This window comes from Pseudorca crassidens, chromosome 7 (assembly GCF_039906515.1).
Source record: "Pseudorca crassidens isolate mPseCra1 chromosome 7, mPseCra1.hap1, whole genome shotgun sequence".
NCBI lineage: Eukaryota > Metazoa > Chordata > Mammalia > Artiodactyla > Delphinidae > Pseudorca > Pseudorca crassidens.
Genome location: NC_090302.1, coordinates 27,933,361 through 29,086,793, shown reverse-complemented (window position 1 = coordinate 29,086,793; position 1,153,433 = coordinate 27,933,361). Strand labels below are relative to the sequence as shown.

At 38.2% G+C, this 1,153,433-nt stretch overlaps 4 protein-coding genes, 1 long non-coding RNA gene and 6 pseudogenes across 15 annotated transcripts; 4 read left to right on the top strand and 7 right to left on the bottom strand.

Moving 5' to 3' along the window:
* Positions 1-12,178: 12,178 nt before the first annotated feature.
* LOC137228327 (probable ATP-dependent RNA helicase DDX27) lies at positions 12,179-14,070 on the bottom strand (annotated as a pseudogene).
* A 328,088-nt stretch (positions 14,071-342,158) lies between these two features.
* Positions 342,159-393,761, top strand: SMC2 (structural maintenance of chromosomes 2). Its single transcript, XM_067743781.1, has 25 exons — positions 342,159-342,356; positions 343,309-343,537; positions 344,165-344,314; positions 346,531-346,653; positions 347,272-347,310; positions 349,935-350,045; positions 350,252-350,296; positions 351,573-351,806; positions 352,034-352,183; positions 355,160-355,393; positions 356,933-357,092; positions 357,603-357,720; positions 358,476-358,614; positions 358,998-359,117; positions 366,401-366,605; positions 368,552-368,687; positions 371,906-372,030; positions 376,175-376,368; positions 377,407-377,550; positions 380,737-380,931; positions 382,812-383,012; positions 385,341-385,457; positions 388,593-388,753; positions 391,850-391,997; positions 392,889-393,761. The coding sequence occupies exons 2-25, from the start codon at positions 343,370-343,372 to the stop codon at positions 393,045-393,047; spliced, it is 3,576 nt and encodes a 1,191-aa protein (XP_067599882.1). The 5' UTR covers positions 342,159-342,356; positions 343,309-343,369; the 3' UTR covers positions 393,048-393,761.
* Positions 355,230-790,573, bottom strand: LOC137227613 (uncharacterized). The gene is made up of 8 exons (XR_010944933.1): positions 790,442-790,573; positions 786,432-786,553; positions 672,564-672,637; positions 590,720-590,807; positions 427,523-428,300; positions 426,828-426,962; positions 379,590-379,698; positions 355,230-355,350 (listed from the first exon to the last, which is right to left on the bottom strand). It is a non-coding gene; the product is annotated as an uncharacterized lncRNA (long non-coding RNA).
* LOC137227007 (large ribosomal subunit protein uL24 pseudogene) lies at positions 436,936-437,463 on the top strand (annotated as a pseudogene).
* LOC137228261 (WD repeat domain phosphoinositide-interacting protein 3 pseudogene) lies at positions 558,406-567,608 on the bottom strand (annotated as a pseudogene).
* LOC137227611 (olfactory receptor 13C3-like) lies at positions 691,502-722,624 on the bottom strand (annotated as a pseudogene).
* On the bottom strand, positions 709,488-710,534 carry LOC137227006 (olfactory receptor 13C4-like; annotated as a pseudogene).
* On the bottom strand, positions 739,221-740,251 carry LOC137227005 (olfactory receptor 13C7-like; annotated as a pseudogene).
* On the top strand, positions 790,332-800,685 carry LOC137227610 (protein NipSnap homolog 3A). Its single transcript, XM_067743782.1, has 6 exons — positions 790,332-790,536; positions 793,137-793,347; positions 795,431-795,589; positions 797,095-797,244; positions 799,656-799,742; positions 799,832-800,685. Exons 1-6 carry the CDS (start codon positions 790,477-790,479, stop codon positions 799,906-799,908), a joined length of 744 nt encoding a protein of 247 aa, XP_067599883.1. The 5' UTR covers positions 790,332-790,476; the 3' UTR covers positions 799,909-800,685.
* An 8,218-nt stretch (positions 800,686-808,903) lies between these two features.
* Positions 808,904-831,407, top strand: LOC137227612 (protein NipSnap homolog 3A-like). Of its 3 annotated transcripts, XR_010944932.1 has the most exons (7): positions 808,905-809,107; positions 811,859-812,069; positions 813,927-814,085; positions 815,552-815,701; positions 816,777-816,859; positions 818,031-818,117; positions 818,206-818,239. XR_010944932.1 is itself a non-coding variant. In XM_067743784.1 (6 exons), exons 1-6 carry the CDS (start codon positions 809,048-809,050, stop codon positions 818,280-818,282), a joined length of 744 nt encoding a protein of 247 aa, XP_067599885.1. In that variant the 5' UTR covers positions 808,908-809,047; the 3' UTR covers positions 818,283-819,120. The 3 variants fall into 3 exon arrangements, 2 of the variants coding, with proteins under 2 accessions (XP_067599886.1, XP_067599885.1); XM_067743784.1 differs by lacking the exon at positions 816,777-816,859 and having other exon boundaries at positions 808,908-809,107; positions 818,206-819,120; XM_067743785.1 differs by lacking the exons at positions 816,777-816,859; positions 818,031-818,117; positions 818,206-818,239 and adding an exon at positions 831,289-831,407 and having other exon boundaries at positions 808,904-809,107.
* A 4,041-nt stretch (positions 831,408-835,448) lies between these two features.
* ABCA1 (ATP binding cassette subfamily A member 1) lies at positions 835,449-1,017,167 on the bottom strand. 9 transcript variants are annotated; one of them, XM_067743775.1, is made up of 51 exons: positions 1,017,113-1,017,167; positions 1,010,847-1,010,908; positions 949,595-949,757; positions 939,183-939,276; positions 935,159-935,300; positions 933,706-933,824; positions 917,296-917,420; positions 908,539-908,715; positions 893,972-894,064; positions 889,930-890,170; positions 888,042-888,181; positions 887,571-887,687; positions 883,709-883,906; positions 882,762-882,967; positions 881,996-882,172; positions 880,221-880,443; positions 878,331-878,552; positions 877,119-877,323; positions 875,897-876,010; positions 874,742-874,913; positions 873,563-873,694; positions 872,557-872,699; positions 872,196-872,333; positions 871,137-871,357; positions 869,835-869,907; positions 868,680-868,882; positions 867,534-867,582; positions 867,228-867,341; positions 865,972-866,120; positions 864,173-864,297; positions 862,797-862,895; positions 860,230-860,419; positions 859,129-859,223; positions 857,862-857,894; positions 856,348-856,453; positions 855,413-855,487; positions 854,633-854,802; positions 853,217-853,394; positions 851,035-851,150; positions 850,800-850,944; positions 849,041-849,164; positions 847,539-847,668; positions 847,149-847,269; positions 846,070-846,132; positions 845,346-845,452; positions 842,967-843,108; positions 842,433-842,567; positions 841,328-841,431; positions 840,622-840,714; positions 839,720-839,963; positions 835,449-839,094 (listed from the first exon to the last, which is right to left on the bottom strand). In XM_067743775.1, exons 3-51 carry the CDS (start codon positions 949,658-949,660, stop codon positions 838,954-838,956), a joined length of 6,789 nt encoding a protein of 2,262 aa, XP_067599876.1. In that variant the 5' UTR covers positions 949,661-949,757; positions 1,010,847-1,010,908; positions 1,017,113-1,017,167; the 3' UTR covers positions 835,449-838,953. The 9 variants fall into 9 exon arrangements, with proteins under 9 accessions (XP_067599876.1, XP_067599873.1, XP_067599872.1 ...); XM_067743772.1 differs by lacking the exon at positions 1,017,113-1,017,167 and adding an exon at positions 1,016,836-1,016,972; XM_067743771.1 differs by lacking the exons at positions 1,010,847-1,010,908; positions 1,017,113-1,017,167 and adding an exon at positions 970,817-970,973.
* Positions 1,017,168-1,153,433: the final 136,266 nt, after the last annotated feature.

The window sequence follows — 1,153,433 nt, the reverse complement described above, 5'->3', positions numbered from 1 at the left end:
GAGCCTGTGCAGCCCGCCACTGCCAGGGTCCCGGGATCCAGGGACAACTTCCCTGGGAGAATGCACGGCGCACCTCAGGCTGGTGCAACGTCATGCCGGCCTCTGCCGCTGCAGGCTCGCCCCGCACTCCACCGTACCCCTCCCTCCCCCCGGGCCAGAGTGAGCCAGAGCCCCCGAAACAATACTCCTTTAACCCTGTCCTGTCTGAGCAAAGAACACACGCCCTCCGGCGACCTACACGGAGAGGCACTGCCAAATCCAAAGCTGAGCCCTGGGAGCTGTGCGAACGAAGAAGAGAAAGGGAAATCTCTCCCAGCAGCCTCAGAAGCAGCAGATTAAAGCTCCACAAACAACCTGATGTACCCTGCATCTGTGGAATACCTGAATAGACAACGAATCATCCCAAATTGAAGAGGTGGGCTTTGAGAGCAAGATTTGTTATTTTTTCCCCTTTTCCTCTTTTTGTGAGTGTGTACGTGTATGCTTCTGTGTGAGATTTTGTCTATATAGCTTTTCTTTCACCATTTGTCCTAGGGTTCTATCTATCCGTTTTTTTTTTCTTTTTTAAAAAAATGTTTTCTTAATACTTTTATTTTAAAATGTTATTTTATTTTATCTTATTTTATTTTATCCTCTTTCTTTCTTTTCTTTCTTTCTTCCTTCCTTCCTTTCCTTCCTTCCTTCCTTCCTTCCTTCTTTCTTTTTACTTTTTCTCCCTTTTATTCTGAGCCGTGTGGATGAAAGGCTCTTGGTGCTGCAGCCAGGAGTCAGGGCTGTGCCTCTGAGGTGGGAGAGCCAACTTCAGGACACTGATCCACAAGAGACCTCCCAGCTCCACATAATATCAAAGAGCAAAAATCTCCCAGAGATCTCCATCTCAACACCAGCACCCAGCTTCACTCAACGACCAACAAGGTACAGTGCTGGACACACTATGCCAAAGAACTAGCAAGACAGGAACACAGCACCACCCCATTAGCAGAGAGGCTGCCTAAAATCATAATAACTCCACAGACACCACAAAACACACCACCAGACGTGGACCTGCCCACCAGAAAGACAAGATCCAGCCTCATCCACCAGAACACAGGCACTAGTCCCCTCCACCAGGAAGCCTACACAACCCACTGAACCAACTTTAGCCACTGGGGACACATACCAAAAACAACAGGAACTACAAACCAGCAGTCTGCAAAAAGGAGACCCCAAACACAGTAAGATAAGCAAAATGAGAAGTCAGAAAAACACACAGCAGATGAAAGAGCAAGATAAAAATTCACCAGGCGTAACAAATGAAGAGGAAATAGGCAGTCTACCTGAAAAAGAATTCAGAATAATGATAGTAAAGATGATCCAAAATCTTGGAAATAGAATAGAGAAACTGCAAGAAACATTTAACAAGGACCTAGAAGAACTAAAGATGAAACAAGCAATGATGAACAACACAATAAATGAAATTAAAAATACTCTAGATGGGAGCAATAGCAGAAAAACTGAGGCAGAAGAATGGATAAGTGACCTGGAAAATAAAATAGTGAAAGTAACTACTGTAGAGCAGAATAAAGAAAAAAGAATGAAAAGAACTGAGGACAGTCTCAGAGACCTCTGGGACAACATTAAACGCACCAACATTCGAATTATAGGGGTTCCAGAAGAAGAAGAGAAAAAGAAAGGGACTGAGAAAATATTTGAAGAGATTATAGTTGAAAACTTCCCTAATATGGGAAAGGAAATACTTAATCAAGTCCAGGAAGTACAGAGAGTCCCATACAGGGTAAATCCAAGGAGAAATACGCCAAGACACATATTAATCAAACTGTCAAAAATTAAATACAAAGAAAACATATTAAAAGCAGCAAGGGAAAAACAACAAATAACACACAAGGGAATCCCCATTTCTGGTTCAGCAGAAACTCTGCAAGCCAGAAGGGACTAGCAGGACATATTTAAAGTGATGAAGGAGAAAAAACTACAACAAGATTACTCTACCCACCAGCTTTACAACAAATGCTAAAGGAACTTCTCTGGGCAAGAAACACAAGAGAAGGAAAAGACCTACAATAACAAACACAAAACAATTAAGAAAATGGGAATAGGAACATACATATCGATAATTACCTTAAATGTAAATGGATTAAATGCTCCCACCAAAAGACACAGACTGGCTGAATGGATACAAAAACAAGACCCATGTATATGCTGTCTACAAGAGATCCACTTCAGATCTAGAGACACATACTGACTGAAAGTAAGGGGATAGAAAAAGATATTCCATGCAAATGGAAATGAAAAGAAATCTGTAGTAGCAATTCTCATATCAGACAAAATAGACTTTAAAATAAAGACTATTAGAAGAAACAAAGAAGGACACTACATAATGATCAAGGGATTGATCCAAGAAGAAGATATAACAATTGTAAATATTTATGCACCCAACATAGGAGCACCTCAATACATAAGGCAAATACTAACAGCCATAAAAGGGGAAATCGACAGTAACACATTCATAGTAGTGGACTTTAACACCCCACTTTCACCAATGGACAGATCATCCAAAATGAAAATAAATAAGGAAACACAAGCTTTAAATGATACTTTAAACAAGATGGACTTAATTGATATTTATAGGACATTCCATCCAAAAACAACAAAATACACATTCTTCTCAAGTGCTCATGGAACATTCTCCAGGATAGATCATATCTTGTGTCACAAGTCAAGCCTTGGTAAATTTAAGAAAATTGAAATTGTATCAAGTATCTTTTCCAAGCACAACGCTATGAGACTAGATATCAATTACAGGAAAAGATCTGTAAAAAATACAAACACAGGGAGGCTAAACAATACACTACTTAATAACGAAGTGATCACTGAAGCAATCAAAGAGGAAATCAAAAAATACCTAGAAACAAATGACAATGGAGACACAATGACCCAAAACATATGGGATGCAGCAAAAGCAGTTCTAAGAGGGAAGTTTATAGCAATACAATCCTACCTTAAGAAACAGAAAACATCTCGAATAAACAACCTAACCTTGCACCTAAAGCAATTAGAGAAAGAAGAACAAAAACACCCCAAAGTTAGCAGAAGGAAAGAAATCATAAAGATCAGATCAGAAATAAATGAAAAAGAAGTGAAGGAAACGATAGCAAAGATCAATAAAACTAAAATCTGGTTCTTTGAGAAGATAAACAAAATTGATAAACCATTAGCCAGACTCATCAAGAAAAAAATGGAGAAGACTCAAATCAATAGAATTAGAAATGAAAAAGGAGAAGTAGCAACTGACACTGCAAAAATAAAAAGGATCATGAGAGATTACTACAAGCAACTCTATGCCAATAAAATGGACAGCCTGGAAGAAAAGGACAGATCCTTAGAAATGTACAACCTGCCAAGACTGAATCAGGAAGAAATAGAAAATATGAACAGACCAATCACAGGCACTGATATTGAAACTGTGATTTAAAATCTTCCAACAAACAAAAGCCCAAGACCAGATGGCTTCACAGGTGAATTCTCTCAAACATTTAGAGAAGAGCTAACACTTATCCTTCTCAAACTCTTCCAGAATATAGCAGAGGGAGGAACACTCCCAAGCTCATTCTTTGAGGCCACCATCACCCTGATACCAAAACCAGACAAAGACGTCACAAAGAAAGAAAACTACAGGCCAATATCACTGATGAACTTAGATGCAAAAATCCCCAACTAAATACTAGCAAACAGAATCCAGCAGCACATTAAAAGTATCATACACCATGATCAAGTGGGGTTTATTCGAGGAATGCAAGGATTCTTCAGTATACACAAATCAATCAACGTGATACACCATATTAACAAATTGAAGGAGAAAAACCATATGATCATCTCAATAGATGCAGAGAAAGCTTTTGACAAAATTCGACACCCATTTATGATAAAAACCCTGCAGAAAGTAGGCATAGAGGGAACTTTCCTCAACATAATAAAGGCCATATATGATATGACAAACCCGCAGCCAACATCGAGCTCAATGGTGAAAAACTGAAAGCATTTCCACTAAGATCAGGAACAAGACAAAGTTTCCCACTCTCACCACTCTTATTCAACATACTTTTGGAAGTTTTAGCCACAGCAATCAGAGAAGAAAAGGAAATAAAAGGAATCCAAATCGGAAAAGAAGAAGTAAAGCTGTCACTGTTTGCAGATGACATGATACTATACATAGAGAATCCTAAAGATGCTACCAGAAAACTACTAGAGCTAATCAATGAATTTGGTAAAGTAGCAGGATACAAAATTAATGCACAGAAATCTCTGGCATTCCTATATACTAATGATGAAAAATCTGAAAGTGAAATTAATAAAACACTTCCATTTACCATTGCAACAAAAAGAATAAAATATCTAGGAATAAACATACCTAAGGAGACAAAAGACCTGTATGCAGAAAATTATAAGACACTGATGAAAGAAATTAAAGATGATACAAATAGATGGAGAGATATACCATGTCTTGGATAGGAAGAATCAACATTGTGAAAATGACTCTATTACCCAAAGCAATCTACAGATTCAATGCAATCCCTATTAAACTACCACTGGAGTTTTTCACAGAACTAGAACAAAAAATTTCACAATTTGAATCTAAACACAAAAGACCCCGAATAGCCAAGGCAATTTTGAGAAAGAAAAATGGAGCTGGAGGAATCAGGCTCCCTGACTTTAGACTATACTACAAAGCTACAGTAATCAAGATAGTATGGTACTGGCACAAAAACAGAAATATAGATTAATGGAACAGAATAGAAAGCCCAGAGATAAACCCACGCACATATGGTCACCTTATCTTTGATAAAGGAGGCAAGAATATACAATGGATAAAAGACAGCCTCTTCAATAAGTGGTTCTGGCAAAACTGGACAGCTAAATGTAAAAGAATGAAATTAGAACACTCCCTAACACCATACACAAAAATAAACTCAAAATGGATTAAAGACCTAAATGTAAGGCCAGAAACTATCAAACTCTTAGAGGAAAACATAGGCAGAGCACTCTATGACATAAATCACAGCAAGATCCTTTTTGACCCACCTCCTAGAGAAATGGAAATAAAAACAAAAATAAACAAATGGGACCTAATGAAACTTAAAAGCTTTTGCACAGCAAAGGCAACCATAAACAAGACAAAAAGAGAGCCCTCAGAATGGGAGAAAAAATTTGCAAATGAAGCAACTGACAAAGGATTAATCTCCAAATTTTACAAGCAGCTCATGCAGCTCAGTATTAAAAAAACAAACAACCCAATCCAAAAATGGGCAGAAGACCTAAGTTGTCCTTTCTCCAAAGAAGATATACAGATTGCCAACAGACACATGAAAGAATGCTCAACATCATTAATCATTAGAGAAATGCAAATCAAAACTACAATGAAATATCTCACACTGGTCAGAATGGCCATCATCAAAAAATCTGCAAACAATAAATGCTGGAGAGGGTGTGGATAAAAGGGAAACCCTCTTGTAATGTTGGTGGGAATGTAAATTGATACAGCCACTATGGAGAACAGTATGGATGTTCCTTAAAAAACTAAAAGTAGAACTACCATACGACCCAGCAATCCCACTACTGGGCATATACCCTGAGAAAACCATAATTCAAAAAAAGTCATGTACCAAAATGTTCATTGAAGCTCTATTTACAATAGCCAGGAGATGGAAGCAACCGAAGTGTCCATTGACAGATGCATGTATAAAGAAGATATGGCACATATATACAATGGAATATTTCTCAGCCATATAAAGGCACAAAACTGAGTTATTTGTAGTGAGGTGGTTGGTGCTAGAGACTGTCATACAGAGTGAAGTAAGTCAGAAAGTGAAAAACAAATACTGTATGCTAACACATATATATGGAATCTAAAAAGAAAAAAAAAATGGTCATGAGGAACCTAGGGGCAAGATGGGAATAAAGATACAGACCTACTAGAGAATGGACCTGAGGATACGGGAAGGGGGAAGGGTAAGCTGGGACAAAGTGAGAGAGTGACATGGACATATATACACTACCAAATGTAAAATAGATAGATAGTGGGAAGCAGCCGCATAGCACAGGGAGATCAGCTTGGTGCTTTGTGACCACCTAGAGGGGTGGGTTAGGGAGGGTGAGAGGGAGGGAGATGCAAGAGGGAAGAGATATGGGGATATATGTATATGTATAACTGATTCACTTTGTTACAAAGCAGAAACTAACACACCATTGTAAAGCAATTATACTGCAATAAAGATGTTAAAAAATAATAATAATTTCTTCCTAAAATGGAACAATAGAGATACTGGCATGTGATATATCTAAAAAAAAATTTATTTTTTGTTTCTTCTTGTAATTTAGTAAGTGTCTTCACTAAGGCCTCAACTTTTTCTTACTAAATTTATGCTTTACTATTTTATGACTTACATGGTTCTTACAAATTTATGAAGGCAATCACTTTTTCATTATATTTTATAATTCCTCATTGTGTATACATAGGGATATTGGTATATTTATTTTGTGAAAGTCACTTTGCCAAACTCTTTTATTATTTCTTGCTAATTGTATTGTTTTCCTCTTTGACAGTGTAGCGTACAATTTAGCAGAATACCTAATACCCTTAATAAATGGGCTTTATAATAAAATTCTGGTGTAAAGAATTTCACAGAACATTGAAGTTCTTTCTCATTCTATAACTTAGATGAAAAAACTGTGTGTTTAGGGACATAATGTTCCATAGTCTTTAAGGACCAGACGTAATTAAGAACTGTGGAAGAAAGGTGGTTTTACAGATTGGATTATACCAACATCTGTAAATTAGGACTCTAATTGTGCAAATTCTCATTTCTGGGCCAATTCCACTACAACTCCAGACCATTTCTATTGCGTGCAAAAAGTTACAGAGTCATAAACCCAAGACCAGTTTTACATGGGGACATTTCCTACATTTTCTCCATTTTCTTTTCCTGGAATTTATAAATAAACTAGAATTCATTTAATAATAGCATTTGATTCTCAGCTCTCATTTAGTAAATACAATTTAGTAAATAATTGTTTTAGATGGAAATGGGCTAATTCAATGCCTTAAACTAGGAACTTTTCTTCTTTTCCTGATCCTGCAGCCTTTGTAGTTGAAGTATCTGTCACTTTGCTCTTCTACTATGGAAACAATAGTGGGTATGTCTCATTAAAATAAAACTTTCCCATTTATTATAATGTGAACAGAACACAGATCCTGAAATGATAGTACCTTACTGAGCCTGTTTCTTCATCTGTAAAATGGTATAATAATAGAAAATGGACTGGAAAATATGTGTGTTCCATAAACATTTGTACAATAATAAACAAATGCTAGCTATTTTTATTAGTCAATTTATTTATTCTCTATAAAATATTAAAACCACAATTACTGTGTTATATATTATTCATTTCCTAATTTCCGGCTTGAAATCACTGAACAATATTTAATAAATGTGCCAGTGTGCCTGGAGCTATGCTAACTAATAGGCAATTTACAGATTCATTTTTTTGCTACCTTTTTATAAGGCTTAAATTTAAGGAAAAATCATAATCCAGAACTTGCTTGGGGTTTTTAAAAATATGCAGAAATTTATTAGGAAATGTCTCCTAAGTCAGCATGAGATATTTGTAGACATGAAATTCAATTTGTTGTTAGGGACTTTAAGCCATACCTTGATTAAACAATTAATTATAGGAACTTATTAATAAATAATGGACACTTGATTAAACAATTAATTATAGGAACTTATTAATAAATAATGTACACTTACGATTCATTTATGATGCATTATATTATTTCTCCTTTGAAAAAGTGATTTTTCTTTAATTACTAATTATCACATTACACCAATAGACAGCAACACAGGAACTAATATTAAATCCTACCTAGGATATGAAAAAAGAAAGCTTGATCCATAAATTAAGAGGCTGTTTCTACATGATAGCAAGACATTTCAGCAATTATGCCAATTCAGTGAAAATCAGAAAAATAAATTATGATTCACTGAATTTCTGCATTGAATTCACAGTAGTTGCCTTACTGAATTGACACTTTTTTTTATTTGACAGAAAAATGGTAGTTATTAATAAAAGGAATGTGTGAATGTAGTAAAAACTGTGATAAGGGATATTTGAATTCCCTTTGAACATTATGAATTTGAATATGTAGCATATATTATCAGAAGAGATCTATCCTCAAGTTAAATGCTAGCATTTTACGATTGAATTCACACACACACACACACACACACACACACAAATACACATGTTCATGCACTTTGCTGCTTTTGCATTATGAAGAATCAGATGGAAATATTAACTCTATAACCTTTTCATTAAACAATTATGAATCATAGGATATATCAGAAAGCAAATTTATTTTGTTTGTTTCTGCCCTTAGAATTTTATCTGAATACTGCTAATGTTCTGTTTCTTGATTTAGGTGCTGGTTGCATAGGTGTATTCCATTTGTGAAAACTGAGCCAACTGTACATTTATGAGGGAAGCTTTTCTTTCTGCATGTACATTTTACTCCAATAAAAAGGTTTGTAAATGTGTCCATGTTCAAATATTAATCAAAACTGATTCAAAGTGAATCTCTTCTCCACCATTTGGGTCCTTTAATTAGTGAGAACCTGGGAAAGTGAAGGTGGTCTTTCTTCCATTTCTAATGCTTCCATTTCCTCACCCCATCTTGTTAACTAAAATAAAACTTACAGGTTCATTTTTTGCCACCTATCCATGGTCAGATGAAGAAAAGAGAAGAGGTTAAGAGGTCGTATTATTCAGGTTTCTCCAGAGAAACAGAACCAATAGTATGTGTCTACATAGAGTGAGAGAAATTTATTTTAAAGAAGTATCTAACTGTATTTTGGGGACGATAAAATCTGAAAACTGCAGGGCAGGCCAGCAGGCTAGAGACACAGGGAAGAGCTGACGTTGCAGCTAGAGTTCAAAGTCATTCTGGAAGCAGAATCCCCTCTTCCTTGGGGGATACAGTGTTTTCCTTTCAAGGCCTTCAACTGATTGAATGAGACCCACCCACATTATGCAAGGTAATCGGTTTTATTCAAACTGTACCAATTTAAATGTTAATCTCATCTAAAAAGATACCTTCACAGTGATATCAAGACAGATGGACTATTAGAATATAAGGAAAGATTGCATGGAGGAAAATATGTATTATGTGTCATAACTGTTGATATAGAAGGTTGGAGGAAAAAGTTCATTATGTGTTATAGTTGTTGATACAGAAGATTGGAAACAGTCACTGGCAGAGTAAGAGGCAGGAAGGAGTAGGAAAAGAAAGGGCAGAGAGCAATAATACTTATCCAGTGGGTAGGCCATGCACAGAAGATATAAAGTCAACTGCAGTTAATTGTAGCTGAGTTGAAAAAGATGAGCTCACATCCAAAAAGTATCACAGAAAATTCGAATGTGTTGTGCTATTAGAAGGGGAAGGGTGAAGGTAATGACATATTCATTCCAGAGATACAGGAAGACAAAAGTTAGGTAGGTACCAATTGTAAGGCCTGAAATTGGAGAGTGAGGCCTCAGACATAGGTTCAGGATTTTCATGAACAGGATGTCATCCCCTAGGAAAGATCTTTAAATGGTAAAAACCCATAAAGGACTCTAATCCTAGGAATATTGGAGTTCTGTGCTAAATCTCAAGAAAGATTTTAAAGTATCTTATCCATAAGGTAAGTGTTTGGTAATAATTACAAGGAAAAATGTGTTTTGTTTACTTGTTCTCACAAACTAGGACATGCCTAAAGAATAAAACTAATGCAAAAGCCAGCCTATCAGCAAAGGAAGGCCAATTTAATTAGCTTATCATTAGGCTAATGATTCAGATTCCCAGGATAATGACCATTATTTTCCAGATCTTCAGTTTACTAGTTGACATTCCTTTTGTTGCAAGTGAGAGAAACATACCAGAGACCAACAGAAGAAAACAATGCAAACCAAGCCAACTAGGTTTTTCATGAATCCAGGGCCTAAAAGCTATTAAGCTATTGCCAGGTCTTTCACTCTCCATTCTCTTTTCTCTGTTTCTTTTTATGGGTTGACCTCAGTCTTTCTGCAACTGAAAAAAAAAAAAAGAAAGAAAATATAAAAACAACCCTGTGGAAACATTAATAGTAAAAGGAAAGGTATTTCTCTAAAACACAATCTTAGGCCAATACTGGGGCCTTTAGTCAGCAAGCATATTGAGAGTTGATTATATCCTAGGGACTGGTAAGAATAAGTTTTGAATCTAGACTTCAGGACCTAATGGGTCTGTAACTTAGATGACAATAAAATTTACTCATATTTAGTTTCTTTATAGACAAAATAAGCATAGAGGTACTTTGAAAAGTTGTTAGCATTAATGAAAAAGTATACCAAGTGCCATACACTGTCTAGCACACAGCAATGCTTCAATATACAGTAGTAACAATCAGTACCTATAACAGAATCCCTAAACCACACCAAAAGTGTTAACGGTCATAATGGTATTCACTTTCATCCCTCAACCAGTATTACAGATAAAAGAACTTACAGAGAACTTTCACTTTGTAAGGTCTTTGCAAGCGTATGCCTGTTATATGCCCTTGACTGTTTCTTTTGATAGTGCAGATAACCAAAAATGGTACACAGGCTCCTTCCCACCACTGCTGTACTATTGGCTCTTCTCACTGTAGCCAATACTGATGTTTCAAAGCAGGTTTCTCCCAAGCTATTATGATTCTCATACACTGTGAAAGGAAGTCTTCCTTGTCTGTTTCATAGCTTATTCCCTTTCTTCCAACTTGAAATATGTTTCACAGAGACTGGACAGAGTTTAAGAAACTCCCACCTTTGTCAGAATCAGGAATTTTTCTCTCTACCAATAATCATTCAGTGTCCTGAACTAAGATGTATGAGTCTTGATTATCTCTTATTTCTGAGTGTGTTCTCTTCTTTCTCAGAGTATATCACCATTTTTAGAAAATGGTGTGGCCAATTTTATTTATGACTTTTAAGACTGGTTTCTCATAGTATAATAGCTTGTTGCTGTTGTTTCCAGAAAGACAAGAAAGTCTATATGCTAACAGGCCCCTGTTGTCCAGCTACCATACCAAGTCTTGGATGGAGATGTACAGATCACATAATAGGGGCCCATTGCTAACAGAAAACAAATCAGAAGCACAGAAAGATTCCTCAAAAGAGGGAGCAGTACTTGTCTTTTTTTTTTGATACTGTCATTGGTTATGTTTCAGGCTCATTTATTTACTTATTTTATTAGTGTTATTTTACCCTTTTTCCAAGATTCACCAAGAATTATCATTTGCCCATATTTGCTTAGTCTTTCTTTTTTTTCTTTTGCTGAATCATATGCTATTAAGTTGCAGATATCATGACACTGGACCCCTAAATATTTCAGCACACATTCCCTAAGAACAGTGACTTTCTCCTACATAAACACAATGTCATTATCACACCTGAGAAATTCAAGTGTCTGAATGATATCTAAAGTAAAGTACAATGTATATTCAGTTTTCCCTAACTGTCCCCAAAACGTCATTCTAGAGCTGTGTTCTTATTTTTTTAGGCAGGAATGACAGTTCCTACATTGTACTTGGTTGTCACATCTCTTTAGTCTCCCTTAGTCTACAAAGTCCTGTCATCCTTTTTCACACTCTGAATATGTCTAATTATTCCCCAGTGACTGGATTCAACAATCATTGCTGGGAGCGGGGTGGGGGGCAGCCGTGCACCTCACTCTCACTCCATCTGGAGACAGACAGTTTGTTCCAGCATCACAGTTTGGTCACTTGGTTGAAGTGGTGTCTACCAGCTCTCTCCACTAGGAAAGGAACCTCTTTCTCTTTGCAGATAATAGTCATCTGTGAGATTACTGTGACTCCAATTTTTTCAACCCACCCAATCCTTTACAGTATTTCTCGTCCAGTTCAGGCTGCAGTTGAGGGACAGGTATCACCTTTAGTTGTCGTGTCTCTTTGGTCTCAGTCTGAAACTTCCACAGCCTTTCTTGGTCTTTTGAGACATTGATATTTTTGATATTTAAAACCTAAATCAGATCATATTCCCTTGGCTTAGAACGATCTCCTTTACCTCCTTCAGGCCTCAAGAATGCTCAGGGGAGGCAGTCGACCAGTTATTCAACACCTACTGTGCACCTGCTAGATTCTAGACACGGCCCTGGCACTGGGATGTGGCAGCAGGCAACACAAACACAAAGCCGGCCCTTCTCGAACATGAAGTTCTGGGGAGAAGAGGGACACAGCCACCACACGAGCATTCAGGTAACAATGCGGGAGGTCAAGGAGGTGTAGCACCTCAGAGAACATAAGGCAGGAAGGGAAGGATGAGGCGGGGGTGTGGGGGGAAGGGAGGAACTGTATTTTTTGTTTTTTAAAAAATATTTCATTTATTTATTTATTTTGGGGGGCTGCATTGGGTCTTCGTTGCTGCACACAGGCTTTTCTCTCTAGTTGCGGTGAACAGTGGCTACTCTTCATTGCGGTGCGTCGGCTTTTCATCGTGGTGGCTTCTCTTGTTGCGGAGCACAAGCTCTAGGCGCACGGGCTTCAGTAGTTGTGGCGTGCAGGCTCAGTAGTTGTGGTGCAGGGCTTAGTTGCTCCACGGCACGTGGGATCTTCAGGGATCGAACCCGTGTCCCTTGCATTGGCAAGCGGATTCTTTTCTTTTCCTTTTTGCTGTACGTGGGCCTCTCACTGTTGTGGCCTCTCCTGTTGAGGAGCACAGTCTCCGGACGCGCAGGCTAAGCGGCCATGGCTCACGGGCCCAGCCGCTCCGCGGCATGTGGGATCTTCCCGGACTGGGGCACGAACCCATGTCCCCTGCATTGGCATGCGGACTCTCAACCACTGCGCCACCAGGGAAGCCCGCAAGCGGATTCTTAACCACTGGACCACCAGGGAAGTCCCAGGAACTGTTATAGAGTGGCCAGCAAAGTGACAGCTGGAGCAGAAACCTGTCAGCCTCATCCAGGATGAGCACCTCGATGCTGCTCAGGTGGAAGGAAGGGCAGTTGTGGAGGTGCTCGATGAGCCGGCCCGGGGTGGCGATGAGGATGTCAGGTGCTGCCCGAGGGCTGCTTCCTGAGACTTCACGTCCAGGCCGCCCACAGCCAGGCAGGTGGTGATGCTGCAGAACTGGGCCAGCTGCTTGGTGACGGAGTTCACCTGGATGCCCAGTTCCCGGGTGGGAACCAGCACCAGCACACGAGTCACCGGAGCCTGGCGGGGTTTGTAGATCAGACGCTCCAAGACGGGCAGGGCAAAAGCCGCAGTTTTACCTGTCCCTGTGGCTGCACAGGCACAGATGTCCTTCCCCAACACACCCACAGGTATGCATGCCTTCTGGATCGGTGTGGGCTCCTTGAAGCCCATGGCTGTGATGGCCTTCAGAAGAGGGCGGGAAAGGTTCATGTCCTGGAATGAGAGGTTTTCATCATACTGAGATGCATCTTCAAAAAATCCTCCTGCTTCCTGTCCTTTCTTCTTCCTCTGCTCCTTTACTTTGAGTGTATCTGCTTTGGTGAGGACGTTCTCATCAGCTGACGAGTAGTCAGTCTCTGATTCTTCATCTTCTGTGGCTTCCTCATCTTTCCCTTCAAAGTCTTCCTGCTCCTCAGGTTCAGAGCCCTCCTTTGCTTCTTTCTCCTTCTCTAACTTCCCAGACTTGGCTTCTTTATCCTCTGTTTTCCTTTTCTTTCGAACTTTCTCAGTCTTCTCATCTAATGTCGTGGCTGCCCTCTTCTTCTTGAGCTGGCTTATGACGTCAGCCATGGCCCAGCTGCCATCGTACATCCCCTCCTTCTCAGTGAAAACAAAGTCAGGGTTGAAATCGGCACTGCGGTTCTTCTGCAAGGCTTTCTGCTCAGCACAATGGGCCCCTCCTCCTCCTCCTGGTCTTCGGAGTCAGTCTGGCTCCTCTGGCACGTCATCATCTTCGCCTATGGTCCCGATTAAACCCAGCTCCGCAAGCATGTCGCCGCAGCAGCCACTTCCGGAAACCAGCGCGGCGCGCTAGGCTCAGTACTTGTCTTTAGGCTCCCTCTCTCCTAAGACAATGTAGGTTACAAGCTGCAAAGTCAAGAAGATCCAGTGCTTCCACCTTGTACTTAAAGGAGTTTGTCTTAACAGTCAGGGTCATGGCAGGAAATAGCACACCAAAGATTTTAAAAGAGTTCAGTGAAAGGTTAATTTATAGAGATGAATCTTGATTGAGGGAGAAAATACCCAAATAATAGCCAGATAGCAAAGATATTTGGTGATACAGTCTGGAAAAGTCAGCCTCCTAAAGCACATGGCATTGGAAAGAAGGCCACATAAAATACATATAGGTAAAAATGGGGATGGACCAGCACAGTCCACCCTTGTGTCATTTGTATTCCATTCTCATCCTTTTATTTAGATAAAAAGCTACCATATGCAGAACAAAGCAAACACACACTCTTGCGTGCCACTTTGTCATTGTCTTCCAACTGACTTGCCCTCCACTGGCTCTTCATCTGGTGCCACCAATGGTCATGACATCAATTTTCAGTGTCAGTATTGTCCATTCAGTCATTCAGTTTACATACACCAAAACCCAGAAGTCCATTCTGAGGGTTTGATTCTTGAGTCCAACCCTGCTACCAATTATTTTCTCTATCAGAATTCTACCAGAAAACATATTTCATCTTCAAAAGTTTAATTAAAGAGAGTACAAGAAAGGATAATTTATAGATGTATGGACAGGGCTAACGGAACCAATGAAGAATAATAAAATGCTCAGAGATTAGCAACTTCATGGAACATTAGTATCATTATATCTGAATGGGCAAGGGAAAGAAACAATGATTTGGAGTCTGTTGAGAGCAGGAGATGTCTGTCACAAAGACTAAATCTTAGGTAGATGAATACAACCACTGACCAAACCATGACCTGGCAGAGAAGGAACAAAGGAAATAAATACCCAACCTCTTTCTTTTCCCACCTTCAAATCTCTGGCAGTGCATGTCACTGACCAAAACCATATAGAAGCCAGAAATCAAGAGCACCTGGATGTTGTCTTTTGTAACATTTATTCTCACGGGTTGCAGAGCAGGGCAGAAAAGAATGGAAAGTGAATCGAGATTGCCATGCAGAGAAAACTAGCATTATCTTTAACTTGTCTCCTCTAAATTAAAAGTTAATCAATAATGTCTTCCAATTGGAAGTTGAACATAGTTATAAAGGTTTGGAACAGAAAATCTTACCACATAAGTAAATATCACCCTGGGTCCCAAAGGAACTCTGATGAGATTTTTCTTTTCTTTCCTTTTAAGTAACTAATTGCCTGATTTCCAATGCTTCTATCTCACTGAGACTCCAGAATGAAAAACAAAATGAGTAAAATATGGTTACCTATTGATTAGGCCATTAGACACATATTTCACAAGTTCCTCCTGTATAATCAACACAATGGAAGGCATTTAAAACTATATATTGAAATTATTTAATAGGAGATATTTGGTATTCCTCTAGGACAAAGAGAGAGGAATATAACATTGGAGAAAAAAAAAAGTTGGGAAGGCTATTATCCAAAAATCAATCAAAATGTTCAAAATTACATAAGGGAAAAGTCTCACTTGTTTTCAGAATGACAAATCTGTGCTGCTTCAGTAATGGCTACAAAAGTCAGATGCTTGCTTTGCTCTAGTAGGGAAACATCCATCATGAGGCTTAATACCCTCATGTGTACTTTCTCAAAAGCTTTGCTAATGCCTGCTGATTTACCTGCAATACATTTTCCAGAAACTGTTGAGTAAAATGACAACATATATATTTAGTTTCACACTTCAGCCTGTCCAATTAGCAGTGTTTGCAGTACCAGCTGTGAGCCCAGGAGAGGATTTAATTTTAAGTACAGCAGTCTAGTTAACAACAGCAAAACAAAACAAAACAAAACAAAACACTGAGCCATGAATTTGCCAAGTGTTAGTTTCCAATCATTTGTTTCTGAGAAATAGCTTTTTATTGCTATTATTGAAAATTGCTCAAAGAACTAGCACATGAAATTTTGTGTAGAAGAGGCATGAGGCAGGCTGCTGTGGTAGCCACCATAACTGGTAATGTGATAATTACCAGGATGTCTCTAGCAGACTCCCTACTCTCACTTAACCTTGGTTCAATCATCTGAACAATGCAAGTCCTTCCATGCTCATTTTCATTGATTATGAAATGAGATTAAAGAGCCTTTGAAAACAGTAAAGTCATCTAAAATACTAAAACATGGGGGAAAAAAAGGAAGAAGAAAGACGGCCTTTTATACAAAAAGAAAGCAACCTGGTAGATTTTCTCTTCTTCACTTAATATTTAGGCAAAATGTAAATACTAACTGCTACTTGGGGAATATATTGGAAGGCAAAAGATGGTACCAGAGGCAGTACTATTCAAAGGTATGTATTAATTTAGAGATACCAAAGGAGTTTATGAAGTCTAGTCTTGGAAATATTTAAAAGGTGACCAGAAAGTCATCTATTCTGAGTAATATTGACCAAGGACAGGAAATATTTCTAACAATTTTTTTTACTATCTATGGCAGAGATATAATAATAAAAAATATCTAAGTGATAGTAGATTAAAATTGTCTCTATAGATTGTGGTTTTAAAAAAGCATAAATATTAAATCTGATAATCTTTTCCTTTAAAATTAATTTTAGGGTCCAACTACAGGAAAGAGAAAGTAGAACCACAAAAACAAAATATTTGAGAGAAAATGAATTTAAAAAGTATCAAAACCCAACTGAAATAACTATATAAATATATAATGAAACAGTTATAATAGGAAATAGTTTTATTACTGACAAAAAATATATAAATATATAATGAATATATATATAAATAATATATATAAATATATAATATTTATATATTATATATAATATATATAAATATATAATGAATATATATAAATATAATAAATATATATATAAAATATAAATATATATATAATATATATATTGAATATATATAAATATATAATGAAACAGTTATGATAGGAAATAGTTTTATTACTGACAAAAAATTTAAAAAATTATCCAAGCCTGCAAATATGGAAGTAGGAAACCAAATAACAGATGAACCAAAGAAAAGAGAAGAAAAGAGTTAATAATGATGTAGGCAGAAAGGAAAAACAATACAAGTAATTAAATCTATGGATAGAAGTTTGAAAATGAGACAAAATATACATTTTAAAAATTAAATGTTATGTGTATAGAAGTGAAAATGCATTTATGCATATATGAATGTTATATTTTACAAGACATAGTCATATGGTTAAAACTTCTGTAAGGCTTTTCTTCCAGATAGGAGTGTCACCAGGGACTTCCCTGGTGGTCCAGTAGGTAAGAATCCGCGCTCCCAATGCAGGGGGCCCAGGTTCGACCCCAGTTCGGGGAACTAGATCCCACATGCATGCCACATCTATGAGTTCACATGCTGCAACAAAGATCCAGTGTGCCTTAACTAAGACGTGGCACAGCCTAAATAAATAAATATTAGAAAAAGAAGTTAGTGTGCTTAAAATTTTTTTAAAAAGTGTCACCAAATTTCCATATATCAGCTATGATAGTAAAAGATGACAGTTATAATACAAATCCAGAAGCCTTAAAAGGGGTTCCTAAAAGTTATGTCACAATGATTGTTACCATTACAGGTAGTTTAGCAAATAAGATTTTTGGCTGCAGAGATCATATCCATATGGCCAACACTTACTTAATAAAATGTTACCCATAAATTCTCTGAATTACATTGTTATATTCTACTACAAATCTTTAAGGAAGAGTTTTATAATTACCTGAGACTGCTTCAACTCTTCCATTTATGAATTTTAGCAACTGGTACCCATTTGATGCATATAGAAACTGTTTATTCTTCCTTTTCTATTTAGGAAACATATAATAATTGCTTGCTGGGTGTCAGAATATGTACCAAATACTGGAGATACAACAGTAATAATGCATAACTTAATTAAACCCACTGACTATTGAAAAATATAACTGATAAACCTCTGTAATAATAGATTAGCAAATATGTGAAGTAACAAGGAGGCACAACTAAACTTCTTTTGGAGGTGAGAGAGATCAAGGAAGTATTTTCTGGAGTCCTGTAATGTCTACTCGTGTGGTCATGAAGGGATGGAAGTTGGGGATGGACAGCATCTCCGCAGAAGAGATTACTTATCAAAGTCTTTCAGAATTTTTTTCTAACAAGTACAATATTTTTACTAGTATTTCTAAATTTCCTTTCCCGGTATCAAATGAGATATATTTTATTGTCAAGAGCATGTCCAGTGCAGTGACCGAAACAGATGTTTTAGTTTTATTGAATCCAGCAGATCTAAACAAACTCCTGCACAAGCCTTGCTCAGCTGTGTTTTGCTGCTGGTAGCAGGTGAATTTTAACTGCTTCCTGGCTGTGTACGATAGACCTCTGACCAAATCGTTCCTCTTTGGCTTACCAGTTTAGAGACCTTGAGAAACTGATTTAATCTTCCTGAAAATATTTGACTCTGGCATTAATAGTATTACTTAGCACAGAGACTTGATATGTTATTTAAATGAAATATTTAAATCGTCTGGAACAGTTCAAGGCACATAGCAGGCACCCAGTAATTAAATACTAATGTTAGTATTATTGTTCTCTAAATATCAAGTCTAGAAAAATACAACTTACAGTAGACATTGACAAATATGTAAATTGTATCATTCTTATTTCTCACTAGCTATTTAAAAGGCAATGTTGGTTAATTTAAGAGTTAATCAAATGCTCTTATATGACTTAGTTGTTTTTTTTTAATGCCCTCCAGAAAATTGTCTGCATTATAAGCAGAAATTCATTTTAACTGAAGACTACATCATAGCTGATCTTTCCTTGTGCACTTTGCAATAGTCTTTGTGCCAAAGCAATAAAATACAACATAGATATGTAAATGAAAATAAATAAATAAAATAAAAAACTAAATGCTAATTAGCCTATCAATAAAAAGTAAGCAACATACAAATACAAACTAACCTATCAAAAAGTAAACAAGGGCTTCCCTGGTGGCGCAGTGGTTGAGAGTCCGCCTGCCGATGCAGGGGACATGGGTTCGTGCCCCGGTCCGGGAGGATCCCACATGCTGCGGAGCGGTGGGGCCCGTGAGCCATGGCCGCTGAGCCTGCGCATCCGGAGCCTGTGCTCCCCAACGGGAGAGGCCACAACATACCGAGAAAAAAACAAAAATAAATAAATAAAAATAAAAAGTAAACAAAATACAAATACACAAAACTGGAAATAAGGGAGAGGGTATGTGGTATAATGTCCTATAAAGGGCTGAAGACACACACTACTAAAACCATGTATTACTAAAGGATGCAAGGTAAAATACAGGACACCCAGTTAAATTTAAATTTCAGGTAAACAAAAATTTTTTTTGGTAAATGTATATCCTAAATATTAAATGGACATACTTACATTAAAATATCATATTTGTGCTTTACCTGAAAGTATATCTAAAATTATCTACTTAAAATTCAAATTTAACTATATTTTTACTTGCTAAATCTACCAATTCTACATACAGTACAGTACACATACAAAATTGGGTTTATTGGGTGAAAACTTAGAAGTAGAGAAGTGGTAGAGGGTACACAATTTTCTGAAGTTGCATTTATCTATACCTGAAGCCAGGCATAAGTGATCCACATGCACCATTTCCAATATTATAGTGAAATAGTCCTGCCCCTAAATATTCTACATATATATACCTGTGGGAGGTGGAGAGGTAGGAGCAAAGAAGAGCTATGCCACTCTGTAACAAAGGAAGCTTCCAGATCAGTGAAGTGGCCTTGCTAGGGATAGTGAAATTCCAGTGCTCAGCATGTCTGTAAACCTACTCTTCTAGTGAGATAACTCAGACTTGGTAAGCTACCAAAAACCCGTAAGCCAATTTTGGAATACACATCTTTCCTGCAAAATTCTCTATTGTTTTCCTGGATTTTACTTTATTAATATATAGTTGTATGATTTCCTTATAATTATTTTAATTTTATCTGTAGTTATGTTTTTCCCTCCCAAACAAAAGAAAGACACATCAAAATAACCATGGAGTCTCATTTGTTTCCTCATTTTTGGTATCTTCAATGCAACTGACTTACTACACACAGTTCATGAATACTTTTGTGAAAAAAATCCAAAAGAACCTATAGCTAAAGTATTAGAAGTAACTGAATTTAGCAAGGACACTGATACAAGGCCAGTGCGTATAACTATATTGTGTAACTATAGACAAGTAATAAAGCAATAGAAAATAAAAAATTTTTAATGATACCAATTATAGTGACATCAAAAACATAAAATGCCTAGAAATAAATCTGAAAACATGATAGGCAAGACCACAATACTAGAAATTACAAAACAATGAGAGAATTGAAAGAGTAGCTAAATAAATGGAAGGATATACCACTTTCATGGATGCAATATTATAAAGATATCAGGCATCCCCAAATTGATCTTTAGGGCCAATGAAAAACTGATCAGAATCCCAGAATTATTTTGTAGAAGTTGACAAGCTGGTTCCAAAATTGACATGAAAATGCAAGGGGCCAATGATAACCAAGGCAATCTTAATAATAACAAAGCTGGAGAATATATACTAATAGTTATCAAAATATATTACAAAACCATAGTAATTAGGACAGTGTGATATTGACATGTAGACAGATAGACCCATGGCACATTATAGAAACTCTAGAAATAGACAAATGTATATACAACCAATGAACAATTTATGACAAACACATCACTCAAATATAATTTAAAAAATGTTCTTAATAAATAGTGTCATAAATTGAATATACATTTGGAAAACAATGAATATTGACACTACCTCCTAACATATAAAAACTTAAACTTCAGATGAAGTAAATATCAAAATGTGAAAGGTGAAATAATAACATTTTTTGAAGGAAACATGGGTGACTGTCTTCACTACATTGGACTATGCAAAGAAAACATAAATAGGATACAGAAAGCACTAACCATAAAGAACAAAAAGAAGAATTAATTTCATCAGGAGGTGAAAAGACAAGCCACAAAGTGAAGAAAACATTTTCAGTACATATATCTGATAAAGGATCCATGCCCTTCGCTTCCTGCCTGCCCAGCCTATGGATTTCAGGCTTGCTTGGCCAGCCCCCTCAATTGCATAAGCCACATCCTACTGCTTCTGCTTCTCTGGCTGAACCTTGACTAATACAGATTTAGTTGCCTAGTGCTATGTAATATATTACCACAAATGCAGAGGCTTAAGACAACATGCATGTATTTATTATCTCATGATCTCCCTGGGTCAGGGGTTCAGGCACAGCTTAAGTGGGTCTTCTGCTAGGGTCTGACGAGGCTGAAATGAAAGTGTTAGCCAGGCTGCATTCCTTTAGGGAGCTCAAGGTTCTCTTCCAAGCTCATATGGTTGTTGGGAGAATTCCATTCTTTTCAATTGTGAGACTGAGGACCCCATTTCCTTGCTAGCTGTCATCTGGGGCTGCTCTCCATAACTTGAGACCAACCTCAGGTCCTTGCTACCTTGCCGTCTCACAGGTTCTTTCACAACATAGTACCTCGCTTCTTTAAGGCCAATAGGAGAAGCTCTCTGACCTCTAGGCCCTCTTTTAAAGGGATCCCCTGATTAGGTCAGGCCCACCCAGGGTAATCTCCCTTCAGATTAATTTAGAATCAACTGATTGAGAACTTTAATTACATCTCCAAAAATCACTATATAATGTAACCTAATAGCTAGGGTGGCATTCATCATAATCACAGGTTCTGCCCACATTCAAAGGAGCCATTTTAGAATTTGCTCTAGCCCCCAGTGATTCACATTCCTTACACATGGAAAATGCATTAATCTCTTCCAAAGGTTCCTAAGTGTCTCATCCAACTTTAGCATCAGCTCAAAGGTCAAAATCTCTTCATCTAAATCAACCAGGTGAGCATGAGGCTCCCAAATGTAATCTCTTAAGTACAGTATCTGGGGCTCAATTCCTCTCCATCTGCACACCTATAAAACTAGAGAGACAAGTTATCAACCCCTAGTGGTGAATGTACAGTGGTGAGACAGGCATAGTGTAATAGCTATAAACATTCCAGTTTTTTTTTAAAAGGAGGGAAATGGAAGGTAGAAAAGAGTCACTGGTCCACAGCAGTTCTGAAGTCCAGCCAGAGTTCCTTGATTAGGTTTCAAAGCCCTGGAATGATCCCCCATGGTTTTTAGATTCACCCTTGGGACTCTCTGTTCTGCCCACTGAGTTGTTATTCCTTTTATATGAAAGAACATGTTTTCAGCTGAGTGGTTGTATTATCCTGCTTCCTTCCAGCAGAATTTTGGGATTTTGACAGCCTCCTTTTATTGTATAAAATAAAGTTTTAGTCCAATTAGTCCTTTTAGTCCAAGCTGGCAGTGTTTCTGCTGAAACAATTTTCTCAAGAACTCTGAGGATCTTGCATGGATTTTCACTGGGTTTCACTCCATTAATTAAAAGCCACACCCACAAATCTTTTTGAGATAGTCCCTTCTCTCTCATTTGCTCCTGCTGAGATGGCTGAGGGTCAAATACTCTTAAATTTCCTAGAGGCCTCTGGTTTGACTGAGGGGATCTGTGAGACACACACTTAATCTCAGTGAAAGGGCCCTTAGTGTGACTGAATATTATGACCTTTTGATCTTTCAGATTTGTACAGTCATACCCACTCAACCTTTTCTGTATGCCACAGGTTCAGCTGACATTTCTGACTTTTACCATCTTTTTATCCATCCACAGAGGCTGAGAATTTTCAAAATAATCTGGCCCTAGCTCCTTTTGTTTAAGAATTGTCCCCTCAACTTATCTTTCCTCTCACATTCTACAGTAAGCCTCAAGAAGATACCAGGCAGCAGCGTCAACACTTTGTTGGGAAATCGTCCTACCTACATAACCAGTTTCATTGTTTACAAGTTATGTTTTCCACATAACTGCAGGAGAAAATTTGGCTAAGTTTTCTGCTACTGCATAACAAGGATCCTCTTTCTTCCATCTTCCAATAACATGTTTCTTGCTTCTCTCTAAACCCTCAGCAGTACTCCTATGGTCTGTAATTCCACTAACAGCCGGTTCAAGTCTATTTACATATTCTCTATCATGCTCTTTAGAACTACTGTAGCTTTCACCCACTGCCTAGTAGCAAAGCCACACCCACACTTTAGGTATTTTTTTAATAGCAGTATCTCACTTTCAGTAATAGTTATCTATTGTTGCATAACAAATTACCACAAATTTAGGAGCTTAAAACATATATTTATTACCTCACAGTTCTTACGGGTCAAGTGTCTGAGCGTGGCTTAGTTGGATCTTTTGCTGAGGGTCTCACAAACCTGAACTGAAGATGTCAGCTGGGGCTGTGGTCACATCCAATGTTTGAGGCTTGAGGTCCTCTTCCAAGTTCTTGTGGTTGTTGGCAGAATTCATTTCCTTGCAGCTATAGATCTCATGGCAGCTTGCTTCTTCAAAGCCAGCAACTGAGAGAGAGAAAGAGAATCTGCTATCTCAAGTCTCTTATCTCTCTACACCCTTTTTTAAAGGGCTCACCTGTTATGCTAGGCCCACCCATGATAATCTCCCTTTTGATTAACTTCAAGTCAACTGATTAGTGAGCTTAATCACATCTGTTAAAATTCCTTTCCCTTTGCTATAAAACGTAACCTAATCATGGAAGTAACATCAGTCATATTTGTGTGCTCCATGCTCACTCAAGGGGAGAAAATTATACAGGGTGTGTACCCTGGAGCAGGTTGGGGGTGGATGTGGGCGAACAAGTGGGAATTTTAAGGTCATCTTAGAAGCCTGCCTACAACAGTTTGGGGAGGTGCAATGTTAGGCATGTTAAGAAAATGTTGGATGGTGCTCTTTTCAAGAAAGGAATGAATCTTTCTTCCTAGTTTTATTGGTAGTTTGGTAACTATAACCTTGTCTATGGAAGTAATTTGATTTGGATTTTTGATAGGTGGAAAGGATTCTAGTAGGATTCAGTTTTTCATTAATCCGTCATATGTACCCCTCAATACTGGAAGCATCATTCCTGTAACCTTTGTAATATTAAGTCCAGAAAGTCAAAACCAGGCAGTGAGTAGCAGAATTGGAAAATCTCCTTGTAAACATTTTTAAAGACTTGCCAGAGTTTGAACCCTTGTCATTTATAACTTAAAGAATTAGAAACTTGCTCTAAGTTTATATGAAATAATTGTATGCAATTTGAGCTAGGACTGGAGGGCATTGTTAAAATTATTACAATCATTCAACAAACCAAAGAAAGCTCCACAATTTGAGTAGAACTTAAACTCACAGAGGATTATGCTCTAACAACTGCTGGTGGGAACAAGGAGTTCCACATGCATGTAAAGGTTCACTTATGTAACTGACTCCTCATAAACTATTGTACATTACAAATTCCTGTCCTGTTGTGGAGACTAGCATTGCCAAAAGAGAGCAGAGTTAATGAAACTGACCTTAAGAATGATAAAGTTCCAAAACTGACCTTAAGAATGATAAAGTTCCAAAAGCATAAGAAGCTGAATTTACAGAAAAAACTGTTAATCATTAAGAATAGTTTCCTTTGCTAAATAGTCTTTCCAACTTCTTAGGCATTCTTAGTTTCCCTGATCAAATTTCTCAATTAAGACATAAACATTTGCTTCAGAACCACTGTTTTGTTTTTTTTTTTGTAGATGCCCATGCTCACTCATTTCTACTCTCAGTGTGTGCGTGTGTGTGTGTGTGTATGCAGTAATTTCACTGAATCATCCTATATTTCTCTGTCCTAAAACATTGAAAATGTTGGGGTCATACACTTTTCCACAAAGTTGTCATAGTCTAATTCTAGAGCCCTGGTCAAGCGTGGGTTGGGATGTAGCATGATATAAGCCTCCCCAGGCCCCAGAACGCACATTTAATTAGGGAGGAGGAGTAAATCCTTCATCAAGCATGGCACTCTCACAGAAGGCTGACCAGAGGAATTTGGTATAGCACCCAAGGTGTGGTCCCCAGCAGCTCAGCAAATGGCTGGCTCTGAAACAGAGCCAGAGACAAAACTAATAAATAAGACAGCAATGGGGAATCAAGCTAAATAGTACTCTATGGCCAGGCAGGAAGAATCTGCAATGCCTGACACTAGAAATAATTACATCAACCTTAGTGCTTGGTATTCAGGGATTCGGCAGGGCTCTAATCCCCAGAGTGATACTGGCCTCAGCCAAATCAACTTCCAATTAGAAAATAAGTTGGGAGAACAAGTTAATTTACTAGAACAGGAATTCAAATTAAAGATCAGAGCAAAAACTATACCTTGTGGACTAATAACACTAATCATTGCAAAAACACATTCTAAGTTAAATATTTTCACAGCCATTATTTTATTCAGTCCTCATAAGATAGTTTGTTTGTGGTAGGCAGCTTTTGAAATGGCTCCCAATGACCTTTGTCTCATATTCTCATGGAATCCTCCCCCTTGTGTATGAGCCGGACCTAGTCACTTGCTTCTAACAAATAGAGAATGGCAAAAGGATGGGATGTCAGTTCCAAAATCAGACCATAAAACACTGTGACTTTTATCTTGCTGGTAGTCTCTTTCTGGCTCTTCTCCTGTGCTTTCTCTGATAAAGCAAGATGCCATGTTTTGAGCTGCCCTAGGGGAGGCCATGGGGAAAGGAACTAAAGGTGGATTCCAGCCAATAGCCAGTAAGGAAATGAGTCCTTCAGTCCAACAACCCTTGAGACAGTTAATCCTGTCAAGAATCATGTGAATGAGCTTGGAAACACTTGAGCCTTCACTTGAGACCATGATCTCAACTTGTACTTTTTTACAGTCTTGTGAGAGACTCTGAAACAGGGGACTCAGTTAAGCCTTGCTCAGATTCCTGACCTGCAGAAACTGTGAGATAATAAATATATGTTGTTTCAAACTGCTAAGTTTTGTGGTGGTTTGTTATGTAGCAATAGATAGCTAATAAAAATGAGAGTTTAGAAGGTCAGTGAGGCCCGCCTCCTGCCTAACTTGAGCTGTTATGCTCATGGTTATGGTTTATTACAAAAAAGGATACAGGTCAAAATCGGCAATGGGAAAAGGTACATAGAATAGGTGCCAGGGAAAATCAGGTGCAGGGTTCCACTTCTCATGTTGCAGTGGAGTTCTTTAGACAGAGCTTATTTCTTCCATCAATGATGTGTGACAACAAGAACAGCATATTGCCAACCACAGAGGCTCACCCAATTCTTGGTATCTAGAATTTTTCCTGTGGGGAATCCATAGACATGGCAACTACTTGCTTGGCTGACCTTTAGCCTCCAGCACCTCCAGAGGTCAAGCTGATACTGCTTGACCTAAGGCCTCCACGACAGATCACATCATTAGCATAGACTGTCCAGTGTGGTCCAGGGTCGCCACATAAGCAAAGACACTTATCAGGTAGAACATTGCAAAGGCCTAGAGGTTCCCTCCCAGGAGCTGGGAGCAAAGGCAAAACTTCTCTTTTGGAAGGTTAATCCTTTAGTGTACACAGTATTACCTGTACTCTATATTCTTACTTTAGCTCTAAGTTTATTCCACTTCTCAGTCTTCAGACTTCTGTTAATTTTCAAAATTCACTGCAACCAACCCAGATTTCCAGAGGATAAAAGTTTTTAATGGCCTTTGTGCCAGTTTTCAGTGTTTTGCCTCTCAACAACAAATCCATCCTTTACTGCCCTGCTTTGTGATACCAGAGTCAGACCCTGTAAACATTTCTCTTGCCAGCTGTCATGATGTTAAACTTTGTCAGCAGAGCTGGAGGGACACTACAGAGGAAGGGGCTTCTCCTTCTGACCCCACTGTGCTCCTCTTTTCTTGCTGCTGCAGTGCTGGTCAGCATGCAGGGCACCCAGGGGTGTTTACCACCCAGGGAGTTTCACTGATACCCCAGAGTCTGTCAGCACCCGAGCTGGATTTCTAGGGAGTTCAATGCAATTCCAGCAGGCATCCTTTTCAGAAAATTCCACCAGCAGTTTCCCAGGAAATTCAGTACAAACTTCACAGTGGGATTCCCTGCAAGTTCCACTGGCGCCACAACTGGTTTCCCAGCCAGTCTTTAAGGTGCCCTAGTGGGCTGCTTGCCTGGATGTTTCAGCAGCACCCCAGAAGGCAGCCTCCTGGAATGTTTTGTGGGCACTCCAGTGGGCAATTTCCTGTTTTCCAGTCTCAGCCTGTGGCACCTCCACTTACCTCTCAACCATCCACAAGGCCACAGCCAGTGTCACTCCTCCAGTGAGATCTAGATCTCAGCCTTGAGGGTGGTGGTGGCGTCTTCTAAATTTTTTCTTCCCTTGAGTGTTCTGCATCAGCCCTAAGCTTACTGTCTGCTCCCTGTATCTGCTTTTCCTGTATTTTTTAAGAATTATCTTTAACACATAGTAGTTAATCCCCTATTATTTGGCTAATAATTCTCTAAATGAAATTTCCTATTCAAATTAATCAGTGGTGTCTGTTTCCTGACTGGGTCCCAACTGATACAGTCTTCAATTTAAAAGGATTTAAAAATAATTGTGTTATGTGTCTTCCCCGTGTTTAAAAGAAAAAAAAAAAAAAACTGAAAATTTTCTTTTATAGAATATTTCCTAACAAATTTGCTGAGGACATGTGAACTTGTTATGCTAAAATTCTCCCTCAAGCACTCATGTAAATTTAAGGGAAAAAAAGATATGTAAAAATTCAGTCAGATAAAAAGAAGAAAATAAAACTTTTTTTTTTTGTGGTACGCGGGTCTCTCACTGCTGTGGCATCTCCCGTTGCAGAGCACAGGCTCTGGATGCGCAGGCTCAGCGGCCATGGCTCACGGGCCCAGCCGCTCCGTGGCATGTGGGATCCTCCAGAACCGGGGCACGAACCCGTGTGCCCTGCATCAGCAGGCGGACGCTCAACCACTGCGCCACCAGGGAAGCCCAGGTAAAACTTTTATTTTCACTTTAAGGACAGCAGTGGTATAATACATATTAATGTACTTCCTACAAAGAGACAATTTTAAAGTAATTAGGCATGATGCTCCCTTGCTCCAATAACCTTCACCAGGAAGATGTTGAAAGCAAGAGTAAGATTAATTTTAAATCTAGAGAAGAGCAGCCAAAATTTGAGGTAGACTTTAAAATCTTAATTCATTATTTTTCATGCTACCTCAGGGCTATAGTTATTTTTTTTCTAAATTTATTAGGGATGGGATTCAGTGTCTGGCTCCTAGTAGGCACTCAACAAATCTATGTGAACTGCATGCCTGATGCATTTCTATTGTCTATTGGTTAATTTAGTAACTGACATATGAACTAAGATACCAGGAATCTGCTTGTTATGATTTTGACAATTTTATCCTGGCACAGACAGGATTAGAAAAAGAAAAACCACGTGGTAGTGCAGAGCGCTGCTTACTGTCAATTGTATCCCGCAAATTCATGTCTCCCATATTTCTATCTCTTCTCCTAGTTTATATTGCTGCTTGGGTAAAAACTGTCCCAGAATCAACACCTATGGATTAATGGGACGTTCCATTCAGTACATACTATGTCCTAGGTGCTTCACTTATTCTCTGATTTTACCCTCATTTCCCCGTGGGTTGACATTATTATCACCACCATTTACAGATGAAAGAAATGAGACTGAGCGAGCTTACATTACTTGCTCAAAGTCACATTCCTAATTAATAACAGAGCTAGGAATTGATGACAGCTTTTCTGACTCAAAATCTGGTACTCTTTTCCATTATACTTCACCGACTCTCTTTAAACCATAGAAATTGGAACCCAAAGCGTATTTTTTTATTTGTCCAACCCAACAACTACCTAATAAAGAAGTATTGTCTACAACATTCCTAACTGGCAGCCTCTACTTAAACTTTCTAGTGATGAAGAAGACCATTATTTCACAAGTTCAAATTTTTATACCCTTCAAATTATCAGGAAGTTCTTAGGCATATGGGTTTATAATCTTTCTTCTTACTGACTTCCACCCATTGGTTGTAACTGTGCTCTCTCAAGGTTTTAACTGGGTTCTCTGTTTTCTCCCAGAACAAGTACGATTTCTCTTCCACGCAGGCCTTCAATCAGCAGAAAGGGATACTATTTTTGTGCCTAGAATTTCCCTCTCTCCACTTTTTAAAATTAGAACTCAATCCAGAGTGGACTCTTTCATGTTCTCAATATTTGATAGTACTTATTATTGCTGCTGGGATGTATATAAGCCTTCTAATCCTTATTGCTTATCTGGAAATACTATACATTATATATTTTGGTATATACTCCTATGAATATAGATAATAAATATTGATTTAGTGGAAACCCCCACTCCTAAATTCATTCATCCAGACTCATAAAAATCAGCCTGCTTCTATACAGTTATGCTTTTGGAAAGTGCCAAGAAGATCTTCTGTGAAAATAAGTCATCATGGAATTTTAGCATAAAAGCAAACTGGGGGTGGGGGGGTAGGACGATGATGAGGAAGAGGGACAGTCAGTGTGGGACCCAGGGAGAGAGAGCTGTTGGAGAGAAGTCCAAGCATAGTGCAGAGACGGGGCAACATTTCTAATTCTGGAATTGAAGAGCAGGGACCACATTATAGAAATAGGAATCCCGGTTGCTACTGAATCTTTGAGACTCAAGCAAGTGCCATTCCCACTGAATAAGACTGCTCTCTATAAGGCTAGCGAATAATCGTACAATCCAGTTATGAGGTCTTGGAGAAGTAGAAAGAGTCCAGTGCTCTGTCCAAATGCATGGAGTTAAAATGAGAGGTTAGCATTTGTAAAACAAAACTAAACAAAATTGAAGTGTTGGGAAGAAGTTGCTTTCCCATAAGAAGAGAGAAATGTTTTACTTGCTAGCCAAAATCATAGAGGAGAAGCATGTTCGTCAAACCACAGTGTTTTATCAAGCATTCAAACAGACATAAACCAAATAATTTCACTCATCCTAAGAATTCACTTGGTGAACAATAACACTACACAAATTAGCAAACAATTTCAGTGAAGTAACTGCAAAAGACAGAGGAAACCATCATGTTGGAGTATCAGTAAAATATCTTTGGCACTGTGAAGTAAAAACAAGGCTTATGCTAGACTAAGAACACCACATGAAAATAGGCAGTCTAATACTTTAAGTGTGGTTTTGAAGGGAAATCATAGATATTGCAACAGCCTCTAATCTCTAAACGGAAGTCAATGTGAGTTGATTCTGGGCAAAGGTTATCAAGTTAAACTGAAAGCTGGTTTCCACAGTCAGTAGTGATATGGTTTCCTGTTTGATGAGAGAGATACATAAAATAGGAAGGAAAGTGGTTTCAGTAATAAATGTCTGCCAAGCAGTTACCTGAATCTTTACTTCTTCAACTCAATTCCCAGAAGCCTCTGTTCTCCCAGTAGGGATAGATAAATCAGAACATAAAGGGTTAGAGGTCCCTCACCCTACTGTGCCTACTTCATTAGCATCAGGTTTCTAAAAACCGTGACACCAGGGATGTTCCTGCCAAATGCCTCCTCTGTTTCCATAGCTAAAGTTTGTTTCCACTCACCTACCCCCTTTCTTACCATAATAACTAGAAGGAAATCTATAGGATTTCTTAAATCTTTCTCATATCCTTAAAACCAGTCTCTTAGGAAAGTGCTAGCTGGGCTCAATGTTAATGTTCTTTCTCCTATAGAGCATGAACTCAGCTGGGTCGTCTCTTTTCATTCCAGTTAACCTTTCCTACTCTATCCTCTGGGCTCCTATTCTCACTAAGACTGCCTGCAGGGGAAATGCTGTCTCTCGTCACATCTTCTTACTTACTGATCTCAAAATAACTACAGAGGCACGTTCATTCTATGGCTTCGTTGATGATCACAGTGGTAAAATGGATTGGGAAAATCAAACAACAAAAATAAGGAAGTGACAAAGTTTTGAGACTTGTATAAGACCAATCATTCAGAATCTCTGAGTTATGGTTTTTGTTCCTCTCTGTGTTGGTAACTGGGACCCCTCATGGTACTGTGCCCTAAGCCTCCCCACCACCCCACCCCCACTGCAGTGTGCCCTAAGCTTTTATTCTTTAAAACCAGGCTTACATTCTGCCATTCGCCTTCTTCTAACTCCTGTCTTTACCTCTTTCCCCTCTTCTTTATGTTCCATCTATGGCTCATTTCTTTTCTTATTCTCCATATTTTCCAAAAAGTACTTATTCGCTCCCATGACCATCCTACAACCAGATGATTTCCAATTATAAATCTCCAGTCTAGATATATCTTCTGAGCTGTAGTATCCATGTATCTACTAGACAACTCTACCTTGACATTAGTGCACACGTCAGGCCAAGCCTAGTTCTCTCCTCTCCATGCCCACAACCACTGCCTAATTATCTCTATTCTCTTTTCTCTAATTCAAGTCTCTCCCCCTATAATTCATTCTTCACATGGTAAGCAGACTGATATTGCTTCAACCATGTCTGATACGTCATTAACCTGCCAAGAAATTCTTCATTGGCTCCTATTTGCCTTTAAGATAAAATCCAGACTCTTCAGCCTGATTCACAATGGATGAATTATATGTATTGTTTCACACTTTCTCTCCCCATCCCTGCCTGTGATGGGCCACGGGGTGTCTATTGTTTGGATAAACATTATTCTGGGTATGTCTGTGAGGGTGTTTCTGGATGAGATTAACATTTGAATCAGTGGACTGAGTAAAGCAGATTGCCCTCCCCAGTGTGGATTTGCTTCATGATCCACTGGAGGCCAGGATAGAACAAAAGGAAGAGTAAGGGAGAATTCATTCTTTCTGCCTCTTTTTCGTAGCTGAGGTCTTCTGCACTTGTACTGGAATTTTCACCATCAGCTCTCCTGATTCTCAAGCCTTCAGGCTTGAACTGGAATTTACACCAGTAACTCTCTTGGGTCTCCAGCTTGCAGATGGCAGATTGTGGGATTTCTCAGCCCCCATAACTGTGTGAGGCAGTTTCTTATAATAAATCATATATATATAGATATATATATATATATATACGTATATATATATATATATATACGTATATATATATATTTACACACACACACACACACATATATATATATATATATATATATATATATTTTAATCTTACTGGTTCTGTTTCTCTGGAGAACCATGAGATAACTTCCCATTATCAAACTTTAAACTTCAACTAAACTGAACTATTTTCAGTTTCCCCAAAATATCTTATTCTCACACATGTGAGCTTGAACATGTTTTTCTTGCTATTTATGACAGGTTTTCAAATATTCACACACACACACACACACACACACACACACACACACACATACAGCCACACATCCCTCCTTGATTAGCTAATATTCTACTTAGTGTCCCCACACTCCCACTCTCCAGAAAAATATAAACCTCAGCTTATTCATTAATCTCCCCTAAGGATTGCAATTTTCTTTTGAATTTAGCATATCTTCAGACTAAATGCCAGGTTGAGTATCAAGTAATTCATGCTTTACTCAACAAATAAGGTAATGATGATGATGTTAACAACGATAACTTCTGTCATTTACTGAGTGCAAGGCTCCCTGCTAAGTAGTCTTTATACATTATTTTAATCTGCCAAGCAATTTGAAGGATATTATCCCCATTTTTTTGGATGTGGAAACTGAGATTTTAAAAGTTTAAATATCTTGCTCAAAATTTTGAAGTTAATAAATGGTAAAGGTGGAACTGAAACCTAAGTCTAGTCTCATTTTAGCTTGTGCTTTGAACCATTTTATGTACTGTCATTTTCCACCCAAAACTAAAATGGCAGCTCTTAAACTTGCCATTTATATGGTAACTCTTGCCTTTCTTTCCATATATATTCTGCTTGAATTTGGAAACAATGATAAATAATACACAGAAAATTAGTAATCCAATTTATCGGTATGTTTAGGGTAATTTGGGCAGGCACGTGACAGGGTCTGTCATCCATTCAGCATAAGCCCTGTGCAACATCTACTGCAAGACAAAATAGAAAACCTGATCTTATTCTCTTGGAATCCTGTTTCCAGTATGGTTTCCCGTGAGATTCTATCAATGAAAAGCATTTGAGGAAGACTTTGAAGGATAAAGGAGGAGGGACAAAGCATTATCCTCAGGTGGCACCTGCAAGCTGACTGCAGCTTCCCTAGGTTTCCAGGGATTTTCATGAGAATCCTCCATTTCTGTGCTACAAGAAGCTGATATTTTCAGTGGTAGCTTTCCTGAACTCTGCTTCTACAGACCTAAAAATATTGCAAAAACCTCTCCTTCCCTGTTTTAAACCCTTCTCTCAACTCAAAACACTTAGCATGGTATCTGTATTCCCAACTAGCCCCTGATTAATATATTTTTGTGTCAATGACTTATACCTTATTTCATACCTTATTCAATTTATCGAAGGAAACATTTGATAAAATTATACAAAGATAGACTCTAATGGTTTGTCTTTAAATTATTTTGTTAACAAAAGGGAAACATATCCAGGCATCCAGTTCTAAAGTCAAGAGTTTAACAGCATTTTTAGATGGGGTACTCCAATTTTTTCCAGGGTCTGAAACATCAGAATGATATGTTATGTCCCAAGGAAACCTCAGCTTACTGGTATGTATAGTTGGTGCTTTGTAATTCAGTGAAGCACTCTGTGGAATAAGTATGATTTTCAGCCCCAGACTGCTCCAGGTGATGAAGGGAGGTAAGTGGGGCTCAGTGTGGAAGCTGTGTCTTCCATAGTTTTGCCATTCTCTTCTTACCATCTATGTCTTGCACATATTTCTCTCGTACTTACCAGACTTAGTTTGTTTACCTGCCTATTTCTCTTATTAGATGATAAAATTCTTGAAGGCAGGGGCCTTGGGTTATTCACTGTTATGCTGCCAGCCTTACCAAGTGTCTGGTGTATAGTAGATAAGAAGTAAGTGTTTGCTAACTTGCACCGAAATCAAGTTTCTGAAAGTCAAAAGTACACACAGAGTAGCAGAAGGGATCCAGATTTTACTTAGACTTCTGATCTGCCTCACAGGCTCCTGGGAATCTTATAATAATCTTAGAATTCTGGAAAACCATCTGGCATAACATGGAACTTTCTAAAGCAGCCTTAGAGACTTCAAACTTTCCTGAGCATCCTAACTAGCAGTTCCCTGGAGTACCTTATCTGGAGATATTCAATATGTTACATGCATAAAAATGGAAGGAACTTAATAAATCAATTGTCCTAATTCATTTTGTAGATACAGTGCCTTCTAAGTGGCTAAAGTGTTTTAAGAATCATGAAACAATAAGAGATTTGCTATTTAATCTTTTATATTTATCTGTAGGTAAAAAATTTATTATCAGACTTGGAAAGATATTATGTCTTTTTTGGACTACAGCACTTAGCTCAATAATTAATTAGTCAGAAGAGTATTCAAGGTGCTTAAAACCCCAGAGTACAGTACATTTACTCAGTTGTTGGTATATGCAATAAAACATGAGTTCATTATCATAGATAATATACTGCCTAGTGGAAAAATATATAAAAGTACTAGAAAATGAAGCCTATTATATTTCTCTATAGGCATGGGAACACTTATTATAAAGTACAGAAATTTACAAAGTCTCCTACTATATCAGGTTAATTAATTCACAGTTCTGGAGGCATTTTCAGATGATAAAGAATCCTAATAGCTTGGAGACAGTATGAGAAGTAAAAATAGACTAAAGATAGAAATCAAGAGTCCTGAGTAAAGTCACAGTTTGACTATTTACTGTCCTTTTGGTATCCGAATGGACACAATACCTTTAAATGTCATGGAATCATTAGTAAAATAAGGATGTTTAAAAACTACCTGTCTACATTACAATGCTGATGAAAGAATCAAATGAAAAATAGGTATGTGGAAATTCTTTAAAAATTGTGAAATGCCAACAAATATATAGCACCAAGACAATAAAGGAGATTTTGTTGGTACACATACAATAAATAAAAAAGATGAGTTCTGTCATCCTTAAGTAGTTCTTCTAGAAGATTATACTTGTTTCAATGATGCTTAAAAATTATTAGAATCCCCTGTTAAGTACTTCAGATTCAGACACCTTTCTTTTAGCATTCATAATTTGAAGGTATGCTTAACTTTTGGGCAGTTAGAATATGACTTGGTCAACAATGCAAATTATCAGTTTGGTGATCAATTTTTTAGTAGGAAAAAAAGAAGGATAAATGTAAAATAATGACTTTAGTTAGTGTGTCTTCAAAGACTGTTCCAAAGAAGAAGTCGAAGTCAAAAATTATTTGAGTAATGGAAGCGTCTTTGGATCTCTAACCATTTATTCAAGATACAAATTTTGACATGTGACAATCATCTAAGGATGTAAATTCCAATGTATTTGCTTTAGAGGGTAAAGTATATTATTTGTGCATCATTAAACCTTTCTTGCATAAAACCTTTCTTGGTTTAGAGAAATCAAACTCTCAAAATGAGCAAGATGGAACAGCTGCTGGGAAGATATCATACAGATGGTTATCGTCTTAAATTGAACATCCTTTATATAGCAAAAACAAACTTAAGACTAAAATAGAAAGAAATGTGATTATTTATATTGCATTAATACCCTTTGATTCACAAGTGAGTAGCTTCTTTAAAGTTCCATACACTTCAATGTATTTGAATATCAGTCAAATTAACAATATGACAGAAAATAGATACAAATAATGCAATGTTGACTCAGTAATTCAACCTCTGTCATTTATCTTAAAATTACGTGCGCAAACATGTCTGACAGAAAAAGTTATAAAAAGCAAAACACATTTATACAATATAAAAATGATTAAGTAAATTGAACATTTCACATATTGTCATACTCTTTTGTCATAAGAAAATGTTAGTATAAAGATTAATATTTTTCTTAATTATAGAAGAGGCATATATATGTTTTCGGAACCTAGAAGAGGCAAGTGCTCCCTCTGCCTAGGAAAATCAGAAAGGCTTTATGAAAGTAGGTATTTTTAAATGCATTCTTGAAACATGAATTTGCCAGGCAAAGAAAAGAGAGCAACAGAACTGCAAACATGGAGAGAAAAATGTGCATGTGCAGAATTGTGGCAGCAAGAGGGAGCTTAACATTTATGTGAAATGGTGAGCAGTCGGTTTGGTTGGAGAACAGGGTTTATGAAAGGCACAGGGGGATAAATTAAAATAAGACTGAAAGATAGATTTAAATTTGACTTTAAAGGGTCTTGCGCTTTAGCATATGAAATTTGAACTTCACCTTCAGATGAAACTAGATCTCAAGGTTTTGAAAACAACAAAGCATTTGCTGCTAGCATATTTGTAAATGATGTAGAAAAATATGGATGAAATTGATTGATGCTATATCTTGCTTGATAATGAAAGTGCTTTAATTTGACTTTTTGTTTATCTGTCTCTCATAATTAATTGGAAACTTGAAAATGCATCTTAATGTTCCTGAGATCTGTAGGCTTTGGTACAATACTTGGAATAGAGTTGTATTCAATAGACATTTGAACAATAGGTCAATAATAACTAGAAAGGATGACTCTGGCCCTTTGTCATAGTTTGGTGGTTAGTTAATTGATGTGTCAGGAACTTTGAATACAATAAGAGAATATCAGTTTAATTGTCACATAAGCCCCCAGAGCTAAATATTATTTTTACTACTTTGCATATGATCAGACTAAAGATAAAAGCAGTTTGGTAAAACTTCTCTACATTTTACTGATTATAATTTGAGGAGAAGAAATTCTGCTTGACTACAAAATCACAAAACTATGCTGCTGAACTGTTTATCACTTACTTCAATGATAATATAAATGAAATAGCTATGAATTTTATAGATGAAATAAGTTGATGGGAGCAAAGGAAAGAAGAAGACACAGCAGCTAATATAGTGGATGACAAAATCCGGATTCCAAATTATTTTCACAGGCCAGGAAATGGAGCCAAAATCAACAGGATGAGAGTTAAATAGGACATATACATATGTATGCCAGCTTGTAGGTTCAGCAAACTATTTACATAAATTCAATATTTTTTTAAAAAGTCTTCTCCACTAGAACATGAGATGTGTATCACTGGATTCTCCAATGCCTACCAGAGTACCTAGCACTTAAGATGCTCAAGAAATATTTGGTGAATGCAAGTACAAATGAAACCCATCTCAGGAATTCGCTGGCAGTCCAGTGGTTAGGACTCTGTGCTTTCACCATGAACTCATGGAAAAATAACAACCATTATGTAGATGCCACTATCCCTCTGCAGTTGCTGAGATTATCAGGACCCCATACCCATAATCAGCATTAGCATTACAAATCAAATTTAACAATTAGAGTTCCTATACCTGATTGAAAACTTACTTTAAGCATTTAATTGTGGTAATAAATCCAATTAGCTACTATAATTTCACAATTCTTTCTGAATATGACCTCCTTCTCAGAAAGAAAATGTAACAATCAGTAGCTCAAGGGAATGGCATTTGGGCCCATCACTTGATACTCTTGTTAGAATTATCAACTGTTTGGCACTATAGTCCTCCAATTTAATCTTTAATACCATCCATGTCTTTATGTTTGTCAGCAAAGTAATTTCCATGCATCTGAATAAACCCTTCCTGTAAAAATTTTTTTCCTTCTATAATCTTTTAATTTCTTATTTTTCTTTTTGTTAACATAAAAACCTAAAGGTGTCACCTTTTGAAAAGTAACTATATGTTACTCAACCCTAGGAATTTAATGCTGATATTTTTTCTTTCTTGACCTTTTTCTCCCAAGAATATATTTATGAATTCTATATAAAGTCTCCTTTACTATTCTAATATCCATAGAGAGAGCAATAGCTGGAGAACTTCGGCATTCATTACCTATGGGATATAGAGTCTGGACTGGGTAGCAGTTTCTTCCCCCTTCTGTGAGCCTTCCCTTGGCCCTAGATGAAGGATATGGTAGTGATGTTATGAAGCCACAGGTTAAAGCCACATTCTGATATGGGAGCAAGTGATGGCCTTATGGAATAGCCTGGTCCCTTGGAAAGTAAGACATTTTTCTCTGTCTCATCTGAATCCCTGTTGGATGCTGCCTTCTGATGTTTGTAGAATATACTTGTTTTCTGATACAATTCTTAGTCTGAACAGAACATCTTGCTGCACTACCCAGTGCTGAAAACTGGAGAATATCTTCATCTCCATCCCAATGTATAGAATTACAGTGAATGGACACTGAGACTCCAGATAAAAAGGTTGATAAAAGATTGAGGTAGGCAAATGGGAGATGATTTACACAAGGACAGGCATGTAATGGCATGATACAGAACCTGTGTGTTGCTATGTGTTTATTTGCCTTTACTTTGTTATTTACCTATAAAAGCATCCAGTTCTGTGCTCTTCCCCTGTACCCCCATCACACCTTCTCAAAAGACTGTGTACGTGTAGTAACTGGGATGGTCATGACATGATTGGCATTACAGAATTTAGGATTAAATTCTCACAAAGGTGGCCTAGGTGCCTGTTACTCAAGTGTGGGGGTTAGGGTGTTAAAGCTACACACACATTATTCTCAGTAAAACTTTTAAAGTATTTCGACACACAGTTACCAGTTGAGATCCTTAGCGATCAAAACCGTTTATAATACAAAAATTAAATACCAAGAATCATCAGGTGGATATTGGTGCGTGTTTATGACAACAGTTGTTTGGACATTTAAAACTACTAAAACTATTCAAGGGAAGTAACCCAGAGATAGACATAAACTGAATGTACTTTTGTTAACTTGAACCAAATAGGCTGCCAGATATTTCTCCAGCAAAGATGGGTTTATTCGGGATCAGCAGAGAATTGCACTCATGGTCTGCAACCACGGCAAGCCACAAACAAGTGCCTCCCTACATGGCAAGAGAATGAGAATGCTTTTGTAGAGAGGAAAGGAAGGTGGGAGGGCTATAGTAAACACAGAGTTCATGGTTTTCCATTGGCTGAGTCCTTGACAACACTTCCTGTTGTGTTCTGCTATTGTCACAGGGTAGGGAGCTCCTTCTGGTCTCCCAACTTCATTTAGTTTAGGTTTTTGTTTGTTAATTTTTTACACTATTAACCTGAAAAATGTTTAATATTGTTTTTTTAAGTAAGTGCTAGCTTTTCCTTATGAAAAAGAAAAAGCAAATAGGATACTTGAGGAAATCAGTGGGGGTGAGGGCTTGAATGTTGATGAAAGAGTCCTTTCTAAGGGCTGTCAGACATGATGAGAACCAGTATTGCAAGCTGCTGGGTCTACCAGCCAGTGACTCTGTGGTGCTGAAGAACAGGAATGCTGAGCAGAACCTAACAGATAAATATCACTTTCATGATGACTCAGCCTTACCTGAGTACATTCTAAACCAAGAAAAACCATGATAACAGTGTATTTAATCAGTGGTGAACAGCTCAGCCTATAATCTGGATTCTGTCAGTTATACCATTATTCCAAGTCTTACGTTTGGAGTTAAAAAAAAAAAGTTAAAAAGATTCCAGTGTGGTAGAAAAACAGACTAGGCTAAGTAGCAAACTGAGAGTAATGTTTAGACAAAATATTCATAATCTTCAGTAATGTGTAAACATAACTAATCCCTTATTTCAATCCTATCAACATAGGTATCTATGCTTCTCTATAAGTAGCCAAGGAAAGAAATTGGTGACAGTACTTGATAGCTAGCTATAATTCATAGATAGTTTAGTATGGGCATTTTTTAGATTAAATCTTGCCTCTGTTCTTCCATATTCATATCAATTCATTATCTCCCATAATTTCTGCAATGATAAACTGTTCATCTTATCATCACTGGACTTACATGAATACCAATAGTGACCATATTGACATCAAACCATGACCCAGGATCATCACTACAGGCAAGAGATGCCCCTAACGTCTATCCTGCTTCTTCCTCACATGAAGGAATGTAACAAAAGTGATCTAGTCATTCCTTTCTAAAGATGACATTCCTGAAACTCAGGTTCCTACATCTAGAATTTATATTGTGATATTAACATTGTTAGAATAACTATAACTTTAACCTAAAAACAAACATTAATATTTATAGGCATTATATCCTCCAGAGATTCTTCACTATGTCCACACCCAAACATGTAGAATGAGGACTTCAGGGTTGTATTTTGGCGTGTGCTATCCCTAGAACTTGTGTTCTCTAAGGGCATGCTAGCAAAATATCAGAAATGACAACTAAATGTTCTCAAAGTGTTAGTAATTTTTATCATTTTATAAAGAGACTTCTTCCAGTGGCAAGGACATGACATTCACCCTATCAATCATCTATTTCTTTCTTTCTATCTATCATCTATCTCCCTAAAAACCCATCTTAAAAAATAGACAGGGACTTCCCCGGCAGTTCAGTGGTTAAGACTCTGTGCTTCCACTGCAGGGGGCGCGGGTTTGATCCCTGGTCTGGGAAATAAAATCTCATATGCCACACAGCGCAGCAAAAACTAAAAGTAAAAAAAAAACAAACACAAAAAACAGAAATATTAAAACAGTGAAATAAAGTCAAAACAAATATATGTGACATCTTAGAATTAGGTGACAAATAATCCTCACAAACTCAAAATATGGATGAACATGATCAATACTCCCCAAGCATCGTGAGCAACTGGACAGTATTAATAACAGTGAGAACAGGAAGAGGGGAGGAACCCTGGTAAATTTGCAACATTCAACCCTAAAGGAGATCATGTATTGAGTGGGAATCTGAGAACAACTGGGAACATTTGGAAAAAGTCCTTATAAACTCCAAGTGTGGGGAAAACAGAAAAGAATAAGGAGAATCACAAAGGAGATTGTGGGGAGTTCAAACAATGCTATAGCAGTTTAGCTGTCAAAGACCCTAGCATTATTAAACAAATATGCACTTTCAAAAAATAAAATTCGGGCTTCCCTGGTGGCGCAGTGGTTGAGAGTCCGCCTGCCGATGCAGGGGACATGGGTTCGTGCCCCGGTCCGGGAGGATCCCACATGCTGCAGAGTGGCTGGGCCCGTGAGCCATGGCCGCTGAGCCTGTGTATCCGGAGCCTGTGCTCCGCAACGGGAGAGGCCACAACAGTGAGAGGCCCACGTACCACAAAAAAAATAAAATAAAATAAAATTCACCTTGAAATAAATGATATCCCAAGAGATGATCAGCACACATGTGGAAAATGTGGCCATAAGAAGAGATGAAAACAGTAACCCAAAAGTTAAAATGAACTAAAAGAATTTCAGAAAAGGTCTAAATTTGAAAGATACAGTGGAATTTGTACAGGTCCTAAGGCAATTCTCTCTGCTTTAAAAATTGTATTTTGTTGTTACTGTACTTTCTGAGATAGGCCTCCTCTTTTTCACCCTCACCCTTCACAACTGGTTCTTTTCCTGAAATCTACGACATTCTTCTTCTGTCTTGCTTTCATCAAATTTACCTCAAGGATATAAAACTAGAATAAAACAATTAAAAGTTTTCATATATAAAATAGAAACATGTTAGAAGATATAATGGACTTTAAGAAGATGCTGATTTTAAGAAAAAGTAACATTTTTAAACAACCAGAGAACTTGGAATATGTATTGGGTATTAAATTTTATTAAACATTTTTGTTAATAATTAAGATATGATAAAACCCTATGGATTTGCAAACTGTCCTTTTTCTTGAGAGGCAGATTGAAGAATTTAAGAATGAAGTGCTTCAACATATCTCAGCAAAAGAAAAAAGAGGGAGGAATAAGTAAAATGTGTATAGAAAAATGTTGATAGCTTTTAAAGCTGGGTGATGGTCATGGTACTACTTATTTCCTTATGCGTGGAAATGTTCATAATTAAAAAGTTAAAAAAATGTAAAAGGAATTGCACATGAGTATGTAACAACACAGTCTATTAAACTGTTCATGACTTTGCTAAAATAATTATTTTTATGAAGTATTTCTAGGTAGCTAAGTCCCTATTTCCAACACTTCTGAGAATTTCGCCACATCAAGCACTTTTTCATGTTTCAGGTTTTTATCTTAAAATGTAAATAGAAAATTGCTTTTTTTTTTTTTTTTTTTGCGGTACGCGGGCCTCTCACTGCTGTGGCCCTTCCCGCCGCGGAGCACAGGCCCCGGACGCGCAGGCCCAGCGGTCACGGCCCACAGGCCAGCCGCTTCGCGGCACGCGGGATCCCCCCGGCCCGGGGCACGAACCCACGTCCCCCGCATCGGTAGGCGAACTCCCAACCACTGCACTACCAGGGAAGCCCGAAAATTGCATCATTTTAACAGCTAATATAGTTTATCTTATGAGAAATGTCTCAGAAGGCTTCCTTAGGTAGACACAGTAGCCAGCACCAAAACATTAAAGAAGGAGAAAGTTCTTCTCCATTATGAAATATGAAAATTGAGAGCTTACAGGAGGAAAGCAGAGGGTGAGAAGTGGAGTGAGAAAGAGTGGAAACTGTGTCTTACGTGTAGTTACTGGGCCAGAAGGAGTCCTTCCAAACATCCACCTGGTTCTTTAGTAAAGTTTAAGAAACTCACTAAATTCTACCGTGTGATAGGTTATCTTGTGAAAGCCAGTGAAGAGACTGAATTCTGGGTCAAGGTTGATGTAGGAAAGTGCAAGAGGTGAGCAAGCAAGCCTTCTTCCAATTGCCCTGAGTCAGAGACATACCAAATATTTTCTGTGACTTTTAAAAGGCCTAAAAGACTTCTTTATCTACTACCCTTGAAAATTTAGTACCTGGGCACACAGAATTTGCCACTACTCTCATCTATGTCCATTTTACTAAGGTTTTCTAGGGCTAATTTAGTGACAAGTCTGAGAAGATGCCAGAAATTCAGTTCTTCCCAGATGACAAGCTCACCTCTCCCCTCCTCAGACCCTAAGCCTTTTCTTTTGGGCTGAATGAATGGGGCTGGCCAATTTTCACTGAAGTCTGTTTATATCAAAGGCACAAAATGCAGAGGCAAGAGAATCCTAGGAACCCTTTTCTCTTTTGCCTTGAGGAAGAATAATTAACCCCTACACTGGTGGCCACTATAGCTTCTCTTCCCTTCCCTTTATCACTCCTCTTGTATTGTTCAGAGTCACCTTTGAACTCCAGTTTTCCAGTGTCTCTATTTAGTACATCTTTGTATTGAAATCCCATGCTTTGTACAAATATAATGAAAAGTAATTTGTACGAGTCCAAAAAAAAAAAAAAAAGAAAAGAAAAGAAACAGGAAATGTAGAAAATAAGTAAATATAGATGTGTTGTAAAAATTATTCATACCATGAATATTATGAAATACATTCTCAATTGAGAACAGATAACATGTCACTATTAGGAAGCTTTAGTAAATCTGCATGTATTATAACCCCTCAGAATATAACTGAAAACATGGGATTTAAATGAAATTTAAACAAACTCTTAATCACAATGTTAACATTTTTTTTTTTTTTGCATTAAGTCTTGTGCATTTTAACTCAAGGAAATTCTCAAATTCTCAACTCTAACTACGTCTCCCTTACTTTGAAAACAAACAGTGAAGGGGAGCAGAATTTGTCATCCCCAAATATGCCTCTTTGGGATAAGGATTATTTGGGGCTGATTATTTTTAAGAAACAGCAGACACAGGAGAAGCTCTGAAAACCAAGTAGAAGTTACCCTCTTTTTTGTAAGAGAAATTTACATTTATAAGGGAAATCTCCATTTGTAAGAGTGACTCCTCCCTATTAGACAGAAGAGGTTGACTAAATTTCTTGACTCTTATCAATAGAGAAGGCAATAACTGAAATCTGCATAACAACAACATACCTTTATTTACCTTGCTTTTCCTGATAACCTCCTGTAACTTGCTCCCACCCACCCCTCCAACATCTTTTGTCTTTAGCTGGAGATAATATTATAAGGTGGTGGCTTGAACCATTTCAGGAAGTTAGTTTTCCTGCATAATGTAACTCCCATATATACAGGAATTATACATGTTATTAAATATCTGGTTTTCTCCGGTTAATCTGTATTTTATTAGAGGGGCGTCTCAGCCGAGAATCTTGAAGGGTAGAGAAGTTATTTTTTTTTCCTCCCCTACAACAGCAAGTAGAAAGACTGGGATTGGTGATAAAAGGAGGGAGGAATGTTACGTCCTAAATAGACAAGTGGGAAAGCAGACAATAATTTAGCAGCAGAAAAATTCATTCTGCTCAATATAAAAACACAGCAGACCATTCACTGTAGAGGCAAACAACACTTCACTTCCCATGTAATTCTAAAGGCATTTTTGAATTTAAGCCCACTGACCTTCATGATAACAATGAGCTATCAAGGAAAAGAGAAAGTAAATATTAAATTCATCTCTAATACACTTTCTTCCAAGTGCTAAAATTAAAGATTTAGATGTCAGGGATATGAAAGAATAAAAATTCATTACTTGGAAATTTGGTTGTATGAAATGTCTAACTGAAACAGGAGGGAAGGGGGCAGGGCACAACCTTTAAAAGAATGACATAGCCCGAGGACACGAAATAAACTGATTAGAACCAAACAGGTCCAAGATGGCGGATGAGTTGACTTCCACTATATGCTCATTGTAATGCATCAGCAAGCTAAATGACAAACCCACAGGTGCCATGACAGTTCCAAGGCTGACCATAAAGGTCAAAAGTGGGCAGTGGCCCAATCCCTGGAAATCCCCAGCCCTTCCCCAAAATAGCTAGAATACTCCTCCCACTCATTAGCCTATGAAATTACCCACCCCTATAAAACCTGACAACCCCATACCCTCGTGCCTTTCTCACCTTCTGAGATGGCCCACACTCTGTCTGAGGAGTGTGTTTCTCTCTAAATAAATCCACTTCTTACCTATCACTTTGTCTCTCACTGAATTCTTCCTGTGATGAGACATCAAGAACCTGAGCTTCATCAAGTCCTGAGACCAGGTGTGTGATCTCAGCTAAAAGACCGTGGGTTCAAGTCCCAGTCTGGGTTTTGGCTGGGTTTGAGTCTCAGCCCATGCGTTCAAGTCCCAGTCTGAACTGCACAGTTTCATAACTTCCCAATAAATTCATTAAAATGAAGTTTCTCTGAATATACAAAGATATTAGTACATATAAAATTCTTCCCCCTCCTTTCCTCACATATATTTGAATCCTGAGTTTAATAATCTATAACTGTGTGACATTAAGAAAACATATAATCTCTGAGCCTCAGTTTTCTTATCTGTTTATCAGGAGTATGTTTGTCCTTCTCTCGCTACAAGGTTTCTCAACAAGCTATACAATATGAAATATATTTCTAATATTATTTTAGCATTTATCTTTTTATCTTATTATTTTAAACATATTTGAGAATATGTGAGACCTATTGTTACCCTCATAAAAATTCCCTCGCTCAACAGAATTTTTCAATCATATATTTAAATTTACCTGCAAAATACAAACATATATCTATTCTTCAAAAATAATTATTTTAAAGCACATATAAGTACATGGAAACCAAGATGGCTAACTATACGTGAAGTCAACAAAATAGCCAAAAGAACATCTTTACTTTTAAAAACTTTTCCCTTGGTTAAATACAAACCATTTTAACCTCCATCCTGACTTGGCAAAATCTCCACTTTCACACTTAACAGTGGCCACCAGGTGTTCTATCAGCATGGATGGGCAAAGTCAGTACTTCTGCAGTATAGGGTAACCTGCTATAAATGTAAGGCAAATTTTTTCGTCTTTCATGTTGGCAGGTTGTTTTTACAACTTTGTAAGCTAAAAGATACAGACCTCTGCAGATAAATGCTGCTTGAGGCTGAACAGCTTCACTCATTCATCAGAATTTTGATGCTAGTGAACTAAGGTTGAAAATTCAGAGGAGTATTATCAATTCACAGAAACCGTGGATGAGTGGATAGGGATTAGGGAGCATTCATTTTAGCCTGCTGTTATCTTTCCCTTGTCAGACAGAACTCTGTAATGCTTGACTGTGTTTAAGTGCTAAATGTGATGGTAAAACTTGGCGATGATGACTACTTTAAGAGGATATAAATAATATCTAACAGTATTGCACAGTATGATTTTAAAAGCACTTCCACATTCATTCTCCAATTTCACCCTTACACCAATTTTATCAGAGAGGTAATAACCGTTTTTTTTTTTCTTTTTTTCTTTTAAACAAATGCAGAAACTAAGACTCAGGGGTTACAAATAACTTGACAAAGTAAACAATGTCTAAAAATAGAAAGTGAGGTTCAACACACTCTCCAAGTTTGGATTAAAATGAAGGCTCTGAATTTACTGGTTGTGTGACCTTGATCAAGTGAGTGAATGCTTCAGTTGAGTATTTTTCTTGCCTTTCAATTGGGGAAATATTACATTCTACAGGGTAGTTGTTATTACTAGGTAAAATGATTTTAACATACCCTCACAGTGTATAACATATGATATATGCTCATCACTTGAGTTTCCTCCCTGTATTTCAAACTCCTTGTTTTTTCACAGTTACATTTAAGTCTGAGTAGAGTTAGCTTCCAGTATAATTTACTTGGCCAACCAAAAAATCATGTGATGATGTTAGAAGTATAGGGGTAGAAAATTTTTTCTTTTACCCTTCTAGGTTCCTTGGCTCGTCTAATAATGAAATTGATATAAGACAGATTAATAGAAGAAAAACAAAAGTTTAATAACATGCCTACCTTCTTTATCCATGGGAGATACCCAGGAAAACTCAGTAACTCCCTGATATGTCTAAAGCCATTACCTTAAATGCCATCTTCAGCTAAGGACAGATGTTGGGGGTTGAGAGTCACTTATGGGAGGTTATCAGGAAGAGCACAGAAAAGAAGGATATGTCATACAGACTGTTATACAGATTTAAGTTGTTGCCTTCCCCACTGATAAGTTCCTAGAGGTTTAGATACCCTCTTTTTTTTGGTACAGCAAGGGAGACACCCTTACAAATTGAGATTTCCCTTATAAATGTAAATAGTTTTTACAAAAGTATAACTTCTACTCAGTTTTCAGAGCTTTACTTATGTCTTGTGTTTCTTAAAAATAATCAGCCTAAAATAATAAATATACCAAAGAGACATATTTTGGGGTGTTGGGGTGGTATGTTTTGCTCTTATTCAGCCCCACCTTTGAAACTTTAAAGACGTTTCATAATCCAGAAGCAACATTGATTGCTCCATATCTCATTGAACCTATTCTTAAGAATAGGTCATTTCAGTTAAACAGTTGTGTCTCATTTCAGGAAGCAGGTGATGCCAGTGAGTGCCCAAAATTTGTCCTGTATTGCATAAACCAGGTATTTAATAAGTGGTACTTCTATGGAAACAAAAAACAAAGCAAAACAAAGGTTAATGATTAGAGCAACTTATAAACCCAGGGTCTGAGTCCTGAGAACTACCAGTTGAGGGAAGATTTCTAGATGTCAGGCTCGAAGCATCTTCAGATGGAGGGAGAGCAGGCAGTGGCAATCTGACAGATTTTCCTCGTTTGCAGTTTGAATGTCTCTGATGATGTCATCAGGTAGACTGGTACTTTCTGAGTGGCCCACACAGCAACAGGCACAAAGATTGTCTAAACATGAGCTCTTGTGACAATTTCTCTGAAGTTTATATCAAGTCATATAGCTTCAGTTTGCACGACTTTAGGGGATTAAAAGGCAATTTTTGGTCTTAGTGATTCCAAGTCAAAAGAATGGGATAAAATTGAAAACATTAGTTTGGAGAGTCATAAACAGATATTTGGAGGAGACAAGAATTTAGGATCCAGACCAGTTTACAAGTAAATAATAAAATCTCAAAGACAATGAACAGTACTGAAATCTAATATCCACAAATGTGTATTATAGTTTCTACAGGTACATAATTTCTCTCTCCAATATCACTCTCATTTCTACCAAAGAGAGACAAATTAATTTGTTTGAAAAATAAGTCTAGATTCAATAAAGTTGGTCTGGTAATTTACATAAGTGCAGCAAGAATAGCCATTAACCATATAGGCTCTTTTAAATCTGCTTTTCTAGAACTTTTCATAAGGAGCCTCAGATTGAACTTTTAAAAGCCTCTCAAGGCCAGGAGCCATGCCAAGGACTTGCCATCAGACTTTGCCTGCAATACCTATGGATTTGGGTTAATTAATTCTCTCTTCTCAAGGTCCCCAGAATATCCTGAGGTTCTTTTACCTGCCAGGAAGTGACCTCCCTTACTCACCTGGGTAGGCTGCTGGGAACTCTGTAAGCAAGGAACCAGGCCAGTATCTTTAAGGGACTTAATTGGCTCTATAATGTCAACCTTAGTTTCTTAAAGCTGTCTGGTCATATCTGAGTCTACACACATTCTCAAATCTGACATTCCAGTCAAAGCCTTGATAATATATCCAATTATATTATCCAATTGTGTCTTATTACAAAGAGAACGGATTCTTATTGAACGTATGTGAATAACTATATTGCCATGAAAATAATATTCACTAAGAGTTTCTGAATTCTGGAGAGATCAGGTAGGTAGAAAAAAGGATAAATGTTTCATCTTTATTTATAAAAGTATATCTTACCAAATTGCTGTAAGTCATAGATAGCCTAAGAGCAAAGAGAAAAAGTTTCCTTAAATCTGGAAAAATAAAACATTAAAAAAAAAGCAATATTTCAAACAAAAGTCATAAAAATTATAATAATCCTCCTCAGTTTATTCAGTCCATGTTATTAATTCTTGTGCTGCTTGAATCTTGTTTTTTCATTAATTCTGTAAATTCTTACCCAGTTAAGTTTTGACACAACTTCTTTACTTAATACCTGCTTAAACATTTTGACTTTCATAATCCTGTCAACCCTTAGACTTTTACATTTTCTAAATCTAATTGTAGCCGGAGTCACAGTTTCAACAATGGGTTTTGGTAACCCAGTTCATGGAGTTCCTGTATCCCCTAATCACTTTACTCACTCTTGTGGAAAAGGCTTTGGATCCCCAGTGAGGGGTCAAGTCAAGGAACCCTGGCCCTTGTATCAATCTTTAACTTGATTAATCTCTCTAACCTTTGCCAACTGGTTGCTGGTCAGGCTTCTCATAGCAACATTTGCCCTTCCAGCTTTTAAATTTCTCCAAACTGGGGTAAATAGAGCAGACTTGTTTGGGCTCCTTATGGTGGAGGATCAGCAGGGGGTCCATTTTGACTCATCCAACCTTTGCTAGTGCTATATTAAGACCTTTGTTTTAACCCTATCAATGTCCATTTTATTTATCCCATTTCTTAATAACCATATAACGATATCCTTTGCTGAGATGAATCCCATGATTCTTTCTTTTCTGTTTCCTCTTTGTTTTGTTCCAATCCATATTCATATTATTCACCTTATTTATTAATATGAGCAGCTCTTTTGCCCCTTTTCTGTTTGCTTATTTCTGTTCCCCTTAAACCTTAATTATAAAAATGAGATCACTAGGCAACATTTAATGTAATTCCTAATTTCTGCTCTACTGGATGTGCACAATGCCTTGCTTAACCTGTTGGTTCTTTTTCTGGATTAAAAAGAGTAAGAATGAAGAATTAAGTAGTTAAAGAATGACTGACTAGCTACCCCCAGCTTCCCCCTTTAGCAAATTTGCAGGCAGACCACATTGGCAAGATAGCATCCAAAGGAAGATTAGGAGAAGTCAGAAGGCCTGTATACAATAGAAAAATGATGAAGAATCTGACCTCCTATGTTAATGATTAACTGAGATTGTTTGCCATATTTCCCTTTAAAAATTGTCATGGCTGAGCAAAGTCTTTGGAGTTGGTCTTGGGACATGAGTCCAACTTCTCCCTAGATTGCTGGCTTTCTGATTAAAGTAACTTTCCTTTCTATCAACATTTGCCTCTTGATTATTGACTTTTGAGTGGTGAGAAGCTGAACTTGAGTTAGGTAACCTTAATAACTGTTAAGAAAATTTCCACCTTGTTGGGAAGAGTCCCTGATTCTCCTCTTGGCTTATTCCCATTATCTTGTTGATTAACCTAATGTTTTTATTAGCATCTGTAAGACCCTTGAGGGGAAGTTGAAAAGGAAATTTGAGAAGCCTTCCTGAACTATTTTCCAGTTTTGGAACAGTAAGTTTATATAGGGTGCCCGTGTGAAATAAGGCTCTTTAATCACAGCATTTACAATGACCTGGGTAGTGACCTGTGGGCTTTGTATCAACCCAAACATTCTCTTTAACTCTGCAGCACTCAAATCTAAAGACATGGCCCTGAAATCAGTTACTCTTATAATCCACTTCAATAAATGGATAGTCTAAGAAAGTAAAAGCCCTTTATTGCTACAGGCAGTAAGAATGGTAGTGTGAAAATAGTGTCTCTAGTTTCTCATAAGAATGTGAGGTGCCTCCAGTTATAGACCCACTAATCTGTAACACCAGGCAGGCACTACTGGGATGCGATTTTTCCAGCACTAAGTAATGAAGATTGAGATAACAAAGGACCCTTATGGACTGAAGCGCCTTATGACAAACTCCCTTGAGAGCATTCACAATCAGACAAAGAGAGATTCTGTCACAAGCCAGGTTGTTACATGTGCTTCTGACTAACTGGCTTATCAGATCCACAGCCTATTTGGCTGTCCACCAGATCCATGCTGGTACATGTATCCACCAGCTGGCAGAGGCCAGAGAGAATATTATCACTAATCACAAAGCGAAGCTCTTAGAACATAGAACAAGATGGCAGAGAAAAAAGAAAATAATAACCATCTCCGGCAAGAAAAGTATCAATAGAAAACAAGAGTACTCATAAAAATTTTTACCAAAGTTTCTATACACAATTTGTTTACATGAACAAATTCATGTAAATATTTTCTCCTGCTACTCTAAATTTAGAAAAAGAAAAGGACTGTCACCATTTTCACTTCCAAAAACCCTGCAGGCAGAGATCCAGGAGACTGACACGGTAAGATTCTTACCTTCTGCCAGCTTTTGTCAGAGGTCCCAGGATCTCTCAGCTGCAGCAATCCTGGAGTGAAAAGTGTCCAACTGGTTTATAGTCCCTTTGTGGCTGCCAAAATTGTAGGGGTGGAAAAATTTTCCTCCTACATTTTTAGGTTCTTTGGCTGGTCTTGTTACCAAATGTGAGTTCGTGTGCCTGACACAGAGTGAGGCCAAACAAACTGAAACGTTTGAGTTTGGAGCAGAGGTAAGTTTATTGCAGGGCCAAGCAAGGAGAATGGGTGGCTCATGCTCAGTAAAATCCTTAACTCCCTAATGGTTTGGGGGGAGAAGTTTTTATAGGCAAAATTTGGAGTGAGGGCTGCAGGGTGCGTGACTTTCTTCTGATTGGTTGGTGGGAGGTAAAAGGGCGGTGTTTCAGGAATCTTGTGCTCAGCCTAAAGTTACCATTTTCCACCTAGGTGGGGGAAAAGAAGATGTTAGGGATGGGGAGTCAGTTATGGGAAGTTACTAAGAAAAGCACAGTAAAGAAGGATATGGTTATTATGCAGATTTAAGTCATTGCCTCTCAATTGATAACAGTTTCTAGAGATTTGGTTGTCTTCCTCTTCCTGGTACAGAGAGGGAGACATGGTTACAAATGCAGATTTCCCTTGTAAATGTAAATGTTTCTTACAAAAGGATAACTTCTACTCAGTTTTTCCTATGTCTGCTCTTTCTTAAAACTAATTAGCCTAAAATAATCAATATGCCAAAGAGGCATATTTTGGGGTGATATATTTTGCTCCTCTTCAGTAGCAATTTGGATGAATTGATGTGTTGCCTAAATTTTAGTCCTTTCTTTAACAGTAACTTGTTTGTCTTAAGGCAAACTATTAGCCCTCATCTGTAAAGTGAAGAAGATAACCTACTAATTCCTAAGGTTTTTCAGCTCTAAAACTCCCAAAGCAATTAAAAAGAGGTAAGTTAACAGTGGTATTTTTGCTCTCCAAACACTATTGTGAGATTACTGAATTAATACTTAAAATATTTATTGATCATGGAAGACAGGACAGGTAGTCACAGTGAAAACAAGGTTAGTAGAATACTAAAATGACAGCATAACTCAAAGAAAACTTCAGACCTCCAGTTAACAGGATGTCTGTCTATCTACCCCTGAAATAGACTCTGCTATCTTTCCACTAATATGTGTTTTGCTACCTAGAAACAAATAAAAATTTAAACTTGGGAAAATTCTACTCCAATATCTGGAAGACAGTAACTCTACCCATGAGGCATGTGGAAATGTGCTATTTTTTTCTTTGAATTTTATTTTATTTATATTTTATATGGAACTATGCTGTTAAAACCATATTCTGGTTTTACCTCAGGGCAACACACTGCACTTAAAAACAGAAATTTTCAGGAAAAATAAAAGGTTGGAGGTCACTTTGTTTCTTACCCATTTTCTGCCTTCTGATTTAGCTACAAAAGCTGTGCTTTAATCAGAAATATGGATAACCATGACTCTGCTAAAAAGGTGATGATTTTGAAGAGATGACAAAATTTCACTGATAAAATTTCTAAATGCTTTCAGAAACAAAAATATACTCACTGCTCCAGAGCAGAATTAGAAATAGTATTTAGAATCTCTTTTGGAATAGGATTCCAACAAATTATGGAGATAATAGGAGCAGAAAATATGTGTGTGTTTGTGTGTATGTGTGTGTGTGAGTGTGTGTGTGTGTTATACCTATTAGATCAGAAATTGAGAGAATAAGGCTATGGAAAGAAAATAATTTCAGCTCAGAACAAAAGATTCACTTAAAATGAATAGCTGCTAAAATATGGGAATTAGGCTGGAAACTGTGGATAATAAACATTTCTTCTGCCTTAGATCTGAGAGACAGACTTAACCTTCACCCAAGTAGACATTAGAGGGTGTCCAAGGGCAGTCTATAGGTTCTGAGTCTGTATATTTCTTTCCTCACTCAAAGACAATTAAAGAATACAGAAAAAGAAATAATGAGGCTATGGAAAGAAAATAGAGCAGTAGTTATAGGAAATTTCATCCCACAGACTCAAAAGAACAAATACTTCTAAGAAATCATCTACTAAGGAATCCAGAAAAAAATTTCAAGAACTTGTTAATTTAAATAGGATGAGAGAAGGCACTGATTCAATAGAATAGTAGTAGAAAATAGTAAAGGCAAAAATAGAGAACATTTAATATTAAAATACTAGTAATATAATATTTAGTAATTATATTAAAAATATACTATATACTAATTACATATTAAAACATGTCCATTATTTTCACATTTCTGCTAATCCTGTCTGCTAACAAAGGCATCAGTCTTTGTTATCAATATGCTTAGGGGAATTTTTCTTATCAGTACAAGTGTTTAAAAAGAGAAATAAATAAACTCTATAAACATATCTGTTGTAGTTTTTGAGTTTGTTTTAAGAAGAATGGAATCCAAATATTACTAGAGCTGAATTATTTAGGTTCAAATTCCACCTTTACTCTTCTTTAGCAGAGTGATTCCTTGCAAATCATTTAATCTGTGTTCCAATTTCCTCCACTATTCAATGGGGATAATAATAGTACCTTACTGTATCAGTCAACACTGATAAAACAATGATATGTAATAAAAAAAACACAAAATCTCAATGGTGTACAGTATAATAAACATTTACTGTTGACCCTTGAACAATATGGGAGTTAGGGGTGCTGACACCTCCCCCCAACTCACGTAGTCGAAAATCTCCCTCCATACCCACAGTTCTGCATTCGCAGATTCAACCAACTGTGGATTGTGTAGTGTTATAGTACATACTAATTTTTTTAAAAAATCCTTATATAAGTCTATAGGCGCAGCTCAAACCTGCGTTGTTCAAGGGTCAACTATATTTAGTTCACATTTCTGTGGTCAGCTGGCAATATGGCTGATCAGATGAGACCCAGCTAATGACAGTTCATTTGGAATATCTCTGTTCCACATATTTATTACCCTCCTCCTGGGATTGCAGACAAGTTCCTTCTGTGTAACAGAAGCACGACAATCATGCAAGAACTTTTCAAGCTTTTGTTCACATTACACCTGCTAACATTCTATTTGTCAAAGCCAGTCACAGCACCAACCTCAAACTCAAGTCAAAAAATTGTGGAATAAATTTCACCAATAGAGGCAGAGTGAGGAGAGTAAATAATTTTCAGTAGTACTTGGATTATAGAGAAAACTTCATTTGTTAATATGTTAAAACACTTAGTATCTGGCACAGAGAAAGTACTCAATAGTTAACTATTATTACTTTGATTATTTATATTATTTTCTTTTCATGCTAAACTTGGTTGATATAAAGAAAAAAATATCAAATGAGCCCCAGTAGTTATTTTCCTCAGAAAGCACAAGAGATCTAAAAGATTGAATCTTTGGTCTGGAAAGGTTAGAAGAGGACATATAGTCTACATTTTTTCCAACCTAAGTTTAAAACTATGCAGAATCAGTGACAGAAACCAGACTAGATCCAAAAAAAGGAAGGTGGAAGGTATAGAAATGAGAACATAGAACATAGCTACAATTACTCCTCTTAATAGTTGTCATACACTGAGCTTCTAGTGTGCTTTTCTGATTGTAACAGCTTCACACTCTTACTGTTGTATTGTTTTAGAATCTCACATCCTTTCATATATGATGGCTTTGGCATGCAGAGTCACTATTTAGTTGGTAAGGCAGGTATAATTATTTGTGATTTATACATGAGGTAATTAAGATTCAGACAGCTTTTACCTTGACAAAGATCTTAGGCTAATTAGCAATGGAGCTGTTATTACAGCCTGGATGTCCTGCTTCTTAAACCAGTTCTTTCCATTAAATGCAGAACAACCTAGATCTGGCTTAATTGTGGAATAAAGTCCATCTAAAGGCCTTGCTGATTAACAAAGTTGCCACACAATTTTCATCAGTCTTCCTCACCAATCTGTTCTAGATATATAATTGTCAAGTGTTTATAAGTATTGACTTTTGAGGCAGACATTGTGGACCCAAGTTTAAAGCAAAAGTATTTAATTTTGTGGGTAATCTAGTCCAAAAAATGAGATAAAAAATTATGTTTCTCCTGAATTGTTTTCATAGATAATTAATACAGCATAATTATTTCTCCAGTTTTATTTACAGTATTCATTTACAGAAAACCTGGCCTAAGATTTCAGTTGGTCTCATAATTATAGTAAAAATCCTCATAGTATTAACTAATTGATCTTTCCTTTGTTCTTTAATTAATGGTGGGTTCACGTAATAGCCAAATCCATTAAGTTAATTACATATTGGATCTACTTGCTGCTCAATTAGAGTGCACGTAAACATGCAATTTGATAATTTAACGTCCAATTATAAATATTAATAAAGTAAGATATGTTACTTAATTTATAGATTAATTTGAAGTACCTTATGAAGGGAGACATTTATGTATTAAAATGTATGATTTCTAAGAGGCTAAACAATAACAATAAAAATGATATCTTTCTACACTGCATCTTTGCCTCACATCTTAAGATCAGAAGATATTTTATTTTTTACTATCTTTTTGAGTTTTCCAGTTTTAAAAACTTCACCTATTCTCTATTTCTGCCTCTCCTTATCACTCCATATTCACAAAGCCCACATATATTTAGTCAATAAGTCCCATCAAGTCTGGAAGACTCTTGCTAACGCTTGGCCTCCATTCCATCCCCATCACTGGTGCTATATTGAATCAACATCATTTCTCACAGTAAAAGCTACAGAAGCAAATATTTCTCTATTCTAGCTTAACTTCAGTGCTATCATTTAATTTTAGTCAAAATTAAATGGAATGGGGGAAGAAAAGCAAAGGGAGGGTATTCCAAAGCAATGGCACTGTACCTATAGACTTGATATTGGGGAAAATCACAAAATATGTCAGTCTAAATATAAGGTATATTGTTTATTAATATATAATTTGCAATAAAGGAAACATTGGATTGCCTATTGAAAAAAATTAATGGAATGATTTCACTTGCCTCTAATGTCTCATTGCTTACAAATTAAGGTCAGACTCCTTAATATGGTACAAAATCTTCTCCAGAACCAGACAAACTCTCCAGCCCATTCTTCCCCAGAGGAATTCTTTTCTCCAGATATGAATCCATTCATGCCCTATTTAAATTGTTCCTAGAACTCTCTCTTCCTATTTAAGGATACCTCCTCATCGTCTAAGTTACATGCCTTATACCATTACTTCTGCGAACCCTTTTTCAAATCCTCAAGGCATAGCTAGTTCATTCCCTCTATGCGCTCATGTTGTAAATTTATCTATTTTACAACCTATGTTATACTGTTGCTGTTGAAGGGTATCTATGCCCAAGATGTTGAGTTCTTGTTTTTTATTCATGAGCTCCTGACACAGAATCCATCACATAGTAGTGTTTGATAGATAGATGATAGATAGATAGATAGATAGATAGATATATGAATAAAGTGGTTGAGAAAAGCATATCAGCTAATAAAAATGTCATCAAATCCCCTCAAAGCTCTCACATTTGAGCTGACCTCATACTGTTTCATTTTCAGCCCTGTATTTATGAGATACCGTATACCAAGGATCAATTATATAATAATTTGCAGTACAGTATCCTATATTGAAACTTTTGTGGTTTCCCATGAACCAGAATAGTATTGTGGACAAAGAATGTGATTTGAAGTTAAAGACCATGGATTTCTCTCCACTTTGACATTTTCTTATATGTGACCTTGTAAAAGGTGACCTTATAACTTCTCTGAGCCTCAGTCCTCTCCTCAGAGAAGAGGATGATAACGTGGGCTCTAACTCATGGACTTTTTTATAACAGATTGTTGTAACCCCAGGGCAGGTCTGAGTCACTAATGAAGACATAACTCTCAGCCCCTTGCTAAGATCTCTGATTTCCTTCCTAACTTGTATGAGGTGATCACATTAAACATGCTTGATATTCAAGCTCTTAAAGCAGAAATTGTGTGGTGGGAACTGGGATGCAGTTATCAAAATTAGAATTATGGTTTATGCTATTGCTAACATCGTCCCCTGCCTTAGGTATGGGAATTCTCACCAGCAAGGCTCTGCAGGCCTAGAGTCTCTTTAATACAGAAATGGATAAATGAGATAGCTTGGGGAAAGGTTTATTTTATCCTACATGGGAGTCTATAACTCTTCATCCAGAGGGAGGAAACAAAAACCAAGGTCAAAACTCAATAGCTCAGTGAGTATCTCTGTGATAACCAGAAACTTAGAAAGAGACCCCTTTTATAACCACACATCTCGAGCATCCAAAGAGCTTCACCAACCTGCTTAGACTTTGTTGCTTCTCTTTTTTCTATCAGATGGGATAGGTTTACTATTGCACAAGTTACAAATCCTCTGACCGTATACCTCTTGAAATTCTGTATGTACCTGGTTAGGCTAGCAAAGTTCTCTATTTTGGGGATGGGGGAGTCGTTGCCTCTCTTTCTCTTGCTCTATCTCTCTTTTTGTATGTCTCTGTGTCTCTGTCTCTTTACCTGTCTCTCTCTTTCTCTTTTTGTCCTTATAAACAAATTCCCTATACACAGGCAGTTTGAGCTTAACACTTCTATCCAGCATATGACCTTTGATACAGAAAAAGTTTATAATGACTTGTCGATATTTCCAAACAGTGGGTTCAAATCCTGACCCTGCTCTTTTACATATAACTTGTTATATAACTTGCAGTCAATGAAGTTAGTCACTCTCAAACCACAGGAGCTTACCTGAAAATGGGGGCAGTAATAATCTCTTCTTCATATGGTTTTTGTGATGTCTATAAAGCCCTTAGCACAGTGTCTAGTACACAATAAACACTCCAGTAATATTATCTATTATGAATGACACTGCCCCTAATATGTGCCTGCGTACGAGGGTGTGTTGGAGCCAGCTCAATACCGGCTTAAGAGAGCCAATTGGTACATACTCAGAAATTTTACTAACAAATTGTTAAACTGTTGGTAGCTTGAAATTACCCATAGTGTGAGTAAATAGACCAAGGAAATTAGCAACTGCTACAAATCAAGGTTTGTTATTTTTTTTTTTTGAGAGCTGGTTACCAACTTATAACTACTTATATATAATATACTGTATGAATTTGACAAAAAAATGTAATAATGTTTAACATTGTTAATATATGACACTGTGTATAAACCCCAAACTACATCTGATAGTAAGCACTTCTCGATATAGATTTCTTCTGTTATAGTTGTAGTGATGATGAAACAAGCAAAATTGTGTAAAAGAACACTGTAAACTCTAAGTTGTAAGAGCATTTCCTATTCTTATATTAGTGACAATTCAAAAAGGCACATGATTATACAATCTAAAAGAAACCAGTGATTACCTCTTTCTTCTTTCATTAGAGTTTCAAAAAAAATTTGTGTTGTGACATTCCTAAGTTTATATTGATCAATGTGCCCACAAGTTTTGTTCAGACGAGGAGGAGATTGAGCAATTGACAAAGAGGCAAGACCACAGGTCTTTCCTCTAAGGAACATGCCTTTATGTTATTTCATTCTACCTTTCCATTGTTGGGACTATGGAAAAAGCTTTTCCAACTAATTAGCTCACCAACTGAGACTTTTTATCTTCCTCATTTTTATATGAACCCTATAATTAGCTCACCAGTTTTCTCAGTTACCCAAACTCAGAATAATATTAATTTCCTTGGATAATTTGCATATGGTGATCTCTATCTGAAATGTCCTTTTTCTTGTCCCATCCAGGAAAATTTGCCTCACTCCTTCCCCTTATAAACTCTATAATACCCTTTTTCTTGTCCCATCCAGGAAAATTTGCCTCACTCCTTCCCCTTATAAACTCTATAATACCCTGGACCCCTCACTATTGAATGCATTATTACATGAATTTCAATTACTTACACACCTGCTTGTCATTTTGGGGGGAGATTCTGAACACCGTAAATGTTTTAGAATGAATAAATGTTTACGAGTACCCATATTCTCTTTAAGATTCTGCTGATATCTTTCTTTTCTATACTTTATTATATAAGGATTCTAAAGATAATTGTCTTTCTGAGCAAGAACGTTGAATGGAAGGGATACTTTCTGGAAACTATTTTACTAACCCAGAAAGTTACAGTATTAAAGGACAAAAAAATAAAACCACTTGTGAAATCATCTTAGGCTTTACCCAGTTATAAAACATGCCAGTCAGTATAGGCATAATTCCCATCTGCTAATCTCTAAGCACAATGGATTCATCAGGAATCTTGCCACAGTACCTGAAAATGGTGGGAATATCAGGATAGGTTTAATCTCTACCAGTCAGCTGATGGAGGATGGTGCAAATGAAGCCAATATCCACAGCTGGTTTCCTTTATGATCCAGTTAATTTTGCTTAAGCAATTTGACAGAGAGGTAAGATCTCACACCTTCTGATTTATATTCACTAGATAATTATGATATAGAGGAGGAAAATCAAACCTCTCAGTTAGTTATACTACATCCATTTTCCTTATTGATTACAGTGACATCTCCCATATCACCTTTAGCTTTACTAATACTTACATTCATTTTAATCAAAACCACTCATCAACAATCACTCACTGGCAGGAAATGCACAGTTGTGTTACAACCGTATCACTGGGCCTTTGACTACTCTTTGAGTATATGGGGTTGGTATCCCCTGAGTTTGTAGAGAGCTGTCCATACCATGTGCATTCCCTTAAATCCCGAGTACCGAGTCTTTTCCTGTCCATCTCCCAAGGTCTCTGACTAACTATATCCTCTTTCTCTTTTTTGGAAAACTGCACCATTGTTATTAGTGCCTGACTGAGTCCTCTAGAGTCCTCTTTGAAGCACCTTTTAGGGGGAATAATTCTCACAGTTGCCACCTCATGCTCCTCTGAACACACACACACACACACACACACACACAATTCTGCTGTAACATAGCACAGCAAAGAGTGGCCAGCAGTTGGGGATCCAGGTTTTCCACAGCCTTGCATAAAATTACAAAATATTCTTGGGCTTCCCTGGTGGCGCAGTGGTTGGGAGTCCGCCTGCCGATGCAGGGGACAAGGGTTCGTGCCCTGGTCTGGGAAGATCCCACATGCCGCGGAGCGGCTGGGCCAGTGGGCCATAGCCGCTGAGCCTGCGCATCCGGAGCAAAAAAAAAAAACTTTAAAAAAAATTACAAAATATTCTGATAATGATGATATTGGCTGAACTCTTACACTTCAAAGTGATGCTCTCTCTAGGAATTGCAAAATATAATCAATTTCTCTCTCCTATTTTTGATCAAGCTCAGGGCCTAAATTTATTTTATTTATATTTTTATTGTTCTTTTTACCTCCAGAATATAAACACACATCATGAGGACAGAAACTTTGCCTATTTTGTTCATTTTCTATGCCTGGTGCCTAGAATAAAGCTTGTAAGTTGTAGGTACTCAACAGTATCTTCTGAGTGAATGAATAAAAGAATGCTATTTAATCCTCAAAACAACACTGAAAGGTAGATACTGCTATTATCCCCACAGTGAAGATGAGAACACTGAGTCATGGAGAGACTCCCTAGATAAAAAAAAAATGTTCATATAGCTGGTTGGCTGTCTAGTCAGGATATGAAACCATTTCAGCTAGCTGCAGAGCCTGTGTTCTTAACAGTCTAGAAGTATAACAAATCCTAAAGAATGCAAAGCATGTGAACATGCAAAAATATTTCATATGTATATAAAAATTCATTTCCATACTCAATGATGATTGTGAACAGATAAAGATGAAAATCATATTTTAAAGGATATCATTTTAATAAAAAGGAGAAAAGCAATTATGTTGTATCTGAGATTAAATGCAGTTGCTAAGGCAAGCAAACAAAGAAACAATAATGACAAGCATGCTCTGAGCATTATGACAGCCGAGGTCTATGGAAACACAATTGCAATTACATTAGAGGGGAAAAATATTCTCTTTATTTTAATGGGTGAAAGAGTGTTATGTGATGTTAAATTTCACATGTGGAAATATGTGGAAATTCCAGAAAACACTGGAATTATCTGATAGACAACATTACCATGAGAAATATAAAAGTAGTATTAAGGTACACATTAAGTATAGTCAACAAAGAATTGATTCTTCAGACTGTTGAGTTAGTGATGCAACCTGCAATTTTGATAGTGGCATAATTCAGATGAAATTTCTATGCAAATGAATAATGTGAAATAAGATGATAAAATAAGGAAAACAAAAGGAAAGCAATAATATGAGTAATCTGATATTATTGGAGTAAGAAAAAAAGAAGGCATAACCAAAAATATAAATGAAAAAGTTCTTGGTCAAAAGAACTATCATAAAAAATGTAAGGAATTGTCATATCCCAGGATAAATCAATTTTAAATAAAGAACTATATTCAGGTAAATACTGGAATAATGCTTGAACCGCAAATGAAAGCAGGAAGAGAATGAACACGGATTATCTATAAAAGGACACAAATAAGATTTACTTCTATATTACTTCTATGCATCACTAAATATGAGACATATATGGAAAAAGTATCTCTAATTTTGAAGGAAGAAAATGGGGGAACAAGAATATTAAATGAAATCAAGCTACATTTCACATGTGAAGCCAATAGAACAACTCTACTAGACAAGGAAATATTAAAAATATGCTCATCTTTATATAATTTTTGAAAGAAAAATGAAGGTATGAACAGAGAAAGAATAATATGAGCACAAGAATGGGGGATTCATAGATTAAAAGGACTTATGACAAGCACTGAAACCTGGAAAAGTGTGATGTATGTCTGTATGAACACATATACGCTTACATACATACATAGAGACATATATATACAGATGTATATACAAATTTTTTCAAACTAATAATTAAACTTAATGTAAAGGCACAATTAATCTTGAATGGAACATATATAATATAAAATATATTTTTAAATGAATATAAAATTCATATTATATCCAAAGAATATTGAAGTATGTGTGAGGGGAGGAGAGAAAAATGATGTAGGAAAAACAAAAGCCAACATGAACTACTTGTCTTAAAGAAGTGTGATAGCAAGGATACCAGCTCACTCTTGATGCTGACATTTAGAGAAACAGAGTAGAGAATACATGGTGGCATCCAGTTCAGGGCAAGAAAAAGGCAGATCAATGAAACAAGATAGAAAATACAAAAACTACTTGAGAATATAATAAACAGCTTATGATAAAGGTGACATTTTATATCACATTGGAGAAAATGATGGATGTTTTAATGCTTTTAATGCTTTGGGGACAAATAGCCATTTGGAAAGAAAAGTAACATTAGATTCACATTTCACATCCTACATAATAGTAAGTGCCAGATAAATTAAAACTTTAAATATAACAAATGAAACCACTTCTGGAAGAAAATGTTATTGAAAAGAAATCTAATCTTGGTATAGTACAGCATGTCTAAGCATGACACCAGAGAGGCAAGGAAAACAAAACACCAAGTTAAATAGACCAACACTAGGTAAATTTTAAAAAGTTTTATCACCAAAAAATGTACCATCGACAAAATGCAAGCTCAACCTGTAAACATATTTGCAACATATATGACAGAAGATTATGTCTCAAAATGTGTAAGTTCTTACATTTGAATAAACATACCCAGATTGAGCAATGGACAAAAACTTGAGAAAATTGTCACAAAAGGAGGAATACAAACGTCCAAAAAGCCTAGAGAAAAGTTTTTAATTTCATAAGCAATTAAGAAACAATGACCTTTGATACTGGATTTTAAGGAGAGTCATGTAATATCTAATTTCCAGTTTTTAGGAATTTTTTCCTCTTTAGATTTATAACCACCTTCAATTGTTTCCATAATTTCTTAATATCTGTTACCTCAGAGAAACTTGTAAGCTTGGTGCTATAGGAAATAAGGAATTCTGAAACCATTCCTCATCCACTGGCCTGGCTATACTAAACAGAAGTAAGCAAGTCCAGGTGTCTGGAATTTGAACTGCCCCAAGTGAAGTGAATTAAAAAAGTGAGGTTCACTGTAGTTGTTAGTCATCAAACCTCTTTCATCTTCAAACGAAACAGAGGACATGCTTTTAAATGGGAGTGAACTATTTATTCCCTTTTATTTGAGCGCCCCATCCAGACCTCAGACATATACTTACAGAATAAAAAATGTAACAAAGGAGAATAAAGACAAAAAGAACTCAACTCACATAGCACCTTCCATCATTGAATTGTCAAATATGGTAGCTATTAGCCACATGTGGCTCCTTAAATTTAAATGCACATTAACTAAGAGTAAATGAAATTAAAATGTCAGTTTTTCTGTCATGATAGCACATGTCAAATGCTCAGTTGTCAAATGTGGCTACCTTACTGGCCAACACAGAGAATCTCATCATTGCAGAAAGTTGTATTGAATAGCACCGCTATTATATAAAGCCTTTTTTGGCCTCAGGTCCAGGTGGAATTAATCACCGTAACACAAGGCTGCACTGGACCTTGGATAAATCTGTCATTTATTGAACATACTTGTGTACACGTCTGTCTTCCTCACTAGATTCCAAGCTTCTGAAGGCAAGGGGATGTCTGATTTGTCATTATAAACCACAAGAGCCATTTCTTGAAAGGTGTTTAATAAATATTTGTTGACATAGATGTTTTCAGGAAGATTAGAGTGCCAAATATCCTTTTAAGAGGGAATAAATAAGGAGGAAATGAATGAGCCCTTTGCCTCTTCACCATCCTCTTAATCTTCTATTTTTACCAATCCAGAGAGTACTAATTGACTTTGAAACACCTCTACAGTGGGAAAATAATCTCTTCAGAAATATGTAAATGGACTCTAAGAACATTCCTTCATTTCCCCTCAATCCCTCATTCTAATTCAAAGCAGGAAAAGGGCATTTCCTCTGTCTTCATACCTCTAATTTCTATGTTACGATGGAAGCACCAATCTTTGTGTCCCATGCAAAATAAGGGTAAAAAAGGCATTAAGTGCATGATTACATACCAATTATTCTTTATGGTCTATATAATCAAATACCATCTGGCAGTTTGGAAAAAATTCAATCACAGTAGCAAAAGTTGAGTGCCAGAGTCAAACTCTTACCAATCCAGCAGTGCAATCAGGCCACATCCAGGCCTCTCTACAGATCCCGTGAAACGCCAAGTGATTTGAAAAAGAAAGTAAAGCTGGCCTTTATTCACTGACCCACGTGCAAATCATTTTTACCTGCGGGATAAATTCTGCCCTCACAATGATCAAAAACACTGAAAGGCAAGAGGACCAATTTCAGCTCAAGGACAGCAAAGAAACTGATAAAATGAGGTGAGTTAAATACAAATACCTACCGAATTTATTATGATAACTGTCTACTGATCTTAATTAAAACGTTCTCAAGATTTTGCAAAGAAATACTCCAATGACAAACAGAAAATATTCTCCGGAGAATCTGAGGGCATAACCCAAGCCAGCTGGCCTATCTCATATTTTCTTTTTTAAAAATCATGCAGACTTTCCCTTGGCTTCATATTATATATGTGCTGTTTGATTATCAAAGTAATGCTTTACATTACTTACCACAGGGGAAAATGACTTACCTGTCTCAGTTAATATAACAAGAACATTGCATACTGTCTTTTCAATTTTAAGAAATTGTGCTGAGTTAAAGGGAGCTAACACTCTCTATCAGATTTAACATGCAGACAATTTATCTGTTCTGTTTTGGCATCATTATATATTTTGAGAACTCAGACACACGCAAATATGTGGATATAAATAGTAGCATTTTAAACACTGCTTTATAAGCCATAGCAGGAAAATTAGCTAAAGAAAGGAGATGCTGCTATGGAGATGTAGTATATTAAAATGCTTTTATGTTACCGTTAGTGGAAATGTTGGTGTTTGCACTGACTGCTTTAGAGGTCAAATTCCTTGTGTCATATGAGATGAAGGGATCTCAGATCCAGTGTTGTCTGTTTTTTGGGTTTTTTTGTAACAATATTTGAACCGCAAAGAAAGAAAAATATAAAGTAAACATGCAGCAAAACATTGCTTGTCTACAAAATAACACAAGTCAGGTTTATTTGTGTTTTCTCAACTGTATCACTAACTGAAAGAAATAAATGGAAAAGTGTCTATTATTTTGAGGGGAAAAAGTCTGAACCAAGAATGAAAGTTATTGATGATGGCACTCTTTATAGTTCCACAAATGCTGTAAATTTTAACCCTGGCTAATTAATTGAATTCCATTAATACTCCCTAAGAGCAAATCTCTCCTTGCAGTTCTAGAGTTTCATTTTCAGTTTGTAGAACAATGTCTGGCACATAATAGATCTCAATAAATGTTTTAAATGTGTGAATAATAGAAGTTCTGATATGTGCAATAACAATATCTATGGTTTGTTAAATTATTTACTGTTTAGTCTCAAATAGTATGTGCTAAATAAGCCAACGTTAGGAACAATGCTATACTGACTCCGCCTTGGTTTTTACTCTCAGCTGATGCGTTTTGCTTGTTCTTGACAGACAATAACAATTCAATCCTGTGTTCAAGACATTGGCTTGTACGTTACCCTAGACAAGAAAATTTACACTGATCTAGAACAAGCTTTTAATATCATTTCCCATTTCACCTGTTCCCAATTTAACCATCCTGTTACTCATACTTTAAAAGAAAGAACAGATCCTTTCTATGTGTGGTGGATCTGATTTGAGTACCAATCCCAGCATTGGACCTGTCAAGGGTAGGGACCATCAGTGCATACATTTCATATCTTATTTTTCCTAGAGTGATAATGTGTCCTTCCCAAAACCCACATGCGTACTGTCTGTCTTTCTGTCTCTATCTATCTATCTATCATCATCTATCTATCTTTGTCAATCATCAAGCGCTTTGGAAATTAACATCATAAATATAAGATCCTGAACAAGTAACTGGTCATTTTGAGCTTAATTTTCTTTTTGTAAAGTGAATGATCTTTTTTTCCCCCTCTTAGCTGCTTTCTTTTTAATCAAGACATATTTTGCACAGTTAGGAGATTTACCAAATGCCCCACATTTCATTCCATAAAGCAAATCTGAAAATGACTTTTAAGGAAACTTTTTTAAAAAGTCCAGGCCCCCCAAATAACTTATTTTTCTAGGGAAATCCTACTAATGAAAATCTCAGTTTAATGTATAATAGTAAAAGTATTGAACTTTAAAAATTAAAATAAGAATAACACTAAAAATCACACAAACTCACCAAAAAATAATTTGTTTTATGGAAAATTCTTAAGCAGAAAGTGATTGCATGTTTAACTTAATTTTTAAATTTAAGCAGGTTATTGAACTAATTTCTGGGAAACAATTTTTTTCTTTTTTGCATGTCAGTGGAATTAAAAAAAAACAACACTAGCTCATAAGTAGACAAACTCATTTTTTAAAAAAACAAACTGTGCTGGCTGCCACAGGACCTAGGAACAATTAAAATTCCAAATTTCCTGCCTTAGCTGGCCAGCACTAACTGAGCCATCTAGTGACATTATCATGTTCTTGCTAAGGTACTGTGCTGCATTTATATAAACATAACTGTGCCAATAATGACATGAGTTATCTGTTAATACAATGAGCAAATTTTCCAGTTACTGCACATAATTTATTTTTTCCTACTTTTGAGGAAACCATAACCCTTCCTGAGACTGGCCTACATCATCATAATTTTGTTCAACTTAGATAAATGTTCATAAATTTCCCTAATTTCGTATCAGTGTTTGAGGAAGTTGACCCCCAGGAAATTATAAGCATATAACCTGGTGATTTGACTTGTTCCATAGCTCACCAACAAGTAGGGTAGTTAACCTCAGCTTGAGACTTAAACTAATTTAGGAGCTTTTCCTCGCAGACTTGGAAGAACATAGAAAATATACAGTTTTTTCTACTGATAAATTGTTATATATATCTTAATCTTCCTTTCATCTGCTCTTCTCAACCTCAGTGGTTATCTGTTTTAATGGCTTTTGCAGAATATTTTTAGTAAAATACAAATTAAGATCTTAATTCAAGCTATTTTAACCCTTTAACTCAAAGATAATTAAAATAAAATATATCTAAAATCTAACTTATCTTGTTAAAGAGTAGATGAGGAGTATTTCTCTTGTTCTAAGGACTACCTGGTTGAAAGGGGCATTTGGTAAATCCCCAGGCTGAAATTTCAGAGCTAGAGTTTCCTCCTATTTAACATTGATAGAGTCCTTTAAGTCTGCAATAATTGACCTTTAATATATACCAGCAGTAATTCATGGACTGTGCAAGATAGAAAAGCAAGACATAAATATAACTTCTCTCCTAAGCCTTTCTGGAATTTACAAATCTATAATGTCCTAGAAAAAGCCTTTTTTTCCTAGTATGTAGTTTGTGGATTCAAGTTGTTTTTGTATATCAAGCCTTATGTAACATGAATGTCAAAGTAATTGAGATTGAGTGCACATTTCCTCAGATTTTAGCAAGACTCACCCCCTCACTTTTTCAAATTTCTGTTTCATGTTTCTGCTCAAATAGCACCTTCTTAGAGAGAACTTCTGTAGTTACACATTAGCTGCCCCTGGCATTATATCTTTTTACTCTTTTGGTGATCATTAGTACTTGATTAGTTTTCTAGGGCCACTATAACAAAGCACCCACAAATTAGTGGCTTAAAACAACGGAAATATGTTGTCTCTCACTTTCAGAGACTAGAGGTGTGAATTCAAGGTACCTTCAGCATCGTTTCTTTCTGAGGGCTCTGAGGGAGACTCTGTTCCATGTCTCTCTCTTAGCCTCTGCTGATAGCTGGCAATCCTTGGCGTTCCTTGGTTTATAAATGTATCACTGCAGTATCTGCCACCATCTTCATGTGGCATTCTCCCTGTGTCTCTGTGTCCAAATAACTCTCTTCTTACAAGAACACCAGTCATATTGGATTAGGGTTCATCCTTATGGTTTTTATCTTGATTATATCTGCAAAGGCTCCATTTCCAAACAAGGTCACATTCACAAGTACCAGGGGTTAGGGTTTCAATTCACCTTTTAGGGGTACACAATTCAGCTCACAATGGTGCTATTCAGAAAAAATTTCCAATTCTTCCCATTCCCATTATTTGAAGCATTGTATTTCCTGGAACCTTGTTTTGGAGATATATGAACTTCTGGCCAATGTGTTATGAAATTAATATATTTACTTTCAGGACAGAAGATTTAGTTGCATTTTTAAGACATTTCTAGAACTCTCTTTTCCCTTGAACATTTTATACACCAGTGTTTGAGGTGGTGGCTGTGCAGTTGTTCTGGATTCTAACTGTAGAGGGCAGAGCTTTCCTGGTTACATGTGAGGGGCTTGTAGTATGAGCAAGAAATAATTATTTGGGTTTTGAGCTACTATGGTTTTACTAGTACTTTATTACTGTTGTTGATACACTTGCTTGATTTTTCTTCTTAGGTCCTATATAGAGGTTAATATTAAGCACTTCTTTTATTATCTTTATTTTCTGATTCCTCTACCAGAACACAATCTCAATGTGACAAAGAATTTGTCTATCTTATTCTCTATTTCATCCTAATGCTTAGAAGAGAGGTCACAGTAATAGTTAATCAACTAAAATTTGTTAGCTGGATGAATGAGTAGATAAAAGAATGAGTAGGTATGTAGTACTGAATTATAGTCTTCCTTTCTCTGTCTTTAGCATTGTACTTATGGGGTTTTATTTAATCTTTTAGCTATGTTATATTAATAATTGAATTTTAATTTTATAAAAGTCACAAAGTGAGGATCAGCCTTGATAAAGCATGGATTTAGATGAAAGTCAGTCTTAGAATTGTCATACTTTTTACTTAAAAGCTGCATAACTTTGGGAAAGGTTTGATTCACTGTAAACCATGTTCCTCCTTAGTAAGATGAAACTCACTAAATTGCCAATTATTTAAAAATTGAGTAAAACAATCTAAGTATTTAATAAACTTTATTTTTTCTTCCTTATACTCCATTGTGCTTCTCTTTCCTTTCAAAATGCCAGAATAATGAACAGCATATAAAAATAACTAAGAATATATTTATTTCTTGGTTGCAATTATCAATAAGAAATAATACTATTTTAAAATGTTTAATTTTCCTTTGAGTTATAGTTTAAATTAAACTCATTATTATAATTTCAAAAATTGTAATTCCCCATTACACAGTTTCTTCATGAGAAACTATCAGTAAAAATGAATTATTTTGTAAATTGCATTCTAACTGACAAGTCTGTCTCACAGACACATGTCACACAGACACACATCAAACGCCCACTCCTTTTATCCCTTTTTACTTAGGATTTCAGGAATGGATTTCTAAGTAGTTTGTGGCATGTTCAGTTGCTTTATAAAGAAACAGCAAACCAAAGGCAAATAAGTGATTCCCTGAACCATATTTTCTTAGTTCTTTTTGTGTGTTAATGAATGTTTTACCCTAAAATGTGTGAGGGAGCAAAGATAGCTGATCTTAAAAAATTAGAATTATAATTTTTTCAATGGGATCAAGATTCTTATGTGTTTAAAACATGGAGAGAGAGATGGCTAGGAGTTCAAATTCTGAATCTTCAACCAGCAACCTACTACCAATTCAGATTCCAAAGGGAAATATGTAGCAGGAAAACACACAAATGTTATTTCTACTATTTTATTTATTACTATAGTCTCAAAAACTTTATGTGGAATGTAGACATAGTGAGTTAGGCCAGATTATATGCAGTACCAAGTGTTACTTTTTTTTAAAAAATTGAAGTATAGTTGACTTACAATATTACCTTAGTTTCAGGTGTACAACATAGTTATTCTATTGTTATAGATTACACATCATACAAAGTTATTATGAAATATTCTGTATTCCCTGTGCTGTATATTACCTCCCTGTGAAGTATTTATTTTATAACTGGTAGTTTGTACCTCTTAATCCCCTTTATCTATTTTGTACCTCCCCCTTACTCTCCCCCCTCACACCACTAGTTTGTTCTCTGTATCTGTGAGTCTGCTTCTTATTTTTACTTTTAACCCTTTTTCATAACACTAGACTAGGAGCTTAGTAAATAGCCTTCTTGAAACCTTCTCCCAGACTCTTATCCTTATCCCTAGAGTTCTTATCTATCAGATTGTGAGAAATAACACACACACACACACACACACACACACACACACACACACACACATTCAAGGAAAAAAGTGCCAAAAGAAAGAGACCCAGTCACTCTAAAATCTAGAGTAAAACTAGCCTAAATATACATTTTTCAAAATGAACAGTGTATTAGTTTTCCATTGCTACCATAGCATATTACTACAAACTTAGTGGCATAAAACAACACAAATTTATTATCTCACAGTTCTGTAAGTCAGAAGTCCACGTGGGCTCTGTTCTGGGTTTCTCAAGGCTGAACTCAAAATGCCATCTTGCCTGGACTCTTATCAGGAGACTCTGGAAAGAGTCTGCTTCCAAGCACATTTAAGTTACTGGCAGATTCAGTTCTTTGTGGTTTCAAGGCTGAGGTCCTTTTCTCCTTGCTGGCTTTTAGCCAGAAGCCTCTTTTAGCTGTTTAAAATCACCTGCATTTCTCATTATATTGTGTCCTCCATTTTCACACTGGCAACCACAAACCAGATCCTTCTCATGATTTTAATCCCTCTGACTTCTCCTTATGCCGCATCTCTTCTGACTCCATCCTGAGAAAGTTTTTTGCTTTCAAGGGCTCATGTAATTAGATTGAGCCCAGCTAGAAAAATCCATGGTCGTCTCCTTTTCTTAAGGTCTGTAACCTTAATTACATCTGGAAAGTCCTTTTTGCCATGTCAAGTAACATATTCAAAGGTTCTGGGAACTATGGCATGGGCATTTTTGAGGAAGGCATTATTCAGCCTATAACACAGTTTAAAAATTACAAAATGAGCATTAATTTTTTGTCACATTCGTATCATTCTGTTCTAGAACACTGGCTCAAATATTACTTTGGCCTTAATCAATGTCAGCCTTCCTTATCTTTAGAACTGGAGCTGGGGCAAAGCTTTTATTTCACTTTACTCGTTAAGTTTGTTAAGGTGTCAACATCCTATAGACTTTGGCAAAGGTAACCCCTAGAAGAACAATGACAGAATTTACAAACAGAGTAATAAGGCTACCATTAATACAGGCTGAGTTTGAATGATGAATTGGTGATGAAGAGTTCTATGAGATCAGAAACATATAGTAGCCAAATAAATTTGTATTTTCATTCATCATGTCCCTGTGGATTAAGGAAACAGAGGCCTTTTGTAAAAATTCATTATTAGACAACTTCAACTTCTTTCTTTTTTTTTTTTTATGGTACGCAGGCCTCTCACTGTTGTGGCCTCTCCCGTTGTGGAGCACAGGCTCCGGACGTGCAGGCTCGGCGGCCATGGCTCACGGACCTAGCCGCTCCGCAGCACGTGGGATCTTCCCGGACCAGGGCACGAACCCGTGTCCCCTGCATCGGCAGGCGGACTCTCAACCACTGTGCCACCAGGGAAACCCCAACTTCTTTCTTATATGATAATTTAAAAGTATTCTATCAAAAGTTTAAAATTCATCTATCCATTTAGTTATCATTTCATTTGTTCAATATTTTTAACATTTACTCTGTGCCAAGCTCTAGGTATAAAAAATACAATATATACCAGGAGCATATAGTCTATACGTAGATATGCTTAATAGTTAAGAGAAGTAAAATTTAAAACAATTTAATTTTTTTCTTTATCTTCCTCACCTATTTCTCTCTTATATAATTCTCTAGTGCATAAATAGAACTGACTTATGCAATCATAAAATACTGAAACTATGCATTAGGGCCAAGAGAAACTGTCTCAATGAAGCTATCAAACCAGTACCCTTTAATTACAAAAATAATTTAATATCCGAATAGGAAACAAAGATTGGTATAAATTTTAATATGAAGAAAACACAGTGCTAACCCTGAAAGTTATCCATGGCTAACTAGTCTAACCATTACAGTTTTTAATCCCAATTTCTCTTCATCCTAAGAGTTTCTTTCACATCAACTCCTCCGTTTTCCAGAATGATACTGTTATTCTTTATTATTGTAAATGCAGAGTTTAATTTTTTATTTGCCTTTTTTAACCCTCTTGCTTAGCCTCCAGCTACTGAACCATTTTAGGTTATTGTTTCTCTTTGATCTTAATAGATTCTTATACAGTTGCCCTTTATTTCAGACTATTCTTCCATTATTTCTGTTTATTAAGTGAGAAAATGTATGTAAAGCACTTGGCACAGTTCCCGATCCATAATAAATTGAAGTTTGTCATGATTGCTCTTATTTTTAATGTTATTTTAAAGGCCTGTCTTCTTGCCTTCTTTAGGAAATACTGAATGACTTACTGAGTTTTTCTTCTAGTTTCTATATTAAATACTTTACAGAAGTATGTTTTCGGGAAACTGATGATGTTCCACTGTCTATTGTCACTGTCTCCTGAGATGTTTATTGGTTGTCATTTCGAAGACAGGCTTATTCACATTACTCTCCATCTTAACATCCACTATCTAAAAATCATCAATATTATTCTGCTTTTCTATATTTATATAGCATTCTCTTTTCTTTTTTGCTGCCTATTTCTTTTTCTGACAAATGATCTGATACAAAAGTGAAACATTATATTCCCAAAAGATATTCCCAATTTAGGAATGTATTTTAGGGAATTAACTTCCAGGTAACATTGCCAGTTCCCATCTCCCATCATATATACTTTTATTTCTGATTGTTTGCTTGGAGTTGTTATTTCTCAAAAGACAGAAAAAGATAGAAATAAGAGAAGTAGGACTGTCATAACCTCCAAAAAAATGTTCGTGAAATAAAGGGATGACTTGAGTTGCTTGATGAATACACAGCTTAAATGTCTGATATAAGAGAAGAGCAACAAGAAAGGAAAAAGAATTCTTTATTTTCCATCAATCAAGACTACTTCATTTTATGAGCACAGGTACACTATTAGGCAACTAATTATTTATCTCAATCTTGCTCTTTTGTCTTAAAATATCCTGAAAATTTTCCCCAGGTTCTGGTAAAGTATTTCTTCTTGGATTTCTGAACTGTTTCCTGTATTGTTCTAACTTTTTATATTTGTCCAGTATCTTTATAAGATTTTTTTCTCCGATGAAATTTGGCAAGAAAACATACACACACATTAAGGACCACTAATGCAATGTCACATGATTTGATTGTGAATTTCCTGTTTCAAAATGCATTTTGACAATACACTTAAGCTATTAAATTATTAAACAACTTAATTATAAAAATATTCTGTTAGAAATCTGAAAAGGCTATTTGTAGAGACAGTAACATAGCTTTTTGTCCAGACTTTCTTCTAGAGCATGTGGAAGCTTAAAGTTTGTCACCCAGATGCTGAGATGGGATAGAAATGGATCACATTGTACTACAGAGATTGAAAGCCCAGGGTGTTTTAAAAGACAGCTGTTAGGGTCAAAGCCAGAGCAAATACAACAAGATAGACCATTCAGGTAAGACTCAGATCTAGAGGGGATAGAGAGGCTAAATCCAGGCATTCAGCACAAAGGAAGAAACGACTTATACCACATCACTTTAAGAATGTACAGAAGGCACAGTAAGAGGTCATGCATGGAGACCCTGTTGCAGGACCTTTTGAATTGTGAAAGTGTGTGGAGACGTAGAAGCTGAGAACCTCAAACTAGCTCAGAGGAGATCAAAACTTTGAACTTATCCTTTAGTTAAATATAATCAGTATGTCTAATCTGTATATTTAAGCTATTTTCACACCCAGTGATAGTTTTAAATATTTATAGCTGGGATAATAATCGTAATATAGAACAAAGTTGTGTATCTGATTTTTCAAATGTTACCTGTCTTTATTAATTTCTCTAAGTCTCCAGTCAGGCCTTATCCAAACGAACATTTTTTCTCCAGTCAGACCTTATCCAAACGAACGTTTCTCATATAACTCTTGGTTTATGATTTCTTATGGTGTGACTTAAGTTATCTCAGTATTGATTAGGGTAAATACAATGTATGTTAATATCTATTTAAGATATTAAATATTCTTCTATTCAGGAACTACAGACTTTAGAATAGACTGTGATTGCCCCCAAGATCAGGAGTCTGTCATCCATACTTCTGCAACCTTTAAAGTAACCATTACTTTTAAAACATGACTGCCCCTCTTGAACCATGGAAATAAATTAAACAATTATTTATGAAGTATATAGAACTTTGAACGTGCTTATTCAAATATAATCTCTTTTAATCCTAACTATAGTAATTATTACAGTCTCCATTCTATGAGTAGGAAAACTGAACCCTAAGATCACAATTTTGTTATCATTAATTATGAGTATTTATAAACATACACAAAAATAGAGGAATCACTCTTCATTTAACCATTATCCATATTCCACATTTGAAAATTGATAGTCTTACTTGCTTCAGTGTCCCTTTGTTTCTTAAGTTATTGTTAAAACATATTATTTCATAACCCCTACAAAATTAGAACAAATTTCTAAAAAAGGTGACCATTTTCTTACAGAACCAATATGTTTTTGTCACAACTAGCAAATTAAAAATAATTCACTGATATCATTATATACCCAGTCCTTAGTAAAATTTTCATGATTATCTTTTTATAGTTGGTTTGTTTGAATCAGGATATATCATTTCTCTGATACAGTGTTTGTTCTACTATATACAGAGACCTTCAAATCAATTAACCAGAAAAAACTTAATGATATGCCTATTCAGAAAAAATATTTTACATTTCAACTCTTATGTGTAACACTTTGCTAGAGAAGTAACATGGCTCTACCCTGCCAAACCTTTTACCACTAATTCTATATTCATGAAATTGCGTTGACAGCCATACCAGAGGAATAGTTCAAATGTCGCACTGCTTCTAAAAATATCACTGTAGATAATGAGACAAAAAGACATACTCCAATGTCATTAAAAACAACTCAAGATAAAGGTGAATCTAAAGAAAACTTTAAAAAAGGAGAAAGTACTTGGAAGACCAAATCAGAACATTCAAAAAAATCAAAACATTGTAAAGAATGATTTATAATATTAAAATTATTTATCTGATTAAATAAATATTAAATAATTTTTAAATGTTAAGTAGTTTTTATCTGATTGAACAAACATTAAGTAGTTAACTATCTTGATCTACTCATGAAGATATTAAGAGCATAGGTTTTGAAGACAGGCTTAAGACTATACTTGGCCCAAAACTAGCTTTGTGACTTTGGGCAAGATTATTAACCTCTAGAAACCTCGGGATTTTGTTCTTTTGTATTCCTTTTGTTTTGTTTTCAGAGGTTTTTTTTAGTTTTAATAATGGAGAAAATAACAATACTTAACTCACACAGTTTTTGATGAGAGTTGCGTGCCAAAATATCTGTAAAAGTGATGAATAGAGCTCCTGGAATAAATTCTATGCTCACTAAACTCTAGCTATTATTATGATAGTAGTAGTATTTTATGCTCTGTATTATAAATTAATCTATAAAATAAAATAAATAACCATCCAAACCAAAGACATCACAAGAAAACTGCAGACCAACATTCCTTATGATTATGAATGCTAAAATCCTCAAAATACTAGCAAGCCAAATCTGTCAACATTTAAAGGGAATTATACACCATAGCCAAGTGGGATTTATTCCAGGGGTGCAATGTTGGTTTAACATCTCAATATCAATTAATGTAATACTTAATATCAATAGAATAAAAAATAAATATCACATGATAATCTTAAAAGATGTAGGAAAAAAATTGGCAAAATTCAATACCCTTTTGTTATAAAACACTCAACAAACTAGGAATAGAGGTGAGTGCCTTCAATACAATAAATGGTGTCTATGAAGAACTTACTGCTAACATCTTACTTAATGGTGAAAGAGTAGATGCTTTTCCTTTAAGATCAGGAATAAGAGAAGGATGTCTGCTCTTGCCACTTATATATATATTCAATATAATACTGGAAGCACAATATATAATACTTATATATTCAATATAATACTGGAGGCACAATAAAGTTGTGCCAAAGAATTAAGTTGGACCCTTACCTCACATCACATACAAAAATTAACCAAAGACTTAAATTTTAGAACAAAAACTATAAAACTCTTAAAGGAAAACATAGGAGTAAGTCTTCATGACCTAGGATTTGACATTCTTATATGACACCAAAAGCAACAGAAGAAAAAAGCAGATAAATTGGACTTCATCAAAATTAAAAACTTTTGTGCTTCAAATGACACCATACATGTTTACTCTTAGTGGACATGTATGTTTTTCCAAATTCACTTTTTGGCTTTTCAAGAATGCTGATACAAACAGCCTTGTGAATGTATAATTTTATGTATACCTGAAAGTACCTCTGTAGATAGATTCATGAAACTGATGTATCTCTGAGTCAGAGTATGTGCATCTTCGCTGATGTGTGCTGCAAAATTTCTCTCTAATTGGCTGTACCTGTTTCATTTCCAAATAGTTTTTTCAACTATGCATGATGATCTTACTCTTGGCAACACAAATATTTTTGTGGTCAAACTCACATTTTAATTTACATTTTTCTGATTACAGTGAGGATGGACATCATTTTTTGTTTGTTTTATTCATCTGAATTGCTTCTATTAAATTTCACATCTTTTAAAAATTTTAATGAGTTTGAATTTCTAAAGTAAAATGTAGAATGTAATACATATGTATGTGTGTGTTTTTGTGCATCTCTTATATTAAACGAGAAATTCAGGAAGGAAATATACCAAACTGTTAAACATAGTTACTTCTGAAGAAGCTAGTAGGATCTGCACACAGTAAAGTGTTAAGTGAGATGGCCGTGTTTTAAAATTTTTTAAATAAGATTTTTAAAGTAAATATTGATACCAAAATATTAAAAGAATAAATTTCACCAGAATGTTTCTAGAAATAAATTTTTTAAAGTATTGTTGCCTATTATTATTTTATTTGCATTTAAAGGACTCTTACATAAAGAGACTTAAATCTTAAGTTCTGAGAAATTTTATTATTTTACCTATTTTATTATCTGCTTCTCCCACCCCATACTCCCACTTTTTCTTTGTTCTCTCTTTCTGGTTCTCCTACTACATAGTTATTAGAACTCCTGGACCTATTTCCTTGTCTCTTAACTTTTTCTACTTTGTGCCTTTATAACTGTGTTTGGAAAGAATACCTTGGCTCAATGTTCCAGTCCACTAACTCATTTTTCAGTATTTCCATTCTACTAGTCATCCCATCTATTAAGGTGAGGTTTCTTTCAGTAAATATGGTTTTAATGTCAAAAAGAGATCTAATTGCTTATTTTGTCCTCAGCAATCTGTTCCTTTCTTATCCATTAATTTCTTCCCTGATGATATTAATTATACTTATTTCAAAGTTTACCTTCTGTTTACCCTTGGGGTTAGTTCTGTTTATTGTTTTTGTTTTACTCAAATATTTGGTGATTCTTGATCATCTATTCATGTTTATAGATGAAAGTAGAGGTTCATCAGTCTAGCTGGTTGTAATATATTTTTTCAATCTGAATGATAATTCCTGTGCTGCTGACAATCAATGCAATTTTTATTACAGGGTCCCTGACTTTGGTGTTCTTCCAGAATGCTAGAAAGTCCATCTTAGCAGATTTTCCATAGGTTATGCAAATGGTTTGTTTTCTGGCTGCATGAGTTCTCAGTCCTGGTAGTGTTGTATATAGTTCCCTCAGGGGCACATTTTTGGACTGTTGTTTCTGACAATCAGCTTCGTCTGCTATTTGATTTCAGGGATGGATGCTTCAAAATTGCTATATATTGATTGAAGAAAATACTCTTTCTAGACTTATTGTGAATGCACACACACACACACACACACACGCACATACACACACACTTCTTAGGAATGACAGAAAAATATGACAGAATATTCACCCAATTCCATACAGATGAATATATATATACATGTATATATATATGAAATAAAACCACAAGTGTTCACTTCTCATCTGGACTCAATCCCTTTAAATATTCACCATTTTCATAAACATTAGTTATTATAATTGAATATATGTGCTAAAATATAAATTTCCTTTTATAGATAAAACATGTTCAAATGCTTGCTGTTTCCTTTCATTTGGTGTAAAAGGAAATGTTCTTTCCTTCCTTTGTTTTTTTCTCTTCCTTTATTTGTTTTCCATTTTTCCTTCTTTCTTCCTTTGTTGTCTATTCATCTCCCACAGAGAAAAAAGGGGGAAATATTTGCATTTTAAATTTAAGCAAAAATGGTGACTTGAAAATGATCCTTGTTCTCTATGTCAAATTCTTTTGTTTTGAGCAGAAATTTAAGGAACTTTCTTGGTCTCTTTGAGTTTTGTTTTCCTAAAAGGAAAGTTATGATAGAAAAGTTTTTTAGTCATAATTGTGGAATTGATAAGATTTTGTTATCCCCTCTGAATACAGTATCAAATAATAGCTTTAGATATAGCTTCATATTTTTAAAATTTTATTTATTTTTTTATATAGCAGGTTCTCATTAATTATCTATTTTATACATATTAGTGTATATATGTCAATCCCAATCTCCCAATTCATCCCACCGCCATCACCCCCACTCCAATTTCCCCCTTTGGTGTCTATATGTTTGTTCTCTACATCTGTGTCTCTATTTATGCCTTGCAAACCGGTTCATCTGTAACATTTTTCTAGATTCCACGTATATGCGTTAATATACGATATTTGCTTTTCTCTTTTGGACTTACTTCACTCTGTATGACAGTCTCTAGGTCCATCCATATCTCTATAAATGACCCAGTTTTGTTCCTTTTTATGGCTGAGTAATATTCCATTGTATATATGTACAATATCTTCTTTATCCATTCGCCCATTGATGGGCATTTAGGTTGCTTCTATGACCTGACTATTGTAAGTAGTGCTGCAATGAACACTGAGGTGCATGTGTGTTTTTTTTGTTTTTTTGTTTGTGTGTGTGTGTGTTTTTGAATTATGGATTTCTCTGGGTAAATGCCCAGTAGTGGGATCGCTTGGTCATATGGTAATTCTATTTTTAGTGTTTTAAGGAACCTCCATACTGTTCTCCATAGTGGCTGTATGAATTTACATTCCCACCAACAGTGCAAGAGTGTTCCCTTTTCTCCACACCCTCTCCAGCACTTATTGTTTGTAGACATTTTGATGATGGCCATTCTGACAGGTGTGAGGTGACACCTCATTGTAGTTTTGATTTGCATTTTTCTAATGATTAGTGATGTTGAGCATCCTTTCATGTGTTTGTTGGCAATCTGTATATCTTTTTTGGAGAAATGTCTATTTAGGTCTTCTGCCCATTTTTTGATAGGCTTGTTTGTTTTTTTAATATTGAGCTGCATGAGCTGTTTGTATATTTTGGAGATTAATCCTTTGTCCATTGATTCGTTTGCAAATATCTTCTCCCATTCTGAGGGTTGTCTTTTTGTCTTGTTTATGGTTTCCTTTGCTTTGCAAAAGCTTTTAAGTTTAATTAAGTCCCATTTGTTTATTTTTAAAAAGATCTTGCTGTGGTTTATGTCAAAGGGTGTTTTTCCTATGTTTTCCTCTAATATTTTTATCATGTCTGGTCTTACATTTAGGTCATTAATCCATTTGGAGTTTATTTTTGTGCATTGTGTTAGGGAGTGTTCTAATTTCGTTCTTTTACATGTAGCTGTCCAGTTTTCCCAGCACCACTTATTGAAGAGACTATCTTTTCTCCTTTTTGTATCCTTGCCTTCTTTGTCATAGATTAGTTGACCATAAGTGCGTGGTTTATCTCTGGGCTTTCTGTCCTGTTACATTGATCTATATTTCTGTTTTTATGCCAGTACTATGTTGTCTTGATTACTATAGCTTTGTAGTGTAGTCTGAAGTCAGGGGATCTTATTCCTCCAGCTCCATTTTTTTCCCTCAAGATTGCGGTGGCTATTCGGGGTCTTCTGTGTCTCCATACAAATTTTCAGATTTTTTGTTCTAGTTCTGTAAAAAATGCCATTGGTAATTTGATAGGGATTGCATTGAGTCTGTAGATTGCTTTGGGTAGTATAGTCATTTTCACGATATTGATTCTTCCAATCCAAGAACATGGTATATCTCTCCATCTGCTTGTGTTATCTTTGATTTCTTTCATCAGTGTCTTATATTTTCAAATCTGTTTCAAACCTTTGATGTAAAACTAACTGTACCTTTAGATCTGTAGTATTGTACATCATCATTTTAAAAGCTTAGCTTAAAGCAGAATTACAGGGACTTTATAGGATGCTTCTCTCTTCATTCTCTTCTCTCCCGGTTTGCCTTAGTAGCAGAGTTTGAGCACATTTCGGCTGTAATCAGAAGTGTAGGAACAAACAGCCAATAAAATGTTTCCAATTTGCTCATCAGAGAACTTTGAGAACCAAGAGCTTAAAATCTTCCAAAGCCTCAGGAGTTTTTAATTCTTAAAATTAATATTTCCCCTGGCATACTGAAACACGTACATCTGCTAGACTGCATATTTTAATGAGCTAATGTCTACCATATGCCATCTGCAATCTGCACTCACCCTCCCTGTTTTGGTGTCTGTAATATTAATGGCTTAAGCAGACATTACCTTCAGCAGTCACAATCGTAAACATGTAGTTTGCTATGCAGCTCCCATTTGTCACATTGTCACTTAGGAAAGGAAAGTGATTTCCCTCTCCCCTCAGCTCTGACAACTGGTAAAACTTATTAAAATGGCCAGAACATTTTTACTGTTCTACAGTTCCTGAGTTTCTCAGCCAATAATATTTGTATAAATACCTGCCACAATACTTGACACTTCTTGATACTTCTCACATCCATTCTTTTATCTCTGGCTCCACCGCTGCTACCTTATTTCAGGTAACCATCAACTGTCACTTGGATCACTGCAACAGTCTCCTAATTCCTCTGCCTCCAGTCTCACCTCGTTCCATTTATCCCCCACGTTGCTATCAGAGCATTCTTTATAATGCAACCATCTTATTATTGCTACTTGATCCAACTCTTCCACTGGCCTCAGAATAAGTTTGTAATTCCTCAGCATGGCATCCATGACCCTTGTCATTGAAGCATTTTGTTCTCCAACTTCATCCCTCATTATTCCCTACTTACTCTCTTCAGATTCTAAATATGCAAATCCATAAGTAGTCTCCCTCTCAAAATACTCTGTCTGATCTCTAAATCCTTGTATATGCTGCTGCTTCTGCCAAGGATTCTCTCCCCAAATTCCCACTTTTACCAAGAAATCCTGTAATCTTCAATTGATACCTTATGTGAATCCAAAGCACCCTGCATTCACCACACTTTGCTGTAATTGTCTGCTTATATTCTCTTCATCTATAATCCAAGGTAAACTGTTTATAAGTCAGTATTAAGCATTATTCGCCATTATTTCTCAGTCCTTAGTATAGTTTTGACTTACAGAAGGTGTTCAATAAATGTGTCAACAGGATGCTAGAGTTAAGCATATTTCTAGAGTTGTACCGTCCTTGAAAACCATCTGAATAGCTACTAAAGATTTCCTACCCAAATGCATTTCTTTACATTTTATGAATGGATTCAGTCACAAAAATATTCTTCATGATCTTATAAGACCCTATATTTTGGTCTGATATAAATAACTCCATTTTATGGAAATAATATAACATTTAACAAATGGATAAGCACCATGTGCTAATATAAAAAAATGAATATTTGAAGAACTATTGGTATCATAGTAGTGAATTTATACTATCTTCCAGGGAATGTGCTCAGTACTGGAGCTACAAACATAAATAAAAGATGGTCTTTATTCATTAATGAGTCCAGGCCAGCATGGAGATCTTTACTCACAAAATAGTCCTGATAAGTAAAATAGTGATACTGATTACAATAATGATAATTATGGTAGCTAACCTGTAATGAGGCCTCACTATGGACCAAGATCTCCTCTAAGTGTATTAGTTTACTGTATTGACTCAACATTCACAACAACCCTACAAGTTAAGTTCTATTACTTTACCCATTTCAATGACTTTTGCTACATTGGAGTGGTTTAAGGAAAGTTGTGAAATGAAAAGGTGTCTATTCAACTCTTTGAGTAAGGTTTGCTGTTAGGAATTGCAGAGAAATACAATGTTAAGCAGAAGGAGATGTGGGAATAAGGTGAGCGGCGTAATAAACTAGATGAGCTAGTAACATAGAAAACGTCTGTCTGGAAATGGGATGAATAAAATTGATTTTTGGAGGCAGTGTTATTATTTTAGATGAATGATAATTGTCAAGTAATTGGGTAGTGACTGATGCACACAAAGAGAGATACGATTATTTGTAGGAAACTGGGGTGAATACTCTTGTACTACTTGTCATAAGGCCTTACATGGCATAGAAACAGATAACTGTTCTGTTCAAAGGATATTTTTTTTATAAAGTTAGCTTTTCCAACTTTTAAAAAAAATTAATTAGTTAATTTTTGGCTGCGTTGGGTCTTCGTTGCTGTGCATGGGCTTTCCTTAATTGTGGCAAGTGGGGGCTACTCTTCGTTGCAGTGTGCGGGCTTCTCATTGCGGTGGCTTCTCTTGTTGCAGAGCACGGGCTCTAGGTGTGTGGTCTTCAGTAGTTGCAGCAAGCGGGCTCAGTAGTTGTGGCATGTGGGCTTAGTTGCTCAGCGGCATGTGGGATCTTCCTGGACCAGGGATCAAACCTGTGTCCCCTGCATTGGCAGGTGGATTCTTAACCACTGCGCCACCAGGGAAGTCCCCCAAAGGATATTTTAAAACAACATTTTATCTAAATGTAGGCCTATGTGAATAATAAAACTTTGACATTTGTCCTTGAAAGTGAAATATTAATATGTGTTTATCAATTCATGACACATTTATATGCATATATACACATTAATATCTCTAAACAATATCTCCATTTTAGAATGAGTTTTCTTACATTTTCCTTTGTTAAGTAATTTCTCAGTATTGTAAAGTAAAACATATGCACACACTCACAACCATTTGAAAAAGACTGTCTGATTTCTCCTTAAATTTTCTAGCACATTTTTTAGAGGTAAGAAAGACCTAGGGAGTTTCCATGACTTGCTTGAAATGTCGGTTTGTGGTAAATTTGAATCCCCTCCAGTTTTTCACACACTAGCGTGTACCTTAACCTTTTCTCAACCATGAGTTCTCTTATTGGAAATTAAAAATATATGTGGATTCATTTATGTATACGTTGTCCTTAACAGTAAGACTTTTAAATAGAGTAAATGTGAGGCAGTCTGAGTTACTGACTAAACGAGTCATTGTTCTGCAGACTTATGAAATGGGGTGTACCTCTGAGTCACTTTCGTTTTCACCTTTGTTCTTCTGTCTGTGATGTGCTAGCAATCAGTCACATTCACTCTCCCTCATGAAAATATATTGTTGTTGCCCTTCAGCTCTCTCCTCATAGCCTGGAAGCCCCAGGAGACATTTAAAAGACAAAGATCAATCTGCTTTTAGAATGTTAGAAGATTGCATTACCCATGACACACATTGGTATCACAGCAGGATATAACGGACCTCTAAATCCTAAGGCTTAGAAGTTGGCTTTTTTCAAGAACATATGACCCAAGTCACCCTATCCATTCCCATAACAGCCTCTCTCACATAATAATCAATTTCAACCCACTGAGCATCCAAGTGAATCCACAGATATGCAATCTGTAAGTTACACCATAGAAAAGAATCTACTTGTGTCATGCTTCTGTAACCACACAGTTACACATCTTCCTGCAATTATACCCTCTTCATGGAACTAGATCGTACAGCACTGTAACTCCAGATAAGTTCAGTGGGACAAATAAAAATTTCAGCAAAACAGAATCAGGTTCCCCTGGTACAAATTTATATTATTCAACTCATAACTAGTTACATATATCCTCTTGAAAAATAATAGCAAGTTTACACAGAATTTATACAGTGTAAATACATAGTTCTGCAGTGGAAAACCCTCCAGCAGCCCAGTTGCCAAAAATATAGGCTATATTGGAAAATAGGTTTGAAAGATTCAGGAGTGTCCTTAGAATACATTTTAAAGCACTAAGGCTAGCCATAGTTCATTCCAAATGTTTCTTTAAGGCCCTATCAATATAATAACTCAAAAGATGAATAAATAAAAAGTATTACATAAGTGAATAAAAATCATGTTTTAGTTGAAAAAGTTTTCTGTGAAAGAGAAAGCTAAAAAGCAATGAACTCGCTGTTCCACAAAAACAATTTTTTTTATGTGTAGTCATGTGGTCCTCAGGTAGCCCACACAATATTGAGCATGAAGTAAATAAACATTCAAGCTGCTGCTGTCAAAAAGACAGAAAATACCATAATGCTACATATGATGTTCAGATTCCAAGAAATAACTCATAATGATATAAGCATGCATGTTATAAAGAGAGCTGCAGTATCACTCAGCCATTTCTATTCATTTGAAATGCAAGCAGAGAGAATATGCCAAGCAATTTACAGGGAAGTGAGTCCTTTTCTAGAAAGCAATTTATTTACTGTATCGTACCACCTTAATATTTTGCTTTAACAATGTCCACAAACTCTTTTGGCTGCTGATGTGACAAGCAAGAAACTTAGAGTTAAGGCATATGTTAAAGATACAGTTTCCAGAATGAACAAAAACTACTCCATATACAGCATACAGGTGATGTATTATCACCAATTTGTCAGAGAGGAGGAGCTGCAGACAGATACTAATATCTTTCATATGTCTTTTAGTCATCTATTTCATAGGTTAATACTATCAAAAGTGTGTATAGTTTTTAATGTTTTAAAATTCATCTCTAAAGATCCTTTTGTGGTCTTTATAACGATCCCAAATAAAGAAACCAAGAATACTTTGAAATACTGAATTTCTGGATTCTCTGGACCATTCTTTATATTAGTGCCCAGAATAAGCACAAGTATAGAAGAGCAGCAACATTCTCAGAGTGCTGGCTTATTATAAAAGTCACACACGCCCATGGTAGAAGTTTTTTTAAAAATATGTAAACATAATTAAGAAATTAATAGTGATCTGTATTCTCTCCATCTGGAGATGTTGGTATAAATCTTTCCCATCTTTTTTGTTATGAATATATACATTTCTATTAATTTAAAACATTAACAAAATATACTTATGACTGTACCGTTCCCTTCATTAAATGCAAATATTATATATTGATGCTATTTATTTCTCAACAATATACAATCACATATATCATCTAAATTTTTAAAAATAACATGTTTATAAATGACTGTCTCCAGGCATGTGAGCAAGAAAATGGGAGATGAAGACATAGAAATTGCCAAGTATGATACCCTTGAAATATATACACATATATTTTCCTCATATGTATATCTATGAGAAAGAGAATCTCTGACTAGATTGTTTGCAATAAAGAGAATAATGCTTTTAGAAAGCTATGTGGGATTAATAAAATTATGTCATGCAATAAAGATTTTAGATCTAATATTATAAGTGATAAAATAAAAGTGCATCTATGTATGTCTCAATGATAGAAAATGGCAAGAGGTAGAAAATATTTGGATAAAGTAATAGACTGAAAATTCCACTTAGTATACATATAATCTGCAAGTAGAAAAATAGATGTATAGAGTTCATTAAAACTTCAGGAGGCATCAATGTTCCAAAATTTCTAGGAGGGAAGTGGTGACTTGAAATTGTTAGCAAGTGCAAAAAAATGTGAAATAGAGGAGGAAACATCAACATATCTTGCTGCTGCATGAAAGAATACTGAATACTTGTGAAGATAATTAAGAATACGTGTTATTTTCCTGAATAGGTCTTCAACACTGATGAGATTGGTCTATTATAAAACTCCTTGTTGATTGTATATTGATTTGAAAGGTGTGTGCAGTGGGTGGGAGGAATAGCTTTAAAGCAGCAAAACTCTATTTTTGGAGTTAATGCTTCAGTAGACTTTAAGAAAAATCCTATAATTCTCTAGAATTCTAAACATTTTTCTTTTGTGATGAAAGGAAATTAATCTACCACTCCTTGAGTTAAATTTTTAAAAAAACAAATATCTTTACCCAGTTGAATATATAATTAAAATATGTTTAATTTATTAAGTTGAACATGATTTAACAGACAAGTTGCACCAAAAGTTTTGCTAAATCTGTACAATGCTCTTATTCACTTATTGTCATGCTATGCTTATCTTATGTTTGAGATCTTGTTTCTTTCAAGCAAGATTTTATTCCTTCAATTTATAGACCATAAGATGGTCAAAGCATTTAAGAGCTACCAAAGAAGGGTATCTGCTTAACCATATAGCAGATTTAATTAATAAATGATCCTCAATTCACACTTAAAGAATTTTTGCCGTAACAAAAATTAAATGATTTATGAATAAATTAATGCACTCTTGATTAAACATATTAGAAACTATGGAATGAAGCCACATTTAGTGTTTAAGCTTTTTCTTCAGCAGCAACAGATTAAAACATTGAAACATCCACATAACTTTGGGGTTGTGCTTTAAGTCAGTTCAAATTCCTTACCTACTAGACACTTGCTCTCAGGAATCATCAGAGGAGTACTTCAAAGCATGGCTGGCATCACTGAATGATGATGTGGTGTAAAAGAAAGTTATGGGAATAAATATGAGGCTGACTCCGAAACACTTAGGTTGAGTGATTCCTTATTCCAGGCTTCAAACCTCCCTGATGAAGCAGTGGAAATCAATCATTTCCTCAGCACGATGCTTGACCTTCAGAAAAGGGTTGAATGATTTTCTGCAACTTTATAAAGAGGTGCAAAGAGACCTTCATTATCAGTCTGCTCAGCTTATAAGTCATGTTTTTACCTGAAGTGATCTTGAAAGGACCTTCAGAGGAACAGAGATGAGAATCTGATTAAAATAGCATCTGATTAGCCATCCTTGACTCAGTCTTCCCCAAACTTCCAAAAAATATACCAGTGAAGACACAGAAAGGGATAAAATCTCATCAAAACACTGAGAAATAATACTAAGTTTTTCACTAGATTCTTTAAGGAAATTCCACTAAATACATGAATGACCTATAGAGTTGAATAATGAAGCACAGCTCTAGGAAATTCATGATTTAGTGCCTATCAGAGAGCAAACCTGTCCCCCTTGGGCCTCCCACTATATGACTCCTGATTCAAAGGCTCAGTACAGCCTTTTCTCTATACTACACCCCAAATTATCCACTGAATTATATTTAAACATACATTCCTGAGCCCAGTAAAAGAAATTTTAAATAAAGGTGTATAAACTTTATATATATATATATATATACACACTCCTTATATATTTTAATAAGCATCCTAGGTGATTCTTTGGCACACTAAAGTTTGAAAACCACTACTCTATATCATAAGAATTCTTCTTTAAAAAATAAAAGTTAAAAAATAGTAATATACAGGTAATACAAACTCTGACCACAGGAATATGACAGGAGTAACATTTCTTTGAATTTTCCCTGTTTGCCACCACCATTTAGCCCTCAGATTCTGTTTATATATAGCTTTCATGAAGACTTTCTCTATTAATGTTGACATGGAGATTCAATAAGGAATCTTCTTATTTTTCAGTACTTCTAGATAAAGCCCCATCAATCTGTCATTCAAGTCCCAAGAAACAATTAGCTTTACATTAGCTTACAGAGAATAAATAAAGATTAAAAAATCATCAGAAAGCATATGCTTTGACAGAAGATATAAATTTGTCAGAGATCCAGTTTAAGATCAGGTGTAGCAATTTCTTAATATGCAAGCTAGAAAGTGAGTTTAGTGTTGGTTCTGCTCAGATTAACAAAATTAGAAGAGCCAGTTATCCCTTAACTTTGTAAAAAGCTTATTTCTCCCATTTTAGTCATGGAAAAAATATATAAAACTTCTGTATGATCCAATAGGCTTTTAAAACTATGATCTCCTATTGTCATATAATGTAAAGTCTCATCAAAAGAGCTAAGACCCTGGGCTATTCATCTGAAGACCATATCTGTATGTTAAAGAAAATAACACTTTCAAATACAGGTGCTATTTTCTTCTCACTGAAAGCATATATCAGAAAGTTCATCAAATGCGAAATACTCAGTTTGACTAAGTATCAGCTAAACTGAAGATCATGTTTGCATAGCTCACCTACAACTTATCGAAGCAGTCCTAATTAAATCATGCCAAACCAGGTCATAGAAATAAGGGCATCTGTAGGGACTCTGGATAAAAATGTTACTAAGGCAATCCTCAGGGCTAAATCACCCTGATAAGGATGAGGTGCTGAATTATTTGGGAGGAAAGTTCAGTAGTTAATGACATGGAGCGGTCAGAATGCCATTGTTCGGGTTAGCTCGAAGGAACACCAGTTTGTGGACAGGAAATGTAGTCAGGATAATTCAATGACAGGTTGTGCTATTCTTGGTGAGAGCAACATCTCCCCTGCTTCCTCCTTCCTTTGGTTGGCACTGAAACCAAGAGGACCAGTAGGAGATCTAGAAGGAATAAATAGATGAATAAATGTAAAGCCCAACGAACAGTAATGAAAACCAAACACCAAAACCAAAACTGTGGTAACATCATTGAAGAAATATATCAGTTTAATTCTACTTATTGTGATGTGAATATTTTTAACAAGCATCTCCAATAGTATCTTTGGATGGATCCAACTAATCATTGGAGAATCAGAACTTTTAAAATTTCTGATTTTAAAACTGGTTCACTGGGTAAGAAGATTTGTATTCATGAAAGACATGTAACTTAGATGAATTATATGTTTTCTCAGACTGGTTCAAGCGTTGTCTGAATTTAAAGCAGGCTCAAAATTGGTGCCTCTTAAATGTGAGTTGGGTTCTCTTTTACTATAGAAAGACCTCATAAATCTATGTGTGTGTGAGATTAGTAACTGGGAGTGCATAATAAGTACCTGAATGAATAAAAAGGAAATATAATCCATGGGGAGTAGGCAGAAAGGGCAGGAATACTTGTGAGGTATTAGGACAATGAAGTGTGTTTAAAACAGCACAACCTTTTCACACCCCTTCAACTGTAGCTGTAACCTACAATGCACCAAAAAAACGAGGTTAAGTGGAAAGCTGTGTTTAAAAGCAAGATTCATCACTATAAATGATTTGAATGCTCTTAAATACATTTTGATGCATTTGAAGCTCCAGAGTCTGTGTGAAATGCATTACTGTGGATTTAAATTAAAGATATATGTGCATATGATAACTATTTGCTCAAGGGCTAATTACCTTTGATTTTTTAATCTTTTAATTGATGAGATCAGGAAAGCTTTCTTGGAGGTATTACAGTTGATATTTCTCTTGAAAAATCAGTAAAATTTCAACATATAGAATTGACAAATTTTAGAATATGGAAAAAAAAATGCAAGCAAAGCCATGGGTAAAGAATGTGGAGCTTAGAAAAGCAATTCTGAACAGGGAGGAATGTGAGGTAAGGCTAAAAATATGTATTAAAGCTTTTCTGTAAAGTGACTTAATTCAGTTAGGCAAAATAATCAAAGTTTGAGGCCACTGGAGGCATCTAGGTAACCTTCACAGATCACAGATCACAGGTACTGGCTGCCCTCAGAAGGCAGTCAGCCAAACACTGTGTGATCAGGAAAACCTACCAGCCTAGTCACCTGAATGGCTTAAATGGAAGAACTCTGTAATATAGATACAGAGTTAAGAGTAGTCAAGACAGGAGGAAAAGCATCAGCACCAGAGTGAAAAGTGATATGGTACAGATTGGAAGGGGAGACTGAGAGAAGGTCCTCAGGAAATAAGCCAGCTAGAAAAGGTCAAATTAAAACGGTGACACCACCTCTCTTCTCGCTCCATCTTCTACAGCTCAATGTAGCTCTGCTTAAAGATTCTTACTTAGCAAGATTCTGTGAAATAACCATGTTTATTTTTCTATTAGTAAAAAATTTTAGTGGCCCTCTATATAATTATTTTGTCATATCCATAAGCACTCCGGAATTAGAGTTACTATGAATTAATGATGGTTATAATACAATAATATCTGTAGTATTGGACTGATCTGATTTCTGAACACAAGTGTTGGTTTTAATTATTTTGTAAAAATTTAAAGCAATTCAATCCTTGATTATAAGCCAAATACATCTAATCAATTTGAGCCTGGGGATAGCAATCTGGGTAGGATTCTTTTTTTTTTTTTTTAATTAATTAATTTTTGGTTGCATTGGGTCTTCATTGCTGCACATGGGCTTTCTCTACTTGCGGTCAGCAGGGGCTACTCTTCGTTGCAGTGAGTGGGCTTCTCATTGTGGTGGCTTCTCTTGCTGTGGAGCACAGGCTCTAGGCGCACAGGCTTCACTAGTTGTGGCTCGTGGGCTCAGTAGTTGTGGCACGTGGGCTCAGTAGTTGTGGCATACAGGCTTAGTTCCTCCGTGGCATGTGGGATCTTCCCGGACCAGGGCTCGAACCCATGTCCCCTGCATTGGCAGGTGGATCCTTAACCATTGCGCCACCAAGGAAGCCCTGGGTAGGATTCTTAAGTTTCTTTTATCTCAAGAATACTTTCTTGACCTTCAGATCCCCCAAATTTTACAACTTTCTTTCCTCTCCCTCACAGGGATAATTCTGCAATGGTTTGTCTGCATATTATATCATTCTCCAGTTTCAATCAATCACAAAAAGTCTATCTATTCTATTTCTCAACCCTCTTTTCCAACCTTACATATCTCTCTATCCTCCACCTATGTCCATAATATGGGCCATTAGTTTTTCTGCTCTTGAATTATTGTAATAGCTTCCTAACTGGTTTTACCTGTCTTCAGATTTGCTCGCCTCTAATCCAGTCTTGAAACTACAGCAAGAATTTTTTTTTTCCTAAAATTTAAATCTGATTATCCATCACCTGTTTAAAATTTGTAATAGTTTAAAGGTCTCAATATACCACAGTATACTCTGACCCCTGCATTTCTCGGGCCATACCTCTCACCGCTACCCTTTCACACTCTATCTTCTGGGCACATTTATCATTTTCACTTATCAGAGCAGGCCATGCTCTCTCACATCTCTAGGCCCTTCAAAATTTGAAGCCCTTCAGGCCCTGCTGCTCTGCCTAACTCCATCTTATTATATAGGATTCATTTAGACAACATCCTGCAGCCTTATGACACTCTGTACTTTCCACATTACAAATCTCGCCACTCTTTGTTGTAAATTGCCTCTTTGGATCTCCACTAGACTCTTAATTCCAAGAGGGCAGGATCTGTCTTATTCACTAGGGAATTTTCGTCTCCTAAACCAGTTCTTGATACATAGTAGCACTCAATAAATGTTTCTTAATTAAATTAACAAATGAGTGGGAAAACAGAAAAGTCCTTAAGGTATCCAGTGACTGTGCTGTGTTCATCATTAATCAAAAGAAGTATGGGTTCCAAGAATGAGATGAAATTTCAGAATACAATGGCCTTAAGGCATAGAACACCTAGAAGATATTTAAAACACACATATACACACATACCACAGAGTAAACGACTTCAAACTGCAACAAATGCCTCAATTGCATTTGTTTGCTTCAAGTAAATTTAAAGACCTTTCAAATCTGACTATAACTATTACATGATATTCTAAATATTAAGTGAAAGATCTAAGAAAAAGGAGGCTGAAATAACTGAATGTGAATAAGAACAAACACTATCAAACGTCCTCATTAAAAAAATCTCCTTTAAAGGTTAGCCTTGCTCTTTGCTTTAATTTTCTTTGGATTTAACAAGCCAAACATTGCAAGCTGTTTCTCAGAAAGTAAAAGCAATCACTCAAAACTCAAAATCCGTTTAAGAAGATTAAAATATTACACTTTCACCATGTATCAAAAACACCACTACTGGGTTTCCCTGGTGGCGCAGTGGTTGAGAAATCGCCTGCCGATGCAGGGGACACGGGTTCTTGCCCCGGTCCGGGAAGATCCCGCATGCCGTGGAGCGGCTGAGCCCGTGAGCCCGCTGAGCCTGCGCGTCCGGAGCCTGTGCTCCGCAACGCAAGAGGCCACGGCAGTGAGAGGCTCGCGTACCGCAAAAAACCACCACTACTACTACTGCTGCTACTACTACTACTACTGCTACCACCTCCACCATCACCATGGATCCTCCCCTGATAACTTGTCTTTGTGTCTCCAAGTCCTCATCAGTAAAGTTCTAACATGGAAGATACCAATATAATAGGTTATTTCATCAGGAATCTTGGATAGATGAGGAATTAGGAAGCTGCTCACCAATTAAAGAGTTTACACAAATTATTCCTGATACAGTATAATGAATGTTTGGCTCTGACAGCCCGTGCACATTCACCTAGATTTTCAGTGAGTCTGCTGCTACAATCATTCAGATGTTACACTCACGTATTCATATTTAGCTCACTCACTTTCAAAAATTCCCATTCATTTCACATATATTTCAGTAGGCATTACCCCTCAGAAGGACTGAAAACAAATCTACAGTTCTAGAAACTTAATTTTCTCCTAAAATCGTCATTAAGAACCTTTTCTAATACTAGCCTTTTTATATCATCTGGTCCCACACCATGAGGATGACAGCAGGTCTGTACTGTGCATGTTAAATAATACCAGACATTATACATGTCATTTGGTTAAAACATTATATAATCCAGGGAACAATCTCAACCTTTACCTTGTGTTTTTGAAAGCTAGTGTGTCATGTCTAGATCTTTAGTCTCCCAAAGTTCCATGGGTATTATACAACAACCTGCTGTTTATGCTAATTTGAGGTCATTGCTTCTGCTAGCTATAATTTACACTTGTTAGCAACTACATTCAGTTGTCTCCTAGGTGTTTGATTTGTAGTTAAACATTTTTCATACATTATGGTTACAGTAAAAGATAGTGACCTTAGAACCAGGTGAATTTGACCTGTGATAGAGGAAGTTATTTATTCCTAGATTAAGCAGGCATAATTTTTAAAAGCATGACAATAGAACATTACAGAATAGTTTGAAGCTTTGGGGAATGAAGGCAAGAGGGTTTTAAATCTCTGTATTTAAATAAAGGTCTCATGGCTTCTGCACCCTGATTAAATTAAGTCAATGCCTGTAAAACATACTTGCATGCTTAGCATTATCAATGTACTTTCTATTTGGCACACTATGAAATGTATCATATCAAAAACTGGCAAAATTCTAATTAACTTTGACCCATGTCAACTATGGATTAGCAATTTTGCTTCAATGACTGCATCATGAGTGGGAATGCCTAATTGCTATAATTTTTATTTTAAAATAGGTTACAGCTAAAATAACCCAGCTAAAACTAGCAAACTGTCCTTTGGAATGAGCCCTTATTTACTTAACTATTTACAAAAGCAAGCTAGAAAACAATGTGGAAATAGGTAAGACAACTGGATTCAGATTCAGAATTCAAAAACTAACTAGATTTGCTATGAACTTACATGGTCTTAAACGAGACAATTTGTATTTCAAGGCCTCAATTTCCACATCTTTAAAATAAGAGTTGGATTGAACTACCCTTAAAGTCCTTTATAGCCCTAAAATGCCCTGACTTTTAATCATTACTAAGATTGCATTTTTTAATTCAACAAGGAAATCACAATATATTCTGTTTCTTGAACATGGTTTATTTCTGCTAGAAGCTGTGCATTTGCTCAAATATTTGTCATTTTGATCTTATTTTTATGTAAATTTTATGTGCATATAGCGATTATTTTAATACAAATAAATACCTTGGGGATAAGATTCAATTGGTTTATCACATTTTTTAAAAAAATTTGTTTGAATTTAATATCCCTAAAGTTATTGCTAATCAAATGGCGTCCAGTTGACAAATTTCTAACACCTAATCCAAATAACTATCTGCCGAGGAAATTTTATTCAGAAGCAGGTTTGGAGGTTTCGTTATTGTTTTTCTTGTTGTTTTGACAATTTTTGTTGGCATGGCAATAGAAGTGCTTTTGTTTCAGGGTGACATTGACACAAATCTGCTTACATAAATTAGCATTCCAATATCACATTGACATTTGGTTGGAATAACAAGTTCATATGTCATTGTGAACTGACCCAAATAATTTCACTAAAGTCCGTGAAAAATACAAGGTACATTGTTAGGTATGTTTGCCACTCAAACGGAGTAGTGCTGGATTGACGTCTATTGCCCTACATCTGATCTTGTGTTTGTGCATGTGTTGAATATTAATAGCATAGAGAGCATAGAGCAAAAACATAGGTAAAGAGAAGGAACGCAAGTTGTGTTTTATTATTTATGAAGATATGATAACTGGTACTTTTTCGAAAAGCTATCTTCAGTGGAGTTTTTACAGGATAAATATAAATCCTTTTACCTAGTTTACAAGGCCATTCCTGTCTGACCCTCGTCCGACTCTTCAACCTTTTTGTCTGCTGTTTCTTCATTTCTCATCTTATTTCAGCCACACTGATCTATTTTATTTATAGTTTTCTGAATATGTCTTGCTTTCATGCCACTGGAACTACTTACTGTCTCCTCTGCCTACTGTGCCCTCCCTTTCTTGTTCGCAGGCAAACTCCTATTCCTCTCACAATCTCAGCTCCAATATGACTTCACTCATCCACCTTTATTTAAGCAATATTTACCAAGTACCTTCATGTACAAGAGTCTGGTGTAGATGCTGGGCATTGTCTTGAAAGCTTATGATTAAATGAAATAAGCCAGCAATCACAAATAGTGTAAGAGTTCTATGAAGGGAAAATATAGTGTGTTATAAGGAGGCACAAGTAACCGGAATGGGTAGAGGCAGGGAAGCAGCGATGGATGCCGTGGTGTGCCACCAAGATATACCCATCAGGACTGAGACAGCAATCTGCTGGGAGTGTTGGCAACCAACAGCTCACAGCTGAGAGCATTTCGCGGACTTGCCCTTGGCCAAAGGGAGCTTTCTTTTCCAAATTTATATGTCCTTCCCTGGAGCAGTTCAATGTAGAGTAGAAGAGTATGAAAACCTGTCCTCTTTGCATCAGTCTCTGGCCATTGCAAGTTTCTGTAGAATTATCTGAGGCCTCTGACACAATGACATCACCGCACAATTTGTATCCAATCCTGCTTTCCCCATACTTTTTCAGATTTTGATCCTGAGAGCACTTCCTAATAAACCTCCACATGCAAATTTCCATGTCAGAGTGTTTTTACCTGGGAACCTGACCTAAGGCAGAGGGAAGGGTTATGGGAGGAAATTAACATCTGGGATAAAGGTTAAAGGATGAGTTGTAGTTAACCAGGTGGAAAAAGTGGGGGAGAATTCTGTATAAAGACAGCAGCCTGTGCAAATGCCCAGATGACAAAGGGAAAACATGTTTTATTTTGTTTGCTTCTTTGACCATGAAGCTTTAATTACTTATAGTGTAAGGTGAGTAGCAAAGAGAGGTGAGGCTAGATATGATAGCAAAATCTGAATCCTGAAAGGCAACCATATAAGTCAGTTGTACCTTGGACTGACTCTGTCTGAAGTTTGAGTGCAATATTATGCAGGATTTTGTACATCTTTACATTTCTCATATAGAATCTAGATACCCCCCACCAAAAAAAAATCCCACAACTTATCAAAGAATGCAGATTTTGCTGAGTATATTATAGGTTCAAGAAGGGCTTTTCATTGCATACTGCATAACAAACAGAATCACAAATCCTTCTTTGACATGTTCCCACCTGTGACAGTTTTTAAGATATATCCACAGATTCATTGGCATTCCTCCCAGCCATAGGTGAAGCTAATTTCCCTCCTCTTGAATGTGGAGGTAGTGATTTCCGTAATAATAACAGAATGTGTCAGAAGTTACACTATTTGACTTCTGAGGCTAGGGTGAATAGCTTCTGAGTGGCAATCTGGCTAGTAGTTAAAACGATAGCTTCTGCTTTGCTCTCCCTCTTGGATCATTTGTTGCAAGTGATCCACGTTTTGAGGATACTCAGTGAGCCCCGTAGAGAGGCCCAGCTAGAGATGATTCACTGTGCTGGTTCCGACCTGCCTGCCATGTGAACCACCTTGGAAGCAGATACTCTAGGCTCACTCCAGCCTTTAGATGATTCCAGTTTCTCTCCCTTTCCCACCCCTCTCTATCGCCAGCCTTCAAGTCTTCCAACTAAAGCTCCAGATACTATGGAGCAGAAATAAGCTCTCTCCACTGTGTGCCTGTCTGAATTCCTGATTCACAGAAACCATAAGATAATAAATGATTGTTGTTGTTTTTAAAGTGCTAAGTTTTAGGCTCTTTTGTTTCGCAGTAGTAAACTAAGGCACCCTCCCAAGTCCCTCTAGTCATTCAAACAATTAACTAAAAGTGCTCTTTGTTCTTGTTTGGATCTACTAAGCAGTCCTCAGTCTAGCTCCTTTAAAGACACATTCTTATTCTCATTACCCCTCTTGGCAAGGAATCTTTCAATTTACCATGCTCAATTGCCATGGCGATACTCTTAGTCGTTATGCTATGCTCCTTCCCCCACCCTGGAGAATGAAGTGCAGTTAGAGAACTTTAAGCAGAGGAATGACTATTTTTATTCAACATTGTACTGAATAGGCTAGTCAGTGACATTAGATGAAAATAAATGAGGTATACAAAAATTAAAGAAAGAGAAAAAGTGACCATGTCTACATAGACACTTAGAGTTTCAGTTTCAAAACCGACAGTAACAATTTCTAAAATCCATTGGTAAGCAGGGTTATGAGAAGAAAGAGCTATTATTATCTTGACTCCTTTCCTTTTATGTTTCTTAAAATATTAGGACAAACAGTGAATTCTTTTTAGGTAATCTTAGCTGTTGTTAGGAAATACAGGGCTAGTGGTGCCCTTTAGACTGATTTAGGAAGGAATATACGCAGAGATGGCCCTTGTTCAATGAGATGAGAGTCTCTATGAGGCCCTTGTTTAATGAGATGACAGTCTTTTGCTTATATATTTTCTATATGAACCCCACTCACCTGTATTAATTCTACCCTTGGCTGATTGCAGTAAAATCCCCTTCCCACTGAAAGCATTTCCATTGACTTTTGGATCAAGCAACATAGAAATTTAAATTAACATGGTCACCTTCCCTCTCTAACACAAAGAAATATTGGATAGAATATAAATACAACAATAAAAGAGAAATACATAACTGAGTTTAAAAAGAGAGAGAAAAGGAATTCTCTTTAATTTTTGTTTTTGAACGCACTATGTACTTTTTTGTTTGTTATCATTGACAAAAATGAAAATGAAACCAAGTGGATGTTGTAGCCACTCACAGGAAATTTAGTTAGAAGAGGGCCTTACCATTGCATGAGGTTTTAACGTTCATCTGAGGACAAGAAAGTTGTCCATGGAGCCATTTGAGGCAATGACCTGCAGCTGAGAATTTTGCATAACCCAGAAGCTTAAAAGGTCTGCCAATTCACTGACAAACAGAACTAAATCAACCACCCACCCATAAGCCAGGGAAATGACAAGGAGATGTGTCTCTACCTAGAAAAAGTTGGGTTTAGGGGAGGGGGGACCGGCCTGCACTTAAGAATAGGTGTAATGATTATATTTAGATAATTACATCGTTCAGGAATTAACTAAGAAATTAATGTAAAAATAATACCTGCATCACTGCAACCCTTAGGGAACCCAGCACAAAGAAAAATGTAAAACTATTTTTAAAATAATGATTTCTCAATGAGGGGTACACCAAAAAGGGAAATAACCATCCTAGGGCAGATTTTCCCAACACACAAATAAAAGGATTTGTGTCTTTAGAAAAACTAAGTTGAAAGAAAATTTGAGACTATGAAATAAGTATTTCAAAATTTAGGTGGCTAAAACTGGAATTGATACAAGGGAAATGAATAGACAGATGTGCAAAAGTACATCTAAAACTGAATGCTTTATATTTCTTAAAATTAAAAATTCAGTGAAAGATTTAAGTAGATAAGGCATGGTTAACTTGTGAACTGGAAAAAAAGAGGTCTGAGGACAACACACAAATAAAGAGCAAAACAGAATATCCTGAAAGAGATGTCTGACAGTACTGAGCTGGATTTTAGATTGAGGCATTAACTTCTGTACAACAGAGAAGTTTTTTAGGTTATATACATCTGGTAGTTGATATTATAGTTCAGAAATTCCAAGGCAGTTAATGTAGCTTGACCTACAACCACAGGGCATGGAAAATAGACCCTACATCAGATGTACTAGGCAACTATATGAAAAATAAAATGAATAGGCATGAATACTTTTTAGGTTTTGGTATTGAAAGGATTTAGTAGCAGCTTATTACGTACAATAGTAGCTCAAGTTAAAGAAATGCATTAAACATTCTGTGCCTAACTAAAATCTGACATTTGAACAACAGTTGCTAGAAAACCTGAGACCACTTTGTCTTAATATATCAATCTTCATCAAAAGAAAAGGCTATTCTGATGCAGATGTGAGAAGTAAATTAAAATAACCATGTTATACAAACGAGTATCAGTGTATAATGCAAAATCAAGAAGCATAAAAGTAAACACAAGAAGAAGAATGGTACCACTTACTGCATTTGCCCCCAAATTTCTTATTTAAAAAAATTTTTTATTTTATATTAGGGTATAGTTGATTTACAATATTGTGTTAGTTTCAGGTGTACAGCAAAATGATTCAGATCTATCTATATCTATCTATCTATATATATATATCTACTTCATATTCTTTTACCATATAGGCTATTACAGAATATTGAGTAGAGTTCCCTGTGCTACACAATAGGTTGTGTACGGCCCCGGGCGTCCCCGGGAGTCCCGACCAGCAGGACAAATCCTTGTGAGTCTGAGGAGGAACCTGTGGGGGTTGAAAAAAAGGGGGAAGGGCAGGAGACGCGAAAGAATGGAGGCAAGACAAAATCCTGATCAAGCCTCAAACTTTTATTGCTGCGGTAGCTGTATTTATACACTGCAGAGAAAGGGGGGCGGGATTCAGAATGAGGGAAGTACTTGGCTAATCATCATTGGTGCTGCGTGCGCGGGCTTTCATTTTAGGCGCGAACTTCTATCTCATAAATCAGGAAGAGAAGCAGGGTGTCGGCCATCTTCTAATGGCGAAAACTTCTTGGCTCCCAACAATAGGTCCTTGTTGATTATTTTTTTCTATATAATAATGTGTATGTGTTAATCCCAGCTCCTAATTTACCACCCACAACCTTTTCCCTTTGGTAACCATAAGTTTGTTTTTTATGACTGTGAGTCTGTTCCTGTTTTGTAAATAAGTTCACTTGTATCATTTTTTTTTAAGATTCCACATATAAGTGATATCCTATGATATTTACCTTTCTCTGTATGACTTACTTCACTTAGTATGATAATCTCTAGGTAAATCCATGTTGCTGCAAATGGCATTCATTCTTTTTATGGCTGAGTAATATTCCATTGTATATATGTACCAAAACTTCTTTATCCATTCAGCTGTTGATGGACATTTAGGTTGCTTTGATGTCTTGGCTACTGTAAATAGTGCTACTATGAACATTGGGGTACATGTATCCTTTCGAGTTATAGTTTTCTCTGGATATACGCCCAGGAGTGGGATTGCAGGATCATATGGTAGCTCTATTTTTAGTTTTGTAAGGAACCTCCATACTGTTCTCCATAGTGGTGTACCAATTCACATTCCCACCAACAGTGTAGGAGGGTTCCCTTTTCTCCACACCCTCTCCAGCATTTATTGTTTGTATACATTTTGATGATCCCCATTCTGACTGGTGTGAGGTGGTACCTCATTGTAGTTTTGATTTGCATTTCTCTAATAATTAGCAATGTTGAGCATTTTTCATGTGCCTGTTGGCCATCTGTATGTTTTCTTTGGAGAGATGTCTCTTTAGATCTTCTGCCCAATTTTTGATTCCTTTTTTTTTTATATATATATTGAGCTGCATGTTGAGGATTTTTGCATCTATGTTCATCAGTGTATTGGCCTGTAATTTTCTTTTTTTGTGATATCTTTGTCTGGTTTTGGTATCAGGGTGATGGTGGCCTCATAGAATGAGCATGGGAGTGTTCCTCCCTCTGCAATTTTTTGGAAGAATTTGAGAAGGACAGGGCTTAGCTCTTCTCTAATTGTTTGATAGAATTTGCCTGTGAAGCCATCTGGTCCTGGATTTTTGTTGGTTGGAAGTTTTTTAATCACAGTTTTAATTTCAGTACTTGTGATCAGTCTGTTGATATTTTCTATTTCTTCCTGGTTCAGTCTTGGAAGATGGTACCTTTCTAAGATTTTGTCCATTTCTTCTAGGTTGTCGATTTTAGTGGCATATTGTTGCTTGTAGTAATCTCTTATGATCCATTGTATTTCTGTGGTGTTGGTTGTAACTTCTCATTTTTCACTTCTAATTTTATTGATTTGTGTCCTCTCCCTTTTTCTCTTGATGAGTCTGGCTAAATGTTTATCAATTTTGTTTGTCTTTTCAAAGAACCAGTTTTTAGTTTAATTGATCTTTTCTATTATTTCCTTCATCTCTATTTCATTTATTTCTGCTCTGATCTTTATGATTTCTTTCCTTCTACTCACTTTGGGTTTTGGCTGTTGTTCTTTCTCTAGCTGCTTTTGGTTTTAGGTTGTTTATTTGATTTTTCTTGTTTCCTAAGGTAAGATTTTATTGCTATAAACCTCCCTCTTAGAACTGCTTTTGCTGTGTCCCATAGGTTTTGGATTGTCGTGTTTTCATTTACATTTGTCTCTAGGTATTTTTTGATTTCCTCTTTGATTTCTTCAGTGATCCATTGGTTTGTTTAGTTGCATATTGTTTAGCCTCCACATGCTTGTGTTTTTTTACAATTTTTTTCTTGTATTTGATTTCTAATCTCATAGCCTTGTGGTAGAAAAAGATGCTTGATATGATTTCAATTTTCTTAAATTTATCGAGGCTTGTTTTATGGCTGAGCATGTGATCTATCCTGGAGAATGTTCCATATGCACTTGAAAAGAATATGTATTCTGCTGCTTTTGGATGGAATGCTCTATAACTATCAATTAAGTCCATCTGATCTAATGTGTCTTTATTTTTTTTTTTTGGCCATGCCAAGTGGCATGTGGGATCTTAGTTCCCTGACCAGGGATCAAACCTGCACCCTCTGCAGTGGAAGCATGGAGTCTTAACCACTGGACCACTGGGGAAGTCCCTCTAATGTGTTTCTTAAGGCCTGTGTTTCCCTCTTGATTTTCTGTCTGGATGTTCTGTCCATTGATGTAAGTGGGGTATTAAAGTCCCCCATTATTATTGTGTTACCATCAATTTCCCCTTTTATGGCTGTTAGCATTTGCCTTATATGTTGAGGTGCTTCTATGTTGGGTGCATATATATTTACAATTGTTATATCTTCTTCTTGGATTGATCCCTTGATCATTATGTAGTGTCATTTTTTGTCCCAAAAAAAGGTGTCAGTGAAAGCAAGGTGAATGCACTGCACAAAGGATGGAACAGTTAAGCTTAATGCAGATTTTTGTAAGCTTTAATGGACTTAGTCATTTCTACCTGTATCCATGCTCACTCTAACTCCATGTACCTCCATCAACTGTATAGATGCCTTATATGGCCTTATAGAAATAAATAATATTTGTATCCTCTATTTGCCATGTGCTTTCCTTATGCAATTATCTATTTTACTATGTTTTAATTTAAAAAAATAGATACCTCCTGATATTTCAAAGTCACTAAGGGAGAATAGATATTATCCATTAGTGCAAATTTGCAGCTATTCCATAAGGGTGATCCTCATATATTTTCTTAATTTGGTTCTGTCTGGTTTGCAGACTGCAGACTCTTCCAGGTCCTGGATTTGCAATGTTATTGATACCTAGTTCTTATACACTTCAGCAATGTAATACCTATATCTAAGGCATTATCATATAGGGAATTTTTTGTGTATTTTCAATTGTTGTGATACACCAGATTTATAAAAATCAATCTAAACTCTAGCATTATATTTACTAAAGATATACCAGATTTATAAAAATCAATCTAAACTCTACCATATTTACTAAATTTCCCATGATAGCCACTCACCTTCACTAGCTAAATATGTGCAAAACAGTAAGTATGAAATGATAAGCCATTCCATTAAATTATCTTTGAGGAGATAATTATCTTTAATTATTTTTATAGAAAACCATCTGTGGTTTGACTCCATTTGACAATTGAGGACAATGGCTTTGGTATTTAGGTGGAATAATGGATTAAATATTTCAAAAAAAAATAAAGAGTATCCCAAATAAAGTGGGAAAGTAAAAAATTGTTTTACATTTCAGGACCATCTGGAGTATACCTGTGAGTAGTTTATCCTCTGAACTGTTTCCAGGTATTATGCTTAAACTGCCTCTGGGCATCTTGGTTCCTCCATGTGGAACCGAAAATTACTTTCACACTTGTATTATCTACTTTCTCCACAGTTTCTTACCCCCATCCATGATATTTGTTGAAGTTTTGAGTCTCCAGTAAAATGTCATTGACTTTTTAATTATGCTCTGACACCATGATTATTATCCCTATTTTACAGATCAGGAAACTAAGCCTCAAAATGCTAAATTGTTTGAGATCACAGTTTACAAATGAGTAACATGATCTAAAAAGAGCAAGAGTCAGACGTTTGGATTCTAACTTTGGCTCTTCCATTGTGGAGCTTTGGACAAGTCACTGATTCTCTCTGGGCTTTTTTCCGTTATCTGTGAAATAAGGTTCTGGACTCTCAGAAATATTTATATGGTTTCTTCAAGTCCTAAAATATTATGAAGGTCCTTAAAGAATAATATGAATAGTGGAAATTTCAGTCATCTGAAAATGGACTTATTAATGATAGGAAGGGAGCAAGGAGCATTTAGAATTTGTAAAAGCCCTTTATTTTCATTCCCTATATTTTCACAGTTTGTCTCAGTTTCATGCAATTTTATATATTTTACTGAAGGCTACTTATTAAAAGTGTTACTAAGCAGGTGTTTTTTGTTTTGATTTGTTTTGTTTTGTTTTGTTTTTGCGGTACGCGGGCCTCTCACTGTTGTGGCCTCTCCCGTTGCGGAGCACAGGCTCCAGACGCGCAGGCTCAGCAGCCATGGCTCACGGGCCCAGCCACTCCGCGGCATGTGGGATCTTCCCAGACCGGGGCACAAACCCGTGTCCCCTGCATCGGCAGCCAGACTCTCAACCACTGCGCCACCAGGGAAGCCCTAAGCAGGTCTTTTAAAATAATTATATAAAACTATTCATACTTTTTAGAATGTGCAAACTCTGAAACATTTTTCTGTCAGATAATTAGTTATAATTTTGGTCAGGAAATGTGGTCTCTGTAACTAGCCATGTATAATTCTGGGCCTGTGTGAAAATGAAAGTGTAAAGATAAATAAGTATCTGTAGAATTGTATGTTGAGTTTGATCAACCTGTGTCTCTCAGTCCGTCTGTGTAGTACATGAAGTTTTCTTCAAGTAAGGAAATTAACAGGGCTAAGTATCTCAAAAACAAAACAGGATGATTAACAGAGTACTCAGAGAGTAGGGACCGTAGTCCCTAAATACTGCAGCACCCTTCCAACACAGGAAAATACACATATTTTACCCACCTTTTTTCAGAGAACAAAAGAGAAAATATTGAAGAGAGTAAGCACAGAATAACAGCCAACATACCACACTGCATTAGATACATGAGTTCTTACTCTACTTTCACATCACTCCAGTTTTAATGAAATATAGTGTTCTCATGCAGTGTGATGTGTGTTGAAAGCAAAGTGAAGAAATATATGTAAATTATACACACACGCATACACACACACATACAGTTGTGTGGGATTGTGTGATAGGTGGTGTGAGTCAAATTCTTTATGGGGGAGTCTGGGCAGAGGGGTACCCAGGTGTTTCTCATCACAGGACTCCCCTACGGACCCCAGTAGAGCTCCTAAAATTCTGCAAGATCAGGCTTCCTCCTGGAAATGTGCATCCTTCTGCAGCACCTTGGGGTCCGATTCAGCCTTCCCTGAGCTGCCAGTGCAGGCCAGGCCATCCTCTCCCTGTCTCCATCAGGACCCATACTTACTACCCACATACCCAAAGTAACCTAGTGCACCCTGCAGGGCTTCAACTGCCACCTGTTTGCTTTCCTGGGAACCCCACACTCTGCTCACTGGGACTAGGCCCAAGCCTTTCCTGCACGCATCCTCCATGGTCTTCAAAAGAAAGAAAGAGAGAGAAAAATATATACGTGTGTGTATATATTCATATATGAATATATATATATATATATTTCATATTCCTGGCAATTATTTGGCTATCTCCTTGTTTTCATCACCTAGAAACAGTTTCTTGTTTCTGCTTCCAAGAGCACTAGAAATCCAACATAGAAATCAGTAGACATTCATGATTATATCTATATAATGATGGGTAAGTTGCATGATATCTCTGTACCTCATCTTTCTCTTATGTAAAGTGGAGATAACAATAGTAACTTCCGCATAGGTAGGGTCATTTTGAAAATTAAAAGGAACCATACTGATGTCTTGGATGAATATCATTCAGCCACTGCGTTGGGAAAACAATATCAATGTATGGACAAGATAAGATGTAGTGAAAATTTTCTATAACATTGGAGATAGAAAAGGTAGCCTAAAAAAGACATTTTCCTAATATTTAAACTTCTTTCCATTTCTTGGATAAATTGACATTGATATGTAATTTGTTTTTCTGTAATTTTGGATATGACTTTCTATTTGCTTAGAGTTTTCCCATTTACTATCATAATTGACAATCATCTATAGTTTAATATGGAGATTTTTTCAGGATTTTTCTATCAGATTTACATTATCATTATAAATCATTAGATAGTTTTCTGTATTTCTTCATGCTCTGGAAGGACAATTATAGAATTAGAAATACTCTATTAAACTAATGTATTACCTAAACTACTTGCTCAGATACAATATCTTAATATTTCCTTAGATTAGTTCTCTATATGTATCATCTATGTTTCTTTGAGCCAATTCATACTAGTATTTTGAATACAATTCACAATTTTAGATACTTATTGTATTAGTCAGGGTTCTACAGAGAAACAAACAATAGAGTGGTGTGTGTGTGCATGTGTGTGTGTGTGAAAAGATGTATTTAAAAAAAAACTGGCTCAGATGATTGTGAGGGTGGGAAATCTCAAAATCTGTAGGATAGGTTGGCAGGCTAGAAAGTCAGCAGGATTTCTATGTCATAGTGTTGACTCATAATTCTGGGAAACCTCAATTTTTGCTCTTAAGGACTTCAAGTGATTGGGTGAGGGTCACCCACATCATCAAAGTAATTTCCTTTCCTAAAAGTCAACTTATTGTAGTTGTTAAACACATCTACAAAATACCTTCACAGCAACATCACAACATTTAGATTACTGTTTGACTGAACAGCTGGGCACCATAGCCTAGCCAAATCGACACATAAAATTTAGCCAAGATACTTAAACACCTTGCTTTTTAGAGTCAAGTTGATACAACTCTTCTTGAGGACTGTATCTGTTAGTTTAGCCTTGGTTATGCTGGTAATAAATGTTCTGGGATCTGAGAGACTGATAAAACACGTGTTTATTCCTCACATATCCTACCCATTTTTGGGGGGTTGTCTACAGCTCTGCTCCATATTGTCTTCCTTTTATGACACAGGCTGATGAAGCAACTTCTAGCTAGAACACTGCCAGTCTCGAGGCAGAAGGAAAAGAGAGATGATGAATCCTATGCTGGCTCTTAAAGTTACTACTTATGTCACTTGTATTTATAATGCATTAGCCACAGAAAGTCACTTGGCCAAGCCTATAACTTGGGGGTGGGGTGTGGATATACAATTCCCAGCCAGGCAGAGCATGGCAAGTCACATGGTTAAGTCTGACACCGATGAGACAGTGATGTATAATCCTCCCATAGGAAGGGGATGTTGTTTATGATAAGGGTAATTTTCAATATGTTATAAAAATTGTTTTCAAATGTTTAAATAGTTTGAACTTTCTATAAAATTATCCTCAGTGAATATTCACTATGCAAACAAGGACTTATAGAAAGTAATGTTAACTTCAGTGTATTTATAGTAGAATAAGATTTTTTTTAATGTTTTTTTTTAAGGTGTGAAAGTAGTAGTTTTAAATTGGTTCTCCTACTTAATTGTTTATATACTCTGATTAATTCTATAATTAGTGAGTTTAGTAAATATGGTTTTATGGAATATAAACTATTCAAGATAAATATGTCAAATAATTATAGGTGTTGCATTCTTTCCAGCTCCCCTCCCACCTGATCCTTAGTAATTATGATAGAAATGAGCATGGAGATGTAAAAATAAGGGAAAATCTGCTTTACTACTGAAAGCTAGGGAAAGTTTCCACTGAAATTTTAGAAAATGTGCTATTTCTAATTTGGACATTTTAGGATATAACCTTGTGGGCAGCTTGGTACTCACCTTCCAAGTAAACAGTATATTCTCTTTGGAGATAAGTAAAAGGGGAACCTGTACTCCAAGGATATTTCCACAATTTTGGATGCATGAGAATTGTAGATAAGGAGAGGATATGAGAAATGTAAACAATGTTTTACTTGAGGACACTTTTGTTGCTGTAGAATATAGAATTCGAGGATATCTGAGCTGATTGAGACAAGGACTGGATCCATGTTCTCACACACAAAGCCTGTAATGATGGTTATCCTTATGTGACAAAGGAATATCTACTAATAGCATAAGAAAGAAGATAGGAATAATTTTAGGAATTACTAACTGTTCTAGGAAGACTAAAGTCTAAAAAGCTATATCTAGAAGGATGACAGGTATGACAGTAGACAGTCTTCTTCCTGCAGTAGCAAAAGGTAAAATTGAAAAAAAAAAAGATGTAAACTTTATGACAGGCAATTATATACATTGCATGCCTCCTATATTTCCTGCTAAAGGATGTCACACAGACAGACAGACAGACACACACACACACACACACGCACACACACACACATCCCCCATAGGAAACACCTCAAGGTAGCAACAGCCCTTATTATGGCCCTAAAGGAAGCTGGGATCTGAATCACTGACTTGTCTCAGAGTTCAATCTTGGATCTAATGGTGCAATTCTGTTTAGACCCAGTTTCTGGTCTCATAGCCATAAATCTATTTCCACTCTTACCAGACTAGGCAGCTCATTTCTGGTGTCTGTCTAGGCAGTGGAAAGACATATTTTGGGCCCCATTCAGTATAGTCTTGCTCTCTACTTCAAGACCAGTGCCCACCTGCAATCTCAGTTTATGTGTGTTTCTTTGCTGAAGGCCCTAACCCACATGTGTTTAAAGACCTCAAGCCCAAAGGCCTGCCTTTTATGTTCCTAGCTCCCCCTGTGTTATGCACCTTCAGTCCCCATTTACTACCTTGGGTCCTCTGTCTCAGTTACATGATGATTTCCCTTTCTTGACTGCAGAAACTACTATGTATGTGTATGTTTGTGTATTAAAATACAAAATCATTGAGTATGATGCAAGAGGGGAACATTTTAAAGTATCCAGTACTCTTTATATACAGGGAGCTGCCTTTATAGAGGAAGTGTTGTGTTTCTCTCCTATTTTATTCTCTCTAATAAGTGAGCCAAAGATGATCTCTGTGAACTGGACCCGGGATTGTTTATTTCTTCACTGTAGACTGAGACCTGTTAGCTCAAATGTCTGCCAGTGCAAAACACAAAATTTTTCCCATCCAATTATTTAAAAAATAGTTCAAATGAGCAGATTTTTCCTTTGGAGTTTTCTGACACAAAGACTCTGTGCCATGCTGCAGAGTGACATCACCTAGATAAGTACACCCCTCTCTGATATCCCTCTCCCTAGGAAGTTCCATTACCCCCCTCCCCTTTTGAGTTGGGACCCAATACTGAAGACTTTGGACAGACTCCTGCTTGTGAGACTTTCTCTCTTATGCAACTATATTCAAGTGTCTCCCAAAAGTGCTTACTGTATGTTTCTGCCTCTTGTGGTCGTACCTTTTCCCTTGATCATCCCCAAATTCTTTGAACCCCTCCCATTGTATATGAGGTTCCAATTTGATGCTTTTACTTTCAGATCCAAGTTTCTGTTTCCATCGTTGATTCCAGGATTTTTAAGTTGACTCCATTTGTAAGGCCCTTTCTCATTTTTTTTCCAGATAGACATTTTGTACATTTTAAGCATGTTCATGTGGTTTCATCCAAAACCAAAATAAAATGAGAGTAGATACCTATTGAAAATGTGTTATGAAGAAAAAGCATGAGGAAAGCAATCGAGTTTTATTAATAACCAAATATGATTTAAATAGCAATCTCTGATAGTAGCTGCTTGCAAATCAAATCAGTAGAACAAAATTTATTCTGGTGAAATAACTCCACATAGAGACACAAAGTTAAACTTCTCCTTTCCCTTATCCATGCAAAACACAAATTGTTAGAATTTACGTGTATAGGAATTTAATTATATGTTCAAATAAATATACATCTTTTTTTAAAAAAAGACTTCAGGCAGCACCAGATTTCTTTCCCTCCAAACAGCTGTTCAATTTTGGGGGTACAGAGCTTGTGTATTGCTTCATTATAATAAAAAGGAAATCTCAAAGAACAACTTTTAAATACTTTTGATCCCAAGATAGCACATCAAGCACAAAGCATTCTGATAATACTATAGTTCATACCATAGTTTTTACAAGCACTTGTTGCCAAGGAACAAAATTATCTTATGAAAATTTTATTAAACTGAGATTTCTACATATTAAAGGAGTGATTAGAATTATTTCTCAGGGTCATTATGGAGCTCAAATTTTATACATTATTATCTTTTTTATCTTTAGTGTCTTTTTATGACAAACACAAAATAAAATTGAGCACTTACCATGCTATGAAACATTAAATAGCATACAATCTGATAATAGAACTTCTGATTACATAGAAATAATTTGCATAAACTGTAAACTTACCATTTGGAAAGAGTATCTTAGGTTTTATATTGTAATGATAGTTCAGTTTTAAAGCTTGCATCAGGGGATGTTAATTCAAATGCTTTCAGCAGGCAAGCAGGTAATATAAATGCATAAGACATTAGAGATAAATGACAATTGACGGAGGTAGTGACCATGATCAAGAATAGAGTGCATGCCTGACCTAACAGCATTAAAATTCTTTTTTTATTAGTTAATAGTGTCCTAATCCTCAAATCATCTGATATTATCATTGGCATCAGTTTGCCCCAACATTTTCAAAATTATTTCACATAAATTATCTCAATTGAATCTTACAATCTTATAATATGCAGTTTACCCCCCATTCTCTAATAATAGACTAGAAATTTAGGTCTAGACATGTTGACTAACTTTCTATGAACTCCCTCTGAAATTATGTACATAGACCAAGTCACAGACAATATAGATACGGTTCTGAGAGACACTAGTCAGCACTAGCCTGGCAACATGAACCACACCAACATCCCTCATGGAATCAACTCTACTACTGTTAGGCCATTACCATTTTATTCAGGTTGGAAGGGAATGTGACAGTAAAATCAAAATGGAGCCAGTATTGCTAAGAGAGCTCTCTAAAATGGAGACAGGAGACCACTGAGGAAGTGTGACTTATGCACATCACAGACCGGATGGAATCTGACTTCTTGACCACTTATATTCCTAACAAAGACACCCAGAACATCTGCCAGAAACTCAAGATATTTATCAGACCCTTACCCTAAAATAACTTGTGACAGACCCTACCATACGACAACCCATGATTCCCTAAGGACAAATATTTTCTGAAGAGTCAAACACAATTTTCTGTGAGCAACTTTAACAACCTTGTGGCTTTTAGTCTTTATAAGCCCCTGACTCTTTCTCTTCCCTGGGACGCTCTTGACTTTACCCAAGTCTGTGTCTTGCAAATTGCAATTCTTAAGACCTCAAATAAAGCTCTTTTGTTCTTTACACTCTCGATGATGCTGATTATTGTTCAACAGAAAGCAAACCTAGACAGAGAAAGAAAAAAAGATAGGATGAATGGAAATTTACTCTCAAAATTTCTGTTACCAAAGCATACAGTGAGGAAACACTCCTCTGGCACACATAAATTCTGACCATGTGGAGAAGGATAAAGACATTAATATAGTTATGTTGTAACTGGCGCTGGGATTCAGAGGTCCAGAGTTTGATGATACATCTCCTCTGACCTAAGCTCCATAGAATTCTGTTGAATCCTGTTCAAGTCAATGTCTTGCCATGGATTTAGAGGTCACAACAAAGCTAATATTACATTAACTCTGAAAACTAAGGGAATGGGAATCCCAGTGAATAGGATCCAGGACCTGGGGCAGAAGCAATCCAAAGAACCACATGGCTCTGCTCCACCAATCACCTGGCACTTTTCAAGAGATCAGCTACATTAAATGAATGGGTTATGTTTTTCCTCTTAGAGGGTAACATGTAGAATGTGTAGCTTTTAATTCAAAATTTTAATGAGAAAATATTTATCAGTCCTCTTATTTCAAGTCAGTGAGCATATTCCAAAGACATTCACTGTTGTTTTCTTTTCTTTTAACAATTAGGGCATATGAGAGGAAAGACAGTAACACGAACTCATGTATTCAAAAGTAAATTATAAAAATAATTTTAATTATTATGACCACTGAAAATCCCAAAACATATAATTCAACAGCAATACCCTGTTAAACCAATAACAAGAGATTTCCTATCCCACTCTGTCTTTCATAGGCAATATGTCGATTTGGCTAACAATCTTGTAAGCCCCCACAGAACACAACTTAACATAAACATTAAGAATTGATGCAATTACCACAAACCTCTCTGAGTAGACATAGTCTAAAAGAAAAATGGGATTTCTCCAGAATATGCCTTCTGCATTCACTATTGTTAATTTATTTGCTTTGTATTTTTATCTATCATAAATGTATTTAAGAACAAATAAAATCAATAAATATAACAAATTCAAATATTTCATCAGCAAGTTGTGTACATATGATGAATCAAGGAGACTTCATTTTCCATTTCAGTTGTATGGTTTGATGGTTAATAAGTAAAAGATATCTTTTTCATAGGGAAATGAGTATGATCATTGAGGAAAAAATATATGTCTATATAAAAATCACTTCATTAACATAGCATTTTCAACAGGCAATACTAAAAAACTGTTAACAATATATAAATAAATATTCATTTTTATAAATAAGCATGAGAAACATTTAGTAAAAATGTTAATTTGATTCTCTTACTACTTTCAGCCAAAGGTAGGAAAAAACATGAATCTCTCTAAGCAATTTAATAATGTAAAGGTAGTTTAATAAAAACAAAAATTTCCATGAATTCATTATGCCCTATTAGTGCTAAATTTCATCTAAGTTAGTGAAATATATGTCCCAAGGAAATTCAGCAAGAATTTCTCAAATATGTAAATATTTATCATTTGTTTAAGTCCAGATAATTTCAGGAATAAAATTTCTCCTCCAATAACTTACTTTTTAAGAAAATAAAAATATTTACAAAGTAATATTTTCCAAATTGTGTTCCAAAGATCTCAGGGGCTCCGGTCAATACAGTATAATCATATACACACACAAAAATGAATTGTGAGAAGGATATGTACAAATTCATATAATACATGTATATTTTTAGTTTTTCTGTTATTTATAATATTGACCATTCCCCTACATATTTGTATTTTTTCTTTTATATGTATTAATACCTATGTTCTTATAATTGATTTTTCATAATTGTTAATTCTCTCTTCAATGTCTTGAATGAACTAGCTCTCAGTTATCTCTTTTGGCCAAGAACAAACTCATGGAGAAATTTGTTTATAAAGTCTAGATTTTATTTTTTTTTCTGGTTGTTTGCTTTTTTACGCTTTTGACTAGTTGATCCCTTCTCTTTCCTAACCTTAGGCTAGCTTTGAATTTTTAAAGTTGAGAGACTTCCAAAACATAAATTTGCTCTGGTTTTTATTATTTTTCTTTAGAGAATTAAGTAATAATTTCAAAAACAAAAATCTAAGAGTACTAAAGTTTATAAATTAGAAATAAAACCCCACAGTTCTAACCTAATCTCACATCCCAAATGTAAATGCTCTTAGTATCATGTGCATCCTTCCAAAACTTCCCCTCCCCTCCATTATGTTTCTGGGAGAAATGTTTACATACTATTTGTATGTGTGTATATGTGTGTGTATGTGTGTAATTAAAGCGTCATAGCATGTATCACTATATTTGCATATATATTGTTGTTACACTCAAAAATATACTTTGGACAGCCTTTCCATATTTAGTTCATACTAATCTAATTATTTTAATGGCACCATTGTTACTTTATGCAATTGTTGGACCTGGGTTAGAATTCTATGGAAAGTTTTCCATAGTATGGAATTTCATTAGTATGAAAACAATCCCTTGGAAAGGGTTGAAAAAGAATCAGTATGGTGAAGTCCCCAAGAAGGTAAGAGGAGATGGAATATGGAGCACAAGTTAGAAGATAAAAAGCAGGAAAAGTGAAAAGGAATTGTGGATGGATTTGCATACAGGTACTTTTGTATGTGTGAAAGTAGAACATTCTGTCAGTTTTTGTCTAATGTCTTCTTTTTGCTCTCTAAAGTAGAAGACATACTTTGCTACAGACAGTGATAGAAGAGTTGGTGTGATGGATTTGGATTTGTTGCTGTGTCAGTTTAGCTAAGCTGGAAGTAATTTCCCAGAATTTCTTCCATTTAAGGTTTTGAGTTAAGGTTGGTTTCAAGAGAAATTTACATGAGATTTGGAAAGTGGAAGGTAAGTGGCTGCCATTGTTCTCTGAGGGTTGGTGTTAGATATGAGGCTCTGCTGCAACTTATATGCATTGTAGTTCATTTGCTAGATTACCTTGGTTGGGCAGCAGCCAGCCTGCAACTCCTTCATCTCCTACTGGATCTCCTATTTCATCCTTCAGTTTCTCCAGGTCCTGGGAGAAGTATGTGTGCAACTCTATGGTGAAGGTTATCATTTCCTGCAGATCACCATGTCATTATTGTGGGAAACAGTGAGAGACAGATACGGGTTCTATTTTTTGCTCTGGACTTGCAGTTTGTCCTTGTTATTTCCCACTGCCCCTTCCTGTGCAGCTTTACTTCCAATTACTGACCTAGAGAAGTACAATATCTTCAGGCCCTTACCAGACTCAGAGCAAAAACCTGTAGAATTCTACACTAGGTTCAACAATTGAATGATCATAGAATCACTATAACAAGTTCCTTATTCTATATTATTCATTATGGCTCTGATTCATTCTTGAATCAAATTCTGTCAGTATAATTGGTATGCTTTGATATTTCGAGGGTGTTTTAGTTTTAACTCTTAGCAATAAGTGAGAGAAGGCCAATTCAAAATAGTTTGAAGAAGAAAAAGAGATACGTCTGGCTAACTTAACTGGGAAATGCAAAGTTGATATGACTTTAATCACATCTGGCACAAAAGATGTTAACAGATCTCTCCATTTCTTGTTTCAGTTTCCTCTTTACATTGACTACATTTTCATGCTAATTTTCTTTGTGAATGATACTTGGAATGTCTAGGTTTGTGTTGTATCAGACTAGCAACTATAGCAAGAAGCAGAGGTATTTCTTTTCCAATAGTTTCAGCAAAATTATTAGGTTTGACTTCATTGGGCCAGCTTGAGTCATGAGTTCTTCCCTAAATCAATCACTGACAGTGCTATGGAATGTATTGATTGGGTAAGCCTGGGTCATGTGCTCATCTCTGAAATTCTGAAGTGGGTCAGACCAAAAGCAATGATGTAATCTGAAAGTGGGAGGAAAGTAGTTTTCTAATGGAAAAATAAATGTAAAATTCTCAGAAAATGGGGGAACAGATACTAGGTAGGCAAAATCAACAGTATCCACTACAAGAGAATTGACAAGATTTGACATGCCAGTTTGGAGAATGGGAGATAAAACTTAGTAAGTACACAGAGAAGGCTTTATAAACCACATTAAGGGTCCAGTTACAATTGGAATCTTTAGTGTATAGTGATTTTGACTTTCAGGACCTTGGTTAGCAGCCAAGGGTTGAGGTATAAGTTCAGAGAAGGAAGATGGGCTCTAGATGAGAATCCATTTCCTTGCTTTCGTCAACATCTCCAGGCCATTCGTATTCCTTGGCTCAGGACTCCCTTCTCTCATCTTTAAAGACAGCACTGTTTCATCTCTCTGACCCTTCTTCCCCCGTCACATCTCCTCTCTCTATTTACAGCCCTGAAAGATTCTTCACTTTTGAAGATTTATATAATTAGATTGGTCCCACCAAGGTAATCTAGGATAATCTCCTCATCTGAAGGTTCATACTCTTAACTATATCTGGAAAGTTCCCTTTGACATGTAAAATAATATGTTCATAGTTTCTGGGGATTCAGATGTGATCCTCTTTGGCGGGGGCTTTATTTGGTCTATCACAACTGTCATTTCTCAATCATTTTGTTTTAGCTGGATCTCTGATAAATTGCATATACTATGGAGATTCTTTACTGACTCTAATGTGAGAGACTTTTCTTTCAATAGTTTCTTCATTTAATATTTATGAGATATTGGATCTTACATCTGTCATTTTAGGTTTTCTTCTTCAGGTAAGTTTATAATCAAACAATATCTAATAAATAAACTAGAATATATCTTCAAATGTTTGTGATTTTCAATACTGTAATTGTTATGTCCAAGTTTCCCTTTCTCTCATTTTAAAATTTAAGTAAGATAACTAGGTGACATACCAATATATTATGCCCTAGTGTACTAAGGAATATATTTCTGCTACCTTTGCCTGTATATTAATATGACTGGTGGGGAATTCTTATATCACAGCTTTCTCCTTAAAACTTGGTACAAATTTTTACATTGTATTCTGGCTTCTAATATTAAAGAGAATACATCTAAAACCTATATCAATTTCATATTACATTTGACATGTTTCTTTTACTGCAGTGTTTGTATGATTCCTTGTCTTTAAAATTCAGTATTTTTTCCAAAATAAACATCCACTTGATGGCTTTTCATTGTGTGTATCTATCACAAATAATTTTATATGTAGACATTAATCTTCCTTCAGGAATTGTTTTTCCTTCAATTTTAATTAATTTTTTAGATATATTTGCTTTTTTCCTTTAATTATACTAATTATTAATATCAATTATATATAAATTATGCTTTTTTTCTGATCACTTTTATCTCTGTTCCTTTTCTCTGTTTTCCAGAACATTTTCATTCAACTATGCTCCACATCAATTATTTTGTTTTCAGCAGTTTCAATTTTGTATTATACTGCTTCTAATTTAGTTTTAGGGTCTATATTGATAGTCTCTGTTCTCTTAAGTTCATTTCTTAGAAATGCCAGGAACTTTTTCATCTCAATATATTTTATTATCAGCATATTTTTTATCTCTTATTTTACAGAACTTATATTTTAATTTCCTGAAGAATACAAGTTTATGCTGCCTCAAATGTTCTGATAATAGTCTATTTCCTGAAGTAAATCATCCAACGTCTGCTTTTAAAGCTAACTTTTGCATGTTTGTCAGGATAATATGTAGATGATTAATTGTGGCAGGTCAGTAACTTGACTCAGCAAGTGAAATGTTTTGTATTCTTTCATCAACCGTTACCCAACAAATTAGTGAGAGATTTTAGGGGTATTTTAGGAGTTTACTGAAAGATCTTTCTATAATTTCCTGTAACACCACACTATTCTCTAGAAAGAGGAATTGTGCACGTTCTCCTAGCGCCTGCCTGTGATTTGGGTCAGTCTGAATTATCTGGAGTCTGTGGTTGGCACCATTCCATAATTTCAGCTCTGGCGAAGGTTTTTAATTTTTCTTTCTTTTCTTTCTTTTTAGTTGTTTTGATCAGTTTCTTCTACGTCATCTATTATACTGTGATCTTTCCCAGAATTCCCTCCTTCATGTTTTTTCATAATTAAAATATTTTTATATAGCCTACCAAGACAACTCTGGGAAAACAAGCAGTCCTAGAGGAAAGAGATTGGCAAGCTGCCTTAGCAACAGCATCTGGCAATAGCAGCCACCTGGGGCCTACACTGCTCTGGTAGAGAACACATCAATGCAAACTTCACAAAGCTGAGAGTACAGTGGCTCCCTCAGCCTGGGCCTCTGGCAGTTTTTCTGAATCCCATGTTACTTCAGTGTCCTGGTAAGCCAGAATGTACTTGAAAAAGCTGTACTTACCACATCATCACATAGAAAAACCTTAGGGGCAAGAGACATACCTCTGCCCAGGAAAAAAACAAGCTGGCCGATATGCCATCAACCTTGGGTGAAGTCATTTTAAACCTACAGGGGCAACCCAGAGCAATAAACTGTGTTCCTAATCATTTACTGTCCTGCTATAATCACCTTTGCAGTGATCTATAAAACAATAAATCAGCAGAACTGGCTAAGGCAGCCACTCCTGGGGTAAGACAAGATTAATACAGAGCTTCACAAGTAAGTGGACTCATTCACAGGATGGAGACAACCCTCCTTACACACTTGAGAACATTGGACATGTAAGAAATAAGAGAGCTATACAAGTCTTGGCATAGAGCAACTAGCTGACATTACAAAAAAACAAAACAAGACAAACTTTTTTTTTTTAAGAGAGAAAACCATATTCAATCTCTCTGTTCACTTTCTAAGGGAATATAGTATCTTTTTACCTAGGAAGCAGGACAAAAATTGTCAAAGTGAAACTTTTATGCTGAAATTTAAACAGTTTAAACTCAAACTGGAGAAAATTTTAGCTTTTGCTGAAAATTAGATTTTATGCAGCTCTGTATAAAATTCCTATGCCTATATTCAGGCTATTGAATGCTTTTTCCATGAAATTAGCTACTGCAATAGACTTTACCATATAGGGAGATAGATTACAAATTAATCTTGGTTTTCCTGAGTAAATCGTAAAATTAGATTATGATTGTTGAAACTTTTTAGTATATTCAGTTAAATCTAGGGCGTAATTTTCTTAATTTATTTATCAGCTGAAAAATATTTATTGAGTATCTACTCTACAGTAAGAACTCTGTTAAGAGTTTGAGATAGAGAGTTGAATAAGAAATTGTTACAATAGATGGAGGTAACTGCCATAAGCTAATAATTACAAGAGAATGGAGCAATTACAAGAGAATGGAGTGGCTGGCTACCCCAGACTTTTAAGAGGGGCCTTACAAAGATAACATATGGGCTGGATATAGAAGGATACTTTGTAGTTCATGTGCAGAAAGTCATTTCAGGTTTACAGCCAGAAAGAATAGAATGAGCAAAGGAATCGATATATAAAAGGCTATGATGAGCTCAGGGAACAGTGAATTCTTCAATGATACTGAAATGTAGAGTACATGAGGAGAAATGCTATGAAATTAAAATGAAAAGGGATCTCATGCCTAATAACGGACAACTCTGTGCATCATACTAAGGAGTGTAAATTTTGTCTGGCAGGAAAATGGTGAAAATTGAATTTTTTTAAGCTAAAGACTGTCATGAGCAGATCTTCATTTTATAGTAATGTAAAAAGGACAATAGAATACAGCGAGATTAAATTTTGGGAGAAAAATTCGTGTAATTTAAATCTCTAAACACATATTAAAATTTTTTATCACTAGAGTCATACTTATTTAAAAATTTTGTTTTGTTTTTCAAATTCAAAAAATAATACCCCATCTTTCTATTTAATTAAATAATCTTCAAAGTGAGTTAATCATTCTATGCCCAGAGCCAACTCTAAAGCATACAGGTCAATAGAGTGTTTCAGAATGTTTCACTGTTTTAACTTGATAACCCTGATTGTTGATTCCTGTTTGTATTAGAATATTTTATAGTCCCCTTTGATGATTAAGTGTTTTGTTAAGTGTCTGGGGAAGGACTAATTTGTTTTGTGCAATTAAACTACAGAGAGTTTCCTACTTTTGAGTCCATTGGTTAAAACTTGAAAGCATACGAATGGTTCTAAAGATAAAGATAATCATCTCATCAGATGGACTCCAAGAAAACAAATCCCTTAGAAATAGTGTATTTTTAGATTTGCTACCCTTACCCCTTCTGTTGATAATTTTCCTCTAACTCTATCTGTTTTTCATGTTTTTCCCAAGTAGTCTTTCAAACTGTAAGAAGTAATACATAATCATTATAACAATGCAAAAAAATTACACAAACCAAAAAAAATAGTCTTGTCTTACCCACCTTTAATGCCACCCCTCTGAAAATTAATGTCAACAGTTGATATCTGCCCAGTGTTTTGATATATTTTCCAATTTGCTCAGAAATGTTAGTTGAAGCATCAAAGCTGAAAACAATAGATGGAAACTACCTCTTTTTTGGAAAAAAAAAAAAAAAGAAGACAAGAAAAAGAAAGCAAGAGGAAAGAGAAGAAATAAAAATTGCTAAGTGGATCTGAGCTGGATAATATGATCTTCACCTCATGTAAACAGATAGGAAGGCTTTAAAGGAGAATGTTCTTCTGAGCAGTGAGTTGTCTTTGGTGGGGAGTGCTATATTGTTTCCACTCACTTCCCCTTGTGAGAGGGCAGAGAGCTGCTTCCCTACCCTTCAAGCCAAGAGGAGAGGGCTCCTAGAGAGATTGGCAGTCCCTGTGAGAAGGGGAGCTTGGTCCAGGTCTCCCACTGGCTGCCTGATAAACTGCAGAAACAGGCCCTCACCGTCATACCAGATGGAACTCAGTGAAAGTCCTTGAGTGAGCAAGATATACATCTCCTGGAATTTAGAAGTACCCAGTCCCTGAACATCAAGAAATTGCCTCTGTCCTTCCTGGGGAATCCTTCAGGCAAAGCCTGGCTGGAACAGCTACATAATGGCAGGACAAAGGAAGAGGGCAATAGTGGAAGCAGCTTGACTCCCATCATTTGGAAGTTTACATGGACCAAGTAGTCTCTGAGAAACATAGCCTGGCTTGAGCTATCTTTACAATTGTTAAAATAAAATAAAATAGATACCAGGCCTAAGAATCCCCTGAGCAGATAAAACTATTTATGTCACATAAGCAAAATTAAATCTAGCTTATTTCATGAACGTAAGCGAAATTTAACTTAGGTTATTTCTTGTGATGCCTCTGATAATCATAAAAGAAACAAGTCATCTTCCTAAAATAGTATAACATAATCAGTTTTAACTATTTGCCTGCTGTCTGGAAACCCCCATTTTAATAACCAGCCACTGTAAAGGTTAAACAATGTCCTCTTTTTCACTTTATAAGCCATTTTATAACATCACGCCTCTAAGCTTCACATAGATTTTGGATTTGAAGACTCCAAGTTTGCAAACAGCAAACCCTTACTAGATACTATTTTAATGATCTGATTTTAATTACTATTTCTGGAGTTTTGACAAAAGCATCCACCCAAGAAACAGTCTTATCGTTTGAGAACCTCAGAAGTATGACACCATGATTGTACCATCAAGAGTAGAAGCTGATACAGATGTTCTAGGGAGGTGACAAAAGATCACCCAGTGATTCCTTCATCTGTGTCAGAAAACTGTGCTGTGCTGTGGCAACTACAGTACTTCCAAAGAAGCTACACATCCGTGCTCAATGCAGACCCATGGTTGAATCTTCATAATACAATATGTTTCAAAAACCAAGACCCAGAAGACTAAATTCACATGAGTCCCTTTTATGAAATTCAAAATCGAGCAAAACTAAACAATATGTTGATTAGCCATACATATATATGTGATAACTCTTTTTTTTTAAAAAAAAAAAAGCAAAACAATGGCAAACATAAAATTGATATCATTATCACCTCTAGGAGAGAGGCCAGGAGACAAATAGAGGAAGTAAGTTCTATTCTACAAATAGGTAGAAGTAAGTTTATGTTATTATTATTATTATTTTTTGGCTTGGGTGGTGAGTTTGAGCGTATTCATTATATTACTAAAAATAAATAAATACAAGATCACATGAATAAAAAGGCCTTTGCACAGGCCAGTTATGTCACTATATCATAAATCAAGGATTATGATTACAGTAAGTCCTCTACATATGAACGAATTCCAATCAGAGAGCACGTTTGTAAGTCTAATTTTTTTGTAAGTCCAACGAAGTTAGCCTGGTACCCAACTAACACATTCGGCTATATAGTACTGTAGTGTAATACTGTATAAGAACGAGCAATGTCTACAACCTTTTGTCTTGCTCCACTCTCTCAATTATTTTCACTTTTGTTTCCAACGTTATTGCTTGGCGCTTCTTGGTAGTACCAGCTACATCACTGCTGCTTTTATGCTTGCTTCTGGACATCCTGGGCTTGAAATAAAGATACTGTACTACTGTACTCTATACAGTTCTGTACAGTAAAGCACACAAAAGCACAGCCACTTGTAGAGGATGCACACACATGAAAATATACGCCAGATACATGAACTAACTTACGTGTTTGGACATACAAACACACGTTCGCATCTTTGAAAGTTAGCAACTTGAAGGTTTGTATGTAGGGGACTTACTGTAATCCATTTTTGTTTGTTGGAGATTCATAGTTAGATAGAGGGGAAAAAATCTTGCTGTAGTATCTATGTCTTCCATTGCAGCATATATATATATATATTTTTAACATCTTTATTGGAGTATAATTGCTTTACAATGGTGTGTTAGTTTCTGCTTTATAACAAAGTGAATCAGTTATGCATATATATATGTTCCCATATCTCTTCCCTCTTGCGTCTCCCTCCCTCCCACCCTCCCTATCCCACCCCTCCAGGTGGTCACAAAGCACCGAGCTGATCTCCCTGTGCTGTGCTGCTGCTTCCCACTAGATATCTACCTTACGTTTGGTAGTGTATATATGTCCATGCCTCTCTCTCGCTTTGTCACAGCTTACCCTTCCCCCTCCCCATATCCTCAAGTCCATTCTCCAGTAGGTCTGTGTCTTTATTCCTGTCTTACCCCAGGTTCTTCATGACATTGTTTTTTCTTAAATTCCATATATATGTGTTAGCATACGGTATTTGTCTTTCTCTTTCTGACTTACTTCACTCTGTATGACAGACTCTAGGTCTATCCACCTCATTACAAATAGCTCAATTCGTTTCTTTTCATGGCTGAGTAATATTCCATTGTATATATGTGCCACATCTTCTTTATCCATTCATCTGTAGATGGACACTTAGGTTGTTTCCATCTCCGGGCTATTATAAATAGAGCTGCAATGAACATTTTGGTACATGACTCTTTTTGAATTATGGTTTTCTCAAGGTATATGCCCAGTAGTGGGATTGCTGGGTCATATTGTAGTTCTATTTGTAGTTTTTTAAGGAACCTCCATACTGTTCTCCACAGTGGCTGTATCAATTTACATTCCCACCAACAGTGCAAGAGGGTTCCCTTTTCTCCACACCCTCTCCAGCATTTATTGTTTCTAGATTTTTTGATGATGGCCATTCTGACTGGTGTGAGATGATATCTCATTGTAGTTTTGATTTTCATTTCTCTAATGATTAATGATGTTGAGCATTCTTTTATGTGTTTGTTGGCAGTCTGTATATCTTCTTTGGAGAAATGTCTATTTAGGTCTTCTGCCCATTTTTTGGATTGGGTTGTTTGTTTTTTTGTTATTGAGCTGCATGAGCTGCTTGTACATTTTGGAGATTAATCCTTTGTCAGTTGCTTCATTTGCAAATATTTTCTCCCATTCTGAGGGTTGTCTTTTGGTCTTGTTTATGGTTTCCTTTGCTGTGCAAAAGCTTTGAAGTTTCATTAGGTCCCATTTGTTTATTTTTGTTTTTACTTCCATTTCTCTGGGAGGTGGGTCAGAAAGGATCTTGCTGTGATTTATGTAATAGAGTGTTCTGCCTATGTTTTCCTCTAAGAGTTTGATAGTTTCTGGCCTTACATTTAGGTCTTTAATCCATTTTGAGCTTATTTTTGTGTATGGTGTTAGGGAGTGATCTAATCTCATACTTTTACATGTACCTGTCCAGTTATCCCAGCACCACTTATTGAAGAGGCTGTCCTTTCTCCACTGTACATTCCTGCCTCCTTTATCAAAGATAAGATGAGCATATGTGCGTGGGTTTATCTCTGGGCTTTCTATCCTGTTCCATTGATCTATCTGTTTTTGTGCCAGTACCATACTGTCTTGATTACGGTAGCTTTGTAGTATAGTCTGAAGTCAGGGAGCCTGATTCTTCCAGCTCCACTTTTCGTTCTCAAGATTGCTTTGGCTATTCAGAGTCTTTTGTGTTTCCATACAAATTGTGAAATTTTTTGTTCTAGTTCTGTGAAAAATACCAGTGGTAGTTTGATAGGGATTGCATCGAATCCGTAGATTGCTTTGGGTAGTAGAGTCATTTTCACAATTATGATTCTTCCAATCCAAGAACATGGTATATCTCTCCATCTATTTGTATCATCTTTAATTTCTTTTATCAGGGTCTTATAATTTTCTGCATACAGGTCTTTTGTCTCCTTAGGTAGGTTTATTCCTAGATATTTTATTCTTTTTGTTGCAATGGTATTCTAGGTATTTTTTGATTTCCTTTTTGATTTCTTCAGTGATTACTTCGTTATTAAGTAGTGTATTGTTTAGCCTCCATGTGTTTGTATTTTTTACAGATCTTTTCTGTAATTGATATCTAGTCTCATAGTGTTGTGGTTGGAAAAGATACTTGATACAATTTCAATTTTCTTAAATTTACCAAGGCTTGACTTGTGACCCAAGATATGATCTGTCCTGGAGAATGTTCCATGAGCACTTCAGAAGAATGTGTATTCTGTTGTTTTCAGATGGAATGTCCTATAAATATCAATTAAGTCCATCTTGTTTAATGTATCATTTAAAGCTTGTGTTTCCTTATTTATTTTCATTTTGAATGATCTGTCCATTGGTGAAAGTGGGGTGTTAAAATCCCCTACTATGAATGTGTTACTGTCGATTTCCCCTTTTATGGCTGTTAGTATTTGCCTTATGTATTGAGGTGCTCCTATGTTGGGTGCATAAATATTTACAATTGTTATATCTTCTTCTTGGATCGATCCCTTGATCATTATGTAGTATCCTTCTTTGTCTCTTCTAATAGTCTTTATTTTAAAGTCTATTTTGTCTGATATGAGAATTGCTACTCCAGCTTTCTTTCAGTTTCCGTTTACACGAAATATCTTTTTCCATCCCCTTACTTTCAGTCTGTATGTGTCTCTAGGTCTGAAGTGGGTCTCTTGTAGACAGCAAATATATGGGTCTTGTTTTTGTATCCATTCAGCCAATCTGTGTCTTTTGGTGGGAGCATTTAGTCCATTTACATTTAAGGTAATTATCCATATGTATGTTCCTATTCCCATTTTCTTAATTGTATTGGGTTCATTGTTGTAGGTCTTTTCCTTCTCTTGTGTTTCTTGCCTAGAGAAGTTCCTTTAGCAGTTGTTGTAAAGCTGGTTTGGTGGTGCTGAACTCTCTCAGCTTTTGCTTGTCTCTAAAGGTTTTAATTTCTCCATCAAATCTGAATGAGATCCTTGCTGGGTAGAGTAATCTTGGTTGCAGGTTTTTCTCCTTCAACAGTTTAAATATGTCCTGCCAGTCCCTTCTGGCTTGCAGAGTTTCTGCTGAAAGATCAGCGGTTAACCTTATGGGGATTCCCTTGTGTGTTATTTGTTGTTTTCCCCTTGCTGCTTTTAATATGTTTTCTTTGTATTTAATTTTTGACAGTTTGATTAATATGTGTCTTGGCATGTTTCTCCTTGGAGTTATCCTGTATGGGACTCTCTGTGCTTCCTGGACTTTGTTAACTATTTCCTTTCCCGTATTAGGGAAGTTTTCAACTATAATCTCTTCAAATATTTTCTCAGTCCCTTTCTTTTCCTCTTCTTCTTCTGGAACCCCTATAATTCGAATGTTGGTGTGTTTAATGTTGTCCCAGAGGTCTCTGAGACTGTCCTCAGTTCTTTTCATTCTTTTTTCTTTATTCTGCTCTGCAGTAGTTATTTCCACTATTTTATCTTCCAGGTCACTTATCCGTTCTTCTGCCTCAGTTATTCTGCTATTGATCCCTTTTAGAGTATTTTTAATTTCATTTATTGTGTTGTTCATTGTTGCTTGTTTCCTCTTTAGTTCTTCTAGGTCCTTGTTGAATGTTTCTTGCATTTTCTCTATGCTATTTCCCAGATTTTGGATCATCTTTACTATCATTATTCTGAATTCTTTTTCAGGTAGACTGCCTATTTCCTCTTCATTCGTTAGATCTGGTGGGTTTTTATCTTGCTCCTTTATCTGCTGTGTGTTTTTCTGTCTTCTCATTTTGCTTATCTTACTGTGTTTGGGGTCTCCTTTTTGCAGGCTGCAGGTTCGTAGTTCCCATTGTTTTTGATGTCTGTCTCCAGTGGCTAAGGTTGGTTCAGCGGGTTGTGTAGGCTTACTGTGGAGGGGACTAGTGCCTGTGTTCTGGTGGATGAGGCTGGATCTTGTCTTTCTGGTGGGCAGGTCCATGTCTGGTGGTGTGTTTTGTGGTGTCTGTGGACTTATTATGATTTTAGGCAGCCTCTCTGCTAATGTGTGGGATTGTGTTCCTGTCTTGCTAGTTGTTTGCCATAGGATGTCCAGCACTGTAGCTTGCTGGTCGTTGAGTGAAGCTGGGTGGTGGTGTTGAGATGGAGATCTCTGGGAGATTTTCGCCATTTGGTATTATGTGGAGCTGGGAGGTCTCTTGTGGACCAGTGTCCTGAAGTTGGTTCTCCCACCTCAGAGACACAGCCCTGACTCCTGGCTGCAGCACCAAGAGCGTTTCATCCACATGGCTCAGATTAAAAGGCAGAAAAAGTAGAAAGAAAGAATTAGTAGAAGTAGAAAGAAAGAAAGGAGGGAGGGAGGGAGGAAGGAAAAAAAGAAAGAAAGAAGATAAAGTAAAATAAAGTAAGATAAAATATAATAAAGTTATTAAAATAAAAAAAATAATTATTAAGAAAAACAAAACAAAATAAAAAAACGGACGGATAGAACCCTAGGACAAATGGTGGAAGCAAAGCTATACAGACAAAATCTCACACAGAGGCATACACATACACACTCAGAAAAAGAGGAGGAGGGGAAAAAATCATAAATCTTGCTCTCAAAGCCCACCTCCTCAATTTGGGATGATTCGTTGTCTATTCATGTATTCACAGATGTAGGGTGCATCAAGTTGATTGTGGAGCTTTAATCTGCTGCTTCTGAGGCTGCTGGGAGAGATTTCCCCTTCTCTTCTTTGTTCTCACAGCTCCCAGGGGCTCAGCTTTGGATTTGGCCCCGCCTCTGCGTGTAGGTCGCAGGAGGGCGTCTGTTCGTCGCTCAGACAGGACGGGGTTAAAGGAACCGCTGATTCGGGGGCTCTGGCTCACTCAGGCCGTGGGGAGGGAGGGGCACGGAGTGCGGGGCGAGCCTGCGGCTGCAGAGGCCCGCGTGACGTTGCACCAGCCTGAGGCGCGCCATGCGTTCTCCCGGGGGAGTTGTCCCTGGATCCCGGGACCCTGGCAGTGGCGGGCTGCACAGGCTCCAGGGAAGGGAGGTGTGGATAGTGTCCTGTGCTCGCACACAGGCTTCTTGGTGGCGGCAGCAACAGCCTTAGCGTCTTATGCCCGTCTCTGGGGTCCACGCTTTTAGCCGTGGCTCGCGCCCATCTCTGGAGCTCCTTCAAGCAGTGCTCTTAATCCCCTCTCGTCGCACACCAGGAAACAAAGAGGGAAGAAAAAGTCTCTTGCCTCTTCAGCAGGTCCAGACTTTTCCCTGGACTCCCTGCTGCCTAGCCGTGGTGCACTAACCCCCTGCAGGCTGTGTTCACGCCGCCAACCCCAGTGCTCTCCCGGCGCTCCGACCGAAGCCCGTGCCTCAACTCCCTGCCCCGTCCGCCCTGGCGGGTGAGCAGACAAGCCTCTCGAGCTGGTGAGTGCCGGTCGGCCCTGATCCTCTGTGCGGGAATCTCTCCGCTTTGTCCTCCGCACCCCTGTTGCTGTGCTGTCCTCCGGGGCTCCGAAGCTTCCCCCCTTCACCACCCGCAGTCTCTGCCCACGAAGGGGCTTCTAGTGTGTGGAAACCTTTCCTCCTTCACAGCTCCCTCCCACTGGTGCAGGTCCCGTCCCTATTCTTTTGTCTCTGTTTATTTGTTTTTCTTTTGCCCTACCCAGGTACGTGGCGGGGGGGGGGGGTTTCTTTCCTTTTGGGAGGACTGAGGTCTTCTGCCAGCGTTCAGTAGGTGTTCTGTAGGAGTTGTTCCACGTGTAGATATATTTCTGGTGTATCTCCATTGCAGTATTTTAAAAATTAATAACAGTTGCCAGTATATTCCAGATGTATTTTAGCAGATAGTGGTTAATAAACTTTTATATGTCTGTATCAGATATAACTAGAGACTGTGCATTGAAACACTCAGGTTCTGTGCTGCCTACCAGCTGCCCCTCAGTCAGCCTTTGCCCTCAACTTCTGCTGCTCTGAACTCAGGATTGTAGCTGGAATGCACTACTTTCACTTACTTGCCTCATCAGTTTTCCATTTGGTGCCTCATATGAGTCAAACGACTCTTCCTTCAAACCATTCTTGCTTGATCTAAGTTTTCCAGAGTTTCCTTATAAACCCTTCACTCGTTTCCAGGCTGACACAGATGTCTTCTTATTTCTTCGATCATTTATCCACATTTTGGAAAGCGGGGCAAGTGGAAACCACTGGCTAAAATCACCATATTTGTAGCAGAAGTCATTTCAATGTACTCTATTAATTTTAAAGTTTTTTTTTCATAAATGTGTAACTTTATAGATCCAAGAACTAATCAATTATTATTGAATTATTATTGAATAGAAGTAAGAAATACTCTGTCCTCTTTCTTCTTTGACTAAATCTATGCAAAGAGGTTTATTGAACTAAAGATATGAACTGTTCTTCTGATGTTACTGCTGTTGTCTATTCCATGGCCCTATAATTATGGAGGGTTAGCAGGCTTCCCCTAGATTCTTCTCCAATTACTTGCATTGCTTTGGGGTGGACAAGGGAAGTAGAGTCGTCAGTCTGTCCTTTTGTTTACACTCAATGTGAGCCATGGTATTAATATATGAGAAAACCTTCAAATTACATTCACCTAGGGCCTTACGTTACCTGTTCCCTCTGCACTTCCCCCAGTTATTTGTTTGTCTAACTCCCTCTCCTCTTTTAAATCTTTACTCCATTTTTACCTTCTCAATGGAATCTACTCTGGCCTCCCTATTTAACACCACAAATTGCCTTTTCATTTCCAAGGCTTACAACATCCCTTACCCTGCTTGAGTTTTCCTTTCTCCAAAGGATTTAATCACTTTCTAACATACTATATTATTTACTTATTTTTATGTTTACCATTAGTTTCTGAATCCTCCAACTAAAATGTAAGCTCCATAAAGGTAGGGATCTTTGTGTCTTTTATTCACTATCACAAGCACTTAGAAATATACCTGACCTCTAGTTAACACCTAATAAATCACAGTAGAATAAATACATGAAGTTTGCAACATGTTCATGGCACCTTTTCCAGTTTCTAGTGATGCTTATTTTCCTTTTAATATTTTATAGTGAATACTCATTTCAGTAGGACCCTGGAGTCGGAACGTTAGACCTTTTCAACAGATTTTTCATTTCTATGTGACCAAAATGAGTTTAAATTACCATCTTACCAAAGTGCCTCATAATTTTATTATTTCCAAGCTGGACCTAAATGACCTACAGGCCTGATAATTGTCTTTCCTTTCCATTGAAAACATACAGATTAAGCAAATTTATTGTCAAAATAGGATGTCATCTTGTTAGCGTAGATACAGAGCAAGAGATGTAAGTTGGAGGACTTTAATTGCCTGTGACCTCAAATAATATTAGCCTGATGTTTTCAACCTTTCTCAAAAAGAGACGCACAAATAAATACTTGTGCTGGTTCATTAGGGAAACCACTTCTAGGCAGAATATTTGAAATACACTGTGGTATTCTGCTCACTGGACTCTGCATATACAAATTTCTTGAAGACCCCCACCTTGTTATCACAGAGCCTGCTTAGTTTAAGATGGCGTTGCAATCATGCATTCTAGGGTGTGTAGACAGGACATTCTTGATGACATTTTTAGTATTTTTGAATGTCTTCGCTAATGTATATAGAGGCGACCTCATGCATGGTGTCATTTCCGCTGTAGGACCATCTCCACAATTTCATTTTGGGAGGGTAATCTTAGCTTTAATTTGGGAGAGGAATCATACTATAGCATTCATATTCTTATGATAATTACCTACTTTAAAGAGCTGGTTTGAGTGTCGTATCACCTAAGCATCATAAGTACTCTAAAAATTGATCACCTAAATATAATGTTGCATTTTAATTTTGTGTTATTAACTCTATACCTAACTTATATGAGAGGAATTTTCTACCCACCTTATAAGTTGGCAAATATTTGAAGAGTCTTGATTCACTTGGTCATACCAACTCCATATCACCTATTTGAATACCTTCAGTAAACAAAATTAAATTAGTGTTTATCATTCTGAGTATATCATTAAATATAAGAAATATTTTATCAAAGAAGATTTTTATCTTATAATAATCCACGTATCTGATGTTAACCTAGGATTTTTCTGAGCAGATGAAGTAAACGTTAATAGCTCTTAAACTTTCCCTTTTTTAAACCCAAGAGCTGTCCAAATTATTTTTAATTTCTAGTTACTAAAAACAAGTTCAAATATCTCTATATTTTAATATTTTTCATAGCATTTACTGCTTCCCATTGTGGTTATTATAGAATTCAGGTCTCAGCTAATCTAAATGATGATTTAGAATTCATATATGAGGGTTAGGCATGGAGTACAAGAATAACTGCAGTTTCATGTATAAATTTATGAATGAACTTTTCATGGATATTAGAGATTTAAAGTAAAAAAAAAAACCCTACAGTGACAAAATGGAGTATTTTGTTCTTGTTTAGGAAACTGAAATCCCTAAGGCTTTCTGAAGTAAGGACATTGAAAGTTTCCCAAACAGTTAAAAAATAACTTGAAAAATCAAGAATCATTTATGAAATTGAGTGGTAAGATCTAAACCAGGAGAAATGATGTAAGCACAGTATTTCTCCGAAACTGGAAATATGTAGAAGTGATCAAAGATACTAGCAAATTACTTTTGCAGTATGAACTGTGGACCTCAATAACATAACCTGAGTTATAAAAAGTGCCATGAGCAATACTATCTCTACCCCAGTGAATAAGCTGGCATCAAAGATGTCTCTAAGGTTTTGATCCCTTACTGAAAGCAGTTACCTTAACTGCTGCACTGTGCTGCTGCTTTAGGTCAGACAGCCTGAACTTCTTGCTTTCAGATATTCTAGAGTGTGAAGTCATTAATAAAAATGTAGAAGGTTATTCTCATCACGTTCCCAGTCAAACCTCATAAGAATATTATGTACAAATAAAAAATGCTTCCTGCTATTAAAGTGAAGTTGTGCATGCAACTTTTCCTATTATCATAACGTCTTATAGCAGGCTTCACATGTGGGATTATGTGCCTGTGCGCACATCTATACACGCAAAGTGTCAGAAGAGTCTGACCCAAGTTCTGAGAGTGCATGACGCCATTATTTCTAGCCTGAGGGGAGTGGTAGGAGGTAAAATATGCCCAAGGAAAAGCCAGTTTAACTACCTTTTGTTGCCTTTCAGATAAATCAAACCTAAGTTGCTGAGTCTGACTGTCTTATGAGTACCTTCTAAAAATTGCGAATAATATCCTGTAGTTGAACAGGACAAACCTGGAACATGCAATTGCCTTTATGCACTGTCTAGCCTTAAACACATAGGAACAAATCATGTGTGATTTTGTGTGACTGGCTGGCGAGGGGCAGGGGTGGTTTATTTAAACTCAAATTTCCTAGATATATTCATCTTTTGAGTCACATCACTGAATAATTTTTCTTGGTCTCTTTGGCCTGATTTGCTTCTGTGTAATTCTAGCCTTAAATTTAAAGTGAAGAAATAAGTTTAGCTGTTGATATAGAGTCCAGTTAGGTCAAGGAATTAGAAATACGAAATTCTGGAGAAGTGGATTTAATCTCACTTCTGCAATAATTAGTTGTTTGAAAAACAGGTTACTGAAATGAACTTCACCAATCCTCACATATGGTAAAATAATACGAAGTGTGAAAAGACTTTGAAACCCTAAATACAAGATTATTTTTTAATTCATCGAACTCTTAGCATTTCAATATTCATATGTTTTTCTCTTAATATTTTTCCTGTAGCCAACAAAGGTCATTAAAGTATTTTATAAAATATAATTAATTGTTTAGAAAGATGACTAGCACATCAAAAAGTAAAATCAAAATATTTCTGACAACTACAATAGATTCTCTTAAAGGGTAAAATGGTTATAGAATGAAGTTTTTGAAAACTGAATCTCCTTTTGCTCCCCCAGGCTTGACCCATTGCTTATGAGTTGTTTCAGGCCTTCTGAGTAAATGTGAGAAGTGATAGGAAAATGGAGGGAATCCAGTGAGAAAGAGCTGGCAGAAACAAAGTGGGGGTAGTGTCATTCTGCAGAGTTATATTTTCTACAAAGTTGGGGAGTGAAATTAAAGGTATTGAAAAACAAGCCCATTTGCCAATGCCCCTCTAGTCCTACTGCCTAAAGATACAGCAACAAGACCTGCCATGCATATTTCTTATGACAGAGTATAGCATTTGGTACTGCTTGTGGATAACTGTAAACCCTCAGATGTCTGTGCTATCCAGACAACATTCAGGTACCAAAGTAGCAGAATTTAATTACCAACCTGAACTTTGTATGCTCAGGTTCAAAAACCCTGGCTGGATAATTGATTTTTACCAGCACTCTTGCATTCTGTTATGGTGCTATAGACAGCCCACACTTATACTTTCCTTTTTTCACCATCAATTTTTTTAAAAGCATTAATATCAGCTACTTCCATCATTCCACTGTCAATTCAGCAAAGTTTAAACTAAACATTCAGGACAGAAAATTTCTTTTATGTTTATGGTGGAAACACTGAATTATTTTGTAGTGATTGAAGGGGGTTCCTGTTCTTCCATGGAACCATTATAACTGAGGCTACATTTGGGATTGCAATGTATAGTATTTTTTTAAAAGGAGACATCATTGCATAGTAGAAGTGCATGGTGGTAGAGCTGGAGAGACTTGTGTTTGTATCCCAGGTCTCTCTCTTAGTGGTTGTCCCTTATTATTCCACTGCTATAGCTTCATTAAAATGGATATATTATTCCAAATGATTTTCAGGCCTGTAAGAATCTAAAAATGAGGGCAGATTAAAAGGTTTTGTAAAAAAAAAAAAAAAAGAAAATACTATTTTGAAATACTACTTATTTATCTCTAGTTCATTTTGAAAATAATCTTTATTGACTCATTGATACTGTACAACATTGTATGCCAAATGCATCATTTTTAACTGTTAAGACTGACCCAAATGCAGCCAACTGAAATACATATTTATTATTTCAAATAATGTGAGGAAGATGTTTTTTACATCTCACCACTGGTGGCAACAGACCTTGAATCCAGGCCTTCCAAAGCCAAGATGGTTTTCTTCACTTAGAACACTGCACTTCCCCAGTGGTTCAGTTTTACTGGCTGTTTTAGACAGGTATGGAATAGAAACTGAGCCAGTGTTGAGGCCAAAGACATGCCAGTCTCCAGGTCCAGAAACAGGCCAAAGAAGTTAGATACTCTAACCCTGTAGAATAAGAATAAGAGTTGACCCATATCTGATGGAAAACTACAGCTAGTCACATTATAACAAGATGAGGGAAGAGAAAAATTTCTCTAAAATGGGCTTGTAGAAAACTGGGAAGAAACAGGGCTGGCCTTACCTCTGTAACTGAGCCTACCTGACCACAGCCCATTGACTCCTGAACTGAGTCAATAATACTAATCCTAGTTTTTGTTTAGTGGCTTCAGAATGCAAGGTCAAAATCCAAAAATCAATGGGTAGAGTAGTTTCACTTCCTCTTGACAATGTAGGAAATTAGAAATTCTAGCAACAAGAAAAAGCCAGATAATCTATAGAATCATAACTATTCTTGAACTCATCAGATAGCTGAGGTCTCAAGACATCCAAGTGGCCTGAAATCTAGGAAGAGACCATTTCCTCCAAAGAAACAGAGAGCATTGGCTTCCTTGTAGCAGAGCATATAAGCTGTATGTCAAGTGCCATTCAAGCAGATAAGAATATTTTAGCTAAAATGCTTAACAATTGCTAAAGGCTGAATGCTGGGCAGGGACATTGAGAAACTGAAGTCAGTGGTACCTGGAAGGTATCCACAGTAGCAATATAAAAACAAACCCAGTTCAACTCCTGATTCGATTGGTTCACTCCACGTACAAAAGACCTAACAAAAGAAAAACATTGTTAGGTTAAAAGTAAAATAATGAAAAAACTATATTTCAAGCAAACATTAATCAAGAGGAAGCCGGAGTATCAAAGTAGACTTCAGTATCAAAGACTTAGTATCAAAGACTTTAGTATCTAAGTAGACTTAGTATCAAAGTAGACTTCAGAACAAGGAAAATTACCAGGAAAAAAAGGAAAAAATTATATAAAGGGGATCATTTTAATAAGGAGACATAAAAATCCTAAAAGTGAATTCACTGAACATTGCATCTTGAAAACACATAAAACAAAATTAACAGAAGTGAAAGTGGAAGTAAACAAACCCCACAATTATGTTTGGAGTTATTAACACTCCTCTCAGTAACAGATAGAACAAGCAAAGAGAAAATCTGTAAGAATATAGACCTGAAGAGCACAATCAACCAATTCACCTTATTGACATTTACAGAATTCTCCACTGAAAAAAGCCAACTATGTATTCTTTTTAAGTGTACATGAAATATCCACCAGGTTTGAACGTAACTAGGTCAGAAAACAACCCTTAAGTTTTTAAAAAATTAAACCATGAAAAGTATGATCTCTGACAATAGTATTGATATTAAACTAAAAACCAATAAAAGAAAAATATCTGTAAATTTTTCATATATTTAAAATTTAAATAGCATACTTACAAATAACCCATGAGTAAAAGAAAAAGCAGCATAAGGAAATTAGAATTTTAATTGAGTAGAAATGAAAACACAGGTTGTCAAAATTTGTGGGACTTAAAGCTGTGCTTAACAGAAAAATTATGGCATTAAATGCTTAAAAATTTTTTTGATTGAAGTATATTTGATTTATGATGTTGTGTTAGTTTCAGGCATACAGCAAAGCAATTCAGTTATATGTACATATATTCATTTTCAGATTCTTTTCCCATATAGGTTATTACAAAATATTGAGAATAGTTCCCTGTGCTATATAGTAGGTCCTTGTTATTTACCTATTTTATATGTAATCCTATGTATACATTACTCGCAAATTCCTAATTTATCCCTCCACCCGACCTTTCCCTTTGGTAACCATAAGTTTGTTTTATGTCTGTGAGTCTGTTTCTATTTGTAAATATGTTCATTTGTATTATATTTTTAGATTCCACATATAAGTGATATCATATAGTATTTGTCTTTCTCTGACTTACTTCACTTAGTATGATAATCTCTAGGTCCATCCATGTTGCTGCAAATGGCATTATTTCATTATTTTTTATGGCTGAGTAATATTCCATTGAATATATATACCACACCTTCTTTATCCATTCAATTGTCGATGGACATTTAGGTTGCTTTCATGTCTTGGCTATTGTAAATAGTGCTGCTATGAACATTAGGGTACATGTATCTTTTCCAATTATGGTTTTCTCTGGATATATGCCCAGAAGTGGGATTGCAGGATCATATGGTAGCTCTATTTTTAATTTATTAAGGAACCTCCACACTGTTCTCCATAGTGGCTGCACTAATTTACATGCCCACCAACACCCTCTTCAGCACTTATTATTTGTAGACTTTTTAATGATGGCCATTCTGACTGGTGTGAGGTGATACCTCATTGTAGTTTTGATGGGCATTTCTCTAATAATTAGCGATGTTGCGCATCTTTTCATTTGCCTGTTGGCCATCTTGATGTCTTCTTTGAAGAAATGTCTATTTAGATCTTCTGCCCATTTTTCGATTGTGTTGTTTGCTTTTGTGATATGGAGCTGTATGAGCTGTTTGTATATTTTGGAGATTAATCCCTTGTCAGTTACATCATATGCAAATATTTCCTCCCATTCTGTAGGTTGTCTTTTTGTTTTGTTTATGGTGCTTTGCTGGGCAAAACCTTTTAAGTTTAATTTGGTCACATTTGTTTATTTTTGTTTTTATTTCCATTACTCTAGGAGGTGGGTCAAAAAAGATCTTGCTGTGATTTATGACAAAGAGTGTTCTTCCTATGTTTTCCTCTAAGAGTTTTATAGTGTAGGGTCTTACATTTAGATCTTTAATCCATTTTGAGATTATTTTTGTATACGGTGTTAGAGAATGTTCTAATTTCATTCTTTTACATGTAGTTGTCCAGTTTTCCCAGCATCACTTATTGAAGAGACTGTCTTTTCTCCATTGTATATTCTTACCTCCTTTGTTGTAGATTAATTGACCATAGATGTGTGGGTTTATTTCTGGGCTTTCTATCCTTTTCCATTGGTCTATATTTTTGTTTTTGTGCCAGTACTATCCTGTTTTGATGACTATAGCTTTGTAATATAGTTTGAAGTCAAGGAGACTGATTTGTTTTTCTTTCTCAAGATTGCTTTGGCTATTTAGGGTCTTTTGTGTTTCCATACAAATTTAAATTTTTTTTGTTCTATTTGTGTGAAAAATGCCATTGGTAATTTGATAGGGCTTGCATTGAATCTGTAGATTGCCTTGGGTAGTAAGTCATTTTGACAATGTTGATGCTTCCAATCCAAGAATATGGTATCTTTCCATCTGTTTGTGTCATCTTTGATTTCTTTCATCAACATCTTATAGTTTTTGTAGTACAGGTCTTTTGTCTCCTTAGGTGGGTTTAGTCCTAGGTATTGTATTCTTTTTGATGCAATGACAAATGGGATTGTTTCCTTAATTTCCCTTTCTGATCTTTTGTTGTTAGTGTATAGAATGCAACAGATTTCTGTGTATTAATTTTGCATCCTGCAACTTTACTGAATTCATTGATGAGCTCTAGTAGTTTTGTGGTAGTGATTTTAGGATTTTCTATGTATAGTAGATTTTTCTATGTATAATAAAGACCAAATATGACAAACCCACAGCTAACATCATACTCAATGATGAAAAGCTGAAAGCATTTCCTCTAAGATTAGGAAAAAGACAAGAATGTCCACTCTCACCACTTTTATTAAACATAGTTTTGGAAGTAATAGCCACAGCAATCAGAGAAGAAGATGAAATAGAAGGAATCCAAATTGAAAAGAAAAAGTAAAGCTGTCACTGTTTGCAGATGACATGATACTATACATAAATGCTTTAATAGAAAAGAAGACATGTCTAAAATCAGTGAGCTTCTACATTTAGAAACTAGACTTTCAAAAGCATATTAGTACCCAACCCACTGATAAAAGAGAACAAAATCCCTCTCACACAGATAAATGTGTAACAACATGTCAAAGTAGATGAGTAAAACTAATGCTAAGAAAAAAAAGGAAAATTAATTTACTTCTGATGAAATGTAAATGATAGACCAATCTGAAATGAGTATGAACACAAACCCTATCTTTTTTAAAAAAGAGCTATGATTGGAGTGAAGATATATATGAAATGCAACCATTAAAATTAAAAAAAAACAAATGGCAGGATTTCCTTCTCTGAATAATATTCCATTGTATGTATATGACACATCCTAGAAGATATAAAGTGAAGTAAAATAAACCAAACAGAGACAGACAAATATTGTATCATCTCACTTAAATGTGGAATCTAAAGTACTCAAATTCATAGAAGCAGAGAATAGAATGTAGACAGGGGGAAATGGAGAGGTGATAGTCAAAAGATACAAAGTTTCAGTGAAAGATAAATAATTTCCAGAGAACATATATAAATATACTCACAGTAGTACACAGAATAGTGCCTGTACCTTATAATACTGTGTTGTATACTTAAAATTTTCTAAGAGGGTAGATCTTATGTTAAATATTCTAATAATAATAATAATAATAATAATAATAGTAACAACAGTAATAGGGGCAGAAGGAAACTTCGGGAGGTTATGGATATGTCTATGGCCTTGATGTGGTGATGGTTTCACTGGTGTATATATATCCCCACACTTACCAAGTTGTAAACATTTTACATGTCAGTTATACCTCAATAAAATGATTTAAAAAATTTCTTTCAATAAATGTGATAAATTATAGCCTGGACAGAATCAAAGGGTATTTAGTGAATTTAAAGATAGTATTCAACCAGAACCAAAAAAGAAATGACAAATAGCAGATGTCTCATATGCTATAAAGAAACAAGAAGAAAATGGAATAATATTTTCAATGTCTTGAGGAAGTATGTTAACTGGAACATGACACACAGCTTAATCACTGTTTAATAATTGGACAAAATAAACACATTTTCAGATGTATCAAATTAACAGTATTTCAGTATTTAAGAAAAGGTACCAAGATAGAAGGTGTATGATGCACTAAAAACAGACAAAAAAACCCAAAGAGATTGCATTAGCCAGTGATAGTAAGCAAATAAGTATATAAATTAATAAATACATTTATTTTTTGTTAATTTTAATAGGTAAAACCAAAACTTTAGACAATAAAAATAAGAATGAGGGAGTTCAGTTATTATATTTTAGTGGTAGTTTTTGCTTTATTATGAAGAGGAAAGATATACTGGAAATCTGTAAACTTTGGTCAAAAATTCAGTCAAACATGCTAAAAATTTACAGCAAGAAGAGAAATTCAAGCTGTTGCTTCCAAATTGTGAAAAGGGAAACCTTTAAACCTTCAGAAGGATCCAATAGATTTCAGAGAAAGATGAAAAATGCAGAGAAAAATGAGTGTAAATATTGATAAAATAAAAAGATAACTACAGAATATAAAAAAATATTTGTAAATTTTATCTGATAAAGGACTTATATCCTTTCATATAAAAAGAGCCCTTAAAACAAATAATAAAAAGATAACCCAACTTTTAAAGAATCAAAGATTTGAATTATTTACTGAAGAATATACACAAATAACCAATAATCACATGAAAAGATGCTCAACATCATTAGTTGGTGGACAAAGCATAGATTATACTGAAATTATTTTTATGCATGTTGTGGTTCACAAAGAAAATTCAAGAGCATATATAGACTAGCAAATGGAAACAATAAAAATTCAGGAAAATTGTTCTTATATTTTAGTCTTCTGTTTGGTCTCTTTGTTGTTGTGTTCTACTTTCTGATACTTTAGCTCAATTTATATTCCAACCCATTTACTGGAATCTTAAAATTTTGCATATATTTTTCATAGTTTTCAAGAGTTGTTTCTCATTTTATTACAAAACATTTGTCACAGAATTCAGATCTTGTTTTATGGATACATCACTCTGAGAATATTACTAATTGTTTTCTTTGGCTTCATTTATCTCACTCTGAGCAATTATTATTATAACAATTAGTATTAGTATTATTGGTTGTATCTTTTTCACGTTGAAACTATGCCTCAAATTCTTTGTGAACATTTTCTCACCTTTTTCACTTAAGAATAAACCAATAAAAGTACATAATGTGAGGTTGTCACTTGGTGGCCTTTAGAGTAAACAAATACGTCAACCTTTTCACCATGAGACTGCCGATTCAGCATGTGAAGATCTGTCCTCTCAAAATATTCCTTCAGGTGCACATCCTCCAATTTCCTGTTGATATGTGTTGGGCATGGAAGAAATCAGTACCTCCGCACTGTCAAGAGCCCAGTGGGAGTAAAGGCCACACAATTCAGAATAAAAAGATTAATTTAATCCCATTGTCTTCAGCTCCTCCCTTTGGCCCTGCTCTCTGCTATGCATTAGTTTCCTCAGATATAGCTCCTTGCATTCAAATTCTCCTGAGGAAAAAAGTAGGAAGCAACATAGCAATGCTATTAAGAGAATGGAGACAGACTGGCTGGGTTTGAATCCATGGCACCATTACCTACTGTCTGGTTGAACTTGAGCAATTTAACCTTTCTGTGCCTCAGTTTCCTTATGTATAAAAAGATAATGTTAATACTCTACTCTTAGGTGTCTTACAGAAATAAAAATATGTGTTTTGTAAAGCTACAAGAAGAGTGCCTAACACACAGTGAGTGGTATGTAAGTACCATAGTAAGTGCTGTATAAGTAACCACTCTAGACAAACTTTCAACCAGTCCCCCAGTTTTCTGGCTCATACAGGAGACCTCTCACCCAAAGGCTGTGGGTGCTGCCATGACAGCGCTTATAGAGATGCTTATTTTCATCAGTTTTCTCAGAGCTGGAATTTGTTCACCTAGTCCATACTCAACAGATTTTAACTACTTTTAATATGATTCTTAGGTAAACTCCTCTTCAGGCTTTTAAGTTGTAGCTTTTTTTGGGGGGAGGATTTCTAGGTTCAGTTGCCACTTCTCCATCTCTCCATCTGCTTTTTGTCTTCCAAAAATTTGTGGAAGTATTTTGTCTGTAGTTGTCCTCTCTCTCATTCTCACTGGGGATCAATACAATTTTTATTCATGTGCTTTCTATTAGTAGCAGCAATTAAATATTTAATCAGAAATCAGTATTATTTTTCCTTCTTTGACAAAAGCTTCTCAACATCAAGTAGGAACGATTAAGTATTTTTTCAATTTAGTAGTAGTGATTAAATATTTAATAAGAAATCAGTATTATTTTTCCTTCTTTAACAAAAGCTTCTCAACATCAAGTAGGAGCAATGGGATCTGTTTGTTCAGACATGTATGGTATGTGTGTGCTCACGTGTATGTATTTGTGGGTTTTATGTCAACTGGGAAGTCTTAGGAGTTCCATCAGAGATGAACGTCAGGGATGAGGAAACCTCAGTGATGGGTTCACTGGGCTCCGAAGCTCTTCTCCTCTCCTCAAATAGAGGTGCTCCTTTTTTATTGGTTTTAGATATCACTTTTCACATAAGATTATATTTGAAGAAAAAGTTATTTGAGGAAATCACTAGTTTTAACCTTTGTGGTTAACAAAAGAACACGAATAATATAAAAATACAATTTTGAGTAAAGATAGTAATGGGATATTTCCCTAGGACATAGGAAACATATATAGGGTTTATCCATGTGGAAAATACACTGGGGGTCCCCAGGAATGCAAACTACTTACTTGATGTAATTGGATACTTAAATGGGGACAAGTTCAAACCTATCAATCCATTACAGTTGATATTCAGGATGAATAAATAAAACACAGAGAGAGCAATACAGAAAAGAACCAGGATCTGAGGGAGGAGAAGGTTGGGTGTATTCTACTCTTCAAAATAGAAAGGAAGACCAGAGAACTATTTGAAACCTTCCTGTTCCCGTTAAGAAACCTAGAATAATGCCTTTAAGTACTGGTAATAGTCCTTAAAGTATTGTCATGTTGCCATATTTATAATTTTAATATGTTATACCCAGTCTATCTTCTTAGTAAAGCTTTTTATTAAAAACTTCTGGCAGCCAGTTTGGGGAATGTTACATGACACAGTGAGTGGTGGTACAAATAAAGAAAAAAGGAAGATAGATTTAGGTGCTAAAACTTGTAGTAAGAAAGGATAGGAGAGCAATTCATGCTGGTCTTGGCATGCTTTAAGAAATGAACTAAGCTCAGGATGCTTAGAACTGTGCAAATCTCCAACAGAAACTCACACTTTCCAAGAATGAGGAACCCTTTTCTCTACTATGTCAGCAAAAATAAAACAGCTGCTAGGACAAATGATCAGTAGATATTATTAAAATATTTAAAATACAAGTTTTTATTCCACTCTCTCCCTGAAAATATTGAGTCAGCATTGAATAGTAATGTGCACAGGTCAGCAGGTGCGCCTTAGATTTTAATAGATTCATTTGCAAGAGAAAACTGCACAGTGTCTGAAATTAGTTTAGCATATAACTATCCTTTTCCTCTGAGTTCTCCAGATGAAAAAGAAGAGTAAACAATAACTTGCACCTGCTGGGCCCAATAGATCCAAATTTTAAAAGCTCTTACTCATCATTTGTCATGTGATTGCTTCTGTCACACTTTAGTAAGGGCAAAGAAAAGATAGGTCATGGGTGGCATGTGATGTCACTGACTGCTAAGGTACTAATGTACTTGCCACATATTTTTACTGTGAAAAAAGAAAATATGAAAATTTACATGGTAGGGAAAAATTAGATTATCAGTAAAAGTTTTCTTTAGTGAAGTGTTTTTCAAATTAGAGTTCACACTCAGTAGCTCAATAACAAAAAAACAAAGAACCCAATCCAAAAATGGGTAGAAGACCTAAATAGATATTTCTCCAAAGAAGATATACAGATTGCCAACAAACACATACAAGGATGCTCAACATCACTAATCATTAGAGAAATGCAAATCAAAATTACAATGAGGTATCACCTCACACTGGTCAGAATGGCCATCATCAAAAAGTCTACAAACAACAAATGCTGGAGAGGGTGTGGAGAAAAGGGAACCCTCTTGCACTGTTAGTGAGAATGTAAATTGATACAGCACTATGGAGAACAGTATGGAGTTCCTTAAAAAACTAAAAATAGGACTACCATACGACCCAGCAGTCCCACTAGTGGGTATATACACTGAGAAAACCATAATTCAAAAAGAGTCATATACCACAATGTTCATCGCAGCTCTATTTACAGTAGCCAGGACATGGAAGCAACCTAAGTGTCCACTGACAGATGAATGGATAAAGAAGATGTGGCACATATATACAATGGAATATTACTCAGCCATAAAAAGAAACGAAATTGAGTTATTTGTAGTGAGGTGGATGGACCTATAGATTGTCATACAGAGTGAAGTAAGTCAGAGAGAGAAAAACAAATACTGTATGCTAACACATATATATGGAATCTAAAAAGAAAAAAAATGGTTCTGAAGAACCTAGGGGCAGGACAGGAATAAAGACGCAGACATAGAGAATGGACTTGAGGACACTGGGCAGGGGGGAAGGGTGAGCTGGGACAAAGTGAGAGAGTAGCATTGACATACATACACTACCAAATGTAAAATAGATAGCTAGTGGGAAGCAGCCACATAGCACAGGAAGATCAGCTTGGTGCTTTGTGACCACCTAGAGGGGTGGGATAGGGAGGGTGGGAGGGAGACGCAAGAGGGAGAAGATATGGGGATATACGTATAGCTGATTCAATTCGTTATAAAGCAGAAACTAACACACCATTGTAAAGCAATTATACTCCAATAAAGATGTTAAACAAAAGAAATAAAGAAATGACATCAAGCCATAGAAAGACACAGAGGAAACTTAAATGTATATTGCTAAGTGAAAGCAGTAAATCTGAACAAGCTGCATGCCATATGATTCCTATTATATGACTTTCAGAAAAGGAAAAACTTCAGAGACAGTAAATAGATCAGTGCTTGCCAGGGGTCTGAGAAGAGTGAGGAGGTGTTGCATAAGCACAGGAGATTTTTATGGTGGTGAAACTATTCGTTATGATACTGTTATGTTGGATACATACCATTGGACTGTCATCAAAATCCATAAAATGTACAATACAAAAATTGTACCCTATTACAAATATTGGACTTTAGTTAATAACATATTTGTTCATCAATTGTGATAAACATGAATCTTAGCTCTATGTGTATGTTAAAAATGAACAATATTTCCAATAGCACTCATTAAGAATTTCACAAGGATTTAAGAGAACATCAGCTTTTCTGTGTATATGTTTTTCCAAGTGTGCTGGGTAGGAAAGGGGTATTTCTAAGTGACCTGGTAACTTTACATTAGCGGATATAGGGATCTCCTCCAACGTAAACAACTGGTATAACATAGCCAGGCTTCAGACTAAAAATACTTGATGGCAACAGTAGTATCTGGCTGAAGGTTAGGCTGCCTTTTTCCTCTACTTACTTTGGTAGTAACAAACCCTACGTTATATTCAGGCTAGGAGTTAAAAGGTGAAAGAAATAATGGGGAAAAAAGTTGGTCATTAAACCTGGGCATGGGAGGAAGAGTATTTCAGTAGAATCCAGATGGATCACAAGCACACTGTTTTCTAGCATAAACGTACTCAAATGTTAACTGCCTTCTAGAATTGTTATGGCTATATTGATTGCGATACACGGGCCTCTCACTGTTGTGGCCTCTCCCGTTGCGGAGCACAGGCTCCGGACGCGCAGGCTCAGCAGCCATGGCTCACGGGCCCAGCCACTCCGCGGCATGTGGGATCTTCCCAGACCGGGGCACAAACCCGTGTACCCTGCATCGGCAGGCGGACTCTCAACCTCTGCGCCACCAGGGAAGCAGGGCTATATTGATTTTAAAATAGAGCCACTTGAAAACACAAATAACATGCCTGAAATAAAAGCAAGGTAAATTTTTTTCTTTATCTTGTCATGCCCTGCAGCCTTAAAACTACCAAATCAGAATCCCTTGAGAGGACGATTTTAAGAGTAAAATAGGGAGAGTGAAGCCTAAATATCACAAGAAAAAGAGATATTAAAAAATCTGAGCTAACTTTTCTGATAAATTTTAGATGTACTCTGTTTTATTATATTCACACTTACAAATTAACATCTCAGATCATATGTCTCATTTTCACCTTTTCTGTATTTCCATGAGGAATATCTGGCATTTTGTCTCATTAATATTCATGAGTCGACGTGGAAGAATGGGATTTTGAGTTGCCCATCACTGTTAATAGTAACATTGAGGGAGGGCATTTTCCACGGCTAATGATGTCAGCTTACTTATTTTTTGGAAGACATGATTTCTAATGTTTATGTAAGAAGAAAGTTTCTTTGAAAAATAATTTTATTGGGTTAATGTTAAAATTCCTTCTACAGTGAACTATCAGATTTCTCCCAATGCCCCAAATCAGAATTAATCACTGTGTGCCCTATAACATTTTGGTCATACTTCTCTCAGGGCACTTAAAGCTCTATTTACAATGGTCTAACTTTATTCTAGTTTCTCATGAGCATAACTGTCTTACCCACTAGATTATAACTTACATAAAGGTAAGAATGAATCTTATACATCTTTTTCCACTACACGGCAGTAAGTACCTGAAATAAATATCTTTGAATGAATGAAAAATAAATTTAATAAGAATTACATAGTATTTTACAAGACCCTATGGGGGAAAATACAGTAATATATAGAATTTATTTGTCTTACCATCCTAACATATGCACATATATAGAGCATGAAGGGATTCAGTACACTATGGAATTAGGAGAAGATATTGACCCTCAGAGATGTAAAAAAGTTGATGTACAACTGGAATATTAAATATCAGATTATGAATCTTGTTTTCCCTAAGTGAATATGAACCAAACCATGTGCAGGGAATATAACAGAAACATTAAATGTAATGATGTTGAGGATCAAGAGCATATGAAATAAAGTCATGGGTAATTGCCTTAGACTGAGAGCTATGTAGTTTTTTTCTATCTGAAAATCAGAAAATGAGTACCCAGGAGAGAAAACTTTGGAGTCCCGGGATAGATAACTGCTAGAGGGCCTAGAACCCATGAATAAATCAGTCACCAAGATTTGAACCAGCATGATCATAATTCAGCAGAGATGGAATAAATCTGACTTCCTCTGGGAAATGGGGCTAGGAGAAGGAAAGGGAGCAAAACCATGATGCATATGACAATATCCATCGTCTCCTGGGGTGTCTCTAAATCACAAGGACCTTCAAAAAAACACTTTATTGCACCCTTAATATACAGCATGGTGATTAGGGATAATGTGACTGGGAAAAATCCCAAAACACGAGCTGAGAGTGCTAGCCTTTTTCCACAGGTGCATATAGATAGAAAATCAAGGACCATTTGCTATCAAGATCATGTGGAGTCCTCAGCTGTTGCATAAATGGGTATAGTGTGGCTGGACTGCAAATTTATGTTGACATTACCTAGTACTTTTTAGAAAAACAAATTAGCAATAATATTCTCATTAACAAGCCCAATTAAGGAATGATCTTTCAAGTCTGGAGGTGGAACTTTTATCAGTGCATAAGATTTGAAAACACTTTTTCACACAATTAATATTAGCTAGGTGATTCTTGCAATGCTTTCATTCCTAGAAAGCATTTGCACTTGATGAATGAGATCTCCCCCACTTCACCTCTGAGAACACATAAGTTAATAGTATGTAAAATCAAAACAGTCATTCAAAGCACAACTATGCAAAATTTACCTCAAAAGAGAATTGCACTAAACCCAGCTAAACTTAATAGCAAAATTAAAGGTTTGTGATGGACGATGGGTAGAAGTGAGCATTGAAAACATAAGTAGGGAACAAATATAGAGGCAAACTTTAACATTGTCTATCCATTCTTTTTATAAATTCCTATGCTGATATCCTGCGCAACTTCTAAATCTATTAGTTATGAGATGGACACACTGGATATCAAGTTGGATGTCATTAAACCAAACATCTCAAATAAGTAGCCTGATTTGACCTGAAAACCCCATGCAGTTTTAAAAATTGAATTTATATTTATAAATGGATTTTTCACCAAAATCTGAACTTCGGGCTTCTCTTGAAATATCAGACTGGCAACACTGGGACAGCTTCTTGCATGATACGACACTATTCTTAAGAGTTATCTGCAGGGTTGTTGACCTTTTGAGATGGGGCATCCAGGTTCCAGTTTGCAAATCCCAGCATTCATGCACAAGGTCAACTTCATTCATTTACATTAACTTGGCCCATTAAGCACTGAATTTCAAATCCCTTGGACCAATCTGAACTCCTAGAGACTTTTGTGTAGTTCCTATGAACAAGGACCAATTACCAGCAATTTTATTTCCATTTAAAATTTGATTTTAATTCAGGTACATAGTGGACAGTTATTGTGTTGAAAGTGTAAAATAGTTGATGAACAATAATCCTAAGTAATTTCTCCTCTAATAATAACTTCTCACTTTGTATAGCTGTGGATTGAGTTTTATGGCAATTGTAGTCTGCTATCAACCACCCTACTGAAAATGGCGCAGCAAATGGAAACACAATTTTCTACCATTAAGTACAAATATATCCCCTTCTCTCACCTCTGCTTCCCCAACTCCATTTCCTAGAGAGTGAGGGAGTGGCATTATACCTATTCTGACATTCTGTGATCAGTAGCATCCCAATAATGGATTAACAAAATGTTCCAAACCTCTGTGTCCTCCCCAAATTAAACATCTACATATCAAAAAATAAATAAATAAAATAAATCTTACATGCCAAAAAATAGAGCCATACACTTATAGAATGTTAGGGAATGTTAGCCATACACTTATAGAATGTTAACATACTTTAAAAAGTATGTTAGGGAAGGTGATCCAAGGTAATGTAGAAAAGCAATTAATTGGACAGGAGGAGAGAATTGTGTAATACCTGAGACTCATCACTCTGACGATGGATCCTCAGAGAACTAAGGCATTGTTCAAATGCTAAGATCTACATTCTCATATCAATTATATTGAATAGTTGCCAAAATTTTCACTTATGTGTACCTGGGGTCTCCATTCCCCAGATGATCAAATTAAACATGAAATTGTATCCCAGATATCATGGTTTTGCAACCAGAACCGCTAGAATGCAACAGAGCAAAAACTTAAGAACATAAACATATGAGCATTTAAAAAAGTAACTTGTGTTCATCAAAACTTGAATACAAAGCACTCATTCAATTTATACCTGAAATATTTATGCTAATATCATTATTAAATATAATTGCTTTAGGGAAATATTTTCTTTTTAGAATTTTTTTTTTTTTTTGCAGTATGCGGGCCTCTCCCGTTGCAGAGCACAGGCTCCGGGTGCGCAGGCTCAGCAGCCATTGGCTCACAGGCCTAGCCGCTCCGGGGCATGTGGGATCTTCCCGGACCGGGACACGAACCTGTGTCCCCTGCATCGGCAGGCGGATTCTCAACTGCTGCGCCACCAGGGAAGCCTAGGGAAATATTTTCATTTAGATCCTATAAATGGTTAACTAGTTTATTTTTTTAAGTTTCTATGTTTAGTGGTACTACATAGCATTTATTTATGATCAGTCTTAAAGCATGCTACACAGTTGACATGTTCCATTATTTGAAAACTCATCCTTACCTTTTAAACTGAGTAAGCCAATCATGCAACCTATTGCACACAACAGTCTTCCAAGGAATTTTGTCTTGCTCAAGGGAACAGCCACTTCGTATACCACGTTACCCTGCTTTCTTGTCATACATGATTCCATGAGGGGGAAGACATCTGGCTCAAGAGTCATGAATCTACAGTTTGACAAAATCCAGGTGTAAATGAAGTGAGCTCACCTAGAACAAGGCTGTTTTCAAAACATATTATACTGCTAAAATTGTCTAATCAGATTCTCTCTGGAATGTGAAATAGAAATAGAACCAGAGAATTGTTAACTGGAGAAAAGTTGAAAAAGATTCAGAGAAGCAATGAGACAGCAAGAACCATGAGGGCCCATGTGTAAAGAGTAGTTTTAACTAACTTCTTTGTACTTTTTTCTCCATCTATAAAAAAGGTGAATACGATAACAATATGCCTGCTTTACAGATCTCTTTTGGTAATTGACTAGGTAATACTTGTAAAGCTCTTAGCAAAGAGTGTGACATATTTTAAGTGCCCATAACAGTTAAATGCTGCTCGCATCACATTACAGTACAAAAATAATTTTAACTCTCTGTCTCTACCGCTAGGCTACGAGCTTTATGAAAGCAGGGACGGTCTTATTCGTCTTTGTATCCTCAGTTACTAGCACAGGACCTAGCACCGTGCTTAGCACATTGCAGGTACTTCAGCAAATGTTAATTAGATAAATGAAGTAAAGATTTTTTTGCTTCCTTAACCCATCTACCTCACTTTTCCCTTTACGCCCACCCATCCGCCTCATCATATTTGAGGAACCTAGGCAAACTGGTGTATTCAAAAACAAACTGAAGTCTAGTTCAGTTTTTAGATGGCCTAAGAATCAACCTTTGACTTATTTTCTATACTACAATTACATGCACTTCAAGTAGCCCCAACCTAATCTCACCATTAATATTGTTGGGTCAGATACTCAGAGTGTGGAGGACAGATGGGGATGGGCAAGGCCTGGTGTTAATGAGACGAGAAAGAATAATCCCTACCTATCAGCTAGATTTCCAGTAAAGATTTAACAAAATGCGAAATTTCAGAATTTTAGGACTAGAAAGATCTTTAGAATTCGTCTAGTTCATGACTTTGGCTTTATAGATGGGGAAACTGAGATCTGGATAGGAGAGATAATTTACAAGACATCAGAGAACTTGAGACTTACATATGTGACTCTTGATGGCTATAATGGTCCTTCCTCTGCACCACACTGCAGAGCAGTATATGATGCATGTTCTTAGTATAAACTAATGTGATATATTTAGGCTGTTATAATAGTAGGACAAAGTATAAACTCATGGCCTTAGATTTTACTTTATTAGAGGTAAGCAGCTGCCTAGTCTATCCTTTGGGAGAAAATCATCCCAGCATTAATGATGCTCTCTTTATCATTGTCTGTAAATATACTAAAGTATTTATTAACAAATATCACAGATGTCAACCAGAACGGAAAACTAATAGCTTATATTGCTTTAATTTATTTGATTTACACATATTGTCAGAGACAACCTTTATGGGGAACATATAATAGCACTTGTCAGAATGGCTAAATGTCACTATAAAATAAACTAGCAATCCAAGTCTCTTGGGACAGTTTTGATATGTCCTAGTTCTAAGAAAGGAGGTTTTTGAAGCACCGTATTTGCAAAATGTAGCCAGTGTGGTAGGTTAATAGAATAAACAGAATTCATGTATGGAGCTAAGACTAACGGGCTACGCAAAAATCCAAGGTAGTTATTGGAAATAAGTAACCAGATTTTAGGAACAATATGGATAAGAATGGATATTTTAGTGAAGTGTCAAAACCATAGTTACGTGATAGAATAAAAAAATCCTTTCCTTCCCCTACTCCCTCCTTTGGTTTTCATTTCTATCCCCCTCTGTTTTTCTTTTTCTTTTCCCATTTTTTCTGTGTCTTCGTTTTTCACAAGAACTCCAAGAATTGTCTAGCCATCTGTGGTACTTTATGCACTCTCTGGTGTCTCTTCCCTTTGTGCATCTCACAACCAACCCTATTAGAAGATCACTAATTTTTTAAAAGAAAAATGTTTCTTTGTAACAATTTTTAATCATTTTATCATTTATGTTATGTTTTAACCCACTTGAAAGCTTTGCTCAAAGAGGCTCAGTAGTTAATTTTCTCTAATTCTAGGGCTATTCATGAATTTTCAGAGATTGATTCTTAGATGGAACGTACCAGAGAGAAAAAGTCTGAGTCTTCCTGTGGATAATGTCTATCTCTGTTAAGATATAACAGTGATGTAATGCTGCTGTGTTTCACACTACAATTAATCATTTCTTTTTAAATGCTTGAGGTTACAGTAATTTAAGTTTTATTCTCTCCTCTTTGCTTTTTATTATGTAACTCTGTAAAAATAAATTAACAGATGAGTTAAAAGGGATTCTGCTTCTAGCCATGATGGAGTAACTGGCAGTTGTCATTCTCTTTCCACAAACAACTATAAATTTGGACAAAATATATGAGACAATGGTTTCTAAACACTGTACAACAGATATGGTAGGATAATAATCCTTGAGAGAAGGGAAACATATGAAGTAAACCCCAAGTTTATCCTCTGTTTCTGTATGAAGTAACCTTTCAAGCTATGATCCAGGGAGTCAAGCCCAACTGAAACCTTGTATCTCACTGAAGCTGCAGAGTTTGGAATAGCTGAACGTTTCAGGGCATGAAGTCATAGATGAGGAACCTGCAGGGGGTTACAAGAGGGACAAAGTCTGAATGGGTTGTTTCTAAACGTTCATGGCCAATGGCTGGGCTGCCTACATACAGAGTTAGGCTCCATGAGGCCTATCAGAGAACTCCCTGTAGGTTCACAGCTGTGGAGCTGTGAGGTAAATGGAGATAACAGAGGTTGTGGGTTCTGAGACATATTAAAATTACAGTCAAGTCATAGCGAAATAACCTCACTGAAAACATCAGGCTTCAGTTGAGACTGAAGAAAAGACATACTTTAAAAATAAGTACCATATTTTAAATAAATGGCCATAAGACTAAGGATAAAACTGAAAAAAACACTGCCATAATGAAGAATAAACCCAAGCCTGCCAGATCAAGAGCAATTTATTTGTCTGCCAGAAAAATCTAATACCTATTTAACTAAGTCAACATAACCTAAACTCGCAGCAACATATTATTTATAATATCCAGTGTACAATAAAATAATTAGTAGACAAACAAGCCAAAAAATGTGACAATCAGGAAGAACACTAGTCAACAGAAACTGATCCTATGATGATTCCAGAAATTATAATTATCAGAATATAACTTTACATCAGCTTTTATAAATATGTTCAAATATTTTAAAGAAAGATGAGTGAAGAGATAGGGCACATCACATTAGAATTGGAATTAATATAAATTAAAATGGAAATTTAAGTAGAGTGTAATATCTACAAACTAACATTTATAATTATACTGAATACAAAATAATGGATTTTTCTTCTGCAGAGATCATGATGAATAAAAGGATATTTATGACTGTAACTTCTAACCTTATACTGATACCCTAGCCACTGTATTAAGAAACATAAAGAAAAATCAGAAAGATTAGGAAGGAAGAAGTAAAATTGTCTTTTTAGCAGATGTCATGGTCATTTACATAGACAATCCCAAGGAATAGACATTAAAATCCTGCTAGAATAAGTCACTTCAAAGAGATCAAGGGATACAATAGAAATATATAAAAATTAGATGTATTTCTACATTTGTAACAATTAGCAATTGAAATTTAAAAAGTCAATATCTTTTACAGCAGCATCTGAAAACATGAAATACATGATAATCCTAACAAAATATGCACAGTATCTATTCACTGAAACTACAGAAATTCTGAGAACTTTAAAAAGACATAAATAAATGTAGAGATGTACCATGCTTATAGAATGAAAGACAATATTGTTAAAATATAAGCTCTTCAATTTGAAATGCCCTCCCAAACAAAATTTCAGTAAGTTTTTTGAAAAAATTGATAAGTTCACTCTAAAATGTATATGGAAGTTCACAATGAACTTCTACCTTTACTATAAGGCTGCAGAAATCTATATAGTGTGGTATTGGCAATTGTATAAACAAATATATCAATGGAAAAAAAATAGAAAAATAGACTCTATATATATATGATCAACTGATTTCTGTTACTCATATTGGCATGTTTAATAACTTTTGATGTTTTTAAAAATTAATAAAAATAATCTTTTAGGCAAAATTTAACTTTTAGAATAAAGAAACAAAATTTAACCTTAGATAAGGCCATTCTCAGGAAATGTTCCATTTCCCTCCTCTTAACATTATTTTTCAAAAGTCAATTCTTTTTCAAATCTTTAAAAGCAATAAAACATCTTAAGAATTGTCTACCCATTTCAAAGCCTACTTTATGGAGTTTATGTAGACATTATAAACAGTGCAAAATGGAAAAGTAAAGCAACATCAAGTGTGGCACTACGTATGCAATTGGTTAAGTCAAATATCAGCTAGAGATTTAGATTAAGTCAAAACACTGTGCTTGCTGATAAATTCCATCATTAAAAGAAGAAAATAACTCAGTTTGGGTCAACCTCTGATGTAAAATTCCAAAACAAACTAAACTTTCCTGAAATGGAATATCTACCTGAAAGATAACTCCAGGAACGAGTCTCTACCAACACAGCATCTAAAATCTAATTTCTGGACTTCCCTGGTGGTGCAGTGGTTAAGAATCCACCTGCTAATGCAGGGGACTTGGGTTCAAGTCCTGGTCTAGGAAGATCCCACATGCTGCAGAGCAACTAAGCCCGTGCACCACAACTACTGAGCTTGCGCTCTAGAGCCCACAAGCCACAACTACTGAGTCCCCACGCCACAACTACTGAAGCCCGCACACCTAGAGCCGGTGCTCGGTAACAAGAGAAGACACTGCATTGAGAAGCTCCTGCACTGCAATGAAGAGTAGCCCCCGCTCGCTGCAATTAGAGAAAGCCCCCATGCAGCAACGAAGACCCAATGCGGCCAAAAATAAATTTAAAAAAATTAAAATAAAATCTAATTTCTACTCTCCAGAAAAAATAAAGTATCACAGTGTGATGAGTCCTATTGAATATTCATCACCACCCCAATGCCTAATATAATGATCCAAAGTGGGCCTATTTTCCCTACACTAGCATATGGTTCATATGTACTACCAGGTAAAGTTGGTAGGCTTATTGTTTGGTGCTACATGCAGCTTCTGGTCCAGTGCTAGAGCAGAGTTCTTTTCATATAATATAGAAAACAAAGTTACGCTGTCCACGCCACACAAATTTTTGCTTGAGTATTGGAATGAGGGCATCCCTGTCTGCAATTATTTTTGCTTATTACTTTATTTAAACTTTAAAGGAAATTCTAGCTCAATGTGACTTCTTGAAGAAGGTATATCTAGAGTCAGAAACAGGCCCTCTCCAAGGCAGTACTGAGGAAAAATAAACGATAACTGGAGTTCTCTGACCAGGTACTTTGCCAATTCTGGGACACTAGATGCAACAGAGTTGTGGGCTAATTAAATTCTAACACCCCATGGCTTATGAGAAAGTGCATGAAGCTCTGCACAGTGAAGCAATTATATGAAGCAGCCAAGAACAATACCCAGATCCTGAGATATGGGCTATATTCCTCCTGTGTGGCTGAGTCATTTCCTACAGGTCATCTCCATTCTACTGTGGAGCCCATACAGTGAGATTTTGTTTTCATTATATAGTTTTTAGGTATATAATTTCCATTTCTTTCTTTTTTAAAAATTCTGTTTATTTGATGATGTTTTCTACCTTATCATTTGTTGTAAGTGAATTTTCAACTGATTTTTGAACCATTTTTATGATGGCTACTTCAAAATTTGTACTAAATAGTTCCAACATCTGATTCATCTTGATGTTGGTGTCTGTTGATTGTCTTCTCTCATTCAAGTTGTACTTTGTTTCCTGGAAATTTTGGATATTATACTACAAGATTATGGATACATGAGAAATAAAAATACACATGTATACAAATAACATGTACACAATTTTTTTTTTTTTTTTTGCAGTACGCGGGCCCCTCACTGCTGTGGCCTCTCCCGTTGCGGAGCACAGGCTCCAGACGCGCAGGCTCAACGGCCATGGCTCACGGGCCCAGCCGCTCCGCGGCACGTGGGATCTTCCCGAACCGGGGCACGAACCCGTGTCCCCTGCATCGGCAGGCGGACTCTCAACCACTGCGCCACCAGGGAAGCCCTGTACACAAATTTTATAGCAACTTTATTCATAATAGTCCAAAAATGAAAATCACAAGATGTTTCCCATGAAGATAAGGATGATCAAATGTGTTATATTCATATAATGGAAAAATAATTAGCAATAAATAGAAGTGAATTACAGATACTTCCTGCAACATGGATGCATCTCAAATTACTACATTGAATGAAAAAAGGTACAAAAGAGGGCATACTGTATGATTCCATTTATATAAAGTTCAAGAACTATATAACATATGGTAATAGAAATCAGAAACATGGTTGACTACATGGATGAGAGTTGACTAAAATGGGCACAAAGGATCTTTCTGGAGTGATGGATATGTTATACATTTTTATGGAGATGCTAATTGCTTTAGTATAGATATTTGTCAAAACACATTGACTTGTACACTTAAATTCTGTTTATTTCATTGCAGGTAAATTTTCCATCAGTTAAAAAAAACTGCAAAAATAAATAAAAATAATAACTGGTGTACTAGGGAAACTATTTCATTAAAAAAAATCTTATGTAAAGGAATACTTTGTAATCCATGGAAGCATTATGTCAGGCATAAGTTCCTCCTTTTCTTAGCATAGGTTTATTTTTTCATAGTGTTAATATCAGAAACCTAAAAACAAGCAAGCAAAGAAAACACGATGTTGTCTCAGTCTCCAACTCCCCATCACTACCTCCTGTTTGCACCTACCTCTGGATTTTTCCATATATTCTTTAAGAAATGCATAAAATGGTATTGCAGAGGAGGTCATAGAGGTTGTGTTATGTATTCAATAGCAACACAAGCTCATTTTGATGATTAAGTTAAAAATTCAGTGTAATAAAAGAATGATATTAGATAGATACAAAGAGGCAACTAAAGGCAGCAGTGTCCCTAGGCCAAACTGCAGTCTTTTGTAAAATGTTTAAATAGTACTGCGTAGAGAATGATATTCACATGTATAAAAGAAGAATATATCAACAAAAAGACAAAAGAGAATATGGTTCATTTCACCTTCTACTAAACTGCTGTTTTTTTCTGCCTGGGTGAGCAATGCCAGTCAGAAGTATAACAAGGAGCATAACAGGTATTATTGTATCTGTCAGGCCACCTCAGAAATCCCTTAGCTATTCCAGACTGATTGTAGCTCTATTCTATGGCCCAATCTTCATCATTTAAGGTGGAAGTCAAAAGGTAGATTTCAGATCCTCTACCTATTCACAAGGTAGGTTATGCTCCTGACTATTAACCTCAAACATTACCATTTATTGTTAATCATACCCAGTCCCAAGAAATAAATTGCCTTCCTACAGAGGGAAAATAGAACATTTAAGATGAAAACATCTTGGGCAACTTCCACAATGCAATTGCAATAGTCATTTATAGTGATAAATCCTATGTAAAACCAGTCAGTATAATAAATCCAGATATTGGAGGTATTATTGCTGTCATAATCACAGAATTAAGAGATAAAAGGTATATTGAGTTATCTGAAGAAAATCATCCTTGTGTAAATAACAGCAGCTGTTCAAACCCCTATGGTGACAAAATTTTTAGGCCGTAGCTCACCAGTCTTTAGACTAATATACTTTTTGTTTTGATGATTATTTTTTCAGTAAGGCTGAAAATTTACATCATTTTCAGGATCAGGTACGTAAATGGCTAGAATTGTTAAAGCTTATATTACAGAACAAGCCAAGAAATACTTCATTAAACTTAAAATAGACCACTGAAGAAGAGAGATAAGGAAACAGACTTAGACTTTGATCTTCATGCTGACTGCATAAAGAGGTGTCAGGAAATGGTGTAACCTGATTCTCTCAGTAAGCATATTTTGTGTAAATTCTGTGGGTATCCCAGGCTTACTCAACATGTTACCTGTCCTTGTGCAAAGAATATTTTGTGGGCCCTGGAATTATACCAGATTTACTATATACTGATAATGTACCATTTGATACACAAAGTTTCACCAGAATCAAGCAGTTATTTGGAAATTGGGTGACCTTGATAATAGCAAATCTCTTTGATCTGAAGCTAGTACACATTCCAGTGATAGTTCTTTCTCCTCTGGATGGAGAGCTCAGTCCTAGATCCTAAGAAATAAATATTGAAATAGTGATAGAATTGTTTATTATTGGAGGTATATATTTTAGCACCCTCAATGCTGTCACTCTACGACATAATCATCAGAGAGGGCCACTGCAAGCTTGAATGGTGGAAGGGCAGATTGGTGTTAAAGAAGAAATCTATTCATTTTGCATACTTGGCCTGGAGAAGGAAAAATAATTTTTTTCTCTATCATCTCCTAATCCTGCCACAAAAGCATTTATTTTTTAATATGCTTACTACTTTTTTTGTATAAAATTGCTACTGCCAAAGCTTTAAACTTAAATCTATCTATATAAACATAGATAGATAGATAGATAAACACATAGATAAGCAAACAATTGAATAAGTAAATAAGTGCAGTTTTTATTTGGAAGACCTTTCCTGAATGTCGCATATAAGAGTGATATCCCTAAGTTTACTAGTGTTAGTGCTTCAGCAAAAGAATATGTTTGGGGCCATCCCTAGAAAGTACGCTAACACTGACATGGTCAATGTTAGTACATCTATCTTGGACCTGTACTCAACTAAGACCTACAGAATGAGGAAGGCCAATGTAATGATGCCTTCTAGTCACTGCATCATATCATCCTGATTTCTTAGATAATTTTCATTACCTGTTTTTTTCATGTTTATGTATTACCTGCCATTTACAATAGAGCAGACGCTTATATTTTTCACCATGATGCTATACTCAAAAGATTGCTGACACATAAACACTCATTAAACATTTGTGAAGGGAAAGGGTTGTCAATGCTCAGTCAGCTCTGGAGAGGAATGGTGGGTGGGTGAGGAGAAATAGAGATAGGATATCTGTATCTATGAGATATAGAGAGCCCTTAGCCACCCATAATTGCCTAAATATAACTTATTTATATTATTATAAGTAACGTAACTTGCCCCTCTTCCTCACCAACTGCGAGCTACAAAATCTCTGGACATATTTAGAGATTTCTCGGTCAAGAGAGATTGCAGTGATGGAGGAGACGACTGTCCGTTGAAGTCCCTTGGCTGGATTTATGCAGAAGTCTAGTGAAACGGTCTTGTTTTAGAGTCAGTTCTTCTTCCTGAACTCTCTCCATACTGTAATGTACAAGTCTGATTTTTCTGGAAAAGTAGGACCGAGCATGACTACTTGAACCATAGTTAATTCTATAAGTTAATGCCATCCCGTGGAATAACTGAGGACAACTAGCTGATCTTCCCTGACAGCAACCTTCATTTATAGTAATAATGGTTGTCGCACTGTATTAAAGCTCACTTCAGAAAACCAATTGCTCTTAAGTCAGCTGAATATAAGCCTACTAAAAATAACTTAAAATCCTTTTTTCCTCTAAAAACATAGTGTAATAGGGCTCTCTGGTAAAACAGACCAGTATATATGTGTGTACACACGTACATGTACACACATATATATTGCATATGTATTGTATTGTATATTATATGCACATACCTATATACATATAAATATATACATTTAAATTTTAAGTGGTCTTTGATTATAATTTTTAATAGTTTTATAATGGCTTTTGAGGAAAGTAAAAATTTTACCAAATTAAACATATATACCAATACTGAGAAACACCTATTTTCAGGAATTGAGTCTTACAATTAAGGTAGTTTCTTGTTGCTGCAACATAGAACGTGTTGGGGATATAGCTTGAATGGCCATCTCAAGCAGAAGCTTATAGGAACTGAAATTATTAGACTCTTGAAACATAGGAGTAAATCTTCATGACCAAAAAGAAACAACATACCTGTTAGCAGTCACTCCTGATTCCTCCCTTCCCCCAGCATCTGGCAATCACTAATCTACTTCTGTCTCTATGGTTTTGTTTATCTATTCATCAGTTCATAGGCATATGAGTTGTTTCCACTTTTTGGCTATTATGAATAATGCTGCTGTGAATATTTGTGCACAAGTTTTTCTGTGGACACGTATTTTCAGTTTTCTTGGGTATATGCTGAAGAGTAGAAAAGCTGAGTCACATGGTAAATCCAACTTTAAATTTTTGAGGAACTGCTAAACTTTCCTCCAAAGTGCTCAAAACATTTTACAGTACCACCAGCAATATGAGGGTTCCAATTTTGCCACATCTAATCAACACTTGTGATTGTCTCTTTTTGAATTTTTAAAAATTTGTAGCCGTCCTGGTGAGCGTGAAGTGTTATCTTATTGTCGTTTTGATTTATATTTGTCGCAACAAATAATAATGTTTAGCATCTTTTCATGCATTTATTGGCTATTGTATATCTTATTTAGAGAAATGCCTATTGAAATCTTTTGCCCAATTTTTGATTGTGCTGTCTTTTTATCGTTCAGTTGTAATTGTTCTTTGCATATTTTTGATGCAAGTCCTTTATCAGATATATAATTGTCAAATATTTTCATCCAGTGGGTGTGTTGTCTTTTTACTTTCTTGAGTGCCCTTTGAAACATAGAGCTTTTAATTTGATGACAGGTGGGTCAGTGAAGACACATCTAGAATATGGTCCACTGTGGGAAAGCATGAGCAATGAAAGCACCTGATACAAAGTCTAGTTAAGAAAGGCCTACTTTCACTCTTCTTCCTTTAATCATCCCAGTGTGGCATATTGCATATCTGTGCCACTAACTTGAAGCTATTTTTAATCCATTCACCATCTTTTCTCACCTCTATAATGTCTGCTAGTAATTGGTAATACCATGTTTGACACTTTTTATATAGCTAGCTTCTGGAAATAATATGTTATGAATAAAGAAATGTATATATTCTCAGAAATTTCTAAACAACACCTTCATTGACTGATGCTGGGATGCAAGTATAAGAATTTACTTAGTTTAGTTCTTCTCTAAAATTCACAAAAAGTAAATTGTTTTACTGCTAAGGGGGTAAAATAGGATATAGGCCCACTCCTAATTCTATATAATATAAAGATTACAGTATTAGCATTCCTCTTTGTATAGTGCTTCCAGAGTTCAACACAGTATCTGGCACAGAGTGGACTTTCATCAATATGTTTGTTCTAGTGAATATGATTATATATACATTTGTAAGTATATAAATAGTATTGGGAACCTTGGACAGTATGTTTTTGAGAGTCCCCCTGAAAATATAATTTGGAATATACTGAGCATGCTATAAAATTTTAAAATTTGTAGTTTTGCAAAAATCCAATCAAAGCAAAATGAAAACCTAAGGGTCCAGCAAGAGAGAACTTTCAAACAAAGTATAGTACATCCCACAATGAAAAACTGTGTAAATTAAGTCTTAAAAACTCTATATTTGGTTACTTCAAAACTTATTTACGAAACTCCGTGAAACCAATAACAAAAATACAAAAATGCTAGAAAAGCCATGAGAAAAATATTAAGTAATCTTAGAATGATAACCCTTTTTGAAATATGACATAAAACTCAGAAACCTTAAATTTAATTACATAAAAATTCAATAATTTATACAAAAAAAAATAGAATTACTCCATGGGAAAGCCCAACATAAGCATTTCAAAAACAAAAATGACAAACTGGGGAGAATATTTGCAGATTTTATTAGACACAGGGATAATTTTCCATTTGTGTAAATAACTTCTTCATGTCAACAAGATACAAACAACCTACAAGAAAAAAGACAAAAGATGTGTTAAGTTCAAGGAAGAAAATATACAAATGCATCTTTTCAGAGAGGAAAATCAATATTCTCTTTAATCTTCTAGGTTTTTGGCTGTGTTGACCTGAAACAAATAGACTGCCAGAATTTCTCCAGCAAGGATGGGTTTATTTGGGATCAGCAGAGAATTGCAATTTGGTGTCTGCAACCATGGCGAGTTACGTGCAAGTCTCCACACGATAAGGGAAAGAGAACACTTTTAGGAAGATAGGAGGGCTATAGCAAACCAAGAGCCCATGGCTTTTCGTTGGCTGAGTCTTTGCCAGGAAAGGAGTCTTTCTTCTTCCTTTTGGGCTCTGCTATTGTCACAGGGCATAAGAGCTCCCTCTTCTGGTCTCTCAACTCTATTAGAGATTTCTGTTTATTAATTTTTACATTTCCTCCTTTTGATCAAGATCTTTTTCTGAAAATATCACTAATCAAGAGTCAGGTGTTCTAGTTTCAGCAGCTTTTTGTCCCTCAGAGTCAGGAAGGACCTTTCCTGGGTGTAGTGTCTCACATCCCAGGCAAAGTGCACAGATTGGAGACCTATTGAGGTCACATGCAAGTAACAAGGAGGGGTAGGAGGGAGAAATCTTGGGCACTTTTCATCTAAAGTTCATGTGTTATTAATATCATAGACATATGAGGTCATCTGAAGCATATGTCATCATCAAAATTTTGGCAAAATCTTCCAACAGGCCTGGTCTGGATATCTCGGGAATGCTGTCTTATCAGATGTTGCCTGCTTCAGTTCTGATAAATCTTTACTTTCAGGACACCAGATGATGTGCAGGTCCAGTCAAGGTTTGGCACTTCCTTGAAGCATGTCATGTAATCCAAGGGTTTATTCCTTGGAGTTTGGCAGCATAAGGTTTGGTTAGCAATACTTGATAGGGGCCTTTCCAGTGAGGTTTAAGAGAGTTCTTCTGGAGGTAACTTTTCCAATAGACAAAATCTTCAGGTTGAAAGGTGTAATGCTGAAAGTCTATATCTCCTGAGGGCACACTGTGAAAAGATGGCTCTACCAAAACATGGTTATTTTTAATAGAAGCAATTAGGCCTTTGAAATATTGAAGTATCTCTCCTTTTTTCAGTTGTGGGTGCATTGAGCCAAGTGCATTGTGCATTCTGTGACTATCTCAAAGGGTGAGAGTTTATGAGTTCCAAAAGGAGTGAACCTGAGATTTAGAAGGATGAACTGCAGTGCTTTGGGCCAAGGTATCTGGAGGGCCTCTACAAGTTTTGCCAGTTGGGTCTTTTTTATTTTTTAATTTTTATTGGACTATAGTTGATTTACAATGTTGTGTTAGTTTCTGCTATACAGCAGAGTGAATCAGTTATACATAAACATATACCCAGTGTTTTTTAGATTCTTTTCCCATATAGGTCATTACAGAGTATTGAATAGAGTTCCCTGTGCTATACAGCAGGTTCTTATTTGTTATCTATTTTATATATAGTAGTGTATATATGTCAATCCCAATCTCCCAGTTTATCCCTCCCCCCCTTCCCCCTGGTAACCAAAAGATTGTTTTCTACATCTGTGGCTCTGTTTCTGTTTTGTAAATAGGTTCATTTGTACCATTTTTTTAGATTCCACATATAAGCGATATCATATATTTGTCTTTCTCTGTCTGACTTACTTTACTCAATATGACAGTCTCTAGGTCCACCCATCTTGCTGCACATGGCATTATTTCATTCATTTTTAATGGCTGAGTAATATTCCATTGTATTTATGTACCACATGTTCTTTATCCGTTCCTCTGTCCATGGGCATTTAGGTTGCTTCCATGTCCTGAGTATAAGTCTTAATAATACCATTAGTGCATTTGACTAAACTAGAGGATTAAAGATGGTAAGCCCAGTGGAAGTGTTGTAGAATCAGCCAAATGACACAGACCTCTTGAAGCACCTGGCCAGTAAAATAGGTTCCTCGATCACTAGGAAGATCAAGTGGAGTTCCCCAGGTAGGGATAATCTTTTCCTAAAGGACTTTAGCCACAGAAGAGGCAGTAGCCTCTCTTCCAGGGAAGTCAGCAGTACAATGTTAAAACATGCATACCATGACTAAAACATATTTATATCCAATAGAGGAGAAAGTTGTATGAAATCCATTTGCTAGACCTCAAGTTGTCCATTAGGCAGTTTAAAATGCCTAGGAGCGGTCCAGTCAGGCTTCCCTGGATTGTACTTTACACAAGTAGGACAAGTGAGGTGGGCACTCTTTGTGGTCTTATTAATGTTTCTCACCAATGTTGATAAGTGAATACTATCATTTCGTCTGTAGACCAGTGGTTTAATGCATGTGCAGTGGTGAGGAATGGGAACTTTAGAGTCTCTGGTAGGACTGGGTTGTTATTTGGTCCAAACCAGAGCTTTCTCTTTTTATCAAGCCCACAATTGTTGAATTTCCAATCTTATTTTTTCCTTTTCTGACATCAGTTGTTGGGCTTCTTTAGCCAGTTTTTCTAAATTATCATTTGAGGAAATATCCCTTTGGACCGTGCAGAGGTTTGGCTGTTGTTGGTCCCTTCAAGAGTGGCATTCCTTGAAGAAATATCAACATGATGATTTCCTTTAGCTTCTAGAAGGTCAAATTTAGAATGCCCTGGAATCTTAATAATAGCTACAGAGGCAGGTAAAAGTATTTCTTTCAATAATTCTGGAACATAGGAGCCATTTTAAATTTTATTTCCTCTGGGATTAAGGAAGCCACATTGCTTCCACACTATTCCAAAATCATGAGCTATGCCAAAAGCATATCTAATATCAGTAAAAATATTTGCAGTTTTGACCTTGGCCAAAGTACAAACCCTTGTCAGAGTGTATAATTCAGCCTGTTGGGCTGAGTAGCTATAGGTAAAGATGTTGCCTCAACAACATCAAAAGGTCCTGTAATTGCATGCCCAGCGCAATATTTGCCATTGCCCCTTTTAGTTAAAAGCCATCAGTGAATAATGAGACATCAGCCTTACCCAGTGGAATTTCCTGTAGATCATCCCACAGTCGGGAGATGGTTGTCAGTGTTAAGCAGTCATGAGGTGCTTTGTCAGTGATGGAGGGGAGAAGAGTAGCAGGGTTAAGGTTATTACAACGTAAGAGTTATGTGAGGGGCAGTTAACAAAAGGACTTCATAGGAGGTGAAGCAGCTGGCTGAGAAATGTTGAATGCGATGAGAAAACAAGTGAACTTCTAATGCAAGAGGTAAAAAATGGTTAAAGGGGATCCCACAACTTTCTCAGTGACCCTTCACCAGGAGGGCACTGGCCATAATGGCTCTAAGATAAGGGGTAATTCCATGCCACAGGGTCCAGTTGCTGGCTATTATACCCTATGGGTCAGTGGTGGTCCCTGTGTTTTGGGGTGAGTACCCCAGGAGCATTTCCTTCCTTTCATATACAGAAAGTAAAAAGGGAATCTGATAATTGGGTTGCCCAAGGGTAGTTGGGTTCATCAAACTTGAAGGCTATGTTGTCTGGTTCTCCCCATAAAATTAAGTTGGGGTTGTTATTGTTGAGTAAAATATATAGAGGTTTGTCCATAAGAGAGAAATTTAGAATCCAGTTTTGACAATAACCAACTAGCCTGAAAAAGCTTCGCAGTTGGTGCTTAGTTTGGGGTTTTGGGAAACTTAGGACACCATGAAGTCTATCTGGATCTAGGTACAGCTCTTGTTCTGATATCATATGCCCCAAATATCAAACCTGGGTTAGGGAAAACTTCAGTTTTTCTTTGGTGATCTTATGTCGCTTTAAAGCTAAAAGCTTTAGAAGTAGATGCTGTTTTCCTATGAGGAGGCTTGATTGAGAAGGAAAGCAAAAAGCAAATTATCCACAAATTGCAACAATGTAGAAACCCTCAGGAACTTTTTATCATCTAGATCAACCTTCAGGATTGGTGAAAAATAAGGTCTTTCTGTATAACCCTGAGGCATTACTGTCCAGGTGAATTGTTTCCCAAGGGAAGGCAAAGCGGTATTGGCTAGCTTCATCAGCTGGAGTACTGAATAATGCACTGTATAAATCAATTACAGTAAACAATTTACTTCCAGTGGGAATGCATGTTAGTAACGTGTGAAGGTTAGGAACAACAGGGTGTCAAGGGATAACAGTGTTGTTTATTGCTTGGAAATCCTGGACAAACCTCCGACATTAGCCATTAGGTTTCCTCACTGCTAAAATGGGAGTGATACAGGTGCAAGGAGTAATGAGGCCTTGAACCTGTAATCTTCTATTATGGGCTTTATGTCTCGAAGGGCTTCTTTACTTATAGTGTACTGATTAATTCTCAGAAGAGGTTTTTGAGAGGTCTGTTAGAATCTTGATGGGAGGTACGCTGTGATTTTTGCCAACATCAGTTGGAGATTTTGCCCATAAGGAAGGTGGTAGCTGATTCAATAGGGACAAATGATCTGTATTTCCAAAATCTGCTCTAGTACCATCGGTGATAGAACAAATAAAAGATGTCAACGGGTCATTTAATTCACTTGGTAGGTTACTTTGATATTGTCAGTTTCTAGATTTATATCCTCCTGTTTGGAGAAAGTCCAGTATGATACTTCTCTAAGGGGTCTCAGCCTAATAAATGGATTGGACAGAGGAACTGAGGAGAAAAGGGTGTGCATCTCTCAAAGAGCCTAAATAAAAGGGAGTAGGTTTAGAGACAGAAACCTCTTGAGGTACATTAGAGATCCCCACTATTTGAACTGTTTTAGTATGCCAAGGCAGGGGCTGTTTTATAGTAGTGAGGTTGAGCATGAAGAATGTGGGAAAAGATTTACCCCCAATATTGAGGAACGTTTCTCCAAGCCAGTTAAGAGGGAAGATTGAGAAGAATCCCTGTAGGTCTTAGTAGCCCTGTCATTGAGAATTGGGAGGACATTGGAAAGACTGATTAGAGGGCAGAAGTTGCCTAAAGTGCTGAAATTTGTAATAATCTCTTTTCCAATATTTTGGCTCTTTGCAATAATAGCAGAAACTAGGAGGATTTTGGTTTTATTTAGGAAACTTTATCTTCTGGAGTTGAAGATTAAGAATGTTGGCAGTCTTTGAGGTGACTCATTTGGAGTGTGAGAGCTGGTTTGCAGATTGACTAAATCTGGAGTGGACATAGTTTCCCATTCCATGCTGGTCCTTTTTACTAGACGGAAAATGTCCTGGTTCAGCTCATTAATAAACATAGATTAAAAGCTACTCAGGTGGAATCAACATCTTAAGCAAGACCAGAATTTTCTTTAAAAATAATCTGAAGTTGATTGTTGTAATCATGAACAGATTTGTCAGATATTCGTGTGCAAATCTGAAATTTCTTCCAATCAGTAGGCTTTGGAAAATCCCTAGGAATTGTTCAATGAAGTTGGCTATGTTTGCCTGAGCCTGATCATATAATAAGGTAGTGGGCTGGTCTCCTGGTTGTAATTCTAGAGACCTTTCAGGACTTTCCCAATTAGTGGTTTTCATTCAATGCTGGGCCTACCCTTTGGCCACAAGCATATGAACTAGCTGATATACATCAGAGAAACCAGGTTGATGAGTTTGAATGACTATATTAAATTCCTCACCAAATCTATGAGGATCGTCGGGTGCTGTGGGAAAATCTTTGACTATGGCTCACAGTTCAGCTTTAATACAGGGAGTATAAGAAATTAAGAGTTTAGGCTCTGGATTCTCAGAAGGTTTAATTTTAAAGAGACAGGTTCTGACAATTCAGAGGAGAATGGAGTGGGGAGAGTTTTGGAGAAAAGGGGGAGTTTGGCAATAAAATTTTTGTGGAGGAACTGAGGGTCTAGTGGCGACGTGGGCTACACAGACAAGAAATAGGAAGATGGTGCCGGAGGCAGAATCAGGCTACAAGGAGCCAAGGGAGAGACAAGAGAGCATCAGAGGCAGAGCCTGAGGCTTCAGGAGCCATTTTATCTTTCTTCAATCATTTGTTTGCCTTAATTTATCTTAAAATCTTACTGTGCAGAGAGGCAATTTTAAACTGCTGGTAACTTTGGGAAGCTTCAAAATACCAATCAAAATAAGCATTGCACTCAGTTTTGTAAATTTTTGAGCTATTATAGTCCAATTCGGTTTTAGGGAAATTAGTCTGGGAATTTCAAAAGTTCCCCATAATGGCCATTGATATTCTAAATAGCCTTTGGTCAGGTTGGTCCGTTTTGTTAGAAGTGAGCATGAGAAAGAACCTTGATTTTTAAACGTAAAATCAAATCCACCAGAGACGCTATGGGGGACAGCCTCAAAATATTTCCATAACGGGGATCCCACTTTTTAGAGGATTTTCCCCTAGAGTAAAGAACAATTTTCAAACAGTTTAAACGGCTTACAGCAATTCAAACGGCTTACCTCAATTCAAACAGCTTGCAAGCCAATCCCACCCAGTCTTAAGAGGATAGCTTGGTCCCAGAAGAGTCAGGCCAAAGCCTTTTTTTTTAGCCAGTCTCCAGAAGACAGCCCTTCCAAAGACATCAGCTGAAGGCTGAAAAACCCAGCACCGTTTCAAAGAAACAACCTCTCTTCCTAAGGAATGGGTCGAGGTTAGTCAGCTTCATTAAAACTGTCTGATCTCAAAATCAGACCAAAGTGCCAACGAATACTGTCATACAGAATGAGGCCTTAACCAAAAGATGAAGCCTTTAAATAGATCGTGAATAAAGCCTGGAGACTTTTTTGTTTTCAAACACAAAAAGGGCATAATCTCAGATCCAGAAGAAGACATACCTTCAAACTCCAGGGTTAGTGACGGAAGCAGAGAACAACAATAGGCTCCATTGTGGGTACCTCACCTGTTTTGCTCAAGAGCCCCAGAGCTTCTCTAGTCCCTGTACAGGCCACTGAGATGTTGATATAAAACAAATAGACGGCCAGATATTTCTCCAGAAAAAAAATGGGCTTAATTCTGGATCAGCAGAGAATTTGGGGTCTGCAAACATACCAAGCCATGTACAAGTCACTGCAAGGGGAGGAGAACACCTTTATGAAGGGAAAAGGAAGTTGGGAGGGCTGCAGTCCACAAAGAGCCTGTGGCTTTTCACTAGCTGAGTTCTTGCCACAAATGAAGAAGAGTCTGTCTTCTTCCTGTTGGGCTCTGCTGTCATCACAATGCATGGGAGCTCCCCTTTCTGGTCTCCCAACTCTAATTAACTGAGGTTTTCGTTTATTAATTTTTTACAACTGAGACCCCCACTCTTGTAATAAAAGACAGATTAGCAGGAGAAAAACAAACAGAAGCTTATTAACATGTATACCATCTGTACTCCCAGAAATGGCCCAAACCACCACCTTAAATACCATCTCCAGCTAAAGACAAAAGAAGATGTTGGTGGGGGGTAGCCAGTTATGGGAGGTTATCAAGAAAAGCACAGTAAACAAGGCTATGGGTTGTTATGCAGATATGTCTTTGCCTTCTCCATTGATAAGTTTCTAAAGATTTAGTCATTCTCCTCTTCTTGGTACAGAGAGGGAGATACCCACACAAAAGGAGTTTTCCATTATAAATATAAATTTCTCTTACAAAAGGGTAACTTTTAATTGATTTTCAGAGCTTCTTGTGGATCTTCACTTCTGTAAAAATAACCAACCCAAAATAATCTTATATCAAAGAGGCATTTTGGGGGGTGCAAATTCTGCTCCCCTTCAATCTTAAACATGATAAAAAAACGTTTAAGCTTATTTATATTAAGAGAAATGTAAATAAAAACTACACTGAGATGCAATTTTTCAGGTTGGCAAAAATAAAAATTTTGGAAGTATACTAATGTATTAGTGACAGTGTGAAGAAACAGAAATTCTCCAAAGATCATTGAAAGCATATAAATTGTTAAACATTTGTAGAAAATAATAATATCTATTAAGATGATAAGTATAAATACCATTTGACCTAATAATTTTGTTTCTAAAAAATTTATCCTAAAATACTTAATAAGATCAGGAAGCTCATGAAAAAGCAGATTATAAAAAAGTAGTATTATATCATGATTCCATTTTAAAAATAATTATTTCTGCTCATAAAAATAAAAAAAACATACCTTAAAATGTTAAAAAAAAAGAATTTATTCTACAGATATTTTCAGCCATGTAAGAAATTATGTATGTACAAAATTTTATATTGCAGCATTGATTATAATAATAAAAGAATAGAAGCAATATAAATATTTATTAATAGAAGATTACTTAAATAAATTATTGTACATATATCCATACAATGAATATCAATGTAGCCATTAAAAAGGCTGAGGAAGTTCTTCATAAACAGATCTGCAAAACTCTCTAAGATATATTGTTGGGTGGAAAAAAATCAAGGCACAGGACAGTGTGTATAGTATGCTGCCTTTATATGCAAGTATATTAGGGGAAGAATACATATACGTTTATTCATAGAATACCACTGGGAGCAAATACAAATATTATAACATTGGTTGTCTTTAAGGGAGAAGATATGTGTGGCTGACAAAAGAGATTTGACTTTTAGATCATATGAATGTATTATATTTAAAAGTGAGTAGATAAGATTTAGCTGCAGTAGAAGTTTACACAAGATTATCTGAAGTATAATTTCAATTTTTACCAAACAAAATGAATAATATAAATTATCTAACTTGGTAAGCTGAGAAGCCTAAATTGATGCCAGTAACAAAGAACATTCCCGATGTCCATATATTGGTTTCCAGATTCCATTCCCCAATAAAATGGAAATAGGTTTGCTTGGAAAAATAGCCAATTCTAGGACTGGCCCAGGGAAAATAAAAGATGGGTGTAGTACGAGAAGGGCTAAAAAAAAAAAAAAAAGAATAGAGACATATCACAGGAGTACAGGATTCAACCTGGAAGAGCACCTAATGGCCAAAATGGAATAATTAACAATGAAATAAACAATATAATGTTGGATGATAGCACAAAATATAAAATAAATATCTATGAATCTATATGACATAAACAAATGATTGAATAAATAAGTGGAGAAGAGATGAATCTTCCTTACAAAAGAATTCCAAAATAATATATATGGGAGTTCCCTGGGACTCAAAGATATATTTGTACACCGACGTTCATAGCAGCACTATTTATAATAGTCAAAAGATAGAAGCGGGCTTCCCTGGTGGCACAGTGGTTAAGAATCCGCCTGCCAATGCAGGGGACACGGGTTCGATCCCTGGTCCAGGAAGATCCCACATGCCGCAGAGCAACTAAGCCCGTGCGCCACAACTACTGAGCCTGTGCTCTAGAGCCTGTGACCACAACTGCTGAGCCCACACGCCACAACTACTGAAGCCTGCACACTTAGAACCCATGCTCCGCAACAAGAAAAGCCACTGCAATTAGAAGCTCGCTCACACCACAAAGAAGAGGGGCCCCCACTTGCCGCAACTAGAGAAAGCCGGTGTGCGGCAACGAAGACCAAATGCAGCCAAAAATAATAATAATAATATATGTATCAATAGATATTCCCTCCTCCAAGAGTGGAACTTAAATCTCACCCTTACCCCCAAGAGTGGGCTAGATTTCCAAAAGGTGGCTGTCTTCCAAAAGAACAGAATAGAGAAAGAAGAAATAACAACTTTTCAGTGGAGAAACCTGACAAACACAAATACTTGATGATTTAACCAAGTCATCAAGGTTGACATCATCGGTGAAGTCACACAGATATGTACTCCCTGATATCATATATAGAAGAACACTACATCTCTGGGGTATTTTTTCCCAAATTCTTTTTTTTTTTTTCCGTACGTGGGCCTCTCACTGTTGTGGCCTCTCCCGTTGCAGAGCACAGGCTCCGGACGCGCAGGCTCAGCAGCCATGGCTCACGGGCGCTCCGCGGCATGTGGGATCTTCCCAGACCGGGGCACAAACCCGCGTCCCCTGCATCGGCAGGCGGACTCCCAATGACTGCGCCACCAGGGAAGCCCCCAAATTCTTAACTCAAGTCTAATCATGAGAAAAGTATCAGACAAATACAGACTAGGGGACATTCAACTAGATGCTACTAAGCTTCAAGACTGTGAAAGTCACGAAAACCAGGAAAGAGAGAAACTCTCATATAATAGAGGAGACTGGGAAAACATGCAACGTGGTACCCTGAATTGGATTCTGAAACATAAAGTGGACATTAATGGAATATCTGGTGAAATACAAATAATGTCTGGAGTTCAGTTCATAGTAATCCACCAATTTTGGTTATTTCAAATGGAAAAAGAGGCTCAGAAGCTTCAGTTTGTATATTTCAATAGATTATTTCCTAGTCACAATTGTGCCTGGACACAACAAGGAAAAAGACCCTGATATTAGTCTTCTTTTTTCATTGCCTTCCTTTTATCCACCATTTCCACCAATTCTTCCATAGTGGCTTCCATGACTCATTTCTTTAGATGAGATGAATTGAGAAATAAGGACAGCATTGTTCAGAGGGGGCAGTTCAGGGTCTTTGAATGAAAAAAATTGCGTGGAGGAAGAAAACACTTATCCTGATCAAATGTAGTGAAAATTGAGAAGTTCCTTCACCATTGGCTCCTTCCCTTTAATATCCATTCATAGATAGATAGGCATTCATATATAGATGAATTAATGCATGAGAAAGCGAAAAAATGGCCAAAATGCACTTTTAAGAAGCAGGTCACATCCATAACTATTTCTATAGGTAACATATAGGTAAAGCAAATAACATAATATACTTTAAAAATAGATAAAAAGTCCAAACCAGAAAGCCAACATTATAAAAGAATTTATATTTAAAAAAATTTAATTTTCTTTAAAGAGAATTAGTGAAATACTGAAAATTCTACATTAGGTTTATGTATACAAAGCAAATCCTCAGTGCTCTCAATCTGCTATTAGAAATAAGCCTAATGAAATTTTCATTTGAGGATTAGCTATATTATGCGTGAAGTATAATACTTTCCTCAACTGTTAATATTCCATCTATGAAAAAGTGAATTAAAATATCTCAATCTACTGATATCTTTCATATAATCTTTTCCTTGCATTATTTTTTTATGTCTTTAAAAGCATAATTACAGCCAGCTTAACACAACCAAACTATATATATATATGAGAAACTTTGGTAATATGTTTGTTTACATCAAATAACTTGGTCTTATTAGTGGCTATAAATGTAATGCAGCTATAAACACTTGTATGAATGGAATTTGTACTTCTGATAGATTAGTCACATGCACATACACAGTCACTACACTTCCATTTTTATGCATAAACGGTTCATTAAAAGGTAAATATTTTTCTCCTTCTTTCTCTCAGGATTTCTACTCTAAAATTCAGTCATGGTTGATAAGATGGTAACTAACACAAATTGATTTTTTTTCTCTTCTGAAAATAAACTTTCAAGCTGCCTCAGACAGAGTGGTGAGTAGATGGATGCAAGAAACTGAGAAAGAAGGAGAAAAAAACCCAAAATGATCTGTGATAGCTGACAACTGTTAGCTGGCCTGGCAACCAACAGCCAGGTTGTAGTGTTCCTTCCTGAACATGAACAATTTCACAGAATATAAACAGCAGATAAGGTTATTTTGTGATCCTGATGGAACAAGACAAAAACAAGGACCCTGTGCAACCACCTTCTCGTCTCAAAACTAATGTGGGTGACTAACGCTTCTTTACCAGTGACAGCACTGCTTTATTTCTCCCACCTCCGAAATTTAAATTATTAATATATTCAGTGACCAAATAGCCTCCTTTTTGAAAATCTAGTCAAAAACAGACCCTTAAATCACCCAGTGTAAACCCAAACTCTATACAAAACTATCCTAGTTCCATCTCACTAGGATTATTATTCCCGTAGGATTCAGTTTTCCTTGCTACAGCAAGTTAGTAAACCTAAACGTTTTTGACTACAAGTGTGCTCTTGGTGGCCTTTGGGCACCAGGCTTTAATAAAACAAACACAAAAACTATGGGAAAATTATTGGTACACAGAAGTTCTTGTTGCTGTTGTTTGGTGGGATGGGGTGGGTTGGGAGGTAATGTGTGTGTGTTGGCCATGGTAGGAAGAAAAGCAGAAGAAAGTTATGTGCAATGGGTGAAGGACAGTGAGAGGCTGAGAGGCTTTGCTTTTGCTAGTTTTGCTCTATTTTTCTTACTCGTGTTGGTATTGTCCTGATCTTCATATGGCCCCTATTTCCAATATAGCCCCTTCCTTCTGCCTTCACTGTGAATCAGAAAAAAAAAAAAAAATAGCATCAGCACTGTTGACTGTTGTTTAGGTCCTTTAATAACACCCCTTTCTTCACCATCTAATTTCAAACCAGTTGAGAAGTAGACACAAAAGTAAGACATTTGGATATCAAAATAGGACTTTTATTACTGATAAAGGCTAGATTAGAGGTTGTGACTAAAGGGTATGACCAGACTGACTTACTAATGCTCTCTGCTCACTCTCCCAGACTAGACCTTGGGACACCTTAACTGAGGAAAAGTTTGGTTTTCAGGGCAGACATAACTACTGAGGATTTCTTCCTTGTACTGGTACAAAATTTTAAAATGAAGAAGAGAGACCAGATTCCCAGTGCTTACAAATAGTCTCCACTCAGTTGGGAAATGTGGACCATTGGTGTCACCCAATAATCTAATAGCTTATTCCAGAAGAGTTTCTTCAGAACAGGTCCCAACACATGGAAAATATGTATAATATATTATAGTGCATCCCCCTAAAACTCTTCAGTGATTTTTCTTCATCTAATCTATTGAGTTTATTCATGAAACCTGCGATCATACATGACTGGCTATCTTCCTTGGTAGGGATAAGGAAAGCCTTGTTTCCACCTTCATGTAGCCAATTCTCCAGTATCAACCATTGCTCTTTTGTGGATATTCTTTATACCTCTTATGGCCAGTATAGATTTTGCCTCCCAGAAGGCACTAAAATGGATGAGAACATAATAATTAACTTCAATATCATGCTGTATTTGAAGTTGAAAATTCACTCTCTACTCTAATTATGTCCAGCCACACTGTCATAAAAGTTATCAGGCTCTGCAGTGATATAAAATGACAATATACTCCAATAATAAAATATAACAACATTAAGATGTCCCAAGGTTGAATATAAACTCCTCTCATTATTAAGTTTCTGGGAACATTTAAATTCAAACATAATGCCTCTGTGGTTAAGTGCACAGATCCTGAACCAGACTGCCTGACTTCAAATCTCAGTTCTTATACTAACTAGGTTTGTGATCCTGGCAAATTTAACTAACCTCCGTTTGCCTCAGTTTTCTCATCTGACAAATGGGAATAATAAGAATGTTTACTCACAGAATTGTTCTGAGAATTAAGTTAATTAATATTTATAAAGCTTTTAAAGATATCTCTGGCAGCTAAGAAGTGCTTTATAAAAATTAATTATTATTTATCATTGTACTTGTAAAGTCCCAAATTTACATTTAAGGAGAAAAAAACCCACTCCTTCCTCCACCCCCATCCCCCCGACCCCACCAAGTTCTTATTCTGCTCAGTGTCAGCTAACATGGTTTTCAATCTTTAGGTGCTTGAGGAGGTCCATTTAGTGACCTCATCCTAGACATTTTTATTGGGAAGGCTTTTGCTTCTGGCTTACAGGGCTTTAGTACCTTTGAAGTTAATTCGTTCCAGCCCAGAGTCTCTGCTGTACCTCACTTTTGTCGCTTTATTGAACTATAATTTACAAACAACAAAACTCACCAATTTTAAGTGTATATTTTGATGAGTCTTGTAACCACCACCACGACAATGAAATAGTCATTTCCATCACACCAAAAAGTACCCCCATGCCTCTTTGTAGTCAGTATCTTTTGCCCAACCTCTGGGTCCTGGCAGCTGCCAATCTTCTTTCTATCACTATAGTTTTGCCTATTCTAGAATTGTATTATTAAGTCGTAATTCATTGTACGGATGTACCAACCTTTTTCACATCATTAATAAAAAGGCAAATCATAAAGCTTTCTCAGGCAATTGGGATAAAAGGACAAAGATATTCAGAAATCCTGTCTGGCTGTTCTGAGAGCTGAGGAAATCAATATCTTGTCATACCTATAACCTATAACCCTTTTGTGAAGATAAATACCTTGTCCGTAATGTCTACATTTCTGCCTGTGTTCAAAGACACCCTGATCCTGTATTGTATGCCTGTCTTCTACTACTTATTCAAAAGCATTCTGCCTTGACACTTCACTGAACCGACTACGGATGCCTCCAAATATCCTTTTTTCTACAGACGCAGCTCCATTTGTCAGGAATTCCCTCCCCTCCATTGTCAGTCTGTCAAACTCCTTCCTGCTTTTCCTTTACAGCTCAGCTGAGATATCGCATTCCCTGTCCTATCTTTCCCGATCTCTCTAAGCAGAATTAATTACTTTTGTCTTGGTGTCCTCAAAGCACCTTGTATATAACTCTACTGTATCACTCATTTAATAACAATTTATGACCAAATTCAGGTACATCTCTATTATGCAAAAAGATAGTGTTGTTCAAGTTTGTTTCCCCACCTGTAAGTTCATTGATCAATACCAAAGTAGACAGTCAATAAACATGTGTTTAATGAAAGAAAGAAAATAAATAAATGAATGAATGAAAGTGCCCTTCTGTTGATATGCACCCACCGTAAATAATACATGAATACAACTCATTGCTCTAATTGCCCGGAAATCTACTTCTTCGCACCCCATCAGTTTTTGGTAGGACAGAGAAATCTGGTAATGCTCTGATAAATCTTGCTGAATTTTAAGAAAACAACTGCTATCCACTGAAAAGTACACTTAATTATTCACAGTTCATGGAGGTTCCTGTGAGGTGACTAGCAACAAGCTCCTGGCCGTCAGACAGGAAGGATGCATTCATAATTAAAATGTGACCTATGCTGTCTCCTGCTGCCAGATTTCCTTGAGTAGTCACTAGAGATGAAATTCTAATTATGACATTTGAAGAAATAAAATTCTCTAGGGAAAGTAGCTTCCAAAGACAGACTGTGTGTCGACAGCTGTTGTGGAAATTACTTATTTTAACCTTTGCCATAAAAATTGTAAAACTGATCCAGTTCCTTCTCTGTGGCAGACGTTTGGGGAGATGAATTTGTAGGTGTGTTTGGGGGATTAGCCTAAAGCCAAAACAGCATCATTTTGTAACAGAAGTTCCATTAAAGTTTCTTAAATTTCAGTGAACTTCTGTTCAGGAAGTCCTTTTAAATTCTGATGAGCTGACTTTTGAATGTTTCTGTAGCAGATGGCTATTAGCTAAAAGAAATACACAATATTTTATTCTCACTAGATAAAACCAAATTTGAAGATGATAAGATTTTTTTTTTTTTTTGCAGTACGCGGGCCTCTCACTGTTGTGGCCTCTCCCGTTGCGGAACACAGGCTCCGGACGTGCAGGCTCAGCGGCCATGGCTCACGGGCCCAGCCGCTCCGCAGCATGTGGGATCCTCCCGGACCGGGGCACGAACCAGTGTCCCCTGCATCGGCAGGCGGACTCTCAACCACTATGCCACCAGGGAAGCCCAGATTTTTTAAATTAAAACCTTAGAAGCTTGGGTCATAGATTTCATATATTAAAAAAATAGAAATTCAAACTGACCTGGACTTAAAATCAAGTTTCTAGGTATAATGGTTTTTGGCTTAAAACATGCCAACAGAAGCAAGATTCTCCAAGAAACCTATATTATAGCCATTCAGAACATATTTTAAAATATTACATTTAATCAAGTCCTGTTTACTAATTATCTACATAATAATGGCACAATAAACTGAGGGTAGATGTATCCATCAATTATTCTTCTATAAATCTCTATTCAAGGATCTCTTTTTCTAGTAGGTAGCTAGTCTATGCTGAATATTCTACATTCTGAAAAAGATTTAGAAGAAGAATTTGTCAGGGTGCCTGACCTACAGGGCTTTCACAACCCTGGTGGAAAGATAAAGTTAATACACACAGAGAATCACATATAGCTAAAACAGAGAAGAAACGTTTAAAAAAATACCTTGCCAAATCTCAGTATTTACAGATGATGACTCAGGATGAAGATTTTAAGTTCTTTACCCAAAGATACACCTAATTAGTAGCAAGGTTTAAGATGTGTTTCTATAAGTTCTTCTCGTTGTGTTGTAATGCTTTATATAGTCTGTTGCTTCTGCTTTTCTGACTGAACTCCGACTGATACAGAATCCAAGTTTTTATAACAGTGCAGCCTACACTCCTTCTAAAAATGCTTTTTTTCTATTTTATTGTTTTACCATATTAATAAAAGGGTAGACTTGAGTATACTAAAGAACTTAAAGTTCTCCCTTTCAAAATGACCTTCTCACCAAAATAGAGAGCCAAGATGCCTCATAAGCCTCTGCCTTGTTCAACTGTATTATCATCAACCACTAATAAATAACTCCAGACAAGTAAAGTGCTAGCTCTTTCAGAGCTTAATGAATAGCTTTATGGGCCCTTCTCGCAGCTGTCATCATTCTGACAGTTTGATTGAATACAACTCTTGCACCACACCAAGGGGAGCTGCCCACAAAGGGCACCACATGTTTCTGAGTGCTTCTGGTTGCATGCTTCCAGGACAACGCTGCAGTAAAAGCGACAGCAACCTGTTACTCTAAGGGGAAAGTAAACTCTGATCTCCTAGAACCTAATGTAAATCTTCTATAAAAGATTCACATATCAAAACTCATCTCTTCGAACCACATGCCTATATAGCCCTATAGAATTAGATCGTGTTCATCCTCTAAAATCTAATCAACAAATAGTTATTGAGCAATGTTTGAATTCATTCCTATGAAGCAATTAAAAATTTAAGAAGGGGACTACAGCATTAAACAACAGCTTCCTTTCGATTCAAAAGGTTATCTGTCAATCTTGTCTTGTTTTTCTCTGCATCTGTATCAGGTCTTCATCGCTCAATCTACTGGTGTCCCCACGTGCCTGCAGACTCTTTCCTGTTGCAATTTCTGTGCTAATCCTGACGTATGTAAGAAGTAGATCAGTACCCTCAATCTCCCACCATCCCTTTCCTGGTCTGCTCTGTTGTAGCTTGGATTTAACACTCACTGAGAGTCAGAATTCAATGTGCCAGCCAAGGTTGCTGGCTTACCACATTGCTCTTTAGGTATTTTCACTAGCAATGAAATTTAGGATGAATGTCCCCCCAGGTAACCCCTGAGATCTTATTTGCCCTCTAAGTCAGAGCTCGCTTTTCCTTTTGTTGCTTTAATTACGAGGCTAAAGTTCTGCCCTAGTCCTTCCTCCTAATTTCAAGCTAAGTACTCTAAGCTGAATAATTTCCAGCTATATACTGCCTGCTGCTCTAATTACTCTCTCTAAGACTATATGTTCTGCCGTGCCCAGACACATACCTTTTCAAGATGCTGTCCATTCCAATGTCCCAGCCTCCACATTGGGTCATGGTGAGAATGGACTCATGCACATAAACTTCTTAAATCTCAAGTAGTGATCCCACCTTTATTCTCTGCTATAGTGCTTTCTCCTAACAGTACTACTGGTGCTGGATTTGTACCTGAGAATTTTATGACAATTTAGACATTCGTAATCAGCTAACCATTACCTCCAGTCACTATTCCTGTGTAGCTATGTACCCATGTTTTGAACTGACTCAGTCCATGACTTCATTCTACAATTGAATGGCTAAACTACTTTTTTTTTTTAATTTTTAAAAAAAATTTAAAAGATTTTGCTGCGTTGGGTCCTCGTTGCTGTGCACGGGCTTTCTAGTCTTGGCGAGCGGGGGCTACTCTTCATTGCAGTGTGTAGGCTTCTCATTGCGGTGGCTACTCTTGTTGCGGAGCACAAGCTCTAGGCGCACGGGCTTCAGTAGTTGTGGCATGCAGGCTCAGGAGTTGTGGCTCACGGGCTCTAGAGCTCAGGCTCAGTATTTGTGGTGCACAGGCTTAGTTGCTCTGTGGCATGTGGGATCATCCTGGACCAGGGATGGAACCCGTGTCCCCTGCATTGGCAGGAGGATTCTTAACCACTGCACCATGAGGGAAGTCCCTAAACTACTTTTAAAAGACACAGGAGGAAGACAGGTATGTAAGAAATCGACAACTTGAGGTGGGTGTAATCCATACAACAATGCAGCACTATATTCCCCTTTTTGACTACCTATGCACAGTGCTAGGATCCACATCTGACAGAGGAGACATCCATATAGCCTATAAAGATACAAAGTTCATATTTCCCAATCCATAGCAACCTAAAGTATAAATAGGGTCATGTTACCAAAACTATTTCTCTGGCTTCATCTCCGTCTGCTCCATGGGAATCTAATCTACACTAAAACACTTACCTTGTGGTTCAGGAAGTCCCAGTAATCTTCTTGTTAACTGCAGTAACATGTACTGTTTCCTCCTCTTATCTAGCTGACCATGGTGCTATGCCCTGTCAATAATGATTCAAAAGGCATGAGCCCTGTTACTGACGTCTGCTGATACCAATGCCAACAAAAGTTCTAGATGTTTGTCTTGAGGTAGCCAATGACAGAAGTTAAGAGCCTGTGTGTTGAGGATAAAAATGTCACAGCCTGTTTTGTGCTTGCTCTGGTGGTTCTTGTGTCTGCTCATCAACGCTTTCTTTTTATTTTGGAAACATTCTCTTCCACAAAGAAATGCTCCTCCCCCAGAACTAAGCATGAGTTCTGAAAGATTACATATTCTTAAAAGCATCCCTATTTCCCCATACCCCAACCACCATCTACATGATTAGCTTGGCATTGGGTACCAACTCAAGTTAATGTTCTACCTGGATTTTACAACTTGACACTAGATTAAGCAAGGGTCAGCTTTTCCCAAGAAATAGGTGATGAGGCCCCAAAGATTTCAACAGCATATTGTCTGCCATGTGGAAGATTTCCAATTTCCAGCAGTAGAGAATGATGTAATAATAGAGAAAGAGGAGGACAGAAGAGATGTAGAGAGATCTCTGGCCTCATTAAACTTCCTTGGCAAGTGTCCAGCTTCACTTCTGCCTTTTTTGCAATTACTTAATTCTTCACTGGGATCATTTGATTAACTTTCCTATGATAATTCAAATTGGGTTTGTTTCTCTTTCATCAGCAAAAAAGGGAGGAAGGAAGGTAGAGAGAAAGAAAGAAAGAGGGAGGGGAGGGAGGGAGGGAAACATGCAAAGGGTTACATGTTTCTTCTGATGTCAGGAGAAGGCAGTATCAAATCTGAGCCTCTTGTTGCTGGATGTAGAACACACGAATATCTGAACCATGGGCTCTATATCCTGAATTTATTTCATTAATGAAAACTTGGTATCGATACTGTTAAACAGTAGCCTCTCATTTTAGAGCTACTTTTTTCCCTAAACATTCTCACTCAGGTATTTTAATCCTCACCCTAGGTTTTAATTATGAATCCATGCAAGCTGTGACATATTCAGAATCATGTACTCTATTTTCTACCATCCAAAACTGGCCCAGTGACTCAGACCAAATTTCTGTACCTTCATTCTCTCTTACCTGTCTCTCAGAAAGCTTTTCAGCTTCTAATAAAAATTCCTAGAATCTCAATTTTCTCAATAAAAGCTGGGTTATCTGATCAGCAATATAGAACTACATGGAGTAGAATAGAATCAGGTAGGGCTTCACAGAAGAGGTGGTAGTGGAGATAGTTCATGAAGAATGAATTTAATTTTGTGCCCACAGATAAAATATGAGATTTACTAGTTGAAAAAAAGAGTTTAAAATGTGTACCCTCCTTCAGTGTGTCTCAGAATCCCTCCCTAGAAGAACAAAAAAGTATATTTTAAACCTGACTGGCTAGACAAGATTCAATAAAACTTGCATCATTTCATTCACGTTGTTTGAGGTTTGTCCTAGTTTTGCAACAATAAGTTTTGCCAGGAAAAATAATAACAAAATAAAAACTCTCAATCGTCTGATTTCTGCTAAACATGTAGTTTTATTAGCATTATAGATTTCCTGTAACATTCTCTGCATATGCCGTTTCACTGTATCTTTATTTCATTTGCTAGAGCATAAAGTGGAATATATATCTGCCTGTAGCTCCAGGAATGGATGGACAAGTGAAAATAATCTGTCATTGTGTCCTTTTGTGAATGAAACATTGATATAAAACAGACAAAGCCCCCAAAAAGTAATGTGCAAATTGGGTCAGTTTACAAAATGCATTGCAAAAGAGACATCCAATGCCTTTTTGGGAAAAGAATCAAGAAATGGAAATAAGAGGATTTCATTTTTCCATCTGAGTGCAGACAATCGTAATTAATCATCTCTCCAACGTCTTCACCTTCTTACTTGATGTCATCTGATATTCTAAATGTTTTGTCTTATTTTTCCCTAAGGGAAGTATTAAAAACATGTTAATGGAGGCGGAGTCAAGATGGTGGTGTGGGAAGATGCAGAGTTAGCATCTCCCCACAACTAGGGCACCTGCCGGCAGCTGGTGGGGGACTCTGACACCCAAGGAGACAGGAGGAACCCCAAAGTGAACTGGTAGGACGTACGGGGACTCATGGCAGAGGAGAAGTGGAGGCCAGACAGGATCAGTGCACCTGAGGCCAGGGAGGTCAGGAGAGGCAGGCAGCAGGGACTCTCCAGGAAGAGTGGGAGAGGAGTGGTGGGCAATTGCCTGGCCCACTCAGGCTGGGGAACCTGCTGAGCTCCCAGCCTGGTTCCCCACTCCAAAGCCCCATCCAGCCCACATGGGTCCTGCAGGCTTGAGAGGGAGTCCGGGGAGATCAGGTGAGGCAGGTGGGAGGGCCCTCACAGGCCAGAGGAGCAGGAGAGGAGAGGAGGGCGTTTGCCCCACCCACTCGAGACTAGGAAGCCTCCTGGGCTCCCAGGTGATGTCCCTGCCCTCTGAGACCAGGGGTGGGGGCCACGCCTGGGCCCCTTCTGTTCCTTGAGCTTAAGCCCCACCCCCCAGATCACCCAGGGCCTTTTCCAGCCCTATGGGTCCTAAGCATTGGCCCTACCCACTGCCCAAACCTCACCTTTGCTTAGGCCCTGCCCTCCACAACCAAGGCCTTCCCCCCCCCTCCTTTTTTTTCTTCTTTTCACTCCTCCTCTTTTTTACTATTGTGGTACCAATGTACCTTCCAGTTGTTGATTCATCTATATTTTTATTTTTATATTCTTTCTAACATATCTGTTAGTTCCCTGGTCTAATTTTACTTTTTAGTTTGTTATTATTATTATTATTTTTTGCCACCCCACGCAGCTTGCAGGATCTTCATTCACAAGCTGGGGTTTGGGCTGGAGCTCCTGCAGTGGGAGCTCTGAGTCCGAACCTGCATTAACAGAGAACCTCAGACCCAAGGAATATTCATTGGAGTGAGGTCTTACTGAGTTCCTCATCTCAGCACCAAGACCCAGCTCTACCCAGTAACCTACAAACTCCAGTGTTGTAAGCCTCAGGCCAAACAACCAGTAAAACAGGAACACAATCCCACTCATAAAAATAATAATAATATGGCAGCAAAAACTGTATCACAGATGAAAGAGCAGGGTAAAAACCTACAAGGCCAAATAAATGAAGAAGAAACAGGCAAACCACCTGAAAAAGAATTCAGAGTACTGATAGTAAAGTTGATCCAGAATCTCAGAAATAGGATAGAGGCGAAGATTCAGAAAATACAAGAAATGTTTAACAAAGATCTAGAACTAAAGAACAAACAGAGATGAACAACACAATAACTGAAATGAAAAATACACTAGAAGGAACCAATAACAGAATAAATGAGGGAGAAGAATGAATAAGTGAGATGGAAGACAAAATGGTGGAAATAACTGCTGAGGAGCAACATAAAGAAAAAAAGAATGAAAAGAATTGAAGGCAATCTCAGAGACCTCTGGGACAACACTAAACTCACCAACATTTGAATTTAGGGGTCCCAGAAGAAGAAGAGAAAGGAGAAAGTGTCTGAGAAAATATTTGAAGAGATTATAGTTGAAAACTTCCCTAACATGGGAAAGGAAATAGTCACCCAAGTCCAGGAAGCACAGAGAGTCCCATACAGGATAAACCTTAGGAAAAACACACCAAGACACATATTAATCAAAATAACAAAAATTAAATTCAAAGGTAAAATATTAAAAGCATCAAGGGAAAAACAAAAATTAACATACAAAGGAATCCCCATAAGCTTATCAGCTGATTTTTCGGCAGAAACTCCTCAGGCAAGTAGGGAGTGGCAGGATATACTTAAGATGATGAAAGAGAAAAACCTACAACCAAGATTATTCTACCCAGCAAGGATTTCATTCAGATTCCATGGAGAAGTCAAAAGCTTTTCAGACAAGCAAACCTAAAAGAATTCAGCACCACCAAACCAGCTTTACAACAAATGCTAAACAAACTTCTTTAGGTGGGAAACACAAGAGAAGAAAAAGACCCGCCAAAACAAACCCAAAACAATTAAGAAAATGGTAATAGGAACATACATAGCAATAATAACCTTGAATGTAAATGGATTAAATGCCCCAACCAAAAGACACAGACTGACTGAATGGATACAAAAACAATACCCATATATATGCTGTCTACAAGAGAGCCATTTCAGACGTAGGGGCACATACAGACTGAAAATGAAGGGATGGACAAAGATATTCCATGCAAATGGAAATCAAAAGAAACCTGGAGTAGCAATACTTGTATCAGATAAAATAGACTTTAAAATAAAGACTGTTACAAGAGATAAGGAGGGACACTACATAATGACCAAAGGATCAATCCAAGAAGAAGATATAACAATTACAAATGTTTGTGCAACCACCATAGGAGCACCTCAATACATAAGGCAAATGCTAACAACCATGAAAGGAGAAATCAACAGTAACACAGTAACAGTAGGGGATTTTAACACCCGATTTACACCAATGGACAGAGCATCCAAACAGAAAATAAATAAGGAAACAACAGCTTTAAATGACACAATAGACTAGATAGATTTAATTGATATTTATAGAACATTCCACACAAAAGTGGCAGAATACACTTTCGTCTCAAGTGCACATGGAACATTTTCCAGGATACATCACATCTTGGGTCACAAATCAAGCCTCGGAAAATTTAAGAAAATTGAAATTCTATCAAACTTCTTTTCTGAACACAACGCTATGAAATTGGAAATAAATTACAGGAAAAAAAATTGTAAAAAACACAAACACATGGAGGCTAAACAGTGTGCTACTAAATAACCAAGAGATCACTGAAGAAATCAAAGAGGAAATCAAAAAATACCAAGAAACAAATGACAATGAAAACACGACAACCCAAAACCTATGGGATGCAGCAAAAGCAGTTCTAAGAGGGAAGTTTATAAAAATACTACCTACCTCAAGAAACAAGAAAAATCTCAAATAAACAACCTAACCTTACACCTAAAGCAATTAGAGAAAGAAGAACGAAAACAAACCCTCAAAGTTAGCAGAAGGAAAGAAATTGTAAAGATCAGAGCAGAAATAAATGAAATAGAAACAAAGAAACAATAGCAAAGATCAATAAAACTAAAAGCTGGTTCTTTGAGAAGATGAACAATATTGATAAACCATTAGCCAGACTCATCAAGAAAAAAAGGCAGACATCTCAAATCAATTGAATTAGAAATGAAAAAGGAGAAGTAACAACTGACACTGCAGAAATGCAAAGGATCATGAGATATTACCACAAGCAACTATATGCCAATAAAATGGAAAAGCTAGAAGAAATGGACAAATTCTTAGAAAAGCACAACCTTCTGAGACTGAACCAGGAAGAAATAGAACATATAAATAGACCAATCACAAGCACTGGAATTGAAACTGTGATTAAAAATCTTCCAACAAACAAAAGTCCAGGACAGGATGGCTTCACAGGTGAATTCTATCAAACATTTAGAGAAGAGCTAACACCTATCCTTCTCAAACTCTTCCAAAAAATTGCAGAGAGAGAAACACCCCCAAATTCATTCTACGAAGCCAGCATCACCCTGACACCAAAACCAGAAAAAGATATTACAAAAAAAGAATATTATAAAACAATACCACTGATAAATATAGATGCAAAAATCCTCAACAAAATACTAACAAACAGAATCCAACAACACATTAAAAGGATCATACACTATGATCAAGTGGGATTTATCCCAGGGATGCAAGGATTGTTCAATATATGCAAATTAATCAATATGATACACCACATTAACAAATTAAGGAATAAAAACCATATGATCATCTCAACAGATGAAGAAAAAGCTTTTGACAAAATTCAACACCCAGTTATGATAAAAACTCTCCAGAAAATGGGCATAGAGGGAACCTACCTCAACATATAAAGACCATATATGACAAACCCACAGAAAGCATCATACTCAATGGTGAAAAACTGAAAGCATTTCCACTAAGATCAGGAAGAAGACAAGGACGTCCACTCTCACCACTCCTATTCAATATAGTTTTGGAAGTCCTAGCCACAGCCATCAGAGAAGAAAAAGAAATAAAAGAAATACAAATTGTAAAAGAAGAAATAAAACTGTCACTCTTTGCAGATGACATGATACTATACATAGAAACTCCTAAAGATGCCACCAGAAAACTATGGTAATTAACCAATGATTTTGGTAAGGTTGCAGGATAAAAAATTAATACACAGAAATCTCTGGCATTCCTATACACCAACATTGAAAAATCAGAAAGAGAAAATAAGGAAACACTCCCATTTACCAATGCAACAAAAAGAATAAAATACCTAGGAATAAACTTGCCTAGGGAGGCAAAAGACTTGTACTCAGAAAACTATAACACACTAGTGAAAGAAATCAAAGATGACATAAATAGATGGAGAAATATACCATGTTCTTGGATTGGAAGAATCAATGTTGTGAAAATGACTATACTACCCAAAGCAATCTACAGATTCAATGCAATCCCTATCAAACTACCTATGGCATTCTTCACAGAATTAGAAGAAAAAATTTTACAATTTGTATAGAAACATGAAAGACCCTGAATAGCCAAAGCAATCTTGAGAAAGAAAAATGGAGTTCAAAGAATCAGGCTCTCAGACTTCAAACTATACCACAAAACTACAGTAATCAAGACAGAATGGTACTGGCACAAAAACAGAAATATAGATCAATGGTACAGGATAGAATGCCCAGAGATAAACCCACATACATATGGGCACCTAATTTATGACAAAGGAGGCAAGAACATACAATGGAGAAAAGACAGCTTCTTCAACAAATGGTGCTGGGAAAATTGGACAGGTACATGTAAAAGAATGCAATTAGAACACTACTTAACACCATACACAAAAATAAACTCTAAATGCATTAAAGACTTAAATGTAACACCAGACACTATAAAACTCTTAGAGGAAAACATAGCAAAAACACTCTTTTTTTTTTTTTTTTTTTTTTTGCGGTACGCGGGCCTCTCACTGTCGTGGCCTCTCCCGTTGCGGAGCACAGGCTCCGGACACGCAGGCTCCGAGGCCATGGCTCACAGGCCCAGCCACTCCGCGGCATGTGGGATCTTCCCGGACCGGGGCACGAACCCGTGTCCCCTGCATCGGCAGGCAGACTCTCAACCACTGCGCCACCAGGGAAGCCCAAAAACACTCTTTGACATAAACCACAGCAAGATCTTTTTTGACCCACCTCCTGGAGTAACGGAAATAAAAACAAAGATAAACAAATGGGACTTAATTAAACTTAAAAGCTTTTGCACAGCAAAGGAAACCATAAACAAGACAAAAAGACAATGCTCAGACTGGGAGAAAATATTTGCAAATGAAACAACAGACAAAGGATTAATCTCCAAAATATGCAAACAGCTCATGGAGCTCAATACCAAAAAAGCAAACAATCCGGTTAAAAAATGGGCAGAAGACCTAAATAGACATTTCACCAAGGAAGATATACAGATGGCCAAGAGGCACATGAAAAGCTGCTCAATATCACTAATTATTAGAGAAATGCAAATCAAAACTACAATGAGGTATCACCTCACGCCAGTTAGAATGACCGTTATCAAAAAATCTAGAAACAATAAATGCTGGAAAGGGTATGGTGGAAAGGGAACCCTCCTGCACTGTTGGTGGGAATGTAAATTGATACAACCACTATGGAAAACAGTATGGAGGTTCCTTAAAAAACTAAAAATAGAACTACCATAAGACCCAACAATCCCACTACTGGGCATATACCCTGAGGAAACCATAATTCAAAACGGGACATGTACCACAATGTTCATTGAAGCAGTATTTACAATAGCCAGGACATGGAAGCAACCTAAGTGTCCATTAACAGTTGTATGGATAAAGATGTGACACCTGTATACAATGGGATATTACTCAGCCATAAAAAGAAACGAAATTGAGTTATTTGTAGTGAGGTGGATAGACCTAGAGTCTGTCATACAGAGTGAAGTAAGTCAGAAAGAGAAAAAAAAATACCGTATGCTAACACATATATATGGAGTCTAAGAAAAAAAAAAAAAAGGGTCATGAAGAACCTAGGGGTAAGACAGGAATAAAGACACAGACCTACTAGAGAATGGACTTGAGGCTATGGGGAGGGGGAAGGATAAGCTGTGACAAAGTGAGAGAGTGGCATGGACATATATACACTACCAAACGTAAAATAGCTAGCTAGTGGGAAGCAGACGCATAGCACAGGGAGATCAGCTAGGTGGTTTGTGACCACCTAGAGGGGTGGGATAGGGAGGGTGGGAGGGAGGGAGATGCAAGAGAGAAGAGATATGGGAACATATGTATATGTATAACTGATTCACTTTGTTATAAAGCAGAAACTAACACACCATTGTAAAGCAATTATACTCCAATAAAGATGTTAAAAAAAAAAAAACTAAACTAAAAATAGAACCACCGTATGACCCAGCAATCCCACCACTGGGCATATACCCTGAGAAAACCATAATTCAAAAAGAGACATCCACCACAATGTTCATTGCGTCACTATTTACAATAGCCAGGACATGGAAGCAACCTAAATGTCCATCGACAGATGAATGGATAAAGATGTGGCACATATATACAGTGGAATATTGCTCAGCCATAAAAAGAAATGAAACTGAGTTGTTTGTAGTGAGGTGGATGGACCTAGAGTCTGTCATACAGAGTGAAGTATGTCAGAAAGAGAAAAACAAATACCCTGTGCTAATGCATATATATGGAATCTAAAAAAAAAAAAAATGGTACTGATGAACTAGTTGCAGGGCAGGAATAAAGAGTTAGACATAGAGAATGGACTTGAGGACATGGGGTGGGAGGGGGAAGCTGGGGCAAAGTGAGAGAATAGCATCTACATATATACACTACGGAATGTAAAATAGTTGGATGGTGGGAAGCAGCAGCATAGCACAGGGAGTTCAGCTTGGTTCTCTGCAATGACCTAGGGGGTTGGATATGGATGATGGAAGAGAGGCTCAAGAGGGAGGGCATATGGGGACATGTGTATGCATATGGCTGATTCTCTTTGTTGTGCAACAGAAACTAACACAGTATTGTGAAGCAATTATACTCCAATAAAGATCTATTAAAATTAAAAGAAACATGTTAATGAAACAAAACAGATAGATATTGAGGTATATGCTACTTCCCTGGTTGAAAAAAAACTCTAATGGAATTCCCTCATTTGTATAGGATCATGTTTCCTCCTTAGAATGACATATACAGCCCTTTCCAAGCTGGGCCTGTCTTCATTTTCAGCCTTTTTTCTGCTTTCAGTTCCCCAATGCACATTTTATATTTCCATGATTTGCACTTTCTCTGTTTTCTTATCCCCAGAATGCCTTTCTCCACTTTCCCTTCTAAGAAACTCTGCATTATCCTTCAGACTCCACTCATGCCTTACTTCTTCTGCATAGTCTTCCTGATGTCTCCCCCAAGGAGGTAAAGTTTAACACCCATTCTGTCTGTGTTCTCACTGCACGTTGATCAAACCTCTACTGCAGAATTCATGAAAATGCCTGTGGGCATCTCTCAATCATCAGCCTTTATGCTGTTTCAAGGCTGAGAAAATGTCCTCCGTTCAATCAATTCTAAATATTTCTAACCCCTATTTCAACATGTGAAATGTCCTCAGATCCTCTGGTTTGTCGGAATCAACTTGTCCTTGTTACTTTAAATAAAATCGGTGCTCTACAATGAAAAACTAAAGTCAGCATCTCCCTGGAAGGATTTTTGGGGTGGGGGTAGAGCTTATCTCTCTTCTTAGCATCTGTTCTGATTTTCTCTTTGCATTGAGTTCTCCATCTCTTTTCTACCTTTCTCCTCCAGTTCATGCTTCCCAATTGCAGCACTACACCGTACTAGACACTGCTCTGGCCACTTTACTCCCCAAAGCATACTGTTTCAAGTCTATATGCAGTCACTTCACCAGATAATTGGGGAAATGAATATTATATGGATTTACCACAAATGTTAACATGTGAATATTTTAAAAAACAAATTCTTCATAGTCCCTGGATCACTCCCACTACTTCTACAGAATTTCCATTGGTCATCCTTTCCAGTGAGGTCCAACCTCCTGCCTTAATATTGTGTGTCCTCTCTTTCTTGATTTCATTATTTATCCTCCCTGGTCGAAGCACCCTCCAAGCCCCCAAACTTTTGCTCATGTAGCTCTTTGGCTTCCTCCTAACTATATCGTTAGAACTATCATGCTACTGTTACAATTGTCATCAAGGTATTTTATGAAATAAAAATCTCTATGTAGTTGTTCTAAAATGAGCTTCCATATAATTTTATTACCCCAACAACAAATGTAATGAGTATCTGATTATCAGATGCTGTGCTAGACTCAAGGAATGCGATAGTAAATAAAACAATGATACTCCTCACAATGATTTGATAACCTTTCAGAGTTCTGTTCATTTTTGATAACTATAGTAACTGGCACACAGTAGGAGAATAATAAAAGGCAGTATAGGAAGTAAGAAATGGAGTCCTCTTTTCAGGTGGTTAAAAGTAACATGGATTTTATCTGGAATCGTGTGAAATATGACTAAAGGCAGAATAGTATGGTTAATGAACTTTACAAGTCCCATCCTAACGTCCAGTTATCTGCTTCTTTTATTCACCAATTCTCCTAGACAAAAATGCAACCTGATGAATATACAGTAGCTTCGGAATTAGAGGTATTTTCAGTAGTGAATTACACATTAATACAGTGGAACTATGGAAAAGACAATATCTTTAAGAAGCGTTTTAAACGTCTTATTAAACAATTACTGAAACCATTATTTATTTATTTATTTTTGGCGCGTTTGGTCTTCGTTGCTGCGAGTGGGGGCGACTCTTCGTTGCGGTGCGCGGGCTTCTCATTGCAGTGGCTTCTCTTGTTGCAGAGCTCGGGCTCCAGGTGCACGGGCTTCAGCAGTTGTGGCACACGGGCTTAGTTACTCCGCAGCAGTAACTGCGGAGTGGGATCTTCCTGGACCAGGGATCGAACCCGTGTCCCCTGCATTGGCAGGCGGATTCTTAACCACTGCGCCACCAGGGAAGTCCCTGAAATCATTTTAAAAATTACTTTCTTTTAAGGAATTAAAAAGCACAGATAAAACTGCCTTATGAAAAGGTCATGAAAGATGGCCATATAAAGCTTAAGCTGATACTTATCTAATCATAGTGTAAATCATTCCCTGAAAGCCTTTATATTTTTGAAAAGAGACCTTACTGAAAATGAATTACGTATTAAATCAACTGAGTTGATTTAAGATATTTAATAATTTCTAGTGCAGTTATATCTTTGAGAAAAGACACATAGCTTTCCGTTCTATGTATTTTGTTAAGAGTTTTCATTATTACTGTCATCATACTAACTGGCTTTTTAGTATCTGGCAAGCTTTATAATGATTTGGGATTTTTATTTGAAACTGTAGGTATGCCTTTGTCCTTGCTGTTATTGTTCATCCAAGGGATATGGCATCACGCTTTCCTAACTCTCCTTCATCTGAAATGTTATCATAGGACACAGGGTCAACCTACCAAAAGTTAATGAAACTTAAACCTCAGGTCCCCTCAGATAAAGGGGTCCTTCAAGGGTCCTAGCATTGGATTCATATGGTCATGTATTTTTTGCAAATTTTGCAAAAGCAGGATATTCTAACCTACTTATACCTACAGATAATAATTCCAGTTCAAGTGCTATTTCTTTCCATTCCAAACCTCCCTGTCTCTGGAATAACCAGAAAAATTGTAGAGTTTGGCTAAAAGGAGTTGAATCAGAGATATATTTAGTTTGGATTTGTTGGTATATATAAGTAATTCAGAGCCACTTCTGTTTATAGTTAAGGTATTACTACCTGTTTTGTGTAGAAACGGAATCCAGAAATATTCCTACTGTCCACTGTGTCAGCTAATCCAGGTTGTATCATGAAGATCCAGGATCAAAATGATATTGCAGTATGAATATAACCTATGGTACCCAGCATCAGAGTACGTGGGAGTAGAGAAAGAAAGATGGATTTAAAAGTGTGGAGCATCTGTGCAGTTGGGAGGTAGATTGTTGTTGCTTTTGTTTTGTTTTTTTTTTTCCTGTGTCAAGCAATTTTTCATAGCTGATATATAATCTGCCTTAGGCAAGCTGTGTGTGTATGATGTACTCATTTCTATGTTTGGTACAAGCATGCACCCAATGGGCAACAGGGGTAGCACCAAGCTGATTGGCCTCTTCTTTGCAGGTTACAGCAACTGGTCAGTAAATATTTGTTATAGGAAGAACATTTTGATTGGAATGAGCCCCTCTGAGAGTCCCCAAATTAGATAATCTCAGAAGAGATAGTCAAGGACTTCCTAGTATGGTAAATGAATTCCAAGTTTTGACCATCAGTTTTGTTGTCTGACTTATAGTGAGAAGTTGAGAGACAGGAAGATACATTTGAATTGTAATAAAGAATTTCAGAAGAAAATGCCCTGAATTATGGACTCAGTAACATATTATGGAGGACAATATTTTGGAACACATGGACCTTCTAGCAAATGTCCCCTCATACTTAAGGTTATCTGTAGAAAAGATATGATTTTCCAGAACCTTTCAGTGAGTTATAATATGAGGTCTATGAATAGGGGAATCACTCAAATAAGTAAATATGTGTATAGTAAATCTCATTTTGCTCGCCATGGTGCTTTATGTCCTGACTGCTGACAGTGCAGTATTTTGTTGGTACATGCCCTTCTAGGAAAAGAAAAAAATAAAGTTCAACCATTGGGCTATAAATTCAAAATTAATAGAAAAATGAATTATTCATCCATATTTATAGCCTGTGTATAAGTATCTGGCCTTTGCCATTGTAACTGTTTTTCTTATGTGAATTAATAATGGATAAAAACCTACTTGCTTTCAAATGCCAGACCCTTTCGATTGGGTTTTTTTTAACTTTAAATTTTAAAAAAAGTATTAATAAGGCTGGTGTACCATACTTCACTTCTGATACCCTCAGGCTGTAAGATCACAAAACTTTCATCTTTAATGCCATTAGGCTGCAACATTACTAACTCTGTAAGGTAGATTTCAGTGCAATGTCTTCCTCCTGACCAGAAGTGGTCGCTGAACATAAGATTTATAGGAATATATGTTTATAGGGATATAAAATTCTCTGAAAGTTACTACTAAAAACAAACAAAAAAACAATTTTAAGATTTTTATTTTTAATACTTTATAATGGAGAGCTTTGGCTCCATCATGCAATGGATACCACATTAGGCTTCTATAATGGAGAGCTTTGTACAGTGAAATAGCTCAGGATTCATTAACACCTCATCCTTAGGTATTCAAATCAGTATTTTAAAATAATAAAATAGTTGCAAAATTCTTCATCTGGTTAATTGCATCTGCCCCTTTATCTACCTAATAGACAAGGTGTAAAGGAAGGAGTTTGTGTTTTGGATCTGGCTAGATCCGTTTAAATCTTGGCTCTCTCACTAATTAGATGTATGGTTATGGTCAAGTAATGTCATCTCTAATACAATTTTTATCAACTGAGAAATGTGGATTATAATGGAGAACCTGGAAATAATTTATACAGATTATGTATAATATAGCAATAAATTGATTATTACTAAAGCCTCAGCTCAGTTCCCTCTTTTTTTAAGAGCCTACTCTATTCTTTCCAATTTTATCTCTGCCAAATAGGGGTACATACCTCCTCTCAGCCCCCTTGTAAAAGTGTTATGACTTTGTGACATTAGTTTATATTGAAGGAACTTCATAAAAATAGTTCATCATGGGTATCACAACATGTGCTGATCAGTTGTTATTGAGAACACTCCTCAACAGATTACCCCTATGCTCTCTATGAGGACCAATAAGAGAAATTCATTTCTGATTTCTCCTCCAGAAATAGATTCATCCTAAACATTTGGATTTTTTTTTTTTTATCTTATGGACACTATGAGTTATAGTATTAATAGTTGTTCACTAATTTAAAGTCATCCATTTTTAGCAAATATGTGTAAATTTACAGTATATACACTGAATACTAATGTCATCTTCAAATCTATTTTATTTCCAAGCCTTAAGTCTCATCTGTTACTTAAATATTTTTATATTTCTTTATTTACTTAATCCTAGCCATTCTAAATCCTTTTCATAACAAAGTAGAATATAAAAAATAAATTAACAAATATGACCTTGTCTAGTTCAGCGTTGCTGTCAAGATTAAGAAACAGTGCATCTGGTGGCCCTGTTTTGTTACTTGTCAAAAGTTAAATACTCGGTAATATATACTTTAATAGTATTTGTGTTTTTATATGCACTCAGTTCATTCAACTTTTCACAGGTGATTTTGCTCATTTGCTTCACTAAGTTTTGTCTGAGGGAGACTCAGTGACTTTTTAAATTCCTCTTAGAATTTAGCACACTTGTGTATTTTTAAATAGGTAAAATGGACCAATCCAAGATGACAAAAATTTAACTAAATTGTAGGTAACAAACTTATAGTCAACCAGACTTATTCAAAGTTGGATGTACTAAAGAGACAAAAACAAAATGAAATTTTAAATGCCCTTGCATAGGGAATGTGAGAATGTACTCACCATGATGCCAGAATCTCCATCATTTTTTTTTTAATCTTAAATCTGGCTTGATTCACATATTTATGTTATCTGTTGGCCCTTAAGGGCTCTTTATATTGGTAATCTATAATATTATCGCTAACCACAGAATAAAGCTATATATAAACACATCACTTTAAAGGAGGTCATATTTTTTGATCTTCCCTCATGTGCCAATCTATTTATCTCTGGCCTCCACTCCACTGTTGTGGTTTCCATGAAGACAGCAGGGTTTTGACATATAACAGATAACTGGAAAGACTCTGCTGCGTTGATGTGGGTAAAGGGAGAAAAAAGGAGTGGGACAAAAGATAGAGCCACAACTGGAGTTCCTTTCAGGGAACAGCATGGAAATTTTGAGGGTGGGGACCAGTCTCTAAGAGAAGCCTCATACATGAAATGAAGTAGCACATGAATGATGGAGGAAGATGACTAGAGAGATGAATTGCAGGTATCTTTCAAGGAGTTAATCAATGAACCCATGTGGCCCTGGAGCTTTCTGTGTGTGTGTGTGTGTGTGTGTGTGTGTGTGTGTGTGTGTGTATGTGTTCTTTCTTTAGTAACAAACTCAATTATTTTAATCAATATAGAGCCATTCAGTTTTTCTATTCCATCTTGTGTCAGTTATGGTAAGTTGTGCTTTACAAAGTATTTGTTCATTTTTTTTAATATGTCCTTTTATTTTAATTACATTTGTTAACATATAGTCGTTCATAATATTACCTTTTAATCTTTTAACATCTATTGGATCTCTAATAATATCTGCTTTTTAATTTCTCATATTGGCAATTTTTGCCCTTCCTCATTTTTCTTGATCAGTGTAGTAGAGGGTTATGAATTTTGTTGATCTTTTTTTAAAGATCCAAATTTTCACTTTGTCAATTTTCTCCATTGTTTTATATTTCACAGATTTCTGCTCTCATCTTTACTATTTCTGTTCTTCTACTTTGATTTTACTTAGCTCTTCTTTTTCTAGCTTCTTAAAATAGAACTTTAGGTCATGGCTGAGTACAATTTTCATTTTCATTAAAATAGTAAATATTTTAAGCCTTGAAGACTGAGGATAATTTCGTCATCATTAATTTTGAAATTTGTTAAATTCCCTTTTTGATTCCTCCTTTCACCATGGTTTCTCTTGAAGTTCTAAAATTTCCAAATATCTAGGGGAGGTTCTAGATATATCATTCTTATTGATTTTAAGTTCATGTGATCACAGATGCACTGTCTCAGTTTTCAATCTTTTATAACTTTTTGAGATTGTTTCTATGGCCTAGCATATGTCATAATCTTGTTGAATGTATGCTTCTAAAGAATGTCAATTTGGTCAAAATGGTTAAAGATGTTCTGTGCCTTTACTGATATTTTATCTGACTGTTCTCTCAATTACTGAAAGAAGTGAATTAATATCCCAAAATATGATGTGCATTTATCTATTTTTTCTCTTTATATTTGTCAATATTTACTTTATATATTTTGAACCTGTGTTTTTAGGTACATACACATTTTTTATTGTTTTGTTTTTCTGCTGAATTAATCTGTTTATCATTTAGAAATATCTCTCTTTATCTCTAGTAATAGATTTTGTCTTCATCATCTGATATTATCCTTATTATTTACTTGATATTTCTTTTTGCCTCCTCTTAATTTCAATCTCTGTGTGTCTTTATACTTAAAGTACATAACTTCTAAACAGTGTATATTAGTCCTTGCTGGGTTTGTTTTTCCTTTCTACTCATATCTACCTGATAATTATAGTAAATAGTGCATTTACATTTATGTAATTATAGATATGAATAGATTTATATAATTATAGATATGGTTGTATTTATGTTTCCCATTATAATAATTGTTTTATGTTTGTACTATCTTTTTGTTCCTCTGTGACTCATTTCTAACTTTCTTTCATGTTAATTGAATTTTTTTTAGAATTTCCTTTTAAGTTACCTTTTCACTCTTTGCTATTAATTTTTAGTGATTTCTTTCTGTAATGTTTCCCAAAGTAATTAAAGTTAACATTAGACCTCTTCATATAAAATGAAAGAACCTTGAAATCACCCACTTTGTGCTATGGTTACTATATGTATTACATCTATGTATGTTACTAAACACATGTTATAATGTTGTTTTAAATAATCATATATATTTTAATTAAATAAATAGAAAAATAGTCCTTTATGTTAACCCATATATTTACCATTTATGTTACTATTCCTTCCTGAAGAGCAAATTTTTATCTGGTATTATTTCCCTACAGCCTGAAAAACTTTCTTGAGCATTTCTTGTAAAGTAGATCTGCTGATGGCAAATTCTGTTAATCTTAATTTATCTAAAAATATATTTATTTTACATTTATTCTTGAAAGATATTTTACAGTGTATAAAATTCTGTCTTCTGGCTGCAACTGTTTCCCATGACAAATCAGAGGTCATTTTTATTGTTATTTCCCTATATATAAGATCTGCTCTTTAGATTTTGTGTTTATCTTTGGTTTTCAGCAATTTGTCTTTCACGTGCCTGGGTGGTGTAGTTTTCTTCCTTTGTACTGCTTATAGTTTAAAGTTTATACTAAATCTGTGAATTAATGTTTTTCATTAACTGGGAAAATTTGGGCCATTATTTTTCTAAATATTTTCCCTATCCTCTCTTTCCTATTTCTAGGGCTACAATTATACGTACGTTAGGCATTTGATACTGTCCCACAGATCACTGAAAATTCACTCCTTTCCCACTCTTTTAGCTCTCTCTTGTTCTGTTTGTATAATTTCTATTGATTTATTTTCAACTTCACTGACTCTTACTTCTGTAATCCCCAATCTTATGTTAAGACCTCCAAGTTTACTTCTATTTTTTTCAGGTATTACTTTTTAGGTCTAGAATTTTAATTTGGTTATATTTTATGGTTTCTATTTCTGTGTTGAGATTGTCTGCATTTTCACTCATTACAAGCATATTTTCCTTTGCATTCTTATATGTAGTTATAGGAGCTGATATTTAAATCTTTATATGCTAGTTCCAACATCCTATGTCACATCAAGGTTGGTTTCCATTGATTGCTTTTACTTTTGAATATAGGCCATGATTTTTCATTTTTGTTTAAATGAATTGCTATTTATCCCAGCATCTTTTATTGGCTAAAATATTCTTTCTCTAGTGCGGGGGTATATTATTATCATAGCATAAATTCATAGCTATAACAAGGTTCACCACAGGTATATAACTGCCAAAAAACTTGGAACTTATGTATTTCACATTTTAAAAATAAGTAAAATGAAGCTACATCAATCAGATAACAAGATTTAGATTCACTTCTCTGAGAATTCATTTTAACATATTTGAGATCTAGTTCATTTGCTTAATCTCCTATGGAAATCTTTTTATTCTTTTGATCATTGGACCTAAATCTCAAAGCATTTTAAAGATTTATTTTCTCTTCAGCACTGACCTCAATCCTTTGTTTCATACTTGAATAATATTTTCTATTCAACTCCAAAATGATATCTTTCTTACAAATACATTTACAGCTTCTAGTACAATGCAGGGTTTAGGGGAGAGAGGAAGCAAAGACCATGAAGTAAACTCGGTACTATACTTTTTATGGAAAGAAAATTATATTATGTGTCTTTCATTTTACACATGAGTAAAATTAAGTTGTTAGCTCTGATGGTGATGGTAAGAGGTAACACTCATAGAAAACTTACCATATTTGAGGTACTTCTCTAAACATATCATATTCATTAATTCATTTAAAAATTTCAACAACTGTGTGAAGTTGGTACTATAATTATCATCTCTATTTTACTGTTGATGAAACTGAGTCTTAGAAATATTAAATAATGTGGAGAAACAAAGATTTGAAATGAGGTAGTCTGAATCACCACTCTATCATTACCTAATTGCCAAGAAGAAGAGGAGGAAATGGAGAGGGAGGAAGAGAGGAAATTATTCAAAGTAGAAACAGAACAGTAGCACCAGTCTTTACAGTGTGTATTTAATTGTGCCCAAGTGCTTCCCCAAGCTGCAAAATAATTCACATGCCAGAGTGAAGGGATGGCTGATGACAAAAAGTTCAGCAAGACCATGAACATGGATATGTGGTTCACATGGGAGATAAATCTCTATGCTAGAGATTGAACCTCATATAGTCTTAAAATCAATAACTCATTCTACTTGCTATAAACCCTCACTTAGCAAGCAAATTTCTAAATATAATATTTTCTTCTCTATAATAATTAAGAAGAGTAAAAAAGTGTAACTTTCTAACTAAACACCTAAATTTTATATCACAAACTAATTACCACTTATTTAAATATTTTTAAATTGTGTGTGTGTTTGTATATGTGTGTATGTGTGTACGTGGGTTTGACCAAAACATTTTGCTCAGTGCTTCCATGAAAAAAACACCATAGAGGTCCTATAGTATAATAATTTGGAAAGAAAAATTATAACAACTGGGCTCTCTTTAATCCATAAACAAATGGGTAGACATTTAATGCACATTTTAAACAGTTTTTCTCTAATATGTTGACAAAATTAACATGTATTGTCCAATTGTATAATCAAAGCCTTAAAAGAGTAAAGGAAATTTCTTCTACAAAAGAATATCACTTATGTTTTACCATAATATGTTTTTCTCCAAAGCTGTTTCCAATTTGTAATACAATGTGGTATTTTGTTTGTGTGCATGAAATTGAAATTAAAAACTCATTTTAGTTTTAAATGAATAATTTTATCTTTAATTCTAGCCTTGCTGCTGGTCAAATATTTGATAATAAAATTTACTTATTTCTAGGGACACAGCAGGTAGTATATCTCCCTGATGATTTATCTTAAGTTTTCTGAATCCATAAGTATTAATTATCTATGAAAAGAGCTGATTTTTCTGAGAAAATGTGTTCATCAATTTCACACATTTATTCTTCCCTGTAGAAATATTCACTATGGACTTTGGTTAGCCTGAGAGAAATAAAAAGGTTGAATTTCCCCACTTACAAACACCACAAGAAGGTCATTTTCACCTACCTATCTCAGAACATCTCTACAGAAACTTAAAAATGCTTAGTCCAGAAAAAACAGAAATCGAAAACAACTGGTAAATTGTTATTCCTTTAAGGCAATCAATGACTTAATCTTGGAGAGTAAAAAGAAATTCTGATTTAATTTATTATGAAATCCCTATATTTGGTAGAAAGATGCAGGCCAGACCAATGTTTATGAATGTCTATTTGGAGAATACATTTAGAAATTGCCTAAATCAGTAGAAATATATTAACTTTGACCAACAAATTTTTATCAGTTCAATATTATTAAGCATAGTCAAAAATGTACTGAAGATTAATCTAATCTGCAAAACAACTGTGAAAGACAATGCTATCCATGAAAACATTAAGGAATAGTATGAGTAAGATGCTGAGTTACTCTATTCTCCTGATTTCTAGTGTACTAGGATTTGCTATTTTAGTCCAGAAGAAAACCTTACAGCCTTTTGGTATTTGACTGAACTGTAGATACTAAATCTACTCTGGCATTGCTGAGACAGTCTGTTCAATCTGCATTCTCAAAGCCGTGTCTATATTAGAACAAAGAAAAGCTAAAATACATGATTAAAAAATTAAAAGGTCTGTTCCTGCCCTCGTCCATCACGCTTACTAATGTAATGTTAAATTCAAACCTCTGAATTTGTAATTTGCCTGATTAAACAGAGAATGTCTTAAGGTTGGCAATATCTATGAAAAGATCTGCAAAACAGACCAATTATTTTAACACAATTACTAAGATAAGTGTTCAAATTATTATACTTAAGAAATAAAGTTATTTTCAAACTTTCTAAACCATATACTTTTAAAAATTGAGATATAATTGACATTTAATATTATATTAGTTTCAGCTGTACAACATAATGATCTGATATTTGCATATATTGCAAAATGATCACCACAGTAAGTCTAATTAACATCAATCACCACATATAGAGATTTTTTTCTTATGAGAACTTTTAAGGTTTACTCTCTTAGCAACGTTAAAGTGTACAATACAGATTTATTTCCCCCACTCTCTTCAGTGAAGTTATGTCATATATCTGTAACAGATTTTTTAAATTTTAAAAAATTTTTAATAAATTTATGACCTCTTCACTCAGTTCTACCATTCCTCCATCCCCCACCTCTGGCAACCACCAATCTGTTCTCTGTATCTATGAGCTTGCTTTTGTGGGGTTTTTGTTGTTGTTTGTTTTTTGGTTTTTGTTTTTTAACATCCACGTATAAGACAGATATGGTATTTGCCTTTCTCTGACTTATTTCACTTGGCATAAAGCCCTCAAAGTCCATCTATGTTGTTGCAAATGGCAAGACTATGTTCTTTTTTATAGCTGAAAAATATTCTGTCATATATAATATATATATATTATACATACATCTTACACTTTATCCATTCATTCATTAATGGACACGTAGGTAGTTTCCATATTTTGGCTATTATAAATAATGCTATAATGAACATGTGAGTAATTTTATCTTTTCAAGTTAGTATTTTCGTTTTCTTCAGGAATACCCAGAAGTGGAATTGCTGGATCATATGATAGTTCTGTTTTTAATTTTTTGAGGAAACTCCTTACTCTCTTCTATAGTGGCTGCACCAATTTACATTGATACCAATAGCGCACAGGGTTCCTTTTTCTCCACATACTCATCAACAATTGTTATTTCTTGTTTTCTTTGGTAATAGCCATTCTAACAGGTATGAGGTGATATCTCATTGTAGTTTTGATTAATAATGGTGATTAATAATGTAGAGCATCTTTTCATGTACTTGTTGGCCACCTTTACAATGTCTTCTTTGGAAAAATGCCTACTCAGATCTTCTGTCTGTTCATTAATCAGATTGTTTGTTTTTTACTGTTGAGTTGTATGAGTTCTTTGTATATTAGCCCTTTATCAGATGTATGATTTGCAAATATTTTCTCCCATTCAGTAGGTTGGCTTTTCATTTTGTTGACAGTTTCCTTTGCTGTGCAGAAGCTTTTTTGTATGATGCAATCCCACATTTCTTTTTGCTTTAGTTGCTCTTCTTTTTGGTGTCTGATTAAAGAAATCATCATCAAGACCTATGTCAAAGAACTTACCACCTATGTTATCTTCTAGACGTTTTATGGTTTCAGGTATTAGTGTTCAAGTCTTTAATCCATTTTAAGATAGTTTTTGTGTATGGGGTAAGATGGTGGTACAGTTTCATTCTTTTGCATGTGGCTGTCCAGTTTTCCCAACACCATTTATAAAGAGACTCTCCTTTCCCCATTGTATATTTTTGGCTCCTTTGTCATATATTAATAGACCATATATACGTGGATTTATTTCTGGGTTTTCTATTCTGTTCCATTGATCTATGCCTGTCTTTATGCCAATACCGTAGTCTTTTAATTAGTATAGCTATGTAATAAAACTTGAAATCAGTGAGTGTGATGCCTCCAGCTTTGTTGTTCTTTCTCAAGATCACTTGGGATATTTGTGTGTTCTTTTTTGTGGTTCCATACAAATTTTAGGATTATTTGCTCCATTTCTTTGAAAAATTCCATTGGAATTTTGATAGAGATGGCATTGTACCTGTATATTGGTTTGGGTAGTATGGACATTTTAACAATGTTGATTCTTCCAATCCATGAGCACTGTTATCTTTCCATTTATTTGTGTCTAATTCCTTTCTTAATGTCTTGTAGTTTTCAATATAGAGGGCATTTACTTCCTTGGTTAAATTTATTTCTAGGTATTTCATTCTTTTTGAAGGAATTGTAAATGGGATTTTAAGAATTTCCCTACTGATAGTTCACCATTAGTATATAGAAATGCAACAGAATTTTGTGTATTGATTTTGTATCCTGCAACTTTACTGAATTCATTTATTAGTTGCAACAGTTTTTGATAGAGTTTTAGGGTTTACAATATGTAATTTTATGTCATCTGCAAATAGTGACAAATTTACTTCTTTTTTTCCAATTTGGATGCCTTTTCTTCCTTTACTTGCCTTATTGCTCTGGCTAGGACTTCCAATACTATGTTGAATAGAAGTGGGGAAAGTGGGCATCCTTGTCTTTTTGTGACCTTAGAGGAAAGACTTTTGTCTCTTCATCAATGAGTATGATGTTAGTTGTGAGCTTATTATATATGGTTTTAATTATGTGGAGGTACATTCCCTCTATACCCACTTTGTTGAGAGTTTGTATCATGGATGTTGAATTTTGTCACCGCCTTTTCTGCACTTACTGAGGTAATCATATAATTTTTATCCTTCATTTTGTCAATGTGGTGTATCACATCTTTGATCCATTGATTATTCAGTAGCATATTGCTAATATCCACATATTTGTGAATTTTACAGTTTTCTTTGTGTAATTAATTTTGAGTTTCATTACATTGTCATCAGAAAAGATCTATGACATTATTTCAATCCTCTTACATTTATTAAGACTTGTTTTGTGGCTTAATGTATAATCTATCTTGGAAAATGTTCCATGTGCACTTGAGAAGAATGTGTTTTCTGTTGCTTGTGGATGGAATTATCTGTAAATAACTGTTAAGCCCATCAGATCTGATGTGTCATTTAAGGCTAATGTTTTCTTATTGATTTTCTGTCTAAATGATCTATCCATTGATGTAAGTGGAGCATTAAAATATGCTAGTCTTTTTGTATTGCTGTCTATTTCTTCTTTTAGGTCTGTTAATATTTGTTTGATATATTTAGGTGCTCCTATATTGGGTGCATAAATACTTACAAATACTGTATCCTCTCGTTGGACTGACTCTTTTTTCACTATATAACACCCATTTTTGTCTCTTGTTACAGTCTTTGTTTTAAAGTCTATTTTGTCTGATATAAGTATAGCTGCTCCAGTTTTCTTTTGTTTTTTGTTTACATGGAATATCTTTCTCCATCTCTCAATTTTCAGTCTGTGTGTGTCCTTACATCTAAAGTGAGCCTCCTGTAGGCAGCATAGAGATGGGTCTTGGTTTTTTATTCATTCAGGCACACTATGCCTTTTGATAGTAGAATTTAGTACATTTACATTTAAAGTAATTATTGATAGGCATATACTTATTTCCATTTTGTTAATTGTTTTTTGGCTATTTTTGTGTTTCCTCTCCATTCTTTTCTTCTTCTCTTGTTCTTTTCCTTTGTGATTTTATGACTTTTTTTCATGGTATATTGATATTCTTTTCTCTTTACCTTGTGTGTATTTTCTATAGGTTTTGCTTTGTGGTTGTCATGAGGTTTACATAAAACAACTTACTTCTATAACAGTCTATTTTAAGTTGGTAACAACTTAACTTTGATCCCTTTCTAAAGCTCAACATTTTTACTCTCCCCTCAATATTTTATCTTTTTGGTGTAATATTTTACTTTTGTATCCCTTAACCAGTTATTGTAGTCATAGTTATTTTTATGACTTTTTTCTTTTAATTTCATAATAGCTTTATAAGTGATTAATCTACCACCTTTAGCATATATTTGCCTTTCCAATGAGATTTATTACTTCCCTGGACACAATCTTGCCTTAAATCCCATCTCCACCAAATGATCCACAATTGGGAGAAAACAAAACCCAGAGCCTCTCCCTGAGGAACAGAAGGTTCAAACTGCACAGGAGACACTTCAACTTTTGGGACCTGCACCTCAGGACTGAGCCCCAAATCATATAACTTGAAAATGAATGGGGCTTTCATTCCAAGACCAATAAGATTGTAGTGACCTGTGAGACAGTTCTTAAGTGCTCATGTGCTCAGACTTATCCACCCCAGATCCCATCTCAGAGGTAGCCCATTGCACCTAGGCTTAAAATGAAGAAGACTCAGCTGCTTGTATTAAAGTGGCAGCCTAAAGAGCAGGCAACCTATTTAACACACACATCTAGGAGGGTTCTGGAACACTCTCTGGAGACAGAGACTGGCAAGGGCCATTTTCACATTCACCCTTTGCCCTTCTCCAGAACACCAGTATGTCTCAGAAGGGAACTTTTATATGCATCTTGAGCCTTATCCCTGCAGCTGCCATCCAGGGGATGCCTCTTGAGTGCCTGGTTCTGGAGACCAGGGGAGTTTGCATTCCTGGTCCCATGGGACTGTAATAATAGTTGTCACCCAGAAAGGAGCTTGTACCCCTGTCTGGTGCCCTGATTTTTAAAGTTACTACCAGGGGACACCTCTGTATTGCCTGGGTCTCATGGCCAGTGGGGCTTACACCCATGGGTTCCACAGGACTGTAATCAATGGAGAAGAGTTCTTAAATAGCTACCACCCCCAGGGTACAGCAAAAGGCAACAGGTTGAGGAGACAGGTCTTCCTGTGTAGGAAGCTGAATAGCTAATCAGCATGACTGTGGCCTGGGGGGCAGGCTTCTAAAATTAAAGTTATATCTACAGGATAACTATAATCCTTTCCAGAGATCTTGGAGTGTGATTGGTATCTTCACCCTCTCCCTCTGCTATGTTCTAGTGTGCCAGTGTCTCCTGGAGGGGAGTTTTACATGTGGTTGGTACCCTGGTTTTTACATCTTGCTCCCCAGTATTTTCAAATGTTGACCAGGGGACACCCCTTCGTCACCTGGCAAACCAGGAGGGCTTACACTCCTGGGTCCTATGGAATTCTGGCAATTGAAGAGACAGTCTTTGGCAGGCTGCCACCCCCATGGCACTTTGCAGACAGCAGATGAGGCACATCCCCCATTCACTCTGTGAAGGAGGCCTCTCGACTTGTCCTGGAGCTTCAGCAGGAGGGGAAGACTTCAGGTCTGTGATACATCTAAGGGACTACAGAGCTGCTCTCAAGAAACTTAGGCTGTGGATGCCATCTTGGCTCTTGCTCCAGCTTGCCAGTAGCTCCCAAAAAAAGAGCTATACACTCATCTGCAGCCTCAATTTTTGCAGCTGCCACCCAGGGGAATACCGCCAGATTGCCCTGGCGAGCAGGGTTTATGTTTGTGGACTAACAGGACTGTATATACCTGTATACTTTTAAAAGATGCTGCCTGAGGGTCTGGCTTCCAAACAGCCTGATTTTAGGTCCTGAGATCCTCCCCTTAGGAACACAAACAGGTCTTGACACATCCTCAACTACTGGGAGCTATTAACAATATAATAGGCTGCTTGGACAAGCACAGCTTGGTCAAGTACCTTTGACCACCAACATATACTTTATATACTTCCTATACCATATATCTTTGCATGTAAGTTATAATTGCCAATCAATCAACTTGTCTAAAATATTTATTTCTTTCCTTGTAAGACTGATGTTCACACATAGGTAAGGATAGAAATACTACCAGGAAGTACAGTAATACTGACATTCCTATATATACATAATTATTGAAGCCAAATTTTTAACAAAATGATTAAATTAGTTTAAAATATTCCCATGATATTATGTTCATTAGAGATGATAGTACTCAGGCCAAAAAAAGTAGTTAATTCAATGCATTCATACTTTGCTCATGTCAGTGTAAATTAATGTAATGTAATACTTCTGAAAGGAATATGATAATATGTTGCAAAAAGCAAAGATTTTCATGAGTTTTGCTACGGTAATTCCACACTAGGAAATTTCTCCTAAGGGAATAATTCAACAAAAGCAAGAAGGTATGTGCTCAAAGAATATTCAGTGCAGCATTATCTACAATAGAATGAATGTTCAACAACAGGGAAAGGCTTACTAAATTATGGTACATTAACACAATGGGATATTACACAGCTATGAAAAATAATGATTATAAAAACAAAGAGAAGACAACTGTTTGTAATACAATTTCAAGTTGCAAAAAAGAAACCATAGGTTGTAATTTATACTTGACATCAATTATGTAAAATAAGCTATTTGCAAATAACAACAGGAAAATAATAAGCAATAATGAAAAACACCTGCTACATTAGGATAGAAAGAGGGTAATTGCTTTTCATTTTTCCCATTGCATTTTATTAGTAGTAACAATGGTGGTCACAGCAATGAAAATATAAACAGCAATAATACATCTAAGGTGAAAAGCCACATCACATTCAGAAAGCTGAAACACTTTTAAAGATTTTTAAAAATAGACCTTATTTTTTAGAGCAGCTTAATGTTCACAGCAAAACTGAGCAGAAAGTACAGAGAGTTCTCATATACCTATACCCTCTGCCCCCACATTTGCAGTCTCTCCCAGTATCAACATGCCCTACCAGAGTGGTACATTTATTATAATCTGTGAACCTACATTAACACATCATTATCACCCAAAGTCCATAGTTTACATTGGGGTTCACTCTTCGTGCTATATATTCTATGAATTTTAACAAATGTATAATGACATGTTTCCACCAATAAAACATTATACAGAATATTTTCAGTGCCCCTCACATTATGCGTTCTGCATATTCAATCCTCCCCACCCCCACACCCTGCCCATCTAAGCTCTGGCAGCCATCAACCTTTTTTTCTTTTCTTTTACACTGACCAGTTTATTATGAAGGATACAACTCAGGAACAGCCAATGGAAGAGATGCATAAGATAAAGCCGCAACCACAAAAACTCTGATCGTTTCAGTGTCTCCATGCTTTTGCCTTTTCCAGAATTTCAAATAGTTGGAATCATACTGTATATAGCCTTTTCATATTGGCTTCTTTCACTTAGTAATATGCATTTAATGTTCCTCTATGCCTTTTCATGGTTTTATAGCTCATTTCTTTTAGCAATGAATAATATTCCATTGTATGAATGTACCACAATTTATCTATCTATTCACTTACTGAGGGACACCTTGGTTGCTTCTAAGTTTGGGCAATTATGAATAAAGCTGCTATAAATATCCATGTGCAGGTTTTTGTGTGGATATAAGTTTTCAGCTCTTTGGGGTAAATATCAAGGAGCATGATTGTTGGATCATATGGTAAGAGTATGTTTAGTTTTTTAACAAACCACCAAACTGTCTTCCAAAGTGTGTGTACCATTTTGCATTACCACCAGCAATGAAAGAGAGTTCCTGTTGCTTCACATTCTAACCAGCATTTGGTTTTCTCAGTGTTCTGGATTTTGGCCATTCAAAGAGGTGTGAGGTGGCATCTCATTGTTATAATGTGCAATTCCCTTAAGTCATATGATGTGGGACATTTTTTCATATGATTATCTGCCATCTGTATGTCTCCATCTGCCATCTGTGGGTTAGGATCATTCTAACCCACAAATTTAATAAAAGTTACAATCTAGTGAAAAAAAGTTTATGGGACTCAATATTTGGCAAATGATATGTGGTGTTGCTTTCCAAGTCTTCCCTAGTTTGCCACACCACACACTGAGATGGTTACAATGACTGTATGCCTATCAAGGGTGAAATTCTGAGAGATGTTAGAAACCCAGTAGGGGCCTTAAAGCTTCTTATACTGATAGCCACATATGCCTGAAGTCTCAAAACAATAATTTTATATTTTTAGTATTTCACATCAGTTTTCTGCTATCAAGGTTTTAAGTATCATTTCTTAAGAAATCACTAAAGTAATATTACTACACTGGCCATAGGTTATGCAGTAATGAATAATTAATGATAAGTAATGAATAATCATCACATATACACAATTGTTTACTACTATGTAATGGGGACCAATCTGAGAGCAAATCAATCACTAGTCCCTTATTTCACAGTGCCTAAAAAGGATTGATCAGGGCTTCCCTGGTGGCACAGTGGTTGAGAGTCCACCTGCCGATGCAGGGTACACAGGTTCGTGCCCCAGTCTGGGAATATCCCGCATGCCACGGAGTGGCTGGGCCCATGGGCCGTGGCCGCTGAGCCTGTGTGTCTGGAGCCTGTTCTCCGCAACGGGAGAGGCCACAACAGTGAGAGGCCTGCGTACCACAAAAAAAAAAAAAAAAGGATTGATCATAACAGGCTGTACAGAGCCTATGCATCACATATAAAAGTTTTAATACTTATAAACATAAAAATTTTAATAAAATAAAGAGTTTTGATGAAATAGTACCTTTTAGAGTTAATATCAAATCAAATCCTTATTTTAAATTCAGACCAGTTAACTAATTAATGTGGCCTAGCATGTATGTGATCTTTCCTGGAGAATGTTTCATGTGCACTTGAAAAAAATGTGTACATTGCATGGAATGTTCTATATATATCTCTTAAGTCAATCTGCTGCAATGCGTCAATTAAGTCCAGTGTTTCCTTACTGATTTTCTGTCTGGGTAATCTGTCCGTTGATGTAAATGAGGTGTTAAAGTACTCTACTGTTATTTTATTACTGTTAATTTCTCCCTTTTTTCTGTTAACATTTAGGTTATATATTTAGGTTACATATAGGTTAGGTGCAAATGTTTATAAATGTTATATCCTCTTTTTGGATTGATCCCTTTATCATTAAGTAATGTCCTTCTTTGTCTTTTTTATAGACTATGTTTTAAAGTCTATTTTGTCTGACAGGAGTATTGATGCCAAAGCTTTCTTTTAGTTTGCATTTGCATGGAATATCTTTTTTGATCCCTTCGCTTTCAGTCCCTAAGTTGTTAGCTCTGAAGGGGATCTCTTATAGGGAGCATATAGATGGGTCTTATTGTTTTCACTCGTTCAACTATCCTGTATCTTTTGATTGGGCATTTAGTCCATCTCCATTTAAAATGATTATTGATAGGTATGTACTTATTGCCATTTTGTTCTTCTGGTTGTTTTTATAGTTCTCTGTGACCTTCTTCTTCTTTTAGTCTCTTTCGTGGTATTTTGGTGATTTTCTTTAGTATTATATTCAGGTTTTTTCTTTTTGCTTTTTGAGTATATATTGTAGGATTTTGGTGTTTGGCTACCATGAGCTAGATTTTATATATATATATGTATATATATATATATATATATATATATATATACGTGTGTGTGTGTGTGTGTGTGTGTGTATAGATATACATATCTATATATACACATATATATTAGTTTTAAGCTGATAGTCATTTTTAAGTTCAAACACATTCTAAAAGCTCTTCACTTTTTACTCTTCTCTCCACATTTTATGTTTATGATGTCTTATTTTGCATCTTTATGTGTATCCTTTAACTTTTTATTGTAGTTATACTTGATTTTTTGTCTTTTAACTTTCCTACTAGCTCTTTAAAGTAGTCAATCTACTGCCTTTAACATATATTTGCCTTTAATCAGTGAGAATTTTTCCTTCATATATTTTCTTATTCCTTGTTATAACCTTTTCTTTTTCACTTAAAGAAGACCCTTTAACATTTCTTGTAAAACTGGTTTAGTAGTGATGAACTTTTAAACCTTTTGTTGGTCTCAGATATTCTTTATTTCTCCTTAAATTCTAAATGATAACCTTGCCAGGTAGAGTATCCTTGGTTGTAGAGGGTTTTTTTCTGCACTTTAAATATATCATGCCATCTCCTTATAGCCTGCAAAGTTTCTGCTGAAAAGTCAGCTGATAGCCTTGTGGAGGGGTGCTCCCTTGTATGTGACTCTTTGTTTTTGTTTTGTATTTTTGTTTGTTTTTGGTGCCTTCACAATTCTCTCTTTAACTTTTACCATTTTGATTATGATATGTCTTGGTGTAGATCTCTTTGGCATCTTATTTGTGATTCTCTGTGCTTCCTGGGCCTAAATATCTGTTTCCCCAGGTTAAGGGTCTTTTCAGCCATTATTTCATCAAATATGTTTTTGAACCCTTCCTCAGCATCATTTATTTATTTTTTAAAAATTTATTTATTTATTTTTCTTGGCTGCTTTGGGTCTTCATTGCTGCACACAGGCTTCCTCTCATTGTGGCGAATGGGGGCTACTCTTCATTGCAGTTTGCAGGCTTCTCATTGCGGTGGCTTCTCTTGTTGTGGAGCACAGGCTTTAGGCATGCAGGCTTCAGTAGTTGCAGCAAGTGGGCTCAGTAGTTGTGGCATGCAGGCCCTAGACCATGCAGGCTTCAGTAGTTGCAACGTGTGGGGTCAGTAGTTGTGGCTCACAGGCTCTAGGGCACATGGGCTTCAGTAGTTGTGGCACACAGGCTCAACAGTTTTGGCTCACAGGCTCTAGAGCGCAGGCTCAGTAGTCATGGCGGATGGGCTTAGTTGCTCCGCGGCATGTGGGATCTTCCTGGACCAGGGATCGAGCCTGTGTCCTCTGCATTGGCAGGTGGATTCTTAACCACTGTATCACCAGGGAAGTCCCTCAACATCCTTTATTGAAGAGACTGTCCTTTCCCCATTGTATGTTCTTGGTATCTTTGTCAAAGATTAATTGACCATAAAGGCAGGGATTTATTTCTGGCATCACTGGTGTGTTCCATTGGCCTATATATGTCTATTTTTATGCCAGTACTATGTTGTTTTTATTACAATAGCTTTGTAGTACATTTTGAAATCAGGTAGTGTGATGCCTCAAGCTTTGTTCTTTTTGTTCAAGAGTGCTCTGGCTATTCAGAGTCTTCACTGTTTCCACATGAATTTTAGGATCGTTTTTTCTATTTCTGTGAAAAATGCCACTGGAATTTTGATAGGGATTGTATTCAGTCTGTAAACTGCTTTGAGTAGTATGGACATTAATCATTAAGTTACTGAAACTAGTATGATAATTCTATGAACAATTTTATCCAATAAGCTTTAAAATTGATGAGATAGGCAACTTCCTTGAGACACACATTACTAAAACTAATTCAGGAGGAAATTAAAAACTTTAATAGTTACACTGCCACTGAAAGTAATGAAAAAATAATCACTTTTCCACAGAGAAAACCTCAAGCTTAGATGGCTTTACTGGTCAGGCCTATCAAACACTCAAGAAATTATTTCAGTCATATATGATACAGTCCAGATGATAGAAAATTCCAGAGTGTTATTCCCTAAAACAATATATTTAACATGACCTCTAATACCCAAACCAGACAAAAACAATGAGAGAAAAGAAAATTACAAGGCTAACTCACTTATAAATACCAATACAAAAACATTTAAACAAAATATTAGCACATTGAATTCAGTAATATAAAAATTAATAGTAGATCATTAGCATGACCAAGTTGAAAATTATATGACAGTAAGAAAACAACATAATTCATGGGGAAATGTAAACTTGGAAATTAAAACTGAAGAGAATGGATTATCTTAATGTGATAACAGGTATTTGGAAAACCTAGATTAAACATTATATTTAACAGTAATGTAATAGAAATTTTCCTTTAAATTTTGGAGATAAAAATATTTTCTTTTACTGATTCTATTTAATATTATTCTGGAGGTTCTTTCCAGTGTAATAAGCAAAGAAAAATAAATAAAAAGTATAAAAACTTGGAAGGGAGTAGACAAAACTGTCATTTTCAGATGATAGCATTTATAGAAAGAAAATATAAAAGAATCTACTAAGAAATTATTCAAATTAATAATACTATGTAGAAGTTTGTGGATCAAAATCAGCATGAAAAAACAATTGTATTTCTATATACCAGCAACAAACATAAGATAAAAATTTTAAATGTGGCTTATTTACAATAGAATCAAAAATATTGAATACTTGGGAATATATCTGATTAAAAGGTACATAAAATCTTTGGAAAAATTATAAAACTTTATTGTGAAGCATAAATAAATAGAGATAATATTTTCATAGGAGATTTAGTATTTTAAAGATGTCTCCTCTCCAAATTGGTCTATAGAATTAAGACACTTCCAATTAAAACACCCACAGTAATTTGTGAAACATAACAAACTGATTCTAATTTTATATGGAAATATAAAGAGCCCAAAATAGTTAAGAATATTTAGTGGATAATGTTGGAATCCCTTAGGATCCTTTTTTCTATTTTTGTGAATCCCTTGGTTCCTCAAGTTCACTTTCATTTCCACTAGCCAGCAACTGCAATTCTTAGAAGACTTTTCTTGTCCCAGTACCCATAGAACAAGAGAGTCAGGGCAGCCATTAAGCAGTGACAAAAACTGTAGTAGCATGAAAGACCAGATTCATTGCCAATGCTGACATCCATAAGACACAGTAGACACAGTGCCAAGGGCCCACAATAATTTTAGGGGTCTGCAAAAATGTTTTAATTTTATTTTAAAATCAGAAGAATAACATTAATATAATTATATGAATATGTAATAATAAATCTGGCCTGGACTGTATTCATCTTTCTACTAATGCAGCCATAAAAATATAAATTTACACAATTTTTAATAGAGAAAGGGGTTTATGGTGGTAAAAGTACCTAAGGCTCACAGTCATAATGTGACCTTGTTTTTTGCCCTGGGTCCCCAAAATTCTGAAGAATAAATTTTAATGCAAAGTTTTACCCTGTGTTTTCAGACTAAAGCTATCCTCTATGCACCTCTCCTTCCCCATTTTTTTCTTGTTCTGTTTCCTTACTCCTATGCCAGTTTCCCAGTCCACTTCTTCTGAACTCTAAGGCAACACTCTTTAGAAAGAAAAATCAGATGGAAACACTTGCTCTAAAAGATAACAATACAGATAAGTATAAACAATAGACTAATAAGAAAAAAACTAGAGTCCAAAGACTGACTAACATATATGTGGACATGTTTTTTAATAAAGGAGGCACTGAGAGCAGTAAGTCTATTTAATGAATATTGATAGAAATATTATGTATTTATACTTGGCCAAAGCAACCTAAAAATTATATTCAAGAGCACCAAGACTTTCCTAAAGAAGAAGAACAATGTGTGAAATTTATGCTATCAGATATCAAGACTTATTAGACTGTAGTCAGTAAGACAGTATTGCATAGGCATAGGGAAAATAAACAGCCCAATAAAAGAGACCAGAAACACACTCACGCACATAAGAAAATACGGTGTCTAATGTATCTGGCACTGCAAATCAGTAGTAAAAATATGCAGTATTCAATATGTTGTTATAATTTGGTAATTAAAATGTGAAAAAATGAAACAGAATTATTGCTTCATGCCAGATTCAAGGACAATATTTTTAAAACTTGTGACAAAAGTATAGGAGAGATGTTTATGACTAGTATAGGGAAGAATTATAAAAGCTCAGTAAGTATAAACAATAAATAAAATTTGACTGCAGTAACAAATTTAAAACTTCCTACTCATAAAATAATACAACAGAGGAAATTTTTAAAAGGCAAATCTCAAAGTAGTAGCCAATAATTACAAATATTATTACTGACAGAATTGTGACCAATATATATATGAGGATATTAAAAACCATAACGTGATCATCACTTTTCTCTTCTTTTTATGGCCAATATTTAAGTTTAATCTTTTTTTGAAGCTGCATAAATTGGTTATTATTATTGTTTTGCAAACCAATTTTTGTTAGATTTTCTTTCCCATATAAGAAAATATATCAAAAGGAAAAAATCAAATAAGCTATTTGAAAAAGAGGAGGTAGGATCAAGGATGTAAAAAAATACATATTTTACAAATGAAGCAAACAGGCATATGCAAGTATGTATGGTTATTGTTAAATACACAATCACAAAAGCACAGTAAAATATCATTATATTTTATATTTCACTGGTAAAAAGTAAAAAGTTTGACTATACCAAGAAGTAAAGTTTTGATGCGTGGAGACACTTATACACTACTAGCTGGACTTTGTATTGTAAACCACTTTGGAAAACGCTTTGGCATTACCTAGTAAAGTTGAAAGTATGCATATTAAATGAAATTTTAATTGTAGGTATATTCCCTTGAGAAATTCCTCCACATTTACCAAGAAGGCATGCATTGGCAACATTGTTTATTATAACAAAACACAGAAACAAATCCACAGACGGAAGAAAAAAATTGTGGTATATTTATATAATAGAATAGGATACAGCATTTAAGATGAATATACCTAAACTATATCTCAACATGGATAAATTCACAAATATAAAGTTAAATACTATTTTTTTTAAAAAAATCAAGTCATAGAAGGATGTACCAATTTCCTTGACTGAACACCAGTTTCCTTAATGGAAAATAGACATAATAATACCTATCTAATAGAGTCATTGACATTAAATGAGACTTTATTTTCAAGGCACAACATATGCTTTCAAAAGCTGATATATTTTAACTTCATATTATCAAAGGTGTAAAATATGAGAAATATTTCTATTTAAACTAATTTAAAAATTGTATTGAAGAAATGTAATAACTTTAGAATCACTTTAGAAGCATCTGCTCGTATGTATGATTGATATGGTAATTTTTAAAATTTCTTATTCTCAGATTAATACAATCTTCTAAGTACCTATACTTTTCAAATAAGTAAGTGTACTTGAAAGAAATAAAACCATATTTCCTTTAGCAATATAACAAATATCAAACATTTTACTTATCCATGTAGATCTACTCTTTTTTTAGTCCAAATTATGTCTCACTAAATCTTAACGGCTACTACATACATAGTGAGTATAGGTTATGATAAAATCAGAAAATTATTATGAGTGTATCATAGGGCATAAAATTTGGGAAATATAGAAAAATCTCTTTATTTAACAGTATAAAGATTTGGAGAGAAGGAGTAGGTATTCATCTTCCTGTGATGATTTATGGAAAATATTGTACACATTGGAATGACTTCAAGGAATTTTAGTTTTGAAAACAAAAACAGAGTTATCTGTACCACTGGAATCATGCAAAGTAGTACACATAGAAATTGCAAATCTTTTATTTTTCCTTTATTAAAAAATTTTTATGTTGTTTTTTACAATTATGTATGTGATGCCTATAGAGGTAATCTTCTAGAGCAGTTAAGGGCATGGGCTTTGCAAGTAGAGAGGCTAGCATTTAAATCTGACTCTAGTCTCAAAACTAGAATGACTTTGAACTAGTTATCTGAATAAGTTTCTGACTTTGGAAAATAATGCTGGAGGGAAGAGGAGTTAGCATAACACCAAGCACATCATTGGTTTTTAGGCAATGATAGATATTTTTAAAAATTAAAGAAATAATTAGTCTATCTAATAATAACAGCTATATTTTCTTTGTTTATTTTCAAATTACTTAAACAAAAACAAATATAAAAAGAGTTTACCCATTTTTCACATACACCCACCCCCTGCCTCTGATAACCGCCAATCAGTTCTCTGTTATCTATAAGCTTGGTTATTTATGTATTTCTTTCTTTTTTTTTTTTCCCGGTACGTGGGCCTCTCACTGTTGTGGCCTCTCCCGTTGCTGAGCACAGGCTCCGGACGCGCAGGCCCAGTGGCCATGGCTCATGGGCCCAGCCACTCCACAGCATGTGGGATCTTCCCGGACCGGGGCACGAACCCGTGTCCCCTGCATTGGCAGGCGGACTCTCAACCACTGTGCCACCAGGGAAGCCCTCTTTCTTTCTTTCTTTTCCACATAACAAGAGAGATCATTGAATATTTGTCTTTCTCAGTCTGGCATATTTCACTTAGCATAAGGCCTTCAAGCTCCATCCGAGTTGTCACAAATGGCAAGATTACATACTATTTTATGGCTGAATAATATTGCATTGTATATATATACATCACATTTTCTTTACCCATTCATCCATTGACAGACATATTGGTTGTGTCCATATCTTGGCTATTGTAAATAATGCTGCAGTGAACAAGGGGGTGCATATATCATTTCAAGTTAGTGTTTTTGTTTTCTTTGGATAAATACCCAGAAGAGGAATTACTGAATCATATGATAGTTCTATTCTTAATCTTTTGAGTAACCTCCATGCTGTTTTCCATAGTGTTTGCACCAGTTTGCATTCTCACCAACAGTACACAAGGGTTCCCTTTTCTTCACATTCTCAACAAGACCTGTTATTTCTTGTCTTTTTGATAATAGCCATTCTGACAGGAGTGAGATGATATCTCATTGTGATTTTGATTTGCATTTCCCTGATGATTAATAATGGAAAGCATCTTTTCATGTACCTGTTGCCTATCTGTATGTCTTCTTTGGAAAAATGTCTATTCAGATCTCCTGCCCATTTTAAAATTGGAACGTTTAGGGTTTTTTTGCTATTGAGTTGTATGAGTTCTTTATGTATTTTGGACATAGCTCCTTAACAGATACATGATTTGCAAATATTTTCTCCCATTCAGTAGGTTACTTTTTCATTTTTTTGATGGTTTCCTTTGCTGTGCAGAAACTTTTTAGAACTTTGTAATTCCACTTAATTATTTTTATTTTTCTTGCTTGTGTTTTGGGGTCAGATCAAAAAAGCTCATCATCAAGCTCAATGTCAAGGAGCTTACTACCTATGTTTTCTTCTAGGATTTTATGGTTTCTGATCTTAACATTGAAATCTTTAATCAGTTTTGAGTTAATTTCTGTGTATGGGGTAAGATAGTGGTCTAGTTCCATTCTTTTGCATATGGCTATCCCATTTTCCCAACACCATGTATTGAAGAGACTGTCCTTTTCCCATTGTATATTCTTGGCTCCTTTGTCAAAAATTAATTGACCATCTATGCATGGATTTATTTCTGGGCTTTCTATTCTGTCCCATTGATCTATGTGTCTGTTTTTATGTCAATACCATACTGTTTTAATTACTATAGCTTTGTAATATGGTTTGAAATCAGGAGTGTGATGCCTCCAGCTTTGTTGTTTTTTCTCAGAATTGCGTTGGCTATTTAGGTCTTATATGGTTCCATACAAATTTTAGGATTGTTTGTTCTATTTACGTGAGAAATGCTATTGGAATTTTGATAAGGATTGTATTGAACCTGTAGATTGCTTTGGGTGGTATGGACATTTTAACAATATTCATTATTCCAATCCATAAGGATGGAATATCAGTCTATTTATTTGTGCCTTCTTCAATTTCTTTCATTAATGTCATGTAGTTTTCAATATACCTTTCTTTAACCTCCTTGGTTAAATGTATTCCTAGATATTTTATTATTTTTGAAGCAATTGTAAATGTTATTTTTAAATTTTTATTTATTTATTTATTTATTTAAATTTATTTTTTAAATAATTTATCAGTATATAGAAATTCAACATGTTTTTGCATATTGATTTTGTATCTTGCAACTTTGCTTAATTTTTAGTTGTAACAGTTTTTTGATGGAGTCTTTAGGGCTTTCTATATATACTATCATGTCATCTGCAAATAGTTTCAATTTTACTTCTTTCTTCTTATTTGGATGCATTTTATTTCAATTTCTTGCCTAATTGCTCTGGCTAGGACTTTCAATACTATGTTGAAAAGAAGTGAAGAGAGTGGCCACCCTTGTCCTGTTTATGATCTTACTGGAGAGGAAGGGCTTTCAGGTTTTCACACTAAGTTTAATGTTGGCTGTGGGCTTGCCAAATATGTTCTTTATTATATTGAAAAATATTACCTCTATGCTCACTTTGTTGACAGTTTTCATCATAAATAAGTGTTGAATTTGTCAAATGCTTTTTCTGCATTGATTGAGAAAATGATATGATTTTTATCCTTCATTTTGTTAACGCAGTGTATCTCATTGACTAATTTATGAATGTGGAACAATTTTGGCATCCCTGGATTAATACCACTTGATCATGGTGTATGATCTTTTTAATGTATTATTGAATTCAGTGTGCTAATATTTTGTTGAGGATTTTTGCATCTGTGTTTATCAGGGACAATGTCATTTAATTTTCTGTTCTTGTGGTGTCCTTGTCTCTTTTGGTAACAGGATGATGCTGGACTCATAAAATGAGTTTGAAAGAGTTCCATCCTCTTCTGTTATTTGGAAGAGTTTGAAAAGGATTGGTATTAATTCTTCTTTGAATGTTTGGTAGAATTCATCAGCGAAGCCATCTGATCCTGGACTTTTGTTTGTTGGGAGGTTTGGGACTACCCATTCAGTCTCCTTAATAGTAATTGGTCTATTCAGATTTTCTATTTCATTATGATCCAGTCTTGGTAAGTTGTATCTTTCTAGGAATTTATTCATTCTCCTGAGTTTCCAATTTGTTCTCATATAATTGTTCATAGTAGTCTCATAATCTTTTGTATTTCTGTGGTATCGGTCCTAATACCTCCTCTTTCATTTCTGATTTTATTTATTTGAGTTCTCTCTCTTTTGCTCTCACTCTCACTCTTGCTCTTTTATTTGGTGAATCTAGCTAAAGGCTTGTCAATTATGTTTAGTTTTTCAAAGAACCAGATCTTAGTTTCACTGATCTTCTATTCTCTTTTTAGTCTCTATTTCATTTATTTCTGCTCTAATATTTATTATTTCTTTCCTTCTACTAACTTTGAACTTCATTTGTTCTTCTTTTTCTAATTCCTTCTGGTGTAAAATAAGGTTGTTTGAGACTTTCTGTTTCTTGAGATAGGCTTTACACTATGAATTTCCCTCTAAGAACTGCTCTTGTTATATCCCATAGATTTCGGTATGTTACATTTCCATTTTCATTTGTCTTAAGGTGTTTTGTATTTGTTTTTTGATCCATTGGTTGTTCAGTAGCACATTACTAATCTCCATGTATTTGTGAATTTTCCAGTTTTCTCCATGTAATTAATTTCTAGTTTCATAACTTTGTTGTCAGAAAAGTTCCTTGATATTATTTCAGTCCTCTTAAATTTATTAAGACTTGTTTTGTGGTCTAATATATGATCTATCTTGGAAAAGGTTCCATGTGCACTTGAGAAGAATGTATATTTTGTTGCTTGTGGATGGAATATTCTGTAAATATCTGTTATGCCCGTCAGGTTTTATGTGTCATTTAAGGGAAATGTTTTCTTATTGATTTTCTGTCTGGATGATCTATTTATTGATGTAAGTGGAGTATTAAAGTCTTCTACTGTTATCATATTGCTATTAATATTTGCTTTATATATGCAGGTACTCCTATGTTGGCTGCATTCATTTTTACTAATGTTATATCCTCTTGTTGGATTGACTCCTTTATCATTATGTAATGCCCTTCTTTATCTCTTGTTACAGTCTTTGTTTTAAAGTCTATTTTGTCTGATATAAGTATAGCTACTCCAGCTTTCTTTTAGTTTCTATTTCCATGGAATATCTTTGGCCATCCCTTCACTTTCAGTCTGCTTGTGTCCTTACATCTAAAGTGAGTTTCTTGTAGGTGGTATATAGATGGGTCTTGTTTTTTGTTTAATCTATTCATGTACATTATGTCTTTTGATGGGAGAATTTAGTCCATTTACATTTAAAGTAATTATTGATAGGCATATACTTATTTCTGTTTTATTAATTATTTTTTGGCTATTTTTGTAGTTCTCTGTTCCTTTCTTCTCTTGCTCTCTTCCTCTGTGATTTTATGACTTTTTTTTAGTTGTATGCTTATATTTCTTTTTCCTTTCTTTTGTTTATATAATATAGGTTTTGCTTTGTGGTTACCATGAGGCTCACATGTAACAACTTATATCTATAACAGTCTATTTTAAGTTAATAACAACTTAATTTTGATCCCATTGTAAAGCTCCACATTATTAATCTCACCCCAATAGCTATTTCTAGTGACACATTTACTATGCATAAGTCACTGTGATGAGCAATTTGTGTCCATTATCTCACTAAGTCTTGGGGAAAAAAACTGTATCAGAAAGCTACATTTATTATTTCTATTTTAAAGAGACACAAAAACAAGTCTTAGATAATATTGTTAAATAAAAAACTAATTAAAAGAGCTTTCTCTCCCAAATATAATCATTGATAATATTTCAAAGTAGTTTCTTCAAAACTTCTGCTTTTCATGAAATATTTTCATGTATACATTTTTAATGTTAATTGAGTCTTCTAAACATTTTAAAATTACTTAAACTTCTTAATGATGGATATTTAAGGTTTTCGAATATTTTAGTCTCTAGAAATAATGTTGCAATGACCATCTTTGTGAATAGAACCTTATCTTTAACTCTATCAGATGATGCCCTTAGGATAATTAATGAGAGGAGTTATATTTTTTAAGATTTTTGATTCAAATGGACATTTTTTTTGTCTGGAAAGTTTGTACCAATATATAATATTTAATGTATATATGTTAGAATATATATATAGGTGTATATGGAAATAGATATATAATTTTAAATTAGCTCAACATATTTGTAATATTTATTTTTTGAGATGAGATTTGTAGACACAAGCCAATCTGGTATATGTGAATGAAAATTTCAGAAATCACTGCTAACATCACCCTACAGAAAATAAGCTTTCAAATCTCTGTTGGGATAAAAACCACTGAAGCAAATAAAATTTCTTCTTTCATAGATTAGGGAAGTAAACTGGTCCAAACAGATAAACAAAAAGCATCTAAGCTAATGAAAGAGACAGATGCCAGATAAGAAGGTGAGAGTATTGAATTTAAGACTAATGTTTTTAGGCTTTAAGAAACAGATGGCTAGAAATTATAAGACTTCTTTTTCAGGGCTGTCGGGGTGAAAGTGCTTATAAATAATCATTTTCTCTTTTGTTAAATTAGAAACAGAGGATTACTTTGACTGACAGCCAAAGAAAAGAAAGGATACTGAGGAAAAGGGAAGTATATTGATACTAGGAAATGACTAAAAAAAAAAAAGGCTAATTTTTGAGAAAACTGTTTAAACTTCAAGAAAATTAAGTAACAAGGAATAACTAATTAATCTATTGAATAAAGAATAAAGATTAAGAGCCAGCAAAGGTTATGACCACCCATAAAGCAGCACATCATTTTCTTTATTCAATACACTAAATATTTTTTGATTACCTAATGGATGCTGAGCAGTGAATTAGACCACATTCTTCCTAAGCCATTGTATTGTAGAGTACCCTATTCCTTCTTAGGGAACCCAGGGTGAATTCTTGTACTACCTGTGGAGAACACTGTGGGGTTTTTCACTGTATGATGCATTTCCTCTATGAATCTGGGTACAAGAGTTAAGGAGAAATATCTTCTCAGACACTGGAGGACTATTTATTTCATTCTTGGGTGGTAAGTGTCTGAGTAGATAAACTTTTCTGCCTCTTCCAAATAGACACTGAAGGCCCACTATCCTCATTTTATAGATGTGAAAACTGAGATCTAGGGTTAGTTTGGTGGTTGCTTAAAAAGAAAATCATTAATTAGAGATAGAACTGGGTCAAAGGCCAAGGTTTTGACATCCAAGTCTGTATTATTCTTAGTAAACTAAACCAGTACTTTTAAAGCCCTATCTGTAAAAAAAAAAAAAAAAGGTATTTGAACCACTTATAGTAGATAAGCACACGGCTTTTTTTCTGGGGAAGTCATCTGGAATGAGATAGGCAGGTATAAATATCAAAAACAAATAGACCTGTTTTCATGTAGAGGGGAAATCCGAAGCAGGAGTCCATCTGTGAAATGAGTCAATGTGGTATGTGAAACCAAGAATGGGAGATACTGCAACACTGACAGCTCAGATGGACTGGAATTTCATCCATGGCACACTGCATACTGAGCCTGCAAGAATCAACATAAATTCCAGGACTGGGTAGATGGTGAAGTAGAGGTGGTTGACTTAACCAACTTGACCTCAGATTACAGTTGAGTTTAGAGACGCAAGGTAACAAGTGATACCTTAACTATAAGACTGGGAAAGGCAATGGATGACTATGCACCATTAACAAGGAGAAGAATAAAAAATAATTTTTTGAACAAGCATACAGTTTGCATTTAAGGATTTTTTCAAAGATTCTTTTAATGCGTGAAGAATATTCAAATACATGCATATAATTTTCCTGTAGTTCATCAACAATACTGATCACTAGGGCTTCTTCAGAAGATTCTGATTGGCTATTCACTTGGCCTGAATAGCAAAATATATGAAATGGCATTGCCTAAGGGCTTTATACAGAGAAAAATTTAAAACATATCCAGCTGCCAGATGGAAGATGTGTTTGCAGAGCTCAGAAAAATGCTGCAGAGCAAACACTGCTGAACAATAGCAACTGGGGCCTGCCTTGGCACTAGTTATCTATTTGCATTAAACAGGGCACAGAAGAGATATTGCTATGGTCTGCTAAATGTTAGTGCTGGATTAAGACCTATTGTAAGTTATGAAAAACACTACAGCACAAGCAGCTATAATGATTTAAGAAAATATGACTGCTGCTGTTGTTTCATCTAGGAGGATGGCACTTATAAAAATACAAATTACTTCATAAAACTGATTTCTGATCTACATGGAATCATACAACCGCATCATGCTATCATGTTTTGCAATGATATATACTACTATCGTTGGCCAGGTTTATGGAAGTAGTCTCAGAAATTATCTTTCCTCAAGGTATCAATATGTAAGAAGATAGGACCTTGGTTTGTGCTTAATTTGCCTAATCAGCTTGGATTACTCTATGTTACCAAGGGTTATTTCTGAAGTCAACTTATACGGACGCTTTGTGTGATATGGGAGATATAAAAAGAATGTCTCCAAAGTAAGATATGTAGAAGAGAAGCACAGAAGTTGAAGTCAGATGAAGGAAAGTTTTTTACCACTCTGTACCTCATATTTATTGATCTATGAAAACTGATAATATGTAGTTCACATAGTTGATGGGATAATTTAATTAAACACCATAAAAGAAGGCTCTGATCATAATCTGGTTTATAACAAGGTAGCAATCATGACAAGAAATATTTGATTGTTGTTAACAGTTTCCTCTTAGACCTAGAAATATAAACTATGAGGAAGGAATGATGGTCTCTCCACCAGGATACCCACAGAGGGAAGCTGGCTACTCTTTACCACTCTCCAACCTCTACCACATATCACCCGCATATCTCAGCATTAAGTTATGGCTTATTTAACCCCATCTGGGGAATGATTTATGCACCCCTGCAGGCTAAACCCCAACTAGTATGGACACTAGTCAAAAATGTATTAATGGTTTCCTTCCTAGCAAGTGGAATATGGAAATAGTTCACAGCTGCCATCAATGCCTGATGAATGAGTTTCTGGAGGTGTCCAGAACCCCAGATGCCTGTGAGAGCATCGTGCTGAAACTTTTTGACCTACACCAATGCTGTGCAGTATCTCCACTTGACTAACTACAGACTAAACTCCCTCTGATAGGCTGGGAATACTGAGTCTCTGACCTTAGTTTGCGGTCATTCCCCATCCTTCTCACAAATGTCCCCTCTGTTGTTCTCAAATTCATAAGGTCACACAAAATGCCTGCCCTGTTTAGAACAGAATTTTTTGGAACTGATGTCTACCTAGATTAGATTTGAGTTTAGCCAGTGTCCCTGAGTTTTATGATACTGGATTTACACAGCCATTCACTCCTTCCTCACCTTATGCTTGCACCTTGTCTTGGTTGTACTCTCAAATCCACATAAACTGTTTCCAGCTCACATCCATCTGGTTACTGGCTTTCCATTCTTGGAAGAGCTCCTCGTGTCAATAATGCAGCCCAGGCCTACAGTTTAAGTCACTCTTGGTTGCTTTATAACAGCTCATTTAGCATAAAATTCATGCAATGGGGGAAGTTGTGGCTTCTACTTCTTATGAAGTAGTTTGCTTAGGTTAACAAACCGGTTTTCCACTGAGACTAATTTCTTCACTTCTATCTTATGCTCCATATTCAGCAAATAAAAGATTTTAGATGAAAAGAACCACAGTGTTCTCCACACGTAGTACAAGAATTCACCCTGTGTTCCGTAAGAAGGAATAGGGTACTCTACAATACAGTGGCTTAGGAAGAATGTGAAAACATGTATATGTAAGACAACAAAGAATGAATGTCTGACTCTCCTGTGTCCAGAAAAATAGAAGGCCCAGAAGTGGAATATTATGCTGCATTATAGAACATTATTGAAAAGTCTAAACTGTTCTTTAGAAAAGTTTTATTTTCCAAGTTATTTGTACCTATTCATTTAGACTTCCTAACAAAACCTGTTGGGCCACACACTACTCACCTGCATAAATTTACTTGTTAGAAGCATCCAAATTAGGCATCATTAGGCAGATTACACTTTTAGAGTTTAAGACACTTGAAAATGTTATTTAAAAATAACTAGTAATAATTTTTAAGATATCTCTATTATATGGGAATGTGTAAAAGAAGTAGAAAGAGGTAAATATCTCAATTTTCTAAAAAGATAATGGATAGATCCCAGTAGTGTGGACCTAAATAGATATATATTAGTTATAATGAAACAAAAACTAAAATGCTACATAAGTGGTCTAGGAAAAGTCAAAAAGAATGAACCTCAATTAATTGTAGAATAGATTAGTAAATATTAATTACAACTCATTGTGTCACATTCTGGGGGTACCAATCTGGTCTAGCCCCAAGCATTGCTCAATAGATTATTGGATAGGAATGGGCAAAGGACTTGAATAGACATTTCTACAAAGAAGATATACAGATAGCTAATAAGCACATGAAAAATGCTCAACATCACTAATTATTAGGAAAATTCAAATCAAAACCACTTCACACCCATTAGAAAGACTATTATAAAAAATAATAATAAAAAAGAAATAACAAGTGTTGATGGGGATGTAGAGAAATTGGAACCCTTGCACATTGGGAATATAAAAAACCACTGTGGAAAACAAAAATTACCACATGAACCAGCAATTGCTCTTCTGGGTATATAACCAAAAGAATTGAAGTCAGAGACTCAAACAGATATTGGTACACAAATGTTTATAGCAGCATTATTCATAAGAACCGAAAAGTATAAACAGCCAAGTGTCCACTGACTGTCCATCAGTGGGTAAACAAAATGTGAAATATACACACACTGTACTATTATTCAGCCTTAAGAAAGAATTAAGTTTTGGCACCTGCTATAACGTGGATGCACCCTGAAGACATTACACTAAGTCAAGTAAGCCAAACACAAAAGGACAAACGTTGTATGAATCTGTTTCTCTGAGGTAGCTGGAGTGGTCAAATTCACAGAGACACAAAGTAGAATGGTGGATTCCAGGGGCTGGGGGGGAGGGAAAAATGGAGAGTTATTGTTTAATGTGTATAGAGTTTCAGTTTGGGAAGATGAAAATGTTCTGGGGATGGATGGTAGTGATGGTTGCACAACAATGTGAATGTATTTAACGCCACTGAACTGTACACTTAAAGATGGTTAAGACGGTCAGTTTTATGTTATGTATATTTTACAATAAAACAACAACAAAAGCAACAACAAATAGATTATTGGGTAGGAAGCGTTATCTCTGCAAAGAAGGAGTATGCCTTATCTGCAAAATGAGTGAAGTGACCAGTCATGTCCTTGTATTTGTCCCCTATACCCTGATTATTCTCATTACCTTTCTTCTTTTTGTCCATATTTGTAGCTGAAATCATGCTGCCTGGGAACAATAAGGAGTCACAACCTATTTCCATGATGAAAAGAACAAGGAGGGAAAAGGTAATTCGTCATAGTTTTTCTTTTTCCTCATTCCTCTTTGTTGTTACATACTTCCCATAGTGTTTTCCCTCTCCTTTTACTATTTATTTTGTCTTCATTTTCTTCTCCATCTACCTACTCCTCCTCTTCTTGATCATTTCCTTTCAATCAACGTCATCAATACCTCTTCTTTTCTTTTTCCATTTCTTTTCTTCTCCTAAATAATGGCAAAAGTATGTATCAATCATTAACAAGCTTGGAGCAAGTATTCAGCATCTTCATAGGATTCATAGGTCAAGATATCAAAAGCCCACCACTAGGAATATTTTAAAGTCTTTGTAAATAAACATTGTCAGCTCCCTCACAAGACCACCAAAGAAACTGTTAACCCAACTGAGTTCATCAAGCTTATTGAAGCAAGGGAGATCACCACCTTAATAGTTTCAATAATGTCTTAAAGGGGAGAAATTAGGGAAGGTTTTGGTCTTTGGAGTCTGAGCTAAAGTAATTTAAGGAAATTAACTGGGGTTGGGAAAAGTTTGTGACATATCATTTAAAACTGTTGCAACAGCAGGTTGAAGATCTTAAAGCAAATCTTGATAATCAAACTATTGCTCTGATAAGCAAGCTGTGTGTCTATGTAAATGAACTGTCGTGAAAATCATTCACTCAGATATGTACTTTAGTCTGTAAAAATTTATTCAAGCAAAAAAATGAAATTATTTACTGATTTGCCAGTTTATCTTTCTGGTGAAAAATTTCCTGAGCAAACAGTTAAATCATATTGACACAGATGGTCTCAGTTGCTAGTCCCAATAGTTAAATTATGTGGAGGCAATGGTCTTAGCTCTTACACAAGGAATGGTCTTAGTTCAACACAAAGAGACTGGATTTCAGAGAAGTAGTGGGTAAAGACTCCTCTGATATACTCTGGAAAGAAGGTAAAATATAGGCTGGATAGTTCTCAATCAGGGAAGGTCTTGTATACTGGGGGCATTTGGAAATAGGTATAGGGAGTGCTATTTGCATTTAGAGAGCTGTGTCAAGGGATGGTAAATGAACTGCAATATGCAAGGCAGTCCCACACAACAAAGAATTGTGGAAACTAAAATACCAGTAGAGCCCATATTAAAAAGTCAATGGCTGGATAATAGTAATTTTAGGTAGAGTTGCAGTTGTTTAAAAACCACACTAGAAGACAGCAACTTGTCACTTTACATTAGTCATCTCCATTAACATGTCAGCAAATACTGTATATTTTTCAGCATTCTGAAAAAGACATTAAGGAAGAACTAGGAAAAATGAAATAAAGTTGGAAGGGATAGCTAGTATTACAGGTGACACAATAACATTCAAATTTTTCTCAAAGAATAAAGGAAATGGGAAACTTAACAGAGATAACATATAGATTCAGTATATACCCACCAAAATGAAATTAAGTCAGCTTCTAAAGACCATGCTTAGAAGCAGTTTAAGCAGGGAAGATTTAAAGATTTTGGCAGATTACAAAATCAATATGATTGGAGCACAAATTTCAAAGCATATTAGGAGAATTGTATTGAATTGTGTACATTATATTTTAAGAGAGATATTAGCAAAACAGGGTGAAGCCAGGAGAAAATAACCAAGATGATGAAGGATGTGATGAAGGGTGTGGAGACCACAGCATATCCAAACTGTATGAGGAATTACTAAAGTAATCAAAGACTTTTAGCTTGGTGATTAGAGAAATAGAAGTTAAGGAGAAATTGTTGTCTTCAATAATATATTAAGAACCATCATCTTAAAAAGAAATGTTTGACATTATTCGAGTCTTGCGACTCAATGTGTGGTCCACCTACCAGAAGAATTGGCATCACCTGGGAGCTCCTTAGAAATGCAGAATCTCAGGTCTCATCCCAGACTCATTAAACCAGAATCTGCATTTTAACAAGATCCCCAGATGATTCTTTGTGTCTGAGAAGTGATTAGAGAAGTGTTTCCCAAACTTATCTGAGAGCAATAATCACCTGATATATGTGATAAAATACAGATTCCCAGAACCAAACTCAGACTTTCTGGTTCAGAATTTCCCAAGGGAAAAGGCCAGGTAATTTATAGGTTTAGCAAGTGCAAAGGGTGATATTAATCACACAAATTTGGGAAACTCTATTCCCATTCACAGAACTAGACCTAGAAAGACTACCAAAATCAGATAGATTTTGACCACAATTTCTGAAACTCTGTCCTATCATAAGAATAAGCTGCTTTGGGAGGTAATAAGCCCTGCTCATAGAGCTTTTATAAGCAGAGGCTGACCATCTTTCAGAAATGACAAAGGAGGGAAGCTTATTCTTTGTGGGAGGTAGAACTTAATGAGTATATGTTTCCTTCCAAATATAAAATCTAGATTCTTCTAAATCCAGCTGTGATTTCTCAATTTGTAGAGACACACTTAGTAATAAAAGCCAGAGGCAAATCCAAGAATAAAAAAGAGTTGACCCCCATTTCTGTAGTGCATTCCCACTGATGCCTTTCATGAGCATTTGCTGGTAATTCATCTAAACTGTGATCCCAATGACACCAGGAACTGAAAATAGATCCACAGGTTCCAGGAAGTAATTAAGGGTTTTTCTTCTGAGCTCAGCTTGAATTAACTTCATGGGGTCTTGCAGCTGCTTAGATTTTTCACACCAAGTTATGTCATGGTACATAATTTGATGCTGTAATTTATTCACAGTTAATTCTTATTAAATGGAGCCCAGTGGCAGTTTTACTGTAATAAGGGAGAAAGTACCGCTTGTTTTATTGCCAGAAAAATGTTCACTGAGGTGAAAAATCGACTCACCTATGATCAGCTAATATACAGGTAATTGTTATGTGGAGTTCTCAAATTGAGCAGCTACAAGAGTTCTCAAATTGAACTTCTATGAAATTCCACCCTTATTTCTCTTTTATTACTCTGGTTATTTGAAGATTAGATTCAATTAGCGTTTTGCCCTTCTGTTTCAAATTCTAGCACCAAGTTACACTGCTCACTCGGAATTTTGCAGCAGATACTATAACAAAATCAGACAGCCGTCATTTCAGTCAGCCATGCTCTCTCTCTTTTTTATGTACGAAAGCTATTATAGAGGAAAAAATAGTTGCTCTGAGTAAGGAAGGAGAGTGGAGCAAAAGGGAGAGGATCTGATGGGTGTGAAAATTGGCTTTGCCAGTCTAAAGTGTGGACCTTAAATGCACAACCCATTATTCCATGCAAGTACACATCACTTGTGTGAGTATGAGATTTGTGTTGGAGGTATGGCTATGACTTGACAGAAGTATAAAGAGGGGAGAGGAATTATATGAGGTTCTGTGGTGTTCAAAGTCATTTGCTGATAACTTCTTTTTAAGGAACAGTCTTTTTCTTAAGTTTGAATCTAAGAAGTAACACTCAATTCGGTCTCATTGCATGGCATTACCACTCATCAAACATTTCATGCTAGAAATCTCCAAATCGTGCTCAGCGCTTCTTCTTCCCCACCCCATATTCAAATGCTCACCACATCCTCATTATTTCACCTATTAAAATGCCCTTTAAAACAGTACATTAACACATTTCTGAGCACCAGGTATGTGTTGCACATAGTCTCACACTAAAGACTAAGGTCGCCCCTAATCAGCTAGCCCCAAAATTATATAACAAGCCTTTATTTCCTCTCCCTCATTTAAATCTTTCTTTTCCTCAAGAAATGAATTTCTACCAGGATGATCTTTATGAAAGATCTGACTCTTATAAAGTCTAAATGACTCCCAACCGGCTGAAAAACAAAAAGTTTCCCATGTGAGTAATCATGAAAATTGCCTGAGTTCTTTTGAAAGACAGAGAAAAAGGAAGGAAGGAAGGGAGAGTTTTACTCAGGCTGCTATAACAAATTACTATAACAAATTACCATAGACTGGTTGGCTTAAACAACAAATATTTGTTCTCACAGTTCTGGAGGCTGGGATGTCCAAGATCAAGGTGCTAGCAGATTTGGTTCCTAGTGACAAACCTATTCCTGGTTTGCAGGTGGCCATCTTCTCATCGTGTCCTTACATGGCAGAGAATGAGAGAAGCAAGCTCTCTCTTCTTACGAGGGCACTAATCCCATCATGAACACTATCTCTCAAAGACCCCCATCTCCAAATAACATTACATTGGGGATTAGGGTTTCAACATATAAATATGGTGGGGGGAGGAACACAAACATGCAGTTTATAACAGAAAAAAGAAAGGAAGGAAGGAAGGAAAGAAAGAGGGAGAGAGGGAGGGAAGGGAGGACGGGAGGAAGAGAAATCTCCAGGCCCCTCCCTTGTCAATTCTTATTTGGTAGATTTGGAGTGGGGTCAAGAAAGCTGATTTTTTACCAGTATCCTTGGAATTCTTATAATTAGGCATGTTTAGGAAACAATAAAGAATACAGCCAAAATATATACCTTGGCATTCAAAATTTCCAATCCACCCTGACTCACCATCTACATAGTACTTCACATTCTTTAAGGTACTTTTTCTTCCAGTCCAGTCATTCACAATTTTGTCTGCAAACCAAAATAACTGTGAGGCTTTGTAAATAACCCACACATGTATCCCTTATCCCTGTATCCCTGGAGTACATGATTCTGTAGGTCTAGTGTGTAGCCCACGAACAGCCTAACAGGTGATTTTGATCACAAACCAAGATTGAAACCTGCTGCTCTAACCACATCACATTAGACTACCAGCCTTCACTCAAATAGCTAGTCCCTTTCCTTTCACCATGATGATATTTTCTTCTGGCTGGGATACTCTACTTTTCTCCTTTTTCCAACCTGGGAAACTAATTTTCAAAACTCTCTTTAAATTTTCACCTCCTCTTTGAAGACTTTTGTTTCCCCCATCTCAGTCTACAAAAGATTCCCTCTTTTGAGTTTTCTTAATTTGCTCAGATTGCCAGCCTCTTAGTGCATGGTCTCATATCCATTAGAATAAAATTGCCTCTTCTAATAGATTGTGAGAGCCCTCTTTCCAGAGATGGTGACATTTCTTCCTTATATGCCTTGTATACTAGCAACACATCTGGAAAAGGGATGGAAAGTAGAATGGAAGGAACGGGGCAGTCATTGAGAGGGGGTGCAATGGGGGGCATTTGGGGTGCTGGCACTATTCTTTTGATTTGTGTTCATTTGTTTATATATGTTTTACCTCAATGAGAAATTTAAAAGAGAGAGAGAGATGGAATAAAATTGTCCACCATAATGAAGATGAACCTATGGTTCAGACTCAGAAAGGAGGCTGCCTGGTTACTTGTCTCTCTTCTGTATTACACTTTGCCTGACATCACCTTTAGAGAAGTTGAGGTCTGTGTTTCCCTACCTACTGGTTGCCTCTTTTACTGATTAGAGGCATGGAATTTATTACATAGTTTTTGCCAGTCTGGTGTGTCTTTTAACTTAGAGTCAGATTACTATTAAATAATTATTTAACTGAATCAAAAATTTGGAATATGATCAAATTCTGAGTCAAAAATTCTGATTTCTATGCCTTTCATGCCTCCACAACAATTTAGTAGTTGTGAACTTCAAATATGTTATTCTGTTTCTGAGGCCAAGGTTTCCATAGGATGAAATTGATTTTCATTCATTAAATGTACTATATGATAAACTCTAGTACTATATGCTAGACTCAAGGTTCAACACTGGAGATCAGACAAGCTTGCTGCTCTTAAAATCCTTACAGACTATTAGAGGAAAGAATTATTACAATATAGAGTAAGAAGTATTACAAAAGCCCCCTTGGGAGTGTGCATGTGCCTCAGGAAAGATTATTATCTCCTGTTCAACCCACCTCACATCAGAGTCCTGTTGTGCACTTCTAAAGAGATATGTACTCTTTGGTCTCATCTGGGTGGCAGGAGAGGAAGAGGGACAAATCATAGAATGGAAAGCACATTGTAAAATTTAAAGCCTTGGGAAAGATATGCTGTTCCTCTTGTAATGTTGTCTCTTGATTGACTTTCGACTGGTGGTTGCCTATTACATTGGCCATTCACTACTTCAACTAATTTTTACTGAATCCCAATCATTTGCAAGGCACTATGTTAAAGACTAAGAATAAAGCAGAATAAAGACAGTTTGTCTCTGCCTTTGGAAGATCACAGGAAGAACAGACAACCAGGAAATCAAAATAATGTGGAAAGTGCTATGATAGGGAAGTAGAGATTGCATGTTCATTTCTGAGAGAAACTGACCTAAACTTGGTAAGGTGGGAAAGTCTTTATCTGAAGGATAAAGCGGAACTAACCAAGAAAGGAGGGGAGTATGAAGTTCTGGGACAGTGATTTGGCCAGAGGGAATAGCACAGGCGAGGATCCAAAGGAAAAGAATGTGACAAATTCAGGGAACTGAGAAAAGTTTAGAATGTATGTGAGGAGATAAATTGTAACTTTGGAGGCTGCAGAGGCAGGCATGAACCTGTTTGTGATGGACCATCAAAAGCTTTGTAAACTTGGTTTCAGAGTTTTGACTTATATTCTGGAGGTAAACAGAGATAGCAGAACCCCTTTTAAGTATTTTAAGCAGCAGAGTGATATTATAAGAATTATAATTAAGAGAAAAAAATCACTTTAATTGCAGTTTGAGAAGTTCACTGTGGTTAGGGCCAGATTGGGGCAGGAAGGTAGACCAGGCTTCTCAGCAGGATATATTCACCACCTAGCAGATGGTGTGCTAGGGTATGAGTGAAGGCACCGGATAAGCATTCTTTTTAAAATTTTTGTTGTAGTATAGTTGATTTACAATGTTGTGTTAGTTTCAGGTGTACAGCAAAGTGAATCAGTAGATACATATATCTACTCTTTTTATAGAGTCTTTTCCCATATATGCCATTAGAGTATTGAGTAGAGTTCCCTGTGATACACAGTAGGTTCTTATTTGTTATCTGTTATATATATTGTAGTGTATATTGTCAATCCCAATCTCCCAATTTGTCCCTCCCCCGCTTATTCCCTGGTAAACATAAATTTGTTTTCTACGTCTGTGTAGCATGGTATGTTTTCAAGAAGTAAACATTTTACTTAGAATTTGGGATAAAATAAGTTTTGTGTTCTGTATTCCTAAGAAGTTTCACCACACACCTGTGCATACAAGTCAGCAGAACCTTGCTCTTCTCGGTCAGCCAAGCTTATATTTTCATCATGAAAGTTTGGAAAGTAGGACATTTTATTTGTAGCAACAGATTAGAAAACTTGCCATTTTTGTCTAGTCCCTGAGGCTTCCCACAAAATAACAAAAAACCCAAAAACAAAACAAAAACTTGAAAGCAAAGATGATATTACTTCTCAGCCAGGATTAGTGACTCGGTACTAAGCAACAGTCATCAACATAAAAAACACAGGATATACTGAGATATTTATTTAAAGTATAGGCTTTATTATTGGGGAGATGCAAATTAGACAATTCCAGGATCTGTTGTGTGAAAAAAAGAAACTGAACAATTACTGCAGGAAACACTTTTCCAGCAACATTTAAAAGCCAAGCATGCAAATTTTGAAGGAAAAATCATCAGCAATTTTGGAGCTAAAAAGAAATGTCTTGACTAGGAGCAAAACAAAAAAACCTGATCAAACAAACAAATGAAAAATTGTCTGATACTGCCTTCAAGATCAGTTTCAAAACCTTCTTGGAAAAAAATCTCTCATATTTAGAAGTACATTTAGAAAAGTGCTGTGCTGCAGATATGGCCAAATCTATCTGAGTCAAAAAGGGGAAACCAAATAGTTCCCTTAGAGATCTCACCAACCAACACTTTTTAATATATTCTAAACATAAGAACAATTTGATAAGAGACTGAGGTAAACCTATTTACTTTTGCAACTGCTTGAAAGAACATACCATAATGATTTGGCTGTTTTACTGGTTGGAAAACTAAGTAATTGAAAAGAACTTGTTAGTGAAGTAATTATTATTGTAAAGACATTTTCCACAATTTGATGAGTTTTCTAGTAAAAATGAGTTTTAAATTATATGTAGAAATTTCCTGGGTGAATATAAGATTATTTATGACTTCTGATTTTTCTGTGAGCCAAGAGTTGTCCCAGAATACTCGGTGTCATCAACACAGTCTGCAACTATTCCTGTTGTTCCTTCTCTTCTTATCTTAAGCATCTTAAAGACCTCTAGACATTAAATAAGTAAAACACATAAACCCTACAGATAGAAATAATTTAACACTTTCTAACATAAACCTAAGTAATTATGTTTCTTTCTCATGCATCTGCAGAACCACTCCAACAATTAGTGCTATGATTGCAGCAATCAACACAGGGCGTGGGTATTACACTAGAGGTAAGCTATACCAGGGCAGGGACAATGTTATTACAGGAAGACTTAACTCTGAAGAGGGCTAATGAGAGAAGGCACAAAAGTGACAGAATAACTTATGTATATGCTTTAAAAGTTTATAAGTGATTTGGACTCTAAAAGTGTCCAGATGCAAATTTTAATTCATGAGGATGAGGTTAACCACTCCTCTTCCACCCCACTCCCACCCAGTCAAGCGAATTCTCTGACATCAACTGAGTGTCCTACAATTCAACTCAATTCTGACACTATCTACCCAAAGATAGTGTCAGATTCCACAGGTTAAGGGTTCAGTCCTACAAGACTGCTCTCCCTCCCCTGCTTCCGATGTCAGTTATAAATCCAGGATGTTACCTATACTTCTGACCAACTGGCTATAAATCAGAGGGTCCCAAGACTCCCTCCTTGGGTTCAACTAATTTGCTAGAGTGGCTCACAGAGCTCAGGAAACCCATTTACTCACTAGATTGCTTGTTTATTATAAAAGGATATAACTCAGACACAGTGAGATGAAAGAGATGTATCAAGCAAGGGATTGGGTAAAGGGCATGGAGCTTCCAAGTTCTCTCTGAGCATGCCACTATCTCCAAATCTCCAAGTGTTTACCAACCCAGAAACTCTCCAAACCCTGTCCTTTGGGGGTTCTATGGAGGGCTCATTACATAGGCATTATCCATTAAACCACTGGCCATTGGCAATTGAACTCAATCTCCAGTCTCTCTTCCCTCCGCAGAGATGACCAAAAGTTCCAACCCTCTAATCACTGGTTGGTTCTTCTAGCAGTCAGATCCCCCCATCCCTAGAGTACCTAAGGGCTTTCCAGAAGTCACCTTATTAACGTAACAAAAGACATCTTTATTGCTCTTATCACAGCAAATTTCAAGGAATTTAGAAACAGTGAGAAATATATTTTGGTCATCTGAATGACCAATATATGTTTCTTATAAATCACAATATCACAAATTCATAGAGGTTTTGTTTAGTTTTGTTTTTTTGGTTGTGTTTTACTTGTATAATGTCTAGATGTATATAGGAGTCTTAAGAAAATGAAGGCACTCAGCATTGACATGGCTCTGAGGACTTCCACATATTGTGGAGTTAAAAAAGCACCTGTTTTGGAACACTAGGGACATGGTATTTCTATCAGTTTCTTTTATTTTCAGTATAAGCCTATTTTCCTCTTTAAGCCAGTGTGCCAAGGGACCCTTGAGCAATTGAATGCACAGGCCCTGGTGACCTTTTGGCCATTTGCCACATAACTCCTTTTTCAACTACAAAGCTACACCACAAAATTGTAACTAGAAGAACATGGTATCCCCGGGTTTGGGCAATTCCATTTCAAGAAATAATTTATGTAATTAACAATAAGGAAAAAAACAAAAAATGTGAGATATTGTAGAGTTCTGTATCCAAAAAAGTTTTTGAATGCCTTTTACTTCATAGTATTTCTATTAGAGACTAGTGGGAGCCTGACTGTCAGTGCCTCAACTAAGAAAATTTGTAAATTAACTTGCCTGTAGACAAATCTTTTTTTTAACCCCTCCTTTCTTAAAGCAAAAGGAAGTCTTTACTGCTCATATGTAATATCTGATTATGCTATATTAGGTGTAGCTTTTGACAAGTTCATTTTATTAATGTATATCTCTGGAATTCTGAATCTTCTCTCACTACCTTATTTTTTTTTTTTTAAATGAACCATCTAATTCATTTAGTACTTAGCAAAGGTAAAATTTCCTCTCCTGTGATCTTGTCTGTTTAAGCCACTAGACTATTATTTGAAGGCAGGTACTTGAAGGCATGTGTATACAGTTGACTCTTGAACAACAAGAGTTTGAAATGCATGGGTCCACTTATACACAGATTTTTTTCAAAGAATATGTACTACAGTACTACTACACAGTTGGTTGAATCCACAGACACAGAAGGGCATACACTGAGGACCAACTGTAAAGTTATACTTGGATTTTCAACTGTGCAGTGCCCCTAATCCCTGCATTGTTTAAGGGTCAACCGTGTATACATGTATATACAGTTTTTTATATATATATATATATATATATATAATATATGTATAAAATATATTTATAAAATCTCCCAGCAGAGGTCTCACACAGAATGGCTGTGCCAATAAATTTTGATGAACGAATAAATGAAACAGGAAAAATTAATAAATGTCTAAAGTATTGCTGAGTTCATGATACATACGAAAAAGTTATTTGATATGCAAATTAGTGATTATAAGGCACATTACAAAGAATACCTAGGACGCTGTTTTGTTCCAGTGGTTGATACAATTTTGTCTTCTATGAAATCATCCTGAAAAAATAAATTGTGATTATTATTTCTAAATGACTCAAAAAATGGGAACCCCATAGACATTACTGGGGGGCAGGGGGAGATGAAAGAAGTTTCACAGAAATAAGAATAAACAAACAAAGCTCAAAATTATGATTCAAGAAAATTATGGTGGTAGTAGAATGTCTGAAACAAATTATCAACTTTGTCTTGACTGCTGATGCTAAGGAATCTATATGTCAGTATACACAGTAATTTGTACATACAAGGCATTTCTTTCTCTGTCAAGCAGATTATGGAGTTCTTAAAGAATTTAAAAATGCAATCAAATTGTTTGGGTTCTGCTGTCAAAAAAATATATTTATGAGAATGAGAAAACATGCTCCCAAATTGCCCCGAGCTTCCATTTCTGATATCATTCTACATCACAACTTTCTTCTTCCCTGTAGGTATCTCCTCCACTAGAACATAGACTCTAGTGGAAACTATGCCTGATTTTAATTTGTATCACCAGCAACCAGCTAATGCCCAGCTCATAAGGGGTTAAGTCAGTAGATATCTATGGAATTAATAAGTGAAAGAATGAATGGGCAAAACATGCCTCTGTAATATCTGTAGAGTTCAATTTCAAGTTTATGCACTGGCAGATGAAGCAAGACTACCGGAATTAATCAGAAATGAAAACTATATTCTACTATACCGCCAGAATGCAAGACATTTGCTGTGATTCACGTGGACCTGAGCTTTACTGTCTCATTTCCCCTGCTATTGGGATTTCAACATGGTGAAGGAAAATTGAACACTTACAAGAAAAATTACTAGGAGACCAAATATGTGCAATAATATAACCACAAAATGAAGAGTAAAAATTTAGGCTACCTTATCTGAAATTATTATAAATAAACATTTTGATTAAATAGCAATGCTTTTATCAAATGGGAAAAAATGACCCACACAAGCTTTATAATTTTCCAGCACTTTTCAATTAGTAAATCATCTTTTAAAATTAAAATTAGCAAGCATATATTTGATGCATAGAGAGATTCCACATATAGTGCTATATATAGAGATTTTATTATATATTGATTAAAATGAATATCAGATAAATATCATTTGAAGTTCATAATACCTTTTGAGATAGCTGAGTCAGAAATATTATTATATTTACAGGTCAGGAAAATGAGTGTTAAGTTAAATTACTTGCTCACCTATGCAGGACCGAGATTCAAGCATTGATCCTGTCACTACTCGTGTGAGAAGAAGCAGCTTGCCTGACCATCAATTTCCAGAGACCTTATAAAAGGTATGTGGGAGGGAAACAGCATTTAGGTCTGACCTTCACCCAGACCTCTTTCCTGTGTGCTTGCTTGACTTGCCTATGTCTCCATGGCTTCCGATCCACCGAGGGCACCAGTTCTCTCACTCTTTGCATACCCATTTATCTGCTTTGGTCATACCCTCCCCCAGCCTCAAACGCAGCCCTGAATTAATTATACTAATCCTTTTGCTTCCAACTGGGAAAAGGAATCAGATATTCTCCTGAGATGCTGGCATCCTGGACTGTCACTGGGATCAGGTGTAGCATATTCAAGAGCAGTCCGGATGCTAAGTTGTTTGCTGTTCCAGGGTGGAATCCTGGCACTGAACCTAGCTGTCTGCCCTCTGAGTTTAGGCACCAAAGAGGGAAGCAAGCATTCCACTGGCACATCTGTGCTCATTTCTGAGAGTCTCAGGAAAGGGCATGATGCTACTCAGCTTCCTTCTGCAGAAACAGAAGCATGGACTTCAAGATATCCATTCAATATTCATCAGGGACACAAACCATGTAGGTGTTATCCTCCTATAGCCTGGAAACCACAGAGAATATGCCGGCTTCCTACCTCCCCAAGGATAGTCTTGCCTACTAAAATATTTAAAAACAGAGTCACAATGTTTGTCAAGGAGGTAGAATCATCGTGAACCATAACAACTAGATTTGCTCCAATGCCCATCCCCAGGGCTTTGCCCCACCACTTAATCAGTGCCTTAACTTGTCCTACTTGCCTCCCTACCACCTCCTTCCAACACCATGGACCTCAGCCCAGAAGGCTTCTTTCTATGGTACCTTGTACTAAGGACCAGAAGCACCTCCCCTACAGCCAGACCATGGGAACCTCAGGCAGCAGCTCCTTGTAAAAAAATTTGTCTCACTTCATCCTTAAAGAACCTGTAGTGAATTTTCAATACAAAAGTTAGAATTCTCAAGATTTCACAGATGAGAAAGTGAGCTTCAGAAAAATTGGAAAGAATGTCACAAAACTATTTTAAGTCAGAGCCTAAACTTAAATGTAGACAGTCTGATTTCCAGCTCTGGGGCAAGGGAAGGGGAGTAGGGGGGCCAGGGGTTACAGAGAATAGAGGCTTTACCTCCACAAGCTGATGCTCTGATACTCACCGGCCTAGGCAGTGACAAACACTGAGGAGGTCTTTATTGTCATAGGGATTAAAGTTCAGTAATGCTGAATTAGAGGTGACCCACTGGTTATGGCAAAAAGCACCAAGACAACATTTGGACAGTTTTTAATCCTGGTTGTTTTAGTCTCGGTGGACTGTTAGTGGAACCACGCAGGGAGCAACCACAGATCAAAGGGCTTCAGAACCAGGACATATTGGAGAAATTCTGGTTTTCCCTCCAACAGCCTCCTTTCTTAGGAAAAACTCTCAAACCTTTTGTGACAAGGATTTTTGCAGAAAATGGAGCATATTCAGTGCCTCCCAATTACCCAAGAGCCCAGTTCCCAAACATGGCTTCCAAGGCCTTTGTGCTCTGCCTCTGCTCACTTCTCTACCTCATCTTTCACCTCCAGCTCCACACTGCAGTGTGAGCTGCCTGCAGTTCCACAAAAGGCTTGTGTTCCCTCTTATTTCCAGGTCCTTGGTCAAACTTTCATTTCTGTGTGGAACATTCTTTTCCATTCTCTTTCTTCTTGTGTCATCTTTCACAAATAAGCCTAGTCATTATTATGTTTGGAAAACCCTTCTGAATTCCCCTAATAACACATTAGTTACCCTGATGTGTCTTTCTCTTATCATACACTGTACTATACCCTCTTTGTAATGACATCACTCACTCAAAGGAAAGCTCCGGAAGAACAGAGATCATTTTCAGCTGCTAGAAATATGTCTGGCATATAGTATGCATTCTAAAAGTATTTATTGATTTAATGTTGCTGTTAAAGAGAATTTTAGCTCCAGAATTATCTACATTTATAAAAATTGGAATAGTAGCAAATAGGAATGCAAATAGAAGGATAGAACCAGAATACATGGCAAGTTAATATAGAGTAGATTGGAAGTGGCCCTTGTGCTGGATAGTCTGTTTGACCCCTTCCCAATGCACACTCCACCTTAATCAACCCTGCTCTGGGTTCCAGGAGGCCAAATTTTGGGGACCATATATATACCATGTTCTCTTACCATCTGACTTCCTATTAGGTTCTGCCAGTGGATGCAGCAGAAGATTATGAGGCAGCAGGAGTGATTGATAAATTGAGACATTTGTCTCCTTGGCTCCCTACTTTCCAGGCTGCATCCCAGCCATTTAACTACCAAAGTGACCATCTCCTACAGGTGCATGTCTCTCCCAATTCAGGGACAGAGGCTAAGGCTTAACCACCAAGTGTGAATTCCTCCTTCCCCTCCCCCCCCCACACCTTTGTAAACAGTTTCTTTTCAGTGTACCATCTTCCTACAAGGACCCTAATCCATAGAGCCTTATATTTTGTGAGATTTGGACTTAACTCTGCAGGAAGTGAGAACCAAAAGCTTTTAGAATATAAAGATATCCATACAGTTCGAATATTAGCAGAAGAAAATAACCTATTACACTACAGGTTCCTCAGGAACAGAGCCTTTGCCTTATTTGAGTCCATAACCAGTGCCTAGAAGAATGTATGATATACATGGCCTACAATACATACTTATTAAATAAGTAACCTCAAAAACAATGGATCAAATCTGTGTAGCCTAAAGCTTGAATTATAATCAAGTGCAGACAAAGCGCCCCTAGTAGTAACAAAACAGGTAGATTCCAGAGAAATCCTATAAACTAAAATCAGGCCATCTAAATGAGTGCTTCCCTGAGAGAGCAGGACCTGAAAAGGACCTCTTCCCATATAGGTGTTGTTCCAGCCCTTATACAGCCATCTTACCATGTCCACAGATAATTCCTTCTCGGTGATTAACTACACTAGGACAGTGCTGCAGTGAGCAGTTATTGCTTTACAATCCATAAGGACAGACTTGGAATTGAAGGCAGCATTGTCAGCAAGGCACCACTTACCTCATCCTGCAGATATCACTCTGATATCGAAAGGTGGTGGACTTCGATAAACTATCCAAGTATAGAGCCTATAAGGGTATTTTTAGAATCAGGAAGCCTGAAAGACAGGTACAAGATGCCAAACAGAGCTGAGGAAGTGAGGGGGAAAATAAGGAGGAGAAATTAAACAAAGAAAAACACTGCTGGATCTCCCGAGCAAGTTCTTCTACCTCCCCCTTGTGGCCAAATTTTCCTAGAACTAGGTATTTCTTTTCCCCCCCCCTCAAAATAACATTTATTAGTATTTAGGTCACATTATAAAAATGAAACTTGTTTATTGCAAACAGAATAGAAAATTCACTGGAGTGGATAGGTAGAATACCATGTGAAAATGTGTAAATTCTGCAACCGAGTTTTAAAAATGAATTAATGTTTCAACAAAGGCTTAACCAAGAACAAAGAGATTCATCCAGAGTTTGACTGGTACAGAGTGGCGAACTTCATCTTCATAGAAACTCATGTAATTCTCATGATAACCCTTAACAGTAAATATAATTGTCCCCAAATTAGTAATCTAAGAGTGGATATGAAAGCTCTGACATATTTGGTGCCTACTGTGTTCTAGCATGTGTAAGAATTCTGCATAAACTCATTTAATTCTTAAAATATCCCTATGGGATTAGGTAAGAATAGCAATTTTTATTAAACTTCCTAAGGTAATGTAGTTTATACATTACACAGATGGGACTTTAATTCTCCCGTATTTCCGCTATTCCATGTTGTTTCATCATATTCTTTCTGAATTCCCCTTTTAACTTTCTACCAGTATTTCTTAAAGTTGGACTTGCACACCTCCAGAAGGGACACGTATGACCTCTAGGACATTCTCCTACCTTTATACTCTTCTATACATCTTATACCTGCCAAAGATGAGGTAGAGACTCTCCTCTTGACCTTATGCATTAATTACACATTCATGTTAATAATTAGTGCAATAATCAGAATTAGAAAGTACACTTTGTTCTCTTTAACACTCCCCCCGCCGCCCAACTCCTAGAGTAGGGAACACTCTATGGAGATAATGGTGCAGAATTATTCCCTTTAAAATTATAGTAGACACATTTGGATTCAGTAAACAGTGGGAGTTATCAAATTTTCTAAGTTCAAAGTGGAATAATAGAGAAGTGAAGAACTTGTGAATTACTGAGTGTGAGGGCATACTTGAAAAAAACTACAAAATCACATATAGCTATTCAAAACACTATATAATAAAGAGGGGATAAAGGAATGTATTATCTGCTAGTTTATCTCTTTTATCCACACCAGAGAATCTTAATTCTCATTTTCTAGGACTTCTGGGTGTGTTTAAGTCTGCCAAATTAACTCATAAATTTTAAATGATAACGATATATTAATTAGCATTTTAAAAATATGTTATGCAGTTTATTGGAAGAGTTGTTATAGGCTAGGTGGATGGTAGTAAAAGTAAAAGACACGGGAGAGGTTATTATCAAATTTCCAAATGTTTAATAATTTATTTCTTCAGTGCAACAGATCACCCAGTAATGCATAAGAGTCCAATTCTGCTTGGGTTTCGTTCCTGGCTTTGCAACTCACAAGATTGTGACCTTGAGCAAGTTATTTATCCTAGCTAAGCCTCTTATCCCACATTTGTAGTGATGACAACAAAAATCTATTGTGAGGAGGCTCAAATAAATGAGCAACGCCCTTAAGCACTTTAGTATAAGGAAGTTTCGACTGATGTTTGCTCTTTGTATTTGAGCTTGAAAATTACTTCACCCAAAATTTACCTTCAAGAGAGCATCTACTAACCACTGGCTAACAGTGGTTATACCATGGCTGGGATCAAAGCCAGGAACACTCTGGATAGCAGTATTTCTTTGGTGGATTTTCTGCTAATGAGACTCCTTTTCATGCTTTCAAACCTTGATAATATATCTTGTATTTGTATAACAATTACATATTTTCAAATACAATGGTATACATTTTCTTATTTGGTTTGACAACCAATACTTCAGCTTCATGGCTACTCTGCTGTTTCTGTGGCCAGTCCTGCCACTGCACTCTGAAGCTTTAAGTACACGTTTACCCAGTACATGAAGTTGGATCCTAGGCTGGAATTTGGAAAATCACCAAAAGTACACATGGCACCTCCCTGACTTTTGCCTCTAAACACCCATATATTTGCTAAATACTTGCTGGGCTATGAGATAACCTCCAAGAGGTTGCAAATTAAGTGTGTGACACTAATATTCATTGTGTAAGTTAAAAAATAAACTAATATTATAGCATTTGTCTGATTACAAAAGCAAAGCAACTATAGACATATAGAAAAGAAAAGAAAACAATCCTTTTGTTGGTGAGAGTAGATAGATCCTGTTAACATTTTAATGCATTTCATTTTACTATTTTTCTATGAATATTTGTGGGTTTGCTTTCTTTTAAACAGGGGGATTAAAACACATAGAGAATTTTCAATCAATCAATAAGTAAAAATATACGTATCTTGTTACAGAGTCTTTTCAGACAGTGGATGTGATTATCTGAAGTTGCAAATTCAAATATAAATTGTTCTTACAAATGACCATAGTACTGAGGACCCTCCTACCCACCCCCATCAGCACTATGAAGACCAAAACATAGTTATGTTAGTTTCCTCCTCTGTGTCCTCACAGTATTTTTGTCATGTATTCCTAACAGTAACAAATCTGTCTCTCTGAAACTACACTGTGAGCTCTTTGAGGACAGAATTGATGGGTGGTTTATCTTGGGGAGATAATTCAGTGTAATAGTTAAGAGAGAGAATTCTGTAAGATTGCTTGGGCTGGTTTGTTAACTCAGCTATTTGACACTTGGAGAGTTACTCAGCTTCCTCGTTGGAAACTCCAAAGGCTTGTTTCAAGAATAAGATGAGATAATCCACATATGAAGAAGTTAGTCCATAGTAAATGTTCAGTAAACATAATGTTGTAGATCCAGAACCTGACATTGAGCATAGCATGGAGAAGATTCCAAAAACTTGTTGAAACAGATATTTTCAGCGTGAGCAATAATTATGAAGCTGACATCTAAAAGGTCTGATCCAGGCCTGTCACTGACTAGTTATGGGATTTTGTACAAGTCAGTGTCTCTGGGTTTTGTCTTTCTCATCTGTAACGTGGGAATAATGAGCGTTTAAAAAAATCAAACTATAACAAGTGTTTCACAAAGACGTTATGCTTGAACACCGTGAATAGATTTTCCTGAGAATGAATTCTCAGAAGTGATACTAATGAATCAGAGACTATAAATGCTTTTGAATTTGGTGTGGGAGGTACATTTTACCTCTCTCCTTTCCAGAAGGGCTATGCCAATTAGCAAACTCAGTAGCATTGTAACAGAATTCATATTTTACTCTCACCAAAAAGAGGACTGTTATTTTTTAAATGATTTGACCAGTGTGATGTTTTCTTTGGTTCTTGCCATTTTAATAGATGCTTTTTTGTTGCTGTTGTTACTGTTGAGGTTCAGCTTTTCAGGTTTTTACAGATGTATTGACAATTTATATTTTTGACTTGTTTGTGCACTTTCTCTTTATATCTTTTGTCTATTTTCCTATAGAACCATTCAACACTTCCTTGTCAATGTGTAATATCTCATGACATACTAAGAATGTTAACGCGGTGTTATATTTTCTAATCATTTCTTTCGAGATACTGACATAAAAATGTTTACAAAATAGAACAGAAGAAAACACTAAACCATAAAGCTCTTAACAAACATTAGCTTTTAAAAAATAATCTCAAAACCCTAAGTACAAACCAAATTTAGACTTCTAAAACTCATTTCTATTAGTCCTTATATCCCAGAGTTTATGGCCTTCTATTTATAAACATTATCTCATTAGGAAAATCCAAAATTTCTGGGGCACCCATGAAAAACTATGTGAAAAAGAGCTTTAAATTTGTCAAATTTTAAAGTTGTCACATTACCTTAAAATAGCCTGCTTTTGCAGTTAAAAGCTTGAGTGAGTTCTCACCGATTAAAGTTAAGAACCTCTTAAAAAATTTAATGAACCAAAACAGTTGTTCTAATATTAAACATTCAGTAAATCTTAGAGGTTTAGTACTGAACCAGAATAACCTTTTTTTTTCTAAATTCAACCATTTATTTTAATGCATATTAAAAGATTTTGAAACATTTTGGCAAAATAGGATTAGTTTTCTTTTTCCTCAGTGTTACCCCCCAGACCAGAAACCCCCAAACAAAAAACCCAAACCAAAACAAAAAACCCTTAACTTATAAAGAGAACACTTGGCTTTTATTTTTTAAAATAAACCACTTAGTAATTGGGTTTCTCTCCTGAAAAGTCATCTTTCTGTTAATGGATTTTTTTGTAGCCCTTAGTTCAGTGTCATTAGCGACAGTTTTATTCACCTTCCTTTCTCTGTTGCCAGAATACCTGTGTTTATGTGTTTATGATCCCATGAACTAATCTTGGGTTGGGAAGAAGTGTTGGTTTTTGTATTCCTAGAGCCAGCGCAGGACTTGGTCCATTACAGATACTAAGTAATGTTTTATTGAACTGGGTAATGGTAAAAACACATACAAGGTCCAAGGTATGAACTTACCTTCTGCCTTCCATAATCTTCTGAGGCAGATAAAAACGATTTTAAAAATGTTTAGCCAACATTTTCCAAATTGAGATTCCATGGAGTAGTGTTACAGGAGATTTTTGTAGGTCTCCACATGTTCAGCAAAAAGAAAATTAAGTATTTGGGAAACATTGCTTACTTTAGGAGATGCATTATGCACCCATGTACCTATGAAGCCTCTGAAGGGACACTGTGGCATAAAAAAGGGGACTATTTCATACACACCTCTTTCAGTTTCTAACATAAAAAGATGTTTGATTGGTTCATTTTAAAAGCTGCAAGAAGATATTGCCTTATGAAAGAAGAACTGAGAGCTCAAAGTGAGGGTCAGTAGAGAGAAGTATAGGTTAAGAAGCAAAGTGAACTCATTAAATTAATTAATAAGTAATAGAATTGACTTACAGAAAAAAAAATCAGTAATATGGAAAATAAACTGGATAAACAAGAATGCAAGCTAAGAAGTTAGATAAATATGATGAGATAAACATTATGATAAACATTTTGAGAACGAAAATTTAACCTATGACTCAAATGTGCTACTCTTGAAAATTAAGACCAAGATATAATTTAAATACTTCTGGGAGAAAAATGAATAAAAAACTGGGAATTACACATTAAATGACTTACCAGGTTATGTGAAAAACACATCAAATAAATCACACCCAGATTTATCCTGGGTCTTGGAATTTTAACTACTTATTTTGGAAATGTACAAACATACGCAAAAATAAAGTGAACAATATAAGGAAACTTCATGTATCCATTACCCAGCTTCAGCAATTATAAACATTATTTTAGTTTTTCTCTAATTGTATCCTCTTTTCCTTTTGGGGGAAATATTCCATACAGTTTGTCTATAAATATTCAATACACACCTTCAATAAATAAGAACAGATTTTTTTATATAACCACCATAATATTGTCATATCTAGCCATGTTAATAGTAAACTCAGTTTCCCTTTGGCCTGATCAGAGGCCCTGTATATTCTAAAAATACAAGGAGGTTAGACAACCATCTAACTGATTTCAGTTAAAATATCTTACCTTTGAAAAAACAAAACAAAGAAAATAGAAAATACCTTGTATACACATTCTTAAGACCCATCTTAAAGTATTAGAAGGGACTGTGAAAGTGAGGGTCCCTGAAGCCCAACCTTCTTTACCTTCATGGTAAATTTACCCTTGGCTGGAATCTATGTGCCACTCTACAGCACCCTGTTAAGAGGCGGCAGGATTCCACAGGCTGTGTGATTATTCCAAGAGAGGTAGAGAACAGAAAATCTGTCTTGTTACTGCTTTTTCCTCAATATCTAAGATGATGCTTCATACTAAAGGATACTTAATAGATATTAAATGAATGAACAATGGCAGACTCAACAAAGATTTCTATGCCTCAAATATCTCAGAACTACTGGATCTGAAGCAGCAGTGCTGGGAAGAACTAGGAACTTCTCAGTAGTAACTAGTGAGGACCAAGACCTAAAACAAGACAAGAGCCTGCTCCAATTCTTTGGCACAGCGTAGGACCCAGACACTTTAGTATCACACCAGAAAGACTGAGCCCAAATCATGAAACAGACTGAACTTCTTATGGCTGGCAAGGCAGGATGAGGGTTTAAATTCTGATTATCTAGATTAAAAGGAAATAAATATTATTTTTTACCACACAATTGAGGAGTCAGGCTAAGATTCCTAACTTCTTCTTTTAGATTGAGTGCTTCAGTTATGTTAGTCAATGTCCCATATATTATTCCATTTACTGTTATAGTGACCTTCTGATTCTAGTACATAGGGGTTGCAGTCTCAGATTTTGACCTCAGACAGACCTAATCAAATACTGACTCTTCCATTTATTAGTGTATGACATAAGGGAAGATTTATAACAGCCATAATCATCAGTTTCCTAGTCTTCAAAATATGAATATTGCTACTATCTGTATCACTGGCTTATTGCTATGAAGGTGAAATAAGATGGCACATAGTAAATTTCAACATGTATTAGCTAAAGTTATCAAGTATGTATATATAGAGAAAAAATGATAGAGAAAATAACTTACCAAGGACATCAAGGTAGTAAATATACAGAAAAAATATAAGCACAGGTTTTTTGGTCCAATGGCTAGTTCTCTTTCCAAAGTCGTTAAAAATAAACTTCAGAGGACCTTCAAGATGGCAAAAGAGTAAGACGTGGAGATCACCTTCCTCCCCACAAATACATCTACATGTGGAACAACTCCTACAGAACACCTACCGAACGCTGGCAGAAGACCCCAGACCTCCCAAAAGGCAAGAAACTCCCCACGTACCTGGGTAGGGCAAAAGAAAAAAAGAAAAAACAGAGACAAAAGAATAGGGACGGCACCTGCACCAGTGGGAGGGAGCTGTGAAGGAGGAAAGTTTTCCACACACACGGAAGCCCCTTTGTGGGCGGAGACTGTGGGTGGCAGTGGGGAAGCTTCGGAGCCCAGGAGGAGAGCGCAGCAACAGGGGTGCGGATGGCAAAGCTGAGAGATTCCCGCACAGAGGATCGGGGCTAACCAGCACTCACCGGCCCGAGAGGCTTGTCTGCTCACCCGCTGGGGCGAGCGGGGCTGGGAGCTGAGGCTCCGGCTTCGGTCAGAGTGCAGGGAGAGGACTGGGGTTGGCGGCGTGAACACAGCCTGAAGGGGGCTAGTGCGCCACGGCTAGCCGAGAGGGAGTCCGGGAAAATGTCTGGACCTGCCGAAGAGGCAAGAGACTTTTTCTTGCCTTTGTTTCCTGGTGCGCGAGGAGAGGGGATTAAGAGCGCTGCTTAAAGGAGCTCCAGAAACGGGCGCGAGCTGCGGCTATCAGCGCGGACCCTGGAGATGGGCATGAGACACTAAGGCTGCTGCTGCCGCCACCAAGAAGCCTGTGTGTGAGCACAGGTCACTGTCCACACCTCCCCTCCTGGGAGCCTGTGCAGCCCGCCACTGCCAGGGTCCCATGATCCAGGGACAACTTCCCCGGGAGAACGCACGGTGCGCCTCAGGTCAGTGCAACGTCATGTTGGCCTCCGCCGCCGCAGGCTCGCCCCGCACTCCCTGCCCCTCCCTCCCCCTGGCCTGAGTGAGCCAGATTCCCCGAAGCAGCTGCTCCTTTAACCCCGTCCTGTCTGAACGAAGGACAGACGCCCTCAGGCGACCTACACGCAGAGGCGGGTCCAAATCCAAAGCTGAGCCCTGGGAGCTGTGCGAACAAAGAAGAGAAAGGGAAATCTCTCCCAGCAGCCTCAGGAGCAGCAGATTAAATCTCCACAATCAGCTTGATGCACCCTGCATCTGTGGAATACCTGAAGAGACAACGAATCATCCCAAATTGAGGAGGTGGATTTGGGAGCAACAATACATATATTTTTTCCACTTTTTCTCTTTTTGTGAGTGTGTATGTGTATGCTTCCGTGTGAGATTTTGTCTGTATAGCTTTGCTTTTACCATTTGTCCTAGGGTTCTGTCTGTCGGGTTTTTTTGTTTTTCATTACTTAAAAAATGTTTTTTCTTAATAATTATTTTTTATTTGAATAACTTTATTTTATTTTACTTTATTTTATTTTGTTTTATTTTATCTTCTTCTTTCTTTCTTTCTTTTTTCCTCCCTTTTATTCTGAACCGTGTGGAGGACAGGCTTTTGGTGCTCCAGCCAGGCATCAGGGCTGTGCCACTAAGGTGGGAGAGCCACGTTCAGGACACTGGTCCACAAGAGACCTAGCTCCATGTAATAACAAACGGCAAAAATCTCCCAGAGATCTCCATCTCAACGGCAAGACCCAGCTCCACTCAACGACCAGCAAGCTACAGTGCAGGACAACCTATGCCAAACAACTAGCAAGACAGGAACACAACCCCATCTATTAGCACCTAAAATCATAATAAGGCCACAGACACCCCAAAACACACAACCAGACGTGGACCTGCCCAACAGAAAGACAAGATCCAGCCTCATCCACCAGAACACAGGCACTAGTCCCCTCCTCCAGGAAGCCTACACAACCCACTGAACCAACCTTAGCCACTGGGGGTAGACACCAAAAACAATGGGAACTACAGACTTGCAGCCTGCGAAAAGGAGACCCCAAACACAGTAAGTTAAGCAAAATGAGAAGACAGAGAAACACACAACAGATGAAGGAGCAAGATAAAAACCCACCACACCTAACAAATGAAGAGGAAATAGGCAGTCTACCTGAAAAAGAATTCAGAATAATGATAGTAAAGATGATCCAACATCTTGGAAATAGAATGGAGAAAATACAAGAAACGTTTAACAAGGACTTAGAAGAACTAAAGAGCAAACAAACAGTGATGAACAACACAATAAATGAAATTAAAAATTCTCTAGATGGGATCAATAGCAGAATAACTGAGGCAGAAGAACAGATAAGTGACCTGGAAGATAAAATAGTGGAAATAACTACTGCAGAGCAGAATAAAGAAAAAAGAATGAAAAGAACTGAGGACAGCCTCAGAGACCTCTGGGACAACATTAAAAACACCAACATTCGAATTATAGGGGTCCCAGAAGAAGAATAGAAAAAGAAAGGGATTGAGAAAATATTTGAAGAGATTATAGTTGAAAACTTCCCTAATATGGGAAAGGAAATAGTTAATCAAGTCCAAGAAGCACAGAGAGTCCCATACAAGATAAATCCAAGGAGAAACACACCAAGACACATATTAATCAAACTATCAAAAATTAAATACAAAGAAAACATATTAAAAGCAGCAAGGGAAAAACAACAAATAACACATAATGGAATCCCCATAAGGTTAACAGCTCATCCTTCAGCAGAAACTCTGCAAGCCAGAAGGGAGTGGCAGGACATATTTAAAGTGATGAAGGAGGAAAAACCTACAATCAAGATTACTCTACCCAGCAAGGATCTCATTCAGATTTGACAGAGAAATTAAAGCCTTTGCAGACAAGCAAAAGCTAAGAGAATTCAGCACCACCAAACCAGCTTTACAACAACTGCTAAAGGAACTTCTCTAGGCAGGAAACACAAGAGAAGGAAAACACCTACAATAATAAACCCAAAACAATTAAGAAAATGGTAATAGGAACATACATATCGATAATTAACTTAAATGTAAATGGATTAAATGCTCCAACCAAAAGACATAGACTGGCTGAATGGATACAAAAACAAAACCCGTATATATGCTGTCTACAAGAGACCCACTTCAGACCTAGGGACACATACAGACTGAAAGTGAGGGGATGGAAAAAGATACTCCATGCAAATGGAAATCAAAAGAAAGCTGGAGTAGCAATTCTCATATCAGACAGAATAGACTTTAAAACACAGACTATTACAAGAGACAAAGAAGGACACTACATAATGATCAAGGGATCAAGCCAAGAAGAAGATATAACAATTGTAAATATTTATGCACCCAACATAGAAGCACCTCAATACATAAGGCAAATACTAACAGCCATAAAGGGGAAATAGTAACACAATCATAGTAGGGGACTTTAACACCCCACTTTCGCCAATGGACAGGTCATCCAAAATGAAAATAAATAAGGAAACACAAGTTTTAAATGATACATTAAACAAGATGAACTTAATTGATATTTATAGGACATTCCATCTGAAAACAACAGAATACACATTCTTCTGAAGTGCTCATGGAACATTCTCCAGGATAGATCATATCTTGGGTCACAAATCAAGCCTTGGTAAATTTAAGAAAATTGAAATCTTATCAAGTGTCTTTTCTGACCACAATGCCATGAGACTAGATATCAATTACAGGAAAATATCTGTAAGAAATACAAACACATGGAGGCTAAACAACACACTACTTAATAACCAAGAGATCACTGAAGAAATCAAAGAGTAAATCAAAATATACCTAGAAACAAATCACAATGAAAACATGATGATGCAAAGCCTATGGGATGCAGCAAAAGCAGTTCTAAGAGGGAAGTTTATAGCAATACAATCCTACCTTAAGAAACAAGAAACATCTCAAGTAAACAACCTAACCTTACACCTAAAGCAATTAGAGAAAGAAGAACAAAAAAAAAAACCCCAAAGTTAACAGGAAGAAAGAAATCATAAAGATCAGATCAGAAATAAATGAAAAAGAAATGAAGGAAATGATGGCGAAGATCAATAAAACTAAAAGCTGTTTCTTTGAGAAGATAAACAAAGTTGATAAACCATTAGCCAAACTTATCAAGAAAAAAAGGGAGAAGACTCAAATCGATAGTTAGAAATGAAAAAGGAGAAGTAACAACTGACACTGCAGAAATACAAAGGATCATGAGAGATTACTACAAGCAATTCTATGCCAATAAAATGGACAACCTGGAATAAATGGACAACTTCTTAGAAATGCACAACCTGCCTAGACTGAACCAGGAAGAAATAGAAAATATGAACAGACAAGTCACAGGCACTGAAATTGAAACTGTGATTTAAATTCTTCCAACAAACAAAAGCCCAGGACCAGATGGCTTCACAGGCGAATTCTACCAAACATTTAGAGAAGAGCTAACACCTATCCTCAAACTCTTCCAACATATAGCAGAGGGAGGAACACTCCCAAACTCATCTACAAGGCCACCATCACTCTTATACCAAAACCAGACAAAGATGTCACAAAGAAAGAAAACTACAGGCCAATATCACTGATGAACATAGATGCAAAAATCCTCAACAAAATACTAGCAAACAGAATCCCACAGCACATTAGAAGGATCATACAGTATGATCAAGTGGGGTTTATCCCAGGAATGCAAGGCTTCTTCAGTATACGCAATTCAATCAACGTGATACACCACATTAAAAAATTGAAGGAGAAAAACCATATGATCATCTCAATAGATGCAGAGAAAGCTTTTGACAAAATTCGACACCCATTTATGATAAAAACCCTCTAGAAAGTAGGCATAGAGGGAACTTTCCTCAACATAATAAAGGCCATATATGACAAACCCACAGCCAACACTGTCCTCAATGGTGAAAAACTGAAACCATTTCCACTAAGATCAGGAAGAAGACAAGGTTGCCCACTCTCACCACTCTTATTCAACATAGTTTTGGAAGTTTTAGCCACAGCAATCAGAGAAGAAGAAGAAATAAAAGAAATCCAAATTGGAAAAGAAGTAAAGCTGTCACTGTTTGCAGATGACATGATACTACACATAAAGAATCCTAAAGATGCTACCAGAAAACTACCAGAGCTAATCAATGAATTTGGTAAGCTAGCAGGATATAAAATTAATGCACAGAGGGCCTCCCTGGTGGCGCAGCGGTTGAGTGTCCATCTGCCGATGCAGGGGACTCGGGTTTGTGCCCCGGTCCGGGAGGATCCCACATGCTGCGGAGCGGCTGGGCCTGTGAGCCATGGCCGCTGAACCTGCGCGTCCAGAGCCTGTGCTCCGCAATAGGAGAGGCCACAACAGTGAGAGGTCCGCATGCCAAAAAAAAAAAAAAAATTAATGCATAGAAATCTCTTGCATTCCTATATACTAATGATGAAAACTCTGAAAGTGAAATTAAGAAAACACTCCCATTTACCATTGAAACAAAAAGAATAAAATATCTAGGAATAAACCTACCTAAGGAGACAAAGACCTGTATGCAGAAAATTATAAGACACTGATGAAAGAAAGTAAAGGTGATACAAATAGATGGAGAGAGATACCATGTTCTTGGATTGGAAGAATCAACATTGTGAAAATGACTCTACTACCCGAAGAGATCTATAGATTCAATGCAATCCCTATCAAACTACCACTGGTATTTTGCACAGAAATAGAACAAAAAATTTCACAATTTGTATGGAAACACAAAAGACCCCGAATAGCCAAAGCAATATTGAGAAAGAAAAACAGAGCTGATGGAATCAGGCTCCCTGACTTCAGGCTATACTACAAAGCTATAGTAATCAAGACAGTATGGTACTGGCACAGACAGAAATATAGATCAATGGAACAGGATAGAAAGCCCAGAGATAAACCCACACACATATGGTCACCTTATCATTCATAAACGAGGCAAGAATATACAGTGGAGAAAATATAGCCTCTTCAGTAAATGGTGCTGGGTTAACTGGACAGCTACATGTAAAAGTATGAAATTAGCACACTCCCTAACACCATACACAAAAAATAAACTCAAAATGGATTAAAGACCTAAATGTAAGACCAGACACTATCAAACTCTTAGAGGAAAACATAGGCAGAACACTCTATGACATAAATCACAGCATGATCCTTTTTGACTCACCTCCTAGAGAAATGGAAATAAAAGCAAAAATAAGCAAATGGGACCTAATGAAACTTCAAAGCTTTTGCACAGCAAAGGAAACCATAGACAAGACGAAAAGACAACCCTCAGAATGGGAGAAAATATTTGCAAATGAAGCAACTGACAAAGTATTAGTCTCCAAAATTTACAAGCAGCTCAGGCAGCTCAATATTAAAAAAACAAACAACTCAATCCAAAAATGGGCAGAAGACCTAAGTAGACCTTTCTCCAAAGAAGATATACAGATTGCCAACAGACACATGAAAGATTTCTCAACATCACTAATCATTAGAGAAATGCAAATCAAAATTACAATGAGATATTATCTCACATCGGTCAGAATGGCCATCATCAAAAAATCTACAAACAATAAATGCTGGAGAGGGTGTGGAGAAAAGGGAACCCTCTTGCACTGTTGGTGGGAATGTAAATTGATACAGCCACTATGGAGAACAGTATAGAGGTTCCTTAAAAAACTAAAAATAGAACTACCATATGACCCAGCAATCCCACTACTGTGCATATACCCTGAGAAAACCATAATTCAAAAAGAGTCATGGGGCTTCTCTGGTGATGCAGTGGTTAGGAATCTGCCTGCCAATGCAGGGGAAATGGGTTCGAGCCCTGATCCGGGAGGATCCTACATGCCGCAGAGCAGCTAAGCCTGTGCACCACAACTACTGAACTTGCGCTCTAGAGCCCACAAGACACAATTTCTTAGCCTGTGAGCCACAACTACTGAAGCCCATGAGCCTAGAGCCCATGGTCCGCAACAAGAGAAACCACTGCATGAGAGACCCGCGCACCGCAACGAAGAGTAACCCCTGCTCGCCACAACTAGAGAAAGCCCACGTGCAGCAATGAAGACCCATCGCAGCCAAAAATAAATAAATAAATAAAATAAATTTAAAAAAATAAATAGAGTCATGTACCAAAATGTTCATTGCAGCTCTATTTACAATAGCCCGGAGATGGAAACAACCTAGGTGTCCATCATCGGATGAATGGATAAAGAAGATGTGGCACATATATACAATGGAATATTACTCAGCCATAAAAAGAAAGAAAACTGAGTTATTTGTAGTGAGGTGGATGGACCTAGAGTCTGTCATACAGAGTGAAGTAAGTCAGAAAGAGAAAAACAAATACCGTATGCTAACACATATATATGGAATCTAAAAAAAAAAAATGGTCATGAAGAACCTAGGGGTAAGATGGGAATAAAGATGCATACCTACTAGAGAATGGACTTGAGGATATGAGGAGGGGGAAGGGTAAGCTGTGTCAAAGTGAGAGAGTGGCATGGACATATATACACTACCAAATGTAAAATAGATAGCTAGTGGGAAGCAGCCGCATAGCACAGGGAGATCAGCTCAATGCTTTGTGACCACTTAGAAGGGTGGGATAGGGAGGGTGGGAGGGAGGGAGACGCAAGAGGGAAGAGATATGGGGACATATGTATATGTTTAACTGATTCACTTTATTATAAGGCAGAAACTAACACACCATTGTAAAGCAATTATACTCCAGTAGAGATGTTAAAATTAAAATAAATAAATAAATAAATTTCTGTTGTTTAAGCCGTGGGAAAAAAAAAAAACTTTATTGCTAAAACTGCCAACCACCATCTGAGCTTTCAGCAAGTTGTAATATTTCTGCAATAGAAAGAGATAACTGATCACAGATCCCTATAACAAATATAATAATGATGAAAAAGGTTGAAATATCACTAGAATTACCAAAATGTGACACAGAGACAAGAAGTGAGCAAATGCTGTTGGAAAAATGGCACCAGTGGACTTGCTTGATGCAGGGTGGCCACAAATCTTCAATTTGTTTAAAAAGAAGAAAAAAACGCAATATCTGCTAAGTGCAATAAAGTGAAGCTCAATAAATGAGGTGTGCCTGTATATAGAGTGGAATATTATTCAGCCACAAAAAAGAATGAAATCTTACACTTGCTACAACATGGATGGACCTTGAGGGCATTATGCTAAGTGAAATAAATCAGAAAGACAGATAATGTGTGATCTCACTTTTACATGGGAGAGTCTAAAAACAACAAACAAACAACAACCCTCCTCAAAGAAAACAAGCTCAGAACTGATTGGTGGTTTGCAGAGGTAGGAGGTAGGAGAAATGGGTGAAGGGGGTCAAAGGTGCAAACTTAAGTGTTGGGGATGTGTAATGTACAGTATGGTGACTACAGTTAATAGTACTATTGAAAGTACTAATTTGAAAGTTGCTAAGAGAGTAGATATTTAAAATTCTCATAAGAAAAAAAATTTTTCGTATGGTGATGGATGTTAGGTAGACTTATTGTGGTGATCATTTCACAATGTATACAAATATCAAATCATTATGTTGTACACCTGAAACTAATATAATGTATATCAATTATACCTCAATTTTAAAAAAAGAGAGAAAAGGAGGTTCTTTGGGGTTCATGCTGTAGTTTGGAAATAGATGAGAACATGCTTTTTCCTTAAAAAAAAAAAAAAAACCTCCAGTTTAACAGTTGCCATCTTAAGTTGCCATCTAAATACTGCCAGTATTTGATATTTCTAGTTCTCTAAATTTTTAATAGTCCTATTATTTTATCATCTTTCCAAATATAACCACTGAGGTAAATTTTCTCACAGACCAAATTTCCAAAGCCATGCCTCATCGAAGTGTTGAGTATTTTGTCTTGCTGGTTTCTCTAATTGCTTTAGGAGATAAAATAAAATCATTGTGAATAGATTTTCTGGAAATCAAGCCTGGAGAGTGGAGCTGTTCAACAGTGTTTTTCATGGTCAATATATACTGTCATACTGTATTTTTCCACGAAGCAATCACCACATTGGTTTCTGGCTCACCTTACCCTTCCCAAATCAGATTTCAAAAAGATTAAACTGAAATGATCTGTTCTGAACATTTTATTTCATCACCCAAATAGGTTGGCGTTTCTTAAGAGATTACGTTCAAGTTTTAATGTATCTTCATAAAGGAGATGTCTTCAAGTTAACTACACTTTCAGAAATACTTCCTAGGCTTTTTAGCATTCCTCATAGTTTATCTGTTGAAACAGCTGGCTGAGACTTGCAAACCTGTTTGCTAAGAAAATAATCAGATCCACTAAAGTATTTAATAGCAAGTAGTTGGTTCCTATGAACTACATTCAAGTATTCTTGAGAATTCTCAAGAATTTAAAGTACCTTAAAATGTGCATACTTATCTGAAACAACGTGGTGCCCCTTACAAGTTTCTTCCAATACCCAAAAGAGTCCACTTGGGATCCTAGCAGGCAATACAGAATCAGAGGTCCCATTCCAACTGTAATGTATCAGTGTTTAGATAAATGGAACCCATGCTCCTGGTAACATTTTTACACATAACTTATTAAGTCTCACTCTAAACCACAGGAAATTTTTCAAGTGTTAACTATATAAACCTCCTTTCAGATCCCATTTGCCCAGAGTGTCTAAGATTTCTCTTCCAGTCCTTAAAATATGATAATTCTGTGTCCCTTCACTCTCTTTTAATTTTCTGCATGCATCTTGAGGCCTATCTGATACTTTTCTTGTTTATTTCCTGCCTCTCCCTTCACCTAAAATTAAACTCCATGAAAAAGCAGGAAATCTGTTTGTTTTGCTGTTGCTTTTTGTGCCACGCCTTAAGCAATGCTTGATCCTTAGAGGGTGCTTAATAAATATTAAATGAATGAACCTGTAAGTACGGTCCTCTGACTCTCCCTAAATGTCTGTGACAGAGGTTAGCTGCTCTAGTAAATCATTAATAGACAGAGATCATGCCTATTTGGGTAATAACTGATTTTCAAAATAAGTTGTTCTGCCAAAAATAAACCTGCTGAAAGATAAACTGAGGCATATTAAAACTTTTAAGAGGTCATCTGGGTATTTAGTCATTCCGATTGGTGGTGTCAAGCCGGAAGTGGTTAGGGGCGCTCCATCTACAAGACCCAGCGTAGAGACGTATAAAGTGCAGAAGCATAGAAAGGAAGTTATTTGATGGGCTATAACTTAAAGCCTAGCTGGCTATTTGTGATTTGCTTTCCTTAACATTTTGATTTCATAATCTTGAGCTATTTACAGGCTTAGAATTTGGTTTGCTTATGTAGGCCATCATGGCATTAGAGCCACATTAGTCTAATAGCCTCCTTGTTTAATTAATTTAACATTGCATAATTAAAAATGAATTATAAAAACAACCTTTTCCATGAGCAAAGGAGGAATATGAGCTAGATAGTTTCAGAGTCACGATGAAAATATTTTTCTGACAGGTATTTCAATAAGGGTGTTTTTATAAGTGAAAGTATTGATATATAATTTAGGTATCTCAGATTAAATTCTCTCAGGGTAAACTGGGGTCACAATATACAAAGAATTTTAGGCAATGTAAAGGGTTTAGGTTTTCTGCCTGCAATGGCAGCAGTTGAAGAATTTTACGAAGGGATAAAACTGTATGGTTTAGCATTTTTAAAATAAGTCCACCATGGATCCACCCTGATTAAGGAAGGAAGAGTAAGTGTATAAGAACCCAGATTGGAAGTTTAGTGAAGAAGCAAGTGAGAGATGATGGCGGGTTTGTTCTGCTTCTGTGCTTACCGAGCATTCTTCAGATTTTGATTTGCCTGCTGACTTAATGAACACATTCTAGAAATGCCAGTATAAGAATGCTACTTTATTTTAAAGTTTAACTTTTCTTTTAAAATTAATATGTTAGAATTCTGATTTTATAATCAGTATGATGAATTTAATTACTGTGATTCTACTTGTGTTGGAAAATAACATAAAATTCAGGTTTCTGAGATCAGAAGAATGATGATCACCCTTTGGACACTGACAAATTCAACAGGATAATGATAATGGCACCTTATAAAGGCTTGTGGGACTTCTCAGCCTCCATAATTGTGTGAGCTAATTCCTTATAATAAGTTTTATATATACATATATATTTGTATACATATCTCCTATTGGTTCTATTTCTCTGGAGAACCCTGATTAATACACTATTTTACTGTGATGGACATTTGGATATGAAGAATGCTGCTCTGGACATTCTTATATATGATTGTGGTTCAGAGGTTCCCCAGATTCTTGGAGTAGAATCTCTAGGAGTGGATTTCGAGGTAAAAGAGTATGAATATGTTCAGTTGATTACACAGGTTAAAACTCTTTTCAGACAATCAATTTACACACTTACCAGTAGTGGATGTGAATTCCCATTGCTCCACATCCTTGCCAACACAAGGCATTGTCAGTTTATTTTAGCATTTCTGATTAATTGTCATAGAATGAAGATCTTAGAAGTTTTAGTTTTCATTTCTTATGAAACTTCTTTTGTTTTTTTCACATTACTTCTTCTGCATTCCTTTGCAGAAATAGAGATAATGTCCACCGCCCTCCTTTTATTTTAATGCTTTGCCTCAGGGTTAGAAGATATTTTATCAATAAATTTCTTTCACCTTTACTTTTCATTCCTCCTGTGACACCACCCCTTTATGGGATATTGACTATAAGCCTTTGTAGTGCTTAATCAATATACACAATGACAAGAAGACATACTGCAATATTTAGGGTTGTCCCTCCCCCTGGATTTCTGTTAACAGCTTCTTTGGATGGTTCTTTTTTCACTTAAGACATGCTTTCTCTCATCAGGACAGTAACAAAGACCAAGAAATAATCTTCATAACTAAATACACAGAACTCATGGAACTCCTTCCACATCTCCAGTGGCTCAAGTTCCAGCCAAGTACACCTGTTCCTTTAGAAACGTGTAGCCAGTACTTCTTACACAGTGATTGCCATACTTCAGCTTATCACTTTCCATTGTTCCAATGGTGTGATTTTTTGAAATGTATGGTCTGATCATTTGAAAAATCATTTTAGAGCAATTCCCAGATAAGTAATATTATTGATACAAAGAAGCAGAAAATTTCAAGATCAATAAGAGAATTTAGAAATATTTTACTATTGACTTTTTAAAATACATTTGACCTCATGTTACATGTTTATGCACTAAATAGAAATTTATATTGCCTTTTCCATTTAACATTTTGAGTACAGCCTTTCTCATGCCACTAAAAATTCTTCCTAAATATTATTTTAATTCATTATATCAATATATATCACCATATATTTAATCATTCCATTTTTATGGGAGATTTAATTTTCTCTACTATATACAATACTGTAATAATAATCTTTGTGGATAAATTTAACATTTAATATCATTTTATTGGAACTAGAAAACCTGGTCAAATGGTATAAACAATTTAAAACATTTGGTACATGATGCTGAAAGCTTTTCCCTAAGTTTTATAGCCTTGATGTTTCCCTTAGTATAAAAGTATCTGTCTCATGCCATCCTTCCCAAAATTCAATACATTAGAAATAGAAGTGTATTTTGGTTTGCATTATGTACTTTTAACAATGAATATTTTCTGTTGTTAAATGTATAATGCCCTTTACCATTTACTCTATTGAGAATTATCTGTAGCACTGTACTGACGAACCCTCTCCTAAGCTGGAGTTCTGGAAGGCAGGACTATGGTGGAATAGACTGGTATAAATGTAGGCTGTATCGTCTGGAGGCAAAACACACCTAAAAGACAGCTTTTAGGAATGAAGCTTAGGTTAAGAAGTCAGATGAACTATAAATCTAAGACCAGGCAAAGAGTTGTGCTTTATTGTGTGTTCTCTTGGATCACTTGTTTTGGGAGAAGCCAACTGCCATGTTGTGAGATCATGAAAAAAATCCCATGGAGAGGTCCATGTGATGAGGAACTTAGATCTCCTACCAACAGCCACATGAATGAGCCATCTTGGAAGCAGATTCTCCAGCTACAAACAAGTCTTTAGATGATGACAGCCTTGATCAATATCTCAACTGAAATCTCATGAAAGACCCTGAGTCAGAACCACCCTGCTAAGCAGTGCCTGTATTCCTGCCTCACAGAAACTGGGAGAAAATAAATATGAGTTGTTCTAAGCTACTAAGTTTTGGGAGTTTGTTATGCAGTAATAAATATCTATTTTACCTGTTTTACATTCCTCCATAGCACTTATTACTATCATACTATATATAATTTATTTATTTTGATTGTTGTATAACATCATTTGTAGAGCATAAACATATGGAGAGAGAATTCCATCTGTTTTTCCTACTGATAAATCTTCAGCATCTACAATTACAGCAATAATATTGACAGTACTAATAACATAATGAACATTTATTTGATAAACAAGATGTCTATTAGGCATCTAAGTAGTGATTTCAAGTAGGCAATTAGATACACAAATCCAGAATTACTAGAGGAAGTTATGGCTTGGATAAAGGTTTGGGAGTCCAAAGAACACTGAGAATGTTCTTGGAAATGAATGATGCCACTAGCACTATAGGTAGAAAGCAAAAGCTGTCCCAGGTCACACCTCTATAGTACTCTAACAGTTAGCAAAAAAGAGATGACCAAAAAAAAAAAAAAAAAAAAGAGCAGCCAGTGGTGAAGAAGAGAAAAGTATCAATTATCAGAAAGTGACAGCAAGGAATAAAAAGAAAACAATAATTATAGAATGTCTGCTATTTGCCAATCTAGGCACTTTAAATACTTAACTTCAACCAGTTTTCAAAAGAACTCTGTGAGGTAGGTTTTATTACTCACAGTTTGTAGGAGGAAACCACTTGGAGGCTCAGTACTTGCCCTTGCTCACATTTCCAAGAAGTAGTGGCAAGAGGAGTTGAATCCAGATCAGAATATCATGTCTCTGCACTAAATCATTCCTGAGATTGGTATTTAATATCCATCTATTCTGAATATGTGACACTGTGTTATCCTTTGAACAATCACAGCGAAATTTTTTTCAGTTACTATGATACAATCACATATAGAAAAGTACCAGGCAGCTCAAGGTTACAAGCAAAACGTGAAATGTTACACCTCAAGAAATATCAGGTTTCCCAGAGGAACACTTTGAAGACAGGAGATACTTGACTTTCTCACTTACCTTGGCACATTCTGTGACTTTACCTGCATGCTGGAGTTCACCTGAGTAAACATCATAAATTTTATTTGGTGAAGGTCATACTAAAAGTGTAGTCAAGCGTGATGTTTTTTGGATGACTAGCAATTGAAATTATTAATCATTTAATTGAAGGATTCACTTCAGAGAAACTCGTGAACAGAGCTCATGCTAATATTGTCCTGAAGGTTGTTGAGCCCATTCTTGAGCCCACCCAGATATTCCTTTTCATCATATTCCAAGATGTCAATAACAGCGAGATCGACTTTTAGTATAAAATGCTGTGATATTTTCAACGTAGCAATTTGCAACCAAACAGACTTCAAACGTCCATGCATGAGTGATTTTTCAAGTGGGTGACAGAATGACTAAATATGTTAGAAATATCTCTGCAGCATTCCCAAAATTTATATGGCTGACCCTGAAGCCATTCTTGAGCCCATCCAGCTATCCAGATGTAGCTTCCCAAGGAACCCAGATATGCCTCTATTTTGAAAACACTACATATATGTATAGTACATATATAAAATGGGAGAAAGTAAGTCTCTGCTTAAAAATTATATTATGTATAATACTTATATATTGTAAACATATAGTATGAATTTTATACACACACACACACACACACACACACATATATATATATATATATATATAAAATGCTAAATTCCTAAATTCTATTTCTGACCTAATTTATTTCTGAAAGCGACTCCAAACAGGTTTCTGGTCACATTCCCCTCAAATTTACCATGTGCATGGCTGCCAAAATTTGTTTTCAAAAATGCAAATATGGCTATCCACAGTATCTATTCAAAACCCTTCAACACTTCCCTTTTGACTCCAGGATAAAATTCAGGTCCCTAATGTAGCGTAAACCATTCATTATGCATCCCCTGCCTTGTGTTCCAGCTGCATCTCTCATTACTTTCACTCTACCTTGCACTGTATGCTCCAACAATTTCACACTATTAACAATTTGCTACTCAAACAAGCCTGTGCATTTACTCATGCTTCTTCCTCTACCTAGAGCAGCTTCTAATTATCTTCCCCTACCTGACATTTGCTTATCCTTTAAGATTCAACTCAGGCATCACACAATCCTGGAATCCTTCCTGAGCTTTCCAGAACCAGTTGCAGCAAAATACAATTTGCACATCCTTATCACTTTTAGTGATGCTGCAACTATTTATTTAGGCATTTATATCCCTTACTAGAAGTTGACCTCCCAGAGCTCATGATAAATAATGTTTTTTCTCTATATTCCCTGCCTAGTGTTAGAAATTTGGGATGTGGTTTTGGTGCTGGAATACGAATACTTATTCTTCCTCCCTTTAGGGAGTTTCTGCCAACAGAGCTAAATATGAAAGTGGTAATACCATAATAAATAATGAAGAATAAGGTTGTTAATGTAAGGTAATTTTTTATTCTTCCAAGTGCAGGGGTTATCTGGTAAATGCTGTTGATGTGAAAGGATTAAGCCTTGAAGAATATATGACACTTCCTTTGCTCTGTTTTTCTGAATCTGAAGTGGCCATCACTGTGGATGAGGATGGTACCTACTTTATCTACTTAGCCAATGACAGAACACAGGGAACCAGATGACAGCTGGGCCTCCTGAGGTAAGCCTTGCCTGGGACTCTAACCAAATAGATTCAGGGAGTACCAGAGGGGAAGTAGAACTTAAGACCCTGTATTTTATGTATAGTAATCCCACACTCCAATTGAATGAGTCCCAGTGAATGTCTCAGGCTTTGAACAGTTTAGTAATTCCTTGTCCCTTGTGAAGGCTCTAGAAAGCTGGTTAGACAAAGTGACCATGTTTGTTCCTTCTTGCTTTCTCTTCTATAATTCCTTATTTGTGTGCTCCCTATTAATAATACATCCTTATATTTTTATAACAATTTATAATATTCAAAGTTTCCCATACAGTATATCATATAATCTTCAACAAAACTCAGTTGTTAAACATTAATATCTCTTTTTGCAGGTAGGAAATTTGAGGATGATAAATGTAAAATAATTAGCCCTGGTTATAAAGCTAATGAGCAGCAGAACCAAGAAAGTTCTCAGGTCTTCTGAATGTGAAACTATGATATATTCAACCTGGTAATGTGCAACAAAGCATGCTTGCAATGCCTATGCATGAGTGTTTCTCAACTCTAGTGACAGTAGACTAAACATGTTAGAAATACCTCTACAGTGTTCCTAAATTTCAGGTAGCTGTCCCTGGTGCCATTTTTGAGCCCCTCCAGTTATCTGGTTCCAGCCACCCCCAAAAACTATAATGCCTCTCTTTTGAAAACTCCTCATATGCATAGTACACATATAATATGGAAGAAAAAGAATGTAAGTGAAAACAAATAGTCTCTTGAGACTCTTTATTTATGAAAGCATTTAAGTCAAGAATCCCATGTGTAGCCTAGTTATTTCAACATAGATTTCAGACAAGTTCCTACTGGCCTGTGGGACTAAAAGTTTGGATCTAAAATGCTGTTTACAGGAAAGACTGAGAATTCCTCTAAAACATCTCAGAAAAGGGAAATCTCAGTTTCCTAAGGACTGAAATTTCCCTAGGGAATCTCATTCTGAGAAAAGAGAAAGTACAAACAGGTTTAGAGTTCAAGGAGAAGGTCTTGCTACTTTTGCGGACCTTGGGATTCAACTTCAGAAGAGAAGAAAAAGTAGGATCTGGGGGTTCCTTCACGTTGTTAATCCTAACCCACCAGGGCATGAAAGAAGCCAGAAACTTAGAACAGGAGCTCTGTCCATGAATAAAAGCTGTAGTTGAAGTGAGAATCTTCCTACACCAGTGGTGTTTCAGGGACGTGAGTTAGTAAACAAGATGTAGGATAATAAGAACCTTCCTCACTTGATAAGAACCCCCAAGTCATCTTATCAAAGAGTTAAAAAATTCAAGCACAAACAGTTTAGAAAGTCAGTGAAATGTGTAATGTTATTTTGATATATTTTCACCAAAAATGAGTAAAAGCATTTTTAACTGTCACTTAAAAGGAATTATTACATGTGGTGGGAAACATGTTTTGTGAAACACCTAATTCTGTGATATACCAGAAAAATAAGTATAAGAATAATAAGAAAAGATCTTGAATACCCTCCATCTCAGGTCTTTGATACTGAGATCTGCTTGGTCATCATTGTGACATAAATATACGTTGAAGATCTTGAGAAACATGTAGGCCCATTAAAAACAATTGTGAACTGACAATCTTCTAGCCTAATTATAAGACTGTGTTTCCCCTAGAATCTATGGCTTTCATCAAGTATTCACCTCTTTGTTTGCCAGGGTGTGCTTTTTGCTTTTTCTCAACCTACTGATAGAGATATGTAATAATTTATAGTAAAAAATGTATAAAATCATAAATTGGTATAAAACAAATGGAAAACATAATAGACAAGAGCTACAATTTACAGTAAATCAGCAAACTAAGAATTAGAGACAGTGGAAGAACCAACCAAATAAATAGTCATAGTTCTTTTTCTGTAGAATAAGCTATCACCTACCTATCAGGAAAAAAATAGACCAATGAAAAAAAGCATAAAAATTATAAGAGTCATAGGAATGCAGGGGAGGGAAGTTTGGGAGGGTTGTAAAGAAATGGTTACTTTAAAATTAGATGTTTTAATTAAGGCTATCTTAAACTTTCTAGAGCTCCAGAGTTCTTTGCTAAAAAATATGTGACAGGATTACATCCCATAGTGTTAATCTTGTGAGATTTTTTTCTCTTCTTTCTTAATAGAACATTGGGTGTCATTCTCCTCCAGCATACTCCAAAACAGAAATAAATATTCACTGCTCATAGACTTACTTGCAGGGTTGTCTTTTCCCCCACAGAAACTATGTAAGGTTAGGCCTAACAGACATCAGAGAGGAGGAGAAATAGCAACTTAAGTGGGAAGAGAGGTTCATAAGAAAATTGAGGGGAACAGGAGTGGGAGGATGAAGAAGAAACTTCTATAGCAGAATTTCTTAAGTAGGGTTCTCTGGAAACCTAGGACTCCACAAGATGTCACTAGGGATTCCTTGAAAGATTGTTATCAAGTGTTCCATCTTTACAGGACCAGTTACACTGAACGGACTCACAGAACTAACAGTCCTACTGTAAACCTACCTTTGGCAGGATTCCATTTATTACCTGGTCCCTGTAGGCCCCCACTCTAACAGGGTCTGTGACGATACTTTGAGACTCCGGGTAGCAATGTCAACTCAGACCCTGCATCTGATAACCTTCACATTGTCTGGATATTACTATATCCCTGCATCAGTCACCTGAGTAAATGGCTATAGGTATCTTTGGGGAAAACATTATAGTCTATACCTGCCATGGTTTTGCATGGTCCTTCCTCCTGGGGATTTTACTAACTATTCAATTAAAATGTTCTGGGTCTGAAAACTGGCTCAAGTTGAGAATCTTTGCAAAAGAACATGACTTCCAATTAAGGTGGCCTATCCACAATCTTGCATATGTATATTCATTTTCTTTTGATTGTACATATTAAGCAACACACTTGTTGATTGCTAATCTATATTACCACCAGGGATACTATATTCTATTAATCATCTCCCAAGCCTCCTTGACTGTCCTTCTGAACTTATCAGTTATTACAGCAATTGCAGTCTTCTTGCTGCAGCCTTGGGACCCTCTCATCCCCGTTGTTATTAACTAGATAAGCTTGTGACCATCGACCAGGGATGGTGGTGCCTATCCATCTAGTCATTCCTGAAGGCCTTGGTGAATGGTATATTCCCTAAAGTTTCCCACTAGAACCTGTGATAGATCTTCTGGCCTCACATAATTTTTCTGCCCCAACGTGTCCACATCCCTGAGCCTTTTAATCCCTTTCAACACTGTTGGCCACACATACCTCTAACTGACTTCCTGGAAGACAACTTTCTTGATGTAATAGACAATCAGAGGGAAATTTTCATTATAAAAAAGAAATTTTTACATTCCAAAACTTAACTGTCCTCCTGCTGTTTTGCTGTTGTTATAACTAAATAAACCAATGCAAAACAAATTGCATAGGTTAAAAGTGAATTGCATTATGATGACTGTTTTTATTGTTTCATTATTTATTATACACTTTAAAAAATATTTTATTAATGTTTGTATATTACAAACAAGCCTGATGGTCCAGTGTGACAGTTTTTGAAGACAGTATGTGAGAGGAAAGAGAGAGATTCTAGAGTTAGACCTATGAACAATTCCCATATGGTTAGTGATGAAGAATTACAATCTTCTTGGTTATTTCACTGCACCAGTACATCAAGGGAGACAAAAAGAAGTCCTTTCACTACAAAGGAAGCTATTTACCCATGGATTTTCATGCGCTGGTAATGCAAGTTGTATTGATGCAATGGATATTATCTGTGGTAGGCAAGTTAAAATGCAGCAGTGCCTCCAGAAAACTTGGAAAGACACTTAACTACAAATCACATGTATTTGACAAGAAAAGGTGCTGATTATTTTAAACATCTATTGGAATTTCAAAACAGAGTGAAGCTTTTGTCAGGAAAAGGTCACATTCGTGGAAAGTCTCAAAATCAAGTTACTGAGCAACAAAACATATTGCTTAGAAGAAGTTACACGGTTGGTGAGAAACTAAAAATGCCAGCACATAGTGAGTAAAATAAGGTCCAGTAGGAGAAATTGAAAAGGTTCCACTCTCAAAAATATGTGTCAATACAGCAATGACATGTCACATAATATTGAATAGTTTTTGTGTAATGAACAGAAAAACAAGAGCTTTTCTATCCAGGTTGATGAGAGAAAAGGATTTCACCAATAAATATCATGCTACAGCATTTGTAAGATTGGTGAATATTGGAGGAATTCAAGAAAGATTTCACTGCTGCAAGAAGTTGCTCAAGCTAACAAAGGTCAAAATACATTTAATGTTTTCTTTTCATAGTTGGAAAAAAATACAGATTTATGTTGGAGAAATTACGTTGGCATTTGCCCTGATGGTGTCCCATTAATGGTTGGCTCCATGAGAAGGTTTCTCTAATTGTTAAAAAAGAAAATGCAAACATTGTCTCAACACACTGATTTCTGCAGAGAGGTGAAGATGAAATAAATTACATTCTGCTTGATGCTGCAGAAATCAGGCTTTATTAAGCAAAAACAAGTTTACTTGCAAATGTTTTAAAAACTGTAAAAACCTGGGGAAAGAGCATGTAATTTTCCTCTAAATGCAGACATCTGTTGGCTTAGCAAAGAGTTCTCAGTATGATATTTGAACTAAAATATGTATTGTAGGGTTGCTAGTACTTTAAAAAAATAGTTGCTGGATTTTGCTGAGTGCTTTGAAGAAGAAGAATGCTTCAGAAACTAGCTTACTTAAGAGATATTTTGCTCCACATGAACTAGTTGAACACAAGTGAAAAATTCTTGGGCTTAAAAGGAAACTGAATTTTGGGGGGTGAAAGGTGGAAACTTCATGTGGTAGAAGAAAACGTTGTAATGTTTCCACTGCTCCTGGGGTTTGAAAATGTAGGAAGGGAATCAAGTTATATTGAAAAACACCTAGGAAAATTGCAGGAAAAATATGAACAGTTTTTTCCTTCCTGTAACACATACGTATGACTGAATATGGTACTTTCTCTGAACCTTCTGCTCAGCCTGATGACTTGACTTCGAGAGAAAAAAGAAGAACTTTGTGAGCTGCAGACTGATCTGATATTCAAGAGGATATTTATTCACTTGCTTTAGACAAGTTCTAGATTTCTGTGAATAAAGAGCACCCTGCCATTCATTGGAAAGCAATGAACATCGTGCTAAAGTTTTCAGATTTTGACATGTGTGATCCAGTTTATTCATTTAGCAGTCCTCAAGAGGACAGAAATTATCTTATTTCTATTGAAAATGAAATCTGTGTGTGCTCATCTCAAGTTTCATTCAGAACGGAGAATTTCTGCAGTAAAAATGAAGCACAGATTCCACATTAAAAGATAAAAGCAGGGCTTCCCTGGTGGTGCAGTGGTTGAGAGTCCGCCTGCCGATGCAGGGGACACGGGGTCGTGCCCCGGTCCGGGAAGATCCCACATGATGTGGAGCGGCTGGGCCCGTGAGCCATGGCTGCTGAGCCTGCGCATCCAGAGCCTGTTGCTCCGCAACGGGAGAGGCCACAACAGTGAGAGGCCCGCGTACCACAAAAAAAAAAAAAAAAAAAAAAAAAGATAAAAGCTGGCTTTATTTCTAGTTTCTAAAATAACACTTCTATGTATATAAACCTATAAAAGAGAATAAGAAACCAATACATACATATATATAATTTTGCAACTGCTAGAATTAAAATAAAGCTAGGGTTAAAATTGACATAATCACATGTCACTCAGTTTTAAAAAAGAAATGATCAAAGCCTTGCATGAAATTGTATTTAGGATATATATTTTATCACATTATCTTGTCTTATGGTTTTAGTAACTTTACTATATTCAACATTGTCAATAAATTTTCCCGTTGTAACTTGCATTACTTAACTTAACATTATCTTTATTTAAATTAAATTTACAAATCTACCTTTAGAAAATTAAATCTTATTTTGACTTAAGCCAGTTATTTAACATAGGCAAACTACAGCCCACAGGCCAAATCTGGCCTGCATGAAAACATGTTTTCACAAATAAAGTTTTTATTGAAACACAGCCATGTCCTTTATGTTTATGTTTATTGAAACACAGCCATGTTCTTTATGTATTATCCATGGCTGCTTTTCCTCTGAAACAGCAGAAATGAACAGTTGTACAGAAACTATAAGACTTGCTAAGGCTAAAATATTTATCATCTAGCCCTTTACAGGAAGAGGTTGTTGGTCCGTTTTTAAGAGAAGCTTACTATGTTTGCCTTATGAGTTTTTAAATCTTTGAAAAATAAAGAAAAATCTAAGCTAGGCTTAAAAATCTAGTTGGATTTTTTTTCCCAAGAGGTTTGGCTATAAAGTCATTCTTGATTTAAACAGAGAAAGGCCGAATTAGCAGCTTGTATAATAGAAATTTGTGCAAAGACTTTTAAGGCTATTTAGATAAAATTTTTGAAAATCAAGTAAGAAATTTAAGAAAAGGAAAACCTGAACTTTTCTTTATCAATGCTACTGACTTGCATAGAGTTTATTCCCTGTGTGGGGAAGGGGAACTACAAAGAAATAGGCTAATAATTTAGCCAAATAAATAGATCCACAGAAAAATATCATTCTCTATTCAAAAGAACATTAGCAATTATTGTAGGATTATCGCATCTACTTACTGGTAATCCTAAGGTACCATGAACTATTGCTATAATACTTTTTTTGCAGGGATTTCCTGACACCCTGCTATATTTCGATAGTCCCTCTAGGATAAGAAGATTGAGAAATGCTGCTCCAGAGGTTGTGGAAATAGAGTGTAAGGGACCCAAAGAATCAGCTGTCAGTGAGTGGGATCCCCTCCCACCATCCTCAAATCATTGACGCACAGCCTGCCCTTCAACTGTCCTGGAAATATGTAAGCTTCCCTTTTATAAGAGCAGAGATTGTGGACCCAGGAGATGGACATGCACGGAGATGAAGGTAAGAAGAAAGAACCTCACCATCCCACCATAACAAAATTTGATAGAAGCACTTGAGAACGTCCCTAAAGGCAGCACCTAAGGAGGAATTCAGCTTTCCTGTTACAGAAAGAAAAGAGCATTCCCCCAACCAGGAGAGGGAATGGGGCAGATTATGAAGTATAACAGAACTGAGTCAATTCCTACCTCTTAACTGCCTGAGTGCAAGGATGAAATGAAACACAGAGATAAAGCAAGAGAGAGAGCTGAGAAGATGTAGAAAGGTAGAGTGAGGTGAGAGGGTTCCAGAGCTTCCCGCTGCAATACTTTCTGAGACTGGTCACATGAGTACGTCATTTGCAATTAAGGGCTGAACAGCACCATATTGTATCATTATTTTCTTGGAGGGTTGGTGGGGTGAGGTGGCAACCAGAGGTTCCACAATTCCAACTCATTAGCTGGATCTTAATGACTTAACTTCTCGACTGATACCAGCCAAGTCCTTGTCAACAAATGCAAATTACAAATACTTACTTGCTACAGACTAACTTCATTTTGAGTCATATTTGTTTACTCTGTCCTGTTTGAGACTCTGAACAAGTTTCTCTGGAAAAATAGAAGAGGGAAAACAGTAAGAGAGAAAGAGAGAGCTGGTAAATTTTGGAAACAGATCCCAGAATTTTAATGCCAACAAGAAGGGAAGGCATGTAATTTGTAAAGTACCCACAGGGCCCTAAAACATGATGAGTCAAGCACATAGAAAACATTTTCAAACTTTTTCTTAATTGTAACAGATGGTTGAGCAATAAATTTCTCTTTCAAGCTAAAGGATGTTCTGCAAATATATCTGGCTGGAGCCCAGGCTGGCCAGCATAGTATTGCATTGTTCAAGGAAGATGGAGTCTGTATTACTGAGCTGTTAGAATTGCTCCCATTAGCTGCTTGAGTGGAACTATTATTGAAGCTGAAACTCTTAGTATTACAAAATTTCAGATCTAAAAGGAAAAAGCCTTCCATATTCTTCTCATTTTACAGATTAAAAAAACCAAAAACAACAAAAAAGTAAAATCTAGACAGGTTAAGTGATATTCCCCAAACCACAGAGCTAATTAATTTCAGAGCTGGAACCCAAACTTGAAACACCCGGTTTTTATTCAAGTGCTATTTCCACTCACCATTATGTGTGATGCCACCAGTAATAATGAACCTCAAAGAGACTAAAAACTTGTCCAAAGTCTCATAGCTAGTTTGTACAAAATTTTGTATATGTCCAAATCTTCTCACTTCAGGTTCTATGATTTCTGCACTAGATCCCATATGACAGCTTATAAAATAATTCCCAGAACTATTAGTTCTCTGCCTGGGGCAGAGAAAGAAACATTGACTTACAAATTAAATTGACCTAAATTCTAACCTCAATACTGTCACCTGCTAGCTGTGTGCACCTTAGCAATATATAGGATCTCACTAAGTATCAGAATATCGGTTAATCATCCATAAAATGGACATGTTAACACCAACATCTTAAAGCTGTTATGAGTTTTAAATAAGAATATATATAAAATACCTAGCACTGTGCCTGTCATATACCAAGTACTCAGTAGATACTAGTTGGGTCCATTTTCCTCTATGTCTACATCAAAATGTTCATATTCCTTAGGATATATGTTGCCAGTATGTCACTAATTTGAAGTGGGGAGAAGAAAATTTTCTACTCTGTACAAACCACATCATCCACCTACTTAGATCTTCAAGTCAGTGGTGGGGACTGAACTAGGGAGGGTGAACAGGAAAGTGAAAAGGGTATATCTAAAAAATGTGCACCTGGGCTTCCCTGGTGGCTCAGTGGTTGAGAGTCCGCCTGCCGATGCAGGGGACACGGGTTTGTGCCCCGGTCCGGGAAGACCCTGCGTGCCGCGGAGCGGCTGGGCCCGTGAGCCATGGCCGCTGAGCCTGCGCGTCCGGAGCCTGTGCTCCGCAACGGGAGAGGCCACAGCAGTGAGAGGCCCGCGTACCGCAAAAAAAAAGTAATAATAATAAAATAAAAAAAGAAAAAATGTGCACCTGATCACAAGTGAAGGGAAACAAGAGAAAATATATATAGGCTTTCAATTTTAGTGCCATCTATTTCAGCCCCTGTAATTAGTTGTAATTTATGATAAGACCTGCCCCTGGGAAGTCTTTCAAACACCAACTATACCCCAAGCCTTCTAACAGAAATTCATTTCATGTCCTCACTCTCAGCCCACTTATACATCTAGAAGAAATATGGATCTCTCATCCAGCAGTCAGATGTGAAGGCTTGTGGGGTGAGAAAATAGCAATAAGAAGCCATGTAGTCTGGGTCTCTCTGGCAAGGAGGTTAGGAGAAGTGGGCTCTTACTCTGGGTACCCTGAACTTGGGTGTCTTTAAGCTGTTACTGCCTTATCAAAAAGCCAGATAACAACCTCAGAATCCTGACTCAGTCAAGTTGCCATTATTGTTCCCATTTTATGGATGAGTAACTGACCTTCTAACCCAGAGATTTACATATTGCAAGTGACAGAATCAGCTTGCAAGTGACAGAATAAGTATTGCTAGGGAATACGTTCAAGAAAAGGGAGTCCAGGCTAGGTCATCAGAGCAAGAGTTACAGAGAAAGTTCCAGGAACTAAAACGACCCAGAAACAAGTGGCAACCATTGCCTGCCAAGGGGCTTTAACTTCTACAGGGCTGGTAGAGCTAGTGAACAGACATGAAGAATGTCAGCAACATTGGCCAAAAGCAAGCAAAGGGGACCCTAAGCAGAGATTCCCTCTTAGGCATTTTGAATGTGGGCCTTTGCAAAGGCTGTTTACCTGGAATCTCATCTCTTCTTAAGTAATCTGAGATATAAATACAAATAGCAATGATACTAGAGTTTTATCTTTGTTCCATGGAGGAAAAAATACTGAAGTTCTTTTAGTTAATATGCACAGAAATCATCTGGATATATCAGATTATAATGCAAAAACTTCAGGACTTAAAACAACACAAAATGTTTTATGGTTCTTCAGGTCAGAATGCAGAAGTGGGTCTATATTCAAGATGTCTACAGAGCTGCATTCCCTCTGGAGGCTCTCAGGGATAATCTGTTTCCTTACCTTTTCTAGTTGCTAGGGGCTACTAGCATTCCTTGCCTTACTGTCTCTTCTTCCATCTTCAAAGCACACCACCCTAACCTCTACTTCCATCACCACATCTCCTTTCTCTGACTTTGATGTTATTGCTTCCCTGTCATAAGGAGTCTTGTGATTACATTGAACTCAGCTGAGTAATCCAGGATGCTCCCCCCCATCTCAAAATCCTTATCGAATCACATCTGGAAAGCTCCTTTTACCCTGTAAGCTAATATATTCACAGGTTCTAGAGATTAGAACATGGACATCTTTGAGGAGCATTATTCTATCTACCAAACAATTCTTAATTTTTTTTTATTTGGAGTTTAAAAAACCTATTCCTTTGTTTTTATTTACACATCATAGCACCTTTCTTCTAATATCCCATGTTAGAAACTTCAAAACCAGCAATGATTACTCCCTGTCTTTCCTTCCCACATCCAAACTCTAAAACATCTCAAAAATTTTCTCTCTCTATCCCATTTGTATCCTTATTTCTGACTCTTTTTACCTATTGCCTGGATTTTTTCAAAGGCATCCAAACTCATCCTCATGCCACCAGTTTCTCCCTGCTCCAACCCATTTTGCAAAGTTCTTCCAGTTATGACTTAACACACAATTGTAGGTCAGACCCTTGTTTAAAGACTCCAACAGCCACTTATCGTCTAACAGGGTAAAGTTACAGGGTAAAGTTACCCCACCTCAATTTGGCAATAAAAATCCCTTCACAGTCTTGCTGCAAACTGCTTCTCCTTCCAATTCCATTTGATCTACCTTACATACCAGCCACACAGAACTTCTATTTCCCAAAGAGGTCTGTGAGCATTTGAGAATGCTTTGACTTTACTCATTGTGTTGCTGGGTGCCCTCAATCTCTTTCTCTAGTTAATGAGATTCAAGTCAGCCTTTTCATACAGCCACCGAGATACTACTCCAATGCACCTTAGTTTGTCTGAGAATCTTTTCTCTAAATGCTGTACGCTACCAAATTACTCATTCCCATATATGTCCACAACAATACCTAGTTCTCTTTAATATTGCATTTATGACACTGTACTTAATTAGTTTTTATTTTCATCATTGTATGCCATTTCTCAAACTAAGAGCTCACTGAAGAAGGCAGGGACTAGTCTCATTTTTATTTCTGATCCAGTGCTTAATACAGGCCTGGATCAGAGTAGGTGCTCAATAACTTCTTTGTTCTGAGTAAAACTGGGACTCAGACTGGTTCTTTGCACAACAGTGGATATGGGACACCTGGAAATCAATTTACTAGTACTGATATGCATTTTCAGTTTTACTTGGAATAGATTATAATACATAAAAAGAAAGAAAACCATTTCTTTTACTTTTTTTCTTTTTCTTTTTGCACTGATATTTGGAGAGATAAGGCAATGCAAGACAAGGTACATCTGTTCTGATCCATCCTAAGAGCTAGATCTGACCTGGATAGAAAGAGCAACAATGGGAAGAAGCTAAAGGGATCATAAGAAGGAATATTATAAAACTTTGGGAAAGCAGTGCTAATTTAGAGGTTCTCATGGCAGAATTTCACAGAGGTAGGTGCAAAGTAATTGTCCTACACTACCGTAGTCTGTGGGATGAGAGGGTTAGGAAAAAATCTTTATTCTGACCAAGTAATAAGGGAGGATATGGCACCCAGCAAAATTCCACTCTTACAGGAAGTCCCCTCAGTCATGCTGATACAGAGGACCTTCCCTTAAGTGGCTTTTGGGCATCAGATCTTTGGCAAATAGATCAGAAGAACATGAAATAATTTATTCAGAGGTCATATAAACTCCTTTTGGGGGATTCCCAGAAATAATTGTGTCTACTTAGGAAGTATTAAGCAAGTTGAGGTTCTGCCACCATGAAAATTAGAGCTAAGAGTCATGGGAAACTGAGTGTTCAAGTTTATGCAACCTCATACTTACCCAAAGCTGGTGAGACCTGAGGTCATTCAGGTTAAGTTAAAAATTTAATGAATGAGTGAATAATAAATGCACAGCAGAACTGAAGTCAGTGTTTGTTCACTTTTACCAAAATGAAGGTTTTATTTGTAGTACCTGGTCTATCCTCAGTAGGAAATTATGAACTTATGTTATTGAAGGTCTGTTTCAGATATGAGTTAATTATTTTAAATGTATAATTCAATGGCTGGCATATATTCTCTGTTTGATTCCTGAGACTGTCGTCCTTACCTAAAATTAACTGCATCTTTTATAACATTATACAGCAGTATTTTCATCTGTGGAGCAATAGTATCAATGAACTCCAATTTATCCATTACATAGTATGAAGGAAAGCTAGATAAGTGATGTGATTGTTTGACTAGGAGATGAAGAAGCTGTATCAAATAAAGCATGATGATCAACTTAGCCTTGCTGTTAACTGAGGGGAAAAACACAATAGTTTAGAGTTAAAAAGTAAATGGAACATTAATATAGTGTATCTATTCTGTTGTGTAACTGCCTATGAGATGCTAAGTTGAAATATTGTCTAACATTTTGCCAGTAGGGGGAAAAAATAACAGCAGATGGGCCAAGCAGAAGGCAGAGCTAAATCATTTTGTATTCTTTCAATGCAGTTTTTTTCAGTTTCATGATAAATAGGACTGTGATAGATAATCCTACATCAGAAAACGTGTATCAGATATTCTCGTAATTATATTACACATGTTTCTTTTAGGGCTACTTTTACCAGGAAGATATTAAAACTAAGATCTTTTCTGGGAGGGATGGATGAAATTAGGAATTCGTGAGTATTGCAAGAATTATGTAAAGATGGTAAAAATGGAGAGGCTTCTACCAAGAAACTGCACACCGTGATGCCACTGCCCTGCATTTGATGTAAACCAATTTTACCCATGAAGATGTTTATTAGCTGTCATGCACCAACTCTGATCTTGTTCAATTTGTCATCAGGAGCTAAGTGGTATAACAGCAAAGGTAACAGATGTTGAGAATGACAAGCCAAATTATTAGAAACAGCCAATAATTTCACCTCAAAAGTAAATGGCTTGACTTTATAATCTCCTGAATTCATTTCTTTCATAAGCAGTATATGGATTTGCATTGTTGAATTGGAATGCCATCTGTTTCCTAGACGCAGATAACCTTGGTTCCTGCCCCACATGATAAGTCCAGTCATTACAGTTCAACTAGCAACTCTTGTCATTGTAAACCACTTCTTCCAACTGCAACATTCTCAATCAGGATCATAATTGGAAGACAGATAGCATTCCCCCAGGAAATGTACATATTTTAGTAGGCCCACCTCAGGTCCAAAGCTTTGAATTGCACATTGTCCAGCATATTTTAAGTGGTAGAGAAGTATGCTTATAAAACATCTTCTGTAAACTTTTATACTGAGACACACAAGTTTATTAGTAACGGAAGCTAGTTTTATTTAAATAATAACACCTTATACTGGATTACTATCTGCAAAATATATATTAATTCACATTGATTGTAACAACCCTGTGATCATTATTCACAATTTACAGAGGAGGAAATCAAGACCTTGAGAATTTAACTAATTTATTTATCAAATCTTATTGAGGATTTTCTGGGTGTTGGACAAGAGAGGCACCAAGGATATGCCTATGAATAAAACAGACATGGATTCTGTACTCATGAGTCTTAAATGTAATAGCAGAGACAGGAAATAAGTATGTTATATTATTAAGTATGACAAATTCTGTGAAGAAAATAAGAGAGTATGATCAGAGATCACAGCAGGATGGTTTAATTTAGATAGGAAGGTCAGGAAAGCCTTCTCTGAAAAAGAGACATTGAAACTGAAACCACAGGGGTGATTGGGAACCTGGGCAAAAAGTAAAAGGAAGAATGGACTAGGCATAGATTTAGGAAGGCTTTAGGTGAGAAGGAAGTTAACCCTTTCATGGGGGACTAGTGAGCTGGTAAACCAAGGGAAAATTGACATGAAGCAAAACTAAGTAGGAAAACAGGGGACATATTATGAGGTCACATTATGATCTACCAGACTTGCCCACTGTCACACAAGTAGAAAATGGCCTCACTGAGAATAGAAGTTGTCTGTTGATTTTTATTCTAATTCTAGTTCTATTTCCATTCACCTCTATGGTGCTTTCTTCACTGGAGAGAGAAATGAGGCGCTCACATAGGATCATAGATGTGTACAGGTGAATAGATGTTGCTATGAAAACAAACAAAGCAAGCAACAAAGCAGCTCATTGCTTCATGTCTGTTACCTGAAAATGTGTTTGTTGTTTTTGTTTTCTTTTGTTTGGTGGAGGACTTAAGTTGGTGGTGTGATGATGCATTAATGAATAAGCTTGTTTTCCTGCCAAATTAATCTTTATAGGTAGAATAGTTACTTTACATGAGCAGCTTTTTGTCATTGTTACTCTGGGCCAGATAGTTCATTTCTTTGGGGACAAGTTCCTTACCTGGAAGAAGAGAAGGTTGAAAGAGGTTTCTAAGAGGCCTTTATCAATTGCTCCTGGCACTTATCTGCCAACCACAGGGGAATCAGCCTTAAGATGCAAACCTTGATGAAATCATTGAGCCTTTGTACCAATCCGTATCAAAGCTTGTTCTACCTCTTTGCTTTCTGTAATGGGAATTAAAAAGGCATTTCTGGGGCTTCCCTGGTGGCGCAGTGGTTGAGAGTCCGCCTGCCGATGCGGGGGATACGGGTTCGTGCCCCGGTCCGGGAGGATCCCACATGCCGCGGAGCGGCTGGGCCCGTGGGCCATGGCCGCTGGGCCTGTGCGTCCGGAGGCTGTGCTCCGCAATGGGAGAGGCCGCGGCAGTGGGGGGCCCGCATACCACAAAAAAAAAAAAAAAAAAAAGGCATTTCTGATTAAGCTGATTGAGGTGGATTTCTCTATTTACAGGTGAAAGCATTCACATGTGTATCTTTTCTATTTTAACATAGATTATCGCTATATTGTGTGTGTTCTGGTGTATTCTGGACTTACTAATACAAATTTCGAAGGCATCTTTTTTGAGCACTTAGAGTGCAAAATTTTTTGCTAGGCAAAGATGAATGAGGCATATGGTCTTTTCCCTAGAGGAGCATAAGAACATAAAAGGGAATAAATGAAATACACAAATACCGGTTATCTAATGTAGAATACATATCTATTATGAACATATGTAAGGTGCCCTGCCTAGTAATCCTACTTATGTCCTATTTTCCCCTTCCATGTTTTTTGTTGTTGTTTATAATATTTAGTAAGTCAAATCCATGGCTTAATTGAACCTGCAGATATTTTGGCAGGAAGGGTATTTCATTTGCATTGCACTGTAAAACAGTAGAATTCTGAAAGCTGTGATACTTAGTTTCTTTTTTTCTTCCTCTGCTGTGCATTGTAATTCTCCTCTCTATTGTAGTGGATTGAATAGTATCTTCCAAAAATTTACGTACACCCAAAGCCTCAGAATGTAACCTTATTTGGAAATAGGAATTTTGTACATATGATCAAGGTAAGGACTGAGGAGATCATACGGTGTAAGGGTAGGCCTTAAATCCAATGAGAGTGTCCTTATAAGAGACAGAAAAGGAGACAGATACACGGAAAGGAAAATGCAGAGTCAGTCTCTAGAGGCAGAGATTAGAGTTATGTGTCTATAAGCAAAAGAACACCAGAAGCTGGAAGAAGTAAGGAAGGATTCTCCCCTAGAGCTTTCATAGGGAGTGTGGCCCTGCTGGCATTCTGATTTTAGGTTTCCAGACTCCAGACCTATAAGAGAATATATTTCTGTTGTTTAATACACCAAGTTTATAGTAATGTGTTATGAAACCCTAGAAAAGGAGTACAACAACCATTCTGTTTTGTTACATGTTACAATTTGGTTTTAGCTATGCTTTGGGATACGAGAGGGCTCTATGTTCACCTTAGACAAAGTGCTTTAAGAAAGCTTGGCTTCTCACTGCTTGAATAACGACTACTAGTGAGAAATGCTCATCTATATAGAGTGTAACAGTTGCCAGAAGCAAGTTGCCAGAAGCAAGCAGGAAACAACAGGAGGGACTGAGGTATGTCTGTCTGAGGTGTGACAGGTGATTTTCTATTATATTCTTGAAATTTTGTCTATTATGTTAGGAGACTCCGGCCTTACTTAAATCTTTTATTTTAACAGGCAGTCACCCTGTTTAAATTTAGCACACAGATCCTCGCCTACTTTTGTGGGCTGTGGTTCCAATAATGACAAAATTTTCAGAGGCTTTGCAGTGTGACCTTGGTTGGCTCGGTTGATTTGGTACCTCTGGGGTTCCCACTGGTCCCTTCTGGTACTCTCATAGGGGAAAGAGTTTGCCTTGGTGCCTCTAGGTTTGGAGAAAAGATCTGAGGCCCACAGAGCACTCTCATGGCAGCCGCTGTTATGGCAGGATCCCCAATCACCAGTGTCCCCTGGCCACCCCCATATCTCTCACTGAGGGAGGGGAGTCTCATCCCTGGGATGAAGAGATTTACTTGTCCCAGCCACTTGTGTCAAAACCCCTGGCCAGTGCCACCAAGCTGCTGGGTATCTCTGGGTGGAAAAAGGGAGTCTCAGGCCTAGTGGGAAAAGAGAGAGCTTCCCTGGCCACTTATTTTCCGTAGGGCTCCCAGTGGATTCATCCTTTGTGGATACTGCCTATTCTAATGATGTTGTCTGCTGGGTTCCATCAATCTGGGTGAGAAATGAGCCTAGCTGGGCTGTCTTCTATTGCCAGATTGAGGCTGGGATATGCCAGGCACGAGTTGTCTCCTTCAGCTGGGTGGGAGTCGTAAGAGGTCCTGCTGCTGTGTCGTTCCTCTGGTCCTAGGTTCCCCTAACCAATTCACCTTCCTCTTTCTGCCATTCAGAGTTCTCTTTCGGTTACCTCTTGCATCATTTCCAGATTTACAGTTGTACTTAGTGGGGAGAGGCAGGCAGAAAACGTCTGGTTTTTTAGGCTTTTAGACCTAAAGCTTCCACTTCCCTCAGGGGGAGACAGCAAGAAAGGGTGTCAAATTCCCAGCCTTTAATTAAAAAAAAAAACTACTAAAAAAGTTAATGGTTAAGTTATAAGACAGAAAAATATGGGACAATGATGGCTGACCTATTATTTCTCACCAGAGAAGAAATTTTTAAAATGAAAATCTCTGGGCTGTGGGTGGAGGATGAGTTGAGCAGTAGCCAGATGTGGTCCTGAAGGGTGTCTCCAAGACTAAGCCCCGAATGCACCTCCAGCTAGCATTATGAGAGAGGGTACAGGAGCCCCACAGGATGTTTGGTGACCCACTAATAGAGGAGAACTATATAACCCCTTCACAAATAAGTAATTATAATAAAGCTGAGACCCTGAGAGACCACAGCAGGAGTTCCCCAAGTCACATGAGCAACAGTAGAGCTGGAGCTGGTTGTCTTTGGCCCCAGGGAGGCCCCACCCCTTCCCCAGGCCCCAGAGATAGGAAGTTAACTGGGGATACAGAACTTTAGACCCTCTATCCTATGATAGAGATTTCCCAGATGCAGAGTGTTCAGCCCAACTACAAACATGGACACCTCAGCAGATACTAGATGAAGGGATAATAATGGCCAAAGATGAGTTGGGATTCTGCATTTCAGTGGATATGGGTCTCTATTTCTTGTTAATTTCTCCTGATGTCCTGATGCCATGTATCCACCTCTCCCTACACCTAACATTCCCCCTGCATTGAGACACAACTATAGGAAAACGTGAGAGGGAAAAATTATGTATCAATTTAATGGAATAATACAGAAGTGACTAAAAACAAACCAGAATTTACTGAGTTTACCTAGAATAACCCAAATTAAGTTTCTCTGCCATCAAGTTAAACAGTAGCTTAAAACAGAAATTAGATGTAATTTTAGACATGACACCTAGCCCTCCTATTTTGATGTGCAGTCTGTGGACTGCCTAATTGTGTTACTATACAACAAAATGTATACAGAGTCAAAATAAATTAGTTGTAATAAAACAAATATATTTGCTATAGATAGTCTTACCCACCTATAAAATTGTGTAGTGTATAGAAAGTAACTCTGAGTCTCTGTATATCCTCTAAAAACACTAATATTGTGAATGATTTTCTCCCTTTTCCAATGTGTGATGATTATATACAATATTCTTTAAGCAATTTCTTACACAGACTAACACCTGTTTTCTTTTCCTCACTTCCCAAGGTGATATAATTGCAAACAGAACTTTAAGAAAGCTATACACAGTAGATTTTCTAAAATGAAAAAATAGAAACACCCTAAACATTTAAATATAGGGGAATAATCAAGTAAACTGTGAACTTATGAATTATTGTCAGTTACTAAAAGTCAGAATTAAAAAAAAATTTAACAGTGGAAAAAAACACTCAGGTTACATCAATCTGGCAATACTGTAGACTGTTAAACATATAATATGTTCTGTAAAGCTATGAACTGCTTCTTTTCAGCGTGAGGATATTTCTACCTTACTTGTCTGGGTCAAGTTCATTTGTTCTTCATCCACACATGAAAGTCACCCTCTTCACTGATTGTCAGTCAGAATGAATCAAAATCACCCTCCTTTGTGCTTCATCTCTGCTCTGCACTTGGGTTTCATTACGCTTGTGGTGTTATCTTATTTCTAATCTTTCTGTATCTTACTTACCTTTGTATCACCAACTACCAGCACTGAGATTATCCCACATTAGTTGCTCAGTCCTTGTTTGTTGAATGCATAAAAAAGAGACAGGGACCTGATTTAAGACCACATATTCAATACAAGTTTCTTGGATAATTGAGGGGTTTAACACCTTAAATGGGAATTGTCAGTATTGATAAACACTAAGAAGAAGAAACAAAGGATAAAGGAAACTGACTGATTTCAGAAGTCGCACACAAATTTATTGAACATTCATAAAATGAAAGCTTCAGAAAATGCCATGGAAGCTCGAAGGAGGATATCTTTCCTTCTTGGATTCTGTCAAGAGTTCAATTGATTAATTAGAGAGCTGTCACATCAGCGGTTTATCTTAAAACTGAACTACTTTTATCAGCAAGTTATTTGATTAGCAGTAAAGTCACAAGGCTGCATTTCACTTGAATTATTTTTCCTTTGTTAATTTTCTAGAGAGGAGAAAATTAGTCAAAAGAAAGAAAAAATTGTGTAAAGAGACAAATCATTGAACCTCCAAGTGCCATTTATTCCTGTTATTTATCAGGAATTCAAATTAGGCTTTCATTAATATTTCATCTCAAAACTCTAATTGTAAGTCTATACCCTGACCAACATGATAAGCGTAATCTGGGATTTAGTTCTTATTCTCAATATGTAGTACTTTAGCTATTTTAAACTCTGTTTGTGGTGATGGCTAGTTCAAGTAGCGCTAATAATGGAACTCCATTACAAAATCTTGTTTGAGTCTTTCAGTATTTGTCATGAGTCTGACTAAAGAACTCTGAAGTTCTCGCATTAGACAGGATTGAGGAATTCTATAGATTGGGTTTATAGAAAGCTGACAAAGCAATAAGGGTTAACAAATCCTCCCTCCTCCACCCGAGCCAAATCCCTGTCATGAAAATTGTCTTCTCAACCGTAAACTAACCAATAACATGAACCAACCATACTTTAGAACCTTCAAGAGAAATCTGAAGTAAAAGAACCAATAACCTGGGACATTTAGAACTAGAATTTATTTCTGCTTCACTTTATGCCCTTCCACTTCCTTGTGCTAAATTACGCTTTATTGTGTAAAGAAGAATGAGACTGAAGAATGAGACTCAGCAACACCTACATTTGAATACAAGTCTAGCCTCCGGACAGATGCCCCATTGCAATCTTACTAAATGTTTTGTTTTGAACTTATCAGCTCTGAATTGCGTTGCCTCTTAGGTTCCTGCTGCCTCCATGAAAGTAATAGACGGACTTCAGTCATTATTTAACCCAGTGGTTCTCAGTAGGAATAATATCTCCTTCCAGGGGCATTTTAGAAATCTGTGGGTGCAATCTTTGAGTTGTTGCAATTACTGGGGATCTGACTGGTATTTAGTGGGTGGGAGTCAGAGATACTAGATGCCCTATAATGTGTGGGACAGCTGCCCAAAATGAAGACTTATCTCTCATCCTCTGTAACTTGCAAATATCCCTTAAAGATCAGTGGTTCTCAAACTTTAGCCTACATCAGAATCACCTGGAGGGCTTGTTAAAGCACACTCCCAGTTTTTGATTCAGTGGGCCTAGGATGGGGTCAGGCAATTTGCATTTCTAACAAGTTCCCAGGAGATGCTGATGTTGCTGGTTCAGGGACCACACTTTGAACTATAGCTCTAGATAGGTAGTTATGTAGGTGGGAAATCTAGATTTTTCTGAGTCAGAAAACTAGACCCATTTTATGTATAAAAAGCTATTTTTGCATGGTTTTTATATACACTGAATATTCTAGTGCTATTTAAGAGATTTAAACTTCATTGTGATCAGGCTTTAACAAGAGTTGTTTTAACATTTTTGAAAATCCTATCACCAAAAATTAGTCATTACCAGGGTCAATGCCAGCACCAAATACCACACACCCTTCTCTGCCTGCACGTACAGATTTCACAATTAAATATGTAACAGGAGATTCGAAACTTCTTTTAATAAACTTAGAACCAAATATCATTCAATTAGTAAAGAGATATAAAAATCAGAGATCTCTCTGCATTTCATTAATGTAAATTGTTTCAAAATATTTATATACACCCTATTACAGCACAGATGTAAAAATTATATATTGAAATCATTAACTTGAGTATGCTAGTTGGTTTTTAATCTTAGTCTAATATTATTCTCAGAGATCTATTGTGCGTCTCTACATCCTTGTCATTACTGTTTATTTTTCCAATCTGTCTTCTATGCCCACCACATGTCAAAATATACAGTTTCTAGGTCCTTTCAGGTATTCGAGGCCTATAGAAGGATTACAAGATAGGGCATACTTTTTCTATTGCTACCATTTTCCATGTCATAAAATAAAGAATTATTTGGATATTACACTAAAAGATAAGGCCCATTTCATTGGAAATTATAATATGCTCCCTCATTGTATCTATTTATCTGTCTCTAATTTGCCTTGGCATGTTAACTTGTTTTCAGTTAAGGTCATTTCTCTCTTTTCCCTACCGTATACAGATAAGTCTGACCTGCTTTTATTGCTCTTCTTTTATTTTTCTATATTTCTATAGAATGGCTTCTGATCACCTGATAGACACCAGGCGTTTGGATAAATCCAAACATTCACTGTAAGCAAGTACAATTTTATGACCATGTCAGTATGTCCTTCTGTAGAGTCATACCTGAACATTTGCCTGTTGAAATACACATATTATTTTATTAGAAATTCCTTTTCTTAAAATTTGTCTTTTTTAAAGATAGGTCTTTTTACCTATGTTGCTGGTAATCATACCTGTTGTAGGTTCTATTGTATATGAACTTCATTTCAGGAATAAAGAGGACATTAGAAATATTTGTTATAAAAGGGGATGCTGGCTGTGATAAAGCTGAGAACACTGACCTAGTCCAATCTCTCCAGTTATTTTTGTGTAAATGCAGTTTCACAGGGAAAAATAAGTATATTTACCTGAAAACCCACAACTATTTAAAATCTGTGTTTACCAATTTCAAATCCAATGATCCTACAACCAGAATAAAAATAATGTAGCTGTTTTGTCCTTTTCCTCTTTCAGTGTAGAAGGCAAGAATTTGAGTACAGAGATTTATGTAATCTCTGATCGTGGATTATAACAGCAACTGAATTTTCTTCATGGCTTCAGGTATAATGCTTCTAGGGAAAAGTTTACGTATTGGTTTTCTCCATCTAAAATCTATACCTCCACAGGTTCTTATTTGAGCCAAAGAAATTGTGTTGTAGATGATCCCTTTTTCATTATAGCATACCTTTGCTCTGCCTTCAAATGCAGGAAATTGGTTCAGGCAACATTTTGAAAGGGAAACATTTTCCAGGAAAAGGCACAGAAATGGAGGCAATCATCTTTAACTGACAGAAAAGAGTGGTGAACTCAGAAAGGCTGAGAACTTAATCAGTACTGAATCAGACTAAGCACGATGAAGTACCAGATCATTAGATAGCAGCTTTCAAAAGTGCAATACTTACAATCCAGGAGGAGCCTGGGTGCTTCGAAAGCTTGGCTTGGCAATTATTAAGCGCTCCCACTGCACACATCATGGATTGCTGAGAGCTGGTCAAAAGTTTACTACCACAGGATGCAATAATTGAATATGTCTTTGTATGTGACCTGGGGAAATTAATCATTTTCAGCAGCTTATATATTTTAAACTTATTACTTTAGCCTTCCGCAGAATCAGTGCCACCGCATTGGTTTTATTGCTGTTATTTTTGTTGTTATTATTGTTTTATGGTTATAGTTTCGGTTGTTTGTTGTTTTATGTTGCTCTCTCAGCAATAGGGTCATTCTAAGGAAGAGTGCCATGAAATTAGGGCAGGGAAAAGCTTTAATCATTCTAAGGAACCACAGAATTTTGTTTTCTTCTCTCTGATCATAAGAAAGGTGTAACACATCTAGGCTCTGCTTTCATCTTCTCTGCCAGAAAACTCAGAGCCCAATTTGGAATACAACTACAGGAAATATTTGGGCCTTCATTGTAGGCATATTTGTCTTTTCTTTTCCACCCTTCTAATTTTTTTCTATTTTATTGTGATTTTATTGAATTAATTGTTGTTTTAGTCTACCTGGAATCCTCTCTTGAAGGATATTGGAGGGTGGACAAATAGACTTGCTTATGTAGGATCATAATGATTGTCCTATAGGCAACTACTTTGATTTCAATTGTATGAGATTTTGTTTCCCTTTTAAAGTTTCCAGTTGCCCAGAACCTGAGAAAGAGATATACTTTCTTAGGAAGAGTGAATACCTGAGAGTATTTGGTTGGAGCATTCAGAAAAGATACCCAGGGAAGAAACATGAAGTAACAGAATAGATTTTATATCTAATGAAAGAATACTCTAGAATAAAATTACAGTAAATTAACAAAGATCTTGACTCTGAAACTTTGCAACTCCTTTAAGGAAAGCCAAGGTTGTCATGAGAGAAAGTAACAGGATTGTTAGTGGAACTGTCTTTGAAGAACATTCCAGGCAGAGGATAGAGGTCTCAAGGTGGGAGAGCACCTGATGCATTTGAAGAATAGACAAAATCAGGGTGGCAGAAGTATAATGAGCAAGAGTAAAAGTAGTATAAAATTAAGTTAAAGATCTGGACACAGGGAGGGTTGAAAAAAGACAGTGGCATAATCTGATTTGCATTTAAAAAGTATTACTTTGGCCTCCATGTATAGAATAAACTGTGTATTGAGACGAGGAAGGTGGGTAAGAGAAGAAACACATAGGAGACTGTTGCAGCACTCCAGGTGCGAGACGATGATGGCGAGGACTGCTGTAGTATCTGCAAAGGTGGAGAGAGGGGGTTGGATTCCGGATGTCTTTTGGAGACAGAGTTGACTTATCATGGGGACAGAATGAATACAGGATAAGAGAATAGAATGTCTAAAAATAATTCTCTGGTTTTTGGTATGAACATCTGAATGGACTGTGTTATTTAATTTGATGGGAAAGTGGAGGACATTGTGGGAATAGGGTAGGAAAAGTGATGATTGGTTCTGTTGAGGGTATACTAATATTGACATGCCTAAGAGGAGATGCCAAGTAGTTCATTGGATAAATAAGCCTGACGTTCATATATGAAGTAAAGATATTCATTCTGGAGTCAATGTCATGTACATGGTTTTTAAGGTCATAGTACTGAATGCTGTCACCTAGTGAGAGAGTGTAGAAAAAGAAAATGTAGAACAGAGCCCCATCTATTTTCCTCCTTTTACTCCTTCTCTCCTAGGAACAAGCTAAGGGGAAAAAAATATAAAGAAACTTGTGTCCTATCAGGTCCTGGGATTGTGACTGAGTGGGTCATAATTCCTCATCACTCACCTGTTATTTCTGCAAATTCTGTTAATTGATTCAATGGTGGATTTCCTTGATAACTGGATTTTAACCTTATAAAACCTTATCTCATGGAGGTTTTAGTTTCCATTTTGTCATGTTTTTGCTTTTGCTTTTTTGCATTGCACTTCCTACTCATTTCAGCAGGGAAAATACCCAAAATCCGTAATTCTAATTTTGATAACAATAATTGTCATCATTGTCTTTGGACAAAATGAACAAAGACCACAGAGTCAGAAAAAAACATCAGGAGAAAGGAGTCACAACAATATAAAGGAAATTTAAAAAATAGATTTATATGAAGTTTTCAATATTTACAGAATATGTTCATCTATGCTTTTCCTATAGCAAATATTTGGGGTAGGGTTATCTGACATGTCCCAATATCTCAGGTATCATGTAGACACTGGAGATAGGGATAAACCTTCAAAGAGCTTATGCTGTGTTATAATGTATTGTACTTTATCTTTCAGAATAGTATATACTTTTTTTTTAGCCACCATTTAACAGGTACAGCAGTAAGGCTAATCTGTCCGGCAACACACAAAAATTGGAAGAATTAGTATAAAATTTTATATAATAGCTGGGTTTAAGAGTTGAGTTATTGGGTTCTCTCTCTCTCTCTCTCTCTCTCTCTCTCTCTCTCTCTCTCTCTCTCTCTCTCTCTCTCTCTCTCTCCTCTCTCTCTCTCCATATATATATATATTTAGTAGGCAGAATCTGGAGTTGTTTTATAGAATAAAACCCCATTTTATAAAATTAAACAGATTTCTCAGTTACAGCCAGAGTCATTACAAACTAAAATCCATATCATTTAAAAATAAGTCCAGAAGAATGAGGCACACAGTGCTTTCAATCTTTTCTAAATATAACAGAAGAGTTTCATTTACATCTTCAAAAAATGTTAAATGAGACTTTACACCAAATTAATTTTGAGGAAAGAAAAAGAAAAGGATATTTTTTTGAAAATTGAAAGACTATGTAAAATCCTGCTCTAAAAGAGGTCCCTGTACAATTAGGTTTAGTACATCACCTGACTGTGTGGTTGGAGTCATCCTTTAATAGAGATGAAAAAGAGGAATCTGGTCTAGTCCTAGGATAATGGCTAAGTGTTCAGTAGGGATGGATGTTAAGTACTCTGGTTTATTACATTCTGTTTATTGCATTTTTGAATACCTTAAAATGACAATTTAATATAGCTGAAATTATAAGGGGTGTATTTTCTGCCAGCCACTTTTTAGTGAAAACCTGTGAGATATGACTAGGGATCAGAGGTTAAGTCTTTATTACATATGGAAACTAGAATGAATTTCTAAAAATGAAAGGGCAACTCCCAGCTGTGAAGAGTTTTATGTTTGTTTTTAACAGACTTTTTACTCCTAAGCCATGACTCGTATTTAAGGGTTCCCCACTTCAGAACAGACCCTTGAGGCAGGGAGTTTTAACTCATAAATTTAAGCAAACATTGATTTGTTGCAACTTTTGAAGAAGTCATAAATATAAGCTTTATGTGACCTTAGCCAGGATAGGGAAATACTGGTCAATCATGAAACACTGACTTAGTGGAGGATAAGAACCTTCAATAGAATATCACAGCCAAGAAAAAAATTTCACCTGATGAGGTGTCTTTATAGGAAAAATAAATACAAAATATTATATTTCCTGGCTTTAAAAAATAAGAACAGGAAACATAAAGCCTGTATCTTTTAACTCTGTTATGGGATGATTCAACCAAAAAAAAATATGTTACTGATATTTAAGGTAATGGGGGGAAACAGAAGCAAAAGAAAAAAAAGATGAGTTAAACAAGAGGGTGAAGCTGGAGATAGAGGAGAGAATCCAACTAAGAAGCAGGAAAGAGAGAGGAGAAAGAACCAGATGCTTGAAAACACAGAATGTATTTATCCTTAAGATTAGGTTTTGCTGAACATAACAGAAGATGCCAAAATAGCAGTGGCTTGAACAAAATAGATATTCATTTCTCTCTCACATAAAGCCTAAGCAGGCAGGACAGCTCTGGCCACAGCCATCAGCGATTCTGGCTCAGTCAGTCACATTGCCCTGCCCACCATAGTATGGTACCATGTACTCCAAAATGGGTGCTCACATGCTCCTCCATCAGGTCCATATTCTAACCACTCTTTGGGAGTAAGGGATAAAGAAAAACATGGCTTCTTCCATTAGTCAAGTTTCCTTGAAGTTGTACAGTTTCCTTAGTCATTTGGCCAAACCTAGATGTAAAGGAGTCCAAGAAATGTAAAAGTTATTTCAAGTTTAAAATTGGCATTTCTATTACCAAGTAAAAAGGAAAGAATGGATATTTCTATAGACAATTTAATACTCATTTACCCCAAAACCCATCATTTATTCATTTTTGTCTGGGATCACACAAATTAGGGTTTTTTGAAGTTATAACAAACTAATATCTCTCAATTCTTCTAGACAGTCAAATTTTTCTGTTTCTATGTTTAATCATTAAATAATATTTTGGAAGTCAATTTGTATCTTCCCATGAAATTTTGAAATTTTTCTTCAGATTTGGGAAGGAATTACTTGAGATTTTAAAATTTATTTTGAGGCTTTTATATTATTCAGTCAATTTACTATGCTCATATCCTTAATATTTTCTTTCTCCCACAATTCCAATTTATAATAAGAATCTGTTGGTATGATTAGTTAAGGCATCCAAACTTCATGTATTCTTTCAAAAAAGACAAATTATCAAATGTAATTAAGTTGTTATTCCTTTGTAAGGCACTGCCTGTAAAAAGAAAATTAAGGAGAAAATGTCATTTTAAATCCACAAGCCCTTATTTAGAATTAAGGAACTAAAAGCTCTTCCTCCTATTGTGAATGACTCTAAAATAATAATGTGTCAAAGAAAAAATACACTAAGAATTGCATTTTTGTAGTATTTACCAATATTGAAATGCATAATCAAATTCTGATAAATAGGATGCTACAGGACTTCCAAGGCTAGGTCATAAACGTTGATATGGTTTCTATCTGGCTCTCTCTTTCTCCAGGACATGAATGTTTGTATCCCTGAGTTGCCACGTAAGAGTCCAGCTAGTCATGCCACCATGTTGGAGAGATTATGAGGAGAGATACATAGAGACAGAGCAAGATGCCCAAGAAGACCATCTTAGTTCTGGCAGAGACACTGAGGCTTGACATACCATCTCCTTTTCCAGAAACAGGTATGATCTAAGATGGGACTGTATGTGACAGTTTATTAAATCCATTCATTTGCTAGCTATTTCTGCTGATTAACCTGATTAACTTACATTCATATATTGTGTAATGTTCTGAGATCCATCTCTGGAAAACTCAACATATGAGATCAAAAGCTAAAGACTTGGGTGTCACAGGCAGTGTGTTTATTTTCTTCAGAATATAAAGTTATAAAACATTTTGTTCAATGAACAAAGACTTTTTAAGGCTTTATGATTTAATTACTTACAACAAAGTCCTACTCTCTTTTGGAAGAGAAAGAAACATGACACATAGAGGAGATTTAAATCCAATGGAAATAGTAATGTGCAGTTGCAAAGCCCTTTATAGATATTATTTTATTCAAACGCCACAGCAGTTCTCTATTCCTACTCTAGAGATGAAGAAACTGAGGTTCAGAGAAGGTTAGTGTATCTCTGTTCAAGCATCACTTCCTCTACAACCACCCTGACTAAATCAAGTCTCTCTATTATGTTTATGGTACCATGTTCCTCTCCTTCATAGTGCTTATAACATTTACAATTTGAATTCATTTATGCGATTAGTTAAGTATTAAATTTGTTTTCTCCACAAGATTGTACATTTCACTGGAGCATGGACTGTGTTTCTTTTTGTTCACCATTGTAATCTCTAGCACCTCTCACATGACTAGTTTAGTGTAAGTATTCAGTAATATTTTATGAATGAATTAATGAAGCTATACTCTCCATTATTATTGAAATAACATCCAAAAAGCACCAAACCTTTGAAGTGAATCTGGACTTCCAAATCTGTAGCTCTTCAAATGTTTTGAAAGGACTTTATCTCGGGGCTGTACATGATGAAAAATCATGCAATCTCACCAGATTTTTAAAATGCTCTCCCACTGAGCTAAAATTCAAATTTTTAAACTCAGTCACCCAAAAGAAACAGATAATTACTAATAAAACATAAAAGTAAAGGTTTGTTTCAAAGAAAATCTTTTCATTTATTCAATGATTTACGTATTTCTTTTCCAACAAATACTTTTTATACCTCCTTGTATTTAAAATCACATTAAGTGCTATAGAAAATAGAAAATTAAACATAATATGCAATCCCCATCTCAGGGTCCTCATAATCAGTTTTAAGAGACTAGAAAAACATGTCACTTTTTGAAATGGAAGATGATAAATGATTGGGTTCCAGAAGTATTGTGCAGGGAATTAGTCCTATTAGGCATTCATTAAAGACTGAAGTTGTTAGATGTAGTTTCATGAAAAAGGCCAGAGAAACAGAATAAATCATGGATTTCTTGTGGAAACTGCACATATGGCTGAGGCATCTAATGGGTGGGTGGCAGTGCAGCTTGAAACGGAATTAGGTGATAATGATGGAGGGGTAGGCAAAGAACCAATCATGAAGACCCTTAGCTTCTCTTAATCCTGAAACCTATTGGAAGCCATGGCATAATTTTCTCATTAGTAAGTCATCTTGGAACTAATGTAGATGATAGAATGGGATAGATTATGGTGGCGATGGCTTATAGGAGACAATGAGATAAGCTATGAGTATTCTAGATAATATAGCTATGAAACATCAGAATATAGAAGTTATAGTTCTTGGGTATTGAGAGAATACCATGAGGTGGGAGGAGTTGAGTAGGTTGTGAAAACATAGTATAAGTCCTGGGATTCTTGTTTCAGAGGTTGGGAAGAAGATGGTGCCATTTATTGAAGAACAAAAAGAATGGTAAAGCATGCAAATTTATGAGAGTGGATAAATCATTCAGTTTATATACATATGAAACAAGCTAGTAGTGGAAATGCGATGGTAAATATCCATGTGGCAGTTGAAATTTAAAAAAATAAAATAAAATAGAAAAAAATATAAATAGACTGCACAAGCAAAAGGATTGATACAAAGTGGAGCAGGAAGAGTGAAGACACAATTTGAACATCATCAACACATGGAAGGTACTCAATGGCAACTTTAGAGTGAGTTACACAGGGTCAGTATGTATCAATAGTTTGAGAAGATCAGAAAGATGAGGACATAATTGGAAAATACCAAGAGTTACAGCTTGAACAGAACTAGAGGAGATTGAGAAGGATTGGCCCAGATATGTGAAGAAAAACTGGTGAGACTAATGTCACCCAAACCAGGGGAGGACAGACTGTGCAAAAGAGGAAATAGTTAACAGTGCCAAGTGCTACTGAAGTTCAAATAACATAAGAATGGAAAATAAAGAGGTTGAATTTGGCAATTAGGAAATTATTGGTAACCATTGTGAAAGCAATTACAGTTGGGTGACAGATGCAGAAGGTAGGTTTCACTGGGTTGAAATGGAACTGGCAGTTGAGGAAACCAGTTCTTCAGTGAGAAGAGATTAATTTTCAAAAAGTTTGTCTATAAAGGCAAGGTGAGATATAAGCTAGTGAGGACTGTGTGGCAAAAGGAGGGTCTTTTTATTTTAATATGGCGGAACTGAGAAGATATATTTGATGGTGGGGGTAGGGGGGTTAGGTACAAACTGGTAAAAAGAAAACCATTGAATTAACAAGATTCTTAAAGAATTTGGAATGGATGGGATCCAAATTACAGGTAGAGATATTTGTTTTGAATAGAAGACTGTGAAATTGAAGGAAAGTTGTTGAATGTGGGACTCAATGTCATAAATTTGTAGGAGATGGCAGAGGAAATTCCTGCCTGGTGCTCTCAATGTTCTCAGTAAAACTGAAGGTACAACAGAAAAGATTCAGCAGTAGGTGAAACAAGGAAGGGAAAAATGAATTGGTGGACAAGAAGCACAGAGTTGTACAGGGTGGGAGGAATGAGGAGGTAGAGAAGATGAGGATCTTCTATATTGAACGTTGGCAGAGTTGATATTAAAAATACTTACCTAATAGAGCATGAATCCTATCAATCAGAGTGGACAGCACTCAATCAAGAATGTTGGAATTGGGTCTTGGAACCTCTCTCTGGGCCAGATTTTAACCCTTCCTTTTATCTTGGGGAGGTCCAAAATGGTCCCACCATAGTGGCTTTGTTAGCTAAGTCAGTGGGTATGGGGAAGCCTTGAAATAGCAGTTATTTTTCATATTGTGTGCATTTATTTCATTACTTTGACAATTGGTGTGGTCATACCTGTACAGTGGTCCCTTGGTGTCTGAGGGACACTGATTCCAGGACCCTTGACAGATACCAAGATGTTCAGATCCCTTATATAAAATAATGTAGTACAGCTGGCCCCCCATATCTGCGGGTTCTGCCTGTGTGGGCAGAGGACCAACTGTACATACTGACTCAATATCAGTCTTTGGTAGTGGCCAAGGAAAACAAAGACAGTCAGGCCTCCATATTTTGGTTTTAACCCATTTTCTATGCCAATCGGCAAAGAGGTACCATACACCACAGTTGTCAGTGTTGGTCTAGAAAAAAATGTTGATTTTCAGTTCACTGATTAATTCAAGATCTTTGCTCCAGATTCCAAATAGACAGTTGGTGAGAAAGGTTTTTTTTAATTTTATGACTCACCAAAGTTTATCTCTGGATGGAGGGGATTGAAATAATAAAGTCATAGTCACAATAGTAGACATTTCTTATCTACCCCACCTCAACCAGACATTCCCACGGTCACACTCTAAAGCTTGTGATTATCAAGTATATCATTAGCACCAAAGTTTTTATTTCTAGCATCCTACCCTAGGATAAATATATCTTGATGTCTTAGCATATTCCTTCTATATTCCCACTCTGAGATTATTTGACTACATTGGGACCTTCAACACACTGACTCTACCATTCTTTTTTTATTATTCACTCTCCTAACCCATGTCCTCACTTGCTTCTTACCCAGCTTACACTCCATAACCCAGCATTAAAATAATCCTCTTGCATGTATCTGCATTTTCTTTCTCTTCCTCTCCCTCTGAAGAACTTACAGTGTAAAACCCCTACTCCTATTAATCAAAATTTACCTGCTTCTTCCTTTGTACTTGAGCAGCTAAACGTATTGGGAGAAAAAAACACAATGATGCTAATTTGTCACACTTTAATAAATTCCACATAAAATCCTGTAGCAGATTTTACCATTGCTGGACAAACCTACATTTCCCTAATTTATTTATTCTCCCGCTCTACCATACTTCTAACCATTTCCCATATTTCCTTCCCTCCTGCTTTCTCCTTCTCACTTTCAGCTGATGCCCTTATGTCTCACTTCACTGATGATGCAACATATACAGCAAAAACTGCATGGAGTCAAATTAGCCTTGAAAATTTCTTGGAATGTTCCACATTGGAGATTGATACATCCTCTCATAAGAAGTCTAATAAAAACAGTTTTTCCTCTGGCATTGAAGCTTTCCTTAGTTTGGTATCAGATAAATTATATAACCTACATTCACAGTCCATATTGTACCCAAAATATCTGTCTTTAGACATTATAATCATCCTTTCTACAGCTAGTTGCTCACTCTATGAGAGCTATGTGGGAAATGACCTCAGCTGGGAAAGGATCATATTCACCTCTCCTAGCTCACTCTCACTCTGGAGCTTAAGTTCATGGAATGAAGTGGTAGGACAAATATTTATACTATATAAACATATATTTCTATAGCTTTTTAATCTCATGTTTTGGAGAGTTGGAGCTGCTGAATGTGAAATGTTAATTCACATTATATAACAGATGTATGATGTGACCCCACCGAAAAATAAGATCTATTTTCTGTTTCTTGTTAAATTTGGTAGTCTATTTAAAATGCTTAACACAGTGCCTGGCATCTAGTAAACAATAAATGTTAGTTGTTATTAGTAGTGTTAATATTCAAGTGTTAATGTTACAGCCAAGTGGAGAGGACATATGAATATGAAGATAAATGGTGGCATATGATAAATACTAAATAACAATTATAGGTGCTTAGAGCAGAGTGATCACCATCAGATGCTTCCTTGATGATTAGATGTGAAATGTTACGCATAAAAATGGGTGAGATTACAAGAAGAAAGCTAGCAGCTGTGAACCAACAGTTCAGATAAGATACAGGACAACATTGGTGATAATTTCTGGACAATTTCCAGAAAAATAAGCCACAAAATCAAAGTTTACATGCATATGTTTTATGGTTTTCAAGAAATATTTACCTTCATTCTCTATCTCATTTAATCTTCATGGAACTTAGTTAATGGAAGGACAGGTATTCCTATCTTCATTCCTCTAATGAATAAACTGTCCATTGGAGAGTTTGTAATTTGCCTAGCTTCCTTCCACTCGGTGGTAGAGCCTGCACCAGAGCTACATAGTGGTCCTTCCGACTCTAAATCCAGAGCCTTAGCCATTGTATTCTTCCTGTTTAGCCTGCAACAGTAATTCAAAGAAAATAAAATGTGTTGCGATGGTGTCAGGCTTAATATATTGCTTAAAGTACTTTGTTGTGTCGACAAAGTCCATTTAAAAAGAATGTGAAAATCTTTAAAAGTTGTGTAACCACCAATACCGTTATCCCATTACCTAGACACGCTGGTATCATCTTAATTCAAATATTTGTAAGCAGAAAAGAGACGTTCATTTTTATTCACAACGCCTTTCCTATACCATCTGGAACAAGCAATTTCCTTTTGTGTGCCTTTAAACTGTGTTAAAAAGAAATTAATTTTACCCTGAGGGCTTTCACTGTGAATCTCACAACTTTCCTTCTGGTTATTTCTCAATTTCATCATCAGTAACAAATTGTTCTTATAGGGGGAATTGTGCTTGTCAATTTTTCTAGTTTAGCCTATCAGATTTCTCATTAGGTCTTGCCACTAACAAATGCCTTTGTTTTCTTTCCAAAGTTGTCGGCAGCTATTATAATTATTTTATCATAAGAACACAATTTAATTTGGTGTGTAAGTATTAATTGGAAAATTACCTTTTCAAATTAGTTTATAATGGGAACGATTATGTTTACTGTCACTTAGACAGTGGCAAATAAAAAAGAGTCAATTCAACTAAATATATGTTATTAATAATTAAAATATAAATATCTGTCTTGTAATTGTTTAATTACATATTTCTTGCAGAATTTTTGTGATGACTTCAACAGGTGATTAGAAAAATCTGCTGATGCATGACCTCAGCTTCCTAAAGGTCAGTGGTCTTTGGGAGATGAAAGACGAAATAATAGAAAAGTGCTATTACTTCTATTAATTCTTTCTTGAGTCACTACTCTAAATTGGGCTCAGGTTTGTCATCAGGGACATAAAGGTAGACAAAGCACAGCTCCTGGCTTCAAAGAGGTCAGTCTAAAATGTCAATATCAACAACTACCAGTTAGTCAACATTTTCTGAGTAATGAACAGAACTCCAGGTTTTTTCACAAAGTACATAACTATTTTCTCATTGAAATATCATATCAACCCTGGAAGGAAAACACGTTGTAAATAATGTGAAATTCACAGAACTCACTTATTAAAGGTTACACTAGACCTAGGAAGTAACAGATGGATTCAGGATGTGAACTGATTCAGTCTCTTTGTCTCTGTCTCTGTCTTCTCTCACTACGATGAGATAAGAGCCATACTGGTGGTGCAGCCACCATGGTACAGAAGCCCAGAAGAATCACTGCCTCACCTTTCTTGGCCAATGCTGCTAAGAAAGACCTGACCTTGAGTTAGTCAAAGAAAACCCTATACTCACTGAGCTTACCAGTTTTCTAACACACGCTGTCATTAGAACACATCCCAGAGACAATGTTGTCCATGGCATCCCTCTTAACAAATCATCAGGCATTACTGAGGCTTTTGGTCAAAGCTTCCAGATGTCATTCTGCTCTGTCTAAGCCTAGAGCCATGACCACTTAAACTCCCACTGCAGTATCATAACCAATCTTTAGTTCAGGTAAACAGGCATTTTTGAGCCCCAGCTCTTGTGCCGGACACTGAACTGGGAGATAGGGGTAAATGGAAAATTGACACATGATGTCCACCCTCAGAAATTCTAAGGGAGAATGCACTACAAGCTCATTTTTGATGAGGATGAAGAGCACAATAGAAATCTATTTGGAGATAAATGGCAAAAAAATGTTTTCTTTATTAGAAATATCCAAAACTTAAACATTGTCAGATGTACAAGAATGTTCTGCCTTGGTTGGCATCAGGTGGAGTTTAGGAGGGGCATCTAAGTAAAGAAAGTTTAAACATTTAAGGCAATTCCTAAAAATATTTATTTAAAAATTGAATTAGAGAGGCATCTCTTCAAAGTACAGACTGAAGTAGGCAGATTAGATTTAAAACCTAGTTTAATTTTATCAGTTTCAAACTTTGGTGCCAAATCATTTATCTACTTCTCCTCGACTCAATTTCTTCAACCAAAAAAAAAAAGTTAATAATGACATCTATGTTTTCTTGCTGTATGTGTAATGCTAGAATAAGATAATGTGTTAAGTGCTTAGCACAGTATCTAGCATATATTATCGAGGCAAAGTGTAGACATATAAGCTGAGAATTTGTATTAAAATTTTCAAGATACATGTAATTTACCTTCATAGATTCTGAGTCATGTAGGGTCAGAATATAAGATATTGGGTTGTTTTGACAATTATTTTAGATAAATGTATCAAATATTTATATGTGAAAAAGGGATTAGAACTCAGAAATGCTAGCTTTTGTAGTCCTGTGATTTATGAAGCATCAGATAATGCTGCTTTTTGTTTTTTTAATCGCAGGGTTGTTATGAATTTTTTAAGCTGGAGACCTCACATACTCAAAGTAAACCCACGTATACATGCCTTAGACCAGCATACCCTTATATGCTGATGTGAGTGCATCATAGTTGTTCTGTAAATGCCTGTGGCGCTATTTGAGATGTGGATTTCTCACAGCAGGAACCATGACTTCTCTCTTTGAATCTTTAGTGTCCGATACATAGCAGTTGCTCAGTAAATACTGGTTGGAGAGAAATTGATAACTTTTACCCATTTAAACATTATACATTTCATTTTGTCTGATATATACGTACAGGATATAACTCAGTTTCTAATCACAACATAATAGTGAGAAGTACTGAGAAAATCACACAGTTGGGGAATTTGATGCAATTACTGTACTTAAATTCACGAACACTGTGATCATCGGCCTCTGATAGATATTCACTTACACTCTGCAACCCTACTATGTTTCTCCAAGAAGCTTATTTTTCTGTTATCTACTCAGCAATGTACTTTTCATCATTTTCACCTCCCCCCACAACCACTTTATTGTGGTTGTCTTGCCTCTTAATTCACAGATAAAATAGAAGCAAAATTTGGGGAACCCCTCCTCTTCCTATTGCTAAGTCAACAAACCTACCTGACTCTACGTCTATCTTCTTCTACCCTCCGGATGCAATGGAGATGGTATCTCCCTCACCATGCCCAGCCCAGTCATTCCTACACATGTATTCTGAATCCCTTTGACGCTCACCTTTTCAAGGACTTTGCTTCCTGATTGTTCTCCCTCTCTTCTGCATCCTCTATTGCTCCTTCTATACTGAATTATTCCTACTGGCATACAAAGATTGTCCACCATTGCTCGTCTTTGAACAATATTTCCTTACCTCCTCTTTCCCTGTTCCCCATTTCTCTGCTCCGTTCATAGCCAAGCTTCTTACAAGAATTGTCAGCACTCACTGTCTACACTTCTCCCAGCTGCTCACTCTTCGATTCATTGCTGCTTAGCTTCTGTCCCCTCCATTTCTCTAAAACTATTCTTGTCAAGGTCTCCAGTGCTTTCTGTTCTCACTAGACCTTCAACAGTGGACCATTCCTTCATGAAATACTCTTCTTTCTTTGGACCTACAATACCTCTTTGTCCTGACTTCTCTCTCTGCATACTCCTTCTGTCTCCTTGATCTTTCTCCATTCTACAACCTTCTCTTCTCTCCACCTCCTTTCACTAGGTGATCTCATCCATTCCCATGACTTTAAATATCACATATGCAGCAACAATTCCCCAGTATATATCTGTAGCCAAACAGTTTTTTCTTCCCTCTGACCCCATGAATCTAAATCCATTTAACATATAAAAACACAGAACTTCATGTTTTTCCCTTTAAGATTTATTCTTTCATCTATCTTGCCTATATCAAAAAACTGGCATGACCATCCACACGAGCACTAAAGCCATAAGTCTAAACATCATTGTTAATGCCTCCTTCTTGTTCATCTTTTATATGCAATCTATCAACAAATACATTTTTATCTTGAAAATGTATCCCTTCCTCTCCTTCCCTGCTACCATCCAGCATCAGGTCACTATCATCTCCTGCCTGGACATCTGCAATAATCCTCCTACTGAGGCACTGTGCTTTCTTACTTTACCCTTAGTCCCCAATGCCTTCTTCACACATCAGCTAGCAATTTTGTGTAAAAACCCAATCAGATTATGAGACTCCTCTTCTTAAAACCCTTCTATATAATTCCATTTTGTTTAGAATGAAGATAAATTGCTTATGATGGCCCAAAAAGAACACTATGATCTTATTTACATCTATCAGCTCGTTTCCAGTCATTCCCTGCCTTGCTCAGTATACTTCTTTCAATCCATAGGACCAACAAGCTCATTCCTGCTATAGGGGCATTCTGTCTCTGGAATGCCCTCCTTCTTGCTCTTTATATGGTTAAATACTTCACATCCTCAAATACTGCTTTCTCAGAGAGAAACTTCAATCATTAACTGATCATCTTACTAAGTAGCATTACTCGCGTCTCCTTAATCATCATAAAAAGCACCTTTTTCACTTATCATTTTCATTGGTCAAGTTCATCAGTTGACTTTCATGTTGCCAATCCAATGATCATTTCTTAATATTCTACTTGCTCATGCTGTCAGCAGCATTTGACATGGTTTGTCAGTTCCTTTTCCTTAAAACATCTTACTAGCTTTCAGGTAGTGGTATACTGGAGCCCACTTTGCAAGAGACAATGTTAATTTTTTTGGAATTTTGCAAGCCTATTATTAAATAATTCGTAGCTTAAAATAGTCCATGGTAAAAGTATTTACACTAAAGACACTGGCAAGCGCTACAGATCAGGGCATTGCTCTTTTAGTTTTTCTCCTGCCTTGCAAAATTTTCCTGATCTTTCAATGTTGGAGTGCCCCAGGGCTATCAATTCTTGGACCTGTTCTCTTTTTTAGCTATACTCACCCTCTAGGGGATCTCATCCAGGTCCATAGTTGTTGATGTTGACAAAATTTATATCTACTTTTTGTTGACTACAAAATGTATATCTCTAGCTTTGGCCGTTCTACAGAATCTCAGATTCCTTCTATCCCCAACCGCCTTGTTAACATCTTCATTTCAGTGTCTAATCAAGCATTTCAAGCTTAATATTCCAAAAGCAAATAGTATGCCAGCTTTCCCCAAAAGCCCCTCCATGAGTCTTCCCCATGTGTCTGGCCAAAATCTTAGAGTTGTCTTGACTCTTTTCTTGCTCTTACACCCCATATCCAATCCATCAGCGACTCTTTCTACCTTCAGAACATACTCTGAATCTTGCCACTTCTCATCATCTCCACTGCTTTGAAGTACTATAATTTCTTACCAAAATTTTTTCAATAGCCTCCTAACTAGTATCCCTACTCCACCAGCCAACAATCTATTCTCCACTCATCAGCTCTAAGGATTCTTGTGGCTTTCTGCCTCATTCATTTTAAAATCCAAAGTAATCCCTAGAATCCCTAGAATCCCTAGAATAGGTCATATCCAACATGGACTCTGGCTATCTCTCTGACTTTGTTAACCATCCACTGGCCTCCCCATTCCCTAGGCTCCAGACACAGTGGTCTCATTGCTCTTCCTTTAAGTTCTAACAACCTTCAAGTAAGAGCCTTTGCTTTTCCATCAGGCTAGAATATTCATTGCCTGGATATCTGCAGGGTTCATTTCCTTCAGTTCTTTACTCAGATGTCAGCTTATCGGAAAAGACTTCCATGATCACCCCCAATACTTCTATTTTCCGTTTATAGTCTTTAGCAAAATATGCTTTAATATTATATTATGTGTTTAGTGTGATTCCCTCCATTAGAATTTAAGCTCCAAGAGGGAAGAGACTTGGCCTGTTTTATTTACTACTGATTTCTCGACTTTTAGAACCATGCCTTGCACTTAGTAATATTTATTGAGTAAATGATGACTAAAACATTTTTTGTGTGTGTACTTGTTTACTTTTGCTGGGATATAAGCTCCAGCTCCATGAAAGCCTACCAAAAAGATTATATACTATCACAGAAGCTGTTGATAAACCCCTAATATACCTGCTTGATACTTCCACCCAATTTTCCCAACAGAACCAAACTCAACATGTCAGAAATGAACTCATCATTCTACCCATCGAATCATGTCTTTCTGACTTTACTGTTTCCATTAGAGCAATGTAATCCTCTCAGTCATGGAAATTTAAATATTTAAAGCCACCTTTCACCTTTCCTTCTTCTCCCTTATTATTAGGTCTTACATCAACAAATGCCAAATTTTAAATTATTACTTCTGTGAGGACTCTCTGCCTCTTTATTCTCACTGCCACCAGACTAGTTCAGACTTTAATCTTTGAACTGTTTCAATCATCTTCTAAATAATCTCTTGATTTTTATCTCTGAGTGATTTTTTATGCTACTATTAACTAATTAATCACTCTAAATCATATCTCTTGTACTCAAATCTTTAAACGTCTAAAATTATCTATTTTAGCTTCAGTGACCATATAATTTATTGTCCAAACAGGGACACTTTTGAGAGTGAAAGGGGCACTATTATTAATTCCACTGGGCCAGCAGGTATGGTCCAGAACTGTTCAGGAAGACTGTGGTCACTTTAACTTTCACAGGGACTGTCAGTTGCCTACTCAATAATCACGCCTCCCTTCTTCTTTCTGAAAGAAAAACTTTTTTTTTTCTGGAATTCACTCCTCCTCAACATAATTTAGTTGATACAAATTAAGTTGTCTTAGCCAACATGACTTTTGTCAGTAATTGATCTAGGAAGAAGCATGTGATGTAATTTTAGCCCATGAAATATGAAAGATAGTCTGCTTCAGGAAAGGAGATTTTTGAAAGATGTTTCTATACATGTATAAAGACGGTTCTTATTCCTCTGATGGTTCATGTCTTGTCCACATTTGATGCCTGGGACTATTATAGGCAACTTGTGATCATGAGGTAGCTGGCAGAGGACAAAGCTGCTATCCTAGATTTAGCAGAGAGAAAAATGAACAGAACTTGGTTCTTTGATGATATGGTTGAGATACTGAATTAACCAAACCCAGGATACCCTGAATCCAAAAGCAGGGTATTTTTCTGCTAATGTGAGATAACAATTTTCCTTATTGTTTAAATAAATTAAGGCAGAGTTTTCAGTTACTTGCTGCAGAAAGCATTCCCATTTGATGCAAGCTAAATACAAATCTCTCTTTCTGGCTTTCAAGATTCTTCAACTTATGTTCGTGTCCTCCCCGATCTACAACTTGTTTCAATACATTTCACTTATGAGCCAAACTGGAAGGCAGTAATCACTTTTTGGAAATATTCTTTGATTTCCCATGACCATATCTTTGTATAGGCTGCCCCTAATTTCAGAAACAACCTCTGTTCATTTGTGCATACTAAAATACTTAGGGCCCACTCCTCTCAGATATTATCTCCTCAGAAAGGTACCCTGATGCCTGAAATAAGTCTTATCTTTCTCTCTTTTGAATTCATGTTGCAATAATGAGCATACTTCTCTCATGATGTAGATTTGACCCCATCCTCTAGTATTGTGTACAATTCTTTTTTTTTTAACATCTATATTGGAGTATAATTGCTTTACATTGTTGTGTTAGTTTCTGCTGTATAGCAAAGTGAATCAGCTATATGTATACATATATCCCCATATCCCCTCCCTCTTGCATCTCCCTCCCACCTCCCTATCCCACCCCTCTAGGTGCTCACAAAACACCGAGCTGATCTCTCTGTGCTATGTGGCTGCTTCCCACTAACTATCTGTTTTACATTTGGTAGTATATATATATGTCAGTGCCTTCGTCTCAGCTTACCTTTCCCTTTCCCCATGTCCTAAAGTCCATTCTCTATGTCTGTGCCTTTATTGCTGTCCTGCCCCAAAGTTCTTCAGAACTTTTTTTTTTTTTTTTTTAGATTCCGTATATATATGTTAGCATACAGTATTTGTTTTTCTCTTTCTGACTTCTCTCTGTATGACAGACTCTAGGTCCATCCACCTCACTACAAATAACTCAGTTTTGTTTCCTTTTATGGCTGAGTAATATTCTGTTGTATATATGTGCCACATCTTCTTTATCCATTCATCTGTTGATGGACACTTAGGTTGCTTCCATGTCCTGGCTATTGTAAATAGTGCTGCAATGAACATTGTGGTACATGTCTCTTTTTGAATTATGGTTTACTCAGGGTATATGCCCAGTACTGGGACTGCTGGGTCATATGGTAGTTCTATTGTTAGTTTTTTAAGGAACCTCCATACTGTTCTCCATAGTGGCTGTATCAATTTACATTCCCACCAACAGTGCAAGAGGGACCCCTTTTCTCCACACCCTCTCCAGCATTTATTGTTTGTAGATGTTTTGATGATGGCCATTCTGACTGGTGTGAGGTGATAGCTCATTGTAGTTTTGATTTGCATTACTCTAGCGATTAGTGAAGCTGAGCATCCTTTCATGTGTTTGTTGGCAATCTGTATATCTTTGGAGAAATGTCTATTTAGATCTTCTGCCCATTTTTGGATTGAGTTGTTTGTTTTTTGATATTGAGCTGCATGAGCTGCTTGTATATTTTGGGGATTAATCTTTTGTCAGTTGCTTCGTTTGCAAATATTTTCTCCCATTTTTAGGGCTGTCTTTTTGTCTTGTTTATGGTTTCCTTTGCTGTGCAAAAGCTTTGAAGTTTCATTAGGTCCCATTTGTTTATTTTGGTTTTTATTTCCATTTCTCTAGGAGGTGGGTCAACAAGGATCTTGCTGTGATTTATGTCATAGAGTTTTCTGCCTATATTTTCCTCTAAGAGTTTTATAGTGTCTGGCCATAAATTTAGGTCTTTAATCTATATTGAGGTTTTTTTGTATATGGTGTTAGGGAATGTTCTAATTTCATTCTTTTACATGTAGCTGTCCAGTTTTCCCAGCATCCCTTACCTTATTGAAGAGGCTATCTTTTCTCTGTTGTATATTCTTGACTCCTTTATGAAAGATAAGGTGACCATAGGTGTGTGGGTTTATCTCTGGGCTTTCTACCCTGTTCCATTGATCTCTATTTCTGATTTTGTGCCAGTACCATACTGTCTTGATTACTGTAGCTTTGTAGTATAGTCTGAACTCAGGGAGCCTGATTCCTCCAGCTCCATTTTTCTTTCTCAAGATTGCTTTGGCTATTCGGGGTCTTTTGTGTTTCCATACAAATTGTGAATTTTTTTGTTCTAGTTCTGTGAAAAATGCCATTGGCAGTTGGATAGGAATTGCATTGAATATGTAGATTGCTTTAGATAGTATAGTCATTTTTACAATGTTTACTCTTCCAATCTAAGAACATGGTATATCTTTCCATCTGTTTGTATCATCTTTAATTTTTTTCATAAGTGTCTTATAGTTTTCCACATACAGGTCTTTTGTCTCCTTAGGTAGGTTTATTCCGAGGTATTTTATTCTTTTTGTTGCAATGGTAACTGGGAGTGTTTCCTTAATTTCTCTTTCAGATTTTTTCATAATTAGTGTATAGGAATGCAAGAGATTTTTGTGCATTAATTTTGTATCCTGCTACTTTACCAAAGTCATTAATTAGCTCTAGTAGTTTTCTGGTAGCATTTTTAGGGTTCTCTATGTATAGAATCATGTCATCTGCAAACAGTGACACTTTTACTTCTTCTTTTCTGATTTGGATTCCTTTTATTTCTTTTACGTCTCTGATTGCTGCGGCAATCAAACTAAAGAAATATTTTTTCTGATATGAGAATTGGTACTCCAGCTTTCTTTTGATTTTTATTTGCATGGAATATCTTTCAAAACTGTGTTGAATAATAGTGGTGAACATGGGCAACCTTGTCTTGTCCCTGAACTTAGTGGAAATGTTTCAGTTTTTCACCACTGAGAATGTTGTTGGCTGTGTGTTTGTCATAAATGGCCTCTATTATGTTGAGGTAAGTTGCCTCTATGCCTACTTTCTGGAGAGTTTCTATCATAAATTGGTGCTGAATTTTGTTGAAAGCTTTTTCTGCATCTATTGAGATGATCATACTGTTTTTACCCTCAATTTGTTAATATGGTGTATCACATTGACTGATTTGTGTGTATTGAAAAATCCTTGCTTTCCTGGGATAAACCCCACTTGATCATGGTATATGATCCTTTTAATGTGCTGTTGGATTCTGTTTGCTACTATTTTGTTGAGGATTTTTGCATCTATGTTCATCACTGATATTGGCCTGTAGTTTTCTTTTTCTATGACATCTTTGTTTGGTTTTGATATCACGGTGATGTGGCCTCGTAGAATGAGTTTTGGAGTGTTCCTCCCTCCGTTACATTTTGGAAGAGTTTGAGAAGAATAGGTGTTAGCTCTTCTCTAAATGTTTGATAGAATCTACCGGTGAAGCCATCTGGTCCTGGGCTTTTGTTCGTTGGAAGATTTTTTTTTTTTTTTTTTTTTTTTTTTTTTGCAGTATGTGGGCCTCTCACTGTTGTGGCCTCTCCCGTTGCGGAGCACAGGCTCCGGACGAGCAGGCTCAGCGGCCATGGCTCACGGGTCCAGCCGCTTCGCGGCATGTGGGATCCTCCCGGACCGGGGCACGAACCCGTGTCCCCTGCATCTGCAGGCGGACTCTCAACCACTGTGCCACCAGGGAAGCCCTGTTGGAAGATTTTTAATCACAGTTTCAATTTCAGTGCTTGTGATTGGTCTGTTTATATTATCTATTTCTTCCTGGTTCAGTCTCAGAAGGTTGTGCTTTTCTAAGAATTTGTCCATGTCTTCCAGGTTGTCCATTTTATTGGCATAGAGTTGCTTATAGTAATCTCTCATGCTCCTTTGTATTTCTGCAGTGTCAGTTGCTACTTCTCCTTTTTCATTTCTAATTCTGTTGATTTGAGTTTTCTCCCTTTTTTTCTTGATGAGTCTGGCTAATGGTTTATCAATATTGTTTATGTTCTCAAAGAACCAGCTTTTAGTTTTATTGATCTTTGCTATCATTTCCTCATTTCTTTTTCATTTATTTCTGATCAGATCTTTATGATTTCTTTCCTTCTGCCAACTTTGGCATTCTTTTCTTCTTCTTTCTCTGATTGCTTTTGGTGTAAGGTTACGTTGTTTATTTGAGATGTTTCCTGTTTCTTGAGATAGGATTGTGGTGCTATAAACTTCCCTCTTAGAACTGCTTTTGCTGCATCCCATAGGTTTTGGGTCAACGTGTTTTCATTGTCATCTAGGTATTTTTTGAATTCCTCTTTGATTCAGGGATCTCTTTGTTATTTAGTAGCATATTGTTTAGCCTCCATGTGTTCGTATTTTTTCCATTTTTTTTTTTTTTGCTGTAATTGATATCTAGTCTCATAGCATTATGGTTGGAAAAGATACTGATACAATTTCAATTTTCTTAAATTCACCAAGGCTTGATGTTCCATGAGCACTTGAGAAGAAAGTGTATTCTGTTGTTTTTGGATGGAATGTCCTATGAATATCAATTAAGTCCATCTTGTTTAATATGTCATTTAAAGCTTGTGTTTCCTTATTTATTTTAATTTTGGTTGATCTGTCCTAGGTGAGAGTGGGGTGTTAATGTCCCCTACTGTGATGGTGCTACTGTCGATTTTCCCTTTTAAGGTTGTTAGCATTTGCCTTATGTATTGAGCTGCTCATATGTTGGGTGCATAAATATTTACAATTGTTATATCTTCTTCTTGGATTGATCCCTTGATCATTACATAGTGTGCTTCTTTGTCTCCTGTAATAGTCTTTATTTTAAAGTCTATTTTGTCTGATATGAGAATTGGTACTCCAGCTTTCTTTTGATTTTCATTTGCATGGAATATCTTTTTCCATCCCCTCACTTTCAGTCTAGATGTGCCCCTACGTCTGAAGTGGGTCTCTCGTAGACAGTGTATATACGTGTCTTGTTTTTGTATCCATTCAGCCAGTCTGTGTCTTTTGGTTGGAGCATTTAATCCATTTACATTCAAGGTAATTGTTATGTATGTTCCTGTTATCATTTTCTTAATTGTTTTGGGGTTGTTATTGTCGGTCTTTTCTTTCTCTTGTGTTTCCTGCCTAGAGAAGATCCTTTAGCATTTGTTGTAAAGCTGGTTTGGTGTTGCTGAATTCTCTTAGCTTTTGCTTGTCTATAAAGATTTTAATTTCTTGGTCAAATCTGAATGAGATCCTTGCTGGGTAGAGTCATCTTGGTTATAGCTTTTTCCCTTTCATCATTTTAAATATGTCCTGCCACTCCCTTCTGCCCTGCAGAGTTTCTGCTGAAACATCAGCTTAACAGCTGATCCTTCTGGGGATTCCCTTGTATATTATTTGTTGCTTTTCCCTTGCTGCTTTTAATATTTTTTCTTTGCATTTAATTTTTGATAGTTTGATTAATATGTGCCTTGGCGTGTTTCTCCTTGGATTTATCCTGTATGGGACTCTCTGTGCTTCCTAGACTTGATTGACTATTTCCTTTCCTATGTTAAGGAAATTTTCAACTATAATCTCTTCAAATATTTTCTCAGTCCTTTTGTTTTTTTCTCTTCTTCTTCTGGGACCCCTATAATTAGAATGTTGGTGTATTTAATGTTGTCCCAGAAGTCTCTGAGACTGTCCTCAATTCTTTTCATTCTTTTTTCTTTATTCTTCTCTGTGGTAGTTGTTTCCACTATTTTATCTTCCAGGTCACTTATCCGTTCTTCTGCCTCAGTTATTCCACTATTGATTCCTTGTAAAGAGTTTTGAATTTCATTTATTGTGTTGTTCATCATTGTTTGTTTGCTTTTTAGTTCTTCTAGGTCCTCGTTAAACGTTTCTTGTATTTTCTCCATTCTATTTCCAAGACTTTGGATCATCTTTGCTGTCATTATTCTGGATTATTTTTCAGGTAGACTGCCTATTTCCTCTTCATTTGTTTGGTCTGGTGGGTTTCTGCCTTCTCCTTCATCTGCTGTGTATTTTTCTGTCCTCTGATTTTGCTTAACTTACTGTTTTTGAGGTCTCCTTTTCGCAGGCTGCAGGTTCGTAGTCCCATTTTTTTTTGGTGTCTGCCTCCAGGGGATAAGTTTGGTTCAGTGGGTTATGTAGGCTTCCTGGTAGAGGGGACTGGTGCCTGTGTTCTGGTGGATGAGGCTGGATCTTGTCTTTCTGGTGGGCAGGACTCTGTCTGGTGGTGTGTTTTGGGCTGTCTGTGAACTTCTTATGATTTTAGGCAGCCTCTCTGCTAATGGGTGGGGTTGTGTTCCTATCTTGCTAGTTGTTTGGCACGGTGTGTCCAGTGCTGGAGCTTGCTGGTCATTGAGTTGAGCTGGGTCTTAGCATTGAGATGGAGATCTCTGGGAGAACACTCACCGATTGATATTATGTGGTGCTGGGAGGTCTCTGGTGGTCCAATGTCTTGAACTCAGCTCTCCCATTCAGAGGCTTAGGCCTGACACACCTGGACAGAGCACCAAGACCCTGTCAGCCACATGGCTCAGAATAAAAGGGAGAAAAAAAAGAAAGAAAATAAATAAATTTATTAAAATTAAAAAAAAATTTAAATATTATTAAAATAAGAAAAATTTAAAATGTAGTAAAAAAAAAAAGAAGAGAGCAAGCAAACCAGTAAACAAATCCACCAATGATAACAAGGGCTAAAAACTAAACTAAGATAACCATATAAATCAGAAACTAGTCAGTCGCATACAGCAAACCCCAAATCTACAGTAGCTCTCAAAGTCCACTGCCTTAATTTTGGGATGATTTATTGTCTACTCAAGTATTCCACAGATGCAGGGTACATCAGGTTGATTGTGGAGATTTAATCTGCTGCTCCTGAGGCTGCTGGGAGAGATTTCCATTTCTCTTCTTTGTTTGCACAGCTCCCGGGTCTCAGCTTTGGATTTGGCCCCACCTCTGCATGTAGGTCGACGGAGGGCGTCTGTTCTTCGCTCAGACAGGATGGGGTTAAAGGAGCCGCTGATTCGGGGGCTCTGGCTCACTCAGGCCAGAGGGAGGGAGGGTTACAGAGTGTGGGGCGAGCCTGTGGCGGCAGAGGCCAACGTGACGTTGCACCAGCCTGAGGCAGGCGCGCCGTGCGTTCTTCCAGGGAAGTTGTCCCTGGATCCCGGGACCCTGGCAGTGGCGGGCTGCACAGGCTCGGGAAGGGAGGTGTAGAGAGTGACCTGTGCTCACACACAGGCTTCTTGGTGGTGGGCGCAAGAGCCTTAGCGTCTTATGCCCGTCTCTGGGGTCCGCGCTGTTAGCCGCGGCTCGCGCCTGTCTCTGGAGCTCCTTTAAGCAGTGCTCTTAATCCCCTCTCCTCGCGCACCAGGAAGCAAAGAGGGAAGAAAAAGTCTCTTGCGTCTTCGGCAGGTCCAGACTTTTCCCCGGACTCCCTCCTGGCTAGCCATGGTGCACTAATCCCCTGCAGGCTGTGTTCACGCCACCAACACCAGTCCTCTCCCTGCGCTCCGACCGAAGCCCGAGCCTCAGCTCCCAGCCTGGCCCACCCCAGCGGGTGAGCAGACAAGCCTCTCAGGCTGGTGAGTGCTGGTCAGCCCCGATCCTCTGTGCAGGAATCTCCCCGCTTTGCCCTCTGCACCCCTGTTGCTGTGCTGTCCTCCGCAGCTCCGAAGCTTCCCCCCTCCGCCACCCACAGTCTCCGCCCGTGAAGGGGCTTCCTAGTGTGTGGAAACCTTTCCTCCGTCACAGCTCCCTGCCACTGATGCAGGTCCCCTCCCTATTCTTTGTCTCTGTTTTTTCTTTTTTCTTTTGCCCTACTCAGGTGCGTGGGGAGTTTCTTACCTTTTCGGAGGTCTGAGGTCTTTTGCCAGCGTTCAGTAGGTGTTCTGTAGGAGTTGTTCCACATGTAGATGTATTTTTGATGTATTTGTGGGGAGGAAGGTGATCTCCACTTCTTACTCCTCCGCCATCTTAAAGGTCCTCCCAGAAGAGACTTAAGATAAAGTTTTGTTTAAAGTAAACACTGCTCTTTTTGTGTAATTATCTAGCTGGATTATTGAAATAGTCTTCAAAGGAGCAACTCCATTCTCCATTGTTACCAAACACTGACATTTTTATAATTCTCTTTCCTGTTCTCTTTGACACTTTTATGAAAATCCTGACTTGACCTACCTTTCAGATCTTCTTCAATATGTTCTTTGAGTTAGTTTTCCAGTCTGTTGGATCAAGGAGTTTTCCTTCTTCGTATTTTACAAAGAATTCTCCCTTTTTTTTCCCCTTTGTGCTTTCTAGTTTCACTCATTCATTTGGTGCCTGGGGCAGAGGCCTCACACCTGGCTCTTCAGACCAGAGTCCATAGTGCAAAATGGCTGCCAACCTATTACGTACAATTCTAAATTTTACCCCTACACTTACTCTTCTCTGTATGCTTGCACCTGACTGTAGACAAAAGGAATATCACTTGCCATCTGGTTCTACAAAGATTAAGTCATTAGCCGCAGCAGTCACTGACCTACAGTACAAAACAGGCCCTCAGATAGTTAGGTATATTTCAGAAGAAATTTTTATGAACACTGATGCTTGCATCTCGACTTACAGCTCTTACATTTTATTTTATTTTTTTCCGTTGACATGACACAGAATTTTGCATATGCAGGAAATATATCTTAAATTGAAGTTCCCGAAAATATTTCTTTATCTCTAGTTATAGTAAGTTAAATAATATATTTTTATAATTTCAAGCCACTGCACTTAAATCACTTTCGTGTCGTCAAATCACTATTTTTTAATTGTTTTTTATTTAGTTTGAGAGTTTTTTTTCATAAGTATATTTATTTTATCTATTTATTATTTTTGGCTGTGTTACGTCTTCATTGCTGTGCATAGGCTTTCTCTAGTTGTGGCGAGCGGGGGTTACTCTTCGTTGCGGTGTGCGGCCTTCTCATTGCAGTGGCTTCTCTTTCTGCAGAGCATAGGCTCTAGGCACGTGGGCTTCAGTAGTTGTGGCATGTGGACTCAGTAGTTGTGGCTTGCAGCCTCTAGAGCGCAGGCTCGGTAGTTGTGGCACACGGGCTTAGTTGCTCCGCGGTATGTGGGATCTTCTCAGACCAGGGCTTGAACCTGTGTCCCCTGTCTTGGCAGGCAGATTCTTAACCACTGCATCACCAGGGAAGCCCTCAAATCACTATTTTCAAATAAAGAATAGAAAAAATGAGTATTTAATGATCAACATTTTTTTTTGACTGGCAAACATATGCTACAAATAATGCAATACTTCTTTTGCACACATCTGCCCTAGGTAACAAGTTGGCCAAAGTAATTATTTTATTGGCAGTGTATTTCTACAATAAATATCAGACACTTTAAAGAGATATATGGAAGCTTGCCATGTATGACGCTAAATTCCTTATTGAATTAAAAGGAATAGGGAGAAATACAGAAACATGTATCAGTTTATTGTTATACTTCTTACTCAGATGAAATGCCTCTGATTTAGTATGTTGGATTTCAAACAGACTTGAGATTCTGTTTCTGTTCCAGTTACTTTATTTGAAAAAATTGAACTTAGCAAAAGAGTGAAAGGCAGGGAGAGGCAGGAAAGGACTTACTTACATTGACTGAGTGCCTATTGCGCCAGGTACTGTGTTAAGAACTTTTTGTACATTTTCTTATTTTATTGTCAGAACATTCGTATAAGGCAGGTATTTTTAATCTCCAGTTTACCAATGAGAAATTGGAAGCACAGAATAGTGCTCACAAATACGGTTATTAAATGATAGAATCAGGATTTGGAACCCAGGTAATTGATTACCTAAACCCAGGTCACCTTTACCAAATATGATGATAACTTAATATTTTTGGATTAGAAGTCAAAAGCTATGTTTAATAATATAGAATTTTTAGGATGTAAGTTGAGGAACTCACAAGTTTGTAGAAGAAACAAATGCCCATAAATAATATAATATAAAGAAAAATCTAATAAGACCATAAAGAATTCAGAATTGAAGTGCTAAACTATCTGAATTTAGATTTCCCTAAAGGAACTGGATGTGGATAGGTTATTTACAAAATGAATACAAAAAGTACAGGGAGAGGGTACAGAGAGTGAGACAAGGAAGGGCAAAACACCAATAAATCGTGCATTAATAAACAGATACTCTGGGCAACTGATGCTTAATCCCACTGAGAGCCTCTGAGGAACTACTCCACCAGCAGATGGCAGAGCTGGAGTAGTTACCTACCCATTCCCATCGCTTAGAGCTTGAAGATTATCCCTGCGGGGTGTTAAATCCCCAGCACTTCTGGGCTTCCTTCCACTCCAAGCAGTGGCACTGGAGAAAGTCCTAAGGCAGAGAAGCAGAGATGCAAGCACTTGAGATGGGAAACTGTCAGATGCACATGCACAGGTACAGGACGCGTCCACCACTCAGGGGAGATGGGTGAGTAACAGCACGGTCAGCCACATATGGGAATGTAAAGGAGAAAATATTTAAGGAATACTGAGAAAATCAGGGCAGGCATCACAGAGGAGATGTCATTTGAATGAGGCATTGAAGAATGGATAGAATCTAACTCAGCTAGGTCTGGCAAGAGGTGAGGAAGAAAAGCAGGAAGTAGAGTTGAGTTTTGTTCAATTTCAGTCTACCCTGACCACCCAGTTTAAAATTGCAACCTATCCTTCCCACCATTCCTTCCCACAATTCTTACCCCCCTTCCTTGATCTACTGACTTCCCATAGCATTTATGAAAACAATACATAATTCACTTATTTTTTATATTTACTGTTTATGGTCCATACCACTCACTTCACTAGAATACAAGTTCCAGGAGGACAGGAGTGTTTGTCTATCTTTTGTCTATCTTGTTCACAAATGTATCCTAAAGGCTTAGAACAGTGCCCAGAACTTCAGAGTAGTTTTAATAAAAATTTGTTGGATGAAAGAATGAACCTGATCATTCAGCTCTTGAGTTAAAGGATGGCTATCTCTAAGTTTAAGAAGATGGAGAATCTGAAAAGAGAAGTAAGTATGAGAAAAGAATGAATGAATTCAGGTTGGGCCCCCATTGAATTGGACATGAATATACCAGTCGTGTTTTTCAGTGCCCTGAGGAAGGAAGAAGGGCAGGAATCAATGCTTGGTTGGCACTCTGTGTCTTTGCTGTTTAACTTGATATTCAGCATCATACATCTGGTACATTTTCAAGGATCTTTTTTCTCAGGAAATCATCTACATTTATAGTATTAATATACTCTGGCGGGTACAATAATCTCACATTTTTCTGGCATCATCTATCCTCAAGGGCTTCTAGATTTTGTGCTAAAATGTTATTTCTCTTACAGTTTTGCATTTACTTCTTTAAACTGAGAGCATCTGTCACAGGAGCTGGTACTGCTTAGCAGCTCCCACTCACTCAGTAGTCCTCTTACCATCACTACCAAACTTAGGAATCTGCTTTCCCTGGGACTCATTTTCTGCTCTAAAATGTCACCAGATTCTCCTCTGACTCCACATGCTGGGTGGAGCTTGGGGATACAAAGTCTTTAGAGGTGAACATTGTCCTCTGACTTTGTGTCATAGGCAGTCTTACAATCAAGATTATTCTAGCCAGTACTGACACTTATGATAGTTCTTGGATGATCAGATAGAAATAGTAAAGGTTCATGTGATAGCCAATGTCTGTTTCTGACATTTAAGTTTACACCTACTGTGCCCTGACAAAATGAAATTCATTTGTATAGATTACCATAATTTGGAAATATTCTTAATTGTATTGAAGTTTACCTTTGTGCTAATGATGAAGAAATTGTTTGTTAAGCAAATTAATAGAGGAAAACCATTGTGAACAGAATACTTAAAGTTTATAACTAATTCAAAGAAGAAATTACTTTCAAGCAACCTCAATGGTGCTTTAAAAGCATCATTTACATTTATATGTAATACCTGGGATGATAGGCTAATTACAGTTGTTTTTATTTATTCACTGAGCCTATTTCTCAAAGCGTTCTCTTAAACTACATTCTCATATTCTATTATCTAGCTTCCTGGAAAGTAAAACAAGTGGGTTTTTAAAATACCCAATACTTTAAGTTCTTCCCTAAATCTGCTTCCACCCAATCAATGAGGTTTGCCAACAGTGAATTCACCAGCCATGAAGCAACATCCTCAAATTAAAATGTCAAAAGCCCAATGCTATAAGTTTCAACATGAAGAAATTTCAGGTTTTATAGCATTGTTTGAAAAGAACAAAGAAACACTAAGTGAATAATATTTAAGCCAGGTGCTAAGAGCTCCCTCGTGGAGTATAACACAGTGAGGGGAGCCATAGTCATATAAAGCAATCCTTTGAAGGAATCTTGTGCTTTTAGAAGATAGAGGAGCAAAGAGAAAAATGACTTTCTTGAAGTGTCTCCTTTTCTGAGCACTGGTATCTCCATTGCTTATTTCACACTGCAAACTCTAATGTCTTTTTATCCTGATAATTACTAGTGCTAAAAGGCATGTCTTCTGAATATTGTGTGGATATGTTCCTCCCTCCAACTATGATTCTGCCTCTGTTTCAGCCAGAAGTTCTCTGTATTTATCTATTATACTTTGTATGAGATTGTTTGAAGAAAGAACTTGAAAAACATGTCTTTAGTGTTTGTCCTAGTAATTAGTGTGATGATTTTAGTTTTTGTGTTTTAACTCTACAGTGTAATTGTATATAACATTACCAGTTGGTATATAGATTCAATGAATTAGTTTTTCTACTAAGAATAGTTATTCATACTAATTTTTCTTTGCTCACATTTTTTTTATTCTACAAAGAAAATAGTTGCAAGCCAAAGACAGAGAGGAAATAGAAAGGCATGCTGAGGACAATTACTGACTGGCACACTGGGGTGAAATTAGGAGTACAAATGGGTCAGGCTTACACAGGGCTGACCAGCTGTGTCTATGCCGAAATTAGCTCCAGTATCTACTAAACAACTGAGGAAGGCAATTCATTTGATTATACTTGGCTTAACACTCTCTTCTGTATTGTTACATCTGCCATTGAGACCCCCTACATTGGCCCAGAGACTCTCTAGTTCTGTTTCACCAGAAAAAATATTTCTTGTCTCTCACAGGATGTGGAGGAAAGTTAGGTACCTGAAACACCTGAGTCGGGTTGACACCCTGGAGCAATAGCTGGTCTTCATATACATTTTCAAATCATTCTCTCATTTTTGTCTACTCCATCCACTTAATCTCTCCCAAGCTTTTGTAACTAATGCTTCTAATTCTTTAGGCCTTTTCAGAATGCTATGGCAAAAAAAAAAAAAAAAAAAAAAAAAAACAACTTCATTCTCATAGTGTCTCTCTCTGCAAACACTTAAATTTGAATTTGTTTATTCTGTTAAATCACATGCTATTTCACCACCCATTTCCATGTTCATATATTTTAGCTTAGAGTTAGACATTATCTAGAGTACATATTTAGAGAATGTGCTGCTGTGTCTTGTTCTCCTTACTGTTTGTGTGCGATTCTCCACAAGGAAAAAGAATTGAAACCTGAAGTTGAGTGTTCTCTCTTAAGAACATCTGAAGTTAATTAAAACAGGAATGAGGCGAATAGCATTCCAGGAATAGGCAACAACGTGGTTTCTAATAGCTACTGTAAAGCATGTATGTGATAGGCAGAAGAATGCCTCCCTCCCCACAAAGATGTCCATACCTTAATCTCCAGAATCCGTGGATATGATAACTTACAGGGCAAAAGAGACTTTACAGATATGATTAAATTAAAGATCTTCAGATGAGGATAGTATCCTGGGTTATCCAGGTGGGTCCAATCTAATCACAAGGGTCATTAAAAGGAAAAGAGGGAGGAACGAGACAGATCAGAGAAGATGACCAGAAGCAGAGATCAGAGAAGAGCAAGATTTGAAGAAACCACAATGCTGGCTTTGAAGATGGGCAGATGGGCCACAAACCAAGGAATGCAGGTGGCCTCTTGAAGCTAGAAAAGTCAAGGAAATAGATTCCCCCTTAGATTCTCTGAAAGGAATGTGCCCTGCCAACATATTTTGGACCTCTGACCTTCAGAATTATAAAAGAACAAATTTGTCTGGTTTTAAGCCACTAGGTTTCTAGTAATTCTTTAAAGTAGCAATAGGAAACTAATTAAATATATGTATATGTGTATATATATACATATATATTAATATATACATATGTGTGTGTGTGTCGGTGTTTATAGGAAAAATATAGGGAGGAAAGGTAAGTATATAGTCAGGTGGAAAACAGTGAAGAGTCTGGTATATCAAGCTAAGGAATTTAAATTTTATCCTGAATGATATGACCATTGAGAGATTTTAAGCACAGAGATCTCACAATTAGTTTTGCACCGTGAGTTTTTCACTCCAATCACAATTTGGATGGAGAATAAATTGGAGGGGTCAAAACCAAAAGCACATAAGTCAACTTGGACACTATCTCTGTAATCCAGTCAATGAATGCAATATTCATTAGCTAAAATTATCAATAGGAATGGAGAAAAGGTAATAAACTGAAGATATACTAGAATGTCTGATTAGATATGGAATACTAAATAAAAAGCAGGATTCTAAATGACTCACTAATTCTGTGATAAGGAGGATGCTTTTATTTTTTTGAAAATAAAGAATGGAAAAGGATTGGATTTGGTAAATATAGGAGCTGGATTTTAGATATTCTGTGTCTGAGGTACCTGTAAGGCTTACAAGTAAAAACATTCAGTAGCAGTTGGATACGTGGTAAATGGATTGGGCTTTTCAACACCCAGATATGTATAATAAATGCCAAAGAGGAAGAAAATATGAAGAATAATTTAGAGAGACTTCCCATACCTTGTAACCTCATTTAGACCCATGAATTTAAATAATATTTATAAACTAATGATTCTGAATATATAGCTCTAGCTCTAGTCCTTATAATATACCTGAGCTGAATCCCTACTCAACTCTTTTCTAGACCATACTACCTTAACATCTAAAGACATACTAAGTCTTATCCTTTATCTATCTAGGTTAATAGAACTATCACTCCTTGGTTTCCAAGCCAGAAACCTCATGTCATCTTCAACAACTCCTGTTGTCTCACTCATTATATCAAATCAATCAGCAATTCGTGTCAATTTTACTCAAATATCTCTGGAACCTATTCTATCCACTCTATCCTCACTGCCATTTCTTTGGTTCAGACTCATATAACAACCTTCAATCCATCCACTGCACTGGCACAGAAGAGACGTGATAATATCATGGTTCCAACATGGCTTTAGCATCAGGTACCCACAGAATACTTTTGAGGCAGGAAAGAGCCACCATACAGTGAGCATTCTGAGGTATCATAATGAGCTCTACGTATGGATGCTGAAAAAAATAAATGTACTGAATTCCCAATAATTATATTTGCAAAAAAATGTAGAGGAATAGACTGAGATAGTAATGCATTTTTATGTTTAAACGTGGGAAAGCACGTGTCTGCATGGAGGTTGGATCCAAGCTCACCTAAACTGACACCACAATTCATCTCATGGCATACATCCAAAAGTCAGGCACAGTGCATGCAAATAGTTATTTGATCTCCATATGACTAGTCACTCATTTTGTGTTCATTTTAGAAGCATAACCTAACACATTCTGACTGTGTTTTCATATACTGCTATATCTGCCCATTTAATGGCAACACAGCAATTATAAAAAAATAAAGTGGTCAGTGGTATCCAAATAAAGGATAGACGAAGCCAAATGAAAAGGGAAGAGAATATCACAGCCTTTTATTTTAAAACCCAAGTTTCAAAATGCATCATCTCCATGGCACATTCTGAATGTCAACAGTCTCTATGTTATGGTTTCTTTATTTGACCCTAAGGTGGAGCTCAATATTAGTTTCTCAGCAATGTATTATCTTCTTAATTATTTTACTTTCATGTAAGTTATTGAACATAGATGTCCTTGTACCTAGATTGTAAATGACAACAAACAACCAGTACACCAAAAGGTTTACGTTACTTATAGTAAGTTTACAGTACAATCCACCAAATGTCCATTATTTACAATTATTTTTCTTCATGGACATTTCTTTTGGGTCTATTCTAGAATTCATGCTGATAATGAGTTTTTGAATACTAATTTTATATGACACAGGGTCATATTTGAAAGCTTTTTATCAAATAACTGGAGATGTAATCTTAAATACACCTCATCAATACAGCTGTCTTAAATCTCTGAGAATAAATAATGACAAATGAGACTTAGTTTTTGACTTGTATACCTGAAGCTGAAACAGAGTGGGTGTTTTAATGGAGCTTTTAAGTGGATAATAGACATGCAGTGAGCATTCTGAGGTATGATAATGAGCTCTATATGTGGATGCAGGACTATATTTTTCACTGGGTTTCTGCACAAGAAAGCATTTGCAATTTATAAAAGAATCAGGAGTCTATTTACATGGCCACTGGGATGTGTGCTAAATTTCCTTATGTATTTAAATATTCCTATTTTCACACCCACTACAACCATTATTTAGTTTGCAGATTCATTAAACTGTATAATGTGTTCTTATTAACTGCCAGAGAAATCATGTCAAATTAGGTGTAGATTTTTATGACTTAAAAAAAAATATCACACAATAATGCAACATGCTCAAGATGTTTGAATCACAAAATGGGTATGAGGAGAAAAAAAACTTTAGATAAAAATCTTTCATCCAAGACTTCAAATTAATGCAGTTTATGTACTCCACTTACAGGAAAGCACTAGCTGTGATTTTGGGGAGTGGCTTGATGAAACTACATCTAGATTCTCTAATTGCTAAAATGTGACACACCACACAAGTGATTACAAACAGAATACAAGGAGCCATAGAATCCTGACAAAGCAGCAGAAACTCCTCTTGCAAATCTCAGTGTGGTTAGTATAAAAGAAAGAGTAAGCGAAGGTATAAGTATAAGCTATGGTCAAGCACTTTGACAATAAAATATTCTGATTTCCTAATAAAATCAACAATTGACTTCCTGCAAATAAGATAATGTAAAAGCAAATATACAAGAATTTTATAATGCCTTATATTTCCCATTATATATACCCTACAGAAAGTGGGAACATGATTTGATAGAAACAGCACGGACTTTGGTACAGACAACTCTGGATTCCCACCCTATCTATGACACTTCCTAGCTCTATAGTTGTGGACAGACTATATATCCTCTTTATTTTTGGTTTTCTTCTATTAAAATGTAGCAGGGGGTGTACTTTTGACTCAGCTGATGAGCTGACTTCTATTTATAATCCTATGGAGTCAAGATATTCTGAAGGGCTCTCTAAATGATAAACAACTAGATATTTTATGTATGTATATAATCTTTAAAACATTACTGGACTCACAAGTAATTTTAAAAATTCAATATCTTCCCCTAAAAATTTTTTTAAATGGAGCTAAAACCAAAAGGTTTGACCTTGATGGTATCTGAATCACCCTTGGGGCCCTCCTTCTCTTTTATTGAAGGGTAGCACAAGTTCACAGCCAAAAAGCGCTAAGGTCCGGTCCTGTAGGGTATAAGAAATCCATCAGCCTTCCTTCATTTCATCCTACTTTCTCTGTCCCCTTTAGTGCAAACTGGCATTGTCTTTGCTGGTATAATTCCATCTCTATTCTTGGCCTCTGTTGAGGTGGTTGATTGTATCCGTGGTTCACACCCACACTTAATCTCCATATCAAAAATTCATTCAGACACACCTTGGTATTCTTGGTTTTTGTATATTTTTTGTAGTATGAACAGGCTGAGAATTTTCTGAATCTAAGTTCTCTTCCTTTTTGCTAAAAAATTCCTTCTTCAATTTATCTTTCTCCTGTCATACTTTACTATAAGTAGTCAGAAGGAACCAAGCCATTCCTTCAACACTTTGCTTAGGAGTCTTCTTAGCTAAAAGTCCAATTTCATTGCTCATAAATTGTATCTTCCAGAAAACACTAGAACACAAACATAATTCAACCAAGTTCTTTGCTACCTTATAACAGGGATTGCCCTTTCTACATTGTCCAGTAACACATTTGTCATCTCCATCTGAGACCTCATCAGAATGGGCTTCACCATCTGTATTTTAACCACCATCCTGTACATCATTATTAATGTATTTTTCAAGACAATGGAAGCTTTCCCTACACTTCTAATCATTCAGTTCTGAGCCCTTAACAGATTGCCTTTCAAAATACCTTTTTAGGGAGATTGCCTCAAGATGGTGGAGGAGTAAGATATGGAGATCACCTTCTCCCCCACAAAAACATGAAAAATACATCTACATGTGGAAAAACTCCTAGAAAACACCTAATGAATGCTGGCAGAAGACCTCAGAGTTCCAAAAAGGCAAAAAACTCCCCACGTACATGGCCATGTGACAGACAAGGTCTTGGTGCTCCAGCCAGGGGTCAGGCCTAAGCCTCTGAGATGGGAGAGCCAAGTTCAGGACATTGGATCACCAGAGACCTCCCAGCCACATGTAATATCAATTGGCAAGAGCTCTCCCAGAGATCTCCATCTCAACGCTAAGACCCAGCTCCACTCAATGACAAGCAAGCTCCAGTGCTGGACACCTCATGACAAACAACTAGAAAGACAGGAACAAAACCACACCTATTAGCAGACAGGCTGCCTAAAATCATACTAAGTTCATAGACACCCCAAAACACAGCCCCAGATGCGGTCCTGCCCACGAGAAAGACAAGATCCAGCCTCATCCACCAGAACACAGGCACCAGTTCCCTCTACTGGTAAGCCTACAAATCCCACTGAACCAACCTTACCCACTGGAGGCAGACACCAAAAAGAATGGGAACTACGAACCTTCAGCCTGCAAAAAGGAGACCCAAACACAGTAAGGTAAGCAAAATGAGAAGACAGAGAAACACACAGCAGATGAAGGAGCAAGGTAAAGACCTACCAGATCAAACAAAGGAAGAGGAAATAGGCAGTCTACCTGAAAAAGAATTCAGAGTAATGACAGCAAAGACGATCCAAAGTCTTGGAAATAGAATGGAGAAAATGCAAGAAACGTTTAACAAGGACCTAGAAGAACTAAAAAGCAAACAAACAATGATGAACAACACAATAAATGAAATTAAAAATTCTCTAGAAGGAATCCATAGCAGAATAACTGAGGCAGAAGAACGGATAACTGACCTGGAATATAAAATAGTGGAAATAACTACCACAGAACAGAATAAAGAAAAAAGAATGAAAAGAACTGAGGACAGTCTCAGAGACCTCTGGGACAACATTAAATACACCAACATTTGAATTATAGGGGTCCCAGAAGACGAAAAGAAAAAAAAAAAAGACTGAGAAAATATTTGAAGAGATTATAGTTGAAAATTTCCCTAACATGGGAAAGGAAATAGTCAATCAAGTCTAGGAAGCACAGAGAGTCCCATACAGGATAAATCCAAGGAGAAACACGCCAAGACACATATTAATCAAACTGTCAAAAATTAAATACAAAGAAAAAATATTAAAAGCAGCAAGGGAAAAGCAACAAATAACATACAAGGGAATCCCTGAAAGGTTAACAGCTGATCTTTCGGCAGAAACTCTGAAAGGCAGAAGGGAGTGGCAGGACATCTTTAAAGTGATGAATGGGAAAAAGCTACAACCAAGATGACTCTACCCAGCAAGGATCTCATTCCGATTTGATGGGGAAATTAAAACTTTTAGAGACAAGCAAAAGCTAAGAGAATTCAGCACCACCAAACAAGCTTTACAACAAATTCTAAAGGAACTTCCCTAGGCAGAAAGCACAAGAGAAGGGAAAGAACTACAATAACAAACCCAAAACAATTAAGAAAATGGTAATAGGAACATACATATCAATAATTACCTTAAACGTAAATGGATTAAATGCTCCAACCAAAAGACATAGACTGGCTGAATGGATACAAAAACAAGACTTGTATATATGCCGTCTACAAGAGACCCACTTCAGACCTAGGGACCCATCCAGACTGAAAGTGAGGTGATGGAAAAAGATATTCCCTGCAAATGAAAATCAAAGGCAAGCTGGAGAAGCAATTCTCATATGAGATAAAATAGACCTTAAAATAAAGACTATTAGAAGAAACAAAGAAGGACACTACATAATGATCAAGGGATCAATCCAAGAAGATATAACGATTGTAAATATTTATGCACCCAACATAGGAGCAGCTCAATACATAAGGCAAATGTTAACAGCTATAAAAGGGAAAATCAACAGTAGCACCATCATAGTAGGGGACTTTAACACCCCACTTTCACCAATGGATAGATCAAGCAACATGAAAATAAATAGGGAAACACAAGCTTTAAATGACATATTAAGCAAGATGGACTAATTGATATTTATAGGACATTCCATCCAAAAACAACAGAATACACTTTCTTCTCAAGTGCTCATGAAACATTCTCCAGGACATCATATCTTGGGTCACAAATCAAGCCTTGATGAATTTAAGAAAATTAAAATCGTATCAAGTGTCTTTTCCAACCACAAAGCTATGAGGCTAGATACCAATTACAGCAAAAAAAAAAAACTGTAAAAAATACAAACACATGGAGGCTAAACAATATGTTACTAAATAACCAAGAGACCACTGAAGAAATAAGAGAGGAAATTTAAAAATACCTAGAAACAAATGACAATGAAAACATGATGATGCAAAGCCTATGGGATGCAGCAAAAGCAGTTCTAAGAGGGAAGTTTACAGCAATACAATCCTACCTCAAGAAACAAGAAAAATCTCAAATAATCAACCTAACCTTACTCCCAAAGCAATTAGAGAAAGAAGAACAAAAAACCCACAAAGTTAAGAGAAGGAAAGAAATGATAAAGATCAGATCAGGAATAAATGAAAAAGAAATGAAGGAAATGATAGCAAAGACCAAAAAAGCTAAAAGCTGGTTATTTGAGAAGATAAACAAAATTTATAAACCATTAGCCAGACTCATCAAGAACAAAAAGGGAGAAGACTCAAATCAACAGAATTAGAAATGAAAAAGGAGAAGTAACAACTGACACTACAGAAATACAAAGGAGCATGAGAGATTACTATAAGCAACTCTATGCCAACAAAATGGACAACCTGGAAGACATGGACAAATTCTTAGAAAGGCACAACCTTCTGAGACTGAACCAGGAAGAAATAGATAATATAAACAGACCAATCACCAGCACTGAAATTGAGATTGTGATTAAAAATTATCCACCAAAGAAAAAAGCCCAGGACCAGATGGCTTCACCGGCGAATTCTATCAAACATTACAGAAGAGCTAACACCTATCCTTCTCAAACTCTTCCAAAGATAGCAGAGGTAGAAACACTCCCAAATCATTCTACGAGACCACCATCACCCTGATACCAAAACCAGACAAAGATGTCACAGAAAAAGAAAACTACAGGGCAATATCACTGATGAACATAGATGCAAAAATCCTCAACAAAATACTAGCAAACAGAATCCAACAACACATTAAAAGGATCATAATCATGATCAAGTGGGGTTTATCACAGGAATGCAAGGATTCTTCAAGATATGCAAATCAGTCAATGTGATACACCACATTAACAAACTGAAGGTTAAAAACCATAAGATCATCTCAATAGATGCAGAAGAAGCTTTCAACAAAATTCAACACCCATTTATGATAAAAAAAAAAAACCCTCCAGAAAGTAGGCATAGAGAGAACTTACCTCAATATAATAAAGGCCATATATGACAAACACACAGCCAACATCATCCTCAATGGTGAAAAACTGAAACCATTTCCACTAAGATCAGGAAAAAGACAAGATTGCCCACTCTCACCACTCTTATTCAACATAATTTTGGAAGTTTTAGCCACAGCAATCAGAAAAGAAAAGGAAATAAAAGGAATCCAAATCAGAAAAGAAGTAAAGCTGTCACTGTTTGCAGATGACATGATACTCTACATAGAGACTCCTAAGAATGCTACCAGAAAACTACTAGACTAATCAATGAATTTGGTAAAGTATCAGGATACAAAATTAATACATTACTGATGAAAAAATCTGAAAGAGAAATTAAGGAAACACTCCCATTTACCACTGCAACAAAAAGAATAAAATACCTTGGAATAAACTACCTAAGGAGACAAAAGACCTGTATGCAGAAAACTATAAGACACTGATGAAAGAAATTAAAGATGATACAAACAGATGGAGAGATATACCATTATCTTGGATTGGAAGAATCAATATTGTGAAAATAACTATACTACCCAAAGCAATCTACAGATTCAATGCAATCCCTATCAAACTACCAATGGCATTTTTCACAGAACTAGAACAAAAAATTTCACAATTTCTATGGAAACACAAAAGACCCCGAATAGCCAAAGCAATCCTGAGAAAGAAAAATGGAGCTGGAGGAATCAGGCTCCCTGATTTCAGACTATACTGCAAGTCTACAGTAATCAAGAGAGTATGGTACTGGCACAAAATCAGTAATAGAGATCAATGGAACAGGATAGAAAGCCCAGAAATAAACACACACACCTATGATCAACTAATCTATGACAAAGGAGGCAAGAATATATAATGGAGAAAAGACAATCTCTTCAATAAGTGGTGCTGGGAAAACTGGACAGCTACATGGAAAAGAATGAAATTAGAACAGTCCTTAACACCATACACAAAAATAAACTCAAAATGGATTAAAGACCTAAATGTAAGGCCAGACACTATAAATCTCTTAGACGAAAACATAGGCAGAACACTCCATGACATAAATTACAGCAAGATCCTTTTTGACCCACCTCCTAGAGAAATGGAAATAAAAACCAAAATAAACAAATGGGACCTAATGAAACTTAAAATCTTTTGCACAACAAAGGAAACGATAGATAAGATGAAAATACAACCCTCAGAATTGGAGAAAATATTTGCAAACAAAGAAACTGAAAAAGGATTAATCTCCAAAATTTACAAGCAGCTCATACAGCTCAATATCAAAATAACAAACAACCAAATCCAAAAATGGTCAGAAGACCTAAATAGACATTTCTCCAAACAAGATATACAGATTGCCAACAAATACATGAAATGATTCTCAACATCACTAATCATTAGAGAAATGCAAATCAAAACTACAATGAGGTTATCACCTACATCGTTCAGAATGGCCATCACCAAATGTCTACAAACAATAAATGCTGGCGAGGGTGTGGAGAAAAGGGAACTCTTCTGCACTGTTCGTGGGAATGTAAATTGATACAGCCACTATGGAGAATAGTATGGAGGTTCTTTACGAAACTAAAAATAGAACTTCCATAAGACCCATCAATCCCACTACTGGGCATATACCCTGAGTAAACCATAATTCAAAATGAGTCATGTACCACAATGTTCATTGAAGCATTATTTACAATAGCCAGGACATGGAAGCAACCTAAGTGTCCATCAACAGATGAATGGATAAAGAAGATGTGGCACATATATACAATGGAATATTACTCAGCCATAAAAAGAAAGAGAACTGAGAACTGAGGTTGTAGTGAGGTGGATGGACCTAGAGTCTGTCATACAGAGTGAAGTAAGTCAGAAAGAGAAAAACTAATACCGTATGCTAACACATATATATGGAATCTAAAAAAAAAAAAGGTCATGAAGAACCTAGAGGCAAGACGGGAATAAAGACGCAGACCTACTAGAGAATGGACTTGAGGCCACGGGGAGGGGAAAGGGCAAGCTGAGACGAAGTGAGAGAGTGGCATTGACATATATACACTACCAAATGTAAAATAGATAGCTAGTGAGAAGCAGCCGCGTAGCACAGGGAGACCAGCTTGGTTCTTTGTGAGCACCTAGAGGGGTGGGATAAAGAGGGTGGGATAGAGATGCAAGAGTGAGGGGATATGGTGACATATGTATACATATAGCTGATTCACTTTGTTATACAGCAGAACCTAGCACACCATTGTAAAGCAATTATACTCCAATAAAGATGTTAAAAAAAAATCCCTTTATAGGAACATTGGAATTTTCTGGTATGCACCTCAAAAACTCTTCCAGCCTCTACTCACTATCCAGTTCTAAAGCCACTTCCACATTTTCAGGTATTTATTAGAGCAGAACCCTACTTCTTGGTACCAGTTTCTATCTTAGCTCTGGCTGACATTATGGGAGCTCTATACTCATGACCTCATTCAAAACTACTTCCTAAAGGCTCCACCTCTAAATACCATCACACTGGGGATTAGGAATTCAACATATGAATTTGGGGGGGGACACAAACATTAAATCCATAGCACTGCCATGGTACCCTACCATAAAATTTATTGATCTGTACAGTTATTGGCTGTTCATTTATCTGCCTTTTTCGTTAGAATGAAGAACAAGATTTTTGCCATTTTTATGGTTGTATTCCATGCATCAAGCATAGTGATTATTGGGCCCAGATAAATATTTATTGAATTGCAGAAGGAATTAATATGTGGAATAGAAAGATATAGTTCTTTTTCTAATAGAATATTTTCAATATTTATTAATACTTCTCTAAAGGGCAGCAAATGCAATTTTATTATTTTACACATTTTCAATGAATTCACAGTTCTTTTCATTAATTTATAGTTTGTCATACCTTTTTCTGAGAAGAGAGAAATTGCTATTAATTTATAGATAAACTCAAATCAGGTGATACCTCTTTCAGAAGTTAGTGCTAACATTCAGACCAAAATCTCCTAAAAACCAGCATTCAGCACATAAAAATGATTCCTTAAAATGCTCAGTATTATGATGGTTCTTTCTGTGGTGTAGACAGAAAAAAGAACTCTATATTTTTAATAAAGAATTGTGTAACTTAATGGGGAATGTGAATGGTATAATTAGCTAAAATCCATACAGCTATTATTATTGAAAAAAAGTGTTCTCATTTTTCAAAAATAACACACAAAACATTGAAAACACCATTTTCCAGAATTCATTTTTTCCTTTTTCCCTGTCTAAGATGTATTGAAGTGTTGAGAACTGGTGAATAATTGTTTTATCATTCATTCTAAACTCTACCCAATGCAGACTACATAAATTCAAGCCTATTATTCTCATAGCATTTATTTCATATTGATGTCAGTTTACTGCTTCAAGAACATTTAATTGAATCTGTTGAATAAAGGAGATGAAGCATTTTTGGAAATAGGAAATTACACTGATATTGATAAACTATAAAAAATCAACTTACAGGTGCCTCCAAGGTCTGACATGGGAGTAATTAGTTCCATTTTATTAATTTCTAATTCTGCTTTCTGTTTGTAGCACAGGAAGCATTTTATCAATAATGAAAAATATAAATAAAAATTAAAATCTCTTGCAATCCCACCTCACTAAAAAATCCTTTGTTTTCGTATTTTATGTTCCGTTTATCATAAGAAAGCAAATTTTATGCATTTGAAAGTAGTGCACACTTTAATGTTTTTTGCACTTGACAGTATGTATAAGCACTTTTACATGTTGCTGTTCTTCACAACAATACGTTTTAATGGGTGGTTTATAGTCTACAAATTGATATCCTGCTTTTTTTTTTTTTTCAGTACTCGGGCCTCACTGTCGTGGCCTCTCCCGTTGCGGAGCGCAGGCTCCTGATGCGCAAGCTCAGCGGCCATGGCTCACGGGCCCAGCCGCTCTGCGGCATGTGGGATCTTCCCGGACCGGGGCACGAACCTCTGTACCCTGCATTGGCAGGCGGACTCTCAACCACTGTGCCACCAGGGAAGCCCCCGATATCCTGCTTTTTACTGAACCATTTCTCAGTTTCAGACATTAAGCTGCTTTCAAGTTTTCACTATTATAATTAAGTTGGCAATGAATACTTTTGCATGTGATTTCTTTTTTCCTTAAAATAATATAGTCTCGAAAATATCAACAAGAGGTCCAAAAACTTGAAAATTTTCAAATTTTTTGCTATTTGGTTTTCAAAAAATTACTACAATTTATACTCAGGGCAGTGTGCATTAATGCAGTAGTTTCAACACACACTCACTTGCACATATAAGGTAATTTAATAGTTGTAAAAAGATATATCATTTGATTTTACATCTTTAATAATTAGTCACATTAAACTTTGTTCCCTATGTGATTATTGGTATGTGGACTCATTATCCCCTTCTGGATTGCGGCTCCCTGATATAAGGACTCTTAAGACAATGACAAGATTATAAAAACCTAATAATCCTCTGAAGGGAAAATGATCCCATCCCTCTTTTAGCCCCTTTCCAATTTGCTGGTTTATTCTTTAACTATGTCTGATAGGGATTTGTATTATACTTTATTCTTACCACAAAATCAATAATTCAATATTTTCTGATTTGGGGACATGATATGTATCATTCTGCATTTCATCTTATAGAGGAAGTAGGGATACTAATTAAGTTGGGGACGTGGGTAGGTGCAAGCTCTATAATTACAGAATAGCATAGGTGTTTCTATTTGACATATAATCTAAGAACTCATATAAGTAAAATATGAGGAACCCCTGAACTTAAGATTACCACTGAGCTTATTCATGATTGTGTCACTTTAAGGTCGCTATTAACACTTTGATTCTAAGGGGACTTTTAAAATGTATTAAATGCTACTTTTGTAAAAAATAGCTACTATGTGTCAAGTGGTATATTTTTTCTATATACCTTATATCTAATTTTGCCAGTAATCCTATAAAATAGATATCCATTTTCTCTACTCTACAGGTTAGGAAACTAGGAATCAGAGAAGTTAAGTATCTTGTCCAGGTCCATGTAGTAAATGGCTAAGATGAATTTCATATCCAATGTTGTCTCTCTCTATAGCTATGATCTTTCACTTATACTGAGTTATTTAAAAGGGTAAGTATATTTTCTTCTTTAAACCTTAATTTTCTATTATAAATTATACTTTAACATTAGTATATTTTAAGATATGAATAAATTATAATCCATGTAATCAAAACTCTCAACCAATTTCTATTTCTGCTTATTAACCAAAAAATATTTCTTTCCATATAAATTTTCTCCTGAATTTAAAAAACCCAGTATAAATAAAAAACACTTTGGAGGCCTTATCTCCCAGTGCTCTGTTACACTAACTGTACTTTCTGGGTAACAGGCTCATTTACCATTCTTTGAACATGATTTACACCTTCTTGCTTTTGCACCTTAGCTTATTTTCAACTGCAAACCTCCTTCTCCAGCTATTAGGGGTGTAATCCAAAAGATATCTTCCTTATGACAGATTTCTTAATAACTTCAGTCAAAGTAACTCCTACCTCTTTGGAATAGCTATACGACTTTGTTCTATGATCTTCTGCTTCATTATTTTTATTCCACACAGTGTATGGAAAGAACATGGGCTTTGAAGTTGTACAGGCGTGATTCAGTACTCTTCCCTAGTCTAAATTATGTCACTTTTCTAAAGATTGGCATGTCAGTTAACTACTGCTGTGTAACAAATCACCCCAAAACTCAGTGTCTTAAAACAGTACGGATTTCTTCTTGCTCTTCAGTCTATGAGTAAGCTAGGTGGTTCTTGTGGTCTTGGCTGCACTTACTTATGTATCTGCAATGAGACTTGTATCAAGGAGGCAGCTTTACTGGTCTTGGCTGGAGTCTTTCATGTATTTGGTGGTTGGCTAGCAATAGATGATGTAGAGAAGTCTCAGGACCACTAGACTTTTTCCACATAATTTCTCATCCTCCATTAAGCTAACCTGAGCTTTCTCCATATGGCAGTGAGCATTCCAAGAGAGAGCAAGTGGTTTTCTTAGAGCCTAAGCTCAGAAATGACAGTCACTTCTACCACATTCTGTTGGGCAAAAACTAATCATAAGGGAAGTTCAGATTCAAGTGGTAGGAAATAGAGTCCGCCTCTTAAAGGGAGGAGCTGCCAAAATCAGCATAATGGGAATATCTACATTTCAGAGCTGTTAAGAAATAGGATATCTGAATGAAAAGTACGTAGCAAATGCTTTAAATATATATGTATACTCAACATGCTAAGTTACATGTTCCTTACACATATCAGCCTGCCATACCCTACACAAAGTCCACAAGAAATACCAAATGAATGGATTATAGAAATATATAATTTAGAAGACTTTCTGAAAAAGATTTTTAAAAAACATTTTAATAAAAATATGCAATTAAATAGATACACTATTGCCTCAAAATTATATTTAACTCAAGTTTGTAAAATATATAGCAAAATAAAAATTGATGCTAAAAGTCATGACAACTTTAACCATTTTTCTTTAAATTTCTGTTTCCTAATTTATATTTTTATGTCATATAAAAAGTGGGAATTTTGAAAGGAGGTATTTGATCATTTTCAATATATAATTTGATCAGGACCATTATTTTTGGCAATAGATTTTCTTTTATGGGAAGAAAATAGAGTATATAAATTCTGCATCACATGCTGGGAGAAAATCAGTATGGCTACACACTTCTCATGCTTCAAAGATTTTTACTATAATAGAAATCTACAGGAACATAACACCTTCGAACTTCACTGCCTCAATGTGTCTTAGACAGACATGGTGAGAATGCATTCTCGTGAGTTTTACTTGCTGAAATAAAGCACACATTGTGTTTAGTAGCCAAACAAATGTGCTGACTTTACTTACAGTTTTAGAAACCACCTTATTTTGTCAAAGAGCTTTGAAACAATAATCTGAAAAAACTAGTATTTCCAAGAGAAAATTGAATATACATGTGTTTATATATGTAGTAAAATTCAGGGCCCAGATTTGACTCATATAAAAATGAATAAAATTTCTCTCATTCAATAAGAAAATACAATCCCCTATGATAATGAAACTTCCCTAATTAATCTCCTTTTACAGATTTATATGTTTCTATAGAACCCTGAGCAGGCACTTCAGTGTTTCTAACATTTGACTGACATTTTAGCTTTTATACAGGTCAAGGGCAATTTTCATACATGTAAAAGAAAATACGCAAGTTTGAATGTTCTATATACAATATTTAAGCTTTTAAAATTAGTGTTTCAAAGTTATGAAGTGGTTCAAAAAACTCAGACAACAATGTTGAATAATATAATAAAAATCATGTGCTCGGCACCTAGCTTTACCATATTCTCACATTATTCCATATTTGCTTTAGTTATACTTGGGGTTTTCTCTAAAATTTTTCATATTTCCATTACCTTCATTCCTTCCCACAGGTAATCTACTCTCATTAACTCAACGTGTATCATTTATAGTTAGGTTTTCTAATATTTCCATTTGTATTTGTCTCTAAACAATATGATTTTGCAGAATTTTACACTATATAAATGATATATTATAGGTAGGTATTATTTTTCAAATTGCTTTGGGAGCTTTTTCCATATTAATATGTGTTGCTCAGGTTTGTCTGCATTATTTTTGTAACATTCTATTTTATGACTATATCGCATTATTTATTCTCCTGTTGATGGACACTGCAATTGTTTCTAATTCCTTCCCTTTTCAAACAATGCTGCCAAAAGGTCTAGGACATATCTCCTTTTGTACACATAGAAGAGTTTCTCTGCTAGAAAATGAGCTGCTGAGTTATGGGGAATATACTCCTTCAACTTGACTAGATATTACCAGTTCACAATTCATTTGCTGTGGTTGAGAGTTCCCATTCTCCACATTTTTCTTTCTATAATAAGTTATGTGCTTTCTTATTATCATATAATAACACCTGTAATGTGTCTCTTAACTCAGACCTCAGTGTAGTACTCAACTATGTAATTGCCATACTCCTCATCAAGATCATGGATCATGATTAAACATACCAGTTGGTCTACCATGGTTTGCAGCAAGGAAGACGTTTATTTTGTGAGAGGAAGAAATTGGGAATGTTGAGAATGGGACCTCTCTCTGCTCCCATATGGAAGGAATGTTTGATTGGTTAAAGACTGACTATAGCCAGATGAATCCTCTGCAAATAAACATACGGATCTCACAGGGCAAGGCTCTTGGGATTTTGTAGCCTGGGAATCAGTAGTCAAGCATTCTTACCCCTCCACTCCCAAGTTCTCCTAGAAAGTTTATATTTTGAGAAGCTCCTCTTGTCTTTGGAATGAGACACCTTTGGTACGTGTTGTGTTACAGTCCAGGAGACACCAGATTTTGCCCTCCTATCCCCCAGAAAGTGATAAGTCTATTTTGCCTACTGTTCTGATTTTGATCTTCCAGGTGGCATCAAGTTTGTCTGATATTATAATGATACATTAACCTCTTCAATTCCCAGCAGCCTCATTTATTCCAGGAGAGACAAATGGGAATCAGGGAGGGAAAGCATTTTCTCAGAACAGCAAGAAACTAGCAAACCATAGATTGTAACCCAGTCCTTCTGCTTCTTAGCAAAATGTTCTTTTTCCTATACCATTCTTCCAAAATGACTCCCTTTAGTTGCTGTTGTTTCTCCTCTGAGATTTTATTGGCATTTGCAAAACTGGGTTTTGTAATGTGTTCCTAGAAATAATACTGTGTAAATATGGACTTTAGTCTCAATATTATACAGGTCCTCTGCATTCAGTATTCTACCCCCTGTCGAGTCTTACAGCCACAGAATTTCAAAGCAGGAAAGGATCTTCAAAAAGTTGGCGCAACACTATCAATTTCCAGATAAGACAAAGGTGAAAAATTAAATATAAAGAGGTTATTTGCCCAGTGTCATACTGCTAGCAAGTGGCACTACCACTATCATACTAACTTCTTCTAATTGTAACTGTAAAGGACAAAATAAAACTTAGCTACAAAATCCTATTAAACAGAGATAACTACTATTAAAATATCTTTGTTTCTCCAATCTTAGTATCCATCAGAAAAATTTATAAAAGAGAAATAAAGGGATGCCTTCTCCCTGTATGAATTGTTTATATCTGAACCATAATACATTTTTAATTGAAGACAAAGACAAATCTTTGGGTGTCCAACTTAGGCTGACTTACATTACGGTATGTCACAAGTTAGGCCACGCCTCTGTGTTTTTGCTTATCTGTGTTTTTGCTCCCACTGCCTGTATCCCCTTTTCTCCTTTCACCTCCAATACTCATCATCACCCTGAAGGAAAAAAACCTAACCATATTGCCAGACACAATTTGATTCTCCTCCTGAATTAAGATTTTATTAATTACTCAATAATAATTGACCTCTCCTATCTTTGTAACACATTGTAGCTTGAACTTATACTTGTCATAAAATGAAGCAATTTTTTTTCATCTTTCCAAGTATATGTCTGTACCTTGGGATTACAGACTAATTCATCTTTCTTTCCTCAGTACTTAGCAGGATAGTTGTTCTGTGAATATTTGTTAAGGAAGGAGAAAAAGAGAGAAGGAAGGAAAGAAGGATGGACTCTGATAAACTGGAGCCAGACTCTGGTAAGGGACAATAGCCTTTCAGCAAGAGAATTGTTTTTATGAGTAGAAGGAATTGGTCTGAAAAGACATGGGCCCCTTTCAGTGTTTTTATTTGTATCCCTTCTCACCCAGGTAGGATTGTGTATACGTCCAGAGAGAATAAAAAGGGCTGTGTGTCAATTGAAAGGTCTGTTTCACTAGACTCAGTAATGACTTGGGACCCAAATAACTCTGCTGTAGAACACTTCTTTTTACAAATGAACATAACATACTTCACAAGTGCAGAAGTACTTGCATATTGGCAGCAGTAATACTGGCTTATGCCATCATAGATCACTGGACATGATGCCGTTAAAATAAGGGCAAAACAGTTTCGGAGCAGCTGCTGAGAAATCCCTATTATACTAGCGACCTTGGCTGTGACATTAGCAAATCTTGAGAGTGGCTGGTTTTCAATAAATTGTGGCGGTAAAAATGGTCTGATTCTAAGGCCAGTGAGAGGTATCTCTGCTTAGACCAGAGATGTGTCATCTTGGAGCAGCATTTCTGTAGAATTTTTGAGGCTGGTGGTTGTGGAATCCTGACTCAGTTAACAGAAATGAATTAGCTAATTAATTTCTTCACAAATTCATTCATCATATATTTGCCTAGTGCCTTACCTCTATGTAAGTCATAGTCCTAAGTTTTTGCAAGTGCTGGACACACACTAGGGGACAAAACATCTGAATTTTCTTACCTAGTGGAACTAAGATTTTAGGAGGAGGAGATAGGAAATAAACAAGTAGATGAGTAGATAAGTAATGGAATTTTAGGTATTCATACACAGCATGGGAAAGAAAGGAATCAAGAATGACTTCTAGGTTTTGGAGAATGGTTATGCCATTTACTGAAATGTAGTCATTTTGTGATTTTTTAGTGAGCAAAACCAAGTGTTTGGTTTTGAACATGTAAATTTGAGATGCTGACTTGATATTAATGGAAATGTTGATTAAGCAGTGGAATATAGGAGTCTGGAGCTTGATGCCCAGCAATGAATCTCCACTGCAACAAGCATGGAATTAGGGATAGGAGCATTGGTAGTGCAGCCTGGAGCAATACATATAGGCTGACAGCAAGCGGCTGCCTGGACTGATTCATAATCCGTATGTCCCCATCTCTTGTGTGTTCCCATATATGTTTGAGGATGGTTACTCTGAAAGGAAAGGACCTAGAATTGTTGAGGAGTATGTGGAAGCTTGAAGCAAGATTTGAGTGCTAATGTTGATGTGCTCACATTGATACCTACAAATTAGTAAGGTATGGCATATTCCCATAATAGATGTACATGCAGAGTGCTATGTAATTGTTTAACAGTGTCCCAATGTGATTATTTACTCTCACTATATAATTCACAATGAACATTTATTAATGTCAACAGACTAGTGGTGTTACATCAGTGGAGATGGGTGACAAAATGGGAGGGTACTGGATTTGGAACCAGTGTAAGTAATCTTCCTTCAATGAAGAACTTGTTGCCTCAGCTGCTGGGAGTCCTACTGGCAGACAATCCTCAGCTGTCACCACCTTCAGGGGTTGCTTCAGTTGCAGAGAACCATGTTTCCCCAGTTCACGCCCCTTCCCAGGGTGGCCCACACCCAATGTGGAGAGTCCATGTAGGCAGACCACGGAGAGAGCTATGGCTGAGAAGCCCAAATGGCTCTCACACTGGATGCTAGAGCCTTCCCAGCCCAGGCATCAAACATGTGAGTCAAGCCTTAGAGGTGACCTAGCCCCAGCCATCACCTGATTGCAACTGCTTGAGAGACCCCAGGTGAGCATTGACTAGCTGATCCTAGTCAACCCTCGGGTGAGCAAAGAAATGAGCGCTATTATTTTAAGCCACTGTTTTAGGGTGGTTTGTTCACAGCTACAGATAACTGCAATTATGATTAAATTATTTTACTTCTTTCAGCCTCAATTCCTCTATCTATGGTATGGGAATAATTTTATTAAAACTTCCTGAACCTAACTCATGAGCATGTTGTGGAAATAACTTTAATAGTAATGTAAACTAGGCATTAGAGGAGCAACTTACTATAATTATCACCGTAAATCATCATTAACTTGGAAGGGACTGTGCAGAATACCAAAAAAGCAGGGCTCTTAATTTCAAGGAGCAATGATATCACCTTTCAGTTCACAATCATTTGTCCTAACCACACAAACATTTGTGGCATTACCTATGGAATTTTTTTTAATATAAATAAAGGATCTGGAATGGGAGGGGTGGAATGGAAATCAAGAATTGGACTTAAAAACGATAATGTAACATTTACTTTTGTTTAGCCCCTCTGTATAGCTCAGATCAGCAGGCTATTTTCAAGCGTATTTGTAGAAGGCACAATTTTGTCCACTCCAGCTTCAAACCTGGAAACTCGGCACTTAACAGTTAGCCTCTTTTACACTCACTAAACACGGCCTGCCCCGCACCCCGTCTTCTCTTTGTTTTCTTCCCCTATATAATTTGAATGCCTATATCTCCAACTAGATATGTCTTTAAAGAAACAGATCCAGAGATTTCTTTTTGTAGTTGTGCCCTAAGAGTAACTATCATAGCACTTCGTAAATAGCAGATACCTAACACATGTTTTCAAAATAGATAAATATAAAATCCAACAGTGCAAATATAATTTGAAAGATAATAAAGGATCCGTGAGTACTTACTACTAAGATGCTTTCCATTTAATTGAAAGTGGAAAATTCAACTATCAGTTTAACCTATTTCTTTTCTTTTTTGATTTTCTAGATTCCAAGATTTTCCCCTAGTTGCTAGTACAGCCTGCCAAATAGTCCAGTTCTCCCCTTCTCCTTGTGCCTTTCCAGGCACATTTTGAGATTGCATTTCCTGAGCCCCTTGTCATAAATAGCTGTGGTGAATTGTGAGTGTAAGTGACGTGTGTCCCTTTGGATGGAGCATTTTAAATTCTGGTTCTAGGCACTTCCAGAGCTCTTGTTCCCTCTAGCAGGTATCTACAAGATTCTAGGTAATGGCTGCTCCATTAGGCTGGCTTCCTTACTGACTATGAAAAGAAGAAATGCCTCCTCCCTCTGCAATGGATATGTAGTATGAACAAGAAATAAGTCGTTGTTTTTAAGCCCTTGGTAATTTTTAGTTTTTTTCCCCTCAGCATAATTTCCTGATAGAGCCATTCTGATAGAGCACCTAACGCTTAGTGACCAGAACTGATTGATGGGTTTGGCAAAGCCTGAGAGCAGAAGAATCACAGCTCAGGTATTTCTTTCCTTTCCAGTTCTTTGTCAGTGGAATATAAATCGGTTTAGTAATTCAGCACTTAACTTGAGAAGCCAACTTGTTACCGTAGAGACCACGAGTCAGCGCTTCTAATAACTGAATCATAGGCACACTTTAGGCTTTCCAAACTCTACATTAAATTCTGTTAAAATAGCCTATAGTATCCCAAATTTTATCTGGCATTATCTTAGGTGGATTCCCCAAAGAGTAGACTGAGACAGAGATATGTGTGCAGTAGGTTTATTTGGGAGTGCTGTGCAGAACACCTGTGACCTAGTGCAGAAAGCAGAATTGGCCAGATGGAGAAGCCGCACTGCGATGCAGTCACAAGGCTTCAACTGATGGCATGGGGAGCTCTTCAGATGGCCCTTTATAGTTGTCCTGGTTGAAGCAAAGGGGTTTTTGTGTCCCTGCATCAAGTCATTGGATATGGGCCAACACAGAAGAGGAGGTGTAACTTTCAGCTGGGCAACTTCCTTCTGTGGAGGACAATGCTGGGGAAGAGGCTCAGCTGTAAGCAATCTGCAGCCAACACTCCTGGCAACTGGAGGATCTCATACCTCTACCCGAAGGAGGATTCTGCGTGGTATGGCACAGACCCGCTATAAGTGGTATAAATTGCTAGTAAAATTATTGGAAGCCTGTACAGGGTTATCTCCTATCAAAGCCATTACCTCCTTGTATTGTCCCCAAATGATCTGTCCACTTGGACTGTTGTTTCCCTACCTCCAACTGTCAAAGGCATATTTTTCCTTAAGGATTCAGCTCAAATACCGTCTAGGAAAATCCTCTGAGGATGTATCTCTTGATGATGTCCACAGCCATGATTTTTTTCTTCTTTTGGGCTTCCCTGGGACTCTGCACCAATCCTGTGTTACAAGTTTGCCTTATATGAGGAAAAGGTCCTTTAAGTGAATGACTGTAGGGTTGCTTCTCAAGCAAGGCATAGAGAAACTAGGATGGAAGATGGTGGGGTCGGGGGGAATAACAGGAGGGATTCCGATGCGACACTCTAGTGCCATTTGTTTTTCTGGGGTCCCACACAGATGACACTATGCCTGTGAGTCCCAGACTATCTTGTTGACCCATTTTGTGTCTTGTAAGTTAGAGTCTTCTCTCTTTTCACCATATTCTATTGATTGTTTCCCCAATATTATTCTTAAAGTTCTAGTCAAGGATTGTTTAAATGTTCCATTCTTGACTTGGCCTTATTTCAGAGCCTTAAAGGGAGAAGATCATTTCAATTCCTTCTCAGGCTTTCTGTCCCCACTCCCCACCCGACTCTATCCGCACCCACAGCTGAATCCTGCATGGTGGTTGTGCTACTACTTATTGAGGTATTTGTCGGAGGGAGAGGGAAATGTCAGAGAGTAAAAGTCTGGGCTGTTAGGTCTAACTGTTATTTTACAAGTAAAAATCCTACCTACAGAGTCAACCTCTGATAATCTGTTTTAATTTTTATTTTGCAGGAAAGCAATTTCTTTATACTTTGAATTAAAATCATTCATATACCTATTTTATTTCCTCATTAGACCTTAATTTATTTGAGATAAAGAATGAATTTAAGAAAATCATCAGAAGCCTTAATTTCCCCATTTGCAAAATGAGTGGCTATAATTCTTCCAGGGCCCTTCCCTCTGTAGAAGTTGCTGATTTGATGTGAGTCAGCCTAAAATGATAGGATGTCACAATTCTAGAAGAGTTGAGAATACCTTATTCTCCAGTTTCCATATTAGTTTGCTGGCAGATATGCTGCCTACATCTTTTTGTTACTGTCAAGTAAAATAACTGCTCTGGAATAGAGGGCGAGAATAACACAAAGAAAGTAAAACAAAGAAATTTCACAACAGCCATCATCAGGAATTCAGGGGCAATTTGACTTACAGCAGCTTGAAATTTTAAAAGAAAAACAGAAAATGCAGTCTGTTTTTTCATTTGCTTTCTGTTTCTTCTTTAAACAAGCATACTCTATCTCCCCAAAGATTTTCCCCTAGAAAGAAAACACATTGCACAGCTTGACCTCTAATTTAAATCATAATTAAGCTTCCAGTTAATCCCCCAGTGTTCCCTTAAATCCCCTTATCCTCTTAAACAGCATGACCCCAGTTTTATTTTCCCCAGACATAAAATGCTGAATTATAGCTTATTTATGAGTTTCATGAATAAGACTAATTTGATTGCCGTTTGCAGAGAAATTCTCACCAGGTTATTACATTTCTAGATCCCATTAACTAATAAAAATATACAAAATAAAAATTATTCTAAATTAGTCTTCCAAGCAGAATCGCTGGCAACATTTCTTTCTATACAAAGAAGGCGTGGGGCTTCCCTGGTGGCGCAGTGGTTGAGAATCTGCCTGCCAATGCAGGGGACACGGGTTTGAGCCCTGGTCTGGGAAGATCCCACATGCCATGGAGCAACTGGGCCCGTGAGCCACAATTACTGAGCCTGCGCATCTGGAGCCTGTGCTCCGCAACGAGAGAGGCCGCGATAGTGAGAGGCCCGCGCACCGCGATGAAGAGGGGCCCCCGCTTGCCGCAACTGGAGAAAGCCCTCGCACAGAAACGAAGACCCAACACAGCCATAAATAATAAATAAGAAGACGCCACCAACCAGCCCAATTAGGAAACTTTCCTCCTGTTGTCCCTGCTCAGCACTACTACCTATGCTAAATCCAACCTATTTTTTATTTTACGGGTCAAAAGAGCAGGACTGAGGAAAGTATATGGCGCTGAGAGCTCCGTGAAACCAAAAGCTGTAATGTTCATATCATGATAGATTCCTCAGCCTTATGAATGTCACAGTGGTCGCTGGTGGTATTACACAAAAAGAGCACTGCAAGCTGAAAAACATTTTCAGTGTTAGATCAATGAAATAATCACCACTCTTAACTTGCTGAATCTTATAATATTGACTAGTTTGTGGATTATGTCATATAATTCAATATTTTCCAAGTCTTTATTTTTTAAATCTATTCTTTCCCTTTACCTTGATCAGAAAGCAGCAGATGAATCTCCTAAATTTATTCATATTCAACCAATATTGTCTACTATGTGCTATGTCACAAAGATATGTCACAATAGCAATATAGGTCAGAAGAAAAGTCTGGATAAAGGGTTAAGGGATTACATTAGAGGTTGCAAATAAATCATCCAGAAATGGATAAGATTTGGGGTTACAAGTATCAGTAGAAATACACATGGGGGTAGATATGGAGAAGGGATAAGCATCTCAAGTTCAGCATGGGCAAAGATACAAAGAAGATAACAAAGAAGAGAACATCAATATTTCAGGGATGACAAAAAGTTCTTTAAGATGGCACATAGGGGCTTCCCAGGTGGCGCAGTGGTTGAGAGTCCGTCTGCCGATGCGGGGGACACGGGTTCGTGCCCTGCTCCGGGAAGATCCCACATGCCGCGGAGCGGCTGGTCCCGTGGGCCATGGCTGCTGAGCCTGTGCGTCCGGAGCCTGTGCTCCGCAACGGGAGAGGCCACAGCAGTGATAGGCCCGCGTACCGCAAAAAAAAAAAAGATGGCACATAAAATGCTCCATAATCTGGCTTCTGTGTATCTCCTACACTAAATCTTGCTACTTCTTGCCTCATACATTATGTTTATCTTCTATGCCCTTGCCTGTGCAATCTATTCTGTTTATAATGCCTTTCAGTCTTCCTCTGGTTAATGTCTTTATACATGTCATCTCTATTCAACTATGGACTCCCTTGAGGACAGGCCCACATCTTATTCATCTTTGTATCCCAGAACATAGTACAATTCTCAGAATAAGGTAGGCATTCTATAAATGCCTATTGAATTCATACATTCATTCATCTATCCATTTAAAAAGTTATCGAACACTTTTTTTTTTTGTCATTGGTTGGTGCTTGGTTTACAGTAGTGAACAACAAATGACATGGTAATCTAAGGAAGAAGCTGCAGGAGATGAGTCTAGGAAAGCAGGTTGAGAATAAATTATGAAAGGCCAGGCATGCCACCTTAAAGAGGTTAGAATTAATTCTGTAGGCAATTTTCACCAAGTTTATACAGAGTAAAGAGATATCATATTTCTGATACAGAAACATATATAGCTTGTAGGACATTAGAGAGGGCAGAGACTGGTGGCTAAGTATTGTTGAAGTAGAAATTTAAGTAGGAATTTGAATAATGTAACAGAGAGGAAACGTTGATTACAGAGGGGCAGATCTTGTGGGAAAAAAATCTAAGAGTGAAATCTAGTAAGAATTGAGTTGGTAGTAAAAGGAAACCAATAGAGGAAGGTCAAGCAGATGTTGTGGATTTGAAATAAAAAGTAATAAGGGACCACTGTGAGAGGGAGAACAATGAAATGAGAATGATATTTGAGAAAGGGGAATGAATAATCCTCCCATAATGGAAGGGGTGTGGCAAAGCAGAAAAGCAATGAGATGAGTAGCGTTGGCTATTAACCAGTGTGGAAGTGATAAAAGCCAAGGAGAACTGGAAAAACTGAAAAAATGTGAAATAAGTACATAGACACTGGATTTTATGAGTAGTGCATGAAAATATTTTCTTAAACACTAGTACCAGACATCTTTCTCTGTTTTTTAGGAAAAGCTAATTTGAATGTGGAATGTGAGAATCTGAAAGCAAGGTTCAGCAGGAGCAAAACAAAGATCCTTGATGTGCTTCATAAAAGGTCAATGGGAAGACCTCCTCTAGCCTGGCTGACTAAAATTCCCTTTATAAACTCACAGGAATACTGGGTAAAACACAACTATTGGCATGTAAACCATATATCAAGCACGGTAACAAAAAACAAAAAACACTTAGAAAATCCTAAGTGCCAGAGACAATTTGAAGAGCAGGCACTGACAGGCAGCCCTCCAACATTTATTTTACACTTGGCTATAGAGCTCAGAAGCCAGTGGCTGGGCTCTAATGCACAAGCACTGGCCCTTGAGCTTCACTGAGTCAGAGGAGCTGGAACTAGGCCCTTAGGTAAAACCTGGAGGCTTAAAGATCTGCCAGTCATTGGGATTGGAAAAACTCCACCTACTAGCTTGGGTAAGAGGCAAGGAAATTTGTTCTTTGCCTGGAGCTTTGGATAGGGGAATAAAACCAAAGATGACTCCTGAGCAATCAAAACCCCAGACCTGCAACAGATATAAATTTACAATATCTGTATTATTCAGGAACCACAAACTGAGAAACAATCATTTACAAATGTACCCAGATCTTTAAGAGTCAAAGAACCCTGGCAGAAACAAATGTGTAACTGGTCTGAAAGGACGCTTTCACAACTCAGGGCATAAGAGACTCCCATAAACAAAACAACCCCATCCCAGAACAGCACCACAGGAGGAAATAAATCACTATGAGTAAGAGTCAGCCACTGCTGTAAACAGTAAGAGTTAGGAACTCAAAAGCTGGAAATAGTAGAAGTACCTGAAAGAGAAGATAAAGATATTTAACTTGACTAAGGAGGCAAAATAATAGAAATCATAATGAAAGTACAGGCAGATTTCACAAGGCACCAAACAGAACATGGAGTATTGAAAAGAATATTGTCATTGAAATGAAAATGAATGTGTCCAAGCAGATCCCACAAGTGAATGAATATAATCACCTCCTTTTCTATTCCTCATTTTAAATTATGCTCAGCTGTATTTCTTTCCAAGTTTGTCAGACAGGTTATACTTGGTGTATTCAAAATGTGCTGCTACTCAATACAATTTTGCAATGTGAACTTCAGTTCATCCCCTTGAACCAAAAATTAATCTCTCAACAAAATGAATCAACCTTTCCTTATTTCTGCAATGAAGGTAAAGTTCTTTCAGTTTTTTCCTTCTGTCCTAAATTCCAGGGAAAGAGGATTCACCCAGGTCCACAGAAGAACTACTGTAGGACTCCAAAATTAGAAAAGTGCACCCAGGGAAAGACGGTCCCTGCCAATGCCCTGGAAGAGTAGAAGACCAAGTCTTTTTCCTAGGTCTTGTTTTATGGCTTTTATCAGTGTCCTTGCTGGTGCTGCTGCCTTCTACATAAGGACGAAGACTACACTAGCCAGCCAGTGTTAAAGCTTTCAAAAGCTTTTGATACACGGTGATGAAACAAGAACAGTGCTCTATTTATACTATATCCACCCTACAGTCTATCTTTACTTCCAGCCCTAACCTCTCCACATTAGAGTGGTTTTAGCGGCTTTGTGCCTTGGTGTTCTCCACTTCTCTGTGGTGATCTCAGGGGCCAGTTGTAAGTCAGCCATTAGTGATTTCCTCAAGTCCACCTGTACTAACGGAAATTACTTCGTGCTTCTGACGTGTTCTAAGACTAAAATTGCTCTAGATCTCTCCTTTTATAAGGAATTTTCATTTTAATAATTACTTTTAGTAGTAGTTAGATGTGTTTATTTTTATAACTACCCAGAAGTTCTTATCTAGCAAGTGTATTTGCATCTATTTTTTATCCATTTGACTTAAATAATATCAGCTAGTTATTAACTAATTAAAATAGTGCAAAGGCTAATAATGTCTGTCTTAACACTTACACTTTCACCCCAAAGAACTGCTTATCTCACAACTTGGTAAAATCCACATTAGGGTTTGTTGGCAAATTAAAATTCTTTATTCAGTGATGAAGACGACAGAGTTGAAAAGAAATGTATATTAAGACTGAATAGAATCAATACAAGTGAAGAGCTGTGGAGTGTAGATGAAGGAATCACAGTACACAAAGATAACTGCTTGACTAAATGATGTTAGGCCTGTAATGATTGACTTATATAAGTGGGTGGGATGAGAGTAAACAAATGAATTCTTTCTTATACAAACAAAAAACTTCATAAAACTTATTCTCTTAAGTAGAGAAAGAACTTCAAAACACTGGCTCATTCTTGGTAATTCTTGGTAGTTCGACTGGTATTAAATATTGCAAAGCCAACCCGGGGCTTTAAATATACAACCTAAAACAGCATACTGACTGAACTATCTTTTTATACATCACCTAGGAATAGACACCACCATAGTGCACTATGAAGCCAAGCCCTTCCTAACTCATTAGTATCAATATCCTTAACTGTGAGTAAACTGGCCTTTTTTTTTTTTAAAGAAAAGTACACACTGATAACAGGATCTGTTATTACTAGTACTGGAGTCTATACACGAAGAGAAGTAAATATACTATTTAAGAGTACGTGCTCTGGAGCAAGACTGCGTGGGAACAAATCTCCGCTGCTCCGCTTACTACTTGGAATAAGTTGCTTAACCTGTGACTCAGTTTGCTCATTTGTAAAATGAGAGCAATATCACGGATTTCATAGGGTTGCTACGAGGATTTTTAAAAGCCCTTGGAACGCAGCCTGGCACACGAAACGCAATAAATAGCAGCTGTTACAAGGTGTTCCCCCTAAAATTCTCTGAAATGTTAGTTCTGCCATTGCTTATCATTCTACAGCTTTTCAGTGAAAGGAGGGGAACTCCTATTCGTCCAGCACCTATTATCGGCCCCACTCAATTTCTCCCCTGGGCGCTGCACAGCTTTGGCTGCGAGCCTATCGTCCCTTCCGGACGCTAAACCCGAGATGTAGCCGGCGAGGGGTGGAGCCAGACCGCGACCCACAGTCCTCACAAGTTCGGTCGGCGCTGCCCCAGTCCCAACAAGGGGCAGCTTCCATTTTGGACGAATCTGCGCCAGCATGGGGAGATTCCGGGGCTTCTGAAGCAGAGCGAGGAGACCGGTAGGAAGCCACCCTGCCTCCCTTGCTCACAGACCACACAGCAGCCGGCACCTGCGAAACCCCCCAGGCCCGCGGGAAGGCAGGGCTTCCCGAACGCAGCTGCAGCAAAACCGGGCCTGAGGCTGGGCGGGGCCGGCGAGCGCGAGGCCCCGAGGCGGAGGTGCGGGGCTGTCCGAGGTGTGCCGGACGCCGAGCTCAACGTATGCCACCAGCTCCTTTAGTCCTCAGGCCCAAGCCGTCGCTTTCCCGGAGCCGCCACCGTCGCGACCTTCTTTTCTATCTCCCTGTCACTTTGGTTGTTTGATGGAAGAGAAAAATGGAAGTCAGGCATCTCTGAGGCACCAGCCAATGAAATAGGCAGAGGAGGTGGGGTCCTTTGCTCGCGCCTAAATTCAAAGGCATAAATAGTTCCTCTCCGCTGCTGAGCGCGGGCTGAGTGTTGTAGTCGCTATGGTGGAATTTGCTTCTTAGCGCCCGAAGCCGGGCAAGGCTGGCCCACTCTCCGCCCTAGTGACTAGGAAGAGCTTTGTGGGTGCCGCAAGCCCAGGCGGCCTGACGCAGCGGTGAGGCAGGTGCGTGCGCGCGGCCGGTTGGGCCTAGCCTGGCATTCCTGGCCGGAGATGGGCGTCGGGGGCTGGGGAGCCGAGGAGCAAGGGACCTCAGACTAAAGTTAGTTCTAAGGGGTTCCTGGCAGAATGGCTAGTTCTTGCCATTGAAGTAGGGCGAGGAAGTGTTGACAGAAAGGCCTGGTGAGGCGAGGAAAGAGCCTGAGTGAAAGCAAAAAGCTTCATCTCTTTATGTGGGGTTTATCTATTTAATAAATATTTACGAACCCCCCCTCGCCCCCATCCCGCGCCCTCGAGTCAGGGACTATTCCGGCATACAGCGGTGGACGTAGGCGAAGATGCTACGGAGATTACATTGTGATAGGTTGGATAGACGAGTAAATAAGTACTGTTTAGTGTCAGCTTTAAGTGCAATGAAGGAAAAAGGAAGCGGAGCGAGGGGGTGGGTAGAGGTGCTCTTTTATATAGGGAAGTCAGGAAGGACCCCAGTTAGGTGACGTTTGAGCAAAGACGTGAGTGTTGGAATGGAGAGTGAGCCATGCCAGTATCCGGGAGAAGGGCATTATGGGCAAAGGGGATGCGGTGTGAAATAATCAGCCTACGTTACCTAGAGTATGATAACGGTGGAAGATAAGCCTGGAGAAGTAAGTGGTTGGCTTCCAGGTTGAATTAATGGTTTAATTAAGTTCTAACTAGAGACTAACGCCTGTATATTTTTAAGTTAAAGAAAGATACCTTTGCATCAGAGGAAGTAGCTTGGCAAGTGGCTGTTTTATTTCTATAGAGCTGTCATTCCTATGTTTCAGTCTTCTACATTTATTATGGTTCCAGTTTTACATTCCACTTATGTGTTGTTATTTGTTTTGTACACAACTGCAGGTCTTATGTTTCAGTCTTCTACATTTATTAGGGTTCCAGTTTTACATTCCACTTATGTGTTGTTATTTGTTTTGTACAGAACTGCTTTGTGGCTTGCTTGATTTCTAGCAGAGATTTGCCTGTCGGAGTCAGTAGTGAAAATGCACATTAAGTCAATCATTCTTGAGGGATTCAAGTCCTATGCTCAGAGGACTGAAGTCAATGGTTTTGACCCCCTCTTCAATGCTATCACTGGTTTAAATGGTAGTGGGAAATCCAACATATTGGACTCCATCTGCTTTTTGCTGGGCATCTCCAACCTGTCTCAGGTAAAGTGTAAACTTTCTCATTTATGTGAATTTAAGTTTGAGGAGCCTCGAGGGAATCCTCATTGCACTTAGAGACTATTGCCAGTATCCTCTTCATTTGCATTTTTATGTGAAATATCTTATACCTCACCACAGTCCTTTAAAGGTTGGTATTATTACTCCATATTTTAGGTGAGAAAATAGAAACTTAGAGGAGTTGCCTGAGGTTCATCTTCTTAAGATGTTTGGAGCAACACTGAAACTCAGGCATTCTCATTCCAGAGTTGTACCCTCACCCCATCCCTGCCCCCCGCCTCTCCATTATAATGTCTTTTCAGGACCTTCTAATGGGATTGGATGAATAGTGAAATTCGTAGACACTGTCTTTCCTTAAATCTTTCAAATGAGCTTTTGTTAAGAAATGAGTAGAAAACAGTTCTCTTTAGGGTTGAAAAAGTCCTATGGAGAAAGGTGCCCATTTCAGGTTGTTACCCATTTTCTTTGCTCTTCTTGCTTATGAATGCCACTGCCTATCCTTGGCTGCTTAATGGATACTACATGGGTGATTTTCCGACAGCAAGAAGCACATTTTTAGTGCTATTTTGCGTAGTATGGGGTTTTGTAACTGAAACTTTTCCTTTATTTTAGGTTCGGGCTTCTAATTTACAAGATTTAGTTTACAAAAATGGGCAGGCTGGTATTACCAAAGCCTCCGTGTCAATCACCTTTGATAATTCTGACAAAAAGCAGAGTCCTTTAGGATTTGAGATTCATGATGAAATTACAGTAACAAGGCAGGTGAGTGGCTACTAAATATTTGGTTACCTAGAAACTTGCAGGTCTGATGTGCGTTTTGGCAATGTGACTACTGGAGAGAGAAAGTTTATGAGCAAAATTGATGGATCAAATACTGACTAGATTCCTTAAGAATATCTTCCTTATGTTAAATTTTGATCACGCAAATTTTGCCGTGTACCAAGAGGATTGAAAGGGATCTGAAATCCATCAGTCCAAGCACTCAACCATGCTTAAATCTTGAACCACACAGTCTTCTCTCTCTGTGCTGGAACACCTGTAGCTCTTGGGATCTTTCTATGTTCTCAGGTAACCCATTCTGTTTTTGGAAAGGTCTAATTAGAAAGTTATTCCTATATATTGAGCCAAAGTGCTGTCTTCAAGTTTTACACATTAATCCTCATTTTCTTGAGAGCATCAGGAGCAAATCTAATTTATTCCGTATTTCAATATTTAAGTGTTCTGTAAGTCTGTTTCCTAAGCTAACTCTCTAGGTCTTTCAATTGATATTTAGTTCTTTATAGGTCTTTCAGTTGAATTGAATACAAATTTGCTCCAGTTTTTTATATCTTTTTTTTTTTAATGCTTGGCACCTCAAATTACATATACCAGAATTGGTCTAGCTACGACAGGATTAAGCAGAATTGTTGCTTCTTTCATTTTAAGTACTCTACTTCTATTTTTCTCAATATGATGTTGGAGAGTTCATGATACATTGTGAATTCATATCTGATTTACTAAAAATCACTGTAAATTGTTCATGTGTTATTACTTAGCCACATACTGCCAGTTCTGTATCTAAGCAGGTTTTTGAAACCAAGGGAGGACCTTACATCTGTCCCTTAAAATCTTTTTTTATTATAGTCAGACAATGTTTTCAGTTTGTCAAAATTTTATTTTAAAAAATTCTGTTAATTCGCATTTACTCTCCAACTTAGCATTATGTAACTTAGATTTCCCTCTCTATTTTACTTTTTTTTTTGCGGTACGCGGTCCTCTCACTGTGGCCTCTCCCGTTGCGGAGCACAGGCTCCGGACGCGCAGGCTCAGCGGCCATGGCTCACGGGCCCAGCCGCTCCGCGGCATGTGGGATCTTCCCGGAACGGGGCACGAAGCCGTGTCCCCGGAATCGGCAGGCGGACTCTCAACCACTGCGCCACCAGGGAAGCCCTCCCTCTCTATTTTAATGAAAGCCTCTGGTTGAAAAAAAAAGGGCGGGGGATTGACTAGATTGGGACAGAATCCTGTCCTCTGTCATTAAGCATCTATCAAATAATAACCCTTTAAGGATTTTAAGTAAGTCTGCTACTAATCTACCCCAAATTCCTGTCCTCATGCAATCCATATGCCTGTATCTTCACCATAATTTTGTTATAAAGACTGTCTCAAATTACTTATGGGTAAATTAGGACTGTTGTTCAAATATATTAATAAATGATCTACCACCCTCATAATCCTGTCAGGGAAAAGGAGTGAATTAATATTTATTTAATATTTATTAAGTGCTTAATGTGTGCTGGGCATTGTTGAATGCCCTGGGAAATACAGATAGAAAGAATGAGAAACATACCTTGTCTTTAAGGACCTCAAAATATGGGTGAGACAATCATACCCAAAAAATGATAATGCAAGTGCTGTAGTAGAGTGTGAACAAGCTGATATCTAGTATAAGTTGTTCCTATTAAACCCATACCGAAGTTCCATGGTTACTCTTTTTCTTTCAAGTATTTACCAGTCATGTCTTTTACTAATCCCTTTCAGCATCTTGACAGGGATTGATATTAAACTATTTGCCTTTCATTTTCAGTATCTGACTTCTTTTCCTTTGGAAATCAAAAGAGAGGAAGAGGGGTTAACCTCTGAGTATGGAAAATTGTAGAAAGAGGGTGATCAGGGATAGAAACTACAATCTACACATACTTGGAAACATGAAGCTAGAAGGGCCCTTAGAGACCTAATCCACTGCAGGGGAGGTTAGGAGGCTTGTGCTTGGTTACGTAACTAGTTAGTAAAAGTCCCTGGATTAGAAGCCAGTTATCCTGACTCAGTCTCATATTCTTTTTGACCATGTCACACTTTCTTTATTATTTACCCTATATTGATTTTGTTTACCATTAGTTGGACAGAACAAACATGAAAAATAATGTATTTGGGAATTTATCATCATAGCACAAGATGTGTGTGTTCATTTATATCTTTTAAAATTCTTTCCTTTTTAGGTGGTTATTGGTGGCAGAAATAAATATTTAATCAATGGAGTAAATGCAAACAATACCAGAGTACAGGATCTCTTTTGTTCTGTTGGCCTTAATGTTAACAACCCTCACTTTCTCATCATGCAGGTATTTCGTTTGTGGTCTTTATATCTCTTTCATAATAGTTTTGACATCTTTTATTTTTTAACTTATAAGAGAAGTGCTTCTGTTTGGATTTTTCATTTTTTATTTTACTATTAGCGTGCTGTTTGGGCACCTGTTAAGAAATGTGGGTTAGTTTTTTGTACTTACGTGTTCTAGTATATTGTATACATTTGAATTTTGAAGAATGTCTGGAAGTAATTTTCTTTGACTTATCTTGGAGGGCCATTGTTCCAAAAAATCAAGAAATGTTCAATAATTATGCTAACATTAATTTATATACTTACCTGTCTTAGAATTGGAGACTTCTACAGCATTAATATTAACTGTTTCGGAAATATGGTCGAGTTAACTTTGTATCATTTAATAACATGTAATTTGTATCACTCATGAGAAAGTGGGTAACAAAATTCTAGAGTTACAAGCTACCTTTGGTCTCAACTATAATAAAAGAAACATCTTTTCATGTAGGTGGAAGAAATAACTCCCAAAAGATTGGTGTATTAGGATACAACAGCTTCAGTGCAGATAAACATGTATGTCTTAGGTTATTCTTTCTGTATTTTGTTATTATCATAGTAAGTTTGCCAATTTTATTTTCAGGGCCGAATTACAAAAGTGTTGAATATGAAACCTCCAGAGGTAAGAGTACTCTTTAAGGACAGTAAAAATAGTAATTATAGATATTGTCTTAATCTTCTAGGTAATCAATTTTTTTAACATAATTTTTTCCATTATTAAAACTCTTGGAAACATTTAAGAATGATAAGTAGAGGAAATAGTTTTGTTTTTTAATATTTAACACTGTGCCCCGTTTTTTTTTTTAAGTTATGTAACAAACCTTCTGAGCCTTACTTTCCTCATCCATAAATTGGAGCCAATAATCCTTACCTCAGGGTCTGTTCTGAGGATTAAATGAGAATCCTTAAAAGAAGTAAAAGAAAAGTCTTAGGACCTTATTAAGCAAAATTTTTTAAAAATTATTTTTTTAATTGAGATATAATTCATAAAGTAGTTTCAGGTGTACAACATAATGATTCTATATATATATATACATATATTTAATATATGTATATATCACAAAATGATCACAGTAAGTCTACTCAACATTTGTCACCACACAGGTAAAAATTTTTTTTAAGATGAGAACTGTTAAGATTTATTCTGTCAGCACTTTGCAAATATGCAGTACAGTATTACTAACTGTAGTCACCATGCCATACATTACATCCTCAGGACTTAGAGTTTGTACCTTTTGACTGCCTGTACTCATTTTGCCCACCACCCTTTCCCCACCTCTGGCAACCGCCAATCTGTTCTCTGTACCTGTGAGTTCACTTTTTTTTTTTTAAGAGTTTACATAGAAGTGAGATTATACTGTTTTTGTCTTTCTGTGTCTGACTTAATTTACTTAGCATAATGCCCTCGAGGCCCTACCCATGCTGTCACAAATGGCAGGATTTCCTTTTTGTACGGCTAAATAATACTCTATTTAATTTATTTATATATATAAATATCACATATTCTTTATGCATTCATCCATCAGTGGACACTTAGGTTGTTTCCATGTCTTGACTATTGCAAATAATGTTGCAGTGAACATGGGAGTGCAGATGTCTTTTCAAATTCGTGTCTTTGGTTCCTTGAGATAAATGTCCAGAAGTGGAATTGTTGGATATGGTAGTTCTAGTTTTAATGTTTTGAGGAGACTTCATGCTGTTTCTCATAGTGGCTGCACCAATTTACAGTCTCACAAACAGTGCACAAGAGTTCCCTTTTCTCCACGTCCTCACCAGCACTTGTTATTTCTTGTCGTTTTGATAATAGCCATTCTGACAGGTGATATCTCATTGTGGTTTGGATTTACATTTGCCTGATGATTAGTGATGTTGACCATCTTTTCATGTACTTGCTGCCCATTTGTATGTCTTCTGTGGAAAGATATCTATTCATACCCTCTGCACATTTTTTCCATTTGATTTTTTTCTATTGAGTTGTATGAGTTCTTTGTGTATTTGGTTATTAACTGCTTATATATATGATTTACAAACCATTCAGTAGGTTGCCTTTTCATTTTGTTGATGATTTCCTCTGCTGTGCAGAAGCTTTTTAGTTTGATGTAGTCCCGCTTGTTTACTTTTGGTTTGGGTGCCTTTGCTTTTGGTGTCAAATCCAAAAAAAAATCATTGCCAAGACTGATGTCTAGGAATTTTATGTGCCCGATATAGTATTAAAAGAAATTTTGCCTCTATAAAGTAGCCTTTCTCAACTGGTGTTCCATGTCAGCCTATAGAAAAAGATTTGAGTGAAATTAATTCATTACATACAATGGATTGCTTAGGACATTAAGACTTAATTTCCTCTTAGAGCCCCCTTGAGAAAGAGTTGGTGCGAAGGAATGAATGTTTTGTATAAGAGCAAAAGCTCTTTTGGTATTTTTTTTCTATGGAGAAGAACTAAGAAGACGACTGATAATTGATAATACTAGTCTGGTTTGACCATAGGTCATGCTTATTTTCTTTAGATAACATCTTAAGGGAAAACTTCTAATTCAAAACCTGTCAAATACATAGAAATCAAAATGGTTTTCAGAGAAATAATCCTCTTGAGATAGGGATTGATGGTGACTAGAAGCTTCTGAAAAAGGAGTGCTAGCAAAATTGTCCTACTTACAAAATTGTAATTAATATTTGCCTTTTTCAGAGTACTTCTCATGAATTATTTTACTTCATGTTTACTTCTCAGCAATGTTGTGAGATATTATCAGTACTCTGCAGAAGAAGAAACAGAGGCACAGAGAAAATTAAGTTACTTTCCCAAGTTCTTAAAGCATGTGCCACAGTTGGAATGCAGACGTTAGGCCATGCTTCATCCTTGTAGGAACAAAATGGCTGAAGTCTCACTTGGAACAATTTTAAGTAGAAATTTCTAAAATGAAAACTGAATGTTGTTAGCCTTTACTTTTTCTAAGACTCATATTTGAAGGAAAAGAGGAGGAAGGAGTTACTGGCTTCAGTTTTAAAGGAAATGCACTCTGGAACCTCATCGTGGCATAAAGTTTGATTTTAGAATTGGAGTGAAGGCCAGAAATGTTTCTTGAATGTTAGGGTTATTAGCTAATATGCACAATTTTATGTACTTAACTTTTATGATCCATAATTTTGTTAAGATACTTAGGTTAAGGCATTAAATAATATCCTTAATGTAAATTCCAATGAGACTCATTGTCTTGGATTCTTAAAACATTAATACAATCGTCTTTCCAGATTTTGTCCATGATAGAAGAAGCAGCTGGAACCAGGATGTATGAATACAAAAAGATAGCTGCCCAGAAGACTATAGAAAAAAAGGAGGCTAAGCTGAAAGAAATTAAGATGGTAATTAAATTTATATAAAATATTTTGAGAGAAGAGAGTACTTTTGCATTTAGAGTTTCTCTGCTGTAAAAAGGGAAATTCTACCACACCCCTGCTCCGCCCAGCCTTAGTTCAGTTTTCCTTAGTCTTACATCCTACTTCTTCCTTTTAAATTTCTTTAATGGTACTTCACATACTGAAAAATATGATCTTCCTTTATTTTCCAGATACTTGAAGAAGAAATTACTCCAACCATTCAGAAATTAAAAGAGGTATGTACTATATATGTGAGGACAGCCAGCTAGAATGTTTCTCAAAATTGGTGATGTATCGACGATCATACACATGGGGATGAAATGTGTACCACTTCTCAGGAATTATTCTGGCGGATGAGATAAGGCGTTAGAGTTGGTAGTCCATACTTAGCCTTCTGCTTGTAGAGGACAGTGTACTTCATATCTATTAAGTCATAATGGTTTTGTAAATAGATTGCCTGTCTTAATCTCAGAAAATATGCCAGATTTTAATTCTTTGTTGAAGAGAAGTCTAAATTTTCCTGTACATTTAGAATTGAATGGAATAATATTTCATAAATATTTGGCCCTCTCAGTGACTTTTCTTGGTAGCGTGAATAACTTCTCGGATAAAAGGGGGCTGTCATTGTAATTGCTGCTGTCAAGGCAATTGGTAAACGAAAGGTATTGAAACAGATGACTGTTTTCTCTATAATCTTTGCAGCTTCTGACATTGTAATTAGTGTTTCAGTGAAAGAATGTGTTTATAGCACATTGGTTTTAAATTATGTATTTAGGAATTTATTAAATGTTCATTAAAGTTTGATATTTCTCAAGCTCTCTTCTGAATCCATATAGTAGCATAGACATTATTGGAAAAACTGAAAAATTGTGATCTTGAAGGTTCTGCCTTTTGTATGTATGATTTAGTAGAAAACACTAGATCACGAGTTTAAACCTAGATGTCATGTTTGATTTTGACAAGTTCTTTCTAAATCTAAAAATATGGAGTGGTCATTTAATCACCCTGAATTTGTTTCTTCAAGTTAGGAACTTTTTGTTATTTTGTTACTTTGTCCCAGTAGGCCCTAACGGGAATCAAGTTTAGTAATGTGTGAGCAAATACTTATAAATAGTTACATGAATGAATGTTGGGTGGGCATCTTGGTAATACTACTACAAAGTACATCTAATAGTGCATCATTCATGGTTGTGTAGGTTGTATTTATATAGACTTCTTATTACTGCCAGTCTGTGAATCTTATGTCTGCATTTCTTTGTTAATCCCAACTGCCTGATTATATTTGAGAAGAAATAACCACATTCACTAGAGATGGTATTATGCTATCTAACCGTAGTTCTAATGTTATTTAAAGCTTTCTAAAATTTATAATCCATGATCACTCAGTTTAAGACAAAATCCATTATATCATGTAATGGGAAATTGTATACATGTTGCTGTATTTTGATTCTTTCCAAATTTGTTTAAAAATATGAATTTTGAGTTATACTTTACTGGTGATTTCTCTTTCAGGAAAGATCTTCCTACTTGGAGTATCAAAAGCTAATGAGAGAAATAGAACATTTGAGTCGTTTATATATTGCTTATCAGTTTTTGCTGGCTGAAGATACCAAAGAACGCTCAGCTGAGGAGTTAAAAGAAATGCAGGATAAAATTGTGAAGCTTCAAGAAGAATTGTCTGAAAATGATAAAAAAATAAAAGCACTTAGTCATGAAATAGAAGAGTTGGAAAAAAGAAAAGATAAGGTCAGGCATATATGTAAGAATAGAATATACACTCTGAAAAAGATATTAAATTATATATTATACAATAACTAGGATTTACTGGGCATTGTCTTCTGTATCGATTTCTTAAAGTATAATAATGAAATAGCTTATAAAAAGTCAATAATTTATGTAGAAATTATACAAGAAAAGGGCATCATGAACAAATTTTTAAGTACATTGATTGAACTGGGTGCATTTGATTATAGGAAATTGGAGGTATACTCCGATCTTTAGAAGATGCTCTTGCAGAAGCTCAGCGAGTTAATACTAAATCTCAGAGTGCCTTTGATTTCAAGAAGAAAAATCTGGCAAGTGAAGAGAATAAACGCAAAGAGCTGGAAAAAAATATGGTAGAGGTAAGCAAACGAGAAGTGTAATTTAATTCTAGTAGTATACATTTATCCATTCTGTTAATATTTATTGAGTGTCTGCTATGGATCAAGGGTAATTGTTTGGGGTAGGATGTAGCAATGGACAAAACACCTTGTGGGTCTTTGTTCCAGTGAGGGAAATGATGATAAAGATGATAAGTAAGTGAAAAATATCATATGTTATATAGTGATAACTGATGTGGAGAGAAAATAAAGCAGTGGAGAGGGTTGTAGTATAGGGGACGGGGGTGTAGTTTGGGATTTTAAATTGGGTAGCCATCGAAGGTCTCATTGGCAGGGCTGTATTTCATTAAAGACCTGTAGGAGGTCAGAGAACAATGTAGATAAATTGGGAGGCTGTGGGGAAAGGTGTTCCAGGCAAAAGAACAGCAATTGCCCCAAGTGCCTAAGGTACTGGAAAAGTAAAGAGATAAGTGTAGCTGGTTATCACTAACTAGTAGAAATGCAGAAAGGTAATGGGGTGTAGGATCACATGTGATTTTGCAAAACATGTGAAGGACTTTGACCTTTATTCTGACTGGCATGGGAAGCTGCTGGAGTTGGCTGAGCAGAAGCATGATGTTTTAATATTTTAATAGGACTATTGCTGTTTTGAGGATAAACTAAAGATAAATGGAAGAAGCAGGGAATCCAGGTAGTAGGTGTCCAGGTGATAGCCCTTGGATAAATGCTATAGAAGTTGGGATATTAGAGAAGTTGTGGGAATTTATGTGTATTTTAAGGATAGGTCCAGCAGACAGACCCAGTAGATTTTTTTTTTAATTGAAGTATAGTTGATTTACAATGTTGTGTTAATTTCTGCTATACAGCAAAGTGACTCAGTTATATGTATATACTTTTTCATATTCTTTCCCATTATGGTTTATCACAGGACATTGAATATAGTTCCTTGTGCCATACAGTAGGACCTTGTTGTTTATCCATCCTATATATAATAGTTTTCATCTGCTAGTCCCAAACTGCCAACCCATCCCTTCCCCACCCACCTCCCCCTTGGCAACGACAAGTCTGTTCTTTATGTCTGTGAGTCTTCCTGTTTCGTAGATGTGTTCATTTGTGTCATGTTTCAGATTCCACGTATAAATGGTATCATATGGTATTTGTCTTTCTCTTTCTGACTTACTTTGCTCAGTATGATAATCTCTAGGTCCATCCATGTTGCTGCAAATGGCATTATTTCATTCTTTTTAATGGCTGAGTAATATTGCATTGTGTGTGGGTGTGTGTGTGTGGGTGTGTACATACACACTACATCTTTATCCATTCCTCTGTCCATGGACATTTAAGTTGTTTTCATGTCTTGGCTGTTGTAAGTAGTGCCAGCAGATTGGTTTTTGACTGTGAAAAAGGACTGAAGGATAACTCCAGAGATTTGTCTTTGACAGTGTGCAATATGGTTACCATTTGTTGAGTGGAGGATAATAGGCTTGAGGAGCCAGTTAGACATCTAAGTAGAGATGTTGGTTTGATAGTTGAATATATGAACCTTGAATCCAGGTTGAAAATACAAATCAAAATACATATGCTGGCATGCCCCAGGGCTAGTGCTCAGACTTCTTTTATATACACTCATTTCTTAGGTGATCCCGTCCAGCCCTATAGCCCTAAATACCGTCTATATATTGATGCCTTTCAAATCAATAATTAGCCTTGACTCCTTCTTTGAAGGACTCATTTGTCAAGCTATTTAATTGACATTTTTATATGGATGACTTTAGAAGTCTAAAACTTAACATAACCAAAATAGAACTCTTAAATTTTCCCTACCTACCCAAACCTGCCTGAGTTACTGAATTTTTCTCATGTAAGTAAATGATACCACTATTAACCTAGCTGTTCACTCCAGAACCTGGAGTCCTCCTGAATTTTCCCTTTTCTCTCAAACTCTATGGTATTTAGTTCATCAACAAATTCTGTTGACTCTAAAAGTATATCCAGAATACAGCCACTTTTCACACCTCCTTCACTGCTAACCTGGTTGAACCCATCACCTCCCAGGAGGGATACTTAGTAGTGTCCTTAATAGTTACCTTGCTTTCACTTGCTCACTGTGCTCCAACCACAGTTCCTCTAACACCCAAGCATATTCCTCAGAGCTTGCCAAGTATGCTGTCCCCCTAGTATTAGCATGATCACTCCTTTTGTTTCATTTAGGTTTCTGCTCAAAATATCATCACAAAACACCTTCCTTCATCATTCTTAAAACAGTAGTCCCATCATTTCTTGTCCCTTTACCTTGCTTTAGTTATTTGTTTACTATGTCTTCCACCTTAGAAATGTAGGCTCCCTGAGGACCCTATGTCTTTAATGTCTAGAATAATGCCTGGTACATATCTAATAAATATCCAATGAATCATGAATTAAGTGAGCCAAAATTTCTGGTCACTTTCATGTAAATATGACTAGATTTTTTTTTTCTTTTTCTTTTCTTTCAGTGCTGGTATCTTACATAGCATTAGATACTTGGTTACTAGAACTTAAAAGGTGTTAAGTGTTAGTAATGCTGTTCCCATAATTATTTAACACTTAAATTTATGGCCTTTAATAGCTTATATTTTCCTATTCATGCTCTTAATCCTAAAATCTCTACTTTGAAGCTTTGGGTAGGGTGGTTATTATTTCAATTTTATAGGTTTAGAACTTGATTTTTAGTTTTTTCAAGTGGTTTGTTTAAATTTGCAATGATGTTTTAGTTCACTGTCTCCCAGATTTGACTATAACATATGGAATGAAAGTATTATTAGGATAAGAGGTACATTTATCCTAAAAACTGAGAAAGGCTGAATTTCAAAATGGGAATAAAGTATAAAGTTATGATGGTTAAATTACCATGTTCACTTCAAATTGCTGTGAAATTTGATGACATAAAGGTATATGTGTTTAAGAAAATGGATGGTTTTCTAAAATATAATACTTTCCAATCTGAAACTCTTCCTAAAGGATTCTAAAACTTTAGCAGCAAAGGAAAAAGAGGTTAAAAAGATGACAGATGGGCTGAGTGCCCTTCAAGAAGCAAGTAATAAAGATGCTGAAGCTTTGGCTGCTGCACAGCAGCACTTCAATGCTGTTTCTGCTGGCCTGTCCAGTAATGAAGATGGAGCAGAAGCAACTCTTGCTGGTCAAATGATGGCCTGTAAAAATGACATAAGTAAAGTTCAGACAGAAGCCAAACAGGTAAATATAGATAGTAAGCACTACGTGATTGCAGTTTTTTTAAATTTTTTTATTTTCATTTTTTTTTGAGAAGCTCCTTCACATTATGCTTTGGCAGTTGTTATAAAATGTTGAAAATAATCAGATCAATATCAAGGAACTTTTTATTGTTTACTATATTCTGTCACTCTTTAGCACCTAAAACAATGAAATTCAAATATGTTGATTGCTAACTGTTGACAATGTTAGTTTAAGATGTTATAAAACGTTATAAAACGATGTTATTAAGATGTTATAAAACGTTATAAAAGTATAAGATGTTCAAATATGTTGATTGCTAACTGTTGACAATGTTAGTTTAAGATGTTATAAATCTACCTTTATAGATTAATTGAAATTATAAGTGCCATAAATGCTCTGTTCTGCTTTCAGCATTGTATGGAATATTTGAGCTTAGTTTGTTTTCATCTTTTTGCTGTTTTATTGACATAAAATTGAAGTTTTAAGCTTTAACAGGAAAACAAAAATGTCTTCATTTCTATGTCCACCACACTTAGTTCTTTAAAACTTTGTTTCTGAAACTTTGTAGTATCCTCCTTGGAAGTATCTCTACCTCCCATTTACCCCCATTCCAGTCTTTGGTTTCCCTACTCCGATTTCATAATCTTCAATGGCTTTTCGATCTATAAAATGGTTTTCATATTTGTTTAGATAGTTGTGCAGCTTAGAAGTCCTATGAACGCAGGAGTTTTGATGGCAGAAAGAAAAAATGTATATATACACACGCACATTCTTTTATTTGTTTTTTAATGGAGGACTCATCTTTAAAAATATACACAGATGTGTGTGTATTAATCCCATTCAAGGTTTTCTATTATATATTTGCAACTTTTTCATTCGAAGATTATGGTCACAAAAAAGGTGATGGTCAGTTTTTTTTTGTTAACTTATTTTATATTGGGAAAAGTCCACCATTCAGTTTTAAAGGAAGTATACAGTCATTTAGATCTTAGAATACTAGTTCATGGTTTTAAGGAATAGTGCTCAATTATATAAACTAGCATTTAAATATCAGACTTACAGCTTTTAAATTTTTCTGTCAGTTTAGCTTCCTTTTCCTGTATAATTTTATTTCTCATTGTTCAGTACAGTTGTACAGTTAATTATACAACACAAATATACATAAATACAAACATGCATATCTAAGTGGAAAAGGAGGGAAGAAAGTGATAGAAATAGCTTTCTATTTTGTTTTTAATTTAACCAGCTAATGATAGTTATTCTTTGATATAATTTTTGAGCTCATTGATATCAGTTTTATAAATATTAAAAATATGGACTTAAATTGCAAATTATTTAATGATTGGAGCTTTTATTCATTTATATTCTGAGTAGTGTTTTGAGGTGAAAACATTGGGAAATGATCTATTGAGATATTGATCCAAGTGACCAAACAGTTACATTTTTAAGGCTGATGTCTCTTAAAGCAATCTGAATCTGTGGCCATTTTATCACTAGCACTGTTTGCCTCATATAGTCTGTTACATTTTTCTGTTATAGGCTCAGATGAAGTTGAAACATGCCCAACAAGAATTAAAGACTAAACAAACAGAAATTAAGAATATGGATGGTGGCTATAGGAAGGATCAAGAAGCTTTAGAAGCTGTGAAGAAACTTAGAGAAAAACTTGAAGCCGAAATGAAAAAGCTAAATTATGAAGGTTGGCCTTTAAAGATGTTAAATCATTAGGAAGTAGTGATTATTGATAGAAACTTCCTTAAATAAAGGAAATAGCAAGTAGGAAATATTTTATCCCATTAATATTAGTGGGTATTAGTATAGGAATTATTTATAAATATAGTCACAAAAAATAAGTATAAATCAACCCTTTGAATTTTTGAAAGCTCAATACTGAGAATTTCCTGCTTTAGTCACTCTAAAGTGCCACTTGAAAACTCAAAAATGTTATTTATATATTTCTACATTAGTAGGTATCCAATTCATATGTTGTTTCTTGGCATGAAAATGGTGTTGTGTGTTGGAAATATGTCTACTTGACACTTGATAGAAATTTGAATGTCAAGCATGCTTTTATTTAATACTTACCAGAAGTTTGTATTTTGCTTTTAGAAATGCTTTGGAAATAGAGGTTACTAATATTTTCCTTAAAGCAGTAGAATATTTGAGTTTTTAAAACTTGGTTTCAATTTACTTATGACTTATTGTTCAGAAAACAAGGAGGAATGCCTTCTGGAAAGGCACAGGCAGCTATCTCGTGATATCAGTAGATTGAAAGAAACATATGAAGCTCTCTTGGCCAGATTTCCCAATCTTCGATTTGCCTACAGGTAAGAGAGCTAAACATTGAATTCTAACATCATGGTAATAACCAGGATATATTTTTGTATGAAATTTATTGTAAGCTGCTTTTCCTTAATTGATACATTTTCCTTAAATGTGTTTATTGAATGTTTCAGATTTGTAGGCAGGGGAAATTCTTGTGAAATTTAAGGCTACTAATGCCACTAATCTTAAAACCAAAATGAGGGGAATTTAATCTCAGTTGGAAAGTTCCTTTAAAGTTATTATATCATTAATATCAAATAACTGTAAACATTAACATTTTACAGTTTGTTTTACTCTATGGTTCTTTTTTTATGAATACTTAATATATGTATTACAAAGATTAGAACATCAAAGTTATTTTTGTTACATTGAAAAAATATATACTGAAAGATCTTTCAATTGATTTTAAAACAATAGTCAAGTGTATAGTAGCATACTGTGTAAAGAAACCAATGTACATACCTTAATTAAAAAAGGCTTTATTACTATAAAATACTATCAGCTGATAGTGCAGGGTTGCCATAAACCTTCAATTTGTAAAAAGCAAAACAAAACAAAAAACAGCAGTATTTGTGAAACAATAAAAGGTATGCCTGTAGCTGGCTAGTCATCTGAGACATTTGAAAATTTTTGTTGCGTTAAAACTATATGATTCTTGTGCTATTACTTTATTGTCAGAAAGAGCTCTTGACTACTAAAGTACAACTTTTTCTATTTTCTTATCTAAGATTAATTTTTGTCCACTTTTCTGTTTTAGGGATCCAGAGAAGAACTGGAATAGAAATTGTGTGAAAGGACTTGTAGCTTCACTGTTTAGTGTGAAAGATACTTCTGCAACCACAGCTTTAGAATTGGTGGCTGGGGACCGACTCTACAATGTTGTAGTAGACACAGAGGTAAATTGATTTTCATGAAAGAAAAGCTATAATTGCTGTTTGGCTTGAAAAATCATGTGTTCCTAGTAGAACTGGGTACTTTCTTGATGTTTTAAGCTTCTCCTAAGGCTGGATGCTTATCTTTACAGGGTAAAACTATAGAGTTAATGACTTTTTAATTATGTTATTGATTATATTTGATTAACTGTATTCCGTTCTTTATTATGGCTGAGTAATGCTAACTCAGGAGCCCAGAATGCATATTATCGATCTTAGAATTTTGATCGTTCGGGATAGTAGGCATTCAGCATTTATTTGATTATGGATTCCTAAACTTGCACTCATTCCATTTAAATGTTCTCTGTCATTAATATTTTTTTCATTTCTAATGCACAACGTTTTAGGTTACTGGAAAAAAGCTACTAGAAAAGGGGGAATTGAAGCGCAGATACACTATAATTCCACTCAATAAAATTTCAGCCAGACGTATTGCTCCAGAAACTCTGAGGGTTGCTCAGAATCTTGTAAGTCTTTTTTATATGCTTTATCTGCATCTCACTTTTTTTTTTTTTAATTACAGGACATTAGCTTTGTCCTTTGAAGTAAATTCGGATTTAAATCATATATCAAAGCACAAAATTTTATTGTGATACCATGCTTAAAAAAGTTAAGATACCAAAGAGAATAAGTTGGCTTTTGTGAAATTAGATGGAGAGAGAATAGAAATGTTGGAAGACTAAAATACCCTTTGATATTTTAAAGTTGTAGTATTAAATGTCCTTATTTTATTTTTTAAATTTTTATTTGAGTATAGTTGATTTACAATGTTGTGTTAGTTTTAGGTGTACATCTACGTGATTCAGTTATATATATATATATATATATCCATTATTTTTCAGATTATTTTCCCATATAGGTTATTATGGAATATTGAGTAGAGTTCCCTGTGCTATACAGTAGATCCTTGTTAGTTATCTGTTTTATTTATAGTAGTGTGTATATGTTAATCCCAATCTCCTAATTTATCACTTTCCCTCACGTTTCCCCTTTGGTAACCATAAGTTTGATTTTGAAATCTATGAGTGTTTCTGTTGCTGGTCTCTTAACTTCAAATGCATTTCCCATTTCTTGGCATTTGCACTCTTCTCTTCTCACAGTTGCTGGTTTTGATACTGTATTTGTGTCTGGATGATTTCCAACTTTTACTTTATGTTTATCTTTCTTGGTGAGCTTTCTCATTTGTGATTTTCTTGCTTCTAGTTGTGGACTCCTTTTTGGCTTTTTTTCCTGCCTAGAGAAGTTCCTTTTGAATTTGTTGTAAAGCTGGTTTGGTGCTGTTAAATTCTCTTAGCTTTTGCTTGTCTGTAAAGCTTTTTTTGTTGTTGTTTTTTTTTACATCTTTATTGGAGTATAATTGCTTTACAATGGTGTGTTAGTTTCTGCTTTATAACAAAGAGAATCAGTTATACATATACATATGTTCCCATATCTCTTCCCTCTTACGTCTCCCTCCCTCCCACCCTCCCTATCCCACCCCTCTAGGTGGTCACAAAGCACCGAGCTGATCTCCCTGTGCTATGCGGCTGCTTCCCACTAGCTATCTATTCTACGTTTGGTAGTGTATATATGTCCATGCCACTCTCTCACTTTGTCACAGCTTACCCTTCCCCCTCCCCATATCCTCAAGTCCATTCTCTAGTAGGTCTGTGTCTTTATTCCTGTCTTACCCCTAGGTTCTTCATGACATTTTTTTTTTCTTAGATTCCATATATATGTGTTAGCATATGGTATTTGTCTTTCTCTTTCTGACTTACTTCACTCTGTATGACAAACTCTAGGTCCATCCACCTCACTACAAATAACTCAATTTTGTTTCTTTTTATGGCTGAGTAATATTCCATTGTATATATGTGCCTCATCTTCTTTATCCATTCATCCGATGATGGACACTTAGTTTGCTTCCATCTCCTGGCTATTGTAAATAGAGCTGCAATGAACATTTTGGTACATGACTCTTTTTGAATTATGGTTTTCTCAGGGTATATGCCCAGTAGTGGGATTCCTGGGTCATATGGTAGTTCTATTTGTAGTTTTTTAAGGAACCTCCATACTGTTCTCCATAGTGGCTGTACCAATTCACATTCCCACCAGCAGTGCAAGAGTGTTCCCTTTTCTCCACACCCTCTCCAGCATTTATTGTTTATAGATTTTTTGATGATGGCCATTCTGACTGGTGTGAGATGATATCTCATTATAGTTTTGATTTGCCTTTCTCTAATGATTAATGATGTTGAGCATTCATTCATGTGTTTGTTGGCAATCTGTATATCTTCTTTGGAGAAATGACTATTTAGGTCTTCTGCCCATTTTTGGATTGGGTTGTTTGTTTTTTTGTTATTGAGCTGTATGAGCTGCTTGTAAATTTTGGAGATTAATCCTTTGTCAGTTGCTTCATTTGCAAATATTTTCTCCCATTCTGAGGGTTGTCTTTTGGTCTTGTTTATGGTTTCCTTTTTTTTTTTTTTTTGCCGTACGCGGGCCTCTCACTGTTGTGGCCTCTCCCGTTGCGGAGCACAGGCCCCGGGCACGCAGGCTCAGCGGCCATGGCTCATGGGCCCACCAGCTCCGCGGCATGTGGGATCTTCCCGGACCGGGGCACGAACCCGTGTCCCCTGCATCGGCAGGCAGACTCTCAACCACTGTGCCACCAGGGAAGCCCTATGGTTTCCTTTGCTGTGCAAAAGCTTTGAAGTTTCATTAGGTCCCATTTTTTAATTTTTGTTTTTATTTCCATTTCTCTAGGAGGTGGGTCAAAAAGGATCTTGCTGTGATTTATGTCATAGAGTGTTCTACCTATGTTTTCCTCTAAGAGTTTGATAGTTTCTGGCCTTACATTTAGGTCTTTAATCCATTTTGAGCTTATTTTTGTTTATGGTGTTAGGGAGTGTTCTAATCTCATACTTTTACATGTACCTGTCCAGTTTTCCCAGCACCATTTATTGAAGAGGCTTTCCTTTCTCCACTGTACATTCCTGCCTCCTTTATCAAAGATAAGGTCACCATATGTGCATGGGTTTATCTCTGGGCTTTCTATCCTGTTTCATTGATCTATATTTCTGTTTTTGTGCCAGTACCGTACTGTCTTGATTACTGTAGCTTTGTAGTATAGTGTGAAGTCAGGGAGCCTGATTCCTCCAGCTCCTTTTTTCGTTCTCAAGATTGCTTTGGCTATTCGGGGTCTTTTGTATTTCCATACAAATTGTGAAATCTTTTGTTCTAGTTCTGTGAAAATTGCCATTGGTAGTTTGATAGGGATTGCATTGAATCTGTAGATTGCTTTGGGTAGTAGAGTCATTTTCACAATGTTGATTCTTCCAATCCAAGAACATGGTATATCTCTCCATCTATTTGTATCATCTTTAATTTCTTTCATCAGTGTCTTATAATTTTCTGCCTACAGGTCTTTTGTCTCCTTAGGTAGGTTTACTCCTAGATATTTTATTCTTTTTGTTGCAGTGGTAAATGGGAGTGTTTTCTTAATTTCACTTTTGGATTTTTCATCATTTATGTATAGGAATGCAAGAGATTTCCGTGCATTAATTTTGTATCCTGCTACTTTACCAAATTCATTGATTAGCTCTAGTAGTTTTCTGGTAGCATCTTTAGGATTCTCTATGTATAGTATCATGTCATCTGCAAACAGTGACAGCTTTACTTCTTCTTTTCTGATTTGGATTCCTTTTATTTCCTTTTCTTCTCTGATTGCTGTGGCTAAAACTTCCAAAACTATGTTGAATAAGAGTGGTGAGAGTGGGCAACCTTGTCTTGTTCCTGATCTTATTGGAAATGGTTTCAGTTTTTCACCAGTGAGGATGATGTTGGCTGTGGGTTTGTCATATATGGCCTTTATTATGTTGAGGAAAGTTCCCTGTATGCCTGCGAGGCCACTATCACCCTGATACCAAAACCAGACAAGGATGTCACAAAGAAAACTACAGGCCAATATCACTGATGAACATAGATGCAAAAATCCTCAACAAAATACTAACAAACAGAATCCAACAGCACATTAAAAGGATCATACACCATAATCAAGTAGGTTTTATTCCAGGAACGCAAGGATTCTTCAATATACGCAAATCAATCAACGTGATACACCATATTAACAAATTGAGGGAGAAAAACCATATGATCATCTCAATAGATGCAGAGAAAACTTTGACAAAATTCAACACCCATTTATGATAAAAACCCTGCAGAAAGTCTATAAAGCTTTTGATCTCTGTTGAATCTGAATGAGAGGCCTGCTGGGTAGAGTATTCTTGGTTGTAGGTTTTTCCCTCTCATCACTTTGAATATATCATGCCACTCCCTGTGGCCTGCAGAATTTCTGCAAAAAATCAGCTGATAACCTTATGGGGGTTCCCTTCTATGTTATTTGTTGCTTTTCCCTTTTTACTTTTAATGTTTATCTTTGTATTTAGTTTTTGTCAGTTTGGTTAACATGTGTCTTGGTGTGTTCCTTCTTTGGTTCATCCTGTATTTGATTCTCCTTGCTTCCTGTAGTTGAGTGAGCGTTTCCTTTCTCATTTTAGGGAAGTTTTCGGCTACATCTCTCTAAATGTTTTCTCAGACCCTTTCTCTCTTTTCTCCTTCTGGGACCCCTATAATGTGAATGCTGTTGCATTTAATGTTGTTCCAGAGGTCTCTGAGACTGTCCTCATTTTTTCTCATTCTTTTTTCTTCATTCGGTGGCAGTGGCCAGTGTTGTGGTGACCAGAGCCTGCACTAGATATTGAGCAGGGCCTCCACTTTCCTCTGTGGTTGTCACTGCCGTCAGGGGCAGGGTCTCCTTCCTAGTTGTTGGAGTAGAAGCCCCCAGATCTGTTTCTGAGCTGTGTTTCTGATCTGCGGTGTGAGGTAGGCAGGATTTCCCTCCCACTGGGAGAGAAACCACTGAGTATTCCTCCTCTGGAGTTGTTCACCTGTGATTGTGCTCTATTGTGTCACCTTCCACCCATTGTGCTGGCTCACAAAGTACACTGTTGTTGGCCCTGCTCTCGTCCCCTTAACTGTGGGTATGCTGGCAGTTGGCCCTGGTGTCTCTAAAGCATTGTTTTCACCAGGCCACCAATGCACATCCACTGAAGTCAGGTGCCAGGACTGCAGCAGTCATGCACATGGAGTTGCTGTGGGACCTATGGAGGCAGCTCAGACCCTGGCCTGGTTCAACCCACACAAAGCCCACAGCTGCTAAAGGCAGACCTGTCTCAGCTGCAGGAGCACTCGTTGTCTGTTTGGATATTCTGTAGGTGGTAAATTTACAAAGCCGGCAGCAGAGGTGTAAATCCATGGTTGACAAAGCTGCGAGGAGAGACGTCAGCTCTTCTTCCTTAGTCACACGGCCCCTGGGGCTCAGACCTACCAGCCTCTGCTCCTGAGGCTGCCCCTGAGCACATGAGCCTGCCCAGGCAGGAGGGGGCCAGAGTGGTGACTGGTGCTTGTGAGGCCACTCAGGCAAGAGGGGGCCAGGGCGGCGGTCAAGATGCTCGGGTCCGCCCAGGTGGGAGGGGGCCAGGGCAGTGGTCAGGATGTGGGGGCTGCCCAGGCGGGAGCCCCTCGTAGTGCCTGCAGCGGGGGGAAAGAGGCTGCAGTGGCGGCTGTGTCCTTCGCACACCGCTCAACAACAGCGCTTTGCTTCTGTGGTAGCTGGGGCTTCTTCCACGAACATTCCTGGTTGCTCCTATCCCTTCAGGCTGACTCCATGCAGACAAAAGTGGTCCTCTCCCCAGGTCAGCTCTCCAAACCCCACATTCCAGCGCCTAGCCCCTGTCCGTACCACCACACGTGTCTCAGGCTGGGGCGCGCACGACTGTGGCACGGACCGTCCGTGTAGGTCTCACTCTGTCCTGCCTGTCACAGACTGGTTGCTGTACTTCCCTCTGAGCCCTCGAAGCTCCCCTCCTGTCCCATCTGATCTCCCCACTGGTGAGGATATCTCCCCAGGTGTGGGAACCTCTCCTCTCCTTCACCTCCCCTCCAAGGGGTACATGTCCCATCCCACTTCCTCTTTTCTTTTTTATTTCTTTCATCCTACCTGGTTACATGGGGATCTTTCTTGTCCTTTCAGGTGTCTGAGGTCCTCTGCTAGTATTCAGAAGGTGCTCTGTGAGAATTGTTCCATTTGTAGATGTATTCTTGATATATTTGTGGGGAGGTGTGTTCCACGTCACCCTACTCTGCCATCTTCTAGAATGTCTTTAAACCTAAGTCACATGACTATCAGGTGGCATTAAATGTTAAAAGTTTTGATTTCCAAATTGAATTATAGAGCTTATAGATAAATACAAGAATTCTTCAGGTTTTTTCATGCCAGGCACACTTAAACTGACTACAGTGACAACCGTTATGGAAGGTATCCATCCATCTTGCAGAGATGCTTCTCTATTAGAGCTTTTCTAGATTTCTTACCAACCTATGAACATACAAAGCAGGTAACCAGTATATGCAGTCAGCTGCTGAGATAGATCTAAAGTGGTGTGGTTACTAGTAAACAGATGAGTACAAGGAAATACATTTAAAAGGCTGTTGTGGTTGCATAATATTTGGTAAAAACATGAAGCCAATCATAACATTCAGCAGTGATATCAGTTATTGAGCAGGCATTCCAAGTGCATGAGTTGAAAAGAAAATTCTATGAAACCTGAAAATGCATGTATAATTAAGATACTAAATGGATAGTATATTTCTTGAAATTGAGACGCCTTCAATGAAAATTGTTTACTATCAGAAGAAGAAAGATGAGTACAGAGTAATTGAAAGGTGGTATTTTTGGTTAGTATTTACATCCTTTACTTAGAAAAATCACCTTATAGTCTAGAAGGTTTTGGAAGTTATTTTAGTCCTATGTCAAGTTCCAGTGTTAGAAGTCAATTGGGGTTTTAAGTAACAACAAAAGCACTTCTACCCAGATCCCTCAGCCAGACCCATTTAATGGTAACTGCTATGTCAGAGGACACTGCTGAACATATGTTACATAGAGCTGCCTTCATTATGATTTCTGCTATTACTAAGCTCCATAAAGTATGCTAAGTTCTAAAAATGTGGGCAGAGGTAGACATTATAAACAAAGGTTGAAAAGACAGTTGGATCAAAATAAAAGATTGAAGGATTTTAAAAGATTTTTTTTACTCAATTGTTTTTATTTCTGTAACTGGCAGGTGGTTGCCTTAGCATGTTTTATTTGAATGAAAAAGTATTCACTTTGGAACAACCAAGTTAATAATTGAAGCAAAACATTTTATGTAATTGTGTTGATCCAGAAATTGATGTACTTTAATTAAGAAAGGATGTTCAATAGAGGGGTGGGATAGGGAGGGTGGGAGAGAGGGAGACACAAGAGGGAAGAGATATGGGGACATATGTATATGTATAACTGATTCACTTTGTTATAAAGCAGAAACTAACACCATTGTAAAGCAATTATACTCCAATAAAGATGTTTAAAAAAAAAGTTTGTTCAAATAATCCACTTTGAATTTAGAAACTTGGTAGTGGCTTCTGCTTGATCAAAACTCTCATAATGACTGGTATTCTAGCTAAATGTTTTACTTAGATTTTTCAGTGTTTAAACTTGGAATTGTTTTTTTCTAAAAGTGTTGTTTTCTATAGCATTTTAGAAAATTCAAAAGGAGTTGTAGTGCTGGATAGGTATTCAGTTTCTGTTGTGGCAGTTCTTACTATTTTATAAAATAATATTTGAAAGGAAAGGAGTAATATGTATCACGACATAACTGTTTTCCCCCAGGTTGGCCCTAATAATGTTCATGTGGCTCTTTCCCTGGTTGAATACAAACCAGAACTTCAGAAAGCAATGGAATTTGTCTTTGGAACAACATTTGTTTGTGACAATATGGATAATGCAAAAAAGGTAGCTTTCGATAAAAGGATAATGACTAGAACCGTAACTCTAGGAGGTGATGTATTTGATCCTCACGGGACGTTGAGTGGAGGTAGGTTTTATATCATTTTGTCCTCACAATTCTGCGTGGTAGATAGGATGGGTTTTTTTTTTTTTAAAACAGGAAATATTGGGCTTGGAATGAGTTAATCCAGTGTTTTATTCCTAATCAAAGGATTGAGTTTTCTTTTGAATACCTGCTTTGTGACAGGTGCTTAATATTAATTGAGAAATTCTACACTGTCATTGTCCTGAAGGAACTCATAGGCCAGTAATCAGTCCTATAGCTTTTCTTATTCATCTTAAGTCTATTCCCATTTATTTTCTCTTGCTTTTTGTCTTATTAAGATATTCTTGTCACTAGGATATGAAGTCTTTTTAGTCAGTACATTTGTAGCTTAACTAACCCACTTCTCCTTTAGGAAACATGTTAACTTCTAATTTGTGTATATGTTACTGCTCCTGTCAAAAGTAAAACAAAAAATTAAATCTGCCTGAATGCCTTAAGTAAGGAATTCTGAGATAATGACCATATATTTCTTGTTCTAATATTTGCAACACTGAGTTTCCAGATCCGTGTCAAGTGACCATGTAATAAATAACAAACACTAAATAGTACTTATTGTGTACTGGGCAGTGTTGTAAGACTGTACTGTCCAAAACAGTAGCTACTAGCCACATGTGGCTCTTTACACCAAAATAAGATAATTAAAATTAAATAAAATTAAAATAATTTCCTTAATTGCACTAGTCATATTTCAAGGGCTCAGTAACCACAAGTGGTTAGTGGGTAATTGGACAGTGCAAATATGGAACATTTCTATCATTCTATAAAGCCCTATTCTAAGGACTTTAAATGATTAGCTTATTTAATCCTTATAGCAACCATAAGGTAGACATTACTATCATCTCCATTATACAGTTGTAGAAACTAAGGTATAGACTGATAAAGTAACTTGCTGGTAAGTGGCAGAGCTCAGAATTTGAACTCAGGTGATCTGATTACACAGTGTGTGCTTTTAACCAAACCAAGAGACTTGGATGCCTCTTGAGATATCAAGTGTCTTAATTTCTTTCTAGGCCAAGAAAACAGCCAATATAATGAATTCCATGATATAGTATCAAGTTCCCCAGTGTACAAGATGACTAGCATCTGCAATTGGAAGATAGAGACCAAATATTTTTAAATATCTAAAATAGAAGAAACATTTTAGATTTCATTGAATTGGAGGTTCTTACAATTCCTGCTTAAGAGATGGCAAATACGTAACCCCATATCATATAAACAGAGTGCTCACAATAGCACTGCTAATTGACCTTTGCATCCTCCCATCATACCTAGAGTTTTCTTGCCAACCTGACACCTCAGCCTGTTACTGCCAGACAGTTATAGTGCACGTCAGGTGAAACCAGTTTACGCTGCTACATCGAGTTTAGACCACATTATGATGTGGTAATAAACAGCTCCCAAATCTCAGTAGCTTACAAGTTTATTCCATAATTATGCTACATTAACTGTGGGTCACTTGTCTCTGCTCCATGTTATTCTCATTATGGGACCCAGGCTGATCGAGAAGTAAGTCCCTTTTGTGAACATACTTTTCTCATGGGAAGGGAAGGGGAAAACATGGTAAATTATGTGCTGCCTCTTAAAGCTTCCTTTCAGAAGAGGTACGTTTCCCACTGGTTGGCTAGAGCAAAGCACATGGCTAAGCCTGATGACAGTAGAGAGGGAAATGGACCTGGGAGGGATGGGCCCAGTAGGCAAGGGCAATGATTATTTTGAATAAATAATCCACCACATCTACTTAGAAGTATTTGTTATCAAGTATGTATGCCCTAAGATTCAAATGATGAAGTGAATTCTGTAGCTTCATAAACTTACTAAAGATTGGCTGTTGAATTATTTCAAGTATAATTCTCTCAGAAAAGTTTTTATTGCTTACTAAATACATGGTAACTTGGTGTCAAAGGCCTGTTTCAATTTGCCTCTGTCAGGTGCTCGATCCCAGGCAGCTTCTATTTTAACCAAGTTTCAAGAACTCAAAGATGTTCAAGATGAGCTGAGAATCAAGGAGAATGAGCTACAGGCTCTAGAAGAGGAATTAGCAGGCCTTAAAAACACTGCTGAAAAGTAAGACTTCGGTTGGATTAAGCTGTATTTAAAAATTTTCTTGGTCAAAGATTTGGATGGTAGAAGATGAAAGAAAATTTTATTTAAAGAAATACTTCTGGGCTTCCCTGGTGGCACAGTGGTTGAGAGTCCGCCTGCCGATGCAGGGGACACGGGTTCGTGCCCCGGTCCACGAAGATCCCACATGCCGCAGAGCGGCTGGGCCCGTGAGCCATGGCCACTGAGCCTGCGCGTCTGGAGCCTGTGCTCCGCAACGGGAGAGGCCACAACAGTGAGAGGCCCGCGTACCGCAAAAACAAAAACAAAACAAAACAAAAACAAAACAAAACAAAAAAGAAATACTTCTGACTTTTTTAATAATAACCTTGGTATTATTGAATAAGTTGTGAGTTGATAACATCAGTTTTTTTTAATATAAATAGTGTCTTTGTTTAATATAAATAGTGTCTTTGTCAGCCAAATATTCCCCTTTTTCTACTGAGATGCACTCTGTTAACATTCTGCTGGGATTAGTGAGGAAATCCATAGATACTCTAGAGGTTGATGCCAGAGGATACTTGAGTCCTTGGTTTGAAATGATGTAATATAGCATCGATTGGGTGTCTGCACTAAGTTTTGCAGCATTATGGCTGTCCTGTAGATGTTGAAGATCGCTAAGTTTCCTATGGAGAAGTTAAACAAGTTCATGTCAAAAGTCACTGCTAGAATTAAAGTGTTTACTTACAGTGTATTTTCTGTGTGGGTGTGGATATAGGTATGTATGCGTACTTGTGTATGTTCTGCTTGTGTATGATAGTTCTGCTTGTGTATGATACATATTTTGTGTATGACACAATATGTGTATGCCATTTTTTTTCAAAATTGGTACTATGCTATTTAATGTAACCTTTTTTTGTCACTTAACGTTATTTACTGTTGTGTGCCTCATGCCAAGTACTCTTCGAGGAGCTGGAATATAGCAGGGAGTCAAACAGATAAACCTCTTCATCTTGTTTTGATATGTGTAGCTGGGCAACAGATGATATAAAAAGGTAAACTGGTAAAATGTATGTTAGATAATGCTAAGTTCTAAGAAGAAAAAAGTAAAATAGTAAAGGAGTTATGAACTATCCAGGGCAAAGAAAGAGGTGTTGAAATTTTATATGGGGTGGGCAGGGAAAGCCTTACTGAGAAGACTGTTGAATAAATACCGGAATGATGTGAGTGAACTCGCCGTGTGGTTATCCAGGAGAACAGTCCTTACTTGCTGTAAAAGCTTCAGGAGTATAAATGCCACAAACTTACTAAGTACAGTATTTGAGAGCTTAATTGTAATTTTTTTCTAGTCACTCTGAAGATGGCAAATGGGAACTGAGATAAAATTAAAATCAGGGCTTCCCTGGTAGTGCAGTGGTTGAGAGTCCGCCTGCCGATGCAGGGGACGCGGGTTCGTGCCCCTGTCTGGGAAGATCCCATATGCCGCAGAGCGGCTGGGCCCGTGAGCCATGGCCTCTGAGCCTGCACGTCCGGAGCCTGTGCTCCGCAACAGGAGAGGCCACAACAGTGAGAGGCCCATGTACCGCACAAAAAAAAAAATCAAACATTTTATTTAGAATTCACAATACTGAATAAAGCTTTAAAAGAGAGAGAGAGAGAGAGATAAAAACCTTGAAATGAGAGACTTTCCTGGTTCGAGCCCTGGTCTGGGAACATCCCGCATGCCACAGAGCAACTAAGCCAGTGCGCCACAACTACGAGCCTGTGCTTTAGAGTCCCGGAGCCACAACTACTGAAGCCTATGCACCTAGAGCCCATGCTCCGTAACAAGAGAAGCCACCGCAATGAGAAGCTCATGCACTGCAATGAGGAGTAGCCCCCGCTTGTCTCAACTAGAGAAAACCCATGTGCAGCAATGAAGACCCAACGCAGCCAAAAATAAATAAATAAATTTTAAAAAACTTGAAGTGATTTTTTTTGGGGGGTTAACTTTTGGCATTCATCTTCTGAAATCATCAAAACTTAGAATGGTACCAAGACTTCTTTGGGACACAGTATTATATGGAAAAGATTGCTACAGTAAGTCAAAGTGGCCATTTGAAGATGTAAATTGTATCAAAATGCCCACTTTCAAACACTATATACATGTAAAGCTTGCCTTTTACCTTCATTAACATACATTAACCATAAAGTGAATGAACTTTTTCTGTGAGAAAGATACAAGAAGATTTCTCTGATATATGGAAGCTCTGTCAAGGCAATGAGTTTGTGGTCACATTTGGCTTGGAACTGTTAACTTTGTTGAGCAATACTGGATCATTATTCTGCAGAGATGTCTTGTAGACTAATTGTGGCCCAGAGGTTAAGGAAGAGAAATAGATTTTGAAAAATGAGAGTGGAAGGGTCAACTAAAGCCATTCTTTCATATATCTTATCAGGAAAATAGCTTATATCTTTTTGTACATTTCTACACTTTACATTTTTAAATGAGTTGGAAAATGACTCAAGTTAAAATTATGCTGTCAAGCAGTCTCAGACAAGAATACTCAAGGGAGTATTTATGTTTTATAAGTTGCTTCCTTACTTTTTCCTCAAACCTCATGAATTTCTAGTGACAAGCAACCTTTGAATTTACTGTAATTTAAAATTTCACTGCAGCTGAATTAGCGAAATACCTTCCAAAGAAATAACTTGAAGCATCCAGAACTGGGGGAGAATTATAGGGTTTGCAAAAAAAGTGCTTTGCAAATGTTTAAGTTCAGTACTGTGCCATTTTAAACTACCAGTCTCCTTACAAAATGTAGGGAACATTATTTTTTTAACATTTGAAACTAGGGATTAATAGATTACAAAAGTTTTGAAATTTTATATAATTGTTATGTATTCTATTTTTGTGATGGGGAGCTGTTATGGAGTTTTTCTTTTTGATAAGGATCAGTGGGAGGAGTTATTTTTAAGGAAACCTATTCAAAGATTATTGGTATTTTCTAAAATTAAGAATATTTCTCTGGATAGTTACTATTGGTCTTGGTCATTTAGGGTTGTTTACCTTCAGTAACCAAGTCAAACTTGAGTTTAATTGATGCCTCAGAAATGCGGAAGTTATCAAAACGAGTCTTGTAACCAGTGGCATCTTATATTATGTTGTATGAGTTTGTTTTGGGTAAGAGCCTGTTATTTAAAAGCATGTCTCTAACATCAGAAAAACTGTTGTCATTTATTATAAACTTCTCTTTCTTAAGGTATCGCCAACTAAAACAGCAGTGGGAGATGAAAACTGAGGAGGCAGATTTATTACAAACCAAGCTTCAGCAAAGCTCATATCACAAGCAACAGGAAGAATTAGACGCTCTTAAAAAAATCATTGGTAAGACAAAAACATTCGGTGCTAATCTGTTTCTACTGATAACCTTACTTTAGGTATTTAGCAGCTTTTGTGTTTATTATATATTTATCTGCATTAATTACTTTAAATATTTTAATTTAAAAACATTTTTCAATTTAAATACTTTAATAATTTTCTATTAATTTGCCCTTTTTTTTTTTTTTTTTTTTTTTTTTTTTGCGGTACGCGGGCCTCTCACTGTTGTGGCCTCTCCCGTTGCGGAGCACAGGCTCCGGACGCACAGGCTCAGCGGCCATGGCTCACGGGCCAAGCCGCTCCGCGGCATGTGGGATCTTCCCAGACCTGGGCACAAACCCGTGTCCCCTGCATCGGCAGGTGGACTCTCAACCACTGCGCCACCAGGGAAGCCCTTCTTGTCTTTTTGATAATAGCCATTCTAATGGTCAAAGTGATTTCTCATTGTGGTTTTGATTAGCATTTCCCTGGTGATTAGTGTTGAACATCTTTTCATGTACCTGTTGACCGTCTGTATGTCTTCTGTGGAAAATGTGTATTCAGGTCCTCTGCCTATTTTTGGATTTGGTTGTTTTTTTCTATTGAGTTGTATGAGTTAATATATTTTAGATATTAACCCGTTATCAGATATATAATTTACAAATATTTTCTCCTATTCGGTAGTTTGCCTTTTAATTTTGTTGATGGTTTCCTTTGCTGTGCAGAGGCTTTTTAGTTTGATATGTAGTCCCACTTGTTCATTTTTGCTTTTGGTGTCAAATCCAAAAAAATCATCAAAACCTATGTCAAGGAGCTTACCACCTGTGTTTTCTTCTAGGATTTTCATGGTTTCAGGTCTTATGTTCAAGTCTTTAATCCATTTTGAGTTAATTTTTATGTATGGTCTTAGTGGTCCAGTTTCATTCTTTTGCAAGTCCAGTTTCCTTCCACCATTTATAAAAGAAAGAGACTGTCTTTTCCCCATTGTATATTCTTGACTCCTCTGTCATAAATTAATCGACCATGTATGTGTTGGTTTATTTTTGAGTTCTCTATTCAGTAGTTCCATTGATCTGTCTGTTTTTAATATCAATACTATACTGTTTTGATTACTCTAGCTTTGTAATAAAGTTTGAAAACAGGGAGTATGATTCCTCCAGCTTTGTTCTTCTTTTTCAAGATTGCTTTGGCTGTTTAGGGTCTTTTGTGGTTCCATACAAATTTTAGGATTGTTTATTCTATTTCTGTGGAAAATGCCAATGAAATTTTGACAGGAATTGACTTGAATCTGTAGATTGCTTTGGGTAGTATGGGCATTTTAACAATATTCTTCTAATCCGTGAGCACAGAATATCTTTCCATTTATTTCTGTCTTCAACTTCTTTCATCAGTGTTTCCTAGTTTTCAGTGTACATGTCCTTCACCTCCTTAGTTAAATTTATTTTTAGGTATTTTCTGTTTGATGCAGTTGTAAATGGGATTGTATAGAAACACAACAGATTTTTTATACTACAACTTTGCTGAATTTGCTTATTATTTCTAACAGTTTTTTGATGGAGTCTTTAGGGTTTTCTATTTATAATACGTCATCTGCAAATAGTGACAGTTTTACTTCTTCCTTTCCAGTTTAGATGCATTTTTTTTCTTTCCCAATTGCTATAGGACTTCCAACACTATGTCAAATGAAAGTGGAGAGTAGGCAAGGATCCTTATCTTCTTCCTGATCTTAGAGGAAAAGCCTTCAGCTTTTTACCATTGAGTGTGATGTTAGCTGTGAGCTTGTCATGTATAGCCTTTATCATGTTAAGGTATGTTCTCTCTGTACTCACTTTATTGTGAGTTTTTATCATAAATAGATGTTGAATTTTCTCAGATGCTTTTTCTACTCTTCAGATGACCATGACTTTATCCTTCATTTGTTAATATTATGTATCACATTGACTGATTTGCAGATGTTGAACCATACTTGTATCCCTGGAATAAATCCTACTTGGTCATGGTGTATGATCCTTTTAATGTATTGTTGAATTCAGTTTGCTAAGGTTGTTGAGAATTTTTGCATTTGTGTTCATCAGGAATAATAGCCTGTAATTTTCTTTTCTTGTGGCATCCTTGTCTGTTGTGGTTTTTTTTTTGTGGTATGCGGGCCTCTCACTGTTGCAGCCTCTCCCATTGCGGAGCACAGGCTCCGGACCCACAGGCTCAGTGGCCATGGCTCACGGGCCCAGCCGCTCTGCAGCATGTGGGATCTTCCCGGACCGGGGCACAAACCCGTGTCCCCTGCATCAGCAGGCGGACTCCCAACCACTGCACCACCAGGGAAGCCCCCTTGTCTGGTTTTGATATCAGGATGATGTTGGCCTCACAAAATGAGTTTGGAACAATTTCTTCCTTGTCTACTTTTTGGAAGAATTTGAGAAGGAAGGATTGGTATTAATTCTTCTTTGAATGTTTCTTAGAATTCACCAGTAAAGCCGTCTAGTCCTGGACTTTTGTTTGTTGGGAGGTTTTTGATTACTTACTAAATCTCCTAATAATCTCTTTTCAGATTTTGTTTCATCATGATTCAATCTTGATAGGTTGTATTTTCTAGTAATTTATTTTTTCTAGGTTGTCTGGTTTGTTGGTGTAAAATTGTTAATAGTAACCTTTTATGATTCTTTATATTTCTGTGGTATCAGTTGTAACATCTCATCTTTTATTTCTGACTTTGAGTCTCTTTTTTTCCTTAGGGCTAGCTAAAAGTTTGGCAGTTTTAAAGAACCAGCTCTTAGTTTCATTAATTTTTTTTTCTATTTCTTTTTAGTCTCAATTTCATTTATTTCCACACTGATCTTTGTTATTTTCTTCCTTCTACTAACTTTAGGCTTTGTTTGTTCTTCTTTTTGATGCAGTTGTAAATGGGATTATTTAGTATATAGAAATACAACAGATTTTTGGTATAAAGCTGTTTGAGATTTTTCTTGTTTCTTGAGGTAGGCATTTATTGCTATGAACTTTGCTATGAACTTCACTCATAGCTAGAACTGATTTTGCTACATATGATGTAAGTTTTGGTATGTTGTATTTCCATTTTCATTTGTGACAAAGTATTTTTTTATTTCTCTTTTGATTTCTTGGAATGACATTTCTACAATGAAAAGTAGTATAGGAAATTGTCTAATCATGGCTTTTAGGGTTATATTTGTACCTAGGTCCTAACACTTAACAGTATATGTCAGTTTTGACCATCACATGCTCATTCTATCTTACTTTTTTATTTTTAAATTTATAAATTTAGAGGTAATATGTTTCCTATGCTTCATCCTAGACATGTTCTCACAGTGCTTCTCTACTTTAATAAAAGATTCCTTGAATAAAAATAAAGGAGCAAGGAACACTAAGTAAGCTTGCTTATAAGTAAATTGTAAGCTTTCTTATAACTAAAATAAAAAGAAAACACCATAGTTACACACTCAGTTCTGATGTTAGGAAGTATACAGCCATATAAAAGGAAGATGGTCTAAAAGATGGTCTGTGATATATATATATTTTTTTAGATGTTGGGGGTAGGAGTTTATTAATTTTTATTTATTTTTGCTGTGTTGGGTCTTCATTTCTGTTCAAGGGCTTTCCCTACTTGTGGCAAGCTGGGGCCACTCTTCATCACGGTGCGCAGGCCTCTCACTATCGCGGCCTCTCTTGTTGTGGAGCACAGGCTCCAGACGCGCAGGCTCAATAGTTGTGTCTCACAGGCCCAGTTGCTCCACGGCATGTGGGATCTTCCCAGACCAGGCCTCGAACCTGTGTCCCCTGCATTAGCAGGCAGATCCCTGCATTAGCAGGCAGATTCCCAACCACTGCGCCACCAGGGAAGCCCAAAAATGATGGTCTGTGATCTTTTTATAAGTTAAGTTGTAGGTAAAGTTTATGTTACTCAATTTCATGTGATTGGAAATAATTTCTTTACAGATCATTAGATAATTCAAGTATGGCTCTTAGGCATGATCTGTGTTTCAATATACCATTTCTAGAATAAGGTTAGAACAGTTGATTTTTTTAAAACTCTTGGCTCCAACTTTCCATACCTTTTCTTCTATTAAAAGTTGAATTTGTAAGCCATTAATATCTATACCTGTTAATAGTTGTTGGAAGACCTCACATAGGCATATTTACCTGCTTTATGATGCAGAGGAAAGTGAGGAGACCTTAAAAAACACCAAAGAAATTCAAAAAAAAGCAGAAGAAAAATACGAAGTATTGGAGAATAAAATGAAAAACGCAGAAGCTGAGAGAGAGAGAGAACTGAAGGATGCACAGAAAAAACTAGATTGTGCCAAAACTAAAGCAGATGCTTCTACCAAGAAAATGAAAGAAAAACAACAGGTAATAACTTTGTTTTGAAATGGAACTAATCTTTGAACATCAGAATAGAACTGAAGGTGGTAGAGCACCATTGGTTGGCCTTGGCCTTATTCATCAGTATTTATCACAAAATCCAAAAGTGAGATGTACTTCTTTAGGAGACACATTGCACATCTTATGAGTCAAATTAAAATATGCTTTACTCTGAAACCCTGGAATTAAGTGTTATGTAATTTTGAGTAGGGGTTGCATTGGCTTGCTAATTTTGGAGAAAGAGCAAAGTTGCCTTTTGGTAAATGTTTCTTTCAAGAGTGGACCAAAGCTCATATCATGTACGCAGAGCTGTGTCGTATCAGAGATTCACTGTTGACATTTCTGTTTGATCATTTTCGTGAACATACATAAACTGTGAAAGAATGATGTAAGACCAGGCATGTTATATTTACAAAGTGCTATTCGATCATAGACTGGTGATATCTGATTATATCTTTTGGATAGTGCCAAGGCTGGAATTTGACCTGCGTTTTTCTGTCTGCAGAGGCTGTGCTCAATCACTATTCTGTACAATTTCACTTAAGTCTAACTTTTGTTCATAGTTTTTTTTTGTTTGTTTTTTTTAACCCACCTTATGATTCTTTCATAGCTTGCACAGTATTTTCTAAAGAACTAAAGGCTATAATGGGAAAGAAGAAAATTAAGAAACTAATTTTTTTGTCACTGAATAATTGTTTAAAAAGGCTTTACCTCTGTTAATTTATCTGCTGTGTAGAACTGTATATCGTTTATCCCTATAGGAATAAAAGGATAAAGGATATAGTTTATACAAAGTTCTTTGAACCCTTAAAAATTGTATGTACATTTGTCTTTTTTTTTTTAATATAGAAAAATAAATTTCCTTTCCCCTTTCTTCTTTAGAAGTAGCTTACATGTTTTGGTAGTTGAGTAACTAAGCTATGGGTCTTACTTGCTTGAGAATCTTACTAATTTTGTTGACATGCATGTATTTATTTTTCAGTAGTTAATAACCTGTTGAATGCCCAGATGCTGTGTTTCTTATAGGAAGTTGAAGCTATCACCCTGGAGCTAGAAGAGCTCAAGAGAGAGCATGCATCCAATGAACAACAGCTTGAAGCTGTAAATGAAGCTATCAAATCCTATGAAGGTCAGATTGCAGTAATGGCAGCTGAGGTGGCTAAAAATAAGGTAAGATTTACTAACCATATTAGAGAAATTACAAATGTTAATCTAATTCTGAAATGGTGGCTTGAAGATGTTTGACTTTAGAGGTCTTTAGAGACTTTATGGTCTCTTCACTCCTGTCATGATGAGTTAAAATTATGAGTACCAATCCAGAAAGAGACCTGAAATAATATTACTAACTGTTTTGGTCCAGGTCTATTCAGAAGACAAAAACTACACAGTAATTTCACCAGGCAAAGTTTAAATAAAAATTATTAACTATAACAGGAGTTTGTAATGATGCAGCATTGATTGCTAAGAGATAAAGAAAACTCTAAAGACTATACGAACAGCAGATACAGGGAACAGCGTTACCTATAAGGCTGAGGCAGTGCACCCTTGGAAGAAACAAATCTGGAAAGGAGCCCCATTTTACCTGCAGGGCTGAGAACCACATCTACTTGTAGAAGATAACTGTGGCCCACTGGTGGTGGAGTTTGGTGGAGTACTAGGGGAAATCATGCATAGGAAAGTGCTACACAGGGGCACTTGCTGGGAAGTAGCTTTCCAGGGTGCCATGGAGAGGTGCCCAGCCTGCGGACTTGCTGGGATGCCAGGGGAAGCCATGAAAGCTGCTAGCCCCTGCACCTGACAAGCTTGCCTTTGAGAAAAGCACATTGGACCAAAGAAGTAAAGCCCCTTCCTTCTACAGTGACCCTATAGCATCCTTTACTGATGAGGCTTCATACTGTTGCACCTGGCAAGGGAGAAATGTCCCCATCTCAGAAGCAGGAAGTAAAGGGTGGATTTGGGACTGAGGGGCTTTCAAATGTTATGAAGACATTTCTATTATCTACAAATATTAGAAATGGTCCCTCATGAATATTGGATACCCTCTTAACCCTGTTTTTAAATTCTGAACTTGAATTCTGTTTTATTTCGTATTATTTCTACTCCTACTTTTTAAAACTGAGATATAATTAGCATAACATTTATATTAGTTTCCTGTGTACAACGTAATGATTCAATTTGCATACATTGTGAAACTATCACCACAATAAGTCTAGTAACCATACATAATTACAGAATTTTTTTTCTTGTGATGAGAACTTCAAGATGTACTCTTAGCAACTTTCAAATATACAGTAGTGTTATTAAATATTGTCACTATGCTTTACAAAGTGTACCCACTTTTGTTTTTTCAATATAACTTTCATTTTTAAGTTTTCTGCTGTGTGGCTATATAGATACTCTTTTTGTAAGTAATATATCATTGATCTTCATGTTAACTAAAATATAACAGCTTTTAACAAGGGAGTTCCATCCATTTTACGTACATTATAGTAAAGTGTGCTTTTGCCTTTTGTCATCAGCTTTTACATTTTCTGTTGTTTTTCCCTTGAGATGATTGTTCTAATTGTTGTAGCATGCAGTGTTTTAGAAAGTAGTTCCTTCCTCTTCATTCTGTTTGTGGTTAAATTCAAGTTGTTTTTTTTTTAACACATTATTTATCAAACCAATAGCAGAATAACAATTCTTTATTCTTTTTGAAGATAAGGGATAGAAATGCTTTTCAGCTTTGTGTTTCTGATTACATTTTCTACAGTTTCTTTTCTGCCTTCTGACTTGTCTTTTAATCTCATTTTTCATCTCATTCCTCCATATTTTCTACCATCTTTCATGGACATCATGTGGAATTTTAAAAAATTAGATGTCATGTTTCTAAAGAGAAATGTGGAAGTAAAATAAGCCACTTCTTCCTTAATCTAAATAAAGATAAAATCAAAACGTACATATTTCTATAAAGAGGGCATCCATTTCTCTTTATGGAAAACTATAAAGTGGATCACTTAGTTTGTAAAGGTTGTTTTTTCAGGCTTTACATTCTAAATTGTTTCCATTTGCTGATAATAGTAACTAAGGACACTCTCAGGGAGCTAAGAAGAGAAATTGCCTACTAACTAATTAGGTTCAAACAAAAGTAAAATTTTATTTTTGCTCAATCTTAAGTGATAGATTTCCTTGTTTTTTTCTTACCATTGTAAAGATTGAAACAGTCATACCTGCGATGCAATCTTCAACCTCTAGGCATGAGGAAATCTTCATAAACACGATTTTGTCATGGGTTTTTGTTATGGGTTTTTTAGCTGAATGCTGTGATTTATCTTCCTCCTGAAAAGGACCTTAAGTGAGACAAATTAAACATTATAAAACATTATAAGGAAATTAAAGCATTTATGGCACATTCATAACCTAACCATAATGTCAAGTATTGTTTACTGCTCAAAATGATCTTGTTTTCTAATGAGCATGCCTAAAAAATTCCTAAATTTTTACTGGTGCTTTTCATCACTTACAGAGATCTATTCTTCCTCAGTCTTTTAGCAGGTTGTTCTACTTATCTGTTTTCCCTCTACCTAAATCTGAGTTGAGCTAGGTTTTTTTGTTTTCAGACATCTGTGTAAGTCTGTGACCATATCTTTTTACCAGAAGGACTTTTAAGATCTAGCAAAGAGGTTTGAGGGGGAGGAGGTGAGAGTTGATAGACTAAATCCCAGCTGTAATTATCACTTTGGAGGTTGAATAACTTCAATCTCGGGAGGTAGGGGATAGTAAAAGTCAAAGCAAGAAGTTTTTCTTTGTGCCACAGATCCATTTCTTCAAAAAAGTTTCTCTTCCTCTTCCATATCTCCGTTTTGATCCCTCTGCTAGAACCAAACACTGACTTTCTACTGCCACTGGTAAAGTCCCTATGGCTTACCTCTATAGAAGGGAAAGGAACAAATGCCAGCTTACCTGCTTCCACCCCTGTTCTTTGCCCCTCCTAATAAATGTCATTTGGGAGTCTGTCATATTATCTTGTAAACTCCCCAAAATGCCACTTTTTTGAGAGACCTCACAGGTCAGATTCCAGTAGTCCCTCCTCCCCAAGGTGATCCCAGTTACACTGTATCTTGCAGAAACATTGTTGCTTTCAGCATGAACAGTACATCCCATCCTTTTTTTTTTTTCTAGTGGTAATACAAGTTTTCACTTATCTGTAAATTCATTAGTCATTTTAATGGGGATATAAAATGTAGAGGGTTAGATGACTACCTGTCTGTAATCACATTGCCATCTTGCCCAGAAGTCTGTTAGATGATCTTTCAGTAAACTAAAAATGTCTCCATCTTACCTTGCTATATGTTGTCTTCTAATGATCTGTTTCAGGAGTTAGTAAATAAAGCTCAAGAAGAGGTGACCAAGCAAAAAGAAGTGATAACAGCCCAAGACAGCATAGTTAAAGCTAAATATGCAGAAGTAGCAAAACATAAGGAGCAAAACAATGAATCTCAGCTTAAAATTAAGGAACTGGACCACAACATCAGCAAACATAAACGGGAAGCTGAAGATGCTGCTGCAAAGGCACGTTTGTGTTGTTCGTTTTTACCCTTGATCAAATTTTTGCCTCTGTGTTGAAATATTCTGGTAAACTGCTCAATGAAGACCTTACTATAAATGGCAGAACTACTGTGTAACATAACTTTGAGGCTTACAACTATGTTAACTGCTCCTCAGCAATCACCAAGAGGCAAAAATGTTTTATTTTTAAATTTAATTTCAGGAGTTTATTCCATCTCCAAGATGTTTTTAACCAAATATTGAGTGGTCTCCTATGGAAATGACTGGTTTTTATCCCCAGTTGCTCATAGAACTAGTTATTAATGTGTTAGTAGTAATAATATGTATTCTTTACCTTATTGCAAATTGAATTTAGGGAGCTCACAGAGAAATATACACAGGCAACTTCTAAAATAACGTCTTAAATGGTTTCTGGATGTCCTTATGAGGATCGGTTATAGTCAGTTTTAGCAGCTGCATTTGAAATCTGATGTTTTGCCAAGCAGTTATCTTTTTGAAGTTATCCCACAGTTTTTTGGTTACTCTTGAAGTTTCTTTCTTTCATGTGTCACAGTGCCTTAAGTACTTTTGAGAAAATACATGGTTTTGTAGAAATTCGTTGTTTAGTTAAGAGATTGCATTTATGTGGTCTTAGTAATTCACTCAGCATGTTTTCTTACTCGTGTGTAACAGTTTGGTGCCTTTTAAATCTTTTTAACATCATAAAAATACAAGAGATTTAACATACAAAACAGTTTTCCACCCTTTCTGAAAGAGCCATGAGTATCTGTTCAGGTTCATTACTTGGTTTAAAAAACATTTTTTTATGGCCACATCATAATATCCTAGTATTTTATTAGTATTGCTTTCCTAGTAGCCTCCTATTAGTGGATTCACTGAATTATTACCAATGCTAATATTACTGTTAATGGTTTTTTTATAATTGAAAATGCTAGTATTGGTGATTGCTAGGGGATTTTATTTACAGTTAGGGAAGGGGGTAGAAAGAAGGACTTGTAAGTGGAACTGCTAAAAAGTCAAGGATTCTTTGAAATAACATAGTTTGTCAAATATTTATTGCATACTATGCCAGGCACTAAAGATATAAGAATGAACACAGAATGTGTTCATAGAGCTTACAGATCAGCAGGAAAGAAATGATTATTTTACTTTGGATTCTAGTGGTGAGACTGTACCTATGGAACTAATAAGGATGATTGAAGAGGATTAGATTCTACCAGTCAGAACCAACCTTGAACAATTCTAGTAGAAGAAAGTCTTCCTTAAGCACTGTAATTAAAAAACTTTAATTGGTTATATTATATGAAGAAGTATTTTACTGTGCCTTGTCAAAAGAGGGTGGCAAGGGGATAGAGTCAATATTCAGGACAGTTTTTTACTTAGATTATAATTTCCAGAAGAATTATTAGATATCACTCAGGATTAGGCTTCCATGATTTTACCAACTCTGTGACTTAAGTATTCTTATAAGACTTTTAACTTTCACAAGCTGTTTTTTTGAATCAATTGATTGAATTTGGTAAAATCTGGAGCCTCATCTGACTTGTATTTCATTATAATGGAGATGTTCTATATATGTGTGTGCATACACACACACACACAGTAACTGTTTCTCTTGAGTTGGCTCTTACTCTCATGCTTGAGTAATAGGAAAATCTTTGTCTATATAGTCTCAAGTTTCTTACCTATCCTCCAGGTAAAAATATTCTTACTTATTATAGGTCCACTGTCAACAGTGAATCTCATTTTTTCCAAATGTGTCATTGTGGGATTTTTTTCCCAAAATGTGTGGTTTAAAATTAGTAAATATTTAAGAAACTAATTTTTAAATAAAGGTTTGTAAGCAATGATATCATTCTATTATCATTATCACATGTGGCTAGGTGTCCAAAATGTTGAAAGATTATGACTGGATTAATGCAGAGAAACACCTCTTTGGGCAACCCAACAGCACCTATGATTTCAAAACTAACAACCCAAAAGAAGCTGGTCAGAGACTTCAGAAGTTGCAAGAAATGAAGGAGAAACTAGGAAGAAATGTCAATATGAGAGCTATGAATGTACTGACAGAAGCCGAAGAGCGGGTAAGACACTTTGCTATGACTATTTGGCCACTTCAGAATATGAGTAGCATTGATGGCTTCATATGACCCCTGAGGCGATTATTAGAGTCAATCTTTTACTTGATGCTTTTGATAACTTGTTTTCTTTGCATTTTCCCTTTCTCCCTTTCCAGTTATTTCTTTTCTTATTTCATTCTTTTTGCATCATCAGTTATATATTCTGTTTTACCTTGAATGACTTTTCCAACTCCTTTCTTATTTTTGGTGTAAATAAAAACAACATTTTTGATCATGTTAGCTCTTCACATTTCTATCATTTCTTTCACTTGCCTTTTTGAAAGATTTTGAAAAATAGAGTACAGGTTTCCCCCACTGTCCAAAAGTAGCGCTAATCCTGTGAAACTATTCCTGTGAAAGGGTATAAAGCAAAGAAGCAATTACCTTAGGGCACATCTTGCTAACAGATGCATAAAATAAACTGAGGTAAAGCACAGATGCTCATCGACACAGTTCAAAGCTCTGGTGGCTTAATGCTGAGATGCTTAGTGTTGTTCCCTGTGAGGAGCTTGATGGTGCCACTCTCCCTGCTCGGGGTGTGTGCTGCTTCTCTAAGGGCTCACTGCAAAACACATGTTGAACACTATTTGTGCTTTTTACCTTTTCTTGTAAAAGTAGTGGTGTAAAGCAAACTTCCGAAAAGTGGGGGACACCCGTGTCCTGCTGTCTGCCTCCTCACGGTCAGCCACTCCAAAACTCCTGTCTTCCTTTGACTCCAGTATATGCTGGAGCCATCACATAAGTAAATGGCTAAGATTGTTATATACATAAACACTGTTTTAATCTGTAAATGCAGCAGTGTCTTCTCTGTTTTAATGCTCTCAGTTACTTGATAATGTTATCCATCTCCCCTACCTTTTATAGTCTGCATGTCCCTAGAAAAACCCAAAGGAGAAAGCAGTTCCTATTGATGGCTCCATAGGAAATAGCAATCTGAGTAATTTTATATTATACCTTCTTTAATTCTGTAAAATTCTGTTTGAATTTGTATAGCAGAGTTAATGAGAGCTCTGTAAAAATGGAAATACTTATGAGCTCAATCACTTCTAACAAATTTTTTGGTAACAGGTTTTTGTAAACCGTTATTGACATTAGTGTCTACAGAGAATCTATGTTAGATGCTGAACAGTCTAATAATGCACCTGCTATGATCTCTATAAAACGTTCCTGCTGGTTTACATTTCTCCATTAAACCTTTGCAATATATGGCATCTTTTTGGAAAGGAAATATTTTGTCTGAATTTGAGCTGCTTAACATCATGAAACTTGTTTACTTTTACTTGTTTGCTTCATTAGATAATGATAACTGGGGCTAATGTTTTTTTAAAAGAATTTACCAACTCCCATCTCCTTACCAGAGAGGAAGGCTCTATTGTTGATCAGCAGCTGGCCTTTTGTTGTTATATTTTGTGTCACCACATATAAGAAACTACATGGAATTAGCAAGGAATAGGATAAAAATATGGCCAAGCTCCTAAAACCTCCTCTCCACAAAGGAGAGGGATGGCAAGGAAACTAGCAAGACTGGCTGGAGTTTTTCAGGGAGAATTTGAAGCTCCTTGAAATGTGAGGCTTTGAGGAGAAATAAGTTAAAAGGATTTTTAGAAAGTTCTGCTGCTGCTCATGGTTTATTCTCCCTCTGTTGCCTCCCTCAAATTTTTTTTCAGTAAATTTCTACATTAACCAGGGAAGGCTACTTTGAAGATGTGATGTTTGAGTGGAAACTTGAGGCACCTGTTATGTCAGAAATAGAGGAAGAACAATGCAGGGTCCATAAGGCTACAGTGAGCTTATTATGTTCACGAAACTGAAAAAAAGTGACCATATGGCTGAAGCCTGGGGAGGAGTGTGATGCCAGAAATTCAGAGATAAATAAGATCCAATTTATGTAGGACTTTATACACCATAGTGAAGAATTAAAATTTTATTTGTGTCACTGCTAAGACTGACCTTGCTTCTTAAGCATGCAGGGCTACTTTTGAGTTTACATATGACAAATTTTCCTTTTTGCCTTGGCTGCTAGGAAGATAAGGGAATCCTAGTGGAGTCAAAATATTTCAACAGCTTGTCCTATAAATTCTCAGTTATAGTAATTGAATTTTACATATAGATGATATATTTACTTTCCTTAATTTGGCTTACATTATAATTCAATGTAGTATATCTTTTTGGTAAATAGGAGTTGTATATATTGCATATAAGAATAATGAAATCTCTTTATTCTTGACTGAATTCTAGAATATAAAGAAAATTTTGTGTTTTCCCAATTAAGTATGCCTTTTATCTTACTAGTATAATGACTTGATGAAGAAGAAGAGAATTGTAGAAAATGACAAATCCAAAATCCTTGCAACTATAGAAGACCTTGACCAGAAGAAAAACCAAGCCCTAAATATTGCTTGGCAAAAGGTATTTGAACCAAAAATGGTATAATTTATTCTGTATGAGGAAAGGATGAAAGATAAAGTTAATAGGGTTGTACTCTAAGATGAATTTGAAATAGCTAATTTTCGTTTGAGGCACAGCTCAGACCTTAATTAAAACCTTGTAGGCTTTTTAAAGCATTTTGTCCTTTTGGACTTTACTACTGATTTGCACAGATAAGTTGTGTCATTCCATCATGCTCTCATAGTCTACTTCTCTGGTTCCTAAGCTATATTAAATTTCTAATTTTCTAGATTTCTACATGTTTCCTTCTTACATCGTTTGCCGGGTCTGGGTTACTGTTTACCCTCTTTCCTTCTTATGAGATCATAGGTTCTAATATTGGACAGTATCTAAGGCTTCTTCCAAATATCTGCTATAGTCCCACTCATCCTCTGCTTAAAACTGGAAGCATTATCTGTTTCACATTGGGGAAGCTCTCTCTAACTGTTGGAAAACCTCTCCAAAGGACTCCTTGAGTTCTTAGCTCTTCAGTTTCTCTTGCCCAGACTCACAGAGGTCAAATATTAGTTCTAAAAATGTTTCTATAGCAAGATTGTGTATTCCTTACCACTTATAAATTAATTGCATTTCAGAATTCATAAGTATTAGGCATTCTTAGATTTTTAGCAAAGGATTTTTATACATGTTAGATTAATAATTACATAATTATAAAGTAATACTAATTTTATATAATTATATTATAGTTAAGAGCAGTTCTGTCATTTTACATGAATTATCTTAATTCCATAACTTTGATAATTATTATCTCTATTTTACAAATGAGGAAACAAGCTTAGAAAGGTGAAATAGCCTAATATAACAGTCAAAAGGTAGAAAAAGTGGAATTCTCTTTTCCTAATTAGAACTAAAGTTAAAATTGCCTTTTGTTGCTTTTTAAGAAGTAGAACTGGGTAATAAACAAGGAAGTTCAGTATTCATTTCCAGGATTCATATGCAACAGAATCCCAATTACCGTTTTTGTTTCGTTTTATGACAACTTTGGCAGATTTCAAGGTTCTTTACTATTATTTCTACTTCCCTGGCTGCATAGATTTATCTCCTTTAGGATAATTCCTTAGCCTCTTCTGTGAAGTTTTCCTATACCTACCATAGAAAAAGACTCCTCCTCAAAAGATTCCATAGTTACTATGCTGTTTGGTACTTTAACAGGCCTGGGCCTCGGGGATTTAACTGGCACCTTACCTCTTTTTTCTCTTTTTAATTCTTCAGGAACTTTATTTTTGGTAATGGCAGAACAATTGTGTCTTTCAATTGCATTGTTTTTCCTGCTCTACAACTTATTTTCAGTGTTCAGTCTCCCTGTAGTATTTGTCTTTTTAAAAATGCTTGCAAAAAGTTGGCCCCATTATTCTTGCACAATATGTGGATTTAACACTAGATCTGAGAGATTCTGTCTTTTGTTTTCCCCATGGTTCCTGGATTTAGTGTGAGTACAAATTTATCTTTTAAACTGATTTTTCCCCAGTCTCTAAAGTTCTCCCAAAGCAAGTAAATTTATTGAGTGCTTATGATATATGTCAGGCACTATTCTCCTATTAATTTTCCCACTTAATTCTCAAAGTAACCTAATGAAGTAGGTACTATTATTATCGCATTACATTATTTCCTTATGGCTTCAAGTATAGTTGATTGACAAAGCCAGAGTATTTTAGGCACTGGTTGTGTTTTTTGCTTTTTTGTTTCCTTCTAGCCTTATTGGAATTTCAAAATTCAGTTTATTTCCTATCTATATTCTTCTCTACCCATTAACTGAAAGTTTGTCTTTTCCCTTTTGGAGGAATTTCCACATGGGATCCAGGATCCATGGTCATCTTTGGAATTTAGTAGCATTTAGTAGTCTTAGTTTTGAGCTGCCTCTCTCCTGCCTGGTCAAAAAATTTTTTTTAAAAGAAAAGGTGTTTATAAATACAATGCTATCTTCTGTCATTCTCCTAGAAAAGACAGCAGTCCTCTCCTCATTGTGATGAACCTTGCCTAGCTCTGGAAATCTATCCCAGATAAAACTAGAATCTACTTTTTCTGTGTAGGATATTAGCATGTGTACAGTTGTTCTTAAGATATGTGTTCCTTAGTAAATTTATATTTAGGAGACTGTTTATGTCTAGGAGATTTCCTTATTACTACAAATATTCATAAAAAGTGTATTTGCACTTGAATTTTATACTTGAAGGTGGAGATTTCCCTAGAGAACATGGATGTCAAATCCTCGTGTGTGTGTGCACATGTGTGCGTGCATGTATACATTCTCAATTTTGTCTGCTGAACTCTCTAAGATTATTAGTCATGTCTTTGAAGACAGATGGCTGAATTCTCAAGGCATTGATCAAGTGTGTATGCACAAAAATTACTCAGTTACAGTCTAGAATATTGGTCCTAAATCTCTGTGTAATCTTCTGCTGAGCCTTTATGGGAATAGGCCAAATAGCTTCTTTAGCCTTTTTCTTTTGGGGCTCAATCCTGTTCCTGTCCCTTGATACCTTAACTTCTTTGGCTTTGAGAAGAAGCATAGAAAAGAACCACTGAATACCTTTAACAGATCTGGTTTGATTTCATGCCTCTTTTTCTCCTAGACTTCACCCTGATCTTAGGCTTCTTAAAGTTAGCTGATAACCACAGGCCTTACCATACCAGTCAACAGAAAACAAATTTTTTAAGAGAACATTTTATGCCAAAAAGAGTTTTTGTTTTTCTTCTCCAGCTGAAAGTTCAATCTCCTATATTATCCAGTTGTGTGTCTCTGAGGATTCCGGCAACCATGGCCTTTTGTTGTATCAAAACTTCATGGTAGAGTTAGAGGTATAGCCTCTAGTTTCCCCTGGAAGTTAGAGCAAAGCTCAGTAAACTCTTTCTGTAAAGGGACAGATAAGTATTTCAGAGCCATGTAGTCTGTGTTGCAACCACTAGACTATATTGCTGGCAGCCATAGACAATACATAAGTGAATGGGCATGGCCAGATTTGTCACATGGACCATAACTTGCCAACCTCAGAGCTAGGGTAACAGACAACAAAATGCTCCTGCTGGTTTGCATATATACACATCATTTGATTCTTCTTGGAAAACCTTCTCTGATATTTTAATCTTTTTTTTATCCAGGTGAACAAGGACTTTGGATCTATTTTTTCCACTCTTTTGCCCGGTGCTAATGCTATGCTTGCACCACCAGAAGGGCAAAATGTATTGGATGGTCTGGAGTTTAAGGTTGCCTTAGGAAATACTTGGAAAGAAAACCTAACTGAACTTAGTGGTGGTCAGAGGTGAGTGAGTAATCCCTTTGCAATAATCCTCTTACTTTATTATAGTCCAACATCTCATTGCCTCCCAATTTTATTTCAGATTTGCTTTGCTATCTTTGCATGTAGAATTTAAGGAGCCTAATATATGTGAGACTACAAATTTTAGTTAGGACATTTGATTAACATAGTAGGCAACAAAGTAGAAATAAGGATTAGCAACTAGAAAACTAGACAAAATACATGAGAAACAATTACTTTCAGACATTGGAAAATGGATAACCCAGGAGATACCTGAGAGAAATGAAACAAAAATGCTGAGTCCACTGTTTACCCTAGCTTTCTCCCTAGGAGCAATTTTTTGACTGCAGATGCAGGGAGGGAAACCCACACAAAGTCCAGTAGTCTTACTAAAAAATGAAGGAAACAGATTAGAATTTGGGGAAGCCCCAGAGAGCTACACATTAGCATTACATTTGCACTACCCCTAAAGTGAAGGCTATTTTAGACACCCCTTAGCAAAGGTTCATTGCAGGCTCAACATGCTTTAAAGACAGACAACAACGTTGAGACTATAAACAACATAATCACAGTGTTCAGCATCTAATAAAAATTACTAGACAGAAATCGAGAAAATATGATTCTAGACAGAAATCGAGAAAATATGATTCATAACCTAGAGGAAAAACAGACCCAGAAATGACAGGTGATGAAACTAGCAGACAAGGAGGTTAAAGAGTTACATTAACTATTTACAAGAAAAAAAGAATGTGATGAGAGACATGGAAGCTATCAACGAAGAATCCAGTGGAACTTCTAGAGATAAAAAATATACCTGAAAGGAAAAGTTTACTGCATAAGATTAACAACGGATTCGACAGAATAAAAGAAAGATGACTCAATTTGAAGACATATCAATAGAATCTATTCAAGTCAAGCTTAGAAACACAAAACTGTAAAAACAAAAAGAGCGTCAGTGACCTGTGGGACAATATTGAAAGATCTAACATACATGTAATTGGAGTATCAAAGGGAGAGGAAAACAGAAAAAAACAAAAAAAAAATGGACCCAGATTTTCCAGATTTGATGACTTCTGTAAACCCACATACTTGATTTCTGTGAACCCCAGGTAAGATAAACGCATACACTCGCTTCCTGCACATACAGTAACACAGCAAGGCATGTCATATGAAGTTGCTGAAAACCAGTGATTGATTAGGAGAAAAATCTTAAAAGCAGTCAGAGGTAAAAAGGCATATTAAGTGCCAAGGAACAAAGAAGAATGACTTTAGCCTTCTTGTTAAAAACTATGCAAGCCATTATAAAGCAGAAACTAACACACCATTGTAGAGCAATTATACTCCAATAAAGATGTTAAAAAAAAACAAAACAAAAAACTATGCAAGCCAGAAGTCTGGAACAACAACATCTATAAAGTGCTAAAAGAAAAATGTGTCAACCTAGAATTCTGTATCTAGTAGAAATATTCTTCATATTGAAGGCAATATATTTTTTCAGAAAAACAAAAGGTGGAAGAATTTGATTCCAGCAGAACTGTACAAGTTAAAGGAAGTTCTCTGGTGAAAGGAAAATGATACCAAATGGAAACTTGGATCTACATAAATGAAAGAAGAGTACTGGAAATAGCATGTTCTGGGCTTCAGGGAAGTTTCTCCCTGCCTTGTGTTATGCAGTGATTCAGACAATCAGTATATCGAGAGAAACTTAGAAGGTCATTTGGCCTAACTTCTTAACTGCAGAGAGCCAAATAATTAAAACCTTCTGAGAGAAAATTGTGAATATCAATATAATTGAAGATGTTTATTAATTTTGTATTTTTTCCCCTGCAGGATGTACAGTCCACAGTTCTTGAATTGTTCTCATGTGCTCTATGCCATCATGTAACTCTTCTCTTATGGATGTAGAAAATACTAAGACCTGTTAATTTCTCTTATGAAATCTTTTGTCATTTTTATGAATAGAAGTCCACTCTTTATTTTTCATTACTGATAAAATTCCAAAATATTTTAAGTCAAAAAAGACAGCTTCTGCTGCCTGTCAATCGAAGTTGAATTCCACAGTTTAGATCACAGCATCTTTAATTGTTTTTGCCAAAGTCCTAGAAAATTTTTTGAGGAAAATAGAGAATGTATGCTTATTTTCTTACTGGAACCTAAAAATTATTTCCATAATTAAGATGATATAAACTTATTTTCAGATTATTATGGATTATACCATAATCCAGCATAGTAGTTTAAGTGTTGATGAGTTGTTTTTAAGCTCAGTGCCTTAAATATTTGGTACAGAGAAAGACACTGAAAAGTAATTTTAGGTTTCTTGAGTGACCTCAGCTACCCTCGCTACCCTCTATAGCAGTAAAGATCAATTTGTTTGGTTTTTATTGTACTGTTTCATTCATTTCCTTTGCTAGAAATTTTGGTTTCACCTTCCTAGACCCCCTCTACTTATACACACAATTTTTTTCCCCCACTTACATGTTTCTTAATAAATACCCTATTGGAATACAGTAAGCATTAGACTATTTACTCCAGTGCTGCATGTCAGGAGATATTTGAAGTTACAGAATTAAGTGTGCTACAGATGTTACTGTAATTTTAATACTATTTTTAAATAATTCTAAACATTTGTATTACAATAAACAAGGCTTTTTAATGAAATATTTAAGAAAAATATAAGAATTGTTATATTTCTTCATTCCAGACTAGAACAAAAACAGCTGTAGTTAAAGGGGATATAGAAAAGAACTGAAAAAGAGTTTTAGGGAGAGAAAGAGAAAACTATTAACACTAATATGATCTTTTCTTAAGGTTAGGTGCCAAATATAACATCCTAATTATCTGACAGGAAAGAACATATACCTGTTTTATTCAAAATAAAACTTGTTGAAGAGAGGGAAAAATGGAAAGCTAAAGTAAAAAACATTTTAATGAAACAAAAGTTTTCAAGTTTGAAACTTAAGATTCTTTTTTCTATAACTATCTTTCAGCTAAATTGGCACTATTCATAATAGTAACAGGACAGCAGATTTGCTTCAGTGCTTTGGTAAAAAGTGGTAAAATCAAGTTCTGACAGCTTTTCTTTCGGCCTTCTTTTCTTAGGTCTTTAGTGGCTTTGTCATTAATACTGTCCATGCTCCTCTTCAAACCTGCCCCAATTTACATCCTGGATGAGGTAGATGCAGCCTTGGATCTTTCTCATACTCAGAATATTGGACAGATGCTACGTACTCATTTCACACATTCTCAGGTAAGAACAAAAAAAAGTCTCAGAATAGTTCTAGTTTGTTTTCTAAAACTACTTTTTAGTAATGGTCAGTATAAATAAGATATTCAGGATTGAGGAATACTAAGGTGTTATGTATCTCTTTAAATATATTTCTATTCAAATGGGTATAGAAGAAAAGAGGGTTTTGTCTCTTATTAAAGAAAAGGGCCTGGAATTATAAATTATAGGTTGTAACATGAGGGAGAATCTAATTTTTTTGTAATTTGGAGTTTTTTAGGGTAATTATTTTCTCTAGCTAGCTGCCAGAAGATACACAATCAAAACAAGACTGTTTCAAGGATACACCTGAAAAATATATCAGAAAATCATGTGGCACTTGATGGGGTACTCTTCATTCCTCCTAGAAAGTGATTTAAAAAACCCTTGAAGCTAAAAACAGTTTGTTTTTATTGAACTGTTGCTGCAGGAACTAAGGCTACTAAATATGATTATATAGATAATGCATTGAACAATTCTGGGGGGCTTCACTTACCATAGTTATCACAGACTGTGTATTTATTGTGGCAGTTTTTTTAGCAGCTAACAGTGGCATTTAGAGCTAGCAACAAGACAGTGATACTAACTGGAGAAGATAGCAACAAGCAGCCAACCAGCAGAAGATAGTAACTTGGGTAATGAAGTATTCAGAGTAAAATTAAGAGACTCCTAAAACTGCATATGGAAAGAATTCATTGAGGTGCCTAATAATAACTATTTGTTACTTGCATTTGAGGATGTGCATATGCATGGAGCCAAGCATTTAAAGCAATAACAAAGTATCACCAAATGATTCTTAACCTCAGTATAAAAAGAGTGAACTTCTTCAAGGATACTGCAAAAAGTACTTTATGCTGTTTTTCTTTCTCCCTTAAGTTCATTGTGGTGTCCCTAAAGGAAGGTATGTTCAACAATGCAAACGTCCTTTTCAAAACCAAGTTTGTGGATGGTGTTTCTACAGTAGCCAGATTTACTCAGTGTCAAAATGGAAAAGTTCCAAAGGAAACCAAATCCAAGGCAAAAGGACCCAAATGATCACATACGGAAGTTAAAAGTACAAATTTATTCTTTCACCTTGACTTGTTTTTTAAACATAAACTTTTTAAGAACTTGGGATTCATGTAATTTTTTCATATAAAAAATTTAATCATTTTGTTACCTAACCCATTTTCTCTTCCTTTATATAATCACTTATAAATGAGCATAAATTCCTCTGTTCTGAATTAGTGTAAACTGTGGTCCAATTACTGTGATTGTGATTTTATGTATGTCATCAAATGTTTTTTCTTACACAAGTCTTTTATATATTAGGAAGCCAGAGATACATATTTGGTGGTATGTTTTGTATGTAAAAGCAAAACTACAAAGAAACAGATGAAATTAAATTATAGGATAAATATAGCTGATAATCAGCTTTTAATAATTAGCTAATTCCTACGGTAATATTTGTGTGTTTTCTATTGCTAATAATGTCATTCAGGTAAGGAAGAATTATAAAGCAAGTAGCTGGACCAACAAAGGGAACACAAAGAAAGCTATTAGGCATGGACTGAGTTATTTGTGGTTAGTTCCTTGAGGACAATGCCAGATCCTTGATTTAGACTCAGATGGGAAGCAGATCTTAAAAGATTTCTGTCATTTTAATGACGTTTGAATATCATGTTTCTGTATGCTTAGTAATTGGTCTGTGCAGTCTTGTCTTTTTAAAAATCTTTATGAGTATTTTAATAAAAGCTTGGGAGAAAGGTATGTTGCATGCTGCTCTCTGTTGCAAGTTTATCTGAAGTCTCCTAATATTTTCAAAGAGTTTTGTCAGCCTTTTCATAATCCAGTCAATAACAATCTTGGTGAGTGAGAATATAGGAGCCAATATATATAAATAAATAGATCCATCTGTTCTACCAAAAGGACTCAAAATTTGATGATTATTATATTTCTTAGTGTCCTCTGCTTTCCAGCTTAAAACCATGAATTTCCTTTAAGATTTCAAAAGATGGCGCTAATAAACACTGTAAGAATACTATATATGGTTCTTAGTATCTCTTAATATGTCCCTAGAACCATGTGTTCTGAACTCCAAATCTTGAAAGTTCTGACACGATCTAGTCTGACCTTGGGTATGTTATTTTGGCCCCACATTTCTTAATACTTGAGTCTCAGTTCCTTTGTGGTATCCTTTTCCTAATGTACGCTCATACTTCTTGGCCTGGGTTTAATACTTGTCATCCTTCATCCTCATATCATATCTGAGCATGTCAGATAACACCCAGGTAACTGATACTGTGGGGCACATTGGAAAGACTGAATATGGAATTAGTTCTGTCCACTGTGGGAGGAGAAGGAGACAAAGCTGAAAATGCTGAGTTACAGGAAGTCCAGTGTCACATGCAACAGACGTAAGTATACTTCTTTTCAAATATATGTTTTGCAAATCATTTGCCAAAAAGAATTACATCAGTTCACACTGTCACCAATACAGTATGCCTGTTGACTAAAACCTAGTCAGACCTGGCTGTTAATTTTAATATTTCTAATTTACTAGTTATAAAATATTTAATTGCTATTTGAATTATCATTTTATAAGTAACTTGTGGGATTGAATATTTTGCATATGTACTAATTTTGTTTCCTCTGCTAACAAATTTTCTATTTGTTTGCTTTCTAATGGAAATCCCCAAACATTAAATTTTTGTAATGTCATTATTCTTTGATTAGAGGGAACACATTAAGGGGAATGGGAACATTTGTTTCAAACATCTGCAATAATATGAGTAACTAATATTTATTGAGCTTTTTCTATACATCAGACACTATTTTCATTTGCACACCTTTTCACACTTAATCCTAGTAATTCTAGTAATAATCCAGTGAGGTAAGTAACTGTTGTCATCAGCACTATATAACTGACGAAATTGAATTGAGCAGAGAAGTTAAGAAACTTGCCCACAGTGTTCATACAGATAGTGAATAGCAGAGCCAAGATACAAATCTTAGTAGTTGGTCTCCAGAACCTATTATACACTACCTCTCTGACAGCTCAAACATCTGCATTTATTGTACATAGTAAATTTAAAAGAGGTCTGGATGACTAGTATGCACAACATGTGAAAATTATCTTTAGGAAGAACCACCAACATTTGAAGAAAGGATTCCTTGTATTTTTGTTTTGGTATTTCACGTATGCTAACAGCAAATGCAAAAGCAAAGACTTGAGAATCCCTCTTCCATATGGTGGAGTAATCTAACAGGCCAATACTCCCACAGTCATGTCATTTGCAAATAAGAGTGATGAGAGCTGGCATATTTGCCTTTTCCCCCAAATTAGGAGCATTCAATCTTTCACCACTGGATATAATGTTAGCTCTAGGCCTTTGGTAGATACTCTTTATCAAGTTAAAGAAGTTCCCTTCTATTCCAAGTTTGATCATAATTTTGTCATGGATGGGTGTTGAATTTTCTCAAATGCTTTTTCTGCATTGATATGACCAGATGACTTCTTCTTTACACCTGTTAATGTTATAAATTTACATTGCTTAATTTTTGAATATTAAACAAGCCTTGTATCCTTGGAATAAACCCCACTAGGTCATGATGTATATTTCTTTTTAGCTGTTGCTGGATTCTGTTTGCTAATAGTTTGATCATGATTTTTGTGAATATTCATGAGGGGCATTGTTCTGTAGGGTTTTTTTGGGTTTTTTTTCTTCTACTTTTTGGTTTCAGGGTAGTACTAGCTTTATAAAATGAATTTGGAAATGTTTCCTCTTTTGTTTTCTGGAGGGTTGTATAGAATTGGTGTGAATTCTTTATTTTGTAGAATTTTCCTGCGAAACCATCTGGGCCTAGAGATTGGGGAGGGGGGTGGTAAAATGAGTACAGTTTCTTTAATAGTTATTGGGCTATTTAAATTATCTATTTCATATTGGGTGACTTGTATTTTTTAGGAATTGTTTCATCTAAACTATCAAATTAGTGTATAGAGGTTATGGCATTTCCTCATTATCCTTCTGATGTCTACAAGTTCTAAATTGATATCCCTTGTTTTATTCCTGATAATGGTAATTTGTGTCTTTTCTCTTTTTATCTTTGTCAGTCTTGCTGGAGATTTGTCAATTATATTGTCTTCAAAGATTTTCTAATTTACATTTTGACTATTGAATTTTTTTTGGAGTGTTTTTCTTAGTATCCAAATACTTAGAGATTTTCCAGGGAGCTTTATTTTACTGATTTCTAGTTTAATTTTGTTATGGTCAGGGCTCATACTTTGTATCATTTCAATTTTTAAAAAAATTGTTAGAAAATGATAGATTTAAGAACTTCTATTAGAAAATTTAAAAAGATACAAATTCAATGGTCTAAAGTTCTCTTAATCTTTTTTCTAGATAAGAATAAACCCAAATTAAATAAATAGAAATAATAAAGTGTAAAAATCAACAATGTATAAGACAGAAGAACAATGGAGAAAATCAATGAAACCAACATCTGTTTCTCAAAAGAGCAACAAAATCAGTAGATCTCTAATTAGACCAATCAGGTAAACCAGAGAAATTACAAATCACAAATATGAGGAATGAAGGAAGAGTTGACACTGTGGATCTTACCTTACTTAAAAGGATGCAAAATTATGACCATTTTTATGCCAGTAAATTTGACAACTTAAGACAAGATAGAACAATTAGGAAAATAAAACTCACCAAAACTGACACAAGAAGAGACAAAACCTGAATAGCCTCACATCTATGAATACAACTGAAATTATTATGAAATATCTTCCCACAAAGAAAACTCCAATCCCATTTAGTTCCTCTTATAAATTTTTCCATTCAACGAAGAAATAACACCAAGCATAATTATACAAAGTTTTTCAGAAAGTAGAGGGGGAGGGAATACTTCCAACTTATTTTATGAGGCCAGTGTTGTCTGATACTAGAACTTGACAAAGACATTACAAAACAAGAAAATAACAGGACAGTGGTCCTCATGAACATAGGAACAAAAATCCTGAAAATATTAGCAAGCCAAATCTAACAACATCTATAAAAGTTAAGCCATTTTCAAGTTTTTCAAAAGATGGTACTGACATATTTATTTGGAAAAAGAAACATACAGGAAGAGTAACTAAAAATGAGTCATAGACCCAAAAGTAGTTAAAACACTTCTAGAAGACCATTTTGGTGGCCTTAGATTAGGCAAAGATTTCCTAGGACAAAAAACAAACCATAAAAAAAAAAAAGACAAATGGAACATTAAAATTGAATTGAAAATCTCTTCAAAAGATAACAAAAAGACCACAGACTAGGAAAAATTATTTTCAGTGTACAGAGTTGACAGAATTGAGTACAAGATGTATAAAGAACTTATAACTAACATTGGATATTTGCATGAATGGTGCAAAAGCAATGGTAGGTAAAACTGCTGTCACTTGGCATAAATCAAGGCAGTGCCACACACTGTACAAGTAGTACTGATTGCATTCTTCACTGCCATTTATTTGAATTTTTTAAAAATGGCAGTTTCACTTGAGTATATTTAATGAAGCTGTAAAAGTTACATCTCAACATCTGGAGTACATGTCTTCAATAACGTGAGTGATAAAATGAGAATTATGTATAAAGCACATATCAAAACATGTTTTTTTTCAGAAATGCAGTTATTTCAGTTGGGGGCTGAAGTAACCCTTTTCATGGAATTCCATTTGTACTTGAACAGATAGACTAAGACAAACTATAGTTATTAAGTCTATGGTATTTGGTAGACATTTGTCAAAAATGAACAAAGAGAGCCTGTCATAAGAACCTGACATTTTTGTTGCAAATAATAAAATTGTAGCTCTCAAATGAAAATTAGAATTTTGGCAACCTTGTATTCCTCATTGTGGACTTGACATCTTCTCAATACTAAAGACTTTTCTGATAACACTGGTAGTAATATTAACACATGGGATTTTTTTTAGATATTATGAAATGTGTTAACATTTTGAAGATCTGCATAACTCAGTGAATGGTATTTTCCAGTGACCAATGTGTGATGTTACAAAATCGTGGATGGGTAAAATAGCCATTCTAATTACAGGAAAGACCAGTGATTCTAGTGTTAGAAGGTAGGAGAACTTTTTTTTTTTTTTTTTGTGCCACGCGGGCCTCTCACTGTTGTGGCCTCTCCCATTGCGGAGCACAGGATCCGGATGCACAGGCTCAGTGGCCGTGGCTCACGGGCCTAGCCGCTCCGCGGCATGTGGGATCTTCCCGGACCGGGGCACGAACCCGTGTCCCCTGCATCGGCAGGCGGACTCTCAACCACTGCGCCACCAGGGAAGCCTGGTAGGAGAACTTTTGATACAGTTTCAGATTCCACATAGCAACTGGCTTAAGAAGCTGTCACTTGTTGCATTTTGTTCTTAGTATCAAGAAAGAATATCTACATTATCTAATACTCCTCCCCTTCCCAACTATATATTTATTCTCAACTCTAGACAGGAAACTTGAATAAGTTGTATAAGTAGAAAGGGGTGGAGGCAGGATTTAAACTCAGACTGTCTAGCTGAAGAGCCATACTCCTAGCCATTATGATATAACAAACTGTAAGTTAGGTATACTCCTTGCTTTGTACCTGGAGCTGAGAGAACATTCACATTATTTTGCATAGCTGAGATTCTTATGTCACATGTCATGCATGGGTGGGAGCAAGGAGTGATATATTTAAATCCATTGTAGAGAACAAAGATTGCAGATTAGTCCTAAGGGTTTAGTGAGATAGTATGGCTACTAATCCCTAAAGGTGTGACAGAATGGTAGGCATAAACAGTCCCTTTTCTTGCCACCAGTTAAGGACCAGAGTTTTCTTCAATGGCCTGAGGCTTCACGTATTATCCTTTACCACTTACCCGGGTTATAGGATGAGCTCTGTTACCTGATGGTCGTTAAGCATCTAAAGTTCTTTTAAATCTCAAGGCTCACTCTTGCTCCATTCTGCATATTGGTCCTAGTGCACACTGCTGCCCTATTTAGACATTTTGGCATTCTAAGCCCTCTAATCACAGCCTATCTTAAACTGTCTTTATGAAGGAGCCTACCCCACCCAATCTGCAACAGTTGCCCCTCCTGAACACAGCTTTCTTCTCTATCTCTACGTTTTTGCACATGCTCTTCTCTCCACGTGGAAGTTACTCTGTACCATCCTACCGACAGTGTACCCACAAGATTCTGCTCAAAAGTCGCCACTTCTATGGATACTTCTCTATTCCCATCCCCTTCAAATGGCATCAAAAAATAGTCCAAAGTTGTAGTAACTGAACACGTCTTAGTTCTTCTAGTAGATTATAAACTGCTGAGTGCATCTCTTTAGAGCTCGTAACCTAGTAGTGCCTTGATCTCAAAGATTATTTGCTTAGTAAATAAGTATAAGGAATCAAAAAAGTTAAAGATGGAATAGACCATTACCACACTGTATGGATTATCAGACTAACTAGAATGAGATAGATGAACCCATATTCACTCTGAAAAGTTACTAGTAGGATTTTGTCACGTAACCATGCTTGCAAAATGAAGTGTCGCAGTAAAATTTTATAAGCCAGGATTTCATGCTAGAGATTTTTTCCTCCAAAGAATTAAAAGAATTGATGGTATCAGCCCTTTTATATGTTATTATCTGTTATTTCCTATTCTACTGATATTTTTGTAGGTGTGAAAAGTATATAAATTGTCTAAACTATTGTATTCCAAAGTTGAAAGGTTTTTATTTCACATCAACTTTAATCAAAGACATAATTTTAAATCCCTTAGTAACTTAGGTATAGAAGTTTGCTTCATTGTTAATTACTTAGGATTAAAAATCCACAGCAGATGTTAATTTGAAGAAAAGAAAAAGAAAAATCTAAAAAATACTTTTATCCTGAGAGTGCTTCTAGCTCAGCATAAGGAGGCAGGTGTTAAACATACCCTGACTAAGCCCTGCTTTTGGGGACCAGAAAGAGCATGAATAATTTACTTTTATAAATAACTCCAATACATTAGCTTTATCTTCCACTCCCTCTCTCAAGTAATTTCCACCAGGGCTACATGAACCAAAACTGCACTGTGCTGCCAGTCCACGGCCTACGCTCTTCCCTGGTGGGTTGCTATTGAAAACGTGAGAAGGCAAAATGTAGATTCAGGATAAAGAGAGAAAAGAAAGGAAGAAGACAAGCATGCATTGCATGTAGTTTCACCTGTTACCTGATTTTAACAACAAAGTTGCTGTGATCATTCTCATAGATGAGAAAACAGAGGCTAAGAGAAGTTAATTTACCTCCTCAGTTAAGGTGCAGCAAAATCAGAATTTGAATGTGTCTGATGCCAAGGTTCATGATCTTTCAACTACACAACTGTTTCTAAAATATTATTTTAAAATGTAAAAAGTATTTAAAGGAAAAAACCTTTACACACAAGATTTACTTAAATATGTATAACTTCGAAATCAACTCCTTTTGCCTTCCATTCTCATAAAACTGTAAAATAACAAAAAATACAAACCACCACAAAAACAAAGTTTAGCTCAATAACATCTAATTATGCAGGTAAAGGTGAAACAGTTAATGCTTAGAGCGAGACTCTGAAGAGCAGCATGTTAATGTGAATCTTGTAATGAATCATTTTCCCACCACTTTTCTCACTCTTCACTATAAAACCTTGTACGGCACGCTATAATGTCATTTTCTCATCACCTGCTGGGTGTACAGATTAAGAACACCTCGGTTCTTTTATTTCATAGCCTATTAAAATACCTCTACTTCATGCTAAAGAGACTGTTTACAGAAGTATAGATGAAATCACCATGCAATGCTTAATATGCAAGCTATTGAGATGAGGCCCAAATATGTATGTATTTTTAAACTTACCAAAATTAAAAGCACAAAAATTTAATTGACGGCATTACAGACCTGAAAATGTATGCTGAGATTGCTCCCCAGAGATCCTCAAATTGCAGTTTGAAAAAGATTGCACTATAGTATATCAAAGATATACTTACATAATTTGTATAGAGGATCATTATTCTCTAACAAAGGCAAGGTTCTTTTCACAGCATTTTTACTAGTATTTCACATCTCTGTTCCACTATACTTTATGTAGGATAAAGCTTCTCCACCTTCCTGAAAGGTGACAGCTTCAGAACACCCTTCCTGCCTGTTATTTTGGGACTAAGGAAAGCTAGCTGGACTAGCTCTCCCATTTTGGGTCTAATTTTTAATTTCACAAAGTCCTGTAAAAATGTCAAATGTAATGCAACCTATTTATTATGCCTCTTTCGTAATGTGAAATTGATAATATCAAACTGATAGGATGATAGAAAAATTAAATTAGACAATGGTACATGTTTGCCCTTTCTTGAAACATATAAGGTACAGAAAACATGTTAAACCCTATTCCCACTAGCATATGGAGACAGGGTATGGAAACAACCTAAGTGTCCATTGATGGATGAATGGATAAAGAAAATGTGATACACACACACACACACACACACACACACACACACACACACACACACTGGAATATTATTCAACCATGAAAAAGAAGGACATCTTGCCATTTGCAACAACATGGATGGACTCTGAGGACATTATACTAAGTGAAATAAGTGAGACAAAGAAAGACAAATACCATATGATCTCACTTACATGTGGAATCTAAAACAAAACCAAAAAAACCTAAACTCACAGAGAACAGATTGGTGGTTCCCAGGGGTGGGGGATGGGCAAAATGGGTGAAGAGGGTCGAAAGGTAAAAACTTTCAGTTATAAAATAAATAATGGGGATGTAACGTACAGCATGGTGGTTATAGTTAATACTATATTGTAATTTGAAATTTGATAAGAGAGATCTTAAAGGTTCTCATAAAAAATTTTTATAACTATGGCAATGGATGTTAACTAGGCTTACTGTGATCATTTTGCAATATATACAAATATTGACATATTGTATACCTGAAACTAATGTAATGTTATATGTCAGTTTCACCTCAATTTTTAAAAAAGCTGGAAAGGCAGTCTAGGACTGGATTGAGAAAAGTCTATTTGACTTTCAACTGTCCTCTTAACAAATTAATTTGAATGGAAAATTGATGCTAGAAAATCTAATCAGATATCAGGAGAATAAAACTGAAACTTCCTCCTAAAATATAAAAGGGAAACGGATAAAAATTTTTCAAATGTGGCTGTAGCCCCATTTAGAAATTAGAAAATTTAGCACAATTCTAACAAGAGCAATAACCAGAGACATAATTAAAATGTTCCTGAACGGGAAAAAAAATACTATAAAGGCAGGTAAAAGATGTTCCTGCATTTTAGGCAAAATTGTTGGAAAAGGAACCACACCTAAAGCTATCTAGGCCTTCTGATTTGCTTTTTATTACAAAGGCACCGTCTCTAACTAAACTGGAAGTCTGATAAATTCAAACTTGAATTCATGGTGTGAAAATTGTCAATTTACTAACTTTTTAACTCCAGGGACATTAAATAGACTATACTTTTTGGTGCCTCCTGCTCTGTCTAAACTACAGACAATGACAACAAACCTAACTCCGTAACCCGGGATGGAAATAAGGTTCCGCTTAGGTTCTTAAGCCTTAGAGAGAGTCTGGGTAACAGAGCATCAAAATCAACAAGTCACTTTCAGGAGCCTCTCATCCTTTTACGCCTGCCTCAGGCAACTCCTTTTCTTCCCTCCTGAACCTATCCGCTCAAGTCTTGCTGACAAACCTGATTCTCCCACTTTTGCCTGGCCTTTGATGTTTAATGGCATGCTCTTGTAGGTAGATCCTTTGCCAGTATTTCTACAGGACATTTTTTCCCCAATACTATCTTTTTTTTTTTTTCCCAAAGCCCTGTTCCTACCTCACTTCCAGGTCCAAGCTGTCTCTAGAACTACAGCCCAGGCTAAGCCTTGCATCCTCTGCTTGTCTGGGAAGGAAATTTGGACCTTTAGAATATTTTTAAGTAAAAATATTTTTAAGTAAAAATATTCTAATGAGGAATTCGACTCATAAATGCTTTCTTTCTCTAAAAGAACATCCAAACTTTGGGAGAATAATGCCAACTAATCTAGTTATTGCAGAATCTCTTAAAGCAATGATGTTCTCCAACATGTCACAGGGAACATTATCAAATAATCCAGATAAAAAGGCTTGTCACACATTAAGTTTATAAACGTAGCAACTACCACAATGGAGGAACTTAGCACTGAATCTTTCAGGTGACCACAACAAATTAATGTGCTGGTGCAAAGACCTGTTTTGTCCTTGTGCAGGTTGTGACAGATTCCACTGAAATTGCAATTCGCAGTCTTCATGTTTTTACATTTTTTTTTCCTGTGAACACATGCTCAGAGATATTTCAGTTCTAGTTTTAGCTTCTCACCCAAATTATCATTCTTAATACAAATTCCTGTTTGCACCTGAAAGCACTCCATTTCAACTGGTGTTTTCTTACAGCATGTATATATTATTTAATATTAAAATGTTTCAAAGTGAGCTTATTAAAACCCACACCATCTTTTTGGTTGGTATTACTCAGAAAATACAGTGAGAAGGCTGCAATTATTGGGAGAGGGAGAGGCATCAGTTCGTAGATCACTTTTCTTAGAAAACATGGTGGGGTAAGTTATATGTTGAACACTTCTGCTATTTGCCATTTCCCAAGAAAGCAAAACATGCCCCAAACCACATATAGCTTTTCCATTCTACACGCATATGAAACAAAATTAGAAAGTACTAACAGTAGTGCAGGACTTTTAGAATTACACTTGGATATTCTCTCATTTTCAAACTTTAAATTACATCATTAAACTTATTTTAACTATTCTTTATGTGTTTTTTGAATTTTATTTATTTTTATACAGCAGGTTATTAGTTATCTATTTTATACATATTAGTGTATATATGTCAATCCCAATCTCCCAATTCATCCCACCACCACCTCCCCACCCCCAGCTTGCCCCTCTTGGTGTCCATACGTTTGTCCTCTACAAATGTGTCTCTATTTCTGCCTTGCAAACTGGTTCATCTGTACCATTTTTCTAGATTCCACATATATGCCTTAATGTATGATATTTGTTTTTCTCTTTCTGACTTACTTCACTCTGTATGACAGTCTCTAGGTCCATCCACATATCTGCAAATGACCAAATTTCATTCCTTTTTATGGCTGAGTAATATTCTATTGTATATATGTACCACATCTTCTTTATCCATTTGTCTGCCAGTGGATATTTAGGTTGCTTCCATGACTTGGCTATTGTAAATAGTGCTGCAGTGAACATTGGACTGCATGTGTCTTATGAATTATGGTTTTCTCAGGGTACATGCCCAGTAGTGGGATTGCTGGGTCATATGGTAGTTCTATTTTTAGTGTTTTAAGGAACCTCCATACTGTTCTCCATAGTGGCTGTATCAATTTACATTCCCACCAACAGTGCAAGAGGGTTCCCTTTTCTCCACACCCTCTCCAGCATTTGTTGTTTGTAGATTTTCAGATGTTTAACCGATGGGAGGTGATACCTCATTGTAGTTTTGATTTGCATTTCTCTAATAATTAGTGATGTTGAGCATCTTTTCACGTGCCTCTTGGCCATCTGTATGTCTTCTTTGGAGAAATGTCTATTTAGATCTTCTACCCACTTTTTGATTGGGTTGTTTGTTTTTTTAGTATTGAGTTGAAGGAGCTGTTTATATATTTTGGAGATTAATCCTTTGTCCATTGATTCATTTGCAAATATTTTCTCCCATTCTGAGGGTTGTCTTTTCCTCTTGTTTATACTTTCCTTTGCTGCGCAAAAGCTTTTAAGTTTCATTAGGTCCCATTTGTTCACTTTTGTTTTTATTTCCATTACTCTAGGAGGTGAGTCAAAAAGATCTTGCTGTGATTTATGACAAAGAGTGTTCTTCCTATCTTTTCCTCTAAGAGTTTTATAGTGTCTGGTCTTACATTTAGGTCTTTAATCCATTTTGAGCTTATTTTTCTGTGTGGTGTTAGGGAGTGTTCTAATTTCATTCTTTTACATGTAGCTGTCCAGTTTGCCCAGCACCACTATTGAAGAGACTGTCTCTTCTCCATTGTATATCCTTGCCTCCTTTGTCATAGATTAGTTGACCGTAAGTGTGTGGGTTTATCTCTGGGCTTTCTATCATGTTCCATTGATCTATATTTCTGTTTCTGTGCCTATACCATATTGTCTTGATTACTGTAGCTTTGTAGTATAGTCTGAAGTAGGGAGCCTGATTCGTCCAGCTCCATTTTTTCCCCTCAAGAATTCTTTGGCTATTTGGGGTCTTTCGTGTCTCCATACAAATTTTAAGATTTTTTGTTTTAGTTCTGTAAAAAATGCCTTTGGTAATTTGACAGGGATTGCATTGAATCTGTAGATTGCTTTGGGTACTATAGTCATTTTCACAATATTGATTCTTCCAATCCAAGAACATGGTATATCTCTTCATCTGTTTGTGTCATCTTTTATTTCTTTCATGAGTATATTACAGTTTTCTGAGTACAGGTCCTTTGCTTCCTTAGGTAGGTTTATTCCTTGGTATTTTATTCTTTTTGTTGCGATCGTGAATGGGATTGTTTCCTTAATTTCTCTTTCTGATCTTCTGTTGTTAAGGTATAGGAATGCAAGAGAAATCTTGCATTAATTTTGTATCATGCAAATTTACCAAATTCATTGATTAGCTCTAGTAGTTTTCTGGTGGTGTGTTTAGGATTATCTATGTATAGTATCATGTCATCTGCAAACAGTGACAATTTTACTTCTTCTTTTCCAATTTATATTCCTTTTGTTTCTTTTTCTTCTCTGATTGCCATGGCTAGGACTTCCAAAACTATGATGAATAACAGTGGCAAGAGTGGACATCCTTGTCTTGTTCCTGATCTTAGAGGAAATACTTTCAGTTTTTCACCATTGAGAATGACGTTTGTTGTGGGTTTGTCATATATGGCATTTGAGGTAGGTTCCCTCTATGCCCACTTTCTGAAGAGTTTTTATCATAAATGGGTGTTGAATTTTGTCAAAAGCTTTTTCTGCATCTATTGAGATGATCATATGGTTTTTCTTCTTCAATTTGTTTATATGGTGTATCACATTGATTGATTTGCATATATTGAAGAATGCTTGCATCCCTGGGATAAATCCCACTTGATCATGGTGTATGATCCTTTTAATGTGTTGTTGGATTCTGTTTGCTAGTATTTTGTTGAGGATTTTTGCATCTATATTCATCAGTGATGTTGGTCTGTAATTTTCTTTTTTGTAGTATCTCTGTCTGGTACTGGTATCAGTATGATGGTGGCCTCGTAGAATGAGTTTGGGAGTGTTCCTTCCTCTGTCATTTTTTGGAAGAGTTCGAGAAGGATGGGTGTTAGCTCTTCTCTAAATGTTTGATAGAATTCACCTGTGAAGCCATCTAGTCCTGGACTTTTGTTTGTTGGAAGATTTTTAATCACAGTTTCAATGTCATTACTTGTGATTGGTCTGTTCATATTTTCTATTTCTTCCTGGCTCAGCCTTGGAAGGTTATACGTTTCTAAGAATTTGTCCATTTCTTCCAGGTTGTACATTTTATTGACGTAGAGTTGCTTGTAGTAGTCTCTTAGGATGTTTTGTATTTCTGCGGTGTCTGTTGTAACTTCTCCTTTTTCACCTCTAATTTTATTGATTTGAATCCTCTCCCTCTTTTTCTTGATGAGTCTGGCTAAAAGTTTATCAATTTTGTTTATCTTCTCAAAGAACCAGGTTTTAGTTGTATTGATCTTTGCTATTGTTTTCTTTGTTTCTATTTCATTTATTTCTTCTCTGATCTTTATGATTTCTTTCCTTCTATCAACTTTGGATGTTGTTTGTTCTTCTTTCTCTAGTTCCTTTAGGTGTAAGGTTAGATTATTTATTTGAGATTTTTCTTGTTTCTTGAAGTAGGACTGTATAGCTGTAAACCTCCCTCTTAGAACTGCTTTTGCTGCATGCCATAGGTTTTGGATCATTGTGTTTTCATTGTCATTTGTCTCTAGGTATTTTTTTATTTCCTCTTTGATTTATTCAGTGATCTCTTGGTTATTTAGTCATGTACTGTTTAGCCTCCATGTGTTTGCATTTTTTACAGTTTCTTCCTTGTAATTTATTTCTGATCTCATGGCGTTGTGGTCAGAAAAGATGCTTGATATGATTTCAGTTTTCTTAAATCTACCAAGGCTTGATTTGTGACCCAAGATGTGATCTATCCTGGAGAATGTTCCATGTGCACTTGAGAAGAAAGTGAAATCTGCTTTTTTCAGATGGAATGTCCTAAAAATATCAATTAAAACTATCTGGTCTATTGTGTCATTTAAAGCTTCTGTTTCCTTAATTTTCTGTCTGAATGATCTGTCCATTGGTGTAAGTGAGGTGTTAAAGACCCCCACTATTATTGTGTTACTGTTGATTTCCTCTTTTATAGCTGGTAGCATTTGCCTTGTGTATTGAGGTGCTCCTATGTTGGGTGCATATATATTTATAACTGTTATATCTTCTTCTCATATTAATCCCTTGATCATTATGTAGTGTCCTTCCTTGTCTCTTGTAACATTCTTTAAAGTTATTTTATCTGATATGAGTATTGCTACTCCAGCTTTCTTTTGATTTCCATTTGCATGGAATATCTTTTTCCATCCCCTCACTTTCAGTCTGTATGTGTCCCTAGGTCTGAAATGGGTCTCTTGTAGACAGCATATATATGGCTCTTGTTTTTGTATCCATTCAGCGAGCCTTTGTCTTTTGGTTGGAGCATTTAATCCATTCACATTTAAGGTTATTATAGATATGTATGTTCCTATTACAACTTTCTTAATTGTTTTGGGTTTGTTTTTGTAGGTCCTTTTCTTCTCCTGTGTTCCACATTTAGAGAAGTTCCTTTAGCATTTGTTGTAGAGCTGGTTTGTTGGTGCTGAATTCTCTTAGCTTTTGCTTGTCTCTAAAGCTTTTGATTTCTCTGTTGAATCTGAATGAGATCCTTACCGGGTAGAGTAATTTTGGTTGTAGGTTCTTCTCTTTCATCACTTTAAGTATATCATGCCACTCCCTTCTGGCTTGTCGAGTTTCTGCTGAGAAATCAGTTGTTAACGTTATGGGAGTTCCCTTGTATGTTATTTGGTGTTTTTCCTTTGTTGCTTTTAATAATTTTTCTTTTTCTTTAATTTTTGTCAATTTGATTACTGTGTGTCTCGGCGTGTTTGTCCTTGGGTTTTTCCTGCCTGGGACTCTCTGCACTTCCTGGACTTGGGTGGCTATTTCCTTTCCTATGTTAGGGAAGTTTTCAACTATAATCTCTTCAAATATTTTCTCAGGTCCTTTCTCTCTCTCTCTTCTCCTTCTGGGACCCCTAAAATGCGAATGTTGTTGCATTTCATGTTGTCCCAGAGGTTTCTTAGGCTGTCTTCATTTCTTTTCATTCTTTTTTCTTTATTCTGTTCTGCAGCAGGGAATTCCACCATTCTGTCTCCAGGTCATTTATCCATTCTTCTGCCTCAGTTATTCTGCTATTGATTCCTTGTAGTGTATTTTTCATTTCAATTATTGTATTGTTCACCTCTGAACAACTATTTGTTCTTTAATTCTTCTAGGTGTTTGTTCTTTAAATCTTCTAGGTCTTTGTTAAACATTGCTTGCATCTTCTCAATCTTTGCCTCCATTCTTTTTTAGTTTTTTTTTTTTTGCGGTATGCGGGCCTCTCACTGTTGTGGCCTCTCCCATTGTGAAGCACAGGCTCCAGACGTGCAGGCTCAGCGGCCATGGCTCATGGGCCCAGCCGCTCCGCGGCATGTGGGATCTTCCCAGTCCAGGGCACGAACCCGCGTCCCCTGCATCGGCAGGCAGACTCTCAACCACTGCGCCACCAGGGAAGCCCTTGCCTCCATTCTTTTTCTGAGGTACTGGATCGTTTTCACTATCATTATTCTGAATTCTTTTTCTAGAAGGTTTGCCTATCTCCACTTCATTTAGTTGGTTTTCTGGAGTTTTATCTTGTTCCTTTATCTGGTACATGATTCTCTGCCTTTTCATTTTGTCTATCTTTCTGTGTATGTAGTTTTTGTTCCACAGGCTCGTGCAGGATTGTAGTTCTTCTTGCTGCTGCTGTCTGCCCTCTGGTGGATGAGGCTATCTAAGAGGCTTGTGCAAGCTTCCTGATGAGAGGGACTGGTGGTGGGTAGAGTTGGGTGTTGCTCTGGTGTGCAGAGCTCAGTAAAACTTTAATCAGCTTACCTGCTGCTGGGTGGAGCTGAGTTCCCTTCCTGTTGGTTGTTTGGCCTGAGGTGACCCAGCACTGAAGTCTGCAGCCTCTTTGGTGGGGCTAATGGTGGACACCAGGAGGGCTCACACCAAGGAGTACTTCCCAGAACTTCTGCTGCCAGTGTCCTTGTCCCTGTGGTGAGCCACAGCTGCCCCCTGCCTATGCAGGAGACCCTGCAACACTAGCAGGTAGGTCTGGTTCAGTCTCTTATGGGGTCACTGCTCTTTCCCCTGGGTCCTGATGAGCACACTACTTTGTGTGTGTCCTTCAAGAGTGGAGTCTCTGTTTCCCCCAGTCTTGTCGAAGTCCTGCAATCAAATCCACTAGCCTTCAAAGTCTGATTCTCTGGGAATTCCTCCTCCCATTGCCAGATCCGCAGGTTGGGAAGCCTGACATGGGGCTCAGAACCTTCACTCCACTGGATGGACTTCTGTGGTATAACTGTTCCCCAGTTTGTGAATCACCCACCCAGCAGTTGTGGGATTTGATTTTTATTGTGATTGTGCCCCTCCTACCATCTCATTGTGGCTTCTCCTTTGTCTTTGGATGTGGAGTATCTTTCTTGGTGAGTTCCAGTGTCTTCCTGTAGATCACTGTTCAGCAGTTAGCTGTGATTCCGGTGCTCTTGCAAGAGGGAGTGAGTGCAAGTCCTTCTACTCTGCCGTCTTGCAACTATTTTTTACTTATTCTAAATTATAAGAAAATTGGATGTGCAGGGCAGAAGAAACTCCATTTATATTTTATATCTAAACATTAAAAAGAAAATTAGTCCTCCCCCCTCCCCACCCACACTCCTATTTCTAGAATAATGCCTTTGGACCACTTCTGTTTCAGTCTTTCTTTCCTAAATAATATTAGCAATTCCCTTTCCATTGTGTCAGTATCATAAAGTTTCAAGGTTTTATTTCAGCAGGTTTCTTTTTGATCTACAAGATATGGAAGTGACCTTTCTATTTAATTAGTTTAAGAAGAAATTCCATCATGCATTCTACTTATTTGCATCCTCAATTAAATATTGTAATCCACCTATCATTGTTGTGTAGTAGACTTCTCACAAGCTAGACAAGGCAAATCAACTTTAGCCTATGACAAGACTCAATTGAATGATATAATACTGGTTCACACTTGTTTTTCTCTCACTGGTGATATTCTTTTATGTCACTCTCATTGTAAACATAGAACATTAGTTTGTCTCTGAGGCCATTCAATTATTTTTACAAAAGAATTCAAGGCAGTGTTTTATGTCAAGTTTTCTGCTGCTTTCCATACATCTAGTTATTTAAGGTTCAACAATGAATAGCATAGCTTCTGTTTACTTTGAACTCTGTTTAGACAATATTGAATCAATTTTGCCATGGTCCACTGACCTGCCTCACTGCCCTCTGGGTAGAAAGAAAATTATATCCTGAGGGAGGAACACAACTCTCTAGGTCCCAGCCGTCTTAGAAAGGCTTTCTTGGTCGAAACACAAATGTGCATTTTTCCTTATTTATGATTGCTTCTAGGAGAATACTACATATGTTTACTTTCTTTCTTCCTATATAACATTTTGAAAGATTACATAAAAGATTTGGAAGGTATTGTGCAAAACATGAAATCACAGAGGATAGTGGTATTTATGAGTGTTTTTTATATTCAAATAATTCATCCATATTATTGATAAGTATATATATTGTTATGTAGTATACTTCATGTTTTAAAAATAATGTTTATGTGGATAACATTGTTAAGAAACTAGAAACCACCGTAGTTTATATCTGACCTGGGTGCTGGGACACAAAGGAAGTTATGTAAAGAAAGTTGATTCAACTCAGAAGAAGCCTAGTGAATAATGTGTAACTTCCTGCTTCAATTATCCATGACTCTATTTTGTTTCCCAATCAGCCATATCTGAGCTGATCATACACATTTATATCAATTTATTAGCCATCCATCTAAAAATGAAAGTAAGATTCTAAGAGTAATGAAAGCGTATAGTGAGGATGTCCAAGAAATAACCACCTATATATGTGTAAGCACTAGGCTGTCAAACACTTCTAATAGGTAAAGTAAATAAATTACCCCCCCCAAAATCACCTAACAGTATACAGTGTATAACATGATTCTGCAACATAAAATACAAAGAATAAAGTACTTTAAATGTAGAGAAAATACACTTTAAAACTTTTTTTTTTTTTTGCGGTTTGTGGGCCTCTCACTGTTGTGGCCCCCCCCGTTGCGGAGCACAGGCTCCGGACGCGCAGGCTCAGCGGCCATGGCCCACAGGCCCAGCCGCTCCTCAGCATGTGGGGTCTTCCCAGACTGGGGCACGAACCCGTGTCCCCTGCATCGGCAGGCGGACTCTCAACCACTGCGCCACCAAGGAAGCCCTCACTTTAAAACTTTTAAAGCAATAAATCAAGAAAATCAGGAATTAGGTGCTTCCTTTTCTCTCAATATTTATGAAACAAAATAAACTTTACGAAATAAGAAAGATATGATTAAATGAAAGAAGAGCCTGGAATAAAATTGTGCTGAGAAGCAAACAAATAAAAATAAACTGCATGAGATAAGAAAAAATATAATGATCCTAAAAAGCAAATAAAATAAAAATTTACATTAGAAACTGTTAAGCTCAGTCTGAAAAACCAAATCAATATTATGGAAAACAAATGTACTCTTTTAGTTACTAAAAAAAAAAAAGGACATAAGGGTTTCCCTGGTGGCGCAGTGGTTGAGAGTCCGCCTGCCGATGCAGGGGACACGGGTTCGTGCCCCGGTCTGGGAAGATCCCACGTGCCGCGGAGCAGCTGGGCCCGTGAGCCATGGCCGCTGAGCCTGCGCGTCCGGAGCCTGTGCTCCGCAACGGGAGAGGCCACAACAGTGAGAGGCCCACGTACCGCAAAAAAAAAAAGGACATAAAAAGAGAAAAATAAGTAATTGAAAATAACAGAGTTTAGCCAAAAGGGGCCTAATACTCTTCCTAAAGAAGTGTCAGGAACAAATTTCCTAGAAAATAAAGATGTAAGGGAAGAATATTTTCCTGAAGTGAAGAAAGGCTTGAGCTTAAAAGGTTTCACTGAGTGTTTAATGTTTAATGTATCTATAAATAATATATAAGTTAAATGTAAGTAAGTAATGTATAAACATATGTATTTTAAGTGTAAATAAAGAATTTCATTAGCATTTTGGCAAAAATGTCTTATGAAGGAAAAATCTCCGACTGGCCTTGATATCTCCTTAACAATATTATATATCAAAAGATACTTAAATAGAATCTACATGGGAAAAAGTTGTAACAGATGAATCCTACATTCAGTCAAATTGATAACCATTTGAGAAAGCAATTAAAATAGCATATAGTCCAAATTGTATTCCAGTGGTGCCTAACTTAAATGCTTTTCCTTCTTTCTAATTTTTTTATTTGTTTGACAAACTACCTGAAAAGAATTCAAATTAGGTTAGGCTTACAAAGCGCAGCTGAGTTCCATAAATCAAAGAAGTTATACAGCACAGTAATGTTTACTACGTACATTTCCACTAGAAGTCTACATTCTAATTTTTAAGTGGTCACAAATCTGTATTTCATGCAAAATAAAATTTCTTTATAATATTAGTTTATTATAATTATGGTACCTTAAATTTATTGGGGCTCTAAATTTTATTAGAAGTATTAAATTGAAATTAGAAACAATCTAGCTCCCAATTTACTGACATACTATTGAAGAAGAAGTCAGCTCCACAGGCCAAATTAACTCTATGTGTGCATTTAAACATTAAGTGCATGGTGTTCAGATTGGTGCAATCTGGATTTAGGATCAACATTTCTATGCCAAGAATTTGGGGACACGCTGACTTAGCCTGACATAAACAACTCTGGTGTATTGCTAAGGTAACATTCAGAAATGGAGGAATAGTGTGGACAGAGGTAAGATTCAGATATTGATAGCTAAGAGTTTATAAGTAACCATCATGTATAGCCAGGCAAACATATTCACATTTCACCTTGCACTCATAGGTCATAGAATAGTCTGTGCGAGTTGTATTGGCCTTTGCAACTTCATAAAGAGATGGACAAGTTTTGACTATATCCAGTCAAAACTATTTTCTCTTTACAAAAATATATAGTTCACTATTGAAAACACATATAAGACAATAAAAATCACTCACAATGTTATTACCCAGTTATAACCAATTCACATTGTCATGTATATACTTTTGGTATTTCTTTCTGTAAGTATGGAATATATTTTTTTTTTAAAAAGGTGCATATTTTTACAACTTTTTTTCTTGAACAACATATTGTTTGCAGATGTTTTCATGTTCTTTTACTATAAAATGTTAAATTATGTATATTACTTAATGCATTCATAATTATAGTACATGTTTTTATATGATATCTCAATACTTACATGTGTGTTACATGTATACATATATGCTATAACTATGATGGAATGCATTTACATTCAGATGGCAAATGTGGAAATTGTTCATGATATTTTGTAAAAGGGAAGAAAATGTACAAAAATCATGTGCCTTTAAAAAAATAAATTGTATACATATACTATATATATATGTATATGTTTGTGTGTGTATAAAATAGAAAAAGATATTTTTAGCCAATCTAATAATTGTGGGTCTTTGTTTCCAGATCTTGTTGTAAGTAACCTTGTGATGAACATCATTATAGTTAAATATTTGCACACATCCTTATATATTTCTGTTGTTTCAATGCCTGTTACATGACGCAGGTATCTAGTAAATGTTTGTTAAATAATTTTCAAAGCATTTATAAATTTAACTGCAAACATATAATTCTGCCTTTGATAAGACCTTTCCAACACTGAAAATATGTTAAATGTGACAGTAAATTTTACTACTTAGATTTTTGCTATGGCCTTGCAACATGTCTCTGTCCTTTGTCTATTTCTTCATGAGTCCATTGCTCACACTACTTCCAGTATTCTTCTAAAATGAAGGATGGTCCAATTACGTATTTCTTTTAAAACTATATGTATTCCCTATTATCCACAAACTAAGTATCCAAGCACAGTGATATTGTAACTGTGGTCTCTGCTTCAGGTTCGGTCTCCACCACACACCTCCTTCACTCCCAGGTCCTTCGCTGCAGCCATAACGTGATACACATGTTCATTCATGCCCCAGCCCTCATGCAGCGCTTCTTCCTGATGAATTCTCATTCTTCGAAGCCCAACTTACGCATGACTTGCTTTGTCATGATTTTCTTCGTGCTTCTAGGATTTTGAACATTCTTCTAGTATAGCCCTTTTGACTCTGAACTGTATTTATTTATATTTCTAAATCCCAAAATTAGACCATAAGCTACTTGAGTTCAAGAATAATATTTTCATCTATGTTCTCCTAGCACCTTAGTACAATTTGTGAGTAATCCATTTTCTTTACTATGGGTTTAGAATAAAGAAAGTAACTACAATGCTTCACATACTTCTAAACATTTTTAGAACCTAACTTTTTAACAGAGCAATTAAATACTATTACACTTTAAAGATTAGAGCTCTTAGTCATTAGACTTTGGTGTTTACAAAGTCCATTGTTGGCAAAGATAAAAAAGACACCACGAATACCTATAGCTCACCTATCTCTAGTCTCAAATAAAATGAATTAAAAATGTGGCCTCCTTTGCTCAAACTCTGTACTCTTCTTTGTGTGAATAGGGGATAAGCCCATAAACAAACAAATGAAATCCCACAATATTTCAGAAATATGGCTCATAATAACCTCAGAGTGTCCTAAGGGAAAAAGAATAAAAATTTTCCACGGTAGCATAGTTTATGTAGATTAGGGTTTTTCAGTGCACTGTCTTGTCATGATATAACTTATCTATAGATAGTTTTTACTCTTGTCCTCCAGATTTATCACTTAAATGAGCTTTCCTGATCCATAAAAATTACTAGTAACCTTTTCATGCTCTGAATTTTCTCACCCCAGCCTACCTGGGACTCAGGTCAAGTTGAACTTTAAATAACAGTGCTGAATATGTTTTATGGCCTGCTCAACATCAGAGAGCAGAAACATTTATATTATGTGTGAAAACATTTGACATGGCTATAAAATGCTGCTGGTTTTGGCATACTGGGGTCAGTACAAGATAGGTGTTCAGGAGGGCACAGGAAGTGGGGCAGGGCCTAGAAAGACTGACCCTGAAATAGACTGATTTTTGAGAAGGCACTAGGGTGCACAGCCTTTATTCTGTCACCTGCAGATGCCAATTAGGCAGTTATGGGCACAGCAAGGGAAATCCAGATATGACAGAACCCCTGGAGTCACAAGAGTAGTATGGAAGCTTCTCATCAGAAAAGTACCAGGTAGCATTTTGTAAAAATCATTGCTGAGTTTAAGTAAAGGCAAGACATCTCTGAGGGCTTTTTTAGCTAGTTGCCTTCTTTCTACACACACACACACACACACACACACACACACACACACTCACTCTCTCTCTCTCTCTCTCTCTCTCTCTCTCTCTCTCCAATGCCTAACAGAACAATTTATCCAACTTCTCTGAGCAGCTCTTATCAGTCCCCATCAACCATGTAGACGGTCTCCTCCCAAATCTTGTTCCCTGTAAGATACATAAAAACTTTTTCCAAATCCTTGGTGTTTTGGACTCAGCCCTCTTGTTTTTGCCTAAAGTTTTTCACTTTAATAAACATCTTGTTAAGTATAACATAGTAAAGAAGGGAGAACAAATCATAAGAATATAGCTTAATCAGAGTGAACACGTCTACCCAGAGGCTGGGGACTGTGTCAGCTCCCGGATACCTGTTCAGGAGGGGAAACAGTATTGGAAAGGCAGGTAGTCCTGGGCATTTACAGAACACCATTCTCAGGAAAGCAGAACATGAATAGCAAATAAGAAGGAAACTCAGTCCCAGGAACTGGGCCAAGGAGGAAGTGAATAAGGAGGGTCACAACTCAGAGTCTAAGGGACAACAGGGTTTATCACTGATCTACTAGGTATTCTGGTTGCCAGTGAAGCCTAAGGATTAAAACCAAGGGAAATCAATTCTAGCAGTTGTTGGGGAGTAAGAGAGTGGGCAGTGGTGGAGGAAGAAGGTTCTGAGAAGTGGGGATTGAGGGAACAGAGGAGCAAAGAGGGAGGGAAGTGCTGAAATGAATTATGAATTACAGAAGGCATCAAACAACAAGCTTTCTCCGTTTTTTTTCCCACTGGTCCAACTGCCAGTCTAGTACGGACATAATAAAAAGATTTAAATACTTTTATTTACTTTTTTCCCCAGGTTTTTTGAGATATAATTAACATATAACATTGTGTAAGTTTAAGGTGTACACATGATTTGATATATGTACATATTGCAAAAATGATTATCACAATAAGGTTAACTGACACATCTCACATAATTAACACATGTTAATTACATCTCACATAATTACCATTTGTGTTCTGGTGTGTGTGTGTGTGTGTGTGTGTGTGTGTGTGGTGGGAACACTTAACATCTACTCTCTTAGCAGCTTTCAAATACAAAATACGATGTTAACTATTGCCATCATGTAATATATTACATCCCCAGAACTTATTCATCTTATAACTGGAAATTTGTACTCTTTGAACAACATCTCATCACATTTGGGGAAGCAGTCTCCTCTTCCAGTTTTACAAGTTTGCTTCAGCAGGGAAAGACCTTCACCAGTCAGTTCAGCTTGGGATGCTGGATGGGTCAGCTGGGAGCATTCACACACAGGCAGGGCTCTAGCTGGGCAAGGCTGCTGCCTGTGCTCTGAGGTGGGGTGGGGGGATGGCCACTTGCTGGGCTCCATGGTCAGGTGGGCCCGCTGGCTATGCTCTGCAGTCAGCTGGGGCCCCTAGCTGGTCTACACTCACCCTTGATTGAGCAGAGTCACAGACTGTGTTCCCTGGCATGGAGGTGCCCTGGGCTGGACAGCGTAATTGGGTGGGGTTGCACTCCTGTCTCCAGAATCACTCCTTGGGTGGGAGCCGCCGGCTGTGCTCCCCTAAAGGGTGGTGCCATTGGCTGTGCTCCATGTTCAGGTGTGGCTGTGGGTAGGGCTTCATGACTAGACAGCGCCTGAGGCTGTGCTTGGAGATCACGCAGGGGCTGCACCCTGTCGTTGGGCGGGGCCTCAGGTAACTTGCTGGGCTCCCTGATCTGGCAGGGCCTCCAGCTGCACCCTGCGGTTGGGTAGGGCTGGAGGCTGTGCACTGTGGCCTGGTGGGCTCACTGGCTGGGCTGCCTGCCTGGGTGAGGCAGCAGGCTTTGCTCTGCATTTGCAAGGCCTTAGCCTGGGCTTGGCTGCTGGATGAAGCTGTAGGCTGGGCTCCCCCATGGTTGGGCATTTGTAATACTGTCATTTATAATAGGAAATATGTATTTGGTCTTTGTCCCCGTTCCTGGCACACAGCTCCTAAACTCCTTTCTGCTAAATGATGAGAACCCTAAATATGTTTTTGTTATGTTAATGAAGTGACTTTTAGAAAGCTCCTAGGTAACCAAAGGATGAAGGACTGGTTCCAGGGGAACCAATCTTGTGATTAGAGTGTTGGAACCTCCTTTCTGGGAAGGGGAGAGGTGCTGGAGACTGAGTTCAATAACCAATCAATCATGCCGATGTAATGAAGCCTCTATAAAAACCCAAAAGGATGTGTGTGGGAGAGCATCCAGGCTGGTGAACAGGTGGAGGTGCTGGGAGAGCTCAGGAGCACGTGAGCTCTGTGACCCTTTCCCTATACCTGACCTTATGTATCTCTTCATCTGGCTGTTCATTTGTACCCTTTAATATCTCTTGTAATAAACCAGTAATCTAGTAAGTACACTGGTTTCCTGAGTTCTGTGAGCTGCTCTGGCAAATTAATCAAACCCATGGAGGGGGTCGTGGGGACCTCTGATTTATAACCAGCCAGTCAGAAGCAGCGGTAATGACTTGAACCTGTGATTGGCATCTGAAGTGGGGGCAGTCATCTGGGACTGAGCCCTTCACCTGCGGAATCTAATGCTATCTCCAGGTAGATAGTGTCAGAATTGAGTTAAATCTGTGGGACATTAGGTCAGTGTCCATAGAGAAGTGAGTTAATTGGTTGGTGGTGGTGGAAGAAATGCTCATTGAAGGGGTACCATAGGCTGGGCTCTAAGGCTGCCTGTTCAGGCTCCCTGCTCAGGTGCAGCCGGATTCATGCTCCACGGCCGGGCAGAGCTTCTGGCGTCTCCTGCAGGGGCAGGGCTGTAAGATGGACTCCTCGTCTGCCTGGGCTCTCTGACCAGGCTTCCTGGTTGGGCAGAGTGGAGGCTCTACTCAGCAGTTTAAAACCCTTTGAATACGCAATATATTTTAATCCACATTCTTATTTCAAACTCAATTATTTCCCACTACTCCCTCAGACAATGGGCTTAATCTGCTCCCTCTACTTGTACTTGTTCCTATGGAGCCCTTCGAGATGAGAACTCTGAGCTGTATGGATTAAAACGAGGAAGTGGAGAGAGAATAGGATTTACCATATCTCACTGAAACATACTTAGAGAAACCATAATCAAGAGGGAGGCTTAAGCAAATCTTCCACAGAGCTGTGACCCTCCCTATAATCCACAAGAGTTGGTAGGAGCTGCTAGGAATACGTTTGCTTTCAGGACAGATAGGATCACGAACTCCTTTGTTATACGGCAGGCCTCTGACTCTTACTATTTTAATGAAAATGTAACAAAGGATAGAATTTGTGATTTTTGCTCAGGGTAATGATCATATGTTGTTCTGACAAGATTTTTGCATAAAAGAACATGGGAGGCACTTAAGAAAAGCTAGATTGTGCAGACGCCGTTCAACAGGACACTCTTCGCATCTGATATGACAAGTAGTGGTACCTCTTTAGAAGGATGGTTTTCAAATTGGGTTCCACAGGGTTCCTTAGATATACTGCCGTGGGGTTGAGAGAAGTCAAGAGGCTTTGAAATCCTGTCCTGAGTCTATCAAAACAGTTTCAGTTTTTACTATTGGGATTATATTTTGTGGAAAGGGTGTGACCCTAAAAATATACAAATAGATTTTAAAAAGTAAAGCACTACTTTAGAAGAGGTTTCTATAGTGTTTAACCCCGCTGTGTGTCTGTCTGTCTCCTGTCTTAGTGTACCAATAAGGAAACAGAAATAAGAAAGGAGAGATTTCCATTGTCATTCCTTTCCTGTCAGAAAGTTGTGACAGGAATACCTGGGGACTCTGGGGACTCAATTTAGATCAGAAGGGTGGTGCAGGGTATGCTAAAGATGATGCTACCTAGAAATAAAAATTCGCCATGAAAGTTAACTCAAAAATTTAACTTACTACTTTATTGTATGTCAGAAAGTCTGCTAAATGCTGAGAGCACTAAGATGAATGAAACAAGATCCCTATCCTGAAAGGACTTATAATCTAGTTTAGGGATTTCTAATTTTTCCATATTTTTTCTGCATTTTAATTTCTAGATCTCAGCCCAGTTCTTGGTATACAGCTGGAGTTCAGGAAATATATGTTGAATGCATGATTCCCTTTGCACTCCTGAAAATAATTCAGTTGTCTTTTTGGCTCATTTCAGCTTGGTAATGTCACCATTACCAAGCTTGTCGTGATAGCCTTCCTAAAAACAACTGGTCACTAAGAAACTGACAGTAACGTTTTCACCCAGTACATTCTTCTAAATGGAGAACACACGAGGATTCTACTAAGAGCACCCACATGATGGGATCAGAGGGGTTATACTTGGTCCAGCTGGGGACACCAAAAATAGCACAAATGTCATCTATTGACAGTGGGTGAGTTTGATAATGAGAAGATATGGTGGTAGTATGGAGAAGCAATAACGCATTATAACCATTAGTAACTACAAATTACTATGCCTGTCAATTTCACAGATATTGTATCCTCATTGAATCCTAGCAACAATCATGTAAAGTGGTGGGTGCTATTCCAATTTTATAGCAGAGAAGCTGCAGCAACAACAGATGAAGTAACTTGTTTAGAATGATTGTTAGTAAGAGATGGAATAGAGAAAGATTTTTTTAAATTTAAATTTCATTATCAAGATTAAAATATTCATGTTAATTTGAAAATGTATAAATTATAGGAGGTGTGGCCATGATTAAAAGTTAAGTTGTTCCTTTCTATTATGAAAAGTATTCAATTTAGAATTTAGTGCATCATCAAGGGGTAGTTTTACAGCCAATGTTCTTTCTTGTTATAATGCATTTAAAATTTTTAAAGTTGTGCATAGAGCATGTAGATGCTATTATGTAATTTACTATGATATGTAGATGTTAAAACCATTTTTGCTATAAAGCAATTTATTCTCAAAAATGACTAAAATTCTTAGCATTTAAGAAGTCATTTCACTGAAGAAGAAAAATAATACAGAAAAATTAAAAGACCTTTACTCTTTGTAGTAGAAATGTCAAACAATTCCATTTATTCATAAGTAGGTCAAATGAATCATTTGTCAAACAAACCACTTCCAGTCCTTATTATGTCAAGGAGTGATGAAATCATTTAATGCATGAGAAGAAGAGAAACTACAGGATAATTCAAATCCAGCCAAGTAAAAAGAGCCTAACAAGAAAAAAAACTATTGAATATTCCTTACAGTTATTTTTTAGGTTTCTTAAATGTCATGACCCTAATTTATCAGAATAGTAATGACTTAGTAATACGTAACATTCTTTTGTGAGGTTCACATTAATCTATTTCTAAATTTTTCAAACTTCAGTTTTTTGAGGTTTGAATTCTCATCAAGACGGAGTAAACACAATCCACCCTATTTCTCCCAAACTTATCAAAACTAAAAACCCTCATCAAAATGCATAAAGGCACTAACTGAGAACTCTCAAAAGTAAATAACAGCAAGCAGATTTGGGAGGTAAATAAAAAACATGAAGAATAACTAATACAGCTTTGAGTCACCTGTTTTGTTTTTTTCTTCTCCCATGACTCCCATGATCTTAGGTTTTAAGACATCCCAAATGTGTGAGAAAAGTCACCAAGAAGTTCTCTCTTTTTCTGTCCAGAGAATGAGGAAAGGGAGCCCTATAGAATAGCTGTACAGGAAATTTAATTTTTTGGGGGTGGAGGTGGGGAGGTGGGTTTGTTTTTATTGAGATAATTTTGGTTTATAGCATTATATAAGTTTCATGTGTACAACATTATATTTTGACTTCTGTATACACTAGCATGCTCACCATCCAAAAGTAAGTTGCCATCTGTCAACAAACAGTTTTCCCCCTTTACCCATTTCGTTCTCCTCTCAGCCCCTACCCCTGGGAACTAGTACTCGGTTCTCTGTATCTATGTGTTTGTTTTTGTTATGTTTTATTTACTTTTGTTTTTTTGTTTATATTCCACATATGAACAAAATCATACAGTATCTATCTTTCTCTCTATGACTTATTTCATTCATATAATACCCTCAAGATCCATCCATATTGCTGCAAATGGCCAGATTTTATCTTCTATGGCTGAGTAGTGTTCCACCATATAAACGTATACCATATCTTCCTTATCCGTTCATATCCATTGATGGGCACTTAGGTTGTTCCCATATCTTGGCTATTGTAAATAACACTGTGATAAACATAGGGGTGCATATATCTTTTTGAATTAGTGTTTTCATTTTCTTCGAATAAATACCCAGAAGTGGAATTGCTAGATTGTATGGTAGTTCTATTCTTAATTCTTTTGAGGAAACCCCATACTGTTTTCCCCAGTGACTGCATCAATTTACCTTCCCATCAACTGTATATGAGGGTTCCCTTTTCTCCACGTCCTCGCCAATACTTGTTATTTCTTGCCTTTTTAATAACAGCATTCCTAGGAGTGTGAGGTGAGATATCTCATTGTGGTTTTGATTTGCATAGGAAACTCCAGTTTTAAAAAAACTCACCCAGCCCAGCCCTATGCAAGCCCCAGTCAGGAGGCTGCACTTGCGTAGCAAGTATAGGAGTTGTGGCCACTCAGGCACCTAAAACTATGAGATAAAATTCTTCTTTCTGATAAAAAGAACTCAGAAAAGAAGTTCCTGTGGTCCAAAGAGTGGGGGGGAAATTCAGGTTATCTTTCTCTTTCTTCTCTCACCAGTTTGCTGCTGAGGTAGACCCAATAAAAGGAAGTGAATAACAGAACAGAACACTAAAACTTCAGCCCCGTGGCTAAAGGGTCAGCAAAAAGGATCTCCTGAAGTCAGAGAGTATGGGGGAAATCACAGAGAGGAAGGATCTGTAGTAAGGGATCCCTAAATCTGTGTATAAAGCTGCAGGCTTATCCTCTAAACTGCATAAGCATGGAATTAACCTGAGATGTGCTGTTACACTAGAGTTTAAACCGCTGATGAGTTCCCAGTCTGGCACAAATAGCACTGTATAAACTTTGAAAACTACATTGACATGTAAACTATAGCCCACAAGATACAGGTTAAGACTTGCATTTGAAACTAACGAGGTTGGTTGCTGCTAAAACAAAATGCCAACAACATTCTCTGAAGAATTTAACAATGATATTCAAAAAGTTCTGGATACAACTGAAAAGTACTTGATATACAAGTACCTGTAAAATCTTAATAAAACTCACAGGTGCTAGAAAATTCACAAATGCTAACCCTGAGATGACTCAGATGCTGGAGTTATCAAACAATTTAAAGCAGAAATTATAACCATTCCTCATGAAGGGAAAATATTCTTGAAATGAATGGGAAGACAGAAGTTCTCAAAAAAGAAGTAGAAACTATAAAGAAGGGAAAAAATGGAAATTTTAGAACTGAAAAATACAATAATGGAATTAACAAAAAGCACATATAGCTTACTTGCATAATGGATATGACAGAGGAAAGAATTAACTTGAAGACAGAAATTTTCCAAACTGAAACTTTTTTCAGATTGGAAAGTTAACATATACATCAGTGGAATCCCAGAAAGACAGAAGAGAAAAATCAATGCAGAAAATTTATTTTAAGAAACAATGGCGGGCTTCCCTGGTGGCGCAGTGGTTGAGAGTCCGCCTGCCGATGCAGGGGACGCGGGTTCGTGCCCCGGTCCGGGAAGATCCCACATGCCGCAGAGCGGCTGGGCCCGTGAGCCATGGCCGCTGAGCCTGTGCGTCCGGAGCCTGTGCTCCGCAATGGGAGAGGCCACAGCAGTGAGGGGCCCGCGTACCACAAAAAAAAAAAAGAAAGAAAAGAAACAATGGCTTAAAATTTCCAAAATTTGGTGAAAGATATAATTAAACAGATACAAGAAATTTGGTGACATCTAACCAGGATAAATGCAAAGAAAACTACATCCCAATACATCATAATCACACTACAAAAACTAAAAATGAGGAAAAGAATCTTGAAATTAGCCAGAGGAAAGCAACATATCACATATAGGGGAATGCCAACTTGAATTACCTCAAATTTCTCACCAGAGACCATGAGGGGTGTAAAATAGTGGGAAAATGTCTTTGAAGTTCAAAGAGAAAAATTTATCTTCCCAGAATTTTATATCCAGATAAAATAGCCTTCAGAAATAAAGGATAAATAAGGACATCTTAAGATGAAATAAAACAAAGAGAATTTGTCTCCAGGAGACCTTTTCTAAAAGAAAGAAGTTATGTAGGCAGAAGGATGACATTAGAGGGAAACTTGGAACTTCAAAAAGAAGAAACACCGAAACAGTAAATAAATATACAAAATAAACTTCTTTAGTTCTTTAAAACGTATGACTATTGGAAGCAAAAATTATAAAATTGTCTGATGGGGTTTTTGATGGGTCTTCTGATCTTAAGCATATATATCTTCTCCAAAGCACCACCCCCATCCCAACTTGTCAGCCTCCAAGCCTTTCTTAGCCATGGCCAAAATTGAAAAGCAGCATACTGATGAATGAAATAAGGAGCCCGTTTAGTGTAGATATTTTACATTTGATAGGAGGAATGAAAACACGAGCTTTAATTTCATTTAAAACTTCTCCAAAAAAAATCCCTAAGAATTGAATTTGTCTTCCTGTTAGTAGAACTTATCAACATTAAGAAGCTAGGTACTTTTTCACTGCTCCTTCTTGCCTCGTCTTTCTTCTTTAGTTTCTTACTTTCTTGTTCATGTCCTATTCCCTCCCCACAACTTCCTGTCATGTATAATGCATGACAACTGCAAGATAAAGCAGGTAGGGTAAAGACACCTATATAGCCATAAGCATTCTACATTTCACTTGAAGAGGTAAAATATTAACTTTAAGTAGACTGAAAAATTAGGTGTAATCCCTACAGCAATCACTAATGAAAACTAAATAAAGGCATACAATCAAAAAGCCACATAAATTAAAATGGAATACTAAAACATATTCAAATAATCCACAAATCAGGCAAGAAACAGAAAAAAAAGATGAAGAGAATAAGAAAATGGTGAGCCAAAACCCAAATATATCAATAATTACATTGAGTGAAAATAGTATAAACACACCAAAAGACAAATATTTTCAGACTAAATTAACAAAGAAGACCCAATTATGTGCTAGGAAAATTGTGTCCTAGGGGAAGGTAAATAGCCAAACATTTTATGGAATGATGGGTAAAGAGTCTGAATTAAATTGATGCCTGGAAGTCTAAAGTGTCATCATGATCTGTCAAAGTGGGTGCATATAGAGGCCAGGTAATAAATGAAAACTGGCTCAAAGGATTCACTGGGTGCTTGAACCCACCAGTAGTCATTTTCCCGGTCCCAAATGTAGTCAGAATAGGCATCCTTGGTAATGGCACAACACCTACAATGGATGCTTGGCCTGTGGGGTAAAAGGTGTTATGGTGTGAAATTCTAAAGGGAAGCTTCTGATACTGTAAAACTCCCTTCCAACACAGCAAGTCAAAATTAATACTACAGGGCTTCCCTGGTGGCGCAGTGGTTGAGAGTCCGCCTGCCGATGCAGGGGACACGGGTTCGTGCCCCGGTCCGGGAAGATCCCACATGCCACGGAGCGGCTGGGCCGGTGAGCCATGGCTGCTGAGCCTGCGCGTCTGGAGCCTGTGCTCCACAACGGGAGAGGCCGCAACAGTGAGAGGCCCGCGTACCGCAAAAAAAAAAAAAAAAAAAAAAAAAAAATTAATACTACGTCCCATTTGACTGATGGAGATGCACGCCACTCAACAACCTACAGAATACAGAGTTGGTGTTTCCAGCCAGTTTTACACTTTCTTCACTAGTCTGGCTCCTGTAATAACAAGATGGATTCTAGAAAATTGCATTAGACTATGGCAAACTCAACCAAGGAATAGCCCTAATTACAACTACCATGCCAGGTGGGATATCTTAGCTTGAGCAGATTAAAATAGCCCCAGGTACACAGAATATAGCCACTGATTTATCAAATGCACGCTTTCCCATAACTATCGGAATAGGGGATCAGAAATAGTTTGAATTCAGATAACAGGCAACAGTATAAATTTAGAGTTTAGTCTAACTTCTTGCAAAATACCATGCTGATCCACTATATCAATGACCGCATGCTATCTGGGCGAGATGAGTGAGAAGTGGCTAGCATATCAGAGACCTTGTTAAGGTACCTGTGCTCCAGAGAGTGGGAGATAAACCCTAACAATTCAGGGGTAGGCCACATCAGTGAATCTGTAGTGGGCACGGGCATTCCAGGACATTGCAAAGTAAAAGCTAAATTATTGCATCTGGCACCTCCCAATACAAAGAAACAGGCACGATGACTGGTAGGGCTCTTCAGATTCCAAGGGCATTCAATAACCGGGAACACTGTACTGACATGTACACCAAACGACATGGAAGCTTTGAGTGGGACCCAAAGAGGAAAAGCTCTGTAGCGAGGCCAGGCTACAATGGAAGCAGCCTTGCTACTTAAAACAAACCAGGCAGGCCCTGTGGCATTACCAGCTGTGGGAAATGATACCATGTGGAATTTATGACAACCTCCCAATGGGATACTCACAACCCAGAACCATAGAGCAAGGCCATACCACCTGCAGCAGAGACTTTAATATCTTCAGAAAAACAATTCCCTGTGCGCCCTTGCTGAGATGGAGTACCTGACCACGGGGTACCAAGTGACCCTACAGCCGCAACTGCACATCATCACCTCAGTTCTCTCAGACTCGCCTGAAGTCAGGTGGGCCCTGTAACAGTCCTTTTTAAGATAAAAATGCTCTATCAAGAATCAAGCACGGGTCCCTCATGAGCTAGCCCGCTGTTGCACACGCCGCACGTAGTCCACCAGTGTTACACAGAGCCTCTCCCTCCTGCCCTCGCCCATACCTGCGCAATCTCAGAAGACCATGGCAAAGGGATTTCCCCACAACAAACTCCCCCTGACCCAACGGTCAGAGTCACACTGCGACGGCAGCCGTCCCATGGGCCCGGCAAAGTGAGAGGGACAAGGCTTGGTCCCCATGGGAGTGCGAAGGCAGGAACCTCTGAGACCTGGTCACGGCACAGACCAGCACAGGCAAGCACGGGAGTCCATCCCCTTCCAGGCTGCCCAGTGCGCCGGGGGCCAAAGCCCCAGGGTACCGGCGGCGGCACAGGCTTACCTCTAGCAGGGGCAAATGCCGCCGCAGCAATCCAACAGCACGGGCTTAGAGCATCCTCGGGGCAGCTTCTCCTCCCAGCAGCTGTGAGGGGTCTTGAGTTCGTCCCAGGAGACCGTCGCTGCCTGCTTCTCGAGCCTTCCCCAGAATGGCGTCTGAGCACCGCTCTTCCTTTTGACTCAGCCCTACCGCCGGCACACCGCGATGGGGCAGCTGGCTCCTTCACCCAAGCCTCCGCGTCAGCAAACGTTCCCCTTTTATGAATAACCCGAGTGGCACCTGAGGGCCGGGCCCAGGGCCTGGTGGGGGCAATGCGGTGGAGTGTGGCGCTTCCCAGGAAGGCAAACAGGAGCCCTCAGGGTACGCTTTGTAGCTTAGCGGGGAGTAAGTAGGGGCCCTGCTGGAGGGGCAGGGAGAGGACGCGCTAGGTGTCAGGGAGGCTCAGAGAAGGGCAGAATCGGGCCCGAGGTGCTGCGGCCACGACCACTCTTCCTAGAGGAAGCCCAGTCTTGCAGGATCTCGGGGATAGAGTGGGGGCTGAGGGTCGGCATGGGAGTCCTGGGATGAGAAACACCTGGGTGCCCTCGGCCTCGGCAGCCCCGCATCCCTGACTCTTCTGGTTCACAGGACCTGACCACAAGAGGCACACAGTGCAAAGGGGTACGTGCTTGTGCCCAAGAATATGGATTTTTACTTACCACTTCTGAGTGAGCTAATATTGCTACCGATGGTGCCTCTAGAATGGAGAGTGCTGGTCTGCTGTGAGGGAGACAATGAGTACCAGCTGTGGCTCTGAGCGCCGCTGCAGGGGCTGTAGTTTGTCCCGCTAACTTTCCTCCGCTATAAAGTTCATTTAAGAAGAGAGGTCTGCTAGAATCCTACGGAAGTTGCTTGCAGATTGTTTATCGAGAAATTGGATGCTATTTGCACAAAGGGTGGATTTGGCGGACACTATGATATGTCCCCCGGATCTCCCTTCAGTGCAGGACTATGGCCCCAATTGTTGGAAGTGCTGCTGGCTGACAGGCTTCAGCTGTCCGCTCTTTCAGGGTTGACCTCAGCTGCAGGGAGTGACCTTGCTCAAGGTTTGGGAATCACATCCAGTGAATGACTGATAAAATTGTATGGAGGCCTGGCCATCTTGGCCAAACTCAGGACAACTCTTAAAGCGGTATTCGAGCTCCGGAGAAACTTTTGGAGTAGGTGAAGGTTGTCACTGGTCCTAATTCTTAGCTTGACCTTTCTCTCTGCTCAATCCTATTTCCTTTTCGTCCCTTCTACAGGGATCGTCCCCAGGAAAGCTCCTGATAAGCATTCAGCAAACTAAACTCAGTCTTACTGTCACCTTCTGGAGAAACCCAGCCTGTGACAATACTTCACACTCAGTGTGAATTTTTCTCTTTTGCATTTGTTAATTTCTGTCATATTCTTCTGAAATTATTCTTGGGTAGTTTCATGTCTGTGTCTTTTTAAGCTCTAGGACAGAGAGAAAGAAAGAAACATTACTGGCCATCTACCTAGTTTTGAAAGAAATGAAAGAAACATTACTGGCCATCTACCTAGTTTTTTCTTGTGTACAATACTTTTCCCCCCATAGTGTTCTCAGCCTCGACTCATGTTTGGATATTTCCAGCGGTATCCTGAGCAGACAGTCATGCACCACTCTGATGTTTACGAAGTCTCCTCCTTGTGTCTTCTAACAATTTGCCTTTGTTTTGTTTATTAATCCACCTCCACATGACAGTTTTAAATAAATGAAAACATCTAGCGTGTCCTCTGCTGAATCTTCTTGATGCTAAATAAATCCAGTTTCCTCAACCATTCCTCATATGTTTCAAGATCCCTCACCATCATAGTTCCACCTCTCCTATAAACTTTTGGTAAATTGCTCATCCCTAAGCACAGAGAGAACTCAATTTTTTAAACTTTTCGCTCATTCCCATTATCAAAACATCTTGTCCAGAGTGGGTATTAAAATACAAATGAACAAATAGTACAGGAAAGATGATACTTCAAGTTATTTAATCCTTTTCAAGTACTAATATACTTAAAAAGTATCCAAACCTTTTTATTTAATCCTCCTCTTCCTCAAATATAATGGCTTTGCCCATGAATGTTATGGTAGGAATTCTGGTCCCTTTGTGGGCCTAATATGGTTTATTAATGGTATCGTTACTCTGTGAAATGATTTGACAAATCAGAGGTAATTAAATTTTTCCTTCTTTTAGTTAAAAGTGGGTGACTGATTTTTATTCTGATTGTCATCACTAATGGCAGTGCGGGATTTAGCATTCTGTGCTCTGCATCGAGGACAGCAAAAGGGTGAGCTAGCTGTCAGTTTGACTGACATTTTATGCAAATGACATGAAGCAGTATACCTCTTGTACAGGGCTCATTGAAAATTATAATTGTGTATTTAAAAATGTATACAAGCCATATTTTATATTAACAGCATGTGTTTTGTGGTGCAGGTAACACACTACAAGAAACAAACATCCCTTAAATTGCTAAGGAAATGAGGCTGCTGGCTATGGTAACATACTTAATTTTTTTCTTTTTTTGGAGAATGAAAAGTGTCCACTTCAATGATAAATTCTAATTATTAAATTCTGTTTTTAACTCTGAGTTCCATAGAGGGCTGCAGTCCACATCTTTTGATAACTTAAATGGCAATTTGCTTTGGAAACTACGATGATATGAGGCTTATGCCATTAGGAAGAAAAGCTCATTAAATTAATTCCCAGTTCATAATTTACTTTAGGAAATTATTAATGTTGAAAAGATTAGTTGGGAGGAAGATTGATGAGTTTAGTTTTCTCATGGAACACTGAGGTTGTAAAAAAAAGTTAACTGATTTATCATTTTTATATTGTGTGTACTTCTTAATGAGCAAGGTGACTTTTGGTTCAGTCGACTTTATTATTTGATAGTTCCCTAAGAGAATAAGTTTCCATCTTTGCTGAGGAGCTGTATGGCATAGTGGATATGAGCATAAGCTTCAGAATCAGAAGTTTACATTCCAACTCTGTTGCCTATTAGCTACGTGACCTTGGTCCAGTTGTATTTTACCTTTAACAGCCAAATTTTCCTCATCTGAAAAATGAGAATGGCAGCAATAATCACAAGGTAGCTACTCTCATTATATTTTGGATGGAGCAAGGTTCAGGAGCTTTGGTATAATCAATGTTCTCTTCATATAAGAGAAAAATACTCTAACACAGATATTCATTACAACTTAGAGAACAGTAAAAGAGGAAAAATTCAGGTATTCTGACTCCAAAGGCCATTTTTTCCCACTTCTTAGCCCAAAACATAACAGGGTATCCAGCTGAGAGAAGATTTTTTGATAACTCTAGAGAAAGATGCAGTATATTTTTCTTGGGGGCTTCAGAGAGAAAAGCTATTGGTAGATTATACAGTAAATATTAGACATAAGTAATCTCAGAATGAGAAGGGAAGGAAAATGAATGCTGATTTCTTACTGTGTGCCGAACTCTGTGATATCACCTCCATGATTTTACAGCCTCCTTGAACTCTGTTCAGTGTCTGTGGGAACCTCAGTCAACAACCACATAGGTATGTCTTCCATGAAGGCCTGCACGTAATACCTTTGTTGCTATAGCCCAAGGCTCCAAAGTTGTCCTAACCATTGCTACAACCTCAGTTACTTCCAGGGAGCCACCAGTCTTGCTGAACATTCTGGCATTCATAAAGCACTTTGTTAGCTAGCAAGGACTTTGCCTCCAAGGATGGCTGGAGAGCACTTTCAGAAGTGATGTCTTATGATATTCTCAGGTGCCTGTTCCTCAAGTGGTAGTTCTACTACTGTCTTGCATGTTTTTCTCTTAAAATACATAGCACGCAAGCCTTCCCAGAAATGAGACGTTTCAAGCTGTTACATGGTTCATCTAGGGGTTTCTTCTATGGGGACTCGCTAGAACCCACAGACCCAGGATCCAACCTATGACTTAACTGTTTAATAGGTTATTTCCTCCTTACCAAGTTGCCTCTTAAGTGAATTGTAGCAATTCTAATGTAAAATAAATATTGAAAGTAAAATATTGGCCTCATATTTAGAAGGTAACATTTTATAAATTTGGGGTACTAGTTCAATTTACACACATGGTCTCCAAAGCAATAGTGGCTCAGTATATATCTATTGTATTAAATTTATAATGCTGCTATTCAAAATCGGGAATAATCAGAGGCACAAAGAGATACACAGGGATCTCAGAGAGGAAATTTTGTTGAAAGAAAACAATAGATCATAGCAATAATATCTTTTCAAGGTACAGAAAAATGGCCTAAGGTACCTTAACTGGTTTCTTATCTGAGGCTCTGAGATCTCAATTGTGAAAGATATTTTATTGTGGAGAATAAAAAGAAAATATCCCAGAAGCTCTAGTGAGTTAAAGGGAGAGGCCGCTGACTGAGGCAATCAAGGTAAATGATGCTTGTATGATGCCCAAGGCCCAGACTGAGAACTAAAGGGACCCAAGGTTTACTGACTTCAAGGCAAACCTAACAGCTTAGCCTGTGAGCTGGAAGGGCTGTTGAGACACGTAGTAAATCAAACCCAATTAGTTCCCAATGCAGACAGTTCAAGTGGGAAGTGACTTTCTAAAAAAACCTGCTTGTTACAGCAGTGTGGGTTAGTGGCCTTCTTTTACTTTAGAATACTTCTTAAATGAATTTTGGGTTGACAACACCCTTCTTCTGATTCTGGAGGGAAAACTCTTACATGAAAGGTGAAATTATTTGAATCAGTCACTCAGTCCTGCTGATTGCCTGTGGACAAGGCCTATCTTCAGATCAGAAAACGGAATTCTTATGTCTGATTACAGTTTTATTATAGGAACACTCATATATATTTTTAAAACCTATCAAGAAGAAAATAAAAGACATAAGCATATTACCTTGAAATAAAAGCTGTTAATCTTGAAATAAAAGCTGTTAATATTTTCTTCTAGAAACATCATAATTTTATAATAAACATTTTTTGAGCAAACTTTGCACACATCCACTATTATTTCTTTAGGATAAATTACTACAAGTAAAATTTGGTGGTCATAGTTTATGCAGAAGTTTAACACATCGTATTTATCACAAAACTGCCCTCCAGAAGGTTGTGTGAACTAAATATACTGCCAGCTCTTTCTATCAAAGTATTAACGATGTAGTCTTTTGCATTTCTTCTGGGAAAAGCCAGGTAGCTCCTTTGTAGCAGCGATAAATTGGCTCTCAGGAGTAATGGAAACAAAAGGGCCTGAACTTTGGAAGTATAGAGACTTTATTTTGGATCAGAGACAAATTACTTATGATACTACACTTCAGGAGAAACTGAGACTGGAGATTCAGGAGGACAAAATGAGGACTGTTTGGTGAGCTACTCAGCCCTACCTGGAGGATTTTGTGTGTGTGTGTGTGTGTGTGTGTGTGTGTGTGTGTGTGTGTGTGAAATGCACACAAATGTTGTCTACCCAAAACATGGAGGGTCTAATGGTTTGAACAGAGATGTTCCTTTTATTTTCCTAAGTTTCTGATAGAGCAAGAGATTATTGTAATATGGTATAATTTATTGATAGACTGATTTTATAATTGCTTATTGAACACCAAATGAAAATATGGGTGTTCCAGATGTTATATCAACTAATATGAAAAAGGACTCATATTCTTCTCTCTGCTTTGTTAAAGCATTGTATGAGAAGTTGACTGCCATGCAGAGATGCCATGTGCTTTGAAGAGGGTAACAGAATTGGAGGTGCATTTCTGGAAATGAATAGTGTAGCTTCAGTAATGGATAAAAAGGGCATAGAGAGAGTTTGAATGATTTTGGCTTCGAGCAAAGAGATAACAGATTGTATTAAACAGACAGGGACATTGCATTGCTGAGGATGAGGCTGGGGCACGTTAGCTGAAGCAGGAGTATCTACAAGTAAACTAGGAGTGGTCTCCTCTAAGAACTTTGCCAGTGGGAATGCAGAGGTGTTTGTATTTTATAGACCTATCCAGCTTATTTATAACAAGAGTTTCTGTCCTCAAGCTTTGAAAGATAGAGGTAGTAAAGGGGGTAATAAGTGGCAAGTGTGTTATAATCCCTGTCTTTAAAGTTCAAGGCTGTGAATGAGGAAGAGAGGTGGGTAGATAGCACTGAGAACAGGCTGGATCAAAACACCAAAATGTTTTAATTTTATATATTTAAAAATGCATTTCTCTGATTATAAAAATAATGTAGCTTATTACTAAATATTTTGAGAAAAGCAAAGTATAAAGAAGATAATGAAAATGATCCATAATCTCACAAGCCTTTTAGTTCAAATGCTTATACAAACACATACTGTTAGTGCATAACTATTTTGCCTTTATATCTTAATTTGGAAATGTGTAACTGAAGAGATAACAACTCAGATAATTACTGTCTTAGTTTCAGCAAAAGTTTGCAGAATAAAGTTAGTAATATCTTACTGTCAGTCTCTGTGACCTATGATTCTCACAAAGTTATTGGAGGTGTTATTCTCACCTCTGAGCTAAGAATTTTTTAATGTAAAATCCTTTGTTGTGGATTTGTTAACATGCAGTTGAACATTGTCTAAAATGGTATTTTTAAAAAGAACATATTAAAGATGCATGCACAAAGTGAGTGGTTTATCGAAACATCAGCATCCTTTTGTTTAGAATCATTTGCTAATTGGCAATTCAAAGTTAATACCTCTGGAGACAGTAGTAATTGATCTAGTGTTAGGCGAGGCTCAGCACAGTTGAGAGGCTTCTCTGCCCCACTCTGATAAAGACTCTTTTCATTGTTCCAGAGCTAATGTTGCTATTCTCTATTGCTATTTTCCTGATATATAGTATACACATAAATAACGATAGTAAGAAGTTCATTCATTCAATATCTATCCAGAATTTAAAGCACTGTTATAAGTTAGTTTTCATTTTTTGTAGACATTGAACTTTGCAAGAGATGGTGTTTCTTCTTTTTTGGGGACCACAAGGAAGCTCAAATCAAATACGTATCATACCTCTTGCAGGTAATGGCTGACACTTCCGGTTTAATCTTTTTTTTTTTAGTTCGCTGTGCTATACAGTAGGTCCTTGTTGGTTATCTATTTTAAACATAGCAGTGTGTACATGTCAATCCCAAACTCCCAGTCTCTCCCTCTATTAAACTTTGGGTTTAATCTTGTCCTGTCTTTATTTCTCTACCTTTATGTCCCTTTCCCTCATTTCCTTGTCTATTTTGTTTCATTTGTTTGTATGTAAGATTAGCCAGAAATTAAAGTGAAATCCCAGTGACCTAACACAACCATGGTTTATTTCTTGCTTATGTACATTATAGGTTGGTGTAGGGCTTTGTGCCATGTGTCAGTTACCAGCCCAAGGTAAAAAGTTTTACCATCTGTAGCTGCACTGTCTGGAACATGCAGTCACTTTGGTTATTGCAGCAAGAGAAGAGCACCTGGAAAGATGCACATGCTATTTTCACTGTTTCAGCCACCAAGGGACACACTTCTGTTCACCTTTTTGTTGCTTTATTGACCAGGCCTGGCTGTAAGGCCCTAACCAGTAGCAAGGGAGCCAGGAAATATAGAGGTTCAAATGCAATGTTTGGTGAGCACACTGTCTGTCTCAGTGTATCTTCGACAGGATTTTGAGAGGTATTTTTAGAATGAGGTAGGTCATTATTAATATAAGTATTGTCATTTTTGTAGGTCAAAATGGTTAAATATCAGCAGTTTTATACAGTTCAGCCTAATAAATAAATAAATGCATAGTGTCACAAGCACTTTACCGAGTTAGCACTGTCCATTCCCTTAAAAAGAGACTGCCTGTTAGCAGGAGCGAGCCTGCATACAAATAACTGCAATTAAATTGGAGAAGATCTGTGAAGGAGATACATGCAAAGCATGAGGGCATTAGAGAAGGGTGATTAGTTATGTAAACACTTGTTAAGGGAGGTGTCAGGTGTTAATTGTTGGTGGTCAGCATGAGAAGTAATTTCTAGACAGAAGGAATGACAAGCAGGCAGAGAAATGAAAAAAAAAAGGTCTAGTTTAGAAAAGCCCAGTAACATAGGAGAAGTAAGAGAAAGGCTTGCTTGGAATGAGTTCATAAATGTAGATAGGATGAGGCTGAGATGACTTTGTATGTCATGCTAAGGAATTTTTACTTTTTTTTTTTGCGGTACGCGGGCCTTTCACCGCTGTGGCCTCTCCCGCCGTGGGCTCCGGACGCTCAAGCCCAGCGGCCGCAGCCCACGGGCCCAGCCGCTCCGCGGCATGTGGGATCCTCCCGGACCGGGGCACAAACCCGCATCCCCTGCATCGGCAAGTGGACTCCCAACCACTGCGCCACCAGGGAAGCCCGGAATTTTTACTTTTTGCTGACAGCAGTTTGAAGTTACTGAAGGCCTGGCGCGATAGAATCAGAACTGTCTTTAGGGGATAAGGAAGGAATTACACTGTACGAAATGCTGGATGTTTTAAAGTGGAGAGTTTCTTGGGTACTTTTGTGTTCCTTTCCAGTGTGGACACGTCCTTTAAACTTTATGCAATAAAATCTCCCAACCTTATAGTAATCAAATGTCACAAAAATCGAGGCAAGAAAGGATGGGTATGGTGTAGACCAGGTCTCTGGCTAATATCAAAGAGGAAAATGGCTGGTGAAAATATCAGCCATGGTTCTAGATTATCACCTGAACCTGGTCCACTGACATCTTCCAAGGGTCAGAGGTTTAGAGGTTTCAGAGTCTAGATTTGTGTTCTATGTGAGAATTTTCTTTATATTTAATAAACTTGAATGTGACCACTGAGTCTTAATGTTTGAAGAGGCCCTTGAAAAACCAATTTATTCTCAAGACAGATCATTCGATTAAAGAAAATGAAAGTGTTTTTCTGTTGTTTGGCATTACAAAGAACAATACCTGAAAAATGGGAAGAAAAAACAAAACAGAGAATCTGACTAGCAATCCCAAACAGAACCTCTTCAATTTTTAACTAAAATATCTATAATGATACATGACTCCCCGTAATGGAAAAAAATGTTATTTAAACTATAAGGAGGAAATAAGCTACTGTTCAATGGATACAGAGTATCAGTCACACAGGATGAAAAAGTTCTAGAGCTCTGCTATACAACATTGTGCTTATGCTTATGTACAACATTAATGCTGTACACTTAAAAATTTGTTAAGAGGGGATATCTCATGTTATGTGTTTTTTACCATAATTTTTAAAAAGATGCTCAAAATCATTAATCATCAGAAAAAATATAAATCAAAACCACAATGAGATATCACTTCACAACCAGTAGAATAGTTATAAAAAAAAAAAGGAGAGTACAGTATTAGTGAGAATGTAGAGAAATTGGTATCCTGGTACATTGCTGGTGGGAATATAAAATGGTGGAAAACAGTTCTCAAAACCTGAACGTAGAATTACCACCTGACTCAACAATTGCATCTGTAGGTATATATGTCAAAGAATTTAAAACAGGACTCAGGTATTTGTATGTCAATGCTTACTGCAACATTGTTCACAGTAGCCAAAAGATGAAAACAACCCAAGTGTCCATCAGCAGATGCATGGATAAACAAAATGCAGGATATATATACAATGGAATATTATTCAGCTATAAAAAGGAATGAAGTTCTTGTACATATTGCTACATGGATAAAACTTAAAAACATTGTTCAAAGTGAAATAAGCCAGACATAACAGGGCAAATATTGTATGATTCCACTTATATGAAATGTCTAGAATAGGCAAATTAATTGACACAGAAAGTAGAATAGAGATTACTAAAGATGGGAAGAGGGAGGAATGGGGAGTTATTGCCTAATGGTCAGAGTTTTTGCTAGGGGTGATGAAAAAATTTTGGAAATAGTGATGATTGGTTGCATAACATTGTGAATGCAATTAATGCCACTGATTTGTACACTTAAAATGGATAAAATGGAAACTTTTATGTTATAGGCTTCACTACAATAAGAAGGTTTTTTAATTAAAAAAATAAAATAAATAAAACTGTAATGAACAATAACCACTCTCACATTTTAATCTCTGTGTATTTGGGAGACAATTCACATCAGCAAGAAAATAAATCTCGCCCTTTTGGGGCCATCGCTGAAGCGCTAGCGGCCAAAATGAAGTTCAATCCCTTTGTGATTTCTGACCGAAGCAAGAACCAGAAAAGGCATTTCAATGCACCTTCCCACATTCGCAGGAAGATTATGTCTTCCCCTTTTTCTAAAGAGCGGAGACAGAAGTACAATGTCCGATCCATGCCCATCCGGAAGGATGATGAAGTTCAGGTTGTACGAGGGCACTACAAAGGGCAGCAAATTGGCAAAGTAGTCCAAGTTTACAGGAAGAAGTATGTCATCTACATTGAACGAATGCAGCGGGAGAAGGCTAATGGCACAACATGTGGGCATTCAACCCAGCAAGGTGGTTATCACCAGACTAAAACTGGACAGAGACCGCAAAAAGATCCTCGAACGTAAAGTCAAATCTCGCCAAGTAGGAAAGGAAAAGGGCAAATATAAGGAAGAAACAATTGAGAAGATGCAGGAATGAAGTAATCTTGTATACAACTTTCATTAAAAACTGTTAAAATGAAAAAAAAGAAAAAAAAGAAATCTCTATACTTATCTCTTCTATGAAAAAGTTTCGTAGGAAAAGTAAGAAGGAAAGTGATACGGCAACGTCTTTGCCAGTTCAGAATAATGACACGAATGAATCTTCATGAAGGTACTTGAGATGCAGAATCAGGAAGTGGGGGGGCTGTCCTAAGTGGGAAAGTCTGAGGACGAGCAGCAGCCTTAATCCTTCATTAAAGTCTGCTACACATTCAAAAGCCCGTGGGATGGATGATCTACAGTCTTTCAGGAAAGTTTCATCCGCCTTGTGAAGACGTGGGAATTCTTCTCAGTACCTGTGGTGTGACTTAGATGTCAACTAAGAGAACCTAATATTTGAGACTGAAATTAAAATGTCTCAAAATCAAATTTGCCTGTCATAGGATCACTTAATTATTGTCTCATCTCTCCGGAGATTCGAAGTGGTATGGGGGATCTGGGTTTCTCCCCTCCAGCAGAACCATTCACATTATGGTCTGCAAAGATGTCCCCTGTAACATGAATAGACAATGCTTTCCCATCAAGCATTCTCAACACAGATGATATCACTCCCAAGAGGGTGAAAATTTGTTCTTTTTGATGGGGGGCAGGTAAGGGAAGGAACAAAAAAATCTTACTCTTTTAGGTATGAAGCACAGATATATGTACAGTACATAAAAGACACACAGCATATCTGTGATATTAAAATTTCATGAGAAAGCAATAAGGAAAAAGACTCCTGGAGGCTCCTGACTGTTTTACATGTACATAGAATATGACGTGTATGGCGTCTCTTGATGTGCAATATGGTGGCCCAGGGTGAAAAGGGGAGAGATTTATGACTTTCCTGAGTCATGTTAGGCTCTGAGCATCTGCTTCCCTTGAATTGAATAACTTTATAAATCACCCCTCTATGGCATGCATTGTGTCCCCCTTTCTTCCAGTGTCACCCTAAATTTGAACGCCATTCCTTTTCTAATCCCTTTAAAAGAGGTAGGAAAAAACCCATCATTCTCCTATCTGCTCCTTGGTTCATAAACTTAAAGTCTATGGCAATTTCAAAACTGGATAAAAATAAAAAGATGTTGTATTTTTCGTGTAGCCCTTCCTATTCTCCTTATCAGAAGTGAGTTATCTCATCTCTTTACACCCTAGCAATTATTTCTGCACCTCAAAAATTATATTCTTTAGATCAATTATTGCACATCTTTTCTTACTCTTCCTGCTACGGCCCAAACCTCCTAGTGTCAGAAACCATATCTTATTCATCATCATAGCCTCTTCCATGCCTTGTCTGATGCCTTAGCTAACATATCAATCAACTCCATATAAATCTGGGTGTGGGGAGAGGTAGGTGGAGTTGGGAGCAAAAGAAGCTTTTAATAATGTCAAATTTGAAATGAATAATGACTCATAAAAAGGTTATATTAAAAGGTAGCCATTCTGCTCCAAAGTACACGCCAGATATTAGGAATTATCCCGCTTATGATAATCACAGTAGTTTCCCTGGGGCTTCGTATTTTCTCAAAATCTTCAAATGCATGTTTGCAACCACTAACCAGCAAGCAAAAGATTTCCCTAAAACTAGAACATCAGAAAAGGAATGAAGAGAATGACTGACTTAAAGAATGTGAACCCAGTGTAGCGACCTGTAAACACCACAGAGATTCAGCAAAAACTTAAGAGAACTTTAGAGCAGTAGCTGGGAGTAATGCCAATGCCAAATTTTGATCACATCTCAGACTGAGAGTCTCATCAAAAAGGGGGAATTGAGGAACTTCCCTGGTGGTTCAGGGTTTAAGACTCTGTGCTCCAAATGCAGGGGGCATGGGTTTGATCCCTGGCTGGGGAACTAAGACCCCGCAAGCCGCATGGTGTGGCCAAAAAAAAGGGGGGGGGACTGATAAAAACAAGACAACAGGCCCCAAATGGAGTCACTTATGCTAAGCCCCACCTCACCAAACTGAGACTTAATTACAGTTTTGGCTCTCCCAGAAATGCAATCTTAAATCAGTCAATCAGGAATCGCATAATCAGCTCTAGTTAAGTAACCTGCCCGATAGACCCCATCCCTTAAAGGAAAGTGACATTGCTGCCAATCTACTTTTTGCTAGCAGAACATCCTTGTTCGTGCTCCCTTCCGCCTATACTCTCCTTGGAGCTCCTTTCCATCTGTTAGGTTGGATGCTGCCTGATTCATGAATCATTGAATAAAGCCAGTAAGATCTTTAAACTTTTTAAAAATAAAAGTAAAAGGTAGCCATTCTGTTAGGGAAGGAATAATGTATATTTGTGATCAAACTGATTCAATGCAACTTCAGCTATAAATTATAAGACAGAAGATAAAATGTAAAGATGAGAAAGGTAAAGAAACATATGTGCATAATTCTTCAAACAGTAAGTAACAAAGAGATATACAGGGAGACCTTGAGTGGCAGACACTGAGCAGACATCCACATGGTGCTGTGGGCAGTTTCAAGGGAACAGAGTCCAGCTCTGTGTTGTATAGGAAATTAGCTTTATTGATGGCTTTTTGTATCAATTTGATCTACCTCTAATATCTACCCCATTTCAGTCCTGTGTCTCTCTATATTGCTTCCCCCCAAAGTCTGCAATCTTCAGAACCCAATTCTTACTTTCTCCTTAGTTTAATTAATTTAAATACATTCACGGAGTGTCTTATATGTTTCAGGCTATTTGTAAGGCATGAGGAGTACACAGGAGTGCAAGACACATCCCCAGCCTTCAGGAGGACTTCACAGAGGAGATGGCTTTGAACACGGCTTTGAAAAATAAGTTTGAAAAATAAGATTAGGAAGAGAAAGGGAAGAAAGGTATTTCAGGCCCAGGGAATAGCACATAGAAAAGCTCAGAGTCGGGGCATGAACTGTGTGCTCAGGCACTAGATTAACACCGTTTGTCTAAATCACGCCGGAGGTATGAGGAGGAAAGATGCTTGTGGGAACTCAGCATAAGTGAGGACTTATGCTCTGTTGGCTGCCTAAGAAAAACCTGCCTTTCAGAGTTCGTTTCTAGTGAATCTCCGTTTCCTCTGCCTTTCAACTCTAATCCTGAATGTTCCTTCAGTTGTTTCCTAATTCTAATTAAGTGGCATTTGGTATCTCAGGGGAGAAAAGTCATCTCTCTTTTACAGACCAATAATTACTATGGTTAATTAGCTTATATTTATAAAGACAATGCATGCCTACTTACATCAAATATAGCTCCTAGTTAATCAATTAATTATTGAAGCAAGCATTTTGGGACATATACTCTGCATCTATAACAGTTTAGTTATTAAGCCTGTGGACTCAGGAATTGAACAATTTATTTACCATCTCTAAATCTCACTTTTTTTAACGTTTACAATGAGAATAACTGTATTTATCTCACAAGATAGTTTTGAAAATTAAGATAATTCTTATTACACATTTGTGTTGACTGCTTTCCATTTTCCGTCTCCCCTCTTTGCTCTGACTGGCCCATTCTCTATCCTTTTCTACCCCCTTCTGTGCCCTAAGGCTGATCCTTACACATTGCATCACCCAGACTCCCTGGCTGCCTAGTTTCTGGTTGTTTCTGGTCAATGCAACACACTGAAAGGAGACAGGAGAAAAGGAGAAGCAGTTGGTCTTTCTTCTTTGCTTTCTCTCTGCCTAAGTGTCCTGGTTCTGGCAAATTATGGCAATAGATCTGACCCTCCTTCTTCTGTCCCACGGCCCCTCCTCCAGGGTGCCAGCTCTTACTGGGCCATTGCAACACTATTCTTCCTTGTGTCCTTCAGACCTAAGTATCATAATGAATGGCTTTTGCCTATTTCTACTCCTGGCTGCTTCAGCATCCATGGTTAGTTCTCTTAACTTTGCCCAGTCCTCTGTAAATAGTCCCTTTATTAAAGACGCTTGAGTTCAAACCATCTGAGTGGAATTTCGTTTCTGGAAAGGACCTTGATTGATGTGGTATGTTACCAATTGTGTGTGCATCTTACACTTAGTTTATGCTCACTAAATAAATATGAGCTATCTTCATTCATTTTTTTTGTTAGTTTTGTTTGGTAAGTGTCTTTTCTGTGCTAAGTTCAATAAACATTACTTAAATGTATTGTTACCTTATTCGGTCTCAAACATCCACATTACTTGGTGGTTTGTGGATCTGAGACAGACATCTATCGATCTGAGACTTAAGCCATGAAGGCAATGAACATTTCTATGGAGACCTTTCTCCTCTACGTTTCTGAACATATTAAGAAATAGAGTTTGGAAGTATCAAAACATCAGCTCTATTTTTTAAAAAATTTTATTTATTTATTCATGGCTGTGTTGGCTCTTTGTTTCTGTGCGAGGGCTTTCTCTAGTTGCGGCAAGTTGGGGCCACTCATTGCGGTGCGCGGGCCTCTCACTATCGCGGCCTCTCTTGTTGCAGAGCACAGGCTCCAGATGCGCAGGCTCAGTAATTGTGCCTCACGGGGCTAGTTGCTCCGCGGCATGTGGGATCTTCCCAGATCAGGGTTCGAACCTGTGTCCCCTGCATTGCAAGGCAGATTCTCAACCACTGCGCCACCAGGGAAGCCCTCAGCTCTATTTTTGGTAAATAATCAGCTAATAGACTTACTGCAGGGAGGGGCCAGGAGAGGAGAAGGTAATGAATATATGAACATAACCTTTATGTTCCTTACAGAAGCCAGTGACCCTGGTGACCTTCTCCCATTCAGTTAAGGCCTTCCTTCTGTGGGGAGCATGAGTGAGGCGGGGAGGCCAGAATAGTTTCTCCTAATACTTTCAAGAGAATAATAGTCTTTATTTCATGGTCAGATGCAGGGATCATGGAGTGAGGAAGAAGATTGTTCTTCCTATAATCAGGAATTGAGGGAAAATACTTTTAATATTCAAATTGTCTCAATAAGAAAATGCCTGTTGGAAATCTATGTTCATGGAACTCAACACTAATGAGTTGGTGGCCATCCAGACTGAGCTGGAAATTGCCCATTGGAACCGATGGAGACTTAAAATTGTATATCATGGTTTTATACCACCATCTTTCCTGTACACCATAGGATGCTCTCCTCCACCACTCCTGCTCTGCCTGTGACTCTGAGGCATTGTTGCTGAGCTATTTCATGCCCAAGGGTACAGAGACTACACTCTTTTCAGAATATCAAGGAAAGTAGGTTCTTGGGAGACCGTGATCCACTCTGTAGCCAGGCTAGGAAAAGAAGCATATCTGTTGGTGATGACAATGTTAAAGGTGACAGTGATGCAGGAAAAGACTCTAATTCCTGAGGCAAAGAAGTTGAAGGCAGAACTTGGAAAAAGAAGTGGCCTCAAGCCCAAAACTGCAAAGTCTACAAGGCTGTCTGATGCTTATCCTTGAGAGCCTGAAGCTGTCTTGCACTTGTGCCTCCTCTGGGCGAGAAAGTGCACGTTTCCAAATGCTGGAAGTGGGATGGAATCCTTGAGGTTCCCTCTGACCTATATTTTGTGATCATTCTTTCAGGAATCAATCATGAATTGCATTTCTGCAATTCTGTTTGAATTGGCGGTTATATAAAGGATATATGCATTCTTCCCACATTGATCCAACAGACTATAAAAATAGACAAAGCTCTTTTTTTTTGTTTGCTTACTTTTTGGAAGTTGAGTAAATGTGACAGAGCTGCTCAAGTGTACGAATGAATGGACACAACTCTTCTTGGTTGTAAAATCTTCTGATGTCTTGTTTCTGTTTTCATTATCAATTGCAGCACTGCTGAATAAAATGTAAGACTCTCAAATATATTAATTCATTATTGGTATAAAAAATCAATATTTCAGGCCTGAAATCTCATGACAATAGCACATAACTTATCTTCTTGAATGAGCAAAAATGTGTAATTATTTTACCCCTAGTGTTTCCAACATTGAAAATTTATTCTTACCTAACAATTTTAGTTCAGGGGCTTGAAATTACTTAATCTCTACATATAGCATCCCATTTGCACCATATATTGATTCTGGTAACTTTTCACACCTATTGATTATCCAATTTCCCAAATTAAATTGAACATATTAAATAAAGGTATCAGAAAACAAAAATATAATAATTTTTAAATTATACAAAAAAACATGAATGTACTCACAGAAGTAAAAATTCACTCTAGCAAAATTAAAGGAAAAAAAAACTAAAGTCTCTCATCATCCAGTTCCCACCCTTCTACAGTATTATTTCCTTCTTTGGCTATTGTTAATAGTTTCCTCTGTAGGTGTTCTGAATTACACACACATACACACACGTATATACATATAGGTGTATATATACTCACATATAAATACACATTTTTATTAAAAATATTACTGCAATGAATGCACTGTTATATAACCTGCTTTTTTCATTTAACAATACTATGTAGGAATATCTCTCATTCTTTTAAATAGAATGGTATTTTATAGAAAACCTATTCCTCTATTGATGGGTATTTAGGTTGTATTTACCTTTTGTTTTTATTCACTCAATCATTCAACAAATTTTTATTGATTTGCTCTTATGTGCCAAATTTCTTCCTGTAGCTCTGGCTAATAGTGAACAAAACAAATATAGTCCCAGCCCTTCAAGAGCTTAGATTCAAGTCAGGGGAAACAGAAAAAGAGTCAACAACTAATGACATAATTATAAATTGTGTTAAATGTCATGAAATTAACAAAGAGGGAACAGAGATAGAGAATAATGGGTGGGCCCATGTTAAATAAGGTATTCAGGAGAGACTTCTGTGAAGAAGTAATATTTGAGATCCAAAGGACAAGGAAGAATACATTTGAAAAGTGGAGAAAGGAGCCTTTCAAGCAAGGCGATAGCATGTGCAAATGCCCTGTGGCAGGACCCTGACGTGTTTAAAAAAAGAAAGAATGTCAGTGGTCTAGGGGATGCTAGAGAGGCAGAGAGTGCTACAAGCTGCTCCAAAGGGACCAGATAGTGAGGACCATATGGTGCAGCACCTTATATGCCACAGTAAGATGTTTAGATTTTATTCTATACAAAATACAAAGCCATGAGGCAGTGACTTTACATAAAATTATGTATTTCCTTCAGCTTTATTGAGATGTAATTGACATATAACATTATATAAGTCTAAGGTGTACAATATTATGATTTAATACACATATATATTACAAAATGGTTACCACAATAAGGTTAGTTAGTTACCATATTGTGTGTGGGGGGAGGGGTGAGAACATTTACGGGCTACTCTCTTAGCAAATTTCAAGTATATAATATAGTATTGTTAACCATAGTCACTATGCTTTACATTATATCCCCAGAACTTATTAATCTTATGTTAAATTTTTTTTCCCACTTGACCAATCTCCCCATTTTGACTACCCCCAGCCCCTGGCCACTACCCTTCTACTCTCTGTTTCTATGTGTTTAGCTTTTTTAGATTCCATGTATGAGTGAAATTATACAGTCTTTGTCTTAATCTGATTTACTTCACTTAGCATAATGCCATAATGTATTTTTAAAGCTCTTTGGCTACTATGTAGAGAATGAACTAGATGGAGTCAAGAGGGGAAAACAGGAAGGGTGACTACAGCTAAAAATTGTGGTAGAACTGACCAACTACAGTAGTTGACTTTTTCCAATTCAGCTAGGCTCCAAATTATGGGATTTCCAGTCAGAGTGCAGGCATGAGGCAGAGAACATTTCATATGCTATTATTTCATTCCCTCTCTGTATGGAGATAGGCTCTCTGTAGCCTGATTTTGCTAACAGGTTATGGTATGTCGCAGAAGTGCATTTTGAGAACAGCAACAAAGTAAATAACTGACGCTTTGGGATTTTTTTGGTAATAAGCCCACACATGCTTTCTAGGTCTCTGAGTTTCCAAATAAATATAAAGAGTATGTTAAAAACTTCACCTTAAAATTTTGTTTAAACCGTAGTAAAATACACATAACCTTAAATTTATCACCTAACCATTGTTAAGGGTACAGTTCAGTGGCACCAGGTACATTCACATTGTTGTGCAACTATCACAACATCCATCTCCCGAACTCTTTTCATCTTACAAAGCTGAAACTCTGTTCCCATTAAACAATGTCTCTATTCTTCTCTCCCTGAAATTTCTGGGAAGCGCATTCTACCTTCTGTCTCTATGAATTGACTATTCTAGGTACTTAATATAAATGAAATTATACAACAGTTTTCCCTTTGTGGACTGGCTTATTTCACTTAGCATAATGTCCTTAAGGGTCATCCATGATATAGCACGTGTCAGAATTTCCTTCATTTTGGAGGTTGAATAATATTCTATTGCATGTAGATACCACTTTCTCTTTATCCGTTCATCCATCAATGGACATCTGTGTTGCTTCTATCTTTTTTTTTTTTTTTTTTTTTTTTTGCGGTACGCGGGCCTCTCACTGTTGTGGCCTCTCCCGTTGCGGAGCACAGGCTCCGGACGCGCAGGCTCAGCGGCCATGGCTCACGGGCCCAGCCGCTCTGCGGCATGTGGGATCTTCCCGGACCAGGGCACGAACCCGTGTCCCCTGCATTGTCAGGCGGACTCTCAACCACTGCGCCACCAGGGAAGCCCGCTTCTATCTTTTGACTATTATAAATAGTGCTGCTATGAACGTCGGTGTACAAATATATCTTTGAGTCCCTGCTGTAAATTCTTTGGGGGTAAAAACTGTGTATGTTTTGGTATTGATTTTTCTATAATGATAGCTCCAAATCGGTATACTGCCTACTGCAGTATCAAGTTAGAGATCCTGAAAATGAGGGATCAAAGGTGTAACCGGTGAGGGGGAGACAATGTGATATCATAAAAGCTGCACAGGGCTTCCCTGGTGGCGCAGTGGTTGAGAGTCCGCCTGCCGATGCAGGGGACGCGGGTTCGTGCCCCGGTCCAGGAAGATCCCACATGCCGTGGAGCGGCTGGGCCCGTGAGCCATGGCCACTGAGCCTGCGCGTCCGGAGCCTGTGCTCCGCAACAGGAGAGGCCACAACAGTGAGAGGCCCGTGTACCGCAAAAAAAAAAAAAAAAAAAAAAAAGTTGCACAGAATGGAAGGTCAGCACAGCATAGGTAAAAGTCTAGACCCAATTCTTTGTAGCTTTTTGATCTTGGGCAAGTTAACTTTTCTGAGTCTCAGTTTTCTCATCTGTAAAATGGGATTAGAATGCCTGTCCAGTGTACTCAACAAAACTTGTGAGGATCAAATGGGAAAATGCAATTAAAGTTCTTTGTAAATTTAAAAGCAAAATGTAAATATGTAATATTAGTTGATAATTTAGCAACTGTGTATATTTGAAAGCTCTCAGTGTTCATTAATATTCCTTTTGTCATATTTTAACAGATTTATCAATAATTTGTCATTATAACTGCCATGCAATAACTGCACATTTTTTTTTAACTGCACATTTTTAAGGTGTCCAATTTACTAAGTTTTGGCATATGCATACTCCTATGAAACTGTCATTACAATCAAGAGTATGAACATATCCATCGCCTCCAAAAGCTTCCTCATCTCCTTCATAATCCCTCTGCCCTGCTCTTCCCACCTTCTACCGTTACCAGCAACTGATGATTGGCTTTCTGTCTCTATAGATTTGTTTGCATTTTCTAGAATTTCATATAAATGGAATTATTCATTGTGTACCCACTTGTCTCACAGGATGGGGTTGTAATGCCCTATTTTCCTTCTTACTCATTTAGATGATACTTTGTGACCCCATCTGACCCCACTGACTTCCTCAGAAAAGAAAACCAAGGGGAGATATAGGGGTCCAGAGCATCCCGAGACAGACCATTAACACCCTATGTATTTATAGCCATATCATTTAAATGGCAAGAACACCTGAGTCATATTTTAAGAGAAAACTACTTTGAGATTAAAGGGAGAAAAGGAGATAAACTGACAAGAGTGCAAATGCGAAGGTACAAGAATGTTCATTGCAACTTGAAATAGCAAAAAAAGTAACTGAAAAGAATTTAAGTGCTCATTAATAAATGACTGATTAAATAACTTACAGCCACAGAAGGACATACTCTGCATTCATTTCTATTAAAAGATATCATAGGGCTTCCCTGGTGGTGCAGTGGTTGAGAGTCCGCCTGCCAATGCAGGGGACACAGGTTCGTGCCCCGGTCCGGGGGGATCCCACATGCCGTGGAGCGGCTGGGCCCGTGAGCCATGGCCGCTGAGCCTGCGCGTCTGGAGCCTGTGCTCCGCAATGGGAGAGGCCACAATAGTGAGAGGCCCGCGTACTGCAAAAAAAAAAAAAAAAAAAAGATATCATGACTTTTTTTAAATAAAGCAAGCTGCAAAATAGTATGCATGATATGATTTAATCTATATGAAATTATCCACAGTAAAATCTCTACTAATGTAAGCTGACTACAAATGTAAAATGCATTCTGGAAGGATAACCACCCAAATGTTGATACTGGCTCTTCTTACAGCTGGGTGATGAGATTAGAGGTAGTGATGGCGAGGGGGTTTCTTTTTACTCTGTAGCACTTAAATTTTCTACAAAAACTAGTATTTTCTTTGAAAACAGGAAAATCAATTTAACGAAGTAGTCCCTGAAAAGCATGAAGAAGTGTTGTTGTAACAGCCAGATCTATTCTCAGGCATTAAATTTAAAGACATAAGCATAGAAAAGTATTTACAAGGGATTATATATAAAAATATTAACAGCAATTATTTCTGGATGGTGGGATCACCAGATGGGTTTCTTTCACTTTTAAAATTTCTGTATGATAGACATTAAAAAAAAAAAACAAAACCCTAACCCTGTATCAGTGATAATGATAAACATCTTCCATTTTGAAAGTAAAATAGCATGAAAGAGCATTCTAACCTGTATCTCAAGTCAGTATCTTTGGATTGTGGTAAAGGGAAAGAAATTTTTTTAACTACTTCTGATATAATAATGGATGTATCTGTGCCTCAAACTTCTATTTCTATTAAGTATTTAAAGGATTCTCTAAATATAATGGTTATTTTTGTCACAGAAATGCCAGCAATTGTCACAGCATGGGAAATCAATATCAAACTCTCTAATTACTACACTAAGAAACTCATTCATTGTAATGAATCCTCTACTGTTATTGAAGAGCTAGTGAATTTAAGAAGAGAATCTATTCTTAGTCAGTTATTGACCCCAAACTGTCAAGTCATTTAGGACTAGGATATGGGGCAAATAAAGAAAACTTGTTAAAGAAGTTATGAGTATGAATAGCTATCCTCTACTTCATTTAAACTCATAAAAAGATTTTTTAATATATTAAACATGGAAAGACATTATAAAATGAATGAAAACACTCTGCCAGGCTGAAGAATTTGAAAAGGTGTATGACTAAATCAAGCTTTAGCTTCATTTTTTCCTGAATAAAGCATCAGGGAGGTAAAATTTTAAATCATCTTTTGGCAGATACAAAATTGAACAACTATATTAGAAAAATTTCCAGAACTTAATGATATATTCCTGAGAGTTATGAGGTATCTGAAAGATAATATCTTCAGGACAGGGACCATCCCTTAATTACCTGGAAATCTTAGCTTCTTGCTAGGGAGAACTGTTAAATGACTGCATAAATGAATGGTGAATTTATTGACTAAATATCTAATCTGCTGAATAGGTATTAGAGTGGAGTAGTGATATTGCCAATATTATTAAGGTGTTATCTCCTTCAGTCTACTCTAACAGAGCTATCATTCTTTCTATTCCATTGAAACTATTTCTGCCATGATTACCAATGGTCTCCAGTTTGCCAGATCCAATGGTCCTTATTTTACTCAAGTGTTTAATAGTTTTTGACAACTAAATGGCTCTTTCTCTCCTGAAATTATTTTCTTTGTTTCTATGATGCAATGTTATCCTGGTTTTGCTCTCAGTCTCCTTTGTTGGCGTCTCCTCTTCCAATGAATCTGTAAATACTAGTGGGCTTGGCAACCAACCTTGGCCCTTTCCCCTATTTTTCTCTTCTCATACCTCCTTGATTTCAACTACATACTGACTACTTCCTTATGTACTTTACAGCTCTGATCTCTTTCCTGTATTCTAAACTCAGCTACCCAGCTTCTACTTGACATCTCCAGCTAGATTTCTAATAAGCATTTCAAATTTAACATATGCCCTAAAGAAAACTTCTGATTTCTGACTCTGCCTCCAACCAAAACTACCCTTATTACCAACAAAAGACACCACCCTCCACCTAATTTCTTGAACCGAAAATGTAGGAATCATCTTTGATTCTTTACTTTCCCTCATTGTCTCACAACCAACCCACCTTCAATTCATGTTAGAATTGAAAACGTATACTAAGTCCTCTCTTGACTCTCTGCCTCCAAACTATCACTTTAGTTAAAGCCATCATATTTCTCCTACACTGAAACAACAGTCTACTAATTGGTGCCCTTGTTTCCACTCCTTCCATCCACTTTTTTTTTTTTTTTGCGGTACGCGGGCCTCTCACCGCTGTGGCCTCTCCCGTTGCAGAGCACAGGCTCCGGATGCGCAGGCCCAGCGGCCACGGCCCACAGGCCCAGCCGCTCTGTGGCACGCGGGATCCTCCCGGACCGGGGCATGAACCCGCGTCCCCTGCATTGGCAGGCGGACTCCCAACCACTGCGCCACCAGGGTAGCCCCTTCCATCCACTTTTATCCTGACCTATTTTCCATAAAGGAAGAATAGCATTGTAAAGATTTGAATTAGGTATTGTTGCTCTGCTTAAAACTTGCTATGATCTTCTACTTCACTTACAATAAAGTAAAAGCATTTTACCAAAACTCAGAAGATCCTACATGATCTTGTTTCTGCCTACCTTCCCAGCCTCATCTTCTATAATTATCTACTTATTATGTTCTTTAAGCCCATTGGACCGCTCTGTTCATCACATTTGCCAAATGTGATCCCACCAAAGAATTCTGCCTTTGCTAACATCTCTCTATATAATATGCTCTCTTCCACCATTTCCCTTTTTCAGGATAGGCCTCTATCTAATAATTAGATAATAATTAGTTTAGATGTTACATTCTCAAAAAGCCTCCATGACTAGAATGAAAGCTCCATGAGAGCCAGAATTATAACAAGTTCATATTCCATTTCCATTAAATTGGTGAACTTTATCATATTTATTTACAAGAAAGCTTCATACGAAAGAGAAAAGTCTTTGAGCTTTCATTCATTCAATATTTATTTCCAGGCACTGTGCTAGGCACTGAGTATATGGCAGTGAATAAAACAGACTTGATAATTACGGCTTTCGCGATGCTTATATATAGACACAGATATAGAAGGGTATAGATATAAAACACACGCACACACAAATGTAATTACCAAGTGTGATTGTTATTATGAAGGAAAATAATAGGGTCTATGAGAGAGAGAATAACTCTGGATGAGTTGGAGATGAGATCATTTAAATTGGCAGGGTCAGAAAAGTCTTCTATGATTAAATGAAATTTCAATTTAGAGCTGAGAAATAAGTAGGAGTCAGAGGAATAAAAAGACATGTAGATTGAGGGTCCAGGAAGGCAATTACTGGGGCTTTACAAAAATCTTATGACAAAATTTCATATTAAAAGCTATGATTCATACAATTCAGTGGAGATAATTAATTCTAATTAATTAACTTTCTTATTCTTAGCTTAGGTGTCTTTGCTCCCAAGGTGACTTCACTGTGATTCTTCCACTGGAATTTGCCACAAACTCCACACAGCATCTTTGTGGCCTACCATAAAGTCTGGCAGATTTTACTGCCTTCATGGCAGGACTTCATGAACCACCATCTGGTTCTGTTGCAGATTTTCCTATTCTGGGCCCAACTGAAAGATGGTAGGTTTTTTGTTTTTGTTTTTACATTTATAGTATGTGGGCCTGAGTAGTATTCTTAGGCATCAAAATGCTACTTCCAGAACCCAGAGTGTCTTGCCAGGCATTGGGCTTCCTCCTTTGTGGGAGAAGATGCACCATGTCATCATTTGTTTTTACTTATGGAAGAGATGTCCCCCTGTCCCCCTGACAACTGCCCTACATTTTTTCAGATGTGGCAAGCCATTGAATATTTGTAGGACTATCTCCTATTCGCTGGAGAGATTAAAGTAAGAATAAATAAAAGTATTAAGAAAAGGAGAAAATAACTTTTAAAACTACTTAGTCATATGGAAAAATTGCTATGTTAGCACAGTAATTGAATTGTCAGTGTAAAATGTCATTTACACTGATTACAACTCTAAAGTATGGTGTATGAAGATAAACACTGGATGGTAAAATATGACGAACAGATTATTTAGGGAGGGCAATTGTGGCTTATTTCCCCCTAACATTTCTTTAATTTCTTCTAAAACCAAAGAAGAAAATACCTTCCAAATACATGTCTTTGTCAAAACAGCAGCAAGGGCCTCACACATTAAGTTTTGTGAATTATATTCTTGCTAGGCTAGTCCATATTTCTTTTATTTATCTCCTTCTTTACCAATTCACAATACTTGTGCTTCCTTTATTAATTTGCAGTATTATAATAGCACTTTACAGGTCCTATGACTTTTCTGATTGGCCGTTGGCTTGTTTTGTTTTGTTACATGTCATTTTTGGGAGCTGGTCAAGACTTGGAGGAGGTAAGGAGACAAAGACTCCTTCATTTTCTCTTTGTTTTTTGTACCTGCCTTAAATCTCTATAAAATGCCTGCATGGAAGTGTCAAAGTCATTTCATTATCTATGATTTGCTAGAGGTTTCTTTTTGCTCCTGACACCACTAGTCTAATGAATCAGCTACATTCTATATCTCCAGGTGCCAAAGATACTGGTTTTGTGAATTGACCCTGTGCCATTTGCCTGGGGAAGATCCTCCCAGAGATTCTGGGACCATATGGCCAGGCTGGGGCACAGGTTGAAGGAATTAACTCTTGCAGAGAACCCTTAGATGACCCCAGTGATATTCATCCATGAAACAAACCCTTTAGTCAGGTTGTTAGAAACCTCACTCACCACCTGTGATCATGTGATGATGATGTGACAAAAATTATATGATGGCATAGTAAGTGCTGAATAATGACCTGTAACCTCCTGGCTGTGAGGCATATGGAATTAACCTTAACACTTACAAACGCAAAATGTGACACAATGCATTTCATAAATGCTAAGCAATTTTAAATGCCCAGATTATCCCAGAATCAGGTCCTCTCATTGACTGGACTCAGAAATGACTTTAGTCAAATGGAAGGGGGAGGCTGGAGGAGATTGGTCTAATGTTTGCACCTCTGTGCTGAGACTGCTTGCTGTTGATTCTGCTCTGACCTAGGTACCTTAGTTTCCCAAACCTGATCTCACTTCCCTATAAATTAAAAGGAAACTTTAAGAAAAAATATTGAGTATCTACCATGTTACAATGACTACTAAGTGCATATTTCATATAATGTTATTTTATTTTCATCACATTCCTGTCTGCTTGGCTTCATAACATCCCTGCTGGTGGTGAAAATGAAAGACTTAGACATTGGTTAGAGTTTTCTAAGTAAGTGCAGAGCTGGGATTTGAACTCAGAGCTCTATGACTCCAAAACTGAACATTTGACATGCTGTGTCCTCTTCTACAGCAAGAACTATACCCTTGTTAGGTGTCTCTGAGCATAGGTCTCTGGTCAATCTGAACGTTCTCTGTTGAAGGATGCTTACACAGTTGTTACAAGGATTTAAGATCACATGTCTGCGTTGGGCCCATTTTGCTTCCAGATACAAAATCCTCTATCAACCTCCCTTTGGAGGGATGGGATGGGTAACCAAGGCAGTGGGGATTTCACAGGCCTTGCCACATAGAGGCAGTGTCTCTTACTCAGGTCTCTGGTGCTCCTAGCGTCAAAGGAGTATGCTGAGTCCACAAAGGACAAGCAATGGTGGGGATCCAGGTAACAAGCAGTAAGTCAGAAAAGACACAAAAACATGGGAAAGGGCCAGGATCATACATTGAGAATTGGAGGACAGAGACAAAGAATCATAGAAATATGACACCAAGAACACAGAGGGTCAAGTTCAGTGGGTAAAGGAAGTTATCCTAAAGTAAATACCTGAGACAGATGTCTTTGCTGGCAACTTGCTTTTACCTTCTCTGTAACATGAGACATGAAAGAGCTAGCTACATTTAAAAAAAAGTTTAATTGTGATTTAAAAATCACATAACAAAATTTAACACCTTACTCATTCTTAAGTGTATAGTTCAATAGAGTTAAGTATGTCCACATTTTTTTTTTAATTGGAGTATAATTGCTTTACAATGTTGTGTCAGTTTCTGCTGTATGATGAAGTGAATCAGCTATATGTATACCTATATCCCCTCCCTCTTGGACCTCCCTCTCCCTCTTTCTCCCATAACTAGGTCATCACAGAGCACCGGGCCGAGCTCCCTGTGCTATACAGCAGGTTCCCACTAGCTATCTATTTTACATGTGGTAGTGTATTTATGTCAAACCTAATCTCCCTATTTGCCCCATCCTCCCCTTCTCCCACTGTGTCCACATGTCCATTCCCTACATCTATGTCTCTATTCCTGCCCTACAAATAGGTTTGCGGCAGATCTCTAGAACTAACTTTTTTATGTTGCAAAACTAAAACTCTACACCTATTGAACAGTAACTCCCTATTTCCCCCTCCCCCAACCTACCATTCTACTCTTTGTTTCTATGAGTTTGACTACTTTAGGTACCTCATGAAAGTGGAATATTACAGTATTTGTCTTTTTGTGAATGGCTTATTTCACTTAGCATAATGTCCTCAAGTTTCATCCATGTTGTAGCATGTGGCAGAATCTTCTTTTTTAAGCCTCGATAATATTCCATTGTATGTATATACCACTTTTTCTTTATCCATTCATCCATTAATGGACATCTGGTTTGCTTCCAAATTTTGGCTATTGTGAATAATGTTGCAGTGAACATGGGTGTGCAAAAACCTGCTACAGTGAAGGGTGAGCATCTAATTTCAGAAAGAGCAAACAGCAGGACTCACGTCCACCTGACCACTGACACAGGATAAGCACAGAATTTATCTTCAAGAATCTGAAGAAAGTTATCCCTAAGAAACTAGGCAGATAGGTGAACACACTGATCAGTCAGTATATACTCTATACTTATTGATTGGTTATGCATCAGACCCTGTGCTAGGCATTAGATATATAGGAATAAACTGGATTCATAAATTCTTTGACTTCACGTTTCTTAAAGTCTGGGGGTGGAGTCAGAGGGACCTCTCCAGGTAGGACTAAAATAGTTCTCTTTTCCCTCTGCACATCCATATCTATTTCATGGCATATGCTAAATTATTAGGATTATTATAGCTGAAAATTGGTCCATTTTGTAAAACTTTTATTGAGGTAAACTTGATATAAAATGAAATTCACAGATCTTAACTGTAAAATATGATGAATATAAATAAATGTGTATACCCATCTAATTATCATTTCAATTAAAATACAGAACACTTTCATTGCACATTTATTATTTTGATGTGTTCCTGATGAACTGACCCCACTATCCTTATTAAATACCCTGTTTATTTCAGGTAATACTCCTTGTCTTAAAGCTTGGTTTGACAAGTTTGGTTAATTATAAATTATGTAGGATGGCTAGGATAGGCTCTCAGTATTCATCTCACAACTAAGTATTTAACTCAGGCCAACTGACCTAAGCACAGCAGACCCAATACCCAGGAGGAGAATGATCTGGGAAACTCTTTCCCTTACCATAGGTAAAGTTAAGAATCTTCGTGTGCTTTTTCCAATCCCTCCTTCAATTCTTCAATTTCACTTTTTGTCCTGTGCCTTTATGGCTCTAGGCTGCCTACTTCCCTTTGTGTATTCAACCCCATACTCGGTTTGATAGCTGAGATGGTATCTCTGACTTTGTTTTCATCCCTAAACATGATAATTTGTACCCTTTAAGCTCAGTTGGCTTCTGGCTTCTCTAGGTAATTGCTCTGCCAGATTCAGCCTTTGCTTGTGATAGCAAACTAGTACTGATGCAAATAGACAATGCAGCTTCAGCAGGACCCCTGGGAGGAAGGACTGCTGCTAGAGACATTCAGCCCTCAGTTTTGGTGAAGAAACACATGGACAAACTTTATCCCAGGCTTTATTTAGTTACAGTCCAAATTTAAGCACACATCCCAGTTTCCATGATTGGCTCTGAGTGTTTCCCAAGCTTCTCTTAGAAACACATCTATAAACCTACTTTTAGGCTTGATCACTTCTGTTCCTGCCTCTCTTATCCAATTTGTTGTTGATTCTTAGTAAACTCTTTCAGAGGGTGATTTTATGTCTAAGTTCTCAGGGTAATTTATTTCATTTCACAATAAACAAGTATTTTAGGGACTTCTACTTTGCTAGCCATTCTGCTAAACAAAAAGTTCAACAGTTAAAAGATATACATGTAAACAATCATTGTAATGAACTTTGAAAAGTCCTTTATGAGATAAACATTAAGATGGACTGATCTGGATAAGCACTAAAACTTTTTAGTGATGCAACTTGCAGCTTCCCAAGGAGCCTAATACAGCATGTAATCAATATAAAAGGACAATGCCAGAAGTTCCTAAAGAATATACAAAGGTGATCTAAGGAGTACATAATTCAAAACTTCCACAAGACTCTTCAGCATTCTATGAGTGTGAAATATACCACTAATGGACAGAAATAAACACATCTACACCTGTTTATGTTATTGTTCTTCGGGAATCCAAAGCTGCAAGACAGAAACTGTACATGTAAGGAATGGCTTTAGAACATTTTCTCACACCATATACAAAAGTAAACTCAAAATGGATTTAAGAATTAAAGGTAAGAGCTGAAACTATAAAACTCCTAGAAGAAAACACATAGGCAATACACTCTCTGACATCAGTCTTAGCAATGGTTTTTTGGATCTGTCTCCTCAGGCAAGGGAAACAAAAGCAAAAATAAACAAACGGGACCTAGTCAAACTTAAAACCTTTTGCACAGTGAAGGAAACCATCAACAAAATGAAAAGACAACCTACTGACCAGGAGAAGATATTTGCAAATAATATATCTGATAGAAGGTTAATATTCAAGCAATTATACTCCAATAAAGGTGTTAAAAAAAAAAAAAGAATCCGGCCACCGCAGGGAACACGGGTTTGAGCCCTGGTCAGGGAAGATCCCACATACCGCCGAGTGACTAAGCTCGTGCACCACAACTACTGAGGCTGCGCTCTAGAGCCCGTGCTCGGCAACAAGAGAAGCCACCAAGATGAGAAGCCTGAACGCCACAATGAAGAGTAGCCCCGACTCACCGCAACTAGAAAAGCCCGTGTGTGCAGCAATGAAGACCCAATGCAGCCAAAATTAAATAAAATAAATTAAAAAAAATAATAAAATAAAAAGGCCTCCCAGACCATTAAAAGAAAAAATAAAAGGCAGAAGACCTGAATAGACATTTTTCCAAAGAAGACATGCAGATGCTCAACAGATACTTGAAAAGATGCTTAACAACACTTAAGATATACTTAACAAATATCACATTTCCCTCGTGATATTTGCATATCACGAGGGAAATGCAAATCAAAACCACAATGAGATATCACCTCACACCTGTCAGAATGGCTGTCATCAAAAAGACAAGAAATAACGTGTTGGCAAGGATGTGGAGAAAAGGTAACTCTAGTACATTGTTGATGGAAATGTGAATAGTTACAGCCACTATGGAAAACAGAATGAATGTTCCTCAAAAAATTAAAAATAGAACTATCATTTGATCCAGCAATTCCACTCCTGGGTATATATATCCAAAGAAAACAAACACGCTAATTTGAAATGATATTTGCACCCCAATGTTCATAGCAGCATTATTTAAAATAGCCAAGATATGGAATCAACCTAAGTGTCCATCAACAGATGAACGGCTAAAGAATATACATAAAACTCAGCCATAACAAAGAATGAAATTTTGCCGTTTGTGAAAACATGGATGGGTATTATGCTTAGTGAAATAAGTCAGACAGAGAAAGACAAATACTGTAATGTTTTCCCTTATATGTGGAATCTAAAAAATGAAACAAATCAACAGATATAACAGAAACAGACTCATAGATACAGAGAACAAAGTAACGTTTACCTGAGGGAAACGAGTGGGTGGAGGTCAAGAGTGAAAGGTGAAAGGGATTAAGAGGTACAAACTACTAGGAATAAAATAAATAAGTAACAAGGATGTAATGTACAGCACAGGGAATAAGCCAATTCTTAAAAATAACTTTATATGGTGTATAACCTATAAAAATATTGAATAACTGTTTTACACCTGAAACTACTCTAATACTGTAAATCAATTATTTTTCAATTTCAAAAGAAAGGAATGGCTTTGTGTTCTTGAAGTTGCTAATTTGAAACTGCTTAGAGTTCCTTTACTCTGGAAGAGTGTGATGATGCATGTGATTAAAATTCTGCAGTTCTTCTGAGTGTCTCTGTGAAATCATAAAATATACAAGGATGCTTCATGTATATTGAAATAATTGTTCTTAAGCAGACTGAATTACTTTGAGCAGGTCAAATGTGAAACCCAATTCTTTTCAGAAACACCACCAAGTAACTCCAAAGAAATACAACGTCTACCAATTCCCCGTCAACCTCTAACTACACATTATTGTGGCATGCATTTTCTGTTACACAAGTTTATGATTTCTGTTTTACTCTGAGATAATAGTTGTAGCTTATGGGCAATGCCACACTCCTGAGGGAAGGATTAGCTCTTGAGGAAGAAACTAGGACAGACAAGTATATCCTTAGAGAGGCAATAGGAAATTCCTAACCATAACATGCACAAAAAGAGGGAAAAAAATTGTAACTCTAAGGACGAAAGTGAAAAAATTGACAGACATATGCAAAGTCATTGTCATATATTTTGAAACATCATTTTTCTATTCATTCCCAAAAGGGAGAAAAATCACATTTCTTGATCAAAACAGAAAAAAGAAATATGACAATTCTACTATCCATCTCTTGGGGGATAACTGTGCACTTGGATATATCTTGTGAGGTCTGTGTATAAGTAGTGAAAGGAGGAGAAACTGTAGAGATGGGCAGTAATCAGATCACTATGACCAGATTTGCTAGCCTACGGAGTTTGGATTGTAGGTAAGGGCATTACTGGCATGGCCAACTTGTGTTTCAGACTCTTTCAAGGTGGATTGATTGGGTGAGAATCTAGAAACAGTAAGAAAGATGTGTAATGTCTAGATGAGGAAATCTGAGGGACTACTTTAATGAGAGAAGAAAGTAAGGGGATAAAAAAGGTGTGGACAGGGAGGGGAGGCTGATGGAGTGAGCACAAAGCTAACTGAGAGGTATTTGAAACCATTCTTCCAGTGCTGCACTTAAGAATTGGCATTTAAGCAATAGTATTACGTGTCAGTCTTATGCTCTGTACTCAGGCCAGCGGGCTCATATTCTTTTTTATGATACTTAGCAGATTCTAAGTGAATCCAACTCTTCTCATTAGAAATAAATTTTGAAATAGGAAAATAGGAAAAATAATAGTTTAACTGGAGGAAATATCACCATTCGTAATCATTTTTTCATTGTCTTTAGTCTAAGGCTATTAACGAATTTGTTACTCAGTAATGATTCCTTTTTGCTCTTCATTCAATCGTCTACTGTTGAACACTTTCTAGTCCCTATGTAACTCTTGGGGGTGATGGAAATTGGTAGATATCATTAATCTTTGGATATGGTCAAATATCTTAAATAATATTACTAAAATACTTCCCACAAAATACAAAAGATAATAACTATTCCCTATTCTGTTAACGTTCCAAACATAACAAGAGTTTAAACTGGAACTCAGATTAAAGTCTCACCTGGGAGTGCACTATTTAGTTCAGTTTGTGGGATAATGTATTTTCAAATGCATTATATTTAAGAGAAACATAATAGTATGGATTTATAATAAGTTAATGAAAATGTTAGACTTTCATATGTTTGCATTCTGGAAATACTTTGGCAGTCTTAAAATGTCTATTCTGAAATATATGATATATGCAAAAATATTTATAATTTGTAGATACAGAAAAAAATTTGTAAATAAAACCCCACCAATCCAAAATTAGCAGGTGAATTTATCAAGGTCACTGATACAAGGTCAACATAAAAGTCAATTGTGTTTCTAGATACTAATAACAAATATTTGGAAAAGTAATAAAAATATAATTTAATTCACAACAGCATCAAAAACTCAAATTCCAAATATAATACAATATTTAAGAATCCTTTATCAAAAAATACTAACACATTGCTGAATAAAAGTAAAGATTATCTAAATAAATGGAGATATGGGTCATGTTTGTGGATTGGAAGATTCAGTATTAAGATGTAACTCTCTCCCAATTGATCTGCAGCTTGGATGCAATCACAAAAAAATTCCCAATAGAATGTTTTGTACAAGTTGACATGTTGGTTCTTCTTACATTAGGTTTCATATCCTGTTGTTTTTCTAGATTCTTAAGGTGGCCTCTCAGATCATTAATTTGAGATCTTTCAGAATATAATCAATTTTGGTACATATTCTGCATGCACTTGAGAAGAACGTGTATTCTGTTATTAATGAATGGACTGTTCTATAATTTTGTATTAGGTAAAATTGATTGATACTATTCAAATATTTTATATCCTTACTGATCTTACCTTTGCTTATGCTATGAATTATTGAACTCCCTGGTTACAACTGTAGATTTGTCTATTTAGTCTTTCAGTTTTTGCTTCATTATTCCAAGGCTCTGTTTTTTGGTGCATAAGTGGTATCCTTTGACTTCTATATATTTTGGATGCTCTAGTTAATGATTTTATTATACCTTCTCCTTTCTCCCCTCCTTCTCTGGTTTTTAAGTTGTTATTTCCTCATCATCCAAACTTATAACAGTCACATAATATTCTTCTTCTCTTGGTCTTACATCTTGTATTTGTCATGGGTCTAAAAATATATATATTCAAAGCTGACAATCTGACAATAAGCCCGTTTGATAGTTTTCCCAGTCTTTTTGTTTTGTTTTGTTTTTTGGTTGGATGTAGCTCTTTCCTTATAAAGGTTCATGAGTGTTTTTCTCTGAGTGTTGTATATTTAAAATATTTTTCTAAATCTTAACACTTGAAGAACAGTTTGGCTAGGTATAAGATAATTGGCTCACAATTTCTTGCTGAGAGTTTTTTAAAAATAAAATTTCAGCTTTGCTTTGCTTTGTATGTTGCTGTTTGTAAGTCCAGTTCCAAACTGTTTGCTTTCTATGATGATTTTGTTCTCTTAACTTTAAGATCCACATTTTTAGCAGGATGCGTTAGAGTTAACTGTTCCTGGTAAATTTTCTCAGATTACACACTGGGCTGTGTATGTATAGAGATTCAGATTTTCCTTTATTTTTGGAATATTTTCTTGGACTACAGATTTAAACATTAGTTTTATTGTGTTGTTTCATTTTTCTTCAAGGATTCAATTTTAAATATGTTGGAACTTATTCTTCCATCTTTTATTACTATCCTCTATTTTATTTCGTCTCTGAAATCTCCTCATTGTATGTTTAATAAAATCTACTCTCTCTAGTACACCTTGTAATTTATTCTTAATTTCTTAGAGATTAATTTTCTTTTTCTTAAATTTTTTAAGGCATTCAACAAACCTTTCTTTCTGCTCTTTTCTGTTATTTTCTGTAAATTTTTTGGTTATGCATTTCTTCTTATTTGCACATAATTTTGTTTCAGAATGTTCAATTTAGTTGAAATATTATGCCTTTCTCTGATTTGTGGTCAGTATTTTGGGAAGAATTTTCATTAGCTTAAATGTTTTGATTTGAATTTTTTTCTCCTTATGTTAACTTTATATGTATGTACTCTGCTATTTTCTGCTAATTTTTAAATAACTTATATTCCCCAGAACAGAAGTGTCATGTGTATGTAGATAAGAGGTGTAGAGAGGAGACTTCAAGATGGCAGAGGAGTAAGATGTGGAGATCACCTTCCTCCCCACAAATACATCAAGAATACATTTACATGCGGAACAACTCTTACAGAACACCTATTGAACGCTGGCAGAAGACCTCAGACTTCCCAAAAGGCAAGAAACTCCCCACGTACCTGGGTAGGGCAAAAGAAAAAACAGAGACAAAAGAATAGGGATGGGACCTCCCTCCCTCCCTCCCTCCCTCCATCCCTCCCTCTCTCTCTCCCTCTCTTCCCTCTTTTCTTCCTTCCTCCCTCCCTCCCTCCCTCCCTCCCTCTCTCTCTCTCTCTCTCTCCCTCTCTCTCTCTCTCTCTCTCTTTCTTTCTTTCTTTCTTTCTCCATTTTCTTCTGAGCCATGTGGCTAACAGGGTCTTGGTGCTCCAGCTGGGAGTTAGGCCTGTGTCTCCGAGGTTGGAGAGCCGAGTTCAGGACATTGACCCACCAGAGACCTCCCGGCTCCACATAATGTCAAAAGGCAAAAGCTCTCCCAGAGCTCTCCATCTCAATGCTAAGACCCAGCTCCACTCAATAACCAGAAAGCTACAGTACTGGACACCCTATGCCAAACAACTAGCAAGACAGGAACACAACCCACCCATTAGCAGAGAGGCTGCCTAAAATCATAATAATGTTGCAGACACCCCAAAACACACCATCAGATGCAGACCTGCCCCACCAGAAAGACAAGATCCAGCCTCATCCACCAGAACACAGGCACCAGTCCCCTCCACCAGGAAGCCTACACAATCCACTGAACCAACCATATCCACTGGGGCACCAACCATATCCATTGGGGCAGAAACCAAAAACAACGGGAACAACAAACCTGCAGGCTGAGAAAAGGAGACCCCAAACACAGTAAGTTAAGCAAAATGAAAAGACAGAGAAACACACAGCAGATGAAGGAGCAAGGTAAAAACCCACCAGACTAAACAAATGAAGAGGAAATAGGCAGTCTACCTGAAAAAGAATTCAGAGTAATAATAGTAAAAATGATTCAAAATCTTGGAAGTAGAACAGAGAAAATACAAGAAACATTTAACAAGGACCTAGAAGAGTTAAAGAGCAAACAAACAATAATGAACAACCCAAAATTTGAAATTAAAAATTCTCTAGAAGGGATCAATAGCAGAATAACTGAGGCAGAAGAACGGATAAGTAACCTAGAAGATAAAATAGTGGAAATAACTACTGCAGAGCAGAATAAAGAAAAAAAAAGAATGAAAAGAATTGAGGACAGTCTCAGAGACCTCTGGGACAACATTAAATGCACCAACATTCAAATTATAGGGGTCCCAGAAGAAGAAGAGAAAAAGAAAGGGTCTGAGAAAATATTTGAAGAGATTATATTTGAAAACTTCCCTAATATTGGAAAGGAAATAGTCAATCAAGTCCAGGAAACACAGAGAATCCCATACAGGATAAATCCAAGGAGAAACACACCAAGACACATATTAATCAAACTATCAAAAAATAAATACAAAGAAAAAATATTAAAAGCAGCAAGGGAAAAACAACAAATAACATACAAGGGAATCCCCATAAGGTTAACAGCTGATCTTTCAGCAGAAACTCTGCAAGCCGGATGAGAATGGCAGGACATATTTAAGGTGATGAAAGGGAAAAAACTACAACCAAGATTACTCTACCCAGCAAGGATCTCATTTAGATTCGATGGAGAAATTAAAATCTTTACAGACAAGCCAAAGCTAAGAGAATTCAGCACCATCAAACCATCTTTACAACAAATGCTAAAGGAACTTCTCTAGGCAGGAAACACGAGAAGGAAAAGACCTACAAAAACAAACCCATAACAATTAAGAAAATGGTAATAGGAACATACATATCGATAATTACCTTAAATGTGGATGGATTAAATGCTCTAGCCAAAAGACATAGGCTTGCTGAATGGATACAAAAATAAGATCCATATATATGCTGTCTACAAGAGACCCACTTCAGACTTAGGGACACATACAGACTGAAAGTGAGGGGATGGAAAAAGATATCCCATGCAAATGGAAATCAAAAGAAAGCTGGAGTAGCAATATTCATATCAGATAAAATAGACTTCAAAATAAAGAATCAACATTGTAAAAATGACTATACTACCCAAAGCAATCTAAAGATTCAATGCAATCCCTATCAAACTACCAATGGCATTTTTCACAGAAGTAGAGCAAGGCATTTCACAATTAGTATGGAAATACAAAAGACCCTGAATAGCCAAAGCAATCTTGAGAAAGAAAAATGAAACTGGAGGAATCAGGCTCCCAGACTTCAGACTATACTACAAAGCTACAGTAATCAAGACAGTATGGTACTGGCACAAAAACAGAAATGTAGATCAATGGAAGAGGATAGAAAGCCCAGAGATAAACCCATGCACATATGTCACTTATTTTGATAAAGGAGGCAAGAATATACATTGGAGAAAAGCCAGCCTCTTCAATAAGGGAAGGGGTGCTGGGAAAACTGGGCAGCTACATGTAAAAGAATGAAATTAGAACACTCCCTAACACCATACACAAAAATAAACTCAAAATGGATTAAAGACCTAAATGTAAGGCTGGACACTATAAAACTCTTAGAGGAAAACATAGGCAGAACACTCTATGACATAAATCACAGCAAGATCCTTTTTGACCCACCTCCTAGAGAAATGGAAATAAAAACAAACAAATGGGACCTAATGAAACTTCAAAGCTTTTGCACAGCAAAGGAAACCATAAAGAAGAGGAAAAGACAACCCTCAGCATGGGAGAAAATATTTGCAAATGAAGCAACTGACAAAGGATTAATCTCCAAAATTTACAAGTAGCCCATGCAGCTCAATAACAAAAAACAAGCAACCCAATCCAAAAATGGGCAGAAGACATAGATAGACACTTCTCCAAAGAAGATATGCAGATTGCCAACAAACACATGAAAGGATGCTCAACATCACTAATCATTAGAGAAATGCAAATCAAAACTACAGTGAGGTATCACCTCACACCAGTCAGAATGGCCATCATCAAAAAATCTACAAACAATAAATGCTGGAGAGGGTGTGGAGAAAAGGGAACCCTCCTGCACTGTTGGTGGGAATGTCAATTGACACAGCCACTATGGGGAACAGTATGGAGGTTCCTTAAAAAACTAAAAATAGAACTACCATAAGACCCAGCAATCCCACTACTGGGCATATACCCTGAGAAAACCATAATTCAAAAAGAGTCATGTACCACAATGTTCACTGCCGCTCTATTTACAATAGCCAAGACATGGAAGCAACCTAAGTGTCCATCGACAGATGAATGGATAAAAAAGATGTGGCACATATATAAAATGGAATATTACTCAGCCATAAAGAGAAATGAATTTGAGTTATTTGTAGTGAGGTGGATGACCTAGAGTCTGTCATACAGAGTGAAGTGAGTCAGAAAGAGAAAAACAAATACCGTATGCAAACACATATATATAGAATTTTAAAAAAAGAAAAAAAGTTTCTGAAGAACCTAGGTGCAAGATAGGAATAACGATGCAGATGTAGAGAATGGACTTGAGGACATGGGGAGGGGGAAGGGTAAGCTGGGACGAAGTGAGAGAGTGGCATGGACATATATACACTACCAAATGTAAAATAGATAGCTAGTGGGAAGTAGCCGCATAGCACAGGGAGATCAGCTCGGTGCTCTGTGATCACCTAGAGGGGTGGGGTAGGGAGGGTGGAAGGGAGACACAAGAGGGAGGAGATACGGGGATATATGTATATGTACAGCTGATTCATTTTGTTATAAGGCAGAAACTAACACACCATTGTAAAACAATTATATTCCAATAAAGATGTTAAAAAAAATAACAAAGGCAAAAAAAAAAAAAAAAAAGAGGTGTAGCATTTGGATGGTTTCCTTGGTTTCTTTGTCCAGGAGATTCCTCTTCTTTTGGTACAGTGAAATGTTTTTTTTTTTTTCTAGTTGGATGCCTTTTTGTGCACTGGAAGGGTTGATGCTTCTGGAATTTGATACACATTTCTTTCTGTAGGACCCTTAACTTGTAACGCTTGCTTAGTTCTTTCCCTCTACCACTTGGCCTCCAAGAATTGCTCTTTCCCCTAGAAGTGGTGTTTTCCCAAGACTGCTGTCTCCAGTCTTATCTGATTTGAGGTCTTGAGTGTATTCTCAGTATTTCTGGGTGGGATTCACCTGTCTTTTTTTCTTGCCAGTATTCTCCTTTCTCTCAGCTTCAAGATGAACTATGAAGAAGGCCCTGAAATTTTCAAATGCATGTTTATATACCTACATACAAATTGTATTTTTATACAATTCTTTCTTAGTTAAGCTGTACATGTAGGCCATAGCTAGTTTTATTTGTTCTTGTTGATCCGTATGTTTTTTTGAGAATATGGAAAGATCCAGATTAAGATGGCTGCCATTATTCTATGTGAACCTAAAAGTTCTAAAGTAGTATTTTTACTATGAAATTCACACCTAATGATGTGATCATGCAATTTCACAAGTAACAATGCTTATTGATCTTTTTGTTGAAAAAATAATGGATCCTTGGAGCCATCACATCTGTTTTAATACCTTGGTTATATTGCTTACTGTCTATGTCAGCTTAACCTTCATGTCTTCATCTATAAAAAGCAAATAATTATCTCAACGGCTATTGTTAAAGCTAAATGATATAATAAATATAGTGCACTTAAGCAGTGCAGGGCAGTATGGGATATTTCCTTTCCCATTTAGAGAGCACAGACTTAATAATAAATGCACCTGCTAAGTGGAATCAAGAAAGGATAGCTTACAATGGATTGGGGAATATGATTTAAAAAGATATTATCAATATCTGTCATTACACACAGCTACTGTTATCCATGACGAGAGCCCTGTCACTTTAGCTACACTTGTAATGGAGGTCATTCTGTTGATGAAATCAACGGCTGCCAGGTGGATTAAGATATTTATTAATTTGCTTTCGATGGACAAACAATCATGATGGCAGATTAGAATATTATGGGAAAACATGTCCTTGCTCCAATGAACCGTCTCCTTGAAATTGCTTTTCAAATTTACTGTTGTTCAAACACAGTAGTTCTGTTCTGAAAGTCTGACATGAAATGTGTTATCAGAAAAGAAATGATTTCTTAACCACCTTCCCTCACAAGTAGATAGGTAATAAGATGGTAGGAAGTGTAGAGGAAATCGTGTTTTGTCCTTTGGGATTCTTCACGAGTCAATGCTTTTCTAGCAGTATCAGTTTTAAGAATTAACTTTTTCTCCTTATTGCACTAACAACATCAACCCAAATTAGAAAGGAAGAAAATCATTCAATAACCCCTGTAGCCCAATAACTCAGGCAGTTTACCTGTTTCCTTCATGTTTTGGAACTATGTATATACATTTTAAATGTAAAGATTGTAGCATAGACTCACTTTGTAGTTGTCTTTACAAAGTGGTTCATAAGCACACTCTAATTAGAATGATGTTAACAATCTGAGTATACATGGACAAGCCTGAGAAAATAGCAAAAATGTTTAGGAAGATGTAATAATGAGTAATTTTCCCCCATTTTTTCAAATATGCTCTAATAATGTTACATTTCATTTCCTTGTAACTATATACTAACAGCTAACATATGTTTAGTTTGCCTTAGTGCTAGACAATATTTTTAATGTTTTAAATAAAATGTCTTGTTTAATTATTAAATTTTTGAAGATGAAGAAAGTGAATCACAAAGAAGCAAAGTAATTTGATTGGGGTCATACTTCTAAGAGCAATTTTCCATAAATGGGATACTTATTAGAATTTATAATTATGTTAATTGTTGCATCTTAATAAATCATAATATATGTAATATTTCCCTACTGTTGATATTAGGTTGTCTTCTACTCTAAATGACAGAGAGACAAGCATCTGCTGTGTCAAGGTCTGAGTATCATTTGTGAGTTGTTGTTATGCAGAACCGGTGTAGGGTTAATAATAATAAGGAATAGCATTTATTGACTACCTACACTGTGCCAGCCACTGAAACACAATGGCATAAGTACTATTATTATCCTTATTTAGCTGAGGAGAGACATGAAGCGCAGAAAATTTAAGTAACTTGCCCAAGGTCATACAGCTAATAAGTGATACAGCTGAGCAATGAACCATGCCAGAGAATAATCTCTTAATCACTATATTCTACCACCTATTCTTTAGGTGGTAGCAACTTTATACGAGTAGGGCTATTCCGTTAATCCAGAAGCTTGACCATGTAACTTATGCTTTGTAATGCTAACCTCATATATAATGTGAGCCTCATATATAATTTAAATTTTCTGATAGATTCACTAAAGAAAGTTCAGAAAAAGGTAAATTAATTTTACTAATGTCCTTTATTTAAACCAATCTATCCAAAATATTATCATTCCAACAAATGACCAACATAAAAATCATCAGTGATATTTTACATTCATTTTTTCGTGTGCTGTCTTAAAACTCCCAGTGTGTATTTTACACTTACTGCATCTCTCAATTCAGACCAGCCACATCTTAAATGCTCCTTAGCCATCTGTGGCTGTTGTATGGGATGGGTAGCTCCAGATGGTAGACAGACTCACTGTTTCATGCAGCCTATTAATCATTGATCGAAATTTCCAAGTCTTGTTATTTCTTTGTTACTCTATGAATTCATGAATATGTGACGTTTCCTTAATGAGATGATAAAAAGAGTGACATCTCATTTATACGACTCTATTAAGGAACAAAGTAGGAGGAATATACCATTTTAGGCATCTAGTGTATTATCTTTACAATTTGAGAGACTCACTTTTTGTATCTTGGAATCAAATTTGTCTTTTATTGCTTGAAATTTAAAAGAAACAAGGTTGAATTCTCAAAGCAAATTCACACAAATCACAGATCATAACTGCATCAAAATGTACTAAACATAAGCAAAAAATATAAGCACAAAGAAGCCACAAACTTAATAGGAGGCTCTAGAAGGTCCTGAATCTACCAGACAAGGCTCTGTGAAGTCCCCTTTCCTACACCAAGACGTGCTCTGGTTCAGAGGGATGAGCACCAACAGCATGTAGTTCAGACTGGCACAGAGGAGGGCCATTCAAGTTTGGGGTTTTTTAGCTTCTATATTCTGTTAGGTTGGTAGAGAGCCTCTGTATCCGCATTCCATAAATCCGTAAAATTCTAGGCTTAATTAAAATAAGCTATCCAGAGAGATCAGGTATATTTTGCAAAAAGATTCTTAGGTAAGAACTTATCTTCTTGCTAGTGGATCTCATCAGAGTGTTTACAAGGAAACTGGGTAAGAACCATAATGCCTTCATGTTCCAGAGGAGGGATGGGAAGAATTAAAACCCTTGTTAATTCTTTTCTCTCAGTGCCCATTATTGGTGAGGCTGATGGCACCAAATACCTGCAAAATGTCCAGCGCTGGTCAGGACCAACACGGAGTTGGGGCAGAACTGAGGCTTTTACCCATTTATCTTCCCTGCAACTCGAGTAATGTGGCCATCTTTGACTTTGATTTTGGTCACTTCAGATAAAGTTTCAATGTGTGTGTGTGTGTGTGTGTGTGTGTGTGTGTGTGTATGAGAGAGAATGAATAGACCAAGGACTTCTTAAAAATCAAACAGACAGGCAATTGTCATGAAAGATCTTTTTTATTAGGATGGAACATTTTTCTTATAGACACAACCATAAAATATTTATACTTCTGACCACAAAAGGAAAATGAAAACAGACAATGTTATTATAGTTTTTACTTAATACCCCATTCATGGTAAATTTATTATTTTACTAGGCAGCCCATTCTCCCTTGGACCAACTATATATTATAGATTGAGCATAAATCATTTATCTTTCACTTCAGCCACTAGGCTCTCATTTTGTCTTCCAGAGTTATACCATTCTAAATCAAATCTCTAGACCACATTAATTTTTGTGAAGATTCATGGTATGTATGGTGGAAAGAACACCGAACTAGGAGTCAAGAGACGTGGGTTACTGTTGCAACTCTACCACTAACTGGCTTTTTAATCTCAATATCCCTTTCTTCTTTTTCTGGTAGCTAAAAAATTGTAGGGTGGTGGTGATAAACTAAATGACTACCAAACCTCTCCACATCTTTTTTTGTATGGATTTAGCACTGCCAAGTATCCCAGGAAATGTTGAGGGGAGTCTTTCATGAGTCTTGACAGTGACCTTGTGGCATAGAAAAGTGTTGCTCACCAATATTTGTGTTTCTGAACACACGGACAAGTATCTTTCCCAGCCCCCTGGCAGTTAATGAGCCTGTGCAACTGAATTCTGGCCAAGGAAATGTAGATGAACATATGTGAGGTACCACTTCCAGTCCTGGTGGCCGTTTCTAAACCTCGAATGCTTCCCTTTCTCTCTCTCTGTTTTTCAGATGCGTGCGCGAGGGCACACACACACACACACACACACACACACACACACACACACACACACTCTTTGTCTCTTGATCATATATTGGGAGCCAATAAAGGACATCGAGGTCCTAGAAGACGGAGAACATACTTGCCTGGGGACCTAAATGACCACAGAGAATAGAATTCTCCATCTGATGTGCTCTAGGTTATAAGTGAGAAATAAATCTTTAATTAAGCCTCTGAAAGAATGGAGTTGTTTGCTATAGCAGATAGTCTAGCCTTTATCTGAAAATAGTGTATAAGGAGAACTAAAAGAGCCCACTTTTTCCTTACCCTGAAAGTACTATAGAGTTAAATAACTTATATACCACTTACTCATTTTCAGAGAGCTCCTCAATTATAATTAAGAAATTGTCACGATCCCTCATGAAGAAAGATGTCCTTTCCTTCTCATTTTAGGCTACAGAATTTTGGGCAATGAAAAATGAATTGCGGCATACCCAAAAGCAATAACTATTCCGCCAGGGTACAGAATTCATTTGTTAGAAATCAGAAGCTAGAACTACTGTGCTTTATTTGTATAATGCCCAAATTCATTAGAAATGTGCAAATCACAGTTTTCTCTCCTTAACATTTTTTTTAAATTTACTAAGGTGCCATTCTTGATTAATGCCACTTCGCTTTTTGACCATTGTGCCATGTTCCTGGATGAAGCATATGGCTATAGAAATAGCACAGGCATATTAAAAATATCAAACTGCACAGTGTTTTTTAACTTTAAAGTTCTTACACATTTTCATTTCCAAAATAAAAGCGGAATGATAATTTTACATCTATGAAATGCAATGTCTTCTAATTAAGCTTTTCTGTCTCTAATAAATATTGGAAATTAAAAACTAAAAACTTCATATTGATTGATTATAAGTACATACACAGAGTATCCAATGCCAATGAGAAAAGAAAAAAAAATGTATTATTCAACTCTCCAATGTTTTCCTAGAAGAGTGGATTCTAGTAACTGGAGGGCCTTGTATTTGCTGAGTGAAGTGATGCCTGCGGGTATGCAGGTTTGCTTATTTGAGCAGCAACCAGGCTAACTTTTCCTGAATAAGAACAGGAAATTATACAGAGATGGGGAAAAGATCTGGAAACAAAGAAAAGAAAGGCTGGACAGGTTCAATATTTAGTGGAGAAAAAGTGAAGACAGAAAATCCCCTAGCTATTAGAAAAGCTAAGAATCTGAAAAAGAAGACTTGTAAATAGTGTGCTATTGAATGTGTGATAGGAAATGCATCTTTTCCTTTCCTATGGAAGTTTCGGCAATATCTATTGCTGACTACTGTTTCTGTTGGTAATGGAAGAAGTTCTAAGTCCTGACTCTAGGAGTGTGTGAAGCCGAGAAATAAAAGATCTGAACAACAGCTGGGTGAGTTGGACAAAGGTCAAATCTTGGTTGACAGTGGGTTTCCCACTCATGGATTCAATAAAGTTGTTACCAAACACCACCACTGGTCTGTCTCCTACAATGATCTCTCAACTCCCTCTACCCACCCCAGAACTTTCTTCTCAAAGTTCTGATTTCTCTCCCTGCCTCTGGCACATCAAGAATAAGGAAGGCTAGCTCAGTAACACTGTGCTTATTTCCTGGAGACTCTGTCTTCACCCAGACTCTTACTCAGGCTTGTACCCTCTGATAGACTGAGATCTCACTCAGCCTCCCTTCAGCCCTATATAGACTCTTATTTCTTAACTTTCTATTTATTGCCCAATTTTATAACATAAAAAAAAATTGAAAAAGGCAAAAAGAAAACTATTCTACCATCTTAACGTACTAGCTATTTCATTTTTTTTTTCTGGTCTTGCTTACTCCTTATCCTCATAAATCAACATATTGTATAGTTGGAACTACAGTGTGTGTATACCGCTTTGTGTTCTGCTTTTTAAATTTTAATATGCATCATACAAATCTTTTCATTTAAATGTTGCTGTGGAGTCTTTAAAACCACAATATTAAATGTTGCAGATATTCCAACAGATTGATATAAACTTCAGGTTCTTGTCATTTTTTAAAATATAGTAAAAAAACTGCAGTGTTTTCTTTAGAACTAAGCCTGAGAAGCTCTCCCCAGTTTGCTGTGTGAAAACCATGCTTCAGTTGCCCTCTTCTGTCTGTCTAGCTTGGAACCTGACACCTGTTTGATTCTTCTACATAAAATCTTTGTTGGCTGGGTATCTCCAGACCATTGTCTTCAGCAGCCTCCTGCTTCAGCTTTGATTTGACAATTTACACCCTAAACTTGGCCTCGGCCTCTAGATTTAAAAAAAAAAGAGGAAAATTGTTTAAAAAATTTGGTCTAAATTATTTTACATGGTTAACTAGACGTTCATAATGAACAGGTGAATTCTAGAAATCTAAAGTTTTTTGGGATGGGGAGACTTAATTTACTAAATATCATAATGAAGGTATTGTATTAAGCAAAGAATTATAAAATCTCATTTGATCCCAAAGAAAATAAAACCTTAAGAAATAGGTATTATTAATTTTCAGATTTTTTAAGGAAGAAAACACTACCACATAAACATGCTCAAGGACATTATTATTGGAAATTTGAAACCATTTCTATTTTAAACTTCCATTACACTCCTTTGCACTGCTCAAGTATCCCTGTGGATTCCGGATGCATGAATATCTCATTTAACTCTTTATCTCCCACAACAGTGAACAGATATTGATGAATTATAGGAGGAATGAACTTGACTCTGTTAGCTGTATGAGACTTACAGCAGCCATTGAGGTGTTTCAGAAGTATATTGCTGTGAACACTACTGAGAGAAATCTTAATTATCAGTTACTCCATTTTGACATGCTAATCTCCTTTAAGAAGTGCTCCAAATATCTTGCTGGTAGTTGAACACAAGAGGGGTTCAGTAAAATGTTTTCTCTACTTTGGGATATATTTGAAGATTTCCTTAATAAGAGGTTAAAAAAATAAGTTACTTTAAGACTTGGTGTTCAGGATGTGTTTAGTGTTTTTAACTATTTAAATCCCGTTTGATATTTAGACAATGTGTAGTTGTGGCATGCTACTTTGTGCCAAGTACGGTGTTGACTCTCACTTGTGTTACTCTGAGAGGATAACTTTTCTCCAGGGTGTGGGCTGCTTCACTGTTGTCCCCCAACTCCTGACAAGGAGGAGGGCAGAGGTGGGGTCAGACCCTCATGGGAAGAGAACAGAATGAAAATCAGCTAGTAGACAGCAGTGACAAGGATGGTGCTGGCATTTCTAATCGAATATTTTGTTCATGGGATATCTCAGAGGATTTGGGAGGTCTGTCAAGATGTCGAACAAGTATCTAAATACTGAGAAATAAAGCATCCATGTCGTGATTATTGGCATTTGGGCGTGAAGTGGCAGTTTATGAACACAGGAACTGGCAAGAGCCCAGTTGGTGAAATTAGAATATAAGATATGGGAAGAACTGGCAGCAAAGAGTAAACCATAGGGAAAAAAAAGGAGCAGAAAATAATAAACAAAGCACAAGAAAATACATACAAGTAAAAAGATAAAGCCCCAAAGACAGTAGCTATGATAATAAATTTAAATAGATTATTGGGCTGGGAATAACATCCTAAACACAATAGTGAGGGCAGAAATGATCACATAACCTACTGACTTACTATCGAAAATTTTAAAACTTTTGCAAATAAGTTCCCATGTTATATTCAAAATTTTAATGCAAAATTAAACTAGGAAGAAAAAGATTTACAATAGATATGAAAAATATGGGAAGACATTATAACAATAAGAAAAGGACAAACATAGTGGTTGAGAAAGTCAAGAGCATGAAGAGAAGCAATTCACTAAAAGGAGAGGAACCAATAGCCAATATATATATGGGGATATGTTTTTCTACACTAGTGGGGTTGCCTATTGTTTTCTGTCTATTGTTTCCTTTTGGGGAAACATGCCTCCTCCACTCCACAGGGTCCTGCACCAACTGTGCCCCTCTTCACACAAACTAGGTCAATTGACATTCTTTCCATAGAAAAATCAAGGCTGAGTTGTTCAAACAGCAGCACCTTCAAGAAACTCCATTAGTTCATGCTTCCAGTATTACCCAGTTTCAACTGAGACCAGAGTGTTCCACTGTATTTTCAGTGTTGCAAGCTACCCAGTATTCTTTCTAAAAAATCCCTTTTTGTTTGAGTTAACCAGGACCTATGTAGGATGATTAGAATGAAATAAATCTAATATAGAAAATAAGGAAAAATTAAAAGTAAGGCAAGAAGACACTACTTTCTCTATAAATGTTAAAATTAAATAATAGCCAGGAGTAATTATGATCAAGAGGACAAGAAAATGTACTCACAAACTTCTAGAAACTGCTACAATTTTTCTGGAGGTTAATTTTTTATGATTTCTTCCATGTAGTAGTATTTCTATTAATTTATAGAAGTGAAGTTTATAAGTGTTTTTATATAAATATTATGTTATACATAAGTATATATAAATTTGAAAAATTACAAATTAACTGAATGCTTAACACTACAGAAGTGATTAAAAGTTCATTATGTAGCTATATTTTAATGTATTATAATCATTAAAATTTTAGAAATGTTTTAGAAAAACATTTACCAGTGTGAGAAATTGCTTATGACATACAGTTAGGGAAAACAAAACAGATTCTACGATATGTAGTATGACCTTAATTTGGGGTAAAAAGCATATACTTGCATACAAAAACTGCTAGAAGGAAATATGAGACTATGTTAATGATCTTTTTTCTTTTCTGCTTACTTTTAAAATTTAATTTTTTTCCAAAAGGAACAAATTTTATTTTTTAAATCAGAATAAATTACATAACTCAAAATTAATGGGTATAAGGATATCCATATTTCATCTAATAAGCATGTATTTTGTGGTCAGATAGATCAGAGTTTGAATCCAAGTACTACCCCTAACTTTACCTCTTTGGTCTTAGTTTTCTCATCTCTAAAATGGGGATATTAATAGCCTCAACCTCATAAGTTGATAAAATGAGATAATGAGCTAGTCTTTTTGCCTAGCATCTAGTAAGTTCTCAAAAAATTTTAGCAGCTCTTATTTATTATGGTGGCTTTCTCATCTTGAGATAATTAAAACTATTTGGTATGTTGAATATTTGGTCTTTATTTCTCAATTCCCTGGCTACAGTTTTTAGTTAATGTCAATGAAGTGTTTTGAAAATGTGTCAGTTCTCTGATAATAAATCCTGTGATAGCATTTAGCACAAGTACAAACAAAGGCTTCAGCTTCCCATGTGGGTACAGCACAGTAATCATGGCATCAACAGCAACATGCTTCTTGATTAGATCAATTAATTCAGGCAGACAAGATATTTATTTTGCATTTTTCAATTTTTATGCTCCCTGGTGACTTCCTGTTTTTAAGTGCTTGCCATTACTCTACGTTTTCTTTCATCTGGACTACCGAATGGTGTAATGAACTTAAAATTACACATATGAGAATAATTTATCCAACACCAACTCACAATTAAAATCATGATCTATAAGAGATGAAAGAATAAGGTACTAAAAAAGGTGAGAAAACATTGTCGCTCTACATTACTTTTCAAAACCTTCTTTAATAATTAAAACTATTATACAGTTATAAATAAGAGATTGGGAAGGTTGAACAGTTTTTCATACTAATTAGTCATTTGAATTTTTCTTTAATTTTGATTCATGTCATTGCTTGTTTTTATTGTACCTCTCTTCCGTTCACCTTTCTGTATCACGCCCCCCACCCGCCCCTTGCAAAAAGGAGATTGCATCATAAGAACACAGAAGCATCTCTTACAACTCAACAGCAAAAATTCATCTAAGTATCACAAAGGTCTGGAACCAGGAACCGGCCAGAGAGAATAGATTTTAAATGTTAATAGGGAAGTCCATCAGGGAGTACAGTCTATCATAGCCTCTTTCTAGCCTTTGCAACTGGTCAGGACATGTGGAGAGAGAACATTCTACCATTGTAATTGAAGATCAGCTGATATACACCCCCTAACCACTGAAATCTGGGAGATGGATTTTTAGCAAGTGGTGCTGGCACTGAACCATAGCCACTTCTCTGCCATCCAGTGAGCTGTGCCCTCTCCAACAAATCTGCCTCAGTACTTGGGGGGACCTCTTCTTTGGGTGCTATTTCAGCTGTAGGGATAGGGACTGCTCCTAATAACTGTTATCTCCAGATTCCTTAGAGTTTTCTTTACTTGTTACAGGCCAATCCCTCATTGTTACAATCCCAATTATACATAATTTAAAAAATTATTTCCTGTTCAAATCACTGGGTGTCTTCTGTCTCTTGAAGACACTAACTGATATACCCCATTCCCAATTCTAGTTGAAGCCACCCTAAAGGTCGTATTTCTCACACTTTAAAAAATCAATTACCTTTTCTTTAAACCGTTTTGACATTTTGGTTCCTAATATTGTTATTTATGCTAATATTATAAATCGTTAATGCAGCAAAAAAATGCTGCCTGCCGTTTCAGTAAACAACGAATATTGCCATCATCAAGCCATCAGCCACTGTGGCCACCCTGAAAGGTGCACCCTGGGAGGAAATCAGGATGGAGAAAAACAGGATACTGGTCCTAGATAGTTAAGATGCATCTCAAAGAAATAATTTCAATGAGCCCAGACTCTTGCATCTTTCCATACTAGAAAAGCACTAAAATCATTAACTTGAGATGTCTGTCTTTTCTGTGATTAGCAGTAATCTTTTGATGTTCAACTGCATGTTTGTTTGTTTTTTTCCAACAAAAACTCCTATATATCCTGGCTCCTCCCTCTCCTCTTTGAAACAGCTCCTCAGGGCTCTCTGAGAGGCTGTCTCCCAGGCTATAGTCCTCAGTAAGGTCCCCAAATAAAACATAACTTGCAACTTTTAGGTTGTGCATTTTTTTTTCAGTCAACATTAACCACTATGATCTTTGCCTTTTTGATCACATCAGGATTTCTCATTGGCATTACTGGGATTTTGAACCAATAATTTTTTATTATGAAGGGCTTCCCTGTGCACTGTAGCTTGTTTAGCAGCTTCCCTGGCTGGATGGGGCACTAGATGACAATAGCATTCCCCCCACCAAGATGTAACAGCCAAAAATGTCCCCAGACATTGCCAAGTGTCCCGGGGTGGGGGGGAGGCAAAATCACCTCTTGTTGAGAATCATTGAATTAGATACTTTCCTCCATTAAAAAAGTATAGTCTTTCATACATTTGGAATATAGTTCAGATTTTGGAATGAAAGCAGAAGCTTATTTCATTTTTCTCCAGCATATAGAAGCCACTGTTCCAGCACAGATTATTGAGCAATGCTTCCTTCTCCAGTGACTTAAAATACTGCCGTTATCTTTTATTCCTTATGCATATTAGTTTATGTTTTAGAACTATTTTTTTCTACCCCATTAACCTTTCATTCATTTCTAAAATGCTTTAATTATTTTAGCTCTACAATACACTACAAAATATCTGAGAAGATTGGGTCCCTATAACAACCCTTCTTTTTTAAATTTTACATACCTATTCTTACCCATTTACACTTCCAAATGAGCATTTAAATGGTTTTGTAAAGGTTTTTAAAAGTTTTCTTTATATTTCGAATGAATTGCATTAAACCTATTAATCATAATAAAAAGAACTGACATTATCTTTAAAAAGTCACTCTTCTTATTGTAGGAGCGTGGTCATTTATTCATATCTCCCTTATGCACGTCAGTGAATCTTTGTAGTTTTCTTTGTAAAACTGCTGTATGTTTCTTGTGCAGTTTATTCCTTGGTATTTTCTCTGATATGAGGAGTAAGGTTACTTGTTTCAATGTTTTCTGTTTGTTGCTAGTTTAAAGAAAAGTTATAGATTGTCACCTATTTACCGAGTATCTGACAACTTGACTGAATTCTTATAAATCATATAGTTTTCAGTTAATCTTCTTGAGTGATCAAATCTATTTCAATGCAAAAATTTTCAAAATGGAAAATTTCCATGAAATTATTATCTCCTCACAAAAATTATTGTCTCCTTTATAATTTTATGAGAATTTAATTTTTTCATCTCATTCAAATCTTCTCAGAAAGAAGCACTGGAAGGCACATTTTCGAAAGAGATGAGGCAATTGTTCTTCCGAGACATAAGACACAATGCAGTATATTTCCCTCTTTTTTCTCCCTTCTTGATATCATAGGACCAAGTCCCAGGATACAATTTTTGGAAGATAGGAAGGTATTGCCACTTCAGTTTGGTTCAGCAAACACTGTCAAACATATTTTATGCTTCAAACTTGATCTTAGGTCTGGGAAGAAAAGAAAATAAACCAGTCCTAGTTTTTCATTCTAAAGGAATTTCTTGCCCAAGAGTAAAGAAGACACATAGATAATTTCAAAATTATGTGGTACTTGCTATGAAAGTGAAATGCTCAAGATGTGGTTGGTGAAAGAGCTAAAATGAGGGACCGTTTAATTCCAAATTTAATTCCAAATAAGCCAGCCCAAGAGGAAGAATGGATGGAGATCAGTGAAAGATCTTCCAAATAAAATTTCATCTAAAATTGCTGGATAAGAATGATTTAGCCCAGTTAACTTTGTATGGAGTAAGGATTCGATGGGGGAGTAGTTGTGACAGAAGGTGCAACATAAACAAGTTCATAAATTTACGTGATTGGGGAGCAGAGACTAATTATGATCCAGAATTGCTAAAGTTCAAGGCAAGGAGTAATGGACATGAGGCTTGAAGGGGTAGGTAGGGTTCATATCTTAAAGATTTTTACATCAGGCTAAAGTGCTTGGACTTAGTTTTGTGGGAAATATGGGAACTACATGTGAATCAATACAGTCAGATTTGATTTTTATAGGTCGAGCAGAGTGGTGATGCTATGAAGGATGGATTCATGGATGTGAGGTGGTCTAGATGCAAGAGAACAGGAGGTTATTACGTTAAGAAGGAGATTATTACAAATTGAACTGGGTTATACCAGCAAAGGTGTGGATAAAGGGAGAGATTTTAGAAATTGGCAATATTTCACTAATTGGATATTGTAATGGGGTTCTAGTGTGTGAGTTTAGCTAATCTGGAACTATGTGTCGCATAATTCCCTTCCTTGAATAGTTCCAGGTTAGCATGAACTATGTGAAACATTCTGTGTAAGATCCGGAAGGCAGATGTGAAGCAGTAGTAATGTTGTTTTCATGCTGGGAATATCAGTGGGGGCCCTGGGCACAGTTGCAGCTCAAATACACTATTACTGATAAGCTGGCTCAATTTACTGGCTTGAGCAGCTGCTGTGCCCACAGCCCCTCCAGTTCCCACTGGATTTCCTTCAGCTGTTCCTAAGCCAGACCCAGCATCAGATGCAGAAGGAACTGCCATACATAAACTGTTTAAATAGCTCCCACAATTCCTAGGGTCAAATTCTAATATAAATCCATATTTTCTATCATTCCTAGTGGTTCTATTCTTCTGATCAAATCTTCACTGATACAGGTATAGTGAGTGATGGAGTGGAAAGAGTGTACAAACTCACCAGGTTTCTGTTTGGGGTCATTCAGTGATAATGTAGAATGCATTGTCATAGAGGATACATGGGAGGAATAAACCTGGAGTTAGTATGTAAACAAAAATAATCAGCTTTGAAATGTTGGGTTTGATTTGTATGAAACATCTATGTGGTGATGTCCAGCTGTTATAGTAGACAGTTGGTTATATTTAAGCCCAGAGGAGGGATCAAAGGTAGTGACAATATATTGAAGTCATTATTGTATAGGGGGTAGGTAAAACCATGATAATTTATGAGGTCACCTAGAGAAACTGGTAGAAGGAAAAGTGGAGAGGGCAAAGTACAGAATCATTGGGAAAACACCAATATTTAATACGTGAACTGGGGAGAAATAGACAATAAGAAGATAGCGCATCAATGGTTTTAAAAAGTAATAGAAAAAATGGGGGGAAGAGTATAATGGAAGCTAATAATTTTAAAAGATTTAAGAAGCAAAGTCCACTATATCGTTTGTGGCAAAGAGGTTCTTTGGATGTGTTAACATGGAGATTACTGGCAGTTTCCATGGAACAGCAGGAGTACAAGCCAAATCACTATGAATTAAGCACTGAAGAATGAGTATGTAAGTGAAACGATGGTTGAGAAGGGAACAGAAAACTTGATTCGTATCTGGAGGTAGATATGGAATCAAGGGTGTCCTTTCTTTACGGATGAGAGGTACAAATATTCCAAAAGGAATGATCAGTGGAATGAAGACAGTGAAGCTGTAGGAAAGGTGTTACAATTGATAAAGCAAACAACCTCGGTAAACACAAGGGGACTGTGGTCAAGAGCCATAGGAAAGGGCTGATCTGAAGAGAAAAAAGACGTTTGTAAAACTAGAGGGGATAATGACATAATATTTGCAATGGCAGGTTGTAAGCAGGGAGGTTTATCTATTTTCTTGACCAGAACAAAGCTGTCTCCTGAAGGTGAATGGGAAAGGGGCATGGTGGGACAAGAGAGAACTGAAATTTTGGAATAGTCACTTGGGGAAATGGGGAGATAAGCCTGGTGCGGTGAGGAATTTGGTTTTTGGCGGATCATATAAGGAAACTATGTTAGGAAAGAAAAGCTTTTGGCCTGGGAACGTCTTGCTTTGGGAAGGCATCATCTCTGAAGAGCAAAGAAAGCTATGAAGGGGCAAGTGGAGAAGTAGGTGGTCTAAAATGATGCCCACCTCAACAGGGAGTTTGGGATTGACATGGACACACTGCTATATTTAAAATGGATAACCAACAAGGACCTACTGTATAGCACAGGAAACTCTTCTCAATACTCTGTAATAACCTAAATGGGAAAATAATTTTAAAAAGAATAGATACATGCATGTGTATAACTGAAACACTCTGCTGTACACCTGAAACTAACACAACATTGTTAATCAACTATACTCCAATATAAAATAAATATTTTTTAAAAAGTAAAAAAAATTTTTTAAAAGTAAAAAATAAAAAAAAATGATGCCCACCTCAACAGCAAGGGAGACAATGATTCTGCTGTTGGGAGTAATTTTTTTTTTTTTTGGCCTTGCAACATGGCTTGCGGGATCTCAGTTCCCTGACCAGGGGTCGAACTTGTGCCCCCTGCAGTAGAAGCATGGAGTCCTGATTACTGGACCTCCAGGGAATTCCTGGGAGTAACTTTTAAAAGTGGTAATCATAAAATGGACCAAAAAAGGTTGTGAGGCAGATGGCAGGATAATAGATGTTTTTGCAGGAAAGCCTTGTGAGAGGCAAAGCAAATTGTGGCATAGTGTATTTGGTCCTGTGTGCTAACATGTGTTCCTCTGTGGTTATGTAGAGCACAACTATAGTCATTTATTAGCTCATTCTACAAACTCACTGAGAATCTACAGTATGTCAGGCCTGGGTTAGGCACAGAGGATACAACAGTGACAGATACGGACTCTCCTGTTTAGGAGGATGTAGTCTAGTGCGGAATACAAAAAGGAAATCAGAATAAGTTAAGAGCAACATATGGATGCTGTGGGTGCCTCACTTGGCTATGCCTGAATGAGTAGTTTAGACATTTACACAAATCTTTATCAGTCACATTCTCAAATTAACCTGTATCTCTGGCATGACAGTGAAACCAGGGAATGGAAATCAAGACAGGACAGGAAAAAAGCAAAAACAGCACTGTCATTTTCAGAAAATTTTGCATAAAGTACACATTCCAGGAGTTTACCTGTAACCCCAGACACACTCCTAGAATGTGTACTTCATGTCCTTGCCGTGTTACAGGTACACTGTTGTGGCCAGTGACAGATAATGTAAAAAAAAAAAAATCACCTTTTATTTATTATGGTCAGCTTTCCTTGATCATGAGTTTGTTCTGGAATTTAAAAAAAAACAAAACTCAATTCCAATCAAACCAAAATTAATAATTGTGCTTTCCTGTTGGAAACATTGATACAAACGCTGTCATTGCTGTGCTGTAGTCCAGCCTCTTAAGAGCTAGTCAGTTAAATGGAGTCTCAATTAAGATTCCTTCTGAGATTTATTACCACAGTCTAGTTAATTACTAAATAACTTAACATCCATCTAACTCAGAACCCATATATTAGATGTTCCAAGTTGCTAAATAGTTTACTCTAATTAGAAATCTTAGAAGAGCCCCAGAACTGTCTTATAATGGCATGCCTTAATGCATGGCATGTTACTTCAACCTGGAATATCTTTCTCCCTTTCTTCATCTGTCTTTATTCTACTTGTCCTCCAAGAATCACTTCAGAGATCATATCCTTCAAAACACCTTGCCAGAAACTCCTTCCAGGCTGGGCTAAATCCCTCTGTTACTTATTTCTATCTTACCATATCACGTGGAAATAATCTACCACGTTTGTCACACCCAAATTTTCAGGATTAGGATTCTATATCTCTAGGAAAAATCATTGTCCTTGACTGTTAGTAGGTTTAGCACATATTTTTATACTATTGTATTCCATTTTATTTAGATAATGAATAGTAAACTGCAGTGAAAACTTCCTTGTAACTAGATATCCTTATTCATGTAGGAGACATTTTACCATTAACTCAACAAACATTTATTCATCAACTACCATGTGCCAAGCACAAGTTGTTGAGAATTCAATGAGTTAGAATATAGCAGATGTAGTCCCTGCCCTCTCAGAGTTCATGGTATACAGAAGCTAGGGGCTAGATGCCTCTATATAATGTAGGTATAAGAGTTACCATAAAGGTTTGTACAATGGCCCTGTTACCTCTTCCATATAATCTGTCTACTTCCATATTTATTGAAGCCCATAGAATATTAAAGATAATTTTTAAAGTGGGGTGACAGGACTTCCCTGGTGGCACAGTGGTTAAGAATCCGCCTGCCAGTGCAGGAGACATGGGTTCAAGCCCATGCACTGCAACTACTGAGCCTGCGCTCTAGAACCCATGAGCCACAACTACTGAAGCCCACGTGCCTAGAGCCTGTGCTCTACAACAAGAGAAGCCACCGCAATGAGAAGCCCATGCACCGCAACGAAGAGTAGCCCCCGCTCGATGCAACTGGAGAAAGCCCGCACACAGCAGTGAAGACCCAACACCGCCATAAATAAATAAATTTATTTAAAAATATAAATAAATAAAACTCTCACTGTTATAAAGGAAAATTTAAAAAAATAAAGTGGGGTGACAAACTACGCTAGTTATAGTTGTGAATTTGTGTGGTTTGCTTCACATAGGAAATATATGTAAAGAAACTGGGCACAAATTGGAAAACTTTAGAAGGCATGAGTCCAAACTCCTCCTTTTACACATTTTTGAACTGAGACCTGGGGATGAGATATAACTTGTCTGAGATCACAAGGTGGGTTAGTGTAGGAGCCAGTGAATATTTTAGTTCTAGTTCTTTCTGGTGCTCTTTATTTTTGGAATGTTGCTTACGAATCATATTTTTCAACTTGATGCTGTAAGTATAACTGTTATGAAAAAAAGATGATTTTTCTCCCAGGATGGAAACATGAACATCTTAGAACTTCCCAAAACATTTATTCAATAAATACATGTTGAGTATTAGCCATGAGTCTATCTGTTATATGAGTCTATATATTACACTTCCTGCCCGGGTTGTGCTTAGCATTTCCTAATTTCATCTAAAAGTTCATGTACCAATTATTATAATTAACAATATTTCAATTCCAAATGCTCTCAAGAATAATTTTTTAAACACGCAAAACTTAAATGATGAATTAATGGTTCAGCTCTACACCTTAAATCAAAATGAGAAAAGAGGAGACTTAAAGAGTGGCTATAATAAAGATATACAGTTGACCCTTTGAACAGCCTGGGTTTGAACTGTGTGGGTCCACTTAAACACGGATTTTTTTTCACTAAATACGGACTGGGGACTTCCCTGGTGGCACAGTGGTTAAGAATGTGCCTGCCAGTGCAGGAGACACGGGTTCGAGCCCTGGTCTGGGAAGATCCCACACGCCACAGAGCAATTAAGCCCGTGTGCCACAACTACTGAGCCCACGTGCCACAACTACTGAAGCCCACGCGCCTAGAGCCCAGGTTCCACAGCAAGAGAAGCCACAGCAATGAGAAGTCTGCCCATCGCAACGAAGAGTAGCCCCCACTCACCGCAAGTAGAGAAAGCCCATGCGCAGGAAGACCCAATGCAGCCAAAGATAGATTAATTAATTAATTAATTAATTTTTAAAAATTAAAAAAAAAGAAATATTAAGAAAATATAAATATGGACTGGACTACAGTACTGCACGATCCACGGCTGGTTGAATCTGTGGATGCAGGAATCGAATACCAGTGGCCGGCTATAAAGTTATACTTAAATTTTTGACTGCACAGAGTGGGCGCCTGCCCTGAGTTGTTCAAGTGTCAACTGTACTGTAAAATGTAGGTTCAGCCTCCAATGATGAGCAAGTTAATAAAACACAGAGATAAAACATAAAGCTGAGAAATATTCTGAAACAAAACCTCATCACTTTAATGGTATATGAAATCTGAAGCTTCAGCTTCAAAGCGAATGACTATTGAGAACCTATTTTATGGCAGGCACTGAGATAAGTACCTTATTACACCTTGTTTAATCCTCACAATAGCAATATAGGGTTAACATTTTTATTGCCATACACTGCCATATAGTTTACAGATCCAGAAATTAAAGGGCTCAAAGAAATTGTCTAACTTGTTCAGCTTACACACTATCCAGAACCAGGATTCAACCCAGGTTTGCTTGACTAGTCTACCTGCTCCAATTTGAATCCTTATATTTCTCATTAGAGAGACTGACTTATTTTCAAAAGTGGCATGTTTTATGTCAAATTATCAAAAAATTTTGGGTAGAAGAAATATAGGGTACCCAAAACAATGAAAATAAAAATTTCACTTGGACAAACACACACATGTATGTGAGTGTTCAAATATATATAATCTTGAATCCTGATAACCCAAAAATTTCCTAAAAGAAGGAATTATTTCACAACAGTAAAATTTATTAGGAGAAATGACTCCTATGTAATTTTATCTTGGGCTGTTATTGAGAATAATAGCTTTATGAAACATAGTGACTTGATGTTACAAAATTGTAAATCATTTTATCATTTTATTTGGGAAATAGAAAATGTACTTATAGTTGGTTGAGGACTCAGAAATCAATTTATTTAAAGTTTGGTAGAATTCATAATTTTCCAGAGTGACAGACAACCTCTTTTAAAGAGTGGTATTTCTAGATAGATTGTCTGTGATATGTATTTTTTAAGTATGGACTATGAGATTTGGCCTGAACACATATTTGGCCTTAAAAGAAAAGATGTATAATACCCCGAGAAGAAGCAGGAATTGTACCAATAGAAAACCTTAGCAACATCAGGAACTTTTGGAGGAAGACATCACTGACATGATTTTCCCCTAGGAGTTCTAATGATGTGACCTGCAGATCACAGCCCTAAACCACCATTGGCAGGAGGAGGTGCCCCTTCCTGAAACAAATCTGGGCAACGATGTGCATGCACAAAGAAAAGTGCCCAAATAAAATTATTTCTTTTTTAATCTGTGTCACCTATACACTGCTTAAAACTCTCATATAAATAGGTAGGAATAAGTTTTTCCTTAAAAAACTGAAGATCAAGTTACCATATGATCCAGCAATCCTACTCCTGGGCATATATCCAGAAAAGTTGAAAACTCTATTTTGAAAAGATACATGCACCCCAATGTTCATAGTAGCACAATTTACAATAGCCAAGACATGGAAGCAGCCTAAGTGGTCATTGACAAATGAATGGATAAAGAAGATGTGGTATATATACAGAATGGAATAGGAATCAGCCATAAGAAAGCATGAAATAATGCCATTTGCAGCAACATAGATGGACCTAGAGATTATCCTGCTAAGTGAAGTAAGTCAGACAGAGAAAGACAAATATCATAGGATATCGCTTATATGTGGAATCTAAAAATAATGGTACAAATGAACATATTTACAAAACAGAAATAGCTCACAGACATAGAAAATAAACTATGGTTACCAAAGGGAAAAGTCGGGGGGAGGAATAAATTAGGAGTTTGGGATTAACAGATACACAGTTCAATATATAAGACAGATAAGCAACAAGGACCTACTGTACAGTTTTACATGTAAAACTGAATTACTTTGCTGTACACCAGAAACTAACACAACATTGTAAATCAACTATACTTCTAATAAGAAAAAAAGGTAGGAATAAGATATTGAAATACAGTGTGTAAACACAGATATTTACTCACTTCAGCTCAAATGTTCCAAAGAGTGTATTTTTATCTGTTTTCTGTAACTTAACTAATCTTTAACTGTAGCCACTGTTAATCCTGGTAATTTTAGGACCGGAGTATAGGACCCAGTAGGAGGCAAGAACCTCACCAACAAAAGACCTTAGCACCATCAAGCACTTCTGCATTTAAGGTTTAAACAGTCTCTATTTCTTGGTGAAGAGGGTAAATATTGAGTCAATTCAAAGTACACACACTCTACTATGGATACTCCCACTTCTCTCTAGGAGGGAAGGGGGAGATCTGACCACAGGTATAGTGATGGAGGTGTTTGTTTCTGTTCTGTCTGGGCTAGTTGATTTGGCTCATCCTCTGTATCTCTGGCACTGGCCTTTTTTACTACCACATTTGATGATAATAAAACTGGCAATTCCTAGCATATGGGCCTGTGCCAGTACCAGTGCCCAGATCTGCCTTTGCTTTGGTTTATAGGGTCCACATAGCTGCACCTGATTATCTCAACCACAGGATTCCAGATCCACCTGCTTCTCAGCACTTCTGCAGCTCCCTGGTGATGCTTGGATTTTCCTCTTGGATATTCTACCTGCCTCATATAGTCTATGAGCAATTTATAATGCTAACTCACCTAACAATCTAAACAACTCTCTGCCCTTATTGTCTACCACGGGATGAAGGGCTTTTCTGAAAGGTTGATGGTCCCTTTCCCAGGATATGTCTCAGGGAAGCCCAACACCTTCCCTAACCACTGCATTACCCATCCCATGCTGGGCCAAGATCTTGGGTAGTTAGGAGTTGAATTACTTAATGTTCCTTCTGTTTCCTTTTATCGTAAATATAAAATTTTAAAATGCTGCATCATAATAAAGATTATAACTACTATAGATTTTATTGGCAATCATTTTTATACCTTCTCCTTAAAATGTGCCCATGCTACATTTCTATTTCATATGCGAGATAGTACATAAACTGTTTTATATCAAATAAGTTAATTTCAAATATTTATAGTTCATAAAATGCACATGATATCTGAACATCCACTTATAAAAGGGACATTATAAGAAAAAGGAACTAGAGAGCAAAGGTCAAAAAGGATTCAGGGAGAGTGAATAAAAATTTTCAGTATTATAAAATGAGAAAATTTGCTGCTATCCTGCTCTGTCTAATTGGTTATATTGATGGAATTTTACCTATACTATCTTTTCATGAGTAAGCATCCCACCTAACAACATGTGCTATTTTTTTCCCCTGTTGGCCATATTGTGATTTTTATTAGGTTACATCTGTATGACACGTTCAGGATAAATCTGAGAATAAAAGACAAATGAATTGAATGCAGCTATTCATGGAACATAATCAAGAGCTTGCTGAATCTGAAAAGATAAACAGTACACTCATAATATCTAGAACAGCTACATATTTCATGTACCAACAACTGTCTCTCACAAATCGGTTTAGGTGTGAAGGGTAGCTGCAAAGTTAAATTATAAAGCTAAACAGAATTCCAAATGCCCCATTGATCACCAAATTAACACCAAATTCAATTTCCCCCAAAAGTTGTAATTCATTTTAATGCATTTAATTGCTGGTTTTTATCCATTATTAATTACTTCTAGTAAACCTGCCTTCACAAATGAGGAAGACTGTGCCTTAATTCTACTAAGTAGCAGCAGAAAGGCACACTCATTATCTGTGTCTACAAACTAAAGCAAAGAGATTTTGATTATCATTGTGAGTCAAATCCAGATATGCTGCAAAATAGAGCAAGTTATAGCTCTTCATAACTGAGTATACACAGCTCTTCATTCTTCTATCACCTTGGAAAATATCTGCAAAGTGTACACATTATCTTGCAAAGGGGCACAATATCATCTGTGGGTTGAGGCAGAAGAGGGGTGATGTCAAGAGATACTGGCTACATCAGCAGTTAGATTTTGGACACAACCTAGGTGCAGCCTGTTTCGATAAATGGCATGTTAAGAATGTGAACTAAATACTATTATGAACATCTGTTTCTTTAAGGGTAGTCTAAAATGCCACCTTTGAGAAATGAGTGTTACGTTGCTATGGTTGAAAAGCAGATACTTTAATAAAGTGTATACTTTGAACAATACAGCAGTTCAGGCAAGACAGTGGACTCAGCTAATATGAGAAACCTTGCTACCAACACTTAGAAAAGCTGGATAAAATGTAACTTCAAAGAGCTGAATAGCTGAGCTCAAAAGAAAAAAGTGGGGGTGGCTCACTAATTGCCAGGAAAGCAGAGGAACTGAAAATAAGAGTGGAAAATACATGAGCTGAAATGGTGGCTTCCCAGGGCATGGGGCCTGGTTATTAATGGTTCTGTGAGGTCAGGAGAGGCTTTGGGTCCAGCCAGGCGAGAAGTTGAAATTTCACTCTAATATGATTGAAAAGCAAGGTAATATGGGATTTTAGAGAAAGGTTCGTTAATTCTGATGGATACCATATATATCCAGTGGCTTTTGTGTACGAAAAATTCAGAGAGGAAATGACATGAAACTGACCCTTGACAGATTAAACAGGACTTCTATAAGAAAATAAAGAGAACAAGACATTCCCAGGAGAGGAAAATTCTACCTGTAAGCAAAGAAGCATCAAGTAATTGCCCAAAGGGAAACTCTTTAAGACGGAGGGTCTCTAAGGCACTGATGGTTCTGACATTTTGGGGAACTATGATGTCATGCTGAAATTGTGTGTCTATAATGGTACATGAAAACTGTAAGGGTTCTGCTATTTTTTTCTACTCCACCAAATTAAATAATTTGATCCTTTCTTATCATTTCAAACAAATAGAACATTTCCATTCAGAGGATTAATTTTTGTTTACTCCCCCAAAGCCCTTTTGCTCATCTTTACTATATGCTACTTCACATGTAACGTAACATTTAATCCTCATGTGAGCCCTATGATGAAGCACATGTTATCCTATTTTAGAGACGCATAAGCTATAGCTCTACTACCCAGTGTTTTGTTGTTATTTTCAGCTCTCTGCTGATATCCGAAGGATATTTCAGTTTTAGAACATAACTATTCCTTCCTGATACATGGTGAAATATTTTATTGATGTTTTATTGAGAATGAAATAGATTCTCATCTCTATCAGCTGAGACAAGTCTCCCATGAACAGTTTGACCTTACAAGAAGGCAAAATAAGCATCTGTTTAGAGCCTCCCCAGAGTGATGTGCATCATCATCAAACTCTACCTCTGGAGGGAACACATATAGAGAAGGAATGTCATTGATTACTATTTTTGCCAAGTATGAATAACTATTACTAGCCTGAATAAACAAAGTCATATAAACATTAATAATTTAAACTTGCTGTTCTTATCCCAATCCACATTCAAGACCTCCTTACACAACAACCACAATAACACTTCAATAAGTATTTCCAGGTATTCACCAAAAGGAGCTTATATGTCCATCAACAGACTGTCTACTACAAGTTACAAGTTGACCTCCACTATGTTATTTTTCTCCTAACCTAGTTCCAGTTACTTCTTCTACTTCATTGATTATATTTCTTTCTAATAGGAATAATAACTAATATAATATATGTTGAGAACTGTCAAGTAATTACTCATATCCTATTTTCAGATGAGAGTACTAAGGCGCAAAATACTTAAGTTTCATGGCCACGGTCACTGATTCTTTAAGGAGAATACTGAGTTTTGAAAGGCTTTCTCACTCCAAATAGCACTACAAAACATAAGTTTTGGAAGTCATAACAATGCAAACATTGGCTGCTGCTTCAGCATCACCTTATGCAGAAACAGAGAAAAAAGAGAAATAAAATCATAATGTATATATATAAAGTATACAATGTGATAATTGGATATATGTAATATTTTATGAAAGGATTCCCTCCATCAAGTTAATTAACACATCCATCACCTCACACATATACCTTTTTTTTTTTTTGGTACTACTGTCTTAGCAAATTTCAATTATATAATACAGTATTATTAATTATAGTCACCATCTTACACATTAGATCCTCAGAAGTTATTCATATGTATTCATAAAATTTGTATTCTTACAATTCTTTCCTTATTTCCTCTACCTCCAGCCCCTGGCAACCACCATTCTACTCTCTGTTTCTATGACTTTGATTTTTTTCTTTGAGATTCCATGTATAAGTGATACCATGCAGTATTAGTCTTTCTCTGCCTGGCTTATTTCACTTAGCATAATGCCCTCCAGTTTCATTCATGTTGTCACAAATGACAGGATTTCTTTCTTTCATATCTTTAACCATTGATGACCACTTAGGTGGTTTTCACATCTTGGCTATTGTGAATAATACTGCAGTGAACATGAATGTAAATATCTCTTCAATAGCCTGTTTTCATTTCCTTTGGGTATATACCCAGAAGTAGAATTGCTGTATCATATGATAGTTCTAATTTGCTGAGTAATCTCCATACTGTTTTCCATAGTGGCTGCACCAACTTACAATCCCACCAACAGCGTACAAGGGTTTCCTTTTATCTATATTCCTCACCAACATTTGTTCTCGTCTTTTAGATAATAAACATACTAACAGGTATCAGATGATATCTCATTGTGGTTTTGATTTATATTTCCTTGATGATTTGTGACATTGAGTACCTTTTCACCTACCTATTGTTTATTTAGACATTTGTACGCTTATTCAGGTCTTTTGCCCATTTAAAAAAATGGGTTATTTTTTTGCTATTGAGTTATATGGGTTCCTTGTATATTTTAGACATTAACCCCCTTTCAGAGATATGGTTTGCAAACTTTTTCTCCCATTCCATAAACTGTCCTTTTATTTTGTTGATGGTTTCCTTTGCTGTGCGGAAGATTTTAGTTTGATGTAATTCCACTTTTTAAGTTTTGCTTTTGTTGACTTTGTTTTTAGTGTACAGTCCAAGACCAATGTCAAGAAGCTTTCCCCCTGTGTTTTCTTCCAGGAGTTTTACAGTTTCAGGTGTTGTGTTCAAATCTTTAATCTATTTAATCCAGTTGAGTTGATTTTTGTGTATGGTTTTCTTGGGCTCCCATTCCTTTGATAGACAGCTAATGAGGCCTGACCTGCCCTGCCCTTTACAGAGAACAGAATATACTCAATATGTTGGCAACATTCTACGTATTAAATACATATAAAACATTTCATTTTCTTGCCTCTATGAGCTGAGACAGAACTAAAAATAATAAGACAACTGTGGACAATAAGATAGTAAGAAGAAACACAGTAAGAAGAACAGTGGAGTTATTGGCTTGAGCTTTATTTCGGTCCATATTAGAATCCAGACCTGTCTGGCTTTGTTTTACAGACTGATAGGGCCAGTCCACCAGGAGTCTATTTGCTCGGGGAATGAGGAGCCTCTAGGGTTTCCATTAGAATGAATAACATTTACTACATTTGTGCGATAGAATGTGATTCCAGCAAAAATAAATGACAAATATCAATATGGATAAATGTCAAAAATACAAAGTTGAACATTATTTTGGGTTCCTGGACCTAATTCTCCACATACCACCAAGCAATGGTGGGGACACCAGCTGGGTGTCCTACAATTTTAACTCAATTCTGACAGTGTCTACCTGCAGATAGCATCAGATTTCACAGGTTGAGGGCTCAGTCCCACAAAACTGCCCTCTGCTTCAGATGCCAGTTGAAAGCCCAGGATATTACCTATGCTTCTGACTGACTGACTATAAATCAGAGGTTCCCATGACCCCTTCCTTGGGTTGGATTAAATTGCTAGAGTGCCTTATAGAACTCAAGAAACTGATTTACTCACTAGATTACCAATTTATTACAGAGGATATCAAAGGATATGGATCAACAGCCAGATGAAGAGATACATAGGGCAAGGTATGTGGGAAGGAACGCAGAGCTGCCATGCCCTCTCCAAGCATGGTGTCCTCCCAGCGTCTCCACAAGTTCCCTAAGCTCTCTGAACCCTGTCCTTTAGGGTTTTTATGGAGGCTTCATTACCTAGGCGTGATTGATTAAATCACTGACCCTGGCAATTGTTTCAACCTCCCCTCGCCAGAGGTTAGGAGGAAGGGACTGAAAGTGCCAACCTCTGATCACATGGTTGGTTCCTCTGGCAAGCAGTCCAGGTGGGATCCAAAAGTCACCTCATTAACATAACAAAAGACACTTGTTGCTCTCAGAACCTAGAAAATTCTGAAGGTTTTAGGAGTTCTGTGCCAGAACTGCGACAAAGACCAAACATATTTCTTGGTATACATCACAACAGCACAAACATAAAAAAGCAAGTTGCAAAAGGACAAAAGTATGATGCATGCCATTTGTTTAAAATTTTAAAGCACACAAATTATTACATATGGTTTATGGACTTTTCTAAACAATAATTTATAAGATCATGGCCTAAAAAGATACACATTCACTTCCAGAGAGTGGTTTTCTCTGAGCACAAATGCAAAGTTGGATGAGGAAAAGGAGACATCAAATGTATCTATAGTTATCCTATCCATTAAAAAAAAAAAAAAAACCCTGGAAAAACATAGAAGTCTTTTAAAATCACAGGTTTAATGCAGAACTTTTCCTCGATGAGTCCTAATAATATTCGTTAGGTAGGCCTCTAAAAAGTCCTGCAAAGCACAGTAATTAAGGTCATTTGGCTGCTTGGCACACCAGTTTAAAGGTCTAAAGGCAAAGCAAACACAATTACAACTAAAACCCAATACATGAGAACCAAAATGTTCTTAACTTTCTTCAACAACCTCGAAACACACAAAACACTCATCACTAATATGACTGAAAATTGAGGGGCAATTTAAAATTATTGCAGACATGGATTCGATAAAGTGCACCTGGGGTTGTTTGTGAATTTTAATAGAATATAGAAACAAAGAAGTTTAGAAATGATCTAGTCCCCTGGTGATTCCTGTCACTTAGGGATTTGAAATGGAGTAATGGGAATGGGGATGGAAAAGAAGTGATTTTCCATTTACCTATGAAAATCTATTTCTACTTTTCTTTGATTTTTGCCTGAAATCATACTAATTCTGTGTGGTAACACTGATTAACATATGCTGATTAGAAGCTTTGACTGTCAGATTTATTTGTATTTGAGTAATAAACTTCAAGAAAATGAACAAATAATTCTATAATAAATAGTGCTTTTGGCAATAAAACTTTTTAAAAACATTACTTTGCATTAAAAATATAATAGAATGTGTTTTTGATGATAGAAAGACTGGAAAAAATAGAGTTCAGGAAATTTTTAGAAACTGAGAATCTCAATGGTTTAATTGCTCAGGTCACATAGCTGGGAATGAGGAGAACTTCTCTCTTGGTCTGGGTCACTCCGCATGCTAATTTATTATTGTCTTCTTTGTGGAAAGAGAAGATGAGACAGGAATTTCCCAGGCTGACATGAATGTCAAGTAAGTGACTAACTGAAAATGTAGTATTTCCCAAAAGAAACGAATTAGTAGAAATGTGGTTGCTCTATCAACTGTCAAAGGGTATTTAAATTCATGGGAAATAAAACTGAAAGGGAACTAACATTTACTGAGTACCCACTATGTGTGCAGGTATGGGCGCCTCTGTTACTTCATTTATTTACCTTAACTCTCTAAATGTGTTATTATTATTCCTATTTCACAAATGAGAAAAATGAGATTCATCAGGGTGACGTAGTTTGCTTATTGTCAAGTGGGAGACACTGAGCCAGCATACGAAGTACTAGGGTCTCCTTCAGCAACTTCACGGGTTGTGAGTGGGTCAGGGTTATAAAAGAACGTGGGCTGAGTATTTGGGGGTTTTTTTAAACCATTTTTGTGCCAGGAACTCTTTTCGTGCAGTCTGGTGAAGGCTATGGAGTTCTCAGACTCATGTTTTTAAGTACAGACAAAAAAAATACAGAGGAATACAAAGGGAAGAGCTCGTGGGATGGAGGTGTGGGGGGAATGGAAGAAAGGAAGTTCTATATAGGAAGGTAAGAATCAATTCTCTGGTTACGCGAATCTGATCTAGCTGGCTAGGGGAATATTTCAAGGGAAACAGCCTAAGGCAGAACAGCTGACTACTAGGTGTTTAGTAACTACCATTTGTGAAAAAAACTGGGATTCTGACCAGAAAAGATTACTGTAGGACTCAAAGTCCTGAAAGAGAGACCTCAGCCTAAGCGTAAGAATGGAAGTAGAATAGGCCAGCAAATAGAAACTTAGTTTCCTACAAATAGCTGAGTAACCTTATATACCTGCCATTTGCCTAAAATGTAATGTGTATCCTTAATTCACTTCATGTTATGAGATTACCTATGAACTTGTGGAGTGGAAGAGCCATACTCAGGATTGCCATGTCTAACGGCGACATCTGACAGTACCTATATTAGTTTCCCATTTCTGTTTTAACAAATTACACGAATTTAGTGGCTCAAAACAACACAACTTAATTTGCTTAGAGTTCTGCAGGTCAGAAGTCCAAAATAGGTTTCACTGGGCTTAAAATTAAGGTGTTAGTGAGGATTCATTCTTTCTGGACAGTCTAGGGGAGACTCTGGTTCCTTACCTTTTCTAGCTTCTAGAGACATCCTGCATCCCTTGTACATGGCATAGTCCTCCACCTTCAAAGCTAGCAAGCAACACAGTGTCTTCAAATCTCTCTTGGACTCTGACCTCTGCCTCCCTTTTTCACTCATGAGGACCCTTTTGATTACATTGGATCCACCTGGATAATCCAGGCTATTCTCCCCATTTCAAAATCCTTAACTTGATTATAGCTGCAAAGCCCCTTCTGCCATGAGAGGACACATATTCACAGGTTCTGGAGATTAGGAATGGACACCTTTGGGAGGTAGCATTGTTCTGCCTACCACAGTGGTATTCAGTAACTTCTCTTCATAAGAAAGACATTTCCAGAGAGTACTCAACCCTGAAAATTTTCTCTTTACATCGTAAAGAAGATGGTTCATATAACCCACCTACACAGCACAGAACAGAAAACAAGTAGCTACTTCTCAGCAACAGGACCTGACCTCACGGACAGGTAGTTTATACAGTTCACAACGTGGGGAAAGTGACATATTTTAAGTTCCAGAAATAAATGCATATGTGCTGTAGTAGGGAAAACCAGCATGATCTCCATGAAGCCTTCATTAACTCTTTCTCTATCCCTTCCTCCAGATTTGCTCTCCATGTTCTTCTTTCATCCTCTTTTATAACCTGATCATTTCACTCTCCTAACATTTAACGTTTATATTGGCTCTCCCTTTCTACCTATGTGTCTCCCACACTAAAACAAGAAATCCTCAAGGGCAAAGAGTGATTTCCTCACCCATGTATCCCAGCGCCTCGCACAGTATTTGACCCACTTTAGGGACTCAACATATATTTTTGAATTAGCCTGTGTGTGTTCACTCTGGTCATTTTTCCATCAAAACAAACTCCTGGGCAATAGTGTTTTCCTACTGTGTGTTACATATTTTATACCCACAAAGGCACTACAATAGGGACCTCCATGAATGGAGTTACGAGAATCCATGAGATCCCTGAACGTATGCACAAGACGCTGGGTGTACATGAAAGGGCAAAACATCGTTTTCAGCAATGCCATCTTATGAGTAGAGCATTCTGATCATCTCTTGCTCCACTGTTGGAAGGAGTGTAATATTATACATGTCCTTAGACACTTTTGATAAGGCGAAGGTTCAACCTTGTATAGAACAGAATAAAAGATGATAGCAATTTATTTTTGAGAAGCAATTGGATATCTTAACCATGTCACCTTGAATGGCCACAGTTACTTTTTCCATAATGAAAAGTCTAATTGCTTTGGGTTCCAGTTTCCATTTTCAAGCTGGTCTGGGGCATTAGTGTCTGTCTCCATTAGCCTTTTGCTGGAAGTTATTTGTATGATGCTTTCAGTGCCAGCTGCATTACAAAAAATTTGATGGCCAGTATCTTGGCCTGTGATAATTCAATGTTTTCAATGATAGAACAGCCAAGCTGTTAATTAGCTAAATGTAAGGACTACACATCAACTTTTTATTTTCATTTTGATCTGCCAGCATTATCTTCTTTTTAAGTAGATGTCTGCTAAAGTGTTTTCAGAGGTGCTTGTTTTCACAAAATAATCATCCTGGATTAGTGAGTTATGAACAGCTGCCTCAAGTGAGAGCTGATTTAGTCCATTACTTGAAGCATGAACCAAAACATTATTGGTGCACAGAGAATTTACGGGAAAATCCACTTTTGCATTGCTCTGACAACAGCATAGCAAATCAAGGTGGTGCTCTGGGACTAAAGCAATTTCACTCTTCATAGAACTTTAATATCTAAAGGTTTCTTGATTAGCAGAGAGCAGCTACATCTACCAAGAATCAAGTCTAATAGAGAAAATGAAGCTAAGCTTCTTATGACTTCACTGCAAACATATCGATTTTTCTTTTGTTCCCCTTTGTCTATTCCAAAATGCTTTTATTGTTAAGCAAAATTTTCACTACAACAACCCTGTCATAGGGATTAGGGTTTCTAATTCATATTCCAGCTTTCACCACTCATTGTACTGATAGATTTTAGGATTCCAGATTGAGTTTGCTGAGTTGGCAGCTGGGCAAATAGTCATTAAAATTGAAAATGGCATGGCCCTGACAGTAAAGTCTTTGAGCACGTTTGAAACTCGGGAATGGCTAGAGTTGCCACATGGCATGAGTGATAGTGTCTACTCTGAAGGAGGTAATCTATGTTGTATAATACCAGGATAGGTAGACTATGAGTGTTATAGACCATAATCATCATCAATGATAACGATGAAAATGCTAATAACAACGATGATAATAAATTGTTGTTGACAAAGAAAAAGTGTCATGCCTGATTCTCAGATTTAATTATTGTTAGATTATCCTGGCAGAGAGTATGGTAGAGTGAAATGAGTTGGGAACTAGAGTATGTCAGGAGAATTAAGTTCTAGACCTGTTTCTCACACTTATCATTTCTATGGCATTAAGAACGTCAAATAATTTCTCTGGGTGTCTGTTTCCTCAGTCATAAAATGGGGATAGGAATGGGTATTAACTATAAGTTAACAAGGTGACAGAAATGCTCTAAAACTGGATCATGATGTTAGGTGTGAAACGTGGTACATTTACTAAAAGTTACTGGATTATATACTTAAAATGGATGAATATTATGGCATGTAAATAATATCTCAGTAAGTTTGTTAAAAAGATAAAGGTGTTCATTTATTCTTTCAACAAATGAATGGCATATTCTATTCTCAAAGAGCACACAATATCAAGTAGAAGATAAATAAATTTGCAATTATTCTTTCACCATAATATAATCAGTCCCTTGTAGCATTTACTCGGTGTCAGGAGCTATTCTAAGCACTTTACACACATTAACGCTTTGAATCCTTCTGGCCTATTATCACCTGCTTTTCACCGATGACGAATCTGTAGTGCTTGTAAGTGGAGGTCACACATCAGTTAAGTGGTGGAGCTGAGATTCAAACCCATGGATTTTGGCTCCAGAGTTTATTCCTCTTAACCAGTACCCCCAGGGGCTTCTCAGTGACATGTAACGACCTCGAATGGTCAGGGAAGAACTTTCAAAAGAGCCATGAAACACATGCTGAAGAATCGAGTGAGAGTTTGCCAACAAAGAAATGGAGGTAACATCACTCTAATCTGAGGAAACAGATTACATAAAAGCACAAATGCAAGCAATCATAAGATGCTGAGCTTTATTTCAGCTCTAAACATCTAAAATTCAAGAAATAGATCAGAGTGATAAAAGTAGAAGTAATCAACGAGAGAGTTAAAAAATTCCAATAGAAATAGTATAAACGTCCAAAACAGTGCATTACTTTGTGAAAACGTTCCTTTTTTCACAGCTAGGTAGCCAATTGCACATGCAGCAAAACAAGATTTATTATTTTACACAGCCTAATATTGCTATTTTCGAGGGAGCAGTTTTTCCCATTTGAGTTACCTGGCATAGAGAGGACAGGAAACACTACCGTTCCTATCTGTGTACTGAGGGGAATCCAAGCTCAGGCACCTGGAATTCCTCAGGACAGTGTGAAATCACTGTCTTTGCATCAATTTCAGCCAGAGCGATAGGAGAGGATGAGACAGATGTGAAAAAGGCAAGTGTATGAGGCAAATCCAGTCTACATTCAGTGGGGGTTGCTTTACTGAGGTGGCCTCATTTGCAGGCATATGGGCTTGCAGCAAACTTTACCAAGATAATGAATTATATAAGCAATGTGCTATGTAGTTCATATTTTCTCTAATGTTTTACATAACTTTCCTGTTTTTGATATCCTCTTCTCATTATTATTATTTTTTAACATCTTTACTGGAGTATAATTGCTTCACAATGCTGTGATAACTTCTGCTGTACAACAAAGTGAATCAGCTATACATATCCATACATCCCCATATCCCCTCCCTCTTGTGTCTCCCTCCCACCCTCCCTATCCCACTCCTCTAGGTGGTCACAAAGCACTGAGTTGATCTCCCTGTGCTATGCGGCTGCTTCCCACTAGCTATCTATTTTACATTTGGTAGTGTATATATGTCCATGCCACTCTCTCAATTCATCCCAGCTTACCCTTACCCCTCCCCATATCCTCAAGTCCATTCTCCACATCTGCATCTTTATTCCTGTCCTGCCCCTAGGTTCTTCAGAACCTTTTTTTTTTTTTGATTCCATATATATGTGTTAGCATACGGTATTTGTTTTTCTCTTTCTGACTTACTTCACTCTGTATGACAGACTCTAGGTCCATCCACCTCACTACAAATAACTCAATTTCATTTCTCTTTATGGCTGAGTAATATTCCATTGTTTATATGTGCCACATCTTATTTATCCATTCATCTGTCGATGGACACTAAGGTTGCTTCCATGTCCTGGCTATTGTAAATAGTGCTGCAATGAACATTGTGGTACATGACTCTTTTTGAATATGGTTTTCTCAGGGTATATGCCCAGTAGTGGGATTGCTGGGTCATATGGTAGTTCTATTTTTATTTTTTTAAGGACCTCCATACTGTTCTCCACAGTGGCTGTACCAATTCACATTCCCACCAACAGTGCAAGAGGGTTCCCTTTTCTCCATACCCTCTCCAGCACTTATTGTTTGTAGATTTTTTGATGATGGCCATTCTGACTGGTGTGAGGTGATACCTCATTGTAGTTTTGATTTGCATTTCTCTAATGATTAGTGATGTTGAGCATCAGTTCGTGTGTTTGTTGGCAATCTGTATATCTTCTTTGGAGAAACGTCTACTTAGGTCTTCTGCCCATTTTTGGGTTGTTTGTTTTTTTGATATTGAGCTGCTTGTAAATTTTGGAGATTAATCCTTTATCACTTGCTTCATTTGCAAATATTTTCTCCCATGATGAGAGCTGTCTTTTCCTCTCGTTTATGGTTTCCTTTGCTGTGCAAAAGCTTTTAAATTTCATTAGGTCCCATTTGTTTATTTTTTGTTTTATCTCCATTTCTCTAGGAGCTGGGTCAAAAAGGATCTTGCTGTGATTTATGTCATAGAGTGTTCTGCCTATGTTTTCCTCTAAGAGTTTGATAGTGTCTGGCCTTACATTTAGGTCTTTAATCCATTTTGAGTTTATTTTTGTGTATGGTGTTAGGGAGTGTTCTAATTTCATTCTTTTACATGTAGCTGTCCAGTTTTCACAGCACCACTTATTGAAGAGACTGTCTTTTCTCCATTGTATATTCTTGTCTCCTTTATAAAAGGTAAGGTAACCATATATGCCTGGGTTTATCTCTGGGCTTTCTATCCTGCTCCATTGATCTATATTTCTGTTTTTGTGCCAGTACCATACTCTCTTGATTACTGTAGCTTTGTAGTATATTCTGAAGTCAGGGAGCCTGATTCCTCCACCTCTGTTTTTCTTTCTCAAGATTGCTTTGGCTATTCAGGGTCTTTTGTGTTTCTATACAGATTGTGAAATTTTTTTGTTCTAGTTTTGTGAAAAATGCCATTGGTAGTTTGATAGGGATTGCATTGAATCTGTAGATTGCTTTGGGTAGTATAGTCATTTTCACAATGTTGATTCTTCCAATCCAAGAAGACGGTAGATCTCTCCATCTGTTTGTATTGTCTTTAATTTCTTTCATCAGTGTCTTATAGTTTTCTGCATACAGGTCTTTTGTCTCCTTAGGTAGGTTTATTCCTAGGTATTTTATTCTAAGTAAAACTGTCACTGTTTGCGGATGACATGATACTATACATACAGAATCCTAAAGATGCTACCAGAAAACTACTAGAGCTAATCAATGAATTTGGTAAAGTAGCAGGATTCAAAATTAATGCACAGAAATCTCTTGCATTCCTATACATTAATGATGAAAAATCTGAAAGAAATTAAGGAAATACTCCCATTTACCATTATTATTTTTTAATATCATCTCTTCAGTTTATTTATTGATTCACCAATCTTTCTTGTTCCTATTTCAGAATTGCTTGTTTTCATCTTTATTTCACCTTTGTTTATGTATTTTCTTTTTGGAAATTTCTGAAACAATTATTATAAAATAAAGTGGCATATATACAAGTTTTACTAAAATATGATCTTTCATTGTCGTTTTACCTATGGCGAATGTTCTTTCTCCAAATTAAACCAAATTAGAAACTACAAAAGGAAAACTTTGGGAAAATAACATTTAACAGAATTAACTTTAGTCAGCAGATACATTCAGACTGCACAAATATTGGAAAATGCAGTTAAACCACTTATGCAGATCACAATGAAAACCACTTTAATTTTTAAAAAGTAGGATATATCTATTTGGACTAAACATTGTCTTTGTTTATTGTGCTATCATATTTTGTTTTGGCCTTTAAAGGTTTAAAGATATTTAGTGTTGGAAACACTGTTAAAGACTGGAAGAAAAAAGGAAGTGAGGAAAACAAGCCTGTGCATGTATGTGATTCATTTTTCTTTTAACATCTTTATTGGAGTATAATTGCTTTACAATGTTGTGTTAGTTTTTGCTATATAACAAAGTGAATCAGCTATATGTATACATATATCGCCATATCCCCTCCCTCTTGCACCTCCCTCCCACCCTCCCTATCCCACCCCTGTAGGTGATTACAATGCACTGAGCTGAACCCTGTGCTATGATTGCTCTTTTCGTTAATTTCTTAAATTAAAATCTTAGTTTATTTACTTTTTTCTGACTTGTCAACTAAAGCTTATAAAAATTTGTCTTTAAGCATAACTTTGGCTACAGCTTTTAAGTTTTAATACATGAGTGACTAGTTTGATGAGTAATATCAACTTAGTGAGATATATACACGAAATTTTTTTCTTTAATTCTTGATTTTAGTCATGATGGGCTGATTCTCCCTTTCCCATCCTTTGTTGACATCTTGGACAGAATTCATGACATTTTTGATTATTAAAATGCAGCCCAGTCACCTGTTTATTAGGCAATTCTAGTGAAAATTTGCTAGCAAGAAGAGTAAAATACATCAACTCAAATAACCGTTGTGTGAAAGCAACAGGAAATGTCAACGTAAAGAAAAGAATCTTTAATGAACAAAAGGCATGCAAAATAATTGAAAATAAATAGTACTAAGTAAGTTCTAGACTACTGTGTGAAATTGATTGGTGTAGCCACAAAACAGAAGAATATTTTTGAGGGAAAAAACATGCAGAATCATTTAAAATAAACAGGTGTTTATTATGTTCAAATTAGATTCAGAAACCAGGAGGAATTCCAACCCTTTGAATTGATGGAACTCTGGAACCTGGAGTCCACCGACACTAAAAGATTTGCTTTCCCACTTGACTCTCTGACCATGAAAGAATACCAGCAATGTCATTTGCATCATTAGCAAAGCTTGAGAAATTTATGACTTTGAGAAGGAAGTACGTTCCCTGGAAATAGTGAGGCAAATTCAGCTTTGGGCAGAAATAGCACTGACCAATCTCAGTGGAACGTAGAATTTAGCCGGAGATAGTAGAGAATGTCTATAACGAAACAAATAATCGAATGCAGATATGGCGGGGGAGTTGGAGGAAAGAGGATTTACAGTTATGAACTCTGCCTCTCTGGCTTCTGTGTTCCTAACCTAATGTAGCTTCTCTTCCAGGAGCTAGCATGCTGAAGTGGCAAGCCACAATCCACAAATAAGCAGGTGACTCCAGGAAGTTAAAAGGAAGGGTAGGAATTTTAAAGTCTAGTCTAAGAAGTCTAAACGGTGCTGAATTCTTATACATATTGAGGTGCTCATCCGAGGCTGGAGTTCACTGACTCGCATAATTTTCATGAATTTCTCATTCTCCTTCCAACCATTTTCTTAACAACACACCCCTTGACACTATTTATGATGCTGCAGAGGTGAAGCCGATTGAAATGTGGGTCCATGCTTGGGTTGAAGTCACTGTTAGTATACTCAGAGCAAGTGTGATAAATAGATTCTGTGTTTCTCTAGGTGCCTTTCCATGTAAATTGATAACTGCTGCCCAGGGGAGTGAGCAGGGCCTGAAGACATGAAGAGAGATTAGTTTAAGTGTGACAAGGCCATAATCTGTAATGAGGAACATCTATCACTGTCACACAAGAGAACCATGATGCTGGGAAGACCCTCTCTGCTTGAAAAAGGTCTCCCACTCCATGGCTGACAGTTTGGGGCTCCTTAGCTCCATTCCACTTGTTCTCTCCAAAAAAGCTCTTTTATTCAAATTTGACAAACTAATTAGTGCTACCATTTGGCTTTGAATGACTCAATTATGGCTGCAGTCACTTGGTTTAGTAATTACTAAAATTATGGTTTGGGCCCAAGTCCAGTTCTGTCTTTCCTCTCTTCCCCATGGAAGCAGGGAGAGGCACTTTTATAGGAAAATAGATGGTGATTCAGGAGCCAGGTTGTAACAATTCATTTTAAATGACCTCAGCCAATGGGAAAATAAAACTGAACAGCCTGGTTTGAGAATACGGCTAAATTTTTTCTTGCTTTTTAAGAAACCTGGCACCCTGAAACTATAGGCTTGATTTCCACGGATAATTCTAGTCTATTCATAAATGAAGCAAAGCTTTTTTTCCCCCTTTTACTTTTGTTCTTATGCTAGCCTCATTAGAATTTGTTATTAACTGTTGGTTAATACATGGCATTTTGGTTTAACTAGAGCAAAGATTCTAAGTTCTTAATATCTCCTTCCCAGGTTGGTTTTGAAGAGAGGAAAGCCTTGAGGAGGCATGCAGATCTTAATGATTCTGAGGGCATGGTTCTACTTAGTTTGGAGGCTTTATCAGAGTTTTATAGCTGAAATCACTGGGTATACAGAAGATAATGTTTAGTCAAGTAAAGAATATTAGCAAGTTTCAAATTATGGCTCTGTTATTTTTTTTCTGTGTAACTTTGGTTAAGTCAATTTAGGTAGTGTTGTTTGTTGCACTTCTAAATGGGATTAACATGAGATACCTCCCTCATGGCATGTTTGTGAGAATCAAATAAAATACCAAAAAGAAACAAAAACCAAATGCAGCTAAAAGAAAACAGTTAAAAACATGGTAGACATTAAAGCAACTATATCAATAATCATTTTACATGTGAAAGGTCTAAATACACCAATAAAAGACAGAGACTGTCAGAGTGGATATAAAAACAAGACTGAACTATATGTTGTCTACAAGAAATCCACTTTAAATATAAAGACTTAGATTAAAAACAAAGGGATGGAGAATGATATACCATGCTAACATTATTCAAAAGAAAGCTGAAGTAGCTACATTAATTTCATACAAAGGAGAAAAGGGAGTTTTCAGAGATAAAGAGGGACATTATACAATGAAAAATGGGTCAGTTCTCTGAGAACACCACATGCACCTAACAACAGAGCATCAAAAGACATGAAGCAAAAACTGATAGAACTGCAAGGAGAAAAAGACAAATGCACAATTATGGTTAGAGACTTCAATACCACCTCTCCTTCAGTAATTGATAGATCAAACAGGCAGAAAATCAGTAAGTTATAGTTTACCTGAACCACACTATCAATCAACTTGATCTAATTGACATTTATAGAATACTCCATCCAACAGCAGCAGAATACACATTCTTCTCAAGTTCACATGGAACACTCACCAGGGTAGATCACATTCTGGCTCATAAAACACAGCTTAACAAATTTAAAAGCATAGAAAGCATATAAAGTATGCTGTTAGACCACAGTGGAATTAAACTAGAAATCAATAACAGAAAGGTAGCTGGAAAATCTCCAAATGCACGGAGGATGAAGGACCATAAGGAACACAGACTGGAACCAAGCATGTACTTGGAATTTGTAGTCAATGTTTTCCTTTGTGTGTTTGTGAAGGGGTCACCTTGGCAAGAGAAGCTCCATTCATTTGTTAGGTATAAAGAGTGAGATACAAAGGTTGGGATGAGATCTCATTACTCTGCCTGATAGTTAAGTTAGTAAGAATTCTCCTGTATCCCCTTGCAGAAGTTGACCTTGTCCACAAATTTGTCAATCATCATTTGTGGAATCTGTATTTGTTATTTTGCCTACTCCCTAAAATTTATTTAGACCCCAAAGTCAATGCTCCTGGTGCTTTCATGGTCATTCATGGACATGGGCAGAAAGGTAAAAAATTTGAGTCACCCAACCCACACATTCCCAGCGGAGGTCAAACAAAGTGACACTCTGCCTTCCTGCTTCAGCTCTCATACTAAAACAAGTTTTCTTTTCATGGTCTATTTAGTGCTATATTTTTGCATTTCTCCCCCTTCTTTTGGTGATTTTGATGTTTAGAATGACCTCCACATGTAATGCTGAAATGCTGGCTAGTTTTCCTAAGTGCAAGAAAACTGTGATGTGCCTTATGGAGAAAATACATGTGTTAGATGAGCTTCATTCAGGCAGGAATTATAGTGCTGTTGGCTGAGAGCTCAATGTTAATGAATCAATAATATATATTAAATATTATGTCTTTAAACAGACACAAGTAAAACAAGGTTATATGTGTCATTCCATCAATAAAAATGTGACCAGAGGCTCAGTAGAATCTAACCCTGTATTTTCCTTAGGAGTATTGGCTCAAAGTTAACCAATTCAGTGATTGTGATGACTTTATAGAATATACCTATCCTGAATAATGAGAATTGTCTATAAGCACAATTGTTGACACCTATATAGTCCAGTCCTAGACACTGGACTTTGTGTTGAGCACAGAAAATTTATTCCGCAAATATATATGACTCCTCCCTATATGCCAAACTTATTCTAAGTTATGAGGGAACAGGAATATATAAACCAAGTATTTTATCCTTTTTTCCTCATGGAGCTTATAGTAATGTCAGAGAGGAAATAGACATATAAATGTATAATATGCAGGTGATGGTAAATGCTGTGAAGAAAACTTCCATGCTCTAATATATAGATTAAGTACATAAACCTCAGAGAAGTTAACTAAGTTGTTTATGAAAGACAAATCCATATGAAAAGAGTCAAAACTCAAACTCAGAATTTCTGGCTTCAAAACCCATGCTTTTTCAACTAATTTACACTCGATTCTTCTCATGAATGTACATACTACAGCTTCTTGGTAGGAGAACTGCTTCTGGATCTAGTGAGGAAACCCCTATCTCAAATGCAATCATTTTAGATGGTACAGCAGTGGTTCTCAACATGAGGGGCAATTTTGCCTCCCTAGAGGACATTTAACAATATCTTGAGACATTTATGATTGTCATACTTGGTGGGGGATATTGACATCTATTGGTTAGAGACCAGGAATGGTACTTAACATTCTACAAAGTAAAACAAAGAATTATCTGGCCCTAATAGTGCTTAGATAGAAACTCTGCTCTAGAGCCATGGAACTTGGGGGAAAAAAAAAAACCCCAAAAACATAAAATTAAGGTTTCTAAGTAGCTAGCTCAGAACTCAGGTAAGAAAATACAGGATCTGATTTCTTGGCTACTAATCATCAGATAACTTGTTCGGCATCATCCTGCCATTGTCAATTTATGATCCTCCTAAGTCTAAAGTTCTCTCACTTTGGACGCCAGTGCATCCCTTTCCCAGCAACCTCTTCCTTCCTAAACTTCTTCAGAATTTTGAGTATTTAGGAACCAAGGAGTACAAATGAGAAGAAAAGGAAAGGAAGAAATTGATGGCAGAAAAAAATGGAGAGATAGACTGAAATACAAAGCATCCAGAAGAGAAACCTGAATGGCCTTCTCTTATGTTCTCCATTCTTCCCTCTCATCCTTCCTCTAGTTCTCCTCACTCTTCAACAGATATTTATCAAGTATTTTTACAGTGCTAGACACAGTGTACAGATGAGAGCATTGCCTGGGAGCACTTTATTACTAATAAGCATTGTATTTTACAAAGTACTTTTTGCATGTTATCTCATTTGAGTCTTTCTTATAAGCCTATTTTACAGATAAGTAAACCAAGACTCAGGGAGCACATGTGAATTTGGCCAGGGTAACAGTAGAACGAGAACTCATGTCTGTACTGTTCTTTCCTCCATACAGAGCTGACATAGCTATGAAGGTTACGAGGAATGTGGTTCTATATTATCTTACGGTTACATGTATATCAGAAATGGTGTCTATTTTGAATTATAAAATCACACAAAACACTTTTTTTTTTTAAAGTAATGCACTGTCTTGGGAATTCATAATGAAACCTACTCAAGATAACACTAAAAAGGCTATTCTATTAAACTGTGTTAGGGGCTGAGCACTGACACAAAGTTGCTTATCTAATTCCCCAAAATAGCTCATGAGCTAAACTGGTTTCTCCTGGGTCTGAGAGAGGTCCAATAGCCTGGGTAAGCATGACTAAACTTAAAAGGAGAATAACAGAAAATAAAGCCAAAAAAATAATAAAAATAAAAAGGAAAACATTTTATTTTGAATGACTTCCCAATTGCGTTGTCTATATTGACTGGTATTTAGCTATGGATGAATAAAGGTTCTGAAAAAGCACAACTTTTAATAATTTTGAACCAAAAAGCTGGTACAGAGACAACCAAGATGTTGGTTAACCACTTTGCACATATGCTAACAGGTTTATTCAGATTTTGCATTTAAAGAGACAGTGACAATTTTCTGACTAAATAATCTAAATCCAAATATTAATATCAGAACAGCAACTGTTCTTTAGGGAGTACGTTCATCAGGAAAACCTATATTCCACCTCATGCTCCTGCTCTCTTCTGAGTCAGACCACACGTTACAGTGTTGGCTCTGACTGGTCTATTGGAAAATTAAAGAGTTCTGGCAACCTATAAGTCATGGATGTGAATTCTGTCTTAATCAGGGCTTGCACGTTAAAGTCACCTGAGACACCATTGGGAAACAAGATACCAAGTTTCACGGAAAACTTGCCTTGTGTTCTAAATTCTGTCTCTAAGGCAAACAAAACAGAAGTGATCCCCTACAACAAAATTAATCCAGTGGCTAAGGTTCAAATGCGTGTGGACACTTCCAGGTCCTCTAGGAGGTAAATTTGCTAAATAACGTAATTTGTTTCTGTCATTTTTGCTTTTCAAGATGAATGATGACTTAGTGAAAGCATTGATTATGGAAAGAATAGCTTGAAACCATCCATAAAAGAAGGGATGAAGTTCATGCACATCCAGCATACTCACTTTATTTTCTGATTCTCTTAGGAGTCAAATTTGCTCTCTGTTATTTTTGTGGACTCATGCTTATGATGGCTATTTCTTGTTTGCTAGTGACTTCTGATTGTTAATTCATTTAGAGGAAATTTGTCATGAGACCTGGCTTTGTTATGGTCCTCCAGGAAGAATGTGTGTTTGCCTCTGCCAGTTGCCTGTGGTCACTACCAACCTCAAAATAAATGATCCTTTGGAGGTTTTTAGGAAAACTGATTGATTGAATTTAGTCTTCAGACATATTTAATTGTTTCTGGTAACAAAATCTCAGCTAAGATTTCCTGCTGACTATTGTGTGGGGTGATTTTTTCTAATTCACTTTTTCAGTAAGAATGTAAACTTTTGGGTGCACAGATTTATGCAGAGGTTTCCCATTAGACATTTGAACTTGGGCAGAGTCCATTCTTTCTCTCCTATCATCTGCAGCTCTCAGTTCTTTCCTAACTGAAGATCAAGGATACCAGATATGGGCAACTAGTGGTATCAGAGCTCACTTCCCTCTCTAGATTTCTACTTTTATTTATTTATTGATTTGGCCTCTGAGAATTTTACTCATTACCTCTCAGTTTAAGTTGAGATATATTTATAATTAGCTAGATTTACTTATAGCTAGCATTATTTTGTTATTCCTAGTGGGACAATTTTTCAAGGTGTCTAGTTCATAATACTGCCAGAAATTAATGATTACTAAGATTTTTATAATAGTTTCTCATTCTTTTATATAATTTTTTTCATTTAACAATATATTCAGCCATCTTTACCTATTAGTATGTATAGATTTGCCTATTTTTTTGGAATGGTTACGTAATGTTAAATACTATGGATAAACCATCATTTATTTAACAAGTTCACTACTAGTGGATATTTCAATTGTTTTCAGGTTTTTTTTGTTATTAGAAAATCCATATATATATATATATATGTTTGCAGACCTGTATATCTAGATTAAAACTCTAGAGTTAGAATTGCTACATTAAAGGATGTGATACTTAAATTTTGATGTTTATTTCCAATTTGCTTTTCAAGTTTGCAATAACAAATTTGAGACAGAAAGAAAATTAGTGTGCTTGAATCCTCATTGTCTTGTCTACATTGGGTTTTATTGAGAACATTATTTATTAATTTGAGGGAATAGTTTGCTTCCTAACTTTATTCTAGAATTTATTCCATAGAGACAAAACATATTACAGAAATATGCATGGAATGGTTTTAATAGATATTTTTCATGCCAGATGAGGAACTGATTTGAACCGATTTTTCTCACATACAACTGAGAAATACAATCTGTTCAGGGCAATGCAATTAGATTTCTCATCTGACTGTGAGTGTCCTAACTGTTTGGAGAGTATACAGAATGAGGCCGATTGGAATCCCTGTTCCAACAAGAGCAGTAATGAATCTTTACATTCAAGACTAAGGAAGAAATCTATGCCTTCGCCCAGCGTGCAGTGCTTTCCTTCACAGTGTTGTTCCGCCAGGCCAGAGGATGACACCAAAGAAGACTCAGTGTTTCTTCCCTCAGAAGAAGAAAGCTATGTAGTAACTTCTGAAAACAATCATCTTGGTCTAAACCTTAAGGGCATTACAAGGAACATCAGACCGTTGAGAGAGCTGACTGTCCAGGAGTTACTGAGAAAGTCTGGGGACAGCAAGAAGTTCCAACCAAACTCCATGTCTGTGGGTCACTTTAGAGACCAGGTGGTAATGAAGTTCAGAAGAGCTCTGTATTATTCCGGAATTTGGGTGGCACATGCCCAAGGCTACAGATTCGAAAAGCACCTGTCAGCCAGTTATTTCAAGAGAAACCCTGGTTGCCTACACCGGCTGGTCCGCTGGCTGAAAAGGGAACTAACAGCTGTTTATGGAGCTTATGGCTACACAGTGAAGAATATCCTAGCCACCATTCTCCATCACATGACAAAATATGATCTGGACAGTGAATCCTTCATTAACCTCCTAGAACCTTATCTCCAAAAAGATACCCACCATTTTCTGCATGAATTTATCAGTTTTGTTCATTCACCTTACAATATGGAGACTTATGACCAACAAGCCATCTATCAATCTCCTTATGCTTCACCTTGGGTAGAAAAGAGGTCTGTTGCATCAGCTCCTGTTTTGCCTTTGCCTAAGGATCAGACTGTACTGGCATCTCAACATGATATAAAAGTCTACAAACACCCGGGGCCAATGGAAAAATGAGCAGAGGCCTCTGTCAGGCTTGAAAGCATTTCCAAATGGTAACACTTCCTTGAAGAAATCTGAAATCCCATTACTCCATCATAAAGCAGCAAAAGCAAAATCCATGCTTGGATCAAAGACAAGTCAGAACCAGGAGATCACAAAGGTATAACTAATACCAATAGCATGCTCCTGAATTGGGCTACACCAAGGGAGAGGGGCCCAGGCTTACTGAATTGCAAAAAAACAAATGTTAAAGAGAGGAAGACAGAAGGGATAAAGTTGTTTCCTGGTCATGCTCAGGACATGGGAAAGAGTGAAACAACTGTATGCACCTTCAGTTCCCCAGCAATTTTTAATCAGGGGCAGCCATGGAAGAACAGCCTAAGAGAAAAAAAGGTTTTGAACGTTGGCCGGCAGATCAATTTCCAGAAAAAAAGAAAAAAAAGAAGAAAAAAACAAATGTTCAGATTCTCCACCAAAGACCTTTCAGAGAAGATTGCCCAGACAAACATCCTTAATAAATTGCAAATCCAGAAAGAGGGACCCTTCCTGGAGTTGCATTTCAGAAACTGCCTTTACTTCTAAGAGAGATGGTAGGAAGCTGAGCTCTTTCAGAAAAAAGAGGATGAAGTGCAGACAACCCTCCCAGTTTGCAGAAGTTGGTTCACACTGCAGTAGGGGAATCCAAAGACAATCAAGGTCCAGAACTCAGAGATCCAAATCCTGGTGTGCTGGACTTACAAAGAGATCTGTAAGCAGAGATTCAAGTAATCTCTCTCTGAGAGGAAGCCACAGAAGAGAACACTTCACCCTGAATATATGCTGTGAGCCCTCAAATGAAAAGAAGGCGCATGGCTATGAATCAGACTGTGGGAGACCATCTTCAGCCACCGTCCAATACATGAAGCTTCCTTCAACGGCCGGCTGGGAAGAGACCCGAGTGTCCTTCTAAAAGTGAAGATTCTTCCCAATCTGGAAGCCACTGTAACAGTCCCACATGCCTACAGAGGGAGAAACACATATCCCCAAGTAAAGAAGAGATGAAGTCCAAAACCACATTTCCTAGAGCTAGAAAAACCAGAGCAGTTAGGCATAGAAGAAACAAATGTCAGTGTTTAGAAACACAAACCACAGAGGAAGTCAGTGATGAAATGGGGGATCTGAATGATGTGAGGCAAAAGAGTAGTCTTTCTGAGTGTGCACCTTCCTGCAGGAGGTAAATCCAAAAGAAAAAGAAGAATCCAAGTCTTGAGAAACATCACCAGGCCAAAAATGAAAAGAAAGGAGACAAAGTATCAGAAACACAGAGGTGAAAATTGTTTTGAAAGGCCACTCTACTCAACTAGCCACCAAGAATCTTTGAAAGTATGAATACAATCTGAAAAAGATCACCAAAAAGATTCAGCCCATCACTTTATGACTGGAACTAAAAGCCCAATAATTAAATTCAAGGCTCCTTTTGGAAACGAATGCATATTATTAAATTGGTCATGTATGTAAATATTATTTTTTGTCTGCTTTTGTCTTATGAACAGAATTATTAAAATATTTGGCTTATATTTTAGTTGTCAGATTTAAGTATGAAGACTGGCTGCCGAGAGTTGCAAAAACTATAGAAACAATAGGAGTGTATGTTACTAAACACAAGTTATGCATATTAAGTATTATAAAACACACACATATATGTGTACGTATATATATATTCCAAGTTTATTCATATTCCAAGTTTTAGTTCCTAGAAAATGAGGCAGCACGGTCACTGTCTTAAGATATAGTTATTGCGTTCAAGGATTTCAAATCTAGTTGTGAAAATAGATGCAAGTAAGTAGGAAACACTGAACATCTGTGGGATATTCGGTACTACATTCCTGCCTCCCCACCCTGAAAACTGTGCCTTCACATGCCCAGAGAGCTAGATGTCTTCCTTAAAAAGTGCCAGGATTTTAGATAACTCTGATTCCCTACCCACCAAAACCTGGCCCAGCAATGGCAACTACACTTAAGGCAAGCTAATCATAGTATTTTCTCCCTCTGGTCACACAACTGATGAGTCCATTGGTAGTCAAGTCATAGTACTTCCCTGAGACTTTTTGCACTGGTTCTGATAAATAGGGTCATTATCCCTCTCTAGTAGCAAATGGTGAAATTTTAAATTTGGATACTATTAAGAGCTGTATTTCTCAATCTGTGAAGAAAATCAGTTTGAGGTAAGTGAGGAGAAAGCTAGCAAGTACAAGCAAGATAAGTCATGAGAGTCTTGGAGTCAGGACCTGGATCTTCTAGAAACTGAGCTGCCCTTTTGCTTTTCACACAGTTTTATTTTTTAACCCTATTTAGGTTTTTTGAGTCAATACATTTCCTCTGTGCCGCTCTTATTAAGTGGAATTTCCAATTACTTGTAATCAAGCAGTTCACTGGGAAGTAGCACAATGGAAATCTGTGAGAGAATAGACAGGGAGCAACAATTCCCTTGGGGAGGTTTCCGAGGGCTTCATGGAGAAGTGATATGAATATGGTCTTGAAGAGTGAGTAGGAGTTTTCCAGGTGAATGTGTTGGCAAGGGCTATCAAGAAAAAATAAGCAACTTAGAGAAAAAAAGAAGAAAAATAAAAATTTCCAGCACTCTTCCTCCAGGATGACTGGAAAATTCAGAGAGATAGACTGAGAAGGGAGGCTGATGCCAAGTTGTGAACAGTAAGAAACCTGGCTTTTCTGGGTCCACAGCCCAGAGGCACAACGATGAAGCACCTAATTGTAGCACAGGACTCAAAATTCAAATTAAATTTCTAAAATACCATTTTGTTTTAATAACTCCCATTTAAAATTAATCAAGACATGTTCTTACAAAAACCTTAGAAAACCTGTGTAAACACATATTTATAAAAATATAAATGTGTTTCAGTACATTCAGTTGTAAACATTATATTTCTTTTTTTTAATCCACACTTTCATCAAGTTATTTGAGCAGTCCACTGTCAACCATGAGCTACAACTTTCATGGTAAAGATTCATGGGAATATATGCAAAGTCCTGAGATTAGGAACAGGAAATCAATTGTAGTGGTTCAAGGTCACCACAATTTAGCTGCACAGGCAGATTTCATTTTATTGTGCTTCACTTTGCACTCCACAGAGATTATATTTTTTAAAAATTGAAGGTTTGTGGCAACCTACATCAAGCAAGTCTATTGGCATAATTTTCTAATAGCACTTGCTCACTTCGTGTCTCTGTGTCACATTTTGGTAATTCTCTCAGTATTTCAAACTTTTTCATTATTATTATTTTTGCTCTGGTGACCTGTCATCAGTGATCTTTGATGTTAATATTGTAATTGTTTTGGGGTGCCATGAACCAGGCTCTGTAAGACCGTGAACTTAATTGATAAATGTGTGTTTTGACTGCTCCACTGACCAGCTGTTCCCTCTCTCCCTTTACTCAGGCCTCCCTATTTCCTGAGATACAGCATTAAAAGTAAACCAGTTAATAACCCTAAAATGGCCTCTAAGTGTCCAAGTGAAAAAAAGAGTTCCCACCTTTTACTTTAAGCCAAAAGCTAGAAATGATTAAGCTTAGCGCCAAGATAGGCCAAAAGCTAGACCTCTTGCACCAAACAGTTAGCTAAGTGGTGAATGCAAATGTAAACTTCTTAAAGGAAATTAAAAGTGCTACTCCAGAGAACACAACAATGATAAGAAAGCAAAACAGCCTTATTGCTAATTTGGAGAAACTTTTAGTGGTCTGGATAGAAGATCAAACCAGCCACAACATTCCTTTAAGCCAACGCCTAATGCAGAGAAAAGCCCTAACTCTCTTCAATTCTATGAAGGCTGAGAGAGGTAAGGAAGCTGCAGAAGAAAAGTTTGAAGGTAGCAGAGGTTCATGAGGTTTAAGGAAAGAAGCTGTCTCCATAACATAAACGTGCAAGAGGAAGTAGCAAGTGCTGATGTAGAAGTTGCGGCAAGTTATCCAGAAGATCTAGGTAAAATAATTAATGAAGGTGCTACACTAAACAATAGATTTGCAATGTAGGCAAAACAGCTTTATATTGGAAGAAGATGCCTTCTAGGACTTTCATAGCTAAAGAGGAGAAGCCAATGGCTGGCTTCAAAGCTTCAAGACTGACTCTCTTGTTAGGGGCTAATGTAGCTGGTGACTTTTAGTTGAGGCCAATGTTCATTTACCATCCTGAAAATCCTAGGGCAGTTAAGACTTATGCTAAATCTATTCTTCCTGTGCTGTATAAATGGAACAACAAAGCCTGGATGACAGCACATCTGTTTACAACATGGTTTACTGAATATTATAAGCCCATTGTCAAGACCCACTGCTCAGAAAGATTCCTTTCAAAATATTACTGCCCACTGACAATGCACCTGGTTACCCAAGAGCTTTGATGGAGATGTACAATGAGATTAATGTGCTTTCATGCCTGCTAATATGACATTCATTCTGCAGTCCATGGATCAAGGAGTAATTTTGACTTTTGAGTCTTATCATTTAAAAAATACATTTCATAAGGCTACAGCTGCCATAGAGAATGATTCCTCTAATGGATCTGGGCAAAGTCAATTGAAAACCTGGAAAGGAACTACCATTCTAGATGCTGTTAAGAACATTTACCCTTAAAGGAATACAAATAATGTGTTTTCACTTATATGTGGAATCTAAAAAACAAAACAAATAAGCAAATATAACAAAACAGAAAGACTCACAGAGAACAAACAAATGGTTACCAGAGAGGAGAGGGGGAGGAGGAGGGGTGAAATAGGTGAAGGGGATTCAGAGGTAAGAATTGGCAGTTACAAAGTAAATAAGTCACAGGGATGTAATGTACAGCACAGAGAATATAGTCAATATTTTATAATAACTTTGTATCATGTGTAATCTATAAAAATATTGAATCCCTATGTTGTATACCTCAAACTAGTATAATTATACTTCAATTTTAAAAAAGAACATTTTTGAGTCATAGAAAGAGGTCAAAATATCAACATTAACAGGAGTTTGGAAGAAGCTGATTCCAGCCTTCATGGGTGACTTTGAGGGGTTCAAGACTTCAGTGGAGAAAGTAACTGCAGATGTGGTGGAAATAGCAAGAGAACTAGAATGAGGGGTAGAGCCTGAATATGTGATTGAATTGCTGTACTCTCATGAAAAAACCTTAATAAATGAAGAGTTGCTTCTTACGCATGAGCTAAAAAGTGGTTTCTTGAGGTGGGATCCACTCCTGGTGAAGATGCTCTGAAGATTGTTGAAATGACAACAAAAGATTTAGAACGTAACTTAGTTGACAAAGCAGCTGCAGGATTTGAGAGGACTGACTTCAGCTTTGAAAGAAGTTCTACTTTTAGTAGAATGCTATCAAACAGCATCGCATGCTACAGAGAAATCACTCATGAAAGGAAGAGTCCACTGATGGGGCAAACTTCACTGTTGTCTTATGTTAAGAAATTGTCCCGGCCACCCCTGCCTCCAGCATCGACCCTGATCCCTCAGCAGCCATCAGCACTGACACAAGACCCTCTATTAGCAAAAAAATTACAATTCACTGAAGGCTCAGATGATGGTTAGCATTGTTTAGCAATAAGTTATTTTTAATTAAGGTATGTACATTGTGTTTTTAGACATAATGCTATTGCACATATAATAAACTACAGCATACTATAAACATGACTTTTATATTCACTAGGAGACCAAGGATTTTGTGTGACTTGCTTTATTGTGCTATTTGCTTTATTGCAGTGGTCTGGAACCAAACCTGCAATATCTCTGAGGCATGCCTGTAGTTACATTAAAAAATAAAGTAAAACTGTTATTGTGGTCAAAAGTGTACTTATGAACCAATAATGTTAGGCTGCATTCAAATATGTAGAGAAATTCTCTGTGTAGGGAAAACCAAAATCGATATCTAAATATCTTCAAATACATGAATGGATGTTCTCTAGGCAAGTATATACCTCTGGGTCATTTAGGAAAGGAATTTGGCTTTATTAAAGGAGAAATTTACAGGGGGTGGTGAATTTTGCTTGATCAAAGAAAACCTGTCCTATGAGAGTTATGGTTCCAATGAGTGGACATATGGTAGATCAAGAGACCAATAAGGGAAGGAGCTCTCGTCTTTGGAAGTGTCCATGCATGGCTAGAACCCTATAAGAAATCTGACTGGATGTTTTATAAATTTCCATTTAACTCAAAGATTCCAAGATTTATTAACAAGTCACAGAAACCTGTTAATGAACCAAAAATATCATACCTTTATACAGCACAACTTTTCTTGGATGGGAAAAATGTCAATGATAATACAGTAATAATAATTAGTATTGAAAGTTAACTATTTGTGACACACACACACAAACTCTATGAGATATTATTTGAATCTACATTTTAAAGATGAAGGGGAGGAGCTTCAAGATGGCGGAAGAGTAAGACACGGAGATCACCTTCCTCCCCACAAATACATCAGAAATACATCTACATGTGGAACAACTCCTACAGAACACCTACTGAACGCTGGCAGAAGACCTCAGACCTCCCAAAAGGTAAGAAACTCCCCACATACCTGGGTAGGGCAAAAGAAAAAACACAGACAAAAGAATAGGGACGGGACCTGCACCAGTGGGAGGGAGCTGTGAAGGAGGAAAGGTTTCCACACACTAGGAAGCCCCTTCGCGGGCGGAGACTGCGGGTGGAGGAAGGGGAAAGCTTTGGAGCCACAGAGGAGAGCACAGCAACAGGGGTGCGGAGGGCAAAGCGGAGAGATTCCCGCACAGAGGATCAGGGCCGACCGGCACTCACCAGCTCGAGAGGCTTGTCTGCTCACCCGCCGGGGTGGGCGCGGCTGGGAGCTGAGGCTCCGGCTTCCGTTGGAGTGTTGGAGCGCAGGGAGAGGACTGGGGTTGGGGGCGTGGACACGCCTGAAGGGGGCTAGTACGCCACAGCTAGCTGGGAAGGAGTCGGGGAAAAGGTCTGGACCTGCCGAAAGCGCAAGAGACTTTTTCTTGCCTTTGTTTGCCGGTGCGCGAGGAGAGGGGTTTCAGAGCGCCGCTTAAAGGAGCTACAGAGACGGGCACGAGCCGCGGCTATCAGCGCGGACCCCAGAGACGGGCATGAGACGCTAAGGCTGCTGCTGCCCCACCAAGAAGCCTGTGTGCAGCACAGGTCACTATCCCCACCTCCCCTCCCAGGAGCCTGTGCAGCCCGCCACTGCCAGGGTCCCGTGATCCAGGGACAACTTCCCCTGGAGAACGCATGGCGCGCCTCAGGCTGCTGCAACGTCAAGCCTGCCTCTGCCGCAGCAGGCTCGCCTCGCATCTGTACCCCTCCATCCCCCCGGCCTGAGTGAGCCAGAGCCCCCGAATCAGCTGCCCTTTAACCCCGTCCTGTCTGCGTGGAAGAACAGACGCCCTCAGGTGACCTACACGCAGAGGCAGGGCCAAATCCAAAGCTGAATCCGAGAAACAGTGCTAACGAAGAGAAAGGGAAATCTCTCCCAGCAGCCTCAGGAGCAGCGGATTAAACCTCCACAGTCAACTTAATGTACCCTGCATCTGTGGAATACCTGAATAGACAACAAATCATCCCAAATTGAGGAGGTGGACTTTGGGAGCAACAATATATATATATATTCATATAGATATAGATATAGATACAGATATAGATTTTTTCCCCTTTTTCTCTTTTTGTGACTGTGTATGCGTATGCTTCTGTGTGTGATTTTGTCTGTATAGTTTTGCTTTTCACCATTTGTCCTAGGGTTCTGTCTGTTTGTTTTTTTTGTTTATTTTGTTTTAGTATACTTCTCAGCACTTGTTATCACTGGTGGATTGGTTTTTTGGTTTAGTTGTTCTCTTATTTCCTTCTTTCTTCTTTTTTAATAACTTAAGATATTTTTTTAATTATTTTTTGTTTTTTATTTTAATAACTTTAATTCATTTTATTTTATTTTAACTTTTTCTTTCTTTCTCTCTTTTTTTCTCCCTTTTATTCTGAGCCATGTGGAGGACAGGCTCTTGGTCCTCAGCCAGGCATCAGCGCTGTGCCTCTGAGGCGGGAGAGCCAAGTTCAAGACATTGGTTCACCAGACACCTCCCTGCTCCATGTAATATCAAACGGCAAAAATCCCCCAGAGATCTCCATCTCAATGCCAAGACCCAGCTCCACTCAACGATCAGCAAGCTACAATGCTGGACACCCTATGCCAAACAACTAGTAAGACAGGAACACAAACCCACCCATTAGCAGAGAGGCTGCCTAAAATCATAATAAGTTCACAGACACCCCAAAACACACCACCAGACATGGACCTGCCGACCAGAAAGACAAGATCCAGCCTCATCCACCAGAACACAAGCACTAGTCCCCTCCACCAGGAAGCCTACACAACCCACGGAACGAACCTTAGCCACTGGGGGCAGACACCAAGAACAATGGGAACTACGAACATGCAGCCTGCAAAAAGGAGACCGCAAACACAGTTAAGATAAGCAAAATGAGAAGACAGAGAAACACACAGCAGATGAGGGAGCAAGGTAAAAACCCACCAGATCTAAAAAACGAAAAGGAAATAGGCAGTCTACCTGAAAAAGAATTCAGAATAATGATAGTAAAGATGATCCAAAATCTTGGAAATAGAATGGAGAAAATACAAGAAACGTTTAACAAGGACCTAGAAGAACCAAAGGGCAAACAAACAATCATGAACAACCCAATAAATGAAATTAAAAATTCTCTAGAAGGGATCAATAGCAGAATAACTGAGGCAGAAGAACGGATAAGTGACCTGGAAGATAAAATAGTGGAAATAATTACTGCAGAGCAGGATAAAGAAAAAAGAATGAAAAGAATTGAGGACAGTCTCAGAGACCTCTGGGGAAACATTAAAGGCACCAACATTCGAATTATAGGGGTACCAGAAGAAGAAAAGGAAAGGGACTGAGAAAATATTTCAAGAGATTATAGTTGAAAACTTCCCTATTGATATTTATAGGACATTCCATCCAAAAACAACAGAATACACTTACTTCTGAAGTGCTCATGGAACATTCTCCAGGATAGATCATATCTTGGGTCACAAATCAAGCCTTGGTAAATTTAAGAAAATTGAAATCATATAAAGTATCTTTATTGACCACAACACTATGAGACTAGATATCAATTACAGGAAAAAATCTGTAAAAAATACAAACACATGGAGGCTAAACAATACACTACTTAATAATGAAGTGATCACTGAAGAAATCAAAGAGAAAACTAAAAAATACCTAGAAACAAATGCAAATGAAAACACAATGACCCAAAACCTATAGGATGCAGCAAAAGCAGTTCTAAGAGGGAAGTTTATAGCACCACAATCCTACCTTAAGAAACAAGAAACATCTCAAATGAACAACCTAACCTTACACCTAAAGCAATTAGAGAAGGAAGAAGAAAAAAACCCCTAAGTTAGTAGGAGGAAAGAAATCATAAAGATCAGATCACAAATAAATGCAAAAGAAATGAAGGAAACGATAGCAAAGATCAATGAAACTAAAAGGTGGTTCTTTGAGAAGATAAACAAAATTGATAAACCATTAGCCAGACTCATCAAGAAAAAAAGGGAGAAGACTCAAATCAATACAATTAGAAATGAAAAAGGAGAAGTAACAACTGACACTGCAAAAATACAAAGGATCATGAGAGATTATTACAAGCAACTATATGCCAATAAAGTGGACAACCTGGAAGAAATGGACAAATTCTTAGAAATGCACAACCTTCTGAGACTGATCCAGGAAGAAATAGAAAATATGAACAGGCCAATCACAAGCATTGAAATTGAAACTGTGATTAAAAATCTTCCAACCAAAAAAAGCCCAGGACCAGATGGCTTCACAGGCAAATTCTAACAAAAATTTAGAGAAGAGCTAACACCTATCCTTCTCAAACTCTTCCAAAATATAACAGAGGGAGGAACACTCCCAAACTCATTCTATAAGGCCATCATCACCCTGATACCAAAACCAGACAAAGAGGTCACACACAAAAAAGAAAACTACAGGCCAATATCACTGATGAACATAGATGCAAAAATCCTCAACAAAATACTAGCAAACAGAATCCAACAGCATATTAAAAGGATCATACACCATGATCAAGTGGGGTTTATCCCAGAAATGCAAGGATTCTTCAATATATGCAAATCAATCAATGTGATACACCATATTAACAAATTGAAAGAGAAAACCATATGATCATCTCAATAGATGCAGAGAAAGCTTTTGACACAATGCAACACCCATTTATGACAAAAACCCTCCAGAAAGTAGGCATAGAGGGAACTTACCTCACCATAGTAAAGGCCATATGTGACAAACCCACAGCCAACATCTTCCTCAATGGTGAAAAACTGAAACCATTTCCACTAAGATCAGGAAGAAGACAAGGTTGCCCACTCTCACCACTCTTATTCAACATAGTTTTGGAAGTTTTAGCCACAGCAATCAGAGAAGAAAAGGAAATAAAAGGAATCCAAATCAGAAAAGAATAAGTAAAGCTGTGACTGTTTGCAGATGACATGATACTATACATAGAGAATCCTGAAGATGCTACCAGAAAATGACTAGAGCTAATCAATGAATTTGGTAAAGTAGCAGAATACAAAATTCATGCACAGAAATCTCTTACATTCTTATACACTAATGATGAGAAATCTGAAAGATAACTTAAGGAAATACTCCCATTTACCACTGCAATAAAAAGAATAAAATACCTGGGAATAAACCTACCTGAGGAGACAAAAGACCTTTATGCATAAAACTATAAGACACTGATGAAAGAAATTAAAGACAATACAAACGGATGGAGAGATATACCATGTCCTTGGATTCAAAGAATCAACATTGTGAAAATGATTAAACTACCCAAAGCAATCTAGAGATTCAATGCAATCCCCTTCAAACTACCACTGGCATTTTTCACAGAACTAGAACAAAAAATTTCACAATTTGTATGGAAACAGAAAAGACCCCGAATAGCCAAAGCAATCTTGAGAAAGAAAAACGGAACAGGAGGAATCAGACTCCTGGACTTCAGACTATACTACAAAGCTACAGTAATCAAGACAGTATGGTACTGGCACAAAAACAGAAATATAGATCAATGGAACAGGATAGAAAGCCCAGAGATAAACCCATGCACGTATGGTCACCTTATCTTTGATAAAGAAGGCAAGAATATACAATGGAGAAAAGACAGCCTCTTCATTAAGTGGTGCTGGGAAAACTGGACAGCTACCTGTAAAAGAATGAAATTAGAACACTCCCTAACACCATACACAAAAATAAACTCAAAATGGATTAAAGGCCTAAATGTAAGGCCAGACACTATCAAACTCTTAGAGGAAAACATAGGCAGAACACTCTATGACATAAATCACAGCAAGATCCTTTTTGATCCAGCTCCTAGAGAAATGGAAATAAAACAAAAATAAACAAATGGGACCTAATGAAACTTCAAAGCTTTTGCACAACAAAGGAAACCATAAAGAAGACGAAAAGACAACCCTCATCATGGGAGGAAATATTTGCAAATGAAGCAATTGACAAAGGATTAATCACCAAAATTTACAAGTAGCTTATGCAGCTCAATATCAAAAAACAAACAACCCAATCCATAAATGGGCAGAAGACATAAATAGATATTTTTCCAAAGAAGATATATAACAAACACATGAAAGAATGCTCAACATCATTAATCATTAGAGAAATGCAAATCAAAACTACAGTAAGATATCATTTCACACTGGTAAGAATGGCAATCATCAAAAAATCTACAAACAATAAATGCTGGAGAGTGTGTGGAGAAAAGGGAACCCTCATACACTGTTGGTGGGAATGTAAACTGATACAGCCACTATGGAGAACAGTATGGAGGTTCCTTAAAAAACTAAAAACAGAACTACCATATGACCCAGCAATCCCACTACTGGGCGTATACACTGAGAAAACCATAATTCAAAAGAGTCATGTACCAGAATGTTCATTGCAGTTCTATTTACAATAGCTAGGACATGGAAGCAACCTAAGTGTCTATCGATAGATGAATGGATAAAGAAGATATGGCACATATATACAATGGAATATTACTCAGCCATAAAAAGAAATGAAATTGAGTTATTTGTAGTGAGGTGGATGGACCTAGAGTCTGTCATACAGAGTGAAGTGAGTCAGAAAGAGAAAAACAAATACCGTATGCTAACACATATATGTAGAATCTAAAAAAAAAAAATGGTCATGAAGAATCTAGAGGCAAGATGGGAATAAAGACGCAGACCTACTAGAGAATGGACTTGAGGACACGAGGAGGGGGAAGGGTAAGCTGGGACAAAGTGAGAGAGTGGTAGTGTATTTATGGACATATATACACTACCAAATGTTAAATAGATAGCTAGTGCGAAGTAATCGCATAGCACAGGGAGATCAGCTCGCTGCTTTGTGAGCAGCTAGAAGGGTGAGATAGGGAGGGTGGGAGGGAGGGAGACATAAGAGGGAAGAGATATGGTGATATATGTATATGTATAACTGATTCACTTTGTTATAAAGCAGAAACTAACACACCACTGTAAAGCAATTATACTCCAATAAAAATGTTAAAAAAAAAAAGATGAAGGAAACTGAGGCTTAATGATGTTACTTGCCAAAGAGCACAAAGACAGTAAGTATTGCAGTCTGAATTCAAACCCAGACAGCCCTAATTCCGGAGTGACTGATCTTAAACCCAACTTGACACTGCTTAACTTTTTTGCTTAATATTTTGTTTTTGCTGTCTTTTTCAATCACCTATCTTTCACACCCTGCAGTGAACACACTCAACAACACTGTAATTTTACCTTAACAATAAGTGATTAAATTTAGTTTAATTATGCCTGTGTTTTCAAATGAGAAAAACAAGTTACAAAGAGATTATATCATAACAATGAACAGAGCTGAGAGCCAAACTGTAGGTCTAACTGCCCATGCTTAGGGTTTATATAGCTTGTCATGGTTGCCTGGGCTTTTCAAGTCTAACTCAAATGTACCTACGGCCCTCAATCACCTAGTCTTCTCTGCTACTGAGAGCCCTTATTCATTCAAAATGCGAAATACTCATATAACCACGCAGGGTGAGGCACTAAGGGGTCATTTCTACTTATTTATAGGACCAAGAGCCTATCACCCTGAATCTTCCTTTTGATGCTAATGGGGTTCATCTCAGCCAGCTGGGAGGAGGCAGTTGAATGATTTTCAGTACACATGCTTCAGTTCACCCAGTATCTTCTATGGCAGGGGCGTCAGCGGAAACTCTGAAGCCTGGGGCCAGTTTTTCTCTCTGTCCCTGACTAGTGGTTTTTTTTTTTTTTTTTTTTTTTTGCGGTATGCGGGCCTCTCACTGTTGTGGCCTCTCCTGTTGCGGATCACAGGCTCCGGACGCGCAGGCTCAGTGGCCATGGCTCACGGGCCCAGCCGCTCCGTGGCATGGGGGATCTTCCCGGACCGGGGCACGAACCCGTGTCCCTTGCATCGGCAGGTGGACTCTCAACCACTGTGCCACCAGGGAAGCCCTCTAGTGCTCTTTTGACTGACACTGAGAGGCAGGTAGGGGGAAATGAGGCTTCTGAAGATATTTGAGAGTCATTGTCAGATATGAATAGTTTTTTAAAAAATGGGTTATTAATGCTTATAGCTTTCTATCATGAATATTTTAGCTAATGTATATTTATTAATAACCACAACTACTGCTTAGGAAAGGCCTTCTGTCTATGCTCACTGGAACTATTAGTATATCCTCCCAACTGGTTTCCCAGTATATTTGTATATTTTATAAAATTGTATATTATTTATACAATTTTTATTTATACAATTATTTATTTATATTGTATATTTCTAATATACAAATTTATCTGAGTAATTTCCCTGCCTAAAATTCTCCATTCGTTCCCCATTGCATAGAGGATAAAGTCCAAATTATCTACTCTTATATATAAGGACCCTCTGGCCCCAATCCATTCCTATATCCTTTTGTCCTGAAAGACAAAACACACAAACACATACATACATCTTTATATCTGCACACATCATTTCTTACCCATAGAACAGATTGTATCTTCCCTGCCTTAGACAAATAGGTTCCCTTCACAACACTTATTTCAGTGTCTTCCATACATATAGTAGCTGTTCAATAAACACATTTCGTCTAATTGGTCTAGTAGTATTGAACTATATAATCTTGGCTAAGTGAGTTAATGTCTCTGCAATTCAGTTTTTACCTCAGTTAAATGAAATTGTTGCAATCGCTTTTGAGTCATTGATCTAATATTCTGTAAAACAATGGCACTGCCTTACATCTGAATCTTCTCATAGTGCTTCATGTCAGTGGTTTTGACTGGACTCATCCTTCACACTCACCTAGTCTTTTAAAAACCATATTATTGGGATTTACGGTGGATTTTAAATTGTTTCTTAGCCTATAATATAATTGGGATTTGGCAACACTCTGCTAGAGTATTTAGATTTCTTTCAATTTCTAATATTCTATAAATCTTTGATTTTGGGATTTAATTTTTTAAAAATTTATCTTATTGAAGTACAGTTGACTTACAATGTTCTGTTAATTTCTACTTTACAGCAAAGTGATTCAGTTATACATACATATATATATATATATATATATATATAAAAAATAGTTTGTATCTGCTAATCCCAAACTCCTGATTCACCCCTCCCCCCACCCCACCCTCCACCATTTTGGCAACCACTTCTGTTCTCTATGTCTGTGAGTCTGTTCCTGTTTTGTAAATAAGTTTATTGGTATCATATTTCAGGTTTATTAGTTAAGTTAAATAGTCACTTCAAAGTGACTAGTGAACTACTAGAAGTATTGTATAGCTACGTAATGATAAATTTTATCACATTATTAAGTGACTGAAAGAAAATTTTAGGACATTGTTTGGCATTACTGTCATGTGCACTTTTGTCTCATTGATACATCATGTATTAATGTACGTCATAAAATATCTGACCACAGGTAGCTTCAAAAGTTTCAGTAATGTTCAGTTGTAAAGCTGCTTAGGGAGTTAGCAGGTACCTTTTTTGTTAGACTTCATAGCAAATATGTTATAAATGTTATTTTACATACCAAATACTATACAACAACATTTTGAAATATGAAGGTTCCGCATATACACTTATTTATCAGGTTACTCAGAAGACTAAGGTGCTGTATACTTCAGCATAAATATAGTGCCTGGATGTTAAAACAAGCAAGGAACAGATGCAGCAGCTTAACTGCTGATACAAGGCAATGATCAATCACTCCCTTGCTTAACCCTTTAATGCTTTTTCAGTCTCTACTGTCAACTGCAGCAAGTTCTTTGCTTTTTTTCTCCCAAATGATTCAAAGACCCATGACGCAATGATACCAGCAGAAGGCTGGTTCCTCAATCAGGCCAGGCCATTGTCCATCTTCATGCTGACTTCTTAGCTTGGAGTGTTCTTTTCTCCACTGTTACTTAGAAAACTCTTCTTTCTAGACTCTATTCAAGGGACACCTCTTTGAAACCTTACCTGACATTTTCACAAATGTCGAGCTGTTAGAAGCAAATAATTACTTTCTTTGTGCCCTCATACAAACTTCTATCGTAACACCAAAAATACTTATTTTGACTTTTTATTTTACATGTCCGACTCTACCCTCCCCTTCTCCGGGCTCAAGAATGAGAGCTTCTTTAAGACAAGGACTAGGCTGGCACATACTAGGTGCTTATTGAATGCTGAATGAATGAATGAACGATGAAGGATACAGGACAAAGTTTTAGATATAAGTTGAACAGAATATCAGTTGTGAGACCCATCATGAGGAAACAGGGATTCAAGTAGGGTCCCTGCCACGAAATCCAATGTAATCCATTCCAAACACTTTTCTGTATTATAACCTAAAAGTCAGTGGGCTGTGCCCAAGCAAGGTAAATCCCAAAAAGATTCTGAAGGATGCCCTTAGATAATCACCGATGTGTTAATCTGAAATTTTCTATGTACTATATCAAAATGACACTTACTGCTTGATAGAAATTCAGAATCTCAAGCTCCAACCTGAATCTGAATCTTAATATTAACCCCAGTGATTCATATTCACATTATTTTGAGAAACACTTCTTTAAAATAACAATTGTGGGACTGAACTCCAACTAGAAATTATGATTGTTATCTAAAATACAAGTCTGCTATCATATACTAGTCAACAGCTATAACTATAATAAACAAGATTTTAGGTCAAGCAAAAAAATTGAGGTAGTGGAAACACAATCTAATTAATGAATTTAAGTAATTATTCATTGTTTATAATCACTTGAATGAGTTCCTCTTTGGAAATACATAGGGAATATATAACTTTTACATATTATGTGTAAGAAACAGACCATTCTACATACACAACATACATGAACATAAATTCTCAGGCAGAAATGAATTAGCAGAGTATGTTTATGAAGTCCTTTAGAATCAAGCTCAGGTCAAACATAGAAAGCTTTAGGAAACACAAATTTAATGAGAGAATTTTAAAAGTATTTAAAGGAGCAGTACAGCATAGTGGCAAAAAGCATAACCTCCAGAATCAGGCTGTCTGGATGCAAATCCTTGTTCTATGTTTACTAGCTGTATGACCTATGGCAAGTTCTTTAAAACATCCATTCCTCAATTTCCTCATCTCTAAATGAGGGTAATAATAGTAACCACCTCAAAGGGTTGTTATAAGGAGACAATATATGTAAAATGCTTAAAACAGTGCCTGGCACATAGAGCTATATAAATATATGTGTATATATTTGCAAGTAACTATTATTTAATATCACCATTATTACTAAAAGACTTGGCATTTAAGAGGACACAGGTTGGTCTGGACACAAGAATTGGCCCACAGTAAGAACTGAAGAAGCCGAGAATAGAGGAAGGCAAATGAGCAGTTGTGATGTGATGAGCATGACTGGGGATTAGGGTGTGAATAATCGTGAAATAGGAGACATATGGGGGGTCACGCCACCATAAAGGGAACAGAGAGGCAGAGGAAAGGATCAATTATTGAGCACATACAATGTGCCAGGGACAATGCCAGCAGCCTTCATATATATTAGCTGGTTTATACCTCACACTTACCTAATGTAAATCCATTTGTTTAACCAGTAGGAAATGGGGTGATTCTTTCCAATATGATCTAAGCTCTTTTGATGAAGATGATGACGGCAGTGGCAGCGGCTAACACAGGTATAGTGTGTGCTGCATGCCAAGCACTGGTCTCAACATACTGTTTGTGTTACCTCTTTTAATCTTACCAAGAACTCTTGGCAGGTATATTATTATGATCCCATTTTACAGATAAAGAAACCGAGGCATAGAGGAATTAAGAAACTTGCCCAGGGTCATTTGCCCAAGGGTTAGAGTGGCAAAGCTGGGCTCTTACCCCAAGCAGGGTGGAGCCAGTGCCCATGCTTTTAACCATCACACTGTACCTTCTCCTGTTAAAACAACAGCAACAACAATATCTTGGAGTAGGGGCAATGAATTCATATTTCGAGTATCTATTGTATATTAGAGTACACACTCCCATATTTAATTCTCATCACTATGAGGTGAGGTAGGGAGCAGTGTTGACGTGAGACTTTGGAAAATTGGAAATCAAAGTCCAAAATAAATAATATGAATGGGAGAAATAGAAGGCTGTAAAAATAACCATGTTTTAGTTAAATTAGAATTCAGAAAAAAATGAAAGTCTTGATTAAGAGCCAGCAAACTTTTCCTGTACTCAGCCAGATAGTAAATAGTTTAGCCTTTATGAGAACATGGTCTCTGTCACTAGTTACCTCTGCCACTGTAGCATGAAAGCAGCCAAAGATGATACATACATGAAAGGGTATGACTATGTACCAATAAAACTTTATTTACAAAAATAGTTGGTGGGCCAGATTTAGCCCACGGTCCATCATTTTCAGATCCTTGTTCTTCAAGTAATAAGAACTTTTCTTTTATGGTTACCAGGTGGTTCAAACCATGATAAATAAAATACAGTGTTATCAATATTCAGGATTCTGTTTCTTAAGAATTAAACTCTCACTGATGAAACAGTTGTTGAACTACAGAATATCAGTGCCACAAAGGGCTGGCTGCCAATAGCTTATTTTTGGAAAGGCAAGGAAAAAAAGGTTAAAAAAATGTAAGGTTCCATTAAAAAAAATGTAAGGGATGTGGATGCATTGATTTGTTCTACAAATTACAGATAAATCATGAGTCATTAGAGTCAGCAATAACTGGAGAGGATCTTAAATTTATGAAAAAATAAAAGGTTATTTTCTTCTAAAGTAACTACCAAAATGAAGTGTCAGATTGGAGATCACAGATTGTGTCCCCCACTTTTCCCTTCTCTTCACTTCGTCGAATCCCCAGGCATTTATAATAACTTCATGATGAAAAATTACAGTCATTTCATCTTGAAAGATATATTGCATCCACATGTGGGTCAAGTGATTTAATCTTGATTAGTGCTGTCTGAGGCTTGTCAGATGGGTTAGCGATTGGTCATGTATCTCATAGCACCTCTATTAAATCCACTGGGAATTAACATGTTAAATCCATAATCATGCTTTATTGCCTGTATAATCCTGGGTTATGGCTAAACGAAGTTGATTCATTTTTCACATGTTCACCAATGTGAAGTCATATTTTCCCTTAACTAGTAATTAACCTTTATGGCTTTATTAACTACTTTATTAAATTTAAATGAAATGTTTATTGGAAAGAGTTAATGGGAAGTGTAAACCACAATGACAGTGTGGCCCTGGTGATGTCCTATTCCCTGGAACTTCTCTATTAAAAAGTTTCATATTACAAATAGTTCATTTTTTATCACAAGGTACCAGTGCTTGTCACTTAATAGGCAGTGTGATACAATAAAATAAGCAATGGATTTGGAGTCAGATAGACCTGGGACAAAATTCATATCTAATTGCTTACTAGCTGTGTGACCTTGGGCAAGTTACCTAACATCTCTGAGCCCCAGTTTCCTTATATGTAACATATAAATAATAATAACTATGCCTAGACTTCTGAGGGTAAAGGAAGTAAATGAAATAGTGGGGAAGATATAAGGGGTAGTCAATTTGCAAGAGGTAATTTTTATCAGAGCTTCTATTTTGGGTTGAAGCAGTAAGATTTTTGTACTGTGTTCATAAGGAGGGAGAAAACACTGAAGGCCAAAGGATGGTGTATATTCCTAACTTCTTCTCACCTTCCTCCGCCCCATTGACTAGATATAAACCCTACTGTTTCTATATATATATGTAAGACTGCTTACGTATTTCATAACGAATCCCCAGGACTGCCATAGTCAAAACTGTCACCCTGTACTAATTAGAAAAAGGTCCCCCTTGGGCAGGAACAGCCCTGTGGACATATGGCTTGACAAGCAGAGAAACTTTTGTGAAAAGAAGGTGGACTGGGGCTCATGGCTTGGTGAGCAGAGCATGGGTTGTGTATCAGCTCCCCTCACCTCTCAGCAGGGCACTCTTGTTCAGACCACAACCCACACACCTGCAATGTGGTACCCTGAACCCCAGAGTTTTAACTGGGCATTTGGCTATCTAATTGGAGACAAATTTCCCAGCCTCTGTTGTAATTAGTTCCAGCTACTGGGATGTATCCAGAAGTGGTGTCTATAACAACTTCCAATCATCTCCTTAAGCAAATCCTTTGTCCTGTATATTCTCTTTCTTTTTCCTCTGTCTGGGAAATGGCAGTGATGGGGTAGCCATCTTGGAAACGGAGAGAGAAGCCGTGTTTTGAGGATGGCAGAGCTAGTCCATAAACCAGGAGGGAACAGAGTCCTGGGCTGCTCACTTCAAGAATATACATCAACAGAAATAAAATTCTATCATGCTGAAGCCACCATGTGCTGGCATCTTTTTGTTATTTCTAAACCATATGGGGCTTTTAGAGCAGAGTTGATGGAGTTATTTTTATGAGGAGTCTGATTTCCACTGACACAAATAATGCTGCTTTGGGTCCCAGGTGGAAAGGTAAGATGAAGTGTGGAGAGGAGCATGCGGCAGTGCTTTGGCACCAGTGGCAGTGCCCAGGAAGGTAGCAGAGCAATGATGGAGACTGATGCATGATAGGAGATGGCAGACGCCCAAGAATCTTGGCAACGCAGAGGCTCTGCTCAACCGAATTGGCACACGGGAGCTCTTCCTATGGATCCTTCATTATACTTGAGGGAGAGGAATGTTGCAGCTGGCTCAGCTCTGTGTGAGGAAATGATGGGAAGAACAAATTTTGTGTTGCTACTGTTACTCTGACCCCACCTATATTCAAGGGGTTAGCAGCACCTAGAGTCAATCAGGGTCCAATTACACCATTTATTTTGAATAGATGTACTTTACTAAAGGGTACTTGTTTCAGAAGTGTTCGAAGAGTTGAGAAAGAAAAAAGGAACATGAGCTAATACAGAGATTAGGAACTACAGGAAGTTCCTAGGACTGTGAGAAGCAGAGAGGAGATGTGTTAACAAATCCCTAGTGGGGGTGGTGGAGGCCACCACAGCTATGGCAACTGCTTCTCAGAGAGTTCATAGCTTCCTGCTGCCCCAGGGGAGGGGGGAGGAGAGGAGAGAGGAGGGAAAGAGGAGGGGGGAGAGAGAGAGAAAGAAGAGGGATGGAGGGAGGGAGGGATAAAGGGGGAGCATAGAAACTAAAGAGACCATAAAAACTATAGCAACTAAAGGACCATAAAAAACGCAAACTCAAACCAGAACTAAAACTAAAAAGACCATAGAAACTAAAGAGGAGGGAGAGATAAAGGGGGAGCATAGAAACTAAAGAGATCATAAAAACTAAAAACTATAGCAACTAAAGGACCATAAAAAACTCAAACTCAAACCAGAACTAAAACTAAAAAGACCATAGAAACTAAAGAGAGAGAGAGAAGGAAGGAAGGAAGGAAGGAAGGAAGGAAGGAAGGAGGGAGGGAGGGAGGGAGGGAGGGAGAGATAAAGGGGGACCATAGAAACTAAAGTTGAAGGTTGAAATTACATACTCCGAAAGGCAATTCTCATATAACTTTGGAGGGATTACAGGTGAGAAAGGCTGGAAGCAGGGAAACCAGTAGATTGGAGGTTGTGCCATCCACACAGTCTCTAGAACAATGTTGGGCAGGCAGAGAAACTCCAATTTGTATATGGTGATCTGGAAATTGAATACAAATTTTTGTTTCTTATAGCATCTAATATTAATATTCAGTTCTATCTCCCTTTTTAATACACAAGTGTAAGTTCATGACACATAAACAATTTTTTAAGCAGCTCATGATGTTATTATATACTTAACATATACTCCCTTTGCTTCATATTTGTTAACTTTTTCAGAGCATGAAGTTTATTTCATTGCAAATTATGAAACACTGAATTAAACATAAGCTTGAATGCCAAAGGAAGAATAGAAGCATGTCAACATTTCGCCTGCTCTTGGTTAAATTTAAATAAATTTTGCTGGCCTTCAGAGATGAACATTTAAGGCTTATCAGTGAATAATTCTAACAAATGAGTGACACACATATTCAAAGAAATATTCAAAAATGTACTAATATTTTTGTTGGGACACTGACACCTATTTACTGCATGTTTCAAATCTTCACATTTATTTCTCAAGTAGTCCTTCTACCTCGGGCTTTGATGCCGAGGCACACAAATCATACACCTCCACTCTTACTGTGGACCCACACTCCCAGCCCCTAGCTCCTACGGACGACGAAGGAGCCCTGCTTATTAGGACTGCAGTGACTATTTAACTATGTGTCAGAGCGGTCCCACAAGATCCACTGACCCAATTACTGTCTCCTCATTCAAATGATGGAGACTCATTTGTCACATTATTTCAAAGTGATGCTTCCTTACACCTGACTGGTTTTCCTTGGGTCAATATTACTGACAAATGACTATCTCCTTCAATACTAACCGGTGGTAACTCTTAATGTGCCTTATACTTGCAAAAGATTAAACTTCCAGTGCACTTGCAAACCAAGAGAAGTCATGCCAAGGGATATTTTTAAGTTTCTTGAGTGCCCAGTACTATGCTACATAGACAATATACTAACTGTGTAAAGGAATAGCTTCATTTTTGAATGCTTGGCAGCAGGCTGAGCATTCTACGTACATTATTTCAGCTAGTCCTTTCAATCATGCTGAAAGGTATTTTCATGCCTATTTTAAAAATGGGGAGACAGAGACATGGCAGTCGAGCTAAGATTTAAACTTAGTTCATGTCTAATCTCAACGCCTTTTCTGCTGAGTACCTGGTGTAATCTTAGTCAGTATCCTTGCCTTTTAGGGTTAGTCATATCCTTTGGAGGATAAAAGGAAGACCCAAGTGACCAGCTTATTGCTAAATATCTTTCTCATCTGCCTCTATATCCCCATAAACAAATTTCACTGGACATACATGTCTAAGCAAATGCACAATCAGCAAAGCACCAACCTCCACCTGCACAGGTAAGTCTGCTATTCAGGATGTTTTCTACTTTTCTCTATGTGTGCGTGCCCTCCGGACCCTTGTCCCGCAATAGTCCCTTGACACCAGATCAACCTTCCCCGGGAGAGGGATCAGACAATTAGCTCCAAGGCCACTTGACCACTTCTCTGTCCCAGATTTGTGTCTCTGGTCCCTCTCTTTTCCTTACTCTACTTACCCCAAGATTCTCAGCTTTCCTTCCTTTTTTTATTATGCTGCTTTACCCTGCAGAGTGAGACTCAGTCTCCCAGGATCCCTTCTTTCCATGCTACCCACAAACATAAACCATCAGGCCTTTTTGTGTGTGTTTTAGCCATTATGAAAACACAGACAGAGGAAGATAAAAACATACAAGGGGAAGATACAAAAGTTTATTATTGCTCCTGATTCCACAGTGTTGGGAAGCACACACCTTACAATCTCTGATTGTGCCCAGCCCTGCCTAAATAGCTGACGACTGTACATTGCCAACCTGAGAAAGTCAGAGGCTTGCACACTATGCTCACCTGCTGAATGCCATCTCCTGTGACTCTCACTTGCTTAGCTCATGCTCCAGCTACAGGGCAGTGAGGCCCGTGCCCCTTTACACTTACCTCCTCTGCACACGCTGTTGCCAGTTCGTCCCCACCCAGGCCATGAGAATGTCACTGTCCTTCAAAAATCAGCTCCTATTTTGTTTCCCCTGTGAAACCTTTCCTGATTCCCTTGGGCTTCATGAATGGCTCCTTCCATCGTGCTCTGCCTGACATACATCATGTCTGACTCTCTTACAAGCCCTGTTCTCAGTGCATTTGAATCTCGTTTATATGCCTGTGTCTCCTGCTTAAATGAGATGTTCTTAATGGCAGGGACCATGTTTCGTTTACCCCTGGGTCCCTTTGGCACCTCCTGCAAGTACCCGGATCTTAGAAAGTATCCCCTAAATTTGTTGAATATGTGAATGAATAAATGCAGAGATAAATGAATCCATATGCTTGAGCTGAGGGCAAGTGATTGTCATAACCATGTGTCACACATCCCAAGGCCAGGAGGGTGAATAACAGTTATAAACACTCCTGTGTTTATAATGTCCCTATGCATGTCATATTGCTATGGGAGCCTGACATTTTATACCAGTTTCTTCTACCTAAGGATGTAAAATTGCTCTTCCCCATCAAGGAGAGGCAGTGTGTCAGTCTGATGTGTGCTCTGTAGCAGAGCAGTACCCTCCACGAAGTGATTGCCTGTCAGCTTGTGACACATTATGGCAGGTGCCACAGCAAGCCAGCTCTGTTTGGCACAGAGGAGAGTTAATGAAGGAGTCGGGAGGCGATCATCTCGGATGATTCAGACAGTGTGGCTGGGAGTTGGGAGATGGGAGGAAGAAGCCTCCCTTGCAAGCACATGAAAAGAGGTTCACTTCCAGCCTTAGAGGGGGACAAGGTTATCAGACAAGTGTGCTGCCCCCATATGGGGTAGCCACAGGCTCTTCTTTATGGGGCCTGTCCTCTTTCTCCTCACAATCTGAAGCAAGCAGCCAAGGTATTCCTAGAGACCATTTGGTATCAGGGCCATCAAAGACAGGTGACTCTCCTGACCTGTTTTTCGAGAAGATGGGATGTGAATAAAAGATGGAGACACAGATCCTTTGAAGTCAATTTTGCTGAGAGAGAATTCTCTCTCCTTCTACTTCCCTATCATTGGAAAATATATTCTTTTTTTTTTTTTGCGTTACGCGGGCCTCTCACTGCTGTGGCCTCTCCCCTTGCGGAGCACAGGCTCCGGACGCGCAGGCTCAGCGGCCATGGCTCACGGGCCCAGCCGCTCCGCGGCATGTGGGATCTTCCCGGACCGGGGCACGAACCCGTGTCCCCTGCATCGGCAGGCGGACTCCCAACCACTGCGCCACCAGGGAAGCCCGGAAAATATATTCTTTTATCTGGAAAACAAGTTGTCCCATTAGTTGGAGTTAAACATTTATACTTAATATCTGGTATTGTGGCAGATTAAGAAATGGGCTAGGGCTTCCATGGTGGCGCAGTGGTTGAGAGTCCGCCTGCTGATGCAGGGGACGCGGGTTCGTGCCCCCGTCCAGGAGGATCCCAAGTGCCGCGGATCGGCTGGGCCCGTGAGCCATGGCCGCTGAGCCTGCGCATCCGGAGCCTGTGCTCCGCAGCGGTAGAGGCCACAACAGTGAGAGGCCTGTGTACCACAAAAAAAAAAGAAAAAAAAAAAAAAGAAATGGGCTAGCTCTTAAGGAGATTATAGTCAATGGAGAGACACACAGTTAACCAATGATTATACTGTGGTAAGTGTGATTTATGGAAGAGCTAAGAACAGGGCACTTACGAACATGCTGGCGGACTCCTAAGTTATAGTCCATGGTTAAGGTAAAGCATCCTGGGAGAGGCAGGACTTGCACTGAGTAATAAATATCATCAATGGTTAAACAGGTTGAAAAGAGTAAAAGAGGTTTTTGGGCCAAGTGAACAATATATGTGAAGACATGGGCAACATGACCCTTTGGGAATTATTAATTGCCATGGCTGTCACCCAGGCTGGGAAGTAGAGAGTGGGAAAAGATAATGCAGGAGAGTTAGGTTCAGAAAAGATTGTGATGGGTTTTTTAAGTAATGTCAAGAAGCTTGCATTTTAAGACCTTAAGGAAGTGGTTGAGGATCACAGGCCAACAGTCCAGGTCAATTAGAGGGGATGTGGCCACAGAGAAGAATGAAGTTGATGGAGATGCATGTCCTCAAATTCCTGATTCACAACATGGAATGCAAAGGGCTGGGTTTCCTTGCTATTCTGACAGGGGAAATCATCAGCCTATGTATCAATGCCCCAACTGACCAGCTACTAATGTTGTGGTGTTAGACAGATTACAACTGATTTCCAACCCTTTCAATCAAATCAGTTGCCTTCCATGAGACTCCTTTTTTTGGCGGGGGGGGGGGGGGGGGGGCAGACCTGAAAAGTTGGATAACAGTATCTTTCCCACAGCCTTTTTTGTGAGTATTAAATAACATACGGGAAAAGGGAAAAGTGCCTAACATAACATCTGACACATACTTGGTGCTCAACAAATTGTTTGTTAAACTGTGACACATTTATTAGAACTCTACACAAACACTCCCCAACAGAAATTTCTGTGATGATGGAAATGTTTTATGCCCATGCTGTCTAATGCTATAGCCATTAGCAATATGTGGCTACTGACACTTGAAACATGGCTAGTGCAACTGCGGAACTCAATTATTAATTTTATATCATTTTAATTAATTTAAATTTAAGTAGCCACATGTGTGGCAAATGGCTAGCATACTGAACAACACATTTATTTTCTACAAAACTCTTCACATAATTAAAATGTTTTGTTCTAAAAATATGAAAAACATAAGGCTGGTGATTTCCAAATTTTGATAATGCCTTAAAATAACATAGATTTTAGTAATTAGTATTCTACTCTACCACTGTGCACTTTGAAATCTCTTGGAGAGAAATAAAACATTTTTTCATGACAATAATTTTGATTTTGACAACATGTTTGGATACATGTTATAAAATAAATGAATGATATAATTAATTTCAAAAAAGAAAATTACATAATAGCATACATAATGTGATCTCATTTATTTTGGAAAGGTATACATCAAAATTTTAATTCTTTATCACTGGAATGTGGGAGTATGTAATTTGTGATATTGCTCCTCTGAATGTTTTATATTGCTTGAATCTTTTAAGATGATCAGGTGAAAATTTTATAATTTGAACTATTTTGCTTATGTTACAAAAAGTAAAAATACATTAACCAAAAAGATTCTGGAAAATAAGAATAAGCACCAATTCACAGGAACACCACCTCCATTTATGTCTCCATTTAAGGCATTTAATTTTGTCTTTCTATTATGAGTAGAGAATCACCCCATCTTGACATAAAGTTAGAGAGAAAAAAGTTAAAGCAACTGGTCTGAGATCCATTCACTCCCTTTACCAACAGTATGCTACTGGGTGAAAGCAAAGATGACAGGTGACCCAGTCTAATCTCCTTGTCAGCATGATAATTAGACCTCTTGGTAAATGATGAAATGATATTTGCCAGGACGAAGGTACTTAACTATAGAATGTTCTTAACAGATGTGTCTGGTTATGCACTGTTCATAGAAATTAAATCCATAATCTATGGATTTATAATCTATGGTTCCTGTAAAATGGCAGGGACATTGAAAGGACACCCTTGACTAATTCATCAAGAAAGTGGCCCTTCCCCATGGACATATATACACTACCAAAAGTAAAATAGCTAGCTAGTGGGAAGCAGCCACATAGCACAGGGAGATCAGCTCAGTGCTTTGTGACCACCTAGAGGGGTGGGATAGGGAGGATGGGAAGGAGGGAGACACAAGAGGGAAGAGACATGGTATATATGTACATGTATAACTGATTCACTTTGATATAAAGCAGAAACGAACACACCATTGTAAAGCAGTTATACTTCAATAAAGATGTTAAAATAAATAAATAAATAAATAAAATTAAAATATATATATAAAAAAAGGAAGTGGCCCTTCCCTAACAACACTCATCAGCAATTGCTGACTGAGTTTCCAGGCTTTCCTAGGCACTGTCCATGGTGCTGGTAATTCAGACGTTAAGACATTCACTGTCCTCAAATGGCTCATAATCTAAAAGGACTCAGATAAATAAATAATACAGTGTTGCCAGTGCTAAGATATAAACATAGGTGCTGTGTTAGTACATACAAGAGATAGATACCCAGCCTGAAAGAATTATGGAAGCTTTCCTTGAAGGGGCGATACCTTAGAGGAAGTGTAGAAGTTAGCTTGGCAAATGCCATTTGGTGTTCTAGGAGCTCTGAAAAGATTGATAGTAGAAAGGCACAGATCTATGACAAAGCATGCCATATGGAGAAAGGAAAAGTAGGCCAGGATGCTTATAGCCTTGCTCATAAGAAGAAGGAGATCAGTGATGGACCATGATGCAGGAAAGGTAGAAAAGGGAATCCTGAATCTTTTATGTTACTTTGGGAACTTACCAACTATACTGAAAACAAGGGGAGTTGTTTAAGCAAGACAGTGACACAGTCATATTAGTATTCTAGAATGGTTATTGATGGGAAATTGATTAGAAGGAATTAAGGCAGGGAGTTAGGAGGGTTTGTCAGTGATCAAGGAGAGAAATATCAGGAAGCTGAAATAAGGCAGAGGCAGTGAGGGTGGAGAGATGAGAGTTATTTTGAGAGCCATTTAGGAGGGTCAGTCTATAAGATTAGATAGATTAAATGTGGGAGGGAAGCCAGGTGGATGGATTTACCAAATATATGCCCCAATGGAAAAAAAATAATTTAAGGAAAAATGATGAGTTAATTCAGTTTGGTTTTGGAATTTGAGGTGTCTGTGTGTTACAAAAGTAAAGATATTTAATAAGTACTTGTATATGACATGAAGAGTATAGACATCTAAGATAAAGATATAATCTGGAGGTTAAAACTTGCAGGTGAAAGCTGAATTCCCTAAGAGGGTTAAACATTGATCACATAGAGAAAGAGGGCAAAATGAAATGGGGGCTGGATCCAAGAACCAATATTCAGGAGATGCAAGAATGAAGGAGTAGCAGAAGAAAGGAGCCCACATAGGAGGATGGGAAGAGGCCACCAAAGAGGTAGAACACAAATGAAGCACTAGGATGGACAGCAAGAGAGAGGAGAAAGGAATGGTTCTCAGTGTCAAATACTTCTGAGCTGTTAAGTTTGTAAAAATGTCCTGTGTTTTTATAATCAAGGAGATCACTGCCAACTTTGGCAAGAGCGGGTTATTGATAACAGAAAGTGAAATCCAGGAGGAGTTCTACTGGAAGCCATCTCAAGGGGAGAAGAGTAGGTTTCCTATTACAGTCTCCTGATTCCTATCAGAGTAATTAGGATTCTGTCTCCTACCCACAGCGTGTGAGACACTGTCTAGAAAGTGATAGATTCTCACTAATCTTTGTTCTCTTATCTTTGGGGAAGATAAAGTACTAACTCGATTCTCCCTGGTCTCAGATTTACAGTAAGAAGAGCTTAGTTCAAATCTTGGTCCCACCATTTTTAGCTCTGTGACCTTGATTGTGTCTCTTAATTATTTGTTTCTTAAAGGAAGGTAGGTGGACCAGCTGCAAAGCACCACCTGGGAGCTTGTTAGGAATGCATACTCCCAGGCCCCACCAACAGCCTGCTGAACCAGAATCTGCATTTTAACAAGATTTTTTGATTCTAAGGCACATAAAGTTTGAAAAGCATGGACTTAATAAATTAAATTCTACTTTTCCCAACTAACAAATGGGATGTAACACCAAATAGATTTTTGTTAAAACTAATTAATAAAGTGAAAGTAATACCAATTTGTAGTATCCCTGGAGCCCATTGCTCAATGCTACAGAGGTAGCATTATTTTACAGAGAAAAAAAAAAGGGAAAAACCAAATACTTCTTATACCATTACCTTCTTTTTTTATTCATTTATTTTTAATTTTTAAATTTTTAAAATTTTTTATTTTTAAATTTTTTAACATCTTTATTGGAGTATAATTGCTTTACTATATTGTGTCAGTTTCTGTTGTATAACAAAGTGAATCAGCTATATGTATACATATATCCCCATATCCCCTCCCTCTTGTGTCTTCCTCCCGCCCTCCCTATCCCACCCGTCTAGATGGTCACACAGCACAGAGCTGATCTTCCTGTGCTATGCAGCTGCTTCCCACTAGCTATCTATTTTACATTTGGTAGTGTATATATGTCAATGCTACTCTGTGACTTCGTCCCAGCTTGCCCTTCCACTTCCCTGTGTCCTTAAGTCCATTCTCTATGTCTGCATCTTTATTCCTCTCCTGCCCCTAGGTTCATTAGAACCATGTTTTTTTTTTTTTTTTAGATTCCATATATATGTGTTAGCATATGGTATTTGTTTTTCTCTTTCTGACTTACTTCACTCTGTATAACAGACTCTAGGTCCATCCACCTCACTACAAATAACTCAATTTCACTTCTTTTTACGGCCGAATAATATTCCATTGTATATATGTGCCACATCTTCTTTATCCATTCATCTGTCGATGGACACAGGTTGCTTCCATGTCCTGGCTATTGTAAATAAACAGAGCTGCAATGAACATTGTGGTACATGACTCTTTTTGAATTATGGTTTTCTCAGGGTATATGCCCAGTAGTGGGATTGATGGGTCATATGGTAGTTCTATTTTTAGTTTTTTAAGGAACCTCCATACTGTTCTCCATAGTGGCTTTATCAATTTACATTCTCACCAACAGTGCAAAAGGGTTCCCTTTTCTCCACACCCTCTCCATCATTTACTGTTTCTACATTTTTGGGGGATGGCCATTCTGACTGGTGTGAGGTGATACCTCATTGTAGTTTTGATTTGCACTTCTCTAATGATTAGTGATGTTGAGCATCCTTTCATGTGTTTGTTGCCAATCTGTATATCTTCTTTGGAGAAATGTCTATTTAGGTCTTCGGCCGATTTTTGGATTGGGTTGTTTGTTTTTTTGATATTGAGCTGTATGACCTGCTTGTAAATTTTGGAGATTAACCCTTTGTCAGTTGCTTCATTTGCAAATATTTTCTCCCATGCTGAGGGTTGTCTTTTCCTCTTCTTTATGGTTTCCTTTGCTGTGCAAAAGCTTATAAGTTTCATTAGATCCCATTTGTTTATTTTTGTTTTTATTTCCATTTCTCTAGGAGCTGGATCAAAAAGGATCTTGCTGTGATTTATGTCATAGAGTGTTCTGCCTATGTTTTCCTCTAAGAGTTTGATAGTGTCTGGCCTTACATTTAGGCCTTTAATCCATTTTGAGTTTATTTTTGTGTATGGTGTTAGAGAGTGTTCTAATTTCATTCTTTTACAGGTAGCTGTCCAGTTTTCCCAGCACCACTTATTGAAGAGGCTGTCCTTTCTCCACTGTACATTCCTGCCTCGGTTATCAAAGATAAGGTGACCAATGTGCATGGGTTTATCTCTGGGAATTCTATCCTGTTCCATTGATCTATATTTCTCTTTTTGTGCCAGTACCATACTGTCTTGATTACTGTAGCTTTGTAGAATAGTCTGAAGTCAGGGAGCCTGATTCTAACAGCTCTGTTTTTCTTTCTCAAGATTGCTTTGGCTATTCGGGGTCTTTTCTGTTTCCATACAAATTGTGAAATTTTTTGTTCTAGTTCTGTGAAAAATGCCAGTGGTAGTTTGAAGGGGATTGCATTGAATCTCTAGATTGCTTTGGGTAGTTTAATCATTTTCACAATGTTGATTCTTCGAATCCAAGGACATGGTATATCTCTCCATCTGTTTGTATTGTCTTTAATTTCTTTCATCAGTGTCTTATAGTTTTCTGCATACAGGTCTTTTGTCTCCTTAGGTAGGTTTATTCCCAGGTATTTTATTCTTTTTATTGCAATGGTAAATGGGAGTATTTCCTTAAGTTATCTTTCAGATTTCTCATCATTAGTGCATAAGAATGTAAGAGATTTCTACGCATGAATTTTGTATTCTGCTACTTTACCAAGTTCATTGATTAGCTCTAGTCATTTTCTGGTAGCATCTTTAGGATTCTCTATGTATAGTACCATGTCATCTGCAAACAGTCACAGCTTTACTTATTCTTTTCTGATTTGGATTCCTTTTATTTCCTTTTCTTCTCTGATTGCTGTGGCTAAAACTTCCAAAACTATGTTGAATAAGAGTGGTGAGAGTGGGCAACCTTGTCTTGTCCCTGAACTTAGTGGAAATGGTTTTAGTTTTTCACTATTGAGAATGATGTTGGCTGTGGGTTTGTCATATATGGCCTTTATTATGGTGAGGTAAGTTCCCTCTATGCCTGCTTTCTGGAGGGTTTTTTTTAATCATAAATGGGCGTTGAATTTTGTCAAAAGGTTTTTCTCCATCTATTGTGATGATCATATGGTTTTCCCCCATCAGTTTGTTAATATGGTGTATCACATTGATTGATTTGTGCATACTGAAGAATCCTTGCATTTATCCTTGGGATAAACCCCACTTGATCATGGTGTATGATCCTTTTAATGTGTTGTTGGATTCTGTTTGCCAGTATTTTGTTGAGGATTTTTGCACCTATGTTCATCAGTCATATTGGTCTGTAGTTTTCTTTTTTTGTGACATCTTTGTCTGGTTTTGGTATCAGGGTGATGATGGCCTTATAGAATGAGTTTGGGAGTGTTCCTCCCTCTGTTATATTTTGGAAGAGTTTGAGAAGGATAGGTGTTAGCTCTTCTCTAAATGTTTGATAGAATTCGCCTGTGAAGCCATCTGGTCCTGGGCTATTTTTTTTTTTTTTGGAAGATTTTTAATCACAGTTTCAATTTCAGTGCTTGTGATTGGTCTGTTTATATTTTCTATTTATTCCTGGTTCAGTCTAGGAAGGTTGTGCATTTCTAAGAATTTGTCCATTTCTTCCAGGTGGTCCATTTTATTGGCATAAAGTTGCTTGTAGTAATCTCTCATGAACCTTTGTATATCTGCAATGTCAGTTGTTACTTCTCCTTTTTCATTTCTAATTCTGCTGATTTGAGTCTTCTCCCTTTTCTTCTTGATAAGTCTGGCTAATGGTTTATCAATTTTGCCTTTATCTTCTCAAAGAACCAGCTTTTAGTTTTATTGATCTTTGCTATTGTTTCCTTCATTTATTTCTGATCTGATCTTTAAGATTTCTTTCCTTCTGCTAACTTAGGGGTTTTTTTGTTCTTCGTTCTCTAATAGCTTTACGTGTAAAGTTAGGTTGTTTGAGATGTTTCTTGTTTCTTGAGGTAGAATGGTATTGCTATAAACGTCCCTCTTAGAACTGCTTTTGCTGCATCCCATAGGTTTTGGGTCGTCGTGTTTTCATTGTCATTTGTTTCTAGGTATTTTTTGATTTCCTCTTTGATTTCTTCAGTGATCTCTTGGTTACTTAGTAGTGTATTGTTTAGCCTCCATGCGTTCTTATTTTTTACAGTTTTTTTCCTGTAATTGATATCTAGTCTCATAGCATTGTGGTCAGAAAAGATACTTGATATGATTTCAATTTTCTTAAATCTACCAGGGCTTGATTTGTGACCCAAAATATGATCTATCCTGGAGAATGTTCCACGAGCACTTCAGAAGAAATTGTATTCTGTTGTTTTTGGATGGAATGTCCTATAAATATCAATTAAGTCCATCTTGTTTAATGTATCATTTAAAGCTTGCATTTATTTATTTTTATTTTGGATGATCTGTCCATTGGTGAAAGCGGGGTGTTAAAGTCCCGTACTACGATTGTGTTACTGTTGATTTCCCCTTTTATGTCTGTTAGCATTTGCCTTATGTTTTGAGGTGCTCCTATGTTAGGTGCATAAATTTACAATTATTATATCTTCTTCCTGGATTGATCCCTTGATCAGTATGCAGTGTCATTCTTTGCCTCTTGTAATACTTTTTATTTTAAAGTCTATTTTGTCTGATACGAGAATTGCTTCTCCAGCTTTCTTTTGATTTCCATTTGCATGGAATATCTTTTACCATCCCCTCACTTTCAGTCTGTTTGCGTCCCTAGGTCTGAAGTGGGTCTCTTGTAGACAGCGTATATACAGGTCTTGTTTTTGTATCCATTTAGCCAGTCTATGTCTTTTGGTTGGAGCATTTAATCCATTTACACTTAAGGTAATTATTGATATGTATGTTCCTGTTACCATTTTCTTAATTGTTTTGGGTTTGTTTTTGTAGGTCTTCTCCTTCTCTTGTGTTTCCTGCCTAGAGAAGTTCCTATAGCATTTGTTGTAAAGCTGGTTTGATGGTGCTGAATTCTCTTAGCTTTTGCCTGTCTGTAAAGGTTTTAATTTCTCCATCAAATCTGAATGAGATCCTTGCTGGGTAGAATAATCTTGGTTGTAGGTTTTTTCCCTTTCATCACTTAAATTATGTCCTGCCACTCCCTTCTGGCTTGCAGAGTTTCTGCTAAAAGATCAGCTCTTAACCTTATGGGGTTTCCCTTGTATGTTATTTGTTGTTTTTCCCTTGCTGCTTTTAATATTTTTTCTTTGTATTTAATTTTTGATAGTCTGATTAATATGTGTCTCGGCGTGTTTCTCTTTGGATTTATCCTGAATGGGACTCTGTGCTTCTTGTACTTGATTGCCTATTTCCTTTCCCACATTAGGGAAGTCTTCAACTATAATCTTGTCAAATACTTTTTCAGTCCCTTTTTCTCTTCTTCTTCTGGGACCCCTATAATTTGAATGTTGGTGCATTTAATGTTGTCCCAGAGGTCTCTGAGACAGTCCTCAATTCTCTTCATTCCTTTTTTTTTATTCTGCTCTGTGGTAGTTATTTCCACTATTTATTCTTCCAGGTCACTTATCCATTCTTCTGCCTCAGTTATTCTGCTATTGATTCCTTCCAGAGAATTTTCAATTTTACTTTATTGTGCTGTTCATCATTGTTTGCTCTTTAGTTCTTCTAGGTCCTTGTTAAACATTTCTAATATTTTCTCCATTCTATTTCTAAGATTTTGGATCATCTTTACTATCATTACTCTCAATTCTTTTTCAGGTAGACTGCCTATTTCCTCTTCCTTTGTTTGGTCTGATGGGTTTTTACTTTGTTCCTTCATCTGCTGTATATTTCTCTGTCTTCTCATTTTGCTTAACTTACTGTGTTTGGGGTCTCATTTTTGCTGGCTGCAGGTTCATAGTTCCCATTGTTTTTGGTTTCTGCCCCCAGTGGGTAAGGTTGGTTCAGCGGGTTGTATAGGCTTCTTGGTGGAGGGGACTGGTGCCTGTGTTCTGGTGGGTGAGGCTGGATCTTGCCTTTCTGGTGGGCAGGACCACGTTCAGTGGTGTCTTTTGGGGTGTCTGTGAACTTAGTCTGATTTTAGGCAGCCTCTCTGCTAATGGGTGGGGTTGTGTTCCTGTCTTGCTAGCTGTTTGGCATCTGGTGTCCAGCACTGGAGTTTGCTGGTCGTTGAGTGGAGTTGAGTCTTAGCATTGAGACGGAGATCTCTGGGACAGCTCTCGCCGACTGATATTACATGGGCCTGGGAGGTCTCTGGTGGTGTAGTGTCCTGAACTCGGCTCTCCCACCTCAGAGGCTCAGGCCTGAAATCCGGCCGGAGCACCAAGACCCTCTTAGGAAGTCTGAAGTCTTCCGCCAGCGTTCATTAGGTGTTCTGTAGGAGTTGTTCCACATGTAGACGTATTTTTGATGTATTTGTGGGGAGTAAGGTGATCTCTATGTCTTACTCCTCTGGCATCTTGAAGGTCCTCTCATTTCCTTCCTAAATCTTGAACTTTTAGAAGGTAAAACTATGCTAAGAGATAGACCATACACCATTTCTGCTTTTGTGTGAAATCTATCCATATTCCCCAAGTAACCAGAATCAATTCTGTCACCTTCTGTGAGAAGATATGTGGGCCATTTGAGATACCCCAGGGTGAAATCTGTTGAATGTATGACTAAACCTATGAAAATGGGTGGAACAACAATTATTCATTAGGTATATAAAATTGTTCCTTGCTGTCTTGTGACTGATATTTCTGAGCAAATACCAACACATTCATACACTCTTATGTGCCTGCTTGCCAACCCTTCTGGGTTAGAGTTCATTATTCAACCATCTCACAAATATTATTTCTGAGCTGCTACTCTGTTCCTGGCATTGTGCTCTGCTAGAAATGCAACAGTGTAACCACTTGATGTGGCCCTCAACATCGTGGAGCCTACAGTCTTATTTTTTCCCAGAAGTTGGCTCTACTCCTGCTCCCAGAATCCTGGTCACCCAATTTTAGTTTACCATTTAGTATTGCTCCCGACTTTTGTTCCTATGCTTTTAAGTGACAATCAGGGTCACCTTATTGCTAAAACCTGTAACTGAACTTCACTGCCCAGTATAATTCTGCCTCCAACAGATTAAATTTTACAATCCAACATTTCCAAGACCAATCCATATTCATTCACTTATCTGCCATTTGTTCAACAAATCTTTGTTGAACACACACTTTGTTAAGCACTGTTCTAAAAACACGGCCCATACAGAAATAAAGAATATGATAATTTTAGCTAACAACAACGCTGCATTATGATTTTGTTAAAGATAAGTTCTCTAAGGAGTGCTACACTTAAGGTTATCCTAATCACAACATCATGAATAATGTTTTACTCAGTTAATGAGAACTTTTTATTTGAAGCATTGCAGCTTTCCTGGAATTCTCCTATTATGTGTACATCAGAATTTCCAAGTCCTTGATATTTTTCCTTTTCTACCTGGATTTCTTCATAAGATAGTATCCCACTGAGGTAGATCTGAATATTCACCTGTCCTTTGAACAAAAATTATAAGTTTATCCCAGATTTAAATAATTGGTGCTTTATATCTGTGTAGAATTGAGATTTAAAAGTCCTTTACATCCTTGTTCTCATTAATTGTTTTAATATTCTGAGGAGAGACCAACTGGGTCAAGTTCAAATATCAATTATTTATCTTCTTCTTAATACTGTTTTATGAATAAACCTTCTATTAGGAGAGAATTTCAACTCAGCTGAGGTAACATGGAAGCTAAAGACTGAAAGATGCAGAATAATGTGATCATCACAGTCTCAGAGGGGAGAGAAAAAGGGAAGAAAGATGGTTGGAAAATAGTGACAGAAGTGCACTCGAAAGAGAGAGAAAGTAGCTTCTGGTTATTGTTCAGCAAGTCCAAAGAAGCATAGGTAATTTATTCATGTGAAATAGAAAGTATAAGAAAGCTTTTGAATATTAGAACTGTATTCTATTAAAATATTGCAATATGTCAAGTGGTTTAAATTATTTTATCTTCCAAAAATAATGTCATATAATTAGGAGAAAGACTTTAAGGGAATATTCCACAGTGTTATCTATGTAACTAACGTGGGGAGATGGGATTACTAGGTATTTTTGCTTTCTTCTTTATAATTTTCTGTATTGTTCACAATGTGTATGTTCTGTTCTAGTAAGAAAAAAATCAATACTCATTTTAAAATGAAATGCTCCCTTCTCTCTCTGTCTTCAGAAATAATCACACTCTAGTTTTGAATAGGCCTAAGTTTACCACAGCAGGAAAATTTTAGTTTCAAGTGAGCTTGTAACTGAGATCATGCCTTCCATTCCATTTCTCTCCTGAAAAAGGACTATCATTATTTTATATGTACATAGTTGTATATATTTATACATATTACATATGATTGTAATACTAATATAACTGTTATATATAACAATAATATTATATTGTTTTTATCTGTGTTCCCTACTAGATCATGAACTCCATGAAGGCAGGGGCTGTATCTCCAGCATTTAGAACAGTCTGGAATTGATACTTCTCTTTATATTTTTGAATGAATGAATAATTGTTTAAGTGAAAGAAGGCAAGAGAAGCATAACTGGCTATTATGGTGGGTGCTGTAACATAATAAAATTGATTTCTGTGCCTTTGTGTGGGCCCTGTGAGCCTTATCTGAGATTTTTATCTTGTAACTTCAGTGAAAAAGAACTTCTGACTGAAAGTTTGCATCTGGCCTTAAATTCTAGGTCTTTCCCAGATAAGTCTCCAGGTCACAGTTTCTTTATTTATAAAAAGTGTGGAGGATAGACTAGAAAGTCTCTAAATTTCTTCCTCTCTTTTAGTGTTTAGAATATTTTCATTACACATTATTATCAAATTTGTTAGTAATTTTTTTGATAGTTTCCTGCATTTCAATCCAGTTCCATTTAGTTTCTACTATGTGCTAGCATCTTGCTGAGATACATAGCTTCTGACATGATTTAAAAACACAGTTTAATGTACCTATAAAGGAGTTCATATTCTAATGGTGAGCTTATATTTATAAGATGCGATTTTTAATATTACATCTTTAATTTTGAATTTAATCTAGAAAAGTTAGACAAGAATAATCATGTCTTTATGCCATCTCCCTATTTAGCTGTAAGCTCCCTATACACAGGAAAAATACATTTACTGTCTCTCTGGTCTCAGGGACCAGCACTGGGACTGCCATCTAATGATGATCAGGACACATTCATTTAATTGAGCTGCAATCCCTGAGTACCACTTCTGGCTCCCAGTCTTCCAGGCTTGCAGGCTACTGCCTATTTAACAAGCTGTTGCATTTAACAGATAGATTTCAACCACCCCCCCCACCCCCAAATCTGGTTCTGGAGTCTGTATTTTAACCACTAGGCTAGCCCTCCTCAAGATTTTCCCATTTTTGGAAGAATGAATAGAAGACTTTAAAACATAATCTTTTAAAATGACATACCCAAGACTCTTTAGAACTTGTTCTCTCATTTGAGATATATTTCAAGGGACATATACATTTCATGTTGATATTGATGTCACTGAATTACTGATACTGATGTCTACATCCCCAACCTTAACTATATCTCACCCTCCTATGGACCCTTCCTAAGTCACTCAGTCTGTGAGGCCCTTGACTTGCAGTCTTACAACACTGATTTTTAGCATACAGTATATAACAAAACTGTAATAGTCTAGTCACTGTAATCTTCATACACTAGGGCTCTCAGAACATAGCAGTAAAAAGTTGATTCTCCAGTATTCTCCTCACTGTGGTGGCCCACTCAGGACTGTCCCATACAGGCTGCTCTCCCTCATGCTCCAGCCACATCAGCTCAGAATTCTGACTTCAAGCTTAAGGAAGCACATGGATTTACTTTCCTTCCAAAATTCTATTAAAATGTTAGTAAGTAAAGAATAATCTATGTACAGCCCCAGCCTGAGAATGGAGCCATCAGTGATAAGAGATATTGAGGAATTTTTATAATATGTTAAGAAGTTTGGATTGTTTGATAAATCAGAACAGAGAAAGAAAATAGTCCACAACACAAATAAAGAAAATCTGCAGTTGAAGAAGTTGTGGACAGAGAACTCAATTGGGCCATGATGAAGAAGTCTAAGCAATTAGGGATCTGTTGTCCCAATAGCCAGGTGAGTTGTCTTACACCTCCATCCCTAACACACACACACAGACACACACACACACACACACACACACGGAATCAGGCTGCAGTCATGATCTTCTATCTCAACCAAACAAAGGCAAAACCTAGAATCTCTAATAAAGGTGTTCCTGCCCCAGAGCTGAACCTTCTTTAAGGTGTTCCGTCTGTGCTTTCCCATTCCCACAAATTAGGACAGATTAACAAACCCTGTCCATGAACAAAGAGCAGCCACACCTGGGAACATTTGCATTTGCTGTTCCCACTGCTTGGTACGTTCTTTAACTAATATTCACACATCTTTGTTCTTTCTTCTTTTAGACCTTTGTTCTGACTGCCATCTTATTGTAAAAGCTTCCATGACCAACCTGTGTAAAATAGTCACATACCTGTCTCCACTCATGGCATCCTTTATCCCCCTTACTCTTCTTTATACTAACTGCCTGGAATATTAGTTTTATTTGTTTACCTGCTCTCTTCCCCTATTGAAATATAAACTTTATGAGTTCAGAGATTTGGTTTTGTTCACCGCTGATTTCCCAGTGTTTATGACAGTATCTGGCATTTAGTAGGTGTTCAGCAAATATTTATTGAATGTATAAATGAACTAACTTAGTAACATGACAAGAAAACTCAAGATGCCAGTTAGCTGCTCAGCAGGTAAAGAAAGCAAGAGGCCTAAATTAGTGGAGGAATTCACAAGGTCTGGGAACAGTGTCTTTGTGAAAAGTGGATTCCATTAAACATGTAACATTAAAAAAGCAATTGGAAGCTTTTGAAGGCATATAGTTCTTCTGCCCACCAGGTAAAACAAAAACATTAAGAATCTCCAGAAATAACTATGGAAATACATGCAAAAACATCATAGTCCAAATATGAACCAAAAAATGTATCGTGATTTTGAGCAATGAAGAGAATGAAATGAAAGACTCTATTTGATTTTCATGCTTAGAATATTTAGCCTCCAGTAGCACTGTTTTAATGTCATCAAATTGCTGACTCTTATTTCTTCCTCATTGTGTGACCCAGACCCTCCAGGGCAAGAAGAACTTTCTAAGCAGCAGCTGAGCAGATTATTTCACTCCCAGGCCAAACTATTTCTCTAGTGGAGAAATGGAGAAATCTTTGTCTTTCCTTAGTCCATGGCTTCTTTAAGAATTGTACTACCAGTATGGTCACCAGCCACATGTGGCTTTTAGCTTTACATGGAATTAAAATTACATAAAGTTAAGTATTCCTTTTCTAGTTGTACTAGTCACATTTCAAGTGCTCAATAGCCACACGTAACTAGTGACTACTTCTGAATGAATGAAACTGAGCAGTGAAGAAATAAAAAATTTTAATCATCACAGAAACTTCTATTGTTCCAACAAATGATGGAGACCAGCAGGTAAAATGAGTCAAAGAAGATAGGCAATTTTGCATCTCAGTATTTACATGTATTTGGAGAAGCAACAGGTCTGCAGTGGCTAATAATTTCTCAGGAAGGAAGGCGTGATTTTACATGTTTATAAAACATCACAAACCTATCTCCCCTTTGTTTCACATCACTCAAAGCCCTGCTAGGAATCTAGGTCCATATTCCTGCTTGTTTCCTTTCTGGGGTCATTTGATGTGGTTAGGAAATAACTTTCTGTCTCTGTCCTCTTTTCGGTGGTAACCTTAATAATGCTAAAACTGCTGGATATCCTTCCAATTGTGTTGCAAAACAGCATGCTCCTGTGATTAAAACTATGTTAGCACCCATTTTCTGTTATCTATTATTCCTGCAACCTTGTATTTTCTTTTTGAATTTTGGAAGAGCCATGTTCTCCTTCAGAGTGAGGGTTTTAATTATTTTCTAAAATACAATTGGAACTTGAAAATTCTAGTTTATTTGATTATCTACTTATTTCCTGTCAAGATTACTTTTCTTTCTCTATGGGAAAACACAGTATTTGATTGTATATTGAAAAACATTTCCATTATCATAATTTTGCAAGTGCACCTTACTGATTTTGTTAAAAAGTCAAGCCATAGAAGAAGTATTGAAAATGATTATAATTACAAAAGGGAATGTAAAGTCAGGTTGGTAGCTTGAAATCAGTCACAGAAATAGGAAAATGCTACAAATCAGCCTTCCTTCCCCCACCAATCAGTCAGTTTACCTGTAAACCATTGGGTATGAGGTTCTGCAAATTTATAATTTTATTATTTAAATGGTAGGTATCAAGGAGCAATCTACATGATAAGAATAGAAACAGATTTATATGTAAATCTCTCTCTATATATTACTTAGAGCTATAAGTGAAACCAATTGAAGAGCTAAGTAGCAATACAAATAAAATTAGTAGGGAAGAAGTAGTATAAATAAATTAAATTCCTAATCTTTCATAGGCAAAGTTTATAGCTACTATTTAAAACTGATATATTGAGAAAAATAGATTTCAGCATATTGTTTAGAATAAATGCACTAACAAAAGGTTTGTGGGGAGGAGGACAGAAAAAAGTACTTTTACTATGTACCTATGTTACTTTTACTATGTACCTATGTTACTTTTACTATGTACCATAGTACTTTTACTATGTACCTATGTTACTTCAAAAAATGTAAAATTTCAAAATAAAACACATATTAACTGCCACATTGACCTTGTTCCTCCAAACCTTCCACATTAATAAATGACTTGTTGTTGAACTTAAACTGTTTCAGGAAAATAAAGAAAAGAAACACATTTATTAGGTACACACCACGTGTACTATCGTAGGAGTTTCTACATTCATTAATTCCTAATCTGTTAAATCCTCCTAATGCCCCTGTGAAATAGATACACATAGGGATGCTTTTAGAATTTAGCAACCTGAGGCAAGAAGGGGTATATCTGAGGCAGAAATTTTGGAACAGTCCCTACAATGTTGGGGATACCCACTGTCATCTGTGTATAAAACCAACTTTGTTAGCGTTATCAGGATTGGAACTACATTTCTCATTGAATATCCCTTCCTTTTTGTTAAAGAATAAAGACTGTGAAGTGGGATAGAAGGTGGAAGTATATTATTCTTTGATCATGCTCGCTTGGCCACAGGTGGGCAAGCAGATTGACCTGTCCATCCAAACTGAGTAATTCCTCACTCTTTCACTCTTTGTTTATGACTTTATTTCTTCATCCTTGGCAAGAGCAGAAAGTAAATCATGGCATTTCTTGGCTGAAAGGCAGAGTGAAACAGCTGTGACCCTTGAGATATTGTTTACTTTACTGCCTCCCGACATGCACTCAATCACTTGGATTAGACATGCTTGATGGCTTTCGTTCACATAGTTGGCTGTTCTGTCTGCTCCACCAACTGATGAAGAGACAGAGAGAGGCTGCTTTAAGCTACATTTAATGGTTCATTCATTCGACATTTATGAGCACCTACTGTCTGCCAGATACTGAGACGATTACAAACAGGAACAAATCAGGTACCCCACCCTTAAGGTGCTAACAGTCTAGTAAGGGAAGATGTACTGGTGAATATTAATCATTACACAATGGATATAAGTACCAGAAGAGGTATGAATAAAGTAACATGGCAACACAGAAAAGAGACAGACTAATTCTGCAGAGGAGGAGAAGGTGGAGAAAGGCAAGATACAGGAAGGTTTACAGACAAAGTGTTATTTAAATTATACCCTTGTGGTAGGCAATGGCCAGTGCAGTAGAAAGCTTCATGACACAGTAAGGAATAAACCCCAGAAATCAGCAACTGTGGCACAGTCTCAGGCCATAAAAAGGTAGTAGGTTGAAGAGGTGTAGTGATGCACCACCCAGATCACCCCTTTAGGACCAAAGCCCTCAACCCTAGCTGCCAGCAGTGTTATCCGTTGAAGGCTCAAAGCTGTTTTGTCCCCTGGAAATCACCTTCCTCCAAAGGGGTCCCAATGCCTCCATTGCCGGGGGCAGCCTGATTTATCATTTCAAGTATGCAAACGTTTAACTGCATTGCCTCTGACGGAGGGTAATTCTGGTGGGTAATCTGAGTTCCAGAGATCTCCATATGTGGTAGGCTGAAAAACAGCCCCACAAAGATATCAAGTCCTAATCCCTGGAACCCGGAAATATTATTTTGTATGGAAACCAGGTCTTCACAGATGTGGTTAACCAGAGGGTTTAATGATTGAGAGAGGATCTTGCATTAGCAGGGTGGGCCCTAAATGTAATCACGTGAGGAGAAGGTGATGTGAAGACAGAGGCAGAAGTTGGAGTGATGTGGCTGCAAGCCAAAGAATGCCAGCAGCCACGTGAAGAGGCAAGGGGTGGATTTTCCCCTAGGGCCTCCAGAAGGAGCGTGGCCCTGCAGACGCCTTGATTTTGGCTCAGTGATACCGATTTAAGGTCTGTGGCTTCCAGAATGGGAGAGAAAATATGTGCTTTGTTTTAAGCCACCCATTTTATGGTAATTTGTTACAGTGACCACGGGAAAAGTATACAGCATGGCATCCGCTAAGGCCTTTGCTGCAACTGCATCTCAGTTTAACTTCATCCTCTGCCCAATCCCGTGAAACAAATTAAGCCAAGTCTCAGCAGTTACTCCTTCAGCCTGGACCAGCCTTTTGTGGTCTGGCCTTACTCAGTACTTTAGAGTAAATACAAATTCATCTGGAAGAGGAGCAAAGGTCAGGGAGGGGACAACATATGTAATGTGTGAGAGAACCCCGTGGATTTGGAGAAGTTCTAGGGCATTTAGGGCATATATATGTGCTGAGCCTCACATCTTGAAGCTGCCCTTAGGGTCTCCTTAAGGCCTAATCCCCTACTTTGCTTCTGGCTTCTACCAAGCCCAGCTCTGACACTAGCACAGTGGGACCACCTCATGCAAGGTTTTTTTTCTTTTAATTTTATTTATTTATTTTTGGCTGTGTTGGGTATTCATTGTTGCCTGCGGGCTTTCTCTAGCTGTGGCGAGTGGGGGGGCTACTCTTCGTTGCGGTGCGCGGGCCTCTCATTGCAGTGGTTTCTCTTGTTGCGGAGCGTGGGCTCAGTAGTTGTGGTGTGCGGGTTCAGTAGTTGTGGCTCACGGGCTCTAGAGCGCAGGCTCAGTAGTTGTGGCGCACAGGTTTAGTTGCTCCGCAGCATGTCGGACCTTCCCGCACCAGGGCTCCAACCCGTGTCCCCTGCATTGGCAGGCGGATTCTTAACCACTGTGCCACCAGGGAAGCCCCAAGCTCTGCATTTTATGCTCAGCTGTTTGGACATCATCCCCAAAGCAGTGGGTGATACTGAAGGACTGTTTTGCTGGGGAGTAACATGATCATATTTGTATATTTTCAGATCAATTGGCTACAGTGTGTAAATGGGAGTGAAGGAAAGAAAAGTGGAGTAATGAGAGTAAGAAGAGTAAGAAGAATGAGAGGAGCAGAGGGTAACAAGGCGACATGAACTTGGTAAGCTGTTTCCTGGACTTTGAAGGTAACTACTTCAGAAAACAGCTATGTTCTGGTAGTGCTACCTTGAGCCCCATAACTAAGTGTTAAGAGGCTAACAATTGGAGAAGGTGGCAATAGTTCTGAGGACAATGTACCCTTGACCGTGGCTGGCAGAAAGCTGTAGGGACCTGGATCATATTGTCTGGGTGTGAATCATAGCTATGCCACTTACTCATAATATATATTTAAGCAAGGTTTATGAGCTATGCCTGCCTTTCCTCATCTACACTAATGATACCTCACTCACGGAGTTATTGTGAGGATTAAGTGCATTAATATATGTAAAGCACTTAGAAGAATGCCTGGCACATAGCAAATGCTTAATAACATTAGTTATTATCAGCCCAGCAGTTTCCTCAAATGTTTTATAGTCAGGAGAGCTGCTTTTCATTTATCAGAGCCCTGGGATCTCAAGAAATGGTGAGGAGAAAGGAATGTATTTATTAAAGGTGTTGATTAAAATTGGAAAAGATATACTGCTACTAGGAACTTCACCCTCTTCCCAGCCCCTAGCCCCAATTTTCTCCTTCCCCTTCCCCACTGAGAATGGTGAGTTGGGCATGAGAATTCCATATGCTTAGAACTAAAAGGGGACTCACAGTCATCAAGGTAAACCACCCACCCAAGGCTGGGTTCCTACTATAGCCTGCCTCATCCTTTGGTTCCAGCACTGGACTTGAACACATCCAGCAATGGGAAACACACCATTCCCATCGTCACAAAGCCCACAGTCCAGTGGCAGGCACAGCCATAAATTAACAATTATATATGTATATAACAGCATAATATCAATAAATGGTACAAGGGAAGCTGTCTGGAGGGTGCTGTGGGAATAAAGATGGAAGGACTAATTTATCTTGGGGCAAGCAGGCAATGTTTCACTAAGACAATTACACCTGTGATGAATCTTACAGGCTGAAGCTTTTCTTGCTAGCCAGAAAAGCTAGGGACAAATATTTGATGAAAAAGGAAAAGCCAACTAAGACACAGAGTTTGGAAAGAGCCAGCTCTTTTGGAAAATCTTGATAGCTGGAATACAGCTTGAAGAGTGGTAGAGGTGGAGGAGCGAGAAGACGACAGAAGTTTGGGCAGAGGAAACAGGTTGTAAATCCTTCAAAGCAGTGCTAACGTCTCTGTAACCATCCTGAATGCCAGGGGGAGAATTTGAAGATCCCTAAGAAGAGAAGCACATAATCAGATTGGTAGTTGTGGTGGGACAATTGCAAGGCCTCCTGGACATAATGAGAATGCAAATCCTCCTTGAGACACAAAATTTAAAACCATAGTAATAATGCAAATATTATCCCAATTTCTAAAATGTAAAATCTAAGATATGATGTAATTAAATGCTTTCCTCAGGATTGTGCATATAATCAAAGAACTTTTTATTTATGAATTTTATGTTTGCTTCATCCAGAGCACTATTTTACAGACACAAAAGTTCAGAAGAGGGCTTCCCTGGTGGTGCAGTGGTGGAGAGTCCGCCTGCCGACGCAGGGGACACGGGATCGTGCCCCGGTCCGGGAAGATCCCCCATGCCGCAGAGCGGCTGGGCCCGTGAGCCATGGCCACTGAGCCTGCGCGTCCGGAGCCTGTGCTCCGCAACGGGAGACGCCCCAACAGTGAGAGGCCCGCGTACCGCAAAAAAAAAAAAAAAGTTCAGAAGACATGCCTGCACAAAACAAATGAAGAAGTGAAAAGATCAAACTAAGAAAACTGCTTTTTTTGTTTTAGTGTGAATGTCTAGAAAAGTAAAGTGTATATTGTCTGAAAAGAACTGCTCTATCAATCTCTACAAATGTTTCTGTTCCTGTGAAAACTCCGTGTGCGTTACTCAACATATGTAGCCATCAATCACTACTAGTTTGAACTGAGGATTAGTCTGGTAAAATTTTCCAATAGAATAACAAGTGCTAAAATGTCACTTCCTAAAACTGAGAATTTTATTCCACAAAGGTAAATTTAAAGCACAAGTTTGGAATTGAAAACAAAATAAAAACTTTATCAAAATGAAATATATTTTGGAAGTGAAATGCATTAATAGTGTTTCACAGATTTTTTTCCCTTGAAGTTATTAGGTGTTAAAATAAAACAGTGCTTTTCTGTTAAAAATGGATTGTATGTTTATAGTAAAACACTGACAAAGTATAAAGGAGAAAATAAAAATTATTCATAAAGGTAAGACCTAGAAATAACTATCATAAATATTTCACACACTCCTTTCATATACACATATATAATATTATATATTTATCACTTATTTCTATTCATTTAAATTATGCCATAAGTGTTTTTCTATAATATTCAATGTCCTCTGAAAACAATATTTTAATAGCTGTATAATATTGCACTATAAGGTTATTTCATAAATTATGCAACTATTAACTTACAAGTGGGCATTAACATTGCTTCTAATTTTCTATAGTTTAAGAACTCTGCAATGTTCATTCTTGTACATGAATCACTTTTCACATCTCCACAGCTCTGGTGACTTTTTAAGGGCTGAATCTTAGAATAGAAATGTTGGATCAAAGTATAAGTTACACTTTTAAAGTTTTTGCCACTTATTGCCAAACTACTTTTTGCGCAGTTTTTACTAATTTGTAGTTGCACTAAGAAGTGCACAGCTTGACAGGCAAAACATAATATATAATTAATAATTATTTTTCCTTATTACATGTGAAGTGAGGCTTGTTTCATAATACTTATTGGACAACCATATTCTGTGAATTGCTTTTCTATGTCTTATTACCAGTTTTCTACTGGGGTATTGGTCTTCTTCATCTCCTTTTTTTTTTTTTTTTGTGGTACGCGGGCCTTTCACTGTTGTGGCCCCTCCCGTTGCGGAGCACAGGCTCTGGACGCGCAGGCTCAGCGGCCATGGCTCACGGGCCCAGCCGCTCCGCGGCATGTGGGATCTTCCCGGACCGGGGCACGAACCCGTGTTCCCTGCATCGGCAGGCGGACTCTCAACCACTGCGCCACCAGGGAAGCCCAATTTTCTTCTTTTGAATTAAGGGAGGAAGGGAATTTTCTTTGTATTATAGATGCTTTAGGATGCTCAGGAATGCCCCCAATGGGGGAATTTGGGCTTTCTTTTTTTTTTTTTTAGCAAGCTGGTTAAGCTGTTGATCTGGACTCTATATCATGCTGCCAGTGGGAGCCTATTAAGGACACCTGGGTTAAGATCAAGACCACGAAGTGCATAATTACCATATTATGTTCACGCTTTAGTCTTTTTAGTCTCTTTATCATGTTTGTTGCAAAACTGAGAATTTGCTGCTATACTGATTCTAAATATTTGCAACCTGAAATCAAAAACACAAAATTAAATTTCTTTATCAAGAATTTAAGAAAACTAAATATATGCTTCAAATAGTACTTAACAATATAGAGCCCATAACTTATTGTAGTTACCCAATGTTAAAAAAAAGTCATGTGCCTTTCATTTTCAAAATATTAGTGTGTAGCTCTTATAAACGTTGGGGAGAGAAAAAGATGTCGGGAAGCATAAGTAGAAATGACAGACTAAAGCATTATTCTCAACACTGACAGAAATCACCAGAGGACACTTTCTCCTGTATCACTTTGTTGCAAGAGGTGTAGAATATTTTCCTTCATATACTCTAAATTAAATAACTAATTTTTAAAGTCTATGCATTGCTTTGATCCCTACACATAACAGAGAATTGAGTCTTAACCCTGAATAAAGCTGACTCTTCCTGTTTAAGAGACCCAGTCAAGCCCCCTAGGAAGGATGGCTACTCCCCACAGTGACACTACAACATGCTTGGACTCTCACTGCAGGGGGTCTGGTGTTTCGCATCGATTCTAACAACTCCAACACAGAAACAGGGGACGGTGGCATGCAGCATGTGTGCACACATAACCAAACAATGTTACAGGCACGGAAAAATCCCAACATTTAATTTACACAAGGGGAAATGTTCACATTGTGTTTTCTAGCATAATGTGTCTTTTTTCTTCATGTTCAGACTGGAGAAGGAATTTTTCTCCATTTCTAAGGTGAGTTGCTGGTATTATTATCCTATTTAAATCTTGTTACACTGTAAGAACTAACATTTGTCAATTTGCTTATTTCTTCACTGTAGGCCCAGTAAAAAGGAGGGAATCTGTTGCCAAAAACAAATTTCAATTTGTTCACCCTTTTCTCAACCCAGCTCCTAAGTTTATATGGAGTTCCCTCAAATTTTAAATGTAAAGGATGCAGTGGAACTGCTAGAGCTAAATTTCACAGTTGAACTGTGATAAGATAACAAACCAACAGTCAGGTACAAGTTGTTCAAAGCCACTTAAGTATCTACTTATGCCCGGGTAATTATTCTCTTAATAAATGGAAAGCCTTCCTTAGGAAAGGAAAAGACTTCATATGGCTTTGAGGCCAAAGGTCATTGGGGCAATCCCTTCCTGCCTTTTACCCACAGGTCCACAGTGTGCCAGTGTTAGCCCCAGAGGGGTCTGAGAGACACACCCAGCACTTCAATGGGGTGATCAGCTGAGGGAACCTGAAATTTGGGAAAACTCCATTTGGAAATGAAGTATTTTGGAAGGAAACTGGCTGATGCCAAGCTAGACTGTTTATTCTTTTGGATCTTTGGCAGCAAAAATGTACACTGTGCCATGGTCACTAGATACACAGATGAGGGAAGCATGCTATGATAAATATTTACTGCTTGAGATGTTCTTCATAGTTCCTGGATTCAATGCCCCGATAGAAGCAGCAAATATTCTCATGAGTCCCTTTTTCAGATTGCAATTCTTTTTCCCTACAGGTCGAGAGCAGTGCAGCTCCGGATACCTTCCTGTACGGGGATGTCCACTGGCAGCATCCTGGTGCTGGCCAGGTCCACAAGCTGCACCTGACTCACGTACGTGTCTGGGAAGTCCAAGAAGGGATTGTTACTACTGGGACACAAAACACAAAGGCCTTTCGAGTTATAGTAGGTTTTAAAGACATGCAACTAACTGGTAGGGGTTGTGTGCGCATGTAAACACCTTAATCACGAGGTCCAAAGGGACAATTCTGTCTCACCTCAATTTGGCTTCCTTGAATTCTGTGGAAAAGTCTAGGTTAATGAGCGTGTTCCTTTTCAAGAGCTCCTCTTCTGGCAAAAGGGTTAGGCTTTCGGTTGCATGCAAGTTGTACCATGTTAGGTGGAATTATAACCTTGTTACTGTTTTTATATGGAAATTAAGTATGGCTTAAAGAGATGGATATGAGTGCCAAGTTGACAAGGGGTGGATCTGTGATAGTTAAGTCTATATGTCAACCTGTCTGGATCAGGGGATGCCAAGATATTTGATTAAACATTATATTTGGATGTGTCTGTGAGAGTGTTTCTGGATAAAATTAGCATCTGAATCGTTGACTTAGTAGATTGCCCTACCTAATGTGGGTGGGCATCACCTAATCCGGTGAGGGCCTGAATAGAACAAAAAGGCTGAAGAAGCAGGAATTTGCCCCGTTTTCTGCCTATTGTTTGTGATGGGATATTTCATCTCTTTTTCTGCCCTCAAACTGGGATTTATGTCATGAGCTCCCCGCATTCTCAGGCCTTCGTTTCAGAGGGAATCCCATCACCGGCTTTCCTGGGTTTCCAGTTTATACATGGCAGGTTGTGGGACTTCTCAGTCTCCATAATTGTGCGAGTCAATTCCTCATAATAAATCTCCTTTTATATCCTATTAGCTCTGTTTCTCTGGAGAACCCTAACTAACACAGACACCATAAATAGTCACTCTCTCGCACTGCTGGTAAATTGCTACAGTCTTTCTGGAAGGGAATTTGTGAGTGTACTTCTAAAGCTTTAAAAATAGCCATGCTTTTTGAGATTACAATTCTACATCTAGAAGTTAGCCAATAGAAGTATCTATGGATGAATTTACAGATTTCTCTACACAAATGAACATCTCAGTATAGTTTAGGAAGCTAAAAAATAATTAGACATAACTTAAATGTCTCATTATTGGGGATTTATCAAGAGAATTATTTTATCCTTCAAAGCTACACTGTGAAGGTTATTTTTTGACAGAAATGGGTACTCTTGTATTAGTCTTATGTAACATGAAGTTATAAAACAGAATGTGGGGAAAAGTGGTGGGGCGGTGGTGGTATGATGAAGTGGGAGATTGGGATTGACATAAATACACTAATATGCATAAAATGGATAACTAATAAGAACCTGCTATATAAAAAATAAATAAAATTCAAAAAAATATATATGGGTAGAAAAAAGTCTAGAAGGGAATCATCAAAATATAACCAATGGCTGTTGTGGTACAGTAGAATTAAGAGGGATTTTTCTTCTCTTTCCAATTTTCCAAATAGTTTGTAATGTACTACTTTTAAATTTCATATATTTACTTTTATTGTAAAATATGATAGTTTATGACAACCAAGAAAAGAGATTTATAAGATTGGAGAAAACAAGGACAAGGAATAAATTCTAGACCTTAAAAAAAAAAAAACGAACAGAATGTACTTATGATGCCATTTTTATATATAATTTTTTGACACAAACCTGCATTCCTACAGAAAATGGAGTTCTGTTTTAAAGTCAAGGGTGTGAAAAAGGAGACAGCAACGATGGGATTCCTCTCAGAAATGAAAACTGAGTCTATAAATATCACTAGTTCTAATAACTATCTCCAAAGGAGTTAAGGTATAAAGATCAGGAACTTTATTTTAAATGCTCTTTTAAAACCTCAGAACTTTTGTCACTTATCCTTTTCAAAAATTGCCTCACTATTTCCCCATAGTAATCACTCATTTATTTAATAAATATTTTTAAGCACCTATTATGTGCCAGGCACTTTTTTAGGTGCTGGTGCATGAGCCATAAAGAAAACAGTCATTGTTCTCATGTTAGCATAGTCAGGTTCACAGTAACTGACTTTAAACAGCCTAATGTGTCAATGAGTGATAAATGCTGTGAAAAAAAATAATGAAGCAGAGTGAAGAAATAGAGAATGCAGCCTCTTTGCTTAGCTGACATTTGAATAAAGACCCCAAAGGAAGTGAGGAGGTAGGCTAAGCTGAGTTCCAGGGGAAAAGGAGTAGCATTGCGAGCAAAGATGACAGGATGATGGCCCTGGGTCAGGAGTGTTCGGTGGCTTTGGACCAGCAAGGAGATCAAAGAAGCTAGAACAGAGTAAGGCAAAGGCAGAATGGAAGGGATAAAATTAGAAAGGTAATAGAGAGTCAGACAACATATTGAGATGAGGGTTAGCAAGGAAATTCTTCAATTATGCAGCCTTATGTCCAAGTTTTACAAGAAAGCAAGGAGCTGGACGGATTCTGTACAACTCTCAGAGAGTCTTAGGTGAAGGGAATCCCCAAAGGTAATGACTGCCAACAGGTAAACAAAACAGGGTCAATATTTAGGTCTATTGACAGGTGTGAAAGGTATCTGGAGACAGTTTGGGGGCTAAGAAGGTGGGGCTGGGGTTTCCGTGAAACCCAAAATGATTCAGAAATAATTTGCATTATAAATATATTTTCAAATAAAAGTTTATTTTTGAAAATATGTTAGAAAGTGTCAGTGGGTGCTCTTATTGGGTAACCTAGCGTGAAGAATGAATATCCTCCGGTTCACTTCTGTAGTTAGTTTTGTTTTTCTTTCAAAGAATAAGCATGTAGAGGCTTGCAATGGCTTGCTATAGACAAAAGGAGTAATTTGAATTTTTCTCCTGGACTCAGAAATGATCCAGATTATTTGGCAGCTTGACTTCTTCCAGTTTGCTTTGCATTTGCATTTTAATATAGTGCCAATAGACATAACTATCTTCTTTGAACACTTTATTCCTTTCCTTTACAGAGTAGTAATTCTGATCAGAGGATAAAATAACAACTTAAAATGAAACCTCTGATGGAAATCGGGCCAACCAATTGAAATCAATAAATTTAAAAAGAAATCCTACCTCAAGATGTATGTACAATAGAGTGAAATGATACACTCCTGCTATTTCAGAAAAGATGAATTACTATAAATGCTGCCTAAACAAGAGATGAAACTTCAAAATATTGGCAACTGAAAAAACACAGAGCTTAACCAAGGAGAGGAAAACATACCATGTAGATTTGCTATGTCCTTTTAACCATAAATGCCTTAAAATTTGTTAATTAATTAAACATTATTGTGTATATATTCTGTGCCAAGGACTATGCTTGGCACTAGGATAACTCAGTCTAGTAGGGAAGGATGGTAAGTGAACTAATTGTATTATAAACATAATGAAAGAAGTAAGCTCACAGGAGTGTGGGGAGTTACTGTAGAAACACAGAAAAGACTGAAGAACTGGGAAAGGCTTCCTGAAAGAGATATTGCCTGGGAACCCTGAAATTTAGGATTTGAAGGATGGTGCAAGCAGGAACATCCCTGGAAAAGAGTCAAGAGACCTACATTCCAGTATGAACTCTACCATTAACTAAACTTGAGACTTGAAAGGTCACGGGAAGCATTCATGAAGGGAAGAGACAGGAAAAGCAAGGATGCTATGAAAGTAAAGAATGCTTGACACAGCTTGGAAAAGACTGTGGGCCTTGAGGAGTGTGGCTGTAGCCCTTTGACCAGCTACGCCTAGGGAGCTACTTATTCTGGGTTTCCTGGACTCAAGAGAGGCAGTGCTGGTAACTTTAGTATTTTTCCTGCATGTCCTCTATTGTCTATGGACTTTTCCAACTCCTCCATAACAATTTTTGAAAACAAAATGTGATCTAATCCATTGATTTTCAATGGGTGGTCCCAGAATCTCCTGCAATACAATCACCCAAGGTCCTTATTAAAAATGCGGACCCTGAGTCTTACCTTAAGGTTGCTGAATCAGAATATTTGTATCTAGAGTTAGGAAACCTGTATTTTAACACCCTTATTAGGTGATTTGTTTGCACCAACTCATTCTGGTCCACCTATTCCATCCTCCCTGCCAGCCACAGAAACTGGTACCATATTTGTACTTCCAAACACGGACATGTTGGGGATTGAACCCCATGACTCTCAGTCCCCACCTTACTCTACTGTGTAATTTCCTATTTTTGATCCAACAATTTAAACTTATTTAGTGTTTCCAGAAGTAATGTGGAACAATTCTTATGTTAGGCTGTTAAGAAGCCAAATAGGAACTTAAATTGTGCATACAGTAATATTTTTATATTACCTGTGAGCAAAAATATTCATGGAAAAATACTGAAAGGAAACACAACCAAATGTTAGCCATTTTTGCCTTCATGGGGCAAGAATGTTGTCTTTATTCATCTTTCTCTCTTCCCATATTTTGTATCCTCCAAAACAAGCACATATTTTATAATTTAAAATAACAATAACTTCATTTAACCTGGGATAAAATTAAAATTGAAATGCCTAAAGCAATAAGAGACCCTCAGAGAACTTTCAAAGCCTCTGGTAAATTGCGTTTTCAAGATTTAACCGTCTCTGTTGGCTCTGACCTCCCAGATGGTATGGATCTGCTCAGTGATCTCTGACCTCACTTGATTTCTGAAGATGTCCTTTGACCATCAAACTTTGCCCTACTTTTCCTGAAAAATTAAGTCATTAGAAACTTTGACTCACGGACGAAAAAGGTTTGGAAGGTTTCTATTTGGAAGATGAATAAAAATCACAGGGAGTAGTGTCTGTTCACTTCTAAAACTCTATAAATCTTTTTTTGTGAGAAATTTTAAAGGCAGGCTTTAAATTCTTGATCTAGGATTTGAAAGTTAACGAGCATAAAAAGAAATTAAGATATTCTTCCCATATAGAGATAAAGCCAAAATTTTTAAAGATTTTGATTTTCTTTTGGTAATTGTTTTAATTATGAACTGAGTGATTATTTATAAATTTATTTTAAAATTTTTATGTAATGTACTGCTATTATGTACAATTTAGAAAATAAAAAATAATATTAACTATCCATAGTTTTGCTATATATTAATAATACAGTGTATTTTCTACAGTCTATGCATAGGTCTGTGAATAATTACATATAATTTGGATTCTTATAATTTTTTATAATATTCTAACACACATATTTTCATGTTACTATACAGGCTTTTTTTTTTTTAACATCTTTATTGGAGTATAATTGCTTTACAATGGTGGGTTAGTTTCTGCTGTATAACAAAGTGAATCAGCTATACGTATACAAATATGCCCGTATCACCTCCCTCTTGTGTCTCCCTCCCACCCTCCCTATCCCACCCCTCTAGGTGGTGACAAAGCACCGAGCTGATCTCCCCGTGCGACGCAGCTGCTTCCCACTAGTTATCTATTTTACATTTGATAGTGTATATATGTCAGTGCTACTCTCTCACTTCATCCCAGCTTACCCTTCCCCCTCCCCATGTCCTCAAGTCCATTCTCTACCTCTGCATCTTTATTCCTGTCCTGCCCCTAGGTTCATCAGAACCATTTTTTTTATTCCATATATATGTGTTAGCATACGGTATTTGCTTTTCTCTTTCTTACTTACTTCACTCTGTATGACAGACTCTAGATCTATCCACCTCACTACAAATAGTTCAACTTCGTTTCTTTTTATGGCTGAGTAATTAGAAACATCATTGAACCAAAAGATTTCTGATACTAAAATCAACACAGCACTAATTTATTTTGTTCAGATTATGAATCTACTTCAAATCACCTAAGATATGCTTTTGGTCTCATGACACATTTAAATAGTTAAGAGGTATTGCATTCTATTTTCCATTGTCCTATGATATAATGAATCATATCTAGGGGAAACAGTGATAAGAGGCAGCATAAGTTTAGGTGAAAAAAACTTACTTTTAGCTCTCATGAAGGTATCCATCTAATGGATATTCATATAAAAGAGTTTATGACTAAATAATCAATATTATCAACTTCTTAAATAGAAAACCTAACTTGTGATCACAAATGAGTTTGACCAAATTTTTGTGATTCTAATTCTAATGGGAACGCTTCCCATTCCCCTGTCCCACTTTAGAAGCTGTAGCCCCTTCAAGTCTGGTATAATGTAGAGAAAATAGACAGCTACTGGGCTTGGAAAATCTTAGGCAACTTTTACTGAGCTGAGCATTGAAATATTTCCAGATGGATATGAACTCTCTGAACATCTGGGTACTGATGTATTACCTGGAGACCTCCCTATTTATTCCTCAGTAAGTCAGATGGCATCCAAAGCTAGATAAATCCTTAACATGAAGAAAGAAGGCAGCAAAATAGTCTACAGTAAATGATGTAGCAGGTAACTACTGGTTATACATAAAGGAACACTGGTTAATAGAAGGCACTGATAGTGCCTAATCTTGGAGACCAGAAATAACAGTCCCAGGAAATTTGAGTCCAGTTTCCCTGCTCTTTCAGTAGGGAGCTTATTATAGCTCCCCTAGTTTCAGTTAACTCTCATAAAAAGCTTCCCAAGCAACTTTTACATTAGAATTTCCCTTTTCTTTCCTATAGTGACACATGCTCTTTACATTTAAACTTAAATTGTCCCACATCAATCACCTAGTAGTTCACTCTGGGCTTTAGAAAAGATACAGCTGATTCACAAAACAAGCAGAGTGCAAAGTGGCTCTCTTCCCTAACTCTAAATTCAATTCATCATGCTGATATCTTGAAATCAGCTACTGTGAGAGTACTTTAAACCACAGAAATCAGCACACACTTTAAATCAGAAGCCTCACCCCCAGCCCCAGGGGCTTGTCTGACCAGCCTGCCACTGTTTGTAGAGTTCTACGTATAGCTAAAGCATAAGCACAGTCTGATAATCGTGCACTTGGTGGCCTTGATATTAACATAGATGTTCTTAATTGGCTCTCACTGGCAGTATGATCTAGAGTCTAGACACAACAGCATAAGCAGCTTGCAAAGAAAAATGAAAGACAAATTTCTCATTTAGGAGCATTCCAAAGTGACCCACTGTACAAAGCATAGAAAACCCCCTTCCTTCCCTTAATTCAAAGGAGAAGAAGACAAAGATGAAGAATGAAGAGGAGCAGGAAGCAGGGGAGGTGGAGGAGAAAAGAAGGAAAAGGAAATAAAAATAAGGAGGGTGGAAAAAAGGCTTGTCAAAAATCCTGCTTTTTCCACAGTGGCCAAAATGCATGGTCATCATTCATCCTTTGTTTCAGAGGCACTTTTACTATGGATTTAATTTCTCCTTTTCTTTTACTTTACACCAGTATTAGAGTATCCTACAACATGCCCTGTGATTAGTACAGAAGCTTTCTGGACCATGCTTTGCTTCTGCACCTCAAAATCCAAGACTGTCTACTCCCTTGAGGGCCCTAAACTCCACTAATGACTCATAATCAAATGTTCTATTTCTAAGACTCATAATAAGGGATTCTCAGATGTAAAAGCAGCAGTCACAGGCAAAATAAGATTAGATAAAGGAGACTGAACTTGAAGCACTGCTCTTGGAGGGATCCAAAGGTTTAAATCAGACTCAGTATAAAGTTGGCTTTCAGAAAAGTAAATGTCTTATTAAACTGCTAGCTTGACTCCAATTTCTCAAAGACCCTTATTATAGTTTATTGCAGTTTAATACTAGTCAAATATTCACATCTTTTAAAATATATTCTATTGAGACTTTCTGAACATCAGATAATAGCCAAGTGAGATATCCAAATTTCTCATTCAGGCAGTTCAGATTAGATGGTTTCATAAATTATATCAATGGTTCAGCACATACTCAGCAGTCTCAAGATACAGGACGATTTCTTTAAGTCCACGTATATGTCTAAGTATAATTGGTATCCCCATGAATTGCAACAAAAAGAAGGTGAAGGTGAAACATACGTACTATAATTTGCAGTTTGCACCATATTTCAGGTGCATTTCTGTTTTGACATTATATTCAACTTAATTGCCTTTTTCAATCAAAATCTTAATTGTATAGTTAGTTAATGCTAATTAGTTGATGAAGTATTATAATTAACTGTGTACACTTTCTATTATGTGGTTACACCTATACATAATTTCTTTAAAACTAAGCTTGTCTATAGATGCCTCTAAATGAAAGTATGTAAAAAGTTACCTCTAAGTGTTAATTTTCAGAAAGATCAAAACATATGAAATTAAACCTTTTATTTTGAAAATTAAATTCTAAACTCCTTTCCCAAATCAAGAAGTTAATACTTTTTCTCACTAAAAAGTAGGGAAATGTGATTTAGAAAATGCCTAAGCTTCCAGCCCTGTGGTAGAAAAATTTATAGTTTTAGGTAACAAATTCTCTTAAAATCCTTCATGAATTATTTAGATCACTATTTCCCTAATTTGGCCATGTATCAGAATCTCTTAGGAAGCTTTTAAGAATATAGATCTCAGGAACTCTGTCTAGATCAATGGAGTCAGGACCTTTGGGGTGGAGCTCAAGAATTCATATTTTCAAAAAATTTTTTCTCCAGGTTATTTTTATGTGTAATCAAGTTTAGGAATAAAATATTTTAGATAGTTACGTACTTCCTACCATCACTTGCTATCCCCACGCTCATTCTTCCACACACTCCAAAAAGCAAATCTACATAAACGTGAAGCCGAGTACCAAATTTAGAGAATTTGAATTGGTCTGACTTAACATGTAGTTCACAAAGTTCACTCTGGAGGCCACTGTGGAAAAGGCAAAGACAGGAACTTTTACCATCCATAGCTATTGCAACCATGATACCAGTTCAGAACCGGGTGGCTTCTGATCAGGACCTACATTATAGAGAAAACTGAAGATTTAAAATATGAACCCAAATCACAACGCTTGATACTCTCAATTGCCAGCTTTGCTTTGTGGCCTGTTGCTTCTCGCACATCAGCAACTCTTTTTTGCATCCTCTACTGTAAAAAGATTTAGGAATTTATAAGTGTTAAGTCCCTTGAACCACAATGGGATTCTAGCTGTAAAACATACAGCAAACCCAGAAGGTCATTTTGGTAGTGTGGGTTCCACCCAGAAATTAGAGTCTGAGATAAGAACTTGAATGCAGGTAATTGGTGGTGGCAGAGGGTGAGGTGTAATGCCAGAGAACAGTACAAGGGGTGTTCTTGAGTTGGTCACAGCTGTGGGCGCTGGGGCTAGATTATGCTGGAATCTTCTGAGGAGCAATGTAGAATGTGCCTCCAAATTGCTCATTGGAAGGAAAAAAGAGAAAGCCATTCATGTACCAGCTCCCATCTCCCAGTAGTCAAGGACTGCCCCATCAGATGCTTATTCTATGGCATTCCAGTCTGCACAAGTGTGAGTGCCACCCAGTTGCTACAAGTATCCCATACCACAATGTCAGAGAAGACCTGGAGCACAGAACAGAAGGCATGCAGACAGGCAAAGCTGAGGTGCTCTCAGATTCCATATGTGTGTGAAGCTGGTTGTTACAACAGCTGGCTTAAAACTTGGGCCAGGAAGACCAGGACGAGGCACAGAAGTTGTCCTACACAGTCATGCATGTATCGGGAGGCTACTGTTCTGCCGTGAGCCTGCAGCTTAGAGGTGTGAGGTTCCAAGGCTGAGTACCCTTATTTATGCATTGAAATAGTTCCAGAGTTCTCCAAATTACCAAAAACAGCATGAAGTTATGCTCCTTACATACCGTTACATTGGCAGTCTCTGTACAGTATCATCTCCCTTGCTCCTTATACTGTTAATTTCTTACCCCCCATTCACGCTTTCTCCTTTCTGTTCCTATTGAGCATTCCTTTGTATTTCACCTGTAACCAGTGAGAAGCTAATTTAGCTTCAAGTGTATGGTACACCCTTAGAAAACGAACAAGATATGGAAATTATAGTTAGGGTACCAGGCACCTCCATGATAATTTTGGCATAAGTCTCCTCGCTGACTAGAATCACCTCACTATCAAACACCACTAGAGACAATAAGAAGACTACTGGTGCTCTGAAAGTAGGCTCCTTGGGTTCCTAGGGCATACAAGTAAAGTAAGTGGTGGAGTGCTTAAAGTATTTGGAAGATTCAGGGTGAATGATACATGCGGAAGAACCCGACACAGCACATGTGCCTGACTTGTTATTGTCTGCTGTGCTTCTGGAAGATAGGCCTTGCTCCCCTTCGTCCCTGCTCCTAAATATTTCTAAGAGATGATGTGACTTTGCCTGACATGCCATCATCACCACTATGCACTTAGAAAGTCAGGTTCCCATCCCACCCCCACGAACTTTCTAGTTCCACTGTTTGGACATTGTCTCTGATGGAAGACCACTTTTCAATGTCATTGACTGTCTGCATGTGACCTGTGATCTGTGCTAATCCTCTTGCCCTCAGCTTGATTGTCTCTTTATTTCCAGCAAGGCATGGACCCAGCATCTGGGAACATGTACCTTGATTCTTTGCTGGGAGATTTGTTGTTACAGGAAATTGTGCCTTTCTGTATTGCTGTTATGTGAAGGAATTCAATATTTCATAGAAACAGAATAATTAGATTCACTTATGCTTTCAAGGCATTACATATTACTGTGCAGGAACTCGTCAAGTTGAGTTTGATCTAAAAGAATACAAAAACAGAAAAGCAGAAAGGAATTATTCATTCCCTCACCCTTCTTTTTGCAGTTCACATGAATATCCCATCTCGAATCCCACTCTTTAATCATATTAATTACGACTCTATTTCTGTGGCGATGGGAAGAAAGTGATACTAAGACAGGTTTAACAAAAAGGGGGGAATATTTTCATTCATAAAACTGAACAGTTAAGGGGGTATTTGACTTCAGATATGGTTGTACCCAGTGTTCAACAAGAAGCAAATAGACGTTTCTATCTTCATTTCTTGGCTTTGCTTCTACAACATTAGATACATTTTCTGCAGAACCTCACTCCCACCCAGCAGCTATAATGTGACTGCAGCAGCTCCTGTCCCTTCATGCTTCTGTGCAGGAAAAAGTCTTAGAGTATTTCTTAGGATTCACAGTGAAATTCTTATTGCACTTCACTGAGTCTCATTAGCTTATGCATTTATATTGGACTCATGGATTGAATTGTGTCCCCTTCAAATTCATATGTTGAAGTCCTAACCCCTCCCCCCACCCCCAGGACGTGTGATCGCGACCCTGTTTGGAAATAGGGTCACTGCAGATTTAATTAGTTAAGGTGAGGTCATATGGGAGTAGAGTAAGTCCCTAATCCAAATGACTGGTGTCCTATTTTCCTATAAAGGGGAAATTTGCAGATACACTGGCACACAAGGAAGATGCCACGTGAAGGCAGAGATTGGGATGATGCAGAAGAACCCAAGAAATGCCAAAGATTGCCAGCAAAACACCAGAAGCCAGCTGAGAGGCATGGAACCGATTCTCCTTCACAGCTTCCAGAAGGAACTAACCCTGTTGACACCTTCATTTGGAACTGTAAGACTGTAAGATAATAACTTTCTATTGCTTAAGCCACCGAGTCTGTGGTACTATGCTATGTCAGTACCAGGAAACTAACACATGCGCCAATCACCACGGTCAAGTGAAAGCAATACTCTGGCCAGGCTTGAGTCACATGCAGGCCCGCCATACCAGGAATGGAATGACAGCACTGGAACAGACTGAGGGAGGGGGTGAGTCTCAGGGGAATGTTAGAGTTGGAGGATGAATGGAAATTGGGTAGAATAAATTTCAGCTGTCAATGATACAGTTCGCTATCGTCTATCAATTTCAGGGGGAACAGAGTTCACTTCTCTATTTATCGATGTGATAAATATTTGTCCTCTTTTAGTCTTTCAGTTACACCTGATATTTTCTCTTCTGCACAAGGTCAAGTGTTTCTCAGGCCCTTAGAAACACTGGAAATGTCCATGATTTCCTTCCCAGGTTGAAGGTGTTAATGGAAGCAATGACAATGTAAGATCCTTGAAAAATAGTTACAATGATATTTCAGTAATCAGAGTATTTGATCAAAATGTTTGTCCATAAAGTATGAGAGAGATTTTACTATACTAATACACCAAAGTAGTGATATGAGCATATATAGAAATTCTACAAACAGTGCAAGAGGGTTCCCTTTTCTCCACACCATGTTTTACAAGCATTTATTGTTTGTAGATTTTTTGATGATGGCCATTCTGACCGATGTGAGGTGACACCTCATTGTAGGTTTGATTTGCATTTCTCTAATAATCAGTGATGTTGAGCATCTTTTCATGTACCTCTTGGCCATGAAATGTCAATTACTCAGCCATAAAAAGAAATGAAATTTGCAGAGATGTGGATGGACCTAGAGTCTGTCATACAGAGTGAGGTAAGTCAGAAAGAGAAAAACAAATATCGTATATTGATGCATATAGGTGGAATCTAGAAAAATGGTACAGAAGAACCTATTTGCAGGACAGGAATAGAAACGCAGACATAGAGAATGGATGTGTGGACATGGGGCAGGGAAGGGGAAGGGGGGATGAATTGAGAGATTAGGTTTGACATAAATACACTACCATGTGTAAAACAGCTAGCTAGTGCGAACCTGCTGTATAGCACAGGGAGCTCAGCTCGGTGCTCTGTGATGACCCAGACGGGTGGGATGTGGTGCAGGAGGGAGGTCCAAGAGGGAGAGGATATATGTATACATACAGCTGATTCACTTCACTGTACAGCAGAAACTAACACAACATTGTGAAGCAACTGTACTCCAATAAAAAATAAATTCTACAAAAAGCTAAACTTTGGAATGGTGTATAAAAAAAAGGAAAAAAAGGAGCTTTCAGGTTGGGATAAATTCCACAGAGTAGTAATATGTGTGAAGCAAGGAACTGTGCTTTAGAGGAGAGTTGAAGTCAATGCTGGTATTATTAATGTATATGTTGAGATAATAAATGTTTAGTCATTGGTATATATATTCATGAAATAGGGTATTAACATTCTGTTTGTTTTATATTTAACTCTGTAGGGTCTACTAATTTACAATTAAATTAAAAAATCCACTAGGACTAATGAGCTAATAATTGCAAAGAACTCTTGAGCATGGATAAAAGGCACCAAGGGAGGACAAACTGCTATTCATGAAAATCGAAACATCTAAGACTTTAATTACATCCCTTGCTAGAAGGGACTTGTAATCAGTTATGGGGACTAGCTCATTAATGATCTGCTGTGGGATTCCTGAACAACATATTGAAAGCTATTTCACTTACCAAATGTGAATATACTTCAGAGCAGGCATTTTCTGATAATTCTGTTTCAATATAGCAGGTTCCCTTTTTCTTTCAAATTCAAAGGATTCTAATTAGTTCTATAATATAACACACTTCTGCATTGTCAGAATTTTCATTTCAGTTTTTAAGTTGGGCAGTGAGTGTATGTTTGAGGGATATTATTTCTAGGTTGGGGGAAGGGGAATAAATAAAAGAATTTCTTCAACTCTTTGGGTAAAGATAGTTATGGGACTAGGCTCAGTGAAATAGAGACTCAAATATTTGGTTCTCAGTGCTGGAATCCTGAGTTTGCCCAAAGAAGCATTGAAGGAAGTGCCAAAGTTTCTCCAAGTATGGTATTTGGCGACCAAATGTTCTGGAAAATATATGAAGAAGTTTTATACATATACATCTATACATGTGTATACATAATCTCTAACCTGAAAAATTTTAAACCTACTTAAAAATGGGAACAATAGTACAATGAACACCCTTAAATTCTTCACTTTGATTCCAGCATATATATTTTGACATATCTTTGTAAAAGTTTGAATCTAATATTTATTTGTTTATATTTATTAGTTACATTGGAAAAAGTTAATTAGTAATCTAATGTTGGGAATTTAGATGATGACAATTTATTTTCATTTTATTCATCTACATATTCTAATACAATGAATATGAATTACTTATATAAATAAAACATCCTGCAAAATGATTCTTACTGAATTATTTAGAAATGCTTTCATTGGGGTGTTATTGAAGTTTCATAAATTTCATGTTATGCATTTGAATCTATGTGTAGCAACAAAATTTGTGATCAGGTGTGAGTTACAAATCCCTGAAAAACAGTAAAAATTCAAGATTTGATTTTTCCCATATACCAGGGAGTTTGCAGGTAGGAAGTCCAGGGCTGGTACCTTGGTCCCATAAATTCATAAAATACTCAGGTTACCCCTATATTTCTTTCATCCTTATCATGTATTCCAGGTCACATGATCTTAAGAAGTGTCCTCAAGTTCCAGTGTCAAGTCCTCATTCCAATGAGGAGGATGGAAGACAGCCTCTGCCAGTGAAGTTTGCCCATTTAAAGGAGTTATTTTTCTCTCTCTTTTTTTTTTTTTTTTCCAAAATCTCAACCCAATGACTTGTAGTCATATCTCAATATGTAGAACTAAATCACTTGGCCATGTCAGGCAGTAAGTAAAGCTGGGAATGTAATGTTTTGCCAGGCACAATGCCTCCTCTAAAAAAAAAAACTGACTGTGAAACACATCATTTTATATACCACTAAAAGAGAAAAAAAGTCTCCTACCAATGAAACTATGGCATGATTTTCTTTTCATTTAGAATATTTATTTGCTACTCATTTAAAGAATACTTTTAGATTTTTTTTTTTTACACTTAGACTATAGTCATATATCATGCTGTTCTGTGTCCAGGACATCGTGCATACATACACTTTTTATTTAATTGGTAAATTGTAACAATCTTTTTGAAGACATCGTGAAAAGCAATTAAATTCAAAATGCTTGGTACCAACAACACACGTAATACATTGATTATGTTGATGTGACAACAAAATAAACAGTACTGACCAAATTCACATAAGATCAAGCATGATGCCTCCTGGCCAACAGTGAAGGCAAGACACCAACAATGGCAAGGGTATGGAACAAAAACAAGTTTGTCCTGGAACCAGTCAGTATGGCACCTAAGAATTAACTAGACTGCTTTTGGATTGTCAGTGGTGTTTGCAACATGACTACTTGAATCTGTGTGGCAGAAACTTTAAATTTAATTCATATTCTTTTTACAAAGGAGGTGGTGGTATTCTCTTCTAAGTAACTATTTGAGAATTGAATGTAACTACTTTCAAAAGACAAAAAAATCCAGAAATTAGTTAAAAGTGTTTTAGATTTCACAAGAAGAACTGAGGGAGAAAAAGCACACTGCGTCCTGAGCAAAGAAAAGAAGCAGAAATCAGAGGGCAGAGTGAAAAGTGGTATTTGTTCAATGCAACCTTAACAGAGAGAAAGGCTCTGCAAGTAAAGTGTACCGAAGCATTGAAGTTGCATCCCTGAACGTGTTAGGGGCACATAATTAAGCTGAGTGTGAGGGGCAAGGATGCTGATAGGATAATAACTAGCTCAGTCTTCTGCTGTGGTCTTGTATGCTCTCATCAGTGCAATTAAGGTCACATAATCCATCACCTAGCAGAGTATCTGGCATATAGTAGTGCTCAAGATTATTTATTACATTGAATTAGAAAATTAAAATTTTTTATTAGGATGAGGGGTTGAGAAATATCCCAGGATATTCATGAGCATTATTTTTTAGTTAAGCAGGTTAAACAGAAGCTCCTTTTAGAGATTTTTATTTCTTGGTGGGGGTGGTAGGGGGTGATATTCAGGTTACTCTCTAACTCTGCAACCTAGGTGGGAACCAGTAGGTAGGAATCAGACATGCCCATCAAAAGCAAAGAAGCTGACTTAAATGTTACATGCTGAAAGAATATCCTAGGTGTCTATCTTCTTACAAAACAAGCATGGGATGTACTGTCAGCCAAAAATGGATTCTGAATGTATAATAGATGTCATTCAATCACATTTATATGCACTTGCTCTCTGTAGCTTCCTGAATTGAATACTGTGGGAAGATAACAGAAGAGACTGATAAAATGTAAAGAGAGGCTTGGATCTGATGACTGAGTCATCTGCACCCTACTTCAGATCCACAAAATTTCTCTGCAGCTTCGACTCCAGCATCCATAATTTAAAAATCTGCCAGGGTGATTCTGATGTTCAGCAATGTTTAGCATCCTCTAGACTGGATCATTTCTAGAGTTCCTTTAGGCTTTCAAATTTCATACTTTAACACATTTATCATATATTCAACAAACCTATATATATATATATATATATGTATTTTTTTTTTTTTTTTTTTTTGCGGTAGGCGGCCTCTCACTGTTGTGGCCTCTCCCATTGCGGAGCACAGGCTCCGGACGCACAGGCTCAGCGGCCATGGCTCACAGGCCCAGCCGCTCCGCGGCATGTGGGATCCTCCCGGACCGGGGCACGAACCCATGTCCCCTGCATCGGCAGGAGGACTCTCACCACTGTGCCACCAGGGAAACTCTAAACCTATATTTTTAATTTAAAAATATATTTTATTTAACCCAATATAACCTAAATATGATCACTTTAACATGTAATAAATATAAAAAGAATTAATGTGATTTTATAAAAAAAAAAAGAAAAACCAAAAAAAAAAAAAGCTATGGGTTTTACTAGCAGCTGGCAGTTCTACTAGTTCTCACCGCTCCTTACAATATAGAAAACCACAAGAGCCTCATAAACCTCAGATAGGCTCAGGTTTATGAAACTCTAGGGCTAACTAAAGCCCCCAGAGACAGAGCCTGGGAAATTCCCAGAAGTATGGGAGAAGAGCAAGAGTGTTCTGATCTTAAAATGTTATTTCCATTTGTGTCTCCAACTCTTTGCCCTGTAGTCTTCTGTAACAGCAGAACTTTATTGCAGTTACAGTGGTCTCTCTGCTACGGGATGAAGGACGGTCTGGAGACCACCAAACTAATTTCATGGAAGAACAAGACTGCTGAACTAAAGATGGGACATAAGGGGTAACTATTACATTAAGGAGACAGAAAAACCATTTGGGGATTACTACATGTAAGAAAAAGAGTAATATACCAAGTGATATGTTTTGAATATGCCCAATAGTATATCAATATACCAAATAATATGCTAATTACACAGTGATCTTTTGATACTCAGCCCACATGGCCTGTGAGGAAATCTGCCTGATGAGGTGTGGTGATGGGTTTGTTCCCCACATTAGGGAACTCAAGAAATAAACATATCTGCCTTTAAATGGAAGCAAAGACAGGTATCTCTCTATCGGTCTGTTTAATTGCCCTGCACTACTTATAATAAAACAAATGTGGTATTATTTCCAACTCAGGAGGCTTCAACTTTGGAGGCTGTGACTGCACAAGCACTGGATATTCATTGACATATACAGATGTGGCTATAATGATATGAGTTATGTACCTATGAGAAATTTCTCAATAAAAGTAACTCTAAATATACCACATAGTTTCTTGATGCTAAGAGGGCCTTTACAGGTCTTATAGTTCTTAAAGAATGAGTAGGAAATTGCCAGAAGGAAAATCAAAACAAAGGATTCTGGCAGATTTAAAATTTCAGATCACATGCAAACACAACACATTAGGAAACAGCAAGTTGTGAAAGATACTAGGAAGTACTTTTAGCTGACAGACTGATAAAAATAAGCTCATGAAGGGTGTGATGAGTTGGATTTTTTCTTCTTCCTTCAGTATCCCTCCCTGCAGGAGGATTATGTTTCATATTCCATCGATATTTTCCTTATCTATATCAGTTTCTTTGTCCAATGAAATGAGAGCAAAAGTTATGATTGTCATTTCCATTAAAGTTTTAAAAATCAGTAAACAGTACACTATATATATTTTTTCCCTTTGTTGTATGCCCAGATTGCATTTCTTCCTTCAGTCTGGTTCCCAGAACAAAAATAATTTGGAGAAGAGCTGCAGTCAACTTGCTAATGGCATATTTCTAAACATTCTCATATAAAAACACAATAAATTACTTAGAGAAGAAGTCAGAATATATGTAAGTAAATAATATATTCTCATGCTTTACCAGGCTCCCAACCACTCCACTGCGATTATTAGTAAAGGACAATTCATTATTTGTTAACTATTGTATTTGCTAATATTAAATAATCAAGGTAGATTCAAAGTAATTGTTATCTTTTCTCAAAACTTTAATTTTAATGCTACAGGAAGCTCTGTGTCCTTAAAAATTCAGGTTTTGACTATGCTCTTATGATTAACATTGTACAGCCTATGGCTATGAGTGGATAAGAAGGACAGTGATTGTCTTATGCACCATGCTTCTATGTTCATTTGTCCAGGTTCCTGTTGGAAAACAGCACAATCATTGTGCTCTTATATTTTCTCAGAAATAATGTATGAATATTGACACTGTCAGTCATCTCACAAAAGAGTTGACATACAATAGAGAAACAGAAAAAAGTTCACAAAAACATATATATGTGGATAGACATTGATTTGGGAGTAATAGAAGATACCCAGGAACAGTTGTCTAGATGTTTCCAAAATTTGGAATGTTTAGCAGTTATGCAAACCAAATATTTGAATATCTGCTGGAAGTTTTCAGTTTTTCTGAACATGAAGACATTTGATTTGGGAAAAGACATTATTCAAAAATCAAGAGGAAAGCATTAAAGAGAAGAGTGGAAAGAAAAGTCTTTTCAACTCAGACTGATTGTCTGGTTTCATTAAGTCACCAGATGCCTCCTTTCACCTTATTTAACTGGTCTTAAAGGCTTAAGGAAGTTTTTAGCTCAAATCAGAGCAATCTAAAGAAGTTTCTCAAATTGCAAAATAGGTTCTTAGAAATCAGGAAAACTTCTACTCTTTAGTGAATACACTCAGAAATGCAAAATCTAAACAATTTTTTTCCGTTGACTATGAAGGCATTTAAGATCTTCAGAAAAAGCTTCTTATGTACTTTTTCTAAGCATGTACTCTGATAATTGTAAGATATAAAATAACTCACATTTCTTTTCATCTTAATGCAGACTAGTTTACTAGTTTCTCAGTTTACCAGCTGACAGATGACATATTGGATTGTGTCTGGGAAAGATGACCAAACCTTACTTCTCTTAAAGACAGGGGTAATCCAATGTGGGAATTATTAGGAGCAGCTGAAATTATTTAGTCAACAGATCTGATGCTTCTAGTTTATTCTGTCTTCAACCTTCTGGGGTACAGGATTCGAAATAATTCCCAAGGAAGAGGCTTAAGATAATTATAGGAAAGAGGTAATGAGATAGCTAGTGCTCAAATCACAAGAAGCTTGCTGATAAAAACAAATATGTTCAGTAGGAAAAAAGGGTTGAAAAGCAGAGGACATCTCTGAAGTTAGGGCAAGAGAAATGAGACCATTCCTAAGGAAAGGAGTAGAGATAAATTGGCAAAGGCAAGTTAGTAAGACAAAAAGCTGTGATGAGCCTAGAAAGCTCACTGGACAGACTCCTTCAGTGAACAAATTAAAGTCATTATTTTAAAAGGCAGAGATTTTCACAGATTCAAATACCTTTAAGATCACTGTAATCCCAAGAACTGTCTATGCATGGTTGAATCCAGAAAACAGACTCTTTGAAACATATCTAAATCCTATGATAGGGGCTCTTCAAAAGAGAGAGAAAGGATAGAGTGGCAGAGGTACTCCAGGATGAAAACCATGCATTGAAGATAAGAACACATCTTTTTTTTCTTCTCTAAACATTTTTAGTTTTTGGAAATTATCCTTGTTGATTAATTTATATTCAGTTTATTCATTTTAAGTTGTATGGGACTCCATTATGTCAGTTCATAATAATTAATTAATCTACCTCCATCAGTAAATAATAAAGATGAGGCCTATTTTCAGCTACAATAAACAAGACTGCAAAGAGCCAAAGTATATACCTAAATGGGGACTTGCTAATATGTACATCTTCAACTTTGTTTACCAAAGAGATGGTTTCAATTAATAGTCTCACCAATAATGTATGAGAACTCCCTTCTCTCTACATTCTTAGATTTGTTATTGCTTCCTTCTTTCTAAATACTGTTTTATTCTATATTTCTTACTAATTTATGAAATATATATTTAAGTGTGTGTGTCCATTTAATCCTTTACTGATTATATTTACTAAAAATGCCTTCTCCCAGTGGTGTGGGTTGCTAAATACAGATATTTTTAATAATGATACTTTTAAATTTATTTATTTTTGTCATTTTTGAAACATTTAAGAAATCCTTCCACACTCTAGTGTCATGAAGACATTTTTCTATGTTTTCTTCTAAAAGTTTTATAACTTAATTTTGCACACCTTATCCATCTGGAAAATATTACTTTATAGAGAGATTTTAAAAAATATATGGATAGTGGGACCTCCCTGGTGGTCCAGTGGTTAAGACTTCGCCTTCCAATGCAGGGGGTATGGGTTTGATCCCTGGTGGGGGTGCTAAGATCCCACATGCCTCATGGCTAAAAAACCAAAACATAGAAACAGAAGCAATATTGTAACACATTCTATAAAGACTTTTAAAATGGTCCACATCAAAAAAATAACTTAAAAACAAAAATATACGGATAGTCACTTTTCCTAGCACTAATTAGTGAATTACTTGACTCTTTTGTAAATTTAATTTATACCTTTGGTTCCCACTCTCAGCATACAGTATTTCACCCCACATATAACATAAGTTAGATATACCCTTTTTTTTCTCACCTATGTCAAGATATTGAAAAGGAATTGGAAAACCAAAAGTAAAGTATATTTGGAAAAAACTTTCAATGGAGCTAATTTTCCTCTGTGTGCTGTGAGTCCCTGTCTCCTGTGGAGAAGGGGAAGGTACTCAGACATCAACTGAAGCCTAGTGATAGTAGCATCAGGTAAGCACTGAGAGAGATTTATAAATGACCCCACCAATTTGGAGGACATAGTGGACTTGTGTATGACTCCCACTTGTGAAATCTAAAATACAAGAGGCTGCCTGAGGTAACCCATAACATTGAAAGGGAGGATTCAGTAAGGAAGGAGGTATACTTTCTAATGACATTAGACCTAAGGGCCAGGTTTCAACAGACCAGACATGGTTTGTTAAAGAGAGCACTGCCATAAATGTCTTAGAAATAGCCCCCAAACCAGTTGGAGGGGAGATGAGACTTCCTCTGAAAGGAAACTATGCATAAGAGGGCACTAAAGACCACATGCAACACTTCAAAAAAGAAAAAGGTAGTCCTTATTCCCCTACCATATAGAGAATTTGATAACAGCTTGGAATAATACTAGTCAAGAAGAAATTTTCTGTTCTATCTGCCTCACCCATCCTGTCCTGTCTACGTGAATCTTAGACATGTCAGAAACCGTGGTTAGCAATATGGGAGAGAAGAGATATAAGTTAGGGAACTAGAGAAGGAGTGAAGCATGGCTACTTTCCCACTGAAGATAGCCTTCCCAAACTGGGTCCAAACTGGAGGTGAGAACAAAGTTAAAAAATGAAAACGTTTTAAAAATATTACAATGAACAGCCGAATACCCATCACTCAGATTCAGCACTTGACTTCCAAGGTTGCCCTGAGGGTCGACATTCAATCAGATGATGAGGAAAGAGAGAGGGGAGAATGGATTTGGTTGGTTTTTATAGGCTTGTATTAGTTTTGCACACTTTTAATTGGTCAGAAAACTCATTCACGTGGCACTACCTAAAGGCAAGGAAGGTTGGGAAATGTAATTCCTAGATGGTTACTTCAACTTAGGCTATGAAATAGGAGTCTGAATGTGTGGTATTCAGCTGGATGTCTCACATTTATTTTGTTTTCTTAACAGATCACATGCATCTGAAATTTGTGTGTGTATGTGTGTGTGTATAATGTGAGTGAATAATCTAGAAATTCAAAGTCTTGATTATTTTCCTGGATTGAAAATAAACCTACAGACATAATTCATGGATTCCTGTGACATCTAGACTTTTATCTTATATATATATTTTAAATTGGACTCCTTCCCTGTGGTTGTTGGTGACATTCTATGTAGTATAGCCAGAAGTCTCCACTAGAGCAATGTGGGATATTATTAAGACTGTAGAAAATAATGTCCAGTATATCATCAACTGGAAATAAGATCTCCAATTATTTTGATATCCACAAAAGCATAGCTATATACATATGCAAGATCACTTAGAAAACCAAAGATTATAAATTAGTTTTAAAATACTCAAAATCAAACAAAACCCAGGAAGGTAAAGTCAGCAGCCCAGATCTTTTGGTTCTAAGTGTTGTGTTTTATCTATGTTCCTCTTCAAGCTTCTATCCTGATTTCATCCAGTGGCATTAAAATATTGTTTAGAAGAGTTTTTCATTTGGGGAAATGAAATCAAAATATTTACCTGCCAACATTCAAGTCATTTTTTCTCTCAACATCTGCCCCTCTTCTCAAAAACCTTGCTACTCAACTTGATAAAAGATTCCTATCACTATGCACTATGTCTATTGATTCAAAAAGTAAATTAACTTGGAAACTATTGCTTTTTTTCTTTATTCCACTCCTAGGAAGAGGTTGTTCTGTTGAGGGGCCATTAACTTCTCTTTAACTAGATTACAGTGTCAGAGGGTAAACCTTTGGGGTTAAGAAGATAAAGTAATTTGCTTCTGAGCTGAGTCATGTCAGGTTCCATCTTAGTTCTTTATATGTGGGGAGGTTGCATTAAGTCATGGACCACAAGAGAATAGGTTCATCCTGTATCCACCCACTCAGGCATACTGAGATACATGTTAGAAAGAGAGTAAAGCCTATCTGAAAGGAGAAAAATTAAGCCTCCCTAATCTCAGCCTGTGGGGTCATCAGAGTTCTGCACTCTAGTCAATCTCATTGCAACTTAGGCTCCATATTAGAGCTTAAGGACAAAGCCCCAGGAAATAGTAAAGCATTCCTTCACACAGTTTTGTTATCCATTCATATTAGTGCTCTATTCAAACTTTTGGTAACAGGTAGCCAGTAAAAACTTGGATACCTACTACTTCTCTTCGGCATCCTAAAAGACACATAACTTACACTCGATATCTTTTGGTGGAACAAATGAGAATATCCATTAAATAAAGGGCAAAATGTTGAGATGTAAAGTACCAAAATAAAAACAAAATTTTATTGTTTTTTTCTGTGACTCTAAACTTTGGGAGCTAAGCCACAGTCTTCTTTGGTCTGGATCCAAAGTAGATCTTCTGAACAAGACCTAAGTAGGGAAAAGCTCCTTTTCCTATTGCAATATTTGATAATCCTTTTCTAATTCAGTGACTTTTTGACATTTTTACAACCCCCTCACCACTTTGAACACTATCAGAGAGACAAGTAAACCTGAACCTCCAGTTTAACCATTAGCTTCTTAGAGATATTTGCTTGGAGAGTATTTTTAGCTTCTGAGCTCTCATCATTTTATTACATTCAATTTTATACCTTTAGTTTTGATTGGGTGACTCCTACAGGTGCAGCATAGCAAGAAAATAAAGTTAAAATGAGATAAACTATATACAGTAAACAAGAAAAAAGGTAAAGGTAAAATCTTCGAAGAAAAAAAAAGAATTCTAAGTTATCACTAGGTAGTTTTTTTAATAAATAAGGAAATAAAAGAAAAAAAAAGAGTTCTGGAGACTCACTTTATCTTAAAGTGGCTTTGATTTCAGGACACTGCTACTTGAGTTTTGAGTCAGAAAATGCTGAATAAATCCATCCTTTCCACACAGAAAACAGTTCTTATATTAATTTTCACTTTATTGTATTATTCAGGGCAGGCTATCTGATAAAACAATTTCCACATCTCAGTGGACTAGTAAAATAGAATTTTATTTTTCACTCCCTCAAAATCAAATAGGATGGAGGAGAAGGGTGGGTGCTCTGCTCCACAGAGTCTCTCAGGAACCCAGGCTCCTCCTATTGTGTGCCCCACTGTTCCTAGGGCCTTCAAGGCCTCAACTGAATCCTCTGTCTTTGGATGGCAGATAAGCCAAGAGACAAGCAGCACATGTGGAGGGTCATACTGAAGGCTTTTATTAGCCAGGCCTGGATGTGGTACACGTGACTTTCACTCATATCCCAAGGATCAGACTTCATTAACTGAAGAGGAGGCTAGCAAAGGTAGTTTTATTATGATCCCAGGAGGAGAAAAAATGGGTTTTTATGAACACATACTCTTTGCCACTCTTCTGCTTATTGTGGTTTAGGTGTTCATATTCATTTCCAGTATCATGGAAAATTCACTTCAAAATTATCAGGACCCCTGTATAGAGATCTTTTACTTTCAGATTGATGTATTTATGCCAGGATCTTTTTGTCTTGTTTTTCCCCTCTATCTCCAGCCAAGTTCTAAGGGACTCCCTTATTACTAAATCTTGATAATAGGATAGATTTGGGGGGACCCAGGTTCCTGAATATGAGTTCTAGCACAGTTCTTTTCTGAAGTTCATCTGTAAAGATAAGGAGAAATGGAAATCACTAGTATATAAAAGTTGTACTATCTCCTTGCACTGAGGTGAAAAAAAAATGCATTTATCAGAAATTCAATTGCTAAGAAGGAAACAACACAGTGACTCTGCTATCAGAATTGCTAATAGACTAAGGGATAACTACAAGCAGCAGGTAAGAAGGCTGGCAACAGAAAACTGAGTTTCCATTGTATAAGCAAACTATCAGAAACTTAGGGGCAAGGAAATCCACTTGTAAGAGGTTTTGATTTTGCAGTTAAAACATAAGCTGTGGGAAATAGTAAAAGAAAGGAAGGAAGACATTCAAACTCAGCATATGTTAGTTTTAGACACAGTCAAGGAGAAATGGATCAAATTAAGAAGCAGGTTGAAGTGTTAAAATCTCAACTGGCCTTTTCAAAAGGGTGTTGAGAGACACCAAAGTAAAAAAGAAATGGATTTCTAGAGTCAGTATAGTCAGATTTCATTCTGTAGACAATAAACTGAAGATGCAAGGAGTCTTTCGGCTGCAACTGGATAGAGAAGGTTTCGGAAGGTACGTTTGGGGAAGAGTATATATAAATACTTGCACTGGGCCCAAAGGTACAGGTTTGGAAAGCAAAAGGAATTCCATCTCTAGTTCATAAGTCTATTTCTCTAGCAGGGACAAATGTGAACTCAGGAAGAAATCTTTCCTGGGAGGGAGCATCCAAGGTCTAAGGAATTCAGGAGTTGGGGGCTGCTGATGCAGCTATTGTTACATACTAACATAAATGCCAGCAAATGGCTAAGGAATATGGTGGTTCTTCTAAGAATGGAAAATTTGAGAGAGAGAAACAAGAATTTGGGGAAGTAGGAAATGTAAGGCCATAAACTATACCAGTCTTTGTTTTAAGTCTGAAATTCTCAGCTCACAAGAGAGTGGAAATTCCGGCCCTAGTCAGAGACCGCACTCAATTAAAACTTGGGATTCCAAGAACTCTGGTCTAAAGGGGAAATACGAATTAAGATCAATGGACTAAATAAAAAAATAAAATGGACTAAATAAAAAGCAACAAAAAAGAGAAGTCTTTGAGTATTACTTATATATATATTTAAGAAGATAAGGATATTTTAATAAACCTCTCCTAATTTATGTATGCAGGGCAGGGGTTTTTTGTCGTTGTTATTATTTTCTTCTTTTGTTCCATTGTTCACCTCAGAATATAAGAGGTAGAGTGTTACAATGAGCTCTAAGTGAGAGATTTCTCACATGTGAGGGTTAAATTCACAGACACTAGACTCAGGAACTTGATGGAAACTCTGGAGAAGCTAAATAATCCAAGAAAGTTTTCTTTCTTAAAATTTTTTATTTTTCCTTTTCAGTTCTACCAGTTATTACAAAGTCTTTGAAGTTATCTTTTATTTGTAATAGAATGTAGTTCTGTCTTGTAACATCTTTTGTGTTTTAAAGACATCGCTTTTGCTTGGAAAATGCTTTTATTTGTGGGAATCTGTTTGGATTTTAGGGGCTTCCAATGCCACATGGGTCCTGAGTATTTGTGGAGAAAGTGTGGGACTGGTGCTATAATGTTCCTATGTGTCTTGTGGTTCCTCTGGAACTTTACAAGAACATAGGAAAGTTTTCTAGTTGGAAGACATCCATGTCTGGACATCTACTACATCCAGTAGGAGAATGTAGGCCTTCATCAGGGCGTTACTAATGAAGAAGAAATCCTATTTTTCTGCCAAGACATCTAAGTGAGCTCTCCTTTGACTGAACCTCAGTAAAATAAGAAGAAAATGCAAGAGAGAAAATGCTTTCAGACATAAGCTAGGACTTTAATTTATCTGTAAAAAGGGAGACAAGATTTCATTTCAGCTATCAAATTTCCCTGTGGTAAAAAGAGGTTTATATAATAACATGAAGGGTTAATATTGTTAAAATGTACAAATTTGGTTGCAAAATTGGGGGATTTTAAATTGGTGGCTTTGTGTTATTTGGGCTCTGCTATTAGCTGACACACCTTGTATAAGCTTGTCTGGTGAATAGGTAGGAGAAGGGGAAATAGAAACTTGGATAATTTATTCTAATATAGAGTATGCTCTTGGGGTGTCACTCAATTAATTCCTGTACTGACCCATATTAGAGGTTTTGGGGGACAATATCTAAAGGGATTTTCATGATGGCCTAAGGGGATGGTCTGCCAGTCTAACTGGTCCCTGCCAGACTATAAACTTTGTGGAAATAAAAATTAGGAAATTTTAATTACATTGACATACCTTAGTTGCAAAAATGTGGGTTAAATCATATTTATGGACACATGTACTTGAATACAAACACTCTGTTGAAATTTTCTTTTTCAGCAAGACAGGAAATTGAAGGAACAAGAATATATACATCTTACAACCACAGGAATACAAATGAAGATGCTAGCCAGATGGAAAATTGCTTTTTGAAAGATGATATTGTGCATGATTTGTTTCTTGTCAATGTTAAGAGATCTTTTCTGTATTTATCAATAATTACTACAACAAAATAAGACTTTCTGAGAAGTATGAATGTCTGATTGCATGTTTTAAATGTAAGAGTTTAAACACTTAATTTTGTCAAGCATATCTGATTAGAAGTTATATTTCTTCACTTAAAATTATATTTGTATTAAAATTTAAATTTCCTCTCTGACTTTGTAAAGTGATCTTGCTAATCTTGTTTTTATTAATTCATTATTATTTATTATGTGGTGAAATCTCTTTTTCGACTGAGACAATTTTGTTCTTCTGCAGCAGTCTTGTTTTTTTAAACTCCTCTCTGATTTGACTCCAGCACAATATGAAGTCTAATTTATTCAGTCGCTCCCTGAGAGCAGGACCCACATCTGTTTTGCCCTCGTCACTGCATTCGCATTGCCCAAATTAGTTGCCCAGACTTCCCAACAGTGTGACTGCATGTGACTTGTTAAAAATAATGGAGCCACATGAAGGTGTAAGAAGGTGTTTTCTGATAATCCACTGATCTTTTTCCTCTCCTAAGTGTTTCAACAATGTCTCTAGCTAACCACTGGAACTAAGCTGGTAAGACGAGTAAAAAGCAAAAATCAAAAGTAGAGGAAAGTTGAGCTCTACAGCCTGCTCAGGCTCCCCTCTGTATCCCATTGTCACTGTTTCCCTAAGAATGAATTAGGATACACAGTCGACCATAGTACCTGGGCCATGAGATTCTGTATCTCTGTAGAATCTCCTTTCCTTCCACAAAGCTGGAAGAATAAGAATGCCAAGTTTTCCTGTCCTGAAAGAGCCTGGGTTAGTGACATGAGCACTGGTTGGCAGGGGAAGGTAAATACTCTCCTCTTCAGTCAAATGGCAAATGATTTCTAGTTGGCTTATGTTTATTTCTATCATGTATTTAGCTCTGGACTTGTCTTTGTCATAGAGACAAGGTCCCTTACCATTTTTATTGGAGGTCATTTAGGCTTACGTCTAGTATAGGCAATAGGAAACATCCAAAAAGGTCATCCCAACTCACCAAACACTGTAGTACAAGGCAAAAACCTTACAGTAATAATATGCAAGGCTACCTAAAATGCCACTTCTATCAAAAGTTCAGAATTAACCACATCTTCCCTTGAAGCATACTGACAAGCTTGCATCTCTATATCATATTTATTTTGTTCAATACACTCTTATATCCTAACTATATTAGACACTGTTCTCATACCTTTACAAATACTAATGCATTTAATTCTAAATTATTTGATATTATTACTCCCACTTTAAAGATAATGCATTTGAAGTTCAGAGACATCAAGTCATTTGTTCAAGCTCACAAAGCTAATAACTGGTAGATCATGTGACTTCAGCACCTGTTCTCTTAACCGCTAAACTCTGCTCCTCACACTTATTATGTCTAGTTGTAGTATCTATACTCATGCAATTTTCCCTGAATTTCCTGATTTTTTTCCAAAGAAAACTGTCAAGTGATACATCTCTCCCCTCCTTTCTCAGAAATTCTGGGTTTGACTAAAATACAGGAAATTATTCTATTATTATTAGTTATGTTGATTTTTCATTTAATGGAATAATAATAGAAGGAATAACAACCAAACTATATTGAGACTTACTATATCTTAGGCCTAATATCTAAGATTACTATATTCTTATATATTACAGATACACAGTATAAAAAGGGTTCTGGACCTAATTCCACTTTGAGGGGGGTGGTTTCCCCAAACCAACCAATAAACAATTCTTAAACACTAGCTGGGTGTCCTACAATTCAACTCAATTCTGACACTATCTACATGGAGAGAGCATCAGGTCTCACAGGTTAAGGGTTAAACCAAGCAGGACCCTGCAGGGCCCTCCCAGGTACAAGACTCTCCATGTCCCCACTTCTCATCTGTAGAAAAAGCTTTAGTATCCTAGGGCTTTCTCAAACTGGTAACGACTAGAGACATGAAAAAATGCAGAAACAAAGGAAAAGCAATTAAGCAAGAAAAGTAATAATAGCTTGAACAATAGAGTCACAGACTCCTAGTTCCTCCTAAAGGGATATAGATAATAACATGATTCATATCCTTGAGTTGTTTTACAGAAACCAGGACTCCCACTAAACAAAAACTGCTAACCATAAGCACATAGATGCCAGACTGGTAGGAACCAGATTGATGATTAAGATTCCCAAAACATCACCTTGTTACCTCACCACCAACCAATCAGAAGAATGTCCATGTGCTGATCATGTACCCTGTGACACTTGCCCCTGATGTTGCCTTTAAAAACCCTTGCATGTAAGTCATCAGGGAGTTTGGATCTCCTGAGCATTAGCTGTCCAGTCTCCTTGCTTGGCAATGTGCAAATAAATGCTGTACTTTCCTTCACTACAACCTGATGACAGTAGATTGGTTTTGCTGCACTTCAGGCAAGTGAACTCAAGTTCAGTTTTGGTAACAAGGGCTCATTTCTACAAGAATGTCCCCCCTTTCCTACCCAACTTCAGAGGTCAGTCACAAGTCCAGGTTGTTACCTGTAATTCTGACAGACTGCTATAAATCAGAGGTCCCCATGACCACGTTCTTGATTTTGATTAACTTCCTAGAGCAGGTCACAGAACTCACAGAAAGATTTTACTTACTAGAGCACCAGTTTCTTATAAAAGGATACAACTCAGGAACAGCCAGATGGAAATGATGCATAGGACAAAGTATGGGAAAATGGTGCTGAGCTTCCAAGCCCTCTTGGAGCATGCCACTCACCCCAAATCTCCAGATATTCACCAACCCAGGAGCTCTCCAGAACCCCTCCTGTTGGGTTTTTATGGAGGCTTCGTTACACAGGCATGACTGATCAAATCACTGGCCATTGCTGATTGACTCAATCTCTAGCCCTTCTCCCCTCCCTTGAGGTCGGGGGGGAGGGATTGAAAGTTTCAACACTCTAATCACACATTACTAATCACACATTAGTTCTCCTGGCAACCAGCTCCTGTCTTTAGGGGAGTTCCAAAAATCACCTTATCAACCTAATGAAAGACACCTTCATTGTTCTTACCACTTAGGAAATTCCAAGTGTTTTAGGAACTGCATGTCAGAAATGGGGATTAAAACCAAACATATATTTCACACACTGTATTTTGTAATTCTCACAATAACCCTATAATATTAATATTAATACTCCATTTTAGTGGCAAGATTTGAACCTAGCTCAGGTTCTATGCTATGTATATATGGTGACCAATATGCTATAGGGCCTCATATAAAACAAACATTAAGCAGGCAGTCTACATTTATGCATTGATAATTCCTCAGCATATGAAACTTGGAGATGTGCATGGCTCTGCAACTCAGGTCTCATACTTTTCTGACATTCCAGAACCCCATTGAATACACCTACTCTATCATTAACCAAAACTTCAGAAAGAGAGACCTGATTGCAGTTTGTTAGGATTGCAGCCTGGGAGACACAGATTCAAGAAGCACTTGAATTGTGTTCCATCAGACTACAAAATAAGGGAAGCTTATAAAGGCAAAAACACCTACAAGGTTATGTAAATTATTTGTCAAGAATTAGGATTGGAGTTGGCAAGATTGCTTGTTAAGCAAGGATTGGTTGGCCTCTAAAATGGTTACATAGTTGCAAAGGGTAGAGGAAACTTTGAAACTACAGGATGCAGCTAGCAGCTGCTAGCAGATATTGTTTTGAAAACTGGCTGGTGGTATTCTTGAGTCTGATACAGTTCAGAAAAAATTCAAGTTCTCAGTGATGCAGGAATGTGTCTGAAACCACATCCACAATGGCCACCCAGCTCCATTTTGGATGCCTGAACCATAGTTACTCCGTTTTGCTTTTTAAATGATCTTAAATATGTCATCACCACGCTCTACAAGATGCTGCCCCCTCTCCTGGCACCAGATGCTCTCCTGTGTATCTGCCTTGGTATCTGCTACAGAGGCCTCCTTCCAGATACTAGCTGTGGGCTATGCTAACCTCACAGGCTGCTTAGGTATATCTTTTAATCCACAGGTCTGCATCAAAACACTTCTCTCAATTTCAAAGGAAGTAAAACAAGGGATATTAATTCATTTGGAAATAATTTTTCATCTTTCTCTACTCATTCTCTTTTCTTCACTGGACAAAGAATAATGTGCTCAAGTATTGAACTAAATTTACCCCAACTGTCTCCAAATTTAATTTTTAGAAAAGAGTCCTCAAAAGCATCTCTCTTCTCTTTAGCTTTATTATAGGAAGTCAGTATAGTCTAGTGGCTAGGACCTGGAATCTGGAATCAGAAATTTGGGGTTCACCACTGACCTTGGACACACTAACGAGCCCCTGAGAAAGCCTCATTTCTCTCATGTAAAAAAATGGAGATAATGGGTAACAATACCACTCTCCTCATTGGATTGTTGTGAAAATGAGACCATCCCATTGAAGAGTTTAGCATGTTGCTTGGCTTAGGCTAAGCAGTGACTAGCAATTAGCTGTTGTCTTTGCAGTAGCCATTTTACATTACATTCGAGTCAGTCATCCTGTCCATATGCACACTAAAATTACCTGGGGAGGTTTAACAACTACTGATGCTTGGGTCCAACTACCAGGGATTCTGATTTAGTTCATTTGGGGTAGTCCCGGGCAACTAGGTTATCAGAAATGTTGTTTTTTCACACAAGCCCCAATGTACCATTTTGTACATGGTAGAGGCATGCCTTATAAATAAACCTTAAATAACATACTAAGCTTACTTTAAAATTCTAGCAGTGGAATCCAAGCACTCAGCTATCTTTATCTGAGTATTGGAAGGTGGTTATTTTTTAACAAATGACTAGCTTTCAGAGAGATAAACAAAGAAAAGCAAGGTGGTGAGAGGGACCTGTCTAAATTATTACATCACCCAAACACACCAAATCAATCAGTCAGGTGATATATCCTTCAGCAGGACCACGTTCATAGCTAATGGATAAGGATTCTGAAGTATCCTAAAATGTTACTCCTGGATATGTTATTACTTAGAATAGTCATGGGTCATGGGTAGTTAGGCGGAAGGCCTGGAATTCTAGTGTTATAAAACCCGGTTTCTCATTTGAGTCCCCACTTGCCTGTAAAATCCTGAGTAAGTTGCTAATCTTCCTTCAGGCTCAGATTCTTCATTTGCAAAAGCAGATGAATACCTATTTCACATGGTTCCTGAAATTATCAAAAGAGACATTCAGTGTTAATCATTTTTTTCATTGATAAAGGTTATACACATTAAATCTTTTTTTCACTATAGTTATATTCTCTGGCCCTCTAGTCTTCCACCAGTCCCTCTTCTTCTCCATAATTAGCTGTTTATGCCACTATTAAGGACATTTTCCTATTAATGTAGATGCATCCCTGACTTCTGACTCCCCAAAGGTCAGGAACTGGCCTTAGTTCTGTATTCCAGGAACCTAGCTCATTATCTGATACATAAAAGATGTTTAATAAATACTTGATGAAAGAACATATGGAAATCAAGAAGCCAGAATTATGAGCAAATAAATTTTTACCAAGGTCAATTCAGTGGGAGAAAATTGTCAGACTATGAAAAGCTATGTAGGGAGAAGCAACTCCAAGCCTCAATTTAACTTCCCTGATGTTTAACATTGACGATTGTTTTGAAGGTAAGATTTTAGGAGCTGTCATATTAGACTTTCAATTCATTCAAGTCTCATTTATTAGGTGTGATAAAACTCAGGATTTAAGACCCTAGATAATTAACCAAGTGTGCTTTCAATTTCAATCCCCGTTACCTACAAATATTTGAACTAGCATTTAATGTTTATTTTGAGCTATCACTGCTATTCCTGGACCTTTGTAACTCAATGAGTTTCATTTCCTTCCATCTTAACCAAAGGAGAAGCACTGACTCTCATCAGAGGAGCGGCATTTCAGGTCAAACATTCCATAACTGGAATTAGAGTTAATGTAAATTCATTCCTATGTGACTTGCATTCCCCCAGTAAACATTTATCATCTACTGCCTCTGACCTTGAACCCCTACATGCCACACTGAGGCCAAATTATTGCATTAGTTTTTTTATACTTGAAATAAGTAGAATTTCCATCTCTGGCTTTATTTCCCACTCCTTGATATCATAATATTATCCAAGTTAGCTTTATAATGATGAAGAATTGAATTATATGGTACAGATGAACTTATTTGCAAAGCAGAAATAGAGTCACAGATGTGGAGAACAAACTTATGGTTACCAAGGTGGGGAAGGAGGGGTGGGATGAACTGGGAGACTGGGATTGACATATATACACTACTATGTATAAAACTGATAACAAATGAGAACCTACTGTACGGCACAGAGAACTCTACTCAATGCTATGTGGTGACATAAATGGGAAGGAAATTTAAAAAAAGTGGATGTATGTATACGTATAACTGATTCACTTTGCTGTACAGCAGAAACTAACATAACATTGTAAAGCAACTATACTCCAATAAAAATTAATATAAAAAAAGAATTGAATTATAACCCTAGGCTCAACATAACTTAGCTTTGCTTTTTCAGTTATATCCTAGATCAGTTGTTGAACTCTGTGTCTTCAAATCATCTGGAGGTGTTATTAAAATGCAGATTCTGATTCAGTAAGTCTTTGATGGGGTCTGAGATTTTGAATTTCTAACATGCTCCTAGATAATGTTGTTGATGCTGGTCTAGGGACCACATTTTCAGTAGTAACGTTCTAGATAATTTCAATTCACTATAATTGTTTGAACTTGTTTCTCTGCATTCCTTGATTCTTTAGCCTCTTATTACAGTCATTCACTTATCCCCTAGACTCATACTTAAGAAGTTTTCTCAGGTGTAGACCTTGGGCCATGTAGTCAACTACGGCTTGTATTGTTTGTCTCAGCTCCACAGTTAGCACCTGGAGTACCCACACCTATCAGCCTTATAAAAACCTATCTGCAAATAGAGTCCCCAAAAATAGGGACAAGAAGTAGACATTCAGCAACAGTGAATGCTGAGACAGATCACTTAGAGTCCCAGATTCTCTATGTGTTTCCTTTGAAGTAAGAGATAATTTTTACAAACATTCTCTGAATCCTTGAAAAAATGTGCATTGTGTTTTCAAACTAATGAATTATACTATTAAAATTATAATGTATGTTTTGCTTTTAAACATATTGATATATTCAAAATTTTCATGTCAATAACTTTGTTTTCAGTCTTTTTTTTTTTTTTTTTTTTTTTGCGGTACGCGGGCCTCTCACTGTTGTGGCCTCTCCCGTTGTGGAGCACAGGCTCCGGACGCGCAGGCTCAGCGGCCATGACCCACGGGCCCAACCGTTCCGTGGCATGTGGGATCTTCCCGGACCGGGGCACGAACCCGTGTCCCCTGCATCGGCAGGCGGACTCTCAACCACTGCGCCACCAGGGAAGCCCCAGTCATTTTTTTAATTTAACACTTTAATATTTTTATATTTTGATATTTGAAACTTAAGAAAATGAGCCACTTGATACTGTGTTCATCTGTTGTGGGTATTGGAATTATTATGATTCCAATTATTATGATTGTATTAAGGGGTGATCTCCCTGAAAGGCTATTATCAGAGTCAGTTATCTTTGGAACAGGCAGTTCCTAAGATAAGGGACCAGGAAGATAACAGGAAATGATGAATTATCAAGGCAGAATATAGAAAAGAGGCATAACTCCTAGCAGATACCTCTCTAAGTCTTGATTTCTTTAATTGGGACTTCTAATATAAATATGCTTTAATATTTTGTTCTATGAGTTAACAACTTACATGTTACTTGCTATATTCCCTTTTATCATTACTTCCAGTTTCATCCTTAATAAGTCCTTATTTAAAAACTTTAGCTTGGTTTCAGATGTACAATGAGGAACAATGAGGAAACTGTAAAGCAATAGAGGCTTGAAGCTTGGAGGAGGGAATACAGATTTGGGAGACTTCAAGGTCAGAGATTCTAGTTGTGACCCCAGACTTCAAAAGCAGGTGCAAGGATAAGGAAGCTGGCAAGCATAGTATCTCACCCAGTGACTTGGTTGGTGATGGATGCACATAAGGAATCTCGTGAAGACTCATAGGACATCCATCATTCTTAACCCTAACACCGCAGATAGCATGTGTGCTACCCAAGAACTTATGTCTCTCCAGCCCCTCCCACATATATACAGAAAAGGGAGAGGGAAAAGGGCAGAACTGATTCAACTGTGGTCATGACTAAGAATCTCAAAGAGGCTGACTTGACTTGAAAGAGACTTTCAAACTAGAAGAGAGAGAGCTATGGGGGCAGTTTAATTTTTTCTTTCATGACTATGCAACAATAGACGATGAGGTGGATGAGAGCAGTTACAGAAATAAGGTTTTCTTCGTATCCACATGTGAAACATAGTATGTATATCCCAATACTGCTCATCTACTTTGATCACAATTAATATTAAAAACTCTTGCATTTGTTTTGATATGTTTATCACCAACAAATACCATGTTGCAAAATACTATTGCTTTTCTGTCCTCAACTGAAACTGTGAGCAGCATTTAACACATTTGATGACTTCTCCTGCTTAGAGAAACACTCTCCTCTCTTGGCTTTCATGATACTACCTTCCTCTGGTTGTTCCTTCTCAGTCCCTTTACTGAATAATACTGGTTGTCAAATCTGAATCTACTTCTTCTCTTACCCTGCTTATCTTCAAGATTAGAGGTTCTCAACTCTAAACGCATATTTTAATCACCTGAGGAGGTTTAACAACTAATGACCCCTGGGTCCAACCTCCAGAAAGTCTGATTTATTTGATTTTGGGGTATCTGGCCAAATAGATTAAAAACTGTCAGGTTACTGTAATGTGAAACCAATAATTAGAAGCACTTTACTAGACGTTTCTCCTATTGATAAATATAAATTACTATATTAGCTCCAGAATTCTTTCCTGAAATCAAGATTCAACCAATTGCCAGGATTCTGATGATAGTATGGCAGCTTATATTGGACTGTTTCCTGCCAATAACAATTATAAACTCTGGACAAAGAAACATATCTATGTCTATTTCTACGTCTCTTCATATCAACTGAGAGCAGGCAGAAACTGGAGCTGATATTACACTTTCCAGATTGGAAACACACTGGGTGAGATCCACATTTAACTGGCTTTTCCCATGATAGCACTCTCCAGTCTGCCCTGTGCACAGGAGATACAGTTCAAGCAGAAAACAGAAGTCTGAGGTCAAAGTTTGGGGCTGCTAGAAACTGATGAGGATAGGTAAGTGCATGAAAGGATTAAACCACAGAAGGCGTGGTCCCCAAATCTGTGTGTGAACTCTTCCAAAATTCAGCTGCACATGTGTAGGATGAGATTCTAATGAACTTAGTAGAAAACAACAGTTGGAAAGCTAAAATACTGAACAGGAATTTTAGTAGCTGCCTGGTATTAGGGAGGTGCAGTTTGGAATTCGAGTTCTGCCTAATTAGAGGAATTAAATCCAGGTTTGTAACTGATACTTCAGAAGGGCCACAACTTATAGTAGTAAAGACCATTCCCAGGACTAAAGTCTATGCCCTGAACTGAGCGAAAAATTCAATTACAATCACTCTAACAAAACTAAAAACAAAACCTTAGGATCAAGTTGGTCCACCAGCAGCTTATTTGCTTGCTAAATTAAAATTAACATTTTCCAGAGGAAAGTTACAGAATCCAAAGTCTCTGCAAAATATTATTCAATGTAAAATAAAATTACTAGAAATGTAAAGAGGCAGGAAACTGACATCTATATTCAAAAGAAAAATCAGCCAATAAAAGTGGACACAGACATAGCAGATATTGGAATTAGCAAACAATAAGTTTAAAATGACTACTATAGATATATTAAAGAGTTAATAAGAAAAATGGATATGAGTAAAGATACATTTCAGAAAATATATGGAAACTAAAATTGAACCAAATGGCTACCCAAGAACTGAAAACTACAATATCTGAAATTAAAATAAGAAGTGCTTTCAGAAGAAATGTATCAGTGAAACTGAAGATAGGTAAATAGAAATTTCCAAGCTCAGACGCAGATTATTTTTAAATGGAAAAAAAAAATGAACAGAGCTTCAGTGGCTTGTCAAGTAATATCAAGAAGTCTAACATTGGAATGGGAGTCCCAGAAAAGGAGAAGAGAGATAATGGAGCAGAACAAACACTTGAAGAGATAAGGTTGACTATTTCCCAAATGTGATGAAAACCCACAATCAATTGACCCAGGAAATTCGGCCAGCTCCACGTAGGAAATATGGAAGAGCCAACTAATCATTTCACATTTGGGTTACTCGTAGATCTTAAGACTAGCAAGTTCAGAATGACCTCTTGATATTTCTTTGATACTTCCCACTCTTCAAACCTGTTTGCTCATTTCCCAATATTTCTCATTTGAGTAAATAGTATCACACTTACCCTGTTGCTCAAAATGAGATTCTGGGAGTCATCTATATTGGTTTCCCAGGGCTGCTCTAACAAATTACCACAAACATGGTGGCTTTAAAAAAACACAGATTAATTTTCTTATCATTCTAGAAGTCAGAAGTCCAAAATGGATTTCGCTGGGCCACAGTCAAGGTGTCAGCAGGGCTGCATTTCCTCCAGAGGCTTTAGGGAGAATTTGTTTCCTTGCCTTTTCCAGCTTCTAAATGCTGCCTTTATTCTCTGGCTTGTGACCCATCCTCCATCTTTAACGCTAGTGTATAGCATCTTCTCCCTGACTCTTCCTCCCCGTGCTTTGGTCACATGGTTTCCTTCTCTGCCCTATCAAATCTCCTTCTGATAAGGACACATATGATTCCATTTAGGACCCATCCAGGTAATTCAGGCTAATCCTCTCCATCTCAAGATGCTAAACTTAATCACACCTGCACTCTCTTTTGTCAAATGAAGTTATATTCACAGGTTCCAAGGATTAGAACCTGAATATGTTTGGGGCCTGTTATTCAGCCTACCACATCATCTCTTATTGCTCTTCTCTTACCCCAATTTTTAATTTTTTCATGAACAATTCTTTTTCATTTTATTTGAAAATACATCTTGAATCCACCCACTTCACCTCCAATGCCACCCCTCTAATCCAAACTACCACTAATTATCATCCAAAGAAGGTCCCCTCTGGCTGAAACACACTTCCTTCAGATCTCCTTACTATTATCTCCTTCTCATACTTTAGACTGTAACTCATATATTCACTTTTAAGAAGGCTTTGATAACAATATCTAAAGAATACCTAATTCTACCCTTTAACTCCTTTTAAGACCTTGATGCATTTCAAAATCAACATATTGATTTGTTTCCTCTATCAATTAGGTTCAATCAGGAAAACAGAAACCTTTTGGGAGCTTTGAACGAAGGAATTGGTTACCCTAGCACTGGAAAGTTGGAAGAGCAAAAATGAGTAGGAGTCCTGGAAGAGTAAAGTAGGGGAAGGAATGTTGTCCAGAAATTAATACCTGCGAAACCAGATACCTCCCCAAAGGTTAGAGGACAAAAGGGAAGAAGTGTTACCAGAATCGAAGAGCATCTGGGGATGCTGTACCACTGATAGAAGTAACAGAGAGGAAGAAAAGAGCATCTTGCCTCCTCATTTTCTATTTCTCTACAGAACACTAATGCAAGTTTCCTACATTGCCAAGAAAGTACATTTTGTGGGCCATATATCCTGAATGAATTGGGAACTGTTTAAATGTAGTCTGGCAATAATAGTGGGTAAACACTGATTGTTCAAAAGCTCTTAATCCCCAACAGTAAGTATTTTGGGAAAATCTCCTTTTAAAAGCATCAGATGTTCTCTGTTTTTTACTAAATGAATCTATCTACAACAATTGACCCTGCTGTCCAAAAAGCTGTTTTAGAGTTACATTTCCTGAGAACTTTAAAAACAAGTGTGGAGGTTTAAACAGCATGAGTACATACTTGGGGGAATTTATCTTGTTTCCCAAGAAACAAAAATTACAAATGGCAAAATAACTTTGTAATACTGTAGGAAGAGATCAAAATGTATTCTTTCCCACCACCGGAAGCCATGCTCATTATAGCAGGAGCCCTGTGTATGATCTCCATTGGGATCTTGGCCTTTAGAACAAGATGTTAAATAATTAGCATTACCATAGCAATGGGAGCTGAAAATAAGCTGCCTTAACAGATCTACTTCCTGCACAAAGAAAGCAGCTAGCACAAGTAGAGGGCAGGGACTTGTAAAGTCAACATTTATGGAACACCTACTATTCCATAAATAGTAGTGCCAGGAATTTTAAAAAATGTATTTATTTATTTGAAAGAGCATAGGATTAAGAATTAGAACACCTGTGCCTAGATCCCAACTCTGCCTTATTAAAATGATGTGATACTGAGAAATATATTTAGCCTCTCAACTTCAGTTTTCTTAGGCATAAAATAAGAGTAAAAATAACAATGTCATAAAGAAATTGTGAAGATGGCCTAAGGAAACGTGAAGTTGTTTGTAAAGTTGTTATATAAATATTTCTGTTGAAGACTATAAATTGCTACATAAATATTTCTGTATTTATGATTGTAAGTATATAAGACATACTTAAGAAATGCCAACCACTTTAGACATTTGTTTGCAAAAACAAGATGGCAGTTGTTAGAAATTAAGATGGAATTTTGAAGGTGTTTATGAAAATGTAGGAATGCCTGAATCCTGTTCTGCAAATCATAACTCATCCCTGAAAATTCTATAGGGAGATATCATCCCTGAAAATTCTATAGGGAGATAGACACAGGGAACAAAGCCAATGGGAAACAAATATTAGTTCATTATTATTGGGTAAGTACCTAATTACTCCTAATGCAAAGTGTTGGCAAAGCTGAGTTAGAGGTCTGCAGCTTTTTGCCTGCAACCAGCCTAAATTCAAATTTTGGAGTATTACCACCTAATGACCAACCACATGGTACAAGGGACCCGACACTGACCAGGACCCTCAGGAGGTTCTGTGGAAAAAATTAGAGGTAACAGAGTTCCTCCCAAGAGCACCATGAAAGAGAAAAAGTGAAAGAGAAAAAATATAATGTGGATTCCTGATATTTTTGGCACAGTATTCTTGCCCATTAGCAAATATGGATGAATCTATGGCCTAGAATTTGATGAATAAGATTAGCAGTTTCTTCTTCATGGGAAGGTGAAGGAGCTAGGATTGATGTGGAGAGAAAGAAACTCAAGTCTCACTGAGGCCTCTGAATAAATTCAGGGAATGATTCCACACTGATGCAACCCAAAGAGGAAACTAGGTTAGCCAGTGTGCCTTCATCATTTTATTGCCTCTCAACTACAAATCTACTCTTTATTGCCTGATCTGTGGAATGAAGTTGGGCTCTTTATTTCTTCTTTAATATAAGGGACAATGCTAAGGTTTGTCAATAGAGAGTCCTGGGGAGATAATCAATGGTGGAGGAAGGGGGTCTTTTTTCTGGTTTCAGAGAACTCCACTAATAGGCTCCTGCAGTGTGTGTAGCTTCTTCAGTGCCTGATTCCTTCACTGCACACAACTCCAGTCCCGGTTCCTGCAGCATTGTGGTTTCTCCAGCAACAGGAATCTTCAGCCCAGATGTCTCCTCCAACACCAGCTCCCACAGTGCACGGTGGCGAGCAGCACCTATGACCAACAGCTTCCTCCAGCACCCTCTCTGGTGGTTTGGCAGTGGAATGCCTCTGGCAAGATAATTCCCTGTGCATAATTTTCTCAGCACTGTAGAGTACGGACTTCCAGTGGCTTCCACAGGTGCATCGCCACAGTTACTTTCCTGCCATCCAGTGGGTCATGGCCATGCCCTCTTCAACAAGATCTGGATCTCAGCCATGGGGGGAGGGGTGAAAGGGGGGCTCAATATATTGGATGCTGTGTCATACCCCTGCGTGGTAGTAACTACTCCTTATATCTACCTTTCCTATGTTCTTTAGAGTTCTCTTTACTTCTTTATTAGCTCCTCCCTTGTTACTCAAATCTCCTGTTATTGTTAATATTCTTTTTATTAAACTTGTACAAATCGCTGTGTAGTTTCTGTCTCCTGATTGGAACCTGACTGATGCAGCCAGGTTGGTGTAGGCTAGGCACTGCTCTAGAGAAAGGAGGGAACTTCTATTTACTGAGCACTTGCTCTACACTAGAACCTGTGCTGGGTGTTTCATCATTATCTCATCTGATTGTCACAGCAGTTCTTTGTTGCAGGATACTGTTATCGGCACCATTTTACAAGTAAGGACACTGAGGCTCATTAAAATAAGTGACTTAAGGTACCCCAGCTATTAAATGGCAGAGTCTTGGAATTAAGCTCATTTATCTGGGTTAAAGCCTATGGAACTCATAAAGCTAGGAATTTTCCAAAATTCACTTGATATGTTCTTTAGCTTTACTTCCCTAGTTAGCACTACATAATATCCTAGATACTTATTTATGGAATAATGCCCTTTCTACTTCTCTCTGAAATGGAAGTTAGATTCCTTAGTGACGAGATGAAACTTGTCTTTATTAGAGTTTAAGCACTCTTTGCCACCAACTACCACCTCTCTTGGTGTGTCTGTAAGGACCCATTAAGAACAGCACGGATTGTGCTATCAATACCTAACCTTCAGAGCTACCGCTACTGTTTCCTTTCTTGACTGATCTTTTTTTTTTTTTTTTTGCGGTACGCGGGCCTCTCACTGTTGTGGCCTCTCCCGTTGCGGAGCACAGGCTCCGGACGCGCAGGCTCAGTGGCCATGGCTCACGGGCCCAGCCGCTCTGCGGCATGTGGGATCTTCCCAGACTGGGGCACGAACCCGTGTGCCCTACATCGGCAGGCAGACTCTCAACCACTGCGCCACCAGGGAAGCCCTCTTGACTGATCTTTTAACTCCAATTGATTTTTTCAAGATTTTCAGTTTCCATTTGATTCCCTGTTTTCTTGCACTCCTATCTTCCTTTACAACATCACAAACTTTATTTTATTTGCTTTGGCTCAGTGGGTGATTTCTCAGATGAAATAACTTGTTTTCTTTCTCTGATTCTAAAATCATCAGAGGAACCTAGTAGCATGAAAGGGAACTGTGCAATGTATTTTGAGGATCACAAATTACTCACTGGAAAGAAAATGATGGATATGTTTTTCTATTCTCTGCATGTATTATACCAAGACGATAGTTTTTCTCAAGACCAAGTTCAAATGTTTTCTCCTATAAACCCCATGCACTTTTCCCAGGGATGAGCCTAGAGGAGGTATGAGGCCCAATTCTGGCCAAAGAGATGTGAGGAAAGTGAGCTATGAGATACCTGGAAAGATTATCCTCCCTGGAAAAAAAAAAAAGGCACACTAGAAGAAGACCCCTTTGCCGTTTTCTTCCTTCTAGCTCTAGACAGTTATGTGAGAACACAATATTTGGAAACTCTGTGTGAGCCTGTTGAATGAATGAATGACTGTTGTTTTGAGACACCACATTGGTCAATTAGTTGTAGGCAGTCAAAAGAAGATTCAGTCCCAGAACAATCCTTTGGTATTCTCTCTGGAAGAAATCCATGAGAACCAGATTGAGATGGAATTTAAGTTAAATAAATGCAAAAAGACTGAGAGAGATTAGTCACTTGTGTTATATTCCATATAAACAGCCAAATGTGGTCTTAGATAAATTACAGAAAACTGTGGCTTTTTGTTTCTTTCTCACCAATACTTATTTAATTAAAAAAATTAATATTCAGGGTGTCTGCATTTTAGTGCTCTCTCACTCTCTTTTTATTGCCATCAGAAAGCTTTAAAAATTGGAAGAGGACAGGAGGCAGTTTTCAGGGCAGAGAAAGATGCTAAAACAAAATCGCATTTCTGAAACTGTCAGAGCTAAAAGTATTTGAGAAATAAAAAGATACAAATTCAAAGGTCAAGAGGTGTTTTAAAAATTTAATTCCACCTGTTTCTTTTCCCAATTTTTGAGTCATTTAGAACTAATAGTTGATAAAGTCACAGAAAACAAAGAAATCTTAAAAGATCTCATATGTCTCATCTGTGGGGGCTTTAGTTCAAACTAGTTAGTGATTACACCAACTCCAGGACTCTGAGTATGGTTTCTTTCCACCACCCCACTATGGCTACATGAGTAAACTCAAACAAAACAGCCCCACGAAATGTTAATTTACATTTTGTTCCTATTTCAATATAAAATTACACAGTATCAGTTTCCTCAAGGTATTGAGCCAAAGAGCGTTCCATGCTGCCCAGTCATTACTCTGTCTCCAATTCTGTCATTTTTTCTGTCCAAAACCTCATGCATTTTGCAGGTGCTCCTTGTAGATCCATATTCCATGGAAGAGGAACTGGACAGCTCTCAGTCACAGTTAGGTGGCTTATTTGTGAATACACAGCAATAGCCAGGAAGAGAAGCAAGAGCGAACTCTCACCTTTGCCGCCTTTATCTGTATTTGTAGCTGTGCATGAGCATGAGTCTTATTCAGTAATTCCAAAGCCATGAGGTTAGGTTAGCATACATAAAAGCATTGCAATTATCTTAAACTTTCCATATGCAGACCTTTATGGACTCCTATGTCTTAAAATAAATTCTTTATTGATTTTGCTATAATAATTTACAGCTCCAGGGTAATCAAATTGGTGGATAACTTGCAGTAGCCATAGATATATGCAACAAGATACAAGCACAGAAATGCACTTGCGTTAATAATATCAATCTCAGAGTTCCTAAAGCAGATATGCCTTTTCTTGGCAAATATCTGCAGAGACAATATTTATTCCAAATGCCAACTCCAAGACCACTAGGATCCCTAGGAAGTGAGGTTGAGAGTAATGTAGAGCTATTGCCATCTAGTGGTTCACAATAGAAACATCAGGCTCCTTTCCTCAGGTCTAACAGAAATAGAAAATTTTTTATAAAGGTAAATATTTTGCAATTTTATTTCACTGCTCTGTGTATACGTGGTTGGATTAAAACATTTTTGAAAGAACTCATGGATTCTTATTATTATCTGAGGACAATTCAAACCTCTAGCCATACTGGAATTTTCATTCATCAAACACATTGTTAGAAGCCGAGCTTTGAGTTTAAAACTAGGGCTATAGAAATGTGCCATCCTCAGAGTCCCTATTTCAAGCTGTCGTTCAAAAGCTATAGCAAGATATTCTGGATTTCATGTGTGTGACCCAGGGGCATTCTTGCATACTTTTTGGCTCTCTCTCCCTCTTTCTTTATACGTGTGTGTACGTATGTGTGTGTGTATACATATATGTAATATAGTACTAGGTATTATGCACACTACAAACCATTTAACAAAACAGACATTATACAAAGAATACAATCAAGTGAATATGCATATTTAAATATTTAAATTATATATATTAATTAAACAAGAATCTGTATTCACGGGCTCACTAAATTATTAATAACACTGAGCATTGTGATATGATGGGAGTATACTTCATTAATTAAATAAAATTTGGGTTTAATGCCTTATGTTGCAGAAATTAAAGGTCTAGTTGTGTTTATTTTATTTTGATACTTGGTTTTGATGACCATCAAAACATTGCTGCAAAGTATTTCTCAAAAGATCTGTGGATCCAACAGGAGGTGCATCATTGGCTACACTTTCTAAATCACGGTATTAATTTCTGAGTTTCATTCAAAAAATTTCTTGTTCACTTGCATTGTAAATATTTAATAAGTTCTCCCTTTTCCTGATGTCAAAATCGGATTCTTTTTGGAATGAATCAGAAGGGATTTTATTTTAATATTTTCATCAAATGGTTTTTAAAAAACCACTGAAACTCTTATTTGGAAGATCTTAAAATAGGTTAGAGAGTTCTGATTCAATTTTTATTAAGTGGAAGATATGAGTTTATGTCTGAGACATATCATTTTTGACAACAATAATATAAACACTTCCAAACATCCATTTTTCAACATTCTTTTCCCATACCAGAATTAAAAATAAAAGAAAACAAAGCAAAAACAATCATTTTCTCACTCGTTTTTAGAATGTCACCTCTACCTTGAAAGAAGACAGTAAGTGTCTTTATCTTTTTTGAGGATCTCTGTTAGGTGGCATTCTATCGACAGCTACTTGTCATCACAAAAAAGGTCAGCAAATTTGGAACACTGGTAATTTAGTGAAAGAAAACTGTTACTCATTTAGGTTCTTTGCCAAAAGATAATAAGGGAACTATGTTGCACAAAAAACAAAAATAAAAACAACACATAAAACAGATTTATACGGTCACACCTTATGTCATTATAATTTAAGCATTATACAAAGTCTACTCTTCATGATATCAAATTCATAAACACACATAGCCAAGCATATGTGAGCCACACTAGGGTTCAATGTGCTTGAATGGATGTGTGAGGGTGCAGCTGTCAACCCTTTTGAGGTGTGTAATTTATATTCTCCCCTCAGGTTACAGCTTATACCTTAAGCGACACATGGACCAAGTGGGGATGTCACTGTCAATTATATATATATATTTTAAGTGTACTTTCTTTTTAGCCCATTAGTGAATATAAATAAAAGTTGTAATATTTTCTTCCTGCACATCATTTTTTAGACCCTTGGGGAGGAAGTCTTTGAAACCTTTTCAGGTTTTCATACTCCACCTTCAGCCCTGAGAAACAAGGAACTCTCAGGGGCCTGAATGTGGGTGAGCAGTTCCAAAGCAGCGGTTTCTCTGGGGAAGTAGCTGTGTTTGGGCCAGTCCTAAGTGTGGCTGGACATTCCCCAGAGACCTAGACGTGGACAGCTGGTTAGTAGTACATGCTCCTCAGGAGCTAATGTCAAATCTTGAGCTATTGGAAGCTTTCACCCATGATAGGTTCACAGGAACATAGCTCCTCCCTGCAGCGGCCCGGGCTTAAAGAGCAGGCAGTCCTTGGAGGTCTGTTCCAGGCCTCTTGGGTGGTGCTCTGACTTCCCTCTGCTAGACCCATCTCATCTTGTGTATCCTGGTGTTAATAAGACAGTCTGGAAGCAGGAGCTCTTCTGGCTCAGGCTCATGGGGCTGCTGAGCTGCAGGTCCTATGGCAGAATTTGAGAGAGGCTGGCGACTCGGGAGCCTCACTGAGCCTGACAGCTCTAGGGCTCTAGGAAGAGCAAGAATCTGAGCCCTGGTGCCCTAGATGGTTGATTGTGTCATCCCAGAGCACCCACGGAGCTGGGAGAGAAGGTTTGGGGCATCACAGCTGGTAGTGGGGGAGGAGCTGGGTACCAGAACTTTTTTCTGAATTTGGAAATGAAATCCAGTTCCCGAACTCTGGTGAGGATACAGGCTGGGTTTTATTTCATCATCTTCTAGTCTGGTGGACCAAAACCAGCAAGGGTATCTGGATCTAGCAGCTTAAGTGGATCAGGGACTCTAGTTAAATCCCATCTCTGTTCCTAGTAGAGCTTCCCTTGTAACTAAAGCAAGCAGAAACATTTCATTCAGGTTTTGGTTTAAAAGGCTATCGAATCAGTACAGACACTATGGAGAACAGTATGGAGGTTCCTTAAAAAACTAAAAATAGAACTACCATATGACCCAGAAATCCCACTCCTGGGCAAATACCCAGAGAAAACCATAATTCAAAAAGATACATGCACTCCAATGTTCATTGCAGCACTATTTACAATAGCCAGGACATGGAAGCAACCTAAATGTCCATCAACAGAGGAATGGTTAAAGAAGATGTGCTACATATATACAATGGAATATTACTCAGCCATAAAAAGGAACAAAATTGTGTCATTTGCAGAGACATGGATGGACCTAGAGACTGTCATACAGAGTGAAATAAGTCAGAAAGAGAAAAACAAATATTGTATATTAACGCATATACGTGGAATCTAGAAAAATGGTATCGATGATCTTATTTGCAAAGCGGAAATAGAGACACAGACATAGAGAACAAATGTGTGGATATCAAGGGGGAAAGGGGGGCAGTGTGGGATGACCTGGGAGATTGGGATTGACATATATACACTACAATGTATAAAACAGATAACTAATGAGAATCTACTGTATAGCTCAGGGGACTCTATTCGGTGCTCTGTGGTGACCTAAATGGGAAGGAAATCCAAAAAAGAGGGGATATGTGTATACATATGGCTGATTCACTTTGCTGTACAGCAGGAACTGACACAGCAGTGGAAAGCAACTATACTTCAATTAAAAAAAGGCTACAGAATCAAATATTGGGCAATAACCTTATTTATAATAAAAGACATGGCTATTGATTCAAATTATTAATCTATCTCCACCAAAGCATGACATATTTGTTCTATTTCTGTGTGAAGATGACTAAAATAGAATATTTTGATTTCTGATGACTCTGTATAAAACACAGAAGTTGGAGAATCTTAATCAAGGATGGAAAATACAGGTCATGTATATTGCCACTTCTCCATTCTAAACGCATGGCAGGCATTGCTACTGAGCTACTCACTCCCTTTATTTTGTACTTCATAGGCTCTTTCCAGCATGGCCAGGATGAATTTTTTTCTACAAAATAGGAGTGCAAGAATTGTTACATGATTGACTTCTTAAAAATGTTTTATTATAAAATTTTTTTAACATATACAAAAAGAGGATGGTATCATGAGACCCCATATACCCATCACTCAATGTCAAAAATGATCCACGTTTGCCAAGCTCACTTCAACTATCCATCTCCACCTCACACATATGCATGTATATACTTTATTGTTTTTAAATAAAATTAAATCTGTCATCCAGTTTCTAGCTAGTAGGTGTCTAGAAAAGCAATCTTTTGGTGAATACTTTCTTTCTCTGCCTTCATACAAAGATGATAATGGAGGCTTCTGTAAAACTATATGCCCACAGAGGCCTCACCTGCCTTTGAGACATTCTGGAAGAGTTGATACACCTAACATTCATCCTATACTGAACTTCGAAGTCCCGTAGCTCTGGAGCTTCTGTAGCAGTCAGGCACCTGAACGTTTGCCTATGTTCCAGCCATAGTGTCTAGGGTCCGGCCTTCTGAGCTTTATCAAGCAGTCATTCCTTTGAAAGAGCCCGTTTCCGTGGATATTTTAATGGATCAGACTTCACATTCCAAATACACCACAAATTAGCAGATTTCCATCCCCTTTTAAATGTTGTAGTATACCTCAGTTCTTTCATTGCTTTTATCTACTTCTCATCCTGGAAGAGACTGGCTTCTCTTTCCTCTTTTTCATGATACCTGCCAGGAATTTAAGCTTTCAAAAAGTCCATAAAAAGTGATTTTTCTACCAGAAATTTTGTCTTCTTAGAAATTATACCCAAGGGAAGGGAATACAAAGTCCTGGTTGCCTTCTTGGAATAAGGGGAGAAAAATACAAAGTATAAAACATAAATACTGGACTTCCCTGGTGGCATGGTGGTTGAGAGTCTGCCTGCCGATGCAGGGGACACAGGTTCGTGCCCAGGTCCGGGAGGATCCCACATGCCGTGGAGCGGCTGGGCCTGTGAGCCATGGCCGCTGAGCCTGCACCCCCCCCGGAGCCTGTGCTCCACGACGGGAGAGGCCACAGCGGTGAGAGGCCCACGTACCGCAAAAAAAAAAAAAAAAAACCATAAATACTGCTCATTCTTTTTTTAAATATTTTTATAGGTAGAAAAGCAAAACACAATTTAATATTTCAAAATTACCTGTCATACCAGCTTTTCATGATTAAAAACAATGCGTCTATAAATGTGTTTGTGCTTTACCACAGTGTCTGATATATGTTTTATTTCTAGCCAGCCAATCATCAGCTCTTGCAGTCACACTGGCAACGTTCTGAAGATATCCATCATTCTGGAGGAGCTAGCCAAGGAAAAGCTAGAGTGACTGCTGGCAGTATCTGAGGTACTGAGGTCGAGCCGAAAGGTTTCAATCAGAAGAGAACCCAGACAGCTGCTAATGTTACTTGGCAAGCCACTTTACAACTCTGAGACTTAGGTTCCTTATGATATAATAATAATTATAGTGTTGATAATAATAATAATGATGATAACATATTCCATAACATCAGTATAAGTATCAAATGAGTGGATGTATAAAAATCACTTAAATGAAATCAGAATATGAATGTTATTTTTGTGAAATTGAATATTATATTTCTTTAAATATGTAACAAAGTACAGTAAAAATAAACCGTTTGAAATCTCAGAAATTGTGAGAGTTTCTGATTCTGAATAGTTTTCTAATGTTTCAGAATATGTTAAAAATGCATTGGGTTTTGGTGAGCATACACACATGATCAGTATACACAAGTGGAGAGTGACTAAACCGGTTGGGTACTAGAGATAAACTTCAAGATTCATGCAGATACGTGCACTTATACCCAGGACATTATTACAGACTAAATTTTTGTGCTCCCCCCAAATTTATATGTTGAAATCTAATCCTAAATGTGATGGTATTTGGGGGTGGGGCCTTGGTGAGGTAATTAGGTCACGAGGGTAGAGGCCTCATGAATGAGACTAGTGCCCTTATAAGAAGAGGCCAGACAACTAGCTCACTCTCTTTCCTCCATGTGAGAATACAAGAAGTAATCAGTCATTTGCAACCTGGACCAAGATTCTGCAGCAGAACCTGACCATGCTGGCATCCTGATCTCAGACCTCCAGCCTCCAAAACTGTGAGAAATCAATGTCTGCTGTTAATAAGTCACCCAGTGTATGGTACTTAGTTACAGCAGCCTGAACTGACCAAGACAGTCACTCTGTCATTGCCAAGTAATGACATTGGCATCTGAAGAAAGACCTTCTATCATAATATTTACTACATCAAAACACTTGATAGAAGTAAGGTTTTTCTTACTATGCTATCCTGAAATGAAGATTGCATGTCTTTCTCTGTTGAACTCCAAGCTTCTAAAAGCCAGAGTAAGGCCTTAAGAAGGATTAAGAAGTTGAAATCAGACCTGGGTTCAGATTCAAGCTCTGACTCTTCCTAACCTGGGGCAAGTTATTTGAACTGTACATTTTGTTTACTTACCTATTTCCCTAATTAAACTAAAAATCTGAAGGCAGAGGCCATGTCCTAGGCCTTCTCCATTTCATTCTGTATTTTCCCCAATAGATTAGTATTTCTCAGTATGGTGGTCTGTAGATCTCTGAGATTTTCCTTCCGTCTAATAAAAAACACTTTTCCTACCTAGATTCTGAAAAATGTGAGAAATAAAACAATAAAATCAGAGGCCAAAATATCACCTATATTATTGATGAAGCTAAGTTGAAAAATGCACTTTATGGAAGAGCCACACACACCTACCAAGACAAATCAAAAATTAGAAAAATTTATCTAGTCAAGGCAGCACCAGGGCAGCAGGAAAGCCTGACAAGATAAGTTCAGGGTAAAAGGATAACTCATGCTGCCTATAGTCAGGTTCATTCCCAAGCCCAGCAAAAAGAGCTGCAACAGAAGTGTCCTGGACTTCCAGAGTCTAGGGGCAAGATGTGAGGCATGGAAGAACCAGATATGGACCCTGTGGAAGACGGCTGGACTTGCATGTTTTAAAGGATTCCCAGTCAAGAGCACCACCTGAAGTGGTGAGTAGACTCTCCAGAGCGACTCTTAGAATGCCTGTCAGAACCTAGAAACTGAAATAAGTTAGCCAGGAGAGACTTCTGTGAGCGTCAGGGAACTGCCAGTAAGAGGTTCCCAACAAGTCTCCAAGAAACCCACAAAAGGGCTAAATTAGAGGAAGAGTAAGCCTTTGGACATCTGCCACCCTCGGAGGCACCAGTGCCAGATTATGACTGCATCATATGAGCAAACCTTTTCTGTCCTTTCTTCCCCTTATTCCCCTATTCCAAGACTAGAGGATGCAAAAGAGGCATAGTGAGTGGGAGAGGAGTAGAGGAACGAGAACAGAAAAAGGTGAGGAAACCAATACCACCTGTGTGTTCCCACTGCAGAATTTCCAGTCTGAAGAAGGGCTAAGCTGGGGAATGAAAGAAGCTTTAAAGTGGATTAAACACTAAAGCTTTAATATCAGCCTGGGTTTTTTAACATTGAGAAAGAAAACTATTTGTCATTAACTAAAAGATATGGAACAAGCCTGAGATTTTTATCCAGGGATAAGGAGAAATGCTTCTAGAGAGAAGGTGCAAGGGGCAATTAAATAGAGACTGATTTTCCCATAAGCCATTTTTATATATTTATTTTACATGGGGATTCACAAGGATGTTGTGAGAGGGAAAGTCTTTTTTGAGATTGTGATAGTTAAGAACTATAAGCACAGGGTGGCTGAAAGCCACTTCTTTCTTGAGAGTAAAGCAAAATTGCAGAAAGCAGAACGAAGCGATTGAAGAGAGAGAGAAAAAGAGATTGATTTATTATTGATAACACTGTCTGATGTAATTCAGCCAAGCTTAACGAGAAATCTCCTCTAGATTTCCCAGTTTATGTGAGCCAATGTATTCCTTTTTTTCATTCAAGCCAGGTTCAACATTTTCTTCTTTCAACTCATGACAGAAAGAGTTCTGACTAACAAAGCATAATCACTTAGAAAAGTAATGAAAACCACATGTACCGCATATACTACAAGGGGATAAAATCTCTGATATTTGCATAAATTCTTATTTTTTCTGCTATTCATATATAACAACAAATAACATGTACTCAGTACTTATTATATATCAATAATTGCTCTAAAACCTCTAGATGAATTAGCTCATTTAATGACCACTATGACCTATGAGGTTGTCACTACCTAGTATGATCCTCAGTTTATCAATGAAGAAACTGAGAGGTTAAGTAAGTTGTTCATGGTCACACAACTAGTAAGTAGTGGAGCTGGGATTCCAACCCAGGCATTCCAGCTCTAGAGCCCACTCCTGATCTCAATTCAGGGTCAAAAAGAAAAGAGGATAATTGTGAATATGATCAAATCGAGCAGTATTCTTAACATGCTATGCAACAAAATGCCTTTACACACATAAGAATGCAGATTGTTATAAAGGCATGCAAATGAGTGAAATGAGACATTAGATGAAACATTTCTGATAATGTCAGATCATTTACAAGATTTTAAGTATTTCCTTAAATTGTGTTTCTCATTGAAATGGGCAGAATCTTGAACAGTTTGAATCTATGACACCATGCTAAAATACTACAATTTTTCAAGTTAAGGATAAAATATTGAGGTTTCAAAAGAAAACTAAACCATGCTGCAGATTGCTTGATTGCTGAGTTTCACTCTTTCACAACACCTGATAACTTTTTCACCTGCTGGAGAATGAAACTGTAGGTATATAATGTGGGCATATGTAATAAAAACCTGAAGGAACGCTCTACAGAGATGAATGAAACAAAGAGTGGATAAAGACCCATTCACCATTATCTTTCATGTTGAGACATTTAATTTTTTCAGCTTTTGAACTGATATTACAGTGTATGTAGTCACTGAAAAAATCTGTCTATAAATTTTAAGTCCATATTGAATCTGAATCTCCAGAACCATTAAACAGATACACTGAACACTGTTGTGCATTCCTGGTGACTAAAATAGAAGTTAGAACTGTCTAATAGAAAAAGGGATTAAAAAGAATGTATCAACTGAACATGGCCCCAGTTGTCAACTACAGCCATTCGTTATTAAACCAGATATAGAAAGTTTGTTGAAAGATTTCAGATAATTTTATCTCTCTCACTGATCTGAAATCATCATCATAATTGTCAATTTTAAAATATTCTGTTTTATTTGTACTATTGTTTTAAACTTTGATAAGTCTTTTTAAAATATACTTTCTAATGGAGACCTAAAATTGCCAAAATTTTTAGAAACACTGTTCCACGTAATTGTAGAAATTCCCGTGACTTTAAAGGATGTACGTGATAGTGTCTCCCTGTTGTTTTAGTGGAAGTTGTGGCCAAAAATCAGTAGAGATACTTTCTCCCTCTCAAGGGTCTAATTATATAGTAGGTTCTTTTTATAATCAGAGAGTGAAATGTTCAGAACTTAGAGACAGACATCAGTCTGAGAAGTTTTCCAACAAAACCCAATTTTCCGCTAGACAGTAAGTAGCAATCAGCTATCACCCACTCTAATTTCTCTGCATTATGATGATGAAGGTTTTCTGCCTCAAGTTTCAAAAGTCTGAGCAGCACTGGAGAACACACTTCCTGATCAATCATCCAGCCCCCAGATATATCTTGCAAGGGGGTGGATAAACAAGGTTCATTGGCAATTAAGCTACATAGACACAGCCTTTCATTCCTTTCTTCTATGTGTGACCTTCCTTCATTTACACCCACTGATGACAGTGACATCATTTGGGATGTAGAGGTGGCTGATTCTTTCTCTATTGGAGCTATTATAAAGTAGCAATCATGCAAAAATATTCATGACATAATGAAAAATATATAAGGAAACTGACATGCTTTCATTTTATTTCTTGTTATGACTTAAATAAATTATCTCCGTGGAATGAAATAAACTAAGCCTGGCTATGCAATGTACTCCGCATAATAGTTTAATCAGATGTATCTGTTCTCAGGTGAAAGATGCACTGTCACATGGCAAATGACCAAAACCTGCCGAGGCAGGTTTCAAGAAGAGTCCTGTGCCCCAAGGCACCTAAATCCTTGTGCCTACTTTATGGCTTGGAAGTTTCATGGTACGTGTCAAACTTAGTATGTCTCAAACAGAACACCTGATATACATTATGGCAAGTTGGTAGTGATATACCATGTTTCATTCTTCATATTGGTGATTTGAGTCTTCTCTCTCTTTTTTTTTTTTTTCCTTTGTCAGTCTTAGTGGAGGTTTGCCAATAATATTGAACTCTTCAAACAACCAGCTCTTTGTTTGTTAAATATCTCTATTTTTTTCTTTTTTCAATTTCATTGATTCCTGCTTTTATCTTTATTACTTCCCTCCTTCTGCTTGCTTTGGGTTTATTTTGCTCTTCTTTTTCTAGATTACTGACTGAGGCAGAATCTTACATTAATGATTTGAGACATTTCCTCCTTTCTAATGTGTGCAATTAGTGCTATAAATTTTCCTCTCAGCACTGCTTTAGCTATGCCCCACATTTTTTAGTTTTGATGAAATATACATATGATAAAATTTATCACTTTAACCATTTTTAGGAGTGCAATTCCATGGCATTATTCACACTGTTCTGCAACCATCACCACCATCTATCTCCAGAATTTTTTTTTCCCCAAACTGAAACTTTGTACCCATTAAACAATAACTCCATTCCTCATTCGCTGCAGTCCCTAAAAATCACCATTCTACTTTCTGTCTCCATGAATTTGACTATTCTGGATTCCTCGTATAAGTGGAATCGTACAATATTTGTCCTTTTCTGACTGACTTATTTCACTTAGCATAATGTCTTCAAGGTTCATCCATGTTGTAGCAAGTGTCAGAATTTTCTTCCCTTTTAAGGCTGAATAACATTCCGTTGTATGTATATACCACAATTTATCCATTCATCTGTCAATGGACACCTGGATTGCTTCCACCTTTTGGCTATGGGGAATAATGCAGCTATGAACATGGGTATACAAATATCTGTTGGAGTCCCTACTTTTACTTCTTTTGGGTATGTACCCAAAAGTAGAATTGCTGGATTATACAGTAATTCTACGTTTAATTTCTTGAGGAACAACCATACCGCTTTATACAGCAGCTGCACCACTTTACATTCCCGCCAGCAATGCACAGGCATTCCAATTTCTTTACAAGCTTGCCAGGAATTGTTATTTTCTATTTGTTTGATAATAGCCATCTTAATGAGTGTGAAGCAGTATCTTATGGTGCTTTTTGATTTGCATTTCCCTAATGGTTGGTGATACTGAGCATCTTTTCATGTGCTTGTTGGCTATTTATATACCTTCTTTGAGAAATGGCTATGCAAGTCATTTGCTGATTCTTAAATTGGGTTGTTTAGGGTTTTTTGCTGTCATTGAGTTTGTTCCAAAAATTTTAAGCTATTATATTTTCATTTTAAGTCCATTTAATGTAATTTTTAAATTTACCTTCAGATTTCCTCTTCGGCCCATGAATTATTTAGAAATATATTGTTTGGTTTCCAACTGTTTGGAGATTTTCCTGTTATCCTCTATAATGGATTTCAGTTTGCTTCCATGTAGTCCGTGAATATACTCTGTATTTTTAATTTTTTAAAAATTTGGTGAAAAAGAATGCATATTCAGCTTTGTTGAATGGAGTATCCTATCAGTGTCAATGACATATTGTTGGTTAATTTTGTTATTTGGTTCTTCTATATCCTTCTTGATTTTCTCTTTATATGTTCTATCAATTGTTGATAGAGGGATGTTGAAATCTCCAACTATAATTGTGGGTTTGCTGATTTTTTCCTTTCTGTTCTATCAATTATTTCTTGACATATTTTGCACCTCTGTTGTTTGATGCATTTAGGGTTGCTAAATCTTCTTAGTGGATTAATCTTTTTATTATACAATATCCCTCTCTGTCTCTGGTAATTTTCTTTGCTCTGAAGTCAGTTAACACAGACATTCCTGCTTTCCTTTGTTTGATGTTTGCATGATACATCTTTTTCCATCCTTTTATTTTCAACCTACCTATGATGTTATATTTGAAGTGAATGCCTTGTAGAGAGCATATTGTTGGGACATGTTACTTAATTCACTCTGCCAATCTCAGTCTTTTAATTGGTGTATTTAGACCATTTGCATTTAATGTACTTACTGATATGTTGAGGCTTAAGTTGGCCATTTTACTTTTGTTTGTTTTAAATTTCTCTGTTTCTTTTATCCTGCCTTTCTGTAGGATAACTGAATGATTTTTTGAATTTAAATTGAACAATTTTCCATTTTTATTTATCTGTAGTGTTTTATAATGTGTCTCTTTGTATAGCTATTTTGGTTATTGCTCTAGATATTATATTACATATACAATTTATCACAGTCTACTAGTATCATCATTTCACCTCTCAAGTAATATATAAAAATCTTACCTCCTTTTACATCTCTTTATCTTCTGCTTATGATATAATTGTCTTAAATATTTCCTCTACATACACTTAGAATCACATAAGACATGATACTGTCCACTTCTCTGGTCAAACATAACTTAGAAAACTCAAGAGAAGGAAAGTCTAGAGCATTTACCCGTATTTTTGCTTACTCTGTTCTTTTTCCTTTTCCTGATGCTCCAAGGGTCCCTTTTATCATTTCTTTCTGTTCATAGAACAGAATTTTTTTTAGTCATTCTTTAAGATGGGTCTGCTGGTGATAAATTCTCTTAGTTTTCCTTTATCTGAGAATGTCTTGATTTCCTCTTCATTTCTGTAAGATTTTTCATTGGATATAATATAATGGGTTGACAATTCTTTTCTTTCAGAACTTGGTGTTTTTCCTTTCTCACTGCTTTTAAGCTTTTTCTTTTTCTTTAGTTTTCAGATGACTGACTATGATGCACTTAGTGCAAATTGTTTGAGTTTATTCTATTTGGAGTTCATTCAGCTCTTGAATCTATAGGTTATGTCTTTTGCCAAATTGGAAAGTTTAAAGCCATTATTCCTCTGAGTACTTTTCCTACCCTGCCCTCTTTCTCATCTCCTTTTTGGACTCTGATGATACACCTGTTAGAGTTTTGACTAAAGAGCCACAGGTCCCTCAGCCTCTGTTCTTTTTATACCCCCAGTCTATTTTCTCTCTGTTAGTCAGACTGGGTAATTTCTATTGTTATATCACTCAGTTCATTGATTTTTTTCCCCCTTGTTCCCCTCCACAGTGCTGTTAAACTCATTCACTGAGTTTTTATATTGCAATGTTAAAATTTTCAGTTTTAAAATCTCCATTTGGTCTTCTTTATATCTCTTATCACTTTGCAGAGATTTTCTATTTCTTTTCTGGTACTTTCTATTATTTTGTTTCAATCATGCTCATAATTGCTTTTTTTTTTGCCTTGTTTCTATCTTTAGTAGTTTTAGATTTAGGGTGGGTTTAAGTTTTCTAGTGATAGCTCCAACTCACTCTCAGTATCTAACACTTTTCTTGGTCTATCTTTGCTTTCCTTAAAGCCCTATCATAGGCAGGGGTGAGGCAGACACCAGTGAGACCAAGGTGCTAGTATATGCTGATTTTTTTCATTTCCTCACAGTTATCTAGAAATTTCAGCTTCCTCTGTCTTTAAGTACTGCTTAGGGAATAACCTTGTGTAACGTGAAGCTACTTTAAATATTTGGGGGAAGAGATCTTGGAAGGTTGTTTAATACACTGACTTCATTGTCTATGGCTACCTGGAAGACTAGTTTATTTTAACTAATTTGATTTCCTCAAACTATTATATTCTTCTAGATTCCATGGATGATCACATATTTACTCACTTAGGAATACTTGTGTCATTCAAATTTTGAAATGAAGTTTGCAAGTAATTTTGGGTTTGCCTTTTTGGATTTTGCTGAGGTCTCCTAATGAATAGGAATATTGGCTGTGACATGACCATTCTTGTCTGTGACAATAATGGGGTATACTTAATTAAAACTAAAATTAGCAATAGGAATCTTGTAACTTATAGAAGGAAGTGTTCACAAAGCCTTTGTCTTTAGATTTGAGTCATATCATTACCTAATTTTCAAGCCATTAGAATTTCAGCTCCTACTCAGGTAAAGGCACTATTTGATTGAATCATCTAGTTTATTAATCAATTCTCTATTCTATTCCAAATTCTCACCACGGTTTTCTAATTTAAATGCTAATACATTTCCTCCATAGTAACAATACCAGCTTGATAATTACAAAGAAATAAAATATTTTATATACAGTTAAAAATAAATAAGCATGAAATGTATAGTAATTCTGTGTAAGGAATGTCAAAATTCTCATTAAAGTTATAAAGTATTTCAGGGAGTCCCTATACATGAAGAATGAATTTCATAAAGGTCACAATTCTTCCATAAGTAATTTCTGTTTTATCACAGTATCAATATCCAAAATTGCATACAGATATATTTGAGAATAGCTAAAATAATTCTGAGAGGAAAAGCAGACTTGAATAGGCAAGTCAACATTTCTGAGAGACTAATAAGTGAGACTTGCACTACCAAATACTTTAAAACGTTATAAATATGTGATCCTAAAAAATTAGCTGCCAAAACAAAAACCAACAGTCAGAAAAATAGAAGTGAATTGAAAAAGGATAAATAAAATAAATTAAAAATTATATAGAGAAAATAATGGAAATAAAAATAAATATTATAAATATCAGGTAGTGTGAAGAATTAAAGAGTTAAAAGCCCATTAAATTGACAAAAACTGAATTGATCTTGATATAAATGAAGACTGTCTCAATTTCGGTACATCAACAAATAAATATGAGATAAAAATGTGTCTGTGTGGGTTTCCCTGGTGGCGCAGTGGTTGAGCATCCGCCTGCCGATGCAGGGGACACGGGTTCGTGCCCCAGTCCGGGAAGACCCCACATGCCATGGAGCGGCTGGGCCCGTGAACCATGGCCGCTGAGCCTGCGCGTCCGGAGCCTGTGCTCCACAACGGGAGAGGCCACAACAGTGAGAGGCCCGCATACCGCAAAAAAAAAAAAAAAAAAAATGTGTCTGTGGCTCTTTTCCCATTTGAGTACATAAAAGCCTACAATCTTCCGCATTATTTACCTCAATATTATGCTTGTCTCTGTGCATACAGCACTGAATATAAGTGAAAAAACACATGAAGAAATATTGATACAATACACTATTAGTCTTTTCCTTTTTCTACCTGCTATATTATATCCTGAGAGTTTGTTTCTTTGAGTGGATGCAAAAGGAGAGATAATGATGAGGGATAGAGGAGGGTGGCATGTGGCCCTGGTCCTAGCTGTAAAGAAAGCATACCCATGGGTAAATCTGTAGTTGTTCAGGTTGTTTTAATCCAAAGTCTCCAACTTAAGTTGGAAGGAATAAAACTGTATTTTATACTGATTTCCTCTTCTCCTCAATCCCCACTTCCTCCCACCCGGAATCAATACATAGGTTATAATTGTATTTCTCAATCCAGTTTTATCAACTTCTGGTGGTTCATGCAAACTCCTCTGGGTGGGTCCCTTTCCAATTGTTGATACATATCCTTAGTTCTCAGAATGATTTGTATGTGTTATCTTTGTCTCCGTGAACATTTTAATGAAAAAGGTACTGACATCTTTAAAATACAAACTACAATTTAACTTCTGCTTTGTTTTTTTTTTTTTTTTTTGCTGCGTTGGGTCTTAGTTGCAGCACGTGGGATCTTCATTGCGTCACACAGGATTCTCTCCAGTTGTGGAGTGGAGTGCAGTTTTCTCTCTCTAGTTGTGGTGCACGGGCTCCAGGGCTCGTGGGCTGTGTAGTTAGTGGCATGCAGGTTCTCTTGTTGAGGTGCGCGAGCTCAGTAGTTGTGGCGCGTGGGCTTAGCTGCATTGGAGGTGGATTCTTTACCACTGGACCACCAGAGAAGTCCCTAATTTCTGTTTAAAACTCTTATTAGAGCTCTTAAATAAAAGAAAAATTCTCACATGACCTAACCTTGCTTATTCATTATTCCTATCCAAGTCAAACCAATACTGCCTCTTAATTTGCATTGCTACATTGTTCATTTTTGATCTGTATTATCGTGTCAGTCATTATGCAATGGTTCTCATGCTATTAAGTTCACAGAACAGAACAAAAGAATGACCTCATGGCCACTTCTTATTTTTCTCACACTATTAGTCTCCTCTGATAGCCTTCACAACTATATGTCCTTGACACACTTTAATACCAAGGTAAATTTTAATGAGCAATTAATCATTTTTGCTCAGCTACCCGTTTGCCCTGCACATTAATTTTATGTCGAGAATTTGTCCATAGTATATACACTTAAAACCTCATTTTTCTTCTTTCATTGTTTTTCAGACTTGATCAAAATCTAAAGTTACACAATAGTCAAATACTTGAGATAAGCAGTTCTAGAAAAATTTTAAAACACACAAGTTAAAAACCTTAATTCACCAGCTTGGCTTGTCTGACATCATGCAGCTAGCAATAAACTTTTCCATCTACATGATTTGTTTTTACATCCTAAACTAAATTCAACAAACCAGACAGATTGACTAGCATTGTAGCATAGTAGCAAAAAAAAAAAAAAAAAAAAAAATGCATTGGAGCCGGATAGATATAAGTTGAAATCTTGCCTCTGTCACTTCATTTAAACCTCTATTATCAGAGAGAGGGGGAAGATGGCGGAAGAGTACGACGCGGCGATCACCTTCCTCCCCACAGATACATCAGAAATACATCTACACGTGGAACAACTCCTACAGAACACCTACTGAACACTGGCAGAAGACCTCAGACCTCCCAAAAGGCAAGAAACTCCCGACGTACCTGGGTAGGGCAAAAGAAAAAAGAATAAACAGAGACAAAAGAATAGGGACGGGACTTGCACCAATGGGAGGGAGCTGTGAAGGAAGAAAGGTTTCCACACACTAGGAAGCCCCTTCGCGGGCAGAGACTGCGGGTGGCGGAGGGGGTAAGCTTCAGAGCCGCGGAGGAGAGTGCAGCAACAGGGGTGTGGAAGGCAAAGCGGAGAGATTCCCGCACAGAGGATCAGTGCTGACTGGCACTCACCAGCCCGAGAGGCTTGTCCGCTCACCCGCCGGGGCGGGTGGGACTGGGAGCTGAGGCTTGGGCTTCAGTCAGAGCACAGGAAGAGGCCCGGGGTTGGCGGCGTGAACACAGCCTGCAGGGGGTTAGTGCACCACGGCTAGCCGGGAGGGAGTCCGGGGAAAAGTCTGGACCTGTCGAAGAGGCATGAGACTTTTTCTTCCCTCTTTGCTTCCGGGTGCGCGAGGAGAGGGGATTAAGAGCGCTGCTTAAAGGAGCTCCAGGGACGGGCGCGAGCCGCGGCTAACAGCGTGGACCCAAGAGACGGTCATGAGACGCTAAGGCTGCTGCTGCCGCCACCAAGAAGCCTGTGTGCGAGCACAGGTCACTCTCCACACCTCCCTTCCGGGGAGCCTGTGCAGCCCGCCACTGCCAGGGTCCCGGGATCCAGGGACAACTTCCCCGGGAGAACGCACGGCGCGCCTCAGGCTGGTGCAACGTCACGACGGCCTCTGCCGCCGCAGGCTCGCCCCGCACTCCGTACCCCTCCCTCCCTCCGGCCTGAGGGAGCCAGAGCCCCTGAATCAGCGGCTCCTTTAACCCCGTCCTGTCTGAGCAAAGAACAGACGCCCTCCTGCAACCTACACGCAGAGGCAGGGCCAAATCCAAAGCTGAGCCCCGGGAGCTGTGCAAAGAAGAGAAAGGGAAATCTCTCCCAGCAGCCTCAGGAGCAGCAGAATAAATCTCCACAATCAACTTGATGCACCCTGCATCTGTGGAATACCTGAATAGACAACGAATCATCCCAAACTGAGGAGGTGGACTTTGAGAGCAAGATTTATTATTTTTTCCACTTTTCCACTGTTTGTGAGTGTGTATGTGTATGCTTCTGTGTGAGATTCTGTCTGTATAGCTTTGCTTTCATCATTTGTCCTAGGGTTCTATCTGTCCGTTTTTGGTTTTTTTTTTTACTTTTTTAAAAAAGTTTTTCTTAATAATTATTTCTTATTTTAATAACTTTATTTTATTTTATCTTACTTTATTTTCTTTTCCTTTATCTTCTTTCTTTCCCTTCCTTCCTTCCTTCCTTTCCCTCTCTCTCTCTTTCCTTCCTTCCTTCCTTCCTTCCTCCCTTCTTTCCTTTCTTTCTTTCTACTTTTTCTCCCTTTTATGCTGAACCGTGTGGATGAAAGTCTCTTGGTGCTGCAGCCAGGAGTCAGTGCTGTGCCTGAGGTGGGAGAGCCAACTTTAGGACGCTGGTCCACAAGAGACCTCCCAGCTCCACGTAATATCAAATAGCGAAAATACCCCAGAGATCTCCATCTCAACACTAACATCCAGCTTCACTCAACGACCAGCAAGCTACAGTGCTGGACACCCTATGCCAAACAACTAGCAAGACAGGAACACAAACCCACCCATTAGCAGAGAGGCTGCCTAAAATCATAATAAGTCCACAGACACCACAAAACACACCACCAGACGTGGACCTGCCCACCAGAAAGACAAGATCCAGCCTTATGCACCAGAACACAGGCACTAGTCCCCTCCACCAGGAAGCCTACACAACCTACTGAAACAACTTAGGCCACTGGGGACAGACACCAAAAACAACGGGAACTATGAACCTGCAGCCTGCAAAAAGGAGACCCCAAACACAGTAAGATAAGCAAAATGAGAAGACACAGAAAAACACACAGCAGATGAAGGAGCAAGATAAAAACCCACCAGACCTAACAAATGAAGAGGAAATAGGCAGTCTACCTGAAAAAGAATTCAGAATGATTATAGTAAAGATGATCCAAAATCTTGGAAATAGAATAGAGAAAATGCAAGAAACGTTAACAAGGACCTAGAAGAACTAAAGCTGAAACAAGCAATGATGAACAACACAATAAGTGAAATTAAAAATACTCTAGAAGGGATCAAGAGCAGAATAACTGAGGCAGAAGAACGGATAACTGACCTGGAAGATAAAATAGTGGAAATAACTACTGCAGAGCAGAATAAAGAAAAATAAATGAAAAGAACTGTGGACAGTCTCAGAGACCTCTGGGACAACATTAAACGCACCAATATTCGAATTATAGGGGTCCCAGAAGAAGAAGAGAAAAAGAGAGGGACTGAGAAAATATTTGAAGAGATTATAGTTGAAAACTCCCCTAATATGGAAAAGGAAATAGTAAATCAAGTCCAGGAAGCACAGAGAGTCCCATACAGGATAAATCCAAGGAGAAACATGCCAAGACACATATTAATCAAACTGTCAAAAATTAAATACAAAGAAAACATATTAAAAGCAGCAAGAGAAAAACAACAAATAACACACAAGGGAATCCCCATAAGGTTAACAGCTGATCTTTCAGCAGAAACTCTGCAAGCCAGAAGGGACTGGCAGGACATATTTAAAGTGATGAAGGAGAAAAACCTACAACCAAGATTACTCTACCCAGCAAGGATCTCATTCAGATTTGATGGAGAAATTAAAACCTTTACAGACAAGCAAAAGCTGAGAGAGTTCAGCACCACCAAACCAGCTTTATAACAAATGCTAAAGGATCTTCTCTAGGCAAGAAACACAAGGCAAGGAAAAGACCTACAATAACAAACCCCAAAAAATTAAGAAAATGGGAATAGGAACATACATATCGATAATTACCTTAAATGTATGGATTAAATGCTTCCACCAAAAGACATAGAATGCCTGAATGGATACAAAACCAAGACCCATATATATGCTGTCTACAAGAGACCCACTTCAGACCTAGAGACACATACAGACTGAAAGTGAGGGGATGGAAAAAGATATTCCATGCAAATGGAAACCAAAAGAAAGCTGGAGCAGCAATTCTCATATCAGACAGAATAGACTTTAAAACACAGACTATTACAAGAGACAAAGAAGGACACTACATAATGATCAAGAGATTGATCCAAGAAGAAGATACAACAATTGTAAATATTTATGCACCCAACAGAGGAGCACCTCAATACATAAGGCAAATACTAACAGCCATAAAAGGGGAAATTGACAGTAACACATTCATAGTAGGGGACTTTAACATCCCACACTCACCAATGGATAGATCATCCAAAATGAAAATAAATAAGAAAACACAAGCTTTAAATGATACATTAAACAAGATGGACTTAATTGATATTTATAGGACATTCCATCCAAAAACAACAGAATACACATTTTTCTCAAGTGCTCATGGAACATTCTCCAGGATAGATCATATCTTGGGTCACAAATCAAGCCTTGGTAAATTTAAGAAAATTGAAATTGTATCAAGTATCTCTTCCAACCACAATGCTATGAGACTAGATACCAATTACAGGAAAAGATCTGTAAAAAATACAAACACATGGAGGTTAAACAATACACTACTTAATAACGAAGTGACCACTGAAGAAATCAAAGAGGAAATAAAAAAATACCTAAAACAAATGACAATGGAGACACGACGACCCAAAACATATGGGATGCAGCAAAAGCAGTTCTAAGAGGGAAGTTTATAGCAATAAAATCCTACCTTAAGAAATAGGAAACATCTCAAATAAACAACCTAACCTTGCACCTAAAGCAATTAGAGAAAGAAGAACCAAAAAAACCCAAAGTTAGTAGAAGGAAAGAAATCATAAAGATCAGATCAGAAATAAATGAAAAAGAAATGAAGGAAATGATAGCAAAGATCAATAAAACTAAAAGCTGGTTCTTTGAGAAGATAAACAAAATTGATAAACCATTAGCCAGATTCATCAAGAAAAAAAGGGAGAAGACTCAAGTCAATAGAATTAGAAATGAAAATGGAGAAGTAACAACTGACACTGCAGAAATACAAAAGACCATGAGAGATTACTATAAGCAACTCTATGCCAATAAAATGGACAACCTGGAAGAAATGAACAACTTCTTAGAAATGCACAACCTGCCAAGATTGAATCAGGAAGAAATAGAAAATATGAACAGACCAATCACAAGCACTGAAATTGAAACTGTGATTAAAAATCTTCCACAAACAAAAGCCCAGGACCAGATGGCTTCACAGGCGAATTCTATCAAACATTTAGAGAAGAGCTTAACACCTATCCTTCTCACACTTCCAAACTACAGCAGAGGGAGGAACACTCCCAAACTCATTCTACCAGGCCACCATCACCCTGATATGAAAACCAGACAAGGATGTCACAAAGAAAGAAAACTACAGGCCAATATCACTGATGAATATAGATGCAAAAATCCTCAACAAAATACTAGCAAACAGAATCCAACAGCACATTAAAAGGATCATACACCATGATCAAGTGGGGTTTATTCCAGGAATGCAAGGATTCTTCAATATACGCAAATCAATCAATATGATACACCATATTAACAAATTGAAGAAGAAAATCCACATGGTCTTCTCAATAGATGCAGAGAAAGCTTTCGACAAAATTCAACACCCATTTATGATAAAAAAACCCTCCAGAAAGTAGGCATAGAGGGCACTTTCCTCAACATAATAAAGGCCATATATGTCAAACCCACAGCCAACATCGTCCTCAATGGTGAAAAACTGAAAGCATTTCCACTAAGATCAGGAAGAAGCCAAAGCTCCCCACTCTCACCAGTCTTATTCAACATAGTTTTGGAAGTTTTAGCCACAGCATTCAGAGAAGAAAAGGAAATAAAAGGAATCCAAATCGGAAAAGAAGAAGTAAAGCTGTCACTGTTTGCAGATGACATGATACTATACATAGAGAATCCTAAAGATGCTACCAGAAAACTGCTAGAGGTAATCAATGAATTTGGTAAAGTAGCAGGATACAAAATTAATGCACAGAAATCTCTGACATTCCTATACACTAATGATGAAAAATCTGAAAGTGAAATCAAGAAAACACTCCCATTTATCACTGCAACAAAAAGAATAAAATATCTAGGAATAAACTTACCTAAGGAGACAAAAGACCTGTATGCAGAAAATTATGACACTGATGAAAGAAATTAAAGATGATACAAATAGATGGAGAGATATACCATGTTCTTGGATTGGAAGAATCAACATTGTGAAAATGACTCTACTACCCAAAGCAATCTACAGATTCAATGCAATCTCTATCAAACTACCACTGTCATTTTTCACAGAACTAGAACAAAAAATTTCACAATTTGTATGGAAACACAAAGACCCTGAATAGCCAAAGCAATCTTGAGAACGAAAAACAGAGCTGGAGGAATCAGGCTCCCTGACTTCACACTATACTACAAAGCTACTATACTACAAAGTATGGTACTGGCACAAAAACAGAAAGATAGATCAATGGAACAGGATAGAAAGCCCAGAGATAAACCCACGCACATATGGTCACCTTATCTTTGATAAAGGAGGCAGGAATGTACCTTGGAGAACGGACAGCCTCTTCAATAAGTAGTGCTGGGAAAACTGGACAGGTATATATAAAAGAATGAGATTAGAACACTCCCTAACACCATACACAAAAATAAGCTCAAAATGGATTATAGACGTAACTGTAAGGCCAGAAATTATCAAACTCTTAGAGGAAAACATAGGCAGAACACTCTATGACATAAATCACAGCAAGATCCTTTTTGACCCACCTCCTAGAGAAATGGAAATAAAAACAAAAATAAACAAATGGGACCTAATGAAACTTCAAAGCTTTTGCACAGCAAGGGAAACCATAAACAAGACCAAAAGACAACCCTCAGAATGGGAGAAAATATTTGCAAATGAAGCAACTGACAAAGGATTAATCTCCAAAATTTACAAGCAGCTCATGCAGCTCAATAACAAAAAAACAAACAACCCAATCCAAAAATGGGCAGAAGAACTAAATAGACATTTCTCCAAAGAAGATATACAGACTGCCAACAAACACATGAAAGAATGCTCAACATCATTAATCATTAGGGAAATGCAAATCAAAAGTACAATGAGATATCATCTCACACCGGTCAGAAAGGCCATCATCAAAAAATCTAGAAACAATAAATGCTGGAGAGGGTGTGGAGAAAAGGGAACACTCCTGCACTGCTGGTGGGAATGTGAATTGGTACAGCCACTATGGAGAACAGTAAGGAGGTTCCTCAAAAAACTAAAAATAGAACTACCATATGACCCAGCAATCCCACTACTGGGCATATACCCTGAGAAAACCATAATTCAAAAAGAGTCATGTACCAAAATGTTCATTGCAGCTCTATTTACAATAGCCAGGAGATGGAAACAACCTAAGTGTCCATCATCGGATGTATGGATAAAGAAGATTTGGCACATATATACAATGGAATATTACTCAGCCATAAAAAGAAACGAAATTGAGTTATTTTTATTGAGATGGATGGACCTAGAGTCTGTCATACAGAGTGAAGTAAGTAAGAAAGAGAAAGACAAATACAGTATGCTAACACATATATATGGAATCTAAGAAAAAAAAATGTCATGAAGAACCTAGGGGTAAGACAGGAATAAAGACACAAATCTACTAGAGAATGGACTTGAGGATATGGGGAGGGGGAAGGGTAAGCTGGGACAAAGTGAGAGAGTGGCATGGATATATATACACTACCAAATGTAAAATAGATAGCTAGTGGGAAGCAGCCACATAGCACATGGAGTTCAGCTCGGTGCTTTGTGACCACCTAGAGGGGTGGGATAGGGAGGGTGGGAGGGAGGGAGACGCAAGAGGGAAGAGATATGGCAACATATGTATATGTATAACTCATTCACTTTGTTATAAAGCAGAAACTAACACACCATTGTAAAGCAATTATACTCCAATAAAGATGTAGAAAAAAAAAAAAAAAAACCTCTATTATCTCCAAACTTCAGTTTCCTCATGTAATATGGAACTGTTGTGAAGTAAACTTAATTATGTGTGCCAAGTACTTGACATAGTATTGCATCCTTTTCCTTCTTCTCAATACAGAGTTAGTTTGTATATTATACTTTGGGAAGATAACTATTAATGTGACTGTCTATGTCTACATTAGAAATTACATATATTTTCTAATGTAATCATTACAAATATGATAAGATTGGATATCACTCTTGCTGAAACTTCATCCCCATGGAATGAAAGACGAAACTGGTACCGGAAAGAAGTTGGAGGTGTGGGATATTCATGAAGCCATAGTGGTTAACTTCTTTAAAGTCCAATTCAAGTATCCAACATAGACACGGAGATGGTTAGGGTTAGTGTCAATGTTGATATCTAAAGGTATGCAGACCAACAGATGGAGTGGATAATCCCTAACTTTTGTTGTATACTTTCTAACTATATGCCAGTCACAGTTCTAAGTACAGTAGCCATTTAGGTAGCAATCATTAATTAAATCATAGCAGGCTACAGCCATATGCTTCCTACTGATAAGTACCTTCAAAGCAGGAAGCAAATGAGTAACTGCCAAGAGAGGCAATTCAGCACACTAGGGAGAGTGCTAGCAAGAATACAGTGGGGCATGATGTGCATTGGGTCATAGATGGGATCTGCTTCAATAGGGTAAAGGAAACCAGGATTGAGGAGGCAGGAGGATAGTCAAGATACAGCAAATGTAGGTTCACCCAGAAATATGGATACTGAATCCATGATAGCAGGCTAAACGCCAATCCTCCACCATTAGAGAACTAACATTTAAGGTCTTCATCAACCAATGAACTTATGTAAATCTATTGTTTGCCCTATTCAATACTGAGAACTGAATAGCAGAAAGTTAGCAAATGGAGCCAGTCTCTTCCCAGGGAGTAGATAGGGAAAATAGAGTCCCACAGACACAGGCAATAAAAAAATGATTAATGTGGGTCAGAAATATGCATATATCATAATATTATACATTGACCGTGTAAAATTTAGTCTACCACATTTTGACTAGGGGTGATACACTCAAGTGCAGTATATTTCATACTGATGGGGCAAACAGCATACCCACATTAGTGGATTTTAATACTGTGGTTATAATCCTTTAAATCACCCCTGATCCTGTCACAGTGCCCCCAACAGCAAACTACTTATGACCTGCCTCAGAATTACTTTGGAATGCTTTTTCTGAAGTCTCTCTTCAGACAAATTAAGTACAAATCTCTTAGGGTGGGCCTGGTAATGCGAATTTTTAAGAAGTATTTTAGATGATTCATTTGCACACTACAGCTTGAGAACCACTATCTGATCACCTCTGTGAATCAAACTGTTTTCATTTTTATTGCTCCTTTCCAGACCTGGCCCCCGAATACGTATCATTTTTACAATGTTTTAACCATAGTGTAGATACGCATTTATACTCTGCTTAAAATGATTCATCAGGGCTTCCCTGGTGGCGCAGTGGTTGAGAGTCCACCTGCCGATGCAGGGGACACAGGTTCGTGCCCCGGTGCGGGAAGATCCCACATGCCGCGGAGCGGCTGGCCACGTGAGCCATGGCCGCCGAGCCTGCGCGTCCGGAGCCTGTGCTCCGCAACGGGAGAGGCCACAGCAGTGAGAGGACCGCGAACCGAAAAAAAAAAAAAAAAGATTCTTCAGAATATTCTTGTTGCTATAGTCTTTATAATAGTCATTTTTAATGGCTACATATTATTTTATTGTGATATAGAGCACAATACTCATTAATCATTTATAATTCTCTTGTTGCAGGTATTCTTCTTTATCTGCTTTTGGATTATTTAAGTATGATAAAGTCCCACAAAAGAGCTTTCTAGTCAAAGGATTGACCCAAATTTTTTAACAACTAGAATCAAATATAGGCACAATATCTATAAAAGCCAGCAGTTTTAATTTCACAATCGTAAAATGAAGCATAAAACCTAAAGCACTTTAGCTAGAAAGACATTTGGCTAGATATAGAGAGGGTGGGAGCAGGGGGAGAACATGACACAGATAACTTGAAAACTGTATCATAAAAGAGAAGGTTTTTGTAGATGTCTATATATGTAGAGAACAGAACTACTTTCTAGATATAAATGAAGTATAAATTAAATCTCAGGGATGGCACAATTTCCTAGAAGTCATTTGTAATAGCACCCCTTATTCCACCAAGTGATTATATTCCATTATTTTTACAACCTTTTAAAATAATCTGGTTCCTGCATGATTCTAACCAATATTCTTATTTATGGTCAATGCAGTCTTCCAATATTCATTTGGAGCTATTATTTAAAAGGCTTTATGTTAGTTCTTCCCTCCTGTATACTTAGTCTTTAGCATTATTTAAATTATCTGATTTACCCTTCCAACTTACCCGTGATAAATATGGAATAGCAATCCTTTTTCAAGAATTACATTGCTAATTTTTCCCTCTTCTCATTTGTATTTTTTAAGCTAATTATATTATTATCATATATTATTCACCATTTATTTTGGTGTTGAAAAGTTTTTAAATATTCATAGTCAAATCTTTCCATTTTCCCAATTTATTTGTTCCTTTACGTCTTCTGAGATTAGAAAGACATTCCTCAAATAAAAATAAGATAATTTTATCTATATTTTATTCTATTAAATTTGGTTCTCAGGTTTTCCTCAGTCATTCCTATAATGTGCCAGCACATTTCTTATAGAATCTACTTCATCTTCTCCATTTAATGGTTTTAAAATGCCATTTCTGTATCCTCCCAGTTGCTAATGGCAAAATTTGAATTTCATTCTAAATTGTTTCCTTTTACCCAGCATCCTTCCAAAAACTCCCACCCAATCCATAACTAAGTACTCTGTTTAAACGTCACTTTGTCTCCTCCAATCCCAGTTGGCCCAAGTAATCATCACTTCTCATCTGACAGTTGCAAAAGCCTCACTGATTGAATTGTTTCCTGTCACTTTCTTGCTATTCTCCAAAGCGTTTCCCATAGATCCATCAAGGTGATCTTTTAAAAATGTAAGTCAAATCATCTTACCCCTCTTCCCCACTTGAAACTCTTCAATAGCTTCAAATTTATCTTGGAATCAAAATTCAAGATTCAGTACCAGGATATAACAGGGACCATGTGTACCATGTCTTAATCCTAACTTCTACAGATATTTTTAAAAATTTACTGATAGAACTGATTTGTTCAACACATTTCAAATACTTACTTTATCCCCAGAAATTCAGTAAACAATTTTGAATGTTTATTGTAATGTTTACTGTAATACCATGCCTCCCAAGGAGGCATGTCTTTAATCCTTACAAATTCCTATGAGAAGGATATTGGCCTCACTTTACAGATGTAAAAAACAGGTTGGGAGACAAAATTCAGGTTTTATTTTTCTATAAAGTCCAGCCAACTCCCTAGGGTAGGCAAGTAAGGAGAGATTAACAAGTAATCTCTTCTAGAAGTCATGCATGTGCATCTATCCAGAGCATCTTATTTTACTTCTTTTAGAAGAGGTATATGAGGGCAAGTTCTTCCATTTACTTCCTGTTTATCAGAGCCAAAGAAGCAGAAGTGATTATAGGGATGGAATGATTTGAGGGTCTCTGGAGACCTTTTTCTTTTCTTCAACTACTGGTTTCTTGTATGTTCTTAAGGTGACTAGAGTTTGGAAATTTTCTGCTGGCTTCTAATGTTCTGATTTTACTCAGTGAGAGGTTTCATGTGTGTCACCATGTCTCAAGAAGCTTATTTCTGTTTCTGCTCATTTGTAATTAGAAAACCTTTTGGCCTGCAAAACATTTAAATCCATGAAAAAAATGGCAGTATTGCCTACAGATGCTATTACAAAGGACTTAGATTACTCTGTGTTTGTGTGTGTGTGTTTAAAATGATCTTCCATAATTAAGTGTTTTGCCCTCAGAGCACTATTTAGCCAAGAAGAGGTCAGTTCTAGTCCTGAACTCATCCTTAAAGAGCAAAGCTTAATTGTCTCATAATTGTTTGGGAAACCCAAGCAGAGTTTACAGTTTACTCATGAAGAAACAGCAGGATGATGCTAAGTCTCTGCAGGGTGCACTGCAGATCACAGATTTTCTTCAAACTGCTCAGCAAACTGTGGTGAAGGAAAGAGAGACAGACAACTATACTGTGCATCAGAGTTACAAATGTTTATCTTTTTTACTTGTTTTTATAAGTATAAATAAGCACTGTCTTATTTTTCTAATTTTTCATGGGCATTTTAATAGAAGAACATCATTAAAGCAATGCAGCAAAGGAACTTGGGGGTTTTAGAGGAATTTGTCTCTGGGCAAAATCCCAAGGAGGCATGGGAAATTGCCTTTTCATTAATTTAGATTTAAAAACATGGTGGAACGCATTATTTTCCCTTTCACTTATTTTCATTTATACCATCCACCAAAACCTCTTGTTGCCTGCCATTAGTTGTCACTATCCTCCATGTTCCACTTCTCAACCATCTACTATTCAAGCAATATTTACTGAGTGCATAATAAATACTAATGTTCCAAGACATTCCTTTTCTCACTTAATAATTATCAACAATCAGTAGATAATATCCCCATTTTTAAAATGATAAAATTGAGACTCAAAAGCTTAAGACTGTGGGGTCTTACATTTTTTTTTAACTCCAAAGATTCTACCAAAGTTCCATGTCCTTTAACATCTATTTTCAAAAAAAATGGTCGTGCAAATTGTGGTCATAATAAGGCATTTGCCTCATTGGATAGAGAATATTATTACTGGAGGTCCTGAATTGTGAAATCCTTGAGGAAAGGAACTATAACATTTCACACATACACATTCCCTGCGACAAATAGTATATGTTTTCATAACACTGATTTTTCTCTATATCACCTATTACATTGCATTATACTTATTTTATTGTAGCTCTCTGTTATCTATCCTATGAATTCCTCAAAAGTAGAAAACGTATTATCTAGCTTTATATCTCCATATTCAAAAGTAGCTCATTTTTCTGTGTAAATTAGCATTTGGATTAGAAATTTAATATGGAAATTCATAAAGGCACTTTGAGCAAGTGAAACTAGATATTCAGAAGTCATCAGAAAAAATAATGTTTAAATTAATTATTCATTAAAATCTCAGAGCAATAAGCTTAGTTGTAACACTTAGCTTTATAAACTGTCCTCAAATGCAAGTCTGAAACTAACCAAAATGATACCACTGACAATTTTAACCTTTCTAGGCACAGACTAATCCTAAAAATAAAATAGAGAATGAGTTTGGTGAAAAATCATTCTTTTATAGAATGCAGTAATATGTTTTCCCAGTAGAATAACCCCAATTATTACCAAAGGATTCCAATAGCCAACAGAATAGAAGCCTCTTGGAATACTGTAATACCATTTTAGAAACTAGTTCAAAGAGCCCTGAATTTAGGATGAGAGGGCCTGGACTGGAGTCTTCCTCTTGCAATAGTAAGCTCTTAGTCTTAGAAGACCAATTCTTTTTTCTGAGACTGTTTTACTGTCTATAAAATGAGGCAATTTTCTTATGTTAACTTCTTGACTTACATTTCTATTATTTTAAGCATGGATGTCATAGTCTCTAATCTAGGATTGTATATTAACTTAAAAGAGGAAAGCTACAACATGGTGATTCTTGGAGCCAACCGACTTATTCATGAAATGCCTCCTTAGGATTAATCATTTATTCTGTTTCCTTTCATTGCTTGACTAATTTTATTTTCCACTCTCAATTTTGTTGGGTTTTGTTTGCTTATTTGTTAGGAAGAGATATAAATGTGTGTAAATAATACAGTGTAAAAATGCCTTCTGCTTTTTGAGGCCCTAATATTTTTTGCATCTGAAACTATGAAAGACATATAGAAAGAAGGGTTGGTTTTGTTGCCAACATGAGCTACTGAATTTCCTATTTAGTGATAGCAGCCAGTAAGTTTTACTGTAAGGATGTTTTGATCTTTGAGTTCAGTGGCTAATGAGTTCACTGTGACACTATACTCTGAAATGTTGTTTCTTTGAGTGAAGTGAGAGCCACAAGCACCACTCAAAGCACAGGCATTTTTCTTTCAGGGCTGATTTTTGGCTCTGTTTATATGATGTAATTCTACCGCTGATTGAGGGGAGGATTCCTAACAAATTTGAGCCAATCAGTAGCTCTCAACCAAGAATTTGGAATGGGTATAGTGAATGGGAGTCAATAAAGCTGGAGATTTCCTACCCTGAAAGAGGGTTCATGAATACTGACTGCTGGGGCTCCTAGAGCTTCCCTGATTTCTGCCATTTCCTTGTGGACTATTTAACCTTTCTTTAGATTTACTAACACCCCAAAATCTTATTTGAAAATTCTACTTCTTTCAGTAAGCAAATCAGGATTAAATTCTGTTCCTTACAGTCAAAAAACAGAACCACTTTAATTAGTACAAATATAAAAAATTAGTGTAAAGGAACAATGATTGTGAAAGTGAGTTTGCTTTGTCATCAGCTGAATAAAAACCTTGATACTTTTCTTTGATACTTTATATCAAATCAGATCTTAGACATAGTTTAACTTTGCCCTGCTGTCTCTTAAATGAGAGGACCACCCATGATAATTTTATCTTCCTTATTTAGTCTACTATTAACCACAACTAATAGTTGTGTCCACTTGGTTCAAGAAAACATATAGGCTCCTTTATTGAGGATCTATAGACAGCAACAGTGAGGTGTTTCCTGTTCCAAGTGACAGATAGAACACACATTTTTTCCACCTCCCAAGATCCTACTGGAATGACTGTAAAAAAAAGTTTAAATATATATGCAACTTAAGACAATATAAATTTCCACGAATAAAATACATTTTTATGAATTTCTAGAAGACGGAGATTGGGCAGCATCATAGTCTTATGTATGAGGAAGACTCGCTCTGAATACACCTTGGGAGAGGCAGTGATGGAGACAGACATGCTCTTCCAGGATAAGCAGTGGAAGGCTTAAAGTGCAGAGTTGGTTGTGGGGCAATGGTCAGGCCAGTCCACCATGACAATCTAAAAGTTCATCTATTATCATATTAAGCGAAGTAAGTCAGACAGAGAAGGCCAAATATCATATGATATCACTCATGTGTGGAATCTAATTTTAAAAATTGATATAAATGAACTTATTTACAAAACAGAAATAGACTCACAGATTTTGAAAACAAACTTACGGTTACCAAAGGGGAAATGTGGGGGGAAGGGATAAATTAGGAGCTTGGGATTAACATACACTCACTACTATACATAAAATAGATAACCAACAAGGACCTACTGTATAGCACAGGGAACTCTCTCAATATTCTGTAATAACTTGTATGGGAAAAGAATCTGAAAAAGAATGAATATATGTATATGTATAACTGAATCATTTTGCCATACATCTGAAACTAACACAACATTGTAAATCAACTATACTCCAACACATTTTTTAATTAAAAAAAAAATTTTAAGACATATACAAAAAAAATAAATAAAAATAAAATTTCATCCAGCAGAAAACTGATAAAAGAAAAGGAGCATCCATTATGGAAGGTACCTGACTTCTCATCAACAACATTGGATACAAGAAGGTGAAGCAATTGGGGGAAATGTCTTCAAAATTTGAAAATCAAATGAATTTGGCTCTTAATTCTCTACCTCACCAAACTGGCAAATAAATGTGAAGGCAAATTAAAGATACCATTTCAGATACATAAAGGTTTAGAAATTTATCTTCTCTGCCCCTAAAATTCATTCAGGACACACTCCAGCAGAATAAAAAAGGCATCTAAAAAAAGAAAAAGACATAGAAACCCACCAACAATGAAACTAAACCAGAAATGCAATAAACAGTCTGTTGTACAGCAGGCAAAGAAAACAAATGGTTTAAATTAGAACAGGAAGTCAGAAAGTTTAATAAGAAAGTAGATGCACAAAATTTATAGTAATATATAAATAAGAACTTGGAAAATCTTAATGATAAAATGTAGATAATACATATCTCATCTATCAACATGGCAAAAAGAAAAATAAGTAGAAATTACAGAGAAGACAAAAAGCTATACAAGAATGAAAACTAAATGTGGCACAATTGTGAATAATTGATGAAGTATGCGAAAAAAGAATTTATTCACTTTGATTCTTCTTCAGCTGACAAGGTATTAACTTACAATTACATTTCTCTTTCTATAAGTTAGTAACACTATTTGGTTCTACAATGATTCATATTTTTATGGTCAAAATAAGCATTATTTTTTTCTCAAATTTTAGAGTAAATCCATAGGCTAAAAAGAAAATGTTTTTATACTTCAGAATTCAATGAAAATGTTATAAATAATGACAATTTTTAAGCTCATCTGATAGAAGATTGACAAAGGAAAGGGTCATCAGAGGTAAAAAGGAGTGAAAATGAAAATGCACTTCTCCTAAATCCCTCATCTTGTAAAGTCAATCATTTAAGCTTAAGTATATAATTTCAAGTTAGATTACTGATAGGACAAACACACAAAATTTATTTTTTCTAATGGGAGAAGAATTGGGAAGGAAGATAAGAGGTTGTGCAAGTGCACTAAACTGTTTTAAACAGCAGAGAATTCCTAGATATTGTCTTAAATATTGAAAAGTGGTTACTTCCAGGAAGAAGACCAAGAATGGAGTATGTTGTAGATGAAGGTCTTTGTCTGCTTTTATGTTCTTTAGTGATACTTATTATTTTTTCCCAAGCTTATGAAGTGGTTTTATTATCCAAACACTTTGAATTAAAGATAGTAAAATGACTAAAGGTGCAGAAAGAGTCCTAATACTACGAAATGTAGTAAAATTAGTTTAGTAAACATAAGAATATAAGAAATCCTTTAGGGTAGTGTCTTTTCTAATTCCTGGGCTAAGTTTTCCGGCGGGAAGGGGAAATGATTTGTTTCTGAATAGGCAATAGGCAGCTTAACCCAGGAGGCAGCTCTGGAGCAAAGATGGCCTATTAGAGGAGACAAATGTTAGTCAGAAATTCCAAGCCCCTGTGCTCAATCACTGACTGGGAACTTGGTACTCATCAGTAAAACTCTTGAAACATTCTTGCTAAGTTTTCCAACTTATTTCCAATTTTGTATTTCCAATAGGTGATCTCTTTTCATTCCTTACTTTGTGAAAATACTCTGAGGTATCTGACAGTAATCGTCACTTCCTGCTGTTAGAAATACTGTCCTTCCTGGGTTTCTATCATGCGACACTATCATAATGCTTTTATTCTCTCTCCTTGTGTTTCTTTTCAGTCTACTCTATTTATCTTTCAACCTGTTGCTGTTCCCTGGGGGTCTATTATTGGCCTTTTTATCTTTTCCATATATACACTCTTTGAAATCATCAATTCACATAAACTCAATTACCATTTCTATTGCCTATATGTTGGTGATTCCTTAAGGGACATTTTATATCTAATCTAACTCGTGAACTTCAGATTTAAATGTTGAACTCGCTTCCTTAGATTACCTCCAAGCCCTTCAAATTCAACCTATCTAAAAACATAGCTATTACTTCCCCTGCCAGAAGTATCTTTATTCACCTTTATGTCTTACACAAATGAATGATTACACATTTTTTTTTTGTAACTTACAAAGTCTAAAAAACTTGAGAAAGTCTATGAAAAAATTCTGCCCTTGCTCAATTGATACATCCAACTATTCAAGTCCTTTTGAGTCTAACTAACCATCTAGCTTCTGGATGGTTGTCCCCCCGATCCCAATACCACCCTGTGAGTAAGTTACCCTATGATAAACTGATCCATTGAGTATATGGAGCTATCTGCCTTGTTTTTTAGTCTCAAGATGCCTTGGAGGGTATTATGCTTAGTGAAATAAGTCAGGCAGAGAAAGACAAATACTGTATGATATCACTTATATGTGGAATCTAAAAAATGAAACAAACTACTGAATATAAGAAAAAAATACCAGACTCACAGATATAAAGAACAAATTAGTGGTTACCAATGGGGAGAGGTAAGGGAGAAGGGCAAGACAGGGGCAGCAGATTACGAAGTACAAACTACCGTGTGTAAAGTAAATAAGCTACAGGGATATATTATACAGCACAGGGAATATAGCCAATATTTTATAATAACCATAAATGGAGTATAACCGTTAAAAATTGTGAATCACTATGTTGTACAACTGAAACTTATATAATATTGTAAATCAACTATGCCTCAACAAAAATAAATAACTAAATAACACAATAATAAAAGTTACCACTTTCTCTCCACTTGAAATGATGACTGTGATGGAATAAGCCATTAGTTCTTCCGTAGAATTTGCCTCCTCATTTACATTAGATAGTGAATGTGAAAATGTATTGTAAACTATGAGATACTAAATAAATGTTAAGATATTTTAAAAAAAGATGTCCTCTCAGTTTACTGTGCACTTTTTGTTCCTTCTATCCTCCAACAGGCCCTGTACAGCTTAGCCTCTGCCTATTTCTCCATCTTCATCTTGTAAGGCACGTCCTCTGATACTGTCTTCTTTGACAACACTGGCCTTCTACTGTTTCATGTTGAAGCTAATTCTCTCCTGTCTCCTTCTATTTAATATCTATTGATCTTTCAGCTCTCAACATAAGGATATTATTTTCAGGGAAGATTTTCCCCTATTACAGATTATAAAGCATCTTGTTACATAAAGCATCTGTTACAGCACTGTGGCATGTGAAATTTTATACTTATTTTGTGATCATTTTGTTAATTCTCTACCCCACTAGACTACAAGCTAAATAAATAATTTATTGCATGGACAAACAGCCAAGTAAATAACTACTTACTCACCACTGTATTTCCAACATATTGTAAAGTGTCTAGCATATGATAAATGCTTAAAAAAACTACGCTGAATGAAATAATGAAAATTAACAGTAGAGGAATTTCCCCTTTTATTGGTAGCAATCATGCTACAGTCTAGCAAAATATTTGTCCTCACATGGTCTTCTCCATCCCATCATTCCCTTCTCCTCCTCTGGTCTATTAAATTCTTACTCATCCTTTCAATCTCAGCACAGATACCATTTCTCAGAGAAGCATTTAAAGAAGACCACCACCACTAGATGAAAGGTCCTGCATTATGTCCTCTTCAAGTTCTGAGAATCTTCCTTCATCTAGTTTACCACATTTAAAAATTTTTTACATTAGATTATATAATTTTTAAATTGCATAAAAATAAATTGATTAATTAATCTCTTTCTCCCCTCCAGTAGAGTCTACATTCTATGAGACCAGGAATGTAATAAATATTATAGTTGAATGAAGGAAGAAGATTATCTCTTTAGTTAAGAAAGCAACTTTAGGAAGAAACATTTGGATGGTTATAAGATAAAGTGGGCTCCTGCTAGCCAGATAGATCATATGAATCAATCCTAGGGTAAAAATGGGGTGACAGATATGGCAGTTAGATCACTATTATATTCATAAAGATGAAAAGAGACTAAAGTACATACAAAGAAATAAGTTGTGGCCAACTCTTATACAAAATGTTTCTCAGAATTACAAGGCAAATATTAATCAAGCCCAGGAAAATGAATTTTTACATATTAGATACATAATATGCTAAACAGCCAGCCAGAAACAAGTCCTGTTCCAGTATGACATTTTAAGGAAGACTGGTTTTTGAGCACCAGAGTGTTGACTATGAGTTCAACTTCTTTTTGTATTTCTCTATTATAATACCTTAAGGAGTTATTTTTTTAATTATTTTCCCCAAAATGATAAATAACATACATTGAATGAAATGTATGGAGTACCTACCATGTGTTTGATTCAATAAAAAATGTAACTGATGAGGATGCTTTTTCAGCCTTTCCCCAAAAACAAGTACTTCCCTCACCTTTATCCAGGAGGGAGGGTCTGCGTCACTTCCTGAGCTTGTGGGTATCACTGGAGATTGTATGTACAGGTACTGGGTATCCACATAGCTTAAGTCAGATGGGGACTAGACCAAGTCTCAGGGCATAGTCAAGCATTAAGTCTTTGCTAGGAGGTCTCTAAGCTAGATTCTAGTTGCTGGTTATTATAAGCCACATCAAAAATTGACACAGCAAATATCATAGACCCTGGGTCTATTCAGCAAAGACCAGATAGTCAGCTGTGGCTGACTCAGTTCCTATGCAGCTGTTAGGTACTCAAACAATGCTCACACAGGAGCCTTTTGCTCTTTTTTTTTTTTTTTTTTTTTTTTTTTGCTACTTTAGTTTCATGCTAATGACATGGAAACTTGCTACAAGATTATGCATGGTCCATCTGCCTATGTCGGTACATTCATTTCTATCTCAGATCTTGCCACATTCCTAACACTCTTTCAGTTTCCCTCCTTCTAGGATCCTCCAACCTTCTTTGCCTGCTATATTATTTCCCCCAATCTCTAGCATAAGTTAATATATTTTGGGTCTGGGGAAGTATTTATCAAAAGCCCTTGGTATAACCTTTTTAATGAATATAAGTTCCCAGAACTTCCCTTAGAAATGAATGACTTTTGGTGCTGATGGGATTTTTAGATAAATTTAATTATTTTGATTTTGATATTCAAAGGGTAGGGAGTTTTAGGCAATGGCAAATGTTCATGGGGTCTTTATTCCCCATTATCTTGGAGACTTTCAAGACAATTTTTCTTTTATTTTCATCTTTGTTTTGCTATCCATAATTTCAAACTACCCTATTTCTCATCATCACACCACATCTTTAACACTATAAATGTATGTGATCAACAGCACAACCATGAACTAGCCATCTGTCAAGCTAATGGCACCTTTGCCTTGAAAAGAAATGGAAATATTTCTTATTCATTCTCTGTTCCCTCACAGACCCTTTGAACTGTCCTAATCCCCTTTTTCTGACCATTAATTCTCTAGGCAACTGATCCAACATGCTGGACCATTCCTTTTGATTTTACCTTTTTTACTACTTTTGCAGTGTGAAAATTGGAACATGACTCTTTAATAACACACACTTCTTAGATGTTGACCTTTGCCTCTTCTGACCTCTAATTTGTACTTCAGAACTAATATTTTACTCTAGATTTCCCTAGGCCTACATTGGTTATGTGGCTCTTCTTTGTTAATGACGAATACATAACAGATTAAGAGACTAAAATGTACATTATAAAACCTCATTAATTCTATGTGGCCCCAGAATACACTCTTGTTTGCTTTCCATAATCAGTATTTCCAAATGCAATCAGCAGATATTATAAATAAATTTGGAGTCTGTGGTGGAATAATTGTTAAAATACTGAAGAACCAACCTTCTAGCAATTTAGAATAATTCAATTCATATAAAACATTACAAATTATTTTTTAGTGGAGTCTAGATAAGGAAAGAGCTACTCTGAGGGACCAGAAAACAAAGCTATATCTCAGAAGGATAGTCTGTGTTGAAGACAAGTTGATGTGTGTTTGTCATCAATTACTTCTGAAGAGAAAGCACTAGGATCCTAACTGTAGGCAAGGCAAGAGTTCAAGAGCTTGATGAACAGAAGAGCCAGGCAAGAATAAGTGCTCTAACAGGGAGCAAAGGAGGAAGACTTCAATTATAAACAGGGCTGCCCTGTCCAGAGCTCTCTACTTCTGTGTGCTGGCTAACTGGCATCTGGACAGCTTAGGCATGTAAAAGGCACAAACTTGGTTTGAAAACAAAAAAGATTATGAATACTGTCCCATAAAGCCATATACAAACTATAGCTATAATAAATAACTGAAATTTTTTGGCTTGAATTACTATAGTTAAAGGTAATTGAATTGAAATATATAAGTACACACACACATGCTCACACATACATATTTCAGAATTACCTGCATGACATAACACTGTATTAGCAGCATCGTTACAATAACTTCTTTATCTTTTCTTCCCTGCTGGCATTTCCCATGTGGCATTTTTCTTTACCTACCACCCCCTCAATTGCTTCCAGAATCTTGGCTATTGTCTGAGACTGCTCCTTCCCAATCAGGGATTCATTCCTTCACTCTTCAGGGACAGTTCAGAATGAAATGTATTGTGGTCTGACCAGTGGTAGCTAGAGGTAAAAGAGAATGAATGGATGGATAATATTCCAAAGTCTGAATTCCAAGCAGGCAGGCAACCTCAAGTTAGTCTATCTACAGATTTCAAGGTCCCAGGGGCTATGCTCCAGTCCAGGGCAAGAGCTCCACTCTCCAGGGGTAAAGGTAGCATGAGGTTTTCTTGACATAAGTTGGTTGAAGGTGGAGCTCAACCCTTCACAAGCATCTATCATGGTACTAATCTCTTCAAGAACCTCACTGCAGAATTCTTAGTTTCAAATTTAGAATCTTGGCAATGACACAGCAGCTGGCATACCTGAAATATTAGTTTAGCACACATCAATACCAACTCTATGCTCCATGGATCAACTCACCACCTTTTCTTTAACAAAGCTGCAGCTTTCTGGTCATTAAATGTTCAGGTACAAGGGAAGGGAGTAATATTAAACATACTTTTGGAAGCAAAAAGTCATGTATATAAGCACAGATTGATGTGAGCATTGTGATTGAATAAATCATTCTAAGCATTTATTTAACTCTTTACTACTTAACCTTAAGTCCTTCCATATGTTGGAGAAATATAATTAAAAACAAAATTTCCTCCTAATCCAGAAAACTTCTCCATAAAGGTAGAAGAGAAAGGAAACAATTTTATTATTAAGTAAACACTAAACCAGGCAATTTGCTAAGAGACTGCAAAAACAGAAATAAATCTCATCCTTATATATAGCCAAGTACCCATTTACATACATGTTCTCGAAGTAAACAATAATTGGTCCTCAAGTAAGCGGACTTGACAGCACCATTTGTCACATAGTCTATCCTAATTTCATTTGATAATCGGGGTGACCATCTATGTTAGCTAATTGGCTTCATCCAAAGGAATGTAATTTTCTGATATATTTATAACAAAAGGTAGTTTTGCAACTTGGAGCAAGGGACTGGCTGACTGAAGTTAGGCTCTTACTCTCCCTCAGAAAGTGGAAGATAGAGGCACCATGTTCCTTGATGATTATGTTTCAAAGAGAGAGTTTCCAGGTCCTTGAAAAAGAGCTTCCTGGACCGTAAAGCTGCAAAAAGGCTTATTTCATTTTTAAAAGACTTATATGCATCTCAAAAAGACACAGAAAGAACTTAATTACAAATTTTCTGAAGTAAATATATTAAAACATCACTTTGTACACCTTAAATATATACAATTTTTTATTTTAAAAAATTTAAACAACTCACTACTGGGGGGAAAAAAAGGAGACTTTTGTTTGGAGAGGGTTTGGAAGAAAAACACAGAATATTTCTAATTTGAATAGGATTAAATCTATTTTCCAGGAAAAAAATAAACAAATAAAGGGAGAGGAAAACCATAAACAAAATGAAAAGAAAACCCACAGAACGGGAGAATATATTTGCAAACAAAGTGACTAATAAGGGATTAATCTCCAAAATATACAAACAGCTCAAGCAGCTCAATATCAAAAAAAAAAAAAAAAAAAAAAAAACCAATCAAAAACTGGGCAGAAGATCTAAAACAGACATTTCTACAAAGAAGACATACAGATGGTCAAAAAAGCACATCAAAATATGATCATTACTAATTTTCTGAGAAAATTCCATACTGTCTTCAATAGTGGTTGCACCAATTTACATTCCCACCAACAGTGCAAAAGGGTTCTCTTTTCTCCACAACCTCACTATGACTTATTATTTCTTGTCTTTTTGATAATAGCCATTCTAACAGGTGTGAGGTGATCTTATTGTGGTTTTGATTTGCATTTCCCTGATGATTAACAATGTTGAACATCTTTTCATATACCTGTTGGCCATCTGCATGTCGTTTTTGGAAAAATGTCTATTCAGATATTCTGCCCATTTTTTGATTGGATTGTTGGGTTTTTTACTATTGAGTTTTATGAGTACTTTATATACTTTTGATATTAACCCATTATTAGATATATGATTTGCAAATATTTTCTCTCTTTCAGTAGATTGCCTTTTCATTATGTTGATGGTTTCCTTTGCTCTGCAGGAGATTTTTAGTTTGATATTGTCCCACTTATTTATTTTTGCTTTTGTTGCTTTTGCTTTTTGTGTCAGATTCAAAAAATCACCAAGATCTATGTCAAGGAGTTTACTGCCTATGTTTTCCTCTAAGAGTTTTATGGTTTCAGGTCTTACATTCAATAATCCATTTGAGTCAATTTTGGGGTATGAAATAAGTTAATGTCCCCGTTTCATTCAATTTTCTTAACACCATTTATTGAAGAGAATTTCTTTGGCCAACTGTATATTCTTGATTCCTCTGTCATACATTAATTGACCATATATGCATAGGTTTATTCATGGGCTCTCTCGTCTGTTCCATTGATCTACAATATGTGTCTGTTTTTATGCCAATTACAATAGCTTTGTAATATAGTTTGAAATCAGAAAGCATGATGCCTCTGGCTTTGTTCTTCTTTCTCACTATTGATTTAGCTATTCAGGGTTCTTTTTTGGTTCCATACTTAGCATTGTTTGTTATATTTTTGTGAAAAATACCATTGAAAAATACATTGAATCTGTATATTGCTTTGGGTAGTATGGACATTTAACAATATTAATTCTTCCAATCCATGAGCATGAAATATCTTTCCATTTTTTTGGGTCTTCTTCAGTTTCTTTATCATTGTTTCATAGTTTTTAATATACAGGTCTTTCACTTCCTTAGTTTATGTCCTAGATATTTTATTCTTTTTGATGTGATTGTAAATGAAATTATTTTATTAATTTCTCTTTATGATAGTTTGTTATTAGTGTAAAGAAATGCAACAGATTTAGGGGTATTGATTTTGTATCCTACAACTTTACTGAATTCCTTTATTAGTTCTAATAGTCTTTTGATGGAGTCTTTAGGCTTTTCTATATATAATATGTCATCTACAAATAGTGACAGTTTAACTTCTTCCTTTCCAATTTTGATTCTTTTTATTTCTTTTTCTTGCCTAAATGCTCTGGCTAGGACTTTCAATACTATGTTGAATAAAAGTGGTTAAAATAACATCCTTGTCTTGTTCCTGATCTTAGAGGAAAAGCCTCCAGCTTCTCATTATTGAGTATGATGTTAGCTATAAGCTTGTCATATCTGACTTTTATTACATTGAGGTATGTTCCCTCTGTGCCCACTTTGTTGAAAGTTTTTATCATAAATCAATATTGAATTTTGTCAAAGCTTTTTCTGCATCTATTAAGGTGATCATATGATTTTTATCCTTTTGTTAATATGGTACATCACATTGACTGATTTGCAGATGATTAGACATCCTTGCATTCCTAGAATAAATCCCACTTGATCATTTTTTATGATTCCTTTAATGTATTGCTGAATTCAATTTGTTAATACTTTGTTGAAGATTTTTACATCCATCTTCATCTGCAATATTGGCCTATAATTTTCCTTTTTTGTGGCATCCTTGTCTGGTTTTGGTATCAAGGTAATGCTGGACTCATAAAATTTGTTTGGATGAGTTTACCCCTCTTCCATTTTTTTGGAAGAGTTTGAGAAGGATTCTTATTAATTCTTCTTTGAATATATGGTGGAATTTACCAGCAAAGCCATTAGGTGCTGGCTTTGGGGAGATTTTTATTATTGATTCATCTCCTTACTAGTAATTGGTCTGTTCATAGTTTCTATTTCATCATGATTCAGTCTTGGTAGGTGGTATGTTTTTAGGAATTTATCCCTTTCTTCTAGGTTGTCCAATTTACTGGCTTATAATTGTTCATAGCAGTCTCTTATGATATTTTGTATTTCTGTGATATCAGTTGTAACTTCTCTTTCATTTCTGATTTTATTTATTTGAGCCCTCTCTCTTTTTTCATTGGTGACTCTAGCTAAAGATTTGTCAATTTTGTTCATCTCTTCAAAGAACAAGCTCTTCATTTCATTGATCTTTTCTATTGTCTTTTTAGTCTCTATTTCATTTATTTCTGCTGTAACTTTTGTTATTTTCTTTCTTCTACTCATTTAGGGCTTCAACTGTTCTTTTTCTGTTCTTTGAGATGTAAAGTTAGGTTGTTTATTTGAGGTAGGCATTTATTGCTATGAACTTCCTTATGAAAACTCCTTTTGCTGCAGCTCATAAGTTTTGTTATGTTACATTTCCATTTTCATCTGTATCAGGGATTTTTTAATTTATCTTTTGATTTCTTCCTTAACCTATTGGTTATTCAGTAGCATTTTGTTTACTCACCACATATTTGTGAATTTTCCAGTTTTCTTCGTGTAATTAATTTTTAGTTCTATACCATTGTGGTCAGAAGAAAATGCTTGTTATGATTGCAGTTTTCTTAAATTTATTAAGACTTCTTTTGTGGCCTAACATATGACCTGTCTTGGAAAATGTTCCCTGTGCACTTGAGAAGAATGTTATCTTGCTACTTTTGGATAAAATATTCTGTAATTATCCATTAAGTTTATCTGGTCTAACATGTCATTTAAGGCCAATGATTCCTTATTGATTTTCTGTCTGGATGATCTATCCATTGATGTAAGTGGGGTATTAAAATTCCCTCTATTATTTTATTATTTCTTATATTATTGTATTGTTGTCTGTTTCTCCCTTTAGGCCTGTTAACATTTGCTTCATATATTTAGGTGCTCCTATGTTTGGTGCATAAATATTTATGAATGTTATATCCTCTTGTTGAATTGACTCCTTTATCTTTATGTGATGTCCTTCTTTGTCTCATAGAGTCTTTGCTTTGAAGTCTATTTTGTCTGATCTAAGTATAGCTAGTCCATATTTCTTTTGGTTTCCATTTGCATGGAATATCCTTTTCTATCCCTTCACTTTCAGTCTGTGTGTGTCCTTACATCTAAAGTGTGTGCCTTGGAACACTCTAACATAAATCACAGCAAGATCCTTTTTGACCCACCTCCTAGAGAAATGGAAATAAAAACAAAAATAAACAAATGGGACCTAATGAAACTTCAAAGCTTTTGCACAGCAAAGGAAACCATAAACAAGACCAAAAGACAACCCTCAGAATGGGAGAAAATATTTGCAAATGAAGCAACTGACAAAGGATTAATTTCCAAAATTTACAAGCAGCTCATGCAGCTCAATAACAAAAAAACAAACAACCCAATGCAAAAATGGGCAGAAGACCTAAATAGACATTTCTCCAAAGAAGATATACAGACTGCCAACAAACACATGAAAGAATGCTCAACATCATTAATCATTAGGGAAATGCAAATCAAAACTACAATGAGATACCATCTCACACCGGTCAGAATGGCCATCATCAAAAAATCTAGAAACAAGAAATGCTGGAGAGGGTGTGGAGAAAAGGGAACACTCCTGCACTGCTTGTGGGAATGTGAATTGGTACAGCCACTATGGAGAACAGTATAGAGGTTCCTTAAAAAACTACAAATAGAACTACCATATGACCCAGCAATTCCACTACTGGGCATACACCCTGAGAAAACCAAAATTCAAAAAGAGTCATGTACCAAAATGTTCACTGCAGCTCTATTTACAATAGCCAGGAGATGGAAACAACCTAAGTGCCCATCATTGGATGAATGGATAAAGAAGATGTTGCACATATATACAATGGAATATTACTCAGCGATAAAAAGAAACGAAATTGAGCTATTTGTAATGAGGTGGATAGACCTAGAGTCTGTCATACAGAGTGAAGTAAGTCAGAAAGAGAAAGACAAATACTATATTGTAACACATATATATGGAATTTAAGAAAAAAAAATGTCATGAAGAACCTAGGGGTAAGACAGGAATAAAGACACAGACCTACTGGAGAACAGACTTGAGGATATGGGGATGGGGAAGGGTGAGCTGTGACAAAGTGAGAGAGTGGCATGGACATATATACACTACCAAACGTAAGGTAGATAGCTAGTGGGAAGCAGCCGCATAGCACAGGGATATCAGCTCAGTGCTTTGTGACGCCTGGAGGGGTGGGATAGGGAGGGTGGGAGGGAGGGAGACGCAAGAGGGAAGAGATATGGCAACATATGTATATGTATAACTCATTCACTTTGTCATAAAGCAGAAACTAACACACCATTGTAAAGCAATTATACCCCAATAAAGATGTTTTAAAAAAAAATAAAGTGTGTGCCTTGTAGGCAACAGATAGATGGGTCTCGATTTTTTAATCCATTCAGCCACTTTATGTCTTTTGATGAGAGAATTCAGTCCACTTACATGTAAAGTAAAGATTGATAGGTGTGTGCTTATTGCCATTTTATTAATTGTTTTCTAGCTGTTTTTGTAGTTCCTCTCTGATCCTTTCTTCTTTTCTTGCTCTCTTACTTTGTGGTTTGACAGCTGTCTTTAGTGATATGCTTATCTATTCCTCTCTCTTTATCTTTTGTGTATTTACTATAGGTTTTTGCTTTGTGGTTAGCATAAGGCTTATGTATAAAAATGTATATCTGTAACAGCCTATTTTAAGTTGATGACAACTTAAGTTTGATACCATTCTGCTCAACATTTTTACTCTCTGCACATTTTATGTTTTTGATATTTTAAATATTTCATCTTGTGTTTACTTTAATTATTGTAAACAGTTATTTTTACTACTTTCTTCTTTTAACCTTCACATTAAATTTATAAGTAATTAGTCCCCTACCTTTACTATATATTTATTTTTCCAGTAAGATTTATTCTTTCAATTGTGTTCTTATTTACTAATTAGCACTATTTTTTTTTCAGCTTAAAGAAGCCCCTTTAACATTCCTTATAATGTTGGTTTAGTGGTGAGGAACTCCTTTAGCTTTTGTTTGTCTGGAAAACTCCTTATTTCTCCTTCAATTCTGAATGGTAAATTTGCTGGGTAGAGTATTCTTGGTGGAAGTTTTTTTTTTTTTTTCTTTTGGAACTTTGAATTATATTGTGTCACTTCCTTATGGTCTGCAAATTTTGTGCTTAAAGATCTTCTGAGAGCCTTATGGGGGCTGCCTTATACATAACAAGTTTTTCTCTTGTTGCTTTTAATCTTCTCTCCTTGCCTTTACTTTTGACATTTTAATTATAATGTAGCTTTTTGTGGGTATTTTGGGGTTCATCTTGTTTAGAACTCTCTGGGCTTCCTGGATCTGCATGTCTGTTTCCTTCTCCAGGTTAGAGAAGTTTTCAGCCATTATTTCCTCAAATAAAATTTCTGCTCCTTTCTCTCTCTCTTCTCCTTCTGAGAGCCCTGTAATGTGAATGTTAATTTGTTTTATATTGTCCCATAAGTTCTTTAATCTATCTTCACTTTGTTTTCATTCTCTTTTCTTCCTGCTCCTTTGATTTGGTGAGTTCCACTGCCTTGTCTTCAAGTTGATTGATCCTTTCTTCTGCTTCATCTAGTCTGATGTTGAACCCTTTCTAGTGTATTTTTTAGTTCAATTATAATATTCTTCAACTCTGTGACTTCCATTTGGTACTTTCTTATATTTTCTGTCTCTTTGTTGAAGTTCTCACTGTGTTCATCCATTCTTCTCCCCAGTTCAATGGACATCTTTATTACCATTACTTTGAACACTTTATTAGGTAAATTACTTATCTCCATTTCATTAAGGTTTTTCTGAGGTTTTACCTTGAGTTCCAGCTCAAGATGGAGATGTTCAGCTTAAAGAAGCCCCTTTAACATTCCTTATAATGTTGGTTTAGTGGTGAGGAGCTCACCTCCTTTTATGGACACACTGAATCTGAGTCTACACCTACATATGGAACAATATCCTCTTTAAAAAAAACCCTAGGGCTTCCCTGGTGGCGCAGTGGTTGAGAGTCCGCCTGCCGATGCAGGGGACACGGGTTCGTGCCCCGGTCTGGGAAGATCCCACATGCCGCGGAGCAGCTAGGCCCGTGAGCCATGGCCACTGAGCCTGCGCATCCGGAGGCTGTGTTCCGCAACGGGAGAGGCCACAGCAGTGAGAGGCCCGCGTACCACCAAAAAAAAAAAAAAAAAAAAAACCCTAAAAACTGGCTAAATGGTGACTACACATCAGGCAAATGAGAAGAAAACCACATCAGAGTTGGTAGGAAAGAGTGGGACACAATCTCACCATAAATCCCACCTCTAGAGCAGCAACCCATTCAAAACCTAGGAGGGAACTCAAAACCTGGAGCTTCTCCCTGGGGAGTGGAGGGTTCAATACTTACATTGGGCACTCTAACTTTTAAGACATGCTCTTGAGAGATGAACCTCTAAAACATCTAATTTTGAAAACCAGTGTGTCCTGAGACCCACAAGATGGCAGTGATGTAAGAAACACCTCTCACAGGGCTCTCAAATTCACCAGCCCCAGGGCCCAGCTCAGAACAGTCAGTCGTGCCCAGACTTAAAGTGAAAGAGGCTCACCTGCTTATATTAAAACCTCAACCTGAGGAGCAGGCATCTAATTTAACACATACATCTAGGAGCCTGCTGGAACACTCTCCAGGGAAGGAGACTGGCAGGCGCCATATTTGCATTCTCCCTTTGCTGTGCTCCACAGCACCAGTATCTCCCAGAAGGGACCTTTACACATGTCTGGTGCCTTGATTTTTGTGGCTGCTTCCCAGAAAATATCCGTCTGTAGGAAGGCTAGTGATTTAATGACTTCTCTTGGTCTCATCTAGCTATAAAACATGTTATATAATTTTTAACCTTCTTCCAATCAAAGCCTAGCCTAAGAAGACTCTGTGTGGAGAATCCATGGGTTAATCTATTTGTTCAATAAATATTCATTAATCACCTACCATGTGCCATGCAAGTAAGCACTGGGCAATAAATAGACAACTTTCCTGACTCAATGGAGCAGACACTGTGTTTAGCTGAGAGACAGGCAGACCCCACAGGGACTTTGGGCTGTATAGAGCTTGAGTTTTATTCTAAAAACAATGGGAAATCCTTTAGGAATTTTAAGCAAGAAAAATATCTGATTTATAATTTAAAAATCTACTTGTAGCAGATATGGATATCTAACAATTACTATTGATGAAGAATATGAGACAGCTGTCTTGCTCAAGTGACATAAGAGATACTTGTACTTCTTCACCATCCATGTCTAATCCTGTACTACTTGCTTTATGTTTTTAAAATATAACTTCTTGTATTCAACCCCACTGCTGCTGGCTTGGCCCAAGGTCTCAGAATCTGTCTCACTAATTTTTTAAATAGGGTCCAAACTTGTTTTACCTCAAAGGGAATTTTTGTCACACCACATCTCTCCTTAAAACCATTCAATGTATCTCTAATATTTAGAGCAATCATAAATCCTGGTTTGCCCATTCTCAGTTTATAACTTTTATCCCAGGGTAATTATTAATAGCACCAACTCTCACTCTCAAAATTTTCCTAGTTTGAATGATAACACATAGCAACTCTAATACTTTTAAAACCACACTCTTCAGCAAGTCATATGAATCACTCTGAGACCTACATTCTTCCACCCTTGATTGCCTCCACCCTCCACCCTATATTTTCCTGGCATGCTTAGAAAATGCAGTAGTATTATGCATTATGTGTTCTGCTTTCAGTGTCTTTGCACATGGTCTGTATACCTCCCTACTTCTTCCCACAGCTAGCTTCTGTATGATCCTCAAATTTCAGAATGGGTTCTATCCTGCCCCCAGCTTAGGTTATGTAATTCTTCTAGTAATACCATAGCTCTCTGTATTCTCAATAACTACCATAAAGCATGAAATGTTTGTTAAAAGTATCTAAGAAGGGAGGAACGCAGGCAGGCAGGCAAGCAAGAAGGAAAGAATGAAAGAAAGAAGGAAGAAAAGAAGAATAACTCATCTCACACATCAGAGGTGCTTAATAAATTTGGGCTATCATTAACATATAGGCTTTCCTCTAACCTAATTACCATATACATTATAAAAATATTTATCAAGCTCTAGTCTAAAAATATGTACTTGATCACTGATATTTTGTCTTATTCTTAGAGACCTGTAATATAATTGATGAGATTGCTTCCTTTCCTTTTATAGATAAAGAAACTGAGACTTCCTCCCAAACCTTCTAATTGCTTTTAAGCAGCACTTTTTCATCATTATGGATTAAAACCAAGGTATACCTAGGATACAGCTATGGATTCTTTTTTATTATTATTATTTTCTGATGAATTATAACTGATTACAAGCTGCAGTTTCTCAATTTGCATTATCAAAGATTTTTCACTCATATACTTTTTAGTCAAATCTCATTTCCCAGAGATGGTTGAATTTAATTCATAGGTTTGTACATTCATGTTAAAGTGTGGATATCTGATATTAGAGAAGAGCTACTGACTGCATTATGTCAAAGAGTAACTGAAATGAAGAATGATTAATATGAGGCTAAAGTTTTCTAGGAAGCTGTGCTGATTATTTTGCATTTCCCCTATACCTCTCCAAGATTTATTCTCTGCCTTTCTTTGCCCTTCACTTTCCCTAGAAGGCTGACATATCTGGATGCTATCTACTAGACTCCTCTGCCAAAGGTCTTCCAGTTGGGTTTGGACACTAGAAGCAGAGGCAGGTATTCTGAAGTCAAGACCGCAGTATTTCTTCACTGCTCCTTTTCTTAGTCTTACCCAGTATATGTAACTTTTTCATTAAAGTCTCTTCATTTGGAATCCTTGGGATGAATTCTGTTTTCCTAATGGGACCCTGATTGAAACAGACACATTGTCTTAATTCATGCTAATAATCAAAATTTAATCATTGAAATTTATGAAATCTCTAACATAGAAAGTATATTAAGTATAATTATATCTGGCAGGAAATAATAAAACACTTGGTTCAAAAGCCTTAAATTAATCAGGTTTTTAAAAAAATTTTTATATAATAAGAAGTTTGGAGCTAAATGGCTACCGATATTCATTTTAGACTCCACAGTGTACATTCTGATATATCCTTGACTCACTTAACCTTTATTTCAGGATCACATGATGGCTGCTCTAGCTCCATCTGTCACATCTTCAGTCAATCAGAAAAAAAAAGGGAGAAGAAAGGCAATAGCGGCTTGTGTCCTTCTTGGTCAAAACTTAGTTTACTGGAGGCTGCTCTCAGCAAGACTTATGCTTATAGTGTTTCTTATGGGCTGAATTTTGTCCCTCAAAATTGATATGTTGACGCTCTCACCCCCCCACTATTTCATAATGTGACTATGTTGGAAATGGGATGATTAAAAAGGTAATTAAGTTTAAATGAAGTCATATGGATTGGCCCTAATCAAATCTGATTGGTCTCCTTATACGAAGAGAAAATTAGGACACACAAAAGAGATACCAGGGATAGGCATACACAGAGGAAAGACCATGTGAGGACACAGAAATGTTTCTTTCACCACTGCTTTTCAACATTGTACCAGAAGTCCTAGCTAATGAAATAAGATAAGAATAGAAATTAAAAGTATACAAATTGGGATTTAAGAATAAAACTGGCTATTTGGGGGCTGTTTTTTTGTGGGGGGCGTTTCTTACAAATGACATGATATCTATGTAGAAAATCCCAAATAATCAACAACAACAAAAATCCTATAAGCAATTATAGCAACGTTTAAGATACAAGGTTAATACACAGAAGTTCATTGCTTTCCTAGATATCAACCATGGAAAACTGGAACTACTCTGTATGATAGTACAATGGTGTATACATATCATTATATATGTATCTAAACCTACAGAATGTACCAGAGCAAGAGTGAACCCCAGCGTAAGCTATGGACTCTGGGTGATAATGATGTGACAATGTAGCTTCATCAGTTGTAACAAATGTACCACTCTGGTGGGGCATGTTGATAATGAGGGAGGAGGTATATATTTTGGGGCAGGAGGTATATGGGAACTCTCTGTACCCTCCACTCAATTTTGCTGTGAACCTCAAGCTGCTCTAAAAAATCGTCTATTAAAAACTACCATTTATATGGTCATGAAAATGAAGTACTTAGGAACAAATCTAATAAAAATATGTTCAGGATCTATATGTGAAAGACCTAGAAAGTGATATTGAAGAAGAACAAAGTGAAAAGACTGATACTACATGACTTTAAGCCTTAAAATAAAGCTACAATAACCGAAACAGGGTGGTTTTGGTGAAGGAATAGACAAATAGATCATTAGAACAGAACAGAGAGCCAGAAGTAGACCGGCCAAACACAGCCAACTGAATCTTTGACAAAGGAGAAAAGGTAATTCAATGGAAAAAGATAGTCTTTTCAACAAATTGTGCTGGAACAAATGGACATCCACATGCAAAAATGAATATAAACACCACTGTGAATACTGATGAGGCTAGAAAAATAGGCAGTGGCAAGCCCTTTTAATACTGCAAACAACTATTAGCCTTGTGTATGAATATAGTTCCTATTTACATTATCATTATCAATTTCAGAAGTAAAGCAGTTCCAGTCCTTGGAAAAATGACATGACATTATGGAATGAACTAGGATTTTGTGATACCTAAATTATGTCATTTATTAAATCTTTGGTACTAGAAATATTACTTAATATCCCTGAGTAATGTTTCCTCATCTATAAAATGGAAATAAAGACAGTGCCTTCCCTTTCTGACATGTTTATAGAGGTATTATTAAATAATGCATGTGAAACAATAACCATATCATAAACACCTATTTGTATTAGGTGAAGCTAAGGAAACAGTGATACAAATTTAAAACCAGATAGGCTTAGAAAATATTATCAGTGATAATGTATCACTAAGGACCTCCCACAAAAAATAGCACTTGAGAAATATTTACTGGTGTACTAGACTGGTACATCAAGTTTTGTTTTGTTTTGTTTCCCCTTATTAAATAATATTCTTTTAAAATATATTCAGTATTTATGATGTATGATTAGATTATGATTCAGAGTTATTCAGTGCCTCATTGGTGCCACTTACTTGGAAACAGGGTATTTTCCTGCCTCTTGACATTGGATCTGACTTACTTTGGGCAATGGAATCCTAGTGGACATGACAGAGCCAAAGGCTTGGAAAGTGACTTCAATATTGGTCCTGTCTTTTTGATCCCCAAATCTCCCTGAGAACATGATCTGGCTAGCCCACTGGTTCAAGAAAGTTGAGAGACACTGGAGCAGACCCTCATAGCTGCACCCTGAAGCAGAATATATGTCACTGCAATCTAGATCAGCCAATACCCATCTAATCCCCAGCTCTCAGCCCAGCTGAGATCAACAGAATTGTTCAAGTTGACCTGGAGATGCATGATAAATAAATGGTATGGACTGCTGAGATGTTGTGGGTCTTTGTTATCTCTCATTGTTGTGGCAATTTGCTTCCTAATATACCATGTATCTCATTTTACTTATTTGCCTTCTAGAAAGCTCAGAGCCAGGTTTAAAACTCAGTTGTGTCCTTAAGTAGTCTGAATATGTGGATATTTATTTGAAAGGGTTTCAAGTTTTAAATTTTATATGCACTTCCACTTACTTGGATTCTATATTTCTATTTATAATTTATCACTCTTTTTTTCTGCTTATGTTTTATTCTAAGCTTTCCCATGCTTTTAAGAATAAGACAGAGTATAAGTAATAAAATATTGAACAATTACTATGTGCCAGGAATTGTAAATATGGATAAAATGCCTTCCCTGTTGTTGAGGATGGAAATAGATATAGTCTTATAAAGGAAAATAGATATAGTCTTATAAAGGAAATAGATATCCAGCAATAGATGTAATAACAATATAATATAATAGGTATAATATAACATAATAGCAATATGTATAATATGTATTGAATATATAAAGTTATATAGAAAATATTCTGACAAAACATAGGAAGGAGCTATTAATAATAATGCCAAGGAGTGGTGAAGTCAGACCAGATAGGTTTCACAGAGTAATATTTGAGCTTGGTATTGAAAGATAAGAATTTCACTAAACATGGAATTGAAAAGGGTTTGTATCGAAATATATGAGGTAATTTGGTGCACCTATAGTGTAAAATGTGAAGCAAAAAGGGACAAAAATTTGTGAAAGTTTGTCTACTATGTTAAAGTGTTTGATGTCATATCTGAAGATGAAAATGGGTAATGCCAAAAGAGAAATGGAAATTATAAGGAAAAAAATTAAAAACAGTAACAGAAATGAAGAATGCCTCCTACAGGCTCATCATTAGACTTAACATAGATGAAGAAAGAATCAGTGAATTTGAAGTTAGGTCAATAGAAATTTTCCAACCTGAAACTCAAAAAGGACAATAATGGAAAAGAAAAGAAAAACAGAATAAAACATTCAAGAACTGTGGGACACTATCAAGAGCTGTAACATATCTGAAGGTGATAAGGATTCGCCTTCATTTTTTTAAGAAAAAGAATACAAATGTTTTATGGCTTTATAAGAGTCTTAAAATTCACTCCATAAGAAGATATGGAAGAGACCATCATTCCTACTTCAGACATTTAATATACATTTATTTATATAGGAACACATATATAAAGCCAGAATTTTCCTTTAAATTAATAAAAATGAAAATTTAAATAATGAAAGTACTAATTGCAATAATAATACATGCAGACTTTATTTTAGTATGCTTTTGCATCACTGACATTTAAGGACTTTATTTTAGTATGCTTTTGCATCACTGACATTTAAGGAATAGACCTGAGAAGGACTTTTTCTGTAATTTAGTTTTCCAAGTCAGGCACAACATACTGAATTTTATCCTTGGCATTTGTCCAGAGTTTCATGAAATGCCTGAATCTGAAACTAGTACAGAAACAAGAGAATTAAATAATGGGCAATCGTATATGTTTGGTTTGAATCTTTCTTGGCAGATTCCCTCTCTTGGTTTTTCACATCCTCAGCAATAACTCATTACTTAACAATAACAAAGATTGATCAGGTTTACTTGTAAAGCAAAATTTACAAATGGGCTAGAATAGGCTTCCTTTTGCTGCTGTTTTCCTTAGATCACATTGTCAGTATGTATTTCTGGAAAGTAGTGATGAGAATATTAGCCTTGATATTTTACCACTTAATAGCTCTTTGCACATCAGCATCAGGTATGTTGGGAATATCTTCAACACAACTGTAATTGCAATACATTTACCTGAGCCTTTTTGCTCATGAAGGAAGGGAGGACATTACAAAGAGCTAGTTAAAACCTGATGCTAGAGGACAAGTTCTGAGAGATTGTATCAGAGAGGAGCATCTTCCCAGAACTGAAAATTAATCGCAAGGGATATCAAGTCCTTATCATGCCACAACAAGTTCAAAAGCCAGGAGGAGAAACAGAGAAGCAACTTGAGAGTGATGTTGTGCATCAGACAGAAAGGCAGAGAGTCTGGGGTAATGGCTGAGAAGAATCTAATGGCAGCCACTGCTAACATACTACAGGTGGGTATACAGTAAGTGCATGAGGGTTTTGAACTGCCTTTAGCATGAGAGTGTATCTATCTCAGCATTAATCTAAAACTCATTTTACATATTCTCTATAGATCAGGGGTCCCTAACCCCCAGGCCACAGACTGGTACTGGTCCACGGTCTGTTTAGGAACCAGGCCGCACAGCAGGAGGTGAGCAGCGGGTGAGCGAGGAAAGCTTCATCTGCCGTTCTCCTTCGCTCCCCATCACTCGCACTACCACCTGAACCACCCCCTGCGCCCACCCCCACCCTCCCACTGTGGAAAAACTGTCTTTGACGAAATCAGTCCCTGGTGCCAAAAAGGTTGGGGACCACTGCTATAGATGATGGTGGTCCTGAGCCTATAACATCCTTGATGGTAAAATGTCTTCATTACTTTTTTAAACAAGTTTCTTCTAACATACACACACGCATATATCTTCTCTACTCCTAGGGTAGTATTCTGTACAGTTCTCTCATAGACGTACTTACAGCTTTGCACAAGAGCATCGATGTATCATGCAGTTCTGAGCAAATGAGCTGAGAAAAACTAAGGATTATTTTTACTATTAGAGAATCATTAGAGCAAAGAACTTACTAAACATAGTATTGGGTTCCTAAATGACTCTTACATTTACTTCTTAATAGTTCAGTCTTTTACTGGAGTAGTCCAATAGCAAAACCATTCACAATTTTCAAGGCTATATTCTGAACTTTTTTTATTATGTTCTTTAGATTCAGTGCTCTCTTCATAACTGTTTCTATAATCTACAGACTAGTCTCCATCTTTTGATGACCTATATATTATGCAATAAAACTTTTCTTTATTTTTCCATCTATCTACTATTTCTGTATTTTTAAACTCTTCTAGTTTAAATGGAAAGAACACTGAACTTGGAGTAAAAGCATCTGAGTATAGATATTAGTTCTGTTATTTTATATTTATGTGACCTTGGGAAATATCTTGAATGCTTCAATGCCTTAGATTCAGTTTTCTGACATCAAAAATAAAATTACAAACATGTACTTAGCTCATAGAGTTGTTTTGAAATTAAATTAGTATAAGTGAAAGTTCCAGGCATACATTGAGTGCTCAATAAATATTTGTTACCATTTAATTGTGAGCTCTCATTGCCCTTAACATTGCTTCTGACATATTTAGAGCCATTATAACATTAAAGTCCTTACTCAGACAAGGCTGAACTGAGCTATAAATTCATTGAGGCGTTCATATTTTTCCAAGGAACAAATCCAAAACTCTTCTTCAAAATTGCAACTATTCATGGGTACAAGGACTGCTTAAGATAATGGTGAAATTTAGACAAAATTCCTCCAAAGAACAATGATTTTCTTATAAGGGAAAGACAGAAGGAAAGGTGCTACCCCCGAAACCATCCATCTACCCATTATCTATTCACCTGCACTTTCTCTTCTTTCCCATCACACTTACCCTCTCTTCCTTCCTTCTACCCTCTATTCCCCTACTCACATTTTTTTCTATGTCTGCAGCCTCTATATTCACACATAGAGCTCTATGAATTTCAAAATCCAAGGTCTCAGCAAATACTACAACAAATGCTACAGTCCCTTGCTACTCCAGGTGCAGTCCATGAATGATCTGCCTTGTCACAGCCCTGAAGCTTGTTAGATATGCAGAATCTCAGATCCCACCCCAGACACATGGAACCAGATCTGCATTTTAACAGGACTCCCAAGTGATTCTTAGGTACATTAAAGTGTGAGAAGCATTGGTATAGCCAATAGTTCTCTACTCTGGCTGCACATTAGACTTACTTGGAGAACTTGTAAAAATTTATGTGTCCAATCCTTGCCTTCGCAAAAGATTCTAATCTAATTAGTATGTTATGCGGTCTGAGCTTTACTATTTTGTAAAAGCTCCCAGGTGATTCTTATGTGCTGCCATGTTTGAGAGTCTTTTTCCCACTCCAGTCACGTTTTAACACAGTAATACTTTTAAAACTTCATCTCTGTAATCAGTAAGCATTTATACATGAAAACAGCTTTACTACTCATTTAGCAACACTAAAAGGCTATACAAAGAGATGCTAAAAAACACTTCCTATGTTATTTCTTGCAATGGCATGCAGATATACAATGATCTCAAAATTAAAAAGTTAAATTACAAAAATTTAAATACGTATAGACATACACATTTGGTTTTGTGTCAAAAATGTATAAATAAAATCTTTTATATAATAAAATCTTCATCTAAAAACTCAGTCCACATATCTCCCATATACATTTATAATTAATAAATAAAAGTTGCATTATAAGACACAGAGGATTCCAAATGAAATGTGAAAGCTGCTCTTCTCCAACCAATTTATCTTCCCAAAGGTAATAACTATTAGTATTTACTTTTATCTTCTAGAAAAATTTTAATACCACATGGATAGATTCATTTTTATTTCCACAGACCAGAATTACACAATACATTGTGTTCTTTACATTGTTGTTTTCCTGTAGTATATATTAGAAATCCTTCCTTTTCAGTATATACCTTATTCTCTTCAATAACATGTTGTTCAGTTCTCTGTTGATTGAGGTTCTGGTTGTATCCAGATCTTTTGGATGTCTTTTTATTTCTCTGTTTGTGGTTATTGATTATTTTTCTATATCACAACATTAAATGAATATTCCTATACATATATCTTGGCATAATTGTGTGAGGGTATCTAGGCGGTATATTTTAGGTGGTATAATTCCCACAACAAAAGGTATGGGCAGTTTTAATTTATATGTGTGTTACCAAGTTGATACTAATGAGGTCCATGTCTATCCTCTTAGCAGCAATACATGCTTCTGCATAATTCTGTCCTCACCAGCTCAAGATATTATCAAACCTTGTAATTTTTGTCAACATGAAAAAAAATGAGATTCTATAGTTGTTTTAATGTATTGCGTTTCTTTTTATATGAAAAGGTCAAACATCTTTTCATATGTTTATTGGTGCCTTCTGTTCTTGTCGACTATACCCTTTTCTGACTTTTATGTTTGACCCAGATGGGTTAATTTCAGAAATCAGAAGCTTATGAGCAATTCTTCTTTTACTTTGCTGATGTATTAGAAAAGAACACTAGAGAAAAGAATGAGGGCAGAGAAAGGGGCCAATAGCAGGCACCATGCCAACCTATACAGAAGCATATAGAGTATTTCATGGTTCTCAGAGGTAGATCATTCAGATCTCTGATAATTGGTTGATTGCCAGCAGAGTCTGAAGCAGAAGCTAGAGAAAGTCTGCAAGGGAAGAGAGGAGGGTTATGAGGCTTGCCAAATCCAGCTCTATTGTCTTTGAGACAAGGATTCTGCATCAGTTCCTACATCACACTAGGTATGAAATAGCCTTCCACCAATAGGTCATCCTGCCTGAGAAAATGGCAAGCACGCCTAAGAGAAAACCCAAGGATGGAAAAGGCCTAGTTAGAGGTTGAGATTCCCAAGACAAAGCCAGAGAAAAATGATTAGTGCCAAAATTCGCTGACATAGGTCTAGATTGGGAATTTCATTCACCTTTTAGCAATGGTTGGCAAATCTTCATCTCTAATAGCCTGCCCAAAGGGAAGAGACAGGGTGACTCTACTAAAAATATTTCTATCCCATGCTACATCCCGAATGGATTATTGAATATTAGTAAGGATCTTTTCAAAGAATTTTGAGAACTTAACTAAAGAAAAAGTAAGCAGAAGTACCAGTTTAAACCTAATCATCCTTTCTGGAAAGTATATACGCCTGCTGTACAGTAGAAACTAACACAACATTGTAAAGCATTTATACTCCAATAAAGATGTGAAAAAAAGTATATATGCCCAAAGAATTATAAAGATTAAAAAAAAAAAACGCACAAGGAGGTTGATTTAATAAAGCCACAGTCACTGAAAAGGCAGAGAGATTCCAAATATAACATTTCCCATTCTAAATGTATTTTCTAGCCCAGTTCCTACTGTAAGTAAATCTAAATTCCATGAGAGAGCAATAAATAAAAGCTGAAAGAGCTAGTTTATAAAAATCCCTGTAAATAATTAGGGCACATGTTACATTTTATGAACTTGAAAATGTACTTTTATGAAAGCTTTTGCTTCTGAAGGGGGAACATCCTCTCTTACTTTGTTGTTGTTGTTTGCTTTTTGGGTTTTTTTTTTTTTTTTTTTTTTGCTGAGAGTACCCAAAGCTGTTTTGTCACCTTGACCTCACCATAGTAGGAGAATCCCCCAAGAAAAGACCAGCAGTGCAGAAGGCTTGAGGCAGTAATTACAGTGTCCCTCCAGAAGAGGTGGCACATTGTGGAAGTGAGCTCATAGCCAGAAGAAAGACACAAAAAGTTAGGTGGTACCCAACATTAGTATGGCACCAGAGGGGACACAGCTCACCTGTGAGTACTGGAGGGTGAAAGAAAGCAAACTAGCCTGGCTTAGGGGGCAGAGGCAGGACCGTTGGAGTCCAGGCAGGCAAGGGAACAAGGAAAATGACAGATGCCATGTGACAGCAGGCCAGACTTGGCAATAAGCACATCTGATACATATGTCCAGGAGGTTACAGAAATGATGATGGAACAAAGGGAAGGCGGGATTCTGCACTAGCAGGTGAAGCATGAACCAGTAAAATAAAACCTATTTCTTACTACCATATTGCCAGGGTGTACTAAGAAAATACATATACATGTATATATTTATGTATAACCAGAACGTTTAACAATATTTTTTAAAAATATGGCTCATATGATAAAATACCATGCAGTCATTCTGAATAAGTTTTTAAATAAATATTTAAAGAGCTTAGGATAAAGTTAAACTGTAAGGAGGAAAAGAAGAATATTAAATTGTCTATATAGTGTGGTTCAAATATTTATTAAAGAAATACACAGAGATATAAAAAATACCAAAATATTAATGCTACTATTTTATCATAGCAGAATTTTGTTTGCTATTGTGTTTGTTAGCATTCTAAAACAATAAATATAATGACACTAAAAGACTAAATGTAAAGAGCTGGGCAGACAAGCGTAAACAGTGCTATGATTAGTATTCTCACCTAATTCTTATACCTTTTTATGTATTTGTCTCATAATTACTTTATGTAAAATGATAAAAAGTTAAAGCAAAAAACAGCTGCAACAACTGTGCAATATGCACTTTTAAAACAGACTTTAATGTTATTCAGAAAACTGTTAATGAAGCTTATCTCTGGATGGAAGTGTTACAGGTCTTTTTTTTTTTTTTTCGGTATGTGGGCCTCTCACTGTCGTGGCCTCTCCTGTTGCGGAGCACAGGCTCCGGATGCGCAGGCTCAACGGCCATGGCTCACGGGCCCAGCCGCTCCGCGGCATGTGGGATCCTCCTGGACCAGGGCATGAACCCATGTCCCCTGCATCGGCAGGCAGACTCTCAACCACTGAGCCCCCAAGGAAGCCCCACAGGTAATTTTTTTCAATAGTCTTCTTCTCATTTTCTTTCTTCCTCTTTTTTCTCCTCCTCCTCCTCTTTCTTCTCTTCCCCTTCCTTCCCTCTTCTTCTTACAATTAATCAGAAAAGTAAATGTTATTAATTCCTTTAAATGTATCTACACTTTTACTTCATGAATATGTTTCTGCCTGGTGTCTTTCTGTGCCATTGTGGAAAGCAAAAATACCATATTTTTTTAAAGCAAATTTGAGTCTCATCCATACCATGAAGTGTCCCAGATGACTACTCTTCCCTCCATCTCACACAACACTCCTGAAAAGATCTGGCATGTAGACCATGATTTGTTGTGTCCTACATTGAGACTACAATATACGCCCTATGAACAGAGTCCTTCACTCAATCTCCTAAGTTCATGGAATACAGTAGCTGCTTAATATTAATTGCATAATTAATATTTTTGAATGCTCATCACACGTCCTCTCTTGATTCCATTATAATAAGTGATGATTTCCGAATTCCTTTCACCAGCCCAGACTCATTCCCTGAGCTTCAGCACCACCTGTACAACAGCTTGTCCAGTACATGCATTTGGATGTCCCATGGTCCCCTCAAATCCACGTAGCTGAACGGAGCTCATGATCCTCCCCAAACACCTGTCTCTCTCCACTACTTGAGTTGATGGTGTTGCCATTCATCCACTTACCACCCCAGACTCTCTCCTTTCACTTTACCCCCATCCATGAGCAAACCCTGATGATTCGGACTATTAAACATACCTGAGTCAATTACATCTCAGTAAAACTGGAAAAATTTTTTTTAATTAAACAAAAATATTGTTGAGTGCTCGACAGATGCTGTTGACCCTAGGTTAACCACCTTAACACCAGAATACTTAAAATATTGATTAAGAGAAAACCTATATATCTTTCTCCTATTGATCTAAATTTAGTATTTTTAAAACACTTACCAGGTCATTTTCCAATTAAGAAAATATTAAGAAGACAATAAACAAGACATGTTTATCAAATTCCACAGTTCTTGCCACCCCCATACCTCAGAGGACAGGGCAGTGTTTCTGGATTCCAAGAGCATCAAGTCCACTATAGTTTTCTCTCCAAATCCCACATTTTATGGGGAATGGGTATTTTATTAAAACATTCAGCAGTGAAGTATTTCTGCAGATCAAATGTTGATTTTGCATGCATTTATTTACTCACAATCGACTCACATTAAGTCTGCAAGTCCTGTTTATTGTCTTCTTAATATCTTTCATATCCATTCCCATCTCTATCACTGTCATTTGCCCAGATTACCATAATATTTTCTCAGACCTCAATTGCATTACTGCACCTTTAATCTCCTTCATAATTTGATCAGAACGGCAGAAGGGGCTTTCAAATATGCAAATCTGGTCTTTTCACTTTGGTTTTTAAAAATCCTTCAGTAGTTCTTTGTTTACAGGATAAAATTTAAATTTCTAATTTTACTGAACAAGACTGTCGTGATCTGCTCCTTTCCATTATTTGCACTTCTTCCACAACTATTACTCTGTGTATACTTAATTACTATATTTAATTGGTACTAATTAAGTATATCCACAAGTATACTAAAAAGTGATATATTAAGTACTTGTGGTTACCCCAGCTGTTTCATGACCTTTTTATCAGATCAATTCTGAATGAAATATGCTCTTATAGACAACTCCAAGTTATCTTAGCTATGTAATCATTTTTCAAGATTTGGCTTAATTTGCTCTGAGAAATTCCCCTCTTCAACTTGGGTTAAAGCTCTCACTCTCTACTGCCATCCTCTGTCTGTGCATATCTATCTTCATGCCCTCTATTGTATTTTCCTGGTTGCTTGTGTGCCTCTACAATTAGAATATGAGTAAATTAAAGATAACTTGATTCATCCTTTTATTGCCAAAAGGAATTACATTGGATTATACTTAGCAGGGTCATCAAAAGGCATTTATTGAATGAAAGCACACATAACCAACATCAAATCTTCGAAGAAACCTCACTGCTAAATGTTTTAATAAAATTTTCCACTTTCCATGAGTGCATATGATAGGAGAGAAAACCAAAGGAAACCACTGACCAAACAAAAAGACAACCTACTGAATGGAAGAAATACATGCAAATGATATGACTGATAAGGGGTTAATATCCAACATATATAAACAGCTCATTTGACTTAACATCAAAAAACCAAACAACCCAACTAAAAAATGGGCAGAAGACCTGAGTAGACATTTTTTCAAAGAAGACATACAGATGGCCAACAGACACATGAAAAGATGCTCAACATTGTTAATCATCAGAGAAATGAAAATTAAAACCACAATGATATATGACCTCACACTTGTTGGAATGGCTATCATCAAAAAGAACACAAATAACAATGTTGGAGAGGATGTGGAGAAAAAGGAACCCTCATACAATGTTGGTGGGAATGCAAATTGGGGAAGCCACTGTAGAAAACAGTATGAAGGTTTCTCAAAAAACTAAAAAACAGAACTACCATATGACCCAGCAATTCCACTCCTGGATATATATCTGAAAAAAACAGAAACACTAATTCAAAAAGATACAGGCCCCCACCACTCCAATGTTCATAGCAGCATTATCTACAATTGCCAAGATATAGAAGCAACCTAAGTATCCATCAACAGATGAATGGATTGAGAAGCAGTGGTATGTCTATACAATGGAATACTATTCAGCCATAAAAAACAATGAAAATTTGCCATTTGCAACAACATATTGCATTGGCCAAAAAGTTCATTTGGTTAGTGAATATATTGCTCAATAAAATTCTTGGTGAAAATGAAAACTGTGTCTTTTGTTTTTACTTAAAACTGAATGAGACTTAATTGATGTTTATAGGACATTCCATCCCAAAACAACAGAATACACTTTCTTCCCAAGTGCTCATGGAACATTCTCCAGGCTAGATCATATCTTGGGTCACAAATCAAGCCTTGGTAAATTTAAGAAAATTGAAATCATATCAAGTGTCTTTTCCGACCACAACACTATGAGACTAGATATCAATTACAGGAAAAAATCTGTAAAAAATACAAACACATGCAGGCTAAACAATAAACTACTAAATAGCTAAGAGATCACTGAAGAAATCAAAGAGGAAATCAAAAAATACCTAGAAACAAATGACAATGAAAACACGACGACCCAAAACCTATGGGATGCAGCAAAAGCAGTTCTAAGAGGGAAGTTTATAGCAATACAATCCTACCTCAAGAAACAAGAAACATCTCAAATGAACAACCTAACCTTACAACTAAAGCAATTAGAGAAATAAGAACAAACAACCCCCCAAAGTTAGCAGAAGGAAACAAATCATAAAGATCAGATCAGAAATAAATTGAAAAGAAATGAAGGAAACAATAGCAAAGATCAATGAAACTAAAAGCTGGTTCTTTGAGAAGATAAATAAAATTGATAAACCATTAGCCAGACTCATCAAGAAAAAAAGGGAGAAGACTCAAATCAACAGAATTTGAAATGAAAAAGAAGTAACAACCAAAACTGCAGAAATACAGAGGATCATGAGAGATTACTACAAGCAACTATATGCCAATAAAATGGACAACCTGGAAGAAATGGACAAATTCTTAGAAAAGAACAACCTTCTGTGATGGAATCAAGAAGAAATAGAAAATATAAACAGACCAATCACAAGGACTGAAATTAAAACTGTGATTAAAAATCTTCAACAAACAAAAGTCCAGGACGAATGGCTTCACAGGCGAATTCTATCAAACATTTAGAGAAGAGCTAACACCTATCCTTCTCAAACTCTTCCAAAATATAACAGAGGGAGGAACACTTCCAAACTCATTCTACGAGGCCACCATCATCCTGATACAGAAACCAGACAAAGATGTCACAAAAAAAGAAAACTACCAGCCAATATGACTGATGAACATAGGTGCAAAAATCCTCAACAAAATACTAGCAAACAGAATCCAACAGCACAATGAAAGGATCATACACCACGATCACGTGGGGTTTATCTCAGGAATGCAAGGATTCTTCAATATACACATATCAATCAATGTGATACACCATATTAACAAACTGAAGAATAAAAACCATATGATCATCTCAATAGATGCAGAAAAAGCTTTCAACAAAATACAACACCAATTTGTGATAAAAACCCTCCAGAAAGTAGGCATAGAGGGCACTTACCTCAACATAATAAAGACCATATATGACAAACCCACAGCCAACATCATTCTCAATGGAGTATTACTCAGCCATAAAAAGAAATGAAATTGAGTTATTTGCAGTGAGGTGGATGGACCTAGAGACTGTCATACAGAGTGAATTAAGTCAGAAAGAGAAAAACAAATACCGTATGCTAACACATATATATGGAATCTCAAAAAAAAAAAAAAAAAAAGGTTCTGAAGTACCTAGGGGCAGGACAGGAATAAAGACACAGATGTAGAGAATGCACTTGAGGACATGGGGAGGGGGAAGGGTAAGCTGAGAGGAAGTGAGAGAGTGGCATGGACATATATAGAGCACCAAAAGTAAAATAGATAGCTAGTAGGAAGCAGCCATATAGCACAGGGAGATCAGGTCAGTGCTTTGTGACCACCTAGAGGGGTGGGTTAGGGAGAATGGGAGGGAGAAGCAAGAGGGAGGAGATATGGGGATATATGTATATGCATAGCTGATTCACTTTGTTATAAAGCAGAAACTAACACACCATTGTAAAGCAATTATACTCCAATAAAGATGTTAAAAAAAAAAAACTGAATGAACTTCTTGGCCAACCCAGTAGGTAGACTTGGAGGGTATTATGCTAAGTGAAATAAGTCATAAAGTGAAAGACAAATACTGTATGATATCACTTATATGTGGAATCTAAAAAATAAAACAAACTACTGAATATAACAAAAAAGAAACACTCACAGATATAGAGACCAAACTAGTGGTTACCAGTGGAGAGAAGGAAAGGGGGAGGGGCAAGATAGTGGTAAGGGATTAAGTGGTACCAACTACTATCTATAAAATACATAAGCTACAAGGATATATTGTACAACGTAGGGAATACAGTCAATATTTTATAACAACTATAAATGGAATGTAACCTTTAAAAATTGTGAATCACTGTGCAGTACACCTGAAAATTATACAATATTGTACATCAACTATACCTCATTAAAAAAAAAATAGTGGTGTTTTACTGTCTTAAAATCCAGAGACCTTTCCCTATTGCCTGGTACGTCAGGTGACAAAAAACATGGAGTAACTATTCTTAGACCTTGATTGCATTAGAATCACCTACCTTCTCCCACTGAAAATCTCAGTCATTAGGGTTAGTGTCTGGCTTGGGCATCTGTATTGTAACAGCTGATCCTAATGAACATAGAAATCTGAAAACCAGAGCTATGGAGGGTGCTTTGAATATCTTTTTGTTTGTTTTGCAATGTTTAAGAGATCTTAAAAAGAAACAAAATGCTGCTCCATTTTTACTAGCAAATTTTGTTCTATCCTCTGGGACTATTGTCTTGTCTACTTTCTTTGTCTTTGAAGTCAATAAATTCTACTCTTGAAGCTGTTGAAAACATTTCCCCCTTAACACCTCCGTCCATCCATTTTAATTAAACCACAGATCCTAGGTCTTTGAAGACATCTCAAGTCTTACACTGAGCCATCCCTCTAGTGACATCAGCCATGGATCAAAACATCTTTCAGATGACCCTCTGGGACTCTGCTGCTCACTTGCAGAGGCAACTGCATTTGGCATTCCTCAAGAAGCTTTCAGTATAATCTGAGCATTTCAAGTGCCTAAATGGAAGGGAACCTATGAATTTTGGAGCTCTTTCTAACATACAATATCTTAAACGGCATGTTTTCCCCGCAAACAAGATCTTCATTAATTTATAAAACTCACACAAAGTGATGGAAAGGAGTTCTTGGTCTGATACAGCAGCATAATGCCCTATGGGAAAGTACTTTCAGAAATAAAAACCAATAGTGTTCTACTTTGACTATCTTTGTAGATTTAAAAGATGATTAAAAAAAACTCCAGTAAGTTCTTTGTATTTTAACTTTTGTAGCAGTGAATGATTGGAATTTTACTATCACTCTTATTATAGTACTTCAGAGTACTTATAAATCTATTTTGCAGAAAAGCAGCTTTCATGTTTCACTCAGAAGTATTAATGCCTTTCCTTTACTACAGGAGAAAAGATGGTAAGAAATGAAGAGTTAACTATTCTTATTGTCAAAGGACACTCAGATGAGATCTGTGTTTTGCTATAAATGTGTTCAGTGTGCTTGTTAATATACAAATGAAAGTATCAATACCAATTCTTTAAAATAGTGCATATGATTTCTTAAAGCCAATAGTTCATATCACATTTTCATTAACAAGGACTTTGGATTGAAGTCTATGTGCTATTTTATAAGAGAAGGGAAAGATGGCACTTGGTATGAACAGAATTAAGAAGAATGTCTCCTTTCTGATGAGTCTCTGTGTCATAAATGGAAAAAAGATCAATGTCACTCCCTTAAGGTATGAACCCCTGATGCCAGGCACAGAGTCCCAAGACACTGGTTTCTCAACTGGGGACACAGGAATCTTAGGGACCTCAGATTCACTCCAATCCTATATGCCAGAAACCCTTTAAAAGTTGCCCAGGCAATAAAAAATTTAAAAACAATAAGCCCACTTACTGAATGTTCATGTACCTAGCACTGTGCTAGGTGTAATTTGTACAAACCAAGTTAATCTGGACTGTATGATGGAGGCATTTTATTATTCTCATTTTATAAATAGAAAACAAATACTCAGACAACTTAAATGACTTGCCTAAAGTCACATAGTTGGAGAATAGGGACACCTGAATTGAATCCTGATCTGTGTCACTCCAGCTTCTAAGGTCCTGACCTCCATGCACAATGATGAGTCCAGGCCTTGTTCTGGAACAGCCTGACCCAGTCCCCTCACTGCAGACCATGACCCTGTCTTTTACTACAATGTGAGTGTAGCCACTGTCCTTGGTGTTTTTCTTATTTAAAGTACCCTTCTATTTAGAGTTTAGTCTATTATCTTTTAGCTAATTTAGTTATTTTTAAAAATATTTTTGCTGCCTAGCTCTGAAATTTCTTAAGACCTTAAGTCTACAGAAACTTTTTAAAGTAATCCATTCTTTCAATAAAAAAAAAGGTAGGCATCTTTTCTTCTCAGATTGCTACCCAGTATTCTTCAGTAATCTATTTTTTTTCCTCAGATGGACCACTAAAGGAGAACAACAGGGACTGTTGTGAAAATGCAATGCAATACAATGATAGGTGTAAAAGGTAAATCATGGTGCTTGGTACAAAGAAAGCATCCTGTTAGTTCCACGGCACAGCACACTAAGAGTTCCCTCCTCACAGACTGGTCTAGAACATCCTTAGCCTCTCCAACTATATGGACTGTCTTGCTTGAGTTATTTCTGGGCAATAAGAACATAGACATTGTGATTCTCCATTTAAAAACAGAGAAATACGCTCTTAGTATGTGCCAGAAAACTCAGGAATTGTCCTTTTGACATCATCTAAACAATCATGCCACCCTTTTCTTTTTCTTGCCAGAATTACTTTGCAATAAATGTGTAAATAAAAAGGTCTCAAAGTCTTGATCATTGGGCATTTTGTTACCTAATATTGAGGTCCATGTAACTATGTTTAAAAAATGTTAAATAATATTTAAGTTCAAACAGAATTCTAGTTTTCTAGCACTCTGCACTTAAATCCCAGTATTAACTCATGTCTGGAATGGAGTTATCATTTGTTTGTACTTTCCAAAAAGTCATGAAGGTCAGGAAAATGAAATTTTGTAGTTTTTAGTGGTCACTAATAAATGATTCTATAGTACATTTTTGAGAAACAAATACATCTAGTTCATTTAGAATAAAACCCAAATTTCCAAGGAATTCCATGAGATACACATAATTCTTATTTTAAGATAAAAAAGCTGAGACCTTGAGAAGTTAATTTGTCAAAGGGCACAAAGCAAGTACTACTGGGTTTCTCTGCCTGGGTTTCCCAGACAATAAGCAGGCTGAGAAACTGGTGTAGCCTCCCAATGAAAGGAGCTCATGCAGGCTCAGCATCCCAGGTGTCAGGCGTCCTTCCCACAGAGAACTGCAATATTGCATAGGTCCGAAGATCTTCAGATACTGGGGCATGAGCATCCCAGATGACTCCTATAAATAGCCAGTACCCCAAATGCAACTGGCCAGTTTATTCCTTTCTTGACAAAGCCACTTTCTCACGTTTGCCCTTTAAAAGTGAGACCCTCAACTTCATCAGTGGAAGCTTTGGTTCTGGTATACCATTCTGTGCAGTGGTAAGAGACAGGCAGACATGGGTATCTGTGTCACTGATCTTGCCTTGTGTTATTTCTTTTTATCCAGTAAAGCCTATTTCTTATACCTTGATATAAACTGATGTGGGATTCACCCCAATCCTTTGCCTGACAGGGAGCAGCCTTGATGGAGGTCACTCAGCACCATACTGCCTTTCTACCTTGAATGGAGACATTGTTCTAAATTTCTTTCGGTAGAAAAGAGAATTCCTAAATTAATTACAAGCAAAAGAAGAATCCCCCATTTGTTCAGAAACACGGCCACAATAACTATGCCTGGTATAACACCATTAAAATTAGCCTCTCTTACTTCCTCTACTTCTTTACTCCTTCACCATATAATAAAACTCCTATATACATGTTCTAATATTAATTACTTCTTTATCTACTTTAGTCTACTGCAAACAAACTAGTTTATATTTTAAGACATTTTAAATGTTATCATATTAATTCCGTAGGAAAACACCAGAATTTTCCCCTGCTCCATCTCTAATCTTCCTGCTGTTTCATTTTTCCCTGTAAATACTTAACTTTAAGTTACCTTCACAATTCCTTTCCTGCCTGGGTTGCTCAGATCTTCATGGCTCATATACTTCCAGAACTTGGAAATGTATTAACTTTTCAGCCTTTCTTATTTTATGGAGCAAATAGTTATTCAGAATCTACGATTTACCAGCACCATGACAGGTGCCTGGTATATATTTGAAAATAAAACTAACAGTTTCTGCACTCCTAGAACTTACACTCTACTGCAGGAGAGAGATAATAAGCAATTACATAAGTGTTTATAAAACATCAAATTGTAAAGTTTTATGAAAAAAATAGAGGTAATAGAGAGTAAAAAAAATGAACAAAAATCATTACAGCCTGGCACCCCCTCTGTATCCTCTCTCTCTCTCCCTCTTGGAGACCTCTAATCAGACACTTTCCCCTCTCTGTGTCACTTCACACCAGTACCTCTTCCTCCAGTCCTGCTCTCCTTCTCCTTAGGCTCATCTCTGTCTCCTAATACCTTCCAAAAAATATGCTTTGTATTAATTCACCCAGTTAATTTTAATGGAATTGAAGTTATTTTCAATAAAGTAAATGCTATCATATTGTCAACAACTCACAAAGGAGAGAAATTTAATTTGTGAAACATCATAGTACAATCACTGGACCTCCAAGCTTGTAATGCTCTAGAAATTCACAATCACAGTTCCATCTGGACAGAGAGCTATCAGCCAAACAAGGCCAGATTTATGCATTCTTTTTAAAATTGGTGCTGAAAAAGTAATTTCAAACTCAGCGTCACTTTTTAAAACTTGAAGTGGGCAAGTGCAACTGAAGTGTACTAATGACTTTCAGTGTAGCTTTAGCCTACATTAATCAGGAGTGTTCTCATTGTTTGCAGATAGACTTTATAGAAATGGCTTTGCAAGCTTTTGCTTACTCAGTCTGGCAGTTGGAAGCAGAATAATTTATTTGTGAAGCATCCTTTATGCAAACTATATCCATTCCCCAAATGTTCCCTTGAATTAAATAAGGCACGAGTGTAGACAAAATAAATTAAAGAAAATCATAGCATGCAAATATTATAGAAGGAATTAATTAAAACCTGATGGCATTTGACCAGAAAAAGAAAGGGAGAAACTAATAAGTATGTTCAAGAAAAGGAAAAATAACTCACATGATGTTTGGAGGAAATGGAATGTTGAAAGTGATAGAGAATAGTTGAAACTGGAATTATTATGAAGGGGGCAATAGATTATTTTACCAAAAAGAGAATAAACAGAATTCAGAGTTAAATGCGACTTCTATGTTAGATAAGTCTACAGTTAAATATAGAATAGGATTTTCTTCTAAGAACTTACCACAAATTGCATTCAGCTAAGATGTAGTTGTAGTATATCTGATAGGAAGAATTTTAATAAAGTAGGTTTTTAGGTCTCCTCTGATATATTCATTTCAGAAGTGTAATAACTGTAATGAAATAAGAAGGAATACACTGCACCTACTTGAAAAACTCTGCCCAAACATTTCTGGATAAAGTCAAAATGGTTATGCATTCTTCCAAAATAATGTCACAATGTCTACTACTAAGATAATTAAGCAGTTGGGTCACTGGGATTATTAGATCTTCTGGTTGCCTGTGGGTTTGAAAGGATCCTTTCTATACCAAGCCTAGGTAAAAATTCATTTTAAATGTCAAATACTGAATAAAGTCATGGTTTAGTGGTGATGTTCAACAGTTGATTATAGTATAACATGCTAAGAGGTGCTAGAGAGTTTCACAAAGTTGTTAGAGAGCAGAGGTAGAATTCCTAACCTAGCCTGGGAAGGGTCAGGGAGGACTGCACAACTGGTATGATACTTGCAATGGCTCTTAAAAGAGGACCAAGAATATAAAGTTGACAAGGACATTTTAAACCTAAGGGACAGAATGTGCGAAGACACAGAAGTGTGAAGGTCTCTGACCAACCACCTCCCAATGTTTGGCAATGCTTGAGCATGAGGAGAACTGGGGAAAGAGCAAGAATGAAACTAGAAGGCATGCAGTAGCCAGATGTGCAGGAGCCTTGTTTCAGGGAGACAAGACTAGTCCTATGGGCCAGGCAAGAGCCCAGGGTGGAAAAGACTGGGTGGGGTATATGGTGAACTACATAGCCTGGATTCTTTCCCAAAGGAGGCATCCCCTAACCAGTTTCAGTTGTTTATTGATTGCATAATGTGAATTCAAAATTTTGTATGAAATATTGCTGTGTCTAAAGGAGGAGGTTAATTTAAACTTTGAGAAATTAGACTATAGGCCAAAACGAACACTTCCATGAGCAAATTCAGGTTGAACAGGCTTCCATTGTGTAGCCTCTGCTGTAATATACATAAGAATAGTACATAAATTGAATTAATCCTAACTCATGATATACATAATCTTCTAGATCTAGAAGCTGGATTTGTAATTCTATATTAATGTTATCAATATATTGCCTTGTAGTTTCTTTTCTCTTAAAGGGAAGAAAATATTTGAGTTATATGAGAGCTGCCATTAATCAATGTAACTATATCTTTTTGTATTTTATTCTATAGAACAAGGGTACCCACATTTATATACGTAACAGAATCTTGCAGGATGTTTGTTAAAACTTTAGATTCCTGCCATTAACTCAAGCCAAGAATACCAAAATCCCAGGATCCAGGAATCTGCCTTTTCAGCAAGCTTTCCAGATTTTTCTGATACAACGGTCTCATAAGCACACACTGACAACCTCTTTAAAGAATGTTCAGTGTGAATGAAAAGATCCATCCCATTTTTCACTGCATACACTGAACATGACCTGAAGCAGAAGCTAATCGAAGTCCAGAAAGCTGAGACAATCAGACTTAAAAATTAGACCCTACCTGATGATGGAGGACCTACGTCTGTCTCGTTGAGTCTCCTCCTTTAGACTTGAAATCACTCATGGAGAAAAAACCTGTAAGCAACAGAGAGTCAAGCACTTTCCCGTGATCTGGCTCTCCCTTACATGCCACCTGTCTTAACCTCTAGCCAACATGCGCATAATTACAAAAACAAACAAATAAAAACCTACCACATTGCATTTCTTACCATTCTATGGTCTTATAGAACTTTTTTACACATTAATGCCTTGTAGAGCCTGGGTTTACTGCCTGCAAAGCACTTTCCCCTATTCAATCCTTCACCCAGCAAACACTCATCTATCCTTTAAGACTAGAGCCAACTGAGAGCTCCTTACTGGTAAAGCTCTCCCATAAGCCCAGGTGATTTATTGCTCTTACCTAAGGTTCCCACAGCAACTGGTCCAGATGGTTGTAACAACACATTTCATTACAATTATATTTATTTGACTATTTCTTTTATTAGACCTTATAGCCTAAATAGTAAATTTGGTAGCCCTTCACAGCACCAAGTGATGGAGTCAAGTTTAAATGTAGTTGTGAAATGACTGCCAATGTGGAGGACGCTGGAGTAATTAAGCCACAGACAATCATCCCAGCCCATCCATGGCTGAGTTGATTAACAGTTTAAAATCTTTTAGTCAAATAGAGGTCTATTAAGAAATTCAAAATCAATTCAATCACTAGGTATTACATTTTATATTCCATTGTCTTAATTGGTGAGATCTATTCCACTGTTAACATCTAGGTTGTTCACAGTGTAGGAGTTTTCTTTACCATGAAGTCGTTGTACTAGTAAAGGACAGGATCTCTATTAAAACCCATTTAATAACTTAGAGAGAGACAGCAGGCAATACCATAAAGATCTTGGAGTCAGATAAGCCTAGGTTCAAACCATAAATATACCACTGTGTGACCAAGTTATTTTATTACCTTGAGCCTCTATTACTTCACCTGTAAATTGGAAATTGTCTCACAAGGCAAAGAGCTAATTAGATAATTAAATATAGGAGAACATACTCAGCATATTGGCTAACTCATGGTAATCACTCACAAATTTGTTACTGCTGTTGTTGTATCAAACAGTTGCACCAGGAACAAGTCATGATTAGAACATGCATATGAGAATAAGCCTCAGAGCCTGTTGATCTTACAGAGCCCAGAGTCTGTTCCTTGATTTTTTTTCTTTTTTTTAAAAACAGCTTTACTGAGGTATAATTGATACACAAGAAAACTGAACATACTTAAAGTATACAACTTGATGAGTTCTGACATATATATATACACCCATGAAACCATCACCCCTATCCAGGTAATAACTATATCCATCATCTCCAAAAGTTTCTTCCTTTTTTGTCCTAGAAATTTGAATTTGTCAGTGTGCCAAGAGTTAACTGATCTCTGAGGGGCTGGAACTGATCTCTGAGGGGCTGGTTTATAACAACAAAATTCTCAAGAGATAGGTGGTAAAGCAGACACTAGCAGATTTGTTAATTTATCATGGAAGAAGAAATACTTCCAACAAATTCAGGGCGCTCTTTCCCTGGTATTAGACACAGGAGACTTCAGTAGTTTGAAAATGAATGCGTCATCAGAAGGTCGCTCAGTGACAAAGAATCAGAGCAAAGGAATTGGATGCTCTTGAGGAATATTTTAACAGAGATGTAGAAAAGCCAGCAATCTCTCCTTGTCCCCCAATCCTGTTCACTTTTCTAGTGGTCAGACTGTGTCTTTTGGATAACGTTTTTCTATACTGGGCAAAATTCCTCCTTTTCTAGACTTAAGTAGGTAAGACTCCTCTTTTGTTCACAGGAACATGTACACTGCAGATGACTCAGTGACACTTTTCCTTGTTTTAGCCTGGTCACTTTAGTAAGGTGTAGACACTGCATATAATTCAGTCAATTATTTTATTTATTTATTTATTTTCTTTTATTTTTTTTTGGCTGCGTCAGCTCTTAGTTGTGGCATGTGGGATCTTTCACTGTGGTGTGGGCTCTTCATTGTGGCGTGTGGGCTCTTCGTTGTGGCGCGCAGGCTCCAGAGCACGTGGGCTCTGTAGTTTGCGGCACCAAAGCACGGTAGTTGTGGCACATGGGCTTAGTTGCCCTGCGCCATGTAGGATCTTAGTTCCCCCATTCTTTACCACTGGACCACCAGGGAAGTCCCTCAGTCAATTATTTTTAAACTGTATGGTCATGTCCGCAGATAATTAAACTCTTGGATGTTGTGTGCTAAGTCCTATGAGATACCCTCACAGAGGATGGTTTTATCTACCTACAAGAATTGAAGTCACCTTGCCGTGGCTCCTTTAGAAACGGCAGCACCAGTATTCACTGGTCCCACTTAGACTCATGAAACATTTTCATTTTACACTGCAGAAGGACTAGCAACTTTGACTCTGTAATGTGGCTTCACAGTGAATGCCGTGGTCATTTCTCAAGGATACTTGGTATTATGGCTGGTCTTCTCTTCACCTTTAGTAGATGACTTACAGAAAGATTTAAATGTGCTTCAGAAAGTTAAGCATGTCAGCACATGTCAAAACACTTAAATTATAGTGATTTGATGTCAATATCAAAAGACCTCTTGCTATAATTAATGTCCTCCATGAATTGAGTCTCTTTGAAATGACTTTTACCACACTCTTAAACAAGTTGACTGCTGCACATATTTCCTAATTGAAATATTCCTAGCATTAATTTTTATGGAATTAAAGAATTTTAAAGGCTAGAAATTATTTGATCTTTCTCAGAGTGGGAAAATTTTGTCTCCAATAAGAGCTTAATAAAGGAAACTCCTTCTCTCTATTAATAGAGAATGACATACAATTTAATTTGTATCTACATGGTAAGAAAAATTGTTATTGTGAAATAATAAAGTTCAGAAAAGGAAGGTGCGTCATAGGTCTGGATATTGGGTACACAGTAGGGACTCAAGCAACGCCAAATGAGAGCTTTCAACTTGTCATCATGGTGTAAAGCTTTTATTACAAAAGAGTTTACATTGCTTTTGACTTGAGATTACTTTTTAGAAATTTCTCCTTCACTTTCAAATTAATAAATGGTTACTGAGCACTGGCTAGGCGAGCAAACACCATGCACTAGTCAGGAGCATAATTTTTCTGGTTTATTGATTTATAGACGTGCAAATTTGCTTTGCTTCGATTTGATTTTATAGGCCATACTTCAGCTATGTTTGTCAATTTCTAAATGATTTATTCTTAAAAATAATAAAATCAATAATAAAAACATCTGGGCTTGTAGTCTCCTGTGACTTGCATAGAGCCTCCAATAAAACTACTGAGTTAACTGTTTTCAACCTGTTATACAGTCGGGGAACATGTAAGTTGTGCTCAGTGCTGGGAACACAGTGTGAAGGAAAACAAATGAGGTGCCATCTTTAGTCTGTGTGACTCCTTGAAGGCTTGGACTCTATCTTATACTAACACGTAGACCTCCACTTTGGGCTATGTCCAACCACCAGGGCTCCTTTCGCGATTTTTAGGAATGTACACTTTGCCTGGCAGTCCTCCGCCCAGCTCTTTGGCTGCTGTGGGACAGTGGGGCTCACACTTTTCCCACTGGCAGAGCACTGGACACACGCTGTTCTCTGAAGGAGTATAGCTGACCTGGCATACAAACGAGGAAGATGTTTTCTGCAGAAATAGGACTCTACTGCCTGAATAAATGATATAATTATAACCAGGAATATATTGTTTCACATATTAAAAAGCTGTTGAATAAAGCAAAATTGAGAGCTTTGAAAATAAATTTGAGCCAGTGAAAGAAGAGTTAAGTATTTAAATAACATTATTTGAGAATGCTGATGAACTGAAGAATCAATGAGCACTTTAAGGTTAAGAGAGGATATTCAATAGTCGACCTTCATTGGGGAGGAGGACACTAATCATGACAATCATACTCAGCAAATGTGCTCAAAGTATATCCAGGACGTGCTCTCCAGAGGTTCTGCCTACCCTCACCTGCCTGACCCATAAACGTGACCAGCAGAACAGTCAGAGAGGTTGGAGAAAAGAGGCAAGGGCAGGAGTACAAGACTTTCCCACGAGCTGGCACGGGATCCTCATCAACCACATGCACGTGCAGAGATTCTGACACTTGTCCAGGATTTGGGCACTGGGCTCAGCAGATAGGCAAGTGTTCTTCCTGCTGCTGTAATGCACACGTGTGTATCTAGGCTGCCGAATGAGCGCAACTGCATGGGGAATTCTCCTGAAAACAAGGATCGTGCCTTATCCAGCTCTGAGTTCTCTGTGCTGAAAATGGAGCCTTCACATAGAAAGAATTCTTTAGAAGTTCGCTGTATGTATGAATGACCACAATAACATTTTTCTAATCATATATAATGTAAATAAGGCACCTTGTAAAGACAAATTTAATTCAACACCAAAACTCCAGTTACAATACAACAAGGTTGACGCATGCACTCACTCAAGTCACTAACATCCTGTTTTTGAGCATTTTTCCTCATGGCCAGTTTGGCTGCTATAGGCCACATCATTCCCCAGTGTGCTTCATCTTGGATAGCAGAGAGAATACAGAATGACGTTTCAAGGAGCCTGCCTTGCCTATGAGGTAAGCAGCTAGTGTCCTTCAAGACTTAAAAAAAAATTAGATTCATTTGGCTAAGTGGTCTTAGAATATGTTGTAGGAAACTTAGTTATTCAAAATTTAATGAGGCTCTATGTTGTCATTTTTGTTTAAAACATGAAGTATGACTGCTAATATTTTGATAAATTAGAAACCTCTCCTATCCTTTCCTACTTTTGTGCTCCTCCTGTCTTCTACTGATTCAGTATTTGCTAGTCATGTACCAGATGTAAGTCTAACACCATTGTGTGAAAAATAATAATAATAAAGAAAGAAGAGAGGGAGGGAGGGAGGAAGAGAGAAGGAGAGATAACTTATTGCTTTTTAGCATAGAGTCTATGATTTATGCTAAAAATCATAAATTATTATAAATCATAAATTATTATAAATCATAAATTAAATAAAATTTTAAAAAGATTTTATACATTTTATACAGGGGGTCATCTCATGATTTTTAAAAGCCACACACACCTCCAGAAAAGGAAATCAACCAGAGGATACTTATAATACCGACCTGGGAAATAGTTTTAAAGACTTCTGCTATGAGTTGAATTGTGTCCCCCAAATATTCATCTGTTGAAGTCCTAACTCCCCAACTCAGAATGTGACCTTACTTGGAAATAGGGTCATTGCAGATACAATTAGTTAAGATGAGGTCATACTGAGGTAGGGTAAACCCTTTCTTATAAAAAGGGAAAATTTGGTGGGATTAGGCTGCAGCAGAACTGGACTGGAGCATACAGAATGGCTTCACCCAAATGCCTGTTCTTTCCACATGGTGGCTCCAGCAGAGCGGCCATACTTCTTCCATGGTGGCTCAGGGCTCCGAGACCAAGTGTTCCAAGAGCTAAGAAGCGAAAGCTGCCACTTTCCTAAGGCCTGGACTGAAAAACTGGCGCAATATCACGTCTGCAATATTTTATTAGAGCAAGCACAGGGCTTGCTCACACTTCAGGGGAGGTGACACAGACCCATGTCTTGTCTTGGAGTGTCTAAGAATGCGCAGGCTTCTTTAATCTGCCACGTGACTCTTATCAAAGATCATTCCAGGCGTACTTTGAAAAAACATCACATTAATTATAATTAATAGATCATTTTGATTTTTCCAAATCTTTTTTCAGGCAAGGGCTTATGAATTAAGGGGCTAAACATATCTTCGAATCAGCCCCTACCTTGTCCCCTTCAGTCAGCATTTATGTGTCTCATTATATCCTATGTGTGCATTCAATTTTATAATTATGTTTATAAATGAATTCATAACTGTTCAAAAATTATAATATCCTCAAAGCACCTTATCTTGTATAATTTCTCTCAGAAGATAAAAAAGGTGGTGGGGGGTAAGATTTAGATACAGAAACGACCACAAGACCATGCAAAGATGAAGGCAAAGACTGGGGTGATGCTTCTGTAAGCCAAGGAATGCCGAAGATTTCTAGCAGACCATCAGAAGCTAGGCAAGAGGCAGAAGAGATTCTCACAGCCCTCAGAAGGAACCAACCCTGCCAACACCTTGACCTTGGTCTTGCCTCTTCCAGGACTGCTAGATAATATATTTCTGTTATTTAAGCAGCCCAGTTTGTGATACTCTGTTATAACAGCCCTAGCAAATGAATACACCTTCTTTGAAGTCATTGACTGGAAACAATAGTGTCTGTCTTGTCAAGACAGTCTACTACCACACTCCCACCCCCACTGAAATCACACTGTGGGACAACCTTGAGCTCTGCCTTAGCTGAAGCGTTAAAAATCACTTAACATTGAAACAAATGCTTTATCTTATCTGGTGATTACACAAAGCAGAAGCAGCACTAGATCAGAGGTGCTCCTCTAGAGCTTTCCTATTGTTTACCCTGAGCAAGGTGAGGCCAGGGAGCCGATGACTGATACATCACATTATGTTAATGTAAGAGATATTAGTAAGTTCAAGGGCAGGGATGAAGCCTTCTCCTTATTGCTATTCCCCATAGATTCCAGCTCAGTGCTGAGCACAGAACTATTACTTATTATTTAATCTTTGATATAAGACACTACAAGTCTCTTCGAGAGTTCCTTTTGTTTTAAAATCTTCTGAATAAAAATATAAGTAAAACAATTTTTCACTATTTGTAAATATCAATAACAATAGGTAGAAAACAAACCAGTGAATTTGTTTTATTCCTGAGAAAGCTTTTCAGTAGGGCGACCGCAAAGAAAGACAAGCTAGTCTCTGTCGCCATCTAGTGTGGCAAGAGGGTTATAACAGTATAGAGCTTAAATTTAAACTCAATCCTTCCAAGGATGGTTAAAACTATAATAGGAAAAATGCAAGAGTGTAGAGCTCACATGTAGAGCTGCTTCCTATTTCGACACAAGGTAGGCCAGTGTAGCTTTTCGTTGCTTGTTATCTTGTGCTGGTTTACAGAGCATGAGCTCTGTGATGAGCTATTTATTCAATTATCAAATCTCTATTCAGCCACTACTATTTTCCAGGCACTGTAATGGTAATCATAAGTGGTATAAGACACTTTATCCACAAAATAGACAATCATGTGATATAAGGGAGTCATACTTAAATGTGTTTAAATAAATTTATTCTGCCCTTGCCACACTACCAGAAATATTCAAAATCTCACCCATTTGAAGTTACTCTGTCCACTTCAGCCCTCCCTCCGTCCATTTGGATCCATTCTTGCTTGCTTTCATCTCCTTGGACTTTCTAAGCCCTTGGCTTTGCCCCCAGGTTCCCAGTTCAGGCTGAAACCACCTTTTGTTTTGATGATTCTTTTGACCACACTTCTTTGACTTTGCTCCTCAGAAATTTTTCTTAAACATGAGTTTTTAAAACTCTAACTTCTATGCCAGCCTTAGAGAACCCGAACAAACCAAATATTATACTAGGAAGCAAAAATGACACTACATTAAATCTTCAGCCCTTGAGGTCCCTGTCCACTGGGAATGAGACAATGTCTTCTTTACTCTCTGTTTAGGAAATGCAGTACAAACACAGTTCTGTGCACCCAGCTGTTAACAATTACCATCACCCCCCCACCCCCCCACCCCCCACCTAAAGCATCTGCTTTGCTGGTATCCGAGTTCAAGAAAGGTTCCAGAAAGCTTATCCCTGCCACCACGAAAGAAAACTCACCACTACTTGGAGAGACAATCAGTATGGACTTTGGCAGGCAGATTACTTCACAGGACTCCCCAGTGTTTCCCAGAGCCAGGTACTAGTTTTAATAATAGGCCCTGAGTATGTTCCTGAGGAAGTATGAAATAGCCAGCCATGCTCTCTCTTCTGGGCTGAATTGTGTCTCCCACAACTCATAAGATGAAGTCCTAACCTCCAGAACTTCAGCATGGGACCATATTTGGAGATAGGGTTTTTAAAGAGATAATCAAGTTAAAATGAGTTCCTTAGAGTGGGCCCTAATCTAATACTACTGGTGTCCTTGTAACAAGAGGAAATTTGGACACACAGAGAGACACCAGGCAGGTGCATTCAGAGAGGTAACCATGTAAACACACACGAAGAAAGCAGCCATCCACAAGCCAAGGAGAGAGGCCTCAGGGGAGGTCTCCTCAGAGGTGAAACCAACCCTGCCAACCCCTTGATCTTGGATTTCCAGGTACCAGCACTGGGAGAAAATAAATTTCTGTTGTTCAAGGCACACAATCTATGGTATTTTGTTAAGGAAGCCTACCAAACTAATACATCCTCCTATGCAATAACCCTAATCTTGGTTTAATGGTCTTTCCCCTCTAGAAAATTTAACTCCATGGAGTCTTCAACTTGAGTAAAAACCCTACTTCTTAGAAGATGAGGTTGTCTTTCCCATAATCTTGACTCTTCTTTGGGCAAGTTAATGATTACTCAGCCAGACTTACGTTCGGTCAGGATGAAAGATTGTCTTCTTTAAGGGAGATCAGTAAAGAATCGAAGACATTCTCTCAGCCCCACATGTTCATTAGGTGACTTCCCTCATGATTTATCTATGCACATAGACCCTCCTAAAATGATTGAAAGTGACACATCTTTCATGTTGTTCCCAGGAGCTTCTAGAATGTGTCAAAATAAGACATTAATTAAGCACCTGCAAAGCCAAATTCTGATCTCCGCTGAGAGCTCATTTTCCTCTTTTCCCAATTTTCTCAAATTACGTTCAACTCTAATGTTCTAACTCCCCGAATCAAGTTATACTGCATGGTGAACACCAGATGGCAATATAACCCAAGTTATACACATCTCAATCTATTCTATCTCAGCACTCCAACTCTTCCCATCCATTTTCTTTGTCAGAGCTTTAATTTCAGTTTTATTTTTAATCCCTTCTCCCCACTCTCACCAAAGTGATACTTTTTAAAATTTAAGCAATATTCATATTGCTTTTCTCCTGGTTAAAAAAAATATATTTCTTTAGTACCTAAAATGTGAGCTATAAAGCTACTAAATTAGCATAGACAACCTTGTGTGACAATTCCAGCTTTACCACCTGCTACTCCCTCTTCATATACAATGATCATATCACACCAATCTACTTATTTTTTTTCTGAATGCAAAATGACATTTTACAACTCTAAATTTAAATACATGTTATTCTATTTGTCTTGGAACTCTTTTCTTTCACATACTCATTTGGATACCCTTAATAACCTTCTGAATGCAACTCTGGTATCAACTCTTCCAGGAAGTCCTTTGTAATCCATTCCCAGATCACAGCAAAGGTTACTCACTCACTCCCATGCCTCACAAATGATTCCACCTTTACACTATATTTCTAGACTGAGAAGATGGTAAGGGAAGTGTTTATACCTTTATCATCTTCTCATCACCAGCACCTAACAAAGTAATTGAAAATTGGTGAGTGTTAATTAAACGATTTACTCAAGATCAGAACAGAGCAGGAGAAACATGGTGTTTGTTTGCTTGCTTGCTTGTTTTATGTGGGGGAAGAGGGAATGGGAATATTAAAAATGTTGATTTTGCAATACCTAGGTTATCCAAGTAAGAAAAGCCCCTCAATCCAGTAGCTCCTATGCCCAAGTGTTGGCAAGAATACAAAGTTGAAACCCTTGTGCGCGGTTGGTGAGAATATAAAATGGTGCAGTCATTATGGAAAACATCATGCAGCCTCCTTAAAAAATTAAAAATGGAACTGCCATATGATCCAGCAATCCCACTTCTGGGTATATACCTAAAAGAACTCAAAGTTCTTTTATCACTGAAATATCACTCAAAATATCACTCAAATATCACTCAAAGTGATATTTCAGAGAGATACCTGTACACTCATGTTTAATGCAGTATTATCCAGAACAGACAAGAGAATGAAGCAACCCAAATGTCCATTAACAATTGAAAGGATAAAGGAAATGTCGTGTATACATATAATGGAATATTCTGCAGCATTAAAAGAGAAGGAATTCCTGTCACATGCTACAACGTGAATGAACATCAAGGACATTATGCTAAATAAGCTGGTCACAAGAGAGCAAATGCTGTATGATATCCACTCAGATGAAGTAGTCAGACTCATAAAAACTGAAAATAGAAAGTTGGTTGCCAAGGATGGGGGCAACAGGGATTACTGTATAGTGGGTACAGAGTTTCAGTTTTGCAAGATGAAAAAGTTCTAGAGATCTGATGCACTATAACGTGAATATGCTTAACACAACTGAACTGTACACTTAAAATTGGTTAAGATGCTAAATTTAACCAATTTTGCCATAGTTAAAAATTTAAAAAAGATGATGTATTTCAGTCCCTTCCATTTACAGACTAGAAGAAAAGAGGCAGAATGTAGGGACATGGGCAAGGAGAAATAGCAAGATAAAGTCACTTAAAAGACTTTAAGATCAAGAACAAGGCAAGACATTTCTTTACACTTATAATAAAATATCAGAAAGGGAATGTAAAAAAAAAAATCCCTTTTAAAATTGCATGGAAAAAAACCACTTAGGAATAAACCTGACCAAGAAGTTGAAAGACATATACGCTGAGAACTATAAAACATTAAAAAAGGGATAAAGATGATTCAAAGAAATGGAAAGATAGCTCATGCTCTTGGATTGGAAGAGTTAATATTGTTTAAATGGCCATACTACCAAAGCAGTTTACAGATTTAATGCAATCCCTATCAAATTACCTATGACTTTTTCCACAGAACTAGAACAAAAAAATCCTAAAATTTATATGAAACCATAAAAGACCCAGAATTGCCAAAGCAATCCTGAGGAAAAAGAACAAAGCAGGAGGCATAACCCTCCCAGACTTCAGACAATACTGCAAAGCTACAGTAGTCAAAACAGTGTGGTACTGGCACAAAAACAGACATATAGATCAATGGAACAGAATAGAGAGCCCAAGAATAAGCCCACACACCTATGGCCAATTAATCTTTGACAAAGGAGGCAAGAACATACAATGGAAAAAAGACAGTCTCTTCAGCAAATTGTGTTGGGAAAGCTTGACAGCCACATGTAAATCAATGAAGTTAGATCACACCCTCACACCATATGCAAAAATAAACTCAAAATGGCTTAAAGACTTAAACATAAGATACAACACCATAAAACTCCTAGAAGAGAATATAGGCAAAACATTCTCTGACATAAATCATACCAATGTTTTCTTAGATCAGTCTCCCAAGGCAATAGAAATGAAAGCAAAAATAAGCAAATGGGATCTAATCAAACTTACAAGCTTTTGTACAGCAAAGGAAACCATAAACAAAATGAAAAGGCAACCTATGGACTAGGAGAAAATATTCACAAATGATACAACCAACAAGGGCTCAATTACCAAAATATACAAACAGCTCATACAACTCAACAACAAAAAACACAAACAACCCAATTGAAAAATGGGCAGAAGACCTAAATAAACATTTCTCCAAAGAAGACATACAGATGGCCAGTAGGTACATGAAAAGATGCTCAACACTGCTAATTATTAGAGAAAGGTGAAGCAAGACTACAATGACCTCACACAGTCAGAATGGCCATTATTTAAAAATCTACAAATAATAAATGGTGGAGAGGGTGTGGAGAAAAGAGAACCCTCCTACACTGCTGGTGAGAATGTAAACTGGTGCAGCCACTATGGAAAACAGTATAAAAACTGTTTTCTAAACTAAAAAACTAAAAATAGAGTTGCTAAGTGATCCAGCAATCCCACTCATGGACATCTATGCAGAAGACAAAACTCTAGTTCAAAAAGATACATGCACCTCTATGTTCATAGCAGCACTATTCACAATAGCCAAGACATGGAAACAACCTAAATGTCCACTGACAGATGAATGGATAAAGAAGATGAAGTACATATATATAATGGAATACTACTCAGCCATAAAAAAGAATGAAATAATGCCATTTGCAACAACATGGACAGACCTAGAGATTATCATACTAAGTGAAGTCAGAAAGAGAAAGACAAATACAGTATATGACTTATATGTGGAATCTAAAATATGACACAAATGAACTTATCTATGACAAAAAAACAGACTCACAGACATAGAGAACAGACTCGTTGTTGCCAAGGGGGAGGGAGGGGGGAGGGGGGGACTGGGAGTTTGGGATTAGCAGGTACAAACTATTATATGTAGAATGGATAAACAACAAGGTTCTACTGTATAGCACAGGGAACTATATTCAATATCCTGTGATAAACCATAATGGAAAAGAATATGAAAAACAATATATATATATAACTGAACCACTTTCCTGTACAGCAGAAATTAACACAACATTGTAATTCAACTATACTTAAACAAAATAAATTCTTTAAAAATTTTTAAAGAAAAGAACAAGGCAAGAATATCCACTATCACCACTACTGTATAACGTTATATTGGGTGTCCCAGGTAGTGCAATAAGGCAAGAGAGATAAAAGGCGTTACAATTGGAAAGAAGGAAACTGTCTTTTTCACAAAGATTGTGTATATAAATAACTATTAAAAAAACCCAATGAATCTATAAAATAACTAATAAAATTAATAGGAGAACCTACCAAGCTATCAGGCTGTGTCAGGTCACACAAACCAATTGCATTTCTATTTACCAACAAGAAACAATTGGAAAATATATTTTAAAACATCATTTGTAAAAAAAAAAAAAAAAACATCATTTGTAATACATTAAAAATATAAAACAACTGAGAGAAAATTAAAAGAAGACGTATAAGACTTTTATAGTGAAAGCTACAAAGCATTGTAGAGAGAAATTGAGGAAGACCTATTATAGAGATAACTTGTCATGGATTAGAAGACTCAATGTTATTTAGATATCATTTCTTCCCAAGTCAGTTTACAGATTAATGTTATCCCATTCAAAATCCAGACAGAAATTTTGGAGAAACTGACAAGAAGATTCTAAGCTGATATGGAAATGTAAAGGAACTGGAAGAGCCAAAACAATCTTGAAAAAGATGAATCAAGTTGGAGGATTTACACTACCTCATCATTAAACTCAATATAAATCTATAATAATCAAGTCATTGCAGTACTGACATAAAGAAAGACAAATAAATCAATGAACAGAATAAAGATGTAGAGAAAGAAACACACATATATGATCAATTGATTTTCAACAAAGATGCCAAGGTAATTCAATGGGGAAAGGATAGTTTTTTCAATAAATAATGCTGGAACAAGTATATACACCATATACAACAATCTATTTGAGGTAAATAATAGAACTAAACATAAATATTCAAACTATAAAACTTCTTGTGGGGCACACAGAATATCATTTTTACTCTGGGGAAGACAAACATTTCTTACATAGGATCCCAAAACATCAACATGTATTAAAAGAAAATTTCAAATATCATGATTTTCAAAATTAAAAATTTCAGCTCTTCTTTCATTATGTTTGGTATTAGCTGAAGTTTTCCATAGATGTCCTTCATTATGCTTTGCAAGTACCCTTTGTTGTTGTTGTTGCTGTTAGGTACTATTTTTATTTGTTTCCAGCTTTATATAGGTAAAATTGACAAATAAAAGGTATATATATTTATAATGTACAATGTGATGCTTTGAAATGTGTATACATTGTGAAATGATTATCACAATCAAGTTAACATATCCATCCCTCATATAGTTATTTTTGTGTATGTGGAGTAAACATTTAAGATCTACTCTCTTAGCAAATTTCAAGTATAAAATATAGTATTTATTAACTATATTCACCATGCTGTAACTAGACCTCCAGAACTTATTCTTCCTGCATAACTGAAACTTTGTACCATTTGACCAACATCTCTGCATTTTTCTCTAATCTTGAGCCCCTGGCATCATTCTATTCAATTATCCTATGAATTCAACAGAAAGTTGAATATATTTTCATGATCATTGTTAGTATATAGAAATGCAACTGATTTTTGTATGTAGATTTTTGTATCTTGCAACTTTAGTGAATTTGTTTATTAATTCTGCTTTTTTGCTGGAGGCTTTAGGGTTTTCTATATATTAGAAAATGTCATCTGCAAACACAGACAATTTTACTTCTTCCTTTCCAATTTGGATGCCTTTTATTTCTTATCCTTGTCTAATTACTTTGGCTAAGACTTCCAGTACTATATTGAATAGAAGTGGCAAGAGTGGGAACCCTTGTCTTGTTTCTGATCTTGGAGGAAAAGCTTTCAGCTTTTCATCTGTGAATATGAAGTTAGTTGTGGGTTTGTCATATATGGCCTTCACTATGTTGAGGTATATTTCTTATAATTTGTCAAAAGTTTATCAGAAAAGTGTGTTGAATTTTGTCAAATACATTTTTCTGCATCTATTGAAGTTATTAGCAGGGGCTGGTCTGGATCCTGGGGCTGCAGGTGCCAACCTAACCCTGGTGCAGGCCTGGAAGCTGTGTCACTGAGGCAGGCATTGAGCCTGGGTCCACGGGGGCTGACGTGGACTCTGCGACCTTCGGGCCTGGACTGGCACTGTGGCAGCCAGGAGCCTAGATATGGAAGGGCAAGCCTGGGATTGCAGGTGCTAGCATGGTGCCAGGGTTCACTGGGGTGAGACTGGTGCTGGGGTTCATGACGAAGTAGGGTACACACTACACTCTTCTTCCTCCATGAAGTAGGAGTCTCTCTATGAACCGCACTGCTTGGGCTTGCGAGAAGGATGACATGGGTAATGCAAAACTATTGTTTTACCCTCTTTAATGGGTCTTTTCTTATTTTTGTGCTGAGTTTCAACGAAAACCCAGAAGTCTTTACCCATCTTTAATCTCTCACTTGGAATCCTTAGCTCTTGTGTAGGTATTTTCATTTGTGGATAGTTGTTCAAACTGATGTTTCTGTGAGGCAACAAGCTCTGGAGACTCCTAGTTTACTATATTGCTGATGTCCTTATGAAAGTATCCTTCTACTACTAGTTCACAGAGAGTATTTTATCATAAATAGCGTTTGAATTTTCATAAATTTTTAAATTTGCATTTATAGACATGGTCATAAGAACTTTTTCCCTCTATTCTGTTAATGTGATAAAATTAATTGGTTGATATTCAAATATTAAACTGATCTTTCCTTTCTTGTATAACACCCACTTGTTCATGATATAATACCCTTTTGATATAATGGTGGATATTATTTGCTAAGATTTTATTAATAATTATTGAGTCTATATCCACTAGTGATATTGGTCTATAATTTTCTTTTGTCATAATATTCTTGTCAGGTTTTGCTAGTACCAGATTATGGTGGCCTCATAAGAAAGGTTCATAGGTGTTCTCTCCTGATATATGGAAGTATATCCTCTTCTCTGAGTTCATATAAATGTTTCTGTAAGATTGTTTACTCTTTAAATCGACGAAATTCACTAGCAAAGCTGTCTCTCTTGCAGTAATATTCCCTCTTTCGTTCCTGAAATGTTTAGTTTGTGGTTTCACTTTTTTCCTTAATGAGTTAGCTAGAGGTTTACCAATTTCATTATTCTTTTCAAATAGCCAACTTCTGGCTTTGTTCATTTCTCTGTTTTTTTGTGGGTTGTTTTCTAATTCATTTGTTTCTGCTCTTCATTATTTCCTTCTACTTACTTTGAGTTACTTTGGTCTTCTTTTTCCAGCCTTAGTTGAAATCTTAGATAACTGACTAAGAACTTTTCTTCTATCTTACTATAATCATTTAACACTATTCCTTTCTGTCTAAACACTGCTTTACTGCATCCCACAAATTTTGACATATTCTATTTCCATGATCATTCAACTCAAAATATATTTTAGTTTCCCTTGTGATTCCTTCTTTGACACACTGTTTATTTAGGAGTATACTGCTTAATTTACAAGAATTTTGGAATTTTCTAATTATTATTTTGATATTAGCTTAAAATTTCATTCTGTTGTGGTCAGAGAACATTTTCTGTATGTTTTCAGTGTTTTGAAATTTACTGAGATTTGTTTTATGAACCAGCATATCTCTATCTTGGTGAATGTTCCATACTCACTTGAAAAAACTGTATATTCTGTAATTGTTGAATAGTGTTTACAAATGTCAACAAATCAACTTGTTTGATAGTATTTTTCAACTTTCTGAATCCATACTGAATTCTTCTTTACTTACTCTACCAATTATTGAAGGTGGGTGTTAAAAATTTCCCGATATAATTATAGATTTGTCTATTTTCTCTTTAGTTGTGTCGATTTTTGCTTCATAGATTTGAAGCTATGCTATTAGCTACATATACATTTAGCTTTTATTTTAATATCTTCTTGATGCTTTGACCTTCTTACCATTTATCTCTGGCAACATTCTATTTCTTGAAGTGAATTTGCCTGCAATTAATATAGCCATTCCAGCTTTTATTTAGTCTTTGATTGTTATTTCTTTCTCCAACCTTCTACTTTCAACCTCTCTGTATCTTTGTCCAAAGTGTATTTTTTAAAACAACAAAGTTGTATCTTCCTTTTTTATATCCAGTCTGTCAATCTCTGTCTTTCAATTGGAGTTTTTAGTATTTATATTTAATGTAATTATCAATATGTTTTGGTTTAAATCCATTATCTTTCTATTTGCTTTCTATTTGTCCCCTCCATTTTTCTTACTTGTCTTCTTTTATTTCTGTATTTTTGGATTAATGAAGTCTTAAATTATTATTATTTTATTTCATTGTATCTCCTTTATTAGCTTTTAAGCTAAATTTATTTTTAGGATTTATAGTGGTTGCTCTTGTGTTTACAGTATGGTTCCTCAATTTCTTTCACTCTATGTTGAATATTAAATCACTTAATATAAAGTGTAAAAACCTTATGACAGGAATTTTCTATCTGCCCAAGGATGAAGGAGTTAAAGCAACTAGCCTGTGATGCATTCACTTTCTTTACCAGGTGGAACCTCTTAGGAGAAAGAGAAAAAAAAGACAGGCTTCCCGGTATAGACCCTTTACCAACTGGATTTCTGAGCAGAGACTAATGATATTTGAGGGAGTGAACTGACCATATCTATTCAATGCCCTTTCCAGAGTGTCCCCGGATAAAAATCACTTACAGTAAATAAACCCTTCTATGGTTATAGATTCTTCTATAATACATGACTCCCTGAAGAATATTTCCTATGCTACACAATAGCTGGGGTATAAACTAAGATGCTTCTTAACTTAAATGCTCTGTGTGAGGTAACTGCAAATCTCACTTAAGACCACACCCATTATTTGGGCCAATATGCCTGTCTAATGCATGGAAAAACAACTTGGGTTTCAATGGAAATCTAGAAGTATTTACCAAGCCCTTCTTTTTGGTGGGACTTGAATGCCAAACTCTGTCTCCCCAGCTGTGAACTTTTTATTAAAATCTCTATTCAACTCTTTAGCCTTCCAATTGTCACTTTCCCCTGGGTTCTAAGAAGTCTCACTCTCTTCATGCCCAATTCAGTGGTCAGTCAAGGATTTGATGAGAGATTTTACATAGAGTTTAGTTTCCTCCTTTATAGCTCCTTCTTTTCCAGGATGTATCCCTACATTTCCAGCTGCTCTGGCAGCCCCAAATGCTAATCTGATTCCTCAGATCAAGACTGCTACTTTCTGCTTGAGTACCATCTGCTACATGGACTCGGGAGTGCCCTGTTGATCTCACTCAGTCTGGTTCACATCTTTCAGGGGTTGGATTCCCTCCTGTTCTGCCTGCTTTTGATCACTCTCCAGTGTCATAAAACAGTTGTTTTTTATATTTGATTCAGAGTTTATAATTGTTAGTAGCAGGAGAGTTAGTCTGATCTAAGTTACTCTGCCAAAAGATACTCTATCGTTACTAGAAGTTGGAAATCTAAGATGTACTTTTCAGGAAGATATGACAGACTTCCTTCTGAGCTTGGTATGAAATAAGAGGGGGGGAAAGGATCAGGGATTACTTCTAGATTACTGGCCTAAGTATGTGAGTAAATGCTATTGCTATTATTGGAGATAGGGAAGAATACAGACTCATAAGCATCAGGAAACTTGTTAAAATTTTGGCTATTTCTTTTTCAGACAGAAAATATCATGGAGGTTCTGAATTTCTCTGAATTTCAGTGTGCTTCAAGGTAATTCCAAAGCAGAAGTACGGTTTGGTGCTTTATACATAGTAGGGAGTCAGGTCGGCAACCTTCTTCCTCAGTCTTAGTCACTGCCTCCATCTTTTCTAAAATTCATTAATTATGTTTTATTTTTGGTTGCGTTGGGTCTTTGTTGCTGCATGGGCTTTCTCTAGTTGCCGCGAGCAGGGACTACTCTTTGTTGCGGTACGCGGACTTCTCATTGCATTGGCTTCTCTAGTTGCAGAGCACGGGCTCTAGGTGCACGCGCTTCAGCAGTTGTGGCTCACAGGCTCTAGAGTGCAGGCCCAGTAGTTGTGGCACACCGGCTTAGTTGCTTCCAGACTAGGGCTCGAACCCATGTGCCCTGCATTGGCAGGCGGATTCTTAACCACTACGCCACCAAGGAAGTCCCACTGCCTCCATCTTAACTTTGTGAGTGTATCTCTAAAGTACAGTTCTCTTCTGACCCTTCCCCCTAGGCATAATCAGGTCAACCTATATGATTTACTTCCAGCCATATAAGCCTTGGTCTACAGGAATTGAACAAGTGAGTTGGAAATGGGACTCTGGGTCAGATGTCAGTCAACCTCTTTTCTCCCTTTTGGTCAACCATTTGTATTATGGCTGCAATGAATCTTGTCTAAATAAGGAAAGAAAAGCAAGGACATTGCCATAGTCAAACAAAGAGGGAAACAGTGAGAATTAAAAACCAGATTGACTGATTTAATAACACAATTAGGAGAAGAGCAAAGTTCCCCTCCCAAAGTCAGCACAGACAGGAAAAAGGTAATTTCTTGTTTGAATAACACAAGAATTAGAACAGATCAGCTACTGACTATAATTGGATCTATGGGAGATTGTCCCTGGAGTTTCAGAATTTTTAATACTGTACAAAAGATTTCTAACTTTAATTTGCTGCATGAATTAGAAACTTTTCACAAGCAACAAAAAACTTAAATTGCCTTACAGTGTGAATGGCTGGTCCTTTGGAGGATGTTTCTGGAGCACATATGTCAGGACAATTCTGGCCATATGAAGGAAATCTCGGCTATAAGTCCCATCACGAGAATATCAGCATTTTCGTGGGTTTGAGATGGAAAGTCTGGGCTTTGTCTAAATTTTCAAGCTTTTCAGTTAATTAATCTGTGGTTGCAGAAGTCTGTCTTCTTTTACTAACTGAATCTCCCAAATTATTTTGGACAGAACCCTACCAATGGCGGAAGATACTGAACTTGGAAAGTAGAAAAGTTTCCTAAGTAAGAAGACTGTTACCCAACTAGGGGAAGAAAATCATTCCAATGGTTCAGAGGTAGACAAATGTCTTCACCATAGATCAGTTATAAATGTGCTTTTGGAAAAAGAAAGACCCCATAAGATTTTCTTTCCTCAGTCTCTCATATTTATGAAATAAAGCTTGCCATTCCCCAACATTGCCTTAAAAAGTCTTGCAGCAAAAATAATGCCTTGAAGATACTTTGTTGACTTCCTGATTGAAATTTTCCTTATTGATGATGACAAATTCCTTCAAAAACATATTACTAATGCTATCACCAAGCTAGAGAAGCATTAAAGCACAGACTACAAGTTGATGTGAAGGAAAAAATACCAGAAAATATAAAGGGAGAGGATCTTATGTTTTATATACAATATATAATGTTAATCATTCTATGCATATATGCAAATGACCATGACATAATAAAATGTTCCAGGCAAATTTGACATCTGTAACAATTTTTGTCTTCCTGGGATTTTCCCACTACCCCAAAGCTGAGGTCATCATATTTGTGCTGTGCTTGCTAATGTACCTGATCACCTTGCTGGGTAATATAATTCTGATCTCCATCACCATCCTGGATTCCAGCCTATACACACCCATGTACTTCTTCCTCAGCAACCTCTCTTGTTTAGATGTCTGGTACACCTCTTCTGCTTTCCCTCCAATGCTGATAAACTTTGTTTCAGGGAAAAACACTACCCTCATTCTCAGGGTGTGCCGCTCAGATGTACTTCTCTCTTGCCATGCGCTCCACTGAGTGTGTGCTCCTGTCCATGATGGCATATGACTGATATGTGGCCATCTGCAACCCCCTGAGATACCCCATCATCATGAACAAGAGGATTTGTGTGCAGATTGCAGCTGGTTCCTGGGTGACAGGCTGCTTCACTGCCCTGGTGGAACCAGTGTCTGTATTGCAGCTGTCTCTGTGTGGTAGTAGTGTCATCAATCATTTTGCTTGTGAAATTCTGGCTGTCTTAAAACTTGTTTGTGTGGACACCTCCATGGTGCAATTAATCATGCTGGTGATCACCGTACTTCTTGTTCCTATGCTGATGCTTTCAATTTGTATCTCTTATGCTTTCATCCTCTCCAACATCCTGAGAATCAGCTCAGTGGATGGTCAAAGAAAAGCCTTTTCAACATGTGCAGCCCATCTGACTGTGGTGGTTTTGTTCCATGGGACAGCTCTCTCCATGTACCTGAAGCCCTCATCTGTAGATTCACAGGAAATAGATAAATTTATGACTTTGGTATATGGTGCGTTAACCCCCATGTTGAATCCTATCATCTATAGTCTATGAAACAAAGAGGTGAAAGCAGCTTTGAAAAAATTGCTGTTTAGAAATTCTTTGGTAATGTTTTAATTTCTATCTTCATATAATATGGGAGCAAGCACATTCATCTGGATAATCTCCAACATTAGCCAGAAAATTGCAAAGTCATTGGAATAAGCCAAACCCTGGAAAATACTCATTTTCAATAGGAGTTCAACATTAAGTCCAATATCTTGATTTACCTTGTAAATAAAACTTTTGATATTAATAAATAATTTAGGTAGAATGAATCATGTTTCTGGAGAAGTATTTAGCATTCACTGAATATTAATATAACATTAAAATTAGATGATTGCTTTTCTTTCATATTTAATTTGCTATATCATCTAAGTGTTCAACTCTAGCAGCACCGTGACAATAACTAATATACCAAGAGTATAAGATATTAAGCCTAGTATATTATCTTCATATGATTTGTAATTATGTCTGAAATTATGAAGAAATAGTATTTTTATGTAAGTGTGGATATAGTTCGAGGTATATCAGTTCATAAAACCAAGACACCATTAATTTTAGAAATTTTCCTACTCTAAATGTTAAAATGTGAAATCTGTTAGATTTGATAAACTACCACAAGAATGATTTTGTTTATTTAGGATGTATGTGTGGGGGATGGGTAAATATCTGTGTATGTTCAAAGACATCATGACAAGGATTTGTGAGTTGTAATCCTGTATATAAAGTGGAGTAAAGGAATAGCATTCAGGAGATCTTAAAGTATCCACGGTTATAAGGTCAAAGTACTCTCATATTGTACTCTGAATGTCTAAGTGAATTCATCAACACACACACACACACACACACAACACACACCATGTTACTTATTTTTCTTAGAGCATGCTGAATTGAGCAATTATGGCTAAGAAACAACAGATTTCTACCCTGTAGAGATTACACTGCAAAAGAAATTATTTATTAATGTACACACATATTGTGCGAAAAGATTGATGGATATATTTGACATATGTGAGCAAAATTACATAAATTATAATTACACCAATATTGCATTTTAACCGGTTTTTCCTTGTCTTTTCCACCCTCACTGGAGCTGGGGAGCTATGAGGCCAATGCATGTACATTACTTCCTCTTTATCAGAGAGATGTCTTTGGGGTATATGTGGATGATGGCTTTATTCTATGGAGGAGGTGACTCTTGCTAGCATTGACATAATCCCCTTAAATTTTAGACTTAGAGAAGGTGAGACAGTTATAGATAATTACAACAGAAAGTCCCATTCTGAACAAGACAGAACTTGCAAGGAATGATTCAGTTGAGGGTGAATGGATTGATGAAGGAACCATGTTGGAGGAAAGAATTCAATGTATAGGAACTGTGCTGGTGTTCTTAATCCAAGTACTCTTAGGATACATGAGAAAAGTTTTTCTTTCTCAGGTATTAGATGAACAGTTCTATTAATTCAGAATCTCTCCAAAGGCAGAGACTGGGAATTTGTATCATAATAAAAGCAAAACAGTTATTCTGATTTGTGTCCTTACTTCCACTTCACTACCAGATGACAACGACCATGGTGTGATGTTATTTGGTTGGAGAGGATGAAGAACTGTTAACCCTATTACCCACCCAATCTCTACAATCACTTACAACAAAACATTTACCTGATTTCAAGTAATCACAAACATTGAGCCTATAAATATCCATCTTATTTGTTTATGTGGGTGAAAATAAAATCTGTAGTTTTATGCCTCATCAGCTCCAGTGAGCATGTGCTATCATCTTCAACAACTTTGTACGTGTTTTAAAGGGATATGGATGAGCTAGTTATTGCCTGAGAGGCCAACCAGCTGTCCAGAGGCAAAACCCAATAAAATGGCTCTTAACCCGCCTGGCTGAACCATCATAGGCCTAGAGAGGGTCCTCAGATTTCAGGTGCTTCAGCAAGAGTCATCTTGTCTAAACAACTAGATCCAGAATGGCATAAATTTCTGCATCATCCAAATATGTTTTGTTCTGTCTTCCAAGGATAGAACGGTATATGTAATCCTGAACTGTATTTTGATTACTTCTTTATCATTCTGTGTTTCAGTATGAGCAACCTCCATTGTTACAACATTCTTTATCAATAGAGGAAACAGTTCATTGAAAAGCAGTTTACAAAACTGTATCACATTTCAGTCCTGCTTCTCTGCAGTACCATCCACTTCACACTTTGCAATATTTACATTCAGCATCCTTAGATGGTTCACTCACACAGGTGATTAATTTCAAAAGATGAGTAACTTCAACCCCTTGTGGAAAAGTTAATATTTTAACTCTAAGAGAGCAACTTTGATTCAAGGTCTTAAGGAACATCTCACTGTGACCCACTCCCAAGTACCATTTTCAAATATAGTCATATGAACTCAAAGGAAACAAATGCTTGCCTTTGCAATCACACAATAAATGGGAACTTGACCATGCCACGAGATTCCTGAATGTCTTATTAAAGTCTTTTTCTAAATATCTCTGCTTTTCTTTTCTTCAGGTGAATAAGATTTTACATGATTTCTGATACGGTCTTTTTTTCCATTTCACTAATTTCCCACAATCTGAGAACATACTAATATCTGTGCTACTTGACTTGTTTTAAGCTATCCTGAAACTTTCCAAAATCATCATGAAAATAAGGATCATCTGGAATGCTTGCTAAAAATATCATGCAAATGTTCAACTTAGATCCAAATCAGAATTTCCAGAGGAGATATATGCTAATCTGTATGTTTTATAACACCTGGCAATTCTTACTATGTGAGAATTATGGGAACTCTGACTCAGAGCATTAAATGGAAGAGACTGAAACCTATTACTTAATGCTTATAGAATCGGGGTGGGGGGATATGTTAAGTGTCAAGGAGATGAGAATATCCCAGCTCAGAACTGATCAGAATTTAGGAAAACTATGTGCAGAGCTTTGTTATAAAGTGTTAGGGAAAGGGAGAATCCATTTAATAATGTGAAAAGTTTGAGTACACAACCCTTGGGACTCTGTTCAAAGAAGAACTGGCTAAATACAAGGTTTCATTCTGTCTTATTTGCTGCAGCTCTCATTTGTGTAGAGAAAAAAGTAAAAACCAAGTTCATCAATTTAATTTACAAATACACTCTATATATATTAGAAGGAAGAAATATTTAAAGGCCATTTAAATATGCTTAGTTTATTTTTTAATAAATCACTCTAGTGAGACCTCCTATCAGTAAAAGACAAACACAACAGAATGATCCTAGAAGCTAGAGTGAGAAAAGCAAAGTCCGAGACCTTAATTTGGTATCGATATCTCTCTTCCTTAAGATGTGAATCATGTTCACATATCATAGTATTATTACAAGTTCTTAAAAATCATCACATGTTGTGCTAAGATCATTTTGTGGGGAATAATTTTAGAGTCAGGAAGATTTTAGAAACCTACTGTAGTAATTTGGAGAAAAGATGTTATTCCAGGCCACAGTGATAGTTGTGGAGATGGTGAGAAATAGTCAAATTCTGGATATACTGAAAAGGTAGGCAACAGGATTTCCAGAAGGATTGGATATGGGTGATAGAGGAAGAGAGGCATCAAGAATGACTTCAGGGTTTTCAGACTGAAAAGTGAGAAGGATACAGCTATGACTCACTGATTCAAGAAAGTCTGTAATTGAAGTAGATCTGTGGGAGAATATCGGGCATTCATTTTAGACATGTTAGGTTCAAACTATCTATTAAATATGACAACTACATGGAAGAATATACAAGTCATGTGTTTAGAGAAGAAATCTGGGCTAGAGATACAAATTTGGGATCCATTAGCATATCGATGATATTTAAAATCAATAAGATCACTAAGGTAGTGAGTATAGACAATAAAAGAGAAGAGGTTGACCCCTGGGACATCGTATCAGCAATATGCAGTATTGCAGATTTTTATTTGTCACCATGCAGGAGTGACAGATGATAGTGTGACCTCTTCATCCTCTATGTCTGATTATAGATCTGGGCACACTACTGTCCACCTTTTCCACACAGTTGCCATTCTGTATCTACTTATCATTATATTAGCTACATATTTATTCATATGGATTTGAAAATATATACCCTAATCATTCTTCTATTCAAGATTGTTTCTAATCAGTGCCTATTATAACTAATGCTTAAATGAACACATTCCTATGTTTGATTTTTCACTTATCTTTTATTATATCTTAAAATCAATTCCCAGGAGTGGGTTTACTTCATCAAAGGCAATGAACAATTTTATGGCTCTTGACAGAAAAGTTTTATAGTATCTTCAGTATGGTATTAGTGGGTATTCAGATGAAGTGGGGAATTTGAGAAGAAATGGGCATGCCTCTAAGACTAGAAAATACATATATAATAGGAAATAGAATAGAATAATAGCTAGAGCTATTATTATCAAATGTTGAATAAAAGTTGTGAGAGTGTACATTCTTGTCTTGTTCCTGATCTTAGACAAAATGCTTTCAGCTTTTCACTGTTGAGTATGATGTTGATGTAGGTTTGTCATATATGGCCTTTATTATGTTGAGGTTTGTTCCCTGTATACACACTTTGTTAAGAGTTTTTATCATAAATGAATGTTGAATTTTATCAGAAGCTTTTTCTGCATCTATTGAGATGATCATGTGATTTTTTTCCTTCAACTTGTTAATGTAGTGTATCACGTTCACTGATTTGTGGATACTGAACCATCCTTGCATCCCTGGGATAAATCCCACTTGATCATATTATATGATCCTTTTAATACACTGCTCAATTCAGTTTTCTAATATTTTGTTGAAATTTTCTGCATCTATGTTAATCAGTTATACTGGCCTGTAATTTTCTATTTTTGTGATATCTTTGTCTGGTTTTGGTATCCGGGTGAAGTTGGCCTCATAGAATGAGCTTGGAAGCATTCTTTCCTTTTCAATTTTTTGGAATAGTTTGAGAAGGATAGGTGTTAACTCTTCTTTAAATGTTTGGTAGAATTCTCCTGTGAAGCCATCTGATCCTGAACTTTTGTTTGTTGGGAATTTTTAATTACTGATTCAATTTCATTACTGGTAATTGTTCTCTTCATATTTTCTATTTATTCCTGATTCAGTCTTGGAGATTGTACATTTTCAGGAATTTATCCATTTCTTCTAGGTTGTCCATTTTATTGATGTACAATTGTTCACAGGAATCTCTTATGATCCTCTGTATTTCTGTGGTGTCAGCTGTAACTTCTCTTTCATTTCTGATTTTATTGTACTGGTCCCTCTCTCTTTTTTTCTTGATGAGTCTGGCTAAGGGTTTATCAATTTTATTTGTCTTTTCAAAAAAGTAGCTTTTAGTTTCATTGATATTTCCTTTTTTTTTAGTCTATTTCATTTATTTCTTTTCTGATATTTATTATTTCTGCTACTACAGTGGAAATAATAAATATTGAGTTTTGTTTGTTCTTCATTTTCTGTTTCCTTTAGATGAAAGAAAAGATTTTTATTTGAGATTTTTCTTGTTTCTTGAGGAAGGCTTGTACCTCTATAAATGTCTCTCTCAGAACTGCTTTTGCCATGTCCCATTTATTTTGGATCATTGTGTTTCCATTTTCATTTGTCTCCAGGTATTTTGTTTTTAACTTATCTTTGATTTCTTCAGTGATTCATTGGTTGTTTAGTAATATATTGTTTAGACTCCACCTGTTTGTGTTTTTGCAGGTTTTATTCCTTGTAGTTAGTTTCTAGGTTCATATTGTTGTGGTTGAAAAGATGCTTAATATAATTTCAATCTTTTAAAATTTATCGAAACTTGGTTTTTGGCCTAGTATGTGATCTACCCTGGAGAATGTTTTATGTGCACTTAAAAGGAATGTGTATTCTGCTGCTTTTGTATGGAATGCTCTATATATACCTATTAAGGTTATCTGCTTTAATGTGTCATTAAGCCAGCGTTTCCTTATTGATTTTCTCTCTGAATGGTCTTTCCATTGATGTAAGTGGGGTGTTAATGTTCCCTACTATTATTGTGTTACTGTCAATTTCTTCCTTTATGTTTGTTAATATCTGCTTTATGTATTTAGGTGCTTCTATGTTGTGTGCACATATATTCACAATTGTTTATAACTTCATGTTGGATTGGTCCCTTGATCATTATATAACGTACTTCTTTACCTCTTGTTACAGTCTTTGTTTAAAGTCTATTTGTCTGACATGAGTATTGCTACCCCAGCTTTCTTTTTGTTTCCATTTGTATGGAATAACATTTTTCCATCCCCTCACTGTCAATCTGTGTGTGTCTTTAGATCTGAAGTGAGTCTCTTGTAGGCAGTACATATATGTGTGTGTGTGTGTGTGTGTGTGTGTGTGTGTGTGTGTATATATATATATACACACACACACACACATACACATGGGTGTATACATTCTTATACATTCAGCCATTCTATGTCATTTGATTGGAGCATTTAGTTTATTTATATTTAAAGTAATTATTGAGATGTATGTACTTATTTTGCCCTTCTTAGCCCTTATATCAGAAGACATGAAAAATAAAACTTAATCAATTGCTCAAAATGTCTTGAATAAATGCCATTTTAAACAGAAGCCTTTAATTTCTTCCACTTTCCTTAGTTTTATTTTTTCTGTACATTTTTCCTTAAAATAATTAGATTTTGTGTTTTTATACTTTTTAATAATTAACATATTTAAAACTACTGGTACAAGAAGGAGATATCTTCAAGTTCAATTTCAGGACAATCTGGGAGATTATTCCTGAAGATGCTGGTGGGACTGTAAATTGGTATAGCCACTATGGAGAGCAGTATGGAAGCACCTTAAAAAATTAAAAATAGAGCTACCATATGATTCTGTAATCCCATTCCTGGGCATATATCCGGAGAAAACCATAATTCTAAACAATACATGCACCCCAATGTTCATTGCAGCACTATTTATAATAGCCAGGACATGGAAGCAACCTAAATGTCCATTGACAGATGAATGGATAAAGAAGATGTGGTGTGTATACACACACACACACACACACACACACACACACACACACACACATATATATATATAATGGAATATTACTCAGCCATGAAAAAGAATGAAATAATGCTATTTGCAGCAACATGGATGGACATAGAGATTATCATATTAAGTGAAGTAAGCCAGACAAAAGACAAATATCATATGATATCACTTATATGTGGAATCTAAAAACAATTATGCAAATGAACTTATATACAAAGCAGAAATAGACCCACAGACATAGAAAACAAACTTATGGTTACCAAAGGGGAAAGAGGGGAAGGATAAATTAGGAGTTTGGGTTTAACATATACATACTACTACGTATAAAACAGATAACCAACAAAGACCTACTGTATAGCACAGGGAACTATACTCAACATTTTGTAATAACCTATAAGGGAAAAGAATCTAAAAAAGAATATATATATACACACACACACACACACACACACACACACACACACACATACACATATACATATATATATATAAAACTGAATCATTTTGCTGTACACCTGAAACTAACACATTATAAATCAACTATAATTCAAGAAAAAATAAAATTAAAAAAAGAGGAGAACAGTGAAATAACATGAGTTCAGGCAAAGAAGAACCAATGGGGGGCTATAAACCAAACCATTCCCAAAGCTCACAAAGGTTTGAGAGACATCTGAGTCCCAAGCAACAAGAGTAAAATATCTTCACTGAACATCCAGAGCATTTAGAGACCTGTGAATTGTTAGCTAGCAGTAGGGCTAAACTAACTCTAGGACAGGGATTCTCAAGTGCAGGACAATTGACACTTTGGGCTGAATAATTCTTTGCTATGGAGGTATGTCCTGTGCATTGTAGGGTGTTTTGCAACATCCCTGGTTTCAACCCAATTAATTTCAGTAGCAGTGCTCCCCCCACCGCAGGTTGTGACCACCAAAACTTTATCCAGACATTGCTTAATGTCCCCTCAGAGGCAAAATTATTAACAGCTCCAAAGTAAATCACATCCATTGATCTAGGGTAAACGCAAATATAGATATACCCTCTAGGTATATTGTCTCAAAGGTGTCAAGGTAATCTGCAAGTAACTGCCTGCCAGAATACATGCAACACACTTTAATAGGAGACCCCAAAATCCAGCACTCAATGAGATTAAGTTCAAAATGACTAGCATACAAGCCCAAATAACAAAAAAAAAAATGCAAAAAGTCAGGACAATCTGGCCCATAACCAGGAAAAAATAAAAGCCATTCATTCAACAGAAACAGTTTGGGAAATGATGAAATTAGTAGATGAATTATTACAAATTACCCACAATTTAGAGAAAAGGAAGAACATAATGAAGATAAAAGTTATTTTTAAAAAATAACTTCTGGAACTAGAATATGCAATTTGTAAAACAAAAGTGTTACTATATAGGATGAATGGCATATTATAGAGTGCAGATGAAAATATAAGTGAACTTGAAGACATAGCAATGAATTATTCAAAATGAAGCATAAACAGAAAAGAAAACTGAAAAAAAATAATGAACAGAGCTTCTGTGACACATGGGAAATATCAAGCAATTCAACATACATAGAATTGGCATCTCAGTAGCTGAGAAGAGAGAGTAGGAGAACTCAAAGAATGGAAAGAAATAATGGCCAAATTTTTTCCAAATTCAAAGAAACCCACAGATACAAGAAGTTCACAAAACTACAAATAATATAAACACCACACACAGAAAAAACACACACAGGCAAATACACACATACGAATAAATATATCACATCCCAGTTAAATTGGTGAAAATCAGTACTAAAAAGAAAATCTTTAAAATAGCCAAATAAGGGAAACATTATATCTAGAGGATTAAAGATAATATTGATGGCATACATCATGGTAGAAGTAATGCAACCCACAAGAAATGCAACAATGTCCTTAATGTGCTGAAAGAAAACTAAATCTCTTAACCAATTTCTATGTATAGCAAAAATATTCTTTAAAAAATGAAAGTAAAATAAGGAATTTTTTGGACAAAAGCTGAAAGGAATTACCAAAAGTAGAACTACACTTAACAAAATAGTTTTTCCAGTGGACAGAAAATGACATCATATGGAAACATAAATCAGCACAAAAGAATGGAGAGTGTTGAAAATGGTAAATATGTGAGTAAACAAAACAGAATTTTTTTTCTCATGGTTTTATATTTCTTTAAAATATATATGGAATCTAAAAAGAAAAAAATGGTTCTGAAGAACCTAGGGGCAGGACAGGAATAAAGATGCAGACTACAGAATGGACTTGAGGACACAGGGAGGGGGAAGGGTAAGCTGGGAAGAGTGAGAGAGTAGCATTGACATATATACACTACCAAATGTAAAATAGCTAGCTAGTGGGAATCAGCTGCATCACACAGGGAGATCAGCTCAATGCTTTGTGACCACCTAGAGGAAAAAGATATAACATGCTTACATCTTTTCTGACCACCTAGAGGGAGGGTGGGAGAGAGATGCAAGAGGGAGGAGATAGGGGGATATATATATGTATATATGTGTGTGTGTATATATATATGTATATATATATCTGATTATATATATATATATAACCTGATTATATATATATATATATTTTATATATATATATATATATATATATCTGATTCACTTTGTTATACAGCAGAAACTAACACAAATTGTAAAGCAATTATGGTCCAATAAAGATGTTAAAAAAATAAATAAAAATAATTGACTATTTAAAGCAGAAGTGTTGAGTTTAGCTCAGCTACTCCATTGTTTGCTGCCTTGGTTTCCATTTTGCTTGGCCAAGTAGCCTGCAGGGACATTAAACTGACACTAGTCCCCCTTTCATTCAAGTGCATGCCCTAGATAACAGCATGCAGCATCACAAACAAATGTAAGTTCCTGTTATAACTTCCCTAACAGCCCTTGTGATTAATAGTCTCCCCTCTCTCCCAGCGCTTTCCCTTTGAATGACCCTTAGGTAAGACCTTCCTGGGCCTTACCAAAACCCAGCTCTTTGTTTGAATTGACCAATCCAGCCTTAGCCTGGGAACCCCAAAAGACTTCACCCATGGACCCTAATAAACACATGGACCTGGGTCCTATATCTTTCTCTGCACTCTGCCTTGACCTCCGTATGTGGCTCCTCAAGGCATACTGAGCAAGACCTCCAGGACCTGTGAAGTAGTAAAATTCTCTGTTTCCATTTCTCTTGTGGTCTTTTGTTGAACCATGGCTCACCATCTGGCACTCTATGTTCCACTTAAGAAGTGTAAATTTGACACATTCATAACAAAAGCAATAACTAAGAATTGTGGGGTCTAAATATATAGAGAGAAGTAAAAATATGACAAAAATAGCACCAAAAATGAGAGGGGAAATGACAGTATACCATTTTAACCTTCAAACATTATACATGAAACGGTAAAAAAAAAATTATTAGACCACAGAGTGTCATAAATTTAAAATGTAAACTTCAGCCTCTAGAGCAACCAACAAAAACTATAAATTGAGAGGCATAGGTAATAAGGTAACAATGAAAATAAAATGGAATCCTACAAAAATATAAAAATAATCCAAAACAATGTAGGAAAAAGAGCAAAAAGGAAACAAAGAAAATGAGATAGAAATGTGGTAGACTAATTCCAGGTATAACTAAATCATAATAAATAATAAGTACACTTAATTTAAATATTCTAAACATAGCAATTAAATGACAGCGATTGTCATACTGGGGTAAAAAACTGTCCCCCAAAACCCACTTTTACATAGAGATGCAGATAGATTAAAACTATAAAGATGGAAAAAGATATAACATGCTTACATCTTTTCTGAAAAAGTATTTCGGCTTAATTTTGAAAGATGTTTTTACCGAATATTAAATTCTGGTTTACAGACTTTTTTTCTTTTACCACTCTAAAGATATCATTCTGTTGATTTCTGATTTGCATAAATTATGACAGGACGTCTGCATTATTTTTTTATCTTTATTCCCCTATACTTATTGTGTGTTTTTCCCCCCGGCTGCTTTACATTTTTTTGAGTAACACTGGTTTTCAGCAATGTGATGACGTTTTTTGTTAAGATTTTCTTCACATATTCCTGCTTTGTCATCCTGAGGTTCTTGGGTCTTTGGATTTATAGTTTCCATAAAGTTTGGGAAATGTTCAGTCATTATCTCTTCAAATAGTTTTTCTGTTCTCCTCTTTCTTTCTTCTCCCTCTGAGACTTAAAAATACATGTATGTTAGATTGTCTGATATTTTCCACAGGTTACTGAGTCTCTGTTCACCTTGTATTAAGTCCTTTCAGTTTTTGTGGTTCATTTAGGATATTTTCTATGGCTATGTCTTCAGGCTCACTGATCCTTTCTTCTGCAGCTTCTGCTCTATTAACCCCACCCAGTAAAAATTTAAGGCACTATTTGTTTTACCTCTTGAAATGGTGCTTGGTCTTTTTTTTTTTTTCATTTTCCTCCACATTATATTCCTGTTTTCCTTTAAATCTAGCACATTTATTATATTTATGATAGCCCACTTAAATTCCTTGTCCTCTAATTCCATTATCTCTACCATTTCTTGGTCTCTTTCTATTGATTGAATTTTTTCTAGGTTATGTTAGCTAGCTTCTTTGCATAACTTGAATTTTTTATTGGATGCCAGATATTGTGAAATTGACTTTGTTGAATGCTGGGTTTTGTCATATTCCTTTAAAGGATGTTAGAATGTTTTACTTTGTTCTGATAGCCAGTTAAGTTACTTGTAGATTAGCTTCATCTTTTCTAGACTTTTAAAAACAGTTTTAAAGACAAATCTAAAATAGCCCTTATTATAAGGATACTTTAGCCCCACAAGATGTTACCCCTGTGGCACTCCATTGAACATGCCATACCCCAAAGACATGGTCTCCACTCTGACTGGAAAGAAATAAAATGGTCCCCAGGCCTATGTGATCTCTGGTAATTTCTTGGCTTATATTCACTGGTGATTTTTATTTCCTCAGCATTCTTTTTCCCTGCAAGTATCTCACTGCTAGAGGTAGAAGATACAGATATAAAAAAGGGAAGACAGAGTACAACTACTAGTGTTGCATTGAATTTGAGGTATCAGTATGAATTCATGATTTTATATAGCAATATATAGTAAACACGTTAGGCTTTGGAGGCCATATTGTTCCGGTCACAACTCCTCAACTCTGCCATTGTAGCATGAAAGCAGTGATAGACACTATGTAAATAAATGAGCATGCTATGTTCAATTCAAACTTTATTTATGACTACTGAGAAGGAGAAGAGAAACTTAGCATTTACCAGGGAACAGGCTCAAGTAAGGGTGCAAATATAAAGGGGTATATATTCATCAGGGTTCTGCAGAGAAACAAAACCAAAAGGATGTATATAGATAGATAGATAGATAGACAGACAGACAGACAGATAGATAAAGAGTCAGTGAAAGTAAGAGGGGGCGGTAGGGATAGGGAGAGGTGGATTTTAAGGAATTGGCTCATGTGATTGTCAGGGCTGGCAATTCTAAAATCTACAGGGAAGGCTGGCAGGCTGGAAATTCTGGCAAGAGTCAACCTTGCAGTCTTAAGGCTGAAGACAGTGTGGAGGCAGAATTCCTTCCATTTCTGAGGACTTCAGTCTTCTCTTAAGGCTGTCAACTGACTCTATGAGGTCCACCCACATTACAGAGGGTGATCTGTTCTACTCAAAGTCTACTGATTTATATGTCAATCACATCTAAAAACTACCTTCACAGCAACATCTAGACTGATGTTTGATGTACAATGGGGTACCATAGCCTAGCAAAGCTAACACATAAAATTAACCATCACAGGGTAGCAAAAGGGGAGTTTCCTGGTAGTTATGGAACAGGTATATATTTCGATTATGGTGGTGGTTACAAGAATCTGTACATAGGATAAAAATGCATAGAACTACACACATACACACACACACACACACACACACATATGAATACATGGAAAATGGTGAAAACTGAATATGTTTTGTAGTATAGTTAATAGCATTGAACCAATGTCAATTTTGTGGTTTTGATATTGTACTTCTATAATATAAGGTATCAAAATTGGGGGAAGTGGAGTGAAGGGTACATGATACTCTATATACTATTTTTGTAATTTCCTATGAGTCTATAATTATCACCAAATAAAAGGTCTTTAAAAATTTTATGGACACTCAAGTTTGATATTCCAATAATTTTCAGGTACCATGAAGTATTATTTTTCTTTTAATTTTTTCAACAGTTTAAAAATGTAGACATCATTCCTAGCTCATGGACCACACAAATATAGGTAGCAAGCCAAGGCCCAGGGTCATTTTTTGCTGACTGCTAAATTAAATAGTATTGTTTCTTCATGTCAATAATTATATTCTGTTTATGGTAAAAAAAAAAAAAAGTCTTTGAATGCTTTTAAGAAAGACAGAGTGAAATATTTAGGGGTAAAGAGATATAATATCTGTACCTTACTGTCAAACAGCTCTCTCTCTACATATATATTAATATACTTACATATATATATAAAGAAATGATAAGGCAAATGTGGTAAGATATAATATCTGAAGATTCTGGGTTAAGGCTTAAAGAAAATTCTTTCTATGATTCTTGCAACTTTTCTATAAGTCTGAACTTATTTCAAAATAAAAATTATTTACACACTCACATATATATCCAATACTTGCTTAAAAATATGGAAAAAGGGAGTGAGTAGGTATAGATATTGGTGAAACAATGAGCTAGCAATTCTTAAAACTGAGTGATTGGTATATGAGGTTTCATCATATAGCTTTCTTTTTATGGTTATTTGAAATTTTCCAAAATTAAAAGTTTATATATGTATATACACACACATGCACACACAAACCAGAGCTGCAAAAGTTTGAGGAAACATGTACAGTGACACTGACAGCAGGTAATATGATTTGGGTGGAAGGACATATAATTTAATAAGAGAAATTTAAAAATCATATCACCTGCTTTAGTAAATTCATTTTCTATGTAGTAAATTTATTCTGTGAAACCTAATGAGTTCTACACACATTAAAAAAACTTTCAAAATAGCAACTTCAAATGTACCACAGTGCACCAAAATAAGTCAACATTAAAATGATTAATTTTATACTCCAAATTAATAAGATAAATAATAAAAATGTTAATGGTGGTCACCTGTAGGAGGTAGCAACCGTGGTAACAATATTTTCTTCTTTATAGCCTTCCATAGTTTTTTGAATTTCTAAAATATCTATTATTTATCACAAAATAATACATGTAACAATCTTTTTGAGATTTCTCAATTTCTTGGGAGGTCAGATTAGTTTTAAAACTTAATTTTCTGGGCATTCATCAACATGAGCAGAACTTGTCAAAATTGAAGCAACATAGTGCCAACTTTTTATATAGCAACAGAAAGAATAATTTTAATCAATTTTTGTAAATAAAGCATTCAGTTTGATATAAACATGCATATGAGATGCTAGCACCCTTTGCTTTGTGGGGGGAAAAAATTAAGGTGTTAATGAATTGGCTGGGACCATGGTTCTAGAAGTAGAAAAAAACCTTGGTAGCATAGGTCAAAGTTTGAAAAGAATCAAATTTGGATCAGACTGAAATGTAGGGCTCATCCCAGTGGAGTAGGGAGAAGTTAAAAAGCTTCACCTAAAGGGTTTGGTACATGCCTGTCTACATAGAACCAAAAGCAGCACCCACTGTGATACAAGCCAGAGGAGAGGACCCACAGTTAGAGGTTTGCTGCAGTGACAACACTCCAACCCAGGTGAGACAGAAGACAGGCAGCAGGATTTTAGTGACCAGATCACATAGATCAAAAACATGGATTTACCCAAGGATGTAGATTGGCAGGGAGTACAGTTCTCAGGTAGGAGGTCTGGGGTCATTCTATGTCTCCAAAACCAATAGGGAAGAGAAAGTTTAGGTAGTACCATAAGGCTGAAATCAGCTGTCACAATGGCTGGTGATATGGACCCATGATATGCTGTGCTCAGCCATGGAAAAATAATCTACACAAAGTGAAAAAAAAACCAAACCAACCATCCAAAAAGCCTATAATAGGTTTACTGAGGAGTTTCAACTCACTGGAGTATATGATGAAATGAATTTCTCTCCCCAGTGACAAATTTCAGATTTTCAGAGTCAAAAGAAATATTTCAGGCAAACTAAAAACTTTCTGGTTATTTTCAGTCCTAAGACACCCATCCTCCAGCCCTCTTCTAGAGCAGCTCTTCTGCTAGTCTACAGCCTAGAGAGAAAAAGCTCAGCAAGCCACTATTCATCAAGCCAGATGTCAGTTCTTCTTTGTAGACACCCAAAACCTCAACAGGTTTTGCAGCACTACCTTACTTGTCTTGGATAAGAACAGTCTTCCTACTCTTTCATAGGAACAGTAGTGAAACACTTCCCACTATTCATTGAGCACTTCCCATGATGTATAAATCTCCTTTGAGTCTACCTTCCCCCTTCTTGATGTTTACTTTATATAGGTATGTGGGGAGAGGAGGCAAGGAAGAGTGGTGGTTGATACCAGTAGGAAGACAAGGGAGAGATGCCTGACTAACAATTGGTAGCTTAAAAAATAAAAAGTGCTACTTGGTGTCATTTATCTTTAGTTTGGAGTCTCCACTTCAATACTTAAATTCTGGGTCAACAGAAAAAGTCAAACAACATCCTCTACAAAGGGAATTAATATGAATTGGCACTATGCCAGGTGTTTTGTACAGCTTAATCTTTACAATAACACTGAGAGCAGTGTTTAATTACTCTCTTTTTTCAAATAAGAGAACTACATTTTAGAAAAAGTGAATAATTTTCCCAATATTAAGTGGTTTGTGATGGAACAGAATTTATACTCCTGCCTCACTATTTGTGAAGGGTATGTGTGATATTTTCCACTGTGTTGCCAGACAGTACACCAAAAACACTCATTTCAGATATCACCAGGGATAAGATTCTAAAGTGACTGCCTTTGTGAAATATGGATCAGAATCTATTGGAATCTGAGTCTGTAACAGACTACTGTTCTCAGGGATTGTAGCTAAGCTGAGATAGTGGAAACAAAGAATAAAAATCTCTCTATATAACTTTGCTTTCCCCAAAGAAGGTTGTCAATGATTGCCCAATGATGCCACGTCTAGTCTTTATATACTAAACACCCACATTTCCCTTTGGTCTTATTGGTTCACAGATTTCTGACTCAGCAAATATTTACAGCAGCTTTTACATCCTTGTCTCTCAAGCTATAGATTATAGGATTTAGCATTGGGGTCACTACCCCATAAAACATGGAAACAAGTCCTTCTCTAACTTGCAAATTGTCTTGTCCAAGGAAGTCTTCAGACTTCGGTTTGGCATACATAAAGAAGATGGTACCATAAAACATAATTACCACCGTCAAATGCACTGAACAGGTGGAAAAGGCCTTGCATCTTCCTGTGGCTGAGTTCATTCTCGAGATGGTGTATAGGACGAACATATAGGAGAAAATAAATGGCCAGCAGGGGAAGAACCAGGAAAGCCATATTTGACACTGCTGGGTAACAATATTGAGGGATATATCAGCATAAGCTAGCTTGAGAACGGCCAGTATCTCACATAAGAAATGACTGATAATATTATTACCACAGAAAGGCAATCTCATGGCAAGAGATGTTTGCACAATTGAGTTGATTCTGCCAGACAACCATGACACAGAAGCCATCAGTACATACACCACCTTGCTCATGATGACGGGGTATCTCAGAGGGTTACAGATGGCCACATAGTGGTCAAAAGCCATCATGCCAAGGAAGAAACACTCTTCTGACCCCATTGCAAATCCTAAGAACATTTGCACTGCACATCCAGAGAAGGAAATATTCCTTTTCTTTGAGATTAAGCTCACCAAAGTTGAGGGAACAGAGGAGGATGTATAGCAGATATCCAGAAAAGAGAGGTTGTGCAGGAAGAAGTACATGAGAGTGTGAAGACGGGAATCAAAGATGCTTGCTATGATCAGAACACAATTGCCAATTATAATCAGTAGGTACATAACTAGAATTAGAGCAAAGAAAATAATTTCAAGTTCGGGGTAACCAGAGAGTCCCAGAAGAATGAATTCTTTCACAAATGTCTTATTTACTCTATCCATGTCCCAGCTTTCAGGATGTCAAAGGAATACCAACATAAAACATTTTCACTGCCAAATAACAACAAATGTAACAAATTTCTTGGATAGGCATTATTCTAGAGTGAAGTAGAAAGAATGTTTTCTTTGAAGCTCTTTCAGTTATCTTCAAGAATGTCTGCGCCTAGAATACAATGATACTGGGAAATTGAGATTTCAATGCCCTGTGTCTAATGTTTGAAGATCTACCTAGGATCAGACGCAAATTCAGAAGCAACCTTCCCCACTGCTGAAGACACCCTAAGTTGAGTTTTTTAAAAGCCTTAGAATATTTCAGATGACAAACCTGACTTCATTTAGTCAGGCTCAGTGACAGAGTGGTGGGGAAGGCAAAAGACAACTCAACTAGGACTGGAATTTTGATTCAGTGTTTAACAGAAATTTGAAAATTTTAAAGCAAGTTCGATTTTATGCATTTTTGTTTGTCTGCCTGACACCCTGGATCTCCATCCAGTCTGTTAAATTGCGTATTTTTATAGGGCAGACATATTATCATAGTAAACTGAACCACATACACAGCAATTTAACATTTGTTCAAAGGTCTAGTTAGTTGTTGATCTCGTAGTCTTTCCCATTACAAGACCACTGTGTAAACTAACTCTGCAAGTATACACTGGAGAACTTTGAAGAAAAATAGTCTCTCTTCTTTTGTTTTATTCTGTGGCTTCAAAGTTATTCTTCGTAATTTATTTATTTAAGTGAACCTGAGAAAACAGTAATAATGCTTAAATATATATCTGTGTATGTGTGTGTAGCACTTTATACTTTACAAAAAAAAATGAATCTTCTCATTATCTCTATTTTTTTTTCAAATGTGAAAGACAGAATATGGCCAAAGTAATCCAGCCTATAAGTAAACAGTGGAGCTTGAAGCTCAGATCTTTGCCAATGAAGTCTAGAGCTCTTTGGGCTACAACACCAAAAGTTATTATACCATGTTTTCCCACCAAGAACTACCCAGAATTTTTTGCCTTGGTGCATTTATGAAGAATCAATTATTTCAGTCTTTCAAATTCTTCATATGTATATAAACTTCCTGGGTATCTTGTTAAGATGTAGATTTTCTTTTACTAAGTCTGGTGCAGGCCCTGTAACTCTGCATTTCTAATAAACTCCCGAAGTATGCTGAATAACATATCACAGCTGTAATTGCTAATAAAAAATTAGTAACTGCACTGCCTCATGCTGTTCATATTTTAAATCCATATTTAATAATAGTTTTAATTATGGAATGAAAAGGTATAGTGTCATGATATTCAAGGCTTACATTATACTGATAAATTATTTCCACCTCCTAGAAGAACCTGTTAATTTCTTCTTAGTATTTATGCCAGCATTCTGAATTAAGGTCAGGTTCAACAATGTCAGATTCCATAGATGTGAAAGAGTAAATATTTGTTATGCAACAGTTGTAATTGTTCCCCCGTTCCCAAAGCAATTTAAAGTTGGAATGAGAGCTCTGTGGAATGGAAAAACTTTTTATGCATCAGGGACAGTGTCCCACATACACAATTAAGAGTGGTGTTGGGAATATAATGTGACTGAACTAAAGCTCAAAAATGAAATAACATTCTCCCACCCATGCAACTTTTGGAAACAGGGGCAAATGTTCACCAAACTAACTTTATGAAATGTGAGACCTTTTTAGTTTAAAATATATTTACAAAGTGAAGTTAATTCAAAGTAAGTTCTTAATTGAAATGATAATTACCAAAATGAAATGCTAGACTTAAAAATGATCTAGATATTATGAAAGAAATAAAATAGACATTTTCTGTGAATTAATTGCATTGTCATTTAATTTTTTTTACTTATCTTCATTCTTTTAGATAAGCTAATTTCATACAGATATTAATACCAACCTTTTTTGAAAGGAAAAGACAAACAGATAAGAAATAAAATAAATAAATTTATAGGATAAAAGTGAATTCATATGTGCGAGGCCAGAAAGAAGTTTTAAAAGTCCTGAGTGGATAGTTTGGGGCACAAATTCAGATACACAGATAGCACATTGTTGTACTAAAGTGTTTCAGAAAGTCTATTAAGCTACATTATAGATATTAACACTTAGATTCTGACTTTAACTTTCCAACAGATGTTACATTTCACTGTAAAATATTTGGATTCTGGAGGATTGTTTTTAGAAGGCAGGCCCATGCTCAAGTAGGAGACTTGCTGCTGGCGGACTGTGGTGCCAGCTACTGACCCAGAAACAGCCCTGTGCCCTTTTGGACTTGGCTATAGCCTTATTGGTCTTGAACTAACCACCAGCACCATCTGCCAAGGGACCCAGAAGGAATCACACCACTCCAAGCCCCAGGTAACAGGGGTCGCCCACCTTAATCCGGGCTGTGGACCCTTAGGTGACCCGTGACCTGACTCCAGATGCTCTTGGCCAATAGTCCTGGACATCCAGGGACCAGGTAGGAGGCATGCCTATTTGTACCCCACTGCAAGCCCTCCAACTTCCATCTGACTGCAGAACCTTAACCAGGCCTGTAATTCTGTTCCAGTCTCTTGCAGCTTCAGGCTGGGAACTCCCTGCCCACCCAGGAACCTACCTGAAGACATGCTCATCTGAGCTCCTGGAGGTACCTGCCAACCTCAGTCTGACTACAGGTCTTGAAGCAGTCCTGTAACCCAGCTCCAACCCTTCACAGTCATAATCAGAGAGTATTCCTGCTCACCCAGGTACCTGCCAAGGGACACATATGTCTGTGTCTCTGGAGGTAGGCACTTGACATTGATCCAACAGCAGATGTTGAAAGGGCACTTATAAACTGGCTTCCACTTCTCACAGCTATGGTCTGGAAGCAGTCCCCCACCCAGGGACTAGCCCAGTGATCTAATGGGAGACCCCCAAGGACCTACAGAGAACTACATGCATCCATGCACCTTATAATAGGCCAGCTGTCTTCAAACAATGAAGCTAACCCTTGACCTAGCACCAGAAATATTGACAAAGGTCCTGGAGGCAATTACAACCACCCAGAGACATAAAAGTATATGAAATATAACTCTCAGAGCTAAGTTAAATATAAATACTAGCAAAGACTATTGTATACTGTAATGGTGGCATGTAAATCACTTTTAATACTAGTATATAAATTAAAAGACAGAACTAGTAAGAATAAGTAATACCACAGAAATTTGCTAATAGAAACAAGTAAAACCTGACATCAATTACATAAAGTGGGGGAAGGGAGGGTAAAGTGTAAAATTTCTGTATTTGATTGTGGTAAATTAATCTGAACAGACCAACAATGAGTAAGGAGAGTAAAACAATAATCAAAAACCTCCCAACAGTCCGCCTGCTGATGCAGGGGGCGCGGGTTCGTGCCCCGGTCCGGGAGGATCCCGCGTGCCGCGGAGCAGCTGGGCCCATGGGCCATGGCCGCTGGGCCTGCACGTCTGGAGCCTGTGCTCCGTGGCGGGAGGGGCCACAGCAGTGGGAGGCCCATGTACTGCAAAAAAAAAAAAACCTCCCAACATAGAAGACTCTAGACCAGATGGCTTCAGTAGTGAATTCTACCAAAATTTTAAAAAAGAATTAATGCCAGTCCCTCTCAAACTCTTCCGAAAAATTGAAGAAGAGGAAACACTTCCAAGCTCATTTTAAAAGGATAGCATGATCCTGATACCAAAGCCAGATAACGACACTATAAGAAAACTACAGGGGCTTCCCTGGTGGCACAGTGGTTGAGAGTCCGCCTGCCGATGCAGGGGACACGGGTTTGTGCCCCGGTCTGGGGAAGATCCCACATGCAGTGGAGCGGCTAGGCCCGTGAGCCATGGCCAATGAGCCTGCACGTCCAGAGCCTGTGCTCCGCAACAGGAGAAGCCACAACAGTGAGAGGCCCGCGTACCACAAAAAAAAGAAAAAAGAAAACTACAGACCAATACCCCTGATGAATATAGATGCAAAAGTCCTCAACAAAATATTAGCAAACTGAATTCAACAGCACATTAGAAGGCTCATACACCATGATCAAGTGGGATTTATCCCTGGGATGCAAGGATGGTTCAACACACACAAATCAATAAATGTGAAACTCCACATTAACAGAATGAAGGATAAAAACTCCTCTGTCAACTTAACAGATACATCAAAAGCATTTGAAAAATTCAGTACCCTTTCATGATTAAAAAATTTCTCAATTAATGAGGTATAAAAAGAAGGAAACTCAATGTAATAAAGGGATATATGATAAACCCATAGCTAACATTATACTCAACAATGAAAAACTAAAAGCTTTTCCTCTAAGATCAGGAATAAGACAAGGGTGCCCACTCTTGTCACTTGTATTCAACATAGTACCAGAAGTCCTAGCCAGACCAATTAGGCAAGAAAAAGAAATAAAATGCTTCTTCTCCAGGGGAGAGGAAGAAGTTAAATTATCCCTGTTTGCAGATAACATGTTCTTATATATTGAAAACCCTAAAGGCTCCACCAAAAACTGTTATAATTAATATATTAATTCAGCCATGTTTCAGGAAAAATCAATTGAATATCTGTACACTTACAAGGAACTATCAGAAACAGAAATTAAGAGTATAGTCTCATTTATAATAGCATCAAAAACAATAAAATACTTTGGAATAAATTTAACCAAGGAGGTGAAAGATCTGTACCCTGGAAACTATGAGACACTGATGAAAGGAATTGGAAAAATAAATGGGAAAATATCCCATATTCATGGATTGGAATAATTAATATTGTTAAAAATGTCCATTACTACCCACAGCAATCTACAGATTCAATGTAACCTCTATAAAAGTTCCAATGGTTTTCTCACAGGAACAGAAAAATCAATCCAAAATTCATAGAAACCTCAAAGGACCCTGAGTAGCCAAAGCAATCTTGAGAAGGAAGAACAAAGCTGGAGGCATCACATTTCCTGATTTCAAACTATATAACAAAGCTTTAGTAATCAAAACAGTATTGTACTGGCATAAAAACAGACACACAGACAACGAAACAGAATAAGTCCAGAAATAAACCCAACTATATACAGTCAACTAATATTTGACAAGGACAACAAGAATACTGCTTGAGGAAAGGATAGTCTCTTCAATAAATGGTGTTGGGAAAACTGAATATCCACATGCAAATAATAAAACTGAGCCATTATCTTACTCCATACATAAAAAATAACTTGAAATGGATTAGAGACTTATATTTAAGATCTGAAACCATAAAACTCCTAAAGGAAAACTTAGGAAAAATTCTTCTTGACAATGGTCTTTGCAATGAGTTTTTGTATGTGAACCAAAAGCACAAGCAACAAAAGCAAAAAATAAATAAATGGGACTAAATCAAACTAAAAATCTCTTCAGAGCAAAGAAAACTATCAATAAAACGAAAAGGCAACCTATGGAAAGGGAGAAAATACTTTCAAGCCATATATCTGGTAAGGGGTTAATATCTAAAATATATAAGAAATGCATACACTGAATAGCAAAAAAAATTAATTTAAAAAATGGGAAAAGAAACTGAATAGACATTATTCCAAGGAAGATATGCAAGTGGCCAACAAATACATGAAAAGGTGCTCAACATGATTAATTATCAGGGAAATACAAATCAAAACCACAATAGCTCCTCATATCTGTTATAATGCTATTACCAAAAAGACAAGTGATAACAAGTGTTGGAGAGGATGTGGAGAAAAGGGAATCCTTGTACACTGCTAGTAGGAATATAAATTGGTACAGCCGTTAAGGTACATGATACGTATGTTCCTCAAAAAATTAAAATTAGGACTACCTCATGATTTGGCAATCCCACTTCTGGGTATTTACCCAAAGGAAATAAAATCAGTATTTTGAAGAGATATCTGCACTTCCATATTCATTACAGCATTATTCACCATTGGAAAGATATGGAAAACAATCTAAGTGTCTATTGATTGATGAATGGATGAAGAAATATGATATATATGTACATATATATACATATGTATATATAAAAACACATACACAATGGAATATTATGCATCCATATAAAAGAAGGAAATCATGCCATTTATGATAGCATGGATGAATCTGGAGACATTACTCTAAGTGAAATAAATCAGTCACAGAAAGACAAACACTGTATGATTTCACCTACATGTGGAATCTTAAAAAAAAAAAAATAGAACTGATAGGAATCTAAAAAAAAAATAGAACTGTTAAGATCAGGGAGTAGAATGTTGGTTGCCAAAGTTTGGGCAGTGGGGTAAATAGGGAGATGTTGGTCGAAGGGTACAAACTTTCAGGTCTTAAGTGAATAAGTTATGGGGGTCTTTTACAGAATGCTGATTACAGCTAGGAATACTCTATTGTATACTTGAACTTTTCTAAGAGAGTAGATCTTAAGTGTTCTCACCACATATACACAAAAAGTAACTATGTGAGGTGGTGGATGTTTAAATTTGCTTGACTGTGGTAATCATTTCACAGTGTATACATATATTAACTTCATGTTACACACCATAAAAATCATATTGCACAACCTAAATATATATATACATTTTTACTTGTCGATCATATTTCAATAAAGCTGAAAAAAATTTAATAAAGTATTTGGATTACGAGCAATAAAAATTTACTTAAAAAAAGAGCAGTATTTATGCATGTGTACAGACACAAACACACACAACTCTCCACTCACACACACTCACACCACAAACCATACTATGTGTACATTAAATTCAAATGGAAATATGTTATGGTTTTTTAATAAGATCACAGAAGTTTAGAGCTGGAAAACTCTGTACAATACTGTTTAGTAAGAATTCCCTTTCTATGAATGAGTAAACTGAGGTAAAAGTGATGAAATAATATTCCAAAGCCACTGTTAGTATTTAATTAGGAAGAATTAAAAACAGTCTTCCTTATTCATCAGAGGACCCAGATAGTGACAATGACATAATATGAATTTTTACCTATTTTCAGACAGAAGCTAATGGACTAGCAATATGGTCTGAAAATACAGGCCTTACATGACTGGAAGATAAAGCTCTCCTACATGGGGTTGTATGTTATGGGACACTTTATGGACTTGAGGGATAATCAAAGCAGGGCATATCTATGTCTATCACATAGACATAGATATGAATTTTCCTTACGAATTCATAAAAGGACTAGAAATAACAAATGGAAGCCTTTATTCTCTTTTTGGAAGCGGCCTTTTGGGGAACAAGAGATAAGAGGGCATGGAGGCATTCAAGTAGTGCAATAATGTGTGCAAAAACTACGCATCTCATTGATTCCCTCGGGAGCTGGATATGTACCTAACAATTTTTATGCTTGTCAGCAGAAAAGGTTGCTTTTAGTCTCAGTTGCAAGTGGATTACATTGGCCCATTACTCTTCCTTCTGGGTAAATAACAATGAGTCTTGACTAAGAGAGACACACATTTTCTTCTTGTTTGTTCTTGGATTTGCATACCTGGCAAATGATGCAAATACCTCAACCACTACTTGAGGCCTACAGCAAGAGGAATTTGGATGTTGGTCATCTAATTAAGGAAGTCAAAGTGAAATCCAACAAGTTACAGACCATTGGACATCATCTACATCCTCATCCACAAAATGTGGACTAATGAAAACTGAAATGGATAATTTAAACCCTGCTTTTACAAAACTGGAGCGTGATAGAAGGCTAAAAAGATGGTTTTCAAGGCTGAATCAATGTGTGTTAAAACATGATATATGTGGACTTACAGGAAGACCACTATTGGCCATATTGTTGAGATGTGTTGGGGGGAAAATTGTGGGAATGATACAGGCGCTTTATAGAAACTTCTATATTTCTAAAAATTTTCTTTTTCTTTGCCTGATCCTGTTTTAATGGGACGTGGATCAGTTGCTAAACATGATACCATGACAACACATCTAGGTACTACTGCCCACACTGCTAAAATAATACAGATCATTCTTTATTTACCCTTTTAAAAATGGGATTAATAGGTTCTGTTTCTCTCTTACCTGGTTAATGAGGCAAGCCAATATGCTTGTATTTATCCAACCCTGTTCTATACAATACACAAGATAAAGGGGGAAATCATTGACCATACTTAAATTGCTGCTAGCTTTATGGATCAGTCCTCTTGCTGAAGCTAACAGTTCTACCCCAAAGAGGATAATCTGGGTAAAAATTAATGAAAGGTGGAAAGAAGGGAAAGTGATTGCTGATATAAAGTGAGCCTATGGGAAGCTCTTTGGCATGCTATAGCTAACGTATATTTGGAGATTACTACTATCTATATCATAGCATCCTGGAGAAATAAAACATTTTGGGTTCAAAATATGTACTCAAACTCAATAAGCAGTTAATGGCAATATGTTGGGTATATAAACCAACATTGACTGAAATATTCTAAGAGACAGTTCCTCAAAATTGGCCTAGCAGGTACGACTGAAGTTTCAGAACTCTCCTTTTTGGCCTGAAATTCCTTCCTCCTGCAGGACCATAGCCTATACTGTTATAGGAAGCATTAGCCTTACATGAGTGTACACTGAATCCTCGTGTGTTCTGTAAAATGTCCAACCCTGGGTAAGTGCTGCAGTGTTTAATTTTAAAAACTGGGCTCCCTTGAAATTTAGAAAGTCAGGTAGTATACAGCCTGTATTATCTCATGGCAACAATCCACTGGATCGAGAAATAATGTATTTTACATGGCTCATGCGTCCTTTTAGTGGCTTACAGTCATCACCAGCACCGTCCTATTGCTAAACTGGAGACAGCATCATTTATCTTATAGTTTATGCGCTCCAGGAGGTGCATTCCTGTAGACTACCATGTGAACAGTGGAACTTGGATTTTTGCCACTTAGTGTATGTCTACACATTACACATATATATCTATAAATATATACTAGATATATAGATATTTATAGATAGACAGATAAACTGATGTAATTATGCCTAGGATTTGTTTCAAAATGATCTGGATGAGGGCTTCCCTCGTGGCGCAGGGGTTGAGAGTCCGCCTGCCGAGGCAGGGGACACGGGTTCATGCCCCGGTCCGGGAGGATCCTACGTGCCGCGGAGCGGCTAGGCCCGTGAGCCATGGCCGCTGAGCCTGCGCGTCCGGGGCCTGTGCTCCGCAACGGGAGAGGCCATGGCAGTGAGAGGCCCGCGTACAGCAAAAAAATAAAAAAAATAAAAAATAAAAACCCTTTAACCTCAAGGGTTCATAGCATATTAAGTGATAAATCAAAATACAAACATGTTGAATGTATGACTCCTAGTTACTAGAAGAAATATTTTAAATGGTAGCTTTAGGAGATGACCATAGTGATAATTTTTTAATACTTTTTGATATTTTAATTAAAAATTTATTTATTAATAAGAAAATAATACACCTAATAATCTATTGGAGATTTCCTGATTTTTTCAGGGAAAGACATTTATTATCACATCTGTCAATTTTCTGATCATTGATTAACATGATTACGCTTGTTTATATCAAAGCCCTATAGCATCCACTTTTATATACCTATGGAATATTGTAGCAGGTGAAGAGTTCAACTTGATATAAGCCTGCATATTAGATGTTGACACTCTTGGTATTTTTTGCGGGAAAAAATTAAAAATTAAGGTGCTAAGGAGTTGGTTAAAACAATATAAATAATATTTTTATATGCCTAAAACATTGTCATAGAACAAAAGTTAAAGAGAACTAAGTATGCATCAGATACAAATGCAGGACCTCTACTGAGAGGGTAGAGGAGAAGCACTAGAAGTTCAAAAGCTGTCAGCCACAGGATCGGGTACATGCCTTTCTGAACCAAAAGCAACACCAATGTGATCCAACCCAGAGGAGAGAACAGCATCTGGAGGGTTTTTGCAGTGACAGCACTCATTCTGGTGGGACAGTGGCAGAAGAGCAGAATTTAATGACCAGATCATCTAGGCAGAAACCTGGGTCAACCTGAAGGAAGTAGACTGGCAAAGAATGAAGCCTCTGAGTAGGAGATATGGGGTCGTGTGACTCTAAAACAAGTAGGAAAAAGGAAGACTGGGTAGGAAAATGAAGTCAAAACCCAGCTATCATAATGAGCTAGGAGACCATGGGGAAGCTGGATGGTGTGGCCCAAAGACACCCTATGCTAGGCACTGGCCTTCTAGACGAGGACTCTACAGAAAAAGAAAAAAAAAATAGATTTACTAAGGAGTTTCAACTCATTAGAGAATGACAAGAACAGATTTAATTTCCCCAGTCATGGATTTTATCACTCCTTCTGAGCCTGTAAGAACATCTCAAGCAGATTTGAAATGTTTTTGTTTATTTTTCGGTTTAGAATACCCACCTTCCTTCCTCCTCTACACTAGCTCCTCTTCTGGTCTGCAGCCTCAAGAGCTCAGCAGGCCTCCACTCATCAAGCCACTCAAGCCAGAAGCCAGACTCTCTTTCTTTGCAAGCACCCGAAACCTTAAGAGCTCTTTTGCAGCACCATCTCACTTGGCTTGGATTAGAACAAAAAACGTTCCCATTCTTCCCCAGGGACTGTAGTGCAACACCTCCCACCAAGCACTGTACACTCCACGTAAGGCAGAACACTCCCTTGATTATTTCTTCCCCTGGCCCGAACTTCTCTTTATGTAGATATGGGGGGAGGGGCAAGGAGGGTGTGACTTATATTAACAGAGTGACCTTTAGGGGGAGATATCTAGCTCTCATAAATATTAGCTTGGGGTAAGAGAGGTACTCAGTAGTAACTTTTAGTCCTCAATTTGGAGCCAGCTTTAATTCTGAAATTTTAGGACACTATGAAGTTGGTGCTATGCTAGGTGCTTTCTCCAACTTATTGAAATTATAATGACACTGGTACCTGGTTTTATCTCTTTCTTTATTACAAGTCTATGATTTACAAAGAATAGACTATCCAATGTCATTTAGGTGGTTTGTGGAATTGAAGATTTTGTACTCTTGCCACTCTATCTCCAAAGTTATGTGTAACTGTTTTCTACTACATTTCTGTACAATACACCAGAAACACTCATTTCAGATACCACCTGGGATGAGACTTTAATGAAATTCATTGTACTTGTGAGATCTGAAAACACTGGAAGCTGAGTTTATAGCAAACTACAGTTCTCAGTAATTCTAGCTGAGTAAGGTTAGTGAATGGAAAAATAAAAATATCTCTGCTTAACCATGGTTTCCTCAAAGCTTCTTACTGATTTAGCTATAAGTCCATCTTTGTGCCTATTACACAAAGATCTGCATTTCTGAAATACTTATTGGATAGGTTTTCGGTTTAGCAAGTATTTTACAGATGCTTTTAGATCCTTATTCCTCAAGCTATAGATCATAGGATTTAGCATAGGTGTCACTACACCGTAAAACAGGGAAATGAGCTTGTCAGAAGTTTGCAACTTGTTTTCTCCAGGCAGTTCTTGAGACGTGGGTTTGGCATACATAAAGAAGAGGGTATCATAAAATATAATTACCACAGTCAGATATGCTGAACAGGTGGAAAAAGCCTTGCATCTTCCTGTGGCTGAGTTCATTCTCAAGATGGTGTAGAGGCTGAACATGTAGGAGAAAAAAATGATCAGCAATGGAAGAATTAGAAATGCCATATCTGATATTGTCATGGTGATAATACTGAGGGATATATCAGCACAAGCAAGCTTGAGAACAGCTAATATTTCACATGGGAAATGATTGATAACATTATTCTCACAGAAAGGCAATCACATGGCAAGAGATGTTTGCACAACTGAGTTGATTCCACCGGACAGCCATGACACAGAAGCCATCAGTACATACACCACCTTGCTCATGATGACGGGGTATCTCAGAGGGTTACAGACGGCCACGTAGCAGTCAAAAGCCATCATGCCAAGAAGCAACATTCTGTTGACACCATTGCAAATCCTAAGAACATTTGCACTGCACATCCAGAGAAGGAAATGTTCCTTTTTTTGAGATTAAGCTCATCCAGAAAAGAGAGGTTTCCCAGGAAGAAGTACATTGGGGTGTGAAGATGGGAATCAAAGATGCTTGCTATTATCAGAACACCGTTGCCAATTAGAATCACTAGATACATAATTAGAATTAGAACAAAGTCAACTATCTCAATCTTTGGGTATCCAGAAAGACCCAGAAGAAGAAATTCTAGCACAAATGTCTGGTTAATTTTATCCATGTCATCCACTTTCAGTATGTCAAAGGAAGATCTAATATAAAATATATTCACTGCCAAGAAACAAATGTTACATGTTACATATTACCTGAACATTTGATTTTTTAAGAATGAATTATAAGGAGTGTTGGCTTGAAACTCTGACATCCAGCTATCTTCAACAATGTGTAGGACTAGAATACAATAAAACTGGGAAGGATGGAAGCACCTATGCCCATTGCCAATATGTGAAGATCTACCTATGATCAAACAAACATACAGAAGTAACCTTTCTTGCTGTTGAAGCCTTGTTCCTTGGTTGAGGTTTCTAAAACTCCTGACTAATTAGCAACTATAAGCCGGACTTCATCTGCCCCAGAAAGTAAGCAGTGGAGATGGCAAGAGACTACTCAACAAGGACTGGAAATATGACTCTGCAATTCATTATGGTCAAAACTTCACAGCAACTTTGATGTTTTTGGTGCATATTTCTTTCTACGCCTGACACTGCATACTTTATATTAGGCACTTTAATTTTTTAATAGACATTAATAATAATAAATTGAATAGCATAAACTGAAATTTAACATCTGTTTAAATGTAGATAGTTGTTGATCTCATTCCAGCTCCTCTTAGTATCTTGTGTGACTGTTCCCGTGACAAGACCATTGCATAGATCAGATCCACATGAATGCCACACACAGTCTTTGGAGAGTATTACATAGTCTCTTAACTTACTCTCTTTCTGTGGCTTCAGCATATATCTTCATAATTTACTCACTTAAGTCAATCTAAGAAAACAGCAAGAAGGTTTAAGTATTTTATATAAATAGGTATACACATGTGTATATGTACTACTACTTTATGCTTAACAAAATACAATTATTGTTTATATTACTCCCATTTTTTCAAACATTAAAACATGAAAATTTTCCAAGGTTAACCTCATAGTAAACAGTGAAGTAGAGCTCAAAGCTCAGATCAAGTGTAGTTCACAGCATCACTAATTTTTATATACACATGAATCACCTGGGTATCTTGAAAAGCTTTAGATTCTGTTTTGGTTTGGGGGCAGCTCCTGAGAGTCTTCATTTCTCATAACAGCCCAGGGTTACACTTATGCAACAGGTCTTGAAAGCACTTGAGTAGCAAGTTTTTAGTCTACACTGAGCTGGCAGATTATCCAGATATTTCTGATACAAATGGATTTTCTTTTGCCTTATCATGTGGATTGGCATACCAAACTGGAAAATGACAAGAACATATTCCTTTTGTGTTTTAGAGAAAATTCAATATTCATATACTCTTAAGAAAAAAATACTATTGAAAGAGTTAAATAGTCTTAAGGAAAAAATATTATTGGAAGCATTTTTTAAAGCAGGTTAAATGTGTGCCAGACTACTACAATAGCTTTTGAATATTACTGACAGCCTATCTTGAACCCAGTCATATTCCAAGCACAGTAAGGATAAATAAAAGAATAAAGTGCCTCCCACTACAGAGCTCACAATTCAGTTAGGGATATAGGAAAAGTATATATAAAATATATTATGAATATAATGACATTATGTAGCTTGAGAGAAATTTACAGATTTTCCCATAAGGAAAAAGTTTATGAGAAATAGCTCACGCCAGGGAGAATTCAGGAAGAGTTTCAGAAATGGGCTGGATCTGGAAGCAGGGAAAGAATTAGACAAGTTTGGAAGCAAAGAAGGGGAGTATTCAAAAAGTGAGAAGGTGAGCAAAAGTTAGGAGTAAATGGATTGGCAGCACATCCTTTTTGGACAAGAGTTTCCGTGGTGGAGTGGTGGCAAGCACATCTCAGAAGGAAAGCATGGCAGGTGCACCGAGAGGCTCTGAAGTCAGAGAATTTGGCACATCTCTTTCTTTTTTTTTTAATAGATCTTTATTGGAATATAATTGCTTCACAATACTGTGTTAGTTTCTGTTGTACAACAAAGCGAATCAGCCATATGAATACGCCATGTCCCCATATCCCCTCCCTCTGGAGCCTCCCTCCCATCCTCCATATCCCACTCCTCTAGGTCATCGCAAAGCACCGAGCTGATCTCTCTGTGCTATGTTGGCAGGTCTTTTGGTGGGGAAGGAGTCTATCATTAGAAAGCACAGAACGTGGGTTGAACGCTTGGATCCTGTGATGTTAGTACCCGCCAAATTTGACATCACACTATAGGATTTTATGAGATTTTTAGCAGAAACATAATACAAGGAATTAAGATATTTAGATTAATGGGTTTGTCACATTACTGATTGTATGTGAAAACTGACCTTTCCATAATCACCACCACATTTGACATTGGTCAAAATCACAAGTTTAGCCCTCACGTGGGCTAATAGTGTTAAGAATTTCATTACAGCCAATTTTCCCCCACTCTGCCACTTAGTTTGCCATGTGATAGAAGTTGGGGAAATTACTGTAGAGCAGATATTACTTAGAGTCTGAAGTCCAACTCAAAAGAGGGATTCGCACTACAGGAATAATTTAATTAAGAATACACAAGAGAAATATCACAACTTTGAAGAGAAAGACAATAAGGGAATATAAAATCACAATTTTGGAGATGAAAACTTTAGCCCAAATGAGATTGTAAATTTTTATTTATTCATCTTAAGACCAGAACTTTCTTTAAAGAAAAAAAGAGGGAGGAGAAATCTTCATTTTTGTTGCCAAATCTTACTTTAGGATCTTATGTGCCATATTTTAGGCTTGAAATTAGCTCACTTGGCTGGTGTCACATGACTAATAACAGGAGGAGGAAGTATCCAAAGTCCATTGTCTTTACATTACTACCCTGCCTAACTGGTAGCATTAAAATTTCCATAGAAATCATGTGTCAACAGCAGGGAATGGTTAGTGAGAACTTTAGAGAAGTAAGGGTCACAAAGGCTACATTAATTCAACAGTGCCCAGAGAAAGGAGGCAATGATTCAATACTTACTCTACACTACTTCTTATGACAAATCAAAATTCTCCCCAAGAGGGCTCAGAAATTGGTCAGAGGATGTACTGGATAAGGAACATAAGCACCCCTGATCAGACCAGTCAGTAATGCAAATGGGAGAAGACAGCAAGATTTACCAGGACACATGAAGATGTTCTAGCCAGGTCCTTTGGGTCCAGGACTACAGAGCCTGTTGGCTTCCTCTTCCAGACAACTGCAATGACAATGCATCTGAGGCTACCTGAATTGCTTCTCCCTGCCGTCTGCTCCAAGCCTTTCCCTCCTAGGCAGGAATCCCCTCACTAAGTCAAACCCACCTTGACCCAGGCTTGTCTTGCTACCTTTGGTTTACTTCTGCTCCCAGAGCTTTAAACTGTTTATGTTGTTATACTGTGAGGTAACAAGAGACATGGGGGAAGGAGCTTGCCTGTCTTGCTCATCCCTCTACACCTAAGCCTAATACAGTGGTAGCACATAATAGATGGGTTCTGACTGAATAGATGAAGGCTTATTTTCTAAACTCTGAAGCATTTTCCCTGTGCAGCATTTGTGGATTAATTATCAGTAAAACTTTAATATGTCACATTTGTTCATCTGTAGCAGGCTTTAATTTTTTAAAGTATCTTTCAGTTAGTATTAACAAGCTGCCATCTTATACAAATAATTACCAGTTTATGCATTATAAGTACAGAGGATCATCTAACTTTTATTGACACAGGTTTAGCATAGTGGAAAAGTATCTCAGACTAGAATCAAAGTCTTTTGTTTGAGGTTCTATGCTTCTAATTTATAGCCTCAGTCTTCTCATTTGTAAGATAGTGATAAAGATACTTGCCTTACTTTCCTTGCAGGGAGATTTTAAAGAAACAATGTGGGGCTTCCCTGGTGGCACAGTGGTTGGGAGTCTGCCTGCTGATGCAGGGGACGCGGGTTCGTGCCCCAGTACGGGAGGATCCCACATGCCGTGGAGCGGCTGGGCCCGTGAGCCATGGCCGCTGAGCCTGTGCGTCCGGAGCTTGTGCTCCGCAACAGGAGAGGCCACAGCAGTGAGAGGCCCGCGTACCGCAAAAAAAAAAAAAAAAAAAAGAAACAATGTGATACCATATGGAAATTACTTTAAGGATTAACAGACATTGTACAAATAATAATGAAATAATTATAATGATTCTCAGCTGTATTTTGGTGATAATAAATTGATACCTATATTGCATCAGGTTATTCACATTACAAATACTGAATCATAGCTTTAACTATAGACTGAAAAGGTACAGTTTCATGATATTCAACACTTACCATTACACAGATAAATTATTTCCACCTCCTAAAAGAACCCATTACTTCCTTTTTCGTACTTATGTCAGCATTATGAATTAAGGTCAGGTTCAACAAACAATGCCAGATCCCACAGATGTGGAAGAGTAAATATTTGTTATGCAACAGTTTTAATTGTTCCCCAGTTCCCAAAGCAATTTAAACTTGCAATGAGAGACCTGTGGAATGTAGAAACTTCTGGTACCTTAGGGACAGTGTCCCACAGATACAATTAAGAATGGTGATGGGAACAAATTGTGGCTGAACTGAAGCTCCAAAATGAAATGACATTCTCCTACTCATGTAACATATGAAAACAGGGGCAAATGTTCACCAAAGTAACTATGAAATGTGAGAGCTTTTTTAGTTCAAATTATGATTACCAAAATAAAGTTAATTCAAAGTCAGGAATTACTATTCAAATGATAATTACCAAAATGAAATGCTTGAATTGAAAATAATCTAGATATTACAAATGAAATAAAACAGATATTTGCTGTGAATTAAATGCATTCATTTAACATTTTTGCTTTTTTTATAGTCATCCTTTTATATGAGTTAATTTGGTTCAGGAAGGCATCACCTTTTTTTGGAATGAAGAGAGATACCAATAAGCAATAAAATAAATAAATTCACAGGACAAAAGGGAATTCATATGTTTAAGGCCACAAAAATAAAGAAGAGGAGGAGGAGGAGGGATAGAAGCGAAGGAGAGGAAGAGGGGGAGGGGAAGAAGGCGTGAATTCAGATAGGTAATAATTCATCACCGAATTAAAGTGTTCTAGGAAAGTCTATTGAGTTATATTGTCGATAGTAACACTGAACTTTGGCAAAGTTATTCTTCAGAAATGAAAAAGAAATAAAGACTTTCCCAGTCAAACAAAGCTGAAGTAGTTCACCACCACTAGACTACCTTACAAGAAATGTTGAAAGGTGTTCTTCAAGATGAAATGAAAGGATGATAATTAGTAACATGAAAACATATAAAAACAGACAACACATTGGTAAGGGAAATATATAGTCAGTCATAAAATTCTAATTCCATAATAAGATGGTATGTTAGCCACTTAACTACAGTATAAAGACTAAAGGAAAAGACCATTAAAAATAACTATAGCTACTATAATTTGTTAACGAATACACAATATAAAAATAGGTAAATTGTCATGTTAAAAACATAAAGGGGGGAATTAAAGGGTAGAGTTTTGTATGCGACTGAAGTTAATTTGCTATTAGCATAAAACAGACTGTTATATGTTTTATGTGACCTGCATGGTAACTACAAAATAAAAACCTATCATCATTCACAAAAGATAAAGAGAAGGGAATCAGAGCATATCATAGGGAAAATCAGCATCCATTTAAGTAGGCAGCAAGAGGGAAAAAAGAAGAGTGGAAATACATAACAGTCATAAAGTAATTCATAAGATGGTTATTAGTAAGTCCTTACATATCAAAGATTACTCTAGATAAATGGATTGAAATCTCCAATCAAAAGGCCAGAGTGGCTGGATGAATTAAAAAAAAACAACAACACCCAACAATATGTTGCCCACAAGAGACTCACTTCAGCTTTAAGGACACATATGAACTGAAACTAAAGGGATGGCAAAATATGTTCCATGCAAATACAAACCAAAAAAGGTTAGGAGCATCTATTCTTATATCAGATAAAATAGACTTTAGGACAGAAACTATCATGGGAGACAAAGAAGGTCATTATATAATGAGAAAGGAGTGGACTCATCAAGAAAATATAACAATTATATATATGCACCCTACATCAAAAACACCTAAATATATTAAGTAAATTCTAACAGATCTGATGGGAGAAATAGAGAGTAACACAAAAATAGTAGGGGGCTTCAATATCCCCTTTCAGCAATGCATGGATCATACACATGGAAAATTAATATGGAAAGGTTGGATTTAAATCATACTTTCAACTAAATGGACCTAACAGACATATAGAGAACATTCTATCCAAGAGCAGCAGACTATGCATTCTTCTCAAGTGCACATGGAACATTCTCCAGGATAGATCACAAAACATCTCGATCACAGGCTACAACACAAGTATTGGCATATTTAAAGATACCAAGGTACCAAGTATCTTTTATTCATACCCCAATGGTATGAAATTAGAAATCAACAAGGGGAAACCTGGGTAATTTACAAACATGTGGAAACAAAACAACACACTCATGAGTAAGCAAAGTATCAAAGAAAAAAATCAAAAGGGAAGTAAAAATATATTGAAATAAATGAAAATAGAAACACAATGTACCAAAACCTATAAAGTACTGCAGAAGCAGTTCTTAAAGAGAAGTATATAGTGATAAATGCATATATTAAGGGAAAAAAGAGTTCTCAAATAACCTAACTTTAACTACAAGGAACTAGAAAAAGAACAAATTAAGCCCAAAGTTAGCAGTAGGAAGGAACACATAGAACAGAGTGTAAATAAATGAAATAAAGACCAGAAAAACAAGAGAAAAGATTGACAAACTAAGAGGTGGATTTTTGAAAAGATAAAATTTATAAAACCTTTAGCTAGGCTGACCAAGAAAAAAAGAGAGAAGACTCAAATACATAAAATCAGAAATAAGAGACATTACAAATGATAGCAAAGAAATACATAGAAGTAATTGATGAATTCCTAGAAATAAATATCTTACCAAGACTGAATCATGAAGGATGGGAAATCTGAACAGACCAATCATGAGTAAGAAAATTAAATCAAAATTATAAACCTCACACAAAGACAGACCCAGGACCAGATGGTTTTACTGGTAAATTCTACCAAACATTTAAAGAATTAATATCAATCCTTCTCAAATTCATCCAAAAAATTAAAGGGGAAGGAGAATTCCCAAACTTATTTTAGAAGGCCAACATTTACCCTCACACCAAAGCCAGATAAGGACACTATAAGAAAAAAAAAAAAAACTACCGACCAATATCCCTGGTGAATATAGTGCAAAAATTCTCAACCAAATATTAGCAAACCAAGTTCAACAGCACATTAGGATCATATGCCATGATCAAGTGGGATTTATCATTGGGATGCAAAGATGGTTCAACATATACAAATCAATAAATGTAATACACGACATTAACAGAATAAAAGATCAAAATCACATGATAATCTCAATAGAAGCAGAAAAGAGAATTTGACAAGATACAACATCTTCTCATGATAAAAAATTCATCAATAAATTGGGTATAGAGGAACATATCTCAACTTAATAAAGGCCATATATGACAGAACCATAACTGACATCATATTCAATGGTTAAAGGTGGAAAGTGTTTCAACTAGGATCAGGAACAAGTCAAGGGTACCCACTCTTGCCACTCTTATTCAACACAGTACTGGAAGTCCTATCTAGATCAATCAGGCAAGTAAAGAAATAGATCCAAATTGAAAAGGAAGAAGTAAAATTATCTCTATTTGCAGATGATATCATCCTATATACAAAAATATCTTAAAGACTCAACCAAAAAACTGAACTAAGCAATGAATTCAGTAAGATTGTATGATATAAAATCAACATTCAGAAATCAGTTGCATTTCTATACACTAACAATAAAATATCTGAAAAAGAACTAAGTGAAACAATCCCATTTACAGTATCATCAAAAACAATAAAATATTGATACTTAGGAATTAATTTAACCAAGAAAGTGAAACTACAAGACCTTGATGAAATCAAAGAAACTGAAGAAGATACAACTGGAAATATACTCCAAGTTCATGTATCAGAAGAATTAACATTGTTAAAATATCCATACTACCCAAGTCATTTATAGATTCAATGCAATCCCTATAAAAATTCTAATTGCATTTTTCACAGAAGTAGAAAAAAATCATGAAATTTGTTTGAAACTGCAAAAGACCAAACACAGACGAATCCTGAGAAAGAAGAACAAAGCTGAAGGCATCACACATCCCAATTTCAAACTATACTATAAAACCATAGTAATCAAAAGAGTATGGTACTGGCATAAAAATAGACACATAGACCAATAGTATAGAATAGAGAGCCCAGAAATAAACCCCCACATATACAGTCAAAAAATATTTGACAAGGGATGGGCCTCCCTGGTGGCGCAGTGGTTGAGAGTCCGCCTGCCGATGCAGGGGACACGGGTTCGTGCCCCGGTCCAGGAAGATCCTGCATGCCGTGGAGCAGCTAAGCCCGTGAGCCATGGCCGCTGAGCCTGCGCGTCTGGAGCCTGTGCTCCGCAATGGGCGAGGCCACAACAGTGAGAGGCCCACATAACACACACACACACACACACACACACACACAAAAAAAATTTGACAAGGGAGCCAAGAATACTCAATAAGGAAAGTATACTCTATTCAATAAATTGTGCTGGGAAAACTGGATAACCATATGCAGTAAAATGAAATTGTACCCCAATCTTACACCACTCACAAACTTAACTTGAAATAGATTAAAGACTTAAACATAATACCTGAAATTATAAAACTCCTAGAAGAAAACATAGGAAAAAATTTCTGTGACATTGGTCTTGGCAATGATATTTTGCATATGACACCAAAAGCAACAACAAAAAAAATGAACAAGTAGGACTACATCAAACAAAAATGCTTCCCCACAGCAAAAGAAATAACAACAAAATAAAATACAATCTACGTAATGGGAGAAAATACATGCAAACAATATCAGATAAGTGGTTATTATCCAAAATATATAATGAAGTCATACAACTCAATAATAAAAAGTAAACAGTCCAATTAAAAAATGGGCAGAAGAACTGAATTGATATTTTCCAAAGAAGACATACAACTGGACAACAGGTATATGAAAAGATGCTCAGCATCATTAATCATCAGGGAAATGCAAATCAAAACCAAGATCAGATAGCACCTCACACCGGTCAGAATGGCTGCCATCAAAAAGACAGAGAGAAAAGTGTTAGACGTGGAGAAAAAGAAAGGCCTGTGCACTGCTGGTGGAAATATAAATTGCTTCAGCCGCCAGGAAAACAGTATGAAGATCCCTCAAAAAATTAAAAATAAAACTACCATATGATCCAGCAATCCCACTCCTTGGTACACCTCCAAAGAAAATGTAAGCAAGATATTTAAAAGATATCTGTACTTGTATGTTTATTACAGCATTATTCACAATAGCCAAGATATCGTAACACTAACTGTCTGTCAAGGGGTAAATGGATAAAGAAGATGTGGTACACATAGAAAATGGAATAATATCCAGCCACGAGAAAGAAGGAAGTCCTGCCATTTGGGACAACATGGATAGACCTTGAGAGCATTATGGTAAGTGAGATATCAGGCAGAGAAAAACAAATACTGTCTGATATCATTTACATGTGGAATCTAAAAATTCTGAACTCATAGAAACAGAAAGTAGAAAGGTGGTGACCAGAAGCTATGGAATGAGGGAACTGGGAAGATGTTGGTCAAAGCATATAAATTTACAGTTAGAAGATGAATACATTTTGGGAATCTAATACACAGCATTGTGATTATAGTTAACAATATTTTCTTATATACTTGAAAGTTTCTAAAAGACTACATCTTAAATGTCTTACCACCAAAAAAAATAATTATGTGATGTGATGAAGGTGTTAGATAATGCTAAGTGGTATTGCTATTACAATATATAAGTGTATCAAATCAACATACTCAAGCTTACACAATGTTACATGTCAATTATATGTCAATAAAAATGCAGAAGAGCACATAAAATATATAGATTTTGAGTTTTTCAGGTTGAACAGAGAGAAAGATGTTTGGGAAAGAGGACTCAAGTCCTGCCTCCTTTCAACATCCTTTATTCCTGTGGTGGTCTTTTAGTAGAAATTACTACTGCAAGCAATAACTATAAATAGTAAAGCAATGTATAACTTCATAATATACAAACTATAGACAGCATTTGAGGAACTAAATGAAAAATTGTCCATCTGCTTACAGGTATACACTCTGAGTGTCCACCATTCTCAAGGCACAACTTCAGATAGTTCTGTGACACAAAAAAGTAAAATAGAATGTTTTCTGCCCTAAGTATTTTTCAGTCCCTTTAGGGAAAATTGTTGCATAGATATATATGTAATATATATATATATATATATATATATATATATAATATATGTATACAGACACATACACACACCTCACAGTCAATGATAATATCTTTTTGTTCCTCACTCAACCGTTAAAATGAAGATAATAATAGCATATATCTCATAAGATTGTAATAAGGATCAGATAAGTGAAATACATGAAAAGTGCATAGAAAAATGCTCCTTGCCCCCAACTCAATTAGTATTATTTATTATTCTCTGGTATTAAATGTCAGATGCCTGTGCAGCATAAATTATAGCATTTAGAGTGAACTAAATTTAGAAAAAATACGTAGGTTAAGAAGAAATTACCAATTTGAAAAAGTAGGCTTATCTGAAAAAGCTTTAACAGAAAGTTATTGAGAAAGGAGGATTCATTTCGGGAGCAAAGGTTGAGTTTGAATGCAAATCTTTGTTATTAAAGTCAAAGAGGAATTGTTTTTCATAAAAGGTTACATTCTGTTCCATATGCTTCAACTCTGACTTGGACCTAGAGGGAAAATAAAGTTCAGTTTTAATTTTTTATTGACATTTGTCATTTTCAATTGTTTACATCATTCTAACCTAACTTTCCTGCATCCATTACAGGGTGGGGATGCAAAATTCTAACAGCTCATTTCAGGCTCTTATCAGTGCAAGATGGGTCAGTGCTGCAAATAGATTGCAGGGGCAAGAGTCACAAAAGCTGAATTTGAGATCTTTTTTACCTTCTCATATACTGGCTGGACAAACTTCAGCAAAATATTTCAACTTTCAAAGTCTGAGGCTCTAAATTTGTGTAATAGGAATAACTGTACTAACTCATGGTAGTATTCTGAGAAACACATTAGATATTTGAAAGCACTATGCAAATGAAGGCAATTTACACAATTAATCGTGGAAAGTTTTCAGATAATTTCCCCCAAAAAACAGCAATACTTATTAAAGACTTTTTTCTGTTTGGGTCTTAAATCTTCAAATGTTGTGAGAAGATAGACAGTGATATATGTTTCATGTTTGAGTCGTATTACAAAAGGAACATACCAATTATATAATTGGGTCTAACTACATTCCCCCTGGGGTGTTGGGAAGTTTATCATCCTCCATGCTTACATTCCTAATTTTACTTTGTTGCAAATACTGGATCCCTCCCTGGCTTGCCCCAAAATGCATTTAAACTGCCTTGCTATGCTAATGGTTGGTCTTTTGGAGGACATTTCTGGAGCTCAAAATGTAAAGGAGCAGTTAGATAACCCCAAAGGTCCCAAGAATCTCTGGATTACCTTACATATTTCTTTTCTGAGATTGAACTAGAAACTCTGGACCTGAGAGTCAGAATATTTTAAATAGATTCATCTATCAGTTTTACCTGAGGAATAAACTAATGATAAGTCAAAACTTGAAGAAAATAATTACAGCACCTTACTTTTTATCCAATGCTCACTAATATCCCCTCTCTTTATCCTGAAAATTATTACATAAAATGGAAAGCATTTCTTGAGGCTGTAAAGCAAAAGAATACTGATTTCAAATCAAGGAAAGGAAACCATTCCTCAGGCTCAGAGTTACATAAATGTCATAATGTTCCATATTCTTCTGTTGTAAATGTGGTTTTTCAAATTAAGGGTAAGATATCAATTTTAAATGCTTTAACTGGATATATTTATTTTTTCACTTGTCAAGTTTTTATTATTTAGTGTCATAAAGCTTCATGTTATATTTTAGACCCTTACTGGGTCATTTTCACAATAAAGATCTTAGGTAGGAATTGGCTTCATTTAAAGAAGAGAAAAAAAGAAGTTCCAAATCTTTCAGTTTCAAATCTAGGTACTCTAAAATAAAATTCAGTGCTCTTTGCTACATCTGCCTCTTCAGAAACATTTATTCTGCCTCTCCTCCCCTCCCCAGAGCAGATGGAATGAGAGCATTAGATTCCTTTAATTGGTGATCTTAGAGAAATTATTGCAAAACAGATGTGTTATCTGTTATTTTCTTTAGCATCTAAACAATTTGAATGCTATTATTGGACCTATAATCTGCTGCAAAAATTAATTCTGTCCCAAACGTGCGGAACTGCAATGCAATCATTTGACCATCATCAGCAGTTGCTATGACCACTGTAATAAAAAAATATTTTTTTAAAACGTTTTTAAACGTAGCTGAGATACCATATCACCTAAATGATTATACTCAAAATAATTGTTGAATTCAAATTAAGACAAAAATATGATTCCTATATCTAACCCTCTAAATACGAATAAACACAAACCACCTCTTCCATGAACCCTTTCGGGAAGCTCCTTGGGCCAGGATCACTGTAATCAGTACCTCTTTATCCTAGTGCCCCTGAGTTCCAGAGTAAGCTTTGACTCCAGAGAATAAATTATGTAGAAGCAAAAATCTACCACAGGCCCTTTATCTCTTGTTTTGATTATTTGTGACCTGGATTAATCTACTAACTTTGTATGACAGAAATGTTCCAGGAAAAAAAGAGCATCTATTCTATCTATTCCTACATTGTGCCAAGTGATATAATTTGTAGGAGAAATTCGGCTTAGTGGAACAAATTTGTGGTTGTCCCGTTCTCCATACATCTGTCATTCTGTTTGGATTCCAAGTTTACTTAATTTAGCCTCTCTCCAATTGCTATTAAAACCAGTATGATTAACACAGCACAACTTTTCCTGTCTGAGATAACACAGTGTTTTGGAAAGACTGTGAGCTTTAGAGCCAGTCAACACTTGTGACTTCATTTGCTCACCACCATCCTTAATTATATTGCCTGGCACACACTAAGCCATTGCCATATATATGTTGAATGAATTAATGAACAAGCATTTGGATATTGCATTTCACTTGCAAAGCGCTTTCATCATGTGATATCATTGTATTCACTCATGGAATCTATGAAGAAGCTATTGGTAACTTTACAGATGAGTAAACCTAGACTCTGAAAAGTAGTGCAGCCCTCACTTCCCTAGCATGAGAAAGATCTAGAATTTGAAATTAGGTTTCCTAAGAATGTAATTTTGGGCCTCATACTCTTTTTTTTTTTTTTTTTTTTGCAGTACGCGGGCCTCTCACTGTTGTGGCCTCTTCCGTTGCGGAGCACAGGCTCCGGACCTGCAGGCTCAGTGGCCATGGCTCACGGGCCCAGCCACTCCGCAGCACGTGGGATCCTCCCGGACCGGGGCACGAACCCGTGTCCCCTGCATCGGCAGGCGGACTCTCAACCACTGGGCCACCAGGGAAGCCCCCCTCATACTCTTTTAATTCCAACTAATTATGACCCCAGTAAGAGTCAAATGTGTTTTAAGTTCCTAATCTAAGCCATAAACTTAGTATATGTGATAACAGTTAAATTCAGAACAGGCTGCTCCACTATACAGGGGAGCCCACAGTTGCTGAGAAAAGCTTAAAAATGTGAGCATAATGTCACAGAGCTCTTAAGAGACGTAGCCAGATGTTTTTAAGCTCATGTACATTTGACTACTATTGCTTATAATGTTCAACATATCCTAGGGCATATGGAGGAAAACTGACCACCAAATGAACATGTTCTTTTTCACCCAGTGAGCAATACCTCCATAAACTCACTACTTCTAGAAGAGAAGTTTTCTAGGGGTAAGGGGTAAAAGCTATTAAAAAACAACAACAAAAAAAAAGCAGGAATAGTAGAAGGGTTAGGTTCCTATGGCCCCCAGGGCATCAATCTTTCAACTTATAAATGGAGATGTTTTTCTTTTTCTTTGGATATCTATTGAAGTTCCTTTCGTTCTTGGAAGTGAAAAAAAAAAAAAACCTGAAAAACCCAGGCAGAATGAAGCAGTTATTATTACTTTGGTTACTTTAATAACTAAAGCAATCAGTTAAGACTTAGCTGCAGGGCTTCCCTGGTGGCGCAGTGGTTGAGAGTCCGCCTGCCAATGCAGGGGACACGGGTTCGTACCCCGGTCTGGGAAGATCCCACATGCCGCAGAGCAGCTAGGCCCGTGAGCCACGGCTGCTGAGCCTGCGCGTCTGGAGCCTGTGCTCCGCAACGGGAGAGGCCACAACAGTGAGAGGCCCGCGGACCGACAAAAAAAAAAAAAAAAAGACTTAGCTGCAAAGGACCCAACAGAGCTTTAGTCTCACTTCAGACTGATGCTGGATTCACTTTAATTTTCACAGACTGTTACAGGACTGAGCTGAGAACCCACAGGAAATGGGAGGACCGTGTTTCTGCCAAGGGAATTAAAACTTTTTGATACCAAATTTGACCTAAAATGAACTACTGTTTGTCTAGTTCCATACAAAGATGAATTTTGATTCAGGTTCTCTACAAGCTAGAGGAGGAGCCAATGATTGTCCTGAAAAACAATGTTTACAGACCCACCAAGCACAGGTCACAGTTCCATATTGGTGAGAAAAGCACATGACCCTGAAGAATGCCTCTATATTAACCTTTTTTCTGAGTTTTAATCTTCTATACTCCCTCGGTCAAAATTCAAAAGGTTCCAAATTGCCTGGAGAATAAATTATAATTCCTGAATACTCCATTTAATATACCTCACAAACTGGCAAATCTTTGTTCCTCTTTTTCTTTCTTTTTCTGTCTATTGCACCCATGTACATTGTTTTCTTGTCTAGAAGCCCCACTGATGCATTCTGGTTTCAGCCCATTACCTAAGACTATTCCTCCTCAGCTGATCAAGGTCAAACTCAATTGATGCAATGAAATATTGCCTTAGCCCTCTCTCACAGGATCTCCCCTTCTTTGAAGTCTGATTGTACTTACTCTTAGAGTTCGAATAAAACATGTGCAGTGATTCAGAGGCTTCCCCCAAGAGAAGCTGTCAGGCTTCCTGCCAACAGACCTCACCAGACAGCAATACTGTGTGTTTTGTTGTTGTTGTTGCTGCTGTTTTTTTAACTAAGGTCCACATTCTGTTCCTTAGCCCTACAAGACTCAAAGTTGATTGGTTAAAACAAGAAGCTAGATCTCGTTCACAGGGGTTGATTCACACTAGCTCACAGATACTACTATGAAGCAGAGTGCCATCCTTTACAATGTGAAACCTAGGCCAAAGTGGAAGTGCCACTTCATTCCTTTGCTCAGTCCATTCTTTCCTTCTATACAGGTGACCTGGATGTCTGCTTCTCATCAGAAGGGGGAAACTAGGGCAAATCAAGGGGATTACTTATATGAATAGCTATTTACTAGAATCAGGCTAAAAGGAACGCCAGATTCATCACTCTCTACATTAAGTATAACCTCTCCAAGGTTATACTTGACTTAAAATCTGTTGGATGAGCATTGAATGAAAGGAAGTTCCCAGGGTCCCTTTCATTCTCCGTGCTAAGCAACCACTTAATGACTGATTTTTTTTTCTTTAACTAGATTGAAAACTCTATTTTTTAAAAAATGCCTTGTCTAACTAAGCTCTAACCTATTTTTTTTTCTTTTAAGTGCCTTCATGTTTTTCTTCCCATCCATTATGTGTTGTTTTTATGGTGTGAGAATTCCATTTTCCTTTCATGTAACTGTAAAAATACTTAATCTGTGACACTCTAAACCCATTATCACAATGTTCTCAGAGAAGTGGACAACCACATTCTCTAGAAACTGAGTAATTTTTATGTCACTTAACAGTAATCATCATTTTCATTCAAAGATGTCACTGCTCATCTGTTGAAACACAAGATAGACCAAATTTCCCCATCAGATGGGGCATCTGCACTAAGCCTCACATTGCCTCAGATACCTCTGCACAGAAGTATGCTTGCCAGATTGCAGCCAAAAGGATATCAGCCCTAGGAAAATAGCATCATTTTTTTCTACTCTTGCCTATAATGTATACATAGCCAAAAGTGGTCATCCCTCTCTAAGGTCAAACACTACCCTGTTATGAATTATTTAATGGTGAGTTTCTATAGCACTCTGACACTTAACAAGGCACTTTCTACTTTACCTTCCTAAGAAAGATATGAGACTAGAAAACTGATGCAAATAGAGAATAAGAAGTTAAACTAGTTACAAGGTACTTCTGTTCACATAAGATTACAGAACTCATCATTCCAGAGTTAAACTATAATAAATTCTGTGAATGTGGGTGGTTTGGATGAGAATCCTTTTACCCATAGATTTCTTTCCCTTTTTTTCTTTAAGCCAGTCATGAAGAATATAGGCCCCAGATTTCTCTCACATTTAGATGCTAGGAACAGAAAAATAAGTATTTCAAGAATTAACGATACTACCAACCCTTACATTTACTTTGGAACTCCAGGTGAGAACTAGTCCTGCATTCAGAGTAAATGAATTTTTTACAAAAAAAACAACATTCACATTTCCTCTGAGGAGCATTTCCGACAGAATACATTCTTCAGAGCTGCCTTCACATCTTTGTTCCTCAAACTATAGATGAGGGGGTTGAGCATAGGAGTCACAACACCATAGAAGAGAGAGATGATTTTGTCTGTGACTTGTACTTTGTCTGCACCAGAGAAGTCTTTAGCTTTGAGTTTTGCATACGTGAAGAGGATGGTTCCATAGAATATAATCACCACTGTGAGGTGGGCAGAGCAGGTGGAAAAGGCTTTATGCCTTCCCTCTGCAGAAGGAATCCTCAGGATGGTGGGGAGAATGAAAACATAGGAAACAAAAATGAAAGTACTGGAACCAGAAGAAAAATCATATTAGCAACAACCATGCTAATAACATTTATGGAGATATCAGCACAGGCCAATTTTAAGACAGCCAAGATTTCACAAGTAAAATGATTAATGACATTATCCCCACAGAAGAGAAGCCGCATGCCAAGAGACATCTGCAACACAGAATTGACACCCCCTGCAATCCAGGACCCAGCAGCCACAGGCACATACAAATTCTTGCTCATAATGACAGGGTATCTCAGAGGGTTACACATGGCCACATAGCAGTCAAATGCCATCATGCTTAGAAGGACACACTCTGTGGTTCCCATAGCAAAGGAGAGAAACATTTGCACTCCACACCCAGAGAAGGAAATGGTTTTCTTTGAAGCTAAGAACCTGCTGAGAAATAAGGGAATAGAAGAACTGGTGTAGCAAATATCCAAGAATGATAAGTTACTGAGGAAAAAGTACATGGGGGTGCGCAGGTGAGAGTCACAGACACAATGATGATGACTCCATTTCCCAGCAGGATCACCAGGTACATAAATAGCACCAGCAAGAAATAAATGGCCTCAAGCTCTGGGTAGCCAGAAAGCCCCAGTAGGACAAATTCTGTAACAGAAGACTGATTGGTCTTTCCCATGTTAATATTTTCTTTCACCAAAAGGAATTCTGCAGCAGCCAGAATACACGTGCATGTTACCGCAGTGTTTGTAAGAGTTATTTGCACCCTTAAGTGGCTTCCCTTATGGGTAATGTGGACCTATAATTAGATACACAGATATAGCATAAGAACATATTACAATCCTCTAAGCTAAGATCAGTTAGACTTTTAGAACACATGAAGGAGGCTTTAACTCCAAAAAAATATGCCCTTGTTAGAAAACAGATTCAGAACACATACAACTGGGTTAGAATTGTGTATCTCACTTACATTATGAATTTGAAATTATTGTGAATGCAATGTCACCACAACATTTTGACCAAACAATCCAAAACACAACCAATGTTAGCCTTAGCAAAAATAACTGTTCTACAGTTACTAAAACATAATGGTTAGATGTAAATCCTGATTCAACAGTAATTTAACCTCAGTGGCAGCATTGCTTTGTGGCTAGAAGAACAAACTGAAGAGACACATTATTAGAGAAATGATGTTTGGTTATTTCTAATTTGGGGAGAAATATATACCTGCGATATCCTAAGAATATTAATCAAAGGCATTAGTAATGGTTATAAAAGAAAATATAGTTAGATAAAATTACTCTTCTTAGTCTTTTTCAGTACAAATTGAGACATGTAGGTAACCCTACTGTCCTGATAATGAATGACACATTGATCTCAGAAAACTCTAGTGCACATGTCTCAATCTACAGTCAAAACAAAAATAAATGTATAAACTAAGAAATTTAAGTGACAGGGGATTTACTCTTTTACCTCCAGGTATGAGAAAATACATATTATCTTCTCCCTGCATAGAAATCAGCTGCTTCTGCTCTAACAGCTGCTCTGCTGATCTTCCTCTCACTGCATATTCAGAAAACCCATAAGAGAGGGGTGAGTCATTCAAAAATATTCTTAAGCATTAGCAATACATTATAAGTATCTGTATCCCCACTTACTGGAATATAGAGTATTTCTATATTAAAATGCCAGAAACTGAGGTAGCCTTACTTTTTAATGAGATTGCAGGTCTCATAAATTCCATCCCAGTAAATTCAGTAAGATAACTATAAGAAGAATTATCTGCTTTTCACTTTTCATTAATATCAAGTAGCTGCCATTGCTACATTGTAAAAAGAAAAAAAAAAAAAGCAATTAACCACTAGCAAAATAGAACTGACTTCCAGTAAAATGAAAGTTGGGGCTTTTTACAGTCATTTCACTAATAGAGGATCCCTTAAAGGATTAGCCCAGTGGAGCACCAAACAACTTAAAAGTCATTGCTGCTTTAAGGATATTTCTAATCCCAAAAGCAATTTAAAGTTCACAATGTAGTTTGGATAGAATTTAGAAAATTTCTACTACGTTTGGGATGAAGTCCCTTAGAAGTAATTAAAACAAAGTTATTAATACAATTTAATTAAGGTGGAACTCACAAAACAAATAAATCTTCTGACCTTACACCCTCTGGGAAGACCAAATTTAGAACTGCTCTCCAGGTAAAATAGTCAAGACATAGAAATTAGAATTAACTATATCTGATGGAAAGATGTAGCAGTAATCTGTGACACTTAGGTCAAAATGATACTTGTTCTTAATAAAGTATCTGCTAATCACCTTTATTTTGACCTCTAAATCCTGGAGGCTCGGAACCCATAAGCTTCACTCTGGTCTCACTGACCTCTCTACACAGCCAGAATCATGTGCACAGTCATTTTAATTTTGCTCATTCAGGCCCTCTGTTCAAATACACTCACAATACCCCGAAATTTATCCAACCTGTCCTTCAGTCATGCCCACATTGGGATGACACAATACAGAGTAGACCACATCAACAATTTCCATGATGTGAGCAGACCACACTTTACTTATGAACAGGAAAAGATGTTCCGACTTGAAGTGGATAATTATTATGACACTTACCATAACTATCTTTTGAAATCAATATCAACCCTTGAAGACTTCAATCATTTTACTCAGATGTTGTAAAATACTCTTCCAGCATGGAAACAAGTGAAAACATCGTGTAATTTTTAAAAGAAGGGAATAAAATTTGAGAACAATGCTTTTTTGTCAGTGGACAACAGTTTCAAAAAGTCATTGAGCAACATAATCCTAAACAATGGGAAAGCAACTTATGTCACGAAAGATGGTATTATATGCTTCAAAGAATCAAATTTGAAGAGCAGTTCTCCGAGTTGTAAACTTTATGTAACTACTTTTTCAGTATACTGGCTCATAATGCAAATGTTGGACATGTTTTCTCATTAATGAATGTTGAGTAGACAAAGGAATTAAATAGTTTTGATGTGACCACAGTAAAAGCCATATTACAATGCAAATGGAAGACAGTCTGTAACTGCAAGGAGTTTTATAAGCAGATTACGCAAGACAAAGAAATGTTAAGTAGAGCCATATACTTATAGAAATATAATTAAAGAGGTATGTAGTATAGATACTTATAATTCATTCCAGATAAACAAGTAATTTTTAGTACAAATATTTCCTATACAATACTTTTCTTCTTTCCCAGTGTACATATGGAAAGGCAATTAGAAATAATTCAAATTTAACTGGGCACCATCTATTTTTATTTGCAAGCCTAGCAACCCTAACTTCATGTGGCTAGGATTCACATGGAATCCAGTCCAAGCCTGGGTTGTCCCACCCAGCACCACGGCCAGTTTTGGCCATTCCCAGGCAATGGAGGGAGTCCTGCACGCTCTCCAGGTATCTGAGCAGTACTACTCACAATAATACTGTGAAGCAATATTATTTTCAAAACCTTCAAATGAGAAACAGAAAGACAGTATTCAGTGTATTTCCCTGAACCACTCTGATAAATACAGCTTGTATATCTGTTGTCTCAAGTGTAATCAGCCACCACATAAATATCACCTACAGCTATGATACATATATATATATATATATATATATATATATATATATATATATGGTTGTCCCTTCCAGGATACATATTGTAAGAAGAAACATTTAAGATGGACTAATACGAAACTCATGATCAAGTACCGCTCTTCAACATTTCTAAGTCTAGACTATCATCTTGTCATCTCCCTTCTTGGTTTCATTCAATTCAGTGTGTACTAATTGAGGCCTCCTTGTTCTAGGAACCAGGTCTGCTTCTTCCCTAGATCCCACGAAATTACTTTAGTCCTCTGCTAAGTACTATAGCCCATTACAAAAATGGCAAGTTGATGCCTAGGGTTTTAATATCTGGGGTCAAATCCCCTAATGTCAACGCCCATCTATCCTCCAGAGATTGCCCTGGATTCTCCATTCATGCTGCTCTCCCTCAGGCTAGGCCACACATCATTCCATGCTTCTCCCTGGAGGGGCTGGAGCCCCCTGGAGGGGCTCGAGCACTGCTCGAGTTCCCTAACTCCCAGGTTCCTCTGTATCTCTTAGTTATGGATGGCATTCAAATACCATCTTCTTGTCCCTTTACCAGGAAGCCGGTACACCTATCCATTTCAATCCATCTAAAGACAAACTAACCACGTAATTAGGTATCAGTCACTTAATCTGGCTCACGCCTCTTCTGTTCCCTAAAATAATGTACTCTATTTAAATACAGCTATATTTTATATGAATTGTGAATAAAATTTTGATTTCATGATAGGCCTTCATCACCTTAAAGTTAGATAAAGGCAATGTTTTCATACATTTTTATTGAATGGGCACAGAACCTCATCTAGATCCTCAGGCTAAAATTTATCTAAATTGTTAACATTAGCCATAATACAGCTACACTGTGATCAGTATGTTAACTCATTTAATCATGAGAATCTCTCATAGCCTCATTATCATTTTCTCTCTTGCCTGTTTCTCTAACAGGTGGGTTTTGTACATGGCAGAAAAGAATCTATCAAGACAGAAGAGTGACAGACTGATGGAATAGTAGAAGGCAACAAGTAAATACCAATTCGCCCATTATATAAGAAACAGAACAGGGACACCATATGGGGTCAGTTACCTAGAATTTGAATGGAATATCTCCAACGGTAAACAGTGGAAGGATCCGAGCTGTGGTTAAAACAAAACAAAACAAAAAAAACATTACCAATCAATAAATTTGGTTGAGATAGAAAGAGATGGAGGCAAGGGGGAAACAAATATAGCACAGATCAATCTAACTTAACTCAGTTCCAATATAGGTCTCTGTATGAGGACTGTTTCTTAATAAATTTTTAATCTAATTAATCATCAATAAACAACTTATTATGAAAGTAATGTATTTCCAGTTTTTGCAGAGAGCAAACTAGCGTAATCTTTTGACTTCTTCCCCACTCAAACATGGAAATGACAAAGAAATAGGATTAAAAATATATCAACCTGAAGCATAGAATGAAACTGGGAGAAACCCAAGGAAACAGAACGTAGCCACTGACAAGAAACAGATTGTGGGAGTAGTTCTGAGTAGAGTTCTTCCTTCTCTGTTGCATTGCCATGAGGAAATTATGCTTGTCCTTCTATAACCCTTACAAGCAAAGGTACATAAGGCAACATGAGAGTGGTCCAGAGCTAAGAAGAGTTGAAGAGTGAATAACTCACTACAAGTGCACACAAAGCAGCCTACCAACCTAGGGAGTTCCCTCTTTCTGTCTCATCTCATTACACAAGATGAAATATTTTTACCAATGAAGAAAAGGACTTAGAAGAACAGCATCCAGGAAGAGGTGAAGGATAAGTACCCTAAGAGTTAGGGTTTCCAGATGAGCAACCATATTTGCACATACCCCAAGTGTAGTACAATGGGCTCTCTACTTTTGTTCTCACCTGAAGTAGCACAAGTTAGGGCCTGGACTTTTGCCTTTTCCGTATAAGGTACACATTACTGACCAAGGTACCTCAGAGGAAAACAAATTCTATAGAGAAGAATAATGTGATAAATGGTGAACACAACTTTTATAAAAGAAAGATAATAAAATATGCAACCCAAGATCACATGAGACAGAATTCATTGAACAAGAGAGCACAAAAATTTTGAAAGAGCCAAATAAATATCCTTGATGAGATAAGGAAGTATATTCCTGGCATAAAGCAGAAATAAGAAAAGAAAAGAATCATACGGTAATACTGGGTATTAAACATTTAACAGTTGAAATAAGAAACTCAATAAATGGGATATATAGCAGAATGAAAACTATAACTATATGAGGCATTAAAATAAGCTTCAAATACTTTCAAGTAATTTAAATCATTCATAGAATGATTGACCATATAGATTTAAGCTAGAAAAATTTTTAAAAAGAAAATATAACTAAAAATATCCCAAATGTTAGGAACTTACATATGGACTCCTAATAACGTATAGTATGAGGAAGAAATCACAACAAAAAATAAAGCTGTTTTGAATCAAATGGTAATGAAGATACTACTAAAAACTTATGGAATCCAGCTAAAGCCAGTGATCAGAAGAAAATTTATAGCCCCAAATATACTTATTAGAAAATAATCTTAGATTCTATCTCCAAGTTTAAAAAAAGAACAGAAAACCATACCAACATGTTCCATACTACCCCATCTATTCTGCTACTGAGGTTACCAATGGAATTTTTTATTTACATTACTGTATTTTTCAGTTCCAGAATCTCCTTTTGGTTCTTATTTGTATTTCCCATCTCTTTTCCAAGACTTTCTATTTCTCTGCTTAGGCCTTCTATTTTTTTTTCATTTGTTTCAAATGCATGCATAATTGCTCACTGAAGTATTTTATAATGCTGCTTTAAATTGCTTGTAAAATAATTCCAACATGTTCATCTTGTCATTGCATCTGGATATTGTCTTTTATCATTTACATTGAGATACCTGATTCTTTGTTTGAAGAGTGATATTCATTTTTATCCTGGATATTTTATGTACTATGAGAATCTGGATCCTACTCAAATCTTCTGTTTTAGCAGCCCTCTTCTAAAACCATGCCCTTTCAGGAAGGGAGTCACTACCTCATTCATACCAGATGGGGTGGATAGGTTCACCGCATGGCCTTCATGACACAATGGGGATAGGAAAATCCATTGCCAATGGGATGTAGGGAAAGCCCTGACTTCCCACTAGTACTCTTCTGAAATCCTGTCTGGAGGGGAAGGGCACCTGCTACAGCTGGAAGAGGGTGGAAGTCTAGGCTTCCTACTTGATATTAGCTGAAGAAGAGGGGGGAGGGCTGCAGTATTTTTCTCTGGTGTTTGCCTGCAATATGGCAAGCATTGCCGAAATGTTTTCTATCCTGCTAAGCTACTCTCCTCTCGGTCCTTTGGCTACAGAGAGTAAGATTTCCTTGGTGCTTTTTTGTTTGTTCCCATTGGTGTTTCCAAGTTGTAGGCTTATCTAGAATTCAGTCTGAGATATATAGAAGGCAAAAAGGAAATCCAGGAAACCCACTGCCTTTTGGTTGCTTGGGTCCCAGAGGCACTAGCTAGTCTTTTTTCTCTCTACCTTTCCCAGTCTTCTTAGGCTTTTTAATATATAATATCCAGAGTTTTAGCTGTATTTAACAGAATAGGGAGAAGCATCTGTTCCAACTTGTTTGGAACCAGAAGTCCTATATCTATTTAAAAAGTGAATTCATTATTATAATCTTCCCTAAAAAATATTTAGCTCAAATAACTCCACCATGAATTATTTCAATCTTTTAAGAAAGATTGAAATTGAAATTTCTTTCTTTTAAGAAAGAAAGAAATTCAGTTTTACACAATCTATTCACAGATAGAAAATGCAGGAAAGTTTCCCAATTCATTTTATGAGGCTAGCATAAACTTCATGCCAAAATCTAACAGGATTATGTTTAAAAGGAAAATTAAGAGCCTAGCTCTCATAAACACAGTTGGAAAAAAATCCTCAAAAAACCATTAGTACATTGAATGAAGTGTTATATAGAAGGAACAATAGCTTACAATTAAGTGGAGTTAATTCTAGAAATGTAAGAGTGGTTTAACATTCAAAAATCAAACACTAAAATTATAGTAATATTATTAAAAAGAAATATCATGTAATAACATTCATGGAGGCAGAAAACTATTGTAAAATTATTGTTCTTTGTTTTTAACCTTATGGAACAAGTTTCACTTTGCCTTGTCTTATTTATGTATTTAGCTATCTGAAAGCAAGAACCTTGCCTTTTCATCTCTGTACCTCCTCACAATTTTGACTTCAAAATTTAGTGAAAGATCTTTCACATAATCAGATCTTAAGTAGGAATAAAAGAAATATAACAAATGTTTTTAATGTTATTAAAGTACTGTTGCCCATTACTTTTTCCAAATTATTCACACTAACTTCTTGCCTCATGGTTTATCTTTTTTGTTGTTGTTGTTTTTTGGTATTTTGTTTTTGTTTCTTTCACGGTTTATCTTTTACAAATAAATGATCCTGGGTCTCCATGTTAAAGTCACATCCCTCTTACTAATATATATACTCTAGAGGTGCTGGTATGATATAAATGTGAATGGAATTAAAATAAGAGCTATCACAACACAGTCAGAGAGCCAACCAACAGGATAAGTGGAGTTAGAGGAAGCAGTTGGGAAGAAATGGCAGTAATGTGTTGCCCATTCTCTTGAGGCTGGGCATCTACACCTTCAGCTATTACAGCCTTATATCTCCCTACTCCAGCAAGGAAAAATGAACCATATTGCACTGGATTTTCCATTCTACAAAAATCGTAACATTTAATGCTGGGAATGGGCTTTTACTCATTAGGAATAGGGAATAAAGAGAATCATTGATTCTAGTCTTTCACCATTGTCATTATTGTCAAAAGTAGAAAATTACTGTTTCACTCTCCATTTATTTTTTGTTCCCTATTTTCCATTTAGATATTTTGAAATCAGTTAAAATTGCCTGAAAAAATAACACAGAACAATTCAAAATATACAATTATTTTTTAAAGTAGGTTAGAAAGTTAGAAATGCACTATGCTCTTGAGTTTATTATATATAGTATATGCATATGACTATATTAAAATATTAATAGTTACTATAACTGAAATGGATGAATTTAATTTCTTCATTTGAATTTTTCCAAATTTCCCAGATCTTTTCCAATAAGTATGTATTATTTATTTAATCAGGAAATTTTTATTTTTATCTTTTTTTATATTGGAGAATATATGATTTACAATGTTGTATTAGTTTCAGGTGTACAGTAAAGTGATTTAGTTATACATATACATATATCTAATCTTTTCCAGATTCTTTTCCCATATAGGTTATTACAGAGTATTCAGTAGAGTCCCCTGTGCTATACAGTAGGTCCTTGTTGATTATCTATTTTATATATAGTAGTGTATATATGTTAATTTAATACATTTTTAATTTATTAAAAAATAATCATTTAATAAGTTAGATTTAATTAGATCTTTGAGGCAATATCCCTAAAGCTTTAAGAACTACTACTACTCTCCACATAATAGTTTAGAGATACTATTTAAATTCCTTCTGAGATTATAGAGTCTCTTAGAAGAAAACAAAGAAGGATTTAAATTGCTATCAGAGCCACTGATGGGTCCTAAGGAAACTTTTAAGGCTCAGAGATTGGGGAATATTTGTAAGATTTACTATCGATACGAACTCAAGACAGAACATTCAGGTAAGAATGACAGCCTTACCAAACAGCTCAAAAAAAGAAGAGAGCTAAGATGTCAACTAGCTTGAGGAAGTGCAACCACAATGAATTTATTATGAATTTATTACCAAGAAGTTGGTAAAATACTGGAATAGAATAAGGAATGATATATAGTGATGAGTGTGCTTGTGTCTAACACTACATCCTTTTTTAGAAACTGAAGTCCCAACAGGACATGCTACCTATTGGGTGTGGAGAAGGTAAGAATCCTACATAAAAAATTAAATAGGAAGTACTGGGGCAGAATTGTAAAGATTTGTTTCAGAAAAAGAAAGAGAAATGGAAATAATAAGTTCTCAATAATTTACTTTTTATATATTTTTTAACTTTTTACTTTGAACTGATTTTAAACTTTCAGAAAATTTACCAAATTAGTTCAAAGAGTTCCCTTACATCTCTCAACTAACATCCAATGTCAATATCTTACACAACCATAGTACAAGTATCAAGAATAAGATATTAAGGTTGGTACATTATATTAACTGTGGACTTTATTCAGATTTCACCAATTTTCCACTAGTGTCTTTTTCTGTTCTAGGATCCTTTTCAAGGTCCCACACTCTATATAATTGTTATTTGTCCTTTGTCTCTTCCAGTTTGTGACAGTTCCTCAGTCTTTTTTCTTTCATCAATTTGAAAAGCTCTAAATAAAAAATTAAAAAGGAAATATATACAAAACGAATTATTAAATTAAGGAAATATCTTGAATATCTATAAACATCATTTTAAATTATCATTTCTTCTTACGATGAAAAAGGGGAAAAAATGTGAACGTGAAAGTCCAGATTAACATGGGTTGTGCAATTACTCTGTATCAAGGGCTATCACATGTCACACATACTTACTTCACAACAATTCTATAAAATAGGTGCTATTATGCTAATACTACAGGTGGCACATCACATTCAGACAGTTTGTGTCTTGCGCAAGGTCTGTACAGTTAAGAAACCACACAGTGGAGACTAAACTCTAAGTTCTCTGACTCCTAGCCAACTGCTATTTGCATTAAGACATGGTACTTTTTCATAAATAAATCTTATCAGCATTTCGGACAAAGGGATAAAAGGATTAGGGCAAAGTAGGCTTCCAGGGCACAGCCTTGGAGATGGTGAGAGCATTCAGGATAAGCAAGGTGAATCAATACCAGGAGTGAGCCTGTTGCTCAGATAGACGTTCCCACTAGATAAGAGTTAAAGGCTGTTGCTGTGTTTCCAACAACAAAAAAACTGCACTTGGTTTCCACACAGAAATGTTAGTGAAAAACCCAGAATAATTCTCAATACCACATAAAAAAGGAGAAAAGGCCTTTCTTTTTTACCTTTGCCTTTGCTCACTCCATCTTATTCATTAATGTTTCCTTTGGGGGCTCATAGGAGCTTATTTATTCACACAAGCACTGGGGATCTCCTGTGACGGATGTTTCATATTGTGAAGAACAAAGTCGTTTTACCAACAAAAGGGGAAACCTGATAACTCTGAAATTAGAATTCAATACTTAGTGCTGGAAACTTACTCCTGAGGAAGCCTTCCAGGATGGCTGGGGTACAGCCCGATTTAAGAGGCTCCTGGGGCAAAATAGGAAACACTGGTTGAATTTATATGATTTACAGACAAACTTCCGTTGGCAAATACAGGTAGACGATAGATGCACATGATCTGTGAGTCTCGATGTTTTCTTTCCTTGCACAGGTGGTGCCCAATGGTGAAAAATAATCTAAGGACAGGGCCTTTCGGGAGATGGATAAAGCTCAGGGAGCCAAGAAATTGAAACTTTACATATTTTGAAGAAAGAGAAAGAAGCAAAAGTAACGGAAGCCCCCAACTGCTTCCCCAAGGTCTTGCCTTTCTACCAGGTATCTCCTCTTTCTCTTTACTATATGATACTGTTGTTGCTTTTTTAATGAATCCTATCTGTACCGCTAACCTTGGTCACATTCTAAATGGTGGGCTCTATAATCTTTTTTTGCAAGAACTGGGCTGTGTCAGTATGTCTTCTCAGAGTGGATATATTTGTGAGATTGACTGGTTGAAACTGGAACATTAAATGGCCTGAATTAGTCTCTGAAAAAAAGCAACAGAAAATCTCAAGTCAATTCCAATCCATTGACTGTTCTTTTTCCTTCTTGGGTTTTAGAGACAGCTGGAGCCAACAAATGCCTGGACCTTCTGGCCTCTTTGGCTTCTCCTAATCATTAGAAAGAACGCAGAGATGCTAACCTTTGCCCCAGGGCAATTCCCTATTAAGAAAATTTGTTTTTCTTATTTTTACAATTAATAGGTTTAGCATAGAAAAACTGGAAAATATGAAAAAGATTAAGAAAAGTTAAATGCTTCAAACCCAATCTGACAAAGAAAACCACAGTTAATATTTTTGTTTCTTCCAGCTACACATATGCAAAATTATGATTATTTATATTGCCAAGTAACTTGCTTTTATCACATAATAATATATCATGAGCATTTTTCCTTATCCTTAACTCCTCTGGAAGAATACAATTTTCAGTGGTACAACATATGAAGGTATGTTTTCTCACATATCATAACATGCTCCACCACTACATACCAGATTTTCAGCATCCTAAAGAAAAACAAATTACAACTGTCTATTGATTATTTCAGAAAAATAATATTAAGTAATAATAATGATGACAATAACAGTAATCCTTAACTGACTTTCAGGGAAACACCTCCAGAGTTTCATCATTTAAAATCAAGTTGGCCCATGTCTAAATTACCGAGTTTTAATCAAGAATGTTAAATTCTAGCAAATGATTTTTTTATATCTATCTAGATGATCATATAAGGGATTCTGCTATTATTTGTTTGGTATATTATGTTGATAGATATCTAAATAATATTCGGAATGTCTTGCATTCATGAAATTATTTTAATATACAGTTGGAATTGTTTTGAATATATTTACAAATTTTACATATATGTTCAAATGAGACTGAACCATAGTTTTGTTCTATCTTTGACAATCTGGGGTGTAAAAGTTATTTTAGTCTGATAAAATGATTTATGAAGTGTTCCATAATTTTTTGGACATTAAACTATTTATGTACCACAGAGATTGTTTCTTGAAAGTATAAATTAACGCTTTACTAAGTAATCTGTGTCCAATGTTCATTTTGAGGATCAGTGTCTATCCTTCTCCCAGTTGAATCTCTGGTAATACTACAGAATCTATTATGCTAAGTGTTTACTAAATGAATAAATGAAAGATACTAGGAGAGAGGTAAGCACAGTTCTATGGAAGCACTTAAATGGGCATCCTACCCAAACTAGAAATTCAGGAAAGTTTCCTAGGAAAAGGTATTAACTAACTAGGAGGGGCCTTTCCAGTTTAAGCGAGGATTTCAGCATGGCTATTGCAGAGCGTAAAGAAGAAGGATCAGTAGTGGCTCCAAAATTTATACATTAGCATCTAGGGGTGACGATCTGACTGTGGGAAACTTTTCTTGAAGCCGTGTTATATAACAACTACACTGTTTTATCTCAAATTCTACTACTGTTATATTGGATTGACGTTGGGGGCAAGACTGATGAAGATTATGGGTAAGCAAATCCTCCCCCAGTATCTTTTCCCTTGGCACATTCGTGGTGTGGGGAAATATGGAAATGACATAAAAGAAGGTGGAGAGATTAAACTGGGCCTTTTATGATGGGCTAATTCAGTGTTAATGAGATGACTTTTTCCACTTTCTCTTATTTGTCATAAGTATTTAAATGGTCTCCTTCATCTGGGCCTTTTTCTTTGAGCAAAGAAAAGGAACCACTCTCTTCTCATTTCTTTCTCAACACCCACTCTCTCAAGATATAAGTGCTTAGTTTAGTGCTCATTTGTAACAGAATAATAAGCTCCTTCTATCCTCCTCCAACCTCTTCTCTTCCTTCTCCTCCGCCTTCTACTTAGAGCAGCTGTGCTCAAACAAATCAAAACTGCCTCAACTCACACTTTTGAAGTTAGATCCATGTGCCAACGTGAACAGAGACAGGCAAGGAAAAGCAGGAAAAAGGGAATTTCTTCTGTTAATAAACTATTGTACCATGATCTCTTTTTAAATCTCTCCCAAACCATTATCTAGGTGGTAACTCACTAGGAGGAAGAGAAAAAATATAGAAACTTAATGGGGAAGCCAGGAAGGCTGCCCTATGTGACCAGCCAAGGAATAAGCCAAGGAATCATGCCCTTCTGCGCTCCAGAAAGAGAGAGCAGGGCAAATGGTTGGCTGCAGGCTGGAGGACAGAAAAAAACGGAGACATTTTCTCACTCTGCTGCCCTGGTCCCAATGAAAGCAATCTATCACAGGAATACAGCATAGTATAAGGCACAGTGCTTACATCCAAAATCCACAGTCTTTCCTGGGCATCATATTGGACAAATGTGAAACAATTAGGGCAACAGCTGAGTTTTCATAATGTACTAACTAACACTGTATATCATAGGAACTCATGATATACACCATGGGCTAGAAAAAGCAAGTAAGGCAGGAATGTTAGTTTCAACACACCTAAACACTGTGTAGTATTTTCAGAGGATCAGAAGAGAATCTGTGATAGGTACTATGGTATTGTGTTAAGAGGACAGACTCTGGATCCAGATTGCCAGTTATTAAATCCTGGTTCTAGCTATATTATCTTGGGCAAACTACTTTAACTTCCCTTTACCTGCTTGCCCTGTAAAATGGGGATAATAATTGTTTCTCATACTATTATTATATGTAATACTGATAGGCTCGCAGTGAATATTAAATGACTGAATAAAGTGCTTATCACAGCACCTGGACAGAGTTAGTTCTCAATAAATATTAGCTAGCTATCACTGGTCCAGCCATACTAATATTTGCCAGTATTCATAAAATCTTTGCGCCAGGGCTTCCCTGGTGGTGCAGTGGTTAAGAATCTGCCTGCCAGTGCAGGAGACATGGGTTCAAGCCCTGATCCGGGAAGATCCCACATGCCGGGGAGCAACTAAGCCTGTGCACCACAACTACTGAGCCTGAGCTCTAGAGCCCGCGAGACACAACTACTGAACCTGCATGCCACAACTACTGAAGCCTGTGTGCCTAGAGCACATGCTCTGCAACAAGAGAAGCCACCACAATGAGAAGCCTGCACACCGCAACAAAGAGTAGCCCCCACTCTCCACACCTAGAGAAAGCCCCCGTGCAGCAAAGAAGACTCAAAGCAGCCAATAAAAAAAAAAAAAAATGCTATTCTAGTGAACACATGAACGATAAGAAAGCCAGACCGCCTTACTGCTGACATGAAGAAAGGTTTAGTGGTCTGAACAGATCAAACTCACAACATTCCCTTAAACCAAAGCCTAAGCCAGAGAAAGGCCCTAACTCTCCTCAATTCTATGAAGCCTGGGAGAAGTGAGGAAGATGCAGAAGAAAAGTTTGAAGCTAGCTGACGTTGTTTCATGAGGTTTAAGAAAGGAATCCACATCCATAATTAAAAAGTGCAAAGTGAAGCTGCAAGTGCTGATGTAGATACAGCAAGTTACCTAGAAGATCTAACTTAGATAACGAATGAAGGTGGCTACACTAAACAACAGATTTTCAATGCAGACAAAACACTCTTATACTGGAAGAAGATGCCATCTAGGATTTTCACAGGTAGAGAGAAGTCGAGGCCTGTCTTCAAAGCTTCAAAGGACAAGCTGACACTCTTGTCAGGGGCTAATGCAACTGGTGGTTTAAGCCAATACTCATTTACCCTTCCCAAAATCCTAGTGCCCTTAATAATTATGCTAAATCAACTCTGCCTGTGCTGTATAAATGGAACAACAAAGGCTGGATGACAACACACTGTTTACAACATGGTTTACTGAATACCTGAAGACCACTGTTGAGACCTATTGCTCAGAAAAAGAGATTCCTTTCAAAATATTAAAGATACCCAATGAGATTAATGTTGTTTTCATGCTTGCTAACACATCCATTCTGCAGTCCATGGGTCAAGGAATAATTTTGACCTTCAAGTCTTGTTATTTAAGAAATACATTTCATAAGGCTATAGCTGTCATAGACAGTGATTCCTCTGATGGATCTAGGCAAAGCCAATTGAAAACCTTCTGGAAAGGATTCACCATTCTGGATGCCATTAAGAACATTCCTGATTCATGGGAAGAATTCAAAAAATCAACATTAATAGGAGTTTGGAAGGTGTTAATTCCAACTCTCATGGATGACTTAGAGGGATTCAAGACTTCAGCGGAGGAAGTAACTGCAGATGTGGTGGAAATAGCAAGAGAACTAGAATTAGAGGTGGAGCTTGAAGACGTGACTGAATTGCTGCATTCTCATGATAAAACTTTAATGGATAAGGAGTTGCTTTTTAAACATGAGCAAAGGAAGTAGTTTCTTGAGATGAAACCTACTCCTGGTGAAGATGCTATGAAGATTGTTAAAATGACAGCAAAGGATATAAAATATTACATAAAATTAGTTGCTAAAGCAGTGGGAGGGTTTGAGAGATTTGACTCCAATTTTGAAAGAAGTCCTACTGTGGGTAAAATGCTATCAAACAGCATTGCATGCTACAGAGAAATCATTCATGAAAGGAAGAGTCCATCAATGAGGCAAACTTCACTGTTGTCTTATGTTAAGAAATTGCCATGGCCACCCAACCTTCAGCAACACCACCCTCATCAGTCAGCAGCCATCAACACTGAGGCAAGACTCTCCGCCAGCAAAGAGATTATGAGTCACTGAAAGCTCAATTGATGGTTAGCATTTTTTAATTAAGTATGTACATTGTCTAAGGTAGGAAATTTGACAAGCTATGTTAACTACAATGATGAAATCATAATAAATTCTAAGTACAATGATGTAACAGTATAGTGTATGTGGAATTAATATTATCATTCAATAAGTTTATTATAACCTGTTAGTATTTTCCCTTAACATATATTCTCATTTTTCAAAACAAAATAATTTTTTTTATTTGCCTTTTATGAGATAGCAAAGTAACAAACCCTAGACTAGACTATTTTTCTATACATAGTTGCTATAGAAGACCTCCTTCTGCTTTTTCTTTTGTGTGTATCATATAGTTGAAACTTTGTGGTTTGGCAGGAACATTTACATTTCACATTTTAAAACATATAGAGTTTTTAACTGATACTAAATAAGTGAGCACTAATATTTATAATAATACAAAATATGTTAGCAAAGCTAGTGCCAATAATGAAACATGGAAGTTGGTCTAAAAAGAAGTCATAATGATTTATACATAGCATTTATTTATTTAGATTTTAAAAATGAAGCACAATCAGCTTGTAATAATTAATCTTATTAAATGTTAAGAGTACCTTGTTATATGCATGAAAGAATAAAATATAAATAGCATCAACAAAATAGAATGTAGATGATAATGGAATCATATCTTCAACTTACTGGAACAAAACAACTGTTAACTGTAAAGTAGCTAAATTATCTTTCAAGACTGAAGATAAATTACTTTTCAGATAAAGACTAAGGGATTTTTATCATTCAAAGAATGTACTGAATTAACTATTAAAGAATGTAACTAAGGAAGAACTAAATTCAACCTAAATGGAAGAGTAGAATGGAAAAGAAAAGAAAGAAAGCAATAGTTAACAAAAAATTAATGAATATATGAAGAGATCTATAAAATAGCCTTTATAGAAAAATAAAGAAAACAAAAATCTTCAGAATTACAAAAAGACTCAAGTTTTGTGAAGACACTAAATAAGAGTAGGTGATTTTTTTTTTTTTTTGCAGTACACGGGGCTCTCACTGCTGTGGCCTCTCCCGTTGTGGAGCACAGGCTCCGGACGTGCAGGCTCAGCGGCCATGGCTCACGGGCCCAGCCGCTCCGCGGCATGTGGGATCTTCCCGAACCGGGGCACGAACCCGTGTCCCCTGCATCGGCAGGTGGACTCTCAACCACTGCGTCACCAGGGAAGCCCAAGAGTAGGTGATTTTAATACAAACTTCTCTAAAACTGTTTGCTATAGAAATGTGAAAATAAAAGATTTGACTTCTACAGTAAATAAGATTAAATAAATATATAAAAATGTAAGATATAGACAATAATATATGAAATACATAATATGTAAGGTCTATAAAATTGTATATTCAAACACTAGAGAATATATGTTTAAAATACAAGGCAAGTATTAATAAATATTGAACAGGTAAAATCACTCGACCACAATTTCTAGTTACAACACAACAGAATTCCAACAAAACCAGTTGATGTAGGTTACCTCTACAAGGAAATTTATAGGTATAAATAAATATTTCAATCTTTGTATATGACATATATACATGTGATACATATATACGTATATGAAAATATGAAAAATGTAAAATTAATACACTAAGCATTCAATTCAAACACTAAGAAAAATTAAAGAAAAAACAAAGACAAGGAAGTAGTGAATAAGTTGCTTAAAAAATTGCCAGGCCAAAACAATTCCCCTTGAAAAGTCTAATAAACTTTAAAGAATAGAAAAACTCTATCGCATGCATTTATTTCAGAAAATAGAAAATATGAAGAGCTTCTCAAACTAATATTTTGAGCCTAGAATAAAGTGAAACAAAAACTGCATAAGAAAATGGACAACCTGGAAGAAATGGACAAATTCTTAGAAAGGTATAACCTTTCAAGACTGAACCAGGAAGAAATAGAAAATATGAACAGACCAATCACAACCACTGAAATTGAAACTGGGATTAAAAATCTTCCAACAAACAAAAGTCCAGGACCAGATGGCTTCACAGATGAATTCTATCAAACATTTAGAGAACAGCTAACACCCATCCTTCTCAAACTCTTCCAAAACATTGCAGAGGAAGGAACACTCCCAAACTCATTCTGTGAGGCCACCATCACCCTGACACCAAAACCAGGCAAAGTTACTACAAAAAAGGAAAATTACAGACCAATATCACTGATGAATATAGATGCAAAAATACTCAACAAATTACTAGCAAACAGAATCCAACAACACATTAAAAGGATCATACACCATGATCAAGTGGGTTTTATCCCAGGGATGCAAGGATTCTTCAATATACTCAAATCAATCAATGTGATACACCATATTAACAAACTGAAAAAGAAAAACCACATGATCATCTCAATAGATGCAGAAAAAGCTTTTGAAAAAAATTCAACACCCATTTATGATAAAAACTCTCCAGAAACTGGGCATAGAGGGAACCTACCTCAACAAAATAAAGGCCATATATGACAAACCCACAGCAAACATCATTCTCAATGGTGAAAAAAATGAAAGCATTTCCTCTATGATCAGGAACAAGACAAGGATGTCCACTCTCGCCACTATTATTCAATATAGTTTTGGAAGTCCTAGCCATGGCAATCAGAGAAGAAAAAGAAATAAAAGGAATACAAATTGGAAAAGAAGTAAAACTGTCACTGTTTGCAGATGACATGATACTATACATAGAGAATCCTAAAGATGCCACCAGAAAACTACCAGAGCTAATCAATGAATTTGGTAAAGTTGCAGAATACAAAGTTAATGCACAGAAATATCTTGCATTCCTATACACTAATGATGAAAAATCTGAAAGAGAAATTAAGGAAACACTCCCACTTACCACTACAACAAAAAGAATAAAATACCTTGGAATAAACCTACCTAGGGAGACAAAAGTCCTGTATGCAGAAAACTATAAAACACTGATGAAAGAAATTAAAGCTGATACCAACAGATGGAGAGACAGACCATGTTCTTGGATTGGAAGAATCAATACTGTGAAAATGACTATACTACCCAAAGCAATCTACAGATTCAATGCAATCCCCATCAAATTACCAATGGCATTTTTTACAGAACTAGAACAAAAAATCTTAAAATTTGTATGGAGACACTAAAGACCCCGAATAGCCAAAGCAAACTTGAGGGAAAAAAACGGAGCTGGAGAAATCAGACTCCCTGACTTCAGTCTATACTATAAAGCTACAGTAATCAAGACAATATGGTACGGGCACAAAAACAGAAATATAGATCAATGGAACAAGATAGAAAGCCCAGAGATAAAACCACGCACATACGGTCAACTAATCTATGACAAAGGAGGCAAGGACATACAATAGAGAAAAGACAGTCTCTTCAATAAGTGGTGCTGGGAAAACTAGACAGCTACATGTAGAACAATGAAATTAGAACACTCCCTAACACCATACACAAAAATAAACTCAAAATGGATTAGAGACCTAAAGGTAAGACCAGACACTATAAAACTCTTAGATGAAAACATAGGAAGAACACTCTTTGACATAAATCACAGCAAGATCTTTTTTGATCCACCTCCTAGTGTAATGGAAATAAAACCAAAAATAAACAAATGGGACCTAATGAAACTTAAAAGCTTTTGAACAGCAAAGGAAACCATAAACAAGACAAAAAGACAACCCTCAAAATGGGAGAAAATATTTGCAAACGAATCAATGGACAAAGGACTAATCTCCAAAATATATAAATAGCTCATGCAGCTCAATATTAAAAAAACAACTAACCCAATCCAAAAATGGGCAGAAGACCTAAATAGACATTTCTCCAAAGAAGACATACAGATGGCCAAGAAGCACATGAAAAGCTGCTCAACATCACTAATTATTAGAGAAATGCAAATCAAAACTACAATGCAGTATCACCTCACACCAGTTAGAATGGGCATCATCAGAAAATCTACAAACAACAAATGCTCGAGAGGGTGTGGAGAAAAGGGAACCCTCTTGCACTGTTGGTGGGAATGCAAATTGATACAGCCACTATGGAGAACAGTATGGAGATTCCTTAGAAAACTACAAATAGAACTACCATATGACCCAGCAATCCCACTACTGGGCATATACCCTGAGAAAACCATAATTCAAAAAGAGTCATGTACCAAAATGTTCATTGCAGCTCCATTTACAATAGCCCGGAGATGGAAACAACCTAAGTGTCCATCATCGGATGAATGGATAAAGAAGATGTGGCACATATATACAATGGAATATTACTCAGCCATAAAAAGAAACAAAATTGAGCTATTTGTAGTGAGGTGGATGGACCTAGAGTCTGTCATACAGAGTGAAGTTAAGTCAGAAAGAGAAAGACAAATACAGTATGCTAACACATACATATGGAGTTTAAGAAAAAGAAATGTCATGAAGAACCTAGGGGTAAGACAGGAATAAAGACATAGACCTACTAGAGAATGGACTTGAGGATATGGGGAGGGGGAAGGGTAAGCTGTGACAAAGCGAGAGAGTGGCACTGACATATATACACTACCAAACGTAAAATAGATAGCTAGTGGGAAGCAGCCACATAGCTCAGGGAGATCAGCTTAGTGCTTTGTGACCACCTAGAGGGGTGGGATAGGGAGGGTGGGAGGGAGGGAGATGCAAGAGGGAAGAGATATGAGAACATAATATGTATAACTGATTCACTTTGTTATAAAGCAGAAACTAACACACCATTGTAAAGCAATTATACTCCAATAAAGATGTAAAAAAAAAAAAAACCTAAATAAAATATTATCTAACATAATCCAGCAATGTACAAAGTAATAATACCTAGTGTCCAAGTAGGAGTTATCCCAGGCAACCAAGGAAATTTTAACATTAGAAAATGTGTTCATTTTCACACAATATCAGTAATTCACAGTATCTATTTCAGGAGGAAAAAATGACCATTTTAATAAATGCAGGAAAATCACTTGATAAATTCAACAGGCAATTATAATTTTTTTAATCTTGGCAAATTAGAACAGAAAGAAACTTTTCAACCTGATAAGATACCTATCCAAAACCCACAGCAAATATCATAGTTAATGACGAAATATTAAATATATTCATTATAATGTTCAAAATAAGATTTTTTAAATGCCTGGGTTTGCCTCTATAACACTGGACTAGAATCCAATTGTATAAAGAAGAAGAAATAAGACATTTAAAGATTACAAAGGCAGAAATGAAATTATCGTTATCCCAGACAATACAATTTTCTACAAAGAAAACGAAGAAAAGTTATAAACAAATCATCTGAGTTAATAATGGTTGCAAGTCAAAGATCAACATTAAAAAATCAATTGTGTTCCTTGTATCAATCACAACTGGTTAAAAAAGTATCTTAAAAAGAATCTCATTCACAATAGCAACATATATGTGAAATGCCTATGAATAAATCTAATAAAAAAAGCACAAGTACTTTATCAGAAAAAAATTATAAATCTTTATTTTAAAAAAACAGATAAGGAAACCTGAGTAAACAGGGAGCTATATTTTGAATACAGTTAAGAAATTCAAAAATATTCATCCCCAACAACCTAAATTTAATGTAATTTCTATTAAAAGTCAAACAAAGTGAGGTTTTCTTTCCCCTCTTTGGATATTATTAAGTTGATCCTAAAATTTACAGAAAGAATAAAAGACTAAGAGTCACCAAGAAAATACTGCAGAATAAGAATGAGGATATGGTAATCACTATACCAAATATCAAGACTGACTGTAAGTTGTAGATATGTAGATAATGTAGTGTTGGTGAAGATAAACAGACAAATGGATCAACAGAATAGGACAGAAAGTCTAGGAACATCCCAGGCAACTAAAAGAGTTTGAAAACAGATATTATAGAGAGTTTGATGACTGATAGGGCATTGTAAATCAGTACAGACCAAATACTGACAAAAAAAGATAACGATAGATGTCTACCTCATACTACACCACATATAAATTTAATAAAGAGTAAATAGCCAAATTCTAAAAAGCAAAATTCTAAAACTTCTATAGAAAATTGTGGAAAAATATCTCTATGGCATATGGGCAGGAATAGTATTAACATTTGTTAAATAAGACACAAAACAAAAAGTAAATGAAAAGAATGACAAAATCAGCCTCCTTAAAAAAAATTTTTTTCAGATGTGTTTTCAGGTTTAAAAACTATTTAGTCAAAGAAACACACTTAACAAAACAGTAAAATTTTATTTTAAATGATAAAAATTGGTTCAACCCTTCAGAAAAATAATATGACACTACCTATTTAAAATCTCAGCAATCTGTTCATTCCTGAGAGTCAGCTAGAATTTCATCCAAGGGATATAGCCAAAAGAAAGAAAAAACCAAATTAAACCATACAGAAATTTTCATTATTTAAAATATCTAAATATGAGAAAGATAGGAGGAGAATGAGCCAAGTATCCTTCATCAACTCAATGAAATATTATGCAACCAAAAAATAGGTAATTTAAGACTCAACCTCCTTAAAATTAAAAGTTTTATATGACAAAAGACACCATTAAGAAAGTTTAAATACTAGACATAAATGGGAGAAATTATCTGTAGTACACAAAAACAAAAAAAGGATTAGTCCAGAGTATGTTTCTAAAAATACAAACAATCCAATAAAAAACTGCAATTTCTACAATGTAAAGGAACCCCAATACCAATAAAAATATAAAAATAATCAAATCACAACTTATCAGAGAAACAAAAAAAATTTTAATGAGACATTGCATACCCCAAAAATAGTCAATCAGTAAATTATGACAGTAATATGGAGAAACACAAAATCTAATTGCCACGGGGAATATGAATTAACACTTTGAAGAGCAAATAAGCAAGATCAGGTAAAGTTAATCCCTTAATTCCACTTCCAGGTATGGACTCAAAGAAAGGATGAAGAAAAAGCTAGTCTATGCCACCATCTAGTGGCCTCAGAATATAATAGAAAATACAATACCTTCAGCAGTGTTTACAAAGGACTTCTCAAAGTACCTGCACAGGGGTGCAGCAACAACTTATAAATGTGCAGAGTTTATATACGCAGTAACTTCCCTCACTGCCCTTTTGGGCCAGTATTTGACTCCATCTATCCTTCTTCCTTTTGCAGATTTGCATGAACCTAACTAACCTTGTGACAAAACCAAGTAGAAATATCTTCAGGCAGAGTGTTTCTCATGTCTATCTTATATAATTTCCAACACCCTTCAAATGATATCCATTGTTATGTGAGGTTGAAAGAATGCTTCTCCAAACTAACCAGATTAGATTGCATTGACAGGAATATGGTGCAAAAGGGGCCCTCATACACTTCTGTTAAGGTACAAATTTGGAAAATTAGCAAAGATGAATATATATCCCAAAATCAAACCAATAATTTTTTTATTAAACAAAAAAATTACAAAAAAGATAAATATGTGTATAAACTATGACACAAAAATTCCTCTCCTGGATACATTCTCTCATCATGGTTCTTAACCCCAAAGGACATCTAAGAATCTAAAAGTTTCATATATTGAAAATGGATAAGTTCCCGAGATCAGCTGTACAAATTGTGCTATAGTTAACAATACTGTAGTGTACACTTCAAGTCTTGTTAAGCGGGGTTATATCTTGTTAGTTTTTACCGCAATAAAAAATGAAACAAAACCTTCTTGAAGTGGCCAAAGGCATCCAGAAAATGAAATGGGGGCAGTCAACATTCATAAGAAGCAATGGCACCGGGTGAGTTTCCCTTTTAGGGATTTTAAGATAAGGCGGGAAGGACAGTCACCACCACTACAAGGTGCCTAAAATTCAGATGGAAAACTTCAATCTTACTGACTTGAAGAAACAGAGGACAGAGTTCAGGAAGACCACAGCAGCTGAAAATCTAGAAAAGAAAACCACAGTCAAATACAGCCAGAGAGTGGGAGCCCCAAATTTCTATATAAACTCTGCCCAAATACTGGCTGATCCCTAAACTACCCATAAGAAGAGTTAAGGCTAAAAGACCTGAACAGAGATTTCAGTTGCTGCCCACCTCAGAGAAGACAAGTTTGAAATCTGAGTCCTGTCAAAGTACTGCCTGCTAAAGCAAAACATCAATACTTGTGGAAAATTCCGTTTCCGCAAATAGTCACAGAAATATTTTTACTCCAACAGGCTCTTCTGAAACCTTGCTAGTCCCCTGATCAAGAGGCAGAGTCTTTTTCACCTTTGTGCATCCCACAACACTGAGTAAATACACCTGGCATCAAAACTGAGCAGAGGGCCTGGCACATATTTGGATCTTAAAATACAAATAGAACTGTGATCTTCTAACTAAGGCCAACATAATTCTGGAGTGCTGGAAGAATATAAGTGTGGAAGGAGCTAAAACACTAAGATATGGAAGTGCACAGCAGGGTCAGGGGACAGAAAGTCAATAGAAGATAAATGGAGTGAGAGGGGACAGTTGGGAAGAAATGGCAGGAGGGTATTGGACATTCCTTGAGGCTGTGCATCGACAGCTTTGGTTACCACACCCTTATATCTGCTTCACCTGAAAAAGAAAAACTGTGCATCACACTGACCTTCCATTCTATAAAATGGGCTTTGTGATACATTCTGACAATGAGAACTGGCTTTTACTCACAGGGAATAAAATGAAGGGAATCTCTGATCTCAGTCCTCCAGCCTTCAAAAAGCAAAAAAAGAAAAAGTGAAAAGTTGCTGAGAATCCAGCAGAAAACTGCTTCTTTTCCATTCTTACATGCTTTTTCCTATTTACCATTTAAAGATTATTATGAAATTAATTAAAATTACCTAGTAAAATGATATGGGAAAATACACTATACTGTTAATTATAAAAAAGCAGGTAGTAAATCAAGAAATACAGTGTGCTCTTGGGTGTGTAAATATAGTATATAAATAGATATATATAAAAATATTAATATTTATTCTATAATTATGAATGACTTTCATTTCTTCCTTTGGGTTTTCCTGAGCTTCTCAAATTTTCTATACTGAATATGTATTATTGGTATAACCAGGGAAATAATAATTCAGAGGAGAAGGGAAATTAATGTTGGTAAGTTAGGTACAATCAGTTCTTTGAGACATCAACCCTAATGTATCTAAAAGTTACTACCTTCTATATTATTTAAAGATTCAACTTGAAATTACTTCTGGGATTATAGAGTCTCTTAGAAGAAAACAAAGGAGGATTTCAATTGGCTATCAGAACCACTGTGGGGCCTCTGGAAATATTTAGGGCTCAGAGGTAGGAAAGTATTTATGTGACATGTTAGTTTACTATTGCATACAAATTTATAACATGACATTCTGTTGTGCAGAAAGCTTTATTTCTTCTTCTCCTTCACCATTACTAATAGTTGTCTGTGATTGTGGGATACTTGACTGTGAGCCCTAGAGCATGGCTATAGCTCTAGAAGGAAAACTAAGAAGTCATTCACTGAGGAGGAGCAGCAACTGTCACAAGAAGTTAGGGAAACACTGATGAAAAAGAAAGAATGTTCTCCTTGTTTTGAAAACTGAAATCCCAATTAGCCATGCTATCTACTGCAACTGGTGAAGTTGAGGATCCTATACTGAAGATTTAGTAGGGAACATAAGGACAAAGTTGAGAAGAGATATTTCCAGAAAGGAAAAGATGAATGGGAACTGGGAATTATGAATAATTTATTTTATTTTTAAAGTGCTGAATACAACAACAAAAAAACTACCAGGAAGAAAAGAAAATACCATGGATATACATGAACATAATTTAAATGAGTCACTGTCTTTTGTCATGGAAAATGAAAGAATACCAGCCTAGGGGTACAGATTAAACTAACATGTATACTGCATACAATCTATGCCACGAACTTTCAGGTATGTTACACCAATCCTCAAAATAACCCTAAACATAGGTACATTACCCACATTTTAAATGACACATCACGCTGAGAGATAGTGTTTTGCCCAAGTCTGTACAGCCAATACGCCAAGGAGCTAAGACTGAAGTTTAGGTCCTCCAAGCCAAGTGCTTTCCAATAATATGTAGTGCTTCTCTTTCTCAGCAGTTAAGGCGACAATGGAGTAAGAGAACTGAGGCACAGTAGGCTTCCAGAGACACAGGACTACCACACTCTAGCACAGCCCTAGAGACGGTCAGAGCATGAAGAACACGAGCTAGGTGAATCAATCCCAGCAGTGAGCCTAGCTCCCTGAAGTTCCAAGCAACAGAGACGTGTTCTTGGTTTCCACACAGAAACGTGAATGAGAAAACCCAAGAAAATTCTCAAAACCATGTAGGAAAATGAGAAGAGTTTTTAACTAGAGCACTATTGCTCATTATTAGCAATTTCAGGGTTCAGAAATTTGGACACTCACTGGAGATCTAGCACCAGCCATGTCTGATATCACGAAGAATACATTGTTTCATCAACAGGAGGAAAAATATAACTGACGTGGGAGACAGGATGCAATACTTAGTGCATTTGATTTCCTTCTGAGGGGAGTGAGCACAGCCTGTTTCAAGAGGTTCCTTGGGTTAAAATCAGGGAGTCTGGGTGAGTACATGTGCTTTACAAACAACTACTACTCTCTTCTATTGGTAAACATAGCGAGAAGGGTGAATGCTTCATGATCCAAGTCCTCAAGCAGAGTTTGCTTCCCTTCTATAGGTGATGCCCAAAGATGAACATCAATCTAAGGTCTGATCCTTTGGAGAGAGATGGACAAAAAACAGAGAGCCAAGAAGCTGAAATTTTACCTCCTTTTGGCAGAAATAAAGAAGCCAAGGTAACAGTTATTACTAATATCCCCCACACTCCTCACCACGGGTATCTCCTCTGCCTTATCTTTTTACTGTGTAATATGATTGAATGCCTCATAAAGTGCATCCTACCTAAACTGCCCACCTGGGCCATTCTAAATGGTGGACTCTAGAATCCTGTTCCAAGAATTGAGACTATGTCATTGTGTCTGCTCAGGGTGGATATTTTTGTGAAGTGATTGCTTGAAATCAAAACATTAAATGGCCTTAAGTCAGCCTATGTAATAAAACAACAAAAAATCTCTCCAATTTCCTTTCCATTAACTGTTCTTAACCCTTTCTTGGGTGTTAACGAAAACTGAGGACAAAATTCTGCAAATCCTTGCCTCTGTTTCCTTCAAAGAAAAACTTTTTAATATTTCTGATGTTTACAGTCCTAAAATATACATTCCTTAAAGAAAATTTGGAGAATGAGGAAAAGTTAAGAATAAAAATAATTCAGCCAAGTCCCACATTCTAGAGAAAACAAGTTAACATTTTGCTGTGGCTTTTTCCAGCCACATGTATACAAATTGTGCTCATTTTTATAGTTATGAAATTTCCTATTTTAATTTAATACTATACCACGGCCAATCTATACCAAGATTACAATTTTCACTGGTTGTATAACATGTAAGGGTATGTCTTCTCACATGTGTTGCTTGACCCTCAACCAACACAAACCAGAATTCCAGCAGCCTAGAGGAAAAAACTGTTGTAACTGTTTAAACCATGATTGAACCTGAAACATGAAAGGACATGCAATGTCATTATTTTTTTCTTATTCTAGTCAATTGGGTGGATCATTAAGGGGAAAAAATGTTAAGTAATAATAATAGTGCTAATACCAATCTTTGGCTACTTTTAGGGATATACTCCAGAGTTTCACCATTTTGAATATGTGGCCAAAAAATTTTTTAAAAAGACAATCTTTATTATCTAAATTATATATCTTCCTATATCTGTATTACTAGATTTTAATTTTTTCCAAGAATGAGTATTGTATTTTATCAAGTGCTTTTTAGCATCTTGTTAGCTGACCATGTGCTTTGTTTTGTTTTGTTTTTTGCCTAGTTGTTTAGTATATTACATTGATAGATTTTCAAATATTAATTTGGAATTTCATGAATCCATGAAATAAATCATATCACTTTAGTATATAGTTTGGATATACTTATTTATGATTCTTGCATATATATGCATAAGTAATAATGATTCCATAGTTTTATTCTACCCTTAACAATTTAGAATAACAGACTACTTTAGTTTGATACAATGTTTTTGTAAAATATTCCATAATATTTTCATATTAAAACATGCTATATGGCACAGAAATTATTTCTTAAAAGTATAAAATAACTCTCATAAAAAAGACTTCTATTCCTCTAGTCATGGTGACTGGTATAGTATAGCAACTGACCTGAGTCAAGGTAATCAGACTCAATCCCAGAAGTGCTACCCCAGTGTCAGCAAAAAGGGTGCTCTTTGTGCAATGATCTCTAAACTGGAAGAATGTAAACCCAGAGCTCCTGATGGTCATCTTTGCCAATATGTGGCAGAATCTAACCGAGGAGATTAGAGCTGAGATAGAGAATGTGCCTGATGATGTCATTTTAACTCCTGAACCCAGCTATGGCTAAAATCAGAGTCGCCTGTGTTCATTTTATTTAAATCAAATTAGTATTTTATGCAAAACTAATTTTAGTTGGGTTTTACCACTTACAACCATATAAATTCTAATTAATATCTCCCCTTACCTCACATCTCCATCTACTCACATTTTTGAGGCTAAAAATAAGTAAATAAAAGTAAAGTAAAAGTAAAAATAAGTAAATTTCTGGTATGAAGAACTAGAGCACAAAGTTTGAGGCAGGCACAACCAATTTAAACTGGCAAGAGGACAGCAGAAATAACACTCAGTGGTAAACAACTAAAAGCTTTTCCTCTGAGAACTGGAACCTGACAAGGATGCCCACTCTCATCACTTCTATTCAATATAGTATTGAAGTCCTAGCCAGAGCAAGGAAAAGGAATAATAATCATCCGAATAAGAAAGGAAGAATTAAAATTATCTCTGTTTGCAAATGAAATGACCTTATGTGGCGAACACTCTAGACTCCACACACCAAAACAAACTGTTAGAACATAATAAGCAAACTCAGCGAAGTTACAGGATACAAAATCAATGTAAAAAAAAATCAGTATGTTTCTATACACTAATTATCTAAAAATAAATTTAAAAAACAATCCCACTCACAACAGCAACAAAAAATAAAATACTTAGGAATAAACTTAATCAAAGTGGTGAAAAACTTGTATACTGAAAACTATAAAATGCTGATGAAAGAAATTAAAGCAGACAGGAATAAATGGAAAGACATTCCATATTCATGGATGGGAAGAATTAATATTGTTAAAATGTCCATACTACCCAAAGTTCCTACATATTCAATGCAATCTCTATCTAAATTCCAACAGAGTTTTTACAGAAATAGAAAAACAATTCTAAAATTAATATGGAACCACAGAAGAACCCAAATAGCCAAAGCAATCTTGAGCAAGAAGCACAAAGCAGAAGATACCATACTTCCTGATTTCAAATTATATTTCAAAGCTATATAATCAAAACTTTATGGTGCTGGCATAAAAACAAACATATGGACCAAGTGAACAGAATAAAGAGCCCAGAAATACACATACTTATATGCACATGTACAGTCAACTGATTGACAAGGGTGTCAACATACACAATGGGGAAAGGATAGTCTCTTCAACAAGTGATTGGATATCCACATGCAGAAGAATCAAATTGAAAGCTTATCTTATACCACATACCATATATAAAATTCAACTCAAAGTGGACTAAAGACTTAAACCTAATACCTGAAACCATAAAACTCCTAGAAGAAAACGCAGGGAAAAATCTTCCAGATATCAGCCTTGGCAATGATTTTTTGGATATGACTACAAAAGCACAGGCAACCAAAGCAAAAAATAGACAAGAGGTATTATATCAAACTAAAAACCTTCCGCATAGCAAAGAAAACAATCAACAAAATGAAAAGGCCACCTGTGGAATGGTAGAAAATCTTTGCAAACCACGTATTTGATAAAGGATTAATTGCAACTCAATAGCAAAAAATAACAATAATCTAATTAAAAACTGGGCAAAGGAACTGAATAGCATTTCTCCAAAGAAGATATACAACAGATGAAAAAGTGCTCAACAACACTAATCAGCAGGGAAATGCAAATTAAAACTACAAGATATCACCTCACACAGGTGACAACGGCTATTATCAGGAGAAAAAAAGATAACCTGTTGGGAAGGATGTGGAGAAAAGGGAAACATTGTACATTGTTGGTGGGTATGTAAATTTATGCATCCACTATGAAAAAAGTATGGAGGTTCCTCAAAACACTAAAAATAGAAGTAACATATAATCCAGCAATCCCACATCTGGGTATATATCCAAAGGAATTGAAGTCTGGATCTCAAAGAGATATCTACACTCCCATGTTCATTGCAACGATTTCACAATAGCCAAGACTTAGAAACCAAAATGCCCATTGATGGATAAATGGATAAATAAAATGTGGTGCTATATAATTAAATGTAATATTATTCAGCCTTTAAAAAGAAGGAAATCCTGCCATTTGCAACAACATGGATTAAACCTGAGGACATTATGCTATGCAAAATAAGCCAGTCAGAGAGGATAAATACATGCTACATGATACAATGTATATGAGGAACCTAAAATAGTCAAACTTATAGAAGCAGAGGGTAGAAGAGGGGTTGCCAGGAGCTAGATGGAAGGAAAAACAGGGAGATATTAATCAAAGGGTACGAAGTTTTGGCTATACAAGATGAGAAAGTCCTAGAGATACACTGACAATAGTGCCAATAGTTAGCAGTACTGTATTGTATACTTTGAGTTTTTCTAAGGATAGATATTATGTTAAGAGTTCTTATCACCAAATAATAATAATAGTAATAAATAAGAGGGTGGGAGGAAATTTTTGGAAGTGATGGATAGGTTTGTGTCATGGATTGTGATGACAGTTTCAACTGGTGTATATTTACCTCCAAACTCATGAAGTTGTATACATGAATTATGTACAGTTGTTTGTATGTCTTAAAAAAAAAAAGAAAAGAAAATCTAAGAAAAAAAAGAATAAAGAGTATATACTAAAGTTCTAATACAGGTAAGAGTAATCAATGGTATTTAAAAAAATCACAAAAGTAGTTGCTTTGGGAGAGTTGGGGCAGGGAAAGACTGGGAAGAGGCATAAGGGCACTCTTCTAAGGTTATACTAATATTCTATATCTTGATATGGGGTTAGATTACACAAGTGTATGCATTTGTCAAAAGTAAGTAAATTTTATTTGTGCATTATATAATTCTAGACTTATGACATACTCAAAGAACAAATAATGCTTTGATATTTAAACCTTTGGACTAGAGCCATAAAAATTATATTTTTAATCCAAATATCTCAAAGTCTAAGACATTTAAAGTGTTTTTAAATCAATGTTTAACTGTAATGATTTATAAAACAAAGCAAATCACTTTCTAAAACCAATACTTGATATGCATGTTTATATTAAACAAATTATAATGATAAAGTTAGTGTCCAATAGGGAATCATGGAAGTTAGTCAAGAATGTCTTGATGCTTTTTCTATGAGACTATTTATTGTTATTTAGAAATAAGAATAGACTTCTCTTAATGATGAAAAATCCCATTAAATTTTGATATCATGTTATACCTATAATATTTATTTTGTCAAATGTTTAAAAATAAAGAATAGAGTAGAAATGTCATAAATGAGAACAGAGGCCCAAAATCAGTGGAATAATATCTTCACGTTGTTCATGGAAAATAACTAAAAATCTAGAATTCTGCACCAAACTAAACTAACTTCCAAGAGAGAAAACAAAATGAAGACACTTTTAGACAAAGATGAGCAATTTTACCCCACATCAAACTCCAGAAAGAAAGAAATTGTACTCAAATGAAAAAAATATATCATAGTAAACAAAGAAACTGGTAAGTACGTGGATAAATCCAAATTGTCCCTAATTTGTTAAAAAAAAAACAAACAACCAGCAATAATTTGGAGGACTTAAGTATGAGTTAAAATGAAATTTAAAAAATAAATAACATGAAAGACAATGTGAGGAGTTAGAAATCAGAGATAAATATTTTAAAGTCCTTGTACTATTCAGAAGGACTGCAGAGATAGTAAGTAGAGACTATGTTAAGTTAAACAAGCATCATTAAAAAATTAAGGGAACTCACAAAAACAATAGGAATGAGATACAGAACTTCTAAACCTACTAAGGGAATAAAAGAGAGCAAAACTTTTTTTGTTAATTCAATAGAAGGCATAAATATCCTACACAAGAACGAAAGAAAAGGACTTCCCTGGGGGCTCAGTGGTTAAGAATCTGCCTGCCAATGCAGGGGACACAGGTTCGAGCCCTGGTCCGGGAAGATCCCACATGCCGTGGAGCAACTAAGCCTGTGAGCCACAACTACTGAGTTTGCACTCTAGAGTTCACAAGCCACAAACACTGAGCCTGCATGCCACAACTACTGAAGCCCGTGCACTGCAACAAGAGGAGCCACCACAGTGAGAAGCCTGCGCACTGCAACAAAGAGTAGCCCCCACTCACCACAACTAAAGAAAGCCTGCGCACAGCAACGAAGACCCAACGCAGCCAAAAATTAATTAACTAATTAATTTAAAAAGAAAGAAAATTTAAAAAACATTAAAAAAAAAACCAAATGAGGATCAAAGAATCAGAAGCATAAATATTCACACTGAATGTAAATAGTTAAAGGCACCAGTTAGAAGTTGATTGATACTGTGAAGAATTACATTAACACATTTTGTAATACTGAAATTATCTTTCATCCCAGCAGTAACTTCAGCTAATCCAGTTATATTCTATTTACAAGAGAAATTCAAATTCCTAAAGTGTGACAAAAGTTGGAAGTAATGTTGGAAAAACGTAAATCACACAAATACCAACCAAAAGAAAGCCATTGCTTTGATTAAATCAGGCTAAAAGGACCTTGAGGCAAAAAGCATTACCAGGGAAATTATCAGAAAGAAAAAGTAGTCCTGAACTTTATGAATCTTACACCACAGATTCAGTATTGACAGAACTGCAAGAAAAAGACAAATCTACAATAAAAAAGGGAGAATTTATTGTGTCTGTCTCAAACAAATAGGTGAAATAATAAACATATATACCCACACATATGCATATATAACTTTGCATTAAAACACTGGAGGATTTTTAAAAACCCAAATGAAATATCTGTAAAAACTGATGCAATGTTAGGAAAGGAACCAAGTCTCAATAAGTTTGAATTAATATCATTCAAACTTCAACTCTAGCCACAATGCAGAAATATTAAAAATAAATGTTGAAATTATAACTTTGCAAAGTATCTTTTACATCTGGAAATTTTAAAAGATACTATTAAATAATTAATAGGTTAGAAATACGTTGTGATAAAAATTCCAAAATATTTAAAACTTAATGACTATTAAACATCAAATTATTAAAGGACATTAAAACAAGACAGTAAATTGTGAAGTTCTATTTTGTTCGTGTTAGGGAATTTTTAAATAAATATATTAATTTGCCCCAATTTTTAAAAATTCAATATAATTCCAAACAAAATGAAATTGGATTTTTTTATATTTGTCAAGTTAATCCTAAAGATTATGGAAGAGTAAAGAGTCAAGAATACCCAAGACAGGGCTTCCCTGGTGGCGCAGTGGTTGGGAGTCTGCCTGCCGATGCAGGGGACACAGGTTCGTGCCCCGGTCCGTGAAGATCCCACGTGCCACAGAGCGGCTGGGCCCGTGAGCCATGGCCGCTGAGCCTGCGTGCCCAGAGCCGAGGCCACAACAGTGAGAGGCCCACGTACCGCAAAAAAAAAAAAGAATACCCAAGACAATGCTGTAGGATAAGAAATACATACTCACTATATCAAGATATCAAGAATGATCATGGAGCTACAGTACGTCAGATAGTGTGGTATTGGTGCAGGTAAAGACAAAGATACCAAAGGAAGACAGTAGAGAATGCAGAAATATTGTAGGCATATATAGAAGTTTATTTATATCCTAAATGAACTGGTATTTGATATAAAGCAGCATTACTAATCAAGAGAAAATAAACTATTTAATAAATGGTGCCTGCATATTGGACTAATTGTGTTGAAAAAAGACTAAAACTTTACCCCATACTATGCCCCAAATAAGTTTAAGAAAAATATGTAACTGCAAAAAAAAGAAAACACCCACATAACTATAAAACATCTAGAGAAAAATGAAACACATGCTATATATTTGAAGTATAATTGATTGATCCTCTTTTAAAATTATGTGTTCCATCCCCTTATTTCATGGTGCTATTATTATAGATGAGTTAAGTCTCCTTTCTAACATGAATGTCCTAACTAAAGTCGACACTATTGTGGAGGTGCTGGAAAAACATAAATGTGGAGGCAATTAAAATACTAAAGCCTGGTTTTTAGTCATTAGGAATAGATAGAAGGGAAGCTTTATTTCCAGTCCTCCAACACTGTCATTACCTTCAAAAAGTCAGAAAAAATAGAAAGCTGCTAAGAATCCAACAGTAAACTGTTTCATTTCCTTATTACATGTTTCCCCCATACCTCTTTACCATGTAAAAATATTATGACATTTATTAAAATTACTTCATAACATGAGAAAAAACAATATATTGTTAATTTTTACCATCAATATATTGTTACCATCAATATATTGTTAATTTTTACTTTTTTAATTAACATGATATAAAAATATATGCGTGTTTATAATTAAGCATAATATATAGGCAAAATGAGTGCCTAAAAGGAACCGTTCCTTTTAGGACATTCATCTAAGAATGTCATGATGCTTTCCACATAGATTATTTATAGCAGTTTATTTTTTTGAATGAAGCACAGTCTGTTCTTAATAATGAATGATCTCATTATATTTTAATATCATATAATATCATATAGTATTTATTTTTCTCAAATGCTTCAAAATTAAGAAAGTAAAAATGACACCAGTGTATATGCACCCCAATGTTCACAGCAGCACTATTTACAACAGCCAAGACGTGGAAGCAACCTAAATGTTCATCAACAGATGAATGGATAAATAAGATGTGGTACATATATATACAATAGACTATTACTCAGCCATAAAGAAGAATGAAATAATGCCATTTGCAGCAACATGGATGGACCTAAAGATTATCATACTAAGCGAAGTAAGTCAGAAAGAAAAAGATAAATACCATATCGTATCACGTATATGTGGAACCTAAAATACAACACAAATGAACATATCTACGAAACAGAAACAGATTCACAGACATAGAGAACAGATTTGTGGTTGCCAAGGGGGAGGGGGGTGGGGGAGGGAAGGATTGGGAGTTTGGGATTAGCAGATGCAAACTATTATACATAGAATTATAATGGATAAACAACAGGTCCTACTGTATACTACAGGGAACTATATTCAATAACCTGTAGTAAAACATATTGAAAAAGAATTTTTAAAATGACATCAGTGAAAATAGAGGCCCAAAGCCAATTGAATAATATCTTCAAATTTTTCAAGCAAAATAACCAAAAACCTAGAATTCTATACCAAACTGAACTATCTTTCAAGAGAGAAGACAAAATAAAGACATTTTTAGTAAAAAAAAAAAAACTAAAAGAGTTTTCCAGAAAGCAACCCTAGAAAAAGCTGTCCCTGGATGAAAGGAAATGAATGAAAAAATAATACTAAACAAAGAAATTGGTCAATATGTGAGTGGATCCAAACTGTTACTGTAACAAAAAGAGAGAGAGAGAATGCTCACAATTGGGGAACCTAAAAACAAGGTATAGGGCTTCCCTGGTGGCACAGTGGTTGAGAGTCTGCCTGCTGATGCAGGGGACATGAGTTCATGCCCCAGTCCGGGGGGATCCCACATGCCGCGGAGTGGCTGGGCCCATGAGCCATGGCCGCTGAGCCTGTGCGTCTGGAGCCTGTGCTCCGCAACGGGAGAGGCCACAACAGTGAGAGGCCCATATACCACAAAAAAAAAAACAAGGTATAAATGAAACCTTAAATACAAATAATATGGAAGATAATGGGAGGGGTTAGAAATAATAGATAAACATTTTAAGGTCCTTGGTACTACTCAGGAGGATTGCAGAGTTATTGAATAGGGACTATGTTAAGTCAGACAAGCATCTTAAAAAGTTACAGCAATCACACATGCATGTATATGTTTGTGTGTGTAACTTTGCACTCAAACTGCAAAGAATGTTTTTAAATCCAATAAAATGTTCATAAAACGTATACATTAGTAAAGGAAGTAAGTCTCAATGAATATCTAACAATTAATGTCATTCAAACCACAATCTATAACTATAATGAAACATTGAAATCAATATTGAAAAGAGAAACCCCCAAAATGTCTTTTAAATGTGGAAATTTTAAAACATACTTTTAAATAATTCATGTTTAAAAAAATGATGAAAATTTAAACATACTTATAACTTAATAGGACTATCAAAACTGGTGGGATAAAGCAATTTTACAATCTTAAAAAAATATATTAAAAAATAAGATTCAGATTGGTTCAAGATGGCAGAGTAGAAGGACATGCTCTCACTCCCTCCTGCAAGAACACCAGAATCACAACTAACTGCTGAACAAGAATCGACAGGAAGACACTGGAACTCACCAAAGACAAAGGAGAAGCTTCAATGAGACGGTAGGAGGGGCACAATCACAAAAAAACCAAATCCCATAACTGCTGGGTAGGTGACTCACAAACCGGAGAACACTTATACCACAGAAGTCCACCCACTAGAGTGAAGGTTCTGAGCCCCACGTCAGGCTTCCCAACCTGGGGGTCCAGCAACGGGAGGAGGAATTCCTACACAATCAGACTTTGAAGGTTAGCAGGATTTGGATTTGATTGCAGGACTTCAACAGGACTGGGGGAAACAGAGACTCCACTCTTGGAGGGCACACACAAAGTAGTGTGTGCATCGGGACCCAGGGGAAGGAGCAATGACCCCATAGGAGACTGAACCAGACCTACCTGCTAGTGTTGGAGGGTCTCCTGCAGAGGCAGGGGGTGGCTCTGTCCCACCATGAGGACAAGGACACTGTTAGCAGAAGTTCTCGTAAGTACTCCTTGGCATGAGCCCTCCCAAAGTCCGCCATTAGCCTCACCAAAGAGCCCGGGTAGGCTCCAGTGTTGGGTCACCTCACGCCAAACAACCAATAGGGAGGGAACCCAGCCTCACCCATCAGCAGACAAGTGGATTAAAGTTTTACTGAGCTCTGCCCACCAGAGCAATAGCCAGCTCTACCCACTGCCACTCCGTCCCATCAGGAAACTTGCACAAGCCTCTTAGATAGCCTCATCCACCAGAGGGCAGACAGCAGAAGCAAGAAGAACTACAATCCTGTAGCCTGTGGAACAAAAACCACATTCACAGAAAGATAGACAAGATGAAAAGGCAGAGGGCTATGTACCAGATGAAGGAACAAGATACAACCCTAGAAAAACAACTAAATGAAGTGGAGATAGGCAACCTTCCAGAAAAAGAATTCAGAATAATAATAGTGAAGATGATCCAGGACTTCGGAAAAAGAATGGAGGCAACAATCAAGAAGATGCAGGAACTGTTTAACAAAGACCTAGAAGAATTAAAGAACAAACAAACAGAGATGAACAATACTATAACAGAAATGAAAAATACACTAGAAGGAATCAATAGCAGAATAACTGAGGCAGAAGAACGGATAAGTGACCTGGAAAACAAAACGGTGGAACTCACTGCTACAGAACAGAATAAAGAAAAAAGAATGAAAAGAAATGAAGACAGCCTAAGAGACCTCTGGGACAACATTAAGCACAACAACATTCACATTATAGGGGTCCCAGAAGGAGTAGAGAGAGAGAAAGGACCCAAGAAAATATTTTAAGAGATTACAGTCGAAAACTTCCCTAACATGGGAAAGGAAATAGTCACCTAAGTCCAGGAAGTGCAGACAGTCCAATACAGGATAAACCCAAAGAGAAACATGCTGAGACACATAGTAATAAAATTGGCAAAAATTAAAGACAAAGAAAAATTATTGAAAGCAGCAAGGGAAAAATGACAAATACCATACAAGGGAACTCCCATGAGGTTAACAGCTGATTTCTCAGCAGAAACTCTACAAGCCAGAAGCCAATGGCATAATATACCTAAGGTGATGAAAGGGAAGAACCTACAACCAAGATTACTCTAGCAGACAAGGATCTCATTCAGATTTGATGGAGAAATCAAAAGCTTTATAGACAAGCAAAAGCTAAGAGAATTCAGCACCACCAAACCAGCTCTACAACACATGCTAAAGGAACTTCTCTAAGTGGGAAACACAAGAGAAGAAAAGGACCTACACAAACAAACCCAAAACAATTAAGAAAATGGTCATAGGAACATACATATCGATAATTACCTTAAACGTGAATGGATTAAATGCTCCAACCAAAAGACACAGGCTTGCTGAATGGATACAAAAACAAGACCCATATATATGCTGTCTACAAGAAACCCACTTCAGACCTAGGGACACATACAGACTGAAAGTGAGGGGATGGAAAAAGATATTCCATGCAAATGGAAATCAAAAGAAAGCTGGAGTAGCAATACTCATATCAGATAAAATAGACTTTAAAATAAAGAATGTTACAAGAGGCAAGGAAGGACACTATATAATGATCAAGGGATCAATCCAAGAAGAAGATATAACAATTCTAAATATTTATGCACCCAACATAGGAGCACCTCAATACATAAGGCAACTACTAACAGCTATAAAAGGGGAAATCGACAGTAACACAATAATAATGGGGGACTTTAACACCTCACTTACACCAATGGACAGATCATCCGAAATGAAAATAAATAAGGAAACAGAAGCTTTAAATGACACAACAGACCAGATAGATTTAATTGATATTTATAGGACATTCCATCCAAAACCAGCAGATTACACTTTCTTCTCAAGTGTGCATGGAACATTCTCCAGGATAGATCACATCTTGGGTCACAAATCAAGCCTTGGTAAATTTAAGAAAACTGAAATCATATCAAGCATCTTTTCTGATCACAATGTTATGAGATTAGAAATGAATTATATGGGAAAAAAACGTAAAAAACACAAACACATGGAGGCTAAACAATACGTTACTAAATGACCAAGAGATCACTAAAGAAATCAAAGAGGAAATCAAAAAATACCTAGAGACAAATGACAATGAAAACACGACGATCCAAAACCTATGGGATGCAGCAAAGCAGTTCTAAGAGGGAAGTTTATAGCTATATAAGCCTACCTCAAGAAATAAGAAAAATCTCAAACAATCTAACCTTGCACTTAAAGGAACTAGAGAAAGAAGAACAAACAAAACCCAAAGTTAGCAGAAGGAAAGAAATCATAAAGAGTAGAAATAAATGAAATAGAAACAAAGAAAACAATAGCAAATATCAACAAAACTAAAAGGTGATTCTTTGAGAAGATAAACAAAATTGATAAACAATTAGCCAGACTCATCAAGAAAAAGAGTGAGAGGACTCAAGTCAATAAAATTAGAAATTTAAAAGGAGAAGTTACAACAGACACCGCAGAAATACAAAGTATCCTAAGAGACTACTGCAAGCAACTCTATGCCAATAAAATGGACAACCTGGAAGAAATGGCCAAATTCTTAGAAAGGTATAACCTTCCAAGACTGACCAGGAAGAAATTGAAAGTCTGAACAGACAACTCACAAGTAATGAAATTGAAACTGTGATTAAAAATCTTCCAACAAACAAAAGTCCAGGACCAGATGGCTTCAGAGGTGAATTCTATCAAACATTTAGAGAACAGCTAACACCCATCCTTCTCAAAATCTTTCAAAAAATTGCAGAGGAAGGCACACTCCCAAACTCATTCTATGAGGCTACCATCACCGTGTTACCAAAACCAGACAAAAATACTACAAAAAAAGAAAATTACAGACAAATATCACTAATGAATATAGATGCAAAAATCCTCAACAAAATACTAGCAAACAGAATCCAACAACACATTTAAAGGATCATACATCATGATCAAGTGGGATTTATCCCAGATACGCAATGATTCTTCAATATATGCAAATCAATCAATGTGATACACCATATTAACAAATTGAAGAATGAAAACCATATGATCATCTCAATAGATGCAGAAAAGGCTTTTGACAAAATTCAACACCCATTTATGATAAAAACTCTCCAGAAAGTGGGCATAGAGGGAACCTATCTCAAAATGATAAAGGCCATATACGACAAACCCACAGCAAACATCATTCTCAATGGTGAAAAACTGAAAGCATTTCCTCTAAGATCAGGAAAAAGACAAGATGTCCACTCTCGCCACTATTATTCAACATAGTTTTAGAAGGCCTAGCCATGGCAGTCAGAGAAGAAAAAGAGATAAAAGGAATACAAACTGGAAAAGAAGAAGTAAAACTGTCACTGTTCACAGATGACATACTATACATAGAGAATTCTAAAGATGCCACCAGAAAACTACCAGAGCTAATCAATGAATTTGGTAAAGCTGCAGGATACAAAATTAATGCACAGAAACCTCTTGCATTCCTATACACTAATGTTGAAAAATCTGAAAGAGAAATTAAGGAAACACTCCCATTTACCACTACAACAAAAAGAATAAAATACCTCGGAATAAACCTACCTAGGGAGACAAAAGTCCTGTATGCAGAAAATTATAAGACACTGATGAAAGAAATTAAAGATGATACCAACAGATGGAGAGATATACCATGTTCTTGGATTGGAAGAATCAATATTGTGAAAATGACTAGACTCCCCAAAGCAATCTACAGATTCAATGCAATCCCTATCAAATTACCAATGGCATTTTTCATGGAACTAGAACAAAAAATCTTAAAATTTGCATGGAGACACAAAAGACCTCGAATAGCCAAAGCAGTCTTGAGGGAAAAAAGCAGAGTGAGAGGTGTCAGACTCCCTATCTTCAGACTATACTACAAAGCTACAGTCATCAAAACAATATGCTGCTGACACAAAAAGAGAAATATAGATCAATGGAACAAGATAGAAAGCCCAGAGATAAACCCATGCACCTATAGTCAACTACTCTATGACAAATGAGGCAAGGATATACAATGAAGAAAAGACAGTCTCTTCAAGAAGTGGTGCTGGGAAAACTGGACAGCTACATATAAAAAAATGAAATTAGAACACTCCCTAACACCATACACAAAAATAAACTCAAAATGGATTTGCAACCTAAATGTAAGACCAGACACTATAAAACTCTTAGAGGAAAACATAGGAAGAACACTCTGACATAAATCACAGCAAGATCTTTTTTGATCCACCTCCTAGAGTAATGGAAATAAAAACAAAAATAAACAAATGGGATCTAATGAAACTTAAAAGCTTTTGAACAGCAAAGGAAACCATAAACAAGACAAAAAGACAACCCTCAGAATGGGAGAAAATATTTGCAAACGAATCAATGGACAAAGGACTAATCTCCAAAATATATATAAGCTCATGAAGCTCAATATTAAAAAAACAACCAACCCAATCCAAAGATGGGCAGAAGACCTAAACAGACATTTCTCCAAAGAAGACATACAGATGGCCAAGAAGCACATGAAAAGCTGCTCAACATCACTAATTATTAGAGAAATACAAATCAAAACTACAATGAGGTATCACCTCACACCAGTTAGAATGGGCATCATCAGAAAATCTACAAACAACAAATGCTGGAGAGGATGTGGAGAAAAGGGAACGCTCTTGCACTGTGGGTGGGAATGTAAATTAATACAGCCACTATGAAGAACAGTATGGAGGTTACTTAAAAAACTAAAAATAGAACTACCATATGACACAGCAATCCCACTATGGGGCATATACCCAGAGAAAACCATAATTCAAAAAGACACATGCACCCCAATGTTCTTTGCAGCACTATTTACAATAGCCAGGTCATGGAAGCATCCTAAATGCCCATCGACAGACGAAGGGATAAAGAAGATGTGGTACATATATACAATGGAATATTATTCAGCCATAAAAAGGAATGAAATTGGGTCATTTGTTGAGACATGGATGGACCTAGACACTGTCATACAGAATGAAGTAACTCAGAAAGAGAGAAACAAATATTGTATATTAACGCATATACATGGAACCTAGAAAAATGGTATAGATGAACTGGTTTGCAGGGCAGAAATAGAGACACAGATGTAGAGAACAAAAGTATGGACACCAAGGGGGGAAAGCGGCAGGCGGTGATGGTGGTGGTGTGATGAATTGGGAGATTGGGATTGACATGTATACACTGATGTGTATAAAATGGATGACTAATAAGAACCTGCTGTATAAAAAAATAAAATAAAATTCAGAAAAAAGAAAGATTAAAAATTAATATACTAAGAATCCCACCCAAAGATTTATAAAAAGAAGAAATGAAAAAATCCGAAGACAGGTAAAGACCAAACCAGTAGTTTAAAATTTTACCAGGCCCATCCCATTTCCCTGGATACTTTTAATACACTTTCCAAAAACAGGTAGCCCTTATCATATGCAAATTGTTTCATAAAACATAAAAAGTGAGTGGGAACCTCGCCCAACTGTTTTTTATAAGCCTGAAATAACACTGAAATGAAAACTGAACGGCAATATGAGAAAGGAAAAATTATGAGCCAATCACACAAACATAGACAGAAAATTTCTATATAAAATAATAGCAAACAGAATCTAACAATGTACAAAATAATAATACCTAACATCTAGGCAGGGTTTATACCAGGGATGTAAGGAAGTCTTAACATTATAAAAATATGTTAATGTAACTCACCACAATATTAATTAAAGAATAAAAACAAATATGTTTTTAGCAAATTCAGGAAAAGTTTTGAATTCAATAGGCATTCACAATTTTTTAAAAATTAAAAACTTAGCAAACTAAAAACAGAAAAAAAACTCGTTTAACCTGATAAAGAGTATTTATCAAAAAACTTATAACAAGTTCCCTTAAAGTTCCAAACAAATTCAACATTGCACAGAAATCCTACCCAGTGAAAGAGAGAGAGAGAAAGAGAGAGAAGAGAAGGAGAAAGGAAGGGAGAAAGCAAAGAAAGAAAAGAAAGAGAAAAATAGGAAGGAAGGGGAGAAAAAAGGGCAGGAGGGAGAGAAGGAGGAAGGGAAGGAGAGGAGGTATGAAGATTGGAAAGGGAGAAACAAAATTATCATTATTTACTGAAAATAAGGTTGTCTACATAGGAAGTAAGAAAAAAATCTATAAAAGGAAAATCTTAAAATTTAAATGAATAAGAGGATCTAGCAAGACTTCTAAATACATGATCAATATACAAAATTCAGTAGTATTTTGTGCAGCAGTTATAATTGGTTAGAAAATGTACTTTAAAAAGCATCTCACAACACCAACAAAAGTATAAAGTGCTCACAAATAAATCTATAAAATCTGTGTAGGGAATTTTCGAAGAAAAGTATAACTCTTCTTTAAAACACATAGAAGAAAACCCCCACAAATTGGGGAGCTTTATTTTGTTCATGTTAAGAAATTCAAGAATAACTACATCAATTCATCCCAAATTTCACTATAAAGTTAGTGTAATTTCAATCAAAATGAAATTAGGATTTTTTTTTAATTTCTTAAGTTTACCCCAAAATTCAACTTGAATAGTAAAGACCAAGAATAGCCAAGAAAATGTAAGAATAAGAGCTACAAATTTACTGTACTAAATGTTAAGATGGATGATAAAACTACAATAATTCAGATAGCATAGCATTGGTACAAGTAAACATAAATATGTCAAAGAAATAGAGTATTCAGAAATAGCCTGGGCATATGTGGAAGTTTATATCCTAAATAAATGATACTTAATATGGCATTGCAAATCAGTAGGGAATGGATGGAATATTTAATAAATTGTGCTTTGGTAATGGACTACTAATATTAAAGGGAAAAATAAAGATCAAATTAAACCTCCACCTCACACTGTGACCAAAACAAATTTGAGACAAATCAAATGCCAAAAGCAAAACTGTAAAATATCTACAGGAAAATGTCTTCATACACAGGGATAGGAAAAGCGTTATCTCAAATGAGCCCATAAAACATAAAAAACTACTAATTCAAATTTAGAAACATCTATATGGCAAAAATGCATCATTAGGAAGGTTTAAATATTAACACAAATGAAAGATTATATCAGTAACAAATACAACAAAAGAGGATTAGTATCCAGATTTTTTTTTTAAGCTATCAGATTACTAAGATAAACAACATAACAGAAAATAGGGCAAAGGATATAAACAGGACCTCAAAGAAAAGGAAAACAGCATGGACTATAAAATTATGAAAAGAGGCTCAATTCACATGAAATCAGAGAAATGTATATTAAATCAACGAGATATTTCTCAGCCAAGAGATACGAAAATATTAAACCGTTACAAGAACTGTCAAGAATATGGAGAAAGAGGAAATCCCATTCACTGACAGTAGGAATTATAAATCAATTTAAAAATCTACCAAAAAGTATGAAGTTGACTCATTAATTCCACTTACAGGTATATGACCAAGGAGATCCACACAGAGTTATTCACTGAAGCATTATTTATAAAATAAACATATGGGAACACTTAAATATCAATAACTAAGTTATGGTATCCTGTAACACTGGATTATAGGAGAGAAATTAAAATGAGTGAACCAGCTCTAAACTACTCATTTTGTTACCCTTTGTCAGTCACTTAGCTTCTTTGAGCTTCTTGTTTGCTGTTTTTGTTTTAATTTATGAAATGGAAAATCAACCTCACAAGGTGAAATGAAAGACAATAAGTAAGAAAGAGATAAGTAAATGACATAATATATATAACAGCTCCTATGAAATATCAGGTACATTAGAATCTGATGTTCTCTTGTCTGTGAAATAGGTATCACCAACATTCTCTGAAAGAGAGGTGGACAGGAATAGGATATATGATTTGAGAATAATCAATATTTATTAAAACCCGTTTAAAAATGAGAAACGCAGCTAGATAGGAAAGAGGAAAGAATTAACCAGCCAAATGAGGGCCTAGCTCTCATTGAAGAGGTAATCACAAATGAGACTCTAGTCACATAAATCTACCAACAGGCTCCATTCCAAAACACTTACAGGCTCAGGACCATTATTCAATGAAAAACACTATGAAACAGGAATTATACTGAAGCAGCCTGTAAAGTTATGACTTTTCACTAACTAGTTTTAGTTTTATTTTGTGCTGAGTGAGAACTTCTGATGACACCAAGGTAGTAGGAAAATTGGGAACCATATTTCTTAATATTCAGTGTCTATATAAGAAGAAAATCACCTTGAATATGAAGCCCACTTCTAGTAATGGAACTAGTAACCCCACTTCTAGTAAACCCACTTCTACCTTACACTATTAAGCTATCTTGAGAAGTCAACTTACATTTTTCAGAAGAAATTTTAATCTGAATAATGCTGATTTCCCATAAGCTATGTGTCTGTCAACCTTCATAAGAGATAAAGGGACATCTGAGCTTCAATCATAAAGTGTATTTGGGGAAATCCTAAACTATATCCTGAAGGACCTAACAAGGGACAGAAGAGCCAATAGGCCCCCTGGGTTTGGATACATCCTACAAGCCCCTTACATTAATGCTCTGGCCTGCAATACAATATTGAGAATAAATTTTAAAATAACAAATTATAAAGATGCTGCAAAAGCAATTAAAGATGGTCAGGTAAAGCTAACACAGATTAAAAAGTGAGTTGATTACTCAGCTAGTAGGTGTCTATGATAACTTGCAGAGAGGAAGAGAATTCCATTGGAGAGCATCAGATAATGTGTGTTCATTTGAAAGAGGAACTTCATGGAAAAACGTGTCACAGACTAAGCGCACTAGTGCCTAAAGGTAAAAGGTGTTTAAACTTACACCTAGGAAAGAAATCAGCCATATTTCATAATAAAAATCCAAAACAATTAGCAAAAGGTCCAGAAATACCTCCCCCAAATGTTTCCCCCCAACTCCAATTGTGAGGCACAAGGATTATTCAAAGGAATAGACTTGCCAAGCCTATTTCAGGAAATAATTGCTTTTATTATTGACAGGTTTTTAAATGTCATTGGCACTAGAATTCACTTTCAAATGCAAAACATAAAGAAAGCCAATTAACAGAGGATATCTAAAAAGGTATATAACGGATATATATTAAACTCATATGTTTATGTGTTTTAGTAATAAAAAACAATTTATTTTGTTAATAGAAACAGCATTAAATAAATTCATATTATATGAAATACTGGGCTGCTCACAAGTCTTTCCTACTAATTCTAAGAAGGCTAGCAGCAAAGAGGCTGATACAGAAATATCAAGACATTGACAATCTCAAGAAGAGGTATCCAGTCTTTTTCCTTCCCCACAGCATTTAATTCAATACTCAACACACAACAGGTGCTTAATACATATTCACTGATATGAGTAAGATACTTGCTAAGAAACACTGAATGAAAATTTGTTACTTTATTACCATTTATATATATTAATAATAAAGTAACTCATAAAAGTTTTGAAAGTAATTCATCTTTACTGAAATTTTTCTCTTTAATACATAATACCATATAACAAAAAAAGAAGAACTGTAAGACAACTCCACTCTAAATACCTACAGGTTAACTTACAGGAACTTAAAAATAACAAAAATAGCGCACACTACTGGAAGCCTAATGAAGGAAACTAGTTTATACCACCACCTAGTGGCCACACAATGATGCAGCACAAAGAAAGTACTTACCAGTGATGTCACCAAAGTACAAGCATCTGGAGTTTACACGTAGAGCTGCTGCCCTCCTATGCAGCTGGGCCAGCTTTGGATCCATCTCTCCCACTTCCTTCTTCAGATTTGATGAGGCTGACCTTTGGACAAAACCAAGCAGAGACATCATCAAGTGGATCCTTGCCTTTCCCCACCTCATATAATTTCCTCCACCCTTTAACTGATACCTATTTGTTACGTACAGTGTAAAATGCACTTTCACACTCATTGGACCAGATGGCAATAATTAAAAAGTGGTCCTGGCTGGGCCACATAGCAGCAGTGAACCTGAGGAAATTAATGTCTCAAAATCTCACCTTTTTCACTTAACTTATAGCATTTTGAGGATAATTAAAACCTGTGAGAAAATAAATAGGAGATTGCCTTAGGCACCTAAAAGTACTTAACAATGTTTACCTAATTCTAAGTTGTAGCCATAAATTTTACTCCTATCTTGTAAGCATTCTCCTTTTGGAAATATTCTTGGAAGTTTCCTCTATCTTTCTCTTGGTTGGATGCAGTTAATGAGGAGGCCCTAGGGGGTGGCCAAGCCACAGTGTGGAAGAAGTCTGGTCCTTATCATGTATAGAAGAGCTGCCTGCCAAGTAGGTAAATGCACTCTGGTTTCTCATAAAAAATAAAATTCATTAGTGTTTGAGTCATAATACGCTTTTGGTGTCAATCTGTAACAGCAAATTAGCCTAAACGAGATATATATATATGTATGTATGTATATATATATTATATATATTCTTGAAAGATACTACCAAATATTGAGATCTCTGGCCTCCTTCTGTCTTTAGCCTCAAGAACCTGGCAACAAAGATTAGACCTCACAGGTGGGACACCAGAAGTTTCCTTGCTGAGAAAACTGACTAGACAAAAATAGAAACAACTTATAGATAATAACAGTGGGGTGATGGGCATCTACTGAAGGAAACTGCCCAGTCAGATCACCCTACACTAAAGCCCATTATTTGGCAAGACCCGCCCATACTCACAGAGCTTTTTTATAGTCCAACTTCAAAATATGAGCTGAGAGACAAATACAAAAACATTTCAGGAAAAACTCCAGTACCAGAGACAGAAAAAATAAATAGATAGAAAACAAAATAAAACTCAAATGAAGACTTAAAACAACAATATTTAAAAAGAAAACACCTATAATCAATGTCCCCAGAGAGACAGAAATATAGAACCCATGAAACAAAAAGAGGCTAATATTTCTGAAGAGAGTGGGGAAAAAAACATTCTGGAAAAAGGGGTAAAAAGGAGCTCTTGGACATAAACAATGGAAATTAGAAGTTTAAAATTTTACTACATGAGTTAGAAAATAAAATTGGAACATTTCATGACCCCCCCCCGAAAAAAGGAAAAAAGAAAGATTAAAAAATTAGGAGGAAAAAGAAAATTAGAGGTTCAAATGGAGGCATAATGTTTGAACAAAAGAAGTTCCAGAGATTGAGGAGGAAGAAAAAAAATCCAAGAAACATTACAAATTTTTCATAATTTAAGAGTTTCCAGATTGAGGGGGGTCAACTGAGTGAGACACAATGTATGAAAAAATATCTATCCCAAGGAACATTATTGTGAAATTTCAAAAAATTAGGGAAAACAAGAAAAACATAAAAGCTTCCAGAGAGAAATAAGTCACATACAAAGGATCAGGAATCAGAACGGGATGAATGTCTCACTAGAAACTATAATGCAATGGAGCAGTGCCTTTAAAAACATGAGGAAAAATTATTTCCAATGTAGAATTTTACACCCACCCAAACTATAAATTTAAGGAGGTTGATAAAGACATTTTTAGAGATGCAAGTCTCAAAAGTTTAAGTCCCATGTGCTGTCTCCTAAAATTAGGAGGAAAAAACAAGATGCAAGATCCTGGAAAAATGAGGTCCAACACAAGGCAAACGAGATTCCCCAGGAGATCAGTGAAAGGAGATCCAAGAATTACTACAGGGCCACCTTAGAGAACGCTTAGTCCACACTGGACCAAGAGAAAAGACTCCTGAAAGATATCTCTAGAAGACGAAACTGATAAACTGATTAACAGGTTTAATCATTTTGAGTTTTGGCAAAGAATCTGGTGATTAATAAGTATAAGGAAAAGAAGAGAAACAAATGAAAAAGAGAAATAAAAAAATAGTCACCTTCCTATGATTAAGATCATAGACGTAAGCCACACAGCAGTGGCTTAAACTAGAAGATGAATTCTCTTGTGGAAGAAGTCCAGAGACAGGCAGTCCAGGGCTCCTAGTATGGTGTTCCTTGGTGTCAGAACCTAGGCTGCTTCTCTCTTGTTGTTCTGCCATCCCCAGCATGTGGCTTCTACCTCAAAGACCAAGAACTCAAACCATTACATCCACATTCTAGCAGGCAGAAATAAGAAAAAGGCAAAGAGGAAAACAACCCCTCCTACACAACTTTAAGATCACTTACAGTAGGTCATAAATGCGCTAAAACATCCCACTGGCCAGGACTTAAGTCACGCGGATGCACCAAGCTGCCTGGGTTCTATTAGTATTTTTTTAAGAGGGGTTGGGACAAGAATGGCATTGGGAAAGAGCTAGCAGTCTCTGCTACCTCCCTCCAGCACTTTCTATTCTCCATATCCTACTTTGTCTTTCCTCGACGTATTTATTAATCCCTGATATATTTTTCTTTCATTTGTCTATCTGTTTCCCCTAACCTGGAACTTCCAAGGGGACACAGACTTTGTCTTTTGTTCACCTCTGCACCCCAGTTTCTGGAAAAGTGACTGAAGCATAGAAGAAATTTAATATGGGTTGAATGAGGGAATAAATTAATTCCGGGGTTGGGGAGGGGGGAGTCTAAGAAAATAAATTTAAACATAAAGATCCAGTCTGGGCACAGATGATGCTTTGTTTTGTCTTCATTAGTTAGAAATGGATGCCCATCATCTGGAAAAAATGACTCGCCCTTCTGGAATTACTAATTTTAAAAAGGCTCCTTTCCTCTGAACAGATGATTCAAGTCATTGTACAAGGTACAACTAACTCCCTAGTCCTAATAATATAAGCAATATTGCATTAATGTTTGCAATAATGTAACTATTAGCAAGAATAACATTAACATGATGTAAATAATGTAAATTAATGATGTAACCAATTAACTGATTATTTTTCATGTAAATATTATTAGCCGCAGGAAGGGAAATTATTTGGGGGGAGTGTTATACTAGAGATATAAATCCTCTTCTTCCATAGAAGGAGTCAATAGATACTATCTAGACCAAAAAAAAAACAAACAAAAAAAAAACACAAGAAATAGCAAAATATGCCTATTATTTAAAAATACAGAAACAGGCGTCAGAAGAAATAGCTCGAAATGTTGAAAGGTGATTATTCTGGTGAGCAATAATCAGGGATAGGGGAGACTAGACCAGAGGTTTTGCTTTTAAGGATCACAGAATTTTAACAACGTATGTTTATATTTGATTTTTTCACATCTAGCTCGGTGCGCCCATTCCTCTGAGCTCCCGGAAAATACAGTGTAAGTTATTAGGAGCCTTGCAACTTCGCGCTGTGGGCAGTGATGGGGAAGGAGAATGCACTTAGAACAGAAAAGTGAAGGCTCCTTGGGCGTACACACTCGCATCCTACACACGAACTTTTAGGAACTGTACGCACGTGCGCAAGGAGATGAGGCGACGGGCCCAGACAGGTGGTACAGGAGCGACATCAGCACTCAGCTAATTCTAATGTCATTTCTGACGCTGGGGGTAAGAACGTTCGAGGGAACCAACGTGGAAGGAAGGGTCAGAGCTAACACCAAACGCGTCTGGTGCTCAGGCTGCGGAAGACGCCTGGCAGACTGGGCGGTCCGGCCGCCCCCCAACCCGCCCCCCCGGCCTCAACGCAGGAGGAGGAGCCGACCCGCCCCGAGCCTGCGTCCGGGAGTTGTGCAGGCGCCGCTCCCAGCTAGTCGGGAAGCCACAGGAGGAAGAATTCAAGGAAGAATACCGACCGCTGCCCTTCTCAGCGCTCGAAGCCGTGCCATGCTTGCCCTCCGAAGGAGCCTGACTAAGGCTCTGGCCGCTCGGACGCAGGCGCCTCAGGTACTGGCCGTCCGAGACGCGCCCAAATCGTTCCCTGGGGGAGGGGCGGGGAGGGGCGTCTGCGGGAAGAGCGCGGGCCGCGCATGCGCCTACGGGCCCAGACCTGCCAACGTGGTTCTGCGGCCGCAGAGCCGACTTCTAGTACAAGTCTCGGAATCCCGTGGCGGCGGACCCCGGGATGCGCGGCAGGAGGAAGGGTTCCGTTAGAGGAAGACCCAATGCCAGGGTCGCCTCTGGCCGTCTCGCAAACAGTCGTGGACAGGGGCCGTTTCTAGCCTAGGTACCCGGAAGCCCTGAGGTCACCCTGAAGCGCCAGCTGCTGCGTTTTTGCGGCTCTGCGAGGTTGCTGTCGCCGCATTGGGGCCTGTGCTAGACACTGGTCCGGCCTCTCTTACTGATTTGTGTTTTGACAAGCCCCTCCAGACTGAAGGGGCAATAGGACAGGCCTCCCCCTATTAAGCGAAATACACAACCTTCCAGCATTTTGCAGGCAGAGAACCTTTAAGAGGGGGCCCAGGGTGCAGGTGGTGAAGCATCCTGCCCAGATGCCAGTGTCTCCTGAGGTTGGTGCCCTAGTCAGGCAGTGTCAGGAACCTCGTAGCAAATATGATGATGACAACTTATTTCATCTGGGTAAAAAATGTACAAAATAGATTATTGTGATTCAGCCTTAACTGTCAGGAATTGGCCTATTCTGTGAATCTAACCTAGAGGTTTTTTCCTTTTGGTGTTTAGGCTTTTACTTCTTTCTCAAAGAGCAGTAAGAAGGGGATTATAATCTACTCTAGAGACTGACTTTCTGGTGAAGACTAAAGAGGAACCATTAATGGCCCCTTCACCCAAGATTAGCAATACAGGCTTTATTCTGATTCTCTCTACTGGGGCAGGACCAAGAATTATTCCTTAGAATTTTACTCTGAACTTTGATGTTATTAAATGTCAACCAAAACAATGAAAAAAAATGGTTCTGACAAACCTAGGGGAAGGACAGGAATAAAGACGCAGACGTAGAGAATGGACTTGAGGATACAGGGAGGACACGTTCTTCTGCCAACGATAATAAAATGTATGCCTTTGATCACATATTTTGATCTCCAAATACAAATTCCCTGAAAAGCAACTTAAAAAGCAATTGTTACAAGTACCCTATTGGCCCATTTTCTGATATCTGATATACTTATATTTTATTTATAATATTTTTAAACTATAAATACTAGGCAGTATTTATTTGCTTAACATTCTGTTAGTAAAGTTTAGTAAGATGGCACAAAAAGAATATCTGTCAAATACAGGGGCAGCTGCAATTGTTTTTGATGGCAAGCTTAAGTCAGTTGGGCAATAAGAGTATAACTCATCATAGACATGGAATGACCTCAAGAGAGATTATTATAATTAAGCCTTATACACAATTAAGTAAAATATATGCATTACTGTGTTTTGTAAACAAAATATATGTCAGAGGAAGAAGCCTACTGCTTTCCTTTGACATATCAGGTAGTCAGTATAAGCCCAAAATTCATCAATAGCCTTATAAGTACCAAAACTACTTTAATAGATAATTCTGGTATAATCAGCTTCAGGAAATGTGCACATGCTAACCAAACTTATGTACGATGGATATGTAAACTAGAATGCTATATGAATGTATATGTATGCGCATGTGTGTATATACATATATTTGTATATACATATATATATATATATATACACAAACACATATACATACACAAAGCATCTACTGAAAGTTAAGTTTACTCAGAGAACCCAATTAGAAATTTACATTGTGAGCATATGACTATTACAAAAGTAATGAATGGTTCTTAAGGGATATTTCCATCAACCTGCTATAATTGGGTGGATTAAATGCCCTTCTTCAGGTTGCATATGTAATTAAACCCTAATAATTATTCAGACAATTCTAACTTACTGATGTTTCCTTTTTCTAGCATTTACACAGGCTATCACCATAGTACAATGCAACTGGCTAAGTCATAGTTTCCTATTACATTAGTTACACTCCTGTCCTATTTTTGACTAGTGGTCCACTTCACTGGATTTAGAAAATACTTCTACCTGACCAGCAATTTCCATTGTTTTAAGAACGTAAAAAAAAAATTAGTTTTCTGCCAGTAAACACATTGTCATTGTGCCAGCCAAAATACCTGTATATGTTAAAAAATTGTTTTAAATGCTTAACTCTAATACATATGCTATTCAATATAGATGGAATATTAGCTAAATAAGGGATAATAAACTATTTGTAAAATTTATCAGGATCCTAACTATTTGTAAAATTTATTAGGATCCTAATTGTCCTTTGGTAAAGAGACTGACCCAGTGCCTTCTTAGGAGCTTCTCATGGAAAAGTGACTAAAGGTGGAGCCCCTGCTAGGAAACAGTAGCTATATATTTAGAATGTTTAAAGCAGGCATCTTTATTGACATATCTCTAAACAAATTCAGTGGAGAGAGGACAACAGAAGTCGAAACAGATTATGAGTTTAATGAGTGTCCCTTGTTTCCAGACTCAGATTTGTTTGTAACATAATATTATAAACCCTACCTTCCCCAAATATTTCAAGTTGCCTTATCTTTCTTCAGGTGTGCTCATCTTTTGCTACAGGCCCCAGACAATACGATGGAACATTCTATGAATTTCGTACCTGTTATGTTAAGCCCTCAAAGATGAATGAGTTCCTGGAAAATGTTAAGAAAAACATTCATCTTCGGACAGCTCACTCTGAATTGGTTGGATTCTGGACTGTAGAATTTGGAGGCAGAATGAATAAAGTGTTTCATGTTTGGAAGTATGGTATGAGTCATCAGCTTAAGTATTCAGTACAGATTTTCATTCAGTTAGATATTACATGAGACTTAGTTCTTGGATCTATGTTACTATAAATACATACAGGTTAAGTAAAACTAAAAAAGCAATACCAAAAAAATTAATTCAGTGATTATTCTTCCCAACAGTATACCTCTTAACAGCCCATTGCTGGAACCTTTATATTATCATATGGGAAGCAATATTGGGAAAATGTGGCATCTCCAATTCCAAGTCATAAAATTCTAAGCTAGACTTTAATTCTAGAAAAAAAAGTTTAGAATGGTTATTGTAAAGATTTTTTATGAAAAATTTAAAGCAGTTAATGCAAGAACCAGAGTGAGTTAGGATCATAAAAGAAAGTAGAATTATTTTTTCTTTATATTGAAGCTATAGCTGGATATCAATGTTTTAGCAGAAATCATTCAAACATCTAGGGACTTTAGGGAAATAGAAGTTGATAGGGGATGATAGTTAACTTTGAAGCCCTCACCCATCCTTAAGATTTAATAATTTTGTTATATTTCAGGACCACTTTGGGTTTTTTTCTGCCCCCAGAGTTTCAGGGAATTCACTGTCATTATACTAGGCTAGGGAGGTAAAGGAAAGGAAGTGAGTTCTTTCAATATTGAAGTTGACCAACCCCTGGTTTACAAGAAGAACGGTTACAGGAATCCCTAGAATGTTTAACTCCAATGTTAAATTTTTGTGAAGTCACATCAGGACTTGATGATATCTAAAGAACTTTTAATAATTTCATTTAGTGTTTGGTCATCAGTGTCCAAAGTTAATAGTCATATAGTACTTTAATATGAAAAGTACTCATTCTGAATTTAACGTGGCCATAGTTTAGGGGTTCTCCCTGTTGTAATAAAACAAACCCCATTAAAACACAATTTATGGGACTTCCCTGGTGGTGCAGTGGTTAAGAATCTGCCTGCCAATGCACGGGACACGGGTTCAAGCCCTGGTCTGGGAAGATCCCACATGCCGCGGAGCACCTAAGCCCATGTACCACAACTACTGAGCCTGCGCTCTAGAGCCTGCGAACCACAACTACTGAAGCCCACACGCCTAGAGCCCGTGCACCGCAACAAGAGAAGCCACCGCAATGAGAGGCCCGAGCTCCACAACGAAGAGTAGCCCCCACTCGCCACAACTAGAGAAAGCCCTCACGCAGCAACGAAGACCCAATGCAACCAAAAATAAATTTATTAAAAAAAACACAATTTATGCTTTAATGCACCACCAGCTGAATCACGTCCCATTAAGAAATTACTCGTAAGGTCCTGATATAACTTACTAATGCTCTAAGAAGGCTGTTATTCCTTATCTGCAACGTAAACCATAGAAAACTCTTTTACCATTAGTCTTATAAGGCCCTATTAGTAACTATTAGTACTAGGCCCATATGTTAGTAACATATGGGTAACAAACAGAAGAGAAATAGTACTGGGTAAAAAGAATGGATGACAGTAATTAAGAGAATGAGCACTATTTCTTTGGAAGCTGTTTGTTCAAAGAAGAGGCTGAAAAAGCAAATCTTAATTTCATTTATGTTCAATTTAATTCAGTTATACCTTGACCTGACCACTCATCACCATCACCACTGACAAAGAAAAACAGTCTTTTTCTAAACTGGCGCCATAATTTAAATGCCTCAATAAAATTAATAAGAATAGTTAACAGATACTGAGTACTCACTAGGTGCCAAACACTGTTCTGAGCTCCTTTCATGTGCTAATTCATTTAATCCTCACTTCAGCCCTGGCGTTAAACAGACACAAAGATTCAATAACTTACCTAAGCCTCACAACTACCTACTAAGTGGTAGAGCATATAAAGCCCATTACTATATGATATTATCAGTTGTTTACGTTCCTACTCCCCTTTTAGACCATGAACAGCTTGGGGACAGGCGTCACATTTACTTATGTTGGTATCTCCAGTGATATAACACAGTCCTTATGTGGCCTCGATGAACATTTACTAAACTGAATGAAACCCAGAAAAAGTACAGGTGGTTTTAAATCAGACATTTTTATTTTTCTTACTCCTTTTCATCCCATAGACAATTTTGCTCATCGAACTGAAGTTCAGAAAGCCTTGGCCAAAGATAAGGAATGGCAAGAACAATTTCTCATTCCAAATTTGGCTCTTATTGATAAACAAGAGAGTGAAATTACTTATCTGGTGCCATGGTGCAAATTAGAAAAACCTCCAAAAGAAGGTAAGTCCTTCTGTCTTAGTCACTGAATTTTGATGGAGAAAATATTAAAGATTTTAAGCTATAAAAACTAAAGTTCTACTGGAAAAAAATGAAGTTAATCTTTTGCATAATATAGGAACATATGTTGATTGTTGAGATAAAAATAATTTGGAGCTCTTAGCTTATTCTTAAAAATTGAGCATTAAATAATGGAATATTTTTCCAAATTGGTATCATTACTGATACTTAAAGTTTGGCTATATTATAGAAAAAGTTGACATGGTCACTAAAAGTTGAGAAGTTGGGCCTTGGGAGCAGAGAACACATGTGGGTAGATGAGGGATACTGTATGATATTTTGTCATAATTTTTAAATATTACAAACTTTCAGATATAAAAGTATTTTTTCATAAATTACTACTAATCTCAAATCATGAAGTACAAATTTGCTTATAAAATTTGACTGTTTGGGGGGAATGAATTAACTGGAACTGCCAAGCTGTATTACTGTAGTCTAACTTTTATGTCTTCCTCTTTCTTATTTCTCAGTTTGAAAATAATTCCTAAAGATTTGTCTTCTTCCTGATTTCACTTCTTGCTGACTTAAAGAAATTATTACCTCAATCCAGTTTTAAACAAAGGTCAGATTAGAAAAAGCATAAACTAATTTAAATTTTATTTTATTTCCCCCATTATTCCCAACTCTGTAGTGCATTTTGGATTACAAGAGATTTGAAAAGTCTTATTTAGATCCTTATCCACCTAGATCCCCTCAGTTTTAGGCACCATCTAAATGAACTAGTGGGCTTCAAAGACAATGTCAAATCTTGGTTCTCTTCCTCTATGTTATTCATGATTCTTCAGTAACTTTTGCATGTTTTTCCTTTACTTCTCAAATCTACTGGTCCCCTAGTTTCTTTCTGTCCACCCACCCTATACTTCCACTCAGAAGGTAAAATACTTTTCAAGTATTTACCTGGATATTATATACCTGGAATAATAAAACCACCTCCTTCAGGGTTTGTTTTGCCTCAAAAACTCTGAGACAGTCACTTCAGGTCCATTGTTTGCTTGCTGTTCCTGGTAGAAATGGAAACCTATAGGGGGAAATTATATAAAGCAAAAAAGTAGTAGAAGTTGGAAAGAAGAACAGAACCGTAAGAGATTGGAAAATACTTTATTCATTTCTATTATAAAAGTGTAAATGTAGGCAGCTAAAAGGTCCTATTCCATTATTTTCTCACAATTTTATTGATAAATTTTATAAATTAAAAATATTTTTAAAATATTAAAAATATTTCTTTGTTCTCTATAAGCTTAACAACTCATCCTTAAAGTAGGTCAAGGACTTTCTAAATATAAAAGCACAGTGCAAATTATTAATAAATATGTCTACATAAACATGTATATGTATATATGATCCTCCAAATCTATATATAGATTAGCTTTCCACTGGAACCAAACTAGACAGGATTACAAATTGCTTGAATGTGTTCAGTAAAATACTTATTTTTCTCCCTATTCCAGGAGTCTATGAACTGGCTACTTTTCAGATGAAACCTGGTGGGCCAGCTCTGTGGGGTGACCCATTTAAAAGGGCCGTTCATACACATGTCAATCAAGGCTACACAAAATTAGTTGGAGTGTTCCATGCAGAATATGGAATACTCAACAGAGGTACAGTTGTCCATCTCTCTGTGAAATTGCAAAGTATATTGGTGATCTACTGTTAAGTTCCTTGGGTCAGTTTGTCTCTCTTCTCATTATTGAGTGTATTTTACCTTTTATTGCCAAATTTTTAGTTTTTTGTGATTTTAAGGGTTGAGTAAACCTGTTTTAAATCTTATTTATTTAGAATATTAATTCCTTATGAAGCCTTTTTCAAATACTGAACTGCTTTTTTCTCTGATACATCAAAATGATAAAATTTTTAAAACTGGAAAGGACCTCAAGAAATCACCTATTCCTTTCATAATCTCTTTTTCATAATCTACATAATCTCTGAATGGAGTTTTATTGATTTTTTTCCCACTTTTATTGTAATATAATTGACATATAACATTATGTAAGTTTAAGGTGTACAACATAATGATCTGATATATGTATATATATCATGTATATGTATATATTGTGTATGTATAATATGTATATATTGTGTGAAATGATTACCACAATAAGTTTAGTTAACATGCATTACCTCACATAGTTACAATTTTTTTTTCCTTGTGATGGGAACTTTTAAGCTTCTTAGCAACTTATTTATTTTATATGTGAAAGTTTGTACTGTTGTACCATTTGTGATTTTTTAAAATAATATTACTTGGGTTGTTTGGGGGTGAAAAGTAATATATAGTTATTGTAAATATTAAATGGACATGGACAAGCCCAAAGAAAAAAATTACCCATTTCTCACTACTTATATACACATAGTATGTATACCATATTGATTTATTTAATAAAACACCTATTTGGGATATTAAAGTTTATCTGAAAGGATAGTTAAGACTTTTAATATTTGAAAACTCATAATATCCAGTTGCCGCCTCATATTCTCCACTTCATGTCTAATGGACATCTCAAACCTAACATATCCAGAGTTGAGCTGATCGTTGCCCAGAAATTCAACTTTTAATAATATATTGTAAAAAAAAAGTTGGACTGTGCAAAAATAGATGTTTGTTTAAGTTGGAAAATACATGAAGAGGAGAAAAATTATGACAATTATTAGATGCCTTTCTCACACCATACACTAAAATAAAATCAAGATGGATTATAAATATCAATTAAAAAACTGAATTCATAGAATTACTGAAACAAAATATAGATAAATTTATTTAATAATATGTGAGAACAACATTTCTAAGCCAAAAGCAAATGAAGAAACTATGAAGGAGAGAAAAGAACTGATGATATTATTGTACAAAGGCTCAAATTTCTGTGCATACCAAAAAAAACATAAATGAAATCCAAAAGCAAAAAGAAAAATAAAAGCTTATGCAAAGATGACACAGATGACTAATATATATTAAAGAAGTTGCAGATTAAAACAATAATTGGATGCCATTTTTTACCTAATAAAAACATATTATATAGATATAGTATTGGAGGGGTTGGGGACAAACAAGTACTGTTGTACTATGTAGGGTTGTATTGGCTTAATCTTGCCCCCCTTAATAATTTGGCAATAAAATAAAAAGCTTAATTTTTTTCAACTGTTTTTGCCAACATTCTAGGAAATACGAATGTTTTTAGTTATACAAGAAGGAAATTTGAAAGGATATACAATATATAATCACATTTGAATGATGACATTAAAGGTTTTTTAAATCTCTAATTTACGATAATAGACGTGTAGAATTTTTATTTAAAAAAACTACTGAAATGTGTGTACACACACTTTTTAATCTTAAATTCATTCTCAGTGTACTAGGAATATGATAATATGCTGAGTATAAATCAGTACTTCACTTCTGGAGGATAGTGTATAATATATACACTGTACATTTGTAAGTGTACATATGTAAGATACTCTTTGGTTCTCTCAATTTAAATTTTAGGAGTTTATGTTAAGAATATAATCAGATCCAGACTGCCTGGGTTTGAATCCCAGCTCCACCACTTAAAACTCTGTCACCTTGGGTGAGTTACTTAACCTTACTGTGCCTTAGTTTCCTCATCCATAAAATGATGATAATAATAACCTACCACTGAAGGTTATTATGAAAACTAAATGAGTTAATACACACAAAATGTAAAACCAGGCTCAACATGCAGTAGGCACCCAATAAATGTTAGTAGAAGTTGTCATCAGCATTGCTCTTATTATGTACATGTACTGCTGCTCTAATGAAATTTATGTCAGCATTATTTATAGTAAGAAAACTTTGGAAACAATGTTTATAAATTTCTCTCCCAGATCGCTCACCCCTCTGAAATCTTATCACTAATATACTTAGTGTTACCCTGTTGATAATCACTATTTTTATTTAAAGAATAGGAGTTACAGTTTCTGATTAATGTTTCTGTCTTTCTTATTTGAGCAATGCCACAGTCTTTACAATCTATTTCTGGTTTATTTATTTCTGCAGTTCATGTTCTTTGGTGGAACGAGAGTGCGGATAGCCGAGCAGCTGGGAGACACCAGTCTCATGAGGATCCCAGAGTTGTGGCAGCTGGTAAGCTATTTCACTAAGCACAAGTTATTCTTAGAACAAATCTGATTTAGTCAATAACTTTATATACCTTCTTATGAATTTTTTTCCAGTTCGGGAGAGTGTTAACTTCCTTGGGTCTCAGCAGAATATGCTTCTGATTCCTATGTCATTTTCACCATTGAAATAGTCTTCCACTGATAAATGAAGCATTTCATTAAGTGCCATAAGCTGTGTCTACTAATGGTGCTTAAATTCTCCCAAGAGATTCTCACTTTTATTTGACGGAGGTGGTAAGTTAATTTGCTATGTCCCTTGCATATTTAAAAGCTACCTCTGTCCACTATCACCACCACGTCAGTAAACAGTCTGTTCCTTTTTGCCTAGGCATTTCAGTATCTGTCATACATTAAAAATAGTTGCTATTACTATAGGATCTTGACTTTTCATTTGTTTCCAAATATCTCTTTTTCTGTATTTTGACAACCCTCTGCTTTTATAGCATTTTTTACATTCAAGTGATTCTTTCATTTCCATAGCTGTGATAATATCTTTAAAATATTTGTATACATTATTAACCTTTTCGTCATGTCTGTTTTTCTGAGATTTTAAAAGTTTTTGTCCATTAAAGTTTATTTTATACTACTAGATAGGATTCATAAAAATATTAAACATATTTCTTTACTATGGAAGAGTACAAGGTTACCTGGGTCATCTGTATTAATTATGGTTTTCACATTAATAATTACTTACCTGGAAAATAATGTTATTAGGTCTTGGTATTAAAAGTTATTGATGACCCATTGGTTTATATGCTGCAGTATCTTCGTTTACAGTTAACTTTACTAATTTTTACTTCATTTTAAATCACTGTTTAACAAAGGTACTTGGTCATCTGTTTGTTTTAATGAGATATTTATGGTTATGGAAATGTTTGCCCTAATAAAAGCCTATATATACAATCTGATTCTTTCTATTGTGTTTTATATTTTTAATCCTCATCTCTGGAGCTACTGTTGTGTTGCCATAAGGTAATGAGACAGTAATAATGTACTGTCTTTATTGTAAATATTGTCACCTCAAGTAACTTTACAAGGATTTCTTCAGTACCATCCCAGACATACTAGGATTTTCTTACTAACGACTTTAGTTTTTATTTTAGTTGAGTGCCTCAGCCTTCTTAAACTAGATTTCGCACTTCTAAGCTCTCCTGGTACTTGTACTTACAGCTATGTTATTTTATGTTTCTAACATACTGCAAAAACAATAAATTAGGAATTAGCTATCTATGGGAAAACTGAAAAACAGGAAGCACGGTCACCTCTCACTTACCTGGTCCTCAGGAATCTGAAGGACAGATGAGTTCCTAGTAAGGCAAAGAACACCCTGACTCTGAAGGCTAAAATCTATCAGACATGTTAGAAGCATTGGCTTTAAGTTTTGACTAAGAGTCTTCCACCTCAGTTTTTTGAAAAGTTGTCACTTAGGGAATGAGGTGGTGGTGGTATGAATTGCAGTGTGTGTGGACGGATTTCCTCTGGCGTGAGATCAGCCGTGTGCTTAAGGCCATGTTTGGTCACATCAAAGTGTACAACTGGGTCTGCCTTTTCCTCTTTCATTCATCTTTGGACTAGCTAGAACATTTCCTGGTGATGGCCAGGGGCCCTTTCATCCGTCCAATCCAGAGCCCTATTGGAGGTTTATATAGCAGCGGCAGACCAGCATTCTTACCATGTCCTAGACAGAACTGGAGAGCCAGTAGAATGATAGGCTTCACTCCACTGATGAACTACAGGTGCTTCTATTTGCTGAAACAACCCTGGATCAGGAACACGACAAAGCTGGCCGGGACAGAGGACATCGCAGAGATGACACAGATGGACGTAATTATGTTCACTAACATGTTCTTCTTGCAAAGAGAAAGTCAGTGAGAATCTGAGCGTTCATTGATGCAACCGAGCACATGTGTCTTTATGGGGCAGAATTGGGACAGAAAACAAATCAAGGACAACAATGACACATGTCCCTCAAACATGTACCACAGTGTGACCAGACTCTGCCCACAGAGCCCAGGCTCTGCCATCAGCCGGCCACCAAGGGCTGATCCACTCTGCTCTCAGCAGGGCCATTATAGCAAGCCAAGGAGAGCCCCAGCAACTTATTCTGAACAATTATGAAGTATCAGAATAGACCATGAAGTATCATTCTTTATGGTTACAAAAGGTTTTCAGGGAGCAGCACCGTTGACTATGCCTAGCAAATTCTTTTGTTCACTGGAGTTATACTGATGAAGAGAAGACCTCTTATTTTAAAGAAACGCAATCAGGAAGGACTGCTTTAAGTTTTCAACACCATGAGTTGCATGCAATCAGTTGATGCAATCTGAGCGTTCATTGATGCAACTGATGCAATCAAGGCAGACACACACGCAATATCTGAAGTATAGCCCAGGGAAAAACACCGGCTTAATAAATAAAATAAAATTATTTTATTCAGAGTTAAACCATCATTTTCAGGTCAATAACCTGACACTTCAAATGCGGAACTGATTTCTCTGAGTTCATGAAAGAGTCCAGTACCAAAATGAAACTATTGAAAGGGGTCGGAGAGGGAATTTCCTGGCAGTCCAGTGGTTAGGACACTATGCTTCCACTTCAGGGGGCCTGGGTTCAATCCCTGGTCAGGGAAGGCCTGGCCCAAAATAAAATAAATAAATGGAATTGAATTTAATTATTTAAAAAAAATAAGAAAGAGGTCTGAGAGTGGCCTAATGGGGTTCACTCTGGTTCACTGTTTTTGACATTATAAGAGCAGCAGGTTGTAAATTCTCACACACACAAAGGACTGCTTTGGTTTGAAAACTTAATAAATGCAGAAATATTAGTGTGAAATTACTCAAATAAGTTAAACTCTTCTGGCTGTAAATAAATTGGAAAAAACAATGTATAGCATATTAATCTAACAGAAACAAAAATTCTAACAGAGTCTTGTTATAAGAACGGTCTTATACACCCTTTATACAGGGTCATATAAAATTTCCATTGACCTATATAATTATTCTGTAGGAGATAAGCAGAAACAATAATTGCCATGCTCCACGTATAGGATCTACACTTTCAAGTATTAACTGGAGCTCAGTCTTGAGTGGCGTAAGATCACTAAATGCCAGTGATGGCTTTGTATTTTAAAAAGTCTTAAACAATAAACTGTTAGGTGACCATGTTTACCTGCCAGCTACTCCCATGTACCAACTACTCTGGGCCCCCTTTTCTGACATGTTTTGGGATGGATACTGTTACTTGCCGAGCTTTAAGTGTTCCTTCACTTGCTTGATGGCATCCTTAACTTTGACTTGGAGGACATGATTGAGAAGTACCGGCACCCCGAGAAACCTACCATACCTAAAAGTACAGCCTGACATTAGAACACTGAGAATATGAACACAGTATCGCTTTGTAGCAGATAACAGCATGAGTCTGTACATGCTTCATTTAGATGAATTCCCTCTTTAAAGGAAATCTAAAGTTAGATTTGGTGAAAGTTATAGCTCAGTCTCCTCTGTTGGATTCTGGCAACCTCTTAACTTCTATTATTTCTGCCCAGGGGGCTAACAGAAGCTAAATGGGGAAGGGGAGGAGGCTGGGCTTGATTATAGACAAAGTTAGGCATCTGAGATGTTAAAGAAAGAATACTCATTCATCTCACAGATGCTCCTCCAACTATGGTGGCTCGGGCCTGAACTTGGATCGTAGGGTAAACGAATGGGGAGTCAGTATGAGCAGTGAGGGATACTGAGCAGAAAGACCTGAAGGACTTATACACAGGCCTTGGCTCTCTCCCAGCATGAGAGCCACTGTAGATGTCCCAGACTACGCTGCTCAGAAAGCTATGTTGTGAGGCAGCCATGTAAGTTATCTCATTTTCCTGAAGGTATGAAGATTTCAACGATTCTTCCTTCTTTTCTTCTGAGTACCACCTATTCCTTCAAAACTCAGAGGGACAAATGAGTTGAAAAGCAGTGAAAGTAAATGCTTTTAATACCACTTCTTCCATCCAAGTCCTTCGTGGGTCCATGTAAAAAGCCTGAGAAACTGTCCTTAAATCCGTAGGACCCTTTATGAATCTGATTTGGGAGAAAAGTGTAACTAAGATATGAGACGCACACTTTGGATTAAACTAATTAAAAACAACCTTATTTACTGAGAGATGACTGAGCTAGAAGCTTTTTAAATTCAAAGTAAACCGAGCACATGTGTCTTTATGGGGCAGAATTGGGACAGAAAACAAATCAAGGACAACAATGACACATGTCCCTCAAACATGTACCACAGTGTGACCAGACTCTGCCCACAGGGCCCAGGCTCTGCCATCAGCCAGCCACCAAGGGCTGATCCATTCTGCTCTCAGCAGGGCCATTATGGCAAGCCAAGGAGAGCCCCAGCAAATTATTCTGAGCAACTATGAAGTATCAGAATAGACTGTGAAGTATCATTCTTTATGGTTACAAAAGGTTTTCAGGGAGCAGCACCGTTGACTACGCCTAGCAAATTCTTTTGTTCATTGGAGTTATACTGATGAAGAGATGAGCTCTTATTTTAAAGAAACGCAATCAGGAAGGACTGCTTTAAGTTTTCAACACCATTTGAAATTCCTTCTCCTCACCCTGCAACCTGGATGCTGATAAGGCAGCAGAGAGACATCAAGAGCAAGCCTCTTCCTGAAATCGTTCTCAGAAAAAATGGCTCACAACTGATTCCCACGCTCAGAGTTTCAGAGGATGTCAGAGTTGTAAGACCCACAGAAGTTTTATGGGCGAGCCTCCCTAATTCAGCGGTGAGGAAACAGGCCCAGGGCTCAGCGTGACCTGTCCAAGGTCACCAGCTCATCTGTGGCAGAGGCAGAGATGAAGCTGGGCTTGTCACAGTCTGTCCCGTGACACCACCACTGGGGGAGAGTCCACCGTGTGCCTTCCACAGCTCATTGATCCAGAGTGTCGTATTCTGGTTGGACCTTGAACCAGTAAGGAAACTAGGCTGACTTCAAAAGAGAGAAGCAGGCTAAGCTCCCTCAGATACAGGAACAATGTGCTCCAAGGCCCCTCCTCTCAAAACTCACATGCTTTTCCCTATGACAAGAATCAAGACTGAAAGAGACCCTCCTGACACGGCAGGTCACCCATTCCTTCTCCCCAAGCCCACCCTGCACCCCACCTGAACGGTCGCACCCTGAAAGTGACTCACTTGTGGAGGAGGCAGCCCCCCAGCCCCCAGGGGACACACGGGCAGCATCTTCTTGATTCTGTCGCTGCTACACTGGCAGGCGGGGGAGGGGTTCTCCATCGTCCAGTTCCCATTTTGGAAGAGCTCTGTGATGGTCTGGGGGACGGGGGTGGTGGTCCACTCCTCCTCCCCCACCGAGCAGGGCATGCTCTGCAAAGGGACATCAAAGGTAGGATCACCCAAGAGGGCCTGGCCCCTCCTATTGCCTCAGAGCACAGGACCAATCAATAACAACTGCAAACGTGCATCTATCCCCTCACCTTTTGGTTATTTGATGCCCCGCTCCCTGCTGCCATAGGCTTGTAAGCTGCAGACTCATTTTACGGTTAGTGGTGATGGAACACAAAGAGGGCTTAAATACTCATATACTGAACTCAAGTCAATCCAATCTACTGCCCATGTCTTCACTCAACAAACATTCACTGAGTAGCTACTATATGCCAGACACTGTTCTGCATATTTGAGAGTCTGGGTGAATAAGAAAAAGTCCCTACCTTCAAGGAGTTTGCAATCCTATAGAGAAATTGGACAGTAAACAAATAAGTATATCACTTAGCCAAAAATAAAGCAGTGCATGAGGAGAAGAGTGACTACGCTCCCTGAGAAGGTGATAACTTCTTCCAAGGCATAAACGATTAGGGAAAACAAGCCAGGAAAAGATTTGGGGAGAAAGAACACTATGAGCAAAGGCAATAGAAAGTGTAGGTACAAAGTCCCACAAAAGAAATGAGCTTTTACGTTTAAGGAACAACAGGAAGGCAGTGGGGCTGGAATGTGTTGAGCTGCGAGGGAGAGTGGTGGGAGATGAGGAGAGGGAGGCGGGAGCCACAGGACACAGGCCTGCGAGGAGTCTGCATTTCATGCTCAACGTGCTGAAACCTGGTGGAGAGTGTCAGGATGCACTTTATGTTTCAAAACGAGTAGAGAATTGGGAGGGGCACAGTTAGTAGGGGTCAGAGTTGTTGGTACATGAAGAGCTAGGTTGTCTGCAAGCACCCCAGGTGACCAACGACAAGGCCTTTATGCCTGACTTGAGCTCTAAATTACTGTGTAACCATCAACAAGTCACTTGCCCTCTTGGAGCTTATTTTCAGCACTAGCAAAATAAAAGTGTAAAATTACTTCTTTCAACAAAGTATTTCTAGTGTCCCTTTCAGTTTCAAAATTATACAATTTAATGCATTTATTTCTGAGAAATTTATCCTTAAAAAAGTGAAAGATTCCAATGATGCCCCTGGTTCTAATATTCTGGGGGTTCAGTGCAGAAATTAATCTGAGTGATTAATTCTGTGGGAGAGTACTATAATGAGATTCTCTCATTTAATTATTCTTACAACCCTAGGTAGTAGTTTAATTATCACCAATAACAAACAAAGTAACAGAGGCTCAGAGAAACTGAGTAACTTACCCAAGGTTACACAGCCAATAAGTACCAGAACCGGAATTCAAATCCAGGTGTGTATGCTCCAAACTCATATTCTTTATATCACTCACACAGTCTGTTGAGAAGAATCTATGCAGACTCCTTCCCTTGATTTTATGGAGAGACAAGTCACATACAAAGAAGCAGGAATCAGCATGCCATGAATTTCTTACTAAAAGCTATAATACAATGGAGAATTGCCTTTGAAATTATAAGGAAACATTATTTCCAATGTAGAATTTTATGCCCAACCAACATATGAATCAAGAGGTTTGGTAGAATAAAACATTTTTAGAAATTCAAGTCTCGAATAAAAAAGCTACCAAATCCTGGCAACAGGAGGTCCAACACAAGGCAAACGAGATCCCCCAGGATATCAGTGAGAGGAGATCCCAGAATTACTACCATGCTGTCTTAAAAAACAATTAGCCCACACTGGAGCAAGAGAACAAAGGACCCCCGGAAGATAATGCCAGAAGATGAAACTAATAAGCTGATTAATGGGTTTAAGCATATTGAGAGGAAATTTATTTAGGCAAAGAATTTGGTGTTTAATAAGTGATGGGTATAATGAAAATAACAGAAACAAATGAAAAAGAAATAGTCACTCTCCTATTAAGATCATAGGTTTAAGCCACAAAGCAGTGGCTTACACTAGAAACATTTTCTCTTGTAAAAAAGAAGTCCAGAGATAGGCAGTTCAGGGCTCCTAGTATGGTGCTCCATGGTGTCAGAACCTAGGCTGCTTCTCTCTTGTTCTGCCATCTTCAGCATGTGGTTTCTACCTCATAGTGCAAGAACTCAAGCCATTACTCCAAATTCCAGCAAGTAGAAATAAGAAAGAAACAAAGAGGGCGAGAACCGCTCCTGCACTGCTTTAAGACCACTTACAGTAGGTCATAAATGCATTAACACATCCCACTGGCCAGGACTTAGTCACATGGCTGCACCAAGCTGCAAGGGTTCTATTGCTAATTTTCAAAAAAAGTGGGGTGGGAGAAGAATGGCTATTGGGAAATAGCTAGCAGTCTCCGCTACCTCCCTCCAGCACTTTCTATTCTCCACATCCTACTTGTTTTTACTCATCATATTTATTAAGCCTTGACATATTTTTCCTTCATTTGTTTTTGTTTCCACTAACCTAGAAGCTCCAAGAGAACACGAACTTTGACTTTTGTTCACCTCTGCACCCCAGTTTTTGGAAAAGTGCCTGAAGCATAAAGGAGTTTAATTAATATGGGTTGAATGAGGGAATGAATTGTTAATTCTAGGGGGGAAAAGCCTCAGAAAATAAACTTAAACATAAGGATCCAGTCCAGACACAGATGATGTTTTTTGTCTTGCTTGGTTAGTAATGGATGCCCATCCACTAGAAAAACTGACTCATCACCCTCTGGAATTACTAACTTTAAAAAGCCTCCCTTCCTCTCAACAGATGATTCAAAAGTCTTTGCAAAGGCACAAACAATACAACCACAGACAATAGCCTTGTAATAATTCCCTAGTCTTAACAGTATAAGCAATATTACTTCAATGTGTGCATGAATGTAATGATTGTGTAATTGGATTTAGTGTATTTATATGTTTAGAAGGTAATGTAATTAGTAATTATGTAAGCATCAATATAATCAAATTAATAACGTTACAATTAACTATTCTTAATGTAAGCATTATCAGATGCAGGAAAGGAAGTGTATTTTGGGGTAGTGGTATGTAACAGACCTAAATCCTCATTTTCCAAGCAACAGACACTATCTATAACTGAAAATATCAAGAAACACCAGAAAAGGCATATAGTGACATTTACATAATAATAAACAAGCTCTACAAGAAACAGCTGAAAATGTTGAAAGTTAACTACTCTGGGGACCAATTTCAGGACTAAGAAGGACAAGATCAGAGGTCTGCTGTTTTGCTTTTAAGGTTTAAAAACTATTTGATTCAAACTATATATATTTAAATTTGAATTTTCGAATGTAGTTCGGAGCCCCCATTCCTCTGAGCTCCTGAGAAATACAATCATTATTAGGAGCCTTACAAGGTCATACTGGGGGTGGCAATAGGGAGAGAAAATGCACTTAAGGAACAAAAGGGAAGAATCACTAGTCTTTAGCTACACGTGAATCACCCGACTAAAACTGACCGCTGCAAACACGTCCGCGATTTAAAATGCAAAGCATGACGCACACACGCATCCATATTGCCTTCCCAATGATCATACACACTCTCATTCTACACACGAACTTTTACTGATTGTATGCAAGAGCTCTTGGAGATGAGGCGATGTGTCCAGACAGGTGGTACAGGAACGACCTCAGCATTCAGCTAATTCTAATATAACTCTTGACGATGGGGGTGAGAACGTTTGGGGAAACAAAGGAGCCAGGAAGGGCGAAAGGTGACACCAAAAGGCGTTTGGAGCCGGCCCCGGGCGGACGCCTTACGCACTGGGCTCTCCGGCCGCGCCCCAACCCCGGGCGTGAGGCGGAGCTGACCCGCGGATCCCCGCCCCGAGCCTGCGTCCTGCATTTGTGCAGGTGTCGCTCCCTGCTAGTCGGGAAGCCACAGGAGGAGGAGTTTAAGGAAGAATCCCGGCCGCGTTCCTTCTCGGCGTTCGAAGCCGCGCCATGCTTGCCCTCGGAAAGAGTCTGACTAAGGTTCTGGCCGCTCGGACCCTGGCGCCTCAGGTACCCGCCCCGGGGACGCGCCCAAAATGATCCCTGGGAGAGGGAAGGGGAGGGCCCGGGAGGCGCACCACCCGACTCGCGCTCTCTGACCTGGGAGCCTTGTGCTGCTGCCTACTTGTAGAGTAAGTCGCAGCACCTGGAAGCGAGGACCCTGGAGCGCGCAGGAGAAAGGGTGCCCTTAGGGGAAGACCGGCTGCTTGTGTCGCCTACGGCCGGCTCGGGAACAACCATGGATGGGGGGCTTTTCTAGCCTGGGTGCCCGGCGGCCCTGAGGCCACCCCTGAGACGCCAGCTGCTGCGTTCTTGCCGCCCCACGCCTTTGGGCTCGCCGCGCTGGTCCCTGTGCCAGGCGTTGGTCCAGCCTCTTCTACTGAGTTTTGACAAGCCACAAGCCTCTCTAGACTGAAGGGTGAAGGAGAAAAAGGTCAACCTGACGCTAGCAAGAGAACGGGCCTCCCCCTTATACATGAAATAAAACTTCTGAGCATTTTGCAGAGAACCTCAGAGAGGGGCCCAGGGTACAGGTGGTGCAGCATCTGCCCAGCTGCCACTGTCTCCTGCAGTCTGTGCCCAAGTCACGCAGGGTCGGGAACTTCCTAGAAAATATGATGATGACAACCTCTTTAAAGTTAAATGAGAAATGATGAATTGGGAGATTGGCATTAACATATAAAAAGTAATAAGAATTAAATAAATTTAAAAAGTTAAATGAGAAAGGTACAAAATAGATTTTTGTGATTTGGCCTTAACTGTCGTGGATTGTCCTGTTTTGTGAATCTAAGCTAGAGATGTTTTGTTGTTGTCTTTTGTTGTTTAGGTTTGTACTCCTTTCTCAAGCAATAGGACAGGAAGGGGATTTACATAGAGACTGACTTTCTGTAAAGACTAAAGAGGAGCCATAATGGCCCCATCACTCAAGATTAGCGATACAGCCTTTATCCTGAGTCTCTCCACCGGGGCAGGGCCAAAATTATTCCTTACAACTTTATCCTGAACTTTGACTTTACTAAATGTCGATCAAATGCTCTCTTATAGGTGACTTGGAAGTTATTGCTGCTGAAAATGAGCCCTGACATGAATATAAGGGAGCTTGAAGTACTCATGAGTCTTCTCCCAGCACAGTTCTAGTTTCTGCCCTGCAACAAAAATCACTTCCCCCGAGCACACACATACTTATCTCAACTGCTGTTTAAGCTTTCCCTGGGCTTCCTTTGCTACTTGTTTCTTTCTCTTGTGAAAGATAACAAAATTATGTGCCTTGACCACATACTTGTTTCCAAGTATCAATACAAATTCCTGAAAAATCAACTAAAAAAGCAACTGTTACAAATACCCACTGGCTCATTTTCTGATATATTTTATTTATAATACTTATTAAACTATTACACCAAGCAGTTATTTGTGTAATATTGTCTTACTAGAATTTGGTTAAAATGACACAAAAAAACATGTCCACCAAAAGTAGGCGTAGCTGCAGTTGTTTCTGGTGGGAATACCTGCTTTCATTGTAAGCTTAGACACTTGGGCAATAGGAATAACTCAGAGGGGACATAAGTGGAATGAACTCAAGTAGCTAATTATAAATATGACATTATGCACAATTAAATCACATACATAGGCAATTGTGTGTTATAACCAAAAATATGTCAGAGAAAGGAGCCTACTGGTTTCATTTGACATACCAGCTGGTCAACATAAGCCCCAAATTTGTCCATAGCTTTGTTTGTACCAACATTTGTATTAGATAATTCTGATTAATCAGCTTCAGGAATTAGCACATGATATCCAAAACTACAATAACATGAAATTGTAAACACAAATGCCCTATGAGTGTGTGTGTGCACGTGTGCATATACACATTTACATACACACACATTTGCATTCACGGCATAATTCCTGGCAGGTAATTTCCTACCTAAAGTTAAGTTCACTAAGACTCAGAAGATTAAACACAGCAAAAATTTATATAGTGACCGTACCTCTAATACAAAAAGAACTAATGGTTCTTAAGGGATATTTCCATCAACCTAGTTAATTGGATGGATTAAATGCCCTTCTCACACTGCATCTATAATTAAACCTAATAATGATTCAGTTCTGACCTGTTGATTTTTCCTTTATAGAATTCATACAGTCTACCACCATGTTATAGTGCAATTTAATAGATTATGGATTCCCTTTAACATTAGTTACATCCCAGTTCTATTACTTACCAGTGATGTACTTCATTGAATTTGGAAAATACTTTGACCTGAACTGAAACTTAACATTTTTTAAAAAAACCTAAAGAAGATCTTTCTGCAAGTAAACGTATTTCCATCATTACTGCCAGAACACCTGTATATTTTATAAAGTTCATTTAAATATATAACTGTAACACATATAGTATTGACTAAAGATAGAATATTGGATAAATAAGGTAAACCATTTGTAATTAATTAGAATCCTAGTTGTAGTTCTTGGATAAAGGACTCTCATTAAGACCCTAGTGCCTTCTTATGATTAACTTTTCATGAAAAGGTGGCTAAGGCACCCCTGCTAGGAAGCAGTAGCTGTATATTCAGCACACTTAAGAGTACTTATCTTTATTAACATCTCTCAGCAAATTCTAAGGAGAGATGACAACAGAGGTACAAACAGGGAGTATGAGTCTAATGAGTGTCCCTTCTTTGCAGATTCAGATTTGGTTGTAACATGATATTATAAGCCTTAAGGTCCCCAAATACTTAAATTTGCCTTATGTTTCTTCAGGTGTGTTCATCTTTTGCTACAGGCCCCAGACAATACGATGGAACATTCTATGAGTTTCGTACTTATTGCGTTAAACCTTCAAAGATGAATGAGTTTCTGGAAACTGTTAAGAAAAACATACATCTTCAGACAGCTCACTCTGAATTGGTTGGATTCTGGAGTGTAGAACTTGGAGGCAGGATCGATAAAGTGTTTCATATTTGGAAGTATGGTATGATTTTTCCAGCTTAAGTATACAGTATAGATTTTCACTCTTTTAAATGTTACATGACACTTACCTCTTGGGTCTATGTTACTATAAATACACACAGGTTGAATTCAACTTTTAAAGAGAGGAACAACAAATACAACAACAAAAAATGAATTCAGTGATTACTCCTCCCACTGGTGCCTCTAACAACTTTTGCCCAATTTCCTATGTATCATCTTTGGGAAAGTGTGACATCTCATATTTCAAATCATGAAATTGTGAACTAGCCTTTAATGCTCAGAAAGAACACAGAATGGTCCACTGTACAGATCATTTATGAAAAATTTTAAGCATTGACTGCAAGAGCCCAAGTGGGTAGAGATCATAAAAGGGAGAGTTATTTTTTCTTATTGTTGAATCTGCAACTGGATATCAGGATGTTAGTAGAAACAATTCAATATTTCTAATTTAGGTTAGTTGAGGTTCATGGGGATAATAGTTAACTTCCAGGCCTCACCCAACTCAGATTGAATAATTTGTTAAATTTAGGGAACCACTTTTGTTAGTATACCCCAAGGTTTCAGGGAATTCACTATCATTATGCTGCTCTAGGGAAGTAAAGGCAAAGGAATTAGAATTCTCCCCATATTGAAGTTGACTTACTGCTGGTTTAGTAGACAACGAAGAACAGGTTACAGGAATCCCCAGATTGTTACTCCAGTGTCTAATCTTTCTGAAGTCCACATAGGACTTGATGATATCCAGAGAACTTTTTTTTTTTTTCCAGAGAACTTTTAATAATTTCATTTAGTGTCTGGTCATCAAAGTTAAGAGTCATAATAGTGTCCAAAGTTAATATTCATCACATTATTGTGAAAAGTGCTCATTCTATATTTAACATGGCCATAGTTTAGAGGATTTCCCTGTTGTAATAGGACAAACCCCATTAAAACACAATTTATGCTTTAATGTGCAACAAGGAGAATTATGTCCCATTAAGAAAATTACTAGTAAGATCGTGATATAACTTACTTAAGCTCTAAGATAGATGTTATTCCTTATCTCTAGCATAAACCATAGAAAACTCTTTTACCATTAACCTTAGGCCCTAATAATAAATATAGTACTAGGCCTATATGTTATTAAATGTATATACCTGTTTGGGTAACAAACAGAAGAGAAACAGTACTGGGTAAAAAGAATGGTGTCAATAAGTAAGAATTAGCACTGTTTCTTTGGAAGCTGTTTGTTCAAGAGGCTGAAAAAGCAAATCTTAATTTCATTTATGTTAAATTTAATTCAGTTGTACCTTGACCTGACTACCCACCACCAGCACTACCGAAGAAACAGTCTTTCTCTAGACTAACACTATAACTTAAATGCCTCAGGTAATAAGAATAAATAATATATATGGAGTACTCACTTGGTGCCAAACATTGTTCTAAGCTCCTTTCATGTACCAATTCTTTTAATCCTCACAACAGCCCTGGAGGTAGATACTATATCATTATCCCTATTTCACAGAATAAGAGACAGGCACAGAATGATTCAATAACTTACCTAAGTCTCACAACTACCTACTAAATGGTAGCACCTATGAAGCCCATTACTATATGACATCATTGGTTGTTTACATTGCCACTCCCCTTTCAGACCATGAGCAACTAACTACTTATGTTGGTATCTCTAGTGATATAACATATTGTCCTTATGTGGCCTCAATAAACATTTGCTAAATTGAATGAAACCCAGAAATAGTACAGGTGATTTTATTTTTTTATTGATGTACAGTTGATATACAATATTATATATGTTAAAGGTGTACAGGTGATTTTAAATCAAAAAGTTTTATTTTTCTTACTCCTGTTATTCCCATAGACAATTTTGCTCATCAAACTGAAGTTCGGAAAGCCTTGGCCAATGATAAGGAATGGCGAGAACAATTACTCATTCCAATTATGGGTCTCACTGATAAACAAGAGAGTGAAGTTACTTATCTGGTGCCATGGTGCAAATTAGAAAAACCACCCAAAGAAGGTAAGTTCGTCTCTCTAAATTACACTGAATTTTAATGAAGAACATACTGAAGATTTTAAGCTATAAAAACTAAAGTTCTGTAGGAGAAAGTAATCCTTTGTTTTTATATCGGAATATATTGTGATTATAGAGATAAAAATGAATTTGAGCTCTTTGCTTACAGTTAAAACAATGAGCATTAAATAATGAATTTTTTTCCAATTTGGAAAAACTGTTAAAGTTTAGGTATGAATATGAAAAGTTTACATGGGAAGAAAGGTTGAGAAGTTGGGGATCTAGAACACAGAACACATGTATAGGTAGGTAAAGGGAAATGTATGATATTTTCTCATAACTTAGTATTTTTTTTTACACAAATTACAGTTAATCTAAAAACAGTAAGTGTATCTTTGCTTGTAAAACTGGGGGGGATGGATTAATTTAAACTGTTAAGCTGAATTACTGTAGTTTAACTTGTTTTCCTCTTATTCCTCAGTTTGAAAATAATTATTAAAGATTTATCTTCTTGCTGATTTCACTTTCTTACTGACTTAAGGGAAATATTTACCTCAACCCAATTTTAAACCAAAGGCAGACTTTTTGAAAGCATAAACTAATTTAAGTTTTCTTTCCCCCATAATCCCAACTTCATAATGTATCTTAGATGACAAGAGATTTGAAATGTCTTATTTGGATCCTATCCACCTGGACCTCCCCTCAGCCTTCAGCGCTGGCTACATGAACTTAGTGGCTCCTAGAACAGTGTCACATCTTGGTTATCTGCCTCTATGTTGTTTATAATTCTTTAGTTGCTTTGTACTTTTTTTCCTTTTACTTCTCAAATCTACTTTTTCCCTGGTTTCTTTTTTTCTACCTGCTCCATACTTCTGACCAGAAGGTAGACTGATTTTCAAGTGTTTACCTGGATATTTAGGAACAATAAAACCACCTTCTTCATCTTTTTTCCCGTCAAAAATCTCACATATCACTTTGGGTCCTTTGTTTGCCGGCTGTTCCTGTTAGAAATGGAAACCTGTAGGGGGAAATTATACAAACAAAAAAGTGTTTCCTCTCAGAATTGGAAAGAAGGAAATATATGAGATCAGAAAATACTTTTCTTATTCATTTCTTACCTAGAATTAGACTCAGGCAGCTCAAAAATCCTAATCCTATCATAAATTCTCAGTATTTGTTTAAATGACTAATTTTATAGATTAAAAATCATTCTGATAATAGCTTAATATAGCTTCCTTTTTCTTTGTTCTCTATGATAAGCTTAATAACTCACCCTTAAACATGGAGACTTTCTAAATATAAAAGCTAGGAAAAACGCAAGAAATGCAAAGAAATCATAAATATGTGTACATAAACATTTTTTGTTTGACCCTCCAAATCTGTATATGTAGACTAGCCTTCCACTGGAACCATGCTAACCTGATGAGAAATTTCTTGAATATCTTTTATAATTTATTTTCTCCCTATTCCAGGAGTCTACGAGCTGGTAACTTTTCAGATGAAACCTGGTGGGCCAGCTCTGTGGGGTGACGCATTCAAAAGAGCAATTAATGCCCATGTCGATCTAGGCTACTCAAAACTAATTGGAGTTTTCCATACAGAATATGGAGCACTCAACAGAGGTACAGTGGTCCATTTCTTCTATGAAATTTAAAGTGTACTGGTGACCTACTAAGTTCCTCCAGTATTTTGTCACTGTTTTTGATTATGCCATATATTTCATCTTTATTGCCAAATATTTAGGGTTTATTTGTCATTTTAAGGGTTGAAAATACCTGTTTTATGTAATATTTATTTAGGATGTTAACCACTTATGAAGGCTTTTCCAAATGTTGAACTGCTGTTCTCCATGATACATCAAAATGATAAAATTAAAAAACTGCAAGGAGGCTAAGAAAAATCTGTTCTTCATCTTTTTTTTCCTCTAAATATATTTTTATTGATTTTTAAAAATAACATTACTTGGGATAGAGTGTTTGTCTCTGAATGAAAAAGTAATACATATTTTTACAGAGACTAAATATCATGGCCAAGACCAAAGGTGGAAAAAAACCATTTTCCACTACTTAGAGATAATACTGTTAACATTTTGGTCTTTCTAGTCCTGTGCCATTCATATATATGTAGGTGAATGTATATATGTGTATACATATATATTCAAGATGACTACTAAATATATATTTAGGAAGATGTAGATTAAGACTATGAGGAGATGCCATTTTCACCAAATAAAGACATACTTATATAGATATAGTACCAGGGAAGCTGGGAAAAAATAAGTACCCCTACTGTGTAGCATATACTGGCTTAATAATTCCCCACCATGAAATTCAGCAATATAAATGAAAAGCCTTAATTTTAAAATTATTTTTGCCAGTATTCTAGGAAATATGCATAGCTTTATAGGTGTGTTCAGTTACACAGGAAGGAAATTTGAAAGAATATATAGTGGTCACTTGAATGATGAAAATAATTTTTAAGTGGTATTTTAATTTTTATAATGAACATAATATAACTTTTATAAGAAAAAACTGAAAATGAGTAGGCACACTTTTTAATCTTAAATTCATTCTCAGTGGAGAAAAGGGAAGAGTAATATGCTGAGTATAAATCAGTGCATCATTTCTGGACAACATATAGTATGTACACTGTACCTATATAAGATATTCCCTTTGGTTCTCTCAATTTTAATTTTAGGAGTTTACATTGAGGAAATAATGAGATCCAGACTGGTTGGGTTTGAATCCCAGCTCCACCGCTTACTAACTTTGTGACTTGGAGTGAGTTACTTAACCTTTCTGTGCCTTACTTTGCTCATTGATAAAATAATGATAATCATAACCTACCACCTAGGATTCTTGTGAAGACTAAATGAGTTAATACATGCAAAACGCTTAAAGCCAGGCCTAGCACATAGGAAGCACCCAATAAATGTAAGTAGTGATTTGACTTTGACATTGTTATTTTTATAAATATACATGATAGGTGCTGCTCTAAGGAAGTTTTTGTCAGCGTTGTTTACAATAAGGAAACTTTAGAAACAATGTAGTATGACACTATGTATATATTTGTAATACACAAACAGACACACATATACATCATACACATCATGCGTCTCATATAAGCATAAACATATATGCTGTGTGTCTTTAAATACATAAAAATGTAAAAATACATACATATATACATAAATATGGAAAAGATAAACCAAAATAGCAAAGTGGTGAATTCTGGGTGGTAGGATTAGAAACTATTCCTGCTTTCTCTTTTTATTTATTTGCATTTTCCAAAATCTATACAGCCAACATGTATTACATTGTCATTATTTTAAAATTTTTAAATAATTTAAGTAAAAGAACATTTATTTCAGTATTTTGTAGAATACCTATTTTGAATGATATAAAGAATCAACAATAAGGGGCTGGTATAAAATGTTGTTACATCTATGGGGCAGAATTCACATGTTAAAGATTAACAGCATTGTCATAGAAACTTCTCATTGTTGACTTTTTTAAATCATTTACAAAGTATAATATACAGTAAGACCCTAATTTTATATTTCTCATCTTTTAAAAGAAATACAATAAATATTAATAAAGGTTTTCTCTGGGTGGTTAAGTTTCAGCTACTTTCAATGTTCTTCTTTGCATCAGCCTAATAATATTCAGTAGTCAGCGTAACTTTTTTATAATCTTGCTTTTTCAAAATAAAGTAAAATCCTTCTGTTTCTTCTTCTATAAAACCAGTTTGACTAATTAATTTATAAATTTCTCTCCCAAATCTTTGACTCCTCTGAAATCTTATCACTAACATACTTAGTGCTACCTTTTTGATAATCACTATTTTGATTTAAAGAACAGGACTTTTAGTTTCTGATTAATGTTTCTGTCTTTCTTATTTGAGCAATGCCACAGTCTTTACAATCTATTTCTGGTTTATTTATTTCTGCAGTCCATGTTCTTTGGTGGAACGAGAGTGCGGATAGCCGAGCAGCTGGGAGACACCAGTCTCACGAGGATCCCAGAGTTGTGGCAGCTGGTAAGCTATTTCACTAGGTACGAGTTATTCTTAGAACAAATTTCATTTAGTCAACAACTTTATATACCTTCTTATGAATTTTTTTCAGTTCGGGAAAGTGTCAATTACCTAGTGTCTCAGCAAAATATGCTTCTGATTCCTACGTCATATTCACCATTGAAATAGTTTTCCACGGAAATACAAAGCATTGCATGAACTGCCATAAGATGTGTCTGTTAATGGTGCTTCAATTCTTCCAAGAGAGTCTCACTTTGATTTGAAGGAGGTGGTAAGCTAATTTGCTATATCCCTTGCATTTTTTAAAAGTTACTCTGTATCCACTGTCACCACCACTTCAGGAAACAGTCTGTTCATTTTCCCCTTGGTATTTCAGTATCTGTCACACATTAAAAATAGTTGCCATTACTACAGTATCTTGATTTTTCATTTGTTTCAGAATATCTCGTTCTCTATTTTGACAACCCTCTGCTTTTATACCATTTTCTGACATAGAAATGATTGTTACATTTCCATACCTGTGATAGTATAGTTAAATTATATGCATAAACTATCAACCTTTTCATCATGTCTTTTTCTGAGATTATAAAAGTTTTTGTTCAGTAATATTTTCTATATAATACCAATTGGGATCCATAAAAAAATCCATTAAACGTTTCTTTACTACAGAAAAGTACAGTATCATCTGTGTCATTTATGTTAATAATGGTTTTTACAATAATAATTAATCAATTACTTGGAAAATAATGTCATTAGGTCCTGGTATTAAAGCACATTGATAACTCCTTGGTTTATGTGATTGCAGTGTCTTCATTTACAGTTAATTTTACTAATTTTTACTTCATTTTGGATCACTGTTTAATAAAGATACTTGGTCATCTAATTGGTTTTTTTTAAATTGAAGTATAGTTGATTTTCAGTGTTGTGTTAGGTCATCTATTTGTTTTAATGAGATTTATAATTATGGAAATGTCTGCCCTAATAAAAGCCTATATATACAATCTGATTCTTTCTACTGTGTTTTATATTTTTATCCTCATCTCTGGAGCTATTGTTGTGTTGCCATAAGGTAATGAGGCAGTAATAATGTACTGTCTTTACTGTAAATACTGTCACCTCAAGTAAATAGCCTGCTAGTAACCTTACAAGGATTTCTTCAGTACCATCCCAGACATACTAGGATTTTCTTACTAACAACTTTAGTTTTTATTTTAGTTGAGTGCCTCAGCCTTCTTAAACTAGATTTCGCACTTCTAAGCTCTCCTAGTAGCTTGTACTTACAGCTATGTTATTTTATGTTTCTAACATACTGCAAAAACAATAAATTACAAATTAGCTATCTATGGGAAAACTGAAAAACAGGAAGCACGGTCACCTCTCACTTACCTGGTCCTCAGGAATCTGAAGGACAGATGAGTTCCTAGTAAGGCAAAGAACACCCTGACTCTGAAGGCTAAAATCTATCAGACATGTTAGAAGCATTGGCTTTAAGTTTTGACTAAGAGTCTTCCACCTCAGTTTTTTGAAAAGTTGTCACTTAGGGAATGAGGCGGTGGTGGTATGAATTGCAGTGTGTGTGGACGGATTTCCTCTGGCGTGAGATCAGCCGTGTGCTTAAGGCCATGTTTGGTCACATCAAAGTGTACAACTGGGTCTGCCTTTTCCTCTTTCATTCATCTTTGGACTAGCTAGAACATTTCCTGGTGATGGCCAGGGGCCCTTTCATCCGTCCAATCCAGAGCCCTATTGGAGGTTTATAAAGCAGCGGCAGACCAGCATTCTTACCATGTCCTAGACAGAACTGGAGAGCCAGTAGAATGATAGGTTCACTCCACTGATGAACTGCAGGTGCTTCTATTTGCTGACACACCCCTGGATCAGGAACATGACAAAGCTGGACGGGACAGAGGACATCGCAGAGATGACACAGATGGACATGATTACATCCACTAACGTGTTCTTCTTGCAAAGAGAAAGTCAGTGAGAATCTGAGAGTTCACTGATGCAACTGAGGACTCAATCAAGGCGAACACACACATGCACACACGCAATATCTGAAGAACTGCCCAGGGGAAAATACCTGTTCAATAGATAAAATTATTTTATTCAGAGTTAAAACATCATTGAGGTAAAAAAATGACAATGCAAATGAAAAACTGATTTCTCTGAGTTCATGAAAAAGTCTGGTACCAAAATGAAACTATTGAAAGAGATCTGAGAAGGAATCTCCTGGCAGTCCAGTGGTTAGGACTCTGCACTTCTGCTGCAGGGGGCCTCGGTTCAAACCCTGGTCGGGGAAGGCCCGGCCCAGAAATAAATAAATAAATGGAATTTAATTTAATTTAATTCAATTTAATTTAATTTAAAAAAGGTCTGAGAGTAGCCTAACGGGGTTCACTTTGGTTCAGTTTTTGACATTATAAGAGCAGCAGCTTGTAAATTCTCACACACACAAAGGACTGCTTTGGTTTGAAAACTTAATAAATGCAGAAATATTAGTGTGAAATTACTCAAATACGTTAAATTCTTCTGGCCGTAAGTAAACTGGAAAACAACAATGTATAGCATATTAATCTAACAGAAACAAAAATTCTAACAGATTCTTGTTTTAAGAACGGTCTTATACACCCATTATACCCATATAGAATTCCTAGTGACCTATACTGATACGCTGTAGGAGATAAGCAGAAACAATAATTGCCATGCTCCACATATAGGATCTACATTTTCAAGTATTAACTGGAGCTCGGTCTTGCCTAATGTAAGATCACTACGTGCCAGTGATGGCTTTGTATTTAAAAGTCTTAAACAATAAACTGTTAGGTGACCATGTTTACCTGCCAGCTACTCCCATGTACCAGTTACTCACTGAAACATTATTTATAAAATAAACATATGGAAACACTTAAAAATCAATAGGGAAGAAATATAACAAAGTTATAGTACAAATGTCCCTTGGTATTTCAGGGGATTGGTTCCAAGACCCCAGCAGATACCAAAATCTGCCATGATCAAGTCCCTTATAGAGAACAGTGTAGTATGTGCATACAGTCTATGCACATCCTCCTTATACTTCATCATCTCTAGAATACTTATAATACCTACTACAATGCAAATGCTATGGAAATAGCTGTACATAGAATGTAAATGCCATGTAAATAGTAGCCTGTGGGCAGCAAATACAAGTTTTTTCCTCTTTGAACTGTCTGGCATTTTTTTTTTTAATGTTTTTGATCCGCAGGTGCAGAACCCGCTAAAGCAGAACCCGCAGATACAGGCCAACAGTATACTCAAACACTGGATTATTGGGGAGTATTAAAATGAATGAACCATATCTGAACAACTTACTTTGTTACCTTTGTCTCTTAGTCTCTCCGAGCTTCTAGGTTACTGTTTTTGTTTTAATCTGTAAAATGGAAATATGAACCTCACAAAGTGAAATGAAAGAGAATAAGAAAGAAAATGTTAAGTAAAAGACATTAATATACATGACAGCTCCTACATGATATCAGGCACATTAGAATCTGATATTCTCTTGTCTGCAAAATAGGTATCACTGATGTTCTCTGAAAGAGACAGGAATAGGATATATGATTTGAGAATAATCAATGTTTATTAGAACCTCTTAAGAAGGAGAAGGTCAGCGAGACAGGAAAGGGGAAAGAATTAACCAACCAAATGAGGGCCTAGCTCTCATTGAAGAGGTAATCACAAACGAGACTCTAGTCACATGAATCTACCAAGAGGTCTCATTCCAGAACACTCACAGGCTCAGGACCCTTATTCAATGAAATATACTTTGAAACAGAATTTATACTAAGGCAGCCTGTAAAATTATGACTTTTCTCTAACTATTTTTAAGGTTTATTTTGTGCTGAGTGCGAACTTCCAATGACTCCAAGAGAGTGGGAAAATTGGGAACTGTATTTTTTAATATCCAGTGTCTATATAAGAAGAAAATCATCTTGAATATGAAGACTACTTCAACTAATGTCGTTAAGCTATCTTGCAAAGACAACACAGAATGATTTTCTGAAGGAATTTTAATCTGTGTAGTGTTGATTTGCTATAAACCATGTGTCTGTCAACCTTCATAAGAGATAGAGGGACATGTGAGGTTCAATCATAAAGTGTGTATGGGAAAATCCTAGGCAGTATCCTGAAGGACCTAACAAGGGGCAAAGGAGACAGCAGGCCCCATGGGTTTGGACACAGCCTATCAGCCCCTTGCATTAATGCTCTGGCCCTCAATACAATGTTGAGAATAAATAAAGCATAAAAAGTTATAAAGACGCTGTAAAAGCAATCCATGATGGTCAAGTAAAGCTAAAAGAGATTAAAAAGTGAATTGATTTCTCAACTGATTTAAAATAAATGGTAAACTGAACTGGTTTTAAAATCTGGCTTTAAACCCTGGATGTGCCACTGAGCAGCAGTGAACCTGAGAAAATTACTTCTCTCTCAGAAGTTCACCTTTCTCACTTGGAGATAAAGCTTAACTCACAGCGTTTGGCGGATAATTAAAACCTGTGAGAAAGTGAGTAGGAAATTGTCTCAGCACTTAGCAACGTCTTCCCTCTCTAAGTTACAGTCATGTATTTTACTCTTCCCTATCTGGTAAGTACTTTCCCCTTGTAAATTCTCTCTCCCTTTCTGCTGACTAGATGCAGTTGATGATGGGGCTCTAAGGATGGCAGAGCCACAGGGTCGAGAAGCCTGGGTCCTTAATTCACCACATACAGAAGAGCTGCTTGCCAATTAGGAAAACCCATTTTAGATCTTAAAGAACAAGAAATAAAATCCTACTGTGTTTGAGACATACATTTTGGTGTCGATTTGTTACAGCACTTTAGCCTTTCCTATTTAATACATTCTTGAAAGGCTGAACCACATTCAGGAATACCAGATACAGAGGAAAGTGTCAAAACTAGTCTTAAACAAATTATGTGAATGACTACCAACCAAACACTGAGATATTCAGTATTCTACCCTCCTCAGTCATAGGAAACTGGCAGTAAGGCTTATAACTCACAGATGGAATCCTGGAAGTTTCCTCAGAGGGGTAACTAAGAGAAATGACTTACACATGGTAGCAAATGGGGCAATTTCCCCAGTGATGAAACAGCCCAGTCAGAAAACCCTACAGTGAAGCCCACTGTTTGACAGCCGCCTCTCCAGGTACTCAAAGAGCTCTCAATTTTTTTTTTGTCTCTCTCCAAAATATGAACTGATAGTCAAGGATCACAAACATAAAAATATTATAGGAAAAACCCTAGTAACAAGAGAGAAAAGGAATCAAACAAGAGAAAATATAATAAAACTTTAAAGAAAAAGAAATAATGCAGGAAAAAGACCTAAAGCAATGACTAAAATAAATAACTGTAATTAATGTCCACAGATATAGAAATACTTAACCCATGAAAAAGAAGAGAATATTATTTTTAAAAATAAAAATAGGGCTTCCCTGGTGGTGCAGTGGTTGAGAGTCCACCTGCTGATGCAGGGGACACGGGTTCGTGCCCCGGTCCGGGAAGATCCCACATGCCGCGGAGCGGCTGGGCCTGTGAGCCATGGCCGCTGAGCCTGCGCGTCCGGAGCCTGTGCTCCGCAACGGGAGAGGCCACAACAGTGAGAGGCCTGCGTACCGCAAAATAAATAAATAAATAATAAAAATATTCTGGGGAAGGGATAAAAAAAGAGCTCTTGTAAATAAATACTGTGAAAGTAGGAGTTTAAAATTCAGTAGATAAGTTAGAAGATAAAACTGTGGTACTTAACCGCAGAAAAACTATACCAAAAAAGTAGAGATGTAAAATAGTAGAAAAAGAAAGTGAGAAGATCAAGTGGAGGCAGAATGTTTGAACAACAGATGTTCCAGAGATTGACAAGAGAAGGAAAAAACTCCAAGAAACACAAACATTTTTCAGGATTGAAGAGTGTCCAGATTAAGAGGGGTCACTGAGTGAGGAACAATGGATGAAAAAAATGCCTACTCCAAGGCATGTAATTGTGAAATTTCAGAGCCCCAGGGAAAACGAAAAAAACATAAAAGATTCCAAACAGAGAAAGAAAAACAAGTCACATACAAAGAATCAGGAATCAGAACGCTATGAATTTCTTACTAGAAGCTATAATACACTGGAGAATTGCCTTTGAAAATATAAGGAAAAATTATTTCCAATGTAGAATTTGGGTTATATACCCAACCAACATATGAATCAAGAGGGTTGACAAAATAAAACATTTTTAGAGATGCAAGTCTCAAAAGTTTAACTCCCATGCACCCTCTCCAAAATGTAGGAGTAAAAAAAAAGCTATAAAATCCTGGCAACAGGAGGTCCAACACAAGGTAAATGAGACCCCCAGGATATCAGTGAGAGGAGATCCCAGAATTACTACCATGCTATCTTAGAGAACAATTAGTCCACACTGGAGCAAGAAAACAAAAGACACCCAAAAGACAATGCCAGAAGATGAAACTGACAAGCTGATTAATGGGTTTAATCATACTGAGAGGAAATTTATTCTTTTGGCAAAGATTTTGGTGATGAATAAGTGATAGGTATAATGAAAATAATAGAAACAAATGAAAAAGAGAAATAAAATAGTTATTCTCCTTTTCATTAAGATCATAGGTTTAAGCCACTAGAAAATGATTTCTCAAGTAAAAAAGGAGTTCATACAGGGCTCCTAGTATGATGCTCCATGGTGTCAGAACCCTGGCTGCTTCTCTCTTGCTCTGCCATCTTCAGCATGTGGTTTCTACCTCATAGTCCAAGAACTCAAGCCATTACATCCACATTCCAGCAGGCAGAAATAAGAAAGAAACAAAGAGGGCAACAACCTAAACTGCTTTAAGACCACTTAGAGTAGGTCATAAATGCATTAACACATCCCACTGGCCAGGACTTAGTCACATGGCTGCACTAAGCTGCAAGGGTTCTATTGCTAATTTTCAAAAAAGGTGGGGTGGGAGAAGAATGGCTATTGGGAAATAGCTAGCAGCCTCTGCTACCTCCCTCCAGCACTTTCTATTCTCCATATCCTACTTGTTTTTCCTCATTGTATTTATTAATCCCTAACATATTTTTCCTTCATTTGTTTACCTGTTTCCCCTAACCTGGAAGTTCCAAGAGGACACATACTTTGTCTTTTATTCACCTCTGCACCCCAGTTTTTGGAAAAGTGCCTGAAGCATAAAGGAGTTTAATTAATACGGGTTGAATGAGGGTATGAACTGTGAATTCTACGGAGAAAAAGTCTAAGAAAATAAACTTAAACATAAAGATCCAGTCCAGGCACAGATGATGGTTTTTTGTCTTGCTTGGTTAGATATGGACACCCATCAACTTGAAAAACTGACTCACTACCTCTGGAATTACTAACTTTAAAAAGCCTCCCTTCCTCTGAACAGATGATTCAAAAGTCTTTGCAAAGGCACAACCAATACAACCACAGATGAGAGCCCTCTAATAATTCCCTAGCCTTAATAGTATAAGCAATATCACTTCAGTGTGTGCATGAATGTAACTATTGTGTAATTGGGTTTAGTTATGTGTTGTGTGTGTAGTTATGTGTGTAAGAAGGTAACGTAATTAGTGATAAAGGCATAAAGATCAATATAGTGTAAATTTTAACTATTTTAATGTGATTTATCAGATGAGGGAAAGGAAGTGTATTTTGGGTGAATGGTACGTTAACAGACCTATATCCTCAATTTCCAAGCAATAGATACTATCTGTAACTGAAAATATCAAGAAGCACCAGAAAGTGTATATAATTCAGAAAAAGGGAAACAAGTATTAGAAGAAACAGCTGAAAATGTTGAAAGCGGTTACTCTGGGACCTATATCAAGAATAAGAAGCCAAGATCAGAAGTCTGCTGATTTGTTTGTTTAAATTTGAATTTCCATTATCTAGTTCACTGCCCCCATTCCTCTGAGCAACTAAGAAATACTCTAACAAGGCCATGCTGGAGGTGGCGACAGGGAGAGAGAATGCACTTAATAAAGAAGAGTGAAGGCTCACTGGTCTTTAGCTACATGTAAATCACCCGAGTAAAAATTAACCCCGGCAAACACGTCCACGAGTTAAATGCAAAGCATGACTGGCACGCATCCATACTGCCTTCCCAATGGTCACACAAACTCGCATTCTACACACGAACTTTTACGAAGTGTACGCAGGTGTGCATGGAGATGAGGTGAAATTAACTAACGTCACAGCTGACACTGGGGGTAAGATCTCTTGAGGGAACAAAAGTGCACCGGAGGGTCAGGGCTGACACCTAACGCGCATGGCATGGGCTGGTGGCGGACGCCTCGCTGACTGGGCTGTCCGCCCCCTCTCCCCCCTCCCCCCCGCCCCGCCGCAGTAGGAGGAGCTGAGCCGCCCCGAGCCTGCATCCACCCTTGCGCAGGAGCTGCTCCCTACCAGTAGAGAAGCCACAGAAGGAATTTAAGGAAGAATACCGGCCGCTGCCCTTCGCAGCGCTCGAAGCCGCGCCATGCTTGCCATCCGAAGGAGCCTGACTAGGCTCTGGCCGCTCGTACACAGGCTCTGCGGGTACCTGCTGCCGGGACGTGCCCAAAATGTCTCCTGGGGGAGGGGAGGGGAGGGGACTGCTGGGAGCGTGCTGGCCGCGCATGCGCCTACAGGCCGAAGAGCCCAGGATTGAGAGCTCGCTGCTGCCGCCTGAGTTCTAGTGCAAGTCCTAGAACCCGCAGGGCAAGGATCCCGGGACAAGCTTGGGGAGGAAGGGTGCCGTTAGGGGAAGACCCACTGCCAGGGTTGCCTCCGGCCGGCTCGCGAACAGCCATGGACGGGGGGGCTTTTGCAGCCTAGGTGCCAGGTAGCCGTGAGGACACCCCCGAAGCGCCAGCTGCTGCTCTTGCCGCCCCGCGCTATCGCTGTCTCAGCATTGGGGCCTATGGCAGGCGGTGGTCCAGCTTCTCTTTGATTTGTCCTTTGACAAACCCCTTCAGGCTGAAGGGGGAAGGAGAAAAGGTCAACCAGCAGCTAGCAACAGAACTGGCCTCCCCCTTTTTAACGAAATACGCAACCTCCCAGCATTTTGCAGACAGAGAACCTTAAAGAGGGGCCCAGGGTGCCGGTGGTGAAGCATCCTCCCAGCTGCTACTGTCTCCTGAGGTCAGTGCCCAAGTCAGGCAGGTAGGGTAAGGAACCTCACAGTACATAGGATGACAACCTCATTTAAACTTAATGAGAAATGTACAAAATAGACAGCTTTAACTGACGGGAATTGGTCTAATACGCGCATCTAACCAAAGATTTTTCTCCTTTTGTTGTTTAGGTTTGTACTCCTTTCTCAAGCAATAGGACAGGAAGGGGATTTACATAGAGACTGACTTCCTGTAAAGACTAAAGAGGAGCCATAATGGCCCCATCACTCACGATTAGCGATACAGCCTTTATCCTGAGTCTCTCTACCGGGGCAGGGCCAAAATTATTCCTTACTTTATCCTGAACTTTGACTTTACTAAATGTCGATCAAATGCTCTCTTATAGGTGACTTGGAAGTTATTGCTGCTGAAAATGAGCCCTGACATGAATATAAGGGAGCTTGAAGTACTCATGAGTCTTCTCCCAGCACAGTTCTAGTTTCTGCCCTGCAACAAAAATCACTTCCCCCGAGCACACACATACTTATCTCAACTGCTGTTTAAGCTTTCCCTGGGCTTCCTTTGCTACTTGTTTCTTTCTCTTGTGAAAGGTAACAAAATTATGTGCCTTGACCACATACTTGTTTCCAAGTATCAATACAAATTCCTGAAAAATCAACTAAAAAAGCAACTGTTACAAATACCCACTGGCTCATTTTCTGATATATTTTATTTATAATACTTATTAAACTATTACACCAAGCAGTTTTTATTTGTGTAATATTGTCTTGTTAGAATTTGGTTAAAATGACACAAAAAAACATGTCCACCAAAAGTAGGTGTAGCTGCAGTTGTTTCTGGTGGGAATACCTGCTTTCATTGTAAGCTTAGACACTTGGGCAATAGGAATGTAACTCAGAGGGGACATGAGTGGAATGAACTCAAGTAGCTAATTATAAATATGACATTATGCACAATTAAATCACATACATAGGCAATTGTGTGTTATAACCAAAAATACGTCAGAGAAAGGAGCCTACTGGTTTCATTTGACATACCAGCTGGTCAACATAAGCCCCAAATTTGTCCATAGCTTTGTTTGTACCAACATTTGTATTAGATAATTCTGATTAATCAGCTTCAGGAATTAGCACATGATATCCAAAACTACAATAACATGAAATTGTAAACACAAATGCCCTATGAGTGTGTGTGTGCACGTGTGCATATACACATTTACATACACACACATTTGCATTCACGGCATAATTCCTGGCAGGTAATTTCCTACCTAAAGTTAAGTTCACTAAGACTCAGAAGATTAAACACAGCAAAAATTTATATAGTGACCGTACCTCTAATACAAAAAGAACTAATGGTTCTTAAGGGATATTTCCATCAACCTTCCATTTGTGTGTGTGTGTGCGTGTGTGTGTGTATGAATGACATGAGAAAAAGACCAAAATGTCATATATTTATGTATATGTATGTACATGTACATATATGTGTGTATATGTATATTAGAAATAATGCATGTGCATGATTAACAATTACTTCCTAACACTCTAGTCAAGTATACACAGCAAACAGATAATTATACATAACTTAACTTATTTAATAAACACTTATTTGGGCCATTTAACTTTTAAAGTTGAAAGTGATTGCAGTCAGAATTTCAGAGCATTTTTTGTGGCAAACTAAAAAAATGTATGTAAAGTTTACCTGGAAGGATAAGTGACTAAGAATAGCTAATAAAATAGTTAAAAGACACATTATATCCATCTGCCTCCTCAACTTCCTTACTTGAATGTCCAGTGGACATCTCACACCTAACATATTCAAAGCTGAGCTTCTGATCTCTACCAAGAAATTTAACTTCTAATAATACATCCTAAGAAAATTATCAGAATATACAGACAAATTTATTTTCAAATTGGAAAATACATGAATAGGAGAAAAATTATGAAAATTATTAGATGTCCATCTCATACCATATGCTAAAAAATAAAATTCAAATGGGTTATAGATTTCAATGTAGAAAAAAGTTATAGAATTACTAAAATAAAATACAGATGAATTTATTTAATAATATGAATGACAAGTATATGTCTTAGCCAAAATAACAAATGAAGAAACAATGAAGGAAAAACAATGAGTTGATGATTTTATTATAAAAAAGCTCAATCTTTCTGCATGCCCCAAAACACCGTAAATGAAATTCAAAAGCAAAGAGAAACATAAAAACTTATGCAAAGGTAGATGTACAGATGACTACTGAATATATATTAAAGAAGATGTAGATTAAGACAATAATGAGAGCCATTTTCACCTAATAAAGACATACTTTTATAAATATAGTACTAAATAGGCTGGGAAAAAATAAGTACCCCTACTGTGTAGGGTACACTGGCTTAACCTTTCCCCTCCACAAAATTTGGCGAAATAAATTAAAAGCCTTAATTTTTAAATTATTTTTCCCAGTATTCTAGGAAATATGCATAGTTGTATAGATGTGTTCAGTTACACAGGAAGGAAATTTGAAAGGATGTAAAACATACAGTGGTCATTTGAATGATGAAATTAATATTAAGTAGTATTTTAATTTTTATAATTGACGTATATAACTTTTATAAGAAAAAACTGAAAATGAGTAGGCACATTTTTTAATCTTAAGAGAAAAGGGAAGAGTAATATGTGGAGTATAAATCAGTGCATCGTTTCTGGATGACAATTTATAATATGTACACTGTACATATGTAAGTATATATAAGATATTCCCTTTGGTTCTCTCAATTTTCATTTTAAGAGATTATATTGAGGAAATAATGAGATCCAGACTGCCTGGGTTTGAATCCCAGCTCCACCGCTTACTAACTTTGTGACTTAGAGTGAGTTACTTAACCTTTCTGTGCCTTACATTGCTCATTGATAAAATAATGATAATCATAACCTACCGCCTAGGATTCTTGTGAAGACGAAATGAGTTAATACATGCAAAACGCTTAAAGCCAGGCCTAGCACATAGGACGCACCCAATAAATGTAAGTAGTGATTTGTCTTTGACATTGTTATTTCTATAAATATACATGATAGGTGCTGCTCTAAGGAAGTTTTTGTCAGCGTTGTTTATGATAAGGAAACTTTAGAGACAATGTGATATGACCCTATGTATATAATATACTTGCAATACACAAATAGACACACATAAATCATATACATCATGTATCTTATATAAACATATATTCTGTGTATATATAAAAACAAATACATATATACATAAATATGGAAAAGATACACCAAAATTGAAAAGTAGTTATTTCAGGTTGGTAGGATTAGAAATGAGTATTGTTTTCTGTTTTTGTTTATCTGCATTTTCCAAAATCTATACAGCTAACACATATTACTTATAATTATTTTTTAAAAATTTAAATAAGTACAAGAACACTTATTTGAGTATTTTGTAGAATACCACACTATTTTGAATATAACAACAATATATATTTTGAATATAACAACAATAAGGTGTTGGGACAAAAAGTTGCTATATCTATAAGGAGGAATTCACAGAGCCATTAAAAATTAATATCACTGCCAAAGAAAATACTCATTGTTGATTTTTAAAAATCTATTTCTAAGCATAATATACAGCAAGACCCTAATTTTATTTTACTCATATTTTTTGAATGAAATATACTAAATATTAATATTAAAAGAGGTTTTCTCTAGGTGGTTGAGATTATGGCACTTTTTATATTCTTTGTATCAGCCAAATTTTCAGTAGTAAACACAATTTTTTTACAGTTTTGCTTTTTAAAATAAAAGCCTTCTGTTTCTTCATCTATAAAACCAGTTTGGCTAATTATCTTATAACTTTCTCTCCCAAATCTCTGACCCCTCTGAAATCTTATCACTAACATACTTAGTGTTACCTGGTTGATACTCACTATTTTGATTTAAAGAATTGGACTTTCAGTTTCTGATTAATGTTTCTGTCTTTCTGATTTGTAGTAATGCCACAGTTTTTAGAATCTATTTCTGGTTTATTTCTGCAGTTCATGTTCTTTGGTGGAACGAGAGTGCACATGGCCGAGCAGCTGGGAGACATCAGTCTCATGAGCATCCCAGAGTTGTGGCAGCTGGTAGGCTATTTCACTAAGCACAAGTTATTCTTAGAACAAATCTGATTTAGTCAATAACTTTATATGCCTTCTTATGAATTTTTTTTCAGTTCGAGAAAGTGTAAATTACCTAGTGTCTCAGAAGAATATGCTTCTGATTCCTGTATCATTTTCACTGTTGAAATAGTTTTCCACTGAAAATATGAAGCATCTCATGAACTGCCATAAGATGTGTCTGCTAATGGTTAGCATTTTAAAAGCCAGCTCTGTCCATTGTCACTACCGCCACAGGAGAGTTCTGTTCATTTTCCCCTTGGCATTTCAGTATCTATTATACTTTAGAAATATGTAGTCGCCACTACTTCTTGATCTTGATTTTTCATTTGTTTCAGAATATCTCTTCTTCTCTATTTTAACAATATTTTGCTCTATAGCATTTCTTATATTCATATAATGATTTTACATTTCTGTGACTGACAGTATCTTGAAATTATTTATACACTGTGTCTATCTTTTAATCATGTCTGTGTTATCTGAGATTTTTAAAACATTTTTGCCCAGTAAAGTTTATTTTGTGATATCAAATGGAATTCAGAAGAATATTATATCAAATATATTTCTTTACCTTGGGAAAGTACAGTATAACCTGTGTCACCTGTTTTAATTATGGTTTTCACATTAATTACTTGTAACTTTCACTTGGAAAATAGTTTTTAAAAAACTTCAGAAGACTTGTTTTATATGCTGAAATGTGTTTACAGTTTTATTAATTTTTGTTCATTTTGGATCACTATTTAACGAAGATCCTTGGGACATCTATTTGTTTTAAGGAGATCTTTATGTTTATGGAAATGCTTGCCCTAATAAAAGCCTACATAGGCATTTTGGTTTTTTCTTAATTTGCATTTTATATTTATATTATTGTATCTGGAGCTTTTACTGTGTTACTATAGGATGGTGACACAGTAATAATTTACCAACTTTATTGTAAACGTTATGTTATATCAAGAAAATAGCATGATAGTAATCCCAGAAGGAAGGTTTCTTCAGTACCACCACAGATACGCTAGGGTTTTCCTTGAAACACCTTTAATTTCCATTTTAGTTGTATACCTCTGCTTTCTAAAACTAGGTTTGGTATTTCCAAGCTCTTTTGATAGTCTATATTTTACGTTTCTAAGACATATTATAAATTTATAGCTGTATTATTTTACGTTTCTAAAACATACTGTAGTCTATATTTATAGTTATATTATTTTACATTTCTAAAACATATAGCAAATTATGAATTAGTTGTCTAAAGGGAATTTGGAAAACAAGGTACAGTGTGTTAGGCTCCTGATAGAAGAAATGTCTAAAGGATTAAAAAACAAACAAACAAAAAGTCAGAAGGGAAAGGCGAGATGGTGCTCAGGTGCAGCCTATACTATCAACAGGCAAGAAAAGAATCCAAATAGAAGTTTTGTAATCCAGCTATTGTTGTGTTTTCTGTTTCCCTTCAAAGCAAAACTCTCTGTAGAGTTGTGTATACTCACCATCTTCCCTTCCTTACCTCTTATTCTTCCCTGAAACCAATCCAGATAGGCCTGCAGCTTTGCCAGTCTGCTGAAATGATTCTTCTGAAGGTCACCAAGGATCTTTGTTACCAAAATCAATGGTCTTCCGCTGCCTTTACCTTGCTCATCTTCTCAGCCATGTTGGACACAATCGACCACTTCTTACCTTCCCAAATACACTTGATTCTGAGCTTTAATATATGGCATCTTACTCTTAGATTTCCCTCCTCCCGACTGGCCAGTCCCTTTTTTTTCTTTGCTGGTGTGTCTTCTAAATGTGGGTAGCGTCTCAGGCCTCAAGAATATTCTCTCTCTTCCCTCTCTCTAGGTAAGCTCATTCAGTCCAAAGGCTTAAGTACCATATATGTGCCGATGATTCACCCATTTTTATCTTTTTCCCGTCCTTGCCTCTGAGCTGCAGACTGAAATACTAACTGCCTTTTGAACACAACCATCTACCTAGTTTGGGTCACAAATTAGAAGTCACCTTGATATCTCTCTTTCCCTCATCCCCTTTGCAGCCCATCAGCAAGTCCTGTTGGCTGTATCTCTAAAATAGATACTCAGCGTTACAATTCCTTCCTATGTCTGTTGCTACCATCCTGGCCCAATCTACCATTCTCTCCTACTTAGCCCCGCTACAGTCCTTTCTCCCCATATAACCAGCAAAGTTCTTTCTGAAACATAGATCAAGCCACTTCCTTGTTTAAAACTCTCCAGCAGCTCCTTATGGCACTAAGAATAAAATCCAGGTACCTTACACTGGACTACAAGGCTCCACAAGTTCTGGTTCCTGCCATCTCGGATTCCATTGCCTACAACTCCAGAGACACTGGAATTCTCTCCTTGCTCCCCAACTTGCCAAGATTTTTCCCACTTGGGGCTTTGGCACAGAGTGTTCTTTCTTCCAGGAACATTCTTCCTACCCACCTTCAAATGTTGGCTCCTGTTCATTTTATTCACATCTGAGCTCATATGTCACTCCGCAGAGGCCTGACACCTCTCCGTGCTTATTGTTACTGTGTTGTATTTTCTTCTTAGCACTTAGTGCTGTCTGAATTTATTACATTTCTTTACCCACACATCTGTTGTGAATATGAATATAACTTCTCCATTGAAATTCAAGTTCATTAGAGCAGGAATTCGGCCTTCTTCAATACTGTATCCCCAGAACCTAGAAGAGTATCTGGCGCATGAGAGAGTTCAAGAAGTATTTGTTACATTATTGCATAATGATGCCAAACTGATTTTATAAGGATGATTTTAACTGATACCCAACTTCACCGAAAGAACCCTCTGCCAGTTACTAGCTGTGTCTCTTTGAACAGTTCCTTATTCTCTGAGTCAGTTTACTCACATGTCAAATGGTACTACTTACCTCATATGGCAGGTTCTGAGGATTAAATAAAATACCTGACAACACAGTTAAACCCTTGAAAAAGGTAGCTAATCTTCTCAAGCTTTTTCTATTCAATGTATGCATTAGCATTCCAAAGATTCCAGAGTTTTTTTGAACCTGTAAATGTTTATACAGGCTTTTTTCCTAGATAGAAGAATGTTTTGGTCAAGACTCATGAGTAACATATTATCTTAACTAACTGCCTTTTATTTTTCAGTATTTTTTTTCTCTCCCTCAATTGTCGTTTTTCACAAACACAATTTTCTGTCATTTCCTTAAAGTGGCTATAATGTGAACTTCAAGGGGGAGAGACATAATTGTGATGCTGATGCTGGGCAGTCAACCAGGCTCAGTCGCAAAGCCACAATCCTCCCGCCCGCAAAGTTCAGATCCATGCCTTAGCAAAGGACTGCTCACTACACGTCACGGCCATCAAGTGGTCACAAGCAGAGCCACGACTCCACTGTGCTGCCTGAGAGGGCCTGTTTGACAGGGGTTCTTCAAGGACCGAGATTAGCAGTCAGTCTCAGAAACAATGCTTGTGAGCTATGACAAATGCACCCACATATCATAGCACTACATAATCTTGGGTGCAGATTGCACAGCACTTCTTACAGAAGAAAGGGAAGGCCCCTCCAACATTAGTATCATTTCTCCTCCCACGTTTGCCTATTTTCCTGCATGCTCACTCTTGCCAGCACCTTGCGGGTCCACCTGCCATACTGTGTCCTTGTATTTTGGTTGAATAAACAAAAGAGCACTGAAGGCTGCCTTTGAGCTTCCTCAGTGCCAAACGAAGTAATGAGGTTTTTATTAAATGGCTTAGCTACAGCGTATTTGCAGAGATCTCTACAGCTTCATCATCATTAAGCAAAATAAGTTTATCTAAAACCTCATAAACTTAGTATGTTACTACCAAAACTGAACCATGAAAGTGCGAAACACCCTTTATTTTCAAGTAGTCCCCTCAATTTTCTTTTGTGATTAACAGGACATTTAGTTTTTTCTAAATTTCTACTTTTGGTCCAAGCGTCTTCCCTTCTATAAGCAGACATTTCTTACTTCTGTAATGACTTTATAAGCTCCAACAGTAGGTGGTGCTATGAATGCACGAAAATAAATAAGTACAGACCACAACAGAACTGTCACAGGTTTATTTCGTGACTTATTACAACATAGAAATATGCCTTTTTAATACTTCATATAAAGTTATTGACAATACAAAATTTTTTTCTTTTTTTTCTTTTAATGAAAATGATTTAACTTAGAAATCTATTGTGAAACTTTTGTCTAGTTTTGCAATTCTCAGATATTCCAGTGCAAAAATAGATCCCATTACAGACAGCATAAAGTGCTTGGAATGAAGGGCCAATGGTAAAGAAAAAGCACAAAAACATAGCTTCATCGTAGGGTATAAGACGGGAGAACAGAATACTTAAACCTTATGGAAGGTTAAACATTCTATAAAAAGGGATGCAACAATTCTGAAGAGAATTAGAACAACATGACTATAGCACTATATTATTACTAGTAAATAGGAACAAGGGTAGAAATTAATATCTCAGTGTCAAAGTGGTTCAAGATAATATGACACATGGCTCTTTGGAAAAAATTTTTACCTGATATATACAACCACGAGAAGAAAACAGACACATCCCTTTAGTCAATGATTAGTATACAGTGAATGCTGTGCAACATTTAATAGTCACAATGCATATGCCTTCAGTACAGATATTGAAATACAGTAGTTTGAGGTTTGGTTATTTGTTTTTTAACAATGACCTATGCTGGGCGTTTACCTATAGAGGGCTTTGTTATTGTTTTCTTTTGTATTTTTCATATTCACAGTTAATAAGGTTTAAGGTGTCCAAAAGAAGCAAAACCCGAAATCTTTAAACACTTTTGAAAATTTCTGAAACTCACGTGGTTACATTTCCACAGGGATTATATAGAAATTTTACCTGACTGAGCAGAGAGTTGTAAAAATTTCTACTATAATTAGGCTTACACAGAAAAATTTAAAAGACTGCTGTTTGGATAGTCTAAAAGGTAACAATATTAATGAAGTAGATGGGTAGCTGTAGACTTTTTCTAGCTTAAGAGAACCTTTAAATCTATATTGAAATGTTGCATTTTTTTAAAAGTAGTTCACAGTGTCTTTTGATATTTTAAAACATGGCCTTGAAGTAATCAAATAAAGGAGCTACTCATGGTTTTAATATAATACAGAATTAGAACATGATTCTAGTGAAATGGGAAAACAGAAGCTTGATTTTGAAAAATATTGAACAAGGAGAAACAATTATTCTATAAATTTCATATCATTAAAGATAGCATAAAATATGAGCTCATGCCAATAGTTATTGGAAAAATGCCTCCATTGCTTGCTTATCATTTTAGAAAATATCGGCATTCATTTCTTTTTTTTTTTTTTTAAAGATTTTTTGATGTGGGCCATTTTTAAAGTCTTTATTGAATTTGTTGCAATATTGCTTCTGTTTTATGTTTTGGTTTTTTGGCCGTGAGGCCTGTGGGATCTTGGCTCCCCAACCAGGGATCGAACCTGCACCCCCTGCATTGGAAGGTAAAGTCTAAACCACTGGACCACCAGGGAAGTCCCCTAAAGGTCATTTTCTTTCTCCAAGCAACAAGTTGCATGATAACATACAGTAAATTTTAAAAGAAAAAATACAGATTTGGATAGATCTGAAATCTTGTACCTTTAGAGTTAATATCTAAATTTTTTTTAAAGGAGAAGACACTAGTAATGATATTGAAAGATGACTTTACCAAACAGTATTTCTCTCATACTTTTGTTGCCTCAAGACAGATGACATTAAGCATTAGTGCAATATTATTTTTAACAAGTATTTACTGACTAAAAAAATTAAACTGGGTTAGAAAAGTCTGAGATAATCTTCACGTGGGGGCATTTGCTGTTTTCTGTTTTTTTTTGTTTTTTTCATGATAGGTTAGTGATTGAAGAGATGACAAATCTGAGATTGTCAGAATGGGGTATCTGAGATTTTCAACGTCAATTATTCGAAGGTACTAAATGCCATAAGCACAGTTTTATGTTATTCAACAAGCTTTGAAGCCAGCTGTCTTCTCTGTGAAAGTATTCGTTATATAGTCTTGTGATCCTTATGACATTTAAACTTTCTTGGCTTTTGCATTGTTGCTATTTTCAAAAAGTGGGCTGCCCAATATTCTTTCAGTGGGTTCCCACAACCACAACAAAACTTGTATTTGTAAACCAGTTAGCTGACAAACATGGCACAGGAAATCTACTGAGACTTAATATCTCCTCACTGCATCCATCCATACTCAGTTATAACATACACTCAAAAAATACTTGATTAATGCACTGATACTAAAAGTATTCTAAACGATCTTAAAGAAACTTAAATACAATGTTGTCATGAGATCTTGGCCATCACACTGTTTTCTAGTCACTAGGCATTAGATGATCCATTCGCAAACTTACATGAAAAAATAACGCTAGCGCGGCAGTGTGGCCATACTCCTCTGTGCCACAGGGTTCTACAAAGAGGCCATTCTAAGGTTTCAGAAGTCACTGACAGAACTTACAATTCCAAATAACATTAAAAGTACAAAGATTTTTCTCAAAATACAACTCCATCTTTTCATATTCTAGATTAATCCAAAAAGCCAGAAATAATACTATGCTTGTATCAAGCAACAAGATCTTGAGATGCACTGTACCGTGTTAGCAGACAATCAGGACAAATGGACACAGGCCTCCCTTGGTTTGAACGCATCATCCTCTTCATCCCATGCCCTGGCTTCCACAGCCTGCGGCCCCAACAATGCGGTTGCTGATTCTTTGCTTCTTAACCAGGATCTAAGTATACTTAAAGAGTCCCAGAAAGACAGCCTCGGAGACTCATGGTTCCAAGCAAGGATAACAACGAAACCAAGTCTCACTCTTGCATGTTACCATGCAATTTGCATGTTGCAATTTGCATGTCACCACCATCAGAGCAGCTCATCAAAGAGGGAATCAAAGCAGGACTTTCCCCACACATGGAACCATTCTGTCACCTGATATTTGATGATGTCAACAGACTCTGAGTAGAGCAGCTTTCACAAAAGTGTGTATGACACACCATGGTGCTTCGGGCTTTCTGAGCAACTTGGCATTAGTAATTCCGGCACACTCATTGCCGGCACTGGCTGTGTCACCGGGAAACCAGTCTCCTGGCTTGGCACGGCTTAATGAATGAGGATGCCTTTTGATTTTGATAAACAATCACTGGCCATGATTACTTGATGAATTATTGTTGCAACCCCAGTTAGAATACAAAGGAACAAAAAAGTATGTCAAACCCATATGTCCACTGGGTTCCATACTAGAGTTTCACATAAGTATAAGGTAATAAACTAAATTCAAGTCTTTCTCACTCGAGAGCCATACGAGACATAGGCTACAAAGGCACTGCCCTTGTAATGGAATTTTGTTTTCATTGCATTGAATTGCATTGCATTGAATAGTATCAGTACAGTATCCAGTTTACCTCTTCCCACAAAATCTTCCAGCTCTTCCCTCTGGAACACTTCACATAGTGCAAAGGAAGGTCTAGTTCCTCCTTTCTTCTAGCCACCCTGTATGAAGAGGATTCTTCATACATAACTTTCTTTCACTTTCTCGTCCTGCAGAAAAGATGTGAGAAGTGCAACATCCACTACTGTCTGGTTTTTGTGTAATGACAGGTCCTTTAAGTGGTCATCATCACTTTGGTCCTTGGCAAAGTTTACAAATACCTGTCAAAATAAAGGTGGACTTTATAAATAGCTCTAACTTGCTCTCTTTATTCTAGTTGCATTTTTCCCCACGTGAAAATTAGAGAATACGAGATTGAATAAATAGATTAACTAGAAAATTTTGTGTGGGAGGGAGAGGGGAATACTTGACAAAGCATTAACCTAAAAAACTCACCTTCTATTATTGCCCCCCAAATCACCAACTGCTCAATCATCTATTTACTTTGACTCATACAGGCCTGATTAAAGGGAAGAGGGTTGAAAACTAACATTTACTGAACACCTACTAAGTGCCAGGATCTATTTGGTACCTGATGTTATCTAATTTAAATGGGATAAGGCACCTGGCATAATACCTGCCCATGGCAGATACTCAATAAAAAACTGCAGTTTTTATGATTATTATGACAATTTATTCTCACACGAACCCTATGAAGTTGGTAGTATCATCTCCCTTTGCAGATTCAGGGAGGTTAGGTGAAAAGCATAACTAGCAGTAGTAGATCAGGAGTTCACGCGCAGCTCATCTATACTGTGCTATAGGGCCCACAATGGGCAGTGGGTGGAGAAGCGGCAGGAAGCCTCACCCTGAAAAGGAAACCTGTTTTTGACACTCTAAGCTTACTTGGTCAAGTGTTGTCTGAGAGACAGAGTAGTCTTCTATGTGGAGTCGCTTTTTGCTCTGGGAAAGGATGCTGAAAATCCTGGCCAGGGAAGACAGTGAAGAAGGAAGCTGGTACTGCAGCATGTTCCGGTGCTTCTCCTTCAGCACGCTTCCCGGGAAGGCGAGTTCAAAGAACTCCTGGACAGGCTTCAGGTCAGGGTTGGACCCTGCTATTCGTACGACTATGGTATAACCATCTCCAAACCTGAAAGCAGGAAAAAGAAAGTCCAAATGGAAGACCCTCGGGAAACTTCTCAAAAGAATATTTAACTCTGAGAACCCCACTTGGGCCATGAAAGAGAGAGGTCCCTGCCAGACCCAGAAATAAGTTTCAGCGAGCAGGAACCAGTGGTCACGTACTGAATACCTATTCTATGTGAGCTGCCTTGCCGAGGGCTTTAGACATGACTTCATTTAATCCTCACCTAGACCTGTGAGGTCTGTCAGATGTTACAGAGAAATTGAAACTGAGAGTGTTAGTCACTTGCTCATGGTACGTAGCTCAGAAATGGTAGGGCCATGGTGTGGACCCAACTTGTGCTTGACTCTGAAGCCTATGCTCTAACCTTACTGGCACATATAAATCTTCCCATTACAACTCTATAACAAAGCTAGAAAGTAGATATTCCTAGAACACTGCCCCTCAGAGAGGTTAAATAACTTGCCGAAGTGCATACAACCCATAAAAGGTAAAGACAGAATTTGCACGCAGCTCTGTTTGACTTCAAAGTCCTCATTCTTTCCACTATACCATCTTGTTCAGTTTATTTCCCTTTATTTTAGATCCACCATGTATACACTCACAAAAGAATAAATACACGATTTCTCAGTATGTGGGATCCCAAAGAAACTATCTTTGTTACCTATTTTTCAGATGTTGGACACTGCCAAGACACCTGAACCGCCCATTGACCATAATTGCCATCCTAGTGCAAAGAGCTTCACATTCTTCCATACTGTGGGAAAACAGAATGAGGCTTAGTTTTAGAGAGATGCTCCTATAACCATCAGAACATCACCATGTCATTTGGCATTTCAAAGAAACAGATCCCCAGCTTCCTGGGGTGTAATTGCATCCTGTTACAAATACATGAAGATGGAGGGAAAATGCTGTTCACTGCCATGCCGTTTATAATCGTGAAAAAAGTTGGAAATGATCCAAATGTCTACACAAAAGAGGAATGGTTAAATAAATTAGGGTATATCCTAATGGAATACTGTTCACTAATAGCTATGAGAAATGATGATACATCTAAATTAACTGACTTGGAATAATGTTCTCAGTATTGTTAAGGGAAAAAGAACTTAGTATATATGCTAAAGCTTGCATTTTTGTTTGTAAAAAACGTATACACTGTGTATAGATTTGCATAGGGAAACTCTGCAAAGATATATGGCCTGATGACAGTAATAGTTGTCTCCTAGTGATGCAATGTCAGGTGATCATAATTTTTTTTTTTCTATTTGCCTTTCTGTGTTTTCTATTTTTTTATACAATGATCATATATAGTACTTGGAAAACTTAAAAGTTATGCAACAAAAAAGCCAAGCTAAGTCTTAACTACAGACCTATGAGATGTAAGCACTACTGATCTCCCTTCCTTGATGATACTTAAGGCACAATTCCACAAGAATCGCCGGGCTTTGGGGTCCATGCCTGTGGTCGGTTCATCCTGTAATTAGAATAAAATAAGCCCTATTATGTGCTGGGAAAAAAAAAAATCAAAGATAGGCTTGGTTTTAAATTCAGAAGCATCTCTGAAATAGCCTAAGTTTTAACTTACCATTCTATTTATTTCCTGATGGACCAAAGAACCAGACCTTACATACAAGAATATTTCACACTGTTTGCAACCAGTTGACTTTTACATGCATCACTGAAGTAGAAAACTCTAATTTTTTATGAAATGAAATTTCTCCAAATAAGCAGAAAGGGAAGGGGAAAAGTCTTTTAGTTTCAACCATCTTTTCATGACTGACAAGTATATACTAAAAATTATTTTTGTCTGATACTGAAGTCAGTTTAAGGTTTGGGTAAAATTCCTTTTCTTTTCTTTTTTTTTAATTCTAGTTCACTCTGGCTTAGCCTGTTATACTGTACTTGCTAGTTTTAGAGAAACAAATCCAAATAGTCTGGATAACTTTAAAGCCTCAGCCCAAGGCTTCTTCCTGTAATAACTTCAGTGCTCTTCTCCTCTACAGAAGAAAAAGGGTCAAGGGCCACTGTCAGTCTGACCTTCTGTTTTCCATTTATCTGTATGTAAGGAACTATGACCCAGGTGCTGCCTTGGGGATCCTGAAGCTGTATCCACACTCTCAGTCTTCAGGGGATGAACACATAGATGGCATATAGTATGGTCCAGAGAAAGGTCAAATCACACACCCAGCCTCAGCTGCACCTGTTGGGGTTCTCCATGCTAGAGAAACAAGGTCTCTGGAGTATCTCCTCCTTTGGAGCATCTGAGGGCATGTCAGAGCCACCCCAATGTGTGTCAAGGAGAGGGGCGACAGAGCTTCCCTCTGGTTCTCTGAGGCTGCCCTGCTGTTCCTCATCGGGGGAGGGGGACTTGCCATTGCCAAGCCAGCCATGCACGGCCTGGACACCGAGGACTTTAGAAAAGAGGTGTCTTCCATTCAGGCCAGGACAAAGTTTCCCATTCACAGTCACACTCACCAGAAACACCACAGGAGGCCCGCCAATCAAAGCCATGGCCGTCGAGAGCTTGCGCTTGTTGCCTCCGCTATAGTCCCCAGCATATTTTTCTCCATACTTCACGAGGCCCAGTTTCCGAATTGCCCACTCACCAACCTAAGGGTGATAAAAAGCGTCTTAACCTTTGTTGGGTTTGGGAATTTTATCACGCTTTCTTACACTTGCATATGAAAACTCTTTCACTGAGTAGGACCAGAGTCTATACAATCACGACCTGGCAAGTGTGGAGGAACCAGCAGCAGGGGGGCAGGGACTCGCGTGGGTGGGAGCAGCACTCCCTCTCTGTCCGCCGGCGTGAGGCAGTTCAACTATCCCTGTCCCACCGCCACCACGGCCTCCCACCCTGAAAGGAGCTGCGAAGAGCCAGCACTTCACATTGCTGCATCCACAAGGAAGAACAGCCTGAAGCCGATGGTCACGTGTGAAGGTCACAGACGTAAGGTACACTGTTAGGACGCCAAGGGAGACAGGCTGGCTTTCCGGTGCCCACGGTACCTTGCCGACTTCTCTCTCCGGGACGCCTCTCAAGAGCGCAAAGAACTCCACGTGCTCTCTTCCAGTCAGCAGCTCTGTGATGGCATCGAACTGAGGGCAATAGCCCATGTTCTGATGTACTTCGTGGATGTTCGATAAGATACTGCAAAGAAAAACAAAACTGGTCAGGTTTTTAAGCATTTAGATACTCTGATCAGACCATCTTGCCTAATATTCCTATAAAGAGTGCTTGCGCATGACCAACACACCAGTGAGCACACCTGCTATAGCGTGAAGGAACAGCCTTTCTGCTCCCAGGATGCCAGCCCCTCCTGGAAGTCAGGGTTCTGGCCTATACCCTGCCCAGTCCTTGCACCTGGCTCCCCCAGCACCTCAATCTGCAGGCTCAGTCCCATTTCAGAATTCCCAAGTCCATCCCAGCTGTGGCACCATCTTTATCAACAGCCTGAGTCACACTATCCCGGGACTTTAACACTAAGTGTCCATCCCTGACTTGATTCTGTGGCCCAGTCATATGCACCATGTGCTCTGTTGCTCCGTTCATGTCAGAGGAGGCTCAGCAACTCACTGTGACTTCCTCTGCTTTTTGCTGCCCATACATTGACTCGCACATAACATGATCCAGACCCCCTGGTCCCACTAAATACGCAACCCAGGAATCCTCCTGGTTTTGAAGGTTTTTTTGATCACAGACCCTCTGAGAATCTGATGACAACAAAAAATATACCTACAGACACAATTTGACATATATTGGTGGGGGCAGTTTTTAGGCCCTATGAAGCCATTCTCGGGTTAAGGATCCCTAATGTAGGAAAAAGCTCAGTGTCACATCCAGGCTGACAGCTGCACTTTAGCCACCTCTGGACAACCACGAGTTTGGCCCATCAGCAGTATTCATTCCTCTCTGCATATAAATTAGTACTCCCAGATCCAGCCTTTTCCAGAACTATGATTGAGGCGCTCACAGACCCTGTGCCTGGACCTCACAGCTACACTGCCCACACCAGCTCTCAGAACCAGGCACTGTGACGAACCTTAGTTTGGGCCAGTTATTGCTGCCATTGCTGTGTGCCCCGGGAGCCTGGTACTAGGAACAAGACGGGGAAAGCTGGTGTGTAGCCTTAGGCCAACTATTCTAGAAATTCTGTTCTCTTAAACCTCCTTTACACTGCTACTGAAAAAACGTGTAAGATGCAGAGGAGAGCCATGAGTACATTAAGTTCCTTGCTCTTTTCAATTTTATTGGCTAACAGCCCCTTGTCCAGATTGTGAGTCACCACCCATTAGTACGTTGTGAAATATATTTAGCGGGTCACAGCCAGTATTTTTTAAATGGTGTGGTAGATAGCAGAATAAGAAATATCAAAGTGCACTGCAAGCAGGAAGAGTAGGTAATGTTTTACAAAACTTTTATTTAAGCTATATGCCTGTTTATGTGTTTTTGTGTATTTACTCGGTTGAGAGGTAAAACGTATTGATTTTGGTATTGTGGGTCATGATCAAAGAGTGTGAAAGCCACTGCCTTGTACCGTCTCTCCAATATAAAAAGCCCAGAGAAGTCCCACATATTTCGAGTGCTCGAGTGTAATATTGCCCAACAGGACTCTAAAGGGTACTGTACCCCTTACGATCAGACTGCTTAGTGATCTGTGCACTCTCGGATAATAGCCCACGGTGACACCAACAGTTGGCACACCCTTTAGCGAGGGCAACTTAGCAAGTATATAGATAACCTTTTATCTTGTAGGAATTTTCCCTGAGGAAACAATCAAGATGAATACGAGGACACATTTAATGAAAAACAGAAACAAATGTCTAACAATAAGGAATTGGTGAAATAAACTATAGGTACCTGTACATAGATGCATTTTATGCAGCAAAATTTCTACATCTTAGAATACGTAACCAGTATATATTGTATTATATACAATAATACAGTCATTAACAACAAAAGAACTAATTTAAAAATCTAGATGTAGTATGATGTCAATTTTATAATATATTTATATGTGTACATAAAGTAGAGAGATTTGGGGTGATGGGAATGTCCTAAAATTGTATTGTGATAATGGTTGCGCAATTCTGTAAATTGCCTAAAAGTCATTTGTTGTACTCTTAAAACAAGTGAATTGTACGGCATGTAAATCATACCTGAATAAAGCTGTTATAAAAAAAGAGTGAGACTAAAATGAAATGTAAATAGTAGCTATCTCCAGGTACTGGGATTATGGATGACTTTTATTTTCTTCTTTACAGTTTTACTATATTTCAACATTTTTAGAAACTACAGAGTACTGTTATAATCAGAAAAATAACAACATATTCATTTAAATAAAGTTTAAAAAAAGTCTGTGGCAAAACACAGACTTCTTTTCTCACCTGTTTTTGTTAAGAAAAGCATCTCCTCTGGTAACACTGGTATCTCCCGTTAACATCTTGAAAGTTGATGATTTCCCAGCCCCATTGACACCTAGAAGTCCAAAGCACTGAAAAAGATTGGGTAAGTTGTATAAGTAAACTACTAAAAATCTGAATATAAATGACCCTTATAAAATAGTCACCTCCGCTTCATTTTCATGTAACATGATCCTAAAACATCATTCTTAATGAAGAGTCAACTATTTTCTTGGTTTTAAGAAATCATATAGATATTTAAACATATGTTTTATAATGAAAGTGTGGGTGTATTTGTAAATAGCATTTGAGTCGTCAGGTTAAGACCAAAGTTAATGTGTGAAAAACAGTAATGAAAGCCAACAAGTCAAATTTCACCATCTAATCTGGCTAAAGGGCATACAAGAATATACACATAAACAAGAAAGGAGAAAATCTATCTTTTAAAATCTATTTGAATTTCATTATCACCTGGAATGGATCACAAAATCACATTTTGGATTGCATACTTTTCTTACATTGTCTGAGATTATCCAAAATTGCTGATATATGGGGCCCCCATCCTTTCAGTGACGGATTGCTCCACACAGATATAAATGGAGAAGCCTTTTAAAACCACTTTTAACCCCTTACAGACATTATTGTTTGATTGCAGTAGAGACAGTCTGAATTAATAGGGGCAAACACAAGGTAGACAAAGTGTCTTTACCTCACCAGGAGGAATGCCAATGCAAATCCTGTCGACAGCAGGTTTCCTCTTCCTTCTATATACCTGCAACAAACAAAATGCAAAAATTCATGAGCTGCAGTGACTCACAGCTGTCCCAGGCAACTGTGGAAGAGGGAATTATGACCTAAACACACCACAAAATAAGACTCGTCGATAAGACTAAGTCACACATGTGATGTGCTAAAGCCTTGGTCTGTCTCTATGGCAACTGGCTTCTGAATGACCCTGAAGCTCAAAATACAAGTGAATTTCTTTTTATTTTTTAATCTAACGTCAGACTTTTAAAAAATATATTGGTCATTAATATTTATATAATTTTCATTTAATATGTAAAGACACTGTAGATATTTTAAAAACTAAATTTTACAGGGTAATAATTTGTTATCAAAACATTGCAAATATTGAACAGATTACAAAAAAGTGAATTTGTTGGGATTCTGGCACCTAGAAAGGGCTGAAACAGAGCCTCTTCTTAAGCAATGGAGATTTTTTTTTTTTTTTTTTTTTTTTGCGGTACACGGGCCTCTCACTGTGTGGCCTCTCCCGTTGCAGAGCACAGGCTCCGGACGCGCAGGCCCAGCAGCCATGGCTCACGGGCCCAGCCGCTCCGCGGCATGTGGGATCTTCCCAGACTGGGGCTCGAACCCGTGTCCCCTGCATCGGCAGGTGGACTCTCAACCACTGCGCCACCAGGGAAGACCAGCAATGGAGATTTACCAGCTTTTTGGACCATGAAACTCAAAATCAATCATTATTCTATCAACTTCAGCTTTGCCTCGATACACAATATTAGATGTTTTAATATCTAATGCATAAATGTGTGAAAAACAAATATACTCAAGAATGAGAATTCACAGTATAATTATTTTCAGTACGATTTCTTTAATTAAGAAGTCCCCATGGTGTATTTTAAATAAAATTAAATTGACAGAAACTTGGTATAGATGCACATTTTAGGAAGCATGCTCTTTTTACTGAGTCAGCAAAATGCTAGTTTCCAACATATAAAGCTGAAAAAATTGAAGACAAGTTGTTATAGCCTGTCCTCATTGCCTCACCTTAGTCAGCTCCTTGACTTCCAAGATGTCATTCTGTCCTCCACCATCAAGAATTCTCTGTCTCTCCCTCCTCACATCTTCATCCTCATCATTCAGAGGAAGAAGCTTTGCCTTTACAGGTCTTAGGGGGAAAAAATTAAGAAACAAAACCAAATCAACTTTTCAAGTTATTTTCTAAGTCAAAGACCCAGTTTCTAAAGCAGTCCTGTAAAATCCATACTCCAGAGTTGTCGGCAGTGTTGGGGGCCGGGAGATGCCCACATTAGGAAAATCAGTTTGATTATCTGCTTTGACTTCAAGTCAATCCAACCACCACCGGTGAGTATTTCCCTGTGTTCCTCCTCCGTGACCATCAACCAGGCGCTCTGTGAGTTCTGAGAGAAAGCTCACCTGGGCCTGATGAAGAATCGGTACTGGATCAACACAGTGATGAGGAAGAACACCACCCCTTCCACGGCCATGGCGAAGAGGTTTCGTCCCACCAAGTCCCAAGACAGCGGCGAGACAAAGCGATTCTCCCCTGGTAGACACAATGCAGAGATCCAGTCAGAATGGAGGCACCAGAGACCATGGCCCTTCCTCAAATTCAGGCCTACATTCCGAGAAATACCAATGTTTATGGCCCGTGGCCAGGAGGAAAAAATAAGGGAGTCACCACTTTCCAAATCTGATTTAGGGTAAGGTTTTGGGGAAACATACTGTGAAACAGTATCAATCAGAATTTCAGAGATAACATGTATTTGAACTGTAACTTCATCTAAGAAATCTAATGTTTCCATTTTTTTAAGATTTATTTATTTATTTATTAGTATTATTTTTATTTTTTTGGCTGCGTTGGGTCTTCATTGCTATGCACAGGCTATCTCTAGTTGTGGCGAGCAGGGGCTACTGTTTGTTGCAGTGCACGGGCTTCTCATTGCAGTGGCTTCTCGTTGCGGAGCACGTGCTCTAGGCGCGTGGGCTTCAGTAGTTGCAGCACGCAGGCTCAGTAGTTGTGGTGCCCAGGCTTAGTTGCCCCACAGCATGTGGGATCTTCCTGGACCAGGCATCGAACCCGTGTCCCCTGCACTGGCAGCTGGATTCTTAACCACTGCACCACCAGGGAAGTCTCTAATGTTTCCATTTTAATGAGACATGCCAAAAATCCTTTGTAAAAAGGCAAACAATCCAGGGTAATTTTTAGGGTCAGTATTTTAACAAATTATAAGCTTCACTAAGAAAGATTAGAAAGCACGTTTAAAAGATGCCCCTTTCAATAGCATATGATGTAACCTGGTGACTCAACTCATCTGGTTTTATGTAAATATCCCTTAAAATCCTTATATATCTCCTTGTACCTCCAAGTTTAAAAAAAGTCCCTCTTCTATGCCCATTAAATAACATGGCCCATCTAACTATATGAGCCAGTCAATAAAGAACAGTAATGTGGCCACAGGAGAAATAAATTTAAAGACTCTAAATGTAGAAAGAGCTGCAGTAAATTACCTTTTTATAGACTGTGTAAAAGGTAATATATGACCCCATCTGCAGGTCTATGATTTTCCCAATAGAGCCAAAGTTTGCATCTTTCCTTCTGATTCTCTGGCCTGTATCTAATTCTCAAAGCTGTGGTCTGACTTTTCCAATGACTCTGGCAAACACCACCAGTGGTATCAGGCACTGGGTCCAAGCTTAAGCCAATATTTTCCTCACCTCCAAAATTACTGTCTCATCTTTCAGACAAATGGTTGTGTCACATGACCCATGACACAACCAGCTGTACCGACATGAGCCCTATCAGTGAAGTCCTGTGCCCAGTCACCACCCTCTTTCCAAAACAAAGGCCAAAGTACCAAAGCCCATGCAGACTGCCATCTCTATTAAAACATCCTACAGCCACTACTGTCACTCACCAAACCTTTCCAAGGCATCCGCCATTGCCTGGTTTTTCACCATGTCAATGAGCCCCCGTCCCAGGCAAAAATGTGGGAAGATCAAGAACACCGACTTTAGGATATCATTGATGTTATTCAGCTTCTAAAAAAATAAGACAGAGAGAGACTGTCTTTCGTGATTCAGGCTAAAAATTTACCAAAGTCTAAAATATGGAAGTGAAAAAAAAATTTGATTCCCTGAGGTCAAACTGAACCTTTGAATTCAGATACCAATAAACAGCAGTAGCCACAGAGGATGATATATAATGTAATAAAATTTTGCTCTTTAGAAAATCTGGAATAATGCTATGAGCATGGGAGAAATATGAGCAAAGTTTAGAAACATGATTATATTTAATCAGAAGCTAATCCATCATAAGGTATTTGCTTAGCATTTTGAAAGCAAATTGCTCATGTCTGGGTCAATACTTCAGTTTCAGGATTTTGTTGGAGTTTAAAAAATTCTTCTCGAATACATCAATCCAGCAGTGGCCAAATACCCAACAACTGAGTAAGTTGCTATGTGCTGGATGCACTGTGGCAGGGCACAGGAGAGGCAGAGATTAATAAGAAACAGTCTAGTCTCTACTCCGAGGAAAAGAAACATGGAAACAGGAAATTACTACATACTTGGATGTGTTGTACTGGAGGCATGAACTGTGTGGGCTTTGGGAGCACAGGGAAGACAGAGCACCTCCCATAAGGTAGGTAAGGAAAGCTTCACATTCAAGCTCAGTCATGAAGGGTTAGTGAGATACTACCCGATTCTGTGACAAAGGAGTCATAGAATTGGGTAGTATCGCACACTGTTGGTGAAGAGCTCCAGTGCCAAAGTGCCACACTGCCATGGACGCCCATGAAGAGGTTCACACGAATAAAGACCATGTCGGCTGTGCTGGGGATCTTGAACCAGGCCTACAGGAGTATGGAAGGTTAAAGGGACCACTCAGCCAAAGCTTACCATGTCTTGGGAAAGAGTGTGGTGGGAACTGTCAAGGAAGGGTTGTACACCTCTGAAAGGCTTTGTGGGCTAAGTTAAGATGTCTGGATGAAGGCAATGACAACAAGAATGGACAAGGAACCTTGTTTAAGAGATCTGTAATGGGAGGAACTGGCAAGGTAACCAACTGAATGTGGGAAATAAGCAAAAGCAAAGCATATAAAATGGCTCTAATATTGCCCCAGCTGGGGTGACTGGGTGGATGGTAATGCCATCCAGCATGACAGGAATGGCAAGAGAAATACTGGGTTCTGAGGGGAAGATGATTTAGGACATGGCCAGTCTGGGGTGTCCTTCAGTTAATCTAAACGGAGCCATCCACTGGGCAAGAGAGAACATGAGAATAGAGTTCAAAAGGGGAGTCGGGGCTAAAGGTACGCATGGACGTGAGAGAGAACAACACGAGGCACTGAGAGGTGGTGGTGAAATCTTCCAGCATGAATGCCATCACCCAGAGAGAGCATCTGAAGTGGGAAACAAGATGCCAGAGAACTGAATACTGGGGAAAGCAACACTTAAACAGAAAGGAGTATACAAGAACTTGTCAAAGGAAACAGAAAAATGTGATCAGAGACATATAAGGAAGAGGGTAAGCGAGAGATGGTATGCAAACCCAGGAAAGACAGACAGACTCTGCAAAAGGACAGAGTGGTCCATGGTGTCAACATCGCAGGCAGGCAGAATAAGATCATGACTAAACACTATGCTCATCCCAGCATCTCTTTCTGCAGAACTCACATTGTTGGTGAAGAGCTCCAGCACAAAAGTGGCCACGCTGCCATTGATGCCGATGAAGAGGTTCACGCTGGTGAGGACCACGTAGGCTGTGCTGGGGATCTTGAACACGAAGGAGGCTGGGTACATGAGAGGTGTGATGGACCACCTGGCGAGGAACAAAAACACATGTCCACTGGGTGTCCCCTGCCTTCCCCCTGACATCTGATACCATATGCCCCATCCAGAGGTGCCTTACCCATACAGCAACAGTAGAAGGGCGAGCACAGGCAGGTTGGTGGAGGACACATAGGACTTCTGCTGGAAGCAGATGAAGATGATGATGACCAGCGTGGCAGGGACCACATAGTTGCACTAAAAGTGAAACGAGGAAATCAAGGTCACCCCTAAGTCAAAGATACAACACGTCTCAAGTCTTCATCATCATCAGACAAGAAAGGGCAGATAAACATATTGAAGAAGAACTTTGAATTAATGAAGCCACAAGAACTATTAATCAAAATACTGGACGATACGTGTTGACAAGCATTTTACCCCCGGCTGATTTTATAAACTGCACGTCCTTTCTGTCTTTCCAACAGGTAAGCCAAGGTGCCACGCTCAGTAAACTTACTGAACGATGGGTTCCCAGTCAGAGTAGTTTCAATTTCACAGGTAGCAAGTAAGCTGCCGTTATTCTTCCCGAAGACGACTGTGTCTGTTTCATCATTAATGCTGTATTATAGTCTGCCCAAGTTCAAGCTCACTTGTGATCTATTTATGAGGTAAGCACTCATAACATGAATGTCGGAACTGTTTCATCACACTGAGACTAATTTTAAAGTGTGTCCTGACAGTGTCTCAAGCATTAAAATGCAGAAATAAAGACTTGACCACAGGACAGTTACGGGAATTCATAGCTGGCAGAGCAGAGCAGAGGCAGGGAGGCGGTAGTGGGCTTGTCAGCTGTTACAAGTATTTGTAGCTTCAGACCACAGGGCTCTCCATCTCAGTCCCATCCTACTCAAATGTGCTTTTCAAACAACTTAGATGCAGACATGCTTATAGCAAATTTCAGAGGTTCTAAAGCAGTGAGGGACAGATAATACACAGGAAGATAAGTGGTATTCCTGAGTCAGGGACTTGATCTTCTCATCTCTGAATCTGCAATGTCTGGCAGAGTCAGACACGTAGTGAGCAGTCAGTATGTACATGCTCACTCAATAAAGCAATCACTGGATCAAGATAAAACCAAAACAAATGGACACTACAAAAAATTCAGTTTAACGGGGATTAATATAAAATTTTATATATGTTTTTAACAACCTTTATATTTATATACAAAGCTATATATAAAGTTTGATATATATATATATATATCAAGTTTTAGATTCATATATAAATATAAAGGTTCAGAAAAGCCAATTGCATTAGTATACATGAAAGAGACCCCATAAAAAATACCTGTGAAACAGTTCACTGCCAAGTTGCCAACAAGACAGTGCTGCTTCCAAGATGAAATACCCTTGGGCTGAGTAATAGGAATATGGGATAAAGATCAACTCCCTCTAGACTCATAAGCATTCAGACCACAGCCTGAATATAATGTTAATTCTGGGCTTTGCTTTTCAAATGGCTCATTAACAATATGGAGCATGGCCACAGAGAGGCAATCAGGTCAGAACAATGACAAGTCTGAGAGGCTTGCTATAATCAACACAGACATCATCATCATTACTCACATCTGTACAGTGATTTAGAGATTACAAAGTATGTTCTCATATATCATCTTATCTGGGGAAGGCTTAGGATAAATGACAGGTGTCTTCAAATATCTGAGGGGCTGTCCAGTGGGAGAAGAATTAAGTTTCATCTGTGTGGCCTACAAATTAATGGACCTCACAGGGAGATACATTTCAACTCTACTTTATAAAAATTAGAACTTCAGAATTCTTTGAAGTCCTCCATAGTGGTCCAAACAGAAGCACTATATTACAGCTGGCATGAAAACAGATTTGCAATGGATGGATAAGCTTCCAGTAAAACATATAAAGTTTTCAAATGAGAGACTGAGTTCCTAGTAAGACAAAGCACACCCTGACTCTGGAGGTTAAAGCTCTATCAGACAAGTTAGAGGCACTGGCTTTGAGTTCTGACTAAGTCTTCCACCTCAGTTTCTTTGAAAAGTTGTCACTTAGGGAATGAGGTGGTGGTGGTATGAACTGCAGTCCATGTGGACAGATTTCCTCTGGCGTGAGATCAGCCCTGGGCTTAAGGCTGTGTTTGGTCACATGAAAGTGTACAACTGTGCCTGCCTTTTCCTCTTTTGTACATTTTGGACTAGCTAGAACATCTCCTGCTGATGGCCAGGAGCTCTTTGATCCACCCAATCCAGAGCCCTGATGGAGGTTTATATAGCAGCAGCAGACCGGCATTCTTACCATGTCCCAGACAAAATTGGAGAGCCAGTAGATGACAGGCTTCACTCCACTGATGAACTGCAGGTGCTTCGCTTTGCTGACCCGCTCCTGGATCAGGAACACGACAAAGCTGGCCGGGACGAAGGACATCGCAAAGATGACACAGATGGACACAAGGACGTCCACTGATGTGGTCATCCTGAAAAAGACAGACAGTGCAGCTGAGGACTCAATCAGGGACACATACACACACAAATATTTGAAGCATAGCCCAGGGAAAAAAATCTCTTCACCACATATATTTTATTCAGGGTTAAAGATGATTACTTTCAAGAAAAAAAAACGAAACTCGATAATTCAGATGCAAAACTGATTCTACTGAGGTCAAAAGGGTCTACTGCCAAAATGAAACTATTAAAGGAAGTCTAAGAGTGGCCTAACGGCATTCACTTTGTTCCACTATTCTTGACCTTTCATGAGCAACAAGTTGTAAATTTTCACACATAAGGGAGTAGTGTAGCTTGAAAACTTAATAAAGGAGAAATATTAGTGTGAAACTATTCAAACAACAATTTCTGGCTGTAAATAAGTTTGAAAACAAAAGCTCGTGGCATATCAACCTAACACGTACAAAAATTCCATCAGATCCTTATTATAAGAATAGTCTTGTAAGTCCATTAAATGGGGTATAATATCAACTATTTCTCTGCATAAATGTTATATAAGCTTGGTATAAAGATCGTAGTGACATATATTGATATTCTATATGAGTGAAGCAGAAGTAATAACTGTGCCATGCTCCACATACAGAAAAGGAACCTAACGTGTGTTGAATATCAACCATGTGTTGAAGGCCGGACTTGGCAATTTACATGAATTGCCTCACTTAATACCATACATCTGGGAAGTTTAGAAACCAGATTCAAACCCAGATCTCTATGATTTCAAAGGCTATACACTCTGAACTAGATTATACTGGTTTTAACTTCACACTCACACACACACACACACACACACACACACACACACACACACACACTCAAGGAATTAAACACAAGCCGACAAAAGCATGTTTCGCCAAGTTTAAAAATAGTGATTTCAAAACAAACGAAACTGATTTTTTTATTAAACACTGTGTTAAGGGTGAGTTAAAATATTTTAGAATTATATTAACAATTTAACTTACTTTATGTGAATTCACTAAATGTAATAATGTCTTTAATATATCAGAGTCATGTATCTTCTGCAATTTAATCCCTGCCCAGCCAATTCATAAACTGATCATTTTCTGTCCAGAGCCTGGACCAACCCAAACACACCATAATGAACCTGTTTCCCCAGCTGTTACTCTACAACCAGCTTTGTACTTCCTTCCCCTGCTCCATGATTCCCCCAAACACCCTCTCCCTCTCCCGATTCAGACACAGTGGTACTTACAGAGCCACTTCCGAGAGCTGCTGCTTGGTGAGGTTCAGGGGGTGATTGAAGGCAGTAATCCCATATTCGCTAGGGTTCTCTCCCTTCTGCAGGTTGGCCCGGAGAATAGCATTGTTGATGACATTCAAGAAAGAGCTGATGGCGTGCCAGCCCTTGTTGTTGAACCACACCTGAAATAAAACACACCAGGTGCAAGGTACTGCTCCCAAACCCTGCTCCCGGAGGTAGGTGCACACACACAAAACATGCATGTGCACTCCAGAAATTCCAGTCATACCACGAGACAAAACATGATCAGAGAACATGGCAAAGAGGTAACAGCAGCCAGGGTGTGCTCAGCACTGACCGTGTGGCCAGGCACTGTGCTATCTTTAACTCATTTAACCCTCACCATAGCTTTGAGGTAAGCCACGATTACTGCCCGCATTTTATAGATTAGGAAACTGAGGCTTAAATAGGTTAAGTAACTCGGTCAGGTTCATACTGGTTCCCCTGGTGTGAATGGTGGCAAAGCAAGTTCTCTTCATCATCATATTGTAAAATTCAGAGATATTTCTGTCATGAATCAATGTTATCATGAGCTGAAAGTACTTCGGGGGAACATAGGGACTATTGTTCATCAAAAAGCTATTGGAGGGAATTCCCTGGTCCAGTGTTAGGACTCGGTGCTATCACTGCCCTGGGACCGGGGTCAATCCCTGGTTGGGTAACTAAGATCCCTCAAGCACCAATGAGCGGCCAAAATAAAACCAAAAAAAGCTATTGGAACAAAGGCTTTACCTTGACGGTATTTTTTGTGTCCAGTCCTGTCATGAACCTTCCCAAGCTGCTGAGAAATCGATCTGCAGAACTGTCCTGTGAATGACAGAAAGCTGCCTCAGTGGGATGGTCCACAGGGGAGGGCAACAGGAGGTCTGGGGTCTGTGCACAATGGGACAACCTTGGGAAGGGCAACACTGCCCCTGCGTTGTTCATTGAAATGAACCTTGAAGCCACTGAGTAACTGGCTCCTGAGAAACAAGGGACCAGATTTCTAAAGCAGCGCTGTTGCCATGAGCCACAGGTCTTAAAGGAACCAGAGGGAAACGCTGTGACTCAAAGTCCCAAGATGTAGATGTCTGGCTGAGGATTCTTCACCGCGCTCCCCTGACATCCTCCTAAGACCCAGAACTACACTCAGTATGCAGATGCATCAGACGTGGGGTCTGTGCCTCAAGGGCAGAGATTCAGACTCTAAAACAATCCCTGCCGTCTGTGACCCTAGAGGCCATATCACCTGACACCCCCCGCCCCCCCCCCCCCGCCCCCGCCAATTCAAACTTAGAAATGGGGAACCTGAGATACAGATAAATGAAGTGAATGCTTATTAGGTGCTAAAACTAGCTGCCAGCTTAAAGAAAATGATTCATTTCCTGTTTAGCCAGAGATTGTTTCAGAAAAGTATGTTTGATGCCCAGTTTATTTATCCACTGGCTATGCTTAAGTTACTGAGAGATTTAAAATCTCTGCATTTGTTTTTGATCTGCACTTTCAGATAGTAAATAACATACTGAGTAGCTCAGTCTTGGCTGGCCCAAGATCACTAAATGCCCAGTGATGGCTTTGTATTTGAAAGTCTTAAACAATAAGCTGAAAGGTGATCATCTACCTGCCAACTACTCCCATGTACTAGCAACTCATTTTCTCTCTGACATGTCTTGGGATGGATACTGTACCTTGGCCACCTTCAAGTGTTTCTTCATTTGCTTGATGGCATCATTAACTGCTTCACTCGGAGGAAGTGTTTGAGAATTACTGGCACCCAGGGAAAATCCACCGTACCTAAAAGAACAGCCTGATATTAAAACACAGGCGGTGTGGGGTCCAATAACATTCAGCAGCAGACGCCACCGAAGTATGTAATGCTTCATTTAGATGAACTGCCTGTTCAAAGTAGGACCCAAGTAAGACTCAGAGAAAGTTTCACCTTGGCCTCCTCTAATGGACTCTGGTAATCTCTTAACTCTTCTATCTCCTGCCCAAGTGGCAGGGACCTGGGTCTGATTATACATTAAGTGAGACATCTGAGATGTTGAGGAAAGAATGCTCATCTCACAGATGCTCCTCCCACCCCTGGTGGCTCAGGCCTGAACTTGGGTCTCCAGGCAAGCAGATGGGAAGTTAGGATGGGCAGTGAAGACACTGACCAGAGAGGCCTGAAAGGGTTTAGAGACAGGCCATGGCTCTTCCATAGCAGGAGAACCACAAAAGGTCCTGATTCCGCCCTGCTCAGTTACTCAGTAAGTCCTGGCTCTTGGAGAAAAGGCAAAGAAGGAAGATGGGAGGCAGGGACAAAGCCAAGTTTTGAGGCAGCCATGTAAGGTATCTCATTTCTCATGAGAACTGATGGACTTCAAGGATCCTTCCTTCTTTTCTTCCCCAGTCCCATCTGTTCCTTCAAAACTTAGAGGGATATGGGCAGGGGTGGAGGTGGAGGGTGGGTCGGAGACAGCCTGACTGCAGCAGAGGAGAGAATGATTCTTGCTATGCTGATGGGACTCTGGTTTTATTTTCTAATAGAAACATTGTTATTTAAAAAAAAAACTCAGAAGGGGATTCCCTGGTGGCGCAGTGGTTGAGAGTCCGCCTGCCGATGCAGGGGACGCGGGTTCGTGCCCCGGTCCGAGAAGATCCCACATGCCGCGGAGCGGCTAAGCCCGTGAGCCATGGCCACTGAGCCTGCGCGTCTGGAGCCTGTGCTCCGCAATGGGAGAGGCCACAACAGTGAGAGTCGTGCGTACCGCAAAAAAAAAAAAAAAAAAAAAAAAAAAAAACTCAGAGGGATAAATGAGTTGAAATACAATGAACATAGACGGTTTTGATGCCTCTTATTTCAACTAAGACCTCCTTGGTTATGCCAATGACCTGAAAAATTGTCCTTGAGTCACTAGGACTCCTAGGAATTTGATTTGGTAAGTTTAACTAGCATAGGTTTTCCCTCAAAACATCGTGCTTCCTGTCAAGTCCCTAGAGACCCACAAGGAACTTCTAAAATCTCCTCAAGGACATCAGTGTGCCAAATATTCCAAAGGCCTCTGAAGTGGCAGCTGGGCACTGAGCAGAAATGCTAACGGAAAAGCAATCCCTAAACTAACATCTTCCCGGGATCCAAGAAAACTGCATCAAATTCATCCTCCTGAACTTTAGGAGTCAAAGAAAATGAAAAGAAGGCACAGCGAGGTCAACTTACCTAAACTCATTCACCCAAATCTTGTTCTTTAAGCTGCAGAAGGCCAAAGACAAAGAAACCAGAAATCAGTCCAAAGAAACATTGACCCTATTCCTGACGATGCGAAAGGAGTAAATATCTACTTGAGGATACAACAAAGGGACAGAAATAACCCTACGGTCGGGCTGCTGCTGTAGGGCCTTGCCAATGGAAAGAAGTCCTAATCAGCATGTCTTTTCTTCTCCCCATATTAAAACCTTATGATTTATATGAAGGTCATGCCTTATATTAAAAACAACTCAAAAATCAACAGAGGTGATCAAACTAGAAACTTTTTAAAATTCAAAATAATAGGTCAATTATGGATGACATATGGAGAGGTTATGCCTCTTTCTTGAAAACTCACAGTAACTGTCATTCAAGCATACCCTTGTCATTAAAAGTCACTAGAACTCCTAACTTAGGGGCCCAACTAACCAAGCTGATAGGAAGGGAGCTAGAACAAACATTTTCTGAGCATCAACTAAATACAGCAGTCCCCATTTATCTGGAGGGGATACATTCCAAGACCCCCAGCGGATGCCTGAAACCATGGATAATACCAACCCCTACATATACTATGTTTTTTCCTATGTCTCCTGTTAATTTCTTTGAAGGTCAATAGGGCCACTATTATGTAGAATATGGGTTACATGAACACAAGAACTGTAATACAGTGTCAGTCAATCTGATAACCAAGAGGGCGTGTGCAGGTAGCATTTGTGGCACGGATATGCTGGACAAAGGGACGATTCCCATCCCAGGCCCCAGGAAGCTATATGGCTCTTGCAAGGCTCTACAGCCAAGACAGGCCGTTAAGTTGGGCCAGGGCTCTCTTTATATTGCGTGTATTATCATTCATTCCATCCATGAGAGGTACTTCACATGTATCGTTTCATGTAATCCTCATGACAAACTAATAAGAGCAACATTATTATCACATTTTATACAACCTAAGGCTTTAATAGGGTAACTGGCTGCCCGTGGTCAAAAACGCTAATAAGCAGCAGTTAGAATTTGAATCCAGATTTATTTTCATCCTGGAACCATGCAACCTCAGTCTTGAAGCTGAATGTTCATAATACTTCCCATCATCTTTCCTAGTTTGAAAGAATATCCTAAACTTCCAAAAGACAACATCAGGTCAAAATGTGATGTTCCCCCCACTACTCAATCTACTATTTTTTTTGGCTTTTCCTTCCTCTGAGCAGTAATGATTAAGCAGGCGCCAAGTTGAGTAAATAATGACCTTTTGGCTATGATCTGCACATATGTCTTCACCAGATAATCCGAAATGTTTCTTCCCGTCAGGTTCTGAAGGATGTCCGCAGTGTTCTGTTTTCTCTGTAATCACAGAAAAACCAAGTGCATGTGTCTTTATGGACCAGAATTGGAATAGAAAACAAATCAAGGACAACAATGACACATGTCCCTCAAACATGTACCACAGTGTGAACAGACTCTGCCCACAGGGCCCAGGCTCTGCCATCAGCCAGCCACCAAGGTCTGATCCATTCTGCTCTCAGCAGGGCCATTATGGCAAGCCAAGGAAAGCCCCAGCAAATTATTCTGAACAACTAAGCGTTAGACCGTGAAGTATCATTCTTTATGGTTACAAAAGGTTTTCAGGGACCAGCACCATTGACTATGCCTAGCAAATTCTTTTGTTCATTGGAGTTATACTGATGAAGAGATGAGCTCTTATTTTGAAGAAACGCAATCAGGAAGGACTGCTTTAAGTTTTCAACACCATTTGAAATTCCTTCTCCTCACCCTGCAACCTGGACGCTGATAAGGCAGCAGAGAGACATCAAAAGCAAGCCTCTTCCTGAAATCATTCTCAGAAAAAATGGCTCACAACTGTTTCCCACACCAGAGTTTCAGAGGATGTCAGAGTTGTAAGACCCACAGAAGTTTTATGGGCGAGCCTCCCTAATTCAGCGGTGAGGAAACAGGCCCAGGGACTCAGCGTGACCTGTCCAAGGTCACCAGCTCATCTGTGGCAGAGGCAGAGATGAAGCTGGGCTTGTCACAGTCTGTCCCGTGACACCACCACTGGGGGAGAGTCCACAGTGTGCCTTCCACAGCTCATTGATCCAGAGTGTCGTATTCTGGTTGGACCTCGAACCAGTAAGGAAACTAGGCTGACTTCAAAAGAGAGAAGCAGCCTAAGCTCCCTCAGATACAGGAACAATGTGCTCCAAGGTCCCTCCTCTCAAAACTCACATGCTTTTCCCTATGACAAGAATCATGACTGAAAGAGACCCTCCTGACACGGCGGTCACCCATTCCTTCTCCCCAAGCCCACCCTGCACCCCACCTAAACGGTCACACCCTGAAAGTGACTCACCTGTGGAGGAGGCAGCCCCCCAGCCCCCAGGGGACACACGGGCAGCATCTTCTTGATTCTGTCGCTGCTACACTGGCAGGCGGGGGAGGGGTTCTCCATCGTCCAGTTCCCGTTTCGGAAGAGCTCCGTGATGGTCTGGGGCACGGGGGTGGTGCTCCACTCCTCCTCCCCCACCGAGCAGGGCATGTCTCTGCAAAGGGACGTCGAAGGTAGGATCACCCAAGAGGGCCTGGCCCCTCCTATTGCCTCAGAGCACAGGACCAATCAATAACAACTGCAAACATGCATGTATCCCCTCATCAATTGGTTATTTGATCCGCCCCACAGACTTGTAAGTTACAAACTCATTTACAGTGAAGGATGATGGAACACAAAGAGGGCCTAAATGCTCATATACTGAACTCAAGTCAATCCAATCACCAGCATTCAATCACTCACCCATGTGTTCACTCAACAGACACTCACTGAGCATCTACTATGTGCCAGACACTGTCCTGCATATTTGAGAATTTGGGGTGAGAAGACAAAGACAAATACAACCTTCATGGAGGTTGTATTCCCAGGAAAGAGTTCGATAACAAACAATTAAACACTTCAGCCAAAACCTAAATGTTGGGAGAGAACAAGCTGGGCAGGGATGCAGGGGAAAAATATTACAAGCAGAAGCAACAGAGCACAGGTGAAAAGGTCCCGAGTGTTCTACGTTGAAGGAACAACAGGAATGCAGTGGGGCTGGAATGTGATGAGCTGCGAGAGAGAGTGATGGGAGATGAGGAGAGGGAGGCGGGAGCCACAGGACACAGGCCTGCGAGGAGTCTGCATTTTATGTTCAACGTGCTGAAACCTGGTGGAGAGTGTCAGGATGCACTTTATGTTTCAAAACGAGTAGAGAATTGGGAGGGGCACAGTGAGTAGGGGTCAGAGTTGTTGGTACATGAAGAGCTAGGCTGTTTGCAAGCATCCCAGGTAACTAAAGACAGGCCTTTATGTCTGACTTGAGCTCTGAATTACTGTGATACCATCAGTAAGTCACTTGCCCTCTCAGGGCCTATTTTCTCCACTAGTGAAACAAAAGTATGAAATGACTTGTCTCAATAAGTCACATTTCAACAAGGCATTTCTAACATCCCTTCCCTTTCAAAACTCTACAATTTGAAGCAGAGCCACAGTCTAGATGATTCTTCTATCAAATGAACAGTTTTGTGGATTGCCCTCTAGTTCTCTCTTTAAAGCACCTGGACTAAATGGAAAAGTCAGACTAAGATGGTGCCGTCCTGAAGCTCACGCTCTAAAACCTTCACAAGATCACTGGCTGAGATCAGTTCCACTACTTTCTGAAAAACCTAGAAGTCTCCACAGTGGGGCCCTTACATCAGACGGACCCCAGTACACGTCAGTGGGTGCTCTGCCCCCAGGCTGCGAACCTGTGAGGTCAGGCCTGCACCTCTCAATGCAGGCCTGGCTCCTACAGATCCTTCCTTGGCTGGCGTCCATCTATGAGTCCATACTGTTGAGCTGGCATGTGATGAGTCCACCTACCTGCGTTATTACCTCATCTCACTCTCCTCTCTCGCCTACAGAGAACTTCCAAGTGGAATCTCATCAAAAGTCCTGTGAAATCTCTGACCGTCTCCACCTTGGTCACCTTGTGTTTTAGGAACTGATACTGTCAGGATTGATCACTTAGCAAGTATTAAGTACTAACAAATGTTCAGTAAGCACTCAATTGTTAAGAGCTGACAAGCACATAATGGCTATCCATTTAGCAATCTGTTCTGAAACCTTGCACACACAGGCGGTGTCTGTCTCCTGCAGGCTCACTACCTTCCCTTTAAAACCTGGAATTCAAGTTAGGCCTTCTCCAATCTATCCACACCTTCCCACACTCTCCATAATTCCTCAGTCTGTGGTTAACAACCTACCTGAGCCTGGAAACTTGAACCTGCCTCTACCATCACTGGGTTCTCTCAGAAGCACCTCACCTCTCTTCACTGTCTTTACTCACAAAGATCTCTGGCCATGCCTTCCTCCCATATACACTTAGAGTCGTATGGGTATTTCACTGAATTTATTTATACACTGCCTACTTTTTTTTAAAGGACTTTGAAGGAGAATATGATAAAAATATGCAACTCTGAAAGAAGAAAATGTCCATTTTTATAAAAACAATGCCATCTTTTCAGGCTTTTAGAGTGAAGAAGCTGATAAACAAAACTGCAAATTATACATAATGGGAGCCTGTCTCTGCACTTAGGTATAGGAGCTGGAGAAAAGGGATCAGTATAAAGTACTATTTAAATTAAATATTCATTTCTAAAGCAGTAAACAAACGTCTATAGTCATTTGCCTGGCAAGATGCTAGAAGACTCTCCTAGTTTGTTATGTTTGTTCCTAGGTGGTCTGATTAAATCTCTATATTAACTTTTCTAAAATAAAAAATGTTTCAAAGGGCAAATGATGGTAGTCACCATGTGGCATACAAATGATAAAAGCAGTGTAGAGATCAAAGCAGGTGACAAGCACAGGAAGCCAGCCGTGGCGGGGCTCACAGCTCAAGTGGCACTCACGGGATTGGGTTTCCTTCCATACATCGGGTCCCGAAGCCAGGCTTTCCGGTGAGAGCGCTCAAGAGTTCCTGCGTGCTCACGTCCTCAGGAGCATCATTACTGTAGGTACATGAGAGGCAGCCAGCTCAGCAATGCATTAAAACCATGAATCGGGAGGAGGAAGGTGATTGTTTTTTAATTAAACACTTTATTAAGTACTTCCTGTGTGCCAAACTCTTGAAACAGAAATGAATAAAACACAGAACCCACCCACAAGGAACTCAGCCTCTGGCCATATATTTGTTATCAAGGTAACATACAGCACTCCAAAGCGGAGCTCGTGTAAGTAAGTTATATGTATAGAGATGTGCACACGTATGTGTACACACCCACCCACATATATACACACATGTACGTATATATTTTAACGTGAAGTACATGAATTCATTAAAGATCAGTATTTCAAAAGTACTTTCACAATTATCCATTAGGCATAGACCACAGGGATTTTCTAGGAAAGGGCAGGCTGATTTTATGGGCTGAATATTTGCACGGACAACTGGAAAACACAAACAACGATGAGTACAGGTTGCAAACACAAAACAAGCCCATGTGTTCCACAGCCCCGGGCAATACAAGGTCAGCAGCTTGGAAAGGAAAGAAGAAAGTAAACCTTCACTAAATAGGAAGGAAGCATGGGATTAGACAAAAAGAGACTGAGTCACATGTTATATTATATATATATATTTTTTTTTTTTTTTTTTCTTTAAAGCTTCCCTTTGACATCACTGACACGCTTCCCCAATCAAAAGATCTACAAACACTATGGGACTGAGGAAAACTCCTGTATAACGTGATGCAGAAATTCCTTTGTCCTTTTGTTTGAAGCGTTGGATTGTTACAGAGCAGCTGGCATTTTGGTCTAAAAAACAAACACTAGCTAGCTATTATCTATAAGCTAAAAGACTAAATAATAAATACACGAATTGCATCATGCAGAAAACAAGAACCTGGAGGTGCGATGCTCTGAGTGTATGGAAGCCATGTGTTCAACTACAGAATAAAGACATAGCTATGAAAATCCAAATATATTATAGCTCAATCATAGATTTTTTTGCAAGGGCAGATTACTTACATAAAACACGTATGTTCCTCACAACAGCGTATAAAGAGGAATGGAGTTTAAATGCGGTAACAGGACTGGCCTGTTAGTTCAGGTTTTGTTCACCGCTGTCCGTTGCATCTAACATGAGTTTGTGTGAGGGCTGTAGCCACAGCTGATAAATCCATGCCCCTGTGTAACTCTCGAGTCCCCCTCCCCTTGGCCCTCAGCACAGTAAACACCCTGGTCGGCCTGAGGTCTCCTCCCACCTTGGGCGCAGAAGGCAAACGCATACCTGACAAATGTGTACTGTTCGTTGTACATCCAGGGCTGAAGTTCCAGGCTGGGGTACTTGCCAAAGGGTGGCACGATCAAGCTGAACACCAGGGCGATGCAGACAAACACAGCCGGCAGGACAATCTATAACCAGGGGGTAGGAGGGAAGAGAAATCGCAGGAGAAGGACAAGGGTTAGAAAGAAGGCCACAGGGCAAGGCCCCGTGAGTCCAGCCAGCCTCTCCGACCAGCCATCACTCGAGTGTGCACAGGGCGCAGCTCCACCAAGGCATTCTTGGCAGGTTGGAAGCAATGGAGACTGAAATCTAAATCTCTTCCCTCCGGGGCATTTCTGGAAGCTGGCAACACAAGGCCAGAGGCTGTGGCCCCCTAACAGGGGCACCAAGCTGAGAACTTCACAGAGTAAACAGTGGTCACATGTCAGGGTGACTTAGAACACCAGGTCCCTCTCCTCTCTGAAAACCTGAGAAAGACCACACTGGCCATGAGCTCAGCTCAGACAAAAGCTGAGAGCTGAAGCCTGGACCAGAAGCCAGAAGACCTGTAGTTTTGTTCTTTCTCTACTATAAGCGTATCCATGTAAAGTCACATCCCCTATGGTCTCAGTCTTCTCATTTGTAATCTGCAGACAGACTAGGTGACCCATTCAGATCCCATACTTTGATAAAACCACTCTACAGCACTGTCTCCATGGAAAGGGAATAGCAGCTATTTCTTCCCCTGATGGCCTCAAAAAGCACGATTAATCGAAATCCTTACTAAACCACCTTAAACTTTACACCTGTACCTTCTCTGAAAACAATGACTTGTACATACTTTATAAGCAAACTCTAAGCTCCTTCCATTTATTCCTGAGAAATTTATCCGTTAAAAAAAAAAAGATCCAAATGATGCCCCTGGTTCTAATGTTCTCGCGTTTCAATGCAGAAAAGTAATCACTAGGTGATTAATTCCATGGGAAAAAACTGTATGAGCATTATCTCATTTAATTAGCATTACAACCCTAAGTAGTAATATCGTTATCACCAATCAACAAACAAGGTAACTGGGGCTCAGGGAGACTAAGTAACTTGCCCAAGGCCAAAGAGACAATAAGTAGCAGAACCAGAATTCAAACCTAAGCCTATGCACTCCAAACTCATATTCTGTGCGTTACTTACATAGTCTGTAGAGAAGAATCTCTGCAACTTCTTTATACTTCTTGATTTTATAGACTAGAATAATTTCATCCCTCCTAACCCAGCAAGTTAGCGTGCAAACACTGACATGCAGGCAAGAGTGTAATGAGTCTTCTCTGCTTTTTTTTTTTTTTTTTGTCTGACCTCTGGTTATCTTTTCTATCAGTTTTCAGATAAACATCAACTTAGAGAAAAATAAAGTTTCCAATAAGTTCATATGTTGAGTGCATCTGGGCATATCATCTCTGAAGTTATGAAAGTTTAATTTGCCCAGCCAGTTTTTCCAACCTTTGTCCTTGTTATACTCTCCTTTACGATAAAACTAACACACGGTAATTACTAACGTGAGGTTCATTCTAATCACTTACTCATTTTAATCTTCATAACAATTATATCATAGATACTATTATTATCCCCATTTTACAGATAAGGACACTGAGGCTCAGAAAAGTAACCTGCAACAGATACATGAGTGCAAGAAGCAGAACTGGGATTGAAATACAGATCATCTGGCTCCAGTGTCCATCTTATAACAATGATGCTACCCTGTCTTCACTGGTCAGGGAGCCTGCAGCCCATCAAGGAAGGCTGAGTCCTTGGCCTGGAACAGCACTTCTCACCTGAGCAAAGAATCCCTTCCGACTCCGTTTGGCAATCAGCAGCCTCTTCCACAAAAGGGCCCCAAACTGCTGCTGTGTGAGTTTCCAGCCCTTCACCTGGTAGGAGCCTTTGCCGTCCATCCCGCTGAGCAGGTCTGTTTCTCTGGATTCTGCAGAAAGCCAACACTGAAGGTCACCTATTATATCAGGCATTTTTGACATCCCCACGCTCCTCCCTCCAGCATCTTCAGCAACCACCTTGGAGGCTTGCGTTTGAAGGTAAAAGTAAAGGAGTAAAGGGCCTTGGTGACAAATTCACATCCAAGGAAGAGGGATGACCCCAAACGTATGACAGCAGCAGTCCCTGCCTTTGGGTTCTTATCTGATGAGCACAGAAAAATGAAGGTGCTTTGAGACAGCTGAAGAGAGATGTTCACACATAATGGTGCTATGTCAAGCCATTCAGATGAATCAAGTCATCCTCAATTTCTTACAGAATATTCTACAAAACAGGCCATGTAAGTAGGCTGACATACTTGAGAACACACAATAGCAATCTGTCTCCCATTTATTATATTTTTGGTAAAAGGTGGACACATTCCAGTGATCTAAGCACTAACGATGTATGAAGTTAGGGAGAACATGAGAGTCACACACTCACGTGGCACAGGCATGGGAGAGTCAGGAAGGTTTCTGTTCCAAAAAATTTTTATAGAAATCCTTGTCTTAAACAAACCATTTCTAACTGCGGTGGCTTGACATCTTACCAATAGTTGCTTCATTTCCTGCCTCCCGCTTCTCCATCCCAGTCAAATACGCAGGGACACACTCATCCAAAACAGCTAAGTCTAAGGGTCCAATTAACTCTAAAAGCAAATGCACCTCGCTCTTTCAAAATCTTCCGTCCTTTCAGAGAACATTTATTCAACAATTAAACACCTAATGTACGCGAGAAAAGGTAAGAAATGGATTCAGAGGATTGAGGGGCCATCTTTTTTTTTTTTTTTTTTTTTTGAGGGGCCATCTTTTGATGTGTGTGTATCTTGAGAGAGCGATCTCAGTGCAGTGAAGGAAGTGGTGAGGACAGGCTCTTTCAGGTTTGACTGTATACACAACCCTGAAAAGGGGAAAGTGGCTTTTCTCATTCTCTCTCTTCCCTTTGGACCCTGTAGGCATCTGTCATCCTGGTTCAAGGACCTCGAAAGATAACACCGGAGAAGAACATAAGAGAGAAATTCACTTTCTAGCAACAGAATGAAGATCTTGCCCAAACGGACCTGGATCTATGTCGGAATCATTTGGATCAACAGCATCATCTTCAGTAAATGGGCGAAGACAGCTCTGCTTGTCCCCGAAGACCCGTCTGTTTCGTCTTGCCGGTAGGGTGCCATCTGAAGGCAAAAGGAAGGAACCCCATGTTTCACTTTATTTGTAGCAAAACAAACTCTGAATCTGTAACAAATCTATCCACTAAAAGTAAGAATGTCATAAAACAATTTGAAGGGAAAGGCACAAGCCTGGTGAGCTAAGACAGCCTACAGGGGGCACAGCCCAGAGAATGTGCAGCCCCCCTGGAGGGTTACCTGAGGTCTCAGCATCCACCCCACTCTCTTCAGCCACTTTGAGAAATATCTGAAAAATAAGAGTGAGAGTGTCATAAGCACCACATTGTGAGAGCAACTGCCATGATTATTACATGACTGAACGGTACGCTAGCCCCTAAAGACAAAACGTAGAAGACTCATTTATTGATAACACTTTGTCAGAGTCACTTGGGAGAGAAGCCGTTTTTACCAGAGAACATTTCCCCAATGGTGAGAGCTATCAATCCAGACAATCATTTTCAAATTAAAGCTGTGACATGAGGACACTGCGGAAGGAGGAATTTGTTCTGAACCTACAGGGAATGAGCCAAGCGGCTTCTTCCAAGTCTATGGCCCCAAATCTTTGAGTAGGCTAGCACACCGTGATAGGTTATCCGAGACAGGATATCAAGAGAGGAGGGGTTCCCATCACTAGAAATGTTATGGCAGGGATTCCAACATCAGAAAACAATCTGAACTAGACCAATGATTCCCAAACTCTGATCTGCCCAGACGCTGCCCAGGAAGCATGCAATAAAAGCACAGACATTAAGGCCTTACCTCCAGAAATTCTGATTCAAAGACCCTGGAGCTGAGCCTTGGAATTTTTATTGTCAATAATATTCTCATATGATTCTGCTGCACAGTCAAACCTGGAGACTACTGGGCCAGACAATTTTATACCCCTTCCAGCCCTTGAGGTCTCTCTAAAGAGAGGCACTGCTTACACAGTAATAGAGTATGAGCTTTGAAGCCCAAAACCCCTGATTCTGAATCCTTGCTTGGTTTCCCTGAATGTCAACTTTCTCATCTTGTTATGAGGATTAAATGAAGTTACAATGATTGAAAAAAGCAAAACACACCAAGGTTAGCACATGGCACAAGTAGATTTTCCATAAATGTTGGCCATTTCCGATGCATGGTCATGACACAGTCATACCAGGGAGCAATCCTAATACTTCTTTCCTGTATCTCCCACTACAACCTTAAAGGGTTAACTGGAACCAACACAACCCAGATGCCAACGACCTAAGCACTCAATGCCTAGGTCCATGGTGATCCTATTCCCAGTGGGCACGCAGGCTGCCTGTCTGACGCCGGGATCGCTGGCCCTGCTCTATTCTGACAGCCAGCCACCGAACTTACTTCTTCCAGGGTAGTCTCTGAGATTCCATAACTGGAGATGCCCAGGTCTGAGAGCCGGTCATCAATCTCATGGAAGAGTTCCACAAAGGCTCCCTCTTTGGCGGCTTCATAGGGCAGCACGTAGGTCAGCTCATGCCCAATGTCTTCCACCAGCCGGGCCTCGGCCACGTGCTTCCTGATGAGGTTGGAGATCGCGGAGACATCTGTAGGGACCAAAGAACAGACGCGGCTCAGCCAACTCCGAGGCCCCCCATTAGGGGCCGGCCGCTCTCCACCTTCTCCCTTGCTTACTCCTTAGGAGCCCGCTTGCCCACACAGCACACATGGTCCAGACACTGAAGTCATTCCACGTGTTCATCTCTGACCTGAGAGTTCCTGGGGGCGGGGGCTGGGTCTTATTCACCTTTGTATCACCAAAGCCGGGCACAGTGTAGGTCCTCAGTGCATGGTGGGTGGCTGGCTGGCTGGCCGGCCTTCTGAGGTGGAAAGCCTGGTGGCTATTGCCTAAGTGCTAGGATTCTTCAATGGAAAGCTTGACTAAAGGAACTGTAAAAGAGTCTTCACCTTTCTCTAACCTTTTAAAGGAGGCTCCTTCTATGTCCCTCAATAGAGGGTTAATCAAACAGGGCACGGAAGGAGAGCCAGAGCCTTCCTGGGAACAGCCAGCTGTTAGGATGGGGAAGACATGGCCAGGGTAAAGGCTTCTGTTCCATATGTGTTATTGGTGACACTGGCCTCCTATACACACCTCCTGAGGGAAATCCAGTGGGCTGCTCCTCTCCTGGGCACTCACCCTCCCTAGGCACTGAACCTCAATCCCTCCACTATCAGCTTGGCTACTCAGCTCCACATCCCTGGTCTCCAGTGTCCAGTGTGCAGCCAGACCCACTCCCCTAAGGGATCCCCCCAGCCCCAATCATCTCAGCGCTCTGGGACACTGCCCTGCCAGCTCCCAGACCAAGCCCCAGGCTCCCCGGCAAGCGTCAGGCCGATCCGCCACCAAGCTGCACCCTCTCCCGCAGCCGCCCAGCCCCAGCCCAGCAGCAAACCTTGAGTCAGCGCCACCAGCCTCTGCACCTCTCCTCCTCTGCCTCCACTCTGCCCAGCTGGGGGAAGCTCAGGCACCACCTGAATAAGAAACCCCAGAGTCCTTACCGATGGTCAGCGTGTCACTTTCATGGTCACTGCCCAGGCCAGCATCAGAACTGCTCTGAGAAACACTGTCCTCCTGATGGCAAAGAAGGAGGTAAGAATGGGTCAGGGACCGAGCAAGGTGCAGCCCCACCACCTTCACCTGGGGGCTTCCGAGAAGCTCTATCGTGTGAGAACCAGAGCAAAGGGCTTCTCCAGGGAGGCATGCAACTGGGCTGCCTTGGCTTCTGAGGCCACCGTCTGATCTGACACATGGGCTGTGTGCACGGGAAGCAGAGCTCTCCAAAGAACTGTGGCCTGCCAGTGAGTGCCGTAACCAGGCCCTCAACGACCGTCTTGGGCGTGGGATTTACCTGCCTGGTTATCTAGCTCAGTGCTTCTCAAGCTTTAATTTGTGTTTCCTCACCAGAGGACCTTGTTAAAATGCAGATTCTAATTTAGTAAGTCTGAGTTGGGCCCAAGTTTCCGCATTTCTAATGAGCTCCCAAGTGATCCTGACGCTGCTTGTCTCAGACTGCACTTTGACTCACAAGACATTAGTTAAAAGATAAATAAGTGGACAGGAGGTCAAGGTTGGGACGTAAGTGTTTTGGGTGCCAGTGTTTGCACACACAAATAAATCTCAGGCATGTACTGCAGTACAGGGGAAAATGTACCTGGTTATTGGGCTCTGGTCCCACCTCTGTTATTCACTTGCTGGGTGACCTTGAATAAACTAAATCCCTACAAGCCTCACTTCTCGCATCTGGGATAATAATTGCAATACCTTCTTCCCAGGGTTGCTCTGTACTTTGAGATGATAGATTAAAAAAAAAAAAAAGTTTGCAAATGATAACAATGCTGCAACTATTATCATGATTTTCCTTTATGGCCAGAGTCTGCCAGACTGAGTGTCTGGCATGAAATCGGTGCTCAATATATATTTGCCGTTTTGTAGTTTAAAAGTTAAGGTCAATGAGATTTAAAGGAAATGAGCAGGCACAGCAGGGCATTCTTCAGCTAAGGCTCGTAACTCTTGGTAAGTCTTTCTTCTTCAACAAAATTAAGTCCTCTAAGGGCCTTCTCCATCACTCATTGTGTCTCCATAGGAAAAAGGAAATGGGATTCAACAGAGCTAGCATGATGGGAACAGAAGTCTCCAGAGATTTCCATGTAGGAGGTACGACGTGACTCCAAAGGGACACAGAGCAGGGAGATGGTGGCGTCAAGGTGGCAGAATGGGGCAGATGTGGACTAGCCACTCACAGCCAATGAGTCCCGACTCCCCGGACCCGGCACCAGCCCAGCACTGAGGCTGCAACTCACCTTTTTCAGGTACGACACAGTGCTACTGCTATTTCTACACGAGCTGAGGGAGGACTCCACATCCTTCTTGACCAGGGTCAGGTAGTAACCTGTCCCCAGCTGGTTCTTCAGGAACAGGGAGGAGCCCACGCAGCACAGCTTCCCATGGGAAATGATGGCAATCCTGTCCCCCAGGATGTCCGCTTCATCCATGTGGTGTGTGGAGAGGATAATGGTGCGGCCTGCCGGGAACAAACACAGGGACGAGGCACAGGTGAGGCCTGCTGTCCTCACTCATCGCAGTGGCCAGAACTACAGAAATACGAGCAGGGGAAAGCCTGGGAGAAAGACCCCGAGGCCTGTGTGCTCATGACCCCCAGGATGGCAGTGCTGTGAGGACGGCTGCTGCACCCTCACAGAATGAAGGACGGGAATGTTTATTTGGGAACTTGCTACATGCCAGCAGTGTGCTACGTGGTCTAGGTGCATTCTCATTTAACTTAATCCTCTGTAAGGTGGGCACTCCCACCATTATAGATAAAGAAGCTTAGGCAAGTTAAATGACTTTTCCAAGGTCTCGGGCCAGCTTGAGCTGATTCCAGAGCTGTGCCCCTCATACTGTACCACCTTGTGTACCTTCTACCCCTCTAAGCTGACTGCACCTCTCCCATCCATTCATCCACTCTGTCAGCACACAAGTTTAGTGCCCCACGTGGGGACAGAGATGAAGGACAACACAGCCTTGGCTCTTGGGAATCTTAGTCTATAGGAGACCATAATTATACTGTACATGTGAAAGTTCTAGGCTGGAGGGAGCCCTGGGGGCCCACAGAGGATGCCCTTTATCCCCATTTCTCTTCTCCTTGCAGGCCCCTAGGGAATGAAGTGTAAACTTGAAGGGTCTTGGATACCAGGCCTCCCACTTGCACACCAGGGCGGAGCTCAGAGCTCAGCTCCACATTTTCCTTGAAAGCAATTCTGTTGCTCTAGCAGGAACAGCCACGAGATACTCTTCCAGAGGCCGGCCCTCCCTCCCTCCCCCTCCCAGCCCAGAAGGCAGAGTAAATACACATCAGTTACCGTGTCGATATTTCAGCAGCAGCTCCCATATTCCCCTGCGGGAGTAAGGGTCCACGCCGGCTGTGGGCTCATCCAGAATGACAACCTTGGATCCCCCAACAAAGGCCAAGGCCACAGACAGCTTTCTCTGCATTCCACCTATGGGACAGAGGAGACAGGATCCAGGGCCAGCCCCAGTGAGTGACAGCAGAGGTGGCGAAAGAGGGATGGAGGTGCCCACCTGGGGACAAGCCCGGAACACGTTTCTGACCCACCCTCCCACTCCCCGGGGAAGCCGGGGACACGGCAGCTGTATTTCCTGCGTGTGTGTAGTCGGGGGCGGGGGGGTGCGCTGGATGAGGAAGGCAGCTCTGGGCCTCACCTGACAGTTGACTTGTTTTGCTTTTCAGTTTGCTTGGCGGCAAACCAACATCCAGGGCCATCTGCTCCATCTCTGCTTTTACGTGCTTCTCCGAGAGCCCTTTCAGGCGGGCGTAAAACCAGATGTGCTCTTCAACAGTCAGCCTGGGGACAGAGGGGTAGGTCGGCTCCGGGCCCCCAGGACGCACAGAACACAGTGCCTCCTCCCCCAGAACACGACAGGCACATTTTTCTTTCCCCACTTTTTTTTTTTAACTTTATCAATTTCTGAAAAATAATCTCCAGGAAGGATTCAAGGTAGAACAGCAGTGAGCAGTCACATGAGCTACGTGAGAAGCCAAAGCAGCAGGGTGACAGGTCACGTCCACCCGATTCCCCGCTGGCCTGGCCCCCGCGCGTCAGGCAGTGGCAGGTCCTCAAAGGGCCCTCCCCAAGGCCCCACCAACCAACGAGCTGCCTCGGCCTTAGCCTGGAGCAGCCCTCCTGAACCTCGAAGGACTTCAGCCCTGAGAGAAGGGGGGGCCCTGTGGAGGACACAAGCCCGGGCTGCTCACTGTAGATGTGAGGAAACCGGGGCTCAGAAGGGGGAATGCCCTCGCCCAAGGTCACAGAGCTCAGGTCTCTCTCTGCTCACCATGGCGGCTCCCTGCTTGGTGATGGGCAGGCTGAACAGGGGCAAAAGTTCTGAGCAGGAAACACGGGACCCACGTATCAAGGGCCCTGAGCTACTGCCAGGTGAGAGCGGTGGTGGTCTCAGGGAGGGTGTGCGGGGAGAGAGGATGTCCTTACTCCAGAAGGACAGGAACGGAGAGCACCATTTCCCAGGCCTACATCCACCAGCTGGACTGATATAACATTCCCCATCCCACAATTCTGTTACTTTCCAACATCAAAGGACGACCTGCCCTCAACACATCCAGGAAGGTGAGGTCTGCTACCCCCAAAGGTGGTAAAATGCTTACCCGTGACTCACGACACACCTCCAAAGAGGCTGTGCTGGTACTCACATGTCAAACAGCACGTTATGCTGGGGACAGACCCCCAGGTTCTGCCGGATGGTGCTCATCTCGGAGCGAATGTCTTTCCCCAGGATGTAGGCAGTGCCCGAGGTGGGGGGGAACAACCCGGTCAGGATTGACCTAAGGACAAAAACGTTAAAAGTACAGGAGTCAGCACTGGCCCTCCTGCCCTGAAGCTCCACTCCAGGCGGCAGCGTCCGGGCAGACGGCAGAGGCAGCAACCCTCCAGCCCCGTTCCTTCCTAATGGACTCCAACAGACCCCGACACAGCGAAGGAGTCTCTGCTTCAGTGAACAGCTATGAGTGGGCCTATGTGTTAGAAACGGCAGTTTCAGCACAAGCATTTTTTAAATGAAGATTCCAATTTACAATGGGAAGTACACTTTAAAGCATATATTCTTTTTATGCTTAAAATCATGTCCAAGTAAAAGGGACAAAGCAGAACAAATGATTCAAAGATAAAAGTAATTTTTGTGTTTGGCAGTTAGGATTTTTGCGCACCTTTTAAAGAGTTTCTGCAATGTTCATAATATATTGATTTTGCGTGCTAAAAATATATAAAAGAAAAACAGGAGGAAGAGATTACCTCTTCCCCCACCAAAATGCCCTCTGCAATGGCTGATGGACTACATTGAAAGCCACTGAGGTAACGCTGGTGTGTTTATCGCCTGTGCTCCCTTCTGAAGCTGTCCATTATAAGGTCCTTATAGGTCCCAGAGAAGGCAATCATACAGCCAGCCAGCTGCCCAGCTGTTTCTCACATCTGCTTAGAGACAGAGTTCCTGGAAATTACTTCCTCCCACCAGTACAGCCAATCTCTCTTTCCACATTCTTGCCTCACAGTTCTGACCAAACCAACTCCAAAGGAGACCTTTTCTCAGACTTGTCACAGTCTCAGGTTCCAAAAATACTGCAGAATTCTGAGAACCGAAGGGGAAAGGTCATCTAAAGGCCTCTAGTCTATTTTAACCTGAAGAAATAATATCTAGAGAAAAACCAGCATTTGGAAAGCACTCTTGTGATTAGATAACATTTTTACATTCATCAATTCCTCATATGCTCTGCCCTTGGCCCGGTAACCAAGGCAATGTTCTTAGGTATGAATTTCTAACTGTAGGACAGAACCTTCCTGTGGCTGACTCTGAGAAAGCCACACCCTCTTCTTACATGGTGGTGGTCTTCCCAGCTCCATTGTGGCCCAGGAAGGAGGTGATCTGGCCCTCATAGAAATTCAAGGCCAGGCCGTCAACTGCCACCTTCATGCCATCTCGGTAAACCTTCATCAGGTTCTGAATGGACACGCCCAGCTTCAGGTGGGTGGGTTCCTCCTCCATGCAGACTGTGAGAAGACACAGGATGGAAATGAGCCCACAGAAGACACTGATGAGTGGAGTGTCAAGACGCAGGGGGCTGTGCTTGCACTTTTACAAGTGTCCTCTCTCCACGGCTAGTTCTGGTTTCTCAGGCAGACGGGCAACAAACAGTTATCTAGGGCCTATCTGGGCACTAGTGTTGGTGATGGGAATACAGTGATAAAGGTGCAGAGAGGAGGCTGGGGAAGAAGAGAAGGAAGAGCAGGTGAAGCAGCTGGCACAGCGGGCAATGGCGGGTGGTAAGGAAACTCGTGAGCCATGCTAAGGAACATCGTACTTCACCACTGGCGACTGGGGGAAGGGCACGGAAGAGATCAGCAGGGGAGCGACTTATGAACGACTTAGGAAGCTATACCGAACACAAAGAGCTCCCCTCCAAGAACCTGAGCAAAAAAGCCCAGAAGGCAGCGCCTTTGCTGAACTGTGGGCATCACTACCTACAGTCAGAAGCCAGGAGGGGATGTGCACTCTGGGTAATGCAGGCTGAGAACATTACGAAGCACAGAACGAGCTCTGTGGCAGCCACCTGGCGTCAGCCTGCACAGGCGCATGCGTCTGTCATCAGGACAAGGCAGGCAGAGAGGTTATGGCTCCATAACCACGGCTGTCTTTACCTCTTCTTTCTAGCTGTCAGGATAGTATGAAAAGTATGTTATATGTGTTTGGGGGGATGGGGTGGGCGGAGGTGAAGGCAGAGATCAAGAGCCACTTTATTTAGAAGCCAAGAGAACAAAGGAAATGTCCCTTAGAAGCCCAGATAGTGACTCCCCGATAAGTCAACAGCACTGGACACAAATGCATGGGAGGATGTGGAAAGGGTCACTTCAGGGGATTTCTCCACCCCTAAGGTGGTTTTAGGCTCTTCAGGCCGAGAGCCACCCCTTGCCCCCCACAGCCAGTAGGGGCAGCTGCACTGCAGTTAAGGGGAGGGCGGGTCAGCAGAACTTACTTTCTGATGTTCCCTTCTGGCTGAAACCAGGCTGGCTCTTCTCATTGCCTTCCTCGCCAAACCAGTAGGACTTAGTACAAGGGAAATACCAGGGCCTGGGGATTCCATATTGGCCTGAAAGCAAAGCACAGGTGTGAGCAAAGCTCAGCAACGCCCCGGCATCCCCGAGGTGTCCCAGCCAGACACAGCCTCCTTGACTCTCTCCTTGACACAGCCTTTGGAGACAGGACAAAATGGACTGGAGGTGGGGGAGGAGAGGCAATAACATTTACTGAGATCTCCTGTGTATGACAAACATCTTGCAGAATCTTTCCAGCAACCCCACGAGGCAGGTATCATCCCCACTTTAGAGATGAGGAAACTGAGGGTTAAGTAGCCTACTCAAGGTCACTCAGCCAGTAAAGTGGAGGACTCAGAATTTGAATCCAGATCTGTATGATACAAAGTTGCATATCCAACGTGGGAAGTTCAGGTAGGGTACGTAAAAAACATTTCACATACACTCCCTTAGAGAAAAATCAGTAGGTGAAACCAGAAAGAGTTAAACCTCACTCTCTCAGAATTTGATCTTCTATGAAAATGTATCCAAGGCAGGTCTTGGTCAAGGAGATTTATTAAGGGAAGTATAAAAATGAATTTTTATGAATACTAATTCGATTAAAGCACAGGCAAGGGCTGAGAGCCAATGTATCTTATTATTCACAAGCTGTACTCAGGAAACAGAACATTCGCTGGTGGTAATTCAGGGGATACAGAATTAGAGACCTGGGTCAGCATTGGGAGGATTCTCCTGGGCTAGCCGACCCAGTGTGACCCACCTGGGTTCACCTCCAAGCACCTGCTCTTACCAACTTTGTGGCCACAGGCAAGTTATTTAACTTCTTCGGGTCATAGTTCTCTCATTTGCAAAAACTGGCTAGAACAGTAACTCCCTCAGAGTAGTCTTATGAGGATTAAATGAACCAAAGTATGTAAAACACTTTGCACAGTGCCTGGCACACAGTGCTCAAGAAACAAGAGCTGTGTCAGTACTAAGAGCTGTACTTTTAGCATCAGCTGCTTCTCCTTGGAGACTATTTGTTTGCCATAGGTCCAAAGCCCTAACCACTTTCCAAGGAGACCCAGGCCCTGCAGAAATGCCAGCACAAAGGAAGGAAAGCCCTACAGCTAGAAATTTCATTTCCCTGGCTGATGTCTAAAGCAGTGTGGAAGCTCAGTGTACCTGGAAACACAGCCTCGGTGTACCACGTCATCACCCCGTAGAGGAAGGCGTCAAACAGCATCATGGAGACCGAGGTGGTGAGGTTGAAGCCATCTTCCTCCATGGGGCTCTCAAAAAGGTTGTCCCATTGCACCCCAATGCCCTGCTCCTCAAAAAGGGCAAAGTACTCACAGCCAAACCCAAAAGCCACAGGAGACAGCAGGCTCTGTGAGAAAGATGCAGAAGTCACTCATCCATCTCCTTGTTTCTCATTCTCCTATCACTGCTAATGCAAATGTCACCTGGAGAAAGGTGAATTTGCCAAATGGATCAATTGCAAGATATGGAAATATTTATCTACAGAGTCCCTTTAGGGGAGTGGGCTCCCTGGCAGCGTATAAAGTGATTCTATTTATAAGCACTCATTATGCTCACACATTTCAGAAATGCATGTACGATGGAATGTAAAACTTTTAGAATTCTATGCTTCCGAAGGTGCCTCAAGGGCTCAGCAATCCTGTCCCTTACACACACACACGGTCCTCTCAAGCTCCCTGCTCGGCCAGTGATGGCTCAGTGTCATAGGAGCCTGTCTGGGGCTGCTGATGTCTAACGGGTCCAGACAGAGGCATCTGGAGCGTCCTGCAAAAAACTCAGGACAACTCAGTCATATAAGGACTTGCACCCCCTCGGAGGCCTCTCCTCCTCTGTACAAGGGAGGGGAGTGAAGTCCAGGATTTGCAGGGAGATGGAGTACCTGCTCCTCAGTCTTGAAGTTCAGAAAATATTACTCAAGTGAAACCCCATACTGGACACAAGGGAGACAAGAGTCCAGAAGGAGCCATTTCTGATCTCAAGAGCTTTCAGTTCTATCTGTGGCTGTGACTTTGTGGCGAGCTTAACACGGCCAACAGAGCTGGGAGACAAAAGGTAGAGCTGGCCTCTATTGTCTAAAGGCATTCCCCAGTGCCATTTACCGCATGCAGTGCAGTCTGGCTCCCTACAAAATGCCATTGGATTCAATTCAACCAGTGTTCACTCAGAGGACTAAAAATAAGCAATTGAATAGACACAGTCCCTGCCTTCAAGGAGCATAGAATCTAGAACTGAGGTTCAAGTCCCGTTGGAAAGAGAATCTCTTATCTTCTGTTCTCAGCTTGGACTATAAAGCAGAAGTGAAATACCAGGTGCGGCTGTGACTGCAGCTACTGCAGAAGGGCCAGAGTTACTCACCGCAAAGATCTTGAGTGTGAAGCCCACGTAGTCTTGCCATGCCACGCACAGGACGTAGGGCAGGTACAGCATGAAGTAAATGATGCCTCCACAGGCTGCCGCCAGGTTGGCTCTGGAGAAGAGCGTGCTGATCAGAAAGCACTGCAGGATGGTCACCACGGCGAACACGGACAGAAAGACAAACACCACACTGGGGTCGCTGTAGGGCAGCAGGTTTCCTAACTGGGAAGGAAGAGACCCAATAAGACTGTCAATAAGCAATGATCTATGGGAAGCAGCCAGGGCTTATTCCTGCTCATCTTAAAGACAATACAGAGGAACAGTGCTGTTCATTTTTCTGACGAGTGAACTGAAATCTACTGAAGGGAAATGACTAGCCCAAGACCACACATCAAAGTCATGGTAGAGCCAGAAACAAAACAAAGTCCAGGCTTGATATTCACCAAGGTTCATCTCAACAGACAATTTTGTTCTTTGCTTTTCCAAGAAATAGTATCACTTGGATTCTCCTTCTTCTATAAGGACTATGACTCTTGGCACCAAGAAAGAATTGTGGGAGACAACATCCCACGTGGCTTCTCCCTCTGAAAGCCAAGGAAAAGGGTCAGGCCATGTTAACATCCCCCATGAGAACCTGCTATGGATTCTGGATCCCCGCAATTATCCAAACTCTGTGGACTCTTCAAGTGTCTCTCTAGCAGTTGGTTCTATTTCAGCAGGACCCACCAGCGCTCAGCTGTCACAGAGTGGCTCTCACCCACCAGCCACAGGACCTCCACCCCAGCCACATAGCTCAGCCCTGCCAGTCAGACATCAGAGCATGAGGGGGGCTTGACTTTAGCAAGAACTGCTCTGCCACAGTGTCAGTGACCCCAGTGAAGTCCTTAACCTTCCTTGGCCTCATTTCCTTGTATGTTAAATGGGTTATTTAGTGAGGATATCACAAGACAGCACACATATGTGCTTTAAACAGTGCTTGGCAATCAGTAAGCGCTCATTTGTAATGAATAGTAGCTGGTATTAAATTAAATGTTACTTCCTTTCCCTTTGCACCCCTCCACTTTTAAAAACATTTATTTTTTTAAACAATGCATCCTTAAATGAAATGATTGTGAAAAAATGGCATATAAACCTATTAATGTAAGGGGTGGACACAGAACTGCACTGTACAGAGTCCCCTTCAAGGAAGGACTTGTTGTCTGGCTGTCAGCAGACAGCCTCAGGTGTCAACCCCTCTAGGTTTGTCCCAGCTGTAGACAGCTGCCTGGCCCTGGGGCACACCCTTCCAATGACTAATGGAAGGGCCTGGGTCTATGGGGTGTCAGGGAGGGAGGCCTTGGGGTAACCTAAAGGGCTGGACATTTCAGCTCCGCGGCAAGAGTGCCCGGGGGGTTGGCCGTGCGTCACAGTTCAACTCCTCCCTCTGCTCAATCCTGTACCCTCCCCATCCCCTCTAGAGGTGTGGATCCCTAAGAAATACCCATACCCAAACTCTGCCTCAGCCTCTGCTTCCAGAAAATCCTAACGTGCAACAATATCTATGCTTCTGAGTATGGTTTTTAGAAATTCTGGCAGAATTACCACCCAATACATCTAGGAAAATGAGTAACTCTCTGATGCTGCCATGAACCATTGCCAAACAGCATGCGTAGTTACGCTTGTGCTCACCTGGGACACAAGACCCCTAGGTTCAGTCCTGCTTAGCTGCTAACCAGCTGGGTCGACTCTGGACAAGTTGCTGCCCTTCTCTCGGTCTCCCCTTCCCCAACTATAAAATGAGGGAATTGCAGGGAACAGCACATATGACCCCTTCCCTTCCGAAGAATCCGTGCCTTTCTTCTGCTCACATGGCCCACGGGGGGCAGGGAGGGGCCGGTGAGGCAGCCTTACTTTCAGGATGACCACCAGCAGGCCGGCGCTCACGAGCAGGGGGATGAGGCTGCTGATGAACCAGCTGAACCACAGGATGCTGTTGTCCAGGCCCATGATGCGCATGGTCTCCTTCAGCCGCGCCTCCTTCTCGTACACGATGCCCTTGATGATCACAGCCACAGAGTAAATCCAGGCCAACGTCATGAAGAGGGGCATTGACCGGCTCATGACCCGCAGGAAGCTGGAAGGGCGGGGGGAGGAGCAAAGGTGAGTGTAAGCCAGGCTCCTGGGCCAACACCTCTGGGTCTGCACGCAAGAGAAAGCACCAGTTCTGAGCCCGAGACGGGCAGACCCGTGTACCCTGACAGTTACGCTTCGTGAGTGGGGTAACGCAGTGATGACACTACTAACAAAGTGATGCCAAAGAAAACTTCTTTGAGGGCTTTTGCTTTAGTAACCAGATAGCTCTCAGATGTCATTAAGCTAAATGGGGGTGATTTTAAAGTACTAAAACAAAACCAACAAAACCAAAACACCGACTCATTCTGTCATGAAAGTTCAGCACCTTCAAGGTCATCTCACTATCAGCTTGCCTTGCATAACTGTTAACGACAGGTGGTGCAGAAATACACTTCAGGCAGCTCTTGTCAGTAATACTTCAGATTTCCAAAGTAGAACAGGAAACGCAGTGAAGTAAAAGGAACACAGAATCTGGACTCTGAAACTCAAGGTTCAAGTCCCAGCTTTACCACTTACGCACTTACTGGCTACGTGACAACAGGCAAAGGCTCTGGATGCCTCTGACCTCTCATCGTGTTCCCATCTTAATACATCCTTTCTAGAGTAAATCTTGGCTTAGGGGGTCTTTGGAAAAGTCTTCCTTTGGAAAATACTGGCTAATCTTTCTGAAGGTGAAAAACAAGATAAATCCAGGTGACCTAGAAAAGCTAGAGTGAGCCCTGCAAGGAAATGGGCTGTTCAATGCAAAGCAGGGAGAAATACAAGGAGAGGAACCCTGCTCCTTCTGCACTCTGATCTCTACACACACACTCTCCCTTACACAACAGAGAATAAGAGAGTTTCCAGAATTCAGAAGAGACATGACATATTTCAGATGCTTGCAATAACTACACCTCTGCCTATTCTCTCTCTCTCACAAGAAATCACTGGCTCCAAAGGCACAGTCCGCACAGTGAGAACCTGGCAGCACAGTGACTAAGCACTAAAAGATTATCTAAAATGTCTAAGATAAAAAGGCCTTGTTCGGTTTTATTTGCATTGTTTGAAAATGTGGTTTACCACTTATAGAGAGGAAGAAGAAAAACTGACACAAAGTCTGCTTTTATAGGTCTAGAACGCTGTGCCTCTGTGTTTGGGGGACGTGAGGATGTGTGGATGTGTTTGGCATGTGCTCGTCATGACACATCTTAAACTTGCAGATTGGGCTGATTTTGACTGAAAGGATAGAGTATAAAAAAATAAAAGTTCTGGTAACCATGGACTAGAAAGGAGTGAGATTACTGGTGACGTGGCTCAAACTGTCAGCTACCTACATCTGGCATCTTATTTCCTGAAATTCCCACAGAATTCCAAAAACAATTTTTTTTTTTTTTTTTTGCAGTAGCTGCAATCTTGCTTTAACCAATTTTTTGACCCGTGTCAATACACACATAAAATAAATATAATCATTCTGTTTCCTCCCTTGACGTGTGTGTGTGTGCCTGTGTGTGTACACACCACCTGGGGACAGTGTTAACCAGTTAAGCAAAGGTGGTGGCTCTCTGGTAACTTACATGTCATCAACGTAACAGGGGTAAGGCATCTGCTGCATGTAGATGCCAGTTTTCTTCTCTGTGCCCGTCAGCACCCGGATGATTGCCTGCTCCACCACATCCTGCAAGTACGCGAAGCCCCCCCAGACGTACCGCATATCCTCAAAGGGGTCAGCCCGAGGACCGGGGTCCCAGTACCTTAAATCAAACCACAGGCGATCAAACATTCCTTAGAACCATACAATAAAAAAAATTCAGTCACCCACAATCCTACCACCATTACAGAGCCACTTTTCTTATTTCTGTATCTTACTTTCTGGTCTCAGCTGACACGTACACATGTTTTTAAATAAATATAATCAGAATGAGCAAACCACTTGTTGGTTTGGGTTTCCCCCCCGTCCATTAGTTCCCTAACATTGCAACAAGTACACGGGCCAAAATTTACTTAACCATTCCCTTTTATCTTGCTTATTTGCTCCATTTTATAGAAAGGGATAGTGCTAGCACAGAGAATCTAATGTCTTTTTTTCCTGTTGATTTAATTCCTCAGGACTAATTCCCTTGAATGGAAATGCTGAACCAAAAGATAATGATACTTTAAGACCTTTGAAATAGTTGTCTCCACAATGAATGAGCCAGTTACACCAAAATCATGCCACCAATTTGAGTTATACTTTGTTGGAAATTTTTACCAAATTATTACTTAAAATAAAGTACCTCCACTCACATTGGCTGCTCTTGACTTTCCCAAGACTGGCTGGTACGATGGGGGGATTCAACTTACCCATCCTTGATCTTATTCGTCCTCTCCACATTGTCAATATCCATCCGGATCTTGTACTTGACGTGATGGGGCAGCTCAACACTGCCAGGAGCAATTCCAGTGAACACGATCCCAGCCCAGAACTTCCGCTCATCCAGTAGCTCCATGGACTTGTTGATGAGCAGAACCTCTGTTGCCACTGGTTCCAGCTTGTTCAGGTTCACACACTGAAGGAAGAACAGCCGACATGAGAATGCCGATGGCCAGGAAAACAAGCAGTGGCCAAGGCAGAATCCATGCTAAGAGAGAAGCGCTAAGTGCATGACTTTTTTATCCTCCCTCTCTACTCCTCTCTCAAGTCATTCTCCAATATTCAATTGAAAATGGGTTGTTCTGGTTTTTAACTGCAATTTAAGGGAAATGTTGGAAGTATTTAGAGGTAAGTTACCTATACTGATTTTTGTGGAGGGAAAGAGGTTTAAACCTCATTTTCGCTTCTGTTTTCTTAGTTAATTTTGAGTCATAACAACTAACCAAACAGAACAAAAAAACCTTTCATTTGTCCCTATTAAGTCACATCATATTTAGGACTCAATTTTTAAAGTGTAATCAGTCCTATTAGATTTTAGATAAGTTTCATAAGTAATGCTTTTTTAAGGGAATGCTTCGTTGCCATTAGGTATTGGGATATCAAAACACAGGAAAACCTAGAAAACGATGGATAGAGACATTCTTGAGTCAGATAGAATAAAGCTAGAAGTTAGGTCTGTTGATTTACTCATTCAGTCATTTAACTAACATTCATTGAGTACCTTTTTGTACATTACACCCTGTGTTAGGTGGAGGGATACTACTGTAAATAAGATGACACATTATTTCTAAACTTTACTCCAATCCAAACCTTATTGCACCATCTCAGAGAAAGAAACCAAAGCCTTTTCTAAGTGGTCCGCAGAATAGATCCTCACCTCCATGAAGCGAGAGATGGTCTGGATTGCCTGGTTGGTCTCATTGAAGGCTTCTCTCCAGGTGTACACAGAGCCATTAGTGGACTGCACTTCCTCTGGGTGCTTGGCCAGAAATGCCACGATATCTTTGGCTGTCCAATCTAAGCCTTCCAATCGCTGTTCCCAAAAGTGGTCATTGCCTCTGCTGTCCAAAAGTGTCTGCCATTCCCATGACAAAGTACAAGTAGTAAACACCAACTAAGTCTTGATGAGCACTATATGGTTTACAAAACCCTTTCACATACATTGTCTTTCTTTAAAATCTTCATAGAAAACTGTGAGATAGGTAACCCAATGTTTCCATTTTACAGGTGAGAATACTGGGCTCTCGGATTCTACTGCACCTTCCCACTACATTATATCTTCTTCCTCTTTTGAGACCCAGGCTGATGATTCCTCATAAAGACCCTAATCTCTAGATTGAATTAAGCCACACCTACTTCTGCTGTTTAGTTTGGGAAAGGAATTCTGCTGTTAAACCAATATGATCTTTTCCAGTTGCGGGATGCATGGGTCACGATGCAAAGGAGGCCTGTCTTCCATTTCTTATTCCCTAGCTGGCTGGCTCTCCACGTGGGTCAACATGGAAGAGAAGGAAAATCAATCTGGTGCTCAACCAGCAGGTGCAGAGGATCAGGGCAGAGGCCTGCACAGATGTGCTGCCAGAAAAATGGGTCTGTTTCCACCTCAGCTCATGGAAAGGAGAATCAGCTGCAACTCCTTTCACACCTTTGAGAACATACATGAAGCTCTGGCTCTACTGAAATGGAATCCCTAAGGGGCCAAACTCTGCTATTTTTTAAATCAGTCTTATTTCTACTAACATATAAGTTTTTTCCCCGTGTGGCTTCATATTCTTTATTACAAAGGGAGCACAATAGTTTTTATAGAGTATATAAACTATAATTTCATTAACTATTCCCATACCGCAGCATTTAGTCTAATTTCTCACAATAACAATTATTATAGCAATAACATTCTCTCTCATATGGTGACTTTTTTCTTTAAAATTATTTCTGTATGGGATACATCCCTGAGGGTGTGTGAAAATGCAGATACACAGGATAGCACATTTTTTATGGCTCTTACAATTTTCATTCCAAATTGTTTTCCTATAGGGAATAACAATTTATGCTGTCATCAGTTAAGATATGTGTTTTTGTTAACAAAATAGGTACAAAATTGTACCTCACAAAGGTTCACAGGTGTATGGGTTAGTGATTTTGAAATGACTTGTTTGGGACTTGAACTGAGCAAATAAGACCTGAGTGAAGACACGTGGCATTTGGGGTGAGGCCCTCCCTGGCCAGTGTGGCTTCTCAGCAATATGGCCAAGGAGGGCAGCAAGGCTGGAGAGACATGCCCAGTGAGATCACTGATCACGTGGCCGTTCTAGACCACGAGAGGGGCCAGGAGATCAAAGATCCCCCTCAGGAGCAGTGGCCAGGGAGAAAGCAGAGGCTTGAGATGAAGGAGACAAACAGCAGCTCAGAAAGGAGAACAGTTTAGTATCAGTGGGTTACATGACTCAACGGAGAAGCGTCTCCAGATATGTGGGGCGACGTGACAGGTGTAGACAGAGCCACAGACAGCAGAAGATAAGAGCTACCACAGAGTAGAACGGTAGCTGTCGTGGGCTGGGGGAAACAGGAAGGTCAAAGGGTATGAAGTTTCAGTTTTGCAGTACAAAGAGTTCTGAGGTCCTAATGTACAGTGTGGTAACTATAGTTAATGATACTGTCCTGTATACTTGACACTTGCTGAGAGGTAACTATGTGAAGTGAGGGACATGTTACTTAGCTCCATTGTGGAGATCATTTCACAACGCATACGTATATCAAAACACCAAGTTGTACACCTTAAATACATACACTTTTAATTTGTCAATTACACCTCAATAAAGCTAAAAAAAAAAAAAAAAAGAAAGAGCTACCCCAACAGACGCAGAAGTCTCAAGCATTGCCTTGTGTACCAGACGCAAGGCTGCAGGGGGTACAGAGGACTGAGTGGCCCAAGATTGTGGAGTGAGCAGTAGAGAAGAGAAAGCAGCTGGAGGAGGTTCCTTCGACCTCCGCCCGCAGGCTGATGAGTCCGCATTTGGTGTCTCAGCCTAACCAGCCCCCTACACTCCAGGCCCCAATACCCACCGGCCTGTTGGACATCCCCACCGTCCACCAGCTAGAAATCAAGAATCATCCTGAAGCTGCCCTCTCTTTCACCCCTCCACAATCAAGCAGTCACCAGGCTTTGCCTCCAGCCAATGCCTTGGCCACCTACTTGGATAGCCTCCGCCCTGGACTCTGCCTTCCACCTTTCCCCTCTTCAATCCACCTGTCAAACCAGAGTAATAGCTCCCCTTGCCTAGCACCCTTTCATGGTGCTCCAGAGCTTAAAGTAAAGGTCCTCGGCTTGACGCCCAAGGCTCTCCAAACCACATGCCATGCTTCTCTCCCCAGCCACAGCTCCTCCATTTCCTATCACACATTCTGTGTTCTCCAGCAGGAGTGCTAATGAATGCCATGGCCATGTTGGCAAGCGCCTTGTCCCAGAAGAACTGAGAGCCTGTGAGCTGCTGGAGCACCCAAGCCAAACCGTCTATTTAAGAGAAGGGGAAGCATCGTTCTGCCTACAGACTAAAACTCATGGAGTTCCTTCAACAGGGACCCTCACCATCCTCTGAGATGCAGAAGGAGAGAAGTCCAACAAGTAGAAATGTACATTCTAAGGAGAGGACCAGGAAGAAGACACCTGAGACCACACCTAAGTCTATGGCACTGTCTGTGGCTGGACCACTTGAATCCCTTTTGGAGGAGAGACTGGAGTCCAACAGAGATCCATCCTTGAAGGGCATAAGTTGTTGTTGTCATTATTAGTCAGAAGTGTTCAGTCAATCCATACAAATTATTGTTCATGTTTTTCTGACTGAAGTCCCTTGGTTTTTAAAGGCTCCCAATTTAAGAATTAAATTGCAAGACTAGTGCAATAAAGATGACTCCAGCTTTCCCCTCATTGGAAGACCACCTGCATATCATCCCCCCCAGGGACATCAAGGGACAGTCCTCAGCCTGGGAGAGCACCTCTCACGGTAGATACCTCCTCTAACACCCAGCTGCCCCTCCGATCAATGAGGTGTCAAGAAAAGAAACCTGGCAAAATCCATTCGTGCTTCTTAATAGCAGCAGGAAAAAAGGAAGAGGCCTCTCTCACCATGGAGAGAGGAAATAGTCTAATGATTCTCTGACTCAGCCCATGGCAGGATGATGCGATTAAATGGCACTCAGGCTCAAGCAAAGGAGACATTCCATGCTCAGACTCCTCCGCTTTTGAATCCAATTGTCTCTAGAGCATTTATCCCTTTTCAAGTGGTTCTGAAGCACTAAGTGCAATTCCCCTCCATGCAGTAACAGCAGCTCTACACTCACACGGTGCCTCGGGGAATGAGTATCTCAGGTCAGACCAGACCTTTGCTCACACACACCTCTGTCCAAGACCCACTAGGACATAGTAGGGCTAAGTAAGATGCTGTGGCTCTAGAGCCAGAAATGAAAATAATCAAGGTCCTGTAATCACCAAACTCTTGCTCCAAATACCAGCCCTAGGTTTCTTGGAAATCTGATTTTGACTATCAGACGCATTGATGCTGATGTGCATGAAATGGTGTGACTTGTGCACCGTCACCTGTAGCTCTGCCAAGTGATGGGCCTGTGGCTTGAGCGACGCTCAGTACGTCTGCACTGGTTCAATGTAAAGAATCCTCATCTCAGTCACTTCTGGGAAAGTAAGGAGCATCAATCAGGTGCCCGGTAATCAGAGGGACACTCACCCGGACAAGGTCCATTTCTGGGCTGCTCTCCATGAAGGTCCAGATCTTGGGGCTGAGCTCTTGCCACATGCCTTCCAGATCATGAAACACAGCCAGTTCCTGGAAGGTCTTATTCACCTGGAGTCAAACGGGGAGCCAGGGGAAGCAAAAAAAAAAAAAAAGAGAGAGAGAGGGAGGCAGAGACATGAGAACTCAGCTGCTCCCTGAAAAGATGTTCCATCACAGAAGCCCTTTTCCAGTCCTTCCCATTCCCAAGAAGTGTCTGCCTGCAGCAGTGATTCAAATACCCAAGGCTGGAGAGCTGGCCCTCAACAGTCAGCTTGGGCCTGAGTCAAACTGGAGGTTCTCACTCTGGAAATCCCAGAAGAGCCATGAGTATACTCAACACACACCATCCGAAGCCACCTTTATATTTTTGTCCATAATTCTAGGAGGATTCTGTAGAGGGCCTCTTGGGCCCAGGCAGCTTACCTCAGCCATAACCTGCTTTGTGACTGGAGTGTCAGGTGTATACAGGATCTTCCCAACAAGCAGGGGCTTGAGAGCTTTCCATATGATGCGGGAAAGAGGACTGGACTCCAGATTCTTCATCAAATCATTGCAGTAAGGAGCTATGAAGAGGATGAAAGGCAAATATTTGTATGCATGCTCATGTACTTGCAGGAACTAACAAGAGCTTTGGAGCCAGCTGGTCAGTCATGGGTTCAAATCTCAGCTCTGCCACTTAATGGCTATGAAACAACATCACTTGTCTGAGCCTCAGTTGGCTCCTCTGTAAAAATAAAGTTAATGACATCTACTTGGCAGAGATGTGGAGAGGATTAACTGAGATGCTGTCTGTGCAGCCCCTAGAACGATGCTTGATAAATAATCAGAGCTTATTGTAACACTGATGATGGATAACTCACAACTGAGACAATATGGAAAAATGTTTTTTATTATGCACAATCCTTTATAACTCTAAATAGCTTGCACCAGTCCTCACCACTCTGTTTTTATTGGAAACAAAGAGCTGAATTCAGACTTTAGTTTTCAAGCAGAAATTTTAAATTTCCCTTTAATTAATAGGATGTAATAAACATCCCAAACTGAAAAGTCCAAATTTATAACAGACAGTAGGGTTTGATTATCCAGAAGGATTCCTGATTTTTAAAAAAATTTCATTCTGGGTTCTTTTAGATACTAAGTATCCTCTACATGCTACAAAGATAATTTTTGTTTTCAAGAGAATTTTCTCACAGTTGTATCTGTTGTGAAAATGAAGGTTCCCTTGGGTTGACTTACAAAGTGAGGGAGCGGAGGGGACGGCATTTCAGAAAACCGCCTACAGTGCCCTTCCCCTCAGGTTCGCAAAGCAACCTGCCATGTCTGGAGTGCTTCACTCCAGACAAGAACAAAAGGTTCTTGCGTCACAATAACGCACAAAAAGCCACCTCACTCAGTGTCTGAAAGGCACAGCTGCAGTTAGAAATGGAGAAAGGCTCACTTGCATCATATTTTCAATGAAAACGATGCCACTGTCTAAAACTATAACACTGGCTCCTGGCTGCTACCAGGCACAGGACACACATCCCCACAAAATTGCCCAAGTGTGGGGAACAGATGTGGAGTTACAAGGTTCTTCAATGCCACCTTGCAGCTAAGAACCACAAACAGCAGATCACATGTCCCGGTCTGATGGCACACACACCACCATGAACAGGTATTTTGGAGGTCACGTGGTTTACCGAAAAAAAGCATGGAGCCAGGCAGATCTGGCTTAATCCTGGCTCTTGCCGATTAGCTATGGTGTGGCTTTGACCAAGTCGCTGAACCTCTCTGAGCCTATAAAATGTGGGGTTATAAAACCTTCCTCGCAGGGTTATTGTAAGGGTTAAATGAGACAAGTTAAATAAAATGCATAGTACATAGGAAATGTTCCCTAAATGTTACCTTTTATTATTGCTGTTGTTGTTGTTAAGTCTTTATTGTAAAGCATACCTCAAGGAGAGCGAGGGGAGGGGGAGGGGCAAGGGAGAGGGGGAGAAGAAGGAGAAGATACTTGATCACTTTGGGAACCGCCCTCCGACATCCCCCAGAAAACTGAGGAGATTGGCTTTCAGTCATCCACTCACTTGATAAACACACTGTACGCCTGGGATGTGCCAGGCCCCGTTCACACAAGTGGGGACAGTTCCCTGATTAAGATTCCCTCCTCTAGGAGCTCAGTCTGGGGGGCAAACAGACAGGTAAACAAACACCCACCACTGCTACGTAGGGTGAGGATAAGCATGAGGAAGCAGGTGCCACAGGGGCCGCGGGGCTGAGCCTGGGACCGAGGTGGGCTGGGCCCGGGGCTTGGGTCTGCACGGACACTCACTGGTAGAATTGTCATAGAAGGTGCCAGCGTCGTCCTCAGTGCCGTTGCCTCCAAAGAGGGCTTTGTAGTTGTTGTCCTCATACCAGTTAAGGGACTTTATCTTCAGGCCCCCACCCTCGGGATGGCCGCAGACGATGCGGGACACGGCCTGGTAGATCTGGGTGGGGGAGCTGGAGCTGTTCGCGTTGGTCAGAAACATCACCTCCTGCCGCATGTCAGTCCAGCTCCTCATGCTGAAGAGCTGGTGGACAGATCAGGAGGAAAAGCAGAGGGAAGCGCGGGGCAGGTTGAAGACACAGAATAGGAATGAACAGGTTAATGTCTTGACCTCGCCAAAGCCTCAGCCCAGAACATATCTTGTCTGATGTCACCTTTCAGAGGGGCATCGCTCTGTGATGGGATTGTCAGAGCCTTGCTACTCCTCTGTGGTCCAGGCACCAGGGGATCGGCGTCATCGGAGAGGCCGTTTGAGGTGCAGATTCTGGTCTATCTATCTACAGTTCAAATCTGCATTTTCACGTGGTGCCCAGGTGACTCCTAGACACATTAGAGACTGAGAAGCACCACTTAGCAGTTAGGGGAGCCCCCGTGACGGGCTTTATCTTATTCGGATGATCACTGAGTTTACAGAAGAGGATGCTTTCTTTGAATGACTATGTGTTCATAGGCGTACGTCAGGAACCGTTCACACCCTCGGTCACTGCCTCATTTCTAAAACACCTCAAACTTCAGTGTGGAAACTGAGGGGCCCTCTGCCCCCGGGCAGAAGAGGTGCTGTGTGTGAAGTCCCCATCCTCGTCTCAGCTGAGTGTCGGGCAATGGAAAGAGCGCATGGTGGGGGACCGAGTTTGAATCCCACTTATGTCTCTCATTAGCTCACAGCTTTCAGAACGTCACTTCTCTGAGGGCCCAACTTCCCATCAAAATGATGAAGCTAAAACAGTGAGGCGAGGAGAAAATCACACGATATCTGACGTCCCAGAGAGGGCCCAACACAGAACAGTCCCTGCCGGAAGACCCAGATGCCCCAGGCAGCGGGGTGGGGGTGGGGGGGCTGAGTCTGGAACTCACACGTGACCAGCTCTTTGTCTCACACACCAACATACTCCAGCACTGTGCGGACTTCTTGGCCCAGTGGCTCTTATAATTCAATATTTATAGAGCACTTCGTATTTCCACACATTTCACAATAAATCATTAAAAAATCCCTACATTCCTTGACATGTCACTGCTTGTCCTCACCGCCTGGAGGCCTGAGGCGTGGTGAGCAGAGGGGAGTGGCTGCGGAACCCTGCACTTGCCCCCGGGCCCAGTTTTCCATCTCACAGAGCCTGCTGGCTCTGGTGAGTGACAAGGTCCTGGGCGCCACAGAGCCCACATTTGCCTTCTGCCTGCAAGGGGAACCAGGAGCCCCGGAGGCGGTCAGAAGTCACAAAGATTCCTTCCTCCAGAGGGAGCATCTAACACCGGGAGAACACAGTTAGGCGGCCCGCTTTTCCTGACTTTATCTTCTCATCACCTGTATGAGGTATACAGACGGGGAGGGGAGAAGTAGTCAGACCACCTCTCCTTTCCTTGGTGGGTGCAACAGCCCTAGAGATTTTTGTTTGTTTGTATTTTCTGTTTTTTGCGGTACGCAGGCCTCTCACTGCTGTGGCCTCTCCCGTTGCAGAGTACAGGCTCCGGACACGCAGGCTCAGCGGCCATGGCTCACGGGCCCAACCGCTCCGCGGCATGTGGGATCTTCCCAGACCGGGGCACGAACCCGTGTCCCCTGCATCAGCAGGCGGACTCCCAACCACCGCGCCACCAGGGAAGCCCCCTAGAGATTTTTAAACGACAGCAAAAGCCACTCACTTCTCTTTCTCACCACCACCATCCCCCAATCAAAAGGACAAATTGCTCCCCACCTAAAGCCAGCACATCTTTGGACAGAAGCACCATAAATGACTGAGTTAGTCCAAGCTCTGGGCTCTTCCCGGAACCTGTCTCAGGGGCAAACTCCTACTCGTTCTTCTGCACCTCAAATCCCGCTCCACACCTCCTCCGTGAAGCCCTCCCCCTCACAGGGAAGGGGGCCGCTCATCCTCCAGCCCACGGAAGGTGGCGTTTGATCAACATCTGTGGAGTGAAGAACCGCTGACTCACTTTCTCAATCCACTGCGATGGCCTCCTCCTGCCCTCGCCCCCATCACAGTCTCCTAGCATAACAGCCGAACCATAAACGACCCTCATCCTCTAGGTCACACCAGGCGCCCCTGCTCCAGACCCTCCACTGGCCTCCCATCTTACTCAGTGTAAACCCAGCCTTGGCAGCCCTGCACCACACTCACCTCCTGCTGTGACCTTACCTCTGACTCCCCTCTCACTTGCTCTCTTTGCTCTGGCCACGGCTGGGCTCCTCCCTGATCTTTATTTTATTTTTTTAACATCTTTATTGGAGTATAATTGCTTTACATTGTTGTGTTAGTTTCTGCTGTATAACAAAGTGAATCGGCTATACATAGACATATATCCCCATATCTCTTCCCTCTTGCATCTCCCTCCCCGCCTCCCTACCCCAACCCTCTAGGTGGTCACAAATCACCGAGCTGATCTCCCTGTGCTGTGTGACCCAAAAGCCACGCCTCTCCAGTCAGACACACATGAGCAGAATTGAAAAACAGAACAGACCTCAAAGCAAAACACTAATAAATCAACAGCATTGAATCTCGGTGTTTTCTCTATTTTCCAAACGTTCTGCATTTCCCATAGTGACCACGCAAGCCTTTATTCTTAGGAGACATAAAGTGAGCTTTGATATTTGAGAAAAATGATACAAACCCCAAAAAATGACTTAGAGAAGCAACTCATAATAAGACTGGACCAAGTCTGAGAGAATTTCACCATGAATTATTCCTACCCAGTGTCTTAAACATTAAGGCCTGCATGGTTTCTGACCACCATCCCTCAAGCTTAGCTCTTTACACACCTGGCTCCAAATGGTTCCCCCTTTCCAAGTCTAATGTGAAACAAGGCTGGGTGTCAGAAAGGTGAGCACATGCTGACTGGGAGGCAGAGGAATGGCTAATTGCTTTTTGTAAGTTAGGCCCCCTGATCCTGTGACAAAGGTTATTCTAATACGCTTGTAAACATGTGGACCCGAAAGGTAAGCTCAACTTTTATCAGGAGACTACATTCCCATAGTTGAACTCAGGGCCCAGATATTGACAAGGGAAAGATCTGAATTAGGGGTACCATGTTCTTCCCTTCAGACAGCAAACAAATGTTTTGGTAAAAAGACTGTCTTGCTTTGCTACTGAAAAAGAAATAAGGATGGGCTTCCCTGATGGCGCAGTGGTTGAGAGTCCGCCTGCCAATGCGGAGGACACGGGTTTGAGCCCTGGTCCGGGAAGATCCCACATGCCACGGAGCAACTGAGCCTGTGAGCCACAACTACTGAGCCTGCGCTCTAGAGCCCGCAAGCCACAATTGCTGAGGCCCGCATGCCAAGTCTGTGCTCCGCAACAAGAGAAGCCACTGCAATGGGGAGCCTGTGCTCCACAACAAGAGAAGCCACTGCAATGAGAAGCCCACGCGCTGCAATGGAGAGTAGCCCCCGCTCACCACAACTAGAGAAAGCCTGCACACAGCAACGAAGACCCAACTCGGCCACAAATAAATACATAAATTTATTTAAAAAAATAAATAAATACGGAGAAGTTGCTGGTAAGACAAATACAGTACACGGAAGATGAGGAGGAATCATCCTCTTTACAAATGGGTCATTAACTAGGGGCCAAGAGTAATTATGAGAGAAAGTTCTAGGCTAGATATCAGGCCTTCAGCCCCTAGCTAATTAACCTTGAGACATCTATGAGTCTTGGTTTCTTCATCTCTAAAGTAAGGAGATCAAATCAGGTAATTTTAAGATCACAGGTATAAAGCTGATTTTACATTTCCTATGATATTCAAGTCAAAAAGACCCTCTGAGCCAAACTCAGGGTGGAAAGAAGTGATAGTGGACGATCTGCCTTCTGGGGCTGAAAAAGAAATGACTTACCTCTTGAGCCACAATCCCAAGACTATCCAGCAAAGCTTTTGTGGCTTCAGCCAGCTCCTTGCTGGGGAAGGGAGACGTGGAGTTTAGTTCTGTCTGCAATGAGAAAAAAAAATCCTTTGTTTCTAAACTCAATGTAAACCTGAAATCTGTATTTAAAAATAAACAAGTTAATTAAAACTATTCACAATCTTGAGTTTAAAACACAAGAAACCCACTCCTAATCAAAATAAGACACTCAAATTATTCTAACTGTATGTTTGCAGGTTGTTCATCTCAGATAAGAATTACTGATTCTTTGATGGATGCTTTTAAAGGGTATTTTAAACTAGTTGATATGCAAGAGATAAAAATATCTCGTGTGTGTGTGTGTGTGTGTGTGTGTGTGTGTGTGTGTGTGTGACCAAGGCAAAGTTGACCATAAATTCCCAACTCTGTCTATGATTCTGCAAGAAAGACAACATGGGAATGGCCTTGAGAAACAAGTGTGTGATGGCTCACAAAAAACGAAGACAGTATAAAGTTGCCAAAAGCATGGAAAGAAGGAATTCTCTTTCATTCCACTCAAGTCAGCACTGTTTCTAACACTGGAAATTTACTTATTTTTAATATATTAAAATTAATTTAAAATAATTTAAAAATACTTGTTTTTATGTCTAGTTTGAGTCAAATTGTAATATGCCACCTAGCTGCACGGCAAATATAAGCAAATAATTGAGGCCCAAGGAAAAGCTAGGTTAGAGAAGAAAGCCTAAGCTAGAGGAGAAATAGAGCAATGATGCACAGGCTCTGAGGCCAGAACTGCTTCTGAGTTTTCAGGCTTCCAAAGAAAAAAAGACACAGGGTCAGTTTCATCACTCCCATTTGTCAAATAGGGGGGAAAAATCTCCAGGGGAAAACCCATCTTTCCTTGTTGCTTCTACGGGCATCATTTTATTCAATATCAGACCCTCAGAAATCTAGAGAAGGCTGAACCATTTTGATATTTGTCATATATCGGAGATTGCTGTGAAATCATAAGGCAGCCTGCATGGAAGATGGCTGAAAGTAGACGGAGCTCATCATTATCTCTGGGAAAGAGCAGCCTGGGATGTTTCCCTTTAAAAAGAACTCCAAATGCAGAAGGTTAAGTTAGTATCATGATCTCATCATAATATCCTAGCATAATCCCAAATGTACATTTCTGATAAAATCTGTCTAAAGGTTCTCTGGAAGATTTCATCCAGCCTGATTCATGAGCTCTTCTAGAATGGCTCACTCCCCAGAGACCAGCCTTCCCACACTCCCAGTCCTCTGATGGGCCCATGCTTTCCTTGAAATGCTACACTCAGGTAGGTATCTGTGACACAACTCGCAGGCTGTGTTAATGTTCATTCCTTCCATGAAGTAATTATGAGCGAACACAGGTGGGGGGCTTTTTGTTTGCTTTTTCTTTCTCTCTTCAGGTTCACATTACCACCTGAAGGCTACCACACTGAAAGTTGAACTTACAGAGACCTTGATAAGGAAAAGCTTTTACATAACGAGAGGTCATAATTGGAAGACATAGGAGGTAAAAACTGTTTCTGTGCTTACCATGAGGCTCACAAGAGGATACATGTTCAGGATTGCACAGCAAAACAAAAAATGCTAAATTACATTAATATAAACATTTAAAACTTAAAATGTGGTAGTTAATGCATTTCTTTTTCAAGTCTGCATTGAAATAAGATTCGTATCACTCTAGGGTGACCCGGAGTGACTACAGAACCCTGGGCAAGTGGCTTCAACTCCCCATGCCTCCACTTCCTCAACTCCACAGCAGAATAAACGATAATGTGCACGTGTCACAGCGCCTTCAAAACATTAAACCAGAGGCCATGTGCAAGCCCCTGCACAGTGCCTGGCACACCGCAGGTCCTTATAATTATAAACAATTCCATCCTTGCCTTTCTCTTCCCTTCCTCCAAAGTTTACTACCAAAACAGAAGGGCTAGTCCTCCGCACACAGGGTTTTCCAGTTCTTGAAGGGACGTGCACCCTCCCTTCTGTCTGTCTCTGGGTGAACTTTTCCTCTTGTCGAGGTGCCCTTCTCCACGAGGCAGACAGCTAGAGTTGTCAGCTCGAGGCAAGAATACCAGCCACACTCCAGTGTGCTATTTCTAAAATTATAAATGGTCCTCAGCACAAAACCAAGACATCCTCATCCTTAATTCCTGACGGCCTGGGGCAAATGCTTCTCTCTCCCCTATAACCCTTTTTCTTAGTGTTTGCCAAACTGAGAAACAAAAGATAATATTAAGTGGATGACAGATATACTTATATTGGTATATATTTATACCATATACACAGAACTTTCCCCAAACTTGACATTTAAATGGAAAAACCTAAAGCAAAATCATTACCTATGACTATGTATATATATACACATACACACACCTTTATCTTAATGTATATTCATGTGTACCCTCTATGTACAGCAAGTGATACTGATTTTACTTTTATAGGAGTAATTCAGTTTCCTTTTCTTTATACAAAACAAATGAGTTGATTAAAAGAAAATATTAAATTAAAAAACAATTGCACTTGAATACAACCTAAATCATGCCAGAGGATTGAGAATAACCAGGTTTCACCAACACAGTGTGGTTTTAGGAACTCTCATCAGAACCACCTGAGGTGCTTGTCAGGCGTGCCGATGCCCAGCCCCCGAGACCTGAGTGAAAAGCTAGACGTAAGACCCACAAATCCTCAGGAAATTTTTTGCACGCTGAAGTTTGAGAACCACTGAGGCACAGCACCTGGACAATATTCACACCTCTTTTTCACAGTATTCTTTGCACAAGTGTGGCTGTTTGTGCATTCTATATCTGGTCCACACGATGCTGTCTACTTCAGATTGTGAAGCAGTGACAAGAAGCCAATCAGTTTACCTGGCCTTGCGTGGGATCCAAGATAGTGCCAAAGGCATCTGCGGCCAGGTACGTCACACCAATTGTTTACACAAGTCACCAAGTGCAAAAGGCTAGCTCTCTAAACCCCAGACCCAACACTGGCCGGTTGTCCCCACTAGCAAGCATTCCCCTGAAGGAGACAAATCAATGAGCAGTTCATGTTGTTTTGAGAATATGTCTTCCCCATCTGAATGAATTTAAATCTTCATTGGGTAATGATTTTTCCTTCAGGTTTTTCCATTTAAGTGTCTTAACTTTGGAGCAAGCTTATTCTTCTTGTTTTAGAAGCTACACAATTCAGCAAAACTCCACACACACAGCAGGCCTTACTGCAATGGCTGTCTCACCCATGAACATAGTTAACCATGGACATAAACATAAAGACCTCATTACATTTACTGTGGATTTCAGACCTTTAGATATTCAAACTCCACACAATACCGTATCTTACTACACGAACTTGTTGTCAATAGACTGAACTTTGGTTTGTTTGTTTAATTGACTGATTCAGGTTTTGGTCTCAAAAAGAAAAACACTGGCTAAACCCATCCATAAGTCATAACTAGAATAGTCAATTCCATTTTTTTGGATCCTTTTTATACTAATCATTGTTTGAGACTAAATGGTCAGAATTCATTAACATAAGTATTGGCAACCTGTAATCAGTACAAACTAATTTCCATTTTCAAAGGAGTGCTGATTGGAGTTACACATATAGGTGTGGGTTGACATCACAGGGTTAAAAACACACACAATTCAAATTCAACATCAAGTTTAAATCTTACATTATCCAGGTATTTTGCTCAAGACTTCATTTCACTTTTTTGTGCTTGGACACTATAAAATACAGAGAGGAGACTGATGTAAATCAGATTTAATATTACAAATTAATGGGAAAAGGATGGGCTATTCAACCAGTGCTGCTGAGACAAGTAGTTACTCATATAAGATAGTAATTTTTTGGTTTGCTCACCCTCTGGGGCGGGTAGGGGCTGGGAGCTGAGGCTCAGGCTTTGGAGGTCAGACCCCAGGGAGAGGACTGAGGTTGGCTATGTGAAGACAGCCTGAAGGGGGCTAGTGTGCCACAGATAGCCAGGAGGGAGTCTGGGGAAAAGTCTGGACCTGCTGGAGAGGCAACACAGCATTGTTTCCAGGTGTGTGAGGAGAGGGGATTCCTGCTCCGTGTGCCCACAGAAGGCAGGGCACCACCTAAGCGAGCTCCAGAGACAGGCACAAGCCACGGCTATCAGCTCAGACCCCAGAGATGGGCATGAACCGCTAACGCTGCCGCCACTGCCACTCAGAATCCTGTGTGCAAGCGCAGGTCACTACCCACACCCCCCCAGGAGCCTGTGCAGCACACCACTGCCAGGGTCCCGTGACCCAGGGGCAAATTCCCCGGGAGAACACATGGCGCGCCTCAGGCTTCTGCAACATCACGCCGGCCTCTGCTGCCACAGGTTCACCCTCCATTCCAATTATGACTACCGTACCCCTCCCTTTCCCTGGCCTGAGTGAGCAAGAGACCCCTAATCAGCTGCTGCTTTAATCCCCTCCTGTCTGGGCAGAGAACAGACGCCTGAGGGTGGCCTATACGCAAAGGCAGGGCCAAAACCAAAGCTGAACCCCAGGAGCTGCGCGAACAAAAAAGAGAAAGGGAAATTTCTCCGTGCAGCCTCAGGAGCAGCGGATTAAATCCCCCCAATCAACTTGATAAACCCTGCATCTCTGTAATACCTGAAAAGACAATGAATGCTCCCAAAATAGGCAGTGGAGTTTGGGAGCAACTGTAGACTTGGGGTTTGCTTTCTCTGTCTGACTGGGTTTTGGTTTTATGTTTATCTTAGTTTACTTTTCAGTGTTTGTTATCATTAGTGGATTTGTTTATTGGTTTGATTGCTCTCTTCCTTTTTCTTTTTTTTTACTTTAAAAAATTTTTTATCTTTTTTATTATTTTTTCTATTTTTATTATTTTTTTATTTTGTTTTAGCCTTTTTTCTCTTTTTGTGAGTGTGTATGTTTCTTTGTGTGATTTTCTCTGTTTAGTTTTACTTTTACCATTTGGCTTGGGGTTCTAGCTGTTCTTTTTTTTTTTTTTTCTTCCTTTTCTTCCTAGCCGTGTGGCTGGCAGGGTCTTGGTGCTCCAGCCGGGTGTCGGGCCTGAGCCTCCGAGGTGGGAGGGCTGAGTCCAGGACACTGGAACAGAGACCTCCCAGCTCCATATAATATCAATCGATGAGAGCTCTCCCAGAGATCTCCATCTTAACACTAAGACCCAGTCCACCCAATGGCCAGCAAACTCCAGTGCTAGATGCCCCATGCCAAACAACTAGAAAGACAGGAACACAACTCCACCCATTAGCAGAGAAGCTGCCTAAAGTCATACTAAATTCACAGACACCCCAAAACACACCACCAAATGCGGCCCTGCCCACCAGAAAGACAAGATCCAGCACCACCCACCAGAGCACAGGCATCAGTCCCCTCCACAAGCCACTGAACCAACCTCACCCACTGGGGGCAGACACCAAAAATAACAGGAACTATGAACCTGCAGCCTGCAAAAAAGAGACCCCAAACACAGTAAGTTAAACAAAATGAGAGGACAGAGAAATACACAACAGATGAAGGAGCAAGGTAAAAACCCACCAGACCAAACAAATGAAGAGGAAATAGGCAGTCTACCTGAAAAAGAATTCGGAGTAATGATAATAAAGATGATCCAAAATCTTGGAAATAGAATGAAGAAAATACAAGAAACGTTTAACAAGGACCTAGAAGAACTGAAGAGCAAACAAACAATGATAAACAACAGAATAAATGAAATTTAAAAATTCTCTAGAAGGAATCAATAGTAGAATAACTGAGACAGAAGAACGGATAAACGACCTGCAAGATAAAATAGTGGAAATAACTGCCACACAGCAGAATAAAGAATGAAAGGAATTGAGGACAGTCTCAGAGACCTCTGGGACAACATTATATGCATCAACATTCGAATTATAGGGGTCCCAGAAGAAGAAGAGAAAAAAAAAGGGTCTGAGAAAATATCTGAAGAGATGATAGTTGAAAACTTCCCTAACATGGGAAAGGAAACAGTCAATCAAGCCCAGGAAGCACAGAGAGTCCCATACAGGATAAATCCAAGAGGAAACATGCCAAGACACATATTAGTCAAACTATCAAAAATTAAATACAAAGAAAAAATATTAAAAGCAGCAAGGGAAAAGCAACAAATACCATACAAGGGAATCCCCATAAGGTTAACAGCTAATCTTTCAGCAGAAACTCTGCAAGCCAGAAGGGAGTGGCAGGACGTATTTAAAGTGATGAAAGGGGAAAACCTACAACCAAGATTACTCTATGCAGCAAGGATCTCATTCAGATTTGATGGAGAAATCAAAACCTTTACAGACAAGCAAAAGCTAAGAATTCAGCACCACCAAACCAGCTTTACAACAAATGCTAAAGGAACTTCTCTAGGCAGGAAACACAAGGGAAGGAAAAGACCTACAAAAACAAATGCAAAACAATTAAGAAAACGGTAATAGGAACATACATATCAATAATCACCTACCTTAAATGTAAATGGATTAAATGTTCCAAGCAAAAGACAAAGTCTGGCTGAATGGATACAAAAACAAGAGCCATATATATGCTGTCTACAAGAGACCCACTTCAGACCTAGGGACACATACAGACTGAAAGTGAGGGGATGGAAAAAGATATTCCATGCAAATGGAAATCAAAAGAAAGCTGCAGTAGCAATTCTCAAATCAGACAAAATAGATTTTAAAACAAAGACTATTACAAGAGACAAAGAAGGACACTACATAATGATCAAGGGATCAATCCAAGAAGAAGATATAACAATTGTAAACATTTATGCACCCAACATAGGAGCACCTCAATACATAAGGCAAATGCTAACAGCCATAAAAGGGGAAATCAATACTAACACAATCATAGTAGGGGACTTTAACACCCCACTTTCACCAATGGACAGATCACCCAAAATGAAAATAAATAAGGAAACACAAGCTTTAAATGACACATGAGACCAGATAGACTTAACTGATATTTTTAGGACATTCCATCCAAAAACAACAGAATACACTTTCTTCTCAAGTGCACATGGAACATTCTCCAGGATAGATCGTATCTTGGATTACAAATCAAGCCTCGGTAAATTTAAGAAAATTGAAATCGTATCAAGTATCTTTTCTGACCACAACGCTATGAGACTAGATATCAATTACAGGAAAAAAACTGTAAAAAACACAAACACATGGAGGCTAAACAATATGCTACTAAATAACCAAGAGATCACTGAAGAAATCAAAAGGAAATCAAAAAATACCTAGAAATGAATGACAATGAAAACATGACGACCCAAAACCTATGGGATGCAGCAAAAGCAGTTCTAAGAGGGAATTTTATAGCAATACAATCCTACCTCAAGAAACAAGAAAAATCTCAAATAAACAACCTAAACTTACACCTAAAGCAATTAGAGAAAGAAGAACAAAAAACCCCAAAGTTAGCAGAAGGAAAGAAATCATAAAGATCAGATCAGCCACTATGGAGAACAGTATGCAGTTTCCTTCAAAAACTAAAAATAGAACTACCATATGACCCAGCAATCCCACTACAGGGCATATACCCTGAGAAAACCATAATTCAAAAAGAAACATGAACCACAACGTTCACTGTAGCACTATTTACAATAGCCAGGAAATGGAAGCAACCTAAGTGTCCATCAACAGATGAATGGATAAAGAAGATGTGGCACATATATACAATGGAATATTAGCCATAAAAAGAAACAAAATTGAGTTATTTGTAGTGAGTTGGATGGACCTAGAGTCTGTCATACAGAGTGAAGTAAGTCAGAAAGAGAAAAACAAATACCATATGCTAACACATATATATGGAATCTGAAAAAAAAAATGGTTCTGATGAACCTAGGGGCAGTACAGGAATAAAGATGCAGACATAGAGAATGGACTTGAGGACGTGGGGAGGGGAAAGGGTAAGCTGGGATGAAGTGAGAGAGTAGCACTGACATATATATACTACCAAATGTAAAACAGATAGCTAGTGGGAAGCAGCCACATAGCACAGGGAGATCAGCTTGGGATAGCAAGTGGGGGAGGGAGGTACAAGAAGGTGGGGATATGGGGATATATATATATATACATATAGCTGATTCACTTTGTTATAGAGCAGAAACTAACAACACTGTAAAGTAATTATACTCCAATAAAGATGTTAAAAAAAAAAAGACAGTAATTTTTCCATCTCATACCACTATACAAAATTAAATTCTTGGTATATTGAAAAGCTAAAACTAAAAATGAAAGTTTAAAAGATATAGAGGAGAAAATGTACTTATGAACCTAAGGTAGGGAAGGCCTTCTTAAAATACAGAAGTCCAAACCAAAAATGGGAACTAACGACTTCAACTTCTGAAAGTAAAAACTATGTGCAAAAAGATACCATCAGCAATGGGAAAAAACAAGCCAAAGACTGGAAGAAGAAATTTAAAAAAATTTTTTAGAATAAAAATGGAATACCATGCAGCAGTTAAAACGAACCAGATGCCACATTTATCAACATTGATAAATCTCAAGAACATAACGTTGAGTGAAAAAGACAAGTTGCAAATCAACATGCACTCCTATACAATATGAACACATGCAAACCAATACCCTATACTGTTATTAACAGAATGCAAATATATATATGGTTGCATAAAAATATGCCACTCCAGGATAACGGTTATCTTTGAGGAAAGAGGGGGATACACAGGTGACATAAACTGTATCTGTAGTGTTTTCTTTCTTGAAAAGAATCTAAAGCAGGCATAACAAAATGATGGATGTTGGTACATGAGTGTTCTTTATGTTATTTCTGTACCTTTTTATATATTTGAACTATTTCATAACTTTCTTTTTAATTCGATGAAAGATAAGAGAGAGAGGGAGGAGGAAAGGAGATTGGCAGGAATGAAGGAAGGGTAAGAATATAAGTTGGCTTGAGTACTTATCAGATCTGAAAGATGTTTAACTTCCTTGAACAAAATTAACCCCAGCCAATATGCCTTAAAATGAGGCCACACGATGAAGTCTGAGAACCATGTGCCTGTACCTACTGTTAACTGAGGTCTCCGGCTCATACTTACTTGACAAAGGCAGACAAAACTTGCCAATAGTATTTCCAAAGAGCTCTGGTAAGCCATTCACAGTTTGGAATTCCTCCTACTATTTTTCTTAACCAAAAACATTCCCTTGGCTATGAATTCATACAGGTCCCCATTGACCACAGGGGGCAAGATTTTCTTGTATGAAGGCAAATGGGGAAAAAGAGGGAAAATAAAACCTTTGGTGAAGACTGTATGTTCTGTGTTAAGCTAACAGGAATTCATGTATTATTCAATATTTGTAGATCACAGCTAGATACTGTACTATCATTAATGGAAGAATAGACAAATGAGTATTACTCAAAAGCTCCTACCCATTTCTGCAAAATGTGTTAATCACAACATTGAAACATTTCCTAAAAGCATGACAGTCTGGGGCACTGGCCTGAGAATGATCAAGTCCACTGTGCCATCTTTTCTGGACCTAATAAATGACTTCATTATATTCTTTCTATCCTCACTAGGTTTTTCCTTCCACATGAATTTTATTTTTTTCTTTTTTAAATTGAGGTAACAATGGTTTATAACATTATATAAATTTCACATGTACAACATTATATTTCTACATTCTATAATACACATTATATTTCTATATATGCTGCAGCATGTGCCCCACCAAAAACTTAGTTTAACTAAGTTGTAATAGACTGAAACTTAAAATAAAAAATGCAATAACCTAGCAAAGTCAATTTGACTTTAATTTCTGAGCTGGTGTTTTATTTCAACTCAGTGTCCAGCACAGTTCCTGGCACATAATAACTAGGTGTCCAATAAATATGGAAGAAAAATGAAAAGCAAAGGGAAGAGCACATTAGGAGGGTGGGGGATGGACTGGTGTGAGTGCTGCTTCAAAGGTCATTCAAATTCAGATATACTCTGTTTCATATTCACCTCATCAAGTCAAAGACCCTTCAAGACAAGGATAACTCTTCACTCCTCCTCCACCTGCTCCTTCGATCCTTGTGCAGTCCAGCTGTGAGCCCACTAGTCCTCTGGGCACCTCAGAGCACCACTCACCTTAACTCCTTTGCCCTATGAACTGAGTTCCGCCTCTGCAAGAATGTGTTACACACATCGGAAGACACAGGAACAGAACACTTTGTTCCATGGAGATAGAACTTCTCCTTTTTGGATGAAAGTATAAGTCAAGGCAGTTTAGCCACATGGTCGTGCAGTGTCTAAGATGGAGGTCAATCTGCATGCCTGTCCTTGCTAACTCGAATCAGACACCGTTTTCCTCACCTCAAAAACCAGACACCGGGCTTCCCTAGTGGCGCAGTGGTTGAGAGTCCACCTGCCGATACAGGGGACATGGGTTTATGCCCCGGTCCAGGAAGATCCCACACGCCGCGGAGCGGCTGGGCCCGTGATCCATGGCCGCTGAGCCTGTGCTTCCGGAGCCTGTGCTCCACAACGGGAGAGGCCACAACGGTGAGAGGCCCGCGTACCGCAAAAAAACAAAACTAACAAAAAAAAAACCAGACACCATCTTCACATCACAGACAGGACTAGAGCCCAAGCCTACTTAACCACACAGACTTTCACTAGGGCTCACAGTGTCCCATATGAGACAAGACTGTTGTCAGGCAGCTGCTGGAAGGGCAGCCCTCACTTTACAGAACCCAGAACTTAGGAAGAATTCCTCAAGTTTCCAGTCTCAGCCTTAAAGCTGGTTCTCAGTGCCCAATGGAATGAAAGCTCCACGTGGACCTTGTCTGCGTTGTTCATGGCTGAACCTTCAGTGCCTTAGATCAGTACCTGGTACAAAGTAGACAGACAGTAAATATGCGTTGGCTCTGTTGATGAATGTCTCACGCCTTGTTCAGAGATGCTCTGCTTCCCAAAGCCACTGCTCTTTGGTTTGTGCATTACAAACCTTAATGAGTAGCGTCTACTGTACTTTAGAATCACTCTCAGAATATGAGCAAAAAAGTACACAGGGCTGAAACGGGACTAATAAAAAAAAGTCAAGGGCACTGGAGAAACACTTCAAAGACAGAATGAAATATTGTTCCAAAATATGTTCCAATCCAAAGGCAGTTATGGCAGAACAAATGCCCTCCCCAAAGCAGTCCACACCCTAATCTCTGGAACCTGTCAATCAGTTACTTCACCTGGTAAAAAGTACTTTACAGATGTAAAAAGTAATGAATGTTAAAATAGGGAGATTATCCTAGATTATCTGGATGGGTTCAGTCTAATCACATGAGCCCTTAAAAGCAAAAAACTTTCAGGTTGGAAGCAGAGAGATGTAGCAGAAGGAAAAATCAGATTTAAAGCATGAGAGGGGCTCAAACCACTGTGGCTGGGGAGGGACCATGTGAAAAGCACGAGAAGGAATGCTGGCAGCCTCTATGAGTAAAGACCAGCCCCCAGCTGACATCCAGGAAGAAAACAGGGACCTCAGTCCTACAACTTCAAGGAACTGAAATCAGCTACCAATCCGAATGAGTTCAGAAACAGATTCATGTTCAGAGCCTCCAAAAAGGAATACAGCCCTGTGAACACCTTGATATGCAAAATTCATACCTTCATTTTATGCAAGGTATAACCAAGGCATAAACAAATAATCTACAGGATAAGAAGCCTTGGCAATACCTAAGCAAAGAATGCAATTTTTCATTGAAATATTCTTCAGGATTACTTTGCTTGGTATATGACTGTTTTCTAACACTGATTTATAAAAGAAAATTTCTTCCTTACCAGCCACTGCTTTCAGCATATAATTTATATTACTCATATCAATTAAATTATTAACTTCTATTTATTGAGCATCTAATGTGTGCCAGGCCTTATGCCAGGCTCTTCATCTACCTGAGCAATAGTCACAACCAAGGGTAAACTACGTTACCTGTAGGTAAAAGCTTCGTTATCTGAGGCTTACAGAATCTAATGTATCCAAGGTCCCACAGCTGGTAAAATGCTGAGGCAGAATTTGAACCCAGATGCAGATGACCCCAGGCCTACACCCTTTCTACTCTGCCACACTTCCCCACTTCTGTCAAAATACTGAGGTCCAAGTGGTCATCAGGGAACTGAAGGAGACCCAGGAGAAAGTGTCAGAATACTTTGGCTGAAAAAGAGAGAAATAGCCACATCAAAAAAAAAAAAAAAAAAAAGAAAGAAAGAAAGAGAGGAGAAATGTTTCAAAACATGTCTCTCCTCAAAATCCACTTTTAGTACAGAAACGCGTGCGGACAGAACAGTTTCTCTCCCCTCCCCCGCAATGTTGGTTGCTGCTCCTGTTGTATATCTTGGCGCAATTAACTGCCCATGTGCAACGAGGTGTCACGGAACATCCATCTACCATCACCCATGTCAAAATTCCACCCAAGTGGCAGAAGCAAAAGGTTGCTTAATGTAAATCAAGTATCAACCCCAGTGCTCCAATTAAGGCACTGCTATAAGAGTCACATTTCAAAATGTTTGGAAGTCACTTCATCCCAGAGGTATCCCCTAAAACATCTTTACACAGAGCCATCCTGGCCACTCATTATGTTCTAATTCAAGAGCCCCATTTTCCGATTTTAGGAAGATCTCACAGCAACAGCTGACAGGCAGAAGCAGAACCTGAGATGCTCCTATGCCCGAGAGATGGGCAGGAAGCATATGGCAGCTACCCTAATCAACACCCGCCGTGAACCAACTGGTCTACAAGGCACAAACACAGCATGACAGGATGGGCTGTGATGTAGCTGACAGTTTTGACAGTGCATTTCCATGTCCTCGATCACGCTAATTTTTCCAACTAGGGAGAGATTTTCAAGTTGAACCCTAAGCTGCTGATTGTCAGATTATGAAGGCTGTACTATCATTCTACTTAGAGCATAATTCAGACATTATATAATTAGAGGGATTTTACTGGGTTGTGCACACAATAGGTGTTTAATGAGTAAACAGAAGTGAAACAATGAATGGGCACCAGAATAAATTACTATGTCTTCTAAAAGCACCCATCTTTCCAAAGTCTGAATCATCCCAGCTGAAAAGGTGAACATTTCGATCTTGTTGTGAAATAAAGCAAAACAGCCAAAACAGTCCAAGGAAATGGTCTACCATTTGTAACAACCTTTGACCCTCTGTCTCACGATGCAAAAAGTGCCAACAGGCTGCAAGTGTCTTCACAGATGAGCTTATCTGGTTATTTAGACCAGTTATCTGGGGCTGCAGACATCTCCATACAGAAACATATCTTACTAAAATTATACTCTAGAAACATTACCAGTGGAATCACAGAGCAATGAAAATAACTCAGTACATTTTCAACCACTGAAGCAGAAAATACTATTTCTGGAATAAAACAAAAACAGATCTTAAGCATTAGGCCTAAGCCCTTCACACTGACGGGATTACCATCAACCCTGCCACAGAAGCATCCGAAAGTCACAGTCTGACTACGACCTTCACCTCAGGCAGAAGCTATAGCATCAGAGCGTCAAGCTGGACACAAGGACTCCCTGATGGTCAGTCAAGAGTGTAAACCCTGGCATGTGTTTCTAAGGAATATTCTAGGGTATCATCCAGGTACAGGGTCCAGAAACAGAACCTTCTTAGTTCCCCAGGAGGGCCCATCTTTCTCTAGAGAAATCATGGTGTGCAAAGGCTCAGAGGATTCCAATTTCTTTCTATTATAATGAAGAACATCTCTTTCCAGGCGCATCCTTCTTCTAGGGCTTTTTCCCTGGTTTTAAAAGAAACTACTGACACATCAGAGAGCCCTGTGGTGAATAGGAAACCTGAACACTGAATGCTAAAGGATGTTGTTCCAAGGGGCATTTCACCAGAGCTCCAAGGAAACCCAAAGAAAGATACCTGTTCTGGAACAAGACATAACACACAGACGACCAGAATGCTCAGACTCATCCCTGTTGTTGGATGTATTCTCATGGACTGCTTCTCTGAACTAGTGATTCCCAGCTGATGGACTGGGCTTTCTTGGGATTATTTTTTTCTGTGAATGCAATTTTGTCATTGATTAAGCTAATTATTGAGTGTGCTCCCATCCAATTCCAGGGTTTTCCCACTGAGACATCTCGATGTCTCCTTTCTGATAGGCTTTTAAAAATGAATAGATATCCATCTTCCCATCAATGGTTTTGAGAATTTTTTAAAAAAATCTGTGGAGTTCCTTCTTCACATGAACCCTTTCAATATTAAAAACCATAAAAAAAAGAGGTTTTCTCTGATTGAAACAGGCACAAGGGACCTGAGACTTGGACTCAGAGCCACACCCTACTTACTCTTCCCCCATTTACTCTTGGAGAGGTGGCCCAAAAGTTTGAAAGGACAGTTAGAATATCACTGAGCCAAATTATGTCTCCAACTCCCAGCCAGCACTATATTTCTACAAAAACAAAGTCACACTGCCCAAGGAAAAATGTCACATTCCAAAAGTATTAGTGCTTGAAGCTTCTCCACACAGTAATCCTACTCACCAAGATCGGCTTCAGAATGTCCAGGTTGGAATGAAGTATTTGCTCTGCTGCATCCAGTTTCTCCTTTGGCAGGCTGCAAAGCATGGAGACTTCTTGGTCACCAAGTTGAATCAGCTCTCCTAATTTTGATCCGTTGCACAGATTGGTCAAATGTAACTGGTAGCCTTGCAAAAATACCTGGAAGCATTTCATGCAAAGAGAGAAAAGCAAAACTGGATTACAAAGATGGGAAGCAGGGTCCTTGAAGCCTTTTGGGGGACTTCACATCAATACAGCTTTGAAGAATGGACACTGCTGGACTGTATCCAGTGCACAGGGTCTCTACTGAACTTTACGATGGGTCAAGGCATGATCCTACAGGACATTAAAACCGGAATGTGGCATTTGACTTATCACCTCCACACTCTTGTCCTTGTGAGGGGAAATCCTGAGCCCAACTCTTTTTCTCAAAAGTGGAACACGTGATTCACCCAGTAGGAATCTAGAGTCTGAACTCCTAAAACCACTTTTATTAAAGAAAATAGAAAATTCTCATTATTTTGGAATGCATGATATCTTAACCTGGGGTTGGGCTGAATTATGAAAAAACGGCATTTATACTATTTATTTGTAGATACAGATATTTAGCTGATGCAAAAAACTATGTTCAAACAATTTCAGAATGTGGAACTCTTCCTTTTACTTGTATCAGAGCAGAGTACTAGAAAGTCAAGCCCCTTACCTCACTGATAGGCCAGTTCTAAGTCTTTTTGGGTTTTTTTAATCTTTATTTATTTATTTTCTTATTAGTCATCCATTTTATACACATCAGTGTATACATGTCAATCCCACTCTGCCAGTTCATCACACCACAAACACCACCCCATGCCGCTTTCCCCCCTCGGGGTCCATACGTTTGTTCTCTACTCTGTGTCTCAATTTCTGCTCTGCAAGCCAATTCATCTGTACCATTTTCTAGGTTCCATATATATGCATTAATATACGATATTTGTTATTCTCTTTCTGACTTACTTCACTCTATATGACAGTCTCTAGGTCCATCCACATCTCTACAAATGACCCAATTTCATTCCTTTTTATGGCTGAGTAATATTCCATTATATATATGTACCACATCTTCTTTATCCATTCGTCTGTCGATGGGCATTTAGGTTGCTTCCATGTCTTGGCTATTGTAAATAGTGCTGCAATGAACATTGGGGTGCATGTGTCTTTTTGAATTATGGTTTTCTCTGGGTATATGCCCAGTAGTGGGATTGCTGGGTCATATGGTAGTTCTATTTGTAGTTCTTTAAGGAACCTCCATACTGTTCTCCATAGTGGCTGTATCAATTTACATTCCCACCAACAGTGCAAGAGGGTTCCCTTTACTCCACATCCTCTCCAGCATTTGTTGTTTATAGATTTTCTGATGATGCCCATTCTAATTGGTGTGAGGTGATACCTCATTGTAGCTTTGATTTGCATTTCTCTAATAATTAGTGATGTTGAGCAGCTTTTCATAAGCTTCTTATGTCTTCTTTGAAGAAATGTCTATTTAGGTCTTCTGCCCATTTTTGGATTGGGTTGTTTTTTTCATATTGAGCTGCATGAGCTGTTTATATATTTTGGAGATTAATCGTTTGTCTGATGATTCATTTGCAAATATTTTCTCCCATTCTCAGGGTTGTCTTTTCCTCTTCTTTATGGTTTCCCTTACTATGCAAAAGCTTTTAAGTTTGTTTATTTGTTTACTTTTCTTTTTATTTCCATTACTCTAGGAGGTAGATCAAAAAATATCTTGCTGTGACTTATGACAAAGAGTGTTCTTCCTATGTTTTCCTCTAAGAGTTTTATAGTGTCTGGTCTTACATTTGGTCTCTTAATACATTTTGAGTTTATTTTTGTGTATGGTGTTAGGGAGTGTTCTAATTTCATTCTTTTACATGTAGCTGTCCAGTTTTCCCAGCACCACTTTTTGAAGAGACTGTCTTTTCTGCATTGTATGTCCTTGCCTCCTTTGTCATAGATTAGTTGACCATATGTGCATGGGTTTATCTCTGGGCTTTCTATCTTGTTCCATTGATCTATGTTTCTGTTTTTGTGCCAGTACCATATTGTCTTGATGACTGTAGCTTTATAGTATAGTCTGAAGTCAGGGAGTCTGATTCCTCCAGCTCCGTTTTTTCCCCTCAAGACTGCTTTGGTTATTCGGGGTCTTTTGTGTCTCCATACAAATTTTAAGATTTTCTGTTCTAGTTCCGTAAAAAATGCCATTGGTAATTTGATAGGGATTGCATTGAACCTGTAGATTGCTTTCGGTAGTATAGTCATTTTCACAATATTGATTCTTCCGATCCAAGTACATGGTATATCTCTCCATCTGTTGGTATCATCTTTAATTTCTTTCATCAGTGTCTTATAGTTTTCTGCATACAGGTCTTTTGTCTCCCTAGGTAGATTTATTCCTAGGTATTTAATTCTTTTGGTTGCAATGGTAAATGGGAGTGTTTCCTTAGTTTCTCTTTCAGATTTTTCATCATTAGTGTATAAGAATGCAAGAGATTTCTGTGCTTTTTTTTTTTTTTGCAGTACGCGGGCCTCTCACTGTTGTGGCCTCTCCCGTTGTGGAGCACAGGCTCCAGACGCGCAGGCTCAGCGGCCATGGCTCATGGGCCTACCCGCTCCGTGGTATGTGGGATATTCCCGGACCGGGGTATGAACCCGTGTCCCCTGCATCGGCAGGCGGACTCTCAACCACTGCGCCACCAGGGAAGCCCCTCTGTGCATTCATTTTGTATCCTGCAACTTTACCAAATTCATTGATTAGCTCCAGTAGTTTTCTAGTGGCATCTTTAGGATTTTCTATGTATAGTATCATGTCATCTGCAAACAGGGACAGTTTTACTTCTTCTTTTCCAGTTTGTATTCCTTTTATCTCTTTTTCTTCTCTGATTGCCATGGCTAGGACTTCCAAAAATATGTTGAATAATAGTAGTCAGAGTGGACATCCTTGTCTCATTCCTGATCTTAGAGGAAAAGCTTTCAGTTTTTCACCATTGGAATGATGTTTGTTGTGGGTTTGTCATATACGGCCTTTATTATGTTGAAGTAGGCTCCCTCTATGCCCACTTTCTGTAGAGTTTTTATCATAAATCGGAGTTGAATTTTGTCAAAAGCTTTTTCTGCATCTATTGAGATGATCATATGGTTTTTATTCTTTAATTTGTTAATATGGTGTATCTCACTGATTGAGTATATTGAAGAATCCTTTCATCTCTGGGATAAATCCCACTTGATCATGATGTATGATCCTTTTAATGTGTTGTTGGATTCTGTTTGCTAGAATTTTGTTGAGGATTTTTGCATATATATTCATCAGTGGTATTGGTCTGTAATTTTCTTTTTTTGTAGTATCTTTGTCTGGTTTGGGTATCAGGGTGATGGCAGCCTCATAGAATGAGTTTCAGAGTTTTTCTTCCTCTGTAATTTTTTGGAAGAGTTTGAGAAGGATGGGTGTTAGCTCTTCTCTAAATGTTTGATAGAATTCACCTGTGAAGCCATCTGGTCCTGGACTTTTGTTCGCTGGAAGATTTTTGGGGTTTTTTGGGGGGTTTTTTTGCGATACACAGGCCTCTCACTGTTCTGGCCTCTCCCGTCGTGGAGCACAGGCTCTGGACACACAGGCTCAGCGGCCATGGCTCATGGGCCTAGCTGCTCCGCGGCATGTGGGATCTTCCCGGACCAGGTCACAAACCCGTGTCCCCTGCATCAGCAGGCGTACTCTCAACCACTGCGCAACCAGGGAAGCCCCCACTGGAAGATTTTTAATCACAGTTTCAATTTCATTACTTGTGATTGGTCTGTTCATATATTCTATTTCTTCTTGGTTCAGTCTTGGAAGATTATACCTTTCTGAGAATTTGTCCATTTTATTGGCATAGAGTTGCTTGTAGTAGTCTCTTAGGATGCTTTGTATTTCTGTGGTGTCAGTTGTTACTTCTCCTTTTTCATTTCTAATTCTATTGATTTGAGTCCTCTCCCTCTTTTTCTTGATGAGTCTGGCTAATGGTTCATCAATTTTGTTTATCTTCTCAAAGAACCAGCTTTTAGTTTTATTGATCTTTGCTATTGTTTTCTTTGTTTCTATTTCATTTATTTCTGCTCTTATCTTTATGATTTCTTTCCTTCTGCTAACTTTGGGTTTTGTTTGTTCTTCTTTCTCTAGTTCCTTTAGGTGTAAGGTTAGATTGTTTTGAAATTTTTCTTGTTTCTTGAGGTAGGTTTGCATAGCTATAAACTTCCCTCTTAGAGCTGCTTTTGCTGGATCCCATAGGTTTTGGATCGTCGTGTTTTCATTGTCATTTGTCTCTAGGTATTTTTTGATTTCCTCTTTGATTTCTTTAGTGATCTCTTTGTTATTTAGTAACGTATTGTTTAGCCTCCATGTGTTTGTGTCTTTTATGTTTTTTTTCCCTGTAATTCATTTCTAATCTCACAGCATTGTGGTCAGAAAAGATTCTTGATATGATTTCAATTTTCTTAAATTTACTGAGGCTTGACTTGTGACCCAAGATGTGATCTATCCTGGAGAATGTTCTGTGCGCACTTGATAAGAAAGTGTAATCTGCTGTTTTTGGATGGAATGTCCTATAAATATCAGTTAAATCTATCTGGTCTATTGTGTCATTTATAGCTCGTGTTTCCTTATTAATTTTCTGTCTGGATGATCTGTCCATTGGTGTGAGGTGTTATTATTATCATATAACAATAACACTAGTATTGTGTAACTGTCAATTTCCTCTTTTATGGCTGTTAGCAGTTGCCTTATGTATTAAGGTGCTCCTATGTTGGGTGCATATATATTTATAATTGTTCTATCTTCTTCTTGGATTAATCCCTTGATCATTTTTTAGTGTCCTTCCTTATCTCTTGTAACATTCTTTATTTTAAAGTCTATTTTATCTGATATCAGTATTGCTACTCCAGCTTTCTTCTGATTTCCATTTGCATCGAATATCTTTTTCCAACCCCTCACTTTCAGTCTGTATGTGTCCCTAGGTCTAAAGTGGGTCTCTTGTAGACAGCATATATATGGGTCTTGTTTTTGTATCCATTCAGCAAGCCTGTGTCTTTTGGTTGGAGCATTTAATCCATTCACGTTTAAGGTAATTATCAATATGTATGTTCCTATTACCATTTTCTTAATTTTGGGGGGTTTTTTTTTGTAGGTCCTTTTCTTCTCTTGTGTTTCCCACTTAGAGAAGTTCCTTTAGCATTTGCTGTAGAGCTGGTTTGGTGGTTCTGAATTCTCTTAGCTTTTGCTTGTCTGTAAAGCTTTTGATTTCTCCATCGAATCTGAATGAGATCCTTGCTGGGTAGAGTAATCTTGATTGTATGTTCTTCCCTTTCATCAGTTTAAATATATCATGCCACTCCATTCTGGCTTGTCGAGTTTCTGCTGAGAAATCAGCTGTTAACCTTATGGGAGTTCCCTTGTATGTTATTTGTCGTTTTTCCCTTGCTGCTTTCAATAATTTTTCTTTGTCTTTAATTTTTGCCAATGTTATTACTACGTGTCTCGGCGTGTTTCTCCTTGGGTTTATCCTGTATGGGACTCTCTGCACTTCCTGTACTTGAGTGGCTATTTCCTTTCCCATGTTAGGGAAGTTTTCGACTATCATCTCTTAAAATATTTTCCAGGGTCCTTTCTCTCTCTCTTCTCCTTCTGGGACCCCTATAATGTGAATGTTGTTGCATTTAATGTTGTCCCAGAGGTCTCTTAGGCTGTCTTCATTTCTTTTCATTCTTTTTTCTTTATTCTGTTCCATAGCAGTGAATTCCACCATTCTGTCTTCCAGGTCACATATCCGTTCTTCTGCTTCAGTTATTTTGCTATTGATTCCTTTTAGTGTAGTTTTCATTTCAGTTATTGTATTGTTCATCTCTGTTTGTTCTTTAATTCTTCTAGATCTTTGTAAAACATTTCTTGCATCTTCTCAATCTTTGCCTCCATTCTTTTTCCAAGGTCCTGGATCATCTTCACTATCATTATTCTGAATTCTTTTTCTGTAAGGTTGCTTATCTCCATTTCATTTAGTTGTTTTTCTGGGGTTTTATCTTGTACCTTCATCTGGTACATAGCCCTCTGCCTTTTCATCTTGTCTATCTGTGAATGTGGTTTTTGTTCCACAGGCTGCAGGACTGTAGTTCTTCTTGCTTCTGCTGTCTGCCCTCTGGTGGATGAGGCTATCTAAGAGGCTTGTGGAAGTTTCCTGATGGGAGGGACTGGTGGAGGGTAGAGCTGGCTATTGCTCTGGTGGGCAGAGCTCAGTAAAACTTTAATCCACTTGTCTGCTGATGGGTGGGGCTGGGTTCCCTCCCTGTTGGTTGTTTGGCCTGAGGCAACCCAATACTGGAGCCTACCTGGCCTCTTTGGTGGGGCTAATGGCAGACTCTGGGCAGGCTCACACCAAGGAGTACTTCCCAGAACTTCTGGTGCCAGTGTCCTTGTCCCTTGGTGAGCCACAGCTGCCTCCCGCCTCTGCAGGGACCCTCCAACACTAGCAGGTAGGTCTGGTTCAGTCTCCTATGGCGTCACTGCTCCTTCCCCTGGGTCCCAATGCACACACTACTTTGTGTGTGCCCTCCAAGAGTGGAGTCTCTGTTTCCCCCAGTCCTGCCGAAGTCCTACAATCAAATCCCGCTAGCCTTCCAAGTCTGATTCTCTAGGAATTCCTCCTCCCGTTGCCAGGCCCCCAGGTTGGGAAGCCTGACGTGTGGCTCAGAACCTTCACTCCAGTGGGTGGACTTCTGTGGTATAAGTGTTCTCCAGTCTGTGAGTCACCCACCCAACAGTTATGGGGTTTGATTTTATCGTGATAGCGCCCCTCCTGCCATCTCATTGCGGCTTCTCCTTTGTCTTTGCATGTGGGGTATCTTTTCTGATGAGTTCCAGTGCTTTCCTGTCGATGATTGTTCAGCAGTTAGTTGTGATTCCGGTATTCTCGAAAGAGGGAGTGAGAGCATGTCTGTCTACTCCGCCATCTTGAACCAATCTTCCCTAAGTCATTCTTATCTATTCATTTCAGCAAAGAACCTTTCCTTGGCCATATCTTATTTAATTAGTTTTACTGGACCTAAATAAACTGCACTTCTTCATATATGGTCCTTACTGTCCATTAGACAATAAGTTCAGTAAGATGAGCATCTTTGTTTTTCTTGCTCTCTTTGTGTCCACAGTGCTGGAACATATGGACAGTAAATATTTGTTGAATGAATGAATGGATGATTCAGACTCTTTATTACTCCGTTACTATTTCCTCTGTTTCAATTAATGCAAGCTGACCTGCTTGTAGTACAATCTAGTGGGAGTGATGGACCAAAAGCCTTTCAAGACCCATGCAGCTTTCTAACCCTGCAGAGCACTTGCTTGGCCATGGCTTCCATTAAGTAAGTTTCCACCTACTGCCAGATACTCAAGTACAGTTCACTTTTCCTCCTTTCTCTAACTGGCCCTTGCTGCCAGCCTACATTTAGTATTTGGTTTAAGAACACTGACTACACAGAGACTAATTACCATGCAAGGACCACCTCCATATTTAGGATGTCCTTTACTTTAAACTGATCGGATGTGACAGATAAGAAATTGGTAGAGGGCAATGGAAATCATGCTAACGATTTTCATAAGCCTGCTGCCTTTGGCCCATCTCCCAACCACACAATTGGTAAACTCAAGGCATATTTTCCCAGTTTCATAAGGGAAAGCAGTAAGCACATTTTTCAAATTTTTAAAATTCTAGATCATGTGAAGCAAAGATCTTATTTTCAGTCATAAACATTTCCACTACTTCTGCTTACTGCAAAGACAAGCTGGTATGTAGACATGAGACACAGTAAGGAAGCAGTTCCCCTTTCTGCCAGAGAATAAATTTGAGACACTTCTCTGAAAATCAATAACTGTGCAATCTGGGCCTGCTGTCCACCGCACAAGAGCAGTGTGATTATCTAATGATGCCAGTGGAAGTTTCTGAAAATCTAAGGTTAAAATTCTACATAAACACTAACATTACTTCCTGGTTTTATAATTTTAAGAAAAAAATTAAGCATTTTCTCCTTATATATCTTTCTCGTCTATCTTTAAAGGAAGCATTACATTTTGAAAATCTCCTGTCTTGGATTTTCTTTTTTTTTTTTGCGGTACACGGGCCTCTCACTGCCGTGGCCTCTCCCGTTGAGGAGCACAGGCTCCGGACGCGCAGGCGCAGCGGCCACGGCCCACGGGCCCAGCCGCTCCGTGGCACGTGGGATCCTCTCGGACCGGGGCACGAACCCGTGTCCCCTGCATCGGCAGGCGGACTCCCAACCACTGCGCCACCAGGGAAGCCCCTGTCTTGGATTTTATAGACAGAGATACTCTAGGTAATAATCCTCAACCCTGGTTATTGTTTCAGAACTGTGAAATTTTAAAGAAAATGTTTAATTCATCTTAAATTCATCTCCCCTTTAGGGAGTCATTATCAACAAATGCCAACTGATGGGCAGGAAATCAGTTTTATTTCAACCAGCAGGTCCGTGACGCCAGGTTGTACATTCCACTCTCTGGATGGTTTGGCAACGCCAGCCTGAGCAGGGAGGTAAAGACAGGTGAAGCTGCGTTGGAGCCAACAACCTCCTTCAGCGCCATTACAGACAGGATTTTATTCACTTCCCTCCAGGCGCTCTCCAACAATGTCACTGCCATCAGCCCCACCAGGGAAAGTGACGGTCGCAGCTTACCTTGCGGAGACTGACATCAGCCCCCAGTATCTTGTCCACAGTTGGCCTTGGCAGAGAGAGGTTGTGATGCAGGAATCCAGAGAAGGTTTCATTGTCTACCAGAAAGTCCTGAAACTTCAAGCCTGCTGGAGAAATAGCGTTTTATTTTCATTTCATACGTAACTCAAAAAATAAATAAATAAAAAGCACGACGGAGCAAACTATCATAATATTGACTGCCTTGTTGTAAACCGATTGATAACCACAGGCCTCTGGCTTAAGCACACAGAGAAACAAAAGTTCAGGGAGCTTCGCCTTAACAGCAGAGACAAGAAAAGACTGCTTTCTGAAGCCATGGAATGCGGCACTGCTGTACATACACACACACACACACACACACACACACGCACACAGCTTTGCTTTTCAAAGAAAAAAATCAACCCACCTGAGATTTGTGACCCTGACCCCACAGCTCCCGTCTCCCCAGTGCCATCTCAGACAGCTAAACTCAGAGATATTTAAAGCCTTTATTCCCACAAGCCTCGGGGGCTGGTTTCCTCTTGATGCAGAGCAGTGGTTCTCAAACTTGAGCAGGCATTAGAATCACCTGCAGGACTTGTGAAAACAGACTGGTCCCCTGCCCCCAGAGTTTCTGATTCATCGGCCTGGGATGAGGCTGGAGAATCTGCATTTCTAACAAGCCGCCAGGCGGTGCTGATGTGGCTGGTCTGGGGCCCACCCTTTGAGAACCAAGGAGGTAGAGCATTATGCACATCAAAGCGCTTTCACAGACTTGGTCTCATTTCAGTTCTAAACGTGGCACACGTGATACAGACCTCCAACACCCAGGTCTGCCGTCCTTTAAGAAAACACATATGCAGATATTTTAAAAAATCAACGCTACCAAATGATTGGATTGTTGCAGGGTGTCATACAGACTCTCTTTAAATAATTAGCCCTTCAGGTACATTTAGAAAAGGTTCCAATCCAGTGCAGTGAAGCAGAAAAAGCACTAGCCAGAAATCCAATTTTAGTCCCCAGAGTTGGAGGCTGTGCCTAGTGGCATCGCTTGGGTATTTCACATCTTTCTGAATTTCAGCTTCTTCATCCCAAAACATGAGGTTTCTGGTCAGATGCTCGGCAGGCCCTCCCCCTTACTGAAATGCTCTCATTTTCCCTGCCATATTTCATTTGAGTGTCCACTTCTCCTTCTGCCCCTCCCTCTTAATAACCCAACTTCTTTCAATAAAGAGAAAACCAGCTCATCATGACCTCATGACCAGGCAGACATCACTGAGAGACTAGCCCACAGGTCCAGGAACGATCCCACCTCTCGGGGGGCAAACCTAGCAAACCTAAATCACTTAACTGATGAGAAACAGATGTTTGACCTGAAAATGGGGCTGTGAGGTGAGGCTTAAAGAGGACAGGAATTAATCCTGGGAGCTATGGGGGTGATGTGCAGAGATAAAGTAGAAGGAGGGCTCAGAATCCAACCAGACTCGCATCAGTGCTTCCTGATCCAGACATATTCTGCTAAAGCAAACTTTAATAATACAGAGTTATAGAAGGGATACACTAAGCATGATTCGCGTCTCTAGAGAAATGATTCTCTGGCTACACCTTATTTGACTAACTCCTAGTTATTCCTCAGGACACATTCAAGAAGCTGGTCCTGGCCCAGTCAGCACCCCTTGTGAGAAGAGGTGCTGGTCCTGGCCCAGCACCCCTTGTGAGAACAGGTGCTCCTGCAGGCTGTCACCTGCCTGGTTCTCCCTAACACACATGATACTGCGTTCTCACCATCGTGTTCGCTTCTATAGCTGCCAAACCTCAGAGCATCTAAGATTCACTTAGGGACATGCTACAATGCTGTTTCTTGGGCCCAATTCCCAGAGATTCTGAAACAGTGGCTCTAGAGTGGGGCCTAAGAATCTACATTTTAATAATCATCTCGTATTTCTAATGCAGGGGGTCTGGGGACCATCCTTTTCGGAATGTTGTTTTATTTGCATATTCTGTCCACCAGACTATGCCTCTGGGACACAGACTGTGTCTTTTATCCTTGTATCAGGGTGTCCAGATCAAGCAAAGAATTACTGATCAGTGAATGATGGCTGGATAATAAATACTAGGAGATGGGATCGGGGCTGGGAAGATTCCGGAAGCAACTGAGCAACATCACAGGAGATTTCCTTTCAGCTCTACAGGTCCGAGAAGGGCCCAGAGGTATTAGGATGATCCCCAGGCTGCACCCCAACAGTAAGCAGGACTCCTAGTCACTAGAACTATATTCCCAGAGACGCAAAGTGACATCCTGAGTGTCCCAGTATCCCTAATGTAAACGGGAAGAAGGTAGGAAAGCTGGTGGCTTCAACTGAGGTCTGGCATGGAAAGCCTGACACTAACCACTGTGGAACAATGGGGGTCAGAAAACCTGGGCTCTGTATCCATTTATTTGCCAGATTATTTCACCTAGCTGTGTCTCCACTGCCTCACCTGTCAAGTGAGGGACGAAGAAAGCTCTCCGGGCTCCAGACAGAACAGAATATACACACGAGCTGAGCCTCAGTGACCAGGCGGGTCACACACCCCTCCTGAGAGTGAAAAGCCGGAACAGCACTCGACACTGGGCTGAGCCAAGTCCAGAAGAGCCTCCCCCTCCGGAGCAGGGCTGCTGAAGCGTGGGAGGCCGACCCCGCTGCACTTGCGATGGGTCTAGGTCACAAGCAACACTCTTGAGACCAGGGAGCATGCGCAGTGCACTTACAAGACGTTTCTGGTAAGTCAACTGGCTCTGCGGATGAGAACAGCTGGATGTGATCAAACTCCTACTGCCTCTCAGTGAATCCTCCGAATGAGAAAGAAGAACCGAGAGGCTGATTAAACTGTCAACAGCCTCTGACAGTGCACATGCACGTGGTGGCGAGGCCGCCAGGCGGCAAGGCAGCAGCGCCAGCCAAAGATCCCTGGCTACAGAGAACTTGAATTCTGGTCACATGGATACCACACACGTGGACGCAGGTTCACACACCACCACCAGCAAGCTGCAGCCAGTGTGCGCGCAGGAAAGCAGCGCCATGGGATGCACTGGTTCTCAATCTTGGCTCCCGGGAGACGCGATCAGAACTTCTGGGGCTGAGACCCAGGCATCAGAATTTTCTAACACTCCCCAGGGTGATTCCAGCCAAGTTTGGGAAACAATAGTGCAGTGAAAAGATCAGGGGTGTGGGACCAGAATAACCTAACTTGGATGCTGGACTCTGCTGTTTATGAACCGTGAGGCTTTGAGAAGTTCATTTTGCCTTCCTGAGCCCAAGATTTCTTACCTAAGAGGTAAGGGTAACAGTACCCACTTTTTGAAGATATGAGGATTAGAGATATTTACGTGTAATGCAAGAATAGTAAGCAACAGGCTCATTGTAGGTGCTCAAAAAATGATGATAATTTTGTGATTATTGAGAAGGGTTTATTTCACTCACCTTTACTAGTGTACCACCATGAAGTGTAGAGAAAAGGTAAGGACACAGGCACTGCCCTCAAGGAACTTCCAAGGATGATAAGGGAGATGAAGAGGCAAATCAACAGAGAAAGCAGAAGGGATGAGAGAGCCAGAGGAAGGCAGCTCATGGAAGCATCTGACCCAGATGAGGCTTATTATCTGCAAGTGTTTCAAGGGGGTAGTCAGGCTGAACAGGCTGAAGCTGAATTGTGGAAAAGGACAGAGAGCCAGAAGTCTCCAGAGGCTGTGGCTGGTGAGGAGAGGGTAAGGAAGGCCTCCCGTGATGGCAGGGACCAGGATACCCTGTAGTCATAGTGCTGTGTACACCAGGTTCTCAATGTTTCTGAAAGAATAAATAAATGTACAAGCAGATAAAGGAGATTAGAGGAGATTCCTCAAAACCTAAGATTTGGGGAGTAGAATGGGAGAAGGAAGAGGACGAGGTATAGTATGAGGCCAGAGTTGGGTGGCTTCGTACCTCTGGTCTCAGTTTTCTCTATTTTGTTGTTGGCAGGAAAATGAGTGGAGAGGCCAAGAATATCGAGAAAGCCTGATGTCTGAAATGGCCCTTCTCTTCTTGGCCTAGCTAACTCCTACCCTTCTTTATGACTTGGGCCATAAGTCATCTCCTCCAGGAAGCCTGCCCTGACGTTCCACCCTCAAGCTGGGTCAGGTGGCCATCCTCTGTGCCCTAACAGCCTCCTAAGTGTGCTTCCCCCAATCTGCAGTTGTCTGAGACCACATCTTTTTCCCCAGAAGAACAGAAGTGCCTGAGGGCCAGGACTTTGGAACTCGAAAGCACAGCAGTGTCTGGCACAGAGAAGGCACCCTGGAGATGGTGGATGATGGAGGAATGGATGAACACAAATGAGTGAATCAAGTGATGAACTGAGGTGATTGCTGCAGATAGGGAAGGGTGAAACAGGACTTGAGTGTGAAACAAACCAGGTCAAGATAGCGTTAGAGTTTCTCTAAGCCCCCTCAGCTGCATCAGCCCAGGTCAGGAAGACAGTCAGGTGAGTGGGAGCTGGAAGCAGAGTGTTGGAAGTGTCAATAACAGGATAAATGGGGATGACAGCAGCATCTACGTCACTGCACTGAGCTGGGGGTTAAATGAGAAAATGCACCTGAAGTCCCAGCATAATGCCTGAAACCAAGAAAAGCTCTCAATAAGGACGGCTAATACCATCATCACTTTCAGGAAAGACACCTCATTAGCTTCATTGCTAGTTTGATCCTAAAGCATATGCTTTCAGAATAGATAAGAACACAGAAGTGACTTTGCCAACTAAGTCAATACTGAATTTATGATCTAAGGTATATGCACGTGTGTGTGTGTATGTGTGTGTTATGTATTTGCCTGGCTGAGCTCCTGAGTCAGACAGAACTACTGAATTCTTTCTGCTGACACTGTCTATAAGGTGAAGAAAAGGTTGAAGCTAACCAATTTGCCTATTCAAAGCTTTAGAAAAGAATAAATAAATCTAGCATTTTGCAGAGAATCAATGGAAATGATCGCCTCTACAGGATCACTGCAAGGATGGGCATAGATGCAAGATGACCAGTAAGAAAAACCAGTCATTGGAAACAAGACACAGAACACAATGCAAGAGACAGTCATTTACTTGGCCATATAACTGCCCACGTGAGCTGACATGACCTTGATTTTCTTATCTGTAATGTGTAAGTTGTAGAAGATGATCTCAGAGGTCTTCTTAAACTTGGTACTGAAAGGTACACTTGGGGTAAAACTAAATCAGCACTGGACATGGCATCAGAAAATGTGAATTCAGGTCCCAGTTCAGCTGTTTCCTAACTGTGTAATCATGAACCTCACTTTTCTGAATCTCTCTGGGCCTCAGTTTCCTTAGATGTAAGAAGGGTTAATAATATTCACAGCTTGTTGTGAACACCAAGATCAAGAAAGTGAAAGTACTCTTCTGGAGGGAAAGGGCCTCAAGAGTTTACAAGGGTAACTGAGAGGATATAAATGCTGTCACAGAATATGGTCATCAGGGAGCTGGACAGGTCACTAAACTAAACATGAGTCCTTGCTGCCTGCAGAGAAGACCAAAAGTCCCCATCCAGCAAAAGGCGCCTAGAGCTTTCCTGCTGCCTTCCTGCTGCCGTGTCTCTGATATGGACCAAAATACTTGAGGAGCCAGCGGCGGCCTGTCCTTTTCCAGAGAGCTTTGCTTTGGGTGCAGGGAGGTAGGGCAAAGAAAAGGAGAAAAAAAAAACAAAACAATTCAGGAGCTTGGAGTCCAAAGAACAAAACAAGTGAAGTGTGTGTTTGTGGGCTGAGGACAAACAGGACAGAATCCTCAGTTCCTTGCCAGTCCTCTGGGCCAGGCAGGCCAAGGAAACGCTTCCACGGCAGGAGAGAGAGGGGTGTGGAGGGGAGGGGCACTGCACCGTGGGGCGTGGGGGGGATACTTTCATGGCCACGTAGTGTTCCTTCTGCTTCTTCGCAGCCTGCCTGCGTGCCGCGGAGAAGGAGGGGAGCAGGGAAGAGGGAGGGCAGCGGCCCCGGAAGGTGGAGGAGGGAAGCCCTCAGCAGAGCTGGCGGCGGGGTTACTCCCGGTCAGTGCCCTCCAGTCCCCAGCTCCGGTTTCAAGATCGCTGTAGTCTCTTTTGTTCAACATGAAAAGAAACCACAGGATCAGCTGCTTGAGAAGTGGGTGAAGGAGGCAAATGAAAAAAAAAAAAGAAGTCGAGAAAGAGATCACATCAGCTTCCCAGGCCCAAATACTCTTCTTTAAAGGACCCCAGGAGGGTCTCCCAGCCCTGACCCTGTCAATGGCCTGGAGGGGCCACGGCCAGATTCTCGCCCCTGGCTTGACTCAGCCTATGCCAGGCCTTCTAAACAGGACTGCGAAACATTTCTCTGCCAGAAAAGGGCTGGGAACAAACATACTCAGGTGTCTTCTGGGGTATTTTTTGTTGTTTTGGTTTGTTTTCCTGATGCTAGGGCTCTACTTTCTTCTTCAGGGATAGCTCCCACCTGCTTCACTGAGACGGCTGGACCCTCTCCGGGAAAACCAGGGCTTCTCTGGGAAGTTCAGGGCTCTGGAGAGGGGGGTAAGGCAGGATAACCTGGCTGCTTCCTGGGGTGACTCCTTAGGGCTCATGAGAGGAGGCCGAGAGCCTGGGGTACACACAGCCTCAGGACCTCCCCGCTGGTCATCTGGGCCCAGGGTTCCCTACCCAGGAGAAGTGTCCTTCTCTACAGTGAGGGCTTGCTGACGGACACCAAGACACCCCTGAAAGATCCCAGGTTCTGGAGTCTGGCTAACCTGGTTCATTTCTCAGTTCCAGAATTTTCCAGTTATGTGGGCTTGGAGAAGTCACTTAGACTCTCTGAACCTGCATTTTTCTATAAATGGAGATCGGCCATACTAGGGGGTGGGTTAAGTAAACACTAACGACACTGAGTGAATACTGACTCACACACACTGCAAGAGAAAATACAAGCTGAAAAATTAAACAAGTTCAAAACAAATGTTGATAAAGTCTTGGATGACACTTATGTGAAGGGTTCCACAGAGAAACCAGAATATTTAGGGTCACGCTTCCTGAACCCTTTGTGGCAAGTCCCGGGAAAGCCAGAGTCTTCTCCTGAGACCAATGGGAGTATCACAACTTCAGCAACCACATATTCCTTATTCTACATAGAATGGAACTTGCATAAGTTCAACAAACTTCTAAATGGCTACTGAACCCAAAACACTAGAGCTATGGTTCCAAGTAGCAATATTTCTTGGCGCTCCTTGAAGACAGGAGCCTGTAATAAAAGAGATGCTGTATAAAGACAGGATCCCTGCCCTTGCCTTCCAAGAGAAGGTGGACAGAGGGTCAGGTGAGCCTCCAGCCTACTCTGCCACTCCAGAATCAGTCAACCTTGAAATCGGGAGATGGGAAGAGACACGACACATCTTTCCCAGATCCATCTGCTAAGGCAACAGCATACCTGTGTCTTACTGAGAAGTGGGCAAGGTGGGAGAGGTGGTCAGGAGCCCCTGGAATGAGGACTAACATCAGCTGATAAGAAGCTGAATGGTAACCAGGCCCCCAAAGAGCCAGTGGAGTCCGTGGCCCCAGAGGGTGAGGTGACCTGTTCACACTGGCCAGGAGCTCTGCTAATGCAATGCAGGTGGTGGACACAGTCGGGCTGGCTTGGGAAGCCCAGATGGAAAAGAAAGATAACACTGGGGAGGTAGCATTGGCAGAGGCTCCTAACACAACAAGTTAGGGATTAGAATCAGCATGCAGGGCCCTGAGAAGCCCAGGAACATGGGAAAGGAAGGGAAGATGAATTTATCAATTAGGGGCTGAGAAGGGGTTCTTTCCAGGGTTGTAAAGAAAGAATTGTTCATATATATAAGGTATAAATTACTTAGTTTTTCTTACTTTTAAAATTAATAAAATGTATATTAAGGGACATGGTAGTGCTTTGTCAGCAGAGGAAGGGGATTAACATGTACCGAGCGTCAGATACATTAGATGTATTATTTTCTTTCTTTCTTAATACACAGCCATTGTACTTTATTTGGCCGTGCCGTGTGGCATGTAGGATCTTAGTTGCGTGACCAGGGATCAAACCCATGACCCCTGCATTGGTTGCCCGGAGTCTTGACCACTGGACTGCCAGGGAAGTCCCTGTATTATTGTCTACAATCCTGAAAACAAGCTTATGAGAAAGGTATTATTTTTCCCATTTTTCAGATGAGGAAACAGACCCAGAGATGTTAATATCCTGCTCAAGGTCACAGAGCAAGCAAGTGGTAAATCTGAACCCAATGAGCTCTGGCTTACAAAGTTTTGGCTCTTTTCGCTCTATAGGAATTAAATGAATCATTTTATTCTTTTAAAATGCTTCATAATGATTTTGGCATCAAAAGCTGGTGACTCCACACATGCGTCCTGGTACTGGAATAAGGCAAAGTGGCAGCATGGGATGGTGCAAAGATGCTGAGCCTTGAGGTCAGACAGACCCTGATTAAATTCACAGCCTTACTCTGTGACCTTGGGCAAAAGATGTAACCCTGTGAGCCTCAGTTTCCTCATCAATAAAATGGGGATGATAACACCAAGTTGGTGCTGTCGTAAGACTTGAAAGTCACAACATATTTAAATGTAAAACGGCATCATAACCTGGTACAGCTTAGTCTGTTGGACAAAGTGTCACTCTAAGATTGCCTTTCTGTGCCTCAATGCAACAGTGATGAGAGGGCTAGAAATGCGAAGATTTTAAGGAGAAACAAACTGGACTTCCAAACTGCTCTTTGCCACCCACAAGGTAAATAAATCTCATACTGGAAAAGCAAGAGACATGAAACACTGCTGTTGAGGTTAACAACCCAAACTCTTTAAAGGCGGCCTGACATTATGTGGCACATGCCTTCCTGGAATCAAGTACAACTGTGTTTTCTATTCTTGTCTGGGTAAAGCTGACCTTTGATTTGCTTTAGTTCAAGCAATACTTCAACACAGCAGTGCAGCACTGAATCCCCCTGATGGCAGACCAAGCTGGGGCCAAGCCCTACCCTGGATGGAAACCAACAGCCTAGGCTCTGAGACGCTGCCTGGTTTTGACAGGTCTGGGAAACTTTCAAACTATGAAACTCTAAGGCTTCAAATTAGAACTTTTGATAAGTGCATACGGATGTGAATTGCAATCATCCAAAGATTTCAAGGAATTTCCAGTTTGGTGACATAAGGTTGACACATAGGTCAACTGATCGCCCAAGATGACCCCCGGGGGCCCCACAAGGACAGAAAACAAAGTTCGAGGCTGCAGCCTCAATTTCAGCAGCGGCCCAAATGGAAGGAAGGGGTTTAGGCAGGGAAGAAGTGGCTGTGAGTCACAGGATGTTCTTTGTACACGGGCTTTGGGGAACGTTCCGCCCATGTCTGTTACCACGAAGCCGGGACGTGGAGGAAGCCTGGCATTTCCCTCAGAAGCCCTCTTGTCTCTGCTCTGATCCCAGTCCATCCATGCCCAGTATCTTGTGACCTGGGAACTTTTCTGGCTAGCCTGGGCTGCTCTCTTGAGGCTGTAATAACATACTAGCAGAGTATGGAAGTCTGAAGTTCTAGTCCTATTCCTCCCCTTTGCCAGCTGTGCTTCCTTAGGAAAGTTACTTAACCTCTCTGAACTTCAGCTCCTTCGTGTGCACAAAAAGGAACAAAATTCCCTACCTCACATGATGGTCCTGCAATGAAGTAAAGTCTAAGCCTGGTGCTCCTGATGTGCCAGATACTGTACTAAATGCTTTGTGCTTATCTCATGATTCCCCACAACAGCCCTAAGAGAGGACTGTTATCCCCATTTTGAGGAAACTGACACACAAAGATGCTCCAGAATTATCTAAGGTCACACAGCCGGTAAGCAGCAGAGCCAAGATCTGAACCAAGGCAGTCTGGCTGCCAGGTATGCTGAGTCTCTTAATACTAAACTGTACTGCCCCAGTGGATGTTTACAAGATGCTAACTTTACAACCCTTTCCCTCAACTCCCTGCCACAGCCAGTCTCCAAAGCCTGCCCTGCCCTGAGGGGATCAGGTCTTTCTAACTTTGAAAGATCAAAGCAGAATCAAAGGTCCATGCAGTGAGTTCTCAGTATTACCAGTAAACGCAACAGCCAGAAAGTTATGATCCATTTCCCTAAGTAAAGTCCAGCATAACCCTTGGGACTTATTTCATAAAAGTCTTGGTCAGAGCCACATCAAAGAGGTCAAACGAGCCAGATTTGTACCATGAATATATAGAAAATGACAGCCATTCCACTGACACGCAAAAATGTCACAGGGATGGAAAAACTCAAGACCCAAGTCAGGGTGTCAGGATGCAGGCAGTGCTGCCCCAGATCTCTCCTCCAGTCCTTCCCCTTCCAACCCGTGACCTCAGCGATGTGGGATGTCTTCAACCACTACACGTGATACAAACTCGAGAGGGGCCTGGGCCCATGATGCCACCTAGAGATGAAGGAGAGCTGTAGTCTGGATTCCAGGATTTGGGGAAGGAGCAAGGCACTGGGGCAGAGAGGATGTTTGAGCTGAAATGTCCAGCAGAAAGCAGGGTAATGAGCCCCTTAGGTATCGCTAAACAACACGTTTAAGTAGCTCTACAGGAAATAAACAGTAAGAAAGCAAAGGGATACCTCCTTCCCTAGCCCAGTCCTGATCTGAGCAGCACTGGCCCTACTGGGAAGGCCTTAGCTCTGGCCAGCCTGCTGGTCACCCCACTGGAAAATGCCAGATTCCCCAAACAGGATGCAGTGGGCTGGAGTGGTGAGCAAACCTGGAGGCCCGGGTGGAAGAGGAGGCCAAGCAAGTAGGCAGTCCCTCCTGTGTCCCCAAGCCTCTGGCAGGGGCAGATGCAGCTGTGTGAGGCCTGAGGCTGACACAGTTTGGAGAACTCTCTTTAAGAAAAAGAATACTTTTTTTTAACATCCTACTTTGGCAATTTTTTGATTGCTGAGATCCCTACCAGCGCCTTGGAAGGGGGCTATGAAAGTGAAACTTCTTTAGCTTCTCAGTAAATCCACTTCAAGCCTCTGGGTTCATGGCAGCCCTTCCAGTAAAGTTCTGGAAGGTAAACCTTGTAGACGAAAGAAAGCCAAGGCTGTGCTTAAGAACTTTTGTCATTATTAGTAATTGAGACCCCTGGTGACTTGGGTTCACACAGTGGATCAACTTGAAAATGACATGTGCTGGGATTTTATACTTTTCAAGGTGCTTTCATTTGGCCCTCAGAATACACTGTGAAGGAGAAAGGGCAGGTATTATCTCTAACCTTCATTCCACAAAGATTCACTGGTTGCTTACCATGTGCCTGATTGTACTGCTATCGTGCTGATGCTTGTGACAGGGCCACAAGCAAGGCCCAGCCCTGCCCTCCAGGAGCTACAGGCAGGGGACGGCCCACATCGCCAGTCAGTCTCAGGTGATCCCTCGCCCAAGTACCAACCAAGTTTCCAAGACGAAACATGTTCAGGTTGTTTTGCCAAAGTCCCAATTTCGAGGCAAGGAAAGCTGAGGCCCAGAGAGGATGAACAAATTGGCAAAGCCAAAAGGCTGCCAGGAGCAGATGGGGAGGTAAACTCACTCAGATTAATTGCGTGTCAACTATGTGCTGTGACCTCGCTATCAGTCATCTACAAAGTCATCTGATTTAATGCTCAACAACCCGCAGAGCAGCTAATCTCCACTTTTCAGGTAAACTGAGGGTCAGAAAGAATCAAAACATGCCCAAGGTTCACACTTAATGAGGAACAGAGCCTGAACTTGTTCTCCAAAGGAATCTTCTTGTGAGGGGGGAGCAAAGTCAGCAAAGACCTATTTCACCATCTTGGTGACATCACTCTCCCAAAACAAATCTTAATACAAAGCCCCAAACGCTTTCTCTTACAGCAGCATTTTCCAATCTTCCAGCACTTTTCGGTACGTGGGCCTCTCACTGTTGTGGCCTCTCCCGTTGCGGAGCACAGGCTCCAGACGCGCAGGCTCAGCGGCCATGACTCATGGGCCCAGCCGCTCCGCAGCATGTGGGATCTTCCTGGACCGGGGCACGAACCCATGTCCCCTGCCTTGGCAGGCGGACTCTCAACCACTGCGCCACCAGGGAAGCCCTCTTCCAGCATTTACAAACTACTCTCACAAGTTTCACCACATCCACATAAAACGATGCCTTCTTTAAATTAACTTCAAGTAATTTTTTCCTATTTAACAGCCTCCTAAGCAATAATACCCATGAAATTGCAATTTGAGATGGGTTAAAATGAAAAGTTTTCATCTGTGTACTGATCAAAATCATCTCAGATACCACACAAGACTCACTCAGAGAAACACTCCTTCTTGCCAGACTGCATCTCACAGAGGCAGAATCTAGACCTGCCACTTTTTCTGGAGTTTTTGAGAATTTGTGCAACTTTTTGTACACTTCCATTGGACTGTAGTCATGACAGGGACTCAAGAAGAAGCAACGCTCCTCATCTGGACTCCCAAACATTAATTTAACCCCTACTCAACTGGGTGGTTGTCGGTTTAGGAAGAAGATAATAAAATGTCCAAAAAGTTCCAAAAATGTCCAAAAAGTGATGAGAAGACTGAGTGAGGGGCCCCTCTGTAGAGCTTCCTACATGCATTTCTTATGAGGATGCTTTCAAGGATAATTAGACTTGTCTATGATTTAACTCTTAAAACTGGTGGTCTTCCCAGTTGGGAGATTAATAGAACAGCACAAGAGACCTCTGTAGAAAGAGCACTGCACGGGGCAGCAGAGGTTTAGCTGTGTTCAGTTCCCAGAATATCCCTCTGGTGGCTGTGCGAACTTGGGAAAGTCCCTCCCCGCTGCTGGATCAGAGTCTTTTCTAGAACAGAAGTTCCGTATGGACAGAGGCCGTATTTGTTTTGTACACCTCTGTGTCCCAGCACCTAGAACAGTGGTTGGGACATATTACATGTTCAATAAATACTGGCTAAACGTTTGAATCAATGAACCCATTTGTCTATAAATGAACTAACTGGCCTCTAAGGTCTCATCCAATAAGTGGAAATAAAACAATGCCCTAGGCCAGAAAACCATGGGACTAGAAAAGAGTATTTGAGCAGACACTCCCCTATCCACAGATTATCAGTGGATAGGCCAATGGATTTAGCAGGTGAAGCGGAAGGAAAAAACAAGGTGAGTCCTCTAACCAGATCACAGGAGCCCAGTAGCCCAGCACAGATGACAACATGGGTTGGTAGGTCTATAAGAGCCTGAATGGCACTGTCCAAAGGGGCTGTCAGTCTCCAGCCTTGGACTGATCCAAGCCTCCAGCCCTGGTCCCACAGTCACCAATGACTTGGATGAGAACAAAGAGAGCTATTTATCAAATTCCTACATGACAGGCAACAAGCAGCAGCAGCAAATAGAACATATGGCAAAACCAAAATCTAAAACGGTTTGGGTAGGAGAAGATGACACAGGGAATCTAAAAATGTAAACTAGAAAAGAGATAGATATTCTCCCTTTAGGTTCAAGAAGCCAACAGCACAATTCAGAAACGGAGAACAAGTGACTTGCAATACTGAATGTTTAAAAGGCTCTGTGGTTTGGGTTGACTGCGCATGGAATATGAGTCAGCAGTGTGACGTGGATGCCAAGAAGCTCACTGCATTAACAGAAATATGGTGCTCAGAGCAAAGGAGACAAAGCTCTTTCTACTCTGTGTTGGAAGACTGCTGTAATTTCTGATAAACTTCAACAAAGACGCAGACACACTGAAACACAACCTACCAGAGAAGAGGCAGAAACTGGGGGTGGGGGGAGGTGACATTCCAGAAGAGGAATGGAGGCCAATTTAGCCTAGAAAAAACAAAAGATTTCAGGAAGAGAGAGGGGGAAGAAAAAGAGCTGTCTTTTAACACTTCACGAGAAATAGATTAGCCTCTTTCTCTGGGAGATAAGCAGACCAGTGAATAGATTTTGATAATTAGAATACCAGTATTCTAATATTGGGTATCCTGCCAATACCTGAAATGAGCTGCCGTGGGAGAGGCAGGCTCCCTCCTCAGCTAGGTAGAGAAGGTTGATGAGGGCAGGACTCTGAACCAAGGAACCTTTCCATCCACAGAGTGACAGTGCAAGAGAGCTGAGCCCATCATGCTGTAAGTAGGGGTGTCAGGGCAGAGAAACAGAGGTCTCCAAGTCAGGATCTACACCAACATACCCCAGCCTCAGATGCTCTCTGAAATCTAGAGTGCTATTCAAATTCAGCAAAAAGTTACTGATTTCACCTCGGAAGAAGCACCATTTCTGCTGCACTTCCCTCTGGACTGAGGCCTGGCTCAGTGCTGCAAGACAGGCAAAGAAAGGTGGAAGCACTTAAGAAGTAGCTGCAGGGCAGATAAGAGACCATACTGGGTGAATGCAGAGATAAGCCTTGATGGGAGACAATCATACTCAGAGATCTCTCTTCAGAGCTGTGCAGAGAAAGTTGTTTGAATGCAGGTTTGGTTTCTCTTCTCTACCCTGACTCATGTCTCTAGTGGCTCTGCGTCTAAGGAAGCACCCACTGAGATCTGAAACAACACCCGCCCCCATCCATAGTCTGTTTCTCTGGCCGTGCAGTGCAGAGGCAGAAGAGCAAGGCCAGGTTCTCAGAAATGCATCACTGACACACAGGAGTAATATTGGCTCCCATTTATTGAACACCTACTATGTGCCAGAAACTGTGTTAGGGTTTACATTTCACATTGCAGGTTACTTATTATTTACAGCTGAAGAAATTAAGGCTCAGAGAGGTTAAATGGCTTGGCCGAGATGGCACCACTCCAAAATAGTCATAGCTCATGTTCACTAAGTGCCTCCTATGTGCCAGATGTGGTCTTTCAGCAATTAAATGGTTCATCTCCTTTACTCCTCAGAACAATCCTATGAGCTAGGTTCTCCTATTGTCTCCATTTTACAGATGAGAAGAGTGGCCCCAAAGGGGCCTAAAGGACTTATTCACAAAGTCACCAAGCTACAAAGTAATACATCGTAGCACTCTTTTCTCCTCGTCACACTGTCTCTGCAGTGGAAGAAATAACCGTGACTCTGTCTCTGGTCCACCAGGCAGGGGGCCCCCAGCGGATAAGGAAGGACTAATGCTTTGATTGGTGATTGCTACCCCTCTGTGTCCTGTGCTGAGACAGACAGGTGTGCAGGATGGGGGCCTATAGGGCAAGAAAACAGCATCCGGCCTGACTGTGCATCCAGGAGTGGTCCAGCTGGGAGCTCCTCGAAGCTGACCCAGGAGCCCAAGCACAGTCACACCTGTCTCTGATGTGAAATGACACCTCCCCCGCACCACCCCACACTGCTTGGCCTCCCTTTGTTGGTAGATCCCACCCTGCTCACTGCCTCTTTTCCTGCCCAGGGAAAGCACAGTCTGGCTTCCCAAGAGAAAGCTCCAATCCAAGCCTGGTTTAAACTCCAGCACTTTACACCATTTCTTCTTTCGCCAAGAGGATGGCGAGTCCTCTTGGGAGGTCTCTCAGCAAATGCTGGCCCACCCCATTCCTCCCATTCCTCCCAAACACCAAACCGAGGAAAAAAGTACTTTCCTGGAGCAGTGGCAGCAGCTAGCTCCTGACGGCTGCAATTTATCACTCATGCTGTTTAGAACCGCCGGTGCATGGAGACGATAAAAAGCAGACTGACTCTCAGTCAGCTTCGTTACTGCTTTTAAAGTCTCTACAGACCACGCAGGTCATCACGGCCTGCACCCAGGGGTCTGCTCCCACCGCCCCCTGCCCCCCGTGGTAGGCCACGGCCCGGGAGGCTGCTCCGTGGTGACTTCTGCAACCAGTGCCTCAGCCAGCAAGCTGCCTGCTCTCGGCCGCTTCCTAGATGGCATGCAGTAAACTGCCCGGGGCACATCCCGGATCGGAGATAAAGGTGTCACTTTTTAAAGCTCAGAGTTCAAGTACCCACCAGACTAAATCAAATGACCTGGGGGAAGATGAATTGCACTTTCCTTTTAGAAATGAATGCTTAATTTTCACTTCTCCAAATCAAGTTGCAACTTTAACTGCTCTTATATGCATGGAAGTATCCCGTCTATAAATCTTCTTATTCATGGCAACCATATGGCCAACTCCAAAAAAATGAGGTTGGCAGCAACCTGCCGCCCCCCTAACAGTCCTAACGCCGGGCTGGTGCCATTCCTCTCTGGGAGGTTTTCTTCTGTGTCCCCAGAAGAGGCCAGCACACTCACTGAGTCCCTAGTTTCTTCTCAAATACATCCTGCAGAGAGGCCTTACAGCCCAGCCACTGAGGAGGAAAACCCCGTAGGGAAGAGCTAAAAGGAACAAGCGCCAGGCCGCCTGGGCTGCTGTCTCTCCCTGGTGCAGGTTAACTTCCAATTACGAACCAATCCTCAGAAGGCTTTTGCTTACCTGAGCTGGAACGCTCGATCTGGTATAATGTCCTTAGAACTTGGCGTATGTTCTTCATGCTGGTGTCTCTGTGGCTGTACAAAAGAAGTCGCCGAGCATCTGAGAACAGGCGAGACACACTGCAGGCGGTGCAAGAAAAGTAGAAAAGCCCTGGTTAGGCCAGCTGTCTCTCCAGCTTGAACAAAGTACCTGCCAGGAAGACCCAGCCTGGCTGCAGGGTCCTCCGTGGGCCGACCCTGACCCACTCCTGCTGCCCCCTCCTCCAACTTCACTGAGACCCTATGCTCACAGCCACCCAACCAGCAACCCTGCCCCAAATGCTTGTCCTCATGTGTCCATACAACCAAATCTTACCAGCCATCAAGGGCCAGCCCATGTTGCCGCCTCTCCAGGAAGCTCTCTCTCTCTCTCTCACACACACACACATGCACACAGGTCCCCAGGACCAACTTATCCAAAAGACACAGCAGACACAGTGCCTAGGGCCCAGGATACTCTTATGGGTCCACAAAATGTTTAAATTTCTTTTAAAATCAGCAAAAAAAAAATTCAGAAATTCAGAATGAATGCATATGATAATGAATCCAGCCTGGATTATACTCATCTTTATACCAACACAGTTATAAAATAAAATTTTTAATATTGTTGCAAGGAAGAAGGGGTTCATGAAAGCCACAAAGCCTAAGGTCCATGAACATTATAACGTGGCCCTGACTGCCTGGCGGCAGCTTCCTCTAAACTGTCCTGCTACATCTCCTGCAGTTCTTAGTCCTTTCTAACTCATGCCATGGTTCTGTGCCTTCCAAGAATCTTCAACGGCTCATTTGGGAAACACTTACTCAGCCCTAATGTCTGTTGTTGAAGCCAGGAGCCAGGAATACAAAAGTGAAGAAAGCAGTATCCTGGCCCTCAGGGAGCTCACACCCAGGGCTGAGAAAAGCTTGCAGATGAAAGACCGATGCAGTGTGACAGGGCAGCAATGGAGGCAGAGAGGTGATCTGAGAGCAGAGAGGACCAAACTCTCCCAGCCTTGGCTGTGAGCTCCTTGAGGACAGGCCCCTCCCTCTGCACAGCTCTGTATCCCCAGCTCCTGGACCAGCCGTTTCCCACACACAATAAGTGTTTGCTTACTGAGTGTTTGCTCATTAACGGATGAAGCTCATGTGCTATATCTCCCTTCTCTACTTACCAACCAGTTTTTGGAGGAAAAGCCCCCCAACCACAGGACTTTCACCCACATAACGTTACTCCTAAAATGCACCAAAGTGAGGTCACACAGTCTTAAATCCTGGTGGCGGCTTTCTCTGGTCTCATTCTTTGGACTTTATCACCCAAACCGTCACAAAAGAAGCTTCACTCAAACCCAACCATTCAAAATTCCCCGGAGGTTGAGAAGGGAAAGGAAAAGTATTAACTGACAAGTTTGGGAATGAAAATCTGATCCGGTACTTACATGGACTTGTTAAAGTTTCCAACAACCCCGGGAGCCTCACCAGGAGTCGGATAACGGAAACAGGGGTTATTGGCATTACAGATAATCCCCTGAACCCAAGGAAGTGTTCCTGCAGAGGGCATGGCTTTGTTTGGAAAGTGGCCTGTTGAAATAGAGGAGAAGAAAAACAGAAGGAGAAACATTAAATCTTTGAAGGATTTGGGACTTGATAGGAACCTTTATCTCTTTTGGTTCCACCAAACATTGCTCCATCCCAAATCTGTCTGTCCCATTCCCCACATCCCTGAGACCTGCCACCCTGGACTAATCTGACCCTGAGCTGGAAATGTGGCATCAGATAGCGGTTCTTAATCTACTTGCTATAGTCTGTTGAGTGGGATTCATGACAGCAGCCTTGGGGAAGTGACCATATACAGAAGGTGCCTGGAGGGCAGCAAGTACTGGCTCCTCATTCCTTCATCTTCTACCACTCACCTCGCCTTTCAGAGACACAGAGGGGCCCTGGCGAGGACCTAATCCAATTCCTTCACACTTGAAGGAGGAAACCACAGCAAGATAAAGTGGATGATGAACACTCAGGGAGTCAGTGGGCAGGACCGGGGGTAGAACCCACATTCCTGTGATCCCAGTCATGCTCCTTCCCTTCCACCTGTGGCCTCCTTTATCTGCTAGCTTTCCTCAGTCCCCCTGGTTCTGTCCTCTGTGACCTCTGTTCACCTTCTCCACTAGCTCCCAAGCTCCTCAAAGGCACCTAATGAACGTGCTGACTTGGGGTCAGATGCCATCTCTGAAGCTATGCTAGTTGCTGTTGCTGCTTCTCCTCCCATCAGAGCACTGAGCCCCATCCAACAGGCCATCCCCTCTCTGTCCCCTTCCCTTCATTACGGAGGACCGTCTTACAGACAGCAGGACTGCGTCTACAGGGGCTGGTGTGCTGCGTCAAAGGCCATGGGGCTGCTTACGGGGATCAAGATAAATGTGCCCTGGAACCAGGGGCTCTTAACCTGAGACCAAGCACGTGTGGATTCCTGTGACAGAAAGGCTGAGGCTCCACGCTCATCCTATTCTCAGGGTTATCTGTGACCCCAGAAGAGTTAACAACCATTAAGAGCCATGGCTCTGAGTAGTGGAGAGCCGTATAGCTTCTCAGGCTTTAGGGTCAAACCAACTGGGATTCACATCCAGTCTCTGCAACTTGCTAAGCAGTGACTTTGGCCAAGTCACGGACCCCTTAACCCTCAGTTCCCTCATCTATAAAATGGTGGTAACAGTACAATCGATTTCTCAGAGCTGTAGTGAGTTTTTACAAGCAAAGCATGCCGCAAAGTGCCTGGCAGAGATTAAGGCTCAGTGGATGGGCCCGTTAGGGGTACTGAGGCGCTGTGGTGGCCAGCCTACAACAGTACTTCCTTAGCTCTCGCCCAGCCAGGAACACTCCTTCCATCACACAGTCCCCCCCTCCCCCAGGCAGAAACCCAGTTTTATTCAGCTTACTATTTTCATGCAAATGGACTAACAGAGTCTCCCCAGAAGTTCACCCACAGCCAGGACTTGCTACACTTTGCATTTCAATATTGGGGTCCTTCTATCTTTTTATTCTATCCACATTCCAACCAGAGAGGCAACATCCAAAGCAAGGATGAACCAAGATCTGGACCCTGTGGCCACCCTCTGCAGGGACTCTGGCCTGTTGAACGTTTACTCTGTAATCCCCTTATCTCCCTGTTAATAGTTCAAGGAAAACCAAACAAGGTCCCTTGCCTAAGTCAGCTGCTCCTCATTCAGGGGAGATTTATGTAAACCAACCAAATACTCAAAGGACCAAGGGATTCTCCCCTTTAACCTCCAGGAAATACTGGCACCAAAGGCAGGGTGATGTTGGTCCAGCACACCAACAACGTGCTTCAGTCTAAACCTTGGTGAGTGAAGCAAAGACCCTTCCTCATGTGTCGTGTCCCACCTGATTTGCAAATAAAAGCAGGGTAAGGACTTGGCATTGGTGCACAGGATGACAATCAAGTAGCTTAATGGAGTCTCATGACCCAGGGAAGTGATTAGGACCTTGATGGGTCTGGGTCAAACTGGGAAAGATTTATGGGGAAGAATTATATACCAATCCTTTGTTCCTAGAGACAAGACACCTCTGTAAGCCTCACCTTAACTCTCTGCCCTTCCAGCTAGGTCCCTAGAAGGTGGTGAGAACAGGAAGTAAGGTTGCAGTAAGTACATAGATAGTCTTATCTATCTTCCATAGGCATAGGAATTTCACAACATTTCTGAGAATTGATGGTCTGGATTCAGAGAGATTTGGGTCAAAATTCAACAACTTGCACAAGATCACAACCTCAGCAAGTGGCAGAGCCAGGATCGAAACAAACCCGTCTGTCTGATACCAAGGCCTGCACTATTTCCCTTACACTGTCTCGTCTGCTTGTGATAATTCCTGAGAAAGAATAGCTTATCAGATGAAAAAGCTGAGTTTTCCCTAAAATGTATACTTCAGTGGGGCTTAGGGTAATGCTTATACAAAATCCAACACACACTTGTTCATCGATCTTTGAGGTTCCAAACAAGAAAGCAGTGTTACCTTCCAGGCCCACAAACTGAGTGTGTATTATTTCATTGTAAGCTCTTTTTCTTTTTGGTGAAATCAGAAAATCACATCTGGTAGAATGTTTTGAGGTTTCGCGGGGTTTTTTAAAACTTGAATATGTATAATGTGTACTAGCAAATTAGCAGGTAAATAACTGTCACTACGTGCCCTGAGAGACACGGAACCAGACCGAGAACACCTTTCAAAGGTGACCCCGGCCCTACCTCTTCCCTGAAGAACTGTATCCTACGCACCTATAGGGCTGGTGGGATGTGGGTAGAGCTGGTTAATGACAGGAAAAGTCACTGGAGCCGTGGAAAAGAGGTCCCAGCCAAACTTCCCCCACAAATGCTGATCTTTTAGACCGGGACATTTTTGCAGTATTAATCCATCCAGCAAGCCCAGCCAGGAGAGAAAGACCGTGACTGTGGGATAACACAACAACCATATGGGGTAGGTCTTATTATTCCCTTTTTATAGAGATGAGGAAACCCAGGTACAGAGAAGCCAAGCCATTTGCCCCAAGGTGACATACCTGTGTTGAAGCTGGGATTCAAACCTAGGTAACCTGACACCTAGAGCTTGTGTTCTCAGCCACTACTGTATTCTCTATGCTCACTGAAAAGGCCGTCATCCAAACACATGATTGGGAGTCAGATGACCTGAGCTTTATTTCATCACTGTCACTTGATACATATGTGACCTCGGGCAATTCCCTGCACTTCTCTGAGCCCCAATTTACTTATCAAGAAATTAAAGCAAATGATAGCAATTATGAAGTCCATTATACAAGGTTGTTATAAGAATCAAATGAAATAATATTAGTCAATCTGAGATGGTCTACACAAATGCTACTTAAAATTGTAATGTTCCATGATTTGCAACTGTGTGATAAAGACATAATGCATATGAAAAAGCCCGGCAGGTACCAGATGATAGTGGTATTAAGGTATTGCCTTAGGGGGCTTTTTTTTTTATTATTTATTTTTGGCTGTGTTGGGTCTTCGTTTCTGTGCGAGGGCTTTCTCTAGTTGCGGCGAGCGGGGGCCACTCCACTCTTCATCATGGTGCGTGGGCCTCTCACTATCGCGGCCTCTCTTGTTGCGGAGCACAGGCTCCAGACGCGCAGGCGGGCTTTTTTAATTACCCCTTTCTGAGCTATCAGTAAGGTTATTTTACTTTCATGATTGAAAATGCATGAAACAGATGTTGGCTATTATTATAATTACTATTATCACCATCTACTAGGACTGAAAATGGTTTCCTGAGCTCATGCCTTATCAAACAATCGGAAGCCTAGCTTTTCTGTTCCAAGCCATTTGCACTGTTTCCTAAAGATAGCATCTTGGGAGAGGTCACATTTAGCCCATGCCCATTGCCTGGATTCCACTTGCCAGCAGTAAGTCTCAGGTGGGATGCTCATATACTCACATTCATGTTGTTCATAGGGTGGGTAGCTCAGCCGCACGGAGATCAGGATCAGGAAGATAAACAGAGGCCAGGCCACTTCCAGCAACAGCTGACACTGAGTGGGAAATAAAACAGAGCACTGTGAATTAAACAAACAAAACAACATGGAAGCCTAATGCTATTGAGCTTTGGGAAATCCACAAAAAAAGTTAATTAAACAATTGATCAGAGCTTCCCTGGTGGCACAGTGGTTAAGAACCCACCTGCCAATGCAGGGGGCATGGGTTCGAGCCCTGGTCCGGGAAGATCCCACATGCCGCAGAGCAACTAAGCCCATGCACCACAACTACTGAGCCTGTGCTCTAGAGCCCATGAGCCACAACTACTGAAGCCCACAACTACTGAAGCCCGTGCACCTGGAGCCCGTGCTCCACAACAAGAGAAGCCACCGCAATGAGAAGCCCGTGCACCGCAACGAACAGCAGCCCCCGCTCGCCACAACTGGAGAAAGCCCGCGCCCAGCAACAAAGACCCAACGCAGCCATAAAAATAAATAAACAAATAAATAAACAATTGATCAACTTCTCCAGCCTCTCTTACCACTCTCTAAGCTTTGATAATACTGAATTGTTTGCAGTTCTCACCTTATAACTTACTATTCCATACCTCTGTGTTTTCCCTACGAAAGGGAAGATGCTTCCCACCCTGCTTCATCTGGCTCACTTCCACTCATCCTTCAAGATTCCACCAGGCACAATTTCCTTTACTAAAATCTCAGGCTGAGCTGGAAGCCCTTCGGCTGTGCTCCCAGAGTAACCCATGCATCCTCCTCCCATAACAGTTTCCCTGAGCCCCTGAAATCATGTTTTTATCACTGGCTTCCTCACTACAATATGAGTACCCTGAAGGCGAGCACTGGATCAAGTCATCTTTGCATCTCCAGCCTTAGCATAGTGTCAGGTACGTTATGACCATTTGTGAAAAGAAGAGGGCCAGGGCAACCTGCTGTGCTAAATACACAGCACCTTGGCTCTAAAGGAACACACAGAGTTGCCCCCTGCAGGGCTGAGAATAGGGCTCCAAAGGACAATGGAAATTCACATGCAGTTCCATAGTGACCTGTGTGCCCCCAGGACTGGAAAGATCTGGGAAGAGTGCAAAGTCCTTCCCCATCCATCAAGATCTGGTCACCACCTTCTCCAGTGGGTTAGAAGATCATTAAACATATGTAACTGTGATCCACCAGTTAAAGCAATGGGGTTTCTCTAAAGGAAAAACCTGCCTCAGTGAGTTATCAGGGGATAAATAAGCACAGGAACAGGATGGAAATCATGAGACATAATCTAACTGAACCTGTGGTGTTTGGACAACTAGTTCCACGGCCTGAAGCCTCACCTCTTTCATTCCTTTCAGTTCTGGACTCAGATGTTCTAATTAGGATGAAGACCAAAGAGCCCAGAATAGTCACGGGCCCTTGTGGTTGAGAGTAACTACAACTGTTGGCTTCAGAGCCAAGAGAACACTGATATGAAATCCCTCCTTTTATTTAAACAGAATTTTTTTTGATCCCCAAGTCCATATATTTTTATTGTGGAAATTTTGAAATTAAAAATATATATACAGAAAAGTAGAAAAAAATAAACATAAATCACCATTAATCCTACTTCCTGGAGATAATCCCTAGTAAATTAAGCTAACAATGGTTCTCCATTAATATTTTTTGTCTTTTTTTCCTATTCATACATAAATAATAAATTTTTCTCTACAAAATTGAGATTATACAGCATATATAATTTTGTATTTTGCTTTTTCATTGAACATCATACTGGGAGTGTTTTCCATGACAAAATACTCTCTTAAAATATGGATTTTAATGGCCACTTGATACTCCACGCTGTGAATAGATCATAATTAATTTAACCTTTCTGCTTCAGATTGGTTTTAGCTTTTGTTTATTATTTGTCGTTGGATTTCTGGTTTTTTACATTCCAAAGAACTTTGATATGGTTCCACATTAAACTCTTTTTTAAATCTTCTTTTTAGAAGGAAATACATGGATGGGGACAGTGGATGTCCTTGGATGATAAGAACATGGGTGATTTTTTTAAACATCTTTCTGTGTTTTCTAAATTTTCCATAATGAGCATGTATTACTTCTCTAGTAGAACAAACAAACAAACAAAAAACCACTGTTACCACATAACTATGAAGAACAGTTTGCTCTAGATAGCACACCAGGAAAAAAAAAGACAAATGGGTCCTTTGGAAGAAAGCATGCTGTCAATGGGGTCTCCGAGACCAAAGATGGGGCTGGTCTTGCTAAATATTTCTGTAAATAATCCCAAAGAGGCAACACACAGTGAAATCTCCAAGCTTTCAAATGACATTCAGCCTCCTCTACCAGCTGAGCTGCAAGTCCCTCCTTGGGCTCCCCAAGTATCCTGAGCCTCTACCAGCACTGGGCATAGCAGGGGCTCCTCCTCCAGTGTCCCTTTCTTCTCACTGAGCCTGCCGCACGATAAGGGCTTTAAGAATGTGTGTTGAGTGAGAGAATGAACTGAAGTTTACAAAATAATAAAGATGGAAATGTAAGTCAGTTGAGCCCTTTGGGAAAGCAACTTGGCCATATGTATTCAAAAGATATGTTTATTCCCCTTGACCAAACAATATTCCTAGAAATTCATCCCACAGAACTAAGTTTAAAATATCAAAAAGCTATATACACTGTTACTCATTCACTCAAACACTATAATTGCAAAATATTGGAAACAACTTAATTGCACAGCAATAGAGAAATGATTAAATATGTCACATCTACTCAACAATACATTATGCAGTCACTACAGCAAGGTTTATGAAACACAGACACTATTAACCATATAATATTAAGTGAAAAAAGTGGAACACAAAATTGTATGCATTCCAAGCTTACAGCTAAATAAAATCACTCACAAATATTAACAGACGGGAGTAAAACTTCCAAAAAACAGTTTAACTGTGAATAAATTCAGAAAAGAATAATGAAGTAAAAAAAAAAAACCCAACAAAACCAAAATTAAATGAAGAGTATGAGTAAGGTAGCCATCAACCTTGAAGCTCTGAAGCTACTATGTATACTTTTGCGATAAACAGTAGCTACCATTTACTTTTTTAGAGTCAAGTGTGTAGCAGGCACATTATATACGGATTATTTCATTTAAGCCTGCAAACAACCCTGAGATGTAGGAACCATTATTGTCTGTATTTTATATGCGGCAAGGCTAAAGCTCAAGGAAGGGTAAGTCACAGAGAAAGTCAGTGGCAGGGTTGAGATTAGCAGCTAGTTTTGTCCAACTCATGTGGCGCAGGTAGGAAATGACCCCACTAGGTGGCACAGTCAAAAAATACCAACAGGTTCCACAGAGGTAAAATGAGCTCATGGCCCAAAAGCTTACGATAGTTACAGCCAATCCTGAGCACCTACTGTGTACCAGGGATTTATATAACTCATCTCTAATATTTTCACAAGAACTTTGTGAGGTAGCTGGTATCGTTAGATAGTGAAGAAAGTAAGATTGGGGCAGGTCATGAGCCATACATAGCCTGGTAAAAGAGTGCGCCAGCATTTGAACCCAGATCTACTGACCCCGACGTGCTTTTGCACCCATCATCCTGCCTCTCACAGAGCCATGTTTGAGATATATACCTTACAAGATGGCCACTTAAGAGGAGTCTGGCACTCACCAGCCCTCCTGGGCACTGGTCTGACCCAATGAATCAAAGTTTATGTTCCTGGACATCTCTGTAGCCCTACATCTAGGATCCAATAGGGGAGCAGATGCTCAAAATACGCTGATTGATTGAAAAAAAAAAATGAATGGATCTTTCCCATGGCACTGATAGCAAAGAGTACGAAGAAAATCTTGCAACTCATTTTTAGCAACTGAAGCCAGTGGGTGTAAGCAGATTAGGGAAAGAGGTAAGGAAAAGACTGACAACCATAATGACAGCTAACACTTAAATAGGTCTTACCATGTATCAGTGTTCTAAGTGCTTAACATAGATGAACTCATTTAATCTTCAAATAACCCCATTAGCACTATTATAATACCCAGTTCACAGATGAGGGAACTGAGGCTGAAAGAGTAAATAAATTGCCCAAAGATACAAGCCTGGTAAACGGCAGAGCCAGAATTCAAAGCCAGTCCAATTCAAGGGTGTGTTCTTAGCCACTATGCACCCAGTCTCCTTACCCCCTGCCCCATTACCAGAGTATCTAGATCTTGATCTTTATAAGCCATGCTGAGCTGAGATACTAACATGTATGAATGAATGAAGAGACCGTCTCCAAGAGCCAGCACTCAAACCAGAGAGCTCGTGACACACAATTCTCTCCGTGCACTTTTACTCTGAACCTCTAAAATTATTTCTGTCATTGAACATAGAATTTGCCTTCCAAACTCAGGGGGCTGTTCTAGGTACTTCTTTTTCTAATAGCCTCCCTCTAGAAACCCAATTTGACTTCTGCCAGGAATGCCATTCTGGCTCCACTCATTGTCAAAATCAGATTTCTCCCCCATCTCTAAGCTTAGCATTTTTCCTTCAGAATAGGCCCTCATAAATATTTGGGTTGGCCAAAAAGTTCGTTTGGGTCTTCCATACCAGATGGAAAACCCAAACGAACTTTTTGGCCAACCCAATAGCTTGGAAATAAGACTGATGCTTTACTGCTACACACTCCTATAGAAAACTAGAAAACTCTTCTAAATCTTAGTCTGATGCTACCTACCCACTTCCCTCCACACCTGCCCCCACCACGAGGCAGAGGAGATGGAGAGGAACACCGTGTTCAAAAGATGCTTCTTACCAAAGTTAGAAACTCAGAAGCCTTCTTTTAGGTTGTGTATTAAAACAAAAATTCTGATGTTTCAGTAAATTGCTACACTGAGCTGCTCTGGGGACTTTCCACCTCGTTATTCCTCAGCAACAACATGGGGATAATGCGAGCGAGTGTTTCTAGAGCAGGGTTTCTCTCAACAGCACTATTGACATTTGGGGCCAAATAAGCGTTGTAAGGAGCCCTCCTGTGAATGGAAGAATGTTTCCCCCATCCCTGGCCTCCGCCCGCCAGAACCAACAGTACCAACCACCCCTGGCCCAGGACTGTAACTGCCAAACAATATCTCTAGACATTACCCAATGTCCTTGGGACATTAAAATAGTGCTAGGCTACTTTTAGAACTTGATAAGGTAATACGATTCAATGGGGAAAAGAAACAGATAAAAATATGAGAGACTATTCTGAGAGGTTAAAAAAGTAAAATGGGAGACAATGAATTTTCCCAGTTAACAGGATGTTCATCAAAGCAATAGCACACTCCAGGCTCTATCAGCATCACGATGAAAAATACTTATCGATATATACCTCAATTAAGTCTGGAAAAATTAAAGTGAAATCTTAAAGATCAAATCAGAGAAATGCTGGAGGGAAAAAGAAATCTGAAAACCACACCTGCCCTCCCAGAACTGTAAAGCCTCATGTGGTGATGGTGGATTTTTAAATTGGTTTGATCCTTCGGAAGGACATCTGATCGTATATGTCAAGGGCCATTTCCTTGGACCTAGGAATCGTACTTCTGAGATTTTGGCCTAAGGAAATAATCTAAAAATAAGAAAAGGCTATATGTATAAAGTCTTTATAGTAGTTTATGTATAACAGCAAACACGGGAAACATCTGAATGTTGGCAATAGGGTGTGAACTTACAAAATAAAAACTGCATTGATGGATTACTGTAACGCTACCAGGAATGTCAGTGGCATTATCCCATGGCAGATTTGGGCCCAAAAGATCCAACCCCTCCTCTTACTAATTTACTAACTTATAACACTTTCTTCACCTGTGCAACAGAAATTGTAATGCATACCTCTCAGAATTGCTGTGAAAATCAAGAAGATAACGGATACAAAAGTACTTTCAAAAGTACAAAACACAGCCTACACATCAAGAATCATTATTATAAATATGTAAATTATTTGGAAACATGGCAACATATATGCCAAATGATGTTAAATGAAAGAGGAAAACAGCACAAAATGGTATGTATGTATGTATGTATGTATGTACGTAAGTAATGATTATAATTGTCTCCTTGGGCTATCGTCCTTCAAGTCCCCTCAGTGCCAAGGACCACACCATCTGACCCTCGTCATCATGACCTATCTACCTCAGGGACTCCTTCTGCACATAAAATAAAATTCAGCTGCCCTTGCTCAGCTCCATGGCTGCATGATCTGCCCCTGCTGACTCCCAACTCACCCCCAGCCAGTCTTCCTTCAGTGCCACTGGCTTTCCTGTTCTTTGACTCCAGGACGTGCGTTAGGCCCATGGCCACCCTCTGTCTCTCTGCCTGGAATCCAGTGGCCTGACGGCTGAGCTCCCGATTTTCCCCTGGCTAACTGCTGCTCGAACTTCAAGGCTCTCAGCTTAAATGTCATGACCTTCTATTCTAAATTAACTCCCTATCCTCAGCCTGGTAGTACCTAACATAGTAGGACAGTTTGGTTTTTTTCCTTCATAGCACGTATCACAGTTTGTTATGAGATTTCTACTTATGTGATAATGTGCTTCATATCTGCTTCCCTCACTGAACTGTAAGCTCTATGAGGGCAGGGATCCTGCCTGTATACCCAGCACACTATCTTACGTGCAGTAGATGTTCAATAAATATCTATCCAAAGGAAACAATAAATGGCTATTTGTTCTAACTTTCCTCATTCCAAAGAAGTGGAAACTAAAACTCAGGAAAAATGAGTTTCCCTGAGCCATTGAGACATATAGTGGCCAAGCTGGAATTAGAATTGAATTAGAATTAGATAATAATTAGAATTCTTATCTGGATTTGAACCAGCAATGCCAGGCCAGGACTAAGGACAGGAAAGAAATGTATCAGGTGAAATTGGAAGCCGGGAGGAGGTGCAGAAAGTTTGTGTCTATGCTATAAAATTCTCTAGTGGCTCTTAAATGAGGAGTCTTAATTTTTATTTATTTGATAGCTTATTCCTTGTCATTAAACAATCCCCAAATATTGATACTCTTAATATTGATATATGCAGAAATTAGAATTATCTGTTTTCCCAGACACACAGCTAAACAGATCTAAATGAGAAAATTAATGGCAAAGGCAAAAAGGAGAGGCATATGGCCGTAATCTGTCCCATCTGTTCCATGGGGACCTTGGCCTCTGGCTCGGCCTAAAACCAGATGAGGACCCGGAGAACTCTGAAGCCCCTCGCCCTTCCTGTCCCAAGCCCTGTTTGTGCTCAGTGACTGCCACCCACACAAGTTAACCGTTACTCTGGACCCAAACTGAGCTTTGCACCCAACTTATGCAACTCAATTTCAATGTATTCTTTGCTCAACAGGAACAGCTGAAATCTACCCCTGGCTGATGGTCCCCATAAGTCTGCATAATGAGAGCACAAGAGAGAGGTCCCCAGGATTCATTAGCAAACAAGGACACAGAGTGAAAGGGCAAACGGCCGCCTTTCAGGAAGGTTGCTCAGGGTTTATTGTTCAGCACCCAGCTTTCACATCTTTCTTCCCATCTCCCTGCACACAAGGCCCCTATAGCAGGGGAGCCTCTTTGAGACCTGTAAACTAATGGCCCATTTAATGCATTTACCCCTGTTCAGCAAATACTTATTAAGCATATCCCCGGTGCCAGGCTCTGGGGCCAAGTGTGTACACCCAGGATCTCAGAAGGAGGAAATCAAGCAATGGTTTTCCATACACTGTGGGCAAGAACTATTTGGAGCTGCTAACTTCTTCCCCTGCCTACTGGGCAGAGCTCGTTCTGACTATGTGAGCTAACAAAGTGTTACCAAAACCCTAAACAGGTTCCACTGTCTATAAAACAATGTATCTAGAGATCCAAGCCAGGTGGATTGGGAAGTAGCTACAGCCAGCACTTGAGATCCATGGGCATTAAATCTTTCATGCAGATAAGGCAAAGCCTGCTAAAAAAAAGGGCCTGTGCCTGTAGGGCCACCAGGAAATTGGTTCTGGTGCTACTTCCATGACCCACCCACTATGGACCCCTGTCCCCTACCCCAAACCCCAATCCCATCAGCTGTACAAGAAGCAGGTCAGATCTTTCCAGCTGTGACAACCTAAGCATGTGCAACCTGAAATAAACCACCCTTTGTTTCTGGTTTGGTGAAATAGATTTCCTGTCGAAATCAGGAAGGGAGGACAAGCTAACAGGCAGTAGGTGTAACACCTAGAAAAGCCCTTTTGTGTCAGGATACTGTCTCCTTCTTACTCTTTCAAGAAGAACTCTGTCGCAAGGCCAAAAATTGCCTTTGACTAAGCCCGCCTATCTCTACTTGTAATGCTTTTTAAACTGATAAGCAATATTGAGCAAGAAGCAGCAAGACTAGTAGAGACTGGCCCCGCCTGGATGGCCCAATCCCAAATCCTGTTCCAGGACACTGTGCTCCTGATTCTTGGTTGACCTTGAGGAAATCCCTTCCCTGCTTTGTGCCTCAGTGTTCTTATCTGTAAAATGACAGGTTTGGGTTGGACTGTCCTTGAGACCTTGCATCACTAAGATGATATAGTTCTTTCCCCTACTCACCGGCTAATGGACACAGCACAGCAGAGACAGTTGCCCATCACATGGGCTGCTGCCACCATGAGGAGAAGAGGCAGGGGACCTGGACCACACAGTAGCTAAGAAATGAGATTAGGAGGTGAACGTATAGGTCTTTGGAACACCAGGACCTGGGCAGAGCCATATGAGGCAGAGGCAAAGGCAAGAAAGAGGTTAGAAACTTCAAGACTGAAGATAGAAAAACCAATAATACCACTGAAGAGCAATCTGACATAGTGGTTTAGAGAACCGACTCTAGAGTCACACATATACACACATGTCCATGAGGGATTATATATGAGTTCTATGTCAGGATTTTAAAATTTTGTGTTTTCATTTCAATGGTCATCTAAGCAAATGTGAATAAACATATCTGGATTTTTCTGAATGCCTACTTTATAACAAAGTTCTGGCACAAGATTTCAAGCCTAAGTTTATATTTGTGTTTGTGACTGTGTTAGCACCAATATAATTGTAGCAGACCGATAAGAAAGGCACAGATGCAAACGCAACTTGTGAATGATGAGATTGGACCAAATGAAAGCCAAATGATATCAAATGAAGGTCACTGGAAAAAATGATTGGAAAAGTGAATCATTACCACTTAGTAATATAGACTGTCCAAACTCAAACGAATAAGCATTCACTACCATAGTCACATTGTTACCTATAATATGGCTTCAGCTAAACAGTGTCAGCTGCCTTACTACATTAACAGTACTGGCTTTGCAATTTTGTTTGCATTTAATTTTTAAGTTTGTATGGGTCATATGGCCTGTAAGAATAAGGGGTTTATATCTAGTTTCACATACGTTCATATTTAAGTAACATTATAATAAAAAAATAAATTTAGTGAACGAAGGAGGACCTTGACATTTTTGTTCTTTTAAAGAAGGGCCGGCCAAGCATTAGTCTAGTTTCAGAAACACTGAATTAAGTTATATCCAAGATCCCTCATAGCTCTTTGAGTTTAAGAAAGATGAGCATTTCGGCTGCAGATATGTTAAGCTTCGTGAGGACAGCCAAATGGGGATGTAGGTTTAGAATTCAGGAAAAAAGGCAGGGCAGGAAACAGACATTTAGAAGCCTACTACAGAGAGATGCGGCTAAACCCAGGAGACTGGACGGGATCTCTAGGAGTGTTCAGAGAGGGAGAAGCCAAGAGCTGATGTCGGAGCTTCAGAGAGATCACCGGGCCTTATAGCCTTTATCTTCTCACGGAAAAACACCATTCACCTGAGAGTTAAAGATGGCCTTCTCGGGATTACTGAAAGGATCACTGTCCCACCCAGAAGTGAATGGCTTAGAACCCTCCACAGACATAAAACAAATCTCAGTTTTATATTCCTCCAGGCTTGCAGTCAAAGCTGACAGGAAAGAGTCCACACTGACACTAACAGATCCAGCCTCTGATCTCTAAGAGCTGGGCCACGAACTCACTTCATTTCCACTGCCCAGAAACCATAAGATGCTCTTGGAGAGCCAGGTGGCCCCCAGGGCTGCAGCAAAAGTTAAGAGGAAGATGGCAAAGGGGCAATTCTGTGCCAGATTCCGGAGGTCAGAACTCAGGCCTGGGTGCTAGCACAAACCAAAGCTATCATTCCTGCCTGGCTGCCAATCTGCCCCCTATGATAAGCGACGGGGCTCGATCAGGACCCTACACACAGTCCCGTGTCCACCGGGGCCAGATTCATTCAATCACTTTGAGAAAACCAAGAAGACTCCCTTTCCCCCCTCCTCCCCTCCCAACTCAAAATCAGGAAGAAAAGCATGGGAGGACCCCCAGAGAAACCCAGGCTTACTGTTTGTCTTCTTCTGAAAGTGAGGTTCTTCCACAGCAGCAACCTCAGCTGAGGCCAACAAGCCATGTTACCTCAGCCGACACCACAGAGCCTGCGTAAGGCTCGGGAGCCCGTGGAGGAAGTGGCCGGAGCTCACAGTGGGGACGCTGTGGCTGGTCATTAACTGAAAGATAAAGCAAGAGAGGAGAGCGCCGTCAGTTTTTGCTGCAAAGCTATACGCCAGTGAGGGCTGTTGCACCAGCCCTCTCACCTGAGCCCTCAAACCCAGCTCTGCCTCATGACTACTTCTGCATAAGGCATGAGTCCCCAACGTCTAGCCTTGGGGTCTCTGGTAAACAGGGATTCTGCAGGCTTTCTGGCAGTAGCCTGGAAGTGAGCCATTATTATCCCAATCAATTGAGCTCCACGGGTGTCATCATTTGGGAATGAAAAATGCACTTATGAAGGCAGACCTACGTGAGCAACCTTAGGTGGCCAAAACCCTGAGATTGCAAAGGGCATATTGGAATCCCAGAGACCTGCCTCCCTTCTCTAAGAAAATGCCTCCCCTCTCAGAAAATGTCAGCAGCATTTATAAATTTTGCCTTGAAGCTGGAGTGACTTATGCTATTCCCTGAAATTTGCTGCAAACTACGTTTTCATCTAGTTCCAAAGTTGAGTTCTTCTGGCGATAAATGGCACCATCGATAAAGCAGTTTCCTAATCTGGAAAAAGTCACAGCGTGTCTTAGATGTGATGATGTCTTAGATGGTGTGCGTAAACACCAAGGAAAGGCCACGGACACCTGGCTCCCAGGTGATGAGGACCACGCCAGTGCTGTGTGTGTGTGGAAAGAAAACAATATCTCATTGAGAAAAACAAGGCAGCCAAGGCAGATGGAGAGCATCACCTGTGAAACTGACAAGCTCCCATTTTCCGGACATATGCACACTTCTGGCCATGCTACACCTGCACCTGCACACAGGACCCGCCTACTCCTTGTCAGGTGTCACAGGTGCCTCCTTGGAGGACTGTTTTGCCATCCTGGGGTGGGGGGGTTCTCATAAACAGGGGATACAACCTTCTGTGTGTCCCTGCTGCCCCCTCAACAATGGTATTCATTTAATACTGGAATAATCCCAGGTAGTCATACTAAAATTAAAGTTGGGGAAAGGGTGAAAAATGAAAACTGGAAGAAGGGAGGGATGCACAGGTCAAAGCTAGGCCCTGATGCCACTTCACAGTCATGAACGCTTAGCAGAAATCAGAAACCGGCTTTACCTCTAAAATGGCTCATTTAATCATTGTGGCCTCTGGTGGAGTAGAGGTGGGATATTAGGCCTGAGGAACAAACAGCAAAAACAGCTAAGAATGTAGTGACCACTTGTGCATACAAAACCAAGTATTGCACTAAACGTCTGTGGGTCCAAACAGACCTCAATGCAAAGGGTGATCTATAGCAGGATTTTACCGTCTTGGTCCCCACCCCACAAGGACCTGGATTAAAAACTTCTACAAAAGAAGAGGGAATGGAAGGAGTCTGCAGTGTCTGAGAAGAAGGACTGACTCTACTATTATGTATTTTAATTCATTCATTGACAAGCCAACGAATCAGGGATTCCTCTGAAATAGTCAAGTCTTAGGACCTACTTCTTTTTTCTTTTTATTTATTGATGTATTTATTTATTCGGTTGCACTGGGTCTTAGTTGCAGCAGGTGGGCTCCTTAGTTGTGGCTCTTGGGCTCTTTAGTTTTGGCACGTGGGCTCCTTAGTTGCAGCAGGCGGGCTCCTTCATTGCGGCTTGGAGGCTCCCTAGTCGCAACTCACCGGCTCCCTAGTTGTGGCATGTGAACTCTTAGTTGTGGCATGCCTGTGGGATCTAGTTCCCTGACCAGGGATTAAACCTGGGCCCCCTGCATTGGGAGCGCGGAGTCTTAACCACTGCGCCATCGGAGAAGTTCCCCTATTTCTTTTCTTTATCGTTTGCTCAGCAAAACTCTAAATGGACACAGATGCCACCCCCCCGAAAAAAATTCTCACTCCAAAAAGAAGAGTTAAATCAGCACTGTGTCCATCCACAATTTGTTGTTTAAAGATGGCAACTGGCCTCCAAGCACTGAGAGCCAGAATTCGATTGTGAGCTGCGTGCTTGCAATCCCAAATTATTTTGAAAGTGGCCTAGGACAGGGCTTGCATTCCAGAAACACAGAAATAAATAATTAGCTAGATTTTTCTCATGCAAAAGCTGCTCTCCAGGAATCACTTAGTTAATTTAGAAGCTACAAGAATCTTTTCAGATCCCCAAGGTAACAATGAGGAGGTCGAAACACAAGTTTGTAATTAAAAAAAGGAAATTAACTTAGCAGAAAGAGAGCCTAGACAGGAATTATGTCCAGCTTCCCAACTATGTGCCCTTGGCCAAATCTTTACGCTCTCTGAGCATCAATTTCCTCATTATAGAATGGGGGTGACAACACCTACCTTGCATGCTATTCAATGGATTCAATGAGACAATATAAGTAAGTCCCCAACAAAGTACATGGCACACTGTAAGTGCCAAAGAAATGAGTTCCCTTCTCCCCACTTTTCTTTCTCTGGTCTATCAGTACCCTCTAACAGAGAAATGGTGATATCCTGTCTAAACAATCTTTTCTACTCCATTATTTCTAGCAAGTCCAATGTGGGTTTCCGGCAAAGTAGGAAGGATGAAATCAGAATGGCCTAGTGTTAGAGACCCCCAGGCCCAAACCAGGACACAGGATCCCCTCAATCTGAGTGGAGAATCTCAGAGGAAAAGAAGACACGCCTCTATAGAATGTTCACGAGAAGAGAACGGCCAGGAGGAGGTTTTTTGGAGAATATTTTCCTAAAGCAGAGTTTCTGGGTCTCCAGACGTGGATTCCGGCCTCAGAGACCCTCCAGGAGATACGCAGAGAAGTCAGCGAGAAGTAGCCTGGAGCAGCAGTAGAAGGTCCTGCTCTGGCTTCGCTGGATACCAACAGGCAGGCTTCTCGCCCCACTTCCCCTGCCCACCTTGACACAGCCCTCGGCCTCCCGCATAATCCCCTCCTCCCACCTCAGGACATGGTGACCACTGCTGGGAGCGATTTTGCCCAAAGAGGAGGGTTTGGCAATGCCCGAACCCCTCTGCTCAGGTAACTGAAGCCCAAGGGACATTTCTACATCAGTTTTCCAAGGAAGCAAACAAACAAACCAAAACCAAAAAGAAGGCCGTACTATGTACTAGATTTCTCAATGTTTCAAAGCTAGTAGCACGCTCGCTTCTGCCCTTATGCACATTTCCAGTTACTGGCTGGAAAGGGTCCTACTTCACAATCACGGCCCGTCAATAGGGCACCCTCTTCTGGCTCCTGCGTGACCAAAACAGCCACTTCCCTGGGTTCCCTGCCTCCGGTCTTGCCCCCTCCATCCGTTTATCACAGAGCAACCAAAGTTATTCCACTAAACCCAAGTTCCAGGTATGCCACTCGCCCACTTAAAACCTCTGCCAGCACCCCACCGCCCTGAGGATAAAGTCCAGTCCTCACCTTGGTTTAGCTGGTCTCCCCGATGACTCCAGCCTCCTCTCTCACCACTCCCCACCTCCTAAACCAGGTCCCGCAAAACTACCCACGGCTCCAAATGGACGGCCCTCTCTCCTACCACGGGGACTCCTGTGCACTCCCGGTCCTGAAGTTGCTGCTCCCAGCACTGTCAGCCTGGCCAACTCCTCCTCAACTTTAGGATCCTGTCCTGACGACACTCAGTTAGGAGCCCCTCCTAGGTGCACCCAGGGCAGCCTCTGTTTTCGCTTGCATCGTTTCTGCCACTTTCTGAGTCCACAGGACCTCTTTCTTCATAGCAGTTTTCCCCAGCATGCAAGACAGTATCAGGCATAGAGTAAGTCCTCAGGGAATATTTGCTCAATTAATTAGCTACAGATGGGCATGAGAAATAGGGATTCAGGATGGAAGGGTGGTGGCATTCCTGGGCCCGTGATAACCAGTTTTTCAAGCCTGATTAACTGATTCAGGCAAATTGTCCCCAGAGAGGGGGCTCTATGTTCACCACACACTTGTGACGGCCACAAGGACTGCTGAGCTTCCCAGGTGACTCCTGGGACATCTGGGAAAGTGTAATTCAATCTAGCTAGGCTTCCCACTAACAGGTTTAGCTAAGGCCCTCCCAAGGCCAGAGGAACCATGAAATCTGCTTTCTCCCCACCTTCATGCCAAGTCCGAGGCGCTCCCTCTCTAGGTCTTTGCATCAGTCACCCAGGTGGATCACACTTTGCCAAAATTCAACATAGTTCCATACTCTAACCTTTTTTGTACAGCACGGCCTTGAGGAAGCCACTGTTCAAATCTTTGGCCAATTTAAAAAAAAAATTTTCACTTCAAGTGCCACTGATATTCTAAAATTATTAATACCTAAGAATAAAATTATTAATACTCACAGCCTGCTGAACCATGACCTTCTCAAATAAGCAAAGATCATTAGTTGTAGAGAAATGCAAACTAAAACCACAATGAGATACCACTGCATACCCACTAGAACTACTGCAATTTTTAAAATTGAAAAGTGTTAGTATGTGGAGCAACGGGCACTCGCATACATTGCTTGTGGAAAAGAAAAATGGAACAGGCCCTTCGTAAAATACTCTGGTAGTTTCTTGTAAAGTCATGCACAGACTTATAGCCCAGCCATCCCATCCCAGGTATTTACCCAAAAGAAATGAGAGCATACGTTCACACAAAGACCTGTATGGGAACATCCATAGAAGTCTTATATAGAATAGCCAAAACTGGAAACAATGCAAATGTCCATCAATTAGTGAATAAATTAAAATGGAGTACTACTCAGCAATAAAAAAGGACTACACCACTAATACATGCAACAGCATGGGTGAATCTCAAAAGCCTTATGCTAAGAGAAAAGAGCCAGACACAATAGACTACATACCGTATGAGTCTATGTGTATGACTTTCTGGAAAGGTGAAACAATGGGGACAGAAATCCTATCAGTGGTTGCCAGGAGGTGGGGGAGAGGACAGACCTCAAAGAAAATTGAGTGATGGAAATATTATACACCATGACTGTGGTAGTGGTTATACATATACTATATACATTTATCAAAACTCATCTAACTGTACATGCAAAAAGGCGAAATTTAACTGTATGTAAATTATGTCAATAATTTGATCTCCCTCCCCCCAAAAAACTTGTGTTCTATGACAATAATAACATAGTCCACAAGTCAAATCATGCCTTGCAAGACCTAAGTACTGCAGAGTGTAAAGCTTGACTATTGTGTGATTCCCTAGGAAGGTAAATAGTGAATAAAATCTTCACCCCCTGTTCATTCCACAAACAACTGCAGCCTTAACTCTGCAAGGCTGCCATTAGCCACAGCAAATATTTACTGAATGCCTATATGTGCAGGTGCTGTTCCAGACATTGGAGATTCAGCAGTGAACAAAAGTGGCAAAGTTCCTGCTCTCATGGACCTTCTATTCTAGCAAGGACGTATAAAACAGACAAATAACAGTGTTGTTAAGGCAGTGGGTGATAGGAGTAATGAAGAAAAATAAAGCAGAGTAAGCAGGCAGAAAGTAACGAGGGCTGGGTAACTCCTTTCTTCAGTGAAACGAGAGTGTGCCATATGCTACTGGCAAAAGGGTCACCAAGTGACAGCTGGGATCGTGAATTCTTTTAACTTTTCCCTAAACCAAAACCTGAAATGTCAGACAGACTCAGTGATGCTGGCAAAAGAAAAAATATAGGTTCACAGGAAGCCTGGTGCCGTGGGGGAAATGACGACCCCAATCAGCACCTACTGCGCTGCTCCCCCAACCCCCTTCCTCACCAAAACATTTGGCCCTTTTGAACTTCACATGTAAGTTTCAAAGAGCATGAGAAATATAAAGAAGAAAGGAGGAAAGAGGAAGAGGCAGACATGCTAGAAAGACAAGGTGGGAGGGTTTTTTCCCACTTAGTGAAGTCAAATGGAAAAGAGGAACTACATCCCATGACTGCCTTCTACCCTCCTAGAGCATGAAATCTGTCTACAGAAACGTAGTAAGGGAAAAAAACTGCACGTGCTTACACTGCTACCCGAAACTCTTAGTTTGTGCAGTAACCAAGGGTTGGTTGGTCTTTTTCCTTCCGCAAGAACACTGTGAGCACATGAGACTGAGATTTTGTCAAAGGGTGGGAGCCAACCCTCTAGCCTGCTTGCTCCAGGAGAGGACGGTCTCCAGTGGGGACCACACAGCCGCCGTTTCTCACTGGAGCAGAGAAGTCGGCTCCACAAGGCAGAAGAGGACAACCTTGTGCAAGGCCAACCCCCAGCTGATAGAAAGAGTTCACTGTGGCTTTGGAGACCCGCTTCCACCACACCCCAATCTTATAGAGAAGCCAAGGCCCCCGAAAGCAAGTGGCCTGCCCAGACTCACCCCCTAGAGTTAGAGCTGGCCCCCAGGTTTCTCAAGAAATAACTTGTCAACAACTGTTCCCACTTTCCCACTACTATATTCCTCCTACAATTCTGCTTCTTCTTCTGAACACATTTTTCCTATCAGTTCTACCCAAAGAGTTCATACACCGCAAATATGCAGTCAGCAACTAATTTTCGTCTTCCAAAGCCAGTGGTTTTATGACAGCTATTTCTCTAAATTTTAAACAAATAAATAAGTAGATAGATAAATAGATAAATTTATGTGTGTGTTCTTCTTTGTTAGACAAATTTCCCCACAGTCACCAGAAGTGAGATAGAAGTTGAAATCTGTGACAACAGCGATCAGCATCTCTCCTGACAAAACTGTTTCTAGATGTCTTATCTCAATAAATAACTAGCCGTTAACAAAAGCAGGAGGTGGACTTACGGCAGGATTTAACTATATCACATATGAATTGTAGTAAACATGTTGGCGGTAAAGCTCAACGAATGGCCTCTTCATGAGATGCTGATGCAAATGCAAGGATCACAGGTGTTGCTGCATCTCATCTCCAGAGAGATGTAGAGGGTCCTGAAGAATGAAGCTATGAAACCTGTAAGCCCACCAGAGCATGCTTGCTTGGAAAAGGTCTGTTCTTTAATTGCCTCTCTGAGTATATGTCTCTGGATCAGTAGCCACTCAGGGAAAAGGCTAGTGAAGTTACTGACAGTCAGAAAACCAGGCTAGAACAGGCTCATTGCACCCGTGACTGAAGACAGGACACGGCTGCCGTGGTGGAAGGAGGGGAGTGGCCCCGTGGAGTCACCCCGTGATCTCTCCCAGGCTGAGCCATCAGTTTTATTAAGGCTGAAGTTAATTTGACTGCCTCAGTTTCTTTCCTGGTCTCCAGTTGCCAGTGAGCTCTCTACCTGTAAGGTCGTTGATGCTAATCCTGAAATTCTACCCCCTCGCATTCCCCAACCATATTGCAGACCCACAAACTCAGTGAAACTGTCTTTAGTTGCCACTAGACCCTTAAAGGCCTGCAGAAAGGCCGTGGGCTGGTACTCAGTGACCCCTGAAACTGCGTTCCTACTTAAACCATAACATTTTAATACTCAAATTTAAGGAGAAAGAAAGATGTAAGAAATCCTCCAAGATAAAAGTCAAGGATAAAAGGAAGCCATTCTATCACTCTCGAAGATTCCTGTCATTCTAGAAGAGGCTCTGCTATCACAATACCTGTTTAAAAAATACAGATCCAATGAATTTTATCAATTCTAACAATCTGTAACTCAAGGGGATATTTTTTTAAGTACCAAATGTATCATACTTACTTGATTATTAGTAACAATAAGTTTATAGATAACTGCACATTCTTGTTTCACCCTGAAATAGATATTCAATTTCCTGGACAAAAGTATTTGCTAATAGCTAATTTTCAAAATGAGAGTTATGACATGAATACATAAAAACGTACAGCTAGAAGAGATACATGAATACTGTACAAATCTGTAACGAGCCTTTGAGAAGCATAATTCCTCATGCTGTCAACAATTCTATTTTAAAGGAGATTCAAAAAGGGTAAATCTATTTCTATCATGTCACTGATATTTGGACAACCAAAGATCCTATTTATCACTCTCAACAGTCCAGTTGTTACCAGCTAAACCATCTCAGGACTTCTAAAACTGACAAGATCCAGGGTTTCTGAAAGCAAATCTGTCCTGTCCCCAAGTTCTTGTTTCATTGTTGTAGAATTATGGAGGAATTCTGACAAAATGTTAGAGATAACCCTTCTTCCCCTGCTGATTTCCACTAAACAAATACAGAGCAACCTTCAAAGGAAGACTTCAGCAATCAATACAACTATTTGCTTTTTCCCTGGTTGGGGATGTGTAGCATATAGGAAAAATGAACCTTTCTCCTAGAAATGAAATACCTGTCAACATTACATGTCATAGAAAAAAAAATTTTCTCAACCATAATCATAATGCCAAAGCAAGAGGGCCCTGCAGGGAAGGAACTGTCAAAGTCACAAACACCCTGAGTGATACAGAAACACAAGCAAGCCCACCTCCACGAGCAATCCTTTATTTGCGGAAAAACTTGACGGGATAATATTCCCTGTTGTCAGAGGAGGATTTTCCAAGAGAATTTTATGATAAAAGGCTTGGTGACTGTATCAACAAAACAACCACTTTGTTTGGTTTACATCTCGGAAGGGTCAACATCTTCAGATGTTCAACCTTCTCCCAGGCTAAAAAGTTTTTTTTTTTTGAATTTTTGAATTTGATTTTATTTATTTTTTTATACAGCAGGTTCTTATTAGTTATATCTATTTTATACATATTAGTATATATATGTCAGTCCCAATCTCCCATAACAGTGCTCAAAGGACTTGGGGACAGACAAACCCAAATCCCTTCACCGCCTTCTACTTCCTGCAGGCCAATGCCGCTGTGCAGCAAACTTCCCCAGATGTCCTTAAGTCTTATTTTCTTGAATTAACTGGCCCGGTAGACAGAAGGGAGGTTTTGGAGTCAGAGAAAGCAGGTTTTGAATCCTGACTCTGCTCCTCACCTGCTCTGGGACCCTAGGGATTCTGAGTCCCTGTATCCTCTCCATTAAATAGAACAAATAATGTATATAAAATATTTAGCCCGTTCCTGGAACAAAGCAAGTATCCAGCAAACGGCAGCTATTGACAATGATGAGTGCTGCTGACTTCACAGGGTAAAGCATTCATCAAGGACGGGGCACAAAACGGGCAGTTTATTAAAGGAATCTCTCTTCTCCCTTCTTTGTCCACAGACGGCATGATTTCCCCCAAGGGCTTTTCCAGAACACACTGGAACTCTCTGCAGTGCCCAGCTCAGTGGGAGATGTGAAAGGGTTACGCTGGTATCCTCATGCCACTTCTGCCATTGTTGTACCATAAACCCCTGTTTGGGGACCCCACCACCCAGTTACACTATTCTCCCACTCTGGGGGCAGTCAGCTCCTCTGTTCCATGCAGGCCGCCGTCCTCCACATCTTTAGCACCCAGCACAGTTTTCTTCTCCAGCCCACTTCCTCCAGCCTCTAGGTCAATTACCTATTTGCAATCTGGGCCTTCTAATTCCTCCATCTCTTCAGCTCTCCCTACCACGTCCTCCAGTGTACCAACTTCTCAGGTGGTCCCTGCTAAACTGCAAGCCATGTGCAGCAAGCTACGGTGTCTCAACATCTTACCATCCTCTGCCACACTGAGCCCAGAGCCCAGGACCACTTGGTGCTCGGAAACACGTGTGGAATTTGAAAGCCTCTGAAGTCAGACCTCAGGGATGAGAAAAATTAGTTAAATCAGGTTCACCATGTTAATATGTCAGAAATGTCATTGAAATACAGGTTCAGGTAGCCCAAAACCATGACAAAATTTCCAGTTGTGTTCAAAGAAACACAGGTTAAATAGGAGTACATTTAGTTTGGTTTTCCCCAAAGCCACTCTAATTTGTTGGGAAGGACATTCATTTTCATGGACTTCATGTGAGCAAAGGAGAATCTGTAATTTGCCAGACTGAGGCGCTAGAACCCCTGTAAACATGGCAGCAAACAAGTAAACATGCCAGCTAACAAGAATACCTCCCCTAGGGGCTCAGCCACTAATACAGGACTGTCAGCATTGTTCAGGTGCCTTGAACTCTAAACCCAGAGGCTCAAGTCAAGAACTCACTCAATGAAGCATATCAACACCTGGATATAATTTTTCCACCTCAACACTTTATTCCTTTTACTCTTGCCAAAACAAGTTATCTTATCTCCAGGCTCTTTTCCAGTTCTAGCTCGTAGAGTATGTGACCAAACCCAGCAACCTTCTCCAGAACCTCCTCTTTCACCAGCCAGCCAGCTCTTGAGACAGTGCAGGCACAGGTCATGTGTCCGAGATGCCTCTGTCCCTGCAGCCCAGCGGGGACCAGCTGACCAGGTAGGTGAGGATGTAGTCAGGACTCCACGGCAGGCACAGAGGTACAGGGTCTAAGCCCCGCCCTTCCAGCTTCATAAATGAACTCCTTCTCTATAACAACCAAAACACACCACTTTGCTGGCTGCCTCACTGAATTAAAGAGGAAAAAGATCACAAGTTTAAACTTACCTACCTGTGATTCTGACAAACAAAAAATGAAGGATGTTAGCCTCTTAAAAACAAATAATGGCAACATGAACTCCATTATTTGAGGTCTGGGAGGATGCTCCCAGAGGAAAATGATCTCTATTATTCCAATATTATCATAATTTTGAGTATTCCTTCTAGAAAGTGCTACTGTCATTAAGATCTGCACAAATCAAATATTTTACGTGCCAGATAAAAAAGTGCTTAAGGAAAGATGAAACTAAACTATTGAGTGGAACTCTTGCTAGCCTCTTTTTTCAACTGCGGTTGACACTGGCATTTAAAAATGCACACACTCTCATTTCCCAAGCGACCGTGTGCTAAGTGTCTACATCAGGTGAGCACAGAGTCCCCAGTGGAGCTCCACCTGAGGACAGAGTGCCTTGCTGGTCTCTGCAGCCTCCAGGGGCATATCCACTCCACTCAATGGAGGCCACTGGAACCTAGCGTCAGACAGCCAAGGAGAAAGCCACACTGTGATCATGTGAAACGCGATTGGAGTTGGAAACTGGAAAATGGCACTAATTCCACTAAATTTGCAAATCCGGCAACAGGACTGACAACTGAATAAACACCACTTGACCAAAGGCTTTCTTTACCTTGAACTCAAGGCCCTTACTATAATTAACACAACCATTAAAGTTAAAAATAAAGAAAAAAGACCTGATAAACTGCCTTTAATCACAATTAATCCTAAATGGCCAAAATTAGCATAGGGTTTGTGTACTTTTACATAAAGGAAACGGTCCCCAGGAAAGACTCAACCTTTAGGACTTCTGTGGAGGTTTCCTTCTGATTTGAAAGGAAATCAGAAGGAAATTACAAGCAAAGAGCAATGTTTATTTAAGAGAGTGAGAAAAAAAAATCCAGTTGAAAAACCTATTAAGATTCAAATTGGACCAACAGACAGAATAAATGAGGTCAGTTCAATATTCAAAGATTCAGTGCCCATTGTAAGCTGAAAGGACAGACTTATAGACCCAATTTCTTTTTTCTCTCCTAAAAGGACACTGTAAATACTACCCTAAATTCTGGTACAGTAGCGAGAAGCCTGGATTAAAGAGGCAAGAAGCTAAGATTTTAAGTTCCAGTTACTGACTGCTGGGGAGTCAATTTAGGTAAGACATTCTACCACTCTGAGCCACAGAACAGAAAACAGCTTTTATGATAAATAGGGTGGAGTAGAAGATCTTCTGAGTCTAAGAAAACTGCCTGGAGCTTGGGTTTCAGACACGAGTTTGAACCCCCAGCCCTGCCATGATCGAAGCATGTGAACCAGGAACAAATTATTTAACTAGTCTCTGTATCAGGTGCACCATCTGAAAAATGGGGCAACCTCAATATTTCCCCAAATGCAGGAAAGCTACACGAGATGAATTTAAGCAGTACTTAAATTCCACGTAGAGGGTTTTAAGGGATGGACAGGCACAGTATTAAACACTCAATCACACAATGAGAAAACACTCTTTTCAGCACTTCTTTAGCCTTTGTAAAAACTATTACATTAAGGAGAAAGTTTCTGTTTGATCTTCTCTTCAATGTCTCTTTAACACGTGCTTAATTTCCCTTTTTTAACAAAGTGAGAGCAAGTCTCAGAGTCAGTGCCTTTAGAAAGCAAGTTTATTTTATAGACAGACTGTTTAAGAAATAATTTGCTTTCATTCTAATTATTTTAAAAATTACCTTTTATTTGAGACAACTGATACCAGTTTTCAATTTAGAGAACCAATATAAAGTTAACTTTAAAAATATATGTATTGATGATTACAAAAGTGTGAGTCCATTGAAATAATTTGAGGGGCTTACACGCTGCCTACCTCAGGATCCAGTGAGGAGAAAATATGGTAATGCGGGGCAAGGCCTAGCCCACGCCGAGCTCATCTACCCACGGTCGAGGGGCAAAATTTCCGTCAGTGAGGAATCAGAGTAGAGGGTACAGTGCAAACAAAAGCCGACCACGAAGCATGGCTGTGATATTCCAGAACGATGAGAAGCCAAAAAATAGCAGGAAGGGGTTCTTAAAGTAGAAATCAGAGAAAAGAGGAAAACCCATAGAGGGAGAGTCAGTTAACAGATAGTTACTGAGTCAGACTACATGCTCATCACTGGTGAGAAAATCCAGAGCAGTGGATGCCTCTTAAAGTCCAGGACAAAGCTGTCAAAATGGTCAGGCTTATGTCGAAGAACCTTGAATGCCAAGCTAAAGATCATCATGGTGGCAAGTCCTTAAAGTCTTTTGACATTTGTTCGGCACCTAGTATTTACATGGTGTTTGAAAAATATTTGCTGAAGAAATGAATTTCAGTTTGACGGTATTTTTTGTACATTAGCCATAGACAGATACACACACACACACATTTTTAAAATATTATGTCGTCCTCTTCCTTCCTTCGTCCAGTACCAGAGATCACACCTCACCCCAGCTAAGGTAAACTGCCACTTCCATCCCAAGACCCTGCATCTGGGAGTGGAGAAGAGTCTACAGTTCAATCTAAAGCCATCAGTCTGTGGGACTTACTTGGTGGTCCAGCTGGTAAGACTCTGCAGATCCCGCGTGCATGCTGCAACTAAAATATCCCACATGCCACAACTAAGACCTGGCGCAGCCAAAATAAATAAATAGAGATAGAGAGATAGAGAGATTTTAAAAAAAATAAATAAAGCCATCAGTCTGGGCCTTTACATTCTCTCTGCCTTTCCAAGGAAAGCTGCTGCTTCCATCAATGCTACCTTTTATGTCAAACTTGGATCATCTAAATACCAGATCCAACTGAATTCAAGCTGTCATCCCCTTGGGGACTTGCTTCTTCAAGAAAACAAGCTTGGCTTGACTCTTGGCAAAAACTATTCCCAACCTGGCATCCCACAGAAATTTTGCAAAGCAAGTGTAAATAGGGATATGAAACCCAAACAACTTCTTAGCAGTTCCTTCCCTCCTCCCATGCCTGCCCCAATCCTGAAAACTCTTGCTTCTTTTTCTTCCCCTTCTTCTTCCTTCTAGTCCTAATCTACTATGATCTATGAAACAACTAATTCAGAGCAATGCTTTAGAAAACTTTGTGTCTTGCCCATCTACCCCCAGTGAAAGTCTTCTGAGATATTTAGAAATATTTTCATAAGGTTAATCCAATTCTCATCCTTTCTTGGAGAATGAATGAGTCTTAAAAGTCAGCTTTTTTTTTCCTATCATGTATTGGCTTAACAAGACTGCAATATAAGAAGCAAAACCTATACTCAAAATGGAGATGTCCAGAATGGAGAGTCCAAATGAACATTTTGTTTCAGAGAGATTCTCCAGATGCTGAGTCAGAAATGAGACAAATGTCTCACTGTGTCTCACTACATCATGTTTGTTCCACTGAAATTTATTGAGATCAACCAACCCCTCCTTCCCTTGCATTTTGGATGAAACTCCCCTTTTGGTTCCATGATTCAAGTCTTCATCCACCTAATGCAGAGTAAATAGGCAATTCCAACATCCTCAGGCTTCTACCTTCCTCTCCTCCCACCATCTTCTTTTCTTCCATCATCACTCTCATCAAAACACTCATAAAAAAAAAAAAAACCAGAAACAGAACAAAACAAACAAAAACGCTCTTTATGCATTCCCCTGGGTATTTCCATTCCACCTCTCAAAACCCACACGATCTGCTACACTAATGCTGAGCCTGTCCCTCAGGACATTTCTCTGGGCAGCTCCAATCAAAGAATCATCCTTCTTCCTGACTACAGACATAGAGTTAGAGGACGTAAAAGCTTGAATGGCTCTTTAAAAGTCATGTACTCAGCCTCTTTCATCTCATCAACCAAGAAACTATATCTCAGAAAAGTAAAATGACTTGCCCAGGGTCACATGACTCCTTAGTCTGTTTCTCAAACTACATGTGGAATATAATTACGTCAAATTGTATGTAATTATATGTAAAATTTGGAGTGTACATGCCTGTGTATATTTTTTCTTTGGAGAGAATCACAGCTTTCATCATATTCTCTATGTAGTCAAAAATCCTCTCCCAATAATTGATAGCCACTGATTAGTTTTTTTTGGTTTTTTTTTTTTTTTGCGGTAGGCGGGCCTCTCACTGTTGTGGCCTCTCCCGTTGCGGAGCACAGGCTCCGGACACACAGGCTCAGCGGCCATGGCTCACGGGCCCAGCCGCTCCGCGGCATGCGGGATCTTCCCAGACCGGGGCACGAACCCGTGTCCCCTGCATCGGCAGGCGGACTCTCAACCACTGCGCCACCACGGAAGCCCCTGATTAGTTTTTTATATACAAAATTCTTCCTAGGAAGTGTCCCGGACTAAACACCAGTTATCATAAAACATCTTGACTTCAAGACTAGCCAAATAAAATGTTCTGACTTCCAAATGCTTCTTGGAAGTTGGATTTGGCATAGAAAATGTTGCAGTTCTAAACAAATACACACACACAAAAAAAAAGAATAAAAGAAAAGATCCTATACCTAAAAGGTTATTTTGGGGTTTTTTTAAACTAAATGCTATTTTTAAGTAATTAAATTCTAAACTACTTAGTGAATTATCTCATTCTTATTTTTAAAAAATAAATTAATGTGCAAATAGAAGTAGTTTAATGTGAAATGTCACAGACTACAGCACTTTCTCAAATCACAGCTGCCTCAAGAGGAGAAATGAAGCTGAATGGAGTCAGAATTGTTTGTTCTACAACAAGTAAACTGGCCTAGGTACATACTAATATTTCTCAGTCTGCCATAAACCTAAACTTAACTAGAATTTTTCCTCATATAATTCTATTTCTAGACTACATGAATTTAAAACATTTTATAAAATGTTTTTTGTTTTTTCAGAAAAAGAATCTTTATTTCCAAATGAGCAACTAAACACACAATGGACTCAAATGGCATGTTCCTAAAATTTTCAAACCAAATCCATTTACAAGGCACAGCTTGTCTTGGAATATTTCTGATTTCCTTAGTAAGCACCTTGGTATTACATAAAGGCACTATTTCATACCTACTATGATCTACTAAAAAAACAAGCACTTTCTCATCAACACACTTTTTTCTACTTTGGATCAATACCACTTCAAAGTTTTTTTAGATTTTACCAAGCATTCTAAGCCTTTTTCAATATTTTCCATTGATAAAAAAGAGGTTTTTTTTACTTCTTTAGTAATTAATACTGTTAAATCTGATAAAATCTTTTTAGTTTTAGATAACTTCACATAAAATGTCCCACATTTTGAAACATAAAGTATTTCAGCCTTTTCAAGTTGTCCAGGTTTTAACTCTTCAAAAGGAATATTTATTAACCAGCTGTTGGTAGGATGCTTGAAGGAGCATAGAACCTTCATACCATTTGGTCGTCCTTTCTTCATTTCTTTATCAATAGGGCTCACCTTTTGAGAGACCTTAGGCATCTGCAATACTGTTTTCTGTAGTTTCGAACATGCTGTCCATTTAAATAGTTCATTAATGACACATTTTTCATCACAAATTATATTTACTTCCAATTTCCGTTCACGCTTTTTCAAAAACTCACAAGAAACTGTTTTATTACTTACTCTTGAAGCAAAATAATCCACCGTTTTGCTGTCCCATGTTTCATCAGGCTCATTCCACTTTACTCCACTAAGGAAAGAATGAACTCCTAGCTTTTCTGTGATTATCCCAACATTTTAATTCATCTTTAGAATATAGAAAACCAACATTAGTTCCCCATTCTCTCTGACTTGTTTAAGTCAGCATTTATTGAATCCCCTTCCATATCAAGGAGGGTGAATTAAGGACTAGGAGAATGAATCAAAGCCCTCCTGGAGAAGCATACACTCAAGAAGAAGACAAATAAATGTGAACTATAACAACAACAACGAAAACAACAACAAAAACACAATTAAACCCATGACATGAATAGTGCTGTGATCCAATCCTATGGGAGCAAAAAAGAAGGGGATAATTAATTTTAACTGTGTTGGCAGGAAGGTGTGAATTCAGGAGAGCTTATGAGAAGGATGGCATTTAAATCAGGTCTTAGAGTAGATTTTCAAAATGGAAAAAGACAGGATTTCAAATTTTCCTTTGTTTTAGGAACCAAGTCTGATGCTCCTCAGAGTAAATGATCTTTGCTTTAATACAGCCTATCGTCTCAACAGAATGCAGAACAACCAAAGGCTCTACCTGAAAGCAATTTCACATGTGAGATTTCCTTCCTCTGGCTTCAGATATTTCCAAAATGTGCGTCTTTAACAACACCTATGCTGGTTACCTACCCAGGGAACTATTTGCGGTCGGAAATATCCAAACGAAAAGTGAGACTCATTTTTTGCCTTTTGCTAGTATTTCATTTGTCAAAACTTTGATATTTTAATGAAGTCCTTACCCTGCTATTAGTAAATTCATGGAAACCAGACTGCCTGGGATGCAGCCTCAGCTCCACTACTAACTTACAAACTCCATGATCAGGCTACTTACCCTGTCTATACTTCAGTTTCCCCATCTGTAATATGAAGATAATAACAGAACCCACCTCATGTGGTTCTCATGAGAATGAACTAAATTATTACGTGTGAAACGCTTGAAACAACACCCAGCATAAGGTAAATCAACAATAATGTAACTTTTTATCAAGAAGAAACCTTTCCTAAGAGTTTATTTCTAAGGTGCTACACCAATTTAATAAGAAAAAGAGTTTCCCATCCTATTTCACTTTTTTTAAGCTGACTTTGAAACTGTATGTACTTTCAGAGAAAGATGCCTTAAGAAAAGGCTAAATTCGATTCCTAGACTGTAATGGCAGTAACAGAAAAACGGTTTATTTCAGAAGGTCCAAGACATAATTAGGGGTAAAACAAGCAGAAGTCATATTGTACAATAAACAATTTTAAAAATTCACCAAAATTAAGACTGACAGCTAACTAATAGTTCTCTTCCCTTTTTCTCTCCTTTTATTTATTTATTTATTTATTTATTTATTTGGCTGTGCCAGGTCTTAGTTGCAGCATGTGGGATCTTTAATTGTGGCATATGGGATCTAGTTCCCTGACAGGGGATCAAACCCGGGCCGCCTGCATTGGGAGCTCGGAGTTTTAGCCAGTGGGCCACAGGGAAATCCCTTCCCTTTTTCTTTTGTTCCTTATCCTTTTACAGCCAAATCCTCTGTCTATCCATTTTCTATGCATCACACAGGAAAAGAATTCGAGATCATCGTAGACCTATTCACAAATACTTGACTAAAACGAGAGTAAATTTTTCATTTTAAACCAAGTAAAGAATTAGAGTTGAGCAAATTTTATTGTCTATCCTTTCCATGGTGTTGCAATCCCTACACAACCAAGGTCCCAACAAGCTGAAAAGAACTTGGCTGGCCCACTCATAGCAACAAGGGAAATACAACACAGGCTGCAGATTCTGATAAAGACTAGAGCAGATGAATATACCGGAACTCAGCGAGCATCCTCACAAAGTGCTCTGCCCATGGCAACTGAAATTGTACCACCTCACTGCTTAGTGTGGGAGTCAAAGAAATCTGGGGCTCACTGGCTGGGTTCAAAACTTAGCTCTGCCACTTGCAAGCTGTGTGGCTGGGGACATGTTAGTTACCCTCTCTGTTTCTCAGTCTGCAAAATAGGGATAATAAGTGGATTTGTTGTAAAAATTAAAATAGTATTTGAAAAACATTTGTATCAGTACTTGGCACCTGGTGCTATTTAACAGTGTCTATTAAATAAATATTGCAATAACTTTGGCACTTATGATTATTTCCACATGCAAATATGAAGAAGGTTTCAGTTTCAGTGTAGCCTCTCTCCCAGAATAGTTAAATTAAAACAAATTTTCAGCAAGATCTTTAAAATTTGATACTGAGGTAATTGACCATAAGGAGCATTATACTCTTCATTATTCCTTTAACATCCAGATAGTAAATAAAAATGTATTTGGATTCGAGAGTATTTTAGAAATGTAAAAACCACACATCTATTGGTGTTTTCTAGATTCTAAAAAAAGTTCATAATTAAGGAGTCTAAGATAATGTCCATTTATCTTAGGAGCTAAAAATTAAAATAGCAAAGATATTTACAATCACTCTGAATACAGCATAAGCAACTTGGTTTATGGGAAGGAAGATCCCCTAAAAAAATTTTTGATGGAAAAATATTCCAACTTCTCTCCATATAAGGTAAATACTACAGAAGATAATAAAAAGCTGTGTTGCTGAGTTTCATTCGGTTTCATTCATTTTTAATAACGTAAGCATTAAGGTTTCCTAGAGCAGAGGTTGAAAACAACCAATCCTTAATCACCCTTTTCCAATCCTAAGCTACTGTCTTACACTGTCTCACATGAACTGTAAATATGCCCTAAGTCAAAAGGTATCCAGGGTCCCTTACAGGCCTCTATTTAGATGTAAACTGAGGGTTGAGATTTCAAATGCTCATCTGGAGGGGAGACACATATCACAGGTATTCCCTTCACAATCAGATATGTCATTCTGAACACTAGGCTGGTCCCTGCAAGGCGGCTAATGAATTACTCTGAGTACAGTAGAAATTCTTACCCCTTAAATAAACTGTGGTCATCGAAGCCTGGTCACTGATTCTACTGCTTTTTCTCGAGTAAATACTAATGTGTTCTGTGTATCCAGTGTTTTCCCAAAACTCTATCATAAATTAATGCATAAAGCATTAAAGCTCCTATAAAAGGAGCACTTGGGGAACAAGCTGACAATGAAAACTTTGTACTTGAAAATTATTATACCATCAGAAGAGGTTCTACTCCGGAAACTTCTCCATGCTTTCACACTTTCTTGCATTTGGGAGAAATGCCTCAAGAGAACGATATGAACAAAAGAAAGCCTCCGTTAATTTGTGGTAGGTATGAGGAAGATGGGCTGAAATATTAATAAAAGGGGAAATGAGAAACTAAGTACTTTTTTAGTTGGGATTTAAATTTTGTCTGAAAAGCAGATCAAAACTTGGGTTTGGGTCCCAAACTATTGTTAAAAGAACCAGTAAAACTCTGCTTTTGAACTTGCAAAATTTTGTGAGGTGTTCTTTGTGGGGAGGTGGGGACCGGGCCTTAGAAAGTGACTTGCTGATTTTCATCACCAAAGAATTTTTTTAAATATCAAATTTGTCCTCTATTATATTAATGTATATACTACTCGCTCAGTTTGTTGTGTCACTGAAAAGTGTTGGTTTTAAAAGCTGATGGTATCGCTTTTGTAGTGCTGCATTTCTTTCTCTCTCCCTTTTTCTTTCTCTCTCCTTATTTTCTTTTATCTTGTTTATTCCCTTCTTTTTGATAAGTGTTGAAAAAGAGGCACCTACACACAACCCTGGCACTGGCCCACGCCCCAAGAACCTTCCATTTAGCAACGCTCTGGGAGTTAGGAACCATTGTAACAAAACAGAATCAGACGCGCTTTCTTTCGCCTGTTCCCCAGGTTTCCTCCCAGTATGCAAACACCCGTCTTCACTGCATCTCGGTCAGGAACCCTCGAGCGACAACGCCTCGTACAGCCCGGCCTCACTCCGGCCAAGGAGCCGATTCCCAGGCCACCCGGCCAGGAGGCGCTGTGGATCAGTCCCCCCGTGGCCACCCGTAGCCGGCGCCCAGCCATCCCTCCCCCCACCGCGGAGCGCAGCCCGCCAGCGGAGCTGCGAGCTCTGCACCGCCCGCCGGGGTTACTCTCGGTCATTCCGCTACACCATCTCGCCCCAGCTTCCCCATCCGTGCCCGGCCTGAGGCTGCCCCAAGAGACAAGCAGCAAAGGGCAGGAAGATGGGGGACAGGGGAATGGGCACCTCAGCTCCAGGTTTCCTCAGGCCCTCCTTCTAAGTCTAACGTTTTTTAAAGAAACAGAACTCTCGTCGCCCCAGCTGCGTCAGGAAACCAGCTCCGGGGAGCGTACGGAGAGCGTAGAAAGGACCCAAACAAAGCCCCCGAGGCCTCAAATGAGCACTAGCGCTATGGACCCGGTTTGGTGCACCTCCTAGTCGCGTTCTTGGAGAACAAGAACGCGCCGCTCCAGTCCGGGGGCGCAGGGGACCGATCCTCAGACCAGAGTCCAACTAGCAAGAACGGAGTGGAGACTGAGGACTAGCATTTGTCCGGGTGGGCGCCGGCCGACCCGCAGCCAGAGAGGATTCCAGCCGGCTCAGGCGCTTCCAAACAAAGGGAAGAGCTCAGTGCCAGACCTGCCACTCTCCCCACTCCGGCTGCAGCGCCCCCAGAACCACCAGGAGCCCCCGATTCCACTGCGCCCCAGGTACTGCGCTCGGGTCTCCGCGCCCAAAGATGCTCCCCGGGCTCCACCGCCGGGCGAACCCTGAGCACAGCGGCGCCGCGTCTTTAGGTCGCCAGAGCTCGTCCTAGGACGTCCCCCCCCTTTTACGCCCCCCCATTTGCGCTGCAGGAGGTGGGGACGTGGGGGGGTTCGGACTAAAGTCCCCGAAACCCAGCGCTTCTCAAAGTCTCCTTGGCCCTGAAACAAAACAATAACCCCAGCCCAAGTTTCTGGAGAGCCTCTTACCTGTTTTCCACTTTTTGTTTCCGGCTCTTTCCCCCACCCCTTGAAAAACCCTTCTGGGAAAGAAGTGGGGGAAAGGGAGCAAAGCGCCGCGAGAAATGGGCTGTGGCGGCGCTGGTCACGCGGCGCCCCCTGTTCTGCCCACCTGCGCCCGCGGAGAGAGGTGTCGGCGCCGCTCCTCCGGCCCCGGCCGCACTCACTCTTCCTCAGAATTACCGGGGTTTTGCCGCGACTAGTTCCTTTTATAGATTCCGCTGCGCTGAGCGCAGGGGTTACTATCGGTCAAAGCCTGTTCTCTCCCTCCTTCCCCGCCCCCTTTCCCGGCCTCTGTTTATGTAGTTCAGTCACTCAGCAGAAAGCACGTGGAGCCGCGCCCCGCCCCTTAAACGGGCGACGTCCTGCAGCGCGCGGGGTTGCGGGCGGAGGGTGCTGGTGGGGGTCCGCGCCCCTCGCCCCTGCCGGGACGGCCAGCACAGGACCAGCGGCAAACGCAGGGCTTGGGGCTGCGCCTAACAGAGACTCTTATCCAGGTTCAGGGCAGCGAACAGCACGAGTGGACATCGCTTCCTCTAAACTCTTGCTTTCAGCAATTTGTGTTTCCTTTGTTCATTTACTCAGTCAGAGGGACTTAGGGGGCTGAGGGAGGAGGAGGAAGGGGAAGAGACCGCGAGGCTGCAACCCCTCGGGATGCCAACCCTTTAGTCTTTTTTTCCTTTCAAGTGCCCAGGGTGTGGGAGAGGGTGGATAGTCCTCTGGACTTGGCTGGTGTTGTTTTCCACGACAAACCCTGACTTTGGAATTCAAGAGGCGACTTACTGCCTTTGGGGTTCCCAGCCTGGGCCTCCCAGATCCCCGGGAGGACCCCTGAAAAGCGTCTTGCTCCTTCTCTTAGCAAACTGGGTGGAGGAGAAAGGCCACAAAAAACCGAGCAATGTGGACCAGCCCCCTTTTTATTTTCATCATATTGGTCAGCGTCCTAGTGATAGATACACATGGCTTGTATTTAGGTTTCTACAGATTCGCAAAGTGCAGCTAGAGAATCGCAGTCTTGTAAAATTACATAACCATTCCAGTTCTCCAACTTCTTCCTCTGGCTTTGGCTTTGACAATCAGGAGCAAGACGGCCCACCACATTTGAGGAACAGAAGCAAGAGTACAAATGGAGGCCCACATACTTCAAGTCCAAATATTTAACTTATAAATCAAGCCAACCAACTGTAAAACAAGTTTCTCCTACCTGACAAAGATACCTTTGGAGCAAACTGGAAGGGAGGATTCACATTCAGACTCCTCACCCTTTGACTTAAGTTTTGTCAAGAAAGTAGTGGAGTGGGAGAGCTGGCCCCCAGCCAACTTCTCTTCCCACCCCCAGCTCCATCATATTCCAGAAGAACCTCCAGGTGTGCACGTGGGCCCCTAGCTGCACAAGCCCCTCCATGCTACAGTCCAGGCTATGATTTGAACCCAGGTCCACATGTCAGTGGTTCTGTCAACACTCAGGACGGATCCAGGGAGGGGGCCCATGCAAGCCCTGGAAGTGCACTTAGGGGCCTTACTGCAAGGAATTCTGGGGTCCCGGCAACTCATAATTGTGGTGGCCTGGCCCCTAGGTCCTGTGGACTCTTCACGCTTAGGAAGGGATGAGGTTTGAGGCAGGCCACAGCCAAGCCTTCTGCAGCCCAGGGCCCACGAGAGGAGTCCCTCTTGCCTGGGTCAAAGGACAACCCTGGTCAAGAGAATGGGGTTCTGGGGTCAAATTTGACTGAACCACATGATCCACAACTTTCTGCCTCCATTTCTTTGTCCATAAAACAGAATATATATGCTCTCCCTGCCTCACAGGTGTTTTCTGAAAGCGCATTTTGTTCATTTGAGCTCCTGGGAAGAATGGCACTGTAAACAAAGAGGGTGTTGGTAGCTGACTATTGATGTCATTTTCTGGTACCAGAAAATGGCCTATAAAGATTGTCCCATGCCAAAATTTTAAAACTCCAGGTCTAGCCAAGAGCTCAAAGTAATCGTTCTGACCCTCTGGATATAAAGGAACGCTCCTGGAGGAGGTGTTACCATTCCAAGTGTGACTTATGGAAGTGCTTATGTCTATCTGACTCTCCACTCCCTGCCCACCCACCCCACCATCCACCTATCACAGCGCTTGAAATCCCACCACCAAAAGCATTCTTTCTGTAACTGAAGGCTATAGATCTCAAGAGCACCCCCTACTAAAGTAATCCCTCAGATTGTTCTCTTGGGGAATGGGTGACAGTAAGTGCTGTACAAATGAGACAAAGATAGACTGTTGGAGAAAGGAGATGAGGCCAAGAAGGAGATGAAAGCCCCAGAGAGGACAGCCATTGATTCTGAATACACAGGTCTATGGCCCCAACGCCAAATGTGATCATTTTTAACTAAGAACAACTTATGGTATCAAGAATCTGCTCACCTCTGCAATGAACACACCATAATGTCTGAAATATGCTTATTAGTCGTGTTGATTTCTACCAGTAAAAGAGCCCAAATCCCCAAAAAGTCTAAGTGATTTGGCCAAGGGACACAAGGACCTAAGTCTGCTGACACCAAGCCCACAACTTTGCAAGTACGACAGGCTCACATGACAAAAATACTGAATTCCAAAAGTTAGAGGTTAAGAGAATGTGTCCCTTGAGAAAGTGTAAAAGCATGAATTCTCTCCCTTGAATGTCACAGGTCGATTTGTTCCAGAGTATGCTTCAGGGAGCTTTCCTCCAAGTCCTTCAATTCCTGCTAACACCAACACCAACACCAACACTCTAGGTCCCCACCCTAGCTGACCCTTTCCAAACAAGTGGAATGGCCCTTCTTTGTTGCTGTGGCTCCGGAGAAGCTGATTCTGTCAATGTAGCCTGGGTGTCTTGAAGTTCTATTCTGAGATGACCCTGGAATCTTTTAACTACAGAATTCAGGCAGCTGTGGCCTTGGAGACCCTGCTAGAGGTCATGAAGCTACAGATTTTCATTCTGTTGAGACTTTTAAATTAGGGATTACCTAAAAGGTTTTGCTTGGAAATTGCTTTGGTATATAATATCTGTTAACTTGTCTACATAAATGTACATGCACACATTATTTAAATATAAATGATTTTCACCACACATGTGTATAGCATACTGTTTGATTCCTGGAAACTCTGAAAAAAAATAGAGTATTACAGGAAGTCAATGAAGAATAGAACAGAAAATACTCTAAAAATAACTTCTCAAGCAGAATTTGTTACAATTAAGACCTAATAGCTGGACTTTTTGAGAATTCCTGGAGAACGACAGGTACCTCGAAATTAAAGAAAAAAAATAGGTAATCCTTCTTTCATGTAAAGTGGAATAAAAGGACCTACAGTTCATATTTGAGTCAGTTTAATTCCAATTCATGGTTAGAAACAAATTCTCAAGCTATAGATATTCAAACAAACAAACAAAACATACAAGGAATCACCATTATTTGTGGAGTAAACCATGTATTGCATAGGCTTTCAGTACCTACAAATTCAATATAATTGGACCAATGCAATCCCCTTCTTTATTAATGTGACTCCTATTGACATGTAGCAACATTCAAAAACATTACTGCTTCTGGACTTGAGTAGGATGTTTGTTCTGCTTCTCATTGGGATCAGCAAGTTAGTCTGGATTATAGACAGACGTATTCCCCTGAATTACTAGTTGATCAATGAGCTATAATTCTTTTTAAAAGCCAGCCATCCAACCTGCCTCCCTTCAAGCTCTCCTGCCTTTAACAGCCAAACTGCTGAAAAGATTTCATCTGTTATCCCTCCCTTTTATTTGTTCTCCAGCCCATTTCAGGCAAACTCTGGCCCCCACCACTCTCCAGATTCATTAATGACCTCCTTAAAAAGAGAGAGAGGGGTATATGTGCTTTCTTTCTTATCATTATAAAATATTTTCATGTAGAAAAACAGAAAAATACCTCAAGTGCAGAAAGACTGCTGAATGGGTAACGCTGATGACCTCCTTTAAGTCCCTGGGCTACCTGATCTCTGATATTTGACACTACCCACCACACCTTCCTTCCTGAAACAAGTTCATCTCTTTTATTTCCTGAATCTGGTTCTCTTCTGACCCTCCTGCCTCCTTAACGACTCTTTTCCTGACTCCTCTGTCCTTGTATAATGTCTCCTAATACTGGTTTTCTCTTTTTACTTTTACATGATCCACTCCCCTTGGCTTCACGTAAACCCTGTGTCGCCAGCTGTCATCTCCTTGCTGGGCTCTGGGATGGTACGCCCCCCATACATGGTGGGGCATCCAGTGGGACCAGTGGTGTGCTCGCTGCAGCTCAGAACTGCTGACTGTGTATGTATATCTCTTCCCGATTCTGCACTAAGTGACTTCCACAGGGTGAGCTTAAAATCAGCCCATGGTTTGGAATATTAACACCATCGAAATCTGATACAGTCAGGGCTTTCTTTTCTTCCTTTTATTTTATTCTTTCTTTCTTCCTTTCTTCCTTCCTTCCTTCCTTTCTTTCTTCCTTTCTTTTCTTTCTCTCTTTCTCTTTCTTCTCTCTTCTTTCTCTCTCTCTCTTTCTTTCTCTTCTTTTGGAAAGCCAATTTTAACATTTACCACCACAACACTGAATAGGACATTCTGCAACTAAACCCCATACTTATTTTTTTTATCTTCCCTTTAAATCTCCGCCCTCCATATGCATCTTATGATTTAATTTCATTTAATGACATCCTCATCCACACATTGTGGGAAATCAGAGTCATACTTGTTTGACTTTTCATCTCTCTGACCTCATCTTTCTCTTCTCATCCTAAAAAGCACCCAAGTCAGGCCAATTGAATCTCCTAAATATCTCTTAAATCTGTCCCTTACTCTCCATCCCCACTTGTCTAAATCCAAGCCAAAGGACTGGGAAACCTCCAAATTGCTATTCCTGTCTTTAGTTTCTTCCTCTTCCTATTTATCTTTCCTACCACAATGGAGTGATTTTTGCTTGAAGGGAAAAAAGCTAAGCAAGCCAACACAAAAACAAAAAGCATCTAATCATATCTTTCTCCCGTTCAAAACTTCCTATGGTTCTCCATTGCTTCCAAAGAAACAATCCCTCAAAGTCCGTTAAGAAAACCTACAAAGATCTTTGCAAACATGACACAAAAGGCCTTTGAAGCCTCCTCCATCCCCCCATCCCTATCTACCCACTCCCCCTTCCACAAACTTTCTGCATCTCTGCTCATGTAGTTTCCCTACTTGGAAATCCTTCTCATCTCCACCCCTGTCCTCCTGTGTAAGATTATTGAAGGAGAGGGATGGGATTAAATGACTAACTCTGCTGTGCTATTATTCAAGAAGCAGGAGGGGCAGAGAAGAGAGAGGATTAGAGTTCATTAGATAAAAAGAAATGGGGTAGAGGGTAGATGAGAGAGAGAGAGAGAGAGAGAAATATTATAGGCAGATATTTTTTAAGTACTCAAACTAATAGGCAAATACCCTTAATTAATAGGGCAGACAGTACCCTTAAGTTTGAAAAGAAAATAATTGGACTCGGGATTAAAAGAAATCAAGCATTTATTGTAACAGAAGTGATGTATCTGCATTTTTCTCTCCTTACTCAGAGTGCTTTTTTGACACTTGTTAAGAATCCATATTCCTGGCTGTGATTTCTGGGATGAGGGACTGTTATTTCTTAGCCAGGAGCTTTCCTTCTCTCTGACATATTAATAAGAGGATAAGTCATTAAAAAACAAAGAAAGCCTAGGAAATGTTCCAGATTTCCCTTTTCTTTGGGGCCGCTAGAGAGGCAAGCCTCTCTTTCTCCTCTTCAGCATTTTGGAGATGATTCCTTCTGTAGTGCATGGTCTTCCCTTTGTTGTTGTCCCCTTGGTGTTCTGGTGTTGGTTTGACTCGTCCCTGCACCAGTGCCCTTCATAGCTTCTAGAACGAATGTTTGTGCCCCCTCAAAGACAACACTGTCTAGCTGTTGTGCTGTGACCAGGCCATGGAAGCAGGCCTTCATTTCCCTTCTTCATTGCCATGCTTCCAGTGACTAATGCTGTCCAGTGAAATCTGAGCAATTTCTTAGCTTGGTTACTTGTCCTGGAAACCTACCCGTGAAGAAACATCCACGGTATGTAAATTAGTGGGGATGGGCTCCATTCCCAGAGGCCTGGGGCTTCCCACAGGTCAGTTTAGCTGACCCTAAAGCTGGTTCCTCTGGATTGGCTCCGTTACCCAACAAAGTTCAGCAGGAAGTCCCCACATCTGGCTGCTTACTGCTGGGGATGGGAGGCCCTCAACACACTACTAGAATGAGAAAAGACAGCTCAATGGAGGGCCCAGTCCTGACATATAAGGAAATAAACTGAGAGGTTAAGGAAAACGGAGAGTGATGTAAAAGTGAAGATCATAAAAACTGAGGGTGGGGCTTCCCTGGTAGCGCAGTGGTTGAGAGTCCGCCTGCCAATGCAGGGGACACGGGTTCGTGCCCCGGTCCGGGAGGATCCCGCGTGCCGCGGAGCGGCTGGGCCCGTGAGCCATGGCCGCTGGGCCTGCGCGTCCGGAGCCTGTGCTCCGCAACGGGAGAGGCCACAACAGTGAGAGGCCCGCATACCGCAAAAAAAAAAAAAAAAAAACTGAGGGCGTTAGTGGCGTGTGAATGGCCCCAACATTCTGACAGGCAACGTAGCAACATGTGTTAAGAGCTATTGACCCACTAATTTTACTTGGAGGAATTTACCCTAAGGAAATATCCAAAAATATGGTCAAAGACTTATATTCAAAATGTTTGTACTATGTTATCTCCAGGAGTGAACATTTTTAAAATAGTAAATCATCTAATGGTTAATGGTTATTAATCATCTAAGATTCTAAAATAAATTCTGGTAGACTCATATGATTGAATTCTATGTGTAGTCATCAAAAATAAAAATAATGTTGTCAAAGGTAGTGATATGGGAAACAACTCATGATAAATGTTAACTGAAAAAAGCAAAGCTATAGCTATGTGTATATATGATTTATATTCCATAAAAATAGTTAGCAGTGTATTTGTAGTCTTTTTCATTGACTATATGTGTATAGAAAAGAATGGAAAGAATGCCACCTAAAAGTTAACAGCTATTTTCTGTGGATGGTGGGATTAGGATTAATTTTTTCATACATGTCTGTATTTTACAAAATTTCTAGGATAAGCATATGGTACTTTTTACCTAAGAAAAATGGCATTAAGAAGAGAGTTTGTAGATTAGTAGTGAGAGGGGATAGTTCACAACTGCAGAAAAGCAAACCATAAATCACCACATGGAAACAGTAAAACCTGACATATTTTAGAAGAATGCATACACAGTAACAAAGAACAGAAGAGAATATGGAGAGATGAAATTGTTAAGACAGCTAGAACTTTTTGGTGAGTAGGTTTATAAATTTTTTTAAAAAGTGAGAGGATTTAAAACCAATCCTAGGAGGCCATTGCTAAGTGAAAACTCCTTATTTGTACAACATGTCTGTGTGTCCTTGGGCATGTTACTTCACCTCTCTGTGCCTCAGTTTACTCATCTATCAAATGGAAGTAATAGTAGAAACTACCTTATAGGGTTATCTACGGGTATTAAATGAGCTAGTACATGTGAAGTGCTTGTACTGTGCCTGGCATGTGGTAAGTGCTCAATAAAAGACAGCTGTTGGGGCTTCCCTGGCTGCGCAGTGGTTGAGAGTCCGCCTGCCGATGCAGGGGACACGGGTTCATGCCCCGGTCCGGGAAAATCCCACATGCCGCGGAGCGGCTGGGCCCGTGAGCCATGGCTGCTGGGCCTGCGCGTCCGGCGCCTGTGCTCCACAATGGGAGAGGCCACAGCAGTGAGAGGCCCGCGTACCGCAAAAAAAAAAAAAAAGAAGACAGCTGTTGTTGGGAATTCCCTGGCGGTCCAGTGGTTAGGACTCCGTACTTCCACTGCAGGGGGCACGGGTCCAATCCCGCATGCCCCGAGGCGTGGCCAAAATAAATTAATAAATAAAAGACTGCTGTTGTTATTATTAATGCCATTTATTATGTTACTATACTATTATTCCAAACAACAATATAACCTTTCCTCAATGTCCAATAATAACTTAATAAATATGACTTTTTTCAAAAATTCCAATCTGTGGATTTTTTAATTGATATTGTCAATTAGATTAACCAGTATAAACTACCTTGCCAGCCTAGAGTTCAAATACGGTCATATCTCTTTTTCATCTTTTATTTAATTACTCAAATCCCCACTTGCCTACCTATTAGCAGGAAATCCAATATCTCTTTCTTGAGATTTCCTTCCTCCCCTCCCTCCCTCTGAACTGCCTAAGAGCCCTGGGGACTTCCACAGAGATCTAGAGAAGCCAGTCAGCCTCTAATTTTCAGCAGCCAATTGCCCTGTCACTAGCACACAGCAGTACCACTGAAGTACCACTGATTGGTGCCTCAAAATCCCACATACCCTTGTTCACTGCTGGGATTGTGTCCATGCTGGTCCTGACCCCGGAACAGCCTCCACCAGCACCCTGCTTTTGGACTCCCAAAATTTATGCACTTCAGTTTTTGGTTTTTGTTTTTGTTTTTTTGCGGTACGCTGGCCTCTCACTGCTGTGGCCTCTCCCGTTGCGGAGCACAGGCTCCGGACGCGCAGGCTCAGTGGCCATGGCTCACTGGCCCAGCCGCTCCGCGGCATGTGGGATCCTCCTGGACCGGGGCACGACCCCATGTCCCCTACATCGGCAGGCGGACTCTCAACTACTGCGCCACCAGGGAAGCCCCTGCAGTTTAGTTTTTAATCAGAAGTTGCACACTGGCGGCCCATAGCCACATCCAGCTCTCTGACACGTTGTTTGGTCTAAAGTGTGTTGGTATTTCATTGGAAATAGTTGATGAGATTGGAAATGTCACAATAAAAATCTTTATTTCTTGCTTCTATTGGAAGGGTGGAAGCTCTGACCACCCGAGGCCCATTCCCACAGAGCAACAATTGGCCGATGCTGGAAAGAGGCTCTCTCTAGGTGGAACATGCTGTCTCTACCTTGGCCAAGTCCCCACTAATCCGTTTTTCTTAAACAGCCTGATTTACTCTTCTGTTCCACTTGCTCAGCCTGTAAAGGCTTCTGAGTTTGTGGGCCCTTGGCCTGGAAGTTCTTGGAGGAGTGTGGGGGAGTGGACACACTAGTCCATTATACATCCTGAGAATGTGTTGGGAGAAGTGGCTGAGAGTGTGAGTGTAGTAGGCAATGAATTACCTAAATCTTGTGAAATCGAACCTAGATGAGGGTTCTTATTTGCTATTTTTGCATCAATAATAAGAGTCACATTGTTCCTCCAAGATCAAAACCCTGGGTTTCTACTTCTGCTAGTTTGAATTAGATTTTTTTAAGGCACATCTTTATGATTGTAACTGAATGCAACTTGATTCACAAAGCAACAAAAGGCATTACCACCTCTAACAAAAGCAAGACCACTTCCTCAAAAATCTCACCCTTTACTAGTATCAAAGGCCTAGTAAAATCAGCAGGGAAGAGTCAAAGAGGTCAGAAGCAACACTCCCTTCTGGTAACTAAAACTGAGACCAAAGAACACATCCAAACCCATAAGAGCCCAAAGTTTGATCCAAGCCACTTTGTTTATTGAATTAAACCCTAGAGATAAACAAAGGAAGCAAGACGAAAAACAGTCAGCATTCCACTGGGGGTGGTCAATAAGGCAAAGCTGGAAAAGAGGTGGATCAGGAAAACATGTGGGCAGCTGGGGAGACAAAAGCATTCTCAAATGAATCTTCAGTGTGTAGGAGATGGTTTTGAATGACTTGGGATTCAGTGAGATAATGACAATGATTTCTTCTGCAGACAATGTGTTTGCCACCTTATATTTCTATGAAATGACCAGTGTGTCATATAAAATATGATACAATGAAAACTAAATTTGCAGTTTCACACTCTTCATTTTCTTAAAACCATACAAAGGCAAACAGAAATTTGAGACTCTGAGACTTCAAGGAAACTGTAGAGTCATAGTAATTTGATTCTAAAAACAGATGCTTGACAAGAAGTTATATTTAAATCAACCATCAATCAGGACATAATTTCTAAATTTAGTAATAGATAACCTTTCCATTTTATCCTCCCAATCACCATATGCATAGGATCATACTTTATACTAAACAAGGTGCATTATTTGATTTTTAACCATATAAATACCTTGAAGTTATGTTCCTTGAGTCCAAGAATTACATTTTAAATATCAAAGACAAATCCCCCAAAATGAGGAAGTGTGTTAGTAGCCCACACATATTGGCGGGTGAAAAGTTCAACAGTGGAAATAATATTGCTGGTGTCTGCAGTCCTAGCAATAAACAGCTAAATGCTCTCTTTTATAGTAGATTTGGGCAGGATATTTTTGTAGAGTACATAATGTTTGAATACATCTGTTTTGACTTGGGAAATTTTTATCATGGTCTAAAAACCTTCAAACTTTACATGGGTTTTTGTAAAAATCAAAATAAATGTTAAAAATGCATAGGTAATACATGCTCCTAGTCAAACGTTCAGACTATAACAAAAGTATAAAGGTAAAAAGACTATGAAAAAGGTACAAAGAGGAAAGTGAGAATCACTATAAGCCCACTACCCAGAGATGACTTCTGTCAATGTGTCTGGTGCACATTCTTCCAGATTTTTTTTCAGTGAATAAATTTGGACATATACTTCTCATTTTAAAAAAACAAGTTCAGGGCTTCCCTGGTGGTACAGTGGTTGGGAGTCCGCCTGCCGATGCAGGGGACGCGGGTTCGTGCCCCAGTCCGGGAAGATCCCACATGCCGCGGAGCGGCTGGACCCGTGAGCCATGGCCACTGGGCCTGCGCGTCCAGAGCCTGTGCTCCGCAACGGGAGAGGCCACAACAGTGAGAGGCCCGCGTACCGCAAAAAAATAAAATAATAAAAAATAAAAAATAAGTTCATGCCATACACATTATTTGTAAACTATTTTTACGTTTTTACATATTTGCATAAACATACTTTACATAAATACACATATTTGCATATCACTAATAATTTGTAAATTATTTTCACTACATGATATGTTATAGACGTTTTCCCATGTAAACAAGTATAGATTATACCATTTTAAATGTGTGATAGTCCACCGTATGTATTATTATAACTTGAAATCAAATCCCCAGAGATAGACTTATAGTTTGTATCTCTTTTTTGCAGTCATAAAAAATGCCTGTGTGCAAAGATAGTACAAGAATGTTCATGGCTGCACTTTTCCTTAGAATATTTCAGCAAAAGTGAGATTGCTAAGTAATAGAATATACATATTTTATATTTTGATATATATAGCTAAATTATCCTCCATAAAGTTGGCACAATGCACTCTCATGAACAGGATGTGAGAATGCCTACATTTTTTTTTTTCAATTATCATAGAGTAACATTTACATTTCTTTCTTTTGGTACACAGTTCTACAAATCTTAACACATATACAGATTTGTGTTACCACCACCATAATCAGGACACAAAAATGTTTCATCTCCCCAAAAACTCCCTTGTCCTGTTTCTTTATAGGCACACTCCCCTCCCCTACATCTAAACCCTTGGCACCACTGATCTAGTCTCTGTCCCTACAATTTTTTGTCTTTTCAAGAATGTCATACAGATGGAATCATCTAAAACATCTTGAGACTGGCTTCTTTCACTCAGCGTAATGCTTTGGAGATTCATCCAAAGATGATTCCATTCATTGTTCTAGGGGTGGTGGTGGTTTATTGCTAAGTAGTATTTCATTACATGGATATACCACAGTTTGCTCATTCATTCAGCCACTGAAGGACATTGCTTCCCAGGTTTTGGCAGTTGTGGATAAAACTGCTATACAGTTTTTTTGTTTGAATATAAGTTTTCATTTCTCTAGCATAAATAACCAGGAGTGAGAGTACTAGGTCATACGGTAGGTGTATGTTTAACTTTACAGGAAACTTCCAAATTGTTTTCCATGGTGGCTGTTCTATTCTGCATTCTCACCATCAGTGTATGAGGATTCCAACTGCTGCACGTCTTTGTCAGCACTAGGTATTGTCAGCATTACTTTAGCCTTTCTAATAGGTGTATATTGGTATGAATATGTCTAGTTTTTTCATCTTTCTATCAATATTCTTATCAGTGTTAAAATTATGTCCAATCTAACTTACTATTGTTTTGATTTATATTTTCTTTGATTACTAATAAGATTGAACATCTTTTCATAAGTCTATTGACCTTTTTAATCCAAGTGTTCAGCTTTTTCTTTGTTAAACTCTTGTAAACCAAGAGTTTTAACTCCTCAAATGTTACATATGTTGCAAATATTTTCCCCAGATTGCCATCATTTTTTTTTACTTTGTTAAATCTATAAGTCTTTTCCTTTAGGGTTTCTGGCTTTGATGTTTACAGATTCCTTCTCCATTTCAAGATTATAGAAATGTGCAAAAAAATTTCTTCAAACACTTGCATACATTAGTAAACATTCAATTTTATTTTTACCAGTCGCCTTCACCCCAGCCCATGGGGAGAGTCTCAGAAGTGGGGTAAGGTTAAGAGCAGCCAGCTTACACTCATTGTTTGAAAATTAAAACTTTTTTTCAAAGTGTTTCTCTATCAGCAGGAATCAGTTTTCTACAACCACATCAAAACATTATGTAAAATGTTCTGCTGAGAGTTAAAATAAAATGGCCAAGATATTTCATGGCTAAGGAGATTGTTCTGATTGGGGAAGGATAGAAGTGAGTGTGGAGAGAGGCTCTCCCTCGTGAAACTTTGCTAAAAATTCCATCTCTTCCCCTTCTCACCCAAGCCCAGAGAGCAAGAAAATGACCTTTCTAAAAATCAAGAGTTAATTACTAGAAGTCCTGATTTAGATGCCGCACACCCCAAAGAACAGTTTTAGTGAGTAAATAGGATTACACTGAGCTAAGGAGAAATGGCCTTAAAGGTGATCTGAAGGATAACCATAGAGGAAGAGGGCTCCAATGCTGGGGGTCCAGTGTTGGGGAGAATCAAGGAAACAAACCACAGAAGGGAAAAAAATTAATATGCAAGAGAGTAAACTGAACAAGGGAAAAGAACATAGTAAAGAAAAACTATGAGTGGAAAAGGAAGGAGTCTGGAAGGACCTGCAGCAAAACAAATGACCGAATATGAAAGCGTTGCAGCAGGAGATGGTAAGCTCTATGACGAAGGAGGAGGAAAGATAAAAGAAGTTGAGGGACCTGAGCCACAAGGATCCAGGCGTCCTTGACCAGGTCAGCGACCATTTAGGGAAGAAGCAGAGCTATACTTTCAGCAAAGGCAGAAATTATAATCAGTTGTGATTTTCACTCTTTAGTAAAATCAAGTAGTGATTTCTCTATATTTTATAAATTATTCTCAAACAAATCCCACTTTGAAAGACTCTGTTTTAGAACCTCCAATTCTCATTAGTTGTGTCAAAAATTCCAAACTCCTGTCATGTCCAGGATAAGAACAACATATCTTCCAACAGTTTCTACCTGAATACCTGCCTACCTGGTAGAATGAAAAGGGAGGGTGTCACGGTTGGCCCTGAAAATAAGGGTGTTACTTGTGTGTATATATATATATACATATAAACACATGTATATATATATATATACTTTATCATCATCACCATCATCAGAGTGGTTGCTTAATTCATATGTTAGTATACTCTCATTATCAACGAGTCAAGTGTTTATAAAGTCAACAATTTATGCAAACAAGGCAAAATAAGTGAAAGGATTGAAAAATTATCAGGATAATTAGAACCCAAAATAAAGTTCTTTACATAAGCCTGAAGACAGAACCTCTGAGTGCCCATTATTACCTAATGATGGGAATGTTACCCAAAAAGTGGGTTCACCTCTTGGTGGGTGTCAAGCCAAAGATAGGGAGAAGGATGGATTTATTACTTGCAGCAAGTAAGGAGAACACCAGGGATCTTTCCCAAAGCAGTATGTCTCTGAATAGCAAAATTAGCTAAGTTTTAAACTAAGGGTACATGCACATTCGTGAAGGGGCTGGAGCAGAGGAGAATTCAGCATAGAATTGGGGCAAAGGTTGACAGAGTCCAAGCTTTAGTTGACTGAAGTCAGGAGGGTCAGAAAAGGTCAACATCATTATTCCTCATGTTCTGACCAGTCTCGGACCTCAGCATGTAGTTACCATTCTCCACCTCCGTGGGCGCCTTAGTTCCTGCAGAACTCAAAGATCTGTATCAGATTATGATGTATATACCTTGAGGAGGAACTAGGACTCTGTCTTACTGCTGAACTCTGGTTTCTTTACTGCTTTTCCTTTGTCCCTGCTTTCCCTCACTTCCCTTACTATCATTCATTACTGAGACCTGTTCAAGGGCAAGCACTGTGGCCAGGCTTAGATCACAAAACAGCTTAGGCCAAAAATGTCTTCTCTTATGTAAAGAAAGCCATGCCTGATTCTCTCTCTCCAGGGATCCCCTACTCTATCTGTTTACAGGAATACTTGCTTTACGCAGTTTTTTCAAGAAGCATTTATGAAGCACACACTCTGCTAGACGCTACCATGCTTTGAAGGAGCTCACAGCTTAGTGAGGAGAGAGAAAACAGTTTCAATAATATTTCAAGAAACATTTATGAAGCACACACTCTGCTAGACGCTACCACGCTTTGAAGGAGCTCACAGCTTAGTGAGGAGAGAGAAAACAGTTTCAATATTACCTGAAGCAAGCTGTTAATGAAAAAATTAAAACAAAAAACTCAGGCCCAAAATGGCATCCCTTGTGCTAAAGCCCATGATACCAAAACTAGATTTCATACCTAACGTAATTGCAGTTTCAACTTACACCAGAAATGTAATCAATCAACTGGTCTGGAATTTTCTATTCAGCACCAATGAAGTAATCTACCACTTCGGCCCTCTCCACACCCAAGAGGAAGGAGAATCAGTCTGCGTGATAAAACACTTGCTGTTCCCTCCCACCCCCAAAAAGATGTCCTGGCCTAAAAACAATTCTTTATTTTCTTTTGCTAATAGCTCCCTCATCCCACCCTTCTTCTTATAAAAACCTTCCATTTTGTACAACCCCTCAGAGCAGCCATCTACTTGCTAGATAGGATGTTGCCCCACTCATGAATTGCCCAATAAAGCCAATTAGATTTTCACATTTACTTGGTTGAATTTTTGCTTTTTAACAAGCTATGGCGAAGGGATAAGCCAGGTGTTGAGAAAGCACAAACAAGCAAAAACCCAGCATGAAAAGTCTGAGAAAGTTTCATGGAGGAGTTAACATTTGAGTGGAGTCTAAAAAGCTGAAGATTTCTCTAGACTTGGAAGAAGAGCTTTCCAGGAAGGGTGCATAAAAGCATAAAAGCACAAGGAGTTGAACAAATCAAGATAGGTGCAAAGTCTCCTATTGTGGCTGGGGCCCAGGAAAGTCACCCAGTTGGGGTGGCAGCATACAAGGTGCAGAGGCTGGCCAAGGCTAGCCCATGAGGGCTGAGAAGCCATATCAGAGGGCTTGGATTCACTGTGGCCTCTCTTTCTCTTATTTTTTTTTCTTTTTTCTTTCAGTCTTATTGAAATATAATTGACATATAGCACTAAGCTTAAGGTGTACAACATAAAGACTTGACTTACATGTATTGTGAAATGATTATCACAATAAGTTTAGTTTACTGCCATCATCTCATATAAATACAAAAAAAGAAAAAACATGTTTTGTTCCTTATGTCTCCTCCACTTCTAATTTGGCCTGAAATATAATTAACAACATTCCTTTCTATATTTGCCACATAGATGAAAACATCCTTACTCTTAAAAAAGTAGAGCAATTAAGTGTGAACACTGAAACTAAATGGTCTGGTTTCAAATTCAGGTCTTGACTCTTCAGTAGCTGTGTGGTCATTTAACATCTCTGTGCCTTGGTTTTGTCATTTATAGAGTGAGGATAACAATAGGACCTGCCCCGGTTTGTGGTAAGGATCAGTGAGTTAATATATGTAGAAATACTCAGAACATAGCTGATACGGAGCATTCAATAAATATTAGAGAGTATTGTTATTAGATTGTATTGGCATATTCAGAAATTAGTAGTATACTTTTAAAAGTATACTTTCTCACTCACTGACCCTCTGATTAGACCACGTGTGATTTCTGTTTGCTTTCAACAACCCTGCTGGGCACCCCCAGGACAACATCCTTCCTTAAAAATACTTCTGAAACAGAGCAGCATGTTGTATTGTCAGAATGGTCCTGTTTGATCACTGTCCAGCCCGGCTGCCAATCAGAAATAAATGGACAGTTCACAGTCAGTCCAGCCGTGCCACCAGATCACAACCTGGGCCAGGCGAGGCAGCTCACTTGGAGAAGTCTCAGCCTAGGGCCCCCAGATTATAGCACTGTGGAGGTGGACTTTCTGCTCTCGGAAGCAGGGACACCATGACCTCACACCTCCACTGGAGGCACGCCATTTAACTTTCTGAAACAACAATCGGCCAACTCTGTGCGGAGTAAACATAATAAAAAGGCGTCACATAAGCATGGAGCAGCAATCAATCAGAGCCTGGACAGGGAATAAGCAGACAGCTGCAAGAGGCATTTTCTATTTATTTACCTATCTATCTATCTATCTATCTATTTATTTATTTTTGTTGGAGTATAGTTGCTTTACAATATTATGTTAGTTTCTACTGTACAGCAAAGTGAATCAGCAATATCCCCCTTTTTTGGATTTCCTTCCCATTTAGGTTACCACAGAGCACTGAGTAGAGTTCCCTGTGCTACACAGTAGGTTCTCATTAGTTATCTATTTTATACATAGTATCAATAATGGCATTTTCAAGTTTTCCAAACTAAACACAAATGGGTACAGTTAGTTGCCAGTTTGGCAACCTATGTTTCATGCTCAAATTTATGATTTACAATGAACTCAACAAAGGTATGGTGTCTCAAGGACAATAAAACATCAATTTAAGAGTTGTCTCTCCACAGACGTAGAGAACAAACATATGGACACCAAGGGGGGAAAGCGGCGGCGGGGTGGGGGTGGGGGTGTGATGAATTGGGTGATTGCGATTGACATGTATACACTGATGTGTATAAAACTGGTGACTAATAAGAACCTGCTGTATAAAAAATAAATTAAATTAAATTAAAAAAAAAAAAGAGTTGTCTCTCAAACATTTAAGATAAAGTTCCAAAGTAGACATTCACAGAAGCTGCAGCTGACACTCCTTTTCAATTCCACTGTGTCTGGCCATAACCTGACATTTTACCCAAGAGCACTGTAAGAGGAAGAGGATCCCAAGCCCACAGGCCACTTCTGAACTCCAAGGCAGGAGTCACATGGTGGGACATTCTCTAGGACTCCGTGTGTCCAACAGCAATTTCTGGAGCAAGAACTCTGGTTATCTTAATATTCAAAAAGAACCTAAGCATTCATCTTGCCCAATTAGGTCATTATAAGATGAAGGAAACTGAAGCACAGAGAAGTCAAGTGACATGCCCAAGATTATTATTAGTGACAGAGCTAGAGCCCAGGATAATTGACTCTCAGGCTTTTTGCTGGACAGTTTGATTAAATCACGTGGATGCCAGCAAGTTTAGAGCAAACATCACTTAGCTAAATAGTCCAGGTTTCACCTACCTGTGAGTACAAACTAGGTCACATGGCTGAAGTCTCCTAAACTTTGTCAGTCTTGTGCCTCTACCTGCTCATTCAGGAATTTATCCCCCTCCCAAAGGCTTCCCTACCCAGGGTCCTGTGCTTTGTCCTGCTCAGAGACAGGCTGCAGCCCACCAGCCCCTTATGGGAGATGCAGACTCTCTGTTAGTCAGCTGCCATGTCCTGCCCTGGGTCTTCCCTGATGCTCCACCAAGTTCTGTGCATTTCTGCAGGCTGGTCTCTGAGCCAGAACAAGTATTGTGGTCTGGGGACGGGGGCTGGGGCTGAGATGGGAAAGGAGGGCACAGGGCATGTGTTGCTCATTGGGTGCTGCCTTTGGCCACCTTTGTCCTGAAGCAGGACTGTGTGTACTCCAACCTTCCCAGTCTGTCTGAACACAGACTCTGTTACTTGCCCTGGCACCATTCCCACAGGGGCTCGCAGCCAGGCCCTTAGCCATAGGCCCAAGTGAAGGGAAAGTCTGAGAAAATTATCCAGCCAATTCTTGCCTTCCTATCCTTCCATGGTTTTTATCTTCCCTCACACCTCCCTAAATGCCTCTCCACCAAAAACAAAACAAAACACAACACAACAAGACAGGAGCAACAACATCCAACACCTCTTTCCTCAAATCACCCCAAACAAAAAGTGCCCGCGTGTATGTGTTTGAACTTGTACAAAGAAGTCTTTGGAAGGATGTAACTGTCTAACCCTGAGCACCAGGACATCTGAGTCCCAGATCTGACTCAGAAGACAAACCTTTACAGCTAATGGAATCATATCATAAGCTGATCATAAGCTTAAATAAATCGTATGTGGGGTGGGGGTGGGGAGAGGAAACACAATTTCTAAGCAACGCCTCCTTAGTTTAAGTTCCTTCAGGAGTGGGAGCTGAAAAGGAAATGGGTGGAGGTACTGCTTTGAAAGGCAATCCCAGGATGCACCAGTGAGACAGTAGGGAAAGTGTGACAAGGAAAAGAGAAAAATCAGTAAAAGGTATGTTAATAAGTAGGTTATTAACTGTGAGCTACTGGGGCTCAGTCCTGCTGGAAACCCTCTCAGAAACTGTGAGGAACTTGCCTCAGAATCAGAGCCAGGACCAGGGAGGAGTGAAAAAGGCAGCCAGGGTGCAAAATTTAAGGGGGGCACTCACTATCGTTGAAGAGGAGTATTTTCCCTCCACCCTTCTAGGTTCCTCTGGCTGACCTAACAATTAAATTGACACAAGACAAATTAACCGGAGAAAACCCGAATTTATGTATGCACAGGGACTCCTTAAGAATATAAGGCCCAAGGACAAGTTAGGCAATTGGGACTTACATGTCATCTGAGAGAAGGAGAAGGGGTTCGGGGTTTGGGGCTTCTAAGGGAAGGAAAACGATTTACAGGAAGATGGGAAAAACAAATGTTTGGTGAACAAATGTTTGCTATGCTGTCCAGAGACAATAGGACACAGAGAGGACTTTGATCTCCAGGCCCTGCCAAGGTCCCCCTGCCACACTGAGCCCATATTCTCTGTAGATATCTCTATTGATAATGCCCTTCCTGGACCAGGCCCTTTATCTAAATTCTTTTAGGCAGTTAAGGGGGAGGTAAAAAGAAAGACTTTTCAAGTCTTCTGTTTCTTAAAACAACCAGCCTAAAATAATCCTCCTGCCAAGGAGACACATCTTGGGGGCGGGGGGGATATTTTGTTCCCCTACAGTCCCGCCACTGAAAGTTCCCCAAGAAGTTTCACAGTCCAAAAGTTGAATTGGTAGATTGTTTCATCTTACTGAATCAGTCTCTTAGTTCTGACAATAGATTAGTTCAGTTAAACTCATTTCAGGAGACATTGATGTAGTGAGGCTCCCCAAGTTAGGTCTATGGTAGAAGCAATCAGGTTAATTAGAGGCATTTCTATGGAAACAAAAGAAAAACAATGGTTAGTGATTGGAGCTGACCATAATCCCATTTTCAGACTTCTGAAGGAAGCCAGTTGAGAAAATTTCTAAATGTCCAGCTTGAAGCATTTTAGATGGAATGAGGGCAGGCAGTGGCCATCAGATTTTCCTGGTTTATAGATTGTCTCTAATGATGTCATCAAGTGTACTGGTAAACTTTCTGACTGGCCCACACAGCGACAGGCATGAAGAAGATTGTCTAAACATGAAGTGTTGGGATGATTTCTCCAAAGTTTTTATCATCATCTAGCTTCAGTTTGCAGGACTTCAGAAAAAAGGGCAGTTTTAGTTCTCAATGATTTCAAGTTAAAAGGACGGGAGAAATTGGAAATGTTAGCTGAGAGGGCTGTAGCCAGATATGAGGCAACTAGAAGAATTCAGGATCTAGAACAGCTTACGTGTAGAAAACGAACCTCAAAGACGATAGACAATATTAGTATCTAATATCTACAAGCTTATCACTGAAACTTAATTTTTCTCTCTATAATCACCCTCATTTTTACCAAAGACAGCCAAATTAAGACTAATTTGTTGGCAAAAATAGGTTTAGTTTCAATAAACTTGACCTGGTTATTTACAAAAGTGCAGCAAGAATAGTAATTGATCATATAGACTCTTTTATATCTGCTTTGCTGGACTTCTTCATAAGGAATTTCACCTTGCACTTTTAAATGCCTCTTGAGGCCAGGAAGCCAAGCCAAGAATTCACCACTAGACTTGCCAGCAATACCTATAGATTTGGCTGGATTACTCTCTTCTTGAGGTCCCCAAAATAGCTTGAGGTTCCTTCACCTGCTAGGGAGTAACCTTCCTTACTCACCTGGTAAGACTGCTGGGAACCCTAAGCAAGGTACTAGGCTATTTTTTCAAGGGGCTTTATTGGCTCCATAAAGTCAACCTTAGTTCCTTAAAGCTGTGTGGTCATATCTGAGTCTATGAATGCTCTCTCAAATATGATATTCCAGTCAAAGCCCTGGTAATATAACCAATGTTTCCAACTGTGTCCTGTTTCAAGAAGAACAGATTCTTACTGAACTTATGCAAGTAACTACATTGCCATGAAAATAAGAATACTCGTGGAGAATTTCTGAATTCTGGAGGAATCAGGTAGGGAGAAAAAGATAAATGTCTCAATTCTACTTATAAAGATATAATTTACCAAACTGATCTAAGTCATAGTTAGCTTAAGAGGGAAGGCTTCCTTGTATCTGGAAAACAAAATATTTTTAAAAATCCGCAATATTTCAAACAAAAAGAAATCACAAAAAAAAAATTATAATCATCCTCATCAGTTCCTTCAGTCCCATGTAATTAATTCTTGTTGATCTTGATCTTTTGTTAGCAGTTTTATGAAGCTGTCAGTTTCTCCATTAGGGTTCTGTAAATTCTTACCCAGTTCAGTGATACAATCTGAAAGTTCATCAGAAATTTGTATTCTGGAATATGTGTTAAGAGTCCCTTCCATGAATCTCTTTGAAGATGAAACATATTTGAATCTCTTTGAAGATGAAACATATTTGCAAGACAGAGTAAAATAATAACTGCCTATAAATAATAAAAGACTTAAAATGCCTATTGTTAGAGTTCATTTGATAAGGAAGTGTCATTATTTTTGTGATGTACAACATTATAAGATACCTGAAATTATGATGACAACATTATACCAGGACATATCAGATTTTTAGGAATTTCACATAATTTCTGGAACACATAACGTATACTCATAGAGACAAAACATACAGAAGGCTTAGTATTGCTTCTTATTTGACAATGGTTTAACATACCAAATAAGACTAATTAGTTTAACATGTCCCTTTTTATAAGGAGAGAGAACACATCTTTTGAAATATTCCAGGGACCCTCTGGAAAATTTCAAAGCTAGTTTGAGGTCAAAAAGACTTCATTTAGAATTTGGTTTTGGAAAGTTTGTCAAGAATACCAAAGGTTTTAAAACAGTTGTTCAAATAGGATCACAGATCACTGTGAAAAATGTTAGTTATCCACTTAACCATAGTGACAAAGATTTTATAGGCAAATATAGAAAGTTACATAGTTCTGAGCAAAATTTAACTCTTTTAATATTAGGAAGGTTTGGTTTACTTAAGTAATCAAAGACCTGATGAAGACAAAAAACACAGGATATTATTTTGACAAAACATAGAATCCTTGTTTTCTAGGCAGGTTATTTTAAAAAATAAAGAATTTTACAATTTCTTATCAAGAGTAGACCAATAGTCCGATAAAACTTTGTTCTTTTAACAGAGAAAACCAAATTCTAATTTTGTAACAGATTACTTTTGATATTAAATCTCATTTACTTCAGTAAATTCATTCCAATCTTAGCCAGACCTGATCACACATACAATTTCTTTCCAGATATTCCTTTTTCCACAAACCTCTACAACTTTCTATATGGCCATTTTAGTTTGTCCCTTGTTTTCTTTCCAATTTGGACATAATCAGTTTTAGGACAAAATCGCTTGCATTTCCCTCAACAAAGAAAGTATCTCCATACCTCACACCTTTTCTTACCCCAAAATATATTCTACTTTCCTTGCATGCAAAATTGTTTCCCTTATTATTTCTAGTAGCTTTAATCATGTATATTAATTAGAATACTTAACCCTTAGAAACCTTAGTTTCTAGTGAAAACTAAGAAGTAAGCAACTGTGAACTGTTATACCAGCATTCTTTTGATTGACAAATGTATGAATACATTTAATAATTTCTAGAAACATATGTTTCCTTATAACACAATTGTTTCAATTTGGCACAAAACAGGTTTACAAACATCTTTAGTTCCTCTTTAATAAGAGGTCAAAAGTAGGTAAATTTAGACTTGTTTAGCAATTAATGTTTCATTATTTTATCTTATTTGGAAGTGATTTAGATATTCAAGGAATTTAACTTAACTCATCATTTAACTCAACTTAGCAGAACACTAAGGTTTCTAGTAACCAAAAAGATTTTGGAAGCTGTTTTTTTTTTTTTTTTTTTTTGCGGTACGTGGGCCTCTCACTGTTGTGGCCTCTCCCATCGTGGAGCACAGGCTCCAGACGCGCAGGCTCAGCAGCCATGGCTCACGGGCCTAGCCGCTCCGCAGCATGAGGGATCTTCCCGGACCGGGGCACGAACCCATGTCCCCTGCATCGGCAGGCGGACTCTCAACCACTGCACCACGAGGGAAGCCCCTGGAAGTTGTTTTTAAGTATATATACCATAACAAATGATTATTGTTTAAAATTTACCTAAAAACATTGATCCTACTTACATCTATTTAATTTTATTTATTCTAAACAATTATGTTTAGATTACCTATGGAAAAAAAAAACTTCATGAGACATTAAACAAAGTCAACTGTCAACTCAAGCATCTTTTTTTTTTTTTCCTGGCTGACAAATTTTGTGATAGAGATAACATAGCTTATTTGCCTTTTAGAAAAACTAGGTAGAATAAAAATAACATACTTAATGCTGATAATGCTAAAGACATGCTTGTTTTAATGAAACCAATAAATTTAAACTTACTTTTATCTTCTAAAGATTAATCCTAGATCACATGAACTTGAAAAACATTTGGGTTAGTTTTCATTACATTTTTCAGAATTTTTTATGAGCACTTGTTTGTTTAAACCAATTAAAAGAGCTCTTTTACAAATTAATTTTAGTAATAGCATCCAGAGTTAGAAAACTATCACACCTCTAAAACATACATATATAGACACATACATAAACATATAGATAGACACAAACATAGATCTTATAGCTTTTGTTTAAAAAGAATTTTAATCATGAGACAGGCACAACAGTACAAAACTTACTGGTTTACAAAAGAACAGTTGGATGCAAATTTTTTTGGCAACTGGAAAAAGCTAAGTTTATCTGCTCAGATGGCTAAAACTATTTACTACTAATATTGGTGAAGAAGACATATGAATTTTCATTCATTTAATTTTTCAAATGACAATTTCCCCCCTTTCGTTTTTCTTCTCATAAGAATTACCTCCCTGAAGTTTGTAGAATGTTTACATCTCAGAGGCACAGGGAAGGAATGCAAGTTCCTCCAAGAAAGAATTTGGTTTCCTAAAACCGGGATACTTAAAAGTCTTTTGAGACAAATCTGTGAGGTGAGTTGCTTATCAAAGGACTAACATAACTATCCACTTATGTTGGAATATTCTTCTTTCTCTCTGGGTGCATTTAACTCAGGGGATGAGGCCTAAATTTTTTTTATTAGCTCTGAATATCAGCTATGGTCATGAGTTCAGTCAGACCAGTGGACTGCTAGCTTATTTTCTGCCTGTTATAAGAAATCTTTCAACAAAGCAATTTTGGAATTTAGAAGCTTTTTGAAGTTTCCTGCATACCAATTAAAATATGTATCCCATTCTCTTTGTCTGATTTGGGAGCCCTTGCTTTTAAGTGAACCCTTTAAATGATCTTATCTAATTGGAATGTTCCTCATAATGGCCATTATAATTCTAGGTTGTAATTTCCTTGAGGGCTGGCTGCAGTTTGGTAGGACCTTAGTTACAACTGGGGTTTAACCCACATTTTCTCTTCATCTATATCTAGCTGCAAATGGGGTGGGACACACATTTTTGTCTGGTCATCTTTTTTTTTTTTTTCTTTTGGCAGATATTTATAGCTTCTAAAACCATAGTTCTTAGACGTTTAAAATTATTTTTATTTGCCCAAATTTCCAAATAGTTCCTCTTGTTCTTTTTTCTCCTTTTTCTTAAGTACAGGACAATTATAATTCCAATGTTCTGATTTTTCACAGTATCTGCAAATATCTGAAGGCAAATCTGAAGGGGTCTAAGTAAACTTTTATTTTTGTTCTAATTTCTGTCCTTCTACCTTATTAAGGATGTCCCTAAGGCTAGCTGTTATATCAATAAGAAAATTGTTTAGGATGGGAGGTCTCTAAAACATTATTTTCTTCTTTAAAATATAGCCAGTTCAAAGGATCCATTATCTGGCCATTGATGAGTAGGATCTCATATTAATCTGAAATAGCGACTCAAACCAATAAACCTTTTTATGGTTTAACTGAAGATGCAAGAGGCATCCCACAAGAGAGTGCAAAAGATGCAGCCCTTATAAGATCTAGGAAGTTTACTCCCAGAATTAGTCTAAGAAAGCAAAGACCTTGTTGTCACATGAGCTAAGAACGGTGCAGTGCAAATGGTATCTTTGGTTTCCCACAAGAATATGAGTCATAGACCCACTAATCTGTGACAGCAGGCAGGCACTATTGGAATAAGACTTTTCCAGCATTAACAAGACAACAAAGGTTGAGAAGACAGGTCCCCTTTTGGACTTATGACAAATTCCCCCTGAGAGCTAGCACTGTCGAACAAAAGAGACACCAGTTGCAAGCCCAGGTTGCTACCTGTTCTGACAAACTGGCTACAGCTGTTTGGAATCCCAGTCTACTAGACTGACCACCAAACACATGCTGGTACCTGCGCCTTCCAGCTGGTAGAGATCAGAGAGAGTTCTCACTGATCATAAAGCTAAGATCTCAATATATAGAACAAGACAAACAACACAACAGACAGAGACAAAGAAAATCAGTGACCATCTTTGGGAGGAAAAGGATCAATAAAAATCAAGAGTAGCCATTAGCCAAACTTTTACCAGAGTCACTGTGACCTAAGGAACTAGTTCAACAAGTATTTTCTCCTGCTAATCTAAACTTAGAAAAAGGAAATAAAGCACTCTTACCATTCTGGCTTCCAACAGATCCTGTAGGCAGAGATTTGGGAGACTGACATGGTAAAAACTCTTACATTCTGCTGGCTGGATCTTTTAGCAGTAGTAGCCTCAGAGCAAGTAGTGTCAGCCAGTGAAGTTAATCCTGCCAGCTATGCCAACTCTTGTGGGGGAAAATTTTTCCTCTACCCTTCTAGGTCCTTCTGGCTGGTCTAATAACTAAATTGACACAGACAGATTACAGGAGAAAAAACAAATTTATGTACAAATGGGAACTCCATGAGAATACGAGGCCCAAGAACAAGTTAGGCAATTGGATTTACATGCCATCTGAGAGAAGGAGAAGGGGGTAGGATGTTGGGACCTCTAAAGAGATAAAAACAATTTTAAAGGAAGATGGGAAAAACAAATGTTTGGTAAATATATGCTTGTTATGCCTCACAGAAACAATGGGACATGGAGAGGACTTTGGTCCCCAAGCTCTGCCATATTTAGCCCATATTCTTTGTAAATATCTCTGGTGCTAGTGCTCTTCCTGGACCAGGCCCTTTATCTAAATTCTTTTAGTCAGTTAAGGGGGAGGTAAACCAAACAACAACAACAATAAAAATTTCCTGAGTCTTCTGTTTCTTAAAACAACCAGGCTACAGTAATCAAGACAGTATGGTACTGGCACAAAAACAGAAATATAGATCAATGGAACAGGTTAGAAAGCCCAGATATAAACTCACGCACATATGGTCACCTTATCTTTGATAAAGGAGACAAGAATATACAATGGAGAAAAGACAGTCTCTTCAACAAGTGATGCTGGGAAAACTGGACAGCTACATGTAAAAGAATGAAATTAGAACACTTCCTAACACCACACACAAAAATAAACTGAAAAGAGATTAAAGACCTAAATGTGAGGCCAGACTCTATATAACCCTTAGAGGAAAACACAGGAAGAACACTCTATGACATAAATCACAGCAAGATCCTTTTTGACCCACCTCCTAGAGAAATGGAAATAAAAACAAAAATAAACAAATGGGACCTAATGAAACTTAAAAGCTTTTGCACAGCAAAGGAAACCATAAACAAGATGAAAATACGACCCTCAGAATGGGAGAAAATATTTGCAAATTAAGCAACTGACAAAGGATTAATCTCCAAAATATACAGCACCTTATGCAACTCAATATCAAAAAAACAAACAACCCAATCCAAAAATGGGCAGAAGACCTAAATAGACATTTCTCCAAAGAAGATATATGGATTGCCAACAAACACATGAAAGGATGCTCAACATCACTAATCATTAGAGAAATGCAAATCAAAACCACAATGAGGTATCACCTCACACCAGTCAGAATGGCCATCATCAAAAAATCTACAAACAATAAATGCTGGAGAGGGCGTGGAGAAAAGGCAACCCTCTTGCACTGTTGGTGGGAATGTAAATTGATATAGCTATGGAGAACAGTATGGAGGTTCCTTAACAAACTAAAAGTAGAACTACCATAAGACCCAACAATCCCACTACTGGCATATACCCTGAGAAAACCATAATTCAGTCACATACCACAATGTTCATTGCAGCACTATTTACAATAGCCAGGACATGGAAGCAACCTAAGTGTCCATTGACAGATGAATGGATAAAGAAGATGTGGCACATATATACAATGGAATATTACTCAGCCATAAAAAGAAACGAAATTGAGTTATTTGTAGTGAGGTGGACGGACCTAGAGTCTGTTATACAAAATGGAGTAAGTCAGGAGGAGAAAAACAAATACCATAACACATATATATGGAATCTAAAAAAAAAAAAAAATGGTTCTGATGAACCTGGGGGCAGGACAGGAATAAAGATGCAGACATAGAGAATGGACTTGAGGACACAGGGAGGGGGAAGGGTAAGCTGGGACGAAGTGAGAGAGTAGCATTGACATATATACGCTACCAAATGTAAAATAGATAGCTAGTGGGAAGCATGTGCATAGCACAGGGAGATCAGCTCTGTGACTACCTAGAGAGGTGAGATAGGGAGGGTGGGAGGGAGATGCAAGAAAGAGGGGATATGGGGTTATATGTATACATATAGCTGATTCACTTTGCTATACAGCAGAAACTAACACAATATTGTAAAGCAATTATACTTCAATAAAGATGTTAAAAAAAAAACAATAGCCTAAAATAATCCTCATGCCGAGGAGACACATTTTGGAGTGGCAAATTTTGCTCCCCTACACCCAAGGTCAGCCAACTTCAAGTCATGCAAAAGCAGAGTCAGCCCTGCCCAGAATCAGTCCACTGGTGGAGGGAAAGGCTGGAGAGTATATCCACTGACTTCCATCTCCCATTGGTTGAGAACTGCCCTCTGCCCCAGGGGTGCTGATGCCCCTGCACTTCTGGTCTGAGCCAGTTTGAGGCTCTGCAAGCTCTCCATGGTGCCAAGAAAGCCCCTATGCAGAGAAAAGGGAAGCAGGTGCTCGGAGTGGGAATCTGTCTATGCTCTGGAAACTCTCTACAGCAGGTGCCAGTGAGCATAGGTAGACAGAGGGGTTAGAAGCATGGCATCAACTGCATCTGCAACATGCCTTACAAGTACCAGCAGTTTCTTGAATACACATCAAAACTATGAAGCTCATGTGCAGACCCCAATATTGCTAAATATTTGGGCCTCCTATAACTCAGACAATCTCTCAAACCCAAAGCAGGTTGAAGGCAAAAAAAATTCTGCACTTAGAGGTATAGGACTTAAATGCTAAATCTAACATTTCAAATATATGAACTTTAGAAAATTAATACAATTTGCAGCATCACTTGGGTCTTAATAGTTTCCTTGGAAGAAAGAGGACTTTTTTTTTTTTTTTTTTTTTGGTACACGGGCCTCTCACTGCTGTGGCCTCTCCCATTGCGGAGCACAGGCTCCGGACGCGCAGGCTCAGCAGCCATGGCTCACGGGCCCAGCCGCTCCGCGGCATGTGGGATCTTCCTGGACCGGGGCACGAACCTGTGTCCCCTGAAACGGCAGGCGGACTCTCAACCAACCACTGCGCCACCAGGGAAGCCCCATTTTTTTTTTTAACATCTTTATTGGAGTATAATCGCTTTACAATAGTGTGTTAGTTTCTGCTTTATAACAAAGTGAATCAGTTATACATATACATATGTTCCCATATCTCTTCCCTCTTGCATCTCCCCAAAGAGGCCATTTTTAAAGTCCTACTCTCCAGGACTTTGGCACATGCAATGGGTCCCATATGCATCTCAAATGATATGTATGCATATACCTATCTCATACAAAATTCAAAGTGGGAGAAATTCCTTTATCTACATTCTTTCTGTTCCTCTTTCAAATCAGACCTTGACCTCAGGGAAAGGAAGGCTTAACAAAAATACAAAGAGAAAGAAAAAAAAAATCGTTCATGCCTATTTTTCCCTGTATTTTCTCTTCAAATTCAGCTATACTACAGTGGGCACTCAGTAAGTGAGTGAGTTAATAAATTAACTAAGGAAATTATTAGACCAGGTCATTATAATAGTGGATTGACAGTAAGAAGGGATTTAGACATTAATAAAAGAATTGTGTAAGGATTAGGGTCTCAAATTTGCAATGCTGGAACTGGACACAGGAGAGTCTAAACGGATGGTGTGAGTTGATTGGAGGCCCCTAAATAGAAAGACTCACATCTCTCCTGTATTGAGTCACTCCACTTAGCTCTTTCTTGGTTTACTCTCTTTTTGGTGGAGTATATCCTTCAGTAGCTTCTTGAGAAAGGTTGCTTTGGAAGTAAATTTTTAAAGATCTTGTATATCTTTATTCCAGCCTCATATTTTATTGGTAGTTTGATTGACTATAGCATATAAGGTTGGAAAACATTTTTCCTAAGAATGTTGAAAACATTGCTGCATGTTTTTCTAAAGTCTAGGGCTGCTGCTGAGATGTTAGTTGGCATTCTGGTTCCTAATGCTTTGTATGTGATCAGTTTCTTATTCTTTCTCCTCTCCCTCTCTCACTGGAAGATTTTAGGAGCTTCTCTTTGAGCCAATGTTCTGAAATTTCACCAAAATGTGCCTTGGTATAGGTCTTTTTTCATTCATTATGTTGGACATTCAGTGGGCCCTTTTATCCTGGAGACATAGACTTCAATTCTGGGATATTTTCTTCTATTTGATAATGCCCTTCTTCTCCTCCTCCTCCTTCTTTTTGGTTCTTTTTCTGGAAGTTGCTTTTACTCAAATTTTGACTGTCTGGATTGATCTTCCCTTTTTTTTTTTTTTTTTTTGCTTATTTTTTCCTCCTATTTTTATCTCACTGACTTTTTATTTTACTTTAATAAATATTTCCACAATTTTATTCATCAAACAGTCCACTTAATTTTTTATTTCTGCCTTCATATTTTTAATTTCCAAAATATTTTTATTTTCTGACTCCCTTTTTTAAAGAATTTTATTTTTGTTTCATGGTTACAAAATTACTCTTATTTCTCTGAAGGTAGTAACTAAAAGGTTTATACGTAAATGTTTCTCCTGCCGCTGTGTTGTTTCTCTTTTCCTTTGAGTTGCTTTTATCTTTTTCTGTTTGTTTGTCTATGCCTTTTGGAGATTCAGCATATAGAATGGTGGATTTTGCTATATGATGATTGTACCTGGCCACAGGGATTGTGTTTGGGGGACTCCAAAAGACAGTATCACTAGTTATTTTCTTTGGGGTAGACCAGTGTCTCCAGAGAAGAATTCTTGAATCTCCTATCTGGGAGATATAACCCTGGCTATCAACATTCAGAGAGTCTTTCTTAAGGAGAGAGCTGCTAGTTGCTAGGGATTGGGGGAGTTCTCACCAGCTTGTAGATCTGCAATTAATCACCCTTCCACTGTGTCTGGTATTCCCAAGATTGGCATCTCCAGTCTCCTTACAGGGGTAATAAGAGAGGTAGTTCACTTGGATTCTTGTCATGAAAGAAGGAATCTGGTGATCTATTCCTCTTCATGAAGACTTTTCAGCCAATTTCTTCATATTTTCAGCCTCACCCCAGTGCTTTCTGCCTCTAATCCTTGAGCCTTTGGAAGACTCTGCAACTCAAGTCAGCTTCCTTCTTGTTGGCTAGCCCCTCTGTTGGCACCTAGGTTTCATCTTTCTCCTCTGTAAGTCTGTAAGTTACCTTTCATCTACCAACTTTCTTTCAGAATTTTGTTGACATTTCTCTCCTACTGTCACCTTATCTCTTTTTCCTTGTGAATTTCTGCCTTTTTAATTTTACAGTCGTGTTGGTTTGGGTCCTTTGAGGAGTAGATGTCAAGATTGGATTATATATACAAGAAATTTATTTGGGGGAAAGGGGAGCAGCCGAGGCTTCCAACTGCCATGTCGTTTGGATGCCTGCAAGGGGAATGAGGGAAGGAATTGAGGATTGAGTAGGAAGAGTCCAGAACTACATTGTGGTTCCAAGAAAGATTTGATCAGGCCAGGGAGAGCCTTCAAGCCCATGTCTGCTAGTGGAGGAGTCTCATGGTAATGAGCTTGCATTAGTATCCCTACCATGTACCATCAGGAACAGCACACAGGAAGTGTGGCCTTGGCATCAAGGCAGTGGTGGATCTAGAGGGGTAGCAGCTAAGGCCACTGGTGAGTTATGCTCCTAAGAGCAGGGAATCTGAAGAGTACATTTTCATGGAAGCCACAGCTGTCATTTTAGTGATGTTTGAAAAGGGAATGGAGTTAAATGTATATGGTTAGTCTAACATGTTTAACAAGAAGTCTAACTTATTTTTAATATCTGTAATGTGCCCTCCATCCCACTACACTAAAATTGTTCTTGGCCTAATTTGTTTTGTAACTCCAGGTTGCTAAATATAACCATTATACTTTAAAAATTGTTTATTACTAATGGCCCTACAAAACAAAGTGCAAAGGGGAGAGTGGACAAGATAAGAAAAGATATAAAATATTGGAGGATGGTGGTACTGAAGAAACTGGAGAGGTTTGTGCATAGAGAAGAGAGAAGAGGTAAAGGAAGAGAAATTTTGGAGAAAGAACAGAGCTGGATAAAGAAGATTTTCATCAAGTTTTGCTAGGTAGTATGTAACTACACCTCCGCCTCCCCACAAAATCTTCAGTTAAATTCCATATTACTTATTGATGATATTGGAGTTGATTTTGACAGTTATGGGATACCCCATTGCCCTGAGATTAACCTCATAAAATGTGTAGGAGAAAACAGAGAACGTCAGGGGCCAGTTGTCTTAGTTACCCAGGAGCTGTTTCAATTCTCAAGTTATTTGACTTCTCTATAGCCTCTATTACTGAAACAATCTTCCCATGGCTTCCATGATGCCCCACTTCCTGGCTATCTGGCTACTTTCTTGACTTATTTTACCATCCATTTTGTGGGGCTCTCTTCCTCTTCCCCATTCTTTAAATATTGGTGAACCTCAAGGTTTCTTCTTTTCTTTCTTTTTATTCTGTTCATCCAAGTCTGAAATTGCCATTTATAAATTCTATATGCTGATGACTCTCAAATCTTTTTTTCAAAGCCCAGTCTTCCTATATAAGTTATATTCACATATCCAACAGCCTATTGAATAGTTCCACTTGAATGTCCTACAATCACTCCAAATTCAAAATAGCATCCCATAATTCCAAATACATGAGTATCCCATAATCCCAAATTCATGAGCATCCCATGTTCCCATCCCCCCAAAACTGTTCCTCTTTTTGTGTCCCATATAAGAATGAATGATATCACCTGCTTACTCAAGGCAAAAATCTTGTTCTTACCCTTGACTCCTTTCTCTCTCTCCCAACAACCAACCATTAATCACCAAGTCCCATCAGTTCTAACTCTTCAGATCTCCGGACTTTGTCACTTTTTTTCCACCCCCATCAAGATGACCTTAACCCACTCCATCATCATCTCTTATTTGGATACTCCAACAGCCTTTGAATTGGTTGTCTACTGCCAGTCTTACCCCCATCCCTCCTCTATGATAAGTTTTCTACACTACGGCTGAGGTTTTTTTTATAAAATACAAATCTGATCATGTTATTTCTGCTTGAAAAACTTCAATGACTCCTCCATGGCCTGCAGGATAAAGTCCAGACCCATAAAATGATTTACAAGGCCTTTCATAGCCACCTCTCCAGCTTCATACCTTGTCACTCTTTCTCAAACTTTACATCTGGCTCTCTAAAATTACTTGTAATTATGTAAACTTGCTCAGTTTTTCATTACTCTTCTCTACATGTACCACTCTTCCCACCATGCTACCCCATTCTCCTGACTAATCTCAACTGACTTCTCAGGAATTAGATTAAATATAATTTATTTTAGGAAGTCCTTCCTGCCCCCCACCATTGAATTAGGTGTTAATTCTAGGTTCTGCCCAAGCCCAGTGCTTACTCTTTCCACTTTTCCATCTCATGGTAATTGTCTATTTTCTTGTGGCAGTTTCAAAACATGTCTATATATTGACACTTGTCCAATGAAGAGGTGGAGTCTAATTCCCCTCCCCCTTGAACATGAGTGAGCTTTTGTCACTGCCTGGAGGAACAGAATGCATGCTGTTGTGATGCTGTATGACTTCTGAAGCAAGGTCAGAAAAGGCCATGCAATTTCTGCTGGGCTCATTCTTGGAGCCTGATCACCAGGCAGTGAAGAAGTGGAAGGACTATACAGATGGGCCATATTGTGGTGCTATAGCTACTGCCCCAGCTAGGATGTCAGCATACAGCCAGCATCAACCTCCATACAGGTTAATGAAGAAGTCTTCAGGTGATTCCAGGCCCTGGCCTTTGAACTTCCCCAGAAGATGTGGAACAGAGATGAGCTCCTGCTCTGATCCTTGCCAAAATTAGAGATTTGTGAGCAAAATAAATTACTGGTTTTGTTTTCAGCATTAATTTTGTGTGGCTTCTTAGGCAGCAATACATACTAGAAACACTTGTTCATTTTCCCAGTACCCTCTTGAAGATAAGGACAGTGGTCAGTTAACTAATATATCTGCAGAACCTGGCATATGATAGCTGCTCCGTATGTAATGAATGTGGTTGAAAGAATAAAATATGGTTACAGCTTCTGAAAAGCAGTTTCAGAGGATGAACTTCACTGAAGAGATGGAGGCTATCTCTGAGACTTGGGATTTATTTTGAAGAAAATAAGTACCATTGACATGTCTCATGGCAAAAAGTGGGTTTCTGCTTCCAGCACCATTTCACATTCATGGGAGAAGAAGCAATATGCCCAAGCTACACTTGACTAAAGGTTTGTCTCAGTGTCTTTAGCTATAGAACTCAGTTGCCCAGAATGAGGAAAGTTACATTCTCCTATAAAGTCATGGTCTCAGAATGTATGAATGTGAGTCTGAGGAACAATTTGTAAAATAATCCATTTACTCTAGATAAGAGGGGCAGCCTTAAAAGACTGCATAAAATTTAGGAGTTATGAACTGCTAAGCAAAAGCAGGGCCTTTAATAGCTCCCATAGCTTTGGGGGCCTTTCGTTGCTTTCTCGGGATAACTCATAGCTACTGCTTGTCAACTTCCTTCCAAGAACATCACCCCTCCCCTTCTTGGTCTATAAAATCTTGGCTTCTGTTCTTTACTAAAGATTCTTTTCATGAATATGTCAGTGGTTGTGTGTGTGTGTGTGTGCATATGCATGCAAGCACTGGTCGCAGCTTTACAGGTTACCACTTTTGGTAAAACTAGGAAAAGCACCCTCTCCATGCACTATCTAGTCATGCTGTCTTTACGGCACACCCAACAGGCACCTCCTCGGAGGAGAACCGCAATGTCAAGGCTTCAGTCTGGCCAAGCCCAAGCCAGACCTTCATGGATCAGTTGGTTACTGAGTGCCTCTGGGCATGTCTGAATGCCTCTGGCCTACACTTAGAAATGGCTAAAGGAATCCTGAAGATTTTATATTTGCCAAAAAGTCTGACCAGAAAGAACAAAAGCTGTTGCTAATTGGAATTCACAAGGGTAGCTGTTTAGTGAGTCAGTGCATCACAGGAAAGGAAGTTACATATCCCTCCTGTGAGAAGTATCCTTGGCAGAATTCTATTATTATTTATGACTTAGATTCCAGGATTCACTAAGAAGGGACGGGAGACTGGGTACACACAGATGAAAGAAACGACACTGCTTCAGAGCCAAATGTTCGGTCGTCCCAACACCAATCAATATGTAGTTTGATTGCTATAGTTACTGCTAATGCAGTGTAATGTATCTATATATATTTTTTCAGCTTATTAGGTTCATGAAAATTGAATCAAGTTTTCAGAATTTTATTTTATTTTTCCATAATCAGTTAGAAGATCTGTTCTGGGTCCAATTAATACATTATTTTAATTCCTTCCTCATATATTCAGCAAACATTTGGAATGCCCAAATGTATCAGGCCCAGTGTTATCCATCTGAGAAACAAAAATGAGTAGGGCAAAATTCTTGCCCTTAGGGAGTGTGGCATTTTATGAAAAAGCTAAACTTCTGAGGAAAAATCTTAGGATAATTTTAGAAGCACACAGGATCTTGGCTTATTAGGTATTTCAATAAACCACTGAATGAATAGTATTTATAAGCACATAGTAGGTATACAACAAAAACATTTCTGTAATCACATCAAGCAAATCACAATCTCTTTTGGCCTCTGGTCACTCTCCTCCTGTGTGGCCTTAGGGTGTGGTTCAATTCTTAGCAGTAGCAGTACCCTTTCTGCAAGTTAGTTCATCTATGGATAATGAACAAATAAAACAGAAGTAGAGCTTCTCCACTTGAAGTGTGAGTAAGGGAGGACGCCAGACATCTTCCGATTCGATCTCCCTCTCACACACAGCAACCCCCAAGAAAGCTTTGCAAAAGGCCAAGGATTCCACCAGGCAGTGTCTGAAAACCATGCACTCAGCAAGTGTCCAAAATCCTCTCCAGCTCTGAACGTCTGTGCAGATGACTCTTAGTCACTGCCCTGAGGACTGAGTGACCCTAGACTCCTAACTTGGCTTCTCAGCTCAGTGTGCTAACTTGCAGGCACCACGCCCATTTGCCCCTCCAGACTGTGAGCTCATTTTATGTAGAAAATTGATTTATTCAACCTTGTATCTCCAATTCCTACCATGAGGCTTGGCACTAAATTAGTGACAAGAGTGAACACTGAATGATGAGGACAACTTGGAGTGTCCTGAGGGAAGCCATTATTGGAGCAGGGGACGAGGAGCACATGCTGCTATGGACTGGATGTCTGTGTCCAACCCCACCCTAATTCACAGGTTGAAATCCCAAGCCTCAAGGTCATGGTATTAGGAGGTGGGGCCTCTGGGAGGTAATTAGGTCATGAGGGTGGAGTTCTCCTGAATGGGAATACTGTCCTTATACAAAGGACCCCAGAGAGCTCTGTCACCCTCTTTCTGCCATGGGAGGGTACACCAAAAGGACAGCAGTCTGCAACCTGGCAGAGGCCCTCACCAAAACTTAATCATGCTGGCACCCGGACTGCAAACTTCTAGCCTCCAAAACTGTGAGAAATACATTTCTGTTGTTTATAAGCCACCCAGTCTGTGTTATTTTGTTACAGCAGCACAAATTGCCTAAGACATACACTCTCATCACCACCTAGCTACCCACTTATCTGCACACACACACACACACACACGTGTGCACACACATGAGCGCACACACACACACTCCTCACCCTTATTCAGGGCAAGAGAGGAGCAGAATGTCCTTCTTGACTCTTTCCCTGTCCTAGATAACTTGTGTTCTGGAGCCACTTCCTACACAGTTACTTATTATTATGTTTAAACCCGTAGGAAGCTCACCTATTCTTATTCCATCCTCCTTTTGACCTCCAGCCTTTTTGCCTTCTCTCTTATGCTCTAAGTAGACATTCAGTACATGTTGCTTCTTTCCCCCTATTTGTCCCATGATGGGATCTTCAGACTCAAATCAGCACAGTCAGATCCTCAGAATCTGCTCCAGTGTGTTAATGTCTTTCCTGAAATCAGACACATGGTTCTAGAAACAATTCTACTGATGAGTGTGACTATGAGAAAGTACAGCGGGAGACTTCCCTGGTGGCACAGTGGTTAAGAATCCACCTGCCAATGCAGGAGACATGGGTTTGAACCCTAGTCCGGGAAGATCCCACATGCTGTGGAGCAATCAAGCCCTTGCGCCACAACTACTGAGCCCACGCTCTAGAGCTCACGAGCCACAACTACTGAGCCCATGTGCCACAACTACTGAAGCAGGCGCACCTAGAGTCCATGCTTTGCAACAAGAGAAGCCACCACAATGAGAAGCCTGTGCGCTGCAACGAAGAGTAGCCCCTGCTCGCTGCAACTAGACAAAACCCGTGCGCAGCAAGGAAGACCCAATGCAGCCAAAAATAAACAAATAAATTAATTAATAAAAAAAACTAATCCTTTTTTAAAAAAAAAGAAAGTACAGCAGGATGGCCATTTCCATCTGATACCAATACTATTCTATTATTCAGCAACCATTTTATACAGTTGACTCACATTACTTTTGAAACTGACTTAAATATCCATGTTTTCTTTTCATGAACTAACAAGAAGTAAATTACCCCCATTCTATACTTGTGCATTTTTTAAAGCACAGGTTTAGGACTTTACATTTGTCTTTATTAAAAATCTTTTATTAGTTTGGGGAGATGTTCCAGTCTGCTTTTTTCTTCTTAAAAAACCTTGATTTTGATATTCATTGTACTCAATATCTCTGAAAACATTGAGTAAAGGTATGTACAGATTTCATTCAAGTTATTGATAAAATCAGGGAACAATTAGAGTCCTATGACATACCACTATATACCTCCCTCGAGGGTGCCCTAGTTCATTAACCACTTGTTTAACCAGCAACAGCTCTACTGCATTACCATCTAGGTGACTTTTCTCCATCTTGTCCTCAAGGAAACATTTTAACCTTACTGAAATCAAGATACACTGATTTTAAGGAATTTCTTCTTTCTATCAGTGTCAACCCTATCATAATCAGAAACAAGGTTGGTTTAGCATGGCTTGCTCTTAGTAAACCCATGCTGTTTTCTTTGCTATGTGCTTACAAACCATCTGTTTCACCACCCGATGCCAGAGATTGTATATCAAACCCATCGTTTTCATGAATTTACTTTTTTCTATATTAAAAGTTAGATTTATTGCATGCAGAACTGAATTTTATTTTACTTTTATTAATAAATCATAAGATATTTGAGTAAGACTTTGTATATAATACATTCACAAATAAAAATATATATTAATGTCTTGTCGGGACCTTGATTTTGTCACAAATAGAGAGTTGAGAAAATACAGGGATCTTATGCATATGTTGTCCCCATGGGTCACCAGGCCACTATCTCCATCACTGTGTTTATATAGTGTTTCCCTTGGTGCCCTTCACTGCTCCTCTGTCTGATACTGGTGATAAGCACAATGGCGGAGCCCCAGTCAGCAGGCATACATAGCGGTTTGATGCAAATGATTTAACAATAGGCTGGGAAAGCAAGGTGACATAATGGAAAGAAGTTAACTATACTAAGACAGCACCAGCCAAACAGCAACTATCCTAGTCCAGAGAGGATGCACAATAAATACTACCAGTGAAGATGGAGGAGACAGGAAGCAGCCTATGTTTCACTCCATCCTTATCCCCAGTAGGTAGTGTTATTATTTCCATACTTCATGGAATGGAACAAAACAAATCCATATCCCTGAACCCATTTTTAATAAATAATAATAATATTTATTATTACCAGTAATAGCCAATAATAGCCAAAGGAAATTTAAGGTAAAATCCAGCTCTCGTACCATTTGTTTTTATAGTTAATGTGTTCTGGATCATGAAGAACCAGAGTAGAGAGGGTGATAGAGAGTTAGGCGATGAACTCATGCTGTGCCTAGAGCTGGCCTGTCTGCCTCATGGCGTTTGTGTGCACCCCAACAAACCCATAGGTGTTGGCTTTCCTTTCCATGCCTCACAGTTTTATGTTTCAGGAATTTTATGTACCTTTATGTATGAAGTTGGCCTTCATAAAAGAGGACCCTTAGAGTTTTAATAATTTTTACGTGCTTCGCTGTGCTTCCCACACCCTTCTTGTCTGCGCTCTTTCAAGAAAATCCTAATGCAACTCCATGAAATGAGCTCTCTTCTTTAGTTCAGACTTAATTTATAACATTTCTAGAAAAACCCAACACTGCCTCTTTTCCAGACAGAATATTGCAAAGCCGGTCTCCTCTGTAGAGTCAAACACACAATTATCGCCACACAGGAAACAACTGCAAAGCTGCCCCCAAATTCTTAAGCAAACTGAGGGTTGGGACCGGGAGAAAGAGAAACAAAAGTTGCTTCAATCAGGAAAAATATTTTGAGAAGCATTAGGAAGATGTGAGGAGTCTGGCACAGTAAATTTTGCTTGACTAGAATATTCAGGGAATAGGCTCTGGCTTTGTTCTTGTTGGCTCGCTTTGTTTTAAATCCCCTAATTAAAAAGCTGCTATGCTACTATATAATTCCACTTGCATGTCATTCTGGAAAAGACTAAAGAGCAGAGACGAGAGCACTGGTTTCCAGGGTTAAAGGTGGGAGGAGGGGTTGACTACAGAGGGGCAGCACAGGGTACTCTGGGGGGTGATGGATCGGTTCTGCATCGTAATTTTGGTGATGGTTGCATGACTCTGTGTGTTTTTCAGAATCTATAGAACTGAACACTAAAAAGAGTGAATTCTGAGGTATATAAAAATAAATGAAGCAAGAGTTTAAGTTGCTGTGTGAGGTAGAAGGAAGACTGCTGGATTGGGATTCCGGTGATTTACCTTCCACTTCGGCTAGCTGCATTCCCCTCTCTTGTTATTTTTAATTTCACTCTCATTACTAGAAATTGTTCTGAAATTACTAGATGTGCCTGCCCTAGGAAGTAGAACACGCAGGGGGAGAATTTCAGCCTTCCTTGGCCAGTGTAAATATCTGTGCCACATCCCAGGACATGGAGGGTAAGAACCAGTGTGGTACCACAGCCCTTCCCAGCTGAATACTCTCCCTTCCCTGTCCTCCTCTGGTGCTTTGCACCTCCACCAGCCATCATACTTTAATAGATTTTACTAGAGTATTAATGCATTTATTTATTCATGCATTTCATTATAAGCAAAATTAGCAGTTATGTTCTTAGATGCACTGAATGAGTTCAATAATCAGGCTCTTGAGAGAGCAACCCATGGTTGTTTGTGATTAGATTCAGCCACATAGAGATGTCTGTACTGAGCTGTCTTCCTGTGCATATTCTCTGCAGCTCTGAGCTCTGTCTGTGTCTCCTGTAAAAGCACTTATGATAGAGTAGGTGCCTCAAACAGATGGTCCAGAGAAATCCTCGTACTGTGACAATCTTTAGTGTACACTTTTAACCCCTGCATTGAGGTGCTCTTTGTAATAACAAATATTTATTGCAATGCTTTTCCAGGTTTGCTAATGATTTGCTCTCAGCATTTCTATATGATTGGTCTCAGGGCATTTTTATGTGTCTCATTTCCAATACCTTCTCTCTTTCATCAATGTTCTCTGTCTTTAGAGTTGGTCTCCTGGACTATCTGATTGTTCTGTGTTTTGCTAGTTTTTCTTATATGATTTTGGGGGTTCAAAAATTTAGCTAAAATTTATACTTTTCAGCCATTTAAGCTTCTTATAGCTTTTAATTATGTAAACTGATACACAATCATTGTGTGGTAGCATACTGGTTGACTATAAATATCAAGTGAAACTTTGCCCAGCAGAACCTTGGGGCGGCATGTCTATGCATTATAAACTACATGTAGAAAGATTGCACTACTTACCACATTTTGTTTGTTTCAGGTGGTACCCAAGTTCCAGAGTTACTGGCAGAGACTGTAGAACTCTGCAAAATGGGGGGAGAAGGCTTCCAGTCAGAAGTTATCTTTGACTCCATCACCACCCTTCACCTACTACTGGGTGTCATGTCTTGTCAGCTCCCTCATTTCTCTGCCATACCCTCTATCCCCACTGCTCCTGCCCTTGAATAGGCCTCCACCCTCTCTATTCCTGGACCATAACTACTGGTCTAAGGAGCTTGGTGCATAGAAAGTACTCAGTCAATATTGGGTGGACGGTTGGGTGGATGGATGGATGATTAGGTGAATGTGAAGGAAGCGGGGGAGAGAAGTAGGGGAGAGAAAAAATGGGAAGAAGAAAAGAAAGAAGGAAATTGTTCTTTTTTATATCACACGAATAGGGTGTTTGCAAATCAGAAGTGACCATGCTGTGAAGCCCATTTAATTTCCTAGCTCTCTAAATGGGAGAATGAAACCAAAGACATAAATTCTCCCCTCCCCCATTCACCATGGAGTCCACTATGCATGTGGAGAGTTGGCATCTGATGACTAATAATACTTTACATTCCACCAGCAAAAAATAGAGAAATAAAACCGAATTCTCACAACTTCCTGGGAAGATGACGAGGCATCCAGTGCCTTTTGCTGACAGGCCCCCTCTAACCCCACACACGGCTGCACACGTCACCATGACCATCAGTAACAGTTGCCTGACTGCCTGTTCTTTCAAACTAGAAAGGCCCACCACATCAACTCCTCGAGAGAGCTAAGTCCTTCTCCTCACTTGCCTGGGAGTCTGAAACCATGGAAGTCAGGCTCACCAAGAGAGAGGCAGCCTGGGCTATACATTGATTAACTAAAGTAACAAGCTGGAAGATAGAAACCCACTCTTAAGACCATCGCTCTCCTTTTTTGGTGGAAATCGAATCCTCATATTAAACTGTGTTTATCATATCTCTGTTAACCAAAAACTTTTTTTCTCTAAACTGCTGGTATTTATTTCAGTTGTATGATACTAGAGCGTAATCATGTTTACACAGGTGAATGCTTTGTGGTTTTATTACTTACAGGAAAAAGCCCCATAAAATGAATTCAAGTGTGTATGTGGTGGTGGGGGGGGGGGGTTATTAGCTCCGGGTCCTGCCTTTGTGACTTTTGCTTGGTGGAGCTCTATACTGTGGTCCAAAATGGACTACTTCCCCTTCCCTGGGTGCAACTCTATGGAAACAAGCTATAACTGGCTTTTTGCCCATAGAAAACCATGTGATTAAAACCAGCTGAGAAGGTGGGGGGGTGTTGAGCAAACTAAGTGAAGGGGATTAGGAGGTACAAACTTCCAGCTATGAAATAAATAAATCATGGGGATGTAATGCACAGCATAGGGCATGTAGTCAATAATATTGTACTAACTTTGTATGATGACAGATGGCTACTAGACTTTTGGTGATCTATGTATTGTTGTATGTATGTATGTATGTATACATACAACAATGTATGTATTGTTAAATCACTACGTTGTACACCTGAAACTAATATATTGTCTGTCACCTATACTTTAAAAATGAAAAGGAAAAAAGTAAAAAAAATTAAAAAGAAAAACAAACAAAAAAACAGCTGAGATGGTAAAAAGCCAATCGTCCATGGCAAAGGCTTAGTAGACTCTTCCTAAAGACAGAGAAGCTCTTTCCTACCACCTTCAGCCAAAGTATGTAGTGAATGCCTGCTTCATGGCTCAGGGAGGTGGTGGAGACCCTACAGTCCTGGGCTCAAACATCTCCAGCGATCTGGAGGTTAGGAAGGGGGGAGCAGTGACAGTGTGGTCAAAGATGAAGAGCCAACAGCCTGTACAACTGGCACTACTTAATGCTGTACATTGCATCCCCAGGACTTATTTATTTTATAACTGGAAGTTTGTACCTTTTGACCACCTTCACCCATTTTGCCTACCCCCAAAAGCACCTTTGCTAAAACTGAAAACCAATTAAAGAAGGGGGAAGAGACCTTCATTCAAGAGTTTGGCTCAGCTGCCATCCCACTAGCATCTGGGATTCAATAGATTAATTTGCCCATTTTGACTGGAAGATGCCTACAGAGAGATGAGGTGTTTAAGTGCTTAAAACGGCAGCTTTTATCGGCATCCACCAGAGATCAGCGGTAGAGAGCCATGCTCTCAGGCTGCACCCATCCTGCTCCTAGAATAAGGATTCTCAGCCAGATTTAAACTCCTCAATGCCAGCTAAGCATGTTATCTCCACTAGTCCCACTGCATTGTAGAAATGTGGAGATAGAAAGCTGGGCAGATGGCTGTCAGCAAGACCCCACCATGCCTTAGCCCTCTATGCCAAGGGATCCTACAGAGAGAGAGTGATGGTTCATTGGATTGAATTATAAAGGAAACTCAGAAAGTTATTTGAAAATGTAAGTGTAACTTCAGTTCACCAGACAGGTCAGTCCATCTTTTTCTTTCCTTTTCTTAATGGACAATTTCAAGAAATAAGGGAATTATACGTTATAGACACATTTGAAGCTCCTTCCAATTTTACTTCCTTCCCCTTGCATTTGGTGTTTATTAATCTTATGTATTTTTTAATACTTTCTCTACATATGAAAGTGTCCACAATCAATAACTAGTATTGTTTCATATGTTCCAAACTTTTTGTAAATGGTAACATGCTGACATTGTATACATCATTCTATAATTTGTTCTTGCACAAATTATGTTTTCTGAGATTTATACATGTTGATAATGCGGTTCTAATTCATTCACTTTCACTGCTTTATAGTATTCCATTGAATGACTTGGCTTACTCATCCATTCTTCTCTTGAGGGACACTTTGATTGTTTTCTATTTTGGATTATCATCATTGCTGTTGCTATGAATATTTTCCAACGTATCATTTTATGTATACATACAAGAGTTTCTCTAGCACGTATGTCCAAAGTGGAATTGCTTTGTAATCTTGACTTTTCATGATACTGTCAAACTCAACCAATTTACACTAACATCAGCAGTAAATGAGAGTTCCTGTTGCTTGACATTTTTGACAACATTGGATATTATTGGTCTTACTAATTTTTCCAATCAGATAAATGTGAAACGATGTCTTCTTGTTGTTTTAGTTAGTATTTCCCTGATTACCAGGGAGGTTGAACATCTTCTCACTATCTATCAGCCATTCAGTTTTCCTCTGCTGGGAATTGCCAAGTCATATCTTAGTTCACTATTATATTGTATCATTACACTGTAACATTTGTCTTTGTTTTAAGTGATTTTTAGTAGTTAAATGTTCTGAATACTAATCTTTTGTCTCTCTTTGAGTTGTAAATGTCTTCCCAGTGTGTGCCTTGCCATTTTACTTGTGTTTTCTAATGTACAAAAGTTTTGTTTGCTTACTTGCTTTTATTTTTTATTTTATTTTTTTTGGCCACACTGTGTGACTTGTGGGATCTTAGTTCCCCGACCAGGGATCAAAACCAGGTCCACAGCAGTGAATGCCCAAGTCTTAACCACTGCACCACCAGGGAATTCCCACTTACTTGTTTTTAATATACTCAGATTTACCTATCTTTTCCTTCATGGTTTAAACTTTATGTAGCTTGTTTAAGAAATCCCTTCTTAGACCAAGTTCATAAAGATATATAGCAGAACATCTAAAATTTTTAAAGTTTTGCTTTTCAAATTTGTCTCTAATCCATCAGAATGTATTTATTTGTTTATTTAGTTAGTATGTTGAGAGAGTTTTTCTTTTTTCATGTGGTTAACTTAACTAAATGTTCTAAGCACCATTTACTGAAGAGTCCATCTTCCCCCAGTGACATATCACATAAGTCCTCCTATATGCACAGCCCCTGACCTGTTCTCTATTTGCCTATTCCAGCAACAATACCACATTGTCTTATTACTACAGTTTTATAAGGAGTCTTGATATGTAGTAGGGTCCCCACCTTATTCTTTAAAAATTTGTTATTCATGAACCATTGATCTTCCAAATAAATTTTAGAATAAGCTTGTCAAGTCACACACAGAATTCTCAATACACTAAATATTTACTTAGTGTATGTAAACATACATACACTAAAAATGCAATAAGAATTTGATTTGGGTTACATTAAATGTATAGATTTGTGGAGAATTGACAACTTTAAGAATATAGAGTCCTTTCATCCATGAACACAATGTATCCATCCATTTATAAATGTTTTCTTAATGTTTTTCAACAAAGTATTATACTTCCCTCCATTAAAATCCTGCACATCTTTTTTTTTAGATTTATTCTAGGTTCCTAATGTTTTTGTTGCTACTGTAAGTGGCATCTTTTGTCAAATTGATGTTTGTCCTTTGTTGGTGGCAATGGGAATAAATTTGATTACTATATATTGCCCTTATTTCCAGCTGCCTTCTCTTAGAAGTGTTAATACTCTGTATGTTCTCTTGAAATTTTCTTGTACACAATAACATTGTCTTATATCTTATGCTTTCTTTTCTTACTCTGCTGGCTAAGCCTTGATAAACTGAATGTTTAATAGAAGAGCTGATAGCCAGAAAACATGTTCTGTTCGTGACTATAAAGAGAACATTTGAGATCTGGGGAAATTTTAAATATTACCAAATATCACGAGTATTGCTTTCTCCCCTATTTAATGTTTCAGAATGTATGGAGGGTTTGTTTAGAGCACAATAGCTACACTCTAGTCTTCTCAAAAATCGCTATACACCAACTATTATCACCAGTTTTCAGTATGCCTATTGCTGAGCTCCCCCCACACAAAGAACAAATAAAAATTACACAGATTGTTAATTTTTGGCGAAGTTGGCCAATTTCATATTATCCTCAAATGCCACACTACACAGACTGAAAGGATACATAATCGTAAATCTCAGCAGGCTGAAGTTGAGACATGCCCCTACCCCCTAGAAACTCTAAAACTATTCTGCATTCAAGTTCTGAATTGATTCCCTCTGAGGCCTTTAAAATGTATTTGTTTGCAAAAAACAGAAGTTCATTGTTGGCATTTGGAGGTGGCTTATTAGTGGCTGTGAGAAATCAGGGTTAGAACTTGAGGTAGGAAGAGAAAAGGAAAGTTCTTAAATTTTAGTGCCTTAACCCAGTAAAACTGTCAGTTCTTAATACAAGAAACTACTTTGTTCAAGAAACCCAGTATAGTCATGAGGACCTAGGACCCCAATAGCACTATTCTGGTAGCTATTCCTCATGCTAAGGGTCATCACTTTTCTCTTCCCTACAGCAAGAAGCAAAGAGTAGCAGTTTTAAACCTCACCCCTCTACATCCTATTCAAAGCTTAGGTTACAATTAAAAGTACATTTTAAAATCTACACCTTAAAACATAATTTCAAGTATGCTGCATTTTAAAGACCCTTCATTACAAAAGTTAAAACTTGGAAAATTAAAGTAGAACATTTATCAAATCAACAAATAAGCTTTTACTTTTTCAGGATGATTTACTGCAAGATTTAAGACTCCCCTCTTATTTATTGTCTTTACAAAAAAAAAAAGTGAGACTAAACATCAGCCACTGCCACCTGCAAACTAGAGAATAAAGTTGCTCCTACATGGTTGGGAAAATAATTCATCTTACAGAAATTTAACAAACGAGCTATTTTTTAGGTTCTCATTTGCTAAATCGGCAATTCAGAATTTGTGAAGCAGGAGCAATAAGCTGCCGAACCTGAGAGAAGCCTCTAAACGCGCTTGGCTGTAGTTTATTTGTTTTGTGGTGTTTTCTAGTTCGGGTACAAAGTGGCAAAAACGGAAAGACACCACCGCTTCCCCACTCTGCCCAGCTCAGTACAGAAAGCGCGCGCTCAGCGACCAGCAGTTTCGGCGAGGAGATCTCGCCGCTTTAAGCCGCGGGGGACCCTCGGGCCCGCCCACAAGAAGGCGTGGCCGACCCGGTGTCTGCTGGGAGTTGTAGTTCCAGGCCCAAGCGTTTCTGGACTCTTTTCTTCTTACCTCCACCGCGTCCCGCCGCCTACGGACTTCTGAAGCTGCTGTGGATTTAGCCCGAGGCCCAACAGGAGATAAAAGCAGAAGCGATGGGCTCTGTTCAGTGTTTGGCCGCAGCGGCGCGCATGCGCAAGCCGTCCTGCTCCACCCGCACTTCTCCGGGCGCGTTGGGGGGCGACGGACAGAGGTAGGGCCCTAGGCCAGTTTGAGGTGGTACGTCTTGCGGGAGCGCGGTTGTCAGCAGGGAGATAAGGGGAGGTGTCCGACTGTCTTCTCGCCCTACCTCATCCTGCCTTTCGGGACTCTCCCATCTCCTGCCCTTGTCCAATGTGCAGAATTGCAGCCACACGCACACCCGCCCTCTCCCATCTCTCCTTGGGAAGCCTTTCCCTGCTGTGTTGTGAAATCTGTTAGAGCCTCTCAGCCAAGGCCTTTTAGCCCGCCTGGAATTCAAACTGCCCCCTCCCTGCCAAATCCATGTCATGTGAGGCAGCAAAAGGCTTGCGGCCCAGGCCCCACAAAGCAATGCCCTCAGCAGGTCTCTGAAATTTACAGTCACCCCGTCCTCCTCCTGCAAAACTGGAACCAGCTAGGTGATAGATTAGATAGATGGATAGATAGATTACGCTTTTAAGTCTGAACAGGGCTTACATAGCTTCCTTTGCTCTGGAAGGTGACATCAATATACGAAAAGACACCGAGTGACCCAAGAACTCACGAATGTAGTTGGTGACAAAGCCTCAGGACCACAGCCTCCAGGAGTTCTAAATCCACTGCTTTTTCCACCACTTCACAAATGTCTCACAAACAGCTAAAGGAGGTAACCAGCTGAACCTGATGCAAGTTGCCTTTCCGTATGGTCAAGCTCGGGTTCACCACAGCCTCTCTTAAATTAGCGAGCAGTTGCCCTCCGCGAGTGAACCCTCCAGCAAACATAGGATTTTGCTGAGGGAAATGTTTAAGATTAAACACATACTTTGTGCTGGGCTCTGGAAAGATATACATCACGTTTTAGCTTAAAAGGTGCCCTTCCCCAAAGACAGGTTGAACCATAAAGCACCCTGTATTTCCCAGAGGATAGCATTAGGCATGCTACGTCTTGTTTGTCTGCCTTTCTTGAGAGCCTGCAGCACTGTTTTGTTCACCATGGTGTCTGCGGTGCTAACACATGGTAGTCTCTTGGTAAATGTCCAGTGATTACATGCATGAATCCAGTGTCTGCCATTCAGGTCTGTGCTCAAAGTCTGTTGGCAGAGGTACAGATGTGAGTAGAGACGCAGATTTACACAAAGCTTTTGGGACAGGAAGGAAGAAGCATGTAACTGCCTGGAGAGGCCCCTGAGGCTGTATGGAGGAAGTATCCTCTAAGCTTTGGAATTGCCCCTCATTGACTTAGCAGATGGGAAGTTATCACACCAAAGCCTCTCTGTGAGCTTTGCCTGACAGGGAAAGGGACTGATTGTTTAAGAGCCAACCAGGACAGGAACACAGATGCTACCCTCTTCCAGGTGGTCATCTGGAGAAGCTGTGCTTTCCAGGGACCCTGGCTTTCTTCAGACATCTTTGGAATGCTCTTTGTGGAAATGCTTTTGAGTTTTACAGCACATTCTTTTGGACCTCCTCAGCACTGGAAGGAACATCTCGTTCCTTCAGGGATTTGATATTTGGGAACAGCCAGAAGTTATTTGGGATGAGAGTCTAGAGGATGAGGAAGACAATCATGCTGCATAATAGTTGCTGAAATTTGGGGAAGGTGTTTGTTTGTCTGTCTGTTTATAGGAGTTCTCATCCTGGTGGGTGTGGAAGTTTTGAGTGTATGTGTATTTTCCTGAGGGATCATGTCTTTAGCTTTTATCAGATTCCCCAAGGACTCCATGATTTAAAAAAGATGAACAACTACTGCTATAGAGTTATAAGATCACTTCTGTGGCCTGTAAGCTCCTCGGAAGGAGAATCACATGGAAGGAGAGCAGAGGGGGACGTTTCAGCTGCTCCTGTCATTCGATGTGTGGTCTCAGTGGGTTGCAAAGCTCCCGGAGCCTTAGTGTCCCCACATACAAAGTGGAACAATAGCAGCATCCCTGGACTAGACATGTCATGCAAACTTCCCAGGTGACTCCTTCAAATGACAGCCCTGACTTGGATGTCTGTTACTGCTGTTACTGTTGTGCTTGTTCAAGGGAATCATCCTCCTGATGTCAGAACCAGGGATCTAGCAACAACAAACAGGCCAAATCAGAGAGGGAAGTTGGGGGCTCAAAACCCAGCAAGACTTGCTGAGGATAGTACAAATGGTCAGGGAAGGGCTCATCAAGAAGGGGGAGCCTGGGCTTCCCTGGTGGCGCAGTGGTTAAGAATCTGCCTGCCAATGCAGGGAACAAGGGTTCGAGCCCTGGTCTGGGAAGATCCCACATGCCGCGGAGCAACTAAGCCCGTGAGCCACAACTACCGAGCCTGCGCGTCTGGAGCCTGTGCTCCGGAATGGGAGAGGCCGCAACAGTAAGAGGCCTGCGCACCGCCATGAAGAGTGGCCCCTGCTCGCCGCAACTGGAGAAAGCCCTCGCACAGAAACGAAGACCCAACACAGCCATAAATAAATAAATAAATAAATAAAAAGTGGAAGTGTAGCAGTTACATAATAAGAATACAATATATTTAAAAAAAAAAAAAAGAAGAAGAAGAAGAAGGGGGAGCCTGAGAAGAGGGAAGAGGGTGCTGGAGCATCACCCTATCAGGGGCACAATCAGCCCTGATAGGCAGCACAGGAGGCCAGAAACAAGGATTCTGCCTTAAGAGTGAAGGTTCTGGTAGAGAACTCAACCTCCAGAAGGGCCACTTGGAATAAGCAGAATGTAAGCAAGACATTTATTTGGCAGGGACTGAGCTGCAGGCAGCAGGACCCCCATTCTATGAACAGGGTGACCTGAGACTAGGTTAGGAGTCATGGCCCTCAGGATTGGTCCCAAAGCCTGCGCTAAAGACTCTGACTCGGGCTTCCCTGGTGGCGCCGTGGTTGAGAGTCCGCCTGCCGATGCAGGGGACACGGGTTCGTGCCCAGGTCTGGGAAGATCCCACATGCCGCGGAGCGGCTGCGCCCGTGAGCCATGGCCGCTGAGCCTGCGCTCCGCAACGGGAGAGGCCACAGCAGTGAGAGGCCCGCGTACCGCAAAAAAAAAAAAAAAAAAAAAAAAGACTGACTCCAGCCAGCTGTGGGAGCAGAGAGCCTGCGGGGTAGCTGGAGCTGGGAAAGCTGAGGAGCGAGTCAGAGTCAGCACAGCCTAGGGCTACTCTTCCCTCCTGCCTTCACTCCCTCTCTCCCTCCCTTCCTCCCTCCTTCCTTCCCTTCTTTCTTCCTAGTCTCTATGAGAGGGAAGAGATTTTTTTAAAAAACACCAGATGATGCTTTCTGACTTTAAGGAGCTTGCAGACTTGAGAGAAAGATTTCGCACTTCGGAGTAAATAGCTAAGTGCTTAGTCGGAGAGTAGAAAATAAAAATCCTACAAGGCAAAAAAGGTGAAGTTAGTGTGAGTGTGTCTGGTGGGATGTGGGGGGCAGGGGGTGCGTCCATAGTTATTCCCTGCTTCTCACATTCCACAGAAAGAAGAGAATTTCCAAGTCACTTCCCCGAAATGGAAAAGTATGAAGGAACTCTCCGGCTTCTCCCTGCCCCAAGGGAAGGGGTGACTTACCCGACGGGTGAATCTGCCCCTGCCTTTTCTCTCTCTGTGAATCCTTTTAGAGAAAGCCTGTGTCCACAGGACACCTGCATTCTGTTCTGCCATGTGAGCGTGGCTAAGCCAGCTTTGAAGGGTTAGCGAAGATGAGCTGAGGGGCATTTCAGGAACCCAGCTGGCTGCAGGTCAGCTTTATCAATAAATAAAGCTGATATTTTGATCTCCAGTGGTCTGCCTCCTAGTCTTATTTCTCAGTCACTTCCAAACTCAGAAGGAGAAAACAGGCATGTTCCTTTTTGGCCTCCCCAGCCGCCAACGCCAGGCAGAGGCTTCGGTATAGGTCAGTCTGCATTGGAGCCTCAGGACCCTTTCTGTCACAGGGCTCTAAAGCCATGTGATCTGGCCACCTTAGAAACAAGTTTGGTCTCCTAACTTCAAAAAAGTCTGAATCCCCGAGACTGAACCTTGAAGAAGAGAGAGGAGTGAATAGGGGCTATCCCTGCTGTGTTAATTTGTACGGCGGTCAGAGTCAGGGCCAGACACATGGCATGTCTGGAATTAGACACACAGGAAAAGCTGCTCCCACAGGCTTTCACTACTCTCTCCAGTCGTATGTACGTGTGAGCCTTCTGCTTTTGGCTCAAGCTGTTTTCTCTTCTTGGAATTCCTTCTCTCCATTATTTGCACCTATCAAAATCCAAGAAGAGGAAACTTCTTCCTGAGGAATGCTGTTTCTTCCTAATTGAATGCTTTTATCTTTCTGGTCTCCTAACAAGTTCCTTGACATTCCATTCTTCTAGCTGCAGGGCTTCAAAGCCCTCCACAATCTAGCCTCCATCTCCAGTACATCTGGACTCTTGCTTCTTATTCCAGCCGGGTCGTACAGCCTGCCTCAAATACCCTTCTTCCTCTTTACAACTACCTGGCAAAGTCCTTCATCCTCTAATATCCCCTCCACTGTGTTCCCCTCAGACTTCCCTAACCCCAGAAAGAATTAACTGTCCCTTCACCCTCCACCTTCTGATTTCACAATTAACATTGGCACCTAGCACACTGGATTGAATTTTTTTGTTTATCCGCCTATCACCTGAACTATATTATGGGTTCTTTTTACCAGAAGGACCATGTTTATTTCATCCCTGAGCCTGGAACTTAACAGATAATAAATGTTAAATAAATGAAAACGAATGGAGGAATGTTATCGTTTGTTTACATATGTGTCCCTCCCACTTTATTATTAAGTCTTTGAGGTTAGGAATACTGGGTCATTTATCTCTTATTCTTAATAGCTACCTTAGTGCCTGGCTTATAATAGGCACCTAATAAATATCTTTCATTGAATGGATGAATGGATGAGCAAGTAAAGTCTTTTGTAATATCTCCAACCTGATATACCCTTTCCCTCCTTTGAAACCTCAAGCACTTTCTTGTATTTCTCCTGTGACATTTTCTTTAGCTTGTTCTTATCTCCGTGTCTAATTTCCCCTACTCTGTAGTCAGCTTCTTGAGGGCAGGAGTTGAGTCTTACTTCCCTTGTTGTCCCCTGCCATGTCTACAGCAGTGCCGGGCATACAGTAGGAGCTCAAAGTTGAGCTTTTACGAGAAAGATAAAAGTACCTGTTATTCAGAGCCCCTGTTCCAGAAACAAGATGCCCAAGTACATGAGCTACACACATTGGGTCATCTAACCCACCACTTCACCTCACACACACTTAGTGTTGTCAACTCCTGGGTGATAAGAAAGCAAAGTTGAAAAGACCATGTTGTTTCAAAATTGTGTGAGCTGTAATTCTCTGTACTAGTAGGTGCCCAGTAAATATAATTTTCAGATTAAAAAAGGCTATGAAGCCCATCAAAAATGAATGAGCCCAATGATACAAACGAGCAGTTGAAAGATGGAAATCACATCAGCCGATGGAAAGGCAAATCCGTGCATTCCCCCTCAGAGTAATGGCTTAAAAAGAATTAAAAAGCATGTTTTTCTTCATCAAAGGAAGAGTGCACTGGAAGAATTTCAGCTTCAAAATGTAAAAGTCCCTCTAATTTCGCCATAACTAAATAGAGGAGAGCAATCCTCAAGATTAAAAATGGTTAACAAATGTGGGGATTTTTCATCCATTTGTTTTTTGCGTGGGCCTTCACTCCTCTTCCTTCCTCTTTCCTTTTCTTTTTCCTTTCCTTCTTTTTCTTTCTTTCAACATATTTTTATTGAGAAGTAACTATGTCCTTGATACTAATTCTTCTAAATGCTTTATGTTCATAATCTCTTATAACCCTATGACAACTCTGCGATGTAGGTATTAGTATCGTCACTTAAAATGTGACAAGAGCTCACATAGGCTCACAAAGGCTCAGCTTAGTTGCCTGAGGCTTCACAGCCAGTTGCATAAGGCTTCCCAGGTGCTGGGATCATAATCTGAAGCCAGGTTTCATAAACTCTGAAGCTTATATGTTGTTGCTTAATTCCTACATTATAATGCTTCTCTATACAGTTCAATGGTTCTGTTCTCACATAGCTTACAGACAACTGGAAGACAGAAAATGTAAATCAAGTATAGGGTCAGAGGTTAGCAAAGGATAATACTCAAACACTAAGAAGGCCATCTATGTCAGGGGGAGAGTAGGAAGATCAGCGATGGCTCCTCAGGGGAGGGGTCATGAATTGAGAGCTGAAGGATGAGTGGGAGTCCACTGGATCAAGCCAGGGGCATCAGAGATACAGCAAGTGAAAAGATCTAAGGGGTGGGAAGCAGCCCAGCACATTCAAGAAACTGTATGTATTTCTTTGGGTAAACATCTTAGTCATTCTGTTTTCAAAGCTGTGTGTGTGTGTGTATGTGTGTGTGTGTGTGTGTAACTCACAGTGGCTAATTGTCTTTGCTTTTGTCTAAAAGTGCTGAAGTGTGAGGGTGAGTGGTCATTGGAATGAATTAGCGTTTTCATGTTGATTTCAAATGCTCTTGAGAGGACCAGTGCATCCTGATGTCCAAATGACAGTGAAGTGGCCAATGCTTATGTGCACTATGAAATCAGATAGCTGTGAGAGTGCACTAGGACCCTTTAGGGACTAAAAATTCCCAAATGTGAAGACGTATTTATTATGCTTTTTAAAAAATTATCATTTATAATTTCCACAGAATATATAAATGTCAATCATTTTATTTCTTATGTCAGTTGTAAAATCTGAAGTCAATTTAAAAAGAAATTATTTCACTGGTCACCCTGAACATTCAAATGATACTAAGATCTAAGGTCGTGGGTCCATGGGGATCCATTCATTACACTATTCTCTCTAATTTTGTATACAGTTGAAATTTTGCATAATAGCTTAACATTTTTAATAGACTATTTTTTACAGCAGTTTTATGTTCACAGCAAAACTGAGTTCAGGGTAGGGAGTTCTTTTTTCTTTTTTTTCCTTTTTTTTGCGGTACACGGGCCTCTCACTGTTATGGCCTCTCCTGTTGCGGAGCACAGGCTCCGGACATGCAGGCTCAGCGGCCATGGCTCGCAGGCCCAGCCGCTCCGTGGCATGTGGGATCCTCCCGGACCGGGGCACGAACCCGTGTCTCCTGCATCGGCAGGCGGACCCTCAACCACTGCGCCACAAGGGAAGCCCAGGGAGTTCTTATATACTCCTTATTTACCGGCCCCCAAACACACAGCCTCTCCCACTATCAACATCCTGTACCATAGTTTTTAATCTAATATTTAAATCTGATGTATATCATAGATGCTTTATTTATCAAATACATAGTATTTCACCATTTGCTTGGCATTTTGCTAGGTCTTAGGGTTATAACAGTGAGCAAAACAGACATAGCACCTGCCCTTATGTTGTCCATAGTCTAGTGGGAGAAAGAGCCATTAAAGAAATAATTTTATAAAAACTAGTTACAAACTGTGGTGAGGAAAAGCAGAGGATGCTACAAGTATGTGTTCTAGGAGAACTCCCTTACCCGGTGGTCAGGGAAGGCTTTCTCAGAGAAAATCAACAGGTAAACTGATATCTGAAGCATAAGTAGGAGTGGACTAGGCAAAGATGACAGAGGAAAGCGTCTTATGCAAACAAAGTAACGTCTTCAAAGATCTTAAGGAAAGAAGGAGCCTGGCATATTTTAGGAGCTGAAAGTTGGTGAACAAGGACAGAGAGATGGGGCTGGAGAGGCAGGTAGAGGCTAGAACACGTGGGCACTGCCGGCTCTGTTAAAGTGTGGTCTTTGTCTTTACCCTGAATGATGAGGAACAGGGGATGGGTTTTACATAGGAGAAGACATGAATGGATTTTGTTTTAAATTGAAGGCGCTGACCGCATGGTAAAGAATAGATAGGAGTGGAGTAAGAATGGAACTGGGGAGACTCGCTGGGAAACTATTGGAATAGACCCAGAAATGATGGTGATGTACTAAAGTGGAGAGACAGACAAATGCACTGATGCCATATTTATGCGTTAAAGTCAACAAGATTTGGTGTGTGCTTCAAAAAGTTTGTAGGGTGCTGGGTTTCTAGGCTTGCAAAACTGGATAGATTATGGTGCATTTACAGAGATGGGAGTAGGGGTGAAGAGAAGATCAGGAATTTACAAGGGTTTTATAGCTATTTTTTTCTATTCCAAATAATAACTGCCCTGTGTTAGGCACTGTGCTAAATGATTCACATTCAGTATCACAGAAGTCCTTTTATCTGTCAGTAGGGACTGGCAGCAAGTGGGTTGATTCCCATACTACCACAGCTCAATGCACCTTAAGAGACTGTATTTACTGCCCTCTGTTATCATGTCAACTGCATGCTGTTTATTACCTATGCACATCCTATTGGCATATGGATATCTGAAGCTCTAAGAATTGTATTGTTTCCAACTCCCTCCCCAATTATTTTCTCATGTGACTCATTGGGAAACTCCTACACCTTTTTTCTTCTCTCAATACTGTGTCTACTCCATGGTAACTTGCTTAACAGGTTGATCTAGGCCTTTCCCCCTCCCCGACCAGGGTCAGTTTAAAGTGCTCTTGATCAGGGCAGGTGGTCACTGGGCAATCATGTTTGCAAACCGAACATGGTGGAAGTTCACCTTTGATTCATTATTCCAAATCCTCTATCTCATTGAGCGTTACAGTTCTAGTCCTCCCCGGCCTCACTTCTGTTCCTCCGGCACCGCAGTGACTTGACCACTGTTACAGGGAGCAATCCCCAGGTTCTCACCTTCCATTCCAAAGCCCTTATCAGAACAGACTATGGCGTTATCTCCATCTTCTCCTCAGTCTAGACTGCCTCCTCTATTCTCTGAGGCCCCTCTGTTATTGGTTCTCTTGAGTAGCAACCAAGAGTGTACCAGATGTTTTCATATATGTTGTGCCATTTAATTCCCAGCACTGTTCTCCTTAGTTCCTGTCCCCATGTCTGGCTGATGGTAGTCATCTAACTATTTGTCGAATTAATCAATGAACTGTGTTACTGGAAAAGCAAAGAATGCCTCATCTGGAGGGAGATCAGGCCCTAATTTCTGTTTTTTGAGATGAATTTTAATGTATTTAAAATTTTCATGAATAACAGCTCATCTGTAATTTATTACTAATTTTAAACTATTAATTCATTTATAGTTTAAATTAATTATAGTTTATAGTCATAAATTATAGTATAATTTTAGTTTAATTATAGTATAATTATAGTTTAAATTAATATAGTTTAAATTAATTCATTTATAGTTTATATAATTAATGAATTATATAAAAGTATAATTCATTCTGTATAAATGACTTACTATAAGTATGAACCTGATATTCTCAAGTGAATTATTGTTTAAATCAGAGGTAAGATGATACCAAACACCACTAAAGAGTAACAATTAAAAATGAAAAATTAAAGTTTTCCAAAACACAATGCAGATTTTTGGCTTTGGGTGTCCGTTGAACACAGCTAAATGACTATTTTACAAGACTTCAGTGCCTCTTCCAGAGTTGCATCGAACGGCGTATTTCAGACACTTGGTGCCGCCTCATTGTTTTGTGCATTGTGGTAGCTCTTTATATTTGTAAAGTGCGTGACAATCATATTCATTAGTATTTCTGCACAGCCCTCCTATGAGGTAGCTCGGCATTACTGGAGCCAAGCAGAAAAATAAGTGTGCACTTATCGGGAAGATAGGATCCAAATGAAAGGTCAGTGGACACTAATGCACACTATTCCATATGGCACAGTTTGCCTGGATACATTTCAGCAGAACTATCAAAAGCTCTCTCCAAATTACTTGTATTTCCAACCCTAGAAGTGAATCCTAATTTTGAAGGAAATAATCTATATAAGATTATTATATTAGATCTTTACTCTAAGTGTTAGGGTTTATGTTACTATTTAAAACTTAAATGCACAGAAGTCTAAGTTTATGAAGACAATGTTTAAATCAGTATTTCAGGTGTAAGAAATCATTTGCATTCTTTACCAGAGCTATTTCCTAAGAGTCAGATTAAAGTAAAAATTAGAATCTCTTGTGACAGAGAATCTGGATTATTCAATTAAATGGTTTGGGGATAGCCTCAAATGGCCTGGAATTTACCATCTTAAAGATCAAATTTTAGTTAATTAGCCAAAACCATTCACCTACCATCACCTATATTCAGACCAGCACACTCCAAGAATCTGTTCTAATGGAAGGGAGATCTCCAGTCCACAATAGACTGAAAGAAAGATAGGGCAAACGTGAGTAAGTGAAGTGAAACTCTAAGTAGCAGTTAGGGATTGTATTTGCCTGCATGGAACAGAAAGCTGACTGTGAAGGCTTAATCAAATACAGGTCTCTTTCTCTTGTGGGCGCTCGGGATTGTATGCAGGCTCCACAATGCCATCAAGTACTCAGGCTCCCCGTCTGTTTGCTTCACCAGAATCCACACATGGCCTCGGTTTCATGGGTCTGTGCAGGGGCCCTAACTCCAGCCTCTCACCCTTGTTTCAGATAAAAAGAAGGAGGAGAAAGAAGGGAAAAGGCACAGCACAGGTATCAAGAAAGCAAGACTTTCCAGTGGCTGCCCAGAAGACTCCCCTGCAGATTCCCAAGTAGCCTCACTGGCCAGAGTACCCCCCACAACCCCAACCCTGCCCCCAGTGCAGCTGCATGGGAGATAGAGAGTAATGTGTTTGTTTTTTTTAAAAAAACTGGGCATGCTGCCATCCCAAACAAAACTGATGTTCTGGTAATAACGAAAGAAGGACGAATGGATATGAGACAGGAACTAGCAATATCCACCATGCCAGTTGTTTTCAGTGTGAATTACAGAGACACTTGAGTGTATGATGCAGAGAAGGAACATACCGAGTGGTGATAAGAACAATTGGAGGAAGATGCTAGAAGGGTTTCGTGGAGGTTACTACCCCTTCAGGCAGCCTCTTGGGGTTGTTATAAGATTTCAAGGTAGAACCATGTATGTAAAGTCCCCTTTATAATTGTGATGAAGGTGGTAAACTTTATGTACAGTGTATTTTAAATTCCCCCAAGTGTGCACAAGGAGCTATATTCAAGAAGGTTCATTCCAGAATTATTTGTAACAGCCAAAACTTTGGAAAAAACCTAAATGTCCATCAACAGAAGAATAAATTTTGGTTTATAAAAGTGTGAAATACTTTACAACAGTTAAAATAAATAAAATTTGACAAAGCTCCGTTGTAAGTATTTGTTATATTATTCATTTTGTTTTTCTGTATGGGATTGAAATATTTCATAGTTTTATCAATTAGCAAAGTAAAACGAAACTTGGGCAGTGTTTCTCAATATGTGGTCCACAAACGCCCTGCACCAAAATCCCTGAAGGTATATGTTAAAATGCAGATTCCTGGGGGCCCCCTCCCAGGCCTAGTACCAGAAACTCCAGGCGTGGGCCCAGCAGTCTGTATTTCAAAGAAGGACACCACATGGTTCTTAGAGGACCAGTGACACAGGGTTCGGGAGGGGAAACGAGTTTAGTGGAAAACAGAAATGGAGAAGACCTCCGGAGACGTGACCCATGTAGAGCCTGCAGTGGGGCTGAAACCACCATACTTCTCAGAGGTTGAGGTGGAACACACCAGCTGCCGCCCCTCGACACAAGCAAGGAGGGGAGTTTAGCGGTGAGCAAGACCAAATAGTTCAGGTTAAACTGTGAGAAATAAAGAAGCCAAACAAGCACGCCTTGCATTTCCCACTCATGTGGAAGAAGTCTGGGGGCAGTCAGCGCAGAGCGGGTGTAGCTCTCCATGGCACCAGGAACTCAGGCTGGTTCTCTGCTGTTGCTCTGCCACGCTCAGCATGTCACACCTGCCTTGTGGCCTGAGGTGACTGTTGAGCTTTAGCCACCATGACTACACTGCAACCAACAAGGAGGAAAGGGAGAAAAAGGGTATATGCCCTCCCTTTAAGGAATCTTCCTGAAAGTAACACAAACCTCTTCTGCTCACCTCCAGAATGTAGTCTCACGGCCATACACAGCTGGAAGGGGGACTAGGACATGTCTTCATTCCACGGGGCCAGATACCCACTAAAGGCGGGGAGGGGAGGCTCTGTCACAGGGAGAAAGGGGTAGAATGGACATAGGAGAGCCTCCATCAGAGAGGGCCAGGGCTGGGGGCCTAAAGCCCAGCTGAAAAGACTCAGGAAGCTGCTGCAAAGGCTGCAGGATCAGAGCCGTGCTGGTCAGGTGGTTTCTGGGGTAGCTCATAAGGTAGATTCTCGCTTTTCAAAGCTTGGTCCTTGGGCTAGCAGCATCAACATCACCTGGGAGACTGTCAGAAATACACATTCAGGCCCCACTCCAGCCCTACTGAATCAGAATCTGCATTTTAACATGCTCCCCAGCATTGCACTAGAAGATCTCAGAGAAGAGAAAGGTCAGAAACTGGGGAGACTTGGAGCACAAGACAGGAACTAGAGGGGAGAGTGTTCTCGGTAGAGTGGTGGCTGAGCTCCTATGCGTGGCAAGCCTGTTATGGAAGTGAATGCAGAGGCAGGCCAGAGAACTGAGGGCTCAGACTTGACTCAGGGATGTGAGTGGAAGAGACTGCCAGCAAAGGGGAATGTGGCCTTGAAAACACACTTTAAAAGAGTTTCAGGGCTTCCCTGGTGGCGCAAGTGGTTGGGAGTCCGCCTGCCGATGCGGGGGACACGGGTTCGTGCCCCGGTCTGGGAGGATCCCGCATGCCGCAGAGCGGCTGGGCCCGTGAGCCATGGCCGCTGAGCCTGCGCGTCCGGAGCCTGTGCTCCGCAACGGGAGAAGCCACAACAGTGAGAGGCCCGCGTACCACACACACAAAAAAAGAAGAGTCTCAGTGAAATACAGATTCAACTACCCTGTATTGTGCACTAGGCAGCTCTTAATCCTCATAACACCCCTGAGTGGTAGGAACTTCGATTCCCGTTGGAGGTGATGAAATGGAGGTTTAGAGCTGCTGACTTGCCAAGGTCATACAGCTAGACATTTACATGGCTTACAAGAATACTTTGTAGAGATCTGGCCAGTTTCCAAAGCACTGTTATATGCATTATCTAATTTAATCCTCACAATGACTCTGTGAAGAACACAGAAAGTGGTTTTTATTTTAATTTTGCAGCTCAGGGACTCCAGGACTTTCTCGGTCCTTTTTTTTTTTTTTCATTTTTGTTTCCTGATTTTCTTACACATAATTCTAATGAAGAAGGGATGGAAGTGAGGGGGTTCACCAGACCTGATTTTAACTGTGTGAGAGTTTGGCCCCATGATAGGCATATAGTAGACCTTTTAATGTAACTAATATTGTTATTATTATAACGATTGCGTTTGTTCAAGAGGAAAGCAGTATTACAAAAGTAGTTTATTGGAATGAGGAGTGGAGTACAGACCCAGATATGGAGGGGGAAATTGAAGATCTTGTGTCAGCAACAAGGGAAGGAATTCTAAATAGTGCTACAGAGCAAGGACTCTGGAGCCAGACAAGCCAAGTCCACTTGCCATCCCTGCTACTCATAAGAATGGTGTCTGTCGTTGGGCAAATTACTAAACATCCCCTTGCTTCCACGTCCTCATTTTCAAGATTGAGAGAAATAATACTTTATGTGCATAATGGTATGAGGATTAAATGAGATACAGTAAATAAATAAGCCCAATACTCAAGAAGAAAACAAATATTCAGTAACTAGAGCTATTATTAGGTCTGTTTATGGATGGAAGATTCGAATGAGGTGGAAGTTAAAGCAATAGCAGGTTCGAGTGGTACTAAAGCGAGGAATAAAATAAACTACCTTAACTGTTTTGAGTGTTTATCAGTTTATAGACTTCATATCAACTTTAATTTTAAAAAAGGATACTCTCTCTTCCTCAGGCCCACAGTCTTTACACACTGAGTACAATTAATTTGCCTTCTGATGATGCTGCATTCATGACTGATGATTCCAAGTTGCATATTGTTAAATTCCCGTATTTCCCACAAATGTATTTGGTAATTCTGAATCTAGCAAATGAATATAAAACAAATCATCACAGCTCTTTACCTTAAATGTTCATGAAGCGAAAGAAGTCAAGGGAAAATGCCAACGAACTTTGATTGTCTCATTATGAGAAGCTTTGGCACAGCTTATGAAGGTGACAGATGTTCTGCTTCCTAGAACCTTTTTGTTCCACCCAGAAATCTATATTTTCCTTTAGTATATTGATTTCTTGTTATAGAGCAGGAATGGCTATTAAATATCTCTATTTGCGAGCTGGGGGTGCCAGAATGTGAGAGGGAAAAAAATGCATCACTGCTAAAAGAAGAGTTGATGGGGTGGGTGGAGAAGGACTCAAGAGATGGTAGTCTGTATCTGGGAAATTATTTACAATTTGAATGAAGGACAGAGAGACTTGTCAGAGGAAGAAAAGGGAGAGCAAATGAAAAAAGCATCCAATCGCAGGTAAGCCTTTTGATGGATGAGGAACACACTTTAATAGATGAGAAAGCACTTTCCCCAGTGGCCAGCTGACTCACCTCATCTCTCTTTTTGGCTTGTAGCACAGTGGAAAGATTCAGTGTAACAAATTATGGAATATATATAAGATAGTGAACCAGCTGATGCTACTGATTTCTCTTTTGGGGTGACGTTAGATATTCACTACCAAAATATAGCTGGAAATTGGGATGACTGATCATAAACAATGCCCCCCAAATGGTTTCTCAGCAATAGAAATAACATTTCTGTAGTGTATTTATTTCAAAACATGCTCACCTGCAATGCCTCATTTTATCTTACAAATAACCCTGTGAGTTAAGTGTCATTATCTTCATTTTATACTTGAGAAAACTGAGGTTTAGAGAAAGTAATTAATAGCAGTCTCCACACCCGGATCTGTCTTACCATACTACCCTTCTCTGACCTCTCCAATAAGTGTCAGTCTACGGCTACAGTTGCCACCAGGGCTTTGTGTGGGACGGGGTGGCGGGGGTAGGCATTCCCTAGGTCTCAATAATGTTTTTCCCTCCAAGTCCATTCCATGGCCCTAGACAATTCTCAAAGGCCTTAAGAGCCCACTTGAGGTTGCTTTGGGGGACCTGCAATGAGGGCGGGTGCTAGGAGTGGGACAGAGTAGTGCAGTCCTACCAGCAGCTAAGCTACAGCTTTACTGGACTTCAGAGGACCCTGTGTCCTTGGTGCCCCCCGGTTCCTCTGCAGCTCACACCTCCTACAGCACCCTCTCACATGTTCCCCTAGAGCCCCTGTGCTGCCCTCCACCCATCCTAAGCATCCCATCCCTCAAAAGGCTCTCTTACTTCTACCGCCTTTGGGACATTTCAGCAGTGTTTGGAGACCACTCACTTATTACAAATTACCATCTCCTTGAGAGAATTTCCAACATGGGGAACAAACAGCCTGGGGATAGGGGGTCTTCCTTAACCATACCAATACATGCTCCTTCATCCGTGGGCAGAAAGTCTCCAAACTTGAAGCTACTTCTCCACTTTCTTGTCTGATAACTTCCTGGTCTGAGGGAATCTCTTCTATCACCAGTGGTCAATGAGCTTAGAATTGTGCTTACACGCAGAGGAGAGGGAGCAGCCTTGCCTCAGTTTGACAGTGCAAAGGAAAGCCATTACAGCTAGACAAACTTTGATAGTTCCTTGAATTCCCAAGGGTACCTTATATTTCTTCATTAGCTCAGGCTTTAAATACCAGCTTCTTCAGAATTATTCTGTTTGAGGACTCTTTTGTTCTATACATTGTGTCCCCAAATGTTTAACTCAAATTAATATCCACACAAAGTTTATCAAGCTGTTCCTATATGTAGCAAACTTTGCTGAACTTTTGGGAAAAGGGAGGGTTATGTTACAACACCCAATCAATTTTAAATTCAGTATCAGTCATCCCTATTCTTTATAACGTGTTTGACCACATCCACATTTTAGGATTCAGCCTTCTTCCAGGATCCTAAATCCTCCTCTCTCTTCCCTTTCCATACTATCTCTCCTCCTCAATCCTTGCCTCAGATTGCCTGAGACTCCAAATTCTTCTTGTTCCATTACACAAATCCATTAAGTTCTTTCCAGTCCACTACTTAAAAAAAACTGGCTAAACCCTTAAAGACCACCACTTCAGCCTCATAAATACCTTGCTGAAGATGTGAAATGATCCTTTTTAAGGACTTCATTAAACTATTTGGCCAAAGATTAAAATCATCCTTGCTCGGTGTTTGCATGGGGGTGGGAAACAGGGAGAGGATGGTTACTAAACATACATTATCTCAATAAATTCTCACAGCAATGCTGCAAGGTAGGTCTGATTCTCCTCACTTTATAAATGGGAAAACTGAGGTTCAGAGAAGTTAAGAAATATACCAAAGATGATCTAGCTGGGAAGGGATGAGCAGAGTCAAAACTCTGTGGATCTGGCTCAGAATCCCTTGCTGTTATCACTACAGCACATCACCTCATATATTGTGCTTGGCCTTGGGAATGTAAAGTGTCCCAAGGTGGTGGCAGAGGTCAGAGGAGACAAATAGAGCTCCTCCATGGGCCCTTCTTCTTGGATAACCCCCAGCTCCTGGCTGTCATCTTATGGTAAGTGTCCATGTCTTCATAGATGATGCCCAGATCTAAGCTCAGCCTCCCAGGTGGCCTCTGACCATCATATAGGAGAGCAGGACACTTCACTTCATCCTTTACCCTGTATTTCTAGTCACACAACCTGAGGTCCCTTTGAGTTCACATTCATTGCTAATTCATCCTGAGTTTTCAGCCAAGGGAAACCCCTAGAAGAAAGGTCCTCCTTGAGCTCTGGAATCAGTCCCAGGTGAATCCTTGCTTTACTGCTTCCTGTGAGAACTTGGACAACTCACCTCTCTTTTCTAGGCCCCAGTTTTCTTGGCTGCTCAAAAAGAGCAATAATACTATTTAGGTCCTATTTCTGAAGAGGAGAGAGTGGAAGGTACACAGCAGAGTCCAGAAGAAATTTTATCCTGGTGAAAGAGAGACTCCCTCTTGTGAGACCACCGGAATCACAACTAACTGCTGAACAATCATCAACAGGAAGACACTGGAACTCACCAAAAAAGATACCCCACATCCAAAGACAAAAGAGAAGCTGCAGTGAGACAGTAGGAGGTGCACAATCACAATAAAATCAAATCCCATAAACACTGGGTGGGTGACTCATAAACTGGAGAAAAATTATACCACAGAAGTCCACCCACTGGAGTGAAGGTTCTGAGCCCCACATCAGTCTTCCCAACCTGGGGTTCTGGCAACAGGAGGAGGAATCCCCAGAGAATCAGACTTTGAAGGCTAGGGGGATTTGATTGCAGGACTTTGACAGGACTGGGGGAAACAGAGACTCCACTCTTGAAGGGCACACACAAAGTAGTGTGCACATCAGGAACCAGAGGAAGGAGCAGTGACCCAATAGGAGACTGAACCAGATCTACCTGCTAGTGTTAGAGGGTCTTCTGCAGAGGTAGGATGGCTGTGGCTCACCATGAGGACAGGGACACAGGCAGCAGAAGTTCTGGGAAGTACTCCTTGGCGTGAGCCCTCCCAGAGTCCGCCATTAGCCCCACCAAAGAGCCGGGTAGACTCCAATGCTCAGTCACCTCAGGCCAAACAACCAAAAGAGTGGGAACCCAACCCCATCCATCGGCAGACAAGCAGATAAAAGTTTTACTGAGCTCTGCCCACCAGAGGAACACCCAGCTCTACCCACCACCAGTCCCTTCCAACAGGAAGCTTACACAAGCCTCTTAGATAGCCTCATCCAACAGAGGGAAGACAGCAGAAGCAAGAAGAACAACAATTCTGCAGCCTGTGGAACAAAAACCACATTCACAGAAAGACAGACAAAATGAAAAGGCAGAGGACTATGTACCAAATGAAGGAACAAGATAAAACCCAAGACAAACAACTAAATGAAGTGGAGATAGACAACCTTCCAGAAAAAGAAAATTCAGAAAAAGAATTCAGAGGGCTTCCCTTGTGGCACAGTGGTTGAGAGTCCGCCTGCCGATGCAGGGGACGCGGGTTCGTGCCCCGGTCCGGGAGGATCACACATGCCACAGAGCGGCTGGGCCCGTGGGCCATGGCTGCTGGACCTGTGCGTCCAGAGCCTGTGCTCCGTGGCAGGAGAGGCCACAGCTGTGAGAGGCCCGCATACCACAAAAAAAAAAAAAAAAAAAAAAAGAATTCAGAATACTGATAGTGAAGATGATCCAGGACCTTGGGAAAAGAATGTAGGCAAAGATCAAGAAGATGCAAGAAATGTTTACCAAAGACCTAGAAGAATTAAAGAAACAGAGATGAACAATACAATAACTGAAATGAAAAATACACTAGAAGGAAACAATAGCAGAATAACTGAGGCAGAAGAACGGATAAGTGACCTGGAAGACAGAATAGTGGAATTCACTGCTATGGAACAGAATAAAGAAAAAAGAATGAAAAGAAATGAAGACAGCCTAAGAGACCTCTGGGACAACATTAAACACAACAACGTTCGCATTATAGGGGTCCCAGAAGGAGAAGGAAGAGAGAAAGGACCCGAGAAAATATTTGAAGAGGTTATAGTCAAAAACTTCCCTCACATGGGAAAGGAAATAGCCACCCAAGTCCAGGAAGCGCAGAGAGTCCCAGGCAGGATAAACCCAAGGAGAAACACGCTGAGACACACAGTAATCAACTTGACAAAAATTAAAGACAAAGAAAGATTATTGAAAGCAACAAGGGAAAAACGACAAATAACATACAAGGGAACTCCCATAAGGTTAACAGCTGATTTCTCAGCAGAAACTCTACAAGCCAGAAGGGAGTGGCATGATATACTTAAACTGATGAAAGGGAAGAACATACAACCAAGATTACTCTACCCAGCAAGGATCTCATTCAGATTCAATGGAGAAATCAAAAGCTTTACAGACAAGCAAAAGCTAAGAGAATTCAGCACCACCAAACCAGCTCTACAACAAATGCTAAAGGAACTTCTCTAAGTGGGAAACACAAGAGAAGAAAAGGACCTACAAAAACAAAGCCAAAACAATTAAGAAAATGGTAATAGGAACATACATATTGATAACTACCTGAAACGTGAATGGATTAAATGCTCCAATCAAAAGACACAGGCTTGCTGAATGGATACAAAAACAAGATCCATATATATGGGATCTACAAGAGACCCACTTCAGGCCTAGGGACACATACAGACTGAAAGTGAGGGGAGGGAAAAAGATATTCGATGCAAATGGAAATCAGAAGAAAGCTGGAGTAGCAATACTGATATCAGATAAAATAGACTTTAAAATAAAGAATGTTACAAGAGATAAGGAAGGACACTAAAAAATGATCAAGGGATCAATCCAAGAAGAAGATAGAACAATTATAAATATATATGCACCAACATAGGAGCACCTCAATACATAAGGCAATTGCTAACAGCCATAAAAGAGAAAATCAACAGTAACACAATACTAGTGTTATTATTATATAATAATAATAACACCTCACACCAATAGACAGATTATCCAGACAGAAAATTAATAAGGAAACACGAGCTTTAAATGACACAATAGACCACATAGATTTAATTGATATTTATAGGACATTCCATCCAAAAACAGCAGATTACACTTTCTTCTCAAGTGCACACGGAACATTCTCCAGGATAGATCACATCTTCGGTCACTAATCAGGCCTCAGTAAATTTAAGAAAACTGAAATCATATCAAACGTCTTTTCCGATCACAACGCTATGAGATTAGAAATCAATTACACGGAAAAAAACGTAAAAACACAAACACATGGAGGCTAAACAATACGTTACTAAATAACCAAGAGATTACTGAAGAAATCAAAGAGGAAATAAAAAAATACCTAGAGACAAATGACAATGAAAACACGACGATCCAAAATTTATGGGATGCAGCAAAAGCAGTTCTAAGAGGGAAGCTTATAGCAATACAATCCTACCAAAGAAACAAGAATAATCTCACATAAACAATCTAATCTTAAACCTAAAGGAACTAGAGAAAGAAAAAACAAAACCCAAAGTTAGTAGAAGGAATGAAATCATAAAGATCAGAGTAGAAATAAATGAAATAGAAACAAAGAAAACAGTAGCAAAGATCAATAAAACTAGAAGCTGGTTCTTTAAACAAAATTGATAAACCTCATCAAGAAAAAGAGGGAGAGGACTCAAATCAGTAAAATTAGATATGAAAAAGGAGAAGTTACAATGGACACCGCAGAAATAAAAAGCATCATAAGAGACTACTACAAACAGCTCTATGCCAATAAAATGGACAACCTGGAAGAAATGGACAAATTCTTAGAAAGGTATAATCTTCCAAGACTGAACCAGGAAGAAATAGAAAATATGAACAGACCAATCACAAGTAATGAAATTGAAACTGTGGTTAAAAATCTTCCAACAAACAAAAGTCCAGGACCAGATGGCTTCACAGGCGAATTCTACCAAACATTTAGACAAGAGCTAACACCCATCCTTCTCAAACTTTGCCAAAAAATGGCAGAGGAAGGAACACTCCCAAACTCATTCTATGAGGCCACTATCACCCTGATACCAAAACCAGACAGATATACTACAAAAAAAGAAAATTACAGACCAATATCACTGATGAATATAGATGCAGAAATCCTCAACAAAATACTAGCAAACAGAATCCAACAACACATTAAAAGGATCACCACGTTCAAGTGGGATCTATCCCAGGAATGCAAGGATTCTTCAATATACGCAAATCAATCAAGGTGATACACCATATTAACAAATTGAAGGATAAAAACCATATGATCATCTCAATAGATGCAGAAAAATCTTTTGACAAGATTCAACACTCATTTATGATAAAAACTCTCTAGAAAGTGGGCACAGAGGGAACCTACCTCAACATAATAAAGGCCATATATGACAAACCCACAGCAAACATCATTCTCAATGGTGAAAAACTGAAAACATTTCCTCTATGATCAGGAACAAGACAAAGATGTCCACTCTCGCCACAATAATTCGACAGAGTTTTGGAAGTCCTAGCCACGGCAATCAGAGAAGAAAAAGAGATAAAAGGAATACAAACTGGAAAAGAAGAAGTAAAACAGTCCCTGTTTGCAGATGACATGATACTATACATAGAGAATCCTAACGATGCCACCAGAAAACTACTAGAGCTAATCAATGAATTTGGTAAAGCTGCAGGATACAAAATTAATGTACAGAAATCTGTTGCATTCCTAAACACTAAAAATGAAAGATCAGAAAAAGAAATTAAGGAAACAATCCCATTCACCATTGTAACAAAAGAATAAAATACCTAGGAATAAACCTACCTAAGGAGGTAAAAGACCTGTACTCAGAAAACTATCAGACACTGATGAAAGAAATCAAAGATGACACAGACAGATGGAGAGATACACCATGTTCTTGGATTGGAAGAATCAATATTGTAAAAATGACTATTCTAACCAAAGCAATCTACAGATTCAATGCAATCCCTATCAAATTACCAACGGCATTTTTTACAGTACTAGAACAAGAAATCTTAAAATTTGTATGGAGACACAAAAGACCCCAAATAGCCAAAGCAGTCTTGAAGGAAAAAAATGGAGCTGGAGGAATCAGACACCCTGACTTCAGATCATACTACAAAGCTACAGTAATCAAGACAATATGATACTGGCACAGAAACAGAAATATAGATCAATGTAACAGAATAGAAAGCCCAGAGATAAACCCACACACCTATGGTCTACTAATCTATGACAAAGGAGGCAAGGATATACAATGGAGAAAAGACAGTCTCTTCAATAAGCGGTACTGGGAAAATTGGACAGCTATGTGTAAAAGAATGAAATTAGAACAGTCCCTAACACCACACACAAAAATAAACTCAAAGTGGATTAAAGACCTAAATGTAAGACTGGGCAGTATAAAACTCTTAGAGTAAAACATAGGAAGAACACTCTTTGACATAAATCACAGCAAGATCTTTTTTGATCCACCTCCTAGAGTAATGGAAATAAAAACAAAAATAAACAAATGGGACCTAATTAAACTTGCAAGCTTTTGCACAGCAAAGGAAACTAAACAAAATGAAAAGACAACCCTCAGAATGGGAGAAAATATTTGCAAATGAATCAAAGGACAAAGGATTAATCTCCAAAATATATAAACAGCTCATGCAGCTCAATATTAAAAAAACAAACAAGCCTATCAAAAAATGGGCAGAAGACCTAAACAGACATTCCTCCAAAGAAGACATACAGATAGTCAAGAGGCACATGAAAAGCTGCTCAACATCACTAATTATTGGAGAAATGCAAATCAAAACTACAATGAGGTATCACCTCATACCAGTCAGAATGGGCATCATCAGAAAATCTACAAACAACAAACGCTGGAGAGGGTGTGGAGAAAAGGGAACCTCTTGCACTGTTGGTGGGAATGTAAATTGACACAGCCACTATGGAGAACAGTATGGAGGTTCCTTAAAAAACTAAAAATAGAATTAGCATATGATCCAGCAATCCCACTACCGGGCATATATCCAGAGAAAACCATAATTCAAAAAGACACATGCACCCCAATGTTCATTGCAGCACTATTTACAATAGCCAGGTCATGGAAGCAACATAAATGCCCATGGACAGAAAAATGGATAAAGAAGATGTGGTACATATATACAATGGAATATTACTCAGCCATAAAAGGAACGAAATTGGGTCATTTGTAGAGATGTGGATGGACCTAGAGACTGTCATATAGAGTGAAGTAAGTCAGAAAGAGAAAAACAAATATCGTATATTAATGCATATATGTGGAATCTAGAAAAACCGTACAGATGAACTGGTTTGCAAGGCAGAAATAGAGACACAGATGTAGAGAACAAATGTATGGACACCAAGGGGGGAAAGTTGGGTGGGGGTGTGGGATGAATTGCGAGATTGAGATTCACATATATACACTAATATGTATAAAATAGATAACTAATAAGAACCTGCTGTATAAAAAAAAATCCAATACAAGGACACATGAATATTACCATTATATTGAACCTTATTTTATATTTTGTCTTCAGAATAAAATCTTATCAATTTGAAAAAAATAATATTATTTACCTTATAAGGATGTTAAAAGAATTAAATGAATTCATGCATGAAGGTGCTAATGCAGTACCTGGAACATTGTAAAGTTCAATAAATATCATCTATAATAATAATAATTATAATTATAAATGCCCATCCTCTGCCCACCTCCAGACAAATCTGTTCTCTCCACTTCTGCATGCTCCCACCTCCATGATCACCTGAGTACACACACACACACACACCCACACACACACACACACACACACACACACACACACCCACCAACCTATTATTGGAAGGCACTCTCCTCAAACAGAAGGCCTGGTCTTAGAAACCCTGGATTTCGTTTTATCACATGCTAGTTGTGTGACCTTGGGCCAGATGTTCAACCTCTCTTAGCCCCCATTTCTTCCTTTGCAAAATGGAAACCATTATTTTGTACTCAACTCACAGCATTTTCATAGGGATTACATATGGTAGAAATGTAAAGAAGCTCTGTATTTATTGCTACTTTATTTCCATCCTCCACATAAAGAATGTCAGTAAATGTTTTAACTAAGTGCTGGACTTTATGCTCTCTGTTAAAATGTATAGACTCATTTAGGATTTATCAGATTAACATTGTTCTAAATGGTTTCTCTATGTTCAGCCTTCACATTTTTTCCTCACGTGATATATTTATCTGCTCATGAGTTTTATTTAAAAATCTATTCATATTAAAATGAAAGCATAAGACCCCTATCCCTGCAAGTCACGAATTTTCTTTTACTCATTGAGAATAAACTGGCTGCATTATACACCATGCTGGAGGCAATGGCAGAGTCAAAGAAATATAATTTGGGGTAGGTGCCCTCATGTCTATTAGTACATTGGGAAAATGATCTAATATACTTAACCTTAAATGTAATGTGTTGAGACAGTTACACAACCTTTCAAGGAAACCTAGAAAACCTCGAAATGTCCAGTCACGGAACAACGTTGTAACTCTGATGGTAATTCTCTTTAACAGCATTGCCTGCTAGCCCTGTCTGAAATGGAGAAGACATAACATTATGAAATTGAAAATCTTAGGATTCGTTACCTAAACTTTAATGTTGAAGGGCCTGGGGGATCATCCGTACTAACTCCTACATCTTACACGTGAAGATACCCATCCTGGAGAGGGAACCGGGCTTATCCTAAATCACTCTGGTCGATGGTTGGGTTTGTGGCTGTACTGCAGGAACCAGAGGAAGGAAGACGGGAACAGGCCACAGGAAGAAGAGGGATGTTTTTTGCACGCATCTGGTTCTTATTCCGTGTATTAGATCGTGTTCCCTGCCCCTAAATCGGTGGCATGTCAGGAGAGGGAAGGACCCTAAAGCAGAAGAGATAACAAGAACTCCTGAAAACCGTCGTTGGGATTGTGTGACTGGGAACTGAAAACCTCGCCAGATGATTGAAAGCGTTTCTGCGACTGCTGCGTCTGAAGGCGAGGAAGTCTTTCCCTCCCCCAGCGCTGCTCACGCCCCGCCCGGTGCCCGGCAGTAACCCCGAGGCGCGCGGCAGCCTCGGCTATCTTCAACGTAGCCATTTGAAAAGCGAAGAAAAAACAAACAAACAAAAAAACCCCGAGAATGTGCTCCTTTTCACTTCAAACCTGTCGTTAGGTCCGTGCCCCTCCCTGGCAGAAATGGGAACTTTAACTTTGTGCCCACGTGGCTTTTCCGCGGGCGTGTGCTCCATTCAAAGCCCGGGGCTCCTTTCCTAACCGCGTTTTGTGGAAAACGATGTGCCTAGAGGCCAGAGCTGAATCGCCGCCAGCTGTGGAAGAAGGCGGAACGTGAAGACAACAGATAGAAGGGATGAGAAGTTATGCGGTGTCCGAGGCAAATGGATGCCCGGGGGTGACGGCTCAGGGGGCCTCGGTCGCACCGCCGGCCTGAGATTGTGCCCAGCCCCGACAGACCTCGAAATTAGGGCACATCCACAAAGCCCACACCCTTCATTTCAGAGGGGAACCGAAACCACCAAAAAATAGACATTCTGGCCGCCCAGCGGCGGCTGGGAGCGAGCTGCGCGCAGGCGCACTGGGCTCCGCGTCTGCCCTCGAGTTACCCCGCGCAGCTCGCCGGCCGAACTAGGTGAAAGGTAACTAGCAGGCGCTGATCCTGGTGGCGGCCCAGGCGCGCGTGCGCGGGCTCGGGGGCTGGTTCCCTTCTTTGCAAGTTTCTCCAAGTCTGCATTTCTTCGAGCTGCGGATGTGGCAGGGGGCAGGGCAGGAGTCGATGGGGCGGCGGGGGCGTCAAGCAGACTTGGAAAATGCTTGTCACTCAGTCCTCCGTGGGGAAATGAGGTCAAGGAATGGTGCGGGGGAGAGAACCACCGCCTGAGCGCCATTTATGTACCCGACACGGTGCTGGGCATGCCACGGCGTTATTTTCAATCTTGCATTCGAACAGACAAGGTGGCCTCCCATTTACAAAAGAGGAAACTGAGCCACAGCGAGTTCATGTATTATAATTTGCTCAAGGTCATCCAATCAATAGAGGGCAGTTTCTACAAATGGTCCCTGGTTTGAGGTGGGGGTTTTTTGGCCGTAGTGCTAATAACCCACATGTGTAGAGCATTTTACAAGGCACCCTCCTGGTTCCATCCTTACCTGAAACCTGTGAAACTAGCGTTACTATTTCCCTTTTGCAGATGGGGAAACTGAGACTCAAGAAAGTTGTACTGTGATCACAGAGAGACCAGCAGATTTGAGATCTTGTGCCCCATTTTTGAGGGATAAAAAGCTCAAAGCTCAAGGTCAGGTTCCCGCATCCCCTGTCCCACAGACCTTCAAGCTCTATGGGATGAGTGGCCCAGGCATGAGGAAGAGAAAGATGTTCTCATCATTGGAAGTTTCCATTGATTGCAGGTTTCCATTACAGAAGTACAAAGTGACAACCCCTTCTAGGAGATAGTTGTCTTGTTAGCTCACTGAGGGCAAGGACAGAGTGCACTGCTCATGGTTTGTTAAATATGGTGTTTACTGGGTGAGTTTATAACTGAATGAACACATTTTCAATCCCAGACTAGCCCAGAAGGAAGCTGCAATTGTGTCTGCCAGTAGGTGAAGTGACTTCTTTCTTGTGACTTTTCCCAGATGAGGACACTTCCATTCATAAGGCACACATACTGAGCACCCACACTGCAGTGCACACAGATGGAAAACAGGATGGGAGCTTCAAAGGGCAGGAATGCCTTGCTTTCCTGAAAATTCCATTCTGAGTCCTAGACATCGGGGAGTTGGCCCACCTCCATGCATATGGAAGGCATAGGGTTTCCTGTGAGGCAAAAAGTGCATCTCCCAGGGAGGGGCAGGGGACCAAATACACTCCTCCTGTCCCTACCTGCCCCTCAGTGCCCCAACTGTTCCTCAGAATCACAAAAACAAAAGCAGCTCAGCTCTTCTCCTGAAGAGGTCTGGGAAACAGGCAACTACCGAAAGAGAAATGCAAGGGGAGCAGAAAAGGCTGCAGATCTGCCAGTCAGCCCCCTCCCACACTCATCTCTTTCCAAGAACCCCCTTCCTTGAGTGCTCAGTCAGGGAATTGGAATGTCACTGCCTTGTGCTCCAAGACTGTGTTGCTGCTCAGGCTGATAAAGACAAAGGCTGTGACTGGACTGTCTTTTGCCCTAACATAACCCTGCCTCACAGCCTCTCTGAGGTCACTAGGGGAGATCATGTGCTGCCCGATGTTGTCAAGATGCCTCCGAGCCGCCTGCTTGGTGGTGTTGGCAGGAAGAAAGCTGCTTGGGGACTGACATCATCATCTCATGTGCTGAGAACTTTGGCCACAGTGAGCCCTTTGCCAGAATAGACACTTCTGCTTGAATTCCCATATGATCCTCCACAGCCCTATGCAGTAAGTGGTGTAATCCTCATTTTGCAGAGGATAAAACCAAGACTACTGAGACGGTAAGTGGTTTCCCCACATCATACAGTCAGTAAAAGGCATGGCTGAAACTCAACTCCTTTCACTACTGTGTGCATTTGGACCTAACCACCCCCCTCTCCCCACTGCCATCTCCATGGGGCAGGTACTTGGAGCTGGTTGGGAAAACTGCCGCTAAATTTCTCATTTTCTTCCCTAATTATCCCAGAGATAGTTCAATAAAAATGTAGAACAAATGAAAATTCATGCCTTATACACAGTTAATAATAAGTGACTTCAAGGAATGAATGAATGGATGAAGGAAGGTGGAGGATGAGATGGGATGAAGTGCCTAGAATTGTACCTGGCACATGGTAGACAATAAATATTTACAAAATGAATTAATAAAGGAGGAAAAATAAAGTATAAGGAATGGAAGAATTTCAATGTGAGGTGCAAATATTTTAGGAAAAAGATTTCCCAGCCTTAAGCACACAGATGAGGTTTATAGTCCCGTTGGAATTGGAAATTCTTCGTTTTGAATCATTGGTGAAAGGTTTACTGGCCCCAGAAGGTTAGCAGTAGGCATACAGAAAATGGATACAGTCAAGCCCTGGTCCACAACCCCCTTCCTATTGAATCGCCTCTCATGGTGCTTCTTGGGTGTGATTTGTGCAGCTGGCTTCTATCAATAGGAAAGCCCTTTCATTCCATTCAGTAAGGGATAGGACTCTTTATGAAGCGTTACAAAGTGCATGAGATATGGTCCTTGTTCCCAAGTGGGGAAAACATGAGATTTGGAGTCAAACGTCCCAGGTTTGAGTCCTCCCTCTTACTGGGGTGTGTATTTCAGCACATTATTTAACCTCAGCAATCCTTGGTTTTCCCATATGTAAAATGGGTGCAAAATTAGCTCACAGGGTAATTTTAAAGATAGCAAAAAAATGTAATAATATATATTTTAAAAGGAGGGATGGATAAATGGCAAATGCTATTGGGCAAAGGGTATTAATTTTATTTTATTCAGAGAGAATACGGGGCATGTCGTCCCAGGCACCAAGCCTAACCCTCTCAAGGGAAGGGGAATCGAGAGCTATACACTTGAAACCTAAGAATGATTACTGGCTGGAGGGTTTCCAGGCAGCACAGAGCATGGAGGAGCAGAGTTGTCCTGCCCAGAAATAGTAGAGGAGCTAGGCAAGTGCCTCCTGTGTATTGTGCCTGAGACTTGGGCCTATCTCTTCCCTACTGAGCTATGGATATGTCACTTGGATCCAGGGGCTGTAGGAGGAAGAAGCCTCCCAGAGCAGCTGAACCCATGAGAACACTGCTGTCTCACGGTGCTCACTGTGCCACTGCCCTGCTCAGGTCAGCCTGAATTCATTACAGCCAGCATTTATTGAGCCTTTACTAGATGCCAGACCCTGAAAATTCAGAGCAGGCCTGACACAAATATGGAGTTTATAAACATAGAAATGACCTGAATGTTTAAAAGGGGAGAATCCTAGCATACAGTGGAATGAGAAATTCCCAAGGAGGTGGCCTTTGGCAAAGATGTGAGGGATGGAGCCTATTTTGCCTGGATAGGAAAAAACAAAATGGGTTTATACCTTTTGGCAAAGAAAAACCAATGAAACAAACTAAAGAAACCAAGGTAGACTCTACTTTGCTCATACCAAATGCTTTCTTTGATTTATCTAGATTATTATTATCTAGACGATTAGAAAGGAAGGAAACACTAGGAAATGCATCTTGGTCATCTTGGAAGTAGAGTAGCAGCTAAGGTTTTATGGCTCAGGTTTGACTTGTTTACCAGCTCTGTGGCCTTGGCTAGTCACCTCCCCTCTATGCCTGTTTCCTTGTCTATAAAATGAGCTTCTTTCTCCTTCCTGGAAGGTCAGAGCTCAAGAGGGCTGAGCTCATATATTTGCATTTAGCCACACAGCCCTCTTAAAATTATAGGCCCAAGCAAGATTTCCAAACATCCTCTTAGACTTAGAAATGTCTGCTTTCTTCCTTCTTATCCACCGAAAATGTTGTGCAAGTGTTGACCCCTTGGGAACCAAGCAACTCTGTTAATTATGTATAACCCTATTCTGTCTAAAGACTGTAATTACCCTTCTGTGTCGATGTCTCGCCTTGAGACTTCCACTGCTCCCTTGAGACAGAGTAACCTGTCAGAGCCCAGCCTCCTTAGGATGAAGATGCAGAAGGGCTGGGATCTTAAAATCTGTTCACGGAGAACAAACTCTGATCCCCTTGGAAAGCTGTTGTAAATAATTAGTGTGAGCCCCATTTCTTTCCCTGGCCTCATGGCAATTCCAAGAGCAACAATACAGAGGAAAGCCAAGTCTCTAAGTCATTTCCTGAATAATCCAAAATGCTCAGGTGTCAAGGAATTTCCCCACACAGCATCCAAGTCTAACCTGTTCTGGTCTTTGTCCCATTTCACACTTGAATACACTGTAGTCGGTACACAGAAAATTTTCATTCCCAAAGTTGTTGGTTTCTTTCCAGAGTTGATTGTCACTGGGAAAAAACTGTCAAGGCTATAAAAAAGAAACAGGAAGTTTTAATCCAAGGTAAACCCATCTCTGTGGCTTAATGTACCTTTGTGGGAACCAGTAGTCAGTCATTTTGAGAGCTTAGAAGGGAAACTATATGACTGGGGTCCAACCCTGTTTCTACCTCTAACACAACATGCAGCCTTAGCTAAGTCATTTCCTTTCTCTGAGCCTCAGTTTCTATACCTGTAAACTTAGAGTTTTGGATTAATCAATCTTTAGGTTTCTTTCTAATTATCAGTCACCTCTGGTATGTGTTTGGAGTTACGCTAACTGCTGCCAAAACAGGGAGCGTTTTGAAACTAGAAGCCAATATTTCAGAAACCTCAGAAAAAGAAAACCTGTAAAACAATGACATTTGGGGCAGAGGAGATGAAGAGGCATTTTTCCAAAGACAACACACAGATTGCCAAGAGATGCATGTAAAGGTACTCAATGTCACTAATTATTAGGGAAATTCAAATCAAAACCACAATGAAATATCACCTCACACCTGTCAGAATGGCTGTTTTCAAAAAGGCAAAAAATAACAAGTGTTGGTGAGTTTGTGGATAAAGGGGAACCCTTATACACTGTTAGTAGAAATGTAAATTGGTGCAGCCATTATGGAAAACAGTATGGAGATGCCTCAAAAAATTAAGAATAGAACTACCCACTTCTAGGTATTTATCCAAAGAGTACAAAAACACTAATTTGAAAAGATATATTCACCCCTATGTTCATCACAGCATTATTTACCAAAGCGAAGAAATGGAAACAACCTAAGTGCCCATCAACAGTTGAACGGATAAAGAAGATGTGATACATATCTACAAAAGAATACTACTAAGTCATAAACAGAGATGAAAACTTGCCATTTGCAATATGGATGAAACTAGAGGGTATTATGCTTAGTGAAATAAGTCAGATGGAGAAAGACAAATACCATATGATTTCACCCATATGTGGAATATAAAAAACAAACATATCCAAAATAAATGAACAAACCAAACCAAACAAAAACACACAGATACAAAGAACAGAGTAGTGGTTACCAGAGGGGAAGGTGTGTGGGGACAGGGAATGGGTAAAGGGAATCAACTGAATGGTGACAGATGGAAACTAAATTTTTGGTGGTGAGCACATTGTAGTGTACACAGAAGTAGAAATAGAAGGTTGTACACATGAAACATAATGTTATAAACCAACGTTACCTCAAAATAAAATAAATTTTTTTAAAAAACACTGACATTTGTCAAAATTCAAGCACAATCACCAACCGCAATCCATTAACGAAGTCCAAATCAGGAAAATATGTACTTGAGCACAATGAAAGTGTTACTTAGTTCTTTGCCAAAAGTTGAACTAAATTTAACTCGTTTTTTCTTTTGCTAAATTTATTTTATTTATTTTGCTGTGTGTTGAGTATATTTTTTAAAGGAAGCAAGCACATTTTATTAGAAGATAATACTGTGCCAACCTTTATTATTTAGGGGAAACAATGAATTTATTTGCTTACCTTCCTGCACATATATGTATATTAGATAAGGAGTAAGGAATTTTAGAATCAATAGCTAGGAAGAACAATGAGTATATTTACAAATTAATTCTTTTATGTGAATAAAACTAGGAAGTGGTTGAGTTGGTATATTGGACACTGTTGGTGCCCTGTTGGTGCCTGGCTATCCCCCAACTGCGGTGCATGTTCACTGCTAATGACTCACTACGGTTCCTGTCTCCAGAAATTGCCCTCTGCAGCACAGGAGCTGACTCTCCTAGGAGGTTATGTTCCCCTCACCCTCAGCCTGCAGCCCCAAAACTGATTGATGAGGGGTTAAAATATCCAGCACCTCACCTCAGGATGGGACCAACTCTGTGGTGCGATTTATGCTCCAGAGCTCCCCTTGGGTCAGGCCAAGGCTAGACTTTACCTGAAGTGACATCTTTACCTGACTGCTTGCTTGTCCCATCCTGCTTCCTCATTCCCTTACAGACAGGGTGGTGAGCATGCCCTCAATAAGTCCCTCACACCAAAAACCCTGTCTCAGGCTCTGCTTCTAGAACACTTGACTTAAGATAAGGATGTGATATTATTATGAGTGACCAGTAATGAAAACTGCGTTTAAATTTTTTCATTCATTCATTTATCCCATCAGTATTTGTTGAATTACATAGGATGGGTCAGACACCATTTCAGATACTGGAGATACTTATAACGGGCAAGATAGACATAGCCTCTGCAGTAAACAGCAACAAATTGCTGTTTATTTTATAGTGGAAAGACACATCATGATAAATGAAACAAAATAATCATATTTTTAAATAAACAAGATATTTAGGATTATTATATTTTTATTATAATTTTTTTTAATAAACTGTTTCTGGATCATGTGCTATGATCATTAAATAAATGTTTAAAATTTGAGTATGTATCTTTTCTGTATAAGCCTTTGACTCAATGATTCTATATCAAGGAATTCACTGTACAGATATGCCTGTACCTGTGCTTAAAGACACATAGACAAGGCTGTTTATGGTAGCATTGTTTGTAATAACAAAAGATAGTAAACAACTTAAATCCTCCATCAATAGAGGACTGATTAAACCAACTATGTTTCCATTCATTCTAGGGAATATTAGGCAGCCAACTGAGTAGCTGTATATTTACTAGTGTGGAATGATCTCCAAACTGTACTGCTAAGTGAAAAAAGTGAAATATAAAATAGTATTTGCAGTATTCTTCCATTTGTTAAGGAATGAATGTAGTACACACACATATTTATACCCACACATGACACCCCACTCCTACAGCATAGAATCTCTGGAATGATACACAAGAAGCTGTTAATAGAGTTGTTTATGTGAATAGGAACTAAGTGTCTGGATTTCTTTTCATTCCATATTTAATTTTGTAAATATGTACATGTATTATTTAATAAAGGTAGTTGATTTAAAAGGTACTACAGGGCTCCCCTGATGGCGCAGTGGTTAAGAATATGCCTGCCAATGCAGGGGACATGGGTTCGAGCCCTGGTCCAGGAAGATCCCACGTGCGGCGGAGCAACTAACTAAGCCCGTGAGCCACAACTACTGAGCCTGTGCTCTAGGGACCATGCTCTGCAACAAGAGAAGCCACCGCAATGAGAAGCCCGCACACGGCAACCAAGAGTAGCCCCCGCTCGCCACAACTAGAGAAAGCCCACACACAGCAGCAAAGCCCCAAATGCAGCCAAAACTAAATAAATAAATACAATTTAAAAATAATAAATAAATAAAGGTACTACATACTTAGTGTAGAAACGATATAATTAATACACAGAAAAATAAAAATCACTTATAATCCCACCTCTAAATATACCACTGTTTATATTTTGGTGTATTCCCTTTCAATCTTCTATTTGAAGACATAAAGTTTTTCATATAAATGGGATCATAATGTGCATGTATAGATTTGTATTCTGAATTTTTGACTTGGTGTTATAAGTATTTTCCCACATAAATATATTTTACCCGAAAATATCATTTGTAATGGCTGTGCAGTTTTCCACTGTATAAACATACAATAATTTTTTAAATCAGTTCTCTGTTGATGGGCATTGAGATTGTTTCCTATATTTTGCTATAGTATACTGCTGCTAGACAGCTCTGAATATCTCTTTGTCCACATGTCTCTAATTATTCCCATAGAGTAGATTTCTAGATATGGATTTACTGATTAAAGGAAATGGATATTTTTTAAAACTTATAATAATGAAATATTAAAATGGTCCTCCCAAAGAGTGTATCCATTTACAGCCCCTTCAGCATTATATAGGAATATTAAGCAGCACTGAGTACAACAGTCCACTGGCATTCTTGGGTTTATCATTCTCAAATCTCCACTCCTCAGGAGCTTCCCAGATGGCTCATGACAGGTAGTTATGGGTAGTAGGTTGAGACAGGACTGGGAAACCGTCGGGACCAGCTGAGAAGGCCACTCAGCACCCAGTGAGTAAGTCTAGTTGAGGGCCCAGAGTCTGCAGTTAGTGGGGCAGCTCTGTACAGGGCCTTGCTGACTTCATCCTGCCATGTGGCCACTCCTGATCACTGCTCCATCCGTCAGCCCTTCACTGGGCAGCAGCAGTCATTGGCACCCATCGTCCTCCCTGAAGTTTTCTACATTCAGGTAAGCTCATGGTTTGCTTTGCTTCAGTAATAATATTAGCATATAGTGTCAACTTTATTTCTGTGGCAGTATCTATTTTAAAAGTCTAATATTTATAGACTTTAATAAGGGTTTTTATGGGGTTACTTCAACTCCTCGGTTATCCTTTAATGCATTTTCTGGAGGAAGTTATATTCTGCAGTGATATTTGATAATTTGGAATCTCCAAATTCTGGAGATATTCCTTATAGATGTCAAGGGGCTTCTGTTATTCCAAATGAAATGGAATTTCAATACTTGGTTGCTTTCGGTGGGCACAGAACCCATGACAGTAAGTGCTTCTAATGTTCCCATCCTATGTCTGTTTCACACCACGTGATCTGGGTGTATTTGTGACCTTTATGAACAGGCTTCTAATTAGCCTGACAGATGCACAATCCTCCAATCTGAAGTTCCAGGTTCCAGTGCCAGTCTGGCCCTAACAAGCTGGGAGTCCTCAAGCAGCTCACTTCTCTGAGTTTCAAGTTCCTCATCTTTAAAGAGAAGTTTATCCTCAAATAGCAATTTCCTAGAAACTCGTTGGAGTCTTGAAATGTAGTAATGAATATTCACAAGCTAAAGTATTTCTAATATTTTATTAGAAACCTAATATTATATAGAAGGCTCTTTAGGTTTGACAAGATAATAAAGGGGCCCTTTTCTTTTGGGGGGCTGCAATAATGTAGGAATCCTCACAACTCTATGAGATACGTACTATTGTCATCATTCATGTACAGATGAGGAAACTGAGGCACAGAGAGTTAAGAAATTTGGTCAACGTTGCTCAGCTAGTGAATGGTGGAGGGAAGATTCAAACCCAAGTAATTTGGGTTCCAGAATCAATAGCCACACTGCCATAATTCTAATTGTCTCATAATAATTGGAAGCCATGATTAGCAGTAACGTCTTTAATGAAAATGAGAAAAATGAAATATTAGTAATTAATAATGAAATACAGTTTGGTATGCAAAAATTTTCCAGAACCTTGGGTCTTCAGAAAAGAGGCACTTGTTGTTTTTAATTGGGAAAGTTGTTTTTTTTTTTTTGGCTGCTCCAGGTCTTAGTTGTGGCACACGAGATACTCGTTGTGGCGTGCGGGATATTTAGTTGCGGCATGCGGGACCTTTAGTTGCGGCATGTGAGGTCTAGTTCCCTGACCAGGGATTGAACCCAGGCCCCTTGCATTGGGAGCGCAGAGTCTTAGCCCCTGGACCACCAGGGAAGTCCCTAGGCACATTCAAATGTTATGCAAAGAATGGAAATGTTTGACCAGCATTAGGTTAGATGATACCCAAGTACCCTTCTAGTTCTAATGTTCTGTGAGATTGAGGAGGAAATATGGATATTAAAGAAAAACAACTCTATGAAATATCACTTGGAGTGGAGCATTTATATTCTAAGAGGAATCAAAACACTATTTCTCTCTTAAATGGTGAAAACAAGTTTAATTTTTAAAACTGATAATCAAATGAGAGTTGGTGGACTTGTCTATTAAGAAATATTAAAGCCAAAAGCAAAAGGGCCTTAGAAATGCAATTTCATGGTTGATTTTAACACATTAATATTGTGCTGGAGACTAATCATACAGAGTTCTTACATAGTGCCTATCAAAACATCGGAATGCTATATAAATATTCTCTTCATTCCCCACAGCAAATCTGCAAGTTTAGTGACCAGGATAAATACAATCAACTTGGATTACTTAATAGCAAGAAAGAAAAAAATGAGAGCAAGGGCAGGGTCTGTCATATTTACCTCTTATCAGCCATTTCTACCATAGAGCTGGCACATGATAGAAGCTCAGTAAACATTTGTTCAATGGATAAAAAAATTCACCAAGGTGCTCCTGGACTTTGGCAAATCTCTATTCAGCTGTCCTATATCCACAGTGTCAGTTTAATATAACGTAATGCCAACCAATGCAATTAATCTTAAATAGCCATAAGTAGTAGTGTAACGTAATTGCCGCTAAGGTCGGACAATTTTCTAAAAATTTTTGTGACCTTGGGAACTATAATCCTATCATTTATTCCAGATTTTATCTTCCCATCAGTTCCAATAACCCTTGTCCTGCTCAGTGTTTGCATTTTATTTTGCATATGTATAATGATTCAGATTCTTATCCTGACATTCTTGGTAAAACAGAGAGGGCTGGATTTGAGGTAAGTTGTGAATTAATGTTTTTTATTCAGAGGTAGGTGAATGACTTCTGGTAACCCTGACTGATTTTAACATTGAAAGCAACCCCACCCTCGGATTCATTGTGCAATGGGGAAGTGGTTTGCTGAACAGGCCTACATAAAAAAGGCAAGAACTGTATTGTATATTAAATGCTTGAGTCATATCCCTTGCTCCTTGCTCAAGAATTGTATCTTAAACAAGTGATAGAATGCATGGGCCAGACACTGTTGGGGTTTCAGAGATGAATAAGATGCAGTTCCCGCAATCATATGACTGGGGCGCTGCATGAGGGGGTGCAAGGGTAAATTAAAAAGAAAAAACACTCACAAATAACTACAGTTCAAGGCAGAATGTGATCAGAGCACTCAGTTCTCACCAGAGGGAAAAATTATTCCTAGTTAGAGTATCAAAAGATTTCATGGGAGAAACGTCGTTAGAACTGGAATTCCCCACCTTCTATAGGCTTTTATTGAGCTCTGCTGTTCGCCAGACTCTGCTAGGCACTGGGGATACAGAGATGAAAGTGGCACATTTGTGCTCACGGAAAAGCTCTCAGCCCAGCTAGGGAAGAGAAACTTATAAAAAGAAAAATCTCAATCCACCCTGGCAAATGCTCTTGTAGGAAAAAGAAGAAAAAGCCACTGGAGCACAGAGGATTAAGCAGCTAGTTGTGCCTGGGGACCACGTGGATGTCACAAAAAGGGGTAAATAAGAGTTCTCAAGAGAACCGACCTTTGACCCTCACAGTGAAGTGGGTGCTTTGCTTAAGGCCGTAAGTGCTTCATCCCCTTGATCCTGCAATAACCCCTCGAGGCACTACTACTTCTCCCACTTTATGGATGGAAAAACTACAGTTCAGAGTTTCAATTACTTGAAAGTTGACTAAAGTTGTACAGCTAGTAAGCAAAGAAGCAATGGAAATTGAAGTCTGGGTTCTGTTGGCTATCTCCAGTTGCCCAAAAGGAAAGGGAAGAAAGCTAAAGAAAGGAATTTATTCTAATAGCTTGACGGCAAGCCAGGAAACAGGAGAGCCAAGCTCTTTTTGGGAAATAACACATAATACAGATTTTCCAGAGTGTAGACTGCCTGATAGTTCAAAATATAGCTGTATCATAATATATATAATCCTTCCTTGAGATTGGATGTTTGTTTGTTTCCAACATTCTGCCATTAAAAGGAGCTGACACCGCAAACCCAGAAAAAGGGGACAGGATGTGATGCGGAAGAGGAGAGTGGCTATTTAGATGTAGTGATAAACAATATCTCCCTCTGAAGAGCTCAATGGACATTTAAAGCCGTTGGACGTTATTCCAAGTGTAGTAGGAAAACAGAACATTTTAAAAATATAAATAAGAAACTTTACAATAACCCCTAAAACTTAAACAGGGACATAATCATTGAAAGTATTTTATTGTATTTCCTTCCAGTTTTTTCCTATGTATATAAATAAGGTAAATAAATATATTTTAACGTTTTAACCTTTCAAACTTATGATCATACTACAAGAGGTTTGTACCTTATTTTTATAACATTTTAACATAATTTCAAATGTTTCCTACAGAAAAGTTGCAAGAATAGTACAAAGTACCCTCATATGCCCTTTACCCAGATTCATCAATCAGCTGATTCATCTGTTTTATCATCCTATGTATGTATGTGAATTTAAATTTATGCATGTTATTTGGTATGAACCATTTGAGAGTAAGTTGGAGAAATCAGTGTGTGTACTCCCTAAGAATAAGGACATTGATTCTCTTATATAACCACAGTACAACTACCAAAATCCAGAAATTTAACATTGCTGCAATTCACAGTCCACAATCTTTATTCAAATTTCATCAGTTGTCCCATAAATGTCCTCTATAGATAGTTTTTTCTTGGTCTAAAATCAAATCTTAGGTGCATTTAATTCTCACAATTTTCAATCTCCTTTAACTTAGAACAGTTCCTCACTGTTTTTGTGTGTGTTTCTTGACCTTGATATTTTTGAAGAGTACAAGCCAGTTATTTTGTACAATGTCCTTTAATTTGGATTTGTCTGATCAGATTCAGGTTTTGCCATTTTGGCAGGAATTCTACCAAAGTAATGCTATATCCTTCTCAGTGCATCTCACCAGGAGACAAATAATATTGGTTTGTTAACTTTGATCACTTAGTAGACTCGGCTAGTTCTCTCCACCCTAACATGACTATTTTCCTTTAAAATTAATACGTGATTTATGAGGAGATGATTTGAGACTATATAAACATTCCATTCCTCATTAAACCCGCTAGTGAACCTCATTCATCCACTAGTTTTAGCATCCATTAATGGTTTTCTATCTCCATCATTCCTCCTATATTTGGCAGTTGGTATCCTACGGAAAGAACTCGCCTCCCTTCTCATTTTTTATTTACTCATTTATTCATTTATTGATATAAGTATGGCCTCATAGATTTTAATTTTATTTAATGGGTTATTATCCATTACTATCATTATATATTCTGATGCACAAATTGTCCCATATTTAGCCAGTGGGAACTCTTCAAGTTGGCTTCTGTGCCCTTTTGATATGTTCTTACTGTTCTTTAAGAAATTCCTTTCTTTCTTGTACAAGATGATCCAGATTTATCTTGTGCTTTCCCCAACCCTGTCCTGAAATCAGCTATTTTTCCAAGGAGTCTTAGTTCCTTTTACTGGAAAGTGGTATTTAGAAGCCAAGTTCTGAGTGCTAGGTGTGCTCATTTTTACTACTTGGTCATTTCTTCTAGGCCCTCTCAGCAGACAGAGCTAGAAATTATCTATCTATCTACATATAATTATTTCTATACCTATATAATTATAATTTTTCTATATCCATCTATCTATACATAATATATTTTAAATATATATACTAAAAAATCATGAATCCAAACTAACAGCTCCAGTTCCAGTCCAACACTTCAGAGAATACTCTCAAATTCCAGCTATGCACACTTGTAACTCCCTTCCTCAACAGTGAAAAAACTGGCTTCCATTATCCTCAATATATCTACTTACTTGCTTAAGCCTAAGATACACTGAAAGCAGTTTCATGCCACTCATGAAACTCATGCCACTACAAAAAACAAATCTATTGACTAGAATTCAATATCTGTTTATAGTTCTTTTTTTTTGAGATACATTCAGCGTGTGACATAGACACTGAAATGCATAAATATAGCATGTACAATGGGATGAGTTCTGACAACTCCCGTATCCTATTTTCAACCCAACACAAGCAATTTCTCATGCCATTAAAGGCTTTTCAAAGGCATGAATTTTTTTAGCTGGTTATTATTCTATAGTATGGATGTATTGTAATTGATTTTGCTATTCGTTATAATTATATAATTAGTTTTCAATGTTTTCTATTAAAAGCAGTGTTGCAGTGAATATCCTATTAACATTGTTAAAAAGAGAGTGTAATATCACTGTGTAAGTTATACTTATGCTACTATTCTTTTACTGAATGAGATATTCTGTTGATTAAATTAGTCAAACTTTCAAAATTCTAACTCCAATTGTTATTCCTACAACTAAATTTGTTCTAGCCCAGTGTATTAATATTCTAGGACCACTATATCAAATTACCACAAACTAGGTGGCTAAAAAAATTAGAAATTTATTTTCTCACAGTTGAGGAAGTCAGAAGTCCAAAATTAAGGTGTTAGCAGGGTTGGTTCCCCCAGAAGCTGAGGGAGAAACCACCCATCCTTCTCTCCTAGCATCTGATAGTTGCTGGCAATCCTTGGCATTCCTTGGCTTGTAGCTGCATCACTCCAGTCTCTAATTCCATTGTCCCATGGCCTTTTTCTCTGTGTTTCTTCACTTACAAGGACACAAAGTCATTGGATTTAGGGCCAACCCAAATCCAGTATGACCTTATCTTAATTTAACTAATTACATCTGCAAAGACCCTATTTCTCAATAAAGTCACACTGTGAGGTTCTAGGTGGACATGAATTCTGGGGGGACACCATCCAGTCCAGTATGCCCAGTAAATGGCTGGTCCCATTTGCAACTCCGTAATCCCTTATCTGAACTCTTAAGATTAAATGCTTTTAGATTTAGACTTAAGGAGATAGCAGATATTTACTATATATTACCTAACACTCCACCCTTAAGTCTGGAGCAGCACCTCATAATCAAACACATTACTATTTCTGCAGTGAAGTGTATGCATTTCATACCAAGTGAGAGAAATAAAGACAATAGTTTCATGTCATTTCATGTCTATACTTGCCACCAAATAAAAATAACTTTTTTAGTTTTCAGAACGTTGGGCCTAAATTTGAGCCCATTTTCGGGTGCCAGTGTTAAAAGTCCAAGTCAAAAAGCCACCCACTGTAGTAGTATAGAGCAAATGGTCCAACTGCATCAACTTATGAGAACAAATGTGGTTACATTATCATTCATACCTAATATTCACCAGTTTCAAAGACATTTCTACTCAAGTAGGATTTCTAATACATTAGAAATACTAATACTCCTCAGGTACTTAATACTAATTAATTAGTATTAATTCTAGTACTCCTCAGGTACTTCTAGAAGCTCCCAGAGTGGGCAGGGAGTACTTACAATATCATTCTAGACCCTTGTTAGTATAGCAACTGAGGCAGGAATCTGCAGCTGAGAATCTGCATGAAGAGGCCCTTCTCTGAGATGACCTCCTGCTGTCCCAATATGCAGCTGTTCTATGTCCCTGGAGCCAGAGCCCATTCCCATCACCATCATCCCCCCTGTTTCCTTGGTGCCTATCCCTGGCAATATATTCCAACCAACAATGCTTCTGTGAAATAAGAAGGAATATGTGACCCCTTCCTGTGATAAGTTCAGTTAGAGGTTTTCCCACATGTGGCTTCTAAAGTACTACAGAATTTATCGAAAGAACTCTTCCATTTTGTCTTCACAATTCTTTTCCTCTACAAGCTGTACTCATGGTTCAGGATTGTTCAGTGTATTCTTTTCCTATAGTTGCTGTAATAACCACAGCCACAAACATCGTGGCTTAAAACAACACAAACATTATCTAACACTTGTAAAGGTCAGAGTTTGAAATGGGTCTTAGGAACTAAAATCACGGTGTCCACAGGGCTGTGTTCCTTTCTAGAGGCTCTAGGGGAGAATATTTCTCTCCTTTTCCACCTTCTAGAGGTTGCCCTGATTCCTTGGCTCATGACTCCTTCCTCTATTTTCAAAGCACATCACTCCAATCTCTGCTTCTGTTGTCACATCTTCTCTCTCTGACTTGGACTTCCGTGCCTCTCTCTTATAGGGACTCTTGTGATTTCACTGTCCCATCCTCCTCCACCCCAATAGCCTTCCCATGTCAATATCCTTAACTTAGTCACATCTGCAAAGTCTCGTTTTTCCATGTAATGTAACACATTTGCAGGTGCTGAGAACTGATATGTGGATATCCTTGGAAGGCCATTATTCTGTCTACGACATGCTGAACTTAGAACCACCTTTCATACCCATTCTAGGCCACATTGCCGCTGCTGAGTGAATTCCCCCTCAGTAGCCCACCATGCATCGTGCAATCTCACCTTCAGTTAATCCACCTCTCCACCCATCACCAACTCCAATTTATCAGAAATATGTAGTTGAACATAGAAAGGAAAGCAGTATAATTTCCCAAATCTTCCAAATTTTATGCAGATTCTTTTCAAGTTTCTTTTGATTCAGATAATGTTCTCAGATTTGATGGAATGGAGGAGGACCCCTGGCTCTCTCAAATGACAACACAGAAAAACCACTTTTATTTGTCAAACAGTTTCTAATTTATAAATGACAGTCACAAAACCTAATTAAATATATGGGACGAGATTTTTGTTCCCATTTTACAGTTAAGGAAAATGAGGCTCTGGAACATTGTCTTTTGATGAAGTTTATATTATTAGCAAGACAGTACCCTTCTATCTCATCATAAAGAAGTCAAAGGAAGAAAAGAGAGAAATCACCCAAAAAAGCCAAATTATGGAATTAATTATAAAATATAATGAAATATGCATATGACTGTGCTTATGTTTGTAATGTGCATGTAATACAGTTAGGACAGCTTTTAGACAATGGAGAAATTGGAAAAGTCTGACCTCAGGACCCTCTTGCTTCCCCCAATTTGTCCTTCTTCCTCTTCCTAGTCCCTCAACTTTTTCTAGCCCTAGCACCTTGCCCTCACCTTGCCCTTTGATTACAGAGAGTCCTTCTATAACAGCTCTGTCCAATTATGTGAGCCACATATATAATTTTCATTCTCTCTGTCCCACATTTTAAAAAGTGAAAAGAAACAGGTAAAATTAATTTTAATAATATATTTTATTTAACCCAATGTATTCAAAATATTGTCAATTCAACATGCAATCAACATTAAAAATTGTTAATGAAATATTTCCATTCTTTTCTCATTCTAAGTCTTCATTCAAAATCCAATCTACATTTTATATTTACAGTACATGTCAATTTGACCTAGCTGCATTTCAAATGCTCAATAGCCACATATGACTAACGGCTACCACAATGGATACTGCAGTGCTAGGACCCAACATATTCCAATTGTACCTCCTTTCTCTGTTTCAATCTGACTTTTTCTCTCATCTTCCCAGTTAAAACTCTAGTTTTAAGTCTTCTGTCTAAGACATCTATTAATGGCTCTAACAAAATTCAATAAGCGCGTGAGCTTTATAATTTTCTCTTTGTATAAATGAATGTGTGTTCTTTTCCATTTGGTTTCTCCCTCTCTCTTGGCTGGGCCAGTTCCTGTGTTTTGAGATGCAGAATCTGTAGAATGGGTAGATATATATGACTAAGAAGCAGAGAAAGAACCTAACAAGATATCAAGTTGAATTACATAAGAGCTGGGATATAGTGGAAAGAGGGGACATAGAAGAAAATAGACCTCGAGGGCATCATGTTAAGTGAAATAAGCCAGTCATAGAAGGACAAATACTGCATGATTCCACTTATATGAAGTATCTAAAGTAGTCAGATTCATAGAAGAGAGTAGAACAGTGATTGACACGGACTGGGGTAGGGGGAAGTGGGGAGTTGCTATTCAATATGTGTAAAGTTTGAATTACACAAGGTGAAAAAGCTCTAGAGGTCTGCTGTACAACATTATGCTTAATGTTAATAATTAATGTTATTAATTAGTTAATAATGAACTATACACTTAAAAGTTGTTAAGAGGGTAGATCTCATGTTGTGTGTATGAGTGGTTTTTTTTTTTTTTTTTTTTTTGCGGTACACGGGCCTCTCACTGTTGTGGCCTCTCCTGCTGCGGAGCACAGGCTCCGGACGCGCAGGCTCAGCGGCCATGGCTCACGGGCCCAGCCGCTCTGCGGCATGTGGGATCTTCCCTGACCGGGGCATGAACCCTGTGTCCCCTGCATCAGCAGGCAGATTCTCAGCCACTGTGCCACCAGGGAAGCCCTGAGGGGTCTTTTTTAAATCACAAATAGAAGGAGAAGGAGGAAGAGAAGAAGATGGAGCTGGGGATAGAGGAGGAATATGGGAGGTTGGGATGTGAGACACTCCAGAGCAGATTCAGGGTGGAAAAGAATCTGGATTGAGGAAGTTTTTGAGAAGCGCAGTTCAGGGCTAGAAATTGGAGCCCCTTCAATATTCCTTAACAGACTTGAATAAAGAATAGAATTCATTTTTAATAACTCTCTTTAGAAGGACTCTTGTTTCTGCTTTAAATGTAACTGGATAGAATGAGCTGCATGGACTTAAGGGACTTATTAGGGTTATACATGTTTTGTCCTTTTCTTAGAATTAACATAGTATAATGGGGAAAAAGTGCAGGCTCTAAATCAGGTTGTACAGGCTGTAAGTACCTCTTCCTCTTGCTAGCCCTGTGACCTTGGGTAAGTATTTGGAGCTATCTTTCTTCAACTGAAACCTGGGGATCATAATATCTACCACAAAAGGCTGTTAGGTGTTCTTAATGTGAATGAGATTACATACATGAAAGCACCTATAGAGGAACTGACGCATAATAGCTATTCAATAATTATAACTCGCTTTAGAATAAACCCACACCAGGGAACTGTTAAGGTTGCAAAATTCCAAATTTCAGAGATCATTCTAAAGCTTAAGGAGAAGGACTATATTAACTGCTTCCTCAAAATGGAAGTAAACCATAGCTCAAGTACTCTGGAATTTTGCAATCTCACTCTGTAGTTCAATCCCCTAAAACTTCTTAAATTTAAAAGTACCTTTGTGCAAATTAAAATTCCAATGAGTTACTATTTTTTCACCCATCAGATTGGCAAAGACTGAAAGACTAATAACTCGTTGTAGCCAAGAGTGTGGAAAAATACGCACTTTCATATATTGCTGTAGGCAGTACAAAACAGCACAACCTCTGGGTAGGGTAATTTGACAAGATCTGTCAAAATTTTAAATATACATATATCCTTTTACTGGCAAACTTATTTCTAGTAATTAAGCTCACAGATGTACTCCCACATGTTGAAATGATATGTGTATAAGGATATTTATTGCAGAATTGTTTGTGATACTAAAAGCTTACAAACAACATATATTTTTTCAAACTGAAACTGGTCAAATAACATATGACACACAGACAGTGGATTCTATGCAACATTTAACAACGAGGCAGCTCTGTGTATACCAAGGTGAGATATATTGTTAAAAAACAATCAAGGTGCTGTGCATGCATTTTAAGCTACCGTTTATGAGGGTGAGGCTGGACAAATACATATGTGTGCATTTCAAAATGCATAGACAATCTCTGAAAGCACACATCAGAAACATGTAACAGCGGTGTCTTCAGAGAGAAAAACTGGACAGATAGCAGACTAGGGCAGGGTAGGGTGGGGGTCTTACTTTGCTTTTCACTCACTGTACCTCTTGGATTTTTACCTTGTGCATGATGCTCCTATTAAAAAAAATAAGTAATATTTTAAAAAAAAGGAAGTGTGGAACAATGTATAATTTGAAGTGAGAGAGCTAGGTTCAAACTGCTATTTACTGCCTGGATGATCTCAAACAAGTGATTTTCCCTCTCTGAGTGTTCGTTTCTTTGGGGAAATACAGGGATAATATAATACTGTTGGGAGGACACTTGAGATATTGGATATGCGATTGCTTATAAGTAATAAAATGTTTCCATGGTCTGTTTGTCTAAGTATTCATCTAAAGCATGGGAAAAATGAGCTGTCCCTAAATCAGGGCATTACTCAGATTGGAACTGAGTCTCACACTTTGGGTTGATGTCACAAAGGGTCTTAGAAGTTTAAGAGCAAAACACAGGATCCTGCAGTGGTTCTAAAACTTGCTATATATTGAAATCAAACGGAGAGCTTTATGTCCCCCAGAATTTCATATTAATGGGTCTGCAGTACAGCTGCTCCTGCAGGTCATGTGAGTGTGCATCCAGATCTCGAAACCACTAGTAGTATGGAAGGAGTCTTACACAGTTAGTCGTGGAATGTAGGTTCACACCCAGTTCTTGCCCAGACTGTGTAACCTTGGGCAAGTTAATCCACCTTTCTGGGCCTTCATACACTCATTAGTATATGTCCGTATCTTTTTACTAGCTGTGATCTCTGAAGAGCTTTATGGTTTGAATGTCCTGGGACTCTCATTTCTGTCAGGTGGTGTCACCTATGAAGAAGCTCCTGTCTAGGAAAGTTGGGAAACCAAAAAAGGGACAGAGACTGTGTGCTGGTGGTATAAATAAGAATGCTCCTAAGATTCAGTCCTGACAATGAGGGCAGTGCCAGGTTTCTGGAAATGCTACTTTGATGCATGGTAGAAGCAGCTCTGAGCCATTCTGGCACTAGCTGGAACTTTTTATTTCAATTCACCTGAATTTATCTAGAACTCTTAACAGGCAATCTTACTAAATGCCATGGATCAACCTATCCTGCCCATTCTTGGTTAATGATTTAATCTTTAAAACTCTGGCTCTCGGGCTTCCCTGGTGGCGCAGTGGTTGAAAGTCCGCCTGCTGATGCAGGGGACACGGGTTCGTACCCGGTCTGGGAAGATCCCACATGCCACGGAGTGGCTGGGCCCGTGAGCCATGGCCGCTGAGTCTGCACGTCCAGAGCCTGTGCTCCGCAACGGGAGAGGCCACAGCAGTGAGAGGCCCGCGTACCACAAAAAAAAAAAACTCTGGCTCTGAAACCAAATTGGTTAAGGATACTATGCCATTGACTCATTCACTCATTTATTTAATACTTAATACTCAAATATTTCTTGAGCACTTACAATTTTTATGCTACCTGTGTCCATGCCTGCAAGGAATTATAAGTGTGAATAATATTATCTACTCATCAAGATGTAAAATAACGTAGACATACAGATGGCCAACAGGTACATGAAAAGATGCTCAACATGACTAATCAGCAGGGAAATACAAATCAAAACCACAATGAGCTATTACCTCACACCTGTTAGAATGCAATTATCAAAAAGACAAGAAACAGCAAGTGTTGTCAAGTATGTGGAGAAAAGGAAACCATTGTGCAATGTTGGTGGGAATGCAAATTGGTGTAACCAGTATAAAATATAGTATGGACGCTCCTCAAAAAATTTAAAATAGAAGTACCATACAATTCAGCAATTCCACTTCTAGGTATTTATCCAGAGAAAATGAAATCACTGACTGGAAAAGATATATGCACCCATGTCCATTGCAGCATTATTTATAATAGCTAAGGTATGGAAACAACCTAAGTGTCCATCAATGAATGAATGGATAAAGAAAATGTGGTATGTAATATATACAATGGAATACCATTCAGCCATAAAAAAAGAATTAAATCTTGCCATTTGAGACAACACGTATGGACCTTGAGGGCATTATGGTAAATGAAATAAGTCAGACAGAGAAAGACAAACACTGTATGATCTCACCTATATGTAAAATCAAAACAAAACAAAATCTCAAGCTCATAGATACAGAGAACAGATTGGTGGTTGCCAGAGGTGGGGGGTGGGGAGTGGACGAAATGTAAAAAAAGGGTCAAAAGGTATTAAAAGAGACTGTAGTTTCTACAACTAAAACCAGGAGTTCAAGCAGTGTCCTTGAGCTCCCGATTTCTCCTTCCACCTCTCCCTCTGCTCTCTTTGCGTATGGCCTCATTCTCTCCTAGGGCAGAAGGTTTCACAGTGGCTTCCAGCAGCTGGCACTTATATCATCCATATAGCCTGCACCTCAGAGGAAGACTTTTCTGTTTTTCCTCATAGCTCCAAGAAAAAACCTCCAGTTTGGGTCATGTGCCCACCTCTGAGCCAATCATTGTGGCCAAGGAGATGAAAGAGTCTGGCCAGACTTGGGGCTGGGGTGAGCTAAGCCCCAACTGAACAGCGTGGCAAGGGGAAACCAAAAATCTGTGTGCCATCAATAGTCAGGCTGGCTGAGGAAGATGAGTAACAGCAGCTTTGATAAGGAGTCCACCATGGTGGAGGTGTAGGAATTAAAAGGGAACAGCCCAGGGCCTGAAAGTTGATCTCAGAGCTGAACAAAAAGATAACTGTGGTTCCATAGCAGCCTTAAGCACCACACACTTTAAATTCAGCAGATAGTCTCCTAGTGGGGCCCAAAACAAAGCTGTGGACCACTACAGGCTGCCACAGGCATGCACCAGCCATCTTTCTCCAAGTTGACAGATACAATCTTCTCTTTTGCTTCAGACCAAGTCCTAACCACTACTTGCCATCACCTAAACCACTGATTGCTTCTCAAAATTCTCCCGTCTAACACAGGTAAAGGAAATGATACGCTTCTATCTGTAAAGTGCTTATTTTATCAGTGATGTGGAAGAGAGAAGATGGTGAGATTTTTTTCAGAAGGAAAAGGCATGTCCCATGCTGCCATAGCAGGTGCATAAGGATGCTGAAAAGAGGGAAGAGGGAAAAAATTTTTAAAAAGCTCCCTTGGTGATTCTGCTACACCCAGTTAGGAAGGCATGCCTCCCTCTCTATATTGCAACTGAGAATCAATTTTATTCTAAATCCAGAATATTAACCCTGTAGGTCATCTCCTGTGATACCACCCACCTACACACAGCAATTGCCAACAAGGCAGCCCCTTGTAACAAAATCCAAATCTCAATACGTCCAACGTATCCTGTGGGGACACTTGCAAACACTGTGTTAAATTTCTTAACATTATGCCCACCCTCTGACCCAGTAAGTTCACTTCTGGGGATTAACTCTAAAAGAAATGGAAATAATCCATACAGAAAGAGCTTTGTAGACAAGATTTTCACTAAGGATTTACATAAAACAATGAAAAATGAAGTAGACTAAATTCATAGGAAGAAATTAATGATAGCTGCTAACACTGATTAAACGCTAACAATGCATCAGGCTCTGTGCTCATCAACTCACTTAACCCATTTAATTCTCACAACAATCCAGTGAGGTTGGTATTATTTTTATTTTATGTATTTATTGTTTTACAGTTAGGAATTCAAGGCACATTGTAGCAAACACAGATTGCAGTTTTATGTAGCGGTTAAATGCAATAATTATGAAGAGCTTGTAATAGCACAGAAAAATTATTTGGTTGCAATATTGATAAATAAATAGATGGTGTATCAATTATACAAAATATGCACACTAAAAAGACAGCATATTAAAATGTTACCAATGTCTGCATTTGGATGACAAATTACCTTACTTGTAATTTTCTATATTCTTTAGACTGTATATAATGAGCATGACTGATTTTTAATATTAGTAAAAATAAAGCAAATTCCTGTCTTACCCCTAGGTTCTTCATGACATTTTTGTTTCTTAAATTCCATATATATGTGTTAGCATACGGTATCTGTCTTTCTCTTTCTGACTTACTTCACTCTGGATGACAGACTCTAGGTCTATCCACCTCATTACAAATAGCTCAATTTCATTTCTTTTTATGGCTAAGTACTGGAGAACGGACTTGAGGATATGGGGAGGGGGAAGGGTGAGCTGTGACAGGGCGAGAGAGAGGCATGGACATATATACACTAACAAACGTAAGGTAGATAGCTAGTGGGAAGCAGTCGCATGGCACAGGGATATCGGCTCGGTGCTTTGTGACCGCCTGGAGGGGTGGGATAGGGAGGGTTGGAGGGAGGGAGACACAAGAGGGAAGAGATATGGGAACATATGTATATGTATAACTGATTCACTTTGTTATAAAGCAGAAACTAACACACCATTGTAAAACAATTATACCCCAATAAAGATGTTAAAAAATAAAATAAAGCAAATTGATTGTTTAAAAGTTAACTTCATGTACACTAAAGCATTACAGGGGATATCTCTGGATAAGTGGAATTGTGGGTCTTCTTTTTTGTAGTTTCCTATTTTCTGGTAATAAATATTCATTGTTTTTGAGAAAAGGGGAAATAATTTTTAAAACATATTTAAAAATTAAAAAGAAGAAAAAAGAAATGTCACTTTAGATGCTATAAATCCAATAATTCATTCAAAGCATTTAGGGTTTCCTTCCTCTGCTCCTTTTACCACCCAATTCTTTGTAACTTAAAATAAGAGACCATTATCAGTTTTTGCCTCATAGAAAGTCATCCCTTGCAGCATTGTAAACCACAAACAGCAGGAAGTCACATTCACTGAGCTGTGCATTTGCAAAATGCATGAAGTCAGGAGTCAGTGTGAGCACTAGCCCTGGTTTGCAGAAATGTTTTAGCAGCGCATCACAAATGTGGGTGGTGGAACTGAGTACAAAGACATTTTCAAGTCTTTTTAAAGAAAAGAGTATTCAATTTTCAGAAGCCAACAGAGAGAGTTTAAAAGATTCCAGAAAAAGGAATCTTCCGTAAGACCTCTCCCTTCTCAGACAGCGAGTTGCAATTACTGTGGCACTGGAAGAGACAGATACTAAGGTCACACAGCCCTGCCATTTACACCACCGAGAAACAGGCAGGTCTACTACCTTCCCTCCCTCCTTAATACAACCACCCAAGCCCAAGCTCTGGTCATCTCCTACCTGGATTCCATGTCCTCCTTACTTGTCTCAGGACTTCCACTCTTTCCTCTCTCTAAACTTTTCTTCACAGAAAAGTCAAAGTGATTATTTAAAAATATAAATAAGACCATTTCACCTCCTCCTTAAACCTTTGATGGCTGTCCCATTCCATGGCAAATAGAATGCATATTCCTACCCACGGTCTAGGAAATTCTGTGTCATCAAAGCTGCCTTCTCTCCACCCTCATCCTGGGCCACCCTGACCTCACCAGCTTCCCTGCAGCCACATAAGAATTTGCCAAGATTTTTCCCATTACAGGCCTTCAAACCAGCTGTGGCCTCTGCTGGAAGAACTCTGCCTGCTCTTTTCATGCTTTCAGCTAAATGTCAGCTCCTTTGAAAGGCCTCTCTGACCACCCAATCTAAGCAGCTGTCTTCCTCACCCTGCCCCCCAATACTCTCTGCCATTGCACCCAATCATTTCCTTCATAGCACTTGTCACAATTTGACACATTATGAATATCTACATTTATTTACTTATTTATTGTCTGCCTGTCAGAGTGTAAGCCCCATATCTGGTTTACTTACCATTGTATTACTTCCCAATGTGATTCTAGAATAATGGCTGGCACTTAGTAGGTCCTCCAAGAAAAACAGAACAAAATAAAACTTGTTGAATGAATGAATGAATGAACTCATTTCTATTGCTTATTCATTATGTGTCCTTGCAGAGCTTATTTAACCTCTCTAGGACTCAGTTTCTTCATGTGTACAATGAGAATACTAGTTACATATCTATGGATAAATGCTTGTAAAATGTCTGGCACAGTAGCTGTACAGACCAGGCTCTCTTAAAATTATAGCTCTCATGATGAAGTTTATTATGGGCTGGAAGGTTAATCAAGAAATCCCGGGGCTTCCCTGGTGGCGCAGTGGTTGAGAATCTGCCTGCTAATGCAGGGGACACGGGTTCGAGCCCTGGTCTGGGAAGATCCCACATGCCGCGGAGCAACTAGGCCCGTGAGCCACAACTACTGAGCCTGCGCGTCTGGAGCCTGTGCTCCGCAACAAGAGAGGCCTCCATAGTGAGAGGCCCGCGCACCGCGATGAAGAGTGGCCCCCGCTTGCCACAACTAGAGAAAGCCCTCGCACAGAAACAAAGACCAAACACAGCAAACAATAATAAATTAATTTATAAAAAAAAAAAAAAAAAAAAGAAATCCCATTTTCATCTTGTGAACTGACAGGCGGAGCTTGTTCTTCTAACTGGTGATGTTAAAAGAAAAAAAGGTACAGTGTCAGGCACAGAATGGAAGCTTGATAAATGTCTGATCAATGAATCAACTATAAGCTAAAAAATTTAACATTCTAAAATTTAAGGGCTTCCCTGGTGGTTCAGTGGTTAAGAATCTGCCTGCCAGGGCTTCCCTGGTGGCACAGTGGTTGAGAGTCCGCCTGCCGATGCAGGGGACACGGGTTCGTGCCCTGGTCGGGGAAGATCCCACATGCCGCAGAGCAACTAAGCCCGTGCGCCACAACTATTAGCCTGCACTCTAGAGCCCGTGAGCTACAACTATTGAAGCCCGTGTGCCTAGAGTCCGTGCTCTGCAACAAGAGAAGCCACCACAATGAGAAGCCCGCACACCACAACGAAGAGTAGCCCCCGCTCACCGCAAGCGCAGCAACGAAGACCCAATGCAGCCAAAAATAAATAAATAAAATAAATAAATTTATAAAATTTTAAAATTTGTGCACCATGTGCATTGTTTACAATTTTAAAAATTGAACACAACTTAAATGTCAATCAATAGGAGAATAGGTAAATAAGTCTAGTACATCCATACAATGGAATTGTGTTCCTACATAGATTGGGGTATAAAAACTATTAGTTTTTGACATCTATAGATGAAATCACCAAGGCATAGGAAAAGAGGAACCTGAACAATTTTTTAAAAAGTGAATTTACTTTAAGAAAACAAGTACACTTTTGTACTGATATGTCCAGATTGGCTGTGAACTACCTTCAGATCTACAAAGGGAGCTTGAGTAATATAAGCATTATTCTAACAATGAAGCCCTGGTTTCTCTCATCCTGGGTCTGGCATTAGGTGGCTACTTTACCTTAAGTGGGTCCCTGCCTCTCTCTCTCAGCCTCATTTTGTAAAATGAAAGGATTGGACTAGATGATCCATAAGGTTCTGCTGAGTCTAGCATCCTGAGACTGAAATAGGAGTAAGATATATTCCTTTAATGAGGGTACAGGCCAGTGAGAAAACACTAAAAAAACAAAAACAAAGTAAAAGATAATAATAACAACATGAATCCAAAAACATGCAGCATAATTGATGGTATAAATGGAGGTATAAAGAGTCCTCTGGGAGCATTAAGTCCTGTCTAAGTACTTGAGAAAAGATTCATGGAGGAAGGGACATAAACTGGAGAAATAAAAATCCACTATATAGAGAAGGGAATTCTAGGCAGAGAAATAGTATGCTCAAGGCCACAAAAGCTCTCATGACTAAAATTAGGTGAGGGGTAGTATAGAGAGTGACATGTGGAATGCTGGGAGGCAAAACTGGAAAGGTGTTTGGTTGAGGCAGAGTAAAACAATTACTCTGGGAGTAGGGTATTTCCAGAACAGGAACGGAAAGAAGGAACTATGCCAGATAATTACAGTAATCTGGGCCAAATAAAAGCTCTGAACTTAAGTATTGGCAGTGGGAATGGAGAGGGGAAATGGATTCAAGAATCATTTAAGAGACAGAAAAAAAAGGATTTGTATCTGACTGTATTGTGTTTGTCTGTTGGCTTCTTTTGCTGAACTGAGCTGCTTATATTCAGGGTCATGTCTTAATCATCTTTGTCTCTCCTGTTACAGCACAGTATCTAGCAATGGTACATAGTAAATGGTAAGTAAATGTCTACTGAATGAGTGGTGCAGGGTCAAGGAGAAGGCATTGTTGAGGATGGTTGCAGATTTTTTAGCTTGGATATTTGGATGGCTGATTGAACTAAGAGATTAAAATACAAGAGGAAGAACAGCTTGAGGTAGAGAAAGTTCTGAAGTCCAGGATGGGACATGTATGAGGTAACTGTGGGACATCCCACAGTTGGATATCTTGGGTTGGGGCCCCATAGAGAAGTATGGATTAGAAAATTGGTTTTGGAATTATGGGAGAGAAAGATACCTGGGGAATGAGGCAGAGACATCAGATCTCCCATGCATAGATGGAAATTTGAGCCTCTCTACATAGACTCTTCAAGCTCTCTTCTTTTTTTATTACCTACCTGTGCTCTTCCCCCTCCCCTCATCTGGGTACAAGCTCAATCCTCTTGGATGTCAGCTTACTCAAATTCCCCACATGAATCTCAGGAGAAGCACCCCAGTTGATCCTGTAAGACTTGGATAACTCCCTCTTCTTGCTCATGACCCAATCATTATAAAGTCTAGATAAAATAGAAGACTTAACCACCACCTCCACCATTCTCTCCATCCTTAGCACTCCCACAGCTTTCCAGTGGATTAGGAATCTCACAAGGGGTAACATAAGAACGAGAACTGAGAAGCCCAGTTTCACAAGAGTAGAATCAAAACTTGTCCAAAAAGCAAACCATACACTCTAAGAATTCCTATACAGAGGCAGGAAAACTGATGTTTAATGGCAACAACAATGAAAGGGTAATAGATCATCGATGGCTCCACTCTCCTTGTGAAATCAAAAATTAGCAACCCTCTTCAAGCACTCTCAGAGATCTCAGTTTTGATATAAAAAGTGAGATGATTTAACCTTTTCAATTATAGATTCCCAAGTGATTCTTTAGCTCATAAAAATAATATGACCTTACATTTAGCAAAGGCCACTTTATTTCAACGAAAATCAAACTGCTTTATTTTATTAAATATTTATTTATTTATTTATTTGGCTGCGCTTGGTCTTAGTTGGGGCATGCAGGATCTTTTAGTTGTGGCATGTGGGATCTTTTAATTGAGGCATGCAGGATCTAGTTCCCCTACCAAGGAATCGAACCCAGGCCCCCTGCATTGGGAGCACAAAGTTTTAACCACTGGACCATCAGGGAAGTCCCCAAACTGCTTTAATAAATTTATCCCACTGTACCTCAAACCATTCCTTGCTGGCAAAGAAAAGGCAGAGGTGGTTACCTCCAATTTTGTTGGACAAACCTAGCCACAGAGGTATCGAACAGTGGTCTAAGGTTGCATATCATGACAGCACAAAATTAATTTCTCAATACTCAGAGCAGAGGCTGAACACCTGGTTCAGTACTTTGCCCATAAGGCCAGGCTGGCTTTCAGTCTTTTAACGTTCCTAAGAAACTACTATCCCATAAAAATCATCTTAGTCTTTTGACTAGAAGAAAGAAGGAGAAAGAAAGAAAGAAAGGAAGAAAGGAAGGAAGGAAGGAAGAAAAAAAGAAAGAAAGACGCTTCAGGAGTCTTAAAAGAAATGGTATCTAAACATCTATGACTAGGAAACCAAGGCCCAGACATGTAAAGTGATTTGCCCAGAGTCATATGGATATTGAGAAGCAGGGCTAGGTTATAAGCACAGAACTTTTAATTCATTTTTCAAAAGCTGTGGCTCTTACTATTTTTATAAAAATTACAATAATGCTTAACATCTACTAAGTATGCATTAAACTGCCAAACACTTGTTCTAAGCATTCCCCTGCATGAATTTATTTAATCTTATGATTATACTCATTTTACTGACGAAGATAATATAAAAATAGGTAAAATAATTTGCTTAAAGCTACATAGTGGGGACTTCCCTGGTGGTCCAGTGGTTAAGAATCCGCCTTCCAATGCAGAGGACACGGATTCGATCCCTGGTCAGGGAACTAAGATCCCACATGCCTCGGGGGCAACTAAGCCCACGTGCTCTAGACCCTGCACACCACAACTAGAGAGCCCACATGCTGCAACTACTGAGCCCGCGCTCAGAAGCCTGTGCGCCACAGCTAGAAAGAAGACTGCATGCTGCAGTGAAAGATCCCTCATGCCGCAATGAAGATCCCGTGTGCTGCAACTAAGACCCGATACAGCCAAATAAATAAATATTTAAAAAAAAAAAGGCTACATAGCTAATTAAGTAAAGGATCCAGAATTTGAATCTAGGTCTGTATGATTAAGCCCAAATTCTTTACCGCTATGCAACGCTACCCACAATGTCTTACAATTCCAGAATTTGAAGGAACCTTATTGATCATCCTTCTCAATGCCCTACCACCTCCATGAACAACCCTCCATATCTTTGATACCTAATGATCCAACCTTTTCTTGAACACCCAGTGGTGGAGAATTTACTGTCTAAAAAGGCACCTCATGTTATTTTAGGGCAGCTGAACTAACTTCCCTAAGCCTTCTACTCACTGGTGCAATTTCTGGATAATAATGGATGGAGCAGTGTCCCTGAAAGACTTTAGAAAGAACAAGGAAGGAAGGAGATGGCAAACTCCAAGTGTACCTGAAAGTGGGGTCTGGCTGCTTGCCGCTCAAAAGCCAATAAAGAGGCAAGCTGGTGGAAAGGAAAGTTTGCTTTATTTTGGATGCCGGCCATGGGGGTTGTGGGGGGAGGGCGCATGCAGACTCCTGTCCAAAGGTCAACTTCCCCTTTCCCCTCCCCCCCAACAACCAGTGGACAAGAGCTTTTATAGACAGAAGGAGGGGGCTACATGCAGAAACAGCACAGTCAGCTCTGACAGTCATCTTGAAATTGGTCATCGGTGGTCTGACCAGCGTTAGGTACAGTTAGTCTTCAGTTCCAGGGTCAGTTTGTTTCCATTTCTTTGAGGCAAATTCTCGGAATTGTGGCAGCTTATGTCACGGCTGCAGTCTAGTCATCATGTAGTTAACTTCTTCCACCCAGTGGGGGTTTCAGTATCTATAAGACAGTTCACAGTATATGGCTCAGAATATTATCTGTAGCACTTGAGGAGGAACTATAGGTCTTTGACTATGCTTAATGACTACATTATTATTATTATTTGGTCTCCTTTGACTGTTTTCCTTTGTTTCTGCATTTTCTCATTTCTCTGATTAAACATATTCTTTGGCTGAAGTTTCTTCACAGACAAAAGGCAGGCTGAGGTCACAAAGACAGTAAGTTTAATTTATGTGGTCAATGTGCAAACAGATGCAACTTCTCTAGTTTTATTTCTCTCTCATCTCATGAAGATATTAATCCAGCAACAATCCAAAGAAGGTACTGCAATGTGTAAGGAAAATTTCAGCCAGTTCTTGTGCGATGAACAACTCACAAACCCTGAAGGAATATTCAGGGACATGTGGAGCCTCTCTCAGCAGGGATATCCATAACAGCTTTCCAGTCACTTCCTGGAGAGAATGTATGGATACAGCCTCCAAAAGCTCCCAAATTCACCAATTGGTAGTGGGTATTTTTTGAAAGCCATCTGGCTTAATTTGAAAGTTAACTGAAACCTGCTGACGGGAGTATGAAGACTCTCTGGTGGCTCACAATTACAAGATCCAACTAAAACCCACATTTCATTCTCCCCTTTTGCTCTGACTTTCTTTAGAGCCATTAATGTGCCTGTGATGGGGCTTAGAAAACACTCAGAGTGTACATAAATGCGTAATAGCACATAACAGACCTAATAACACTGGGATTGGGAATTTAAATTAGTCTTTTTCCAGTTTGGGTTTGAGGGTCTTTGTAGAGTTTTATCTAGAATAGAATTATCTATTTGGGAATAATAAAAAGAGTTTTTGAAATAGTTATGATGGTTGCACAACACTGTGGATGCAATTAATGCCATTGAATTATACACTTACATTGTTAAAAATGGTTAAAAGAGAAATTTTTTGTTTTATATTTTTTGTATATGTATATTATATTATGTTTGTGTTTTATATTTATATATTTACCACAACTAAAAAAATTAACAATGCAATACACCCAAAACCACCAAACTGTACACTTTAATGAGGTGAATTACATAGTATGTGAATTATATCTCAGTAAAACTGCTAAAAAAATAACAAATGGAACCTCAGAAATTATTTAGTCCTAGAAGCTCATTTTATAATTGAAGACATTGAGGCCCAGAGAGGGGAAGGGACTCTACAAAGGTTGTACACGTTTTTCATGTTAAAAACTAGTTCATTTTAGTTTTGTATTATGTGTCTTCTACCATGATAAAAAATATTTCATTTTGTATTTGTAATAGAGAGACTCATAGAAATCCACTTCATCTTAATAAATCTTAGTGAATAAAACTATAAAATATGACTGACTTATTAAGACTTTCTTGACCTCCAGACTGCTGGAAGATGTCTTAAATGAGAAATATCTGAATAACTTCTCTTTACTAATAAGCTGTAAGACCACTTGAACTCTAAGACAAAGGAGAGAAATTGTAGTTCCCTAAGAAGAGAGGAAACATGTCCACTTACAGACTGACACCCTCTTTTTAGGGCCTTCACCGAAGAACCCTGAGGTCTTTGGCCTTCTATCCTTTGTTAGATGAGTATCACTAGTCTCCAAATGGTGTTGACCAAAAAGAGGCCAATCACACCCCATGACAACTTACATACCAATGGTTAGTCAGAAAATAGAGAGCTTATGAGCCAAATGAAGAGCTGAGAAAATGTCCTCAATAATTCAAGCTAAAAAAGAAACAGTTACATAGGAAAATAAAATGGAAAGTTTAGCAAAAATTCCTAAGCTGTTTGACTGGCTCAGTAATTCCCAACAGTAGTGTCCCAGTATACTTAGGTGTAGAGGTTCACTGAGAGATGCCTCATTGTTATTAAAAATTAAAATATCAGTGTTTTAAAATAATTTCTTTTCTTAAAAAATAAAGTAAATAATGTATGTAAATCACCTGTTGCTTAAATCTGTGAAAAAAAGTTTCTTTTGGGGGAAAAGTGTGCATTTATAAGTGTTGTGTAGGAGCAGGTGTTTTTATTGTGTTGATGTAATTGTTTTTAAGTGTTCAGTGTCTTCACTGCAGTATGAAATTCATTAAAAATCCATGTTCTGTAAAAAAAAAAAAAAAAAAGGGACTTCCCTGGTGGCACAGTGGTTAAGAATCTGCCTGTCAGTGCAGGGGACACAGGTTCGATCCCTGGTCCGGGAAGACCCCACATGCCACAGAGCAACTAAACCCGTGAGCCACAACTACTGAGCCTGTGCTCTAGAGCCCACAAGCCACAACTAGTGAGGCTGCATGCCACAACTACTGAAGACTGTGTGCCTAGAGCCCGTACTCTGCAACAAGATAAGCCACTGCAGTGAGATGCACGCACATTGCGACGAAGAATAGCCCCTGCTCACCGCAACTAGAGAAAGCCCACGCACAGCAATGAAGACCCAGTGCAGCCAAAAATAAATAAATAAATTTATTTTTTTAAAAAAAGCTTTATGTAGCTTAGCTACATAAAGCTAAGTCACGTCATGATTCAGTCTCCACATAAGTTGCGTTCAGCTATCCAATATAAACATGACAGAATGAAAATGTATATTTAGTTTCAGTCTCTCCCCAAACCCAAATAAACTGATAATAAAGGAATAAAAAAGTTTTTAAAAAACTCACAAGATGGACCTAGAGATTGTCATACTGAAGTCATATCTGAAGTAAGTCAGATAGAAAGACAAATATCATATGATATATCTTATATGTGGAATCTAAAAAAAATGGTACAAATGAAACTATTTACAAAACAGAAGTAGAGTCACAGATGTAGAAAACAAATTTATGGCTATGAAGGGGCAAAAGAGGGGGGATAAACTGGGAGATTGGGACTGACATATACATGCTATTATATATAAAATAGATAACTAACGAGAACCTACTGTATGGCACAAGGAACTCTACTCAATACTCTGTAATGACCTATATGGGAATAGAATCTAAAAAGAGTGGACATACGTATGTGTATAACTGATTCACTTTGCTGTACAACAGAAACTAACACAACATTGTAAATCAACTATACTCCAACAAAAATTAATTTAAAAAACTCACAAGAATAAAGACTATGGAAAAAGTAAGGATAAATGAGACCATTGAATTTTTGGAAGATAAAAAACAAATAGAGATGCTTTTTCCTCAGTGACTTAGCAAACCAGGGGAAATCGCGAACAAAGTTGCTGAAGATGGAGATGTTGATAACATGTGAACTAATTTTTAAAATAATTTCCCCAGAAAAATCTTAGGGCTTGGAAACACCAGGCATGGCAGCAGGTATTGGTCCTAAATCTGTATGCAACTCCCACTTCCCCTTAGGATGTATAAAACTACAAAAAAAAAAAAAAAAAAAAAAGATTTCCAACCCTTTTAAAAATCTTTTAAAAATGATAACTCTTTTTGAGAACACCAAAGAGCTCAGTTCACGAGGCAACTGAGTAACACAAATTCCAAACAAACTCCTCCAAGGAGAAATAAGACACATAAACATTTGCTTTTGGCAGAGAATGGAAAAAAGTGGTGGTTGTCAGATAAGCAGGTAAAAAGAAATCAACTGAAATGTTCATGAACTGTTGAAGAGCAAACAATGGGCAACATGTCAGCTTGGTGTAGCTGGAGGTCCCAGACACTAAGGCAGTTAGTACAGCTCACAATCTGTTCTTCATGGGCCTCTACTGGGTTGTGTTGGTAATGGACTCTTTCAATCTGGAAACTCTGGTTCTTCAGGTCTGGAAATTTTTCTTCTATTATGACTTTTATTCCATCTATTTTTTTCTGTTTGCCCATCTTAGATGTCAAACTTCCTGGACTGATTCCCTAGTTTTATCAATTTTCTATTTTCTGTTGCTTTATCTTTCTTCCCATCCTATTCTCAAAAGATTTTTTTCAATTTTGTCTTTCATTTTTTTCTATGGAATTTTCAGTTTCAGTCTTCAGGAAAGAGTTAACATAGCAAATCTGATGGCGCTATCTCTAGGAGGTTTTAAGATGGCTCCTGGGAACTTGGTCTCTGGTATGCACTCCATGCTACTAAGTGATAAAAGCGTTTTGAGTGCCTGGGGCACTGAATTCTGTCCTATCAGCCTTAGATTGTTTGTGCAAACAATGTGATTTAGGATGAACACCTGCTTTTCTCCTGAGAGTATGGAACTTTGGTAATTGTGGCTGGTTGCACAGGCAGAGAATACTTGAATGACTAGCAATAAAATCTGTGAACTGTGAGTCTTAAGAGGGCTTATCTGGGAAAAACACTGTACAGGTTTCTATATTTCACTGCTGTAAGCCAAAGCATGTTCTCTACAGCAACCCCATGCTGCCCAGAGGAAAAACTTTGGAAGCCTGAGCTGGACTCCTTCAGACTCTGCCTGATGTGTCTTCCCCTTTATGATCCTGCTGTGTATCTTCTGCTGTAATAAATAATAGCCATGTTTACAACCGTCTCTGAGTCCTTCTAGAGAATCACTGAATGTGTGGGTAGTCATGGGAATCCCTAAAACTTTCAGGTACCATATTTTTTTATTTCTATATGTTCTGTTTTGTTCTCTGATTGTACCTCTTTTGTTAAACCATGGCACTCTGCTCTTGTTTAAGGGATGCAGTATCTTCTCTTCCCTTTTAGAGAATTTTAATTCTAAACTTTTTAGGTATTGCTCCATATATTGTATTTTTTTCCCGTCTACTTGGTTCGGTCTCTCTTTTTAATGTTGGAGGCTTTCCCTAAATATTTCGCGATACTTGATTGTCCATTCATGGTTAATCATGAGGAACTAAAATGCTGACGGAGGCTGTTTTTGCATGGCTAAGGCTTGATAAGTGGTGGGCTTGACTGTTGGGCAAGCTGGCTTTCTTCACAGGGGGTGTCAGCTTATATATATATATATAAGCTTTCCACCTTTGAACAGTTTCTCCAGAGAAGAATCCTTTAATTTTCCCCTTATGAAGTACATGCAGGGCTGCTGGATTTTTGTGAATAGAGTATGAAGTGGTTTTCAAACTTTAGTGCACATCTGGAGATATGTATATGGGCCTCTTGCTGCAAGGCCAGCAAATATTTGGGATGGGCCTACCCCATATGTGTCTGCCCCCCAAATTCTACCTCCTGGTAGGTAGAACTCTCCTGCTTCCTTCAGGGTGGCCATTCCACCCCTGTCTCCTTCTTGTGGCCCTAGGGGTTGTCTACTCTCTACTCTCTTTCCAGGCTGTATGCCCCCTCTCTAAGGTTGCCTCCCACTCTCACCCCTATCACATAGGTTATGAACAGGACACAGTCTCTTTGCCTCCCCCATTCTCTGCTTCCCCAAAATATGCCCCATTTTTCATAAGTATACTCCAAATCAAGTGAGGGAAACAGAAGAATGATAAAAATAACAAATGTGACACTAGGACAGCAGTTTTTGAACTCTTACAAAGTTCTGGAAATTGTTGCCCCTGATTTTTAGTTCCTAATTCTACTGGCCCCACCCCCACCTTGTCACCTCTTCCACCCCATTCATATTGTACTGTAAAAATAAAAATAATAATAATAACCTTTTTTCTTATTATACAAGTAATATAGAGTTATAGTAGAAAATTGTATAGATAACATTCCCCGTTTTCCACCACATACACACAAACAGAAATTTAAGTCATCCATAATCCCTCCATCTACAACTGTTAACACTTTGGTGTATTTCTTTCCAGTCTTTCTTCTATTCAAGAATGTTGATTTATATACATATATGATACATATTTTTGCAAAACTGGGATTGTACTGTATATATTTTTCTGTAACTCCTTTTACTTAATAAATAATGGGCATCTGCCTAGTTAAATAAATATAACTCACAAGTCCATTTTAATTATGTAGATTTATCGTAATTTATTTAACTAAGACCACATTGATGGACATTTAGGCTGTTTTCAAGTGTGTGCTATTATAAATATTGCAGGGATTATCATACTTCCATAAATGTCTGCACATTTGTCTGTTGTTAATCTTAGGCATGGAAATCTAAGAAGTCTAAGATAAGGTGTTCTAATTTACATTCCACCAATAGTGGTCCCTTTTGTTGCAACATTGATAACACTGCATATGAGCATCCTTTTAAGTTTTTGATCACCTGATAGGCAAAAATTACATTTTATTTGTATTTGCATTTCTTTGATATTGAATACGTTTCTATGTTTACTGGTCATTTGTTTTTCTTTGTGACTTGCATTTTGTTACCCATTTTTCTATTAGGATAGTTTATTTATTCCTTTATGGCAGTTTTTTGTGTATTAAATATACTTCTGGTCTGAAACATATATTGTGAATTTTTCTCAGTTCATCATTTACCTTTTTATATGATACTTTTTTACATGATACTTTTGGACAGTTAGAAGATATGGACCTTTCCTCATCAAATCTGTACATCTTTCCCTTTATGATTTCTGCCTGTGGTGTGCATGCTTTAAAAAGGCCTTCAGGACTTCCCTGGTGGTCCAGTGGTTAGGTTAGGACTCTGTGCTTCCACTGCAGGGAGCACGGGTTCGATCCCTGGTCGGGGAACTAAGGTCCTGCATGCCGCGCAGCATGCCAAAAAAAAGAAAAGAAAAAAGGCTTTCATTCCCTCCCACTCCTGCCAAAATATTTATCAATATTTCCTTCTAGTACTTTTACCTTTTTCTTTGTTTACATTTAACTCTTTAATTCAACTGAATTTACTCTAGTACATGGTATGTGTATTAGTTAGGGTTCTCCAGAACTGTAAGGGGGGTGGGGCCAGGGTGGGGGGAGAGATATTGATTTTAAGAAATTGGCTTATGTGATTGTGAGGGCTGGCAAGTCCAAGGTCTGCAGTGCAGGCCAGCACATGGAGACCCAGGGGAGAGGTGATGTTGCAGCTTGAGTCCCAAGACTGCCTGCTGGCCAAATTCTGTCTTTGTCAGATGACCTCAGTCTTTTTTCCTCTTAAGGCCATCAACTGATTAATGAGGTCCACCCACATTATGGAGGGTACTGATCATCCTTGACTTATGATGGGATTACTTTTTCGATGAAAATATTATAAGTCAAAAATGTATTTAATACACCTACCAAACACCATAGCTTAGCCTAGCCTACCACAAACATGCTCAGAACACTTACATTAGCCTACAGTTGGGCAGAAGCATCTCACATAAAGTTTATTTTATAATAAAGGGTTGAATATCTCACGTAATTTATTGAATACTATATGAAAGTGAAAAACAGAATGGTTGTGTGGGTACAGGATGGTTGTAAGCGTATCTGTGGTTTCCACTCGTGATTGCATGGCTGACTGGGAGCTGCGGCCCCCTGCCCTGCCCAGCATCACGAGAGAGTATCCTACTGCATATCACTAGGCTGAGAAAAGATCAAAATTCTAAGTTCTATGTCCGGTTTCTACTGAATGAGTATTGCTTTCGTACCATTGTAAAGTCGAAAAATTGTAAATTGAATCATCCTAAATCAGAGACCATCTGTAATCTGCTTTACTCCAAATCTATTGATTTAAATGTTAATCTCATCTAAAAAATACCTTCAAAGAGACATCTAGACTGGTGGTTGACCAAATATCTGGGTACTGTGGTCCAGCCAAGTTGACACATAAAATGTACTATCACAGTGTAAGTCATGGATCTAACTTTATCTTCGCCCTATTCTTTCTGAAAGTGGACCCCACAAAGCCCTGATTACTTCATATGCTCTTGTTATTCTGAGGAGGCTAAAAGCAGGTGTTGAACACATTTTTTTCTCTCTCTGAGCCCAGCCTTACCTTCTCTAGGTCCTGCAGATGTCTTTTCAGGCCCCGAGACCTCAAATGACAAATAGAGAAGAGCAGTGAGTGTGATCCAGTGTCTTCTTGTCTCCACAAGTGGGGAGCTTGAACCACAGCAAATAAAAGGCATGCCCCATCCTGATATCTGCAGGGATCTTTGCCCATGACACTTCCCCTGTAGAAACAACCACAAGCATGTTAAGTTTCTACTTATCTTCACACTCTGTTGAGCCCTCTAACCATCGTTTCTCAACTACAAAGCAGGATCCACCTGCTCTAGAGCTTCCTAGCCATGGCATTATGAGAACATGGAGGCCACAGTGGAAAGTTCTACCTAAACATACGACATTATTATTATTAATAAGCACTAGCCATTAAGCACTATGAGAGCTTCAGATGAAGGTTTTGCAAACAGACCAGAGTGTCATATAATAAGGATTATAAGCTTGTAAGTGTTTCACACTTGCTTTGTGATCAAAACAGAAAAGTCTGTATATATACATTATTAATCAATTCAGATGCCCCTTTAGAGGTGATTAATTGGGTCTGAGTTTCCTTCAGATGCTGTGATTCATTGCAGATTCACACCCTGCTCTGCCTGTTCCAGAACCCCAGGCTTTTTGCCCCTTGACTTGGCAGGAATTTACGTGTAAGGCTAGTCCTGGCTCTGAGCGTGAAGGATCACAAGTGGAGTATCATCCCTTGCATTTTGGAGGGTGCTAAATGCCAACTCCCATTACATGGGGACCAGAATGGACTCAGGGACGTTGGTAGCAAGCCAGGCTGCCAGTCTTCCTGTCGAGCAACTATGCCAACCTGCAACAAACGCTGTCTGGTCTAGCTACTTAGAACTGAATAATTGGCACAGACATAAATGCCTGCTGACTTGCATTTGCTGCCCCCATTTGAATTTTAATTCTTTCATTATACCACAGAGCATCCTTTTAAAAGGTCCAGATCTTCCCATAATAATTAGACTCTTCCTAAAGTACCAGGAAGGCTGAATTCTTCTTCACGCCTCCCTGGTCTGGTTGCATTTAAATAAGGTGGTACTTACTTTCTGAGTCAAGGAAAGAGATAAGATGAGTAAGGCTCAACTCCCTTTTCAAAAGTGCAGACTCCTAAAAACTCTTCCTGATATCTAGGTCGCATAGATGTGCTTTCTTGGGTGCCACAGGAGGCACCAATTGAAAAATTGGGCTTTTGGTGTGTGCTTCCCAGTGAATCAAGGCACTAACAGCCCTGTGAGGCTCTGTAAGGTTGCGGTAGTATGGTTTGTGTGCACCTTAATAAAGGATTCTGTTGCTGCTTCAATGCATTTACAAGCCCTTATTAAGACAGCAGGTGACTAGAGGGGAAAGGAATCCTCTTTGGTGTATTTTTTTTAAATCCTTTGGAAAGCTGCATCTAAGCACCCAGGATACATAGAAATGTAATTGTGATGCTCAGCAGGCTGAAACTCAGTAATAGAGAGTCAGAATAACAGATTTTACACAAGCTATTTATTCATTCATTCATTTTTTATTCATTAATTCCTTTACTGAGTGCCTCTGTTATATACCAGGCTCTGGATGGGATCCAATCCCTGTCTTCAATGAGCTGGAAGTGTTAGTATGGGCAATAATTGGTGGGGGTAGAGAACAGAGGGCAGGGGAAATAGATAAGTAAATAAGTTATTGATATATTGTGATAATTATTAAACAGCCGTGGGTACAAGTACCAAAATTCAGATGAAGAAGAATTTATTAGGAATGGTGCCAGAAAAGGGTAGGAAGGAAAGGAAAGGCTTTACAGAGGACAGGAAGATTTAGCTGAGTCTTGAATATGAGTAAGAACTTGTCAGGCAGATGAAGTAGGCAGAAAAGAAAGGCACTAAAGTCAGATAGAGGAAAATGTACAAAATAAAGGGGGCATAAAACAACCTGGTGTGTGCAGGCTACTACAGGTTGGTATGGCTAAACCTTGGGAGCATGGGGAAGGGAGCAGCAAAAATGAGACTAGAGAGGTAGTCAGGGGCCAGATCTACAAGGATCAATACCATGGATCACATATCCCTAGAGCAATGAGCTCAATAAGCTGTACCCTGGAACTTGGGGTCACTTGGCACAAACCATGGCTACCCACATCTATCACTTCATTAAAGCCTATGGACCAAGTAGATCTCCCAGAGAGCCCGAGGGTATGGCACATTCATTGTCTGATCTGGTTAATACGCTAATAAAGTGTGTACAGGCCCAGGCCCAGGGCCAATGTCCTGCAGTAGCCACTGGGTATCTGCTTCCTTATCACTATCCATCCATTAATTGTTATTCACAGGACACAATTATGCAGCCACATGATATCTGTATCCTGCCCATCTTTCCTCATCTTGCCTTCAATGATGCCACAAGAGAAATGCCTTGCTGTCATCTGGATATTCTGTGCTCACTCTACAACCCTGCTCAGCCATTCTAACGGCCCTAATCAAAAAAGGAAATTAGATTACTCTGGCATGACTTGTTCTACTGAAATGCTACTGACTTAGAGGCATTTCTGCTTAATTTGTAAGCACTCATAAGGCATTAATAGAATAATCTTTTATGGAATTTTGCCTAGGATTGGTGCCAAACTCATGAATTCATAGTTCATGAGTGTGGGGAGGGAAAATTAATTGTACTTCCTAAAAATCAAGATACTTGCCCATACTTAGTCCTTCAGTATGATTCCTACTTTCTATGAGTCCCTCAGATTATCAACAGTGGTTGTATGGTCTCACCAGCAAATCTCCCAATAGCTCTTGCAGTGATTTGCTTAGTCCAGATGACAAACTCTTTTAGGACAGCTTTTACCCCGTATCTCCCCTCTCAAGGGATTTAGTCCCTTTTATCAGTTTGTCCCAGTCTTTTTCGTCAGAATAGCCCTGTCCTTGACAGAGAAGAAAGAGCAAAACTGGAGTTACCCATTAATCTTTCTGATTCTTTTTTTCTGTTCTGTTTCTTGAACAGCTGTTATATGTTCTTCTTTTTTTTTTTGCGGTACGCAGGCCTCTCACTGTTGTGGCCTCTCCCGTTGTGGAGCACAGGCTCCGGACGCGCAGGCTCAGCGGCCATGGCTCACGGGCCCAGCCGCTCTGCGGCACGTGGGATCTTCCCGGACCGGGGCACGAACCCGTGTCCCCTGCATCGGCAGGCAGATTCTTAACCACTGCACCACCAGGGAAGCCCCTGTTATATGTTCTTGATGACTGTAAACTTTTTTTTTAAGTTTGTCTGGCTCAGAGCATTAACTCTCATTTTCCATATGTTTTGTTTCAATGTTTAACATTCCCCAACATTCAAAGTGCACAGGACAAGTGCTTCCAAAGAGACAATTGATGGTCCCTGAAACCAAACATTTGAACTCAGTCTGAGTCACAAGTGGAATTTAGTGCTTCAGGAATTCTCTCACAGGTAATACATCGTGAGGAAATCTACAGGGGCAGGAATCTTGTAAATCAACCTTGGCAAGCCTTTGAACTTACCTACTCTGTACAATTCCACTTTGATATGTCTCTTTTGCATTAGTTGAGTATAAAGATAGATTTAGGGTTGAGAAGACAGATTACCTATATGGCCTTCATTAATTTATAAAATGAAGCATTTTGGTAAGATAAGTTCTAAGATCCCTTCCACTTGGAAAGTTCTACATCCCCAGAAAACCGAAGAGAAAGAGAACTAAAATTCATTGAAGACCTATTAAGACTATGTATCATACTAAACTCAATACCTGTGACCTCATTTAATGCAGACAACAATCTTATGAACTGGCCCTATTTGGCAGATAAGGGAGCTGAAATTTATCAGGCACCTTGCCCAAGGTCACAGAACTATTAATCCTGAATAAGAGGCAGAGTAAGAATTCAAATATTAATCCATCTACATCATCGGTTCTCAACTGGAGCAATTGCCCTGACCCCCCGGGAACATTTTGTAATGTCTGGAGACATTTTTGGTAGTCACACCTAGGGGACTGTCACTGGCATCTAGTGGGTACAGGCCAGAGATGCTGCCAAACACCCTACAATGCATAAACAGCCCCCCACAACAAGGAATTCCTTGGCCTGAAATATCAATGTGCTGAGGTTGAGAACGTCTAATCTAGAAAGCAGACCCAAGTGGTAAGTAAATAATCTGCAGACCCAAGTGGTAAGTAAATAATCTAAGTCACTTTTTGAATTAAGAAAACATTAGTCGTTGCTACACACAGTTTTCTAGCTACAGAGAAGAACAAACACATATCCCCAAAAGAGACGTGGCCATTGTCCAAGTATGAGAATTTTGCACCATATTCCATAATAGGCCCACAATTACATAACAGAAAACAAAAATTTCAAAGGCTTTCCTTCCAAATCTTTGGGTAAAACCCTGGAAGACACACCATGCTTATCCTATTGCCTGTCATATCCACTAGTCTAAAGCAAAAATTATAGTTCTTAATGTAAACCTGTTATAAAAGACAGAAGATATATGAGTGGCATATGAGGAAAGACCTCAAAATCATCTACTATTTTTTTTATATCGTTATTGGAGTATAATTGTTTTAAAATGTTGTGTTAGTTTCTGCTGTACTACAAAGTGAATCAGCTATATGTATACATATATCCCCATTTCCCCTCCCTCTTGAGCCTCCCTCCCACCCTCCCTATCCTACCCGCTAGGTCGTCACAAAGCATCGAGCTGATCTCCCTGTGCTATGCAGCAGCTTCCCACTAGCCATCCATTTTACATTTGGTAGTGTATATATGTCAGTGTTACTCTCTCACTTTGTCCCAGCTTACCCTTCCCCATCCCCATGTCCTTAAGTCCATTCTCTACGTCTGTGTCTTTATTCCTGTCCTGCCCCTAGGTTCTTCAGAACCATTTTTTTTTTTAGATTCCATACATATGTGTTAACATACGGTATTTGTTTTTCTCTTTCTGACTTACTTCACTCTGTATGACAGACTCTAGGTCCATCTATCTCACTACAAATAACTCAATTTCATTCCTTTTTATGGCTGAGTAATAGCCCATTGTATATATGTGCCACATCTTCTTTATCCATTCATCTGTCGATGGACATTTAGGTTGCTTCCATGTCCTGGCTATTGTAAATAGAGCTGCAATGAACATTGTGGTACATGACTCTTCTTGAATTATGGTTTTCTCAGGGTATATGCCCAGTAGTGGGATTGCTGGGTCATATGGTAGTTCTATTTTTAGTTTTCTAAGGAACATCCATACTGTTCTCCATAGTGGCCATATCAATTTACATTCCCACCAACAGTGCAAGAGGGTTCCCTTTTCTCCACACCCTCTCCAGCATTTATTGTTTGTAGGTATTTTGATGATGGCCATTCTGACCAGTGTGAGGTGATACCTCATTGTGTTTTTGATTTGCATTTCTCTAGTGATTAGTGATGTTGAGCATCTTTTCATGTGTGTTGGCAATCTGTATGTTTTCTTTGGAGAAATGTCTCTTTAGGTCTTCTGCCCACTTTTGGATTCAGTTGTTTTTTGTCAAAATCATCTACTTTGGCCATTTCATTTTAGAGAGAAGGAAGTTGAAGCCCAGAGAGGTCAAATGACTTGCCAAAATACACAGCAAGTAATGGGCAGGTCCAAAGATCACATGGCACTCAACACTAATTAAAAAACATATTTCTTAAGCAAATAAACAAATCAGCCTAGACCAGAAGCCCAGTGTCCTGATGCCACAGTCTATTGTGGCAAACCCTATCTACTGCCTACCCAACAGCCAAACTTCCACACACACCCTTCCTTGATCCAGAACCCAGATTTTGTTCAGGTCTTAGGCAGATAGCAAAGTACTCAGGGAAAGTAGGAGTAACCCTTCTCCAGGTGATGAGTCATCTAAGCCATTCATGATAATCTCATTCCTATTTGTTGGTGACTGGGTTTAGGGGAGGACTCAAAACGTAGGTATGGCCAGTGCAACTTTTAGAAGTTGAGTACCTTTTTGGAAAGGAGGTTTTGCTGTCACACCCAACTTTCCACTTTGAAAGCAGTCTTGAAAAACCACAACGCCTGCAGCTATCTAGGGCAGCCATTTTGTCAGCCTGAAGCTAAAAATCTAATCCTCTGTGAATGCAGAATAGAAAGATACAAAAGCCTGGATCTAAGATAACCTGGAGTTACTTAACCAGACTTGGAACTGCTTACACCCTGTTTTCTTGATAAATGACATAAATATCTGTAAGATTTAAGACACTACTTATTGGGGCTTCTGTTGCTTGCAGCCAAACACATTCTAACCAGTACAGCCTGGTACCTGCTTCCTAGAAATGGAGGGATTTCAAGGATGTCTTCTTGCTCCATTTAATCTCTCTCTCTCTCTCTCTTTGGCTTAAACAACATTTATTTTTCTCACAGTTCTGGAGGTTGGGAATTCCAAGATCAAGGTACTAGCAGATCCAGGGTCTGGTGAGGGTGCACTTCCTGGTTCATAGATAGCTGTCTTCTCACTGTTTCTTCACATGGCAGAAGGGGCAGGGGATCTCTCTGTGGTCTCTAAGGGCATCAATCCCATTCATGAGGGCTCTACCCTCGTGATTTAATCAACTCTCAAAGACCCCCTCCCCACCTCTTAATACCATCCCATACCCCCACTTTCCCTAGTGAGAGTAAATCACTCTCCACTTGGGGGGTGCAATAAAGGAAATCAGGTATGAGATACTACTTGGACTGGATGAACTATAAGGCTGCATAAACGATGAGCTTCTCTAACACCAAAATAGTTTAGGGTAGTTATAAGAGTGTCAGATTTGGAGTCAGACTGCCAGGGTTCAAGTGGCTTTTCTAACCCTTACTAGCTGTGTGATACTGGGATATTTCAGCTTCTGTTCCTCATTGGTAAATTTGAGATAATTTGTGCAAGAAGTAAATGAAGTACCTGCATAAAGCACTTATGAGAGTGCCTGGCACAAAGTAAAGGCTTACTCTATATTTGTAATAATGATTGTGCTGCCATCATGTAACTTTTACTTTGAGGTAACCAGTTACCTATTTTAATCAGAAGGAGGAGGTTTCTGTTGCTTGCAGCCAAACTTCCAGGGAGAAGTGTATCATTAGGGATTTTAGTTGCAAACAAAACCATTTTACCTAGTTTAGGCAGAAAAGAGATTTATGAAAGGCTATTAGAAAACTCATAGAATGCCTGGAAGGGCTGAAGCTTATGTCTCCAGGAATAACCCTCCAAACACACCACAGAGCTGCCCTGAGGAGACACAACTGTTGCACCGCTGGGTAGAGACACCAGCTCACCTCATGGAAAAGGCAGGGTCTGGAGGTCATCTCTAACACCTCTGCCTCTGACCCGTCCAGGGACTGCATCTACCAGAGACCAAAGTGGATTTTGTGGCACCCCTTCTTCATGTCACTAGGCTCCAAAAAAATTCTAGTATCTCTGATAAGTAGAGTTGGATTCCTGTGTGTGGATCCTGGCTGCAAACGGGGCCGAGAAGGCAAGTTTCTGGCCTTTCCCTTGGATTGGTATGGACCTAAAAGGCAGAGAATTCACCAAAACCGGTAAGGATTTAACTTAAGGATGGCTACACTTTTAAAGAATAAAATTAGTTTAATCGTCATCCTGATGTTGTCAGGAAGAAGGGAAAGGGAGATGTAATTTACTCACTTACACAGTTACTCAAGCAAGAAACCTCCTTGCCACTTTATCCCGCTTATCTTAAGTCTTACAAGTTTTACCCTTGAACTCTCTCTAGTGTCAGATCCCTCTCTCCATCCCCTCTGCCCTGGTTTAGGATCTTATCAATTCTTACCTGGACAGCCACCTAACAGGTCTCCCCACCTCTAGTCTAATTCCTCACATTGCTCCAAGAACGATGTTTGTGAAACAGAAATCTGATCATATCACTTCCCTACTTAAAGAATTTAGTGGTTCCCATTTCTCACAGGATAGCAGGCAAAGCCCTTCATTACCTGATCCTGCCCAACTTTCCAGCTTCATCTCCTGTCACACTCATATACACCCTAGTGTAGAGGACATGCACCCCAGTCACAGGGAACTTACCAGAATCCATTATGATGGTTTTTGCTCACATGACTTTCTTTTTGTTTTCTTTGCCTGAAGTTCTGCCCCATCTCTACCTATGAAATCCTCCTGTTCACTTATGACCTGGTTAAGTGTCATTTCCTGTGTTCCTAGAGAGAATCTGGGATTCCTTTCTTTATGCATCTGTAGCATTTTCCATCTAAGTCTCCTGGAACATCCATCTTGTGGTGTGCTTCTGGCTTGATTCCATGGGTGTTCCTTCTCTAGGTTATGAGCATCTTAAGGACAAGGGTCTGATTTCAGCATCCACTGAGCTCCTATTGACTGACTGAATGGATGATGGTTGTAGTACATAACGAAACAGGTAGCACTTTGGATTTGATCTGACCTTCCTTCATAGAGTATTCTAGGTTTCTCTTGGGTGGGGGGAGCAGGGTTGAGCAGAGTTTAATTGTATTAAATGAATTTAATTAGCTAGGTTTGATATTACTTGAATCAAATGACCCATTACAGGTACAGATGAACCGGTTTGCAGGGCAGAAATTGAGACACAGATGTAGAGAACAAACGTATGGACATCAAGGGGGGAAAGCGGCGGGGGGTGAGGGTGGCGGTGTGATGAACTGGGCGATTGGGATTGACATGTATACACTGATGTGTATAAAATGGATGACTAATAAGAACCTGCTGCATAAAAAATAAATAAAATGAAAGCATAAAAAAATGACCCATTACAGATAGATGATTGATAGATAAATAACATGATACCTTTCAGAGTATTCTAGTTTTAAGATAGAGGTTTTTGAAACTACTGTTTTTAGGCAAATATTAGTTCTGCTGGTCATAGAAGGCCTCTCTGAGGAGGGTACCTATGAGCAGAGACCTGAATGATGTCGGGGAGGGAGCCACAAGTATCTGGAAGATGAGTGTACAGCCCCCACCTCTTCCCCCCACCCCAACTGCTTCCCTAGCAGCTAAATTATTAAGACACAAAAGTGCATCTTATTCTTCCTTCCACAGCGCCCCTTGGAGATTTGCTTTAATTTCTAATGTAATTCAGATATCAGGGGGAGGTTGATGCTCCTCCGATTCTTGGTCTCAAAATCCCCACTCAATGTCCTAAGGCAGTTCAAAGGCCTCCCTGAGATTTCGTGGCTCCCCAGGGGCTCCCAACATTCCAAGGTCTCCCCTGGGTCTTATTTCACACTTGTTGTCTCCAGGGTGATCCAGGTGTTCAACTTCAAAGCCCTCTCCTCAGTGCTGCCCTCCCCACAGGCACACACAAACCCACGCACACAGATATTCCTGCATGCTGACACACTTTACTGACAGTTGAGAGGATGGAGGGAGAGGACATCGAAGTGGTTTGCCTCACTTAAAAATGAACAAGCTAACTTGACAATAAATGCGTAGCCTCTCTGTTTAAAATGCCTTTTGGGCACCTCATTGCAGGAGACTCTCAACCACCTTCCCAGCTTCGCTCAGTCCCTCCCTCCTGTGGGGATAAACACGGAAGGGTACTGAGGAGGGGCACTCAAGCCCGTCTCGGTGGAGGTGTTGAGAGGAAGGCATTGCAGAAGAGGTAACAACAAAAGGGGGAACAGGAGTGAGCAGGGCAGGAAGGGAGATGACACAATGCACGGAGCTTGGCAAACTCAGCATGTGATAGAGCAGAACATGCACATGGGGAGGTGAAGCTAGAGAAGCAAGCAGGGGCCAACATAAGAAGTTTATATACCCTGAGAAAACCATAATTCAAAAAGAGTCACGTACCACAATGTTCATTGCAGCTCTATTTACAATAGCCAGGACAGGGAAGCAACCTAAGTGTCCACTGACAGATGAATGGATAAAGAAGATAAAATAAGATGTGGCACATATATAAAATGGAATCTTACTCAGCCATAAAAAGAAATGGAATTGAGTTATTTGTAGTGAGGTGGATGGACCTAGAGTCTGTCATACAGAGTGAAGTAAGTCAGAAAGAGAAAAACAAATACCTTATGCTAACACATATATATGGAATCTTAAAAAAAGAAAAAAATGGTTCTGAAGAACTAGGGGCAGGACAGGAATAAAGATGCAGACATAGAGAATGGACTTGAGGACACGGGGAGGGGGAAGGGTAAGCTGGGACAAAGTGAGAGAGTAGCACTGACATATATACACTACCAAATGTAAAATAGATAGCTAGTGGGAAGCAGCTGCATAGCACAGGGAGATCTTTGTGTCCACCTAGAGGGGTGGGATAGGGACGGTGGGAGGGAGATGCAAGAGGGAGGAGATATGGGGATATATGTGTATGTATAGCTGATTCATTTTGTTATAAAGCAGAAACTAAAACACCATTGTAAAGCAATTATACTCCAATAAAGATGTCAAATAAAAATAAAAGAAGTTTAATGCCTCAGCTAAAGGGTTTTCATTGCATTCAAAAAGTAATGTCGAGCCAGTGGAAGATTTTAAAGGATAACACAAATAGATTTGTACTTTTTTTTTTCTTTCTAAAAATCACTGCAAAGACTCCTTTGAAGATAGATAGATCGGAGGAAGGGAAAGAGCCTGGAGGCAGAGTGCCATGGACTGGGGAAGGGAGACACAGTGCCAGAGTGCTGGCCGTGGAGATTCAGAAGAGGGGACTGCAGGAGAGCTATGGAAGAGGTAGACGGGACACAACCTAGTGACTGACTGGGCAGTAAGTCAAGAGGATGTGAGAATTTGAGGATATTAGGATCACAGCAGGTTTCCAGCTGGGCAGCTGGTAGATGGTGCAGCCATCCACTGGGAGGTGGGGCACAAAAACAACCACACACAAGTTTGAAGGCAGGTGATAGATCCATTCCCTCCAGTTTTCCCATGCTGCCCATGGTGACTTGAACTCCCAGCCTACAGGACATCTGCTCCCCCTAACCCCCACCCCATTGCTGTCAGCTTCAGGAGGAACGGCAAGCACCCTGAGCTCCGCACCAGCTGCAGCTGGGCATCTTTTGAGCACTTCCTCTCTTAGCTGGTGGTGTGTGGCCTCCCCACAGAAAGGGGAGGCTGGACCAGCTGAGCAGACGCAAGAGGGCACAGGAGGCAATTCGAGAAACTCTGAGCTGCTTGATAGCTGTGTGACCTTAGGCAACTCAGTCACCCCTCTGAGTCTTAGATTTTCTATCTATAACTTGGTGATGGGGGAGAGTACTTACTCTAGACTTGTGTTTTAGGGATTCACATAAAGCATATGGAAGTGATTCTGTAAAGTGTAAAATCCTATAAGGGGGGTGAAGGGAACTAATATTTGTGGATATATGAACCACCACCAATTCCTCTCAAGGAAGATCTAGGGGGGACAAAGACAGGTTTTGTGGAAGTTTCAATTCATCTTCATTGACTCAGAGTCCCTTTGCAGTGAAAATAGGCCCTGGGAGGAGGAGAACATAGCATTAGCACAGTAATGTCAAGGTTAATATTTCACGTCTAGAGTCAAATCACTTTAAGTGGAGGAATTTTATGTTATACTGGACAGTATGATCTTCATAAGAAAATAATTCTGGTACAGACATTTGCCTTAAGATTAATCAGGAAGAAAGAGGGCTCAGTCATTACTGACAGAAGGACACCAAACTGAAGTCCAGTTCTCACCCTCCCCCTGAGCCCACCCCCAGGAAGCTTAGTCTATCGCCTGCCCATGCTACCTACTCCCTTGTCTTTAGCAGGAGCCTGGGCAGAGGAAACCTCTGTTCACATCCAGCTGCAGCCTGCAGTGCAGGGTCTACAAGATATGAGGGACAAGGTCTGGGAACTCTGTCATGTGGGGAGGAGGATCAGAGCATCTGAAGAAGAAGACAAAGCGGAGTCTCAAAAAGGGGGTTATGGGAGGAGGACAAGTAATGATTGGAGACAGGAAGGTGGGGCAACAAGGGAGCACCCAGGTGAGACCTCCTTCAAATGCCTAAACAGTGAGAGCTTCCCTGGTGGTGCAGTGGTGAACCTGCCTGCCAGTGCAGGAGACACGGATTCGAGCCTGGTCTGGGAAGATCCCACATGCCACAGAGCAACTAAGCCCGTGCGCCACAACTACTGAGCCTGCGCTCTAGAGGTCGCAAGCCACAACTACTGAGCCCACGCGCCACAACTACTGAAGCCCATGTGCCTAGAGCACATGCTCTGCAACAAGAGAAGCCACTGCATTGAGAAGCCCGCACACCACAACGAACAGTAGCCCCCGCTCACTGCAACTAGAGCAAAGCCCACGCGCAGCAACGAAGACCCAGTGCAGCCAAAAGTAAATTAATTAATTAATTAATTAGGTTTTTTTTAACGCCTAAACAGTGAAACTTGTCCCCACTCCCTGGTGCAATTCAAGGGATGATGTAAGCCAGAGTCCCAAATCTCTGTCCTCCATCCTGGTGCTCTTCGCAGGGATATATATGCCCTTTAGTAAGAGAACAGCTCAAACCTCCAGCAGAACTTGGTGAGGAACTCTATTTTTAGGAAGCTGGGCCTCTCCTGTACCTCACCTCCTGTCAGAAGCTCCCCTGCTGCCCCTGTGGGTTTCCAGGCACAGAGGATTAAGGAGCAGCAAATGCCCGTCCCAGCAGGAGACGCTGAGCCAGTCTCCTTGTTCCCCTACCTCCTTGTTCCCTCGTCTGGTAAAAGACACTCACAGTGGGACAGACAGGAAGGCTCTCACCCTTTCTACCCAGGACAGACCAGCACACGGCGGAACGATTCCTTCCCTTTGGGGATGAACAGGCTCAGAGGAAGAGTGTGCATGACCACCCTCTCATCCACACAGGAGCAAGCAGTCAAGGCCACGTCCAGCTGTATTCAAAGCCTTCCTGCTACACCAGCAGTGTACACATGTGCTAAACAGGACAACCAGCCTGGCACAGTTGCTCCTTTCCAGACTAGGTTGACTCTGGTTCCCCTTCCCCTAAAACTCCTTACACACACACACACACACACACACACACACACACACACACACACACGCCATGCTGCCGCTGCCATCTCCACCCACAACACCAAGTTCCAACCCAATAACCACAAGAGGCCTTCCATCAGGAAACATGACTGTCCCCACCACCATCCCTGGCCCTGAGCTGACTCAGGATAGTGGGGGACCCCAAGCTGCTCCTGCCCAGAGGAGCTCTCAATGTAGTAAGGAGACAGTCCTAGAGGCATGTGACACTGACCTGCTCTCAAAGAACATCTCAGTTCTGGGGTTCTGGGACCACTCCACAAAAACCCAACTCTCCTCCCCACTCCATCCTGGGAAGAGGGAATGTTCCCAGGTGGCAGAGAAGTTATGTGGGGGGCACCAGTGGGGAGAGGGAGCTGAGAGAGTCTCCCTGACACCCTGATTATCTCCACTTCACTGGGGGCCTCAGGTCCCCTCCCCCTGCCTAGCTGCCTGATGTCCTGGGTACCAGTAAGGGCTCAGGCACCTGGAGATGGTCACTGTGGCTGAAGGAGACCCACAGGGTATCCGCTGGTAACCCAGCTACATGTGATGGTGGTCAGTTGTCAGTCAGCTCCCTCCTGGAGGCTTCCAGCTGGTAGCACCTCTGAAGTCAGACAAGCAGTGACTCCTGGGCTTTCCCAAGGGATGGTACGTCCAGGACCTACATACCAAACTGGTTTCCAATACCCACCAAGATAATCAGCTAGGTCCAAACAGGACTTCCTAAAGGCTCCAGGGTCTCAAGCCAGATGATGTATCTAGACTAGAAAAAGCAGAACATGTGAAGCTTACTCACCCCTGGCTGAAGCAGAACAACAGTTCAATAAGCAGTTTTCATTCCATTATGTCACTTCACCTGCCTAACAACCCCGAGAAGGATTCTGCTGACTCTGACCCTCGCCATGCCACGCAGCCCCTCCGTGCCTCAGTAACTGTCTTTGTAAAGTGGGGACAATAAAATCACCTATATCACTTTCTAGCTATGTGTCCTTGGCAATGTATTTAACTTAACGGTGCTCCAATTTTTCTCATTTGTCAAATGGAGTTAAAAATAGAACCAAACTCATGGGACAGTTGGGAAAATTAAATAAGTTAATTCAGTTAATAAGTTAAAACAATAGCTGACTACATAGAAAGTGCACGGGAAACGCTAGCAACAATTATTCTTTCTGTCACTATTATTGATCACAGGATTGTTAGGATTAATAAAATAATAGCTGGCATTTGCTGCATACTAACCGTGTGTCTGGCACTGGGCTGTCTTTCCTAGGAACTACCTTGTATGGTAACGTTGAGCACATGCTGAGTGCAGCACCTTACACATAGAGAGCCCTCAATAAATGGTAGCCATTCTCATACTCATCTTTTCCCCGTTCCACAGAAGGGGAAACTTTTAGCCAGGGCTACAAAGCTAATACGTAGGAGCACTTTGACCTGAATGCAGGTTTTCTGGGAGATAAATCCTTACGATCATACAACCCTCACCTCCTCCTGCTTGGTCCTCAACATTTGCTCTGTAGCTAACACTGGCTTGCCTTCAAGAAAGCTGCCACAGGACACATCTGCTGCTTAGTTGGAAGGCACCTGGGCTGCTCTGCACACAGCTGCTCTCAGCGCTTGCACGGGGACAGGCTGCGCTGGCCTCCTAATGGCTATTCTCCTTCAGGAGCCAGGAGCCAGGCTCCGGCGGCCACAGGTGCGTGTGAGTGAATGCGATGGGGTCATGGACATTCCCAGGAAGCAGACCTGACCCAAAATCTAGCTCTGCCCTTCTACCCAAACATCCCCCGCCTGATATTCTGTGGTAGAGCACACCAGAAAAGAGCCCTGAGTCCCCCTAAATTGAACAAAACAAGTCCACACTGGCAGCAGCCAGCTGAGGGGTGACAGGTATTTGCCTACATATTACATCTCAAAGGCAATGTTTCACTGAAGACATGACTTCTGGACTGTGGGCAAGTCACTTCCCCTTTCTAGGCCACAGTTCCCTCATCTGTAATACTGAAATACTAAGACCCATCTAGTTGGGTTGCTCTAAGGACCGCATGAGAGCATAGGTGTCAGAGCACAGGGCCTGGCACCCAGTAACACAAGCAGGAGGGGAGTTAGCACACAGTGTGCACTCCACAAATGCTCGCTGAACAGCTGAAATCTGACAGCCCAGAGCACGGCAGCGGAACACAGTAAAGGGTGCATGAGCACCATGGGGTGGAGAATGTGGGGATGTGAGACATCAACCTCCACTGAAGAATAAAAGCATGTGCCCAACGCAGGTGGCTCTGACCTGGAAAAGGACACTCTCCTAAGACTTTACAAAACTCCTTTACTCCTGTCATGTGGCAGAAGGCACAGACGGCAGCCATGGGGAGATGTGAGCAGTGAGGTGACAAGGAAGCGATGGAGCTGTCCTTACATTTGATCCCCAAGTATTCATGGAATGAACTGGTCCTTGTCAAGGAACCAGCATGCACTGGGAAGGACCCAGTAACAGTGGTGTACTGCAACTGCTCACAAGAGCCAATTGTTAAGTTTCCAGAACTTTTGCTAACTGGTTGTTTAACATGGTTGTTAAACATTATTTAAAATTATGTAAACTTTCAGTTAAGTAAATTATATTAAATGCAATGATAATAAATACTCAAAACTCATCACTTCCTAATTATTTTACTGTATTTAGATATGCTGTTAAGGTTACTTACATCAACGCTATCTGTATGAAGGAAATACTATATCACAGTGTGCTACTGCTCATCTCTTCCCAAGCCCATGTTCAATGATGTCACATTTTAACTTAACTTTAAATCAACCACAGAGTATTTACACCACAGAAATGGGCAAACCTACAAATCATGATCTCCTCCCTGCCCTAGAGAGCCAGTTGTCAGACATTTACCAGCACACTACTGACAAAGAGCCTCCCCAATGTTCCAATGCCTCCAAGGGAATGGGATTCTGTGAGACTTTGGGTCGTGTTGTGTTTAATGCTCTGGTTGTGTTTTCTATGTTAATTAAATCTCTTCCCACAACTTTGTATTAAGAGTGCTTACAAGGCATTTCATGAGTCTAATAGTCCCAGGAGTACTGAAAGGGCACATTTCTGCAATGACTCATATGATAATGAGGGGGCTTCATGAAGTGTGCTGCTGGAATGAAGTTATGCAGGAAGATACCAAAAAAAGAATATAATCTTAGAACCTTTTCTTGTCCTCCTTAACCTTCAGGACGTTTCTACAAGTGTTCAGTTCAATAAACAGTTATTCCATACTCACCACTGTCAAGGTATTAGGCCAAGGGGAGAGGAAGGAATACACATAGCCTTATTTCTCAGGAACTTGCTCTCTCTCATCATCCCATTGAGGCCTACACTGAACTCCCTATTTTATTTTATTTTATTTTTAATTTTTATTGGCGTATAGTTGATTTACAATGTTGTGTTCGTTTCAGGTACACAGTAAAGTACAAACTCCCTATTTTAAATTATAGCTCTCCTCCCCTGGCACTCCTAATCCTCATAACTCTTTTTTCACCATAACACTTGTCACTTTCTAACACTATATAATTTACTTATTTTGCATGATTGGATTTACTGTCTTTCTTCCCTCTCTAGAATATAAGCCCCCAAGGGCAAGGATTTTCCTTTGGTTTGTTCCAGTGCCTCACACATACTAGGCCATCAAGATTTTTTAAAATATTTACACCTAACATACTAGAAAACACACTGAATCAAATTCTAATTTCTGCTCTACTACTTACTTTGTAACCCTGGGCAGATCAGTGTACCTCTTTGAGTTTCCGGTCCTCATATGTAAACCACAGGATTTGGACAAGGCCACCTCTAAATTGGACAATGAAAAATTCAAAATTTAATGAATCTTTGCTCTACATGCCAATCAAGGCATGTGTGCCATATGCATGGTCATTTCTACAGGAAACTGTCTTTCTGCAGCTCCCAGCTCCAGGCAGCTATACCCAAATTCCACCATGCAGCCATCTGGCTTCCTTCAAAGTCTCCCTCCTGCCATACTAGCATGAACACCTGACCCCACGGCAGACAGAGGTTTATTATGTGGCCCAGGAGAAATATCTGCCAGATAGGGAAGACTGGACCAACTCAATTCTAAAATTTAAATTGGGAAATATAGATGGAATCGGGCAGTATACAGATGCTTAAAGGTCACAAGTTTGTGAGAAGCTGGAGAGGCCACAACTAGTGATAAATGAACCAAGTTAGAAGTCAGAAAAAAAACATGAGGTAGAGAAAAGACACAGAGTATACAGAGAAGAAGTCTGTTTTTAGCAAGAAGAGAAGTGGGCAGACACAGAGAAGCAGACCTAAGGGACAATATGTGTGGCATTCCTTGGGGAACACTTTAGAGAAAATCCCTAAAGTCTGCTGCTGAGATTCTTCGAGGCACTGGTCCACTGTCCACCTCCAGTGCCATGCAGCTTGGCCCTGTTTTGCCTGCTGTTCTTGGATTTCCATGAGATTTTCTCTCCTTTGCCCCACAGACATTTCTTGTACTAGCCTGACTGAGTCTCTATGTGTTGCAACCAAACGAACCCAGTGAAATGATGGAGGGCAAGCCTCACAGACTGGGTATGCTTGGTTGAGTTGTACATTCTACAAACTTGTGTCAATGACTTGTGTAATCCTGTAATTGTTGATCTCTCGATGATGTGTGGCTCAGAAATGAGATGGCCCTGTTTAATACACTTTTCTTACAAGAGCTGAACAAAGAATAAAATGGTTGGGGATAGAATAGAAGAAAAGAGAATGAATACTTATTTAGCTGCCTTCCAGGCACTATATTAAGTGTATGTCACTTAATTTTTGCTGCAACCTTGTAAGGTAGGCATTATGCCCATGGTTGAGGTGATAAAATGGAACTTCCAAAAAAGTGACTTTTGTATTTCTTCTTTCCCATTGGGAACCCTGAAATTCCACTGTGTCTCTCTTCCTGGAGTTCCAGTTTTTATCCCAAGCTCCAATATGAAAGAGAAAATATAGGGAAATCCTCCACAACATTTTTCCCTCTTCTAGTCTCTAGGAGCCTAGGAGAGACTAAAGCTGTCAATGAATTTGGCCTGACGAAGCTAAGGAGAGCTGAGAAGTTCTCCAGAGATTTTGCAGAGTACAGGGACCTATCACCCAGGGCCCACTTGAAGCCTAAGCCTGGGAGGGATGATTTGATGCTGAGACTGCAAGACATACAGACAAGGTGACTCAATCAAAAAGAATACTATTTATCAGTGAGCTGTCACTCTATTCTGCACCAGATGAATAACTCTTTGACATTAAGATACCTGTGACTTCTGATGCTTTGCCTGCTCATGTACAGCAATATAAGCCAGGATGGAAGTTTGGGGGAAAAATTCAATGAATCTGCATTGTCATTCTGGAAATGAGATTACTTGATTTTCAGTGGTAACAAGGAGCGTTACCAACTCTCACCCTCCTCTCATTTTTCTTCTTTTTGCTTTACTCATCTACCTAACATTGAATCCACGGATGTCTCTGCCTGTGGGGTCAGCCTCCCAAACCAGTTCCTACTTCTAATAGGAGCAGGAGGTATCATCAGTAGCATGTGTTCTCTTTCTCTCAATCCTATGAGTTTAGGGATTAGTCATACTCCTAGATTCAAGATCTGGTATCCTAGCCCTAAAACCACTGTGTTCCCAAGATCCCACCAACCAGAGACCTTCAAGATTTAGGGATAATGATGTAGGCTTTAAGGTTAGAGAGATTTAGAGTTAGATGCCAACTCTACCACTTGACCTTGCACAGGGACAGCATATCAATCAGGATAGAATAGGCAACAGTGCTAAAAACTCAGCAACTTAAAATAAAAAAATTTATTTCTCATCACAATACATGGGAATCAGCACTCCACACAGTCAATCAAGCTAAAGGAGGTTCTATCTTTCTCTGCTTTTTTTTGTTTTGCTTTGTTTTTGTGGTACGCGGGCCTCTCACTGCTGTGGCCTCTCCTGTTGTGGACCACAGGCTCCGGACACGCAGGCCCAGCAGCCATGGCTCACGGGCCCAGCCACTCTGCAGCATGTGGGATACTCCCGGACCGGGGCACGAACCCGCGTCCCCTGAATTGGCAGGTGGACTCTCAACCACTGCGCCACCAGGGAAGCCCAGGAGGTTCTATCTTGTAATGTCACCATCACAACAGAACATCTTCAGGTATTCTAAGATGGTGGAAGGCTAAAAGGATCAAGCTTGAGTTTTTCACCATCTCATCCTGGAGATGACACAATGGTACTTCTGTTTGCTGTCCATTGGCTAGAACAAGTCACATGGCCCTGACTACCTGCAAGAGATAAGAACACATACCCTTCTATATGCCCAGAAAGTGGAGAAAATTGGATATGACTGAATAATTCTACTACAGCCAGTTTAACAGTATGTGACAGTACTGTGTGATTACTTTCTTCCTTCAAGGTTCCTATAAATCCAACAGACCAAGGATTCATTAAGCTAGGGGAAATCGGAAATCCCTCTAGCTTATGTAACTACACATCAGAGGACTCCATCCCCACTTCTCCCTCACCCTCTATGGCATTCACAATGAACAGGCTCAGTTCGCCAACTTGGGCTTAAGTCCAGGGAGTTTCTTCCTGGTCAGCCTTGCTCTACTGTCCTGCCTGATTTTCTGTCCTCCACCACCAAGCTTGATCTCTACCCTGAGAAGAAATCTGTAGAGCTGAAGTCTTGATGGCTTGTCTAGCTCTTGCCAGTTCTCTTTAAGACCAGTAAAGCAACGTTTTTAGCAGTGAAGTAATCTTGGATACTAAACTTTTTTGGGGCCAAACAATCCACTGTCACAACAAAGTTACTGCTGAAGATATAATCACTCAGCTATCACCAAAAAGTGATCAGATATGCAGAAAAAAGTTATGTACAAAGATGCTTATTGAAGCACTGTTTGTAATAACAAAACATTGGGAATAACCTAAATGTCTAGCAAAGGGGACTATTTATAAATACCAATCATCCACTGATAGATGTACTGGTTTAGCCTGCCAAGTTCATCAGGGTAAAAAAAAAAAGAAAAAAACGAACTCAGATCACTTACTGTGATGGGGTTAATGGGAAGCTTCCCTGTCACTGTAGGTCACAGTGTGACCTGCTTTAATTTTGTTTGTCCTGCAATTGTACTTTCCCAAGTAGGTTTTCCAAGTGAAATAAGCCAGTCACAAAAGGACAAATTATGTAAAATTCAACTATATGAGAGACCTATAGTGGTCAACTTCACAAAGACAGAAAGTAAAATGGTAGTTGCCATGAGCTGGGGGTAAGGGGTGATGAGTTATTATTTAACTCTGGGTCCAGAGTTTCAGTTTTGCAAAATGAGAAAAGTTCTGAAGATAAACAGTTATGATGGTTGCACAACAATGTGAATGTACTTAATACCACTGAACTGTACCCTTAAAAATGATTAAAATGGTAAATTTTATGTATATTTTACCACAATTTTAAAAAGTGAAATGTGTGAGTGAATGTGTTGAGAGTGTGTGTGTGTATGTGTGTGTGTAGGCCTAGTGCTTTGCCTCTGGTAATGCAGAGAAAATGCTACAATTTCTTCCGAAATGTTCTTCCTTAGCTAGTGCACGGATTAGCAAACTATGGCCCTCCAGCCAAATCCAGCCTCCGATCTTTTTTTATAAATAAAGTTTTGTCAGAATACAGTCATGCCTATCATTTACATATCTATGGCGGCTTTTGTGCTACAGTGGCAGAGTTGAGTAGAGAGATAGTATTGTCCAGAAGTCCTAAAATATTTACTATCTGGCCCTTAACAGAAGAAGATTGCTGACTCCTGCTTCAGTGCATTGAGAATACATATGGAGGCCAGAAGAATGATCAAAACTTTAGTGTGGGTTTCAAGTCCTATATTTCAAATGAAACAGAGTCCACAGGCCTGGAGATTCCAGAGTTGGCATCTTTTCTCTATTCAGTTGTTCTCCAACTTCTCAACAGGTGCCAAGCCTTCATTCTAGAGTCTCAGGATACCCCAGGAGGCTACCCTGGACCTGACAGGTGAAGGAGACAAAGAAGACAAAGGGAAGAGGCTCCTACCATAATCAGATCTATGGTAGATCTGATTCATTCTCTTCCTGGAGTTACATTGTTCAAGACCTTCCTCAGTTACTTCAAATTTGGAATGTACTAACAAGTTGGGGAAAGGACATCATGTCACACTTGGAAATATAGATATAGTTTAGAAATCTGGAAGGATGTGTACCAACAAGTTCACCGTGATATCTCTGAGTTGTGGTATTATGGATAATTTTTAAAGTATTCTCTATAAATTTTTGATTTTATTGTTTGTTACAATGAGCATGGATTACTTTTATAATCAGAAAAATGAAGTTATTTTCATATTTTTTAAATTATTAAAAGAAAGAAACAGGAGCATGGCAGGTTGAAATCCAGGCAGAATCACATGAGATATTTCAGCAGGGTCAGAAATCTGGGTAACAATTAGCCAATCTCAGCTTGTTTTCTATATCTAAGCTCTTCTCAGAAAGAACTGAAATCTGGCAAGCCCAATAGTTTCATGGCATGTTCAGCCACATGGCCCATAAATTTCATTTGTCCTGGTACTCTCTAGTCCCCTAAGAACTCCTGTGCCCTCTAGACCTTTAAAAGCAGCTTCTAATATGCCACATTTTTTCTCCATTTGGCTACACGTTCTCTTTTCAAAGGCCACAGACACTGGTTTTGCAGAGCCAGAAACGTCAGACAGACCTAGGTTGGACATGGGCTCTGCTACTTAGCTGAGCTTGGACCAGTTACTAAACCTCTCATCTATAAAAGGGAGGTAATCCTACCTTCAGGAGGAGAAGAAATTCTCCACTTTTCTGCCCACTTACCTTCCTCTTCTCCCAAGAGGACCAAACACTAATCTGAATTGTAAACAGTGTCTAGGTGGGTTCAAAGCTCATGTAGATGGGTAGCTCTCCTGCTCCAGCTCCTCCTTCCCTGGGGAAGAGTGATCAGAGGAGCAGAGCCTTCTCCCATAAGGAAGGAGGCACAGCCATCTTGTACCCGTTCCTGTGATTTCCTGTGATATAGCTGGTTACAAATTGGTGACATCCTAAGATTTAGGTTTAAATTTAGGAAGAGGAAAAAAGCTCTTACAAAACTTGAGATAATGTCATCGCATTGAGCCCCACCACTACTCCTTCCAGTGTCTACATCACAGAGGTATAGAGAGGACTAAGTGAAACTAAATGGGATAAAGCAGTTCATTCAGAGCCAGGTGTATAGTAGAAGCTCAGTATCAAGGAAATTTTTCTTTGTCCTCTTCCTTGTTCTCCTCCTCCCTCCATCCTCCTCCTCTTCCTTCATTCTGATCTTAGGACCCTTCCTCTAACCACCACATCATTTATCACACTAAATTATAAACACCAAATTTACTGGACTTTGAGTGCCTAGGAGGACTGAGTTGTATTTTTCTTATTCACCATTTAATTCCCAGAGCCAAGCACAGTGTCTGTTATAGAGTAGCTACTCATTTAATATTTGACAAATTGAAAGAAAGAATAAATGAAAAAAATAATGACGCATCACACTGATTCTCTAAACCTGTTCTTCCCATAGTATTTCCTATCACAATTAATAGCAACTCAGTCTTTCAAGTTGTTCAGGCCAAACATACAATTATTCTGATGCCTCTCTTTCTCTAATAATTTATATCCAACCATCAGCAAATCTAGTTGACTCAAATTATATCCTGAATGCAATCATTCCTCACTACCTTCACTGTGACCATCACTGCCAGGGCAAACATCTTCCCTAAGGTCCATTTTCAGTACAACAGCTAGAATGATTATTTTAAAATATTAGTCAGATCAGGTTACTCCTCTGCTCAAAACATTTCAGTGGTTCATCATTTCACACAGAAGATTAACCAAAGCCCAGTCCCAGAGTCTCAGCCTGAGCACTAGCTTTCTAGGGCCACTCTTGATACCAATTGTCTTGGAATGGGTTTCCCCTCAAAGCAGAGCCTGAGACAGACCTGTTAGGAAGCAAGAGAGAGGAACCAGAGGGAAAGAAACAGAGAAAGGAAAAGTCAAAGTGTTACCGAGTTCGTCACTACCTTGAGCAACCGGAGCTTAATCCAGGACCTTCTGGGGAGGCGTATAGAATGTGACACAGAAGAGAGGAATTGCCTGAGAGAGAGATGGGGGGATGCATTTATCCATCAGCCCCCATTCCCCGTTGTCACGGACTGCCCCATAGGGTGTTAAGGACTTCACACCTCCAGGCTGCACATGTGTGAGGGCCAGGCAGAATTCCATCGGGAATGGGAAGCGGAAGGAGGCAGAAAGCAAGGAATGCTCAATGCAGCTGAGGCCAGATGTTGTCAAGTTACACCTGTGCAAAGATGGCTGTCACAGCAGTGGGATGAAAAAGTGGGCCAAATCAGCAAACTTCTTCTGTAAAAGGCCAGATAATAAATACTTTAAGCTTTTCAGTCACATATTCCTCTTTGCTATTTTATAATCCTTTTAAAAATGTTTTAAGAAAATTCTTAGTTTGTGTGCCTTATGAGGACAGGCCATGGCAGTTCTGACCAGTGGACTGCACTTTGCTACCCCCTAGCCAAGAAGATGTGGGGTCTTTCCTGTTCTAATAGAGAGGACTTCCCTGACTACCTTAGTTATGAGTGCACCTGCCCCTCGCCCCTCCCAATCTCCCTTCTCGCTTGATTTTTCTCTTTAGCATTTATCACCTCCAAAATGTTATAGATAATTTACATATTTATTTACTTTATTGTACAGATGCTTCAATAGAATGTAAACTTCACGCATGCAGGATCTTTCTTTCATCTGGTGTGCTCACTGCAGTATTCCAGCGTGAGTGCTTGACCCACAGTAAATTCTCAATACATTTTTGTTAAATAAATCAACACAATAGCATGTTTGTGTTTAGCACTTTACAAGTGACAAGTCTTTGATACACATTTTAATATTCATTTTTGTTTAGTTTTCACAACGACCCTCTCAGGTAGGCAAAGCAGGTACTAACTATTATCTTGATTTTGCAAATAAAGAAGAGAGGTTAAGCAATGAAGACAGCATTAGAATAGAAGAAAAATCAGGGACTCTGGATCATATAGACCTGGCTTTGAATTCTGGCTCTAACACTGCATGATCCTGCATAAGTTGTATAACTTCTCTGCAATCAGTTCTTATCAGTGAAATGAAGATAGTAATACTTGCCTTACAAGGCTATGTGCAGGTTAAATGAAATAGTATATTTGGGGAAATAGTAGTAGAATTTAATTGAGAGCCCTTGGGCAGGAGTGTGGGAAAGGGCTTTTCACAGAGTACTTGCATCTTTATGTGCCATTCTACAGGAAAGTGACGAAAAACACCAGTCTGCAAATTCTAACCCCATCCACAGGAAGAAAAGGCACAAACACATCACAATTGTCCACAGCCATCATTTACACCACCTATGCCACTGCCCTCGGGCTGAGTTTTGTTTGGTTGCTTAGTATGGTTTTGTCTACAAGTAGGTTAAAAGGCCGTTTCTTTACTTTAGGCAGGTGTTCAGCTTGGCTGCAATATAAGCTGCTTCTTGCCAGTTGTCTTACTCTAGCTTGATGCATTTACTGAACTTGTCTGGCCCCTGTGGACATTTTGAGTTCTATCCCCCTGGCTTAGTATTAAGAATTTTGGGCAGCAGTCAAACCTAGGTTTGAATCTTGACACTGCCATTTATTTAATCTCTCTGAGCTTCAGTTTCTCCATTTATATGACACTGGGATATTTTGTCTCCCTAATGCTATGTGTCCTAAGGTATTAGTTATTAGCATTAGGTAGGGCTTAAGCCCCCAGTTTGCAAGGCTTCCAGTCCAGTCCCTTTCCTGATATTCCAAAGCGACCCCAGCCTGCATATAAATGAAGGAAATGAAAAGCTATTTCTGTTTGCTCTCAGTGCTCTAGTCTTGTCTGTAACAGAAACCTCAGCATTCCAAAGAGATGTCTCTAATCCTTGCTGCTGTCATCACTGGTGCCAGAATAACTATCCCTGGAGCTTATGGTAGTTAGTCCTCAAAGACGGCCCCCAGTGATCCATCACTCTGAATATTTATTCTCTTAAATCTGGGCAGACCTGGAACTAACTTTTGACCAATAGATGTGGCCAAAGTAATGCTGCATGTCTTCCAAGGCTGTCATAAAAAATGATACAGCTTCTATCTGACTCCCTTGGAAAATGTGTTCTGGGAGAAGCCAGCCTTCGTGTTAGAATTCTAACTATTCTGGGACAGCCATACTGTGAGGAATTCCAAGCTACCCATGTGAATATGTCCTGTGGAAAAAATCAAACCCCTGATGGACAGCTGCAGATATCCTCTTATCAACAGTCAGCACCAACTTGCCAGACAGAGAATGAAGAAGACATTTGGATGTCCAACTCACTCAAGCCTACAGATGACCCTAGCTCCAGCCACCACCTGATTGCTACTGCATGACAGACCACAGCAAGAGCTTTCTTACTGAGCCCAGAACAATGAGAACTAACAAACTGGCTGTTGTTTTAAGCTACTCTGTTTGTAGGAGATTTGATATGCAGCAATAGATAGTGAGTACAAGATTGTACAGACCATTGTTGACTGGTACATCTGAAGCCACACAGCTTCTGCTTCTGGTTGCTGCCAGCATTGCTGGTGGAAATTCCTGCCCAGAAGACACTGTTCCTCAAAAGGTGAGGGAGGATGACTCTTCTCTCTGCATCATACTTGAACAAGACTGCCCCATGACAAGATTGCTTCAAGCCATTTCTCCAACTCCTTCTCCAGGTCATAAGCCTGCCACCAAGATGACTCAGTTGGAGCAGGTTCTAGGATCCACTGCTAAACTGACTGTATCAAGCAAGGTCCCAACAAAAAATATATATGGTATTTTCAAATTAGAAAAATAAAGGACTATTTACAGAGAGTGGGTATAGAGGACCCACAAGGAATAGTGGGGTAATCCCAAACTAGCAACCTCAGTGGAATGTTACTACCTCTATGCCCATAAGGATGAGAGAAAGGAGTAGTTAGTGGAACCTGAAAAGAGTCATGCAGAGAAGGCCACTTTGAGAGGAACTATGTATTTCAGTCTAGAGATGTAGCCAGCCCTAGGTAACATTTTAGAAAATGAACCAGAGGAATAAATATCTAGAGCTCCTTCCCATGCCCTCCCTCTGATTTCCTGCTGGAGATTTTCACTGCCAAAATCAAGCAGAAGTTGGAAGTCGAGGAAGTCCATTGGTATATTTTATTAGTCTATACAGGTCAGCCTCCTGGAGCTTAGATCAGGATGAGAAAGGACAAAGGAAGGTATCTGGCATGTAGACCTGGATCCATCATTACCTAACACCTTCAGCCCAACAGTCCATCTCTTTCTCTCCTAATGGAGATTTTATCCTAGGAATCTCAATGTCACTCCCTGCCAATCAGATGAAACCCATCACCTTTCAATAATTTTGGCTCTTAGATAAGAAAAGTTCTGAATCCTTTCTCTCCCTAAAGGCCCCTGGGTTCCTTATACAAGTTTGTCCACTCCACTCTCCAGCAATTTTAAGGCTTCAATCACTTCTCTCTCCCTGATACTTTCTCCAAAAAAAACTTTAAGCACAGAACATTTCTGGAAGGCTATCCAAGAAAATAATTATTGTGGTTACAGTAGGTCTGGGGTAGATAAGAACTTCTAACTGTCACTTTTTCTGTTCTGTTTAAAAAAAATTGCCATAACCTGGAGTTACTTTTTATAATTAAAGTAAAATGAAAATAATAACATCTGTCTCATAGAAGAGAATTAAATGAGATAATGGATAATTCACTACTGAGCACACAGCAAGTGTACAGTTAATGATATTTTTCTTCTCCTCCTCCTCTTCATCTTTAAGTAATTTGCCCAAAGTCACAATAAAGGCTCAGATTTGACTTCAAGGTTCTGGATTCAAGTTTAATGTACTTTGTACTACATCACACCTTCTTTAATCATGCAAACAAAATCATTTCTTCCAAAAAATACAGGAAGAAATGACAGCCAAGGCCCACTACTGACCTCTGTATACCTGCAGACATGAGGTTTCATAGTTCTAGAACAGAGACCAGGGACAGGCACTGAGCTCTGAGAACTTCAAGACCAGAAACAAGGAAAAGCAGACCACTACTATAATTCCTGTGGCTCTGAAGAAGGGCAGAGCAAGGAGGCAAGATCAGGACGGCCAAAGGGAAATGCCAAGGTCAGGGAAGTGCCACCTCCTCTAAAAGTGGTATAAGAGTGACACCTGGCTCAGCAAACCTGATACTCCAAGCCACAATTACCTTCTTAACCCCTTTTCTTAAAAAATCCCCTCTCGGTCTTCAAGAGCTTCTTTCCAGTGGAATGTCTTTCAATTAAAAAGGAAAAGCAATGAACATAAATAATTTAGCTTCAAGAAATTTCCTTTGCCTATGACTCTACTGGAAGCCATCTATTCTTCATAGACCCAATTCATTGGCCATTGATGCTTTCCTGATCAATGCCATTACAAAACTGCAGCCTCACAAAGGCTGTTCCACTCTCAGACCCTCAAAAGTTGTTGCAGAGTAAAGAGACAGGAGCCCATCTCTTTCAGCCAAAACCTGGACTGCCAGACATTGAAGGGTCACTGTATTAGTTCCTTCAAAGGCAGGTAGCCCATTACAGTGTACAGCCCCTCTCTTTGCATTCCTGGAAGGTGTTGAGTCATTGGAGAAGAACTACCTGATGCTACACACATAAATGTCCCTCTCTAGTGATGCCAAGCCAGGCTCTAGATCAGGGCTCAGCTCCTCCTTTTCTTTCTGTTCAACTGGGACATCCTGTCTACAGGAATGGGACAGCCTTTGCTCTTTGTTTCCATTTTCTGTTTAGAAGCTTTCATTAATTTATTTACTAACTAAAAAAAGTTTTTAAAATATATGTATGTGTATTTTTGTGGGTTTTTTTTTTTGCGGTACGCGGGCCTCTCACTGTTGTGGCCTCTCCCGTTGCGGAGCACAGGCTCCGGATGCGCAGGCTCAGCGGCCATGGCTCACGGGCCCAGCCGCTCCACAGCATGTGGGATCTTCCCGGACCGGGACACGAACCCGTGTCCCCTGCATCGGCAGGCAGACTCTCAACCACTGCGCCACCAGGGAAGCCCTGTATGTGTATTTTTAGTCTAACAGAGAAGACAGACAATTAATAACTAGAACACAAAAGGATAATTGTTATAAATGAGAAATATAGGAAATGAGGACCACCAACTCTAAAAGGATGGAAAAGTTTCCCAGAGGAAATGTCTTTCAAGATGAGTCCTGAAGAAAAATGAAGGTTATTTAGGCAAGTGTGTGTGTGTGTGTGTGTGTGTGTGTGTGTGTGTGTGTTGAGGGTGGGGGAAGAGAAAGTGACATATGTGAAGACAACATCAAGAAAGTACAGAGATTTTAAGAAATCAGAAGGGTTGAATATTGCTGGAATATAGCATGTGAGGTAGAGATGGACACGGTAAGAATTGTTGAACTGTACAGGTAAGCAAAGACCAGTCTCTGTTTCTCCTCTTTATTTGGATGCTTTCATATATTTATTTATTCAATAAATATTTATTAAGTTCTCCACATTTGGCTATTAATGGAAGAACATGAAAGGCCTTGTAAAACCAGGTTAAGAAATTTTGTCTTTATTCTAAAGGCAGTGGGGTAACACTGAAGTATTTTAATCAAGACCAAGCTAGTGTCCTGGGAAAGCTGGTATCAATCACCAAGACCCCTTCAGGTTTTTTCTGAGGGAAGCCCAGGAGCTTATCACTCAGATAAGATATAGGAGCCTGAGGAGAGTGCAGAGAATATGACCCTTCTGGGACTCTCGCTACACTATGTCAAAGTAAACACCAAGTGAAAATGTATTAATAGGTTATAGATAACTATGCTCCCCACTTTCCTTAACCAGAGACTTCCTGGGAGACCAGGACAGGAATCCCTTAGGGCACCTCCTAGGGCTGAGGTTCCCAAGGGTACCCAGAGCAGCTTTGTTATTAGATGCATAAACTTTTAGGATTGCTATGTCCTCTTGATGGGATGACTACTTTATTATTAGTAAATGACTCTCTTTATCCTTAGTAATATTCTTTGCTCTAAAATCTACTTTTTTTGATATTAATTTAGCTACTGAGCTTTCTCTTGATAGTGTTAAAATGAGATATCTTTTTCCATGCTTTTACTTGTAACATATTTATGTTTTCATATTTAAAGTGGGTTTCTTTTAGATGGCATATAGTTGAAATTTTAAAAAATCAAATCTGATAGTCTTGGTCTTTTAACTCAGTGTTTAGATCATTTACATTTAATGTGATTATTGATATGATTTAATTTAAATCTACCATCTTGCTATTTGTTCTCAATTTTCCTCCTTGGTTTTTTTGTTTTTTGTGTGTGTGGGGTTTTTTTGGCCATGCTGTGTGGCATGTGGGATCTTAGTTTCCTGACCAGGGATTGAACCCACACCCCCTGCGTTGGAAGCACAGAGTGTTAACCACTGCACCACCAAGGAAGTCCCTCTCCTTGGTTCTTTACTTTTCCTCCTTTCTTCCTTCATTTGCATTCATAGATTTTTTTTGATTCCCTTGTATTTCTTTTGTTGGCTTATTAGCTTATTACCTTATTATAATAAGTGGCTTATTACCACTTTGCTGTGTAATTTTGTTGGTTATCTTATGGTCTCTAGTGCATATCTTTTTAAGAAAATTTTTAAAATATTTATTGATTTTATTTTGGCTGTGTTGGGTCTCTGCTGCTGTGCACAGGCTTTCTCTAGTTGTGGCAAGCGGAGGCTTCTCTTGTTGCAGAGCACAGGCTCTAGGCACTCAGGCTTTAGCAGTTGTGGCACGTGGGCTCAGTAGTTGTGGCTCATGGGCTCTAGAGCACAGGCTCAGTAGTTGTGGTACAAGGGCTTAGTTGCTCTGCAGCATGTGGGATCTTCCCAGACCAAGGCTCAAACCCGTGTCCCCTGCATTGGCAGGTGGATTCTTAACCACTGAACCACCAGGGAAGTCCTCTAGTGTATATCTTTAATTTACCAAAGCCTACCTTCAAGTGGTATTATATCATTTCAAACATAAGGACCTTAAAATAATATATTTCCATTTCTCTTTTCCTGGACTTTCTGCTACTGTTGTCATATATTTCACTTCTAAGCTATCCAGTTTGTTGGCATCAAATTATGAGGCAAAAACTAATAGAATTACAAAGAGAAATAGATTACTCCATTTTCAAAGTTGGAGGCTTTAACACCCCTCTATCAGAAATTCACAGATCCAGCAGGGAGAAAATCAATCAGGACATAGTTGAACTCAACAACACCATCAATGGACTGAATATAATTGACATCCATAGACTACTTCATCCCACAACAGCAGAATACACATTCTTTCTCAAGTTTACATGGAACATTCACCAAAATAAAACACATTCTAGGCCAGAAAACACACCTTAACAAATTTAAAAGAATAGAAATCATACAATGTCTGCTCTCAGATCGCAATGGAATTAAACTAGAAACTAATAACAGAAAGATAACTGGAAAATCTCAAACTATGTGGAGATTAAACAACACACTTATGGGATTTCCCTGGTGGTCCAGTGGTTAAGATTCCATGCTTCCAATGCAGGGGGCGCAGGTTCAATCCTTCGTAGGAGAACTAAGATCCCGCATGCTGCATGGCACAGCAAAAACAAAAACAAAATGAAACAACCCCACACACACACTTCTAAACAGCACATGAATCAAACAAGAAATCTCAAGAGAAATTTTAAAATATTTTGAACTAAAAAAATGAAAACACAACTTATCAAAATGTTTGGGATGCAGTGAAAAGCAGCACTTCCAGAGAAATTTATAGTATTGAATGCATATGTTAGAAAAGAATAATGATCTAAAATCAATCATCTAAGTTTCTACCTCAGGAAACTAGAAAAAGAAAAGCAAATTAAATCCAAAGTAAACAGAAGAAAAGAATTAATAACAACTAGAGCAGAAATCGATGAAACTGAAAACAGGAAATCAATAGAGAAAATCAATGCAACCAAAAGCTGGTTCTTTAAAAGGATCAAGAAAATCAATAAGCCTTTAGCTAGGCTAACTAAGGAAAAAAGTAAAGAAATAGTGTAAAAAACTCTATACACAAAAACTTGATAAACTAGATGAAATGGACTAATTTCTTGAAAAGATACTACTTGCAAAACTCACATAAGAAAAAAAAATAAGCTAAATAGGCTTATATTTATTTTTTCATATTGAATCAGTAATTAATAACCTCCCAAGACAAAAAGCACCAGGCCCATATGGGTTCACTCGTAAATTCTACCAAACACTTAAGGAAAAAAATTATCCCAATACTGTACAATCTCTTTCAGAGGATAGAAACAGAGGGAATACTTCCTAACTCATTCTAGGAGGCCACCATTACCCTAATACCAAAAACAAAGATATTATAAGAAAACTACAAACCAATATCTCTCATGAATATAGATATAAAAATCCTCAACAAAGTATTAGCAAATTGAATGTATAAAAAGAATTGTACACCATTAAGAAGTGGGATTTATCCTACAAAGGTATGCAAAGCTGGTTCAACATTTGAAAATTGATTAATGTAATCAATCACATCATTAGGCTAAACAAGTAAAATCACATGATCTTACCAGTAGATGCAGAAAAAGTATTTGACAAAATCTAACAACGATTCATGATAAAAATTCTCTGTAAACTTGAAATAGAGGGAAGTTTCTTCAACTTGATAAAAGAATATCTACAAAAACCCTAGAGCTAACATCATATTTAAGTGTAAGAAACTTTAAACTTTTCCACTAAGATCAGGTACAAAACAATGATATCCCCCTCACCACTCATTTTCAACATATACTGGATGTTCTAGCTAATGCAATAAAATAAGAAGAGGAAATAGAAGGTGTAAAGATTGAAAGGAAGGAAAAAAAATTGTCTTTGTTTGCAGGTGACATAATTGACAATGTAGAAATCTGAGCAAATCAACAACAAAAAAATCTGAAACTAGTAAGTGATTAGAGCAAGATTACAGAATACAAAGTTAATATACAAAAGTCAATCTTGTTCCCGCATACCAGCAATGAACAAGTAGAATTTGAAATTTAAAACACAATACCACTTACATTAGCACCCAAAAAATTGAAATACTTAAGTATAAATCTAACAAAATATGTACAAGATCTGTAACAGGAAAACTGCAACACTCTAATGAGCAAAATCAAAGAACAGCTAAATAAGTGGAGAGATATTCTGTGTTCATGGACAGAAAGACTCAATATTGTCAAGATGTCAGTTCTTCACAACTTGTTCTATAGATTCAATGCAATTTCAATAAAAATCCCAGCATGCAATATTGTGGATATTGACAAACTGATTCTAACATTTGTATGGCAAGTCAAAAGACCAAGAATGGCCAACACAGTATTGAAGAACAAACTTAGAGGTCCGACAGTGCCCAGCTTTGAGAATTAATATAAAGCTACATGTAATTAATTAATTACTACTGTAATTAAGACTGTATAGTATTGACAAAAGAATAGACAGTAGACCAGTGAAACAGAACACAGATCTTCCTTGACTTATGATGGGATTATAACCCAATAAGCCCATCAGAAGTTGAAAACATTATAAGTCGAAATTTAACTTAATGCATTTATACACCTAACCTACCAAACATCATAGCTTAGCCTAGCCTACTTTACACATGCTCAGAACACTTACATTAGTCTAGAGTTGGGCAAAATCATCTAATACCGACTCAATTTTATAATAAAGTGTTGAATATCTCACATAACCTATTGAATACTGTACTGAAAGTGAAATACAGAATGGTTGTATGGGTACAGAATGGATGTAAGTGTTTTGGTTGTTTACCCTCATGATCACTTGGCTGACTAGGAGCTGTGACTCACTGCCACTACCCAGCATCACAAGAGGATATCAGACCACATATTGCTAGCCCAGGGAAGATCAAAATCCAAAAATTGAAGTACAGTTCCTACTGAATGTGTATTGCTTTCACACCACTGTAAAGTTGAAAAGTTGTAAGTTGAACCATCATACATCAGGGATTGTCTGTAGAGAGCCCCAAAATAGAACCCCATAGATATAGTCAACTGATCTTTAACAAAGGAGCACAGAAAATATAATGGAGCAAGGATAGTCTTTTCAACAAATGGTGCTTGAACAATTGGACATCCACATGCAAAAAATAAATTTAGACACAGACTTTAAACCTTTCACAAAAATTAACTCAAAATGGGTCACATATCTAAATGTAAAACAACACAAAATTATAAAACTTCTAGAAGATAACATAGGAGAAAACCTAGACTACCTGGGTATGTTGATGACCTTTTAGATACAACAGCAAAAGTACAATCCATGAAAAAAATACTTGATAAGCTGACTTCATTAAAATTAAATTAGATTCTGCTCTGAGAAAGACAATGTCAAGATGATGAGAAGAAAAAAGGCAGGGTCAAGACAGTGGGGTACAAAGACCCTGAGCTCACCTCCTCCCACTAATGCACCAAAACTACAACTACATATAGAACAACTCTTTCTGAGAATGACCTGAAGACTAGCATAATGGCTCTTCTACAACCAAGAATATAAAGCGAAAACCACACCAAGATGGATAGGAGGGGAAAAGAAGCAATCTAGTCAAGATCCACACTGCCAGTGGGAGACTCAGAAGAGGAGGGGAGTATCACAAGCTTGGGGATCCTCCTTAAGAAGTGAGGGGATCAAGCTCCACATTGGGCACCCCAGCCATGGGGTCCAGCACCAGGTAGATGAGCCCCCTTATCTGGCTTTGAAAGCCAATGGGGCTTACAACCAGGAGAACTGGAGGGCTGTAGGAAATCAAGACTGCTCTTAAGGGTATACACACTTGCTCACTCCCAGTCCCAGTGCATAGGCAGCAGATTGAAAAGCGTCTGGTGCCCTGGAAGACCTGCAAGGAGACCACCCCAGCACACACTCCCAGCCTACACTGGGCTCTGGCTCCAGGACCTGTGGCTCCAGCCCCATCCTCCATCAAGGCAGAGCCACCAGCACACCCCAAGAGAAGCTGCAGCTCACACTAAGCTCCAGCTCTAGCCCTTCTTATTCTGGCCTCACCTTCCACCAAGGTGGCAGCTCCAGCATGCCCCAACAGAGCCCCAGCTCACACAGAGTTCTGCTCTAGGCCCTCTGGCTCCAGCCCCAGCCCCTGCCAAGGTGACATCCACCAGCATGCCCCAAGAGAAGCCATGGCTTGCACCAGACTCCAGCTCTAGCCACCCTACCCACTGCTCCAGCCTGCCCCTGCCAAGACAACAGACCTGGCACACTAGGGGAAAAACTCCAGCCTGGTCTAACCTCAGATAGAACTCTCCCACCAAAGCCAATGGGCACATGCAGACTGCATAGGGATGCTCCCACACAAAGACACATCTTCAAGACCAGGGTAGGAAACTATTTCACCTATTTCATAGAGACAAACAGAGAAAGTCAAGCAAAATGAGGAGACAGAGGAATATTTTTCTAAATGAAAAAACAAGATAAAACCTCAGAAAAAATAACAAATTAAATGGAGATAGTAATTTACCTGATAAAGAATTTAAAGCAATGGTCATAAAAATACTCACCAAACTCAGCAAAAGAATAGAGGAACACAGTGAGAACTTCAGCAAAGAATTAGAAAATATTAAAAAGAACCAATCAGAGCTGAAAAATACAATAACTAAAATGAAAAATATACTAGAAGGAATCAATAGCAGATCCAGTGATACAAAAGAATGCACAAGTGACCTGGAAGACAAAGTAGTGGAAATTACCCAACCAGAAGAGAAAAAAAAAATTAATGAGAATAGTTTAAGGGATCTCTGGGACAACATCAAGCATAGTAACATTTGCATCATTGAGGTCCTAGAAGCATAAGAGAGAGAGAAAGGGGAAGAAATTTTATTTGATAAAATAATGGCTGAAAACTTCCCTAACCTTAAAAAGGAAACAGGTATCCAGGTTCAGGAAGCACAGAGTCCCAAGCAAGATGAACCTAAAGACATATCATAATTAAAATGGCAAAAGTTAAAGATAAAGAGAAAATTTTTAAGGCAGCAAGAGAAAAACAAAGAGTCACACACAAGGGGATCCCCATAAGGCTATCAGCTGATTTTTCTGTAGAAATTTTTCAAGCCAGAATGGAGTGGTATGACATATTATAGTTCTGCAATGAAAAACCCTATAACCAAGGAAACTCTTCCCAGCAAGGTTATCATTCATAATTGAAGGAGAGAGACAGTTTCACAGATAAGCAAAAACTAGAAGAGTTCATCACCGCTAAACTAGCCTTACAAGAAATGCTAGTGGGGTGGTGGTGGTGGGATGAATTGGGAGATTGGGATTCACTTATGTACACTAATATGTATAAAATAGATAACTAATAAGAACCTGTTGTATATATATATATAAAAGAAATGTTAAAGGGTCCTCTTTAAGCAGAAAAGAAAAGGCCACAAAAGAAATAAATAAGTGTATGAAGGGGAAAAAAATCTCACTGGTAAAGTCAAAAATATAGTAAAGGCAGTGAATAAACCATTTTAAAAAGCTAGTATGAATGTTAAAAGACAAAAGTCGTAAAATCAACTATGGCTACAATAAACAATTAAGGGATACACATAAAGATGTAAAATATGACATCAAAACCATAAAACATGGGGAGGAGAGTAAAAAAGGTAGAACTTTTAGAATGTATTTGAACTTAAATGACTATCAGTGTGCATATATATATATATATATATATATATATATATATATACACACATACACATATATACACACACACACCTCATGGTAACCACAAACCAAAAACTTCAATAGGTACACAGAAATTAAAGACAAAGGAACTTAAATATAATACTAAAGAAAATCATCAAACCACAAGGGAAGAGACTGAAAGAAGAATAGAGAAAAACTACAAAAATAACCAAAAAACAAGTAACAAAATAGCATTAAGTACATACCTATCAATAATCACTTTAAATATAATAGACTAAATGCTCCAATCAAAAAACACAGGGTGAAAAAAGCAAGGCACCATCTATATCTGTCTACAAAAGACTTATTTCAGAGCTTAAGACACACACAGACTGAAAGTGAAGGGATGAAAAAACATACTCTGTGCAAATGGAAACGAAAAGAAAGCTGGGGTAGCAGTACTCATGTCAGACAAAATAGACTTTAAAACAAAGTCTGTAACAAAAGACAAAGGAGGCATTATATAATTATAATGGGATCAATCTAAGAAGAAGGTATAACATTCGTAAACATACATGCAACCATCACAGGAGCACCTAAATATATAAAGCAAATATTAACAGATATTAAGGGGGAAATCGACAATAGTACAATAAGTATAGGGGACTTTAACAGATCATCCAGACAGGAAATCAATAAGAAAAGAGTGGCCTTAAATGATACATAATAGTAGATGGACTGAATAGACATCTACAGAACATTCCATCCAAAAGCAGCAGAATACACATTCTTTTCAAGCACACATAAAAAATTCTCCAGGGTATGGGCTTCCTTGGTGGTGCAGTGGTTGGGAGTCTGCCTGCCGATGCAGGGGACGTGGGTTCATGTCCCAGTCTGGGAAGATCCCATGTGCCGCGGAGCGGCTGGTCCCGCGAGCCATGGCCACTGGGCCTGCGTGTCTGGAGCCTGTGCTCCACAACGGGAGAGGCCACAACAGTGAGAGGCCTGCGTACTGCAAAAAAAAAAAAAAAATTCTCCAGGGTAGATCACATACTAGGCCACAAAACAAGTTTCAGTAAATTTAAGAAGAGTGAAATCATATCAAGCATCTTTTCCAACCACAATGGTAGGAAACTAGAAATCAATTACAGGAAAAATCACACATATGTGGAGACTAAACAACATGCTACTAAAAAATCAATGGGTCAATGAAGAAATCAAAATGGAAATTTAAAAATACCTTTCAGATGACTGAAAATAGAAATATAACTTTCCAAAATATTTGGAACACAGCAAAAGCAGTTCTAAGAGGAAAGTTTATAGGATTACAGGCCTACATCAAGAAACAAGAAAAATCTCAAATAACCCAACTTTCCACCTAAGTGAATTAGAAAAAGAAGAACATATGAAGTCCAAAGTTAGTAGAAGGAGGGGAATAATAAAAATCAGAGCAAAAATAAATGAAAGAGGCCAAAGAAAAAATCAATAGAAAAGAACAATGAAACTAAGAGCTGGATTTTTAAAGGTAAACAAAATTTACAAACCTTTAACTAGACTTATCAAGAAAAAAAGAGAGACGGCCCAAATAAATAAAATTAGAAATGAAAAAGAAGTTCTACTGATATCACAGAAATACAAATAATCATGAAAGAATACCACAAACATTTATATGCCAACAAATTGGACAACCTAGAGAAATAGACAAATTCCTAGAAACATAAAATCTTCCAAGACTAAGTCAGGAAGAAATAGAAAATCTGAATAGACCAATTACTAGTAATGAAATTGAATCAGTAATCAAAAAACTCCCAACAAATAAAAGTTCAGGACCAGAGAATGTCACAGGGGAATTCTACTAAATATTTAGAGAAGAGTTAATACCCATCCATCACAAATTATTCCAAAAGATAGAAGAGGAGGGAACATCAATAGATGCGGGAAAAGCATTTGCCAAAGTTCAACACCCATTCATGATAAAAACTCTCAACAAAATGGGTGTAGAGTGTACGTACCTAAACATAAAGGCCATTTATGAAAAACCCACAGTTAACATCAAACTCAATGGTAAAAAGCTGAAAGCAGAAAAAAGACAATGATGCCCACTCTTGACAGTTGTATTTAATACAGTAATCAGACAAGAAAAAGAAATAAAAGGCATCCAAATTGGAAGGAAAGAAGGAAAACTGTCACTATTGGCAGATGACAAAATACTATATGTAGAATACCCTAAAGACTCCAACAAAAAATTATTAGAACTAATAAATGAATTCAGTAAAGTTGCAGGATACAAAATTAATATACAGAAATCTGTAGCATTTCTTTACACTAATAATGAACTATCAGAAAAAGAAATCAAGAAATTCCATTTAATACTGAATAAAAAAGAATAAAATACCTCAGAATAAATTTAACCAAGGAGGTGAAAGACCTGTACTCTGAAAACTGTAAGACACTGATGAAAAAAATTGAAGACAATAAAATAAACAGAAATATATTTGAAGGGACTTCCCTAGTGGTCCAGTGGCTAAGACTCAATGCTCCCAATGCAGGAGGCCTGGGTTTGATCCCTGTCAGGGATCAGGGAACTAGATCCCACATGCCACAACTAAGAGTTCGCATGCTGCAACTAAAAATCTTGCATGTCGCAATGAAGATCCCACACCAGCAACGAAGATCCCACGTGCTGCAACTAAGACCCAGGCGCAGCCAAATAAATAAATATTTTAAAAAAAGAATAAGTGGGGAAAAAAAAGAAAGATATTTGATGATCTTGGACAAGATGAATTAATATTGTTAAAATGTCCATCGTACCCAAAGCAATCTACAGATTCAATGCAGTCCCTATCAAAATAGACACGGCATTTTTCATAGAACTAGAAAAAATAATCCTAAAATTGTATGGAACCACAAAAGACCACAAATAGCCAAAGAATCTTAAGAAAGAAGAACAAAACTGGAAGTATCATGGTCCCTGAGTTCAAACTATACCACAAAGCTATAAAATTCAAAACAGTATGGTACTGGCACAACAACAGACACATAGATCAATGGAACAGAATAGAGAGCCCAGAAACAAACACATGCACCTATGTTTACTTAATCTATGACAAAGGAGGCAAGAATATACAATGGGAAAAAGTCTCTTCAATAAGTGGTTTTGGAAAAACTGGACAGCTGCATGTAGAAGAATGGAATTAGAACATTTTCTCACTCCGTATGCAAAAAGGAACTCAAATGCATTAAAGATTTAAATGAAAGACCTGAAACTATAAAACTCCTAGGAGAAAACATAGGCAATATGCTCTTGACATTGGTCTTAGCAATAATTTTTTTTTTCTTTTGCCCACACTGTGCAGCTTGCAGGATCTTAATTCCCCAACCAGGGATTGAACCCTGGCCATGGCAGTGAAAGTGCTGAGTCCTAATCACTGAACTGCCAGGGAATTCCCTTAGCAATAATTTTGGACGTGTCTCCTCAGGTAAGGACAACAAAAGCAAAAATAACCAAATGGAACCTAATCAAACTAAAAAGCTTCTGCACAGTGGAGGAAACCATCAACAAAATGAAAAGGCAACCTACTGAATGAGATAAGATATTTGCAAACAACATGTCCAATAAGGGCTTAATATCCAAAACATAAAGAACACATTAAACTCAATATCAAAAAAACAAACAACCCGATTAAAAATTGGGCAGAGGACCTGAGTAGGCATTTTTCCAAAGAAGACATATGGATGGCCCACAGTCACATGAAAAGATGCTCAACATCACTAGTCATCAGGGAAATGCAAATAAAAACCACAATAAAATATCACCTCACACCTGTCAGAATGACTATAATCAAAAAGACAAGAAATAGCAAGTATTGGAGAGGATGTGGAGAAAAGGCAACCCTTAGTACACTGTTGCTGGGAATGTAAGTTGGTAAAGCCACTATAGGAAACAGTATGGAGGTTCCTTAAAAAATAAATAAAAAAAAAGAACTACCATATGATCCAGTAATTCCACTCCTGGGTATTTATCCAAAGAAAACAAAAACACAAATTCAAAAAGATATATGCACCCCAACGTTCATAGCAGCATTATTTACAATAGTCAAGATATGGAAGTAACCTAAGTGTCCATAAACAGATGAAGGGATAAAGAAGATGAGACACACACACACACACACACACACACACACACACACACATACTCACAGTGGAATACTACTCAGCCATTAAAAAAAGAATGAAATCTTGCCATTTGCAACAACATGGATGGACCTGGAGGATATTATGCTTAGTGAGATAAGTCAGATAGAAAGACAAATTCTGTATGTTTTCACTTATATGTGGAATCTAAAAAGCAAAACAAATGAAAAACAACAAAACAGACACACAGATACAAAGAACAAACTAGTGTTTACCAGAGGGGAGAGGGATAAGGGGAGGGACAAACTAGGTGAAGGGGATTAAGAGGTATAAACTACCAGTTATAAAATAAATAAGTCAAAGGGATATAATGCACAGCACAGGGAATATAGTCACTATTTTATAATAACTTTGTATGGTCTGTAATCTATAAAAATATTGAATCACTATGTTGTATACCTGAAACTAATATAATATTGTAAGTCAACTCTACTTCAGTAAATTTTAAAAAGATGATAAGACAAGCTACCAAATGGAAGAAAATATTTGCGAAAGACACATCTGATAAAGGACTGTTATCTAAAATATGCAAAGGACTCTTAAAACTCAACAACAGTAAAACAAACAACCTGATTTCTTTTTATTGAAGTATAGTTGATTTACAGTGTTGTGCCAGTCTCTGCTGTACAGCAAAATGACTGTTATACACATGTATACATTCTTTTTCTATATTCTTTTCCATTATGGTTTATCACAGGATATTGAGTATAGCTCCCTGTGCTATACAGTGCTATCATTAGGACCCTGTTGTTTAGTCATTCTAAACGTAATAGTTTGCATCTACCAACCCCAAACTCCCAGTCCATCCCTCTCCCTCCCCACACCCTTGGCAACCACAAGTCTGTTCTCTATGTCTATGAGTCTGTTTCTGTTTTGTAGATAGGTTCATTTGTGCCATATTTTAGATTCCACATATAAGTGATACCATATAGTACTTGTCTTTCTCTTTCTGACTTACTTCACTTAGTATGATAATCTCTAGAGGCAACCATATTGCTGCAAATGGCATTATTTCATTTTTTAATGGCTGAGTAGTATTCCATTGTGTATAGGTACCACACCTTCTTTATCCATTCATCTGTCGATGGACATTTAACAACTTGATTTTTTAAAATGGGCCAAAAACCTTAAGACACACACCACCAAAGAAGATACACAGATGACAAATAAGCATATGAAAATATGCTCCATGTCATATATCTTCAGGAAAATGCAAACTAAAACAAAAATGCAATACTACCTATTATAATGACCAAAATCTGGAACACTGACAATACCAAATGATGCTGAGGATGTGGAGCAACAAGGACTCTCATTCACTGCCAGTTAGAGTGCAAATTGGTGCAGCCATTTTGGAAAACAGTTTGGGGGTTTCTTACAAAACTAAACCTACTCTTACCAAGGATCCAGCAATCATTCTCCTTGGTTATTTACCCAAAGGAACTGAAAACTTATGTCCACACAAAAACCTGCACAGGGATGTTTATAGTAGCCATATTCATAACTGTCAAAACTTGGAAACATCCAAGATGTCCTTCAATAGGTAAATGGGCAAGCTCCTCAGCTGTCAGGAGCTGAGGATGAAAAAGAAGCTCACACACTAGGTCTCTATTCATGCTCTCCGTGGAATGCCTGTCCATATCTTTCCCACATATATAACCCAGCTCTTATTCCTCTCTAACAGAAAGCCAACAGGACATAATTTAATTCTCCTCTGAACATTTAGTCACCTTGCCCTGTACCTCTTAGAAAACATTCCACATTCTGGTTTTCATCTGCAGACACAATTTTGCCTCAGTCTATATTATAAGCATCTTAGGGACAGTGATTACTCTTTTGTGGGTTCTAATCCCATCTCTGCATAGAGCTGCATAAAGGTGAACAATTCTTTTAGCATCTCTGAGCCTGGTTCCTCATCTGTAAAATAAGCATAAGAAAACCTTCTCTGCCTGTACCTCTTGGGGTTGTTGTGAAATTCCATCAAAGTCAAACTTATTCATTTACCTTATAAACTGTGACATGTTAGGCAAATGTGACTACAAATGGGGACATTGAGGCACTAAATATATTTAAGAAACTTCTTTAGTAGGTCTCTGAGCAGAATTAAAGTGAGGCTATCCATCTTATTCCAATCTCCATTCCTCTGTAAGAGCAAAGTTAAGAGCATGGGCTCTGGAGGAAGACTGCTTGGGTTCTATGGGCTTTGGGCAAGTTATTGAACTATTCTGCAGGCACTACTTCTTATTCACTTTTACATCTAGCAGGTGCATAACTGGCATCCAGCGTCAAAGGACAAGAGCAGTGTCTAAGGAAGCAGAGGATCAGTTGCTACCCCAACTTGCCAGGTCCCGGGCAAATCAGCTATACATATACATATATCCCCATATCTCTTCCCTCTTGCATCTCCCTCCCTCCCACCCTCCCTATCCCACCCTTCCTATCCCACCCTTCTAGGTGGTCACAAAGCACCGAACTGATCTCCCTTTGCCACGCAGCTGCTTCCCACTAGCTATCGGTTTTACATTTGGTAGTGTATATATGTTCATGCCACTCTCTCACTTTGTCCCAGCTTACCCTTCCCCCCACCCCCGCGTCCTCAAGTCCATTCTCTAGTAGGTCTGTGTCTGTATTCCCGCCATGCACCTAGGTTCTTCATGACCACTTTTTTCTTTTTTAGATTCCATATATATGTGTTAGCGTATGGTATTTGTTTTTCTCTTTCTGACTTACTTCACTCTGCATGACAGACTCTAGGTCCACCCACCTCACTACAAATGACACAATTTCATTTCTTTTTATGGTTGAGTAATATTCCATTGTATACATGTGCCACATATTCTTAATCCATTCATCTGTTGATAGACACTTAGGTTGCTTCCACGTCCCGGCTATTGTAAACAGAGCTGCAGTGAACATTGTGGTACATGACTTTTTTGAATTATGGTTTTCTCAGGGCATATGCCCAGCACTGGGATTGCTGAGTCGTACGGTACTTCTATTTTTAGTCTTTTAAGGAACCTCCAAACTGTTCTCCATAGTGGCTGTATCAATTTACATTCCCACCAACAGTGCAAGAGGGTTCCCTTTTCTCCGCAACCTCTCAGGCATGTATTTTTGTAGATTCTTTCATGATGGTCATTTTGACTGGTGTGAGGTGATACCTCATTATAGTTTTGATTTGCATCTCTCTAATGATTAATGATGTTGAGCATTCTTTCATGTGTTTGTTGGCAGTCTGTATATCTTCTTTGGAGAAATGTTTATTTAGGTCTTCTGCCCATTTTTGGATTGGGTTGTTTGTTTTTTTGTTATTGAGCTGCATGATCTGCTTGTAAATTTTGGAGATTAATCCTTTGTCAGTTGCTTCATTTGCAAACATTTTCTCCCATTCTGAGAGTTGCCTTTTTGTCTTATCATTTCCTTTGCTGTGCAAAAGCTTTTGAGTTTCATTAGGTCCCATTTGTTTATTTTTTTTTATTTCCATTTCTCTAAGAGGTGGGTCAAAAATGATCTTGCTGTGATTCATGTCATAGAGTGTTCTGCCTATGTTTTCCTCTAAGAGTTTGATAGTGTCTGGCCTTACATTTAGGTCTTTAATCCATTTTGAGTTTATTTTCATGTATGGTGTTAGGGAGTGTTCGAATTTCATTCTTTTACATGTAGCTGTCCAGTTTTCCCATCACCACTTATTGAAGAGGCTGTCTTTTCCCCATTATATATTCTTGCCTCCTTTACCAAAAATAAGGTGACCATATGTGCGTGGGTTTATCTCTGGGCTTTCTATCCTGTTCCATTGAGCCATATTTCTGTTTTGGTGCCAGTAACATACTGTCTTGATTACTGCAGTTTTGTAGTATAGTCTAAAGTCTGGGAGCCTTATTCCTCCAACTCCACTTTTCTTTCTCAAGATTGCTTTGGCTATTCGGGGTCTTTTGTGTTTCCATACAAATTGTGAAATTTTTTTGTTCTAGTTCTGTGAAATATGCCAGTGGTAGTTGATAGGGATTGCATTGAATCTCTAGATTGCTTTGGGTATTATATTCATTTTCACAATGTTGAGTCTTCCAAACCAAGAACATGTTACATCTCTCCATCTGTTTGTATTGTCTTTAATTTCTTTCACCAGTGTCTTATAGCTTTCTGCATATAGGTCTTTGTCTCCTTAGGTAAGTTTATTCCTAGGTATTTTACTCTTTTCGTTGCAATGGTAAATTGGAGTGTTTCCTTAATTTCTCTTTCAGATTTTCATCATTAGTGTATAGGAATGCAAGAGATTTCTGTGCATTAATTTTGTATCCTGCTACTTTACCAAATTCATTGATTAGCTCTAGTAGTTTTCTGGTAGCATCTTTAGGATTCTCTATGTATAGTATCATGTCATCTGCAAACAGTGACAGCTTTACTTCTTCTTTTCCAATTTGGATTCCTTTTATTTATTTTTCTTCTCTGATTGCTGTGGCTAAAACTTCCAAAACGATGTTGAATAATAGTGGTGAGAGTGGGAAACCTTGTCTTGTTCCTGATCTTACTGGAAATGGTTTCAGTTTTTCACCACTGAGGAAGATGTTGGCTGTGGGTTTGTCATATATGGCCTTCATAACATTGAGGTAAGCTCACTCTATGCCGGTTTTTTGGAGGGTTTTTATCATAAATAGGTGTTGAATTTTGTCAAAAGTTTCTCTGCATCTATTTAGATGATCATATGGTTTTAATTTTCAATTTGTTAATATGGTGTAGCACATTGATTGATTTGCATATATTGGAGAATCCTTGCATTCCTGGGATAAACCCCACTTGATCATGGTGTATGATCCTTCTACTGTGCTGTTGGATTCAGTTTGCTAGTATTTTGTTGAGTATTTTTGCATCTATGTTCATCAGTGATATTGGCCTGTAGTTTTCTTCCTTTGTGACATCTTTGTCTGGTTTTGGTATCAGGGTGATGGTGGCCTCGTAGGATGAGTTTGGGAGTGTTCCTCCCTCTGCTATAGTTTGGAAGAGTTTGAGAAGGATATGTTAGCTCTTCTCTAAATGTTTGATACAATTTGCCGGTGAAGCCATCTGGTCCTGGGTTCCTGTTTGTTGGAAGGTTTCTAATCACAGTTTCAATTTCAGTGCTTGTGATTGGTCTGTTTATATTTTGTATTTCTTCATGGTTCAGTCTCAGAAGGTTGTGCTTTTCTAAGAATTTGTCCATTTCTTCCAGGTTGTCCATTTTATTGGCATAGAGTTGCTTGTAGTAATTTCTCATGATCCTTTGTATTTCTGCAGTGTCAGTTGTTACTTCTCCTTTTTCATTTCTAGTTTTACTGATTTGAGTCTTCTCCCTTTTCTTCTTGATGAATCTGGCTAATGGTTTATCAATTTTGTTTATCTTCTCAAAGAACCAGCTTTTAGTTTTATTGATCTTTGCTCTCATTTCCTTCATTTCTCTTTCATTTATTTCTGATCTGATCTTTATCATTTCTTTCCTTCTGCTAACTTTGGGGTTCTTTTGTTCTTCTTTCTCTAAATGCTTTAGGTGTAAGTTTAGGTTCTTTATTTGAGATGTTTCTTGTTTCTTAAGGTAGGATTGTATTAGTATAAAGTTCCCTCTTAGAACTGTTTTTGCGGCATCTCATAGGATTTGGGTCATTGTGCTTTCATTGTTCTTTGTTTCTGGGTATTTTTTGATTTCCTGTTTGATTTCTTTCGTGATCTCTTGGTTATTAAGTAGTGTATTGTTTGGTCTCCATGTGTTTCTATTTTTTACAGATTTTTTTCCCTGTAATTGATATCTAGTCTCATAGCATTGTGGTCAGAAAAGATACTTGATACGATTTCAATTTTCTTAAATTTATCAAGGCTTGGTTTGTGAGCCACAATATGATCTATCCTGGAGAATGTTCCATGAGCAATTGATAAGAAAGTGTATTCTGTTGGTTTTGGATGGAATGTCCCAGAAATATCAGTTAAGTCCATCTTGTTTAATGTATCATTTAAAGCTTGTGTTTCCTTATTTATTTTCATTTTGGATGATCTATCCATTGGTGAAAGTGGGGTGTTAAAGTCCTCTACTATGATTGTGTTACTGTCGATTTCCCCTTTTATGGCTGTTAGCATTTGCCTTGTATTGAGGTGCTCCTATGTTGGGTGCATAAATATTTACAATTGTTATATCTTCTTCTTGGATTGATCCCTTGATCATTATGTAGTGTCCTTCTTTGTCTCTTGTAATAGTCTTTGTTTTAAAGCCTATTTTGTCTGAATTGAGAATTGCTACTCTAGCTCTCTTTTGATTTTCATTTGCATGGAGTATCTTTTTCCATCACCTCCTTTTCAGTGTGTATGTGTCCCTAGGTCTGAAGTGGGTCTCTTGTAGACAGCATATATAAGGGTCTTATTTTTGCATCCATTCAGCCAGTCTATGTCTTTTGGTTGGAGCATTTAATCCATTTACATTTAAGGTAATTATCAATATGTATGTTCCTATTACCATTTTCTTAATTGTTTTGGGTTTATTATTGTAAGTCATTTCCTTCTCTTGGGTTTCCTGCCTAGAGAAGTTCCTTTAGCATTTGTTGTAAAGCTGGTTTTGTGATGCTGAATTCTCTTCGCTTTTGCTTGTCTGTAGAGGTTTTAATTTCTCTGTCAAATCTGAATGAGATCCTGCTGGGTAGAGTAATCTTGGTTGTAGTTTTTTCCCTTTCATCACTCTAAATATGTCCTGCCAGTCCCTTCTGGCTTGCAGAGTTTCTGCTGAAAGATCCGCTGTTAACCTTATGGGGATTCCCTTGTATGTTAATTGTTGGTTTTCCTTTGCTGCTTTTAATATTTGTTCTTTGTATTTAATTTTTGATAGTTTGATTAATATGTGTCTTGTTGTGTTTCTTGCTGGATTTATCCTGTATGGGACTCTCTGCACTTCCTGGACTTGAGTAACTATTTCCTTTCCCATATAGGGAAGTTTTCAATTATAATCTCTTCAAATATTTTCTTTCTTTTCCTCTTCTTCTTCTGGGTCCCCTATAATTAGAATGTTGGTGCATTCAATGTTGTCCCAGAAGTCTCTGAGACTCGCTTGAATTCTTTTCATTCTTTTTTTCTTTATTCTGCTCTGCAGTAGTTTTTTCTACTATTTTATCTTCCAGGTCACTTATCCGTTCTTCTGCCTCAGTTATTCTGCTATTGATTCCTTCTAGAGAATTTTTAATTTCATTTATTGTGTTGTTCATCATTGTTTGTTTGCTCTTTAGTTCTTCTAGGTCCTTGTTAAACATGTCTTATATTTTCTCCATTCTATTTCCAAAATTTGGGGTCATCTTTACTATAATTATTCTGAATTCTTTTTCAGGTGGACTGCCTATTTCCTCTTCATTTGTTAGGTCTGGTGGGTTTTTACCTTCCTCCTTCAACTGCTGTAAATTTCTCTGCCTTCTCATTTTGCTTACCTTACTGTGTTTGGGGTCTCCTTTTCACAGGCTGCATGTTTGTAGTTCCCGTTGTTTTTGGTGTCTGCCCCCAGTGGCTAAGGTTGGTTCAGTGGGTCATGTAGGCTTCCTGGTGATGGGGACTAGTGCCTGTGTTCTGGTGGATGAGGCTGGATCTTGTCTTTCTGGTGGGCAGGTCTGTGTCCGGTGGTGTGTTTTGGGGCGTCTGTGAACTTATTATGATTTTAGGGAACCTTTCTGCTGGTGGGTGGTGTTGTGTTGCTGTCTTGCTAGTTCTTTGGTATAGGGTGTCCAGCACTGTAGCTTGCTGGTCTTTGAGAGGAGCTGGGTGTTAGCGTTGAGATGGAGATCTCTGGAAGAGCCTTCACCATTTGATATTACATGGAGCTGGGAGGCCTCTGGTGGACCAATGTCCTGAACTCAGCTCTCCCACCTCAGAGGCACTGGTCTGATGCCCGGCCAGAGCACCAAGACCCTGTCATCCACAAGGCTCAGAATAAAAGGGAGAATAAATAAATAAATAAAATAAAATAAAGTTATTAACATAAAAATAATTATTAAAAATAATAAAGTTTAAAAATTTTAAAAAAAGAAAGGAAATTGAGAGCAACCAAACCAAAAAACAAATCCACCAATGATAACAAGCACTAAAAACTATACTAAAAAGTACAGATGGAACCCTAGGACAAATGGTAAAATCAAAGCTATACAGACAAAATCACACACAGAAGCATACACATACACACTCACAAAAAGTGTAAAAGGAAAAATACATATATATCGTTGCTCCCAAATTCCACCGCCTCAGTTTGGGATGATTTGTTGTCTATTCAGGTATTCCACAGATGCAGGGTACATCAAGTTGATTGTGGAGATTGAATCTGCTGCTCCTGAGGCTGCTGGGAGAGATTTCCCTTTCTCTTCTTTGTTCACACAGCTCCTGGGGTTCAGCTTTGGATTTGACCCTGCCTCTGTTTGTAGGTCACCTGAGGGCGTCTGTTCCCTGCTCAGGCAGGATGGGGTTAAAGTAACAGCTGATTCGGGGGCTCTGGCTCACTCAGGCTGGGGGGAGGGAGGGGTACGGATGCCCAGTGAGCCTGCGGCGGGCAGAGGCCGACGTGACGTCGCACCAGCCTGAGGCGCCCCATATGTTCTCCTGGGGAAGTTGTCCCTGGATCATGGGACCCTGTCAGTGGTGGGCTGCACAGGCTTCTGAGAGGGGAGGTGTGGATAGTGACCAAGAAGCTCACAGGCTTCTTGGTGGCGGCAGCAGCAGCCTTAGCGTCTCATGCCTGTCTCTGGTGTCCACGCTGATAGCTGTGGCTTATGGCCGTCTCTGAAGCTCGTTTAGTCGGCACTCTTAATCCCCTCTCCTCGTGCACCCCGAAACAATGGTCTCTTGCGTCTTAGGTAGTTCCCGACTTTTTCCCGGAGTCCCTCCCAGCTAGCTGTGGTGCACCAGCCCCCTTCAGGCTGTGTTCACGCTGCCAACCCCAGTCCTTTCCCTGGGATCTGGCCTCCAAAGCCCAAGCCTCAGCTCCCAGCCCCCACCCGTCCCGGTGGGTGAGCAGACAAGCCTCTCGAGCTGCGAGTGCTGGTCAGCACCGATCCTCATGCGGGAATTTCTCTGCTTTGCTCTCTGCACCCCTGTTGATGCGCTCTCCTCCGTGGCTCCGAAGCTTCCCCGCTCCACCACTCGCAGTCTCCGCCCATGAAGGGGCTTCCTAGTGTGTGCAAACCTTTCCTCCTTCACAGCTCCCTGCCACTGGTGCAGGTCCCATCCCCATTCTTTTGTCTCTGTTTTTTCTTTTTTCTTTTGCCCTACCCAGGTACGTGGGGAGTTTCTTGCCTTTTGGGAGGTCTGAGGTCTTCTGCCAGCATTCAGTAGGTGTTCTGTAGGAGTTGTTCCACATGTAGATGTATTTCTGATGTATTTGTGGGGGTAAGGTGATCTCCACATCTTACTCTTCCGCCATCTTGAAGGTCTCCTGGGCGATTAGTTCTTGATGTATACCTCAAAGCCTCAGACTAGATGAGCTCTTTTTAAATTCACTTATATAATATCTTAAAGTCCACGTAATAAACCATCCTTAAAGGTCTTTTATAAAGGTTTTACACTTCATAGTAGAGACTATCATTTTGGTTAAAAATTAAAACTTTACTGAGTGCAAGTATATTTGAAGGGCAAAATTCTTGGTAGGCTTCTTACCAGCTTTGCAACCCTGGCAAATCATGCTCCCTCTGGCTCAATTTCCTCCTAAGTAACTACATCATAGAATTGCTGTGAGGATTAAATATTTTTTAAAGCACCTAACACAGTAAAGCACAAGGGTAGCCAGCAACACCAACAATAATTACAATTTAGCTTTAAAAATTAATTTTAAATGGATTTAAAAAACTTGAAATCAGTCTTCATGGACCCAATATGTTGAAATACCAGTCATTCACATTTACATTATCAGCCACCAAAAAGGTACCACCCAATGGTAATCCACTACTCTCTATCTTTGTTTGTATTACTCTTTTTTCTGAAATAAGCTTCCCTTCTTTTTCACTTGATGAAATTCTAGCCATCTTTTAATGCCCAGATCAAATGTCATTTCCTCCAGTGTTTTCCCCACCCCCTCTGGGCAAACAGAAGCTTCCCAGTGCCACATACTTCTATGACAACCATCACCATGTGTCATTTCAAATACCACATTTCTTTATGTTTAGGTCTCCTCTACTAGACCATGAATGTCTTTGCAAGGATAAGAATGAGCACAAGGCCTGGCTCCCGGTAGGTGCTCACTATATTTTTTAATTGTTTGAATGAATGAATAAGAACAAATAATTCTTCTGCTTTTAGCTGCTATTTAGTAAATTCACTCATTATTTATAACAAGAAGAAAGGGTAAGTTTGAGGCCTTGTGTAACTCTACAGGCTCAGGTGCAAGCTAAAAAAAAATTAATCAGTTTTTTAAAAATTCAGTCTCAAAAAGAAATAGGAAAGAGTTTAGTGATGGTTACTCACTGCCTCGTGACCAGAAAAATAATTCTAACATAGAATAGTTCCAACTCTACATTCTGTTTCATTGAAAACATCAGAAAACCTTCCAAACTCTTGGGAATCACATGGCTCATCTTTTTAAGTCAAGGCAAACAAGAATAAGAACAAATCCAGGGTTAGTAGACTGTACGTGCCACCCCAAGCAGGCTTAAAGTTTCAAACAAGTTTGATTGAAAACTATGATTTGGCCTATTTTTTAAGAAAATTATAACTCCATTGCTCAATTATGGATATTTGAAAACTTAAGCTGTACACACATATTTATTTATACTCTGGGATCTATTTTCCCAAAATGTGAGGAGTTCAAAAGTTTGAACAGAGCAGGTTTATAGCCATCACTAATTACCGTGGGGACATGGGTAAATTACTTTATCTTTCTGGGTATTAATTTTGTTCACTGCAAAATGAGAGCATTGGAATGGATCATTTTCAAAGTCTCTTATGACTCTCAGCAAAGTCACAGAAAAGGAGAAGCAAGGGTGTCATTTAGAATAAGCAGAATTGGCATCTGCCAAGATGACATGTTTTGAGAGTCAAAAAGAAAGAACCTCGATCCAAAAATATCTGTCCAAGTAGGACCAAACCCCACAAGGTCAGCAGTAGGGAAGCAGTGAAAGACACAAGAGGATTTGAAATCAGCCACACCTGGGCTCCAATCCCAACTCTGACACCAGTTTTCTGTCAGTGAGAAAGTAGCCTCTGTTTTCTCATCTGTGAAATGGTAATGCCCAGTCCACACTTGATGATCCAGGGTAGATCAATGATGGTCAAAGTACAGCAGAGCTCTGAGAGTGGCAGGTTTTCCCAGACTTCAGGGTTAGTAATTAGGCAGCAATAATGAGTTTGTATTACCAGCCTCTACTCCAACAAAAAGCACGATGAGAGGGGACCAGTTGCCTTCTGAGCTTCCGCAGAAGAATGGACTTACTCTGGCCCATCAGAAAGCCCAGCTCCACTAGGAAAATGAACCCCTCCTAGGTCCAGCCAACATTACTGTTAATCATCTCTAGATCATAGTTGACTATAGTATTGTTTTAACTGTGGTTGTAGGTATTTTTGAAGCTGCCATTCCATCCCTACCTGCTAATACCCTCAATGAATTGAGAGTTGACTATAATCACATGTTAAGAAGTGATTTTATAGGTTATTTTACTTTTGTTCAATGGATGCCACAGAAATACACTTTAATGATTTTTAGTGCCTGGGAGACTAGAGCTCAACCAGCAATTTTAGAGTTGAAAAGAATCTGAGGCCCAAGGCCCTCACTCACAAGCAGAAGACCCAGCCTTCCAAGCACCTTGGGAAATGTGTTTGGTAGAGATGAAAGGAGATATAGCCATGTGATCCTTCCCACATACAATTTTGGACAAGATATAATGAGATGATTTCTGCAATGCATCTGACATGATGCCTAGCCCTAGGAGTGACTTATTAATTGGTATTTACTATTATTAAACACAGCTGATCTACGTGGTACCAAACTCTATGTCTGTTTTGCTGTGTCACACTGCCTCCCTACGAACACAATGGTCTCTGGACTTTCTGCATCATATATCACACTATAATTTTTTTTAATGTTAGCATACATACTTCAATACATGTGTATTTATTTATATAATATACCTGTGCTACTTTACATGTTAAACCTTACACAAGATAAACATTTAAAAAGCCAGTAAAGTATGAAAAAAATGCCTTTAAATAGCCTTTATTTCATTAATCTCTGGAACCAAAAATACCTGTAAGCAATGCATTTGAATATGTTTTGTTATTTTTAGAATCTTGGTTTAATATTTTGTGTTACAGCAGTTTGAAGGTGTGCATCTAAGTTAAGCTTATATCAACACTTAGTTTTAATGGTTGTCATAGCTGGAAAAAGAACTTCACGTGGAAGTTCCAAATGGAACCAAATAGAAGTCTCTCACTGACTGCACTTATTAAATCATAATACTCTTTTTTCAGTTCTAGTCACCATTTACACAGAGATTATTGTTTAAATTTGGCTAATAAATTTCCATCATTCTTGATGCCAAAAAATTATTCCTGCAAACAAATTAGAAGGAACTGAATATTGATATTTTTAACAAACATACTCAAAACTCACTAAAACTCTCTGGGAGATTATTAAACATATTAGAAAATTCTGTTTACAATTTTATTAAGCATGCAGGTGACAAACATATATAATTTCTACAACTGAACAATATAACAATAGAAACATTCCCCAAGAGCTATTTTCAAAAATGCCCTCTGGGTTCTTTTTAAAAGCAGTTTGTTTCTCATTATTAAATGTCATTTTTACCATGAAGAGGCAAGCTATTTAACCTGTGCTTATTTTTCTTTTAATTTATCTGCTGGGTTACACACTACCAACAACTACCTGTCATCACATAAAAGGTCAATAAATTGAAGTCTTCTCTTTAACTTCAACAACATTTTTAAGTGTCTGACAAAAGATAAACAGTGAACCTCTATGTTCATGGCTATTCCTCGCTCTTTACAAAGCAGGAGTCAGCAAACTACAGCCCTTGGATCAGATAGAGCCTGTCCCTATTTTTATAAATAAAGTTTTATTGGAACACAGTCACAATCATTCATTTACATATTGTCTATGGCTGTTTTTACCCTACAAAGGCAGAGTTGAATAGTTGTGACAGAGACCATGTGGCCTGCAAACACTGACTATCTTCCTCTTTACAGAAAAAACTTGCCAACCCCTGCTATAGATCATTATAAAAGTTTTACTATTAGGGGCTTTCCTGGTGGCGCAGTAGTTGAAAGTCCACCTGCCGATGCAGGGGACACGGGTTCGTGCCCCGGTCCGGGAGGATCCCACATGCCGCGGAGCGGCTGGGCCCGTGAGCCATGGTCTCTGGGCCTGCGCGTTCGGAGCCTGTGCTCCGCAACGGGAGAGGCCACAACAGTGAGAGGCCCGCGTACAGCAAAAAAAAAAAAAAAGGTTTACTATTAAAGGCTCTGTTTCACAAGATTCACCACACCTACATTCCTGGAATTTTAAATACTATGGCTTTGAGTTCTTTGCTGCAATAGCTGCCTATGAATGATGCAGTGATTAAATTTCTCTTGTGGTTCTGTCCCTCTAGCCTTATCCCTTCTTTTATTAAAGAAGTCATTAATATATTTATAATTAATATATTCCTTCCAGGCTATCTTTCCCTCAGTGAAGACAGAGAGAGAAAATAGTTTTTCATGTATTTCATTACTGGAACAGAATCTAACAAATATCATAACTAAGACAAGTTAGAAACATCTGTACTTTCATCCAGCCATATTACAAATTTCCCACACTGTCAAATCTCTCCTAATGTTTGTTTTTCAGATCTTCAGCAATGTTTTCTATGCATCTTCCAGTGATATTTGCCAACAAAGGAACACATTTTTCTTTATTATTTCAGCCAATTCTTACCATGGCATGTATGTAGCTTTTTAACTTCTGTTCTTAAGCAAAAACTGTAAAGTTAGTAAAATTACGTTAAGTGAATTTGAGCATTGCCTGACTATAACATCACTGTAAAAAAGGTGTAGAAATTTGACCTACATGTTCTGGATGCTTTGTTTCTAAATGTCATGATAATCATGACAGCTTCATGGATAAAACTCAAGCACAGTGTTTACTTTGGGTCACTGTCTATTGTTAACAGTATTAGATTTAAATCCATAGTTCAAGGCTCCATGAAATTTCTAATTTTTTGGACTACTTCTTGTCAGATCTTACTAGATCATTATTTGTTTTATCTCTTAACATAGCTGACAAAGAACTTGTAACAGGAGCAGAAGTGTATATTTGACTATTTTCTCGTTTCCTTGTGTTCCCATTATAGGTAGTATCTTCAATTCACAATTTCTTTACAGATACCTTTTTAAGCCTTTTGTCCACTTTGTGAGAATTACTTTAGTTAAAACGAGATAATATACTACTTTTGTAATCTACATAGGTCCACATAAACTGCAATGTACAGTTGATTCTTGAACATGAGGGTTAGGGGCACTGACCCCCATGCAGTCAAAAATCCATGTATAACTGTACAGTAGGCCCTCTGTATATCCATGGTTCTGCATTGCAGATTCAACCAACCATGGATCATGAGTACTGTAGTACATATTTAGTGAAGAAAATTCATGTACAAGTGGAGCCATCTCAGTTCAAACCCATGTTGTTCATGGATCCACTGTGATGAAAGTATGCTGAAAGCCAACACCCACGAGAAAACAACCTGGTCAAGCCTTCCATGTTGCAGAAGCCTCACTCTTGCATCAGAGCACTCTGTGAACCACACTTGACATTAGACCTGTTTGAAGGCGCCAATGTCAATCCCTATGTTACACGTTAGTAATACTTTATATTTTAGGTAAACATGCATAGAAGCCATGATTTTTTTTCATACCCCAGTGGATTGTTTTGTGCAGTCCTCTTCAGAGACCACTGTACTACACAATGATTCTGCCATTTAAAAGAGTACAATATTCACGGGACTTCCCTGGTGGCGCAGTGGTTAAGAATCCGCCTGCCAAAGCTGGGGACACAGGTTCAGGCCCTGGTCTGGGAAGATCCCACATGCTGTGGAGCAACTAAGCCCGTGTGCCACAACTACTGAGCCTGCACTCTAGAGCCCACGAACCACAACTACTGAAGCCCGTGTGCAGAGCCCGTGCTCCACAAGAGAAGCTACTGCAATGAGAAGCCTGGGCACCGCAATGAAGAGTAGCCCCCACTCACCACAACTAGAGAAAGCCCGCGCACAGCAACGAAGACACAATGCAGCCAAAAATAAATAAATAAATAAATTTGTAAATAAAATAAAAGAGTACAATATTCAGAAGAAGGGAAGTGAAAGTTATTCTGTTAAAACTTACTGAGCACCTACTAGGTACAAAATATCCCAGCATATCAGGTGCTGTTTGAGTATTACAAAGATGAATCAAAATAAATCAGACATGGATCCTGCTTAACCTCTGGTCATTCATTCACCTATTCATCTAGTCAGCAAACAATTGTTAGATGTCTTCCAGTTCCAGGGATGGGGCCATGTACCTGGGTTTGGTGTCATGGAAACTTTCACTTCAGACATGGAAAACTATTCAGCCAACTTGAACTGACTTGAATATGTTGGTCATTATCATGGAAGTTTTTTTCATTTTTTAGCCCAGAATTCATCCTCCCTTCTTAGTAGCACTCCAGTTTCCTTTTGGGTAACTACCTTTCCTCCGTTATGAGACACTGAACCAAGCTGAAACTATAGGGTCAAAGACACCAGGAATAAGGAGAAATGCATGCTCTGCAGAGAGAAGACCAGAGTGGACAGAAACAGGAAAAAGAGACCAAAGCGTTTCTTAAAAAGAACAGGTTTATGTCCTTACTCTCTATTTCCCTTCTGCAGACCCTCTAAGGCCCAGCTATACTTCATTTCTTCTCCATAAACATCCATAGCATTGCCTCACTGTCCAGGACATGGGGTGTTATAACCACACAATAAACATAACGTTGTACTCGAGCTAATTTGAGTGTTTCTCTTCCTTGCAACCAAATAGTCCCTAACTGAGAATAGTTTGGTCCCAGGAAGAGGAAATGCAAACAATAAACACTCAGAAGAAATTAAGGATAATTAGCATAGAAGAACTATGACACTTTCCTCCCTTTCCATCACCATTCTCCACATTAGATGAGGAGCTGAGGTCTAAGATATACAGTGGAGAATCAGCTGGTTAAACTTTTACCTTGAGTCTCCAGGCAACCTTAAGCAAAGCATCATTAGAAAGAGGAAAGAAAAAACTCATTTCCAGTTTGCCTGACTGCAAATAGACTGAGGAAAAGATCCACTTATTACTGTCCCAGCTTGGGGCTCTGGTGTGGAAACTCCTTCCATCATTTCTCTGAGGGTCTAGGGTTCCCTTTAGTCTCATAATTTTAGTAGGAACACCATAAGGGGTAGCTACCCAGTGGCAGAAGTAGACGGTATAAGCTGGTAAGCTGGGCATTGCTTCTGCTAGAAGGAAAGCTTCTGAGGATGTCTGATGTAAAATATAAAATAATCAAGGTTTCATGAAGAGTGAACACTTGATCTTCAGACATCCTGGGAATAGGTAATGTAATATTTTCAATCCTATGAAAACTGCATAGTCAGCTGGCAATGTTTCTGATATAATATGACTCCAGGGCACAAAGACAAGGCCCATCACAGGTCTTCTCAACTTATTCATCCAGAGTTTTTGGGTGGTGGCCACTCTTGAATTACTTTTGTGACTCTGAGTCAGTGGCCCTTCTAACTTTCTCACCATGTTTCTTTCATCCTTCACACCTGAAGTTTTATTCCCTCTTTCCCCACCTCCTTCACTAAAGTCCTTAATGACTAGACTCAGGATCATCAGAAAGAACTTTTATAGCGAATGAAAAATCAAAGCAGGGTAAGAAAGGTAAGAAACCAATAACAAACAGTACCCTCCCCACCTTCCTCAAGAGCATGAAAGTACTTTTGAAACAATAATCTACAAAATAATATTCCCTAATATTATTGCCTAACATTGCCTAATACTGCCTATTTCCTGGAGAGGAATGAATATACTCTCTCTCTCTCTCTCTCTCTCTCTCTCTCTCTCTCTCACATACACACACACACACACACACACACACACACACAAACTACCTGGAGGAAGGTGACCACCACTCAAAAAAGAGTTATTGGGACTTCCCTGGTGGTCCAGTGGTTAAGAATCCACCTTCCAATGCAGGGGACATGGGTTCAATTCCTGGTCAGGGAACTAAGATACCACATGCCACACATGCCATGGGGCAACTAAGCCCACATGCCGCAAATACTGAGCCCGTGTGCTCTGGAGCCCACACGTCACAACTATAGAGAAGCCCGCACACCGCAACGAAGAGCCCACGTGCTGCAATGAAATATCCTGCTTGCCGCAACAAAGATCCCACGTGCTGCAACTAAGACCCAATGCAGCCAAAATAAAAAAAAATATTTTTTTTAAAAAAAGAAAATGAGCACAACTCCTTCTAATTCAAAATAGTAAAGACAAGAAAATTTGGGTTTCCATTTTAATACAAATTAAACATTAAACAAATAAATATATATAAAATATAACCTTATTGCAAAGCCTTTTCTGCCTGCAGATAATGATTTAAGTTCCACTAACATAAATGTTTTTATTGTAAAAGACAGGGGACTTCTAGGTATTGGAATGGGGCTACCTGAGGGGAACCAGAGGGACTGAGAAAGCTTGACCTCTAGGCCCTGGGTAAGTAGAGTTGACTCTTGAACAACACGGGTTTGAACTAAATGGTTCCACTTATACACAGATTTTTTTCAATAGTAATTACTGCAGTACTACGTGATCCCCAGTTGGTTGAACCCATGAATCCGGAAGCACGGATGCAGAGGAACATGGATATGGAAGACCAGCTATAAATTACATGAAGATTTCCCACTGGAAGGTCAGCTCCCCTAACCCCTGTATACTTCAAGAGTCCACTATACTTCACTTTGATAAGATTCCTTCTAGTTGGGAGAACCTGAAGTCACCATACTTTGTGTCTAAGAAACTCGTTACTTTGCCACAGAGGTGAATCTTTGCTATCCCTGATCAGTAGGAGGTAATATTTAGCATAGAAAAATTACTGTTGCATATCGTGTTTCCTTTTTTTCTTTTCTAAACTGTAGCTTTTCATTGTGGGTATTATATTTCTCAATTAGACATGGGTTGCTGAACCAAGAGAAGTAGCATTCAAAGTCACCTGAGAAGAAGGAAGATCTCCCAGAGATTTGGACTTGGTGTTAATTCAGCTGGTAAAGACTACCAATTGTTTTTGATTTGGGGAGGAGGTGAGTCTATTTTAGGGATCTGTATCATAGCTGTGTTATTTTGGCCTAGAACATTCTTGGAATACTATTTTATGGAAGGAGAGTTTGTGTTAGACTGCACAGTAAGGGGTAGGTTGTAGGAGACTGTGTTAAGTTATTTTCCCTCCCAGGAAGCTTTCATATGTTCCTTCTGTTAAGAGATTCTACTACCCTGACCATGTGCTGACAGATGATCCAGATATGGCAATTCCCCTGGCAACAGCAGTGGTTCAAGATGTAGTATGTGACACAAGTAAAACCAATTAAAATCCTTCATCAGGATTGAAAAAGAGACTCTGGAAGAAAGGTAGTTTTTTCTTTTCTCTCAGATCCCTAAGCTAGGACTACCAGCAGCCATGTTCATATGGAAAAGTAGGAAAGAATGACACCAACATGCAAAAATGCAAGTAGAGATGATAATGAGAGCAAGAGAAAGAATTCTGGGTTTATGGAGGCCTTAGTTCTAATCCCTGAGGGCCTGATTCTTGCAGTTTTTCCTTAAATTCTGTGAACTACTTCATCTCTGCTTGTGATCCAATAAACCACCCGCCCTTGTCTGCGGAGGCTCGTTTAAATGGGCTTCCATCACCCTAAAGAGTCCTGACTAATAAATGCCCAGAACCACGTGGTACTTGGAGAAATAACTAAACAGAAGTTTAGTTTTTTGTTGGTGTTATTTTTTATTTTACTGAAACTGTAATACATGTCTAGGATAAAAATTCAAACAGTACACAAAAGTATATTATGTAATTATAAAATAAGTCTTCCTTCTACCACCTTTAGAGCCCCTCTGTAGAGGCAAAAGCTGTTAGCAATTTCTTGTGTATCCTTCTAGGTATTTTCTTGAACTCACTTTACAACTTTACAGCACTCTAATGGGACAAGGAGAGAATGAAGGGAATGAGATGTGTGGTTCCCAGATCTAGCTCAATAAGCAGAGATGTATCAATATCATCTCTATTTTTCCCTTTTCTGATTAAATGCACTTAAATTTGCAGTTGTAAGATTGTCTTACCATGAACTTTTACATTTTTGCATTTTTAGGTAAAATCCCAACAGGGGAGTACTAGCTAATGAGTTTTGTTTTGTCATCATGTCAGGCTTTTACAACATACTTTAAAACACCCAACATCTTGAAACAATTAACAAAACCACTGAACTTCAGGGAAAATTGGTTTGTTTTTTTAAGGCGTATAAACACAGAGAGATTTATTTTTAACTCTATTATCTATGCTGCCTGAATTGAGATTTCCCTCCTGCAAAATAGTTAAGAGGTCAGACAATCTGTGTTGTCGCTGTGGTTTCATTTTTTTGTCTTTAAATTTGAGGGGCAAAAGAAATTGTTGGAAGACCGTATTTAAAGGTACTGCTGATTCAGATATATTTTGGAAGCAGCTACACAATATATAAAAGTATGACCAAAAATAGATGCTGCACAACATTGTGGATGTACCAAATGCCATTGAATTGTTCACTTTAAAATGGCTAACTTTCTATTATGTGAATCTCACTTCAATTAAAAAAAAAAAGACAGTGTTCAAGAAAGTTCTACATTTTGTAAAGCAAACCTAAATTAAAAGCTTTATTAAACTCAACATCTCTGACAATGCAAGAACTAACCTTTGTTGAGAACCTACTCTGGGAAAGACTCTGTGCTTAAAGCTTTCCCATAAACAGCAGACATAATAAGTAAATTATTACAGTATGTTAGAAGGTGATGGGTACTATGAGGAAAGAAGTAGAATAGAGTAATAATAATTAGAATAGACAGAGGGGCAGAGGACAGTATTAAAAATGGTAGTCCTAGTAGGCCTCATTGAGAAGGTAACATTTAAGAAAAGACTCAAAGAATGAAAAAAATTTGGTCAAGAAGATATCAAATTGGGACTTCCTGGCAGTCAGTGGTTAAGACTCCACGCTTCCACTGCAGGGGTCATGGGTTCGATCCCTGGTTGGGGAACTAACTGAGATCCTGCATGCCATGCAGCATGGCCAAAAAAAAAAAAAAGGAAAGAAAAGAAAAGATATCAGATTTCTGGGGGAAGAATATTCAAGAAAAGGAAACATCCAGGGAAAATGCCCTGAGGCAAAGACATGTCTGACAGCAAGGGCAGCCTGGCCAGAATGGAGTAAACAAAGGGGAAAGTAATGGGAGAGGAGATCAGAGGTAACTGAGGGCCTGAAGCCTTTGGAGGCCATGATGAGGGCTTTGGTTTTTACTCTGGGTAAATTAAGGAGCCATAGCAGACTTTAGGAGTCATGGCTGAAACCAAAGACTGTGTAGAGAATGAAGTGGGGAGAAGAAGAGGGAGCAATAGTAGAATCAAAGAGACCTCTATTAGGAGGCTATTTCTGTACCTCAAGTGAAAGACATTGATCGCTATGACCAGGGAAGTAAGAGAAGGTAGAAAACGGTCAGATTCTCAAGTTATTTTGAAAATGGAACTCATAGAATTTTTGATAGGGTGGATATGAGGTGTGAAAGAAAGAGAAGCATCAAGAATGAGTTCAAGGTTTGGGACTTGAACAACTGAAAGAATAGAGCTGCCATGCACTAAAGTGAAGATGCTTTGAGTGAAGAAGGTTGTAAAAGAGGCACAGGAAGTGGGAGGGCAGGGGGCAGAAATGACAATCAGAAATTCAGTTTGGGACAAGGTGGATTTGAAACGTCTATTAGAAAGCCAAGTGGAGATATCTCAGAATTGAGGTGGCTTTTGGAAGTCTGGAGCTATGCAGTCCCTCAGCCTCCTTACAAGGCAATAATATTTAGTTATGTCTGTCAAACCCAATGTTTTCTTTTTCCCTAAAGAGTGAGGTCCTGACCTGATCTATCAACAAATTGTAACATAGTTCTTCCATACTTCTCTTCACTGTGCATCCCCTCACATGCTTTTCTAGGTGGAAACATTAATTTATTTGAGCCAATGTGTATCACTCTTCTTTAAAAGGTACTAATGCAACTTACTGCTATTTTAAGAAAGCTATGACTAAATCTTTTACACCAATTATGTTAAAAGAGTCTGCAAATAGTGACTGCCAAGGTTTATTTTCCCAGACTGTGTAGGACATCTAGCCCAGTGAAGTGTGACACCCAAAAGGAACCTGGACCCTTATAACTGGGATATATCTGACATGAGTTAGACCAAATATATTAATTCCGTAGTGAAACCAAGAAGAATCCTGCCGGAACCCCCAAGTACAAAGGCCCTTCCATGTCCCCTGCCTCTTGTTTATAGAAAAACTGAAGTCTCCCAGGCCTCCCTGAGTCATTAAAAGAGAAGGCTCAGTTAATGATTAGCACAACAGAGTCACAGAATCTTTTAGTGTCTGATGCACATTCCTGTAGCCATGACATAAGCTGCTCCATCTTGAGCAGTACTGCATCTATGGCTAGCACAAGTCCAAGAACTAGCCTCAAGAGAATGGGATTAACACTATTTCTCATAATCATCTGTATCTTTGTGGGTATCAAAATAATGGTAGCTTGCTCTGCCCGTGTATGTAAACAGGCAACTAAAATTGTCAGCAAAGGGATGCTATAGACCCATGTCAACAACTTCCACTCTAAGAATACGGTGCCCTACATCAGCATGAAGAAGTAACAGAAGGGTAGTGCGACTCCAACCGCTCAAGGTCCTGTGACGTACATTAACCAAATCCTCAGTTTGGCCGTCACCACCCAACAAACCAACGGAGAGAGGCGGTGCCTTCAAGATGGCAGAGGAGTAAGACGTGGAAAGCACCTTCCTCCCCACAAATACATCAAAACTATATCTACATGTGGAACAACTCCTACAGAACACCTACGGAACACTAGCAGAAGACCTCAGACTTCCCAAAAGACGCCCTCAGGTAACCTACGTGCAGAGGCGGGCCCAAATCCAAAGCTGAACCCCAGGAGCTGTGTGAACAAAGAAGAGAAAGGGAAATTTCTCCCAGCAGCCTCAGGAGCAGCGGATTAAATCTCCACAATCAACTTGATGTACCCTGCATCTGTGGAATACATGAATAGACAATGAATCATCCCAAAATTGAGGGGGTGGACTTTGGGAGCAACTGTAGACTTGGGGTTTGCTTTCTGCATCTAATTTTTTTCTGGTTTTATGCTTATCTTAGTTTAGTAATTAGAGCTTATTATAATTGGTAGATATATTTATTGGTTTGGTTGCTTTCTTTTAAAATTTTATATATATATATATATATATATTTCTTTACTTTTTCTCTTTTTGTGAGTGTGTATGTGTATGCTTCTTTGTGTGATTCTGAATGTATAGCTTTGGTTTTGCCATTTGCCCCAGGGTTCTGACTGTCCTTTTTTTTTTTTTTTTTTGTATAGTTTTTAGCACTTGTTATTCATGGATTTGTTTTTTGGTTTGGTTGCTCTCTTCTTTTGTTCTCTCTTTCTTTTCTTTTTACTAATTTTTTATTTGTAATAATTTTTTTCTATCTTAATAACTTTATTTTATTATTCTTTTTCTTACTTTCTTTCTCTTTTTCTCTCCCTTTTCTTCTGAGCTGTGTGTCTGACAGAGTCTTGGTGCTCTGACCGGGTGTCAGGCCTGAGCCTCTGAGGTGGGAGAGCCAAGTTCAGGACATTGGTCCACCAGAGACCTCCCAGCCACACAAAATAACAAACGGCGAAGGCTCTCTGAGAGATCTCTATCTCAACACTAAGACCAAGCTCCACTCAAAAACCAGCAAGCTACACTGCTGGACACTCTATGCCAAAAAACTAGCAAGATAGGAACACAGCTCCACCCATTAGCAGACAGGCTGCCTAAAATCATAATAAGGTCACAGAAACCCCAAAACACAATACTGGATGCAATCCTTCCCACCAGAAAGACAAGATCCAGCCTCATCCACCAGAACGCAGGCACCAGTCCCCTCCACCACGAAGCCTACACAACCCACTGAACCAACCTTACCCACAGGGAGCTGACACCAAGAACAATGGGAATAACGAACCTGCAGCCTGTGAAACGGAGAACCCCAAACACAGTAAGGTAAGCAAAATAAGAAGACAGAGAAATACACAGCAGATGAAGGAGGAAGGTAAAACCCCACCAGACCAAACAAATGAAAAGGAAATAGGCAGTCTACCTGAAAAAGAATTCAGAATAATGATGCTAAAGATGATCCAAAATCTTGAAAAAAGAATGGAGAAAATACAAGAAACGTTTCACAAGGACCTAGAAGAACTAAAGAGCAAACAACTAATGATGAACAACACAATAAATGAAATAAAACATTCTCTAGAAGGAATCAATAGCAGAAAAACTGAGGCAGAAGAACGGATAAGCGGCTTGGAAGACAAAATAGTAGAAACAACTACCGCAGAGCAGAATAAAGAAAAAAGAATGAAAAGAATGGAGGACAAACTCAGAGACCTCTGGGATAACATTAAACACACCAACATTCCTAATTATATGGGTCACAGAAGAAAAAGAGAAAAAAAAATGGGACTGAGAAAATATTTGAAGACATTATAATTGAAAACTTCCCTAATATGTAGAAGGAAATAGTCAATCAAGTCCAGGAAGCGCAGAGTCCCATAGAGGATAAATCCAAGGAGAAACACGTCAAGACACATATTAATCAAACTACCAAAAATTAAATACAAAGAAAAATATTAAAAGCAGCAAGGGAAAAAAACCAAATAACATACAAGGGAATCCCCATAAGGTTAACAGTGGATCTTTCAGCAGATATTCTGCAAGCCAGAAGGGAGTGGAAAGACATATTTAAAGTGATGAAAGGGAAAAATCTACAACCAAGATTACTCTGCCCAGTGAGGATCTCATTCAGATTGGACAGAGAAATTAAAACCTTTACAGACAAGCAAAATCAAAGACAATTCAGCACCACTGAACCAGCTTTACAACAAATGCTAAAGGAACTTTTCTAGAGAGGAAACATAAGAGAAGGGAAAGACCTACAAAAACAACCCCAAAACAATTAAGAAAATGGTAATAGGAACATACATATGGATAATTGCCTTAAATGTATGTGGATTAAATGCTCCAACCAAAAGACATAGACTAGCTGAATGGATACAAAAATAAGACCCAAACATACACTGTCTAAAAGAGACTCACTTCAGACCTAGGGACACATTCAGACTGAAAGTGAGGAAATGGAAAAAGATATTCCATGCAAATGGAAATCAAAAGAAAGCTGGAGTAGCAATTCCCCTATCAGACAAAATAGACTTTAAAATAAAGACTATTATAAGAGACAAAGAAGGACACTACATAATGATCAAGGAATCAATCCAAGAAGAAGATATAACAATTGTAAATATTTATGCACCCAACATAGGAGCACCTCAATACATAAGGCAAATGCTAACAGCCATAAAAGAGGAAATCGACAGTAACACAATCATAGTAGAGGACTTTAACACCCCACTTTCACCAATGGACAGATCATCCAAACAGAAAATTAATAAAGAAACACAAACCTTAAATGAAACAATAGACCAGATTGAGTTAATTGATATTTATAGGACATTCCATCCAAAAACAGCAGATTACACTTTCTTCTCAAGTGCTCACTGAACATTCTCCAGGATAGATTATATTTGGGGTCACAAACCTAGCTCAGGTAAATTTAAGAAAATTGAAATCGTATCAAGTATCTTTTCTGACCACAATGCTATGAGACTAGATATCAATTACAGGAAAAAATCTGTAAAAAATAGAAACACATGGAGGCTAAACAATACACTACTTAATAACCAAGAGATCACGAAACAAATCAAAGAGGAAATCAAAAAATACCTAGAAACAAATAACAATGAAAACACAATGACCCAAATCCTATCGGATGCAGCAAAAACAGTTCTAAGAGGGAACTTTATAGCAACACAATCCTACATTAAGAAACAAGAAACATCTCAAATAAACAACCTAAACTTACACCTAAAGCAATTAGAGAAAGAAGAACAAAAAAAAACCCCAAAGTTAGGAGAAGGAAAGAAATGATAAAGATCAGATCAGAAATAAATGAAAAAGAAATGAAGGAAACAATAGCAAAGATCAATAAAACTAAAACCTGGTTCTTTGAGAAGATAATCATAATTGATAAACCATTAGTGAGACTCATCAAGAAAAAAAGGGAGAAGACTCAAATCAATAAAACTAGAAATGAAAAAGGAGAAGTAACAACTGACACTGCAGAAATACAAAAGATCATGAGAGATTACTACAAGCAACTCTATGCCAATAAAATGGACAACCTGGAAGAAATGGACAAATTCTTAGGAAAGCACAACCTTCCAAGACTAAGCCAGGAAGAAATAGAAAATGTAAACAGACCAATCACAAGCACTGAAGTTGAAACTGTGTTTAAAAGTCTTCTAACAGGACTTCCCTGGTGGCACAGTGGTTAAGAATCTGCCTGCCAATTCAGGGGACATGGTTTCGAACCCTGGACCGGGAAGATCACACATGCCGCGGAGCAACTAAGTCCATGCACCACAACTACTGTGCTTACGCTCTAGAGCCTGCAATCCACAACTACTGAGCCTGTGTGCCACAACTACTGAAGCCTGTGCATCTAGGGCCCGTGCTCCGCAACAAGAGAAGCCACCGCAATGAGAAGGCTGCGCATCGCAATAAAGAGTAGCCTCATGCTCACCACAACCAGAGAAGAGCCCACGTGCAGCAACGAAGACTGAACACAGCCAAAAATAAAATAAATAAATTAAAAAAAAATCTTCCAACAAGCAAAAGCCCAGGACCAGATGGCTTCACAGGCGAATTCTATCAAACATTTAGAGAAGAGCTAACACCTATCCTTCTCAAACTCTTCCAAAATATAGCAGAGGGAGGAACACTCCCAAACTCATTCTACGAGGCCACCATCACCCTGATACCAAAACCAGACAAAGATGTCACAAAGAAAGAAAACTACAGGCCAATATCACTGATGAATATAGATGCAAAAATACTCAACAAAACACTAACAAACAGAATCCAACAGCACATTAAAAGGATCATACACCATGATCAAGTGGGGTTTATCTCAGGAATGCAAGGACTCTTCAATATATGCAAATCAATCAATGTGATAAACCATATTAACAAACTGAAGGAGAAAAACCATATGATCAACTCAACAGATGCAGAGAAAGCTTTTGACAGAATTCAACACCTATTTATGATAAAAAACCCTCCAGAAAGTAGGCATAGAGGGAACTTACCTCAACATAATGAAGGCCATATATGACAAACCCACAGCCAACATCATTCTCAATGGTGAAAAACTGAAACCATTTCCACTAAGATCAGGAACAAGACAAGGTTGCCCACTCTCACCACTCTTATTCAACATAGTTTTGGAAGTTTTAGCCACAGCAATCAGAGAAGAAAAAGAAATAAAAGGAATCCAAATCAGAAAAGAAGAAGTAAAGCTGTCACTGCTTGCAGGTGACATGATACTATATACAGAGAATCCTAAAGATGTTTCCAGAAAATGACTAGAGCTAATCAATAAATTTGGTAAAGTAGCAGGATACAAAATTAATGCACAGAAATCTCTTGCATTCGTATACACTAATGATGAAAAATCTGAAAGAGAAATTAAGGAAACACTCCCATTTACCATTACAACAAAAAGAGTAAAATACCTAGGAATAAACCTACCTAAGGAGACAAAAGACCTGTATGCAGAAAACTATAAGACACTAATGAAAGAAAGAAATTAAAGATGATACAAACAGATGGAGAGATATGCCATGTTCTTGGATTGGAAGAATCAACATTGTGAAAATGACTATACTACTCAAAGCAATTTACAGATTCAATGCAATCCCTATCAAACTACCACTGGCATTTTTCACAGAACTAGAACAAAAAATTTCACAATTTGTATGGAAACACAAAAGACCCTGAATAGCCAAAGCAATCTTGAGAAAGAAAAATGGAGCTGGAGACTTCAGACTATACTACAAAGCTACAGAAATCAAGACAGTATGGTACTGGCACCAAAACAGAAATATAGATCAATGGAACAAGATAGAAAGCCTAGAGATAAACCCATGTACATATGGTCACTTTATTTTTGATAAAAGAGGCAAGAATATACAATGGAGAAAAGACAGCCTCTTCAATAAGTGGTGCTGGGAAAACTGGACAGCTACATGTAAAAGAATGAAATTAGAACACTCCTTAACACCATACACAAAAATAAACTCAAAATGGATTAAAGACCTAAATGTAAGGCTAGACACTGTAAAACTCTTAGAGGAAAACATAGGCAGAACACCCCATGAAATAAATCACAGAAAGATCCTTTTTGACCCACCTCCTAGAGAAATGGAAATAAAAAAATAAAATAAACAAATGGGAGCTAATGAACCTGAAAAGCTTCTGCACAGGAAAGGAAACCATAAACAAGATGAAAAGACAACCCTCAGAATGGGAGAAAATATTTGCAAACCAAGCAACTGACAAAGGACTAATCTCCAAAATGTACAAGCAGCTCATCCAGCTCAATATCAAAGAAATAAACAACCCAATCCAAAAATGGGCAGAAGACCTAAATAGGTCTTTCTCCTATTTCTCCAAACAAGATATACAGATTGCCAACAAACACATGAAAGGATGCTCAACATCACTAATCATTAGAGAAATGCAAATCAAAAACACAGCAAGGTATCACTTCACACTGGTCAGAATGGCCATTATCAAAAACTTTACAAACAGTAAATGCTGGAGAGGGCGTAGAGAAAAGGGAACCCTCCTGCACTGTTGGTGGGAATGTAAATTGATACAGTCACTATGGAGAATTGTATGGAGGTCCCTTAAAAAATTAAAAATAGAACTACCATAGGACCCAGCAGTCCCACTACTGGGCATATGCCCTGAGAAAACCATAATTCAAAAAGAGTCATGTACCACAATGTTCATTGCAGCTCTATTTACAATAGCCAGGATATGGAAGCAACCTAAGTGTTCATTGACAGATGAACAGATAAAGAAGATGTGGCACATATATATAATGAAATATTACTCAGCCATAAAAAGAAATGGAATTGAGTCATTTGTAGAGAGGTGGATGGACCTAGAGACTGTCATACAGAGTGAAGTAAGTCAGAAAGAGAAAGACAAATACTGTATGCTAACACATATATATGGAATCAAAAAAAAAAAAAGGTTCTGAAGAACCTAGGGGCTGGACAGGAATAAAAAGGCAAATGTAGAGAATGGACTTGAGGACACAGGGAGGGGGAAGCATAAGCTGGGACGAAGTGAGAGAGTGGCATGGACATATATACACTAACAAATGTAAAATAGATAGCTTGTGGGAGGCAGCCGCTTAGCACAGGGAGATCAGCTCGGTGCTTTGTGACCACCTAGAGGGGTGGGATAGGGAGGGTGGAAGGGAGACACAAGAGGGAGGAGATATGGGGATGTATGCATACATATAGCTGATTCACTTTGTTATACAGCAGAAACTAACACACCATTGTAAAGCAATTATACGCCAATAAAGATGTTAAAAAAAAAAAGTTACAGAAGATGGTCCTTGGCTCATAATCCCATAGCAATGGATTTGTAAGCAGCTTTTTGCAGGCAGAGCTACTGCGGGAAGCAACTCTCTGCAGGAGACCCTTTTGTCTTGTCACTTTAGCAAAGCCATATTTTAACTAACCTGCAGCTCAAGCACACCTTTCAGATCTTTTGATCACACAGTGCCTCACCTAACTTCTTGGTTCTTCACTTAGATCAAAGAAATACAAATGAAGAATAAGTAATCAACGGATGACTAGATCTTTTCCTCATCTTCCCCTTCAGTAACCTCAAGAGCAAACGGTGTGAACAAGACAGCATCTAAAGAAAGATCATGAGTCTACAAGCCTGCACCCAGTGGGAGATGGCAACAAATCTGACCCCCTACCTCAATGATTAACTGAGATTACGTCCCCTTTTTCCCTTTAAAACTTTCATGGCTGAGCAGAATCTTCAGAGTTGGTTCTGGGACATGAATCTGCCTTTTCTCTTGATTACTGGCCTTCTGATTAAAGCAACCTTTCCATTCCTACCAGCACTTGTCTCTCGAGTATTGACTTTCAAGCGTCAAGCAGCCAAACCTGAGTTCAGTAACACTAGGAAGCAATATTCAGTATCTGACTGAAAGTGCGTTACAAAAATTGGTAAAAATAGAGACAGAATAAACCAATAAGATCCACCCCAAACATTAACCCTAAATTTATCCAATTAGTTTCAAACTTTCCTTCACACCAAACCTCTCAAAGAGCACATTAAGATGAAGACAAAGGGATTTTTAGCTAGGGTATGCACAGGACACTACGGGTATCTCACAGCCATGCAGAGCAGGCAGAGAGGACAAAGCAAAATCCTGGCCCTAGAAGTATACAGTCAGATCTTTAGTAGGAGAAATAGGCCCAGCTGCAAAGGCAAATACCAGACTGGCAGCCAGATGGGTGAGGCACAGTGGCCAAAGGACATAGCAAGCCCAAGCATGATTGAAGCAACTCTTCCAATCAAATGGGTGGAGCACAATGGAGAGGAATCCAAACATCCTGTCTGCCCTCCCCAGTCAGGCAGACAGCAAGGTGGGAAGTTATTTCTAGACAAATTGTCCATGGGCAGCCATAGGCTGATATAAAGATCCAGGTTCCTGTCCAGGGAGAAGGTTGGCACTGATAGGATATCAGGACCCAGTCCCAGGCTGAGTTCAGGGCCATTGTCCACTCCTAAAAGGGAATAGTGCCTTTGTGCAGGAGAACTAGAGACCAGTATAAGCCAGATCTATGGCTTGGAACAACAATGAACAGGGAAGAGAACAAATGTCACTTGGGAAAACATGTCATTAGACCATCAAACCCCAAGTTCAATCAGATGACTGACCACCAAGCCCTACCAATGGCACTGAGGTTGTTGATCTACTTCCTACCTGAATTGGTTTGGACTCAGAAATGGAAAGTGGGGGACAGGGAGGGAGGGCAACTGAAAGTGAAGTGCATCAATGGGCCCAAAAGGGAGCAGCTGGGCAACATAAAGACTTGGAAATTGAGGCAGGAGACCAAGAGGTTTGAATTATTTTGCTTGATCATGCACCATGCTCACCCTCTGATAGAGGTGCTAATGGGGAAGAAATGGCTACAGTTGAATTATCCACTTGGAAATCTAAGAGGGTGACATTAAGAAATAGTCATTCATTCCAAAAACACTCCAACAACATTTATTATAGCACCTACTATATTCATAGCTCTTGCTTTGGAACATGCAAAGATGCCAAAAACATGGTGCCTGCGCTCAAGTATCCTAAAGTAGAGCAAACATAGTAAGAGACCCACAGAAATAACTATACGATAAGTCTTAGCCAAATACTAGGAGCACAGATAAAAAATGAAGACCAGCCAAATGAACAGAAAAGTCTCACAAACTTTTGAGAAGAGATCATAGCCATTTTTGCCTGGACTACACAATTCTAGGCGTTACTCTATCAGATATTTCAATCACCTCTGGGTGGTGCCAGCTGCATCTAACAGCAGGTCTGCAGTCACGGCCATTTTGACTTTTTCCACATCCCTTTCAATTCTCTAAATGTCAGGCATTGTGGTCCTACAACAAAGGGAACTTAGGATTCTGAATAGCAGGACTGAAAATTCCCAGCTCTGTTATTTACAAAATAAGTAGCCATGTCAGAAAACAAACTTACAGTTAACAAAGTATAAAAGGGGTGAGGGAGGGATAAATTAGGAGTTTGGGATTAGCAAATACAAACTACTATATATAAAATAAACGACAAGGTGGTACTGCATAGCACAGGGAACTATATTCAACATTCTGTAATAAACCATAATGTAAAATTATATGAAAAAGAATATATATGTGTTTGTGTATATATATATATGTGTTTGTGTATATATATATGTATGTATACGTATAACTGACTCACTTTGTTGTACACCAGAAACTAACACAACATTGTAAATCAACTATACTTCAATTTTTTTTAAAAAGTAGCCATGTCCACATTCCCTGACCTGCGTGACCTTCAGCTTTACTCCCCAGAAAATGAGAATAAAGACAACACGTACTTCAAAAGGCTGCTTCCAGTATTAAGTGAAATAATGTATGTGAAAGAGTTTTATAAACTGGAAAGAATTGGAAAAACATTTATCATTTTAATGAGGTCCCAACTTGAGCCTAAACTGGTTTCAGCCCTGGGTGGTGTGTTTGAGGAACTGGTATGTAGCGTGTCTGGGAGTCACTCCACGTGAGGATGAGGAAGTGGTTTGATCACAAGCCAGAAAAAGAAACACAGATGGGCGGGAAGCTTCAGACATCTGTGCCTGGCCGACACCATGGCGGGAGTCAGAACTCAGCAGAGAGGGGCTTCATGCAGGAGCCGAGGGGGCTGTTTTCACAAAGGACATTACCACTTTAGGGCCTAGGGACAAACTAAGATGCAAAATGGGGCAGAGTCGGGCTTTGGGGGTACAAGTGGGGAGGAGTGGAAGGGGGAGTGCTCTTCCCAGCGTGGCAAGAACTCCATTTGATGCTGCTTAGTCACCTGAAGAGTTTCCATATGAGAAGAAAGTGTTCTTAGTGCAGACAAAAGCACATAAGGCACCCACCACAACCCACCCCCAAAGCTGCCAGGTGATCTAGAAACACTGCCAACATGGGTGTGAGAGGAAGAATGAGAGGGGTACTTGTGAGCAGCTGTGAAATGCTTCTAGGGAACAAAGTTGCAGGAGCAAGAGAAAGCAAAATATAGGTCATTGCCCCTAATAAGATCCCATCATTGATACTCACAGGTTGGTGAGGCCTGGAGAAACTCAAGTCACTTTATCATTGAGTCAGGCTGAGTGTTTGATACAATGTGAGTTCAGGTACCATTAGATGCTGTTCCCAGTCACTTCTATTGCTTCGTTTTTCATTCTCAGGGATTTGGGGAATGGAGGTGTGTTACCCAGGAAGACTAGAAACCCCTTCTCTTGAGGATGACTGCCCAAGAGTGATCTGAGGCATTGGAAAGCACCCAGCTCATGCTTTCAACTTATGCTGCTCAAATCAGCTACAGCATCCAGTAAACCATTCCCCCTGGTTCCTATCAGTGTTTTCAAGTCTGGAAGAAGAGGTAAGACCAGGTAGAAGGATGTGTAAGATTATGACATAGGAGCTTTGTGGTGGGTGGCAAAAGAAGGGAGAGGAGCAAGGACTGTACGCCAGCAAGAAAATGTAAAATTTCCATTTTAAGTGTAGATGGGGGTGGGAGGGCAGTGCAGGGAGCTGGGGGCAAAGGTGAGCCGGAGAGAACAAAATGTACCCCCTCTCAAGATACAGCATCATTAAGTCTAGAATTCTGGCCCAAGCATCCTGAGAAGTGCCTTAGATGTGCCCAGAATTGGACACACCACATAGACGCCTGCATTCACTCAGCAAGAAGAGAGTAAATAATTCATCCAAGGTCTGCCAAGACAGCTCCCTGGCACTATAATGCTGAGGTTGAAGGTTGGCTGTTGCCAGACAAGGAGGAGTAAACAACAGGGGTCTACTTAGCACTTC

What these genes read in the sequence shown, in the direction of transcription:
- ABCA1 (XM_067743775.1), bottom strand. Translation starts at nt 949,660, where the DNA reads ATGGCTTGTTGGCCTCAGCTGAGGTTGCTGCTGTGGAAGAACCTCACT. An exon ending in CTGTGTCGTACCTGAAAAAG is followed by an intron (nt 869,908 to 871,136) that starts GTGAGTTGCAGC and finishes CTTTGCCATCAG; the next exon opens with GAGGACAGTGTTTCTCAGAG. An exon ending in GTGCAGATCATAGCCAAAAG is followed by an intron (nt 857,895 to 859,128) that starts GTCATTATTTAC and finishes GGCCTTCTGCAG; the next exon opens with CTTAAAGAACAAGATTTGGG.
- LOC137227612 (XM_067743784.1), top strand. Translation starts at nt 809,048, where the DNA reads ATGCTTGCCCTCGGAAAGAGTCTGACTAAGGTTCTGGCCGCTCGGACC. An exon ending in AGAAAAACCACCCAAAGAAG is followed by an intron (nt 814,086 to 815,551) that starts GTAAGTTCGTCT and finishes TCCCTATTCCAG; the next exon opens with GAGTCTACGAGCTGGTAACT. An exon ending in TCCCAGAGTTGTGGCAGCTG is followed by an intron (nt 818,118 to 818,205) that starts GTAAGCTATTTC and finishes AATTTTTTTCAG; the next exon opens with TTCGGGAAAGTGTCAATTAC.
- SMC2 (XM_067743781.1), top strand. Translation starts at nt 343,370, where the DNA reads ATGCACATTAAGTCAATCATTCTTGAGGGATTCAAGTCCTATGCTCAG. An exon ending in CTGAGGTGGCTAAAAATAAG is followed by an intron (nt 377,551 to 380,736) that starts GTAAGATTTACT and finishes GATCTGTTTCAG; the next exon opens with GAGTTAGTAAATAAAGCTCA. An exon ending in TAAATATTGCTTGGCAAAAG is followed by an intron (nt 385,458 to 388,592) that starts GTATTTGAACCA and finishes TTTTTTATCCAG; the next exon opens with GTGAACAAGGACTTTGGATC.
- LOC137227610 (XM_067743782.1), top strand. Translation starts at nt 790,477, where the DNA reads ATGCTTGCCCTCCGAAGGAGCCTGACTAAGGCTCTGGCCGCTCGGACG. An exon ending in CTCGGACGCAGGCGCCTCAG is followed by an intron (nt 790,537 to 793,136) that starts GTACTGGCCGTC and finishes ATCTTTCTTCAG; the next exon opens with GTGTGCTCATCTTTTGCTAC. An exon ending in ATATGGAATACTCAACAGAG is followed by an intron (nt 797,245 to 799,655) that starts GTACAGTTGTCC and finishes TTATTTCTGCAG; the next exon opens with TTCATGTTCTTTGGTGGAAC.